The sequence below is a fragment of the Dromaius novaehollandiae genome, chromosome 14 (genome assembly GCF_036370855.1).
Source record: "Dromaius novaehollandiae isolate bDroNov1 chromosome 14, bDroNov1.hap1, whole genome shotgun sequence".
NCBI classification, from domain to species: domain Eukaryota; kingdom Metazoa; phylum Chordata; class Aves; order Casuariiformes; family Dromaiidae; genus Dromaius; species Dromaius novaehollandiae.
Window position 1 is genome coordinate 5,403,641 of NC_088111.1, and position 1,136,839 is coordinate 6,540,479.

The following is a 1,136,839-nucleotide window of genomic DNA, read 5'->3' on the forward strand; positions in this document are numbered from 1 at the left end:
TGGGCTCAGCCTCCCTGCTTGCCTCTCCTTTGGGCGGCTAATTCAAAGGTATTTTTAGACGGGAGAAAGCCGAAGCTTGGCTGTGGCCGCTGCGAGCACTGAGCTGGGACGGAGAGGTCGGCCTTCCCCAGAGCCCCAAACCCCGTCCGCCCCTTGAGCTCTGTCTATAAATAGCCGGTGAGGCCCGGCCTGCCCTGGCGCTGGCGAAGCGGGCTCCAGAGCTGCCCTTGCCAGCCCAGCACCCGTTCCTCTTCGGTGGGTGACCTGCGTGCTGGAGAAGGGGGAAAGGGCCGGTGTTTCAGCTTCCCGGGGCAGCGAGGATCCATGTGCAGCTCCCTCTGGGGTTAATAATCAACGAGTGTGTGAATGTTTTCAGAGGTTTTGCTCTCCCGTGCCAGTCTCCAGAGGAAGTGAGTAGTTCCCACTCACGGCTCCAAGCCCGGATCTGTTTGAGCGGAGCGGCTCCGGAGATCCCCTTGCGCGCCCGCCAGAAGACGGCCGTCACACTAACGCTATTCTTCACGGCGGAGCAGCGGCCAGCGATCGCTCGGCTTCACTCGCCGCGCTCCGTGCCTGTCCCCCACCTCTGCCCCCGGCCCCTAGCAGGAGCCCGTCAGCCTCGGCAGCACTCGGCACAGCCGCCGGCAGATGGGGAAGAGACCTGGACAGAGAGGAACACGTGGGATGGGGGCAAAGGAGAGGGAGAAGTGATATCTGTGCTTCAGACTGAGATGCTGAGTAGGGGGGAGCTCTGTGTCTGGGGGAGAGCTGCCCTGGCTTAGCTTGGGACTGTTTGTTCGGGTGACCCGAGCTCCTGCCTGGATACGTCTAGTGTTGAGCACGGTCCTTGAAACATGGCCTCAAAATGCAAGTGCCCACACAGACCTTGGCGTGGGTTTGGAGCTGCGCTGCGGCTTTAGGCCAGCGTAGGAAAAGCACCTGGAGGACAATAGATCGCATCAAAAATATACATTAGGAATCTCAGAAAAAGAAACACCTTTTATTCCTGTGGGGAGCTCCTGTTTCTCTCTGATAGCAACAACTTGTGTTGAGAAAGAGCAGAAGCAGGGCAATAACGTAACCAAAGCCATGTGAGCCTGACCTAAGGCGGACCCACGCTAGTTTTCCTCCCACCTCCAGCGATGAGGGGATGATTCCCCTTTGGACAGTTTTCTTGAACTCAGTTTCCTCCGCAGGGAGGAAAATTTGTCTCCGAGAACTTTCCGTAGCCCCGTGTTGTCCCTAGCAAAGGGCAGATCCTTCTTCATAGCAGGCAGCTGTCCTGTGAACATCTCCCACTTTGCCAGGGCATCCACAGTCTCGTCCACCTGCGCCAGTTCCTCCTCGGAGACGTTCCTCTCCAGGGCCGCGATGCACGTCTCCAGCCACAGCTCGTACTCCTTAATGGTGTCCGCGGGCCGGGCGGCGAGCTGCGCCTGGCCGGGCACCTCCGCCAGCGAGCACGAGCGCTCGTCCTGCTCCAGCTCCTGTCCGATGGAGAGGGCCTGGCTGCACGTGTCAGGCGTCAGCGGCTCGGACAAGGAGGTCACCGCCTCGGAGTCGTTCTCGCAGCACATGCCGGAGTCTGAGCTGAAGGGAAGGAGGTCCTCGGAGGCCGACAGCTCTGCCGACTCTTGCCTTGGCCAGCTGGACAGCATGGTCTGCGTCCAAGCGTAGAGCTTCTGCAAGGAGAGGAGAAACGGTTTTGTTTTAGAGAACGAGGGAAAACAGGTATGCCTTTCCCAAGGTTTGTCGGATAAACCTGGTCATCTCGGGTGCCTCGGTTTGAGATGCTGCTCTCTGCTAGGAGAAGGAGGGTTCAGACAGCTCACGGTTACCCTATAAAGCAGGGGCTTTTTGCTCCCTCTTTTTCTTGGGGCCCATGTCTGCAGCAGAGCTGCCTCCCGGTCAGATGTGGACTGTATCTGCCCCACTGAGACACAGCACAAACTCCCTCCCCCGGGTGCACGTGATCTCTGCCAGAGCCGAGCCGGTACCGCTCTGGAGGAAGCCGGCTCGGTATTAAGATAAAGATGAAGAGTCTTGTTTCATCGTGTTACTAGCTCCTGTGGCAATGTGCACTTTATTGCTAAGAACAGCTCCTTGCCTGTGAAGCTGAAGTGCACAAGAGGGAAGGCTGGGCTCCAGGAAAGAATTAATGAAAGGAAAATGTCTGAGACAATTTCCTTTCTAAATATTAAATGCTGCAACGGGGCATACAAGGGGTTGCTTCTGGCACATTTATTCCTTAAGCCCTGGGGAATGAATCACGGTACTCCAGTCGTCACCGGATAAAAGGTGATCTCTTTGTCTGGCTTGTTGGCATGTGTTGGGGTTTTTCTGTGTGTTTTTCAGCTTTTTCACACCCTCGTGGCCTCTTTCCCTATCTTTATTTGCTACAGCTCCCAGCTGATAGCTTTGCACAGCCCTGCAATTGCTCTGAGAAGCACAGTGGTGGCAGTTAAGGAATATGAAGTCGAGCTGTCCCCCGTGGCGTGCTGGGTGCTGCCAGGTCCACGTGTGCTCGGCTCAGGGTGAGCCCTGGGCTGTCCTGTGCCACCCAGTTCCCCAGCCCTACGCAGCTCCCTTCCCCCTCTCCTCCCCTACTGCTCTCTCTTTAGGCAAGTGACAGAAAAGATAAAGAGCTCAATTTGAGTGGGTGGGAGAAGCCGGCCCTGTTTCTCCTTTCAGTCTGTGCATGGGGCCTCGGGGAAGAATTTCATACAGGAATAAAATGGACTCTTTCAGCTAAGTTAAGCCACCCTGCCCCCTCCCTCTGGGGCAAGAAAAAATGCAAAGGGACAACTTTCCCCCTGCCTCGTCCCACCTCCAGCGTCCCTTCCCTCCCCCGGGTTTCAGGAACAAAGAGGGCACCAGACACGGCGATAGGAGCCAGGCGAGGGAAAGGGGCAGCGATGCTGTTTGGAAGCCGCAGCCAGCCCATAATGTTACGGTATCTCTTAAAATCCCCAAGACCAGTGAATTTCAGAAAGAGTCACAACCGTTATGAAGCATAATTCCCAAGAAGAGAAAAAGCTGTGGAGATGAGGATGGATTATTTAAGTCAAAAGCAGGGGATAATTGACCCAAGATCACTACAAAAACCAAAAAAGCTTTCCTGTCTCTCTGCCTCTGGGTTATTTGATTCGAAGTTGTGAAGGATTTTCGTGGCTGTGGCCTCATTTTTCGGTTCTCGTGCTTAACCGGGAAGGGATAACCTCTTCACAGTTTTCTCCTGCAGGAGTGTTTTAAATGGATGCCCACACCACGCAAATCACCAGGAACAAAAACCGTCGCCTGACGTTTCGCGGGGCTCCGGTTTGCGCTCCGGGTCAGGCCGCGCTCAGCAACACCAGCAGCTCCTCTCCGCGCGGCTGACGTACAAACCGCTGCACCGCAGCCGTCGGGACGGAGGTGCGTGTGGAGGTAGGGACCGCTGCGCTGTGGGCACCTACAGCTACCTCCGGTTTGCTGCAGTCTTAAGACAAACTGCTCTTTTCCACACTGGCCGGAGAGTGCATCCTTAGCAAAGCTAACTTGATTGATTCCCTATGGGAATTTTTCAAGCCTGGGGCATGGTAACCCCGGGAGCAGTGCAGCCACGCTGTGCCTGGGAGCAAGTCTAAGCTGTACTACAACAGTCCACCAAGAACCAACAGCGGTGAGCTAGAGCAATGTGCTTCCTGCGGCATGAGCTAGACTTAAAACGTGAACCTTTTCCCTAGCCAAGCTCTAGTCCTCAAAAATTAGTGGTTTAGCTCTGGTGAACCAGTATCTGCACTCAAGCTAGAAAGCTTGTGAAAGGTTGCCAATACTGCTGGTAACACGGTGAGGGTGTAGCCGTTCTATGCCGCTCACCCAAGCTCCAGAAACTGCCCAGGCTTTGGGTTTTTTGCAGTGCGGCCGCTACAAATACTGCAAACTAATATACGTGCTAGATGGAACTAGAACAGGTGGAACTAGAACTTCGGTCATGGTGAGGAAACACAGTGTGAATTATTTTGCTTTCAGGTTTCAAGATAACTCATACTGGAGTAAGCAGCTCTAAATGCAGCATGTTTCTGAGTGCAACTCAGATAAATACATGGAGGGGCTCATCCTCTTACGTAGCAACTGGTTTCCAGTCCTACGTGCTCTCCTGCCTATAACCTTGACTCGGTCACTGACTTTAGCAACATTACCTGCTTCTTGGGAGAAAGAGGTTTTGTCTGGCATTTCCCTTATTTATTACTGTCTGGGGCTGTTATGTGGTGGTGGTGGTGGGATTCTTGCCTGTTGTCCAAATGTGACTTCGAACTTGCACTTGGCCAGCCACAGCCCCTCAAAACACGGTTTGCAAGTAACTTTGCTTTCTGATCTTAGTGTCCAAATGCTCTGTGGTCTCGTCTGTCCAGTTACTTAACTATCTAATCCATCTCCAGCGTTTTACCCCTTGCCTCGATGCGGTAGCGAAGCCCTTACGGAGATCGTGACAGCTGGGCTATTGAGGCTTTGCTCTGCCTAGCTGAGCTTGTCGTTGTCAAGGGAGCAGGTGCGGCATTCGGGAAGTGTGTCCTTTCCTCAGGTTTGTGCTCATGGTGGCCAAGGGATGCTGAGCCAATTAGAGCATTAACTGCAGTTGTGAGGGGACAACGTTTCTAGAGATGCTTAATGCAGATGGCCGGTCTCTTCTAGGAAGCAATAACTGGACGCTGGCAGGTTGGGCTGCTGTTTATTCCTCTGGCGTTCGGGGCAATGTGGGGGCTCTCTCAGACATAAGCAAGGGCCAAACGGCCACAGAGTCAGAGATGGGTCCGGCAGTGCGGCGGGCACACGGACAAGCAACAAAACCACACGAGCTTGTTCTTTGGCCACGCGCTTTGGCGTGCCTCTGTGCGACTGTCTGCAAGCCGAATGAAACGAGCAGCATCCCTGTTCTCATTCTGCACGGATCTGTTACACTTAAAATCCACAGGCTTTAAAATAAGCAGCCATGGAAAATCCTGTCTCTGAGCATGACGCATGTCAGATGGGGGAAATTACAGCCAAGGAGCAGATAGGCTACGGAGTAAGAGCGGTAGGATTATTTATAATCCACCAGCCATTTGGCTACTGAGTCTGGCTCTTCAGACAACAGGGACAGACACCCCTTTCTAGTGCCAAGGCAGTGTTAGCACTGTTCTTGATGGTGCCGAAATGTGGTGTTAGCAGCTTGGGGCGGGGAGAGAGGCAAAAGATCAGTCTGAGACCCTCCCTTGATTATGGATTACCCTATGTAATAACTTGGGATCCTTCCTTATATCTTTAAACAGAGGAACTGCAGCACAGAACCCACCTAATATTTTCTCTCTGTTCCAAACAGCCCCAAAGAGGCAGAAAACTGTGCTGGCACATAGGAAAGGGCACAGAGGTGGCAATCACTGCATCTCCCTGCAGCTCTGGGCACACTTGCTCTGGCTTGACATCTGCCCACCCTTCCTGGCCTTGTTTTCCGGAGTCGTAAAATGGGGTAGGACTGTTGCACTGTCTCCTGACATGAACATTGCAGCCGAAAGCTCTAGAGATCGTGTAAAGTGCTAAGAGACAGTCACAGGCTGTGTACAATATACCCCCTTATTTAGGCATCAGCTTTGCCCCTTAGCAACTCGCACCGAGAGCAGCGTCCACGTTTAATGTGCTGCTGCAGCACGTGTGGCCCCGCGAGTCGGGGTGAGCTGCCCGGCGGCTGTGCTCCGCGTCCCCCCCTGCTCAGGACGAGCTGCTGGGTCTGTCTCTCACCCTGTAGCGCTCGACGAGTTTGAAGCCCACGACGTACTGCAGCTTGCGGAGGCAGATGGGACACGGCTCCAGGGGCCGCAGCAGGGCTTCGTCGAGGCTCAGCGCGCCCTGCATGATGCACTGCAGCCAGCGGCAGGTCCCCAGCCCCATCAGGTGGCAGATCTCGTGGCAGGTCACCTTTCAGGAAAGCAAAGATCGCAGCAGCACGTGGTCATTCAAGCTTCCTGCTTCCACCACCCCTGCTCCATGGGATGGAGATGCGTTTTACCCAGGCCTGAAATATAAATCCTACATTGCAAGAATCGTGGGGTGCAGGAGGTTGCTAGTCCTACCTTACAGCACTGGACCATCTCCAGGGCGCTGAACGGCAATGTCCGGTCTCTGCTTTCCTCGCTGACTTTGCATAACCGTTCCTTCCGCGTGAGGGGAGTCAAGCTGCTACAACCAGCCTGGGGGAAATCCCCAGAAAATCTGGCAAAGCTGCAGACTCCTACTTCTGTAAAGAAAGGCACACACCAGTGAGGCACCGGCTCCCTTGTGACTGCCTCTCACCTTAGGTAGCATGAAAAGAAAGTTGCTGTAGCACAATCCAGTTTAGCACGCTGCACTTCACTGCGCAGCATGCATCGGGACGTGCTTCCCAAAGGGTTTCTAGCACATCAGGTTCCTTTGCCTAAATCAGCCACCTGAGCCCTAACTCACCTCATTTTAAATCAGAGAAAAAACAAACAAAAAAACAAAAAAACCCCAGTTCCTCTTATCAAGGAGCTGACTAAAATTTTGAGGATAAAATTTGGCTTTTCTAGTCTCCCAGGGAAGGCTTTTTGGTATAGTTTTTTTTGCATCCTGTGCTAGGAGATCATCAGATGCAAATCCCACCTTGTCCTGGCAGGAATTTGCTGAAGGTGAAGCTCCAGGTCTCACATGGGTAAAGGTCCAGCAGTGTGAGTCCCAGGACACACAGGGCATCCATGGGCTTGTTGTTCTTCAGGAAATTCAGGATCCCATCTGGTCAAACACAAGAGAGATGTTCATTAAAGGGAAGCATCCCTGGAAGGCATGCAAGAGCCAGATTTCCTCCTGCTAACAGAAAGGAGCCTGTAATCCAAGCCACAGGTTGGCAGAGCTGCTGGACTCGGTATCTTGGATGGAGAAGCCCTGCTGTATGGCCCTTTCCCTCAAACTGGAGTATGAGCAGACCTAACCTCCTTTGAGGTGATGCTGAACACTGAGTTAAACCCAAGAAAAACTAAGGGTAGATTCTTGTTTTTGTTGCTGGGTGAATTCAGCACTAATCCATGGAAATAAGTGCCTGGAACCGTAGGAATTTCCCTGCAGGCATTTGAGAGCTGGCCTGTAGCAGCCCCACCGCTGCAGTGCTAGGTCTTTGCCGAGCACAGGCTTCCCTGGTACCCGGAAACCGCCTGTTCCAAAGGGATGTTTGTGCAGCAGGAGTTTGGCAGCCGGTAAACCCATCTCTCTAGGGATCCGTGTGACACTTGAACCCTAATTTCCTAACATGAAAGGCCAGTGAAGTCCCCACCTGCACTACCCAGGCTACTGATTTACTTTGGCTTTGGACAAGAGGTGGGAGAGCTCAGGGTACATGAAATCTCCAGCCCTTCCCCTTCGAGCTGATTTAGCCGCTTTGCAGTGCTGGATCTAAACGCAACAACACTGATAAATGCAAACAGGAGAGGAAAATATGATGAAAGTTACTTTGTTTTTTAATTCTTTTTTCCAGGCTCAAAGTTCTGGGTTTTCCACAGCAACAGGATTTCTCCCTTCTCACTCCCTTCCTCCCCCCTCCCTGCTCCGGCGGCAGAGGGATATTTCAGGCATTTCCGAAGGCAGCGCTCGTGCCAGCGTGCCAAGCCGATGTCCGTGCTGGCTCCGCTCTGCCAGGCCTTACCTGCGTGCAGCTGCACTCGGTCCGAGTCCCGGCTGTGGCGGTAGCAGCAGTGGATCGAAGAGACGGGAATGGAGGGAAGGCACTTTACGCGGAGGCCCAGGAAGAAAGACTCGACGCAGCTTTGGAGGGAGTCCAGCAGCAGGAGCCCCGCAGGCCCTTCGATTAGGTCTACGGAGAGAAGCTGTGTGATCAGTTCCTTGAAGTCAGGGTGAACCAGGAGGTCTCAAGGGGGGTTTCTAGGGCTGGCTGCAGCAATTGGAGAAAAGAAAGGCTGGCTCATTCTGAAGTTAATTGCTTACTATGGGATGGGGCAGACATCTGGAGATGGTTATATAGATATTGAAGGAGAAGCGGGGGCTCTTTCAGAGGAGCTGCTCAAGGAATGACTGCTATCTCTCGTAACAGAGCAGATGCTCCAGGAAGGTTTTTTCTGAGATAAGTTGTGCAGAAAGATTAACCTGGAGGGTGTGGGGGGGGGGGGGGAAATGTTTATTTTTCATGAACTGGCAGGGATATTGCAAAGATAAATGGGCTTTTAAATTATGAGGAGTGCCAGAACTGCTGTTTTATCCGGCATTGTTTTACCTACATATATCTATCTATAATATATTCACAACATGTCTCACCCAAAGGTGATATTCATAACATGTCTCACCCATGGCATTTACAGGAGATGTTTACTGACAGTTGTCATCATAGTTTATGACCCCGGGTTGGAGGCATGTCAGAGCATTTGGTATTACAAATTTATCTTTACGGTGGCAGTTGCCTTTCACAGGTTAGTCCTTAGAAGAGGCCGATGGGTATTAGTGTGCTCAGCACCACCCACCTCCCTCCCTTTCTGAGTAGCTCAGTCAAGACACCATGTTTTCTTAGCCCACATTACCTATAGGCTGCAGGTAAATGTGCTTTCGATAGAAATTCTGCTTCCTCCTCAGCATGGAGTGGTAGAAAGTTTCAAAGTCTTCGGGGGCGTCGGGATGGCTAAGGAGCCAGTCGAAAGCCGTCCTGATAAGCAGCGTGCAGAAGAGCGTTCTCTGGGGGTTGTAGGCTTCTGAAAGGAACAGCTTCTCCGCACTGGAGAAAGCTTTGGCGTAGAGCTCCTGCAGGGCTGGGTTGGTTGAGATCAGAGCATCCTTCAGAGCCCGGGGCCCGAAGCTGAATTCCTGAGCGTGTTTGCATTGCAGCATTTTGGAGATACCCACAGGTTGCGGCACTGCGTGGAGGAGTGGATACAACCATCAGCACATGGCCTTGCGAAAAGCCTTTGCTCTCAGAGCGGTTTGTCCCGAGATCCCAAACACATGGTTTGACTGGGTGCTCGGCAGTGCTGTGCTTGGAGCTGGCCGGGAGCCCTACGCTTGTGTGTGACGACAGCTGATGCAGGGTGCTCCACATCGGCACGTATGTCTCTGGTTTATGGGCAACGTACCAGTAGATGGTGCTCAAGAATGTGTAGCCCCATTATTGCTACCAGACATCTAGATTAAATCATCTTGTTTGGGTTATTTTTTGTCTTTTTTTTTTTTTTTTTTTTTTTGTGACCCATCCCAAAGTCCCAATAACATGGCAAATATCCCTGTGTATTTGCAGACATCTGGCTGCACTAGCCCTCGTGTGTCATTGAGAAGTGGTGCTCCTTTCTGCTTTAGCTAAAACTCACTGGTGTTGGGGCTCTCAAAGGCACAGAAATCCAGGGCAGGAGGAAATAAGAGGTAGATCTTCCTCTTTATTTTTAGGGCATGCCATCTGGCAGCCCTAAGCCTAAACTTCTGACTGATCTAACACCAGTAAAAGCAGCTATGCACTGTTGACCATTCCCTCTAAGAGCTTTTAATCCTCACTCTTAGGTACTGACCCGGGTTGTCTGCTAGCTCACAGCGCTGTCGTCAGGCTGCAAGATATGGCCAGCCTGATGTGCAGGTGGGACGTGGCACGCATGACTTGTGTTTGTCGGTTGTACTGCTCTAGCTAGATACTTACGGGCCCACTGCCATCATGTCACTTCATGAGCAACTTCATGTCATGCTGTGTTAGCATCAAGAACGCTGGTGATGATGCTAAGTGGTAAATAAAGAGCAAATAAAAGCCCGCAGCAAAAAGAAATTCATTCATAGCATCCCGGAAATATCCTTTCCAGGGTACTAAGGCCAGCGTTTTCCAAAGAGCTGCAGAGGTTGGGCACCTGACCTCTGTTTCCCATTGCAGATCATGCATCTATGAAGATCCCAGTGAGTATCTTGGAGAGAGCAGAGAAAGAGAGGAAACAGTGCTACCCCTATGGCTACTGTATGTCTGGGTTTTCCAAAGACATTTGTTTTTTGCAAAGAGATCATGCCAAGTAGAATTAGAGTATTTTGGAACAGTAATTTGGGCAGAGCCACCAGCATCTGGACTCCTGGCTATGAACACTGTGCATGCATAGCCCTGACTCCACGGTGCATGCAAGGCTGATACCAGAGGTTGACTGACCAGTACGTGGATATTACGCACATGGTCAGTATGTGCACAGTGAATCCAAAGCGTTCTGGAGTATCGTATTTACTGCACACATTTCCACGCAAGAAATCCATGACCAATATGGGAGTCTAAGCCAGAAATTGTCTGAAATGCATAGCTTAAAGAAAAAGCCCTTAGGCCTTTGAGTTATGCTGTGGAAAAAAAAGCATGTGCTGGAAAAGCGGTCAACAAATCGTAATGTGCTTCTTCTCGAGTCTTAGGATCTTGGCACAAGTAAGGGCTCCATCACTTCGCGTACAGCAGAATGAAAGTATATGTGTACACACACACACACAGCGCTGGGTTTCTGCAGAGGAGTACTATCTTCTATTAGGTAAGTTAAGGCTATTTTAAAAGAAACCAGATGAGCTTCCTGGGTGCATAAGAAAATCTGTAAGCTGCTGACCATCACCATTCAACAACAGCATGTGACCACAGGAAGAAGAAAAAAAAAGAGGTGAAATATTTTAGAAGGAACTGGTTAAGTCTATAATTTAAGTAGCTTTGCAGCCTAGCTCTGTCAAGTGACTTTCAGTGGCTCTTGGGAACAGCGATATAACAATGAATTCAATACTTAAAAAAAATAGTACCAACAGGATCCCAATTCTTCCCTCAGTTACTCAGAGACAGCTCTGGTAGTTTGTGCCAAAAGAGAAAGATGGCAGCTTAATAAAATTAATATATAATTTCTTTACATCTAACCAAGTAACCCTTGGGAAGATACCTGTATGCATAAGCAGTCCTTAACAAAGTCTCATTCTGTATGCTCTTTTTTGGCACTACCAGTAGGTAGCAAAGGAGAGGGAATGGGTAAGCAGTTTTCTTTTATTCCTGCAAGCGTTGTATTTTGCTAGTATCAACGCCTGACTGCAGATAGCACAGTGGGACCTGAAGTGGTACTGGGGGCCTAATCCAATAGCAGCTTAGAGATAAGACCTACAACGCTTTCTCAGCCACCTCTGTGTGTTGCCAAATTGCTTCTGCTGATTTTTACAGGTAGAAACAAGAGTTCAGGTGAGGTTGTATTGCACTTTATTAGCAAAATCTCTGCAGCTCTGATTTGCTTCCAGACTTGGGAGGGTAAAATGAGATTCATAGTCCCACTGAAGTCATCAGGAGTTTGGCCGTGGGGTTAAGTAGGGCCAAGATTTTACTTATTCTGCATAAACTTGAAATACTGGTGATAGGCAGAACTTACACATGGAAACCATTAGCTATATTAAAATCACTGAGGGTGTGATCTGGCTGTCTACTGCTTCCAAGGAAATCAAGGAGATCCTCTGCAGACTCATGCAGTACTTTGCAGAACCGTCCTAGGAAAGTCTCTGTGATGGTCCAGGTTGAGACTGCTCTTGTCAAAGATGATTTCTGAGAAGCGCAAGCTGCTTTCCCCAGCACTTCCTGGTGAGTAAATGTAGCGTGGGTATGCGGGAGGGGGAGTTGGTTGGAAAATGAATAGATTTTTCTTTTCTAAATGGGAAGTAGTGAAGAGTGGATGTATGCAACAGCGAGTACAATGAGCGCACAGTCTGTTGGCGTATGTTCCCCCGGGCTCTCTCAAGGGATATAGTGTGTACCCAAAGCTGTGGGATATACATTGTTTCCCAAGGCTTCCTAAAAGGGAACATTCACCCCGTACCAGCTTTCCCCATCTACGAGCACCGGCGTGCTGTGAACATCCACCAAGCCCAAAGATGTCCATGACTGCACTCAGTAGCTTGAAACCTCAAGCAGAGGAATTCATTTGCAATGCCTGGTCTGGAGTTATCTCCCTCTCCTGTACTCTCTGGTTTTGCCTCCAACAGAACAGCTATGACCCATTACATTCTCCAAGCCCAACATGATTATTTTTATTTAAGAAGATTTTCTAAAATACTTCACTAGAGAAAACTAATGTTTCAGAAAATTTTTATGGACGTCGTTAGCAGTTTAAAAAGGAAACCGTTTTACAACATTAACTATAGTAGATGTTATTTGCGCCTGATCTAATATATGGGTGTAGTGTGTCATTAACTGAAGCGGTGCAAAAGGGCTTTGTAATTTTCAGCGTGCGTGTAAGGGATGCAGCACGCTCTGATGCGATGCCTCGGCAAGGCATGGCACATTGGCTTAGACAGGCGTTTGGTTTTTCTCAGTGTTTAAAATACCAAGGTGGTGATGCTGAAGTGAAAGCACCAATGCCTCCTTGTGCCCCTCAGGTATAGAAGAAGGAGAAATCAAGAACTGAAAAAAAAGAAGAGCAAAAGTGCAAGGGAAACTAAAAAAAATAAAAATAAAATATACTTTGAATCAACAGCAAAGCTTCCTAAAACAAGCTGGATAGATTCATAATCTTTAAAGCAAAAAAAAAAAAAAAAAACAAACCAAACCAAAACAAAAAAACTATTTTTTTTTTAGTTTTCAGGCCTCTTGCTTAATGACAAACCTTGGAATTTTACCCGTGAGTCCTGCAGAGGAGAAAGTAAGCCTTATTATTTAAAAGGCCACTAACTTGTAGCTGAACTTGAGGAAATCCTCAAAATAAGGAATGCCAATTTAAAGATCTGCAAATGAAGACGCTTACCACTTCCACTCCATTCTCTATTCTCACCACTTTAAAAAAGCATCCTATTTCCAGTCTGAATTGTATTATTCCAACTCGCAGCCAGTTGCTCACAGTATACTTTTTCCAAAATAAAGAGCACCCTGTTACTGGATGCTACGAAGGGGCTATGCTGATCTCTGTAGTGCAAAACGTGAGGTTGTGCCACCAGGGCAGCCCCCAGGGTCCCCGCGGGACATGGATGGGGCCACCCTGGGCAGGGAATCCCGAAGGGATGGGAGCTAAGCCGGACACTTGGCCGCCTGGACGGCATGCCGGGGTGCACAAGAGAGGTGGTTTTTCCAGGCTCAACACATCAGAGCTGAGCAGTCAGTGTACTCCCTTTGTTACAGTAACCCGTAAAGGATTTTATATGCAATTCAAGTTACTCATAAATTATTCTCTTTGCAAATCAGGCACCTATAAATTATTCTCTGTAATTGAAAATTACCTATGAATTATTCTTTTTGTAATTCACAGATATGTCATTTATTCTCTATTCTATTGACATTGCTTTCTTGGATAGACACGCCTGGGGCTGACAGTGTGTAATGCTCCAAAGCCAAGGCAATATCGCACAGTATCGTGCAAGTTCACTGCAATATTCTGACACGATAGAAACGGTCCTTGGCGAATGGATCCCATGTTGTATTGGTCCAGAAAAGGTCACCCAATGCTTAACAGTTTTATCTGGGATTTTATGGAATCTGGCCCTAACATTGTATATATTGGATTGTGTATATGTATATTTTTTAGGCTGACCATTCTAAAGTTGTTTATTTTATAAGTCAACTTCTAAGTCATTTCTAACTCTGTCCCTCTCATATACCCTGCAGACGGCAGATGCATGGAAGGAGCGTTAATTTGGTTCCCTTCCCCTCTCAACTCTCATGAAGTATTTAGAGACAGATTCATTTAACTGGACTCTGCATGTCAGAGGGACATCAGCCAAGTCTGTTAAAACTGATTAATTGCTTAAATTAGGCACAGTACTGTAAATAAGCGGTGATAGTGCAGAAAATTCATAGCCCGTCAACCTAAATGAAAAGCCCAGACCAAACATAACAAGCATTAGCTAATTATCAATAAATGCCCTAGTTGCTTAATAGCTCCTTAATAGCTCCTTTCCTGAGATTCGCAAGTGTTATCTGCTACTGCTACTTTTAGCTCATTCTCGCCTCCCCAGTATAACACAGAAGACAGCCTGAAAGCAATATTCCCAATTTGTTGACCTCTATGGAAAATGATTTTTCTTGACCGAGAAGTTCCACTCATAACGGGTAAGAAAGTCCAGAGCAGCAGAAGAAAAAGAGGACATTCAGACGTGGGAGCATTTAACCCTGGTACAAATACAATTCTCGTCACTGAAGCGCCTTCCTCAAGGACCTAAACGCAGTCATTTGCACAGACTGATGCTTTGCATTAACTTTGCATTAAGAGACTTTGCATTAAATGGCCACAAAGCAATGAATCAGATCTCTGTGTGTTCCAGACCATAAAATTAGATAAGATCCTTCTGGCCTCAGGTACTGCCAGATTCCAATAATATATATGTGTAATGTCTCCAGAATATGTTTGTGACACTGAAACAGATGCTTTGTGTGGTCTCTCTGGGAATGAGTCATTCCTGGAGCTGTGGAAACCTTCAGGGCTGCACACACGCCTCTATTTGAAGAGAATCTACCTGTAACTGTGATTGATACGTTACTGCCTTTAAGGCTCAATCCTGGAAGTTCACCCTCATATAAATCTTTCTAATACATTTACTTGGACAAGTCAGCTTGACAACTCATGTGTGGACAGGTTTGCAGGATTAAAAACTAGATTTGTAAAGGTCATTATGTACCTAAGATGGAGACAGATGTTTGCAGGTTTTTAAAACACACCTAGACATCCACTTTCCCCTGATGCTGTTTCATGTTCAAGGCTGCTCTCTTCAGTTCACCCTTCTTCATATGAATATGTATTAAGGACATACATTATCCATAGTCTCAGTCTTGTATCCTAAAGATTTTGCATATTCTGTGCTCATACATAATGCTACTATTTTGTGTAGTGCCTTCTATTTGAGGATCTCAAAGAGCCATACAAACATTAATGACCTGGTCTGTGCTCCCCTCCAGAAAGCAAGATGAATGTATATGCCTTCCCCCTCCTCCCACTCACCACCCATTTATTCATCATTTTTAGTGGTGCATGATTTTCTCTGTTCATTTTAGCCCAGTTAAACACTTCATAAGACTCCTTCCACGCACGTGTGCGATGGCTGCATTCTCTTTCCCTTGTTCTTACAGGAAACAAACCTGTGTGACCCTCCGGTTATTCCATGCACATTTGATAACCAAAGAGCCAAAAGCACCCAGAGGTGGAGAGCACTGTACGCCAGACATAGCCCTGCAGAGATATCCGGGCTCAGATCATTCACAGCTCTGGGCACTTTGCTCTCCATCATACTTGTCTAGACAGACTAAATGGTTTCTGCAAGACAACCCCAGCGTTAGCCAGGAAAGAAACTGCAGAGTTTCCATACAGATGAATGCATGAACATGTATGGCTCTGGTTAGATACTCCCTCGAGCACGGGCATTATAAAAGTGGTTGATCATGCAGCATAAATGCACTGTAATGCCATACCTCTTCCCAAGGAACCCAAGTGCTTTATTTGCACTGTGCTGGGTAGGGGATGTTTGCATCTGTTTTACAGCCAAGGAGAGTGAGGGGGCACCAGGTACTGCCACTGCCAGGGAGCCCCAAAGCCAGCACGGCCTGGGGCAAGCCAGACCCCAACCCTGTGATTTCTTAATGGCCACCTATCTCTCTCTCTCTCTCTATATATATATATATATATCCTAACCACCAGACAGCACTGCCAGCCCGGGGGTGGTGCTCTGGAAATGCTGCAGAAGTGGGTCCTGCTCCTGGGACACCTGCACCCCCCTGGCCCTGCTAATCTGGGAAGGAGGCAGGTGACCCGGTGTTGCCAGGGGGATCCCACAGGTCAGCGGGTGGGGAAGGGATGGGTCCTCCAGCACCCAAACCCGGGGCGGAGGGGGCACCGCGCACGGCCCCAGCACCCCGGGAGCAGACCCCGAGCAGGACCCCCCCGCACCCGGGGAGGATGCACCGAGCAGGACCCCCCCGCACCTGGGGAGGATGCACCGAGCAGGACCCTGTGCACCCGGGGGGAGGATGCACCGAGCAGGACCCCCCGCACCCGGGGAGGATGCACCGAGCAGGACCCCCAGCGCGCAGCGAGGCTGCCCCAAGCACGGACCCCGGCACCCGGGGAGGCTGCTCCCAGCGCCCGGGGGTGGATGCCCCGAGCGGGACCCCCGGCACCCGCGGCGGATGCTCCCGACACCCCGGGAGGATGCCCCGAGCGGGACCCCCGGCACCCGCGGAGGCTGCCCGGAGCACGGACCCCCGCACCCCGAGGAGGATACCCGGAGCCCGGACCCCCCCCCCCCGCCCCTTCCCCCCGCGGCGGCCCCAGCTGGACTCACCGCCCGCGGGCCGGGGCTGCGGCGGCCGGGGACGCGCGGCAGGGCCGGGAGCGCCGGCTCGGGGCGGGCGAGGCGGAGCGGAGCCCGGCAGCGGCGGCAACGGCGGCGGCGGAGGAAGGAGGAGGAAAAGGGGGAGCACGGGGGGGCTCGGCCCCTCCGCCGGGAGCCCACGGGATTCGCCGAGCGGCGCCGAGAGCCGCCTCCCGCCGCCGCGGGCTCCGGCGGGGCGATGCGCGGGGCAACCGCCGGGGGGCGCCCTGCCCGCAACCCCCCCCCCGCACCCCCCCCGGGGGCCGGGTCCCCCCAAACTGGGGGTGTTGGGGGGGGGGAACCGGCCCGGGAGCAGGTGGCTGCAGCCCCTCACGAGTCCCCGGCTCCCGGGAGCGGGAGCGAAGCCGGAGCGCGCTCCGGGAAGCGCCTTGCCGGAAAAGCCGCGGGCCGAGCGCCCAGCCGTGCCCGGAGGACAGAAAGCCCCGTCATCTCCTCGCTTGATGAGAAATGGATGACGCCGTGGGGGTCTGGGGACTGCAGCACCGGTTACGCGGCTGTGCCGGCGGCTGGGAGCTCCTCCGCGGGAGCGGGGCTTGCGTCTGCCTGGGTGCTTCGCTCAGCACCTCTCGCCCACGTGAGAGGCTTTTTTGTCATCCCAGGATGTCCTTTAATTCGAGAATATCATCTGTTCTTGGAAAGGTTAATGATGTTAGAAGAGCGGAGCCCCATTTCTCCATCCCTTGATATTTTCTCGCTTTTATGTTTCGATCCCTCCAGTGCTTTGATCACTTATTTCATCCCTCGCTAGATGGAAGGAAAAAGGAACAGCCTGGCTGGGCCCCAAGCTCGTCCCTGCGTGGTGCAAGCCGAAGTTGGGCGATAAATGTCTGGCAGCCTCAGTAGCTGTAGTGGTCCTTGAAGGTCAAATCCTGCCGGCACAGCCCGGCACCAGTAAGGGCCTTGCAGGAGCCAGCAGAAATACCAGAAATGCCAGCTGCTCTCGTAACCAGGCCGGGGGGGAGCAGCAGCTTCGCCCGGCAGTGACGGCTGCTAGCGACGCCGCTTTGCGGGACACCGGCCTGCGATCCAGCGTGCGGGCGGGCGGGCGCGAGCCGCAGGGCCTTGCGGGAGGGAGCACGCTGCTTGTCCATGCGAGACCCCAAGCGCAGGACATGCCCTCTGTGCTGCTTTAATTGGTTGCTGCTTGTAATTAGAGTTTATGGGCATTAATTAACTTAAATTATCTACTTGTACGTTGCTGTTTGTATACCATCAGCCTGTCCCGAACGGTACAGATCCCACAGAACTGGACCTGCCCTGAGGAAGCTACGAGCTGAACCAGACACAAGCGTTGTGCGGAGATCTCGTGTTCCCCAAATGCAGTATTTTTTTGCGGGGGGGGAAGAAACTGATTGCATTTAAACTTGATATTTAATACTTGGCTTAGCTGACAGACCCCTGGCTAATCAGCATGGGTAAACATGTGTTGTAAATAAATGTTCTTACAATGATGCATTTAGCTGTCACTGTCCTGGGCAGACACAGGAGGAGCTGGGTAGTCTGTGCCCCAGAGAGCCGACAGGTTAATGGAGATTAAGACCAGGAACAGACTGGTTAGGGAAGAGGCACACACTCACTCTGTAACATTTAGGAGGTGGGTGGTTTTATTAAGAGAGCATCAGTATAATAGGAAGCCAAAGGAAGGAAGAAAGGGAGGAGGTGGTCAAAAACCAGGTGAGAAGATCACAAGGAGTCCTAAAGGGCAGAGGTGCAAAGACTTGGAGATAGAGAGCGAAGGCTGGGATGGAGCAGGATGAAGCCAGGCGCTGGTGCAGTTACGCTCAGCACTGGCTCAGCTGTGATTAAAGCTGGTCGCAGCAGAGACGATGTTTGCCACAAGTGGCCTTTATCTGCAGCGGGCAGCAGCAACCGTTACTGTGCTCCAGACTCTGTTGTTCAGGCTGAGTTGTGTTTCCTAGTGAAGATGTGATATGTTGCTTCAGAGCAGAAAGACATTAAAAAAAACAGACCTGTGTGCCTTCAGTGGGTGAGTGCAGGAAACCCCATGAAGTACCATGTCCTCAGTGCAAAGTGGAACGAAAAAAGTCCCCGACTGATGCCTACAATTTGAACTTAAGAGATTGTAGTTGTTTAGCTGAAAAAAACACAAAATATACATAGCTTCACAAGGAGAAAAGCCAGGTACCCAAGAGCTTCTCGGGCTAGGAAGAAGAGGTATGGCCCAAACCCACAGCTGCAAAATGAAGCAAGGCCAATTGAAATGAGAAAATAGGTGTTAATTTTTCAGGAATGAAGTTGATTAGCTGCTAGAATAAATTACTAAAGAAAGTGAAAATTTTTCCATATGTTAATGTTTTCCAATCAAGATAAGATGCCTTTCTGCAAGATGGGCTTCAGCTAAGGACGTGTTAGTGGGCTGAGCATAGCAATGATGGGTGAAATGTGATGGTTTCTGCTAGATGTAGAGATGTGACCTAATCGTCCCATCTGGCTTTTGAGTCAGACTGTGCTTTTGGTGTGTACTTTAAACCCTTCCCGGATGGCTGTGGTGGTGCTGGATGGGTCCTGGAGGACAGCCCCCAGGTGCCTGCTGTGACCCTAGGCAATTTAGGAGCCCTGAAAAATGGGAGAAGTTGGGCCCTGGGTTATTGGGCAGTTTTATTTGCCTTCTTCTCCCAGCTGGCCAGACTGGTGTACGTGAGCCTGGCGGGTCCGGACCTGGGTTGGGTGTCTCCGGGCGAATCAAATCGGGTTCACATGAGGCTGCTGAACACCTGGCTGGTCGCGAGCAACCCCCCGACCGCCCAAGTCAGCCACCCCCGGCCAGCGAAGAGAGCTCTGCCTCGGCGTCTGCGGCCTTTTCGGTTCCACCGCTGACCTGTGGTGTGACGAGAGGCGAATCGTTTCCCCTCTCTGCTCGTTTCCTTTTGCAGCTTTGGTTGCCTTTTCTGTTTGATCCGGAGCTTTTCAAGGGCCTCCTCCTGGTGCGGTTACACTCTGGATACCTGTGCAGTTGTTTTTCAGACAGCGAATTGCTCGCTGCAGATGTGAGCTCTCCTGTTACTGGAGTTCTGCCTATTTGGAAGTTGTGGTGCTACTTCTGTGTCTTTGTAGTCTTGGGACAGTTTTGACAAGATGACTTTTAGTTTCAGGGAGTCTACGCTGCTCTCTCAAAGTGTAAATGCACACAAGGAAACTTTAAGATAGTTGGATACTGGTATCAGCCCAGGCAAAGCAACGTGAGCTCATCTCTTGTTCTCTCTCCAACCACAGAGCACTGACCTAGATTTAGGCAGCACTGCATAAGGTTGTATTACTATTACTATATTGCCCTGGGCCCTGGAGCAGCTGTGCGAGGAGCTGTCTCACCTTTGGACTGGGCTGTGTGCAAGGAGGAGAACTAGGGAACGCACAAAAATATTAACCTAGTCTCATGGTGCCGCCTCTACAAAAATGAGGGGGCCGTAAAATTTGCTAGCAGGTATAGGCACAAAAACCACAGAGTGAGATCTGCGACAGTAGTGGTGACGGAAAGGAAGAGGATGAACGAGACTAACCAGGTTGTGGTGGAGAATGAGAGTTACAGTCCTGGGAGTCACTGGGAGAACGTGGTGTGTGCTGCTCTTCGGGGAGAGGCTGGGTTTCCCTGCAAGCTAAAGATGTTGTGTTTCTGGTAGATAGAGGGTCTGAAGCGGGAGAGGAGCAATTATTGAAGCAATCATTCTCTTTGAACAGGAGAGCCTGAAAGACCATCTCCGATAAGGCCACAAGAGCTTTGTGCTTCCTCCCTGAAAAAGAGCGGTTTGGCTCAATAGCTGCATCAGAGGGGATAAAAGGGAGATGAAATGCTCCATGGCGTTCATTCACAATGATACTTTTTTTTTTTTTTTTTTTAAGGGTATTATACTGGTGCCGTGGAAAGGCTCCTCCCGTGCCCAGCTGCTGCTCTGGGTGCCACCCAAGTCGGCAGGGTGGGGATACGCCCGGGGGTGATGCCTCGGGCCCGGTCCATGGCCCTGCCCTGCGCAGCCCTAGGGAGGAACCTCGCCGAGGCACGGCAACAAGTGCAGTACCCAGGTTTTTCTGTGATTCCCTTCAAATATCTGGGTGAAACAGCTAGGATGAGCCGCTATGCAGGATGATTTCCTTTCTTTAATAGAAGGGGGAGGAAAAGAAGAAAAGAGCAGCCGGCACCTTCTGGTAGGTGATGGAGCGGAGCTGGGCTGGAGGCACCAGCGTCCCTAAGGCAACGCGCGTGCTCTGGCTGGAAGCGTGCCGGAGCAGCAAAAGTCTCCCTCTCCGCTGCGTCCTGGCACCATCCAAGCTCTATTGGCAGACTGGGGAGCAATGTTAGTGCAAACAATCTTTGGCTGGCTTTACTGTAGTGACACAGAGATTAAAAAATAAACAAAAAGAGCCCAGCCCTTCTTCGATTACTGAGAGCAATCTGCTGTTGCAAGTTGCTGCTGGATGGAAAGATACAGGAAGGGAGGAAAAAGGAGAACAGCTATTAAATGAAGCTGAAAACACTGAGCAGAAGGTCTTCAGGGAAGTGAAGAGGAGCCATTTATTTGCAAATCTGTTGCTAGATCATGCTTTCATATACAACCTGGGCAGCTTCTAACACCATGGGTTTATTCAGATTTAAGACTTTTCACTGATGTTACAGACCTTTGAGAAGGGGTTGTCCACCCAGGGATCTAGGTATCGCCTTGTTCAAATCTGTCTTTGGGCCAGTCTCAGGAAAATTATCTTACCCCAAGCTGTGCCCATATGCAGGGTCGTCTTCCCTTTTTACCACTGACTTCATGGTTGAAGTTTCTCTGTGGGAAGTCAGAGTGGATGGTCCATGACTCCCGTGAGGAAGCCTGAGCTACAGACCTCCATATGGCCACCGAGGCAGATGAAGGGGCAGATATACTTCTACAGCAAGGAGAATGTAACTGCAGGGCACAAATTTGGCCTGGAATAGAAAATCTGGGGATGGTACAAAGCAAGTCTCTTATTTTTGCTGCTGAAAATTTTGAGGATTGTTGCCTCTGGGCTCCTGGTTAGGATTTAGGAGCAGCCGGGAAGGAGGCTGCTGTCTGAGCAATCCATCCCGGGCTTTAAGCTCGCCCAGTACCTGGTTTGTGCATTCCCCGGGGGTTCGGCCAAGTTCACTTATCCAGGCCAGCAGAAATCGCTCCTCGCTTCCTGGTTTTGGAGGAGGTGTTAAGTAGGACATGGTTAAATTTGGGATTATTAGGAAGAGAAGAAGAGTAGATACTTCCTTTGAAATGTTTTGGTTTGATAGCAGGTCCTTGTGCAGAGAAATGTGAAGAGCTGTCCTTTGCAGAGGGCTGGCGGGTGAGGAGTTTGCAGCAAGGAAACTCTCCATGAGAATAAATCACTGGGCAGAAGGGGATGTGATGCTTGGGACCGTTTCAAGTTTCTCTTTATGTGGCCCTGACTGACGACCAGTCCTGCAGCTTTTCAGCCCAAGGAGTGTCTTGCTGATGGCACCCACTGGGGGACGGGCTCAGGGACGTCCTGCGCTGGCACCTCAGTCTAGAAGGAATTTGGGGCCTGGTGTGTGATAGCACAGGTTGGGGGGTTCTGGTTGGTGGTATCTCCTTTCTAAGCTTTACTAGAGAGTTTTCAATAATCTAACTGCAGATAGAGCCCTTTACGGAAGATCTGCTTGGAAATGGAGGTCTGTGGATGAGAGGCACAGCCCACAACGAGCCGTCTGCGTCATTAAAAACTGCAGAGAGACGAAATACAAGATGGAGAGGACAGATATTCGGAGCCACTGAGAAAGAGAAGCACTTTCAAGTATTTTACTGCAGAGATGACTGGAGAATTTGCCTAGGGCATGATCTTCTCCTTGCACTGTCCTTGGCTAGATGAATCACGCTGTGTAGCCTGGCGGGTGGTGTTAGTGACCCAGAACCCTCCGGATGCTGGTACGGGGCTTGGCACGGGGCTGAGCTCGGGTACAGAGGCATAAGGCAATGGGGAGAAACCAGCTTGCAGAGCTTTTTGCCTGAGCTAATATCTGTGTGTGCTGCTGGACTCATCTCCTCTGTGGCCTGATGCAAGGTGGTGACTTCTGCTCATGGATAGACTACTGCCTGCTTTTCTTCGGGCTAGGTGATGATCCAGTTGTGCCCGGTGATGTTAAGAAGGCAGCTAAAGGCCAAGTGCTGTTGCTGGAAACCAGCAGTGAATTAATGCGCCGTGTGTGATTAATGTGCTTTTTAAACGCATTCATGTCCTGTCGCACCGGCTGCGGCTCTTGTGTCACACTCGGTGTCCTCAGAACATTTATTAGCCCTACAGATCCCCTGATTATTGCTTTCTCTTTTATAATTAAGCCATGAAACACAGCACGGCGCAGCTTATGCGGTATTAATTCATGCCTGGCATATTCTGCCTGTGCCCTAGGATAAGGCTAAATGCTGTCAGCTGGATTGGTCTCTGCACAGTTGCTATTTTGAAATTTTTTTAATACGATCATAAAATGAGATTCTGCATGCTTATGGGCAACCCGGGGCTGGCTGCTGCTGAAAGCAGGAGCAAAGCAGGCTCCAGCTTCCTTGGGAGCAGGATTTGCCCCAGCAGTGTTAAGAGAAGAGGCTCCCTCCTGCCCCAGGTGCCACCTGAGGCTCCCCAGGTCCCTGCTGTTAGCTGTGGTGTGGTGGTCGTACCTCCCAGCGTGCTTTCTGCTGTCTGTCCATCTCGGCACAGGAGTGTGAAAACGAGTCTCACGAGTGACTTTTATTTCACTTCCTCTCATCCTGCTGTTTGTTTGTTTGAGGTTTAAACCGAATCCCGGATTTCCTGCTGGGCTGCGGCTCCGTGTCCAACTGCAGCCGCCGTTGGGGCAGTTTTCCTCCCAGCCGGTCGCTCCTGCCCCTCGTAGGGCAGCTCAACAGTGTGTGCGGCCGTGGGGTGAGCTGAGTGGGGAACGAGCAAGTGGGAAAGCATGTCTGAAATAATTTTTTCCCCCCTCTCCCAGGAATTAGTTTTGGGAGTGATGGAGCTGCAGGGATTGGAGCTCGGCGTTACCGATGAGGGCGATCACTGGAACGGCCCAGTGCACTCCTGCGCCTGCAGCCTCCAGAGGTAACAGTGTTCATGTGCCGAATTTGTGCTGCTTTTGCGGTATTGGGTGTTGTGCCATGGGCCATCTCTGTTGGGCAAGTCCAAACAAGGCCCACAGCTGCTTCCTAGAAGGCTTGAGCTGGGCTTTGCTGTGCAGAATGGATGGCTGCAGGCTCTGGCAACTCTGCCCACATCGCTCTGCTGGCCATCCTGCCAGATTTCAGACATGGGGATGAAGTGCAATGTGTTAACTAGCAAAGAGCACGTACGGTGATGTCCTGCACCTGCTGAAATGCACAGGGAAACAACCTGGAAGCTGCAGGAGCCAGAGCCCCGCTGCGCAGCTGGATGGCTGCGCTCTGCACGGGCTGCCAACGCAGAAATGCAACGGGAGCTAACACAGGCAGGCAACAGGTACAGCTGCTCCCTCCCATCCAAGCCCAAGAGCTCACAGATTACAGATTACAAGGGGTGTGTGTGTGTGTGTGTCTACTGGCTGTGTTGCACATTGCCTTCTCTCACACACACACTCCACGTTTCAGCGGGACTCTCCCAAAATCTGCATTGAAACCCCTGTGCGTGCTGTGCAGCTCAGCGCTGTAGCGTGCCCGCAGCTCGTAGGCATGCTGCTCACGTTACCGGTTATTACTAATCAAACCACTTATGTAGAGACCTAAATGCTGATACAGCTCATCCCAAAGCTTCTGTTTCAAGAAAACAGTGCCAAAACCGACGAGCAGGATCCAAAGCTACAGGGCTGAAACTCTTTGAGCGGAGACGTTTCCATGGAGATGGATCTTTGATCTCATTGTAATAAACAAAGGCTGGAGAAGATGCTCCTGAACTACAGATGAAGGCAAGGCTGAGGCCTGTTGGGCAGAAGTTCTCAACAGGAATTAGGGACAGGACATGAGGGGGTTTGGGGTGGGTTGCCCCCCGCCACGATGCTATGTCCGTAGTAGCGGCAAGGCGAGGGTGCTCCGCTGCCAGCACCGCAGCGTTCGCGGAGCACAGTGCCGCTCGTTCAGAGCAGCAGACAGCGTGCTCCACCTCTGAGCTGGTTAATATAATGCTACTGCAAAGTCAGACCTGTGTCTGCTCACGCAGCATTCACCATGAGCAGCGAGGCGGTTTTGAGGCCAGTATGAGGCTTGTTCACTTTCTTCTTGGGTGCACAGAAGCAATAACAAGGAGAATAGCTGGGAAGAGTGCTGCATTTACAGGTAAGAGATGGAAAAGGTGCACATTTTAACCTGGCAAAACTCTCAAAGCAGTAGTGTTTAATACGCTGACATGGAGATAGCGAGCAAAGGCAATAGTCAGTTGGTTTTATCTGTGGGGACGAGCTTTGACTGCAGCCGCGTGCACTCGTGTGCTGTTGGAGCTAGCAGCAGATCAGGGCTGTTACTTCCAGCACTGGAAACAGAGGTTTCTACGGCAGATGCTAAAAGAGAACTCATTAGGATAGGGCATAATTAGCTGTAATAGTCATGAGAACTGCTGCCTGAAATAAATGCAAACACACGCACTCCAAAGGGACGTTTTGCACTGGGACGCACTATGTTGGCAGCCGCAGACGATCGCCCGTGTTTGATTGCCCGGACGTACCCGTGCAGACCAGGCGCTGTGGGCTCCTCACCGTGTCTGGAGCCGGGCGGTGACTTCGTGCTCCCTTCCCACCTGCGCATAGGCCACCGGCAGCTCAGCCCCTTCGGCTCCGCTCCCAGCGCAGATTCAAACAGGTTTTTCTGCCCTGTTTTCGCTGGACTCTTCATCTGTAACCCAGTGCATAAAATACTCTGATGGGTCAGCGTTAAGGTTACTTGGTGGCAGTGAAAACGTCTTCACTCGAGGAGTTCTGGCACTGGAGCTCTGGATCCTGCTCGCTGCCAGCGCTCAGCTGAGCAGCGTTTTTTCTCAGTGATACGGACAAGATGGGGTTGCTGTGCAGCCCCAGCTGTTCGTCTCGGGGTGGTGACAGGCCCGTATGGATGCTGTCACTTAGCAACCATTGCCATGTTTTTCACTGCAGCTTTTTGTTGTTGGCATAGGACGCGAGTTGTGATCGTGAGATCAGTCTCGCAAGCGGTGTTTGGATTTGAAAGCAACAGGCTCCAGCGCTCACGGGCGCCCCTGCCCAGCCTGCGTAAGGGCCTGGCTACATTAGAAGATTTGCATGTGTGATGGCTAACGCAGCCTGACAAGGTTCTATTTTGCAGCTAGCTTAGCTGGGCCAAGTCAGTGGAGACTGGAAATACGAGGACCAGGAGGTAATGAGATGGGAGAATGGGAAGATGTGCAAGTGTATCTATCTCCTAAGGGTAATTCCCACCTACCTAGCACTAAAGATAGGGCAGGCCTACAGAGTTCAAGACCTAACACTGCACAGGAGCTGCTTAAGGTTACTTTACCCCCCCACCCCCCCAACTGATGTAACCAAGGAATGTCCCTAAAAGGAGTGGGCCCATGCTCTGTCCCAAGCTGCACCTTCCTGCCTTTGCAGGGAGAATACCAACCACGTCACTGCAGAATGAGCTGGGGCAGCAGCTTGGTCCGGACAGGTTTGTTTTGGAGGCAGCCGTGTGCTGAAGTGCAATATGAAAGGCATCTTCCCAGCCCTGTTATGTTTATGGTTAATATATTCCCTCGAGCTGCTGCACTCTAAGCAGAGATTTGGTATTGATATCACTGATGGTCTGAAATACGGTTCTCTTCAGGTTAGCTTTGTTTAAACAGAGCAGCTGTGTAACTGCACCCCTGGTACTGCAGGGACTCTCAGCCCAGACTGTTTATTTCCCCTCCCGTCTGGGGATAAGTGTATCCTCAACGAGCAGCACGTGCGGCTGTGACGAGTGGCCTTAACGCTTTCATTACAGTGGTACATCATCAGCTTTGTTTCCTTCTTGGGCTGCACAGACAAAACACTTTTAAAGAAGAAGGCTGTTCCGCGTCCATCGCAGTGTGTGGCTGGCAAGGTTATAAGCGAGATCTGTCCTGCCTGCAGCGAAGCGTCTGACGCAGGCTGAGGTCTGGATGCGTTCGCTGGCGCTTTATTTCTCAGCGGAGGACGAAAACCACTGCTCACAGAGGGAAATGACGCTGCCTAGAAGGGTGTTGCTACTGATACATTTTTCCATTGTAAATCGCTGAGAACTTCTGCAGTGAAGCTGCTTGACGAGTTTCCTCTGCCACACACAGCGGCTTCTAAAAGCCTTGATGAACGTGTCCTGAAAGGTAGGGCTTGTACTAGAGACAGACGCAAGAAATTTCAAAGATATGCATGAGTTGATCTGTAATCACATATATCTAAGCTAAAGCAACAGCCTTAGATGTTTATGGCCTGTTTTTGACTAAGTTATGCAATTAGTATAATTGGGCAGAGAACAGTCTTCAACTTTTGAATGTCTAGTATATTAAAACAAAAAAAATGAACAGCCATTCCTTTGGCAGCTTTTATAAAGCCATTACTAGTGTCCGGCTGAGCCAAAGATGCTTGTTCTCCACTGCTTCCGTTTGAGGCTGAGCAGTAAAAGGATAAATCCTTTCTGCAGAGCTTTGTTGAAGTGTGTTGTAGGCAGCCCTAGGAATTTCATACCTGCATGCAGATCAGGCAACAGAGCTTACGTTGCCCCCTTATCAGATAAAAGAGTGCAAGTGAGCTTTGTAATCTTTTTCTTTCACAGTATCAGCCATTGGAGACCTAGATTTTTCTAGTCTGTGATGTTCTGAGTTGATACTGCTTGTGTTCCTACTTCCCGCTGTCCACTAAAGTAAATCACAGCAAAGGCCACAGGCTTTGGTTAAATCAGCTGTTACGTGTGTATGGAAAAAAAAAAACCCCTCTGTGGTGTCTGTCTCCCACAGGAATTGTACAGCTACAGTTCTAAGGGTGCAAAAGCAGCAGTTTCCACAGAAACCCATCCCAGGAAGGGAGCTTGCAACTTTCTGCCTTTTCCGTAACTGAATACCTGGCAGACCACCTCCCGCTCCATGCCACCAGCCCTCGGTGTGTGACAGCAGTGCGCTGGGTATGCACAGTTTACAGAGGAACTGTTGTTTTAACATCGCGAAATGGTGAGTAGCAATAGCAGTTGTTGAACTTAGTGCTCGGTATGCGTAGTCCCAAATGCCAGGACGTGTCTGGAGTAACAAGTCTGTTTTGCAGGACTGTGAATAAGGCTCCTTTTTTCCTTTAGGTGCATCATGATCACAAATACTTAGCAAGAATTACCAAACAGCATAAATTCTTAACCCAGCAGAAAGCTGTGTGGCTGGGATAAGGATCTTATGGAGGTGCAAAATTGCTTTGGTAGGTAAGAAGTAGGCTGAAAATGAAGAAGAAGATAAGAAGATGGGAGTCCTAGAGTAGATATCACTCCAGAGCAGAGCAAATGTGCCTGAATGTGAAATCAGACCATAAGCTTAGTAACACTTCCCTAGGGCTGTAATAAGTCTAGGAGAGATGATTATGCAAAGAACTGAAAAGGTAAGCTTTTTTGCAGTCAAATATGCAGTAGGCAATTCTTATATTGTCTTGAAAAACATGTACTTGACTGCAGACTCCATTAGTTCTCTCTCTCCCTCTCTCTCCCTCTCTCTCGCTGAAATCTAGTCTTGATTTCTCTTAGACTTGTTCATCTACATGTCTGAGGATAGGACAGTAAGGTAATTCACATTAGTATCCATTTGATGCTTGTTTACAAATTGGGTAGCTAAACTTTTGGCTTACAAATCCTACTGACATTTTTTTTTCTGCAGAAAGAATCAACGGATTTTTCTTGTCTCCCTTGATCTCTCTATTCCCTGCCACTTCGCACTGCTCAGATGTTCCTAACTCTTCAGCTTTCTCCCAGTTACCAGGTGCAGGATGTCAGTCCCAGCATCTCAGTACTAACAAGACTTGCTACTGTAACTAGAGAAACAGAAAACATAAAGCAAGGAAATGCAGTGAGATCAGAAGGAAGAGAAGTGCAAAATCAGCACTGAGTTCTTTAATTGCTAGAGGTGGAGACCTTTTTTCAATGAAAGGTGCCCTTAATTCCTCTTCCAAAGATAATGAGCCATCCTAGTTTGGCCCTTTAGTTGTACAACTTTACTTCTATTGGTGCAAGCCACCCTGTCTATAAAAAGGACTTTATACAGGTTGCCCAATTGCAGTCCAATGTCACTATTATTCCAGCCTATATAAAACAGGGAAAAAGTTCCACTAAATGTAAAAAGGACTGAGAGTCAAGAGCCCTCCCTAATATGCAGTGGAGTCGCCTTTGTGTAACCAGTAATTTGTTCACTTTGCTGATATTTGAAAAATTCCTTGGAATCTCTTAAATCGTGCAACCTTGAAATGTCAAGAATTCTAGTGCTGAAAGGGAAGACTAAATCCCCCTCAGCAACCTGCTTATCTGCTTTCCTGGAGTATATCTGCCCTATTGCCAAGATGTAATACTAGTTTTGGAATTATAACCCCTTGACCAGATAGGATTGCTAAACCTCCACAAACAACCCACACTTCTTTAAAAGCAGTTCCCCTCTTTCTTACTAACCATCCCAAGTGTGGAGCAAGATGCAGGGGCAGAAAAAGGACTGGTTTTTTTCATATCTTTGTCTTCTGCCATGTGTAGTTGCTGCCCCAGTAGAACTGTGCATCAGCAGCAGAAGCTACTTTCTCCTAAGAACAGCTGCTGTTACAATACCCAAGGGCTCTGTCATATAGAAAGCTGTGTGTAGAGTGATAGATAAGTGTGCTGACTTCATTAAAAGGCATAGAGTAAACCTCCAGCCTCAGCAGCGAGACATTTAAACTACATCTAACCCCAGTGTACTGCTGCAGGGATAATACTGAAGGCTGAGATTATATGAGTAAGTATCTCAACTGCATTAAATGCTAGAGCCTCCATTAGGATAAAATGAGTGTTGTTTCTGCCTCTGTATTAGGCTAAGAGAGGATACAGGATGCTAAGTAATACCTTGGTACTGAAAAGAAATACAGTATGGTTTGACCTACTGCTAAAAGTAGGGTTTTTTTCCACGTTATAGAAGGCTTCTTAAACAGCACAAGAGAAGGCATTGGATTAAGTCACAAACTACAGTCTTCCCTGAGCTTCTTAAAAGCTGACAAATCTTTCCTCCAGAAAACAGTGTTGCCATTCTCATTATAGCTGCTGTTTTCTAATTGTTTATCAAAACTAAGCAGAGATTAATTTTATGATGGAACAGCTGGAGGTGTCAAAGTCTGTTTTGTCAGTTAGCAGCTATTCTAGTTCTTTGTAAATGCTCCTATTCTTGATTTCTAAAGGTCAACAAGTTGGGACTTGCTCCTGACTTCAATTTAAAAAGCATAAAGTAAGAACTTTGTCAGCTTTTTAGTGTCCTCACTGAGATCAGACTACTGTGTTAGTACTATAAATTTTCTTCCACGGATATGTAAAACCAGTACTCTTGTAATTCCTCAAATGCCACCTTCTGTTCTAAATGCAACAGGGAACTTGAGAAGCCCATTTTTAGAATAGGGATATGGACAAGGTAAAAAAATAATGTTTTAAAGCCAGTCTTGAAAAGGTTTATCTACTCTGGCCTCAAAAGGAGCATGCAATAATTTGTTTTCAGTCACTTGTTTCTGTTTTTTAAAAAAATATGATGTTTCTTCATGGAGGCAAGATCTGGTGCTTTCCTAAAAGATGTACAAATTAAAAGCAAAACAAATGCATTTCTTAATATATTTACTTTGAAAAACAGCTCAAACAATTATAAACTACATTTATCAGAAATTTTTCATCAGTATTAAATCAGTGTCTGACCCATTTAACAAATAACAAAACAATCCTTTTCTCTATTCAGCGTAGCCCTTCTTTTGAGACTCTCTCAAGAAAGACTTCATGACTAGCAAAAGTTCTCCTCCAAAAGAAAATGGTTTGAAGCACTGTTCCCTCAAAGCAGAAGATGTCTTTAGTAGCAGTCAGCTTCATTCTCCTCTATGGTCCCCACAGTAGCAAGGATGTCCTGCAAGAGTGATTGAGGGCTTTTCTCCACATGGTCACTACTTTTGTTTAGATTATCGTGCAGCTCTTCTAGGTCTATTGTTCCCAAAGCCAGCAGCATGCTCTCTGGATCTTGGAAGTCAACCTCATTACCACTGCCTGTGGGGAAGTTCTGGGCCAGAGAACCCTGCCTTAGTGTCCTTTGTAACCAAGCAATGCCATGTCCTGCAGATGAATCTCCAGTCTCTTCAAGATCCTTCAGGGTGTTACTTGGATAAAAACTGGATCTTAAGGCAAGTAGTATATCACAGGCTCTCTGACCCACTGGCCTGTCACAGTCGCACAAAGAACAAAACAAAAAGCCAAACAGTTTTGCTCGGCAAAATATCTGCAGCGACTCATTCTGACGAACAGAACTAGTGAATGCAGATGAGAAAGGAGCATACGGGCATTTAGGACGGCCAAGTCGGCAAAGCGTCTGGACACAGAAGACTTCAACCAGTTCCAAACCACCAAGTCTGACTTCCCAGTCTAAGTCGCTCTCTGCAATTTGGATCACTCTAGAGACAAACTGCTCTGTATCCTGCAGTAGACCTGTGTAGCCTTGTCTCAGCCACTTGGTGAAGATGCTGATCACAGCCCTCCTAGGAAAGCCCTCTGGATCCGTTGACAAGATTTCTTGAAGCTTTGCTACAGTGTTCTAAATGCAAAAAGACAAAGAGAATACACAAAGAGGGAAAGAACATGTAAAGAAACAAGAATAGTGTAAGTAAAAAATCTAGTCCCTTGTCACTGCTGTAGCATCTTATTTAAATGGTTGTGAAATCTGACTGCATGAGACTGCAGATGACTTCAACAAAGTTATAAATAATATAACAGCAAACTGATGTGTAGTTCTGCTTGATTCTGCTGCTGTGGGCTACACAAAGTTACCATACCTCTTTATTATGTTGATTCTCTATGACAGGCGACTGCGGAGCAAAGCAAGTAATGAAGGTCAAGTGTCCCGCAGCAGTCACAGCACTTGCTCGCACATAACTCTCTGGGTCCTCAAGAAGATCTTCTGTGAGCCTCGGCACCTCCGAAGAGAGGAGAGTCTGCCTGAACTCATCCTGGTCTGTAAACAAGACAGCAATCCAAAGAAGTGAGGCTTTATTCTCTCAGAGCTTGAAGCTGTTTCCAATGCAAACAGTCTTCTGCGTCATACAAGGACGCCCACTGACTGCAGGGACAGCTGCCAGTGAGCTGAGCTGCTGCAGACACCAGGCAGCTGCTCGCAGGAGTACAGATGCTCTGTGTCAGGCTCCTCATTTTGTAGCAACTTGGTGACATCCAGTCGAGCCCTGCTAAACAGTGAAGTTTGGAAAAATTGATTTACAGTTACTCTAGGGGCAAGAAAACCCTTCTTTTGGGCAAGCAGGGACATGGTTTCAGCCCATCAAACTAATGGTTTTGCTTAAAGAAGGAAGGAGTCTTCTCCTCTTGTTCTTGAGACACTGGCAGAGGAAACTACATGTAACTGAAGCAGTGCCACTGAGAAGGGCTGCTGAGGTGAACTGCTAACACAGCTGAGTGTGCTGGACACTTCTTTTCTGACCTGGAGACAACAGTAGTAGACAACATCCTCCTCTCTTCCAAAACAGCAGAGCTACTGCAGAAGAACTGATACAGCTTTAGTGCTACCTGCTGCAGTGCTTGAGCATTCAGGAAAAGTGGAAAATCAGTAATTAATCCAAAGCATGCAAAGATGATCTGCAGCACTGCACCTCTTAAATCCCAGCCCCCAGCCTGTTCAGTGGAACCAAACAGATTCCACTACAGAGCAAATAGGGAAAAGGGAAAGGACTACCTGCCATTAAGGATTGTCACCTGCTTAAATGTATGTTGAAGGACAGTCTCAACCTATCTCAGTTTAATTCACTAAAACTGTCATTGAGGAGGACACAGAAATCTGAGTTTAACAGGAAAGTACTATAAGCTTATTAATCTTTTGGAAGATCATGATCTGAGAACAAATTTTTTTTCTCTCCAATTACACATTAGAGGATGCTTCACAAATCCCAATGACTTTTATAGCATTAAAAGAAATACTCCTCCAATCTGAACCATCATATCTCTACACATACCTCTCAAGCCTTTAATCAGGATGGTGAGGAACTCCAGAGAAGAATCTCGTACTTCCCAGGAAGGACTGCACAAACGCTTCTGCAGCACCACAAATATATCTGTAAAAGCCAAGTGACAGGCTTGGATTGACATGAAAGGTAACAAGTCTTATCAAAGCAATCACTTTTCAGCCTCTACATCATTTTATCAAATGCAATCCCTTTTGCTGCTGCTGTGTGCTTCCGCTAGAGTTCTCCAATGCACTACAGGGACTGTTAAACCTACATTTAATGCAACTGCGGGTGAGCTGTAAGTGTTCTGAGTGGGAAAGGTAGGTGAGAGCAGATTTCATATATGCTGCTAGCTGCTCTTTGTCCCAGCTTGAATAGTTTTGTTACCTTGCAGAATCTTCTTGGTTTGCCACTGGCTGTAGAAGCAGGACATTTCAGGTAAGCACACCAGCCATTTGGATGTAGCTTGAAATGATTTTTTCAGAACCTGAAACAACATAAGGCAGACTTACTTTAATACAGGTGGAAGCATTTTTTGCCTTTACACTAGATAAAATTTGTCTTATCTTCCAATTACAGAGAAATTCCCAGGAAAAACAAATATCTGTCCTTCTTAAGAAGTAAGCCACAAGTAAGTGATGCCTATATAGTATTTCTAGCAAGCTCCTAGAACATGCCTGTTCTCAAGTTAGTAATATAAACTGCTAGTTTCTCTAGTCTTTGATTTGCAGTTGTCTTCTGAGCCATTCTGACAAAACAAATAAAGGCCATATCAAGTTTACTATGTTGGCATTGCTCCTAGATGTGATGGCTGCTTGTCTTTCGAAAGCGTCCAATTACTCACTCACTAACATTTTAGCTATCACCCGCAAGCCACCCAGAACGAAAATAAACCTCCTACGTATTCTAATACAAACTATGTTAAGAAGCAACTATAGTCAGACTGTTTCTCAGAACTTCATCCCAGTGGAGCAAGCTAATAGACTTGACTCTGTCCTTGCTCCTACACTTACCATAGGACTAGTGTTTGGACTCTCCAGGTATGTCAAGAGGATGTCAAATAAACTTTCTATAGGTGTGTCACAGCCTGAAATACAGAAAACTGATAGCTAAAGGTCCAATAGTGAGAGAATGGAAAAATTCAACTGTTGAAATAGTGAAAGATTATAAAACTACATTTTGGAGAAGAAAGCAAATACAGTCCTGAAAGCAAGGGTGAAATATCCAACTTCTCGAAAGCAAGCGTGAAATATCCAACTTCTCGAAACCACTAATTAAAACTTTTTTTTTTTTTTAGTTACAGCATTACCTGCCCTAGCTTATCAACAGAAATTAAGGCTAACCAACACAGTAGAAGGAATTGAAAAATGAACAAATTTCAGAAATGGAAATGGTAGTCTTTGCTCAAAAACTTCAGTGAAGAGGTGGAATGGAAAATTCTGCAATTACATAATGGTGAAGTATTTCCAAAATTTTAAAAAATTAAAGCACAAATATTAACTCACCCTTCCGCTCTGAGAGCAGAGCCAGGACATCAAGAGCTGACCTCTGTAGTCTGAAGCAACCAATCAAGATTTGACTTATCTTGCTTCCCAGAGGAGAGGCTGGAATTAGGAGGCCGTTACAGAATTGTAATATTGTCATGACAGAGCGTAGCAAAGACGTACAGGGTAAATCCACTGGCAAATGAATCTAATAAAAGGAAAAAAAGCAAGTTTCCAACAAATGTCTCAAATGTGCATACAGACCAGGACTTGGGCAAAAACTTCAATTTCTAGTGTGCCCATTCTTATTGGATCACAAGGGTGATAGCTATGAACAAATTTATCTTCCTCTTTCCCAGAGGACTATTGCACAGATGGAGGATGATTCCTATCACTCCTTGGGAAAGCAGTTCAGTTCATTTTTCATGGGATCAATATTTGCAGAAGTAATAAGGTATAAATAACGAGGCTTGTGAAGGTGGATTTGAAACTAAATGCATTCTGTCTTTGCAAGCCTCGGTATTTTTCTGTTCTCTTATTTGGAGTCTAGTGTGCTAGATTTCTTTAACATAAAGAAACCCCCACCTTCAACCCTTCTCCATGTTCTATAAAGTCCTACTGCAGAAGTTTGCAACCAATCTTAATGCTGTCTTTCAAAGACCAGTCTCATCCCTGGGCTTTTATCTTCTCTGAATGTTACCAGAGACAGTAGCTCCTCCAGATGACCAAGAGTCTGACACAGGAGACTAGCACAAGATGACTTGGAGGACAGAAGACTTTCAACAGTGGCAGGATCAGTGACAGACTCATCCAGCAAACCTGGAGGAATGAAGGAGAGAAGAACTCAGGTTGCTATTTAGTGAGTACAAAGAACAGTGAATTTAAAGCATGTAAGCTAATCAAGAGTTTCAAGTGATGTAATTGGAGTGATATGCCTTCAAATGTAATTCTCGTCAATCAGCAGGATGCTGAACTTTACCAAAGACACTGGTGCTGTCATTGACTTCTTCCACTCTTCCTCCTCAACCAGACACTAAAAACCCTGGCAAGCAGAATAGTCTCTAACTTTTCTATCACCACTGTACCTGCATATTCCAGAGGCTGGGAGGCTGCTCTTAAAATACAGTCCATTGGCTGAAGCAGAACAGTCAGTGCCTGAATCCTCACATCTTGTGGGCTTCAAAGGAGGAAACAGCAGTCAACAACAAAACAAAAACGCTTCAATTCTTTCTCAAACCATGTGCCCCCAGATATTGATCAAAAGAATAGCGTTTTTCACCTAGGCTTCTAATCAAGCCAGCAACTGACAGAAGAGCAATGAAAGTATTACCAGGATTCAAGCCTTCTCCCAAGCTTCCTTGGCTAAACGAAGAGCAGAGGAGAAATGGCTCTGGAATTTATAAGCAGCCTCAGCAAGCAATGCAAATAGCAGAGAGAGTGGAATCTTGTGTACAAAGGTGGTTTAAAGGGATGATCTCTTCTCAACGAAACAGTATCCTTATAGCTAAAGACACAGGTGTTACTTCACCTATAAATCATTATCTATATGTGCTATATTAATTTAACATCTGATGACTTCTTTATGCTTTTTCTACCAGGTAAATGGGAGTTATGGAGAAGATGCAGGCAGACTTCTCAGAGGTGCACAGTAATAAGATAAGATGCAATGGTCATAAGCTGCAACAGGGTAGATTCCAACTGGATATACAAAAAGTGTTTTTCATACCAAGAGTGAGTAAGCGCTGGAGGTTGCCCAAAGAATTTATGGAATTGCCACTCTTGGGGATATTTGAACATTGACTGGTGAGGGCCCTGAGCAAGCTGACCTGCCTTTGAAATTAGCCCTGCACTGAGCAGGAGGTTGAATTAGATGACTCTACTGGTCCCTTCTAACCCAAGTTATTCTATGACTGTTGGCAGAGGTCTCCACACGGCAAACTTATTTTGGAGAGCACTTTAAGTTCCTACACTAGTCACTGTTTTTGTGAGAGAAAACCGAACAGAGAATAATGAATTTGACAGGAAGACAAATTGTGTCCACCTTAATCAACCTAGTCATTACAAATTTAAAGAAATCTGCTATCTCTGCCTGAGAGATTGGCTGGCTGTAGATAAGACGCAAGTGTGTACCTGTAAGCATGACACTGGCTTCTTTCATTTCTCTCCCTTTGAAACTGTATTATTCTACCTATTAGTGTCTAAAACTGTTAACTATGGGCATGGTCTTGCCAACTAGTCTTACATGTTAAGGAACATAATGAAAAATACAGAGAAAATAACAGCCCTTAGAAAGACACCAGACATATCAGTGCAAGAACATCTGCAAACTGTGAATATTTCATAGCAGCAACTCCTACCATTTGTGGAGCCTCAGAATTCCTACTGCCAAAGGACCTGCTTGTACAGGGGTTAAATGTTCCAGAGCAGATGTCACTAATGCCCAAAAACTGCCTTCAGTGTCACAAAACACAGGAGACCTAGGAAGAAAAAAGTGTCAATAACGTATCCTATAAATATATACACTGGAAAACAGGTATTTCTCATCACCGGATCCAAGTTCCCAAAAGATCTTCACCTTGCCATGTTAAGCAAAAGATCCGCCAGCATCGGCTGTGCTTGAACTGACTCTTCTGTCAAAAAGGATTCTACTTGCTTTGCTACACCTAGCCAAAGTACTTCAGTCCATGGAGCATGACAACTGCCAAACAAACTAGTTAACAGTTTTAATGACTGCTCGATTCGAGAGACAGAGCTGGATTGAAGGGAATCTTCTATATGCTTTATAATCATTTGGGCACACACTGGCCAGTCACAGTCCTTCACACTGAGAGGTTTAGTCATTTCAGACTCTAGAGAGAAGGTGAGCATGTGCACCAGAAGCCGACTGGCAGCTGAAGCCACAAACAGGCTGGGATCTCCTTGCAGAGTGAAGATCACATCTATGCCTCCTGTGTCAAAACAAAACAAGACATTGAAGGGGGAGGGTAGGGGGAAGGAGAGGGGAAAACCCTTTCTATTGTGAGGCAGAGCCTTGTTGCAGTCCCACCACATATCACTCTAATTAAAGTATCATACAGATCTAAATGCATTTGTATTTTTTCTTTTTATATTTATTTTGCAGTCTCTACTGCAACTTAGGGTCAGCCCATCCTTAACAAAAAGCAAAAGAAGAAAGAAGAATTATTTTCAGACCTCAGGTGATATTAGCAACTCAGGAACAGAAGAGGTCTTCGATGTAATGTTAGTAATATTAGGAGAGTTGATAGCACGCTTGCTGTACATCTATGGGAGTAGCTTGTGACATGACTGGTAAGCAAAAAAGGGAACTGCAGCAACAGTACTTCTTTTCTATCACACAGCCAGAAGCATATGTACTCCATAGGTTAATACCACTTCAGTCTCTTAGACCCCTCCATGCATGGAATCTAAGCCTGGTGTTAGCAGCAGGAAAACTTACATACCTGCATAAGGACAATGCAACCGCAAATGTGAGTGAGTATTAACAGAGAAAACTGAACTCCTAGTTTGTTCTTTTAAAGTAAAATCTCGCGGAAATATGTGTTTTGGTAAGAATTACAAATAAGAACACACTACGTTTCTAACAAGCTCCTTTTATCCCACATTTCATAAGATATGCCTTTTCCCCTCTGACAGAAACATCATTTTTAGTGCTGAAGAAAGTGAAATACACAACCAGTTTAACAAAAAAACCCTCTTTCAATAACTTCAGTTTTTTTCTGCAAATGGTTTACTTTTCTCTTAAGTAAAGGAAAATAACCACACTGGCATGTGGTCTTCGTACTGTCCATCTCATTCAACATCTCAGCAACAGACTGGAATGGAAGGGACACCAAGGACCTCAGAGTTACCAGTTCTGAAGTACTCACCCCCACTGCAGAGGAAGTGGAGGGCGGGCTGGTGGCGCATCATGCTGCGCACACCTTCCACCCAGCCACTTCGCACAGATGCATCTTCCCACAGCGCGCTGTTCAGAGGCCCGTCCTCGCCAAAGAGCCTGACCAACAGCTTCTCCTGCTGAGGCCAGAGGAGAACACACAGAGGGAACAGTAAGCAAAGGGCCTCGAGAGGAGAGGAGGGACTGCTTAGTCATCCCAAGTCAGTAATATCAATATCAGCCTTCTCTTGCTAAAAGTATAACTGAAGAGAAAAATATTCAGAATCCCATACTTAAACTCAGCATCAATACTGTAGTGAGGCCTTCTCTTGCTAAAAGTATAACTTATTATAAAGTGGAAAAGTTTGTTTTTAAGATGTGGGGGAAAATTTAAGCATATCTCATTTCCATTAGATTGCTTTGTCACATGCATCTCTTCCCTGAAGGCAGCCTCTTCGGTTTTGAGTTTTGTACTGTAAATCTATGCCACTGTATAGAGCAGGGCTTAAATGTTCCCTCATTTTTGCAGGGAATCAGTGAGAGATTTCCTGTCAATTTGCTATCGAGGGAAAACCTTAAATGTTACTGCAGTTTGAATCTAAGAGATCTGTCCATGGATGTAATATTTTGCAGTTATGGCTGGGAGATGCTGTTATACCACATACTGTTATTGAACTGAAAATGAGATGCACCCCACACTTCCATGGTTGTTGCAAAACAGAAGAAAGAAGACAGCAGCTTTATGTGAGAGCTGAAAAGGAATAGCGTGATTATACGTCTACAGTAACATACTACTGTTTGCTGATTTGTTTGATGTATACTAGAAATTCTACAAGCCAAATACACATATTTTCAGGTGTTCTGAAGAAAGGAGGAGGAGGAGGAAAGAGCCATGTGGCAGCAGGTACCTGACTCACCTGTAAGTGCTGGAAGCAGTTTTCTGAAGCTGCAAGTATCCCCGCTAACCGCAGAGTGAAGGAGAGGATGCTTGGACTCGGCTCCGGCAGCGCCAGCACGGAGGCGATGAGCTCTGTCAGGCAGGGGTTGTCCTGCACCAGCTTCAGGGTAGGTTCTAGCGACGGGGTGTTGCCCAGGGAGAGACAACAGAGTCAGGGCCGGGACTCCTGTCCCTGTCCCAGAACCCCAGAGGGCTCGCTCAGATCCGGGGGCGTTTAACCGATTCTGCCACGGGCTCACTTGAAGCTTCGTACCGACCCCGAGCACGAAAAGGCTCCCCCGACCGCTCCCAGGCGTAACCGAGGGACCGGACCCCCGCAGCGGCTCCCTCCCCGCCGAGCGGCCGCGGGGCCCGGGCGCTCACCGGCCTCGCTGAGGTCTCCGAACCAGTCGAGCAGCTTCTCCAGGCAGGTGTCGTCGGAGCCGGGCTGCCGGGGGTCAGCCAGGGCGGCGCAGACGCGCGGCAGCAGCAGGCCGCACTCGCGGGTCATGGCTAAACGCCGGCGGGCCCGGGCGACGAACCAGGCCTCTAGCGTCGACATGGCCTCGCCGGCCCCGCGGCTCCGTCGCCAGGGGCGACCCGCCGCGCCGGCCGTAAAGCGCGCCGGTCGCGGAGCCGCGGCCGCAAAGCGTGCGCGTCGCGAAGCCTGCGCGGCCTCGCGGGGCCGCTCGGTGGCGCTGGCGCCCCGCGGAAGGAAGGGCCGCGCGGGGCCTCGCTGCGGGGAGGCGGAGACGCGACGGCGCCGCCCGCTCTGCGCAGGCGCGGGGTGGCGGGTTGCCATGGCCGCCGCGCGCCGGAAGCGCCGCGCGCGAGGCCGCTGCTGCCCCGGCGCGGGTGCCGCGGCCTCGGGCGGCCCTGCCGCCGCCCCCCCCTGAGGCCTCCCCGTGCCCCCGCCATGGCGCGGGGGGGCGGCGAGGCGGCCGCCGAGGGGGAGCTGGTAAGGAGCGGGCGGCGGGGGGGCCCGGGCGGGCCTGGGCGCGGCGGGCGGTGCGGTATCAGCGCCGCCCCCTCCCCGCGGGGTCCCGGCGAGGAGCTGTGCGGTGCCTGCGAGCGCCGGGGTCAGCAGCGAGCGAACACGCACTTTTCGTATATTCATATAATTTGAAAGGGAAGTGGGGTTTTCTGGGCTTTCCTTCTGCCGTGGGTATGCTCACGGTTGGGAAGCAGGAAAATGTGTCACTTAGCTCTGCAGGAGGAAAAACTTAGCGTATTTCTGACGCTTTTTTGTTATTACTCGATTATTTAAGTTTGGGTTTTCCTCGCCAGATCACTTCTTCCATCTGGTTTACTCTGCGTTCCCATAGCACAGATAGGATAGGGAAAAGCGAAAGGGAAGTGGGCAGAGGGATGAGTTTTTGCTTCACCAGGTGTTAAGAGATGTTCCTGCAGAGCAAGCACCTCCGACAGGGCGCCCGAAAGTCCAGCCCTTGTGACTGCCCAAGTCTTGCTGTGGATCAAGGCCGAAGTGACTGGCGCTAGGTCACCCAGAACATTTATGTTAGAGCAAATGATGCTGTTTTTTCCAAAATCAGTGACAGATTCCCCCCATGAATTCACTGCACTCAGACTTTGTCATGATCATAACAGGAAATAAAGTTTTCTGAACGTATGTTATAACCAATTACCTGGAGAGTAGCAAATGTCACAGTTTATGTATCTGTTTCCCAGGGAGATGACAGCTTGTCTGTGATAACCTATGAATCAGATGCAGAAATGGTGAGTTTTATTAACGGCATGCCACAGATGAATGCTTAAAAAGGCCTCTCAGGGTGTTTTTGCACATACTGCATCCACATGATGTCTAGTGATCGATAATAGATTTTGCAGACAGTAGAACTAACAATATGTTATTGCAAGATAGTTTGACAGAGAAACCTCATATAATTCCAGATGCAGTTCTGGCTTCTAAATTCCCAGCACTGAGGGCTGGAAATTGTTTGGTATCATTTCACTGTTTACCAAGTTATGGGCCCTAAGTAATCACTTTGCAGTATTCTAATGGAATTGAACAAATCTTTCTATTAACTGAATGGTTCTACAGATCATCCTCTGCTCTGTGATCACCTTGGACTTGCTGCTGCTCATATTTAATACTTGGAGTTCTAAGCGTGAATGGATGACACTGTAGCATAAAACATCAGTAGGATCACCTTAATTTTGGTGACTGTTACTGTGGCCAAATTCAATTTCTCTCATTCTGCATATACTTAATGCTACAATTTATATTTTCTAGCCGGAAGGTTTTGTGTTGTTGGAGCAGCCATTCCCCATTAAAAATGGTGATTTAAGGCAATTTTGAGGTAATATGCAGAAATCTTGGAGGAGCGGAACATTTTAAATACACAGAAACTTATTTTTTCTTTCAGAAGTTAAAGAAGAAAATTTTTCACAAGCCTCCAAAATCACCAAGTAAGAATTCCAAATTCTTTTCTTGTGTATCCGTTATGTGGAACAAGATAGATTTCCATGGGATGTGGGAACTGGAAGACGTACGTGAAACAACATCTTGTGATTTTCTCTAGAATTATTCACTGGTGTGTGCAGGGCACATCTATCTCAGATTTGTATTTTGTAAACAGCAAATTTAGGCTTTTGTAGGCTAAAATTGAAGTTTATGGTTTAGTTGCAATTCTTGATCCCAGGCATATACTGTTTTCATTTCACATTGTTTCTTCTAACGACCAGCATTTTGAACTTCTTTTTCTCTTGATCTCTTTGAAGAAATGCTGATGCTTGCTATATGGAAAGAGTCTAGAATTACTGGAGCTGTACATCCCACCATCCAGTAGATATCTGTGGTTATAGATTAAACAGTTCTCTGTTTCATTTGTTGTTTCTTTCCCATGACCTTAGAAGTACAATGTAGAGTATTGTGTCCTGCTGTCATTGGATCTTTTGTTTTAATAAACTGTAGATTTATTGGGGAGGTCATTTTTCTGGGTTTTATGATTCTTACTGTACTTTTTCATTTACTTTCCTTATTCTAATCCCAGTCAGTTTCAAAAAAGTATTTATCTCAAACCTGTTACTGACTTTTGTTATTTTGTTTTGTTTATAATAAATGAAATAAAGTTGCACTTTTTACTTTAGATTGAGAAGGATGCATGCCCGTGCTCTTCTGATAGATATCTATCTATCTTCCTTCTTTTACTGAAGCTCCCTTGCCTGCCTAAATGATGGAATTTAGAAATAGCTGTTTAACTTCAGCGATGATTTTTGTGACATTGCTTCTGATTGTGCTTCTCTTGATAATTTAGAGACTAACTAGTTAACCCATATAGCATGTATCTATACTAATCATTTGAAGCAGAGTTAGCATGAATATTTAAACCTGACCACCTTACCTGAAGCAGTAATGTGAGGAGCTTCCTAGTGATTGTATTAGGCCAATTCTGTCTTTGGTGACTGCAAGAAAATTGCTAGTGGATTATTAGCCATACAGTTACTTTTGTCTGTTTAACAGTATGTATCCTTTTCATTGATAGGACATTTTGGCATACGTTTATTGAAAGGACAATTTAATACATGAATTTAGGCATGCAACTATCTTAAGGATGTGTATTCAAACTGTACATGTGAATATTTCCTCATGTGTTGGGTCATGTTACTGTGCCTCTTTCTAAGCGTCTTCATTTCTTGGAGTTGGATTTTTTTTCTAGCCTTGGCTTTTTAGGTGAATGTCCCATTGCTCTGCATGAGCCAGAATTTAGTGTGTTGTTAAACTGTATTTTTATAATTAAGAGGACTGTGTCTGGGAACCTGGAAGCACAAGACTGAAAGAATTCTTGTAACCTTGAGCTTTTTAAGGCAGTGCTGAAGTATTTTCTTTTGCATTAGAGTCTCCATACAGCTCTAGCACACAACTGTATCCTAAAAAAGCTGCAGTGTGGAGGTCTCTGCAGGGAGCAGGCAGCGCACATCTTGAAAGTGCAACTGTAAAAAACTCAAGGCAGATGTGGCTGGGATCACTGAAACAAGGTATCGGTACAGAAATTCCATCTGCTTATGTGAATAAAATTCAGTGTTGGGGACTGCTTAACATATAAACACTGAAGAAACACAGATTTGTATTTGATTAGAAGCTTCATAGGAGTTCATTTCACTATTATTTATTTGGGTGGTTGGAATTGAGCTTGAGTTATCTGATCTTGAGCGTTGGAATTTCTAGTGGGAATAATTAACAGCATCTGGAGCTTTCTGCGTTGTGTTTTCTCAGAATAAATCCACAAATTTAATCCACAATTATCCCTGATTTTTCTGTTTTGTTGCATTTCTGTTGTTGGCAGGAATGAACCATTCTCTCAAATCAGATGTTGACATGGGGCATGTGCGAACTAACATTTCCAGTAGCACACCAGAATATTTGAAGGAAGCTCTAGGAATGAAGAAGCCAAAACATTCTCGTTCTTCTAGTAATGGTAAGCTCTGTACCTGCATGGTAGATAAGTTAGTGATTTTTTTCCCCATATAAAGCCCAGCATTGTTTGTTTAAAAACTTAGCTTTGGTGAAGCAAGAGCCACTTCAGTTTAACCTGTATTAAAATACATTTGTCAAAATGTTATTCTTGGAATACTTTTTGAGATCAGGATGTTCCCATCAGGCTGGTTCTCACTGCTTCTAAATTAGGTAAGACAGCAGTTCCTAAATTTTTTTGAGCAATGAATCGCTATTAGCTTTCAGAATTTCTTGCAAATTGCCGTGCACTTTCAGTTGAAAACATTGTAAACATAATATGGTTCTATGGGCCAGCTGTAGAGAATTTATTGTTACTTTGCAAAACAGAGTTTGGGAACCATTGATAGAAACCATCTGCTTGCCTGAAATTCTGTGTAATTGACTCCTTTTACTTCTTCTCTAGAAAGTGTTTTATCATGTGGTTGTGATATTGAAATCGATTGAGTTTTATTAGAGAAGCAAAATTAAAACTTTTATTCTGGTCTTCTTTCCTTAAAGGAGAACTGTAAACTTAAAAATCTCACTTGCATTTAAAATGGTACCTATACTGTTATTGGTAATATGTAGCTTCCTGCAACTCTAAAAGACTATAAACTTTCACATATTAGGAATAAATAGAAAAACATATTCTGGACATTTTTTAGAAATCTCTTCTACATAATTGTTTTGTTGGGATGAGAGGGGTATGTTCTTCCATGAAGTGTATGTTTCTTTTGAGATGGATATTTTAATCTAGTACTAGAGAAAAGAGAAATATTTAGGAGAAATGTGCGATAAACTCTGGCAGAAGGTTTATATGGTAACATCTGCATTTTTAAAATAGATTTTTTTTTTAAACTGATTTTGCTTCCTTTAAGAAATTGCCTAGTTTCCAATTTGATGCTGTTCTAAGTGTTTTCCTTCAATTGTAAGGTTTTTGTTTAGGAAGAATACCTCTTTCAAATCCAATTATTGTACACACCTTTGTTTTTGGTAGGCTACGTTCCTGGAACTCCTGACTACAAAGAAAAAGAAGATATGTATGATGAAATTATAGAACTGAAAAAGGTGCAGTTTCTCTGATATTTACGTGGTAAAAGTCATAGGGCTACTCCATCCGTCTGTAGATATCCAGGCCTCATTGGTTCAGAATACTTTGGTTCCTACAACTGGGAGATCAGCCAAATATTTCTGTATCTGTAATGTAAGGTCTGAACTAAAATTGTGTCTATTTAAGGCAATTTCATTGGTCTTATGGTGTGATAGATACTTCTGAGTACTGGATGTGGAAGCCTTGAAGTATGCTCAGTCCTGAACCCCAGCCATGGCCCTAGCTGGTCACTGAAAAGGTTCATTGCATTTGGGTTTTTTTGCCCTCATCCCTGTTTTTTCTCATGGCTGTTACTTGTCACATTTTAATAATTTGTCAGTTGAGTCCTTGTGCACTGTGTGAAAGAATAGAACTGAGCAAGTCGAACACTAAAGATACATGTAGCCAAATATCTTAGCTGTTGTAGATCATTTTTGTGAGGTTGCTTTTCCGTTAAAACTTTTCCTTCTGTCTTTGCTTTGTCACCTCCCTTATTTGTCAGTCCTGCTCCAGTGTGATGGCCTCTTTTTCCTTTTTTCATTTTCATCCTGGCCATTGTAATTGGATTGTTATTGACATCAAAACATGTTTCCCTGTGCAAACTCAGTGCATTTCTGTCTCTGAGATGAACCTGTTTTGGGGGATTTGGTTTTTGTTTTTTCCCCCCTCTCTTAGACAATACAAGCTCAGAAAAATGAGGGCGATCGAATGAAGACAAAACTCCGTCGCCTGGAAGAAGAGAATAACAGAAAGGATAAACAGATTGAACAGCTGCTGGATACTTCCAGGGTGAGTTATAACTGTCTTTTGTGGAGTAAAATACAGATCAGGCAATATAGTGCTGAGCAGTGTGATCCCTTCTCGTCTCACTGAGTATCAGAAATGTGTAATGTGTTGGCTGCTAGGAATTGTGAGCTTGAATATGAGAGGTAGTTGATTTCTTTTTTTGTGGAGTGATTTCTGTCCTGTGTATCTCAGCTCACCATTCCAACTCACCTGTTAATTCAGTTCAGGGAAAGATCATGCCATGCTGCGCAGATAAGTTTATTTAGCGATGATAACCTTCATTTCTGAAGGTAAAACTAAAATGCCGTCTCTTTAGAGGCCTGCTTTCTGAGTGTTTTGCCTGAGAGTAGAAGGGAGTCAGTCTCTTGCACAGTGATTGATGCGTGCAGTCCTGAGACCTGAACCAGAGAGCAAAGGATGAATCTTATTGTCAGACCTATGAGGCTGAGCAGCATTTAGGATCATAGTCAAGAGATCTGAATTTTACTGAAGTCCTCCTGCCTGTTGTTTCTATGTGTTGCACTACATCTTGGGAGAAGTATACTAATACAAAACAATGAGCACAGGGGCTTTGGAATTTAAGCTGTTGGACTAGGAAATGACTATGAAGATGAGCAGAATAGAAAATTATCTGTGGACAGAAAGCAGTCTGTAGAATAAGGTAGCAAAGTCAGTCACTTGCTGTATTGTCTTCTCTTGCAGGGCTCTGAGCTGGCACGAGTTTTGTCAGAAAAGAGGCCAGCTAATGGATGGGTAACTGTTTCTTCGCTACCTTTTGCTTTGATTTTTCTTTTTTTCTTTTGCCAAATTGAACCACTACTGATTAGAAAAATAAAGTGAAGTAGAAAAGAATGAACAATTAGGGAAGCATGTAAGCATTACTTTTATAGTCAGGTAGGAAACCAGTAACAAATATCTGGAATTAGCAGTAATTTAAAGAACCTTCTTTGTCACCATCATGAATCTGCATCAGTATTCTTCCTGTTATTTACTGCTCTGAATTTAGTAGGGTAAGAGGCAGAGCTGTTTTTGTTTAATGATTGTGTGTAAATTAGGTAGAATTTTTAAAGAGAGGGCAGGATTTTGGGGAAGTGGAACTTGTACAGAGAAACTGAGATTCTTATAGAACTGATGAGCTCTTTGTTCTTTCTGTAGGTGCTTAGTGCATTAAAACAGAAGATTCTCAAGCTGGAACAGCAGTGCAAGGAAAAAGACAACACTATAAAGTATGACCTTGGAGGGGAGGGGCTAGTATTGGATAAGATAATCAAGGGAACTTGAAATCCATTTTATTTTTGGACTGTATTCTTTGGTTCCTTAAGACAAATTAAACCCTGATTACGGTGAACTCTGAGAACATCTTAGAAATTATAAACCACCCAGAAATTGTAAACCTGTATTGCAGTTTCTTTGCTAGTCTGGCTAGACTGATTTTTGCATTCTTGTATTTTCAGCCAATTCCAGACAGACATGAAGACCACTGATTTGGAAGAAATGAGGACAGCTATGGAAACCTACTATGAAGAGGTACATCTGACAAGGCCTTCAGCAGGCATATGGATAAGAAGTTGTTCCGTTGTTGAGCTGAAGTATTTCCTCAGCTGCACCTGACTTTGAGGAAATCAGCTATTCACAGACATCTTCATAGCTGAAAAACCTTTTTGAAGAAAGTTGAGCATATTAACTAAAGAGGGGAAATAATGAAACTAATGTGCATCCTTAAGTGTAGTGTTCAGATGAATGCCAGCATAACAGTAGCCTAGTTTTTAGTGATGCCATCATTGCCTCTACTACTACCCAAAAAGTCTTGTTCTAGTTTTTACCTACCAGACAGATGTGCTGCTTTAGCAATATCATCTTCCTACAGCTAGTTCCTTAATGTAATCTGTGTTTCGTACTTCACAGGTTCATCGTCTCCAAGTCCTCCTGGCAAAATCTGAGACTATGAGGAAAAAGTATGTTTAATTTTTTTGAGGCAAATGCTTGTGTATATGTGTTTGGTATATTGTTCATATACTACTTTAACTGATGGAAAGCAATGGAAAGCAACTACATAGAAACAGTTTATCTTGTCATTTATATTGCTGGATTTGCTTTTTAGTACTGCCATGGTTGGCTTCACAGCCTGGGCATATGTCTTAGTCACATTATTTTTCTCGTTGATAGATAACTGTAACTTGCTCTGGAAAAGAAGACTAGAACTATCTAAAAATTCCCCCAAATCTCTGAAACGTTATCTCTGTTAAGTAAACATCTATTTTAGCCAAAAATTGAACCTCTTCTGATATCACCGTTGATTGAAAAAAACTCTTTAGGTGTTTGGTATTCCACGTAAGTTAGTTCTGCACCATGTTCAGGTTGTGTGCTGCGAAGAAGGTATTCTGGAGTAAAAATTGTTTTCTCGTGGTGCAGAGAAACAGATCCACTGCTCACAGTAGCTTTTGTGAGATATCCGTATGTGGCGCTAGTAAGACACCATCAGAAAAGTGTCTAGTAGTCCTTGTCTCTAATGTGCAGCTGTACAGATGGGGATGAGGACAAACATGCTGTGAGAGACGCTCTAGAAAAGAAATAAAAATCAAAGCACAAAGGCAAGATAAAATTACAGTAAGAGAGCAAAGTAAGAGCATCTGTGCAAGGGAATGTTAATCCAGCTGAGAAGAGGATAGTAGTGTCTTGGTAGGATAGTAAGATTTGATATCGTAGCACTTCAAAATTTGCATGCCCTCCTAGCATTGTTTGAAGTACAGGGAACTATTTTTAATTTTGATTTGGATACTGCATATACATATTTATATGTGAAGCTGTAGTAAAGCTGTAGTGACCAAGTTTAGTTTTTAATTATTTTTTAATTTAATTTTGGATGTAATTATTTAGATTGATAGAAACACCTGAGAACTCTTTATGGGTCATTATATATACTGCTTGTGTTTCCCTAATCTCTTGTCTCTTGTGGATTAAAACTGGGATTTGTTTTGTCAGTGTTTTAAAATTTTTTCATCTCTTGGCTCAGGCATGCGGTGACTAGCCTCTCAAGGCTGAAAGCCATCACACTTAATTTAGTTACAGGTGAAAATGAGTCATCGGGTCTCTTCCTTGTCCTCATTTATTCACAGCTTCAAAAAGCAATGGTCAAGGCAGTCTCTCTTGATTATATGACTGTCAGTCTCTTCTTGAGAGGTCGAGCACTAGAATAACAAGTGATGTTGAAGGTCAGGCCTGTGACACATAACAAGAGTTGTAGGAGTGCACTTCTTTCGTGATAACCTGTCTACATTATTTCTAGCTGAAGTGAATGACATTTAGCTCCTCTTTATCTGTGTTACACTGAAATATGATTATTTGTATGTGAAGCTGTAGTGTCCAATTGTTGTTTAAAAACAAAGCAACCTTTCAAGCCCTCAAAATAGTCTGTTCCACTTTACCTACCATGCCACAATTGTTTCATTTAGTTTTGGACCAGCCTAAAATAATGGCAGTGAGTGATGCAGTTATGATTTGTATCACTTCTGTCACTTTCTGTTCTTTTTTTTTTCCCCTCCCTCCTGTCTGGGACAGCTTTATGCATAGTCATCTGTGATATCTGCACAGATTTATCTGTTTGTTTTGATGACTTCATTTCTCTTTAATTTCCAAGAGGTAGATTAGACCCGTTTTTTCATTCTGATAAGCTAATTGTAGGCTGTCTCCCTCTTTACCTTGTAATTGCTCCAGTGAATGGGATGTAAGATTCCTTCACAACCTGTTCTGTGATGGTCATTAGGAATGCCATGTGTCCAAAGGTAGGTCCATTAGTTAGTTTAGACCTTTCTCCCTAGAGGGAGGGTTTAAGAACTTTCTCATAGCAATGAAGAACAAGTATTTCATCTCACTAGGAATCTGTTTTGTGAACAGACTTTACAACTTTGAACATATGGAAGCTGAGATTTCTTCCTCCTTTTATTAGAAAATTAAAAAGGCAAAATCATAGTAGTATATTTAAAGCAGTTTTAATGCTTTGCAGGCTTTGCCTTTTCTGGTGCCTGTCATTCCCACCACATCAATGCTAACTGTGTTCTCCAAATCTGTTTCAAATCTCTCATTGACTGAAATATATCTTAAGCAAAGAAAGAAATTTCTCTGGGATTTTCTTTCACAGGAATGGTTTCTTCTACATTTGAGTAGCATTCACAGTTATCTGAAAAAACTTTTCTTTGCTGGTTTTGAGAATTATTCCTTTGTGTGTATCCTTTTCTGTCACAGTCTCAGTCTGCTTGTTAAGTGAAAGAGAGCAATTCAGAGCACATAAGTTTTCTGTCCTGAACGGGATTTTGGAAGAGTGTCTCCATTGCTTGAAGAGAAGTGTTGTTTAGTCTGTGGCCCGTAGATCACTGATAAAGCATTATAAAGTTGGTTAACAAAACAATTAAAAAAACAAATAAATAAAATTCGTACAAGCATTCTTGTTTACGCATTAGGGAAACAAATGGAGCAGAGGAGGAAATTAAAGTAATAAATTACCTGTCAAAATTTAACCTCTTCTTAAGTTGACATAAATTAGAACAATTGTGATGGTGTTGAGCAAGATGGTCTTTGAATGTTTTTTCCCAGAAGGACAGATAATTCTTCAAATCAAGTGTTGAGAAATGCTGTGAGGGAGGGAGAAGAGGCAGTTAACTTAGCCAGCTGACTTCAATAGTCGGGCTACTCCATTCTTTCTGATATTTCTTGTTTGTTCTCTGCTTTTAAGTTAACTTTCTGTTCTTGGCCCCTTTTCCAAGTACAGAGGGCAGAGATACCCAAAAACGACTAAAGGCCCTGAATGCTGCTGTCCTGAGATTATCCAGGAACATCAAGGAATTGCAGGATGAGAATCGGAGACTGAAAGAAGATCTAGACCAAGTACTGAGCAGTTGTCCTGCTTCCAATAAAACAAAAAGTATGTGCTGAAAAGTTGGTGAACATGGGGTAGGGATTTTGATACATTTGAAAGATGTGTTTGAGAAATGATGGGCAGGACCTTACGATAGTAGAAGCAAGGGAATTGGGACAAAGACTGAGATTCAGAAGGGGCTAAGATTGGAACGAAGAGTTTCTTATAAGAGTAGATCTCGGATTTGTGGGGATGCTATTCCAGTCAGGCCTCGGCTCCATTTATTTGGACTCGAGGATTTAAGGTTTCACTGCAAAGCTGTTTTTCAGCTGTCAAAAACTGATCAGTGTAATTGGTTTGTACTGAATTCTGAAAAATCTTGTGTAGGAAGTTAGATATTTCAAGACCATTCTTATTTTTTCATTGCTGCATCTTTGAAGTTGTGGTTCAGTGGCCTTTAGGTGGTCTTGCTGTTTGGACAGAAGTTTCAAAAAACAAGAAAAATGTTGACTCAGTGATTTAGTTTCATGTTTAAACCTTTGTTACTGTGTTTAGATTATAGTGAGTGGAGCAAACAGAGGCTGGTGAGACGAATTTCAGAACTGGAAAAAGTGAGTGATCAAAATCACGTGGCCATCTTAACCTTCTTAGAGCAGAAAATATAGAACCACTGGCTTGTGCTCGTGGCATGTAATCCTTCCATACGTCAGGTTTTGGCATTCTGGCTTTTATATGTAAAGTGTTATCTGTGCTATGCTGCCCTCCCCACCTTTTTTCCCCACATACTTGTTACATACAGATGCAGGTTTTAGGATTAATTTCCATTTAATCTTGTTTTCTCTTGGCCCAAATGAAATCATTTTAAGCTAGCTTTAAGTTTGCTTTTCTTGTCTTTTCCACTTTGCTTTTCTGTGTAAATTTCTTCTCTTTAGAAAGTAGATGCCATGCAGAACACCAGGTTATCATCAGCGGATAGTGAGACATCACAGTTACTTGCTGTGTCATCTTCACCTTCTGTAGACCTGGGTCATTCAGCCTCTCAACAGCTGGACCCTGGTGAGGAATGTCAGCACCTTCGAGGACTAGTGAAGAAACTGAACAATGATAGGAGAGCACTTCAAAATCTCCTAGTCAGTAAAGAGTAAGTGCAGGTCTTGTTTGAGATCTTGTCCTTTCCTAGATGTGAAATATTTCTTATTGCTGTATGAAACTATGTAATAAGTTCTTCACGTTATCAGCAAAAAGATGAAGTTTGAGGGTACATTCAATTCTTTTCTTTCAAAAGCTTTTACTAGTCCTATCAGCTTCATACTACTCCTGTCAGCTTTGTAAAATGATAAAGAAAAGAGGCAAGTGAGAGGATGGAAAATGAGAATTTCCATGTGTTTCTAAAATGCATTTCCACAGCATGTTTTTTTGCCAACCACACTTAGAAGCCATTAAGTGTTGTATAGCACTTTATGCAGCACTTCTTACAGGTGTTTTGCTGTAAAATTTTTTTCTTGTTTTTTCAACACAAGCTTTGTCCTAATCTGCCACTTTCTCCATTGAAGCCTGCCTGCTGCCATCTGAGGTACTATAACTTCTTTTCTCCTCAGTAAGCAATTTATTTGCAATTTATTTTACTTGGACTAGTTCTGTGTGTCAGTGCACAGGGGCAGGCAGGTTAATCTGACCATGAGCAGAGATGTGCACACAACTGTGTGTGGTTAATAAGATGCTCTGCCTCCTGTGCCGACCCACCTCTGAACAAAAATACATAGCAAGAGCATGCAAAAAGCAAGCATACCTTGTTTCTGAACAAGGTAGGTTTGCATTTTGTTTTGTTTAAAAGGAGAAATTAAACATTCAGTAACCTTCCAAATTTGAACAAGCCCATTTTATTTAGAAGTTTAAACAAAAAATAACTACTCTTGTTTGAAATATGAATGCCGTAAGTATTGCTTAGGTTTCCTTATTGCTGTATAGATCAGAGATCAAGCAGTTACTGCAGGCTAAGGCTGAAGCAGATCTGGAGCTTCAGAAGTTACAGGATAAGAAGAAAGAAAAGAATAAAGAAGAGCAGACACTAAGGTATTGTCTTCTGCATAGTAGTTTCTTTTAAAATCAAAAAAAGTGCCTGTTAAATTACAGTTCTCCTCTGAAGTGGCTCAGAATCTGTAGGAAGTCATCTGAACTGCGGGCAGCTGAAGCAGTTTTGCTTAAATGATAATGATAGTGAAGAAGTGAGTTACTAGGAATTCCAAAAAGAGTGTTTAGAGGAGTTGGATGACTGAAAAGTGTGGTAGAAAAACAAGAGGATTGGATTATAATAAAAACAAATAAATTAAGGTATTTGGAAAAAACAAAGCTGCCATGTTGGACTCGGAGACTTTTTTTACCCCTTTATGAAGAAAAACTGTATTATTTTAACCTTATCTTAGCCTTTGCTTCTAGACACCTGTCAATACGTCATTCCATTCGCTATGTGTGTTCAGTATGACTCTTGGTAATAATCCAATGCAATCATGGCAAAAAAAGAGAAAAAGTAATTTCATTATTTCTTTGTAAGACAGGACTTTGCTGCAGTTTCATATTTGTCAGTCATCAGTTCAGATCTAGATGCATTATTAATAGTATCAAGGGTAGCATTCTAACCTTGGGCCTTTTTTTTATTTTTTGCATAAGGCTGTGCTATCACATCTTGAAAATTGATGTTCCATGTCTGTTGCTATCTGATATATGTATCATGGTATCCTGAGCATGGTTTCCTGCTTTGGCCTTAAAACAAAACAAAACAAAAACAAAACCCCAACCTTGTGACTATATGTTCAATATATTCAAACCAGTAACAACAAAAATTTCTAACTCTATGTATTTTTGCCTTATTCTCTTCTCCATAGAGAGGAAATCCAGAACCCTACACAGAAAGTAGGGCAATCGGAGCCAAAATTTGAGGAAGACAACAGACAAGAGGCAGATGATAAAATGGAAAAGCTTAATAAGGTACAGGCACAGCTATTTTTTTTCCCTTGCATCTAACTAATATCTTGCAAATAGAGCTGATGAAGTCTGTATAGCTGCTAGATGCTGCTAGATATGTCTTTTTTATCCCCTTTGAATTTAAATTTTTATAGAGTTGAGCTATTCATAACATCTTTCTAGATTTTCTGTTATCTAATAAATATAATCAAGTTTATAGGGCAGCCATTCTTCCTGTGCCCGCTTAAATGGGGCCTTGCTAATCAACTGCTTATTTTCATGAAATATGAAGAAACTTGATATCATTGCAACCTTCCATCCCTCTCTCAAATGTAGTTGTAACTGGCCAGTGAAGATGAACAGGGACTGACAGACATGCTTTTAGATGCAGTGTGGTCAGGTTAGTCTCATTTCATTAGAAACTAGATGAAAAGTATTACTGGGGATTTTGACCACTTTGTACTTAAAAATAAATAGACTCTGAAATATGGATAATACTGAAATGTGAATAAAACTCCACTGGTTTAAGAAGTTGCTGTTTCTTGACATACTGTGCAGTTTTATGAGAACTGGGTTTAGATTTTGCGTTATTGGCTGATGGATGCTAGGTGATGTTTTGAATACCAAATAACTCGAGTTTTAAAAAACAGCCAATAAACAGCCCATTTTTCCTCAGCAGACTATATATATTCTTGGCCAGTAAACATCCATTTATTGAAATGCTCCCATTATTTGTAATTATCACTAAGTTCCTACCAATTTTTCATTTTAATAGTGGGTTGTCATTTTTAATATGATGTGATCCATTTGCTAAACTTAAGCCTGTAACTCAGCATTTTAAAGGTTATAAATAAATCCTTTTCACAGAACCAAGAGTCTTTTTCAGACTGTATAAAATCTCTTGTTCTCCTACTAATAATTTTACACCAACACGTTAAATTAGTCTTTTAAAGATACGGTTATAACTTCTATTTGGCAAGTGAGATGAGACGATTAGTTTTGTGACTATAAACAGGCAGATTTTTCTGAGCATTTTGGTTTTATTAAATACTGACATTATGTATTAAATATTTCAAACCACACTAAGCCTTCACGTGTTATAATAGTGACTGTTCTGTGTTGTTTTGCCATGTAATTGTATGGTCAGGAATTTGGCAAGAGGTTTTATGCATTCACGCAGTGATGTGGTAGGCCTGTGTGAACTGCAGTGAGGGGGGAGGGGGTGTCCGTAGCCATCATAGATATGTTTTGTAAGCCTAAGTTAAGAGAATCTGCAAAAAATTAATTTGGTGGGCACAGCTGAACATGTCTAATAATTGCCAGCTTGGTCTTTTCACTGTAACTTCTGTTAAAGTGCACAGTTGGGTACTCTGGTTCAGGCATTTTGCCTGGTTATAGATTAAGAGCTACTTGGATGGTTTCCCTAGCGAAGTCTCTCTCCAGCTCCTTTGTGATTCAGAAGCTGACTAATGTTTTAAGATTATCACTTGAGAGTTCTTCAGTATTTTTATAGGAAGTAGTTGTGAGACTGATGTGAATTCAGCCTTAAATTTTAGATGACTGTATATTTTGGATGTCATTACTAGGAATCAAAAGGATCAGATGGCCAGAGGTGGAATGTGCAACCCCAACTCAGGAGAAATAACCAGAAGAAAATCTTGTTTTGTTCTTGGTCGCTCTCTCTTTTTTCCTCCAAGTAACTAGTTTGTTCAAGATAGAAGAATTATGCCAATTTATACAAAGCTCTCAGTCTCCTTACTGTCACATGATGGCCAACTCATCAATGAGCTAAGCAGTTTTTTAGGGGCCACAGCTGCCAGGATGAGATGTAAGAAAACACCCAGGCTAATTAATATTAGTCTTTGGCAGGGAAAGATTGCAAAATCAGGTATCCTGACATTAGTTGTCAGTCTGTCAATAACATACAAACCATTTCTTATCAACAAAGCAAGTAGGTTCCACTCCTGTTGTTTTAGAAAAATTGAAGTTTGCATAAATGAAAACCTGCCAGTTCCCATGCTCTGTTAAAATGGGAGCAGGAATGATTTTTTTACTGTAAGAGTCATCTAGATGATGAGTTTGAACACAGCAGTATTCAGAATTAAAATTTTCTTCTTCAACTTCCTTCTACCTTTTAGGCAAAATGAGCATTTAACAACTTTCTGGTGTTGATTTCTCTGAGTCAGCTGTAACTTGCCTACCTCATATAATTCAAACTTGTCTTCAGTGTACTAAATTAAGGGTTCTCCTTCTCAGTCTTCCCTGGTCTGCATGCTTAAAGGCAAAGAAGATCACAGGAGAGAGCAAGCAGCCAAACTCATCCAGAGACAGTGGAAGATGTACAGAAACAAGGTGAGATTCTTCTAGTAGGAAGAGGTAAGGATATCCTCTTCCAATCTTGCTGTCATTTCAGAATCTAGGAAGCACCTTCCTGTCCCCTTACCACCACCTCCTCTTCCATCACTTTTTTCAAATTCTCACTGCTCCTTCCTTTGCCTTTGCTCCCTCGGACTCTGTCGCTTGCTGCTGTGAGATGGCCATTTGCTGAATGTGAGAATCTGGATGAGCAGAGAGCCTATGGAGGCAGCGGCAGTGCTGAAGCAGCGCTGCTTTTGTTACCTCCTTGGAGCCTCTTCTCATGGAGTTCCTGCCCGCTGCACCTTGGCAACAGTGCTAGCGCTGGAGCAGAGCTCATGCTAATTATCCCAGTGTGTTGCTGATGTGTCCAGGCCTTTAACATGCCACATCAGAGAAGACTCATGATCTCTCTCTGTCTCTCTTTCTGTCTGTCTCTCTCTCTCTGAAAACTGATTTCTTGTGGCACTGATGCAAGCTTTCATGATAATTGTTTGACTTTTCCTGGATACTCTGTGAAGGACAGACTACTCAGTGGTTTTAGCCTGTACTGGGGAAAGTTTTTTATCTTTCCAATTGAGGGTAAAGGTTAATGACACAATAGCTAGAGCTAGCTAGAGTAAGGGGTACTGAGTCCTGAAGTTGCTGATTTTTTCCTTTTATTTTAGTTTTTTATTAAATAAAGTATTAATCAAACATTGTCCACTTTCAATTGAGATCGCTTTTAAAATCAAATGCGGAAGTGTTGTAATTTCAGTAAAAATGGAACTTTTTCTTCAGTTTGGGAATGGTACTGTTCTAATTTTTGGGAGTTGCAGTTCAGATAACACCCTTTCATCTGGGCTGAGTTTCTCACATAACATACAGTAAACATCCAGCTGCCACAGTGCTAACTTCCATGCAGAGAGAGATGTCTGAAAGGAGATGCAATGTGACCCAGAATGCTAACAAAGAGGGGGGAAAAACAGGTATTATGCACCTACACACCTCTTTTTATGAGTTACCAGGATAGCATTTCAGAACTCAAACATTGTTTTCTTTTCTCTAATTGTAGCAAGCTTTTAGACGATGGCAAAATTTGTTAGAAAATGGAAAATAATAAAATGCTTGAAATAAGGAGAAATTAAGTTCTTCTGAAAAGTCATATAAAATATTTTCCTGGAACTTTAAGATCAGAAATTTGCAAATATATGTAATGTATCTAGGCTTCTGCCAGGTCAGATGATACTATACCTAAGCATGTGTCTAAAATGACTGACTTTGGTGACTAAGTATTACTGAGAAGTTCAGTTCGGTGCTGCTTTAACCTTTTCACAAATCCACAGCAATACAGGAAGTTTTGTGGTCTGAGGTGTAGTCTAATAGGAGAAAATGATCTAGGACAAAGCATTACCATTAAATATTGTTTTATTAGCAAACAACATGGTGTTGCATTTTTCCCATGTATAAGACATAGGACATGAGGAAGGGCATGTTATTACTTCTTACAAACTGAAGAGAAAACAACTATCTACAGATCTTATTTCAGAAAGCTACTTTTAAGGATGAAAAGCTTTTCTTTCTTAAGTTTGGAGTTGGAGTTTTCAGGGGAAGGTGGGACAGGTGTTCTATTTTCTGTGTGTTTTAATTGATTGATCTTTTATTATTTGTGAGAAAAAAATGAAACCGTTTTGGGAAATCGTTATTACATAAAACATGTATATATCTGACGTTAACTCAGACATTTTCCATTTCAGAAACAAGAAATTGCTCTGGATGAGGTGAGTGTATTTATGACACCCAACAGAATAGTAAATCAGATTTAATTTACATCAAAGCATAAGCAAATAGCTTTTTATTTTTAAAGAGGTTTTGTTATGAGATGAACTGTTGCACCAAGAGCATGTTAGCTGGTCAAATTGGCTCATAATCTCATAATCTAATCAATGTGACATCCTGGTTTTGTCTGATAATTTGTCTAAACGTTCACCTTTTGGTTTCAACTTTTCTATGCTTGATTCCTTCTGAAGGGTGAATGCTTCTGAAAAAGTGGAACGAAATTTGATACAGAGAGACAGGAAGGTGTTTCTGTGTTAGATAATTCTAATAATGCTTTCAGTTTCTCTGTGATGCGTCTTTCCTTCAGAAAGATTTAAAGTAGGAATTTGAAGCCTCTGCTAAGGTGAAACATCTTTGAGTATTTTGGAGAAACTGGATTTTAATTTGACAGACTGGTCACTTTTTGATAAATATTTTGCATACAATTTTTGATTAGGCTGTTTTTCAAATAGCACAACATAATATCTTACATTTATTTCTTCTAGAACATTAGAAATCCAGTTTCAGAAATTAGAAGGAATTCTAGCAATGTGACCCAAACATGCTGTTTTACATCCAGATGCTTTTTGTTGATTAGAATAGAGTAAAATCTCTCAGCAGAGAGGAAAGACTTCTGCTCAGCATAACCACCACAATGTCTGCCAGACTTGGCTTGATTTCTGGTCATAACGCAGCATCACAAAGGCTGCTGGGTAGCCGGAATCTAAGATGGGAATAGGAGCACATTGCTATATCTGTGAAATATAGGCTACTGCTGGCAGCTAGAACTTAATTGCATTTGACAGGATCAGTCACGTGCAACTTCCCAGATTAAATTTAAACCATGGAGTTGTATGTCTATGGGCTTCTTTTTTTTCCCTCAGAGACTGGAGATCTTCTGGATTGTGGCAGAATACCTGTTAAGTAGTTAGGGGTGCTTCTTAGATGTAAAAAACCAATGTCAAGACCTCAAATAGTTCCCACTGAGCAGGGAAAACAGTTATTTTCTCCATAATACCTCTTCCCTCTGGGCTCTTGTTTTAATTTGTAGCTGCCACCTTCCAAGGGAGCTAACATCTATTTCTTTCTTTCTGTGCTAGACGATTGCTGTGCTTCAGGCAGCTTTCAGAGGACATCTAGCTCGGCTGAAACTGTTACTGAGTAACAGGATGCATGATGCAGAATCTCAAAACATGCATAGCTGTGGAAACAAGGTAATTGTTGGGGCAGATGTGTATCCAGGTATAATCTGTCTCAGTGTCTTCCAATTATTTTTACCTTACTGTGTAAAGTAGTATACTTCCAGGCCTTATTCTTTGAATCAAGCAGTGTTTTTGTTTTAATGCACTGGTTGGCAGTGCCATTGTAATTCCAGAAGGATATTAAACTCATTCCCTAGCCCTCCTTTCCACTGCCTTTACTTAGCAGTTTTCCTTAGAAGTAAAGCTATAATTTCCCTGCAGTGTAGACTGTAACTAAGTCTCATCTTTTTTCTGGGCAGGGGGTGGGTGGGGGGGTGGGGTGTCATGTCTCCCATGAGCTTAACAAAATAACCCTTTAACTCCTTAATATGGGGTGCCGTTGAAAGCTATACTTGCATCTAAGTGTTCAGTGAATCATTGTAGTAATAGTCAAACCTTCATCACTGAACTTTAGAAATAAGAATTTAGAAATCATCTTTGGCTTGAAAAGTAAAGGAATCTTTTATGTGGCATGCTCTGCCAAAGGCTTGCAGTGTCTTCAGTTACATCACACTTTCCCCAGATTGCTCAGCTCCGAACGTGAAAAATTTTCCTTACCAACTAAACATTTAGTTTCTGTAAATCATTTGCCAACTTATTTGAACATCCTTTAGACCTTGAGCAGACTGAAATTAATTTGTAATTCTCCATCCAGGTTGTCCATCTGGTTGCACTTTACATGCACTTTTATGTCAGTAAACTGGTCCAGTTTATTAGGCCTGTATACTCCTGCTTGATACAAGCAGAGAACATATCCTTTGTAGAGGCTGCCTTACCTCCTATGGCTTTAGAAAGTTTCCTTTCCAGAAAATAAATGAGCTTTCCTTGCAGCTGTCTACTCTTTCATTAATTGAATACAGATGCTTCAAAGCTTATATGATGATAACATTCACATCACTGCTGAGTTAGGGCTGTAGAACCTTAAAGATGTAAATATTTGCTCTACTGCCAGTTGATACCATTTCCACAATCAGGAGTAAAATTGTCAAAGGTTTTGTCAGGCTTCTGTACTAGAAGTACTATGTACTAGAAGACCTATGAAAGGTCAGTTTTCTTTGATCTGATTGCTCTGTAGAACTCCTGCATGTCTCCTGGGTCAAACTCTTTGAGCTTGTCTTCTGACTGCAAGGAGGAAGAGGAGATTGTGACATTCATCCAGTCCATTTTCAGGGCTCACTTAGCACGTAAAGGACTGCTTGAGGACAGGTAAGTCAGGAATAGGTCTTTCTGGAAAATGCAGTAGCAGAGTTGTTTTTATTTTAGTAAAATAACTACTCTTTAAAAAAAATCAGTTGCTGTGAAATTCATTGCTATTATAATAGCTTCACGTAAGTGAATCTAAAGAACTGTTATGTAAAAGTTAAGGGTTATGGGAAGGAAGAACAGGGAACAGCTAGAATAGAACCTTGCGTGCAGCCCAGTGGCTTAGCTCAGCAAGAGCACAGTAATTTGCCTATTTCTTAGGTCTATGGTAACTCTTATCTTAAAAATTACTTCTGTCATTTACTGCTCTGAAAGTCTTAAATACTGAGTCTTAAGAAAGTCTTAAAACTGCCATGGTTACAAGGAGAGTCACATAGTAACCTCACTTCAGCATCTGAGTTCACTTCTGCAGGTGATAAGCTTTTACCTCTTTGAGACTAGCAACACAAGCAACTTTTCTGCATACGCTCTGAAGGCAGACTGTGATTCCTGTTTTGTGCCTCAGGCTATGTAGTTTGTCTTTTTGCAGGCCCTCTGTCTTCAGCGCAACAAGTGAGAAAGCAGATTTTGCTATTAACATTAGGGAGAAGAAACCAATCTCACCAGCACTCAAGAAACGTTCTTCAATCTTCATATCCCCTCTTCCTGGTAATCTCATTTCCCTCTGTGTTCAAAAGTATGTGGGCTTTGAGTGGGTGCCCACAGAATTTTTGAAGAGAATATCTGCATGTGCAGGCACATGTGCACACACACACTTTTACACTCTTCGTGTGTATATTGTTTTAATTTGATGACATATTGCTTACATTGGAAAGTGCAGTCCCTTAATAAAAAATAGAAGCCTTGACAGTATCAGTACCAGCTTCCTCACAGTGCTTTGCTTGCTTGTCACAGCTGTGGTTTGGAAGCTCGCTCTCTCTGGGGTGAATGGTAGTTATCCAAGGAACACGGTGTTCCCCTGTGTGGCCTCTCTACTTCCTCTTCAGCCTTCCCCTTGCTCTGTAGCTGTCGTATGGTACTTCCCACTGTGTTTTGGGCCCTAAGCTGTAGACAAGTTGAGAGCATTTTCATCTTCCTAAGTTAGTTTCTTAAGGGGAGAGGGATCTGGTAAAAAGAACCGTCCTAGTCAGCCATTTGTATTTAGTCATGTGGTCTTCAGTTACTGCAGTAAGGGGGAAAAATGAGATCTTGGATAACCTTGCCAGCTAGTACTGCTATACTACAAACTGGGAAAATGTCTTTTTTTTTTAATGGCTTGTATGCAGCTTGGTTTCCTTCTTGAATTCTGCCTTGCCACCCATCTGAAGATAGAGTTAAATCCAAGGACGCTTTAGAGGAAATGTTAAAAGTACTGAGTAGAAAAGGCAAAACAATGATGTGGATAAGACAGCCGTAGACATGCAGCTTCCAAGGAGTTAAAAATAAACAGGAAATGGCTTGTTCCATCCAAAGCAGGATATTTTATGCTTTTATGGACAACTTGGAGAAAAAAAGAGCAGTTTTGAGGATGACCTGAGAAGCACTGCCTTGTTTTTGTCAGTGAAAACCTGAAAGTCCCTGCAGACTTGCTCAGAAACAGAGCATGCTGTAAGCAGCCTAGGCTGTTCCTCTAGAATATGAGATGGGGAATCAGCCAAATCTGCCTGGGTTGTGAATACAGAGGCTACCCTTCAGTGAAAGAAAATGCATGTAGAAAGCTCTATTGTATTCCATACTCAGGAGCTTGTTTTACTTTTTGGTGAAGGAGTAGAGACAGTACTTTTTTCTGAAGATGTTTTAGTTTTGAGTGATTTTAGTTACATCTAGTGAAGGTATCCAGAAAAGAAACCCCTGCAGCATCCTGTTTTGCCTAAGCTTAACTGCAGTAGTCATTGTTGGTACTCTCAGGCTAAACCCAGAGTAGATGAATTGTGAAATTCTGCCCAAAGAGAAAGAATCATAAAGAAAAATGCCTTGTGCCTCTGAAGAAGTACTTACAAGACCCAAAGAAGGATGTAAGATGAAGCTTGTCTGGTAAATGCAATACTTTCACTACTAGTGGAGCACTGTCACTGTTTAGCCTTGAAGTTTCCAAAGCTAACTTTTGTTGCAGATGATGAAGACAGTAAAGTGATGAGTGAAGAAGTTTTGGAAGAATTCATACCAGAAGGGACAGAGAAGAGACCACAAGAACTCAACCTTTCTTCCTTGAAGTCTTCTTTTGGTAAATATCAAAAAGGAGAGATTGGGAGCAAAGAGGGTTATATTTATTGCTGTTAATATGGGAGAAGTTTTCAAAATTTGGGAAGACGATAGAACTTAGCTTTTGAAGAAGCATACTGGATGTGTGTTTCTGTAACTGCGTGAGTGCCTAAAAGCACTGGTTTTGGGGCCTAGTCCAAACTAGCTCTGTGAACTATTACTCTCAGTGCTTTTGGATGGTTTAACTAAACTTTCCCAGAAGACATATCAGAAATACCTACTAAAGGAAGCAGAACATTCTAGCATAAATACCACCTCTGTGAAGAAATATGACTCCTTTGCAACTTGGTTGGTTGTAACAGGGTTTTTTTGCCATTTGAATCCATTTGGCTTGAACATGTTAAAGGTAACTAAAAGTCCCACATCTGTCATTCCTAGCTCATGATCAATGTAAAAATCCTTTAGCAAAGTTGGCTTTTGGAGTAATGTACTACACTGGTCATCCTGCAGCTTGGAAAGTACATTAAGCAAGGAGCTTGTTAAACAGCTGAGTGATTTAAAGCAATCAAATTCCTTTAGCTTTAAGTCATGCAGCTGTTGAACAAGCTATTGCTCCTCTCTGAGAAGACTTACCTCCCAGAGAAGAAGAAGAAAAATTGAGAATACCTGTGGTGGAAAGAGGAATAGATAAGTAACAGGCCATACACTGTTCTTTGACACTGGGATAAAGGGGAAAATGGAAGGCACCGGACATGCCAGGGGTCTCATGATGAAATGTTCCTGACCCAGAGAAAATCTCATAGTTCAAGAGCAACTGGAATGAGGAATAAAGAATGGGGACTGCAACAAGCACTGAATTAGAAAAAAGGTTGACAGACAGAGCACTTGTGGATGGAACGGAGGAATGCAAGGAGGCTGTTATACAGGCAATGAGCTCAACCCACAGAAGCAGAGACATGACTTTTTAGTTCAGTGAAATTTGAGGGGGGGGGGGGGGGAATCTGGGCCATGCCCACAAGTATCTTCTCTGCCTCAATCAGCAAACATATATAACAGGTTTTCAGAAGGGTTTATGAGCCAGTAGTACCAGCAATAAGGATGAGTAAAGAGAGCTTCCAGAAGCAGACACAATAACCAGAAGAAGCAACTCCAACAGTAAACAGGTATCATATGTGAAATAGCTTAATATTGACCAAATTGCTCTGAACATCATACCCTGCTGCTGATGTCTGAGATTTTCTTGTCCTCATCTTCAGTTTAATATACTTCAGAGTGACAACTTTGTCTTTGTGAAGAGGTCAGCACACAGATTAGAGTTGAGGGCTATATGTAAATTCATTATGATCTCAGAGAAGCCTCAGATTAAGTTAACAGTTGTATCTAGAGAGTGGACAGTAATATGTAGAAAGAAATGCTGCTCTTATTCAAGATTGATATGCAGATACAGGACACATGCTTCCTCTCTGCCACTCCTCTGACAGAAAGAAACTAAAAGCTAAATTGCACAGACTGCATTGTTATTATATGTTCAGCTTTCTGGGAAGCAGCAAAAAGGGCTTTACTAGTCTCTAAGAAGTGTATAATAGTCTTCAAAACTGTTCTAGAAGTACAGGTTTTGATGACAGGCAAAGCAGTATTGAATGCTATATGTCTCTTGCTAGATTTTTTTTAAACACAGAGGCATCTAACCTGATGAAAACAGTATATTAAAAGGCCACAATGCTGAACCAGGATTATATGCATTTAATTTAGGAAATATATAAGGCTCTTTAAAACACACTTTCATGTTTACAATTCCTCTCAAAATAATGCCAAAAGGATAATGAAACTAGATGACTTATTGCAAAATCTATTTTCATTGAAAGTTTAAGATCATTACAAGATCTAGAGGTCACAGCGCAAGTTTGGCCTTGGAATGAATGAAGCAAGAGTTTGTTCAACAGCTGCATGACTTAAAGCTAAAGGAATCTGATAGCTTTAAATCACTCAGCTGTTTAGCAAGCTCCCCTTGCTTAATGTACTTTCCAAGCTGCAGAATGACCAGTGTAGTGCATTACTCCAAAAGCCAATTTTGCTAGACAGCTATTAATACCTCCTAGCATAACAGTATCCTCCACCAAGAGGAGAACTGGTACCTGGAGCTGAAAAATATGTATTAATAGCTGTCGTCATTTAGGTCATAGATCTCTTACAGAGGGAATTAAAGCTGCTGGTTCTGCTCATCAGATGCTAGGGGTCTTGTATGTGCCAGTTCGGTCCCTCTGATTTTTCAGTTTTTACTGGAATTGTTAGGGCTCCACCTGCTCATGTCCTAAGCATTTCTTCAGATGTTGGATTAATGACATGCATAGAAGTATCATTAAATTGAGTGTAGAACCATGCATCCAAAAAATAGCAAAGAAGCAAAAAAATGGGGGGGGGGGGGAGAAAAAAATGACAATACATGTTGTCATAATTTTTTTTTCTTGTTAAGTGTGGTAGTATAGCATGCGAATAATATTTCTGGTATTTCATAGGTGTAAGAAGGAAGGACATTATCACCGAAAGCTTCCATCTTTTTTCTCATTGTTTTCCCATTTCTCTATCCATGTCTGACCGAAGTTCTCATCATGACCTTTCCACCTAGCTTAAGCATGCTTGGGTCATTTTTTCCTTTTCTGGCTTTCTAATAAATATTTATTTTTATGACCCAAGATGGCTTCAGTATCAAATTGCTTTACTTCGTGGTGTGTAACCACTTGCAAAGCTTTAAAGACAAATCACGCGTGGTCGGTATGTTAACACTTGCTATGCCCTTTCATTAAAGGGGAAAGGGAATAGTTACATGCAGGAAAAGATAGATCAAAGTTATGAATAAGTGTAGGTAATTCTGGAAACTTAATGGTCCAGAGAATATTACGGTTCCCGCCAGGGCTTGTTTTTGTCAGTGTCGTTTATTGATGCTGTTGTTTCCTTTGCGATTATTTCAGCCAGGTCCTCTCAGAAGCAGCCACGGCCCACACTCTCTCCGTCTGTGGATGAAGCTCACTCGGATGATTCGGATGATATTGTTGTTGTCTCTCCACTGCTGCAGATGAAGAAAAACTATACCCACTTTTAAGTTTTGGTAATGGGCTCTCATGGCTGTCACGATTTTGAATTATTTGATTCACAAACAAAAATATTTCTGCCAAGACAAAGCATGTCAAGCATGGAAAAAAAGGGGGGGGGTATTAGCTTATGGTTGTCATTATTTCAGCTATAAGTAAATCATTCTGTTTGATGTGTCATCTCTGCAGACTATATGGCTAAAACCCACTGACTGACTGCTACCATTATCCTTATGGTACGCAGAAGGAGTTTAGATTTAAAAAAAATTAGAACAAAACATTTTAATGTTTTGTCTTGCAAGGAGGATTATAAATTCAATTGCCAAATTTAAATGAAAACAATAAAACCTTAAGCTATTTCATGTCAAACAAAGTAATTTTGTTTCAGATCAATTAAAATACTTTATTTAATTGGAAAGCGAAAAATAACTTGGCTCTGATTTTCAGCTCATGTATGTGAAGGGGAATAGCTTGTATTTGCTACAAAGTCCTCTCTTTTTAAAGATGTTGTTATGTCATATTTTAATACATACTTTTGGGGTTTTATACTAAATATTTACAGTCTGTGCAGACCATATTAAGGCTTTTAGAAAGCCACTTCTGTTGTAGGGCTATTCTAGGCCTATTGTATCTGCAGGGTTTTCTTTATTTATTGCTTTTTCCAAGTGCGTTTGCTATAATTTGTATGGTACTATTTTGTAGTTGAAATATCTGATCACGTAATCTGTTTTTTGTATTTGTCAGAGAAGGTGCGTAATAGCAGGAGTGCTCTGTGAAGGGATGGCCTTGTGACTGCTTTTTCTGCTTACATATCACAAATATAAGTGGATTATGCAGGGTCATCTCCAACATATGAAAACATTTGACGTAGGAGATATGTTGCTTTGTGCCCTGTTTTAGCGTACATCACTTGACTGAAACTTTTACGTAGCTAGATTGCTCATACGCTGAGGGGTTTTAACTCTAACGTTGCTTTGCTATTGTTTCTCTTCTCTCAGTGCTACCTTTGCAGGTGCACCCATCAGCTATACTGCAAGTGCACAGCAAGTCCAGTCACAGGATGGGAGAGGGTTCACAGTGCCCAGCCATATTCTCTCCCTAGATGAAACTATGAGGCTTGTCTGCTGGAAAGCACTGGCACTACTGCTATATTCTGAGGGATGTAGATTGGGATGAGCATGGTAGACAAAACCCAGTCCACACAGTTTGATGGTTTAGGTACAGAAGATGGTAGGTTGCCTTATAATAGACCTTGAAGCTACCTCCAGAAACAACACTAACTGACAATGTTATTAGCAGACTCCATGGAGAAAACAAAGACAGAAAGGGCTGTGGAGAACATGCTCAGAGTAGTCTTTCCAGATCTGGTGTGCACATTGTACTCTTCTTCACTGGAAAGAGGACCCTACAGCCCAGACTATCATGTCAACATCCTTCCTAAGGATTAAAATGCTTTTTAAAAGGTGAACCAGATGAATTATGTGATATTTGCTGGAAGGAGAATTTAATTTTACAAACACACAGTGAAGGTTGATGGAGATTCTAATGGTTTCTTTGTCATCAAGAAGTACTAAAGTCTCTTGTAAACAGCAAGCACAATTTTAAATATAAGATTTTTATCACCTTTCCCTCCTCCTTTTTTAAATTAAAAATCTTTCACCACTGTTTTGCAGAATACTAATAAGTCAGAGCTGTCTCAGTTCTTTGATTCCAATGAAGCACTATCTGAGGCTTATCATAGTTCATGCCAGTACTTGCAGCCAAAGAGGAAACTGGATGGCTGCTGCACAATGCAGCTGATTTCATTTAATCCCATCAGTGGAAATGCTGCCTGTGCTATTTCCAAAGGCAGTTTTGGGAGCTCTCCATACCAAAGCAGCCTGAAGAATGTCATTTACACTCTCGTTGAGTAAGTTTTTCCTGCTGTTACTTCAGTCACGTGGCTGTCATCTGCAAAAGGATAAAAAATATATGTAAAATAAAAGAATAAAAGGGAAAAAATCCTCTTGGCAGAAGCTGAGAGCTGTTTCCCTCTTTTTCTGAAAGTCACATTGTGAAAAAGAGTCACTTTGCTAAATAGAAGTAGAGCTATATTGAGTCGCTTATGTATAATATTTCATGTCTGTAACCGTGGCTCTGTCATGGATACCTCCAGAGAGAGTAACTAAAGCGTAGGACTTAAACGTTAAGGGGAGAGTAGTGTGTACTGTGTGCCAGGACCAAGACTAGTACAAAATACCTACGTAGCTGTTATCATACAGGGAAATACTTGGATGGCAAATACAATGAAGACAACATTCTTTTACTTTACTGTGCTGTAGTAAAGAAGTATTGTGAAAGTATTAGGAAGTAGAAGCAGAGTAGAAAGGCTTCCGTTTTAACTGAGCATATTGCTAGCAGGAATACTGTCAATAGACAAGTTCCAAGATAGGGAGGGAAGAGCATCTTGGTAAGACCCAAAGTCACAGAGTAAAATCAGGGTGAAAGGGAGCAAATGTCTGCTGGAACGAATTAAAATCTGTCTGGAACTTCCTAAATTCAAGCCTGCTGACAGCCACCAAAAATCGGATGTTCACTTGAGTGGACTGCAGGCTCATAATATTAGTTTGGAAGCTAACTATATGATCACTGTGTATCAAAAGTTTGGTGTGATGCAGTAGAAGAGAAGCCTTCACAGTATTAGTAGCCTTTAATGTTGTTTCTTCGTATACTTTAATGGAATATGTTGAAAGGAATACTGATTGACACTGTAGGTTTCACTCTGTGGTTGTGTATCTGAAAACAAGTACCTGTAAATCTGGGAAGAGATGTGGAACAGCGAAGGAAGAAAAATATAATTTCAGAGTAAATGGCACCTTTCCTTCCCTCGACTCAACAGGGACCAAGGACAATAAAAATCTGTGTGGCTCAGACCTGTCAAGATAGGCCCTATACAAATACATTCAGTTTCTGAAAAACATGTCTTCTGCAGAAAGCACTGATAACCTTGTGGGGGCGTCAAGGTCTTGAATTAAAATTAAACCCCATTGTAACCTACCTAATCTAATAGCGTACTTTCCCATTCTGCTGGTATGCAAGTTCTGCATGGGATAATGTTGCCTACTTAAAACCTTTTGGAATTCACAGTAGTGTTTAGGTGGTGATCGCATGTGAATATAGAAATCTGACTTTCATGAAACACCATTCCTGATGATCTCTTTTTATCCTTAAGTGCCTATGCCTGTAAATATTGACTGTGGCATCCAAATCTGGTAAACCTACTGTTTTTTACGTAGGCATAAAAATAATCCATACACAAGCAACTTTTAAGATAGTTGAAATGCAAAAGTATTAATCTTGGCACATGAGAAAGAGCCATTAATTTTTATGATCATTTTAATATTTAGGACTGTGCAAATCTTGTATGTAATTTATTTTTGGATCTTTTAACAGTTAAAAGAATTGTGATGTATTTTCTCCCAATTGCTGAACTTTCAAATAAAGTTAAAGTTTGTAACTTAATTGTTCCTGCATTCGTGCTGCAGTTACTATATTTGCACTGCTGCTTTGGCCTGTGCTGCATGGGAGCTGTGCTCCTGCTGTTCTCACTTTGCACCAAGGTTGTCGTTTTGCCTCTGTTTTGCTGAGCCAGTTTTGACTAGTCCTGTCTTTCATTCTGCAAGACGCACAGTGAGGTTAGCAAAAAGTTAACTCCTAAACATGTAGAGAGTGGAATTTATCTTTAGTATATGTTCAAGATCATCCCATCCGTAGTGTGAATGGCCTCCTTGACCAAGCCTCGTGGAACTGCCAGAGGTAATAGACTTTTGCATTCAGTCTTGGCATCTGGTGTTTTATTCAAAAGAGGAATCCTGTCTGTGTGGTTCTAAAACTATAAGTCGTGCTGTTGCCTCAGATGTGTTTGTGTCTTTGTGCAGCGTGCAAGAAGTTTCATTTATGCCTTTTCACATATTGTGATGCTGCTTGCTTGTGGCTGCAGCAGTCACACCGACCAGTTACCAAACCGGTGAAATTCAGATAAAAGATTCAAAGCAAGCCATCATGATGACTGTTCAAAATAACCTGCAGGAGAAAAACATGCCTAACCAGGTTATTGATGTATACTCCTCAGAAACCTTTGGTAGGAGGGATGCAGTAAAGACAGCCTGTGTTTGAACTCGGTAGGGTCACAGAGTTCTCCCTGCGGTAGGACGTGGCAGCACTGTTGGTGTGCAGAGAATGAGGTGAAACTTCGGGGTGTCAGCTGGGGGATGGCACTCTACCCCCTTACCTTGGTTATTGTTGCTGTTTACAGAGATCTGGTAGAAAGAACTAGGATGGATGCATTGCTTTCCAGGTCCACTGAAAAAGCCTTCAGGAAGAGTCCAATGAAAAAAGCCTTACGCTGCTTTATAAAGGTGGAAAATCAACCACGGTCAATAAGACAGATGATCCTGCTGACTGCTCTGAAGACATGGGAATCCTGCAGTCATCTTACTATCAGGTAGAGTCCGTGTTGTAGAGCTAAGAATAGAACAGAGCTATAACAGTACAAGACTCAAACTATTCATGTTTGATAAATATATTCTCCTCTAACTTGCACTTTTTTATTCTTTCCTCTTTAGTCCGCTGGCATATGCTCTGGTTTCCGTAGCAAAAACTTTAGTTTTAAATGTGAAATGCTGGAGATAAGCCAAGCTGCATGAAAGGAAAAATTTTGGTGTGATTTCTTGGAGCAGGTTTGTCTTGAATTCAGTTGAAAGCAGTTAAGTGTTCACACTAGTTGTATTAAGCCATACTTGGGCTTCTTCTGGACTCAGAGTGCCCTTGATTCTTGCAAGCTTTTTCTGCATCTGTGGGTAGTTGGTTTGTCAGCTGACTAATTGCCTTCCCCACATACACTTTTAAAGGCAAAAAAAAAAAAAGTCTCATTCATGTTATGGGCATCATTAAGACCCGTAAAGAGCAAAATAGCCATGTTAGGCTCCAGGTTATTAGGGGAGTGTTTTCAGGCATGGTTGATGGTCTGGTGCCGCACCAGCTCCTCTTGGTTCAGTGCTTGTGGAGCTGGCGCTTCTCTAGCATTTGCCGAAGTGGTTCTTTGCCTCGTAGAGGCAGCACTGAGATAGTATCTGAATACTTACCCTGCTTCAGATGTGTCTGAAGCATATTGGCATTTATTTATATGTGACCTTTAGCACTTTAAACTGTGCTTGAAGGAATAGCCTTGAAAGGCAAGGGTTGATATGTTCTTTTCATTAACTCTGTGCTGGTTTTTGTAAGGAGGGTTGTATTCTACTGATTAAGTTGTATTCTGCTCTTCTTGCCCTTCCCACTGCCTGGCTGTGCTAATTACTTTTTTCAAATCTGAGAGCATTTGTATGCATACATGTTTTCTGGTCTCTAGGAAAGTGTTCATGTTGCTCCACTCACTGAAGCTCTGTATAAACAAAACTTCCCCTCTCAAGATGTTGCTCAGACCGTAACAGTTCCCCTACTATTTGGTGGATTTCCTGCTATCGTGCCTCAAGGCCACTTAGCATTGGGTACCACGTAAGGCCCTTTAGGGCCTCTATTCTTGGTAGTTTGAACAGATGTGTCATAAAATCTTGATGCTCAAAATGGACTGGAAGGGAGGGAGGAGGGACATCGTGCCCGTCGTGAAGGGCTGCCTCGTGTCCCTCGCTATGGGCAAGGTCACAGCTCACCTGGTTCTCACTCCTCTGCCCCATCTCAGTGTGTCAGTTCTGCCGAGATGAGGCTCCGCTTCGGTAAGGTAATGGAGCTCGAGAGCCATTCTTGTAATATGAGTTTGAGAAATGAAATACTGTGAAATCTGTCATCTGATTACAGTATGGCTGTAAAAAAGGCTATATTTAAATGGCCTCTAGTTATATGCATAGATCTTTAGAATAGCTTTTAATAAACAGGGATTGAGTACAAATGCTTGTAATAAAGTTATAACATTCTGCACAAACATTAGCTTAACATTGTCATTATCTAGCAATAATCCTTATTTGTATCTTACGCAAATTGTGGCCAAGTTTTCTATTTGTCTAACCTGGAAATTTTTCCTGAACAGACTCTCTATAATTTATACATGGAACTGGCAGTTTTCATCCTCCTCTCGGCAGATATTTAATAGCCAAGTATTGCAAATCCATGCTGGTAAGCCTTCATTATTATACAAAACGTACTAGAGTGTTATGAAGAAATATCTTAAATAATTAAACAGAAACTATGACTGACAAAACAAACGAACAAAGTGCAATGTGGGCTGTGTTGTTCTTTTCTTTTCATATTCACTTATTTGCTAATTTGCTGAACTTACTGAACTGCAATGGGTCTTGCTGTGATTAGAGTGTATTTGCCAAGTTCCTTTGTAATTGTTTCTTTGCAATTAACTAAATAATACAATGTTCTGCATGTAGCACTCTGGGGAAAGGAAAGGAGTGGGCAGGTGCTTTTGCAATAGGATTTCCACTTCTTCCACCCATTTCCCTGGATTTCGTGAAGTATAAAAAGAGTGGTAGAACATGAGAGAAAGAGTTGCCTCAGGACAGGAATTGACAGCATTAACCTTTTTATTTAATTTCTTTGAGTTTGCTTAAAGCTGTATGCATTGGCCTTGGTTGTGGCTACAGAGTGCATATTTTTTGTTTGCACCCAAAAGTCTGTATAAGGACTTCAGAGGAAAGTAATAAAGACCAAAACGCTTGTTCCTTTCTGCAGCCTTCTCCACGCAAGGGAAGTCCATCAAGGTAGGGGAAGCCTCAGAGGAGAAATCAGTTGGGGACAACCTTGGTGATGGGGCTTTGTTGGAAAGAGCGGAGGCTGGAGACTGAGCTAACCGGCAGGAGGTCGGGGAGCAGCCCTGGATTTGTTATTTCCTTTGGCTTTCAGAGAAGAGAGGAAGCCCTGGGAGAAGAAGGGGGGTGCAGCGTAGCTCAGCAGGACAGAGGCATGGCTTGACCTAAGTGTGGAGTTTACGGGGTGGCAGAGGCAAGCGGGGCCGAGGGGTTGCCCAGCAGCGGCAGCCGGGCGTTACAGAAATGCTGCTGAGACGCGTTGCTCTCCCTGACCTCCCTCTGGCTGCCCCATGATTTAGTCCCTAGCCTCGAGAGGGTAACCCGTCCATCTGCGGGCGCTTGGAGTGCCAACCTGCCTTTTTTTCAATTTATATTGTTGGCTAAAACCCTTCGTAACACATGTAAGGTCTGATAGTCAGGGGAAGACTCCCAACTTCACAGTATATTAAAGTCTGAATTACTGCATTCTCACAGTGAATAAGAAGAGCCAGGGGTATGGGATTACCGCAGCAAAAAGCGCTCTCGTTGTATCACATCAGCAGTCGGGGTGTCTGAAGTGAGAATCTCGTGAAGAGTGAAAAATCTTATACTTTCTACGAATGTTTTTTCAGACTGTAGATGGTCTTGGGGGAGGTGCATCACCCCTTGCCTTATTCTGGAGGTTTAAACTAGTCTTTTTATCTTCTTTGTCTTTAATTTTGGACATCTCTCATTTGTGTGTTTTGTGCAGTGATCCTTTAGCAAAGCCAATGTCAAAGCAAGTTAGCAAGCTCTAATATGGCTTTTAGGGTTATTTTTCAGCTGGATTATCATCTAACAAGCTGACATTTGCAGTTTGCTTTGGTTGATTGTAGCACTACTTTCTACGCAAGGGTGATTTATTGTTAGCTTTTATTCCTGGGATATCATAGCAGTGCCTTGTTTGTTCATTTTGCTTTGGCAAAACAGAGTACCTGTTTCTGTGGGGAAGGAAAGCGGCTGCTGTAATTGAAGTATGAGAGCCTTGGTGACTGTCTTGTTGTCATGTAATCAGGAATTACCTGAATAGGATCAAATGAGAGATGCTAGATGCCTAAGAAATGCAAACACTGCTTGCTGAAGTGCCCTACCATGGAAAGGGTGGCCAGTGCTAGTTCCTGTTGTTTATCCTTCACTCCCAGGTTGCTGAATATATTCTTCATTTTTATATTCTCCCATAGCATTATAAATAAACTTTGGGGGGAATTAAAACTGTTCATGACTGGGTTTCTTTCTAATCCTGACTCTACTGTGATTTTATCCCGTGCTCTCCACCACAAACGAACATGCGAGAGGCGCACGCACACGAGCCCTGCTCGGGCTGCGGGAGTGCCGGTCCCGCTCCCGCTCAGGGCCCCCATACGGAGCCTCAGACTGCTGCGCTGATACTCCGGTGCTTCCAGCCCCCCTTAATAGCATCCAGCTTTTTCTGTAATTTGTTCCAAAACGTTTTATTCAGTTTGATTTACATCGATGCTGTCAAACAAGATCCCAGTGTTGAGTGCCGGCTGCATCTGCTTCCACTCCGTGTCCGTCGTACTGCTGACAAGGTCCTTGGCCCAGCAGCCTGCCGGCTTTCTCCGCCCCGAGGCCCGCGGCAGCAGCAACATCTGCGGGACAGACCCCTGCCTGGAGCATCACATGTGCTGAATTGCACAAACTCTGTGGCAGAAGGGGCTTACGCAGAGAGATCTCCTCTTCCAAGCACGGTCTCTCAGCTCCTTGTCTTAAGGTTGTTTGAACTGGAGGTGAAATACGTTAGATCATTTGATTTTAAGAGGTTTTCTTCCTCATCCTTGCTGGCACTGTGGGAAAGGGGAAAATGGAACAAAATAAAACCAGCTGCGGTTGTGCTATCCTCCTTCAGAAAAAACGAGAACTTTTCTTGCAGAAGGCGGGAGGGAGTTGAGCTTTTGTATCTCGTAGCTTCGTATATCTTGTACTTGTTCACATATTGCATGGCCGTGAACTCTCTGACGTGTGTCTTAATGCTATTTGTGCATGATAAGATTTCTTTTTAGCTATGTTGATAATACTCATATGAAAATCCCGTCCTAGTCAAAAGCTGTTGAAGCTGATGTAATATTTCAGAACATCAGCAAAAATATATATTATGTGGTCCTAATATTTTAAATAGACCATTTAAGCTTTTTTGCTTTCCTTATTTATAAAATATGTCAGTGAGAACAGTACAAAAAGGTAAAGTCCTAGTTGCATTTGGGGAAAGTAATAAAACTTCACCTGCAGAAGAGATGTCTCTCTAATCACCTGCCACTGTTTAGAGAAAAAAAGCCATTGGTATCTGTGTTTTACAAATGGGATACACAGCACTCCAGAACTTTGTAATTTTGCCTGGGCTGTAACGGTTTCTAATCCGAAATGGAGCTAATTAGATTAGGAATTTTCAGACGCTGACCCGGGAGATGTTTGCTCGGAGACCACTAGAACGCGGATGTTCCCTTCTTCCCTTCCAGCCCCAGCTTGCGTTAAACGATACTTAAGGCACGTTACTTCCAGCTTGTGGGATGAGCGGTAGCTGCGGTGCACTGCCGCGGAGCTGCTGCGAGGCGAGTCTGGCTCACGTGGCCGTGCGGAGAGGCAGAAAGCCCATGAGATGGTCTAGTTACTAAAACGTGATCTGTAGGATGGGAAAAGTTTAGGGACTGTGATATTAATGCGAGGCTATACTATGTATTTAGAGCGTGGATTATTTGATCTATGCCTATTAATAGAAAACAGCAAATATTTTTATGCATTTTGGTTGCAATAGGAACAATACACTCTTTGTAATGAAGCAAATGAATTTATGACTGCTGCTGCTTACTGTTATCTTTTCTGTTTCGCTATGCTATCTGAAGGTTATCCAGAGTATTTATTTACTTCAGTTTCTGATGTGTCCCCCCAGGAGGGTACGCTCCTATTTTTTACCTTTAAGACTAAAAATAGTTTGGTTCTGTTCTGCTTAGAGAAAATGGAAAGATTTTCTGGGCAGGTCGGAGTATAATCCTCGGGTGAGTCCTAGTGTCTGCGTGGCTCTGCTGAGAGCACAACACACTGCATAACGTAACAGAGCACAACACCCTGTCTTTGCTTAAATGCTTAGGTGTTTAATTCACGGCTCTGATTTATGCAGACGTCAAGACAAGCTAACCACTCCAAGTCCACTGAAGTTCGTAACACCATTTCGTTGGCTTCAGGTCAGGCTCTGGAAGAGGCCAGATCTGCGTCTGGAGGGAGGATGGTGAAACGTGCAGCGCTCGGAGGGCTCAGCGTTTCCAGCAAATCGGGGAAGGTTAGGCGCGTTCGAAAATCACGTGGGGAGCCTGTTTGCATCTTTAGGCACCTCGTTACTTCTCAGAATTTCCCCCTTCTGGAAAAACAAGAGTTCTGATTTCTTCGTGGGGCCGAGTGTTGGCTCTGCCGCCGATCTGGTCGGAGGGCCCGGGAGGGGAGTCGCGGGAAGCAGAACCCCGAGGGCCAGGCTGGGCTGGGTTGTGGCAGGGCGGAGGCTGCTGGCTGGGGTTTTTGCCCTCCGCGAAGCGCGGTGATGCCCGGTGCAGGCCGGCACGGGCAGCCGGCCGTCGTTCCTCCATCGCGCCTTCCCGGCTGCCGCGCGGGTCCTGGTGCAGGCGAGGCCCTGCGGGCGCCGCGGAGACAGGACCCGCCGCGGCCCGGGCGGCGGCGAGCGGAGCGCCGGGCGCCGCGTGCTGAGGCCGCGCGCGCTCGTGTCAGCGGCGGCGGGGGGGGGCGGGCCGGGCCGCGGCGGCGCCAATGGGGAGCGGGCGGGCGGCGCCAGGCGCGGCGGCGGCGGAGCCTCTCGGCGAACAAAGAGGGAGCGAGCGGCGCGGGCGGGCGGGTGTCGGGGGCGCCGGCCATGCGGGGCCGCGAGCCGCCGCCGGGGCGCCGGTGAGGAGCGAGCGAGGGCGGCGGCGCCGCTCCATGGCCGGCGGCGGGTCGGCGTGAGGCGAGCGGAGGCGGCGCGGCGCGGCGGCATGGCGGGCGTCAGCTACTCGCCGCCCTGGTGGGTGAGCCTGCTGCACCGCCTGCCGCACCTCAGCCTGCGCTGGGAGCTCACCGCCGCCGACTTCCGCCCGCACGACGCCGAGTACCAGCAGGTGAGGCGCCGCCGGGCGCCGGCCTCCCCCGCCGGGCCGACTCCCTTTCCCCTTCGCCTTCCCCTTGCCCGCGCCGGTGCCCGCGGCCGCGCCGGGCGGGCTGCGTGCGGCGGGGGGGGGGCTGTGCTCTGCCTGGGGGCGTGCGGGGTTACGGGGGTTGTGCGGGTTGGGGGTGTTTACACACACGTGTGTGTGTGTGTGTGTGTGTGTGTGGAGGGGGGTTGTTTCCACACGCGGTGTCTCTGTCGTGTGTGGAGGGGGGTAACTGCCCCGGGGGTGTCTCGGGGGTTGGGGGGGTGCAGGGAGGCCACGCACACACACGGAGGGGGGAGTTGTGCTGGAGGTATTATTACCACACACACACACTGTTGTGTGTGGAGGGGTATTACCACACACACACACGGGGGGGGGGAAGGTGTTACCGCACTCACACACACACACTGGGGGGGTGTTGGAGGTATTAGCACACTCACACACGTACGTGCGTGCACACACACACACACACGTGAGGTTGTGTATGGGGGTATCACCACACACACACACACACACACACACACACACACACACACACACACACACACACGGCGTGGGTTGTGTGTGTGTGGGTATTACCCCTCTCTCTCTTTCTCTCTCTCTCTCTCTCACACGCACACGGGGGTGTTGCGTTTGGGGGTATTACCACGCTCTCGCGCACACGGGGGTTGTGTTTGCGGTGTTACCACACGTGCGTGCCCCCCGCCCTCGCGTGTGGGAGCGCAGCCCCCCGGTGCCCCTCAGGTTTGGGGGCATCACCCCCCTGTTCCCTGCTTTGGGGGCAGCTCTGCCCCCTGTGCGTAGGGCCCCCCGGCCTCCCCCACGCCCGGGCGCAGCGTGAGGGGCCGCCTGTCCCCCCCGGTGCGGGGTCTCCCCTGGCAGGGCCTGGGCAGGGGGCAGCAGGGGTCTGTCCTGCCCTGCCAGCAGCGCGAGCCTGGGGCCCCTTGGGGGTTGCTGGGGGCCCCCGCTGCCTTCGGGAGAAGCCCCCATCAGCTCCTGGGAGGGAAGGTGGGGTGGCCCCCGCACCGCTGCGAGCTGCTGCCCGGGCGAAGGCAGCGGCCTGGCCCGGTGCCCGCGGGCGGATAATAAGCGCTTAGCGCTGGTGGAAACCGCGCTGCCGCGGTGCGAGCGGCACAGGCCACCGCGGGCTGGCCGGGGATCCAGCCTGCTCAGCATCCTGCCCTGCCAGGGCTCCGGGAGACGCTGAGCGTGTCTTTCCAAAGCTGACCAAACGCTCGGTAGAAAACAGATGACTCGGTGCGTGTGGGCTATGTTAAAATGAAGTGCATGAGAAGATGCTGGCAGAATACTTGTGTGCTTTTTTTTTTTTGGTGCTGCTTAGCCTGTATCCTGTGCTTGGTCAGCTAGCCCGGTAATTAAAATGATTGTGGAGTGAATCTGTGTGCTCCAACATCTGTGTTCTCTGCTGTCATCTTGGAACAGAGCTGCAGTGACTCTGCTGCCTCATTTTGCCACGGTCTCTGGTTTTGAAAACACCATTTTGCTTTTCTGAACATACTTGCTGTGCCCTATATGTGCAGCCTGCTACCACACGCACAAATAAAAAGGCTGGGGCATGCAGGCAGTTCTCGTTTTTCCTAGAAGCAAAAGGTATTAGAAATACTATGGAAAACAGTATGTTTTGGCTTTTTGTTTTAAACACATGAACGGTTCTGTAGGTTGAACCTAGAGCAAAACATGTGAGATATATTTAAAGAGCACCGGTTAGACACTCTTTAAACCAATAAACAGAATGGACTTTTGACTTAACTTTTACGTTTTGGGCTTCCATTGCTTCACTTGTTTAAGTTCCCTTGGACTGAGATTTCGAGAGAAGTACACAGATACAACACCGCACAGCAGCTTAACTGTATTTCCATGACCTCAGAGGGTAGTTGCCGTTAAAACAAGGGATATGAGATATTGAAGATCAGAAGTTAAGAGCTGATGGAAAGATGTTCTTCAGAGTATGTTATCATGAAACAAGTGCTAGTTAACCTTTGAATGGACAGCAGATATCCTACTGTTTCTCACTTAAATTGCTTAAAAGCATTCCTCGCAACCATCTGGGGTTGTCTTCGTTTGTCAGATGTTTTCTGCAGTAATCATATTGAGACTTAAAGCCTTCTGTTGTTCTCCTCCTGTGTAGTTGCTTCACTTGCTTGATGATACTAAGGACTTCTTGCACGGCAGTAGATGGCCTTTTAAGTCTTAACATTTGCTCGAAAGAAAATGTCTTATCAAATCCAAAACTGAATGTCTGGATTACTGAACTGTCTGCCTTCAAGAGAAAGATTTGAATAGCAGCTTTGCTGATTTCAGCCTTGGCTAGGGACAGCAAATAGGCGCCACTAATGCATTCGGTTTTATCAGTAGTGTGCTCATTGTTGGTTATATAACGAGGCTGCTGTGTTTCTGGGAGCTGCGACTCTGGAGTTTGCAGCCACACAGATGAATTCTAATGCAATGAAACAGGAAAACCTAATCCAGGTGTTCAAATAGTAAAGCTAAATGTTCTCTCATACTTTAAATTGTTCTGAAGGCCTTTGAATTCAAGCTTTTTTTCTGTTAGCTTTATTATGAATTTGCATCTCTTGCTCTGTTTGCAGCCTTTGCTGACATAGTCTCCTCTTGCCTTTAGGAACCTTTTATGTTTAGGAGGTGAGATTATATAAAGTCCTGAAAATAAGAAAGTCTCTCTCTCTCTTTTTTTTTTTTTTTTTTTTTTTTTTTTTTTAATTCTGCATATTATGTTTTTCTCCTCCTAGTTCCAGTGAGTTGGCACAAACCTTGTGCATCTGTGTATTCTTCTTTTCCTTCTTTTCTTTCCCATTAGTGATTAATACCACAGTTCTTAAGTATAAGCGATCATGCTGCATGATGTATCTGAGTTCTCCCATGGCTAAGCAGAGGTCAGTAGTGGATGCTAACTGGGGCTTTATAGAGATGGGGAAGGACACACTGTCCCTAGCTGTAGTAAGCAAGGATTACCTTTACTAAACTGAAAATACCTTTACGTTTCCATGACTTCAAATCATAGAGTAGTTAGACTGTTGTCATGAATAAGTGAACAGCAGGGCTCAGTGTCTGTCCTGGTCCTGGCTTGTTTTGAGGAAGGAAGCAACATGTCCTTGATTCTTCACTGATTCTCTAGAAAGATGTCCCAACCCACAACCAAGGGAACACATTGCTTTCTTTACCATGCTGTTTCTTTAGCAACCTCTTGGTAAAGACCTACTTTATTTTTTTTTTTTTTCTGTCCTTGTGTTTTGATGATAGACTTTGAACTTGTACATCATTCAAACATCCAATTTTAACAAAATACGGAATGGTGGCTTGGATTTGAATGCTTTTATGTCATTTGTGGAAGTGCCATGTGCTTTTGCAGGTGAGCAGGCTTGCTGATATAATAGGCTTTCTACCGCTACCTATTAAGGATTACTGTAATGCGCAAGCCGCTATTCCACTGAAGCAGCAGACAAGCTATTGTCCCCTGAAACCTCTCTGAAGCTCATGTAGCTCATAGATAAGCACATACTGCCTGTCTTTGAAGTCTAGGTCTTTGTTGTGTCTTCTGGGACCCTGGATGATGGCGCATATCTATTAGCACTGATCTAACCACCAGTTACAGTGTTCTGTCCCATGTAGTCCCTTCTTTCAGAGCAGGAGGGACACCCACTGTGCGCCTGCCTGTCTCAAGGCAGCTGTGTCCATTGTGTACCAACCTACAGGGGCTTCCTCCTTTTGTCTGAGACCATGGGAACTGCTCATGGCAGTGTTGTGCCAAAGGCTGAGATCGACGCAGCCACAGGCTGCAGCCACGTACCTTCTCCACCTGAATCAGTCTCTAAGACACCATCTCTAAGTATTATTTACTTCCTGTCTTCTCCTACTGCCCGTCTTTTGGGATTAGGTTAGAGCACTGTGCACAAGTCTGGAGGAGATCCTCCTGTCTGGACTAGGTTATTTAAAAATGTATGTGTATACTCTTCCTCTAAATGCTTCACTTCAGTCGTGACAAACTGTGGACATCAGTACAACTAATTGTGTGCTTGTTTGGGGGAAAGGAGATGAGCTTTAGTGAAGAACGAGCTGAGGCTGTGATCCCTCTTCTCCAGTGGGGTAGGGATACTGATGAACAGAGTCCCTTTAGAGCTGCCTTCGTGTCCTGGTTTCCAGGTGCTGCTCGAAGGACTTATGCCATAGAGCCATCCCTACAGAAGGTGTTATCAGACCAGTTCTTTTTCTCACCCTCTCATGAATCATTGGGGTTGAAGATATCTCGATATGAACAGTTTTGTTCTAGCTGTATTCTCATCTGAGTCATACTGCAGTGCTCTGCAAAGCCTTCTCATTGTGTAGTGAGTCACAAAGTCTGGAGTGAAGGGAATGTAAAAATGGAGCAAAGCCTGTGTTACTTCTGACAGCATGATGCTAATACCAATTCTGGTTTCTCTGCCTTTTGCTGCTGAACAAAGAAATACTGGTTATCATACCAATACTGTCCCATTTACTTTCTGATTCAGTTAAACAGAACAGGAACGTGGTTCTGAAACTGTGCTGTTGCCACCAATTTAATGTTTTTAGTAGTGTAAAGATGTCTATTTGTGAATTAATTGGTTGCATAGCACTGAATTAGCTTTGGTTCTGAGGGCAGAGTTGGTTAAGAGCCTTGAGGAAGTGTGCACATTACCTGCTGGAAAGAACCAGAAAAGCTGAGCAGCTTTGTAATCCAGTACATCAAGAGGTAATGGGATATTTATCTGAGACAGAGTATCTTTAGTCCTGGCAGAAAAGGAAACTACAATGCTTTGTTGTAGCTCTCAGCACACCGTGAGACTTAAGAAGTGTGCTTAAACAATGAAGGACGAAAGAGGCTGTGAAAGCTAAGCTACCAAGTATCTTGACTTGAATTTCTGTTTTTTTTCTTAATTGCTGCAAAATGGCAAAGTCTACCTGAATCTGTGTAAATACGTGGATTCTGTGTGAATTTGGCTCGAATAAAGCAAAATCTGCCAGCACACCTCTGAGACTCATCTTTGCATCACCCTAGTGCTTTTCCTGTAAGAGAACTGATAATGCACAGATATAGATGCAATGGCAACCATATGTGCTTTGAAAAAGGCTCGATGATTGATTCACACCAATTAAGATGCAGAGCCACACTAAAGGAAGCCATGATAAGACCGGGGGTGTGCTGTAGTCCTTGGTTTTGGGATGGTCTCTCTAGTGTTGTTGCCCAGGACTTTCCTTTCATACATCCATCAGTGCTTTCATGCTGTAATATTGTTTTCCTACTGATGTGTGTGCGCTATGGGGGATCCAGCAGCAAAAGGCTTGCTAGGTGCTGCGTAAGCCCAATGATGCTTTCCTCCTTTGACTTGCAGGCTTTAATCTAAGGCATGTGTGTTTGAAACTATAGGCAAAGGTTCAGCAAGGAACTGATTCTGTCAGGTACTTGCTGGCTCTGTGAGGCTGTTTCCCTACACATAACAGTTAATGTTGTCTTTGGAAGTATTTCTTGGCTGGAGAAACATGATGGAGACTAAACCGCCAAAAAACTTGGATTAGAGAGATTGTTTTAGAACTTCCTCTACTGTACTGGCGTCTTATTTCAACTCTGAAACCAAGAGCCGTTCTGTAAATTGGAAACATGTGTATTAGTAAAGTTGGATGACGTGTTCTTGTCTAGTTGGCTCCAAGTCAGAGGGTAATGTGCCTTTCTTAGAGGGGGTTAGACTGAGGTTTTCTTTCAGGAATAGATGGACCATTTCCCAGGCCTGATCAACTATCCTGCTGTAGCACTAGTTTGTTCATATTTCCATAAAGGTCAGGTGACCCTGGTTAGTGGAATCCAATGCTTTTTAATTAAATTGAAGTTGCTTTTGGGTTTTTAAGAACTGATGGTAAATCCCTTCCTCCCTTTCCTCATCAGTCTTGGTTACGTGAGTAATCACATAATATCTCATCAGCAAATTGGTGCTGTAGTCTGACTCCTCTACTCCGTGTTTGATCTGGAAAAGCATATACTAGGGATCTATAGCATAATGAATAACCAAAAATCTAGAATTATGACAATTTTTGATGGTTGATTTACCAAAGCAAGACACGTAAGGGTTTCTGTGGAACATACATCCAGTCATGTGGCAGCATATGGTATACAGACAGGAAAAAAGTCAATCTTTGCCAGCTTTCTGTCTGCAGCTTTACTTTTTTGCTGACCCATGCTGTGCTGCTGCATTTTCAGATGGTCTCCTGAGAACTGACAGTTTCTGGAAACCCTGACTGTAGCTTACCTTACTGTAGTCAGAAGAACAGTTTTTCTGAATGTATGATTTTAGCAGACCAAAATACACACAAAGGGCTAAAAGGTGACTTGGAGGAATACGAAATGCATTGTGGGGGGAGGAGAGAAGAAGGTGCACGTGAGCGTGCACAGATGTAGACCATGCTCCTTTCATTTGGGTAGAATATTGAAAGTATTAATCCCTCTCAGAGAAGATACTTTTGCCAGGCCTGCTGAGCTCTCCGGTCTTAGGAGACCTTCTCACAGCATACAGTGCTTGGAAGGTATCATGCCGGCCTTAGCTGGAATAGTAGAATCAGAGTTAAAAGCGTTAATGTAATCAGGTGAAGGCCAGCTAGTGACATCTTGGCTCTTCTGCTGAAATCAGCAGAAACCATTTGTCCTCTTAAAAATCTACTCTTCTACAAGGGTGTAACAGCCTTGTCTCCTGCTCTGTCTTTAAGTACTAATAAATCTTGGATATGTATCCACCTCCTGTGAGTGTTGCCTATATATTGCACCTACCAGTATGCACCCAGATGCTAACTGGTTTGGAGAAGATGACATTCAAGAATGTTGTATTTTGCCTCTCCTTTGGAAAAGGAGGCTAAGCAGGATCTGAAGACTAAGATGGGGGTCTCAAACCTCAGTTTGCTACCAAAATGGTATCGCGACTTAGGAAGTTTATCTTGGTGTCTAACTGCAAAGCTGGATCACTGGTGTTCTGGAAAAAGACTGAATAGGACCAAGACAAATCTGTCCAGTCTTGCTTCATCTTTCGCCTTTATCTGGATTCTTGATGCTTTTTATTTTATTTTTATTAGGGGAGGAAAAATCCATGCTCTTAAAGTTAACAAAAAGTCTTTGTTTAAACATTGATCCAATAGAGCAATTTTTTGTGTGTTTTGTTTATTTATTTATTTATTATTAGAGAAAGTGAGAAATTCTCACCAAGGAGTCTATATCCCTCTTGCATGACTCTGGAGATTAAGGGTGAAAAGTCAGGTGCTTTCCCCTGACTTAATCCCAAGGTTTTGAATGTGGATTAAGGAGCTGTGCACAAGCCTGTACTCTTGATCTCTTACTTGTGATGGGGTTAGATTTCTCTTTTGACCTGCAAACAAAACCTGTCTATTGAGAATGAGATAGACAAAAGTTTGAGGCCTTTGTCACATCAGGTTTCTCGGCATGTGTGTGTCTTCAGGAGACAGTAGGAGGTACAATCACTCTCCAGTCATTTGGCATCATCTTCTTGCACGACAAGGCTAACTTTGCACCTCTTCCACCTCCCTCCCGCCCACCCACCCACCTACTTATTTATGGAAAGGGTGAGGTTCGGATACTTCATGCTGTGTGTATTGATGTGGTAAGCCTGTATCGTGATAGAGCTTGCACAGTCAGCTCTGTGACTCCTTTGTGGGGGCACTAAGACTAAGCGGTGATGGTTAACACGTCTCCTGAAGTCATTCTGTTGCATTCTTAGCTATCGAGTAAATATGCTTCGGTGGCTGCAGGCACGCACTGAGCAGGATGGTGCTCACTGCTAACTTCTGTGAGATGGAGAGGGGTCAGCGTCTCGCTTGTAACAGCTCTGGATGGCTGTCCGTTCTCCTCTTGGTTCTGTTTTATCTTTTAGTAGTAAACTCTCCAGCAGTTATGTTGAGATTTCCCATTCCCCTTGAGTGGGTAGGAGAACTTGGCTTGTTTTCAACTAAATGAAGTTCCCATAGTTGGGGGAAGGGATGGGATGTCTGTGAATTTCTTTGCTCAGACAAGACGAGTAACTTTGGAATATGTCAGGATTGCCTTCTGCACTAAACTTTTTAAACTAGTTCTTACTTTTGAGACGTTGATGCCAAGTATTTGGAGTCGAGTCTTACGCTGGAGAGTTGTCTCAAATTTCCTCCTCTTTAGTGCATACGCTTGCCAGAAAAAAAAAAAAAAGAACCCTGCTGAGGGAAGAAAAAAAAAAAACCAAACTGAAAACCCTCAATAAATCTTGCTTCCCCTTCAGCAAGGCTTTCTGTACTTTCTGGGTATGTCATTCTACTAGTTCTTCATTTTAGCCAGAAGACAGTGATTTTTCAGTTCTGGGGACGCATTCAAATGACACGTTAAAAGGAGGGGAGGGGAAAAAAAGTCATCGCTGAGAAAGTCTTCCCCTTCTGCCTCCATTCACTTCTGGGAGGGGCTGAGACAGTGAATTGTATGACAGTAGTTTAAAAAAAAAAAAAAAAGTTAAAAACTGGTTACATTTATCCCAAAATTTCAGAAATGACTGTTGCTGCCTGGTAAAAGGGTCTTCAGGTATCTTGTGAGTAGTGATTGTGGGGGCAGTATCATACTGATGCTTTATTTATAGCTATATATCCACATATATAGGTATATTGCACCTAAGATGAACTAGGAAAGAGCAAACAGTGCACTTCCATGCTATACAAAGTTCTTAATTTCAAACTTTTAAGTTTGTGTCTTTTTTCTTAGATTTCTGGGTCACAAGACACTTTTCTTTGAGACAGTTCTTATAATTGTGAGCTTTAGGGTTTGGTGAGCCAAAAATGTGCACATTCTTGCAAAATAATCATCAGTGTGCTTGAGGTTACAAGGCTATTCTCTTGCCAAAAAAAAAGTAGGTTAGCGTGCAATACGCGGGTACAGCAGTTGGAGTAACTCGGTCAAGGTACTTGTAGCAGTTCCCTTCTGCAAGCACGTGGGCATGATGATGGCACTGAGAATAATGCCTGCCTTCACATGGTTATCAGGTTGCTAGCTTCGGCGTGTATAGTGTGTGCCAAGCTGCTTTTAACTTACCATTTTAACAAACTTGAGCGTTTCTTTTCAATAGTAAGATCAGCATTGAGACCTGTTGTGGAAAAGAGCCGATCCCCCCCTCACCCGCTGCCTTTCACCCTTGCTTAACTGGAGCTGCATGTTCCGATTTGTGATTTCACTGGTTAGTGCTAAATGCTTTTTCTGGCTAATGCATCTCAGATTGGTGCCACACGTGCATGTGCCACACGTGAAAGTCCTTTGTGGAGTGAGATTAGGGATGAAAGATCCTGCTGATCAGTCCTAACAATGCAGGACTTATTCCTGGACAAGGGGAACCTGGAATGTGGGGAATGGATGTTTCACAAACGTATAACACATTCAGATGTGTTGTTATGCCAGTGTTGGTGTCTGTGCATGGACACCCTTTTCAGGCTATAAAATGCTGCTGTTCATGCAGAGAATTTAAACAAGCTTTCTATTCAACTCTGAAATTCAAAATAACTCTAAAACCCAAATGGAGGCACTTCAGTTGCATAATAGTGTCTGTTACAAGGAAGACTCAGTGTCGTAAATGATGTAATGTTCCTTAAGATAAGGCCCGAGCGTGGGAGGGGGAAGAGAGGGTATGCGAAAGCACTATTAAGAATATTGATAATAGTATCAAAGCTATCCGCAGGGTGTTACATTAGCAAACTTCTAATAATCTCAAAGCAGACTGGGCTACAACTGTACGTGTGGAAGAAATGACCCGTTCCTTGGTGCTACCTACTTTCTGTGCTAATTAATTATAATTGCATCAGAGTTGAATAGTGCATGTCTAAATAATGTAATCAACAGAGTATGAGCTCACCATGCTTTAAGCTCTTTTCTTGAGATAGTTGGGTTTTTTTTTTCCTTGCAGTTAGACTGTGTCCTCAAATTACTTGTAAGGCTGTTAACTGTAGCTGAGAAACTGGTACAGTTTTGGTACTTGCTGTAGCATCTAAAAAAAGCCAGATTTTTCAGTTTGCTGGAGAGATGCTGTCTGTTTCATTGCTGAAATATAACACTTTGCATCTGGACTATGCTGGTAACCCTGTTACTTAAGTGCTAGTTGCACCAGATGATCTTACTGTTCTGAAGCCTCTGGCAGTCTGGCTGTGTTACTTTCCTTTCTCTCTAAACTCATGTTGAACTAGCATATGCCCATTTTATTCAGCCTAGGAACAGTCCTTCCTCATGTTGTTTCCTCGCTGAAAGTGCCTCTGTCTGCTGTATTCTGACGGGCACAGTCGAGGGGTGGTGTGTGACTGCTGCCTTGCCTGCTGCCCCCCTCCCTCCCCTGCTTTACAGTGTTCACTCCAGGAAATGCTGAGAAAGTTGAGAGTAATGGAACTGATGAAATTCAAGCTGTGCTTCAATGAAAACGTGTTTTCAATTTCTGCCTCCTTGGGAGCCTGAGCCTGAGCTGTAATTGTTATGTGGGGGGGGCCGGGGCACCGCGTGAATGAGAGCGGCGGAGCCAGCGCTCCGAGCCTCTCCCGCTCCCTATCTCGCTGCTTCTCTGTATTCAAAGGCTGGCGTGTGCTTTGTGACCGCTTCAGGAAGCTTTTTTGTATTCAGCTGTCCAAAAGGCCCAGGCGTTTTCCTGCTGGGTTTGATCTGGCTGTCAGGGGCCTGGATGACAGTGACATGTTGGAGAGGAATGTGATGGGGGACATCAGCTGGGGGTGGTTTGTCCCCCTCTCTGCGCTCGATCCTGCTCGTACTGTCCTTTGAGCGTCCTGCTGCTGATTAAGGGTGAGAATTTTAATGGTGGCTTGAAAGCTTTTGGCAAAACTCACTAATTCATTCCTTCTTTAATAACACCCAGCTTGTAATTCTCAGGGCCTAGGAACGTTTGCAGCTGTAATAAGTTATGCTGCATCAATTTTTTTTTTCCCTCCCCTGAATGCATACATGGTGAGTCCTTAGTTTGGTTTTTGATGAAGAACATGGAAGTGTATCGAAATGAAGGAAGTAGCTGAGAGTGCTTGGTGGCTGACCTCTGGATGAATCTCGGTGTTGAACTAAGAGGAAAGGGTGGAGTGTCCTGCTTTTAACATTTGCCTGGGAGGTGCGATCACCAGGTAGATTTGAAATCTGAACTGTTGCAAGTATGGATTTATGGGTGGGGAGAAACAGAAGGAAGGGAGAGTCTAATCAAATCTTGTGTAAATATCTTCCCTTAAAACTTTAGCACCTTTTGGGATAAGAATGTAACGTGCAGTTGCTAGCTTTGCAAACAATACAATACACAATGCTGTTTGGTGGTTAAGGAATGGCCAGCCCTTTGGCAACAAAAAGTACTGGGTCCTTTTCTGAGTCTTTTGGGGGGAAAATCAATAGTGAGCTTCCATTATTTTGTAATGCCTTCTTATTTCTGAAAGAAGGCGGAGTGTAATTTTCGGAACTAATTTGTGTGAGTGACCCTCAGCAACAGATGGCTAATGTCTTATGAGAGAAGTTTTTGTTACTTCTGGTATTGTTAAATGCTTGTACTTTTTTTAGAAGGAGAACTAGAGAGACGGCTAGAAGGACTTCAGAGAAGGACCTATTATTTCTATGCTGTTGCAACTCTAGTTTTAGTAACAATCCCTGTGAATGCAGCGGCGGACCCTGAAATCATGACACCGCTTGGCTTTGGTCTGACGTGTTGTCAAGCACAAGCAATACTGAGAGGCACGGACCCAGGAGAAGGTTAGGGATAGAGATAGCTGACTGTCAGTCTGCTTAGACAGATTCGGTTAAAAAGGTAGGCTCTCTTTCTCTGTTAGGATTTGAAGTTGAGGTAGGTTAGACTGAATGCTTTGGACTTCAGTAAACAGGAGTTTCTGCACAGGACTAGATTAGAGGTGATCCTGTTCATAATGGCGAGTATTAAAGTTCATGCTAGCTTGCGAGGGAAACCATTTCAATTATAGTAGGTGGGAGGAAAAAATGGATCATCTGTAGTGTTTTGGGCTTTTTGGTCTGAATTTGGTGGAAAGCATAGCACATCAAGTGAGGATGAAATTATTTCCTTGACACTTCTCCTGTTGCTTAACAGAAGTCCTGACTTTGGATGAGAGTGCCACTTTAAAAACAGACTGCCAAATGCTTCTTATGTGCCTTTTGGTATTTTAAAATAGGACCTATGTTTTCTGCTTGTCCTCCTCTTCCTCCCTCTGCCAAGTCTGAGGTATCGTTGGTTTACGACACTCAGTAGCGCGTAAGGCTCCAGTAGGACAGGGCTTGATCCCTGGTCTCCAGGGTGGACTTTTCCAGAGCACTGGCCATTCCTTACACATGTAGCAAAATTCTTAGGGGTTAGGCAAAAGACGTTTAATCATTTGATTAGACAAATTAATGGAAGCACCAAATTTACATGGTTGAAATAACAGCTTCTCATTCTGATAGGTATAAAAAATAGAGACAGGTAAAATTCTTGTTTGGCCTATAAGTCGGGATTCTGGGGCAGGTTTAGTGCTTTAACAGGCTTGCCGGTGAAGCTCTTGATCACTGCAGTTTTGTTTTTGAGCTTTTTCAGCTTGACCTGCTGCAAGTTAAAATCACTTCAAACAGAGGCTCTTCAAAAGCATTTTAAACACTTAAATATTAAAGGATAAACTGTAGGAGATGAATATAAAATCTGTCCTGCCCCTTTGACAGGGTTCTCCGCATGGACAAGTGGCGATCTAGGACGTGCTTCGAATGCATGTGTTTTAGCAGGCAGCTCTTAGAGAAGCCGTGTGAGTGAGAGTCGCTGCTGGGAGCATTCTGCTGAGGTGTAAATAACAAGGTTGGACGTTTTATTCTAGCTCTACTGTTTTTTATTAGCGCTGCTTAGCTTTAGCCTCAGGCAATGTGAAGGCTATGGGAGGAAGGGACAAGCTGTGAACTTCCCCCTCTCCCAGCAGAAGATGATGGGAGAAGGAAGGTGTGGGGATCTTGTTACCCTAACCCCCACCGGCATGTTAATTCTTCTTTTCAATGTACTCGTATCTCAAGACTGAAATTGTTGCTGAGGGAATTGTGTGCTGGGTCACATGCCTGCCTCGTTCCTGTGCCTTTTCTCCTTTTTGGTGTTTTTTTTTTTTTTTTTTTTTTTTTTTTTTTTTCTTCCATCTCTTAAATGTGAATTGACTGCTGTGGTATTTCATTGCTGTTAATTTTGCTCCCAAGAAAGTGTTGATCCTGAAGGCTGCTGCTTATCTTAAGACTGCTCCTAAATACTTCTAATAACTATTTGTATCTTCTGCCTGTGATTGGCCCATCTGTTAATGTGCTCCCAGTGGCAAAGAGGACTGCAGATCCAGCTTCATTTGGTGGGCAGATCTGGATCATGTTCTGCTGATGTCAGCTAAGCTTTAGTCTTGGAGGTGATGTGTCTCCTGTTGGACATGCCACTGCCTCGGGACAGGTGAAATGTAGTTCTGCAGGTATAACTTATTGGCAGGACTTTGATCGCTTCCTTAATTACAACGTGTGGTTAATTTGTGTTGGATTAGCTGAGAGCAATCTTGATTACCTGATGCAATAAATTAAAGTTCCTGAGAGAGAGACAGTTTTAAGGATAGTCCTTGAACACTGAGGTCAAACCAGGTATGTCTGTATTTCTTTTCCCTTCCAAAATGAAGTCTGCTGCTTTGACTCTGTGGATATTGAGCTTTCTTTCTAACATGTACCTTTAAACCAAAACCACTGACTGTTTTGCTCTTTATTTGCTGACCACAAACACATTCACCACCACATCTTTGATACTAAAACTCTTCTCAGGTCATACAAAACTCTCAGTTCTGGGGATGTACTCAACTAGCGTTTGACTCTCTATTGCCTTCTGATGAATTACTGGTCAGTTCTACTGGAAAAATGGAGATCCTGAGTATTTCATCTGTAGCTGCACTCTCAGAGCTTGCTCGATGCACAGTCTCTCTTCCATGTGTGATGAACGTAGGCTAACTGTAGAAAGGGCTGAGGGCATCAGAGCTCTCCGCACCACAGCGGAAACTTCAGCTTTAGCTCTAACAAAAATATTTATCACAGAGAACGAACATGCGTGAAACCAAACTGTGGCACTGTTCTAATGCTTCAGGAAGGTAATGTTAAATGCCACAAAGTTTGATGTTAACTTCAAGCTATTTATGTATGTATTTTTAGTCAAAACGTTGACTGCACTGAAATAAGAATCTTGTTCTTTTTGCAGCTGTGTTTTGGATCACGTGAGCGTCTCTGGGTTCTCCTACAGTGTTTCTGAAATGGCTCCTCGATCCTCTGATCTAGATAAGGGTCATGAGGGTAGAGCTGTTCTCTAGTGTGGCTGCAGTTCAGAGGCATACCAGTCGCTCGAGGGAAGGGTGCTGGCTGCAGCGTGGTAGCATTGATGCTGTAGTCAGAGTGCTTGCACCCTGTGTAATCCTGGCGTTAGAGATCTGAGCTCCTCCGGTGCCCTGAGTGAGATCTCTGTAGGTAGGAACGTGTCTTGTTTGGTTCCCAGCTGCTTGCAAGAAACAGGGTCTTAGCCTGTTTATGCTGTGCTCCTGGATGTGATGTATTTAATTTCCAGCCAGCACCTTGATAACCCCTATCTTTGTGTCCCCTGGTAAATAAACTTCCAAGTGGAGTTACGTAGTCAAGGCACGTCCTCTTTACTGCTCTGCTGGCTCAAGCTGGGATAGTCATGCATTTCACCGAGTGTCAGATCTGAGACTCTCCCTTGCTTCTGCTCGCCAGATCCTTGCTCTGTAGAAGACAGTAATCTGCAAAAGGGCAGTTAAAGACGTGGAGCTTGGTTATACAGTCGTGTCACTTCCTTTGCCCTGATCTTTGGACTGCACTAAGGGGATAGTGTTTAGAGTACAGAAAATTTTTCAGGATCCTAGGAAGATGGCACTGCACTGTTCAACTCTAGGATACTCTCCAAAATTAAATAGTGAGAGCTGGTGATATGAAAATGCTACATCTGACTTTTAGGAGGAAACTAAGTGAAAATTTCTGGATGCCGTGCTGTTCCTTCTGGTCAAATTCTGCTTCTGGAAGCGACTGTTAAAGCTCCTAGTCATTACATAGGGATTGCACCATCAGTTCTTTAAGTGTACTGCTTCCTTCACTTGCATGTTTCCTGCCCGAAGGTATAATCTTGTGACAATATAATCACTTCCATAGCAACCAGCATGTCATAAACAGGATTATGGTGCCTGGTAAGGAGGAAGGGCACAGAACTTAAGAAAGTAATGCCCCCTCCTGTAAATATCCTCCCTAAAGCAGAGCGAGGAAGGGTAAATGCGGAGTGACATACGTGCAGAGATCTTTCTGCTTGGAGTGCTGGGTGGCACCTAGGGGCCTTGTCACCGGGAGGAGGGAAGGAGAAGGGCATGCAAGTGTGTGTGCATGTGTGTAGCATGAGATGTGTCTTTAATACAATAAGGCCTTAAGAAGGTGAATCTTTGTGGTTATCAAGCCAAGGTAAACCCTGCAGAGAGCCTGTTACTGATCTCAAGGTGCAAATGCTGCAGACTGTCTTCTCTCACTAGCGTAATAAAACCTTGAAGGCACCAGGGACATGTTCTAGCCCGTTCCCCGCCTTCCTTCCTTTGCTCTGCTTCCACGAACCTCTCCCTGCCCCCCATCTGGAGAGGCTAAGCTTAGTTTGTTATAAAGCACTTATTTCATTTTCTGCTAATACTGTCCTTAGAATCAAGTTAAAATACTTCCTCAAAACACGCACAAGCTTGCTTTCTCTTCTTAGTAAGATTTTTAGTTGGCTGTTTTGTTGTTGTTGTTGAAGATGATGGGAGGAAGAAGGAAAATCAAGAGCTTCTCTCTTTTTTAGCCCCCTCTGCAGTGAAGGCTGAGGATGTGTTGTGAGCTTCTTGGCAGGCCCATAAAGGGAGAGCTATTTCACTCAGTTATTGCCAGTAGTCTCATGATGGATTTTATGCTGTATAGAGTGAGAACAGTAACTTTGCTTTGTAAGAGCGTGTGAGCAGATTCCCTGCTCTTTTGTTCTGCAGTTTATGCACCACTTGCTTTCATTCAATAAAAAGCTCCATGAAGATACGAGAGTTATGGCAGATACCAGTTGTGTTGCTTCAGGGGATCTTATCTTGGGGCTGCTCAAAACTTCTTCCTAGAGAATTGCTCTCACTTTTTGCAATATTCAGGTGATGTAACAAATCGTTCAATTGCTTCGGCGACTCCAAAGTACTGCCTGGCTCTTTCGGAAGTATTAACACCTGCTAAAAGGAGGAAGAATTCCAGGCAACTGCTGCCAGCTCATAAGTGCTTTGAAAAGTATCATGTCAAAAATCCAGTTTTCAGTATAGGCTGGGAGTAAGATAATGTTCCCTGCTAATCTAATGCAGTTGGTCTAAACGGATCTAACTGTGTTGCTGCCAAAACTAGTTTTCTTGTTGGTGGTGTTTAGTTAGCTGATCTGAGTTTGTGGCAAGGGGTCATGGTCACTAGTGTTAATATGACAGAGGTGATGGGGCTAAGGAGGGCATGGCTGTCTTTTTTTAGCTTCAGAGAATCTCTAATGGATGCATTTTCACAGCTGGTGCCGTAGTTAGTGGGGTCTGCAAGCCTCACTTGATTAGAGAATAAGCTTCAGTGAGATACTATCAGTCTTATACCAGAGCTTACAGTTTTTGCCTCTCCGTGTTCCTTGATTAGGCTGCTCTCTGAAAGTAAGTTCACTGATGTGGCTTAAAGCACCTGCCTATAAAGAGTGGATAGAAGAATTGTGTGTAGGGGAGGGTGGACCTTAATTTTCAGGTATTTTAAGTTTAAGTTGAATGCCTGATGCAACCTGAGAACCAACTCTAGAGCTTAAAAATATGTATGCAACTTTCAAATGCAAAAAAATCCACCTGGCTCCCTGCTGTGGCATTTTATATAAGAATTCGTAAACAGACTGGAGGATTTTTGCTTATAGACTGGTGAATCCTACTTTGTTCTGAATGAACAAACTACTCATCTGCGCAGGTAACAAGTTACTTGGTGCTTCAGAAGAGCTGTTTTCAAGTGCGAAGTAAGAAAGAAGGTGCTGAGGAAGGAGCAGGGAGATGTCATGTATTCCTGCATTCAGTGTTGGGGAACCTTCAACTTCAGAATGCCGATCTGGAGGCAGCCCTGAAAGCTTTGTTTTTATAAGTAGCCCGATTTATTTTAAACTCCTCTAATCGTTCCTTGGAGGACCGGTGAATGCATTTTTTCGTAGAAGTGGCCAACTTTTGTGACATTGCAACCCACATGCTGGCATCACTACACCACGCTGCAAGGTGCGTGTCGGGTGGCTTGCTGAGCCGAAGGTCTGAGAACCGCAGAGGTGGTTCATAGCAGGAATTGCCCACTTCTCTGCTGTCAAATGGCTGTGGCCTGGGTGCTGTATGGCAGACTAGATTAAATACTCCTTTCCTAGCGTTTTCAGGCCAGAAATCTATCCTCACTTCATATTACTTTGAAGTGCTGCGGTACATGATTGTGTAATGGTCAATGGACTAGGCAGCTGCTGTTGTGCAATACCTAAAATGGATTTCTTCTTCTCTTGCAGGATCCTTCCTAATATTTCCATCTGAATCCAGGGGGCTGTGTTTTTAACCTCAGATGTGAGAAAATCTGCTCTCTCAGATAATCTCTCTGAAGGACAATATAAACCAAAATGTGTCACTTTCCTGTCAGTGTATAGTTGTGAAGAACTTTGAGAAAAGAGTCTAAACTGCGGTTAGGGATTTGCAGCAAAAATGGGAGCACTTTCTTAGCTGAAATAAAGAGAAGAATCTTAATGATAGGACTGGAGGGCCAAATGGCATAATTTGTCTGAGGCTTTAACAAGTCTCTTCCCCCAGCTGGCATGGTGGTAGGTCCGTCACCTATAGAAACGTGAGGTCTGGCATTTCTTATTGATTTGGACTGTTCGGGGCATTAGAAATCTCTTGCACGGCCTCCTAATAGGATCACGTGGGGACCCGGCAAGTACGAGCGCTGCCGCCTCTTCCCCGTTGCTGCCTGGCTGTTCAGCCTGTGCGGAGGTGACCGCTTGCCGAGCCCTACGCCGGCGAGCTGCCCTTCGTGCAGGGCTGTGAGATGCAGCTGCTGTGGCAGGGAGCTTTCGTGGGGGCTGTGCTGGGTGAAGAAGCCTTTCCCTTGAGGTTGCTTGGGTGGCTGTGCAACAGCCTGGACTTAAAATGTTAAGCTCTTTGGCTGCAGTGCTTCTGGGCTGACGTGGTTCCCTATACATGGGAAGGATTCATCTCAAGCGCTGGTCATTAGACTAAAGCTAGCTTTGAGAAGATAAGGAAATGTGGCTCACAGTATACCTAGCTGGAGACAAAAAAACAACAACAAAACCCCAAACACCTGCCCCCCCCCCCAACCCCCAACGAAACAAAAACATCTCTGACTCTACTGTGTGGGGGGAACTTCAGTCAATTTAGGATGTGAAAGAAAATGTACTTCCTTCTTCTATTTATGATTTTGTCCACAGTGAGTCATGTTGGTGATGCTGTCTGAGGGAAGGCTGCAGCTGTTTAAGAAATTCAAGGTCAAAGCCACAGGGCTGCTGACCTTGGTGAGACTGTCCTTTGGTGGGAAGATGTGCTGCTTCTGAAATGCAAAACTGCAGTGATGGAGTTAATAGCTTTCCAGTGGATAGAGAAATGGGGAAAGTCTTCGCATCAATAGCAAGTGTCTGAAGTAGCTTTAATTCCCCTGTGAAATGCAAGGTGAAAATCTGAACACTTGCAAAGGGTAAGTTGATCACAAGTGGGGAAACAAATTTGCGGTCAGTGTTTTTAATAGGCACCATCTTTGCTTTTAGCTTGTAGGGATGGTATTTCTAGACTCGGGTTGGCATTTAGTGTGCCTCTGAATTGGTAGCAGTATGCAAATCATGCGTTAAATGATCTCAAAGAGCAACGTTGCCAAATGAAGGCATGTCAGAGCTATGGCTTGCCCCTGTCTGGTTCTCAGCAGCTGGCCGAGGTGTGACAGTAGCGACAGGGAGCTGTTTGCTGTTATCTTGGTGCTAACGCTGGTGCTCCAGGTCCAGCTTGGAGCAGCGAATTCCGGTAGTAAGCGTGCTCAATGGCTGTGTCCATGTAACGTGGATGTGGTGTGGATAGCATGGGTGGCCAGGGTGGGGCGGCACGTGTTGAAGGGGCATGGGCTCTACAAAGCCCCAGGCAGCTAAAGCCTTGGCAGAGCAGACGGTGTTTGTATTTTTGTCTCTAAAACTGATCCAAGTAGTGCTCTGCTGAGAAGTAGATGCTTCTCAGTAACTCTTTCCCCAGATGTAGCAGCTATGAAAACAAACGTTGAAGGACTTTATTATCCACAATGTCCTTCTCTATCAAAGGCATGTCGCTGTTAGCAAGTTACTGGATTAGCATAGCAGGGGTGGCTTGAAGTAGTGCTGATAAGAGCAGAGTGTTTCCTGCTAAAATTATGACCAAGTGACTTAGAATTCTGCTGCCTTGCACATTTTTCATCCCTTGACTTAATAGGAAGGCTTTTGCTGCCTAAAGTGTCACTGCTTCCTCTTTTACGTCTGTAAATTGCAGAAGGATTTTACAGTGTCCAAGTGTGCAGCATACGAAGACAAGGGTTAGTAATTGAAGAGGTCACTCTTTGTTCTGGGAACTGTAAAGTATTATGAAATGTTTCCTCCCTCGTGCTATGTTTTGAAAGACTCTTCCTTCTACTAACCTGGAAAAATAGGGTGGGCCGTGTATTATTCCTTGTAATTGATGGAAAGAGAACTTTTTTTTGTTTTGTTTTAAACGAAAAAATTGAGATGACTGTACCCTCCCCCCCCTTTTTTTTCCTTCTTTTTTTTTTTAATGTTGCAATGTTTGGGTGCTTAGCTGTCTCAAAAGGCCCAGGAGAAAGTATACTGTGGCCACTTTTTTTCAAGTTGAGCAAAAGCTTTGAAGTGGTTAAAAACAAAAAAAAGTTGCTTCCAAAGCATGAAAGTCAATGCAAACAAATTGACTTTAGGCTTGCATGTTTGTACATGCAAAACCCAGGAAATACCATAGTTATATGCACTCCAAAGTTTGCTGTGTGGTTTGTACTTGCTATCTGAATATTTAGAGATTGATCATTTCTCTATAACGTGGCATATTTATATTTAACATCTGTGTATTGCTTCTGCTAGGCAGGCCGTGCCTGACTTTATGAAAAGCACAGTGTAAGTTATGCTTGCATAATGTGCAGGAGAAAGCGATAATGTGTTGTGCATAGGTGTCCTATGCTTGCAGCTGAATGAGATTTCTAGATTGCCTAACTGCACGCTCAGTTGAAATGCCCCAAAAGGCAGCCGTGCTGCTTGTTTAACAAACACTTGTATGGCGTGTCGTTCCTGACAATTCCTAAACTACGCAGAAGTCTAAGCTAATATGTACTCAATTATTTGACAGTGAAATTGTAAGTAAAACGAAAGGTAAATAAAGTTATTACAGCTCTCCAAGGAATGTTGAGGTGAATAATATGTAGGAGTATGAGAGCTGCAGTGCTGAAGCTCAACTGCGTTTGCAGGAAGGCATGGGTTGTGTGGAGCAAGGGCCTGACCAGTGTTTCCTGGCCTTATCTGTAGCTGTGTGCACAGAATCTCCTAATAGCTTTCTCTGTGGAGGTCTCTTGCACCTAGTTCAGCATGGAGCTGCAGTCTTGAAAAGCTGGGGTTTTTTTTGTTTGTTTGTTTTTTATGGCATACTCAGACTTTTTCCTTCTGAACTCCCATGGGATGTTGCTGCTTTATCACAGCTGGGGTACCCAGATCTGCGTCCATTGGACAAACTGCTTCCTGCACCCATTTACGATAAATACGTGCAAAAAGCTTGCTTGTGCACATTCCTTGTTGGACAATGCTTTTGTCAAAGAGTAAAAAAGCTCGATAATGCTATCTTCTCATGCACTGAGCATGACTTAAAATCAAACTTGGGCTGTAAATATTCATGTTTGCATGTGCATCATCTTTAGGCAAGACCTCAATAGACAGATAGTGAACAACTGTGGCCTTACGCTGTTCATTTGTTTGCGTAAATGGGATCTAAAACTGAGGGTCTGCATGAGGAATCCAAAAGTCAATGCAACTGCCCCATCCTTGTTAAAGTTTGTGACTCCCAGCCCTCTAACCATGCCTCTCTGAGCACCAAGCATACGGCTTCTGAGATTGTGGTTGCACAGTCGCTTCCGTCTGATGCTGATGCTGTTGATAAGGGAAGGCAGAAACAATGTGCAGGACAATGGCTGGAACGCGTCGCCTTGCACCCTGTGCTTGCTCAGTGAGCAGATCAGAGAGCTGACTGGCTGAAAACGGGTTTCAGCGACGGTGCAGAGCTACGTCAGGTTATGGCATCAGGGCTAGTCACAGTGGCACTAAAAGAGGCAGTCCTGCTCGCCCGAGGACGGGGTATTTGAGTGGCTGCCCGGTGGACCAGATTGGCAACCTGATCTAGGTGCTAGCAACACTGCTGCTGCTTGCCAGGTTAGTTGTTGTACCCCTCATTCACCTCACTGTGTAACCACGTCAAAGATTGTATCTGGACGTGGATGGAAATGAGATAGTAGGTGCTGCTGAAAGAAGCAGAGCTTTGTGAAGTGAGGGCTAATTCTGGCACTGATGTTAAATACCTCCTGCAGCACTGACGTAGAAAACTGCCCTTTATCAGTAAAAAAAGGAAAAGATTTCCCCTTCCCAGGCAAACTCACCTGTGTTTAAGCATTTTGATGTATAATGCATAACTTTGGTCTGTTACTGGGAAAACATATCTGCAAAGCAGATAAACCTGGTTATGTCCATTTGTGTGGAGCACGAAGAAAGTACCTGGATTCATGGTGCTTGATCACTAAGAAAATCGGGGTTTAATGCATGGATGGAAAATTGCTAGGTGCACAAGGCTGTGTTGAATATCCCCTTTGGAATGATTTGCAGTGTTGAGTCAACAGGCAGAATTCAGGAGGAGAATAAGTAAAAAGATTCCTGGCTGACTCGTGTCTTCATATGACACTGTAACTTTTTATAAACCGTTTTTGTATGTTGTTTTTTTGTTCTGTTTTTTAAACCATTATGGAAAAAAAAAACCCCACTTCTGGGTTTGGCTTATACATCAGCTGTTTCCTGCTCTTTATGGCTTCTTTCTGGTTTGCAGTCGGAAACAATGCTGGACTTGGAAAGTCCATAGGACAAACCACTGCACCACTAGTGACACAAGGCCTGTGAAAGCATTTTATTTCTGGTTACTTTATGGTCTGCAGAACTCTAGCTGAGCAGGGAGTGCTGCAGTTAGTGTTAGCATCAACCCATCCTTTTCTTGGCTTGTTCTTTCCTTGCTTCTTTCTCCGCTGAAGACCGTGCTCTCCATGACTTTCACATTGTCTCGAGCTGTTCTGGTTGCCACGTGAGCACTTGATCAATTCTTCACTTCTACAGGGAGTCGATTATATGTAATTCGATGCTTTTATTGGTGTATGTGTACCAACTTGCCAACAAAGTGTATTAAAGCTTCAGAAATGACATGTGAAACCGCAGATAACCGTATTGTGTTAACACCGAATGTCCGAGGTGGTGACGTAATACCATTTTACAGCTGGGCAAACAGTAACACCAGTGACGTCTTAACTAGACCCCTGGAGTTCAAGTTCAATCACGTGCCTTAAACATAGCTATAGTGTCATTCCCCCCAAACCCTACCAGTTACTCTGCAGGTCTAGCTGTCTCTTGAAGCCCTTTGCAGAGCTGCACCTCTTTTAAAGAGTAATGAGCTTGAAAGCAAGATACAGAGCTGTGTGACTAGTTCCAGCCCATCCATTTATCAGTGAAATTGTTTCCCAGTGCTGTATACTGATAGAAAGTGTCAAGCTTGATAAATATGCTCAAGCTTCTTCACTTCTTCATTCTCCTTAGAGTTTAGTTTCTAGAAAGAAATATTGATATGTAAAGTATTGGATGTATTCACCAGGGACCCACTTGGAGTGGAGACAGGGCAGGAATATTTTATTTTGAAGCTGGTTGGATACACAGTCAAAGCAACAAAGAGTTTCTTTTGTTTTACAAAGACTTTATTTAATAAAAAAAGAGAAGGGAACTGAACTTCATACATTGAAGTGTCTGAGAGTGAACATCCTTTCAGATGTTTGGCATATTGGAGATAACGGCACTCTTCCTTTAATCAGTAGCCTTTTTTCCAAGTACTTCTAGTTTTTCATGTGGTGCAGAGCCAGTGAGTCTGGGGTTCTGGGCATCTTATTTCTGTGCTGTGGTTGAAATGGCGCTTCCTGCCGGCATCGAAATCGGAAATGAGCTGAGCTGCACGTACCGAGCAGGAGGAAGATGGGGAGTGGCTTGCTGGCGGGGAACTTGTTCGTTCTGGCTATCTGTTCACTAGCTTAGAAATAATTATTCCTGAAACGTTAGGAATTTGGCTAGTGGGATCATTTGCTGTCCTGTTATCTATGGGAGCGTGATGCCAGGCAGCAGTGGTATTCTCCTTGTAAGATTTTTAGTTCTAGTAAGACTTGCAACTAATACAGAAACAAGACTTTATGGTATTTTCTACTAGCACCTTCATATTTCAGATGCGGGTTGAAGACAACACTTTCTGTTAGTCTGAATAAAGGTTTCCACAGATGACTCTGATTTGTAGATGAGAGTATCCGGTCGCATAAGAGCAACAAGTTGTACAGTGTTTGACAAACATGAGTGGTCCTTCTTTTGGGAGGATCCTCATTTAGGCTGACCTAGGCATGGCCTCCCCTTGTACTTTTAGGTGTTGTGTTAGTGTTTCACTGATGCCCCTGTTGCCTTGTAGCCGAGGGTCCGTTATTTTCAGCACGGTCCGCTTGTGAGCGTGAAGGTGAAGTCTGGGAGCTGCGTCCATGCCATATGGAATACTGAGGAGTTGCTGGCACGTACAGCAATGGCTTCTGCCTGTGCTGGGGTAGGCAGATGTGCTTGGAGAACAGGAGGCTGGCACGTGGATGATGACCACGCACGGGAGGTGGCTGGACAGTGTACTTTGACCCCAGTCGCGTTGTTCTGCCCTGTGGTATTTAAACCTAGAACGTGTGGAAGCGTTCGATCCTACAATGTCAGCATAGAGATCAGCATTCGAAAGAGTTGCAATATCTTAAAGATAGAGATGTTGATACTTTTGAATGCTTTATTTTGAAGTACATAAATGTAAATGGGCTTATTTTCATAATTAATCAATGTGGGAGCAAATTTTTCTTAACACCGCTTTGCTAGGCAATAGTGAAAGGAGCTAGGTCTTGGGTATGGCCTGAACTTTTTGTTGGTTTTCAAGAAAAACAAAAAAAAACAAAAGGGGGATATCTTTGGAGGATAGACTGAACTGACCAATGTGTCTAAATATGAATGACGAGCTCTTCTCAAGAGCAATCTATGGGTGCTATATATTTGCTTTGAAGTGGTTAGTCTATTGCCTTGCTTCTTTATTAAAAATTGACATTAACGTTGTTGATTAGCAACTAAGTGTGTGTGTGGGTTTTTTTGTTTTTGTTTGGTTTTTTTTTTTTTTTTTTTTTTTTTTTTTTTTTTTTTTTTTAATGCATCTCCAGTCCTTCTGGCAACACGAGAGTGGTCTTCTAGGAGGCAATATTTATATTCTAGGAAAAACCTTTGAAGACATACACTGCAGTTCCTAATAAGTTTGACATAGATAGCTGTTTGACATAGTTTGTTACGTAGTTTCTTCTTTGGTCGTTCTCAGGGGTGGGCAGGCTTTCCAGAGAGACAAACCCCAGTTGAGGAATGATTATATTAATGGAGTTCCTTGGATAACAGGTCCTTTATAAGTCTAGGTGAGCTACCTTTGTGCCTGGAGAAATCACTGAAGATATGAGCAAAAAAGGAGAAAAAGCTAAACACAGCTTGTCTAGAGATCAAATTCTCCACTAGAGTAAGTATTATCAATAGTTTGGTGTGCTGAGATGGTCCTTGTGGTGCCTATGGCGATGAACTATATGAAATATGATAGGCTTTATTTGTTTTAAGTCTGCCTGGGTTTTGGGACATGAGAGGCTGATTTTGAGTTGACCTCCAGTTAAAAGACTTGAAAAGACAGTCTGTGCACTTCAGCTCGTCCAGCTTGATTAGATTTTTATCCGGAGTTTGTTCAAATTTGTGGACAAGATAATGAGAAGCAATGCAGCTGTCAGTGAGGTGAGCAATCTTTTGAGGAGAAATTCCCTAGTGTGGTAGAGCAGCGCAGTATCCCAGAGGGTAGAGCTTTCTGGTGTTCAGTTATGATTATTAGAATTCCTTGATTTACTTGCAGGTTTTAATATGAAATTCTTGCTGCTGTGCCATCGATGTTACTAGCTTAACATGTAATTGGCATGGTGTATACTTCCATGAACTTCATGGGTGGCTTGAGTCTATGCTAAATGTGGCTATTTCCCCCCACCCCTCTTAACTGTTACCAAAGTGGTCTTAGCCCCTGGGATTAGAGAAGAAGCTTTGCTCCTCAAGCGCAGCAGGAAAAATAGACTTGGTCACTCGGTTGGAGTTGTGTTTGCTGTGCTTTGCTGCTCTGGCAGGTCAGATCGGATAGATGAAGACCTCTGGATAGCTGAGTCAAATAACGAATCTTAATGTTTGTGTAGTGGATATCAAAGTCAGACTCTCATTTGAGATTATAGGGGTTTATAGCCTCTTTGTAAGATGAGACAAGAATGAAGGAAAACCTGGATTATTATTTTTGTTTTTCAGGACGGGAGTAAATGAGAGTAGGCAGCATAGTTGCTTCAAAAACTTACCTTTCTTTTGCTGGTTCTGTTTGAACAGAAGTACAGCATTGTCTACAATTAAGGCAACGTACCAGTGGCATGTTGATTGCTTGAGAACAAGCTTACTCAACACAGTGCTGAATTGTCAGAGCCTTTTTGTGGTGGTGTTTTTCTTCTGCTGAAAAATGTTCAGCAGTGATGCTGGAGTAGACGAGAACATCTCTGGCACCTCCATACATGTTTGCTGTCGTTGATGTGGAAAGCAGTACTTTGTGTCAATAGTGGAGAGAATCCACTTCTTAATTAGGCTTCATAACTCTCTTCTGTAGAAGGGAAAGCAAGTTGATGCAGGGATAACCACGACTTACAAACTTGAAAGCTATGCTTGTGTAAATGATTATGAACCATTTCGGCTGCTGCTTTTGGATAATGAACGCATCTAATCTTTAGCTGTCTGCTTATCAAAGTTCTCCGCCACTAGTTTTGTTGTGTTTCACTCAAGGAAACTAACAAAAGATGTGGCTGATTCTCAGATGAATTTGTACTCTTAGTCCTTAATGCTTTTAAAATGTTTTTTGTACTGGGTATGCTGGCAATATCTGCCACTTTTCTGACAAGAATGTGCATGGTGAAGGCCCTCTATTTCTTATCTTGCTTGGAATTTTTCCCCTGTATTTGGTGAGATGACTATTGCAGAAATGGCTGAGTGAGTGGGGAAATCTGTGGTTTGTGTCCTTAAGGTATTAAGCCTGCTCTTTGCTCTATCCCGAACAGAGCTGGCAGCATGGATTGCTTGAGGGCTTTTCATTTCAGTGCAGGCTTTGGTCATCAGGAGTCAAACTTATCTATTTGACTCTATGCTAGTGCTTCTCATCTGCTTCAGTGCAGTCTGATCTACTGGCTCAGCGGATGGACAGGCAGTTTGGGGTGGGGGTGGACAGTAGCATAAAACACAGTTGTTTTTGCAGTGGTTTAGCTTTGGGGTTAAAAATAGTGGAAAGCGAGTAGCTGTTCCAGGCTGCATAAACAAAGCATTGCAGCAATTGCAGCTGTGCAGATGATGGCAACAGGGAGAGATACTGATGCTTTTCCACCCTCTAGCATGTTTTTCTTGGTTATTGGCCAGTGGAGAGGCAAAGCTGATGACAGTATGGTATATACTGGACTCCTGAGGTTTGCAGCAGCCAAATCACTGAAAAAGAGCTGGAGGTGTGTACGTTTGTCTGTTGTTCTACAATACCTTCTTCTCACTTTCCCAAAACTCACTTCTTCCCCAGCCACACACTTGTAGTTTACCTGTGACCTTAGGCTAGGCTGCTAATACAGGCCTCAATGGTAGCAAACGTTCGCTTGTAACTCTCTTAATGCATTCATAATGCTACCCTGAGACCGTGCTGTTGGTCTTTGTCACCACTTAGCATGTCAACCCTGATTTGCTTTCTTTCAAAAACAGTGGAAATTGGGCTGTTCATTTTGCTGTTTGGCTTTTAATCATCTTCCTTTCATTAATTCTACTTCTAGGAGAGAGCCAGCACTGTGTGACCGGACGCTGTCTGCAGAGGGGCCTCTGTTTAGTGATGACTGGTTTACAAGACTGCCTTCTCCTGCGCGTCCTGGGAGGTGGGGCAGTGGAGTTCAGGTGTCCTTCACTTAGCTTCAACTCTCTCTGAGTGCAGTTTCTTTCAAGTGCTTCTGTCAGACAGATGATGTTTGAGTCTGTGCTGAAAAAGTTACGCCTTTCTCCTTAGCTGTTTGGAGCCTGCAGAACAGATCAGCCTATCTACATTTCGGTTCTTTATCCAATTGCAACACTTTTCTTTTGTCTTATTGTATCATGAAATTAATTTCCTACTGCTCCATTTAATGTTGATTTGGCTTAGGAGGTTGTGCTAGAGGAAAGCTATCCTGCTGTGAGATATGTGAGATGTCGTGCTCAGGTACTGAAAGTAGTTTACCTCCTCCACATCCATATTGTATTTCATTATCTGTTTCATGGCTGTGGTGGTGGAAAGCTCAACCACGGGCTCAGGTGATTTTCCACGTTTTTCCAGTTTCTGTACTCTCTCCTGCTTCGTGTTTTGTGAGAAGCTTTGACCTTTCTTTGTGAGTGTCAGTGGTCTTGGACCCTGGGAGAGAGCCCTTTTTCTGGGGAAGTCGTGCTTGGATAGCGCTGTCTGTCGTGACTGTTTCCTCTCTCCCTTGCCTGAATTAATGGAGTGAGACATCTACAAGGGCAGCACTGGTGCTGGGCACTGCTGCTCTTGAGGAGTAATAGTACCTCGTTAGTGGCAGTACTTGCCTGACCTGCGTTGGAGCAAGCAGGAGGGCACAACTTACTCCTTCCCTCCCCACTATCCTTTGTTTCTGCAGTACCGTCTTCCCAGTCGCCAGGGAGAGGCCAGGCTGCGGAGCGAGGTAAAGATGGGATCATCCCATCTTGTTTTTATTGCAGTAACCTGGTGTGGCTGCTCCGCATCGACCCTGTCATTCATTTCCTGCGGTGCTGCCCGCTTCGGCTGTCTCTCCCTGATTGACCTCTGGTGGAGGAGAGATCGATACTGCGATTAGCCGGAGAGCCGAGGCACTCGCTGTGCTTGTCACGCTTTGCTTGTGGGCACGCGGAGGAGGGGCTGAGAAGGGAGCTCTCATGCGTGCTGCCAGCCTCCCACCTCCCCGGCTCGGCTCGTTGCTGTGCAGCTCTGGTAGGCACCAGCCAATGAGAAGCACAAGCATCAAGGCAGTTCGGCTCGCTGAATAACTCCTGAGGTGCTTCTTTGCAGTCTGAAGCAGTTAACTTCTCCATTGCTTCCTCTTTCCTTCCATGTACCCCTCCGTTCCTCCCCCCTCTGCTGTTTCCTTGTCGGGAGAAGGCGCGTGAGGGATAACATCCACGCTGTCTCGTTCAGTCTCAAATTGAACTTGCTATATTTATTACACCCGCAGAGCAACTCTGTCGGTGCTTTTTGGTGTGAGGGGAGCTCTGTCTGTCACCTTTTGGCGCTTCGTGACCGCGTGAGGTGGTAGGTCATGCAGCTGGAGGCAAACCTGGGCTCTGAAGGCTTGTGCTTAGCACAGCACTCTAAATAAGCTGAAAATACTCCTAAAATGGGGTCATTGGCCATGTCACATGCACAGATAGTCCAACAGTTGTACATGCTGGTATACACGCTGTATAACTGCATAATGATCTGGACCTCCCAAAGCAAGAGAAATGTTGACAAATTGGAGCGTGCCTATAGGAGGGCCACTGAGATGGTTGGAGGAGAGGCTGGGGGACCTGGGACTGTTCAGCCTGGAGAAGAAGGCAAAGGGATGTGAGCAGCCTTCCCCTGGGTCTCAGAAAAGGCAGCGTCAGACTCTCCTCAGAGGTGCACAGCACAGGACAAGAGGCAACAATCATAATTTACAATGGGAAGGGGCAGCTGGGCAGAATCACACAGGAAAGTCCTTTTCCACAGTGCTGAGCCTCAGGGAGGCTGGGGAACCTCTGTCCTTTGAGACACTCAAAGCCTGCCTGGCTAGGCTCTGAGCAGCCTCATCTGACTATTGAACTAGGCCTGCTTTGAGCAGCAGGTGGGACTACACTGACCTCCAGAGGTCTTTTCCAGTCTTTTTATTTATTTATTTTTTCTTTCTTTCTTTATTGTTTTATGGGACCTGTGAAATTGAAGTTTGTCTCTGAAATCTGGCAGGAGAAGATGTTGACTCAGTGGAAAGAATACTATACACTGAAGCTTTAAATGTGCATCTTTAACACGTAGGTGAATGACTCTTTTAGGACACTGTGTATTTTCAAGTTACTGAGAAAGGAGACCAGACAGCCATGAATGCTGCTTTCCCCCTGCTCCTTTGCTTGCTGAGTGAAGCCTGAGCTATGCTTTACTTTCCTCCCACTGCTCCCCCGCTGGTTTGATCTCTGTTTAAAAAGTATGCTTAACCTTCACATCCGCATATTCTTCAAAATATATTGGCTCCATCTCCAGATTAGTAAGGAATAAAACAGGCATTCTTGTTTTATCTCTAACTAATAAAGTCCAAGCGGGTTACAAACTAACTGTAATGAGAAGCTAATCGCCAGCCTCCTGCACCCTCTGGGATCCCAGGAGGTTACTGGAACAGCACACTGGCCCAGTTTCGCTTCCTCGTGTGTGCAGTGAATGGATTTTTTGTTTTGTTTGGTGTTTTGAGCATGACTCTTTATAAGCTAGTTTGCTGGTTGGCTGCTGTGTGTAGGGCCGGCAGTTGACAAATGACTTTGGGAGGGTGAAAGCAACCTAAGTAGCTTAATAGGATTTAGCTCTGTCTACACTGGCTTGCCAGAGCATGTTATAAACCACTTTAGTGGGATTCCTTCTTTAAATATAACCATGACATCAGTGTAGGCAGAACTTCTAAAAGAGCTCTGGGAGCTTTCCTGTAAAATCAATCTCAAAATGCTGTTCAGAAAAATTAATGAGTGGATGTCTACGCAGGAGCTCAAGTTCTGGGAGGAATCCTACCACACTTGCTCTGCTGAGCAGGGCATAAGGATCTCTGAAGGAGGGCTGTGTGCGTACTAGTTTACATCTTAAATACTTTGATTACTAGTGTAGACTCATCTGTCTTGGGAAAGCAGAACAGCTAACAAGAAATCCTGTTAGGACAAAAGTGGTACAAATGCTTGCTTCTTTCAACTGATGTAACTATTAATACTGCAAAATAGCTCATTATGCTACATATTCCCCAAACGTGGTCATAAAGAAAGCCAGCAATGAGGTATATTTGTCCCTGAACACCTGGTAGAATACCAGTACACCACTGGGCCTTGATAACTTTCAACTTTGCAGGCAAACGAGCTATAATAGAGATAAACAGCTTTGTGTAGTTGAAAGGAGCCCATTCCCTCTCTTCCCCGTCCCATGCTGGGAAATGGAGGAACTGTGCGCTTTCAAGTCTGAACAACTCTTCTCAGAGTGGGATACCTTCTATAATGCATGCTGTGGCACCGTATTTAACTCAGAACCACATCTTTTATTTATTTTTTTAATCTGTACATGCATTCCCTGTTACCTGTTGCCCTCCTCTCATGAACGCTTTCAGGACATGAATTTAAATTAAGGTCCCCTTTTTTAGCAGCATGACAGCTGAACAGCAGAAGTGGAGTGGCAAATCGTGTGTATGCTGACCACTTGCCAAAATGCTCTTCTGGAGGGAATAGCATCTGACTTCATCTTGGTTGCTGAGAAGACCATCTGCAGCTCCACACTGCTTAATGGAGGAAGCTGTAAAGAAAGCATCTCTATTCAAACTGTATTTCCCTTCAGTATAGCTGCCGGAGGCCCTAATCCCTTCTCGGCAATTGGCGGGGAGCCTGCGTGAGGCCTTTCTTCGCGCTGTAGCTTGCCTTACAGAGGCTGCAGTACTGAGAGGAGAAGTGGTTAATGAGGCTCCCAGTCTTGTCAGTGGTGCAGAAACACAGGCTCCAGCTGTGACTGTGGTGGGTCTTGGCTAGCTTGGATAGTTTTTGATCTGCTTCCTCTGTTAGTCTCTCTATGGTATTTTTTTCCTGGGTTTTAAGGTTCCCAATAGTGAATATTGGTTGTCTTTGTCTCTGAGGTTTTTGAGAGCTTTTTTTTTTTTTAAAGGGGGGAGGGCAAAAAAAGGGGAGGGGGGGCGTAAAAAGCCACACAAACCAAAAAAAATACCCTCAAAACCCAAAAAACAAAACCAAGGAAGACTCGGATTGGAAATGTTTCCTGCACATGAATGAGTCTTTTGGGGGGAGGGAAATGCATGGCGGCTTAGGTTGAAGGAAGAGATTTCATCCTTTCTTATCCCAATTGTAGTAGTCTTCAAAGAGGAAGTTTGGAGTGAATTTATGGCAAGCAGAGGAGCGCTGCACTTGTTTGTAGTCAATAGTCTGTGGTTAAATGGCACGTTCGCATTGTTTGTGTGAGGAGGTCAGTTCAGTCCCACAATCAATATATAGGTCAGAGGTCTGTGTTCCTCTTTTCCCAACTTGTAGGAGAAAATAGCTGTGCTTTTGGGATATTACCCCTCTCCGGTTCTTTGCAGCCCCTCTGCATGACAGAGATACTGCATTAAAGCTGACTTTAAATAGAAAATATTTTAAGGAAGATGTCAAAGGGACAGCTAGAGGCAGCACAATGGGCTGTGAGTTTTTAAAGATCTAGGGCTTGTCTGCCTTTGATTTCGCTCTTTATCCCTTTGCTGAGGTCAGCCGTCAGGGTAGCTATGCCAGCGCAACTTGCTAATGCAATCGCGAGCGCTGTTCTTCTCGTCCTGTAATAGGCTTTATTCCTATTCTGAACTCCAGTACGTTTTTGCTCTGTAAAGAGCCATTTGGCCTGCTTTGGCTGTGTAGACAGATGCCTGTAAAGCTGAATGGGGCAAATATCAGTGCAAATGCAGTGCCCCATTTTCTTTTGTTTTTGTTCCACTTCTCGCTTTCAGTTTCGCAGATTGGCTTCAGGGTTGCAAGCTGAGCACAAACTAGACTTGGATCTCGATGTTAAAGATACCTGAGTAGCTTTTATCCAGCCTATTCATGTCACTGAAGCATAAAGCCCAATTATAGCAACTTTTATTGTCCGTTCAATGCTAATAAAAGCACTTTATGAAGCTACTTGAGTTAGATTTGTTGTCTTTGCCAGGAGAATATCCCCTTTTTTTTCCTAATTAGATTTTTTTCTTTTCTTTTTTTTTTTTCTTTTAACGCAGGTTCCCCCAAATGTCAAAGTGTATGCTAGAGCTTCTTAGTGACACTAGAAAATGGTTCAACTTGTGGCTTAATCTTTTTCCTAGTAGCTGCTGTTTAGGGAAAGACCTCTTCATGATGCTAATGGTATGAGATAAGTTGTATACGTGTTAGTAGGCATGTTAAGTTGCCTTTCAATTCGACATTAGTAGCAATTTGATATTGGAGTTTCCATTCCAATTTGGAATCTCTCAAATTATATTGCATCACTTTTATGTTTCAGTGCAGCAAACGTGCTGCGTTTACAGTGTACAGCAGTGGATGTATGGCAAAAAAACTAAGACATAAAGGGGATTAAAATGGTCTCTGCAGAAATGCTGTCATTGAGAATTTTCTGGGCAAGACCTCATTCTGCAATTAATTCAAGGACGCAACCCCACTGGCACAGCAATGATCACATTTGCTAAATTTGTTTTTAAAATGTTTATCTCTTGGGTTGTCTTACTTTCTTTGTTCCCGTGGTGCAGTCAGATATCTTTTCCATAATCTTTCTGATAGTAAATACTGCTAATTCCTTGTTTCCAGTTATGGTTCTTTATTATTATTTTGTTTTAAAGTCATCTTTACAAATCAGTTGAGTCTTGCTGTAAACCATAGTTCTACCTCAAAAATCTCCTTAAAACCAGGTTTATGTGGTAGGTCCGAGTGCACACTGGAATAAATCATTTGCACGCAGTGCTTGGGAACAAGGCAAGGTGGCTGCCTTTCCACTAGTTCTGCTGAGCCGCTTCTCCTCGCGCTGCGCGAGGTTCCTCACCTCTTGGTGCCCGATCGGCACGCCGTACCAAATTCTGGTTACAGTCCTACCAAGTTGTTTGGCAGTGGAAGGTTACAGTGATGCCGCTAAAGGAGCGAGATGTTGTATAGAGCCTCGTGGTGGAAAAATGCAAGAGCAGGCCTGTCCTGACTTTCCAGAATCATTTTTGTCCAAGTGTGGTTGTTAAAAATTTCTCTTCTGTTGAAATGAGCTCCTTTCATGTGGAAAATGTGGAAGCAAATCTGGAAACTCGGTGTGGATTTTCTTGTCATGTGGACTAGAGGGGAAGTGGATTCGTTCAAACCGTCTTCCTTTCAGCTGTATTGATATGTCTGCAAGTCACGAGATGCACGGAGAAGATGCCAAAGGAGAGGCCTGTTTTGAAGAGTGCTCCTGCCGCACATCTGCGTGTGCTTTGTGCACAATTGGATGCACGGGCTATTAAAATGTTTGAAAAAAATATCCTCTCTGTCCAGTGAAACTCTTCAAATTATGCATGCGGTGTCACTGAAGATGCTCCAGCAAGTTTGAAATAATGTGAAATAATGACAGAAGCAAGCAGAACCAGATTATCTACAGCTGTCATGCTTATGGAAACACTGCCATCCCTGTGGATGGGATGGGCTCACCCTGTTGATGGGCTGATGTTCCATTTGGGCTGAATTTCCACAACGGGGAGAAGTTTGTTTTGTTTTCCATTCCACAGAGAGACGGCTCTGCTCGTTTCCTCTCTTCTTCCCTCCTTCCCCTCCTCCCCCAGTGCTTTGTGTGTCCTTTTCCAAATAGAAACGGTATGTGAAAGCCCCTCTCGAGGAAGATTGATGGTTGCCCGCTAATGGAATACTGCACGCTCCGTGCAGCTTGCAGCACCCGCCCCGTGAGGCCTCTCCTGCTGTGGAAGCCAGAGCTGAGGGCTGAGTTCAGCGTGTTCAAACTCTAGTGGTTAATCCCTTCCAATTTGGTTAGCTATTATAAGAGGAGATGATTAAGCAGGCCAAGTAATGCTGCTGTGATCCTAAATGTGGTGTGTAAATCTTCACAAGGGCTGTACCATTGCCTGTGCAGCCCTGCAAAGGACGGGCTTTGGGTCCTGCGGAGGAGCAGGAGAGCTGTGGAGAGGTGCGTGCGATCATCTTTACCGAAAGGTCCTACCTTTGCACAGAGCTCTTGAAGTTCATAGGAGCAGTATGAATACTTGAGTTTCAAACCATATCTAATAAAAAAACCAGGAATAGCTGAAAGGAGCTGTTAAAGCACAGACTCCTTACAGCTGGAGTCTAGAAAGAAAATCCTTGAATTTAGAGTCCATCCCAGAGTGCACATGGTCTGGTCAGCATAGATGGGTAAAACGTGATGTCCCAGCCCTTTGCTTGCTACTGAGCAAGGACAGGCGCAAATGAGGGGGAGGTTTTTCTCTGACTAAAGTGCATTGTCTCTGAGAGCCCGTTTACTAGAAGGGGGAGGGAAGAAGCAGGGAAATTAGATTAAGTCACTGGGCTTCAGGCCTAAGCATTTCCTGCCTCCCCCCCTTTTTTTTCCTCCTTTTTTTTTCTTTTATATACCCGTACTGCCTAGGTCACGTGCTCCGCTGTGCACGCGTACCCTTGTCTCTATCTGCGTGCAACAGGCAACTTGGCAGTGCTGCATCTTGCCTTCAGGGAGCTGCAGGCCAGCAAGAGCAGAGCTGAACTCCCGCAGCAGAACTGCACATGTGGAAGAGTCTTGGCAGGGGAGTTTGTGCAGCGTTTGGGTTTGAGCCAGGTGAAGCAGGCAGGGCTTGCTTATCCCCGAGTTGTGGGAGCATTAAATTCATACTTCCGTTATAGCACAGGGTTTCTTTCCATTATCCAGTTTGCTGGAAAATTACATTGTGAGGAGATTGGGTTTTAAGACTTTAATGGATGGTACAGCTTTCTAAGCAAGGGAATAAAGCCGCTTCTAAAAGCCCTCAAGTGGAGGAGCTAGTGTTGGGGAGGAATGAGTGAGCTAATCTGCCGTGGGAAAGGAATGTCTGCTGAAATTGTGCAGATCCGTCACGGATGCGGTGGGCAAGCTGAGGGTGGATGCAAGAAGTGCAGAAGACCCACTGAACTCTTTCAGTTATCCTTTCAGTGCCCTTCCCTTTAATATGCCAGATATTTACTTGATTCTTTTCTTTAAACAAAGTTAACATCCAGTTAACTTTGTCCAACCGGGAATATTAGGAAGGAGTAAACTTCTAAAGCTGAAGGCCTGTTCTCAAGAGGATTTCGTACACATTCTGCAGGTCTGGGATTTTGGGCAAAGACCTGCGTGAACACTGGTGCATCCGTTTTTTTAGAGCCCTGGAAGGGAATTTGCAGAATCCCCAGAAAGGAAATCCGCCTTTTCAGCGAGAATGCTCATTTGACAAGCTGCCAGTTCTGAGCTAAGCTTCATTTAATAAAGATTTAGTCTGTGGGGACATGTCAGTGGAAACTGAATTTGGTGAGAGTGTCTCATTCTTTTCATCACTGTAGTGCAGAGAGGCTTTCAGCCAGCATTATGGAGAAACTAGGGATAAGAACATCCAATTTAGAGGACCCCCTTACCTCTGGGAATATTTCCTTGCTGTGTAAGATGGAGATTGCTGAGTTGGTAACAGCTGAGGGAATAAATGGATTGTTATTTGACTTTAACCCAATAGGACTCCAGTGTTCACTGCTGATTAGCATGGCTTAGATCTGCATTTGTGGGCAGAAAAAAACCCAGCACAATTGTTAGGCAAATTCTTTGTACTAGACGCTTTCAAACTCTCCTTAGTTTGGTTTGTGAGCTGAGATGCTCTAATGAATGCCAGCACCTGCCCCCTGTAACCTGTGGAAGGTGCGGAGCGCAGGCTTCGCTGCAGGATATGTTCAGCCACAGCTCTCGGCAGGACTCTGGTGGCGATTGTGTTATTTATTGGTTATTACAACAAGGCAAACAGCAGCGAGCGTGTGTCGTCTTGGCCTCGGCGCTAGTGGCTTCTGTGAATGGGATCAAATATGAAGACCATGTTGCAAGTCTTTAATTATGAAATGAGGGGTCAGAGTGTTAGTACGGAGGAAATGATAAATTTTTAATCACCCTAGCTTTGTTCTCACGTATCGCCTGCACAAAGGCACTTGAGAAATTAATCTGAACTAACTAAAGGAATAAATTCAAAGCAGATTAGTTAAACCACCTGGAATGCGCTAAAGTGAATTAAACTACACTGAGTTAAAGCCATTCTAGTTGAACTATGTTAAACCTCCATGTGAACCCTCATTTGTAATTAAAGTAGCTTTAGTTCACAGCTGTAATGTCAGCTAGCTTAGGAACGCCCCTCACTGCGTAGACAGCGTCTCGGCGCTGCAGAGCTAGACTGCTTACGTAACCAACCTGGTTAAATAGGTTTGAGCAATCTAGTCATGTTAGGGGATGTTTCAGCTGTTTTATTTTAATGTCTGGTGTATTACCTTTAGGTGATTAAAAAAAAATAATGACATAATCCTTGGCATTTTCATTTTCCAGAAACGCTGTCAATAGCCTAAAGAAGCTAAAGAAAAGGTGTCGGCCTATGTCACTGCTCCAGTGTTGACTTGCTCTTAATACGTGTATTTGCAATCTACTGCACTTTCTTACAGCGTGCTTTCTCGGGGAGATGTCTGCGTGAGTAGATGAGCCCGTGGAACCTGTGCGCTGTTTCCATGGTGCTCTTCCTTGCTGCCGAGGGATCCTGAACAAAGGAGAACACATCTTGGTACCGTGGGAAAAGGCTCTTCCACAACATGTTTCCTGTCCAGCCTTACTGCTCTGCTGTGTTGAACACTGTAATTGGCCTGGGAAGGCCTGTCCCCCAGGCAGGGGAGATATGGATGGCTTAGTGCTGAGATCAGGCAGTGGTTTCCACATCCTTTCCCTGCCCCCCTCCCCCTGTTTTTCCCCCTCTCTCCATTTAGATTTGCCAGTATGAGGTTGGCTGCGTTCCCTACGAAAGCCCGCTTCCGCCTGTAGTGGCTGTGGGATGAATGACATCCCGAGACACTTAAATGTCTCGACGTACACCAGCGAGACTCTTCTCCCACGTGCAGCCCTTTTCACCAGAAGGGTGATGGAAAGAAAAATCGAGTCTCTGAACACACAGCATGTTCAGAACAAGTTGATGAGGGGTCAGAGTGTTTTCATGTTGCCAGCCTTAAAAAGGGATCTGTTTGATAGGACGTAATTACTTGCAATCTTTGAGTCCATGAGCTGCTTAGATGTTCCAGACTCTGCAAGAAAGGTGCACAAAGTAGCGCAGGCATGACTTTATCCCAAGCAGTTTCTTTTCTGGCTAGGAAGACTTAAGTCCTTCATGGAATAAATAGATACGAGAGCTCCTTTGGCAGCAGCCCAGTTTGCTTCATTTGTTCTTCTGGGTGACCATTTTTCTCTTCCCACACTCCTTTAACCTCTTCTCTCTGTTTTATTATCGCATTCTCAAGTCTCTGCATGGAAATCCAGAAGGAACATTAGTTGCAGACAGAGTGGAAAGCTTTCTTTTGGCAAAAGCTAACTTTAAGGTAAAACGATAAACGGTTCACAGTCCGGCAATGATTAAGCCAGCTGTGGTGTTCAGATGCTCAAAAGCTATTGCTGTTAGATTTTTATATTTTGTCCTGTGGGCTGAAATTACTGAGCTCAAGTTAAAATAATTTTAGAATTATTAATGGAAGATGAAAAGCATGAAGTTTTGCTTTTAAGGAACCACCTGAAGGCCTTCAGCTTTGCTCCTGAGTTTCTTCATGAGGTTTTAGTGGACTTTGTAACTAGTACTGAAATAGCAGTGTTGCTCAGAAATAGCTGTCAGCTACTCCGTGCAAAGGGCTGTTCACTATGCTGTGCCGCTGTTAGTACAGTTAAGGGCCAAGAAGTGTGATAATTGGGAGTTTGATAGCTTGAGGCTGGCAAAACTTGTAGTTAATAAACACATGGATCGTTCTGAGTTTTGTGTGTATTCAAGGTTCACTTTCTAAACCTGTCCAGCCTGCCAGGACTTCCTATGCTGAGTAAACCTCATGGCAGAGGGGAGGTGGTGGGGTGAGGAGGACAAGTCCCCAAGCCAACGCTCCTTTGTACAGTCAGGTGGGAACAAAAAGCACTTAACACAACGTGAAACCTCGCTCACCGCACGTGAGTGCAGTCCAGCCCTGCCCTCCTGCAGTTCAATGATTCATTTTTTTAGGCTTTCCCTTGTAAGGCAACTTATTTGAATGTATCTTGTGTATCCCTTTTCTCGCGTCATTATGTAGACCACTTCTCCCCTTCGTGACTTTGCAATTGCAAGGATGGTTTCTTATGTGGGGCACTTCCTATAGAGGAAGGATGAGATGGGGTTTATTTGTGGATTTTAACCTTAATTGCAGCTTCAGTAGCTAAAATTAGCCTTCTGGGATCATGGTGATTGGAGGTATATTCAGGTAGCTAATGGCATGGATCATGCTTGGGAACCAGCGGTCTGAAAGAGCTGAAACTAACTGTTTTGTATGGAGATTTTTCATCCTGTAGACAAGGCTGCGTGTTGGTTAAGTCAATCCACAGTAACATAAGGCACCTTACTAATTGGTGATCCATCTCGGAGACCAAGAATGATGCTATACTGAAGGCTGACCTGCATGTATGTTTTTTGGTATAATATCAGCACCCTTACACCATGCAAGAGCTCCTGGGAATGCCTCATCAGCTCTAACCAGCCCCTGGATATTTATGTGGGGGGTTGTTTTTGCCATGTCCCATGTTGCTTTTGCTTGTGGTGCCTCCTTTCTGTGCACGGGCACCTAGATGTTTCCCACTTCTTATCCCCATGGGGAGAGCAGGTACTGGGAATCCCGGCAACCCTGCTGGAGTCGGGAAAGGCTGTTAACGTGGCAGTGGCGACTGTGCTGCAGCGGAGACTGCGCTTGACAGATTGAGTGTTTTCGGGTGTCACGGTGCCTTTCCAAGCTAGCAGTGCTGCACACTGTTACTTCCCTACGTCCTGTTGTTAACTTTTATTTTGAAAGCGCGTGTTAGCTCTGTAGCTTCATCTGCTGCCAGCCTGGCTGATACCGCTTGGATTTACACTCATTTTCAGGGACTGCTCCGTCTCCGCTTCTACCATTAGTGTCAGCGCAGTGGTAAAATGTTGCTCCTCCAAGTTGTCTCCATTTTCCTGCAAGTGTAGTTCATGCATCATTTGCTGTAAAGGTTCTGATAGTTCAGCGAATGTTAGAAGACGAATTGATGCTCTTTTGTGGCAAAAGTCCCAGTGCATGATTTTACATTCACTCGGGATAACGTGGCCTTGGATAACCGAGTCCCAGATTTAGTGTTGCGGGATAAAATGTCTGAGGATTTTGTCCAGCCTCAACCCCCTTTTTTAAATACTGTCATTTAATCCTGACAAGCAGGCACAGGCATATCTCTGGTTGCAACTGGGCTTTCACTGCCAGCCAGTCTCTGGGTCCTAAACTGAGTCATCAGTCAGAAAGATTAATATCTGCTCTGCTGGATGATTTCACTTGTTGTCATGGCACGTATCCATTAATGGAAAACAAATATTCTCTGGAAAATGAAACACAGCTCTTGGTGTATTGGCCAGCCAAGTCCTTTTGGCTAAATGCTTAAATTAAGGCATATATTTAAGCGTCCCTTCAATTGTCTCGTGCATGGCAGGGTTTTTTCTTTTTTCTGTTGTTGTCTTGTTCTGTTCTTTTTTTGTATGGGTCCGTTCCTCTGCATCTGGAGCTGCAGCATGGGTTTTTCACTGCTAAAGGGTGGCTGGGAGGCTCTTTGCAGCCGGCTGCCTCTCTCCCGAGGTAATGCCTTTTAGCGAGTACGGGGAGGCTGAGGGTGTGAAGAAAGAAGTGCAGGCAAGCACTGTAGGAAAGCTTTGTATTACAGCAGCCCGAAGTGTTTAAAAAATAAAGAATATCCCCAAGGAGCCTCGTATGCAGAATGTGTTCGTTACATTAGTATGGAGCGCTTGTTCATGGCAGGCCTTCCGAAGGGGGAGAGCTTGGTCTCCGAGCACAGCTTCCCTCTCGAAGGCCTCTTTCTGCTCGGGAACTCGAACAGTGCACGCACCATCTGGCGTGATCATGGGAGAGGGGGACCGGGCCTTTTCCCTTCCACCCCCACTTCTCTCTCCTAAAAATCAAAGGGCTCCGTTCCTACAGCGCTGAGTTTGTGCTGTTTAATCTGAGCAAGTCGTACCTGTAGGCCTCCCCCGTCCTCCGTGCGCTTGGTGAGCTTTGAGCAGGTCTCGCAAGGCTGCGAAATGGGTTTGCTGCTACGTGGAATAGCTGTGCCGCCGCAGACGGCTTCAGCCAGCGTGAATCTCGTTACGTGCGGCTGATGGGCACTACGGTGGTGACGCTGGTGTTCGCTTGGCTGGGGAGCGTGTTGCAGCGTCGCGCGGCTTGTAGAGCTTGCCAGAGCGCTAACACAGCTGGAAGCACCTCTGGAGCAGAATGGCTGGTGGAGGGAGGGAAGGGCAGAAGAGCCTGCGAGGAGGAGGTGACCACCAGGTCCCGCTCAAGACGTTCACAGCCTCCGTCAAGGATCTTGCCGTCTTAACTGCAGCATCCTTTCTTTCAATCCTTGGACCAGGAGGTTGTTTAGATGAGGAGGAAGCATATAAGTGCTACTTAAGGAATTCCTGCAAGGGGAGGAGAAGAGATAATGAATTAAAAAAAAGGAGGGGGGGACCCCAAACCTTTGTTTTACCCTTGCCGATACAGATCTGTTTGCCTTTGCAATATTGGGACAGCAGGAGATGATTTAGGCCCTTTCCAGATATTTAAGCTGTTTTTAATAAGTTGTCATTTGTCACCACTAGCCAATCTTTGCCCAAAAAAGTTGATGGATAAAATACTATTCTTCATTCACGTGGGAAAGAGTGGCTGGATTTGGTGTTAGATGCTGGATTTTTTTGTGTGTGTGTGGAAACAAAATTGGTTTACTTTTTTGGGTTTTGGCCAGGATTTTCTGAGTGAAAAGAAATTGGAATGGAGTTAAATGGAATTGGAATATACTTAAACACTTACTGCTTCCCTTTCCTCCTAGGGAACATCTGAATAGAAATAGATGTAATAAGATAACTAAGCTTGTGACCACTTCGAATCAGTGTGTCTGTAGCATTTGCTGTTAGTTTTGGTCTGTCTATATATATGGATGGTATATGAGGGATTTACCATTTATTCTAGGCCTACCTAGAATAGAAGCTTTGCATGGGGATTGATTTTTAAAATTCAATCTCACACATGTATAATAAATTCCACCCCCTTTCAAACCCACTCATGCACTTGGGTTTCTAATGAATAAGCTTGCATATTTATTCATGAAGATTAAAGAACTGCACAGATAGAGGCAGCTGGCTGAACTTTTTTTTTCCCCCCTCTCTCTCTAAATCTGCTGACCTCTGGTCTGGAGTAAAGCGGAAACCCTCCCTGATTCATTTAGGCTGTTTGTGGACTTGGGTAGACAAAATGGCTCAGCTATTTATGGTTTAGATACAGAAGCTGGTTTTGTGGAGTGGGGGCACGAAGGGGGAGGAAGGGAAGCTACCACATGCTAAGGGCTAAAAGTCTCCTATAAAAAGCTTTTCCCAAGGTTGGGCTTCAGGATGGTCTTCTTGCCAAGTCCTCAAGCATTTGGGGCCCCGATTAACAGCCTCTGCTATGGGTGCAACGCGGTCAAATGTGACGACAGTGTTTTTGCCTTCCGCAGGCCCTGTTGCTGTTGGGCGGCATTGCTCTTTCCTGCCTCGCTCTGGACCTCCTCTTCCTCTTGTTCTACTCGTTTTGGCTGTGCTGCCGCCATCGGAAGAGCGAAGAGCATTTAAACGCTGACTGCTGCTGTACAGCCTGGTGCGTGATCATCGCCACCCTCGTGTGCAGGTGAGGTTGCTGCCTGGGAGGGGTCTTGCCCATTGCTCAGGATGGTGCATTCTGCGCGGGTATTTTGTACTTGGTATGCTGTGTTTGTAACTAGTAAATGTTGGCAGTACTCCCTCCTTCTGCTCACTATATGCATGTTTTAAATATCTGTAATGTATTTTCTTCCTTTCTGCAACTTACTGAACTACCTAGTGGTTTGAGCAATATGAAAAGGAATAGCTGATGTCCTGCTCTTTGATACTTTGCAAGTGGTTAACCAAGGACTCCTGAGTCTTCAGGAGCTCATCACTTAGCTGGGATGGATACAGTTCAAATATTTAGCAGGTCTAGATGGGATCTGTCAGAATCTGGCATCTAAAAGGAATGAATATATGGGTGAGTAGATTATGAAGAGAGAGGCACAATTTTGGAGGTGGGGGTGTGGGGGAGTGTTCATATTTGACCGAAAATGGACTTTTGGACCTTGCAGTCAGTATAAGACACTCCTGTATTTCATTATCTGTACTCATGTGCTGTCTCCAAGGGTTGCTAGTAATGCTGCTAGTGTCAGCAACGTTTCATGTTATCACTGAACAACAGGAGCTCTTGGAGGTGAGATGAAAAGAAGTGTTGCTGAATAACACAAAAAGTTAAGTGATTAGTAGAGAACATGGGCAGAAGAAGTTAGATGAAGAGGTTTTAGGTTTTATGTTTGTGTTGCTCTGCTTTTTGGTCAGCTCAGACAAGGATCACGCTTCATAGAAAGATAGCAATAGGACCAGTGAAAGCAGGAAGATGTTTGCAGACTTCTGAAAAGAGCCTTGGGCTTAGTTTGTTTTGACTTGGGCAGAATTAGTACTCTGAGATCCATGGACTAACGTAAATAAAGACGTCTGTCCTGAGATTGAGCTTTGCCTTTCTTGGATAAGAATCACTGATGCTCGGAACTGGCAACTAGGACAACCTGGAGTCTTCCCCCCATGCCCCAGCCTGGGGTGGCGGGTCTGAAAGCAGTCTCCCAGAAGAGACGTGTTGGTTTTGACTGGAAATATGCAGTTCTACAGCATCAGGGTAGCATGTATCACCTTTTCTTTCTGCCTCCGTTTTGATAAAATTCTTTAAGAAGAGTTATGACTAAAGTAAAAGAAAAAAGTGTACTGCCAGTTGTGCAAAGCCGCTATAAGGGAATTGGCTCATGTGTTAATGTGATTTTTGAACAGGCTGAGTGAGGTTTGGCTTAGTGAATCCACAGTGGATGGTGTGATTAGAAGTGTGAGAGAATTGTGCTAGCTAGGGCGCATAGGGGTGAGGAGGAGCTTGAGCAGCCTTACTGCCCAGAAAGGAGATAAGGAGGAGACGAGTGCATTTTGTCGTGTCTCATGGCTCACTGCTTCTCTTTATCTGCCGATAGGTGGTGGATTTGGAACGCGTCCTTTTTGGAGGAGAACGTGTTCCTTGAAGGCCAGGCTTAGTTGTTCAAGGATTAGATCGTGCTGTTAATGCCTTCTCATATTTGCTTTGTTGAGTCACATACTTAGAAGAATAGAAAAACCCTGAGGTGCTGGAACCAACTCAGCGGAGCAGGCATTACTGTGTTGTGAGTTTAGCAAGCTGGGGATGGCTTTGCCTGTAGAGGCAGGGCTTAGTGGTGAGGAGGAGAGCTCGTGTGTTGGCAAATAGACCCTTCTTTGTAGAGAGCTCTTACGTGCCTTGCTGGCCACAGATAAGTGCCTGGAATGGAAAGGCAAAATAGAGAACAGCTCGCATAGAAGAAATCTCAGCCTCAGTCACCTTTCTTGTTAGTGATCTCAAAAGCTTCAGCTACATCCATTCCAATCCACTGAAAGCTCTGTGGTCCTAACCCTTCCTTTCAGAAGCTCCAGCTGATGCTATTTATAGTTGTGCTGCTGCTACCAGCTCCTGGTAGCTATTGTTAAGCTGTGTTTGTGTCTAAAGCAGCTGCTGCAGTGTGGGGGTTTTGTTTGTTTTTAATTGTATGAAGGGTGAGAAGAAAGTATTCTGCACGTCTCCCACAGCATGCAGGAGACAACTTAAAGTTAGAAAGTCAGCATTTAGATTCTGGTAAATCTGATGCAACTTCTGGTCTTGTCCACAAGCTGGAAAACTATTTAGACTCCTCAAAATCTGAACCATCTGTTTTCGTCCATGGTGTACCCGATTTGTTTTTGCTGGCATGAAATGGAGAAGTATCCTTAATGTTAAGAATCTACCTGAATCTGATATTGCCTGAATATTTGTCTTGTCCTTTTTTTTCTTAGTTTTTAAACTTCCATTCAGAAGTTGGCACTTTTGAGCAATAGCAGGCTGTGGTAAACTGAGGTGCCGTTTGAGTGCTCCTTGCTCTCCCGCAAAGCCCACGTTTGTTTTCTGCCTGTCCCACCGCAGCTGGACACGACAGGGCATTCGAACTGATGCTGTTTTGTGCTCTGTGTTCAGTGTCAGAAGCAGATACAGCTTCCTACAAGCATGGGCTCTAACCTGCGCTAGTAGGAAGTCCCAATTAGATAGCAACAGCTAAAGTATTAGTCAACTGGCTATATCTTATCCTAACCATGCATTACACATAACAGAGGTGCCAGACTGGCAGATGCTGCTGTGTTTCAGAGCGACAGGGAATAAGGTTATTCTAAATGTCAGCCTGTAAGAGCAGGCTGACCTGCAAGGCAGTTTGCACTGTTGTGTGCAAGGTGGGGAAACAAGGTAGCTTGGATGCTCGAGTGGTGAGAGGTTCTAAACAACCGCTGGGCTGGGCTGGGCTGTCCTAATGTCGTAAAGTGGAAGCGGCCACTGACCACCGTCTTCCTAGCTGAGAGCTAGTTACCTTTGGGTAAGTCCAGCCATGCTCAATGCACGCTTATCTAGGTAGTACTTAATCCTGGAGGGCTGGTTGCACAGTGAATCCTGCTGAGTCCTGGCTTTGTCACTGTGGATCACCATTTCCTAATGACTCAGTATCTCCTGATGAGCGAAAGGGAAAACACTGAGCAAGCAGGAAGACATAACTGGTTAACAGAAGTTCTCTAACAAAATAGTGTCTCTAATGAGTCTCCCCAGTCTCTTTAGCCACAAAGCTGCAGGAATGACCTGTGTAGGTTACTCCTTGATTACCTAGTTTGTCGCTAGTCCTTACAGTTTTGATCTGTGTCTTGCAAGTAATTTCATCCTCAAATCTCTGTAGTTGCTGCTAAAATCCCCAGAAGGCAGCTCAGCTCTGAAGGTGGATAGGAAGTTTCATGAAGGGGATACCTGAAAAAAAAAGGGTACAAATGGATGGTGAAAGCCTGCTTTCTCAAGTGCCAGTAATGGCACTTTCCCTTGGTGCTAAAGTGCAAGGTGGTAATTAGACAGACAAATTAACATTCCTCCTGAGAACACAAAGTCTAAAAAGGCCTCTCCTTATGAAGTTCCTGTAATTAAAGATGACTTGGTGTAGTTAGATTATTCATTTCTAAGGATGTGATGGGAATGGGTAGTGTTCATCTTTTCAGTCTGGTGATTGGATACCCACAGGGGTTTTCACTGCATGTGTATGTGTTATAGCTGGAAGAGCTCCGTCAGAAGGCATGAATATGCTCTCTGGGTGGGATTAATGCCTCTGCTGTTGATGTATACCCCTTGTAATCCAGAAAACAGTTTTCACGGGTAGTATCGCAAGTAGTTTGGAATTAGTCTTGATTTGTTTCATTCTGGGTCTTTATCATGGGCTGTCCTAAGCCGCGTGACCCTTGCATACAAACGATGTGAAAGCTGTGGCCTCGGTGAAATCCAGTTGTGAACTTTTCAGCAGGAGAGGGAAGTGTGAGGTTCCCCCCGCAACTTGAATGTCTTGAGTCTTGCTGAGAAATGATAGTGAAGCGTACGTACGCAGCATGCAGTACTCGCAATCGTACCGTTGCACCGCTGTGAGTATGCAGACGTCCTGGTGTGCTGCTGTTCTGTCTCAGGTCTCGCACCCCGTCGAGGGGCTTGTGCACGTGCACTGTCCCTCCCCGGTGGGTGCTTGTGTGTGCGCACCGGTAATGGTAGCGTTAATCTCAGGAGTGCGGTGTTTTCTTAACGTTACAGATGTGGGTTTCCTGAAACCCACCACAGTGACTGAGTGGCTGAGTCGCTTTTTAAATGCAATATTGGGCCATTGAGCAGTAAAAGCACCTTTTTTAATATGCCGTACCAGCTGGGCAGATTGATTTTTAAGATTCTCGCTTAAAATATTAGCGAGAAGGAGGTTGGGGGAGAAATAGGGTTAGCAGAAGGGACAGGAGACTAGCAAAAGTAGGTTTGGGAGGAAGAGTTGAGGGTGGGGTAGCGTGCAGCAAGTAGGGGAGAGGTGCATGTGTGCATTAGGGAGAAACAAGAATAGCAGAAGTGGAGATGACTTTCCTGCGGAAATGTTAAAAATGTGTTAGAGTATCTTCCATAGGGTGGAAAAGCTGTGCCATTCAGGAATGCTGGTTTAGTGTCCACACTGCATGACGGAAATGCAGGCTTCCCCATGGTGTGATGACTTTTTTTTTTTTTCTCTTGATCATGTGGTGGGAGATAGAGCTGCTGCATCTCAGCCTATAGAGCCTTCCAGGGTTTGTGCAAGAAACCATGTGATTTGTCCTGACCTCAAGGACTTACGCTGCGGGGTTAAGAGGAGTTAATCTATTTTTAGTTTAAAAGAGCGAGTTTAAATAAAAGAAGCCCCTCTGTTTCTCTTTAATCAAATAAAAGGTAGTTAAAAACAAGTGCAAATCCTTAAATCTGCTTTAAACAATAGCAACTTATACCATCATAGTGTGCGTAGGCAGGGATTTGGAACAACTGTTAGGTTTAGGTGAAGCCAGATGCAAGCAGAAAGCTAAACAGCAAGTCCTCTCCTCTTCCCCCCCGGCAGCTCCCCGGCTGCCTGCCCTTCGGCTTTGCCCCCTCCGTTGCAGTACGGATCCGGGCAGCTGCAACCAGCACGCGCTGCTGCGCTTCGGGGCCGGTTTCCTTCCCTTTAGGGTGGTGGAAAGGGAAACTCATGCAACCGTAAAGCTTGCTGCTAGGAGAAAGAAGGGCCGTGTAAGTGGTTCTCATTAGCGCAGGACACAAATGCAGCATTAAGTTTTGCTGGCCAGTAATGGGAATAATTAATACTACGTATAGTTCCCAGGAAACATGATATTGTGAACTTTGCTCTCTGAATTGAAGGGCTTTTATCTTCAATCCTGTTGCTCTAGTATTTTCTTTCAGGAGCGATGACTGCGCCGAGGTGGTTAAGGGCAGCTGAAGTGGTCATTAACGCGCTGCTGGACGGGAAGCCTGGGAGGATGGCTGCTGCGCTGCCTCTGCCCTCGGTACGGCAGGAGAGTTTCAAGGCAGTTGCCTGTAGTTGGTAGCACTTTGTAAATGGTACCCTCTAGTAAATGGGGTTATGTACCTTGCTGCATTGCGTTTTTAAGGACAAAGCGACTACTGCCACTTCACTCTGAGTGCCGTTTCTGAACCTTTTCCACCGCACCACTGCTACTGTGCTGGGAATACTGAGAGCCAACCAGCAGATTTTGGGTGCTTGCCAAGCCTTTGCTGAAAGAATAGGGTTCTAGTGGTTATAAAGCGCTGAATAGAAAGGAGTCGCAAAATGAAGGAGTCAAATCCTCATCTTCAATGTAAAGAATGTCCTGGAATTTATTTGGTGCTGACACACCAAACGCAGCTGTTAGGCTCTGCTGCTCTGGATGGTGGAATGGTCTGTCTGAAGCCGTTTGCTCTGATAAGACAAGGGGAAGTTGAAGGCAGAGGTTTGTAATTACCATGACGGGCTGCTGAGTTGCCATATCCTCAGCATAGCTCTGGATCTGTAATCTCTTGTTGTGTTTTCTTCTAACTAAATCTGCATCCTAGGCATGCAGTTTCTGGCTCCAATAATAGCTGCAACCAGTGAGGAATGAAGAGGGCTTTTCTCTCTTTATCAGTTCCATTTGCGTTATGGAAGTACTTCTGAGGAATGGTGTGTATGAAGAAAGAATGAATTCTTGTAATAAGACTAAATGTTGTAAGAGTTGCATACTGCTGCTGCTTTCTGCCTATGATGTAGGATAGCTGCTTTCCCTGGAGGACTGTTCAGCTGAGGTTTTTATGGGTCAAGCCCTCTATAACTTATGGAGATTGATTTCTGGAAAAAGCATGAGACTGACACAGATTTTCATAGCTGCTCTGCTTCCAGCCTGTGATTTTTGCTTCTATTTCTTGCATGTGTGAGGAGAAAGTAGAAATGCAGCCAGGTTAACTCTGTTGTTCTGCTCAATGCTGTTGAAGCGGAGGAGACCAGGGAAGGGGAGGTGGACGCCCTCTTCCTGCAGGAGAGGAGCTACAGCTGAACTAGTTGTTTGGACTGCACACTGGTGTGTCTGCCAGAGCCTGTGAGGGTCTGTTATCTAGACAAAGCCCACTCTGGCCTGCCTGCTTGGGTTCGTTTGCCAGGAGGGAGACTGGGGTGGAGGGAGAAGGAGGGCTGAGTGTCCTCCGGTGACCCTTCCTGTGCAGCAAAGGCGCTCCATGAACTTGTTCTGAGAGCTGTTGTTTGGCTTGCGTCCTTCCTCTTTTTGTACCTCCTTCAAACCACCTCTGTAAGGGCAGCACTATAACCCAGGCAGAAAGTTGTTGTGAAGAAGCTAGATGGTTTATCCAGAATAAGTTTAGGTCTATACAAAAAAGCCTCCCTTTCTGCTGCCACATGCACACAACCTTGGTGACTTGAACCGTCCTAGAAAAGACTGTGGGTACTCTGGAGCCAAACATGTGATGTCAATAGGAAATTTGCATCTTGGTAATGTTTGTTAGCCCTGAGTTTGGTTGTATGACCCCTTAACAAGTTCTTTTCTCCTCTGTTATTAAGAAAAATGGTCTTGGGAAGAGGAACTGTGCCTTCCCGTGGCGATGCCTAATAGAAGAGGTGTTGCTGACTTGCATGAGACAATCTCCAGGTTATTAGTCGTTTACAGGATCTTCCTCATTTAAGTGAGGCTTAAGCTAATATGGTTTATTTCATAATTGGGAGGGATTGATATGTATGGACAGTTAGGACACATCAGCTGATAGGTGGTAATTTGCTACACAGCTGGAGTTGAATCGTGTCTCTGAGCTTGAAATTCACTTGCTTTAAAAATAATTAAACCTTTTGTGAGAAGGCCCAGTAAGTCTTTAAGCCTGGCTTACCAGTACTCTAAATTAGTGCAATGCAAACACCTCTAATGGGAAGACAGATGATGATCGTTTGTGTTTCAGAGTGGAGGAAAGAGGGCATGGAAAATGCATCTAGAAGGACCACTACAGCGGACAAGTACTTGATGCGAGCTCTTTGTGTCCTTTTTTTTAAAAACGTAATGAGTGAATCTAGTCCATGTCCAGAGGAGGTGCTAGACCCCTGGCATAGCAACGGTAGCTCTCATTCCTCTTGCCGGAGCAATTGGAGGACAATTTGGCGGCTGAAGAGACTGCGAAGGGTGCTGTGGAGGTAAGCAGGGCACGTATAGATAGCTTTTTAGCTTTAACCTTACCTTTTCTTGCTTTTCTGTCCGCAGTGCTGGAATTGCTGTTGGCTTCTATGGGAATGGAGAGACCAGTGATGGCATTCACCGGCTGACGTACTCGCTACGCCATGCAAACCGCACTGTGGCAGGTGTCCAAGACCGGGTGAGCACGTGTTAGCAAATGGGGAGTGTGCGAAGGAACAGATTTCCTGAGCACCTCTCTTTTCTTGATGCAGGCTGTGTTCTGCCCTTTTTTGTTAGACTCTGATCTTAGAGATGTGCTAAAATTTCCATTAATGTTGCTTTCTTCAGCTCGTCTAAAAATATCAAAGCAAGCATAGCTTGTTAGATGAAGTCTTCTCTTTGCGATTGTGCTTGGTTTAAAAACAGCTTCTGATTAGCAGTACTCCACACCCGGAAGTGGAGGGAGGCCAAAGCAGAGAAGTCTCTTAGTAAAATATCATTTTAGTACAATTGGCTGTTGCTGTACTATCCCTAAAGACTTTCTTGGTCTCATTCTGCAACCCTGATAGCTCTAGCTACTAATCTTTTGGTACAACATTGCCTTTAGTAAATGGCTGTGTACTAGACTTAATTGTAGCCATTTCTGTAATGAGTTTTAAGTGTAAGGTGGATGAATCTTAAGAGTGGGGGGAAAAAAATTGCATTCTCAGCCCTAGTGGTTGTCTTCTAGGTCTGTGCTGTTCTGTTGGGTCGCCTGTCTTGCTGCAGAAGATGGCTTTTAAACTAAATTAAAGTGAAGATTCAGGCAGGCAATTAAAAAATGCTAGTTACTGTGCCATAAGAATTCTTGCTTGTCTGAAGAGCCAGTGTAACATCCATGCCTGCATATATTTAAGGCCCAGCTGACATACTATGGTTGAACTCATTGCAGGCAATCAAGTTTATGGATGCTTAGAAGTTGCTTTTGAAAGTGTAGCAATCTGAGCTGCTTAGGACAGAGGAACAGTAATCTGTAAACTGTCCGTTGCTTGCTGGTAAGAATGAATCCTTTTTTTTTTTTTCCCACTTCCTTGACTTCCTTTAACAAAAAAAAATATATTTTTTTAACTGCTATACTACAGGTACTAGATACCGCATTGGCCCTGAACCAAACAGTGGAACCAAACTTGCTGATCCTGGAGGAGATGTTCACAAAGCAGACAGACTACCTGCATATTGTCCAGAAACTGCAAGGTCTCTTGGATGATCTGGTCAGGCAAACAACTGAGATCCCTTTTTGGAAGAATGAAGAGCTGTCTCTGGAGGAGCTGGCAATTCAGATCGACCTCTATGACTGGTACAGGTGTGTAGCATATTGTAGCGTGGCAGACCTAGTATTCGTTGCGGCCAGTGTTTTGCAACAATGATATGAGTGTTCTGGGTGGCTGAGCCAAAGGCTTCTTTCATTACTGTGGGTGCACTTGGCCCACCCAACTGATTCATTTCTTACCACAAAACTGCATTCAGTTTAAATGAACATACATGGCAACAACCTTTCTTACTATGTTCATCACCAGCTGAAGGGAAACTTAGTCTCAGTCTTCAAAGTCTATGGTTTGTGTTCTCTGACTTGGAGAAAACCCCCCATGGAGATAGCTCCTCTAGTGTCCTAATGTTATATGGTGCATTGCAGTTTGTATGGCATATTTGTTAACTACATAGAGCAGGATTCTGAACTTGCTTCCTTGTGTTAACACCCCTCCCTAACATTCCTTTTTATTGAACTTATTCAATAGAAGATTGCACTGAGTGTATTCCACCAATAAAAATGCTTCAGTTATTTTACATTTGTGGATGGATGTTTTCTAACAAATGTCTAGGAAGTTCAAGAAGTTAAACTTCTCTCCCTAGTGGTGTCCAGGCTGCATATACCTTTACGTTAGAATAAGATCGGTAATCTCTTTTCTGAACAACGGCATGTGCTGGTTATGTTGTGTGAATGCTCTTACCTGTCTGGACTCCAGAGCCAGCAAATATTCATAGCTCTCTGTAGGTTAATCATTAGTGATGGCTTTTACTTGAAGAAGGGAAAGGCTGTTTTTCCCAAGAGTCACTCTAGCTACTAAACCTGTGCCTTTTATACACCAGTTTTCCTTTTCAGACTATGTTTTTTTCATTTGCTGCAGGTGGCTGGGATACCTGGGCCTGCTCCTGTTCCATGTTCTGATATGTTTGCTGGTGCTCTTTGGGCTTATAAGAAACTCCAGGGCCATTCTTATGGGGTAAGTCCTGGTCCAGGCCTAGTGCACAAGAAAGGCCAGCAGGAATGTGAATGCCTGCTAGTTCAGTCCTCTGGAATGTTGTCAGATGATTTCATGGACTTCTGAGACTGAACAGCTTAAACTTACTTCTTAATTCAGAGACAACTTATAGAGCATAGCTCTTTGGTAGGGTTAGAGCTACATCTGATATGTGTTCACAGAAAGGTGCTTGAGCTGTAACGCTCAATGGTACTGGTGTCCTTTGCTTTAGCATTGAAGACAAGGAACTCATCAGGGCAGAGTCTGCCTTCCTCTGGGTAGCATTGGTAGCCTTAGCTTGCCTGGGAAGCAGTTGGGAGACACTTGCTGTGAATATTTCCCTTAAATTAACAGGCTTTAAAAATCTCCCTTTATTTCTTTAAAAGTTGTGAAGAGAGGGGTTAATGGATGATAAGCACTGCATGTGGTTACACAACCTGGTAGCATGCGTTCTGTGTCACGATCTGCTCTTGTTTACCTTTGGCTGTCACACCTGAGGAGATGTTAAACTGAGAACAAGCAATGGTTTGTACAGTTTTGAGGAGGAGTCTTGTTGCCATGGTAATGCAATATTAATTCACATCTATTTCTTAAAAAGTACTGCAAATGCTGCTATGCTCAGGTCCCATTACAAGAAAAATTATTCCTCTCTTTATTTTGTAGCTTGGTTTAGCTTGGCATATTTGGAAAGACCACCTGTATCATAAACATAACAGTTTCACAACTGGCATGGCCAGAGTTTATCCTGGTATATGGTGATGCTGTTAGTAATCAGAACGTATATTCAGACTTGTTATTTGCCGGATGACTTCATACCTGGCAGGTTGTAAAGACAAAAGTCCAAGTGAATGCACAGATGGTAAGCCCAGAGTTTAAATTAGAATCTCATTCCCTGTTAGTCAGAGGTTCAAATTAAGGCATTCCCCAAAGGAAGCACATGGAATAAAGAACCAAGTGTATCACAGCCAAGCAAGATGGTGAAATGCCAGTTTTACATCTTGTAGCCGAGCAGTTGGTTACTGACCCAGTCATCTTCATTTAAAGTAAAACAACAACTGTGTCGTATTGAGCTCATTACTATGCTCAGCTGAAGGCACCAAGCCGTGATGTCCTTATGTCACAAAACCACAGAACCTTGCTGGTCCATGACTGATAACTTTTGCATCCATTCGGAAAAAGCTTAGTGAAGTCTTTAGCCATCTTATTCCGGGGTGCTACACAGAGCTCAGTTTGAACTTCCATGAATTCTGCAAGATGAACCACAGATCCATTCACAGAATAGAGACTCCTCAGAGTTAAAATAAGTTGATAAACTGAGGGATAGATCTTGTTTTTTAATGTAGACCCACAGATTTTATTTATTTATTGATTTTTGTAAAACTCTAGTCTGCAGTAAGACGCTAATGTAGTGGAAGGCATGTATAGACGTGTCCCTTCCTCACTGAGATGCTTGCAGTAGGTTTGAATTAAGAATATCTCAGTTATAAATAGGTTTTTATTACGTTTTCTTTGGGGGGTTGGAAGGGGGAAGAAACCTACCTGTGTTTCAAAGTCTGAATTGAAAGGCATCCGTGATAGTGCAACCCTCTGCTCTGAAGGTAGGGATGCATACAATGATATTGCTCATTAGTCTGTATTCCCGCACCTGAAGGATTTGAGGAGCACTTTTGCCTAAATATCTCCAGCACTCATGCTGGGGTGAGGGTGAAGAGCTAATGGGCTGGCTGGGGAAGTGCAAAGGCTTTTCCCACTGGTGCGTGCTAGCCGAATGTCACTGAGACCTCTGCTCTGTTGTCTGTGCCTTGTGTGACTGTCTTGGCTTAATAGCAGACATTTCCCACTATTTCTGCCAGTAATGAGGTCCAGATGTCGGAATGAAATTTTAAGTGTGTGCAGAGAAAAAAACCCTGCCTTTTAGAGATGCACTCACATGGCTGTAGTAGATATTTAAACTATTGCTCTGAACTGTTTGCCTACAGATGCCTGTCTCTCTCCCTGGGCTATGTGGTGCTTAGGTGCTGTTGAGATACCTACAGCTTGGAAATGAACTCAGGTGTCCTAATACAGACTATTTCCTCCCACCTTCTGTAGCCATGCAGTGGTTACATCCTGACAACCTCATTTATTATAGAAACATTAGGTATTTGCCCAGTTTTCAATCAGTATGGTTTTCTTTGGATATGGAATATTTTTCTTTGAATGACATTGGACTTAAAAGGTAAAGACCAGAACAAGAATAGTGGAAGTGATAGAACTGTAGTAAGCCCTCTGCCGGTCTGCCTTCCCTAGAGCCACCCCTGTGTCTTTGCACCTTTGGCTTCTTTCTGATGCTCTTCTAGGAGCAGACTGAAGACTTTCCTTCCACCCTCTTCTTCCTCCCACTACCACTGCAATGCCAGATAATGTGGGAACCAAAAACTGGGCATAAGCTTTTCTAGATGCTGTTGTCCATGGCACTTAAAGCGGGATGGTTAATCTGAAGATACAGTGGTTGATAATTTCTTGGTTTTGGTCATCGCTTTGAACTGCAAATAATAAATTTTGTCGGAGCATCTGGATGCTTGAATTAGAGCCTCTACATCTGCCATCTGTCTGTTTTCTACAGGGTGTGCTTGCTTGGGGTGTTTGCCCTGATTGTCAGCTGGGGATCCTTGGGTTTGGAGTTGGCTGTTGCTGTGGTAAGTGGCTCTTATCCAAATCCAGCTCACCCTTTCCTGCAAGTTTATCAGAGACAAGAATAAGTAGCTATTGGTGCATGTTACGCTGTGCCTGTTTTATAGTGTCTTGTTCTAAGTAGCTGTCTGATAAGTTGCATCTAGGAAATGTTCACAGCTCTTCCTCTGTAGGATGGTTCGCTAGCTAGTGTTCCAGCACTGCTGTGGCTGTGTAAAGCAATTCTAGTGGGATGATGCTGAGAGACTTTAGCCTCTGAAGTGCCCCTGGAGTAGAGGGTCCCCTGATGTTAACCTGGCTCCACTACTCTTTGATAATGGTGTTCTTTGATGTTCCTTTTCCCTTTTGTCTTGCATCTACCTAGGGCTCCAGTGACTTCTGTATTAACCCTGATGCCTATGTCTCCAAAGTGATTGAAGACAATGGAGTGCTTAGTACTGGTAAGTGCTGCCTTGGGACTGGCTTAGGCATGGGGTGCTGTGGCTCCAGCCGGCGCGTAGGAGCATGGAGTGACTGAGAATTCGAGGCTGTGTTTGGAACCCAGAAACTCTGCGAAAAGCAGATGCGTGCGAAGCTCTGGCAAGCCTTCTTCCCGAGAAAGTTCTTTCCAAAGAAGCATTTCTACTGTGGTCAGAAGTACATACGTGTATGTTTTGTCAAAGAGCTTTCTGAGTCTGTCTTCTGTCTCGCCCTCAGGTGGAAATAACTGATAAGATGGAACAACAGAAATCCCTGGATTATTTTTCCTTAAATGTAGCATTCTTGATCTTGTTACTGCTCTCTACGTGACAAAATTGTGGCAATAGCAGTGTGCAGTTTGACTTGTCTTTTTTAAAACATTCTCTTGGGTCTATATTCTTGGAAACTAATACATTTATTCTTATATCTGTTACCATATATATATATATGTATATATAAAATATTTTCCCTATGGTGGCTATAAAAAGGAGTATTTTTAAAATTAATTTAGAGAGTAAATGAACTGAAACAGCAGCAGAGAGAAGTATGGCTTTCCTTTTCTATTATATATGCAGTATTTGGACTCCTTTGTTTATGCTTTTCCCTTTAAAGCAATGTGCCTTCATCACTGTGGCACCCAACCGAAGCACTGACGGATTTGGGGTTTGTCACTCCTCATTTAGACTGAAATGGTTGGTGAGATGAGAGGTGCCTCCAGTGTGGCCCTCAGGGGCAAAGCTGGTATCCAGAACTGTCTCAGTAATAGAAATGTGGCTAGGCATTTGCCCACTAGCAGAGATAACTGTAAGTGCTAAACAGGAAAGGGTTTTTTTTTCTTTTCTTTCTTTTTTTTTCTTTTCTGCTTTGCTGACAAAGTAAACTTCCCCCCCCCCCCCACTCTCTCTCCCCCAATTGATATTCCCTCTCTAGTTCTGTGTATAAAAGAACACAAATAAGCAGTGGCACTGGTTTATAAGAGTAGCCATTTACGTTTCTCTGGTTCTTATTTGCTGTCATCTGAAAATCTTTGCCTTAAATTCAGAGGATACAGTGCATCGCCTGCACATAGCCAAACGCTGCTTATGACTGTGTAACTGATAGGGAATTAGGTATGTAGCTATGGCTGATGATGCAGGGGTTGGAAGCAATGAGAGATATTTATGTCTGGAGGCAGAATGTAGTGTAAGAGAGTGTATACGGGTTGATTCTACCACCCTACAGCTTATTCTTGGCAAAAAATGCCTTATTTATTGGTTTCTTGGGAAGGAGAGGGGAGAGCTGGGCAGCTCCATACAGAGAAGTCTTTGTAGCAAAGAAATGCAGTAAGGGAAGACTATTTGTATTTAACACTGCACAGGATGAGAATCCTCTTGTGGCTGTGAAGATGACTAAGATGTGGCTTCAGGTACCAGCTAGTCTCGCCACTGTTGGAGGTGGCGAATAGGCCAGGGAGGCCAAGGGGAAATACCTGCTTGACGCTACCACCAGCTGTGTGCTGTAATAACTTGATAGCCCCAGACAGCTCTGGAGCATGTTTGGTAACAACTAGGTTGTCCCTGAGAAACTGAAAACCCCCACCCTTTTATATAACTTCCCTGTTTCATTTGCCTTGACTGCTTAGGTCCTGCAGTTTTTTCCATGATTAGTATTGCTTGGTAGGAGGCTAGTGGTGACTGTAGGCCTGACATTCCTCTCCTTCCTCCTGCTTCCCCCGGCAAGGATGGTCAGCTCCTCTTAGTGAGTTAAGACTCTGTTCTGGCACCACTGCCAGCTGTAACAGTTGTTGGGGCTCCGGAAATGACAGTGAATGGGTCAAAGTGAAATGCTGAAGAGGAGGAAGAGCAGGTGCCACAGGCTTGACCTGGAAGGGTGGCTTCCTCCATGGGCTGCTGGTGTATCAGCTCCATGCTGTTAGGTGCCCATTTAGCTTTCATGAGTGCCTTCCTTTTTAAAAAAAGGAAATTAAACTAATTTCTGAGCCTGCTGTCATACTAGGCAGCTGGCTGGGAGATGGTCAAATGTTCTGTGTTCCCCTGTGGATTTTCATTGCTGTGTCATAGCTTATGGTCAGGAAGCTACGGAAATGGCTCTTGGTCCCCATCGTTGGAAGTGTCTGTGCACCTGAGCAGGAAGGAAAATCATGACGTGAGGACTTCAGCGTGGAATTGTTCCATGACACTTGAATCCCAATAATGGCTCCTTAAAAGCATCCTTGAAAGCCTGAAATAAGCGTTGGTATCCCTTATTATGCTTGGCTGTAAATTGCAGCAGCTGCTTTGTGATCAGCTGAGCCATCTATACAACAAGAGCAGAAGTCTTGCAAGAGGCAAGGCAGACAACTGAGAGCAAGAGCCATTACTGTCCTCCTGAAGGAAGCTGTCCTGTTTCAAGGTCTCCAGTTCTGGTGCACAGACTCTTCATGTTTTGTTTTGCTGCCTCTGCCCTTTGGGTGTTGCCCTTGAACATAAATGGCAGTGTAGAAAAATGAGACAAACGCTTTAAAATTGCTCCAGCTAGTTTCACCAGAGTGTATCAGACCATGGACTTTTCATTTTGGGAAGGAGATAACTAAGAGAGGATCCAATCTATAGAATCATGAGTGGCAAGGAGAAAAGTGGATAGGAATTGGTAGTTGCTGTCTTAGGAAACAAAGGCAAAGAAGGGGACATCAAATAAAGCTAGCTCACCCCAGAGGAGATGATGGTCTTTCCAGCAGGTAGCTGAGCTCTGAAGCTCCTTGTCTGAAAGTTTTTGTGTGGGTTGAAGGGGGGAGACTTAAAGTCAATGGAAGAAGAATTGGGAATTATATGGATAGACAGCACATTTACCTTGTGAGCTGAAAATACGGTGGGGAGAGCGCTTTTAGTCTTTCCTAGGTGTCTGCTTTTGACCAGTGCCAGGGTATGGGATACAGGGCTAGATGCTGCCTTTTATTCTTACTTGTTGTAACAGCTCTTATGTCCTTAATCTTAAACATAAAGTAACCATAGGCTTCAGTGTTGGTTCAGCTTTTCCCATTAGTCAATATTTTGTTATTGTTTTTAAATACATTGTGTTATAATATTCCCAGCCCTACACTCTGGCATTCAGACTAGGACTGAGTGATCCAGGTTTGCACATCTGCATTGTGTTTTTTGTTTTTGGGGATTTTTTTGGTCTATTTTGCTTTTTACAGTAGGTTTCTCAGAAAAATAACAGCGTATTTTCCTTGGATACTGGACAACAAATATATTAATATTCCTTTTTTTGTGTATTAATTGCTGTTTAGAGTTCTGCATAGAACTAATGGAGCTGAGAATAATCCGATTAAGTGCATCATTGTTGCCATGTTTTTAGCTGGAGAGATGTCCTTTTTTTGCAGATAAAAATGTGCTGCATTAAAAAGAAAGGGGGGTGGGGTGGAGGAGGCAGAAAGCCTTAATGCAGATTTCCTGGAGAAGGAGTGACTTAAATCATTTTCCAGAAGAGGCTGATATATGTGTCTAACTCGCCCAGTATTCATTAATTGAGATAAAGCCAATGGAGTTGAACAGTGACTGTATAATCAGCTCCTGCTGCTAGTAAAAAGGCTTGGTGCAGCCAAGATGTTTATTTTCAAAGCAGGAGGCCATCTTCAAGTCTCATTCTTTTTCATTGATGTTATGTTATTATCAAATGACTTATTCAATAAAATTAAACAAAAAGGCACAATCTGTCTAAACATCAGGAAGAGCTTCCTCCAGATTCTCTTACCGAAAGTCTGCGTGGTGAATGGACATGCGGTTCGTCTGAAGGAACTGCGAACCTCAGGGGATGGGTAATGGAGCCCTTTACCTCCACTCCAGCCAAGTTTGTCGGGCTGGATGCTGCAGTTTAGCTCCTCAGATAAAGCAGCAAGCGTTCTTGTTGCGGCCGGCCTCCTAACTGGCCTCTCGCTGATTCCTTCTCATCTTAGCAGCCCAGAGGGGAAGGAGCCTGAGGACTGATGCCCTCACTTTCCTCTCCAGAAGTAAGGTCAGGATGAAACCCCCTCCAGGGAGGTGCTGTTTTTGCTGTTACTGCGTGGGCTGAATGGGCACCACCGGAAAGAGCTTCTCCAAAGAAGCGCCCTCGGGTGCTGCTGAGCTGATGGTGGCATTCAGAAGCTGCCTTTCCCTGTGTGGTTTCGTTGAACTGCTGATTAGCAGAAAGCTTTGGCCGGGTGGCACTCGGGCTGGCTGGTAGCTCTGTGCCGGAGGCGCGTGATGACTGGCCTGATTTCACCAGTACAAGAGTGATGTGTATGAGAGAAATACAAACTGCATGTTCTGTCGGGCAAGAAGAATAAGCTGGTCCAGAGCCTCCCTCCTTTGACATCACAGGTGATACCCTTCAACTTTCTCCAGTACCCAAACTCAGGGAGACAGTCTCTTCTGGGTGTAATATCCGAAATGGAAGCCGCTTAGCGCTCAGGTAGAGATGAAGAATGGCTGGGAAAAGCTGTTGAAGATGTGGGGATTTTATTTTTTAATTTTTAACTAGGATCTTATTTGTAAACCGTTTTCGTGCTTGCTCTTTACCCTACAGACCTCCTTGCTGCCTTTTGGCACATGTAATGCCAGTTTTGCGTTCTGCTGAGCTTTAGGAAATGAATAGTAAGTCTCCATGGTTGCAGAAGCAACAAGGGGATTCTAGCAGCTGAAGCTAACTCGGGTAGGCTGTTCTACTTTCCTTTCTAGGAAAAACAGACTTTGCAAAAATAAAGCATTTTGGATGGTTCCCTTCCTTGCCTTCTGCTCGCCCACTGCCTGTGCGCTGGGAGAGTGGGTCAGGGGGACTGCTGCTGGCACCAGCAGGCACAGGCAGCTGTGCTGTGACCCTACCCAACCCTCTCCTGCAGACTGCATCTCCTGCAGGCCAGTTTCGGAAATTAGATCCAGCCTTCAGGAATTTTCCTTAAGAGGAAAATGCATCAGAAGAGTAATTCTAGAGAGTGGCTAGAGCTGTCAGTGGTGTGCAAATGAGGATTAGTACAGCTGTTTTCTGGACAGAAATGTGAGATTTTCTCTTGCAGAGGACAGCCCTTTGCCAGGTTTAAAGCCAGCCAGGGTTACAGTGCCTGCTGCTCTCTTCTCCTTCCCTGCCTGGTGGTACGGAGGCTGGGGTCATGCTTCACTAACTTACAGGCTTTGTGGCATGGGTTAACTTTAAGAGAGCTTCATTGCCTATTGCAGCATTAGTTTTAAATTGCCACAGCTATCCGCACACTGTTCAGTGCAGGGTAAAGCTAATCCTGCTGGCTTTGCCATTTTAGAAAGCACATTTTATGTATGGAGTGTGTCACCTGTCAGCTGTAATGCCACTGCTCCCCCAGTCCGGCCGTGCTGACGTTACCTTCCCGGAGCACGGAGCAAGGGAAACACTTACTTCACCGTACTGCTTTTTACTTCGCTTGTAACCAGGCACTCTTTGATACTGGGCCCACAAGTTGCAAAATATGATGATATTGGGAATTCTCGTCTGTAGCCTGCCCACCAGGGATGACCCAGAAGGCCCTGAAAAGAAGTTTCTGAAGCCACATGTTAGCAGTATATCATGCAACTTAATGCACTGTAAAGGTGATATAAACTTAATACTACTGTGGGATTTTTTTTTTTTAGGAATTTTTAGTGGCCCATTGGTTTAAAATAAATAAATGACAACACCAAAGCCCCTTTAGGTCACTGTGTGTGATGCTATGGAGTGCTGTTACTATGCCCTTCTCTCAGTGCAGGGGTTCTTTAACCCATTTTTCCATAGCCATTTTGCATGATTTATGGGCCTGAGAGGAGCAATCCTTTCCTTGGCTCAGTAACCGTGCACAGTAGTTTGTGTGGTCTGCTCAAAGTGAGGCCCACAAAGCAGTTTTTGCTGCTCTCCTATCTGCCCAGATTTTGCCAATTGCTGTTTAGAGGCTTGGCTGAGGGGGAGACATAAGTCATCCCGGAGGAAGATTCAGTGGGGTGGGGGAGATGGAGCAGCTGGCAGAAGCTGCCCCAAAGTAGGCTAATGAATTATAAATAACAGCTGTCAGGTTGCATTGGCGGCGTGCAGGAGCTGACGGTCTGTGTTGTACCACTTGGTCTCCAGCGTGCAGGCTTGCCGAAAGGTGCATGCAATATTTATGGGAAGTGCGGCAGAATCGGAGTGCAGTCAGGTCTGCTTTCTTAACAGTCCTGCTTGTGGTTGTGCGTTTTCTTGATTTCTGAGTTGGGGCTGTTTAGACCACCTTTGTAACATGGACCATGCATTCCTGAAAGTGGCAGAGAGAAGATTAAAAAGGATGGAAAAAGGTGTTGGGGGGGGGAAGGCATAGCATGTGTATGTTTTGGGGCCATTGTTGTCTCTACTGAGTGAACTTCACCCTTTATAGAAGTGTGTCAGCTCAGCAAAATTAATATGAAAGGGAACTGTAAATGTTTGAGAATGACTCTGAAGGTGTTGGGACGACTAAGCCTTTCACAGAACTCTCTCCCTCTACAGCCTTATTGAGAACAACAGGGGAAAGTCTTGATATTTTGAATTTGCGTGTGCTGACTTCCTCCATCCAGCAGGTGTGGGGTTGCTGAGGGCTCATGAGGGCACCAGGCTGATTTTATACCCCCTGAATGCAGAGAAGTGGAAGTGTGTTTTCAAGCCTGAGAACAGGTGATGCTGCGAGCAGAGCAGTTTCACTGTCTCGCTTATCCGGAAGCGGCTGGGGATGCAGCTTTTACAACTAAGTCTTCGGTGTACTGTGATTACTAGTAGAGCTGCTAAGTATTAAGGCTCATGGGATATTAGAAGTAAATGATCTGAGGTCCCTTGAACAGGATAATGTGTTGCTAGTACGCTAATATATAGTAAGAGCTTTCATCCCTGATCAATGCAGGAAATACCCTTATTTTTGCCTAAGTCAAAAGAAAGATGTGAAATAAATTACACAGACTATTATAATTAGTCTAATTCAAGCCTTCCAGTTAAAGTCTAATTACATGCAAGTGATGTCAGACAAAAAGCAGACTTGCTCAAAAAACAGAAGGACAAGAATCTGTTCTACTTTTCATTTCTTTCCCCCAGCAGATTCCATGTTGTTGTTTGCTTTCAAAGTGATACCATTTTTAGAAAATTATCTTACTGAAAGCTGACTTTCTCGAATTAAGAGTGATTCCTTATGTTCTTCTGCAGAACTCTAAAACCAGTCTCTCTTTTGAGCATAATTTTGAGATAATTTGAGAATAAACTCTGATTGTGAAGTTGTGTTTGTTTGTTTTAAACCTGTGATCTTGTATATCTAGGGAGCAGTACATTCAACACTGTGTAGTGGGAGGATAGGGCATTTGCAGCTCCTTTGGCCCAATGATGTGCTTCCACAGGTGTTTTTGATAGCAGCCTGTATCTACATCACTGTAAAAGGTTCATGCCACTACCTCTCCTGTGCTAGTATTTTGTGGCTGCGTAGTGAGCTAGGTGGGGGACGGAACAGGCTCAAGATGTCTCTTTGCTGGGTACCCCAGGCAGCAGTGGGTACCTCTGGTTGCTTACAGAGACCATAGAATGGTATTCTAACACACAGAAACTGCAGAGATTAAATCTCCAGCTGGACTTCTCCCAGCATAAGATCTTGTCTCGTTGTTATACTGTGAGTAGTGTTGGCTTCTAAAGACAGCTTTTTGGGGTGTTTTTTTTGTTTGTTTTTTTTTTGTTGATGACTCACCTAACTGTGTAAGTGGAACAGTACCATTCATTTCGCTATTAGAGAAAAAGAAAACAACCTTTGTTTTATCCTCAAAGGTAGCTTACATCCCTTTTTCTAACGTGAACCATGCTCTGTAATCCTATGTGGAGAGAGGGAAATGATTCCATTTATATTGCATTCTCATTTTGTGTATTGCTTTCAGAACTTAACACCTCCCTTGTGACAACCATAAGAAGGTGCAAAGCTGGAACAACATCATACCTGGCATGACTGTCTTTTCTTTTGTTTTGGTAGATACTCTCCGCTATTACATTACCTGCAGCGCTGGATACCCCAACCCTTTCCAACAGGTAAGCGTCCTAGCTCCCCCCACCCTCTCCTGCATCCAGCCCCTCAAAGGGGATGGGTTAAACACTTAATGCCACTGCACAGCAAGCTGCAAGGTATTAACTTCAGGGAGCACTCCATGTGTTGGTAAAGGTTTGGTAGGTACTTTTGAGCTGTGCAAAAGGTGGCACTGTGATTCAGTGAGCAGGGTTTTTTCCACCTTTGACTACCTGCATAGCTCTGGGTGAGGATGTGCTGCTTCAAGAGGGGCCTGTGTGTGATGTGGTGAGGATGATGGCTTTTTTCATGGTATCTCCTGTTTACATGGCACTCTTCTAAAAGCAGAGATGTAGAGCCAGCACACCCATGGTCAAAGCCAGGGTGGGAAACTACATACTGCCTGCTTTGAATCTCTTGCAGGTTCTTTGGGGTTAAACAGTGGCAACATTCCACTCCCCAAATGCAGCCACCTCTGTGGGGGAGCGAGTGATTCTCACATACGCCTCTTAAATCCCTCGGATGTTTAAGGTTTTGTATCCTGAAGTATAAATGTGAGTCATTATTCTTCTGTGTGGGGGCTGAGGAACAGCACCTGGGCCCATCCCAAACCTTTTGCCATGTGTATCAGAGGCCAGAATGAACCCACACCACCCACCATTCGGTAGACACCAGCTGCTTCACAATTTATATTGAGGATATTTTTTTGAATCATGTCGTGTTCTCTTTTAAAGGGTAGGGGGAAAACACTTCAATCTGTGGTATGATGCACCATTGTCATCAGTTGCATTTCTGGTTGTTCGGTATACAGGCTGGCATGCTATTGCACATGAAACTCCCATGGATGTTTTAGTGGGATGTAAGGGCTGCACCCTCATATAAACAACTTTAACTCCTTCTCATATACTTGGTTTGGTAGAAAAATTCAACTGTGCTCTGTGGTGGGAACATGAATACTTTGCATCTCTTCTTTCTCCTCCCACTCTGTCCTGGAACCCTTGAACGGGCCCCAGCTCTTTTTTGCCTTTTTTTTTCCCCCTCTGTCCTTTCTGTCTCTACTTTTCCCAGCTGATTAAAGTCAAACCTAACTGTATTGGAACTGAACACCTGGCTCATGTCAGTTTGTCTCCAGAGTTGAGACATCCTTGGTTGTACCATTCATACAGATGATGCTTTAATATTTGGGAGCAGGATTTAAGTCTTATTTCCCAGGAATTCTGTTGGTGCATGTGGCCTGCATTGCTGCTTAGGACTGAAACGTTGTGTGTTTTGTGTTGAGTAGAAGCTGTCGGGAAGTCACAAGGCTCTGGTGGAAATGCAAGATGATGTTATGGAACTCATGAGGTCAGCAAGCAGAGAGCACCCCACCTCCAAGGTAATTCACCTCAGTCTTGCTCTCTCTGTACTTTCTGCCTTGCTTACCCTGCGCAAAGCCCAAAATCAGCTCCTGCAGAGCCCTTTCCTTGCAATAATCTCTAGCTTGTTGCTTACAGGAGTATCTTACTCGGATCCAGGAGGTTTTAAATTCAACAGAGATCAACTTGCAGCAACTGACAGCTCTAGTAGACTGTCGGAGTCTGCATTTGGTGAGTACTTGGTAACTGGGCTCCAGCTAAGAAAGAACGAAGGGGATGTAGAGCCTCTAGCATACTGATTATTTTGAAGATTCAAATCTCTGGTGTGCCATAGCAGTTTACAACAGCTTTACTGACTTTCTCTGGAAGAAAGGAGAATGGGAATTTGGATCAAGTTAGCTATGTGTTTTAGTATTAAAAGATCAGTGCAGGAAACTGGATAACATGCCTCTATGCATCTACAGGCTGCACCACTAAGGTTTCAGGGATCTTTAATTTGTTTTCATAGCCCTGGGCTTGTTGCCTTTCCCATGTAAAGCTGCAGTATAGCATGGCCTAACTGTTGTCCTAGCTATATCTTTGAAGACAGAGATATGAAGAGTCCATGCTTGTGTTCTTGGGCAATGGGACACAGTGAAGGAGCTGAGCAGCTTAATGAAAAATGTGATATATTTAGTTGGGTAGATAGGCTTATCTTGGCTTTCCCCCCTGCCTTCTTATTGTGTGGGGTTGGAAATATTCCCATCTCTGTATCTGAGCTGGGCTTTGTGAGGGGAAATAAGGGTTGGGTCAGCTTATGAAAACACACTTGAGGTCCCTGACATAAAATAGGCACGTGCTCTGGAAAAGGGACTATGAAGTCTTAAGCTCCTTCAGACATCGTCTGGGGGAAGGACTCTTGAATTAGAGATCAATGTTAACCGTCTAGTGATCAGGAAACTCTGGTTATTTCTCTCCCCAGGATTACGTCCAGGCTCTGACAGGCTTTTGCTATGATGGAGTGGAAGGCCTCATCTACCTGGTTCTCTTCTCCTTTGTCACAGCCCTCATGTTCAGTTCCATTGTGTGCAGCGTTCCACACACTTGGCAGCAAAAGAGGTATAGAGAGGGGTTAGATCCTGTTGTGTTGTAGAGCTCTTCCCTAATGAAGACTGGCTATTGGATTCGTGCCCGTGAGCATCTGGAGCTCTTTCCCCATATGCTCCCAGGAGTATGAGGGATGAGGGTCTTTAAGCACAGGTCCAACAGAAAAGAAAATGCTGGCTTTTACTCTGGCTGTGGTTGATTTTTACATCTGAACCTTATTGTACTGGAATTATGCGTGCAGAGTATTCAGTACACTGTAGGACTATGAGTCAAGTTAGAGATGAATAATTGTAGCTGTAGAGAGAGGTAATGGTTGAACTATGTGCTGTCTCTGTAAAATACCTACTCTCCTGCATTGTTTTATGAGGCATTTTTTCTAGTATGGGGAAGAGGTTTGGAACGAGTAGTAGTTCAGTCTTGCCATTCTTGGCTTTGCTCACACTGGGGCAACTGGCTTGTGTAGCTAATATGAGCTGGGAATGGTCTGGTTTGCAATGGCATGAAACATGCTAATTTGTGGTGATCGCATAACTACAGAGTTGTTTGGAACTAGTATTAGTGGTGGTAACCAGGCTGATCAGTAAGCCTTGAGCGAACCTTCCCAGGGCATCGCTGACTGGCTGCTGCACCACAGGCTGCTACAACATAGCTTCATTGAGCTTTCTGTTCCTGTAGAAGAACGGTAGACTTTGCAGCAAATGCTCTTCTGTGATCCTAAATGTAATTTTTGTAGTCTTAAGCCCAGGCTCAAGGTGGAAAGTAAAATGGAATCTGCTGAACAATAGCAGGAAGCCTGGGCCCGCTAGGTCTGCTTTGCCCGCAGAGGAGGCCTTTGGAAATGCATCAAAACAGCACTTAAGAAAATGGCTGGTTTCCTTACCTCTTCCACAGGCAGAGGCATTATCAAGAAGAGAAGGGTAGTCTCCCCGTTTGAAGAAGGAAGGTTTATAGAGTGATTTCTCTCTTGTGCTCCCTTCCACGTGGACTCCTGCTCTCCCTGCCAACCCCAGCAGGCTCAGGCTGCTGCTGCGAGCTGAGAAATTCCCCCTTGCGTTCTCTGGAGCACCATTTCTTCCTTTGCCTCCCTCAGGGAGGTGGAGGATATAATATTTTCTTGCCTGTAAGAGACCGTGCCAGCTGTAATTCCCTGAATAAATCTTCAGTGCCACCTTGTGGTACAGAAACTGCAGGTGATGGTCAAGATGTTACAGCTGTGTCCCTGCTGTGTCTCTCTGTTCTCCCTGCCCGCCCCCCCCAAGCAACCAAGTGTTTCCTATGAAGCACTTTACTATCTTTCCCAGCATCACTAATATATATTTCAAATATTGGTGCTCCATAATTAGGGAGATAAAATAAGTGTGCATTACATAGTAGGGACAAGAGAATATATGGGAAGAGTGGAAGGAACCAGCAGGCAAACAGCACTGTTCTGCATTAGGATTGATTTAAAGCCTGGCATTTTTGAGAGAGGAAAGCCTCTACACACAAATGTTGAAATTTAGACTATGCATTGATTTCAATCATTTTGTCATAAGCTGAAGTATGCCCTGTGTAACAATCATGGGAGTTTGGAGAGGTCTACAGCAGTGAAAAGACTGTGGTCTTAAAAGCCCTTTGGACATTGCTGCAAGAAATGGAAGGGCACAGATTGCAGCTTTGAGGGAAAGCTTTTGAGCTTTCTGTAGGATGCATGGCACTATCTCCCCACCACCTCCTTTACATATTTAAAAAAAAAAAAAAAAAAAAAAAAGCTGTTTATTTTAGGACATGTCCCCATCCTTTGGTTGTGTGACTAGGCAGTTGCAGAACTGTGCTGTCTGCTGAGCCCCTAGAAGAGCGTAGGGGGACCATAGGGGATCTTGCAGTCTAAAAATCCAGATGGTGCCTGTGGGAGGTCTGAGTCACTGTGATGTAGGCTGTGTTTGACACTGCCACACTGAGGCATCCCGAATGGGTATAAATGTGGAGGTGTGGAAGATGATTGGGAGGTTCCTAGGATTACCATGGTTTCCTGTAAACCCCACTTGTGTGGTAATTGCAGGGTTCTAGGAGGAACTTTTTTTCCTTCTTGCAGAAGCTCAGATGATGATGGGGAAGAAGAATCAACCGCTCAAGGGAATAGACAAACACACGATAATCTTTACAGAGTGCACATGCCCAGCCTCTATAGCTGTGGGAGTAGTTATGGCAGTGAGACCAGCATTCCAGCAGCAGCACACACAGTCAGCAATGCTCCCGTCACAGAGTACATGTGAGTATCCCAAGAAGAAGGCCATATTGCAGCTTGCCTGGGTTGCTTCATTCTGATTTTATTGCAGCTAAGAAAACTTGCTGCAAGGGTGGTACTTCTGACCAAGCAGCAGAAGTGATAAAGGATTCTGTTTGAAGTGTCAGAAGGCATTTTTTCCTATTGCCATCTGCTGGGACAATAGAATTGCTTCGAAGTGCTGCAGTAGAAAGGGTTGTATTGGGCAGCTTACTCAAAAATACGAACTGCTTTGTACTGCAGGATTTAGAAATCTGTCTACAGAGAAGAAGAGGTAAAGTGTTGTCCAGGCTACTAATTACACAATGATTCTGATTTTCAGAAGACTTGATTCTTCAGATAGAGCAGGTTTGCCAGAGAATTTTAAGCCTCGTGAGAGACTGACAGCCACGACAAAACCTGCAGGCTGAGTCCTTTCATGGTATTTGGGGTCAGCTCTGACATTTGTTGGAATATGGAGCTACATAGTTCAGCTGGGACCTTCGGAGCTTTCTCCAGAAGTGCTTCACCCTGATCACTCTTCGACTGTGTTCAAGGCCCGTCTCTTTTGGGCTGGCGCATCATTTTTTTTCTTCCTCTTAGACTTTGTCCTTATTTTATCTCCTTTTCTGCAGCTTGGCAGTTCTGCCTCTGCAGGGAGTCAGATTTCACACGAACCTTTTTTTTTTAAATCACTTGATATGATCCAACATGGGCCCTTCAGAGTGAGAGTGTAAAGACAGTACTTAATCTGAGGAAAAAAGAAATACTAGCTTTGTGCCCTTAACTGAAAAAGGGAACCCACCTGGCCTGGAGGGAGACTGAACTGATGTAGTAGATCTGAGGGTGCGTGTGCTCTGTCCCATGTCACTGTCGGAGACCTTCCCCAGAGAAGTGTGGCACATACCCCTGTTACCATGTGTGTCTTCCTTTCCTAGGAGCCAGAATGCAAATTTCCAGAACCCCCGCTGCGAGAATACCCCGCTCATTGGCCGTGAGTCCCCACCTCCCTCAGTAAGTCTCTCTTCGCTGCTCCTCTCTGCTTCAGCAACTTTGGGGAATACACGTTTACCACGCCGGTATACTCTGAAGGGAGCTGATTGTGCAGCCAAACAGGATCTGGCCCATAAATGGCAGCAACTTCAATAGACAGCCCATTTCTCACCTGCCATGGAGAATAGAACTCCAGTATGCTACTTTGGGCATCGTTCTAAAAATGATAAACCTAAATTTATTGACATTAATAATCATATGGGCCCAGTCCTGCCACCACTGAATTGCATGAGTATCTTGGTGGGTGACTTCAGCAAGATGATTCACTTGCATGCAGTAACTTGCTATCTGTGACATTGGTTCCTCAAGTTTAAAAAGAAACTTCTTAAAACAGTAAATTCAGAGTTATTGCTGAACCTCTCTCCTTAATCTGCCCTACAGAGATAATAAGATGAAACTTGTTTTTTCTTTTTTTTTTTTTTGAGATTTATTTTTTAATCTTTTTTTCACAGCACTTTTACTTTCTTTAGAATCTATTTTTGTATTTAATTTCCTATGGAGGAAAAAAAATCTTTCATGGAAGGTTTTGGTATTTGGAGTGGCCTGGTAGCCCTTTCTATATGCTGGATAAAATAGAGGCTTGCCTTCATGTATGTGTAAGGACTAGATGAGTCTTGTCCTCCTTCACTGGATCCTGTAAACCTTACTTACACCAGACCTTGGAGAACATGCCATCGCAGTGCTGACTGACTTGGTGGTGTGAATCCAGAAGATGAGTAGTAGTATGTTTAATAAGCAGCCAGTCTTTGGGTATAGGTAGAGAAAATATACTGTGTGGTGCTCTGTTCTAGTTTATTATGAGGGGAGGAAGAGGAGATTGGAGGATGAAAGAGTAGGAATTGTGGTGGAGAGGGGGGAACATCACATTCATTTTTTCACTTCAGAATGACCAGTTCATCCCACCTTAGAGCAAAGTGACGAACCAGAGAGTTGATCCTTGTCTTTGTGTTTGGCCAGACCTCTTGCAACCTTCTTAGAAATGGAGAGTTTTTCCTGATCCCTGCTGTTCTGAACACAAGCTCTGGTAGCATTATCTGCTCTCAGCAGTGATATGGTCTTCGGGAGAAGAGCTGACACTTTGCACACAGTACAGTGTGGCAAACGCTTGCTTTACTGCTGGCGTTTCTTGTTTTAGGAAGGGCACCGTCCTTCTGGCACTGCCGAGGCATACGCTCGTTCAGTGCCTGGGTCAAGGTCCTGCCTTCCCTTTCCCTGCAGCTCATCTGCTTCAGAAAAAGCACGCTCCTTTCCGCAGGGGCTTTACTTACCGAGAGGTTCCCTGCTGTATTGGCAACTGTCTGCATTAATGACCCTGAGGGAGGATCTGAGTCCTGGTGCCTTACTGGTTTCTGAGAGGAGATAAAGATGAGAGGTTTTTCAGAGGAACTTGACTTGGCAGCCATCAGTATGGGCTGCAAGGAAGTGTAGGAGCTGGGGGAGGAGATTATATCGCTGCTCCCACGTAGACAGCGGGAGCTTCTCCCTAGACAAAGCAAGGATCAGGCTGTAGGATAAGTGAGTTTTCTAGAGAGAAATACTGATCACAGGTGGGCGGTTGGGAGAAGGAAAACGTCTATTGTCCTGCCACATTAGCAGGCAGCAGGGAGAGAGGCTTTTCTGGGATTTTTGTATCCAGTTCTCCACAGTAGGTAGCTGAGGCCATTCTGAGGTGGAAGAACTTGCAGGACCTGATCTTAGCAAATTATCTGTGGAGGGAGAGAGATGAAAAGAGAATACAGATGCTCACGTGTATATCCCTCTTGGGGAGGGGGAGATGGGATAGCTATCCGAATAGGGCAAAGACAGAGCTGATCTATTCCATACAGCTTTATTTCTGAGAACAGATGGTGAAAACTGAGACGTGATGATCCTGCTGCATTGTATGTCTGTTACTTTTCCTGGCTTTTTGTTTGTTTGTTTTTTTTCCCCTTCTCTCATTCCTTCTGTTTTCTCCTTCTTGCCTCAGGGCTGTTCCCTTAGGGTTGTAGAGCCCACCTCGTCACTGACACACACCACAGCGTTTCACTTGCTTGCACTGTGTTTTTCATGCACGTTGAGGCTGCACTCTCTTTTTCTCTCTCTTTCTTGCGTCATCACAGTTGTATTTGGCTGCCATGGACAGTAGCAGCCATATGAGCTGGCAGCTTAAGCCCTCGGACAGTGCACGGACATACTGGTAACAGCGCCCGCAAATGGAACAGGTACTGAAAAAAAGGTCCTTCTTGCTCAACCCTTTCTCCACTCCAGACCACTCCCTTCATCCCTGCACTGTTTATCCCAGGCCAGAGCCTTTTATTTCTTCACATTCCTTCCCTCTGCACCCCTCACCCCATTCCCTCCTGCCAGGGGTTAAAATTAATCAGTTTTGCTGTGCTGCAGACTCAAGGAGCAGTATCAACCTTGGAAAGGCTTCTGGTGCACGTTGTGATGGTTAGAGGCCTGTGCCTTGCAAAGGCAAGCCGAACTCACGGCTGCCTTAACTCGGAGTCCACACCTGAGAGCAGCTTGAATGCTTAGCACTGAGTAATGCTCAAATGTTGAACTTGTCTTGCATTTCAAACGCAGAGTGGAAATTCTCCCATCACAAGAAGCCATTTTCTAGAAGTAACAAGAACCAATCTAGCAGCTTTTCAGTCAGGACTGGTTGTCTTGTTCCAGCCTTTTGGCTTCCCTTGAGCCCTGCTGCTCTTCTGTTTGCCTTGACTGGTCGTAACAGCATGTGCCCAAAACCACAGATACTTATCTGCCATACGTTTTAAGCTCCTCAGTAGGATTTTTAATTTGTTGAAAGATCCTGGCTGGTGATGGTGGCCTGTCCGAAAGAGTTGTTTCACTGCCTGTTAGATCTGTGTGCAGCTTCTCCTTTTATCTTTGCATTTAAAGTCAGAAAGGAGTAAGTTTTAAAACAACTTCCCTAAGGGAAACACAAACACAAGCACTAAGATCTATTTCATTCTGTTTCAAAACCTTTTTCTGTTTTGTTCGTTTTGTGTGTGTGTCAAATCATTCCTTCCATTTCCCCCAGGCTCTGCGAACAAAGCCCTCCTAGTATCATTCCACTGTCTGAATCCTTAATGTGCTGTTGTTGCTCCTGTTCTCCAAGAGAGCCAGTATTTCTTCCCTCGCAGTGGTCCATGACAAAGCCACATGCATAACGAAAGAGTAGGTGGTCTGCATTAGGCCTTGTTAGTTTTAGCTTGGTTGATTACAGGATATAATTAGAGTTCCCAGGCAACTCATTATCTGGTATTGAGGACAGTGCGCTCATTCAAAGGGAACTACAGCTGCGGAGTAACTGGAATACGTTGGTTCCAGTTGGAATAGAGGGCCCTTTGCATTTGGCTCATTCAGTCAGTGACCCTTATCTTATGTTTTGTTCCCAGAAATACATGTCCGTAAAGCTGCTGTTCCTCCACTTCTGCAGTTCCTGTTGGGAGTTTTGTTAGCCTTGCACTGGGTTCCTTTCTGTCATGTTGCTGCTTGGTCTGCATTCTTGCTGCCTCTTGCCATTTGTCTGCCTGCCTTGTGACGTGCTGGGAAAGATGCTGTCTGAATCCGGTGTCTTGATGCTCCCTGCCATGGTGCATGAATGCAAACAAACTTGTGTGTGCTCTTCAAGCATGGTGCTAGCTAGTGCCCCAGGCAGGGTCGCAAGGTTCTTTGCTCTTAAATCTTGCCAGGACTGTTTTTGAGCGTGAGCTCTTGGTGTTTTTTCTGCTTTCTTATTCCTACAGGTGGTATTGTAGTGATGTTAGAACATTGCCTATGGGTCTATCCTATGAAATAAAATATTGCTTGAGGGGGAAAAATTCTAGGAGCTTCTTTCTGGACTTGAAATGTCTTCTGGGTTGAAACATGACTTGATCTCAGCCTGTGCTGTCTTTTGTTTACCTGAGGTCACACCCAGAGTTTAATGTGGTTGCATGGCTAAGTAAAAGGCATTACATTCTTTCCAAGACTTTAAAAATAAACAAAACAAACAGAAACTCTGTTCTTCTGACTTGGAAAACGTAGAGCCCCCTTTGAATTCAGAGCCTACTGACTGGAATAGGCTGTTTCCCTCCATCTTGTACCTCCCATGCATAATGTTACCAGACCCCATGTTTTTACTGTGCTCTAGTTATCTGAGATGTGGATCAGCCTTTAAGAACTTGAACCCAGCAGCTTTGATCTTTATTGGAGAGAGGGGTTTTTTTTTTTTTAAACTGTAAATAGCTAAAGTTTGTACCCGGAGTCATGGTTTCACATGGTAAGTGATCTTCCAGTATAGCTCAGTTAGCTGTGAAGTACTAATGATCTGCAGAGTACACAGGACTTGGTAAAATTTATGGTGTTTAAAATGAACTGATTTTCTCATTAATGTTTTTGCAATCGGTGATTCCTTTGCATACAGGCTAAATGAGTTAAGCACATAACTATTATGTGCTGGCAAAACGTATCTCTGAAAGTTTATACCCTCAACAAGCCTAAATATGAAGGAGAAACTTTTTTCATTTGAGAAGTGCCAAAATAAACTTGTATGCAATCCTCTGTGTTTGTCCTAGCTGACTGGTAAGTGGCTGAGAGGTGCGTTGTGTTGAATAGCACTAGCCCCCTGAAGAAGTGGTAATAACAAGTAGTCTGTTGGGTCATCTACTCAGGGTAGCCAACAGAGTGGGGAAGATATGGATCGAAGCTTTCCTTTATGTTGTTTTTTTTTTTTTAAAAGGGCGAATAAGGATGTACAGGCACCTGGGTACTGCAGGCCAGGATCCTGGAAGAAACCACTGTGCATGTTCTTTAACCTTCTATGAAAGCTCCTCTTAAAAGGAAATTAAATACAACCCTATGGCTGTGTGAGGCACTGTATGCAGGTTACCTCAGAGTAGACTCTAAGACAACTGTGGCTCTGAATTGTTTTGATTATGCTTGAAACCTTTAAAATTACTTTTTAAAGTAGCTAAAGGCTTAGTTATTTTAAGTGTGCAGATAATACAGTTTAGTTTCATATCATGTGACTGTCAAGTTTCTGCTCATACATCTTCATCTGTTGGCCTGTTCAGATTTGGGTAGCTATCCCAGCAGAGGATGTGCTGAAGGACTTGGATGAGGGACTAGTGTCAGTAGCCCGTGGAGCAAGGTGTTCATACGATAACTATCAAAGCAGTGACCGAAGGCTCAGTGCATGCTTCTGGAGCTGCGCTGGTTATGAGAGGTGCGCAGTGAAGTGGTAGCTCTCTGCTTCCAGATTTCAACCATATTTTTCATGGCAATAAAAAAAATATGTACCTTAACAGAGGCAGTAACTGGTTCAATCTGTAATGGGAAAAGGATCAAAGGTATGAAATGCCTAAGTTAAGGAGAGAACATCAGCCCTAACTCTGACTACTCTGAGTCTTGGTTTGTTCCTCATTTGCAGGTAGGTTTGAATGTGAAATGCCTTCTGCTTGACTGTCCAAATCTCCTGTTGCAAATTACTTTGTTTTGGTGACACAAACAAATGTGGGATGTTTTCTTGGTGGGGGAAGGAGTGAATTCCTTTCCACTTTTCCCTCCCCATTGGTGTACTTTATACATCTTTGAAATGGTGTTCATCAAGTGGCCAATCTTTATTTTAATCCTCTAAAGAAAGTTGATGCTGCATGTTATATGCTGAACCTGTATGATTTGTCCAGGAAGGTGCACAATAACTTTCCATGATCATAGATTTTTCTTCTAATTACTTTTCACAGTATAAAACTTCAGCAACTGGAATTCTGTGTTCATATTCATCTCTTCTCACACTCCACATATAGAATACAAATGGAAAACAAGCAATCAAATGCTATTTTCCTTCTAAGCCTCTCATCTTAGCATCGTGCTTGGCTGGTAAATTCAGCATTGCTTTGTCTGAAAGGTGGCCTACCTATCCTATGAGAGAGTTCTTTGTTGACTTCTAAGCCACTCTGAGCCCACTGGGTTAAATTCTCATATGTTTTAATAATGCCCTCAAATTTTTCTGAAACAGTAATCATATTTAATTAACCATATAGAACGTAGTCCTTAGAACTGGCTAAGCTTGGTGTTTTCTACCTTTTTCTTTCTCACTGACAAAAAAATACATCTACAAAGTGAGGGCAGATGTACCCTTGGTCTTCTAAATATAGATGCTATTTCTGGGCCACGGTTTTATATTCAGATCGGTATTCTGCAGGAGGTTTTCCAATTACGGAAGACACTTAAAGATGAGTGTGCAGATAAGCCACAGGTATGTTCATCTTGTGCTGATGGGGTCCACTCTTCTAAGGCAGCAGCGTGTCTCTTGTGTAGGGCAGAAGTTCAGCCCAGTTCTGTCTTTGAAGGCAAATTGTTAAAATACTGTTAATTCTCTGAAACTCCCTTTAGATAGCTGTGCTTTGGAGAGCCTAAAGATGCCTCCTAATGTTCTTTCCCAGTGGGCAAGATAAATCCTACCTCCTGGTGTGAAATGATCTTTCAATTAACTCTTTGCCAGCTTAACTGGCTGTTTTATGTGGTACAGTTTTGAAGGTGATAAAAAGTCAGTATGCTGAAGAGCACTCTTGGGAAGCAAGATGTGGATATTATAGAATTACTCGAGCTCCAGCTGGTATGAAAAGAGGAAGAAAAATGTCTGTCCTCACTGCCTGGTTCTTAGTATCATGAGTAGCAGAATCCCAGAAGCAGTAACATGGTCACAATGAAGGCATTGAACACATTGGTATAATGAGGGAAAGTCTTTTATTCTTACTGCTTTGCTGTGTATTGACATGCTTTTCAACTCAATATTCAAAGACGAATGGCATATGTTAACTTCAGACGCTTCTGGGAACTGTTTGGATTACTTTATGTATTTTAAAAAAAATTCTTATCTTTGTGAATTTCTTTTCTTATCCCCAAATTGGAGATTTGTCTACTGTTGGATGGTACACAGGCTGGATCCCAAGCCACAGTGAACTATTAACCATCCAGTAACTGATAGCTAAGATCATCTTGTTTGATGGCAGCCTGTTTCCAGCCTGGCAGGGTCTGTGCTTGCTTGGGTGTAAATTGTTTGACACAGATTCGTTCCTCCCCAGTCTTCTTCCAGGCTGCCCGTATGTGATGCATGCAGTCTTCTGAAGCCCTTATTTGCTTAGAATACAATGTACTTTTCACCTGCTTTCTTTTCAACCTCCTTTTCTGATGTGGTTGAAAGAGGCAACATGACTAAAGGAGGATGAAGGTATGAGGTGGGTTTTACGTCTGTATCATTTCCCTTTCCCGCTCTTCTCTCAAGTGAAGCGTGGAATATTTTGACTGAATGACTGTTAGATCTCTTTCTCTGTAGGGAGTTTGGATAAACCATTAACCCATCTGCACTGACCTGGCCAGCATCCCCGCAGCAGTGTGAGCGTATGTCACTCAGACTTGACTACGCCATGACTTGTGAAACTTTCCTTGTCAGAGCAAGCCAGCACTTCCTTGATATGCTGTAAATACAGACCAGCTTATGCCAGGAGGTGGTCGTAATCTGTGGTTCCGTGTTTACAGTAGTCATTCTGACTTTCCTCTTCTGTTTGTTTTTGTTTTTTTTGTCTTGTCTTCCTCCAGTACACCTCCAGCATGAGAGCCAAATACCTCGCCACCAACCAACCTCGTCCAGATGCTGGCAGTGTGCATTAAAATGAAAAAGCAAAAGCAAAAAAACCCCACACGTGCAGTCAGACAAAACAATGTGCCAACTGCTGTGCCCCTGTGCTGTCCTCGTAGAACAATCCTGCTGTTCTGCCCAAAATCCAGTGCAGCTCCTTCTGTTTCTCCAGTCCAGACCACCCCTCCAACCTGGTACCTGCCCATTGGAGTAGAAGCCCCTTTTGAATTTAAGCCTTCACCTGCTGTACCTGGTGTGTGAGAGAGAGCAAGCGCGTGCAGGCAAGCAACGGAGAGATTACCAGCCCATCCTGGGTTCCACCTGCCTGGGGCCAGCTTGATCGGTAGCCCTCTCAGAAAATGTCGGTGAATATCTTCTGCCCCATCTTTCCCCTCCTGTTCCCCAGAGCGACTTGGTGAAAGGTGGTAGTAGATCATCTTCAGTTCTGCAGAGGGATCAGCAGAGTTTCTCAGTCTGTCAGACTCTGAAGAAGCAGATGTTCAGTGTCCATGACTAGCGTACAAGGAGGGAAAGCCAAGTCAGTGCACAGTATGATGTTTTGGTGGGAATCTTCTGGTCCAGCCTCCTGTGCCAAGGAGGAGGGAAACCCCTGCCCATGGTGTCACTGCGTATCCACTGTAATTTGAGAACCTGGGGCTCTGTTTTAGAGCAAACCACTCCACAGCCCTGGTGACGTCTTTTCAAAAGAATAAATCCAATGCCTTTTTCTTTCCCACTGTATCTAGTATGTGAATTCTCGAGGAGGAGCAGGGGGTCCCAGCACCCGTCAACTACCCTGTCCATTGCTCTGAACTGGACCTCTCTGCTCCATCAGGGAAGCCCAGGTACTTGCAGGTGGCATTCTGGGTGCTGCCTTTGTGAGGCCATCACACAGATCAAACAGGAGCCAGCAACCCACTTGGTGCCAATTTTTTCCAGGAAAAGACTTGTAAGACTGTGGGTTTTTTTGCACTGAACAAATTTCAGCTCTCTGATGGTAGGTCTTATGGGACGGTCAGCTTACAGGAGAAGGGGGAGAGGATGCAAGCACCAATAGACTTATAGCAAATGCGAACTCTCTCTGCAGGACTGACCTGTGAACTCTGCTGGACTTTTTCCCCCCCCACACACTTTTTTTTTTCCTCCTTCTTTCTTCCTTTAATCATCATTTGTGGTGCAGGGTTGCAGACCTGGCATTGAAAGAGGCTTTTGAAGCCTCAGTCCTGACATATTCACAAGATGGGCAGTATACTTCCTCTGTGTTCCAGAATCAGAAACCCAAGTGACATCTTGAAAACATTGTGACTGTTGGAACAACTTTACTTTCTTTCTTTTTTTTTTTTGTTTAGTTTTTGTTTTTCCAGGCATGTTGCTAACCACTATCTGACCATATTAAGGCACATTTAGGGCATTTTTCAAGACATGAGAGACAACAAAGCTTGCAAAGGGTAAATTGGGTGCCTGCAAGGGGCAACATCCTCCACTGGTGCTGTACTTTCCACTGAAGAATGGTGCTCCAAAGGGCACTGACGGCTTCCTACTAAAAAAGGAGACTGCCACTTGGGTGGTTAGAAGTAGTGTAGAAAGGAGACTGCCACTTGGGTGGTTAGAAGTAGTGTAGAGTACTGGCCTTTTAGTAAGGAAGCTATGATGTTCCTTTTCTTTGTTTACCTCTTTGAGCAGGGACATCTTAGTGTAGCTGCTGAGCATGACATTAAATAACTGGCAGAGGAAATAAGTGGAAAACATCTCTCAAATCGGAGTTGAGCCTCTGGCAGATGCAGTTCATCTTCACCTCACTGATGTTCAGGCTCAGTGTCTGTTTATCCCCATGTTTGCTGTATGGGGCTTACATCCATAGTTTGGGGCACAGAATCTACCAATCTGCCTTTACCTGAGTCAGTTGCCTTCTTGCAGCAAGGTAGGAAATGCTTCTAGCAGATAGCTAACTGGGATGCTGGTGTTTCCTGTGAAATGTTACCAGCTCTGTGGAAGAGTAAGCTTTGAGACTCCTCTTAAGAAGATAGAAACCACTAACAGACTGCAAAAGTTGTAGGCCAGCTTTTATCATTCAAAGGAGTGAGGGAGAAAGGAGGAAATGGTACCATGCTGACAGGAAGAGAAGGTTTTGGAGAAAACTCAGCACTTCACCGTAAATCCGTAAAAGCAGGATTTTCTTGCTCAGGACTGAGTAGGCCTTTCAGACACAATTGATGGGCTTCACACTGAAACATACCTCGGCGTTATCAAATAACAAGGGCAGGGAAACATAGCCACAGGTTGTATGGAGGGGCGGTGTGGCTCATGCAGCAGTTTTGCACCGTCTTAAAGCCTAACAGGAGACCTGTGTATGCAAGCACATTGTGTGGTTAGCTTGCAGAGCCCAAAGCATGCGACTGCTGTCCAGGGGGAGAACTGAACTCCACCTCACTTTGAAGAAAGAAGCAAGAGCTGTGTAATCCCTATTACCACTGAGTTGTTCTGCCATTGTCTTTCCCTGTGAGCGTGTGCCCAGATTGCTACTTACACAATCATTTCTAGGGGAGGTGCCCTAAAATTTCTGACCTGGTCCTACTCACTGAAGGCAAGCATGCGGAAGGCTTGGAGGGTGTGGGGAACCCTGTGAGAACAGGAGCGTCTGTATATTGCTGTGTACAGAATGCATCCTGAACACGTGCGTGTGACTGCACTTCGGGAAGGGTTGGATCTGAATTGTGGCATTGTCTGTGCCAGTGATAAGGGGGAGCCTATGCCTTTTGTTTTCAGCATCTAATGCAGCAGCCACCTTGACCTGCTTCCTCCAAGGTTTGGCATAGTCACTTAAAACACCCAGAACACCTTCTGACAATGTTCAGGGGCTTGCAGCGAGGCACAGATGTGGAGATACGTGCTCTGTGACTTCAAAGTATAACTGGAAAGAATGTTATGGAGAACCATTGTGCTCTCTGGAGGCCAGCATAACGTGACTGTGGTGTGAGCTGTGTACCTTTGTCCAGCCAGCACTTCCTTTACTTGACATGGATATTGCACTTTTGTAAAGCATCCTGGAACTCTGCTGCCCTGCTGCATGCTGTGCAGAGCCCTGGATCGAAAACACAGACAAATGGTTTTATTTTATTTTTTCTACTGGAACCTTGAGCAACAGCGTGGCATTTCTGCAGGCTGGTCTGAATGGATCTGCTGAAGAACAGATGGCCTTTGCCTATTCCTATGGCTGCGACACAATTGGTCTCATCCATATGGTCACATTTTGTCTGTGGAGCAGACTTTCAAAAGCCAAGATCTCCCAGACTCCGTGCCTCCTCCTAGGGTGAACAGCAGGTGCTATCCGGCGAAGGCTAATCTGTTCTAGATGACATTAATGGTTGAGGGAGTCCAAACTCTTCAAGCTGTAGGAGGTAAAGCTGCAGAGACTTCTCTCTCTTCCATTGTGTGTCTTCATTTTTAATGTGACAAAATGCCAAGGCCATATCACTCAGTGTGTCCCAGCTGACATTATCAGAACATTATTCATGTTACTGGTTGCTAACAAAAGGGTCCAGAATTCAGGGGAGACGAGATTGGCCTCTGGACACCTTGCTGACTGCAAAATGGAAGGCAACCTGTCCGGTTGAAGGTGACTGCTTCAGTGAAGACACTTCATGTTACTTTTTCAGAAGCACAAGTGTGGTCATTGGCTTGTCTGGTTGGCTTGGTTTATTTCCACTGCATCATCATGTGCGAATGACATTTTCTTTTGGAACTGAGAACTCTTCCAAGCACACAAACATCTCCACAATGTGAAATGTAAATAGCATGTTGGACTCTCGTGTCCAGTGTTCAAGACTGCATTGTACTTGTAAAGGAAATCGAATCAAGACTTGGCTGTGAATTTCTTGTGCTGTCTTGGGAATATAACTGTAGTGTTTGTATCCTGTATGTAATATTAAATTGAGTTCATTTTATGTGCTGATAAAAGGGTTCAAGCTAAGATTTTTAGCGTACATCCATGTATCCAAATGTGAAGGATGGAGTGCTCCCTTCCCCTCCTGTCCTTTTAAGTTTTTTCTCCATTTGATAGGTGTTAATTTTCCGTGTACAGTCATCTCAGCCAAGATGCAAGGGTGTTCGTTTGAGTGCTTTGAGGGGGACACAGTGCATGGGGATTTAAGTGATCCTAAGTTAGGATTTCCATAGCAGTTCCCTATAACTACTTAGTGTTCACATGAAAAGTTTAGCCTTTCTGAGAGTAAACTCTTTCTCTGCGGGCTGCTTAATCATCACTCATGGGAACTTTTGGTACTGCAGTGTTAACAGCAGACAGGAGTGCATGGATACCTGGAGAGCAAGGTACCGAGATGCCTGCATGGGTAAGCCCATGTTTACTTCTGGTCCCACCTTCTCTTCCTTCTAGCAGCAACAGCAACTGAAATAGCATACTGAGCCCTTTGAAGAAGAGAGAAGTGTCTTGTCTTGCTAACTACAGCTGCCCCACCTGATTTAAGAGTAGAGTAGGCTGGTGCGTTTTCCTTTAGATGAAGCCAGCACTGAGGGGTGTTTGAAATACTTCCTACCTAGGGACCAAGGAGAAGCCAGAGCCTTCCTCAGCTGAACAAGTCTGCTAGTGCAACTCGGTGAACATCTGTCATGGGGAGAGGAAAAGCCTGCCAGGCAGTACCTAGGAAGTAGATCTTACGCCCTGCAAGAGGGGACAACGCTTAATTTGTACCTTTAACCAGGTGGCTTTTTCCATCACAGACAATGCTCCTTTTCCGGAAATTATGTGTGTGCATGCTATGGATGGCTTCTCTGGTCATTCCAGGAGGCCCAAGAGAAGCTCGGGGTGTTTTAGAGGGCGAGCGAGTGCTCTGCTCTTTCAGGGGAGAGAGCGGGCTCTCCTGCCGAGCTGTGGGGTGTGCGTGTTGCCTAGCTGCAGGCGAGAAGGGGGGGTTGCTGGTTGTTCTCATCCAGCCCCTCCAGGTGCATGCGTGAACAGAGTGGAACATAAATTGATGTACAACCAGAAAGTTCAAAATATTCCTTTCCTAAAGAGGATAACTGTAGCATGAAGCTCTTAGGTGCTCTGCATATTTGATACTACATTGCTCCTCACTATGCAATTCCAAGCTCCTTCCTTCCTCTTCCTCCTCTAATCTCGCAAGATGACTTCTCCAGTGTCCTCAGGGCAGGACATCACTGAAGTCCCAGAAAGGCTCTTTCGTTTCATTGTCCTCTGCACTGGGTCCGGGTGCCCAGCTCTTACGTCACGTGCCTCAGGTCCCTTGATAACGGGAGGCCCCATGAGTTTTATTCACATCATTCAGAGGGAAGTTTTTTTTTCTTGGACACTGTGCACAGAAACCTAACGATGAACATGTACCTGGCCTTTTTGTAACTTTTCTGTTTTTCTTCTTAACCATAATGGTTGTATATCATTACCACTTTATATACATATATAATATATAAATATATATAATTTTTTTTAAACTTTGGACCTGCTAGTTTCTTTCAAGTGTTCCTGCACTTACCCAAAATGTTTTTAAATTGTGAGGGTTAAAGAGGATTGAGCCCATTTTTGTATCTTTCCTTTTAATTCTGTAGTTCTATTGATTGTAATGTAGCTATTTTTTACTGTAACTTTTTTGTTTTGCAAATACTAAACAAAAAAAAAAACCTAAATGTAATTTCTGTGGTTTCTATTCAGCTTGGATTTCATGTTTTAAAAATAAACGACTTAAAACCACTGTTCCTATTTATTACTTCTTATTTTCTTATTTCTTCCCTTATTCATAAACCTGGCCCAATTTCTGTTACCGCTCATACGCTGTTGGAGATCTGTGCACTAAGTACAGGTGATAGAGGCGACTTGCAGGCGACTCTGCACGAGGTGCTGGAGCCCTTGGGGACGTGGCCATCGGCCCACGGGAGACATTGGCCGGGCTGCTCGTGTGATGCCTCCCAGAGCCCTGCTGCCCTGTTTATGCTGCCTTTGAGCAGCGGCAAGCGCGAGAGGCTCGTTTTGCCAGCAGCCGTACAACCACAGCTATGTGGAAAGCCGGTACGGGAGCTATAGGATTAGCTGCCTTGCTGCAAAGGCACGCTTCTTCAGAAGAAGATGAAATGCATGTACGTGCCTTCGTTAATGGCACGCTTGAAGCCTGGGGAGCCGGTGCATTTCAGAGCTGCCTCGTCTTCCCGGGCTCTGCCTCGGGCTACTGCAGGTTTCTTTTTAGTTCTTCGTTTGTACTGTTCTCTGATTCTGGGCCCGCTCTGCAGCGCCTCTGTAAAGTAGTGAAATGCAACCTTCACCTTTCTAAACTGGCTGCCGAGCCGTTCCCTGCTCGTTCATCAGTCGAGTCCAGGACTTTGCTTCCTGCCTCCGATCCAGCCCCCGACCTCTGCTGCTTCATGAGCACGGTGCTTAGCTGCTGTCGGCGTTTGGACAATCCAAACCGTGGTGAAGCCAAACGAAATCCAGGGCTGCTGAATGCCAACTCTGGCCCCGATGCTTGAACTCATCCCCAAGGACGAGGGATGGGGCAGGAGTGGGGTGTTTCCTCGAGCAGGATAGCAAGGCTCTTAGGGGAGAGGAAATATTTGTAGGCATGGAAATGGGAAGGGGGATGGACAAGCCTCCTGACAGAGCCTGATGGTAGCAGATAGCTCCAGCTGCTCTGACTGCCGTTGATGGGTCTGTGGTTTTAAGCAGAAAGCTCCCAAATTGCCCGGTGATGCTGTGAGGACCAGGCTGACACTCCTGAAAGTCACCACTAAGCGGCAGAGCCAGCCCGCGTCCCTGCAGCCCCCGCCAGCCGCGCTCTGGGGTGCCCGCGCTCCTTGGGGCACCTTCGTCCCGTCACCGCCGTCCTGCTGCGTGATGCTCCCCCAAACAGCACGTGCGGGTGTGTATGCACAGGTAAACGTGCTGGGTCCTTGGAAGACCAGCCTGATCTAAGCGAGAATTTAACTCTGTTTTTGTTAATGCCGTGCTTTGAAGCTCTGTGTGTGTTGGTATGACTGAAACCCGCACCCTTGCTCCTGAGCCGTGTCCATCAGCACCGTGCATGAACGTAGAGGCTATTTGCTGCTCCTTTCACCCTCCCGTAATCTAAGAGTGAAGCTCGGCAGAGCCCTGTTTTCTTCCCCTCACTAATAATTGACAGATTTACCTCCCCGTTCTCTCATTTGTTTTGCTTTTCCTTAAAAGAGGAACCCATGTCATCTTCATCCCCTGAGATGATTAAACCTGGTCTCTGGTGCAAAGGGCTTGGAGCGGTCAAGAAAAAAATCTGATGGCATGAAGGAAAACAAAGTTCCCAGCAGGGTCAGCAGGTAAATATTTCACCAGGTTTATTGACTCCCACCAGAGATGGGAACACGAGAAGGCCACCTGCCCACTGACCTTTCCCAGTGCTCCGGCTTTCCTGTCAGATGTTCCCAGTGGAGCTGCAGGCTTCATGCCCCCTCCTACACCCCTCCCTTGTTCCACCAGGTGCAAAGCAGAACTCATTTCTAAATCATGTAGCGCTGGGATAAAATGGAGGGGAGAATTAAGTGTGTGTGTGTGTGTGTGTGTGTGTGTGTGTGTGTGTGTGTATTTATATTTATATATATATAAATATAAATAAAAACAAACCTCAGCTTCTGATCATCCTTTAGTAGTGGGCTGTCAGATCTCTGGCCTCTGGGCCAAGGGAGGGATGGATGCCCTGGGGAAATGCGTTCAGCTGTCTCTGTTAATGGGTGAGCCCTGAACTGGAGTAACAGGCTCTTTGCCCCTGGGAGGGGTGAGGGGGGCTGTGGCGGTTGTGGAAAATCAGCATCCAGCACTCAGGGTGCAGTGTATCGAGTGGGACGCCAGTTACTGATTAAACATCTCTATCTCTTACAACCTGTAGGGGTGGGAAACAGGTGATGTTTCTACTGGCAGAGTGCACGCTGCTTCTGAAGCTGATGTTGACAAACGGGCCTGGATTTGCCCTGATTCCTCCATCAGATGCACCCGAGCGCTGATTCACAGCCCTCCCTCGGCAGGGTCCGGCCAGGGCTCTGATTCACCAGGTTTCCCAGGTCCCCAGAAACCAGGAGGCACCTGGTCTGCTCTAATCCCAGCTGCAGCACCTCCATCCCGGAGAACTGGTCCTGTTGCCGTCTCTCACGCTGCAAGGCCAAGTTTGCTCTCTGGAGCCCAAGGTCGCCCCTTGCACTGTAGGCCTGGTGGCAGGAGTCCTCTAGGCCTATATAACTTAAAGAAAAGCCTGAACAAGGAGAAGCAGATGCTTTTGACCACACGGGGATGCTGAAGGCCCGTTCTGAGGAGGTGGAGGTGGTTGTCAGCTGCCGGAGGAGCGAGGGCAGAGGTGCTGCTCTGCCCCAGGGCTTGGGAGCAGCAGCCGGACACACAGCCGGGCTCTCCTGCACCTACCACAGTTAGTGGCCCCCAGACCAGCGCTGCGGCACAGCCCTGGGGTCCTGCCAGGTGGCCTGAAGCTGCTGGGCAAGGGCTCAGGCTGCAGGGTGCTGTGCGAAGGTGGGGTGCTGGGCAAGGGCTGGGTGCTGGGCAAGGGCTGGGTGCTGGGCAAGGGTTCAGCTTGGCTGCAGGGTGCTGTGCAAGCGCCAAGTGCTGTGCAAGGACTGGGTGCTGGGCCAGGCCAGGTGCTGGGCAAGGGCCAAGTGCTGGGCAAGGGCTCAGCCCAGGGTGGTGGGCAAGGGCTGCCGCTGCCCTTGGGCCCCACTGGGGAAGATCACTAAGACCAAACCTGACTCTCTCGGTTGAGCTCAGCTCAAGGCCTATGCAGAGGGCCAGGGCTGCCCAGCACGCTTGCCAGCAGCCTGTCCTTTGCTCACCTGGCTGGGCAGGGAAGGAGGACGCCGGCCTGGCCGCTGCCACCCTGCAGCACGGGGGACAGGCACAGCAGAGACTTCTCCTTCTGTGGCCTGCGTCATTCACTGCTTGTGCTGCGGTGCAAATCTCGGCCCGGCGCTGTGGCAGAGGAGCCGGTCCTGCCGCGCTCCCCTCGTGCGGTGCCACAGCCATGGCAACCAGGCGCTTCTCCCGCCCGAGGATGGGAACCCTGAGAGCAGCTCCCTGGCCGCCGGCCCCGTGCTATCCCGACCCTCCCGGACGGGCGCCCGCTCGGCACCCCGTGTCCCATGGTGGCGGGGCGAAGCTGGCGAGGTGCCTGGTGCCACCGCCGCCCCGGGCAGGAAAGCGGGAGGTTTCTCAGAAGCCGGTGCTGCCGCTCGACCGCAGCTGCCCACGCCGGCGCGATGGAGAAGTGCGGCTGGGTTTCCAGCGCCCCGCACATCCTGTGTTCCCCAAAGAGGCTGTGGGCAGAGGCCGGCCCCCGCCGTGCCCGCCGGGGAGGACCGAGCCGACCAGCTTTGCATGGGCATGGGACACCCACACGGAGCCCTGGAGGGTGCCCTGGAAAAACGGATCGGCAACCGGATGGAAACAGCCGGGAAAACGTCTGCCACCCCGTATCCCCCCACCCTGGTGCTTCTTAGCAGCCCCCCCCCCGCCCCCTTTTTTTTTTTTTCAAGAGAGATGGAGCAAATCCCCCCGGGAGACCTGCCAGAGAGGTTTAGGGGGGACATGGCTGCTCCTGGGAAGAGTTTCCAGCTGCTCCCGCGAGGCTCCATCCCGCCCCAGGCGCCCTCTGCTCACCGAGCGGCTACGAGAGCCGCCCCGGCCCCGCGGCGCAGCGGAGGCAAACCCGAAACAGCCAGGTGCTGGAGTGACCCAAATGCAAATGGGAAAAACAATAGGAGAAAAAAAAAAAAAAAGAAAGAAAGAAAAAAAAGAAAAGAAACAAACAGGCAAGGTGGGGAGTGAAGCAAAAATGACGGAAGCAGCACCTGAGCCGCTGCCCTCGCTGCCACAGCCTCCCGGGCAGCGACGGCTTCGGCACCGGAGCATCGCCTGGGCACGCGCTGCCGGGCGGGAGCAGCGGCCTGGCGGGCGACCGAGGACACGCGTGTGCGCGGCTGGGCTTGCTTTGCCTCCGCTTCTGCCTCTTAACGCCAGTGTTTATTTACTTTTCGTGCCGTGAGCGGGGGGAAACGGCGGGCAGAGGCCGGGCTGCACCGGCGGGGCTGTGCACGGCCCGCGGCCGCCTCTTCCAGCTCCTCGAGGGCTGCGGCCGTGTTTATCTATTTTCATTTTTGCAACCCCCTCTGGGCTTGGGCCGGGGCTCTCGTGGCGAACTGGGGCTCCTGAGAGCAAGCAGCATTTCGGCAGCACCCCGGGGCCCTGCTGCTTCCCGAGCCCCCGGCGCCGCTCTCGCTCCTCCGCCCCCTCCTTCCCCGGGGAGCTGGGGGGGGGGGGTTGGTTTTGGGGCCGTTTTGGTGCTCGGCAGGCGCGTGTGCGTCCGGGGGCGGCGGCGGCACTGCTTCAGCACACGCTCACTTCCTGCTGGGGTGTATTTTTAGCGTGGCCAAGCCCCGATAACCGAGAAATTCAAGTGAAACTGTTCAGTAAGCGTGCCTCGAAAAGACGAAAAGAGAAAAAAAACCGCAGGGGCGAGAGGAAGGCCGGGGGCTGGGGAAGGAGAGAATGACTGTCGCGGATGAAACCCTCCTGGTTGCAGCACAAACACGTCTGGGTGGGGGTTTTTGGCGGGGGGGTGGCTTTGCAGAAGGGCTGGAGCCGGCCGCCCCCCCCGAGGGCCGCGGGACCCCCGGCCTTCCCACGCCGCCACCCGCCGCCGTCTGTTCGCAGCGCGGTGCGAACAACCGGCTCGCGCCCACCCCCGGCCCCGGGAGCCTGGGAAAAAAGAAAAAAAAGCCGCTTTTCGCCGCTGCTCAGCGCCGGCAGCGCCCGTGGGGGGGCCGGGAAGGTGATGCTCGCGCCGCGGGATGGAGGGGGCAGCCCAACCCGTGCGGCGTGGGAAAAACCACCCCCTCGGTGCTGCGCCGGGAAAGCGGACGCCGGCGGGACGCAAGCACGCGACGCACGGCCCCTCCGAAAGCCCGTGAGCTGCTGCGGCGTGCGGAGCCGCGGGAGAGAGGCAGCCGGAGCCCAGGAGCAGGGAGCGCGGCCGGCGAGAAGCCGCTTTATTGCTGAGGGCTGCGGCGGGGCGCCCGCACAGCGGTCAGGCTCGAGGCCCTGAGGACACGTGGCCCCGGCTGGCTCCCCCTCCCCACCTCCAGCGCGTTCAAACACATCCTAGTTACACAGAAAAGAAAGCACAGAGTGACATTCCAGATACTGGAACATATAAATTAAGGTAAGTGATAGTTACAAGACATTGCAATTTCTTTTTAAACAGATTATCAGAAGGTTGTTTTTTCTTTTTTTCTTTTTCCGATCCACAGAAAACGTATAAAAAGCATTTTAAAATCTACATAATTCGCAACGTGTCTTTTTTTTTTCCTCTTTTTTTCTTTTAAAAAAAAAGGCACAGTAAAAAAATACTGGCGCAATAAGATATGTACAACGCACCCATTATGGGCTATTTTCACTCAGCTTCGGGTTGGAAACGTCCAGCTCTGCCTGCCCACTCGGCCCCGCAGAGCCCCAGCGCCGCGGCAGGGACGGGGTGCCGGGGTCCCGCGGGTGCACAGCCGCTCCCTCGCCCTTCCCGCGGACCTCAGCACCCGGACAAGTCCTTCCCCGGCCCCCGGCACAGCGATGCGCCGGGGCAGCGTTTCCCGCGCGGGTTTTGCTCGCGGGCTGCCTGGCAGGGCAGGACCGAGCCGGGCGGGAGGCCGGGATGCTGCACCGAAGGGAGACGCTTGGGCGCTGCGCAAACGCAGCACAAATGCATCTCTCCAAACAGCCCTCTCCCCCCCCCAACCCCCCCGTATTTATAGAAAGTCTTTAAATTAGTCTCTATAAATAGTGCATAGATTTACGCTGCTGGAAATATTCCAGCGCGATGTCGGGAGCTCCAGCACACGGAGCTAACGGCAGCCCCGGGCCCCCCCCGCGCCCCGCGGGCTCCCTTCGGTGCAGCGGCTCCGAAGCCCCCGGCCTCCCCGGCACCTCCTGCCCGTCCCCTGCGCCGGGACGCAGCCGAAGGCAGGCGCGGAGCTCGCCCACGAGCCCGCATCCGAAAGCGGAGCCCGGCTGCTGAGATGTCGGGGAGGAGGAGGAGAGCGGGCAGGTGAGCGGCACGCGGGAACGAGAAAGGGAGCGGGTCAGAGCCGAGGGTCGAAAGACAAAAAAACCAAAAAAAAACAAACCAAAACCATCCAAAAGGAAGAACAAGCAAGCCGAGGTCGGGCAGAGGCGGGCAGCGCCTGGCCTCGCTCCCCACACCCTGCGTGGGAACGGCCCCTGCGCCGAATGTGTAAGTGCTCAGACCTGTCCCCCCTGCCCCCCCGGCCGTGGAGGAGGCGGGGGGCACTGGCGGGGGGACGGGGGCCGCACAGCAGCCTTCAGTACACACACACTGTGCAATACCACAGCAATAACCTCCCTCCGCCTCGCGGCCCGGGAGGACGCGCACGCGCACGCCGGTCCCACAAGCCCTTCGGATACCGGGGAAACTTGGGACGAGGTTAGAGGGGACACGCGTCTCCCTAGTAAGCGACGTTGGCGGGGCACCACGGCGTGTCCGGGTACAGCAGGCAGTGCACGGAGCGAAACCTGCGGAGGAGAGAGGCGGCGCTGAGCCGGGACCGCCGCCGCCGCGGGAGCAGCCCCGGCCCCACGCCGCTCGGCCGCGAGCCGGGTCCTGCCCGCCGGCGGGAGCCCCGCCAGACCCACCTGGAGGGATCCTCCTCCACGGAGAACGCTCCCTTCATGTGGATGGAGTTGCGCTTGTTCTCAAACATGCCGTAGCTTAGTGTCACCTGGGGGGAGCAGCACAGGAGGTCACGCGACCGCGGGGCCGAGGGGCCGCTCTTGCGGGGGCGGGAGGGGGTCAGTCGGGGGCTTGGGCAACTCCCCACCCCGGAAAACTCTGGGGGCTCCTCCAGGAGGGTCATCTCCTCTGCCTCCCCCCCTCAGCACGGGCGTGAAGGGCCTTCTCCCTCCTCTGACCTACGAGAAGCACTTCCTTAGCTGAGATGCCCCATTTTTAGGTGACTCGATGTAAACGAGATGAATCCTCCTCAAACTGCAAAGGGAGCCCAGCCAGAGGCGACTCGGGCAGGGGGAGAGCAGCTCTGAACGGGGGCTACTGGCACCCCGTCCCCCAGCTGTGAGCCGCTAGGCATGGTCCTTCCCTCACCCCCAGGGCCAGAGGAAGCCAGACCCCAGGAGACAACCCGACTGAGATGTCGCCGTCCAGGTCTGGTCTCCGGCTCCCCCACAGCCTGTCGCATGTTGGCATCACGGGGGATAAAACGGGACGGAGGCATCGTCCATCCCCCAGCCCTCTTCTCCGTCACGGCTGCCTGCGCACCCGTTGCCAGGGCTGCTGAGCCGAGGGAGCGGGGCAGGTTTACCTGCTTGTGGATCTCCGTCTTGGGCACCTGGTGGAGGTTCTCCAGGTGCGAGTGGAAGAGGTTGCTCCGGATGAGCTTCACCCCAAGCACAGACTCGATGATGTAGCCGATGGTGCAGTCGTCGGGCAGGCGGATCTTCTCCGCGGTGCTCATGAAGTGGCCACCACTGCGGGAGACAACGAGAAGCTGCACAACAGCGTGCCGGAGCCCGGAGGGAACGTGGCACCTCAAGGGGTCTGGGCTGCGACACCGATCTCTCAGAATCACAGACTGAGGTTGGAAGAGACCTCTGGAGATCATTTAGCCCACCCCCCTTCTCAAGCAAGGTCACCTAAAGCACATTGCCCAGGACCCCATCCAGAAGGCTTTCAAGTATCTCCAAGGATGGAGACTCCACAACTCCTCCGGGCAACCTGCTCCGGTGCTCAGCCACCCCTGCAGACCAGCCTGACTCTTGTTAAGAGGCAACTAGGGCTAGAGGAACCCGGGTCCCTTCCCAGCTTGTTTCCAAATCCCTGCAGAAACCCCAGGCTCTCACCAAGACAGGAGAGCAAGGCAGCGGGGCACATTTCAGTGTCCAGCCCCAAAGACGTGGCTCCTCCGTGCCTCGCTGGCACCTTCAAGGGTCCCTACGGGGCAGCAAGGCCAAGGCTCTTACCTGGCCCACGGGCTCATCTTCAGCGCCAGCCCCCGGCTTATACAAAACCCCGCTCCTCCCGTGGCAAACCAGAAATGCACCGGATGCTGGCAGGGAGAGAAAGCAAAGGCGGTGAGCGCGGTGCCACCTCCACCGCCCGGGCTGGGGACCCCAGCCGGGACCAAGCCAGCCGGGACGACGCTGCCCCGCGGCCCCTCTCACCATCTTGTTTTCGCTGATCCGCTCGGTGGCCTGTATGGGCCGGTCCAGGCTGGGCTTCCCGATGTAGATGTCCTGCGTGTGGGGGTAGCTGGAGAGCAGCTTGACCAGCGTGCGGACGTTCACGTAGTTGTCGTCGTCCACGTGGCAGAACCACCTGGGGCGAGAGCGGGCGCCGCGTTACGCCGGGCTGGGGCATCCCCACAACGGCGTTCGCTCCCCATTTCCCAACAGCGGTGGCCAAGCCCTGCATGGAATTTGGGCTGGACGAAGGGAAACGGCATCGCGTCGCCCGGCCACCGCGGCTCCAGCAGGGCTCACCCCGGCCCCCCGCGCTGGCCCCGGGCACCGCTTACTTTTTGCCGGACTCGATGAACTTGTCGTACTCCACGGCCATCTTGCAGGACAGGGCCTGGCGGCTGTGGGCGGCCGAGCAGTTGGTGTTGATGACGTTTCCTGCAGGGAGAGCAGGGGTTAAACCCCGGAGGTGGGGAGGGGGATCCCTCTTCTGCGTAGAGGCGGGGGCAGGTCTCTTCGGGCAGAGCTTTTGGGTCCCCCTGAGCTAAGGCAAGGGGCACGGATGAAGCGGAAGACCTAAGGTTTGGCTCTATCTAGTTTTCCGGCTACACGGCCGAGGAATCAGGCAGCCCGCAAGCCGACTTCTCCCGCCGGGACGCGTTCGCCAGGATCCCGCCCCATTCAGGCTGCCTTTTCCCACCACCGGCCACCTGTTATTTGCCAGCCGGGCTCAAAGGGAATTGATTGCCGGCCTGAAAGGGAGTCATTTGCATCAGGAGAATAGGGCGAGCTGGCCGGGGCTGGGGCCGCATAAACGCTGCCCACAGAAGTCCCGTGCACCCCGGTCGTGCTGCCCAGCAAGCCCAGCTTGCCCAAGAGATGAGCGGGCGCAAAGGCACCCCGTTGCTGCGCTCCCCGCCAGTGGTTTGCAAGAGGAAGGACAGGTTAATTGCGAAGGCAGCAGGTCCCAAGCTGGGGCTCCTGGGTGCTTTGGCCACCATTGCAGAAACGAGCTCCCATCACACCCTTATCCCCCCTTCCTGCCCCAGCTCTGGCACTATCTGGAGGCCCAGCAAGGGCCGGACGCTCTGGACCACATTGCAGATCTTCCTAGTGCTGGTGGGAAGAGATCCTGCCCCAAAATAACACAGCCAAATCCCAACCACATGCCCTGTGCCCCAAGGGCCCCTCCACAAGGTCCCAGCACCCCAACGCACACCGTTGCCTTACAGACCCTCATCCCTGAGCTTGGTGTCTACACTGGGGCTTTCTGAACGTCCGTGCAAAGCTGCACACTGCAGGCCCCACGCAATGGACTTGCTCGGTGCCCAAGGGCTTCTCTGCAGCCAGGCAGCACTGGGCGAGACCCGGGCACAGCCCTGCGCTGCCGCTGCTGGGTTTGTTCTGGGGGGTCCAACCTGCCACCGCGCTCAGCCAGGTCGTGCATGCAAAAGGGGAAGAGCCACGGACTCACGTGCTTGCTTCTTCAGCTCCTCATCCTCGCCGTCCGTGAAGATGAACGTCTGAAAGAGAAGACGAGGCACCTTTGAGAACCGAGGTGGAGTTGCGCATCGCTCTCGGACGCAGCCGGGCACCCCTCGGGGCAGCACCCGGGGATCAGCCCCACGAGGTGCCGGCGGGGCCTTGCTCCTCTTCGTTAAAACCCAGTGCAGCACCCGAGCTCCTCTAACGAAGCGGCTGCACACGGGGATGCAGCACGGGCCGGGTCCCGTCCCCGAGCCCGCTGGGGGCAGGCATGGGGGAGAGACGGGATGGGGCAGACCGAAAGCCGTGCCAGCTGGACGGCGCATTTGAAGATGCTCTTGCAGATGTATCAAAGAGAAGGAGGGAGACAAGAGCAAGGGGAGAGGAGAGGACACGAGTGAGCCTTGTTTTGGAGAAGCATCAAAGAGCTCAGGCTGCTCTGCTAGGCGAAGGCATCACCACCACCATCAGGTGATGCTGAGACTGATGGTGGTGCCCAGCTCGGCTTGAGTTTCTTCTAGAAAGGGGGCTGGAGGCCTATGTCAGCTCACCACCTCTCCCCCTAAGGGCAGCAAAAGGTTAATAACTCCTTGGTGGTGGCACTTTACCACCTTGGTGGTGGTAAAGTAAGTGTGATTGGGATTTTTCCTCTTTCCCTAGGAAGACGCAATGGCCTGGGGTGCCCTGTCACCAGCAGCCCACGATGGGGCCTCACCGCCCCAGGGCACAAACCACAGCCGCTTTTAGCATCTCCATCCCCTGCTTTTCCCGGCGGTGGCGAGGGGGCAGCAGGGCAGGGAGATGCCCCCGGTCTCACGGGAGCTCGGGAGACGCTGAGGGCTGTCCCCAGCGCGAGAAGGGTGCACGGAGAGGAGCAGGTGCCAGCGCGGGGAGCAAAGGGCCGATGCTGCCAGCAACCGCAGGTGCCAGGCGCCTCGGGGGGGGGCCGGCCCCTCACCTGCACCAACAGCCCGCTCGGGGGACGCCGGCCGCTTGCACCTGCGGCCCCTCTGCCCTGCCGCTGCCAGCGGGGGCTCATCCGTGGCCAGGGGGGCCCCTAACCTGCTGCGGTCCCTGCGCGAGGTCCCCGGCAGCCCCCACCTGCCCCGGGAGCACCTGAGCTGCTCCTCTATTTACACAGCTAATTCCTGGCATATGTCACCGGGGACGGGGGGGGGGACACGGTGGCCTGCTGCCTGGGCGGGGGGGGACAAGAAACACGAGCAGAGCCTGGGGTGGGAAAGGCACCTCCATCCATCAGCGTGCAGCAAACAAAGCCGGAGGAGAGAAACCGCAACCAGCTGCCAAGCGCTATTAAAAACCAGACGTGCACAAAAGGGCAAAGGATGAAAGACAAAAGGGCCGGGGGGGAGGCAGGAGCCGGCGGGGAGGGAATCGGGGACAGGGCTCTCGGGATGATGGATTACAAGTGAGCTGGAAACTCGTTGCCACCCCTCAGCCAGGCGGCCCCGGAGCGCGCGGGGCTTCGCGGCTTGTTTGCAGAGGCGGTGACAATAGCGGGGCGCGGGGCTGGCTTTACTCAGCGCGCGGAGTTAAGCGCGCGCGGGGCATTAGCATACAGCTGGGCTGGTTAAGCGGGAGGGCCGGCACGGCCCGTGTTTGCTCAGGTCCCCGCGCGGGGAGGCTGCCGGGAAGAGCCGGGCCGTGAATGGGAGGGGAGGAGGGCGCGCTGCCAGCGACAGGGGCTACAAGTGACCTTTGGGCTTGAAAAGGGACAAAACGAGGGAGGAGGTGGAAAAGCCGGGGTCCCGCAAACACACGCCGCAGTGCCGGGCCCGACACGCATCCTCGCTCTGGCTGCTGGGGCCCCGCTCCCCACCGGGGCAGGAGATGCCCAGGAAGACCCTGCCATGAACACCCATCCAGGAGACGCACCGGTGCCCAGGTCTGTCCCCACCCAGCCCTGCTGGAGTGGGGGAACGGGCCGCTCACAGGCCGGGCAGGAGAGACACGAAACGTCTGCTCCGTTAGCTCAGCAACGCTGTCCAGCAACTGCGCCTTCGGCAGCTCCAAAAATAACCCTGCAACTAATCCTCCGGCTCAGCGGCTATAAATAGACCGTGGAGACAATTGTTTACGACTTGTCCGCATCGAAAGGCTTCATCCTGAAGATGCTCCTTCCCCCGTGGCCACCGCCGGAGCATCCGCCACCGCTCCCGACGCGAGGGGACCGCCTGGCACCTTGCCCCGGCGCCCAGGACCAGCGCGCCCGGCCCAGGGGCACCGCCTGCACCCAGCCCCGCAGGGGCCAGCGCAGCCGCCCTGGTCCCCACCGCCCTCCCGCCCCGCCCCGAGCCCAGCCGAGAAATTCAATTAAACCTCAAACAATTACAGCCTCTAATTAATTTGTCTGCATTTCTTCTAGAGGAGATATGCCCTTCCTGCACAGTCCCCCTGGCCCCGGGCAGGCTTTGGGGCTGCAGAGGAAAGGGTCAGAGAGCTCAAAAGGCAGCGGGGCGAGAGGAGAGGTGTCAGCCGAGCCCAGGGAAGGAGAGGGACAAGAAAACGCTGTGTTTGTGCAACAGGGAAAGCCACGGATCACCATCTCCGAGGGCCTGACTCTCCTCCCGTGGCCAGGGCAGACTTCTCGGCTGCGCTAGCCAGAGCCACCACGGCGAGCCCCGGCCGGAGGACGAACGCGAGGGAAAGCGAGGAACAGGGCAGGGAAGGGACACGGGCAGGACCTTGCCGCATCTCAGGTGGCTTTGCTGGACCTCCCCGGGCTGCCAGCTACCCCTGTGCCTGGGTGAAGCATGTCTAGCCCCATGCACTGGGGCTTGGAGCCCCTCGAGAGCTGGGCGGCTTTGCCAGCTGCAGGACAGAGCAGCGACCAGCAGAAGCCCGGCCAGAGCATCCTAGAGCAGGCTTTGAGCGGTTATTCTGACCCAGGTTGGTTTGCGCAAGGCCTTCGCTTCGAGGATGCTCCGAGGAGCAGCACGGCCCACGCAGCCACAGCGGCGGGGCTCCAGGAGACGCAGCCCAGACCAGGACAGCAGGCCTGCAGCAGCTCCCGGTTTGCAGCAGGGTAAGCGGGATGGGACGCTCCAGCCCAAAACGCTGAATTTGCCACCTCCTGGGACATCTCCAGAGGTGACAGCACCAGGGCAGCTCCATCTGCCCCCTCTCCCGGGGGGACTTGCCCTCACTCCCCAACGCCTCTCCCCGCGTATCCTCGGCTCCGAGGAGCGCCAGCGCCCCTTGGCACCCTCACGGCCGACTTCCCGGCCGGGGCGAAGCAGAGGAAGGTCCCGCTCCTCGGCGGCTCCGCGCTGCTGCCCGCCCCGGGCGCTGCCGGGGACGCGCCGGAAGCCGCATTGTTCTCCAGCCGCGGCTCCGAGAAACACAGGATGCCAAGTCCTCCCCGAACAATAGCTGCCCCCGCTGAACGCCGGCCAGGACCGCGCGCTGCCCCGCCAGGCTCCTCGCGCCGCGGCCGCCGGGAGACACCGTGGCCGGGAGGGCCGGCCCCAGGCCTTCGCTGCCGGCCCCCTGCCTCTTCCTCAGGCAGGGCCCGCTTCTTTTTATTTTACTTTTTTTTTTTCTTTCTTTTTCCATTCTCCTCTTCGTTTCTCCTTTTCGCAGTGACTCACTTCCCCCTCTCCGGCAGCCAAACCCCAGCTCTGCCGCAGCTCCCGGGCTGCTCTCGCCATGGTGCCACGCACGGCTCCCCGAGCGCCGGGGGCAGCAGCCAGCCACGCTCTCCCCCCCCCCCCCCCGGTTATGCTGCATTTCGGAGGGGGCCGGGGGCTCTCGGGGTGACACTCAGACAGCGTGACCGCTGCCAGCTTCCCCAGCAACCGACCCGCTGGAAACAGGAACCTCCGCTGGGCCCATCTCCGAGAGCCGCGTGACCCCGGGTTGCACAAATCCGGCTTTTCCCTGCCCCACATCTCACTTCCCCACGCCGGGAGGGGACCCAGCACCCCCAGTGCCCAGGGACGTGCAGGAGGAGCCGGGACAGCCGTGGCGACCCAGCGAGGGTCCGCACCAGGCTAACCCCAAGGGCGAGGGGGGCACAGCAGCTCTGTGCACGGGGAAGGAGGTGAAGAAGAGCTGGAGCCGAGCTGTCAGGCCACGGCGGGTTTGAAGTCCCCACGGAGAACATCAGCCTGCAGCCGGAGGAGCAGCTCCCGGGCGGGCAGGAGGAGCGGGCGCTGCCGGAGCGGCTCCTGCCCGGCTTGGCCCCCGCAGCAGTGTTTACTGCAAAGGAGCCCTGCCGCAGCCCCGCGGCGGTTAGCGGGGAAAGTCCCCACGCGGCTCCGGTGGATGCGGGCGAGCACCGCGGTGGCCTCCCCGTTCGGTGGCTTTCCCCGGCTGGCACAGCGAGCCCGGGGCTGGGGGCTTCCCCCGTGAAAGGCCCCGGGCCCTTCCTCCCCCCCTTTCCAGTAAGAGGAAGAATCCTCCACTGTAATTTTCAACGCTATAATTTTTTAATGATCTCCTCACAAACAATGAGCTCATTGTGTAATTAGGGTCCCCCACCCCTCCCGCCTCGCACTCCACGCATGCCTCGCGCCAGCTTCGACCCCGAGGACTTTTACCAGGTCTTCCGAAGGCCAACGGCACCCGTCGGGGCAGGCAACGAGTTGCCCAGTGCTCAGACAGCACCCGGGTCCACGGTCACCCCCTCCCCGAACACGCCACCCCCAACCCGCAGCCCTGGTGCCGGGCAGGGAGGGACCCTCGCACAGACATGGGCTGAAGCGATCAGGGCTCAGCGGCCCCAATGTCCCGGGCCAGTTTGGCACGCACAGGCCACCCCAGTCCCACCCGCATCGCTCACCCCCCTCGGCAGCACAGCCAGGACGCTTGCAGCATGTCAGCGTGCCACAGCCGGCCATCACCCCCGGGGACAGGGACTCTGGCCAAGGTGCTAGAAAAATTTGGGAGCTGCCACCGCAGAGGAACATGCTCTCCGGAAGGCAAACATTCCTCCTGAGCCAGGAGCAAGGGTTTTTTTCCTCCCTCTCCCTTTTTTGCCCCCCCAAAGCCTGCAATTATCTAGCTGCACTTGAGGAAGCGAGCACATCCCCACGCTGGCAGGATCGCACCCAGCCCTCCCTCGCAGGCGTCTGCCTCCGGCCGTGCCCTGCGCCCTGGGGACAGCAGACACTTCTTGTGCAATTCTGTCACTGCAGATCACCAGACTCAGCAGTAAATCAGTGTCTTTGGACCCACTTGCTGCTAGGATTTCTGTGCAGTGGCCATCCCCCCCCACTACACTTCTATTTTCAAGCGCAAAGCTTCCCTAAACTGCACTCCGACATCCTAAGGATACAAACGCCAAGACAGCGGCAGCTGGAAATTCTCCCAGCGCGAGCAGGGAGAACTCCATAACTCTGCTCCAGTAGCAGCCTGTCCAGCCGGGATTGTGCAACGTGGGGAAGAGCAGATTTAGCAGGGAACAAGGATTTGCCCTGGCTGCGCAGAGAAAAGCAGGAAGGAGAAGGGGGTGCCCATCGCCTTAGGCTACTGCAGTATCTTGGACTGCAGAGACCACAGGAAACGGGGACTATTGTATGGAGAACAAAGAATATCCAAGGAGGAACACAATAGCTATTCCCCCTATCTGCCAGGCTCCAGGCTTGGGTTACCTGCTGCGGTTAACTCCTTCTTTGCAGGGCACACACCACTGCCCCTGCACTGCTCGTTGGCTAATGAACAGCCAGGAGGAAGGTTCAGACGTGATGCAGGGGGAGCAAAGGGGGAAGGAGCACGATGCTGTCGGGCAAAGGGGATTCTCAGCCGTTCGGCAGGAACTTCCCCCGTGCCAGCGAAGCTGCACGGCCGCCCCAACGCTGCGAGCGAAACAGCGAGGGGGACAGGATGAGGAGATGGGCCTGACTCAGACCAAGAGAGACGTTTGAGCTCAGGCAGCTCCCCGGTGCAAACGCCCGGAGCAAAGCCAGCACGCTGCTTGCAAAAAGCAGCCGGAGGGGCCCAGCAGAAGCTGCCAAGGAGGCGATGCAGGAGCCACACGTCCACACCAGGACGGGGCAGCAGTGGAGGAGAGCCCGCATGGCACCGATTCTGGGCATTGCAGACAAAAAAGCGAGAGAGGTGCCAAGTCTGGGGGAGCACCAGGAGCCCCAAAGCAGCCGGCCAAGGAGGACTTGGCAGGAGGAGATCTGGCAGGCTGCAGCACACAGACCAGCAGCCCCTCGTGGGGAGGGGGCAAGCGAAGCTTGTCTGGTCCCTCCACGCCGTGGGGAGCAGGGCAGTTTCCCGGAGACGGGGCCGGGTCAGCGTGGGAAGGCTGGAGCCAACTCCCACCGCCCCCTCCAGCAGCGTGGGCTCCTCCGCTGCCTCCCTCTCCCCCCAGCCCTCGCTTTGCTCCGCGGGAGTTTAACGCCTCCGGTGCTCTCCAGCTCCTTGTCCCTCAAGTGCTGTACAAGAGCCGTCACTCAGCGGCTTGGCTTGTCAGGCGGGCACCTCTCCGGGCTGCGCCCCCCCGGCTGGCGGCCCTCATCTCTAGGCAACCTGACCTGGCCACCGCCAGCCCCGGCTCCCCGTTCCCATGGAAAGTGCCACACAAGAGGCTGCGGAGCCTTTTCTCTGCGCTGGGAGAAAAGGGGCTTTGTTAGCTTGCCCGGGGGGACAGCGTGAGAGCCGAGCCGCGGGTCTCTGGGAATCCAAACGGACAAACACGGCAAAACAAAACAAAAAACCCCAGAAGAAAGCCGGCGCTCACGAGGGGGGAGAGCCATTCCCAGGATCATCGGTAGGTGCTCGGAGACCGCTTCCCCCACCACCGCTCTCCGCCGCCTTGCAGTGACAGCAGAGCATAAAAGAGGTGTCCACTAAATGACTGCGCTAGCGGGAAACGGCAGAGCTACTGCCAGGCCCCGGAGACCTGAGCAGAGGGACAGATCCCAGGCAGACAGCAGCGGTGCTGGGGCCAGCTCGCAGGAGCTGAGCGTCCTACGGATACGAGTCAACCAGGGCACAGACAGTTTGGTTCCCAACCGCCTCCTCTCCCTCCCCCCAGCCACTTCAGACTTCCTAAAAAACAGTTCACAAGTGAGAAACACGACTCCAGGCCCAGCCAGGGCCCAGGAGGAAACACGTGAAGACAGAAGGATGGGAAGGTCTGGAAAGGTCTGGACCATGAGTTACTTGGGAAGCTGTCTAATGATGAAAAAGCGTCCCAAGAGCAGATGGCAAGGCACATTTCCTAAGGAAACAGGACTTTTTTCCCTCCTCATTTTGTTTCAGTACTTTGAAGGACTGGGTTAGAGGCTGAGCACGGGGCTTTGGTGCAGTCATGACTCGGACTAGCTGCAACTGCCCTGGCACAGGCGAGCTGGCAGCGAGAGCAGATCCGTGAAAGGCAGCAGGCACTCCAGCCATTCCCAGCTCTCGGACCCGAGAGCCACAGCACATCCCAGAGCTCTCCCAGCTCTCCAGCTGGAAAACCAGGTGTCCTCCAGGCACCGTGGCTGCAGGCACCCCATGCCACCTCACCAAGCCAGCACCCACAGCGGGCACCTCCCAGGGAGCACCGCAGGGACAAGACCCCTCTCCATGCACCAGCCTGATCACTCCAGGCACCAGCTGCTCTCCTACTGCAGTGCCATGCCTCAGTTTCCCCAATGGAAAGAAATTTAGGGGAAGCTCTTCCATAGAGGCTGCTCAGATGGAGAGACCCCAGAGCTGAGTTTATTTGGAGGTTACTGTGTGTGACCTACCAGGGGGCATCCAGCCCCCCTCCATCACTCCACTCCCCCTTCCCAAACTCACCCCACAGGCAGGCAATGCCATGTCTCACCCTTCTGAAGACGCTGCTTGCTTTAAGTCAACCCTGACAGCCTCAAAACGCTCTTGCTCAGCAATACCAGGGAGCAGAAAGAGGAGGCAGCATTTGCCATGCCCCAGCACCCCACAACCCCCCATATCACAGAGAGCCCAAACTGGGCCCAGCCAACACCTGCCAGCTCCAGCCCAGCAACCCAAGGGCCCTGCACACTCCCAGGGGGCACCACAGCTGGGATAGGGGGCACCCGGGGGGCTCCCAGCACTGCACCAGCAGCCCCACAAGCCCCCCCCACCCAGGACGTGCCTCAGTTTCCCCGCGGCAGCCCCCAGCCCTTACCATGTCGCGGTTGCGGGAGATCCAGGTGTCGAGCAGCAGCTCCAGCCGCGCCTTGTGGAACTTCTTGGTGGTCTTCACGGCGATGAAGACGTCGCGGGCGGAGATGTCCTCGGCGGGCGGCCGCGGGGGGCTGGCCGGGGCGGGGGGCACCTCCCGCCGGGCGCGGCTCAGCCGCCCGAAGTAGTCGGCGAAGCTGCGGAGCGCCGGGGGGCCCTGCCCCGGGCCCCCGCCCGCCGCCCCCAGGCTCTGCAGCGCCCGCTGCGCCCCGCCGCCCGCGCCCAGCGCCAGCCCCGGCCGCCCCGGCGGCTCCACCATGAGCACCAGGAGGCAGGTGAACATGGAGCCCACGAGGGACAGGAGCAGCTTCCTCCCGCAGCTCTTCAGCATCCTCCTCCTCCGCCACCGGCCGCCGCCGCCGCCGCTAGCGCCGTCCCCCGCCGCGCCGCCGCCGCCGCCTTTAAAGGCGCCCCCGCCCCCGCCGCGCCCGGGGCGGGCCGTGCCCGGGGCCGCCCCCACGCGTGTGCGCGGGGCGTGGGCAGCGCCGCGGCCCGGCCCCTGCCCCGGCCCCTGCCCCTGCCCGTGCCCGGCCCTGCCCGTGCCCTGCCCGCGGCCGGGAGCGCAGCGCAGGGCGCCGCTGGGCTGCCTGCCCCTGCCTCCCTCCCCCCGAGCTGGGCGCCCCGGGGTGGCGGGCGGGACGGCGGGGACGGGGTGGTGGGGTGCCCCGGTGGCCCGTGCGGCCCCCAGCATGCCGGAATCACTGCTTGGTCGGGAGCGACGGGCGTGGGCACCCTGCCGTCCTCTCGCCCCCGTCTCCTCGAGGTCCGGCCCCGCAGGGAGCACCCCTTCCCCCGGGGTGCGGAGTCGGCGCAGAGGGCAGGGTACCAGGCCCCAGTGCTTCTGGGCGCCGGGGCCGGCTGTACGCAAAGGCACCAAGCGGCCCGGATGAATCCAGGGAGGCATCCGGATAACGCCTCCCGGGAGCCCGGGCAGCCGGGCCGGTGCGGTGCGGGTGGGTGGTGCGGTGCGGGTGGGCAATCCGGTGGGGAAGCCCCCGGCCGGGCGCTGCCGCTGGCTGCGTGGCTCAGCCCGGCGCTCGGAGCAAGCAGCCCTGGCCGGCTCGACCGTCCCGTAGCGAGGGGCACGCCGGCTGCCTGGCTCACGAGAGACCCCCACGCTCTGCCTGCGGGCCCGTGCCTGCAGCACATCCCCTTCACCCGCAGCGACTGCGTTTCCCCCCTTCGGCAGAGCAGGCGCCGTGCGGGGATGTCACGTAGCCGAGCCGGGTTCCCCGAGTGCTGCGCGGAGATTTTCTCACGGCCGTGTCCAGGAGGCTGCCATGCAGCGGACCGGCCTGACCAGGCAGACCGCAAACGTTTCCCACCAGCATCGTCTAAGGCCAAGTGTGATTTAGATTAAAAAAAAAAAAGAATGAGCAATACTCCTCTCCCTTCAGCCAAGCTTCAATGTGGTGGATAAATCTGGGAATAGGGAGCTGTGGGGTTTCTTCCCATCCCTGCTTGTGGAGGCTTGGAGAAAATCGCCGGCCAGGCTAACCTCGACGGGTCCGTCCGTGCCAGGGGACGTGCGGATGGCTCTGCCGGCACAGCGATGCGCGTGGCGGTGGCAGTGGGAGCCGGGCTCGCGGGCGGCACGAGGGCACGCAGGGCTTTCCGCCCCGGGCAAGGCGGCAGGAGCAGCGCGGATGCACCCAGGAGCACGCTGGGGAGCGAGGATAAATCTTTACCCCGGGAGGCCTTGCGTGGGTAACCCACGGCTTGCACCGCCGGCAGCCCGCGAGCCGGACCGGAGGCGGCGGGAGATGTCGGCAAACATGGTCCGAGGCAGAGGAGCGCCTTCCGCTTCCTCATCTGCCTGACAGCGACATCCCTATTTCACAGGGCTCTCTGGTATCTGTTCCTGAAAATGAATACGATATACGTGCCAAGCGAGGCCACCAGTGATTGCTAACCATTATAATTATGCCTTGCTAAATGAGACATTGTTTTTTCAGCTAGGCAGTGGGGGAAGCGGGGGCTGGGAAGGAAAGCTTGGATTGAAATCTGCTCCTGGATGGGCCGCTAACCTGCTATTTTACCGACGCCAAGCCTCGGGGCCTCGCTTCCCCTTGTCCTCTGTCTTTCTAGGCGGCGAGCCTTGGGGTTTTCTCTCCCAGGCTGCGCGCCCTGCGTCTGCTGGAGTTGGGCTGGCTTAGGTTTGGGCCTGGGCTGCAATGTAACGCCGTAATGAGAGGCTGCAGCGTTTTTGGGCAGGGACCTTGTGCAATTTGCATTTTTCCTCCCGTCACGTGCTCCATTCATCCCCAGCACGGCACAAACAACGCTCACAAAACCAGGCGGGACGAAGCAGGGAGACCGCTGCCGCGGGCATGCCCCGGCGTCTGCCTTTGCCCCGGTTTGGGAAGTGCATTGCCCTGGTCATCCCTTGGATCGGGGCCCCGGGACAGAAACGCTGAGGGCGGCTGTGGATGTGGGTTTTGCTCCGCATGGCACTGTCGGCTTCGGAGGAGGGACCTGCCATGCCAAAGGAGCCTCTCGTAATGAAAGAAAAGTAGAAATGCGACCATACAAACACAGGAACCCAGTCCCACACTCCCAACTTCCCAGTATTGCTGCAGAGCCCTGGATTCGATTCTTGATTTTCTTTTCTTTTCTTTTTTTTTTTTTTTTTGAGGCCTTTTGTCTCCGACCTGATTGCAGCGAAACCGCAGCTCGAGAGGCAGCTGAAAAGCCCTTTCGGCAAGAGGCTGAATAAAGAAAGAGCGCCTTTCTCACGGAGCCAAAAGGGGAGGAAATGCACTTTTTCCCCAACCAGCTGCTCTCCCGCTCCCGGAGCCTCGGAAGTGGCCGGGGACCAGGGCCGCGGACAGATGTTCGGGTCCCCGTCGGCCCAGCTGTCCCCGGGGCCCGCGGGTGCCGTCGCCAGCGCCGCCGGCGCGCGGCCAGCAACAATACGGACTCTGTGCGCCGGCGGGCGCCGTGCCGCGTGTTGGGGGCCGCCGAGCCTCGGCGCCGCCGGCCGCCGCACAAGGGCCCTGCAGTCTGCCCGGGGCCGCGGCTAAACGGATTAGCCAGGTCGCTCCGGCCGGGACGGCGAGGCCCGAGGTCAGCTGGCGGCGGCGGAGGCGAAGCCTTTCTTTTGGCGGCATTGTCCCGTCGGAGCGGGGCTGGAGCCGGGCACTGTCGGCCACCCGCCTTGGAAAGGGTGCTGGAGCGGCCGTGCGTGCGCCCCGCTGCCCGTCCCGTAAGCACAAGGGAGAAGGAAGGTGTCACTGCGCTGCAGGAATGACGCTGGGGTGGACCAAGAGGGGCGTCTCGCTTCTGCCCCGTCTTGGATGCGCCCCCTCCATCCCCCTGGTGACACATCCCGGCTGAGCCCTGGCCCCCGGCGAGCCTGCCCGACCCCGCGTCCCCGCAGGGGTGGCCGTGTCCCAGTCCCTCCCCGCACCATCCCCAGGAGATGAGGCTGAACCAGCACCCAGACCCTCCCCAAACTTCAGGGACCTGCTCATCTCCCCCTCTTCCCAAATCCAGGCTTAGCAATCGGGCAGCCACCGGAGGAGCCAGAACAGCTCGTTCCCACTGAAAATTACCCCCCGCTGGTTTTCCACGGGAGGGGAGAGCCGGCCTGGCTCACCCTTGGGCCGACACGAGGGAGAGGCAGGCCGTGGGGCATCATCGCCCTTTCAGCCGCAACACGGTATTAGGCTGGTTTAAATTGGCTTAAAGCCTCCGCACGGCTCCCCTCTCGCAGCCTGACCTCGGAGCTCGCTAGGTGGTCTCACCGGCTCTCCGAACCGCCAAAGCTCCCAAATAAATCCCCGAGAAGAAAGTGTTTAGGTCATCCCGGAGGAGCGCTGTGCCTGGAGTACCAAGCCGCGTTGTGCACTCGGAGCAATTTATGTGCTTCGTCGGACAGGGGTTAAAAGCTCTGTAAAATGCGTACTTTGCGGTGATCGTAGTTATGTGCGTTTAACCGGATTGGGCCTGACACCCGGCCAGACAGTCGCTGCCCTGCGCAGCGTGCAGCCTCGCCGCGAGACAGAGACGTCGGAGGAGGGAGACGGGGGCGAGGGGATCCTGCCCCCCCGTTTCGTCTTCTGCCCTGGATTTTCCGACAGCACAAAAGCGACTTTGCATCAATTACCGCGAGGAAAACGGCAGCGCCCCATGGCAGATCGCTGCACTCCCCGTCCCGCGGTTTGGTTAACTCGCCATTGTGTGAGAGCGAGGGAACAGGACGCCTCTATTCAGGGCCAGCGCTGAGGCTCGGTTTTTCTTGTGCTGAATTTTTTTTAGCCACTCTGGGGAAGCAAAACCTTCCTGCCCTTGCAGCGGAGGGGCCTGGCAGCACCATCCTGGTGGCTGCAGAGCGAGGAGCGTGTCCGTGCCTCCCCGTCTGGCGCGGGAGCCCGGACCCCAGTGCCTGGCGCTCACGGGAGACTCCCGCTGCTGGGCTTCTTGGCGGTGGGGGGGAAACACCCCCCGGGGCTGGTGTCCCCGGCCCCCTTGGCCACCGTCCCGGTGCTGTCGCAGCCCTGCTCTGATGCAGCACCATGTGCGAATCGCCCCGGCCGCTGCGCCCTCAGCCCCGACGGCTGTTCCCCTCCGCCCCGCGGCAGCGCGGTCCCCTCGGGACGGAGAGCCATCGAGCAGCCCGCGCCGGGATCTCACCAGGCCGGGGGCTATAGAAATGCAAAGCGTTATTATTTCCCGGGGGCTGAAGCGGAGGCCTGAGAAAGGTTGAGGAGAGAGCCAGCGAGCAGGGGAACAGCGGGGGATTTAGCTGCTGAAAGGGAGCCGGGGAAAAAAGCGGGAGCGGAGGCTCATTGTGCGCTGGGCAGAGGGGGTCACGAGCAAGTTAAACTGGTTAATGTATTGGAGCGGCTTCCTCCGAGCCGCTGGGAGAAAGCAAAGCCCGGCAACAAAAGGCCGAGGGAGCATTCTTGTGGGGAAAGTGGGCTCCCTTTAAAAGGATTTGATTTCTTTTCTGTCAGTTGAATGGAATTTAGTGGTGACTCCTTCAGGTCTAAGAATTTCGGGCTTTGGCGGTGGCGGTGGCGGGAGGGGACAGACCCCCCCCCCCCCCCGCCCCGGCCACCGCATTCTTCTCCCGCGGGAGACGTTCGGGGCCCCGCGGCCCCCGGCTTGCAGCCCTCGTCGTTGCTGGGGGCGAGGGGCTGGGCAGCCCGGCGGCCCCGCCAGCGCGCTCATCCGGAAAGGGAGCGAGGGGCACGGGGCCGGCGCGGCACCCGCGTTCCTCATGCCCGCGGCTCGGCCCGGCTTCGCTGGGGAGGGAGGTTCAGCCCGGAGAGAGGGGCAGAAGAGGAGGGTGTCAGGACACCCTGCGCTGAGTTAACACCTCTCCCTGGGCTTGGGGGCCGAGACAGCTCTCGGGGGGCTTTCGCCGGCACAAGTCGTGCGAGGGGAGGTCTCTGGCTCTTCCTCTGGGGAGGCAATTTTTAATGTTAAAAATATGGAGCAACGGTAAAAAAGGAGGGAAAGGCATCTGAACTTGCGAACCGACTGGATCTGACCCACCGAGCGGTTTGGGGACCCTGCTGTCCCCAAATCTGTGCACCTCTCTGCTCCCAGCAGCAGCTCCTGGGGGAGCTGGGGACCCTTCCTGACCTCTCGCCTGGCTCTCCAGCCCCAAAACCTCCTGCCCGCGAGCAGGATGTCTCTCCTGCCCGGATGCACTGGCAGGGTCAGCGATTCCCGGTGCACGCTGTGACCGGTCCCTCAGTTTCCCAAGGGCGACCAGGGCTCAAGCCCGGCTGCTCAGCAGAGACATCGCGTGGCCCCGCTGCCCAGGCCCTGCCAGCACAGCGACTGCTGCAGGTCGCGGTGCTGCTCCGCTGCCGGCCCCCTGCGAGGTTTCACGGAGGGCCCATGGCGCCCGGCCGAGGTTACAGCTCACTGCATTGCTCGCAGATGATGGCCAGCCTGTCCCAAACGCTCCTTCCAGCCGGAGGTGGGATCAGAGCAGCTTGCAGCTCCTGACCTTCCATTTTTTATGGGCCCCAATTTCTTCACGTTCCTGTCCTGAGCTGTCTCTCTCCCCGCTGCCTTTCTGGAGCTGAGCCAGGAGCTGACCTCGGCGGATGGGTTCAGAAATTGCCCCAAGGAGGAGGCAGGAGTCAAATCTCAGGCTGGGTTGTCTGGGTTGGACCAAGGTCCAGCTCACCCAGTGTCCTGTCTCCAGCAACAGCAAGAGCAGAGCATAAGAAACAGCAAACGAAGGGAGATTGCTCCTACCGCCCTCCCAGCTGCCAGTCAGCTGCGAATTAGGGCTCTCCCAGCCAGGGCTGCACCGTGTTTAGCAGCTGCTGGTGAGACCAGAAGGGTATCGAGCCCTGTCCAGAACGAGTGGGGCATCAGCCAGGGAGGGAGCAGCTGAGGTTGAGGTGTCCCCTGCAGCGAGCCAGTCCTCCAGCCCCAAAACACCGCGCATCAGCCCAGCTCTGGGCTGAGCCCCAGCTGTGCCCCAGCTGTGCCCGGAGCCACAGGCAGCCCCGCGCCAGGCCTCGCTCCTGGGGTCAGCCCCGGCCATGCACCAGGGCAGCAGCGACAAGTGCTGCTCCCAGGGCTCCTGCATCTCATCACCTGCCTTAATCCCTCCCTAAATCTCCCCACTTCAAGGTCCCCACGTGAAGCAGCAGCTGGGCCAGATGGGATGCTCTTTTGCCTGCCTTGGCCCATGCGATTCTGCCTCTGCTCGTGGCCTGGCTCCTCGCTGCATCCGCTGCGTGCTGGCACGGTGTGAGGCTGCACACTGCCAACAGGCCACTGGGGACACCGCCTCTGCACCGCCTGGGGCACCGCGTCGCCCTGCGGCCCCCAACCGCGGCTCCACCACCACCGTGTCCTGCCGCACGCCGTGGCTGGGTCAGAGCCATCCGCCCGCTTTCCAGCAGCGATAGCTCCCACCGCTGCCTGCGCACGGCCTCGCCGCCCGACGCCGAGCAGATGCGTGTGTCACCACAGCCTCGACAGGCTCTTGCCAAGGCTGTTTCCAAGTGCTGGCTGCCCCCAGGGAGCTTGGCTTCTCTCCGGGCCCCCACAGTTTCTTGGCTGCTTCCTTGCCCCTGGGGTCTCCAGCTGCGATTCCTGATGTGTTTGTCAAAGGTAGACGAGCGAGGCAGTATCACCCGCCAGCTTCCTGGCTCGCCTTGGTGGTCTCCGAAAGCTGCTGCCCCGTGGCACTCCCGGGAGCTTGTTTTCTCCCTTCCCACTCCCCCTGCGAAAGGGATTAAAAGTAATGGTTCATTTTTCATGTGATGTTAGTTTAAATAGGAATTTTGCTGCTCTGACTTTGCCTGGTTTCCGGGAGCCGAAGACGACAGGGTGGTGTTAGAGGCCGGGAGGAGGAGGAGGGAGGTGGGAGTTGAAAGGGGAAGAGGGGGGGTGTGTGCGGGGGTGAAGACGGGATTAAAACATCCCATTAGAATTTCTGTTTTTGGAAAGCTCACAAAAATGTTGACATGTAGCATGACTAACATAGTGCAAATGTCAGCCCTGCTCTGCGAACGGGGGCCCTCGCTCTCCTCCCAACTCGCTGGCCCCCTTTTAAGGCAAAAACATACAATGAGAGGCACAATGGCCGAATTCCAGAGCCCAGCACTAATTGTTCCTCACTCACATCGGCTAATTGCTCCGCTAAAATGATTCGTGCCTGGCTTGGCTCCCATGTGTTTTTACCATTTAATTAGGAGAGAAAAGCTGAGACCAGGAAACGGGAGGAAATAGAGGCAGACGAAGACCGAGGACAGGGCTGGTCCCCTAACCTGGAAGGGAGATGTCCCAGGCACTCGCTGGCGAGCGGGCAGGGAGCATCCTCTCCACCCCGCCAGGCTACGGAAGGGTTGAAGCTGTCCAGGCACTGGGGAAGAGGAGTGGGGGACTGGGACAGCTCGTGAGACCAGCTGAGCGATGGGATGAGACCGAGAAACGCTGCCAGCAACACGCGCTTGCTAGAAACACCTTCGCCCAGCTGCTCTGGCGACCGCTCCAAGGCTAACGAACACGACAGCGACATGGTTAGCTCTTCACCACATGCCATAATTAGAAGGTCTGTCCTTTAGCAGACAGTGTGTGCGAAGCTTTATCGGGGCTTGGAAAGGGGAACAATAGGAGGGCAGGAAACATCTTCTCATGGCTGCCCATTGTGTGCTACCTTCTGGGGGAACTGGAAGTTTAACTATAGTCTTCCTCTTTCAGGTATTCCTGTAGAGCGGCTTCGTTCTCGGAGGACGGGCCTGGACCGCAGCGTTGCCCTGGTGCGCGGCTCCATTGTGCTGTGGAATGTGCACGTGGTTTTCTCTCCCCCCCTCCCCCCGAAAGGTCAAGGTGAGAAGAGGAAGAAGAGGAGCTATTTGGAGCCGAAAATTCTCCAGTTCTTCCTCAAAAGGGTCCCAGGCGCGCTGCCTGGCTGGGCACTCCTGGCTGTCCCAGCAGCGCTGGTGAACACAGCTCTGCGGCTATTGGTACCAGTATGCCTCCCCAAACACCGGGCCCTGCGGGGCTGATCCTGACTCCACTCAAGTCTGGCACAGTTTTGCTGCTGTTTTCAGCAGGGTCAGGTTATCGCCCAGGGTCTGGCTCCCCAAGGAGGGGCTTGCAAGGAGCAGCTGGTCAGAGACGCAGCAACCCAGGAGAAGTGCAAGGCCACAGCACATCCCCTCTAGGGAGGGAGGGTTTTCTTCTGGGTGCCACTGTCTTCTCCAAGGTACAACGCAACATCCGCCTCCTCTCACCCCTCTGCTGCTCTGTCCGCAGTGCCCCTCTCCACTCTAAACAGCGATGGAGGCACAGGGTTTAGTATTAGCTGCTCATTCCTTTTTCCCCCCATCCTTCCTATGGAGCAACGCTTGCTCCAAAGCATCCTCTGGGAAGCCCTTATCCGGGCTGTGCTGTTACACAGGCAGGTAAAGCCAGTTTATATACATTTATGTAGGAACCACTTAATCTGACACTGAAGTGCAGCATCTTTCAGGGTGACCTGCAAGCAGCTGATTTGTAACTCCTGGAGGCACTTCATCCCTCCGTGATTGCAAACGGGGGAGGTCCCGCAGCCGGGAATTCCTCCGTCGCCCCTCTGTGCAACTGCCTCCAGCGAGAGCAATCATCAAGGAGCTGCCGGCCTGGCCCATGTGAGAGGGATGTGAAAGATCAGTCTCACGCAAGCCTGTAGCCAGCCCTCATTCACACGCGAGTGTTGCCAGCACTTAGAGTCACTGCAGTAAGTTTTACACTCAGCAAGATTAACTGCTCTGCGGCCTCCTTGGCAGAATGAGCGCTCGGCCTCGTCAGCATTACCCCGGTGGTTCTGGGGACTCAGCACAACCATTTAAGATTGCTATGAAGGGGTTGTAGCGCAGTTCAAAGTACAAATCTCAAAGCGACCCTAACTCTAGCCTCCCCGTGCGGGCAGGGTATCCCCGCGAGCTCTGCTGGCCGGCGGTGCTGTGCAAGAGGAGATGCAGCTCACGTGTGGCAGCCACACTGCTACGTCCGTGCCTGGATATGTTTTCTTCTGGCTACCCCCAAGACAAGGGGTGTGCTTGGACTTTGTGTCCCGCCCAACTGAAGGCTGTCAGCTTTCTGGCCTCCTGTAAATAGGAACCGTTCTGCCCAGGCACAGCCACATCCCAGCAGCAGCTCTGTCTACCAGCAGCAGGGACCATCGCAAGCCTGTTTGGGGCCGGAGGGAACTGATCCAGCTGGCAGTAGCAATAAAGAGCAGCCTAAGAGCAGGCAGTCTGCAAGCTGGTGTAAGAGATTTGACTTGCAGGGTTGGGATGCTCCAGTGACAGCTCCTATATTCTGCTGGAAAGCTGCTGGAAGCAAGATCAGTCGGGTATCAGATGGTACATCTGAATGTCAGTCTCCCAGGCTCAGTAACAGCACCTGCACCAGAGGCAAGTTCTTCTGGAACCTGCCAAATACTGTTCTTCTAGAAGCTGATACTGCAACCTTTGGAGACAGAGAGAAATGAAGGAGGAACTAGCTCTGTAGAGATCACCTGTTAGCATATACAGAAACCACTGAAAAACAGGCAATCCAAATACTCAGAGCCCCCCATAAAGTCTGCAATTCTCTGGCCCAGCATAACAAAGGTGATCTTCTCTTTATGTCTTCATGAAAGCCCCTAAAAGCACACCCACACCCTAAGGACAAGGATGTCAACAAACATTGGAATTTACAACAGCGATTTATCCAGAAGAAAGGCCCGAGGTGAAAAGGACTGATAATTAAAGAAAAAGAAAGAATTCTTCATAAGTGCAAATAGAATACTTGTAAACCAATATTTGCTGTTGCAATATTGGCACACAGAGAAACATTTTCCCTACATGAATAGATTTCAGCCCAGCTGCTCCTGGATCATGTTGTTCAGCAGCATTCAGATCCACTTCTTAAACTTCATTAAAAATGTATTTTGTTAAAGCCTTTGGGGAGTTAAGAGTCTTTTATGACAAGTCCTTCTGTCCATTCAAATCCACCAGAGCCATGGAATGCCCTCATGGTAGCTAACCAAGAACAGATGATCCCTTTGGGAAGAGAACATTTTAAAGCCCTAAACATATAGAAGTCAGAACAAATCCATGCAGCATTAAGAGGAGAGTTCAAAACATTCCTTCCCAGATGGGTCAGTCATCAGACAAACCCCACAGATGATATTTAGTCTGGGGCTAATGCCCCACCCGGCATGAATTTCAGTCTCCCCACCACGTGCTGGAACCTCACACCAAGACACCCAGCGCTGGTCACTCGTGTGGGTTTTGGGCAGTCCCCTTGAAATTCCTCTTACACGTGTATTACGATGGTGTCTAGAAAGCCCAGCAGACATTACGGACTGCTGGCCAGAAACAGCGCATTTGGATGTCAGGAAAATGTCCCTTCCCCAGTCCCTTACAAGCCTTCTCACCCTGGAGCCCCACCAGGAACTCCCCAGCCAGGGCATGCGGAATGACACTCCCAACACCCAGACCGGCAAAGAGCCTTTCTTCAGGCCAGGATTTATTTGTACGAAAGAGGAAACATGCAAAGTACTGAGAAGCAATTTTCCTGGCTGGGGTGGAGAAAATAACCCTACCTAGCCACAGCAATGGGTACTCGGGACACGAGGTTGGTGAGGGATCAAAAGGCTGTACCAGGTGCCCTGGGAGTCGTGGACAGCCTCTGTTGCCTGTTTTCCTGCTATACCATAAAATGAGGAAACTCCTTATTCCTTTCCCCATGGATTGGAAAGGTTTGCATCAGGAAGGGTGACAGGCAATGGCCTTTGCGCTCTCAGAGGAGACTAGGAGTCCTCAACAAAATGCTTGCTCCTCTCATGGCTGGCAGAACAACCGCTATCCTCTGCCCCGTCAACGTCCCCTTTGCCTGACCTTGAAGGACCACATCTATGGATGACAAAAGCATTTCCTTTGGGTTTATTTCAAGTGTTATCTAACTAGGGAATTAACTATAATCCCCATTCCGAGACTGGCTTCCTGGGAGAGGGTTATCCATTCTGGAGGAAAAAGGACTTTACTCCAGAATAGTCATCCTATTTTTTACACTTGGAATAATACGACTTTTATTCTGGAATAAGCTGCTCATCTGGAACGGGGAGCAGAGAGAGCTAAGCCCATGGAGGTGACGTAGGCACCTGCCCCATAGGAAGTGGGAATACAGCCAGGCAGCTCATTTTGCACACACCGCTGGACAGGCATCCAAAGGGAACAGCCTCCGTCCACTACTGACCTGGGCTGGATTCAAACTGGCAGCCAGGAGGGAAGAGGAAACCATATTATATCATTATCTTTCACCTTGTTTCCCTTTTGTAACAACCCCATCCATTGCAAAACAGCAAAACACTCGGGTCCTTCCCAGGGGCCACTGGTGCCCATGCCTGGAGCCAGGGTCAGCCAGGGCTGGCATTTACCTCGCGAAGGGCTGTGCGCAGACAAGCTGTCATCTCCACAGAGCCCAAAACGGGCTCAAATGCAAATGAGAAAAGTTCAGGGACCAGCAAGACCTGCATTTCCCAGCACCTTGCTTCCCAGCTAGATCCCAGCCAGACCTTTCTGGAGTGGGATCCCATCAGCAGGCGTGGTGCCACCATCCCCCAGCCCCGATACCCAGGCTGCCCATGCTGTTCACATCCACGTGCTTTGCACTCCTGCCTGACCATCCTTACCGGGAGGATATATTACAAATCAACAAACTAGCCAGGAATGCAAATCAGAAATGTGAGGGGAAAGAGGGACTAAGCCTTCCCAAGATGGTTGCTCTCAAGCTCTCTGCTTGTGCTGCACGATCGTCTCTTCTCTTTGCAGTTCGAGCTTCTGATGTCTCAATCCCCGCAGTGTAACGGAGTGCATGTGTGTCAGCTCCGGCCACCCTAATCCATTCATGTGGTTCCTATACAATCTCTCAAGAGCAATAGAGGCTGTTTCACTTTTTTCACATCGAGGAAATTCATGAGCTGGTTTCGCATTTGTTTTTCTTTCAAACTTGAGGCTTTGCAGATATTAAAATATAATCCAGGAAGAATTTTCTTTGTGAGGGAACAGTGTGGGATCACGGAGGGGAGAGAGGTCACAAGGGGAACGCAAAGAGGTGGGGGCAGCAAGGAGATTTTCATTTCCCTCCGTGTCCCTCCGGGATCGAAGTTTCTACTTCCCTGCAAACAATAGTGGCCAGCATGAGACCAGTCAGAGGCTTCAGGATACTCCAGGCTCTCCCAAGCAGGGAATTACTGTTTGCAGCAGGAATTTTAGACACTGGCCACACTGAGGACAGAAGAAAAGCTCTTTACAGGTGGTAACTGAGCAAAGAGGAGGGAGGAAAACATCTCTTCTGGTACTGAGTTATTGCTGTGGGTAAAAAAAGCCTTGTAATTTGTGGTATAGGTAAACAGAGGAACTAGCCAGGCAGGACAGGAAGGCAAGGCCCCGTCAGAGCCCAGCGTCGCGCTGGGGAGATAAACAAGAATTCTAGAAATGTGAAGCGAGGCTTAAGGTGATTGCTCAATGCATGAGGAAATACGGGGCAAAAGCCAGATATCAGGGAGAGGAAGCTGGAAAAGGGCAGGCTGATACGAGCAATGAGGTCACTGCTGCAAAAATAGTGCGGGAAGATTTCCTGGACACAGCGAGCAGGCAGAGCCGTGAGCACACGTGCTCCTGCTGCTCCTCTTGCCTTAGATGTACAGGTGGCAAAGGCTGACTAGCCCAGTATGGGGTGAAAATCATTCAATGGCAGTGATTTCAGTCTATTGGAGACTCCTTGGTTAAAATCCCACTTCACAGCACTTGCAGCTGAGCTTTATTTCGGAGAGGATGTTTCCAGATGACACCAGCTCTCCTGCAGGGCCTCCAGCAGCTCCTGGCTCATCCACTGCTGCCTTTGGTTTGTGAACCTCTTGGAAGCTTGGGTAATGCAGTGAATGGAAATAGCAGATCAGAGACCTTGTGAATTATGAGCGCCTCTTCCCCCCATCCTTCGATGGAGATGTCTACACCGCTCTGAAAGAGCTGTGTCTGTGTGCCATGGTGGGCGTCAGCGCAGAGAGAAGGGTTTGGGTACTTTCAGGACTTGAAGAGTACATGTCCTGGCTGCTGAGCTCTCTCTGCTGACAGAGAGATTGTCCAGTGCGGCAGAAACATACCTGAGGAGCTAAGGCAGGCGCTGGTGTAAAGCACTGTAGCTGCGCTGGTGGCATCGTGGTGGCTTGCCCTAGCTGAGGAGCTCACTCAGAAAGCATGAGGACCGCGTGTCTGCATCCATTCAAGACAGCCGTTTTTCTTGAATGACTGGCCATGGCTCGCTGTCAGAACGAGCACAGGACAGAGGGACTGCCCTCCTGGTTGTGGTTTGATCTCAGGCTCTGCTCTGTGGTGAGATCGTATCTTCTGGATGCAAGGCACACTACTGGGAGAGCAGCCAGCTGACCTGAGGTCCAAGTAAATGCTGTCAGTCTGGTTTGTTTGTGTTCCTGATAGGCCAGGGGTCTTGAGGTTTATTTTGAGTTCATCTAATTTTGGCAGTTTTGATGGATTCTGCTTTATGGTCTGGGCATAAGCAGTTGAATGTTCATACTGATTTAGCTCTAAGACAAACAGTATCCATAAATCTCTGGGCAAAGTGCTGACTGCAAAGCCAAAAAAGTTTTGTCTTTAAGTCCTCCATGCCGTCCCATTGGCCCTTTGAATGCCCATGCCCTAGCAAGCATGGAAGCCTTAATGGAAGTCCTATCAAAAGGACCAGAATAAATCTCGTTATCTTGTGAGGCACAGTCACCCTTTCCGTGTGGCCGTCTGGCAACAGATGGGGCTGCTCCTGGGTTGCCTTCTCTTTGCAGGAAGTCTTCCATCAACTCTTGCAACACATGAGTCTCTCAAAAATGCTGTTTCAGCACTCGGCCCTGCTGTGGCTTGTTCAATGGGTCACTGCACAAATTAAAGGACTTCCCATTATGGTCCACCCTTCCAATCCATCCTGTTCCACTCCCAAGGAGACAACATGGTGTGCCTCCAGCCTTGTCCCCCAGTATCTCATAACCGTATAGGCCCTCAGTAGGATCCTGCTTTATCTTCTCTGCCTCAACAAGCCAACTGAAGTGAGAACATGTGTCATTTCCTTGCACGTGCGTTAGTCCTGAACTAGCTATGCCAAACCCAGATTTTACTTCTCCAGAGTAGCTTCTTTGAAATATGGTTATGCTTTTTCGGTTACCTTTAGAAAGAGGAATCTCCTTCAGGAGGAGGCTATGCATTACGACCCTCATACCTGGTCAGATTTGTTTCTCCAGCTGATCTGCCTTCTGCTTATGCTGCTCTGCTTCCTCCCATGTCAGATGAATGCTTTTTCCAGTGATTTGTTAAAAGGCTGACAAAATCAGTGGGAAAACTGCCTCTAACGTCAGTGAGTTCTGGGTCAGCCCTTGAGCTTGAGCTAGTAGAAAATCCTATTTTCTTGCCTCATTGCCCTGGCTGAGCTGACCCAGGCACAGACTTGTCAGGGCATCCAGGTGGTGCTGGGGTACTGGGGAGTGAGGGGAACCGAGCTGACACAAATACACGGAGCTAGCTGAGTTTTCCTTCCACCCTCGGACAGAGAAGAGGACAGGGATGTTCTATGGCTGTTTGAAGAGGACGCACAGCTGATAGCAACTGCGTTCATGACAGTGTTTATTTGGATTTCCAGAAAGCCTTTGATAAAGCTCCACACAGCCGACTCCTGCCTGCTCTGTCTGATCTCCAGGGATCATGGGAACACTGAAACGACTGTCTCCCCATCTGTGAGAGGACACAAGAGAGATGGTGACCAGCTGACTGACCAAGTGGCCCATTCAGCTGGACACAGATTCCCTTGGAGGGACAAAGGGACACACTGAGAGAGGAAAAAAACCCTGTGTGGCCTACAGGAAGGAGGGGGCTGAAGAGGATTTGACTTCAGTGAGAGCAAGAAGGGAAGATGAGGAAGGAAAATCAGATTATTTCCAACCAACGTCAAGTCAGTCTATGAGGAAGAGGCTGTTGACTCTATGTGTGCTGCGAAGGGGCTGGAAGCTTGGGGGAATCTGGAAGGGTTCTGGGCCTCCAGGAGACCCTGCAAAATCTCTTTGCCTCTAGACAGTTGATCTCTCTTGCCACGGGGACAGTGGCATGAGGAGTGTCTGAACACTGCAGAGCGAGGCCAACCCTGCCACCACCTGCTGCCCTCAAACCCCTGCTCTGGTCTCGTTGGGGTTCCCTGCACCGGCCCTGCTAAAGGTGCTTCTGCTAGTCCCTGGGTGACAGTTCTCCTCTTGTCTGCCCTTTTGCTCCTCTGGAGCAAGCTTTTTCCCACACCGCTGGGCCTTGCAAAGGTGCTGGGGATGGAGTTGTCCCTTCCCTTGCAGCTCTGCTATCTTCTGTGTGATAAAGGATGGGGATCGGCCAAAGCTCACGTCCCTAACCAAGAGGCCCACAGTGCTGTTCACAGAGCCCGTAAGAGACTTTTATAGCTTCAAAACACCTCGCCCCAGACAAAATATCACATGGACTAGCTGGAGAGACACAGAGAAATGACTGCAAGCTTCCTCTTCCTCTTTGGGCAACCCATGCTAACCACACTCCAGCAATTTCTCCTCACCTCGCAGCCAAGAGCTGTCTCAGCGAGGCCACTGGCAGCGACAGGCTGCCCCAGAGAGGTGTGTCCTTGCCCTCCTCCAACACTGCCTCTTGTCTGCCTGTCACTCTATAGCCATGACCTAGTTTCGCTAAGGCATTTCTCAATTGCGGGCTTTTTCCTTTTTGTGCTCTCACTCGCCATTCCCCTCCCTCCCCTTTCGCACTGGCATTCGATATTTACTTGCAGGCTGTGGGGGAACAGAATGGCTTTTTCCTCATGTCCCCCCTGACATTTCCCCACCACATTGTTCCCTGCTGGTATTTGGGAACAAGTGTCACATTCAGGGGAGCCAGGGTAGACAATGCCTGCCTGAAGGTAACCATACCGCAGACGGGCGTATCGCGTATCAGCGGACACAGGGCATCCGAGAGCTTTTGACCGTGTCTTTTTTAGGAAGAGCTTTCTCAGCTTCGGTATCTCTCAGATTAGGTTTTGTCCCCAGAGGAGCCTGTTGTGCCTCCATTGTGGAGCAGCTGTGGGAACCTCAGAGCACAGCTTGGGACTGGGTCTTTAGCACAATGCAGAAAGGCACCAGCACTTCTGGCCTATCAAATGGATGGCTCTTCAGGCAGCCCGGGGGGACCATTCTTTGAAGAGGAGGCTGTATCGACATCTGCTTCCTGGGGCTGTCTCCTCTATACTCAGACATCCATAAAAAACAGGTACAGAAGGAAGCCCTATGCTCTTGGCAAGCATCACCAAGCCAGTCCGTGGAAATGGAGAGGGTGAGACACGCGGGCGCGCACGCGCGCACACACACACACACACCATGGATGTAATGAATGATGAAAACTAGTGCATCACATACAAATCTGGGCCTTACCCAGCTTGGATGTACAAGAAGGAGGCAACACAATGAAACCATCTTGTCTTTGCTCTGCCAGAGCATTGGGGGAGCAGCAACAGCAGCCTTAAAACCTCTGAGAATAGTGGGGAAATGGGAAGGGCTCTGCCTCCATCTCATCCCATGTGCTCTTCAGCGGTGCATAGAGAGGGCCCACAGATCCTCATAACGTGTCAGAGACTCTCGCTTGCCTGTCTCAGGCTTTCCTTTAGCACCTAGGGATTCGCAGGATTGAGATACTAAATGCTGCCCAGGTGCTTGCCTAGGAAGGGATACCCCTCCTTGTCTCGGTGAGCAGCCCAAGCTCGTACTGCTGGATGTTCATCCAGGGATGTCCAGCCCTGGAGCTGGCAGCATTGGCAGAGCCTGGCTGCCACATCCCCTTGTTCTTCCCGCAGATGGGGTGACATCTAGACCACTGACTAGTCTAAAGAGATCCTAATGTCTCTTCTTCTCAGAGCAGTCAGTGCCCTTCCCTTCCCAATCCCATTAAAATGCCTGATTTAGTACAGATACTAGATGTGTTTAGTCCATGTAAAGGCACTTCTGGCTCCTCTCTGCTGAGTAGCTGCGTAACCCCAGTGAAGCTATGCTGATATAAACCAGTCATTGACGGATTCCTTATCTCCAGCCTTCTTGTGCTGACTGATTGGTTCCTCCCTCTCCTCTCTGCTGAGTCTCTGCTTTGGATTCACACAGACTTTTCATCACATTTTCAAATCCTGGTCCAATAAAACATAAAAGTACTTGAACGTGAATGGGACTGTTTACATGCTTAAACCTAAACATGGGATCTAGTTGGATCAAGACCTTTCTCCTCCTGCCCACTCTGCTTCCTCCAAATGCTTTACGGCCCTGGCTGCTCTCCTCTGCACTGCCTGTGGTTTCTATCCGTCAGGGTACAGTGTCATGGAGTATTTGCAGTTTCCCATTTGTGACACATTGGTTTTGCCTAATGTGACAAATGACCTCCCCCCGTAGTGATAAACCTATTTACTCATCCCTGCATCTGCTGGTTAGTCACAGTCTGGCCTTGAAGATGCAGCTTTCATTTCTGCTCAGCATCTGCACTACAGCTGTTTGCTATTGACTTTCCCCTGTTGTCTTTAGCGCCCAGCTAGCTGCTTCCTATTGCACTTGAGCTTGTGCGTTTCCTTTTATTATTCTCAGTTTTCTAAGTCAAGCTGCCTTCTTGCTACAGCTTCTGTGAAGACCAAGCACTCTTCCAGGCTGCGAGGGAGCCCTTGGTGGGTCGGTGCAGCTAAGCATGTCGAGCTTTGTGGGAAAGCAAACACTTCTGGGGACGATGGAGTAGGCAAGTGGGCGACTGATGCAAGGATGGTTGCCTTACGGGATGAATAAGGAGGGGACATGACCTGCAATCATGTCTCTGGATGGGGTGGAGATGTTCTTGGGTGAGCAAGAAAAGTCCATGCGGTAGCTGGGTCATTTTCTGGCCCAGGAAGCGCGACAGTGAGGCATGTGCAAGTCTGTCCCACCGCACGGCTCTCCTCCATGCTGCGCAGGGCCTCCTGCTCGCAGCTGCCGAGCCACTCCGGGATGTGTGTAAGCACGCAGTTTGTCAGATGTGGGCCTGACAGAGGTGTCTGGGAGCAGGTCCAGGCTTATGCAAGTTGGGCCGGCTGCCGAACACACACATCCTCCATGCTAGAAAAAAGATGTCTTAGTGGGGATACAAAGCACACGGTGGGCAGGTCCCTGGATGAAGCCGCTTCCCTCCAACACATCTGGAAAATTGTTCCCATCCTCTGGTAAACAGACTTCCAGAGGAAGATCTGTGCTAGCATTGTCCTCCCTTTGGGACATAGTGGAGCCAAGGTAGGAAAAGCGAAAGAGACTGGAGGATACAGGCTGTCCTAGAATATCTTACAGCTGTCCTTCTGGAAACTTGGAGACCTGCAGGGCGGAGGAGAATGTTGGCAAAGTCACAGATGTCGTGAATTCTCTTTATTCTTGGCAAAGGGATGGGGGAAGACACTGTTTCTGTGGGACAACTGGGATGACAAAGGGACATCTGAAGGGCTCCCCAGGCACTGGCAAGTTCAGCCGTTTCCTCGGCTCTCTTCTCCCACTTCAGTGGGCCCAGAGGAAGGACAGCACTTGCAGGTCTCCAAGCAGGGAGACCTCATCAGTGGGGCCAGGCTCAGGAGAAAGCCTAGAGGAGCTGGCACAGCTGATCCTCTTCTTCCTTCTGCGGAGAGGAGGCCTCATGACCCTACAGCAATGTGGTATCTTTTAAAATCATCATACAACATCCTGTGTCACTGAGGACGGGCTGTTGTTTTAAGAATGCTTAGAAGAAAGTGTCAAGAAGAGAAAAGAAGTTGCTGTCATGGTATCATGTCCCCTAAGGGAGGGCAAAATGGATCCAAGTAAAGGCCCCCAGACCCTTAATCTCCGAGCAGAAATTTAGGAAGGGGGGGGGGCAACTGTTTTCAGGGCTCCTACTTCAGAGCACTGCCAACTCTCACAGGGAGAAGTGGTGAGAAAGTGCTTTAGTGTGTGAAGAGCAAAGTGAGGATTTGCTTAAGTCTCTGGTAACAGCAATTATGTCACAGCTGCCGAGGAGACGGCCCAGAGCTATTTTGTTAGAGATTGCAAGCCCAGATAGGGGTAAATCAGGAAGCTGGAATCTCTCTTCACAGGGGAATAAGCAATTTGGTTATTCTCTAGCATGGATGGACATGGGGCTGTGTGCCCTGGGGGGCCCAGACCTGAGGTGATACTGGGAAGAAAGAGGCACCTTTGCTCTCTCCCCCAGTCTGCCTCGAATCCCTCTGAGCCACCAGCACAGCAGAGCTGAAAGTGCTACCGTGTCTTTGCTAATCAGCCAGAAACCCCCTTGCAAACCAACCCTGGTCCCTTTTGTCTCAGTATCCTTTGGAAGAGCTGCTCTGCAAGGCTCTGCCATGCAGGACAAACCAGCCAGATATTAGTTAGGCTGGATGGAGAAAGGGCGAAGAGCAGAGAGCTGGAGTGCGTGCAGCCCTCTCGGAGGTGCCGGCCGAGAGGACTGTGTGCGGGAACCGATGAGCAGCCCAGAGGAAAGGAGCCAATGAAGGGACGTGAGAGTGCATGTTAATGAGGGAGATATGCAGATGGGAGCTTGTTTGTTCCCTTTAGATGCTGGGAATGCTCCTGACAAGGGGCCAAGAGTTGTCTGCATGTAGAAGTTAATTGGGAAGGGCTTGCTGTTGGTGGGGGGGGGGGGGCATACCTTTGTACTTTGTTTTTCCAAGGGAAGCTGGACTGCTTGCTAATGGAGTGGAGGAAGGGTTGCTTGATGTACCACTACCAAGGAGTAGTGGAAGATTAGGGCTTGTAGGGACTGGAAGAAACACGAGGCAGCTGATTGCAAAGTGCTCCAGGCACCAAGGATGGATGCAAGCTGTCACAGAGCCGCTGTGGTCTGGCAGAGTAACTTCATGGTACCACTGAGACAAAAGAACGTAAAGGCATGATTCACTTTACATTGAATATGATGCTGAGGTCCTGTTCGAAGAGTGTCTGCTCCAGCCTTGCTCTGTGCCCCAGGCACGGAAGCCTGCTGTGTACAGGAAGATTCCTCTTACGAAATCCGGGAGCCTGTTAAGTTCAGGTCTGGTTACGGAGCTACACCATCATGTCATAAATCTCTTTGCGGCATCCTTGGCAGGAGTGTTCTTGACCATATGCCTTACGCAAGAGCATGGCAAATGTGGCAGATGTTTCTGGCCATGTATCCCTCTGGTATGTGAAGGGCAGCCCCGAAGCAGCCTCCGGGGCACGCTCAGGCCTCCTGAGCGCAGCAACACAGCCCTAAGGAGAAGACAGAGGATATTATATTTACAGCCTCTCTAAGGCCTTTCCTTCAGCAGCACATACACAACCAGAGCGCCTATGTCAGGAGGTCCTGGCTGAACTAGGCTCTCTGGGGAGCATGTCGGACACGGGGCTCTGAACCTGCCATCCCTCCTTCTAGCAGGATTACATGCCCAGGGAGGCTGACCAAATCCAGACCAGTGTCCCCTCTCCACACCAATGCCTGCACATGCAAGGACAAGAGAGCCAGGAGGTCCTGGTGCCCCGCTGTGGTCAGGACACCAGCTGCCACAGGAGAGAAGCAAGGGGAAAGTGTTGGGGTGACAGCTCACAGCCCCTGAGCCAGAGAAGAAGCCACTGACAGCATGTCCTTGTCCCCAGGGAGATGGGAGCTCTGGGGGAAAGAATCAGCACTGAGCTCCTGAGGCTTTTAAAATCACCATCAAGAGCCTATTTAGCCTTATGGCTCCGGACCCCTCCCAGCCACCTCTTTTCTGCCCTCTCCCTCCCCCAGTGAGACTCCTGTGAAATCTCCCCGTGACAAAAGGCTCTCTGGGCTCGGCATCAGCTAAAGCCCATCACCACCCTGCCCGGCTGCATGGACGGGGGACAGCACCATCTGCTCCGGGGCAAACGCACCCGATGGCCAGATGCTCCGCTTTGCTCAGGAGGCTGTAAAAGCCTTGGACCCGGTTCATGGGAACGCTTCCCTCTCCCCCACCCCCTCCTCCCGCACACATTAACCTCTTTACTGCCGCTGATGCCTTTATAGCAACATCTGAGGAAGGAGAAGGAGGCGGGCGAGAAGATGCAGGCCAGGGGGGCCGAGGGGCCGCGGAGGTGTGCTGGGAGCTCGCATGACACGGCAGTGCGAAGTTTGCCAAGCTTCCTCCCCTCTTTGGGAACGTGGGCGATTATAGGCCCTTCGCAGCGGGGAAGCTGCAGCCGGGGCTGGCGGGGGGCTGCGAGAGCCGCGGGCCGGGCAGTGGGGCCTGGCCGCGGTGCAGGAGCACGGGCAGAGCACGGAGGCACCGCGGGGGGCAGAGGAGGAGGTGGCAGGTTTGGCACTCACTTTGGAAGTGTCCCCGCAGGGGGTGGCTCTCCATCGCGCCTGATTCCCACGAGCCGCCCCAGCCCCAGCCCCCAAGGCCTTTCCCAGGGTTTCCCTGAACCGTCCTTGCTGCATCGCCACAAAGACGGAGGGACCAGAACTGCGGTCCCTTGGCTGCACAACCCCTCCAAAAAACCACAGGGGGAGAAATAACCCTGCAGAGATGAAGCTTCCCCTATACACAGTGGCCCCAGCTTGTGTGTGTCCCCACCCTCCGCTGCGGGGCTGTTTTAAGGCACAGCTTTCTTGTCCTTCCCAGCCAGCCAGCAAAGCGTGTGGCCTCTCTCCAGGGCACCCATGACCATCAAGTCCTGATGGTCCTGTCTCTAGGGAGTGGTGGAAGGTGCCTGGGGGCTTCTCTGGCTGCTTTGGCTGCAGGGGAACAGCAGAGGCTGGCTGTGGCCCCTCGCCTTGGACGGTGGGACGTGTGTACCCTGCGGGTGTGAATCCTCCACACCGTGCACAGTGCCAGCCCGCTGGCAAAGCCGAGGGCGGCTGTGCCTTCCTTGTGCCAGGCAGGCTGGTGGCTGCTTTCTGGTTGCACCTCCCAGCTTGCGGTAACAGATCGGGGCACAGGGCAGGGGCTGGCATATGTTTGCACCAGTGCCTGCAAACAGTGTCATTTTGAGGGCCCATGGGACAGGGATGCAGAGCTCCTGCGTTGTAATCCCCACCATACTGCTAACTGGGAAGATTTGGACAAGCCACTTAACCTCACTGTGTCACCGTTTTGTCCAGGCACAGCTTGGGGACACCAGTCCAGTGGAGCAGGATGCTCTCTCCTGCGTGGCACCTGGTTTGGGGCAGGGCAGCCAGGTGTCTGGAGCGAGGGACATCATTACCTGTGTCCTGCTCAGCATCACAAAGTCCACGAGATATCAGGTTAGCAGCTGCGGATCGAGCCTGGATCCTAACCTACCACTGAGAAGGGGAGGTTCTTCACCCATCCGCAGTCCCAGGGCTACCCAGCCCCGATAGCAGCCCTGCACCCGCCTCGCTCGCCTTCCTCCCCCCGTGCTTTCCCCCCCTCCGAATCCCTCTCCAGCAGCTGAACCAGGCCCTCCAAGGGTTAATGCCGCCCGACGCCGGTGGGCTCAGCCCCGCTGGCGGGATCTTACAGGTGGGACGCGAGCTCGCGAGGCACGGCGGCCCCTTCGGGAAGGCCCTGACTATTGAACCCTGACAAATCTGCCCCTTGCTGCCGGAGGCTCCCGTGGCCTGGTTCCCACACGGCTCTCGGGCAGCCCCGCACCTCCGGCGAGGTCACACGGCCGCTGCCGCATCTCGCGCCGGGCGGTGGGAATCCGATTAGCAGCCGGCCCCGGCCCTGGGAATGGGCAACGGCAGGCGAGGGAAGGGCCCCGACTCGCTGGGAAGCGCTTTCCCACAGTCCGTGCCCCCGCGCCGGCGACGGCGGCGGAGGAAATCGCCCGTATCTAAATGTGTCCTGATAGCCGCGCTAATCTGCGGCTGAGTGTGCGGCTGCTGGTGGGCTCGCTGGCAGCAGAGGCAGCGTCGGCGCAACACATGGCCCGCTCTCAGCGCAGACAAAGGGACGGTTTCTCTCCGCGCCGTCCCTCGCCCCGGCCCCGGCCGGCCTCCGGCTTCTCAGGTGGAAAAGCCGAGCCGGGCTCGCGGGCCGAGGGAAGAGGGGAGACCGTTAGGTGCAAGCAGCTGGCGGGAAGGGAAAGGGCTCAACGGGGAAATTCCTACCCCAGTTTAAGTTTTCCCTCTTCAGCCCGAGGCATGGCGGTGTCCCATCCGCAGGACAGCGCAGAGCCACGTTTGCAGCTCGGAGACTTTGGCACAGAGAAGAGCAAGGCAACACGTTCAAAAACATGGTTTCTGAGCGAAAGAGGGTCATTTTTGGGGTGGCTGTGTGGCAAACTGGGCCTGGTGCTCAGCAAGATGGGATTTCTCTGTTCATTTGCTGCACCAAAAAAAAAAGAAAGAAAGAAAGAAGCAAAAGAATTGATGAGATGCAAAAAATGTCAGTTCAGCTCAACCTGAAAATTCCTCCAACCAAAACCACAATGTTTTGTTCCCTTTTTAGGATCTTTTACCTTTTTAATCCTTTTTCTCCTTTTGACTTGCAGTGCTTTTCGAATAGGAAAAGAGGTTTTGAATAAAGAAGCAAAAAATGCCTTGTTTTGAAAGTGTTGAAACAAGATGTTTCGACATCTTCCAAATAATTTTCCTCACTTCTTCTGGCTGAAACCTTGTACTTACATTTGACCTGAATTTGCAGCTTGTTGGTTCCCTTTGAAAGGGCACATTTTTTCAGTGAATATCCTGCTCACCCCAAATCAGCTCAGCTCCAGGGCTGAGCTGCTAAAACAGTTGCTCGAAATCAGGGAGGGATGTGAGATCTCACAGCAGGAGACAGGAGCAGAGCACCCCTAGGAGTAGGTGTTTTCAAAACTATGGACTGAGTGGCTGGTCTGGATTTGCCAAAAAGGTGAAGATCCTCTTCTCCAAAAGACCTTTCAACACCCTCTTTGGCCTGCAAAGTTCCCTTTTCTCGGTCCCTCTTTTTCTGCATTGTCTCTTCTCCTTTTGCCTCCATGCTTAGACCAGCCTCTCCACTAACTCTTTCTTCTGCAGATTCCCTTGTTTGGGTGCATTCAGTGACTGAACATTGTTGCCAGGGTTGGGTTCAAACTCTCTGAGCTGGTTCTTCCAGGCTTTCAGAGCCCAAAAACTCTGGGATAGCTTCACTGGATTTTAAGCCTGAGGTTTCTCATGAGGTTTCACCTGCGCTGTGGAGTAGGAATGAGTGGCACAGTCACCTGCTCTGCAGCTCTGCACAGGGTGTCAAGCTCAGCTGGTGCCACATGTCCCTGACCGGGTCTCTCCTGGGTTGCCTGCTCCTTGCCATCCTCCCCTGACCAGAGAGCAGCATTTGCCTTTTGCACTGCCAGTTCAAACCATAAAGCCCAGCTCTGAGGCTGGGATAAACCACTTGGGGACCACATGGGATCATTCAGGGCTACCAGAGAAGCTCTCTAGTCCTGGGTTAGGGAAAATTTTCCCCTGGGAAGAGGTGTCCGAAGACTGCCTCACCCTCCTGAGCATCACGGGAGGCCTCGGGGCTCGGACGTGATTTGGGGGAGCAGGGGGGCAGGTCCTGCTGAGCTGCTGTGTGGGGTTGCAGGCAGATCTCTCAACATCTCCCATCAGCTCGCATTAGCAGCAGAGACCCCACCCTCGCTCTGAGCCCCTCTCCCATCGGTGGCGAGGGCTCCCTGCAGCCTCCGTCGCTGCCACCCTTCCCCAGGCCACGGCCAGCGTCCTCACCACCAGGGCGAATGTCCACCCCTCGGTGGGACCGGCTCCTCTGGGCTGGGGCTAGTGGGTGCAGATGGGGAGAACCCCCCCGGGTCAGGAGCTGGGAAGCAGCGACGTTCCCCATTTGCACAGAGAAGGGTGGGGAGTGAGGGGAGGCAGCACTTCTGCGTCTGGCACATCCTCCACCATCCTCTTTCTGGGCCATGCTGAAATGCGCCTGTTTTAACTTGTCCCTGTGTCTCGCTTGGGAGATGGACTGGAAAACACAAGGCAGATCCAAGCAGCTCTCTCCGCAGGGAAAGCTTTCAGCACAAAATAGTCTGAGTCTTGTTTGATGGCTGGTGTAAGATGCAGCTGAATAAAAAATGTAGAAGGAGCTTGAATAGTAAAGGGCAGCTAGAGAAACAAGCAGCCTTTTCTTCCCTCTTCCACTGCAGAAACTACCCCACAGACTCTGTGTGTGTGGAGAGAGGGGCTGCTTCCCTTTTAATCTCAGGATGAAGGCTGCCACTATAAATGAAAGTAAATACATAATTCCTCCTATTGCTGCCTAGTTGCCATGGCGATCACAGCTTAATTAACCACAGCGCTGGTGCCTTGCACGCCACAAAGCCACCCAGGAAAATATTATGGACATCTCTATACGTTTTGGTCCTGTGCTTGCTTCTTGGATTTTACTTAGTTCCAGGACGTGCCAAAAGTACTTGAAGGGCACGTGGTGCAAGCTGGCATCATCTGTCCTACAAGCCATGCTCACACTTCCCATAAGGGCCATACTGGGAGGGCAGGTGCTATGGAAACCAGCTGACTTGCTGCAATATATAGGCTGGAAGGAAAAACCCATACATATAGGGAACTTCCAGAGCAAGAGAGGAGACACCAATCCTATTAACTCTTCCCAGGATGACTGTGAATTGCATCTAGACATCTTTCCTTGGAAACCCCATGGATATACAACTCGTGCGATCCCAGCTCCCTCCAGTCTTGTGGACGGCGGCTTGTCTGGGAGGCAGTGGAGCGGACGCAGAAAGGATGCTACACTTCAGACTGTGAAAGGTTCGCTTCCTTATGGCAGCCTGTAGCTGGGTCCTGGGGCGACCTGCTGCAAGGAGCTGGGGTTGTAGTGGGTTTTACCTTCCTACTGGAGATCTGCTGGAGTATTTCCATTATACCCAGTCCATAGTGCAGGGCTGAACCCAGTCTGCCCTTCTCCAGGCCCCTGCCCATCCGCAGCGTGCAGGGCTCCTGCCCGGGAGGGAGCAACAGGGCAAATCCACCCGGGAGGCCACCCGTGCTGTGGGTGGTTTGCAGACCCCTCGCTGTACCCCAGATTTGCTTAAACCCAAACCAGCTCCTCGTCTCCAGGGGAGCAGCAGGCTCCAGCAGTTGCACAGAGAAAGCAGAGAGCTGCGGAGAGACCCGAGGCAGGGACCTGGCGCAGGCACAGGAAATCCAGCTGTCAAGAAGACTCCAGCGTGCTGACCCATCCCTGCCCTGCGGCACCTTTTTCTGGTGCGCGTTTGTGCTTCAGACAGCGTGGATCCTGCCGGCCAGCCCTTACCTGCCAGCATCTGTCAGACACCGCAGTAAAGAGTAGCCCCAAGGCACGAACAGCCCGCCATAGGGACCGCACCTATATACACCGCTGTGATGCAACGTCTTGCCGCACAGCTGCTCTCCTCGCTGCCAACAGCCCCCTCGGCGCCACCGGAGAAGGGGTCTCCACGCTCGCCTCGTAAATAAGAGCTTGGCACTTCCCCAGATGTTCACTCAGCCTCAGCCTTGGAAGTAAATGTAGACGAAAGCCAACAAACAGCCTTCTTCTGCCCCAGGGAGGAGCGCTGGGGTGAGGAATCACTCCCCCCGCGTTCCTGAAGAGCCGCTCATGGCGCAGCACAGGAGATCTTCGTGGGAAGGAGGCTCCAGCAGTTGGGCTGAAGCGTGGGCTTTAGGGCACCCGGTTTCACTCCCTGCTAGGGCCTCTCAGTACGTCACCTGGGGCCAGCTATACGGGGGTTTGTGCTCCCAGAGACTACAAATTGCGGAGGTTTCTCTCTAGCTGGTCTTCTGCCTCAATTCGCTGCCTGTAAGAGTGCTTCATCAGGAGCAATACATCAGAGCCAGGAAGGTGTTTTGGACATTGCAGTCGGGGGGCAGCTGCCTACATATCCAGGACAGAGAGTGCTCCCAGGCTAATCCTTCTCCCTCATGCATTTCATGCAATGCAGTCATCTAGGGGTTTTCATCTGAGGAGCAACTTGAGGAAGCTGAAAGAGATGTGGCCTTCTTGAAGATGAGAGCTATGGCCTGCATGCTGCCCCTGTCCCAGCTGCTTGGGACTTGCCCTCACTTGAGGGCTGGAAATGAAATGAGCAGTTCAGGAGTGAAGGCATCGTTCAGTCAGAGGAGGGCGGGAGGGATGAGAAATAAGAAAGAGCGGCTGGATTTATGGCTCTGCTGTTCAGTGTTTGTCATGGACATGAAAGCCGGTAGCTCGGAGAAGATGAAAGGCTTAATATTTCTTATTTCCCCCACCCACAGAAGCCAAGGAGCCAAACAGCTTGTGATTTACTCAAGATCATGTGGAAAGACAGGAGCAGAGCCAGGAATATGATCTGATTTTTTGCCTCACTCTATGTCCTGCACCCACATCTGCACCAAGGCTGTTGTGCTACCAAACCCTGGTCTCTCCTACTGCCCAAATCCAAGTCTCAGCCAGGCTTTACTGGGGAGCCACGATCCTGCGCGCACACCCCTTGGTGCTTTTAGGCTGGGTGACCCAGCCTGTCCTGAACAGCTTGAGATTGTCAAGGAAGGAGCTGATATCAGTGAGGGACCCCCTGACCGTGCCGTCTCAGCTGCTCTCACTGTGAGCACCAGGGACGAGTGGAAAATTGTAACCTCCCCAGTCCTCCCAGTGCTTTCCAGAGGTGGGGTCTGACTCTTTGCCAACACCTCGTTTGCTAACACCCAGAAGAATTACGCAGGCACGGCTGCTCTTAGCAGGGCCAGGGTCAAGCCCAGAGAGTCACACCGTCTCGTTCCACGTGGACCACGATACGAAGATCCCGACATGGTGGCAAGCTGAGCCGTGCCCTTATCACATAGGTTGTTGTCTCGGGGTGTCACTATGGGGGTTTCGAAGCAACACAGTCAACTGTGTCACCATATTATGTTGTGTGTGACAGCAGATGGCAGTTAACAAATAAAAGGATGGTCCTGTTCAGGGTGTTCGGACAGTCAAAAATGATCACTTGGATCCTGGTGAGAGCTGCTGTAGAGTAGCTCTGCCACTATCCCGGACACGGGCTAAAACAGTGTTTCAGTGGTCTCGCATTCGGGCACCTGGGAGCAGCATTCAGCACCGATCCATCACAGAAAACTGAGATACTTGGCTGAGGACATGGGAGACAAGCCAGGGCCCCAGAAGGGACGAAGCTGGGGACTGAAGAAGAGGAAGAGCCATCTGGCAGCTCTGAACTTTCAGATCATCTTGACCTCATCTGGAGGGACTCACCTCTCCAGCTCATCTGCAGGGTTTATTTTTCCCTTGGTGCTTCCCTTTGGAAAATTTAGACCCTCATTCCCATTCCTGAGCTCCCCAGGGAGCTGGAGGATTCCTTCACTGTTTTTACAGTTTGTGCTGCTTCCCCTCTCCCTCTGTTTTCCTTTTCCTCTTATCCGTGACATGAAACTTAACTAAATCCAGGGAAGGGGATGGGAGGGGGAACAAAATGCTAACTCTGGCTTACTGTTTCTATAAGATTTCCAGAGATACAGGCATGTTTTTAAGTGCCCTATAGGGCGCAGTCAGACAGAGCAGCCAGGGGACTGTCCTATGGGCCAACAAGAGCTGCCTGAGTAATTAATGTCTCTGCTCTTCACCTTATCCAGTGGGACTTTCCAGTCTGCCAGTGTGAGCTCTGGTCTGACTGCACATGACAGCCAGATGCCCCTGGTGCGGAAGGATGTACTTTTCTGGGATGGTTTCACTTGCACCTTCTCAATGTGGGAGGTAGGTATCTAGGGAGCTTCTGCCCTTTCTGTTGTCAGGGTGAGATATTAGTTCAGCAGGGATTTTTATTGCCAAACAGACCCAGAAGATGCTCTTAATGAACTGCATTTTGGCAGTTATGAGAGCAGACTCAAAGCCTTGCCAGGCTGCCTGCCTTGCTTCGCCTTGCCTGGAAGATGGCACGTGTTTGGCCAATGTGCTGGGAATTTAGCTGAGAAGGCCCAAAACTCAGGGCAGTGATAAAAGACCTCTGTCATTTAGCAGAGGGCTGTAATCATTGCTCTCCTCTGTGGGATACACAATACATGGGGCAGCAGTGCTGCCTCGATCGGGGCAGGTATTTCCTCCTAGCAAGGCTGGCATGGAGACACCGCGCAGCCAACGTGCCCGTGGTGCCTCCGTGGCTCCGTCACCAGCCTGGGGACAAGGGGCAGGGGACAACACCCTTGGGAACAGTCCCAGTCCAAGGGCCATAAACTGCAAACGGTGGGAACAACAAAGCCCGTTGGACGGGGTGGGGGCAGGAGGCATCGCTCCGGGCCGGCTGAATTTATGGCACCCTCTGGCTCCGTTAGTGATGGCTGCCTTCGACATAGGCCTGAAAGCAGCAGCCTTAGAGGGCAAGATAAAAGGCTGGGAGAAAAGAAAGAATCATCTTTTCTCTTTTCTTTTTTAGATCAGCAGAGGGAGAGGAGAAACCATGGCAACCGCAAGGTCCTGGGGCTGAACGCTCGCTGGTGGAGGCCCCTGTGCTGAGCCCCCTGGTCGGACCGTCCTCCGTCAATCCCACCGCGAGGCCGCCTCTCCTCCTCATCCTTGCACCCGTCTCCTGTGCTCGCTGCATGGAAAAGCAGCATCCCAGGACCAGCACCGCGAGGCAGAGAGGCGGCCGGCAAGGGAAGCGAGGAGGAGGAGGAGGAGGAGGAGGGCAACCCTGTTAACAAACCTCGGCTAACCAGGCTGCTGCGGGCTGGGCGCCGCGAGGATGCCCGCATTGATATTGAAATCAGGAGCAATCCATCACGCTGCAAACAGGCCCCTTTCACGGGCGGCTGAAAGGAGCCCTCTCGGAGGGAGGGGGACAGCTTGTCCAGGGGACGGCCGAACCACGGCGTGGCAGGTGTGTTATGGACCCGCCGCTGTCAGCGCCGGGCGGTGATTCATGGCCCCTGTCAGGGCAACGGCTTCGTGCCATTGCCGAGGCGAGCACTCCCCAGCCCCGGCACGGCCCGGGTGGGTGGCGGGTGTCCCCGGGGCGGTGGGAAGGACGCAGGGGACTGGAGACCCTCCTGGCTCCTACCCCTGCCAGCAAAACCACAACTTTGCACTTCCACTCACGAATCCCGTCCAGGTCTTGGCTGGAAAGCAGCAAGCTGCCGTGTGCGATGAGAGATGCGATGAGCTTTTTTACAACCCCGACTTGATCAGGCTCACTGCGACTCGTGGGTGCTGCCCCCCGGCCGGGGGTGCCAGGGCTGCCCACCCGGGGGGCTGCAGACCCGGGGGAGCACGAGGCTTGCCTGGTGGCTCCTGCAGCAGAGCCGAGGGGAGACCGCAAAGGTGCTCTGATGCTAGATGTGCTCGGATGGTCTAGCCCCGCACTTAAAAAAAAAAAAAAAAGTGAAACTGAATCTGGTTTCCTTGGTGTCAAAGCAACTTTCCCTCCAGCGTGAGGGCTAGCGCTGGCTTCAGAGGAGACTAACCTGACGGTGGCCACCTCCTGCTTGGGGTGCCATGGGTGGAGAGCAGGCTCGCTGGTGCCGCGGGCAGTAGCGTGTCCACTTCACACCAGCAGCAGTGGGAGGAGAGGGGCCTGTGGACAGTGTCCAGCCTCATGAGCTCCCCCAAAATTGCCTTCTCTACTGCTGGGGACCGAAGATGGGCTAGCAGGACCACAGTCTCGTCCTGCGATGTGTCACTTGTCTTCCAATAGATATATTAAGGGTGATCCCAGAGTCATTGCTGGAGCCAATATGTTTAAGCCGGACCAGTGCCAGATTTGTCCCTGCGTGTCTCAACACTCAGCCTTTGGCCTCAGCTCTCGACACCTGGACACAATCACGGAGCCATCCGGAGAATGGGAAAAGACCATTGGGACCCTGTTCGCCAGCAGCTGCTGTTTATTTATTTACCCGGGGCCCTTCCTGCCTCGGAAGGGGAGAGCAGGGAGACAAAGCGCTCGCCCCGTCCCCCGGAGGTGCCGCCCGGGGAGGATGTGGGATGCCGGGCAAGCCGTCACGCCACGGCCCTGGAACCGGCTGCGGGGTGGGAGCCGTCCATCGCCGAGCTGCAAACGCTGCCGGCCCCGGCGGCAGCTTGGGCCTTTCCCACAGCAGCCCGTGCCGTGGGCCCGGGGGAAGCCCACATCTGTCTGCTGAGGAGCTCGGCCAGCGCCGTCGCCTTGCGGGAGGGCACCGGGGGAAGCGAGCCGCGGGGCTGCGGGCCCACGCTACCCCGGCGGAGGCGGCGGGGTTCAGGAATTGCATTCCTTTGCTTTGCTTTGCTTTTTTTCCCCCAAAAAGAAAACCATACAAGCACTGGAGTTAATTAAAGAGCGGACAGAGTGGCTGAGATCTGCTGGAGTACAGCTATGAAAGCAATCCTGCTCCAACGGGAAAGCCATCTTGCTTTGCAAAGGCTTCCCACGCTACCAGCATCGCTTCCCCATCCTTCCCCTGTGCACCGGCTGCCTCCAGCCGTGCCCGCAGCCGGGACTCGGGGTCTGCCAGGGGGACGGGGCACCTCCTGCCCCCTCCTTGGTGCCTCAATCTGCCCTCTGCCTTTTGCCTGCTGTGTGCAAACACTGAGCTGCTTTGGAGGGAGAGCAGATACGTACAGCACCTTGCACCCTCGTGTGCTAGTGAGACTTGTAGTACTCCCGCTTAGACTTGTCATAGCAGTGAACTGAAGGACTCATGAGACAAGACCCCCCCAAGACAGTCTCCTCCTCTAGTGCGGGAATTAGGGCATTTATACGAGGATATAGGCTCTGCCATACTAGAACAGCCAGAGGAAGGAAAAGCATTGCAGGCTGGCACTGCGCAATTGTGCTAGTCTGAATAATGAGAAAGGGAGTGAAGGGGAAAATTAAATTTGCACCCTGATCTGTGAGATGTTTCCCTTTATTGTTGTAGAAATAATTAAAAATTGCTAGCCACGCTGTTCCCCCTCCTCTCCGAATAACCCAGTCACTGTATTGGACTCGCCAGCCTCCTCCCGATCGTGACGCATCTCAGTGTGGTTTTACGCTCCTGCACTCGCACCGTGACCGTCGGCTCACTCTCCCCCGGCTCTGCACGCCGCGGTTTGCCAGCAGCACGTTGCCATCCTGCCTCAGCACCGTCCATCATCCCCAGGGCCGAGAGGGAGCCGAGGGCCAGGAGGGTGAGGGAGGGACACGGGGTGCCCACGTGGAGCAGGGAAACACAGGGAAAGCCGCCCTCCCTCCTCCCCAGCGGCCTTCGCTGTCAGGGCAGGGGGAGGAGGAGGAGGAGGAGGCTGGGGTCAGCAGCGGGGTGTCTGGATGCAAACCCGTGAAGCCCTTTTCCTCGCTGAGCCAGGCGGAAAGTTCCCAGGCTGGGGAAAGCCTGGCTGGGGCAGGAGGCTCCTGCCCTGGGAATAGACGGCGTGATCTAGGCGGAGAAGTATGAGCGCCGCTGGGACGGAGCCTGCCAGCCCCGCGGGGAGAGCCGGCCCCTTCGGCCGCCTTGGCCGAGCAAACACGGGGCCCCGCGCTCGCGGGGGGCTCGGAGGCGGTGACCACTGGTGGCTTCACAGGACACTGGCCCCCACGGCCACCATCTGCTGCCGCAGCACCGAGAGCCTGGCTGGGCAGGGTGCTGAGCACAGGGGTCCCCCGGGGGGACAGTGGTCCAGCTGGGGACAGGGGGACGAGGAGGGTGACAGTGCAAGGGGGGGCATCACCCCAGCCCCACTGCTGCCACAGAGGTGCCCCAAGGACTGTGCCATTGCCAGCCAGCACGTGGTGGCCGGGCACCTCCGTCCTCCCCGCGGCAGCAGGCCCCGCTCCCCCGGCGCGCTCATGCTTGGTCCTTCGATCGAGAAACGCGCGGGGAGGGAGAGACTGCCTCTCTGTGTGCTTGTCAAGCCCCCCGTGCCTGAGGTGCCTGAGCACTCGTGCGGCAAACAATAAATACAAATAACGATTCCCCAAGAATTTACTGTGTCTGACATAAACTATCCAGCTGCTCGCAGGGGCAGAAGGAAATCCGCAGGAATTGCATTGCCCAGGCACCGGCTTCGGCCGATCTAGGAGAGAGATGGGTGCAGAATCAGGCAGGTACTTCACCGGCCTGCAGAGCGGATGTGTAAAGTCTTAAGTCTTTCCCAAACGTACAGGGAGAACGTTAACCAAAAACCTTCAGAGAAATGGAATGAGAGTGTGAGGAAGAAGAGGAAGAGTTAGGGTGTTGCTACGGACACACCAGCCTGGGAGATGGGCTACCCAGGTTCAAGCCCTTGTGTGCAACGATGGACAACTCATTAGACCGCACATGCTCCCGGGTAGAAAATAGGGACACTATGGCCACTGCCCTCCTCGCAGGGCACAGGTGGGGGACAGCCGAGTCCCAGCTGCTCCTGAGCGGTGGCAGACCGGAGGGACCAGAGTCCAAGTGATGCAGAGCAACACAGCAGCTCTTACACTTCAGGCTGTGCAGCAAAGCAAGTTGGAAGGAAAGGAACACAAGCCGTTTTTAATGGCTTTAAACCTTCCCTGTAAGAAGGTTTGACAGGGCAAACACATGCGGGCCCATAAATTAGCTGTAATAGCTGAAGCCCCATTGTGTAGGAAATGGCCCGTAGAGCACAACAGCTCCTTGCGGCTCACAATGTGAGCGAAGTCGCTCCGCACATTTTTTATCCTTTGACACAAAGTGCAGCTGCAGGAATACCTCATGCATGATTTTCATAAAAGACAACCATGTTCTCCCAGCTCTGCACATTTGAGAACGAACCCGGGCAGATAACGGGCCCAGGCTCACAGTGATAAACATGTCAAGATAATTAAAATAATGTCTTTCTTTTGATAAAAAGGGCAAGATCCTCATCTAATGCAAGCCGATGTGGCTCCTTGCAGTCAGTTGAGTCATTCGTGCTTACCCCAGTGGAGATTCAGCCCACAGAATAGACAGCAACGTAATGGGATCCAGCAACCAGATTTTGTGAACTCAGTATGGTCAGAAGGGTCATTGTTTGGGTGCGTGTGCCAAATTCTCATCTTTTCCCATCCAAAATAAATCTGGGATTTGTGTGTGTGTGTGTGTGTGTGTGTGTGTGTGTGTGTGTGTGTGTGTAAATGTTATTTGGGAGCCCTTCTGAAGGGAGATAAGCTGCCTGCCCAGAGGGGGATCCAGCTTTCAGAGCTACAGGCAAAGCAGGAGGGACAGGGTGCCGAACGAAGGACCTGGTGAAGTCTGAGGAGGGCGTGATGCCAAATTTGGCCTGGAAGCTGTCGCGGGGAGCAGGGGCAGCAGGGTCACACGCCGACTTGGGAAAGGCAGCGTTGACGGAGAAGAGCAATAGAAGTCCACAAGATCATCTGGGCCAAGTTCCTGGAGGACTCTCAGGCCGGGAAAACGGCAGGCTGAACCAGCAGGGCTGGCGGAGCCGCAGGCAGCAGTCGCTGCAGAGCGAGCGGCAGAGCTACCCGCCGAGGGGAGCGGAGCGCGCGGGGCCGGTGTCGGGGCTTGCCTGCGCGGAGGAGCCGAGCAAAGCAGCTATTGTGGAATAAAGTATGCTGGAATGTGGGCACGCCCGGCCCAGAATAAAGCTGCTTTTTCCTAATTTAACTTAATCCACTATTTGTTTTTATTATTTTTATCATCATCAGATTCAGCTAATTTGGAAAAGCTGTTCCAAATAATTTCCCCGCTCAGACAAGCTGTTACACGCTGCAAAGCCTTTGTTTGCTCGGCGGTGGCCTGACCAGCAGCTTCTATTCATTTCCAGACCAGCTCCTTTCTTCCTGCCCCTGACCGTTTTTTTCTACCTTGCCTCATCAGCCCATGAGGGGAGCAGGCATGGGCACTTTTCTGGGAGCGGGGACTCTGGTAGCCCAGTTTTGGGGAGAACTGCAAGAAAGGTCGTTTTTACGGTGAGGGAAGACAAGGGTCTCAGCAGAGCCGGTGTCCAGGGCAGTGGTTTGGGAGGCCACAACGGGCTCACGGATGGACACGAGGGATTTGGCAGGAGCTAGGGTCTGCCAGCCCCTCTCTTGAGACTACTTAAGCCTCATGGCTGGTCTCCTCTGAAACCATGCTGGGGGCAATAGGGCTACTGGTGAGTCCTAAGGGCTAAGAAGAAAGAGGACGAGGCTATTGCACCCTGCCCGTGCTGGGGCATGGCGGAGGTGCAGGCACAGCTCAGCGCAGCACTGGCTCAAGGCCGCTCGTTTTGCCACCCCAGAAAGGGATTAAAATGAGCTACCCCTGGAGAAACCGGGGGGACGTGGGGGCAGGAGGCTGGACGTGCGGGACACCCAGCAGGTTGTCCACATCGGAGAGACCCACCACTGCGCTTTGGGTCCATGCTGGGAAGAAGCAGCGGGCAGCACCGAGATTAAGCCCAGCCGCTCCTCGGACCCAGGACTTGCTGCCTCCGCGGTTGCTGCCGGCTCGGCAGCGCCAGGGCTCGCAGAGCCCAGATGTCGCATGCGAAGCTGCCGAAGAAAGAGTCGTCCTTGCCGTTGGCCAGGAGATGAAAGCAGCCAGCGGGAGCTTGGGGGTACGAGCTAGTCACTGATTAACTGGTGCTGATCGGACGCAGCTCCGCAGCCGCCGGGTGCTGCAGAGACAGCGAGAGCCTCGGCGCTGGGCTCGCACCACTGCTCCGCTGCTCCCCGCCTGGCAGCACAGCTTTCGGACAGAGCAAGCCAAGGCTGGGGGGACGTGGATGCACAGAAAAGCCAAGACACGCATGCACCAAAACCCCTGTCTCCAAGCTGATTTTCTTTCTTTGATTCTGCAGTCTGTCTCTTTTCCTATTTTTTTCTCCTCCTCTTCCACTCTCTTGCTTTCTGACTGCGCTGTCTTCGCACTCTTTCCTACACGGCCTCTCCTCTTGGCACTCCGGAGCCTTGGCTAATCCTCCTGCCGACTGGCAAACTTGGGAAGGCCACAACTATGCATTCGTCTCCTAAAGCAACCTGAAACGGCTCCAGTCCGTCCTCCCCTGTGGTCTGGACGGTGGAGCCAGTGCAACCAGCGGAAAGAGCCAAGCGCGTCGGTTGTTTGTGCGGCGGGGGAAAGTGGCAGGAAGCTCGAGAGAGACGTCGGAGGGAGAAGCGAGCAAGATAAAAACAAGTTGCCTGCCAGCTGTTGGGTGCACCTAAACAGATAGCAGTGGCTGATACTGGAAGTAAGGACAGCCAGCTTTTCTCCCCTCCAGGCAATTCCTATGTTGCTTGCAGCTTTTCTTTCCCTCCTTCCCTCGGGAGACACTGAATACCTTAAAATCTCAGTGCAGGACTGCAGCGAGCCGTTGAAGTTTGCAATCAGGACAGCGTTTTGGTACAGTGCATCTCCTCCCATCTCCCCCTCGTACCTTAGAGAAGGCCAGTGTTCAGGGGAGCTCGCAGGGGGGATTCCCCACGCCCGGAGAAGTCTAAAAATTTACTTTTCTGCACTGTCAATGAATTTGCTCCCTCGCACCCGGTGCTTGCCGGAGCCAGGCTTCGGTGCGCTGCAAGGGCAGGCCTGCAAAAACACAACAAACAGCTTCAATGAGAGCGAAGCGCTGCCAGCCCCCCGCCTTCTCCCGCCGGTGTTTGCACAGTTCTGATTTCCGCACAGAGCCTCTGATCTGCGCGTTGTATCTGAGACCATAAAAGCGAGATTAGCTCTTATCTCTGGCAGGCAGCACCGCGAGGCACCAGCCCTCGCTCGGGAGCGCTGGCAGCTGCCAACGGGCCCGGCGCGGGGAGCCGGCGAGCGTGTTGGAAGAGGAGAAGATAAACAACGCGGGGGAAGCGGGTTACGGGAGGTGAGGCCGGGGAAGGGACGGTGCCAGCCGGCCTGCTGCTGCTGCGGGAGCCCCCGCGCCGCGGCCAGGGACGGGCGGCAGGGGCGGAAGCGCTGATTAGCCACCCGCATCTGCAATCAAGCGGCAGGAAGGGCCTGCGCCGGGAAGCATCCGACGGTTTCACCCGCGGTGATAAGCGGTGCGGCGCCCCACGGAGCAGGCACCCAGCCCTTCCGCGGCCTCCCGGCGTGGGGACCGCCGCTGCCCCATGCACGCGCGGGTGCCCACGGGCACGCTGCTGCCCCGCACCTGCCCGCGGCTCGGTCCCGTTGCAACGCGGAGACGTGGTTATCCCGCTGCGGTTTGGCACCTGGAGAAGAAAGCCCGAACGAGCTCATCGTGCGCAAGCCTTTTATTAGGCTCCTGAACCACAGGGTGGGCCAGGCTGCAGGATCCCCCCCTCCCCAGTGGGCCATGGGGACGTTGCCCTGCTTCCCAGGTGCCATCAGTCACCAGGCTCCGGCAGGAATGCCCACATCCATCGGCATGCAAGAGGAGCATCCCAGCACGGCCGTGTTTCCAGCCTCCTTCTCCTTCTGGCGAGCCCACGAGGCTCCCTAGCTCCTTCCACCGCTGGGGACAGCAGGTTTACCCCAGCCCCGGCAGTGCGGTGCGTTTGTACCTGATCGGAGGAGCTGTATAGATAGGCAGAAACTGGGAGCCGGTTTGGGTTCTTACTCACACCAAGGCAAACGCTGCAACATGCTGTTGTCCTTACGTAGGGATTTGGATTGATTCAGCAGTGGTGCAAGTGAGAATTTGGTCATCATGCCTGCGGGAGAGAGAGGGAGAAGGAGGGAAAGAAAGAGAAAGAGAGGGAGAGAGAAAGAAAGGAAAAGAAAGAAAGAACAAAAGAAAGAAAAAGAAAGAACAAAAGAAAAAGAAAGAAAGAGAAAGAGAGAGAGAGAGAGAGAAAGGAAGAAGAAAGAACCCCTTTTGAAAGTCTTAAACCTGCCTCTTTATCTCCCTAATCTGTATTTCCCCCCCCAAAGCCTCTTTCTGTACAGGATGAAAGCAGATTTCTCCTCTTTATTTTCATTTTCTGTGTCCTTTAGGAAGGCATTTGCTCGAGACTAATTGAATTTTCTGCCCGTGGAGAGAAAGACACGACACAGAGTGAGTTAAAGTCCGACACCAGGACAGGGCGCAGGAGCCGTGTTAACTGGTGTGGGGGACAGCCCCTCGCTTAACAAAAGTGTTTAATTCTGTCCCCTCTTGTTAAGAAGGGGCGGAAGGAGGGGATATTTATTCTGTTCCTTTCTCAAGGTTTTTCCTTGCGGGTCACAAAGTGCCCCCCACGCTCCCAGCCCCCTCCCTTCCCCGCTTTTGTGGCAGCAGCAGCTGGTGGGTTGCAAAGGGGACAGGCTTTGTCTTTTGACACACTCGAGCATTTCTGCACAGAGCCGGGGAAACCTTCCCCGTCCCCCCGCGCGCTCGCTTCCGGGGGAGGCGGAGGGGGAGCGGGGCTGCGAGGACGCGGCTGAGACGGTGCCGAGGCACGCGGACGGCTGCGGGTGCCGGGAGGATGCCGCTCCGCTGCCCGGCTTGTGTCCGGCTCCAGCCAAGGAGAAGGAGGAAGAAACGCAAAAGGCCATACGGGAGCGTGCGGGGGCTGCCTCTTCCCGAATGCAGCGAAGGAACCTCCTCCCCGCTGTCACACCCCGGGAACAGGTCCCTGCTCATCTTCTGGCTGTGGCACGCGGAGGTTTTGTGCACTGCGTGTCCATAGAAAGAGCTCCTTTCTCTGCACGCAGCACCCTCAAGCCAGCCGCAGAGGGTGTGCAAAGCCTTTGGTCCCTCCAGGCCTCTCCAGGGATGGGACCTCAGCGCCAGGACCACGTGCCTCGTGGGAACAGGTGCCGTCCAGCAGCACGTGGCACCAGCCCAGGTGCTGAACCCAAGCCACGTCACGGTGTAACCCGGTGGTGGAGGAGGGCTCGGAGCTGGTGCGGTCACAAGCCACCTCTACTTGGGTTTCTCCATCGGGGCATCTCTTCCTGCCGAGTGCGATGCTCAGGAGATGGGAGCGCTGGCCGGGGATAGCTGAGTCCCTACAAATCACTCGGAGCTAGGACAAGGAAGACGGCACAGAGCTGAGGATGGTGGACATGGGCTTTGGGCGCCAGGGCCAGGTCCTGGCTGTGTCCAGGACTCCTGGTGTGTGCTGGGCAAATCCCTTAGTTTCTCCAGTCTATCCATCCTGCTGTTGGTGCCTGAGCTTGGGACGAGGTGGTCTGGGGTTTGCAAGTACCAGAGGAAGGAGGATAAAAGAAGGAAGGGAGACATGCAGCCCTTGGCCTTGCCAGGGTACCGCAGCTGGGAATGGCCCCAGTGCCTTCCTGAGCAAGGGCGTTCTTTTTTTAAATTAAGATAGAATCAAGGTAGAAAGCTAAGGAGAAAACTGGGTTTCTCATGAGCTCACAGATTGAATTAAAGACTAAATCCCTCTCCTGTCTTCACCGCAACTAATCAACCCGTATGAGAAACACAGCTTTTACCCTCAGTCAAGACCACATCTTTATTCCATAGTGAAAATCACCACTTTGCAGCCTGGTTGCTGGCATTATGTACTTCCATATAGCAAAATCCAAAAACCCCTAGTAGGAAAAGGTCTCGCTCTTCTCAGCAGCACCTGGGCACTGACAGGACAGCCCCAGCCATGGAGAAACGTCAGGCTAAAGACAGGGGCCCCTGGAAACCAAGCGACAGCCCTGCCAAATTGCAGCCTGATTAAAGGCCATTCTGCTGTCCCTTATACTGGTGCAAATGGGTAGCTTCAGTGGGTGGGCACTGGGCTTAAGGTGGGTGTAAAGTGGGTGAGAACAGAGATGTGAGTTTTAGCCTTTGCAGGGCACTGGGCATTTACACCCAGCTTTCAGGAAAGTCTGCTTCCGCGAGAGCTTTCACGATAATCTTTATAAATGGAAAACAGATACATTCGGTCTCCAAATCGTCTTACTCTTGTGGTGGCTCTTGAGTAAACCCACTTCTGAGGCTGTCTTAATTGCTTTGCAATGTAGCAGAGAGAAATGTTTATCAAACTGCTGCATCAGGAAACCACATTTCGGAGACTCTGCATCGGGTGACATGTCTCGGGGGAAGGACGAGGCCGCATGTTTTTACCTGGCTGACCTGCCAGCCTTCCTCCCGTGCACGAGCCCGGCCTCCCGCAAGCCTCGAGCCGTGGCGACCCGGTCCCACGGCATTGCCCTGCCACGGCCTGTCACGCTGAGCCTTTGCAGGGCAGCTCTTCTTCATCCTCAGTAACTCCATCGCCCCGTCCCGCTGACCCGCTGCTTTCTGACACCTTTTCTTCCTCTGCCGTCACGGCACCACTCGCCTGCTATTAAAAACCCCGGAGGTGCGGCCCGTGTTCCTCTGGGAGCCCGAGCGCTAAAAGGGGCCCGCATGCAAATATTTAGCTGCGCTATTATTAGAACAGGCACATCCAACCAGATGGCAATGTTTCTAGGTCTGGCTGTACAGAATTGGCTCCTCGGAGCAAAACAGGCTGGGATGGAGCTCCGGGCTCTTCCCTCACTCTCCGGAGATCGCGGACCACGGGGCCAAGGCAGCGGGACGCATCTGACAAGGGCTTTTCTGACACATTGCACATGTGGGACGTTCCCACAGCAAATGGTGTTGTATCCAGAAAAAGAGGAAATTATGTCGGCAATCAAATTTTGAGGTTTGTGGGACAGAATTAAAGGGTCACTTTGCACTCATTCCCAGCACGGATGTGCCGGCATACCCTGGCTCTGGGCATACCTGCAGAGAGGAGGTGTTCAGCCATGCACCACGTGCCGTCCTCGGCTGAGGAGGGCAGAAACACCTCTGTTGAAGTTAACATCAGCATTAAGAAATGCCAACAGCAAATGAGAGCAGAATTTGCCAGAAACATGCTAAGGATGCCCAAGGAGGTGGTTTTAATGCTGCGCACGAGCCAGCTGAAGTGTCAGGATAAACTTCAGATGGAGGACGTTCCCTTCTAATTGGAAGCGGGTGTTTTTTTGACTCATGCAAAGGGCACGCTATTTTTATTATAGCTGACTGCAGATCACAGCCTCCTTGTGTCAGGCTCTGCACATCCCGCTAATAAAAGCCAGGCCCTGCTGAGAACCCTGCACGATGGGCTGAGGTCTGGGGAGAGCGCTCAGAAACATCTCGCCCAGGGGCTTTGCGAGGGTTGCCCGCCAGGGTCTATTTTTTCCATCCTCACTCATGTTTGAGAAGTTAAATATTTACTGGAGCTATTAAATATTTATGCTAGGCTGCTCTTCCAGTAGGGAGGCATCCCACCGCGGGCTGCCCGGGGTCTGCGGCCAAGGCGCTCACATGCCTGCGCTCCTCGGCTCCGGGGCGGAAAGACGCTGGGATTTCACGGGGCTGCCATGCCCCATAGGGAAGGGACGGCTCCGGGGGTTTGGGCACAAATAAAAGCGTTAGGTGATGCAGGGCAGCAGGACCACAGCATCCCGGCCTCCCTGCGATCCTTACGACACGGAGGAGCAGAAACCCATGGCTGGCGCGAGGCGAAGCCCCGCTGCCCTGCACAGCGGCAGCCGGGCTTGCGGGAGAGACCTGCCCCGTCCCTGCGGGGGCACAGGGCAGCCCTGGCTGGCGGCCGCGTCCCGCCTGCGCAGCGCGGGTTAATGCCGGAGCGCTCCTCTCTGCTGGAACGGGGCCAGAGGAAAAAGGCTCCGCCGTTTCCCCGTTCGCCTGGAAAACAGGCCGGCTGTTTTCTCCGACGGGCAGAAGGGACGGCGGCAGAGGGCTGTTTATTTTGAGCCAGATTCAACACATTCGTCCCTCCCCACCCCGGCTCCTGCACGGGAGCCCTTCCCGGGGCGCGCGGGGTGCGCGCTGTCCCCACTGTCCCCACCGTGCCGGGGCCGCCTGCCGTGCACCGGCCCCCGGCGTGCTCTGCTCTGCCCTTCCTGTCCCCGGCCCTTTCCTCCGCTCCGCGCAGGGGCTGGGGACGCCCTTTCCTGCTTGGCACCGCTGGCGGCAGGGCAGGGGCGATGCCCGCCCGGCCCCGGGGCACCGCTCTGGCCCCTGGGCGCCCGCGGATGGGGGTCTCGCTGCTGTGGGTGCAGAACGGGGCCGAGGGTGAGACTGCACAAGAGCAGGCTTTTGCTTGAGAAAAAAGGTACAAGCCATGTTAGTACCATTTCTGCCATGCTTTTGACCCGAAAAAGCATGCCTGAGAAAGATGGAAGAAAGAAAAAAAAGAAAGAGGAAAAGAAAGAAAAATAAAAAGAAATTGGCCTTTGGCTCCGGCTTGCTGAAGGGACGAGGGGAGTGAAAACGCACACATATTTGGCCAGCTTCATAGCCAGCTCTTTTCCCAGCAGAGCGATAAGAGGCAGCGCGAGCGCTCTCCCGAGCCCAGCGGGTCCCAGCAGCCCCGCCAGCCCTCGGCCTCGCCGGCAGAGGGGCACTGGAGTGCTCCGCTGGGACATATTTCCAAAATAAAGTCATTCTGGTGCATCTCCAGCAACGCTGTCCATCCAAGAGCCTGTCGCAAAGCATCAGTGCCGCCCCTGCTGCCTAAATCAAGCTGTGAGGGGCCCTGACCCGGCCCAGGCGCCTTTAGCCTCTCCGCGAGCAGCCCCCTCCGCCGGGTCCCTTGCTGCCGCCGCCCAAAGCGCTGCACGGGCCCCCGGCGCTCCAGCACGTCCCTTTCCCCACCCTCCTCTCCGTCTCCCATTTCTCCTGTTTCTGCCCCAAAACTGCCCTCCTTGTGGCACAGAGCCAGCTGTGTCCGTGCATGCTCACGGGGCACAACCTGTCCCCTGAGAGCGGCTTGAGTGCTTGGGGCTCGCTTGCTTGCAGCAAGGCTAAGCCTGGCTCAACCTGAGCCCAGGATGGATGTTTTTGTCCCAAAATACATTGCATTGGAAGTGGGCAGCTCAGTGGTCTGATTTTGAGCTTGCTCCTCTGCTCCACGCTCAGGGACAAGAAGTCCCCCCTCCCGCCGGACCCCACTCATTTAGCGCCAGCCCGTGCTGTCCTAGGGGTCCTGGATGTGGACGGGATCCTGAGCCCGTCTTCCCCCAGATGCAATGGTGTCAAATGCTGGGCCATTTCCAGCACAAACTGATTAATGCCACAATGTGCAGTTTGTTTCTCCTTTTCCCAGGAACAAGCCAGAGGAAGCCCCTTCTCCCGATGGGAACGGCTTTGCAGGGAGACTGAGGAAGAGGAGGGCAGTGGGATGATGGGGCTGAAATGGATGCTGGAGCAGAAGGGAAGGAAAGGAGGCACGATTAGCAAGTAAGAATGAGTCCAGAGAGACAGGCTGTACGAGGAGATAATTAGTATCAGGGAGAGAGGTGTCTGTATAGGATTTACATTGATTCAGAGAGTCTATAACGAAGCAGAGGGGAATACAGGTATAGTGGCCATAGAGAAATTTGGTATAATTTGGGACTCTTCCATTTCCTGGTATCCAGCCCACCTAAGGCTCCCCAAAGCGCCGAGCACCAGTCTCTCCCAGGCACTGCTGGTGGAGTGTAAGATGCTCCGTGCTTGTGCAAATGGGGCGTCTTCCTCCCCAGCGACCGGCCACCGCGGAGCCCTTTGCGGCCGAGTGGCCAGACCAGAGCCGCGAAGCCCGCTGGCGTGGTGCTCGCTGCACCGTCGCGCCGAGCCGCAGGAAGCCCCGGCGTCGGCCCGCTGACGGCTCAACCTGCCGACTGCTCCAGGGCGCTTCCTCTTCGCCACCTCTTCCTTATCAAAATAAATTAAAAATCAAATGGATGTTACAGCACTGATGAGGATCCTCATTATCGTCCCCTCATCAGCGTTAAATCAGCAGCCCCAACAATGCCCTGATAGTGGCTCCAGCAGGGCCGAGATAAGCAGCAGTAGCAGAAGGAAGTCAACGGTCCACAGTGGCCTTTGCGGGGCCGGCGTGTCCTGCCAGGCACTGCACGGGCGGGCAATTGTGGCTGTCCCACAGAAATGACTCGCCTTCCCAAGGCCTCCAAACTGAGCATCCCATGAAGCACCGAAGAGCGGGAACGCTCCCTGCCCACGTCTTGGTGATGCTTTGTCCAGAGCCTCCTGCCCGAAGGGGCTGTGAATGGGGTAAATCCCTGTCCTCACTGATCCTCCCGGCCCCCACCAGCGCTCAGGAGCGAATGACATCCCAGCCACCTTGGCGATGGACTGGCCTAGAAGAGTGTATAACAGCCATGAGGAAAAGGATGAGGGAGTGGGTGTTCAGCTTGCGTTGAACCTCCTCCACCCAAGCTGGAGCTGTTGGTAGACAACCAGCTTAAGAGCAGGCCAATATGTGTGGGCCCACGCGGGCACTGGGCAGCCCACAGTCCCATATCCCCTGCCTCTGCCCTGGGCCGCGTCTCGGCCTGTCCTCTGTCCGCTCTCTGGGCTCGCAGGGGGCAAAACCAGAAAAGCTGTGGGCAGGAAGAGCAAGTTTCATCCCTAGGTTGGGGTGCAGAAGGAGAAACACCCAGCTCGGGGGGGCTGCTGCCAGCACGGGGGCCATGTGAGCTCCCTGGGGAGAGGCGCATGAAGAGGTAGGATACACACCCGTTGGGAGGGGTTCCTGTTTTGAGGGAAGAAGAAAAGGACATGGATGTGGCGGTCAGGGATGTACTGTTGGCCCTGCTAATAGAAACCCTCTGTATAAACAGGGAGAGGATCCAACAGAGATCAGAGATGGTTTTTCTTTCAAGAAAATTAAACATTTAAAACATTTGAGAACACACGCCCTCACCCCCCGGACAGTAATTAACTTCTTCCTGTGCAGAGCATGGAGCACTTTCCAAAAACAGAGTTAGATGGATTATTTTTCAAAGGAAATGTTGTTAAAAGGTTCTTCTGTTATGTCCTAAAGTGGGAAAACAGTCAAAGTGACAGAGGAAGGGCTTGCTCGATGGATGTGCCATGTCCTGGCTGCCCAAGGATGGTGACACTCTAGATGCTGCAGGCTTGGGGCTTGTGCAGTGACCGTGCGGCAGGCTCTTTGGTCAGTGGAAAAAGTTCTCGCTCGGTCCTCACATGGCTGTAAAAATCAATGCAAGATAAAGCAGTCAACAGCACACACACCAAAAAGTCCCACACTTGACCTGTGATGGATGCATGCTGTTTCCCCAATGCACTGGTATGGGAGAGTCTTGGGATGAGAGAGAGGATGTAAATTCAGATGCAGATGCAAATATATGCAGTGTTCGAGGGGATTCACATCCCACGTCCCCGTCTGAGCCCATCTTCCTGTGAACTCGAGATGAGCTCAGTCCTTGTGAATCTCCGTTCTCAGAGCAGTAGCATGAAAAGAGGCAGCTGGTATGTGTGTTAAACAAGCACAGTGTGAATGACATCCCGGCAATAAAAGGACTCCGCAGCCAGCCAAGGTGTTTGGTGGGAACAAAATAACTTCCCAGGCTGATTTCACTGTGCTCCCAAAGCCCACAGAGAGGCGGAGAGCAGCACGAGGAGACAGGACCGGATAAAAATGTATAGAGAGTTGGCCTAGAGAGACAACTGTGTTTTGTAGCAAAGTCTGAGGTTTGGATGTTTGTTTTCAATCCTGTGTTGGGAGGAAAATAAAGGCCAACATATTTTGTGACACAGGCTTCTGCGGAAACATCCATTCTCCAGTTGAAAAGGTCAGGTTTGCTTTCCATATCTCTCTCTCATCAAAAACGTCCTGCAATCTTGGAACTAGGAAGAAAATTTCCTCTTGCAAAGCTAAGTGAGGGCAGGACTGCGGGGAGAGCTGATTTCTTTTCCTTCCCCAACTGTAGCTAGCTGCAAGCAACAGCCTTGCCTGTGGGCACCCAAGTGCTCCTTGAGGTCTGGGGTGAAGGACAGGGAAACGGTAGGAGCCCAAAGGTGCGCCAACACAGAGGCGAGCATGGCCGGAGGTGGGCTGGAGAAGAGGCAATCTTCCTGCGAGGTGGTGTCCTCAATGAGCACCTCGAGGGCAGAAACGGTCAGGCCACCCGGACACACGCAGCGAAAACAGAGGTAGAAACAGGAGCAAGGCACAGGAACATGGCAACACCGCAGGACCAAAAGCACGTGCTGTTATTGCCTGGTACAGCAGGAGAAGGGCAGTCACGGCCAGGGTGTGCAGCCACCGCAGAGCAGCTATGGCCAAGCGTTGGCTGCTCAGAAGGGACCCACCTGCTTGGGAGACACGAGCAGCCAAGGACACAGCGCAGGGCTTGGCCACCCTGGGGTCCTAACCTAGAGCAAGGGGTAGCAGGAGCTGTGATTAAGGCCTGCATGCAGACCAGCCCTCGTGCTCCTCACATCCGCACAGCATCCAAGGATGGCACACGTGGGCCTGCAGAACAGGGGGACGATGCCACATTTAGCATGGGAAATGATTTGCTTCAGGTGGGAATTCTTGCTCTGCACCTTGAATTCTCTTTCTGCCTTTTACTCTTTATAATCCTAATATCACCCCAAAATTCCTGAAGCCCCTTTGAGCCTCTCTCCAGCCCGACTTGCCACCTTCCCTTGGCTGAGATTTAGCTTTTAGCATCTTTGTTTCAGTCAGACCCCTCGGCGTCCCAGCCATGAGGGTTTTGGCACCGGTAGCCACTGTCTCCCTTATAACGAGACATCAAGCGCTGAGTCTGGGAGGATGGTGAATGCCTACAAAGAAAAAATAATTCAAAGAGACAAGACAAAGGGGCCTTTTGGATTGGGACCAGCGCATCTGGGCAAACATCTTTGTTTTAGAGGGGGAAGACACAAAGAGGCAGAAAGAGAGGGAAATGCATCTGGAAGAGGATTTTTCTCTGCCTGCGAGTGTGTGCGCGGGGAGGGGAGGCCGGCCGCGTGCGCTGCTGGCACCGGCAGTGCTGCAAGCCGGTCACTGGGGCTGTTGGTCCTGCTCCCCCTCGGGGGTATTGTGCTCCCAGGCCCGCAGGCAGCGTGGCCCTTGCCTTTTCTCTTTACCCCACCATCTGCCACGGCAAATTCCATCAGGCTTCTCCCGCCCCGGCGCAGAGTTTCAGCCCGCTGCAGAAAACAAGTGCGAGCGAAACGCAGCCCGCGGCAGCGCGGGGAGGGACGGGGCGAAGCGTGCAGGGTGCGTGCCCCATTCCTCGGCGTTGCAGGCTCCGCTGCCCAGGAGCCGCGCGTGCCCGGCAGACAGGGCTGGGGTGGCTTTACCGGCCACGCGCACCCACGCCTGGGTGCCAGCAGGTGCCGTGGGGCCGGGGGTCCTTGCGGCGGTGCCTGCCCGGCTGGGGCGGGGGGAAGGATGGGGAATGCAGGGCTGTGCATGCAGCAGGATCCCGTTCCCTTGTATGGCAGGAGCCGCCGGCGGCACCGTCCCGGCTCACCCCGCTGCTTCAAATTACAAAGCTGCCCAAATCCCATAAAGCCACCTCTGATCCAAGGAGAGAGCCGCCGGCTGCTTTGAAATCTAGGCTGGAGTGTCTCCAGCAGGCAGAGCTTAAAACAACAGCTGGCCTCCATCCCGCGGGGCACAGTGCCGCGCGCGCAGGGCTAACCGCAGAGGGGCTTGGCAGGGCCGAGGGCCCCCCCGGGCAGGGGAGAACGGCGTTCGGATCCGGCTTTGCCCCAAAAGGGTGCAGCTGAACTGGCTGGTCCCTTTGGTGCCTGCCAGCGCCTCCGACACGCAGCCTCCTCAGCCTGCCCGTCCCTGCCGTCGAGGCCCCGTGGTCCCGGGAGATGGGGGACCGGCGGGCGCAGGGTGCTAGGGGTCCCGCGGACCCATCTGGTTCTTCACACTCTGCAGGGAGAGCCCAGGCCATCGCTGGGACAACCTCCGTCATGCTCAGCCACATTCCTGCCTTCAAAAGGCTCCGGGGTGCCCGGGCCTGGGGGGACAACAGCCCCAGAAGATCACATTACTCAGGGCCTTTGTACCCTTAACAGCCGTGACAGAGTCGCAAAAAACTATTAGTGTGCAGGGCTGCGTGCGTGAGGGTCGGGGAGAGCCCGTCCTCTCCCCCAGCCTGGCATTGATACCCCTCGCAGATTAATGGCACTCAGTGCTTTGAAGAGCAGAAAAAGGAGATGGGCGACTAATTGGGGAGATAAGCGGGAGGAAAGGCTGCACGCAATCCCCCCGTCCCCCGCCAGCACTCTGGGAATTAGCCCACTCCCTCCGGGTCCCCAGCCCCGGTATGCCGGGTCAGCGGCCACCTCGGTGCTGGGGAGCTGCGGCTTCTCCCGGGGACCTTCTCCTTCGGGGGCCGAGCCGCAGGGAGCGGTTGCAGCTCGGTGCATCCTGGAGAGCGGTGCCCCCCGCTCCTTTGCGGGGGGACAGGGATGTCCCCAGGGCTCATGGCCTCCCCCCAAGCCTGCAAACACAGCACACTGCTTATCGCTGGGGCCTCCCGCCGCTGGGAGCTAAATTCAACCCTCCGACACAGAGCCTTAAGCCCTGGCACACTTGTGCCTCGCCGCCGCGAGCCGCCTGCATAAACTCTGCCTGTTTGCACAGCGGCGGCAGGAATGTTGGCCGCGAGCCCGGCTCGCAGCGGGCCCGACGGCTGCCCTCCCCTCCCCGCCCCGGCGCGGCTCCCGCGTGCCCCGAACCCACAGGAGAGACCCCGGAAAAGGCAAACGGAGCGCCTGGGCCCTCTCCGCGCTTGAGGCCCGCCGGGGGCTGGGGGGCATCGACACAAGGGTTTGTCGGTGCAAACAAGGCAGCTGCTGTTCTCGGAGGCGCCTGCAAACCCGCATTGGAAGTGAGTTTGCCGCCGTGTGGGATGCACCTCCCCGCACCAAGGGAGGTGTGCTGGCAGCCCCACCTCAAAATGGCTCTTCCACATTCTTCTCGCTGGGCTGGCCCCTTTGCCCGTGTGGTCTCTGCTGCTCCGTCAGCATCCCAAAGAGATGTCACCTTCCTCTGCTGTTCCTGACACTCAGCCAGGCTCTGCAACCGGTGTGAGCCAGCGGTTTCCCGTGGTCTTGGACCGTGATCAGAGAGCTTTGGCCTGAGGGATGTAAGTGGGCTGCTTTGACTGATGGCTTTCATGGTTGCTTCCTACCCATCAGCTCTAAACACGTAGCCGCTCTGCCCAGCTCAGCCTCCTGCTCTCCTCAGTCTCATAAATAGCTCAAAACCTGGCAGGAAACTGTGAGGAGCAGTGAATCAAAACTAAATGGATGAATAAGTGAATGAAAATGCTTCATGGTAGCGGTAGAAGACACAACCATGGGCAATGTCCATGGACTGCATCCTGAGAGGTTTGGATCAGACATCAGGAAAACCCTGTCACTAGGAGGGCAGTGCAGTGCTGGAAGGGATCCCCAGAGAGATCATGGGGTCTCCATCCCCAGAGGTTTCCATGACCTGGCATAGCAAAGCCAGGGCTACCTGAGCCGCTTTTGGAGGTAGTCCAGGCAGGAGGCTGGACAGGAAACCTCCAGAGGCGTCTTCTACTAGCATTTCTGTGATTCCATGAAACTGTGTGTGAAATCCCAGCCACACGGGTTGTGTACACCAGGAGTGGACATAAAATACACCAATTAGACATACACAGCCCCCATTATCTGCTCTCCCCTCAGCACCTGTGTGAGAGAGGCCTTCCCACCAGCCCAGCCTTGCAGGTGGACAATCGACCGTCACCCTGCAACTGCTCAGTGAGGATGGAGTCTCTTCCCTTCCCCAAGGATCTGGCCAAGGGGCCATTATGTGCTTTAAGTAATCACCATCCTGCTTACCACGACTACTGCAGGGGTGGTTGCTATTTCATCCGTGCTTCCTGATAGCCCTTTGCAAAAGGCTGGCACCAGAAGACTAAGGTGAAGATCTCCTAAGCTAAAAAGCATGTTTCTACATCTTGCACTAAAGGGTCAGGTTCCCAGGCAAAGAGAGCAGCAGATTTAAGTTCTGGGTCATGGCCAGTCAATGAAAAATCCTTCACCCATGCTTTAGCTGCATCTGCTCCCCCACCCCTGCCTGCTATGAAAGCAGCAATTATCCAGGTATGCTCAGCCCATTCCCTGCTCGCAAAGAGATACAAATGCTCCAAAGACCAATTTACTCCCTCTGTACAGCAGGAAAAGTGCTTAAGACTTTGAGGTGTATCAGGGCCACTGCAAGTAGGAAAGAAAAACAAACAGGCACAGGATCTCTAGGCAAACCCTTAGCCCTGAAGAAAAGGAGCAGTCATGGCTCCCGTGCCTGGCCAGGCAGGGCTTCCCCGGGGGAGGACGGACTGGTCGGCCCCTGGGTCTTGTTCCCCTTCTTGGTCCTGGCCTGGCACGTGTAGAGCTGCAGCACTCGGAGCTGGAGACACAAACACATCTGAACCCACCCATGAGCTGTCATGCTTCCTTCCCCATTTTTTTTCCCAAACTTGTTGTCCTGCTCCTTGCCCAGGCTGCAACTGGATTTGCCACAAATTTGCTAACAAATGTCTCCCATCTGGCCTGGGGCTGCCTTCCCCGTTCAGCGCTCACTGCTCCTCAGGGAGCTCCCGCTCGGCTGCCCCACCAGCTCCTCCTCTCTCCCGAGGAGTTCCCAAGCATCTGCAGCGGTGCCTCTGAGGGTGCAGGATTTACAACCTAACTGCTGACTTCTGAAAACGCTGCTCGGCTCCTCTGTGCACCATCGGCGCCTAAATCCCACTGGGAATCTGGGCTCTTGGTCTCCCTGTGCCTCGGTTTCCCATCTGTGCTCCAAGGCCGCTGTTCCTGGGGGCATGGGGAGAAGCAGAGGCTGTGCACCCCCACCTGCAGCAGCTGCCCTCCTGTTCCCCGTCCTCTGCTGCTTCCCTTTCCCCTGACCCCCTAGGTCTCCCCTTTGCGGATGTAACTGTGTGACGACAAAAGGACCTCTTGGTCCCCCGTCACTCTCCATCACAGAGGGCCCCTCTTCTGCAGAGTCAGGAGTTAAAGTGACTGGCAATGCTTTCAAGCTCATCTAACGACTTCCAGAGCCTTAATTTAATTTAATTACCAGCCCCTTCTTATCTTAATCATCCTGCCTGTGTTTATAAACAAAACACTGCCTCCCTGCCCCACGGCTGCAACCTGAGCGCGGCACCTCCCATCTGCACAACTCATTACATTCCTCGCTCGCCTGCCGGCCCATCTGGCAGATGTCTGCGAGGAAGCCCGTGCAAGCCGCGACTGGAAAGCCGGCGCAGAAAGGGCTCTGCTTTCATCCTCCAGCCCAGATTTTCCAAAATCTGGAACGCCCTCTTTGCTCCGTGCCCGCGGTGAGGAATTCGGGCTCGGGCTGCTTGAGCGTTTGCCTCGCTCCCCCAGTGATGCTGGCTGCTCTCGCTGCTGCCAGCTCGGCTTCTCAGCCGTGATGTTTCCGCCAAGGCGACCGCCTGAGTGGCTGATTGGGGAAAACGAGGATGCAGCCGAAAAAGCCGTGAGCAGACAGCGTGGTGTCCGCAAACTGCTGCCCCAGAAAAATCCACCAGCGAGCATGAGATGACTCATCCCGGCTGCTGGGGAAGCTGCGCGCTTGTAACCTCGGTCCTTAGCTGCTGCGCCGAGCCCGCCCGTGCCAGGCAGCAGGGCTTCGCGGCTGCAGCTCGCTCTGCCTCCCCAAAATGAGCCTGGCTTCATGCAGGACAAGTCGCTCCCTGCGCAAGCCCACATCTCCCAGGGACGCCGTGGTCTCTGGCCGGTGCCGGCCCCACCGGAGCATCTTCTTCCTGCAGCACGGCCGGTGTGTGCGCGCGGGGTGGACGATGGTGTGGGTGCAAGGCCCTCTTTCCGAGGTTTTCACTGCTTCTTCAAGAGGACGTTCATTTTTTGAAGATCTGTCTCTGCCCCTGTGCATAGTGCTGATCCTGGCTACCTCAGCCACAGGCCCCAGCTGAACAGAGAGCTGGACTCCTTCCAAAATAGCTGTCGTTTGGTTTCTCTTATGACGTTGATCTTAGTTTCTCAAGAGGCTGAATTCCTGCCAGCGTGGGCAAGCACTGCCGAGATAACCCCGTCCCTATAAAACGCAAGGTGAGCTCCTGCTAACCAGAGAGACTCTTGTAAACACCAGAACAAGGGACTTGGCACAAGGCAGACATGAAAACAAACTTTGGCTTTCACTTCAAAAGCCTCATAGTTTAAAAAGCAGTTATGATGCAAGTGTGTATGTATGTGTGTGTGTACGGCAGCGGCGGTTCCTGTCGGAGGGAGGGGATGTGCTGGCCGTCCCACAGAGGCATTCGCGGGCGGCTTGGCAACTTCGTTATGAATTAGTGGATGCAAGCCCAGGGAAAAGTGCATCCTGCTCCCAGTGCTGCGCTCGAATCCTGCCTCCTCCGGTGGGAACGGAGCTGGCCAAAGGGCTGCCTGGCACAGCGGTACGGGGGGAGAAAGAAAACATCCTGCTTTGTTTTCTCTCTGTACTGCAGTATCTGCTTTGTTCGCTGGGCCTGGCCACTGAAAGTCCAGCGGTGGCAGGGCAGAAATGTGCAGCGTCGGCTCTGCTGGGACACGGTGCAGTCAGGATGAGTAACCAGGCTGAAGCTGTGCCGAGAAAAGCTCTCATCCCAAATGTAAAAAGCAGCCCTTTTCCCATCGCTGCAGTTTCCTAACAAATTTGTATATGCAGGGCAGACTGCAGGACTAGCTGCAGCTTGTATCCCCTGGCCTGAAATGCTCTGAATAACTGGCCCTTTCTTACTAAGAAAGAAACAATAACTTTGGGCTGTTTTGTTTTCCTGACACGCTGATCCCAGTGAACCGTGTGTTTCCGGGTGCGAGCTCATCTTACAGCAGACCCCGGGTCGCAGAAACTCCTAATCCCTTTACATCGTGCCGGGTTGGGGACAGTCACACGCCTGCTACAGCCCAGGGGACAAGAGAAGCCGGACAGCCAGCCGGCCTCCGGCAGCAGCTCTGCCCGAGAGGTCCCTCTGCGCCCTGCAGCTCGGCCAGGAGCTCACGTGCTGGCATCTGCGCTTTCGGAAGTCGGAGAGATTTTCCTGGAAGCAGGCGCCCAGGACGTCAGGTGCACTTGTTCGTGTAAGGGCAAGGTGAGGCCTGGAGAAAGGCAGCATCTTTTACTAGACCGACTCACAAATCTGGAGGCCAAGCTTGCAGCAGGCACTTTGTGTGCATGTGCAGCTCTTCCCTGCAGCTCAGCTCTCTGATTGCAGACAAGATTGGTTCAGGTCTCTCCGGAGAAATCCTTTTCTGGGAATTGCAGCCTCAGGATTGCCCTATCCACCCGGACAGAGGTCACCAGCTCTGCAACAGGAGGTAGGTTAAACCACAAACTCTTGGAAGGGAACTGCAGGGAAAGACCCTCCGCTCCCCCGCGGCGCCCTGGAGCTTTGCTCTGAGCAGAGGTTTCGGCTGCTGGGACACGGCTGCCTGGGCGAGGACATGGAGTATCGTGGACAGCTCGGAAGAGACCACGTACCGACTTCACCATGTCCAGCGTTACATCTCTAGGCATTTGTTGGGGTAAAGGAGGTGAGAAAACCTTCTGAGGTGGTCACAGCCTTGTCCTCCAAGCAGGAGCGGGCGAGGTGCAGAGCATTCAGAGCAAGATATTCCCCTCGCACTGGTAGCTGGCAGGAAGGACACAAGTTTTTCCTATTATAGCTCAGTCATGGGACTAATAAAGCCTCTTTAATCATTTTCGTTGCTTGTGCACACACACGCACACAAGGGCGTGCTCTGAGCTAAAGTGCAGAGGGAGCCAACACCTGGCAAAGTCATCACTGGCCACTTCAATTCATTTCTAATCTGGCATTTGAAAAAAAATACAAACCGCCACCAATAAAACAACTCGGCCCACGTGGTAGGAAAACTTCACAGGCTCCGATGGACGTGTGCAGGGCTCGGCCACTGCCGGCAGATCACAGCCGCCCTCTCCCAAGATGAGCTGCTGCCGCCCAGGGCGCCCAGCTCCCACCCGCGGAAGCCCAGCGGAGGTGAGACCTGCAGACAGTATCCAGTGTGCTGCATATGAGTCTTACTGCCCACCCGAAGGGAGGGAAACTGAGGCAGGAGCGGGTGCGGGATGCTTGATGACGGCAGCGGGAGCCTCGCGTGGCCAAGGTGGCCTTTGGGCAGGTTTCGGGGCTGCACCAGGCTTTTGCTACCGCTCCTGAGAGCCGCGTTGCTGCCTGCGGCTCAGGAAGGCATTTCTCACTTCAGCCTAAGCCACACTCTTGGTTTTAACCTGGGATGTCCCTGTGCAAAGCCCAACGCTGCAGCCGCTGTTGCAGTCGCTTCCTCTCCTTGCCGTTGAACTTGGTCTCCATCAGTTTCTCCTGCCCTGGTGCATGTTACAGGTAGGAGGGAGCCCGGTACAACCTGGTTTAAGCTGATGGCAGTATCCACACACGAGCCCGCGCAGGTCCTGCAGAGAGCGGTTCTGGGATAAGGACACCCTCAGTTTCCGTTTCACACGGACACGCTGGATGGACGCGGTAGCCCAGCTCTCGAGCCCCTCAGACACGAGCCCGCGGTCACTCCGCGCGCGCAGGAGCATCCGCAGTGAGGGGTCAATGAAGGGGAGACATTCAGCCCCCCTCTCCCCCCGCGTGGACACAGGTCCCCACCTCTCTGCTCAGACATCCCCATAAATAAGCCCGACTGCAATAAAAGCTTATCAGCCCATAAAATGCACCGTATTCCTGGGACAACCCTGCGATAAGGGGCTCAAATGCAGGAAGCAGGAGCGAGAGCACAATGGCAAAGGCGCTTTCGGGAGGCCCTACGTAAACAACGGCTGGTCTGAGCGTTAATCAGGGGACGGAGCGGACGGCCCCCGTCTCAACGGCGGCTTCGCGCACGCGTCCGCGGGGTGCAGTGGGGACGGGCAGGCTGTCTCCAGGCGCCCTGCTCGGCACGGGTATCCCATGGGTGATGCACCGGGGTCTGGCAGCCCTGTCTGAGCATTTCTGGGGCGACTTGCCGGGATTTGGTTCAGCCCCGCAGGAGAGAGCGTAGCCTGGCCTGGAGGCAGCAGTGGCAGGGAGGAAGGTTACCTGCGGGAATCGGGCCTGGGAGAGTCCCGTAAAGTGTATTTTTATTATTTTTCTTTTTATTGCTGAATAATATGTGCTGCAAAGCCCAGTAAATGTTATTCAAATATTTGTGAAGTCAGGGCCGGTGTGCTTAAGTCTGATGGCAGCTTCCTTGTGTCCTTTCTTGGAGCTCGGAAAGATCAACCCCGCTGCGAGGAAAATACTTCAGTGACATGTTTACTTTTTTCACAGCTTGTTTTCTCGCCTGGATCAGAAAGCCTGAGGCCATCAGCAGGGTTCGAACCCCCCCAGCCCTGCTGTGGGCTGGCAGGTGGAGCTCCATGCCTCACTACCCGTTCTCCCAAATTCCCCCAAATTGTCCCTGCAGAAGTTAGAGATTTTGCGGCAGTCGTTGCAGGGGGAGAGGGTGTCCCAGCTGCCGACAGCCTTTGCGTGCAAAGACGTTTGCAAACCGCAGGAATGGCTGTGTTGGCAAGGAAGCACCTCCTGCTTGTCTCCTTAAATGTCCTCCCACAGGTTCAGACAAATGGGCCATAAAGCAAGCGTGGCCCACGGCAGCCGTCAGCACGGACATCGGGCCGCCCCGCTTCGCCCCCGCTCAGCTTCAGCTCCTCTGGGAGAAAAACACCCCGTCTCAGCTTAGATATTTCTGATGGACCGAGTGTTTATTACCTCCTTTCCAGGCTGAAGCTGTGTCCCTTTGATACCTGCCCATCGGATCTTATCCTACTTCTGCCTGTCAGACTGGATAACTCTTTCACTTACACTCCCTGTACAAAGGCTGGGGAAAGACTTTAGGGATTTTCCCACTAAAATAAGGCTGAAAACCATGTTTCTGCCATGGCTTTCACATTCTCTGCTTGCCAAGACAGGGAGAGCCTCCCATCCTATAAATACTGCCTTCCCGTTTCATTCCTAGACACAGGGCTCTTTATGCGGTTGTACTGAAAAACGCATTTTTGGCCTACATTCAGCTGAGTGATCTGACTTACTTTATAACATCCATTTACAAATGTTTTCAAAAGGATTTTGTTGTTTTCACTGAACAGGTAAAATTGGGGAGGCTCAAGAACCAGTTCTGGTGCAGCCCCCCTGGAAAGGCGAGTGCATGACAGCAGTTCCTCACTTACAGCTGCATTTCCAAGCCCATAACCAGCTAGATTTGATCCCATATCAGGTGGGCCTTCGAGTTTTTGCATCATTAGCATTTATCAGTCTAAGCAACAGATTCCACTCCACCTTCGTTTGTACCATGGCCACAGGCCAAGTCAAACCACACTACCGGGCCTATTACATTGACAGTATCATCTTTATCACCCCAAATTCTAACCCCACTGAAATGGAGAAGTTATTTAGCAGAGGTCTATTTTCACCATCTTCTGGGACTGGCATTAATTACCCTCCTCCTTTAATTAACTACAAGTTGCTTTGTACAAAAGCTGTTTCAGTATTTCAGCTGTGATGGATGTTAGGCTGGCAGCCTTCGAATTACCCGAGGGGCCTTATTGGCCTTTTTGAAATACTGGCTTCTTTCTAAACCTCCTCCCGGCCTGTGACACAGGAGGAGGTTTTGAGGCAGGGAGGCCAAAACGCCCACCCTGCCTTTCGCGGCCCAGCTCCACACACATGCACGAAGGGGACGGGGCATCGGTCATCGCTGGTCTGACCTACTCCAGGCACGTTTCCCTGCGAGCGGACCCAGAGGGGTGCTGCGGTTTTGTGGTGTGGATAGACATCTCCCGGCGTCTACCCTGGATTCCTCCAATTCCCTTCCTTCGTGAGCGGAGCAAGGATTTGAGCTCAGGCCTTCCCAAGTGCTGCTCTCGAGCGTTAATCCAGCGGGGTGCCTTTGTTTCCATGACCCTGCTTCCACTCTCAGCAATAGACTCCACTCCAGCCTCATGAACTATTCCAGATGTTTTGGAAACCCCCTTGCTATTTGGTAAAAGCTCCAGAAAAAAAAGAATTCCTTCCAGCAGCCAGATATAAAGGAGGAGGGGGAGGAAAGGAGAGGATGTGAAGAGCAGAGCCAGAGCCTGGTAACCTCTCCCTAGGCTACGATTTGTATCGAGCAGAAAACTGGATTGATGAAGTGCTCAGGCAGATTAGAGGTACCAGAAGGCTCTCTGAGGTGTGGGCTCAAACGCTCCCTCCCCATCCATGGGAGCTTCGCCTCCGACTGCAGTAGATGAGCATTTCCCTCCTCGCCTGCTTTCAGGGCAGTGCTGTCACCGTGGAGTTGGAAAATCAGCAGTTTGTCACGGTGGGAACATGGAAGATGGGTTGAGGCAGAAGCAGCATGTTCCTCACCTCTGCACCTCCTTCACTGGCAGTGGAATAGAGTCAGTGGTGGAGATCGCAGATCTGTTCTCAGCACCTGAACATGCTGTGATGTCTCTTGAGCTGGTGCCAAGATGCAGACAGGGCTTCAACCCTGCATCAGAGATCAGCCCTACGAGCAGGAGAATTTCAATTAGGATATAGACGGGTCTGGTCTGAACCCTTCCTGGATTAAACTCTTTTCCTGCATGTGGGCATCCTTCTGCACCGCGCTCCTGGTGCCAGTTTATATCGCTTCCTCTTACTGAAATCTCACACAAATAACTGCTCGGTTTACAAAGCATCCCTCGCATCCCCAGCTGAAATTCTCACGCTCTGCTCAGCTATATCTGTAACTATATATAATTAAATTATATATAAATACAACACCAGAAATAAAGAAGGATTGAATCACCACCCTGGATTCAAACTCCACCCAAGTCAAGAGACATTGGAAGCTGGACCTGCCTCCAGACTTTGTGGCTGGAGCCCATCTGTAACTGTAAAAGCCAATATGAAAATAAAGAAGAAACCAAATAGCATGGCATCTTCTTGCTTTGACCACAGCCTCCCTGGGGCAAGGGCTGACTTCTTCTTCTTCTCAAAAAGAACAATTTCACTGTCTGCAAATTAGGACCTGGAGCGGGAACTGGGGTCAGGCCTGTGCCTTTGTGGAAAGGGGCAGAGAGGACCAGAGCTCCCAGGAGAATATTTGGGCTTGTTTCATCTGGACGAGTGGGGAGCAGGAAGGGCAGCAACAAATGCGGCTACAGGGAAGGTTATACTTCCCCTTCTTCATTCCCCAGCTCCACCACACGCCCTCATGTCTCCCCCAGCTTTGCTATCCCAGAAATCTGGTGCCATCAGCAGTCATCTCCTTGGCTTCCCCTGGTCCAGCCCTGTGCTCCGGGATGCTACCATGAGGCAACTATTCCTGGTAGTGAGCCCTACACTGCAGCATGTTTAAGGGGTCCTGGGAGGGATGGGATGAGAGGACCTAGGCCAAGGATTTAGGCATTTGGCCAAGAAAACCTTCCAGATCCTAGGCAGGTCAGGGAATGAGATGGGTTGGGGTTTAGTAGGCCGTCTGGTCCTTTTATGCTGAAGAGAGGTCTATCCTTGCCGTTGGATGCAAGACGTTGAAATTCAGTAACTCGAAGTTGCATCTCTCAGTTTGAGCTCTCCTGGTCACATCAGGAAACAAATGCATTTGGTTCTCTAAATGGGATATTTTTTTGTTGTCGTCGTCATTTTTCTAGTTTCAGTCTTTCTCAGCAGCCCTTCCTCTTCCTCCCTTCTCTCCAAAATAGCAGAAAGCTGCATCCTCCTCCCCCAACTGCCTTTGAAAGGTTACAGTAACACCCAGCACTTCTCCCCATCAACCAGTCCTACGTAGGAAAGGTCTCCAGACCCCATGCAGAGAGGATCAAAGCTCAGTGATCCAAGTCTCTAAGCTCAGGGATCAGTTGACTTGGTGGCCTGAGGCAGACATGTATGGGTCCCCTTCAGATACATGACAGGCCCTATTGGGCTGCAAAGGCTTTTCCTGCACCCCCATCTCCCACCTGCCATCTTCCCCTTTTCCACAGAGGCTGTGATGGAGTGCAGGCCCTCCGTCCCCTCTGCAAACATCGTAGTCTTTACACCATTGGTGCCGTGGGCAGATGCCAGCCTGAGGTGGCTTCTGCAATGCAACAGGACTACAGAGAAGAAACCAGCAGTAGTGCAAGGCCAAATGCCTAAAGGCAGAAAAGAAGGACATGCTCTGGACCCTGCAAGCCTCTCAATTCCTAAGCTCTTTTCCTTGACTGAAGTCAGAGTTCCTCCTCCACAAATACCTCTAAAAACCCGCTAAGCTCCTTTGAGAAGCCTCTGAAGTGGAATTCATGCTTCTGCCAGCAGCTGCAGGAACATGGCACGATCCCTATCGTGTTCCAGTGCTACCCACTGCTGATCTGCCCCGAAGCAAAACTGCACATCCTGGTCGGAGGCAGAACTGTCTCTGAAGTGGCTTGCCAACCCCAAGAGCGGGTGATGGATGGCAGCTTTCTGGGTAGATGCTTCCTGGGCTGCCTGCCTCCTGGGAAGTACTATGTTGCCTCCGAGTTTGGCAGTTCTTCCTTCTGGATAGATATTATTTGCGTGTTTGTGTGCTTAGAAGAGGTCACCCAGGGCTGGGCTCAACAGCCGGCTGGAAGGTTTGTGACACTTAGTCTCCTCTTTCAAGCTTTTTGTACCTCCCTCAGCGATGATCATCATCTGATCCCAAACTGGACCTGCTCTAGGACCAACCTTCCTCATGAAAGCTGACCAGAGCTGGCAGGGCTCCAGCATGTGAGATGCACCACACTCTGGTCTCTGAAAAACAGTATAGAGCATACCCCAAGAGCTCCCTCCCCCTGGCTCTGGACTTCCCTCTCCTCTCTGCCTTCTCCAAACGCACCTGCATGCGCGTGATTATGGCCCTAACCTGCACACAGATCCCCGGAGAGGAATCCCAGCCTTTGATACAGGGAGCGTGGCCTGCCTGTGCCCTGCTCAGGCCTGCTGCCGTGTGCTCTCCCTGTCCAAGGAGCCGGCACAAGGCTGGCAGGGGACGGTATTAGCAAGAGCCTGTCATGCTATTATGTGTGTGCATAGCTGAGTGCAGGAGTCCTCCCCTTGCATTTTAGGGCAGTAAATCATTTGGCGTAGAATCAGACCTGCCCAGACCTAGGAAAACTGACCCTTGAAGACTAATCTCACTGGGGAAACAGCTAGGAAACACTTCTGAATGGCTGTTCTGGAGAGGGGCGAGATACAGCAACTTTAATTGAGGCTATGTGGGATGGGGGGGCCTTTGGCAAATTTGACTGCATTCCCTAGGAACCAGGCATTCAACTGATCCAGGCTAAAACTGGGCAGAGAGCATTCGCACTTACCTCCCGCTCCTTTCTCAGTAGCTGTCATTGCTTTAGCTCTGAGCCAGGGACCACCATGAAAGGACACTCGGTACACCCACATGCTCGTGTAGAGGAATATGGCAAGGCCCAGTGCCAGCTCTCCTCCTTCCCTATTAATCACTGGGAAGAAAGAGACAGATGTCTCCCCGGGGAGTTTGGAAGGTATCACAGAGGAGCAGGATAAATCAGGTCTCTGCATATACAACAGGGCAATTATTTATGGATGATCAAATATTGGCTCTGGGAACCCTGGGCCGTAAACAAGCACCCGTGCCAGTTTGTGTGTTTACCTGCTGCTTGAACCTTAGAGCACCGAGCAATGGTGATGTGTAAGGGTCCAGGAGCATCGGGAAGGGCAAGGCTTCGAACCCAGCACCTCTTTCCAACTGGAGCCACTGGCAATGGAAACACAACCTGCTTTGATGTAGCACAGGACTTCACCACCTTCTCCTTTGGGAACTAAGCAAGGAACTACAAAGTAATGGTTCAAAAAGCCTTGCTGGCTAGGAGCATAGAAGAGGTGGGTACTGGCTGGTAGTGACATGCTGGCCTCAGAGATGTTTGTGTTGCAGCACACGCAATTGCCTTGAGCCGAGGAAACAGGGGTAGCTACAGCTCATGCTCAACTGCTTTCTGTGCTTTCACGCCTCTCACCTCTGGAGGACCCTAGCTCGGTTTCCGGTGCGGCAGGGTAGAGCCTGGCTGGCCCCGTGACACAAATAGCAGCAAGGTGGCAGCAAGCAACGCTTGGTGGAGATGCCCATATAAGAGCAAACTCTAGCTCCAGATCATAAACGAAACTCTCCTCTTTCATTTACTCATTTGACCCGGTGGTGCTGGAGCTGATAACGCTGGTTTCCTTTTAAGTGGAGGCTAGTCACAAATAAAATAAACCAGGCACGCTTTGTGTCTCCACTGCGTTTCCTTTCATCCTCACTCCTCTCAAAGCTGCTCAAAAGGAAAGCCCTAATCGGCGAACGGGAGCCGCACTGGGGACATCAGTGGCTCCCAGCTTTGGCCTCGGTTGCACTTCCTCCTCCTCGTGGGCTGGCAGCGTGGGCAGCATCACCTTCCTGTTTCGCTGGGAGGGGGGACGGCGCCCAAAGAGACGCGGTTACTTGGCCTACAATTGCAAGGGAAGTTCACGGTACTGCCCAGAACTGAACGAGATCCTTTTCACACTTCAGTGCGAACACCCATAAAAGCAGAATTTCATATCCTGTAGCTCCAGCCAAGCCGTTGCCTAGATGACTGCTGGGGGAAAAGACATTCCCTCCCCTTCCCCGGGATTGTTGCCTAATTGGGAAGATTGTGGGACACTAATGATACTCCAAAGAATGGAAAAACTGACAAACGCAATGACCACAGAAACCTCCAGCGATGAGGCTGTTCCCTGTGGCTTGGCGGCTAGTTAGGGGCTGTGATGAAGCTGACACTTTAACAACGTCCTTGAAGCTCGGTCAACACCAGGCGTGACAGTGACAGCATGTGCCTGTGGGTGTTAGTGTTTCACTGTTTCTCTTGCCACCTTGCAGGGTGTGATGTTTTTCTTTCCTTGGTCTCCAGTGATCTGCCTCTTAATATTTAGACTGAGCGGTCGCAATGGGCTTGCTCTGCAAAGCATTTAAACTGAAGCCTCTTTAAGGCGTGTGTGTGAGAGCTGCAGACTGCGAAGCTGATCCACATCCCAGAGAGTGGGAGGCAGAGAGGGTGTTGCATCAGGCTCTTCTAGAATTAGATCCATGTGCGATTTTGATGATGATTTTCATTTGTCTTAGCGATCTGCCTGGAGTCTCCAGCCCTCTTCTGGTAAGGACCATAAAGCATGGCAGAATGAGATTATGGAAATGTGGAGATGCCACAGACTGTTATGCTGAGATTTGACTCAAAACGATTGCATCCTTTGAGAGGTTGCTCTCTCCTGTGCTGGGCCTGGAGCAGCAGTCACCCCAAACAGCCTGGCACAGCTCCGAGATGGCCCATCTCTCCGAGTGCTCCTTAAAGACAGCCGAGTTAGAGAGCTATCCCAAGCAGAGCAATTCCAGGAAGGCAGCTAAGGTTGATATGCAGGTCTGGGGGAAAGGGAGTCGATGTTAGCTGGCTGAGTGATGTGCCAAGACTCTCCCTGGGGTAACAGCTTCCTGAGGGTGGCACGTACAGAGCAGAGGGCTATATTCTCATTGCAAGGGGGAGTTTCAGGAATTCCCTGGAGGAACAGAAATCATTGTGGAGGAGGTATAAATAATGCAAGCAGGCAGATAAGCAAGTCTGGAGAAGTCTCACACAGGCATGTCCTCCGGGGAAATTGCACACCCTGATCTGGCCTGGTGGAGGAAAGCTGCGGGAGACCCATCTGGCTCAGGGGTAACCCAGACCCACCCTCCGAGGAGAGCTGGGCCTGCCTGGCACACACAGACACTGGGCAATGCCCAGGAAGCTCTGCTTGCATGCTAACTATTGTTTCATGGAACTTTTTTTTCTGCAACGCTTTTGTCCTAAAACAAAGAGTACTGGGTTTTGGGAAAGCCACCGGGTCCCTCTGGTTTATGCAGCTCCAGAGACAGAGGAGGCGGCCAAAATCCTCATGCTGGAGGAGAGCGTCATGGAGCTCCCCTGAGGCATGGAATGGCCAGACGAGGTGCCCTCCAAGATGTTCAAAGACACAGCTATCTCCAGAACCATGACAGACAGCATGGACAGGAGACAGCCCTAGCCCTGGTAATGTTGCTGGCAGGCTGAACAAAATAGGAAGTAAAACAGAAGCAAACAGGCCACTGAGCATTAGTTAATAGAGCAGAAAATACAAAGTCACCCTGGGTCTAGCCCACTGAGCACAAAGCCAGCTTGGCACCCGGGAGCCCACTGGCCACCACTGGCTGCTGGCCGGGAGCTCTGGGCCAGCTTGTTTGCATTGGGGTATTTAAGTAATGCGAGTTAATTTGTGATCATGGGCCTCCAGTTGGTTCATATTGCTGAGGTTCAGCAGGTGCTATATACACGTGTGCTTAACATATGTGTGCGAGTACATATGCAAACGAATGTTAATAGGAGGATAGTGCTGTGCAACAATATATGAGGATGTATACAGCAATATAACATAGGTGTGTGCACAGCCAAATCTGTGGGTTGATGGTTCTGGCTGGTGGGACAAGGTAAAGGATGACACACACCAGTGTGCAGAAAATATACCGAGGACAGGTTCACAGAGTGCAAACCGGGGACCTATATCAAGATGGGCTCAGATCCGCATGCTGCTGCTGCTGCATCTCTGCTGTTGCTGTCAGTACTGTTTCTTTAAACTGCAGCAGTATCCAAAGGCCCCTGTTCACCTCAGGACTTGACTGAGTTAGACACGGTATAGATAGGAAAACACACTCTTTGCCTAGAAGAGCTCACAGTAAAACCTGAACAGGTATCTAAACATCTGAACAAGATGAACAGGACCTGAACCTGAACAGGAACTGAAGCATCATGTTGTGAGCAAACTGCAGAGTCAGTCAGGAAAAAGAGAAGAACATTTGTGCATAATGTGCAGATAAAAGTACTATGTTCAGTTCCTGAGAGTTCATTCTTTGTATTTGGAGACCTCTAGAGACTAATTAAAATAATCACACTTCCAGAAAAATGCACCCATTTTAGCACAGAAGGCCCTTGCACAAAAATCCCCGCAGGGCAGTGTTGGAGCGAAGCTCCTTGCTGAGATTTTCAGTCATTCCTCGAGTAGCAGAAAAAAGACTTTGGGATGAATGCCCAAGAGCAGGACATGGATAATAACAACTTAAAGGAAAGGTGCAGGAATGCCCAGTCTGACGATTATTGGCCAAATGGCTGATAAATGAATAACCAGGTCTGCTAATAGGCCATTTGATAACCACCAAAGTGTCAAACTAACAAACATCGCCTGCAACTAACAACCTATCAGTTTATCATCTCCTTTTCTACACTATATTCCTTCCACCTCAGGCTGTATCTGCCTTTTCTGTACCCATGTGGCACATAACCAGGGCCTTTGGGAAGAGAGCAGGAAACATAAGCCACTGACCACCTAGAGTTGCCTCTGACGTCCAAGATTTTGAACATCTTTTCACTCCCTTCCCCCTTGCTGAGCAAACATGTTAAAGTGGCTCCTGCACAATGGCAAACAAGGGAGAATGTAAATAAAGATGCACCTGTAAAACCGGTTGGTATTTGGCCATCATTTACTGGTGAAACACCTGTGTTTGCATTTTTCCCCAGCAGCCTTTCTTGCAGCGAGGCCCCTTGCTCTCGCTGAAACACTGATGGGAAGGAAAGCTTTGACTCTGGGAAAGTGCTGAGCACCTCAGGAGTCGGCATCTCTGAAATGGCAGCAGTCTAAATCCCCTTTTCCTTCTTGAGAGCATTCCCAGCTCCCCAGATGTGGCATTTTCCAGCTCCCACGATTCAGCCCTGCTGCAGGGAAGCCTCTGCCCAGCGTACCCCGTTGCTGAGCCACGCGCAGAAGGAGGATGGCTCACCATGGCCTGCTGCCTCCTCCCCGCTTTCCAGCTGCCCTACGTGCTCTGCACTGCCTCCGCCTTCTCCCAGCCCCCTGACTTCATTAGCACAATTAAGCTCAACTCAGTGTGATTATTTAGCTTGCAGATTGCTCCTTTCCGAACACGCACAACTCAAATTTTAACTGGTTTTGCCCACCACTGTGGCGGGGTCTCAAAAGCAATTCCTTCTCCCTGCGGCCCTTTGGCTGGCAGGGGAAGCAAGTAGAAAGGGGGGATTTGGGGAGTGAAGATGCAACTTAGGGCTCCTGTCACAGGCAGGGGAAACGTGTGGCTTGGTGGCTCATCGAGGACCATCCCCAGCACGCTCAGGCAGCCCGGGGAGGGATGACTCACAGCCGCTCGCTCTCAGCTCTCTTGCGCGTCCCGGTGCTGCCATCTGTAGCACAGACACGCTGCTCTGCTCCGGCGCGCGGCAGCACCTGCGTTGCAGCACCTCCTCGGTGCAGGGGAGCGTGCCAGGTCCCCAGCGCCCGCTTTACCTTCTTTATACGAAAGCAGCCCTGTCCTCATCACTGAGCACCAGCCCAAGTACTTGTGAAGGCAGCGAAGGGCTCCTCCTGCTCATGCCCAGGCCGTGGCCGCTGAGGACGTCACCTCCGTGTCGGCAGTCCCCTGCCCGCGTGCTGCTTGCCGCAGCGGGTGGGAGACACAGCCTTCACATGGGGAGCAGTATGGGTTTGTAGGAGTCCAAGTGGGCAAATCCCTGCCTGGGGCCTGGCTTTTTTAGCCCCAGGAGAGGCTGCTGGCCCGTATGTGTGTTGGACTGCATTTTTAATCATCTGCCAAGGGCACCAGAGCCTGGGATAGTAGCTCTCGTTCCACTTATCTAATGGAAACAAAACAAATACATTAAATAACATCAGCACTGTGGCCCATAGAGTGAGAAGGATTTAACCACAAAAGCCATGGATTCCTGCAGGACCATCTGTGGGGTATCCCAGAGTCCCATCCATGCAGCGATGGAGGACAGCATGTGTTTTTAATGCAATCAGCCTGTGAGGAGGAGGAAATGCACAGCAATCCTAGAACATCTGGGATCTGGACCTTGCTGAGTGCACAGGACACCCCTGGGAGATGCAGCAAGCTGGGAGTGGGGATTTTCTCGGCAATCATGGAAAATCAGGGCCCAGTGTGACCTTCTGCAGAGGGGGGACTTCCCTGGAAGCTCTGCAGATGGTGGCCACCAGGAGCTCGGGAGCTTCAAGAAATGAAGGTGGCCTGGGAAAGTCACAGTGCAGGGAAACCTCCCAGCCAGTGGTGCCACTGGTGAGTCTGGAATTAAAATCCTCCTCTCCAGCACACAGAGGGCTTGCTCCTACAGCAGACCTGGCAGAGGGGAGGCATGAGACACATTGGGGGAAGGTAACACGCTGGGGGAAATGGATTTCCTTTTTTCTCATCTCAGCAAACCTGGTGATGGCCAGGTGCCTGCTGCCTCCCTTCCCTGACTCCGTTTCGCCCAGCCACACGTTAGCACATACCAACTGCCCTCAGGAAAGCTTCCACTGTTGGGTGAAGAGCGAAGAGCTAAGCTGAAGAGAGGGGACAAAGTTTGCCCTGTCCTCGGAGCTGCTCTTTCAGACTGCCTGCAGACTAGGCAGACACCCGCAGTTAGGGATGTCCTGACCTCCCCAACCAGGGTGTCTGCTCCATTCCTCACGGCGAAAGGACCCAACTGCTCGAAAGCCAAATCTCCTGCCCCATCCGTCTGCCTTCCCAGCTAATCCTTCCCCTCCCAGCGCCGAGCGGTGCCCCAGAGCGGGGGAGCTGCGGTGCAGTGCAGCTTGCTGTGAGAGCCTGCAATGCAAGCAGGGTTGCTGTGAGCATCTCCCCACACCTCAGGGATGCACTCATCATTCATTTCATTGCTGCCCATTTCTTGGTGCCTTTCCATGACAGGAAATGTCTGACAAAGGCGCCCTCACCCCGGTCCCAAATCCCTGTATTGTCTGCAGCGGAGAGGGGAAATGTGAGCGGCAGCGGCCGAGCGGGGACCCAGGGCGTGCTGACCTCAGCGCAGCGGCATCCCTAATCCCCACCAGCCCTGAGGGTGCTGCGAGGTGGAAAAGTGGCTGTGACAGAGCTGGCATCAGCTCATTTGGGTCTGAGCCACAAAGGACTAGCAAAAAAGAAAACAGGAAGGGAAAAATAAAAAAAACCAACCCCTTTTTTGGTTTGGCAGAAGGTGCTTCCTCGGGAGCCCTACCCTCATCAGGGGGCTGATCCCCTGCAGGAGTCACGGCGTCTCCTCTCTGCCACCTCTCCCTGCCGAGCCCGGGCTTTGCTCTGCGGGCTGCACAGCAGCGGGACTCCCAGCATCTCTTCCCGAGCTATGGGAGTCCCCACCCGCTCCAGGGAGGGTTGGGATGGCCTTATATCCGGCCCCAGGATTACAGCCTGAACCTTCTGCCTCTCCATCACTGGACATCAGGGCACCGTCGCGCCACGGCTCGGGATTGCTTAGCTGCCGCCGCTATTGTCAGTGCAATGCAAGGGGTGGATTAGCACCGAGCGCATGAGCGGGCTGACCGCCCGGCAGGGAGGGGGATTTCCTGCTCCCCATTTCCCAGCAATGCCCAACAGGCCCGCTCTGAAAAGCAGAGCTCAGTCTGCCATCTCTGCTAATCCCGCACACGTGGTCTCCTGGCAGGCAGCCCCTATATAGGCCCTCCTAGCCCCATAGCCCCGCTGGTCTGAGAGCGGAAAGGCAGGCGAGCGAGATGGCATTGCGGGTAAGGGACGGGCTGGACCCTGCACAGCCTGCTCTGGCTGATGGGTAGCGGCTGGGGGCCGGGTGATGGATAAAGGAAAGCACACAGGTAAGGGTGAGAAACCCCGAGCAGAGCTGGAAATCCCGAAGCATGCAGGGATGCTACGGACGGTGCTGCCCCTCTGTTTCAGAAGAGTCCAGGCTATGTTAAACCCAGTGTGTATCCTATGTGTTAGGCTTGGGGTTTCGAGAAAAGGCAATGGGATGGATTTTTTTGTCTGTTAGGTCAGGGCTGATCTGGGGTAGCGCCTGCCCTGACAGCAGCTCTTCTGGCTGGGGAGGGTTTCAGCTGAGACCAAAATGTAGCCAGTGCTTCAGCAGCAGAAACATCTGCCCTTTGCATGTTGAAGGCATTGCTGTTTGCTGCGTGTGTGGTGTGTTTTGCTGCGTGTGTAGGAAAAGCCAGCTCAGGTGCTAGCATCACCACTCACTGAGACCTTATAGGCAGCTCGACCACCCTGGCATGTCTCACAGGGGCACAAGCAGGTTGTCGTTAGAGCCTTTGGACGAACGCGTGGGGGCTTCTAGGGCCACCTCCCAGAAAGAGCTGGGCACGAGGCCACAAGGTCTGCAGTGATCACGTCTCAGCTGCTGCCTCCAAAATGTGCATATCTCAAGGATGCCTTGGGAATGGGAAGCTGTGACTGAGAAAGGAGACCAGGGAGTTGAAGTGCTGAGCTCTTAGGAGGGAGAGCCAGGCCTGGAGCTGCCATGGCTGGAAAGATTTTCCCAGGGTGAAGAATAAGTTTGTGGGAGGGAGATGCTCAGAAATGCAAAGATGTAAGAAAGAGACTGAAATTTTAAGGAGGAAGATAAAACTGGGGTTAAAAAGAGGGTGCTAGCAGTAGGGAAAGCAGGCTCTAGCCCCCAGTATCTGGGTAAAAGAACCACTGCAGAAAAATCTATGCCTGATTTCAGCTCTTTGTCCTAATTCCCAGTGGGAGCTGGATGGAGCACCACATGGTGAAGAGAGTGAGGATCTGACAGGTGAACCTCTGATTTAGCTGCTTGCCTTGGGCCCCCAAGATCAGGTCTGTTTGTACCCTGCTTGTTGTAGCCAGCATTATTGTTCACCCCCTGTTTGCAGGAGCTATAACTACTGCCCTCATCTGAGCTGGCTGCGTTTCGGTGGTAACTTTGTGTGATGTGGGGTTGGGGAGTCTTTGGCTGACAGGTCCTTGACACTTGTGGAGAAATATGATCCCATTAATGAGGGGAAGGGAAGCAGATCATCAGAGCGCTAAAAAAGGTGGGGTGAAATGGCAAGCACTTCTTATAAAAATGACTTATTTAATAAGACTATGAATTATTCAAAAAGAAATGTTATCCAACTCATTTTATGCAAGTTTAACCTTGAAGATGGGAGGAGAGAGTGGTACGGGGAGTCAGGCAAAGAGCTCTTGGGAAGAGTCATCTGTGTAACTTGGGGTGAGGACATGTCAGATGCCACATTACATTCATTCCTCTGATCAACACCTTGCCGTTCAAACTCTTCTTCAAAGCATCGCAAAGTTTTCTGCTTAGGTCTCTTAAGATTTCGTGTTGTTCAAGTGGGGAGAAGGAGCAGAACTTCTTTGTGTCCTGCCAACAATGAACCTATTCAGGTTATTTTTTAATAAGAGCCCTGACATTTCTCTCTAAGTTGATACAAAATGAAGGTTGCTTCAACATCCAGTTGATAAGGTGAGATTTGCTGCAGCCAAGGTCTTTTGTGAAGAGCTGGGGGGAATCAGGGAGGAAGAAAAATCCTGAGAAAGAGGAAAAAAACCAAACCACTGAGTTTGTTTCTTTCAGAGTGGGAAAGAGGCAGGTGCAGAGCGTGTGTGTCTGTGTGGGAAGGGGGGATAAAGGGAAAGACAAAGAGAGGATGAGAAAGCTGACAGAGGTGATGCGGGGATGGAGACGTGAGGGCTGGGTGGAGGGGGGAGTGGAGCCAGGCACCTCTCTGGCTGTGTTTCACTGACGCGCTCTTCTCCGGCAGTTCGAGGCACTGTACCCAGAGGGGATGTGTCCTGGCTGGAGTGTCATCATCAAAGGCGAAACGAGTTCCAGCACAAGCATGTAAGGGTGCTCTCCACCGCTCTTCTCGGAGCAAGGGGACATCTCACACAGGCCAGCTCCATGGGGCTGAATCATTTATTTCTCTCATCATTTTAGGTTTGAAATTAATTTCCTCTGTGATCCTGGAGACCAAATCGCTTTCCACTTCAACCCTCGCTTTGCCAGCTCCAGAATCGTCTGCAACTCCTTCCTAGCCAACCACTGGGGGAAGGAAGAAGTTAATAACACCTTCCCCTTTGAAGCAAAGGAGTCGTTCCAGGTAACGTGGTGGGTCCCACAGGTCTCCTCTGGTAGGACAGAAGTGACTCTATCCTCTCCTTTGCACTTGGTCCTTTCCTAAATGCCCCGATCTGCTCTCAGTTACATGGCTGTAATTCAGGAACATCTCCACAGGTTTCTAAAGCAAAACTGCCATCTTTAGCATGAAGGGCCACTACTTGGAGAAAAGAGCTGCAGCCCCTCCCCTCCCCATCTCACTGCATCTTTGGGCCCAAATCAGCAGGTGTACAGATGGGTATAAATCTGAACACACAAAGGTCACCCTGCCAAAATCATGGTCTTCCTCACAGATCTAACCCTGCCTTTCCAGCCAGCACCATACCCAGTAACTGCCCCTCTCTGCCTGTCTGAGAAGATCCCCATCAGCATTTCTTTTGTCCCCTGTTTTGCTGCTGATTTCTGCACAATTCTGGTGCAGACATGCAGAGCTCCAGCAATGATCCTTTGGCCCTGCATTTCTTTTCAGTCTAGGCTTTGCACCAGGCTAGCATTAAGCAAAGAACGTAATTATTCCTTCATTTGGCCCAGAAAGGTGACAAGTGCATGTGTCCATTCTGGTAGGATTTGAAGCTGGCTGTAGATGTGCTTGCCCAAATCTGAAAGCTCACTGAAATAGGAGCAACAAGGTCTAGTGAGGACATAAGCTTCCACCTGGTAACTCTAACACAGTCTCTCTTTCAGGTTGAAATCTACTCTGACCAGGACTATTTCCATATTTTCATCGATGAAAACAAAATCTTGCAGTACAAGCATCGACAGAAGAATCTTTCATCTATCACCAAACTGCAGATTCTGAATGATATTGCCATTTCTTCAGTGGAAATCACCAAACGGGGCCTCTTTTAGAGACTGGAGCTGGGACAGCCTCACAGCCCACTCACCCTTAAACTCCTGATCCAGCTGAGGACCATCTCCCCTCCTTCCCTACCTATCACATGCCCTCTGTGGCAAAGAGATGGCTACGCCAAGCACAGCGTCCTCGTAGGGAACATGAACGTCATTCCTATCACACACCACAACACTAGAGCAGCATCAGCCACAGAGCTAGCTGTAGTCCAGATCACTGAAGACCCTCTGCTCCTGTATCCTAGAGTGCACAACAGGACTTGTAGGAAGGCCTGCTACAAATCATCCTTGCTTTTGAACAGCCTGACAGATTGCCATTGTATGTAGAAGTCTGCCTTGAGTAGTCCAACACCTGAATGTTATCCTAGAAATTGTATTTGCCTGACAGTATGGTATGAGTTCGTGCTTAGTCCTCAGCTGGCCAGATGGTGATGAATGTAATGGGTGTGGATGTTACTGACAGAAAGGGACATTTCTTCCTGGGAGCTCAGTAAAAATGTTTGCCAATAAAATCAAACAAGAAAGTCCCTGCTGAAACTTCATTCACTGGGCAGCTCAGCTGAGTTATTCTTTCCCTGTGATCCTCCAGGGGCGTGATATGAGCAAGGCTTGGTGACCAGGAGGCAGGAGGACAAAGTCCAGGGCTTGCTTGTTTTCCTCACTGTCTTTTTGCTTTGAGGGCTAATGTGAAATGAAGGTCCTGTATATGCAGATCAGGTTGATAAGAGTCAACTTGCAAGATATTTCCAAAAGATTCTTTTTAGCAATTGAGAGAGATTTGCTCAGCCTCAATCCTGCCAACTCCAGGAAGAGCAGACAGTCTGCAGGAGTGATGCAGTGGGTCAGAAATGGAGTAAGGCTTAAAGGAACACATAACGGCTGGACCATGCACTGGAAATCCAGGTGGAGTCTAAATGAAAGGATCTTAAGAGATGAGGGTCTAGAAATAATGATAACGATGTTCAGAATGAACAAAGTGCCATTTTTCCTGTAGCTAGTCTTTAACTTCTCTCTGCTCTATTTTCTTCTTTTCTTTTCTCTTCCTTTTTAGTCCTCTTTCAAAGCAGTCCACTTATCCCTTGCACTCTATTCTCTCCTCTCTTTTCTACCATCTACCTTAGATGCAACATGTTTCTGTTTCCTTGACCAGGCCACAGGAGGCAAAAAGACATTATATTTACTTTGTGTTAATTACAGACATCAAAAGAAGCATAATGTCACACTAAATCTGAACAGGAACTTGCTCCAAAAATACAATTACAGCTGCCCTCAGATCATCCCTTTGATCCTTAGACATAAGATGGACCACATTCCTAACAGAAAACAATAGGGAAAGACAATCATGTGTCACCAGTTGTTTCCATCAAGGAGAAGTTACTTGGTAACCAGCCAGGCCTGACACATCCTTGCTATTGAGTGCGATCACTGAAATTGCTAACTGCTCAGCAAAAGGTCACAGCTTTGCTCTGGCCTTTTCTCAATCCTTGACCACTCCCAACTCTTCCCTCTATTTATAGTCTCCAGGACCTATGAGGAAGAGGTGACCACTTAGCCAAACACAACGCAGGATGCCATAGATTTGACATTTATGAGTCTATTAAAAAGTTTATAATATTTTTCCAGACCATTAAGACTATTAACTGGAAGGCACACCATTCTCATGGTAAAGAGTGCAACGGGAACATAAAATGGTCCCAAATGGTACTGCTTTCATCCAAAAAGAACAGAAAATATGCTTTGGAAATGGTCACTATCTTGGTCCAAGTTAGGAAGGGCTGACAGGCGAGATTACCATCACTGGTGACTCACTCTCCAGTTCTGTCCTTCTTCCAAGCCTCAGTGCTCGTCTCTCCAATCTCTGTGACTGCGTGGGCAAGACCTCAGAGCCAGGGGATCTCAGAGGACTGACTTCCATGTCTGCTCAGTCTGGGACTTCCTATGGCCTGGAATAAATCTTTCATCGTTGGGACAAAAGGGTCACTCAGCGCCTGGCTCAAATTTCAGTTGCCATGATCTAACGCAGGCATTCAAACTCCACTATCTCCTGTAGCCATCACTGCAGGGAAATAGGCACAAACAGACAAAATCAGGCCCACTGGTATGCGTGTCATGTATTTGATAACGCTGAACTGTATTTGAAAGAAAATGCTCTTTTAATTAGTGCTTGTTTGGGGTTTAATAGAGATTACTTTTCATGGAGAAGTGATTAAAGGATTTATAAGGGTAGTGCTTTATACTTATATGGTAGTAGACTCCATCTATAGCCACTGCAGCAGAAATGTGCCACAATTTCCTTTACTCCAGAACTGAGCACAAAGGACCTCAGACAAATGAGGCAAAACTATTTCAAATACAAATAAATGAAGAGATGCCACAAGAAATCAGGCAGCAGCAGAGATTATGCTATGACTCCCGAACACATTCACCGCAGCTTGTGCCAGAGGCTGATCTCACTCAATTACCATCTGCACAGAGAGAGAACCCAATTGCTCCTGACACATCCGCAGAGTTGCCATTGGGGCCAGCATTTTAAAGGCTTCCTCCTGCAGCTGAAACTCCCAAGCCAAGCAGTGAAGGGGTCTTCAGAGCCCCTAGCTGCAGCTTGCCACATTTCTAGGGAGAAAGACTGACATGGCTGCAAGGCTGCAGCCGTTGGGGGCCACAGAGCATCTCTGGGAAGAAAACTGCAGGGCTGACAGTTTACAGTTGCCTTGCACAGTTTTATTGGGAATAGGAGGTGCCCTCCAGGTCAGTCACCCTCATCTACCCCTGAAGAAGAAACACCAGAGAAAAGTGAGGCCACACAATTATGATGGTCAATTAAACTTTCCGGAGCTCAAGAGGTGGCTTGGCACATCAAGGATGACACAAAGGCACCACGTTCAGGCTACAGGAAAGAACAGATCAATCCTCTTCTCCCAAGTTTTAACATGCTTTCCTATTAACAACCTGGGGCCTGAAACTGAGAAGGGAACTGATAGAGAAGTGCCCCAGGGTATTTTTGGAGTGTTCAAGGCTCTCTGAAGGGCAAGGAGCAGGGCCAGACAGCAGGCTGCAGCCCTGGGAGGGTCTGAAGTTTCATTTCCTAACCTACAGACCAAATTTATAACTTCGCTGTGGAACAGCTGAGCGACAACACAGGAGCCATCCTAAAAGGCTTCCAGAGAGAGCAATTACTGGAGGAGGAGTTCGAGACTGTCTGTCCTGGACAGGACCTGCCTATAAAGCAGGCATTGCTGCCCTTACTACTTATGTAAACTGGAGAGGGACACCTGAGACAGAGATGAGGCAAAGCAGGCAGAAAAAGGCAGGAGGAGACCTGTCACTGCATGGGGCTGCTCCCACGTGAACTCTCCCTTTTCCACCCGGACAAAATGGCACCCTTGCTGGACCGCACTCTCTACAGTCCTGGGGCTGAGCAGTTGCTCCTCTGGGCCTGCTCCAGGTGCTCTTCACCACTCCTAGAGAAACCCTGATGTCATGTTTGGGAGCCCAACAGAGCCTATCTTCCCCCTACCAGAGGAGGAACAGAGACTGGGGTATCTCTCAGGGTGGCTGGAGAAGTCACTAAATAAGGAAATGGCTGATTTGGCTGATGCTAACAAGAAGTCTTAGCTCTGAGAACTGATTTTCCTCATTTGGACAGGATCTGCAGAGTGAAGTGAAATACCCTGGCTTGTCCGTGGATCAGTGAGAGGAAAGCAGGCTCATATTCCCTTGTGCTTGATCTGTGCCAGGACTGCCAGGGCCAGGGTCCCCTCTGGCACTGTCACAGTGCTGCAGAGCTCCTGCAGAGCATCTGCGGACGCTCCATCGGAGAGCATCCTCGGTGCCACTGACACTCCTGACAACCACCACACGAGCCGGTAACAAGCACCGGCAATTTCCTCCCAGACCGGCGAGCAGAAGGCTCCCACGTCAGTGACAGTCGCGTCTGCAGAGCAGCAGCCTGGAGACATCTGAATGAGTGACGTTCTCCTTGCCAGCCTTAGCAAGGGACACTTCAATATCAGATGCTGGGTGCCACCTTGAGATAGGAAAGGCAGTGGGAAAAGGAGCAAGGACTCATTTCCAAAGTGATGGAGAAGACTTCTAGGCAAGCGTGAGAAAGGGAGAAAGTTATACAGGTTTCATTTGCCTCATACTCATTTTCTGAATCTATACCTTATTTCATTTCTTCTTTTTAAGAGATGGCCACCTCTCTGAAAAAAAAAAAAATCAGTGCTGATGGTTTAGCTACATGTGCATAGTTAGAGCACAGTTCTGAGAGCAGCTGTGGCTAAGAAAAGCAGGATGAAGGCAGGAGGTGTTACCAGCTGTCTAACCATTCCCTTTCTCCTCCTGTTTTGATGCACCACCTGCAGCTCCTGACGGAGGTGCAGAGCCATGTGGCTGCAGAGCTCATCACCTCTTCACTGCGGTGTGGTCTGCATGTTGCTGAACCTCGCTCTACAGCATCTCTGCTTTCCCCCCTCCACAAAGGCCTTGTTTTTCCCAACTCATCATCACAGAAATAGCTGCTGGGAAGAGCAGAGCTTATTAGCAATGAGTTTCCTTCTCACTCAGTCCAAACACTGCTGAGCCCTTATCTGGGGGGCTGCTTATTTAATACATGGGCTGTCAAAGTCTTTAAATGCTCAGGAGTCACAAGTGTTTGCCAACAGGATTGCAGAACATGAAGGACAAGTGTTCAGCATTTTTCTGAAGGGTATGTGAGAAAACAGGGAGAAAGGAGAAGCAATTCACAGCTGCTGCTGGGGAGAGGCAGTTCTGAGGCCAGGCCCAGCTTGCAGCTGGAAAAGCCTCTGATGGAAAGAAGAGGGGTATTTCTTTCATTGCATTTACAGACAGCTTTACAAAGCCATTTTAACCGAGAGCCAGGCTCTCTTTCCAGAGCCGGCTCAGATGAGAAGGTACATCTCTCAGCTCTAATCTTTCATGCACAGTGGCAGATACCAGCTGCAGAGATGAAATGTAGCCTGAATAGGGATTATTTTCTGAAAGAAAGGATCTGCTATAGAAGTTGAGGAATTGGTTCCCCTTTGTCTGACAGTTGTGTTATTGTATATCACACTGCCCAAGGAAAGGACATCAGGAATTAGCATGACAAGATCCAAGTTCTTGACCCTCTGATTCTGCAGTCTGTTCAAGACCTTCTTGCTACAACAGCTGGACACAGTCTATCATGCTATTTCTTCAAGCTAAATAAATAAAGCTGACCAAATTTCTGGCTTTACTAGAGCACAAGCCAGCAGCCTATGGAAATCAGACATTTTCTCTGCCCCATGACAAGCAGTCATAAGGACTGTCTGGGTCTTATACAGCATTTTGCATCCATAGAGATCCAGATAAGCTATAAAGGGAAGGAAGTATCATAACTCCCTTGAAAAAAGGTGGAAACCAAAGCACTCGAGGGAAAGGAGGAGGACAAAAAGGAGAGAACAGAGCTATGGTTTGCCATATATCACAGAACAGCGGAGAAGCAGGGCCTGAAACAGTGACTGGATATGCTTGCTTCCAGTCTAGCATTCTTGCCCTGTAGCTCATGTCCTGGTCATGTATCTTGTAAATTGGTTCACCTGGGCCTTTTTGTTGTAGATCAGATGTTGCCAAAGAGGCTTAATGAGCTAACAGGCTCTGCTGTAAATCACCTGTTCACAGTCATCTCTGTTATAGACTCAGCTACTAATTAGTATTTCTTTTAGCTTCCTTGCTTCATGTTCCAGCTCAAGCAATGGCCAAAGAGCCAAAAACACCTCTTCATTTTCTTTCCCTTCCTTGATACACAGTCTGCCCAAAGCGAGGGTTTAGTAATTGCTATGTGATGTATTGCATCAAGAGCTTGGTGGTTTTGAAAGCTGGGAGCAAAACTAAAGTTCAGTTATTTCAACTTCTAACCTCAGCCTTTATGCTAAGCTTTAGCTATTGTCACACTTCATTTCTTGAAGCTGCACTGTGAACACGCACTGGGACCAGAAAGATAGACATGGTCAGTGGTGATGAGAGAGCACTGATTGTACTTACAGCAAATTGCCTGAGTGTTTCCAGATGAGTCACTGAACAGAGAGAGGTTGTACAGTATTTGTAGAGAGAAAAAGTTTGTAACTGATCCTGACAGAGTTTAGCAGCCTCTCAGAGTCCCTGCCTGCCTGATTTTCTATGACTCTAGTTGTGAAGACTCCTTTTTAAAAGAGTGCTCAAAATGAATAAAACCTCACAGGTTTTTTTCTCGTCTTGTCAAAACACTAGAGCAGGCTGCTGTAGAGCATTCAGACTCACAGCCACATCTTGCCTTTCCACCCAGCTGATCTTCCTTTTGAGTCCACATAGCAGAAATCCTAAGGATCTCCTGATTAGGAACACACAATACAGCAAGGCTTGTTTTTAACACATACCATTTGATTGCCAAGCATTTTTTTTACGAAAAACACCCAGGTTCTGGTTCTTATTGCAACCTGACCCTAGTCATAGCTAGTTTGCAAAAGCCACCTCCAAAGAATCATCTAGGCTAAGAGTAAATCATCTTGCTCAGAAAGACAAACTTGTTCTCTCCTACCATATTCTCTAAAATCTCTCTGCTCCCCGAATCTCCTCCCTGATAATAATATATTTAGGTTCTAGCAGCATTTTTCTCAGAGCTTTTCCTTCCTGCCTCTGTGCATTTCCCCTCAGCTTCTGCAAGCATGTGCAGCTGGTAAGAGGCAAACAGTGGCAAATTTAAAGCCTTTGTCAGCGATTTCCCCCAGCTGGCAATCAGCTGATGGAACTGAGACAGCTTTGTTACGTAAAGAGCTCTTTATTGCCTGTTGCACCTGGGTATAGAGTGCCATGGCAGCAGGATTGTTATGCACATCTACAGCGTTCAGGTAGCGGGATGGAGGACTGCCTCAGCAGCTGCTGCTCTGACACTGCTTTATCTGCCTCTCCTCTCGGTAGTGTCAGTGAGAAACTGCCTAGGTCACTAGCATTACAGCAGGGTGAAACTGGAGACCTGCTCAGACCTGCTCAGACCACCAGGTTCCTGCAATTAGCTGAGTCTGGTTGATTTGGGCCTGACTCTCAGGCTGGCTCTAATTATTTCTCTGTGGGGTTGATGGTGCCTGTATTGAGTGAGAGAAAGAGATGGCCATACCAGGCATGAGCAAAGAGAAAATCCCACCACTGCTTCAACTGATCCTGGGTGGCAGCTCAGGGGGGAGAAGGGCCAGCTGCAGGCAGGGTGTCAGACGGCTGCCTAGCACGCAAGCTGCCTCTCCTCGGGGATGTGCCTGGTTTTTCACCCATCACTCCCGGAGACAAGTTTTCAGGGCAACTGCTAAGTCCTAGCCTCTGTTAACGTCCCAAAGGCTTGAAAGCCTTTTTCAGGCTTTCAAATCCTGTTTCCTCCTGAGTTCACTTCTTCCTCAAACGCTTGCCCCTCTGGCTGAAAAGCTGAATCACGGAGACGGGGTGTTAGAGCAGGAGCTTTTCACCCAGTTCCTCTTCCTTTCCAAGGCAACTACATGGACTAGGACAAGAAAACACTGGCCCTTTTTGAAATTCCTTTCAGTTTATAAGACAAAATGGTCTTTTGGATGGGACAGATTTAGTGAAATAGATGATTTGAGCTTAGCAGGAACTCAGTATCACTTCAAAAGTATCAGTATCAACTCAGTATCACCTATCTTGTCTGTAAATTTGGGCTATGAGTTAGGGATCTACAGCATTGATTTCTACTAAAAACTACTTTGTTGTGCAGCCCATCTCCATTCAGGGACTTTCTGTTTTGATGAGATAGGATTGAATTCACTTGGTGGTTCCATTTTCAAACAGGGTCCCTTCACCAGTAAGTTTAGTCCATTTAGTCCAATATTTCTCTGGATTTCCCCAGGTTGCTGCTTGCCTGCACTTCTGCACAATCCAAGAGAAAAGATATCCCAGAGACAGATTTTCAATCATGATAATGCCAAAATGGTGTTTCATTGTTCTTGAGTCAGCGAACATCGTATCAGACAAATTCTTCTGTAAAAACTTATCTTTTTATTTCAGCCACTATGTTTCCAAAGCACTTAATCTACAAGGCTTCCAATAACAAGGACAGAAGATAAAGAATTTGGCACATGTCTGTTTATGAAAACAAACAGCAGTGAATACTCTCAGGCATAAAAATGCACATATTCTCTATTTAAAATCCTCAAAAGGACACTTGAAATAGTTCAAATATTTTATTCTTTGATAGAGAGAGAAGAATAGTGGGAAAAGAAAGGGTTTCGCTCTCCTAGGAGTAATTACAAGCAACAAACATCAATTCCCAGCTGTTTTGTGTTTGTTTTGTGATTTTATTTGCAAAGAGTCTGAAGTGCACTTGGCTTCTTTTGTGCATTGTCTTTGGCTGCATGCAGGGTTGGCCTCTTATCTCGTCGCAGATTCACATGCACGTCAATGCACTGACATCAGCGAACGCCACTCCGGAGCTGTGCTGGGGATCTGGACTCAGGCCACCGTGCCAGAAATAGCTTCGTGTCCCCGCTGCAACCGTGGTGCCAGGGCAGCGCTGCCGTGGGACCTCCTCGCAGGGACCAGCAGAGGGAGCAGCAAACTGGGCTCGGAGGGTCCCCGAAACGGGCGGCTCGAGGGATCTTTGGGCTTTCCCTGCTGGGTTATAGATTTGTACGGAAATTTCCCAGAGAGAACTAACACATTCCTTGTCCGATACAAATTAGCAAATTGCAGCCCCATTGCTCTCTCCTGATGGCAAAAGCGACCAAGAGAGACAAGTTTCAGTGTTACTTCTGTATATATGAAATACTAAAAAAGCACACAAAAGGCCTGTCCAGGTGGCAGCAGGAGCAGGGTCCCCGGGAGAGAGGGGGGGAAGGAGCCTACGTAGCACAGGGGCAGATCTAAGAGCTTGGGGAGCCTTCCAAATCCCATCCCATCTACCTGCTGGGCAAGCACAGGGGAAGAAAGTAGATATATCCTCTGATCCCACTGCCCCAAAGCAGGGCATCAGGTCAAAGAGTGGCAGCTAAGACACATCAAGAAATGCAAAAGAATTAAGCTAAGAAAGATATTGCAAAAGCAGAGTGCTGTTTGGTCAGATGCCACCCCATAAGGGGTCGAGGACAGCTTTGCTCTTGAGGCAGGCAATGGCAAGGGGAATACACCTCTGGGAGCTCAGCCACCGGCTGTCCCCCTCGGAGTCAGCAAGGAGGAAAGTTTAAGTGGGGAAGGTACATGATCAACTGTAGCTGGGTGCACAACCCAAAGAACTGCTCCACTTCCACACTCACAGTCAGTCAGTCTGCTCACCAGTACAAACTAGAAAAGCCTTAGGATTTCCTTCATCTTGCACCAATTCTAGTGACTCCCCAACACCTGGGACAGTCAGAGCACATCATTCTGGCTGCATGACTTCCAGCTCTGGCACCAGCCCTGGGACACCCCCGCAGTGCGGTGGCAGCAGGGAGGTTGTGCTGAGCCAGCGATGCTAAATTCACCCTGCCCTGGGACTCCGATGCAAAGCAGGCAGAGCGGGTTTGGGCAGAGAGGCTGGGGAGATGCTGTCAGTTTTTCTGAGATTCTGGCAAAGCCCCAGACTGGCTGGCTCAGTTCTCCTCTCAGGTCAGTTCTTCACAGTGGTAACGCCAGTGAGAGCAGGGGGTCATTTCTGTGTGTGTTGTTGCACCATCAGAATCCAGCCCCTTACCCTTTCCGGGGAAGACGGGGTTCCTGGCTCCGGTAGCCTTTATTTAGCTTTTGCTCCAAAGCCATTCTGCAAGAGGGGAACCAGTGTGAAAAGAGAATTCTGTGCATGGCGTTTTCTTTTTAGTGAAGATTGCACATCCTGAGTTATTTGGTGACTTTGAACTTGTTATGATCAATAACCTTGTCCTTTCTGTCTGCTGTACACAGCATATAACACATCCTCCTCATCACTTGTTAGCAGATGACTTGGCATTTGTGAGTTGTGTCAATGGATGCGAAAGCAGATTTACTGTCAGTAAATCTAAAGTGCTGTCAGTATCCTAATTACATCAAACCACTGATCGCCTTAGTAATCTAATCTAATATTTTCAACTTTAAAGGTTTCTTAGCAGTAAATTATGCAATTTACAAATAGAGTCCAAGGGAAAAAAATTTAACTGTATTTATTAGCTTGGATATTTGGAAAGTAACTACCTGGGCAAAATATGCTTAAAGGACCCTTGCACATTTCTTCACTCTCTTCTCTTGTATTCAGTTAATACTCTACTAAAATCGTTGACTTCAACATCTTCATTCTGTTGGGTTTTTGTCTGTAGTGACAGGCCTGCTTCAGGGAGGTTGGGCAATGGTTGGCAAGGGCTTGGGCGCATACAGATTTCGTTGCCAGCTTTGACCCTGCCCTGGGTAGCTGCCTGTTTGCAACAGATCTATTTGCTTTTGGAGCAGCTGTGAAACTGCAGCAGATTTTAGGTATCCATGAGAGTATTCACGCATTTCACTGCATCAAATAATGTGCACCTTGTGCTCTGGGCAACACACTATAATTAGTTTGTTGAAGTTGTTTGTCTCTTAAGATCTATAAATATGCATACATAAAACTATATGGGAATAAGCAGTCACATGCTTAAAGCAAATATATTCTAATGCAGAGGAGCTTTATATGCAGATCACATTTTCTACCCAAATGTGACTTCATTGCTGATCTTTCTTTCATTTCAGATCAGGTTGACCAGAAATATTTACCTTCTTCTTCCACATAAATACACTAAAATGTATGGAGAGTTTCCCACTGAAATCAAGGGCATTCACCCTTCAGTGACAACCGGTCTCCACCTGGGCTGTGTTTATTACTTTGCTCTCTCTCTGAGAAGGCCAAGAAAGAAAATAAAAAATAAACACCGCAGGCAGATGTATCAGTTCCTCTTGTCAAACGCTTTCCCCTGTGATTCACTGACTTCATCTGAGTACCTCCAGTCAAAAGCTTCATTTAACAAACTAACCTTGTTCCCCAACCAAGCCTTTCAACCTTTGAAAGTAACTTTTTTCATGATCAATTCTTTCCATTTCTTGCCTTCAGTTTAAGAGAAAAGACTAAAAGCAGTTTTTCTTTTTGGAGTGCTCATTGCTCTAGTGGGTTCCTACTACTACAAGGTGTGGTGTTAACCACTTGCTTACTCTACTCTGCTAGAAAGCTCAAAGGAAGGGGGATGGATAAGGTGTTACAATACAGGTAAGCACTGAAGTGCCTAGACATTTCTCCACTTTGTTGTAGCTGAACCCAAGATAGTCCATACCCATCCCCAGGCCATCTGAATTTCTTCAGCTGCCTGTGGGCCTATTCATTGCCTTCTCTTTTAGCCCTGGTAGTACGGTTCAGGTGAGGAGCTGCATGTTTTTTAATTAAGTGCAAATCAGGCTAAAAAAAAAAAAAAAATAGAATCCTTCAGAAATCGCAGCTGCCCAGGGCCAAAGATCCTTTTTCTTCTCCAAGACAAGCAAATAAATCCTGCCTAGAAGCTCATGGATACCTTCAGTCCAGCCAGCCTATATGCAATGCCTCCAATGATCTCCCACTGCAAGTGTGCGGTGCTGGGATTGGGAAAGGACCTCTTGCAGGTCGCAGCCAGGAACCCGCAGGCAAGAACGAGAAGGGACCATCAGAAAGAGTGTAGCGAAGCGCATGCATGTGTAGCACAGCAACGCAGCTGTGGCCACATCCGCCAGCAGCAGGTACAGTGCTGCCAGGGCACTGCCCCACCCTGAAGCCTCCGATAGGGATAGTAAAGCTCTGATTCTGTCACTTCTCCCTCGCAAGGAGCACAGTGGGGCAGTCCGGGCAGCCGGCAGAGATGCCCGGCAGCCGGGGAGGCACGGGGCTGGGGGCAGCCGTAGCAGCAGACCCTCTTGCGGGAGCAGTGCTGCCAGCCTGCCTGCGACTGCCCGCTCCTGTCCCACCCCGCCCGGGCCCTTGGCCGGCCCGGTCCTGCCCCTGCCCCTGCCCGTGCCCCTGCCCGGTGCCGCCCGGTGCCTGCCGGCCGCGGCGGAGCTGTCCCTTCAGCACCACCGCCGGGCACCGGGCTGGGGGGCGGCTGGTCCGGCCCGGAACGGCCCGAACCGGCCCGGCACAGCCCGGCCCGGAGCCAGCGGATGGGGAGGGGGCCCTGCGCGGGGGGTGCGGGCAAGGGGGGCGTGCGGGTGTGCAAAGGGGGTGCGCGTGCAGCGGTGAGGGAGAGTGTGCAAGGGAGGGTGTGCGTGCACGTGCAGGGAGGGTGGGTGCCGGGGGGTCCGCGTGGGTGTGCAAAGGGGGCGGGAGGCGCGCGGGGTGTGTGTGCAAAGGGAGACTGTGCATGCGTGTTCCGGGGGGAGTGCAGGGCACCTGCAGAAAAGTGCGTGCAAAGAAGTGTTTGCACACCGCGCGCGCGCATGTGTGTGTGTGTGTGCAGCGCGGTGCGTGGTGCCGGGTGTGCGGGGCTGGGGGTGTGTGTGCGTGTGTGCAGCGCGGTGCGTGGTGCCGGGTGTGCGGGGCTGGGGGTGTGTGTGCGTGTGTGCAGCGCGGTGCGTGTGCCGGGTGTGCGGGGCTGGGGGTGTGTGTGTGTGCAGCGCGGTGCGTGTGCCGGTTTGCGAGGGGCTGCGTGCAGCGCTGTGCGCCGGGGCTGCGCGGGGTGCCGGGTGTGCGCGGGTGGGAGCCGAGTGCAGGGTGGGCGCCGGGAGAGCGGAGCACTGTGTGAGTGTGAGTGTGCGAGTGTGAGTGTGCGAGTGTGTGAGTGTGAGTGTGGCAGCGGGTCCTGCGCTGCCAGCACACGGCAGAGCCGCCGGCAGTGCCGCCCGCGGGAGGAGCTCGGCCGCGCTGCCCACCCTCCGCCCGGTGAGTGCCGCCGCGGGCCGGGGCCGGGGCCGGGGAGGGGGCCGGGGAGGGGGCCGGGGAGGGGGCCGGGGCCGCCCCGGACAGGGGTCCCGGCAGCCCGGCACCGGGACACGCAACTTTCCCGGGAGGGAAGGGGGGGACGCGGCGGGGCGGCTTGGGGCAGCTCCCGGGAAGGGGCGGGGGGGCAGGGGCTAGGGCCCCCCTTTCCCTTCCCCACCCGCCCCGACCCGGGGGGAGCCCTCCCCACTGCCGCCGCCCGCGGGGGGCCGAGCCGGGCTGCCCGTTCCGCCCTCCCCGGCGCTCCCAGCCGCGGCTCAACTAAGTTGCCGAGAAGCCATTTCCGACCTGGCGCCTTCCCCGAGAAAGGAAAATATTGACAGGAGCCCGCTCTGATCCCTTCTCTACTCACCCTCTTTTCCAGGCTTGGCTGGTTCCAGCTAGACATGCCAGGATCGCTGGGCGCAGCACGGCAGGCACTGCCCCCGTAGCCCGGCAGCGCCTGGCGAGACTCAGCCATGAATTCCTCCCTCCCCACCCCCCGGGTCTCCTACAGCCTGGTGCAGCTCTGGCAGGAGGAGAACCAGACCCAAGGTGGGCTCTGGAATGGGAGCCAGGAGCTGGGCTGGGAAGAGTTGGAGAAGATGCTCTTCCTCTTTGCAAAGGAGCCCATTACCATCAGCCTCACTGCAATGTACCTGGTGTCCTTCGTGGTGGGCTTCGTGGGCAACATCATGTCTATCAGGGTGCTCACTCGGAAGCGCCGGAGTCGGGTGTCCAGCCTGAGTGCCACCCGCAGCCTTTTGATCAACCTGGCAGTGTGTGACCTCATGGTGGTATGTGTCTGCATGCCCATCACCGTGGGCAACCTCATCTACAAAGCATGGGTCTACGGGGACTTCCTGTGCCGTGCCGTGCCCTTCATCCAAGCTGTCTCGGTCTCTGCCAGTGTCCTCAGCCTGACCGTCATCAGCGTGAACCGTTATTACAGCGTCCACAACCCACTCAACGCTCGATCTTTCTTCACGCAGCGGAGGATCCTCAGCACCATCCTGGTGGTGTGGTTGCTGTCCTCTGGGATATGCATGCCCCTCATTTTCATGAACAGAAGGGATGAGATTGGGGTAGTGGAGGGCTTGCCCCTGGTGTTCCCCATCTGCAGAGAAATTTGGCCTCAGGAGAGGCTCAAACAAGCTTACAACTTTCTGCTCTTCTGTGCGCTCTACTGCTTGCCCGTCCTCTTCAACATGGTCATCTGCTTCCTCACGGTGCGCCGGCTGTGGAGCCGCAGCAGCCAGCTGAAGGAGGGCAGTGCCCTGAACCGGTCCCTTCCAGCCTCCAGACTGAAGATCCGGAGGAAGGTAGCCCAGATGGTGGTGGCCCTGGTTCTGCTGTTTGCAATCTCCTGGCTGCCCGTCTACCTGATGGACATCTGGATTGACTTCAACATCCCCAAGTCTTTGCAGGACGTGTCTCCTTCTCCGTGGATCCTGCAGCTCAGACCTTTTGCCCAGTGGCTTGGCCTCACCAATTCCAGCCTCAACCCCATATGCTATTGCTTTGTTGGGAACCTCTACAGGTCAGCCAAGGAAATGAAGAGCAAATACCACCAAAGGATGGTCTCTCTCTTTAACTTTTCTCTGTCCGAAGGACCATCCCATTCCTCGGTCCCAGAGCTGCTCTCTTACCGGAGTTCCACAGAGCCTGCAGAGAAAGGGCCCTCCACCGCCCCTGCAGTGAGATTTCCGGGGGAAGGTGACAGTAAGAACAAGTGTGGAAGCTTGAATTCCTGCCAACATCCACCTCCAAGCTCTGTCTCTAGTGAAAACACTTCCTTATAATTCTGTTCAGGAAGGGCATCTCATACCAGCATCTGCATTTCATGACTTTTTAGATGTCTTTCTGAACCAGATATTTTAATAATGGAGAAAAACCTTATTGCTAATCACTCCCACCACCAGTTCAAAAGCACAGAGACAGGGAAAAAGAAGGAGAAACACTGAGAAAAAGATGACATATTTTAACTCGCATCAAGTTTTAAGACAAACGATTTCTACTGGGGACAACTAGATATAACCTATTGCCCAGTCAGCACTCACATAATTAGGCAGATAAACATCCCAAAGAATGGTCTCCCCCCTGCAGCTCCATCTCTGAATGCTACAGCAGAGATGCGGTTTGGATACAGCAGTGATTTGACTGCTTGCTGCTGCTCACCCTGTGCTGATAAAGTCTAGCTGGAACAGGCACTCTCTGCTGCAAATACATCAATTGTAGTTGCAAGCAATAAAGAAACGCTAGGAACAGTATCATAAAAATAGTATTATTGGAGAATTTCACACACTTTACCACCTGAAATTGCATTGTCTGATTGCATTGTTCCACTCCCCCATGCAAATAAATTCTGCTGAAGTGAAGAGACGATGCCAGAAGTACTAAAGCAACCATCGCTGCTCCACAGTTGGAAATTCAGAAGGGATAATGTGGCCTTGGAGGTGAGCTGGGAAATGCAATAGGAAAATTTGCTCTGAGCATCAGCTATCTTTCTTACAGCTATGTTCTTGTGGGTGTAGTGGAAAGAACCAGGCTCCTATTAACATGATTTGCACTTGAAAACCAGCTCTTTTTCAGCTGTGTCTGTAGCAAACAAAGTCGATGGCATGTGAAAATAAAAATAGAAAGTGTTTTATAGCTAATAAAATCAGAATCAAATAATGCAATGCTATTTGTCTGGGAAAGAGCGAATCAAAGTGCTTTCTTTTCCCAAGGATCAAAAGTAGCTTAAAACCTGTTTCTTCCATTGTCACTTTTAAAAGAGGCTTTGATAAATAAGTTGTATATTTCTATTACATTATCATCGAAAGCTTGAGATCCTATTGCACTGAGCGCTGGATATGTTTGCATAATGAAAGGAAGCCTTCACCGCAAAGATCTTGCAGTCAAAACACACCAGACCAGGCAACAGGTGGGAGGGGAGGGGAAAAAAAAAGAGACTGGAACGAAACTACAGATCAGCCCCCACTCTGTGCCTGCCCAGTGCTGAGTGCGATGGGGATGCAGAGTCTCCTGCCTCCTGATCCTGCCAGGATACTTTGCGCTCCGGCTCCTGTACCAGAGCTTGGCACGGCGGGGCTCTCCTCTTACTGAGCAGCAGAAGGAAAGCAGCAGCCTTCCTGGCAAGGGATTTTGCATTTAACGGAACTCAGACTTTTGAAGACGGGGGGCATTTTTATTAGTGGACAACAGAATGATGTTCTGGGAGGTCTAAGTTTCAAATAATGTCTGCCTGACTTCTACGGAGCCTTTTGCTCACAAAAACGGAGACCAAAAATAGCTATTCAACCCAGCAGGATTTCCACCTTTTTAATGATGGTTAAATAACATTTTATGTTACTAATGAACTGCCCTGAAAACAAAGGATTCCTTCTTAACAGGCAGTGCCATCCGCAATCTGTATTCCCTTTTAGTGTCAAACAAGAAAGAAATTACAATTAACCAGATGTACTTCAGGTGAGAAACGTCTTTTGTGTTCTGGGACTCGAGAACAAGGGCATCTGCATTTCTGCAGGTGATATGTGATAAAGAGCACACCTCCCGCTCGGGCTTTTAGTACCCTGCGGAGAAAAGCCCGAGAAGATTTTATTTCCTCTTTCAAGGCACATTTTTAGGTCTGGAAAAATATGCCGGGCTGAGGAGCATCAAAAGCTTGTTCCAAATGCCCACTGACTCCAGGTCCTGGAAACAGATGTCCTCCACCCACGGACCAGACGTGACACAATATTGAAACTTCCCTACATTGCTCTGACCAGCGTATCTAATCCTGCCCTGAATTAGCTGTGCACAGGCAACGAAAGGAATGTAGGAAGGCCAGACCGGCTCCGTCCTGTGTGGCAGCCCAGCTCTGAAAATGGCCAGGAGCAAATGATGCAAGAAACCCACATTTACAACATTTTCCAGAGGACACTTTTTTTTCCTCAGCTCATATGAGCTGTTGCTCGGGTCACACCCCAGTCTCTCTACCCTCCATGGAGAGAGAAGAAGAAAAGGGATTGTAGGTTCTCCTGAATGTGAGTGTCTCTTTCCTTCCTGATATCAATAGCCTCACCTTTCTCCAGCCCTACCAAGTTCTTGACCTCCAAAATTGTGCCAAGTGCCGCTTTTACTGGGGAAGGTCATTCCCTTTTCACACTTTTACCTGTATTGCTTTCCAATTTCATTCAGTGTTCCTGTTCTCGTATAATAAAGCTGAATTGCTCAGTTTAACTCCTTTCTGTCTATTCAGTCACTTTCTCCTTCTCCCCTTACACTCTAACTGCTTTTCTAGTATTTCTACGGAGAAATCTCTTTGTGCCTCTTATCATTACCACTATTTGCCTGTGAATTGCCCTCGCTCTAGCTGCTCATTCATGTCTTCACTTCTCTGCTGAAAATCCCCTCCTGCCCTGCTGATATGAATGGTTTCTTTTGTGCCGCAGACACCTGTTTGCTATGGAGAGCACTGATTTATTTTGCACAGTTTACCCAACAGCTGCCCGGTAGTAATGAATTTTGGGCACTATCACCCCAGGGTAAATTAGAAGCAGTGACGTCAATACAAAAGCTACTGCATCCCGTGAGCCACCCAGTCTCTGGTGGTGATTTTATTAACCTGAACAGGTCTGTGTAACTCAGCACGGCCTGTGTGACTCATGCTCACTCAGACTGAGGCAAAACCTCTGCATTTTGGAAAACGGCTCTCCCCCCTCATTTCTTCTGATAAGGCATCTCATTATATTTATGTCTGGTAAGATATCTGAGGGTCTTCCAGACCACACAAGCTCCTCGTTTCAGATATCAGACACTTTGATAAGCACACCTGGGACTGTAACACTCCTGGCCCTCCAAGGAATCAGGAGCAGACACAGCTCTGGGTAGTGAGCACAGATGACCTCCTCGGAGGAGCTCAAGCCAGAAGTCTCGCACATGGTGGGTGGCTGAGGAAATGTATTTCTCTGTCATGTGCCCAGACAGACTGGAAACTTGAGTTTTTGATGTACTGGGATCTCTTCCTAGGAGAGTCCTACACAGTCCCAAAGAAATGCCCAAATCTCTAGACACTCCTGGGGCAATGCAGCCTATCCATGGCTACTAAACCTTTAACAGGAAAACAAACATGCAGTAAACAAATACCATAGGTCTGCAACCTGTGTTTCTTAACGTCTTCAACTGCCCTGGCTGGCTTCCCCCAGAACAGCAAGAAAGAGCCAAGAAGCACTATGGTTTTGCTAGTCCCAAAGTGCAGACACCCTGGTGAACCGAAACGTTTTTGCCCTGAGCCACAGTGACAACAGCAAAGTGCAAATCCGAGGTTCATGGCCGAAAACAAGCCCAGCATCCACAGCAGAGCAATGCTCTTCTGTGTCTCCTCGGGGCCCAGAAACTGCCTCACCGACATGGATGGCACTAACAGAGCACCCCCAAATGTGCATGTATGCACCCATATTTGGGCAATAAACATTCAAAGGCAGATATTTACATTTATTTGGAATGACTTTAATGTCCCCCCACATCACACAGCCACATCCCAGAACACAGAACTACTAAAAAGGACTTTGTGAAGAGGAACATTTAATGAACTAACCTAGGACCAGAACCACTGTTTCCACAAGCAGCAGGCGATGGAGCATGCCTTGAGGACAATTTTTTTCTGGAAGCAATGCTGCTAATGCACCTCAGTCGTAGTCTTACCCCCATAAGTCTGTCTTCTCTGTTTTGCCATTTGAATCAGTGCAGGCAAATACATTACCAGAGGAGCATGCGTAAAACAGCTTTACTTGAATCCCTTTGCTGCTCTAAGGATTTATAGTTGCTGTTCAGTAACTCACTCTGGGAATATCCCATGGTCTGATCTAGTATTGTGAGCATGTCTCAAAGATGCTACGGGTTTGTTCTCTGCCCGTGAATCACCGAAGAGACAAAAAAGATACCCTTTCATACAAGGTACCACAGAGGCACATACAATCATGACTGGCACATAGTGCTTGTACGGAGAATGATGATTCACCGTTTCTTATAATCAAGTACTCTTGACTGGACAGTGTGCGTGTGGGCAAGGAAGCACCTTGTCTCACGCAGGCACTGCGCCTGGAGCTCACTGTCAGAGGCCACGAGAGCTGAGAAAAGGGCTCAAGGGGAGATCAGGTAGGTCACGGCAGAAAGAGTCATCTAGGGCTATGAAAAACAACGATGCCACCCCTGGTTTAAGGGGCACTGGGTACTCAGACTCTAACTTCCACTCTTACTCCTTCCCCAGACACGTGCTACTGGCCACCATCTGAAGCAGGACACTGGGCTGCACATGCCCATGGTCTGTTCGGTACAGTTGTTCCTACCTCCTCACACACACAAAAAAAGTTCCTCACTAGTCTGAGTCCTAGTTTAAAGGGAAGAGGATTTCAGACCTGGCACAATTTGATCAACAGTAAAACATTATGGGACACAGTTGTCTGCAGGCAGGGCATGTCGTTAATGCTGACCTAGCACAGACTGAGAAAGGGTCACTCAGTCCCTTGCAGGGCAAATGCCTGAGGAATCCCAGCTGATGGTGCACAGTGCCTATTCCTGGGCAAGAAAATAACAAAAAACAGATCTTGCCTTCTTTTAATATTCTTCAGCCTCAGTACCTTCACTGCAATAATCCCACTCACTGCAGAAAGAAGAATCTCCAAAGAGAAGTTCCTGCCTGTATTTTATGTATTATACTTATCGCTGCTGGGACCTAAAATAGGATGGAAGGTGATTGGTGCGTTATCTGCATCACTAACAGCCCAGAGCACTGTTCCTGCGTCTCTTCCCACATTTCCCTCTCCAAAGCGCATCCTATACGCAAACACTTGGACTGTCCTAACTTGAAATAATTAAATCACTGGGGAAAGCAATTGCGCAGGAGTTGCTGGGACTGTGTTACGATGTCCCTGTTTTAAGGAACCAAAGAACTAGCAGCATGAATTTTCTAGGAAAATAATCACTGTGGTTCAGTCCACCTGTGTGATTATAACCAGCATGAAAATAGATGACCGGAGGCTGCTAAAAGAGCAAAACAACAACCATGAGGAGGTAAATCCAGAGAGATTCCTGGAGCCCTTCAGGAACAAGCCAGTGCCTGGGAAAGTGCTGCCTGCCTGGCAGACACATGGATTGCCTAAGACTTTCCTAAGGAAAAGAAGACTTTCCAGGAATGAGTGATTTCTAGTCAGTTCAGCCCCAGGGGCACAGAAATGGCATTTGTTTTTCTCTGCCTGCTACACCTCTTTAGGCAAACAACCACTGGTTTGAGCTACCTGCTGGCCACAAGCTTCCCAAAGGATCGGTGCACCCAGTGTCTGATCTCACCTGGAAAGCGAGCCCCACATTTGGGAAGCCCCACAGTAACTAAGCAGTCATTGGCAAAATGCCATAGTGAAAAAGGCACCAAGGAAATGAGCTTGGGAGGGACTTTAGGAGTTCAAAGCATGGTGCTAGGGAAATCCTTGAAGTCCCAGGACTCAGTGCTGACACAGCTCTGCTGTAAAGTCAAGACACCCTCATTATACTAGCAACAGCCCAGCTTCACTGCCATCCTGCTAGAGCTGCTCCCAAAATGCTCAAACCATGTGCTACTGGCTGCCCCACAGGGCTGCTGCCCTGATCCAAGGATTTGGCCCTTAGCTTGAGTCAACTTGGAAAGCTTGATCCAGGGGCATCTGCCTTAGGGTAAGTGCCTTACCTGGAAAAGGAAGGAACAGTGCTTTCAGCCTTACAGGGTTACTGCTCACTAAAGAGTGCGAGGTAGTCATCTGCATATATATTTTAATTAAAATAATATTTTATAAACAAATAAATAATTTCAACCACAGAAATAGATTTGGCACCTGCAGAGAACATTTTTCCAAGTGAGGAATCTAAATCAAAGTCTGTATTTGGTGTCTCTTCCTGATTGCAAGAAGCCCCCTGAAGAAATTAGGGCCTGAAGCACACCGGTAAAGAGGTGGCTGAGAACTGCCAGAGCAGGGAGCAGTGATTACTTGTCATTTTTCTTACTGCACTGGGAAGGGGGAAATCTCACAGAGCTGCAGCACAGCCCTGGCTTTCAATGTTTCCTGTGCCCAACCTTTTCCTCAACCTTTTCCTAGTTACACCCAAAGACATCTAGTTCATGTTGCAAGTTTGGGGAAGAAACATCTGAGGGAGACTGTATTTGGGGAAAAAAAAAGAAAAAAAAACAAAAAAAAGTGAAATATTTTGGCAGCTGAAATTTTAAAAGATGAAGGAATGGACAGCTTGCCTCTGTACATCTTATCTCTGCCCTCCGAGTTTTTATGAAAACAGGCAGATACTGTGGCGCACAAAATGCTTTGTGTGGTATAGGTTAGAATAGCCAAGCTTTAATTGTTCCTTAATGAGACACATGGTTTCCCCACCACGGCACTGCGCCGGGCTCTCCGGGTCCAATTTGCAGAGACGTGAGCAGTCAGCACTTCTGCTGGTCCAGCTCTCACTGTCCCACGGGCCCGCCTGCCTGCTCAGCAGCCCCCTCCCTGTGCCTGCAGCCGGCATTTCTGCAGGGCTTGGCCAAGCAGAGCCTGTCAAGAGATCCAGGTGACCTCCCAGCGCAGAGACCCACCTCTGCGGGACTGCGGCTCGCTCGCTGCCCAGGCTGGCTCCCATGCGCTGCCCTGGCAGCTCAGCCCACGGACCTGCTGCACATGGCCAGGGGAGATTGCAGACTGGGGAGACGGGACCAGCCATCACTTCTGGTCGCTGCAGCAAGGCTGGACTTGCAAGGCTCGGCCATCCCCCGGCACTCTTTCAGAGGAGGTCTGTGGGCACCTACCGACCACGAGCTGGTGATGACCCACCAGCTCCAGGCTGCTTGCACGGGGCATGCTGCTGCCTCAGGTGCCACACGATCTTTGCCTTGCTTCATTTTCTGCTTGAGTCGTTTTCATTCAGTCACCACTTGCCTTGACCCAGCTATTCACCGAGAGAATGTGGCCGCTGCGCTAAAGATCTGTCTGAATAGGTTGTCAGGCAGATGTATCTCATTATCTGGTCCTCACAAGTCATGAACTGTTATTTCTCAGTGCGAGGAAGGAAAATGTGACAAAACATACAGGAAATTAACCTAAAGAAAGGAAAAATCTAGACAGCGAAATGAAACCTCTTAAGGCAATTACTGGGGAAGAAATAGAACTGCCAAGCATATTAAAGCTCTCACACACCTGCTAATCTGTTATGATAAAGGTCTGGCCAGCTAAACTAATAAGGGTATTAAATCTGCAGCACACATTACCAGAGACAGCCTGAGGAACTCATAAAGCCGTGTGCCTGGAGGAGGACCACTTCCAGCATCAACATGCACGACCAGGTGCGTGGCATCTGATCCGGAGATGTCAGCTGAGATGTGGCTGTTACTCAGTTGCCTTCCCAGTTGCCTCCATCTCTGTCTGAAGGCTGATGCCTGTCAGACTCCTTGCACCGATGGGCTGGGGCTGCCTCCCCGTCTTCCTTCTCATCTCCTGCAACAGTGGGTCTCATTATTTCACGGTCTCTGCCTCACACGTGTGCGGGAATCTTCCTGGGGGCAAAGCCTCCTTTGCAGGGTGAGCCAGGAGGAGCTTGCACAGTCTTACAGATCCCCTGTCCGTACTGGTGTAGCACCAGTTGTCTCCAGTATCTGCCCCGGTGGGACAACATTTGTCCTCGTTCAGTTCAAGAAAGTGAGGGTTGCAGCAACCAGGTCACACAGTCTCTGGCAAAGCTAAGAACCAAACCCAGATTTCTTAAGTCTCCAGCCATCTCTTTAGTCTTTTAAGACTGTTCTGCTCCTGGGAGCCATGTAACACAGTTACATGGGAGAAAACAGTAAGTTCCTATGGAGCTTCACAGTGCACGTCAGAATTCAGAGCAGACTGACTCCTGAAGTCTCCATGAAGGCTGGGAAATCCTCCTTAAAGTGTTAAGGACATAACACAGCCTCTGGCAAAAGTTTCTCAAGAGGTTGATATGCAATGGGAAGAGAGAAGCAGCAAAAAGCTGCCTGCTAAATCCTCGCAGCAGGCGCAGAGCTTCAGTCTGAGCCTCTCCCGGCGTGAGGAGTGGAAACGGCTCACGCAAGAAGAGCGGCAGTGTGAAGTCCATGTAGTCACCCGCGCGTACGGGGGAGGTGGTGTCCGCTGGGAAGCCGAGGGTCTCCCCACGAAGGGGCCTTGCCTGGATGTCTGGAGGAGGTGCAGGTGGGACTCCAGGACCACAGTCTCCCGCAGGTCACAGAAAATCAGATTTGTTCCAAATGAAGATCAAGCAATGATTTTTCTGAGCCCTGTCTCCAGCCCGGACAGCAGAGCGCATCCATACAGCAAAATGAAAGCAGGACTAGGCGTTTGTGCAAAGACACTTCTGATGCCTTCACTTCTGAGCCGTTCCCGAGTGCCTGGAGAAAGCAGAAGAGGCCATGGGGAAGCTGCCTCCCCTGTGCCAGCAGATCAAAATCTCATTTGTGGCAAGGGAGCGTGCAGATGGTATCTGATGCCTGAAAACTCACAGACCTTGCTTCTCTTTCACTCCTTCCACAGCAGTGTTCACTTCAGCAGAGTCACTTCTGATTTATATCAGCATGAGATTAGAAAGAAGCCCACAGTGAATAAAATACTCTCAAGGTGAGACTGCTGTCACATCAGCTGCCATAATTCCATTGACTTAATATGTCTACTCCTAATTTACCAGTCAGAGCTGGATCCAGCACATGAGGCTGGGTATGAATGTGCCATTTTTATATAGTCAGATTTGTATCTGAAATAAATACCACATTAGAGCGTCCCAAGAGGCACCGCAGCGCATTCATTTTGCTCCCTGCAGAAAGGTGGAATTCTCATTAATGTTCTCAGGTAACCATCAGGTCTCAAGGTCAGATGTTTTTCAACCATCCGCTTGTTTTACATGGGCCCTTGGGACCTGACAGGAGCAACTGTATCCTTCAGAGAAGCCTTCAGCAACTTTCCGAAAAAGGTATTGAACCTCCCTCCTGTGGCCTGCCATTTCCTGGGAACAATGCAGCAGCCTGACGAGGTGCAGTCTCTCGTAGTGAAAATTACAGCAATAAAGAAGAAATAGGGTTTCATCTATACAGGCTTTTGTTGTGTACTTCAGCAATATATCTGAGCCAATAACAATGTTTGCATATCAAGTTCAAAACAGCCTCATCCCTCCAAACCCCAGTGAGTATCTGTGTGACCGCAGGCTGTGAAAGGAAGTTTGTGGCTTAACCAATATTGTGTCACACAGGACCTGCACTCTTCCGGACGGCAGGACAGTGAAACGGATCTATACGAACTTGCTTCTCTGGGGGAAAAAGAGCCTCTGCAACCAGGTGTCTGCATCTACAGGCACGGTGCAGGGACACCACAGCAGCGGGAAATTCTTTGCTCTCAAGTAAAGTAACAAAATTCTCTTTCTGATCTCATCTACCCAATTCCCTTCCTGAAGTTCAGGCAGGACAGCCTGGAAGGCAGAAAGCTGCCATCATTGTCACGGAAACAGTAAAGCCTTTCTGCGAGCCACAGTGCCGGAACTGGAAACCGGAACTCCTAGCAACAGCAAACAAATTTTTCCTGAATCTTTCGCTCCATCGAGCATTAAACGAAACCCGGGAAAAGTCGAGGGCAGAGATGGGTATAGGGGTGCAGGCAGCGTGGCAGCCACAGAGCAGCCCAGCTCCCTGCCCACTGTCCTCTCTGGGTCTGGTTAGCTGCAAGGGTACAACACAACTGAACAGCAACATCTTAAATTTTTTCTCTGCAAACTCAAAGCACTTAAGCAAAACAGAGACAGACAGGCAGCCAGAGGAATTTGCTGCCTGGTCTTGTACTGTGAAAGTACAGCCTATAACCTATAGACTCTTTTCAGGTTTGCAATTGGAAACAGCTGCAGGAAATTCTTCAGGGTGTGGAAAATCGTCTCTCTCTCTCTCTCTGATCAAGGTCTTATCTTGCACTATGGGAGTAGAGATGTGCTCTGCTGGTGCGAAGAATTTGAAAGGAATGAGAAAGAAAACTAATGTTGCATTTGTGCTGATGAGCCTGAGCACGATCAGTCAAGTTGCCTTTGGCCAACGGGGAATATTTTGACAGATTACGTTGTTTGTTTGTCCCCCCCCAAGTCCTCTCAACTGAGAGAAACATTACACACTTGTTTCCCCCTGTTCCTTGGCATGCTGTGCTGGAATAAGAAATCTGCAAATAACGGGGTGAGACCATGGAGTGCGACCCTGAACAAAGAGCTGGGCACATCTAGAGCAGAAAACAGCTGAGATCGTGAAACAGTGAGAAAGAACATAAGCAAACCCCTTTGGCTGAGCACATGGGCCCGCCTCCTCTGCTAGGAGACGTAGGTGCTCCAAGAACAAGATAACCAACATCTCAACAATGTGAATTTGTCTTGTCTCTCAGCTCACGAGAGCCTGCCATCCTCCCAGGGAGGGGAGGACAACTTTCTTTGGCAATCCCTGCCATCCTTTCCATGGCCCTCTCAAAGCAAAAAACACCAAATGCTTCCCCCCCCCCCCCAACCTTGTACCATGGCTTGAGCTGGGCCTTGGCTTCCTTCAGTCCTTCCAGAACTCAGGAAAGACGCTGCTGGGAGCCTGGTTCTGCCATCATCGCACACCAAGGCTCTGGGCCAGAGGTGAACGAGCTATGGCCATACAGACTCCACCGCAAAGCCTGGGACCTCCAAGGAAAGTTATCTGCATGCATTTGAATGCATGGTTATTTAACTTGTCCTTTCTTTGCCCCTATTTTTATTGCCAATTGTTTAAATTATACAAATAAGGTTTTCTCTTGTCTCTTCCCCAGACAGCCAATGCATTATACAAAACATTAAAAACACAGAAATTCTCTCATATATATTTATAATCTCTGAATTACTGGCATTAATGCAAAAGTGGCTTCTCTCTTCTCACTGCTTACATATCCACAATACACACCACAAGAAAAATAAACACATTGAAACTACCCATCCGTTAACACATCTGCCATCCAAAAACAAATGCAAGGGATAAATTTACAAGGAAAATCAGAGGAGGGGACAGATAAAATTACTGTGATGTGTCTCTACCAGTACCTGATCATTAAGGATGATGATAAAAGAATTAAGTATCATTCCAAAGAATTCTGGTTATCTGATGGCTGTTTCTAGTGCAAGAAACACTAAGGAGAGAGCAAGGAGGAAAACCACAGTGGAACAGAGCACACAGGCTGGCCCGTTACCTGTGCACAGCACAGGAGCTCCTTTGAGTCACTGGGGAGGCAACTGGTGAGCAAGGCGGGAGTCAGTCTGTATTTTCAATGACTGCACCAAAAGACAGCAAGTGCAGTCCTCACCCATGCTCTGCAGGGAAATGGGGTAGAAAGAGAGCAGATGCCCCAGTAGAAATATCCACTGTGGCCTCCACCTTCCCTCCCTCTGCCCCTTCTCTCCTGCTCTGGTAGTTAATGTGTGTGGTCACACGATAGCTGTGACTTTGAGGGAGCAGGAGGTAGAGGAGACCTCAGCTCTCAGTGCTGCACCACCCTGGATGGCCATCTCTCCTGGAAGAAGCCAAATGCCTCCACCTCTACCTACAGGGAGCTGAAGGCACCTAACATTTCCCAGCATCCAGCTCCAGTAGCAGCAGATATAGCAGGTCAGGATTCAGTCTCTATTCCTACCTCTGTTATTCTCAAACTCTTGAAAATATGCTCAGCCCCAGCTCTGCCCAGTCTTTAATGCTGCTTTCACAGGCCAAGCTGTGCCCTGGCAAGGCTCAGGTGTCACAATGACTCCTCAAAGGCAATTAAAGGTTGGCAGACCAACTTGCAGCCATTAGCAGCCATAGAGCAGGTGAGCATCTCGCTCTGAACAATCATCAAAGTGTTAGAAAATAATCTCTGCCAGGTGTGAGTCTTGCTCCCTTCTTGCATTTCCCTGCATTTCTGTCTCCTTTCCTGGGGAGGAATTGCTGCAGCTTTATCACAGGGTAGGAAGAATCAGCCCAATGTATCTATGCTGTCCCACTGGAGGAGCCAACCTCCTCTCCATGCACAGACCACCGTCCTGTGGTGGTCAGCAAAACATCAAAGCTATAGACCCCGACTAAACGCAGATCCAACCCCTCAGACACTGATGGCTCGGCCAGGGCATCTCTGTGCAACCCCATGAGCAGCCCTGAAACTGCACACGCTTTACTTCTAAAAGCTTTGAATTTTAAGGCAGGAGTTGTTCTCCAGCAAACCAGTTTGATAATCTGACTTTTTAGAAGGACGTCAGCCCATGCTTTCCTCGTGCCAATGTCTGCACCCAGGGCTGCCGAAGCTGCTGCTTGTAGGTAGCCAGCTGTCTGCTTGCTTTGCGAGTACCCTGGTACCGCTGGGCCTCACTTGCAAATTCAATCAGCCATGCCTGTGGGAACCACTCCCACAGTTGCCCAAAATTCAAGGAACTTAATGGGAATGGCCAGGCATGGAAATCTGACCTTCATCATCAGTGACTGATATTGCTAAAGCTGACTCCTTACACGTTAGTCGGACTGACTGCTGCTCCCCGTAAGATGCATAGCTGTCAAGTGCACCTTGAGTGTGTGTTAGTAATGAGTTACTGGAGGTACCTCTCGGTTTCTTCAATCAAAAAGCAATCACCCTCCTCCCTTCCCCATGGCAACCAGGATCCAATAATCACCTCATCACCTATTCCAAATTGAGGCTGAAATGCATGTTCCCAAAGACCGAGAGCTCTATCTTTTGTAAACTGCAAACATTTGTTACACACTCACACAGAACATCTTCCAAGCTGCGTACGGATAAATTTTCCTTTCTCTGTTTTGAAGTATTATGGGATAGGAAGGGCAGAGAAGGTGAATACTTAAATAGCCTGTCAAGGGAAAACCATGCTTTGAGACCCAGAAAACTAAATGCTGCAGAGGTGAAACCTCCAACAAGCAAGCAAGCAAGCAAAGGATCACGAATGAAGTGTTTCATTTTGGCCATGAGGAATCCTTCTTTCACATCTTTTTTCTGGCTTTTGCAGCCAAGGCATTGACAGCCTGTGTTATCCAGGCATTTACATTGCACAGAAAGTATTCTTGTTTTTGGGCTGATGCAGCAGAAGACCTCTGAGTCAGAAACGGGGGGCACCATTTGCTCCTTTGCTGTCAGTGCTGGTTTCAAGAAATTAGCTATTATGACATTCAACCTGGCCAGAGATACTTCAATAAAACAAATTGTGGATCTCTCAGTAGTAGCAAATATGCTGCCAGATTGTCTGCAAATGGAGAGCTAGGACTCCCTCTTAAGACGTGATGGAGGAAGCTGGGCATTCACTCACAATACTTGTTTTGCAAAAACACTTGCTTCATAGGATTTTTAGATTCTTGCCCCATAATAATCTGAATTTTACTCAAAAAACCTTGAAAAGCCAGACTATATACATTCAAAAATGAAAGATCAGAATTAGGGCTTTTTACCTAAATATTTGTACTACAAAAATGATGCTAATTTGATGTCATGAGGAAAAAGGGGAAAAATTAAAAGGTATAAACAACTTGGGAAATATCTCAAACTTGGAGAAAAGCTCTTCAAAGAGGGGGAAGGATAAGAAAGTGGATGGATAATAAGAATACTAAGATACGTGCAGTCCCTGAAGAATACATAAAAAGCCCCAGATAAGAAATTGTTGAAATAAATGTGTTATATCATGGCACCAGCTACTGGGTGTCAATAGAAAGAACTAAGAAATGAAAAGTGAGTCATTTATTGTCAACAGGACTGTCGACATGCAAAACGCTCAAAAGCACCTGCAAAATCCAAGAGAGCCACCGGCTAGTTGGCTCCAGCTCACAGACTCTTCCCTGCTATAGAGCAAGCAAGTCTGAGAGCGCCTCTTCCACAGGCTATTTCCTTCTGTACTCTTCAAAGAAAATAGCAAAGTAGATATATATATTCTCTTTCTGGTTAAAAGACAGGTACCACATGCTAGCTTTTAACTAGGAAATGTGAAGTGCACATTTCTCCTTTTACAGCCAAGAAATATGAAGTGAACATCCAACAGAAATGTTAAGCAATGGCTTTTGATGCTTTGAACCAGCTCTTTTTCAAGCTATGCAGTGGAAAAAGCATGGAGTGCAGGCAGAAGAAGAGCTTAAATTTAAGTCATGCATACAGTATGTACAAAGCCTTCGTAACAGCCTCCCTGCCGGATTCTCCCTCAGCTGCGGCATTGGGCTTCCAGCGTGCCTGGTCCTGTGCTCTTTGGTGGCTCCAGCCTTCACCTCCGGCATGTTCCAAAGCACCCAGCCTCGCCGCCCTGGCACTGAGGTGGACTCCGGTGCCCTTGCTGCCGCACATCCCCGAGCTCAGCACTGATTTCCAGGAAAAGTCCTCTTCTCTGAGCCCCAATCTCATGGGAACGCCGGCTTTGCAGTTCACAGACCTCCCTTCTGCTTCATCCTGCTCTCTCCTCAAAGGCAGCTTCCTTCGACGGGAGTAGACACCACGGTTAAACAGGCCCTTCTTGTAATGAAAACACATCCTTATCTTTTCCTGCCACGTTTCACAGAATGTGTCAAGATTTCCCAAACGGTCACACCTTGCTCCCAGAGAATCACCTCCTCTGCTAGAGACACTCAGTAAAATAACCCTATAAGTAACTGTGACGAGAAGATGCAAGATCGTATTGTTCTCTGCTAAATTGCTTGACTCTAGTCCAGGTTTCTCGCAGGGCTGCTTTTGGGTATATGCCTGGAACGTTTCATATCTGGATTTAATCTCCACCATTGCATGTCTCTGTGGCTCTTGAAGAAATAATAGACTTCTCCATGACGTAGGGAGTGCTGAGATCCCTAAGATGATAGGAAACAGAACAGGAAGTCATGCGTCACCAAGGTCTGTTGCTGCAGCGCGATACCTAGCTGGACCTGCAGGGAAGCTATTAATATTTTTAGGACCCCAGTCTCCGTGGCAGTTGGGCACATCATTGTGCTACTGAGACACACCAGTGTCCTGAGAGTGAATTCTGGAATATCTAAAATGGTCATTTATCACATCTTGTCATCTTCCAGCTCCACAGGAACCAGCTGAGGTTTCCTAGCCCATCGCTAAATCGCACTGCATGCCATTCTGTAGGCACCCCGATTTAAAAAGTAATGTCAAATTAAAAATAGTCTTGAAAACAATCCAACAATAAAATTAGCCGGTCGCTAGACTCTATAAAGAAAGACCACTAAATTGAATTCCCATGCTTCTGTAACCCACGTCAGATTGACAAATTGAGAGGGTTTTTTTCAGAATTCAGCTTTGAAATGTAGTTGATGCCTCAGCAAAATTACTCCCCTGCATCAGATGCCCACTTGCATCAAGACTACAGCACCAAATCTCAAGGATAAAAAGGGGGATTTCCACAGGGATTTGTGATGAAAATGGATATAAGTTGTTAATTGTCCTTATGATGACTCAACAAGATACTGGAATCTTCATTTCATTTAATTATTATAATTAAATTATTCTTTGATGGGCTCCTTCAACCACTTAATTCTACGAGATGTGAGGAAATTCTAGGTTTCACCATATTTCCCTGCTGGAGATAAAAGCAAGTTGGAAAATGTAATTTTCTGATGACTTCATGGTGATTTTGAACTTCAGCCTCCTCCCAGTGCACCAGTTTGTGTCTCTCACTGGTCAGAGACATGGATTTATTTAGTTATATGGACTTCTATTTTTGAGAAGAAAGGCCTCATATCTGCTCTGAACTAGACTACTGTAATATCTCAGCTTTTAAAGCAAAAGACAAAACTTTGTATCACCTTTAAACCTGTAAAATGTTTTTTTAAAATGTGTGTAGTGGTGGTTTTATTTTTGTTCCAGCCATCAATGATGTCTGTTTTGCAATTTTATATTTTCACTTTTAAGACCATCAGAAGGATACTACTCAAGATAATTTGTTTGTCTGCTACAGTGATATTTTGCTACTTCTGTTTTTAAGAGAAACAGATAGGGGTTAGCTGAACTCTATAGAGCGGCATTTTGCAAACTATCGGAATACAAATAAGTGGGTTGTGAAAACACTTGCCGAGACTGCTGTTTTTCAGCTGCTGCAGGACCAAGAACAAGGCTTAGTAACATATACTTTACAATACCAATCGATAAAGTAATTGAAATATTTCAGGTACTTCTTCCAGGTTTTTCTTTTCATTAGAAACAACTATTAGACATGAGACATGCAAAACGCTTGAGAGTTGCAGCTTTTTTAGAGTGATAGGAAGGTCTGAGCCTTCTCCCGTCTTATCTCAGCCCTTCTGTATGTCTCAGGTCTGTTACAGCATGGCCCACTTAGAAGCCATTAGTCACCTGTTGGCATATTTAGGAAGCTAATAGCTTTGAAAATCTGCTCCTTGTGAGCACAAAGTGGTCATACTGGATGTGTGCATCATCGGATCATTCGGCAGTGCAAGCACAACGTGCCAGAAGGACGTGCACACAACCGCCCATCCTTGCTGCCGAACCAGCCCCATGTCCTGTCGTACCGGAGGGGTGCCTGGAGGAGGCTCGTTTGGCAGACCAACTTCGTGTCTGAGGTTGGTCACACTGTGAAAAGCACCAAGCAATTGCCCAGGCACCATGACATTTGTGCCTTGGCATTTCTGAAGTGCCATTTTAAGGCTGCATCATGTAGCAGCAGGAATTCATCCCCGGCAATGGCTTTCCAAGTGCCCCTTTCCCAGTGAAACCTGAGGTTGGAGAGCTTTGCAGAGTTGCTGCCCTGGGAATGGCTGTACGTGCTGCTGGCGCCCTGTCCAGCCTCGCAGGGAGGTTGCTCCGGTATTGGGCCCAGCTGGGTCAGCAGCGTGGCTCTTCCACCCTCGATGCCTGACAAACCTGCCTGCTCGTGACACACAGGTGAGTCTCAGCCGTCACCAGCATCTCTTCAAACAGCTCCTGAGCAGCGAGGAATGAGTAACAAGACATGCACGTGGGCAGCTGTAGATGAGGCAGAAGGCTTCCCCTTTTGAGCTTGACTCCCCAGCCAGCTCCTAAGAGCAGGAGTGAGCGGCCGGCTGGAGGGTGAGGGAACCAAGGCAGAGCCAGGCTCACCGGTGGCTGACACGGCATGTTTCCTTGGCGTTTCCCCAGGGCCATCCCGGTCCTTTCTGCAGGTCTTCTTCATGTACAGCCCTGCAGCCTGTTGTGACCATGGTTCCCCAGGTCAATGGGCCTTTCCCGCTCTGCCGGGCCTCACTTCTGCACCCTGCCCAGCACCGCCTTTGCAGAGACGCAATGGGAATCACGCGAGAGGAACCACTGCGGAGTCTGTTCTGATGCCAGAAACGAGGCATCTAAAGCCCTGTTGGCTTTCCACAAGCCTCACACACTGATGTCGCTATATCTAGGCTCCTAAATCACCTCATCCTCCTAAAATAGTTATGCCTTTTCCCTCCAAAGGGCCCCAAATTTCCCCTTAGCTGGCTGAGATTCCCCGGGTGGGCACTAGGTGGCAAAACATCATGAGAAAGGGAGTTTCCCCTTTCGCCTAACCCCTCTTGGAGCTGGCCTGTGGAAGGTTTGTGTCATTTTTCAAATGCAGGCAGAAATAAAAATTTGGAAGCCTGGATGAATACAGCCCAGCAGCGACATGGGTGAATTCGCATTCCTCTTCTACTTCCAGGCAGAGGCATTTGCATACGAACGTCTAAAGCTGTTTCCTTCACAGCCGGTCTCCTTCATGCTGACAGGTTGTGGCCATAGTGCTTCAAATATTCAAACAGTGCAGCCTGATTAGAGAAGAATGTATCTGTTTACAAAGATACGTTGGTTCCTTGCAAAGGGCATGGGACAAGCAAACACGCAGCACGTGATCTGTGGATGTTTGCAAGCCTCTGTTCAGACAGCATCGCCGGCTGCTCTTATTAGTAGCTCCCAACCGAAGAACTGCCCTTTTTTGCCCCCGTGATTCCCCTGCCCATCTCCATGCCTTGCATAACCCCAGCCGGGACGTAGCCCCAGCACCTAGCTATCCTGCACCTTCTCCCACCTGTCTCCACATCGAGTTGTGGGGGAAAATTAGCGTCTTCGGCACCCCCCTGCCCAGTGTGCACATGCAGAGAGGAGCAGGACCACCAAAAGGCCACAAAGCCCTGCTGCAGGGCAGCCCATTCTGCAGCCAGCTGGGGCAGAGACCGGCAGGGTAGGCGCTACCCTGGGACCCCCCCAACGGCTCCTCGGTAAGTCCATGCCCAGCGCACATGAACCAGAATGAAACCATGGCAAGTTCTGCAGAAACACGTCTGCCCAATGGCTTGCTCTCACACGGGTTTCCTTTTTGAAGGACTGCAACTTGGAGATGCGTCCTGCAGGGCACCGAGTTAGAATCACAGACCCTGGTGCTCTGGCAATGTCACCTCAGGTTTTATGGAGCTGGCGCTGCCCCCCTGCACGCTGCTGGCGAGAAACGCTCAGCGGCACCCACGCTGAGCACTTGTGATCATACACACAAGCTCTGCAGGGGCAGAGGCCTCTGTGTTTATACAGCAGCTGGCAAAAGAGGTTTCTAGGCCATGACTAGACACAATACAATGCAAGCAATAAGAAAAATATCATGGTAATCACAGCCTGCAATAACATCCCCATTCATCTATGTCCTCTGAAAATATCTGTTCATCCACAATGCCAGAGACCTTCAACCCACTTAGTTCTGCCAGAACAACTTCCCAGGTAATGCTGTCTTTTAGATGCTCATCGAGATTTACATCAAACCTCACGAACCCATTTGAATCACATCTCAGCACACCATCGCGAGGCTTCGCAGTGGCTCTGGTGCGACCTGTGTGCTCAGCACTCGGAGCAGTGGCCATTGCTGCCGGGGCAGAGCTGCTGCGGTGTTGTGGCGAGATTCGGGATGCTGCAAGGCGTGGGGGACCCTGAGCTTCCCAGATGGGTTTCTGGCAAACGCCATCCTTGGCCCAGCAAGCTGAAAGGCAGCGGCACCCGTCAGGGATAGCCTGGGAAACGCTCCTGCCCCACCTCACCATGGGGATTTCAGAGCCCTCCGTTTGACTTGATGCTGTCGGGGTAGAGGAGCTCCGTTCAGGTTGGGCTGGCTGCATTAATCAACGTCCCCATACTGCTGAGGGCACCGATACAGCAAGAAATGCCAAGGCCTGGGCAGGGAGAGGACAACGCTTCGCCGTCACCGCCCTGCTTGCCCTGCGAGCCACGCTGGGCAGCCTGCCTGGGCACCGGGACGGCCCCCAGCCGCGCACCGCTCCTCCAAAACACAGCGAAGCTCTCCAGACACGCAGCAGCCCAACGTGCGCACACGTGGACCTCCCCCGGGATGCTGGAGACCCTCCTCTTCCTCCCAGGCCCGGTGTCTTTCACTGACCTCGCTCAAACCCAGGGGAAACTTGCTGCCGATTTCAAACTACTCATGCAGATTGGGCTGAGGGAAAAGTGGATGTGTAGAGAGTCCCGCGGTGCCTGCGAGCACGGTGATAAATCAGCCGGGCTCCTGCCCTGTGCTGCTTTCAGCACGCGCCGCCCGGGCCAGACTGGTTGAAAGGCAGCTGCCCCCCGGCCAGAGATGCCCCCCCTCAGCTCCTTGCCTTCCCCAGTCCCGGCGGGCAAGTCCCGTTCTCCTGCTCCAGCCCCTCGAGGCGACTCGCGGGTTGAGCAGTCCCCGCTTGCACGACGTGGTCAATCGTTTCTGTCCCACCTGCCCGAAGCTCCTCGTCCCGCGGCTGGGAGACGTCGCACACCGCGTTCCCCACTCACGCAGCCGCAGAAACCTCCCCTCGCCAGCTGCTCCCCCCTCTCCCAACCCTCCGGGTGCCCAGGTCTCACCTCGGCCTCTCCGCACCCTTGGCACTGCTTCAGCCCCTTGGCTGAGGGACCTCGCAGCGCTTTAGAGCGCAGGCCGTTTCCACCCGCTTTACACCGCTCCGCTTTGCCGGGAGCACCTACGGGTGAGGCGGTGCCTCGCTCCGAGGGAAGCCAGATCAGAAAAGCAGCACCCAAAATCCCCCGCCGAGGAGGGGCGGCTCGGGGCACGCCGTGCCTGCCGCCCTCCCGGAGCAGGAGACCCACCAGCGGACGTCTCGGGACACGTCCCAGGTCACACGTGTGCCCGGTGGAGCGGTTTCGTCCTACGCGAAGGTATTGGAGAGCGAGGCCATGCCAACTCCACGGCTTGGCAAACCAAGGGGAAAATGTGTTTAAAAAATATGGCTTATGAGCACGGTCTCTGTCTGGAATCCGCCTGCAAAACAGCTCAAATTTCTCAAAGGGATTCATTATTCCAAGCGCCTTGCTGAATAATTTCTGCGAGTAATTGCAGGTCTGAAGTTTGTCCGCAAACAATTCATTAGGAGCATCCAGGCGGCCAGCTGCAACCGCGCTCCGGCTTCGGTTCGCGCGCTCCAGCCGCGTGAGGAAAACCCCAGGGTTGGGCAGGAAGGGTGAATAGACTTGTTTACAAAATCAAGACCTTGGGGGAAAAAAAAAAAGAGAGAAATTATATTAGGTTAAAATTAGCTGTTTCCATGGACACTTTGAGATATAACTGTGCCTGAAACAGGCTGGGAGAGAGAAGCGGGTGCCGGGCCCTGGCTGCCTCCATCCCGCGGCGGCCAGCATCGCCCTGGGGGGCTGCAAACCCGCCCCGACGTGGGGCAGGGGATGGAGGAGCTGCCCCCACCACCCCGCTCCGGAGGGCCCCAAACGTCACGTAGAGGAGCGTGCCACAGAGCTGTTGTCCCCAGAAAACGTCCCCAAGAAGCACCGACGATTCGGATGCACGTTTGGAGAAGGAGCAGGGACCAACTGGAAGCGTTTCCACAATTCAGGGCTCAGAGTGCACAGTAGCACTGGGCTGGGTACCAAAGTCATCACTCAGGCTGTTTCCTGCTGAAATCATGAAATAATAGATGTCCAATTAACTGGGAAAGTGAGATGCAAAGAGAAATACTGCTTACAGAGAGCTGGCGTGGTGCCCACCAAGTTATAATAAGAATATTTTATTTGCCTGGGCTTTAGATAACGTATTTCTGTTCTCTCTCTCACTGCCCTTGGGGCTACCGAGAATTTATCAGCTGCTTGGAATAACTTCTCTCCTCCAGTTTCTCTAAAGCCCTCTCCCAGCTCCACCAGCTTAAATATAACCCTTAACACTGCTAAACACTGCCCTAATAACTGGTGTTAAAGACCAGAGTATCTAACACACTCAAACTGCACCCAAAGCTCTTCAAAAGGTGCCTCCGTGGGGAGCCGGGAAGGAGAACAGGGGCTACCTGCCTTCACCCTTTAAACTAGGCAGAGCAGGCAAAGTTAAAGCTGGCACAGGAAAATAAAAAGAAAAAAACATTATTTGGAAGGGGAAAGAAGCCTACATAAGCAGCACTGAAGTTTCCTAAGTCATAGTAAAACTAATCGGGTACCAATAGGACCAGAAAAACATTAACTTACCAGTGACTTGCCTGGGAAGTTATTAAAACCCGGGGAACATCACAAGCCGATAAACATATGTTCAGCACTCAGCAGCTAATACAGGACATGTATCACACAAACTTGAAAAACAGCACATGCGCGGGGCTCTAACTGCAGCGTACTGAACTACCAGATACGCACGGTTTACATTACGTGTAACTAGCATCAGCCAAAACCTCTGTACAAGACGTCCAGCAAAAAATCGGGAGACAGCAGACTTTTACTGGGTCAGTACCGCCCGACAGGCCCTGCAGCGGGAACCTAACGGTTTGCTTAACTTGCCATATAACCACAGCCAAAGGAAGTAAATGACTTAACCCATTTAATTGCTGCGGCCACAAACCCAAACTGCACTTTCCAGACTGCTGCGTATCTGCCTGGCCCGAGAGCATTTCTGAATTCTTGGCAACAAGTTTGTAGGTTGTAATCGCCGGAAATTTGGAGGCATCAAGCAGATAAGTGACTTGCTGAAGATCAGAGCATGACACAATTGCAGAACTAAGGCTGGAAACCCCTTAGCATCTACTTCTTAGTCACATACCCTGGCCCTGGGAATACAGCAGCTTTCCTCGTTCTCTCTGTTCTCAGAAAAGGGAACACAAAGGCAAGTCTAACACATTCACACATACATACGTGGCTATTTCAACAACCCAGAAAGAGGACTTGCAAGTTGTATTTCCTCTTCTTTTTCTTTTTGTTCTTTTTTTTTTTATTCTTAAACCTCTCACTTTGCAAGGTTTCTCTTTACTCACAGAGAACTTCACTGGGAAAAAGCTCAAAATATGTTACTAATCAGGAAGGGAGCCCTTAAAATCCCCTGCAGATTAACCCCTAGGATGCTGGCATTTACCACTCTCCCGGCCTGATGAGAGCCGGGGTACCAGGGTGGGGGTCTGCGCAAGGGTCCTAAGCACCTCACAGCCTTCCAGCCCGAATTCCCGACCAGTCTGTGCGGCACAATAAGGAGAAAAGCAGGTTCCTGCTACGGCATCCCGCCACCGGCCTGTCCGAGCTGCAGGGGACCGGGCGGGCGCTGCTGGGGACACGGCTCCCAGGGGCCTTTTCTGCTCTGTTCCTGGCCAAAAAGCCCAAAATCATAAAAACTAAGCACCTTCACAGACCTGGGGAATGAAGGCACAGCGACGCTCAGAGCTTTACACAGCTGATCCCGGGGTTTTCTCCCCCTCCGGTGCTGCAGCCGTGCTTAGCAAGGCCCAGCAGCTGCGTGCCGGGTTGCATCCGCCGCGGGAGCCACGGCTTGGCCTTCCCGCAAATTCGACACCGGCTGCTTACGTCAAGGCACCCATCCCAGGGGCGGTTTTGCACCATGTGAGGCAGCAGCATCTCCCAGCTAAGCGCCGAACTGGAAGTGACACGGCTGTGTCGATACAGCCCTAAGCCACAAAGTCCCGCTGAGGATTTAATTCAGCTCCGTCACGCCCGGGACGGGGAGCCACGCCGCGTCCTAGGGGCTAGGGCACAGGGTGACCGCGGAGCCGGGCCACGGCCGGGCAGCGGAAGCGGCTTCCTCGCAGACAGCCCCGTCCTGGGAGCTCAGCGGAGCCCCCGTTCTCATCGCTGCAAGGCTGACGCAGGTGCAGAAATGCGACCAAACAACCTAAGGCACAATGGGGCAGCCTTTTCCTGTCCTTCCTTGACTTCATCCTTTCCCAAACCAAACACTGCTGTTCTTCTTGGGGGAGGAAGGCAGAAATATCCCCTGCTGGTTTTGACCAAACAAAAAAAAAAGAAAAATAAATACCAGTCCGGATCACGCTGTCTTTGAGCGGTTGTCTGAACGGGGCTTGGGAGAGCAGCGTCCCTGCACCACGCCGGCCGCCTCCGCGCAGTGAGCTGTGGTGGCCCGAGGGCTTTAGCAGTGCCTTCCCGGGCCCGGGAGCAGAGCAAGCCAAATGCAGGCATTTTCCACTTTTATTGGGGAAAACATTGATTCTGCTTCCAGGCTCAGTGCTGGGCACGAATGCAGGCGCTGGACGAGATCCTGGAGGTGAGTACAAACGGTCTAACCCCCACGAGGAGGAAGCCCAGGAGGTGAGAGAAAACCAGGTCGTCTCTGACTATCTGGCCGCACATTGCTCCTTCACCAACACATTAGCCTTGTCCTCCCGGGACCCCTCCTGCCTCTGCCCCCCATTCTCAGTAATACACAGCTCCCCCAAATAGCCAAGAAAGGATCCTGGCGAAGCGCTTCGCTTGCAGACACCCGAGGGGCATCACAATCTCTGTACTGCGGTAATAGGCTCCTTCAAACCAAATACCAGCAAAAAAAGGAGGGAAAAAAAAAAAAAAAAAGATGAGGCTCCAAGTTAGCAGCAAAGCAGCCAGTTTCTGTATGCTCTTTTGCTAAACGGCATCCCTGTAAGGAGCCAGGCAGAATATTTTAACTAAAATGTTCCAGCTAAGAAACTCTATCGCCAGACGCTGTGTTGGAAATTTCCTTACAATTAGCACAGCCAGAAAAAAAGCCAACCCTGACAACACTGGCCTAATCTATACTAAAAAGCTTTTACCTACTTATTGGTTAAAAGAAACACCTTGTCCCTAGTGGTCTTTTTAGACTAAATCTGACAAAATTCAAGTGCTAGATTTCAGCTAGTATCTCAGTCGCGAAGGCAAACTTGGCAAGCAGGCCGTTTCTCTCTTCCACACGAAACGAGAAGCATCGCTCCCAAATCTGCAGCCTTTCCAAAAGTGAGGAACCGCATCCAAACACACTGACCTTTCGCTAAGCTCTAAAAAATGTAATAAGTGCAAATTAAAACAGCAGCTGGAACCTGCCCCGACATCTTGAATTCACATTCCCACTGGCTGAAGACTAATGCTCAGCATATTTTTCAAACAAACGTGCTCCCAGAAATCATGCCCCAGCCTGCAGCGAAGGCTGGGCTGGGGGACGCAGTCCTAACCCGACCCAGCGCACGCGTGACGAGGGCCTTCGTACACACCGGCGTCGTCTCGCCGCCCTGCCCCTGTCCCGTGCTGCGGCGTGAAACAGAAATGTGGTCTGCCCTGGTGGTACAAAGGGCTTTTGTTTCCAGGCTGGCTCCTAGCACCATGGCTTTCCCCAGGAAAACCTGGATACGCAGTGCAGAATCAATCCGAGAAGTACCTGGAGGCGGCAGGACCTGTGAAATAACCCCGGGAGCTGTAGTGTCCCCCATACCCCGTATTCCTCCTCCTGTTGCAGCTGGCAGGCCCTGGTGCTATTCTGAGAATACAAAACGAGGGCCAGAAGACTCGGATTTGAGGAGTCTAAACGATGAGAGGAGGAACCAACGCAGTCCCGAATCCTGTGTTTTGAAGAGGGGATTGGAGACAGCTTCCAGCCTCCCCAGGCAGGGAGCAGCCGTAAGCCGCGGACCAGGCGGTGAGCGCAGCGGGCGGACGCTGCAGCCGTGGTGCGTGCGCTTGGGTCACCGTTTGGCTGCTAACGGTAGCTGCATTGCAGAACAGGGGAAAAAAAAACACAAGCTGGCTTGGGGACTTGCAGCTGGAGAAAGATCCACACCCACTGCAATAACCGCCTTCCGGTCCTGGTTACACAACACAACATCTCCAGGACACAAACGGGGCTTGCGGATAGGAGAACTGAAGAAAACAAAGCTTTGTTAATAAGGAGGAGCAACCACCCTAAAACTGACAGTCCATTGCAACATACTAGCTGCAATCATGAATAACAACCCTCTGCTGATAGGAAAAAAAGGCCCCAAACTTGCGTGTGTGTCACCCTCTCAAAACCTCACTGCATTCACTCAGGCATTTCAGATGTGCTCGCTTGCCCAGGATCCGTGGATTGATTCGGACACCGGACTTTGTAGACATACATACGTTCGCATACGCACACACACTTTATATCCAAGACACAGGTAAAGATAATCAAGACGAAAACAGAAGTCCAGGCCATCCTGACCTGACATAAGAACCTTTTTCCAGAAGACCTGTGTGTCCAGAACCGTTACTGCGTGTCTGTGCTACACCAAGCTGGGTCCCCGCCGTGCACAGCATTACCCAGCGCTCGGGAAACGCTTACATGCACTTGCTTCATTGATTTCCCATTAACTAAAGGTCATTGAAGCCTTTGTAAAAAGCTTCATACTCTCAGCATGATTATTCTAGGTGACAAATACTTGCGATTTACCCGGGAGTCAAAATATACACAGTCTGAAATCAATAAGGCATGCAAAGGTTGAGAGGGGGGAAATGGAGACAGATAGCTGTGTCCGACATCACGCGAAAGGTCATCAGCACCATCTCTCCGGCACTTCCATCCCCTCTCCGATATCCACACGCAGCACGGACAAAGCCAAGGTTCTTCTTTTCTCCTGCAGAAAACACCCTGCTGTTGGCAGTGGCGGAGAGAAGCTCTCCCTGCTGCTTCTGCAAAACAGTTTTCCCTGGCATTTCATCCCAGCTAATACTGCTGGTTTAGACAAAAGGGTCGGCCCTTCCAGTCCGTCCCTGCTCTGGTCTGGGACCTGGGGACGACTTGTGGGGCCAGCGGGTGACCTCCGGCAAGTGGCTGCAGCCGCACGGACGGTGCCCTGGGTTTGGAGCCCGAGGGCCGGGGGAGCTGCAAGCCTTCCTCTTCCAGCACGGGCAAGAAGTACCCCAGGCCAATGCTGTTTCTAATCTGCTTCTAAATAACTGCTCGTTCGGTCTATGTCTGAAGGTCCCACCACCACTCCTAAAGCCGCACCTATTTCAGGTAATCCGACCCTGCGACCCCGTGCCAGAATTCCTTGGATTTTGCCCACTGTACTCTGATGAGCTTTCAGGACACGATTCTCCAAGATCCATAACATCTCTCATCTTCTCTCCTTTGGCCCTGCTCCCACCCTTGGAAAAAACAGACCGAGCAGGTGTCACGCTGCAGAAGACAGCACTTGGGAGCCAGCATTCCCACTCGCCCTTGGAAGCATTTGCCCACTTTTTAGCAGTCCAGTTTTGCTCGTAGATGCCCTCAACTCTCCCTACCCTTCTTATCCTTCAGAAGCACATCCCCAGCTCCGCTCCCCTCCCCGCTGACCACTCTTTTGGCTGCCGCTGTCTTTTTGACAGACGTTTTACTGGCTCTTCTCTATTCCCCGCACTCCTCCCATTTTTCCACAGAGAACTGTCCAGGGTCCAAACAAAACAAGACTCGATCCCGATCACACTTTCTTCCGTCCATTTTGAATTCCTGCAATGACAGAGAACCAAGCACTGAAGCTGGGAGGCTCTCTGCCACAAAATGCAGCTTTGCCAAAGCTGCGTGTGATCCATCTGCCTGGGGGATAAAATAAGAGATTTGGGAAGGCACTGCCTGGCGGGTCAGGAAGAGCCTCCCTCGCTTAGCACACGCGTCTGACAGCTTGGGAGCACGTAGATACCGGCACAGTCTGGCACCCAGACTCAGCACATCCTGAGGATGAGAATCTGTGACAAAACCGTGACACCCTTCGCTAGGTGAGAAGCAACAGCCCCTTTAATGTTCGTGAACGTTTTAGCTGGTCTTCCCTGTCCCCTGCAGAAAGTCAAGGATGCCCAGCGTTTTCCAAGACGGGGCAAGACACCTTGCTTGGAGGGGACGGCATGCTCCACACCTCTCGGAGCTGCCTGGCAGCCGGCCAGGGCCCGAGCCCTAGCGAAAGCTGTGACCCTTGAGCGTCTCCTCAGCCGAGCGTTGCCCGTGGATCCACGCAAGGCCTCGAGCTCTCCGAAGGGCAAGCGCTTCTCGAATCGACACAGAGGCTGTTCATGCCAACAGCTTCCAGACTCACCCTGCGGTAAGGAAAGTCTGGATTTAGGTGTTCTTGCACGGCTGTCCCTGCCGCATGCTGCAGCCCTGCCTACCGACGCTCCCCCGCGCTGGGCGCTGCGGCATCGCCTCCTCCGCCCGGACACCCCAAAACCTCCCACGGACACGGTTCCCACCGAGGAGCCCTTCAGGAAGGAGGTGTCTCCAATCCCCCTTCACGGGGCACAGACTGAAGGGAGCTCGAGCAACTTGCCACAGGACATACAGCAAATGAGCAGCAGAGCTGCTAATTAAAACCATGCTCCTCAGATCTCTGCCTCGCGGTCCGAGGAGGACACGGTCCACTGCGGGCTGCCTGCAGGCATCTTCAGCATCACCAGTTGTCAGAGTTCAAGGACATGGTCTGTCCCTGCAGGGAGGAGGAGCAGGGGAAATGGTTGGGACCGGCCACGGCTAGATCACGCGGCAGCTCAGCGGGCCGGGCACACGTCCGCAGTGGGAGTCCCGGGCTGGGCCCACATCTGTACCCACAGCAGCTTCTGCAAGGGAGGTTCCTGCAGCCTCTGAATGCACCACAACGTGGGCTCCAGCCCCTGACCACAGGCAGGGCACCCTCTCAGCACCCTGTTTTCCTCAGGATCTCAAAAGCAAGGCTGCAACAGCTGAAAACACAAAGAAAAAAGTCGGGAAGCAATAATCTAAGTGGGTGAGCGACAGCCGTCTGCACAGCCTGCTCGCCTGCCCCAGACTGACGGAGTCACGCTGGGGAACCAGGACGGTCCTGGAGGCGTTACTCCATTAGCACCTATAGATTATTTTTAAAATATCTCTTTTCATATGGCTTTTTTGGAGCCTTTGGCATTCCTGTGACAGGAATTCGATTTTTAATCTCGTGGAACAGTTTACAAAGAAATGAAAAGCCTACAGAAAGGTGATTGCTCTCCGTCAGATATTAGGGCAGCTTTCTCGAGGGGTTCCCAGAGCCCCAAGCACCAGTTCAGGTCTGCTCCTGAATTTCCTGCACTTCCAAGTGACACACCACGTCCCTGCACCTGGTGACAGCAAACGGCGCAGAGACCCGCCGCCCTCCCTCTGCCAACACCGCTCCAGAGGCGAGGAAGCGGTGCAGCGACTGTGCTTTCGGAGTGCCATGCAGCAAGGTGGTCCCCCGGAGCCGACCTGCCCCGGCGGCATGGGGAACCACCGGGGGACACGAGGGACGGAGCCGCCCGGCCCGGGGGGAGTGGCGAGCCCGGCCGGGAAGAGCTGGCGCTGCTCCTCAGAGCCCGAGAACAGCAAATGGGTTTCAGATGGGCCACCATGGAGCTGCTGCACGGCGCTGGCTCCCCGCCGCTGCTGCCCCAGCGCCTGCAGCGAGAGGCTTGGCCCCGAGCCTCTGCCACCATCCCCAGCTGGGCACCGTTCACCAGCGCAGCCCCCCAGCTCGCCGTGCATGAGGACTGCTCTGCTGGTGTGGCTGAACGTCCACCAGCACCTGCAAGGGCAAACTGACCTCCAAAGCACGTCTCGGGTTTGATTCAATCAAGGAGAGGATGCACGAGCTGCACTACCCTGCTCCGGCCTCAGCCGCGACCTGCCCTCCCCTTTTCTCCCCAAACAGCCAGCTAGCAATGCCTTTACTAAATCCCCCCGTTTTGTTTTTCCTTCCGGAGAGTTTCCTAGCGAGAACAATGTGGTCAAGCCTCCGAATTCAAGCGACACATCGCGCCTGTCGAGTCCCCGCACAGCACAGCCTCCCTGGCACCGTTCTGCACCGCAGCCACACGTGGCTCTGCCAAGTCACCGCTCTCCCTGCCGGCCGCAGCGAGGTCCGGCTTACATAAGAGGGAACAAACTCCCTTTTCTTCCCCACCCTTTCAATGCTGCCATTCATCCCTGCCTACCATCCTTCCAGTGCCACCTTGAGAGAGTCAACACGCACAGCCAAAACACTTCATCTCGCACGTTTTCCCAGGGCGATGTTTTGCCGGGCACACCGTCTGCAACGCCATCCTCCTGACTCGTCAGTGAATTAAACGGTTAAAGCGAAAGCTGCCGAGGCGCAAAGGCACCCACGCGTAAAGGACGCTCCATGCCCTGGCAGGGCCACGTCGCTGCCCAAAACGCAAATGGCTCCAAAGCCCGGCAGCCCTTCCCCGAGCACGCAGGGCACCTCAGGCAGGTAGTCGCCGCAGGGCCAGGCCCCGCGTGCTGTGCCGCGGCAGCGAACGCAGCATCGTACAGCCTGGGACTGACCCTACAGAAGGGCTGCGTGAAGACTTTGGCTCGGATGCTGAGCAAGCACCAGGGCTGGTCTCATCCCGAGCTGGCTCGAAACGTCTCAGTCAAACCCCGGGTTATTTTTGCATCTGCGCATCTGTTCTGCCTGGTTAGAGACGCCGTGCTGACTTTGGGCAAGCGGTCAGCACCAGGGAGAAGAGAGTTAGGAGGGGAACAGGACACAACTTTGTAGGCTGAGCATGAAACGACAAAGCCGGGTTTATGCAGATGTGAACAGGCCACTTCAAGGCATTTTTCTGTCCCTCATAAAATCAGTACTAGCATCATAACCATCTAAACTCCAGGACTTTCAGCCCACTTTCGGACTTATGTCCAGCAGAGATGCATACAGCCTGGCCTTGCCAATCCTTCTGCTGCTATTTGTCAAATGCTGAATTCCAGCTCCTTCAGAAAACTGGGGGGAGGGAGCTGTGGCTGGTTTTGAACTCTTTGTCCTTCTCTCTCCCCCCCCCCCCCCCCCCCGACTTGTACACCATCAGAACAGAGCAACAAACCCACAAAAAATGCACATTCCCAAAGCCGGAGGCTCTGTCCCAGTTCTGGCAGCGCAGTGGTCCCACCACAATGCGCTACGCAGCCCGGTCGCCTTCGACTTCCTAACAATACGCTCACAGCGGTGGAAGGGCAGGGAGGAGGCTTCAAAAGAAGAGAGCAGCAAGGAACAAGCTATTTTAAACCCAGAAGCCATCCGCTGCGGAGGGAACCCTCTGCATCTGAGCCGCATTGCTCCTCCCCACCAGCGTCTCCAAGAGCGGCAACGGGAGACGTGGCAAGAGGCAGCAGCACCAGGGCTTGGTCAAATGGTCAAACTGGTCCAAGGGCTTAAAGGCAAACACAGCCCAGACTTTGTAGGAGGAGAGCCCGGAAGACAGAGCCCTCACAGACCCATGCCATCCTTGCATCCTCCTGCTTGCGGGTGCTTGATGAAGTGCTGGGATCACCCGGAGCTTGCAGGGGGCTTGCTGAACCTTGCCCGCGGGGTGTTGCAGAGCTCAGTGCAACACAGGGTGGCATTAGCACACAACGGTGGCGTTTACCCCAGAGCCGTCCTTCACCCAGCTCGCGGGGGGAAGGAGCAGAGGAGTCAGTGCACAAATTCTCCCCTCTCTGGCTGAGGTTTGCAAGTAAAGCGAGAATTTTTCTTACAGTGCTGTTAAAACACAAGGCAGCTGTACAGCTTTTAAATACAGAGGATTCTCTCTCCTGCCAAGTGCAGCGGCTGCCATGCAGCATTTGCAGACATTTTACATGTTCTCTGTTGACTGCACGACCAGGACACCACTGCCAAAGACGATGGTTTAGAAGGATAACACCCTGCAACCAATTCGTGCTCCGTGCAGAATGACTTACATCCCGAGGACAACCTTGAAAACACGCTCCTGCCTTGCAGGCATCACAAAAGCGCTCCGTCTGGGACAAGCCATGGCCATGAATCGCAGGACGACCCGGGGTGTGGACATGGTGGGCACAAGGGCTTGCTTGCAGGGCGAGCGTACTGCAACAACCTGGGCAGAGGATTGATGAGAGGGGCCGGGAGGTGCAGCCAGGGCAGCGCTCGATCGGCAGGTGTGGAGGAAGCAGCTGCGAGGAAGTCTGCACAGCTCAGACGATGCTGTCTTTGGCAACACATCTGCACTGTGTTCCCAGTTGCTCACGTCTGCAAATACTAAGCACCAATTAAATCCAAATTAAAAAGAAAAAAATAAAACACGCTGCAAAGACAACAGATGAAAACATCCATGCTGTGTCTTTGAAGAGCAGGATGAACCCACCCTCCAGAAATGTAAACGTAACAGGAACCGAGAGACTCCCGGGATTACCAATTACAGGAGACGAGATTCTCCATATCTTTCTGTTTTGCAGCAATTAGCTGGTAACTGGGAAAAAAAACTGAACAGATCAACACTTTTCTATTATTAGTTTTAAATAATGACTCAGAAACAGGAACTTCCTTTTTCCCCAAGCTATAGAGAGCCAAGCATCGAGAACCTGATCGTGGCTTCAGGCTGATTCAAACTGCAAGTATCTGCAGAAATTACAGAGAGACGTGAATATGATGAGAAACAGATCCTTTGCTTCTAGCGTAACTACTAGCTATTACCTTTAATTTGCAGGTAAAAAGCATGATACAGCCTATTCACTAGGAAGAGCAGGCAATGCAAAGAGGAGGCACGTGTACAGAGGGACGGAGGAGCAAGGAAAGAGGGAAAGTCACGCCTGCCGATGGACTTGGAAAGAAACCGGGTAAAAAGACAGCTTAAAGAAGTCTGCTTAGAATATGAGGCTGCCTCCCGAGGCCTGCCTGACATTAATCACTGATACCATCTACAGCCCAGGGAAATAACTAAGAATTGCAGCTCCAAAAGAGGTCCCTGCCCAATCTGCTAAGCAGCCAGTTTTTGCAGAGCACTTCAGAGCGAGGACGGAAACACAGATGCAGCTGATGAGACATAGGAAGTGTCTCTAAAAGCACTAATTTCCTTTGGGAAGCAGCCCACACGTTCCTAGCACAGTGGGCAACCATCGCTCCTGCAGCAGGACCCAGCAAGGCAGATGATTAAATCTGCATCTGGGATTTGGGATAACCAGAAACGCAGTGGATGAGGACGCAGTGTCAAAAGCAGTGACTAGTGCTCTGAGAACAAACGAACTTCAAGTTCACCTTGACACATGCTGATCGAAAGGATTTTTCATTTTTTCTTCTCCCAGGGATAACTATCTGCATCCCTGCCGCATCTCCTTAAAGCTCTGGATCAATGTGGATATAATACAAGCCCAGAGGGAGCTGCATTGAACGCAGTAGTGACCAGGCCACAGAGCTGTATGCATCACCACGACATTGGTATTCCTCCAGTGCTGTTCGCCAGAGCCAGGCCGGAACCCATCCAGCCTGCCCTGAGCCCAACTCAGAGCTGCTGCAAGCAGACAGAGCTGGTAAAGGTGCCACCAACAAACCCAGCTCCCAAAGAGATTCGAGTGCTCTGCAAACCTCCGTAACAAGCAGCCCTGAAACAACACACAGAGGCAGATGCATCATTTCTTGCAGTTTTTCTTTGACTTTTTTTTTTTATTCCTTCCCTTCCTTTGCCACAACACACACTTCGTATTAAATATCTGAAATATATTAATTTTTAAAAAGTATTAATAAAAAGCTACTGAAGGACACAGCTGGCAGAATGACCGAGGGCAGAGACCCATTGCAAAACATGTGGACATTTAAAAAAAGAAGACCTGAAAAACAAGGATAACAAAAAAATCCAGGCATCTTTTGCATATGCACAGCTGGCTGGAATATCCTGGACTCTGGCATTATTGCAAAAACGGAAGGGGAAGCAGTAGAAAAAATAGATTCCATTGTACCAACCTGTATGGAAAAGGGAATTAAGAGCAAAAATGAGGAGGCTTTACACATTTTTGGTATTTCAGATTTTCCCTCCCACACCCACCACCCAATCACTTTTAATCTTTAAGCAAGTTTTCTGGCTTGGGATAGCCAAAGAGCACAAAATCTGCTTCATAAAGCTTGTAGAGCTGTCGCCTCCAAGCTAGTGGGATTTTGGCAAACCAGTCATCCTCCCAGCTGCTGGCAGTCCTGTTCCGGTAGCTGGGAGGGAAGCGAAGCAGCCTGTCCACTTTGAGGAGCTGCAATAGATGCGCAGCATCCTCATCCAGCGTCTCCAGCTTCCCGATAAAGTCATAGTCTATCTGGCACGGGTGGCACAGCCGGTAAACCTGCCTCCAGTGCTCATTGAAGGGGGCCATCTTCTCTGTCCGGGGGTCCAGTAAGTACTGGATGAAGTCAGAAAAGGAGACTTTGAGGCCTGCCCCGAAGGCCTCGCTGACAGAGGTGGGGAGGTTGGTATGGTTGGAGTAGAGCTTTAGCATAGGGATGGCAAAACGCCGGTAGAACTCCTCATTTTCCAGCTCAAATTTGCTGCGAAAGGCAGATATGAGGCGGACAAAGGGGTCCCGCACAAAGAGGAACTTAGTGTACTTTTTCAGCTTGATCTTCATAAGGTGCCGGGAGAACTTCCCATAGCGGCGCCAGAATTTGTTAAAAGTCAGGTGGGTGCTGGTGTTGTGGACGTGTTCCCGCGGGATATCCAGAGGGTCCCGGTATGGGACTCCCTGGTCCAGCAGGCTCTCACTTAGCACAATCATAACCCGTTTCCAGTTGGTGCAGGCCACCTTGGGGACATAACAGTAGATGATGCCGTGGCGGTCGTCCACGATGAGGTGGTTGAGCTCATAGTTGGGGATATCATCAAAGGAGCGCTCCTTGGTGGGGAAGGTGAAGCTAGAATTGGCACAAAACTCCCGCAGTGTTCTCTGCCTCTCTACCTGCAGTTTCTCTTGGTCCAAGCTGGCTCTGGCATCACGTGTAGACCAGTCATAGCCTCGCACATTCTCCTCCAAATTGCTTGCCACAGGCTTGCTGGAGCCCTGGATGAGTGGCTGCTCTGTCTTTTTGCTGATAGAGCTGTTCTGTTTTACACTCGAACTAAGTAGCTTTGCCAAAAATTCATCCACATCTGGCAAGGCTTCCCAATCTTCGCCCGCAGCGATACCAGGGATGGCCCCTGGGGAATGAGGCCTGGAGAAGGATGTATGCAGGTAGAAGTGAGCTGTTCCCACATTGTCCCAGTACACGATGATCAGGAGGATCATGAAGACGGAGACCAGCACCACAGAGAGACGGAGGAGCCGTGCTTTGGTCATCCTGACAGCTACTGTGATAGCTGTCTCTCACCTGGGTTCACCTCCGGCTTGCAGAGTGAGGCTTGGGTTCCAGCATGGTGCTGCAGACCAGGAGCCTGGAAAGGTACCAGAAATAAAGTTAGTTGATCCCTCAAGCATTCTGGTTTGGAGAGAATGACTTTGCAGGGTCGGGACTCTGTGCAAGGCTGACTGTCCAGTTCTGCATGGGAAGAACTGTGTGAACCTCAGGTGCCCACAAAGACCACATGGAGAACACTGACTCTTGGAGACAAAGCCTGACCTCCCTTGTAGGTCCTCCCTTAGCAGTGTTAATACAGTGTCCAGTTCTCCAATGGAGCAGAAGGGGACATCAGATCTCACAGCATTCCTGGGGCAGACTAGAGCCCTCAGTTTCTGCTTCAACTCTCACCAACTCTTCTGTCCAGGAGAAGGAAAAAACTACACTGCGTCCTGCAAGTCAGGGGACAGAGTTAGGACTGGATCTTTAGTCCCCATGGGGCCTCAGAGTTCATCCCATAACTGACTAAAAATTCCAATTTTCTGCGCAAAAGAAGACATAGCGTGTTGCACTTTCACCAGTTTCCATAGCAGCTATGTTTTGTTCATCAGTCTCCAGCTTCTGGAGTCATGTGATTTCTGAGACACTCTACTTTCACTAAAAAAAATAAAATATTAAGATTCCAGGCCTCAAGTTCGCAGAGAAAAGTTTAAGAGTATTAAAAAAAATGCAACTACATACAACAAATATCCAGAATCAATGGTCTTTCAGATCTCCTTGATTTTTAAACACATCTAGCACACAACAGGAAGAAAGAGGGCTTGATCCACGATTTTAACATTTGGTATCACACTGAGGTCTCATGTACCTCATGAAGATACTCTCTACCACTGCGCTGAAAATGAAGGCCTTATCAAGACACAAACATGCTGCTGAGGGTGCCGTTGCCACAGAGGTCAGAGCAGACCCCTGTCCAGAGAACACCAACGACCCGAATGCCCCATCTGACCTAGTCAGTGTGAACACACGCAGCAGATGCTGCCACCATGACCTGTCTTGGTAGCTACTCCACTATGTCAACAACAGTGAGCAGACAAAGAGCCCTCCTACAAAAACTGGGGGAACACGGCCCTGATAAAAGCCAAGTATCGGTAAAAATCCAAAGGAATGGCTATTTCTAACAGAATGATTCCTGAGATCAAGGATGCTCTAGGAAATCTCTGTGCACATCTGGACTGTGTGTTGAGTCAAAATCTCTTTAGCTGGCTTAACACCTTTCATGTTTCATCCCTAAAAGCTCTTGATCACCAATGACAAGTGGGAAATCGTTGTTACAAAGGGAGTTGAGAACACCTTTTCTAGGTGGTGCAGCAGCTTTTTACTTCAGCCAGTCCCATCTTTTCAGTGCTACCTGGTACTTCCTTGCTGACCCCCAGCCCCTTGCCACCAACAAGCTCCTTGAGGGAGATCTGCTGGAAGAAACCTGCTGCCTCCTCGTGCTGCTGCGTGTTTTCTCTTCAGAGGCTCAGTGCAGAGGCAGGCTGGTAAACCAGGCTTGCTTTCTGCCTGAGTTAGCCATGAACTTCAGAAGCAGGTAGGGAAAAAGCTGAGAGCACCCGACTGTCCCATGAGTGAAGTACCTCTGAATGCCTGAGAGAGGGTGGGAGCAGCCAGACCTAAAGGAAGGAAAGAGGTAACACGTCCAGGTAGGGTAATTTATCTGAGGGTCAGACAACTGGCTAATCTATTCCCAGCTCTGTCACAGGACCTCAAATAAGTCATTTAATCTTAACCTGTTTCCCCTCCCAAGCACACCCACTCTGTTTAGTTTGTAGGTTTGTCCCAGGGCATGATCAGTGGTTACAGGCTGTTAGTACTCAGGGCACCTCAGATTGGCCTTCCAAAAACTCCCCTACCTAAACAAGCGGCTATACCTGCTAACCTCGAAGTTAGTGTCTGTGCCTCCATTTCCCTGCCTGGCAAACCCGAAGCTGTGCATGCTCCTGACCAGGCAGTCCTGAGGTTTAACATTTCTGACAGGTCGCAAGCACCCCGGGATCATGGAGCAGGCACAGGCAGCCAGGGAAGGACAACGCGTGATAGTGAGGAACAGCTACCTGATGTTTTGAGGGAGAATCCAAGGTTTGCTGTTTTACACAGTCTCTCTCTGCAAGGTTTAACTTCAAAAGCCAGACAAAACAGTGGTCGCTCTGCAACTCTCCCCTCCTTCAGGTGTAGCCTAGCACCTGATTATAGGCACAGAAAAGCCGATGCAGATACAAAACAAGAGCCACCCTTTCTGCAGACATCCCCATTCTGTCTAACGACCTCAGAACAAACCCTACAAACATCAGCTGTGAAAATAAAACTTGTAAGCAGCCCTGAAAGGAGGCTTTTCAAAGTGAGGACTGGGTCTCTCTTTCCCCCAAAACACAGAGATTGTTCCCCAGCCAGTTCATACACAGCTCTCAAACAGCACCAGCCCCACACTGTACAGGGACGCAAGAAGCTGAGAGTCCAGATATGCACGAGGAACTGAGCAGCGGGAGATCTGCTCAGTACCTTTGAAACTCACAGAGGCCTTAAATTAAGAGACTTGTCTAAGCAAGGCTGAGATCAAACCTCAGGAATGCCAGATTTTAGCAGCCAAAGTCCTGGTTTCAAATGCTGGACCAAAAGCATTAGACCAGAATTTACTGATAAACAGAAGAACAATACCGGATATCATTACATACTACGTGTTAGCTCAGTTTGTCCCAAAAGACCTAAAATGCAGAACTGAAGGTCTGGGGTTTTTCCACCATGGTGTGTTTATTTACACTTCGGAGGTAGGTAGGGCAAGCCAGAAATTCAGTGCAGCTGGTGACATAACACGTGGCTTTGCACTGCAACACCAAATACCATGTTTCTTGGATTCAGGCTCCTAATCTACATGTCAAGAGGAGCTGGAAGAACTGCAGACATAACACATTGCGCTCTGTAGAGCAAGAGGCAGGTATTAGTCAGCAGTAATTCTCTACGTTTTGTTAGTTAAGACTGAGGACAGATCAGATCTAAGAAGAATCACCCAAAATGACGAATGGAGTTAAAAAAGTGGCAAATTATATATGTGCGTCAGCACTTCAGGCCAAGCATCTCAGCCCAGTGACAGAAGATAATGGAGTGATGCTGCCAAGTCTACTGCTTGGCACATTTCTGGTTTTGTGTTTTGCCTGAATCCATTCTTGCTTTTGAGACTATTAGCTGTTCAGGGCAGGGACTGCTTCCTATTCTGGATGAATACGGTTCCTACTGGGCATATAATCCCCAGCACACTGGGTCTCCAACGCTGTTTGAGACTTTTAGGGTGGCTGGAATGCAGTAATTCTGGAAAGCAGCAGGGCATCTCTTTTCGCCTTCTCCGCACCTTCCACTGCTTCGGGCACTGCAGCAGCCTGGCAGCATCTCTGCAAGGCTGTCCCACCCCAGCACGGACAGATCGCCCTCTCGGCAGCAACAGAAGCAACCAAGGCGTCGTGTGTGGCACGGCCAACGCACACACATTCCTTCGGGTAAATGGAAGGATGCTCTTCATCAAGGCCACCATGATAATGTAGCTTTGCTAAGCGTACTGAGCGTACCCGAAGGGCTCAAGCCTGCTTTCCAGGACACAGCACAACGGCCTGCCAGAGCATTCTGCTTTTCCAAGACACACAGCAGTGATCAGCAGAGAATCGAAATGACTGCGGTTGTATTAACTCTACCCATGCCAGAGGGGAACTCTGGAAAAGAATAATAATGCAACCTAATTTCCCCTCATGAGGCACTTTCTGCAAAAAAACAGTTACTTACAGAGTTACTCTATCGATTATGATCTATGTAGATACATCCTCTTCCCAAGCACTTTATAAAAGACACCAGACTGAAAGCACAAATTAGAGGTCTCTGTGCACATCAGAGGGAAGGCGCTTTCATCCTCTTCTTGCCAGAATCAGAAGGAAAAGCCTCCACTAAGGAGGCAAGAATTTACATTCAAGTTTAGCTCAAGGGCATCAGCCAACAAGGATGTACACCAGCATCCACTACAAAGCTGCTTCTGTAGCGTGACCAGCAAACTGGGAAATGAGCTGAGTACTAAAATCACCCTATGGAGCCCCTGTTACGTGATTATCACAAGTCTGAACCTGGCCTGGGTGGGAATCCATGACTCCCTCGCCCCATTTCAGGCCTGGAAAAGGCACAGAGGTCCAACAGCATGGGTCCCATCCCATGACAAGTTGTCGTGTCAAATCACTGAGGTCCTAAACCAGTCAAACTCCAATTTAAAGCCAGAAAGGGGGAAAGTATCCCTTTTTTTTTTTTCCAAAAGCCACTGCAGATCCAGCTCCTTCAGGATTTAGAAACCTTATTTGTACTCCGTGGCCACTTTTTTAACTGTTCTCAGGGCAAACAACATGCATCAGCTTAATTCCTGTCTCCTCCTTGCTTTCCTCTCTACAGTGCATCCGTGCAGTGACTGCATTCCCTCACAGCTGCCCTTTGCAAAAGAAAATAACTCCAGCTCTATCTGTTCCCTCACAAAACCGGAAAAGCGTGCTCTTAGCCACAGGAGACAAAGCAACTCACTTATGGGTACATACCAGGAATGCTGGACAATAATCCTTCTCCATTAACAGAGACGGTTTTCAAACAGACTGTCTCCAAAGACTACCTTATAGCTTCCAACTCTTCTTGCTTGGTATCTTCCCAGGTTTCCCCTTCTCCCACTTCTCCTAACCCCCCGCACCAGACTGCTCCCCTCCAGAGCCTGTTCGTTCAACACATGGGAAATACGGGATTTCAGATAGCTCGTTTTAGCTTTGTCTGCTTCTGAAGTGGTGAGGGAAAAAGAGACAGAATGAAAACTTTTAAAAGCTATATAGGAAAGAAATACAAATTGATGATTTCCCCTGCGGCAACTTCTTTCACCAGCAATCATTTGATCTGCATAGCTTCTTTACCCATATATAGTGGAATACACCTGTTATCGGTTAGGTTTTGGGAATGAGCAGGCTCCAGAGAAGTGAAATGAAGTTATCTATTCTCTCTAGGTGTGGGAGAAAGAGCAGCAGGCTCCCACCATCCAAATCAGACGTAGACTGTATCAATAACCAGAACAGAATTTCATGTATTCTGTCATAATTCAATAAATTCCTTCTCCCCAATTTTCCAAAATCTGGTGCCTTGTGTAGACTAGGGAAGTTTTCACCCATGTAATTACATCAACAGTTACACGGGTATAAATGCATAACGTAAATAAGAAGCAGGGCCTGCGCGGTGTGTTGTACCCCAGCTTAGCACATACGCACTAGAGATCAGCAAAAGAAAGTTTTAATCTACGTCGCTGTCCCTCCCACCGTCACGAAGCTTAGCTTGTATCAGCTCGGCCGCACCAGTCTCCTCTTTTCCAGTATCTGTACTTGCAAGTAGTCTTAACAACCGTTTTTCTAAGTTTTCCATCAGGAAACTCCCCAAACGCATGTTCTGTCCCGCCACCACGCTTGTCGCGGGCTGCAAGCACCCCCCGGCCGCCCGAGCGCGGGGAGAGTCTCCGCGAGCCTCGGTGCCTGCGGCTTGGGCCAACAAAAACCTGGAACATTCGCTGCGTGTCAACACCAGCTCCCCGACCGTGCGGAAATCAGAGCCCTGTAACTCACGCCGTCTGTGTTTGCCTTGCAAATACCTTATTTAAGCATCGTTTTTTACCGTTTACAGTTCAGCTCCGTACTGAAGTTTTGTCAGCGTGGTTCAGATGGAGCTGACTACCTGCCTTCGCTAAGCCCTGCTCAGCCTCCCGCTGAAAGCCACCTCCTCGCGCGGGGTGGAAATGGCCCCTCGCGGGCAGGGTTTCCCCCGCTGTGCTCCCACTACTGCGCGGCCCTGAGGAGGTCCCGAGCCCGGACGCGGCAGGCGTCTCACCTAACAGGCGTGAAAACCTCACGGATGTCAGACGGGCTGTTTTTAAGGCCTCGCACGAGAAGCGAGAGGGGAGAAAACCGACGTCTCGGGGTCCGGACAAGGGGCTCCCCGACCCCGACCCCTCCGGCCCCGGAGCGAGCGGGCACCCGGCCGCCTCGCAGCCCCCGCCGCCGCGGTACCGCTGCCGGCGACAAGGACCCTTTCGAGGCGCTCCAGCCGGCGACCCGGGGCGCCGCGGCCGGCCGCCGCGGGGATGGGCGTACCTGGCGCGGGCCTGGCGCAGGGCGGGCGGCCGAGGGGCTCCGCAGCGGGCGCCGGGATCCGCCGCGTCCCGCCGCCGGCCGGGGAGCAGCCCGGGCGCTGGAGGACAGGGAATAAAAGCCGCGTTATCGCCGGCAGCGCCGCGGGGAAGGGACCCCCCCACCCCTCCAAACCGGGGCTCCCCGCGCCCCCTCGCCGCGGGGCTGCGAGCGCCGGCGCCCCCCGCCCGCCGCCTCAGCGAGCCCCGCGCCGGCCCCCGCGGCAAGGCCGCGCTCACCTCCCGCGCAGGCAGCGGCGCCGGCGGCAGCCCCGCTGTCGCCTTCCCCCTCCGCCTGCTGCTGCCGCCGCCGGCCCCGTCCCGCCGCTGCCCGGCCGCCGCCGCCGCCTCTCGCGAGACGCCGGGCACGGGGGTCCCGGCGGGGCCGCGGCGCAGGCGCCGCTCCGCCCGCCGGCGGGAGGGGACGGGAGGGCCCGGCCTGGCCCAGCCCGGCCCGGCCCCGCCGCCCCGCCCGGCGCGCCCAGGCCCGGCCCAGCCTCACCGCCTCAGGGCGCCCCGCGCGGGGCCGCCGCGCCTCGTCGCCGGGGAGCGGCGGGGGAGGCCATTTCCTCGGCGGCCGGGCCCGGGGCCCCTCGCCCCCCGCTCCGGGGGGGCCCGAGGGAGGCAGGGAGCCGCCACGATGCGGGGTGAGAAGGACGCGACCCCAGTGGAGGGGGGTGTCAGTCCCCACAGCCCTTCCTGGGAGCGAGCGCAGCTAACCGCAGGGCGCACGGATAAACGCTGCTGCTTGGAAAGCGCAGAAAAGTTTTAAGTCCCTTTTCTCAGTCAGGAGAAGTGATAAGAGGGAGGAAAAGGGCCGTCGTGGGAGCATGGAGAGGAGCGCTGTGCGGGCCTTGCCTCCGCGGCAGCTCCGGGACGTCGTGCCCTCGACTTGCGGCACGCAAATGCTGCGTACGGACCCCCCTCCATGGGCTCCTTCCCACCTTTTACATTGGTTAACATAGCCTCCAAACGTAGCTTTTATAAGCAGCAAGATTACTTAATATACGCTAATCCCCTGAAGTGGCTCCGCGTGCTGCTGCCGTCGCAGCTCCCGTTCAGCCCCGCTGCCGCGCGCGGGGCTCCGCGGGCCCAGCTTCTGCCCAAAACCGCTCCGAGCACGGCCAGTTCTCAGGATGATTCAGCAGAAAGGCGTGTAGGGGAAATGTGTACATTTGGAAAAACACTGTTTTCCCTCACTTATGGTCCCGCACTGCTTGTGAAGGACCTTCGCACAGTCTGTACTTATTTTGTCTGTGTCTTTTTTTTTTTTTTTTAATCTTTGTTATGTGGAAGAATTAACCCCAGAGAACAAGCTTTCCAAACCTTCCTACTTCTGCAACTGCACCTCTTCCTGCTTCTTCCTGTGCAAGAAGGAACATCAGTGCCAGCTTATGCCAAAATAGCCAGTAATTAGGAATACTGCACATGTGTATTGCATTCCACATCAGGGGGTTAAGGCATTTTATAAATATGAGTGATTTAAGCTTCCTCATCCCTGGAATGAACCATCTCTCATCTCCTTAACAGGCAGCGAAACAAGGCCCAGAGGGTTAGGGAGCTGCGTGACACTGCGTGCAAGCCGGAAAGAGCAGGTAAGAGAATTCTTTGCGAGTACTGCAGCTGTAAAAAGAGTCTTGGTCCCTTTGAAAATGCACAAATGCAGCTGAGATTGTTATCTTAGATACTTCTAGAGAAGGCCTGGGAGAGAAACCACTCTTGTTTGGGACTTGGAGTCAATATGCATTCACTGGTATGATCACGACCCACTTTATTTGAGGCATATTTAAAAAGCAGGAAAAATAATACCTTAAAAAAAAAAAAGTCCCTAAAAGAACAAGACTGGAGATGCTCTTTTTCTGAGAAAGAAAAACACATGCCCTCTATTCACCTCCTGGCTAGTTCAGAACGGGGCCTTCACCCATTACCGTGCCTCTTCTCCCTGCTGCAGCCCCATCTGAAGTGCTCTTTACATGCAAAAGAACTTAGAGCAGTCTCTGGCTGCTTGCAGTCAAACATCTGCTCACCAAAATGGCATCCCAGATCTGCATTACACCTCCCAGGTTCACAGCAACAGACAAACAGCAGGAAAGAAAGGGGAAGGTAGTTCTAGGGCATTTACATTTGGCTTTAGTAATCAGTGTGCCTTTTGGATGCATAGGTGTCATCCATGCATTTGCCCTGGGAAGAAGGCGATGTGGACTCTATGCTGACACCTTCTGGGAGGACAACACTGCTGGGAAAATGAGGTTTTCCTCCTCTCTTGGACTCTGTTAACACCCTATGTGTCTTAAACTGAAACTAACAGCTAGAGCACAGTACGGAGGAAAAATACTTGTGGTCAGCGTATGGAAGGAGACATCTACAAGGTTTAAGAAGCCACTCCCCTCTGCTAACCTTCCCCCCCTGTTTTCAGCATCACAGCACAGAAGCTAAAAACCACTCCCTTGCACCCACTTCCCAACTTCCAACAACCTCAAAATTACCATCCTTTGGGGCCCACAGAGAATCCTGCTCCCCCTGGTGATTTATTTCGTTTTCAGCTGGTTCCTCAAGGCTGTGACTGACTGCTGCTTCTGCCGGCTGCTGGCACCATCTGCAGGCCCTACACGTGAAGGAAGATGAAGCACCCAATCAAGTTTCTCACAATGACAGTAGCGCCTTATCTGACTGCCCTAGTAACACCTTGGTTTGGGTCTCCTTGCCAGTCAGAATGGGAAAGAGAGAGATGGCCTGGTGCTGCAGAAACCTGAGTTTTGCAAAGGCACTGGATCTGCCTTAAAAAAATCCAAGGGCATTTGGGATGCTCTGATCATCATTCCATTCCATTGCGGAAGCAATATATCATCAATCAATTCCATTGAGGGGAAGCAGTATATTGTCACATAGCTAATTCAGATTAAACCTTGTACTCTGTATGTCCATTAGACTAGGATTATTAACACCTCTGAAAGCGTTATGTTCTCTTCCTAAGAGGTTATTTTTGGCAAAGAGGGAGATGGAGGGTAACTCATTTTGGAATGGTGCCAAAGTCATCCGTTGCAAAGTAAGGCTTAACACTTGGCTGTAAGAGGCATACCCATGTGATCGCTTTCCCAAGTAGACTGTTTGCGTTGCATTTACAGCTCTTAGGTTCAGATTGCAACAGAGCAAGTGCTGAAGAATTTAGTAGTGCCTCTTGAGCCAGCCACATATCTCATGTACTCACCTTTGACTTGCTTCTGTGGGACCTGTCTTTTGGCATGATCAGCATTGCTCTGCTGAGCAGTGCTTGAAGAAGTATTATCTATTGGCAGCACCTGTAATGGATTCCCCTCTTTATCAAAGAGAGAGAGGGAACTTCATTATAAACTGTGAGAGCAGAACACAGTTTTAAAAAAATCTTGCTATGCATGAGTCACTAATCACTACGGAAAATAAATTGTAGTGTTGTAAATCAAGTTAACAATATTGATTTTTTTTTGAAACAAACTTGTAAGAAAAATTAATTAGCACCAGTAAGCATCCCTTGCCAGAATGGGGAAGGATTCCAGTTTCAGTTTAACAGGATTCAGGTACCCACTTCCTCTAGACTCATCCTGGCATTCTGTCTGCATAGAGGCAAAACAGCTGAAGCTGATAGTGCAGTCTGTCACGTCATGGCTCCTTACTGAGGCTGATTTTTTATGTCAAGCTGTCGGAATGACTAGACCACGATCGGCAGCTTGTGTTACATGTGAACCCAGCTGAACACTAATTCCTACCCATAGACTACAGGGATGTATTTGAGGCAGTGTTCTACAAAGAATATGCTTTCCTATACATCAAAAGTTATTTAGACCATACCACAAAAATGGTTTGGGATTGGTTTACTAATAGTTGTGATCAGCCTTTACTGTGGTAGCTTATCATGTGACAATCCATCTTTTGCATCCTAGCTGATGCAGGGTCTCGCCAGCAGCTCTTCTTCAGCTCCTACCTGAATGGTGGCTGACAGGTAGCTTGACCTTCGTGGTGGTGAGTGAGCTACCAGCAGCCTTTGACAGCTGGAAGAGTCTAGCTGGGGGAAGGTGGTTCTCATGAGCATTATCCATACTGGGGCTTGAGGGAGTCCAGTGCTTAGCTTTTGAGATCTGAAAGACACCATCAAGTTGAGTTAACCTCAGTGGCAAAGACTCACCTCTGATTGTTGCCACATCATACCAAAAAGAATCCCTTCGCACCTGTGTTTGGGTCAGCCTGTTTAGGCAGGAAGTCAATGACATTATAGAAGAACAATAGTATTTAATTTATTTCCTCCTGCAGTTGGTACCATGTTTCTCTTACCCTGTTTTGAAAACCATCCTAACTGTATTGGATCTTGTCCTCTGCTCAGCCCATTCCTATCAGAAAGAAATACAAAGGATCTACCCTGTTAGAAGTTTGGTTCAAGAGAGGGATTTTTTTCTCTGGCTTTCCTCTTAGCAGACATCTCCTAGTCTCTCAGCTTCTTCAGCACTCTCCTGGTTGGGGACCAGATACTTCAGTTCGAGCACATCCTCCTCAGAGGAGTGGGCTTAGGAGAGTTTGGTTCCCAGGTCTCTGTGCTGGGCTCTGGAACACCGATTGGCTGCAATGAGGGAAATGCTTTTGGTGTTGGCAGCAATGTCCTTCAAGGTCTCCAGGCTCGGTGGAACAAGAGCAGCACCCACAGCCAATTTTTTCCCCATATAAGCCTAGATAGATGAAGGAACACAGCCCAGGAGTCATCTTTCCTACAGCAATACCCAGTTAAAATCAAAGCAATGACAATCTAAGAAAATCCGGTATTTGCTTGTTATTTAGAGCTTTGAGACTTTTTCTCTTCAAAGTATTCACAAATATTTGGAAGACATCATGTTTCATGTGAAATACTATTATATTATATATAATACTATATATATTATATATATTATGTAATACTACTGCTTCTATGAATGGGGAAACCAAGGCAAAACTATAGAAAGCTATGGCTACAATATGAGTCAGCCTGTAAGCAAGAGGCTGATGAGCCCGTTTCTCCTTCCTGTTCTGGGTTGCTAAGTGAAATCAGTCTCTTTAAATCTTCATCAAATCAAGGTCCAGTGGATCAGTTAGCAGTGTAAAAGTAGCTGGTCCTCTTGGACAGGCCCCCTCACACCAGAGCACGTGTTGCAAGGTGCATCTGTTTGTTTACGACTCCCATCACTCCAGTATCAGCCCGTCAGTTTTTGCCTCGCCTGTGAAGTAGGAAGGTGCTGTTGTCTCAGTTGCACACACTGGAGACTGGGCGGTTCATGCAGAGGGAAAATCCAGGCTGGGGGTGGCAGCTTGGCCCTCGCCTCCCAAGTGATTCCCATGCCTTAGACACAAGGCCAGTGCTCCTGGAACAGATTTATTGCCTACCAAGGTTTAACTTACCTACATACAATACATTTATCTGCTATGCACGTTCTGCCATCTCAAGAGGAAAGTGTTATCCGTGACCAATGTGCCTTGAATTCAGTTTTCACCACACTGACCTGCTGAACTTGGTTTTTGGACGAACAGGAGAAAGTTGGGCTGAGATGAGCATCCAGACTGCGCTCTTTCCTACAGGGTGTAGTTTTAGGTGATCTGTAACTGTCACTGTGGAAAGAATATGCAAAAACATTAACGTGGGTGACAGCACAGGCCTTTTATCAACAAAGAGATGAAAGCCTGATGGTCTTACCGCAATCCCAGGAACCACGCACCTTTAAGCTGTGGGGAAAGCCAGAAGCCAGGTAAGCCCAGTAGTACAGGATGCAGCAAGAAAGGACTCCAGGACTCAGGAGGGAGAGAGATTTTGTCCCCAGACCCTAACAAAAAGGATAAGTTTTCCCAACTGCCTCTGACCTAGGCTCTGGAAAGCAAGGCAGGTCACGCTTTACTGTTACAGCTAAGGGAGAGCAAGAGTATGTGTACTGGAGATACACTGTATTGCTTCAGTTTCTGCCTCTTCCTCCCATCCCAGATCCCACAAGTACTCATCACAGGTCTCTGGCTCTTTGGGCTGCGTGTCAAGTTGGTCTTGCAGTGCAGTCACCGTTAGCCAGAGTGCCCCAGTACCACCTCTGCCATTAATTGCCAGGTTACCACGCTGTAGAGAATAGGTCTGATAATGAGCAAAATTCACATTACCTGTCTGACTCCAGGTTAATGGAGGGAATATCCAACTTCCCTCTCCAGGGAAGATCCTTCATGTTCCCAGGTAGACCCTTTCTGGCCTCATCTTTATTTAGATCCACATGAGGAGTTAGATTCAGAAAAGGGCTGTCTTGGGGCTGCAGGAAGAGAAAAGAACTGTGGAATGCTGAACAGATTTTTCAGATTGCAAAATTCCCTCTCCTAAGTCCAACCTCCCAGCCTGTGGTCACAAAGACACTCTTGATGCCACAGGCTCTTTTCAGTAGTTCCAGCTGCCTGCTACCAGCTCTTCCCCCCCTCCCCCATGTAAGAGCACCAAAGTAGTTTAATCTCTCATATAACAACATGACTAGCAGTAAGTTTATTATTCAAAATGAAACCCAGCTCTTTGTCCCATTTATTCAAGATAGTCATAATAAACTACAGACACTGCTGCTTGGATTTCCTGCTCAAGATTGTGGCATTTTCCTGGCAGCCCCTTACAGTCTCAGAGCACACGCAAGTTTTCAAGGGCATATTCTCCCTTCCTGCTGGCAAGACCCAAGCACCTCAGTGCCCAACGCTGTGGGCAAATGGAGGCCTCCAAATAGGATGGCTTGCTTCAGCAATCACTTGGAGAGTTGCACATTTGGCCACATAACCTTTGGGTTGCTGTTTACCACCAACCAAGCCACATTCACCTCTTTCGAATCCAAAGCAACAACTGAGAGGATGAACACCCTGGCTTATGCACAGGCCTGCATGGGTCTTTCTCTGTCTCTAAAAGCCTTAAGACTTCTCTGAATTGAAAGAAAGGTGTGAAGAGTGGAGCTCCGTGGAGTCAATATGTTGATAAAGAGCAGCCCTGTGCAGCTCCTGATGGGCACTAAGACCCAGCCAGGCCTTGGGTCTGCGTGAATCTATGGCCTTGTGGATTCTCTAATGCCAGGGCCTGCTCTGCCTCACCCTCGGCGTGCTGGACATCGCTGAATGTAGCGGAAGCAGGCGGTTCAGCGTCCCCTCCTCCAGCTCAGAGGAGTGCAGGCAGTGCAGCTTTGCCAGTGTCTCTGGGACAGGGATGTCCTGGACTGGAGTGGAGAGAAGGAGGAAAAGTTAAGGATCACTTCTAAAGAAACTGTGTATTTGAGACATGCGAAACAAGGTTTTCTGACTGGATTGTTCCCCACCTTGGCACCAGAAAACAAAACTCAGAGATAATGACAGAGCAGGAGCAAAGGTGCTGTTTTACCTTTTATCAGTGTCTGCTGCTGCTGAATAATTTCTTCACAGAGCAACGTGTGCTGCTGCAGTCGCTGGATCACAAAGTCTTTCTGGCACAATAGACTCTCCTTGTACAGTGCATTTGCCTGCAGCTCTGTGTTGCCGACCTCAAGCTCATGGGCTCTACAGAGGAGTCTCAGAACCTCCCACAGATCCTCACTGGTGATTTGTCTGGGTAAAATCTTCTCCATCTGGGAAGCTTTTTTCTTGGCATTTGCTAAGTGCTGCTCCAGCCCTAACTGAAGAGAGAGCTGGGGATTTCACAAGGCAGCTCAGCCTCTTGGCATAACAAAGGCATCTGAGCAAACCTCTGCCTCATCCTTCAGCTGAGATTAAACTAACATTTCCTACAAGAAGTATTTTGCTTACTCTAGTACCAGCCACCACATTTCATTCAAGCCAAATATACACAAAGACATCATCCTTGCATAGAGGAGCTCACAGTTGTTAAGTGTTGGCTACCAAAAAGTAATTACCAGAAGTAATTACCAAAACATTGAACAACCAGTGAGTGATAAACCCTCAGAACATCCCCAAGGGGGAGATATGGGAAGAATCTCATTTTTGGGTGGGCAAACGCAAGCAAAGGGCTTGTGATTTGCCCTAGTCCTAACAAATCAGATATAGAGGAAGGGTGTAAACCTAAGTGTTCCCATTCTGTTTCCTCCACCAGCCCAAGACACAGGAGCCCAGCTGAAACATAGGTGCCACGCTGCTTTCGTGGTGCTAGCCCTAAGTTGCGAGAACCTCATGTGAGTTACGCTGCTGACGTCCTGCCCCAAGCACCCACACGGCAGAGATCAGATCTCCAGGGCACCTTCGGCTCCCCACCTTCAGGGCAGCCGTTCTGCGCTGTTCTGCCAGCAGCAGGTTTATCTCTTCTCTTGCCACCATGACTTCATGAGGCTTGGGTGAATCTGTGCCCTCCACTTCTCTGTCTTCCTCCTGCATGTTTTCATCTTTCTTCTCCTTCGCCAGCTCGTCAGATTTGCACACATGCTGCGTCTTCTTTCTTTCCCAGCTGCCAGCAAGAAAAGAAATGAAATTCTGGGGCAGAGTGACATAACTCAAACAATAATGACACAGGCATAGCCCTTCATTGCATCTGTCCAACTTTCTTCCTGTATGGCAGCAGCAGAGCTAATTATTAGTCCAGACTGCTCTGCAGCCGAGCAAGCCATGTAGCAGACTGCAATTAGCTTCCTCGCATCTGGGGAGAGTTAAAACAGGCCTCCTGTATGGTCTTTACTTTGAAAGGAGAATAACACTTTCCCTCCCTCATCACAGATTGTACCTGTGGAATACCTCCAATGCCGTGAAGGCTGTTTTAGCTATAACTGACCCAGCTGCTAAGTGAATATAAAATTGGCACTAGGTGTACAGCTAGCAAGAACAAGAGGGAACTGATACCAACTCATAGTTTGTCCAGAAGAAAGGGATGATGCTGCCATCTCCAACATGAAATTACACCCAAATAGAGCGCTGCATGGAAAACACTTCACAAACACAGGGAAATTGCCTCTTGCAAAGGTAGTGTCTTAGTCTAAGGCTGATTTGTGTGGACCTAAACCACCTTTAATCCTTGGGTGCCTTATTTCCTATGGACTAGATACCTCTGAAAGCTAGGTATAGGGAAAATGGTAGACCCCAGACATATAAACCTGGATCTAAGTGACTTGGACTATCTGAGGCACTTCTGACTTTAGAGACTGCTGCCTTTGGTTGCTCTTGGATGGCTTTTCTAGTCTGTTAGAAATTTATCAATTCTAAAGATCAGATAAAGAATTATATAGTTTTAGGTGAGTCTTTTCTTCCTGAAGAGTCCTGACATAAACCAGCCACCAAATCCGTGTTGCCCCCCCCAGCATGGGAATGCTTGTATGGAGGAAGCTGTTTTCTTGTTTGATGTAGGACATGGGCTTTCTGTTGGGCTGTGAGGGCCAGAGCTTCAGTGAGTTGAGGAGTGACCCTTTGCATGTCACCAGGCTCCACGTTTGCTCTCTCCTCTCAAGCCCACACTCGATCTTTCCACTAAAATGATTAAGATATGCTCTCCTAATTAAATCTTTTTTTCATTTTTTTGAGGGGACCCATAGAACATTCGCATTTCTTATGGTGGGTTTGGAGGTACTCACTCTGCGATTGTTAGCAGGTGCCTGCAGGTATCAACCTGCAGCGCAGTGTTGGTGTTTTCCAGCTCCATCAAGCTGCGGCACAACTCCCTTTGCTCCCTGAAAGCCCTAGTCAGCTGCGCCCGCAGCTTGTTCGTTTCTTGCCGACTGTGTGCCTCAGAGTCCTGGTACATCTCTGCTGCAGGAGAAGACATTTCTGATCTGATGTTAGGCTAGATCAACTTCTGCCAAATCCCCGTGAAGCTTCTCTGGGACCTAGCCACCCAGTTCACGTGATACAAGGCATTCCTTCACAGGAATCCTCTTAATTCTGCAGTCTCTTGAAGTTAATCATATGCTTAAGAGATCTGTTGTATCTTTATGATTATATTATAGACAATAATAAGTAGATTTCATCAGTGATGCTTGGGTGAATATTAAGAGGCGGCTGCATTGCAGGGACATCTCTTCCCCTCCTTTCCACCTGCTCCCCCTCTCCCCCCAAGGGTATCGATTTCCTGCCCTTGTCCTCTATAAACTGTCTGAAAATTACCTTGGCTTTTGGTGGCAGAGGCCTATCACACTTCTCAGGTCTTGTCTGTCAGAGAACTTGACTATTTTTATTTCATTCCTTCTGAGATTCACTGACTAAAGGAACAATCCTCAGGGCAGAATAAAAAAAGTTTTTTGTTTGTTTATTTTAAAATAAAGTGCAATGATCCATACAATGGAGCTCTGTGTCCTGACACAGCATCAGAGCCTGTGATGACGCAGGCTACAAACTCGGGCACCTCTCCATAGGAGCCAGACCTTCCCAGAGCAAATAGCACTGCTTGATGTCAAAGCTCTTTCAGGGGCAGATGCATTAAATTTATCACATTTTAGCATCGGAAAGATGTTGAGAAGCTTGATTGTATTGTCCAGAGTCCCACAGCATGTCAGAGACGGGCTCACACGGAAGAACAGCTTCAGCTCTCTTACCTTCCTCCTCTGCTCCTCTCTACATGTTGCCCAAGCCAGCATCCTCCCTTAGATGTCTGCTCCAAGCAGTGCGACAATGCGTCCACACAGCTGCACAGCTCCTCTCCCACTCCCGTCCCTCCAGATTTCCCCAGGGCAGTTCTTGCCCCTAACTTTACCTTGCACTTCCCTGGGGTGAGAGCTGACTGCACTTGTCTCCTTCTGGTTTTCAATCCTTGCCTTCAGACGCTCCGTCTCCCTGCGGAGGTCTGCGATGATGCTGGTGTACTGGTCAATGTGGTGGGAGATGTTCTGCAGGTTACATTTTACCTGGTGAGACAGAAGATTTGATTATTTGTCCGACGATCCACTATCAGCACAGTGGGGGCAAACCAAACTCCCCTTCCAGTTGCCAGGGCCCTGAATGCTGTGAAGGGGAGCAGAGGGGAATTTACCCTCATGCTTGCGGAGACTGTTTGTAGATTAGTGGTTTTCAGCCCCTAAACAGACTCTGGAAGAGCCACGAAGGCTAACAGAGAAAAGCCAGGGTTCTTGCTTCCACAGGGAAAATACTGAGGGATCCAGAAGTCATAAAGATCAAGAACCCTGTTGTAGACCATTGCTCACCCTCCTTCACCCCCCAGGACTCCACTTTTTATCCCTTCTCCCCGCAGGTACTCAGGTCCTCTTCCAAGCTCAGCCTCCCCATTGTGTCATCCCCCACTCACTGTCCTCCAACCGTCCTTCTTGCTGTCCTCCATTCATCATTCCTCATGTTCTGCATCTTGTTCCATACCTGGCACATCATCCTCTGCCTTTCCATTATTCTGCCCCTTCACTTTGTCCCTCATGTTTCTCTTCTCATGTGCTATCCATTTGCCTCCACCTTTTGACTGTTCATCTGCTTTTCTTTTCCTCTATTACTCTTTCATCATCCACACTGAGCATCTACACCATGTGGCACTGCCCCCGCCTTAAGTTTATGCTTCCTTCATCTATTGGATCAGCTTGCTCCTTTACCTGTGTCTTGATGTTTTTTGCTCTGTAAGCATAGATCAAGGTTGTTCGATATTCTTCAAAGCAGGTACTGGCTGGGCTGATATGTGCAATCATAACAGTCCTGATGTTCCCCCCTCATGAGTCCTAGACAAATGCAACATTGCCATGTTCTAGTATGGAAGTGACAGCGGCTTACTGCTATGCATTAAACATGGCCACTGGGTACTCGGCAAGAAGTTCACTGAGATTCTAGTGAAGAATTCCGAGTAGGAGAGAGGGAGGTGCTGGTAAAAAGGCTATTCATTAGGACCTCTGTCCATCAACATCAAAATCAATAAGTAGTTAACTTTTTATTAAAGAAGAATTTTTTTGCAAGAAAATCTCAATTTCCACAAAAATGCTTGCACCTTCTCAATTCTACCAACAACAGAAGTTAGCACTTTTTCCTCCATCCCTTCTCCCGCCCTCGTCCTTTAGAAAAGGCATCTGTCAGGCAGAGACAGTGGTAGGTTCAGCACCAAGGCTTAAGGTAAGGGTAATGTATAAAGTCATAAAGGATCCATACAATAGCCAGTATAACAAAGAGCGCATCTGTTGGTCTGTCTTGTTTCCTACAAGAGAGAAAGCTCATAATAGCACACAGTCACTGCCAGTCACTCTTCCTCCTGCCCCGATAATATTCACATTTATTGGCCAGTTTCAGCCAAATCTGATAGAAGAGATTAAACATTCCAAGTCATAAGTTTCTACAAGCTTTAGAAGTCACTAGCTGCTCATGAGATGAAAGACCTATGACACAAATCTGTAGGATTTCCTTTACCCTATAGGTCTGTCCTTAGTGTCACAGGTCACAAGACAATATATTTGTTATGTAGATAGTACTGTCCAAGGCAAGTACTGATTTCATTGCAAAGCCCATGCAAGACCCTGGAGTAATGTTCCTAGCTGGATAAAGACAATGCACAGATAAATACAAAGGTTAGCTCTCAAGCACTGTCTGATTTGGGTAGTAATATCAGAAATGAACATGCAGATCTCCTTACTGACCTGCAGCGTACGGTACCTTCAACAAGCGTGTGAGTTTGCTATCTCGAAAATTGACAAACTGGGCCCGACTCCCCCCCTTCTCACTCAAAGCGTTGATGCAGTTGCCCAGAGCCAGCAGCAAGCGGTTGATGTGGGCTCCTTCCTTCATTCCCTTGCCCGGATTCTGGGTCTGTTTGGGTGGGTAGGAGGGAGGAAGAGACAGAAAGCGCATGCTTCAGAATGGTGGGCCCACACTTGGGGAGCGCATGCAGCATCACCAGTGTCAGGATTTGAATGTCAAAGCAGTGCCTCCAGCAAGTCAACCTAAAAGTGCAGGATTAAACCCCAGTCTGAGACATGCACACATGCTGGTGGAGTACATTTCTTGAAAAAGATGGCCCATCTCCGATATCTCATTTCTTAAAGCAGAGCTATTTAATCTTATCTAAAGGTGATTTTCAAAATTAAGGTTCATAGCTACATCACAGCAAAAATCATGGTCTCAGTAGAAATACTGGGTGTGTAAAATCTCTCCCACTCAGTTCACCTCTCTAAGTTCCAAGATTTTTTTCCTTCCCATAGGAAAAAGCTGCCTTATTCTCCACCCCATCGATGTCCCTGCTGTTCCATGGGTACCACCTGCCTTTTCTGACTGAAGACATAGCCAACACATGTCTAGCAGAACTCAAAGCAGTTGTCCTCAGCTTCCGTTTAGCTGTGAAATTCACTCCTTTTTCAGACCTGAAGAAAGGCTGCGCCCAAAGGCTAGTTTACTTTTTTCCAATGATATTAGTTGGTCTAATAGAAGATATTACCCATGCCATCAAACTTTGCCATGCCTGTACTCTTAGGCTGTTAGAGCTACAACACTACTGCTTTAAAGTAACAGATGAAGACACAGCCCTGGTTTCCCCTGAAATGAGGATGTGCTTTCATAGACAGACCTTGCACAGCAGGCTAGGGAATCCAGCCTTGCGTCACGAGAAGCTGCGGAGCTTGGGCCATACCTGGGCCGCTCTCTCTGCCCCTGCCAAATCGACCATGAAGAGCCTTCCTGTTCGCACTTCCTCGCTGACCTCCTTCCTTCGGCTTTTCTGCGTCACTGTCACCTGCAGCACCGCATGCGAACGGGAGGACGTCTTGTTGACAGCAGTAGGTTCCTGAGTGCGTTGCTTATTTCCTTTCATTAGCGGTTGCATGATCTAAATGATGCTGAAAAACATGCAGAGATGTGCAGCTGTGCCGTACAGCCATTCCCCTGCGGAGACAGCCCATGTCAGTGAACAGCAGACCAAATCCCTCACCCACGGCACGTGCAAACTCTGGTCCCACTCATACTAGCAAGAGTTTTGCTGTTGATTTTCCCAATTTCCACCCTTGGCTTGTGACCAAGTATATTGGAAAGGCAGGTTTATTAAGCTGGAGCTTTTCCCAGGAGGCATGTTTATCTCATGTCCAAAGCAACATGCCAGGTATGGTATAATACAACATAGCAATGAGATGATGCCACCCCAGCCAGCAGTTTTCTAACACACATTCATCAAAAAGAGCGTAGAAGTGCACATCAGTGTAGCTCAAAAGGGGTTTCATTATTTTTTCCTCCTTCTCCAAATGGCTTGTTGACAGAAGATGCGTACGCAAATCAAAGCGCTCTTGTCCTTGCAGGAAACCAGCATGCCCTCTGGGGCAGTAGCACTAGCAGGAGGCTAGCTGTGTGGTTCAACCAGGCTTCTACCAGTCACATGGCTCCCTGGTCAGCCCTTTAAGTGATTCATTGCATTAATCCAATCCCAACGCAGTTCTGCTATACAAGGTGCTTTCTACCAAGGAAGGCACAGGCAACAGGAAAGCATCAAGACATTTTCAATTATCATTACATGCGAGCACAAAAACCCTCCATTTCTCCTCATCATGGACAACACCCCCGAGTACCTCCTGAGCATTGGTAGTGGAGACTTCTGTAATTCCTGCAATCTGGATGCTCCCTCTGGAGTCCTCTCTCAGGTCTAAGAACCCAGATGATGGGTTCAGGAGGTCACGGATCACTTCATTATAGATCTGAGGGTAAGAGACAAGAGAGGTCAGTGTGAGAGTAGTATTGGGCCCTTAGATCAGCCAAGAGGGTTGAGTTGATCCTGCGTTTCTTTGAGGTGGAAAGAAGGAAGGGAAGATTCAAACTGTACAACCCATTTCTAGGCCATGCTGTTTAACATGGCTCTGTGGCTTTCAGTCACGGGCTGGGGTGGCTGTATGGTGTAACAGCCTAGCCCTTGTCCCAGCATCTTGGCACCAGGCTCCAGCACACAGCAGAGACATGGCTGAAGACTCATAGGAAAACCTATGAGCCTCTCCCTGCCTCAGTGACACTGCCACAGAAAGACATGGCAAGTGCCATCTGAAAAGGGTAGGAAAAGGACTTGCAGATGGACAGGTAGGTAGACAGTTTAATTGCCTGATCTTCAGAGCTAGGATAGAAATGTGTTTTAATGTATTCTGTAGCAGGCTCTTTCTGCAGCTGCATCTATTCCCCTGAGATCAAACCGTCTCTAGCTTTGCACACAGATGCCCTCATCTGCTGCTCCTTTTTAATGGGAGGATTAATCTCCTCTGAATTCCACCCTAATTAAGTGAATTTTCAAAGTTAGGACAGCTTTGCTGTTGCTTTAGCATTTTAGGAAGATGTGAGAATAATATTTTAATGCTTTGGTCTTGTCCTCAAGGTAAGCAATTAATTGGCATTATAATTCACTTATAGTTCATACAGATCTATTTTATCCATCTGGAGCAGTACAACTACAGGGACTACCTTACCTGTTGGACCATAGGCAAAAATGGTTGCATTGTAGCCAGAAATAACTCCTTTTATCAGGCTTTTGGTTGTGGACACATATACTTCTTCCTAATTCAGTCAGAAGAGCATAAACTTTTGGTCAGGCATAACAGCTGTCCAAATAATCTATACCTAATTGCATTCACTGTGCTTTTCTCACTATATTTTACAAATTTCCTGGCCTCTGGAACTATCTGTGAACCATTTGAATTCCTATTCATTTAAGTGAGTAGAAAAGCAAGGATATTTAATGAATTTTCTAAAGGCAGGCAAGATACTGGAGCTTGCTAAAATAAATGCCCTCAAATGTGATTATTTTCTTTGACTCTGAACAGAGAATGCTTTGTTTTTGATTTGTGTATGCTGAAGAAGGGAGTAAAATCTCTTCCTGACCTTATGCTTTTTATTGAGTAGTGCCATTGGGCCTCCAAAAATGCGTCTCAGGTAGCAAACAAAGGTGCTTCATTGAAATCCCATGTGAAACAAAGAACAGATACCCAAATTGCTTATGAAAAGCAAGAACATTATGGGGATGACAAAATACAGGCGCTGATGAAATCTTCATACTGCACTTCAAATCTATCTGTAAAACACGAACCAGTAAGGGCTCTAAAATGCGCTTCATTAGCTCATAAAACAAGTGGAAAGAAAGAGCATGAACGACAGAGCCAAACAATATGACAATGACCTCATTCGCCAAAGACCTCAGAAGATCAGGCCCTCTATCTCCGCTCGGATGCGTTGCCCCTGGGCAATCCCAGTGAGGGAAAGCGAGAGGGCGGACCGAGCACTGCAGATCTCCCTCCTTCTCTAGCAAAGAAAAGGAGAACACTTACAGTCCTCCTTCCTTCAGCATCTTTTATGTGGACACATGGACCCTGGGGGACACAGTTCTACTTGCCCACCAAAACTTTCCTCAAAGCAGGGGAAACAATTCTAATATTCAGACTTTTGATGAAGGAGAGAAGGATGTTACCTGGGATGCTGTGTGGTCAAAAACCATATTGAATACAAATGCTTTTTCTCGGGATCTGTTAGCTCGCAAGATGTCATCTGGATCTTCACTTGGGTCCATCAGCACAACCATCTGTTACAAAACAAAATCAGAAGAACTTTTGTGTCTTTTGTAGGTCTATAAAATAAAGGAAGCAGAAATGACAGATGGGCCTGGGGTTTGGTTAATGGCCTGTCAGGATTTTGTGTAGCACTATTGCTAGCATCTCTTGGCCAAAGGAATGTTGCACTGCAGGTTTATGTGGCAAACTGTTTAAACTTTGGTTTACAACTGGCCTCACAGCTTCTGTCATCAGAAAGCTATTGGTTGCTGCAAAACACTTTAGAGGTCTGCTGTGCAGTGAGAGTTGCTGCATTGGGTACCCGTAGCAGTTACAGCGATGTTACACCAAACTAAACCCCATGCAAGTAGGGGGAACAGGACTTAAGCTTTATTTTCAGCCGAGATACAGGCAGAGGAACTATGAAGGAAAATAATGAAGTTCCTGGGAGCAAAAATGCCCAAAATCATCTTCCAAAGCCTTTCCTGTAGAAGGACTGATAGAGATACCTGCATCGCTCAAGGGCAGTAATTTCATCCCATTTGTGTCTTTTACCAGGAAAAAAATAAGGGTGGGAGAAGAGTTATAGCAGGTTACAGAACAGGTTCTGTTTCTTTTCAGTCCCTTAGGATCTATTTTGATACATAATTATCATAGTACATAATTATAGTGGAGAAGGGTATTCTTTCTCCTCTGCTGGAACAGCCCATAGGGAGGTGTTCCAGCCTCAAGGGAAGGGACAGACAGCCACATACCTTATACTCCAGAGCAGCTTTCACTCTCTCTCAGATATACACATCACTAGATGAGCAATTAAAGCATAGATCGACCACCACTTGACCTACAGAAGGACTGCATTGGTGTGCCTGGCTCAGAGAGACAAGTGCCCATAGCTGTTCTGGAAATGTCAAGAGTTTTACTTCTCTCTTTTTCTTTTGCATTTCCTGCAAAATTATAAGCTTCAAATGAGTATCTGTAGTTCTGACCAGCAAGTTTTCACTTGCCAGAATGCCACTTTTTCCTTCTTTTGCTCTCGCTGATCCAGCTCAAACCTTAAGAACTGAAACATCCTCAGGACAAACTCTAAAGCACCATTTGCATGTACAAGACAGGCTCACACAAAAGCATGTGCACATGGTAACGTGACATTCCAGCCAACAGAGTGTGGAGAATGAGGTCAGTGTGTTTTATTTAGAAATTTGGTCTGCAGCACTTTGGGGCCCCTCTGATGCCTTGCAATGTCCAAATTTTGCTTGCAGTGTATACACACATCCTAGTGAATGCTTCTATTCCAGCTGCTCTGAGGTTTGTTTTTGTATTAGACAGTAGCAACAATCTGGGGCTAACACCTTGTCTAACTAGCAGGTATTCTAAAAGCATAAATCTTTTGCTATTGTGCAGAAGTGTTAAATCATAACAAGACAATAACACAGTCTATTTTCATTTAGGATCGATAAGCAATAGAAGTGGCTCTAAATAAGTTAAGCTGTGAGTAAAAATAGCAAAGAACATGATGTAACCAAAAATGCACCAAGAAATCCAAAGACTTAAATTACCTAGTCAATTAACATTTGCTTTCATAATTACAATTATTTACATTATTAAGGGAAAGTCATTCTCACAAATAAAGGTTACTCAGACTAATGTAATGTACATTTCCTTCCCAGATTTCCATTAGAGGAAAATAGATTCCAGGGCAGATGATATGAGTCTGAATAAGCTGCATAAAAATAAAGCTGACATCCTTGTGAGGTTAATGGCTGCTAAAAAAATAAAAATAAAAATAGATGTTTCACCAGTGAGGCACTAAACAAAAATTATACTCATAAGATAATCATGAAGAAGAAAATAGCCATCTGGGCCCTCTGCTTCTGAGAGCTTTTATCACTAGAGGATTGCATACAGGAGACAAAAGAGATACCATAAATTTAGTATGCATTCAGGAAGGTTTCAGAGAAAGATCAACTGAAGCAAGATAGAAAAGAATTGGATTTACATTGGAAAAGAAGGCAAATAAGAAGGACACAGAAGTACGTAAATGCACACAACGATGTAGAAAAGGTAGGCCAGGACCTTCTGTAATCCCTGCCTCCCTAAACAAGAGGTGAGGGATGCAAAGCTGGAGAAAGGAAGTGCTTTTTGCAAGAAAAGCTGCATCTCTGCTGCATTGCAGCAAGGCTGAGCGTTGTGCAGGATTTGGAAGCAAGTGCTTGTTCGGAGACCCCGAGCCGGGACACGGGCCCACCCTCGCCCTTCCACCCGCCTCACCTGCTCACCTGCCCGGCGGGCTGCGACAGCAGCTCCCTCTTCCTCCTCGGCTTTGCTGATGGGACGAATGCGAAGGGCCACCTGCGCACATGGCCGAGCAGTTTGTGCCTACACGGGCTGCTCGGACTTACCTGCGAGCACCAGGGTCGTCTCCTGCTTCTCACTACGTCAGTTCCAGTGATCAACCTTAAAACCTGAAGTTTAAGATTTGGAGACTTTAAGGAAGTTTACAAAGTTTAAACTGTTAATTCTCCCATGATTTGCGCTTTTATCTTGACAGGTTCTTCCTCCCTCTTCCCCCATTTCTGTCTCTAACACAGCAAGACTCAAACTGATTGACAGAGGAACGGGCAGGATGAAGTCAGCCGTGCCGCTGCTGCTGTCGAGAGCGGGCACCGCGGCACCAGCAGCCGTAGAGCTCAGCACACTTACAAAGCGTTCCCAAAACGCCGATTAAAGTTATCTGTGGCAAAGAAGGGGAATCGCGTTTCAGTAAGTACCCGGCTCATTTAATCCCGGGTAGCAATCGTTATGAGCCGGTTGAACGAGATCAGAGCGAGCCGGCTGCGATCCGTGCAGATCCCCGGGGGGCACAGAAGTCTGTTTACGTGGAGCTCGTTGCATGACTGGAGCTATTGGAAAGTAGCAATTAACTACAAGCGCTTCGTGATACAGTTCAAGCAGGTTAATTTTATACAGAAACAGGTTACCCCATCTCGAAACACAGGCAATCTGACACAGATTACTTTGTGAAACACACAAGTAGCATTTGACAGTATTAATGATGTACAGGCTGAAATACATGGGCTCTTGTGAAATTTATAGGAGAAATAATAGAGAAACAGCATGGCCTAATGAAGCAATTGTGGGGCTAATCCGAGGCACCCCGGAGTCCTGCTTTAGCCTCCAACTCCCTTAGCAGCCACGGGTGAGTCACGCTGTCCCAGAGTCTCAGGGCTGCGTGCCTGGCGTGGGACCCTGCGGCCTAGCTCCACAAAAGACCACCGTTTCTGATTTTGCAGAAACAGCAAACATAAATCACATCTAGAAGCTGTCCTTGGAGTCTCAGCGAGTAACAGAGACTTGAAAAATTCTATTTTCACCTTTCTGTCTCTTTTCCCCTTCATAAAGTGCAGCAGCACCTCCTTAACAGCTCCTGATAGTTAATCCTGATAAAACAGTGAATAATGTACTTAAATGATGTCTTATTGGGAGGAGGCCCAATTATTGTAACAGTCTTGTTAAAAGGTTACAAGCAACTAGTTTCTATAGGAACCAAATTTATTTCTTCAGTACTAAGTCTAGCCAACCGTCAGTTTAATGAGGCTCTCCTCAAGCAGCTCCAGCTCTAGACCACTCCAGTACGTGGGTTTTTTTTGTGTACCTCCAGCAAAGTAACATCCCTTCACTGTCATAATACAGGGTGGGCTCCCTAGCTTTAGATAGCTTTAATTCAGAAAAATGAAACAATTATCTTAGCTTCATCATCTGCCTGAATACATTTGAATGACACTGTTGTGAGCACTTAATTCCCATGGGCCAAATTCTGCTGTCACTTAGAAGCTTTGGAAGACATTACGTTACCTTGCACACCTCGATCCCTGCTTCAGTGGGGCAGGGGATAGCACAAGCCTCACCTGGACGGCCTTAACTTCCAGTATAGTTCAGTTAATCACTCTCTTCAGTAATCCTAGCCACCAAGGGGAAAAACAAAACAAACCCAAGCAAGCAGCATTTGGAGGAAGGTCATACCAAGCATCAAGGATTTATTTTTTTTCATTAGAAAGAAATGCAAGGTATTCTAGATATTATTGACTTTATTTTAGAAGAGAGATTTCACTTTGAGAGCAGAGGTTTCCGTCTCTGCCACCATCCTGTTTCAGCGCAGTGAAAGGCAGAAGAACATAATACTTCAGTTTAAAAGAAAGCCACAGGGTTGAAAACTGAAGCTTGGAGAAGGATTTTTGAAACACCCCTCTTACCCTGATGAGCACAGAGAAACATCAAAGTCCTGGGATGCTGGTGAGGACTCAGAGAAGAGTATAATTCCAGCTGCTCTTGGCTGCTTATAACAGTCCAGCACTCAAACAACAACAGAGACAGGTACAAAGGTAAACTCCTGTTCTAGGAGGACTAACAACCACCACCTGCCTGGGTATCCAGCTTCATCTCCCCTATTATGCATTTCTCTTTGCAGAGTACTTTCGCTCAGCTTTTGCTTTATATCACACACAGCTTTGCACTAAGAGCACAAGCGCGTGGCCTTTTCTACAGCGGGGCCACAGAGCCCAGGAGCACTAGGACAGCTGCCCAGCAGATCAGGAGGGTGACAGGGCTGGGTAGGACCCAGCCTCCCCCTCCCTATCCCTCGTGTTCCCCCCACGCAAGCACACTCACCATTAGCTGCTGTTCCTGCATGGCTGAGCTGGGAGATGATGCCAGCAGGGCTCCTGACCTTCTCCCTAGCCCAGGGCTGGGCAGCTTGCCCAGGGATGTGCACATTGGGACGGAGTCTTTCAGGAGGCTGCAGTGGCAGGAGACAGAACGGTTGAGAGACAGCACCAGCAGAGACCACCCCGAGGGAAGGGAGAGAGAGACAACATGTGCGCTCCCCCCCTGGGAGATGACGCCAAGAGGAAGGCAGCACTGAGACTGGGCTCCAGTAGCTCCCTGCTGCACCAGGCTGCAGGGAGCAGACAGTGTGTGACCATTGCACCTTGCACAGGACACCTGGAGTAAAAGCAAGTCTAGCTGCATCTTCCCTTAAATCCCCAAGAGGATACTAGGGTCTGGGAGCAGCTCTGGGATGTTAGATGAGGACACAAGCAAACTGACCCACCTGCAAGCATCCAGGTGGCCCAAATTAGTGCTTCGAGGTGCAGTTTAGCTGCATACACCCTCAGTGAGCAGGCTACATCCTTCATTTTCTGCCTTAGGACTCCAGATTTCTCCTCCCCTCTGTGCTCTGGGAGCAAACACAGCACAGCCAGATACAGGGGCCCATGCTTGGCTGAGCTGAGCAGCGTGCAGGAAACATCCCAGCCCTCCAGGCTCATACAAGAACTAACAGCAGCTATTGAGACAGTCAGGAAACAGTTTGCTACCTCCTCTGAACTAAGTGCAAACTTCCGTGGAATTGCCACTTCATGCAAGCGGCATTTCATAACCCACTTTCAGGGAGGCAACCCTTCAGTACTTTTATCGTCAGTCCATTCATTCTAATGCCTTACTTTAAAAACACAACACATTTACCTTTTGTCTTCATTATTTATTGACAGTAAAAGAATCAAAAATCATAAAGTTACAGTAAAGCTTTAACGAAAAAAGTACTAGAACTTAAGAGATTAAAACTTAGTATAGCAAGTGAACAAAACTTGCTCTATGAAGTGTAGGTGGTTATAAGATCATGAGAAAGTTTATTCATTACAAATTCAAAATACAGCCTATGGGAGTGAAGACTAGCCCAATTTCAGGAACCACGATTATATTAATTGTTCCAGTTAGTCTTGCTATTCAAAAACAATCATTTAAAATATTTAAAAAGACAACACTGACAAATACAATGAGACTATCCTACTTAATGCTGCTTCCATTTTTTCATATTCTAGACCCCTGAAGGCTTTCAGTGGAGGTGCAACTGCTGTAGGAAGCTTTTTGCTGCCTCCCTCCCTACATACAGTACTTAGAAACCTGCTTCTCTTGATCATCTTTCAGAAGCCCCTACAAGGGCCACAGACTGCAGGCTGAAGGCCATGGCACAGAGCACTTGAAGCATTAAACCAACATGGATTCCACCCGACAGGATGCTTCCTCCCCCAGTGCAATTCCTAGGGTTATTCTGAGATATGCCAAGTAGACTAGTTTGCCAAATACATACTCATAAAGCAATTCCTGTTGCACATAATTTACAAGAGGCATTTGAAATAAGAAATGCTACAGAAAAGGCAGCAATTTAAGTGAACAGTGTCAGAAATACCAGTATTAGAGACAAGAGGCCTTAACTGCTGGTCAGGACAACTGTCCTGTCAGCTTCCAAAGCTCCTATAGGAGCATCAAGGTTTTCTTACTGATGATCAAGACACACGTTTAGCACATGTCAGAGAAGAGCGCTGGGAGAAAAGGATTCAATTCATTTAACATTGGCATTACATTTGTTTACTTTGAAAATGGCCAGGAATAAAAGACAAGAGCCTACTAAAACTTCATTGCATAGAGGCGGACAAAAACACTCTTTAAACTCATTATCAGTAAGTTCTTGGTAAATGGTCTACAAGATAGCTCTCCACAACCAAAGGCTAATTAGATCATTTTGCTCTAGAAGTTTAAGCCATTACCGAAGAATACCTGCATGTGCTAGGAGTCCTTTTGTATTGTTTTGGCAGAAAGCAAAGATTTTTTTTTCCCTCCCCAATCCAGTTAAGGGATTGGTACATATTTCAGACAAAACTTTAATCATCCATATCCCTGTATACATGGAGTATGAATGAATAAAAGCAGAAAACTGGAAACTAATACAGACTTCTGGAAAAACACAGAACTGTCCTTTTGAAGCACCTTCGCAGCAAAGGGAACGCGGAAGTTAATTGAGGGCTTTGTGCATTTGCCAGCACAGGAAGCTCGCCGAAGGACAAAGAAAAGCGAGTGGCAGAAACATTACTGTGCCTTGGCTGCCTTCAGCTGTATGGCGCTACCCTTTGCCAGAGGTTACTTTCTGCCTTCCACTTCAGGTCTGTCAGAGAACCTGCTATTTTCAGGTGAGAGGGGAGATTAAAAAGAGAGTCAGGAAGGCTTGCGGGCAACTTCTCTGGCAGGCCCTGGAGAGGAGGCAGGTGAAGATCCTCATTCTCCTCTGCCCCTCAGAGGGAAAGCAGCAGGCTGGCCATCTCCTTACCCTGTCTAGATCCAGAAGAGAATTTCTGCTCATAGATACAAATATGAAGTTGCTCCACCACTCCACTCTACCAAGTTTAAGTACACTTTTTCCCCTCTTAACACAGAGGGCTCTAGACATGAAAATACATATGTAATGGGGAGCCTAAGGCATGTATATGAAAACTTTCAGAGAAATATTCTCTAGTGAATGCTCATTAATATGACTCAAACTAATTCTATAATTCCTGAGGCTAGTATCAGTTTGTAAGAAGGTTTAAGAAACGCACTCATTTTCCTGTCCCTCCGCTATAGTTAACAGGTCAACCTGTAATGAGTTAACATCACTGTTAAAAAAACAAAATAAAAACAATCAGAATAGCCATGACGAACCAAGATAAAAAATAACCCAAAGCAACTGTGGATTCAGTATAGCAAACACACTATTATTATTCAGGGCATGTTTGACATTAGTGATTCAGGGAAAGAATCCCTACAAACAACGCATAGCCAGCCTGGTTTTAGTATAGGTCTGCTTTTATTTCCATATTCAGCTCATTGAGGGAGAGATCCTTTCCCAATCTGAAAGGAGGAGGATATAGCCCACTGTAGTGCTGCTTCAGCACACTAAAACACATCATACAAAAAACGGTTCTGCTGACTTTTCTCCAAACAAAATGAATACCTGTCCATGCACTTGGGACATAAAAAGAGTCCTGAAACAGAAACATCGTGTGTGTAAGACAGAGGTGCACTGATGAAACTCACCTCACTGGCAATAGTGAAAACCTGCCAGTTGGTAAGCACTGCACAGGAGTCAGGAAGTAAATACTGGTAGTAGTGGATTTAAAAAGAAAAACAATTCATAAAAAAAAAAATTTAAAAGCAGCGCCTTTCCAATATCCCACTGTAGCAGGCAGCAAGATTTAAAGGCACTACAATGTGTCAAAATGGTGAAAACCTGATGCATCCACCCTTCCAGAGTGTGAGAATATGGATTAAAAATTCCAAAATTGATGTAGGCTTTCTGAAAATGAACGAACCTCTTTTCAGCGCAAGATATGGTGGTGCTGCAGAAAAGGAAAAGAGATGAGTCAGTTACTGTGCTTTATACAAACAGCTCAACTTTACCACAGATGCTGCAGAAAAGTTACGAGCATGCATTACACTTGTTCTTAAACTGATGCTTACTTAAATCCAAATACTAGGCAGTTTTTCTCCCTTTTCCCTCCATATAACATCTCCCAGGTATGGGACACGGTAAATCAGGATAGCTAGATGCAAATGTATTAAATATTCTAAGGCTATTAAGTTTTTGGACACATACAAGAGGTGCACTGTTCATATTTTACTTCAATTCCATTAGATATTTGGAGCCTAAGAGCTGTAGGGTGACTCACACCTGCAGAAGGTATGCTTCCAGTCTCCCCTTCCTCTTCCCTAAGTGAAGTCTTAGGCTCTGTGACAGAACAGGAATGCAGTCCAGGTTTTAAGTCCTATGTAAGTGCCTTTGCTATCAAACAATCCTTTCCCTTCTGAATACAGCAATTTCAAGCTTCCTAAGAGAACATTTTGTACATCAGCTGCTGAAACTAGCCTCTGTTTTTGACATATAAATATACAATATTAATATACAAATTGGGAAAAGCATTGGATTAAACAAAAAAAAAAAATCAGCAACAAGCAGTGACAGGCAATACATTATAATCTGCTGATTATTCCAACCAATGTTTCTAGAATGTGATAGCAGAGCTCATGTGGATATTTAAATATCTACTCAAAGTTAAATCAGTCCAAAGTCAACTTCCTAAATAGTCTTTACTACACTATTTAAACTGTCCAGTCTTGAAACAATACAAAATCTTTCCAAAAGACAGAATTTCTATCTAATACTAATTATAAAAGTTTTTCCTGCTACTGACAGAGCTTTGAGAGTTTTGAAAGCACTGTGTTTAAAAGCTGATCCTGGCTCTGTCATGGATTTGATCACTCTAGCAAGACAGGACAGAGAGAGCACTCTGCTCAGTTCAGCTCATAAACCTGACGGTCTGAGATTGTTTTTAGAAAAGCTTTTGTTTGTCCCCTCTAGCCACTGAGTAGCATAGAAATGTCAGAAGTTAACACATTCACTCGTGCACTAAACGGGTCTAACTTTCTGAAGCAGACTACTGAATGTATAGAAAATTTTCTCCACTGAGAGGTAAACTATCTTACCACAGTTTTATCAGATTACTCTGGTTCTGCAATGGTAATAATTTCTTCATTGATAAAAAACTCAACGGTCTCCTCCTCCCAGTCATCAACATTGCTGTCCAGTTCATCTGTGTCCACCCCTGGAAGGGAGAAAGCATTAATACTGAATGCCTTGAATGAGGCAACCAGGGAAGGTTTTGAGGCACTTAAATATGTTCTTTAAAACTGCAGGGAAATTAGAGGTATTTGGTGCTTTGAATCAGAACAAGGACATACCAAATTCATTACATCCAAAAGCCGAACAAGGCATCTCTCACTATAGGGTTTTGAGGATTTTTTGGTTAAATGCAACACCCAAACCCTCTTTACAGTCTTATCCCAAGGTCAAGACGATACTTAGCCTGGGGAAGGGCAGGGGGGAAGATGATGCAACACAGGTACTAAAGAATTTGGTAGCCAGCACTATGAGTTTTCTCCTGTGCAAAATCCAAATTTGCTGAGACTCAAGAGAAAAAGGACAGTGAACAACCCTGAGAGAACAAGAAACTAGTTTTGGCAGAAAACAGAGGGAGAGAAAAAGTGAATGAATTCCCAGAACAGAGCAGTTATGTGGTAACAAGTAGTAGTTATTTAGCAACAAGTCTTTACAAGTGCTGTGTGTGGCTTACCTCCTCGAAGCTCTAAACGCTCATTCCTCTGTTCCATGTACAACTCCTGTGCCATCTTGCGGTACTTTCTGAACTCTTCCATCATTGTACGCCTCCTTTCCACCAGCTCCTACAGAGGCAGAAAAATGTAGTTAATAAACCCCCTCAATAAATCCACATGGGATACATTTGTTAACAAGTCAAGCTTTTTGCTCATGAATATACCTTCTACTGACATTCCTCCCCCCAGCACAAGAGATCTTTCTCCTATGTAATCAAAAAGCTGTTCTGCTGAGGTTTTAATTAAAGAGTGGCTAATACAGCAAGTCACTAAAACTCTATAAATTTCAGCACCTTTGCTAAATGAGGTATCGCTAGCACCTCTCCAGATTCATTACTGTTTAAGCTGAGAATTCAGCAGCATTTGTCTGAATTTCCAGTTAGAACAAGCTCTAAACAATGGGATTCAAATAAGCACAGATGTTTTGTTATTCAAGATAAGAAATTTAACTCATATACAATCACTACAAAATAACAAGGTATAAGCTACAAAATTTTCATCTACATTATTAGTGTCCAAAAGTGTCTTGCCTTTGAAGCTTTGGACTGGCTCAGACGATCCTTCTGTTCAAAAATCTTGGAGTATTTCTTCAGGTCCTTCTTAATTTGCTGAAAAACAGGGAATTTTATTTCAATTAAGATAGGAGACCAGCAACCACAACCATCATATTCCGTAAGAGTGACTTTTGGTAGGCCTAGGCAGGTTCAGCGTTTTTGCAAAACATCTCTCTTCCAGGCAACTCTTCTTCATTATAATTTTATTTGCAATTCCTGGCTTGTACCTATAGATAATGTAAATGCTTCTGTAAACATGCAACTAGTGGAGTCTGGATAGCTAAGTTCTGTCTTGTTCTTCTTTATAACTTTTCACTGGACCCTATCAGTAAGCACAACTGGCCACCACTTCTATTCCGGAATTACAGAGCAGTTAATATCTACAGTCATCCCCAGAAGTGAGGTCTCCTATGGCAATATAGCAGTTTTTCCATAAACCCAGAGAGAAAAGCAATTCCATAACTTGGTAACAGTTCAGATCTCATACTCCTCAGGAAGAAATAAGCCACATATGCTTATACACCAAATCAACGTCAGTGGAATACACTACCTTTATCTGATCCTCACTGAGCAAAGTAGGTGGTCGGGGTCTCCAAAGAAGCTGACAGAACCTGTCTTTATTGTTCTTCTGAAGCAGACGGCCTTGAAAGGTCCATAACCAATATGCGTTGTCTACCTGAAAGAGTAGTGAGTCATCTTAGTCAAGATAAGTTATAACTTAATACTCTGGACCTTACTCCATGTCTTTTAAGGCCTTTCATAAAAAATCAACATTATTAGTCAAACAAACATGGGTATTCTTGTTAGTGCCTTCTCTGCAGAAGTCCAGTGCCTCAAAAAAAAACCCCAACGCCACAGAATCCATTTATTCCACAACAGCTTTGCAAGAAGTTATCTTCTGAAGGATCACAACAATTTGAAACTTAGCAACCCCTTTATCATATCCTAAAGTCTAAGACTCTATACCTGTACAGGAAAGGGTTCTGCAGTGGCTAGAACCATGTGATAGTAAGTAAGATAGGCACAGTGTATCTTGCTGTTCCGTATGGACCAATTCAGAAAAAGGATACTCAGTTCAGATTCATGAACTGCCCTTCCAAAACTTATTTTGGAAAACAACAAAGCTAATGGCTTAAACCTAACTGGTTAGAGATTAATGGATAAAACTATGGTGCAGGTTACGACATATGAAGAATGACAGGTGTCAATTTTCTCTTCCTAATCAAAAGGCCTTTTCAATACCTCTGTAAGAAAGACAGAAAAAAAAAAGTATTAGTACCTTGTGACTCCACCAAGACACAGAAGTCACAATGTATCTGCCTGTAGGATCCCATTCCACATCTGAAGCTGTATAGTGTTCAGCAATATTCATCATAGTGCAGTCAGATGTATCAACAAATGCTAAGGCACCATTCATGCTGCAAAGACAAAGCAAGACAGGTTGTTTTAAAGCCACGGAAACGTATGTGGGATATTAGACTGTTTGTTGGTTGCTCTAAAGAATTATCCTTGTAGTGAGGAGTTGTAAAGATGCAGTTGTGGAATGCCTTTAAAAATTGGGCTATGCTAGTGTGTGAAACAATGTGATGAACGAAGCAACAAAAGAATGACACATTATACATCTTTGTTTCTATGTTAAGAGACCCTTACCTATTTTGTTTCTATTCTTAAAGTCATAATGAAGCCAGGTGACAGCTGAGGTACAGCCACAGTTCAACAATCATATGCTTAGACATATTTAAGTAGTGAAAACAAGACCAAAAATAAAAACAGATTTCTAAGATGAGCAGGGCTTTTCTGAAAACATGGAAAGGCAAATAATACTCAACTGATTAAATAAAGGCTTTTGACAACTGCAGACACGCAAAAGAGCAGTCATGCGTGGTACAAGCTGGATTTGTCCAAAGTCAATGTTTAACTTATAAACAACTGAAGAGTGTTTCTAAATATCCACTATTTTGTTGAAAAATTCATTCTTCAATTGATGTAGCAGAAATAGCAAGCAAAAGTTACAAAAAACTAAGCTACACCATGAAATGGCATCTCTTGCTTTCCTTTGCTTTTGCAAAGTGATAGTAGTATGTACATAACAATATAACTGGGACAGTTTACAAGCAATTAAAACCCTTGTAAGCCTTAGCAAGATCAAGTACCTATTAGAATACAACTGACAAATTACAATAGGTCAAAGTTAGATTCTTCAGAGAGCCCTTAATATAAGTAGACATTCAACAACAGCAACAAAAAAGAATTAGCACGCAAAATTGTTTTGTCCATTTCAAAGTTATGAAAGTTTGCATTAAGGACATTCATGGAGATATTATACATTTCTTGATAAGATATTTCAGCCTTTTTCCTGTTTTAAAATGAATGTGCTGTTCAGTAACCCATGAAACACCCACCTTCTGAGGCCAGCCAATACTACAAACTGTCCTTGAGGACTCCAGAATATCGTGTTTGCCTGCTGTTTGTCAAATGTTTCTGGAAGGAAACAATACAGATGGAGAAAGAAGTCTCAATCCAATGCCATCAAGTAGTTTATAAGCAGTTGACTCCACCCATTGCTCAAAAGGCATTTCTGAACTCTGCAAGTAAGTCCTAACAAGATTAGCTCTACGCTTCTAAAGACAAAACCCAATAGTAGCAGAACATGCAAAGCTAGCAGAAAAGAGGAGAAAGGTCAGAAGACCATACCACTTGACCTGGACGTAAATTACATCTAAAGTGAGCTGATTAAGTCTGTACTATCGCCTTGCATGGAATTCCCAAAGGCCACAAAGTTATTCTGGCTAATAAGCCTTCTATTCCCAGATCTTGGACCGAGTCCAAGTGAAAACATAGTTTAGATGTCACCAGAAACTCAGGTTTCTAGAAGACAGTGTTAGGCATACACCTCACGTCACACCATTTACCAGAAAACTACAACTGTGAGTCTATTGCCTAGGCTATTGCCATGCAAAATGCTTAATATCTGCACCTTCCACCAGTTTTTTTTAGTCACTTACTTATCAGTTCTATTTTCCCATTGTTTTTAACATGGTAAAAGGAAACTGAAATTCGCGGAGTTTCTCCATGCAACACAGCAAACTTGCTTCCATTTGGTTCCCAGGCAAAGGCTATGATGCTTTCTGTAACAAAAGTAAAGAGGAGTCAAAACTCAGTCAAAAGACAACACAAAGCTTTGACTTCAAGCAGTTACCAAAGAAAAGCAAGATACTGAAGACAGGAACCATCAGTTAAATACTGCTATAAAGACTACCTCATAGAACAAAGGTTGATGAAGCAAATGCAGGACTTTCTATAGAAAGTGTTTCAGTCACAAGCATTGACTCCAAATTTTCATCTGCTACAGAATATGCTCAGATAAGCCTTAGCATCTTTACTAATAAGGTATTTTCAGTTCTGCCACTTTTTAAATCAACTACAAGCATGAATAGCAACTAAAGTTTGACTTCTCAGATTTTACACAAGAAGTCCTGCAACACAAATACTATAATTCCCACCAAAAAAAAAGCTGGCTTCCTAATCATCATTAACAACTGTCAGGTGCTGGTGGGAGTTACTAAGAATGGGGCAAATGTCTACAATAAAAGGTTGCCTAAAACACTGTTAGAGATCAAGAGTAAGGAAATACTTGGCATTACCTTTCATTTCTACCACGTCCACTGGCACTTGTTTTTCTCTCATTCGGAATATCTCAAAGTTGGTCACTACCCCCTGTGAAGGCCAAGATCAACTCATTATTCAGTCTAGAAGCAGTATAGTAAACAATTTCAATCACTAGGAATAGAAGGATGACTAAACAATTGGCCTGACAGTACTTGTAATTAGAGTTAAAGACTTGAGATTTGTTTCCTAGAATAAAGCAGATATATTCAGTATGCTTCATTTCGGTTTTCATTACCTAACACATTCCAAATTCTTGTTCTGATAAAGAACAACATATGAGTTCTTTACAAAAATTTGTTCCTTTTCAGACTGCTAAGAAATATAATTAATATAATTAATATAGATAAACATATGGTATGTTATGCAGCATTATCTACGGATTCAGCAACTGCACAGCTGTGAGCAGGAAGAGAGGTGGGGTCTAGACTTCATCCATTTTAAAAACAAGTCCAAGATGCTAGTAAACTTAAAGCAAATCTTGGATGCAAACATTATGTGCACATGGCACTTCACATACCATACTTCAAATTCCAATGAAAAAAATAGCTTTATCATGTAATTTACACTCATCTGTCTATATTAAAAGATGGTAACATAAGAGAATTAGGTGTCAGCATGAGACAAAAACAAGTTTTATGAACAGAACCAGAATCCACACACCTGTGTACCTTTGGGAGTCCTGTCTACCTTCACACACAGGTAATCCCCATTCTTCTGCCAGTGTAGTTTACAATCTACGACATTGAACAAATTCCGCACACGAATTTCTTGTCTAGAAGGCAGCTGCATCAAAGTCACTCTTGCTGGGATGTCTTTGTCCTCAGGCACCCAGAAAGCAATTATGTTACCACCTGGAGACCATGAAAAGTCTCTACACAAAAGAAGTTAGAAATATTCCATTTTATTTTTTAGTTAGAAATGTTACAAGCAGAAACTATTTTCAGTACTGTAACTGAACATTAAAGTGATTCAACCCAACTGCAGACAAATACCAACTCTCAATAATAAAGGCAAATACAGACAAATAATTGGGAACACTTTAATAACCTTGCACATATCATAACAAAGCCCACTTTTAAACTACCATTTACACTTGCTATAGAGCCAGTGCTATCAAACCAGTAGATTTCATTAAGTGAAGAGAAGGTATGATCCCTTTACCAAGTAATCCCAATAGGTCTAAGAAACAGACTCATTAAATTGATGAACAACAACAAAAAAAATCGCCTATTAAATTACACTGAAAACAATACTCTTGCACCCGTGTACACTTAATCTTCTTACTGCCTTAAAGAAAGGCACATCAAAGAGTTTCAGGAATCATAATGTCTATTGTGTAGACATGCATAAAACAACGTAGTTCCATGTCAGTGGTTAGTATACAGCACACTGTTTTAAGCCAACATGCAAATCCTAACAGGTATTCCCTAACAAACTGCATTCCAGTTTGGTTTTGTACAGAAGGAACAGGACTTCCAAGCTAGGGCCCTTAGATTAACCAGGACTACGAAGAGTATTTCAACACACAAAAGCTGCCACCTGTGGACATCAGTAAACAGACAATCTTCCTTTCCTTTTTGACAGTTTGTCTAACCTGACCACTTCAAGATATTAGGCTGTTTACCTAACAGTCTAAGGATCCCTCTTATAATACAGTCCCAGATATCCGAAAACTACAACTAAAGAGAAGAGATATCTTTACAGAGGAATATACTCACCTTATCCCAGTGATTTTCAAGCTTTTTTTATCCAACAAACCCATAGACTAAAAAAAAAAAAGAAAAAAAAGAAAAGAGAAAAGGAATTTTCATATTAGCAATATATTCTTATATGGCCCTCATAGATGGCCCTCTACCCTCATTATTAGAATCCATATAAGGTACGAAACTAAATTTAGGGTATTAGGAAATCATTTATCCCATATTTTTGCATTATGAATATATGTATATCACATAACTGATGCTACTGACTCTTAGCAAGTAGTACATTGAGCTCTCTAGGCCTTCTAGAAGCACAGCATGAAGTTTACTCTCAGGTTCAGCTACAGTTTTTTCACCCAGGAAGGAAAAAGACAAGAGGAAAGAGATTTCTCTTCTTTTAAGCCTAACTCTTGTAGGGTTTATTATTAAAATGTATCAGTTAAAATACCATGGGAGAGGTTGACCTTCTAATGCAGTAAGTGTTGGAGGGGAAAGAAAAAAAAAAGAAAAAGCAAAAACTTACCGGTGTTTCATAGATGCTGAGTGTATCTGAAGTCATTCGCGCAAAGAATTTACCATCGTGACTCCATCTGAGCAAATAAAAAGAGAAAAGAATATTAGAGAACTGCCTTCTTATTAAACAGAAAGTCTAAGACAACTTGCTCTATATAATCGGTCCTCTACTGCTGCTGCTCAACCTACTTAAAAATAGGCCAGTGAGCTGAGTTTTCACAGTGGAATCCTCGCTTCTTTTGCCCAGTCAGAATATCCCAGATGATAATAGCCTGAGGGTCATCCTGTGTGTCCATCAACGGGCTGAAGGTCACCAAGTACCTACAAAAGAAATAATTAGTTTGTAGTTGAAACTAACATGTTTGCACAAGCAGGTTTTTATCCAAATAATATTCAAACCCAAGGAACTTTCAAACAGCACTTTCTCCAGTGGGGTCCTTTGGAGAGGAGGGAAAAATAAGAATAATGTGATAGAGGGGGAGAAGGCTTCCAAGACATGGTATTTCCCCCAAATCCTTCTAGCTGAAGAGGTTCTAGATTTACGTGCGAGTCTTTAAAGCCATGGGAAGTCACCAAATACAGTGTTACTTATTATGGAGTTTTGCCACGAGAACATTATTGTTTTAGAACCAAACAAACATCCACTGACTTTGCTAACTTGAACTATTGGTATGCTAGGCTTTTCTCCATTTAGAGATTTCTCTTCACTACAATAAAATATAAAACCAAATCACTCCCAAGTATCTATTGTCTGAAAGCTAACAAGATGCATCTGACCCTGATCATATCCGATTTTGGCCTTCTGTATAGAGCTGTCTAATGTGAAAGAAAACTGAAGGAATTTATTCAATACTATAGACATAGTAGATGCTACTCAAAGTTTTAAAGAGCTAGAAAATCTAACACAACAGATATCACCACATGATTTAAGGGTTTTTCTTTTTTCTGGGATAATACTGTCTTTGAAGGACTTATCATTCAGTTCTGTCAAACAATTGTTCCAGATTATTTTCTTCAAATATTTTTCCTGAAGTCAAAAAAAATTCAGGCAGAGTTTCACTCATTCTAAAAAAGATTTTATACATGAAAAGTAGCACTTCCAAAAGCAAAGGAAAACTGAAGACCCCATACACACGAGATTTGAAAGCACAGCAACCAGAACATACACACTTTGTAATTCTGATCCCAAATCCCAAACAAATGTCATATTTTATACCTTTCACAAGGCGAGAAGTCAATAAGCTGTACTCCCTGGTGACTAAACCTTTGGATTTGCTTGAACTTCTCTCCACCCCAAAGCGCGATGCCTCTCTGGTGGAATGTAGCCAAGTAGGTACCTTTCGGGGACCAGCGTACATAGGTTTCTGTCCACCGCTGGGGGAAGAAAAAAAGTATACACAAAGGTTTAGTTTCATGCTGGATTCCTACGGGAAAAGAAAAATTCATATGTGGCTTGCAGCATCACACCTTGTGAATCCATTTACTAAATGAATATTCCAGAATTAATGAAAGCTTGCACTAAGAGTGGGATTTAGTTTCATGCACGTAATACACAGCACTTAGTCTTCAGGTTCAAAACTGCAAATTGAAATTTTTTCAATTTACTGATCACAAAAAATGTTTCCCAGGAATAGTGATGTCCTTTGTACAGTAATAGATAGTTAAACCCAGTGAAAACAGGTTTGGCTTTCAGTCCTAGCAAGAACATACCCTTCTCAGAAGTTAGAATTATTCTAAACTTCCAAAGATACAGCTCCTGACCTTCACCTAAGGTGGAGGGATATCAGCAGTACAGACCTGGGGCAAGGACCACGGTGAAGAACAAGATTACTCACCACCCCAGAGTCAGTTTTTGTGCTGATGCAGAATGGTTATATGAGAAAGAAAAAGTTCCTGGGTACCAACAGACAGTTCTCAGGAAGTCAACTCCCTGCAGCAGACAGGTACACTAACTGCCCCCTTCACATGCTAATACCAAACCAGCTATGTCATTGCTCTTCTGCACCTCTACAGTCAGCAGAAAGGCAAAAAGTGATTAGAAGCAGCATACTTAAGAGCAGTTAAGTATATATTCAGCACTGAGAAACAGTACTCTTCAAACTGACTCTAAGTTTTCGTATCTTTCTGAGTCACCTATAATATACAGAGGAGGAAACTATCAGGCATCATGGACAGCTAAAAGACAACTCCATATTCCTTCAAAAGCAGAAATTTTTTCTACCTAAGCAGCTAAGTCTAATTCTAAAGGATGCAATCTCACTCCTCCTCTTTAGGGGAGCAAGAGAGAAAAACATCATTTTAACAACAGAAGAAAGGATTTCCTTTTTTAAACCAAAAAGGTGAAGTATTATAAATATTACAGAACTACTGAAGGAGACTGACAGCGTATCTGCAATGCACAACACTTCCAGGACACTCACTGCTCTGTCCTCAATTTGAACAGGTTCCTTGATATCATTCCAAAAAATGGAGGTCCGGTCTCCTGACTCAAAGATCACACTGTATTGATCCCTACAGTCTGGGTCTTCCAACCAGTAGCGCAGATTCCCCTAAGAGAAAAGCAAAGAAATCATTAGTGAGTCAAAGGCTAAGATGACAAGTTCTCCAAATTAATATCCACCTGGCAGGTGGAAGCCTATTTTATACACAGCATGCAACTTTGGAGTCTTACCACTGCGAACAAGTTTGAAAGATGAAATTAAATAATACAGACCACTGGATGCTAAGAGAATAGGTCATAAAGGTGGACCAGTTGTTCGATGCTACTCAACACTTCCTGACCAAGAAAATTTAGCTGAGTTTTGTTTTTTTTCCTAAACCACTCCTTTCTTCACAGGATGTTTTACAAAGCTAGCGGTAACAACCATGAAAGTTTGCCTTCAGCATTTATAATTATACAATTATACAAGATGCTTTCAGAATTCCATTTTCAAATGGCTTGGGTCAAATCCTTCTTTCCCCTAAGTTTTGCCCTCTGTGGAACTACTAAGCAGAACCACTAAGTTCTTCCTGTCACTTCATGACAGCAAAAACGGAGGAACAGGACCATGCGATCACTGCTGCTACTTAAATCAACACCATTAACACATCTGGTTTCTACTTTCATATGAATACGGCAATGAAGTGATCATTTTGTATTATGCAAAATACTCTTCCCACTTTTTCAAAAACACCTTACCAAATCCTTAAATGGCTGTTTCTCAGGGATTTCCCATTCATCGCTGATTGTCATGTACCTGCAAGAGCAATTTGATTGGTTACACTTGATGCAGATACTCCTGATTAGAATCACTCCTGAAAGCTATAAAGATACATGATTGCTGCACTCACTTATCAAAGTCTGTGAAAAGGTTGACTCTGAAAGTGTGCTGCTTATCCAGTTTGTATCCATCTGCATTCTTCACAGCATCCACCGCGTGAGATGGAGACATGTACTCCAGAAAGATGTACCTGCAGCAAAGGAATACGAAAGTGTATTCAGTGTTAACTACGTAACGGGTCCATACTAAAAAAGAAACAATTGGAATGAACTCCGAACTCAGTACACAACATCTATAAAATAACTTCTTGTCCCTAACTAGTTAAGGTCAAAAACAATTAATTTCCACTTTGAACATATGCACATATATGCTTCTTAGCTGAACAGGCAAGATCCGAATAAAACTGATTTCCTTTCTATAAATGGGCTAGAATAAGTGGTGAATGCAAATTCACACAACACAGAACTGCAATGACAGCTAGTATCGGGCACGTATGCAGCTCTTCCCACCTGAATAACAGACCACGTCTAGAAATTGAAAATCTTGCTGTCGTTGCTCATTCACAGACATCTCAAAACACATCTCTTATTTTTCAGTTGCCACTAGTACAACCTAATTTACAACCCAGTAGAACTAAAATTTACAGTATATTGAAGACAGCTTCAGACATCGCTTCAAAGAAATGTCTTTTTCCAAAGCATCAGAAATATGTTTTTCAAAACTAACTAAAGCATCCTGAACACAGAGTGTTTCCAGCGGGAGCTATCATGACTTACCCCTTTGTCTTCCCATCTGCTTCCGGATAAAATTCATTGATAATTTTCCCAAACTTGGAAAATATTTTATGGATGACATTCTTCAACTTCTCAAGTCGGTCTGGCCCAACTTGGGGAACATTATCCACCACTATTACTGAGTCAATTCCATCTGCTTCCTGTGGCTGATCTTTCAGTACATCACCAAGCAATTCTGCAAAGAAAAGGCACACAAGAAACTAAGACACCAGTCTACATCATGAAAGAAGAAGACAGAAGGATGAAAAGAATAGTAACAACAAAAAAAGATGACAACTGCAAATTTAGGGAACATGCTTTAAGAATCCTGGTAACAAATAAATGCTCTGCTCTATCAGAGAAACAGCTGAAGTGAATACAGAACACTCCAACGAAGATCACATTCTCCAAAACACAGGCACTTTCTCCTTCAAGTTTTAGCACACAGCAGTGATCTAATAGTACTTCCTTGCCGAAAGGCATGATTTCTCAGTTTCTTGACAAGAGTTAACTGACTGAAGTTTGAAGTCTCTCATATAGATATACCTTACATTAAGGACATCAACAGTCATACTATTAGCTCGTTTCAGGAGCTGGAACTGACTCTTGAAGTCCTCAAAAATGCTGACAGAGCAGACAACTGTAAGACTTACTACACAAGCTCTGACTATTAGACCTATCCAAATTATAACCTGATGACTTTGATAGAAAGAAATGTAACATGTACCTCCCTCCCACGTTAGAAGAGTTGCAGCATAATTTAAAACTATCTTCTGTACTGGAAGCTCTGCATGTCTTAGCATCATTATAATTATGGTTGAGAAGTAAAGCTCCATCTCAACCTTTAATTAAACAAGAAAGTGAAGCTATTCTAAGTAAAGACACTTAAAGCCATATTAAGCATGCAGCAAGTGAATATGAGCACACACCTTTTCATACTCTGGATATTCTTCAAGCATACTAATCCCCCCCTTTCCTAAATCATCTAATAGAGAGTACTTGTTGGTACAGTGGGTTGTTCAGTCCCTGCACTGTAAGTTTCAAGTTTCTTTCTACTCTGAAGGGATTGCTTGAAGAACAGAATATTACTACAACAAATATAGAACTGAGAACATTCAGAAACACTGTAACTCAGCACTTGCAGCTTGCATACTGCACTGGGATTAAAAAAAAAGCTGGAAAAGGTATACGGTTCATCTGTAAGTTGTGCACAAAATTAGAAGCGGTAATGACAACACTGTATTAGTTTTATGCTGTAGAATTCTAGACGTACCTCCTGTAGAGTTCGGGATATCTAACTTTAATTTATTCCTGAAGTTAATTCTATCAGATTACTCTGTATCCACCAGCTGAACCCCACTGGTAATGTATGAACTGAAATATTTCTCAAACTAGCATTGCCCAGCTACGGAGTTGTACTGATCTCCAACAATCAAAAATCACTTTAAGGGATTGAGCTAGTATCACTAAGCACAAAGATACCCCCATAGTCTGCCAAATATCTTTAACCCAAAGTATTTTTAAACCTTTTCAGGAAGAAAATCCCACACTCTCCCTAGCTATCCTATTCAAACACATATGTTTTAATCCTTGTCTCGATTATGGGTCTTTTTTACAGTCTAATTGGTAACGTCCCTGCAATTTACAATTAACATTATTGTCTTATCATGTTCTAAAGACAAATATCAGTTACAAATAGCAGAATATTTCTGGTTTACTGATATTTTTAGTTTTCTGTATTTAAATGGCCCAGAATTAATATTCTGCTGACAAAAAAGCCAAGTGTGCTGAAATGCAGGCAAAAGCAGGACAGAAAGTTTCACACATGCCATGTAAATAGACCAAATATAGTTAACCATACATGTGTATCTGCAGTAAGTTTATATGAAGACCACTATAAAATTCAAGATTAGACAGAAAATAAGTGTGTGCCACTATACTTCTGAACTACAATATAAAGATGAAACTTGAAGAGTCACACTATAGACCACATTCACAAACCAGCAAAAAGACCAAATACATGTAGAAACATTTCAAATATGAGAACAAATGATAAAGAGTGTTAGATGTGTTGATATTTTAAAGACATTTTTACCAGGCTTTTGCTGTGTTTGGAATTCTAAGTCATTCTGCCTAGAAGCAGAAACAGAAAAACGTAACAGTGCTGGAAGACATCTAGAAGTGAAAAAAATATTTACTCTGAATTTCAACGTAACAAAAAAACAAACCTTCTTTAGTTTAAACTCAAACAGGTTATTGCACGTGAAGCTTTCCACTTTTGATTTGGACAATATGCTTCACAGAAGTTTATGCATAAACAGATGCAAGAACCACAAAGATTTTGTAAGACTTGAAATATTGCTCTTTGTAATACTTCTAACTCAACAGCCCATGTTTATGTATAAACCACAAATAAAAAGTTGAACAATGTTAACTTGTATAATAAAACCATTGACCCAGAAATCGTGAAAACTTGCTATTCATGACAGTAACTAAAGAAAGCCAAAGAGGTTAAAGCAACAGTCTTCCACATTACATTTTACTTACTCTGCACACTTTAGATTATATCCACAAACTTCTCCTATTTGCACTGGCATATGAGACACAAGAGAAGTTTTATGAACAGAAATCAGTTTTAGGATTTGGAAAAATTCAACTACTTATATCAGAAGTCTAACATACATTTTATCCATTTTTGAAAAGAGTTCAAAGAAGTTACTATTAACTAGCTATTCAATAATGGCTAAGATCTCACTTACACTGCAGAATAAAGCAAATATTCAGTGAACAGTGCACAGTGCAAAGATCAGTGAAGAGCTCCTGGGCTTGCTAGAAGTGAACTTTAAGGAACAAGTTAGAATACAGTCCTTAGTGGAGTAGCAGACTGAAAATAGGAAAAGAAAAACTCAAGTACAGGAAAAGCTCATAAAGAAACAGAGTTAAGAACAGATATTCTGATAGCACAAAACCATACAGATCAGTGAAGATGATCAAAAAACTTGACAGGAAGCTAGAAGCATTAGTCCCAGCAAACATGTTCACATATGATGACAACTTCGGGAGCACTATTTGAACAAACAGGTAAGCAAAGAAGTAGAAGGAAAAATAGAATATGCAACAGCAAAAAGTTAGTTTCTTTCAAAGCACAGCAATGGCTACTGGAAACCACTCCCTATGCAGTATTTTCTGCCCACACAGATTAAAAGTGGTTTAAGGTTCAACTGAATGTATTCTGGATACATTCCCCTGTTTCCCTCTTTTGGCTTTCTGCTACAAAGTTTGAGAGCAGGTTCAAACTTCGTGTAGAGATCCATAAGAGATGAACACAGACGACTGTTGAAATTAAGTTTATTTCCTAGTACAGACTGAATATTAAAATATTCTTTCAGGACTCAGCTATTCTCCAGGTAGCTAACAATACACCAATACACCAGGGATAGATAATCAAGTGATTAGGATTTAGGAGACATGCACTGAAGTGTCTGCTATGCCTACAAAAGACTTCAGGGACTGAAGAAAAAAATTTTAAAATCTGATATTACAGTAAAATGCCAACATGTAAATTTCTTATTTACCCAATAGTCCCATATCTTATATTTTTTCCTAAATATAAGATGGAAGCGTGCTCCACAAGGAACAGCAAGGTCACTTCCACCTAAGCGTCCAAGAGAAAAAGAAATAGACACAGAAGGATAATTTGTATTTAGGCTCCATTAGTCATTTTTTTCCATAACCACTTCCCACAAAAGACTTTGTAGACCTGTAGATCAGCCAAGTAATACAAATTTATTCTTGTGCAAGTACACACAATACACCTGCATTCAATGAGAACTGTAACAGATGAAAGACAAATACCTACACTGTACCATGCTCTTCTGCCTTAAGTTCAAAATTGGGAACAAAGGAATCTTCAAAGAGTAAGGAGCTGGTCTAGCCAGCTCTTATTCCACCAGAAAGGAAGGGTGTGGTGGGTACACGGCTATCTTCAGCTGCCAGTTTTAAGGACCATCACCACTGTCTGAACTAAAGCTACATTGCACCTAAATGATTATCTGACATATCCCTTCTTGCTTGAACTTGGATCAGCTGTTCTGTGGCGCCAACATCATTCTGGAAAAAAGTTAAATGAAGTAACATATCTGAGATGGTCCAATCCTAAAGCTGCTCTAGTGCAAGTATTCCTGAAAAACGTGATATTATCATAAGCATTATAATAACGCAGGCTCAGTGACACTGATGGACTGCCTTTCTCCTTGGGGAGTAATCAGGGTAAGGGGAAAGGAAAAAGACAGCTCAAGAAGTAACATGCACATGTGGAAAAGCCAAACCAGCAGTTTCAAACACTGATTTCGTCACTAATATGGTGTTGTTCATATAACTGAGAAGTTAATCAGATTCATCCTTAATAATAGAAAGGGTGAGGATGGGAAATCTGCCTTGTTTTGCAAAAAAAAGAGAAATGAACATAACCACCCAAAACATAGATAAAGCATATCAAGCAAACACTTGACAACAAGAATCCAGCCATATTTCTGCAGACAATTTTGCCAAAGTGGCCTTAAGAAACACACAAGTGAGAAGAGATATACGAACTACTGAATTCAGAAAAAAAATATGCTTTCTTAACCTATGATACTTTTCTCGTCTTCCATTAAACTAAACATAGGACTGGAGTACTAGAAGGCACATACACCACCTATGCTTCAGTGCCAGCCGAAACAACCAACTTATGAACAAACTACCAAATGCCATAAGAAACATTTTTCCAGTTCAGACACAACCATTACAAGAGGCCCATGATAGCACATATGTCAGAACAAGTATTGGTAAAATAGACAAATCTGTTGTCCAAGAAGTGAGACGGTTTATCAAGAAAGACTCATCTGGAAGAAACAAGGATATTAGAGTTTAACTCCCTTATGCCAAAATTAGTTATCCCTATAGTTATTTTTGTAACCACACAGTGGTTCTGTCATTTGAAATTATTGTATATTGACTCTTAAAAAAGCTTCAGTTTGAACTTTCAAACATCAGAACTAATTTTTCCATATCTTCTTGCCATTAAGTGCCTGTGACAACTCTTACTGAGCAGTCACCCTTCTCCAACCCATACGTTTTATTTACAGAGTTCCTTCGGGAGGTGTTAAAAAACAAATAAGTCCAGTTCGTTAATATCTGATCAACAATTTAGAAGTTGGTTGCACGGTTCAGTTTAACTAACGGAGGCAAACAGAAAGCACACAGGCTGATGACTCTGCTTTGCCAGGGCGGCCCGTAGATTGATACTCCAATTTTAACGTCCAATTTAAGAACAACAGCGACTAAGCAGCACGGCGAGCTGCACAGACATGCAGGAAGAAACTGCACTTGAGAAGTGCTGCTACAGTGGAGACGCCGCAGCCGGTACAGCCGCAGCGAGCAGCGCTGCGCTGCCGCGGAAGGCTGCCGGGACAACGAGCTCCGGAGCGGGATTTGGCCACCGGCCGCCCGCAGGGCCGCGCAGCACCGGCCCGGCCCGGCCGCGGAGGGGCCGTGCCCTCCCCAGCGCCGGGCCCGGCGGCCCCTCGCGCCCCGGCTGCGGCCTCGGCCGCCTCTGCCCCGCCCTCCCCCGCGCCGCCAGGCCCCGGCTCGGCCTCCGCCGGCTCCCGCCGCACCTTCGTCGCTGATGTCGTCCACGAAGTCCTCGGGGTCGCTGAAGGAGAGCTCGTCCTCGGGCTCGGCGGGGGCGGCGGGCGCCGCCTCCTCCCCCCCGTCCTCGGCCGCCGCGCTGGGCTCGGCCGGCGGCTCGGCCTCTGCCGGCGGCTCGGGCCCGGCCTCGGCGTCCGCCTCGGCTGCCGGCTCGGCCTCGGGCTCGGGCCCGGCCGGCGGCTCGGCCTCGGGCGCGGCCTCCGCCTTCTCGGGGCTCTGGCGGCCGGACGGCGGCTGCGGCTCCGGCTCGGGCTGCTCGGCGGCGGCGGCCTCCTCGGCGGCGGGCGGCGGCGGCTCGGGGGGCCCCGGCGGCGCCTCAGACTCGCCCGCTTCCTGCTCCTCTCCCTCCTCCTCCTCCTCTTGCTGCGGCTCCGCCGGCGGCGCGGGGGGCCCGCCCGGCTGCTCGGGCTCCTCGCCGGGCCCCTCGGCCTGGGGTGCGGCGGCGGCCGCCGGGCTCTCCTCGGTGTCCTGCATGGGCGGGGGGCGGCGGGGGGGTCGCTGCTAGGGCCGCCGCCGGCCGCGCGCTCCCAGCTCGAGCGCGACGGGCGAAAGGAGCGGGGGAGGGGCAGGGAGGCGCCTACGGCCGGGCCATGTGCGCGCGGCCCAGCGGGCACCGCGCGGCGGCGCCGACCAACGGGCGGGGGGGCGCTCTGCCCCACCCGGCGCCTCTCTCTTTTCACCCCGCTCCGGGCGGGGATGGGGGAAGGGGTCACCGTCTCTCTCGCCTCCCGCTCTTCGCAGAGCCAGCGGCGATCCCCGCTTCTTCCCCGCTGCCAACGGTTATGGCTTCCCCCATTTCGTTCCTCGCGGTGGTTGAGTCCAACATGGCGGCTCCCTCCAGCCTCCCGAGGTGGGGTTCGGCTGAACCATTTTGGGGAAAGTGGAAAGAGGGAGGCACCATGACATTTAAAGGCACCGACGGCAAATGAAGCCTTCCTGCGTTTTGGATACCTCGGCGTGTCTCCCTGGTGAACGGTAGGGTGGAGATGACATGGCAGCACACTGAAACGAAACCCGTCTACGGCCCCCCCCTCAAACCCTCCGCCATGGGCTCGCCCGAAGGCGCTACCAAGCTTATGGGAGAGGGGGAGGCGCGCGATGCCGAGCCGACACCCGCGCGCTCGTGCTCAGGCGCGGGTAGAACACGGGGGGGGGCGGCCCCCCCGCGAGCGGCGGCGCGCGCCATGGTACGGCCCGGCGGCGGCCGCCACATCAGCCCCGCGGGCGCCGTTGCGCAGCTCCCCTTGGTGGCGGGGCGGGGCCGGGGCGGGGTGTGCTATGGCGGGCGCGGGGCTGTGGCGGAGCCTCTGGAGAAGCCACAGCTGGGCCAGGCCGGGGCTGAATGCGGCAAGCTGCCCCCGAGGGTCGTGTTTGTCCCTACAGAGAGCTCTGTCATTTTTAAAGAGCGTTTTCCGTGAGGTAGCGCTGGCTCCTGCCCTGCGCGCAGCGCTGCGACGCGCCGAGGCGGTGTGTCAGGACAGGCGCGCAGCCAAGACGGGACAAGTCTGTCTGACGTGTTCCGGTGGTCTGAAGGGTTGCCTTGGCTCATCCTAACGTTTTAGTGTGACTTTTAAAGCAGTGATGTGCCTTCTCCTCACACTGGCTCCACCGTGACTGACTTTCCGAGGGAGCTGACCTCTCCTTGCAGACTAAACCCACGCTTTCTGTGAAGGCTGATGCAAACACACGTAACGTGTCCCTTTTTCAGCATGTGAGCCAATATGATGACATCCAAAGCAGCATACGGAGAGGCTGCAAAGGCAGAACCTGGAATTTGGTTTGGATACCGTTTTGGGGGTTAAAATGATGTTTTCAGAGGAAATGGATCAGAACAGTTCTTGAGCAGCACATCTGCTTTAGCTTCCAAGGTGAACTCTTGCACACTGCACATTGGTTTTGGCCAAGTGCTTTCAAACAAATTATAAAAACGTACAGAATAAGAATGCATTAAAAAATCATTAAAAGAGCAGAGCAGCTACTGTGGTTAGCACAATACATTTAGACCCTATCTCATATTGCAGTATTTTTCAGCTTTAGATAAAATCTTGAGAAAAGAAATTTAAGAAATGAAGCCAAGAAAATCCAGTTTTGTAATTTTATCGGCTAGTCACAAGATGTCACCCTAACTCCATTCAAATTCGATTGGCTGAGTATGTCTTGTCAATTCTGTATTTACACTACGGGCAATGCTTATGAATGGAAATGAAGACTGGCACTTTGTGCAGTGATTTTTTTTTTCCACATTATATCATGGCAGTTGACCAAACTTTCTGGTTTGCAGCCGCATTGACACATGCAAATGTAAAGAACAAAGCTGAATTACCTCTCCTGCCATCACAAACATATATTTTTCCAAAGGTGAGGACATGCTGTGGTTCAGTCCACAGTCCCAGCTGTGTCCTCAAGATCACATGGCTCTTCTAAAACCGTATATTTGGTCTCTGGCCTATGTTTCACCACTCACAATAGTCTGTACTGTTGGAATAGACAAGTTCTGCACGTTACCTTTCTTCCTGTTTGCAAGCTAACTACTACTTTTACAATCACTTTGGTTAAACACTGGATCTAAATGCTAGATCCTTTTTTCCTGCCTTTGAATAGTCTGCTATTTGCACTTTTCCTTACTTTACAGCAACTTTTAATTTATCTTTTCTTCCTTCCTTCCTTCCTTCCCCTCCCCCCCTTTCCTTTCTTCTGTTGAAATTTCCCCTCCGACCCTGTGCTGCTATCTCTCACTGCTATTCTTTGTTTTCCGGTCCTTGCTCAGCAATCTCAGGGTGAGCTGAACAACTTCTACAACCAGAGATTTTGGGTACTGGCAGCTGCAGCCCGTTCCTGGAAATATTCCACATACAAAACTCCTAATAAAATCAATGAGAAGTTCAGGTAAAGAAGTTTAGCAGGAATGGCTTCTTGTAACACATCTGTCAAACCAGAAACGCCTCGTACATTTTGCTGAGTACGTGTGATCTAAGAATAGCAGAGCTGAAAGCACTGATTCCTAAACTGAATTCTGACAGAGTAAGCAAGCTCTATTTTTTATGTTCTATGTGAAATGTTATCCAATACTGATAGGATGTGCATAGAATGACCCTTTGAAAGATTGGGGCCTCAGGTAATCATGTACTTTCATACTCATTACATATGTGCCCTTAATCTACTGATACCTGCCCTTTCTTTTTTCTTTCTCTAGCGATTACTATTTCTTTATGCTACAGGTTTTCCAAAAGTTTTTGCTGCAATGAAATGATAAAAAAGGAAGAGTTAAATAGCTTTTGTCAAACACAATCTTTTGGGCCCCGTTCAAAGATTATTTCTGCAATCAAATTATTTCACAGTATTTCAAGATTTCTCCCATGAGCTGCAAAAACAATCCTCAGTGAAGAATGTCTTATTTATACCAAATAAATAATTATGCTTATTAGCTTAAGTACAGACCAATCAAAGATCTATAGCTAAATGAGGATGTGTTGATTCCTCCATTCATTTTCTGTAAAAATGCTATATAGGCGAAAAATTGTGTAGCACTTAGTTTTCAGAAGTGCTGAGCATGCAAAACTCTCCACTCGGCTGCTGTATAAACATAGTTTGAAGGGCCTCTCAGCTTAAATAATACCATGCCTTTTTAATTTTATAAACAGCTTTAGTCTGCACCCACGCTTGTGGGGATCTCTGTTGAAATAGTGGCTGAGGCAAGAGGTAGAAAGAAAAAGGAGAATTACTTGGTCATTCAGATCTTTGTAGGAGGATGAAAAGTTTTAAGGGAAAATGCTATGATCATAATTACTCAGATCTAAAAATTCTCTCTGTATAATTTCTGTGTTTTAGCTCTCTACGTGTAGAAGGAGGATAATTACATATCTTCCAAGATTAATACATATAAGGAACATTAATTAGTGAATGTGTGGCCAATACTTTGGATATTAAAAACATAAAGTAGTATTATGGATTGGTAACATTTTAATCTGGGGATCCAGAGTCTCTATATATTTTTGTGTGTCTTGCTTGTTTGATGGTGTTTTCAGGAAAACCACTGTGCAAAACATATGCCTTATATTTTACCTGTGTCAAACATATCATTCCAGACTAATAAAGTGTAAGAAGTGAAAAAAATATTGGTAATAAAATGAGAGTAATTCACGTCTGAAATTCTTATTTTATGCAGTGTTAGAAAGTGTATTTGCATTCCAATGTTTATATTTCTATGCTTTACTGTATAGGACAATATCTGTTTCTGCTTTGTTTATTAGTGCAGTCTCTCTGGGGCATAGTATAAAATGTTACAATAGCTTTTCCTTCGGAAAATTATTAGTATCAGTTTTAACTTATCTACAATGATACTTCATAAAAAAATAAATACATCTAAAATATCAAAAACAGTGAGCAGAGGAAACATCCTCATTGCATGGCCAGATGTCAGCAAAAATTAAATGCCATGGAAAAAGGCAACTTTATGAAAGTATACTAAAAAGTTTTATTGGAGTATCTCATATGAAATACAGTCCTCCCCCAAATCAATCACTATGTGACCGAAAGGTCTGTCTAATTGCTACTGCCTAGCATTTATTTCCTTTTCACAGCATGTAATGAAATCCGCCTGGAAGTTCACATTCCCAACAACCATTCCTGAATGATAAAGTGGTCCTTTTCAATGTTTAGCTAAAATTTGATTTGATTTTGGAATAGAGCCTATATCAAGCCCATGAGCTGATCACTTCTGAGTTTTTCTGTGCTTTAAGATGTTTGAAAGATTTATCATTAATCTTGAAGTGGTTTAGCAGTGCTTTGAGCAATCCAGTCAACAGCAGGGAAAGGTTATTACCCCTTCAAGTGTTTGAGCTCCTATTGTGAGAAAGCGAACATATTCCCAGTAACCTTGAGGCCCCAGAACTGAAGTATGTGATTAAGTGTTTCTCCTAATCAGGGACATTATTGTGAAGTGCCGTCATAACGCAAGAGTACTTCAGCGTGACACAATCTCCGGCCATGACCTCACGCCGCAGAAGGACAAGGCCAGGTTGGCGTACTACCACGCTGGTGGGGACCGGAGTACCGCGGCATCAGTGGGGGCTGAAGTACCACCGTGTTGGCAGGGACTGGAGTGCCACCATGTTGGTGGGGAGCAGAGTACCACCACATTGGTGGGGACTGGAGTACCACCGCATTGGCGAGGACTGAAGTACCACCGCGTTGGCAAGGACTGAAGTACCACCATGCTGATGGAGATCAGAGTACAGAGCACTGCGTCAGTGAGGACTGAAGTACCACTGTGTTGGTGAGCATCTGAGTACCATTGCATCAGTGAGGACTGAAGCACCACCACGTTGGTGGGGTTCGGAGCACCATGGCGTTGCTGAGGACTGAAGCACCAAAGCGCTGGCGGGGATAAGAGCACAACCACGTCAGTGAGGACTGAAGCACGACCACGGTGGGGTTCAGAGCACAACCACGTCAGTGAGGACTGAAGCACGACCACGGTGGGGTTCAGAGCACAACCACGTCAGTGAGGACTGAAGCACGACCACGGTGGGGTTCAGAGCACAACCACGTCAGTGAGGACTGAAGCACGACCACGGTGGGGTTCAGAGCACAACCACGTCAGTGAGGACTGAAGCACGACCACGGTGGGGTTCAGAGCACAACCACGTCAGTGAGGACTGAAGCACCACCACGGTGGGGTTCAGAGCACAACCACGTCAGTGAGGACTGAAGCACCACCACGGTGGGGTTCAGAGCACCACCGCGTCAGTGAGGACTGAAGCGCCATGGCACTGGCGGGGATCAGAGGTGAGGACTGAAGCACCACCACGTTGGTGGGGTTCGGAGCAGCACCCTGTCAGCGAGGCCTGAAGCCACCACCACGTCGGCGGGGGCTGAAGCACCGCGGCGCTGGCGGGGTCGCGCCGGGCCAGGCGGCCTGTGGTGGGCGCGTGGGCCGTCGCCCCAGGGGCCGCCCGAGGGCCGTGGCGCGGCTGCGAGCGGCGCCGCTGAGGCGACCCGCGGGAGGGGCCCCGGCCCCCTGCGCTCCCCGCCTCGGCTCGGCTGGGCTCGGCTGGGGCGGGCGGCGGGAGGCGGCCTCTCGCCGCCGCCCCTCCCGCGCGGGCAGGCGGGCGCTGCGGAGGAAGGGGAGGGCGGCCGCGGCCGCGGCCTCACATGACTGCCGCCGCGATGGACGGCGAGCCGCCCGCGGGCGCCGGGGGCGCCGGCACAGGTAGGGGCGGAGGCGGCGGCCGGGGCTGCTCCGCGCGCCGCGGCCTGAGGGGGGAAGGCGCCGCCCGCCCCTTTCCCCCCCCCCCCCCCCCGCCCCGGGCGGCCCCTGCCCCGAGCGCGGCGGTGCCGCGAGCCCCCTGGGGCCGGGGCGTCTCCGGGCGGCGCGGGGCGGGGGGCCGCGGGGCGGGGGCGGTTCTCGCGTGGGGCCTTTCGCCGCGCTTTAAGGCGGGAGCGGGCCGGTCTCCCGGAGCAGAGCCTCCCCTGGCCGGGGCCGTGCGGCCGAGCGCCTTCGTGGGTGCTGGAGGGCGATTCGGTCTCCTGCCCCCCCGGTAAAGTGGATTCGGCGACACGCTGAGCATTTGGGGGAAGAGCCCACGAAGCGGGTTGCCGGGCGCTGTCGCAGCCGGAGCAGCCCCGGCGCGGGGGAAGCAGCGGCGCTGCCCGCCCGGGCTGCGGCGCGGGGGGAGCTCGCAGCCGCCAGCGCTCGTGGCAGAATAGGGAGAGGAGGCAGCGTCTGCTTGAAATAATAAAAGAAAATAATAATTAAAAAAACCCTTTCTAGACTCGTAATGTTTAATCTGAGGAAACTTTTTAGAGGCAAACAGTGATACTGTTCTCTTAAAGCTCTCTGAAATAGTGTTGTACAGGTAATTATTGCTCTGTGCATAGTATGTTTTTTATTCTGCGTTTGGAGAGAGAAGCTGTTAGAGGTTACAGGGGGGTAGGCTTGGTGCGTGGAAAAGTGACTTGGTTGGATTATTTTTGGTACTAGCGTGAGTGTTGTTTTGCTAGGCCTGTGATGCTCCTGATGCGGATAATGCTTGTAGATAAATTATTCTGGAATATGTATTTCCGTCTGGGACTGAGGTAAGATATTGGGATATTGAACAGCAGCCTTTGTGGGAAAAATGCCCTGCTGTATCAAAGAGAGCTTGTTCAGGTGTGTCGGCTGTGGATTTACTGTCTGTTTCGGGAGCTTTGTAGTGATGCATCTGAGTTGTCTTTGAACAGTGCTGCTGATCTGGTTAACTTCTGTAGCGGCGATGGTGCTTCTCCAACTGATCTGCTCAGCCTTGTTCAGAAAGTTTGGCTTTCTTTGACGAACAACGTAAATGCTGAGAGAAGGGATCTAATGGCCTTGGCAAAAGGAAAAAAAAAATGCTGTGGAAGCAGGGATGCTTTTATTTCTAGCATCATGATATGGGTTCAGTGATCTTAGGGGTTTCACACTCAAATTTAACTTTGCTTTTTGGAGGTCAGCAGTTTGTCCGTGACTATTCTAGGAGGATCTCAATTTCCTGCGTAGTGATGAGACTCGTGACAGGGGCTGTCGATGCCCATCTGTGCAGGACATGCGAAATTCTGACTTCTTGCATTTGTAGAATTAAAAGTAGCTTAACACAATCAAAACCAAAAAAAAAGAAAAAGGTAATGTATACCAGATTAAAGTCAGTTTTGCAAAGTTGCTTGTATTGACTTTTTTTTTTCGCTCTTATTTGGGTCAGTGTTGCAGTGAACGTGGGCTAGTCCAGCTGTGCTGGCCGGGGAGGGAGGAGGGTGGTAAATCTTTAACCGTGTGTGCAGCCGGTGGGAAGGTTTGCTACGGAGGAGGTACCAGCTGTGGACAGCAGAGTCTGAACACAAGCGCTCTTCCTTCCCCCAGAATCTTTTGGTTTTTGATGGGTTAGCGCAGCGGGGTGGAGAGAAATGTATCAGTTACAGACATGTGGAACTGGTACAAAAAGTTTTTTTTTTTTTTTTTCCTTTTCCCTTTAGAAGTTTTTGGTTCTAAGTGGGGGTTTGTACGCAGAATGGCTACGATGATTGCTTTGCAACAGAGTGTGATGTGAATGAGATCGTTCTAGCTATAAAACAAGTGGAAAGACCATCGGGAGGCTCTAGCGGGTGGAGCGGAGGACTATGTTTAATACTTTAATAGGTCAGTTTTTTCCCCCCAGCGTAATTAGGAGGATGAGAAGTGTGCAAGGAGGAAGAGAAGCAACACAAAAACCCCAGATATTTTCCTCTGAGGGGGTTTTCTTGGCCTGAATAAGGAAGGATGATTGTGGAAACTTGGCAGTTTTGTAATGCAGTTAAGCTAGAAAGCTCTAGTGAAAAGACCAATGTGTGAGTTTGTACAAATTATAGCTATGCGGCTCGTTGCTTCCTGGAAACTACCTTCAGGTGAGGAAATTTCCTGGAAACCAGTTGCACATGTTGTCAGTAGTCAGGTTACCTTTTTCTGAAGGGGGCTGGGTACTGCCTCTGGTCTGAATTTTAACATTTCCAACCTTTTTGTTAGAGCTGGCTGTGAAGGATTTAGCAATATTCCACTGAAAGCTGCCCTGGCCGGGATGAGACTTTGTCTCTGTAGTCTTGGGAAACTCAATGGGCTTTTCTCCTCTAATCCTGCTATTTCTTCAGGTTGTAGCTCTATCTCACTTTATTGTGTTTGCTACAGCTTGCGACTAGGGCTATTTGGCTTGCTTGCAGATGGAGTGTGCTCCTTGTATCCCTGGACCTGGGAAATTGCTTAATTACTTGAAGAACTAACATCCTAGTTAAAAGAACAGGGCACAAAAGTACGGCTCTCTGTGTGACTTTGGAAGGAGGTAACTTTTTTTTTTCCTGCTGTAGTATGCGAACATGATATTTCGAGAAGTAGTTTGAGATCTACAGCTGTAGGGGAATGCAGAAATGTTTGTTTTTTTATTATTATTAAATAAAGCTTAGATAACTCCATCTGAATATTTGTGAGTTGTGCCACTAGCTCTCTGCTTCATCTTGAAAAGACCAAGTGCTGGGCAGCAATCTGAAAAAAAAAAACCCCAAAACAAAACAAAAACCAGAACCACCCCCAACCCCTCAAAAACAAGGGGAAAAAAAAGCCCCCAAACCAACCAAACCAGAATGCATATTTGACGTCTGCGCTGAGAAAGCTGGGGTTTTAAAGGAGAAAAACAAAATTTTAGAGCCTGTATTCTAATTGCTAATTTTATGATAGTATGTGTATTTTGTCTTGTCTTGCTTTGGATAGCTTATACTTGCAAATTAATTGTTGAGGGTGGGGGAGAAGGACAGATGCTATCACTCCATCTCTCAACCAGGGTGAAGCTAAATATGGTTACTTGCCTTGTGCCTCGTCAGAAGTAGGGACCTCCTTTCCACGTTGAACGCAGATCTGTGTATCAGTGAGCGTTGTCCAAGAAAATAGACTAATTCCTTTGCATTGTTTCTTTATCGGTAAGAATTATATAGTTTTAAAGTCCTCATTAAAACACACAAGTTGCAGACAGTTGTCTCAGAAAATAGGTGAAGCCCTTAACAGGAAGAAAAGCGTTTTGTAGGACTGCTGTTTTTGATTCTTGATTTTTAGGGGATTTCAAATTATGCAAGAATAATAATAAAAAAAAAAGTGAGGAGGGAATCTACTGGAAGTTGATTTAATCCATAATTCCTGAGGCTTTTCATGAGAAGATGGAAAGAAAAGGAAAATGCTGATGAATGGTATTTACGTGGCTGTTTCAGTGTTCCCGTTCCAGGAGTTTGTAGCAGAGCCTTCGTTCTTGCTGCAGGGAAATCTGTGGTGTCCGTGTACAGAGATGTGCAGTCCGCCTCCTTCTCTGCTTTCCCTGTGAGTTGGCATCACCTCTCCTCCGTAAAGCCACGGCCTGTGATAACGATGAGGAAGTCGTAGCTGTTCTTCCCAAAGGCTTCGCTTCCTTTCAGATTCTTTTCTCCCTGTAGAAAATCTGCTACTAATGTACCATGCGATTCTATAGCACCTTCTACAGAAGAGTTTCTAGTAAATTTAGCTGCTTACCTCTAGTACAATAAAGAGTTGTTAGTGGCAGCCGTCTGTAAAATGGAGATAAGCTGTCCAAACTTGGCTGACAGACTCACGTAGGCAAGGGAGATGTGTATTGTGATTTACTATCTGTGCCTCCAGCCCCGGCATCGCCCTTCTCTCCGAAGGGCGCCTGCTTGCCTGTAAAACTTGCGTGTAACTAATCAGAGACTTGAAATTTCGCTGTGGCTTTCATAAATGCGTGACTGTAGATATTTTGATTCAGGGAGTTGATAACTCGGTGGAGGGCAGATTGCTGTCTGCGTGCCTGAATGGGTGTGTTGAGCTGTGGGCCCTGACAAAAGGGTGAAATGAGTGTGGCACAGCGCGGCATAGCTTTCCGTTTCGGTTGCCCTCTAGGTAAGTTTCTTAACTCCTTTCCGTCCAAAGGCTATGTGACTTACTACAGAAGAAAATAACATATGTAATGGAGTGTTTCCATAGTTATTTTCTTTTACAACCAATACAAATTATGCTATGCTTTGAATACTTCTTCTATTTCTTGTCTTCTTATTGTCTGCTTATTTACGTATGTAGGCATATATATAATATATATATTTTTAACAACAACTTGTTTTCAGTCATATTGGGCTACTTCCTGATATTTTATGGACAACAGATTGAGAAATTCTGCTGTAGTAAAAGGATAGCTTGCACAAAGAAGCTGATTTCTTTTTGTCCGTTGTCACTGCTTCCCTATGTCCCAGTGGATCATTCCATACCCCACTTCTTCATTTGTTTACTGTCATACGTATATAAGCCTTTACTAGATGATGATTTGCTGAAGCCAAAGGGAATGTTTTCCAAGTTAGCTGTTCTCAAGCAGAGAGTGCGTGATGGGAAGTGTCAAGTGTCTTGTTACAATGCATATGAATCCTTTCCCTGGTTGAACACAGGAGCTCATACCAATGAGTTCACGCCATTATGCATCAGTCCTGGCCAGGACTCCTGAGGGTGTTCCTGAATTGACTCTTTTGTCAGTAGAATGAGAAACAGGCCGATGACTGCCTCCGGTGTATGTTGTTCTGCAGGGTTAAGGCTGATGCCGTGGTGGTGGTTTTTAAAGCGGTCACCTTGCTGTGTTCTCAGACCTCTGTCTGAGGATGCAAGTGCAAGTTCACCTTGCCTGGCTGTCTTGTTGATATGCAACACCCTGCATTTATTTATTGATTAAACAATAATTATTCAAACTTACGGTCTTTTAATTTGTATGATATTTCATGTATTTAAGCAAGGTTGGGATCTGAAGAAGTTGCAGAGTATTTTGGCAAGATCCAAATGTGGGAACTGCTGATAAAGAGAAGGTATTTCCTGAAGATGAATTCTAGAAGGCAATTTTAGAGAATAACTTGATGAAAATTGGCAAAGCATTATAAGTGAAAGGAGGAACATGGCCGAATTGTCAAAGGAGCACTGTGTTTTGACTAGATCTCTCTATGGGGTTTCACTCTGTAATTGTTTTATGGGGTAATGCGGGTTCAGATCACTGATGAATCTGAGAGTCCTTCTCAACGTTAATTTGGCTGACAGTCTGGATCAGGCTGCAGGTTCCAAGACTTGCAGGTGAAATGCCAAAGGAGTCACGGTCCATCCTATGAATCTTTTACCTTAGACTTGTCTTTTCCCACAGGCAGCTTTAGTAGCTTATCAGGTAATGCTGAGCCCCAGTTTAGGGAACAGTTTGTGCTGCGAGATTCCCGTTTTGTCTGTTGGTCAGCAGGAAGATGCAAAGCGGGGAAGAGTGACTTGATAGGCGGGAGGAGCGTTGTGTTAGTGCAGACTGACGCCGCGCTCTCAGGAAACAGGTGGGTTGCGTTTTGGCCGGCTCCTGTATGGGAGAATACTTTCCTGTGACTTCCTCTGAAATGAGGGCTAGCGGTTCAGCAACGCAGCGGGCTGGTATTCTGTTCGCTGCGTCTAAGAGTGCGCGTGTATGAATGATAGAAATAACTAAATCTCCTGCGTCGTGTTGCATTTCACCGATGTGTCTTGAGCAATTAAAACCAAGAGTTACAAGTGTGTGCACCCAGAGAACCTCGGCGTTGGAGAGCGAGGCCGTCTCGTGCTTTTCGTAGTGCTTTCCTGTGTGTATTTATGACACTTCCCTTGATAATAGATGTTTATTGTACCCTGCTGCCCCATCAAAGGTCAGGTGGGGGAGGATTTTACAACATTAGAAAAATCTTTTGCCTTACTATCTGTATTCCAAATTTTCTTTCCTCCGTTCTTTCCCATTTCAGCAGAAATCTTTTGGAATCTACCTGAAAAGTGGATACAGAGAGGTGTTAGCGCTTTATCCGGCAGTATCCCACGTCAGCATTGAGTTAGCTTGCGTTGTCTTACTACAGATTTCTGGCAAGTGACTGGAACTTTATAGAAGCTGCTCCATAGGTGGAGCTGGTAGGTGATACGCTGTCCTGTTAAAGTGGAGGTGTTAAGACTTGCTTCTCTGAGTCACATTAGCAGGAATTTGAAGCCTGATGAGACATGCGAGATAAGGCCATTTGTCCTGGATTTAGTTTGGTTTACCTAAGCCATTTTATGGAACAGGGAATGAAGTGTCTATCCTGAAGATGTGTATCTGCTGAATCAGAGATTAACTGTTTTCCCTAGTTTATCATGGCCTAGAGCACGTGAAGGAACAGGTGGGAAATTCCTCTCAGGAGGACAGGGCTTTTGAGTTAATGATATGAATCCTTATTTTCCCTGAGTGAATTTCTTAAGCAGTTACCAGCTTTTGGAGCTATGTGTCCAAGCTTACAGGGATGGTTCTTGGTTCTGTAGTGGTTCTTTATTCTATAATGTTGCTGTCTCTTTCTGATCTCAAAACTTTGGATGTGTTTAAGAAGCAGTGTAACTTCTGCACACTTAAAAGGAGGGGGTAATTAATAATACCTAGCTTTTCTAGGTAATTTTTCATCAGTGGATTCAAGCTGCTTTGTAGGAGAGGTTGACCACAGTATCCGTATTAAAGAGAAGTGTACAAGAGGGGAAGCAACCCAATAGTCACAGACTGGAGAGCAGAACCCAGGTATCTTAAATAGATTCCTGGGTTATATCCGTGTTTTTCACCCTGTCTCTGTCTTGTCTTAGGTGTGAAATGGGTAGGAAGGGGATTACTTTGCAAAACAATGTAAGCATAGTTAACTTTTGCATGGTATGTATGGAGTAAAATTGAGTTCAAATAGTGGGCTGTAATTAGTTGGTCGGTAGGACAGCTTGCTGAATCATCTTTGCCCTTTCTTTAGGATAGGTTTGCCTTCCAGGGCAGTATGCTTAGAGCTGTCTTTTTTCATTTTTGCATCTTGCTGAGAATTAGTTAAGAACGCTGTCTCCAAAGCTGTCCAGCTGTGGTTGAATTCACTGTAAAAAGCTGTTTGTTTTTTAGCTACAAGCAGTAGAATAGGTGTATTTGGAAGATATTGCCAGAGCTTGCTGTGATTGAGGATTTGTCTGATTGGTTGCCCTTGTTAGGAACCTTTTTTCCCTGCTCTTAAACATATTGACATAGTAAGTTACTATAATTCTTGTGCACTCTAGCACACTCGTATAGGGTTTAATAAAATTATGTCAAATGATGTGTCTCCTTCCTTTGTAAGAACATGTGAAATTAATATATTACATTTCTGCAGTGCAGTTAAAATAACGCATTTTCTTTCCTTCCATGAGTTGTTCTAGGCAGGATCCAAAAGTGCTGAGCTAGGCTTTCATTCGTTTTGGCAGATCCTGCTGTGGTGGGAGCTGGACAGACAGGAAATGCAGGCCTCTTCGCTGATTCACAGAACAAATTTGGCCTGTGATTTTTCTTTTGCTCGGTAGAGATAACTTTCTGACTCGGTGTAATTGGTGGTGCTCCTGGGTGTTGTGAAGAGGGAGGTACCAAAGTCTTAAACGTGTGGGAAGTAGCGTAGCCTCCGGCGGGAGGAGGGGGTTAAGTGGTGTACTGGTGGTTTTGCAGTGCTGTGGGAGCACCGAGCGAGGGAACAGAATATTTTAAGGCTACTTTTTCACTTCTCAAGATCTTCTGGACGTTTTTTTCCCCCTTTTGTCTTCTAGATTTGGCAAAGCCTCCAGTAAATGAGCCGAGGGAACCGGAACAGTTCCTAATGCAGGCGCCCCAGGGAAATCCACTGCTGCTTTCCCACACCCTACAAGAGCTATTGAGCAAGGATAGTGTGCAGGTGGAGCTTATACCTGAGAAGAAGGGCCTTTTTCTGAAACATGTGGAGTATGAGGTTTCCAGCAAGGTAATGTGAACAAGCGTTGGTTGGTGAGAACGTGTCCTCTTGGGAACATCCACACAGTTGCTCGTCCTGCAGTCAAAGTCTTGTAAAATTTGATAGATGTGTTGGGTGATGCTGGTTTTGAGTAGGCCAGTTGTATTGGTTTGCTTTAAATGTAGTATCATTATGCTTTCTTGACCTGTGCCTTTGCAGGATAGAACATCTCCTGACTAAGGGCTGATGGATGGTCTGCTAGTTTTGCAGAGTGAGTGGGTAGTATTAAGAGTGCTAGCCCACCAGACTCTCTTGAAACCAGAGCTTTGTATGAAAGCAGGTATGCAACATTGAAAAGTTAATGTTTTCGTAACAGGTAGGTGTAGGCTACTGGATATTTCAGTCTAGTTAGAGCTTGTGAAGAAATCAGATTGGCAGTGCTAAACCAAAAATCCTTTGTAAATGACATAGGTACAGCAAATCCTTCTCAACGGTCTAGGCCATTTCCAGTTTACTTGCCCTAATACAAATCTGTAGGTTCTATTTCTGGTATAAGAGGAGACAGAAGATGATGCATCTTTTCCTATTTATGGAAAAGCCAGTGAAATAGTTCTCTGGTACCTTCTGTATGAGAAGGAAGTCTGTCCTTTTCAAAGTAGACCAAGAGCAATTTATATCTCTCAGGCCACCAAATCATCGGTTGTTCAGTCACTGCTGTACATAGTCAGAACATATGCTGTATGTAGTCAAGTAAGTGACATTTGGATCACTCTCCTGTAGTGGCACTTGGGGCTTTACTTGTTTTATGTTGAAGGTCATAAGTTTGTCAAAGACTTGTGAAGGGGAAAGGGTTGCCAGAGTGAATGCTTCTGTGGGCTCTTTTGGACACAACATTTATACTTGCCTCTGATTTCAGCACACTGGTTTCAGTGACCCTGATGGGCTCTCTAGGTCTTGTATTTGGGAGCCCATCACCCACTCCTTTCAGTTGCTGTGATCTTTCTTGCAGTTCTATCTGTATAATGATACTTCCACAAAAAGAAGCGTAGCTTGGCTTACTACCTGCAAAACAAATCAACATCAGATTTCAGAGCAGATAGAGGGAAGCCCTAAGGGCTGTATCCATTGTGCTCCAGTTATATGCCCCGTTGTGTTATTTTTGCAAATGCATAGTGCCACAAGAAGTGGTGGATGATGTGCAATGCAGACGTAGTAAGAGTGAATATAATGATGCGTAGTCTTTCTGATCAGCTGCTCCAATAGTGGAAGGTGTAGTAATGGGTTTTTTTTTTAATGATTTTTCACCTCTCAAGTGTCTGTTGTAGGTGCTACCAAACTCCTTTTGGAGCGAGTAACCAGTTTCTTTGGTGTGTTCTACAGCTTGATCTAAGAAATGGAAAATTAAGGACCAAGTTTTTAAAGGAACTTTGAAACTTTGCTTATAGCTTTAACTTCAATAGCAGGCCCCTTTTTTCTTTCATGAGGTTCATTTAAAAGATCAGTCATTTTGGCTAGTGCTTAACATGATCTAAGTTTGTTTTGCCACCTCTGGGTGTAAAATGGGTTTAGAGAAAGTTCCTAAGAACTGGAGCAGGGATTTGAAGTATTTCAAGAAAGGAGCTCTCTAGAGCACTTTAGGAGTAAGTACCATTTTTAAGAGTATTTAAGAGAATTGAGTATTGTCAAAGGACTGTAGTTAGAAGAACACCATCAGGTAGTTATGTCATCTGTATCAATAACTGAAAGGTGGCTGTTTTTGGAGTCCTCTTCTGCCCCCCCCCCACCAAGGCTAATGGCCTCTAAAAATAAGAAATATATCACTTCTGAAGTCTCCGGATGTGATTATGGAAATGCTGCTGACTGTCTAGTCTGAATATTGATTATTTTTTCCTTTGTTCTACTGCAGCGATTCAAATGCTCAGTGTACAGGCGATATAATGATTTTGTGGTGTTCCACGAGATGCTGCTTCAGAAGTTTCCATATCGTATGGTACCAGCACTCCCACCAAAGAGGATGCTGGGAGGTAAATCTGGGTTTTTGTTTTGACTGGAGGGGTTGTGGTGTAAGCCTGATCACGATGAAACTGTTGAAAATATGCATTTAAAAGAATACAAAATCTTTGCTTCTGTTTTGCTCAGAAAACTGAGATTGTAGCATGGAATTTGGAGGTGTGAATTATTGCAGTGCCAGAAGTCCTCTATAGGTAAAAAGTTAATCCAAAATTTCGGTGTTCTTTTTCCAAGCAGAAGTTCAGTATCCAATGACCTTTCTGACAAGATTTAAGGAGTAACTCGGCAAAAGAGCATGCTAGAGTTGCAGCTGTATTTTTAAGGAAATAGATTACAATGGTTACAGTTTATCATGCTTTGAGTCAAACAGCTCTGTCAAACAGCTGTAGTATGCTGCTCTTCAAAGTGCTCAGATTATTAAAAATTTGTGGAAATCCCATTACTCTTCTATAGCAGAACAGTGAAGATGAAAATTCCCTATTAAAAGGCTTAAAACTCCAGAAGGAATGACTGGGGGGAGAGGGGAGAGTACAGAGTCACGATGTTAAGCAAACCTAAAAGGGACTGGCCAGCACAGCGATGTTAAGCGAACCACTACATCAGGTCACTATATATTATAATGTTATCTTGCACAGAAGCCTTATGATGCAGGCGGTAGTAATTAGTTTCCCAGTTTATGTATAAAAAGGTGTCTTTCTGGCAGACAAACCAACTGCCTTATGGTAGCTATTGCTTTTTTTGCTTCCTATTCTAAAAAGGAGCTTGTCCGTCTGCTTAGTCTAACCAGAAATTAGAAGCTGAGATTGGAATCAGTGTGTCAATTCATTCAACTACATTGTAGCTGTTAGAATAGAAACCAGTGAAATATCTCAAGACTGGAAGCATATCAAAGCTACTTTAGATACATTTTTCATTAATCTGAAATATTGGCACTGTTTTTAAACTTTATTTTTATCATTTAAAATGTTACATAACTGTATAAAATCTTGTTGTCTTTTCTGCTTTATCTGCTGAAAAACAAGCTTTTCACTGTCTTGCCTGCTGCCCATGTTGCTAAGATTAACATGTTTAAAATAAATAATTGATTTCAGTCAAGGAGTCCATGTATCGCTACAGTAAGGAGGAACTGGGAAACAGTGAACAGAGCAGAGTTTATAGTGAACCGGAGCAAAGCAAAATAATACTGTCGAAAAGCTTCAGTGGTCATATTTTCTTATGATGGAATGCAAAATGCCAAGTTTTGTTTTGTTTTTGCGGTTGCAAGAACCAGTCTGCTGAATTTTGCCTGATTCAGTGCTCTCAGCTAGAAACCCAGACTGACAACTTCATGCAACACCTGAAAGCAAAGTGACCTTCTCTGATTAATCTTAGCGGGGAGAGGATCCTTCAAGGAGAAGCTACCAATACATATTATTTGTCAGTCATTGTTATTTCTTTCTGTTACCAGTGTGTTGATATTCTATGCATTCACATGCATTTCTTACTGATAGATATCAGATGTTTAAAACAATCTGGCAGGATATGTTCCCACACTATGATAAGTATACAGTCCTGAACAGTTTCAAAGCTATGTTAAGGGAGAGAGTGATGACTGCCTTTAGTCCAGTGACTCTGCATATAGAAAAGCAGAGGAAGTCATGTTAAATAGAAACTGCAAACAGGAAAAAAGAAGTGGAATAGGTAGTTCTTGTTTCTGAGTATGTTGATGGCACTAATAAGTGGAATTGCAGGGCACAGAATTTAATGGATCCATATAGATGTGTGACTCTTCCTTCTTTCGTCCCAGAGCCTGATGGGCAAAGCTACACTCTCTGTGTATTTGGCATATTCTTCTACTAAGTTATATGCTCAGCTCTAATGGTCTACTTTCATTTATCTGTCAGATGAAGAAAGATTGATAGTTTCTCTGCTCGTTTTGGAGCATAGCAGCATACTGAGGCAGATAATGTAGGAAATGAGTAGATGACTTCAAAAATCTGTATGTAGGCTGAAGTGTGAACAAAGCACAATGAAGATCGGTGACCCTAGTCACTGAAAATCATTTGATGAGTAATGCTATACTAAAAATCATTATAGAGACTGCACGCAGCAATCAAACTCTAACTTAACAGTGAGGCAAAAAACTGAGACTCTTTCACGGATGAGTTTTAGGTATCCCTTTGTCCGCTTATGTCTTTACTTTCAATCTTTTCTGCTCTCTTTTGCTTCAAATTTACTTTTGATGATTTTGTATCTTTCCTGAAAAAACTCCCGGATCTTTGAAGTGCTGACTTAACTGCAGTGCCACCCAACTGAAACTCTTCCTATTTCGGGAAGGAAAACAAACTGAACTTTTTCTAGCTGGACAAGTAGGGAGACTTTGGGTTAATATACTACAGAGTGCCACACGGGTCTTTCAAAGTACGTTCTGAAGGCTTACGTGAAAACAATGGGCATTGATCTTGAACAAACAATAAAAAACCCCTTTCTTCTCGCCCAAACCCCCAAATGCTTAAAAGTGTGGAGGAGGGACAGTTGAAGCTAAAACACTCTGAAATTAGTTCTCTAGAATAACGAGCAAACAACAGGTAATCATCTGTGGGATGATTCACTTTGAAATTGGCAAAGCGGTTGCAAGTGGCTGCATGGTCTGCAGTGCAAGAGCATCCAGGACACTCAAGCAGAGTAAGATCCCCTCTGTGGACCACCTATGGAATAGACTTGGAGGAAGAAAAATCTTTGTACACCCACAGTTTGTAAATAGAGGCTCCAGGCCTTAAACTTCATTATTTATTCTGCCTACCTAACCTGTCCTGTGGAAGTAAACATGTGTGGATGTGTTTCCTGGATTGCAATAAGATGTAGAGATCCCCTTGAAGGAAAAGTTGTTCAGGTGGTCAATCTAAAAGATCTGTTTTGGGGAGCTCACAAACCACAGACAGCCATTCTTTGGGTTTATTGCAGTACTTCAGCGTGGTATATAAGTGCAAGGGAATTATTGGACTGTGTGCCTTTTTTTTTTTTTTTCTTCACCCTTTCTGAGCATCTGTAATGTGTGATGCATTAATTCAAATTCAATGTTCCTTCCTATAGCTGACCGAGAATTCATAGAATCTAGAAGGAGGGCTCTGAAGCGTTTTATAAACCTGGTGGCACGGCATCCCCCTTTCTCAGAAGATGTGCTCTTGAAGCTCTTTCTGTCCTTCAGTGGCTCAGTGAGTACTTGTTAGCAATAGTCTGAGTTTGCATATCGTCCTGTAACTGTTTCCCTGTGCACAGAGTTCATAATTGCTTTTGACCCACATGTTGTTGCTCGGCGTGATGAAGAGCGTTTTCTCTCCATAGGTATTTCTGCAGCTGGAAAGTAGAATATAATTTTATTCAATACCAAGAGCATAATATTCTGAAAACGATACCTGTTCTTAGGGGAATACGTATTATGCTTCTGCTTGGATTAAACCTAACTTGATAAAGCTGTATGTGCTAAGTTGTGCCTTATTTTTGCAATTTATCTGTGACCTGTGTAAACTGCCTGTGTTTTACTTGGTTCTTCAATGCTCATTTGATCCTGTTGCTTCTCCAGGATGTGCAGAATAAGCTAAGAGAGTTGGTCCAAGGAGTGGGAGATGAATTCATGACTTGCAGACTAGCTACCCAAGCCAAGGTATCTGTATTTCTCACAATGTATTATTCTGGTTTAAATGTCTCTCTTCTCCAAGTGGATCAGCTATGGTGTTTGTTGGGTAACAGACAGAAACCTTAGGTAGGAGAAAGTTGTCTCCAAAGTTTGAAAGCCATCTAAACTTCTAATTTTATAGAAAACAGAAATACTCCTAAGGTCTAGCTACTTCTAGCTAAATGTTGGTTCATGAATATTATAAAGATTAAATAATGCATCTTGCTCAGAATGTGTTACTTGCATAACAAACAAATGTGCCTACCACACAATTTAAAAGCTAATGTCTAGATTGTTATTTTCCCCGCATGTTTGTGCTGTCACTCTGTCTGTCTTCTCCCTGTGTGAGAGTAGTTTGGACTGTTATAGAGGACTTAAAAATAACCTAACTACTCACTCCTATTCACCCAACTTTTAATCACTTCTCCCATGCATATTGGCAGAATTTTGCCGTGCAGGAGGTGAGAGGGTGACTACTGAAGGGTTAAAAATTGTATGTGATTTCAGAATTTATGTACAATGTCTTTTCATGATCTTTGAGTGTGGATCATAGGTATCTCATTAGAAAAAATGAGTGGGCAGGTAGCTTTGCTTCTCATGCGTCAGTTCCCACACTTCTCCATTGCAGAGTGCTTTGAGATTGTAGTGTTAAAAGTGCAAAGCAAGATCTAGCTATTATTCTTTCTTTCTTAGTCAGAAGTTCTCCATACATCTGTTTATCCCAGTGATTAGTGCTATGGCAATTTTTAAACATACGTTCACTGTGTTTGAGCAATTGTAGAGTGAGTTGATGTTCAGGTTCCTGCATTGCTAGCAGAAGGTTTTGCAATCAGAGCTTAATCAGGCTCTTACCAGTGATGCACAGGTCAAAAAGAGCTTAGCTGAACTTTTCAGTGGATGCTTAACTTTGCCACGCTGGCAGTTGCTAGTAGCTTCAGGTCAGAACTTATAAATCTGAAACCTCACAAGCCCAATTTTCCACAGCAGAATTGTAGATTTTGCCAGTTCTGTCTGTACCCTGACTTTAAGCCTCTTTCAGTCCCTGAAAATCAAATGTATTCATATGACATCTGACTTGGACACCTAAGTTGCAAAGCTAATCTCTTCAGGGCCCTTGTAGAGTGAAGGGATTGTGGCTCTCCATGAGAGTGCCAGTTTGGGCAAAAGACCAGCTTCCACAGCCTAAATTCCTGCTGGGGAAATCTCTGTCTCTCTGCTGACTATATAGTCTGCCTACAGTTACTATACGTGAATATGTCTCTGATGTGTCCACTAGTAATCCCTTTTGCGCTTCCTCAGGACTTCCTTCCAGCTGACATACAGGCCCAGTTTGCTGCCAGCAGGGAGCTCATCAGAAACATTTATAATAGCTTTTATAAGCTTCGGGACCGTGCAGAGAGGATAGCTTCTCGAGCCATCGATAATGCCTCAGATCTTCTCATATTTGGAAAGGAGCTAAGGTAGGTTGGGAGAAAGAGGATTTGCTAGTGGGATCGCTTCTACTGTTGCTTCAGAACTCAAAACTGTGGTGAGGTTTACCTGTGAATATGTAGCTCATAATGAAGTTTTTGCTACCTTAAAAGAAGAAAACTCATGCTTTCCTCTAAGGTTACATTCCACAGAGCAAGAGGAAAGAAAATAGCAATACATGACATGCTGATACTGATTATATTGTCTCTTCCCCAGGATATGTGCAGCACTGCGTTTGTGATCGTTCAGTAGTAGCTCTGCAGGATGAGCTGTTTAGACAGATTTGAAGCTCTGAACTGCTCTCTGCAGGTAGCTGTATCTGCATAGTGGAATTTGTCCCTTAGATTGAACTACTGCTTCTCTCTTCTCCCAGTGCCCTGGGCTCAGACACTACACCGCTTCCATCCTGGGCTGCTTTGAACAATAGCACATGGGGGACTCTGAAACAAGCCTTGAAGGGTCTGTCTGTTGAATTTGCACTCCTGGCAGATAAGGCTGTGCAGCAGGTGAGTTCCTTGCTTTTTTTTTTTTTTTTTTTTTTTTTTTTTTTTAAATGGAGGAGGTGCATTGCTGCCTTATGTTTCATTGTGAATCATGAGCTCTGTGGGCATAGGCACTAAAGAGTTACTGTCCCGTCTTTGCAGGGAGGCTCTAGTCCAAACTCGCATCTTCAACCACCAGCCTGCTTGTGTAGGCTCGAATGACGGGTGGAAAAAAAACTGGACTGTGTTTTAAATGGGGAGAAAAGGTATAATGGGCAGTGGAAAGGAGAGAAAAGCTTTCTTTTCTTTTCCTTTCGAAAGGCTGTTGGACAAGTTAAGTTGTACTGCTATACTGAGCTGAGTCCTGCATTCTCTCCTATTATTCTCTCTGCTGCAGAGAATCCAGAAGAACTTATTTCTGAATCAAGTTTTGACATTCGTGCACTTAAACATTACATGAGAGTCATTCAGAGAGAAGTGTCATATTCCTGTGTAACTGTACAGTGTGATAATGACTGTTAGAATAATGTGAGAACATGACAATCTGGGAAGGAAAAGTAGTAGTTTTCACTTCTCATCGCATTGTGTTAAAACACTCAGCATGCCTTTATAGATCAGTCAGACCACATTTTTTTCCCCAGAGTTTGTGTTCCAGAGAGCTCTCTCGATACAGGAAGAAAAGATAATGTTTAGTGAAGAAATAAAAAAAAAAAGTGGTGAAATTTAGCATGTTGTCTCATCTCTGCTCTCTGATGCATGAACTATTACAGGGAACATGCAGGTATTTATAGATTTAATGGATTAGTTGTCTTGTAAGAAGGGAAGATGAAAGATTGGGGGAGTCTGCAAGAGCAAGAAATTCCAGGCAGAGAGCTGAAAGGACTGACACACAGGACTAGTGAAACTCCTCTTGTTATAACGATCAGTCGATTGGAAAAGCTGTTCCTGCTCCAGTCAGGTCTTTGTTCTGCGTACTAAAGACTAAACTCTCCAGTGTCATCTGAAAGCTTCCTGATGCAGTTGTGTAAGCGTTGATGTGCCCTGGAGAATACCGTGGAGAGTCTGCGTGGTGTAAGGATGGGAAGAACTCTGATGTCGGTTCTTGCCAGGCTTACATAAAATGTACTTTTTCCTTGTTTTCTAGGGTAAACAGGAAGAGAATGATGTGGTGGAGAAGCTGAACCTTTTCCTGGATTTACTCCAGTCCTATAAAGTGAGTTCTGCTGTTGTTCTGCCAATGAGAAAGTTGTTTAGAGCAAGCTTGTGCTCTTTAGAGGGTGTAACACCAGCTGAATGGAAAACTGTCTGGAAGGACAGTTCAGAGGCAAACTGGGCATCTGGCAGAGGGAGGGGAGTGGCTGTTGGCCACAGCTAGCTCTGTAGCCTTACTGATCCGATCTCATCTTATGATGAGATCTTGCCAAACAGCAAACCCTGCAAGGAAATTGAAAATACGTGTGCTTGAATTATATGGATCAGCTAATCTTTTTCCAGATATGGCTGCTTCTGAGTCGAGGCACTGAACTGGATAGCTACTGTTTTGTACATGGAGATCTGAGTTCAATTACAAATGAAAAAGCTTTTGTTGATATTAGTCTTCTGTTCAAAGGTGTGTTTTTAGAAGCACCTAGTTAAATGATACTTGGCAGCCTCTCCTGATGTTCCCAGGCCTGGACAGAAATAGAAGGACACTGGCAAGCTATTATCACTGTTAATTGGCAGCACTTATCTTTTGTGCCCTTTTCAATATTAAGTGGTTTGATAAAGATCCAAAATGTTGGCATAAGTGATGTTCCAGATTGCCTCATAAGCTCAGTGGTCTAGGTCTAAGCAGTTTTGTTTCTTAAATTGTTAGGTGCCAATATTTTTTGACCCTTTTGAAAACACAGAAACAAAAAGTTTGCAGCATAGAAATTACATAAAGCATGACCATTGAAATCATCTGTGTTCCTGATACGCTCGATTTGCTTGCTTACTGTCTTAGCTCCCTGCCCTGCTTCCATGAAGTATCTGTTGTTTTCCTTTTGCTGTAAAGGACCTGTGTGAAAGACATGAAAAGGGGGTATTGCACAAGCACCAGCGAGCATTGCATAAGTACAGCATGATGAAAAAGCAGATGATGAGCGCCACTGTGCAGAACAAGGAACCAGAATCTGTGGAGCAGTTGGAGTCTCGGATTGTGGAGGTAGGGCAGAAACCTGTGAGAACAAATGGTAGCGGACTGCTATAATGATACCGCTACGTAGCTCGGTCACGTTTGCAGAAAGCCCTTAGACGGAAGGGGTAACCTGTACTTTGGGTAATTTGAGCTACCTGCTGTGCTACAAGGACAATGCATTTGTTTTCTTCAACACTTGTTTCTGGCTCTTTGGCAACATGTCATTTGCAGGAGGTACAGAAAGTAATAATCCGTGTGTTGGAAAGTGTAGTAGCTGTCATATGAAATGGGTCCAGGAATTGCCATTTAGGTTCTTGGTATGTGTTTGCATCGCTAGTATAGCGAGGAATGCTGTTTTCTCTTGCTGCAAATTAACCTCCTTGGCACCTTATTCCTGACAATATATCTTACTGAGTTTCTCTTCATTCAGCAAGAAAATGCCATCCTAACCATGGAGCTGCGGAATTACTTTTCTTTGTATTGCCTGCATCAGGAGACACAGCTCATCCACATCTATCTGCCTCTCACGTCTCACATCTTGGGGGCCTTTGTCAACTCCCAGATCCAGGGTCACAAAGAGGTGAGTTCTCCTGGTCTATGTTCTTCCCAAAATATGAATGAAAATTTGAACTGATTCTGGTTTTTTTTTCCTGTGGGTCTTCTTCCTCTGATAGTCTCTCCAGCTGGGGTCTTTCATAACCTTTTAAGAAGTCATCAGAGGCCTTTCCAGCTGGGTGTGAGGATCATGGCTGGCCTTTAGCCCTTAAAAAGGCTGTGCATCTTCTTAGAGCAAATTGTTGTGTTTTTCTTCTCACATCTGTGGATGGCTTTTGTGATAAAGATGGCTGAAGTAGACCCAAACAATAAAAACTAGTTATTCTGTAATGAATGATGTGTTTGCTAGATGGATCTGCTTTTGGTTGTGTTGGACAGAAATTATATGACAAGGAGGAGCTTCCTTTCTTTCTCGCTGAGTCCAAGAGCTCCCTTTGTTCATTTCTAAATGTGGTCTTCATCCTTCCCCATGTACAAGCTTTCTTGCATATGTTATATTGGAAAAGTCTCTCCTCCTGCAATTCCCTTCCTTCCCATCATTGAAGGAAATTGTCCAAGATATAGGAAATCTCCCTTCCGTGCATGCTCAGTAAAACGCTGAGCGCTGCATTATAGCACCAGTCTAAAAGGCACAATCTGGATTCACTGGACCTCCCCAAAGTACTTCAGTGAATCTGTGTTGTGCTTTTGAGTACCCTGAAACTGCTGCTATAATATAGTGTGGTGAGATAATGACCCATAATGTTGTACTGTTTGTTTTCTCTCTTGCCCTCCCACTCAGATGAGTAAAGTTTGGAATGAACTGAAGCCGAAGTTGAGCTGCCTCTTCGTGGGATCTAGCAATATGCCAACTCCACCATTGTCACCTCCAGAGGGAAACTTCTTCTCCAATTAATGCTCTGAGCATCTAAGATGGAGCAAGAAGTGCAGTCAAGGGAGGGGTGGGATCTCTACCTCCAGATGTTAGAATGAATCCTCCAAACAGCTATTTTTTTTATACTGCTGCTTTGAGCTGCTCTCTGAATTAGACAGACTGGATATAGGGCAGAATATACAGATATAAAGACAGTATCTTAGTTTTGAGGTGCTTTAGGGCAGGTCTGAGTTCGTTGTCCTGCAGACACTCTTCATAGTGTCAGGATGTGACCGGTGTAGTGAGTGCTGCAGTCTTGTTGCTGATGCCTCTGCATCTGCATCTATGAACAGTCCTCCAATAATATTTATCTGCACATATGCTGACAAACATCTGGGGTGCTGAGATGAACAGGATATCTGAATCCCTTGCTTGCGGAAAAGAGATGGATTGCCTTTTAAGTTTGGGAGAACCTATGTTAGAGGTATATGTGCATAAGGCAAGCTGAAGGCTATTCCCAGTCCCATTAGGAGGTGTCAGGATTTCTTACTGCTAGACCTTAGAGCAAAATACATGACGTACTGGTTGGATTCACTAAGCCTGCTGGGTTGGAGTCAGTGCTGCTGTGAGGCAGCAATTTCCCAGTGAGCCTAAGCAGACTACATGTCAATGTGATTCAGTTCACGGTTGCAGGGCAGCCTAGGGACTTGTTTATATTTTTCAGTTTGGGGCCAAAGATGGCTGGGTTCAGGAGCTCAGAGAAGTTTGCTTGGCATAAATGAGAAACTAATTGATGGAAACACTCCTTAATTGTACACAACTCATATTATACAATCAGTACAGCTACAGGTTAGCTTGTTTATTTTCTTGTGGAGGTTCTGATGTCCCTATGTTGAGTAGTTGTTTAGGACTATTGAAGAGCTGCTAACCCAAAGGCCGGTGTTTCCTCTGGTAAAGATGAGATATCCTGTTACACCAGCAGGCTAGGACACAATACTGATAAAATTCGTTAGCAAAAAAACCAGTATTTATCATGATGTTACTGTCGTTCTCTTTTCCGGCTCTGGATAGTGTTGGAGTGTTTTTGTGAAGGAGAGAAGACAACTGAAGAGGTAGTTCTTTCTCTCGCTAAGAATAGCATTGTCCTTGGTAATGGGATTTTCAAAACGATTTCTGATTGTGATAAAGGGACTAAACTTTCTCCATGTCTCACTTTGTATCTCTGGTGACCTTCCCTCATGAGGTACAGGGTAGTGGGAGGAGAATGCACATATCTGTTATCTTAGGAGAAATTGTGCGTATCCTCTAGAGAAACTGATAAGTGAAGAAACTGCAAACATATGCAGCAAAACTCTACGTGAACAGGGCTCCCCTGAACCTAACTCCTCTGGGGCCAAATGAGCTGCTAAAGGGGAATTTGAGACTTGGCTTCTTAGCATTTGTTTTGAGCGGGTAAAAAGGAAGCACATTAACAAGGATGAGTGCTTGCTATCAAACTGGAACCGTTACAGTATTTTCCCACTGGGGAACTTCCCCATTAGCAGGATATATATTTAAATCCTCCAATCACAAAAGTTTCTTTTTTTTTTTTTTTTTTTAATTTAGAAAATTCAGTACAACATGAAAAGCTTTCTAATCCAGGTAGAAATTTTGGATTAGTTTCTTCAGCTAGGAGCAAGATAATAAGTTATTTCCCAAGGTTCATGAGCCCAGCATAACCATTCCATATATATATATGTGTGTGTGTGCGTGCACGCGTGTATACCTAAACACACACTATATAAAGAAAAAATCTCAAAATATGGTAAAATGCACTTAGTGTGTGGGTGAATTTCTTAAGGAGTGCGGGGTGTCTCGTTTAACAGTCTTGTTCAGAATACATTACTAAGAGCTTTTTATAGCAATTCAAATGTTAACTCTTTTCTGAGTCTTTCCTCCTGCATCTTGGCCTTGTCCAGCAAGACAGATTAACTGCAAATGCCTGTGACAGATTTGATTCTCTCTCCTGAAGATTTCCAAAGTGATGTAGAAGAGATTCTGTTCACAGGCCAGAGCAAACTGGATGGGGAGGGAAATGTTTCTGCAATACAGTAACAAATAAGGCATCCCAAGAATGGCACAAAACTTTTTTTTTTTTTTTTTTCCCCTGCTAGGCCTTGTATTGATTAGGAAGAAAACTTGTGGTTAAAGTGCTACTAGCATTTTACCATATTTTAAACACTTCACTCCTAGCATCTTTAGAATATACTAGCTGGTTATGGACAGTTGCTTATTTAGTCTTAGTATCCATCCTCCCTTATTAAGTCTTTTTTGCCTGATATGTTGAATAGCTGAATTAAGAAAACACTGCATGTTTTGGGGGATGGATCTTCTACATATGTTGACTGGCTGGTGTAGACAACTGGGGATATGTTCTGTAGGAACACTTGCAAAGTATGAAAAGCCTTGCACTTTTCACATTTAGAAGTAAGTTACAATTTCAGACTTTACGTTTAAAAAAAAAAAGTTAGACTTTGGACTAATTAACTCCTCTTTCCTGTTCTCTCTTAAAGCAAGAATACAATAGTCCAAATGTAGAGACTATAACAACATACATATAGGTAGACCTTATGATGTATTAAAACTGGAATTGTGCTGATTGGAGAAAGCATCTATTCCTCCATTGTCAACCATTTGTTCTTTGAGGACAACAAGTGGTTTTTTTTGTTTGTTTGTTTTTTCACTCTGTTCACCTAGTATTTTGAGAACAAAGGCCTATTCTCACAGCTGATACAGCTAATAGCACTTTCAGAGTTTATTTCATACTGGACTGTTAAGCTTCTGTGTCATTTCTAAACACATACATGTACTATTTCATACAAGCTTTAGTTTGCAAACCTTACTTGGGGGAGACTGGTCAGTGTGCAAACAGCAGTATTGTATTTACTTCAACGTGTGAGGGAGCTCCTCGCTGTATATGTCCCATTTTAGTTTAGGGATCTGTCAGATTTACAGAGAGCAGCATCAAGTACAGCTTCCTTGCTCTAGAGGAATGCAGTAGGGATTGGTCACATTGGCTTCAGTTCTCTGTCTACCCTGATCACAACGTAGGGGAAACAGAGCTAGTTACCTCCATGCTATTCCTTTCTCCAGCAAAGAGCCTAGCATCTAGCAATAGTGAGAAAAATACTTCATGAAGTTACTCGTTCCATTAGCGGTAGCTAAATAGATTGCAATAAACACTAAGCAAACCAGAAGACTAGCTGAAGAGTGTGTACTGCCTATCCATGAACTGATGCTTCTCTAAGACTTAGCGCCAAAGAGTTAATGTGCCTTCTTGAATGGAAGCTTTCTGTGCATGTCTTGACCTCATGGTGGCTTCCATGTGTTCAAAATAGTAAAGACAGAAGAGGCCTCCAAGCTTTGTGTCAGTGTCTCCATCTGATCTGTTGAGGAGGTGCCAGGTACCAAACAGCTGAGAGCCTGAAACTTCACCTGAAAAGTGTCTTCCTTTCAAAAGGGCTGCATGTTTTCCTCACTCCTAAGTTTACCTCTGCTTCAAGCTGTTGAAGTGGTAACATACAGCCTTGCTGACCAACATGGAAGAGTTTCCTGATGTTGAAAGGCTTTCCACCCTATTGGATTTACAGTACAACCTTGATCTTTGATGCATCTCTCGCTTCTTTCCCCCTCCTTCCATGTTCTGTAAAGTTGCTGATGGTAGTGTGTTTTAAACAGTGCCTTGCTGCATTCCAGTGCTTTTACTCTTCTTTGATCATGCAAGGGTGTAATTCCTGGAATTTGTAAAAAGCTAATTCACAATCCTCAGTTTGTGATGTTTCCTAAAAGACAAGGATCACCAGCTGGGTACAGAATTTATTTCAAACCCATCACTCCAAAACTGCAGCAGGAGCAATAAATAGTCACTCCTCTTCCAAATGGTTAGGGCTAAATTCAGTGCTGGTGAAAGCATCTTCATAGAAGGATTGAATTGGCTGCAGAACAGAGAATGGCATTTGCTTTTTTCCTACCTGAACTCCTGCAGAAAGAGAGAGTAATTTGCACTGACCATGCAATTTACCATTTCCACCAGGAAATAAATCAAGATTACAAAGCAGGTGTCAGCTGCCAGACTCCCATTCCTACCATGCAGTAAGGTTTTACATTCTGTTACAAGCTGCCTATCCCCTTGTGCTTATTTTCTTTCCTCTACTTGCCTCAAGCTATTCTCTCCATTAGAACAACCACAAACCCTTACTGGGTAGCTGTGTTGGAAGCAGAGGTGAGTATCAGAAACCCTGTAAATAAGTCAGTGTGCAAAACAAAAGGAAAGGTAAGAGTGTAGGATGTTAACTCTTATCCTCTAACTTTTAGCTGTGGCTTACTGAGCATATGAAGAAGAGCATTTTTGAGTGGTATAAATTATTCAGAACTGCTGGAGGGAGACAAGAAGGAACAGTCTTGTTCAGAGGGTGTGAAATTTGCCTGCCTGGAATATCCTGTATCTTTGCTTTGCTCAAATAGCCTTATGTATGAAGCACTTTATCCAAATGCAGGAATTAAAGAACTATTACAACAGCTGGTAGACTGGAAATGTTTACAAATCCTATATTACATTCCAAGATTCTATCTGTAAGTGTTAAATGTGTTTGTAAAAGTGTATAAAAAAAAAAAAAGCCTTGTATAAGAAGTTACATATGTGATGTGTTATTTCTAGTGCAATCTAATTAAGCTTTCACTGCCCTGCATGCTGAGTTGGGCTGACCTGAGTGCTGAATACATCACCTGCTGCCAGCATGTGGCAAAGCCTGCAGCTGTAGGCAACTCCACTTCTTAACACAGATCTGCTGGAAGTTGAGCTCTTGTCCAGCATATTTTTGCTTGTCAGTACAAAATGCTCAAAACAGTTGAAGTTCACAGCAGGAGCTTCAAGAGAAGGAAGAGTGAAGGTAGGGCTTGAACAATGCCACATATCTACCTCAGACTTTTGTTTTTGACTCCTGTAATCTTATGCTGCTATCAGCGGGAAAATCCTGAAAGGATTCCTACTTAAACTTTTCAAAGGGTTTTCATAGCACTGATCAAGCCTCACCTTGTCCCAGAAAGTAATGTTGAACAGAGCGCTACAGAAAATGATGTAGAGAAGATACATAATGGATTCTGTTAGCTCGAGAAGCACAGTCCACTGCTTTATTTGTTTCACGTTCTTGTGAAAGGAAGTCAACTACTGAAAGGCCCTTAAACAATCTAGAAGCTAGACAGCAGTTTATAACAGGACAACAGATGCTTTTACTTACAAAATATTTTTAATTTTTTTTAAAGACGTTTCTAACAAAAAGGGAAAAGCCTAACAAACTGCTTAAGAAGAAAAGAGTTAACCCTAAGTTTTTAGAGGCTGTCATCAAGCAACCACTAAAGCATACCACAGCTAGGGACTTCACAGCATGGAAAAACTTGTTACTTTTTTTTCTACGCTAAGAAAACCCCTCATTTTCTTTGTCTGCTAAGCCATGGGGAAGTAAGCCTCCTTGCTAGAGAGCTGAGAAAGGAGAGCAGTATAAGTAGTAGTCACCCTGCGCCTAGCCCAATGTGGGCAACAGCACGTGGCTTGAATGCTTCCGTTTTCTTCTTAAACTTCCTCCACTTCTTTCAGGGTATGCTCCAGGATAGTGTCTTGTCCCTGGAACTTAAAATAGCCACGAAACAACTTTTTCTGAAGCAGCAGGGGAAACCAATAGACATCGTCTGCCCACATGTGATTGAACGGCACCTCATCCAGCTGAAACCACTGTGGACGCATTTCTGGTGGCAAAAACAGAGGTTTAGCATGAAACTTTCTCTTGCTTTTTTGCTGCCTGGACTTTGGATGTCTATCAAGAGCTTCTGTCTACAGCCCAGCTGCCTCCCTTCTCAGAGGAATTTCAACATGAATAGTTCTGCATTACTTTATTAGCAAATACTGGCTTGGAGAAGAATGCACATCCTTTCTCCCCCTCCCCTAACCAACCACCTACCATCGCTTTCTGTTGGTTCTCCATGAAAATGATCTGCCCGGAAAATGTGAACTTCCATGAGTTCAGAGTTGCCTACAAATTCAAATGTGATCTGACCCATCTTCTGCAGGGTGTCCACGGTCAATCCACTCTCCTCCAGAAGCTCCCTGCACAAGAAATAGACCTTTTGATATGAAAGTGATCAGTGAGAGCACAAAAAAGCAGTATTAGCTTTACTTGTTCATTTAAAACACTTCAATGAACCAAAGGTGAAAGCTGCTCTGGAAAAGCAGAGCAGGACACAGCCTGCAGAGCATACAGGCACCAAAAAGCAGTGTTCTGGCTTGCACCAAAGTATTTGCCTACTTCTACGACAGTGGAGTTGTGTCAGACTGTCTGCCTTGTGTGTTATTTCAAGCTCCTAGAGACTGGTAAGAAAATAGTCTGTGTAGGAGGGGGAAGATTCAGGAAAATGGACTGTTCAGTGTCATTTACACTCCTTACCATATGATCTTTTCTGAGATTTGTTAGAAATGGGCTAATGCTCATAAGTATTAAGACTGTAGCTGGATATAGCTAAAGAACTCCAAAATATACTTTACTTAGGCAGGCAAAGAGCTTTGCTAACTTCAAGCTAAATCTTACAGAACTGTGGTGAAGCAGGTAGGAAATATTAGGACATCTGTACTTGCCACAAAATCAGCTGCTTCTGAGGCTAGATGAAACTTATTTATGTAACATGTTTATGTAACATTACTTGCACATAAAAAATAGGAATATCATCCCCCAGTCAAATGTATAAAAATACAGTGCAATTATGTTAAACTTTCCATTTCTGCTTCTTGGGAGTACATTTAGCATAAAGAGAGACTAGAAGGCAAGATTTTTAAGGACATTTTTTTCCCCCAGGGTTGCCAAAGAGCTCTTTTCCTTGCATCACCATGCAGGGCTACTTGAAGCAGACTTGATTATTTGCTTTGTATATGCTCACATATGTAGGACTTTCTCTAACAAAGATGGCGTAATTTGAAGTTGTGAAGGTATTCCATATTTTTTCTAATGTATAAAAATAATGACTATTTTGAAACCCAGTGTATCTTCAGTTAAGGTTAATAATTAAATAAGACTCAACTTCAAAATTAATTTGTAGTTGTATTTTTGGAAGTAACTTTACCGTTAGATGCAATGAGATTTATCTTTAAGGCTCCAGCTTGCTTTGGCATCAATTCCATAGATCCCATCCTTCAAAATTATATACCAACATAATGTCTTTGCTAATTTTAGTTGATCTTCCTGGGAAACTATTTATGTCTCAAATAGAAGCAGTTTTCTCAGCAACAAAGATAAAAGTCTCATTTCCTAGGCTATGATAATTAAACAACAAGCATAACACTTCTGTGGTTTTCTAAGCAATTCAATACATCTGTGAACTGCTCAGCTCCCTATACAGTAAATTGAAACATAGCAGGTAATAAACGAGAAATAATGAACTAGCTAAATACTCCCCTTGTAAGATACGACACTGAAGAGCTGTAGGTGCCTAGTTGCTCAAGGGAACGTTGTGTACGCAGTGGATTAGAGAAATCTTGCTGATACAGGAACTTTGGTTCATGTTTCAGCTTAACATTTAACTATTCTGTCTGTGCTGTGCAGACACACCACACACATTATACCACTGCAAACCCAACCGAGACAGTGCAAAAGGGAACCAGAGCCTAATGCCCCAGCACCTGAAACGGAGCAGAGGTGGACTGGTGGGGATCTGGAGCAAGTAAGCTTTATCTGGATCACACAACATCTCCTGGAGGAGAGCTGCCTCCTGAGCTGTCTCCCCGGAGCCGCTGAGTTCACCTCGGCAGGAGTCTGTGTAGTTCTTCAGTAAACTCTAATGAGCTGCCACGAAAGGGCTGCAGACTGGACCACTTGACCCTCCAGAGCAGGAGACGCTGCTTGTGCCATGGCATATTGCACTATCTGAGGTTGCGTAAGCTTTTCCCAACCAGTATCTTATATGCATTAAAGCTCCAGTTTCCAAGTCCAGGCTTGCACAGATAAGCATGTGCACCTACCAAATCAAATGCTAAATTAATCAAATCGGTAGATTTACACTGTACTCAGTGGCAATCTAAGCCTGACAAATGGAGACCTGGTTTAAGTAACAAGACTGATCTCCTTCCACTTGGGGATAATAAATTACATGAAAAGACCAGGTGTAAGAGTCAGTCACAGTAACCCTGAGCGCTGTTGTGTGCACATCTGTGCAACAGGCTCCTTGGTTAGCTCACCACAGAGCCCAGGCGGTTGCAGGAGACGGTCCAGGGCCAAGGCTCTTAAGTATCTGTTGAGCACTAAACTTCCTGCAGGTGCGAGGTAAGTTTGGGCACACATCAGAAAGCGAGGACATGGCAAAGTGTGGCTTTGTATCAGCAAAATTCATGTAAAGAACAATGCACAGAGTTTTTAGAGTTCAGCAGTGCCACCGTGATCTGCTATTTAATTTCCATGACTACACAGAAGAAAGTCCTGCAAGAATCCGGTGCTAGCAGCTTTAAAAATGGTAGTTTCTACCTCTGGATTGGGGAAATTCAGTTCTCTTACTCAGCATTTGGACTTAAAAATGTCTCCATCCAGCCAAATAATGAATTTCTACAGCGCCTTTCATCAGGCAGCTCTAAAAATTTCTAGCATTTGGTGACTACATTTTTCACGCAGCACTAAAAATGCCGCTGAAACGTAGCATGTGTTCAATAGCTTTATGATTTAAGGCACCGGCAGTATGCTGACATAAGTCGTAATTCTGCTGTGCAGCCAAAAATGGAACTGTGTAACCCTAGGGACAGTGCAAGAGCCTCCGCTAGCCACTGGTGGACCAAGTCTCAGCTTGGATGTGGTCCGAAAGATGGGGGGGTACGCGGTGGTCCCAGTCGCAGGAGGGCTGTACGGGCCACGGGGAGCCGGCTCCGGCCTCACCTGCGGGCGGCCTCCTCGACGCTCTCGCCCGGCTGCACCTTGCCCCCGAAGCCGTTCCAGAGCCCCGCGCCGAACCCGCGCTTCTTCATGCCCAGGAGGACGCGGGGCGGCTGCACCACCAGCACCAGCGTGAAGAGCTGGGACGTGAACATGGCTCCTGCGCGGGGCCGAGGCTGCGCTGAGGCTGCCGCTCCCCCCGGCCCACGCGGAGGCAGCGAAGCCTGGACCAGTGCCCCCTCCCCAACCCCTGCCCCCCGTGCCCCAACACCCCTCCCCAAATCCTTGGCCCTGCAGCACCCCCTCCCCAAATGCCTGGTCCCCCCGGCACCCCTTCGCCAAGTCCTCCTCCCTCCAGCACCCTCCCCACGTGCCTGGTCCCCTGACACCCCCAAATCCTTGGTCCCCAGCACCCCCTCCCCAAATCCTTGTCCCTCCAGCACCCTCCCCAAATGCCTGGTCCCCCCGCTCCCTGCCCAAATGAGTGACACCTTGGTCGGCACCCCCTCCCCAAATGCCTGCCCCCCAGCACCCCCTCCCCAAATCCTTGTCCCCCCTGCGCCCCCTCCCCAAATACTTGCCCCCCAGCACCCCTCCCCAAATCCTCATCTCCCTACGCCCCCTCCCCAAATCCTTGTCCCCCCAGCACCCCTCCCCAAATCCTCATCCCCCTACACCCCCCTCCCCAAATCCTTGTCCCCCCAGGACCCCTCCCCAGATCCTCAGCCCCCACCCAAATACCTACCACCCCCCCGCACTCCTTCCCCAAATCCTCGCCCGCCCCCCGGCCCCACAAGGAGGCCCCGCGCGGCCCAGACACGGCAGCAGCAGCAGCGGCTCTTCCCGCGCCGCCGCCGGCCCCGCCCCCAGCCCCGCCCCCCGTGCCGCCGAGCCAGGGCGGGCGGAGGCGGCGGCCGCCATGGCGTGGCGCGGCGGCGGCGCCGCGGGCAGGTGCGTTGAGGGGCGGCCGCTGCCCGCCGGCGGCTGCGCCGAGAGGAGCGGCCCGCTGCGGCGAGCCGGGCCGCGGGCAGCGCCCGGGGCCGCCGCGGAGGGGCCGCGCGGGGCCCGGCGGGGCCTGGGAGCGGCCTGTGGAGGGAGGGAGTCGCCTCGGGGCGCCGGTGATTTTCGCCAGCCGAGCTGTCCCGCCGGGGAGGAGGAGGGGTGATAAACTGGGGGGTCCCTTCGTTCCCCCGGGCGCTGCCCGCAGGGTCGGGGGAGCCTGGCCTGGGGCTTTCCCGGCGGCCTCCGCTCCCGGAGGCTGCCCGCTCGCTGGGGTATTGGTTAGCTCCCGCTGCGATATTCGTTGTTTATGAGGGGCCGTTGCAAATTGGGTGAACGTTCCTATAAATCCTAAACGCAAAACCCAGGGTGGGAACGGAGAGCTCTTAGGAATGGGATCGTCCTTCCCCCTCTTTGTTCAGGGAATAGCTTATGGGGTCTTGATCCAAATTAAGGCTTTTTATTGTAATTGGACCAGATAACTAAAGCTGCTGCGAATCTCCAGAACTCCAAGTTTGAGGCTGCTGGTGAGCTTGGCGGTAAATGGGAGGAACCACAGTGAAGATCAGAATTAGTTACTGCAGGTAGTTATGAAACATGCAGTGGCTACCTGCTAGTCGGTTGACTCCCCTGTCTTCTTGGTAGCTGCTGGAGTTTGGTGAGCCGTTCTCCGCCGTGTGGACGTCTCCACACTGCGGTTGTGTTCCTGAAGAGGAAAACTGGGGCAGAACACCAGTGGCTGGAGCGACATTTGAAGGATCCCTTTGTCAAGGCAACGAAACAGCAGAACTACCGTTGCCGAAGTGCCTTCAAATTATTGGAGATAGATGACAAGCTTCGTATCCTTCGTCCAGGATTTTCTGTCCTTGACTGCGGGGCCGCGCCTGGTGCTTGGAGTCAGGTTGCTGTAGAGAGGGTCAATGCCTTAGGTACTGGTAAGTGCACGTGCTTGGCAACCGAGATGGGGATAATGCGCATTTTGAAGTGTGTAAGAAAGCTCAGTTTTGCTGGTGGTGGAGTGGGGAAGGTACATGCGTACAAACCGTCACTGTGATCACTGACAGAAATTTCAAGTAGCAAAGAGCTCAAGATTCCTGGCCCTACGGTGATAGTAAAGAAACATAAATGTTCATATGGTCTGGAGAAATCATAGCTATGAAACAAAAACTTAGAATGAGGCGCTGCTGCAGGAGTAGCTAAGTCTTCTGCTTAACTGAGCTGGAGGGAGTTACTACTTAAAGGCTAATGAACTAGGCTAGGCGAGATCCCCTCTTCATCCTCCTCTGAAATTCATGTGGCCTCCAGCAGGTAACTTGGCTTTAGTAAATTTTTATTTCCTTTCCTTAATAATGGCAGTAACCACTACATACAGTTTATGTGTTTTAGGCCACTAGTATTTACAAGATAAAGCATTATCATCTGTATTATTGTCCAGAATTTCTGGACTGCCAGCCTTGAAAAAATCTACAGAAACAAACAACAAAAATACCCCTTGCTTATCTGGAATAACTGACTTTTAATGTTTTAAATGAATTAGCGTGTAGCAAACCACATGTTCAGATACGAGCAACACACTCTTTATGGAAGGACAGGAAGACCATACTTGGCCGGTGATACATTTTTGTGTATTGAACTTCATGGAGCTCAGGTATATGCAAGTCATTTGCAGCCCTTATATAATAAGAGTGATCAATGTGTCATTCATTTTTACGACAACTCTTGCGTTCTAGATCCAACTGTCCCTACTGGTTTTGTCCTTGGAATTGACCTTCTGCGCATTTCCCCACTGGACGGAGCAGTCTTCCTGTCAGAGGCTGACGTTACAGACCCAAGCACGCTTAGGACGATTCACAGTCTGCTGCCTGCGGAGAAGGTGGATGTTATCTTGAGTGACATGGCACCTAATGCAACAGGCATCAAAGAACTGGACCATCAGAAGTTGATCAACCTGTGTTTAGGCCTTCTGAATCTGTCTCAAAGCGTTTTAAAGCCAAAAGGAACTCTACTGTGTAAATTCTGGGATGGACAGGAGTCCCGCCTTCTTCAAGGCAGACTGAAGGAGCAATTTCAAGATGTGAGAACTATAAAGCCTCAGGCCAGCCGGAAGGACTCTGCTGAATCTTATTACTTGGCAAGACTGTACAAAGGGAGATGAAAGCTGAGAATTGCAGGTTATCAAACTGGTGATCAGACACTGGTTGGAAATTTTTACTTGGCATGTATTTAAAGTAAACCCCCAGCATTAAGACCCCCAACTTCGAATGTTGCATTGTTGAGCACAACCTGAGAGAATATGCTGCAATTCTTACAAAGAATGCTTTTCAAATACAAAAATAAAACCAGGATGGTGCCCTACTGAGTTTATCCACTAATTATACAAGCAGAGACATCCAATTTAGCCTCTCACCTGTGGAGAAAACTGTCGGGAATGGAGAGGAATAATCTGAAAGGCAACCTCCTGGGCTGGAATAATGGAAATGAAAATAAAACAGTGATTATAGTGTTTTATTTTTTATTTTTTAATGTGTGTGCTTGAAAATCATTGCACTACTACTGCTGTCATATCGGAGACTAACCATAAAGGCAGTTTCTAAAATGAGAGGGAACAACATGGGGAGTTTGAGCCAATTTATTTTCTCTCTGTCTTTCTTAAAAGCTAGTGCAATTTATTAGCACTTGTAAAAATAGATAACACTTTTGTGCATGTCAGAATCTGCAGTGTCACGTACAATCTATAGTGCAGGCATTCAGAATATATGACTCTGGCTCTGGGATATTGCAAAGCTTCATGTCTTTGCTGCATTAGCTAAAAACACATGATGTATTTAGAAATTGTTACTTCATTGTACTCATAAATCCAGCAAACGACAGAGGGTCATCACAATTGAGAAGATAATTTTTCCCTGTGTTTTCAGTAATGTTTCATATTTCACCAGTGACGTTTATTAGGTAAAATGGCAAGATGTTCCTTGGATCCCAGACAGGTAAAATCATTGGTTGAATTGCTAGAATTCTGTTTGGGAAAATAAACATAGCTACTATCTTATCTGGAAGTGACAACTTTTACATTAAATAGCTCTTTTATCAGACTGAGTGAGGCATGAGTTATAGGAGGGGCTGGTGGCACTGCCTGCCTTTAAAGCTTCCAGATAGTTCTCATTATAGACACCTCATTCTGAATTGCTTAAAAATTTATCAAGTTTTAACTACTTTGTCTGAAACTTTCCATTCTGGATCTTTATACTGAACAGTACATAGGAAAGTGTTAGCCAAACAGACTAAACTAGGGAGCTGGGTGTTGATTTGCATACGTTTGGGGGAAAAATTTTGGCAGTCTGCTATTTGAAGACTTTATTACTCTGTGATTTGCGGTAAGAACTACACCGAGCAGAGTGTTTCTGTTAATCATGTGCTTTTTGCTTTTGGTCCTCTGCGTGCAGTTGCAGGAGGGGAGGACGGTTCTGACAGAAGAGGAGTATCGAATGCCCGTCCATGGGACTGGGCGAGGAGAGGGAGGAGAAGGGCACCGAGAGTGGTCCTGGAAATGGGGCTGGGTGCTAGAGAAGCTGTGAGGAGGGAAAGAAAGAGCGAATGGGACAAGGCCTGGAGTTTGGGGGAAACCTGGGGCTGATAAGGACAATGAGGAAAATGGAAGTTTTGCAGAGCTGGGATGGCAAAGGGACTGCTGCAGGGAGGCCGAGCTTGGAGGTATGGGCAGGAGTCCATCATGGGAGGACCAGCTACAGCCACCTTCTCCCTGACAGTAATTCTTGTTTGAGCCTGATAGACCACTAGACTGATTGCTTCCCTCTGTGAAACCTTCTGGCAAAGCGTGTATCTTGCTGACATTTAATGTTTGGAGTGCACAGAGAAAAGGTGCCCGGCTTCCTGGTGCTGTGAGCTGCACACCAAGGTCTCCCGTCTCCTGACGCTCCCAGAGGAGAAAGCTCTGGTGGGAAGGAGGAGAGGAGAAGCTTCTTGGAGGCACTACACGTGTTGCAGGGCAAGTCTGAGCCGGGTGAATGGTGGTTTTGCAGGTCTCTCAGTGATGCCTGCCTGATTCGGAGATGTTCTAGCTCGCCTCCTCCCACAGCAGAAGACTTGATCCGTTCAGAAGCACGGTGCTGGGCTAGCGTAGCGGCCTGTCCCTTGCCGGAGCCCCGGAGGGGAGCCGACCTTGGCCTGCTCGTGAGTCAGTCCAGCATGCGTGCTTTAGATTTGATCAGCAGCTGTGGCAGAGGCTCGTGCAGTAGATCTGCAGTTAATATCGGTAGATTATGTTGATGCCTACATTCTCTGAAAGGAGTTTTCTTCCATTTCTAGAGGCAGCTTTTGAGTAGGAGTTTCCACTCAAAAATGGCAGCTGTGCTTCTAACAGCAAGGAGACTGACGTAACAGCGACTCTGGGGGAAAGGATGAAAATAGGTGCAGTATGCCTCAAAACGGGTGCCCAGGACTGCTGGCTTTTCACTGGTGTATGTCTTTTTTTTTTTTTTTCCCGCTCCCTACCATAAAATGAGGTTGATTCTTAAACTTACGATCACAATAGCCCCATGGGACGAGCTTTTCCAGTTCTCCCTCAGTTTGCATTAGATCTCCGTTTTACAGATGCTTTAGAAGTGAATAACGGCGATCTAGGAAACACATCCAGCACAGCTGAGTTTGCTGCAGGGTTTGCTAAGGGCTGCAGCAGCTGATCGGAGTTAACGCCCTCATTTATCTTTTCCAGGATTTTGCTTTTTTCACTCCACAACACCGGTGGGCACACGGGCTTGGAGAAAGGCAGGTGACGGGCCAAGGGCAGAGGGACGGGGCAGCATTTTGGGGAGCCGCGGGCGGAGCGAGCGCTGGACGCGGGTGGGGGGAGGGGGAGGAGGCGTGCTGGGGCACCCCAGCCGAACATTACGGTAGGCGGCGCGCGTACTCGCGGCATTACGGCGGCGGCGGGCGCTCTTCTCGCGGGAGCTGGGCGCGAGTTCCCGTGAGATCTCGGCGGCGGGGCGAGGAGGGAGATCCAAGCCGCGGCGCGCGCCGCCGGCTGCGGCGGGTGAGTCCGGCCCGGCCCGCAGCTCCCCTCCCCCCCCGGCCCGGCCCGCAGCTCCCCTCCCGCCCCCAGCCCGCGCGAGGCGGTGCCCTTCCCCCGCTCGGCCCCCGGCCGCTCCCCACGGGGCCGCGGCCGCGCCGGGCCGCCCCCCTCCGCCGCCCCCCGGCAGCCGCCGGGGCTCCCCGCGGGGCCTGGGCCAGAAGCCGAGCGAGTTCGTTTTCCTTTTTATTTTATTTCCGTGTTTATTTATCCCTCGGGATCTGCCCGTTCCCCGAGCGGGCTTGCTGGGACCCGGCTGTCTGTGGGCACCTTTCGGGTTTACCTGTGTCTGAAGTACTTACGTCAAATAAACGTCGTCGTTCGGTTGTCGGCTGCTCTGTCGCTGGTGTGCTGCTCTCCGTGGTGGTGTGAAGCGCAACCACCGCGTCGCTCTGGTCACGGCGAGCCTGGCGTTGCACTGGCTCTGCGCCCTGTGCCGGTGCTGTGACTTGGGGTTCCTAGTTATTAGGGGGCTGCGCGAGGCGTAAATCCTTGGCGGGGTCGTGTGAGGCTCCTGAAGTCTCCTGAGAGGAGTTTGCAGGCGTCCTCGAGCTCCAAGCTTGATACAGCTTTGGCCTTTTGATACCACTTTGAAGGAAGAATCGCAAAAGTCTGTGCGTGAAGCCATAATCTCACTTATAAAAGTGAGCTGTGAACTTGGGAAGTACCGTTGTTGAAAGTTAGGTTCTAAAGCGACTTTTGGAAACCAGAATCAGGGTCACAGCTGTGTACATGGCAGAGATTGCTGCTAGTACGGGTTTAGGTCTCTCCCTACCCCGGCCCTTAAAGCGAGCCTGTCGAGGAAGAGTAGCAAGGGTCTAGCTCATTGGTGGTATGTGCTGTGATCTCCTCTGGCACAACATTAACTTGTACCCCAACTTTATTCTGATTATACAGGAAGGGAGAATTCAGTCTTGATAACTTATAACACTACTTATTGGTATCTTTATGGGCTGAGATTCAGGGGAAAGTGTATTTAAATAAATGCATGATTTCTGGTGGAGAGCTAAGAGGAGAGAGGTCTCTTGTCTTCAGCCTCAGTTGGATAGTGTTTGCTGGTTCACATTGATTCCAGCAGTAATTAAAGACTGGGTTTTGTATGCTGTAAATAGGAAGATCATGCATTCAATGTTACCTAGGGCAGTGTATCATTTTTTTTTAGTAGAGCACCCAGTAGACAGTAGGTTGCTCTGAATATTTTGCTGATAACTTTCTGTGTATTTACAGAGCCATGGAGGACTTGGAAAATAATACCACTGTCTTCTCCACCCTGAGATCCCTCAACAACTTTATTGCACAGCGTGTGGAGGGGATGTCTGGGCTGGCTACGCCAGGATCGTCTCAAAGCTCCTTGCAGATGCAGTACCAGCAGAGGGTGCAGGTGAGGTGTGCGCCGCTTGCTCATGGCTGCGGCATCACTTGGGTATGAACGTGAACTCCTTCTGATTCTATACCTCGAGATTGATTTCATTAAGACCTGACTATTCTTCCTAAAGTTGCTATTCATGTATGCTCAGTAATGGAAAAGTTGGCTTTGGGTGAGCATTCTGGGATCTTTAAATTTTTTTTAAAAGTGTTAGCCTTGTATGCATTTGTCTTGTGAAAATCTAAGGAAAGTCCTTTGAATTTCTTCCCCTGGTTATATCTGTATACCAGCTTGGAAAATTAAATCACAGGTTGCTTTCAATCTGCTGAACCAAAGAGCTTAACAGATATCTTTCCAGTAAGTTATCTTGTTACCATTTTTCACCTTCTTCTGTAAAGTTTCTTTGCCTTGACACATATAGGAGACTTCCACTTGTGCTGTGGCTTCAATGTGCTAGGCAGTTTTGCTTCCTTGTTCTCTTCTGTTCAAATGTATATATTGTTGTGGGTCTTCCCTGTAGGTTACCTTTCTGATTTTGTTTTGCTTTGTGTTCTTACTACATGTAGTAGAATGACGTCTTGGATTGTAAGGACTCTATATTAGACTGAAATAAAGTGTCTGCATTCTATATCTTCATATAATTTCTATTTAAATCTCTAAAATAAGCTTGTTGTCTTTTTTATGTAAATCTCCTTTGCGTTTGGATTGCTTAAAAAAAAAAATTGTGTTTTCTGCCTGTAGTACATCTTTGGTTACAGAGCCTTCACTAGATGTATGGTGAATGTATATTGCTTAGAAATGAGGAGTTCTATTAATATTATCTGTGCTTTAAAATTAATTTTATATGAAGCAGTCAGTCATATAAATTTGTGTTGTAGCAGGTTGTAGAAAAACATGCTGTTTTGCTCAACAGTTAAATTTTGTGGGGAAAATGATCTCTGCTTCTCGGCTAGTTGCTGTTATGTTTATAAGGCTTAGGGAATTTGTAATTAAGCTTTTAGCTAGAGAAGTATATTTTTGTCAGATAGGGAGCCTCTAGAGGTTGGATGAGAAATTCTCAGTGAAGAACTTAAAATTCACTTGTTTCCAACTAACATTGATTGGATATGGGTTTCTGAGCACGTTGTTGAACTCTTGGCCTTAGCTTCCCAATCTGCAGCTCATGTGAGAAGACACAAATGAGGTGTAATTTTGTGAAATACTATGTAAGTGTCAGCTGGATGGTACAGGGTGGGAGATAACTGTGTTACTGCTGTGCTGTTAATGATGTGTAATATCCCTCTTCACATATGAACTGGCCAGTTGGAAGAACAAGCTGGGCAGATCCATTCCAAATCTCAGCTCCTGCAGGTGGAAAGAGAGAAGATGCAGATGGAGCTTAGCCACAAAAGAGCTCGTATTGAGCTAGAGAAGGCAGCTAATACTAATGCCAGAAACTATGAGGTAAGTAGGACAGCTGCTGATGGTTTGATATCATAGGCCTTGATCAGAACGTATGTAGTGCATCTACATTGGTGTTGTAGTTTGGATCAGGGATATGGTCTTGATCATATGCTGTGCTTTGGGTTTGCATTGTGCCGTGTCTCAGACTGTGTATACTAGGCTTCTGGATGAAACGAAACTGAAAAATGTGCTCCGGGAGCAAGCCTAGTGTTCTCCAACTGTTAGTGGATGTTCAGGGCAACACTTGAGCTAATTTGTAGTAAATACTTCTGAAATACATACTGTGTGGGTGTCAAGTTCCCAGCATCAACTGTTTTGCTCTACTGTTCTTCTCATAGTGCATTGCATTACTTGGTGCTAATGTTCACACTGGCTCTGGTCGACATCAACTTGTTTGGCTGATAGACTGTCTGATCTGATCACTAGATTCTGTTAGTTTAGCACTGAAGTTGTCATGAGTAGCAGTAACAAAAGGGGCTGTTACTTGTTTCTCCCAGAAGTATTTAAACCTTTTTCACCCACATGGATTTAAACTTCTGCTGGCACAACTGCAAACATTCAGTTTGTGTGACTGTAATTAATTGGAATAACAGCAGTGCCAGCCATGTGCTGTCACACAAGAGAGCCTGCATTGATAAGACAGTGAACCCCTCTCAGGGACTAATAACTTTTATTGCTTTCTGGTTTTATGCCCATATATATTCATTTAACTATGTTACTGAAATAAGCAGTAGAGCTGTGAGTTTTGTAGCATGATAAAGGTTTTATACACAGCTGACTTTATTTAAATAAATCTTTTTAAAAATAATGAAAAATACAGCAAAATGTATTTTCTAAAGGGTGCTGGGAGACAGATTTAGTGTATAGTTGTGAAATAGCGAGTCAGTGACTAAATTCCTTGTTCCATCTGAAGTCAGGTGATCTTGGGATTAAGCCAAGAAGAGTTCAAACCAGAATCTAGCTGAGTCAGTCACAAAACCCTTGAAATACTGATACAAAAGGGAGCAGCACTAATCCAGCACCGTGGTAATTACCCTGCTCAGATTCTGTGTTTTATGAGTCATGTGGATCAAGGTTTTAGGAACCTAACATTGCTTTGCATAATCCTTGCTTACTATGTAAATCCATGTCTCGATTTGCTTTGATTAGCAAAGCAATTTACTACGCATTTTTCAATAAGTGCTAATCAGTTTGTGGAAGGAATAAACTGAAATGGTGTATGAAAGGTTGTCAGAGAGCAAAAAATAGAGCAAATGTGGCTGGAAAGCCTGACCCCATATGGTGCTGGCTTTGTTGTATTCATTGATACTGCTGTGTTTAAACTTGGTTCCTTTTCTATTAAATAGGCTTGTACAAATTCCAGAAATTGCAAAGGGAAATTTGTCTTAACCCAAGTATTGAGGTCTGAGATTCTGAAAGTAAATTTACTATGCAGAGGTCAGTTTTAAATTGGAGCACTAAGTGTTTTCTTATTTGATCTGCTGTAAAGTATGCAGTGGAGTCTGTGAATCCATGTCTATATTCTAATATTAATGCCTCACTCTAAGAGACTCAGACTCTGCTGATTTTTTTTTTTTAGCTCTGTTGCCCTGGGTAATTCTCTTGGCACTGAGTTGCTGCCAGTGAGATTTTGCACGTTGCTAGTGTGAGGGTTAAAAAGCTATGGTCTAAGTGACAGCGTGTCATGATGATGCTTCTGTGATTGCAGCAAGGAGGAGTGCAGGCAAGGGAAGGAAAAGGGCCTCACTGTTGTGCTACTTTTTTTCTTATGTCTCTTTGCATTTTTTTTTTTTCCTTTCCAAGCGAGAGGCTGACCGTAACCAGGAGCTGCTCACACGCATAAAGCAGTATCAGGAAAGGGAAATGGAAGCTGAAAATAAACTGAAAGAACAAATAGAGATGAACAAATCCTATAAAAAGAGCATGGAGACAATGAGCAAGAAGCTGCAAGAGAAGGAGAGCAAATTGGCTGAGGCTAATGAAGTAAGAAAAGAGTAATTTTGTAATCCATTCATAGCTTCAGGTGACTTTGAGGATCTCGTGAATTGAAAATCACCTTTTTTACGGAAATTGGAATCACTGTGTTCATCATCTGGAGATGAATAAACCCTGATGATGTGTGTCTTTACTGTTGAAATTTAGAGCTTAAACAAGTCCAGACACAAGTGAACAGATCAGAAGAGGTTGCTGTGTTAATTAACAGAGAGAAGAGATTGCTTGGAGAAGTTGATATGGAGGAGGAGAGAGAAGTGCAAGGCAAGAGACAGGATCTAGGTTTAGAAGTCAGGCTATGTGGCATTGAGTAAAGAATGGGGAAAATGATGGGAGAAATGGTAAGCTAAGAAGATGTGAAAATGGTCAAGGAAGTAGGGGGAACTGTAATGTGGATGAGACTAAAGTTATATACAAGGCATGTCTTCCAAAACTGTCTTAAATGCCTAGATGTTCCTTTGCATAATGAATGCTTGGATAATAAATTCAGTTTTTCTGGATGAACAGACCACCTCCCAGCCCTCAAACTTTTCAGATACTATTGTAACTAAGTTAAGCTAGTGTATTTGTAACCTCTTCTGTTGAATTTGATCTCCTGCACCGGCTGTGGGTCAATAGCTACTAAGTCCTTAAGCCTTCCTCCTGCTTAGGTATCACTGGAAATGTAGTGTAACTATGTGATAAAGCAGGTAAACATATTTAACATATCAGTTTTCAGTGATAGAAATAAGAGGACAGTGATGGAACTTGAGAGAAACTAAACACATGTGAAATGCTTGCAGCAGTTCTATTTATGTTTTTTTTTATTTCCATATACATCAGTATCAGGATAAGAATCCTATGTGTGTGTCTATCTAGAAAGCACCTTATATATATATATATATATATATATGTAATTATAGATATAAAAGCTAAAGATCTCAAAATATTCAAAATATGGTAAATGGAGTTGAGTAATATCTGTTGAACCAAACCTATGACTTAGTCTTTAGATTTTTTTAGACATTTAGAACTAAATTAAAAAGATCACTGGTTTGTATTTTTAAGGAAGACAACGCTTATGTTGTTTGGCTGAGGAAGACCCAGGCATTTTCAGTTTTGTAACCTAGAAAAAATCTTAGCCAGTATGGTTGTGGGATACTTTTACTCTTTAATATATATCCTTGTGTATCTAGCTTTAAAGCTCTGCGTGTGTGTGGTGGTTTTTTTTTTGTTTTTTTGTTTTTTGTTTTTTTTTTTTTAAACCAGTTTGAGGTCACCCACTTATTGGGTAATGGAAATGACAATTTGCCTGGCAGATGAAAACATCTAAAAGATTTTTCTCTTGCCTTTTGAGGTGACTTTGCAGGTGTGAAGGCTTGCAAGATTGCAGGATTATTTCTGGATTTGGTGTTGTGCCCTTCATTTGGATTTGATATCAATGCATCACTGTCCATAATGTCCAGCTTGGAGACTCACTGGCTTATGTGTTTTTTTTTTTTTTTTTTCTTTTTGCTAATTCAGACAATCACTGTATTAAAAGGGAAAATATCTGAGCTGCAATGGAATATAATGAATCAAGAAATGCAGATGACAAGCCAAGACTCTCAGAAGCAGGAGCTGATGGAACAGCTGGATGTTCAACACAAGTAAGCAGAGGATGAATGACTGCAGGGGGAAAAAAGGGCGAACAAAACTTCAGTCTTTTGCAGCTGCTGTCACTCAGAAAACTTTCAACAGGATTTGATTTCTGCTTTTCAAAGGTGTTCTTTGATCTGGATGTGCAGGTTATAACGGTTGTTCGAAAGTAACTCTGAGGAGCAATTTAATTTTACCTTGAGGAAAAAAAAATACTTAAGCTTAAAATCTCTCAATGATATCTTATGCTGGAGAGTTAACAGAAGGCAGGTGGGTGGGAAAGGCTTATCTGAATTTTATAGACTGAACAGTACAAAAATATCAAGCCATAAATCATAGTTGGGGTAGTTGAAAGATACAGTGAGTGTATTCTTCCTTGCTTACTATATTCAACTCTTCATCTTAAATTTCGAACACAGCGTTTATTGCTCTGGTTTGAGATAGGTTAATTTATTGGAGGTGTATATTTCGTTTCAGAGTGAAGGTGGCTTGGGTTTTTGTTTTTGTTTTTTGAATGTTTCTGAAAGTACATCTTAATAAAAATGGGATTTTCTGCCTCTGAATTAGAGGAAGATGGAATGAGTGTGAAACTGAGTCTGAGGCAATCTTCTGTAATACTGCAACATACTTTATTTGCAGTGTTTGACAGTGTTTGTACTTCTGCATGTGGCTTGTTCCTAGTGCGTGATTCCTGTGTGCTAAATGTCTCTTGTGTCTACATCTAATAGAAAATGGCAAGAGGCTAGTCAGCAAATCCAGACGCTGCAAGCAAGCCAATCCCTGCTGGCAGAATATGAACAGAAGATTAAGGTAAGTAACTCTGGGGCCTGTGCAGAGCTTTAGTTTTTAATCTCTTCCATAGAAGAGCAGAACAGTGTTTAAAAAAAAGTGGCTATTTTAGAAATAGAAGATTAATTTGTTATGTAAGAATCTGGCTTGGTGGCCAGGGAGAGCTGAAGTTGGCTAAATCCAATCGGATGGACAAGGCTACCCATAATTAGGCTTTACGTGACACTCTTCATCTTTGTTGTATCAATAGGTTGGGAAAAAAATCTACCTTTCTCTATAGAGAACTGATTTAAAGCCTTATGCAGTATTCTGGATGAATGCTCTGTTTGATCTCATGCCAGAGCCCAGTACATTAGTATTCTAGAGCAATCTTTTTTTAAATGGTGGAGGATGAACGTAGCAGCTACAGTTATGTTTCTACTTCTTGGAAAATACTTCCTCTGGAGTTGCAGTTAGCTCCTCTATAAAGTGCAACTACTTGTAAAGCTTTCAAAACCACTGACTTAAATGTGAGTGTAGAGATGCTTTCTGTCCTTTCAAATTAACATGTAGGTTGGTGGAAATGTATCTTTCTCATTTGCTGCTTATCTTTTTGGGAGAGACAGATGTGGAGAGATACTTTGCTTTGAGCAGATGATGATAGTGGCGTTGCCTGTGGTTGCCGTAACGTAAAGCTGCACTGAAAGGTAGCTTCCCTGCATTCCTGCATTAGTCAGAGCCACGGGAAGGAAAGGTGGGGAAACGAGACTATTGCAGTAGTTTGACTGCCGTAGAACTCTAAAGAAATTTTATTATCTTTTTGTGGAAAAAAAATAAAGTTTACCGTAATGCTAAAAGACATGGTTGTGTTTCTTCTCATTCCTAATTCTTCAAGGCCATGTGAGTGCCCTTTCTCACATATGTACAGTTTATTGATGGAGGGACAGAGGACAGGAAAATCAGAGATTTGATTTGATTTAAAAGAAGATCCTTCTAATGATTAGCAGAGCTTCTCCTCTCCCCTTCCCCCCCTCCTCCCCAAAGTAAGAGTAAACAGAAGGGTCTGGAGAAGAGACCTGTCCAACCATTACAAGTGTAACAAGTGTTTGTTATCCCTGCTTTGAGTGGACTGGACCACATGACCTCCTGAGGTCCCTTCCAACTTTGTTTGAGTCATTGATCTGAGTTAAAGTACAACAGAGAGGTTGTTCTTATGAGTTCTGAGTTAATCGTAGTAGTTCTCTTGTCATCTCTTGTTTTCCAGGATCTGGAACAGAAGTTTTCGCAGCAGGAACATGACGCTTTAATTGTCAAGAACATGAAGGCAGAACTAGCCCGCTTCCCAAAAATGGAGCGGGAATTGCGCCAGCTCCGTGAGGAAAATGCCTATTTCAGGTGAAAGGAGGGTCCAGTTGTTGAGAGGGCTGACTTGTGCTCTTCTGTACCTTCTACAGTTGCACTATAAGGACTTTCAGATCCCTGCATCTGGCTTACATGGTTTGTAGTGTGGCATGTGATACTGCACTCCCATATGGGAAACTTCAGAAAGAAATTTAAATATCTTGTATAAATACTGCATCTGAATTGAGCAGTGTTGTGATGGTTACTAGATAATAGGATTTGAAGATCTGTGTCATCTTCCTGATCACAGTGAGAGCTTCATAGAATGAGTATTGATCATTTTGGAGGGTGATATCTATTTATTAGAGAAGATTCAGTGTTTAAAGATAGTGATGAACTCTTTCTATACAGGTTTGTGAAAGAAATGCCTGTAGAGAGAAGACAGCTGAACATTTCTGTAATGATGGTTATTGCTTAGTTATTGTTACCACTACTTTAAAGCTCTGTTGTACCAGCATAATGCTTGGAAAGTCTTTTGTTTGAATTTATAAAGCATTCTGATATAGACGCCTGTAGAGCAGACTTTCTGGGTTTCTGAAGTAGCAATTAATTTGAAACATCCAGTTCCTACGTAATGTGAAATAATTTGGTTTAAAGATTTTTTTGTTCTTTTTTTAGAATAGGGAACTGAATTTTCATCTTTAGGTGCATCTTTTAAAAAGTAGCCTAAGTTATACGAGTATCTGATCTTGCCAGCTTTTTCTTACCCTAAAATTAAATAATCTCTTGATTTTGTTCTTGTGGGTGCTTCATTATCATTTTAGCTTGTTTATCTTGGAGTTTTTTCTTACGCTCATTTTTATGCCCAGAAACATGATATCAACAGATTAGAGATCATATTTTTCTTAAACAGCTTTGTTTCACCCTCACACACCTCTGCTAAAGTAAATTAGAAGCAGTCTCCATACTTGCTCAATCATCACAGGGTACAAAACCCCTTGACTGTCTACTACTTGCTGTGTTCCAACCCTGCTTTCAGCCTAACTGAAAATCGGAGTTGGGAGTCTTTTGCTACCCATCATGCTGTTTTGCCAGTCAGTAAAGCAGATACAAAACAGTCTGGATGTGATCAGGACAGCACTTACAGTGGGAAAAATGCAGTTCAGCAAAGCTGCATTTTTTTATAGCAGTGGTTTTGAAATGAAAGTTATAGAGGTGAGTGAGCTGAATGTTGTAATGTTTGTTCAATGTCTTATGCTTCTTTAGTAATTGTGTGTGTATCTGGAAGCTTGGTTTGTGTGAGGGAATTGAATTGCATGGCTCCTTAATGGTTGCCTTACTTTTCACTCCAGGGAAATGAAAGAAAACAACGGATTGCTTAAAGAGGAGGTGGAAGGTCTGCAAAGGAAGCTGGAACGCTATGAGAAAGTGCAAGCACAGCTAGTGACCCTGGAACTGGAGAATGAGGTGAGGAGCTAGGAACATTTGAGTACACAGGGGTTTGCTTTTTTGCTTGTCCTGTCTTTTAGCCTGTTTCTGTTTCGTTTTAGTTGAGCTATTTACTATAATTAAGGGGTTTGAACCAGGTGTTTCCTAAACTTAAATGTCAACGTGAGGGGAGTTATGGCAATGGAGGATAAAAATACAAGCAGATATCTACTGTTCAGCTGAAATGAAAATTTTCTATAGTGAACAATCGCATCATTGTGCCGTCATCTCCTTGCTGTCTCTTTTACATTGCTTCTGCTAGAAATGTGGTGTTTTTTTTTTTTAATATTAAGCTCTTCCCAGACATGTTGCTGAACAGGTATATGGTAAGAACTTGGGATATGTACTTGGATTGCTGCTTAAGCTAGCAGGGTCAGAATGTGGTCTGTTAATGAATATAATTGTCTTTCTTCCATCCCACCCTGTAGCAAGTGTGCACTGAGTTTTCAAGAGATTAACCTAAATGCATACACTTGCTTGTTTTCTTGTTTATAGAACTGTAATGATGGCTGATCAGTTTTGGATAATTTGATTTGGTATTGACTGAAAGTAGAGAAGCTGTAGGAACAACTGGAAGAGGGCAAGTGGGCACTTGAGCTGCTATAGAACTTGTGTTGGAAATACAATTCCCCCCCCACCCCCAAAAGTCTAGTCTGCCAAGGTCTAGTACAGTGGTGGCAGCTCACAGGGCTGGATAATACATAGCACTGAAGTGGGTTCTGTATGTCATAGAGCTATAGTGACTGGGAAAATACCTGTTTGTGAGAGCTCGAGGATGACAACACAGAAGTGCTAGATAAGAAGATAATGAAATCCACAGGGGAAAAAGGAAAGATGCTAAGTTTGAATAGAGAATAAAACTATGCGGGAAAGGAGCTGTTGGAACAGTACTTTGTCTCTAACTCTTCTTTTGATCTCCACCTTAGAAACTTCTGGGAAAATTAAAAAGCTGGGAGAAACTGGACCAGAGCACTGGCTTAAATATCAGGTATGTGCTCAGAGCTGAGGAATTAACTTTTACACTGCTCTCTTTTCCTCTTTGTCATCCTGATACCTGAAGCTTGTTGGTCATGCTCTTCTTGTTATCCCATCTTCCTATGGAAGCTCTTCCAGTACTTTTTATTATAAATAAAGAGAACCAAATATACATACTACTATAAAGTATCTTTGGGGACTGATAAATGCTTTTCACCAAGTCAGCTTGACCAATGTCTCTGAGGGTTGGGTTCGGTTTTGAATTCTTTAAAATTCTTGTGTATAGTTACATTCATGTTTAGGTAGAGATTCTGCTAGTATAATCAGTAAGCATTGAGAATTTTAGGATGTGTCCAGAGAAAAGAACATATGTTACTTGTGATAACTTATTGTAAGTGCAATTTCTTCGAAATCTGGTGTTGAAATTAACTGCCAGATCATGTTGTTTTGCCTTTTTTTCCCTCCAAAGCAGTTAACTGAATTAACAGCTGGTCTTTATTTTATCTAATGGTAGGAATGGAATAAACTTCTCAGTTCCTGATAAAGAGGAAGGGGGGGGGGGGAAAAGTGTAAAACCAACTAGCCTTTGTGCACTGCTACATAACAACTCTTTGACATCTGGAGCATTGAACCAGATATTTTTTTAAGGTCTCTGGTATGTACATGGTGTAATGAAGGGCTGGAAGTGGTGTATCTCCTCCTAATCATTTTTGTTCTACTGCAGAAGGTTCTGTATAGGTAGGATGCTTTTATGTGTCACACATTTCAGCAGTGGTTTATTTTCTTTAAATATCTACACTGATTATGCCAGAAGGAGAGATGCTTCACTGTAAAGAGCTGCCTTGCTGTGAACATCATTGTACAGATCACCTTTAATGTTGGATCAAGGCCTAAGCTGCAAGCCACAAACTGCAGAACCCATTTTTCCAGTTGTTTCTTTATTCCTTTGATGACTTATGCCCAAAACCAGAAGAGGAGTTATGTCTGCACACTACTGGGATTTTTTGGAGACAGGAGTGTTTGGATACGTGCTTCTGGTTTGGGCATGTTGTTGCTTCATGTACAAGACATTTGCCTTCAAGAGGGGAAAGCCCCTTAATTTTTTCAGTGTTTTCTGTTTAATAAGGATAAACTTGTTTCTAGAGGCATGCAAGTAGATGGCATGCTTGAGGCTCCTTCTTCTGCTCAGGGCACATGCATTTAGATGAACTTAGAGTTGTGCTAAATCTCCTGTGTCAGGGAATGGACAAAAATAGTAGGAATCCTTTTCACAAAACTTGTCCCATCAGATGGTGGAATAAAAGCTTTTTACTTACCTCAAACTGTTAAAGGTTTAATGAGGTAATTTCACAGTGGGAGAGAAATGGAACCAAGTGACTCTGCCTGTTGAAGTCTAATAACTCCTTCATTTAAAATCGGAATATTCGCTGTAAAGTGTTAGGTTTTTGATTGGGCCATATTGTTTAGTGCTATTAATAGTGTCTTCTCATGCAGAAAAGGGAATTGCTCTTGAGGAAAAATCACCTTTTGCCTGCAATTGTACCAAATGGAACTGGGTGATCCCTCCTCCCCCCCCCCCCCTTTTTTTTTTTCCTTTCTCTGCTCAGACTTCTTACAGCATGTTCATTTTTAGTCAGGAATCTGTAGAAGATGAGTATAAAGGGAGATCATTGTCCCAGTCGGGTTCCTGGAGCATGCCATTGGTGACAGCTTGAGGGGAGTTAATTGCCCATCTCAGAGTAGAAGAAAATAGGAACAAGTTGGATGGTTGCCCCAAAGAACCAGAGCAGTGTGCTGTTTGCTAATAACTAGATAAGCAAGGAAAAAGGGAATGCATTTGACTTCACATCTTTTCTTATTACTTTCTTCACTGGGACACAGAATGTAGGGTAAGAGCACACAGGCTGTGGATTTTTAAGAGAGGATGGTTTTCATTTCCTCCAGCACTTCCACAGGGTTTCTTCTGTCTGCTCTCAATGACTTCAGTTCACTGATTGCCTGGTCCCAGCAGGCTTTTTGTCAGGTTGGCTTATGATCAGGCTTTTGAGTGTAATTTTGAGTGTAATTTTATGTAAAAACAGTGGGAAAGGAGGGTGCAGCTTTTAGGAGTGTTAATATTATAGTACTGGACTCTTTTTGGAAACTTAAAAAGAGCTAAATGTTTTATAATGCTGCACCTTGGGTGGGGGTGGGGGGGAATGGTCGTTAGGATCAATCTTTGAGTAAACTGTTATGTTTGCTGGTTTTGTACTCTCTTACTTACCAACCAGTTAGCGGCTCAGTTTCTTCCATTTAAACTCCTGTTTTTTTCTTCATCTTGCTCCCATAAACTCAGAAAACAAAGACAACTTTTCTCTTTTTAACCTCTAGTGCACGTTGGTGTGTTTCTGGTGCTGTTGTGCAGTGTTCTTTCCAGAGTCTGCCCTTGGAATTTTGCCTGCCTTATACAAATGCTGTATGATACACTTGCATGATATCCTGATAATAAAACAATACACACCATAGTTATGTATGGTCCATGTAGACATATCATCAATATACCTGATCTGTTTTACATTTGGTGATGTCGTCTCAATATCTTGATCTTCCTGCTGCCTGTTTTCTGGTGCAGTTGGCTCTATGTTTTATTTTGGAGGTAATTTTGGCTAGTTGGAGCTCTTGTGTGTTTTGGAGCTCCTTGTATCTGTTAGTATTATGCTGGTAGCTATTTTTGTTTGTCATCTGTAATTTTGACTTGATAGTCCCTGCAGTAGGATTTGGTTTCAACTGCAGAAAGGGAAAAAAAACGCACTAAATTTTTGAAATTCTCATTTTGGGAGTAGTAAGTCTTACTTTTGTGTTTATTCTCAGAAGGATGTTCTTGTGTGGCTATTGTAGGGCTTTTTAATAGGAAAGAGTTGTGCTGAGGAAACGAGCTCCTTGTACTCTCTGTCTTCAGGATGTACTGATGTAGTTTGTATTTCTACGAAATAGGGTACTTCTGTAATTGATTTGTTGACCATCTTCAGTCAAGAACCAGACAAACGGACTTTTCGGACTTGATTGTTTTCTCAGAGTTGTGCTGTTAGTTCAGGGATGGCTTCCAGGGAGTTTCTTGCCTACCATTTGCAACATATATTTTAACAGAAAAATGTTTCTGAAGGGTTGTGGGATGTCTAGGTGTGTGACAAGAGGCAGGTCGTTCATTTTGGTGACGATGTGCAAAACCATCCACGAGATGGCATCCTTTCTCCTGCTGCCAGAGAAAACTGGTTTGCGCTCTAGTCCGGCAGGCTCAGCCTGCTGTAAAAACCATCAGCTGAGCACCTTAGGAAGAGTCATCCAGTCTAATGAAAATTGTTCATTGCTACTGTCAGATCTTTTAAGATCTGTTTAATGCTGCATGCGTGCAGTTGCTGTGCCTCCTTGTCCAGTAGGGTTTCTTTCTGCTTATGGTAGTAATGCAGTATGAAGATGATTTGCATAATTCTCTAATGACATAGAATACAGTGATTTTTTTTTTTCTTTTCTTCCAACCAGCTCTGTAAACTTCATATTTGCATCACCCATTCTTCATTCATTCTCTTTTACAAGGGGTTCTTGAAAGCCTGGTTCTTCTCTCCCCAACCCAAGCCCTACAATTACATATTTGAGAGCAGCATTGTTATTGATCTGATTTTCTTCCCCTTCTGCAGCATGTAGAAGATACTCAAATACAAAATAGGGGTTCTTGTTCCATAAGCTTTTCATCTAAAAAAGCCTTTTTTTGTTGCTTCTTTTCTGTGGCTAATACTGTGTTTGTCATCTTCTGAGTCAGCCAGATGGTGGTGCTCTCCTTAAGCAGGTATACCCTGGAGTGCTGGATGTTGCCAAAAGGTATGCTTCAGGTATGTTTTAAAGATCAGGCAGGTTTTAAATGAGATACTAATAGTTACTGATAGCAACTGGCAGGAGTTAATGCTAAATTTTCTTTGTATTTATCTGTAGTGGCAGAATATTGCAAGCTTTGAAAGGTTGAAGTTATGTTGAAAACTTATACAGATTTTTCGAAGGCTGACTGAGGTGGGCCACAAGCAACAGAGCTTCAGAGGGTTTTAGTCCAAGCATATTTTTTTAAGAGAAGATAGTAATGTGCTGTGTGATGTGTGCTCCTTTAAAAAAATAAAAAAATAAGTAAAAAGTTTAGAAGTATGGACTCCAAGAATTTTTCACATTTTCACCTGCTGGGCTCCAAGATCTGCATATATACAGCAGAATTCCTCTACATCACTGAAGATTTTTAATGTTGGAGTATAATCGGGGATAGGAAGGGGATCAAATATATTGGTAATGACCTTCTGTTTAAGTAGTCTCAGAGGTATAGCCTTATAGGTCGTACCTTTTTTGGGCGCCATTTGCTGTCGCAAATTGTCGGCTTGGGGTGCATGTGTGTGGAACCTAAGGACAAAGGATTTTTTTGTGTTGCTCTTCAAAATCATTTTCTTTTTTTCCATGCCCAAGCAATGGCAGGCAAGCGATGAAGCGATCAACTGTCTTTTCCTGAAAGGTTGTGGGATACAGTATGGAAATTGGAGGTGAGGCTGACACATCAAAAGGGGAAGCAGTGTGCTCAGACTCTTCTGCGTTGCTCAGCAGCTCCAGCCATGGTCCAAGCTTTCTTGAGCTACATCTAATAGAGTTAGACTGGAAGGCAGGTCTTAGTCCTCTGATGCTTACAGTATAAGACAAATCTGGAAGGACTCGAGTTTAATAGAATGTGGGTTTGGAGACTACCTGCAGTTGTCCTTCAGTTTGCAAGGGTAAATTTACTTAGCTTCAGTGATGGTATCGCATTAAGCTGGTATAGTTGTTTTGTGTGCTCCCTGTCCAGGCCAGTAAAGAGAAGTGCAGATTTGACAGGAATTCAGGCCAATGCTTAAGGGCCATTTTCACTTAGTGGAGCCTGCCAACTGCAGACAGCAGACACTGATCTGCTGACCTGTCGCCTAGAGCCAAAGAAGTGAACCTGTTAATGATGACCTGGTTTTCTTTCTGAAACATCTGTGGGCTGGCTGACTGACAAATCTTGGGGACTAGCTTCCTGCAATGCCTGAGACCAATTAAAAAGAGGAGATAGTGGGAATGTATATGCATTTCCTCTCTAAGAAAGGGTCTAATTAAGTGGCAAGCATCTCTATTTAGTACAGTGGTTAGCACAGTTGTAATTTGTAATTACACAGGTGCTACACTCAGTACGGGAAGTCCTTCTATGCAGATTCTGCTTTTGGAGTTGGGGGGAAGGGAGGAGAGAGGGCGGGAAGAGGGAATCAAATTTCTTGATTCTGCATTTAGTGGTGGATTAGTGTTCTTTTTTTCGGTGAATAGAAAAGAAGGGAGAATATTGGAGTTTTATACTTTCCTCTTTGAATCTTGATTATCTGTGCTTAGCTACTCTGCACTCTCTTCTATCCAAGGCATTGAATGTCTTTCCAGTAGTGAATGAGGCTCATAATCTTCTCCTTTCTCACAAGGTAGTAATTTACCTTTCTCTGAATGTCCTTTATGAATAAATGGTTGCTTGTTTAAAAAAAAAAAATCTATTGACAGATGCACAAAGTGGTGCATGTTGAAATAATGTGAACTGCTCATATGCATTTCTGGATTAATTAATTATAACCAATCAGGACAAGGCGGAAGGTTAGCATTGCCAGTTCTAGCAATGCCATCTTTCTGGCATAATCATTCGATACCTGAGCAAATATCTTTATTGGAGTAGTGTATTTTAGCCCTCTGATCTTTTATCACCAATCAGGAAATGAATCTGATTATTAAGAGCTTTTCGTGTTGGCAACTCTCTGTGACTGGACAGCTGGTCTGAACTTAAGTGCTAATTTCTATGGGTTTTTTTTGGGGGGGAGGTGTCTGAGTTGGCTAATGGTGAAACCCTACTTTAGAGCTAAATCTTTAATTGGAGAAGAAAATTAATGTCGTATGAGGATATAGAAACTTCATTTTGTGCATCTAAGTTATGTAAATAATTGTAACATGATCTGTGAACATACTGAAAATTGCATGATGGCTGTTGACAAGATTCCCTGTGTAAAACAAGCTGTCTCGTTACAGTGGGAATTCCATGGGCACCAAAAAAGATGAACACTGTATATAGGGAAGTACTTTAATTAAAGGGGGACGGGAGGAGGCAAAAGTGGTACTTGTTAGAGAATTTTTCCTTCACGTTTGTGAGGTCTCAGCTGACCCTCATGAAAGGATTATATGCTGCTCTCCTGTATGAACATAATGCTATATTTTACAGTTATTAAAAGGCTTTATTTTGTCATCAAAAAAAATTCTAATGAAGGTGAGGGATAAACATTGAAAGAAAAATTCCCTCTGTGAAGAGGGCCAACTTATGCAGCACATTAATATTTTGCAAAATCTCTCAAAAGAAGGATTCCTCCTGGCATCTGCACAGGGTGAATGTCATCAGAATTTCTCTTACATGGTGCTCTTGCAGGACAAGTTAGTCTCAACTTACAGGACTTCTGCTGTTCTAGTTGTGATTTCAGCCTGCCTGCGAGCATCCTGATTCAACTGCCTGCTGTGGGAAAATGTTATGGTCCTATCTGCCATTTTATACTTTAGTTCTGTGAGCACTGCAGCTGAAAGAGGTGGTCCTGCATGGCAAAAAGCTACCTAGAATGGAAAACGGGTTTCAGCCAAATTGGTTCCCTGGTCAGGTTTACTATGTGCTTGCATAAATGCTTATGCTAGTTCAAAGCAGGGTAAAGGAAGTGGGAATGAGCAGCCAGGGGCTGGAAGGGACGGTGGGGGTGATCGTCTTCTTTATTTAGAAAGAAGGGTTACATGTTCTATGTTTTTAAGATTTTTGTGTGTGTAAAAGATGAAAGCATTGCTTTGGAAGTATTTAAAATCTTGAGGGAGAAGTGCCTGAATAGTTCCAAGGAGGACCTTTGTCTCTAGAAACTGAAATGGAAGTTTCAACAGAAAACTAATTCTGGTTGTTTTTGCAATTTTTCTAATGTCTACTGAAGCCACCATTCTTTACATGGAGAACTCTTGGAGCAGGTTGTCATCACCCATTGAATGTGACATGCAGCGTATGCTGGATTATGGCTCAAAGCTCTTCTGTTCTTAGTTATCTTGTTTTATGTTAGGAATGACATTATTCTTCACTTTCTACAGTGCCTTAGGGTTTAGCTTTCCCTAATAAAATGCTTTTGGTGTGTGCTGGGAGGAACGATTCCTTTATTAGTTCAAAACCTGAAGCTCCAGGTTTTAGAGTATTCAGAATGCTATTTTTGGGAGACCTCAGGTATTGAAAGGGTTTGATTGATTTATTTAAACTTAATGTTTGGAGGCAGCCTAATGTCAGATCTGTGCTTTAGCATTGAGTTTAGTCTTCTGCAATTTTCAGGGTGTTGATCCACTTAATATGGCAGCCAGATGTGCCTCTCTTCTTAGACATTAAAATGTTATAGGTCTGTTTCTGCCAGTACTTTATTGAAATGCTGGGTAAAGCTTTCTGCTGTACCATTTTCCTATCCAATATTATTAATTTTCTCCAAAAACACTTTATTTCTCTTTGCTGTTCAAAAATGTTAGTGATCTTTTGTCTTTGCCTTTATTGCCTTTATTTCCATCTGAATACATCAGAGTTAGAAGTCTTGAGTCCAAAGATAAGATGGGAAGTGTGTAAAACATAATGGATGAGCGCCTAGCATCTAGGTGGACTGAGGCTATAGTATGTGACCAGAGAATCGGAGGAAGAAGTAATCGGCTCGCATCAGAAATGCATGTCCATCCTTGCTTTGCATTTCGAAGCCCTGGGAACAGTTGCAGAAACTGTCTGTCTGGGAGTGCAGACCTAGCACGCTGGAGCCAGAGGAAACTACTGAGCAGTGGTTTTGGACAGTAGTGCTGTCCGTCGTCTTTGTTAAAGAACAGTTTGAGGAACTGTATGGAGAATAATGAAGTTACAGAAGAGGTGGGGGATCCTTAGCAGGGGGATGAGAACTTTATTTTGGAAGGGGGGATGACAACGGACCCTTCGTTTATGAGCAAGTATTGCTTCTCTTTCCTTTAACTCTTTTTATCAGAATATACAGCATTGCTCCAGCTTGAGTAGGGCTGCAATTCCCGTACCAATACATTTAAGACAGGAATAGTTTTAGAAATGTGTGCTGGTGTTTTCTTCTGCATGGCAGGTACTCCTTTTGCCTCCAGGGACACACCAATCAGATGCTTCATTTTATGTTGCTACTATGTTTCTTGCAAGTAGTGTTAGAGATACTGTTGAGAAACTGTTGGGTAAAAGTAGCTGCTGCTGCTTCCCAGCGTGTAGTGACCCTTGTTATATGTAAATAGCTTGAACTTTAGGTGCTCATTCTGCTGCGAAGGAGAAGCTTTTCCAAAGCACAGACACTTTTATAAAGAGCCGCTTTACTTATATTAACAGTCCTGCTTGCCTTAAAGTGAAATTATCATTTAAATGGCAAAGACTAATCAGTAAGGGGATGGTTTGCTACTGTCAGACGGCTCAAATGCTTGTTCTTGATTTTTATTCAGCCTCCCGTTTTGTTGTTTGCACGCACCCAATAATCACTACACTCTCTAGCTCTTTTTTAATTTTAACTTTGTTTCCATTATAGCATCCTTCAGTTTTTCAATTCTAAATTCCCTGCTGGGGCTGCCAACGTGCTATGCCTTCCCTCTCCCATAGATGTGCAGAGTGTTAGACCTAATCTATCCTCAAAGTCTTATTTTTGCTGGGAGACTTTTTTACAGGATCCATTTTTATACTTTTGTTAATGAATATTGAAGCTCTTTTTACAGGATAGCAATACCTTTTTCAAAAGGCAAAAATACAGACTGTTTCTAGATAAAAGCAAAACAAAGTCCCTCATTAAGTATTCATACTCTAATATTTTGCTGCTCCCTTGTACTAGTGGCCTTTGTGCAGTGGGCAAAGGATATACCTTTATCTTTAGATCATGGAGTACCAAGATGGATTGCACCAAACTAATTTAACAGCTTTCTTTGCCTAAAAAATTGATTCTTATTGAAGAAAATACAATTAATTTTACTTAACTGAACATCAGTAAAACATTTGATCAAGAGAACTACTTGGGAAAGTATAAACCAGATGGGAGAAGATGGAAATTATAGAAGAATCATGAGGTGCATAAGGAGTTGTTTAAGCAAGGATAGTTTTAGTAATGTTGAAAAGGAAATGGGAGGATAAATAGAATTCCTCAAAGATCAGCCCTAGAATCTACTGTATTTAATATTTTCATTAATGATTTTGGTTCAAAAAATTGGTGTGTGCTGATAAAACTTGACTAATGATGCCAAGTTCAGGGGACTTATAAATACATGAAAGCTGGATATGCAGAACTGAATGACCCTAAGGATTAGAATAAAGTAGTAGGATGAAATTCAGTATTACAAAACACAAGGCTGTCTGTACTTGAAAGCTGAATACAGACTTCTTCTGTAAAATGTAGCACATCCAGTGGAAATCACTAGAAGGACAAGAACTGTGCTATTTGTTTATGGCAAGCTGGCTATTAATTCTCACACATAGGATGTACCAGGAGAAAAGCTTCTTCAGAGAAGAAAATGTGCAAGTGCCTCTGTCGGTGGCCTGGGAGATGCTTCCTGGAGTTCTTGTCTCCTGCTATGGAGAAAGATTAGTTGAAATTAAATGCAGAAAAGGGTTGGTGCTAGGAGTTGGAGAGCCTCTCAAACCAGTGGTGACTAGAAGGACTGGCCTGTGCTTCTAGTGAATCTGGCAGGAGATATAATTGCTGCCTAGAAATGGAAATGATGAAGGGGAGGAGAAGGAAAGGGGGATCAATACTAGGGAGAAAATTATCTACACTAAAGGCTAACACTGACATTTAGATCAAATGGCTCCAATGTTGCCACGAATGCAGCTAGAAAGGCGGTGCTAAACCTGTAGAGAGACTAAGTTCTGAATGAAGCTTCCAGTGGGGTTAAAAGTATGAAAGCTACTGCTTCAAAGATGAAGCTCCGTAAAGTTAGGAAAGAGATCACTGGAGTTCATAACTGCAAGGGGCCAGACATGACCTAAGCTAGATGTTCTTTTCAGTCTTGCACTTATATGAATACATATGTACAGCAAGTAGGGAAGGGAATGGGCTCAGGAATGTGAAGGATGGAGCAGTAGTTTTTAGTTTGGAATTACAGGCATTGTTTAATACTGGAGCACTGAAAGTTGCAGTTGGGGAAGAGGGTGTTTTAATGAATAAATTTAGGCCATGCCTATCTTTCTGCCCTGATACTCTTTCTGTGCAACAAGTGGCACTGATGTGGACAGAACCTAGACTGTGAGAACAGCTAAGCTTTGTTCATGTTGAGAAATATGCACTTTCCTGGAAAATATGAGCTGAACTATTAAAAACAGGTTAACTGCCCGCTTAGATAAGACCCAACTATGATCTGAATCATCTGACAAGCTTTCCTGAGCCTATTTGATGCAGGCTATTTTGATGGCATATTGAAAATGATTATTGCTGGTTAGTACTTAACCTCATCAGTGCCTAGAGGAAGGATTTATACTTCTAAAGACACTATTTTTATCATTTGCTTTTGTTTTGTTGTCAGTGCAGGTGGGAGTTCTGTACTGGATCAGCCAGAAAAGTTTTAATTTTCTGTTTTAGTTGTACTTATACGGTAGCTAGCACAGCAACATCAGAATGGGGAGGCAAAAGATTGGAAATGTATGAATATTTAAATTGTTTGGGTTTTCAGCATCTTTAAAATGCTCCTAGCTCTGACAAGCTAGCTTAAATGCAATGTAATACTATTATATAAGCCCTGTCCTTAAGCTAAAATCTTTCCTCCCTTGGGACCTCTGCCAGTGAATGTTTTTGATCAAAGCATCTCTTTACCTGGGCTGTATTTGCTTTCTTCAGAAGCTGTGTTATTGAAGGAGTATGCTTGTGTAAACAGTTGCATATGCATCATTGTTTGGAGAGAAAAAAAATAGTGTGGCTTCTAGTAGCAAAAGTACAGCATGATATTTCAAACATTTGTTAAAGGGGCTTAGTGAACTTGAAATGCTAGTGCAGTGGAAGGTCAAAGTGATATGTGCCTCAAGGTTCCCTCAAACTAGTTATGTTTACATAAGTGTTTTGTTATTTTAAAATAAATTACAACACACCAATTGCCATGTTACTTACTAATTACTAAGTAATTCCATTACTTACTAATCCATATCTGGTCCAGTGTTGGAGACAACAGAATTCTGGTCTAGATAAGAGGATTCAGAATAACATGCAAGATGTGAAGTAGACTTTTAATACATAAGTTTGTTAACTCTCATCAGATTGATTATGCTTGACTATATAACCCATCTTATTTGCTGTCCCCCCACACTTTTTTTGGTAACAACTCTTGCAAATGAGAGGCATTGTACTTTATGTACATGGAATAGATAGAAACATGTTTTACTCTGTTACTTTTTCACTTATTGTTTCAACTAAGAAAGATTATAACTAACAAAGGTGTAAACCCCTACACAGATAGAAATGCAATTCTTAAATTGCTGCTGTTTCTGTAAATGATGCCTTTTTCTCTTGTGGATTTGTTTGAGGAGACGAAATCAAAAAGCATTTTTTGTCACAACCTTGATCTGAGTTTTCTGTGTGGCTGCTGCTCCCCGTGTTTTTTGGTGCCTGTGTACTCCGCTGCGAAGCGTTCCGCGGGTTTGTGGGCTTGTCTCTGTTCTCCCAGACCCGATGAGGAAGAGCCGTAGGCTGGAAAGAGCAGCCTGAAGTGAGCTGCGGGAATGAGCTCTGACCTTGAGCTAGGCCATCCAGAGAGCTGGACCTGTGAAAATTGGAAAGATTTATATTTTGACAGCAAAGATGGGAGGTGATTGGGGTCCCAGGAGATCTGTGTTTAATAAAAACTTGAAATAGTTTCTGGAAGTAATTTTTAAAGGGCTGACTTGGGCAGCTGAAATCAAGTCTTCAGAGCTGCTGTTTTCAAATGAGGCTTTCTGTGGACTTGGAGTGCTTAAAAGCCTGTAGAAAATGGAGCCAGGCCCTCTCAACAGGAGGCAAAAGAAAGCTGCCCACTGCTTGTTGTAGCCAGGTCAGTTGAGGGAGGTGCAAGTATATGGAGCCTTCTCTGCATCCCTGCTGCTGGCCTATAGTGCGGGCAGCAAACTGATGAAGCTTTCTTTGCAAGTCCTGGCATTTTTTTGCCTGATGGCTGCTGATGCACTGAAATGTTCTGTGCGTATTCTGGTTGACACTTGGCAGTGAAGTGTTTCGTATAACAAAGTCATGTCCGTTGAGAATGGCATTCTTGCAAGAGGACCATCCACTTTGGAATAGCGCGTTTGGAACCTCTGTGCATTGAAACATCTCTTGCCTTTTACTGTCTCTTGCTATAAAGCAAATTAGGATCTGTCAGAGCTCTGACCTTCCAGTGTAGGTGCAGTGTTGGCCTTTCTAGAAATGTCTTTACTGATCTTGAGCATCTCTTCTCTCCTTTTTGACTCTGTCTTTACCCATTCTTTTTCTGTGTTATTCTCAACTCTCTTGTCAGCAAACTTTCTATGCCTCTTTTTGAGGGTAATGGGCAACTATTACAAGAATCTTTTTCTAGCGTAGGTTATTCTTGCTGGAATTGCTTTTGAAATCTAGTTGTTTAAACTCTGTTCCAGAGATACTCTGATACAAATAGCAGGTCAGGCTCTCTGAAAGAGTGTGAAGGGAAGCTCTGTCTATTGGGTAGGAAGAAATACGAAATGCTGGATTTTCCTGAGTTATATCCGGTGACCAAGTTAAATATCTTCTGCTTTAATGAAGCAAACATTCTATTTCTGTAGCATACAACAAGCTGTTCAGTGAGGGCTTGATATCCTGCCCAGTTTTCTTAGGAGGGCAGGTATGGGGATATCTGAGTTGCTGCCTTTGACTGTGAATGTGTTCAATATCAATATCCTCAGTTAGAAAAGTCAGCTATTCATCAGTCAGTTGGCCTGGACAATTTTCAGCTGTGCTTCGCAGCTCTGTTATTGGCTCAGTTTGGAAGATGATGTTTTAACCTAGTTATGAATTTTTTCACTCAGTTTTGCTAGTATGTATGAAAATAGCATTTCTGTCTGTGTGCTCTTTGTATTCCCAGAGTTAAAGCTTTGTGGCTTCAGGTGGTTTTCTGCAAATTTAGCAGCCAGGTTTCATGGCATTAAGCCTATTTTGTGACAAGCCTTTCATTTAGGTCTGATGGTTTCCAGTGCGACTTTGGCAAAGATGTCTTCTGCCTTCTGGATAGCTGGCCCATTTGTCAAGGTGACAGAATACCTATCGACTTGCCTGCCTGCAAGTAGCTGGCATAGGGAAATGCAGTTGGCACTTCGTAAGAATGGATATATTTGGAAGGCTGGTAGAGAGGAAGAGTGAAAAAGTGCTCCAAATTTTTTTTTCCCAATTGGGTAGACACAGGTCTTGGAAAATGATGTGTATTCCTGTCTATATGGCTTATGATAGCTGCTGAAGATAAACCTGCTATTTAAATATTTAAAACAGTAGCTGTTTTTCTAAGATATTTTCCCGTTTCCTGTATTGTTCTTTTCAGCCATAGTGTGTCTGTGTGAGTGGAGTTTGGAGGATATCAACTAAACCCCTGCCTTTTGCTTTAGAGTCAGCCATTCTGTTTCATAATAATGTCTTGTTTAAGTGTTTGACATTAGTGACTTTCATGGACAGTCTCTAGTACCATAGGATGCTAGTACTTAGTGTCAGAGAGATATCTGGCAGTGTACAGTGTTAAAAGATCTGCACTCGTGTGCTTAAGATTACACATGATGGTATCTTAAATATCACCATCTTACACGTTTCTAATGCTATGCCTTTTATGCTCCATGTGAGGGAGTACTCCATTTTAGAGAGACAGTTAAGCAAATGCTTAACAGTATATATGAAAGTCCTGTATAAAGTTGAAGGATCTGACTGTGCAAGCTATAGGGCAGCAAAGCTAAGGTCATTTGCAGTCTTAACTGTACATCTGTCTGACTTCTGAGCATTTAAGTACATAGTGTTAATATTTTTCTCAAGGTATATTATCAGTCTTTGTATAACCTCATGTGTTTGTGATAATTCACAAGAAAGAGAAATTCCCTGTGCTAAAGAGCTTCTACAAACCAAATGTGGCGGGGAGAGAGGGTAAGGTGAGGGAGCTAGAAGAGATTATTAGTGACAAGAGCAAGATGGGGATGAATCGAGAAGAGAAATGAGATCAAGAGGAAGTGAGGAGGTGCTTGGTGGACTGAAAATGGGTGCTTTTCCGGAGGGCAGGAGCAGCATGAAGGAGACATGAAGATGGGGGCAATAAGGGAAAAATAAGGACAAGGTAATGGAATAGGGATAGTGAATAAGAGACAGTGAATAGAAACTCGTTAAAGATTACGTACTAACTTGTTTTAGGTAAGTCTGTCTTCTTCCCACTACGAAATACTTATTTGACCTTTCAGAATTGAAATGTCCAAAGGACAGTTACCAAAGTTTTAAAACCAATTTCTGTCCATGGCTATCGTTAGGGAGAAAGGATTGCTTCTCCTAGTAAGTTAGGATTCAGATCTATAGCATGAGGACCAGTTCACTGCATGGATTTTCATGCAGTGACAGTCTTGCTAACACCCTCAAGTACGCATGGGTTTTCATTATCCCTAAGGAGTCATCCCTTGCTAGACTGTTTCTAAACCTTTTCTGGGCTTGTGAATTTGGAATTGTTATATCTGTACACGTCCCCTGCGTTTTCCGTCCTTGCTGGGCTGGCAGAGTTTAAGGGACTTAGCTGAAACCAGAAGGGAATAACTACTCTCTGCTCCTCCGCACACTGCCGTGTTTGTTGGAGGTAGCTCGAGGCCCAGGTTGTCTCGCTGTTGTGGGAGCGCTGCGGCTCCCTTCTGCCCAGACAATGAGCTTTGTATCTGTTTGTACAGTAATGAGCTGCTTTTGTTTCCGTCAGAAACGTGCTCCGCTGTCTGGAGCGTTTCCATTTACAGACAACCCTTGCCAAATTAATTTTATTTAATTATCTCCCCGGGCTAAGCTTGAATACATTTTGTGTTAAATTCGCCGTTTCTCCCTCTTCTGAACGAAATGGACTTAATATCCTTGTTAAAATCTGATTAAAACTAAAATTGAGTTTTTTGAAGTCTGATTATCCCATGAAATGGAATTTTTAAACCTAATTATGAATGGATTTGCATACATTTTTAGCACCATTGAAAAGAAAGTTGAAATAAATTTATTAATGAAATCCTCTTCTGCTGTCTCTTTGGGCCACGACGACTGCAGGGGAGTAAGGGAGGAGGAGAGGATAAAAACCCATCCTCTTTTGAAATATACCCTTTCCCCCTCCCCAAACTATTTCCAGAGCTGGTTTGACCCAGTCTCATTTTTATTCCTCTGTCTGCCACGCAGCCAATTTAGGTAATTGGCCTTTTGGAGACTAACTACACAGTTGAGCTGGTTTCACATATTCAAAGGCTTTGTGCTCTCTGAAGGGTGGATGTGGGGGGGCACCACTTGTTTCAACTATTATGTTCTTCCCTTCTTTTCTGAAGTAACCCTGATACAAAATCAATAGGCAGCTCTTGTTTCTCCTTTCTGAGAAACCGTGCGTTTGAGCAATTAGTTTAAACCTGATAAAAATAGTTTTACACAGACTCTGGTGAATGTGCACTTGGGAATTGTGATTGTTGATGTACTTCCCTGGGTTTGAAACATGAAGTTTCTTTGTAGGAAATATTTGAATCTCTCACTGTGGTGGTTGTGCCTGCTCCTCCAGGGCTTTGCCCACCATGCTGTATGAGAAAGGGAGGGCTGGTGGGGAACGCATCTGCTTGCCCGACTTTGGCCTGTCGGGGTAGGTGTGGAGGGGAACCGGACACCTGGGCGGATCAGTATTGGCTTCACATGGAGGCTTGTACTGCTGAACCTTTCTCTGCGTTTCTCCCGTTGGTTGAGATCATCTCCTTACAAGGTTGAACTTAAAAAGATGTGGCAACTTGTTGGTCATTGTCCTTTACCCTCTTACTTAAGGCTAGAAAGAGCTCTTTGTACTGGATAAGCATGAGTCATAAAATTCTAAGTGTCTTCTCTCACTGTCATAGGCTGTGTGCAGATTTTTTTTTCTGTCAAAAAATACAAGTCTGGTAGGAAGAAGGTGTTTCTGGAGCTCAGAAATCCTGGACTTCATACCTCACTCTGCAAAGAGTATATGTTCTGCATGCAGCCAAGTGTTCTTTAAGCATTTGCATTTGCAAAGCTACTTTTGAGCTGGGGGACTTGCTTTCCATATGCCTTTGTGTTTTCCTTTTAATCCTGTCTTTGCAAAGGTTAAGTATGAAAACATGGAGGTATCAAGTTCTAAAAGAAATGTGTAGTTCTCTCACTCTTTCTCAGAGATGCCCCTGAAGTGGGGGGTTTTGAGAGAAGCAGTGGTTCGGCAGAGGAAGGAGCATTTTGCTGAGATTGGAGAATGTTTTTAGCTGGCAAAGGCTCAGGTTATAAACCAGAATTGTTGAAGTCAATTAAATTTTTTTCTCCATGAAGTAACAGCAAAACTTGAGAATTCATACAAGCTGGGAAGAAGGAAGCTAGTTGAAGTAGCTGTGCCCCGGCGATTCAAAATTACCTTGTGGTTGCTTTTGTTTGTATTCGTTCACTGCATCTCTTGTGCAAAGTAGATACCTTCAGCATTGGGTTCACATTATATATATTGTGTAACTGGGACTCCCATTCAGACATACACTATAAATGCTTTACAATAGCTCTTCAACCAAGCTCAAGTGGAATCTGAGGAGTTGGGAATATCAGATGCGCCTTGTCTCAGGCTGTTGTATAAGCCTGCAATCACCCCAGCAACGAGCAGGATCAGGAAGCTGTGTAATCTTGGAGAAGGCTAGTAGGGGAAGATCTCCGGTGGGATAGGCATTGAGAAGAATCCCAGAAGGGCTTTTAAAACACCTTCTTATTTGGTTGGTTCTGCAATGTCCTTTCACCAAAGACAGAGTAATTGGTTGTGGGTAGCTCTCTATACTGTGATGGACAGCGTGCGGAAATAAGCTCTGGAAGGTAAAAGTGGGTGCAAGAGAGGATGGAAAATGGTGTCAAGCAATGATGTTAGCTTGTTTCTCATTATCAAGATACTAGATAGCTCTCTTTTGTGACTACATTTCAAATGTTAGAAACTGTAGAATGTTTAATTTTATTAGTGCCTCCTCTACTAGCTTCAGGCATTGAAAGAGACTGAAACTTTATTATAGCAGTAAGCCAAGATGGTGTCAGAGTGCTTGTGACACCAATCCAGTCCTTATCTTAATCCCAGTCACAGAAGCCTGTGGCAAAAACACAGGGAAATCATAATTGCTTTTGGCTGCTCTGAACCTTGTGCTTGATGCAGGCAGCTGAGCTGATGTACTGGTTTGTCAGAGAGCGAGCTGGCAAAAGGAGAACAGTAATTGCTGAAATGCCACTGTTTACATCTTTAATGCGATTACACTCCAGCAGTTGCACTTTCTATGAACGAGTCTTTAAGTCTGCTTCTATTTCCTTCTGACATGAATTATTCATTATTTATGGATGATGGTGATTGGGGTTTGGCTTTCACTGGCAGTTTTATATCCACTTAGCACTGCCTGCTTTGGCATGCTCTAAGACTCAGTTATTTTCCCTGAATGGGAAAATATGTCCATCATTCCTTTTGGTGTTAAAACTTTGAGTATGTAATCCAACTCTATTTTGGGGGATGAGAGTCTGTGGGATTTGGGGGATTTTTTTGCATGGGGAGCATAGGAAGAGACTTTGTTTAGATCATATTGCCAAGAGACTTTGTTTAGTGCATATTGCCAAGGCTGAGGGCAACTGTTTCATTGGTGCTATATGTCAAAGGACTTGGATTTGAGGTTCTTCATCTGGGCAGCTTGGGAGATTCGGATGTTGAAGAAAGCAAGCAGAATGTCAAAATGAGGTGGGATTGATGTGCTCTGCCCTCTACTGAGAGTAGTTTTGAGGGTTGATGAGATTGTCTTTGTAAACTGCATTGAAAATTTGTACTGTCTCTGCTTGGTTGTACTGTTGGGGTGTCAGCACCCCCGTAACAACAGTGAGACTCTTGGGGTTCTGCCCTTCTGGTCTAACACCATGATCCGTCTGCCTTGTGCTGGGACGGCTACGTTCAGGCCTGGGTACGTTTGTGGTTGTTAGTGGATGCCTAGAGCTGATGTGTTAATAGGCTTCCATAAAACTTTGTCGGAAATGTTATTTGTCCTTCACTTTGAATATTGTATTTTTAAAAACTTCCTCCCCCCAAAAAGTGTGTGAGAGAATTACTCCATTTGTTTAAAGTTCTGAAAGCTTTTTTTAGCTAAGCAGTTCAAAGAGCGCATCTCGCTAATCAGAGGAATATTCTTGCGTCCCTGGGGTGGTCACACTGTTTTAATTGGAACTCAAGCTTCTTTGAAGTCCTTTTTAATCCTCTCTGAGCTGGGGGAGAGGGTTTGAAGGCAGCACTGTAAATCTGAAATTTTTTCGTTTTATTTACGTGTGTCTGGGGACGTGTGTAATTCATTTTCCTGAAGTTAAGCTCGCTTGCCGGCTTGTGGACAGCTGAGTGAGAAGTGTGCTTCGTTAAGGGAGAGGTCTGAGACAGATGGCAGGGGGTTGCAGCGAGTAAGCTCGTGTGCTCGCATATTTGTTAAAACTGGTACCTGGGCAACAGGCTCTGCATGGTAAATGAGCTCAGTGGGAAGAGTTGGGAAATGGTGCGATACCTGAACATGAAGCGAAGGCCAAGCAAAAGAGCTACAGCGATGGTGGTGAATTTAAACTCACATCTCAGAACTAACTTACTGGTCTGGCACTCGTAGCTATAGTGCTGAGTAGTGATATTTGATTGCTTTGCTGTAGGAAACCAAAGATTTGGGGGTACAATTCTTGTGGTTAATAACTTCAAATGACCTTTAAATGAATGTGAGGTTGGATTTTGTTATGTTGGAGTTGGATTGTAGGGTGTTTTTGGGTGCCTATACTCAAATTACTCAGACTCTCTGTGCCTTAGACTCTGTAAAATTTAGGCCTTTCCTTCAGTCTGGTTTAGATAGCAGACATCTATTCTTATCCTGAAGTACATATGCATGTGATGTATCCGCCACTAATGGAGCCTCAGTTATAGTTGAAACCTCTTTGTGCTCTCTTAATACCAGTATCTTATACAAAATATTGCTACTGACCATGCAAGTACTCTCCTTAACCATTTTCTACTTTATTTGTTCCACTGTTGATTTCTGTGATAAATATAAATGTTTGGGCCATGTGTTTTCTGCACTTCAATAATGTTTTTAACCTCCCACGTCTGCTGAAACCAGCATGTTTCAATTTCTGCTTCTGCCAGAGGTGAGACATATGTGGTGAAAAGCTTTGAAGAAATCTTTGCTTGAGTTTAGATAGTTTTTAATTAATGGAAACAGGCTTAACCCCCAGGTTTCTGCCCAAAAGGAATAACCTAGTATTCCAGTCGAACATCTAAGTGGTATACTTTTCATTCTTTCTAGAACTGTTGTCATAAATTCACCTGTGACTGAAGTTATTGGATGATATACATGTTATTTGTAACTGTATGTATATAAATAATATATATGCACATATAAAAATATATAGTAGTTTCCATATACACTATTCAATGCTGAATTTCAACAAAATCCTTTCAGTATCAGATCAACGGAAGGATCATTCTTCAATGCTCTGATTCTCTTCTTTATAATATGACAGAGGAAAAATGTCTTCAAATATCTTAAAAATGGCACTGTGTGGTGGAAGAAGCAGAGGTTCAGTAACACTTTCTGAGGCTTTCTTACATAATCTGTTTCTTTGTATGAACAAAATGCCTAGTTGCCTAATTTGAATGTTAAGGAGTTAAGTTTTCTGGCCAAGATCCTTCTATTGTCACCAGTAATCCCTGCTGTTCTCCAGTTGGTAAGGAGAAGGTCTCTGAACTAGTTTCTTCCGTTGACATGGAGTCTAGAAAGAGATGCTCGTGACTGATCATTTGGAAGTTTCATTTATTACTTTTGCTTTGGCTGTCAGGATGCTTTCCTAGCCTCAGATAATCCCAGTAGTTGGCCTGGACTCTCCTTCAGGAGTGCTAATGATCCTCTGTGCAATGATATCCTTTTGCAAGACACACCTGTCTTGTTAGAGTTTGCTTCCGGCTAGTATATCTTCGTATTTGTCTGAGGTTTTCAGGTATTAATTCTTTTGCCTAAAATTTCTTACAATTATCCAAATGTCTGAAAATGTGCTTTTTTAGGGTACGCATGTGAATAGGATAAATAATCTAAACAGAATTGAAGCAGAATGCAAGTTAACTTCTTTATTATTATTTCTTTTTTAGTGAAGCTTTATCTTTTTCTAGCAAATGGCTAATCCTGTCCTCTGCTGCATCTCTGCATTGTCACAAAGACTGTTCTAACTCTAGAGGTGACAAATGGAAACTATAGGAAAAACAACCCTAGTTATGACTCCCTCAAATAAGTTATTTTATGCATTTCATCACATTATTTTTCCTTTTGTTGTTTTTTCCGCTCAAATTAACTAAGTCCATGATGGGATAAAAGATTTAAAACAGCCTTTGCTCCTTCTGCAGTAAAATGAAATATTGCATTATTAACTGTGTTTACATTTTGTGTTTGAAATCTTAAGGGCAATAAGTACAAAATTATACAGTAAAATAATTTTATTTCAGAATTATCATTAATATGGAATTAGGTGCACTAAATTAAATTGCAAATTGAGGGGAAAAAAACATTTGCTTCTTTCATTGTAAAGACGTGCTGATGTCTGCTGGTGTTTGAGCAGCGACAGCCATTTTTGAAAACCCTTTATGATCCCTTTCAATGTTACTGCTTATGTTCTATTGCTGGTAAATAGCTAAAACATCTGCTTTAAATCTTTAAAGTTTTTCTTGTGATCTATAATCTCTTTTCATTTTTTGGAAAAGTTAAGAAAAAAACCTGTTATCTGCATAAGTCATCTTTGAGTCTTCAATAGTACAAGGCTATAATTTGGTTTCGAATTTCGAACAGATTTTGAATGAATCCCTAGCCGCTTAAGGATTGCGCTCCTCAAAACAGCGGTGGGTGTGCTCCCTCCTAAATTAAAAAAAAAAAACCAAAAAACCCACCAGAATTGTGATGAGTCCTGGTCACAACTGGAAAAGACGGGAATGGAGAATACAGTTCTGGGCAGTGCTGTGTAACTTGAAGAATGATGCTGCTCTTGTAGGAGTTCTCTGCTAGTAAAGACCAAGGATTTTCCTCAGTTTCTTAAGTAACAGTTTTACTTGTATCGTACCAAGCAATGGTTTGAGAGTGCTTCAAAGACACTGGGTCTATGGTTTAGCAAGTGTACTAAGTTTGTTGTGCTTCCTTGATAATCTCCAAAAGGAGAAAGGGAAGACCTTAGGAACTGTTTGTTTTCCTATATTGGAAAAATACAAGAAACAGAACACTTAATAGACAACTCAAGAAACACAGATCATATTTGCAAAGCTATGAGGTTGATTATTGTTGTCTTATGAGCTGTTGCATTTTAATCCTAGTTAGAGTTCTTCTCTATCATAACCCAGTTGAAATGTGGTGTCTCTTCCTTTTCCTCTTTTGGGGTAATGCACAGCAATGCATGCTTCATGCGTGCTGCAAAGAGGAATTGATCTGAATTGTGATACTAAAAAGACTTTTGGTTTTAACTCTGGAGAGAGTCAACCCAAAACCCAGGACATGACAAAGAGCAGAGCAATTAAAGGAAATCTCTGTGGATTAGCAGCAGTACAAATTGAGCTTGTATGTGGATATGCGTGTCATTAGTAGGAGCTCAAGACAGGTTTGTTCTGTTCTCCTTGTTAACTCTCCATTTCCCTTGCTGTGTATGTACTTTTCTTTGAGGTAATGCACCTTTTCTCTGTTTGAAGCTTGGGTTAGTTCTGACTCTTAATGAAGTCTAGCCTTGACAGTGCTAAAAGAAATTGTTGAGAGATGGCATTCATCCACTCAAAAATTGAGATGATGATGCGACGGTGGATCTCTTGAAACATGGCCTGGATTTCTCACTGCCTTTGAGAGCCCGACTGACAGTTCCCGTGTCTCGCACTTGAGCCGCTTTTCACTCTGCCTGTGTGGCTGGTGTTACCTGCCTCTCGGGCTGTAGCACTATAAGCTCAGTGAGAGCTCGAGGATATGTTTTGATGAAAAGACAGCTGAGCCCGTTAACAGCTTCTTGCTGAAAGGGGTAATTTCAGCAAGTTGAATCGGACCTTTAGTGGCAGAAAATGAACCAAGCAAAATCAGCGATTGTCCCTTCAGCAGCAACAGGCATTTAGACTGGCTCAGCTGCTCTCCCCAGTTGCACTCAGAGAAGAGGAGACTGGAAGTCTACAATGGCGATTTACGTGAAGCTGGATCTGTTTCGGATAGGCAAAGCGCTCTGGCCTTGCTCTGTAAATAATTCTTCCGTGTGCTCCAGCGCTTTCTTATCGAACCCTAGAAAATTGCTTTTGTTTCACCCTGACCTTGCAAAAATCATGTCATGTGATGCAATATGCCATGACCTGACTTCTGGGTGAAGATTAAAAGATCTCTGATTATTTTCATCTTAACTTCCAAATCTCATTATCGGTAAGTTTGATACTAATATGTACAACATTCCCTCTCCTTAAGGTCTCTAAAGCCTTTCACTTGCAAGGTTAAACTGAATTATGCAGTGTGTGTGCGCTTCCCATGTGTCAGTTGTCTGGTCTGTGCTTGCTATTAAGGCAGTGGTGGGGATGGGCAAGGAGATTGGCATGTTAAAATGGCAGCCAAATGATTCGATTTTTCCAAAATTAATTTTGTGTTCTTGAACTCTTAAATATATCTTTAAAGAAGAAATTGAACTTGGAAGACTACTTGTTGTGATGCTATGTTGATAGCTTTGGGAGGAAAAAACCTTTTCTCATTAAAACTAAAAAAGTCTTTTGACTGGAGTCTAAGATAGTTATGTCACTATTTTTCCTCTTCAGATTATGACTCGATTGGATTAATTGCAATTTGCAGTTGTTTTAAGAGATACCAATTATCTGTCTTTGGAATTGTCAAGATGCTTATGCTAAAAATGCTTTCTTACAGATGAGTTGTTCTGCTTTGAGTGGTTAATGTGGACTCTTTTTTGGTAAGGAGCAATTGAATTTGTTGCTTCTGTCTGCACACAAATATGAGGTTTATTTTCTAAAGGAAGAGAGACTCGGGAGCTGAGATATTGCCAGCTGCTTTCTCTTTATACTTCAGTTTTCTTCTGTTTGCTTTGTTTTGGACGTAGAATGTTGAGCTTGCAATTTATTGCAGAAACGGTCTAAGATATACCTTAGGGCGTGGGTGTGGGGGGTTGTTTTGTTTTTTTGCCAGCTCTTAGCACCTTAATTTGAATAAAGGTAAATGATTTCTCTTTGAAACATTTTTAATCAAAGCATTATCATACACTGAATGTGTCCTAATTGCGTAGGAAAATAGGAGAATTGAATTATTTTTGTGAACAATGTGTGTAGCAGATTCCTGACCTGTGGTTTACTGTGATGGAGGCAGCACAGGCATCAACACACTGGCAGTTTGGTGCAGGTGCTGGCCCGGAGCCCGAGGGGACTTTTAGCTCAGGAAGAAGCGTGTGTGAAACACCAACTCCCAGGCTCGGGCAGCAGGTTTCAGTGGCGATGCTTCCCTTCAGTCTGGTAAAGGGGAGTTATGGTGCCCCTAGGGAGATGGTACGTATTTAGGGGGAAAGGGTATTGGGCAAGTTATTGTTTTCTGATATACACTTGGAGTTAGCCTGACCAAATTAAAGGCTCTGTTGCCATATTTTGGAAAGTCCATATGTACTGTTGCAATTATAGTGCGCCCTCCAGCCGTGAAGGGTAAATCGTCACAGGAACTGAGCTGCTTCTAGACTTGCTGGTGAGGTGTGAGAAATAGGCAGGGGTCCTGCAAGCCAGAGACCCAGCAGTTAAAGCGGTTGTGTAGCTCAGCTACGCAGAAAGGCTGTCTGGGGGACTGCCTTCAAGTGCATGTGAAAACACTGTTACAGATGCTCCCCCGTCTTTCTGATCACACAGAAATATTTAAAACAACTAACATGCTTTTGCAGAATTTCTGTCTTTGTCATGTTATTGTTGTGCGTACGTTCTTCAGATGCTCTTGTCTTCCAGCCTAAAGAGAAGCTGAAATTCTTGTTTAAAAATAGAGAAGGCCCTTTTTGGAGAGAGGAGACTTTCTAAATCTTCTTGTGTTTCTGCGCATCATACAGAAGCGGATAAGGAACAAACCCTAGATCTTATATTTTTGGGAGGCTGCCCCAAAAAAAGGGGGGACTTTTTTTGCATTGAAGAGAGGGAAGCAGATGTGTCCTCCCTTTCTATGCCTGGTTCTCGTTAACACACACTTCAGTAAAGGCTTCTATTTCTGGTCTTTGTCAGCTAATTATGTTCAACTCTAAAACAGTGTGTGGATCCACCTAAAATGCCGTGCCAAAAATCTGGGAATGTTCCGTTTCAATTAGGATGACTTAGCTGAGGCACACAAATCTGTGTCTTTGTATATTCATGCTGGGTTAAAACTATATAGAGATGTGCTAGTTCTAGAGACTTTCAAAAATAGGTGATTCTGAGCAATTTAATACTGTGTGTGTGTCATTAGTTGGTAGTTTCAGACAAATTTTTTTAGAAAATGGAATTTATTGAGTAGTTGTTTTTTCTATTCAGTCTTTTGTCTTGCAGATCTCTAGCTAAAAATTAACGTCAAAGATCTAGCTAAAATCAGATCTCTTCCTTTGCTGTAAATTTTGAAACATTTTATAGAAGCAATAAGATGCTGACATTCTAATAAATTATAAATTAAAAAATAATCCACTTCTTTTGCTTTAAAAATTCTCAGCTGCTTACTGAGTCTTGGTTTTGATGTTACTTCAACAGCTATTTCTAGATGCCTGACTGTCAGGGTTGATAATGGCATGCTAATAGGCCCTTAACTAAGACAGCACAACCAACCAGGCATGCTAGCAAATGTCCATAAAATGCCAGTTTTGTGCATTCAAAAAAAAAAAAAAAGTGTAAGCCATTTTTCATGTTATAAAATGTACCAATGGGGGCTTGAAACTCATTGTGCGAAGCTGAATGACTTGGATGGGCATACCATTAAGTTATTTTTTCTCTTCATTTAGGCTTTTTATTACTCTTAAATTGCTCTTTTTCAAATTATCTGCACTTCAAAGGAAGTCAAAGAGCTTTGTTGAACAGTAATTTTGTCGCTCTTCAGCCTTACTCTGCTCCTAAGACTTGTTGGACTAATTTGCACCTTTAGGGGGAAAAAAAAATTTTCCAGATTAGTATTAAATGCTCACCTGATTGTTTGTTTGGTTCCTCCCAGATCCTGAAAGGAAGATTTTGCTTAAGGGTTGTTGCAGAAGGAAATAGGGTCTCAGGGTGGGCTGGTGGGAGAGAGGAAGAAGGTTCTGGTTTTGCCTCCTTGTGCTTTACCCAGCAGAGAGGAGCTGGCGTTCAGTGATTCATCTTGATTCATGCTTTGGAAGCCACTTCTTATCATTTGCTCTTCATGTTATCTTTATCATTACATACCATATGACTCAGTTTTAATAACATCCTGCTCTTGAATCTTTGCGTGTGTGTGTAATCTCATATAGAGGATTTTGCACAGCTGATGCAAGCATAGGCTTTTTTTTAATTATGACTTTTTTCTGTGGTTCCACGGGCTCCATCAGCGCGTGGCAAAGGAAGCTGTCCGCAGGTTTGCGGTTATATCCTGGCAGCGCGTGAAGAAGCGGCTTCCCACAAAGCAGGTTCTCGGCGTGCTCATGGGAGGGCAGAGTAGCAAACTTGCCTCGAGGAGCAGTGGCGATTCGAGCAGCGTTGGGGAGCTGTACTGGCAGGCACGTGCTCTGAAGGAAGACTTGTTGGCTCTTTAGTACCAGCTTTGATATCATCTGTTTAATAGGAAATGGATGGAGCTTTAGCAAAGTTGAGGTACAACTAACCCATCAGACAAAGGTTCTCAAGGCTAGAACGTGTTAAGTGACTGTCGGGGTGCTGACAAGTTTATCTCTTTGTGCGCCTTTGTTTTCAGAAACCTCTGAAATGAGGTGGTTTTACAGCATTGAGGGCTGGCTGGGGAGCTCGACCAGTTCTCTGCAGTTTGAAAGCTGATTCGATTTCATTTCCTTATGCGTGCAGTAGCGTTTCTCTGCTTGGAACTGAGGAAGTTTGACTTTTGCCAAACTGTGCATGACCAGGGTGACATGTAGGCATCTCAATAAAGGTATCTGATAGCAGAGGGCATGCGAAGGAGGTCTGTGTCTCTGAGCGTGTGACACGATTTAGTTTTAGAGAAAGCTAACTCCTCTTCAGCGGGACTTGATACCCATTGGCTTTGTTTCCTGTTACATCCATGCCACTCCACTTTTTAAAAAAGTTTCTAATGCCAATAAAACATCCTCCAAAAATAAGTACAAACCTAAAGCTGCCAACTGCTGAAACTGAGATTGGAAGCTGGTTGTTGATGTGAATTGCCTAACAGATGAGGATGATAGTTACTGACCAATTTCCAATAAAAAACAATCATTACTAGAAATCTGTGGCTTTTATAATGCCATCTCATTTCACTATTGGATTAGTTTCAGCTCTCTTTCTCAGTGCTAATACACTATGGTACGGATTTCTGAGAATAAAAGTGAGGCAAATATACTTTTTTTGCCCATGTAAAAAATCTGTGCAATTATTTCATTGATGCAGGGACTGAACAGTTCTGTTGGGGAGAGGCACACAACATGGCAAGAGAGGTGGCTGATACTAGCCTTTAGATAAATTTGTTGTATTTGGGTGAATTTATGAGCTGCTTAGAATTGCATTTTTCAGAGCCTTGTTAACTTGGCAGCTAAATTCTCCAAAGATTGTCCATGTGGAAATCAGGTTTGAGATGGATAGGAAATCAGGTTTGAGATGGATAGGAAATCAGGTTTGAGATGGATAGGAAATCAGGTTTGAGATGGATAGGAAATCAGGTTTGAGATGGATAGGAAATCAGGTTTGAGATGGATAGGAAATCAGGTTTGAGATGGATAGGAAATCAGGTTTGAGATGGATAGGAAATCATTTGGGGTTTTCCATAAGAAGCCTTCATCTAGACTTTAAATCACAAGTGTAAAAGAGATTCAAGAGAGGTCTCTGAAGAGGACAGTCGTTTCCCTGCAGAGACGGTCGATGTGGGTTAGTGGCTTCTGGGACTGCCAAAGTGGAGTTATCTTGATCCCATTCCCCTAGCTTTCAGGACTAGTCATTGGCGTTGATGAAAAGTAAATCTACTCCTGACATCTGCAGGATGGTTGCTAGGGGATCTATAAATACCTTTGACAGGAAAACCACTATCAGAGTGGTATCCAGAACTGATGGAGCTTTTCTCCGTGGCCCCGTGGTCGCGATTTGTGTGAAGGGACTCTAAAAGCAACACGCTGGTAACTGCGATTGCGTGGCACGCTGCTCTGAGTGCCCGTGGTAAAGCTGAGCCTGCGTGCTGTCAGCGGTTATTCAGCAGCAGCCAGAGCCATTGAACTGTAGAGCCTACGTGTACGTTTCCTTCATCTTTGTCTTACCCTCTTGGTAGCGATCCTGTGATGGTGGCTTGTAGTTGAATAGCAGTTGGAATAGCACTGGGCCTGCTCATCCCTGTGTATTTGTGCTGAGTCCTAGGAAGGGGAGGAGACTGAACTATCCTTATGTATAAGTTTAAGAAAAAAGTGTTCAAGTGATAAGCTGTCTGTGCAGCAGGTATGAATGTTTATGTATGCTGCTTGCTTTGAAGAATTTGTTTGGTCTTGCTGACACTAAGGCTTTAGCATTGGTTTATGGGTTGCAGCAAATAGTGGTGAGATGCTGTGGGTTGGATGGCGATTACAGCATAGAGCAAAGGCTTTAATAAAATAGGCTTTTACATATGCCGGACAGGATGCAACCCTGTGTTGTTCTAGGGACTGCAACAGATTTGGCCTGGTGCAGTTGCTTTGCTTCTTTGTGAGGCCTTTTTTTATGGTCATGTATAGAGCATAATCTTTTGACCACTGATTTTTATTAAAAGTTTCAATTTTGTTTTCATTGCTTAGGACACCTGATGATCTCTCAAGGCAAATTGTGGCACTGCAACAAAGGGAGCTTGTGCTGAAAGAGCAGAACTCTACCATCACAAACAAGTAAGTGATGCCAACAGTGGATGTTGTACAGCAAGATGCTGTCATATTAAAGCATGTACAAAGAAAATAAGGACTGCAGCCTGAGAGGATGGCTCTTTAGACTTCCTTGCTGTTCCAAGGAGCCGTTTGTACCCTTACTGCCTTTCCCATATTGATGATGAATTTTTGCTTGCTTAAATCCTTGCAGGAAGGAAAAGATGAAGAACTGTGGGAGGATGCAGTGAACAGTTTATGCAGCTTTATTTTGTGAGCTGAAATGTTTGCAAGGGAAAGTAAGCTGCTTTCCCAGACCATCTCCTCTGGAAAGGGAATATCAAAGCAAAATGTGTAAATTAAACATCTGGGTGTAGGAAGGGAGTAAGAGCCCTTAGGACTGTGATTTGGCTCATGAGAGGACCAGTTTGTATAGATGGGAGGAAAGTATGTTTGCAGCTTCGGTGGTAAAGTACTGTTAGACTTTGGGAGGAGCAGTCTGTTTATGTAGAGCAGGGTATATATTTGGAACTGGCTAGATTCTGGTACAACTAGAGGGTGTCTAAGTTTTTGTCGTGGTGTGGGAGTGAGTATCCCATAAGGGAAACGAATTCGTCTGCCAGAGCTTAGCTTTCCAGACTGCATTGGGTACACGTAGGACTTCTTAACACAGTTGCATATTGTGCCAGAAAGTGCTTCTCATCCTCGGTGCACATATTCTTGTTTCCCGTACTGTTTTATTTCCTTGCGTTAGGAAAAGGTTATCTGTTCTTCTTAAAAGCAATACCTCTGTCTTCCAGAAAGGCTGTTTGCGTTGCCAAGGTGTTAGCTGACTTGTCTAAGCAACAGAAACGTGCAGCATTTCCACCTTTGGTATAAAGGTGTTGAATGCAAAGCAGTCAAATACTGTGTAATTCAGCGTTGGTTAAGCCTTCTTAGTTTATCTTGCACTGTATTTGCTAATGCATCTCCTGAGGTATGTGGTAGATTTTGGCTCAAGAGATGAGTCTTCTGTGGACTCCGCCTTAGAGATGATGGGCAGAAGTCAAGCTGAGTGTTTAAAGCTTGGGCTTTGCTGCTCCTGTTAGTGAAACAGTTTAGTCAGTTGTGAAATTGTTAGCCAAGTGTAAACTCCCATGAGTGCAGCCAGCTAAATTGTTTTGTGTTTTTTGCGAAGAAGTTTAAAGGGGGAAAAAAATACCAGCAATATAAAAGAGACATTTCATATATTAAAAAATAAACCAAGCAAACCCCCAAACCCACAATTGATCAAATGACCAAATAAAAGGATGGTGGTAATGTTTAACAGTTATTGATTTTTGGGTGTTGCAGGCTGCCTCTCAGCCTGTCGGAGAAATGCTTTTGCTGGATTTATTAATAGCCAGGGGGAGTCGTCTGTTGGAAAAGCAGCCTTTCGGCAGTGACTGTTCATGCTGGATGTAATTGTGCCAATCTAGTTTAAAAATAAAAACATGATTAAGATTACTTTTTGATTTCAAGTGAAATGGGCTGTAAAGCTGTTTAAAATTTTAACATTTTCCTGATGAAATGCTGTGTGTGTCATTTCCAAAACTGACAATTTCAGCTTTCTTCTGTCACATACCTTCTTCTGTCTTAAAATGTAGGCAATAAGATACATTTTTAAAACCTTTCGTTACAGATTATTTGAAAGTTCCCAGGAGAAGGTCTTGAGTCTTTGGAAATGAAACCTTGTTAAGGAAGCAAACCTAATTTTCTCTTTTTCTTTGAATGACATCCCGGTTCAGCTGATGGTCTCCTCTTTTGTTTCATAATAGCATTGAAAATGGTCTGTGTATTACAGTGACTTAATGTGTGATTATGACTCCCTCTAGTGATTGAGCCCAGCGGTTATTCAGCTTTCTATTGTCTTTCAGCTACGAGTTCTTTTGACCTTAGTGAAAATGTGTTTTGTCTTCAGTACTGTTGGTCCTAGGCTTGATTTCTGAAGTTGGTGGTTACGTGCGTGGAGCTACGTGCAGTACAAAAAGAAAAGAATTTTTGCCTACTGTAAAAAGCTTGGATTGATTTTCTTCCTTGAAGTTTATGGTTTGGTAGATATTTAAGAGAACATCATCAAAAGTTGGCTTCTGAATCTTTGAATGGGGTGTCTGAGGCTGTATTAGCTCATTAGCAAACTCTCCCTGGGCCTATGACCCTCTCCCTCAAACGGCCGTGTGTGTATTCAGTCTCCGTACGGTGCAGGTGCTTTGGGTCATCATTGGGCTTTCAAACCTAGGGGAAGGAGCAGGAGTGCCTGGCGGGCTGCTTGCAAGCTGAGTATTCTTTCTCCCTGTCTTTACGCTGCCACTTAGTGGCTGTGGTGGATATTTGCCAGTTTGTCTTGCAACCTGACAAATAGTCTCCGTTTCTTTTGGATGAGGGGAGGTGCTTGCTAGTGACACAGGAGCTAATTGCTAATGTAGCAGGATATGAACAGGACTCGGCTCCAGAGCAAAAACTGGACATGAAAAAGATGGCAAAAGGGAACAATTTGCTACATGGGGTCCCGTCAGTTTCTGTAAAACTGGAGAGCAGATTTAGCTCAGCTGCTTCTCAGTGTACTTTAGGTGATCTGGAGAGGAGGATTTGGGGGTACAAATGCACTGGCAGCAATGTTTTTGCAAATGGCATATGGCTTCACTAAACTGACTAAACTTACTTGGTTTCATACTTTTGAACTATTTTCTATTTATTATTATATGCTTCTGTAGTGCCAATGTTTCCGTTATTAAAAAGCAGTAAAAGGTCATTGCACCACAAAAGGGTTATGTTACAACTTGGCTTTTGCATTGATTTTTTTTTTTTTCCCCCCTCCCTGTTTTTTTGGGGGGGTTTGGAAACACAGTCTGCATTTGTGTAACCTGTGCAATTGCCAGTGTTTCAAGGCCTCCTGGAGATCAAATGATGATGCATATCATGTTTGCTGTATTACTCAGATTGGATGCTTTTAGGCACAGAACCACAGGACTGAATTTCCTGAACAGTGGGTTTAAATCAATTTCCTTTAGCAGTGATTGTTTGTGTGTCTGAGTTGTGTAGGCTCCCTTGGAGCTTGCTATGCTTGCTGGGGAGGAAAACCTTCCTGTGTTGCTATGCGGGGAAGAGGGAGAGGGTCACTCCTCTTCCACTGAATGCAGCAGCAGCAGCAATTTACCCCTCCGCTCCCCAATATCAGTATTGCTGAGTAATGTAGCTGAAAGTGCCGTTAATGCCACCTGATGGCATCTCACTGCTGTTTTGGAGAGTATTGCTACAAGTTGTGTAAATAGAGTAAATTATACTTCCAGCAGTAACAGCAGGAAGTGTCGTGGAGCTCTGCAACTGTAGAATAAAGATGATAATCCAAAGGCTTGCAGGCCCTGAAGGCTTAGGGCTGCTTTGATAGCTAGAAGTGTACCTGCTCTGGTGCTTAGGAGAAGGTAATGAAGGCGAGGTGTTTAATTAGTGGGTCAGTTTAACAACAGAGTCACTGCAACATCCTTCATTAGTTTCATGCTCTGGGGGAAAAATGTGTGTAATGTTATAGGCAGGCTAGATTGAGATACTTTTTTTCAGGGAGAGATGACAGTTGTAGCTTGTATTACAGTGAGCCTGCAAAAAAGGGTGCAGGCTTTTGTCTTGCAAGAAGATGTTGTAGTACTGATACTAATGTGTGTGCGTTATGGTCTTTTTAGTAAGAAAAGTTGCATGTTTGTTTTTCCAACATCCTATTTGGGTATTTAGAGTCTCTGGAGAAATTTTCCAAAATAAATTTCATGGCAAAGCATTCCAGAATTTGAAACGTGAGGGAAAACTTTCCTTCTTATCAGTGTGGTCCTTTGAGGTGGCTAAGCATGATGGAATGACGCTGCTTGCAGTTTGAGTTGGGTCCTCCCTACTGCGGGCTTTGCTTTGACTCTGAAAGGCAGGTTATGGAAAAAATACTTGTTGTGGAGGTATTTGGCTACTTGTGATCTCTCCTAGTGTAATCATTTTTTTCTCCTTTTGCTCTTGTTGTCCATGTATAATACCAGTCTTGGACTATTGTAGAAGCTCAAATGCAAGGAAACACGTTGGTAAAGGTTGTACCTTGAGCAGAATGAAGAGCATGAGGAGAAGAAGAACAGAAAAGCAGCAAGGGGTCTTGGAGCAAATAGCTTATTCCAGTCACCTAGTGTCAGATACCTAGCTGTGAGTTTTGACATATAGTTTCCTATGTGAAAAGGGATACTTAGAATATGGTTGTAAAGATATTTTCCTTCTCCAAGTGCTTACAGAGTTCTGTTCAGAGACGTGGCTGTTTACCACCTTTATTCATATAAATCACGTAAAACTGATTTACCCAAACAACCTGTGTGTTATCTCTTAAAAATGGAATAAAACCAAAGGGTTGAGGGCTGGGGAACACAGATTGCAAACTGAACAGAAAATGCTTCTGAATTAGGCAGCGGGGATTTTTTTGTTTTTTAAATGACACTAAGTGAGTGATGATGAGCTTGGAGCTGTCCATCTCCACAAGCGCTGCTAGCTCAGAAGCGTGCCATCAATCCACTGCCCGTCTCCTCTCTTCCTTGTCTGTCCCAACGAGTGTCAGTCACAAATATAAATGGAGCCTGTCAGACTTTCTCCCCTAATCTTCTGAAAAGTTGGACAGAAGTTTAATTACAATAAAATGTCTTTTATTTGACAGAGAAGTGCTGGCTTTTCAATAGGTTTTATGATTTATTTTGTCATCAAAAGAAGCACTTAATGTGTAATATAGGACAAGGTAGGGATTTTTTTTCTCCTGTGCATCTATATAGCACATTGCACCTTGATTTATATGTGGAGGTGTGTGTGTGTACCTAATACCAGACAAATGTTTGTTCACAGCGCTTCAGGGCAATGCTAACTGCTGGCAGGTTCTACATTCATTTATAGAGTAATTTTATGAAAAAAAATGACTACTATGTAATGCTAAACCCATTCTTTTCTTCAAAATTTATCTTTTGTGCATTTTTGTACCAGAAAGTAGTTGATAGTGTCCCCTGAAATGACTAATCTACTCTTTCCAAATAAACATTCAGATTGTAAGCTTTCAGGGCAATGTGTGGGTTATTCGTGACTATAGCTCAGTAGAAATAAAGCTTTTTCTAATTTTCTCCTGCCATACAATACTCCCTAACAGAAAATAGGAAGGCAAAAAATAACTTAGCCAAGACATTGACTTTTGCATCCAATTCTAAAAACATGGGATGTTGCCCAGATCTTTGCTTTTTGTGATTGTGTCATTTTTAGTCTGATTTCCTGGGGAAGTGAGGCTTATGTTACCAGGCTTTGTGCAAGTAGATGAGATTGCCTACTCTAAACTTTTGAATTTGCTGGTTGTCTTTGGTCAAGTTTGGCAGATGTAAGCAGTCTCAACAATAATAAATTCCAGCAAGTTCAATGAAAACGGGGCATCCAGCTACAGGAGAGAAATCCTATTGGTGCAACTTGAGCTCATCCCCTGCTAGATATCAGAGGATCTTGCAAGCAAAAGAGCCTCTGAAATGTCACACTGACAAAAAGACTTCTATCAGAAATCATGCATCCTTAGACACTGCTCACCCAGCCTGATAGCGAGTGAATGCTATTCTGATGTTACAGGAGCGTCACAATCTGTAATTTATGCTATGCCAAATTCTCTAGAGGCTCGGTGGTATGACGGCCTTTGGTAGTATTGTGATACTGTCGGTATGGGTATTGTTTTCATCTGGTTGGTATGAAAAAGGGAAGTCTACTTGAGTCGATACTCACTATTTGAGAGAAAAATCCATAGGAAACCCGGCTGCTTTATTTCCAGGACTCATGGAACCAGCTGTTCTCTTGCCCCTCTTGTTCTGTTTCAGAGAATACATGGAGAAAGCCTAAAGAACAATTTATATTGGACAGACATAGCTATGTTTATGCCATCTTTTCAGCTTGGGCCTCTGCGGAAACTGAAATGCAAAATCGGTAGAAACATTAGTATGTGGTTTCTTACCACATACTAATTATTTGACTGTGCTTTTTGGAGACCAGACCATTCAAAGAGAATCTATCTAATGCTTTTGTTCTATACTTTGATCACTTCTAAAGATTAAAAAGATTGTAAAAGCTGAATAACCCTGTCCTTAATTTTTACTTGCTCCGGGATTGTGATTGACACTTGGCCTTCATAATAGCATCACTGTTGTTTGTGCATTATTTTAAAACTAGAATGAATGATAGCTTTAATTTGTTAGTGCCCCCCTGGAGATCCTGATTTAAACAATCCTGTGGGTATGCAAGTAGTAATGTGTATCATTGAAATCATAATCTCAGCTATGCAGTAGGCAACAGCGCACAAACATTCTCCTTTGAAACAGGTACTAGTGTATGAAGTCTTGAATTCAGCCCATCTCCAAGCTTTGTCTGGAGCTCTGGGAATTTTAGGGCTTTAAATTTTACAGTGCTTAGGGATTTGTTTTGTATTTACTTTGCAATGTGGCAGTAAGTCTTGAAAAATTTTGTATGAGTTGGAAAAGAGGAAGGCCCTTTGATTTGGTCCTGTCTTTAAAATCAGTCTTGAGGTTGGAAGGATGGTTCCATGGATCAGGAAGTATGTGAGCTGAAAAAGCCTGAACTTGATTTCTAGAAAGGTTTTTCGTTTGCTTCAGGTCTGCTGAATCACTTAATTTAGTGACCCGAGTTTCTCATGTTCTCATATTCAGGTCCAGAAAACCACATGAACGGAAACAAACCAACCTCCACTCTGTATATCCCGTCTACTCTGCACCTCCTAATTATTTCTAAGGCAAATAAAATATCTTAGTTCAAATCTATCTGTAGCTGTTAAGATATGTCTATTTTTGTTCCCTTCTCCTTCCCAACAGCACATCACACATTTTTTTTTTCTCTCTCTCTATATTGCATCTTAAGATACTAGTGGTCGTAAGTCTTGAACTGTTTCTTTTAAGTGTTTTATGCAACACTCATCAATAGTCAAACAAGGTTGTGTAACCATTTGCTGTGTTAATTTGTATTGCTATAACTGCATAACAGCTTTCTTGAGCAGTCTCAAGAAGCCAGAGTGGGACTAATGATAGCACACAAAATGCCTTTGCTTTTTATGCTCACATGTGCCTGAATACCATTTTGCAGTTGCTGTAATAACGAGTATGGAAGACTGTGTTTTTCTAAAGTCATTTAGGGCATTGTTTATTTTAGACAGATTGATGGCTTCCTAATGCTTTGGGGAGAGTGGGAGAGCTAGAATATACAGAGCTGTTTTGCAGAGGTAAACGTGCATTCTGTAGGGTGGCAGTGTTTTTTGTGTGTTTTTTTGTTTTTGCAACTGCTGTGATGTAGTGTCCAAATACTATACAAAATACTTTTTGTCTTAATTTTTTTAACTGTCTTGGCTGAGATGTCTCAACTATTTGATTGTATCTGCATGTAAACTTTGTTCAGCTCTTACAGCTAATCACTAGTTTAACAATTTGTCATCCAGCTCATGTCAACTGTAGCATATAACTTCAGCCTGCTGTTGGGAGTGTTTCCATTATATATTTTCATTTGAATATTCTGTTTGCTTGTATATACATGTGAATGTACAGACCACAGTGCAATGTATTAAATACTGTAGCAGATAGTTGTTTTGGGGGGCATTTTTATTCACAGAGGTATTTCCCTAATATCAAAGTTTATCGTCTGTACAAAAGGCATACTGCTTGAGAAGTTTAATGGAAAATAAAAAATAAGCTGCCTTGTCTTTTTTAGCTGTGTAAGGCAAAAAAAAAAATTGTCAGAAATTGCAGCCCCCCTCCACCAAAAAGCAGCTTTTTTGCTGCTCTGAAAGTTAAATGACTAATGTGCATAATTTATTTGAGCATCTGTGCTAAAAACTTGCATACCAAGTTTTAGTTCAATGTTATCAACAATGGCGAAAATTAGGATTTATCATGGAAATGCTGACGGATGTGAACATGTGTAGGCTAAACCGGTGCCTGACAAACCTTCTTATTGTGCAGTGCTAATGGTGAAACAATTTTTTTTTCCTGCTGTAATTGCGTTTTCCCCCTCCGTCTGCTTAATTTTCTCCTTTTCAAATTTGGTTGTTTTAGTTGCACTTCAGATTTGGATTCCTGATTTCTTTTTTTTCCTCTTTTCCTGGAGTCTGCATAAAACTCCTAAGCTGACTTGTGATTTTTCTAAGCGTAAGCTACGCCAAGCTTCCTGGGTCAGCGACGGGCAGATGAGCACCCGGCCCTCTCGCCGGTGCTCTGCAGTAACGTGCTCGGAACGGAAGATGGTGCCGGCAGCCTTGGCAGCTCCTTCCTCTTCGCTCCCCTCCTCCTCCACCTTCCCTGGCTAGTGCAGCCGGGGTGCTGTCACCAGGATTATAAATTCTGGAACCAATTAGATGAAAACCCTTACAAATGAAAGAAGTGAAAAGCTGCAGAGTATCTTGATGTGAATGTGCCTGTCTTGGAAAACTCTTTCTGTGGAGAGCTCTGATGCAGCAGCTCTGAAATGGCTTTCGTTGAAGCGTCAGGCACTTTTGAGGCATCTGGTTAAGGAAGGTGTAGTTGGGATGGAGGAGACGAGCACAGGGATGCTGAGCAAGGCCTTGCAAGGAAATTGTGTTGATAATATTAAGCCGTATGTTAAGAGTTTGAAAGGTACCAGAGGTGTTTGAGTCCTGACGGTGTTTCTTCCTTCCTCCATCCTTACCCACGAGATTTCTTGCTGAAGCAAATTTCTTGAACGGTGACCCCAAATGTCTGTCAGGTCGCTTAGTTCTTGCATGGGCATCACTGAGAAGCAACGTGATGTTCATAGTCAGTTCTTCTCTCTCTCTCTCTCTCTCTCTCTCTCTCTCTCTCTAATACAGTAGCCAGTGTGTTTTCGGGCAGTGGCGGTGCAGCTGTGCGCTGGCGTGTAGAAGAGGTCCTGGGAATTTCTCGGGGCGCTCGCTCTTTTGCAGGAATATGGCACTCCCTAGGAGAAGACAGTCATTTTATCCAACCTCACTGCAGTTCTTCTTGTCCAGTGTTTTATTTGGTCTCTTTGCTGCTTCTGTGGATTCATTTAGAGGTTTGCTGGTTTTGTTGTTGTTGTTTTCCTCCTAGATTTGCCCATCGGAATAGGGGGAAAAGGCTTTTTAAAGCACGCAGTGCAGTTTCTGAAAAAAAACCATGCGTGCGGACTTGTGGTGTGGCTGGTTGACCACGACAGAACCCATCCCCTATCTCCTCTCTGTATATTTTTTACCCAAAATTGGTGCTGCTTCACATAAAACTCTAGCCCATTGGTTTAAGAGGAGTTGTTGGCAATGGGTCCAGTTATTTTGTTGCTGGTGGACTTTGAATATTTTTCACTTTGGCAATCTGAGATGCACTGCATCTTACTTTCTGTAGCATAGTGGGATCTGACATTTTGAAGGCCCTTTGGGTCTGGATGGTTGGTAAGAATTCTTAGAGCATGTACATAGTTTGGAACGACGTTCTAGCAAAATGTAATTTCATTTCTTTCATATTTTATGTATGTACTGTTTTTTACATATTTTTAATATTTAAAGCAACCTTCACATATTCATAGGTTTTAAAATACGCTCTCGCTGTTAAGAGGTGGAAATGGGTGAAAATACCAAACTTTCCTTTTATTCAAGCAGCAAAAATCAAATTCCTGCGAGTGAAATAACCTCTGAAGAGGTTTTCTGTTTCTCAGTCAGAAAAAGGTTTTGAAGTATTTATGGAAATAAACCAAAATGTGTCCCTTTCTGGCTCTACAAACAAGGGATTATTGGATATAGCCTATGGCAATTACAGTACATAGAATCCAAAGTATGTACTATTAATAAAAGAGTATACATTTTAAAATGATGTAAGGTTATTTTCAGCCTTTTTTTAAGTGAGACTCTACTGACAAGCTATCACACATCCATGGATCATCCTAATGAAAGAAAAGCTCTTTTCTTGTATCAGGGAAATTGGAAGTAAAAATTGAATCCTGGAAATCAGTGGTATCATTCATGATGATGCATTTTTACCTACTACAGGAGCAAGACCTAAGCTGCTTTGTAGCTGGGAGCGTGGAGCAATGCTGCTTGCATCCCCTCCAGTGGAAAGAATCTGAATCTTGTCTTTGTGCCATCAAGGTATAATTGCAACATAGGATGTCTGGCTGCATCACCCTTCTAATTTGAGTGAACTTGCTCATCTGGGTCTTATTCCTTTGTTTTTCATTGTTACTAGTTTTGCACTAGCGTGGGAATTGAAGCTGGCTGAAGTCAGAGTGCACTGTGATCATTCAGAAAAGAATCAGCAAAGCAAGGTTTGTAGGAAGAAGATTACTTTTATTAGACCAACTGATAGGATTAGAAGACAGGCATGCATTTGGGCGTGCAGCCAATATTCAGGTCTGATGTAGAAGCAGTAGCCTTCCAGCTAAGTGCAGATTGAGAACAGTTGCTCAGAGTTTAACTTGGTTAATCAATTAGACAATTTGAGAGAGAAGGTAGTGGGCACGTGTGGGACAGAGGGGGATGTCAGAAGAGAGGAGAAGGCCATTAGCATCTGTGCAAAAGAGAGACTGAGTTGTTCTGATACATGATAAGGGTTTGGATGCTGTGATAACACAAATGATGACTAATATGAACTTTCTCCATATAGAAACAGCTTAAAAGTAGATACAGCATGTGTCATATTTTTGCCAGGGCCATATACCAATAAACACTGATTCACTGACTCAGCACTGATATGTCAGAGTTGCAATTAAGGGACTAGAACTTCAATTTTATATTAACAGAAAATATTTTCTGTATTGTCAATAAAATCATTTTATCATATTGTTTGACTTATCTCTCCTGGGCACTCAGCTGCAGCAGCAAGTCTGAACCTGCCGTTACAATGACTGCTGAATGAGTTTTGCTTCATTTGCCTGAACGTGTTCTAGGATAAAATACGTTTCCTGAGACACAGTATTTCCGCCTGTGGTAGCTGTGAGCACTGTGGGCTGTGCTGATGCTGGGAAAGGTCAGCTGCAGATGCTGGGCAGGATGGGGTGGTGGTGTTTTAGCAAAATCTGATGTAAATCTTGAGTAACGGTTTGAAGTTATTGGGACAGTATAAAGCAGCTTGTTTCATTTATTAAACAGGACTGTGTCATCTTTTTGTTTTTAAGTGTATCTGCTGGTATGTTACCTACAATCATTATGTGGTGTAGAGCGCAGTCATGGCTTGTAAGTCTCTAACTTGCCCACTTGATAGTAACGTAATTTCTTTTAACAGCATATTTGATGGTTTTTTCTTCTTGATTGCATCCAAGAGGAAAAAAAATGCTGAAAAGAAGAGCTGTGATTATAAAAACAAGCAATAGTGAGATAACCTCAGGCAAAGTGTTACCTAAAAATACTTGATGTTTTTAAGCTAATTACGTTTTAAATTGGCAGTGACCTTTTGGAAACCTTTCATTTGCATGGATAGCAGATGCCTCCAAAGAAATGCCTTTATGCAAGATAAAATCTGTTTTAGTCATCTCCCCAAGCCAGTATCCAGGCATTTTGCTGCCTGCAGAGTGCACCTTTGGGGTCATCTTTTTTTTGGGGGGGGGGGAAGAAAACCTTTTTAAAAATGACTGTTCTGAACCTTTGGGAGAGCTTTGTCCGAGAGAAGAGGAACATCTAGTGTATCTTTTGAGTTGCTCCTTGTAGGTGGGGGGACATGTCTCTGTATACAAACAGCAGCATAGGGATGCTCTTGAACTTGCAGAGCAAGCATTGAGCAATGCTACTGAGCAACGCTTAAAGCCAGAGAAAACTTGAAATTCATTCCTGCTTGCTTGTGAAATTTGTGACTCAGTGACAGACTTTGGAATGAGAAAATATGAGCCTTGTTTCAATTGTATCTGTAAGTATAAGGCAGAAATTCTTCAGTTTTTGCAATATTTTAACTTGGATTTCTTTTTTCTTTTGTCTTAAGGTAGTTGATTCATCTCTTGCCTAAATTAATGCTGAAGTAAGGTCTTGAGCTGAATATAGGCTGAAGCAAGGTCTTGAACTGAATACAGGAGAGTGAGGCTGGCAAGAAGGCTCTGTAATTTCTTTCCTTGTCATCTGGAGACCGTTCTCTCATTCTTGAACAAGAACTGAATGAAGAGGACTGTAGGGTGACTGTCATGGATAGTGTGGCTGTCATTGAGACTGACAGAAGTTATAGTGTCCTTCTCCTTGTAAACCCAGCAGTCCTGGTCAGACATCATCTTACTTCATTGGTTTTGATGTGTTAAACGTAAAGTGAGTGGCCTTCTGAGTGACATCTTTGTTACTGTGCACAGACCTTGAAGGAGTTCCTCATGTGCTTAAAGAACTAAATGAAGCTAAGGAGTGAGTGCAGGTCCTACCACGTTTGATTAGTTCGACTACTTTAATTCATATTTTCCATAGCACTTTTAAAAAGCAAGTTCTTTCCCTTCTAGTTATCCTACTTGAGAGAAATACAAGACCATTATTACCTCTGCTGCAAGATATTAAACCATGTTCTAGAAACATGGCATGTTTAAAATAGGGCTTTGGGACTTCAGGATTTGAATCCCAAAAGAAGAGGTCTTTTATTAACTATGTCTCCAAATACAAAACTTTATTGTAGTGGAGATAATTATTGAAGTAAGCTTAGCTTTGTCTAGTCCAATTTCCCCTCTGCGATTCAAAAATAAACAAGTCTTTCTAACAATCATCTGAAACTCCAGCTGTCAAAAGAGGTGTTCTGTTGTGGTGGGGTGTTTTTGTTTTTTGTTTTTTAAAGGAGGAGAATTGGAGACTTCATAAAATCCGTGACCCTTTGCTGTTACTGATGTTTATATGGAAGCCATTCCAGGTCTGACCGCAGGATTTATACCGCTGTGGAACCATCACTGCGTCAGGATGTACGGGCATGCCAGGCATCATGCAGCAAACTTGAGAGAGCAATACAGGGTCTAGAGACGAAACGGGACTTTTAAAACTCTTTTCTCTAGAAGGAGGCTGATGATGCTTGAGAATGGTGTGTGTCTGCACGGATCCCCTCTATAGTACAGTAAATCTTACCTAAGTTCTTCCCAAATGTTCAAGGATATGTGCTGTTGCTTATCACCTGTAATGCAGTGTTTTTGTAGGGAATTTTTTGAAGGGAAACAGGAACAGGGAGAGGTTGGGATGGAAATTGAGAGGTCAGTGTAAGACTGGGCTGCAGAAATGTTCAAAACTCAGTGGACCTTTGAAAGCAATCTTGTTTCCAACACTGGTTCTGGCTCAAGACTTTTCTGTGACCTTGAGTTGGTCAGTGATCTGTTCTCTAGTTTGTGGAAGTGATATGTACCAACCCTTCTGATAATATTTACTAAAGCATATCTTTATAGCTGCTTGTCCAGGGATTTCCTAAAGTGCAATTTGTAAGCCATTGGCAGTTCCTGTAACTTTTGCCCATAAACAGCATTTTAACATTTTATCATTCTGCTTGACACAAGGATAAATTTTCTTTTTGTTATGCTTCCATCTGCTCTGTGTCCCGTCATTAGGTAGCATCCTATTAAGAAAACTGTGGGAATGCTCCTAAGGGCAGGAAGAACGTAGCAGGCCTTTGTGGTGCTTGGACAGACTCCTGTACCAAGAGGCCCTACCCCAGGCTCCGGTGCAGTGCATGCCCGTACCGCAGGCGCGATAGCTGTGAGAATAGCCTTGTTTTGGCATCGTGACCAGAACTGGTTGTTGCAATCTAAGTTTTGTTTTAGTGTGAATTTACTGGTTTGCCTTACATACTGCTTTTTGGTCATGTCTATTAGGTGAGTAAAAGAGTAGGTAAGGTAGAACGAAACAGAGTAAACTGAAAAGCATATGTTCCAGCTCCATCTCCTGCAGAAAAGGGGTGGAGTGCAAAGGGAAGAGGGAAAGTATGTCATTACTGCAAAACCTGCTACAGCTGAGTGAAACCCTGAGAGACGAGTACATCATCAATATTTCACATCACCACTTTTATAAACAAATTTTGGAAAGCAAGAATGAAAACCTGTGGAAACAATGCAGAAGAGCAAGCCTGTGTGTGTTAATGTCCCATGAGACCCTAGTAGGCAGGAGAAAAGGTTGTTTGAATTTTAAATTGATTTAAATTCCTTTTGATTTTGCGGCGTCTGCCGGTTCTGTGTATATTGTCCCTGGAATATGAGCAGAGGATGTTTAAGACTCCCTTATTTCTATGCTTGGCTAATTTTATTGTCCTCCCATATTTTCTAGCTGTAAATGTTGCAGACTTTATTACATTTAAACTGGTTTTAATACAGTAAGTCATAAAATCTAAGAAACAAGAGGTAGTGTCCACTGTGGTGATGTGTTTAGTGCAGGGAGAATCCTTGCAAATCACTGCAAGGCTTAACTTGAAACTCAAGGATCATCTACTTACTGAGGACTGTTCAGAAATAAAAATTCTGTCATAACTGAAAATGAATTTCATTATTAAAAGTCTTCCTTTTTCCATTCATATGAGGAGCTGGTTTACACTTTGGGGCATCAATTCAAATGTGAAGGGAGGAGGGAGGCTTTATTTTCTTTTTTCATACACTTGGGTTCAGGAAGTTATTCTAAATGCAATGTAGGTGACACCCTTCATAGCTAACTGATCGTTTTTAACTGAGAGCTATGAATGGATTTGTCCTCATAACTTCTGAGCTGCAAGAGGCACGTGCAAGTGCCGGTACTATTCTTGCAAGCTCTAAGCAATCAGAAAGGACTTTTTGCTTTTCCAAATTGAGCCAAGTGGTCAAAGCTATTGGAAACTCATTCACACCTCCCTGCCCATCTTCTTAAACAGCAACCCTTGTTAGGTGAGGAGTAAGCAAGTAGTCTTTGTAGTCCGGGGACTCTGTCCAAGCCAGGTTTGGGTTGCAAAGGTAAAGATTAGGAGTGGTCCTCCTAGCTTTTTCTATTAATTGCAATTAGTCTTTCTGCACCTCACAGTCTGTATGTTTAAAGGCTTCATGCATCTGCTTTCAGGAAGGTATTTCACCTCTGCTGCATTTTAAAGCTAAAATAGCTTGGGAAGATAGACAGTTAATGGAGAATGGTTTCATGGATAACAGTATATATTTGACATTTCTTAACTCTTGAGTATTTGACTTTGAAACCTGCTCTTTCTCTTTCTTTTTAGTCCTATACCTTGCATACTAGACTAATCTTAAGGTTAGTGTAAGGATTTTTCAGTAATTATTTCAACCATAATGTTCAAGCTTATGTTCCATTTGTACTTTTTTGGGAGAGGAGTTCAGAGGCAAGGCATAGCATTTTGTTATGTGTGCCTGAGATTCAGAATATATGTATAGTCTTCCGTTCTGTGTTCGGAGAAAGAAAAGGCTCGTCTATGTGATCTCCACATGGGTCAGAAATTTACCTTTTTGACATTAAAACTGGTTTGCGACGCTTGTGATATTGCCTGTTAGTTCCATTCACTGAATTCATCGCAGCCTAGCAGATATTAAATGCTCCTGTAAAATGTTTATGATGATTTTTGTGAGTGTCAGCTTTCAGTCCATATGTCACAAACTTTTATCTCTTAACAGTCACTTTATACAAATTTATGCATTCACTGCAGGGAATAAGAGCCATAAAGGCAACAGAGACCAACCAAGCCTTGCTGGAGCCTTTCCCATATTAGAAGCATATTAGAGCAGAGACTCTTAGGTTTGCTGCTTCTGTGTAAAAAAGAATTTAATCCATCAGAATTAGTAACCAGACACCTTTCAATGGCAGTAGATCAACAGAGGCTTTAAAACTGAAATTTCATCATTTTGCAAGTTGTTCATGAACAAGCAATTGAGCTCACGCTGTTTGCCTGAAATGTTGCATGTGGAACTGCTTAAAACTTGGTATCCAGCTGAGGCATAGTTAGTGTATTGGAAACCACTGTCCACAAACGTTAAGCCTTAATATAAGATTTGAATGACTTTACAGGCTGCTAGTCATGTCTATAATTAAAGAAAAAAAAAAAAGAAAGAGAAAAAGAAAGCCTGCTTCTTGGTTTTTTTGCAGCCTGTTGTTTAGAGCAGCCTTGGCTGCAGAGCAATATTAAATTTTTTTAATAATTATTATATTGCATCCATGAAATTGTTTCCTGCTATGGGAACTTTGACTGTGCTTGTTCCTGTGGAAATTCTGTATCTTGTTGCATTTGAATTTTTACCTTTAACTCTCATTTTGAAGACACTGGGAGGGAAAAGGTGCCCAATTTGCTGCTCTTTAAAATCTCAAAACCTTCTGTTTAAAAGACTTGCTACTTTTTTAAGATATTCAGGTTGTGCCTGCTTTACTTCTTTATGGAATACACTTTCTGACTGGAAAAATTAGTAAAATTGTGACAACTTATAAGAAGGAAAAACTTCAACAATTTGATTTTTTGCCTGATTATACCTCTTCTCCAGTGTATGTTAGTAGGATAGTCCATAAGTGAGTGGAGTTGGGAAGAAATCTCTCCTTTTACATGGGAGACTTGTGTCTTTTCATCTCCTGACTGATGTTCTGCCCAACAGAATAGAGGATGGTGCATCTTCTTTCTTGCCTCTACTGCCGTGTTATTGAGGCTCTCCTCTATGAGCCTGAACACTAGTAACTTACGTACTTAGGAAAAATGGTTATGAAATTATGAAAATCCATTTTCTGGGAGTTGGTGGCTTAAAAAAAAGTCCTAAGTGTTGTAAGACTTGTGATAACAGTAGCCAACTTTTGCTTAAACTGTGTTACTTTTCTTTTTTAAATACAACAGAATTTCTTAGAATAAACTTTAACCTTCTTTTTGTAGCATACCTATATGTATGAAGGTTGTTATACCTGTTTCTTAGTTTATAACTGGGAGAAAATCTTCATGTGTAATTTGGAGGAAACTCTCTTAAAAAAACAAAAAAACAAAAAACACTTGTGAATCTGAGGGCAAAGGAAAGCCAAGAACCTCCCTTTGTCGAACTGGATGAGCTTAGGGTTTTAAGCAGTTACCTATCCAGGCAGCTCTGAAGTCCATTGGTTCCTACCGTACTCAGCTGTGCTTCTGGAGCCACTATGGGTGGAACGGTAAGTTCTGCAGGGCAGAAAGCTAGCGTGCATTGGAGGAGTCACAAATCCCCCTCACCAGGGATCAGCCCAGCGGTCAGGATCTTACTGTTTTTCTCTTCCTGGCACCTCCAGCATTGTCCGCTGTGAAGAAGAAATGAGGCTTGAGTTAAGCCTGTGTGGGTATAAAGGGTACCAAAATAATGTCTTTTGCGGTATGTATTTTGGCAAGATGAATTATTGTACTTTACTGCTCCACAGCAGAAGCTGAAGGTTTCACTTAGGCTTCTTTCATCATTTGATGTTCACTGTTATGTGTTTTTACCTCTTTTTTTCATTCCTTTCTTTTTGTCTTTTTTTAGTTCTTCATCTGTCCAGCGAAACTTAAAGATCTGCAATGTATTATACAATCTTTTGAAATAAAGTGTATCTCATCTAGAAATTACCAGCGGAGAGGCCATTGGATGACATGTAGCATTCATTTCTCTGCCGCGTTAGGTAATGATTTCCCGGCTCCTGGAGCTGGAGATTACAATTCTGGTGCGAGGACTTGCCCCCTTCCTCACTCAGCATGGCCCCTGTGCAAGGGCTCAATCACTTCCTCCCCAGCAGCGGGAGCAGAGGTAATGTGATACTATGGTCATTCAATCAGAGGTAGAAATGCTTTAATTTCTTCTATTCTGTCTGATAAACGCTTTCTTCTCTGCTCTGAATTGCAGATCTCTAGTGTTCCTATTGTTGCAGGGACTGGGGAAGAAAAGAGGTCATCCTGTCCAGTTAGGTGTTTGGTGATGAGGCATTCCTTTATCCCCAGAGCTTCGTAGTGATTTAGTTAGAAAGGTGCAGTTGTGGAGCGGGCAGAAAAAGAATAGGGAAGAAGGTGGGACTACCTGGCCAATCACACCCTGAATTTAATTTCCCTAAAACAAGGACAGCTTATAGTCTCAGTGAGTGACTGTCTCGTCTTCAAAAGCACAGTAGAGATCAGAGTAGTTTCTGCTTCAGCATGTGGTCTTTGCTCTACTAAATAGTCAGGACACTCCATATTCGTTTGGAAGATGAACTTGGGACCTACGCAGCCGCTTCCCTGGGGCTCGCACAACAAGGGGAGGGAAGCTGTGCTGGCATCTGATGCCAAGTGTGGCTGGAGGGCTGGGGCAGCTCTAAGCCATCTGTGAGCTTGACCTATCCATTCCTCTTTGTTGCAGGAGTCGCACAAAAATGTAATGGATGAGTATTGACTTTGCTGCTTTATTTTGCTCCCTTTGCTGTATTGACATGAGTTAATAGGGCAGAAGCAGAAGACAGACTGGGTACAAAGTGGAAAGAGATTTTATGTCAATAGGGATTGTAAGATAAGAAATACAGCATTAAAGGTGAGCACACAAGAGAGTTAATAGCTAGGTAAACTGCACTGTGTCTGCAGGAGAAAGAGGCAAACACAGTAACCCACATCCATAAACTCCTTTTTGATGGAAATTTGTTTCCATGTTTTGTGCGACACATGATCGTTCTGTGACATTGTGTGACTGGTACCTGTGATACTTGTCACTGGACTTTTTTTTCTCAGAGCTGTCGAAGCTCTGAAATGCTGAAGTTCTTGTCTTTTATAACATTGTTATAATGTTTCATAATGATGGCTTTATGAGTTTTTGCTTGATTAGTTGATTGTTTTATTAAAGATGAAAGCCTCTATTTTTAGTAATTATACTTGGTCCGTATGCTCCGTTGATTCAGCCATATTAAAAGTGAAAATGAGTATTATGAATGAAATCTAAGCTTTAAGGTGATTGGAAGTTGAAGGCAGAACAAATTCTGATTGAGTAATAACAATTCACCAAGACCCAAAAGGATTTAGATCATTTAAGCTACTTAAGTGGAGTGCATATTAGAGAAGTTTAAAACAGTTTTTAGTGAATAAGAAGCCTATTGGAAAGATAATCTGTGTACCCAGATGAAGAAAAACATTTTAGGTGTTATTGTGTTCAGTGGATCAAAAAAATTCTGGTATGTAGTAGTATTTTAAAAGGCCAAAGAAATACTATCATCGGTATCAGGAAATGATTAGAACATCTTGAAAGAAGTGATGTACTACTACTGTACAGTGCGTTGTGGAATCCTTACTTAGCATGTCACTGCATTACAGGAAGGATATTGCCTTGGGCAAGAAGCAGTCCTGGATAACAAATTACAGCAGGTATTTGGAAACTAGCTAAATATATGCTCACTTGAAGATGAAAGGAGACTCTTAGTATCTTTTATAATTATGAAAGAGATTAGTTGTGCTGCTGGCAAAGTTATTTAGATGGATTCATGATTAAAAATGAGTGGTTTAGTTAAGAATTGGAAAGATGGAAATGAATGAGAGTGCTTTGACAAAGCTATGCTATGTAAGGATGGATGATGGGGGGGGGGGAAACCTGAAAGGAGTAGGGAAAGGCATATTTCCTTGGATGAGTTTTTAGTTAGCTTCTGAGAATTATTTTTATGGGGGGGGGGAATTATATTTTGAGCTTATTAGTATTTCTGTGTGGGTTTTTTATTTTTTTCAAATTTAATACAGCTTGAAAATAGGCATCTACGTATCTTTCTAGTTTGGCTCAAAGTTTTTGTTCTGTTTTTGCATTGGACTTGGGTGGCACTAGAGGAGCGAGGAAGTGTCATTCAGTGCATTGCAGGCCAAAATATTAAAACCTTGCTACAGACTAATAGTAAGCCAGAGTTCCCTGGAGATAACTGTTTCATCTGAGGATTTGTGATATTCTCAGGAGAAGAGAAACCAAGGAAGCTTCTTTCTCTTCCTGCTTCTTTGGATTAATTATACCTAAATGCTCAATATCTGAGGTGCTGTCTGGTTATTACAGAGACAGGAAATCCATTGATGGAGGATGTAGTTAGTTATATAAGTGTATGTGTTGGTGGAGATCCATCTGACATTGAATTTCAAATGAGATTCTGCAAGTTGAACTAAAGGCTTTACTGTCAGGTATGTGCCTGTCTGGTTGCTTTTGTCTTTGGAAAACTGTTATTGCCGCTGGAGAGACAGCATGTGGGAACAGTACGAATCGGTAGGGATAGACAATTTCTCCAGATATTAAATGTTTTGAAGAAAGTGCAGAAGACACCTTGGACAGCACTTCTCACATCAGTGTGGGTTGTTTTTGTGGTAATTTATGCATCTGGTCTCTTATTAATTGAGAAGTAAAAATGGTAAACAAATGTAAAGGCAGAAGATGGGGAGAGTATTGCTTGTTAGTGAGATTTCCTGGAGTTCTCTGGTTAATCTGCCATCGGGATAACAACAGGTCAAAGCTACCGTAAAGTCAGCCACAAGATGGCAAGCAAAATACTCCAAATCTTAAGCCTTCGGTGTGGTTTATTTTCTCCTATCAGTGTATGAAGTTCACTTGTGTTTTCTGCAGAAAGCTTGATATGTTTTTGATATATCGACATATTTTGATATATCACTCTGTAGTTTGGAAAGTTACTGTGGAGTCCTAGCTTATTGGTTAAAAAATTCCTTTTGCCTTCAAGTACCATCTGGTATTTTAATTGTCTACACTAGTTCTTTGTCCAGATACTAATTATTGCTACGAAATCATACAGTCCTTTTCTTAATACATTTTTGGGTATCTCATAATGATACTACCATTTACATGAAGTTTCATGTGGTATTTTCTTTACAGTTCTTTATATGGGCTGGTAATCTTAAAAGAAAGTACTTTTTTTCTATGCTGTGTTTAATATTTGCAGTGGAAAGACCTTTTTGTCATCATTATCCTTTGCTCTAGGTTGTGACCAGATAATATGCAAATCATTATGGATGTGTAGTGCACTGCTAAAACTAAATGTAAACTGCCTTCAGTTGCTCTAGTGTTAAACACGGACAAACACCTTTTAAAGTGCTGAATGGAAAAGCATAGCAATAATTTGATCGTAGATTGCAGTAGGAAGCAATCTTACTGGCTTGATGCTTGTTCACTATGATAATAAGGCTCAGATTTGGTGTAATTTTTGACTGTTGCTTGATTTTGACCTTCGTTGCATTGAGGTGGAGCCTGATAGGGCGGAAAATGCTTTCTATTGCTGGAGAGCTTGAGGAGGTGGTAATAACAGATATTTACAGGAACAGCTCTTTTGAAGAAATTTGAAGGGTTAGAAGCTGTTCTGAATATTGGCTGCCTTATTGCAGTAGAAATGTGGTGTTGCATTCTGTGGTTGTTGCTTTTTTTGGTTATGATGAATAATGGTTCAAATTTGTTTATGGTTCTTATCAACTCTAACATTTTGGGTATTTTACATCTAATAAGACTTATTAAAACATGCCAATATACTAAAGATAAGATCCTAACAAGATCAGATAAACTCAAATTATAGGACCATGCAAAGTTCTTAATAAAAGTGTATTTAAGAAGATAGACTGAACATGTGGTTTGTTGTAAAGCATGAGTATGTTGTAGACTGTCATCTGGTGATGCTCAGAAATGTGGCATGCTTACCTGCTTCTGTAAAAGCTCCAGGTGCTGGAAAAACCCAACTCCTTAAACTTCTTTGAAAATACTGTATTTCAGTTTTTATCTATTAGGCAGTGCAAAAGAATGACAGTCAATAGGCAAAATGTTTCCTTACTATCCATTTTTAGCAAAAGTGTAAATGTTGGATTTTCTTCTAAATGAAGAGGAGTGTTATTTATAGTAGGCTTTTATTACATCCACAATGTGTTGCAACAATTTATTATCTCTTGTGCATGAAAAGTCCCCACAAGAGCAAGGGTTATGCTTGGTTGCCATTTGCAAGATTAAGCACTGGTCTTGTTCCCCTTTCCCAAGCTGACACTTGATTTTTTTCCAAGCCCGCCCTGTGCTGGGGATCACACTGGAGGTGTACACATACTCGGTCTGCTGAGACTTCTGCGCATCAGACCCCCCAGTCCTAGGGGGAATGTTGCTCTTTTCACACTCCTGCCTGGCTCAATTAACATAATTCCAGTTCTTCTGAGGTGCAATCTCAGCAAGCTGCCAGCTACTACTGCATTCGAAGAACTGTAATTCTCCTGACATCAGCGGCCTCCTTTCAGAGGTGGATGGCAAGGGAAGGCATGGACAGCTGTGACAGCTGCTCTTGGCCATAACAGAGTGGATGCTCAACGGCAAGCTCCAGCCTGTTGTTACAAGTGAGGTACGTCACGATTAGTCTGACTAGAAAGCCTTTGCAGGCAAACGGAGGTTGTTCCGTGGCCTTCAGGGTCACAAGCTCAAGTCACTTTTGAGCCGACAGGAAAAAGTGAATCCAGAATTGAGGATTAGCAGTTTGGTCAGGAATTTCATAAAGAGTTACTTTCCAGATGTTCCTGCAGCTTTGAGTATTACTTTTGTTTCTAGTTTCACATCTTTACCAAATGTTACATGGCAAGTTTGGTTGATAATCACAGTTATGATCAGCATAGCTGGAAGAAACTAGTTCTTTCCTTAAAAAATACAAGAAAGATAATGACTTATGTTGCAATCTTTGATCATGGCCAAACAGCTATTTTTCATTTGTAATCTCTTAGCAAGGAAGAACTTTGTGATCAGATTTCTTTTAGTGTTGCTGTCAGTTTTGGGGGTACAACAGAGACCAAACAGCAGAGGTCTTGCGTGAGCATCTCGTGGTTGCTAAATAATAATTTCCCAATCCATTGACTGCGGCACCATAATTGATTTGTAGGTATCTTCCTCTTCATCGGCGACTCATTTAACGACAGGGACTCTGGGATTTTGAGTTTGTAATTGAGATTTCTTTGTCAATGGCTTGAGGAATTTCACTCGTACGTGGTCAGTACCTCCAGAAAATCCCCCAAACAAGCTGTTATGCATATGAAGGCTAAATACTTGATCTGGTATTGCAAACCATGTTCGTTATGAGATCACATTTATTTTGTCATTAGTTATTTGTTCTAAATTTTGAAATTAAGTCTATTATTCAAAGATTGATTTTCCTAGGTAAGTGTTTTTACTTTCCTAATCTATCTATCTATCTGATCTATTGGATTTTTTTAAGATATCAAGACAAATGCTGAAAGTAACATTCTGCTTTCAGTTACCTGGGCAATTAAGCTGTTAACCATGGAGGAGTTTGTATGGGGCATTTAACTGAAAAGCTTTTGTATCCCACTGCTAATTTACCTGGATTACTCATCTATCAATGTCTTCCCTCAGAACACTGAAAATTGGTACATGTTCATTCTCCTGTGGAGTCTATCTGGTTTAAAAACATCATGCTTTAGTTGCGATTAGCATCTGTGTACTCCGAATTTGCACAGGAGATCAAAGTTTTGTTCGATCTCTGACTGGGATTTGTAAATGATGACTTTGTAGTGGCTGACTTTTAAAAATGGATGGTATCTTGAAAACTGGAGCTTTTTTTTCCCCCCACTACGCCCCTGTTGTAACCACCATGTTAACAAACAGATGCAGAGGTATTGAGGTATTTGCCCTGAACTGACTGTAGCAGTGCGTCTTCCAGATTTCAGACCAGTTTCTTAATGTAAAAGAGATTTTTGGACTGATTTCCTAAGGAAGTGAAGTTTGTGGTGGTCATCAGTCAGTGGCTCTCCTTTCTGAACCTCTTGGCTAAGCTTGGTCAAACTTGAGAGAGAGGGAGGCTTCTTCAGCCATCAAGTTTTGTGCAAACCAGCAAAGAAGAGAGCAAATGTGTTGCTCTCCTGCAAGGAAAATGCAAAGACAGCTGGCGCTCTCTGTTTAGTTTGACAATGGCAAAGAGTACGTGCTTGCTTTTGCCCAGCCATCCATAGGGAATAGAGGATCCAGAGAGAACGCTTAGGGAGGGAAGGGAAGCAGAAGCAAGGGCGGTGTAGAGCTGCGCAGGGTGATGTGGGAGGATGCTGGATTTACTGCCTTGTGAGGGGAGTTAGCAGATGTCCAGCAAAAACCTATGGGAAATTGGGCTTTGCTCGCTAAGTTGTTTTGTGGACAGCAGAAGTGCCTGGTGTTGCATGTGAATGTAGGATAATTTCACATGGGCAGAGAAGTCTGCCTCTAAGGTGACTTGCTTAATAATAGCTTTTTAAAGAGTAGTATCTTTCTCCTGATACGCGTTTTGTGACTGAGCGGGTTAAGATCATAAACTGATTTTCTTAAACCTTTTTTTCATAATGACTATGCAACTAAAAGACGTTTCAGTATGAAGAATTTCATGTTGCATCTTCCAGTGATGTATCCATTGATTTCTTTTTTTCTTTTTTCCTGAGGCTTAACAGGCTTGATGTTGTGCTAATTATAAAGAGCTTTGTGGAAGAAAATTGCAAAGCAGAGACTGTTGCAGTGGGTGGACTCAAATATACTCTGTATTTATGGACTGAATTTCTTTGGCTTTAACTTTTAAGTTTTAAATGTTGAATTCATTTATCCACTAGTCTAAATTGCCTGTTCAGCTATGTACCAAAATGTCAGCACTGCTTCTTTCACCACATCTTGGTTGTGGTCTCAATGGGAAACTTAGATATTTGCCATCTATTTCAAGAAAGACCATAAGAAATGTCAAAAATGGACTCATGCACAGGCAAAATTAAGAGTGGAAAAATTTGCCATTGAGGAAAAAAGAAAGGCTTGATCTTTCAAATGTAGCTATAATTAGGCTCGGATGGATTTGTTTTCAGTTTAATAAATACATTTTTGTACTGTCTTTCTTCCCTGAACCTGTGTTACAGTTGTGGTTCAATATTTCCTTTTCCTTGGCATCCTCGCCGCCTCCCCTTTTGCAGCTCTTGTGCTTGCCCCTCTTCCCCAGTGCAATTCGGGGTTCTGGCTGCTTCTCCTGCAGCCTCGGTTCTGCCTCTGCGTCGGGATCCTGCTGCGTGTGGGAGAAAGGGAAGCTGAAAGCGACTTGAAAATAGGGCTGAGCTAAGTGCCAGCAACCAAAAATAAACATCTATTTAAAATGTTTAAATCAGGCTTTTTCCATAAAAATAAATGTTGAATACTGCCAAGTCTTATGATAACATACATGGCTTTGTTAGATGTCAAACGTTATTTTGTTGTAAAAAATAGGCCATAGAACTCTTGCAGGAGCTCATAAATGTGTGCTTACCTGTATGCTAGAGTAGAGATTGAAATGTTACTTCTGGATTTACCATTAACTACTTTACAGAGAAAGAATATGTGAATATAGGAAATTGTGTGAAAATACCATTCTGTTTGTTCTGATTACTGTGTTGGAAAATTTCTGGAGAAGGATACATAGAATTATGTCTATTAATCACTTCTACCCAGAATAGCAATTTATGAAATGCAGTAAATAATAAAATTAGATCAATCCCCCAAACATTAAGTTGTATTTCTGGAGAAGTGGCGCCTGGGGCAAACACAGGATCCTTGGGACCCAGTAAGGAAAATGCCATCTGCACAGATGTTTCCTTTATTTACTGGAAGATGCCTGGGTGTGTGTGTGCAGGCCTTTCTAACTTGGATCTAGCTAGAGAGGTTTTCCCAATACATGGGCTTTTTGAGGGGAGGGGGTAGGCTTATTGAAACCAATTATTTTGTGAAAATGTTCTGCTATTCAGTCACAGGCATGCTGGGCTGAAGACTGGCATTCAAACAGTGCTCTCACTAGTGAGCTGGATTTTCTACTCTCTCCTCTGAGTATTGACATCCAATTTGTTTCTGTGGGATGAAGGTGGGAGTGGGAACAAGTCTATGTTTTACTCAAGTTCTTGAACCCAAATAGTTGAGTGCTTGAACATTCCTACTAAAATCAACCGGTGCCTTGCTATCACAGTGGCACTTGCTGAAGACCACTGGGAGATGATGAAAATGAAGTGTTTCAGGACTTCTGCATGAGAGCTTACTGAAATGATGTTGTGCATACCATATATTTTGGAAGACTTCTGTCTGCTATAGTAATCACCCTTTCATTAAAAAAGTATTTGGTCCCACAAAATGAGGAAAGGCCCTGCACATCATATGGCGCTATGCTGGCTCTCTTCTGCTCTCCAGCTTTCCTTCTTCAATACTGCTGTATACATCCAAAGACATTAGTCTTCATCTCTGGGGTAGCTAAGTTGCTTTTTGTGTCCTTATTACCCTGAGTCCATCAGAGACAAGAGGGATCTCATTGTTCTTGTTGCTTAACAAAAACACAAAGTGGTTCTTATCTTAATTAGTTTGGAACTTAATTGAATTCAAGATGTAATAAGTGGGTATAAAAAACAGGTGGTGGGGAAAGCAGGAAGGAGAGATAAGAAGCCTAGGTGAGTAGACTGCATGGTGTATATGGATGGTTTTGAGCTGTTTAAGTGCTTTAAGTGTGGAAATCCCTTTTCTGGCAAAAGTTATCACTTTATAGATGGGAAAGCTGAGACAGAGTTCAAATAGGGATAAATAAGCTGGGTTTAGGGCTTTGACCAAGCTTTACTGATTCAGTTGGGTTTTGCATCACTGATGATGCAGTTCCTAATAAAGTATTCAAACTACTCAGTAAACATTGACGTATTTATTGTGTTGGAATGTGTTTCCCTTAGGTTGAGAAGTAGAGGGATAATAATAGAAGCACTGGCTAAATCCAGATTCAGTCCATCTTCTCCGGGGAGTTATTGTTCCGAGTCTTTTTGCTTCGTAGCAGGCTTTTTCGTGCTAGTGTTTTGAGCTGAGTGTTTGCTGCACCTCTTCGGAGCCTCAGACTAACTCACGAGAGATCGCTGGATTTCACTAGTCCTGTATAGTTAATTCAGGTTATTTTATTCCTTTCCAATCTCCCTCAAAGGACTGAAGTCCAGAACTGACACCTTGCCAAATTATTCTAAAGGTGGTTTAGGATAAAAGAGCAATTCAGAATTTCTCCTTTCTTCTCCTTTCAGAGCTCTACGTTGTCTTGCCAGATACAAAAGCCTTGTGCAAAGTTAAGCCTCCGTTTCCCTTCTTTGGGGAAATAACGATACGGGAGGTATGCACTTAATGGCTTTGTGTGCTCCCTGGAGAACTGCACTGGTTCAGCTGCATCACAAGTTGGCTTTTAGCAGACCAAATCCAATGTAGATGAGATTAATATAGTGCAGAAGTGAAGTTGAAGAAAGTGGATGTAGATAGGCTTCTCTTTCTGTAACCATTAAAAACGTGTGGTTTTTTTTCTGGCTGTATAGATTGTAACTACACTCTAAATAAGTTAGATTAGGTCTTTGCATTCATGAATAGTACTAGTAGTAGGTTGGCAGTAGTTAACTGCTCTACAGTGATGGAGCTTTTTTAATCAAATCTTTGTTAAGGTACTAGAAGGATAATATTGCTACTTTTGTGCCCCTCATGCCGTTGAGTAACGTTTGTTTATATTGGACGTTTCCCGTTTGCGTGCGTCGCTGGCAGAGTATAGCTGTGCGGAGGCCTGGGCTCCCTCCTTTCCCCCTTTAATGGGGTGCGACTGCTGCGCTCGGATGCTCGGTCGCCTGCTGTTAGCATCATGTGCTGAGGAAGCAAAAAGGTGTTGCCTAGTGTTGAGTTTCATTTATTTATTCCCGAATTGTAAACTGGTTTGCTTCCCGCGTGGGAGTAGAGCGAGATACTCGCTCGATTGATTCGTTACTTGCAGGGACGGAGAGCTGGGGATGTATTGATCCCACGCAGCCTGCCCAGCCTGCTTTGCAGCACGCTTAATTGCTCTTTAGCAGACTTTGCTTTACCCAGTCTAACTTCAGAAAGAATATTCTCTGGATTTCCCGTATTACTTAAGATGTTATATGCATTATGGCAGGCTTTTCAGCCTCTCTGTGAAAAGAGCTGACCTGTTTTAATTTTTTGACAGATAAAGCAGATGCGAATGTGCCAGCTCTCCATGCAGTCCTTCTGCTCTCTTCATGTTCCAGTCTTTAGGTCCCAAGTGGTTCCTTCGTTGGCCCTTCCAGGCTGAACTGCACCATTTTTCCTGCTCTGATGTCTTCTGAAGAGACTGCTATTTCTTCTCAGTCTTTGGTTTTTGTTGTGTGTGTGTGTAAACAAAATCTGCTAGAGATTTGGCTATTTTTATCAAATCATTTGACTGAATCCTGGATCCACAGTCTCTACTTTCTGCGGTGTTGTTGGCAATATTTGGGATTATCTCTCTTCCCCTCCCCCCATCTTTATGGAGATTTAAGATTCCTCCTGTGTGAATTCATTGACTCTGGTTTGTGTACGTGCTCGTTGTACTTAAACGTTGCTCTTAATTTCTCCAGGGCTGCGAGTTTGCTTAAAGATGATCTGGGAAGACTGGAAGAAAAAGGCTTGTGTGTTTTGGGGGCTAGCTTGTGAAAGGTGTATAAATAGAGCTTAAATAATGTTAACTTTTCTGCTACTTAATTTTCCCCCCTATCTCCCCCTGCTGTTTTCCATACATTTAAAAATAATGTTTCTGGTTTTAATGAAAAACTCTAACATGATCGATGATTACTAGGTCGAAAGAGTACCGAATGTTACCCAAAGAAACAGCATTGCTTTGTGTGTCTGTTTAGTGCTGGAGTGAAATAATCAACACAATGTCCAGAGTTTAAACTGTGTGATAATTTTGTTGTAGTTGCTCAACAGGTCGTTATGTATCTTCTTTATTTTAAAATATTATCAACATGTTAAGAGGATCTGCTGTAAGGGTTTGTCGAATTACTCCTTGTGCACCACTGCGCAGAGTCAGCAGAGCTGCTCTCCTCCCTCCCGGTCTCGGCTCTTGCGTGATGACGACGTCCTCGACTCTTCCAGCCGGGTCAGCAAGGACTTGTGACTGTGGCCGCAGTTTCTCTCCTGTGATGTTGGTCCTCTTCGAGTCCTTCATGGTAGCAAAGATCTCTTTCTAAGGCCTAAACCAACCAAACAAACCCTCTTAAACTTGAAAACTGCTTTTATCAACTGTAAGATTGTTCTTTGTTTTTAAAACAGCCACCCAGTATTGTTTTTCATTTTCAGGTCACCTTTAGACAGCTACAGAGTAGGCTGTTGTGATTGATAGCACTGTGGGCTGCTTTTGCTTTCTCTTACCCCCAGGTGCAGCGTGACCTCAATGTATATTATTGTGCTCTTGATTGTATGCATCCTTTGTGCTCGTGCTGTTTGAGGAGAGAATAAAGTAGTTTGTTAGATAAAATTCCAACTTTTCATCTGCCAAAACGAATCCAGCCTTGGGCATTATGGATAAAATAGCTGGGAAAATGGGAAGATTTTTTTTTTTTAAAGCTCCTGCTGAGGCTGGTAAAAGGACATTCTAACAATAGTCCGTTTTTAGGAGCTGAGGTTGTGTTATGCGATCTATATTTTAGCAGAGAGATAGGGAGAGATTGGATTGAATAGTCATAAGACTAAAATGCATCTTGGATCCCTTAGTTAGAAATAGCCTGAAGCACACAGCATCTGCCATAAAGGCTGTGGTAGAGGCCAGTGAATAGCTGCAGCTTCTCACCCATTTCTTTTTCTTTTTTTCTTTGTTTTTTTCATGTGGAAGCACAGCGATTTGGAAGCATCTGAATTCTTTCACCTGGAAAATGGACAAGTTCTGTCCTGACTCTTGGTGTGTGCTGCTATCCCTTCCCGATAGGTCCCACTTGAGGAAAGAGCCTCCAGGAGGAGCATTTCTTAGCTGTAAATGAATTTGCTAATGAGCTTTCCTCCCAAAACGATGAAGAGATGCCAAATGACATGTTGGGAAGTGCCAAGCAGGAGGGAAATGGCTCTTCTGTGCCGACTGTCATAAACAGGATGTGGTTTGTTTACAGTCCTTCCTTGATCGCTGTAGTCCTCCTGTCAGTGCCACGCATGGCTGAGGCTCCCGCGATGGCCTGGAGGAATCTGAGGTTTCTGAGCCAATATCAAATCTCTTGTCAGAGGAGAAAGTGGCTTCGGGCTAAGGAGCAAACAAAATTAAGCAGTGTGTCTTGGATTCTTCCATGCTCTTCTGGGGTATTTATCATTCTGACTGCACAGCTGTGTTATAGTTGACTGCAGAGCAGAGGGAATTTAATAAACTGTGGGAATAACTGTTGGGTGACTAATTTTATGAGGAGATTTGCTGAAAAGTGTTTGTAGTGGGGTAGTCTTGGAACAATGACAACAGTTTATTAAGAGATACGTTATGCTCAGAAGAAAAAACTCTTGCAAGTTGTAAAAACAAAACAGCTTCTTTCTTGCCTGTCACTCCCTCCCCCCCCCCCCCCCCCCCCCCCGCCCCAAATCCACATAAAAATCCTCAACATTGGCTGAAGAGGACCTTAGCGTTATCCGGAGAGGATTCTGCTGGGCATCTGGAATCTCTTTGATACAGTTGCTGCCCAAATATAGCATAGGGTTAGTGTTACAAAGCATTAGCAGGGCTGCGCTATAAAAAGCAAATGACCTCTGGCTCTTGCCATTGCTATTAGTGCTTGACATTTGTGACCGCTGAACTCATGTACAATAGACTAGTCCGCCGGTGAAATGGTGATGATCTGCTGTACAACCTTCACGTGAAATTTCCTCATTGAACAATAGGGATGGTCAGAATACACCTGCGGTTCAGTGGGTTTAGGTCTGGGGTGTGCTTTTTCTATAGGGGAAAAAAACTGTGAACAGTCTAATTAGGCCAAGTTTTATTCTCTTATGCTTTACTGCCAATAAAAGTTCCTCGCTAGAGAAAAATGAAATTGAGCTGTAGCCCAGAGTAATGTGAATTGCATTAGAGCAGATTGTGAACATAAGGTAAAGTTTTAAGTATCAAAGTAATTTAGAGACCTACATTTTGCAGAATTTCAGTGCTACTTAAATTTGGGACTGCTGAAATGCTTGTCTGTCATACTTGGCTAAGAAAAGGCTCTGATGATTGGGAGTTGAGATGCTCTGTTCTTCTATGTGTATGGATCTTATCCTGTATATGCCCTTATACAGTGTGGCTATTTCTGTGTTTTAAATTAGACTGGGGAAAGCATTTAGACAGTAGGTCATGGATTTCATTGTTGACAGTGACATATTTTAGTTGTTGAAGTGTAATAGATAAATGAGGCTAAACTGTCACTGTCTGCCCAATACTGGGAAATACGTGTTTGCCGCTTGTTTATCTGCTCTTCTGGAGTATTTCATTGCCCTTTAAAATCTGTTCCTTAATTCCTTGTCACTGAATTATGGCTCAAGTTTATCCAAAGGGCTTAGACCTCTGTAGTTCATGTTGTCTTTTTCAGGGTTGCAAAGACCGCTAACAGTTCTCTACAAGCAACTTGCCTTTTCAGACAGCTTGTTTCTTTGGCTGGTTTTGGTAATGCATTAGTAAATCTGAGTTTTCTGTTTGCCACCCGTTAAGCTGACAACTGAAAAGGCTAATTGGAATAAGGAGTAAAGAGGAAGGGGAAATATCAAAACTCAGACAATAGATGAAATGAAGGTTTGGTGCATGAACTGTGTTGTGAGCTGAGGCTATTTGTGTGTCATTTCTCATTTTGAAATCAAGAAACAACTTGCTTTCAGAATAGGAATGAATCATTCATATAGAGTTTGTCTAAGCTTTGTATGGCTGCAGACTTTTTAAGGAATTGTGGAGGGTTTTAGTGGTGTGGCCTGAGTCGTACTTTCTAGCTGTGGGAAATGAGAATCAAGGACTGCTGTACATTGGTATGTTTTTAAGTCGCTGCTCATTATTGAGAAATAGTATGACAAATTGCATCTTACATAATTTGTAGAATTAAAAAACAAATGCCTCTTACAAAGCTGCAATGCCAGATTGATGAAGATTTCAGGAGCCAAAAGTCATAACTTGGGTATTAACAGGCACTGAGGATTTCATAATATAAACTGAAAAGGGGATTGTAGCAAGCCAGCACTTCTTAAATTCACAAGAACAGATAGGTATTGTGTTTTACCCCTTAAATCTAAGAGTCGGAAAGTATTTGCGTTTCTCATTTCACCTGGCTATTGTGCTTTCCCACCCCCATGTACAGGAAAAATGATGGTTTGGTAAGAGAAGAGTCGCTACAAATAAATAAGCTGCACAAAAGTGAACCCGTCAGCCCAGCATGAGGCAGTCTTTCTTTACACAAATGCCGTTTAGCCATGAGAAGTTTACAATGTTCACCTGGTTGTACAGAAAATGTGCGAGTTTACAATCTGTGGAGGGGAATATGAATCCAGCTGTTTGTATTATGATTATTATTTGCTCTCGATTGTAGGTTCATGCCTGAGGAGAGCAGCCAAGCTGAAGAATGCGTGTGCCTTGTGTTGGGAAATAATATTGTGTGGTACTTTGTCCTAGGCAGCCGTGAGAGGAGGCAGGAATACAGGGTGAAAAAGGAAAGAAAGCCTAACAAAAAAAAGCTATAGAGAATGAGAAATATTCTTCTCCTAGCACCAAGAAAACTAGAAGTTGATATGATGATTTCTTGAAATGTTTTTTTCTCACACCCTAAAATTTTCAAGGGGTTCTAGTTTCAAAGGGTTCTAACTTTTAAGATGTGGTATTTATAATATGAGAGGTGTAAAACACCCAATTAATTACAGGCTGTCTGGAGGTCCAGGAACTAGTGTGTGGTCAATATATTCTGTAAATAAGTTTCATAAATTTATCAATGAACCATATATGGAGAACGTGGGAGGTGTCACTTTCTGAAAAAAATGCTCTGTAGTTGCTTACTGTAATTCTGTCCAAGGGCAGCTATACTAGTGGTAACTTATGGACAGTCTAGATGGGTTTCAGCACCTAGTATGGGGGAGCTCTCAAGGACCATATGCTGTGGTCCCATGTCTGTACCATGTGCATGGACCTACTGACATGCTGGTGTGCCCTGTCCAATTTACTGTGTGCTTTTCTTTATCGGTAGTGTAACATGCGCACTGGGCATCTGACGTTTCTCAGAAGCATCAAGCTTACTTACACATGCTCTGTAGCACATGTGTGTTTACTTGCCTGGTGAATTTGCATTCCTATCTAATGGGTCCTGGGAGCAGGCTGTCACTGATAGATGCCTAGTCCTGTCTGCCATCTTTTTCCAAAACACTATTTCAGACATGGGCAATGAACTGGAGGAGTTGTTGCAGTTGTGGCATCTTGCTTTCAGCCTTCAGGATCTCATATTTTTTTCCTGATATGTATCTTGATCTGTAATAGGAAAGCGCAGTAGCGTGCACCTAGGATATAGGCACTGTCTGGGAGCCATCTCCTGATGTCAGGAGATCTCATCCAGCCCATGCTCCATCACTGGAGACAGGGGATGCTTGGGATGTGTTTGGGGAGATTAACTTCTCCCAAGGGACTGTTTACATAGGGCTGTGGAATGAAGAGATGGAGCTCACAATGAGCTTTCCTTGTACCTGCTGAAATGACCTGATTTACAGTTCCTAGGATCATGTGACCTGATATGTATTTCAAACCGGTGTACAAGTACATGCTTTATTTCACCATTAAGTCAATGAAGGTGAGTGGATGTAGCTCTCCTCCCCACTGGTTTGTTCTTCCCGTAGTGATTTGTGCCTGGAAGGACTGACCACTCTCTTCCCTTAAATGACTTATGCTCTGAGATCATGAGGATATTAGTATTGTTAGTGATGAAGCATTATGGCATTAGACCTTGCAAACATCTGAGATCCCTTTATCGCTGGCGGAAAGTCCTCAGAAAGAACTATTGAAACGGCTGTTGACACTGGTGAGGAAAGTTCTTAAAGAAGGTCACAAGCCAAAAATAGCAGTGCTTATGTCATCATCCAATTTAGATATAGGACTTTACTCAAGGCTGTTACAACTGAGGCATGTCTTTAATATGGGCAGTGCAGGGAACAGCAATTCCTGTGAGGAGGAGAGACAAACAACAGCCAGATATGTTGTAGAGAGGATAATGTAGGTTCCCTCGCTGACCATGTCAGGGAAGGGAGGGAACTTTAACTTCTAAGTATCATTTTTGCAATAACAAATTGGTTATTTGGTGGGGTTATATTGGTTATAAATTGGAGGAGTGGCTGGTGTTATACTTTCTGCAGTTAATGAGCAGGTGGTTTGGTTCTGATGGAAACAAGCTGCAGCAGAAGTCTTCTACTGCAGCTAAATGTTCCTGCTCAGGGTCTATAGTGTGGCACTGGAGAAAAGCCAGAGATCCCAACTCAGCTGCTTCTCCCTGTAGACCACAAACCCATGCAGCAAGAAAAATGACTTTTAAAAATTCACATTTTAGCTCTAATACAAAAGCAAGGGCTTGCTTTCATAGCACTCTAGCTGTTAAGTTACCTGGAAAATGGCTAAGCAGAAAGTCAGTGGGTGGTTGTAACAGCTGGGCTGAACGTGTGTAAATTTTCACATTATGAGAATGTGTATGCAGTTTGTCACATCCTGCTGTTGCTACAATATTTCTTCCGACTTGGATATTTTTGGTTAATGTTCTGTTAGATTGTGTTTTTGCATGGTTATATGCTGAAGGTTAGGATTTTTTTTTTATTTTCACTTTTGAGAAAATAAATACTAGTTTTGTTGAACTCTTTGATACATTTTTCATAATGGCTTAATAATAGAACTACTGTGAAAGCATGCTTCCCAACAATGTAGTGTGATTTCCGTACTGGTGGGAAAAAAACCCAAAACATTTTGATGTGTCATTAAAATTTAAAGAAGTATTTTATGAAATTCTCCCTGGCATTTTTCAAAGATTCATAAAATTTTAGTGACATAGTACACATAGCATGAAAGCAAAGAAAAGCTTTATAAATCACCAGACTGCTTCTCTTCTCAGCGAGGACTGATCAAACCACCAGGCAGGCAGGCCTGACTGAGCACCCATGGTGATTATGATGTGAGATGCAGTCTTAATGTCCTTCTGTAATGGTCAAAAAGCCTTTGCACCTGTACTTTCCATTTTCTGGGAGATTGTTCTTCCTTTATCATTGGTGTTTTGCAGAATATGCATGGTTAAGTACAAGCAGGTGTGCTGCTCAGCAGTTTGTCTTTGTCATGACACTGTCATGGAAATGAAGGAACTCAGAAGAACCTCTTGAATTTTAGACCAGACTCCAAATTTGAAGGCATCATGTCATATCCTTGCCATCGATTTCTTGAGGTTGTGAATGTTGTATTTCATCCTCTAATGTGTATTTGAGGGAAAGACCAACACGGCTGTGTCACAATCCATAACACTTTTGCTATGTCCACAAATGACTGTAGAGAAGTTTTTTTTTCTGGTGTAGAACAGCTGTTCATCTATTGTGGATTTATTTTGATTACCTATAATGGAAGCTTCAGTAAAATATTTAGAAGATATATGCACAGTACTGTAACCAAGAACTGGCTTATGGGTAGCTTCTTCCAGATCCTTGAATTCTTGTCCTAGACAGTATTAGCATAGATTCTGTTTAATCATAGAACTATCTAATATTTCTGCTACCTGTGATTAACTTCAGTGTCTTCTACTGCCAAGCCCAGCTAAAAATATCTGATGCTAAAATATTTTTCTTTATAATTTAATGATTTCTTCCTTTTTCATTTCATCACTCTGTGATGCCGTACCTTGAACGGAAAAGACATTTAGGATTTTGAAGTTCTTGGGTAATATTTGTTACAGTTTCTGCCCCCATTTTAAGGGGCTGCAGTAGGATTGTTTTTAATAACAGCGGTTGAAAATTATCTAAATCTGGTTCTCTGCCTTCAGCACACCTGGCTTTTCCCTAATCTTTTCTCTTACCTATTCAATACTCGTCTCTCCCTCCTAACATTGCTGGAGAATTGATTGCTCACATAGGTGGTATTCTAGTTTATCTTGTGTGTATACAAGCAAGCAATCTGTACCTGTATAAAGAAACATTTTTTCTTATTCCTGATAAAATTATCATTGCATACACAACTGTTCCTTTTATCCTGTCTCCCTATGTTTTCAATGTTTTCTGAAGGTAACTGTTGATCTTGTCTTTTTTTCTTTTTTTTGACTGCACTTACTAATGTTGCTAATCCTCTGTATTTCCATTTTCTTTGTATTAAGCAAGGTTTCTTGTACTGTTTTTTACAAGCCTACTTAGCTTCATTGATTTATGATGCCACTTTAGCATGTTCGATTTTGCAGGGAAGAAGCTTGATTTGTAGCCTCCCTAACTGTACATCGAAAACTTCTCACACCCTTGCATTTGGTTTACCATGTATTTCAGACAGTTCTCTTTAAAGGAGTTAGAAATTTAAAGAGCAAGCTTAAACTTCTTATTTGAAGTCCTTATTTGCTTGACTTCTCCATGCACCTTCTTTGATCTGATTTGTGGAATCTCTTATCTAAATCTTATTTATTGCACTTTCATTAATTCTTCAGCAGCTAAACGGTGCAGCTGTTGATTTTCACGGAAATATACTTTTTATTAAAACAGATGCCTCACTTGGCGGCTTGTGACCCAGATGTGGCATTTGGGAGCAGTTTAGCTGATCCTTTTTGTTTCTCGATGAACTTTCAGACAAGGGCAGGAGTGAGCTGCAAACTGCATGAATTTGCTTGGTCACCTGCTCCCTCTGGCTTTTTCCCCCAGCTTCACCAAGCCTTGTGACTGTTGTGGTGGACCCCCACGCTGTCATCCGAGGGGTACGTGCGTGGGCTTCAGGACACGTATTGGGTCTTGCTGGTGCCTAATGACTCCCTTCTGGCTATGCCATGAGGTGCACGTTCTGTAGCGGCTCGGATGTACACCCGCTGCGTCGAGGATGGAGCCAATTCCCATCTCCTGGGCAGACGTGCAAGACAGACGTTCATCACCCTTAGGTGCTTTGTAAAAATGTTATGGAGGCTTGTGCTGGCTGAATGATTGAGCAGTGGTAAAATTCCTGCTCAGTGCTGCCTTGTTCCCTTTGTTTCCCTCTCTGTACCTCAAGCCTTTTTGGGACAGTCTTTTCTTCTACTCTAACTAGGATTTTCCTGGTGAACCTGCCTCAATATCTGCATTTTAGCTCACGATTCCTCCTGCAGTTAATAGGTATCTGGGATCTACAGGTTTGAGGGTAAAATGTGAGTTTGTAAGTTCTTCAAGACGGGGGACTGTGATTTTGTTGCAAGCGTGTCTTGCGTAGGGTGCTTCTGCTTCGTGGCTGCAGCTCCTAGGCATTAAAAAATAAGCACTGCTGCTAACGTCGATTAGGAGATCGAAGTGTCACCTGCTGGGAAGTGTGGTACCATGGACAAGAAATTTGCAGTCCAGTTCCTATAGCCCTTCACCAATGTGTCATGAAGTGTATGGGGGTTTGCTGGAAGGACCTGGGAAGGGAGCTTAACAGTACAAATGCTGGACTCTGTCAAAAAGCACAATCGTAGATACAGAAATATGCAACTGGGGTTGAAGGTCACTTAGAGTTTTAAGGCATCCTTCATTTGAATGAAAATGGTGATGCAAGTTAAGGTCCTACTTATTTATTTATTAAGTTCTTGAGGTTCACAATCATATTTTAGTGACTGATTTTTTTTCAGATTCTTGTTCTGTTTTAATGCTTATGCTTTTATTTAATACAATACAATGTTTTTGAAAATATGTCCAAAAGGAAAAAACAAACATTCTTAGATAACCTGGAGAACTTTGATATAAAAATATTTAGTTACGGAAAATAACTTTTTGAAAAGTGAGTGGCTTTAAAACTGTTTATATTCATAACTGCAGTATATGGTCATAAATGCAATATTGGAGTAAAAACACCAATCAGATTTTGGGCTTGTTTCCAAGCCTAGAGGGTCATATGTTGTTTATAAGTTTCAAATATTAAATGTAGTGGTATTTCTGGAGATAAGTGCTAGCTTCCAAACTGCAGTAGCATGAAATAAACAGACTTTTATTACTGAGAATTAAAGGATACATTTTGTTTTGTATTACCTCTGACTTGCTGGAAGATAAACCTGAAGTTAGCATCTTCTTGGTTGTTTTTTGCTGCTTTTACAGTTCTCCTGTGTATGCTAGGCAGAGAAGGGAGGGCAGGTGATGTGTAGTACTGTCTCCAAATAGCGTGGGTCTCAGTCCAAAGAAGACTTGGACCGCTTGTGTGCCTGGGTTTAAACTGGATGAGATGAACAAGCGTATGCTTAAATGTCTCTGTGTTTGGGGCTTGGCATTTTCTGCTGCCTTTTAAAATTCATTTTTAGGGTTAACTATGTCAAATGTTGAATGGACGCATACTTTTAGCAGCTCTTACCAGAAGGACTGAACAATATTTTCATGAGCAATGAAAATTAAAAAGCTTAATTTCCTGGGTATTTATCCATCTTGGCTAATTACTTTTTTTTTTTGTTTTTTTTTGTTTTTTTTTTAAGTGAATTGGTAATTTTTCCTATTGGTTCCTCATAAGGCTGGAAAATCACTGTACTTTTCTCCCTGTTGCTCTTTTCCTACAGAGTATTTTGGATAGCAGCATGTGGGCTGCTGTATTCAACACCAGAGATTAGCTCATGGAATAAAGAATTGAGGGTGAATTGGTGAATTCTCAATTCTTCTCTTATCAGCTGCCTATTTTCACAAAACTTGTAGGAAGTGAATTTTCCTTGAGACATCTACTGTCTATCATAGTAGATGAAATTGGCCAGCAGGTTTTATAGCGGATAAAAAGATGCACGCAATGATTGACTAACCTTATGTGTTTGTTTTTTTTTAAAAAAGCTAAAAACACAGGGTTTGCATGCTGAGGTGCTTATAGTTTCTTTGTGTTTTCTTTGTTAGTAGAATAGTTTAGAATTTATATCTTTTTGCATAGGAAGTGGTACAGTAACATTAGATATTTTTTGCTTTCGGAAGAGAACAAAAAGACAGAGCTTTGTGTATATGTACATTGTAGGAGGAATTTGCATTGTGATTTTTTTTAAATGCTAATCATATTTTGATAAAGCATTCTTAACTGGTTATTACTCTATTAAATAAAGACCCCAGAGTTTTTGTATGCATGTTGTCTCTATACTTTTAATAAAGAATTTTTGTTGCACTGACTTTGGCCAGAACCTTTTAAATGATCTTTCAGATCAGTATAAAATCCAAATGCATCCTAAGAAGTTCATTCACAAGCTGAAGTCATCTGTAATGAAGTAAGAGCCACCATGGCCTTATTGTATCACTGATCTAGTAGAGGTACTTCTGTTTGCTGCTTTGATTGGATGTGCCTTTGAATCAGTTATCGTTATTATGCGTTCTGAATAATGCATCTTAATTTCCTAATTACACATTTACCTGCTACTCTAAATTGTCTCGTATTTACCCAGTGCTACATAATTAGGGAATTACACAATTTATACAATAGATTTTGCTTTTTCATCTTTTCTAGTTGGGAAAATACAGAAGGAAAAGGCTTAGTAGGTGTAGGTATATAGAAATTTCTAAAACATTTTCATCAGTATTCACTTACAGCTTACCTAATTTTTAATAAGTAGAATTCCATTTGTGCATTTATTTCCTCGCAAGAGCCACAAAGTGCAGAACTCGGCACTGCCAAAATGAATGTTAAAATTAAAAGTCTAGACAGATACTTGGGTTCTTGATTTCCTCACTGGGCTTTTTTTTGTTTTTTGCTTTTTTTTTTTTTTTTTTTTTTAAATGAAAAGCAACATTTGGTTAAAGATTCCTTGTTAAATGACTCTCGTCTGACATCCTTATTTTCTGTAAGTTTGTAGAATCTCAATATTAATTAAAATAGCATGTTTTACAGGAATATTCCACTTGTCCAGTAACCATCAGGATTAGTGGAGAACCTCTCTGTCCAGGAAATTCAAGAATGGTTGATTTGCCGGCAATTGAAGTGTGATGCCTGTTGTGATTTTCATTAATATGGGTTTGTTCCTGTATCTGGGGAAGAAGAGCAAATTGTTTGAAAATGGCCATTTGGAAAACCCTCTTCTGTCTTCCCTTATTTACCTTGAATACAAGACGACCATGCAATTAGTAAAACATTTGCTGCTTTTGTTGTTTGACATCTGAGAAGTGATGCAATTTTTTTCCTTTAAAAAAGAACCTAGAGCAAAACCACCCCTAGATTACTTTGAAAGCCAGGCCTTTCCTGGTAATCAAGTGTTTACAGAAAGATGCTTTGTTCAAACCTTTTCTGGGGCTCTGTATGCTTAAACAAAGGGCTTTTAGACTTAAACACAGCTGTTCATTTGAAAATGAAAAATCAAATTAAGCAGAACCAGCTTTTGAAAGTTAACGTTGTATAGCAACTGAAACAAAAGAAGAAAATACTGTGTTTTACGGTTCACTTAAATAACTTTTTTAAAATAAAGTTTTCAACTAAAAAGTGTGGTTTCAAAGCTGCTCATCTCTTGCTGTATCCCGCAATAGAACATCTGCGTTCATTCTGACGCGGATGAATGACATGAATTAAACTAAAACCGTTGAAGTGCTCTTTTTAACATAATTACACCTTGTTCATTTTGGAGACACAATGCAGGGATGAAATGCCAATTAAGCCTGGTATGTTAATGAGATTGAGACTGAATAGGGGATTAGAGCGGACACAAATCCCAGTGGAATTGATTTGATATAATCCCTCAAGTTTGTTCTGTTTTCAAATGTACAATAACATTTCTATTAAAATTTCCAGGCATAGTATAAAAACAAAATCCAAAGAACACATTCCATTTGGAGACATAGTTAAAGAAGTTTTAGACTGGGTCCTAGTTTGGTAATATTTGGGTTTATTGTCTATATTAATGTCAGATTGAAGGAAAACTTTGTAGGTCTAACTTCTTTCTCTGTCCGTCAGCTCAGAGCGCTGTCGTGCATTTTCATTTCATGCACGTATCATGGAGCTCCAAGCTATATATACATTATTTTACTACATATTGCTCAGGCTTGGGAGATGAAGATGTGGAATTCATGATAGAAATAAACAACTAATGATGCTTTCCACTTGTAAAGATTCACCTTAACAACTAATACCATAATTTTTTTAATAATGTTTTTCAGAATGGTCGTTCCAGGTGGTGGTGGTGAAATGTTACTGGGTATTTTAAGCAGGACAGAGTGTAACATTGCAGCTGGTGAGAGGAAGACAGGAGGCAGATGCCAGATGTAGTAGTAGTAATAGTAGATAGACTGGGAGGAGCAAAGGTACCTTGGTAAGCTGCACCAAAGCGTGAGGAAATGCAACTGTATTTATACATAGGCAATGTATTTTTTTTTTAAAATCAGCTGCCTTAAAAAAAAAAAAAGTGTAATTAAAACAAAAGTTCCCATAGCTTTGAAGGCACATTTATGAAATCCATTCTATTCTCTAGAAGAACGCCCTAGTTTATCTATTAAAATGCCTTATGGCAAAAGATTCAGTCTTGGGTGGATCTAATATAGATCGATAGGACTTTAGGAGCACAATAGCATAATTTTAACGATCTCTTTGAGTCCATATCTGATTTTTATTAACATAAAATGTCTTATCAGTACCTGAAGTTTCTATGAAATGTCTTTGGTGACGGATTAAGAGCTATGGCGTCTATGCCATGAGTACGGGGAGGACAGCTGGCTGCTTGGCCGGAATCTGCGTGATGGAGAGCTCCAGGCAGAGCACTGTGAATGCACATGGATGCTAACTAGGAAACTGGAGAAAGTCCCCTTAAAATGGTATATGAAACTCCTTGCTGCATGCTGAAGTTCATTTTGAAAATCCATCATTTGGTCTTTTCAGGTCACCAGAAATGTCTCCAGCTTGGTTTTGGTTTTATTTTCTCTGTCAAGAAAATGGAAATTTTTGTCCGTAAGGCTGGGGACTTACTGTGTTGTCAGCTGCCCAGGGCAGTTGTATAAGGGGAAGATTCACAGACATGCTGGAGAAGAAAGGACACCTCCTTTCTAGTGCTCCTATATAGTTTAATTTGTTCTTTTATTACACATAGATAGAAGCCCTTTGGAAGCTTTTTTTATTCATACTGTATTAGAAGGTGTATTAAAGTCTGGATTCTCTTTGTGGCAAGGAGTCAAGTTGTTTAAATAAGTGACAATTCTTGTCTTTTAAGGGTACTTGAAGGTTTTTTCTTAACAATTTTTTAAATGTTAAAGACTGTAAACAATTACCCTATTTTACAGATACAAAAGCTTCAAATAATCAAAATATTGTCCTTCCTTATTAAGTCTTGGATCAAACCTCTTAGAAATGGTTGTCTTCGTTAAGCTTGTTTTTCTTCTGCTACCACATTTAGCTTATGGCAGCACCATTTGTCATCAATCTGTTTTCACATTTGCTTCAAAGCAGCTCTTGGGTTAGCAACTAATATTTAAGTTGATTATTAATATTGCTAGAGATAATGCTGGCTTTCAGAGTCAAGCATTTGGAAGAGTCTGTAGCTATGGTGCAACCTCCTGTGGAGGTCAAGGCTGATCTTAACCTGTAGAAGCTTTCCTGAATTGTTTGCTTAATCCCAAATTCTTTGTTGTGGTCCCGGTAAGCATCGTATTCTACCGTGTTTTGGGACTAAGACTGTAGTGTGAGCGGCTGGATGGCAACCTGGCCTCGTTCACGTGTGCCTCTGCGGTTTCTTGATGGAGACAGAGCATACTGTAGCTTACACGAGCGTGATTCTGTCCTGAGATGTACAAAAGGCAGCAGTTTGTGGGCTCATCTGCAAAGTCTGCGGCACAGAGATCAAATCTACTGTTAAGTCTTTGTAGTAGCCTCCCAGAGAAACCTAAGGTCTCAGTGGTTGCGTTCAGTACTCTGATTATCAGTGCCTGGGATATCTAAAAATTCCTGTAATGACCTCTCAGCTCTTTATGTAGAACAAAACTCTCCTAGGTTAACGATCACTTGTGTAAGAGGTACTGTTTTCTTCATGTTGCTCAAAGCTTGAAACAGACTCTTTCTGGATCTGAAAAGACCATGTATCTCCTGCTTTCTACTCTCAGCTCAACGTGTATGTCAATATTACACTCCATAATTAGAAGAACTTTACCAATTCTGTTTGGGAAAGTTTAAAAAATGGGTAGTGAGTTAAAACTGCATACTTCTCTGTAGAGGGTAAAGGAAGGAAAGAAACACATAGGCAATGTGTCGTATGTCAGAGTTGTCCTACTGCTACTGTAATGGAACCTCCTTGGGGCCACGGTGATGGTGCAGGTGCTCGAACTTGAGGGGAACGTGTTATGAAGGAGAGAAATCGTGTCTGTCCTCAGTGCAGCAGGCACCAGTGCAAAATTTGCTGGCCACTGTGTCGTTGCCCTGGACCTAATTCAAAGCAGGATTATCTCTTTACTTACAAGATGCTGGTGTTTTGACTTCATTTCTTACAGATTAAGTTAATCTTTTCCTATTTGGATAGCAAAGCTTTGAAGTGTTGCAGCGCGGGGCCGGTGCGTGGGATGAGGGAGGGATCCCAGCTCTGGGCTCCGATTCCTGCTGGTGCTTGGCAAGCTGTGATGCTCCAGCAGCCCTATCACTTAAAGAAAAAACAAAAAAACATGCTGCGTGACTGTTGCCTGTTCCTGCTGGTCATACTGAAACTTCAAGGGTATGGATAGATAGCTTGATTTGTATTCATCTGGGGTCTGAAAATTACAGTGAGATTTGGAACTTGTGTCTTTTATTTAAAAACATCAACAACAACAAAAACCACGGGGAATGAGATGTGTAAGAATAAAAAAATTATATTTTTAAGGTGAGCCCTTACCTAGGAATTAATTTATTTACCAAGAGAGTTGGCTTAACAGAACTGTCTGGTTATAAAATATGTAACTGGAGCTTTCTTCCTGACACTTTTGTATTTACTTATTTATAAACCAGATTCAAGAGAGAAAATACGGCTGGAATGGTTGTGAACTCCAGCTTAGCTATTTCTCTTGTCATGTCCTCTGGAGTAACTTGTGCTGGCTGGGACTGTGCCTGAAGCTTGTGCCTGTATTCCCGGGGCTGCTCGCAGCCATGGGTTGGAGCTCTGCCGCCTTTCTGCCCTTCCTTGCTTCTTCCAGGAATGCTTCAATGTATATTGTGTTGCCCTTTTTCTTCCCGGGCAGAGAAAATGAGTGCCGTTTTGTCCACACATTGAGTCTTTCCAGGGTTGTGTTGTCCCTGCTGTATGCCAGACCTGTCACTTAGGCACAGAGCTGGGGTGGGCCCTGAGCAGCCGGGGCTGGACTGCCGCTCTGTTGCGTGTTCAGATGCTGTTACCTGTTGTGCCATTCTCCCTACATCCACCTAAAATGGGGAGGTGATCTTCATTTGTCCCCACACAGTTTTCTTGTAATCAAATTTCAGTGGCTTTAATAACAGATACTGCCAATGATGCAGCTGGGCAGTGAAACTCTGATCGCTTCTTATCTGAGCGTAGCTGTTTTGCCCCAGGCGGCTGGTTAGATAAATTCCTATCCTTATCTCTTAGTTTTCTAGATGTTAGCAGCGTATCCCCTTCTCTGTGACACTTCCCTTGGAAGCTTTTGCTCTAAAGACTGTTTAGTGGTTACTTAGTTTTGCACGTTATCAGTCTAGGCATCTAGAAGAGATCAGCAGTTTGAGTTTAGTTTAGATAAGACTGCAGCTAGTACTGCGGCTTTATGATCTACGTGACTGAGATATTATCAGTATTTTCAGTTTACAAGGGCAAACAGGAGTGAGTTTGAAATTAGCAGTGCCCTTTTGCTTATTATCATCTTTCCTACTTGGGCAAAGTGGAATTTCTCACTGTCACCGAGGCACCGCTCTGAAGCCCGTTCTGGTGGCAGTTTTCTTTTACTTATAATTTACCATGTTGACAGCTGCTTAAGGAGCTGGTCCTATGTATTGGTTCAGCTAGAATGTATAATTCAGGCTGGTTTTACTCCTGAAATGTCTGCCACTTTCCTCAATGTAGAAGATGGGTTAGCCACCTTCAGCTTGTGTTTCCCAATGGCAGGATGGCTCAAGGAGGAAGGGGGTGAGATACCAAATGGTTGCAGGTGCATGAGCCCTGTAAGAATCAGATGCTATGAAAGTACTGAATAACCACAGAGAGTTAAATGACTCATCCCACTGTGGCTGAATTACTTGTCCTTGAAGGACTGTGGTCTGACCCGTAAATAGTCGTTGGAGATGATCATCTGCTGGTGGTGTTGATCTTGCTGCCTTCTGCTTGCCTGGCATCATGGCGCTAGCATGATCATAAATATACAACTTATTATTCTGAGGCAGTGAGCTAACTTGAAAACAACAAAAAAAATTTGTTTAGTTCCCTCATATTAGAACTAAAACTGTACTTTATAAAATAAAAAGGTAGTGTTTCTTCCTAGCTTTAAAGAAAAGGAAAAGGCTTTTCCTAATCATTTTATTCTGGTTGCTGGTGAGTTATTGAAATGGGTCTGTTTGGTTGTTTGCTTTAGCCATGTTCTTTTGGTTTTATTATTGATGATGTACGGTGAATATCAATTCAAAGCTAAACAGAAATTCAGACTTTTCTCAGAGCCCATTGAAAATAAAACATTCCTTCAATGGAATATTTCCCTAATTTAAAAGGAAAAAAGAAACCCAACAATTCAGAGTGGGTGTGTGAGAAATCCTGATAATTAGAAAATGATTCTTCCAGCTCACATCTGACAGGGAATGGTAAATCTCATACAGTTAAAAATAAGGAAGAGAAAGGAGTAGAAAGCAAATTGGTAGCTCCCTGTTCCATCACTGATGGGAAAAGCAGTTAATTAGGTGATATTTCTCTTCCTCTGACATGTGTAAATGAGAATCTGTTAATAACAGAGCTGTAACGCAAATGATAAAAATTAAACAAACAAAAAAAATCCTGTTAGGTGTGGTGTGAGAGTGCAGGTGGATCTTTGGGCAATGCTGTAAATCGAATCCTCTTGACTCAAGTGCTCAAGCTAGGTTATTTAAGACAGTACTATCTTTTCAGAAACCATCCCACAGATCACAAAGGTGTAATTGGCAGTGAGACATATATCATTGAAGCCTTTCAGGGCTGGTTAATCTTCTGTGTGTACGTACACGTGGTTTGGAAGTGAAGTGAAACCAGGGGCTGGTGATGCTGACTCCTTGGTGACTTGGTTGTACCGAAGGACACCCTACCACAGCGGGCTTGTCCCAGGTGGGGACCCAGAGCCGATCTGCAGCCAGCTCCTCCGTGGCTCCATAGCTTACGCACTTTGTTTTGCTTTCCTTAAAAGGAAAGCAAGTTGGTGTATCACGATAGCTAGCACTTTGCTTCTTGTGGAAAACACTTTCCCTTGGTGCTTCTGCACTTGGCGTTTCTCCATGCCCAAGAGGGGCTGTGGGGCTGGTGCTCCTCCGAGCGTGGCCAGGACCTCGGTCCCCTGGTGCCGGGGGCTCCCGGCTCGCCACGGGCCGTGTTTAAGCCCGCGGGGGTATCGTCAGCTCGATGACTGGTGGGTTTTTAATCAGGCCTTTCCTCTTCCTGTTTGCACTCCGCTCCATTTTCCTATTAAATGGTGATTGCACATTGTTGAAGAAGGCAGTCAAGTGTAAATTTCATTTTTTGCTTCAGCTAATGTTGCTGTTAGAGGTGGCTTTGCACATCTGTGAATATTCCCTGGAGAAGGAGGAGGAAAATCAATAGATGTAGTTAAATTTCTTTTTTTTTTTCTTTTTTTTTTCTTTTTCTTTTTTTTTTTTTAAGTGTGTGTGTGTATGTGAGGGGGAGGGTGCAGAGGAGATTTTGAAGTAGAGGAAACTGGATTATGGAAACTTTCTGGTTTCATCTGCTTATAGAGGTTTCTTGTCTTTCTAGCTTTCATTCTGGATATACCTAAAAGGGGTGGAAATGGTCTGTTTTTCCTTCTGTGAATTTAGAGATGCAAAGCAGTAGAAGATGCTTTCTTCTGAAGTAAAGGGATAAAAGGGGGGATGAATTCTTTCTTTGTGTCCTGTGTTTAGATTCTTAGTTAAACGAGAAGGAGCTAATTTGCTTTGGGGTGAAGGCTTCTTAAGCCTCCTCTCTCACATCCTGTAAATTCACAGTGCTCTAAGCTTTGTGCTGGGAATTCAATATAAGGGATGAAGCACTTGGTAAACCAGGTGCTGAAGTATGTTAGTGCATCCTGCCAATGCAGAATTATTCCCCATAGCATGTTACCTGATCTCCTTTCTTTGCAATTTTTGTAAAAGAAACTCTGTAATGCTTCCTTAAGTACACTATTACTTTGAGATGAATTTTTTTTATGAAGCAGGAAGCACCAGGTGGTTTCTGTCCTTCCCATGTCACTCGCAGAGCACATCCTTCCCTCTAAGCTTCGTGAGTTCCTGCTCTCCCAAAGGGACTTTTGCAAGTTCACGACTGTAGCATTGTCTTGTCTGAAAATCAAATTTTGATATCTATTTATTTATTCTTCATCTTGTTTCACCCATGGCTGATTTCTTTTTATCGTCACCTTTCCATCTGCTTTGGAGTCTTTGAGCTGCTTGTGTTCCTGTCTGAGCTGCTGCTTCCTTGCACTTATTCCCATCCTTTTACAAACAGACACATTTTATTCCCACAGTCTTTTCTGCTTCTGTCATTCATCTTCCTTGCTTTAAATCCAAGTGCTTTTTAGTTTTTTACAGGTTATAGCTGCCCCCCCGACCACCCTTTTAAGCTGTAAGCATGGCTAAGGACAACAAGCCTGTATTTGTTTGCCTTGTTCCTTGTATTGTATTTATATTCATTTATTATCCTGACTTTTAAATGAAAGGTGTTTTATGCAACTGCTGACTCTGTCTCATAAAACAATTTCTCAGATACTTGGGGCTATAAAAAAAACTACAGTTGTAATCTGGTTTGGGATTTTCTTTTGAGATTTGTTATCTGTGTGCTACCAGTAAAGACGGTGTTGAAACAATTTAGTTTGTAGGGAATCTGTTCATTTCCGTGCTCTGGTTGCTGCGGATCGGTAGGATACCTGCTTCGCGGCAGAAGCGTCTGTCCCTCCACGGTGTCGGCATGCATCTCTCACCGCCGCTCCCTTTGCGTGCATCCCTGTTGATGCTTTTTTGTATGCAGGGTAACTCTAAATCTCCTCTATATATGTCTACTGTATGAGAACTCGAGAGCAGCAAGCAAAACCTGCAGGCTTAAGCACTGTTATAGCGTGTAGTTAAGCTCTGGAGCAACATGCTGTAAGTAGGATATTGTAGAAGTGCTAAAAGGGAGTGAAAACATGAATGGAAGAAAACTACTTTGGGGTGGTTAATGCAAAGATACCACACTTGATTCGGCAGGTCTCTGGGGTGTGAGTTGCTGGAGACTGGGAGAGTATTTTGGGAAAGCTTTGCTGTGCCTGTGTCCTGCCGTTGCGCTCTCCATAGGCATCTGCTTTGGCTGCTGCTGCTGGGCCAGGTCGAATTTGGCCTGACCCGGTGTGACTACTGTTATATAGCCTGCAAGTTTTGGGGGAGAGAGAGGCAGTCTTTAAACTGGAGTATGTGTGTACTCTGCAAAGTGTGGCAGTTTATAAATGTTAATAATGTAGGTGGGTGTTCAGGAAATCCATCTGCAGCATGACGCACAGGTAACCAAGTTTCTGTGCATCAGGAATTTTCAAAGCAATTGCAGAATATCGACTGAGCAAATCCACTGTACTTCAGGACCTGCTGGGTTTGAAACAGAGTCACCTAGCCATTCCCAACATGAATGTGGTATAATTCACTGCTTAAATGATATGTCGTTCTTCATGAAGGAACCTTAGCACACTCAGTCTTTGCTCATGTTAAAATTTCATGGAACATCTTCAATTAAAATGAACACTTTGGAGCTCCCACTGTTTATATGCAAAAAGTGGTTATTGTCATAAAAATCCCAGGAAGGTAGCAGAAAAATGTAATAAAATTTCACACTGTTTAATGCTTATCACCCTTGGGTACTAGTAGATTTCCACCACCTAAATGTGAATGTGAATTCTGTTTTCTTTAGCAGCTGAATCTTGCTTTATCAAGCAGCTTGCTTGTGTGACTGTCCATGGAGGGAGTCTGTTACGAGTATTTTCTTTTGAAATGAATTTGTATTTGTTCAGGTTTCCTCTCTTTGCTTAACTGAGCTGCGTTTCCATAAAGTGGTTGATTTCCAGTGACATGACCGAACATCTGCTGGTTCATTTGATCAGTTCTTGGCTGCCTTTACCTCCTTATCTCTGGACAGGATTTGCTTTGTGGAAAGTCCGTAGGGGGGTGGAAGTGCAGGTCTCTGGTTTGTGTTCCCTTCTCGTCCCCAGCAGCCTGCTGAATCAGAACCTACGCTGCAAAATTTAATGTGTGGCCTAGACCCATACGGTGACTTTTTCATCTGATAAAATATGGTAAATGCTGTTAGCTGCTATCCTTGACTACAGGTTACTGAAAGCACTGAGGTTTTCAGCAAGCTGCCGAATTTCCTCCTGGACTTTGTCCAGGCCCGGCCCCTTGGCCATGTCCTGGAGCCCCCCGTCACGGCCACCTGCGGTTTCCTGTTGCGAATAATTCTACTGAGTGTGTTGACATGCCGGACCAGGCGGAAAACATAAATGCTTCTCTTGAAGATAGCACTATGCTGTCCACTACCTGGCACTGGCTCCTCGCCAGCTCTCCTTCCTCTTCGTAAATCATAGTTACTGTGTGCTCCCTCTGGCGTGGTCCCTGCTGTAACGGCCGGGAATAGCTGATTTCCCCATCCGTAACGCTGGAGCAGAACTAACTGATTTTGTCTCCTCTCATTTCTCTTATGTTATCTGAAATTAAGGTGATTTTTCCCTCTGAGCTCGCTGTCCACATCTCAGACCTGTATCTCTCTTATTTATTGTACTTCTGCGTTGGGGCCACTGATACTGAGAGCAAGCTTTGCCCTGTCTGTCTTCTGATCGTTTTTCTATGGCAATTTCTGTTTTTTTTGGGAGATGTGGAGTTTTTTGTGCCCCGAATGTTCTCTTGCAAACTGTTTAGTTTCTGAGTCCTCTGCATGTCTATAGATACCCACATAGATGCTATTGCCAGAATGCTTTGCATGTTTATCATAGAAATGTCTTAGGTAAGAAGTACAGTGACATTCTCCTTGTATACAGTATTGTGCAGATAAGTAACAGAGATGTAGAGGAGGTTAAATGAATTGCCTGAGGTTAAGCTAAAAGCCTGAGGCACAGTGAGACTTTGAACTTGGATCTCCTGAATCCCAGACAAGAGCCCTAACCTGTTAATATTCCCTCCTGTGTTGTTGCTGCTATTAATTTGTAATCCAATCTACAAATGCAGAATATTTCAGTGGACAAACACAAAAGAGCTTTTATCAATTATAGGTGGAATTGACTTTTAAGAACCAGACAACCACTAATAACTATTTTCAAAGTATTATGTAAAGCAGAAAATAAATTGCTGTTGAGTCTCAAGTCTGGCTTCATGCTAAAGATATCGCTGTTTGTGACTATGCACATGCAGTTACCTGAGACGTTTAATGTACTGTTTTGATTTCTTAAGCCTGAAGGTGACCATTTTGCAGAGACCTCTCTCCGATGGCGACTGCTCCAAAAGCCTGCTAAATGTACTGAATTCATTTTTGGCCAAAGTATGTGACGGTTTTTCCAAGACAGCCTAAACTGCTAACGCTGTTGGCTTTCTAAAGGGATTTTCTCATTAAAGCTTTTTTTTCTTAAAAAATTAAATTTTGAAAGAAGAAAAACCTCTTTGCTTCCAAAGTGCAACTGTTGGGTGTATTTCCAAATATATCTGTTTGAAACCTTGGGCTGTAATTGGCTAGGCTTTGGCTGCAGAAGCCTATGGATCAGTGCCTCAGCGTGTGCGCAAGGTATATGGCTGCTTGGGGGGGAAAACGTGGGAAATCTACAGTTGCGTGTGCTCTCTAATAACTTTTTGAATTCTTTGGCCAAATTTTCAACAATCGCCACAAGGCCCTCAAAGATGGAGGGGAAGAAGTGCAGCGAGAGTGCAAACCTTGTATGTGTTTTTGTAAGACAGTGAGAAGTTGTAAGACGCAGTGAGAGTCTTCACGCTTTGGAGGGTGGAAATGCCCTAGTCGTGAGCAGAGCTGCTGTCGGAGCTAGCGTCAGCTTCACAGCAAAGTCAGTCAAGTGCTAAACACGAATTTGTGGAAAGGCAGACCTTCCTGGTGCGTGGCAGTGAGCACTCTTCCCCCTTGCCCCTCTGCGTGCGTTACTGCAGGAGGAAGGATGGTCACCGCTCTCTGGGATCCATCTGCAGTTCTGCCTGCGTTTCCACTGAGGGGGGAAAAGGCTGAATGCCAAGGAGGTCTTGCCACCACGGAGTGGCAAGGTGGGAAAAACACCAAGCAGGGTAATGGCACTTTGCTCTTACAGGAGTTACGGTGTTGCAACCTTGTTGGTCTATGTGCGAGGGGCATGGTTGGTGTGTAGTGGCAGTGTCTCTTATTAGACCATTTGCTAATCCTGGTAAAAGGAGACAGGCTTTCAGGCATTGGAAAAAACCCAAGGTGCTTGAAAGCTTGTCCCCTCTTTCCCCACCTATAGCAATGATTTAATAAGTGATATTATATCTTCTGGAGAAATGCTTCTCTGTGGAGTTCAAATTGCTTTGCAAAGGAGTTCAGTCCTATTATCCTGTTATAAGGACAAGATCGCTGAGATGATGTCTCAGGATCATAAATGAGGATAGTTGGGACTGCATTTTGAGACTGTTATTTCTTAAAGCAAGTCACCTATGCTGGTGTCTTGGAATTTGGGACACTCGGGTAAGAACGATAAGTGGATATGTTTGCGATCTGTAGGCAAATGTGCCCAAGCTTTTGCCCACGCTACAAGATGCCATCGTAGTATGGCGCTGAGCCATCTCAGCGGGACCTTGTCCGTCCGATTTAGCCTGGTAACAGCTGGTACCTAACCTTCTGGTTAGCTCAGAGTGCAGGTCAAATGACTGCCTGCCTGCAAAATACTATAGCAATATTCACCATATTTTATAATACTGGGAATTTTGGTAGTGAGATTTCAAAGTTCAGGTTGATTGAAATGTAATGTAGTGAAACTGGAGGTATGCATTTCTTAACCTTACGTATTCATCAACCTCTTTTTACAAATACTGTGTGTCACATATATATCACTGGAAATACAGCATCAAAGATCCTTCCCCCTGTTAAATGGGTGGAACAAGCAGTTGTCATATGTCGTGTAAAACCTATAGAGATGATCTAATTTGATCCAGTGTTTCTGTTCTTTCTATACTACCTGTCTGCCCCTTCTCCCCCCCGCCCCCCTTAAGGAAATTAGAAGGGAATCTATAGCTTGTTACTTTTTCTGGTGGAGTAGGAAATTCTCTTTTAAGTAAAGGCAGCTTCAGAGTTACAGTGGTCTGGAGTAAGAGATTTGCATCCGAGTTTTGCTAGAAACGGATGCGAGCTGACTGGTCGCTCTAACGACTCTATTTGGGTTTTAATGCTCTTGCACTGTAGCTTCCTTGCATGGAAATAATGTACTGTTTCATGAAGATGAAAGCAGAAGAAAATGGTGTCATAATGTTTCTGCAATAAGAGATTCTCCTTGAAAAATGAGATGAGAAACTTGTGAATATGAAGGGCTTTTAGCACTTCAGTATAAAATAGCTTTTCTTGTCTCATTTTGTGGGGCTGCGCTGCCTGCTGTCTTTGACCGTGAGAAATATCCAAAGAGAATTCTTGAATCTGTACGTAGTAAAGTTTCATTTTAAACCAGATTCTGTGTTCACTTGGAAAAGCTTGAGTATTGGTTTTGAAAAGTTTTTGGGTTTGGTCCGTTTCTCACAGATTAATTATGGCACGGCAGGAATCTTTGAAACTGAAGGTATTTTTTTTTAATCTCCTCAATTTTTCATGTACAGAAAAAATAATTCAAGAAACATAATCCAGGAAGAGGGGTGCAAAATATACCAAGCTTAGGGAGATTTTCTAGTTAAGCATTAGGACAGAATTAATTTGGGTTGTGTACTTTGGTCTTATTGTCCTGGCACTTATGAACCACAGCACCAGAACTGTTTCCTCTGCAAACTGTGTGATGGCTTGCATGGCTATCCGACAGCTAATATTATTTTGTTCATGTGAGAGCAGCACTTTTAGGCGTCTGTTATTTCTTTGCAGAAAGTCTCTCTTCAACTCCCTGTATCAGTGAAGAAATACAGTGGATAAGCGACATTCTTGCCAGGTCTGGCAAAGCCTTTAGTCATGAACTGCAGAGCTTTGTAACACATCGCTAAGAGAGGCAATTTAAATCATCTGATCCAAGTCTGCTAGCTTACCTGTTCAGGAGAGGCACTGCCCCTTTTCAGAGAGAGATTACCATGCGTGCAGGGTGAAACACAGTCGGACTCTAAATGTGATCGTAACTGCCCAGCTGCAAAGTATGGGGGGGGCTATAGAAGTAAGACAAAATAAGTTTCCCTATTTCCTACCATTTTTTTCATATCTGAACAATTTCATGCTGACCAGGCGCAAAGGCTCACTGTCTAATTCTAATTGTCATGGTTCGGAGTCAGTTTTGGAAGCACGTTCCCCGTTTAGCGCGCTGCGCTGCCCTCCTTTCCTTTCAGGCCTACTGCATTTTGAATGGAAGCAAAGCAGGAATGGTTGTATCATTTTCTTTAGCATTTGCACACAAATGCCCATGGATAAATGCTATCAATGGGACTCTGTGTGGAGCAGTGACGTTTAACTGAGTGCTTTGTGGCTGCCATGTATGAAAAACACAGGTAACTTTAAAAACTCCCTCTCTGGCCTCTCGGTGCATGGGCTCTGTTTCGTAGGAGCTGTCCTCGAGCAGTCCGTCGCCTTGCGTGCTGGTTAGGCAATACGCTGGGGAGTGTTCAGAATAGAGGGTGGAAGATACCCAATTCTAGGCACAAACTAGTTCCAGGACAGCTGGATGTTTCCACTGAAATTATCCATTATCCTCTCTCTGGTTAATTATCACTACTATCCAGAGCAAATGTGGTAAATGAATAGGAAACTTTCACACTTGTTTTTGAACCGTAGCTGGAGGCTTGGTAAGACAGCAGAGATTACATTTTATCAGGTGACCCTCCCAAGCATATGAGCGCTGAATTTAAAGGATTTTAAATCCTTTAAATTGCATGTGGCTGAATGGGAAATGTCAGTGTCTCCTGCATGCCAGTTTGGGCTGAAGCTTCATCCGCAATGGTCTGAGGAGAGGCAACCTGCTCCAGCACCCCTGTGGTATGCAACACAGAAGAGAGTGCAAAAAGGTTGCTTGAAATTCAGTGACCTTTGCCTCAAAAACAGAATAGAAAACAAACTTCTCAGTTGTTCTCATAGTTGGATAGTCATAATTTATGGGACCAAGCAGAGAGCAAACAAGAAACTTAGAAACTACCTTTAAAAATAAATTAGATATTCCTAAAGGCAGGACACTGGCAGCTATTACAGTCTCATCTATTTCTAGTCCATTTTTCCATACATTTACATTTAGATCTACTACTCTGCTGTTAAATATAATGACTAGTTGTTTTTACCTTATTTTTGGAGGCATCAAATTTTAAGATTGATTACTAAAGAAGTCAAACTAATCAACTGCCAGGCTCTGCTAGTACACTCAGTATTTCTGAAAAATTTGGAGTCAATACAGCTGAAGTCTCATGCAAAAAGAACACTAATTTCTTCTAATGAAAACATCAGGCCTGTAGGTCCTGTAATCTTGGAGGCGATCCAGATTTTACCTTCTGAGGTGAGAATTTATTGCACAGAGCTTCGTGCCGTGTACAAATGCTGCATTCTGCTCGCTTAGAAAGATGGCGAGAATAACCACAATTAGTTCATGTCAAATTGATCTTGGTTTTCAAGATTCGGCGGGGAGCCTCACGAAAGCTGGCGCAGACTGCGCAGGCAGCTGTATGGATTAGCTTATTCTCCAGGCTTCTCTACAGGCTGCAAGATTTGTCTTGGGATGTCAGTGGAAAGGACACTGTTAATTAGTTTTATATAAATAGATTTGACTGTATTTAACGTGATTGCTTACAGTGTTTTTTGTAGAAGCTTGAAGAAAAAATGGGATAAATACTGGAAATATTTTAATATTCGGTGTTGCTGCCTTGCTGTTTGCTGCTTCTCGTGGAGCGAATGCCAGCATGGCTGCTTGCTTCGCTGCTTTGCAGCAGCACTTCGAGCGCTGCGGAGAAATGTGCACAGTGCTAAAAACATTATTTGCTATTTAACTTGCTATAAGACCTCATAGGGAGCTTATACTCGTGTGTGTTTGTTCAAAGCAGATTGCCAGCACTTTTCTTACGGGGAGGAAAAAAAAAAAAGCATTTTCAACAAAAGTAGAACTTGAGAATGTGCCGAACTAGGCCGTAAAAGCTGTAAAACTGAATTTGTCTCCTGTATTTGAAATAAATATGGAGGATTTGGTTAAATTTTGTTTTAAATTTTGGGCACAAGTGACTTAAGGCAGTTATAATTTGTGTTACGACTTTGGAGCAAGTAAGTGTTGATTACTAAAATACTCAAGTAGCGGTTCCGTGTTCTGGGCCAGGTTTAGAGAGCTGAGATGTCTGATGATCAAAGGAAAATTGCATTAGTTTTCTTCTGTACAGAAGGTTCATGAAATGCTGGTATTTCTCAAGATGTTATTTCTTTCAGTGTATCTAGAAGCTAGGTGTTATTTCATGGATTCGGTCGCCATCGCTGGCGCTTGGATGCGGCAGTTTCACTAGATTTCTGCGGCTCTGACTTGTATTGTGCAGTTAACCTGGGCAAGAATATTTACTTGGTCTCTGGTGCAGCCTTTTATTTCGGTTTAATACTTGAAGTCAGCCTTTAAAAAAGCACTGTGAAGAGCCTGCGGACAAAATCTTTTAGCTTGGCCTTTGTTCCATTGATGATGGAAAATGCAAGATGAAGTTTAAAAAAAAAAAAAAAAAAAAAAAAAAAAAAAAAGTCGATTTGTCCAGGTAAGCTTTGCAAGAATTGATTATGCTGTAGTGAATAGTAATGTTTTGAAAGTACAGGGCGATGTAAATGCTGGATTGCTTCTGCATTCTCTGTTCTATTTCAATGTAATCTTCTCTTTATGCCACATACAGCACCGCAGATGTAAGAAATAGCTATTTCACAAATGCAGTTTAAAAAAAACTTGATGAACTTGTGAAACTGCTGTTTTATTCTGTAAACACCGCTGATAAACTATGAACATTAAATTTGTACTTGTTTTCCCAAAGGTTCTTTTAATAATGTACGATCAACAGAAATGTTGCCGTATATTTTTTTAAAACAGGAAAACAGTTGTTTTTCATTACACTGCCCTGCCTTATTAGAAACGCAAATAGTGGAGCACCAAGATCCTGAAAATGAAAGCATAACCAGACTTTTGGAATTAATTGATTATCATTGTCTAAATCTAGAGAAATATCAGTAAAGCACTAGTGGAAATCTAGTAGATTAGGCATTTTAAATGACTTAATGCAATAAAAATACTGCTGCATGAAGTCTGTAACAGGTAGTTATGGGCCTGTGGATTTGTAAATCATTCTTAGGTGATTAAATATATATGCTATTGGGAACTAATAGTGGATGCTATGAAATCAGTGATCTCTAATTGGATTCATGAATTCAGTTGAAATTGATTCACCATTTGTTATAGTGACCTGAGCAATTCCAAGTGGATTCCTCAGTATAGATTCTCTTTGAGATGTTAAAAATGTCATGGAAATAGCTATAGATCAGAAATTACTTAATTTTTTTTAGACATGGATGACATTATAATGTGATACTTTTCAGAATGCTAAAATACCTTTTTGGAAACTTACAGATTTGTTGTTTTATTTTTACAATTTTTTACTGTTTTTATTTAATTGGAGAATAACTTTAATTAAACATCCATAACATATCCAAGAAAAATCTTCCGAAGGTTAGCAGCCTATCAGTTTAGACTGCTACGTCTCCTCCATTCACAAAATAACTTCCTTAAAATTCTGATCATTTTAAGCGTGACTTTAGTATCTCTCCTGTTTTTTTTCTTAGCTAAGAAAATATACTAGTAATACAGAGGTTATTTATTGTGCCTTTCCCGTTACAATTGACGTTTCTTTATCCTTTATTAAACTTTTTCCATATTGATTGTTATGTGAAATCTGGGGAAAACTCCACCCTTTGCCCAGAGTCACTAGGTCCATTTCTACTAACACATCTGGAGTAACAATAGTTTATGGCACTTGAAAGCCCTCCTGCCTCGGAGGGAATCAAACGGTGGAGGGAGGCGCAGAACGTGGGTTCTTGATCACTTTGTTCTTCTCTTTCTCACTCCATGCGCTTTCCAAGAACAACTAGGATGGAATAGCTCCCTGTATTACTCATGGTCATCGCTCCTGAAACTTAGTTCTGGGAGCGTACATCTAAGTAGAGCATACATCTACTTAAACAGCCGATGACTGAACTCATGACTCTCCAGTTTTACATGGTCTGCTGTGATTTATGCCTTTATTTTTTCCCTTTATTGTCTTTCCAAAGATCCAATAGACTCTTGAATAAAGGGTGTAAAATTGTTTCGCCTTCAACGTGTAGTTCTTCATCTTTCTTGGTTCATTCAAAGATCTTCTGATCTGCGTTCACGTTACCGGTTGCTCCCGTAGGAGTGATTAGGTTGTGTCAAAGCATAGAGAGCAGAGTCCTTGAAGCAACTGCATGAGGAGGATGGCTTACTACAAGAAACAAGCCCTGGAGTATGAACTGCTTTAATTAAAACCTTCAGGCAAAAGGTAGAAATCTCAAAGTACATCTCGTGTAAATAAGATGACAGTTTCTTACTGCTTTTTTTATGTTGAGTTGGATGTGGATTATGATCAAGAGAATCTGTTTTGCAGTAGCTATGCATCTGATGTATAAATTTTTATTTTTGTGTTTTCATATTACCATATAGATGATAAGAAGCCTGTTTATGCACAAGGGTCAGATTTCCAAATGTAGTATTTTGTGCTTGAAAGCAGCGCTTGGAGGCTAAACACTGTTAAGCTGACCACTGTACAGTAACTTTGAAAGTCGGAGTCTTATTCATTGCAGATTTCTGTGACCTCCAGTGATTATATGCCTAGGAAAAGCCCCACCAGAGGTATCAGTAAGTATTTAAAAAAAGAAAAAAAAGAAAAAGAAAAAAAGCAATCCCAATACAGTCTACTCTTGCAGCACTATATATGATAAAAGTGACAACTATTCTTTTTTTTATGTGAATTAACAAGTACTCTGTGTATTTGTGTGTGTATATATATGTATATATGTTTATATGTATTTCAGATGTGGGAATTTTCTGAATTTCCACTAGCAATAAGATGCCAAAAATCTTACTTGAGACTTCCCCGTGATATCCACCTGAAAGCCACTGTTCTTTGTCACGCCTCCAGTTTCACTAGAGAGCAGACTACTGCTTCCCATCTCTTCTCCTCCTCTAATTTTTCTTAATGCAAATTGTCTGATACTAAACCTTAGGAGTACAGACAGATGTGATTCATTATGAATAAATTAACCTAGCCTATATAGGGCTGGCTTCTTCTGTCTGCCTTGGTGAGGTTGATGTGTACTTTCATTCCCCTCCCCCCCCCCCCAAAAAAAAAAAAAGCTTGGGGATTTCCTTACTAAACTTCTGATTCTGCTTAAGCAGGCTGATTCTAGGTTGGAAGCATTTCATTGCTGTTGGTGGGAAGGTGATGCTTCGTACCTTGTTGGAAATTTCTGAACTCTGTAGGTCCTTTACTTCTAGGAGTCAGCATGGTTTAGTAGGTGAAGATCAGGACTAGAAATGGGGGAAAAAAAACCCAAAACAACTTCCAAATGTTAGCCCTAGCTCTGTCATTTTTTTCCTGCCTAGTGCTGGGAAGCTTTCTCGCCTTCTGTGTTAACATTTTGCTATTATCAAAACTGCCATGTCTGCCCTTTTTACGGAGTGAGAAACTAGTGAATGCTTCTGTAACATGTGGGATGAATGAAGTACTATTTGGGCATATTGCTTTAACGCACAGGTATGGGCTCCAGCTTACCTGTCAGTGTGGCCCTTTATATCTTCAAAGGGTGTTCAGGTAAGTGTCATTATTAGTATACAAGCAGACCAAACTTATTAGTCTCCAGTGTATTCCCATATCTGTTAGTATCCCAGATATTTGCTTTTTGAATTCCCTTTATCAGACTCCTGGACTGTCCTCTGCTGCCACAAAATCCTTGGATTGCCTTTCTTTGGACATCTGGTAGTATTAATTGTATGGTGGACCTCAGGCAAGAATATTCCGCCCAGTTACATTTCTGACTACTAGTGTGGCAGAAAGTATTATTAGTAGTTATTGTTGTGTATTGATTTGCATTTTCAAACCGCCTTTCATCGAAGACCATTAATGAGCTATGCAATGATTGGTTCCTTTTGCTGCAGCTTGAGCAGAGATGGATGCAAGGAAAAACAAACAAACAAAAAGCTAGATATTCAAAAACAGGAGTGCTGGTATTTTGCCTTCTCCCACTGGCAGCAGGCCTGCGTGGCTGTTTTGTAGTCTTGTCTGGTGCGATTTAGCTACACGCTTGTGGGTATGTTTAATTTTGGTTATGCCTTGTCTACTTACTTGTGGTGGGTCAGATATCTTGAGGTTACTAGTATTGGTGTGGTGTATCCTGTATATCTAGGGTCATTGGTTTATGAGTGCGGTATAGTTACTTTTCCACTCTTGATGTAGCCAAGCCAGGTCACCAGGTCCCAGGTTCTCCAGACTTGAGAATCTCACAACCGCTGGAACAAAGTGTTCTTGCCTCTGGTGAGAAAGGGGTGTTTGCATAGGAGATTTGCTCAGTACCTTGCTGTGCTGTGTAAGCAAAGAATCCTTCTATCAATTCATACAAGAACTAACCCTGCCTTTTTAAAGGTCACTTCTGTCTCAGTCAGCTCTTAAAGTTCAAGAGGAAATAAACTGCTTAGAGTTGGCATTTTTCAAGTCAAGTGTCAACTTTCCAAGCCCCCAAGCCAGGGAATGTGGAGGAGGGAGAGATTAATAAGTCAGCTGCTTGGCTGATACAGTGATTGTGCAGAAACGGTCCCTTTTTTCTTCTTTATGGCAACTTGGAATGAAATGGAACATTGTTGAAATATCTCACTTTCTCCTTTTCACTTTGCAATGCAAAAGTATCCAGAGCTCTTTAGAGGTGCTTCTTTTCTCATTAGTCCACCGACAGCAAGCAGAGAGTTTGTCAGCTCCAGTGAAGTAGGACACAAGGAACATTTTATGACAATGCCAATACCTAAAAGCTCTTTTAACCATGAAATCTTATTATCCAGTGAGAATAAAATGCGGTTTCAGAAAGCAGTTGAAGGGTGAAGTCTCCAAGCAGGTGCTGCCCTTAACTGCATTGATGCCTTTTCCCATGCAGGGGCCAGTGGATCAATAAGGAAATAAACAGGACGAATGGGCTTTATTAATCAGGTACAACGGCGGCAGCAGGGGAGATTATAGTGGGACACGGGCGGCAATCGAAGGGCATGCTGAGCATAGACGAGCTATCGGCTGCCAAAGTGCCTATATTGACTGTGGGAGGTGCAGGCGATGGAGGCACCAGAACTGCTAATTGGGATGTTGGCTGGCTCCAGAGAGAGCGAGACAAGAGCACAAGCGAGCTGTGGACCTGTTTATTGTGTTCACTGTGTCTTTACTTTTCATCTTGGCAACTTTTCCCTTGTGTATCTGCTTTGCTGGCCTGTCTATGCTCTTGTCGAAGGTTTTCGGGCTTCTGCGTTTGTGCCCTGTCCATGATGTGGATGAGCCTAAAAATTTTCTTCTTTCCTTTGCAATGGGGATAGCAAAAATAAACACAGTAGCATTATCTCTTTTGCTTTGCTTTCAGAAAAAGAAAAGAAAATTGAGCCGTGGTAAGATCTACTTTTTAAAGCGATAGAGAAATCAGCCTTGCCAAGTGCCTCTGCATTTTCCAGTTGTGTGTTCTTAACCTTCTTGTTTTGGCTGGTACAGCTATCAATTCTTAATGTAAGAATGCTCTGCCTACCCATCACACTGTGGAAGATAGTAGTGATGGTATATTAAGGGCTGCATTTCCAGATAGCTTTAAAATAGGAATAATTTTCTGTTTTTCTCTATATGCAGGTGTCCACTTGATGTGAAATCACATATGGTGTTATTTTTTTATGCCCTTTGGATTTGATGTAGTTCGTGTTTGGTTTCTCTAGAAACATTTTTAATAAAAGAGCTCTTTGGAAAATTTGGATCCTGGAAATTTTTCTTTGGCAGTCCTACTTGTTGTCACTGGAGATCTCTGAAAATGAATATTGTCTGTCTGTTAGCCAGTGAGAAGATCCTAAGTAGATCTCTTCCCTTGTGCCTTGTTTCATGAGAAGTTGATTCATGGTCCTTTAAATTCATATTCATGCTATACAGAAACCCATGAAAACAGGCCCTGTGAAGAGTCCTGGTTGGAGAGGCCGGGCTGGGTGCAGATTAGCCTGGTTGTGCTGGTCTGTAACATCTGCTTCTCCATCTACCTCTTTTTATAACCACTGAAGAGCACAGACGATGCGCATCAACCTTATCGTTATATGGTCTGTGGGATGCCTGTGATCTGCAGCCACTTTTTATTGTGTGTGTGTTTTTTGTGTGTGCGCATGATCCTTTATTTCACTGCCCTCTGTGAGGGCTGGACCTTTCGAAGAGTAGAGTCATGATCTAGTTGGAGCTGCAAGTTGTACTATGCAGTGGCCTTTGGCCTCCAAGGTAGTCCTGAGTGAATAAAGCAGTTCTTTATAGAAATGCCATATGCATTATAAATGCTGAGCAAAGTTGAACATGTGTATGTTCAAATACAGTAGATAGCTATAGCCTTAATCCTTAGATATTAGGAAATTTTGGCAAGTTTTTATCCTTTTTTTAAAAGGAAGGTTTTTGATAGCTGAAGCTGATCAGCATTTGTTGCCATAGCCAAGAGCTGGCAGGTGGTACCTGTGAGAATAGAAATAATTTTTCTATCTACTAATTTATAGTTTGGAAATTGAATATGACTCATATCTGAAAGAGATTAGATGGCTGCATACTCACCCGAGAAAATTTGATGAAAAAGTAAAAATTTAAGCTAGATGAAGTCTGTTGGTGTTCATTAAAAGGAAACAAACCGTACCCTTATCTCTCTTCCTCAAATTTGCAATTAAATCAAAGATCAATCCAGAGTGGTGAACCACTGCCAGAAGCTTTGGGAAAGTCTATTAAAGGAGGAAATGTGCAGTGATACTTCTCCCACCTTTCATCAATTTGAAGCTTAAGGATTTCTTGAGCCAAGGTGATATCTTTTTGTATTTAATAGCCCATGATGAATTTCCTTCCATTAATTTGTTTAATTGCTCTATTGAAAGAGGCAGTGAACAATAGCTCCTTATTGACCTTCTCCTGCATCTCATGATTTTGCAGACTCATTCTTTTCATTCTTCTCAGACAGCTGTAGCACTACATGGTGCAGCTAAACATCTGGTTGTCTGTGTCAAATCAATTTTGCTACTTGTGGAATACCTGACAGAGTAATATCTGATGTGGGCATGAGAGTTCGGGCAGTAAAGATTTATCAGAGCTGGTTTTCATTATTCTCCATTAAATGGATAGGTGAGAAATGATGCCAATATATTAAGTGTGTATTAAAAGGTAAAATGGAAACAAGAATGGTTGCAGTTTTAGAAATGTATGCCCAAGTCACTGTGGGCAAGGAGCTATGCAAGCAAACAGATGAAGCAAAAGTAATCCTGATGTGGCTGCAGGTTCTGGCAGAGGTTCATGAGAACGACCCAACACTCATCATTGCTTCTCCCAACGTGAAGCAATGCTTACAAACGGCAGTGGATCCCAAGCAGCAGGCTGTAATTGTGTGATGATTTTGCTATAGAGGGACACGTGGGGGAGAGGGGGAAGGCTCCGCTTCCTCCACATCCCAGGAGAGAGAGAGATGAGGAGCACTGAATTAACCACTACGCGAAAGACATCTCATGAACAGTCCCACAGGAAACTGAGGCAGCTTAGTTCCTGGGCACTTCTCGGTTACTGGCTGTTGTGTGACTTCCGTGGAGCTGATGTTTGACTTGGAAAGGAAGGGGTGAACCCTGTATCTTTCAGGATACCACTTCAGAAAAGTAGGCTGGTAAAGAGGTGTGTGCAAAGCAGCATTTAACAGCCTGTGTGTGGCTTGTGGTGCATGCGAGTAGTGTAACTGCAAGAGACTTACCTGTGAGTGCATCCGATGAGGTTGCGGACCATAAAGCCGCCTGTCTGCTAGGTCAGTCAGGTCACAGCAGTGGTGTTCTTGTGTGCGTTAATGGATGAATGTTCTTTTACAAGTGGTACAAAACGAAACCCACAAAAAACCCAACACGGGAATGTTTTGTATCTCTGATTTCCTGAATTCTCTTTTGCCTCCAGCGATTTGGTTGCCACCTCTTTAAATTCACTTCCCTATCATATCACGACTTCACCCCCAAAATAAGCAGTCTGACCTTTCTGCTCATCTAGTGATTTTGAAACATGAAACCACTGCATAAAGGCTATTGACTTGTCCACCTGACTGGTGTCTGTATAAAGTATTCATTGCAAGGAGATTGCATAGCATGTAGCATTGTTTTATTAAACATTTAAAAATATTGATGCAGGAGAATTGATGTAACAGAGCTCTAAATTTAGTTGTTCTGACAGTTCTTTCTTCCACAGTGACAGCTTTATTCCTTTTGCCGTATACAGGTTTAAAGGTTTTTTGAGCTAGTTTGAGGGAAGGAAATTAGAGGGAAGTAGGTCTCTGTACTCTGCAGATAAGTCATAACGGTGTCAGTAAGCCAGTGGAAGATTCAGATAATGCTTTGGTTTTCTGGGTGGTAATAGGGGAAAGCAACACTCTGAGTGCTTTAGGAGCTGGGTTAGCAGGGCTTCGTTAGTAAGTCTAATTTGGTGTCCGTAACATTTGGGCATATCTTTTTCATGGGGAGAAGTAACTGCTTGGAAATAATTTGTGAGAAAGCAGTTTGCTTAGCTCAGCTGCCCAAATATACCTGCTGAGCAGAGTGCTGGTGTGCAGTTATACAGTGTTTCTTGGGGTTACAGCTGGTGGGGCTGCCCTGGGCCAGAGCTGCTGCAAAAGGAATGACGGGTAGTCGTGGTTTGATAGTTGAGCTTGTGCTGTATGGATAGATCCCGTTCCCTTCAGTCCCATTATCTGACACCAGATTGCTGGAGACCGACTCTCCTCTGCTTTGTGGTCTGTATTTACCTACATGCATACCCAGAATGGATATATACAACAGTGAAAGCTGGTTTAACTTTTTAAGTGGATGAAGCTTACTCCACAGTGGATGTCTGGGGGGCAGGCTCAGCTAAAACTGAGTAACTTCAGTCAAGTGATTCTACTGTTCTTTCTCGTTCTTGGATATATCTTCTTGGTTGTGTTTTTTCAATGTTACCATAAAATTTGCTTCATGTGGAAAATAACTATCTGGCCAGCTTGCAAGGTCAAGCTCTCAGAGGGTAGGAAATGTTGAAATGACAGTTGCCCGGCACCTCCCTAGTGTGGCGTCCTGTGAATGTACCGTGTGGGATTCCTGTGTCGCTCTCAGCAGAGGTGCTGGATTCCGTTGATTTAATGAGCAACTGTTCAGTTTTTCCTACAGAACAACTTGTTGATTTACTTTTGCAATTTCTTGTGCTAGTCCTCTTATACCACAAGCAAACCAATGAGGAAGTGTGGTCTAATTTTGGAGGTGCCATTATGTAGTGCTTAAAACTTGCTTTTTCAAAAGACTTAGCATTAGCCAGATTTCATATGTTTGAGTGTAGCTTCTGCTGATTTCATCAATAGTGTCAGTGCTCAGCATTTCTGCAAATCATGCCTCATGCTCTCGAGCTGAGCACTAGGAACTAACAAATGAATAAATGTGAAAGACTACCTTGGAAGAGTTCTTCATATCAGCTGGGAGCTCTGGCATGGCCAAGGGTTGGAACCAGGTTTTTGTGAGACCTTCAGTTGCCTTAACGTTGAGACCATTCTCTTTCAGCAATTTCTGTGCTGCTTTAGTCTTCCAAATTCTGCAGCGAATGAGACAGAGGTCCTGCAGAAAACAGTTACAGTTAGTAGAAAATCCAGCTTTTTTGATAGAGCATGGTAGGAAGGATCGCGTATTACCATGTCATGTTCTTTACACCCAAAGACATGGCAGCACTTGGAAGGTTCATGGTTACAGGTATCATAGACAACCTTATTTGGTAATGTAATTTTTAAGACCTTTACAGTCTTAATATTATCCTAGTATGCTTTTTGCATTTAATGATTAGCATGTCTAATGTGCTTAATATGGCTTGTGTTATGGCAGACTGTTTTAATGTAAGTTGAGTCATGGCAGCTCAAAGCAGTAGAAGGTAAGGAGGAGGGGGATATGTGATGAAGTAGAGCTGGTGCTTGTGGGAAGGGAAGACCAAGGACAGAGGTCTATCAGAGCATTTGTTACAGATATCTGAGTGACTTTTCAGCCATTTCTTTACTTCTATTTGTGCCAATGTCTCATGGGTAAGAACTATGGATAGTACTTAATTTTGGGAGGTTTATTTGTTGTTAACAAGTATCTGTTAGCAATTCCCTAATGGTTAGCACATTTGGTAGCACCTGGAGGGGTTTTCACAGACAAAAGCCTGATGCTGAAATGCTGAGCCATAGCTTTGAATTGTATTCAGAATTATGGTGGGGCTCCATGGCTGAATTATTCTGCAAGAACTATTTTAGAAAAGGCTAATTCTTTAAGTTCATTCAGATAGTCTTAAATTCAGATTAAAAAATGTGACGGTGCAATATTCATTTCATTGTGGAGTATAGTAAGGCACATTGGAAATAAGGTCTGATTGGCAAAAGTCATTGCAAACAGGTCTGCAGAACCTTCACAAGCTGTAACAAGTCGTGAGTCTGAGGGCTCACTTGTATTGCGGTAGAGGGTTTAATGTTTTGTTTTTATCATCTAAACACTTTGATCCTCTTTATTTTGTTAAGATAAGCTATTATCTAACTGTCAAGAGCCTAGAATTTCTGCATGTTTGTTTGCTGACAAGTTGGTTCAGCACAGCCATTTTCCTACTCACTTCATTCCCTCTTTCAAGCGAATTTTCCTTTCTCGCTCCCCTTTATCAGTCCTTTGCCTTTATCTTTTACAGCTTCTTAGCTTTCATGCTGCCTATTCCCAGATGACTTTTCTGCTCTCATAAGTGTTGGTTTGAATGTATAGCAGAAACTTGAAATATTCTTAGTCACTCTTGATGTTTGTGTCACCAGTTGTCTGTGCTGTGTTGCTGTTCTTCACACCAGAGCTGCAGTGTGGCCCGTGACTTGACAGCTTGCCGGGAAGCAGAACGCTTACCAAATTCAGAGCCTTCTGGGGGAATTTCTACAATGTTCGTAATGCTGAACTGGGTTGAGGAAGCCACTATGCAATGTGTTCACCTCAATTCCCACCACTGACTATGCAACACATTAAGATACTTCAGACATTTATATTTGGAGTAGAGTTGGATTGGTGGGGACGGAGAGATATGGAGGCTCAGTCTGTATAGTGAAGGAGAAGCAGAAAAGGACTAGTACGAAAAGAGTGAGAAGTTTTGATTTTCATCATCATATTTAGGCATGGACGTGAGTTCATCCAGCCCACAAGTATGATTATAGATTGGTAAGTGATGAGGCCAACTGCATTATTCATTATGGTTCAAACTGAAATGAAATCATGGAGGGCAATTTTCTGTCTCATACGTCAAGGTCAGATGAGGGTATTTATTATTCCGTCTCTGTTTATCTGGGAATGCAAATTGAATTTGGTGATTCAAATTGATGAAATGTTAGAAATATAAAACTCATCAGAGCTGACATGAAGAAAAATTACTGGGTAGAGCTGGCCAGTGGCTTCACCATCCCATATACAGGCCTCTCCTTTGATTAGTAATTATTTCAATCTTTCGGTTTTTTTCATTCTCAGTTTTGTTTCAGTTGTTGTGATTTTTGTTTTCAAAGAAAAAAGTGTAATAACACTTTGAGGCAGTTAGAATTTGAATTAGATGATGTAAATAAAGCCAGCTGCAGAGAGGATGTTTGGATCCTGGGTGGAGAAGAGGTTTTCTTTCAAACTTCTTCCTTGCTTTCCCCCCCTCCTGTTACAGCCCCCTTTCTCTCCAGTACTTTGTTCCCTTGTGTTGCGAGGATTTCAGGAATTCTGCTGACTGTTCAAAGCTGGGGCGGAATCGGATGGGGAAGGGAAGAAGCCATTTGTCACCTCTCAGTGCTGAAGCTCCCACTTTTCCATATTGGCATGTGGCCCGCCGGTGACCTCCGTCACTGGTCAGTATGATGATGAGAGGAAAAACTAGACTTCTCAACGGGGACCAGCTGAGCCTGGCTTTCTTACTGGGACAACCAGAATCGAGATATTCCATTCATGATCCTCTGTAATGTATGTTGAGCAATTTGGTGACCATCTTTACTCAGTTGGGTGTATCAGTCCACTGGGATAAGGCCTGTCATGGCTTGTTTCCTCTTCTCTGCAGTGTTGGGGAAGTCACTGCTTTTTTTGCCTTGTAAGGTGAGGATTATTCTTATCTGGGAGTGGAAGTGGAAAATCCTTATCAGTGAATGCTCTTTAAAAACAAGCTGTCTGCTGTAATTGCCAAATGCCATATGCAAAATTATGGTATAGAGATAGATGATACATGCTGTGCAGGCTATATGCTGTGTTAATAATTGTGGAGAACTTGTTTTTAACTCCTGCTTTTTAATTACTTACATTTTCCTGAGAATGTTTACTAATTGCTTCTCTAGCAAGCACCGCAGAGGGAATCAGTTTGGGTCAGAATGCAGGAGTTCCCAATCTGTTGTCATTTCAGAACAGCAGCCATGAGTATTCAGCCATGCAAAAGCTCTTTATGGATTTGTCCATATAAACCAGTATAAATCACTTTGTGTGTTTGATCAGCTTCATTTTTCCTGTCGCCAGTTTTCCTTAAGACACCAGTGGTATCAGGTGAGTAAGCATACAGCAAAGAGTGTTGGTCCTGTGGTTCTAAAATACCAGGAAAGGTTTTATTCACCACATAAATGTCTTTAGTGGACGCTGTGGCCTTATGAACACCTCAGGTGTAGAGACTTAGAAAGAGGACACTAATGCCTGTGGTTATCTCACTGTTGGAAGATTTTACTTTCTGGAAATCAGGGATGGATGTGTTCAGCAAGCTATTTGTGTTTCTGCTTAAAACCAAAGCACACCAGAAAAGGTTCCCATTTATTGTCACATTAAGACATTGCTTTCATTCTCATCTTGATGGTGGACGTGGAGAGCATGGTTATTAGCATGGCAACAAGTCTCATGTCGAGTGGTTTATTAAACATCCAGAACCTCATTGTGTTTTTGTTGTAGGCTTTTTTTTTGGGGGGGGGGGGGGTTATTTGTGTTTGTTTGTTTATTTTACGATCTGCCCTAGGCTTTACATTATGGCCGTATTCTTTTAGTGGACTCCACTGGGTTGTTGCAGGCTGTAAAGTTGGAGGCCCTGCAGCACCCAGCTTGACCTCGCACGGGAAGGAAGGAGAGGTCCCTGATGGAAATTTGTTCCAGTAAATCATAACTGCTATCAGTAAGTTAAGGCTATGGTACCAGTGCTGGGACACAGAATTTCTGTGTTATTTCTGTACTGTAACAGTTCACTTCGAAGATACTAAATTTCTGAGTCTGATATTTATGCTGCTGATTAGGGAGTAAAATCAAATACTGTCTCAAAGATAAAACATATTGTCAGAGTACCAATAAAGCTCCAAACATGTCTGCATCTTCTCCATTTCGTCTATCCATGCCAGCAAAATAATTCTTTGTTATTTCCTTATTACAAATTCAGACTGATTCAAGACTCCCTTGTACGTAGAACAGCAATGTGACAAATGAGCTGCTTATTTTTGAATGATTTGTGATTTACCGAAACCTGATCATGGTGAGTTTTATAAAGGTCTCTGAGACAATATGAAGTGTGGACCAAGAAAAAGTTTGCAGATATTTGCTGAAGACTTGGGAAAAATAAATAGCAAGAAGAAAGCTTGTTTTCCTGCTGGCTCTCTGTAGACTATTTCATGTAGTGTTTTTTACAATAATATACAGAGGGCTGGTCCTAAATAAGGCATAGGTAAACCTTTGACATAAAATACAGTCCATGTGGTAACTTCCACTAAAGATGGTAGTATTTTGTATTGTTGCTGCTCCTGAATGTAGTAACCAAATAACAGGTAAAGTGGAAATATTGGCCTGCAAAGTTTCCACTTGTGACATTGCAGCGATAGCACAAGGTCTGCAATCAGGGGATGGATCCTGCTATTTCAGTTTATTCCCAATTCTGTGTGTAAAGAAGAAAGCAAGCAGAATACAATGCCAAAAAATCATATTTTAACAAAAATGAGCACCTCTACCTTTGGCTTGGAAGCTGCAATGCTTGTACCACTAAAATTGCCGCCTCCTCCTTGTTGTTTGCTTTTTTGTTTACCTACCTTAAATTTGTAGATATAGACAACTTTTCCAGCAATATTTTGATAGCTTTTCCCTTTTCCTTTTCCCTTTCTCTTTTTTTTCCTCCTGTCTTCTCAGGAACATCTGTTCTCTCTCCCCCCCCCCCCATTTTTTTTCCTTTGTTACAAAGATGAAAAACTTTCTGCTTTGCCAAGCCTCACCTTTTCTTTTGTCTGACCTGTCTATTTTTAACTCTTACTTTTTGTCTTACTCCCTTCTGTTTCTCCTTTTTAATTCCTGCCCTGAGGTGTAATGGGGTGGTTATTCTTATCGTGGCAGTTTAAGCAGAGACTGGGGGGGGGGGGGGGGGGGGAAGCCAAGTCTGTGGGACACCGGAGACTGGAGTGGCTTCTCGAGGAAGGTCACGGACGAGGATTTTCTGCGGCTGTCAACCAGGCAATGTGAAGACACCGTGGAGTTATCCCATTGCTATTTATGCCTTAGTGCTGCCTTATACAACTTGGAGGGGAAGAAAGGGAGTGAAGAATTACATTTTATTCAAACTCTGTTTATCGGTTGCCGGGATGGTTCGAGTCTCTTGCGTGTGCTGTTTGTAAATGTTAGGTACCTTGAGAAGGAGGCAGGTTGTCAGGCCTCGCGCACCAGTATAATTTTCCTTCTCCAACTGTCTGCAAAACAACTTCCCTTGCTCCTTTTTGCCTCATTAACCTGTGCACTAACCTTTTCATTTCGGCCTGTGTCGTGCGGGTGTTGATAGCCAGCGAGACGCTCCTCTCCGTGATACCTGTGCGGTAGTGCCGTTGCTGCCTGCCCTCCGTGCTGCTGCGGCGGTGTTCGCCGCCGCGCTCGCTGGTCCGCGGTGCTTCCTCCTGGAGATCCTTCTCGCTTCTGACAGTCGTCCCTGGTTCGTGCGTGCATCTCATCTTCTGAGCTGCAACGTGACCCAGGTGATGTTGCTCCTCTAATTGCTACCACACTGCCGCACACCACTGGTTTTCCTCCAGGTTGATGCACAGACTGTTCCTGGCATCCTGCTCGCTTCCCTCGGCTTCCCAAGCCTCTGGGAGGGGGGAAGTTGGTTACTGAAGGGACAGAACAATTTTAAAAATGTATCTTCTATCGATCACTTAAAAAACCCAAAACTGTCAGCTGCTTTTGTAGTTTTTCTTGAAGGAGATTATTAAAATGTATCTTATAGCTTCAGTATTCGCTGTCTTCCGTCATTGTTCTGTCTTTCACAGAACATTCTGGAAAATGAAGTTTTATCATTAAGATTACATTAAAGTGGATTACAGAAGGGAAGAGCAAAAAAGTGAAGTGTCTCAACCGCTCAGAACAGAAAGACGTCGGCATCTCATTCCCTCGGATGGGGAATGCGGACCGTTAATAGACTGATAAACAGAAATGACTTTTTCTCTTTAAGGCTTAAAAGGTTTACTTTGAACTTGCAAAGATTTTTTTAAATGCCAGTTCTCTGAGCTTAGGTTGAACTGAGAACTCTGGGTCCAATTTTCCCTTGCTTCTTTTTTATTTATTTTTTTTTATGTTTGGTTTGAGTGAGCAATTACTGTCGAAAAGCCGTAGGTGTCACCACTATGGAAGAAGAGTGCCCCGTTCTAACACAGTGGTATTTGCTGCTAGGTACCTGCTTTCAAATCCCATTTTGTGTTGCTGAGGAACATAATTTTTCTTTTTTTCTCCCTTTTTTTCCCTAGAGATTCTGTTTGTGTTGCATTTGGTGCAGTTTCTGGAATCAGTCTGTCCTAAAAGAGGAAGAAAGGATCTCGATAATTTGCTTTGGCATGGTGTGGAGAGCTGCAAGGAGGCTGAATTTCACACTTTATAGCAAAGAAACCTATGGTGACAGGCTCAGTTCAGAGAGGTTAAGCATTGTCATTGCTTTCAGAGTCATCTCTGGTGTTTAATTTTTATCAGCATTAACATCACATTTGATCTGAGGTTGAAAGTATAATCAGGCCTGTAGTGTTTTCCTTCTAAACAGCACTGAATGGCTGAAGAAACTGCCCATTTGTCTCCCTTTGCTAAACTTTCCTCATGTTTTAGCAGTGTTTAGCATGTGTTCCCAACCAGCTTGAAAAGTGTGTGTTGCTGAGTACCTGTGCTCTCCATGAGACGTGACTCTCAAATGTTTTTCATTATTTTAAGAAGGAAACCTAGCACATAGCCCATTTTTCGTTTTGAATGTCAACACAGGCGTAATCTATTGGTGCACTCACAATTTATGGAAATAGGTCACAATATTGGGAGATTAGGAAAAAGATCTCTCCATTGTCCTATGAAAATGTTTTGCAATAGTCAAATGTGGGATTCTGGCTGTTTTGTAGTATTTAATCTTACGTTTGCATGTTTTCCTTCTGTTCTGATGCTAATCGGGACTAAGTTTCTTTGACAGAACAAATATTTGCTGTAAGATTTCTATACTGTGACTTAATTTATCGCAATACAGTTGATGGAGTTTTGTACTTACATTTACCCTTTGCATAAAAAAAAAGATATTGTTGAATAAACTGTAATTAATCTTATGACAGTGCTTGAAGTTACCTGCTCCCACCCATCCATTCTGCTGTATTAGAGGTGGACCTGCAGCAAACCCAGCAGGCTGGCACGTGTCCGTGGGCCGGTTCAGTGTAAAGCCTGTCTTAGTCCCAGGGAAAGGAGGATGAGCTTTTTAAGCTGAGGATTTCAAGAGGCATGGTGCAATGAATCTTGCTGTTGCATTTTAAGGTGTCACCCAAGTTGTGTCCATCTGCTGGAAGCCTAAATTGTTTAAAGCAGGATGCTGTATCATGAACTGCAGTAGCTTAGGTGTGAACACATCTGAATTTACTGTACTGCAAGATGGTAACCTCCAATAGATGGGCTGGAAAGCAGTGGTGGGTAACTTTATAGTTTGCTAATGATAAGTCCTGAATGATGTGCTTTTCATACATTGCATGTAGATACTTCCTGAGTATTTACTTGCGCTTGTGACATTTGACATTGCAGTTATACCACGATTCCATCCCGTATTTAACAGGATGAGGTCTGAACTGGCTAGCTTGTTAGCTTCTAGGAAAAAAATTTAATATAGATTTATTTTGTAGAATCCAACAAGAATTGATTCTCTATTTCATGCTGTGGAATCCTTGCATTGCCGAGTAAGAAAAAGGCTAGTCTTTTCTGTAAAGGATCCATGAGACTTAATTTGGGTTGTTTAGGGAGGCTGTGATGGAGAAGGGAGCGTTCAGTGAAAGGGGAGCATCTTTCTAGCTCCCTCACCACAAATACTGCTCTTGGGCACAGCTTCCTTTTGTAACTGAGTGATTAAAACAGAACCAAGGAAATAATGGTGCTGTTGGAATTAAATTATCCATTTTCAAATGCAGATTTAAAGCCCTCTTGATGAACTTTCCCACCTGAATACAACAATGAAGAGCCTATTTCACAGTCCCTGATTATTAAATTGGTCTGTGAATGGTTCCAAATTGAACTGGAGCTTTGTACTGTCTTCTCATTCATCTGGTTCTTTAAAGTGCATACTTGTCTTCGAAGGGGAGAGGATTTTCAGGTAGGGCAACAGCTGCTTGAGGATTTTGGTGAATTCCTACATAAATTTCCTGAATAGTACAATTTGGGGACCTGGCAGTGTAGGATGTATGTAATTTAGGCTAAGAGTATCTTTTAAGACAGTGTTCCTTTTCTGATATATCTAGACGGTACCTGAGAAATAGTGCTATTTTATTTAAAAGCATTTTTATTTATAACAATAAACAATACCACTCTGAAATGCTTATAAACTTTTCAGTGGTGTTCTTGCCCTCAGAAAAACAAAGATCTTCTGTTTCAGAGCATGCTGGAGATGTTAGTTTGAATCTTTCTAGTTTGCTTGAAGGTTTTTGACTTGCGCACAATGCTTTTTTTCCCCCCGTGTCCTGCTCACTCTTTCAGTACTTAAACTTTGTGCATCTTTGCAGTCTTGGATAAACTCATAACACACTAATTGTGAGCTGTCAACAGTCAGATGAGTTATTTCATTTTGCCTCGCTGTTGCCCAGGTGCATTGCCAGAGTACTTGATCCGTGATGGGCTGCTTGATGAGTGCTTGGGAGAGCTGCCCGTTGGTGTCCAGCGCGTGTGTGTGGAGAACATCTCCAAGAATACATGGAGCAATGTCCTTCACCGTGTCACACTGCGCAGAGAGCTGAGAAGGGAGGCTGAACTATACTGGCTTAATTGAGAGTCCAGTCCACATTGCAGAATAAGTGCTAATTGCCTGGCCTCAGAAGACATTTCTCTTCCAATAGAGGTTGCTGGCAAGAGCAATGTGCAGGTGGTGGCTATAATTACTAGCTGAATATTATCTGTCTGTCAAAGCAAATCATATTAAACCTTCGTTTTACTTCTACTTTGTTAGAAAAGATAAAAAGATACAGTAGAACCTGAGATATTGCACTATTTGTTGAAAATGAAGCATCTTCGCAAAGGCAAATTGGTTTATTTTGAAATATATACGTAATTATTTACGTGCCTTGTGTATGTGAGATTCCAGTAATTGCTTTGTGCTGAACAAGGAGACTGTCACTGGGATGGTTTTTCTCTCTCAGTCTTTTTTTGAGGAAAGCTGATGATGAGACTGCAGTTACTCGGGTACCAGCGGAGCAGCCATATTGATGAAATGGCCCAAGCCCACTGTCCTGGTATTGTGTGGCTGCTTCTCCTCTCATGTGTTTCTGATTTGTTTGAGGCAGCGGTTATGATTTCACTGGCCTGTCTTGTCTTTCTTAGTGCCAGAATACTGGAGAAGGCCCGGCAGCAGCTACAGGAGGAAACAGTACGGGTTCAGAGCCAGCTGCTGGATGAGAAGAAGAAGCGTGAGCAGCACGAAGCCCTGGTCAGGCGGCTGCAGAAGCGCGTGCTGCTGCTCACCAAGGTGAGTTCCTCGATAGTGTCAGGGAAAACACGTGTCCTTACTCTTTCCCTTTTGATGCAGCCCTTACTAGTTTTTCTTTGTTCACCTTGGCAGCAGACGCCACAAAGTTGTTTTGTGGTCTTTGCATAGCAGTGCCGCAGCAGTGACATGACACTTGTCTTCAGAGCTGCTTTGGAAAAAACGTCCTAGGACATCGTAAGGCTTTGCTAGCATGCTCCCTATTTCGGCTCCTCCTGTGTTGGTGATATGCAACTTAGTCTCATGCTTGGCCTTTGTGCGAGGGCAGAGAATTGAATCTGGTTGCTAGAGTGTTTTGAGCTGCTGAGGGGAATTTATAAATGGCTCTGGCTGCCTCACCTCCTTTCCTGAAGAGAAGGGAGATGGCTGCACCTTGTCAACTCTTCCTGTGGAAAAACAATTTGCAGAGAGTGAGAGAATCGCCTTCCTCTAACACTGAAAGTCTGTCAGAGTGTAATGGTAGGCACTAGACCAGTAAATTGAAAATACGTTTTAGGATTCTCTCTATAAGACATTTCAAAGAATTCTGCGTTATCCTATATCAGATATGCTGCCATGATGAAATTCTATACAATAATTCAAAAAAAGTCTGTAGAGCATTGAAAAGTTTATATTAAATTCTGAGAGCATGCTTTTCCCAAAGGGAATAGTAATTCTCCCTAGTCAGAAGAATATGTACTTCAGCTTCCGAAAGTACTCCTCGCAAAACTTCACTCATCTGAGCCATCTGCCTGAGAGCTGCTCACATAAGTAAGTTTATGTATGTACACGTGCTCAGCCTCAAATAGTTAGGGTGAGAGAGGCAGGAGGAGGAAGACCTGGGAGTGTAAGCTGTAGCGCAGTGCAGCAAAGCTGGGTACATCTCAGTGTACAGGGAGGAAGAAGCTGGTATGGCTTTCCTAGGCACGTGACTTATTTGGCTTGAGTACCTGGCCAGAGTAACTCTTGCTGACATGATGGGAATGTCTGAGCAAGAGGGAAAGGAGTTGTTTTCTTGCTAGTGTTTTAAGCTTTAATTTTCAGCGCTGACTAAAGCATTTTCAGTGTGAGGGTATTTTTTCAGGTCTTCTGGCTGTGGATTTTGATGCCAAGAAAGGTCACTTAAGTGAGAAGGAGAAAGGAGTGCCATCACTTTTCTCAATGCACTGAGGCAGGCACTGCCTTCTGAGTGCGTGGCCCAAACCCTCTCTGTGGAAACAAAAAAGAAATTTAACCTCTTCAGTCTTACCCCAAGCAAGCAGCCAGCCCTAGTGTGGTACTGGCATGGCTGGATATGACGCAGCACCTGGTAAAAATCCTTCCTTGCATAACCTTCTCAGCTATCTAGCAGTGTCCTAGGCAGTTCAGCCCTGAAGGAAGCTTCTCAGAAAGTTTCTAAAATATTCCCTTTGTTAACTTACTTCCAGTCCTCAGCAGAAACATGTTTGTCATAGAACACAAAATGCCATTACTTTTCCTTAAGTACTAGACAAAAAGACTACAGTACTTTGTCATGTGGTGGATTGTACTCTAATTTATATAGAAAGATAAAGCCCTTGATTTGTTTACTCTCCTGTTCATCCCCCCCAGTAGAGGAATAGAGGAAAACTTTGAAATGTCCTTCATGAGACCGTAGCAAATAACCTTGTGTTTTGACATTGGAAATTTTCAGTGTGCTGTATAATTCCTCATCTGACTTGTTTTAAAGGAATAAAGACTTAGCTGTTCTCTGAAAAATTGTATTTTATCTAGGGAGTGCTAGGGGTCCTTTGTGAAGAAGTTCACGTATTATGGTACTTGGGTATTCTGTCCTTGGCACTGTTTCTCCCACTGGTTGCTCTTCTCATGTGAAATCAGAAGAAGGAATTTCAATTAATTAAAAAAGTATGATGATATGATTTAAAATGAGATTGAGCAAATATATTGCCTGTTAAAAATAATTATTTTACATTGAAAGCATATCACCTAGAATGGTATTTAATCATCTAATTAGTGGCATCAGTAGTATACTGTGCTTCTGTCTATGTCATTTGAGAATGGAAAAGATGAGCTCTCCCTATTGAATCTTTGTCTTGTTAAATAGCACTGTGAAAATCTAATTTGGGGGAGACTTCTATATGATTGAATCCCTATTGCTTCTGATAGTGATTGTTGTATTTGTCCATGTGACCCTCTTGTAGGGCAATGAATCTGTGCCCTTATGCTAAGCAAATCAGGATTGAAAGACATCAGACAAGTTTAACGGTGCAAGTTTAATGCAGTGACAACTACCCTTTCTTTGGGATCAAATTGTAACCTGCAAGTCACAAATCTTGAGTGTGCCTTAAAAAAAAGGGATAGGAAAGGATAAGCTGCTTTTCATTTAATGACACCATTTAAGTAATAAAAATGCACCTTCATGCTCTCCAAGAATGCCCCAGAGGTACCTGCTTTGCTGATCTGATTCCTCCTTAGCTGTCCGTTGTGGCTCTTGAATTCTTTCTCAAGTTTCAAGCAATTTTTTTTGGCTTTCACAGATTGTCTATCTCACTTGCTTAGTCTTGTTCATTCTCTACATGTCACAGCCTCTCAGTCTTACTTGGTTGCTCTTGTATTTCCATTTCAGTGCACTTAACTTCTCCCTCCATTGCTTGGTTCCTTGCCTCATTTGCTTCTTTTGAGCTTTCTTGACCTTACTTGGGCCTTTCCGGTTAGCTTAACAATTGGAATTAGCACAATTGTCAGTCTAGGATTCTTCTATGAATCACTGTAAATCTCTTCCCTGGCAGGCTTAAAGAACCACCGTTCTTCAGTCTTTGACATGCCGTGGTCACTACTAGTGCAGTGGTCCACCCCAATTAATTCCCTCCCTGACAATGGACTGGGATGGGAGCTGTATCCTGGCTATTGCTGTTGACATGCTGCTCTTTCGAACCTATTAGTTAATCACTTTCTGCTGTATGTGCTTGTAAATCAAAGCAGTACTTGTCATTTTTTGATATGCATGCTTTCAGTGAAATGTGAAGACTAGATGTGGACACCCTGGAGGTTTTCAGACACTGATGGCTATCTCCTGGATTGTTGCTGTAGTCACTTACGGTGATGAAAAAGAAATCAGTGTTTGAAGAGATGTATTCCTTTACTTTTGTGTTCCAGAACTCCACTCTGGGTTCTGCTGCCTGGTGTGGTGTCTCTTTGCTTTGGCTTTGCTCAGAACCTTAGGGAAATCTTTCATCTTTGCTCTGTTACCCAAGGTACTTCCAATACAGCACCTAGTGGGAGATACCTGAAATTCTGGGGAGTGACCTAGTCTCCATCTGCCATGTCCTTTTTCCTGTTTGATTTACTGCTATATTGGCTTTGAATGCTATGTTTACTTACATGGTTTTGTATTTGATTTTAGGGTTGTCCTTAAGCTTGTGAGCATTTCTCTTTTCTGAGAGCTTTACACAGAGCTCGTGGTCTTTGTTTATGAAGTAGGCTTATTAAAAGAAAAGTCAGTTGTACTATTGAGTGACTAAAATCGGAATCTTTTCTGTTATTTCTTATGGCATGTAGGTGTTGCAAAATGAATAGCCCTTTCCGAAAAACCTTTTCTGAATGCAAGTAGCTGATGGAGTCAGTATTTAATGGAAACAAAGCTCTGGTCTATTTGTTTCCAGAGGGCAGCTTTGCAGGGGCTGCAAATGGACAGTCTGCAGCAGAACTGAGGCTGGAGAAAAGCAGTAAAGGCACACTTTGGGGGTCCCAAAGCCTTCTGCTGTGGTGGGTCAAAAGCTGGTTTGCACAGGTCTTCCTACCATGATCACCCTCTCCTCTCCTCTCGGTATTTTACCCATTAGTGAAACAGCCCTTAGCTCTATTGTTTGCTTGGAGATTATCAACCTCTTCACTTGCATTCATGCAGTTAGTGATTCCTTAGGGCTGTTATTTCTTCTGTGCACAAAGCTGGGTGGTCATAACTGCATGAAGCTGCAGAGTGAGTAACAGCAACCCAGAGTGTGTGCTGCGGGTTTGCCCAGAGCACAAGTGCCCTGCTTGTTCGCAGCTGGTGTGTGATCCTTCAGGGGGGCTCTTGCGTTTTTGCATACACCAGAACTCCAAATGTGAAGCGCAGTTGCAGTTACTTCTTGTAACTTATTCTAAACGATCGCAATTTGCTTCTCAAATTGTAGACTTTGTGAATGTAGACTGTCCTAATTGCATCCCTTGCTCTCATAGAAGGCATAACACAACAAACGAATTAATCTGATTGTACTGAATTTTGTTGTTTTGCTTTGTTTATTTCCTATCTGTACATTTGTCTGCTTTTGGGTACTCTGCTACCAAGAGAAAAGGCTGTAAAAATTCATTTTCTTTCTTCAGTATTCAACCAGATCATGTGATCTGATAGTAAATCTGTTTCTATTGAGACATAATTCAGGCCATCACCATAAAAGTTAGGGATTAAATAAGTATTGATTAACCAACTCCAGCTGACTGTTCCTACCACATGTTCCTGGAGATAGCCTCATAAGAGTCAGTGTGAACTATATAAGTGACTTCCAGAGCCTGCAACAGCAGAGATGCATCCGCATCGGCACTAGGTAATTAAACTGTTCATTAAGCATGGCAGATGCAGAGTTCAGGACTTGATTTGCCATCTGCTTTGTTTTGTGATCAGTAAAGATTTAAAATATTGCTGTCGCTTTCTCTGTCATGTTGGGCCCTGCGTGATGTTTTTCTGTATGAGGCTGAGATGTTCCATAGAGGTAGATGATTTTAAAGTACGGGGAAGGATCTTAATATTCTGGGAGGTCAGGGGAAGGAGGTGATTTAACCTTTTTTCTGGGATGTGTACAGATTGATCCTTAAATACTGCACTCAATATGGCATTCAATGGCTGTATATAAAACATATAAAACCACCCAGTCTGGCAACAGATGCCTTGCTATAGACCTTCTTTCAGGTCTCCCACTCCGTGTTCGGCATCCAGGTAGGACAGACTGGCTTTGGGGCAGGACTGAGCTGCTCCTCTGTCTTCTGGGTAGTATCAAATGCTCTTTCCTGCCTATTAAGAAATGATGCCTCCTCCTTTCAATTCACTTCGTGACTCCTTGTGTATCATTTAAGCAGTGTCATTTCTTATGCATCGCCAGCTGTGCTGCTGCTTTACGTGTGCTTGTTATGTGCTGTCAGCCCGAGCCTTGCCATTTTCTTCCCTCTGCTCCCTGCATCTCCCCTTTGTAGGTTTGTACAAACCTGTGCAAGCTGTCTGCCGTTTTATGCCTGCATAAAAATGCATTTTAAAACACTTCCACTGCTCCTTCTTCTGTGACTCAGCGAGGCAAGTTTTGCGGGGTGAGGTAATACCTATTAGATCATCTTGTGTACTTTAAAAAGAGAGGGGCACTTTCCAACAGAGAAGCCCTTCTCTGTGCCTGAAAGAGCCTCAGCAACCTTCTCGGTTGAGACCAGTTCCCTTTAATTTTAACCTGGTTATGTTAATCAGTTAAATAATTTGAGAGAAAAGCTGGTTGGTAGTTATGGGCAGAGGGGGATGATGGCAAGGGAAGAGATAAGATCATTAACCGCTGGGGGACAGAACGAAAGAGGCGATTACTGCCTGTGCCATACCAGGGCTGGTGGATGGGGGTAGCACGTGCGGAAAATGCAGATGCACAGGAAAGCTTGTGTCTCTGCTGAATCATAATTTTTAGTATCCAGTAGCATCATGAATTTTAATTCCCATACTCCTGTTCTGAAGGTGTTTTGTAGTGTTGTGTACGGTGGGTTTTTTTTTTTTTAAGGTTTGTGTTAGTTTTTTTTTTCTGCCTTGGTCTGTTCAGTGTATGTTGATCTCAGATAGCCTTGTGTCTGTGTGAGGTGAGACAGGGGGGTTTGAGGAAAGAGAGTTCTCAGAAGACATCTTTTAACAGAATCAGAGTTGTCTGTTTTCCTTGCTGAGATAGTCTGTGGTTTGGGATTATTTTAGTCCCACCTCTGTCTGGTTTAATTTTGATGTGGCCATGGGGCCTTGCAGACTGTACCAAAAAGGAGGCAGACGGGTTGTGATTGTTTATGCAGAGTAGAAAATTCGTTGAACAGAAAATCCTGCTCTTTGTTTTGAAAACCCTCCCTGGTCTTTATCCAGATGTTCACAGGCAGGGAGCACCTTAGGGACTCGGGCTCTGTGGCAAGCGACTTGTACAAGCTGCGGACCCCTTCTGTGTTTGAAGCAGCAATGTCAAGCCTGGAGACAGACCTTAGCCTCTGTCCCATTGGGCTGTAAGTAAGGATTCCAGCCCATGCAAGAGGATTTGCCAGCAAAGGTGGCAAAAAGCTACTAAGCCAAGAGTTACTAGTAGAGCAAGGGAGCTGCTGAGAGTAGAACCCACATTTCTGTCTTGCAGGTACTTTTTGGGTCATGTTTTGCTCTTAATTCACTTAACCAGCTTTTGGAGCTCTGGCAGCTGGCTCCCAAATGCATCAGGGTTGGAGGTGATGTGCTCTGCTGCTCTCTACCAGCAGTGGGTTTTCTACAAGAGGTTCTTCGAGTATTCACTCTAACATCTGTCTTCCTCTCTATTTTTTGGGTTTTTTTAAATGTCTGACCCTACTCTACTTTGCCTTTCTTAATTATCTTGTTGCCTGCATTGTACAGACCTTTAAACTGTGATAGCCCCTTCCATATGTAACAGCTCTCTAGGATCTATTCACTTGCTTCCAAATGGCTCTCTAGATCTCAAAGTTTGAGAGGAATTTTTCTGCCTTTTGGAGAAAAACCTCTGCCCGCTAATTTGGCTGATTCTGCATTTTTATTTACTTGTAAGTGAATGATCTGGTTCTAGAGAAATCTAGTTTTTGTGGAAGTTGCTACAGAAAATATGAATCAAGAGATCTGTCTTATCAGCTTGGCCATAGTCTTGATTGAGTTGCACAAGTCACTCTGGTCTGCAGCTGTGGAAACAAAACGAGGTTGGTTACTTCACCCTACTTATCTCACAAACTAGTCAACGTTTCATGAAACAGTTTCATCTGCAGGGCCCCTGCTGTCCTGTCTGTAATTTGCAGATCGGAATTCCACAATACCCTAATTGCAATTTTAGTAGAGTCTTACTCAGTGACAGACTAACTCTGTGCTGATTTGTACTCGATGCTTCGTTATATTCATTGCAAGATCGTACTTGCATGCTTGACATTTAAATGTACTGTGTTTGGAATGTGTTATTTATTTTGAAACCTTTATTAAGCGACTGCCGTCTAGGGGCTTAATTGTTACTGATAGCTAAGAGTATAATTACCCCAGTAAAATATCATGACTATATTAAGCAAATGGAAATTGTCTTCCAGAATGGAGTGAACACAAAGTGAAATAGGCTGTTCCGTGAAATAGGCTGTTCCATGAAATCTGCTATCTGTATTACCAATCATTTGGTAATACAATTGCAGAAACTCTGTACGGAAAGTGAATAAGAAGAGCTGAAATTGCTGTGTTTGGAGAAGAGCTTGTCTGCAGCAGTTTTGAAGCAGTATAGGAGAAAGGAGGAAGCATCTTTAAAACAGAAAATATTGCCATTTCTCAAGCGAGATTTACAGATTTCTGAAAGACAGGAGAAATTACCGCTTTGTGATGTGGCCTCCCAGACAAGTGCATGCTTTTCTTTTTCTTAATTTTCTTTTTTTAGCATTAGCTCCTGACTTTGCTTGATTTCTGTCATGTTTACCATTCACTTTTTCACTTGGTGAAGAAAGCATAGCAGAGTTGTTAAGTTCTCAAATTCTTATTCTGCTCCAAAATGCCTTTCTGAAGCCTGAGAGGTCCCCTTAGTTTCTGTCTTCTGTGTCCGCACTGGGGTCTGTGTTGAAGGAATCTCCAGCCCCAAAATGATGATGAGCTTGTTTACCGACTGTGAGCGCTACAGGTGATGGAAACGTAGTCTGCCCCTCGCCTTGTTGTTTTCCATTGGATCCTCTCTAATATTTTAATCTAATGTTTGATCTAATGTTTGTTCTTGATCTGCTGTTCCCCTAGTTCTTCAGCGCTAGCGGATTAATTTTCCCTTTCACTGACTTTGGATAGTCTACCTCTTAGGTATCTCTCTCTCTCTCTCTCTCTCTCTCTCTCTCTCTCTCTCTCTCTCTCTCTCTCTCTCTCTCTCTCTCTCTCTCTCTCTCTCTATATATATATATATATATATATATATATATATATATATGTACCCATAGGGTTTTTGCCACGGAGAGGCATGGAGATGGTTTGTTAGAGCAAAGTGCAGTCACCCAAGGGCTTTTGACCTGGCAGGAGGGAGCATTAGCTTCCCGCAGACAGCCTGGGGATGGCAGATGAAGTGACACAGAGGTTTCACTTCCCTTTCCCTTTTAGGAGCATGAATGAAAGAACTCATAAAAAAAATTATTTTAGCAGTTGCTTTGGAGTCAGTTCCCTGCAATTCTTTCTCTTGCCTTTTTATGTTTCTGCTAAACCTCGTAGTTATAAAAGTCCAGAATTCATTGCTATCTTTGTATCAGATGCTTTTGTGGTGGAGGCAGAAGGGTGGCCTTTGTACTTTTATTGGTGTTATATCTGATGTAATTTCTATTTAGGCAAGGTGTTTAGATTTTTTTTTATTTTATCACAATTCAGAATATGCAGCAAAATTAAAAGTTGCGTGTTATTTTATGAGATTTTTGTATGGCTATAGAAATACATTTTTTTTCTAGGATAGTGAACGGATTTTGCTTTCTTCTACCAGCACTAAATATTAATGTTCAATGCTAAGAGGTTAGATTATGAGAATTAGAAATGTACCCATAAAAGAACTTATTTGACCTTAAGTTCTCATATTTCCGTGGGAGAAAGGGCTGTGCGACTTCTAAAGGTAACATATTCAATAAAAGGAAATTAGGTTAATCCAGTGTTATGGCTGAGAATTTAAACTCACCCAGGTCAGGTAGTTCAAAGTTATAGTTCCCTTGGTGCGTTGCTGTAACATTTATACCTTAGCTCCTCAGCCCTGGATTATGAAAGATGGTTGAACAGATGTTGAGAAGAAAGCGGGAAGATGGATGGGTGGAGTGAAAGAGTTATTGTTAAGGGAAGTAGGGCAGAACAAACCTTACTTATGTCTAGCGAGCAAGGGAAAGGCTGACAGCAAGAGGTGGCTCAGTGAGGTAGCTAGGCATGGGCTTGGGTGGCATCTAAGGATAGGGGTAGGGACCTATGATTTCTGAACAGCGGGCTCTAAAGTATTAGCTAGGATAAGCTGCACAAAAAAGGGATTTTTGCATTTCTTTGTTCCTAAAATACTTGTGGTTTGAAGGCATTAATATCTCTGCCTCTTAGACTGGTGGCATTGCCATGAGAACTGCAGCTTTGAATCCCTGACTTCTCTGTGTTTTAATTCTCAGCCATAAAACTGGATTAACTGGGTTTGCTTCAAGTTGAATTGCTGTGGATTTTTTTAAAGGATGGGAGAGGGAGATAATTAAGTAATTGCACAGTAGCTTATTTCAACACGTGATGTGAGCCTCTGGTAAGAACAGCTGCACTCCTCAGACACCAGCCAGTCGGAGCATCCTTTCGAATGAAGACCCACAATCTCTGTGAAACCAAAGGGCTGTCTTGTGAATCAAGGAATTTTGAATTGCTCCTGGCACAGTATCGTTCAGTACTAACTGTTTCGTTGAATGCATGTTCACAACAGCTCAGGTCAAACATTGCTTAAATTGATGAATATATTAGAAGTCAAATGAATTTTTCAGAGCGTTGTGGAAATGGTCTTTGACCCATGATTTGTTGCATTGAAGAGAAATGAACTGTTCCCTATTTCATGAGCACATTTATTTAGGTAGTATTTCAAATAACATTATTTAATGAGCTTTGACTTACCTGGCTGCATATATGGATTTGGATGGAGGTAGGTGGGGTCCAGTGCAGCAAAGTGCCTGGAGCCCCATGGGCTCAACCTCCATGGGATGAGGCCAAAATCTCATTCCTCTTCTAGAGGGGAGATCCTTGTACTCCTCCGTCCCCCTGAGCAGCAGGGGCTCCCTTTCGCTCTGCAAAGTAGTTGGAGCAGTCCCTGCTCTCTACTCCTCCTTCTGTGCCTCGCGCTGGAGACATGCCGCCTCCTGGGAGGCCCAGGGCCTAATCCAGCCGCTGGGTGTTGCTGCTTTCCCGGTTGGGAGGGCTGCTGGGAAAAACTAATGCTGTGTATTAAACACGTGATTAAATTAAAGAAAAACATGGATATGAAGTAACACTTCTTTCAGTGTGTGCTCTATGCTGCGTGCCTTTGCAGAGCACGTGCAGAATGAATTAGCGATCCAAAAATATGCAGCTCTCAAAATTGATCCTGTATCTGAATGTGTCCTAATTAGACCCCACCCCCAGTGAGATGCTCCTAGTTTTGGAGACACTAACCTAACATAAACCGCAGAAGTTTTCCGTTTCGCTTATGTAACAGTTATTCTACTATGTAAATTGTGTTTTTAGTTTTACAGATAGGATAACACTTGTTGGCTTTAAAAATTAATTTTCAGTTGATAACATATTGCCTTTGGAGACCAACTTTCTGGGTTGACATTTCTATTATATTAATTACAAAAAAGCAAAGCTGTGCTTTTCTCTTATTGAGAAATACCATTTGCAAAGTTATTGGAAAGCTGACCTTGTCAGAAGTATTGCATTATCCCTCTGTGAGGGCCGCCACAACTGAGCAGCAAGAAAAAAATACAGAAAGAAGAAAGCAATTTCAGGAAATATAATGAAATCAAAACAAAGTGCCTTTTATCCCCCTCCAGTGTGAAGATGTTTATTAAGATAGCATTTGTGGGAAGTTGGTGATGGGGAAAAAATGCTTGTGAACCTCTCTAGGTGGTATTTTAAAAATGAAAACTTCTGTATGAGAGAGGATTTTTGACCTTTTGCATAAAGTGAATGTGAACGAGTGGCAATACTTCCTCTGGGGACATCTCTCCTGCTCCCTGTTTTAACCCACTGTAGCCTTGACCCATCATCCTTCTCCCCTTTAACCCGTTCTGCACGTAAACTCTGAGAGTGCTCGGCCAAGGCTGGTCACAGCCCCTTGTGAAAGGCTACGTGGTGCCATTTGCTGGAGCACCTTGCTTGGAGGGTCCCTCTGCAGCAGTTTCTTTCCTACCTCCAGTTCATTCTGAAATCCTTTAAGTCAAGTCCATTCTCCAGTCCTTTATGCAAATCTTAACTCTTGGTATTTTGCTAGAAGCAAATAATAAACAAGTCATCTGTTTTTTTTTCCTTTCACTCTCAATTTAGTGCCACTAAGCTTTTAATTTTCTCTGAGCCCTTACTTGTCCTCTTTAAAACCCGCACTGGGGGAGCAGTGGCAAATCCCACTGCAGCAGTTGCGACTTAGTTTGCTTTGCCTCGGTGTCCCATCTGTGCAGCTTTGCCAAGAAGCTCTCCCGACTGCCTCCTGCGAGTGAACTGCCAGCTTTCCTACTCCTCTGAATAATTCTCTCTACTCCCGAGCAGAAATGTACTGCTTAATTTAATGGCCATCTCCTCTTCGAATGCGAGAGCTATGACAAGAGACAGTGAATGTCTGATTTTGCTCGTCTCTCCACTTTCTCCCTATGGTATAGCTGTCACCAAGGTACAGTTCACAGATGTATCAGTGATTTGTTCACAATGGAGAATGTTCATCACACTTTAGAGGATTTAAATGAAATCTTTTTTACCAAATAAATCATTAAAAAAAAAAAGCATTATTTAGCTCCCCTGCCCCCCATTTTATGCTAGCTGACATGTTTCTTATGTGGTATCTATGCACATGAATTTATTGTGTGTGCTGTTAACCTGAGGCTATGTTTGTAGCCCTTTGCATTCCAGCATTAGCTTTTTGCTTGCATAAAAGAGAATTAAAGAGAAGACTGCTGGAGCTATCGAAAGTACCCTGAAAGGGATGCTGAACAGTTGTAAATAATAGCCAGGCTTATAGTTTAGCTCTCTAGAGGCACATGTAACCTGAAGGACTTGAAACGTACGCTCTAAATCCGATTGCTGTCCCTTAGGTAACACGAGCAAGCCAGAAATTCAGACAAAGGAATAAAATGTGTGCGCCTTCCCTGCCTCGCTTTCCTCCCGGCCCTGGGCATGGCTTAGTGCGTGCTGAGGTTCTCAAGGTCCTTCTCCTGCAGCTGCTGGCACATCCTCTGCATCTGAGTCTCTCTCTTTTGAAGTTAGCTTCTTAACGTTAAGAAGAGCTTGGTTCCTCAGAGGAACCAGGTAAAGTTGACTTCTCTGAATCTCTTCTGCCAAACAAATCCTGGCCTTCTGAGGAAGTCTTTTTAAATTTCATATAGGATGTGTTTTGGGTTTTCTTTGTCAGCGTTTATGTCCTCACCACTTCATTCTCTGCAGAGGTAGTTTGGCTTTTCCACCTAGTTGGTTTTCCTTAAAGGAGGTGGTGGAGCCAGACTGTGGACTTGTCCGCCCTTATCAGCCAGCAGGGTCAGAGGTGATACCAAAACGCACCGCTGGAGGAACTGGTTTCCTAACCGCACCTGAAAGGTTGAAGTATTTCCAGTGGAATTAACAGTAACAGAGGACTAATGACTTACTGTTGACCTCAGCCAGGTAGGTATGAGGTCATACTTTGTCGTTACTTTATGGAGAACTGACTGTATGTTGAATGTTCCTTAGTCAAGTAATTGTATGATACTGCACAGAATTTGCAAGCTACTCTGGTATGGTAGTTCCCAAGGGTCATAGCTGTGCTTCTGTGTGAATAAATAAATATCCAAAGATCTGCATCACAAGATTTGGTTTGTAATTAGCTTGTAATGTGGTAAAAGAAAAGCTAATCAAATTAAATGTAAATTAGCGAGTTCACATTTTTCATACAAGTACAACTTAAGAGAAATGGTATCTTCTCATTTTGCTATGCTGTTAAGATGTAACAAGCAAGACTTCTGCTCTCCTCAGGGAAAGCTTTGGGAATTGCTGGATGTATTCACCCAGACCAGCGAATTCTGTTTCCTTGCAACTTTTTCTCCAAGGAGTAGTGATGAGAAACTTGGGGGAAGGAGGAAAATCCTCTTGTTATATGTTATCTGTCCCTTCTGTTTTTTGTCTTTGCACTTGGTCTGGAGTTAAATTTGTTATTAGTATCTAAATAGCAGTGTTTGGTAGAGTCATGAGAACTGCTAATAACTAATTGAGGTTAAATGCCATCTATTTTTGGAATATGAAGGGCACTGTCACTTGTAATATTTTAATATTTCTTAATGGTTAGAGATGTATTTTTTTCTTTCCTTCATCTGAGATAGAAAGTACTGTTATCTCAACTATAAGAGAGAATAGGAGACTGAGGAGCTCAGATGAAAAGAGCCCAAGTCATACAGAAATGCTGTGGAAGAGCTGTTAAATCTTAATTTACATCTCTTACTGACAACACTTGCTTCCTTTGCTTTTTATGGAGTCGCACAACACAGGCTCCAGTTTTCTGTGTCTTTAACATGAGAAAATGACCTTCCTTCCAGCATCAACTCCTTTGCCACACCACGTGTGAAAGTATATCCCTGACACTGCCTGTGCCACCATGTTTACATCAGCGTGTCATTGATTTGCTACATCTGCTGAGTCTTGTCATATCCTGGAAGCCTCTAGTATCGTTAGTACAAGGATCTTATTTTTTCATGGAATAATGTTGCTGAAGTGTTCCACTGTGGAGGTGGTGGCTGGTTTATACGCACAGGCTGGAATCCCTCCATGCCTCTGTCTGCAGTTCCTGATTGACTAGCTATCTCCATAGGGATGTCATATCCCCCGAGGGTATCCAGATCACATACCCAGGAGACTGTGGTTAGTTTAAAAGATGCTTGTGTGCACACTGTGTGAAATCTAATATCTTTTTCTTCCATTCTGCATTAATTTGTGTTTCCACGTGTTCAGCCTGCTTATCTGCCTTTGCTGTTCCCCCATTATTAATTTTTTTTAGGTGCTCCGAAATGCCTTACTCATCTCTAGACTTTGCTAACATTAATATTTTATGTTGTCAGCACACATCTTGCTATTCACCGCTGTTTTTTAGACTAATAAGTATACTGAATGAAACTCCTGGTTCTAATCCCTAGTGCAGCCTGCCACTAATTGCTTTCCATTGTAAGAAGGAATTGCTTGTTCCCACATTAGCCAGCTTTTACCCTGACAGGTATTTAACTCTCACGTAATGAATAAATCTGAGGAATGCTTGGTCATTTATTTAGACTTTCAAAACCCTGCGTTCACTAGTTCACGCTCTCTTGTGAGTTGTCTCAAAGAATTGTAACTAGTTAGGCTTAAATTACTCTAACAAAAGCTTATGCTTTTTATGTTATCTCTATTTTATCCATTATACTCACCTAAAGAGATGGTTTGTAATTCTGAACCTTCTCAGCTAATTTTCTTAATGCTCAGGTAAAGCTTACTTGCTGATGACTTTAATTTCCCTGAACAACCATATCTCCTTTTTCAAAACAGATGGGAGGATGTCTGCTGTCTAAAATTTCCTATGTAATAGCTGTTTTTAATGATACATTTCTTTTGTCTGTTAACACTTTTGTTATTTTGGTCTTGGGTGACTTTCTAGCTTTGAGAGTATTGTATCTCTCTATATTTCTATAATTTTACTGCAGTGGTTTTTTTTTTTTTTTTTTTTTTTTTTTTTTTTTTTTTTAAAGAATTTATTTGCCTCTATCGCAGGTCTCTGGTTAAAACGCAGCAGGGGACCTGTGTAACTTCTTTGCAGGTTCTGTATCTTTGCTGGGTCACTTTTACCTGGTGGTGGTTTAGCAGCACAGGAGTCATTCATATGCTTCTGATTTCTCATAGACGTGAAGAACTACTCTGTATGCACAGCTGTCCAGTTCAGCTCACTTCAGTGTTGTATGTTTTGAGGAAAATTTGTCTGCCTTCAGATTAAAATATAAAGATTACTGTTGCTGTGACTTTTACTGAAATTCTCCATTGTATTTTACGTTTACATGATCTCTCTTCATTTTACAAAAGCATCAAGACTTTCTGTGTTTTGATGTCTGTCTTGATGATCCTCCTTATGAAACTGATAATGTTAAAACAAATTTCTATGGAGATCGTCTTATTTTCTTTCTAATTTCAATAAAGACTTTAGATATTCTTGCAAGCTCCTGCATTGCCACTGCCGGTTTCTGACGTAGTCATAGGTTCATTTTCTACTCCCAGGATGACTGTCTAAATATCTCACGAGATCTCACACTGTTGCAATGAATAAACGAGTCACTGCACTTGCAGCCAAAAAAAAGTAACTGGATCGGTCGCTGTCCCGCCTGCCCATCCTGCGAGATGGAAGTCGGTCTGCCGCAAGGTGTGCCCGCAGGCAGCGTGTGGAACTAGACCATGTTGTTCTGCCTGATCAGATCTAGATTTCAGATCTCTAGACCTTATCTGAGATACTGCTCTAGAGGATATTTTCCCTTGATTTTTCAAATAAGCTGTCCAACTGATAGTGGTATACTTACTTAAAATGAAAAAGTCAGATGGCAGATAAACTGAGAGGTCATAATTGGGGCATTATCTGTGCCATGTATTCTTAGCAGATGACCAGAATGTAATCTTTTAACTAATCATGGAAAAGTAGTTAAACTGTTTTTATGAATTTATTCCAGTTTCATCTTTTATTTGTCTCCGTAGCTGCTGTTAAGTGCCTCTTCTGTGGTGTTTGTCTCTACTAGAATATTTAGACGAGATTAGAATGTGATGCCTCAAAGCTGCATGATCCTAATGCATAGTTTAAAGTGAATTAGTGGTTAGTACATTTAGGGACTGTTTTGTGTAAGGTAAATATGATAAGGAACAGCTTTGTCTTTAGTAATTTATATGCCTGTAGAGATTTCCCTCTTACTCTACCCAGACCCTGTTGTGTTTAAGTTCATTTTCTTGAAATTCATGCTTACATATTCATAAAAGCATGCATTCTTCTGAGCATCATTAGTCACCAAGTTTTGATGTTGCCATTGTGGATATTTTCTGTATCTTGTAGCACTGAAGTCTGGTATGATGATTGAAATGAAATGCTCGCTCTTGGTAGCACAGCATTAAAAACAAATTGGAAGGAGGGAAAATGTGATGACATGGTCTTTATACTTAGTGTCGTTCAACTGGCAGGAGAACACGAAATGACAGGAGTAAGGGAACTAGTTGATGGACTTGCTGAAGCAGGTCTGGAGACAGTTACAGACTGTTGCTGTATGACAAATTTCTTTGCTTAATGGTACGTCTGAGTTTTGACATGTTATATTTTCTAGGTCATCTTTTCCTTATTTCTGTCTCCGTCTTTATTTTTCGAATCCTCTGAGAATAGAAGACTTGGTGAGATAGAGCTTTTTATTTACCTTTGGCATTGTTTTAATTTATATTTGTTAAGAGACCTGTGAATGATGTGGCGATCTAGGCTGGCGATAGCGGGGGGGGGACCTGAGAGCAGCAGGTGCCTCGGACTCTCTCCGTGGATTTTTGGTCTCTCTCCTGGACTTAGTGGTCATATTCCTGCATTATAAAAGCTGGTAATTCACTTTAAAAAGTGTCCCTTCTATTCCTCCCTCTTTTTCAGCCTTTTATATCATTTCATGAGGTAGATTTTTCAAGATCTTATTTTGCATGGGCTGTGAAGTCGTAGCAAAGAAGAGCTCTAACACCTCTGTCTGTCTGTCTCGCTGTTCCCCCGCTGCTCTCCAAGCTGCTCATGTGGATGCCTCTGTGCTGTAGCCAGGACTTTCCTTGATTTCCCTGTTGGACTTCAGCTCTCTCAGTTCTGCTGTTCCCTCCTTCAGCTCCAAAGAAACCCACAGACGAGCAGCTCGCTTCCGGGGCAGCCGGTGCGCTTGAGCTGCTCCCCGCCGTCCTGCCGGGATGCGATTGCTGTTCGCCCCTTTGGGGAGTTTTACAGATCGGCGCTCTGGGTAAGAGCACTCGGCGCAGGGCAGGAACCGGAGGCCTTTCTGGGAGGTTCGTACCAACTCCCATCGCTCAGCAGGATCCTGCTTCCAGAGGCGGATCTAACCTGCTGTGTGCAAGTTATTTGACAGTGCTGCTGCACTTCCGAAGACGACAGCACTGCATCTTCCTTCCATTTACCCATAGATTTTTTTCACCCACCAAAAATTTGTTTGAAATTCCCTGTAAGGGAGCGTTATGAGTAACACTTGTCACCTGCATTTGAGGAATGATTTCAGCTTGCTCCTTTTTAGTCTGTCACGCTCTCCTCCATTCGAGATGTGAGGGCCGGGTACTGAAGAGCCGTCTCATCAGGCTTGCTAACAACGAAATTGCTTTGCTCTTCAGCCTTGAGGATTTGGTGCTTCCCGCAAGCCGCGGGAATACGTGGCTGCGGGCACGGGAGAAGAGGGAGGCTGCCGGACGCGGGTGTGCGCGCACACGCGTGTGAGACCTGGCACTCTTACCCGGGAGCGGAGGACGGAGCGCCTGGCTGGTGTGACGGGTGCTGTCATCTTGCTTAGGGCAGCTCTTTGCTTCCCATCCAGCGTCAGCCTAATGACAGTTCTGGTAATGCCAGATGGCAGTCACCAGTCATCATTTAATAGCAGAAAAATGTCCAAATATTGTCCTCAGAATTGGTTCGTTCATTCTTTCTCCTCATTCTAGCCTGGCAATGATCCGCAGGCAGCACTTAGGGACCTCCTAAGAAGATCCTGTGTAGAAAACTGTCAGAACAGATTGCTGTATGGATTTTCAGAGGATTAAAGTTAATTAAAGAGCTCTTCCTTGCTTTCATTTCCTCCTATCTGCCAGCTATTTACATGCTAATGTAGGGTCTGCCAGCGAGAATAGGAGAGGTGTCAGCACTGGGCATGTTATCACATATGGAAACGGTAGAAAATAATAAGATGAGGAATATCTATGTGTGTGCGGTGTGTGTGTAACTTGACGATTGAAAGTCAGTAAAGCTGTACTTTTTGCATATTTTCAGTAGCATGTGTGATCTGACCAAATATAATTCACTCTATTAAGGCTACATCTTGCACTGCATAATTTAATACTTTATACACCGTTGTATCTTTACGTAAGAAACTTTATAAATAATGAGATTTTAAGTATTTTTTGCATCTACCTTGTTCTAAATAGAAAACTTATTTTCTGTGGAACTAATGAACGGTTTCACTAGGAGTGCAAGAATGAGGAGGGCATAGATGTTGGTGGGGATTAGCATCTGCTTTTGCCTTCTCTTGTAATGATCAAGCAGAGTAGGTACTTGGCTTGTAAGGAAGGTGAGAGGGGGTGTAGCAGTTATCTGCTCCAATTGTATTCTTATTTGCCCATTCCATTTTCACATTATTTCAGAGGATTATTTTTCCAGGTAGTTTTTCTACTAACTTCCTTTTTTACACTGTATGAAAACTACTCCATAACAGATGAAACAAAATTGATCCCAGGTTACATTTCAAGAGGGAGTTTCACGCTTTAGAAAAATGAGAAACCTTACTGTCTGCATTTTTAAACAACACTGTCAAAACCAGCTGTATTGCTGAGTGCTGGTGAAGAGGCCTTTCAGTTGCTGAAGGCAGTGCAGGTGGTAGGAGGGTACTGAAGGTAATTAAGCTTCTGAGGACCAAGGGCAGTCAAAGACGGATTTGTTTCCTGCAGCTTTTTTCCAATGTGCAAGTGAAATACGAAGTGACTGACTTAGCAAAACGGAACATGCTCTTATGGCGGTCTAACATTGAGGCCAACGTGCCTTCGTTTCATACGACATTTGTGAAACGTCTCTTTGGCATTAACCTTTTTCTTCGCTTTGGTCTTTTGTGCTTTTCTTAGTGTTTTCCAAAACACGATGGGCTTACTCTAATATGTCAGATGGCTGTTCTTTGGCCTTGAAAATCAATGTGACATTTCATGAAGGAGTTAAAGACGAGGGAGAGGGAAATACCTTTAGGAGACTTAGTTTGGGGAAGCAAAAGAGCCCATCCACACTGCAAAGTCGCGAGCGGTTCTTTGCATGCTCAGGAATTCTTAACACGGTTTTCTAAACAGATGCTGTGGAAGGGATGTTAGATGCTCTGGGATCTTGCTGTTTGATTTTTTTTTTTTCTTATGCTTGATATTCCAAATCCTCTCCTGAGCGAGCCTGGTGGGGCTGAACGAGATGAAATGCTACCATGTAGCAGACCTAAGGCTGAATTTCTCCCTGATGTAGTTCTGCCAACGTCATCTGAACGACGCCAGGGAAAACATCCCTGGTGTCTCGATGTTGCTGAAGGCTTGTTACCCAGGCCTGCCGAGGTCTGAATAATTCAGAGAGCAACATGTTGTACTAGATTTTGTGTTGTGCAGGAAACCAATATTATTTCAGTATCTCCACTGACTAAATCCTATTGCTGAGTGCAGCTGGGGCGAGAGTGGTATAACTGCCAGCAGCAAAGGCATTTAGAGATCAGGAATTGCTGGAGACGGGGAACAGGTATGTGATTGTCAACAAGAAAGAAGCAACAAGTGGAACAGAGAAGTTGTGCAGTCTCTGCTTGGGCTTCCCGTTGTTGGGAAGGGCCAAAACTCCCTTCAGAAGCTTTAGCAAATGGAAGTGAGAAGAAGCTTTAGCAAATGGAAGTGAGAAGAAGCTTTAGCAAATGGAATTGAGAACCTGTGCTTATTTAAAAAAAAAAAAAAAAAAAAAAAGTAATTAACTTCTAAAGCTCATCTGTTTTGCACAAACTGTAAGATTTTTGATCTGTATGTGCACAATATTAGTTCTGGGAAGTATGAAAATGTTTAACAAAAGCAGAGAACTGTTCTCAGGCTTTTCTTAGCAGTGATGTGTATATATATGTATGTACATTATATATATACGCATACACATACACTTCTATTTTCTTTCTTCTGTGTTGTACTTCATATGAAGGAGGGTTTTAGTCTATATATCATGTAGTAATCTTCAACTTTTTCTTGCCACATGCCTAAAAGGAAATTTTTCTGCTGTGTCGGTGTTTGTATGAAGAGATCCAGAGTTTTTGTGCTAACAAATGGTTTCTTTATTTAGTCAAAACAGTTGGTCTGTTTTAAGAAGGTGTTGGAGTTTCACCATGCAGTAGATTGTGTTAAGAAATAACTCAGTTTGGGGCTACTGTTAGGAAGGGAGCAATGGTAGCCCCTTGGGGTAGGTCTAGTCACCAGGAGCGAAGGATCCCCCTACCCCCCAAATTTGTCAGGTCACACAAGCACCCGACTCAGAGCTTTCCAGGCAGGGATTAGGAGCTTCTGTGCTGTAGTTATTGGGACAGGGGATGTTTTCAAAACATGAAAGCAGTTTTCTGGGTGACTTCAAGGAGAATGTGGGGAGAAAAGGATAATGGAAATTTTGGCCTTTGACCAAGACCTTTCACAGTGTTTGTGGTAACCAATATCTTAGATATCTTAAGATGCTGTTTTTCAGAAAGCACTGAACACTTGGCCTCCTGAGACAGATCCCTTTAGGTGTCTTATGTTAATTACCTAAAATTTTACTACTTGCATCTCTTGCATATTCCACCTGCCGCAGCCCAGGGGATTGTCGGAGAGGATGGACACTGTGGAGAGACGTCAACAGGGAGTGCAACTGTGCCCATCTGCTCTAGATGGGAGAAGAGGGGAGCTTTTCAAATCTGACAATGTAACATAAAAGCCAAGCAGTTCTTTTTATTTATAAGCATTAATGTTGACCACCTTCCTGAGGTCTAAGCTCATACCAAGGCTCAGATTTCAGTCATGTCTAGTGAGCCTTATTTTTTTTTAAATGAGGTTAAATCTTTTATCAATCTAATGACATTTTTCTGTTACACATCTGAGGGATTTTGCTGGAATTAAAAAGCAAAAGTGTGCAAAAAGAGAAAAATCAGAAATCTAACTGAGAAAACTTCAACTAAACACCTGCAGTTGTTTAATACATTATGTGCATTTGAGAAGACATGCATTTTCAGTGGGGACTGGTAGTTAAGGTTGAACACTCTTACCATAGACAATGTGATTTACTCATGAAGAATTGAAAAAGGAAAAACATTTTTCAGATATTGCATGCATATTCTATTGCTACTTTTTGTAACAGACCCTTTCTGAGACCTATAAATATATGGATCTCTGTGAGATATTTAGTTGTAATGCAATAGTTCCTTTACCACTGGGAGGAGAACATAAATCTTTTTTGAGAACTAAAATTCTCAAGTGCCTCTCTAAGCCTGATTTGTGGGTCACAAGTCCTTCATTCTGCATCTTTTCCTTCAGATTTTCTGGTTCTTGGTGATGTATGTGGATATTGAGAGCAGCAGAAGGTGGTTTTAAGGATATGAAGAAAGGAAGACTTGCAGATACTGAGCAAAGAGATTTTCTGCCTGCACTTGACTTTAATTTTGGTTAAAATTTTAGCTTAGTTTGATTTCTGGAACGTAAGTGGAACAAACAGGGCAGCATGGGAGGGACTTATAATATGGAAATTGCGTTTTTGGTTTTTTAATTTTTGTGTCCCCCTTAAGACAGTCAGCAAAGGGGCAAAACCTAAAGCAATACACAGCATGAATGATTTGGGAAAAGCGTGGTGTCTGTATGCTAACATCTGTTGATGACCCATGCATAGAGAAGAATGGCTTTCCAAAGTCAAAGAATTAGTGTTTCCTGATGAAACATGTTAAAATAACTGTGGAGATACAAGGTAAATCCTGAAGCTTGAGAGATCTCTCCAGACGTTTTTCTGTTCCATCATTGAAACCTCCATATACTCACTGAATATATTTGCTGACAATAATAGTATTGTGGTGAAAAGTGATGCAAGGCTCTTTCAGTCTAATATTTAAAATGAAAACACTGAAGAGGTCCAGTTACATAAATCAATATTTTCTGAATGGCTCTGATGAGGGAAATGAGAGGTCATGAGTTCTGTACTTGCCTCGCTGAATGTTGCAGAGAAAGCTCAGCTGCTCAAACCACCTCTCCCATTAATGCATTTTCCTGTCTCCAGTACAAATGACCCCCAGATATGTGATAGCTCTTAATACATTTTTGAAAGTTTGTCTCCCATAATTAACTTCTGATGGAATAAAACACAAGGCTGCAGGGCTTGTAGATTTTAAGACTTTTCAACAGGCTTTGAAAGTCATATGTAGAATTCTCCTTCTGCCATTCATGTAGTTATGCTTAATTATTTTGAATTAGTTATATGGTCTCAAGTGCAGATATGTAATGAGCTCTGTGTTGTCCCTTAGCAACAGAAACTTTTTTTTTAAGCCCTCTTCAGTCAGACTGTAGCCAAGCACAGCAATCCTGTTTCCCGCTCGCTTGTCAGGGTTTGTCCCGTGCTAGCCTGCAGCCTCCGTGGTGTCTATGTTTTTCACCAGTTCGGCTCCCCTCCCCTTCATCGGAGAGACTCGTGCTCAGTCAACATGCTGCCTGTTAGCATCAGATTAACCTTTCCAGCTTTGTAAAGTTTAAACAAAATCTGCCTACTCTTCCCACCGTCTTTACCACCTCCAGCCTTCCTGCATCACTGATGCAAAGAGCAGAAGTCTTGGTGACAATGAAGTTCATCTGTGGCATGCCTGAGAGGCACGAGTTTGGACTGTTAATTAATTCCAGTCCTGTGCAATGACTAGTCTGATGACGAGTCACTGTGCAGAAAACTCTTGGTAGAACTTGAAGCAGGCATGCAGAAATATCCTATTTTCAGCTGTACATATTTTTTCCCAGAATTACTTCACCATGGCACTGCACTAAATATGTCTTGTGAGATAAGCTTTAAATCCTACTTGGGCAAAGTTTATTAAAAATTAACATTTGCATGGAGAGTTAAAAAAAGAATAGGACCTTCATTAGCCTAAAATTACCCAGACTACAAAATAATATTGAATTGCCCTCCACTGGTCCAGACCAGGAGAATTCTTACTGCCTGCCAACTCTTGAAGCACAGAAATAGTCAGCATCAATACCATGCAGTAAGTCACACTACAGACTGCACATCTGTTCCCAGAGGTTGAAGAAAATGAACCAGCGCCAACAGGCTTGAGCAGCCTGAAAATAGTTTACTTGTGATACTGACGGCCACAGCTCTTCGAATAAAATACAAGGTAGGCTGCATCATGGTACTTAAATCAGGGACTGGTTTGAGTTTGAGATTCCTAGATCTTGACACAAACAACGAGATTCTTCTCAAGGAAGAAGAAAATGCCCTAGCAGATATCAGAAGATAAGTTGAATTTTATTTTTCAACAAAATAAATTTTAAAAGACCATGGGAGCTGTCACCCATAGAGTCTTACTACTCTTTTACAGTTAGTGATAATGGTACTGTTTGCTAGGGAATAAAATGGGAATGGAATGAACTGGTGGTTGATTCAAATGAAAAAACAGAACCAGGAAAGGGATGAGATGAGGAAAGGGCAAAAAGGTCAACCTTAGGAGGATGATCAGTAGAGTCTGCAAACGCAAGAGCAAAACCATCTGCCCTTTTCTTGCTGCAGCTGGGACAGCTGAAAAAGCACCCAGCACAGCTGGTGCTGCTACCCCTCTGCCTACAGTTTAAGTAGCAGGTCTTTGCTGTTCTGACTGACTTTGACCAGACTGGGTTTAGTTTAGTGGCTAGTAATTTTTGGCAGAGAACAGTGGAGAGACGTGAGCTCTGGTAGTGTATTGAAGAGCATAGCTGGAGATAGAAACCAGTGTGTTTCTCATCCTTAGCATAGTTTTATCTCAAATGGCTTTTTCTTGGTTTTGTCCTAAATTCAGCTCACATTCCTGCACCCTGCTCTCCATCTTGAATTTAGCAATACTTTCAATTGTAGCGCAGTGGCATTGCTGAGGATATAAAGCAGAGCCCAGATTGCACTTTTGCTTTGCCTGGTTGTGTGTCCCCAGCAGTACGTGAATCAGACATGCTCAACTGCTGACAGTGTGCTGGACACCACCGAGCTCCTTCTCTATATCAAGAACAACAGAGAAGTTCTTCCACTGTTCAATGGGGAAAATTGTGCTGTGGCTTAGTTCATCAGGCGTAAAGTCTTGGAATAACTGTTGTGATAGTTCAAGTGATGTTTGGAAGTGAATGGTCAACGCAGGTACTATAGTTTGATATGACTTTGATGGAAGTTCACACTTGGACCAAGCTAGCCTACGGGCCCATAAATGCTGGTTTAGCTTGGCTGAGGTCACATCCCAGTGAGAGGCAATCTGATGGTCCATGTGTAGAGAAATTACAGAAATTGGACTAACAACTACAGGGCGGGGGGTGAGAAGGATTCGTTGTGCATTCCTTAGGGAGAGCATCAATTTTCATAGAAATCTAGGAGAGGTGAGGAAGGAACACATCCTTCCCCATATTCCTTTCTTGTTGGGGCTGCATGTTACTTGCCAGCACCTTGCAGCATTTAATCTGTTGTGGTTCTCTTAAATGTTTCTCTCCCTTGTATTTGCCTTCCTATGGGCTGCAAGTTGCCAGCATGTGTGTCTCAGTGTTAATTTGTCCCAGTTCACAGGCATAGCATCATTAGTGGAATACTGCTGCAGCTGTAATTACTGTGGGATTTGTGCTCAGCAGTGTGTTATTTCATTTTGGTGTACCTACTCTTTAATCTACATGGACCATCTGCTTTATTTCTTAACTAAAAGTTGCTGTGTTTTTGCTTTAGAAGAGAGAATCTGTTGCTCCTAATCTTCTCTGCCTAGAGAAACATTGCAGCTAGGATAAATAAAATCCCCCTTTGATAGCTTGTGCTCATTTTTGCAAGATTTCTTCTAGTTCATACCCTGTAGATTTGCTGTGTACAAGTTTTTGCTGTCCCTTGTGGCTTCAGGGACCTTCAGGCCAAAATTTAGGTAGAGCCACTCCGTAGTCGGGTAACACCTGACCACAGTACGTCTGGCAAGTTTGCACAGAATGTGCAATTCTGCTGTTGTCTCTGTAGAGAAGAGCATCCTAATACAACTGAAATGAGTTACTGGGAGGTTATCCTGTAGCAACCACTTAAAATGCCATTCGAATAAGCATTTTTAAGTTGTGTGATAAAGCACTTGGACGTCTATCTGAATAAGAGGTGTCTTGTATCCTTTACTGCTGCTCGCCCAATCAAAAATATTGAACTGTTGGACTGATCAGGTCAAAGATCTAAGTTTCTTTGAATCTTCCACATAGGCTGTGAGGGTGTCACCTCCCTCCCAGGCTGTCCCTTCCCAGAGCTTCCCCGGGATCAAATGTGTCAGCTCTTTGTTATGAGCTGATTCCCTGATCTTGAGCAGTCCTTAGGCACAATAGTAAATTGTTTATGTAGGATGTAGCATTGACAACTGTATTCAAGAAGGCTTTCTTCCCCTCCCCCCCCCCCCCCCCCCCCCCGAAACAACTGGTCCATTAGATGATGCTTTTGAGAGAGATTCTTCAAAGTGGTCAAATTTGAAGGTTTTGGATGCTTTAGAGGCATTAAAATAAGGTTGTAAAATAAGAGCAGTGGGGATCCAGCAGCATGTGTCATTTTCTGGTGTTTTGAAAGAATTTATAGCCTAGTTTTAGAAGTAAAGTGGGTTTTGTTGTTGTCTTATATGCCATTTAAAAAATGCTCCTATTGTCAGTAAATAAAATGAGGGCTACAGTGATCTCTGCCTTGAAGAATATGAAATGAGGAAAATACACTATCTTAGGTCTGTTGACAATTTATTTTTCTTATAACAGAAACATTATTTCTGTGTGAGTCTAGAAGTTGCTGCAGTCAGTTCTGAGACAATGAAACAGCAGCATCAAATCAGGCAGTGTGCATCTTGTTTTTGTTTAAAAAAACCCCCGTTATTTCTCATAAGCTCTTTTGGAGTAGAGTAATCATTCAGAAAATGAAAAGATTCTTTGTCTAGGAGGCTCTTCTGTTTCATCCTTTAATCTAAGCAGCTGTCTTTCTCCTTCCCCGTGGGAAGTTGTGGAGGGTAAATAACATGGAAATGCATTTGATGATGGAGACATTAGAGGCTGGCATGGACAATTAATTTGTTATTAGACAGAATTAATTTTATTTGATCCTTACATGGTTCTGTTGCTGCATATAAATGCAGCAGCTCGATGGGCTAGCCTGCAAATGTAGTCCTGTGCAGTCTGCTGAAGGATGGCTTTTTACGGCTGTGAGATCAGGAGTGTCGTCTTTCCTTGACGGTGTGTTAAGTACAGATTGCAGGGAGATGTTTGCCTTTGTCCTGCTAGACATCATCTCTGAGTTTGCATGATCTAAAACTTCTCCTTTTCTCCTTGGTGGCTGGTCAGTTTGGCAGTATAGCCGAGCCTCTGCAACAGTGAATTGCTGTCAAAAGGTCTGGTCTCCCCTTCCTTCTCCCCTTCTCAAACTAAATGTTCCAATCATTCCCGGCCCCCCCCCCCGCCCAGAACTGGTATTTGTTAGACCATTGAAGTTCATGAAGCTAAATCAGCAGAGAGCTAACCCTAGAAGAATGTGCCTAGCTTTTTGCTTGTTTACCTCTCTGAATGGGCTTTTTGCAGGATCAGATGAGCTTCTTTGCTTATACAAAGAACAGGACAGAGAATCAGTGGCTACAGGTGGAAAAGCTGATTTTTCACATTTTCCTCTTTCATCTATTTTCCTCCTGGATTATTCTTAGAATCCAAAGTCACATTTTGGCTGGTTCTAGCAGTAACTGATCATTTCTTCTGTAAAAAATAGTTGGGAAGGAATTAGACCGACCTCTTGGCTTAGACCTGTCAAGAATTTGGAGCATGTGTAACAGAAGCACTTTGGAGATGTTCGTACTTGTTAACATCAATACTTTCTTTTACTCTTTCTTTCCGGTTTTGCTTTTCGCTGGTTCTGTTTCAGCAAAGGTAGTATCTCAGAAGTGGGCACGCAATGGCAGTAATCCTTTCCTAAACGGAGCTGGTGCTTTGCTGATAGACATAAATTTTACTGGTGCTGTTGAGAATGACTAATCGATACAAGGATGCCCAAACAGAGATTCGGAGGAGATCAGTGTTTTAGTCCAGTTTTTCTAAGCTGCTGAATAACTACAGTCACTTCAGCTTGCTGGGCCTCAGTTTCCCCTTCCATAAAATGTCAGTGATGATGCTGAACATCCATAATAAACTGCTTTTATGCTGTGCTTTTTATCAGTCAGTCTTAAAAGACTAGAAGTAGCCCTATTTATCTATATTGCTAAGTGGAAGAGTTACTTAAAACAGTGTCCTCGTAACATGTCTGCTTTTGCATATATTCTCTTGTATTTTTCCTCCTATTTCTCTTCTTTCTTAATTGTCTATTCTCCAGTTTTCTCCGGACTGGAGGGTGGCTTGCTTGTGCTAGATTGAACTAAAGATTAAAGTTCTGGAAAGTGGGAGCTGCAGACCAAGGACAAAAGCACTGAGTATGTTCAACTCAGCACTGCAAAAGAATATGTGAACAGATGTTAAAAAGGATACCAAATTCAATTATTTTTTGTTCGCCAGTGAGATCAGAAGCGGAATTGATTATAATGTGCAGATATCTTTCTCTGTGGTCTGCGTGGTGAAAACTCCAACTGTATTTACTTCTTAAAGTGGATGTGTCAGGAGACGGTGTTGTTCGGTAGGTGTGAACAAAGACAAGACTCATCTGTAGGTGGTGGGGAAATGGGAAACGTGCACCTCTTGGCAGTAATCTTTTCCATTTAAAAAGCAAACTGGAAAAGTGAAGTTTCACTAATCCCAGAACACACACAAGGCAGGAGAAACTAAGGGATGCAATCACACTTCTTGGAGAAATTCAAGGCGAGGCTTGTCGTCCGTAGCCAGAGATGATTTAGTGGGAATTAAATCAGCCCTGACCATAGACGCGATGACTGTAGATGAGAAGAAGAGAGGAAGGAACTGCATGCGCATTAGCATGCTGCAGCGTTGGTGAGCTTAGCAGGAGAGCAGGCTGGAAGTAAGCCTTGGCGATGAGTAACTGTCCTCCCCTTTCAGCGAGCTGCGGGCCACACTGAGCAAGTGCTCGATGATTGCGTGAACCACCTACCCCAGGCAGGCTGTCATTCCCTGGTCAGCACTTTGCAACTGTTTAATGTGCTCTGGGAACAGACACAATAGAAACCACGTGAATTTTCTTAGTGCTGAACACTGAAATTTGCCAAGTTCGTATCCGTTTCCCGGCTCCCGCTGTGCCCAAAGCATTGCCACCTATCTGCCTTCGCTGCGCGCTGTACGTGCGGTGCCAGCAGAGACGAGGGCAGAGCCCCAACCCTGTAATTTCCACCAGGCTCCAGACAGTTGCTAGCAAAGAGCACCCATCTGCCTACGCTTGTGCAACCATTGCAGGAAACATTTTCCCACAGCCAGCGTTTGCTGTGGGATACCGTGCCCCTCGGACTGTGTTGTGCAAAACAACGCAACACTTAGGAATAACAGTATGTTATTTCTAACACTGTCCTATAGTGTTACAAATAACAGCCGTATCAATCACATGCTGCTCCTTCAAACATAAGAGTTTAAAGCCACTTCAAAGACCCCCTGTTTCTTCATGTGGATAATGAGAAAGAAATTGCTGTCTAGAGCACAGGAGGAATTGCTTTTCTTTTCTCTTCACTGTTCATATCAGTGGGTTAAATTGTCTAATAATCTTAATTCTAAGCTTTTGAAGTATTTTTATTGTAAAAAGTATTCTTAAAATATGAAATATATATATTTGAAGTGCAAGAATGTTGAATTTAAAGAAGAATGGTCATGTTCAACTCAATTCAGTGGCTGATATTAAAGAGCCAATTACATATGATTTGTGAAATAAAGAGGCCAGCCTCTGCAGAGTGTGGTACCTGCAGGGTTTAGCAGCATACTCTCTGATCCGAGCTAATAAGAGTGGTATATAATATTAGAGTTTTCCTTGTCAGAAAACCTATTAGTATAACAGTGTGAGAACTGTGTGTGTGACGGAGAAAGGGAGCAGCTGTTTGCCTTTTGTTGCCACAGGAGGAGATGGGGAGAAGTTCTCTCTAAAAAAAAGTTCACTTGTTTTGCTGCTGTTTTTTTATTTATAGTATTAAACTGTTATTAAAGAAAAATTATGAATAGGTAAATTCTTTCAGAAGCATACATTTAGCATCCACATGAATTCCACAAGCTTCAGTTGGAGACTAATTCCTTTATTTGCTTATGTTCCTCTGAAGTTTTTTAAATTTTGTACAAAGTTTTCTACAAACATCGGGGAATGTTGTTTATCTTGACTTTAGCAAGGCTTTCAGCTCTGTGTCGTGTGACATTCTCATTGACAAACTGGTGAGGTATGGGCTAGATAAGTGTGCAGCGAGGTGGATTGAAAGCTGGCTGACCTGCAGGGCTCACAGGGTTGTGATCAGCAGCACGAAGTCCAGCTGGAGGCCAGTCGCTGGAGGTGTCCCTCTGGGGCTGATACTGGGGCCAGTGCTGTTTAACGTCTGCATTACTGACCTGGATGACGGGACGGAGTGCACCTCAGCAAGTTTGCAGATGATATGAAATTGGGAGGAGTGGCTGATGCACCAGATGGTTGAGCTGCTTTTCAGAGGGACCTCGACAGAACTGGAGAAATGGGCAGAGAGGCATCTCATGAAGTCCAACAAACAGAAATATGAAGTTCTGCCCCTGGGAAGGAATAACCCCATGCACCAATACTGGCTAGAAAGCAGCTTTGCAGAGAAGGCCCTGGGGATCCTAGTGGACACCAAGCTGAACGTGAGCCTGCGATGTGCCATTGCGGCAAAGGTGGCCGGCAGCCTCCTGGCCTCCCTTAGGCAGAGCATTGCCAGCAGGTTGAGGGAGGGCATCCTTCCCCTCTGCTCAGCGCTGGTTAGACACGTCTGGAGTGCTGTGCCCCTTGGTGGGCTCCCCAGGACAAGAAAGACCTGGACCTACTGGAGTGAGTCCAGCAAAGTTGTATGCCAAACGCTCCAGTCCCTTAATCAAAGAGAGGCTGAGAGTGGGACTGTTTAGCCAGGAGAAGAGAAGGCTCGGGGGGGATCTTATCCCTGTGTTAAATGGCTGATAGGAGGGAATATAAAGATGGAGCCGGACTTTTCTCAGTGGTATCCAGTGAAAGGACAAGAGGAAATGGGCACAAATTGAAATACAGGAAATTCTGTTTAATTCTGTTTTAAAAAGCTTTTTTAAATTTATTTTTATTTTTTATTTTGAGGGTGGTCAAATCCAGAGATGTTATAGAGTTTTCATCCTTGGAGATATTCAAAGCCTGGCTAGACATGACCCTGAATAACCTGCTCTAGTTGATCCTGCTCTGAGCAGGGGGGGCTGGACTAGATGATCTCCAGAGATGCCTTCTGACCTCAATGACTCTGTGATTCTGTGAAATACCTACTGCTAATAATAGAGTAAATTGAAAATGCCACCATCTCATAGAGCCTTCATTGGTAAGATAAAGCTGTATTAGAGATTCTGCTAAGTCAGAACTGAATGCTGGCTAGGTTTATTGTAAGGCACTTACGGAGAAAGGCATTTTATTAAATGATACAGATGGCATTTTGCAAATGGAAGCAAAAGAGCCAAATACAGCATCAGATATATGACTTCATTTTAAACTAGATTTTTCTGAATTTAGAATAATAATAAAAATAGCTGTAATAGTAGTACCTGACACACAGCAATGGACTTTTCTTTCGGAGACATGACCAACTTACTGGTGAGCGTTGTGTTTTTCAGTACTGCTGTGCAAGTGGGTTCTGTTTTCACCCTTTTGTTGCCTTCTCGAGGACTTGGTTGCAAACTGAAGATCCTGTAGTTGTGGGTATGGTGGACTTGAGTGATCTTGTGCATCTGGTCTGTGGAAAATGGGAAAGGCTAAATTTCAACCTGAGTTTCCCTGAGTGATCCTGAAAGCTCTGCTTTATGGATCTGTTGCAGTATGGAATTAGGAGTTCATGTTCGTCATTAATTCAGTCTGCTATTTCCCAGCTCTTTCCATGATGTTATGTGACAGGGAGAGACTTCTTCCCTCTCTTACTGTGTCTTTCCCTTTGACAATCTCTTCTGCGATTATACCATATTCTACTCACCTTGATAAAATTGTGCCTGGAAGTAGAAAAGGTGAAATATATGGCAATTTATTAGTAAGAAAGCAAAGCAATGATTTTAATTTGTGACAAGGTAGATTTTTTTTTTTTTAGTATTGTGTCTGTGGTCTTTATTGCCACATGGTTTTGCAGAAAATACAATATAAACAATTAGGAGTGTGCATAATTTTGTGGTCAAATATTAATTAAAACTGAATATTGGATGTTTTGTTTTTATACATTTAATCATCATTCTTTTTCAGATCTATATAATGAATATATTTACTAAGCAATGTTTTTCTTCTGGTAAACTGATTTTCCACTTGTTTTTAATGAAGCTTGACTTCAGTGCTTCACATTTTGCCTGATGGCTTGAGCATAACATTCTTGATGTCAGTGCAGTTTTGAGGAAAGATTTTGTTGACTTAATATTGCAGAGCCAGTGGAGGGAGAACAAAAGAGAGGAATTGTTGCCTTGTCTGCCTGAATTCACTAGCGCTCTTGTGACACCATAAAAGCAAAGTGTTCACTGAGTGACAGCTAATATTAATTTTAGGCCTCAGTATATTAACCTGTAGGATATGTAAAGGTAATAGTTTGTTTTCGGAAATGGTTCAAATTTGAGGAAACCTGTGTATGCAGGTTGTTGTAGCAAAGGCTGGAGGTTCGTTCTTCTGGGTGTAGATGGATCCTCTTCTCATCTCTGCTACGGATGGCCGAAGGGGTGACTGCCTGCTGTGCATCCCGACTGCTCCCCACCACGTTTTTGCCGGTCCCTGGCTCAGCAGCGTTGGGGAGCACCTCTCACTGCTCTCAAAGGAGCTGAGCCCTCTGACGTTGTTGGGTAGCGTCCTTGTCCAAGTCACGTTGTTTGCACTGAGCCCAGCTGCGGGGGACGTGTGTGCGGCCAAGCTGGCAGCGTGGAGCCCATGGGTCATCTCTGTGTGGGAGGCTGGGGACAGCAGGAGGGTCAGGATCATGAACTCCTTCGCCAGTGGGGAGCTACGAGAGGACACGTCTGTCCTTGCAGCGAGACGTGGCACAGGGGCCGGGACATCTCGTGGTGTGTCTTCGCTCTTCCTCTTGGTTTATGGCTGGTCACCCCACTTCAACTAAGCGTACTGCAGAGCAGCAGCCAGCAAAGGGAGGTGAGAACGTAAAAGACTGGGGAAATGGTTGCACTGGAAAACTGTCAAGGTTGGACTTGTTTACCTAAAAGTAGTTGAATAAGAGGTGACAAGTTGAAAGCTCATACCCTAATGAAAGGGTTTAGAGAAGCTGTTACGGAGCTGTTGTTTTCCCTGTCTGTGCAATACAAGAACGAAGGTGTTCGATGAAGCTGAAAGGTGGCAAATTAAAAACTGATAAAAGAAAATACATTTTCAAGCAATGGAAAAAGCAATGGGATTCATTGTCACCAGAAAATTGGCAAGGTCAGTACTTTATCAGGGTTCAGAAAGAAGCTGGATATTTATATGAACAATAAAAATATCCAGAGGAGTTGTTAGTGAGAGATTGTTTTTCAGAAGTATTTACTACATGTCCTTTTTTTTGGAGTTCAGAAACTCAAGATGGGACTGGAAGGATGGTAAAGGGCCATGACGCTACATCTGCCTATTGTGGTCCTCATTCCTGGCTCTTCAGCATCTGATTTTGTTCCTCACCACATCGTCACACCTCAGGACGGATGGGAACCCGTCCAGAGAAGCAGTTCAGAGACTCATCTGCTGGCCTGTATTGAAGTTCATACTGCATTCGAGTGCCAACATACTACAAATTGGTGCTCAAGAAGCTGTAACCCAAAGTGCAGAGGTGGCAGGGTCCTGTTTGTTAAATGCAGAAAGCGGTTTCAGAAGTGCTGTTCACAAGGATAAATAGTGGTTGGGCTTTGTGGTGTTTATTTTGTTGTCTGAGAGCAAGTCCTGAAGCTGGCTGCTGATTAAGCTAACGAGATGTGTTGTGGAGGTGTCATCTGAACTCAATTCCAAGCTGAGTGAATAAACTGATCTTAAAAAAGGGCAAGGAGGGGTTGCTTGGTGCAGTCTGTGTTTTTAACCTTCTTAAGTGCCTGAAGTTGGCTCACCTACTCAAAGCCCTACACTGATTATTCATTCATATGTTCAAAGGCTACACATTAAAACATGCAACCTGCTTGGTTCGCCTAATGTGAAATTGGTATTTTGACCACATCCAAGTAAGTAATGAACTTTAGCTCCAAATATTTGGTTTATTCTTGCTTTGTCTCAAATGGTTGGCTGTAAGTAAATAAGCTAATTGTCCTTTTTTGAAGATAAAGTCAAATTAAAATAACAGAGAAGACAAGGCAGCTTCTGGCTCTTAACTTTACATTTTACTCAAGCCAGAATGGGTTTTTGTATAGATGCATTAAACACTGTGAGTTGTAAATTTTGTCAGATGAAGGAATTAAATCTCCAGTATGCATTGATGATTTGTAGTGTAAATTTTGTTGATGGATGTCTCTGTTTTAGAATATATAGAGAGACTTCACTGCCTTCCTTGTATCTTGTTTTTTAAGGAGGTATCACTGAAGTGGAGCGCGGGGGTGGGTTGAGGAGCTGTGTCTGCTCTGCTGGCTAGAATGCTTTAAAGGTAATACAGGTGTATTAAGGGTGACCGAGGAGATAATGTGATTTATAACTTCTGAAGCTCTTCAAGCTGCTGATCTTTTGTGTCCTGGAGTTATACAGTAGAGGGAATATTTTATGAATTAAGTAAAATATGGGAAATTGCTTAGTTTCCTAATAATGCAAATAGGTGAAGCATTACCCCAAATCCTTCTTTTCTTTGCCATTTTCAAGAAGCCCCAGTTGCCGTATTTCTAGAATTGTTGACCAATAGTAAGGGGACCAGGCAATTACTGTGCACATTCAATTTAGCATTCTGCATGGAGCTGAATGGGTAAACTTTGGTCCTCTGATTTGTCTGTCCTCTCAAAATCCCTTGCAACAGATTTGCCCTCCTGCTTTAGTTCTTCCTGGGACACTCTCAGCACTCCAGAAACCTGGGTGTGGAGCTTGCTGAGCCTGCAGCGTACTTTTTCATGGAAGAGGAAGTCTTTTGCAAAGATAACTGCACTGGCTTAGAGCACAGTTCACCTTATTTTTCTTCCATATTTGTATTTCATCAGTTAAAACTGCAAGAAACTGACTGTTAAGAGATTTAGAGGCCAGTATCTGGGATTACTTACTAGGTAGGAGGAAAAAGAAATCAGAGGGGAGGGAATGAATAGAGGGCTGAATTTTGATGTGCTGTAGACACAGGCAGAATAGAAGAATCTGATGCAGCCTCACAAAAACTTTCTTTTCAGGGTTGAATAAGACTTTTTTTTTTTTGAATGAATGAATAAAATATTAGTTTTCTATTGCCAGTAAGGAAGGTTGAATACATTTTCCTGTCAGCTGTATGCCTTTCCCTTGCCAACGATGGTAATCTAGTGGCTAGGCTGAGTAAGGTAAGGTATTAAAATATCTTTTGGAAGTAACTTTTTCCAATGTGAGCTGTGCGAGCAGTGTCAGATAACTACGTAGGGCTGCGAGCAGCTATGTACGGAGGCAGGCAAATAAGGCAGCTTTGCACTGGTGTAGGAATGCCACCGCCTGAGCAACGGGGATCAGGGAAACGGAAAAAAGAGTTTTCTTGAATGAAGAGGCAAGAAATACGCCATGAGCTTTTGTAAGAGATAGGCAGTGCTGAGCATTTCGGCAGAAGAGAGTTAAATGGAAAAAAAAAATCGTAAAATTATTTTATAGCGGCAGGAGGTTAGGAAACATAACTAAACATGTTAAACTCACTGTGAAGCGAGGGGCCCCCAGGGGTATTTTAGTCAGATAATATTTAGTTTGCTGCAGTGTCAGTTGTATGATTGCTTGTCATCTGGCATATGTATGTGCTATAAGCAAAATGAGGCTTTTAGGGACCATGAACAATTTTCCAGAAGATAGTAAGCAGGGGATTTATCAGAGACGGATTAAAAGAGTTGCCGTGGATTTATTTGCTCTGGTCCATTGCCAGCATATAAGGCAAAGCTAAGCCATCTGTAAAGAAGAGTTGGAGGTGAGGGACAAAAGCTAGAAAGGAAGAACTATAAATCTGGACAAAACCCTACAGGATAGAGTAAAAAAGATATATATATATGTTTTTATTTATGAACCATATACATTTAATACTACCTACATATGTATGTATGCTAAAGGAGTAGTCAGATTGCAAAGTCTGTCCAAAATTTAGGAAATAATGATTGGGAAAACAAGTGTTTGAGTGCCTAGTTCTGGCACTTAATACCGGTCTCCATTCCTCTTCCCTGTAGTGTCAGACTCTGCCTGGTTTTGTTCTCTTGTTGCTGCAGTTTCCCCCTTTGGCTTCTTTCTCTAGACTTCCAACCCCATTCCTTGGATGGAAAGCTGATGTTCATCCTTAATATTAGGGTATATTTCCTAGCAGGAAAATAGCTCTGTTATGAGAATATTAGAAAAAGAGAACAGCAGTTGTAGAGAAATGATAAGAGCGATAAGGATGCTCAATTCCTGGTTTGCTGTGTGTTTGCGATTACAGAACACATTGGTTTCTTGGACCTCTTTCCCACCTATTCAGGTTAGACAGGGATGGAGGCACTTGGACTTATAAAGAAGAAATAATTTATTTGTGTTGGATAAACCTTGGCTGCAGAAGGCAATACATCTGAAGGGTGACTTGATAGGTTAAATCTCTCCTTAGATTCCTGCAATAGGCTTATGTTGGTTTGGGGGGCAAAAATGCAAGCAGAGGCTTGATATATGGGATGTCATGTTTGAGAGGCAAGAATATTTTGAAAAGTCGTTCTTGAATGTCTTTCTTGTCAGTGCAAGGGTAGGGAAATCTGCTGGATGTTTTTATTATTATAGATTTAACTGGCTTTTTTGTTGATGCTGTTTTAATTGAGATCTTGAGTAGAAAGTCAATGGTGTGTATATACATATGTGTCTGCAGTCAGTTCTAATTTGCAAAGTAATGTGAAAATAGGTCAGCCACCGAGAGAAATGTTGGGAAATGGCTGTATCTGAGAAGGAAGCTATTTGGAGGTTTGGGAACAGAAAATTTTGGTTTAAAGACAAGTACAAAAGATAAAGGTGGTGAGAGAACGGGGAGCCATTTGTCTTCTGGTAGTAATAGTTGCCGTTGTAGATGAGGAAGATTTGAAAAATCTCTGGTAATTTTATTTTTGCTGCTTTTCTTCAGAATAGAATTGTGTTATTTCTCCATTCTGGAAGACTTGGTTCGCACTTGTTAGCAAGGCACCCAGAGGGTCAGGAGCTGGGGAAATACAGCTCCTCATAGCTGCTTTCCTGTAATAGCAGAGTCTGACCAAATCGGCATTTCTAACCAATGTGCCTTTAGCCACAGCTGTGTCTTCTGGCCACTATTTGTTGGATCATGATGTCACCTTGTTTTTCCTTCTTTTCCGGTTTTCCATGAGGTAGTAGGATGCGAACATAACCTTTGAAACAATGTTACTACCTAACATAATCTTACTACAAAGTAACATCATCTTACTACAAAGTAAGGCTTAACAATGTAGCCATTGCTATAATTAATGCTTCCAAAAAAGTATTGATATAGAGGACCAAGACACCTGTAAGATTGGATTAGTTTCCTTTTACCATATGTAGAAGGACTATATGGAATCATTTTTCTTTACTCTTTTTTATTTCTCTCATGCACCATATTAGGAGGAAGGAGAAGGTTTCTTGGGATTGGTTCAAAAACCATGGGACACAGTTTCCCAGGAGCTCTGGGCTGCCCTGTGTTTCATCATCTTCCACCCTTGTGACTTGTAACATTAACGTATAGCTATTTATGTAATTTAGAAGAACTCCACTGCACATGTTTCTCTTTGGACAGAGGTAGAGGTGAGGACAGGTGGCACGTTCCTCATCTTGCTACTGCAATTCTAGGAGGTGTTCTGACACTGAAGTGGTGGTGGTGGTGAAAGATTTTATATATATATATATATCTCAGAGATGGCTTTTCAAGTAGCCAGTTCAAAGAGAAACTTATTTGTTTTTTACTTACATAAATTTGAAAATTTTTCTGCTCTGAACCCAAAAAGTGAAATACTCAAAAATCACATTTCCAAGCTTAGCCTCTGCTTGGAGGCAAGTGGTGTGCAGTGATTGGCATGGGTGATGAGATCAAGAGGCCCCATGCGAGAGCTGGAAGAGAGGGGACACTGTCTGAGATGAGCTGGTCATTGACGGTGGCCAGGCTGACAATAGGTTTGGAGTCCACAACTTGCAGGAGCCGTTCAGACTTCTTATCCTACACCACCTGAAGGGAAAACACGCAGGACTGTGCGCTTTGCTTTCATGAATTTCAGCTCCTTGATACAAATTCAGTCCTCTAATTATAGAGACGATTCTCCTCTTTGACAAACACCTTCCTGAAGGTGAGATTTATCACATTTAGTGTTTCCCTTTGTTCAGTAGGCAAGTTATCTGTCAAAGAAGGAAATTAGACTGGTTCAGTATTATTCATATTAATGCTCAGTTGTTTCTTAGCACTAATTCTTCTCTAGCTGCTTTCAATTTGATTGTTAATATTTTCTTCAAGCAGTTTGAGGTACCAAAGTTTTGAAGTAAGTGATTTGTAATTTCCAGAGTCTGTCTCCTCTCTCCCATCCTTCTTTTGCAAGGTTGGAGCTCTTCCTTTTTCTCATTTTCGGGGCCTGTGTGACTATTTGTGAGTTTGTCAAAGATAGTTGCTCATAGAGACTGTTGTGACTGTTTCTGAAGTATCCTAAGGGTGTGTTTTTTGGTAGGTCCTGACACCACCTAATGTACTGAAGTATCCTTTAATTACTTCTGATCATATTTTGGTATATGTTTCCACACCTCATGCTGCTAATTTTACTAGTGTTAAATGTCTGGTCCCACCCCAGTTACCATCTTCCTCTTTCTATGAGGAGATACATAGTTTAAACACAAAAACATGGGCCTCTCTGTTACACACTCATCTTCCTCTTTTATTTCTGGAATAGTTGCCTAAATTAGACCTGATTGCAAATAGCAACTGTGTGATGTTGACGCTCTGTATTCTTAGTTCATTCTCATTTTGAAGTTTTCTCTTATTATCATTAATTTGTAGTTAGGAGTCTGGAGCAGAAGAGGAGGGGGAAGTCTTGCCACTGATTTCCTCTAATGAAGCAGTCTATTAACATTCTCCCTAAATTATCATTAAACAGAAAGTTAGTGTAGCGCTAGGAACAGGAATATTTCTGTGCCACAGAAAGGCCCTGAGTGGGGGAATATGATTCTGGTTCTCCGTTACCAAGGCTCTCTCCTCTACCAGGCTCACATCCATGCCGAAGGGAGGGAGCGAGTGAGCTGCGTGTTTGGGTTGTGGATTAATAGGTGAAGTTCACTCGTGTGGAAATAAAGCAGATTTTGCTGTGACTAGAATGTGTCATTAAAAAGCCATTATCGGAACGGACCAGCGCGATTCCTGCTCTTTCATTGCTAATGACAAAACAATCTGTTCTTTAGAAAACCCCCAACCCGACAGCCCTCTGTTTCCTTGCGGAGAGCGGTGCAGGAGACGGGGCGGGATAGGACCTGGGCGAAGAGAGGCAGTTGAAAGATTTATTGATCAATAAAACAGACAATTACAGCTTGTTTATAAAAGGAAAAAAAACCCTCCAAATCTCAGGCCTGCAAGCAACACTGAAACTCTAATAATGATAACTCTGGCACCCAGCTTGAAACTATAAAAGTCAATAGGAATATATAGGATTTCAATAAAATTATGACACTAGATAAACTTTACCCCAGGAACAAATTTTCCCTGGGCGTGTGACTGACTTCAGTTAGATTTGTAACTTTAATTTCTTTCTTATTGATTTTTTTTCTTTTCTTCAACTAATTAGAAAGTCTGCAGTGAATTCGGTGTATATATATATATGTTTGAGGAGAGGCTAACAAGTGTCAACAGGACCAGAGGCTGAGTTTAAAATGCCACCTGACCTTATAGAGATTAATTTTTTTGCTGTGTTTTACTCTCTCTCCAGTTGTTTCCAATATGCAAGCGGGAGCGTGCGTGTTCGAAGCCGCGGGCCGGATGCCGAGACGGCAGCAGCAGCGCCGCAGCCACCGGAGGGTGGTTAGTGGGGAAGGCGATCGCTGAGGAGCGTTCAGGTTAACAGCTCTCGGCTCTTTCCCCCAAACTAACCCAAAAGTCCCAGAGGAGCCCGCTTACGTTACTGCTGTTTCTAAAACGCTCTTGTAGCCCTCTGGTGCATGAAAGCAACTGCCCTTTATCTTAAAGCTACTCATCGAACAAGTGCAATTTTGGCTTGACGCGGGAAGGACTAGGGGAGGGGGCAGGAGAACTGGAGAGCAGCTTGACCTTCGGGTGGTTTTGAAAGGTGGGATCCTGTCCATTCACATAGTGGCTTTTCATGGGGTCAGCTCCAGGTTGCGGCTGAGACAGTAAAACGTGTTTTCTTTTTGGCTACTTGTGCAACAGTAGGAGACGTGTTCTTTTGGTGACTTCTGCTCGCAGAATGAAGGGAAACTGTTTAATCTTTGAAAAATTTGCTCTCCTTCCTCTTTTTCAAACTTCTGCCTCCTCAAACAAACACAGCTGCATGCTGTAGCGCCAGACTTTGCTTTGGGGCATTAATTTCCTAGGTTTGTAATGAACATCAGAAACAATTATTGTGCTTTTAGGGCATGTTTAGATTAAACTGCGTTTCTGTTCATGTGTTGATGTGAACCTGGCCCAGGTAAAGAGGAGGGGAAAGCACGGCCATGGAAGGGCCTTAGGAGAGCAGGAACTGCTTTTGGTGAGCAGTCATTGCAAAGGCAGGCTTTGAGGGGTGGTTTAGTGAAGATGTCCTGTGCTGAGTACACTTCAGAAATTCCCAGAGGGACCACTTTTTAGTAATACTGCTAAATACTCTCTGTATATAAAGGAGAAAAGCAGAAGATGTTTGAAAAGGTTAGAGAAGACGTATTAAAGTCCCTGGGGAGGTTTTTGATGGGGTTTGGGGTATACATGCTGTGGTGTGGGATGTAGAGATACCACGGCGGTTGTGAAATTAGGATTACATTTTGGAGAATCTTCTTTCTTCGAGGACTTCTCAACAAGAGTTTGTTTTGTGCCAGACTAACAAAGATCTTTAGGAGGGAGGGAAGAGCTTTCAGTAAGTGCCCTTGATAGGGAAGAACTTGAAGACGGAGCTGGGGACCACTTGTTGGAAGCTGAGAATCGATTTCATTACAGTATTAATATTTAGAAATAATTAAAGATGAGAACTAAACACCAGGATCAAGTGTTTAATTGTACTGCCCTTTCTTTCAGCTGTTCAGCAGCCTTTTTCACTACAGCTTGTGCTCTGGTTTACTGTGCATATTTTTTTCTTGACAAGTTTGCTCTTCTCTTCAGAGAAAGGCTTTGAAACTCAAGGTCTGTAGTCGATTTTAAGGAAAACACACCCCATAGGGATGTCCTATTCCCATACAGATTTCCCCGTCCTAGCATGAAAGCAAAAGTTTGTCCTCCTTGCAGCTGAACAGCTCGGGGAACCGCTAGGATCTTCCTGGGGGTGATTTGAATACCTAATATTCAGGAGTTAATTGGAAGCCAAGTGCACTGGGAATTGCCAGGGGTCCTATTTGCCATTGAAAAAAATGGTAGGGATTTCAGGACCACCCTGCTGTAATGGAGAGAACGTTGCTATGTTAAACTATCACATTGATGAAAGATGCCTAGCACAAAATTGGGATAGCGGAGCAGATTGTAGTACAGAGAGAGAGAGAGAAAGGATGTTGTAATTGCAGATCTAATTGCAACAATATGCAAGGATCAAACCAATAAACACAGTAAATGCAGTCCTCACATTGCCTTCTGTGACAATAATTCTGCAATAAATGGGGAACAAAAGTTGTCTGCTGAGCCAAGGCAGTTTGTCTTACGGAGAGGGAAGTTTGCAGATTGGGTGGCATGCCTGTGTTGGCGAGGGAGAGGAATGATGGAACGATCCCGGACTGCTGCTTTTTTACTAGACAAGTGCCCTACAGAAAGGTGTGGCTGGGTTTCTCTTCCTGCAGTAACATGAAAGTAGTTCCTTTCATATGTCCGTCAGGTCAATAATCTTTCAAAAGCTTATGGCAAAACTGTTCTTTCCTTGAAATAGGACTTCTCTTCAGCCAGGCCTCAGCAAAAAGCTAATCAGTTCCAAGTTAACATCTGTTTTTATTTCTTTAGTAACTCAGTTCCTCCAGCCTCAGGCTGTTCTTTGATCTTAAAGTCTCTTTATCTGCTGACCAGTCCAACCATCTTGGTTGACCTTTCAATACATTGCATGCTTTAAACACACGCTACACCTCTGGCAGTCCCCTTCTTGTTTTCACACCTTGAATTGGAATGTTCCTTCCCTTTTCCATGTGTATGTTCAGTGTTTGACCTTTAGATTTTGAAGGGGGGGACAATCTCCATACTTAGGCTTGCTCAAATGAGCAGTTAGCATCACCTTCACTGTCTGAAATACAACTTTTTTTCATTTGGGGATTAGAGGAAGGGGCCTTTTTCTTCTGTCCTGGTAATTCCTGATTTTTCTGCAGAGAGCAGGATCCCAGCAAAGCATTGCAGCATGACTCAGTTTGGTTTATGATGTGCTTCAGGTTCAGTATAGTGGTAGTGACCTGGTCTAGATGTGGACTGAACAGCTATAAAGCTGAGTGATCTTGTAATAATATTTTGGACTTTAGTGATGGCAGAATTCACACCAGAAAACTGATTTGTCTGGAACACTTGTGCATCCCTCTAATAGGGTGAGATAGCAAACTTCAGCAACGAAAGGGAAGCAGCGCTATAGGATTTCCTAGGAATTTTTGCTCTTTTGAGTTATGCCAGGGCAATGTGCTGCTTTGACTCTGTTCTGTAGCCTCGTGGACATCAAGGTTCTTGATCAAAAGATTAAAAACACTTTATCAGCTGTCTAATCCCTTTCTGCATATTGCACTGTAAACAGTAATCTTAAAACATGCCTGGCGTTTTGAAATGCTGTTCAGCCCTTTGTCCCCGTTCTTCTTTTCCAGCAGTGTCTTGGAGGTGGGCGCGAGGTGCTGTCACATTGGTAAAGCTTAGAAGATATTTCAACTGGGGGCCCACACAAAGTTTTACCTTTAGCTGATAACCCAAGTTCTATACTTGGGGGTATGAACACCCTCAGAGAGGGGAGAAGGATCCTTTCTCTCTGAAGATGCTTGGTTATCATTGCCAGCAAATGTCAAAGGGAGTCAAACGCGTTCTCTACAAAACATTAATCAGTGAAAAGATACTTATCATAAACACTGACTATGGCAGCGTTCAGCAGGTGATTGGTTGCATGCCTTTTAGAGGATATTTGCTGTCAGCCACTTTGTTGTCTGTCAAATCCATTTCATTTCTGTTGTCACGATTTTGTTCGTTCACTGCTGGAACTCTTTGGCAGGAGAAATGTCAAGTACTACGCTACACGCTTTACTGAAGAAACCATCCAGCCACAATGAGTTAGAATGGCGTCTCTGAGAAAAACAAAGGCTCTGTTTTTAGTTGCTCTGTGCTTGTTGGAGCGCATGCGTGTTGCTTTCCAGCAAGAGAGATGCCGTTCATATGCACAAAACAGTCCAAACGTTCAGTTCTTGGATCAGCAACATTTCATTAGTGCTCTGGGTGTCCATGTTTGTGGGATGATGCCCATATGAAGATGATGCATATACATCTTTTAGGGGTTCTTTGTCATCTGAAAGAACAATAGTGAAAAATGTAGACTTTTGTTCCAGCATCCATCTTCTCCAGCAGACGTCAGGACTTTATCCCTAATGGTGATTTCTGTTCTTCCTGACAGGAGCGGGATGGCATGAGAGCAATCCTGGAGTCGTACGATAGCGAGCTGACGCCTTCGGAGCACTCGCCCCAGCTGAACCGGCGGATGCGGGAGGCAGAAGAAATGGTGCAGAAGTTGCACGCTCATAACACTGAGCTGGAGGTAATAAAGAGACATCATTCTCTAACCCCACTGGTGAAGGAGTTAAGACCTTTAAGATTTAGTTGCCTAGTGATATGATGTGCTCTCACAGAAGACAGATTGGCAAAATCCAGACTTCAAAATTCCAGGGCCAGCAATATCCACAATTTTTTGTTCTACACCTGAAGCTGGCAGAAGCTAAGAGTAACGAACTGGTGCCTAGAGGTTAAAGGGGAAGTTAGGGGGTAATGAAATGTAGCAGATGTGGTGTCCTCTCTGTGGAGTAGTCTAAATGATTCATTATTTGACATGTGTAGAGATGAGACATGCTAGTCTCTTCTGTACATGGTGTAAGTGCTTGTGGGCTGAAGAAGTACAGTATGTCTGCTGTTAATTTTTCATTTCTTGGCATTGGATTTGAAAACCCCAGAACACCAGTAACTGTACTAACGATTTTTTTTATACTCAGGTTTTCTCTAAGAAAAACATTTTTTCCAGAGACAGTAGTATTTCTTGTAGGAATTACATTATTATTATTACCTCTCTATGTAGATTTGTATTCTGAAACGTGACTGTCTTGAGGTCAATGACACCATGCATTTGTTAGATAGTTCCCCTCTTCTCTATTGTATTTTGTCATAGTCTAATGGGGTTTATGGTTCTGAACTGAAAATTTTGGAATATGTCTGTGATCTTAAAGCTTGACAGTTTTATTAGATAGGTTTTGCAATAACCATAAGTATGTGAGTTTTCTTCATGTCTAATTCTATCATCGTGTAGATTTATAAATGCCATAATCCAAGTGAAGTTAAACTTTGGGAAATCAATGCTCCTGGGGTTCCAGTTGAAGCTATAGACTGGATCACCCCACTGCGCACAAAACCCCTTATTCTGTCATCCTTAAAAAATGCTCTCTCCTTCTGTTGGTAGGTGGGGACTTAAGACGGGAAGTATTGACTCTGTCAGTAGTCCAGGGTCGTAGCTCTGTCTCCAGAGTTGTGCGAGCAGAGCAATGTAATATGAACTCAATATTGGAGAGGTCTAGATCACTTCATCCCTGTTTCTCAGAAAAGGAATTGTGTTAAGGTTTAGACAAGTCCATAGAGAAGTTAGTGGCATCAGATGAAATGGAAACTCGCCTAATTTGTGTGTCTCAAAGTTCCTTCATGTTGACTTTTGAGTGCTACATTGCTTAATGCCAGACAGAGCAGGATTAAGTGATGCTAACGGAAAGTGATAGGTAGCTAATTTTTCCTATTTTCTTAGTGTTTCTAACAGTGGCTCTGGACTGACAGAGGGCGATTTCCCTAAATGCTTCGCTGAATAGAAGGTCAAATGTGCATGGTGTCTTTGGGCAATAGCAAAATTCCTATGCTCCTTTTATTATTTATAACCAGTTCTAAGTGTGCCTCCATGGGTATGGATTAAGGGCTACATGGAAAATTTCAGAAAGGAGCTCTGTTCTCGGGAGGTTTGTTTTTTGTGATGTCAACCTTTAAGCCCTTTAAAGACTTTGCTAGAAGCAGGATTCAAAGACCTGATATTCCCCTTGTAAAGTAAAATTTTACGCTTCACTTGACCATGTTTGCCTTTCTGACTATAATGGTGACTGCTGAATCCAATCTATTTTGAAATTTTGGGGGAAGTTTTTGTTCTAGTGCCTGCAGTGAAAATCTGAAAACTGGAAAGGGAAATTGGGGTAAAGGCAGGACTCCTGATGTCTCATCACCAGGACCAGCAGCTTTAATCCATCGCCTGTAGATGAAAGAACTGGTCGATAGCAGCTATTAATAACGTCTAACGTAATGCTCTGCATCCTCCCCACTCTGCTGCACCTCCGTACAAATTTTAGAAATGTTGACACCTGCATGACTCATCTCACAAGCAAAGAGAGGAGACAGCAAGAATGAGGCAACTGGGAGCCTCTGGTGTTTTGGAGTTGTGGGATTAACAGTCTCTGGCACGGAGGGAGGGCAGGAAAGGAGGAACTTAACCATGTTTAAGTCAGTGTGACAGAAGGGTTGGGGCATCCCAGGAGCACCTGATGGAGCTGGGCTGGGAGGGTGGCCTGCAAACAGCTCGCAAAGCAGGACGGAGGACCGCAAAGTGCCCTGGCGCGAGCAGCGTGCACGCGGCGGCACAGCAGCGACCTGCACCGCTTCTCTGAGATCCGATGAAGTCTGGGCAAGTGGTGAGGAAAGCTCCCAGGGCTGGAGCAGAGCAGAGGAGGCTGGGCTGGCGCTATGAGTTTTGCTAGGCTAGGTGGGTTAGAGTGCGGAAAAGAGTCAGGCTTGGTGGTGGATGGAGGTACCGCGGCAGGTTAAGGCGGGTACGCTGGCGGAGGAGCGCTGTTGGCGGCTGGCTGGCGCTGGGAGCATCGTGCCGTTCGTTGCTCCAGGAGCGATCCTTTCGCAGCCCGTGCACACCGCGTCTCCTCGGGAAGCGGCAGGCATTGCTGCAGTCCACAAGCACCTTGCGTTTAGACCGGCCTTCAAAGCCTCGAAGGCAAATGCTGCTTTGTGCAGGGTGCTTTGTAGCTTCTACTTTTCAACTGAAGCAATTTTTTTCATACACCTTAAAATTCACACCATTTCTCTCCCTCAGTGTGTTTTATCACAGTTTTTTTTCCTGATACTGAGAGCTTTGTTTACTGAAATCTTGTTCTGTGTTCCCCAGCAGAGTCTTTTGATAGTCATAAAACTCCCTAACACTTTTATTTTTTTTCTCGTCCTTGTTTCTTCTGGCTGCCCTAATTTCTTGCCAGCAACCCCACCTCTGAAGAGGTTATACCAGCAAGAAGTGATGTTCTAAATGAGGATTTTTCTTTACTCCAAAAATGGTGATTTTCCCATCCATATAACGGAGGTGGGAAGCCTTTTAAAGGAACGCAGGGAATGAGAGAGGCCTGTAGGCTCTGGTGGTTTGAGCATGAGGAGTTTATTAATGTGTGCTCAGAGGTGGAGTTACATGATGCAGCGACTTAGTGCCCAGACTCCCTCCTTCCCTCTGAGCGCAGCCACCTCGGCTGTGCTGGATGCTGCGTTTGGATCACAGGCATCATCGGGATTAAAAGCACCTTTCCAGGAACTGAAATGGGGAAGGATGTTTACATCCCAGATCACCCTAAAGCTGCGGTATTACTCCATAAGAAATAGTCCCAGCAAAGCCTGCTGGGGCAGAGAGCTGGAGGACAAAGAGAGGCTGGTGGGGAACTCTTTAAATCCCTTCACTGGTGACTGATGCGAAAAGCTGGATCTCTTATGCATGAACATGCAAACACGTAGTCCGCTCTGGGACTGGGGATGATTGCTTTATCCTTTGCAGGAGCGCCTGCCCCGGCCCCCTATTCCACAACGTCGATCTGTTTGTAGAGGTTCAATAAAGCACTTTACAGAGGGTTGAATGTAAAGCAGGGGGCAGAGGCAAGAAAAATGCCATCTGAAATGCTGGCGCAGAAAGCAAGCGGGCTGTGTCAGCCTATTTCAAGTGGTTAATGAAGTGTCACTCACCATCTTTTTAAAAGTGTGTTTTGGAACAGAGGAGGGAATGAGTTTGTCTGTGGCCAGCGTGCTTAAAATAAACTGAATCCTAGCTGCGTTTATATCGTGGCATGGATTTTCATTTTGACACTGGCAGCATTAACAGTTTTCATGCGAGTCTCTGTCTTGCTGAATTTTTACTACCTTAGCACCCATTAACTCTAGTTTCGAGGGAAATACGAGAAATGAAGAAACCCTGTATCTAGAGCCTCTGTTCATGCAGCAGCTGTAGTGAGAAAGCTCTGATGTGGAGTTTAGGGTTTGAAAAGTTAAATCCAGCTGCACAAAAGAGAAATCATCATAAATATAACTCCATTAATAGCCGTTTTATTACAACACACTTGGCTCCATATGAAACTTTAATGAAGAGAGATCTGCAAGGAAGACTCATGCTGACACCTTCAATGGTCTCTAGCATTTTTTACACTGAGAGATTTATACTGTCTGTGAGCACCATATGTACTCTAATCAGTTAATAATTGAGTCTGGCAGTTTTAGCACATGAATTGCCATATGTTCTGCTTTTGTTCACCGTGGGCTCTATTGGTGACCTCAAAACTCATTGACCAAATATTATCACCTTACCTGCACCTGATAACTGCAGTGCATCTGCTGGTTGTGGAAATTGGGCGCTGCTGAATCTCGAGCACAAATCTGCTCCTTGCAAAGTGAGTTACTTAGCAGTCACCCTGGTGTTGAACGTGCTTAAATTTGTGTGTGGATGCAATAACATGTTTATTTGAGCAGTTAACAGTTCTTCCTTGTCTCTCATCCAGCTGCTCCCTCAGTGCTTTTCCACTTTATTTTGCCTTCTTTCTTTTCCCCCTTTGCACACTTTGTTTCGCTTACTTTCTCCCTCCTCTGCTGAGTTCCTTCTGCCCCTCAAAGCTCAATTGCTGCTCTACACAGGAGCAAGAGTTTCTGTGATGATGGGAACTTTACAGAGGAATTTCCTTCCATCTGTGCAAGGCACAGAGGAGTTTATTTTAATTTTCAACTTTCTTCTGCCCGCTTTCTCTGCCTCTCTGTTGCTATCCTGCCTTTGCGCACTGTTTTTCTCAGTGACAACTGTAAGCAGCAGGGAAAAGATTACTGTGCTCACTTTGGATGTCCGTAAGGAGCAAATCCCAGTCACTAGAGCTTTGCTGCCACTCCTGCATGGCATTTACTTTGCACGGCCAGACTTCTGCTGTCATCGTAGCATCTCATCTGTGGCTCATGTGGGAGAAAACAGGCTGCCCCTGGAGATGATGCTAACGTGCTCCATGCCTCAGCTACCACTGATCGCTGAAGCCGTCACAGAGCTGGACATCATCTTCTGACAAAGCAAACACCTTGTCTAAATCGTTCTCTGAGCCCGAACGCTTGGGCATCTTGTGGTCGACTTGAGCCTTGCCAGGAGCCGCTGCAGTCCTTGGTGTCTGTTTCCTCTTCTAGAGGAGAGCCAGCCGGGCTCCACGTGCCCTGGCGATCCTGCAAAATGGATCATCTTGGGTTCTCTCTTCCCTCACAGGTTTCATCTTCTTTCTGACCATAGCGATCTGGTCAAGCTGGGGAGCCATTAGTTTCCTCAGCTTCCTTTTACCCCTGCCAGGGGCTGTGCTTGGAGCGACCACCTTGCAAACACCCGGGGTATAAATGATGCGGTCAAGCCGCAGAGGGGCTTCATGATCTGTTAAAGGTGATGGGCTCCCTACTCTGTGGAAGAGGATTCCCTCTTAAAACTAGTAGGTGCTGCAACAGAGCCTCTCTCTGAGACTTTTTTGAGCCAGTTTTAAAACTCAATTACTTTTTTTTTCCCCTCACCCTTTTGGATCTGTCATGAAAGTCAGTAGTAGAGTAGATCAGGAGAAATAATCGACGATGCTGCCTATACTGGGAGGTGTTCTGCACAAACCAGCATTGTTTTCACTCAAGGTAGATTCTTTTTACAACTAGTTTTAGTGTGTAGATACACACTTAAACTCTGACAGTTTAAGAATGGCTTATATTGATTTAACTTAACGATTCCTTAGGGATCACAGCTAAATGGAAGCAAGACTACATCATTCTTAAGTGAGAATGTCTCAGCACCGATTTGTATAGAGTAAATTAAGTCATTAACTAAGACAATATGCCTAAGACCTTTAGGCTATGGCAAGCTGCTTGGTAGACAAGCCGTAGGAAAAGCAACCAGTTGCACGACAACTAGCAGCCACAAGGACCCTTTTGCTCCTCTCAGCTAGAAATTGAAATAGGCTATTAAAGTGCATGGGGAGAAAAGCATTTCCCAACTCAGCTGCTTTCCCGTGCTTCAAGTGCAGTAAAAATGAGGGGTGACATTGTATTTTTCATCACGAGGGTCAGTAAAGAACATTTTGCTGAAAGTCATGTTTCTGATGTAGATGTAGTCCGTGACACTCTGCCCCTGGTTCTCTTGCTGACTAGATTATAAGTCTTGACTGTCTCCAAACGTGGCAATTTATACTACTAATAAATATTTATTATCACCTGTGTTTCAACGTAGGGAGCTTTGGAAGGACTCCTGCAGCCTTGGCTCTCTGAAGAGTTTCAGTCCATTTAAACAAATCTAATCAGTGTGTTTTAAATGGCGATGCCTGCCCGAAGCAGATCTAGCCTGGGTGGGACCCTGGTGGTATAATCCAGCCACTGTCTAGGTGTGATCCTAGAGGATGTGGATATGCTACAGTTCACGGCTGCAGAGAGTGTCTTTGTCCCAAGTTGTGGAGATTCGTAGCGTTAGGTCTGGAGGAACTCACTGCAGCCCCAAGGAGACTGAGAGATGCCAGCAACAGAAAGAGCCACCTCCTCCGCCCCCCCAGCCTGCTCCCCCCTGAAAATGCTCTTGGGGCAGACAGATCCTCCTCTAGCCTCTTCTGGTGATGTTTTGAATAACCAAGCACAAAGGAGGCTTGACCTGAGCAATTTGGATTAGCTTCAAGTGTACTTGGCTATAGGAGACGTGAAGCACAGGAAGTGGGTCTGAATTCTTACAGAAGACTTAAAATTGGGTTCTTTCTTAGTGATGCTTTGGAAAAAGAAGATAACTAATGTGCGTTTATGAGTCATATTTACCACAATGGAACAGGGGAGAACATTTCATAGGGGGCTGAGAGCTTTAAAATGCTTTACAGTGGAGATCCTGCTTGCCTGTGCCTAGAGATACAGGATTTGCAATTAGATGTCTTCACATGGAGGAGGAAGCAAGCACACAGGGTGCCTGGGAATGGTGTCCCCGTCCCCGGCAGATGGCAGCAGACAAAGGCGTCGCACAAAAGAGCTGCTTTTATGCAATGTGGTGCACATCACCTCCTGCTGCGGGCGTGCAGCTGCGGGAGCAGGGCTGTGAAATTCGGATGCAAATAGCGTGGTGATGACAAGTCTCTTCCCCCACAGGCAGAAGACAGAAGGAAAAAGGCAAATTCAGCATCTTTGGGGTATGGGGTTAGGAACAGGTAGCTGCTGGCTTTTGAAAGGGAAGGCTTGGAAAATGTACAGATATATTGCTACGTCTGTCTCCGTCACCGGCCGTCGCAAGCCAGGCAGTGCGGACGGTAGAGCGGGGAGCGGTAGGGAGGCTGAGGGGCAGGTTCCTCCAGAGCTTAGGCCACTTTTCAGTGTCCTTTCCTGCAAGTGCAGAATTGGATTTTTGCAGGGTTAGAGAAACACTCTACAACTAGGATGAATTGCATTTTGCATTCAAGGCAGAGCTTTAGCCTCTTTCAATCTCTCTGAAGCTGAAAAGCACTGTGATTTTACCCAGTGCTGCTCTTATTCACGCGGGCCTTTGATAGAGCCTGGGCTATTGCTGTGCCACACGACTGATAGCGGCGGGGGGGCCTGGGTAATCCTGGGGGTGAATGATCTGAGCTGCCTCTGTAGCTTCCCAGCCCCCCTCCGAAGCAGGGGGATCCCTTTGGAGGCAGTGCCCGTGCCCCAAACTGCATCCCGAGCACTGCCGGCCCTCCGGCGCCTGGGCTCGGTGCTGTGCCTCCCCGGGGCTTGTTGCCCTGAGAATGTATCCATTAGGGATAGGAAAACTGGCCAGTCCTGGCCATTTCTCTCCAAATCAAGAACTGGATTCATTTCTGTTGGATTTCCCAGAGGTGCTCCATGGCCTGTGCATCTTGCCTAGTTTGAACTGGTGGATCAGTCTTAGATGTTAAAATGCCCAGAGGTGAGGTTGATGTTAAGTGTCTTCTAATTATCAGAGCTATTACTTAGGAATATTCTCGCACTGGTGAAAGTTTTAACAGCTCATGGAAACTTAGGCAAATTCCAGGGGAAACAAGGAGGTAGATTTCTTGTGGGGAAAAAATGAAAGCTAAGAGTGCACGTCAGTGTAATGTCCCATATGAAAAATGGCACATTAGCTCTGCCTTGTTTTAATGCCATCAAATGGCATTTAGCTGGAAGTCTAAAGAAGCATTCTGAACTTGCTGAGACTTGTTTTTTTTTCCTTTGTTTCAAAATAATTGCATAATCTCTGCATAGTTGAATATTTAAACTATATATTCCAAGGTGTTTTCATGTCATCTTTTAATTCATGATGGTTTCCTATAAGAAACATGGATTAATGTTTTTAACAGTGATTTTCTATTAAAAAAAACCCACACACTATAAACTTTTTTCTATAGCTGGGCTTTTCCAGTGATTTCCCTGTAGGGCCTCTCCGTGTGTCTGTAATTCCCGTGTTTCCCCATTGGAGTGGATGGCAGATCCCAGAGCTGCTGCCAGAGTGACTCAGCTGCGAGGTCTCTGCTCTGCATTTCTGGGACTGGACTCAGGGGCTTCATACCATACACTGGCATCTGGGGTGCAGACGTGTTATGTGACTCGATGTATTTCTGGCCGATGTGTTTTTATGGGCTCCAGCTACTGAGTTTTGTTGAAATTGCATTACTGAACAGTTATAAATGAGAAAGTGTCCTGAGAAATCAACACAAGCATATTATTTGTTTCTATGTACTTATGGCCCCTAACACTCCTGCTCTCTGGAGTTTGCAAGAACGTTAAGATCCATTTTAATGCACTTAATACTCCGTTTATTGTGGCAATTAGAATGGCAGTCATTGCTTCCTTGGTTTTCTCTTTGAAGCCTGTTGGCTCTTTCTTATTTTGGCCTCAATCACCATTAGCAGAAAGGATGTTTCTTCCGGGAACTAATTATCTAAAAAACTTGGCTTTGGCACAGCACTCCAGCACGCAGTTAGTTGCATGGGGCCTAAATGCCAGAGACTATTGCAATTGTTGTAGCTGAGAAAACACATAATTGCTCACCTCTAATACTTTCTTCTCCGGAGCTACAAGTTGCAGTTGCTCCCATATGTTTTCACTGTCTTCCCTTAAGAACTGGTTTATCCCAACGCTGCAGCTTTTCCGTTTCCCCAGTTTGGTTTCATATTAAGGTCATGAATTAGAGTATGGGTCTGTTGCCAGTCGTACCTTGGAGAACAGCATTTGAAAGTAGGTAGCTGCAGTTCTCTCCCTTTTTTTCTTTTTCTCTTTTCCCTTTTCTACTCTAAATGAGAATAGCCTACTAAAATTTGGAAAAGACTGGGAATAGAAAAAGTGAAAAAGCCAGCTGATAGTGGTTTTCACCCAAGCTGTGAATAAAAGCTAAGCTGTTGATAAAGATCTCCTTTCTTCAGGGGTGGTCCAAGTAAATTGAAGGAACAATTCAGTTTTCGCAGAGGCTTTGCAATTTATCTATTTGCTTTAATCAGTGTTAATGTCAAATGTGCTCTGATTCTGGTAAAAGCTTTTCAGCAAAACAAACTGAAAGCCCTAAGTTTTGAAGAAAGCCATGGTCATTCTATAATGTAAGTTGTAACATTTTCCCTTTGAATTTTATTTATGCTGTTTAATAAAACAAGCAGTACTACTGTACAATACATGGGTCATGAATCCTACTGCGGTGACAGTAACACAGATATGAGATGCATGGCACATCGATTTGGCATATTGAGCTGATTTATGTTTTCAATTTGTTTAAATGGCTATAATGGTTATAGTGAGCTTAGCTTTGACAGATGTACACTCCAATTGCAGTTCTGTTTGAGATCACGTTAAAAATGAAACTGATTTCTGTTTTAAAGCATTGATTTTTATCCGTTCTGTGTTCCCTAGTCTGCATCCCGCACGCTAGACTCACAAACATGAGTTCTTGCTATATCAACTTAATTCCTTTTGGAAAATGGTAAAAACAGCTCATTTTTCTTTGGAAACCTGATTTTGTTGGAAGAGTTGCTTAACTTAAATATTTTTAGTTTTTAAAGAAAACCTACATGAAGCTTAAAAGATGACATGCTACACTGTATTATTGGTTTATATAAAACCCTATGATATATTCAGTAACTATGAACACATATAGAGTAATTATTTTGTAGTGGTTTTTAAAGTAGAATATCTTGTATAATGAGAGAGCTTTCTGAGGCTTATTTGTGTAAAGACTGTCACCATATGTTGTTTATGTACACAAAGAAATGATAAATGTCTATATCCATATTAATTCATGGGGGTATCTCCTTAGAGCCCACAAGCTCTGGGTTTTTCTTAAAGTCCAGGCTGTCTAATGCAGAATCGGGAACAGCTGTAATGGTAAAGAGACCACAAACCAGTGATCTCTACCATGTGCAGCGTGTACTATTGGTAAGGTAATAGTTACCAGCGCTACCTCTGGCAATTGTATTCTGAATGCTTTCATTCTATTGACAGTTCCTACCGATGCAGTGTTCTTTACTTCCTAATCATCTAATTTATTCCCTTTTATAGGAGTTCGTTTCAGTAGTGGAGAATGCAGCCTTTGAATGTATCAGTTCCCTGGCCTGGTTGCTCAAATGTTCAGCCTTAGGTGTAGTGCTTGTTCCCTTGGCCTTCACAGATCTGCTTATCCCTAGTAGTAAATATTTGCAAAACAAGGCTTCTAGTTTCTGAAGTATTTTGTGGTCTTTTGTATGAAGAAAGGTATGACAGACAGGTAGACGTGACATCTGTGTGACTGCGGGGACAAATCAATATTCCTCTCTCCAGGTGGGAACACATGAGCGTTGGCTGAACAGTCTTCCCTCTCCTCCTTGTCTCCGGTGCATGCATGTATTGGGAGGGCAAGCAAACCCGCGTACAGACCGCTGCGGGGGGATGCCCCAGTTCAGAAACTCTTGGCTGGAGGTATCCCTGTGCTCTGAAGCAGCCGCTTTTACTAAATGGTAATTGCTTTGTCTGCTCCATTTGCTCAAAAATCATCTGAGTGTACTTAATTGTATCTCAGCTGCAGCATGGCAGTGTGCAGGGCTGTTGAAAGTAGAGAAGCATTACACGTTGTACTATCCATTTAAAGTAGAGCTGCTCATCATACTTCGTGTAGGCTGCCTGGGGGCCTGCGATGAGCCCAGAAACGCCTATGCATAGCTGTGTAATTCATGTGGATGCTTATAGCAATATCAAGTATGCAGTTAGTCTTTTGTTATTATTACTTTATTATTATTATTACCAAAAAGCACAGGCAATTTATTTGCATAATCAGCGCATGTACAGGTGTATATGCATATATAGATGTGTTCCTCGTGTGAATTTAGAAAAGTTTATATAAAAAGTCTAGATGACTATTCTCATAAAGTAACAGCATCCAAGACTAATTCTGCAGTCTTTCTATTGCTTTGCTGTATGTAAACATTTCTGAAAACAGTGGATTGGTGTATTACAGCTATCTGGAGAAATGACATTTATCTTCACAGTGCGTTGTGACTTTGTTGTTCATAAGTGACATTTCCTTGCTTAAGATAATGCACACCTTTTCCATTAGGTCAGACAAAATCCAGATTCATTGCATCTGATTTCTACAGGCCATCAGTACATTACATGTTATGTTGTTTTAATTATTGCTGATGCTTGTTTTGGTTGTAAAGAAGCTGTTTCACCTACTCTTTGGATGAAGCTCTTGTTTCTGAACTGTGGAGGGGATTGTGAGAGGAAAGGGGTTGTGCTAGACTTGCCATGAACATCTGGAAGCTGCAGCAGGGCACAAATCCAGCCATTCATACAACAAATGTACATTTTATATAACCTTGCTATATTGTCTCTTCCACAAAGTGTGAGTCTTGAGCCAGTTCAGCAGGTATCAGCCTAGTATGGTCAAAGGAGCTGGTTCTTCTCTGAGATCGGCCATCCTGATATGCCGAAGGTGCACATTTGTAGCTTCAAGAGGTTTGTTAACCAAGCTTTGTTTAGCTTGTTTAACAAGAAAGAAAATTTAAGTGTGAACAAAAAGTTAGAAAAGTATTCACGGTTCTCATCTGCAAATATTTGCAGAGGGCGCTATTGCCGCGCTCCATGTTGGCTTACCCTGGTGCTAGTGCTTGGTTTAACTTTGATGCTGTGCTAGCTGGGTCTGTTGTGATGCCCAGGCACTGGTGAGCACCTGTGAAATACAGCTCCAGCTGCAGCAGATTCCACGCTGTAGCAGCAGGAGTGATTCAACACACCTTGTGCCTTTGTGGCTGGAGCTGCTAATTGAGATTATCACTGTGCAACTTCTGACTTCTCTCCTTTCCTTGCCAGGTGGAGGTCTTCTGTGTTTCTATAGCATGGTCTTGCTAGATGGATGTTCAGGGCTAGGAAGCTCAAAGGTGACTAATGGGACCATGCAACAGTTTCACCTTTTGCTTTGTCAGTCTGCATTTGTAAAGCGAGTGGTGCTTATGAGTTGTTGTATTGCTTCCATGAAATGAGTTGATTTTTGATTCACTTTTGATTCACAGAAGAGATATATGCTCACATCTCAGAAGTATCATCCCGTCTAGCATCTTCGCTGGCAGCCTCAGCAGAGGGGCCAAGGACTGAATGGCCTGTGTCTAAGATAAAATTACAGTGTTCCCTCTGGAGTTAATCCTTCCAGATCAAAATTGAGAAACACTGATGCAGCAACATTGGGAACTTTTATACACTTCTTTTCCTTCTGCTGTATCTATTTTATGGACAAACAAAGGGCTTCAGCCCCAGACTGATTACTCCAGCACTTTCTCCTCACAGTGACTCTTCTGCAAGTTTTTACAATGAAAATTAAACTGATGGTTGGCAACTACAGAATATACACCATGACTGTGCTGCGCAAGGATGGTTTGTTTACTCTTTCTGCTTCTGTTATGTTATAATCACAAGGGTTTTTTAACCCCTTGCATACCCTTTCCAAGCTTTTTTTCAGTAAGGGAAGCTATTAACTGATGCAACTTAGGAGTGTGCATTACGGGCCATTTTGATAGCCATCTCCTTCCCCTCTTTACAGGAGGAAATAATTTTACTTAGAGAAAACCGTAACTTACCCCGTGCAGGGTTGGGATGGGTTAGGCTCCCGCTGTGCACCGGCGAACACCGCGTGGCCAGACAAGGCAGCAGGAAGGAAATTAGGGGAGTAGTGAAGGACCCTAAAGGTAATCAAACTCCTTGGGAAAAGAAACCAGAGGGGTTTCTGTTGCTCAGTCTCTGTGAGAGCCCCTTCGGGCTTGAAAGGAGTGGCATAGGATTAAGGGGGTGATTAAAAAGGATAATTAAATGGGCTGCTTTGGTGAGTGCTGGAAAGCTGAAGATGGGCTATTGCGGGCAGTCAGACTAGCTGTGGGAGAGAGGAGGGAAGTGAGTGGGCAGGTTGCAGCAACAGCCCTGATCACATTAAAAAAAAAATCCAATTATTTTGAGAGTAGTTATTCAATATTCTAAAACTGAGTTTATTAGAAATTTTCCTACAAATGCTTTCCAGAAACTAGATCCTCTCTGGGAATGCCTCAGATTCCCCTAGCTTTGTTGTTTACTGATGTGAGTATTTAGCGTTTCTTATGATGTGGATGGTTGCTTAACTTTAATAGTTTTGATTCCACTCTGTTTTGGATGTCTCTTACCACAAGACAGCTGCACGAACACTGTCAGTGCTTTGCTTTAATGACTGCGTTTAGTAGTATATTGAATCCATTATGTAGAAAAGACCAGAAATTAGTCTGAGATGGCCCACAGGACCTTGAGTTTTCAGATAAGAATTTAATGATAACATAAAAGCTGCCTTAGAGTTGAGGGTGTGTTAGGGTCTTCAGGGCATTCTCATTCTTAAGTCACCAGTGTATTTTTTTTCTGTGTACTCATGATTTAAACACCAGCTTCAATTTGCCCGCAGAAGCGGTTCTGTCATCATGTTAAGGCTGAGGGCTCGTTCTGCAGCCACCGCTGAATGAACTTCTTCAGCAAACCCTATCTGAGAGCAGAGCGGTGGTTTCTTCATACCATAGATATAATAAACTTCTGCCTGTGTTGAGCTGGAGCGTGGCACCGGGGCCATTTGACACCACAACATAGTTGTGTGTGCCTTCTTCCACTCCTCGTCCTTCAGTCCTCTCCAAAACGGGGCAAAAAGTGTATTTAAGCACTTTATACAGCTGAACTTCTTCATGCCTTTGTAGTGCCCCCTCCTTCCAGTCCTTCTCTGTTTCTCTTAATTTTTCCTGCATTTGTCCTATCTTGTTAGCCATCTCCTTTCCAACAACCGATGAAATAACAAGAAGAAGCACAAAAAATCTTGCTGTTTCTTTAAGTGCTTGCTTTGAATTTGCTGCCTATTTATAGATAATTCATTTCAGCCACAGTGGCAGTCAATTAGAGATGTGGTGAATCCTTTCTTTCCAAGAGTGTGCCAAGAGAGGATCTTCTTAGTTCATTTGCTTTTTTATGAGTTTTTGCTGGAGGTTTTACAGTCGGTTTAAAGTTCCATTGGGGTTTGTTTATTTTGAATATATTCTCAAATAAAAGTGGAAGGGTTTTGCTCCTCTTCGAGGAAGTTAGAGGAGCATGACAATGGTGTGGAGGGTTGTTTGATTTTATTTGAAGATGGTTAAGTGAATGTGTTTACAGGTTTTTTGCTTCTGGTTTTCATCTGGGAGGATTTTTTTTTTTTTTTTTTTTTTTCCAGTGTAAGAACCGTCTTTGGGTAAAGGTACTGTTAGCACCACTTTTCCCCACCGACAGTAACACACTTTAGGCAAATTCTGCCTCTAAATCCTACTTTATTTGTAGTATAAAATTGCTGCGGTATAGCCTGGTAATTGTAAATCATGGCTGTCTTTGCCTCTGTGGCCTTGCGAAGGTCCCATAACCTTTGTGCTTTGGCTTCTCCTTTCATCAAGCAGAGTTGGCGCTAGTCATCTTCAGCACCTCGTGGGGTACGGCAGAGAGGTAGTGACCGGCATTAATCCGGGCATTTCCCAACCCATAAGGCAGGAATTGTGTGTGCGGCACAAGCACGTTGCAGGTGAGATGTTGCATGAAACCGGTGTTACTAGACTCAGTTGGACCTTTGCTGACTCCATGGGATGCGTGGAGGTGTGGAGCACTGCTGGCTTTTCCAAAGTGAAGCTTGTCTGCAAGGAGGCTGAAAACCACTGATTTATGCAGTGCTTGGAAACGCAAGTGCTCGTGTTCTTCAAGGGTAGCAGCTCCTTGTCGTGGGTAGGTGTGCGTTGGCAGTGGATGCTCTGTGGGGTTTTTTGTGCAGTATATTACTGGTAAGCACTAAGGATGTTTTTCTAAAATAAATTTGTAAAGCAAATACTGGTTTTTAAATTGAGTCTCTGAAAGGTGCTGGGTTTGCCAGAGCCTCTGTTCTCTGCCGAATGATAATAGCAGCCAGTAGCAGTACTAAGTTCCTCTCCCCGCTGCCCTTTTTAAGCCCACTGTTGTTTCTTTTCATGCCATTTTCAGTTTTGGCTTCTCTGCTGAGACTTTCAATCAGGAAGGAATCAATAATTGAAAAATTGCCCCTTTCAAGCCCATCAGTGAAGAATCATCAGATAGCAATGTCTTCTGGTCGCTTTTGGAGGGCTGGACTCAACCCAGAGAATAGGTATAAAATTTCTTAGGAAGCATCTGCTTGGCTTCCAAGTGTGAATACACTTCACACTTGAAATGAGCACTTCTCATGCCCACAGTGCTGTACAGATAATAAAATCAAGAAGCAGGGCAAAAGAGGAGAATTATCCTATTCATTTTCTCTTCTCACCTCCCGTGATACGACTCGATTCTTAATTCTGTGTCCTCCTAGGTCAGCTGCATTTAGAGCAGCCATCAGAGCAAATCAGCTGTGCTAAGCATGCTGTGACATTTGGAAAACCCTGTCTGCAACAGGAATTGAGCGGCGAGCTCCGGCTAATTATAATAGCTGTGTTTAAAATGTAATGTTTGGTTTATGAAGCAAAATCCAGCTATCCACCCAGACTAGAGATGGGGAATACTCTCTTAGCAGAGGAGACAGATTCTAAACAAACTCCGCTGCCACCGCAGGAGCAAGGGAAACACAAGCGTTGCTTCACCAGGACAAACATTGGACAATCTTGTCCCGGCGATAAACGTTGTTACCTAGCAACTTCCAAGAGTGCTTCAAATTTGTTGGAGATCCTTTGAGGTTTAGGCACTTTACCCGCTCTTCTGCTGGATGCAAAGAATGTGCTGGCCGTAATTTCACAAGCCTTTTCAAGGGCAGTGCTGGCCAAAGCCCTTCCCCAGCGTTCGTCTGAGCTGACGCAACCTGAGCGGCAGCGTGCAGAACCGGGACAAGAAACCAAACGAGATTAAAATTAACCCGGATGTTGTTTTAAATGTGGATCTTCACTTCCCCTGTTGCGTTTGCCAGGTGGCTCCCAGCGGTGGTGCTGGGGGCTCCTGCTGGGACCAGAAGGACAGGGAGATGCACCCATCACGCAAGGTCACCTCTCCCGAGCCAGCCTCGTGCGGTGCCAGCTTCCAGAGAGCCCTCGGCACCTAGAGGAGGAGGAGGCCTTTTGGTACTCAGGAGTGCTAAGGTCAGGATGAGTTGTTCAGGACAGTTATTTTAATAGTTAAAAAGATTAATCCAAGTGGCTGTGATATTAGGAGACAAGTATAAAAACAGAACTACAGCAATGTCCTGTTTAGCTTCAGATTTTTGGATTCATCCAGCCAAAGATCTTCTGGTGGGTGTCTAATCCATGCACAAAACTTTCACTCGAGGCTGAGCCTTTCCATCTGTACTGTTTTTGTCTGAATTTCTATTCAGGCTCTAACTCCCCTGAAAAGTTTCTTATAATGCATAACCAATACTAATGTTTCTCTCAAAAGATGTTGGCCATCCTCACCTGTCTTTAGATGCATTGCTACCCTTCAGCTGTTGGGATGTGAAGACCTGTAGTCTTTGGCAAGCAAGAATATTGTCTGGGTATTCAGTTGGCAACTCACTGCGAAGGAAATGCTGCCTTACGGTTGGTGGACTGACAGCATCTCTTTATACATTTAAATTAAAAGTGATACAATCACATAAACCGTAGTAACAGCACTGTAGGCAAACAGTGCCTGGATCCAGAGTAGTTATGAGATGACAGTGAATTGGGGTGAATACCCTTTTTCTTGACTTTGAGAAGTGCAGTGACAATGAATCATCTTAGTGATGAGATAGAGCAGTGCTGACTCACTGGGCTGAAATTAGAAGGGCTTTTTTAGGTAGAGATGTAATTCCACCATTTTTTCTGATGAATGGATAATAAACACAAGAGTGAACATTTTTGTTGGCTAATTTACAGACTTCATCAACTAAATGTCATTTCTTTCCCTCTAGCTATCTAACCTAGCTGGGAGAGCTGATAAGAGAGGGAGGGAGAACCTAGATCGAGGAAGGTGGTGCTGGAAAAATGTTGCCTGTAGGAAGGAGGGACGGAAAAGTTTATAATTTGGCAGAGATGTTGGCTGTCATACAGCCACCAGTTTTAATTTTTGAGTTTTCCTTCTCCTGGGTTTGGTGCTTGAGAATGTTTGTTTTCATCACGATATGGATTTGGACCCTGAACTCATTCTGCGGGCAACCTAAAGGAGGCAGAATGCAATTGCTGGTGTTAGTATTTTGCCAAAAAATTATAAACAAATGCATGAACAACCGCTCCCCCGCTCCCAACCACCTACGTTATTGCAAGGGCAAGGGATTTTGGCACTCATTAGCTCTGTGTTTTCTGCTAGTAGACTCTAGTGCTGCTTCCCGATTCAATGAAACCTGAAGAAAACGCCGTGCCTACTGGATCCCAGAATCACTTGTTACGGGACCTGCTTTGAAGACCACTTATATGGTGATGAAGAACTGAATTCTCAGAGGCTCTTTGTTCCTTTTAGATTTTGGGACTGGGATCTCTCCATTTCACCTTTGGAGATGTGATCACAGTGTGGTAAAACTAATTCTCTTTAGTGTCCTCCAAATGATTTGTATTCCTTTCCATTTTTCCCGTTTCCCTGTGGAATGGGCTGATACTCTCCTAATGTCTTTTGTTGCAGTGCCTAGTATATTAACTATCTATTTTACTTTTAGGAAGAGATCCGTGGTCATCAATTGATGGATAAATTTTAAAAATGCCAGGTTGTTTTTCTGCTGTTGGCTTAAAAATTTTGCTAGGGGAGCAGCAAAAGAGAAGGAACTCTGTGTTAAGACTGCACACAGCAGCTGCTCGGAGGTAGGAATATTTTTGAGTCCCCAAAGAGTGCATTCGTGTCAGAGGTTTCTCTGAGGGGTATTCCTGCCATGTGGAATGACTCCTCTGGAGAGCCCATCAGCACCCGCGGTCTCCCGGGTGCTCGGGAGATGCCATGTTGCCCTAGCGCATCGTGCTGGGAGCCCTGGGCTTGGCAGGGTTTCACCAGTCAGGCTGCCCTTTGCTGTAGGAGGAAGCAGCTGCAAATTCACATTTTTGTTTGGCAATGTATTCTCTCCCTGGGGGCTGCAGCACCGTTTGATTAGGATGGAGGGAAGCAGACCTACTGCAGACCTACTGCAAATGCGTATTATTCCTAGCAGAGCCATGCTAATCTCTGGGTCTCTGTGCTCTGTCTTAGCAGGGTGTTGAAGAAAAACATCAAGGAGAAACAGGAGGAAAGGAGTTGCCTGGCTGTTGCACCTCAGTCTCTCCTCAACCTCTGTTGCAGTTCAGAGTGTAAAATCGACAGCTGTTTGCTCTTGTTTTGAGATGTTTTTGAAAATCTGGCATTTTCTGTAACATGAAAAATCTAGTAACACCTAAGCCCCTTATTTTCCTACCTACCTGTTTTCTTGTGTGTTTCATTCTGGGGCTGGGCGGTCTGATCTCCAGGGATGCATCTTTTCCTGGATACTTTTTCATGATTGCTCTGTATTTTGCCATTTTTCCAGTTCCCTTTTGGTACTGTGCTCCTTGCCTGACAATGTGGGTCAGGTAGCTCAAGATAACGGTGTTGATGGGGGTAGATTTTGAGCTGTGCAGAATCTTTCTCCAAGTTATATATTTTATCAGTCGTGAAGGTCACCTTTGCTTGGAGGATGGGAGAGATCAGGTTGCTGCCACCTCTGAACGTGGAGGTGCTTGACTTTTCCAGTTAATATGGAGTTTAATCCTTCTACCGCCCGAGTGGCGTGGACTGTTCAATGAATTTGTGTCAGTAATAGCACCTTGCTCTCGGAGTTTACCTGGACTTGGTAATCCAAGACTTTGGGTTGTTTTAGAGAGTATTATCTTTACATTAGAAGAGGGGGGGAAAAAAGGGAGTTTCAGAGAGTTTAGTAATTTGCCCCAGACCTCTCAGCAATTGTTAGGCAGAGTGAGAACAAAGCAAGGTCTTTTTGCTGTGCTACAGGAATTACACAGCTTATTTTAAGCTAGTTCAAGTGACTTGCCAGACAGCAAAAACATGGGCAGTTTTTGTTTAGACTCATAGCTTCCTCGTGATTTTGTTTGCATCCTTTTCTCATAGAAGACCAGTGAGCGTTCTGGGTGATTTTGTGATCAGGAGCTTGCTGTTGGGAATGCTTGACGTTACTGAGTGACCGTGTCTCTTAAAACAGAAGAAGAGCAATTGGTCTGTCCTTGAGAGTTAAGAGCCAGAGAAAGATTTGGCTATTATTGTTTTGTCTAGTAAATCTTGATACTGCATTTGACAGGTGCCCATATCTTGCAGATGTTTTCCCCATGTCTTCAGTAATTATAACTATGACTTCAACAATTTTCTAATTTGCAGTGCCTCTTTGTTCTGTGTTTAGCACCCAAGTGCTTCTGCTTCATTCATCCTTTATTAATTTTATTAACCAGCTGCCTTTTGTCTCTCACTTGGGGGTGGCATTTCACTACTGCACGTCCAGTCCGATAGACAACTGGCTCTCAAATATGAGGCAGCTCTTGCTTTTTTGGGGGAAAAAACCCTTCACTGCTCTGCACAAAGCAGTAGTCTCCAGTCCCCGGGTATTGCCATTCGCTGTCAGATGCCCAGGAGCACTACCAGCCCTTCGAGGTGCAGGGACACCTTGCTACAGGCTGTCTGGTTTCCTGTGTTTTGTGCCCTTGCTTGGGGTGAAGTTAAAAAGTGATAGGACTAAATCGCATTGAAAATCGTGTAAGCCGTGGCCTGAGAAACCTGCTTTTTGTTGTGTTGTAAGGCTATCCATATAAGATAAGCTATGTTGTCAATAAGAACATGGTCTTTGATAGGTGGTTGCAACTTTTCTGCAATTTGGTGTGAGCTTCGTGATATTCATTCAGAAGTCATTGGGGAGTTTTTTCTTCTGCGTTTGTGAGACGGACATGGCTCTTCCTCCTCCTCCTCCAACCCAACTACTGTAAAATAACACGGTATCTTTGATGCTTTTGAAACTATACAAAATATTATATGTAGAAGTTATTTCCGAGTTATATTAAGGGTCTGCATTTCGTTTGATAACCAGGAGAGCTTTCTTGAGAAGAGCGGTGATGTCGGTAACAGCTGATGGAGGAGCGGAGCCAGGAAGAGCAGCAGTCCTGACTTCTTGGAGTCCCTCCTGTTTCTGTGCCTGGTGTTTTTCTGGGGTTTCTGTTTACATGTGAAGTAGGAAATACAGTCAAAGTCATGACAGTTGCTGTTTTTGGAAGGTATAGGAGAAGAATCCTTGGTGAAGGGAAGCAAGCTGAGCAGTTCAGTGCAAAATGCAAAACAATCTGTAAAACGGCATGGAAATTATTCAGCGATGTCCAATAGTGAACTCTGTTACTGATGTGATCTCAAATGATGCGCTTTCCTTGAAAGATCACCAATTTCTACTACGAAGCGTCAAAATGATATTTTAAATTAGAAATGACCATTTAAGCAGTGCAATTTTGTAGTGCGCTTCAGAGATGCTAAAACAATACCAGACTGCTGCCCATCTGCAGTAATGGTGTGCTAATGGACTGAAGGCAGAAGATGTCGGTTAGCATGGCATAAATGGATCTATAACTTTAAACAGGCAAATGCATGCATTAACTGTTGAAAGTTGAATCCCGTGGGTGAGATTTCAGACTGAATACTAATGAAAATTTCACTTCAGCTCTCACAATATTTTAATATGCAGGATCACAGTATGCAAATAAACTGAAGTCTAACAGCAAGTGGCCAAGTTACTTCTGTCACAGTCTCTGCCACCTCCACAAGTAAGCTGTCTGCAGTGTTGCTGAAATCAAAGTTTTCCTCCTGTTTTCACTACAAGCGAGAACCTTACAAAAATATCTTTGTACGTGAGGGAATTAGTGATTTCAGCCCTCTCTTCAAAATGTTCTTGTGATATTCCCCATGCAACTCATAATTCGTAATTGAATTCTGAAGCATTATGATCAGTGCTTTCCTTATCATACTGTCCTCCGAGTGCAGCCATGTTTCGGGGTTTTTTTCTATCTCTCAGCTGCAACTTTGATACATAATACTTTGCTTGTATCCCTTAAATCTGATGGAAAGAGGTGATGTGCCTTTGTTTTTCTCCTTCTCAAGCTTACGGCATCAGATAAGAGATGCTAGCTCGAGCTGTGTTGCAGGTCACATCACACATCAGCCGTTTAGCTTGAGCAGAAGAGCTTCTTCTTGTGCCTTCTTTTGTAAGAGATTAGATAAACATGTTATTGTGAAATTACACCTGGGATGTGGGGCAACCAGCACAGGAAACTGATTCGTGATATTAAAACATACCAGATTCCATTTGTCTGTTATTGGGAGCAAATATTTCCCTGCAAATTCAAGTTGTGTGTTAACTTTGACAAAGACGAGAGATGAGAATTTGTCTTACAAGTTAGTTAATTTGAAAAAGCTATTAATTAACATTCCGCCTAAATTTGTCAATCACCACAGCTGACTTGAATTTGCACACAGCTATTGCATGTAAAATATTACTAAGGTTATCTTGGGCTTTGGCGTGCTATATTCTGTGTTTTGCTGCTATGTTACAGCTCTTGCAAGCTGAACTCTCTCCTCTTACGTACCCATGTTGGACAGGTCCCCAGGTCCTCCTGGGCACCTGCAGTTTGGATTGATAGCTGTGAAAGCACAGCCCAAAGCGAATAAACAGCCATGTATATTCACAGGTATTTGTCCCAGATGAGGAAAATAAAAATGCCTGTTTTTAATCCTAGGTAGCGAGAGTTCTGCTTGTTTCTCTTCCTTGTAAAGTACCTGTGTTGTGACTGTTAGATAATAATGTTTTCTGATGAAAGCATAGGACTAAAATGTTGTTTCCAAATCAAGGTTGTTTTGATTTAATCCCTGTATGCAGCGCACCTAATTTTGCTTTCCCAACTCTTTGAAGCAAGCGTTAATTTTATGGCTTTGGCTGTTGCTAATCCTGTGCTGTGCTGTACCTATGAGCTATTTAATGTGCAATGTTGAGGAGTAAATTAATGCAGGTTCACAAAGAGCGCACTTCGATTTGCTAATTGCTTGTAGAACGGGGGTATTGTTGTGTAGAGAAAGACTGTTCATTAGAGATTGAGTAGCTAATTTTTTCGTAAGAGCAATTCTCATATTTGAGCAGCTCACTTGTGGGAGAGGGCAGTTGGCTCATGTTCAGCATCCGGAGGAGAGTTGGGGGCTGTTGATAAAAACCAGTGTTGTCACCTGCATCGTAATCAACAGATCCCTCGGCGTTTCATTCATTAATCCTGACTGCCCAAACTCCTCCGGTGGTGTCAGTAACGGCTGATGGAGGAGCAGAGCTGGGAAGAGCAGCAGCCCTGACCTCTTGGAGTCTCTCCTGCGTGCTTGGTGTTTCTCCAGGCTTTGTGTTTACATGTGAAATGTGAAATACAGTTGAAATAATGACAGTTGCTGCTTTTGGAAGGTATAAGAGAAGAATCCTTGGTGAAGGGAAGCAAGCCGAGCAGTTCAGAAGTGTCTCCTTGGGAGCTGAACTGGGTCTTCTCCTTGGGAACCATTTCTGCTCCTGTTCCAGCGATGAGCTACCATATCCCGGAGAGGGACCGATCACAGTTTGTCTTGCCTTTCCTGCATCTCTCTTTTGAGGAAGATAGTAGCACTGACAGTAGATTAGACCATGTTGTCATATTAAGGTGAATATTTTGAGTTGGCAAACCAATTTTTGGAGGCTTAAAGTAATTGAATACTTCAGATGAATTTTCTTCTGTTTATGCTATTTATTTGATTTTCTTTTACCTGGTTGTGCTGCCTTTAGTGGACAGAATGGACTTTACATATATTTGTATATCTGATTCTTTAACTTGAAATCTGTTTGCTTATCAGATTTCTTAATCCTTCAGCTCAATGATCCATGGGAATTTAACATGTGTATTAAGTAATGGGAATTTCCTTGGAGCTTGAAGATAAGACTTTTATGCCTAGTCTAAAATTCAACATGAAAGTCTTTCCTACTGAGAGCAATTCCCGAGACACCAAGGTGAACGTGTTCAGTCTGAAAGTGTGTAAAATGGAGTTGAGCTACATATATGTAGGACACTGCTTTTCCCAGGACATAACTCTGAGATGGGGCTGGCAAACGGCTGCAGTGTCTGCCGCGGTTGCCCTGCCCGACTGGGGACTCGGCTTTTGGTCGGGGTCCTGGGGTCTTGCTCACCATCTCCATTTCCAGCCACCTTGTCTGGCTTCTGTCCGTTGCTCATGCTTTTGTTGGCTGCCAGTGGGCAGAGATGATTGAACGAAGAAATCCAACAGTTTATTCCTGAAAGAATAGTTGTAGGAAACAGTATAACAATATTTCTTTCCGCACTTTCTGAGGCTGCCCAATAAAACGCCCGAGGCGAGTGGGGATGCAGGGTTCAGCTCGCTGCTCTGGGCTGTCCCAGGGCCTCTGCAGCCGTTTCCTTAACTTGCAGTGGTGGCTGGCAGCTCCTCTCAAGCACTCTGATTAAGTGAGATGTGGGGATAAGTTCAGAGCCTAATTTCTTCTTCATAATTAAAACTGTGCATCTGTCATGCTGTTGGTGATTAGGTTGTATATTCTTGTGGCCTACGAGGAATATGGCAGTGAATCATTTTGCAAGCAGCTGTCCTCTAACAGCTGAGCTGGGTTCAATATTTGATTTAAGCTAATAAAAAGCCTGGGGTAGGGCTAATGCTTACAAACTGGATGTGATAAAGCATTCAGATCATCTGTTTCACAGGCAGGCAAGATCAGGCACAGAGGACCCCACTGGAGGTTTGGGCTCAGTCGTGTTTGGGCTTTGGCCATTGGCTCGCAGTGGTACTTGGTCCCAGCTTGGCTCCGAGCACACTGGCCGGTGGCCTCTGAAATTGAGGCAGGATCAGCTGTGCTGGAGATACCTCCTTGTTCCCAGCTGTAGATCGTACGGTAACAGCTCTCAATGCATAAAATATGTCCCTTTTGCTCTTCTATGTGAGCTGTAGTCAAACCATACATGTAAAAGTCTTTTAATCTTCATAAATCATTTCTTCCAGAAATGTAGTAAGTTTGGTTGCTACTCTCTAAATTCCCACCAGTTCAACTACTCTTTCCCTTTGCATTGAGCTACCTAGAAATAAATCCAATAAAGAAAACAGATGTTATGATAACATTATTCTCTGATTGCTTCTCCAAATCATATTGGTCTGCCAATATTGTGTTGCGGTTTTGGGCTTGCTGTCCAGATTTGCCTCTAGGTCTCTGCTGACATAACAGTCTGACAGGTTTGCGTTTGGTTATTTTTCCCAAGACATATAATATACACTTTAAGTTAAATGATGTAATATTTCCTGCTTGTAGTTCTGATTTCTCGGATCCCTTTGTATTTTTTCTTTCTTGTCCAAAAAGTTTTGCAGCCTCTCTCTGAAGTGAAATACATGAAGTTTTTTTATATGTTTTTTCTGAATTTTATCAAGTCTTTGTACTTAAAAACATTCTTATGGCATCTGGTTGAACAAGTTCCCAGAGTGATGCTGCCTTGATATTATAAGGAAAAATATTTTCACTGTGAAGGTGATCAAAGATTGGAACAGGTTGCTCAGAGAGGTTTTGGAAATTGCCTCCTTGGAGATATTCAAAACTCGACTGGACAAGGATCCTCAGCATCCTGATGTAACTCACCCTGCTTTGAGCCCTTCCAGTCGAAATTATCCTATGATTATAGGGTGTACAGTCTAACAGGAGACTGAACAGAGAAATGACATAAAAATTCAGCAGTGGTAGCTACAGTAAACAAATATATAATTCTTAATATCTCTTTATGTCTAGTTTAGGAGAGGCCAGTATTTCCCATATAAAGGTCATATATATCTTTTTATAGATAAGGCCAGTAAATATACTGAAAAGTTTTATTTTTGCCAAAAACAGTCAGTCCTAAGTTGTTTCGCAAAGGTTGCACTAGCGTCTCATAGATAGCATCTCTGAGCAGACTTTTTCTGCTTCGTCTTCGTGTGACTTTCCTGACTCCAGCCTGCTGGTGCAATTCTACCTGCTTGAATATTAGTGGGGAAAAAAATCTTTCCCAAGCGTCGGCAAATTTATAGTTTCCTGATGTCTTGGCATCAAGCTCTGTGAAAATTTCCTTTTCTCTTCTCCCTTGCTTGTACGTATGCTCTGCGTTCAGTTGGGACCGGCACCTCCCGCGGTGCTCAGTGAGCATGTTGCGTTTCCCCCTGCCAGGTCCCAGGCTCGTATGAAAACCCCAGTCGTCTTACGTGACCGTCTGCTCCTCAAATAACGTCACATCATTGCAGACCCTGCATCGTCGGCCTGTTTGGTTGGTTGGCTGCAGAACTGAAGCTGCTCGTTCTGTGCTGAATCCGGAGACTGTCGTTTTTTGTTTGCTCGCGTTTCAATGCGGTTGCCCTTCAAAGCTTAATATTTTCCTTTTCACTGTAATAAACTGCTTGCTGTTTGCCTCTGGTTTGGGCGTTGTACGCAAAAGACCCATTTCATGTGTGGAGAGACGTTGTTAGAGAGGCTCTGGAGGGTTTTAATGGATATCTGCTGGAAATTGTATGAATTAGTTTGTAGGAAAGTTTTTTAGCTCTTGTCGGGTTTGTTTACATTGTCGAAATTAGCTTCTCTGTCATCAGTTGTTGTGACTGTTTTTCAGGCTTTTTGCTAACCAGAGAAAGGCTGATTGCAGGCAGCAAAGTGCGGTGAAATAGAAGACGTGGGAAGAAATTGCACTGAAGTAGTATATGTTGTTTCTCTTAACCATTTCCAAAGTACTGATTTCTTTTAAAATTCTTTTTCATAAGTAAAACTATGTGAAAGCTCCTCCTCTAAGTCACGTTCCCTTTCTTCCCCCTCCAAATTACACAGGTTTACTGTAAGGTATTTCCACCCTTTTAGAGACACTTAAAACTTCTTTTGTTCTTTTTTTTATTTTTTTTTAAACCCTTGCATTAGGACCTTTTCTCACAAAAACTTAGTTGCAGAGCGGATTTGCCCAGTATTCTGCCACAACAATTTTGGAGACTGCCAAAATCAATCATGTACCCCATTTTCTGTTCAGTTGTCTAAACACATCCCTTTTAGGAGTTGTGGAACAAATCTCTCCTTTTTCCAAAGTTCAGCTTAGCAATATTAGGTGTTGCTAGACCTTTCTTTTTGCAACTTCCAGAGAAAAGGGAAGGAAGCAGGCTCCTCTGGCTAGACCATGGACTGAAATTTGGGAGAGCTCATCTGGTTGATTTTCTCCCTGTAATAAACCTCTTCTTGTGTAGTTAGACTGCAAGCTTTTGGGGGTAGGATTGTCTTGTGTAACGGGATGTGGATAGGACACAACAAGACTCCATGCTTATAACTCCTTTTCAGTGCAGTGAAAGTCACATTGACTTTGGTGGGGTTTTTTGGTTGAATTTAACATTCATAAATGTGTCCTAGACACTAGCTAGATCTTAGAAGTATCTTATGAAATGAAGCTGGTGACCAAGACACTGGGTAAAGCTTACATAGTGGTCAGTTTGGTAGTTATTTTATATACAATAGTCTTTGCAGCATTTTGGTTCTACTTAGTCCGTATCTCAGAATTGAAGTGCTGTGAGCTATGATAACTCACGGTTACAGGGAATGGAGGCAGTGACTGAAAATGCATTTCTGACTATGTTTTATATTTTTTGTCTTGAAGGGTCAACTGTCTCAAGTTCTAGAAGAAGTAGGAAACCAGAAGCAAAGAGCAGAGATGGTAAGTGTTCATCCTTTTTTTTCTTTTTTTTCCCACTGTTTTACAGAGCAGTAACATATGCAAAGTTCAGTGCCTTTGAACGCTGGATCAGTTCCAGATTTTCAGATACGAATAGCAAATAAACTTTGCAAAGGTTTGTATCACTATTGCTAGTCTTGGTGCTATCAGTCTCCATACTCACCTGGAACAAGCGTTGGATGAGATGCAATGGTCTTTATTTTTCTAGCAGTTTGCCTTCGCTTTGCTAGCAGTTCTGGAAGAGAAGCAAGCATTTAATTTCATAGTGAATTAACCCCTTTCTTTGGGGGCCTTTGATTCAGTCTCGAGTGTGCAAAGGACAAGCAGATGAGACAGAATATACTACAAAGTAGTTTTTTATAACGTCTGTTAACTTTCTGCTGGTTTGTCTGTTTTGTTGGCAGTTCCTTCAAGGACCAAAAAAAAGCCGGAGGCCACACAACCAGGCCAGTAGAGAGGATCATAGACACTTTCATGACTATTGTTTATGATTCTTCATATTCAGGAATAAATGAGGTGTCAGCGTTAAACCGTTCTGTGAACCAGGGTTTTTGCAAATGGGCGAGTTGTGGGATTCCTCCTGCAGCTTTTCCTGATCATAAGCAGACCTGAGCAGTACCAAAAATGTGGACGCTAATTCTGTAGATTTTTTTCTTTTTTATGCTGGATGAATTTTGTCAGTGATGAAAAGGCAGGCATACATCAGTGGCTGTTGAGTAGGCAGCAAACAGACTTCTGCTCTGAAATCCGAATGCTAACCTCTAGTGCTAATGCTAGTCTTTTTAGGTCTCTGCTTAGCTCTGCTGAGGTGCTGAAGGTCAAAACTGATGTGCTTCTGCTCTATTAGTTTCCTTTGGTTTGGCTGAAATGCTCTTTGCTGTTTCAACGTTGAATTTCCTGTGATGAAAGCGTTAATTGACTCCGATTCTGGGGCGGTCTTATATTGTGGGCAAACATTTTTGCCCGCTTAGTCACCTTCTCTGGTGACGTAGGTCAGAACTGTTATTTCCAAAGAAAACTACAGTAATCTTATTTACCATCTGATCTCATTACGTGCTGCTTTGTTGTAGTTTTAAATTCTACACGCTGAGCTCTGTGTTGTGCTCACTGCACACCTCGGAGCATAAAGTCGCTGTTACGTTTTAAAGATTCTGATGTGCATTCTGAAAAAAAAAGTGCTTTAAAATTTTTCCTCATGGCTCGTTAAGCCTGGGTTTTGAGTTACTCATCTGCCTTCAAAAATTCATAGTATCGAACAAGCTAGCAGAGAGCTGGAGCAACTGGAACTTCCCGTGTTAAAATATTAATTGCTGTTGTGCATCATCCATCAGAAGAGGGATAAAGGAGCCTTCAGTGCCTATTCCCAAGGGTTACTCAGGGGAAAACTGCAGGTCTTGTGATCTTCCCTGCAAAGCTTACATCAGTCTCCCATGAAGAGCCGTTTTCTGTGGAGCTTTAGACTATGGACTGCAGATTGCTGAGGGTGGGGGCTTTGTTTTGAGTTTGTTCAGTAAATGTAAGAAAACAGCTTCAAAGAGCGGAACGGAGATTGTTTTTCCTCTCTTTCCCTTGTGTGCATTTTGAGAAAAACCCGAGCGTTTGGCTCCTTCTCTTCACTGGTGATGGATGGTTCTCCCCCTTCCCCAAGGAAAATCTCCCTGCTGGAGGAGGAGATGTTTCACTCTGTCTTCTCCAAAGGGTGGCAGGGGTCCGTTCCCTTTGGATGCTGCCCTTCCCTTGCTGGGGGCTCCAGCGCTCTGCCCTTTCCTCCCTCCCTTCCAGCACACCGTTCTTCCCTTGCTTTTTTCCCCCCTCCAGATCAGTGTCTCACCTGGGTGGCCTTATTTCCAAGCTTGTTTAAAGTCATCACTTTGGCAATTGCTTGCCTGATTGGGATTCCCGGCGCCTCTCGTGCCTTTTCCTCCCCCTTCCCGTTTTTCGCCCGTGATCCGCTCCTCATTAGTTTGACATTAAGCTTCCCTGGCTGGGAGGAGGTGGAGAGGCCGCTCCGGGTGCTGACAGACGGCGATACTGCTTTTCACCAGCCCTTCTGCAAGCAGGCCTCCAGCTCTCCGTGGGCGGCACAAGCGCCGGGCAGGTGCCACCGCCAAGGCTGCACCCGGCGGAGGCGATGGCTCCGCGGCCGCCCCGGCAGCGCTCCCAGCTCTCCCTCCCTCCGCTGGGCGCCGGGCCTGGAGCGGTGTTCACCGGGGCCCGTGGGCGAACTGGTGCGGCCTCGTCGACGAGTTCAATGGGGTTCCTTGCAGTTACACTATTGGGAATGCGTCCTAGGTGCCTTGGTAAATAACTCAGTCTCTGCATAGGAATAGTTAAGAGTAAAATCCATGAGGGATAAATCTGTTAGGGTGGTGGCTTAGGGTATCCGCACGCTGCATCCTTGGGAGGAGAGGGATTCCCTGGTTTAGGGAATTGCATCCGCAGGGGAGACGCGAGCGGGCTGGTGGCCTGTGCTGGGGACGTTTGCAGCCTGCCCCCAGCGCCCCGCTCTCGGGCAGCGCGGGGACTCACGTCGCGGCCTGGCATCGGCTGTTCCAGCACGCGGTTCCCGCGCTTGTCAGCTAAAAGTCATTTATTACTGCGGGGGGGGGGATTTAAACATCTTCAGTTAATTGCGGTTGACAAGACAAAGGCAGTTTGACTTTCGAGTATTAATTAGCAAACCCATGCTAATTAGCTTGTATAAGCACAATTTATGCTTCTTTCCCTAAATGCAATTAATATCGCAACTGAAGACGTCTCTGGGCTGTGCTGCTGTGTCATTAACATACTTTACCCTAATTAGACACGGCCAGTAGTGGCTGGAGAAATGAGTTTGTGATTACAACCATAAAAAAAAAATCCGCTAATATTTTATATCCTTCAGCTAACTTGAACCTCGAATTTATTTTCAGATTTAAGAAAAATTACCCTTACCATTGTGCTGTGTAATTATAACAATGAGACTTTGATTTTCTCTCCTTCTAACCCTTCAGTTATTTATTTTTCTGCATTCGTGGTTTGAGTGTGTTCCTGTTATATGTGAGCAGTGCCTGCCCAGTCTGCCCATAGACAGCACGTAAGAGTCTCCAATCTGATAAGGCTCAGATGACTCAGTTACCCCCGATTTTGTGGCTTTAAAAGGTTGCTGCTTTTTGTATTTGCTGAAAGGTTTTTTATTGTGGATTTTTTTTTTTTTTGGTGCCTTCTTTCCTGCAATTTCTGTATGTGTGTGTGTGTGTGTGCGCGTGCATGCGCGCGCTTTTCTGGCAATTTTATCAGCACTGGAAGGTTTCTTTAATGAGGCTGGTGCTCAGATATCTTTATCTCCGGGATGTGCCAGGAGATTACTCGTAGCGCTTACACCTCTGCCTTCCTGCTTTGAGATCCTGGACTCTTACTGCTTAGGGCACGCTTGCCTAATGCTCTCCTGGCTTATGGAGCTGGCAGTTAGTTTCACTCCTACCAAAATATTATTTGTGGAAAGTGCTTTCCTGTTTGTTTTACATTATTTTTCTTTCTTTCTTTCCCTGAGGGAGGGAAGCAGAAAGGGTGATAGTTTTTCTAATTTTTATTTGCCTTTTTCTTCTCCCTTTATAGACAGGAGGAAGTGATTTGGCTCAGGCTTGCCATCTAAGCAAAGCTGCGATCCTTGATCTTCCGCTTTCTTTCAGTCTGGTTCTATAGCAGGGGGCATTCATGTCGGATTTTTTTTTCCATCATTAATCCCTGAGGGAAGTGAGCTTGGTATTAAAAAAGTATCACCTGTATTTTCGTTGCCCTGAGGTGCTCTGGATACCTTTTGGCTTTCATCTTCAAAAGACAGCTTGGCCCATGTGGGCTCTGAAATCTATAGACTACTCGTTGGAACAAATTATACTTCACCCTCCAGCAGATTAAAAGGGATGGATATAAGAATCGGAAGAATTGTTTAGTAGGGTGGGAGGTAAAGAAGATTTGAAGCCCAAGGATGTAGCTGTCACAAAATGAATGGCGTAAACTGAGTGTCCTTACAGAAGAAATAGACCTTCACATGAAAATAATGAACGCACCTTGCCACGACTAAAAGTGTCCGTTAACCCTCTGCAAAGAACAGGAGACCTTTATTTAAGGGCAGCAGGTCAGGAATAGTTAGGGAGCCAAATCATATGCTCGATGTGATGAAACCGTGGCACTGAGGAATAACTTAACTGTCAGTGGCTAGCTACATTCATGGTTATCAGGGTAAGTAATGAAGACAGTACAGAGGAAACATGGAAAAATCAACGCAGAGGACACTCGGTGAGTGATGTGCTTTGGAACTAGTTGTTAACTGGAAAGCTGAATGGCAGGAAAAATGGCAGAAAAAAAGTTTGGAAAAATCACGATAGGCAGCAAGATATACACAGCAAGAGACCCACACAGTTCATAAGCCCTTCGGATTGCTACTAAAAGACTACTTTCAAGTAGCTGCATGAGACCTCCTAAGTTTTAAGAACTGTAACTTTGATTTGATGCTTAAGAGATATACCTGGCAAAGCTCAAAAGATACTGTTGAATTTTACTTTACAGGTGATAGCAGGGATTATATCAAAGAAGTGAGCCTTAGTATAGAAGGACCTGAACTGGATAATTGGGCAATATGGCTAATTGAATTCCTGTTTAAGAGTTATCCAACATGAAGTAAGAAATAGAGAAGACACAAGCATGATAAAAGTGATGCTTATTAAAGGAAGTGTACATTTTCTCTGCCTACAGTGGGATGGCAGTTAAATGTGGGATTAGAGTACCAAACTGTGATAGTTTTAATAAAAACGAAGCTTTGCCAGAACATATATAGAACGGCCAGGTTGGGAGGGGAAGGCAAATGACTGGTGCAGGAAGCCTCCAACTCTCAAAAAGTCTGCTTCATCATTTCTGAATTGATTTAGAAAGACGACAGCAAATCTCCACAGCATTTGACAGATTTTGTCCTAACATCTTATACAAGACTAGCAAAACCAAGACAGATGACTAACGTGGCATTCGGCTGAACAGGAGCATGATTACAGTAATAGTTTAGTAAGGCAATTTTAGGGAAATATCCAGTTCTCAAATCAGATTGAAAAACATGAATCTGGTTATAAAGAAACAGCAAGAAAATTGATCCAGAATGAGATGATATAGGAACACAAGACAGGAAAAAGACTCTTAGATCATAAAGTCTAGTCCTCTGGTATCTAAGGCAATCACATCATGTAGTTTAGTTCATAAATTTATCAAGCTTGTCTTGAAACTGCTTAGGTTGTTTTGTCCCATTGCTATCATTGAAAGACTGCTCTGATAGTTAGAAATCTTTCCAATTGCAGCTGAATATATATGTGCCAGTTAACATCCACTTTTTCCTGTGTTAATGTTCTTCTTAAACCATAGTGACTTTTCTTCCTCCCTCATATTTATGCTGTGACATATTTATAGAGAACAATCATTCTCTCCCAGCACTTTCTTTGTCTAGGCTGAACAGATCAAGCTCTTTTAGTCTTCTCTTAAAAGAAGCTCTTCAGTCTCCTTATGAATCCTGCAGCTTTCTTTTAGATCTCTTCCCATTTTTGTATGTCTCCTTTGAAGATGAGTGTAACCAGAACTGTAGACATCATTCCAGGTGATGTTTCATCAGTATCTTCTACAGGCACGTACCTCTTTGTACTGGAGATATTTCACCTCCTACATTATAAAATCACATTTTCTATTTCCGCTGTCACATGGCACTGATGGCTCCTGTTCATCCTGTGATCAATTAATCCACCCAGCTCTTTGATCTCCTCTGTTGTTTCCAACTGATAAAGACTCAGTTTATAGCAGAGCTTCTTGCTGTTGGTCCCTATTTGTGTGACCTCGCACTATTGCATTACAGTTCTGCTTCTGTTTCTTCAGTTTTCAAAGTCATCTGGTTTGTACTTTGCAGGATCATTATGTTCCTCTGTGACAAAACCTTCCAGCTTTGTCTTATTATTATGTCACTGCATTTGTACCTTTTGTCCTAGGATCCTTAGTGATTTTTTTAAATATGGCCCTATAATCAATGTTTGAGACATCTTTTTCTCTACCAGATGATTTTATTTTTCAGCATATCTTTTTATTACTACTTTGTTCTGTGTGTATTTCACAGTGTTTCTATTACTCCCTTTTTCGCTTGCTCTTGTAGTCCTATTAATTTAGAAATACGATTTGTTGGGAGAGGGGGGAAGTGAGTGTGCAGAAGTCATTGACACCCCTTTTTCAACTGTTCTCCCTGTGTTTTTACTATAGAGCTTTGGTTTTCCAGGTAAAGTAAATCCCAGACTGGGGGGGAAAGGAGTAGCTAGATCTACTCTTCTTTTCGCAGCTGAGAGTTCTCTCTCTCAATGCTTGTTATAAACAGATACATTAAAATTAGTCCTTGCTGTTCCCCACGGTGTAGGAATATCATGACCTCCTAGGAACAGAAAAGGAGCTCCTCTGTCCCCTCTCAGCGCAGGAGGTGAAGGGCCTCGGAGGGTTGTGTTGCATCTGCTGCCTGCTCCGTCTCAGAAAGTTTGTGTTGTGCACCGATGAGTACAGCAACATCGGAAACATCTGCGTGCGGCTGTGGGCAGAGCAGACAGAGTTGTGGAAACATTGAGACCTTGGTAGATAATGTTACCAAACTGCCTGTAGACTGGAGAGGTGATCAGTACATTGAGATATCAACGTGGGCAAGTGCACTGCCGTTCTGAATAAGTTGGCAGAAGAGGCTTTGTGAGTCAATTCTTGTGGCTTATCTCTGTTTTAAAAATCTAGCCAGGCACGTGGGATCAAATAGTACATTTCCTTCAAATTAAAAAGAAATAAACTGTCTGTTTAAAAGTCCCACTACACAAATGAACCTGCTGTTGGAACCATTAACTTTAATGTTTTATGGAACTCGGCAGCACCGTTTGGTTTCAGCAGGGTTGTTTTCATTTTCTCTTTGAGGGCTGTAACAGCTAATACGAGGTTAAAGACTTGTACATGACAGTGGGAAAAACGTAGCTTCCTCCTCCTTCTGGACTTCCCATGGGAACGGTACTGCTGGACTGTGGGAAAATAATCTGGCCCAAACGAGACCTGCAGTTCAAGCTCAGATGGGATGCATAGACCGTGATCCAATTCCAAGCCTGTAATTTGGGAATGCCTTAACGCTACAGGTGTATCCTTACTACCTGGGCTATAATAACAAATGTAGCAGGTTGCTTTATGGTCTCAAGGATGATAGTGAAAATTCTGCTTTTCAGCTCAGAAGTAAGATGAAAGTTCATAAAACACTCTCACCTTTGCATTGCAGGATTATAACTGGAATGAAGACTGAGGGGAGGAAAAAGCATTAGGGCTTTTTTTCTCAGTTGTTGAGCAGAGGAGAAAAGGTGGGTTGTTTTCGTAAGCAGAGGACACTGCTGGCTTGTGTTGTGATTAGAGCAGCTCTTTGGTCAGTGTAAAATCTGAGCTATCCTGAGGTACCTGGTGAAATAAAATGGACAGGACAGGGATATTATCAGAGGCCTTGTTATAGTGGTCACGTCCTTGAGATATGAAAGGCAAAATGAATGTGCTTTTTAGTATAGTGCTTTTCCAGTCTTCATTCACCCTTACAGAGTCTGTAATAAGTCAAGGGCTACCTCAGGCTCCTGCAGTTCAGTTTAGCTGAGCTAAAACTCCTTGGAGGAGGCTGGGACTCTCTGCCATATTCGGCACTCTGAGAGGTAGGGGGAAGAATCAGGTAAGATTTCTGGATACCTCTAGGATTCAGGAATTTCTATTCCTTTTTTCTGCCTTCCCTAAAAAGCAGCTTGGAGAACTCGTAGAAGGAACATGTGCTTCTCACTTATGTCCAGAGAGGGAAAGGAAGGCTTTAAATATCTGCCAAACACTCATGATAGGATGGGACGCAGTAATCCTTAATCTCCAACTTGCCTTGCAGCAAGGGAGGGAGACAAGTTTCCTTTGGTTTGCCCCAGTCCTTAGAAGTTTCAGCAGCTTCGTAACAGGACCATCCTGGGAGATCCGACTCTGGGAAATGCAGTTCTTAGGCACAATTTGCTCTGAGCCTGAAGGAGGACGTGAAGATCTCTAGCTACCCCTGGATTTAGGGGAGCATTAAGGGCGTGTTCACTGGATGTGCCCACAGATCGAAGATTGCTGGATACCTTCCTTTGTGTCCAGAGCTGACTTTGGGTATACAAAAAGGTACGGAAAAGGCTTAAGAAGCATTAAGTTTCAGGACTTAGTCCTTGTACTGACAGCCTAATCAGCTTGCTTTATCATTTGTTTTGCTTTCGATCTTTTTGGGTCTCAGTGCCAGTAGAAGAAGTTGCCAGTGCGTTTTGCCTTTGGCTGTTAGATGCTGGAGGTCTGGCAGTGCTGGTGGCAGGCGAGGGTCTCTCTGAACCTCTCTGTCAGGGCAACTGAGTCCTTCAGGAGGAGCTGTAAAACCTAATTTATCCGCAGAGACGAGATCATAGAGCAGAATTTTTCCTGTGACCTCGTGGTAAATAATGAATGGCACTGCCGTGCCTTTTTGGAATCGCTTAATTGAGGCTGACAACTCTTTGTTGTATTACAGGATCTGGCTTGTCAGGAGAATTTTAACTTTTATTTATGAATATTTCATTAACCTCTAAAGACTGGCTGTATAAAATCGAGCTCCTGCCAGGCCCTGTCCCGTTGATGCTGTATTCAGCACTAATGTCATCTTCTGTACCTTTTTTACACTTTCCCTTCCCCTCTGAATGAAGCCTTGGAGCTTATTGTTGGTGGCAGCAGGGACCTGTTCACCAAAGGTTAAAATGCCAGGTTTCTGTTTTGGCACCAGCACTGAACATACGGTATTTGTGAGGGAAGGGCTTTTTGCTTTTCTTTCTGTGATTGCTTGCTGGCAACCGACGGGGACGACAGGCATAATCTCTAGAAGTTGAAATGGGCAGAGCCGGCTTTGCGTAACCTTTGCTTTTTGGCACAAGGACAGAGATTTCCTGCCTCTTATGGATTCAAAACCTGCTTCTCATGGTGGCAAGAGGGCCTTGTGATGGCTTATTTAGCTGGAAGCCCTTGAGCGCTTTTAAATTTGCTCTTTTCAAGCTGTTCTTGGGAAGGGTTTGGGGAACAGGAGTGACTCCTTCAAGCACCTGCCTCTGTTTCTGGAAGGCAGCAGCTAGAAGGTCCTATTGAGGTAGTGCTAACTGGCTCCCCTGCCCCATCCTTGTGCTTCCCATCCCTGGGAATTCAGAAAGCACCTTGACTATGAAACCCTGGTGGCCCCAGCTTGCCCTCCCTTGCTCTGCTCACATGTGCCTGAAAACAGTACTTCCAGCAGTGGTGAACTGCAAAACTGTGCTGGGGATGCGGTGGGGGAGAGAGCTGTTCTTAAAAGCGTGTTGAAGCATGGGCTGTACTTTGTTCCATGTGAGCTGGAACAAGAGGATTAAGTTCAATTTTTGTCTAGCACTCAGTGAAGGCTCCTTTGCTTTCTTATAGTATTAAGCAGAGATCGATTCTGCTGTATTTATGCTAGGGTACTAAGGAGCAAGAAGGGTTGTTAGATTCCTCTTTCCTTTCCCCTTTGATATTCTTCCTAGGTGGTCGGCTGAAATGCGTAGGTTCTTCTCTGACTATTTGTTATGTGATGATTTCTTGACAAGAAAACTGATGAGGGGGGTGAGAGGTGGGACTTCAAACTACCATTTAATGAGAATATGATGATTGAATGCTCCAGAAAATCCTCAAGGGTATGTTTTCAGGAATGGGAAACAAGCTCTATTCAGACTTTGTATGGAGGAGGTACAACATCCTCGCAGATTTATTTGCTGCTTTGCTTCTGAATCATAGCTGCCAGAAGACTTGCTTCTAGCCAAAGTACCTACTCGTGTGTGAGAGGAGTGACCTGTGTGCTGCTCTTTCTGAGAGCAGCCAACTTCAGTGCAGCAGTGCTTTGGCTGCACTGGATGGGATTGTGGCAGGTTCAATGCAGAAGCCTTGACAGGTTCCCTGAAGAGATTGTTATTCAGTGTTTTGCAGTTCTAACTAGGAGTAATGGGTAGGAGGTGTCAGGCATTTAGGGCTAATTACTCTGGAGCTTCCTCGTCTCAGTGGACACCAGCTGTTTTCCTCTCCCTGGTGGGAGGAGCTTTCGGTAGTAATTAAAGGAAACAGTCATCTACATGCTGGTGGAAGTGGTGGAGCGGGGCTGATAACAGCAGAGAGGCTCTGAGCTGGATGAACATGGAAATGAGGTGATCCTTCTTCGAATTAGCTGTTAGAGCAGAAGAGAGATTTTCAGAACATGGCACTGTCAAGGATTTCAGCCGTGAGGGCTTCATGGCAGCACTCGGGAACGTGGACTAGACAGGGCGGTAGCAAAGCAGAGGGGAAAAGATTCCACGTTTACGTCTTTCTCTAGAAGTGAGAGGTGAAACATGTAATTACACTTGAATAGACTCTTGCGTTTAAATCAGCCTCTTCAGTTCTTTTGCTTGGTGGATATTTACTCCTCTTTCCCTCAAACTTTTCAGTTTAATTTGCCTTGAGCACTGAGCTGGCTTCCATCCTTCCATTTCCAGACCGCCATCTCTTGCACCCATCCCAGAGTACAAGGATGGAATGAATAGAGCGTAACCTGAGGAAACAAGCTCAAAAAATTATAGGTCAAAACTGCTTAAAATGTCATAAGCTGGCACTGACCTGACAGGTGGTGTTGCACATTACGGGCTGTTGACATGGAGTCAACGCTGGTGACCGGGGTGGCTGATTTTAGCTGTGCTGTAGCATCAGGGAGAGCCTGCCCTTCTGTTCGAATGAAGCTCTCTTTCTGGGGCCAGTGTATGATCATGTATATACTAATTTTGAGTAAAAAGGGTCTCAAGTGTTACAGTGAGTGGTTCAGTCGGTGCTTTCAGGTTGTTAAAAGCTGCAAGGTTTTGCCCCTGTCCTTGAAATCCTGAGTCTTGGTCCTTAGTGTGCCGTTGCAGGGTAACGGTATTGATAGCGTCATTTTGTCCCCTGTTTGAATAACAGCCCTGTTTGCTGTAGGAGGTTAAAAAGAAAGAAAAAAAGAAAATATTCTCCTGATTTTTCTCTTGAGTATTCCAGACAGGAGTATTTGAGATGTATCGTCTGAGTGATGGGTCGAGCACTTCCAATCAGACATTATTGCTCATCAACAATAATCTGCTGTTGTGTGGAGCACCTGCTGGTGCTGGGATCTTCGGTGCTGCTGGGAAAGGGCCAAGGCAGGGTGCAAGGACTGGCAAGGGAGGTTGGTGCTGGAGAGCACTGGCATCTCGGGGTGTGTGTATGCAAGAAGAGTGTTGAACGGGGCAGGGGCTGGAGTCCTCACACAAAGAGGTGTGTGGTGGGCATTCGGGGGAGAAGTGGGGTGTGCGGCTGGTGTCATGGCTTGTTGGATGGGTTGTACTGGAGAAAGACATGGGCAGGAGAGGTTTGGAGGGTGTGATGGGATGTGCTTCGTTCTTCACGTGCACACGGCCGGGACACAGCTCTGGTTTCTGATTGATGCTGGTCGTGCGTGAGCAGTTTGGCGCCCCTGCTCTGACCGAGTCCACCCACAGGTGACACCAGCCTTATTTCCCATAGTTGAAACTGTTTTCTGCAGTGCCCAATGCCTTTGTGATTACATGTGAAAACCGTAGGGCAGCTAGTTATCCACAGCGCGTCCGTGCGCTCGTCCTCGCTGGCTTTACCAGCCGGGTGGTGCCTCTTTGCAGCAGCGCAGAGTTTGGCTGCCCGCGTGCCTTTGGACTTCCACCAAGTTGGGCTTGTGGCAGCACAGTGTGGAAAGGGAGGGTTTGGAAGGAAAGCTGCGGGCTGCCTGCAGATTGGGAATCAGAGGGGAGCGAGGTGAAAGCTCGTTAGGGCTCCCTTGGGGTAGATGAATTAGTTAATGACTATGCTGTGCTTTGAAAATGCAAATGCTGTGTCAGAGCGAAGTCTGATTATAATAATCAATCTTCCTTTTGAGAGGGTGCTGGAGATGGGGAGGGGGGAGAGGGATGAGACTGGGCCTGAATTTTGAGCTCGCGGATCCGTGTCTGGCCACCGGCATTCGCCCGCCCCGATGCTGCCCGGGAGATCAGCAGGGCTGGGAGGAGAGGCAGGCGGCGAGTCTGGGGGGGGTTGATCCTTGCAGGCACGGGTGGCTCCTCCGCAGGCTGAAGTTAATTTTGTAATTTTGTTTCTTACGAGTGCCCTGGCTGGAAGGGAAGGGGTTGGCATCTGCTCCTGTGTGCGAGCCACCCCTGCTAATAGGAAAGATAGAAACTGCCTCATAAGCAGGATCCTCGGGGGGATGCAGGAGAGAGGAGGGTGGATGCCGCAGACGTCCAGCGGTGACAGCTCCTTCTCCCTTGGCACTTTATTCGTTTGTAGCAAGCGTTCCTAGTAATTACGCCTCTTAATTTAGGAGAGCGAGTGGGAGAAAGGAATATAAATTTGTGTATTAACTTTAGAGATTGGAAATAGGGCGAGTGAACCTTCTCTCTGGGAGATTATATTTGGAAATGAAATAGAATGACATTCAGTATAAACTTGAAAAATTGCTCTCTTTTACTGCAACAGGAGGAGACAAACCGCAAGCCAGACTGTACTGGAGAGAAGCAGAAGTCAGCATATGTCCATTTGCCAGCTTGTGTGTGTCTATAATAATATATATGCCTGGGTACGTTTTTAGGAAACCGTTTGCTGGAAGGTTGCTTCTAGCCCTTTCTTCTCATTGATAAAAGTATGCTGAGTTTGTTACACATTGGTTAACCCACAGCGACTGCCGGGTATTAGGCAAGTCGGATCCAGCCAGCCCTTCTCTTTGCAGAGGAAAAATGTATACATTTTTTTTGCTTCAGTCAAGTGTAAAATAGGTAGTTCTAAAACACTTTTTATTGAATATCTAATTTTCCTTTGCTTTTGTTGCTTCTGTTCTACAGTATCATCAAGGAGTAGTTTCTCCAAGAAAAAGCATCAGCTAATCCAGGGCTGCTTAGCCTATCTCTGAAAAGCAAGCTGTGTTTTCTTTCAATTGCAAGTGTTGTCTCATTTTTTAGAAGAAGGGTTAGGTTAAAGGTGAAGAACAGGCATTTCGCTAAGAAATCTGATGTAGCTTAGTCCTTCCCATGTGTGTTTCTCTGCAGACATTTTAGGAGAAAAGCCCCTCAGCATACCGGGGGGCTGGATGTTTGGGAGAGATGCTGCTGCTCTTGCTGAGCAGGACGATTGATGGAAGTGGCCAGCGTGGTGTTTTACTACCTCGTAGTGTTGCTGGACACCCAAATTCAACTCACTGGTGTTTATGTATGTTGGGTTTCTGTCCAGACACCATAGTGTCTGGTGGCAATAGGAAATAGGAGGTCACCAAACTTGTCGTGCTGGTCTGGGGGAAGAGAAGTAAGATCTGTATTTACTGTTGTATCCTTTGGAGAGAATTGCAAATAGCGTTGCTAGAATGGCTGGCCTATCAAGCTCCTGGGGAACAGCAGTTTGTCTGTTTTCAAGCCTCAGCCTATGGGTCATGCTCAATGTCCCATTTTTTTGTTCTAGTCTATTTTGGCACATACTCTTCCTTTCCAAGCCTGCTTGGTTTCCATACATTTAAATATTTATGTATTTAAATAGCTTCCTGAATTATGTTGAGACTCGTAGTCAAACACAACCCCTCAATTCACCTTTCCATGCTGCCTCTGTGCAATTCAGTTCCTATTTATCTCTGCCTTTTAAAATCAGCTCTTTTGCTGAGGAAAGCCTTTCAAAGGATGTTGCATCAGCCCATTGTTAAATAAACCTTTAGACATTTATAATGGATTCAGCATTTCCTGCTTTTTGCAGTTCCAAGAATGCTGAATGACGTGCAGACACACTTCATCAGGGTAAGATTGCTGGATCAGCCCCTTGCTATAATTCACTGATTATTCAAATAATAACTATATGTCTCCAGCATGAGTTCTATGAAATATGTGTACATGATATGGGCGAATAAACCAGCCCTTTTTTTCAACATGCAAATCTTGACTTCAACAGTGAGTTGAAATACTTGAGATAATGAGACCTTTTCTGAACTTCGCTACCTGAAACGAGGCACCTGAGATTTTGTCATTATTTTGGGTAGCACGTGACAATCGTCAGAAGTTCTTAAATACCGTTTTCTAGGGTGACTGAGTTAGTTTAGAGGTTTAAGTCCTATGATAAGTCCCATTTTGCAAGTGCGGTGTAGGCAGCCAGGTCAGCAAGGTGCTTTGGAAAGGCTCAGCTTTATGAGCACTGATGTCTGCTGGGGTCGAGTGGGAGGAGCAGTGGGCTCTGCCTACTGCATGGACTTGTTTGGGAGGGGACAAATATGGGTCAAAAATGACAGCTGCCAGAAATATGCCAAAAAAAATTGGATCTTTAAAGTAAGGATCTGTTTATTCTAGCTTTCAGGAGATGAATTTATAATTTTATGTTTCTCCTGTCTTCTCAAAGATGCTTGAATGATTCCTACAGAAGCAGAAAACGGAAAGGAGCACGTTTCTTATGCTTCTGGGGGGTTTGCTGTGTCATTAACACTCGGAGGAGAACCACCATCTTGAAGTCCTGTCCAGGCAGGTTTAACAGTAAAGGCAGAAAGAAGAAAGATATTCCGTTTAATTATACACTGTACAAATTGCCCTCCATGTTCTTCCTCCTCCTCCTTTTTGGTTTGTAAATAATGATGACAGTTTTTTTGAAAAAGTATTTGCATTTCACCTTTTTGGGGGTTGCATGCAGCCCAGATCTGTGTGTGGGGACATTTTAGGTTATTTTAAATAGCAGCTGTACCGTGATCACTTTGTACTGACAGCAGTAAAGCTGGCCTGGAATTAATGATTATAAAGTCAAAGAGCCGAAAAGATTCTGGATAAATGGGATCAATTTAGGTTGAGAGCAAGAGGCTCCAGTGACTCTGAAAAGAGAACATTACATAGTTAAAATGTTAAGTACCTGTTTACGTGTTTTATTCACAAGTCATGGGCTCTGACATTACTCATTATTCTGCCCTTTCTAGTGTCTTAAAAACCTTGGGTGACTTAAAATAGCTTGGCTTCTTTTCAAGGTGCTAATATACTGCGTAGGGTGGGGCCATCGCACGGGGCCTGATCCTGAGCCATACGAGGTGTGGGTACCTGGTCCCCCCGTGCAGTTTTCAGGAGAAGGGGTGCAATCCTGGGTGGCTGTGGAAATTATAGGGCGATGTTGTCCCTCTGCTCTCGATGCCAGTTAAACAGGCCAGATCAGTGGAAAGAGGAGCTAGAGGGTCTGTGCCTGACCCAGGTCGTTTCGTACGGAAAGAGGGAATGCAGCAAGGAGCTGTGATCTAAGCAGCCCTTTTCCCCGCTCTAATGGGTAAAGGCTTCTGCTAGTTTAATGTATTCAAAAGCAACAACAAAAGCCTAGCTCAGCTGGTTCCGTAAAACTATTGATAACAACTGGCAGAATTTAGACAGAAATACTGAATTAGTCCAAAAAACCCCCAAACGGCTGCTGAACTGTGTGAAGCCAGCATCTGGTGAACGAGAGAGAGCAGGACTGGAAATTAATTGAGCAGAGGTGATGGGATGGAAATTAGGCAGAAGAAAGAGCCGGAGGAAAGGCTGTTCTGCCCCTCTCCCTCCTCGAGCCCTTTGCCCACGGCCGGCACCACGAGGACGAGCGGGCGGCCGGCACGGATGTGCTGCTGTGCAGGGAGGCGTTTCGGGGTCACTGCCCGCTCCCAGGAGACCCCCGAGTGGCTGCGTGGGAGCAGTGCCCACAGTAATGCCCCCACCTCTTAGACATGCAGAAAGTGCTGAAAATTACCTCGAATACGGGTTTGGACTTCTCCTGTTGCTGCCTCCCTGTTGCCTACTTTTCCTCATTCATTTCTGTTTTTCCATTCTTTTTTCTTGGCTTCCTTTGCCGATTGCATCATATGCAGAGCTGCTGCGACTGTCCAGCTGGGCAAGGCAGTAGAACTGCCTTGAGCAGTCCGATGCTGGTACAAGTGTGCCAGGTCTAACCAGGGGCTGATAAGGTTGTCCTCTGCTTGTCGTTCTCCAGCAGGTGAAACTGCAGATAAGAGGAAGATTTTTAGCCATAGATCCCGTATTTTTTGCTCTTTTTGCTCTTCACATTCTTGTTTTGTGAGGACCTATGTGCCTGCACTGCCTTCAGGAAAGCAGGACTGGATGCCAACAATAAGCTGCTTCAGTTTATCTCAACTAACTTTTTCTTTTTCCTCTGAAAAAGACGTAAATAACATCTTTAATATCCTCTGTGAGACTGGCAGGCAGGGAGGTTTTCCTTGCAGAAAGTCTTAACAATTAAAGGAAACAAGCATCATGTTTTTGAATGAAATATTTATCTAATACTTCTAGTTTTCGTAAAAGGTTAATGATATTGTAATGGTAATAATTTGCCTCGGCACCAAGTTGTGCCTTGGCCTGAACTTGAAACTCCCTGACAGTTCAGGGAACCAGGTCACTGCGAACACGCAAGTGTCCGAGCCGGTTCGTTTCACGAAGTCGACACTGCGCCCTCGTCTCTGGTCATCTCACCTCAGGGACCTCAGATTTACGGTTGATTTTGGTGCTTGAAAGTTGGGAGGACACAGAAATGAGTTAAAATACCCTTTCGGTCCCTGTGCCCTCCCCTCCTTATTCTCCTTCCACTCTGTTCTTGGAAGCCGGGTGCAGGGTCTCATGATGCTGTTACCGGGGCACCTGGAAGTCATCTGTTACCGCTGTGCATCAAGCGAGACCCTGTGCTGGTGCTTTTTGCTGCAACATTCACTTGAGCACGTGGGCATTCGCTCTCCCGTCTCCTTTTCCCATTGCACACTCCATTTTTCCACTCTCTGTATAGCAAACACAAGAGACCCGCGATCACGATGGCAGATTACCAGCCCAGCCCCGCCGTTCCCCGTTCCCTCCCCAGAAGGCAGCAGTGATTTATCTGCCCTTGTCAGCAAGCAGGTGGCAGTTGCACTCAAGGCTGAGCCCGCTTGGCCTATGATAAATAACATATTTACCAGCCCTTCCATCTTCAAATGCTGTCCACATGCAGTCCAGAAAGCGGCACAGAAACTCTAATAACAAACACATCCAGCCTTCAGCAGACGTGGGAAACAGGAGCTATAATGAATGTTTTCCTGCTAGAAGTAGGTTGGAATTGAAGGCTGCTCCCAGTCCTGGTGCCTTTTATTCACATTCCTGGAATTATCAGGAGCACTTGCTTTATCCCCAGCCATCTGTGATGGGCTGAGCTGGGAGAGATAAGCTCAGTAATCAGAAAATTGAGGGAAGCATTTCTGGCTGTGATAATCTTATCAGCCAGCTAATATACATTAACATTTGTGCAGCCCGATGATGCAGGTGGACTTTTGCTTTCCCTCTCTTCCTGGATGGGCTTTGACAGGCAGTGGGAGGATGCAGGGCTCTGGGGTTACGGAGAGAAATTTGGCGAGAACCCCTTCCTCTCACTCCTGCTCCATCCCTGTGATCCCAGAAAGGGGAGGGAGAATAATCCAAGTGACCCTTTCCTGCCTCTTCCTCCTTACAGTGTTGCCATATGCTGTGTGCTTTTTCTGCTGTATGTAGAAGGGCAAAGAGGTATTATATCAAAACTTCCCTTCTGGCTGAGCAGTGTGACTGTGCATGTCTATATGTTCCCCTTCCTTGTAAAACTGGGGAGTTTCTTGCTGCCTTTGCACAGAGTTTGCTGGTATGGTGTGATTTTGCTCTACAAGTCTAATCAGTGCTGTTGAAGGGAATGGTAGATTAATGGATTATTTCCCTGATGCTGAGCACTGAGCCCGGTGTGGTCATATGTTTTGCATTTATAATTAAGGTTGGATTGCTTATTGTTTTCTATCTGAGTGGAAAGTACAGTGTGCGTCCATAGATTTATTAGGGGAATTAGTAATCAGGTGCTAAAAGGCAGATGACAAAAGGAAAGCAGTATCTGAAGAATTAGTGAGAAAGAGGTTTAAGCTGGGAGAAGGTGCTGGAGCAGAAACTGCACGTCCTCGAAGCAGTTTGTCTCTGCTTAGAATTCATAAAAGTTCATTTTCTGAGAGAGAGGTTTAAAAACACGTAATACCTGTAGTTTTTTCCTCCTCTGTGCGTTGTCTTGATAGCTGGATTAAAGATACGGATACCTCCCCAGCCAGGGAGCCTGAGCAGGGAAGAATCTGGGTAAGAAGTTTTCGTAACTTTAGAGTTTTGAAGTATTTTCTTGCGAGTTCCTTCTCGAACAAGCCAGAGGCAGAAAGTATTCTTAATTGTTTTTTTGTTCTACCAGACCTACCCGAGCAGCTTGAGCTAGAGGTGTATATTGGAAAGTGTTGGAAATATTCCCCAGTTGTTTGGATTCAATGTATGTGTCTCAGAGTAGTCGTGGGCCAGGCGGCGTAATCCTCTGTGGCTCATTTCCTTTGGGGAGGAATCAATGCTAAATGAGGTTGAAATGCCAGTACCGAGTCTCGGGTACCAGGTGGCTCCTAGTTCCATACAAATAATTCTTTGCTTCACTTTATCCAGGGGGGAAGAGTTGGGGAAATATCCGAAAGAGAAACAGAAGCTTCACTTTAAAAAAACAAAAAACAAAAAAAACAGCTTTCTATACCTCAGCTACCTAGGAGAAAATGTTGGGGAAGGCAAAAGGGAGTGCAAAAAGGGAAGCAGGATTAACTGAGATTTGGCACTCAGCACACGAAGAGCTGTGCCACATGTCAGTGTCCCGTGAGGGATCTGGCCTGGGCAGGATGCAATGATTCCCTCCTCCTTCCTCTCCCGTTTGCATGTCTCTAGTACCCCTCATTGCTACCAAACGAACTAACGCCTCTCCTCTTCTGCAGCTGGAGGTGGAGATGAAGGTCCTGAAGTCTCAAGAGTGCACAGCTGATCAAAGCCTCTTCGTCTCTAAGGAGGAAGTAGATGCGCTCAGGTAGGCAGAGCAAGAAGGTGCAAAGCAGATTCTTCTATCTTCTGTGGAACTAGTGAGAAGGGAAAGGCCCAAGCTTGTTTCACTGCTAGTATTGCTATTGCCATCTTATGGCAGAGCACGTTTACAGATACAGGACCCATCATGTTAAACCCTCTGTGCACGCATGGGAAAAGTATATGCATATAGACTGCTTATATATATAAATTTGTGTATATAGACTGACTGATGGCTTACTCTTCAGTGGACAGTATGGTAGCATCAATCAGAACATGTTTTCCCTGTATTTCTGAAGCAGTATGTTCTTTTCCCAAGCACCCTTTTTACTTTCCTACCAGCCTTTATGGATGTAAGAAATCCATGAAGCATTCACAGATAGTGCCAGCCCCTGATCTTTCCTGCCTTTTAGTTACCTTATAACCTTTTCTCTCTTTCGGGAGTCTGCTAGCTCTCTTTATGAATCTGTTTGGGGTCTCTTCCGCTCGGGTAGTTCATATCGCAGTGGCTTCTGTATCACTGTTTCTCCTATTGACTTCTTTCCCTGTGGAAACAGCATTGCTGTTTGTTTCTTTCTTTGACTCGGTCTGGACTGTAAATACAAGATCTGTTGGCGTGTGTGTAAAGAGGTTTAGAATCCGCCTTTTGTGATACCGACACGCTTGGAGCGCTGGAGATAAAAGGGGGATGTTTCCCCTGGTGCGTTGCTGGAGATGGCAGAGGGGTACCTGTTGTGATTCAGTGAAAGAGAAGTTACCAAACAATGTTTCAGCAGAGGATACATGAGCATTTACAAAAGCTGCCATGAAGCTAGACAGCCTTTCTATGTATTTATTAAAGCATTTACAGCTTCCATTCCAAAGAAGGTGACACAATAAATACTGAGCGTAGAAAAGTTCATCTGTTTTCAAATGTTTAATAAAGTTCCTTTTATTTAAACTGAGCAAATCAGTTAGATCTTGACAGGCTGAGTTTTTTTATTCTCAGCTGATGTAAGACTTTGGCTGGAGTTTCTCTTCTTAATTCTTTTATATTTTCAGCTCCATCACTGTAAAGTGTTACTGCCTCTTAGGACTGAAAGCTAGCTTTTGCAGAAAGCAGTATCTTGCAGAAAGCAGAAATTACTGGCCTGGATGTTATGACTTTGCTCTTGTGCTTTGCCTCTGGAGCTTGTTTTACAGCTTTGAAAGCCCAGTTCCTTAGCAGAATGGGAAGTGTTTGAAAACAACACGTGTTCAGCTAAGCTATTCCAGTACATTGTAGAGCTGTAAACCTGATCTCAGGGACTCGCTCCTGGAGTGTGGTTCCCTCAAGCTGGTGTGGTAGTTCTGAAGAGCCAGGGCTGGCATCTTCTTTTATTCTATCAGCTGCTTGAGTTCTGGTAGAGGACAACATGCTTCCCTCTTTCAGCAGACCTTTCTCCATTTGCTTTGCTTGCTGTGGGTGTTTGGACCTGAGCTCGTTCAGATTTTTCCTTTGCTAAGGGACATCAGGCCCACTGAAGCTTAATGTTTATGCTGCTGCTGCTATTCAGCAGCTCCTCAGCGACTTTAAACCCCTCACTCCTGATTAATGTTATGCCTCTCCATCAGTAAAAACAGCATCCTGTTTGCTGTCTTCTGGGAGCTGAAGGTTTTCAGAGTATTTCTACAGTAACTCCTCAGTCTCTGCTTCCCTGGGTTGGTGTGGGCTGCAGCACCTTTTCATGTAGGAGACATTCAGTCTCTTTATTTTCGTCTCCAAGACTCATTATTCAGTGTTTATCTTCACTGAGCAGCATCTGCCATCTATTAACAGAGCAACTTCAGAGGCAGTGTGTGTAGGGGGGAAGAACTGGGTTGCCACATAGCCTCGGACTGCTGCGTGTTGATGGATGGGATAGAAATGGCTGGCTTTCCCCTGAATTACAGTCTATGTCCTGAGCCGGGGCGACGGGAACTCACAAGTGCCCGGTTGTTAGGTTATCGTGGTGCTCTGGGTTCTGCACAAAGCAAGCCCTAAAACCCCCTATAATCTTTTTCTCTCTTTCTTTTTTCCCGTTTTTTTTTTGAAAATAATTTCTTTGACTACTTATCTTGTCTCTCTCCTCCTTTCATGAAATTGTGTCGAAGTCTCCATAAAAAGTATTACAGAAACAGAGGCCTGTTCCCAGTAAAGCTATTAATGATGTGGAGCTATTCTCCAGTGATGAGCAATACACTGAAAGCTGTTTCAGCAAAGAGGCTAAGCTTCTGGAATTGTTTTACAGTGATATTTTGTCTTTTCTTTTTCCCATTTCAGTACTGCTGGCTCCTGAGGCTATGGGTGCACAGAAACCACAGACACAGTATCTAAGACCAGATTGTTTTTTCTGTTGCTTTTTATTGAACTGCTTTTTGTTGTTAGGGTAGACCAGATGATTTAAATACCTGTCCCAAGCCCTGATGCTAGTCATTTAGCTACAGAGCTCTTCTAAAAAGCATTTATTTCTTCCTTTTTAATCACCCCTTTGCTGCTCAGCTCTTCTGGTTTCTAGCAGTAAATGATTTGGTGCAAAGTGTTCTCTTTCTACTGTCTTTCTCGAGAGTGAGCCAGTTCTTGCTCCTTTTCCCACACTGTTGGCTACTGTTGCTGCTTCAAGTCTCTTATCAATCTATCAAACACTCCGGCCAGCAGCACGCATGCTTCTCTGCATTGCAGAATTGCCTTTGTGTAGAGTGTTTTTCTTATGGTTCCAGACTTAAGCAGCCTAAGGATGGGTTTGGGCCTAATTTTGAGTTTTCTGTCATGTTCTGTGCATTGGCCAAGAAATTGGGCCAAGTTCTTTCTTTGCAGAAGAAAGCTCCTTTTAAAGGAACACATGAGAAATGGCCATCTTCCCCCATGCTTCAGGGTCGAGACCATTTGCTGTGGTCCATGTCAGACTGCTGCAGGCGGCCAGGCTGGCTGCGACTGCTCCCGGCAGCAAAGGGGGAACTGGGTAGCTGTGATTGAAGAACAGAACGGGTTTGGAGGAGAACAGGGATGAGTATGGCTAGAGATTAGGTTTGCTTTGCTCGTCCTCCTGCTGTGTCATTGTGGGCATCAACAGGACCAGCTTACTCGCTTTTACCTGGTGCCTGAGGAGCAGCTAGGGACAAGAACTCTACTGGTCTTCTGTCCTTCTGCAGAAAGCTGTCGAAAATTAATTCTGGCAGAAAACGGGGAGAAGAGGAGTACAAACTTTACAAATTGGAAAGTGGGGAAGGAAATCCCACAGCTTATGAAGGAGTTATTTTCATTATTGTAGTTTATCATGGTATTTGAAATCCCATTAACCTACAGTACGATGCGCCTGCTCTTCTGGACTGAGCCCAGCCTCTCCCGTTAGCTGCTGTCATGAAGGAATGTGAAAAATGGAGCCAAACCAGCAGAAGCCAGGGAAAGGAGCCTGCAAAGCAGGGAAGGACTGTGAGCTTCCAGGCATTTCCATATACACCCTGTGGTTAGAAGCTAACTTCTGAAAACAAAAGCAGGAGAGACATAAAGGGGAAGAAAAAAATCCATATTAGTCCTTTGAATCTGTATTCACCTCCTGTGAGTGAATGAGCGTTTTTAAAAATATATCTTCTGTCTCATTTTTCTTTAGTATGGGAAGTAAATTTTCAGTGAGAAACTTGAAAGACTTTATCAGTTTTTCTCCTTCTCTTGAGAACAAAGTGCTCTTTCGTCAGACCTTTTATAACTTTAAATGTGAAGCTCTCTCCCAGCATCATCATTTCTGAAGAGACAATAAAAGCCAGTGCTAATGCTGTCATTTCTCACACCTCTTGCTGCTCCCTCTGAAATCATATTTGTTTATATTCTGCAGATCTTATGAAAAGAAAAAGTGGTCAAACTGTTGAGTTCGTGTGCTGTGGGGTATGGCAAAGCAGAGAGCATTTAGGTATTAACACATTTTAGAGGGATGGTGATAGCTGTGCGGAAACTGATGCTTCAGAACCTATAAATAAAAGTAATATATTAAAAAAAAAAAAAACTTTTTAGTAAAGACTTGTGGCAACAGCTGAAGGACCTTTTCAGCTGGAACCAATCTGGACTTTTTCTTTCTACTGTCAAACTGCAACTCCAGTAAATCCTAAATGTTTTCTGTGGATTTAGTGACTGGGTAGAGTTACAGTAATTCAAAAGAGATTCGTGTCCTTGCCAATGCCTGTTAGTCACACTTGCTGGAATTCTCTCTGCTCTGCTCCTAACACCATCTCAGTGCCATCTGGATCCCTTAATAGTGTCTTCCCAGCACAGGCATTTTCTGCTCCATTCAGTAGTTCCCTGTTCAGCAATAGGTTTTTCACATGGCCATGTCTTCTTCAGAGATGAGACCTCTACGAGACAGGCCCTCTTCACTGATGCTCACAATATTCTACAGGCCATTGTGTGCCACGTGTGAGAACACTGAAAACCAACAAAAAAAGATGAAGGAGCAATGGTGGGTTTACTCCACTGGAAAGCAGTGGACTGAGACTTTTGGAAGTGTCTAGATGCTGTTGCAAGTTGCACCCTCTTCCTCTCTTCTGTCTCACCTCTTCCTTCCTGAAATAGGAGCAGTCTGGCCATTCTCTCTAGCAGCGCTCCCCATCTAAGCGCTTCCCTGGCAGACTGACCACACACGGTGTGGTATCGCATGATTGTCACAAATGTCATTTCAGTAAAAAGGGTCTATTCAAGCTGCAGGGTTTTTTTTTTTGTTGTTCCCCCTAACAATTTGGGACAGTGAAATATGTAGTGGAGATGATATAAAACTCAGTTCTGGGAAATGGGAAAATCCACCATTTGGAGCAAATACCAATTTATCTGTTCTTGCGCTAAATTTGATCTTGGGAAAGCTTGCAGAGACAGCTTGAATTAACCTTGTGCCTTTGGAGGCTTCTCTTCTGGGTTAAGTTGTCTGCCTCTGATGCAGAAAAAGCCTTCCAGAAATTTGAAGAGATCTTTTCCAGGGTTTGTTTTCATGTTTTCAAACCTTTGTACATGGAATAAGTTGGTAAATTTTCCAGAAATTAATCCAAATAATTTTCCCTGTATCACTAAAGTTCAGAATGGAGTCAGTATTTTAGAAAGTAACTGTCGTTTCTTCCTTCCTCGTGTCACAAAGCTGCTGTTAAAATGAGCACCAACGTTTGTTCTAGGCAAAACATTAAATTGAGAGGTGGTTATACTGTACCCAGATCCTTCTTTACTTTTTGTTGTTCTCATGTGAATTTATCTTGAATTGTTCTTCCTACTTGAAAGTAACTTTCATATGTAACAAGCGGAGGCATGCAAATTGGTGATAAAATAGGCATCACATATCTTACCGTGGCTGTCCCTGGGTAGCGAGAGGACGAGGCTGCGCGCAGACTAATGCTGCCTTTATGCATGTTGAAGCATCCAGTGGCAGCACTGAGTTGGCCCTGTACCTGAATTTACTTAGATGAAAAATTCAAGTGCCAAGCAAGTAAATATTTTTCAATATTTGACTGCCGTATCTTAACCACCAGCTGCAAATGCTTTGCTGTGTTTATATATAGCTAGGATTTCCCTTTGCTTCTCTCTCTGCCACTGGGAAGTGTTCCCCAGGGCTGTTAAGCCAAGACAGAATACCGCAAACGGTTTGCTAATGGTTCTTAGTGCTTTCCTGCTGGAGAGGCAGGACACTTAACCGTGTTAAAAATAGGTTAGGAGCGGGAGAAGTAGCGAAAGCGCTAGTGAGTGCTGGAAAACCTCCCTGGTGCCGCAGAGAGGTTGCAGCGATGCTCCCAGCCGTCGGCCCGGAGGAAGCAGCAGGCACCTGGAGTGGCGTGGAGGCGGTGCGGGATGGGACGGGACGGGGCGGGGGCTCCCGTGCTGGGGCGGAGGGTCCCTGCTAGCGGCTCCTTTGCCGCCCAGCACGAAGAGGGATGCAGGTTTAGGCGCATTGCCCAACCTTACCCAACCTTCCCCGGGGCACCAGCCAGGAAATGCTGCTCTGTGTCCGGGGTGGGATGTGGTGAAAGAGCGGGCGGCTGTGGGGCGGGTGAAAAGCCAGTGCCGTAAAAATATAATCACTGAAACCTACCCTGGTTACAGCTTGATTACGTCTCGAATCTTTCCGAAGTGTTTTCCGGAGCTGGCTACGTCTGGTTTTTAGAGGGCACTGAGGGGCCCAGGCGTCGGGCTCCGCGCGGAGGGGAAGGTCTGTGGGCGGCCGGCAGAGACCTTGCAGCGTATCCGGGAGGGCGGCGGGTGAGAAATTTGCTCTAAATTAAAATTCAGCGTGTCAAGTACAGCGAAAGTGCTCGTGAGAGTCGTGGGTGTCTGGTTCTGACCTTTGGGGAGCTGCTGTGCTCTTCTTCCTCGGAGGAAAACGTTGCTCTTGCCGCGGCCTGCTCTGCTCTCTGCGCATCTGGAAACGCGCAGCTAAAAGCATTAATCCCATTTTGACTTTCCACTTTTTCCGACCTTCTCAGGCTGCTGCTGCTCCGATACCCTCCATCCCCGCTAGCTTTGTGTCTCTTCTGGAAATTATTAATGATCTTTTTTAATGGCCTAGACGGTGCTAAAAGCCGCTTCTCTGCATTTTACAAGCTTCCAAGAATGCAAAAAGATGATTCTTTATAATATCTGAAAGTTGCCAGCAGGGGTCAGGCTTACAAATAATTTAAGCAATTCAAGCTACATATTTATAAAGCAGACATATTTTTATGCTGAACATGTTGAAGTTCAACCAACTTCTATGGAAAAGTTTTGCAACTTTTTCCTCTTATACGCCTAATTAATAGGAGAGGTAGCTCCGTAGCTGCACCTGAGTGTTCTGCTGCATGATAATTTCTGGACTGGCAGATGGGCATATTGTTTGTTCTTATGGTACAAGGATTTTCAGCTTAATTTAGATCATTTACAAGCGAATGTTATCAAGAATATTAAAAAATATTCTAGAAAAGGATCCTGAGAAAATCAGATGCAAAGATCAGTGTTGATATGCATTAGTTGCACCGTTAATCACAAGAAGTTAAAATGCAAAAGGTGAGGTTCTTGAGGCGACATTAAGGTTTTTGTGCTCTGTATTTAAATGCAAGCAAAGATGTTCTGCTGCACGTTTTAAAATAATTTGTCATGCCTAGCAAGTCTGCTAGAGTCCTCTGAAGGACTCAACCATCGTTTGGCTAAAGCTGATATGGTTGATATTTGATATGACTTTTCAAAGAGCTTTCAGCCAAAGGTCTTAAAGAAGCTTTCTCTGATGGGATAAGGAAGGTTCTTTCCTGCATTAGTAAGAATATAGAAACCACACAGGGCTGGCTGTCCCAGTGTGCCGTTTGCAGTGATGGCCTGTAGAGAAGTATGCGAATAGGACAAGCCTGCTGTATTTGGCAGGAAGGTCTCCCAGCCCCTCGTGTATCATCTCAAGGACTTCCTGAGCCAGAGGCAATATCTTTGTGTTTCATGAAATATGCTGTAGTTTTCTTCCATTAATTTCTTTATTTTAGTTTATGTTACAGAAAGTTAAAATATAGAAAATCAAAGAATAAATAGTCTTCACAATATTGAGGGTTTTCCAGCAGGTCCCAGAATAGCTTTTGTTTGGGAATTGTTGTCCAACACAGAGAGTTTGTGAGTAGTGAGGTGACAACATTTGAGAAGATCTGAAATTATTCAGCTAATCAAATTGAAAACTGTTAGGAGCTGCAGAAGATTCTTATGATGCTGCACAATAAAATGGGAGATGAAATCCTACGTCGATAAATGCAAAACCATGCACATAGGAAAAAATGTATTTGCCTATACCTGCACAATAGTGGGCTCTAAATAACCTGTTATCACTCAAGAAAGAGGTCTTACATTATTGTGAACAATTCTGTAAAAATAAGTTAAGTGCTCAGTAGTCGAAAAGATAAATAGAATACTAGGAATTATTAGAACAGAAATTGAGAAGAAAACAGAATGCCTCATTGTAGCACTGAATACATCTGAGTACTGTTTGTAGATCTAGCTTTCCCCATAGCAAAAAGCCTGTATAAAACTTGCAGAAGTACAAAAAAAGGCGATAAAGATGAGCAGAACTATGGAAAAGCCTTGATGTGAGGAAGGACTAAATTGAGATTCTTCAGGAAATAATGGAGGAGGCCTGTAAAGCGGTAGTGGAGAAGGGGAGTATGGAACAATTATTCACAACTTTTCATAGCAGAGCTAACAGGCACTCAGTAAAGTAATCACATGTGAAGTATAAAACAAAATGAACTAATTTTTCATACAGCACATAATTAAATTGTGGAACTTTCTGCCAAGGAATGTTGTGAAGGCCAAAAGTATAAATCAGATCAAAAAGACATTTGACACATTCATGGAGATTTTAGCTGTTACTGGTTATTAAACATGATGGTCCAGACTCAATCTCCGGTTCAGGTAGTCTCATTTGAATTTGCCATATATTGAAGTTGTATATTTTAATTATACATTCTTTTAATCTTATGTTAATCGTATAATGTTGTATACTTTAATCATGTATTTTAATTGTCTCATTAGTATAGCTTTGTGATATTTAACACAGGGAGAATCTGCCAGTGTTTGTTTTCATTTTTTACTTGATTATCTGTGGTGGGACTATGCATGAACATAGCATTTATTACCTTTCCTTTCCTCTGTAGGCTGAAAATTGAAGAGCTGGAAGCTGAACGCAGCAAGCTGGAAGGGGAGAACAGAGCTCTGGAAATGAAACTGGAGAAACTAACTCTGCAGGTAGGAAATGTGGCAGGTCCAGAAAGGCTGGAGAACCTGACGCAATCCCTTTGCCAGAGCTGTTCTACTGGACATGCCAAAGGGAACCTCACAACACGCAAATTCTCAGGCTGGGCAAGGCTGCTCTAGGAAGCCTGTGCAAGCTGCACCAGCATACCTTATCTTTGTTTGAATGTGTTATGGGAGTGTTTTGGTGTCAGATCTGATCACATGAGTCCAGATGCCTTTTTTTCCAATACATTTGTCTGGAACCTCTTCTTTGTCATCTTCAGAGCCTTAAAAAAACATTCGGTGTTAGAAAACTCTACTGCCATAAATCATCAGTCTGCAACTTCATTCATGCCAAAGTGGATGTGTTAGACAGGGCTTATCAGCCAGTAATAGATAAGAAAATTTGAGGGCTGTCTACAGTGAAAACTCCATTGCTGTTACCAGTAATGGAGACGGGGACCTCTAGTTTGTGGCCTCATTAGGTAGGAGTTTTCCAAGCCATGAAGCATCAGTGCTGTTGAGAAGGTGATGTGACAGCATCTGCAGACCACAGAAAGAGAGGAAGAAGGTGTGGAATCAGAGGGGTGAAAGGGTGTTTTGCTTTTGCTGTGTTACTGTAGGCACTTTATCGTGATCCTTTTGCTGAGGTAAATGCTGTCCTATATGGCAGAAGGAGATCTTTGAATTTTCATTCTAGATACATCAGTGAATTTGCCCCCTCCCTGAAGGAGGGGAGGAGGGGAAGCCTGTAGCAGTGGGGTGGACTGTCTATTCAGGCTGCTTTCATTTTGGTAACATCTTCCCTGTGCAGAGAAAGGCAGGAGAGTTGCTTCAAGCTTTTGTAACATTTCCTGTTTGAGAGGTGCTGGAGTGAGCAGGAACCTGAGCCTGTTTGTTTAATCAAAGCCCATCCTGCTCTGAGTGGTGTTATCTCTCCCTGCTGTTCTCTCTGATATGCTGAACAACGCAGCATTGTAGCATTTCATTCTCTTAATTTTTCTTTCTTTCTCTCTCTCTTGTTTTTTTTCATTTTTGTGCAAATTGCTTCATGGTAGAAAACCTGCAGATTTGAAATTACCCAGATTTCAGACAGACCATTGATTTTATCTTGACACCTATTAGACGCAAATCAAAAAATTTTTTTTTATTACCAATTCCTAGAGACAGGGGAAGTGACAGCTTTGATAAAGCGGGGAGCTAAGAGCTGCTGAGCATCTCTGCTGAGCCACGTTTAGTGTGAAACCTGTCACCTGGCTCCCCTTTAATTGGGTTTCAGTCATCAGAAGGAGATGAAAGCTTTGGGCTGGTGTTTAGATGCTCAGGTCTCCAACATACAAAACAGCAGCTTTGGTTTCAGAACAGGTTACAGCTCACTCAAATTACATTTAATCTGTCATCATTGTCTCAGAATAGCTGCTGACTTGCCAAGCAGTCCTGACCAGAGAAGTTCCTATTTTCTTGGTGATACCTAGACATGCTCTACTTTGTTTGCTGGTATTGCTGAAACTGTAATGTAGCTCTTGAGATACCAAAGCCCCAAGCTTTTCAGAGCCCACCTTCAATAAGGAAAGGTCCAAACCCTTCAGTGTAGTCTTGCTTAGTCTCTGCCTTCTGGTCATCCATAGAGGAGATCAGCAGCAGCTACCATTTATGCTAGCTGAGCTTTCAGAGTAGAAACATAATACAGTGACAAGTCGGGAACAGGATGGGACCTTCATACTATGGTAGAGCTACTAGTTCCCTGTGTAGGAAGGCTTGGGTGACATAATGACAATTGTACCGTTCACCAAAAAAGCCTTGATAGTTCATCACAGGATCCCTATGGCCTATGTGATAGTTCATTAATGGTGCTCACTTTTGCAATATGGTATTCTACACATCAGGGTGTTGCAGAGTGAGTTAGGGGAGAACAGGAATGACTTGCAGACAGAGCAGAGAGAAAAATATATGGGAAGGATGAGATAACATGTAGGTGCAGAAGAAGGAGAAGGAAAGTGGTCATCTCGCTTAGCAGGTCTGAGAAAGAAATCTGCCAATCCACATAAAGGCTAGTTAGTGAGCTGAATTAGGGTAAGCATGCTCCTACATCGGCTTTGCCAAAGCTGAGGATATGGCTTTAATTCTTTGTTTAACAGGAGGTAGCTCTACTCTTCCTTAGCTTTTCACTTCGCTCTATGTCTTAGAGGATTGGCTGCCAAAAACATCTTCTCCAAAGCAACAGTGAGTAAGGAGGAGAATATAACTACAGGAATATGTAAGCTGATTGCCAAGATGTCAGTGTCAATCAGTGGTCAAAACTTCAGCACTCCTTAGAGGGTAAAGTGTCAACCTTCCCAATAAAAGTTGGTGAATTTTTTTATTCACCTGGAGCATCAGATAGTTTGACAGTCCAGGCTTAGAATGACTTTTTCATAAGCACACTGGAAATGATTTCTTACAGCTCAAACCCACTAATTTAGGATGAGCTCAGAAATTCACCTCTTCTATCAGTGCTGAGAAAATATACTGAAAATATTATTATACACTCAGATACAGTCATGTTGCTGATTTGACATGTTATTTATTCCCATCTCTGAAAGGAATCATTGGGAAATGATGGGTTAAAATAACTTCTCTTTATCACAAAGAAAAAAAAAGCAAGACAGAGTTTACATACAGAAATAACAACATTTTACTGAACAGAAAGACTGGAGCGAAATTACAAACATGGGAAAAGCATGACATCAGATCAAATAAAGGTATAAGAGAAATAGGGGGTGGCATCAGACAAGGTAGGAAGAAGATGTCTAACAAATCTTTATCTGCAGTTCCTTCTTTTTTTTAAAAAAAAAAAACTAACTCTTGCTGGAATTGTATCTACTAAATGAGAGGTGCATAGGAGGGATGTATTAAAGTTGTGAATTTGGAAGAAGAAGAGGCAAGATTTAGAAATAAGGCTTTGGCTGCTTTTACACCGTACCGGACTAAAGTCTGTTTAGTTCACAAAAGCCATGTGCAACGAACAAAATCTAAGAGGATATAGCTAATCTTGGTAACCCAGAGTTCAGAACTGTCAAGGCTTGACTGTATTGATGTGTGGAAAGGAGTTCTGCTTTAAAAATGCTTGCCTCCTGTCACATCCTTCTGTATCCGAGTAGTGGCACATGGCTTTTGCCCATCTCTGCTCTGGCTGCTATTACGAATAGGCCATTTTGTGAACTGCATGACCCTGAGCGGCTGCCTGGAGGGCAAGTGCGCACATTGAAAGGTACTTTTACATTAGATAGGTATGTGATTTACACTCCCTGAGCTCAGGATTAGCAAGTAAAGAAATTGCGATATTGATGGCTATCTGCAGCAGTGTATATAGCATCTGACATCTCTTTGTATTCTCTCCTTGTGTGGGGACAGTTTGAATTACGGCTGAAGACGCTTTCCACCGCCACAGCCCCCCTCTTCCAACACCTCTTGGCTCTTGACACCCGGCTGCAGGCTGCATTGATTTTCCTTCACTGATATAAAGACTTTAGCATGGATATTACTGGTCAGATCTTTACTGCTAATAAAACCCTCAGATTGCAGATACACAAGAAATGGTGGAATTGTAGAGAAATGACACCTTGCTGAGGGTGCCCCCCATCACCCAGGTCATTATCTTAAGAAAAACATTGGAACTGTGGCTTGAGAGAGGAATTCAATTAATATGTGAAAAGGGCAAGTTTAACCAGACAATTTTATCTCCTCTCCCCCACCTTTCTCTCTTTCAATTAAACCAAAAAAGCTGATACTCTTTAATCTGGGAAAGCAAATGCACTGTTACTCCTTGGCCTATGCTGGACAAGAGTTGCCGAGATTTCAGTAAAGGGTTTGGTTTGTTGGGTTGTCTGAAATGGTCTGGACTATATCCCCGATTTGCTGGTGGAAAAGTGCAACTTGAGGCCTGGAACACGAGAGACGGATCAAATCAGTGCTTTTCGGTTAAAGTGGGAGGAAAGACTTGTGAAGAGGGTTCAATTAGCATTTCTTACTGCTAGGAGCCTTGTGTTTACAGGCAACCAAGCGGATGTGAAGTGTTCCTTATGCAAATACTACTCTCCTGCTTTTCCTGCTCTCCTCTACTCTTGGTGTTGAAGGAGAAGAGATTCTTCAAGTTTGGCTGCTTCAAGGAGGATTGATTAAAATCAGCTGCGGTAGGACTTAATTGGATCCATATGCTTGGAGAGGGAACAGGACTAGTTAGAACTCCTCGTAATTAGTTCACAGCTGGTTGACGAGGAAAATAAAACTCCAGTTAGAGCTCAGAGAAGTGGATCTGTACAGATAAAAGACAGGGAGGTGTTGTTTTTTATACTAAGATGTGTTGAGGCTTGAAAATTATCTAGTCTGGTAACCAGGCGAGCAGTCTCATCCCTTCACATATCCCTGTGTGTGTGTGTTTATGAGGCCAAATGGAAGGGGTCTTTATTTTCTTATTTGTTTCTGAGTAAAAGGCATCCCATGTGATTGCTGGCAGTCAGGGAAATATGAACAGGGTCACAAAAAGCTGGGAGAAGATCTCAGGGACTAGGAGAGACCCTACAGGGGTAGCTGGGCTGTGTGAAAGGCTCACGGTTTGGCAGAAACTCTGAACTGGTCAACTTTGGGTGTGATGCCCCTAGTCATAGGAATAACTAATTGCAGTTAGCCTTCTTGCCAATGTGTAATATAACAGCAACAGTCATAAAAATGCAATATTATTTATACATATTTAAATAATTGATTTTGCCTATTATCTCAAAGAGCTCAGAAAAGAAAGCACTGACTAGCTAGTTGCGAGTAGGAGCGTCTCTCTGAAAACCACCCTACGCAGCAGGAGGTGGACATGGTTTTTCACCGTGTTTTTTAATACAGGGGAGGAACAAAATAGAAGTGCTTTTGTACGATACAAGGCAGTGTAATTTTAGGATACTTGATCCACCCTGAGCACTACAGCAGAAGAACTGTGTTGTCTTGAGTGTTCTGCTGGTTCTGTTACCTGAGCTAGCCTCTCAGCTGGCTGTTGTTACACCAAGCTCAGCTTTGGACCCAGCATAAGGGTGGCTTAGAGTGGCCCACTCTGTTACCTAGAGCAGTCCCGAGTAAAAGCCTGAGCTGAAGCTGTGTGTGAAAATGGGATCTCTGAGGCTGGATCTAGTTTGGTAGCACATGATGTGGGGACACTCCTCAGAAGCAGCCCTGGCTAGAAGCTGGTATTCAGTCTAAATTGTGCTACTGGAAGAGAAGGGGCTGGATTCCAGCCTATGGTGTCCACAAAGGAACTGTCTGGGAGTAACTAATGCCACAAGAGGCATTTGTGGCTAATCTTTCATGCTGGCGTGGCTTTATTAATTTATTCGAAGGTGTTCATGAGTGTTTGTCCAGTAGTTCCATTCTAAATGTCTAACTTTGCCATTGTTATCAACCGTTTTACAGTTTAAGATATGAATCTGGTTAAGCTAACTCTCAGTTTTTTCCAGGCTTTAAATTGGTTATTTTTGAACAAATTAAAGTATAAACCACTTGCCTACTCCAGCAGTAGTTGTGTTGCAGCTGCGATGATTTGAAGATAGGAAATAGGCAAGTTTTGCCGGCAGAGGTATTACCATTTCATCGTTTTATTAAGAGTAGCTGGTATACTTGGAAAGTCGATTCAAATAGAGCAGGTGTCTGAAGGTTTGTCCTATTTGTCTACTTTAGGTCATATTAGTCGGCCTGCCTAAGCCAGCATGTACCCGCAGCGGTTCATTTCATCAAAGCGGGAGGTTCTCTGCAGGGGAGGCTCTGCGCAGCGAATGGTGCTTGTCTGCTTTATTAAGTTCTCCTCTTCCAGAAGACAAATGTCCATTGGCAGTGAGGGTGCTGGGGCATCTATGATGTTCTCATGTTTCTTTTTTCCCCTTTTCCTTGTAGTCTTTGTGTTTGGCCTAGTCTCCCTTCTTCCTAGCATTACGTTTTGAGGGGCCAGCAGACCAGCACTAGGAGCTGTACTCCAAGCACAGATTCCTCTGCGTGATCCCCTATGGCAGGCAGGGAACTTTTCTCCTCTTTAAGCATTAATGACTCATTTTATAGTTAGATCTTTGGCGGCCAGGCAGTAACTAGCTTGGAGTTAAGAGCCCGAAGCAAAGTTGAGGTCATTTAACAGTCTAACCGTTCATTATGTGACCAGTGAAGAATGATGAATGAATCATTTACACTGTTATAAAATTAAAGGGACATTGTCAACCTTTCAAGGTTCCCTAATTGACCTCTCAAGTGCTCGTGAGTTGTCTTCCTGGATTATCTGGATGCCTTCCCTTTCACAAAATTCCCTTCCTTTTTTCTTGCTTTGTGCAGGCTGCAGTCCATTAGCCTCTGTGGCATAGCTTACCCTCATTGAAAACCTTGGGTGGTCAAGTCTGTTGTTCTTGTTGTTTTGTCTTTTTAAAGTAAGGGCTTGTTGGATAGATTTGTGTAAACTGCTTGTCTCTCTTCGGTCAGGTATAGCTTTTGGCAATTCCCTCACTGAAGGAGCATATTTTGGGGTAATTCAGGGGGATTTAATAACAAGATAGAATAGCTGAGAACGTCCAGTGGGGGAGACAATAAAAACAAGATCAACTAAGCACAAAGTGCAGCTCAGGTCTGCAGAAGACCATATGAGTGTGCTGCCCCACTTATCCCTTGCGCTGAGCTTCATGGCAATGTGTGGAAGCGGCTGTGGAACAGAGCAATCTGTGCCCCTTCCCTCAGACTCTGCCGAGTGTTATCAGCAGAGAGAGAGTACTTGCTACCACTCTTTGGGTCATTCCACAGTTTTGCTCAAAACACCAAGTAGTTTATGTGTGATAAATGTCTACGTCGCCCTGGTTACGTTTATACCATTTGCCATTAATTACTGGCTCAATAGCTCAAGTATAGGCCAGGCATTTGGCTCAGGCATTTGCATTCCCGCTTTGCAGCCTCATTGCAAATATGTTTTCAGGCATTTGCAGCTACCTTGACGCTTTCAGGAGTCTCCCTGTGACCTGAATGCCTCTGCTGCTCACCGTAAGCGTGAAACCTAGATATTATGAGTAGCCATTCATGGCAAATCAGGGCTGTGTGATGCCTCCCTAGAACATTTGAGCCATTTGAGTATCTCGCACAGCGAGATGGCTCTGATTGCAACCTGGGCTGATTGAATCGGGCTACCGTGGATAACAATAGCACGGGAGATGCTATGTCACCGGCTGTAACATGCTAGTGATTAGAGAAGCAGCGCCGTAGAGTCACCGAGCATGTACTCCAGTTGTTAGCATGAGCAGAAATCTCTGCTGCTACATCTTCCCTTCTGTTACTGCCTGAGCTAGTTAGGTTAAACAACGGTCAAACCACTTTGCTGTGTGGGTATCTCTGGTGTCACAGTAGACTGCCGAGGGTATGTGCTAAAGTCTCACCCAGGTGGGTTCTGGGGAAAAGAACTACCTGCAAAATGTGCCTATAACCTGTGCTGTCTAAAAGGATGGTGTGTTATGTGGGAGAAAACGTCTGGTATCTTGTGCGTGTGGGTTTAATACTGGAGAAAGTCCTAGACCTGGTGTAAAGTGGAAGGAGGGTAACACCTGTTATACTCTTTGCTTTGGGGACTAGTGACACCGATTAGCTGTGGCTATGCAAATATTTGTGTGTGTTAATTCTGAATACACTGGAGTTACTAGAATTAAGAGTAACTGGAAACTTTCCTTGAGATCAGAGAGGAGAAGCATAAACATGCCATCAAGTCTTAGCTTTGTCATTAGACAGTTCAAGGAGAAGTTGTCTTGGCCTCACCAGACCTCGTAAATGTGATGTGCAAAGTGGATGCCTAATAAAACAAGGACATGCATGGTACAGGCTTGCTAATGTTTGTTAACATCAGAGACCAAGAGTGTGCAGATTCGCGTTTGTGCAGGGAAACTTTAACAACATGCCCTTTAAAAAAATTTTTTTTGAAGGAGTTTGCACGCTGAATATTAAGCACCTGAAGCTCTGGGTTTTGCTGCCAGAGCCAACCCTGTATCTGTTTATTTCATGCAGCGCCTTTCCCAAAGTTCTGCAGAAGCTGATTAACATTTGCATAATACATTTAACGAGAAAAATCCATAATAAATTCATTAATGTACTTCTTCCCCTATCCCTGAAAATATCAGCAGTTGTGTTGCATCACACAGCTCATTTAATGAGCGGAAGGGAGGAAGGGTGAGCACCGGCTTTCCCACACAGCTGTGTAGCAGGGAAAGGTCACCGCACTCAGCGTAGCTACCTGAGCACGGAGAACTCGCTGCACTGCTGAATGGGAGAGGGGAGCTGGGGAAGGGGGACGGCCCCCGGGAAAGGCCACTGCACCGGCACACGCGAGGCACAGGCTTTACGCGGTGGCATCTGGGCCAGCTTGGAAAATTGGTGACAAGCGTAAAAATGGAGATGGGAATATTTCTGCACCCAGGTGGGGATTGCCGCTGGTCCTCTCCGTACGTGGAGAGCTTTCATGAGCAAAAAGTCTGGCGGCAGAGAGACCACTCTGTTAGTGTTGTATGGTACGGACAGGGAGGTGAGAAAACACCTGAGTAATTTCAGCTACTATTAAATTTTCAGACAAATAGTATTGTTTATAAAATGCCCCCCCATAACAACATGTAATGGTAGATGGCAAAATAGACAAAATAGTAGCATCTACAGAAGACTCCTGTGCAAGAAGAAGGTTTTACTGGTTTCACCGAACCACATTGCTGACGAAAGCCAAGCTGAGTAGCTAGACACAATAGTTTTAGAAAGAGACTTCACTTTTAAGTGCCTCTAATCTTATTTATAACACTGCAAAGGGGAAAAAAAAAGTTTCAGGAAATGATAAGAAGCATGACTGTCCCTTTGTAGTTTTCCAGTTTTTCTGTGTAGTCATTTGATGGCACGAATTAGTTTTCAATTGTTCCTTCTTCGTTTTCTATTATTCTGCTGCTGCTCTGAATTCTGTCGTGATGTCACGGAGACGAAACACCAATGTCGTTTAGGACCGCCGGGAAAATAACGTTCGGCAAGGTTTGTTTACTGAGGCTTTACACTTTTCCTTGATTTCTGTGAATAGACACCGCGTCCATGCATCGCAGCGCTCTCCCTCTTTGGCTTTTTTCATTACTGGTTATCATTTCAGCCTTTGTTTGATGCCCCAATTACTTCTGAATTTTTGATTAACATAAAATAATAGATCACAGTTTCTTGCTGCCCTTGTCTTTGCTGCCGCTTCTGTTCTGCTCTGGCGTTTTGCCATGGGTCTGTGTAAAGTCAGAGTCTTTCAGTAGTGTTCTTCAGCGCTTGCATCCTTCCGATAAGGAGACCGAAGTTGCAACGTGGAGTTTTTCCTTTGCCACTTGGTATGAGGACAGCCGGGCGCAGTCTCTGTGAGACAAAAGGTCAGCGTGCGTTACCTGGATTATGGAAAAGATATGCAGTTGGAGTTCAGCTGAGTTTATTGTGGTGGAGAAGAGGGAAATCTGCCCGTTCTGTGTGCCAGTGAAGAGAGGGCAGGGGTAGCAATATTGGTAAAATACACGTGAGGAAAAGGGAAGATGCTCTGCACTGAGCTGCTGAAGGAAAGGGCGGCCTTCTTCAGAGAAGCTCATTTTCTTTATGTGGCCTCTGCCGGGGCATCCAAATATGTGAGATGTTGGTGTTATCTTACACATCCCAGAACCCTTTTCTCTGAACAGCCTGACCTATCGCCTGTTCGAAGCAGGAGGCAGAGTGCTACAGAAGGAAAACGAGTTTCCCCCAAAGAATTTGATCAAATAGCAGGAGGGGACCTTGATGCTCTGTCACTGCGGCGTGTGCGGTGGAGGCGGTCGGCTCTGTGCTCCTACCTGGGCATGAAGTGGAGCTGAGGATGGTGGTGGAGCAGATGCCTTTTTTTTTTAACCAGCAGTGCCGTATATGAGGTGGTGCAATGTGTCTGTTAAGCCCCGTTCTGATGGATAGAGTATGGGAGGGTGCGCTGGTGACCTGACGCGTGTCTCTCTCTGTTTACCCAAGCAGGAGGGTTTGGCACATCAGGAACCCTGCTTCTTCCCCTGATTAATGTTTAAACCATGTATATCCTTAAATAATATAGAAGCTGTGCCTGTTCCTTGCATTTTTTGGCAGGACATTCAAAATGAAATGAAAGTCCCCTGAAAAAAATATTGCATGTGTTGGACACACCGTAAGATGTTCAGTCAAGATCGTGACCTTTCAGAACAAAGACGCCGCTTTTGAAAAGGGGGTTCGTTGTGCTTCTGGCTCTAGTGAGACGAAAAACTTGAAAAAACAGCAACATGAAAGCTGCACAGCATGGATGATCTCCACAGAGATCCTCTCGTGTATTTTTGGTCATCTTCCAGTAGATAGGTTCTTTTTCTCTGTGCAATACTGCCACAGTTGCAATCAGTAGTAATTATGGAAATTTTCTCATTTTCATGAGAAGGGAGATGTAAAAAGCTGTTGGCAAAGCAGTCTCCATGAGGGAGCTGAGCTCTGGAACTGCTTTCCTTCTAGAGCTAGAAGTTGCTAGTTTCCTTCTAGAGCTAGAGTTGTTGACCGTAAGGATATTTCCTTAGGAGTCCAGAATTGGAGTTTATAGTTGATATGTTCAGTGTGCAAGAAAAATCATTGTTAGATATGTGGGAACTGTTATGATTAATATTACAGTCGTGAGGCCTCCTGAACATTTAAGTGCAACAACAGTGGGTTTAATTCCATATATAAGTATGTTTGCACACAATTGTTAGAATGCATATGGTTGTGTTTATATGCAGACATAACATGATATATGTGCATTCAGTGGAAAACGTCACCCAGATTCTTTCAACAGAATCAGGTTGGAGAGTGGTCAGAGGAACTGTGAAGGCAGCAGAGCGGAGAGGGATGGAGCTGTTAAGAAGGGATGGAGGGTGCAGCCTGCGGGTGCTTCCCTGGACATGCTGCAACCATAGCGGTTGCCAGTCTGTTCCTTTAAGGTTCACAGAATTTGAAATAAAGGAGGTAGCAATACCACAGACATTCATTACGGTCCTTTTCAGATGGATTGGGGGAAGGAATAGTGATTGTATAAATTACTAAACGTTTTCCCTGGTGCTGCCTAGTGGTTGTGTCGTGTCACGTAGAGACTAACTTCTAGATGCAAGTAATTTGAGGGATTGAACGTACAATGTTTAGCTTTTCTGCTTTCCCAGGGTCTCTGATATCTTCTGAGTATGATGCTGCTGTTAATAGTACCCACTTAGAAGGTAGATCTGTCTTTCTAGCAGGAGATTTTTACGTGGACCCTTCTTTCAATCATCCTAGGGAAAAAGTGGACACCCTACAAAAAACCTTCCTGCTCAGTTCACCAGTTTACTCCTCCTGAGCCCCTCTTCCTCTGCTGCTATCCCAGCTCCTTGTCCATGCTGTTCTACTCGATGCTCTTTACTGGTGTTGCATGCTTCCAGGGGGTCAAAAAGAGACTGAGCCTTTTAGGTGTGTGAGACAGTTACAGGGATGACGACCTTTTACCAGTTTACTCAATGGTAGCTTGTAAATTTGTTACTGGGCAAGGCTGCTTCTGAAGTATTTATTTCTTTAGGCAGTCCGATCAAGATAATGTTGAATTCACTGCTTGGAGCAGTTATCTCAAAGCCCTCTGCAATCCGACAGGTTGCCCCGTAGCCATTCCGCTTACAGCTTCAGTTTATCCATAAATCTCGTGTATTCTTTTAAATCCTAAATGAAAAGATGACTCTCCCCGTCTGAAAAGATTTTGATGCTGCTTGAAGTGTCCTTGTACTGTCAGGGAAAAACAATTGTGCTTTGAGTTTGAACTGAGAGGCAGATAAGATCACCAGGAGACTTCCACAGCAAATGCAGAATATACTCTTCTCTAACGGATTCTTAGGACTGTCTGACAAGTAATTGAATTGCTTGGGTAAGAAGGGGCTGTTGGCTTTTTTTTCTTTTTAGCTGCTGAATTTTGTGAGGGTAGGAAGTGAAAGGTGGTTTCTCCGTGCGACCCAGGATGTCTGTCAGAGATAGGGGAAGCTAATTAAAATGTCACTATATGTACATGAGGGTGATGAGGCAGAAAGGGCTGATTACTTCCTTGGTTCAAGGGACTCGGCTGTGTCTTTGCTTCTATCTGCTCCCTGTGTAATCTGCTGCAGCAAGTAATTCACGCTTTGGGGGTAGAATGAGGCCACTGGGTAAATCTGGCCTCTTTCTCTCTGGAGTACAGCGGAAAATAAATTAAAATCCTTTCTTGTTCTGCTGCAATTACGGAGGCAGTCTCATTCCAGCTGGGCGTAGGAAAGATGCTGTGTCCTGCTGTCCTGTCGTAGCCAGCACTGCCACGCTCGGCGCTGCCAGAAGCGAGCCCTGGGAGAGGTGAGCGCTGGGCTTTCTGGGCCGTTTCCGCAGCCTGCTTTTCCGTGCATAACCCCTCGAGGTGGCCGAAGCAAAGCAGCCTCTTCCTCTTCGCATCCTCTTGTTTAAAAATACTAAGTATGCCTTGATATCACAAGGGAATGACACAGCGAGATAATAAAACACGCTTCAGTATGTTCTTTGGAAACAGTAGGATGGCAAAGATGTGGTCCAAGTCGTACAGCCTGCATCATTCAAAACCACTGAACAACAGCAAATGGAAAAAAATAGGATGATCATCAGGGAAATTGCGATAATGATAAGATAATTAGAACACAGAATGATTAATATTAGTCAGTGTGGTGCTTTGGCAAGGACTATGCAAGTTGACATAATAGGCCTCTTCCATATCAAATGTGTGGTTTTTTTCAGCATTCAATTTAACACTTTCATGTGATTTTTGTGGAGTTCACAACTGAAACAGGCATGCAGCAACCCTGGAGCACTGAATGGCATTTTTCCTCTCCTATGGCTGGCCGCTAGAAGGACCAACTTGTTTCCTTTTGTGTCTGCTGGTTACCAAAGGATAAAAGCCACTCAACCTGGACTCCTTCCACGTTGTTTTGAAAGATACCCAGGTGTGAGCTCCTAAGGTGTGCTCCTTCTGGTGTGCCTGATGACAAGGGATTTCCCTAACAAAACTCTCTCACGTGTTTCATAACATCTCATTGTATCTTCTTCTCAAAGAGAATATATAAGGTTTCAGGAGACCCGACGCTGACATCCTCTTCACAAAGGACTTTTATGAATGTCTAATGCATAAAAAGACACCATCTGTTTGTCATTTGTATCCTAATGCTTGGAGGATCACCCTCCTGGCCCTTCTATGTAGACCCCTCGTAAGTTCCTTTGAGTTTTGAAGACTTGAACTGCTGCAAAAAGCTAGACTTAGGACTACATTTAATCACTGGTTTTGTAGCCCAGTTGAGTTTGGAGCAAAACTTTGAATGCAGAATGATTACTTCAGTGAGACCCTTGGGCTGCCCCATCTCTACCAGCTGCTGCAGGTCGGTGACCATTTGTTCTCCTCAGTTACCAGCAACCCCTCTTTCTTGTAGACCAGGTCATTTAGACCTTACCTTTCCCTCTGTTTTCACTGGTTGCTTCTGACCTGGCCTTAGGATATTTTTCCAGGATCTGCCAGCAGCTTTAGCCTTGCTGCACTCAGACATTGGCCAGTGGGTCTGGTCTGCTGTCTGTGTTGGGGAGTGCGCAAGCTTGGCTGTCCCCCCACCTCTGCACGCTGCAGAGAGCCACCTCACCCAATTGGCATGTCCTTTCGTCAGAGGTGTGATTAAATCTGATGGTGTTTTATGGCAGAAAATTCCCTAATCTCAGCAGGGCTTTTCTTCCTCTCACCCCTTTTCTGAGAAAATAACCAATGGTTTTTCTTTACAGAACGGGGGAGCACACTGCCCAAATTCCCCCTCTTTGCTGCGTGCCACAGCGTGCTCAGGCCTTCCACTGCTGTGAGAAAGGAAGTTGTAAAAGAACTGCAGTCATGTAGCTGTGCAGTGAATATCTAAAGACTGTTGCGTGTGGTTTGTGTCTTTTGGATTATTTTCTCTCTCCTGACCCCACCTTGAATGAAATTCCTCCGCTTCCTCCTCTCCTTTGGGCTGGGGCAATCAGCAGATGCAATCTGGGGCTGTAAGGAGGTGCGGTGGTCTGGCATGCAGAGCAGCTGCGTTAGAGCCCAGGAGCCAGGACTAACAGGGAGCAAGGCTGGAAAGAGAAGACAGAGGAATATGGCAGAATAAGATTCATTAGGGATCAGATTCGATAACTGTAAAGTGATGGGGAGTTTATGATCAAAGGCTTACTTCAAGCATTTTAATGACAGTCATTTAATCCGTTTAAAGCAGATAGATAAGGAGTTAAGTGAAATCTACAGCAGTCATCTTCCTTCTGAGCTGTTTATGAACCTGCTACGGGCTCCAGATCACTGTGAAAGGCACAAAGTGGATGACAGCTCTAGCAATTGAATAGAACGCAATGGGCTACCAGGCTTTATATGCTGATTTACACACAAAGTCGGTAAAACTTACTGCAAAGGCTTATGGTTTGTCTTAGAAGCATACGTGGTTACTCAGCTATTTTAAATATGTATGTTAGTAGTAAGAGAACTGGACAAGGGAGAGGGCAGAATTGTTATAAAGCTTTTCTGTGCTAAGTTCTTTAATTCCCAGTGGGTGCATCTCCTCCAGAAGTAGCATCGGAGTAAGCTGTTGTAGTGACAAGATTCAAGTGGACTCTTACATCAAACCACCATGTCATCTACTGTAGGAACTGTATATCTAAAAAACTCCAGGGTCAGCAGGGCACAGAAGTGGTTTCTCATCTTTTTCTTCCACTGTTGGACTTGTGCCACCTTCTGTCTCGACTTGCCTAAGTTAGTTGACTTCTTTCCTAGCTTTTCTTCCAGCCACTAACACCCGGGTTTAGGTAGCTGGATAGCTTGGTTGTGCGTGCTCGATGAGCATGGATCTGTCTCAGGAGCAGAGCCTCTTTCTCTCCAGCTTTTAGCCACCTGGCCACTACGAGTTACTTGAAGCCAATTACAGCTGAAGTGCTCTGCATGCGTGGACGTGGCTGGAGATTGTACCTTTTAATATTCCTGAAGTAGTCGCTCTCCCCTCCAACCTTCGCCTCCCAACACGGGCGCTCGCCGTGTATAAATAACGTAGCTAGCAGGTCCTGCCTCCCCCACAAACTCCTTCAGAAGAGGAGTGCTTTCCTTTCATTAAACACTTAGTCGATGTACACACACTTTTCACAGCTGTAGAGAAGCAAGCAGGGGGGGCTCTTTCTCTGCTCCCGGCTCCAGGCTTGTTGAGCTGCTGGAAGCCACGCGCTTGCCACGGCTGCAGAGTTTGAGGCAGCGCTCCGGCCCCGGCAGCGTGGGCTGCAGACCTCGCAGCAGAGCTGGTATCAAGCTGCTAAGGAGCAAGCAGCATTTCCAAGGGCTCTAGGCCATCTCGTTTCCTAGGTGCACAGAAAGTTGCTGTCCTGCAGTGGTATTGATTAGTTTTAAAATAGGGAGGTGATGAATGGAGATTTCAGGAGGTTTTGGTAGACGTGACTGCAATGGATGGCGCGGTGTGAAGCTGGCCTGGAATATTTTCCATCTGCTCGCACCGTGTTTCTGCTCATCCCAGGTGGGATCTGCTGACGCCTGGCAGCAGCGTGGTCCTGCGGAGGGGCCTGCATGGCTCCTGTGATCTCTACTTGCGATCTGCAGGGGAACAGCCTCCATCCCTTCGCTCCCAGCCTCTCCCTGCCTTGCCAGCTCCCTTTCTGCTTCATGTTCTCCTTAACCGCCTGCCTCCATGCACAGGCAATTCGGGGGATGCCTGTCACAGCTGCTGGAGGAGCTGTGCGTGTTTGAGAGAGCCCGATGAGGTTGAATGCTACTGATCCGACGTGGTGCAACACGCCATGGCATCCAGGCCTCCGAGCAGTGCTGGGCTCGCTGAAACATGCCCGTTTCCTAAGAGAGCTGGAAAATATTTTGCTTGTTTGAAAATAGGTAGTTTGTCCATTTCCCAGTTATTCTTTAAAGTCCCTGTGTTTTCTCGGCTACCGTTCTTTCCTAAGAGCTTAGAGATTGAACGCGTGAGGTCTCATTTGCAGGGGGTAATATATAAAAAGCTGGATTTTAATTCACTTTCTTCAGATAGTCGATCAGGGTTAGATAGGCAGGTCCCTGCAGGAGTTTCCCCTGACCGGACAGTGTGCTTGTGGAGCGATCAGACTGGGAGACTATCGTCCTCCCTGCCCTTGGGTGTATTTTCCACACCCCTCTAAGCACCTCGCCAGGCTTTGTAGCTAAATAAAGCCCCTCCCCTGGTGCCCCAACATTTGCTGACCATCTCACCTGGCAGAGCAATACTCCAAATTTTGCTGGGTTCTAGGGGGGGAGCTGGTAGCGCTTTGTTTTGAATAAGAGACTATCTCATCTAGCAGCTTTTGAGGGAGACAAGCACATTTGTGTGAGGTTTAGCTCAATGTACAGGCTGCACAGCTGAGGTGAAAGCACAGATCACTTCTTACAGTTGAGATAGCATTCAGGAAACAAATTGGAGTTTGCAGTTGGTAAAGATCCAGGTGGAATTCATAAAAGTGAATAGTCTTCACCAGTTCAACATGGACAAGCTCATTACTGATCCAGAGCAAGTGGGCATGTATTGAGGACGTGGAGAAATTTGGGATTTTGTGTTTTTTGTATAGAGAGGCAGCCATGTTATGGTCTTTTTGGGGGCTTTTAAATGTAGATTAGAATTATTAGCACTGAACAGAAGGTAATTGGAGAACCAAGGTGGAGATTAGTGGACAGAGCTTGTCCATTATAAAAGATAAGTTTTGTAGCTGACTCCTGAAGCTGGCTTTCATAGCAGACCAACTCATGTTCCAGGTCTTTCCTCTGCTCGGAACCATAGTTATTTACCCATCTAAACCTCTGCTTGAAGGATGCAAAGAACCACAGTCATGTTTTCGTTACCAAGGCACGGGCGTGCTAGGACAGCAATAATCTGAGATTACAGGGGTAAATTATGTTTGGAGCCTTCTTCCCTTCCAGACGTTCGCCTGCCTGTTCCACGTCCACTCTATGGTCCTTCAGGAGCCCCGTTGTCTCCAAAGGTGCTCAGCACAATAAGACTGGATGGCAGGTGATGCCTTTAAAAGGCAGCTGTGTAATATCGATGGGTGACCTGGCAGTAGGCTGTGAGCTGGGAACGTGAGAAATAGTTTATTAAGGCTCTGTCAGTTGAAGAAAGAAGATGAATGTGTGTGCAGAGTGTTTATTTTACAAGGAATGTGTGACATGGAAGTTTTTTTTTGTATTAAAAATGTTAAAATTGACTCTCATCAGACAGTGATATGATAAATCTATTAGACATCCCGTACGTGTAGGTAGATACGTATGTCAGCTGTCTTGATAAAATGACTAATTCTGTCAAATGAGTGCACGTGGCTAAAAGAGGGCTGTATACCAAGGTGTATTTCTATTCTGTGTTTTGGGACGTTTTTTCTTCAGCTTTCATATCTCAGTCTGTGTTTGTTTTTTTTCATCTCCTTCTCTCTGAGAAAGTGGAAGTGCTCAGACTAGCTGTGCTCCCTTCTCCTGTTTGAGAGCCCCCAGGATCCTCACCCCGTGCAGTAACAGCGCAGGCGCAAGCTGCTGGGTGTGGGTGCTCTGGCACGTGGCGAGTCTTTCACTGCAAAGAGCTGAGCCCGATCACGTCACTGCCATTGCCTTATTCCCAAGGGCAGCAATAAAAAATAAAAATACAATAAAAAAAAAAAAGCCTTATTCCTAAGAAGAGCAGAATGTCAAGACTGCAAGGCTAGGGTGATTTGGAAGGAAGGAGGAGTGGGGTGGGAGAAGTAAGTTTACAGTAACTATGTGATAACTTGAGAGTGTGATAGCAGAAGGGAGACTCTTTGATTTAAAACCCAGCGACCAAAAAAGTTGGCATGCAACAAATCTGCTACTATTTTTTTCACTGTAATCACCAAATAACCCTTTTATAAACTGTAGTTTTCTAATGAGATGGATTTCATCTGTATGGATCAGCGTGCATACGTAAAAGTTGTCACTGCAACAGTGGAAAAGGCATTTCCTTTAGGGAAAAAAGTGCAATCTCAATGGCTGTATCTTAAGTGTCATTCTTCTCTCCCATCACCTGAGGACTCGAGCAACTCCGCTGTTCTGAAATATTAAAATGAACATAGATTTGAAAGTATTTTTATGTTTAGAGGCACTGGTTGTAATATAATTTCTCTACAAATTAAAACTCTTCTTGAAAAAGATTAAACTGTCAGTGATAACATCTAGGTTCTTGTTATGTCTAAGAGGAATAATTGCTGAAGTTACAGAATTGTCTGGAGGCTTAGAAAGGAAGAGGAGGAATTAACGGTATGAGAGGGAATGGGTATAAGTGGTGGATAGCATACAATATTTTTGAATTGGAGTAAGTGGAATGAGTTGAATTTTAAGAGGTTTATGGCCAGAAGAGTTTCCATTTAGTCTGATCTGCTACATAATGCAAAAATACAGTTTTACCTAGAGAAATCTCTATCCAGTAACTTGTGGTTGCTCGACAGCCTGTTTTTAATACCAAATATTGGTTTAAAGATACTAAGCAATAGAGGATATATTGGTTTCCCTGGTTAGCTATCCCTATTAAAAATGTATCTTATTTCCAGTTCACTGACTTCAACATGAGCTATTGGCTTCTCACTGTGCTTTTGTTTGCTAGATTAAAGAACCATCTAGTGTTAGATTTCTACTGAAGACCCTGATCAAATTGCCTCAGCCTTCTCTGGAGTAAATGAAATAGTTTGACTTCCATTCATTTCTCATTGTCAGACATGTTTTTCAGGCCATGAATTATTCATGGAGAACATCTCACAACTTTCCTTTAATTTTGAGCAGCCCTCTTATGCGCACACACCTCACCTGGACTGGCATTATCACGGCAGTGCTCTCATCAGTGCTGCAGTCAGGGATGACAGCGTTTCTCTAGTCCTGCTCTGTTTTCTACATAGGTACATAAAAATTCTTGCTAGCCCTTTATTTTACCCCCACAGCATGAAATCGGAGGTAACCCTTAGTTATTAACCATGCCCGAAAGCCCTCTTCATAGCCATCATTTTCCAGAAAGTAGTCTGCCGTGTTGCATATATATATGTATATATAAATATATGTGTGTGTGTGTGTGTGTGTGTGTGTGTATTCTGTGCTTTGGGATGTCTCATGATGCATTTGAATTCATGTGGAATGACTCTGCCCAGCACAATCTGTGCAGATTTCGGCACTAGCTTTGCCGTTTGCTACAATCCGACCTTTGTATTATCTGCATATTTTACTGAAGATTTATTGTTTTCTGATGTATCCTAGAGGAAAATGCTGCATACTCTTGGTTCCCTGTCGGAATTAACTAGAAAATTTCACTATTAGTTCATCAGCTTTTGGTCTCTTTAAAAAGTGCTATAGTCTTATTTCATGTTGTGCTTGGTTGTTTTTTTTTTGTTTGTTTTTGGAAAGAAAATGTGATTTTGATACTGAGGCAAATATTTTACAGAATTCCCAGTCTGTTATGTCAGCACAGTTATCTTAATTAAGTAGACCTGAAATCTCTTCAGGTCTATTTGACAAGACCTGTTTTCTATGAAACTGTGTTACTTGCTTTTTCTGATCTTTTTCTTTTTCTTTTTTTTTAATGGAGCCATGTATCAGTCCTGCCTTGCGCGTTAAGGGGATTCAGTTTGCTGCGTTCGGGAAGCTTCACGGAAAGCGAACGAGGCAGCAGATAACTTGATCTGGATGGGGCTAGCCAGTTAATCTCATTTTTCCGTCTTCACAGTCTATTTGCCAGCTATTGCTGTCTCATTCTGACTGTAGCAAATGCGAAATGTGCTGATCGATCCTGCCAATGGGTGATTAGTAATTTGCCAGCATCGGCGAGGCAACACATCGGATTCGGTATTTTAAGTTGGGGAAGGAAGTAGAGAAGGAGTGATTAAGGGGGACTGAAATAACGGAAACAGATATTTCCTCTCAAGCGAAATGTAAACGCTGCGGAGCTCTGCTAAGCAAGAAGATGGCAGAGGTTTGTACTCCTTCCACAGTGATTAGAGAAAATAAATTTTTTTTTTTTTTTGAAAATATGGACATCAAAAGTGCTTTTCTTTTATCACCTCTCTTGATCTTTTTTGTTGGCTGTTGACCTGCTGGAGGATATAAATGTGTAAATTCATGCAAGATTTTTATCTTTATTCTTAAGGCCACTTTTTGCCGGTTCGGGCAGATAAATTTGGAGAAACTCAGCTACAATCAGTATCAGTTGCAGGCAGGAGCCTCTGGTTTTGGTCTCTACATCCCCTAGAGCATCAGAGCCCATTTGGGGGTTAAGCCTGTGAAAAGGACCTCCAGATTAATGCCTTTCGCTTGATGGGAAGAAGTTACTTCCTTAGAAAGGCTGTGGACCTCTCAGTATTGCAATTGAAGTAGCAGTGTTAAAGAATCAAAACTGCATTAGAAACAAAACAGTAACTGAAATTAAAAAGAAATAATAATAATAAAAAAGACCAGATAATCACTACAGAAGTCTAACCAAGCAAAAATATATTCCTCCATAGTGAATCTGATTTGGCCCCTGAAAGTCAGAGGCAGCAGTGTGGTTGTGTGCTTAGAGGCACCATCCAAAAACGTGCCGTTAGTGAAGCGTGGAAAGGCTGCAAGTTTGCTCAGACAGTACGAATGAAGTGAAAAAATGGTGCTTTATCAAATGCATGTACTCTGTGTTTCTGAGTTCTGGACGTGCTACCTAATTAAAACTTTATGGGAAAGAAGTAACTCCCAGTTGAAGAGCGTGTTGTGGTAGCCGCTGTGGAAGCCTGGACTCTGCCTCGCACTTGCTACACAAAGCCGAAGAGCGAGTTTCCCAGTATTTACACCAGAAATAGCATTTCTCTTCATTCACAATTTCCATTCATAAAAGGGTTGTAATTCAGCTTGAGGAAGAGGCAAATGTTGATAAAATCGTAGCCTGAACGTTATACAGCAGGAGGTACTGTGTTTTGAATGATGTTTTGTAGGGTCTTAACAGTTTATAGGTCGATCCGATAGTCATAATTCTGGGAAAACCTGGCAGTAAAATTTGAAATCGTTGCCCCTCCACGTCTCTCTGCTAGCTGTGCTTGTAGCTCTTCAGTCCATTAGCATAGGGAAGTAAAACTGGTTTAATAAAATCAAACGGAGGACAGGACAGCCGTATTTTAGAACATTAAGTCTTGCATTGATGTGTGGACAGTTTTGTGTCTATCAGATATATTTTAGGATAGCTTCAGATTGATTTCAGCTAAACTTTGTAGCAGCCTAACCTTGAATAAAGAGGTTTGTTGTCGGAGATGAATTGCGGTGAGGCGGGTTTAGTATGCCGGCAGCGTCATCCTGCTAATGGGCTGGTGATTCCAGTATTACATTCATAAGCCTTTTTCCATATTTTTGGTTCATGTTGCATTCAGGAAGAAACAGGTTGAAATACAAGGTCAACTACAGGTTGTAGTTGAAGCCTTGCTGGCAGCCAAGAGGTATTTTTCCCCAGCAGAAGCCAAAAAAGTATATTTAAACAGGTAGTTAGTTACACTGTTGTAAGTCCCCCTCATGGACAGGCTCACGCTGAATGTGTTACCTCCTGGTATAAAACGGTGATGGTGGTGGGATGTAGCAAATGTCACCTGCAGGGATGTAGCATAAACTGAAAAGCCTGCCTGCATGTTAGAAAAGTTTCTATGTTGTAGGAGCAGAAGAGTTTTAACTGGTTTAACTGTGAAACTTTTCTCTGTAGGCAAGGCTCGGGTAGGTCCCTCATGCTGTCTGCACACCATGGGTGGCCACCCCTCCTCTCCCTTCTGGTCCTTCATACCCTGCTACATTACAGTTTGAAATCCCCTTTCTCAGCCCTGGAATTTATTTGTGGATGGAGATTTTCTGGGTCTCATCAATAAAATGGCTAAAGCCAAAACAAGCCAGCTGCTCTTACTTCTCAGGCCGTACATAACTAGTGAGGAGTATTGATTTAGTTTTGATGCAATGTAGTTTATAAATATGCATGAGGATTTAGGGTTATTTAACTGTGCTTTTTAATTCTCCTTGCATTGCTGACTCTTCTAGTCGAGGGTTTCTTTGTATGCACAGCAGGCTGCTGTGTGACAGCCCTGTTCTTGCTGCCTGGGACCTCTCTAGTATTTGTTAATCCCAAGTCCACAGAAACTTTTAATGCTCAATGAATAAAAGGACACAAAGCATCTCCCTTCTCTATGGGAACCAAGCGAGCAAAGTCCATCTCCCTCAGGAAACTGGGTGAAGAAACCTGGGACCTAAAGGCAATCATCCCCATGCAGGGAGAAGGAAGGGGGCATGGAGGCACCTCACTTGCTCCTGGAGAAGGGGAGAGGAGTGCTTAAAGTCCAGGATCCTGCGGCTTGCTGAAGTATAGGAACTAATCTGGTCAAATGGCAAAAAGGACAGGAAAATCCAACAGTGAGTTTGCCTTGAGGAGCTGGAAGTGAATGTACCCCCTGAATCTATGTTTGGATGTTTGAGCTACTCTGCTCTTTCTCAACTAAGAGACCAGAGCAAACAGAAGAGGGTATCTTGCACATCCAGTACATTGAAGTGAAACTGTAGTGACTCCTTCCAGTGAATAATGTAGATTGCTACATGGATAATTAAGAAACTGTGTGTGTATATACATTTTTATGAGGTGCTGGAAGCTCCCTGCTTGCTCTCTCACTTCTCCCTCAAACCAGATTATCCATTACTAGCGGAATTTCCTTATGGTGCCTTGTTGGATGGGGAGCTGGTATTGGGGGCCATCAGCTCCTTCCATTGGGGAAGCTGTATCCAGACAAGCACTGCGTCACTGAAAGAAAAGTGCCTGTGAGAGAAATACGAAAATAGGATTCTTCTTTGGCTTTTGTTCCCTCAGCGTGTTACAGGGACGTGTTTCACTTTGTTTTTCTCGTTTTTATCTTCTGTTTGGCCCAAGCAGAAGGAAGGTGGGAGGCGATAACCTCTCGCAGTGCGTTGTTTTGTACTTCTCAGCTTGGTGCTAGTTGCTTCATTGAAAGAGTTTGCAGCGGAGCTTGTTTACCCTGGAGCACGTTTGCTGTAAAACCCACTCGGAGGCTGACCGACTGTTCAAAGAGACCGTCAGAAATGAGTTCTCCGACCCATTTGTGACTGTCGCAGTTTCCGTATGATGTGAAGGGGACTTGACTTGCTCTTTAAGCGGAACGGTTCCCAGCGCGAGGCGGAGAATTGCTTGATGACAGCGGTTAGTTTTGCGCGACATCCAAGACTGCGTGTGGACCTTCACTGAAAGGCAGTGAAGCTATTCAGGGTTTGCTTTGTACCCTGGCAGGCTGGAGTTAAGCATGCAAGAACATATAGCAGGACTTTCATATGCATTAAAAATTACAGAATGAAAATGTCCTAGTGTATTTGGAGAGCTCAGGAAATTTCACAGCATCGTACTATGATGGATAACTTTAGTAACCAACCTATGCAAAATGTTTGCTCTACAAATAAATGATGGGATTGACAGCTCCAGCATTGCTTACTTTTCAGGCTTAGATATGCTCAGCTGAACTTTGATGCAGCCTGCCATCAGATCATGAAGATGGTGACTTCTTACACCATTATTAATTATTCATGTTTCTTTATATACAGTATTATTTTAAAAAAATACCTGTAGAGGTTTTGCTCTTTCATAATTAGATGTATTAACTGGAAAATCTTACTACATTGCAGTTTTACTTTCCTTTAAAAAGACATAAAATCTTGAAAGAGGAAGCTCCAGTATCATACTTCACTCTAATTCTTCCCTTCATATTTGAATAATGAGGGTTCCAGGCTAGCACAGCGGATTTGTGCTGCTTTTCTCCTCTGGGATCTCCCCTTGAAATCCCATCTGAATTCGTTCCAAAACAGAGCTTTACAGGGAAACACAGAATTACTGAAACATTAAAGGAAGATTTATAGAGCACTGTTGGGAGAGAGAGCTTTGACTGGCTGAACATCTGGTTTGGAGTCAAAGCTAGGAAAAACCTCGCTTTGAGTATCTGCTGTCTTTCTGGTCTGTTTGTACAATCTCTTTATGTGCACGTTGCACGCACAGTAAGAAAACATCAGAGCAGTAAAGCAGTAGCTAAATTTTTTTAAACCATGCGTACTTCTTGGAAAACCTAGATTTGGCCTGACATTTCTCAACATTATTAACCAAAGGTGACTTCATTTGTGTGGGAAATTTGAAAAAATGTTGTTTGAAATTCAGATCCATGAGAACCAGCATTTCTTACTGTGAAGTTAATTCTTATCTGTGAAAAAGAACTTTTAAAACTCAAATTATGGGCTCTTTTCTGGACCTATGTGCTTCTGTTTTAGTATCTTTATAAGAGGTTTTTGAACCATCACAGGTTTCCTGCATGCTACCAGAGCATAAATAATAGCAACTTCTTAGGGACTTGGTTCTCTGGAAAGAACCCCTGACTTGAAAAAAACTAGTGTAGAGCCCCTGGAATTCAAAGCTGTAGGTGGTAACAAACCATCCTAGAATGGACTGTGATTTTTCTCAATTTCAGAGAAAAAGGGAAGAGCAACAATCAAAATGGGCAGTAAACATTTGAATGTATTTTTTTTCTTCCATATTATCCCAACTCCATGTCATTTGACACCTAGCTGTCCCTGCTCTTAACTTCTTGTCACATTGTTCGTGTGCCAGACCTCATCTTCGTGCCCTACTCTACGCAAATTAGTCTTGCATTCTGCAGGGGATGTTGCATTTGGCAGTGGGTGAGAAAAGATCTGCTGTTTAAAACCGTACCTGAAGGGTTTCAGCACCTCTGGTGAGACTTTTTATTTTTTCACTTGTATTGCAGTGGTGCCCAAAATGTGTTAACTTGTACTGAAAAGTATGGTCTGGTATCAGAGTAGTGCGGTTAGGGTGATTAGAGCTTTCTGTTTGTGACACATCCCAACTCCAACTGCCTCATTGCTAATTTGCCGTGGATGCTGCGGTGAAAGACGGCCATAGGGAGGAATATCAATGAGTTTGTGTAGTCTGGCCTTGCAAATCAGCACAGGAAGGAAAAGCAAAAACAGTAGGAGTCTGTGGAAGGAGCAGCTGATCAAGGTGTTGAAGGAACCATTATTGACAGAGTAGGAGAAGGCAATGTGGAACAAAGAAGCAGGGCAGAATTCTTCGTGTCATTGCATGTGAGGGCAGGAATCTGAAACCTGATGTGTTGGAGAAAAGGTGGGAACTGTAGAAGGAATATTGGGGGATAAAGAGGCATAACTCAGACTAACGCAGATATCGTCACCTCTGCCTTTCTGGGAATGGCATAATGTGGGTTTTCAGGAGGCCAAGAAGAAGAGTTGCTTGAAATGAAGTGTATGGACAAGAGGTCACATTGTCTGGGCAGAAGAAAGATCTTCCTGTTTTGGGGAAGAAGTAGCCGGAGCTGAGCTAAGAAGTGGCCAAGAGAGGGGTGAAAGAGTGGCCCAAGCGAACTGCTGCTGCCAGGTTTCAGGGTTCTGTGTGCTGAAGATGTACACACCAAGATGATGGGGAGTGAAATGTGGGCAAGAAGGCAGGGCACCAGCATGAGAGGTGATGGGAACAAGTGACCCTCTCACAACATCTAGCCCATTCTCTTTTTTCAGCTGCTTCTGATTTAAAGTGTGTGTATTCTGGCAAAGCTGTGCGGAGCAGGTGGTGGTTGTTGCTTATTTGTTAGCTTGCTTTGTGTCATCTTTGCAATCCGTTTTTGTTAATACAGTTCCTGCTCCAAGGGCTTTAAAGATCCCTCGGTGTAGTTATCTGCTGTAACAGAGGGAGCCGGGCTTGGTCAGCGGGCTGTGCTTTGCGTGCTGGGTACAGAGGGAATTCTTTTGGATGCGGTTTACTTTGGGCTTTACTCTAATCACTTTAACAAGCCTGAGCAAAGAAACAAAAAGAATAAAACCAAGAAGCAGAATTTCCATTAAAATGGCATTTCCTGAGGAAGGATTAAGCTTTCAGAGACTGCCTTGTACAGTGTGGAGAAATGCCTCCCCTATCCATTTATAGCAGAGAGCTGAATAACCAAATGGAAAAAAAACAGAAGTTAAAAAAAAACAAAAACAAAACCAAAGCTGATAAAGTCAAAATAAAAGAAAGGTAGATCAGGAGAAGCTGCTCATCCGTATGGCTAGGCCGACTCTGTGTTTAATGAGCTGCTGCAACAAAGGCTATGGTTGCTGGGGACTTTGCATATGCCTTTCAGGTGACAAATCAAGTCTTTGCCTTCCCACTGCTTTTTTGCTCTTCATCTTAGAGTAAAATTTCCAAGGGGTATTGATGCAGGACTAACAACAGATGATTTTGATGTAAATGTTATACCATTAAGTGTAAACTGTAAGATAAATATGTACAAATCATTAGTCGTCGTCTTTGAGACTTTTGTTTAAGAACCAAAGAGATTAGACCTTTTACCTTGATCATTTCACACACTCATTCACCTGCTTGCTCACCTCTACCAGCGCTACGTTCTCTACGTCTCAACTTCCCCGCAGGGAGATCGCTGCTGGTGTGGGAAGGCTGGGCAGAAAGTCGTGTCGGTTCGTGCTCTGCTGCTCACAGTTACTAGTCTCAGGTGCTACCAGCCAAGGTCCCTGGACATCCCGTGACATTTGTCTCTACTCCTCTCTCTGATCTCCAGGACCTTCCCACACTTCCAGGATCTTTCCTTCAGCCAGGATCTTCATCTTCTTCTTTCCAGCCCCCTTTTGTTCCTGAGACCACATCTTTTTGGGAACCCTTCTTTTCAGCACCACCTCTTCTTTCCAGAATCCCAAGCCCTCAGTTTTCCCAGTCTAAATAGTCAGTGCACATAATCACAACATGTGATCAGCCTCCTAAGTGGTAGTTGTGTCTCATGTCTCTTTATTCATTGGAGGGTTCAGGACATGCCACTTCCGTTTAGTCCAGGTGTTACCAACATCTACAACCAGCTTGTATGGATAGCTAACAAATAGCAGGCTGCTTCTTGAGGGTTCAAAAGTTCAGCTTTGGACATTCACCCCCACACACGTACACCCAATTATCTGCCACCTCTTAGCATTCACAATTTGAGATATTTTTTTTTGGCTGTGACAGATACCACATGGAAGCAAGAGCATTCTCTGATCAGTTGGATGCTTTTCACACACACTCCTTCCACCATCCCTCCACTTGTTGCTCTACCTTTTGGATCTCTTTAGGAAACTTGCCCATCTATCTCCTACAAATAGGTGCAATCATTATTTGGGATGTTCTTTCAAGATAACTATTGACCCATACTTCATTCAAAGCTGATACAATCTACTAAGCTCCTTAGATTGTTTCTGTTTAAGTTCCCTGGTATTGAACAATATGTCTCAGTCCAGGAACCTCAGAGATTTTTCGGTTAAGAAGTCAGCACGGAAACAATTCCTCAGCTAGGAAAGCAGCAGTGTGTATCGTTTGTGTTTGGGTGGCGTTCGCTGTATGTGAGAGTCACATAAAGGAAGAAATGGTCCTTTTCTTGAAGAGCTTCCAATCGTGAGCCTTTTCTCAGCAGGGGCAAGCACAATCTGTTTCACTGCAAGCTCGTAGCGATTAAACTCAGCTGTCCATATGCTCTGCCAGAATTTATTGTACTGCTCAGAAATTCTAATCTTTTTAGGTTGATAGACATCAAGGCTATGAAAAAGCAAGGAACACATTGTGGCACTTAAGATAAGTGCACGTCAGCCTCATCTGTGGGGGTTTTGACCTCTTTGCTTTCTAATGCATTGGACGGGAAGAGCCTATGAGGATGTGAAGTCATTTGAAAATCCTTGACAGTTCTTGCTGACTGTGTCATGACAACCACTGCTTCTCTGGGACTTGGGAACTTCCCTTCTTTAATTTCATTAGTGATGTTAGACCAACTTATTCACAATAGTTGGGACTATTCCCTTTGCTGCCAGTCCTACCTTCTAATTAAAATATCTGCAGTATATGAATAGATCTTAAATGGAGTTGTTAAGCTCTGAATGTTTCATCAAATGTAAAATAGTCCACATGGTTTTAAGCACTTTATTCTTACCTGTGGGCCTGTGAAAGTGAGCTGAGTAGAGAGAAAAGCTTTTATGGCTCTTGGAGAAAGATGTCCCTGAATTGGGATTAAGCAGTTTTCAAACAACCATGAGAAAAGATGCCAGAATAAGTTCAGCCCTTTTCAGGTGCTGTCACTGGCAGCGTTCATTGTTCTTCTAAACAACTGCTTTTCTGAAGGAAAAGTTTCTGTTTTTCAGAGATTAAAGCATTCCTGTCCTCATTCATTGCTTTGTCACTTGACTGATTCTTCCCTAATGGGAAGACTACTTAGGAAGGTTTTGAGCTATATTTTTAACATATAAACCAACATACTGACTCTTTGTCAATAATATGCGTTTAAAAAAAATGACACGTAGCATCAGCACAATAATCTTTTTAGTGTGTTTTGTTTTCAAGCTGGGACATGGAAGTGGGAGGAAAGGCAGTAGCATCACTTCAGCTTTTACCCTGTTCCACATGGCAAATTGGCAATATTGCAAATTGCCTTTTCTCTAGTCTTTTTTTAGGAAGTCTGATAGCCAGAACCTTATTAAATAGTCCTTCCATGTCCCCGTGTATGCTAAGAGTATACGGCATTAAGACAATATTTGTCTGTTGTGTCTGTGGTGGCTGTTTCATATAATCCCTGGGTGGTGGAGACAGAAATGGTGGGATGGTGCTTCTCAGTGGTCAGTGAGAGTGTTTCCCTTGTGCACGTCCTAGTGGATGGAAGGCTGAGGGCTGTGCATCAAAACACGATTTTACAAATTATGAAACGTATTAACAGGTAGAGTCAACAAATCATCTTTACAAAATGTCCTATGCCTTTTAGAGAGCACAAAAATGATTCTGCTGCCTTAAGCACCAAATCAGCTAGTTGGCATCTTACTTTCCAGGACTGAATAATTCACGGTATTGCTAAGTGTCAACCAGACTTGGTTGCAATCAATCAAGGTGTTTATTGCTTCCTTCTAAATTGAAGCTCTGCGTACATTTTTCTGACAAATCTGAATTACTTGCTCAATGTTATTCCTTGAAAGAAGAATCAATGAATGCCAGCAGTTCACTCTAGTTCAAGTTATTTACTCTTCAGCATCTCTACAATTGCCAAATTTCAAATGTGTTACATCTGCAGAATGTCTCATGCTTCTGTATAAAGCGACCCTGAGCTGAAGTGGATATGGTTGGTTCTGACATTCAGGCCCTGCTTCCAAACGTGAAGCGTTCTTGGAAAAACCCAGGATACGGTATGGTTTGTTGCAAGATGCTTTTTAGCTTCGTTAAGAAATACCGCCTTGCCTGGGTTGGTTTAGCGCAGAAGCAGCGTCTGGAGCAGATGGTTCCCGGGCAGTTGCTCGGGGATTCCCAGCTCCTGTTCGGAGAGGCTTGTGCGCGGCAGCCTCTCTTCTGGAGATGCCTTTCAAATTGCACCGCTTGTTCTTCCTCTTCAGTGGCCCTAGATTAGCAGTGATTTTCTAAGCAGGCAAATCTGTTTTAGGTTTTCTCTCTCAGCGTCTGAAATAGCATTTTTGAGTCTTCTGTTGCAAAGCTGAAAGGACAAAATTCTGATCAGTGAGAGTAATTTATTGTGGGGGAAGAGCGGTCGATGGAGAAAAGCAGAAATTTACATTTTCCAGAGCTAAAGGGATTCCGGGAGGAGGAGGTTTGCTTTCCTTAGTCCCTGGTTTCTTACCAGCATTAGGGTTTATTTGCTTCAAAAACTAGTGAGATTTTAATGCTGCTTTGCAGTCTGTTGTATTTAGCAGCTTACAGCCGTGAATACTCCTAGAGCCAACCGAAGTCACTCCCGGCCTTCAGAAATTTGGAAAAAACCACTCCCAGCGATACAAATCTGGATAGGGTTTTTGCTGCCTGGTGTGATAGGCACGTGCATCTGCTCCCTTTCCTCCGAACCTGGTTCTAGTGTGCACCGTTTCCATGGAAAGGTTCCTGCGCCTGTCTGAAAATCCATATGATGTCAATAAACTCCCTGGAGACTCGAGCAAGGCTCGGTTCGGCGTTTGTTGTGATTATATAAAGCAGCAAGCGGTATGGGCTGGCGCTGGGCAGAGCGGGCCGTGAAGATGCGTTTTCTTTCCACCTCCGTCCCGGTGCTGCTCAAGTGCCTCGAACCGGGCGCTGCGTCGGTCTGTAGCTCTGCTGCCCTCGCCTAGCATGTCTTCACGCTTCGGTGTCTGTTGGGCTTTCGATGGTAAGCTCTTTCGGGGTTTGTGCAGTACCTCGCACACCGGGATCCCCCTCTCCCTTGGTTTCTTTAGGCGTTGCTGTAATATAAACCAGCCACGCTAATATTTTTGCTGTAGGGAGAAATATGCTAGTTTGATCTGTGCTGTGCTGAATAAAGCAAAAGCTACTGCCCCTAGCCCAAAAATGTGAGTAGCATGGCAAATACGCTAGAGATCCTCCGGAAATTTTAAATGAGATGGATTCTTTCGCGGTCCTAAAACACAGCCTTATATCGCAGTGGGTTTTTGCCTGTCTTAGTGGAGCTCTGGACTGACTCGTTCCCTGACAGCATCAGGAGGGCTGATGGGCCCCCAAAATAAGGCCGGGTTGTAGCGCTGACTTTGAGCATGGTTTTTTCAAGGGTGCATATTATAAAAGGAGAGGAAAAATGGATTGGAAGTGCTATAAGAGCCAAAGCCCTGCAGCTTCATGGCAGCACTTTATAGAAATGCTTAAAGGTGGTGTTTAAAACACATAAAGTGGCAAAATAGACTAGTGCTGAATGGGTTGAAGTGGTCCCGACAGGGAAGGTGGCAGCAGTGTCCAGGTTTGCCTGGTTTCCCTCCATGCCAAGATCATTTCGGCATCCCAAGCCTCTCTGTTACGCGTGAGCTCCTGCAGCGACAGCGCAGCATCGCGGGTGCTCCGCGCCGCACACCAGTGCGGGTGCCAGCCGAGGAGAGGGGGGTCATCTCCAGGAGATGGGGAGAGTCCTGAAATGCAGACAGCACAGGGGGTAAGATCTCCGGGTGCAGAAAGGGGTTTATAAGTGCCAGGGTGTTGCTGGGGAGGATAGAGCTAATATGCTGCTGTTACAGCCACGCTTCTGCTTCCCCTCCTGGACATCTCCAAGGCTGCTGCATGGGTTCCTGGTCCTTCAGGTGTCTTCTCCCAGCCTGCTGGTGAGGTTATTCTTGGTCCTGCTGGTCCGCCTGCCAGGCCCAGCCTGCTGGGTTCAACCTCTCCGTGGAGGAGGGCTCCCAAGTCCCAGCTGCCGTGGTCCCGCAGGACGTTGCTGCCCTTGCAGACGCTCCTGTAGGTCTCCTGAACGCCAGGTAGCTTGTGGCAGCATGAGAAGATGCATCGCCTACCATGGACATAGCAGAGGGCTTGAAGGCAGCCTGCTCTGGATGCAGGCGATGCAGATGCACAGGCTCACAAGGGTACCGGCATTTCTGTGCCTTGGCTTCCTCAGCTTTCGGGGGACTTCTTTGGGCTAAGGCCCTCCGGGGGTGCCTGAGGCCTCCTTTGTTAGTGGGTCTCTTTGTCTGGGACATCTTCATGGAGATGTGATCGACCTCTCTCCCTCCCTCCCTCCCTCCCTCTTTCCTTTTTTTTTTTTTGTTGTTTTTTAACCAGTACTTCTACAGATCATCAGCTTTGAAATTGCACCCCTGTCTTCTACCTAAGTTGCCTCCTATCTCTGCAGACAGATGTGGTCAAAGTGGGTTCCCACGAGGGGCACCCGGTTAGTAGCTCAGAGTATGGTTATGAAGAACAACCGTACTCTCCTTTTTTGCTTTTGTTTTTTTTTCCCTGGGAAACCAGGCCCCGAGAGCCCTCGTGGCTTTCCAGGTGCATCGACGGTTTCCTAACCCGCCTGAGCCTTCGGGGCGAGCGGTGCTCCGGGCGCCCCGCTGCCAGGCGCGTTGCCCGCGCGGGGACCACCCGTGGCGCGAGCTGCCAGAGGGCACTGGTACAGGTGCGAGACGCTTAACCTCCCCGTTGCCACTGCCCTCGCTGTGGGTTTGCCACGCGAGTGGGAGGTTTTCACTCGGGCCGGTGGCAGCCCGGGGCTCTGGCGGGGCAGGGAAGTACCAGCAAATGGGAGGATGAGGCCGAGTGACTTTCACCTCGCCACGTTGAGCATCTTCCTGTTTTTACTTCTAAGAAATGCGTGCGGCGGCCGGTTTTGTCCCCACCGTCTTTTTGAGGAGATCACTCCACACGCTGTGCCGCATGGGCTGCATCGCCAGCTCCGTGGGCAGCATCGCCCGTGGGTGTAAGAAACGCCCAGCGGCTCTGAGCGGTCCAGCCCGGCACGTCGCGGCAGTGGGAGATGCTGCACTGGGAGCGCGCCCCAGCCCGGCCGCTCTGTGCCGTCCTGCCTCCCGGTCGCTCCCAGCCGCCGGAGATGGAGACCGTGTCCCTGCCCGTCCTGTCCGTGTCCGTTTACGCAGGAATTTGTCCGATCCCTTTTTGAACCGACCTGCGGTGCTGTCGGAGCGTTTCGGGAGGTCGCTCCCAGCACGGCATGGATGGAGGGTTCCCCACGACTGCAACACCACGGGGAGCGGGGTCTGCTGGCGTCTGCCCGCCGCAGGCAGCAAAGCCCAGGGCGAAGCTGGTCTGCCTCTGCTTCGCTTTGCCTGAAAAAGCACATAAAATTCGAGCATGTCATTTAATGGAAATGAAGTGGTAAAATTGGGTTAATACCTACCTCCTGCTGCTCTTGAGGGTTAATTAATGTTTACAAAATCACTTTAGGTCCTGAGATTTAATTGAAGGGAAAATATTACCATATGAAATTCCTACAGGCAGTGCTATAGGGTTTGGGCTCGGCAGAGTGCTGTGCAAGCTGGGATTAGCACATGCTTTACTACTTTTATGGTTGTGAGGCTTCCTGCGGTTTATATGAAAATTGTCTGTTTGAAATCACAAATGTAATATCAATGTTTTCCTATCACTTTGAAAGGATATTAATCTGCTATCTTAGGATTCAACTGACTACTTAAACCACTATAACTCACCTCTGAGAAAAAAATATAAAAGGAAATATCTGTTCACTTGCTTGGGATGAGCTGATACAACTTGCTAATGACTCCAGCGTTGGAGTCATATGGATATCGCTGGTTCGTACTTGTAATAAATCAGGCTGGTACTGGGTGTCCTGCTGTAGTTTAAGGCTACATCTGCGTGTTCATTATAATCTCCTGCTACCAGGAGATTTAAAATACAGCGATAAAACTTCATTTCTGGAGTTAAATTTAACAGTGGAGGTGTCAGCCAGGGAGCAAGCACTGCTGAGTGGGTTTTTTTCCTTTTTTTTTTTTTTTTTTTTTTTTTTTTTTTTTTTTTGGAGAGGGGAAAGCAGCAAGAGGAGGGAGAAGCAATCCTGGGTTTGGCTGGCTTCAACTGTTGGAATAAAACACTATCGCTGCCTAAATGTCCCTTCTTCTGCATGTGTTGCTGTAACAGGTTTTGTCTTTATGCAAAGGGTGGTGCAAGCTGGGTGAACTTGGCGGCTGGATCGGTTATTCACTTTGCTTCTGTTGTTTCTGCCGCACAGGGTGACTACGACCCCAGCAAAACCAAAGTTCTTCATTTCAGCATGAACCCGGCGAGCCTGGCCAAGCAGCAGCGCAAGGAGGAGCAGCAGCAGCTCCAGGAGGAGTGCGAGCGGCTGCGGGAGCTCGTGCGGGTGCTGGAAGGTGGCGGCTCCATCCCGGAGAGCCTGGAAGGAGTTGGCAGTTTCCAGTCACCGCAAGAAATCGCAGGTAGGTTGCGAGTTTCTAGTCGTGAGGATGCCCTCGCTCATCCGTGTTGCCGGAGGAATTGACTGCAGAAGCGGGTGGTGACGTTGCAGACAGTGCGGTTGGTGGAACAGCTGTGAAGTAGATGAAGAAAGCTGGCTTGGTGCAGAAGAGGATGAATGTGTGGTAGCAATCGTATGGCAGCTTGGTACTGCGGCTAGGTGGATAAATAATAGCAATCCGTATTACTCACTGATGATAAACGAAATACCAATATAACAACCTTGATGGGCTGGTGCTGCCAATGGGCTAAGAGGAAATATTTCCTTCCTTCCCGGGCTGGTTCAGCCCTTGAGGTTGCACAGACAGCAGGAAATAACTCTCACTGCTGCAGGGAAGTAAGTGGTTGAAATCTTTTCAGACCTGGCTTAAAGCAAATTAATATTGTTTATCAGTACATACGTGCCCCATTAATCACAGCTACATTCAATACTCCATGAAAATAGAATACATCTTTCACCGAGCTAAATACATTTCATGGTATCTGTGGCTCTCCTCCAGTACAGTCTTTCTTCTTTCACATACATGAATGAGATCTTTTAGTACGATAACCCCAAAGTCCACACCTCCAATACATGCTCTCAGACTCTGTAAATCAAGGTAACAATATCAATAAAATGTGACGCATCATCTGCCACACTGCGAGGTGACCAGGCCGAGTTGAGTCATGCTGCAGGACCCAAGAGATCTTGCTGCTATAACTCGCTCACATGTACTTACCCTCAAAACATTCTTGTTAGAGAGGAGGAAAATAAGAAAAAAATCTGCACGGAGAGCTGAAGGGCTGTGGGAGCTAACCTGTCATGTTGCCAGCAGGCCGTACCTGGCCCGGGTCTGGAGGTCAGAACGCTCCCTCAGATACAGCTAAGAGGGCAGAGGTTTCTTCTAAGGCCACGTGTGCCAGAGACTTGGGACCACAAAACGGCCCAGCACTGATTTAAAGAATATCTACGGAAGAAAACATTTCTCATTGTTCTGGCACCAAAGTTCTCAGCATGTAGCTTGCTTGCTTTTCTGTAGCACAAATGATAGTATTGTATTACTGCTAAGAATGTGTTTGTTCTGGCTTCTCATAGTGGAATATGGTACTATGTAGCCATAAAAATATGATGGTAAAATGTGTAGATGGGGTGGCTTATAAAAGTGAAGAGTTGCCTGGATGTTAGAGGTACAGAGACAGTCGCTGGTGTTAGTGGATACTTTAGCAAATGCATAAGCATTATTAAGCACTTCCCAGACATTTAAGCAAGGCCATATTTGCCTGTAGGAGCTTCCAGCCTAAGTTCCCAGCGGGACTGAAGCAGTGGGGGAGCATCTCGGGGCCAGTGTTTACGCTGAAATTTGAAAGTCAATGGTTTTTAAAAATTGCGGGAGAAGTTGCTGCTCGCAGCCGCCTCTGTGGCTCTGCCCCTGCGGAGCCCGGTGCACCTGATGCTGCAGGTCGTCGCAGGTGACGGTGCCCGTAAGCCCGGGGCAGAGTGACAGCCCGGGCGGAGGGGATGCGGAGGTGAGGGCGGCTCTGTGGCTCTGCCGTGGCTGAACGACTCTTGGGGGTATCGTCTACAGTAATTAGACCATTTCTTCCAGGGGAGAGCGTTCCTCATGTGTGCCTCCTGTGATTTGTTATTCGTAATTATTATTCCACTGCCTTTCATGCCGTCGCTTTTAGCTGTTTATGAGGCATTTCTGTGCTGGGATGTTAGCAGGTTTGTCTTTACCTCAGAAGGGATGCATTTTTCAAGCTGTTTTCTCTTCTGCCTTTGATTCTGACAGGCAAACAAACAGCTCCCTGGTTTTCAGTGCGTTTCCAGCCTCTCATGTATGTGGTGCTTTTTTTTCCTTTTGCCCCAGTCCCGTGCTACGTCCTTCTAGCTCCTGCTCACCAGCTCAAGTGGAAGAGAGCATCACTTGCAGAGTCTGATGGGGTGGGAAGCGCGTTGATTGCAGTCTCTAGCAGTCATTTATCCGAGTCATGGGAGGCACCTCTGCCTTCCCAAAGTGCATATGGAAGTGATTTGTCTACAAAATGGGGGGAAAAGCACTAAAACTGGAGGATGGAGGAGCCCTGGGGATAGACTGTCTGTGAGACCAGGGCGTGTGCGCAGGAAGCCAGGTTATATAAGAAGACCTTGTTTTTTCCCTTGTAATTTGTGTACATCACTGTCATGCACAGGCAACGTTGCCATAAACCCTCCGTTCTGCTGCAGGAGCACTCAGTGGCACGGGCTGATGATAAAGCCTCTGCGCATTTCTTAGGATGTGCAGGAGATGTGGGGGATGTTATGCCGCTGAGACTGCAAGGTTACGTGGGCGTATCTGAGCTGGCTTTAAATTGGGTGGTTGAATGCCAGGTTTGGCCTTCTTGCTGGGGCAGCTCATGGTGGGCTTGGTGGACAACTCGCCGAGCACGTTGTGTAGTCTGCATCCAGTTTTGCATTGCTTCTTTTCTGCTTAGTTCCTGCAGCAACTGCAGTGTGGATGCGACAGCCGTTCTAGGAACGGTTTAACAGCTTGGATTCAGAGGCCAGAAAAATTATACTCTGTCTGGCTCAGGATAAGAAATGGAAGAGCCGGCTTTCGCTGTTTTTTTTTTTTTAAACTCTCAATAGCTCTGCCCACAGGAATGGCAGTAGTGGAGAGCTGCCTTGTGTCTCCCGTTTCACTGCATTTCCAAGGTGTGGAATTGGACTTGGGGCAGAAACTGCCTCAGCTCTGCTTGTCCTTGGGTAATCGGCTACCTGGAGGATTAAGGCTTACTGTGCATAGTAAGGGATGAGTTTTCAGTGAAGTTTGTGGAATTGTTTTTGTGCAAAATAAGAGGAATTAGAAATTTTCTTGCAGCCCTTTTTGCCAGCTGCAGTGCCTATGTGTCTGCTTATCTATCTCATTGCTATAGTGCATGCAGAGGCGAATGGGATGAAGGAAAACCAAGGACTGAACTACCCTCTCAAAGCAGGAGAAGAGTGTAGAAAAACTGAGAAAATAGCAAAGGTCATACATAAGTCTGCATTTTGCCTCTCAGCAGGTTGTGGTAAATGTAAGATTTTATTGTCACATTTTGCCGTACACCTTGGATGGCTTCTTGGCACAGGTGAGGAATTTAGGTGGCCTTTAGCCAGTGAGGTTTGCTATATTCAGCAAGCTTATGTGATCTGCAACAATTACACTTAAAGTTCAAAGGATTATAACTCCAGCAACCAAAAGAGGCATTAAGGACAGTGATGATGATGGTTTTGATAATAACGTATTGGCCATTATTAAATTAATTCATTGGACTGGAGTGCAGCACGTTTTTTCTGATCGTGGTTCCGACTCCTGGATAGGTAATAAGGAAATTATTACTGTGGACGTTAAAGCTCATTAAATGTGACTCTATTAAAAATCAAGGTTATGCTGGACTTTAAATCTCTTTGAGCATAACCGCTGGAGGCTGCAGCACAACTTGGCAACTTGCCACCTAGTTCAGTGGTCCTTTTCTCTCATTTATGCAGTAATAGTCCCTATTAAAACGGGTACCAGGGCTATTGCAAAGGAGAGGTTTGGACAATGTGAGCTGTAACAACTTACTGTCCTTTATTTCAAAGTATAAAAATTGCTTGCAGGGCTGTGCAGCATTAACGGGGCAGATCTGTAGCAGCCCCATTACGGGAATGGGCTCTAACTTCGGGCGTTTCTTCCTTCCGCGGTGCCTCCCTGGGTCCGGGCTGTGTCACGGCGAGGGGTGCGCCAAGGTCGGGCTGCCGTCCGGGGCAGGTTTCCGAGGCCTGCTGTCTCTGAACAGGAGTGCAGATTGTAGCAGCTTTGGAAAGGTGGCGGGAGGGAGGCACTGCCCGGATTTGGAATTTGTTCCAGTTCTGCATTTCTCTGTATGTCATGTACTCTTTTGCATTTCCCCCCACACACACACACCTTTTTGTTTTTCAGGCTGCATCTTCTGCCTTTTTCTTTTTCTTTTTTTTCCAATTCCATAGTTGTTGGTTGTTTTTTTTTCATTTCCTAGTGGGCCATTTCTGTTTAGATCTCTCTCTCTTGTCTTGGGTGGTCCTAGTGGACCTCTTGATTTTCTTTTCTGGCACTTCTAGAGATGGAGTTTGGGCTTAGTGTTGCAAGCAAATAGGTAGGTGGCAGTACCAGCTAATGGGGAACGGCTAGAAGTAATGACTTGTCTATTCCAGCTAAGCCTAGGTAGAAATGAGAATGCTTTGAGTACTGATTATTTCCATTTGTGATGCCGGGGAAGTTGGTTGCTGACTAAAGAATGTAGTAATACAATTTTTTCACTAGCTTTCGTGATTTATTGCTATCGGATAGGTACAGTGGAGTACTCTCTCCTCTCTGAAAGGAAGAGAAGTGAGTTTAGTGCTGTCTCTGGGCTGGCTGTTGAGACACAGGCTGGCACCCCTACCAGGAGGGAAGATGGGGAAATCAGCCATCTATGGAGAATTTTGGAAGTGAACTATTTTCCTGAACACAGTCTCAGGAAAGTTATTCATCAGTCTCAATGGTTTCTGTGTTCCTTTCTTCTTGTTAGAAAGAAGTAGGAAAAGGGGGGCCTTGTTGGCCAAGACCTGGGGGATCGCACTCTGAAACGGGTGTTTGACCTTAGCGGCGGTGCTACGCCTGGTGTTCAGCAGAGGCTCTCGCCAGCACCACTGCCATGTCAGGCCCCCATAAGAAAGTTATTAATTGGAATTAAACTGGGTAATGAATTAATATTAAAATAATCTAATCTTGTTGAAGTGACAAGTCAGAGATGGTAAAATTTGTCACTGTCCCAGCATGCTTGTGCTTCTGATGAATGTGTTTCTGCGTGCAGAAGGCGACAAAAAAGGAGCAGATGGGATTTAAAAGTTGCCATGCTCCATCCACAGTTGGCTGAGCTGTTGGTGTTTGGAAGCCTTGGTGCTTCCTACCATCTGTACGTAGGAAATCCACACATGGCGAGGGCTGCACCTGCAGACGAAAACCTGAGCCCACCTGCCAGAGGATTTTTCTGTGACCTTAGCTGTCCGTGGGTACGTGCCTGCCAGAGCAGCACCCGCACCTCACCTTGCGCCGAGGGCTCCCGGGATCTCGCTGGCAAAGCAAGGTTGAGCCAGGTGCATGCAGAGAGGGCAACTCTTCTCTGGTCACTTAGGACCTCTGAAAGGTTTCCTAAAGCACTGGGGGGGGGGGGGGGGGGGTGTTCAGGAGGTGGCACTCTTCTCTCTGAGATGCTAACAGGCCATTTCCCCGTGAGGATGCCAGGGAGTTTTGTTCTGAAGGATTTGCCGTCTTTCTGAAGAAACGCAAAGTGAGGGTCCGGGGCATTTGCTGTCTTCAAGTGCTGTGGGACTGTCGGTAGGAGCAGGATGTCAGCCTTTGTGCCTTGCCTGTATTTCAGCGAAAGTAATTGCTTTCTGCTTATCCTCATTTCCTCTGAAGTTTATAAAGAGCTTGTCATTGCCTCTAGTGTTTTGCTATGTGCTGATAAAGTTCTGTCCTCTTTCACTTCAGAGATGACTGCATTTTCATGTTGGGAAAAAAATCATTCCCTACTGCTACCTGCATCAGAAATGTTGCATGGCTTTAATGTGCAAAACGCAAATGAAAAAGGAAAGTAGCACCCAGGACAGGTATTCTTAGCAGCGGTCCTTGGGAGCTGCTGTGCCTGACCCCCTCGGAGCTTGCCTGACTTCCCGCTCTGGATCTGCAGCCGAGCAGTGCTCCCTCCTTAGGGTCATCCCTTCACCCCTTCACTAGTTATTATCATTATTGTTTTCATGGTGCTAGTTACTCTACTGCAAGATACTTAGACCGGTCTGGGGCCTGAATAGTTTATTAAGACTGGGAATTGGCTGGTAGTTTAAAGCGAACTTGCTTTGATTTCCTTCCTTATCACACATATCCCTTTGTCCCAACCCAGCACTATAGCTAATGAGGTGATGTTGCTAAATATGCCTTGTGTTCCTAAAGGACTGTAAGCAGGTTGGTGCCTCCTGTATATCAGTATTGACACCGTTACAGTAGTTGAGGGGCAGTGTCTATAAAACCTTTGACATTACAATGTTGTCAGTGGATTTGGCCAGCCTGGCCACAAAAGAACGTTTTGAAGCCTTCTGATTCAGCAGGTGTGTGGCCTTTGGGTGGTATGTCATCTGTGCTACTGAAGTCAGCTCAGGCCAGGTGTCCTGGCTTGAACGAAGGTATAGTACCTCCAGAGGGCTGAAAGAACTGTTCCGAAGTTGAAAAAAAAATTCCTTTTACCAGATACAACACTTTGTCATCCAGATGGGTTCCCAGGTGTTTTAGAGATACTATAGGCCTGAAGTCATGCGACACTGACACTACTGAAAACAACGTGTCCTGCTTATGGCAGCGTGCCACGAGTCTGTTAAACCAGAGCGGGCCCCAGAGCCCGGCTTACTCCGCGTGCCCTGGAAGGCCAGGACGTCGGCGGTCAGACAGGGGCTGCTGACTGAATAAATCCCAGAGGATGCCTTCGTCCTGCAACTTCTGGTGAAACTAGACGATCTGAGGTGCCAGTGAGATGCTGCTGAGACTTTTGAAATCCATCTGCGATCCAAGGAGTCAGAGGTTTGTAAGAAATCCTGTAACTTGGTTCTGTTGCAACTACTGAATCTGTACAACATGCTGTCAGTGAAAGCTTACTCTGCAGAGCATGCTTATCTGTCACGGAGAGCAAAAGAGCTGCAAGTTTTCCTCCTTGCTCCTCTTCTGCACACAATTCCTGTACAGAGCTCTTGGAGGCCTCAGTCTTTCTGCTTTTGTAAGAGGCAGCACATATATATGTGTGTGTGTGTGTGTGTGTTTACATGCATACATCTATATACGTATGTATATATAACCATGGGGCGAGTTCAGAGCCTTTGTGAGGAGAGACGTCAGCAGCAAGAGGGCCTGAAACCTTCCCCTCCCCATGTATTAACCCCCGCTTCTCTCACTACACACACACATCCCTAGAAAACACCATCACACTCGTACCATATGGGAGGTGCCATATGGCAGCCAGCACCCTCCATGGCCGCGATTCTTATCCGTCCCTCTGCACTGACAGTTGCTTTATCATCCAGAGAGTCACCAACAGGTTGTTCAGCGGCCGGAGCTCGGGCAGCTGTGTTTGCCTGCCTGCGTGTTGGAGTCCGGCTCGGGTTATTTGGGTTGTTGGCTTCTTGGTGGCCGGGTGAAAGTCTGGCTGCTCCTGCTAGAGCTCTCTCTTCAGTCCAGCGTTTCTCCTGAAGGGAAGGAAGCGCAGTATTATCTGCCGCTGCCCTTTGGATCCTGTGGGGTTGTGATATGAGCTGCCTCTTAGAGCACTTTGCATCACAGAGCAGCTTTTGATTAGCAATGATGTGCCGTGCGGCCTCTGGATGTACACAATTGAAAATGCTCTTTCATTCATCAGCAGGAATGAGAAGAAAGGCTTGTGCTGATGTCTCAAATTCAGGCCGACACGATTTCCCTGACATTAGAAAAACCAGGCTGCCAGCGTGGCAGAACGCGCCGGCGGGGGAGAGCCTCAGATCTCTGCTCTGCATCTTGTCGATGCATTGTTTCTCCTGGAAATTAAAGCTCGATGCCTGGGCACGCAGTACAGAGGAGTGGAAATCTAGCAGGGAAACGTCGCAATGGGCATGGAGGTTACAGAAGACAGTCTCAAAAAGCCTTGGGCTGGCAAGGTGACTGTCCCCTTGACTGGGGATCATTAGCCTCTATTAGATTCAGGAAAAACGAACGGGAAAATACTGAACTTATTCACACTGGTCCTTGCAACCCTCTCCAAGATGGTGGTACTCTTGTTATGGCAGGATCATAACAGGAAAGAATACTGAATTTGCTCTTTTTCTCTGGAGTCCTCATTTCAGCTTCCAGGTGGGTATACTTGGCTGGGAGCTGAAATGTGACTGTCTTTACAGAATAAATAGGGACTCCTTAAACCTGAAGTCCAGAGGACCTGGGGTGAATGCGTAGGGACTGAGAAGTAAAGCACCTCTACTTGTTCCTCTTTGTAAAGGGGGAGCATCTACAACTAAAATGCAGAAGCTGTAGGATAACTTCTGTGTGGGCTGTCTTTCTGGATTACCTACCTGTCTGTGAAGCTCTTCTTGTTGGAAAACGGTGTCTTACAGTTGTATTCCCATTTTTCTTTTTACCTTACCCAGATTACTTAGTGGTTGTAAATGAAGGAAAATAAGGCTGTTTCAATATTCTAGAGCAGCGGCTGTATTTAAGAAGTTTATATTTGATGAGTAAGTTGATGACATTGCATTATGTGAATTTGATGTGCAAACTTGTCACTACAGTGTAAACATAGTGACAGCAGGACCAGCAATTCCCAGCCTAATCAAGTAAGCCGAGTAACACATTCTTTGAGCTATAGAGTAATAGAGACTGATTTACATATTAAAATGAGAGAAGCTACACAGATCTAACAATTAAGTTGATATTTGAATTGCATAAAAGTCAGGAGATTCGAAGTTATGGTTCCTGCGTCAGTTCATTTGTCACCCACACGAATCTGTAGTATTTTCAGTGACTTTATTTGGTATGAGACTAATGTGCCTTAAAATATATGAGATGTTGGCCATGGAATGAAAGAGAGCTTTGGATTTATTGAGTTTGAAAGTAGACTAAGAATTCGAGGCCTGGTCAAGAGTCTCTCAGTTTGTTTAAAAATGGTCCAGCCACATTTCGGGTAATTTCTTAGTATTCTAATAGACATGTTCGGAGGGAGGTAGAGAGAAAGAGAGGGAGCTTTATTCAAATGTAATGGGAAAAAATCTCATTGATCTCAATAGGCTTTGAATTATATCCTTAACTTCTTGTTTTCTTTTAAACGTATAACCTTTATTTAATTGCAAAATCACACAAATGCACTAGTACCACTAAGAATTACATCGATATATGGATTCTTTCCTTGGTGTTTATGCTGGTTTCACAGCACTGATGTAGCATTCAGATAAGCACACAGATATACGGCTACCCTTATCTCCCCAGGCTGATGTTCTGATATATGAATGCTTGTTCCCTGCGCTCACAGAAAGCTATTCACATGCCAAGTCTGACGATTTTTTTATAATCCTTCTTTGAATTAGACTACAAAAAGAATGTGTTTGAAAAGGTTAACTAATGGATACACTTTTCTTCCTGATGAGGAAGAGAAAAATGGTGAAGTGCTGAAAAATGGTCAAGCAGAGTTTTGATGAGGCTTTTCTAATCAAATACATTCGAGGCTGTGAGCAAGTTGGAGAAATGTTAATCCATAGTGGATTTATTTGGAATGGAGAACATTTATTTGGAAAGCAATCAGCGTATAAAAGCAGACACTTGTAATTACTTTGCCATCTTAATCATGCTACTGACACCGGTACCTACCACAATGTGCAGACATTCTGGTTGCCTTTTGAATGTGGTGCTGACATAAGGCTGTAAATAGGAGAGGAGAGCTCTCCTCACCGAATATCTTCCAATCTAGCCATGTGGTTTGCTAATGCCCCGATATGCTAGGTAGCTTGTCCAGGGGTTGATAGTGGAGCTATCTGGAAGACTAGCTGGAAGGAAATTAGTTGCAAAGCTTCAGACCCCTCAGCTCCTTTGAACAAAAGCCAACACCTTGAAATCCCTTTGGGGATACACTGGTGGGCAGGACAGAAAGCTGAGCCCTGCTGTAACGAGCTTTCTCAGTGTGACGTTGTTTAATAAGTAGGTGGCAGCAGTCTGCATGACGCTAGCCTTTTGGGCAGTCTTGTCTCACACCTCTGGTGTAATTTCGTGCCAATGAGGCAAAGGCATGGGGTGAAACTGTAGCAAGACTTGAAACCCAGGGGAGAGTCATGCCTGTCCATCATGCTTTGGTGTGCTGTTTCTTTCTGAGCATCTGGGAGAAGTCCATTATTTAGACTAAACCCAACCTATCTAGTACGGCTTAGGCAGCAGCTGATGCAGTCCTCACTAGCTATTGCAGCGTTGCCACGTTTTCTTCATTTCAGCTCCAGGTTATCTGGCTTGAGCTCTCGTTGGAGAGCAGTAAATCAGTCCAGCCTCCATTAGGCAACAGGATATTCATTCTAATGTACAGTCAGGTCCAGCTCGATGGATGAAAAACTGGTTGAAATCAGATTGGTGAATTGCCTTTTTGCTCTCTGCCTGTATAAGTAGGTTTGTCTGTGCTCAATAGGGGAAGAGTCTTGATGCGTCCTGTTGGAGTACTTCAGCATTGGGGGTTATTGGGTAGGTATGTAGCTTTGTAAAGTTACCCTCTGCGATGATCAGATACCGTCATAGGTGTGCAGCAGAAGCATTTAAGTTAAATAGAACAGAGACTTCCTTAAAAGAGGGGCCAGAAGCAGCAGCAGCATCCACCTTCACTAGCGAGTGCGGATGTGTCATCAAAAATCTCACCGCTAGTGGAATCAAAGGCAGGGCGCAGATCTGAAAGAGTCAGCAAGGGTATCTGAATAGGCCGGTAATGACGGCTGTGTGCGATTCCCCTTTTAGACTGCCATATTGCTACGACTCCACTAAAATTAGCATTTAGGGAAGGGGGAAGCTTTTGTCTTGTTTTACAAAGGTGGTGAAAACAAATGCTAAATGACAACTGGTGATATAATGCGTCATTGCTGAAGGTGTTTGCACCGTCAGCCACCGTTCGAAGCAAGACCTGGTCAAGCTGTTTCCATGATAACGTCCCTTCTCAGTACGTAGGAGGTCAGCCAATGCATTTGTAAGCTCCCCACAGAATGTATTTGGATTTCCATGGTGTTACAAAGGGTAGTGGAAATTGCTCTTTACTCTCATTTCCAAGTACTGCTTTCTGCCAGAGGACCCTTCGCTCTTCACCACCTGGAAAAGCACAGAAAGGGAAGGTGAGCATTGCCCAAGCTGCTGCTTATATTCTTGAGTCTGCAGGAACTTTTTTGGTGAAATGGAAAGTTTTAAGCAGGGTGTTTACGTATCTCTGAAGTGTTCTTCTGCAAGGTGATGTCCTAAGCCAAATGGAGAGGACATTGGCAGCACTTGGGAACAGAGAGAAAATTAATGGCATTTTAGCTATGCCTCAGGAAGCTCCGAGTCCTAGGCTGCTAACCCCTAACGTTAGAAATAAATAAGGATAAAACTTAGAACCGCACATAACCCGCTTATTGCAGCATATTAAACACCACTGTGTTCTCTTCTAGTGATAGTTTCGTGAGCCAGGCTGTTCCGTAAAATCAGGGCAAACGAGCAATTAGCAAGAGGTACAGAAAAAGCGTGCAGAAAAGTATAAACTTGCTCTGAGAGCTATAAAACGTCTCTCCCTGTTTTGTGCATAGTCAAGAGCCGGAGTGTTTGACACTTAACAAAATCTGGCTAATTCTTTGCTGCTTCTCTCTAATGATCAGAATTCAGGGGAGGGCTGCCGGTGACAGGCGGGAGAAGTGTTGCAATGAAAGCGGAGCTTTTTCTAATTAGAGAGTCCCTTGGATGGGTTACTTTCCAGCGATTTGAGTGCTGGCTGGTTTAAATGTGTCAGCAATACTGACCAGTACAATGCAGTCTTGTCAGCGCAGGTTCTGTTTTGCTCTTCAGAAATCAAGAGGTGAAGCCTGTTCCAACAAGGAGAGTCTGTGATGAGAGAAATTATAACTGCAGCCAGCCGTGCTAGCAACTTCACCATCTGCTGTGAAGTCTCTGGCTCAAATTCCAGCCCTTGTGGTAGCGAGCATAATGATGATAATATTTTCCACTTCTGTAGCACCCTCTGTCCAAAGGTCCCTGAGCATGCTAGAGATACTAATTAAGGCTCGCAGCACCCATGAGAGGTGGGCATGAGGCTCCACATTCTCTTTTTCTTGCTTGCAGAGTCTAAAGAAATCGTGTCACTAATCGCTGGGCTGCAGTTCCTTCCCTTAGGCAGGTCTGGAAGTACTGGCAGCCTCTCTCCCTTTTGTCAGCGCAGGTAGATTTAAATTGGGGCTCTGTGAGATGGGATGACTTGCACCGGCCGCGGGAATCTGAGGCAGGGAGTTGCCCTGGTGCTCCGAGGTGGGCTTGCTGCGGGGGCAGCAGGGCTGCCTCTACCTGATGGCTTTCCACATTCCCACGTTTCATGGTGAGAAAAATGTGCTCACCACAAAAGTCATCCTAGCAGAGGGAGGGGAAGATGCCGAGTTTTCACCAGACTAAATATCCAGAGCGTTTTCTTGCACGCTGCCTTGTGCAAGTCTTGGGGTACGTTTTAAAACTGGAGTCCTGTCCTTAATCTGCGGCCCTCTGAGGAAACAGGACTGCTGCCTGAGATGGGAGGGCAAACGCCCTCCGTAGAGCTCTGCAGATATAAAACCAGCCGTGACTCAAGGCCCAGGCAGACATGTCTACGGATCAGACTTTCTTCACGTGAAATAGTTGCTCTTTTCCTCCGAGCAGTGAGTCAAACTGCCTGTACGCAGCAATTCAGCCTGCATCTCGCATCGACCGGGGTGGAGGCAGTGCTTGGAAATGCTTACCAAGAGCACAGGTTCGCCCCAGCTGACTCCGTGTTCTGCAACGATGTCAGAAATTCTGGATGTCTTTTTTCCAAGGGCCTGTTTGTTTTAAAATACTTTATTTTATATGGCTCACCTTTTCTTGTAGAAGCCCAGCAGGAAGAGTTTTCCATGGGCTGTAGTCAGGGAGGAGTGGAAGCAGGTGAGCTGTTGTACCGACCGTCAGGAAGGAGCTATTGCCTGACAAAGGCAGAAATTTCTGGTGCATGATCCCAGCACTCACACTCCTGGATTTAAAAGTACTCTCAGAGATTTACACGTAATAGGTTGAAATGGGGGGAGGTGGGGGAACAAACCCTTGCTGTGCTTAATTATTGCTGGGTACTGTGTGCGCTTTTCTCTGTTATTTGTTTAATCTTAAGTGCCAGATGCTAAAGGGCACCAGCATCAATTAACTGCTTAATTAGACTTGTAAAGAAATCATGTAATTTAGTTATAGACAAATAAAAAAGAGGGGGAAAAAGCAAAACAGGAAGTCAGGGCTGTCTTTTGCAAGCTCCCTATGTGCATTGTTTGTTTTTGGTGTTTGCTAGAAACTCTTTGAAGCATTAACTGTGCCCTGTGTTTGCCCCATATGGAGGAAAACCCTTTCCAGCTACTGACTGGGTGCAGCATCGCTTCTTCAGTGCCATTTGTAGTGGATTTAGCTATGGGGTTTTTTTTTTTTTTTTGGTCTCTCTCCAAAATCTTTTACCCGCATTTGGCTCAGATGCGCTCTGAGAGAGGACTTGGTGGTACCTCGCTCCGATCCATGGGGGAGCCTGGCCTCCCCCCTCTCTTCGTGAGCTGCGTCCCATTTGATGCACGCTCTGGCTATTTAGTCTGGTGAAAACTTGGCACCTTCCCCTCTCTCTGCTAGGATGACTTTTGTGGTGAACACGTTTTTCTCGTTTGCGGTGTTTAGCATGCAGCCAACAAAGCTCTGTATCTTCAGCAAAGAGCCCTGCTTCCTTCACTGCTAAATAATAGGAAGCAGTATGCTTTTATTCCATTAGTTCCCACTCTTATGTGTAAGAATTTTCACAGAAGTGGAATGAATTCATTTTTATTTCATCAAGGCCTTCAATTCTGTCTGAATCTTTATCTTGCAAATTGCCTTAGGGGAGTAATCATCGGTGCCTTGTGCTTGTGTATACACTAAGTTTTTCCGCTTTACCGGCACTACTGCCTTTGTGACTCTATTATCACGATTCTCACGTTTGTATCATCAATATTATGTCATTTAAGTGCCTTTGCAGCATCCCGTGTTTTACACCTTTTGTTTCCTTCTCGGTGCCTAGATGCTGGAAGCTGCTGACATATTTTTTCTCAGATGTCCTGAAACCTTTCTGTAAACAAGGTGTTGTTGAGCTCATCAGAGCTTTTGTTCTTTCTCTGTGCCCATGCTGTCTCACCACCGCTCTTTTGTTTTCTGATAATAATACTTAGCCCTTATGTAGTTCTTTATTTCTTCAAAGCACTGTATAAACATTAGCTAATTAAGTATATATAACATGCCCTAAGATATGTTAGAGGAAAACTGCAGCACCACATACAATAGTTTTCAGTCACTTGATCCAGTGTAAAACCCGATTAAATCGCTAATTATTTCTCAAAATGCTGTGCCTAATGACATGTGTCAAGACAGAAAGATCAGAGTTGCAGCCAGAGGCATATGACGCTGCAGCCAAAGGGAGAGGGGCGTTCAGGTAAGCTCTGCGTTATTTCTGGGGTTGTTTTGGATATACGTACTAAGGTAATAAACAAAACAACAGAAAAAAGGAGCTGCTGCATTTGGATCTTTCCTGTTTTGATACATATAATCAGCTCCACATTTCCTGTTGAAATGTTCATTAAAATTGCAGCCCCAGTGATTATGCAGCTGCCTAATTCAAATCAATAGGGCTCCTGAAACAATTTCAGATATTTTTAAATACTGCTGTAGAACTTCCTTGTTTACAATGTTATGATTAAGTGACTTTTTTCTAAGTCATCTAAGGCATTAATAAAAACCTCTTGAGCTTTTCTCTAATTTTTTTTTTTTTTTTTACTCAGAGAGGCTGCAAATAATGCAAACCTTGGTTTATGGTTTCTTTATCCTTTACTTCTTAGTACAGCATGTCTGTATATTTGTGCCGATAACTAAATCAGAAGCCCAGTTACACAAGTGCTTTATAATTCCTAGTAAGGGATAATTGACTTCTTTGGTTTTGGGATCATAATACACATAAATAAAATTAATAGAACAGCAGAATAAAGAGCAGCCAGAGTACAACAGCTATTCCTTGCTTTCAACTCACAAACTTTGGAAGCAACTTTTGATAGTGTGTATCAGCTAAAATACTTTGATGCCAGATGTGACACATGGCAAGCCAGAAGGAAGATTGCGAAGTCCAAAAGATCAAGATATTTCAGTAGATCTCATGCTGATAGGGAGGTCACTTTAGTTGTGCTGGAAAGGTGCTTTTAAAATATTTTCAACTATTTTGTTGTGGAATGTTTCAGAGCAATGCTAGAGTTTGCATATGTTCATTTTAATGACTTGGATTATTAACTCTTCACTTTTTCTAATAACTCCAATCCCTTTACTGTTTCAAAAGCCTTGGCACAATTCTGCTGTGTTTAAGTTGCAAGCATTACAGGAAAATATCTAAATCAAAACATTGTGGGAGAGAGACTGAACAAACGAACAGATGTTTTCCATCTCTGACTTCTGTGCTTTAGAAAGAGCTGAAAAAGCAAACACGTTTCTATTATAACTCGACGTGGAAAAAGCATTTTATTTGCCTGTAGTTTTGCGTTTCACCTTCTCGTGAAGGTGTCGTGTTTTGTTTTTACTGCCTCCCTGCAGCTGCATTTGCGATGCCCCTGTCTGCTGGTGCCAGGAGCTGGCGGTGAGGCAGGGTGGCGAGCGGCGGTCCGCGCACCTCAGCGCCGGCTCCCGTGGGTGTTTGAACTAGGTGCTTTGGACGTGGCCATGAGGAGGGAATAGGACAGAGAAGGGCGAGAAAGACCAAAGCTTTTTCCTGTTTTAACAGAAAATAGATTGGATGTGGTTTGGCTCCTGGAACTGAATGGGTAATCCCCACTCAGAGCCTCAGATGAGGAGGAAAAAATCTATGAGGGTAGGGATAATGCAAGAGGATTTTTGCAGACTTTTCTCAGACATAAAGTGAGCCCGTGAAATAGCACAGCCTTTAGTGATAACTTTTTCTTCGAGTGCAGAGCTCAGTCATTGATTTAGCCTAGTTGGGTAAAGCTATTTTTTGCTACTTCCACATCCCTTGAACAGACACCTTTTGTGAGCGTGTATTATTCTTTTTTTTCCCCTTTCCTGTCTTGTTCCCTCAATATATATTTTTCCTTAATCTCTTGCTGAACTGTCCCGGCAGTCTTGGCTGTTCCTGGCAGTAGGGTGTTGTTTCCGTGGCGCTCGGTGTTGTTGACCCCTCCATGGGAAGAGTGCACAACGGTAGAAGGTGAAATCTTCCCCAGAAATGAAATGAATCTTCCTCTTGAAAAACTGCAGTATGAGAGAGCAGACTTCTCCGTGTGCTTGCTCCCTGGATGTGGTATAGGTTTTTTGGAGAGCAGGAGTCAAGGCTTCATATGTAGGGTGCACTTTTCCCGTACCAAAATGGTCTCTCTGATGACTAGGCAGCGTGGATCTCTGTCCCTGGCCTGGTCGCAAGCTCGAAAAGGCCAGGGCCCACAGCAAGGCTCGCGCTGGGGTCGGAGCTCCCGGGAGTCAGAGGGATGGAAGAGTTCAAGCCATGCCGAGAAGCAACAGGATCTTCCAAACAAGCAGGCGAGGGAAGAGGGATCACGAGGCTGGTAAGGGCAATGCAGATGTGCAGCTGGGCAAGAAAAACGGGGCTGTTGTGGGGTAGGCTACCCTTCAGGCCCGCTGCAGCCGCTGGTGCGGGCTGGGCTTGCTGTGATGAGCACGTCGGCTCTCGAGGGCTTCCCAAAGCTCTCTGTAAACTCCACAGTTGTACAAAATACAGGGATTGCTTCAGCCATTCCGAACATGCATCCGCGGCTAGCGTGAAATATCGCAACTGTTTAGTGCCACCCAGGAACCTTGTTTATGGCAGAAAGTGAGAAATGCCTTTTACCTTGAAAGCGCAGGAGGGACAGAAGTGGGCAGAGGCAATTACCAGAGTGGGATTTGTACTAACCGTGGCAGTTAATACCGCAGCCGTTAATACCGCAGCCCTCGTGCTTGCCCCCATCTCCAAATAAAAATGCTCTGCTAGGCAGATGCCTTGCCTGGTTTGTAATGGTCCAGGCCGAAGTTTCTATCTTCTCTGAAAAATGGTATATCCCCAGCGCAGCGTGCTCCTGCCAGCTTGCCGTGACCTTTAGTTCATTACGGATTCAGAGGACGAGTGCCAGCTATTGAATCCGAGGGCTGGGACCGAGCTAAAGGTCACAGTTGTGTCTACTTACATAAAAGCAAGTGTAACCTCTTCTTCTTTCTGAAAGCACTAATATGTGGAGATGTAAAAATTCACTTCTGTGAATTCTGAGGCTCTCGACATCAGGGTTGCGAAGCGAGCGAGCCGGTTTCTGAGCTGGGGAGAATCACATCAAGGGTTTGCCAGAGTTTAGGAGATTGTGGGGACAGGGATACGGCCATCGTTATTCTCCAGGGTGGAAAAAAACGTGTTGCTGCCAGCAAGAGCAGACAATACCTGGGAGCGGAAACCATCTGTTACACAACGGCAAAAATGTTTCGGGGCATTCGCCTGCGAAGCTCTGGGTGAGGAGTTTGGAATATGAGGGCTTATTTTTATGGATGGAGCTAATTTTCTCAAAGTTATTCATTTTTCACTTAGGGAATTACCTAATCTTACAAGAGAGTCTAGGAGGAAAGATTCATTTCTTCTTAGTCTCATTCAGCCCCAGGCAAGCCTGAAGATGCTCTGCCTCTCCCAGTTCTGCTTTTTTAACTGATTCTATTAATGGAGCTTAAAGATTTTCTTCTGGATAAAAGGGGTTAATCGTTCTCTTTCCCTCTCACCCTTCTCCTCCTCTTTTTCTGGAGAGTTCTTTTTTTGGCATCTCTGGCTGTTTCTATCATCTTCTCCCCCTAATCTGCCACTATCTGAAGAATTCATTACATTTCAAATCAGAGGCCTTGCTGCATACATTAGCAGGTTTTAATAGACTTGCCACGACTCAAAAAGGAGGAAAAAAAGAGAGAAGATTTAAAACTCTTGTCTTGCCGAAAGCAGACAGATTGACTCAAAAATGACTCAGTCAATAAAAGATGAGTTTTGAAAAGGCTTCCCTCTGCTCAAAGGGAGCTCGTATTCCAGCGAATTAGGTTTTTCTAAGCCCACTGTCAGAAATTAATAATACATACAGCATGTAAAATGGATTTAGCCCTCTACAGCCTTATACAAACATATCTTTGACTTGCTAAATGTGACACGACTACCAGGATTTTCCAGCCTTTATCCCAGGAGTTTGTCATCTCTCCAGAATGGTGACCTCAGTGGAATTTTAAGCACAAAAAACCCCTGCTAAACAAGATTTTCATTAAGAATATGCTTCTACTTCCCTCACTCCTTTTCTCCACCCAAATCTCCTCTGTTGGAGCATTTTTTTATTATTATTTTCGGTCAAATTTATGCCAAGAGCTCTAGGTAAACTCTCAAGCTATAGAGCTCCTTCTACCAGTATCTTTCAGTGCTCTTACCTCAAAGGAAGAGATGTTGAACCATCTGCATTATACTGTGAATGTGTCATTTTGGGTTTTTTTTCCTGCTCTGAAAAAGACCTATAGTCATTAAAACATCCCTTCCTTACAAAACAAAGGCTTTCTGTCTTATTAGATCATCCCACAAATATTCTCTTGTGAATTAAGGTCTTCCCAGGTGGCTCTGCTCACCTTGCAAGTTAATTTGAACACGCAGGTGTGAAATCAGTTGCCCCACCTGATTGTTCCTCCATCAACCTCCCTCACTTGAGAAGAATTAAAAGTGGTAGTAATTCCAACCTGCTTAGTGATTTGACAAGATCTGTTAATCGGACTGGCCATTTGGGTCGAGCTCTAAGAATCTGCAGAATGTGACCTTAGCAGGTAGCTCCATGTAATCTTATGGAAGGTTGTCTTCTGACTGCATTTTTCCCTGTCTCTCATTGCTTTCTCATTCCTCCAAATCCCACTGCTCTTCCCTTTTCTTTTTTTCTTTTTTTTTCCACATTTTAGAGTGCCTTACTCAGTCCTGAAATCTTTTCTGCTTCCTCCCTCTCTCTCTTTCTCTCAATGAAAATCTTCTCCCTGTCTTTTTTTTGTATTATGAATTATCCTTTAAATTAACTCTGCAAAGTCGTTGCATGTCCTCCTCTGCTCTTGGATCTCTTCTGTCCCCTGGCTGTATTCTGCTAAATACTGGCTTTGTGGTCCTGTGCTTGCAAAAGGCTTTGCATAAAGATATTGCAGCAACATGATGTCTGACTGTGGAGTACACCTTCTAGATGATGTGGAGAAACTTCTTAAAAATGTTGATGAAGAAACAAACAAAAAAATGGCTCAATTTTTAACTGATAGGCATTGCACAGATGTTTCCCAGACTTGAAAAGGGCAGAGTTAATCATTTTCTTTTAAATGTTTATAGATTGTGTAAGAAACCAAGCTGCTTAGAACCGTACCCATGAATTGCACCCAAAAAAATGCAGCAATTGTTCCTTCTTTCCCATCTTCACAAACACAAAGCTTACCCAAATTTCCTTTTGCGTCTCTGGATCCAAAGAAGAGATTTCTGAACAGGGATGGTGGTTTAGAAAAGGTTTCCATCAAAGTAACAAAAAGCATTTTTCACAGATATGAAGATATGAAGCTGGTTAAGCAACAGCAGAAGTATTTTGCTTCATAAGAGATTTCCCTTCAGCTGTTTAACCCTGAGGGCAGACCGTTAACTACTTTTTAAAATTATGACATGCAAACAGAAATGAGCTATTCACAATGCACAGCCAGTAGAACATCACCTTCTCCAACACCATTTTCCCTACTGCTGAGAAATTTGGGCGAGTGGCCCTCTCGGTCCTTCTCAGCATGGGCATGGACCCTACTGCATGGCTTGTTTCTGTCCAGGAGCCATGAACATTTAATAGTTGTTTACTGGAAATTAGGTAGAGCCTCTGCTCTTTGCCTCACTCCACTTGGGAGCATTAGCCAACCAAATGTGGGTTCTTGGGATCTATAAAATTCAACCAGGAATTATACAACAATCCTAGAAAGAGAAAACGAGTCTGTCTTGCAGAAGTTTAGTTCTCAGTGCTCAAAAACTGTTGGAAGAACTGAATATGTGAGACCTAGGAATCAGTTGGAAGAGGGGCTTGAGTCATTCTTCCTCAGGCTCTTTTGTCTATAACGTACCAAGTTTCTTCCCAGAATAAGTCTCCAAAGTTAGTGTCATATCATCTCATGTCACAATCAGGACCTTCTAGTTTTCTTCTAAAGATGTAATCCTACTGTCGGTACAGAAATGATCAAAATCCAGTGGAACGGGCTTGGCTCTTTCTCTACTTTTGTGTTTGTTTCCAATTCAGTTCATTTTTCATTTAATTTGTTCTATGTTCTCTTGACTGGAGAAAGGAGGTTTTTCCAGTGAATATTATGTCACTTTAGCCTCCAGCTGCTGCGCTGGGACATAGCCACCCAGTAATCTCCTTGGAAGTAATTGCTGGTGTCTTTTCAGATCATTTTTGTGAGAGGTGACAAACCGCTTGCCAAAGTGAGATGTTAATAACACGGCGATGCCCTTTGTTTGAAAGCTGGTGCAGAAATTACCCAATGCAGTTGTTTGAAAGTCAGAGTTGTAATCGTAAGAAGTGAAGAACAGATCGGTTCATTTGCATATAATTCCAGGGCTTATGTGTCATCTTTTGTGTAAACCGTACAATTTCCGGCGCAGTAGGGAATGTACGCTCATAACACAGAGGGAGAGGAACATGGGCTCGCTCTCAGCATGGATCAGGGTTAAAGAGATGTCATCCACTGAAAAAGAAGGGGAAGAGAAAATCAGAAAAGGGAATTCAGGAGCTACTTGGGGAGAAACAGGCGTGGATGTTTGATGTATTCAAGTTGTCAGAGCGGCTCAAGGGAGACTACCCATCCTGTTGTCCCACCAGAGTAGTAGTCAGAAAAAGGGAAGAATCTGTCTCTGCCTTGTTGCAGCTGCATGTTAAGCTCAACTTCCCTTGTGTCTTCCCTCAATCACAACAGGGACCAAGCGCATGTTTTTCTTGTTGATGTTGTAGACAGAGACTTCTCAACTGTCCCTTTACCAATCAGGTACACTAGGCCAAGACAAACATTCTTCTGTATAACATCAAAATGAAACTCTTAGACTGTTTAAACTGCAGCTGAGGGCTTTCTACTGTGTTCCCAGTGTAGGAGGTTTCTCAGCTTTTTCATGAAGAGATGGTTTTTGGAAAATGGGTGGCACAGGTGTGTGTTTTGTCTTGTCATTTAGAATCTGAGAGGTCTGTAAATACTTGTTTTGCCTATTTTTTTCTTCCTTCTCCTTTCTCTAGTAAGCTAGAAAACCTCTCTGAGTAGCCAGTCAGTCCTAATGATGAACTTAACAATTACAGCCTTAGTGCCCAACTTCCAAAATTTCTAATAAAATTGCATGAATATTTAATACCCAATTATTAAATATTTAAAAATTTAAAACTGAACTGGTTTGGAAGTTAGCATGTGATGAATAATTCAGAATCAGGAAACGAGAGTCAGCTCTTGGGCTGAGACAGATGCTACCTCTCCTGTCTCCCTGCCCAGAAATGATTTTGGTGGTGGTGCCAGGCTTGGGACGCTTCGTTGGGGATTCCATGGAGACTTCAAGGCTTCATTTCCAGCTAAAAAGCATTAGCACAGAGTTATGAGAAATAACCTTTCCAGTTCATAGTAACACTTCTGGCTCCTGCAATGGAAATATGCACTCTAGAAGCTGGAATAATGTGATTGAAAGCTTGGTTATCCAGGAGATGGCTCTGTTTCCAAACATCTTTCATGCTCCAGGGAAAAAAGATTGCTCATCCTTATGTCTTTGTCACATTCCCGCAGTTTTGTTATTTGAAAGCCCCTTTTCCCCTGTTGCTGTTCTGCTGCTCCATGCTGAACCAGCATTTTGTTCAGCTTCAGCGAGATCATCTTTAAAGGATTGTTTTCATAAAGTGGACACTAGAAAATGAAGTAGAACATGAAAAATGTACCAATAAAAATAGGGCAGAAGCTGCTGTCCCGTGAGAGGAGGTCCGGGGCGCGCAGGATTGCGCAGAGGAGAGGGCTGGTGTGGTTTGTGAGCACAGCGAGTGGCCCTGGGGCCTGGCTGCAGGAGCACGAAGAGCAAAACGGAGGGTCTGGGGAAGCTGTGACTAGTTGGCATCAAGAGTGGTTTCAGGCCGAGAGCAATATGTTTGCAGTGCCAATACTTCAAAACACTATTAAGGGAATAAATGGGAAAAAAAAAAAAAAAAGAAAGAAAGAAAAGGAGGATTGAATAGAAGGACCTAGTGGAGGCTTTTTAGAGCTTAGTTTTCTCCGGAACAAAAGCCTGAAAACAAACTCCGCAATCTTCTCCCGTTAAAAACCCAAGTAAGGTGGCGTGCTGCAGAGGCTTGCCTTTATCTGTCGCAGCGCGGTCGCGTTCGCATCCCCGCTGGCTGGGTAAAACGGTGTGCATTTTCCCTCGCAGGCCTCCGCGCCCGCAGGCGAGCCCCGTGCTGCTCACAGCGGCGGCGGCTGCATTAGCCTGGGCCGCGGAAACAAGTGAGACGGCGGCCTGACCTTTCGGCAGAGCGGCCTTGCCTAGGGGATGGGGGCACCGGCCTTTGTCTCCGAAGTCAGCGCTGGAGCCGGTAATGGTGTGTAATGTTTGTCGAGAAGAGAGGCGGTAGGCAGGGAATTAGTCCAACATAGCAAAATGTGCTTATTTGCAACCACCCTCGGAGTGCCGAGGGGGATACAGGGGTTAGCGTTCAATCTGTGCATCCCAAATAGGAGCTATCGACAGCCTGCGTGGTGCCCCATCCCATCTTGGATCCCGTCTGTACCACAGAGCTATTCGAAAAGCTGCTTTAGAAATGGTAGGAATCTCTTTAAATGTTTATTCTATATTTAAATCCCTCTGCCTCTAAAGCTGGGATATCTTCGTATTGCGAGGGCGGACTTTGCAATGTGGGGGAGAGGGAGGGACAAGGTATCATAAGTAGCACAATTTCAGGCATTATCATGGAGACAAATAGGCGTTTCTGGGAGTCTCAGCATCAGAACTTGAACATGGAAAGTCCTCGGAGTAGGAGCAAAGGCTCTGTGCTCCTGGGGAAGCTGGAAATCACCTCTTGTCCGCAGTGAAAAGCTCCTGTTTGTAGCCTCAGTGAACATCACGAGATAATAAACTGTAAAGTGCTCTCTAATGCATGATTGAATATTGTCCACCCTGCAATTCAAATGACTATAATTCCTGCAAAAAAAAAAAAATCATCCTTTTGAGAGGGAACAAACAAATATTCCTGGAGCCGTTTTTCTGTGTTTGTTTTAATAGCAGATGTTTGGTGCTGTTTGGAGGTTTAAATAGCATCCAGTGTTTTGGGGTAGTAGTAATAGTAGTGATGTGCCAGTGGAAACAAGATAATGGGCAGAGTGCAGGGGAGGTGATCGGAGCAGGGATAAATTCATCTATTAGATGGTTCTGCAGACTACCGCATGTAATTACAATGTGTGTTCTATATGTTAATTATATAGTCCCTAGGATTAATTCTTACATTAGACACTTGAGCAGCTTCTAAACCAGTGCCTTTTTTTAAGAAACAGCCTAGTGAAGAAGTGATCCTGCTTCCTCTGACAAGGAATGTAAGTTACTCCTCTATTTTCGCTACCAAACTTCCCTGAAGTATAGCCCAGGAAAAGTCCCAATGACTTTTTTTTTTTTTCTTTTTTTTTTTTCTTTTTGGATAACTCCAGAATAGACTACCTGGTAAACAGAAGACTTATGCCTGATGTTTGCTAACTTGTTCTAGAAGCAGAAGATAACTACTTTCCTGTAAACTGAAGTGACACAGTATCTTTGTATTTTTAAGGTGATGCTATTTCTTGCATCCGAAGTTAATGACTGGCTCCAACCACAGCTTACACCGCTTTGTTCTGTGAGCACTGTTTGTCTGTAATTGCCATGTGGAAGGGAATTGCTGCTAAAAGATTTTATCATCATTTGGGGGAGATTGTCTTCACAGTTGGCTCACAATTTATGACCAGACAATCCTAACTTGCAAAAAGGTCTGCGCCACATCACACTAATTTGTGAAGTCCACCTTGGGCAATAAAAAGCTCTCCTGAGGTTAATTTATCTTGCATCTGATGGCGAGTTTTGCCATGCCCACCGAGTTCTGCATTGCTGCAAGCAGACTGCTACTATTATTTAAGCCAGCCATTTTAAAGCTACCTGGGGTGTCTTTACGCACCACTGCACCACGTTCCCCGGTGCAGGGCTGGGGGGTGAGCAGAGCAGCAAGGGTTACCTCTGCAGGTTGCTTCCCGCTGTCTCCTGCTCAGAAGCAGCTTTGCCGTGAGCAGGAGGAGGAACGGGAGAGAAGCTCCAAGCCGTGCCCATGCTGGGATCCTCGGAAAGAGCCTTTCACTCACTGCTGGTTCGTCTGCCAGGGCTGACTCCTCTATGTTGGCCGTCTTGAAGCGTGCTGGTGAATTTTGCAACTGTGCATTGTAATCTCAGGGTTATCAGAAGAAGAAGAAAAAAAAAATTAGTTGAGCCTAACACATATTATAAGTATATGTAGGTAATACAGGAGGAAGTTTACCCTGTTCCCTTGCATAGCGTCCTGTCTCTAATCCCCCACACCCGGCTTCTTTTACCCTGGCCCAGCCTCTAATGCCCTCTGCCACTTTGTGCAGTTATCTGAGGATAAAGGTTAATGATGGACTTTTGTTTCCAAGAAACGATACCTTGTGAAGATATTTGGGTTATCCGAAGTAGGGGCTTAGAGAATAAATATATAGGGAAATTTCTTAGTGGAAAGAAAGGTGTCAACAAAATTCTTGGGCAGCGTGAGAGCTGTAGCTGGCTGTGGCGGTGGAGACGTTTACTTGCGAGATGCAGCCTCTGAAAACCCTTCCCCGCGCTGCTGGGAGGGCAGGCGGGTGGCTGGAGGAGGGGGCTGGGAGGTGCGTTGAACCATATGGTACACACACGGCTTAAAAATAAACTAATGTTGACTGATCAAATAAACACCACTTAGGTTTAGAGTTGAACAGCCAGTGCGGTCTGTTGAATATAAAACTGTTTTTACCTTTAAGGAAAGTTATAATTCGTGGTTGTAATGTCACAAATTGCGAGTTTTCCAAAGCGCGGTTTGCAGCCGCTAGACCGCGAGGCTGGGTAAGCGCGGTCGGAGCTGCCGCGCCAGTCAGACCTGGCGTCCCTCACCCGCCCGGGGTGTAAAACACACCCATAAAATCTAGCAAACGGATTTTATTTCTGGAGAGCAGTGATCGTAAACTTGCCTACATCAGAAAAGGCTCCGCTCCTCTTCCATTAGCCTTTATTTAATACAATACAATTTATTTTTATGTGGCGTCCTTCAGCAGAGTATCACAGAACTCTTTTCAGACAATGTTCGTCATAAACCAAAGGGAGGGAGAAAATTTCAGCTCAAGGTTTGGAAAGATGAGTGACTCAAAGGATTTCGGATACAGCAGGGTGGCATTGGACTTGCAGAGAGTCAGACGGGAAGGACAGAGCTGCAGTAGCAGGGTGTAATTAGGTTTTGCAGGGTGTAAGTGGGGTGATAGATGGGTGACATTGCATGCCAAGTGCGACATTATGGAAATGGAGAGAAGCAGCCTGTGGAGGTGAGAAAGAAAAAGGGCGACTGTGGCCTTGCTTCTTGGAATTGAGAAAATAGTATCTCCTCGTGCCGTTTTGAACTTTGTGAAAATGATCTGGTCCTGGCATCCTCTTCTATAGCCTGGAAACAAAATTGAAGCAATCTCGTGTTTAAATGGAGCAGGGTTAGTAGAGGTATGGTGTCCTCCAGAGCAACGTTGGCCAGCATCTGTCTGGGGCACTCTGGCAAGGCAAAGAGAGAAGGAGATTAGTGTGGTGTGAAATACTTTATCCTTTATGTGTTGAAGTGAGTGACCCCAAACATTTAAAGAAACCGAAGGAAAGTAGCCTTAAATAGAGAGTTAAAAAAGAATTCTGGGCTTTCTGAGAGAGATGTATATTAGCTGGTATCGCAGCTGAATTAATGCAGCTCCATGGCTTGTGGCATCTTGGAGGACAGGCAGAACAAATTTACGTTAGCCTGGCAAAGACTAGTGATACCTGTAATTTCATGCCACTTTTGGCCTGCTGAAAGCGCATTGTTTCACCTCTTTCCCCGGGGAAAAAGTTAAGCATGGATTTGGTCGACTTTAGTGTAGGGACTGCTGTTCCTATTGATTGACCTAACTGAACGCTAATGCAGAGCAAGAGCCAAAGCTGTGGTATTTCTAGGCAGCTGTGAACATTTTCGGATGTAAGGAGTGTAAAAGCAGTGGAATAAAAGGCAGTGACATTTTCAATATGAGAGACCAAAAAAGCCCAACTCATATTTTATTTATTTATCCAAAATAGTTTGAATTATTCATTAAAGTCACTGTAAGTGTTTGAAAATACAAGGTGTTTCAAGAAGCAGCATCATTAGGAGGAAGTTAATAATTTGGCAATATTAATTTTGTAGCAAATTAATGATTTTTTCAGAGAGGATTTTTCCCCTCAGACTCTTCAGCAGGGGCAACTTTTTGTGCTTATGTTCGGCCTTGAATGCAAAGGAGATCTTGCAGTATGATTTCCAAATATTTTCCCTCTCTGTCTGTTCTTCTCCTCTTTTTTTTTTTCTTCTTCCCCAGGCAAAGTAAACAGGCAATCATTGTCCCTACCCCAAAGCATAACCTGCCAAGTCTCATGCTCATTTTCTTGGTTCTTATTTGTTTTGTGAGTACGCCTGTGAGGGGTGGTTTGGCATCCCTTCTCCGGGCTGAAGGACGTGGATGCTGTTACTTTCCCGTTCATGATTTCTGCAGAGCACACCTGCAACTTCTCGTGTCTGTTTTGTGCGAGCGCAACAGAGCCGAGCACAGAAACTAAAGTGAGTTCTCCAAATACAGGGATTGGAGTTTTCAAACACTGTCTTTTAAAGATATAATTAAACTTAATTCTCCAAATGTTGTGAAAGATCTTAAAGGATCAAGATGTTCAATGTTCTGTAGGTGGTAGATAGAGTGGGTGGAAACACTAATGCTGTCATCGGAAACCTGCTCTATTAATGCACCTCGACCCGTCCTGAAAGGATCTGCCTCTATTCAGTTGCCTCTACAGCTGTGTCTTAAGCATTTGTCTAAAATATGCTGATTTGCACTCTGTGCAAATTACAGCTTTTAAAACAGTTTTTCCTGACGGTGCTAAAAATTTGGCGGGAATCATCAGTATTAGGTAAGGCTTAAGAATTAGCGCAGCCACATCTTTACATTGGGAAGCAAGGCAAACAATGAGCTGCCTCTTAGCTTAACGTCTTCACTTTGTGTGGGAAATATTAGCAACGTTAATGAATGTCCCCAGGTCAGTCCACATAGAGCTTGTGCAGTTGTATGAGTGCAGGGAACCGGCAATATAGACAAGACAGAGCCACAGCACAGAGGCACCGAGTAATTTATCCGAGGTCACGTGGAAGTACATTAGCAGATGGGTAGTTACTATACAGATAGGATTCCGAGCTTAGTTTTTGGCATCTTTTTGGCATATTTTGCCATTTTAGGCACCCTGAAGTGTCTGAGAAGCGTGGTGGGATGTCATGCAAAATACCCAAGGGTGTCTCAGACGGGCTTAGGTGGCTTTGCTTCAGCAGTGGGATCCCATCCTACGCTTCCCAAGTCTCAGGCTACCTTTCTACCAAGTTACTCTTCTGCAATTCCTCCTCACAGCAGGGCTTCTTGTTTGTGGAAGCAAAATCCTCAAAGGAAAGCAGGGAAGAAGTCACAGCCCTGGGTGCTGTCCTGAGTTAGTTTGGGAGCAGCCCCAGTTGGACTGTCTCCACAGGATAAACAAACATTGCAAGAGGTAGTTGTCAGCAGCTGCTAGAGCTGAACTATTGATGACTAATTTAACTGAGCGTAAAGGAAGAGCAATCTCTGCTTTATAGCTGTGGTTCAATGAACCTTTCACTGGGGGCAGTCGCAAACTTAAGCGTTCCTGTCGTGTCCCCTGCACCTGCATGCTTATTTGTGCCCCATCCCCAAGCCACACTGCTTAAGAAATACTGCCAAAGCATTGCTAAGAGAGCTGCGGCGTGGATGGCAAGGCTTTATCCTGTCCCTGATCAGTGCTGGGCACGTTTGGGCTCTGTCTACGTTGCAGTCACCAAGTTCAGCTGTTGTATCGGTTGCTGACGCTAGCCATCTCTCACGGGGTGTTTTGCCATGCAGATGACTTCCTTCAGCCAGGACGGCTGGTGCGGTACTACACCAGAACTGCCGAAGGATGGGGAGAGGATGCCCGGGGCACCAGCGGGAAGGCAGGGTCCAGAGGCGAGGGCACACTCTCGTGAGCGGAGGCGTGCTAAATCGAAAAGCTCAATGCTTCTTGTGTAAAAGAGTGATGGTATTCAGAGTTTTTCCTTTTTTACCCTGAAAGTAGTGGAGGAAAGCAGTGGCTATCGCTTGCTAGCCTAGGGCCACATGGTTGTAGTCAAAATAGGCCATTGCTGTTAGGGAGGTTGTAAGGCTGCAATCCAGCTGGTGCCCAGGGTACCTCTGATGGCCACTGCAGGCACCAAGTCTGCAAGACAAAACAGTGAAAAAGGTGCTAACTCGTCATGAATAATGAAAGCTGTTCGAGCAGTTCATGAGTTAGGGCATCATCAGCCTCCTGAGTTTATAAAAGTCAGGAAAGGCGGCCTCCAAGATGTGGTAGGAAAAGGCAGATTTACTTTTCCAAGGCTAGGCTGCATTTATTAGGACAAAAAAAATCCTGGTTGGACGTCTGAGATATATTAAAGCCAGTGCCATCTCTGACAGTGGTGAAATATTATTTACCACTGCGATGTAGTCACTGAATTTTTACTTTCATATACATGATTTTGTCCCTAACAGTTCTGTCTTAGGAATATGTAGCTGAACGAAGACTGTGAGAATATTGAGGTCAGAGCCACCAATTAACCTCCTGATTTCAGAGGCTGATTACTTTATTAATCAAAGGACCAGACCCAGCTGAGATGATGGGAAAGGGGTTGTAGCAATCCAGGGAAGGATTGAGGTAGTTGTGCGGTGACGAGTTTGGTGGGATTGGGGAGGTGGGTGGCTAGGAAAGGCTTGGGAGAAGGTGCAGCGTGTGAGCTACAGCCCTTCAGGCTTGTGAGCAGGATTTTGGATACTGTACTTACCTGGGATCCCACAGCAATTGGGGGTTTCCCTATATAGTAGTGTTTTAATGAACAAACTGCTATATGATGTTTCCTAAGCTGGCTTGCTCCCCTTGCTGAAGCAGCGTTAGCCAGAACGGGTCGGGGGAGAGCCAGAATGAGGGAAATACCTTGCTCTTACCTTGTCTGCAGGAGCAGCTCAGGCAGGGGCTGAATTAACTGAAGGTAAGGAGTTGGCCAGCATTAACTCTGCCTGCATGGATGCTCTCACTCAGAAGTAAAGGGACATGTAGTTCTTTTTAACCGTTAAAGAGTTTCTGTCCTTTCCTAGGGATTAAGCTGAATTGGATTAAAGCCAAAGTGCTTCTGCCTCAGTGGCATTTAAGGCACTTGAACTTAACACATCGAATTACCTTTTGTCCCAAGCAGAGTGCCCGACTGAAGCAGTGCGAAAGGCAAGGGGGGGCTCGCGTTGCTCCTGGCACACCTGCAGCAGCCCGGCGGGAGCCTGACGGGAGCCCTGCTAGCCCAGGCCTTGCCTTCCCTAGCCTTGCAGGTACCGTTCCTAGGTTCTTCATGCACTGCTCTTGGGAGGTCAAGGGTAACATATTTGGGCAAATACTCAAGCAAAACCTTTATCCAGATAGCTTGGCTGACAGTAATAGTTTGGCATGGGCTGTATAAGCCAGCGAGCAACCTTCCTTCACACTCAAGCAGTCGCCTTGCGTTGAAGTTTCCGCTCTCCTAGTGCTGGGGCCTGAACTAGCTAAAATTAAGAGATATGGCCTGCATGTGCTGCAATTATGTCGCTGATCGCTGCATAGACATAGCCTTAAGCCTCAGAATAACAAAGAGATATCTGAGCGAGGAAGTCTATTTGTTTGCTTTGAGAAAGAGTCAGGTTTTTTTCTAGCCCTAAACTGCAGTGTTGATAAAACGGGCTGACTTGGGAGAGGTCTCTAATGTATATTAAAGTAAAGCCAATCTCTGTAATTAATGGGGGGATAAATCGAGGTTTAATTACTCAGAAGGCACCTTGGGTGAAAGATTCATGGTAATCGTTGTGCATCGTCTTGAAGGATTCACAGTGCTGGCAGCTCCCTTTGTGGCAATAAAACACAGGGTGAGTGGCAAGCAGTCTCGCAGGACTTCTCTTCTGGGGACTAGTCCAGTTAAGGTAGCAAATGGAAAGAGGCAGTGGTACTCTTCAGGCTTTTTATAACAATAAAAGCTCCTTCCCAAATCCTAAGGGATTCCTAGACAGTGTGACAATTTGAGATCAAAGCACTTACAGTCAAATCAAGTGTGCATTGGAGGAGATTCCCCTTATTGCCAGCCTCCTCTTGACACAACCCTACAGAGGCATATTTGTAACTGTTTTTTCCACTTCCTTGCTCCCTGTAACACAATACCCTTCTCTTGGGTTCTGGATAGGAAATAAGATGTGTGTGTGAGGGGGAAACAGATGCTATAGCTTTGAATTTTATAGTAAGTTGTTGAAAGATTGGCTGAGCAAAAGAAAAATTCATCCTACGAAGATGCATCCGTTTTCCTTGTTCCTCAGTTTATCATCTTTCGGCCTTCTGGGGGCAGGAGGAGAGGAATCTAGCTTGCCTGTTTCTTTACTCTGCTTGCTTAATTCACTTTTAAAAAATGTAATTAACCTTTTCAATTCACTTAGTTTGGCCAGCACTGTAAATACAACACAAGGTCTCTGTGCTGATGACGTATAACAAAGTGCCCATTTTCTTCCCCTACTTAGAGCTGAAGAAGCAAGTGGAAAGTGCAGAACTGAAAAACCAGCGTCTGAAAGAAGTTTTTCAGACAAAGATCCAGGAGTTTCGCAAGGTGTGCTACACGCTAACGGGATACCAGATTGACATCACGACTGAGAACCAGTATCGACTCACCTCGATTTACGCTGAGCACCAAGGGGACTGCCTGCTCTTTAAGGTAGGTTTGCGCACTCCTCGCTGCACCTGCTTCTTAGGGTTCCTGGTTTTCAGCATGCCGGAATGTATTTGCTCTTTCTCAGTGATTACACTGGAAAATCGTTGCTCCCCTGCTACGTGACAAGTTTTTCCTTCTGAGGGAAGTAAAGATCCTTTCTTTTAAAAAACTGCCTTAGAAGATTTGGCATCTGGTCTCTGACTTATATATCAAAGTAAACTGGGAGTAAAGAGAAGAGACTATATATGCATAATACGTAAGATGTCTGGCCTCGCAATTCACCTTTTTCTATTATCAGTGATATACACTACAGCAATAAAACCTTATGTAACCATCAAGGTTTCATCCTTGCTTTGCTATAAGAGATGCCCTTACTGCCTTTGCTATCCTCTAGCCTGCCTGTGTGTCATCATCTTGTCTTCATGTAAATTGGAATCTCTTTTGAGCTCGTCTTTGTTTGTGTGAAGTGCCATTTATCTGAACGGCTGGGATGAGTAACAATAGTCTGTCTGCTGTCAATCTAGTGCAGCATTGATCTAGCTGGGTGGTCTGAGTTTGGGTTGTGGTTTGATAGGTGCTTTTTTTCTTGTGTTATCTTCCAGAGAGCACAGTTGGACTGACACATCAGAGAATTAGGTGTGACATTAGAGTCACCAAGCTGTTTAGTGGCATCTTTACATTGGTTCGAGTGTCAACAGCACAGGTTTACAGGTCAATGGGAGAACTCTTCCATTCTCCGTGGCAACCACAATTGGCACTCAAAATCACATTTGCTTCCAACTGATTCCTCTGGGGTGAGACTCATTTATGAGAAGGATGAGGATTTTGAAGGAGTTCAATGCAGGCAGAGAATATACAAGCAGGAACTGGAGAAGTTCTGTTTCTGCAGACCTGCTGCCATGTGCAGCATGCATGTTGCTGCAGTATTATTTCTTTACATAGCAAGACAAATATTTTGGCCAGTTTTAGAGCCCCAAAGAAAACCCACCAAATAAAGCAAGCTGACAGTAAGTATAAGACAACACCTAAGATCCTTAACTTAAAACTAGGAAAATATCCCCAACATAGTTATATTACTTGGCCTTATGAGGTTTCTGGACTGAGTCAATGACAGCTGGAAAAGAAAGCCCACCCTCCAAGGAGGAGGATGACTTTGTTTGTTTTGAGGTACTGTCCTTGAATCCTGAAAATATTTGTTGAGATGATGCGATACTGTTAACCCTAAGACTTTCAGGGGCCTATGTTCACACCTGTATTGTTATATGTTTAGTGAATGAAACTTATTCAGACTCCTGGTGATTTCCTTTGGATGCCATGACGAGGCAGTACAAGTAACAGTTCTTCCCGTGTCCCAGGCAGGGTATATATTGCAGGAGAGATGATATACATGGCGAGGGTTACATGGGAAGATTGCAAGCTGCCTGCCTGAACTAGAGCTGGCTGGCTTCTTTTTAGTCCGTCTGCAGTAGCATCACAGTCTTCTTCAAGCCATGGCAATAGAAATAGTTTACCTGAAGGACGGTGAATAGGCAAGAGCAGATTCTTTTGTCTAAACAGTATTCTTGCTTTCTTTCCTTCACTCAAGTCTTCATTCGCAAGTATTTCTGGAGCAAGGATTCAATGTCACCAGGTAGAGCAGAAGTTTCAAGATCTCGTACTTCCCAAATCCAAGGATGGGTTGCTTGTTGGTTCATGGGATTCCTCTGTCTGTCTTACTTCACACACCTCTTTGGATAAAAGAAGCAGATTTGATAATCAGAGCCTGAACAACAGAATCTCGGACCCTTTCTCACTGCTCAGTAAATTGCAGACAATTCTCAAAGTCTGTAGTTTAGAATAGTGGTGAAATATAAACAACACGGTATTTCCTTGCTCACTCCTGGCAGCTGGTTCTCATGTATCTACCAAGGCTTGAATCCTGACCATGGCTTTTCAGCAAAGTTGTGCGTTTGTGCTGTGGAATTTCTGAGCCGTAACTGACTGTGGGTGTCTGTGTGCATATCATTAACCCAGAGAGGTCACAAAGCAGGGAATGCTATTTGTATTTATTCCATTCAAGCAATTTATGGAACAGGGTCTATATAATTAAACTGGAGAAGTCCCCTGCCTCTTTACAAGCTTCTGTAGTTTGCCTCTAAACTTTAGGGCATATTTCAGTAGCACTGCTGGTGGCATTTAATTTTCAGTGAGGCTTCAATAGCAGGGATGCAATAGTAGCTACTGTAATGTAACTCTTTCAAAGCTAAATGAAGATGAAAGACGTGCTTAGTTTTCCCGAGTAATGTATGTTGTTACTGTAGTTAGAGGATATTATCTGCATGCTGTATGTTTCCAGCCAATTCACGTTAATTAGGATTAGAGACTCACTGAAAGGGTTAATCGCAATGGCATGCTGTGAATACAAATGACTACATCCATAAATGAGCACTGAATTCCAATGAAACCATATCAATATTTATTGGCAATCCCTATGGATACAACAAATCAGCTCATCAACTTGAAGGATATTCCAGTGGTGTTCAGACCCTCCGTGTTCGAGTGCATAGGCAGCGAGGCACAGCTCAGGCTTCACATCTCACTCTCGCACTTGCTTGCTCTTTTTTGTTCTTTTAATTAAATGCTGTGGAAAGTGATGTACAGATTCCTCACCAGGATTTTAGTTTCCAGTGATGTGGGGGGAAAGTAATACTTGACAGTTACTGGGTCACTTGGCAGTTTTATCTTCTGTTACTTTTGCTGGTACATTAGATGTGTTAGTCCATGATACAAACTTTGCATTCTGTATAACGTTTGGGATATATATCTAGGCCAGGCCACTCATGAGATACCCAAGAACTGCATTTACTCTCTTTGTAATAATCTATTAAAGATACCTATTAAAACAAACAAACCTTGCCGTGAAGCCTCGAAATCAGTTCAGCCAATTTGGAATTCAGCCGTGGCAAATGAGGATGTCGTTGTTTGGCCACGTGTACATCATGCTGTTTGCCCTTGTCTCTGGATAGGTCCCGAATGACAGTAAAGGAGCGAGGTCTTTAGAAAGGCAATGGAAATTGTTTCAAAGAAAGGCTTTTGGTAAACAGAGAGACTGGTCAAATTTGAAGAGGAGATGATTTGGAGCCACTCATACAAATGAACAAACAGTGCAGAGAAAGTAAATTGTGGGCTTTTTTCGTGTGTGTGCCTAAAGAACATGATCCCAGTCAAGGTATTTGAAGCCAATCAATTTTAAATGAAAGTAGAGGAAATCCTTTTAATTTATGACCATACTGCTTCAAGGTGCTGCTGAGAGCAGGAGCTCAGTTGTTTTGTAACTGTGGTATTATGTGTCTAAGCTCATAAATAGTCCTGGCCAGAAGGCTGCATTTATACAGCACATCAGCTTCTGGTTCCCCTTATTTTCTGTGTCCCCAGAGCCGAGTCTTCCGGAATATAGAATTCTCTCTCGTTCTAGATCTTGCCCGTGTTGTTATTTTCTGCCAAAACTATCAAATCAAAACACAGACACTAGCAGTGGTTCGTAGAAAAGCATCCCCAAGATGGTAAGCCTTCTACCTTGAAAGAGAATACCCAAGATATCAGCCAGCAGATGAAAACAGAAGCATCATGACACAGTTCGCGGATGTTGCCAGGCCTGAGACTGGCACTTCTTGCTGCAAAATAAGACCTTTATTGGTGTCCAATTGGAAAAGTGATATGGTAATAAAATCAGCAGCTTTTCTGCAATCTGCTGAATTGTCAGCCAGTGCTCACATGTTGTCTTTGATTCAGATCTGTTTAAGCAGTGATGTGAAGAGTTTTTTTTACAGATGTATAAGGGGAACTGTCACTATAAAACTTCAAGGCAGCCTGAAAAGTTAACGTGTGCTTCTTATGTGGTTCACTGTCGGTACAGCAGCAGAATGTAAGGGGTGAAAGGATAAAGGCTTTGCTGGTTTAGGGGTTCTTAGATGGATGAAGGGTACAGTGCAAGGACAGATACCAGCTGTGGATTGATGACTAGCCTGGAGCATTGAAGGAAAAAGTTATTAATGGTACAGTTAATGAGGATGCAGGTATCTGGAGTTGATGGTCCTGATGGAGCCTTAAAGATCTGGAATTACCTCAGCCACTGATTGCTGGAAGGTGGGAGTCGGTATGCAGCAACAAATCACCTCATGCTTATTAATATTTACTGTTTCTTAAGCTTCTTTCCCTAAACTTCTGTTGGTGGTAGCTATTTCGAGGCAGGATGCTAGGCTAGATGGACTTACAGCTGTTCTTATAATAAACAACTGGAGCTTAATAGAAGCCTGAGGTAGGTAGGTAGGCATGTAGGTAACTTTCTTAAGTTTCCCCTCCTTCGTTTATTTACTAAATTAACATTTCTCTCTTTGGCCCCTTAATTTGCCAGTCCTTCTTCGCTTGCCCCATTGCTTGTGTAGCCTGTGGCCCTGTTGCCTCTACATTTGCAGGACGTGTGACATGCGCCTGTAGGGCAGCTGTGTGGACAAGAAGTAATAGTGCAGTCGTGTTCTGGAGGAGGGGAATGAGGTTGGGTCAAATAAGAAAGAACTCAGAGGGTTTTCAAACACATGATGCCAACAAATTACTAGCTGAAAGGGGGAGACAAAACTCAAATGGTTAAATGTGCGAGGGGGAGCCTAGTCTGCTGAGGGTGCAGAGATTGCAGTGCGGCTGCGACAGCGGAGAGGCTTGGGTGCACCGCTACCTGTGTACGCCTCGGACCAAGCAGGCTGGTTAATACGGGGACTGCTTTTGCTTGCCTGAGTGTTCATGTTTGGTCTTGCAGCTGGTAACACCATGGGAGCTTGGATCGGAGCGCACATGCTGGCAGACTTGCAATTTCAGTAATTTCCCCCTTGAACCCAGCAGAGTGTCTTTGAGAAGCATGTTCTAGCTGTTTGTTTCTTTTTGCATCTCTATCTTCTTGCCTCTCCTCCTTCTCACTCTTGATGAGTCTCAAGAGGAGAAAGAAATCGCAATTTTGATGGAGTGCTATTCTTCCAGCAGCCGTCTCGCACTCTTGCACGCACAATCAGAAGTAACAATGGAGCTCATCGGTGGAGCAGGCCAGGCAGCAAGAGATTGATTAGAGATTGTAGGCCTCTGTTAACTCCTCATTCTTGTTAATTACAAGTTATTTTATTTTTATATTTTGTTTTCAATTTTCCCATGTGGTTTCTGGAGACTTGATTTCTGCGCAGCTCCGGGAGGCACTGCCACTTCTGTGCAAGCGTGATGCCTTGCTGCCGGATGAGCTGCGCTGGAATTCCTGCAAGGGTCAGCAAGGAACTGTCTTCGCTTTCCCTAATCAGCAGCTCTAAACCAGGTGCTGTCAAGCAGTCTGTGGTGTTACAGGATCAAATCCTGCATTTAAACTTCCTCCATTTCATGTTGCTTCGGATGCTGTACTGGCCTGTTTCATTTTAGGACCTGACTTTAATTCTTGCTACTGTCTTCATCTTATTCTGCTCTTTCTGATGTTTTTTTTTCTCCTCTTCCTCCTGACACGGCTTCTCTCTTACTGCTTCCCTGAACAACTACCTACGCTCTAAGGCAGGGTAGGATTATTTTTTCTTTTATTTTTTTCATTTATTTTAATGAAACCAGTCACCTCAAGGATAGTGGAATTGAGGGAGATCAAACAGTAGGTATTCTTTTTACTGCAGAATTTCTGAGCAAAAAGATACTCTTCCAAGACACAGGAGGCTGGGCTGAAACCCTTGTTCTGAGAAGAGTTAGCACTCTTTTTCTGCCTCTGTTTCCCATCTGTGTGATGGGGATAATACTCCTGCCTCTGTCACTAGAGCGTTGTGAGTTTGAAGACACTGCGCTAGTGTGGGATGATGCGGATGCCCAACCCCTCGCTTTAAAAGACAAGGCCTGCTTCCAGACGGGACGGGTGGGGTTGGCTCACAGACGCTGTGCTGGAGTCCGGCTGATCTTCTGTGTTTCCCCAGTGTTTGCTTCGTAACCATCAGCTGGGGGCCACTGAGGTGCTTCTGCCGTTTCCGTTTCCCTGCTTGCTCCCACCCCGGTGGCATGGCAGTGTCGTCGATGTACCCTGAGGTTTTCCTCCCTGCACCCCAAGCAGCACCGTGCTTGTGTCGCCGTGAGGTCTACATCTCCGTCCCGCTTCCCTCTACCCGTCTGCCTTCCCCTTCTCTCAGCAAAGGAGGCACAGAAAAAGGGCAGCTTTCAAGTCGTCCCCCACTCTGCCCCCGACCTGACTTCAGCCACCGCCGCGCCGTGGACACTGCTGCTGGTGGCCTCCTTCAAGCGGGCACAGCAACCACCAGCCAGCCCAGCTGAGGGGCCCTGCCCCGTCCGGCAGCGGCCTCCACTGCTCCGGCAAGAACAGTCTATCACCAAATTACTAGAGTGCACCTTTTAAAATTTTTTTAGCAAGTTTGTGATTCACCTCCCTTCCACATCTCCTTTTTCTTCATTAAAATATCTCTTATTTAATGAAATGGGAGAGACAACTCCACCTGCCTAGGCAGAGTGACAAGTGGCTCTTTCACACACCAACGTGGAGCACAGGAGGACACCGACAAGGAAGACACCACCGAGGATTTAATTAAACCGGAGCGTCTGGGCAGGGGCAGCGCTCGTGCAGCCTCGGAGGGAGGCCCGGTGCAGGGCGTTCGCGTGCAGGCAGGCCGCGTGCCCGCCCCGTCCGTGCCCGGGGCAGCTGGCCACCGCGGGAGCCCCTCGCAGAGGTGACTTCGCTCGGGCCGAGCACCGCCCTGAAGGCCTAAAGAGTACAGGGGGCCGCGCGGGCCTGTGTTCGTGCCCGGCGAGCGGAGCAGAGCGGCGCTAACGGATGGGTAGAAGAGGGGACGTAAGCAAAACCCTCCTGGACTTTGTTCCCGTCTCCTCCGCCAAACTGCCGTGCGGCTTTGGGCTGGGTCACTCCGCTCTCTGTCCCTCTCACCGGGGTTCAGGATGTTTCCAGTGCTTCCCAGCGGGGTTGAGAAGCTTTTTGAAACGTTCTGCGGTCCATGAAAACGTTGGAGCTATAACCAGTGCCGCCAGCTTTTGTTGCAGGTGGAGAGATGTCGCAAGCGGGTTTTCAGCCCTGCCGCGGAGCCGGCGTGGGTGGAGGTTGGCTGCGGCGGCCCTGCCCGCGCTCCGGCCTCCCCTGGCTGCTTGCCGCCTTTTATTGGCAGTGCAGCTCTCCCGTTTATTGAATTATTTTTGAATCTCGGGTAGTTTCGAAAAATGTTCTAGTTAGTCTGTGTGATCAGAGCTCTTGAAGGAAAAGGCGGTGGCTTCGAGTCTGGGAGGCTGGGGAATACAAAGGCGTCGTCGCGGTGCACATGAAACGGGTGTTTTGAAAAGCTGCTTTTGATGCACTCTTGTCGTTTTCCCCGGCTCTGTTGTGAATTTGCAGAACATGCGGAGCCGTGTCAGCAAACCGTAACCCCGCTCCTCGCTTGCTTTTATGTACAAAGCTGCGAATGAAAAGGAGCAGAAACTTCCGGAGGTTTTCTCCCTTTTGGAGAGAGAAGCCCTGAGTTTTTGGGTACCATGGGTTTCCGCAGCTTGGAAACGAGCACCATCTTCACTGACCAGCAGCTGGGAAATTGTAAACCAGTTTCTTCCTTTGATTGGTGCACCACAACCTTGATAATTTCCTAGTTACCATCTTGCCTGTTTCACTCTCCTGTAAAGGGATATTGTTGACTGAATTCTGTTGTTTTAGACATATTTGTAGTCACAAAACTCTACTTAGAAAGCACCTGCGGCTTTCTGTCCAGGGCAGCGCTGCCAGGAGTGCTAGCGAAGGAGCAAGGTCTGGTGTGTGCCAGGAGCAGCACATCGGTGGTCATGAACTTAGAGGCTAAGACAGCATGGATGTGTAGGGGAAAAAATCAGATTTAGGCTTGATTATTTGTCCACCTCTGGACTGAGGAGGGGGGACAGGCCATCTCTGCTGCTGTGGGTGAGCCCTAGGCCCTTCCGCTGGTGCTGGTCTGCTTGAGGGCTGGCGTGTTTGCGCTGCAGCAGCCTTGTGTCATGGCATCAGCTTCTGCACCATCCTTGTGCTGACAAATGGTATCATGAACTTTGATCCTCGTGGCCCTCTTCTTCACTTGTGATCTTGGCTGGATAGCTTTGAAAAGCTTGAAGACTCCTTTTAGTTGTCTGTGAAGATCGGCCAAGAAGGAAGGCAATCAGAGCGTTGGCGAAGGAACTTCAAGACAACTTTTGCGCTGACACTTCCCCTTTTTCCCTGTATATTCCAAGAACAGCTTTGTGAGAAGACCTCTAAAAAAAAATAACAGTTAGCTCCAGGAAAAAAATGAGGTGAGATATAGCTGGTAACATATAGCAAAGCACCTACCAGCCTTCAAGTTGCCCCAGTTATTAGCAGCACAGCTCCCTGCAGCTCGGCCTACGCAAAGCCACCAGGAAGAGTGGCAGCTCTCCGCTGCTGCTCTTCTTTCTTGAGTAAGCAGCATGTTGTTTAAATGCAAATATAATTAGGACTTATCTCTGGCTTTGGGAGTTATAGCTACTACCTGCTCTTGACTGGGGCAAAAGATTTGCTAATCTCCAGGGAGGAGATATAATTAGTGATGGAAGGCGGGGGGTGTTGTTTGTGCGTATAAAAAGCTGTCTGCAAATATTGAAATACAGCAAAAGATTCCCATGGGTGGTGTGGTCTTGATGTATCTATCATCTGTATCTGAAGTCTACATCTGGGCTCATATAATGTCTCCCATTAATTTTATTTGTTGTGGTGTAAATATAAATGATTGTGTTTTGCCATCATCTGGGATTTCAGAGTTAAAAGATTTCATACGAAACTTAGCTTGGCTGACGAGTTTGTTGGCCATTTCCCACCAGGCCTGACAGCTGAGTGGGGAGGGATATAGTGGGGGACGACTGAGGAGCAGAGGATGGAGTGTCATGGTCACAGTTCCCCTGTGGCAGCCAAGGGACCACCACCAAGGGCTGACACTAGAGCCAGGGGCTCAGAACTGCATGTTCCTTCTGTCATCCTTATTGCCGTGCTTCAGAGTCTTAAATGCTCAATTACTATATGGCTCTTAACCATGAAGTTAGTGCTGCATAAACCAGTTAATATGCTTCTTCTCAAACCAGCTTGCCAGTTTAAGAAAAGAGCCCATGTTTCAAAGCTTGTTAGGCAGCTCTTCTTTATAGGAACCCAAGCTCTTCAAGGTTTGGGTGTTCCTGAGAGCTTTAACTCAACAGAGGTCTCCTACATTTTATTTTTGAGAGACCACTTTTAGGAAAGCAAAAGTACTAACCAGTGCTCTCCTCTGTGAGTGCATCTTCTGCTTTGCTTCGATATCCTAACTATATTCCAAGGCAGTTACTGCTGAGGATGGTTGGAAGCACACCAGGCATTCAGACATGGCATTACTGGAGATTTGATGTACTTCACACCATTGGGGGGTCTTAAGCACAATGTGCCATCCAGGCTCTGCAGATCATAACACGTTCTGTCAGTGTGGTAATATGAATCTATTAGTCTTTGTATCCTTGCCATGGTGCTGTGTCTGTGCAACAATGACAGAATGCAGAAGTGAGCTGAAAAGCCTTTGAAAGAGCATTGCTGCGTGGAGTGTCGTTACAGCTCTGGCAGAGTCCTGCACTATGCTACTGAACAGGTCTTTGTAACTCCCCTCTTTACATACCATATACTTAAGGAATTAATACATAATATGGACATAAATTAGTGTTAGGATTTAATAATGCATCAATTTCTTAATTCATATACATGGAAGTGGTGAAAAAGCTATCCTATTCTCCCATTTGCTTCATACAAACAAGTGCACAAATGGTCCTAACTCTATGTGCAGAAAATTTTAATTCAGATCCATCTGAAAGACAGCAATAAGAGCAGGTAACTGAATACTATTTTAGGACTTTGGATTTAATGTATTTTCTTGTTTGCCAATTGCATGAGAACATCTTCTGAGCAAGAAATACAGAAAGGTATTTTATGTCAAGTCTATTTTATAGGGATGCATAGCTAAATCGCATTGCTCCTTCTCCCTTCGCAGGGGAAGCAGGGAAGTTGAGAGCTGAGGATGACCTCCAGCTTTGATAACTCCCTAGATTGTCCTTTGATGGCATCTTTGCTTCTAGATGAAGAAGACAAGCCTGTGTGCCTATATCTTGGAGGGAATATATCAGCTTATATCAAACTGAGGCTTGAAATTTTTAATTTGTTCCTAATCTGTATTCAGTTTCAGCAAAAGTATATAGCTGATAACAGTGGAACTATTTGAACTGTGTTCTGGGGAACTGACATAAATTTCAACCTTAAACTGAAGGGTTTGTCTGTCTTAATGGAAGGCTCTGGAGAATGTTTCATATGATAGCTGTCACTTTGCATTTCTGGGATGTATCTGAATCTGGAAAGAGAATATCTGCAGATGATTTTTATATAAAGCAGATAGTGGAGTAGCGGTGTGCAGGGTAAGGCAGGGGTTTATACTCCTGTGGGTATGTTCAGTGGATAGTTCTCATGCTGTATGCACTGTAGCTACAGTGAATCTACAGCAAAGGTTACCAGCAGCTGTAGGTTTGTTGGTCACTGTGAAAGCTGTTGTGTTTCCTGGTGTTGAGAGAAAGAGCCCAGCTGACAGCTGTGCTGAGGCCCAGAGGTTTTGGACATGTGTGCAAACAGCTGTCCTTCATCGCATTTCCCAGGAGGCTGTCAGACAACTGTGTGTTTCTCTGACAGAGAAGAATCTCACTGTCTTGTCCTGGGAAAACATAGGAGGTGTCCTTGGCTTTTTGGCAGAGTCACTGCAGCCCAAAGTTGTTTTTCTTCATATAATTCCATTAGAGTGATGACAGTTTCAAGTTGGAACAGAAAAAGACCTGATGAAAGGACCACTCTCTAAGTGGGAAAGATAGACAGAGTGGAAGCAGTAACTAGCAGGGTAATAGATGGTGATGGATCTATAATATCCGAGGCTGCTATAAGCAGTAAATTCCTAAATAGTGTCCTTTCAGCCTTAACCTATTTATTTGCAAAGTGCTAAATTTAATTTTCCTTAGTCTGCAGGAAAGCATCATCCCAGGAATAAACCTTTAGCCCAGCCAAGAAACAGTGCCAAGCTGCTTGTTCCAGCATTTCCATTTCCTCCTTCCTCTGCGCAGAGCATCAGGCCCATGCACGCCGCGGCGCACCGCCTCTAAGGCATGGTAGCGTCATGAGATGGGCATCAACTCTGCTGTAAGGTGGGATGTATCCTGCTCTGGATCTTCTTTAAGAGGGGGGATTTAATAGCCCAGGTGCGGGGTGGGCTCAGTAGAACCACCTGAACTGAGTGAGACCCTCATGAATTAGCCTGTCCCAGCAGTGGAAGGGCTGCCACGTGACAGCACGCGAGGGAGCGAGCACTGCGCATACCGATGCTCGATGCCTCCTGCAGATCCAGGCTCTCAGCTCAGAATACTTTCAGGTATTGAGTATCATATAAAGGCCCGTGTATTCTGAAACCTTAACAAAGCCAGCATCTTCTGAAAGAAAAGCAGTGAGGTTTTCCAGGCAACCAACATTTGGCACATTTGCCCTGCGAAGTGTCAGGGAATGCGGTAAAAGTATTTCAGGCTTCTGAGCATCGCTTGTTGTTCCTGGTAGCACCGTGCTGCTGATATGCACAGCATGTATCCTCTGGAGCTAGCAAGAGGTTTTTCCCCAAAACTCACAAGTCAGTAGGGCTTTTAGAAATGTTGCCTAAATGAAATATTTCAGGAGAAAATGCACAGTGTCCAAATCCTCTGTCCTCCCAGGAGTTGCCTTTGAGCAGGAAGTCTGTGTTCCTGTAGTTTTCACAACCCCAACGACATGCAATCTGGGCTGTCATTAATCTCGTTGGCTTGGAGAAGGATGGGTTTCAGCAGTGGAGCTTGGCTGTTTCCCTGCATCCAAAGGATTTCAGGAGAGTTCCTCGCAGTGCTTCCTATTTCCTTTTTGTCCTTTTTTATCCCACTTAAGGCAGTGCAGGCAGCGCTGTGTTGGCTGATAGGGAATACCCTACCAGTGCTCCCACTCTGTTCTCAGCCTGTCGCTGATACATGAATGTGCTTCCCAAGGATGGAGGTGTTCGCAGTCTTTCTTCTGCTTTTAGGCTTAGTTGGGTTTTTTACTTGGACAGGTTTAGTACTTGTAAAGTGACATGGAAAAGACGGTCTTATTTTTCAGTATTTGTTCTATTTTTGCCACTTTTCAGCATTTTAGGAATGAAGTTTATATCCAGCCGTTTCTCCTCCTCCTCCTATCTAAATCTGGGAAAGTGTTCTGGGCTTCTCGGCTCCCATGTGCTGCTGAAAGCTCCGACTTCTCTCTCACGTTTGTTTTAGAATAAAAATAGCGGTGCCAAGAATTGAGGATAGAGAATTACACAGGCTCCTTTGCCTGCTTCTTCCTCTGATGCAGAGCTGGTGGGAAAGGTGGCTCCACTGCCGTGTGGGCAAAGTACCTCCTGAGTTGATACTGAATTTTCAGCCGGGATCTCTGCTTTTCTGGCATGGCAAGACATTGCATCCCTCTGTGGTGGAGGCTATGCGATCTTGCTGCCTCTTCTCGCCAATTCATAGGTTCCTTGGCTCTTGCTCTTCCCAGTGGTGGGCATGGCTGCAGAGGAGAAAACAGGCTTTGACTGTGAGACAAGAAACTGTCAGTCTCTGTTATTCTTTCCTTTTAAAGTGCAGTGTCATAGAAAACTTCATTAGCCACACTGAAAGTCTCTCAGCCTACAATCAGCTTGCCAAAGAGTGACAGATGCGCAGTGTTTATTAATATTTACATTCATTTGGGGATTTTCCCTTACCCAGAGGATTGTGTAAAAAGCCATCAGTGCTTGAGCCTTGGAAGAACCTGGGTTTTGCTCTCTGTACTTTATCAAGTGTTGATAGGCTGTTAAACTGAAATGGCTTCTCCACAAAAGCAGGACTTGATTAACTTAGAAACAGATTTTCCTGCCAGATCACTCCCCTTTGAGCTGCATCTACTGGGAGACTTTGCATGCAGGGAGGAAGCAGGCAGCGTAGCAAAGGCCTTCAAACTGCAAAGGGGCATCTCCAGCTTGCCTGAGCTGCTTCCATCACTTAGGGACTGAAATTTTAATCATTGAATTAATTTTTCAGAAACCAGAGTGCAAATCTGTACCCCTGGTGGCATTAATAATGAATGCAAGGAAGAGAGACTTTAGAAGGAGAGAGAGGGGCTAGGAAATTTGGTTTGGGGAGTATACTTTTTTGATTATTATTTCGAAGAGATAATGTATGTGTTGGATCTCCTTATCCTGGGACCTTTCTACTTATCTCACACATGCTTTGTCCGATAAAGAATCTGCTTTATTTCTGTCTGAGGTATCTTTAGAATACTTTTTACCCACCCACTTGTCTCTACATGGATTTTCTTTTCCCTTTTGCAGGGTAAATAGCCAAGTTTGTACATGCATGGTCCCCATCCTAATCTCCAGAGCAGCCCCTCGAAGCATTGCGGGGGCTTTGGTGCCTGTGTCGTACCTCTGCTAGCAAACTGCTCTCAAGACTAAGAGCAAAACCGCAAGCTGCAGGCTCACCTGCTCCAGCAGATTTAAAGAGGACAAGGCTTGAACTGCAGCCAAGACACCAAAGCTTCTGCCTCACTTTTGGCTCCTTGCTCCTCTCTCAAAGAGCGTGCCGATTTTTTTCCTAATTAAAAGTATTATATACCAGAAGATTAATTAGAAATGAAAGTGATTTTTTTCCCTTCCCTTTGTATCCATGGAAAAGGCCTATGCCAGGCAACTGCGAAAGAGAGCAGGGATTTCTCCCTTTAATGGATTCCAGGCAATTTGCCTGTGGACAGCTATCTTATAAATAATGAATGTTTGCACAAATTTTCCCAATTCTCAGGCAGCGCAGGTGGTCTTCGTTCCACCATCCAAAACAAATCTGGGAACAGCAGGGTGTTTTGCTCCTCAGTCGCCATGTGAAAGGGGCAGTTCCTCATGTTCCCCCCTCCCTTCTGCTCTGGATGGATCATTAAGACCACCTACAGTTATGGATACGTATAAAAATATTTATTTATTTATTTGAAATCCTGCCAGGCAAACACAACGCCACTCTGCCGTTCCTCCTCGCTGTCGCACCGTGCTGCCAGCAAAGCCAGCACGGGCATTTGCAGCCGGGCAGGCACGTTTGCATAAGCGGGAGGTCTCTGAATAGTCAAATAGGCTGAGTTCTCTACAGCGTGTAGGATTGCTGCTGGTGGACAAGACTGAAGGCCAGGTACACGTGTGATTGATCGGGAATTTTCCAAGGCCTTTGTGCTCTCCTCCGAGTCTCGCAGTAAGCGGATGATTCTTTGCATCATTATATTAATCTTTGAGAAATGAGGATTTGATTCAATGGGTGTTCCACAGAGACCATCCGAGAGGAGAAATCCTCTCCCAGAAGGAAAGCTATTCTTGTGTTAAAAGCACCCGAGAGTGATTTATTCAGTGCAGAGACTTTACAGTGGCTCTGGTGCAGGGATGAATTTCACCCCGGAGGAGGATGACACAGCCTGAGGGTTTCTCTTCATATTGTGCTATCTCCCAAGTTTATTTCCTTTCCATTAAAATTGGAGTGTTGACTGCCGGAAGATGAAGGTGAAGGTCCCCAGCTGCACTGAGCTCCTGTGGTCATCAGCCACCTGGTTCAGAGAGAGGCTGGGGATTGGTCCAAGAATCTTTCTGTGGCTCTAAATACAGCAGCTAATGACACCTTCCACTCAGCGGGAAGAAAACAGAATTACTAAACTTGCAATTTGGCACAGTGGGAGTGTGAGTTTGTCCTGCCAGTTTCTTGTTGCTATATATTTCCAAGATTTTTTTTCTCACAAGCAGGTGGAATCCAGATCGGGGGGTTCATTTTAAGGACTCAAATTATACATATGGAAGGCACAGCCCCAAAAGGAAAAGACTAATGGCTGCTAATAAGTCATCTAGGATAAAGAGGGCAACGTGCTGGTTCTTTGGGAACTGCTGTATTTCTCGGCCTTATGAGTAATGTGTAGTGATGCCCCATTAGGAGCCATGTTCCCGGTACAATGTTGAAGGAGATGTATATATTTCCATATCATTTTAATCATTTTGACTTATGGTTTAACTTTATGCTAGGCAGACTGTGCAGAGGTTCCAGGAGAATATTATTTTAGAAGGCTTTGGGGGCAAAAGAAAGAAGACAACTGAAGGCAAGGTTAGAAATAGCTGAACGTTTCCAGTTGAGCAAGTTTTTCGGTCATGTGCTATGATAATTGAAGGTTTGCTGTTAAATGCTACAAATTTGTGCTGGAGAGAAAACGTGTCCTCAGCTAGAGACTGCTGCAGTCTTTTGCTGCCATTGTGAGAAGTGAAGATGCTCCTAGGGCGAGGGGTGCCATTTGAAAGGAACTGTAAGGAGCAATAACAACAGCTTATCAAGGCCCAGTTGTTTTGGGGGTAATGTGTGTTTGGTAAAGAGGAACCATTCATGTCCAGGGATTGTGAAGGCCCATCCTGAAGATGCCGAAGATGCATGAAGAAGTCTAAGCTCAATTTTTCCAGCAGTGCCTAGACTGGACCTGTTGGGCTCTGCTTGCCCTGGGGCTAGTATGGGAGCTGGGGGGAAACCCTGAGCGAGTGAATGCTGCAGAGGTAAAACTGTCCTTCTTTCCAGTTCCCCTTCTACATCTCCAAATGGTGTTGCCCAAAATCTGTGCTATAGCACAGGGGGACAGGCAGCTACCACCAACTCAGGCTAGTGAGATATGCTTAAATTTCTGCAACCAGTGCCAAAATGCTTAGAGCAAATGAATGCATGGTTTCTCGAGCTGTGATTTGCTTTAATGTTCTTATCAACCGTTTTCCATTCTTTGTTAAAAGAGGTCAAAACTCATCCTCCTGGGTGGAGACTTCTAGAGCACAGTCTTTATTATTAGGGCAATAGCATATCTTGTAATTGCAGATGTAATTCCCATCTCTGTGGAGAGCCAGCCTACAGCCTGGCTACCATTGAAGACTTCCATGAGATGAATTAAGCAAGGATGGATTGAGCAATACAATGAATTTCAACAGAGATCATTTGCCTAAAGTCCTGCAGGTGTTTTAGGCAAGATATGAAAAGTAAATACCTTCTTTCATCTTCCTTCCCTTTCTCTTCCTTAGTAGACAAGAACAGTCACACCGTTCTCGATGCCATGAGGTAGTGACAGTCTCATGACTTGAGGCCTGGTTGTTCAAAAGGTTAGCTCTTCCCTTGGTCTCTGCTATAGCAGCTGTGAGAAATCTGTATTTTTTTCTGTATGACACTTAAGCTTAAAGACTTTTGTCTGCAAAGGACCTGTGTCTTAGGAAATTGCCATTGCAGTACATCTGAAGAGTCAGATTTTGGCAAGCTTCAAAGCATGATGTAAGAGATTCTTACTTAATTTAGCACTTCAGTAACTTCACTTTTTTTTTCTTACCTACACGGATGGTAGCAGTGGTTATGACATTCTGCAGGGAGTTCTGTAGTTTGTATGGTTTGTATAAAATCATTTACGTAAGTGCAGAATAAATCAATCAAACCTTAAAAAAAAAAAAAAAAAAAGCAGGGGGAAAGCAATGAACTTTGGACTTGAAACAAAGAATAGATGAAAGATCAACAAAGAAAGAAGGACAAAGAAGATGAATTGAGAGGAAAAATGGAAACAGAAAACTGCGATACAAAAAAGGAAGGAAAGAGAGAGGGAAAGAAAAGTGGTGAGAAAGATGAAAAAGGCAAAGGAAGGCCAGGCATGTAAGTTAATCAAATGTATTCTTCTCTGTAATTTTATACATTTGATGTAAATTTGGGCCAGGCTCTTTACAGCAGCATTAATGAGAAGAAGGAAGCGAGAGCTGATGTCCAGAGCAGTGTAAATGATAGGACTTGGATCAAATTGCTACTGTTCTTAGTAGGCATGGGATTTATTTAGCAGCACAACATACTGTAGATAGTATGCCATTACAGTGTTACACAAGGTCTGTCGAATGAAAACTTCAAAGCACATTGTATTAATTCCAAGGCAATATCCACAAAATTCTTACGCAGTCTCTGCTGCAGTTGTCAGTCGTTGCCCTACTTGTATTTTTATACGGCACCTGTGAACATGGAAGCTGGATCAAATGTCCACTCAGGAGAACAGTCCTGCCATCTCCATTGAATTTCTGCAGCTTGCTTTGGGAAGGATTTTGCTACCAGCAGATTATCTTCAGGTGTGAGGCCCTGTGGAGCCCCTTCTCAAAGGAAGGAAACTCTAATTCACCTCGCAAATGGAGCGCCTTTGCTCTGCAAATTTGCCTTTGCCCTCCTTGCTTCCACACGTTATCCTCCAGACAGGTGACAGGCCTCAGCTGTCCTCAGCCCCCTCCGTCCTGTTAATAGCCTCAATCTGATGATGCACACAGTCCTGAGGAGTCATGTACTGCACTCATAATTTTTCAGCAATGCAGCTTTCACCTCTGTCCCCAGTGAACACCATCCTTTAAGACCACAATATAGACTTGATTGGAACAAGGGAAAGGGAAAGGAAGTTCCCAGAGATCACAGAAAACCTATCTTCCCATATGCGTGTCTCGGAGAAGTAGAAGGCTTGTGTGTGCATACGCTAGGGTATTATTATTGGTTGGAAAGTGCCCTGGAAGTATACACGTTGGCGGGAGTTCAAAGTCTCACGGATTATCCACTGCGGCAGCGACAAGGTGAACAATAAGGGTTTAATTTAAGGAATGTTTTCCCTGCCTTCAGCACGTCTCTCCAGCTCACATCTCCGTTCCCTGATTGCAGTGTAATCTCACTCATTACTCTGTGGCCGTAACCTCCTCTCCCCCTTTCCGAGGGTAGGCAGTGGAGAACCAGCAGCCAATTTGTGTCCAGAATTAAGGTTGTGACCCTCCCCGCTTCCCTCCGCGCTCGTTGGCTGCTGAAGGAGGTACACAAAGGCTCTCTGCTAATTGTTAGGAAAGAAAAATTTCTGACCCTAAATTGCTTGCTGAGATGTTCCGTAGTTTGTTTTCCTCTGTGTAGCGACAGTTTTCAGCAAGAACGCAGGATTGATTGCTCTCGGTGTTTATTGGAATCGCCAGATTTTAAGGGAGTCAGGAGTATTCTAGATATCAGATAGGAGATAGCTGGTCACTGTCCTGCTTCGGAGAGCGGATCGTCCTGGATGGATTTCAGCCGCCTTTTGGGAAGCAACAGTCATACCTGGGAGCTCTGGATGATACTGCATTTGCTGTTACTACTTTAACTGCTAATGTTTCAGGTGAAATGCTTGTGAAGGAAGGCAAAATTGTAGATTTCTTTTCAGAAAGAAGGATGGGATTATTCTCCCAGCTGAATAAAACTACAAGTTTGGGGCACAATTGACCCATTTATACTCACAAATGTACAACAGCTTTGTAGGTGGTAATGACTTCTGTCAAATTCCTTTATTTTATTTGTCATTTTGAACTATCAGCTTAAAGAGGAACCACAAAGACTGCTTGTTGGTAGAAAGATGGCTTTAAGTTGCTGAATCATTACAAGCATCTTAATGCAGAAGGAACTAATCTTTTTTACCCAGGGCTAGCTTTGGGCTCTGGTTTCCCTGAGGACTTGGATGTTGTGGAAGGAATGAGAAAATTAGCCCTAAAAGATTGCCTTGCTACATGTGAAGCAATTGTCGATGCTCCCCACCAATCTGAAGGATGCTGCTTGCAGTGCTGAAATCTTATAGAAAAGAATATATAGATAAGGGCTGGAGGAACGCTCAAGACTTCTACAAGGGCACAGAGGGCACTTCCCATTGTTCTGCGTTATAAGACTAGGTTACATTTGTTGTGTTCAAAACTGTGGGTAATTATATTTTACAATGATATCTGAGAACATCTGCTCCTCTTCCGTTCTGTGCCAAGTCCCACATTCAGAATTCCATGTTGTTTCTGCGACAGTCAGATACTGCCTTTGCCCCCCAAAATAAGTAGAGGTTGCAAGGCAGAAGAACTCCTGGGGAAAGATTTTGTCTTTTAATAGCTTTTAATGACATCCGTGGAGGGAAGAGAAGAGGAAGGCGGAGCGTGCAGAGGGAGAGGAGCAAAAGCAGCTCCCCCCACCTCCCTGGGAGCTGCTGCCCGGCCCACCTTAGTGTCCTCCCCAAGCCAAGTCTAGCTCTGCAATTCTCCCTGCCCCTGGTGAGCTGGGAGGAAGCCTCATGCCGTGCTGTTCCCAGGTACCCTGCCTGTCCAGCAGCTTCAGCTGCAACCTGCGCTGCCGTGTACCATGTTAAATCAGTGTCCCTGTGTCTTAGGTCGCTGTAAGGAGCAGTGGTTCAGCCCCTGTGTGAGGGAGCTTCTGACAGGGAGCAGAGCACTGGAAGCAAACAGAAGTTCTCCAGATGAAAGAACCTACCTGCTCCTGTTTGTGTTTGGCAAAAACTCACCAGAGTCGCTAAAATGGCCCAGTTAAATTGCCACTGACTGATGAATGATACTCAGTAGGTTAACAATTTTACTGGAGTTGTGTCTGCTTGGATATGGGCTTCGTACTGCTGCTGTCTCTCCTGATCTCTGAGCCTCATCCACTTTTGGCTCTTTGATTTTTGTTTTTAATACCTCCTGCTTTTAGCAGAAGTTTGAAAGTCTGGTGGAATCTGAGCTATAAATATTTATCTTCTGTTTTCCTTTTGTTTTCCCATTGGGAAAACTCTTGGGTGATGGCAGAGATCCCATAGCAACTGCAGCTTTTCTTCTCTTAGCAGTCACTGAGAAACGATAATGATGGCTAGTGTGTTGCAGAGAAGAAGAATGTACTCCATCTAGGCTAGACTTGCAAAGAGTAAATTGGAGTGAAAATAGATTAAATCTCTCCATAGCTCAATGGCAAAAGAAAATCTCCCATTATTTGCCTCTCTTTCCAAGATGCATTAAAATGTGGGAAATTCTGAATCTCCAAACCCCTTCATTTCTAGACAAGCTTTATTCGCTCTTCTTTCTCTACAGGTTTTAATATATTCTTTAAGGCAGTTCCTGCTGTGCTAGCTCCCTTTGCTGCATGGTGCAGAGAGATGCTGTTCATAGTGCTTGCACAAGGAATGCAGGATCCTGAACTCTGGGCTTGATAGATGCTCTCCGATTCTTCCATGTTTCATTTCTGCCTTTTGCTTTAGACTTTTGCAACATCCTTTGAAAGGGAACAGCAGAAATAATAATCAAGGGTTTGAAGAGATATCTATATTTTCTATGCCTTTTGTCCCACTTTATAGAAGTCCTAACTAGTGGAGGTAAAAATAAAAATAAAAAAAATCTCTAAACCTGACTGTACTGTAAAAGTCTTGAGGCACTAAGGTGATCAGTGGTACAACAGGATGTTCAGAATGGTGGAAATCTTGACCTCTTTGAGGATGCTCCCAAACTGGGCTGTAGGGTTAAGCAATATTAAAGACATATTATTTGAAGGCCATGTCCCTGTCCTCCTTCTCTTTCCATTTTCAGGCTTCAGGTTTATTGCTCTCCTAAGGAACTCAGAACACTTGATTAACTCGTAACTCACTAGTTCTTGGCACATTAAGGAGCAAATTTGACTCTAATTAACAGCTTTTATTAACCTGGGTTCCCCCTTCCCTCCCTCTGTTTTACCCTCAAGACACCTCATGCCATTACAGGTTTTAAACTTAAATTCATTTCTAATTTTTTTTTTTTGGTAAATGCTAATGCGTGCAGACGTTGGGTTGTGCAGCTCAGGGGGAGGATGTGTGTCCGACAGAACATTTGCAAAGCAAATGTGATCACCTGGAGGAGGTGTCAGGGGCTGGATTGCTCTAAGAGCTGGTGCCTAGCCACAGGGTTGGCTCGACACCAAAGAGGAAACCGTGACAGTTTGGCTTTCCTCAGCTATCCACGTACTGCTTTGAGCTGCTTACTAGCTAAGAGTGGACAGGCTCAACCTCAAAGGTCCACTTATGGGCACAACCTGGGGGAGAAGGGGCATCGCTGACGCTTTGGGCCAAATGAGATGATAGCTCTGCTCTTCCTGAGCTTGCCAGATAGCTGCTGCCTGTAAGTATTTGCAGGCAAATGGAAGTCCCTAGGCGATCGAGTCAACTGACAGGACTGGTTTTGGAAAGTTGTCCTGTAGATAGTGTTTGTAGTTATCCTAGGCATACCCCAAAGGGTACCTTCTTCTGTCCTCCACGTGGGATCCCCTGGGATGGGTTCCCAGCACTGCTGGGACGTCCTCCAGCCCCTTCGCTGGAACCGCGGCCCAGACACATGCCTGCTCTCTGGGATGCCGCGCTGACGCTGCGACTGACCTGGTCAAATGGTTAGCGTTGCTGTTGGATGGCTTGTTCCTCGCTTGCGGGCTGCACGGCGGGGCTAGTGGTGCTGGAGGAGAAGGGAGTGTGAGTGCAGCTCTTCAGCTAGCGCTGGCTACAGAGCAGGACACGGCCCCTTGGGAGCCTCCATGGCCAGGCACAGGGTTGGCCTGGGGAGCGACAGGGATCAGCTGAGGATGCTTTTCTGCTTCAACATCTGGATTTGCCTGCTGTTGTACCTGTTTCACATTGGTCATCTGTTACACTAGCCGGCTGGCAAATACACAGCCAGAAAATCCAGAAATGCCCCGACTGTAATCCAGCTCTGCCATTGACTGCTGCACTCAAGCTCATTTCCCATCTGCGAAATGGGCACAGGGATTACTCTGCTAGTGTCAAGGCATTCCAGTTTTGGTGTGTAAGCTGCTACTGAAGTGTTAATTTTATTGCTTGCATGATAGAGGGAGTTTTTAGGCTTGTGCAAACATAGCAGGATGGTTTATTTTTGGTTTTCAAAGCATACCATGATGTAACCTTACCTAGGAAACTACTATGCTATCTTTGTAAAGAGGTTTTTGTAAGCTTTGGTAAATGTATTTAATCACTAGCATACTGTGACTACGTCTAATCCAGTTTGGGATTTTTCTGAACTCTTGATCTGAGGGACAACCTGTGACAGTGAGCTCCAGAAGTGATTTCAGGGTTTGGGAAAAGAGGTTTTTATATCAATTTAAAATTGCTATTCAGTTCCACTGGGTATCATTTCCTTCTCATCTTGTGAGAAAGAGTAAATATCTTCATTATTCTGTGCTTTCTCTTTGGCTTTTTCTTAACTGCTAAACAGCTGTGTTTTTATATTTTCTGTAACTAAAGGAAGTGAAGCTCTCCCAAGACAACACACAAGGAAGGCAAGGCATTTTAGTGCTCCTAAGAGGTAAAAGAGCCAAGGTCAGTGCAATGCCCCCAACCCAATAATGTCATATGCAGTCTTACTGCATCCCAGTTCACTCTTATATGCAAATAGCTGAAAAATATGTGAGAGAGAACTGGTCCTCGGGGGACACCACTGTAATCTTTCGCTACGTTGAATACTGATCTTGTGTTATACCTCCTTTTTTATTTTATTCAGTTAGTTTCTAGATTTGCATTAGTAGCACTCTGCCCCTTGCTCCACTGCTGAAATAGTTTTTGGGGAGCCTTATTGAAGGCACTTTGCTTCGGAGGCTTTTGAAAATCCAAATAATTAAACTTAATCCCCTGGGATTCTTTTTTCCATACAAATTTTAGAGAATTGTAATAGATAGGAGACAAATGGTTTTCTTTATTTATTATCCCTGCAGTATCATTTTCACCTGGGGATTTGTCTTTTTTTGTTTCATTTTATCTGGTACAGAAATAAGTTTCTTGGGCCTCACATTCTCTAGATCACTCCTGAAAACCTTCTGGAGTCAGGCTACAACATTGCTCCTACCTGCCCACTAGCATACACATCCAATTTTAAGCCTGATTTATTTTTTAACAACTTCAGTACTTCCAGGTCCTCAAATATTATCCTGCCTTGGTGATTCATGATCCTCTGAGGATAAAAGATGTGGTATGAGAGCTTTCAGATGATTTTATGAAGTGGGTAAAATTGCCAAGTTACAGGGAGAGCCATATGGTGAAATGACACCTAGGATGGCTTTAACAGTTAGAAGGTAAACGTATGTCCCCATTACGGGGGTACTGGTGAAATCCATCTCCTCTCAGGGAGGAAGGCTGTAACTCCCTGCAGTATGACCATTTGCTAACTTTAAAAGAGGGATGAAGCTAGGTTTCATTTTCATGTTTCTATTCATTATGTTGGCAAGATTTAGCTTGAATAGACTCATAGTACAGGTCTTTCTATTATGGCTTTGTGGAAAAAAGATTAGGTATGGTCCTTGCATTTTGGCTGTGTGAAGTTCGGGAAGAGCAGTGATGGACAGTCATCTTTGCCACTTTCTCTCTGCAGACAAGAATAAGAAAAATAATGCTTCTTTCTCCTTTTGCGGCTTAACAGCTCTAAGTCTCTGCATTAAGGAGGAGGTGAGTCTAGGAAGCAGCTTACCTAGAGGGGTTCCCTCCAGGTCTGAGACACCAGGTAGGAGGAGAATCATGAAAGATACTTTGGCGAGTGGGTACAGTGAACACACATCCAGGGTAGGTTTTTAAAAGGTCTGCCTGAGGTTAGTGCTGCAGTAGATCTCCTCTTTTGTGCTAAATTAGGTTAATATTTGAACAGCCTTGAATGATCTTATTAATTTCTTTGTTGATTCCAGTGTTTATTCCACCAGCAACATAGCTAAATCTCTGTTTCTATGTTACTCTTGGAGTATCTTTGGTGCAGAAGCTGTAAGTGGCCCTAAACCATCTGTCAGTGTAACCTCCGTGCATGTTTTTGAGTACTTCATATGAATGTAAGTATTTAGGCATACAAGTGAAGTTGTAATGGGTGGGGCAGAACAGCTAACCCTCTGTTCCCCGCTTCGCTTGTCCTCAGTTCCTTTTTTAAGCTGCTTGTGGTGAGATTACCTCCTCCTGTTGTGAGTTTGGGTGATTCTGCTTTGGTTAGACTGCTGTCTGGTTTTCTAGACTGTCTCAATTTGTTTCCTCCTCTGTATTTCCCATTTCTTCAGGCCCTTTTTCCTTTTCCTTCTCTCTTTCCTTGAGGTCACAGCTCTGCACAGGTTAGAAGCAGCTGTATTACTGCTCCAGCTGAGGAGTATTTTAAATGAAATTGCACTTAACAGTGATGCTGCCAGTACTCATTCTGATTCTTGCATCCAGGGACATTTTGTTATTTTTATGGTGTTCTCATCATATGACTTAGATTTAAACTAAGCATTTATAAGGCAGTAGTGGATGCTTTGCTCCACTGTTCCGCTTGGACTGGAAGATGTATCTAGGAGGTGATAGTTTGCAGGACTATACTGTTTTATTCTGTTAAGGTGCTATGTTAGCTTCCAACAGTATAGGTAATGTCTAAGGGCCTGCAGTATTTTTTTATGAACAGCTTTAAATAGAAGTCATTAGACACTATTGTTCAAACTTAATTAACTCTCCTCCTTGCTGAATTCCAGCACAGTGTGACGGCACTGAGAGAAGGAGAAGCATCTTTCTAGATTTAAAAAAGAATAACTGGATTTAACACTTCATTAAAACACAGGACCTTTGGCAGCCCAGGTATCAAGTTGCCTTCAGGGAGATCAGGCCCTGGGGAGCGATGTCGTACTTCCAGGTCACTGCAGTGAAGCCAAGTGCGATTCAGGCATCTTTGCAGTACCTGCCCTTGCTTCCCAAGGGTGGCTTGCTGCTCACGGACGCATCTGCCCTGTGAAGGGGAGCAGATTTTTGCATCTAGGAGATTTTTGCATCTAGCTGGTACCTGTAGCAGCAGTAAGAAACAGTGGGCAGAGTTTTAGCCTCTGCTAAGAACCATAGTGTGTGCTGTGGTCCCAGGAGAGGCTGAGCTGCAATTGCTGGTACCTGTCACAGTGGTCCTGGCACGTCCCAGCGCCCGCTGGATGCAGGGAGCACACGTTTCCGCTCTCGGCCTCAGACACAGGCGTGTCTGCCCAAAGAGGAGGTATAAGATAGTGCTTGTTTTCCACAGGAGAGACAAGAAACGTTAACTTCCTTCTAGAATTAAGTTATGTTGAAGGGAAACAGAGTTATAACAAAATTATAATTTGAAGGTCTTGGAGAAAATAACATAATCAGAAAATGGATTTAGAGGAGTATTGACGTACATGGTTACCCAGAAGTGAGTTTGAAGCAAAATGAAGTTGCCTGGAAGCTTTGCCAGCATTCAGTCAGAAATATACTGTGTCTGGCTTTATATTTAGGAGAAAAGTTGTGGAAGCAGCTAAGCCTTCCTGTCACATTCAAAAGGCTGGTGATGTTTAGACACTTACTGCCTAATACTGTGCTGAGGTCTCACTGAAGTGTGGAGGACCAACTTGGGGAGACAATATAACTCTGTCCCACTGGGAAAGGGTTTCCCCTTAAAAGACCTTCTAGAGGTGTCTGCTGTGTATGGATCCTGCTGGGAATGGGTGGGAGCGCGCTGGAGGCTGGAGTAACTAGAGCAGGCTGCGCATCTCATCCCTTGCAGAAGATACTGGGACGTGTTGAGTGGTCTGAAGCTAACACCTGGCTGTCACTAGTGCCAGCAAACACTCGTTTTTGCCATGTGCTGGATCCATCTTTCTTTCATCTTGTGCCTTTGTCTGACCATCACAAAACAATTTGGTTTCTGTAAGTTGGCTTTTGAGCCAGAGCAGGAACTTAATGCAGCTCTCTGGAGTAATTTTTACCTCCATTCCAGCTGACTAGATTAGTCTGCAGATAATGCTAGGAGTGAATAAGAGCCTCAGCTCTGAGGGAGCTGGGACATAATTACACTAGATGAAGGGTACTCTCTGCAGCTCTTCCAAGAGTGCTGAGATTAGACTGTAATCATTGTTTGTAAGCAGACAGGAATGAGGGGTAATCAGCCGGGCAGCCCTGACACGTTATTCCAGGAATTAATATTAGCTTCCTGAAGTAGCTCATCAATTCATACTTATATGAAACTGCAGAAATCAACAGGTCCTGTCTTCCTAACGCAGGAGCTGATGAAGAGACGGGAGGGTGAGCTGGCAGGGCGCGGGCTGGCGGCTTGCTGGGTCAAGCCTTCTCGTGCAGAATGGCTGAAGTGGCTGTGCAGGAGAGGAGCCGTCTTTCTAAGAAACGTTATGGGTCTGTTAGCTTTGTGGGGACACAAGCTGGTGCAGCCCCTCGTTGCCTATAGAGAGATTGGTTAATGCAACACCGGGAAAAGCTGTGAAACTTGCAGCCTGGAACTGCAGCATTTTTTGGCAGGTTTCTGTCAATGGCGTAAGAGCTGACTTCACTGCGGTGGGGAGCCGAAGGGGGCTGCTGTCTCTTTAGCTATAATCTTTAGCCTGCAGAACTCAGGGAGGTGGAAGGACCCGTGCTGGGAACATGAGGGGAAGTTTCCTTTCAGTTTGAAGACAATCTTTGCAAGTATGCTTGGTGCTGCTTGAATCTCATCCCTAATTATAAAGCCCGCTGGTCCCAGTGAGCACAGTGAGAACATCGAGTACAGACACAAAGCTAGCACTAGGCAGCGAGAGTCCTGATGTTCCTCTGATGTGAAACAAGAAGAGGAGGAGGAATAAAAAGAGCTTGCAAATCCAGGCAGAAACTCACTCTCATTAGGAGAGTAAGTGAGGGTACTCATAAAAAGCACCGATCTCTGTAAAAACCTAAAGGAAGAATTAGGGACACCAGAGCAGACCCCTGGTGTGAATGATGGATAACAAAGTGGACAATAATATGCCAGTAAAATTCCCCAGCCTGTGAGGGTCATTTGGGTTTCAAAAAACAGGTGTATTGATTTTGCCAGAGCTTAGTATTGCAAAACAGATGGTAGGAGGACCATTACAGTATGAGCGAGTTAACCTGCCTTGCTTCCCTGCTTTCCGCAGTTCTCGGTGCCGAGTCCTTTGCTTCCATCAGTTTTGGAATAAATCACCGACCAACCTATTGATTATATCTCTTGCAGCATTTTACGTACATTAGTTATGTGCTTGTGCTATTTAATGATGCCACTGCTCTGACAACTCACTAGATATGACACAGCTTTATGGGTAGCATCGCAAATACTTTAGCAGCCAAAGGTTAGCTGCTATTATTAACCACATTAGTACCGGCCTTTGCATGAAAAATAAGTGGAGGTAGATGCTTCGCTTGGAGAGCTTACAGTCCAAAAGCAAAACCTAATGGAGTATTGAGGAAGGGATAGCGAATGGATTAGGTGATGGTTGGCACAGTGTCATGAGTTTACACTTGTGGTTATTGGTTCATTTGGTTTGTTAATTGGCAGTAGAGGTAGGTTGAAGGCACAGCAGGGACCTGGCAGCCAGCGAGAGGGAGAGGGACAGAAGCAGCTCATCACCTGCCAGTACTGATCGACTGCCAGAGTCTTGTGGCATTCTCCACAGGAGGCTGTCTGGAAGGATTTGAAGGAGGGATGTGTTAATGTCTGCGTGGATTGCTCCCAAAAGCTTCTTCCAGGCTGGAGGGGTCGCATGGGGAAAAGTCTGCGACGGCTCAAGGGTGAAACCATCTTCTGGGCTTCAATGTCTGGCAACCTTCCTTAGCAGAGCCAGGTGTGCCTGCAGCTGCTGTAGGATACTCAGGTTACGGTGGGGCCTGCACAGCGGAAAGTCTTGATGATACTGAGAAATGAGTGTATTTATGTAAACCTAGAAGGGTGGGTGAGGAGACAGAGCAACAGCTGGAAACAGGTTTGAAGTTAGCGGATAAAATGAGCTGTGCTGAGGATGTGCCGCCGTGAATTCACCTAAGATGGACATAGGTATAGTCAAGATCAGAGAGGATGAACTGTCTAGACTCATTTCTTTTTGCTGCTTTTCTCATTTAGATGTGTTTTTTTATATAATGGATCTTTGTGCAGCCAAGCTTGGGAATGAGAATAGTGCCATTTGCTTTGGAGGAACAGCTAGTAAGGCAGAGAGGTGGGGTTTGCTGATGAATATCAGGTTTGAGAAACAAATTGTTTTTCTTGCCCCTACTGCTGCTCTGTTGAGGGACTGGGACAGATATCTAGTTTTAGAAATCTCACTGCGTGACTGTCATTTTTGTTAAAGAAAGGGCAGTAGGGAGAATAAAATCATAGGATGAAGGGAGATTATGTCTGTGGGTGAGAGTCTGTCTCATCTGTCTATGCATTCGGCTGATGTTCAGCACCGTCTTGGTTGTGCAGAGATGTTGTGCCCTGAGTACCTGGAGACTGGTGTCAGTGTCTCCTCTGATGGATTATTAATACTTCCCAAAGCCCTAGTAGCCTATCTAATAAGAGTAATAAGTGTCCGGGTGCCTAGCTGCATGACTGGAAGATTTATGGCTGCAAGCAGCAAAAGAGCAACTGGGGAAGTAGAGGTGTTACTCAAGGAAATTTTAATATCGCAGGTCCCAGCCTTGCAACTCATCTTCACCAAAGATTTGCTCAAATTAGAAGGTCCAGTGGGAACAGGGAGATGTTATGTGTGCCGGTTGTAGTGAAGGCTGTGCCAGCACATCTCAGAAAAAAAGTCTCTGTTTTCAGGTGACTCTAAAAAGCTGGTAAAATCCACATAGATAGATGTGAGTTTATGATCGCTCCAGTAGATTTACCTGGGAGTAAATACTTAACTTTGGAGTGAGCAGAAAGCTGCATCCCACTTTTAACCTACATAAGATGAGGGACAGCATTCTGGACAAATTCAAGTGTTGAAAACTGTAAATTCAATGTAAAAATGACAATATGTTTTGAGATAATTTTATTTACCATCTGCTTTTGAGCTGTCGGTTACACTTACGTCATGTTTTTTGTGCAACTGTGAAGTTTCTTTATTTTGAAACAAAAACAAAGATTCTCATCTGATACCTTGACTCTGGGATATGGAAATTTAAGAAAAGTTTTTAATTAAATCAAGTCTTGCAAAACTTGTCAGAAAATGAATAATGCTGGCGATGCTGGGACAGTTTGGAGAAGTTTATGCATCTATTTTAGTTGTATGTAAAATCAGATTAACCAAACAGACTTAATGAATGCATAAGAAATCTCCATGCATTCACAATGAACTTTTGCAGCTAGGCACTTGGAAATTAGAAAATGTTAAGTTAAAGCAGATATTTTCCCTCTGCAGTTGTACCCTAGAGAATTAACTTACATTTTTCTATACCCTGATAGAAACATGTAGCCTAAATAATCTGTTTGTGTGATTAAAGGGTTTTAATATTTATTTTCCCTGAGTTTTTAATATTTAATATACTTGTCCCAGTCTATAGTCTTTTGGGGGCGGGGGGGGAACTAAAAAAACACAACGAGAACCTGACATATTCCGACTTCAGCCATGGTTGGGCTGCAAATTGGCAAAAAGAACAAAGCTTATTTTTGCTTCAGCTTGTGGGCAAGCAGCGAGGGTGGAATGAGGCTTGTGCAGTCATCAGCCAGCTGAAGCGGCTTGTTACAAGGTTTATGACCCATTTAAAGATGGGCCCAAAATGGTGCCCTTACTTTGTAATAGCGCACAGAGTGTGGCTTGTGCTCCCAAGCAGAAGCCTGAACTTCCCTGGCGCAGCAGGGAGATGTTGAGAGTCCTGCCTCTTCGGGAATGCTTTCCCAAATGAGAAAGTGGTTGTTCCTCCAGAAAGGTTGCAGGGCATCTGTGTGCAGACTGAAGGGAGAGGGGAAAATGTTGTCATTTTTCATTGGACTGAATTACCCAGTTCCTCTGGTTTGCATTTAAAATAAAATTTGATCAGGGTGTTTTTCCAGGAGAGTTGGTGGCACTCGTCCTGGGCTGGCAAAGGGGCAGAACCTGCTCCCCAGCTCGCTCAGTGATGGCAAGCAGGGGGTTAGGAGGGAGTCAAAGAGCATGGGGCTTAATGCCATTGTGCAAATCAGCTGCTGCTGTAGGTCCTACTGAGCACGGTAGGACACGCTGTCACCTTGAATGGGGTGTCCCCCCCCCGTCGTCCCACTGGAGGCAGACCCCTCTCCCCAGCTTTGCCAGGCGGCCTGAGCCGGAGCCATGGATGCAGATCTGTACGCAGAGCTCTTGCCCACACATTAGGTGCTTTGGGTTATTCGTCTACTGTAACAGGCTCCGCTGCCTCCTCCCACCCCGAGCTAATCGCTTTGCAAAGCTTCCAAGGTACACCAACTTTGTGTGCAGCTAACAAGCTTAGCTGATGAGTTCTGCCACCCGCCTTCTCCAGAGCTAATCAGCTTACCCTTGCTCCAGAGCTAATGGGCCTGGGGGTCACAGCGGCGCCGTGAACTGCTTGCACACGGGTTTGCCACATTCATCTCTAATTGCATGGCGAGCGCTCTAATGGAGTTTCCGCCTGCACATGCTTTGCTTATTTTTCCAGTGGTTATCACTTGTTACTGTGCAGCCGATTCTTCTTTCCTCTGATGTACAGTTTGTTAAAGACTGTTTTCATGCTAGGGCTGCGGTTTCAAACATGCGCTGCTTCCCTGTTATCCTGCCCAAACTGGGTGGTGGCCAAAATCGCTTTACAAAGGGAAAATTAAGCTTTGGAATAGCAGGTGCTCACAAACACTCTCTGCTTCTACCAGCACATGGCTCAAATATGCCTGTCCCAGTGGAGAGCAGGCCTGGGTGATGTCCACTCTCAGAAGTACGGATTGCACAAAGTTAAGGGCGGATGAGAGTCCCCGGGCTGGGACTGCCGCTGCAGTCGTGGTTCTGCAGCCCTACAGTGACACTGCCGGCAGCCGGCTTCAAGTGCAGCAGCTGAGCGCTGCGCCTGCATCTGCATACCTCCACTAATCTTGAGTGGCTTTGCAATCATTTTTCCATTAAGAAAGTACTTTTTGCTTTTCTCTTGCTGCGTGAAAGCAGGTGAAGAGTGTCTGACAAGGAAATGCTGATGGTACGGATCAAAAATACTGACTCTGCACTTGGCGAGCAACCCCTCAATACGTAGAATTTTTTTTTTCCTCCTGCACCTTTGAGCTGTTATAATGTTAGGAGATGTCAGCAGGTAACAAGTCTGCCTGGACCTTTGTGTTGAGTTACAGGATGCCTCCAGCTTGCCAGCGTCCCAGTCTTTATAGTGGGCTCCAATGACTAGATTCGCTGTTATCTGAAGGGTCTTACGGAGTTAACCAACGAATGAATGCATTTACTCATTTCCCGCAGTGCCGTGTCCCCAAGCGCAGTGGCACTTTGTGCACGGCAGTGGGGAAAGCAGCCTGGACGCGGTCCTGGCCTGGCCCGTGCTCAAAGCAGCGCGGGAGCAGAGCAGGAGGGACCTGGGTCAGCAGCATTTCGCTGCCTGAGCTGGCGGCTGGCAATGCCACTGCTGAGCAGCGGTTCTCGACTTAGGAAAACATAATGAAATGTTTGTCAGGAACCGCATTGGTAATAATGTGGATAAAAGGAGTTTTATTTTGACTATATCCCTTCCTTGAGAGCAGAATGGAAATAACAGAAATGCCATTTACAAAATGGGATGTTGTTATCTGTTCTAATTTTCATTAAATATTGTGCATCTGCTCTCCTACAGCAGTAGTTGCACAGGTTAATTAACACATATGTTGCATTAAAATTAAAATCCTTAGATTTTATTTTCTCGGTTGAGTTCTCTCCTGTTCTCCTCTTCCAGAACAAACAGTAGTGCCCTTTTTAGCTTTATAATAATCTTTGTATTTTGTAGACCTCTTCTGTGAGCCTCTTGTTTTCTTCTCTTCCTACAGATTTCTCAGAATTTCTAGGGTGCGTTTTTGTGGAAGCCTCTCTCTTTCCTCTCTCTAGTGTTTTTCAGTACTCCACTGGACCTATCTTAAATAAAGTGCACAGTGCTTCAGATGACTTTAAGCCAGCAATTAAAAAAGCTGTATTATTGTATTTTTCAGACTGTTCCCTGTTTTCTGTTCAATACTGTCCACTGTTGCCTGCTTTATGGTCACCATTACTTACCCACTGAAAAACCCTCCTGAGCTCATCCACCATCATTTTTAACTCCTTTCTAAGTGATTCTAACTATTTCAAACTCCATTAACATGTTTAGATAATAAAATTGTGCGTTATTTTGCATTATATTTTTATAGGATGAATTTTACCTGCTAATGGGATAGCCATTGACCTAATTAGCGAGGTGTTGCTCAGTTCTACTTCATCCTCTCTTGTCTTGAGCAGCCCAAGTGACTTAGCACTGGTAGCAGGTTTTGCTGCTGAGACCCATGATATATGAAATTAAAGATATGTGGGGCAGTGTTGGCTGTGGGGCTGCCTCTCTGGGGTGGCAACTACTGACTTCCTGACCGTGCCAGACTCAGCTCTTCCTTCTTGCACTGACCTTCCTATTGCCTGCTCAGATTAACCCAGGATAATGCTTTACCTCCTTCTCTGCACTTGCTAAATATCCTGAAGATCCTTTTTATTGAGATGCTTTTCCCAATAATCTTTTGAAAAGTCTAAAAAAATGTTTCCAGCAGATTTTCTTTATCCGGCTGTTGTGTTAACTCCTGGAAAGAACGCTAACAAATCACAGAGGCATGATTATCCTCTGCCCTGAGCCACGTGGACTTTTTTCCCTTACCATATTATACTGCCATGGAGGATTTATGCCTGTATTTAATGATTTTCCTTGCTCATTTTGCTGGCGCAGGCCTATGGCTTGCCAGTCCAAATTGTTAAGCTCCTTTTCAAACCCTTATTTAAAAAAGAGGTTTGCCAAAAAACACTGCATTGTGCCTGGCCTAGGAATTGTTTGATTTAAAGGCAAATTCCGCATGGGTAGTCTTTCATGCTGTCTGACAAAATTAAAAAAAAAAAAAAAACATTTTGGGACACTTTCTGTTCAATTCAGATGGAGTTGGCATAAAGTCTTGGTTAGAGAAAGTGGTTGAAGTGAGAAGAAGCAAGGTTGTGTTGCCTTCTACTATAGGCCACTGGCCCAGACTCTGGGAAACGTGGTTCAGTTTTCTGCTCTGCTTTTCAAGATCTGACCTCACTTCTCCTTCCTCATAGGAACATGCCAGAACTAGGAACCAGCCAGTATCCTAGCTGGGAGATGTCCATGCCTCCTGTTGACACTGTGGTCTAAATAACCAAATTTTCTCGGGAGTGGAGACTGACATCCAAAACAGCCAGAGGAGGGTCTTGACCAGCCTCTTGGAGAAGAGGTGGAGGTTGTCTTCCCGGAGTCCTATGAGCAGGAACTGCTGTAGTTTGTATAAAATACCTCACTGAGAACAACAAAAATTGGGCAGCTCTTTGGAGTGGTTTCGTACAAAGGCAGGTTGGCCTTGCCACCAGAGCTAGGAGGCCACCACCCACCTCTGTGGCAAGGAGTCTGCATGTTCTGCACAGAGATACCGAGCAGGTAGGTTGGCTCACAGCCACGTCAACAGATTGTCCTGTTTCGCAGACTGGGGTCACGTCTGAATGAATTTGAGCATTCGCTGCCGCGCGTCACGCACAGAGCAATGAAGGCGCTGACCGGAGACGAGTGTTTTTTGCTGGAAATTTCTGACACTGTTTTGTAGAGATGGGTTTAAAGCTGTGAGCCAAGTTGTTCTCTCTCTGTTAGAACATTCTTAAGGACCAGCAGCCTTCAGTGTGGCTACCGCATTGGCTATACAGCATTCAAGCCAGCATGTTTTAATAAATAGCTGTCCCTTAGTTGGGTGCAGCGTTGGGGTACTTCTAGACTTACAACACATCTATTTAGTCACTTGGAGCGTCTGGCTGTACCTTAATGTCTACATCAGATGTTTGTAGCCGATAGAGAGCGTTGCAAGTTCTCGCAGAAAGAGAGCTAAGATGAGCGCTTTGCATACTGAGTTTGAGCTTCTCTCCCGGCTTCCGCTTGGAGCCGTTGGCGCCGCGTTTGACACCTGCTCTGTCAGAGGCCCCGTTTCGCGGCGCCGCTCGTAGCCGCTGCTTGGGCGAGCGTCGCCGGAGGCGTTTGCCGGAGCTGAGCGCGTGGGGTCTCTGATGCTCACGTTGTTCATCTGGAAAACCAGCAGTGAGAGGCTGGGGCTGGGGGGTGGCATGCGTCATGCGCGAGTGTAATTAAGAAGATCAACTGTGCCAGTTTTCTGACTCCCCTCTGCTCCTGTGAGGAACAATAGTGCTAAATGATGATTGTAATTCATTACAAATGCACCCTAATTAAATTACCCATCGGTGGCTGCGAGATTAATGATACCAGCCCGGGTTAGAATATGATTAAAGTTAGCCTTGTCAGATTTTTCAGTTATTATATGGACGTTCACGGGGGGAAGGGCCGGGACAGAGCGTGAGGTGGGATTAGATGACGTGCTGAAGGCAGCTCATCCAGGCGCCGGCTGGGACTAACAGCGGTCCTTCGGGCTGGTGGAGAAGAAGCTCGGATCTGCCGGTGAAAGAACCTCTCAAGGTTTTGGGGGGTCTGTTAGTGGGTTTATGTGGCTCCGATCCTGTTGTGACTCGCCATCTCTGAAACGCCTGGCTGCTCTCGGGTAGCGCTGCTGCCGCCGTCGTAAGCCGGGCAGCAAAACCCTGCAGGGAGTCTGGCACAGCAAGGAACCGAGTCTGGGGCTCCCAAGTGCAGGCGTAACGCTCCAGGTTTTGCTTGCTGAGGTGTCTTGCCTTTCTACTTTGTATCTGCCTATTTCTGCATGCAGAACAGCGTCCAATCTTTCTTGAAAGTACCTATAAAAATAGTAGCGAAGGACTGCAGATGACGCAGGAGACGGTTCCAAATGCAACAAAGCATTAGCTCCTCACCTCTTCCTTAGAGAAGTTTTACACTAAAGTGGTTTTCAACAGCAAATATTTACAAGAGGAAGAAAACTCCACACCATATCCTTGCCTCCAGAGACAGAAAAGTGCAAAGTTCAGAACATTTTGTATTGAGAGATAAAAGCGAGACACCAGCTTACCTGATGGCACAGCACGGGGTGTTGTGCTGCATCCGGAGGGGTTGCTGGGGCTGGGGTGGGACCGAAGGGTGGGACGAGTTAAGGCAATACCACCACGTAAGGAGCATCTCCCTGAACACTGTCAGGCGGATTGGCTATGCTTGGCGTTGTCTCTCCTGTCATTATCTGGCAAATAAACAAGGAGAGGTTTTTCTTTTTCCAAAGCAATTTCATTTTCCAATATTGTACATACCGTCCTTAAATGTCTTCGCTGATTGGATTGCTGAGGCCGGTCTAGAAATGGGTATTGTTTACCAGTTGGGGTTGTACTCTTAATATATCTTCTCAAACTCGTTTTGAGGAGTAGATCTTGGATGCTGCGCGTGGAAATAAATTGAGCCATGTGGTTTATGTGCCCTTTGTATCAGTGGAGTGGACCTCATTAAAATCTTGTACACAAAAGCTTAGGGCTGGAACAGCAGAAAGAAATGGAGTTCCTGGAAAAGAGAATAAACTGAGGCTCGAATATGCTCGTCACACGTGTCAGAAGGAAAACATCCATCTGAGCCCGTATCTCTGCAGTTCTGCCCTAGTGAATTGTTGTCCTTGCCAGTTGCCCGGTCAGAATCAGGCTTGGGAAAAGCAGGAGGACGTAGAGAGAGGTGCCGCAGGTGCTTTGCGAGAGGAGAGCCTACCCTCTCCGATTCTGTGAGTCTCAGGCAGTGCTGTGACAGGCAGATGGCACTTATTAGCTGTGCAAACTTAATTAGTTCACATCAAAGTTACTGGAAGACATTTCTCTGGGGAACCGTTGGTAACCAAGAGGTTCAAACCCTGCTTGAAGAAAGGGAGATATTAATATTGAATGTAGTCATCTCTGGGTTTGGATGACCTTGGTCCTGTTGATAAAATGATGCATTTTCCAGGTTTTGCATGTTCTCTTCAGCAATGCTGTTGCTCATAACATTGAAATGATTTCCCTTGGGGAGGGTAGAGACGAATAACCTCAAAGAGTTTTCCTCCATAAAATTGTCTGCCGATGTTGTCTCTTACTACACTGGCGTTTTAGTTTGCATGTTATTGAGGCAGAGATAAATAGGCAGGCAGCAAGCGCTTGTAACAGCGGCATCAGTGGATCCAAGAGAGTATAGAATATGGATTGCTGTTCTCCAAGTTTCCAGATTCTGCACAAATTAGCAAAGGGATCTTCTGCAGCTCAGCAGCCTGATGCTGGCTGTCAAATCGATAGGCGCCTCTTGCGCAGACACGGCGCGGTCTGTCGACTCTGTGCACTGGGAAGGTAGCGGGGTAGCCCGCAGCGCTCCGTGTCCTGGTCACATGCCGTCTTTCTCTTGGAGAATTTAGAGCTGCTTCCTGCAACCCATGAACATGTAAATACCTGTAGAAAGGATGCTCAGCAAAGGGTAGCAACCAGCCGGCTCAGTGGTCAGAGGGGCCTTACCCGCAAATTTCAGATAACACCGACATATTGCAGTGGCTGATATCAGAGTCTGTGGCCTAGATCTTTCTCTCCGGAGGGTTTTTTTGACCTGGCTGCATATTGCTCTGCCTTGTTATTACCTTAGAAAGCTAAATATGTTTTTATTTAGGACACAAACCTTTTGTCTTTTTTGTTTTTTTGCTTTCTCAGCCTCTCCTGCAGAAAAGCTTGGTAGGATTCAGGGCAACAGCTGAATCACATGAGCAGTTGCTGAGACTTTCCTGTACAGCTGAGCCTATAAAAGGGGAAATTTCCTTTAGCCATTGCAGAGTGAAATATCTCCATTGGTTCTGACACAGTCACCAGGGTGGTGTTGGTAGGAGGGAGGTGTCCTTTGACTCAGGAGACTGGGGATGAAACTGGGTGGTTTCACTTGTGCTGTAGATCAGTGGTTTGAATCCAGTCTGTATAGATAGAGATGAGAAGTCATTACTTCCTGCCCTCTTGGTCAGTGACCCATGTGAAATGAGTTTGGGTTTAGTCCAGTTCTCTGCAGATAAGCTGTTTGCAGAAAGCAATCAACTTATCTGGCATGGATAAGCTCCCTAACTAGCCACATCAGCACAGGATAGGAGTGCAAATATGTCATGGAGACCAAACTGCAGTGACCCGAAGTCTGGGTCAGGGCTCTTGCTGTAATCTACTGCATTGGTGCATTTTGCACCTTCTGCATTGGACTTAGCTTCCAGGCTTCAGGTTGGTGCTTTGGTGTACACGCAGACTTGGAGGAGACAAATGCTGGAGGGTTTTCAGCCAATGGTGTGGTGATGAGCCAGTGTCTCTGTAGGTCATGTCCCCTCACCTCCCCAGGGCTAGCTCCTTTCCATGCTGTGGCAGCTCCATCAGAAAGGCTCAGGGACCAGCTCTTTTTGGCTGCCTTTCTCAAGAGCAGGAGAAACTGAGGCAAAGCAAAGCCAGCTCCTTCGACGGGAGCTCTCTTGCTGACCTCTGCTCAGCAAGGTCTCTAAACACTTGCAATGAGGTTGCTGCCCCTTTAAAACAATGCAGCCATGAGTATGAGATGTCCAATGGCCCCTTGGAAGCTGGGCAGGACCTGGGGAGGATTGAGTCTTTCAAAGTCCCTCCAAAGTGGAGACGTTTCCTTTGGAATAAATAAATCTCTCTATGATTCAAATGATGCATATCCAGGCTGATCAGTTATCGGAGGCAGGAATACGACATGGTGTTGCCTTCCCCTTTCCAGAGACAGGGATCCCTCTAGGACAGAGCTGAAGCAATTGCCTTCAGAGTGGGGCAGGAGAAGCCTTGGAGCGTGTGAGTGTTTAGATGGTGCTCCCCTCCCACCGAATGTGTGCATGGTCCTGCCAGCTCATGGGGAAAGTTTCTTGATAAAGTAGCCTGTGATCTGAGTGGTCGGCAGATGGACACCAAGTTCAGCCTGATTAGTCCTATTCAGTCAGAAGGACTAAGGCAAAGTTGCTTCTTGTCTCATCCCATATGGTGGCTCCTGCTGTCACTGTTCTTGTGGGAAAAGCTTTGAGCAGCCTCCTGGTCTCGAGTCCAGCCCATGTTCTCTCCTCACCAAATGAAAGAGAGCACTGAAAACATCAGTGTTTCTGTCAAGTGCATGTCACGCACGAGGAGTGACATTTGACATCCGGTACTGCTGATACGTGTGAGCTGGCACTGCCTCGTCCCCAGTGGATGCTGCCTTGTCGCTTGGCAGAGGCAGGCTCCTTGTCAGAGTGAACTAGTCAAATGCCCTCTGGATGTCCAGGGGACAGGCCCTGCCCCAGGTCTGTGGGCAGAAAGGCAAAATTAATTAATGAAAATGAATTTTGAACAGATGCCTGCATGGTCATTCAGTCATTGAGGAAGGAATGGAGGGACTAAGCTGAGGTCATTTAGGAAACTCCAGCTTGTTCTTCATGTTTTGTGTTGGAAACTGTCGCTTGGGATTAGTCCTATCTATGTGCTGTAGATTCTTAGGGTTTTCTCAGCCACAGCAACACAGTGGGGCAGTGGCTTGGTAAAACTGAATAGCGTAGGTCCCAGTGACACAACTGTCTCTCAAAGAAGGGCAGAAGAGTGTCTGGAGTGAGTGTACCCCCATGGGGATATGGAAGGGGATGCAAAATTGGAGGGCTCCAGGTTCAGGAGTTTTTTAATGACTGACTGTGATCCATGTGGGTAATGCACCAAGTGCTCCTGGAGATTATCCTTGTAACACCTTTTATTCAGAGAGCATCATAAGCAAGTTTCTGATGTGACCAGACATGGTGCTGAGTGCCAGCTTTGCAATCTGCACCCCTGCTAGGTCGTTCTCTCCAGGTCCCCCTGTTGATTATCTCCTTGTGTTCCCTTTCTCTTCTCACCCTTATCTTCAGCTATTCATTCCTCTTTCCCCTGATCTTCATGTCATCTTATGCTGATCTGGAACATCAAAATGCAGAAGGTCGTCTTCTGCTGATCAAATATTCCAATTAATCACCTGTAGCAGTTTGTACCTCTTATTAGTTGGGAAATATAGAAAAATGCCAAGATGTAGGCACAGTGCCTGTGAGGTGGAGCATGCCTGAGTCTGTGAAAAAGGAATAGGCTTTACTGAAACTCGGTTTGTGTGTCTTCACAGTTGTTTTCATGCTTTCTTCGTGATCACTGAGATGAGATCTGAGAAGATCCAGTTCTGATTTTTTCCCTCCTCTATGATTCTAGGCCTCTTAGCCCTGACAGTTATTTATTTGTCCTTACTCGTAGGCTGAGGCAGCTTTATAGAGAATGTGGGAAGCACGTCTTTTCTAATTAGACCACAGTCTGTTGTCTGTCTGCCTTATGGGCAGGGCACAGCATGCTATTTTGCAGAGTTTATAATAGCAGAAAACCCTGGATGCAGGAGGTCACACTGGAATTGTGGGTTTTACAGCAACAACCCACAACATCGATGTTCCTGAGGCAAAGCTGGAAACAAAATCCATGGCCTTTATTGTCCTCCCACTTCCCACAATGAAATAACTATTGAAAATGGTATGGGGGCAGGACGAGGTATTATAAGAACTGAGAGCAACTAGCCATGCCCAGGCAGCCTGCAAGCTGGTTTTGCAGGAGCTTCTTCCAACTCATGTTTAGTATCTCCTAGGAAGGAGCCTTTCTAGCATACATTTAGCATCCCAGCTCTGGCAGGACTTGTTGTCAGAGCTAATGCAACAACTAATGAGGTAGGAACACTGGCTTCATGGAAGTTCACACCTTTTCTTTTCTCATTGTGACCCCCTGTAGAATATGTATTATTTCACAATTATGAGACTGGTAGCTTTATATAGCCTAGTAACTGGTATAAAAACTGAAAGGTGCTGTGTCTTGCTCTTTGAAGTCAACAGATTAATCTTGCATCTTCCTTGACAGCAACAGACAGGAAAGGTAAGTTGGGCCTGAACAGCTCCTGGTCGTCTCCTGGCAGTGATGGAGAAAAGTTTGTTCTCGTTCCACCAGGGAAGCTGGGCTGGAGAGACAGTTGTCAGAAGCATACCACTGGGCTTCCTCCTCTGAGTTTGATTGAGGACAGAGTGCTCTGAAGAGCGCTCAACCATGCCTTTTCCTTTGCCCCTGATTTTAGTGAAGGGGACTGTAACAAGTCATGTTCATTACCGAACCTTGCAGTTCAAGATAACTCTTTAAATAGCAGCTTTCCTCATTCTTCAGTCACTGGCTCAATGCCCAGGGAAAATAGTGGGTTGAAAATATGAAGCAACAACTTTTCTTTTTTCTGTAATGGCGCTTTCAAAGTGCATGTCTGTTTAGAAACATTAATCATTGTAACCACTGGGCAAAAATCTCCTGCCTGTCTTTACTCTTACCTGTGCAACAAAGATAGCAACAGTGAGCTGTTACTTTCTATGGATAATTAAGAAGGAGAAGGGCTGAGCTTCAAATAGCTGGCTGTATCTTTTTCTCCGTTCCCTTTTCCATCACTTTAAATTAGAGGTGGTCTCACCTTTCTGCTGTTGCAAACTAAGCAGGTTAGGCTGGGTTAGCCCTGCCATGAAGAACCAAAAGTAAAAGTCTGTGGAGCACGTCAGAATTCTTTTCTTCTCTGAAGCACCCGTCTCGGAGCCAGCCGTAGGCAACTCACGCTGTAAGACACGTCTCATTGCCTTAAGGGTCTGCCCTGCAGAGGAGTCAGAATTATTGCTCGTGGGTTTTGATGTCTTGTGTCATTTTTATAAGAGTAAGGGTAATTCTTGGCAAATATCAATGTAATTACATTGTACCTACTGAAAGCCCCCCCCACCCCCATATGTTTAACAAAATGCAGTTGGTACTTTTATCTCCTTTCTAGACTGTCCCAGTGTTGGTAAGTGGTGTTAAATGGGGGCTGTGATTAATAGCATAAGTGATGCTTCCAAGTGTTTTCCAGACAATAACTAACTAATCCAGCTTGGTACTTATGAGGGGGAAGTGATCCCAGTGTATTATTTGTATCACTTAAAGTTTCTAAATCTCTCTGAAATCTCTGAGAGGGAAAAGAAATCCCATACACACCGTAATTATGTTATAAAAAAGTACAAGATGCCAGCCAAGCTCCCTCCATGTTTTGGATGCCTGCTGGCATTTGTTGTTATCACAGCTGCCTCCTGCCTGCCAGATGTGCTAGTTCACGCTGGCAAAGGCAGTGTGTACACGCAAGGTGGAGGCATCTTGGGTCTTGCAAAGAGCGTGTCGGGAAGCTGGTGGGCCCTTTCCACCATGAGGCTTCCTGAACAGATGATGGAAGGCGAGTGAATACCGTGGATTACCTGGAGCAGTTGGAAACATCTGCTCTTCATTTCAAAAAGAGGGTTACATGGATGACTGAGCTAACAAAAAAGTTTTTGACTGGTGCAATAACTTGCTCCTGGATGAGCATTCACGTAAACTAGGTACACCAGAGGTGAAATCCTTGGCCATGTGCTGTACTTGTGTTGCTCTTAGCACAGTTGAGGATATACTGTCTTTCATCTTCCCAGCTTCTTAGTTGCGCTGCTTACCAGAGAAGAGACAATGCATCTGATTAGCGCGTCATCTTCACTAAGCTTTGACTGCTCCTTATGTTGATTTTTGCAGCGTCTGCTTCCGTATCTGTTCCCTCAAAAAACCATATTATTTCCTGGAGAAAGTTTCTGAGAGGCAGGAGTAGATGAAGGAGTAGATCTTTGGCCCTTTCACTTGCATTTGTTTAGGTCGTATCCCATGCCTTATTCTTCAGGTCTACTGCCTGCTGTTTTTGTTGCGGGGCCGATCAGAGGTGACTGTCTGGATGAGACCACTCCATTCCCTCACGTCACCTCAGCTCGTTGTCGGTCTGTATCCTCCTATCTTCTGATAACACAGGAGTGACTTCCTTTGGCTTTTCTTTCCTTCTTTGTTGTTAAGAAAGGAATTAAATATGGGAAGTTTTGGTCCTTCGTTGCAGGCTCGCTGCAGACGCTGCTGTCCCTCACTCCATCACCTCCTCTGGGTGTGTTTAGCTGTCAGTAAGCTTTGGATAAAGCCACAGTGGTGAGGGACAACCACTGAGACAAGGTCCAAAGTCAGAGGTTGGAAAGGAAACCCACTGAATATAAAAAAAAAAAATGTTTTAAGAGAAGCAGAGGGGAGGGCAGAATGAGCACGCAGAGCAGGAAGGGAACAAAAAGCCAGTGGCAAGAGCTGGGCAAAACAGTCAGGATGAATAAGCAGCCAGACGGTGGCTTTCGCGAGCACGTCTGATTTGTTCTTCTCTTCCGAATGGTTTAGCTGAGGCCCGCAATTTGAAAATAAACTTTCCTTTTGTTTTTAAACAGTTCAGTGCCCAGGAGAACATCAAATAGGTTTGGTTGCGAATCAAAATGCGATTGCGGTGGTTGTGTTGTCATCGTACCCGTTCCGCTGCTGTGGTCTGTGCGAGGAGGAGGCGTCTTTGGGGAGCGGGTCCAGCCAGGCGCCGTTGCTATGGCAAAGCCTCTGCTGATGCCTGCTCTCTGCCTGTAATTGCTATTCAGCAGCTGTTTCCAGCGGTCGTCTGGAGGAACTTGCACAAGTTATGGACGTGAAAATCCCTCACTGTAGCTTGGCCTTCGCTGGAACTGAGCTTTGACAAGAGAGACGCATTAGCTTCTAAACTCACCAGTAATTAGGTTGGTTGGAGTGTACTTTGCTGAAAGTTGAGGCTTTGGGGCTGGGAAAGGAGGGTGGAGGGGGAAGTGGCAACTTTAAAATCAATATTGCAAATGCAATGCAAAAGAGTGTAATTAGCATGTTTTGCAGGGCCTATTAATTCCTCTGAAATGCTGTTTATTAGGCAGAAGAACTTGGGAGCCCATCAGTGGATTAAACAGGTTCTGTAATGAAATGTAAATGGTGTAATTGGGCTTGTTCTGAAAGTATTTATTCTTCACCTGTGACCTGCTTGATTGCGGTTTGACAACACGAAGGAGTGTGCATCTCTTCGTTAATGACAGCTAATTCCCTGGAGCTAATGGAGTGGGACGCCCAGGCGCATGGTGCTGGGAACGGCAGGTCGGCAGGTCGTGCCTGGAGCTCTGCAGTGATTGGCACCAATCCGAGCACAATGTAACTTTAATTACAGTAATTCCAAATCTAAAGCAAGCATTTAGCTGCCAGAGAGAGGCTCTTAATTTTGCAAATAGATGCCATAAAGGGCTGACCTTTTATTAGACAAATATTGGGATGGGTGGGAACGCTGTCCTCCAAGATACAGGTAACATTATTGGCTCCCATTAGCTCAGTGAAAATCACAAAGGCCCGTTCTTGCTGCCAAGTTAACCATATGGATTTCTTTCAAAGTGCAAGGTAGTGAAGCCAGGAGGGAAATGTAGTGTTGTATGTTATTTAGATGCAGCCTTTGCATCAAGGCATGAAATTCATCTGCTGCTCCCTTGCCTTCTGTGTGTGCTTTTGTCTGTGTAGACCACTGGGGTTTTTTTGTTGCTGTTTTCCCCTTCTGTAGACCCTCTTTATCCAAACTCTGCGGCACTAGATATCTCCAGGCACACACAGAAAGGTCACACTGCTCGCTAGGAACAAAAAAGCTAAACACACTGTTTCCTCTGCCATTACGGTATCCTTCTTTAAGTGCTAGCGCTGGTGCCTGTTACACATTCTCTTCCATACGGTTGAGATGTGTGTGCACAGCTGCAGCCTCCCTTCGCTCTGTCGGAGAGGACGTGCCAGTGCAGAGGCTGCTGTTCTCCTGGGAGTGGAGGACTGTGTGCTGGCAGGGAGCTCACACATCACTGGGGACTGGCGATGTCCCAGCTCTCTTCCCGAATCCATTAAACCATGCAACCTCCAACCTTGCCTTCTGTTAGCTCAGTCTTCCTTTTAAGCAAGGGTCTCGTTGGAGTCGTAATGGACCCAGGCAGGGAAGCTTTTAACCAGAAATGTCCAGGTCTGCGTGTATGGATTTGGAAGAGGCCCCAGTGAAGTGCTGTGAGATGTAGGCTGTGATGTTTGGAGCAGAAGCAGTACAATTTCTTCAAGTTATACCTTTCTTTCCTGTTTCATTATCCTTCTGCTGGCTCTTCCCATCCATGAGCTGTGTAGCAGAGTGGCAGGAGCGAAGCATGGTCACAGTTTTCTAAATTGGTGATCCTGGGCTTGTCACATGCGTCAGGCAGAGCTGCACCGAGTGAGTGCGGGAGGCAGCTGTGCGCTGGGTGAAGTACAGCAGGACTGGTAGGCTTTTGGCCACCCGAACAAATGAATGAGAATCATCAGGCAGGGAATGCATAAAGGATGATGGAGAGAACTAGAAATGATGGGGTTTCGGTGCCGCTGTGGAGCGGCAGCCAGCGCCAGGCAGTTGTCTGAAACTAGTCCAGCAAAGAGATGAGAAGAGTGGCAAACAGGAGGAGGCATCCCAGCGAGGCCGGGCACAGCGCTCTTTCCCGGCAGATGGCTTTCCATGCACGCTGCCTCATCCCAGCAGAAACGACACCTTCTCTGGATGAGCTCACGCTTCCCTTCATGTACAGCAGCCGCCTTTTGCGCTGGATTTGTGCTTTGCGGAGGGTTGGTCCACTGGCACGTGCCAGGAGCAGGGCAGAGGCAGAAGAGCCGCTGGCTGCAGCACAGCCGTGTTGACCAGTGTCAAATGTGTCTTAGGAAAGCAGCCAATTCCCTAAAGCGTGAAAGATGCTGCTGTCGTGGGAGGAAGGTTTCTGGGAGGCAAGAGAGGGGGGACCATGCTAACACTGCAAAGAGCAGATTTCCTTGCTAAAAAAAGCAATAGTTCTTCCAGTTGTTAGAAAAATCAAAAATCTTCATGTTTACCCACTCCTTCCTGCTAGCCTTTGCTAACGGGGCTGTCTGCACCGTAACGGTGTTTTCTCTTGCTTCTGACCCCTCGAGTCTTCTGGGCTGTCCCAGCCCTTTCTGCTCAGAGTCTGCTGTCAGCCAGCACTCACCAAGCCTTCAGAAGTGCACTAAATATTTTCTAAAATAGTTTTTAACAGGCAGCCCTAGACCACAGGCAAACACAGGGCAGCTTGCATGTGGCCTATAATGCTGTCAATAAACCCCAAATAGATACAGTGCCTATCTCCTTTATGGAAGCCCAGTTTCTGGAGTTATTTAATCTTGCAGTTTCCAGATAAGCACTTCTGGCTGCTGGGAGAGCCCAATCTGGCTCTCTAAATCGAGACGCTTTTCTTTTTAGTGCATACAGAGCTTGTATTTACCTGAACTGTCCATGTAAACACTGAAGTGTTCAGATGACTGGTGTAGAAGGTGGAGTTGCCTAAGAGACAGTCCTAAATGTTGATTTTCTTTGCGGCAGCATAACCTGCCTGAGCACTGCTGAGGTGCAGACTGGGCGTGTGTAGCCCGGGAATGCTGTTCCAGTGCGTCATTGCAGAGTGAAGCAGGGCTGCCCAAAGGCTTGACCTCCTTTCCATTTGTGGCTCCTCTCTGAGGTTGGAAATCACGGGATGTAACCTGTGTAAGTTGTTTTTAGCTCACAGATATCTAAGTATTTCCTGATGGAGATATGAATGCTGTCTGGTGGATGTAAACCGACAGTGACAACCAGTTTGCTTTTCTTAGCCACCTCATGTTAAATCGTTGTAAGCTGTCTGTTGAGCTATAGATTGAAGACCACTGCCCTGTGTAAAATAGAGATAGATGCTCCCGAGCTTCTTCTAAAGCACTTTTCAGCACTTCAATTAAAAAAGAAGTGCTTGAGAGCTTCGAAGTACGTCCTCATTTTTGTGGAGTCCAAAAATATGGAGTCTTCTCTTGGGAAGATTGTGCCAATTTTCTAGTTTGTAGCAGAGGAAAGCAGGAGAGATAGGACAATTCCTGCAGCAGTTGGAAGAGAACTGCCAAATTTTTAACATCCACCAGTCAAAAATGAAGCGAGGACGGGAGCATTCTGGTTCTGCGTGGGAAACCGTGGTTCCGGGTGAAAATTGGACACTGTTGATGTGGTCAAACATCCCAAGGTCTTCCAGCTTCTTATCCTTCCTGTCTCTCCAGCTGTTTGTTCTTTTCACTGCCGTCTTTCTTCCCTTCTCTACCCTGTTCCACATCCAGATGAAGGAACCACCTCACTGCATGTATTACATGCATATAGGAAGCTGTGTAAAATACCATTGTGGAGAGTAGAGTAGTGAGAAGCAATTGAATACTTTATCTATCCAAACCCATCCTGCATGTCAATACAGTCCCCATTCATCTCCTTTCAGGGCTTTTTTCTATTATTAGCCTGGAAGCTTTCCAAGGAAGGGACTCTGCCTCCGTCATGTCCTCACAAGTACCTGTTGCATTTTGGACACTAAACAAATAGTAAATAACGACCGTATTGGGAAGCTGGTGACTAGATTAATGCTGCTGCTATAAACAAACGAGACTTCTGGCTGTTGAGAGGCAGCAAGTTTCTCTGGCGGTCTGCATCAGGGTGAGCAGCAGTTCCTGGTCATTAATACAGAACTTTGATCTCCGAAGTAAGAGATTATTCCCCTGTGGCCCTTTGGCATGAGGAACCAGTGATAGACTGACAGCAGTAAAACATGGCCGTTTGAGAGGCTCCTCCAGCATTTTACTGAGATTAGATCTCCGGGAGGAGCCATTAGAAAGGCAGAAATGATGGAACAGTAGGTTATGTGACCGCTGTGACTCATTAATATAACAAAATTTATGTCCAGAGTACTCACACTACTGAGGAGAACCAACTCTTAGGAACTGATTTCTTGCGTTTCCCAATGCTGCTATTGCCTAAAGCCCTCCATGGGAAACGTGCTGACTTCCTTAACGGCCTCCTGCGTTTACCGCGACTCCCTGGGCTCCGTCGGTGGAGTTTTGGCCGTGCTGGCGAAGTTTCGGCCGCGCCGGCGGGGTGGAGTTCACTTTCTTCTGCACCTGGAAGGATCTCTGTCTGCGCAGCCGCGTGTGAGAGTGGCAGCTTCGTGGTCTGACAGCCAATTACGGAGAGTAATCATATGGAAATATGTATCTGACAGTCTCTAATCGTGCTGGGTTTGGGCTTTGCTTTTTTTGCAGATTGTCTCCGTGAAATTATCAGGGCATTGAGACGAAATCACAGAGAGGTGATGATGGAGATGCTGGTTTGATTGAATTTCAACCCCTTTCCAGTAAATCATAACCCAAACTGATGGGAAAAAATGTTCTTTCACGGTGTTTGCATTGCCAGAGGACCAGTCAATAGAGACCAGACCTTTTCACCTGAAGGTCACCAGGCCAGGTCTGGGCCCTGGTCAATAGTGACAGAAAACCATTGGCACTGAGCACTAGTTTCTCTCTCCAGAAAGGGTTTTTTCCCCCCATCTAGTTCCTGTTGAGCAGGAGATATAGGGATGAAATGGAAAGCACCGCTGCCTTGTGTCCAGCGGTCAGTGGTCTAGGGTTCACCATGGTCATTTTTAACCTTGTTATCTGAAAAGGCAGGGACTTGAGATTGCCCCATCCACGGGCAGTCGAAGCATGTTATGCTCTTCTGGCACGGCCGATCCTGTCTCTCCTGCCTCGCCATGCTTGTTCGGGGGATAAGTGGAGTTTCGCCCTTACTGCTTGCCATTAGTTCTTCCTATCAGCACTAAATTCGCTTCCAGTTAAACCCCTCGAGTACGCCAGGAGGAAACAGGGTGTGTGCCGAGCGTTGTTTGTTACTGCTGGAGGAGAGAGAAATCTCTGTGGGTAATAACTGGGGAAAAAACACAGAAAGCAGCTGTTGAGTCCTACCCCCTGAAGAGGCTAAAGCAGTGTCTGAAAATCACTGTCTGCCCGGTACAGCTGAGAACGGTTGTGCTAAATGTCGGTTTTTTGTTTGTGGAAGAATGTACCAGAAGACAGAGAAAAGCAACAATGGCAGGCTTTTTGTTTGCTAAATGCATCCTCTGGTGCTTGCTGACAGGTTTTTTTTCCTGCTTTCTTTACACCAAGGTGACCCCAGCCTTTCATCCCAGGTTTGCCTGATTCCCAGAAATGAGACCGAGATGATAGGGAGACAGTGTGAGCTATTCCCAGCTCCTTCAGCCTGCTTACTGTCTCCCAGCTGTTTTATTCTTCGGTGCCATAGAGTGGATCCTCCTTCTCTCCACCTGAAACCCATTCATCTGGTGTGTGATGCTGTTAAATTACTTAGCATCTCTTGTCTTGTATTTATAGTTTTACATGGCAAGTTATTGGATTTCTCTCACTGTTTTCCCCATCAAATATCTCCCTGGGCATCACGCTCTGTCATAACTGGCACGCCGCTGTTGAGCACCAGCACAAGCATAACGAAACCACTGGTACCAGGCAGTTTTGAGTAAATCAAAATACGTCTGCAGCAGCACTCCAGTCCGCAGAGGTGAGACGATTAATGATAAATGAAGTAACTAGTGGTTAGCGTAAGTTAGAAGGAGATGCTTCTTGAAAAGATGCTGTTCTGTGCCAGCGCGAATGTGGGAGGAATCAGGCTCAAGGAGACAACACAGCTGTTCCCACCTTTCTTTGCCTTTCCCCGCGAGTGACTCACAGAAAGATGTGGCATAGAGATCCCACAGGTAGCAAAGCGGTTTTGCCCTGGCGTAGTGCCGCAGCATGTGCACACTTACATTGATGCTTGGAGGCTAGATCTGCTCTGATACACAACAACCGGAGGCGTAGCAGGGCTGAGCAGCTGGGCAGCAGTGTTGCAAATGGCTGGAAAGGAGAAGGGGAGTTCATGTTGAGCCGGGGTTTGGAGTATTTCGGATAGGAGGTATATTCATGTAACCTAACAGCAGTGGTGAGAACTGAAAAAGCTTCACTGATAGAGCAGAAAGATCAAATCTTCTTAAGAGCAGGAGCTGGGGAGAAGAGAGATCTCGAGGGTCGAGATGGCACACTGAGGAGGGCACCTGCCCCATAGTCCTCCCACGAAGAGAGTGAAGAGAAGAAGGAGGGGAGAAAATGCAACTTTAAGGCAACTTGGCAAGGAGGAGAGTGAAGAAAAGGCACGTGTGTGAGAGAAGTGGGAGGAGAGAGGAGAAGTGATTCAAGAGCTCCCATGAGTGCTAGGAGGAGAGATGACTGTGTAGGTAATTTGCCATGCGGGCAGGAGAAAGCAGAGCAGTCTTGGGAGGAGAGAACAGCTGGCAAAGGGCCTTGGTGCCAACTTAGCACACAGCCTCTTGACAAAAAGCACTGAGCCCCTTGTTGGCTTTTCCAGCAGAATCTCCCAGAGGCTGCCTCCATCCTTTTCTGTCTCTGTTGAGACAGGGTCAGTGATCTTCGAGGAGATGCACAAGGTCAGCCTGAAACCAACTTCCAACTTCGCTGCCAGCATTGACTGTATGGGACAAGAGGAGGCAGGACAGGCTAATGCAGAGACATGATGGATAGTGTAACACGCATAGCACATGCATCTCTATTTTATTACATTATTATTTTAGCCCAGTTTTCTCCAAAAAACAGTGAACTCCTTGCTGGGCAGTATCTACTTCTCTTGCCTCACCTCAAGATCTAATGACAGTGAGAGGCTGAAGAAATTGCTTCTAATTAACTTAACAAAGAGTAGGTTAATAAGTAGCTTGATCATAGTCTGAGTTCCTATATGGGAAGAAGATTTCGGCTAGTAAAGAGCTCTTTAATCCATCGGACAAAAGCATTACAAGATCAAATGCCTGGAAGTGGAAACCAGGAAAGATTAGAAATAAGGAAATGCTTTTGTTACAACAGGGGTAATTAACCATTGGAACTATTTATCTCAGTACGTGGGGGATTCACCATCACTTTGAAGTGCCTAAATGAAGATGGGATATTCTTGTACAAGAAATGTTCTAACTCAGCTAGCAATTATGAGCCTGATGCAGGAATTGCTTTGCTTAATTCACTAGCTTGTGCTTTTCATCAGCTTAGATGGCTGATTCTTACGGTTCTTTTGAGCTTCACAATTTGTGAACCTATGAGAAATCAAGGATACTGCTGATGAGCAGAGCGCCTGATGGTGCAAATATTGGTACTGAGAAACAGTAGAAGAACATATAAGGCTCTTCTGAAGTAGGAAAGAGAAAGCTGTGGCAGCCTTTACTAACAACTAGGTAATTCTGCAGAAAAGAAAATGGCTTTCCTGTGCTTCAATACTAACCGGGCTGCAAGCTTACCTTACATTGGAGGCAGCTGGAGGCAGTCATCACACCAGCCTGGGTGCACCGTGTGTGTACTGTCACAGGATTGAAAATGCAATAGCTTTGTTTGTCCCAGCTCGTAGCATTCATCTTTCAAGCAATTCCCAAACATAATTAATCCACTTGCTGGCATACCTTCCTGGCTGGTTGTTATCATCGCTTGTTTTATGGGTAAGGACAGTTGGGGTAGGGTGGAGATTTCCTTTAGGCCATTAGGGAAAGGAGTTGTCGGAGCTGTGATTAGTGCTTAGGGCTCCAGAGCACCATCTCATTTTAAAATTACTAATGGAGAGCTGGGAAAAGTACATCTGCTGTTGGTGTATATTTAATCTTACTTTCTTAAATAATAGTAATAACAAAGGGAAAGGGAGTTGGAGGAACACTAAAGCACCAAGTGGATTCCTTTGGGAGGCCTGGTAGCAAATGCTGGAGGCTTCAGGGCTGATTTGTGTCTCCAGCAGCCTGACCTTGTGGTAAGGATAATCAAGTTAAAAATGAAATCTAAATACAAGTGTTAAACCAGCCAATTAAAAAAGCAATCATATCAAAATATGCATTTTTAAAAAGTTTTTGCTTACTCTGTCATAAGTAATTTATTTAGCAAGAAAACTTTTGTTTGTACAAAATACTTGTTAAATTGATCATGAGCAGTTGAGGTAGTGGAGAAGCAGCTGCACAGAGCTATAGTAGAGCAACAGTTAACCGAAAGGTCACCTGAATCTCTCTTAAGATCTGGCTGAATAAGTTTTATGGGGAAAGTTGTTTCCTTTTATGGGGAAGGTCTTTTCCTACCATGAACCAAACATGATGCATCTCCTTTATAGACTGCATGACTGGAGACATGATTGCTGTTTGTGGCCTGTCCATTAACCTGAAGTGTGTCTTTGATCAAATAACTTACCATCTCTTTGCTTTGATTTCCCTCGATACCTTAGAAGACTGAATACCATGGTGAGTTGGATACTTGGCTCTTTGCAGGTTTTCACTTGCATGTAGGCTCTTAGCATCAATTGATAGCATGGGAATGACTTGCTCGGGTTTCTTGGGTGTCTGTATTTCAGGATCTTTCCTGTATGTTTATGCATGTTGGTATTTATTTTGCCTGTGGCCTATTGCATAGGCTGGCTTATTTAAGAAGTTTTTTTTTTTTTTTCCTTGGCTGTCTTGTTTCTTGGCTGTAAATAGCCTTTCCTTGGCTGTCTTTTCCTTGGCATTTCATTTTGTCAGGTTCGTTTTTGGAATTTTACTGGTTGAACAGTCGCCTTTCATTAATGAAGTAAGGTGGATTCCAGGTGTGTCTTTCTCTTTGCCTTTTACTGTACGAGATGTGGGAATGCAAGATTCAGTGTATCAGGAAGCTTCTGAAAGCATCTTGCTTCCTACTGTCACCACTTTCAGCCCTTTTCTCCTCTTCTCCCATCATCTCCTTCATCAAAAATAACAACTCTAGTAAGCTCTGAAAACAGCAGCCATCATCTGTTTTGGAGGTTCACAAGTGCAGCTCCTCCGTACTGCAGTGTAGCAGTAACACACGGCTGGGTGAGGCTGACGCACGGATGTTGGTTATTCTGCCACTTCTGAGATTCCCTTTGAGGAATGACAAGTGCAAATTTCTAAGACTAAAGCAATAAGGAGGGAGCAGCTACTGAAGCAGCCTTACGAAAACTTGGATCTGACGGTGTGTGAGGACCTGAAGAGAAGTATGGGCACCGGCCAGTCAGTTGAGAGAAGAAAAGCAGAGCTTGGGTCCCTGCTCCAAGTCCAAGGACGAATGATCTGCTGCTTTGACTCTGCTGTACAGAGTTCCCGAACGAGGTGACAGTGACACAATTCTTGTCCATAGAGCTGGGAATGACACAAGGATGCTGACCAGAACAAACCTTCTGGAGAACTGCTTGTTCACAATTTGTGATTAATGGAGTAGCTGGATTCAATCTTGGAAGAAGTTGGTTGGAAAGTGCTAAGGTGAATGTCTTCAGAGAGAGTTTGCCTTCCATCATCCAGCAGCAGTTAGCTTGTGGGGGGAAGGAAGGAAATTTGACATTCAGAGACTTGAATTTCTGATGTTTCCCCCATCCCCCAGGCACCTATTTGCTTAGATAGCGACTGGAAGCAGCCACCGCAAGTTCGCAGTTGCCTGAACTTTTCTTTATTAATTAATCCCATCTTTATTCACACAGCACTCCCTTTGCTTCAGACAGTGGGTAATAAACACAGATCAAGCAGGCAGCAATGATAAATTATCTATTTAATAATTAACAAATTAGTCCTAACAGATGGAACCAAAACAAAGTTGTCTGTATGTGCACACAGCGCAAGGCTTGCCTCCCCTTGTTTGTCAAATTGAGATACCGCCAGAGATTTCGGCATGTCTCCGCTGATCTCAGGTTAGTCACCCTCGCCTGCCACGCGAGCTCGTCTCGAGTTTATCTCTGGGTCAGCTGTGGCCCTTTCCAAACCTGACGTTCTCCATGTGCTGGCAATGAAAGCGAATGAGGGGAAGCACGAAGATGTCGTGGAGGAAGAACAGTGATGGAGAAGAGAAGGGGATCCCTGGTTTTTAGTGTTAGGCTACACTAGCCTCCCTGCAGAAGGTTCAGCTGTTCACTGTGATCTGTTATGTTGAATTAATAGAGATTCTAGTGTCTGCAATTCTTTCTGCTATTATCCAGCAAAGAATAAAAAGTCAGTGTGCTGCCAGGTTAAATAAACATGAAGCACTGCAGTCATATGAGCATAGGATCCTGTAAGCTAACTGTGCATATATTATTCATCTCCAGTTATTATTCATGACCTTTCCCTCACACTGTCATGGCTCCATCAGTTGTGAATTTATAAGCTCATTAATAATGAGTGAAAATTAATAATGTATTTTCATTATATCCATTGAGTATATTTACAGCATTCATAATGCATTCAAATAACTGGTTGGAGGTGTAAAAATAAAATCATAGCTCTTCTATGAGCCCTCACCTTTTTGATTTTGAAGAGTTGCTATTTTTGTTAAAAATCCTTCCTGCTTCCATTGCAGTATGGCCATGCTGTGTAATAGCCTGCCATCTGCCACCATCATGCTTAAAAAGGCCTGAATCAAAGCAGGAAGTATCATTATTGTGTGAAATTAGAAGTAGATGATCCACGAATTAATCATTATTGAAAGCAGCACCAAAATTATGGGAGTGTGGGGAAGGTTTGAAGTTCAGCTGTTTCCTTCCCTTCTCTTCTACCAGTTGCATTTGTTCAGTACTTGAAGAGAACAGTCATGTGGAAAGAGGAACATCTGATCCTTCCAGGCTCCTGGGAGTGCTATTATACTTTTAAGAATACAGAGATTTATCCTGAATGTTGCTTTGGTGTGCACGTAGGGCAAATGTGCCATAGCAGGTTACACCGTTATGCTTTATTTTAATTGGAAGATGCCTAACTAGTTTCCTTGCTCATCCCCAGCAGATTAGTACTGTGTTGTTTTAGAACTGCTAACATTTTTGTAAGCTCTCCTTTTCTTTCTTCATTTCTTTTTCTTAAAAAAAAAATACGCAAACTCAAAGCTCCTCTTGTTTTTCAAGACACCTTTCTCCTGGCTCTGCCTAGGAAACCGCCGGGCAGTGGAAGTCACTGGTGTGCGGATCATTAGCTGGCTTTATGCTGTTACTGAGGAAACTGAGCTCAGGCTCTAGATCCCCTCAGGGGAAGAATGAAAAGGCAAATGTATCTGGGGATCATTTGGTGAAGGTGGCAGTCGAAGATGCAGATTCTTGCCGTGCATGGACTGGAGCTCTGAGGTTGCCTTAGCCTAGAAGAAGCTCCATTTTTTACTTTGAATTTTGAAAGATGATCCAAAGCACTAAGGGTCTAAACCACGAGGGGATGGTCCATGCATGACAACACTATAGTCTAAAAGTTGGGGACACACCAATGGATAAGCAGTTAACATAACTAATCCTGTTTATTTTGGTTCCTCTCTATTCCTTTTCAAGTATGGTGATTATTCTGATTTTACTTTGTCACAAGTATTTTAAGTTGCATTTCTCTGGCTTTATTTTCTTGTTCATTGCCAAATGGTAACATTGAATTGTAAATAAAATTCAGCTTTTATATGTTTCCCATCATAAGCATAGGCTGCCTGCTTTTAAACAGCTGCAAGAATATTGAGTGTAATGAAGGTGCTGCCTTCAAAGCGCGTACTCGATATTCAGACAGGACAGGAGAGACTGCCTCTAGCCCCATGGAATTTGAGGCAGTTACTGTCAGAGTCAGTTGGACATCAGTGAGAATGTGTATTATTTTCTCTTCCAAGTAATAGGATCTTTATTTGAAGTTGAAGCTGAAGCAGGTAGATATCTGGCTGAGTCCCTGCCCTTTGTGAGAGTTTCTGTTTCACCAAATGGGAAGGAATTGAAAAGTCCGAATTCTTGGTATCCTGCATGTTTGTAGGGAATGGCTGCAGAAGGGTGTCAAAAGGAAGAGAAGAAGAAAGCCACAGGCAAGGGACAGTAAGTGAGCTTTGTATTGGCTTTAATCAAAACATAATGGCAAGAGTTAAAGCATAAAGCAAACAAGGGATTTTGCTTGTGTCAGCCTGGAGGAGGGAGCCATTCATTTCACTCGATCATTTTGAATTGCTTTCTAGAGCGTTTACTCATCCATCTTCTCCAGCCAGACACTTCACACTGCCTATCACTGTTCTTTTCTTCGGATTTAAATTATGACTCTGTATTAAATTAAGTATCTCTCTTTGCTCCTTGTTTTTGTGTTCACTTGTTGAGCCCATTTTCAAACCACAGAACAGTTCTGCACTCTGCTTAAGTGGCCTAAGTTAGCTGGGAGCCTTTGCAGACGCTTTTTCCATTGGGCAACGTTGTCAGAACAAGCCTGCCAGTGACTGATGTGATCTGGAGTCAGCGAGTGTGTACAGTGGATAAATGTGCCTGACGCTTTGTGATAGAGCTGGTAATTACATTTCACAGTGAGTGGTATTAATAGTGAAAGGAGGCTCCAGCACACTGCATGAGAATTGGTAATAGGAGAGGCTGTAGGGAGAAGAGGGAGTCATTTATTAACCTGGCGAATTATGGAAAAGTGGGCTTTTCCTTCGAATGCAGAGGAGCACTCATAGATGCAATGCCCTCTGAGATATCTCGGGGCCTTTCATGAGTGCTGGTGACCTTGAAAACTCCTTTCTCTCTTTTTACCCCACCATGCCACCCCACGACCCCATCTCTCTCCTTTTGATCAACCATGTCACATGGCTTTTGGCAGTTTTCTAAGCAGTGCTGAGTAGAGGTGATCCTTGGCTGGGGGGGAACCGTGGAGATCTGAAGATCAAAAGTTTTAGAAGATTTTTAGAACCTGTAGAAGAAAAGGTGGTGAATTCCTGAGAGGGAAAAGAGTCTGCTGTTGGACCAGTGTCAGATGATTGGCAGATGTGCGGGACAAAAATCCTGCAAAAGAGGATTCTAGGTCAGTGGGGCCTTGGGGACAGATATGGTCCTATATAAGAGACCTGCTCTCTTTATTCTGCTAAGGTCTCTCAGCCCTCACTGTGTACCCCAACGCTGTCTCCCCACTTTGGGCTATTTCTTTTCTAACCAAGCAGCAGCGTGGAAGGGATGGTACAGTTCCAGCTGATCCATTAGCGCTCAGAAGGGATCCAACGTGCCTTCAAGCGAAGGTGTAGCTGTTGACATAGCTGATGCACAAAGCCCCGAGGCTGCTGCACACACTGCTGGGCTGTGCAGATCTCTCGCGGGGTTCTTAAAAGGAAAAACCTGCCAGCTCCAAGAAGGACAAAAACAGAACAATGGAAATGAGCTGGAGCTTGAGAGAATTGCCAAGATTTGAAGGTATTAGAAGTGCTCCAGAACCAGAATGATTTAACAGTGTGATTACTTCTTAATGCAACACTCACAAGGTTTTTTATTAGATTTTTCCCCCCATTCTTTCCTTCTAAATGCTGTAGAAACAGCCTAGCTTGAAACAAACACCTGGGGCTGTTATACTATATCACTCAGTTTAATTAACTTTTAAATCATACAGTGTCACCTGGATACCTTTCTAAATTTTAAATTCTGTGAGCCTAGGAGACAGCAATAGCCGTAGCTCTATTCAGTTACTGCCTCTGATAAAATCGCCTTCTGGAGACAACAGCGTTCTCCTCCTCCGTTTCCTCGCTGTCAGAAGTGCACTCGTTCAGAGCGAATTGGCTGTGAACAAACGAGCAGCCGCGTAAGGGCTTGGAAATGTGGTCTCGTTGGGTCGGTGTCAGGCGGTATCTGGGTGACTTCGAATCAATGAAACTCTCTGATGTCCAGGACTAACTTTATGTTGTCTGCTTCGTAGGCTCTGTATCCGTACGGCGGTTTTATGCTCTTGATAGTGAAATGGTCTTGCCCAGCAGATGGCAAACGGAGGGGACCGTGCGTAGGAAGGGAGGAGATGTGTCCCGTGGCGGTTAAAGCCGCTTGACAGGAAAGTCTCCAGTATTAATTTGTGTTGTGCTGTGGTACTAGTTGCCTGTGCATGGATGTTTCTCCTAGCATAAGAAAGCACCAGCTGTGCATATTCCTCATGTTTGGGGGCTTTCAGACCCCATAAATATGTATGGTAACATCCATCCATATGGCATTTTGTAGCCGTTTAGAACAGAAGAACAGGGGAAAGAGCTTGAACACGAGGTTATCTAGTCCCTTCCTCTGCCCCGAGGAGGGAGCAACCCAAATGGGCTGTGTCTTACAGCTGAACCGTCAGCACCGAGCTGAGTCTGCCCTCTGCGTAAGGAGCTCAATTTCAGAGGAGTCATAAATTAACTGTTAGGGCTAATCCTTTAGGATATTGATTATTCCAAAAAGAGAATGCAGTTATCAGCACTGGAGGAGAAGAGGAGCACAGCAGGATTAGGAGGCAAAAAAGATGAAGGTGTTGGGATTTGCTGAGCACTTCCAAATTGAAATTGGCAGAAAAGCATTAAGTAGAGTCCAGACTAAAATAAAATGTTTGAGAGATGCTTTTGAAGTATCTAAGCAGAGAGCCAAGAGAAACAACAGGAGAGGTGGGAAGCAGACCTGGAAATCATGTGCACAGAAGCAGCGGCTGACTATGGGAGGGGAAAAACTTCCCTGGAAGGGGCAGGGTGATGGAGCAGGACACTGAGGACTGCACCCTGGCACAGGTGTGACAGAGAGGATTCAGGGAGCAAGAAACAGAGAGGTCAGCGTCAGGTTAAAGGAACGTGTGAACATACCGAATGTGAGGAAAGAAGTGGAAAACTTTAAGGGCTCATAGTCCAGATACTCGAGGATGAAAAGACCTGCTGGTGAGAAATGGAGGGGTTGGGAAAGGCCACTGCAAAGGTCTCGCTTCAGGTAACCTCTGAGGTGGAGATTGAATTGACTGGCCTTGCAACAATGTAACTGCATCCGCTTCATCTTTATTTAAAGTTCTTCCTTTTGTGCCTGAGTGAGCTCTTTCCCCCGACCCAGTGTGTTAGCGCGGTGGTTCCCGTCAGCTCTGCGTGGTCCTGCTGTTCTGCTGACCCCTCTGTTGACGGTGTGTTTCTCACAGTCCAGGTTGTTACCCTTGACTCCGCTGATTCCCAGAAACCCAAGTGATCCTTAAGCTTTTTTTTTTCTTCTTGTGCTCTGCAAAACCCAGGTTTGGATTCACCTTACCATAGAAACAGGAAACCTTCACAACTGCAAGTTGAACCAGAAGATTTCTGAGACCATTAACGTGTAGCACCAACGTCATCCTTGCAAGAGTATGTGGGATGGTTGTTACAAGCATCTTGGCAGCTCAAGTGATGATGAATTTGCAGGATGTCATTAAGCTCCCAGGGTTTCTCTATGCCAGTCAATATGCAAGTTAAAAAGCTCCAGCATCTCCATACAATAGGGAAGGAAGTACGTTGGGGCACGGCAAATACTTGGAGTGAGCTGCACATCAGTGATGCGAGGGCATGCCGTCAGCTCGGAGCAAGGCAGGAGCCATTAAGTTAGAACGCTGCATTTTGATCGCTTCCTTTGCAGCTTTTCAGACCAAGTTTTCCATCTTTTTCCCTCGGTCTGTGAAATGGGAGTGAGCTGAAGTGGCTGCTTCTCTTTGCTGCGTTGCTGAGAATCCACTGACATTGTTGCTCTGTTTTGTTCCCAGGGAAGGTCAAACGCGGTGCTGGGGAAGTAGCAGGCAGGAGCTCCAAGGAAATAATCAATAGGGGGAACGTGGGGGACGAGAGAGCAGGACTGAGAGATATCATCTAGCCCATGTTTAATAAGAAGGGGAGAGAGGTGCGGAGCCAGGAAGGGGGGGAAGGTGGTGAGAAAGCCAAGGCCTGGAGGGAAACTGCATGATAATGAGGCATAGGTGATAGCAAAATGATAAGTCAGCAGAGCTGGACTACTTGGTAATGTCCAGCTTTTCAATTCCAGGCAGGTACTGCTGCGTTTGCAGCTGAGACTTCCCAGGAGCAGGAGGGATGCGTCTGTGAATATGAAAACCCAGAGCAAGGGGACAGGGAGACAAGGAGGAGGGAGCCGGGGAGTGGCATATTTTGCTTTCCGCGCAGGAGATGCGTGGCTGGAGCAGGACACCTGACCCCAGAGTGTGGCGTGGTGGACAGAGGGAGCATTTGCTTTCTGTGCTCCTTCAGCTTTCTTTGGTTTGCAGACCAGGGGCCTCTTGGAGCAGCAGTGCTTTTGCCTCTTCTGGACAGTAGCGTGCCATATCATGCTGGTGCAAAGTTGACTCTGAGAACTTAGCGCAATTACCCTTTGTTTTCAAAATACGCTGCTTGGCTATGTTACAAGCGCTCTACAGGCTGGTTATGGATGGGCCTGTAATAGAACTGTACATACAGAGCCAAAAATTAATAGCCTCCAGAGAAAGAGCTGAATCAGATATGTACACCTGCTGTAAGGCCACTGGAGTGAGAGAGGGACAGGGATGTCTGTATATTTTTTATTTCAAGTTCACAAGTCTCTGGCCTCTGAAACCATAATCTGCTGATAAAGGCCTAGTTGGGTTCAGGGTTTTCTATAAATATGAATGACACAAAATGCTATTTCTGCTGGATCTGTGGGTATTTTGTGTCTCTGACCTTAACACAGGCTCCCAGGGAGTCTAATGATGGTCTTTGGGCATCCTTTTTTCTTCTTTAATCATAAGCCCTGTGGTCCAACTACTGTGAACCTGGGACTCTCACTCCACATTTCTGTCTCACCTTAGCCTGGCTCAAGTGGGTTCCCACGAGTTCAGACCTTCTCAGAGACCCTCTTTGATGTATTTAGCTGGCAGCACAAGGCAGCTGGCATTACTTGACTGGATGACAAGGGCTGCAGGCGAGACCGGGAAGGCAGGGATGCCCCAGCAGTGCTGGCCTCTGCCCGGCGCTTGCCGGAGCCCAGTCTGCTCCTCTACCTCTCCGCTTTTGCAGGTGCTGCTCTGGTCTGCCCACCTTCCAGCTTTTATTGAGGGCTCTGCTCACACCGTTGCATCGTGCTCCATCCTCCCCGGCCAGCAGTCATTAAAAGGTGGTACCCAAGAGTTAGCCTTCTGCACCCTCTCCAGGGAAGCTCTGCTCATGTGCCGGCAGGTTTGGATAGTTTCTTCCTACCAACCCAGATACACACAGGATGAAAGGAATTAACCCTGGTGGTGCCTGCAGGCAACAACAAAAAGGACAGGAGGAGAAATTTGTAGGGTTGCTAGTTGAATCAACTGTATATAGTAGAGTCGGAAATACATGTGTGTGTGGTTGTGTTTATCCACATGCTGCAGTCATACTGATCTGAAGGTAAAATATCTACAAATATCTGTTTTTGCCAGAGATGAGGGGGTTATGTTTGTTCCACCTATGTGAATGTGAGAATGAGAAAGTTGCATCCCTTGTGTGAGTCAGTGGCTCCCCCCCAGGTCTCTCTCCCCTGAGACTCGTGCTAAGAATCCAAATGCTCAAGCTCTGACACACAGGTGCCATTTTAAAAAGAAAAGTTGCCCGGTTTAACATATTTTGCTTCATCTATCCTTCCATCCTCCCTCCCTCCAAAATAATTTTGACTGCTCGAGACTCACAGTAGGCTAGCTTGCTATTTCAGACTGATTTAAAATCTTCCCCTTAGCGTCATGCAGGCAAGAAACAGAAATTCATCCTGTTGGGAAAGGAAGATGCATTGCTTCCCCGTGTCCCCAGAACTTGCATCTAGCCTGGAAAGTCCTAAATTTAATGCCCTGTAATTTAGTGACATGTTTATCTACAGAAACTCTAGTCATTTTTAAAGGTCTCTGTTTGGACTTTAGCTGAGAAAAGGAACTTGGCTTGACAAGCAGAGAGGTTATATATACCTATATATGCACATATATATATGGGAATAAAAATTTGTCCAATCTTAACAGCATTTATAAGCTCAGCTTTGGAATATCCGGTCTCTTATGAGTCTTATTTCCCTTTTTCTTTTTAACTTGCTGCCGTGTTTCACGCTCAGGACAGGACGATGGACTTGCTGCGCAAGCGGCTCGCGTGGCGCGGCTGAGAGCGGCACACGGCACTGGGCAGCGCTGCCGCAGCCCGCCAGGCCCGTTGTGTCCCTGCCTTGTAAATCCACCTGACACCCAGTTCGGAAGCTGTGGGGCGAGGTGACAGGTAGAGTTGCATAACCCTAATTTTGGGGGTATTTTATTATCATAGTCAACCCAGCTAGATGTGTAGATTCGGGATCAACCAGAGTACTATTTTTAGTGCAATGTTTTCTGACTGTCTCTTCATGCTGGAAGGCAGAATCTCTTGAACTGTCTTTTTTCACAACAAGCTGTTTAATATTAAAGCTGATTACTCGATTGCTCATTTCAAGAACAGCAATATAAACTTTAAGAGCTTTGGGGACTTAATTTTCTTCTGGATTTATGGGCAGTCACCCAGATTTCTCTGGCATGATTTCTTTTCTCCATCATCAGTATTTTTCCAGAGAACACTTTAAAGATATTCCAGTGGTAGCTATTCCACATTGGTCCTTGGCTATTCCCATCTTTTCGGTCTCCTTATTAAATATACCAGTTTGTTTATGACACTTTTAAGTTTCCTACAGAAGATCGAGCCAGTCAGGAAGCAGTTGCTAACACGCCGGGAAGGCATGTGTTTGACATACTTGTCTGTGAACCTTCAGCATCTAGGGGGTGATAGTGGATAAGGTAAGCAAGACCTTCTTGAGGAACTCTTTGGGAGGGAAAATGAGAGAAAGTTGGGCTCTTCCACTCTTCCAAGGCATTTTCTGAGGAGGATCTACTGCAAATTCCCAAGAGAGAGCCTATTTCATTGGCTCTAAACTCTAAATGAGTTTTATTCAAGTTTGAATATGCACGTGGAGCTTGTACTGCCAAAGTCGCTCCACCATTTCTTGCAGACATTTGTCTGGTACTGCTAGCTCTGCGCATGGACTGAGTATGCATTTTGAGAGAGTGTCTTAGTGTCTCATTAAAGCATTAATGTTTGGAGAAATTTGGAGAAATTGCTAGACTCTGATGGGTTTCAGACAAACATCCTCCGGGATGAAAGAGAAGTGTCACAAAGCACTATGTCAACAGGGGCCACGTAGCTGGCACTTCTCGTGCTGCACATCATTTCTTGCCAGCGCACATCCACTACTGCTCTGCTCACTGTTAAGATGAGAGACGTGTGAATCAATCATGCTGTCTGCTCCATCTCCTATGAATTAGAGAAAGATGCAGCTGGTTTGCCTTTTGGTTTTCTGTGGTCTTTAATTACCTCCCCATTATATCGTCTCGTGTCCCTTTCCTCAGATGCTTTCATATCCATCTTTGAGAACGTTGAGCAGTCAAGTGTGAAATGCACCGAAGGTGACTGCCGAAACACGCCGAATTATGCAGCGGTCTGGTGTTCCCCTTCTTCTCTTTCTTTCTGCTTTGATTACTGCTGAAAAAATTGCCGCATCATTTGATTGGGAGGTCAGGATTGCCTTTTAGATTAGGTATGAGAGTGGATTTTGTGTGATTTAACATGTAAACCCTGCCATGAGTTCAGGGTTGTTCCTGCACTGTGTTCCCAAGTTGTTGTTTAGTTTCAAACGACTTGCTTATTTAGCCTTCTGACAGTCAGATACTTTTGTGTAATGAAGTTTTCCCAGTGATTAATCAGATTTTTTCCTGGTCAATTTGAGGTCCTTGGAATTAGCATTGGGCTGGCCTATGCAGCTCCCATCTCTTCCTGCTTATCGCTACCACAAAACTGTGGTTAAAGAAACCTTCTCTGCCTCATGGCAGCATACTAAGAGGTCCATGTGGGCTCTACTGACGTGATCTTTGATAGCTGTGCTGGAGCGTGGCTGCAGTTGCAGAGCCAGGTGGCTTTGTCCAGCTGTCTCCATCCTCTGTTCAGAGCCCAGCGGAGCTGGTGCTCCCTTATGTCCAAGTATCTTCACCTGGGGAACCAGCTGGTTTGCTTCAGGCCGGGGCAGAGCACAAGCGCAATGCAGGGAAGAAGGGGAGGAAGACTGACAGTGCGGACAATGTGGACGTACCCCACGTCAGTGGTGTCCGAGGTGCCACCACCTTCTACATGTTGCTCTTGAACTGAACCACGGGCATGGCTTGATACAGCCATATCCCTAAGAGCAGGACTGTCATGCTTTGGGGACAGAGTTTATTCTAGGCCTGGCATTTTTAAAGCATGGTGCAATGACAAAATACTAATTGATGCGTTTTACAGTCTTAAATCTCAGGTATAGCCTGGGGGAGGAGGAGTGCCTTTTAGGCTCCTTTAATGTTATCAAGGGTTTTATATATAGTAAAAATAATAATTATCTAGGACCTACACAAAATCATTGATGTTTGCCATCCGCCTAATGTGCATTTTGCTGATGCCCACCTTCTGCTTGATACTGTTGCATAAATAAAGTAAGCTTAGTTAACTTCAGACTCCTTGAGAAACATACACACGCAAAAATGTAAAGCTTACTCATGGAAAAAGGGCAAAATCAGCAGGAGAAGAGAGAGATTATTTTCAACAGTGTCCTTTTAATTAGGGCAATAATTAATTCTTTTCCCTGACATGCACATACAGATTATTCTTTTAAAATATTCCTAGCTGAAATAAAATGACTTAAAGCTACATACCAGAGGAGCAGATCATAAATCTAAAGGAGAAAATTTGGGGCTGGGTGCATTTTGAACACTCCTTTTGAATCAGTAATGGTCACTGGAAAGCATGCCATAAAATCTAGCTGCAAGGTGGACAAAATGCTACTCATTTACCCCAAGGCCCACGTAGCAGTGCTGGGAACAGACAGTTGCTCCGTGCCGGCACAGGGGGCTGATGAAGTAGAAAATGCAGTTAATACATTTTGCACATACGCAAATTACATCGACGGTGCTAATTGCCAGCGGACAAAGTGCTGCCTACTGTTGGTCATTGCTTCTTGATAACCTTTCGTGGCACTGTGGACTTTGAGGGTTGCTCAGAGAGGGATCCTGTTTGGAGAGTGGACATGGAGGCAAAAGGCTGAGCAGAGTTCACTCCAGCAAGGGCAGGAGAAAGCCAGGAGCAGTCTCAGGTCAGAGGAAGGAGCTGGCGGAAGCCTCCAGGACAGTCCAGGCCCTGGAGATGGGTTGGACAACGGGTGACACAACGTGGAGCAGCTCTCCTGCGCTGCTGGGGTGGGATGGCAGCAAGCATTTGGTTAACCCGGTTTTATTGGTGGGCACTGACTGGCCGTGGAAGAGAGGCAGGCAATCTGTGGGGGGCTCAGCATGTGGGCCTGAGGCTCAACTCTGGTGATGGAGAGATGGCAGGGAATGGCAGAGAAAGAGGAGGGTGAGACACAAAGGGCTGGTGCAGAAGCCCAAGATGAAGGGAAGGGAGGGAAGAGATCCAGTTCTGGAGGACTCCCAATATCCATTGCTGTTACTTTTATTAAATTATCTCACAGTCCCTTTTATAACTCCCTTAACCGCGCAGTGGGAAGCCCCTGTGAATCGCTGGGCTCCAAACCTTTGCGTGCAGCCGTTCGCTCCCTACTGACTTGTCACAGGCCCGCACCAGCGCTAGGAGATCAGTCCCCTGTCACCGAAGCAAGCTGCTGGAATGGAGTCAGAACAGCGGGGAAGCCTCCCACCGTTTCCCTGTAATTACTTTTGTGAAAATGCCTCTGTGGGGAGGACGAGCCTGAAGGGCCTGCTCCTGTGCTGGAGATTCCTCCCCAGGGCTGGTCCCTGTCCCCAGGTAGGGCTGGCCCTGCAGGGAGCGGCTGCTCCGAGCAGTGTGCTGTTGAGTTGCGCTACCCAAACAGCCTTTGATTTCTTATGACGGTGATTAAAACTCCTCATTTAGGGACATAAAAGCGGTTGACTCTCTAATTGCAAATACAGATGTTTCCAGACATAAACCAAAACGACGCAGGGAGGCTGCAACATCCTGCTCGCAATTCTGTACAGGGAGGCCAGTGCCAGAAGTGGGGAATTAAAAGGACAGAAACAAAAATAAACATAAGGAGCTTTCCTTCACCTCTAAAGGAGATAATACTAGAATGGTCATGAAAGCCAAGGCAGAGAGAAAACGGAGAAAATGCGGGTGTGGGAAGACAGAGTTCATGTTGTCCTTGCTGTGTTACATAATTTTGCTGCTCCCAGAGCAGGCTCCAAGCCACAGAGGCCCAGTCAGCAGTTCAGCTGCAAAGGCCTCACCAGGCCAGTCTCCAGTGGCACTGATTAAAAGAGCTGCCTCCTCTTCCTTCTTGACAAAGGGATTTCCATACATCGCTTTATTCAGTTTCTTTTTTCCAGAGATCAGCAAGCCAGGGAGATGTTTCCTTCGTTTGGCGCTGTTACTTAAGCTAGGTCTGAAGCACCTTGGTGAACATCAGGTGCCTCCCCGTTTGCAGAAGGCTTTACAGCACTGAGCTGAACCGGAGGACTGGTAACGTGTTTTACCACGAGCCCCTGGGACCCACAGAGCCCTTGATTAGAGGAGAGGAGAAGTCTGATTCATCCAAGCTCTGTCTAGAGCTACAAAGGAGAAGTATTCTCGTACTTCTACCTGCTAGAGTGGTCTAAAATGACTTTTTTTGTGTGTGCGTGTGCCTCTAAAGGATCCTGAGTCATGTATTGTTAAGTTAAAGGCAAAGAAGACCTCGCTTGGTAGGGAGCCACAGGGATGCTTCCCAAGAGCGCCCTATCAAGATGCTCTGTATTCCCTTTGCTCGTCCATACGCTGTGCACTGCCTCTCCTGCCGCCCTTGATATCAGTGGATTCCTGTCTGACAGGGTAGCCAACGAGCTCTGCAGTCGTAGCAGCTGCTTTGGAGCGTAGGGGCCTCTTCAGCTTTGGAGAAAATGAGGGGTTGGGCCAGTGCTCCCATATCTGCGTGACCTCTCAGCCTGCAGTGCAGCAGGACGAAAAGGACATTTTCTTCACCTGCCTGACATCTCTGCAAGTCGGCCTTCTCTCCTGAAAGGGGGGTGGTGTTGGCCACACACCAGATTGCTGGGATTTGGCCTTCACACCCATCCAGGTGAGTGTATCCTGTCCGAGTTCGGGGCCATGCATCAGCCGTAAGTTCTGGTGCCGCTTCACTGGGTACCAGAGGCTGCGGTGTGCTGTGCTGGGACCCAGCCCTCCCTGACCATCCTTCTTCCTTTGCTGAGCACGGTTTCGACTTTCATTTCTTGCTCACCCTTGTTCAGCACTGGGCACTGAACCAAACTGGAGTTGGCTTTCCCCAGGCAGCATCGCTCCTGCCGGCCAGGCCTTCTCTCTGCTGCTGCTCGAGAGAGACGGTGTCTGTGAGGGAAGTCTCAGAACAGGTCCTGTGGGGGAAATAAATGGTAAAATCTCTCTGGGCTTCAGCTTGAAGAACTGATTCTTTTTTTGTTTGTGTTTTGTTTTTGTTTCACAGCACATCCAAGTTTCCAGGACAGCTGAAGGTGATGGAGATGGCATCTTAATTGAAAGGGGTCAGGGAGCTGTGTGTTTCTCTTGTATTAACATTATGTGCATATTCCTTTTAAAACCCCAGAGCTCTGTCCACTCTTCCTTGTTGGCCTTCAGAAAGTGAACTCCTGGTAAAAGGCTTAAAAGCCAATATTGAAAGGAGAGAGAAAGAACTGAAAGGGGGATTACAAATCCAATAAAAATTGCTCTCAAGAATAGACAGTATCTGCTGGACAGGAAATATATTTGACTTTGTGACTAGCTGCAAAATACCGCAGCCACGGAAAGTCTTGAGCAGAGTTTAAGCCCTTTGCTCAGTTAATCATCAAAGACAAGCGGAGGACGCAGCTTGCCCAAAGATCGAGTCGGAAGCCTCCTCATGCATATTGCAGGGGTGTCGGGGTGCTGCTGGAGCTGGCTGATGCTTATTTGTACATGGCCCGTGGCTCTGGCAGTGATTCGCTTGCTTTGGGAAGGCGGCAGCCCGCCGGTTTCGCAGTTAGCTCACCTGATGCTCTGGGTGTGTGGTGGTGTCTGATGATGGGGGCTTTCGAGCTCTGACCACGGTTGGTCCTGCGTCCCGGTCAGCACTGCGATGGTAGCGCAGGCCTCAGCTTTCCGTTGGAGTGCCAGCGCAGAGCTGAGTTTTTCTGGAGGTGTCAACGGGGGAGGCTGCTTTTAACATCCACTAGTTTGTGAGGGAGCAGCCATTCCCCAGCAAATCCATCACGTGCAGATCATTCCACCGATAATTTAAGATTTTTCATTAGCATTTGCCTCTTCTGGATCTGGCCACAGCACCTAGAGACAAAAATGCACTCAATCCCATCACCAAACAGGAGAGACGCCAGTGGTTGTGACGCTGCAGCTCTGCCCGTGCTTCGTTCCCTGAACGCTTTGTGTTACAGGCTGGAAATGTTTAGTTTGGACCTGTTCTTTTTGTGGATGCTCTGTAGACCGGCACCTTTCATCTGAGGAGCGGAGCGAGCGGCGGTGGGGAAGGCAGGATGCTGCCGCAGCCCCCTCCCTGTGCACCCGTGCGAAGTGGCTGGTGCAGACTTTGCTGGAGCCTTTCTAAGAGCATCTGCCTCCAGTTGGGGTAATTGCTACTCTCAAGCTGTAGTAGCGAGTCTCTCGTTGATGGAATATGAAAGTGAGCAAAATGTCAGTTCAGCACTGCGTGGAGGCCTCGCTGACACACAGGCTGCTTCTGCAATTGCTGGCGTTTTTTTCAGTTAATTGCCTTTTTAATCATAGTGAAATTGCTCCTATTTGCATGAATATTCCAACAGCAGGATCAGTTTGCTGTTGTCACAGATCCTCACTACTATCATATTCAGAGTTTTGCTTAATAGGCCTCATTTTAGAGGATCAAACTTTTTTTCCTCCCAGTTCCCTCTGCCTGCCAGCAGCTCTGGAGGGTGAATGTTCTTTTATTTATTACCGTGAATATTCTCCCCTGCCCCTTACCTGCTACCCACTTCCCTGCAGCACCTCCAAAATTAGAAAACAAAACTGTCTTAAAAAAAAAAAAGAAAACAACAGGTAACTTGTCCTAATGATTAGGGAGGAAACAAACCACGTGCCTGTATGCATCTGCCGAGCCTCAGCTGCGTGGTCAGCAAACAGCACGTGGGAGAAGCACCCTGATGTGCTGCACACTGTCCCTGCAGGGTTGTCCTGGGTGTGAGTGACCCTTAGGTGCGTTACTGCGGCTCTCTCTGGTGGCATCGGCGAGAAGTGGTCCTAACGTAGCACAAAGCAGCTCTGCTTGCACCCGAATAGTCGTCGTTCCAGCTCGCGTCGCAAAAACTTTGTCTCAGTGTTGCACTTGGGAGTCTCTGTCCCAGCTCAGAAGGCGGCTGGGGTGTTTTCCGTGCCCACCGCACGACAAAACACTGTCGTGACCTATTTATAGGGCAAGAGGCAAGAGATGGAGACCAGCAGCTCCAGGAGAAGAAGGAGCAAAGAGGCATCGGTCTCGGCACCCCGGCAGTGTGGCCTGGGTGATAACGTCTTGTGCTTGCTCGGGTGGCTCTCCTGTCCTGGCAGAAGGACCTGGAGCAGCTGGGACGTTCCCGAGGCTGGCTTTTCCCCAGAGCTCTCACTGCCCGGGCAGGAGGGAAGACGGCTCTGGGCTGCTCTGACCTGCACGGGAGACTAGACCGCTTTCCTTTTGCTCCCTGGCTCATTAGGAGAAGGAGGATCCACGTCCCCCGGCAGATGTTAGAAGTAGCAGCCTGAGCTGTTGGACACGCGCGTGTGTTACCAAGGGGTATTTCACCGGTCGAAGATCGAAGCGCTAAGGTTTTTGGGTAAGGTGCAACGAAAGCATTGGTCAGAGTTAGCAGCACGCCAGCACTAACCTCTCAGGTTCCCAGGCCTTAAAGCAATCGGAAATAGGCCAGAGAATCACTCATATTAAACTGTCAAGTTTTAAGCAGAAAACATTGATTTTAATGGTAGGTTCTGCATAAAAATTAATGGCGCAATAAAATCTTAATTTGGAGTTTCAGAACAAACAATGTATTAGTAAAAGGCAGCATCCTGGAGTAATTTGAAAATGAATTAGGCCAGTGGAATCAAACTTTCCCCACTGAGACGTCTTTAATTGATCATCCCCATAACAGCTAGTTTACAAACATATCATTAGAGCGCTTGCTGCCCTGGTACCTTCCTGGCAACTCATGCAGCGTCAGTATGGATAACAGTACGTCCCCCCATGTTCCTTCTGGGGTCCCAGAGAGGAGATGGTGGAGAGGAAATAAATCAAGTGCAGTCATGTGGTTGGTTCAAAGCAAGTCTTTGAGGTTTGAGCATATGAACAGGGGGAAAAACATTCTCCCGCAAGAAGCAGAAACTGCGAGTCTAAAATTAACTGAACTCCTCGGATTGGCAATAGGCAAATGGTGAATCCCTGTGGATCCTTTGTGCTGACAGAACTATTAATACATCAGCAGAGTGCCTGGATGAGATTGGGGAGTGTTGTGCATGCGTCGAGAGTAATATGTTCTCAGCGTCTGGTCTCGTTCGGCGAAGTGATACTGGGGGCTGAGCTGTGATACAGGGCAGGGATGCTGGAGACTTTTTCTGAAATGTAAAAATTTGCTGCTGCTTACTTAATTACAGTCATGGCAGTTGCTATGTTGAAATGCTGCTTTAAAAGCCTTTGTGAGTAATTAGTGTCAAAAATATAAGATCTACAAAGCCATAAACTCACAGCTTGGTAATATTACCAAGTACTAATTAAAAAAAGAAAAAAGAAAAGTCTCTCTTTCATGATAAGATTTCCAGCATAGCAAAAGATAAAAACGATGCAATTTGCAGATGATAGGAAAAAAAAAAAAAGACAAAACCTGAGGGAAGAACTGGGGAGAGACGAAAGTCAATATCAACAAGGCTATAGATCTCAGAGTGATTTGGTAATGGTAAGGGTAAGGGTAAGGGAAGTGAAATACTGGAGGCTAAAGACAGAAATGTAGTCAGGAATATATCCTGGGAGCATCCTGCGCTACGAAAGAGAGATGAGGTTGAAGATCAAACATTATGGATGAGAAGGATAAAAATACTGCTAAATTTGGGACTAAATAGTCTGGCACAACTCTCAGGAGCGATGAAATATTTCAGGAACGTTCTAACTGGCAGAAACAGGGATATCGCATGCAAATCTGAGGGTGCTGTGGCATCTTGGAAGGGATGAATGAGATCCCATTTGTATTCCTCTTGACTGCTCTGGACCCCTTATCAGGCTGATATTGCAGAAATGGAACCAGTCGGGCAACCAGAACGATACGTAGCGGCTCAGAGAACTTGGTTACACTGAGATGAGATGCTTATCCTTTGGAAAAGAGATTAAGAAGATACCTCATTAAGGGAAAAAGAAAACCCTGCTGGGAATAAAAGATCAAGGCTGTTTGGGTTACTGTCAAATGCATGTGTCAAGGGACATAAAGCTAGTCTGAGGAAGGACCTGAATCCTGTGAAACGTAAGCTGAATTTTTTTCACAGCACGTAATAATGCAGTTATAATAACTGCTTGTGCTTTCTCATGCCTTCCAATTTAAGATCTGAAAGCACTTCATAAACATGAATTAAGCCTTCCAGGACCATTGTGAGATACAGCAACTATTACTCTATTTTACAAACAGAAAAACTGCGGAGCAGCATGTGTACAAGGCAGCCCAGCAAGCATAGGAACATGTCTTGTTTTAATCACATTAAGCCTTGCCTCTGCGCTTTGCCCATTAACAGGGAGCAGTTGTGTGGCCGGTGCAGAAACCGCTTCCTGATGTACTCGGCACAGTTCTTCATATGACGTCTTTCCAGTTTGTGGTACTTTGATCTGTGTGGAAACGGTGAGGCATTTAGCAGTTAATGGGGGCTAGTCTGGAGATACAGGTGGGAAAAAGAGAGAGGTAGAGGATGGCCACGCGCCCGTGTGCTGCGTCCATTCATTAACAGGAGGAACTCTATGGATGGTTGACTGGTTCTCCACTGAGGTGGCCCTGAGCGCTGGCAGGTTTCGTTTTTCTGTCCTTGGTCTCACTAGCATGATGGTGTGTGCCAGCAGCATCAGAGGAACCGGGGGCAAAGGAGGACTTCTAGGTCATTTTTGTCAGGTGTGGCTCACAAATAACTGAATTCACAGTGCTGTACACCTTTGACGGGAAGTCCCTTCCCCTGGTGTTCTGCATGACTCCTGATGCGTGGCTGAAGCCGAGGGGAACTGGAGGCCCATCTTTTGAAGTGGCCCATCTTTTTCTAACATTTCTGTTCTTGTTTCCGACCTAATGGAAGGTTCTCCAGACGGGGAGCCGTTTGGGTTGGAGCTGTGCTCTTATGACTTTATCAGCATCTTGTGAGTGAAGGTTTTGTCACGCGTCACAGGCTTCGATGCTCTTTGGAGGCTGGAGTTGTGTGCTGCTGTTTTCACCTTGACAGCACTCTTGGAGAGGGACCATTAGCACGGGTGGCAAGTCAGCGGAAAGTAGAATTCTCCTGCCATTAAGAAGCTGGCCCCACCTGACCCTGAAGGCATTATTTTGTTTCCTGGGTGTTTTAAATTAAGTGGTATTTGGACTAAGGTGGTTACAAATAAAGTGGTTGAGTTATTGCTTGCTTGAGCTGAACATGTCTGGTCAGTGCCTATTAACTCACTGGTGCAGCATCCTGTTTGTGCCTCTTTCCTGTGTCTACCAATGTGGGATTTGAAGATTTCCTTCAGATATTGTGTTTTCCCCTTGTTTTTCTCACTTGCATCTCTGGCCCTCGCGGCAGCACGAGAATCCAGGCCAGCATGCTTCGTCAAGGAGCGCCACGCACGAAGCAGCTGGTGCCTGGGGTCTTGGGTTTAGTCTATTTTTACAGTATGTGGGTAAACAGGACCTAGGGCAGGAATTGGCAGCAGGGAGTTATGCTTAAGGCAAGAGCGTTGCAGTGGTCAAGTTGGAATATGTGATGTGTTAGAGAGGGCATGAGGAGGCCCCTTCTCACATACAAAAGGGCTCACATCTCAGCCTGTTGTAAGTGATAAAGAGGAGATGTCTGTACAAATCCTCCACGGGACATGTTGGCTGTTGTTTTCTTTCTCTACCTTGAGTTCATCCTCTAACTGTAATCCTGAGACCACATCCAGCAACCTTCCGTAGTCTGTAGAAAGAACTAATTTGTGTTTTCTTCATTGTCATCCAAAGGAACGAACATGCCTGGGGTGTTACTGGTGTTTTTCTCAAAGCTGCTTTACAGGAAAGTGTTCACAGAAAAATTATCTATCTCATTGTTATTCGTGCCAAAATATTGGAGCAATCTTGTTTTTCTTCCACTGTGCAGCTAATCACTGTGTGTGGCTGTGCTTGCGGCTTTAACAACTCACTGTTGTTTGTTAAAGATTTAAAAAAAAAAACAATTGGCAGCCATCAGATCGGTGTTTCTCATGAAATCAAAGCCCCAGACATAATCAGAGGTCCGCATGTCTCGCAGAGGAAAAATCCACAAGTGCAACAGAATAACCGCACTCCCAGTGCTGCTCTGATCCCATCAGTGACACTGGTGGATGAAATCAGATTGCTGCATTCCTCCAGTCCGTCTCCTGCACGGCTAGATACCGAACACTTCAATAAAGCAATAAAAAACAAGGAGGGTGGATGTTCAGAAGCACTTCAGGCTTTGGGCTAAGTATTCCTAGCGAGCTTGCTAGGAACAAAAATCTAATTGAAATCAATTGCACCGTATCTGGCACTTAATGGCAAGCTGATACAAAGGGACGCTCTGGTACAGCGTGTTCTCACCTGCCTCCGCGTTAAGTGGACAGGCTGCTGTGAGCTGGTCCAGCTGAGAAGCGTGCGTGTGAATTACACGGTCGGGAAGAGGGGCATGGATCCCACTAGTTAGGCCTACATCTGACTGAAAAGGCTGCAACCTCCTGGCTTGTCTGAAACAGGGAAGGAGTGTTTGCAGCCACTTCTGGTACGTATCAGTAGCGGCAGTTTGTGCAGGAGGAAATAAAGGCTATCCATCTCCCGGATAGATAAGGCACTTCAGTGGAAGATGGGGCTGAATTTTCTGGCAGATCCTCTCCCTGCCAGCAGCACCTCTGTAATGTCTGGACTGAGCTGGAGCCAGCTGTTTTTCATCCAAGCACTTATCTTACTCAGGCGCTCAGGTGTCTGAGTGATGGTCATGCTCATCTTTAATGTAGATGTCGGGCTGGGTGTCAACATACTGTTGAGAGTGAGTTGTGGGCATGTCACAGACTCCCTAGGTCTGACATTACTGTTGTATTAGGAAGGAAAAAGAGGATAAAAATCTGCAGCAGCCCTGGCAGGTGAATCCTTGTGTAAAGGAACAACTCTCCATCCCAACCTGTCATTATCTGTCTGAGCGTGGAATCGGTTTAATGCCATTTTGATTACTGCTGCCACTTCTTTAGGCCAGCCAGTGATGGAGGCCACAGATAGAGACGTACTGGATTAGATGGTGTCCTTGCTTCGGTGGCTGCGCAGTACCAATGCTATCTCTACATGATAGCCTGAATTAGAGGGGAGCTGGAGGGTGATGGCAGGGATGAGATGGTCCCACAACCTTTTCAGGACACTCCTTTGTAAAGAAAGATTAGAAATGGGCAGGTGGTGAGACTGCTTGTGATGAGAGATGAGTGCTTCTGCACCAGCAAGTCTGTTACGATTTAGGGTAGCTGGTCAGGATTCAGGACTGTGGACATGTGGAGAAGACTTTGGGCAATTTGAGCCGCTGGTTTCAGAACATCTGTTTGCTCAACTGGGCCATATTCTGGTAAGATGATCGCTGGATTTGCCACCAGCATAGGCAGCTCTTTCTTTGGATCTTGAAAAATTGTCCAGGGTTTGGGTTTTTGCTTCTGTAATGCATGCTGGCAAGCAGTGACAGGAGAAGGTGCTTGAATCCAGGATGAACTAAACTCTGAATGAATTGATGAGTTGATTTGCTATCCCGTCTCGTTCCTACCGTTGAGATTTTGCAGATCCCGCAGCCAAATGAAGGGTCGTCGCAGTGATGGTTAGGGATAAGCTGGGACACTGTGCTGCCGTTGTTAGTATTCAGTTGGAGTCGTGCAAGATCAGAACTCTAATCTCTTGTTCGCGCGATTCAACTGTTGTAGGTTATCAGTGAATCAAGGTGACCTCTAAAGTAGAGAGGCCACGTGGGACTCTCTGCAGCTCTAAAAACAGAGATGAGTTGTATTGTACAGCAAAGCTAGTTGTCAGCGTACTCGTCTTGTGACTGAACATCAGCAGGTTTGGGAGGTCCAGTAAGTCCACAAGTCTCTTGGGAGGAGAGAAGGGGGATGCTCTGACCTCTTTGTGATACACATGAAAATCCTGATACCGTTTGCGCTCTGCTGGGGTCCTGCACTTACCCCACTGAGCTGCTCTGCCTGGGTCCTCTGGGCCCACTGATGGAGCAGCAAAACTTTGCCTATGAGCAGGAGCTCCTTTTTGGCTGCTGCACTTGCAGCATGGCTGTCATTGCTCTTCATCTTCTTATTCTGAAATGGACTTAAAACTCATGCTGGATTTACCTGGGAGAAATTCCCTCTACTCCCCACGCTCAACGGGAGTGTCAGCATCCACACGATTTCTCGCGGCTCGGAGACTGCCTTCCACCAGGAACCTGCCTGCACCAAAGTCCCTGGCACAGTTTGAGCTGCAGTTTTGTCTGATCCTTTTAAGAGTTGGGAATGGCTGTTTTGATGTCTCATATCTATGAACATGAAAGGCTCCTTTCCTTCTAACTGTGCATAGGGCAGGGCCATGCCTGTCTCTCCTAATCAAAAATGTAATCAAAGATCTCACTTCTCGTAAAAAATGTATTAAAAAGAAGAAACGATGCAGCATATTTCTATTGGCTTCACTGCTGGTTTGCTCTGGTTTCTACTTCTGAGCTACTCCCTCCTGGCTTTCACAAAAGAAGCTCCCCCCTTAATTTCCCTATGTCTTGAGACATTTAATTACAAAATGTTGAGCTTTGAAAACAAAAAATCATTGTATTTGATTCAAGTGAAATATTGATTGTCCTTGAGTTCCTGCACTGCAGATATTGGCAGCATTTTGTTAGCGCAAGGAGCAAGTAGAAAGATCACAGCAAAGAAATATATATTCCAACTGGAAGGGAAAGAAGCTTTGCCAGGAAAATAGCTATGCTCCATCTCTCCATCTCCCACAGCTGCTGCTTAATAAACGGTCTGTTGACCTGATGTTAATGTTTCTAGTTTACAGTAAGCAGCCTTTCCCTTAAACAAGATACTGATAAAGTGGAACTAGGGAATAGAGGGGGTGGAAAGCAGATTTGCAAAACATGCTGGACTGAAAAAATCTGAACATACCGTGTGTGTCTCAGGAGTGGGAACATGCCTCAGTGTGTGAATAAATATATAATGTATAGACATATGCTCTCCCTTCTCAGAAACAGAGTTTTTTGAGTGGTCCTGAATTGTGCTGCTTTCAATAACATTGCAAAGTAGAAGGAAATGCGCTTGCGTAGAGGCGAATGAAGTTGGTGATTGAGGGTTCGGTGATGGCAGTTCTGACAATGGAGCATCCTCACTTGGCAAAAAGGAGACCAGGCACTAAGAGGGGACGCAGGGGTCCTCGGGCCACTGTGCAGACACGAAGTGGTCTGTCTGGAGAGAGAGAATGCGTTTGGTTTGCTCATTTTCATCTCACAGAAGAGGGCTAATTCTTAACTAATGGAGATCAGATTTTCATACAGATTCAGTTGCGAAGGAAGAGCAAGTAAAGAGGAATCAGATAAGTGTTAGCACAATGTTGTTTGTTAAATGGATTTTTTAATGTTTTCTGTGAAGCCTATGCAGGGCTGTTGTCCTCCTTTTAATTCCTCTTCTAGCATTTGTTCCCTTTTTCACTGCCTCCACAATTCTCCCATTCAAGCAGAAAAAGCCACCTCCAAAAGACCAGTGTAACATTAGCAGAAATTATTAGCAGCAGTGATTTCAATATTCAAATGGACATAATATTTAGTAATAGATTGGGCATTGTATAAATAGAGTATGAATGCCTGGTAATGAATCATATCAATAATTTTCACATACAGACTGTGCCTTACACTTCTCAAAGGCTTTTACAAGTACCAATTGATTCTCACAGCATGCCTGCTTGGTGGAGGAGTTGTTATTAGTTCTAGTGGAAGGTGAGGATACTGCGAGGCAGAGAAACGATGCTTCATGTGTAGTTCATGCTGGGACCCAAAATAAAGGATGAAGTTGGAAGCTCCTGACTCCCAGGCTTTAATCCTGGAGCTGAGTGGCTCTGTACGGTTCCCCTGGCATGGCTGGATGTGTTGTTCCTTACAGATAGGGCATGAGGAGAACAGTCTTTGGTAGACCCCGAAGTATGGGGCTGAAGTGAAGTGGGTAAAGGAGAGAGTAATCCACAGTGACTGGCAGGACTCTTCTCTTTGGTGCTGTGCTTTAAGCTTGCAGTCAGCAATAGCACCTGTGCCCACACAGGGTGTGGGCCTGGTGGGCTTTCAACCTAGGGAAATGTGGTTTTCCACGCAGGAAGGTGGCAGCCAGTGCAGACAACGTTCCTGAACTGGAAAGGCACCTTGAATCCAGCTCTGTGCTCTGTGCCTCTTGTCTGTCTCAGTCAATGAGAGTAATAGCTGAAGAGCATGTGAAATACAGGAACAGTCTTTACTAGTGTGGCATCCTGTTCAGCATTCACCGCATTATCCAACTCTATTTTACTATTGCCCTTCTTAATTCTGCAGTAAATTGTTCCAGCCTTTAATGTCTCTCCTGGTGACCCAGGGATGCAGTCAGTGATGGAGATCATCTTCAGAGGAAAAAGGCAGGTTACATAGCACATGCCTCAACCAGGAGAAACCTAATTTATCTTTCTTCCTCATTTTGTAATGAATGCACTGAAGCTGACTCACAGCTCAGGAGAAGAGGACATGCTCTCTACTTGTATAAAAACATGACATGGTACTTCTAGCCTTTTTTTTTTTAGAACATACTTTACTTAGACATCTTATTTGCTGTTTTGAATGACACTATACACTGAGAAGTTGTCTTTAAGCTGGCCACAGTGGCACTTGGCTTTTTATTCAGAGAGGTTACATAATTTCAGAACCCATCAGCATGTTAAGAGTCCTTTAAATTGGCAGAACAACATGCACTACACTGCACTTGTCTGTACTGAATTTCTTCTGACACCACATTGCCCAATGACCTGAATTTCACGGGTCCTCCCAGAGTGCCGCCGTCCTGAGCTGCCTAAGCCATCCTGCCATCTCATGTTTTTTCTGTCTTCTAAGCCATCAGTCCTTGCCTTGACACTACTGATCCTTGTCATCGCCTTGCGGCTCGCCTCCCCAGGCCTCCGTGGACGTTGGCAGGGGCCTTGTGTGGAAGGATCATGCAGACTCCCTTGGAGCAGAAAGGCGGTGGAGGTATGAGGAATCCAAAGCAACCTGTTTCTAGAGCCTGTTTGCGGAGCCAGAACCCCAGCGCAGAAACTCCCACAACCCTTCATTAAAAGCGATGGAGGAGGAAGGTTGCAGTCTGGGCCTCACAGCATGGGGTCAGATTTTGCACCTAGGGCCTCTGCTTTTTGAAGAGCATGTACATTTCTCAAGGCTGTCCCACAGAGCCGAATTTTTACTGTCAGGCTTTAGGGACTCTTCCAACAAGCTTATTGAGCAACCTTTTTGACTTATTTTCCAGAGGGGACTGGCCATTTTTTTTTTAATCTTTTTTTCCTACCTTCTTATCAACTTTTAATTCAACATGGAGCTTTACCTCTCACTGCCCAGTTTCTAAGATACTTTAATACTCTCTTTTGAGGATCTTTTATCTGAAGCTCGCTGATAGTCTAAATTGTGTTCACAGTTTCATTAACTCTTTCAGAGAGGTGTAAATATATTAGTGTCTAGAGGACCTTCTCCTACACATAAGCCATGCTCTCTTCTGGCCTGTTTATATCATATTTCTCTAAGCTCTGCCTCAGGTATTTTGTTCTATGAACTGAGTGTAGCATGTTTAGGGAATAGATTTTTTCCCCTATAAAAAAGGAAAAAAAAAGAAAAGGGAAAACATAGCAACGACAGCATGGCAACAGCAGCTGCTGCACAAAAGAAAAATAGGCAAACAGACTTCCGAAACATGTATTCACTGTTAAGCTATTTTTACTGGTTGGTGAGTATGTGGGAGCATTATAACAAAGTAAGTGAGAAAATAGCTTACAAATAATTCATAAGAAACTTTAGATGAGAACATATCTTAATGACTTCAGCCTCCTAGCTACCCTCATGCTGTATGAATCTCCACATGCACAAACATAAAGGTCACCTCTGATCTACTCTATTTATATATTGTGAATTCGTACATAGATGTGTATATAATATTCCATAGAAGAAATAACGTCAGAGGAACATTAAAATTAAATAACCAGGCACTAAAAAGTAAAGAACTGTGCATTTCCGCTTAGCGACTTAAGAATAAATCCATCTCGTTATGTCCACCTCTGTGTTTGCACCTTAGCAAAAGAGGTCTCCGAGCTGTGTGGTTGCAGCGTGGCCCAGCAGGTTGGAGGGGTCCCGCGGGGTTGCGGGAGCTGTACTTGGCTCCCAGCCCTGCTGCTGCCCTGCTGTGTGACCTTGGGCTTTTTGCATCACTTCTCTGGGGAATTTTTCCCCCTTCACCTTTTGTCTGGCTTGAGTTCGTAGGTATGAAACTCTCCAGCACAGAAGCACTTGTATTATATCTTTGAGCAGTGCCCAGCCAAAGATGGGGCATGTATGTGCTGAAAAGTGACAATATGGGAATTAATAACATCTTGGCCAGCCTGAGCACTATTTTGCCTCAAAATCCCCTCCTCAAGATCTCCCAGTCTCACTGCGCACAGCTAAACCACTGAAAGTCTTTAAATTAAAAATAACTCATCAAGAATTTCGGAAAAGCAGACTCAAAACTGTTGAACTTCCTTACAGTTAAAACCCAGCCCGTTTTTCTGTGTGAACCTGTTTTTGCGCTCAGATGTGTTCCATGGGAGACTGAACGAGGCAAGTTCAGTCTCCTAAGTCTCCTCCAGCTGAGCCGCGGTCCCGATGCTTTTAGTGGCACTAAGACAAACACAGCTCAGAACTCGTGCAACCAAAGCGAGATTCATTTGCCTTTAGAAACAACACAAATCTGTTTTGCTGGTTAAATAAAGTCATTTGCAGGGTCCTGTTGTGGGAACAATGTGTCAGCTTGTCCTGAATGGAGCAGTCATGAGGATGAATAGCTTGGTTGTTGGGCTTTAATAGCCCTCTGCACACTTAAGTGCCTTTTATTGACACAGGCTGCACTGCTAGCGGGGCTCTGCCTGCATCCCGGCGTGACTATCAACTGCAGGTGCTGCTGTATTTACAGCATAACCGCAGGCTGCGTCACTGCAGGATTTATTGTGGGCATCCCCGCTTTACAGTGCTGTGTGGGGTTTATTTATTTATTGCAAAATGTTCCTGATCCCATATGTTGCGCATTTCCCTCCAGCCCCGTGGTTTGAGAAAGCTCTGATCTCTCCAGCAAATGAGGCAAATGGGATTTGGGCTCTGAGCCCTTTGAACGCTTGGGCATTGACTTGCTGCAGATGTGGAAAGCCCTTTTCTTCTTGTCTCTCTGGCTCGGGCCAGTGGTATGAAGAAGGATGATGAGCTAACGTTAGCGAGGAAGTTTCTGAGATCTTAAGGAATTAAAGCAGCAGAGATGTGTGAACTGGGTTTATAATTGTCTTTGTTATTGTAGATGCGTTCTTGAAAGTTTGGCGGGTAACACACAGTGAGCAAAGTTGGTGAAGTTCTCCAGGGAACGTCAGAAATGAGGAAACAGCAGCTAAAGTGTTTCAGTTCCCTCTGAGGCTTTCTTCAAATTAAGTTGAAAACAAGCGAGTGAAATGCGACACTTAAAAGCACTTGGTTTGTAAGATTGTTTCTGTTTCTAAATTACTTCATTTAAACATCTTTGTCTACAAAACCTCCAAGGAAACTCATCCTCTTGTTTTCTCATCTGCATCCTCTGCTTTCTGTGTGCATTTTCTACACAAGAAAGAGTGCGAGTATCTCATGGACACTTATATATGCAAAAACATGTGTAAGGAATTGTAAAATGCAGACTGGTTGAGCAGGATAGAGGTGTGTGATCTAGAATAAACCTGCTGACTCAGTATGTGCTCTGTACTGAGGTACCCACCGTTTGCTGAGATCTTTTACTGTGGCCTTCTATAATATCTGAATATATATTTACATTGTTCCTACAATGTATTTAGAGCACAAATAGCCTAGATTCAAGGTACTTGAAGCAATATTTCTTGTCTCTTTTGCTATTTTGTTTGTATTTTTTGTTTGTGAAAACAATTCTCGAGAGCATTGTTAGGTGTATCATAGCAGGAACACCTCTGGGCAAGCTTGGGAATGTGTCAAAGCAGGTTTTGAGAGCTTTTATTTTCACACCGTGTTTCAGCTCTGTAGCGATAAATGTTTTCTGGGTATAAACCTGCAGCCCCTCCTCTTGCAGGTCTCACTCCTTGGAATGAAAAAAGATTTTTAAAGTTTCAGGGTTTTGTTTGCAATAGGATTGTGCAACTCTCAGCCAGTAACAAGACTGATCAGCTCTGTGGCAGGCAGCACAAAGTGGGAAACTGCTGTTGATCATAGCAGCGGAGTACTATTGGGCAGGTAGGCTTGGTATAGGACTTATTGCAGAGAGGAAAGGTAATGACAGTGTGGGAAAAATGGAGAGAAGAACAGGTCTTTTAGGAAATTCATTACTGGCAAGTTGACCTACAAGTCATGACAAGCCAGATATCCTCTACCAGAATTTTTCACCACTCTTTTTCTGGTCTATGTACTGGGCAATTACCACATCCTTCAGCAGGTGGGATGAATGCTGCTGAGTGCGGGCAGCTGGGGAAGCATCGTTTGGAGTCCTCCGTAAATGTCCTCAGTTCAGGGCTGTGCTTGGACCTTCCAAGTGCGGAGAAGAAAAATGTGTTCACGCTCCTTGTGTGCAGCATCCTGGATCTGTCTCTACGTCGTGGTAGAACAAGGCTATGCAGGCTGTATGTCATATCTAACTTTTAATGCCCTGTTTCGTTATGTGCCGAACGAGTATGTGCTCCTATCAGCCAAACCAAGAGCATCCTGCAGAGTGACTGAATGCTAGGCAGTGGTTTTATTTCCGCAGTGTCGTAACCACAGACAGCCCAATTATTTCAAATAGGTCTCAGTCAATATGTTCAGGTATGATAAAGAAGTTTTTGAAAGATAAGAAGCATTTAGAGCTAAAGGTTGGCTCCAGCCTTAGTTATTTACATCGGGGTGGGGAGGTAAAATTTTTTATTAGTGTCACTGTTTAAATATTTTGGCTCTGTCTTCCAATATTGTGGCAAGAGGGAACCATATGTGTTCCTAGAAAGAGAGCCTAGTACAGCCGTTAATCAGGAGAGGATCTATTAATGTATTAACATTCAGAATAATGAGCAGGAACAGCATGCACTGGAGAGACTAACACACATCTTTAGTCTGTGGATTTCAAATGTTTGGAAATCGTTATATTCCTCCATCTTTCTAAAGCTGAATTTCTGCCAAAGGAAGTTCTGTTCTGCTCTTAATTTTAGAAAGGTTAAATCTATTTACAAAAGTAAACATAAGCATGGAGGGATGGAAACCGGGAGGATGTGGGAATAACAGGCTCCCAGTCTGCAGAGGTCACTGTGGGAGCTGCTCTGACAGGGAAACATGTAGGCATGTCCTTCCATTTCCTTAGCACTGTGCCGGGAGGGGGACGTGCTTGGAGAAGAGATGAACGTCAAGTTCTCCTCAAATGGCTGTGTCACCTTTGCCGCGCACACCCCCGCCCCTGTCTCCAGAAGGCAATGGACTGTGGATGTGTACGTCTGCAGATTGCAGTTGGGCTTTAGGGAAGATTGCTGAAAGACTTGGCACAGGGAAAGGGCAAATTTTAAAGAGCTCCATGTGCAGGAGAGATTGCTGGTTGAGCAGCTTGGTTGCCTCGAGGTCATTGCTAATTAGCTGCATCTTGCCTAGAGAAGTGAACATTACATTTTAATGCCGCTATGAAAACGAATCATGCTGTCTCCCCTTTGCATCCCATGCTACTGCCTGCTTTGCTGTGGCATCTGGAGCTAGCTGCACAAGGGAAGGGAATAAAGCTATCTTAAAGGATGTGGAAGGATGCTGAAGCAGTAGCAGAGTTGAGATGAGAGAGGCTGGAGTATGACAGCTGTTACTGGATCATGCAAAAAGCCTGCCAGCAAAAATGCATCAATTTGTGTGATATCCGGGTGTCTTGTCTTCTGTTTTCATAATTGCATACATGGTGTCTGCATAAATCTTTTCCCCCCTGCACCTCCAGCGAAAGGAGTTGACTGGCGGATGGCAGCACGTCAGTGGGAAAACACCAGCAAGAGGAGACAATCAGTCAGATGTGTGTCAGATGAGGAGGGTGAAGGCCCCAGGCGATTCCTCCAAGGTTGCTCTAACATGGTACATTCACTAAATAGAAAACCTCTCATTTTCCCTACGGGAAGAGTAGCATGTTCATCCAGACATGAGAACCAGCAGTGCTGTCTTCCCATGTTCTTCTAGAGTTTAGTGCCAAATGACAGCACAAGCGACAACAGCAGAAGCTTTCAGCAAATGCATTGTAGCCCAGAGGCCTGAGTGTCCCCTCGAGGGATACAGTGGAATTTCTTCTCCATTTTCATTGAATACTGAAATCTTCCTGTTTATTCCTTCACTCTTTAGCTTCAACCTCTGTTAAGCTGTGGGCTTCCTCCTTTCACAGTGGTCAGAGCTATCTGCTTGAGTGGAGAGGAGTTCTGTGATTCTGTGTTTGATACTGCGTTTATCACTATGAGCCCATTCACCGAAAACAAAATATACTTCACCTGCACAGGCCAGTTAATTGGTTTCCTCGGTGTCTCAGTCTTTGACCTTTACTGCCATGGGCAACCAGTCTTATTGAGTTGTTCCACAAATTCAGCTATTGATATCACCGGTTCCTTGCCCTCAAAAGTCTTGAAGTTGAGGTACAAATGGTGAGTATTTTGAAATAATGTCTCCACCTCCAGAATAAATGTTGACTTCTGGATATTGATGCACTCTAAGAAATGTGCTTCCCCATAGTGGGTTTGTAAGCTTTTAAGGATCAAAACTCAGTCTTGAAGACACAAGAAAAAAAAAGTGTCTTTCCTATTTTGTGTTCAGAGGGAACCACCTTCCTTTCCTTCTCTGACCCTCAGGGAGTGACAACTCTCTTGCTACCTTTAGTCCTGTTGTCAATGGTGAAGATTACAGCCATTTTGAATGAAGAAACCGTAGGAACAAGGAAATTGTGAGCCAGCAAAAACAATAGAAACATCTCCTTTGACTCACAATAAGACTGTGAATTTTGGTGCATGAGTTATTGATGTTGCAAAAGCAACTGAAGTTATTTCCAAAGCCAATACTTAAGTTTTGCTTTGGCAGCTCATATTGTGAGTAGGTCACACAGCCGCACAAGAAGAGGCAGTTGTTGACTAGTAGGAGTCTAATGTTTTCTTTAAAAAGGGTCAGAGCAAATGGACTTTTCTCCCATATCCCGTCGCTATGTTCTTCTTGCTCCTGTTTGAACAGTGGCCTTAGTTGCTATAGTGCTGAATGTAATGCAGTGCACTGGATCTGTGTGCAGGTGACTAATGTATGCTATTGCTTTTCCTGATGTAGGGTTTAAACCTGCATTTTTGCCCAGGGTGCCAGACTATGACAAATAAGAACTAGAAGATGGTAATGAATAAACATGGTGAGAATTTCAGCTGTAATCTGCCATCAGGTCCATCTGTTACTTCTTCCCCCACAAGCCTTGCAAACTCAATGAGCTAGGAACAGGCATGCTCCATATACTGTCCCACCCTGCAGTCACATATCTAAGGTCTAATTGGCTGGTTGTAATTAAGTTTATCATGATTGGTCATTGGCCATTATTGGTCACAGGGTCTTCTTGTTCAGTTCTTTAGCTTTTCACCCTTCCTGCTCATGATGAGACTTCCAGAAGGATACCAAAAACATGAGGAGGATAAACATCTTAATCACATGCTGGTGTCTGCTGCGTCACAAAACGACAGTTTCTCCAGTGAGATGTGCCTCACAGGCATCACATATAATCTGTTCATTTAGCCATTCCCAGCCTGTCTCCCGCAATTTGCACTCACTGCCCATCTCTTGCAAAACTGGCCACCTGGCTCCCAAAAGAGGGGGATTGTTTTCCAGTAGACAGCTAGAAAGTCCTGAAGTCTGACCTATTTGCACCCTGAGTCTCATGAATGCACTTCAGCGGGGGCTAGCGTTGTTTTTTGCTGCTTATTTGTTCTAATCTGGAGAAGGGAAAACAGAGGTTCCTGGCAGGAGCATGATGCAGAAGCAGCTAAGCAGAAGAATGGTGCATGTCTGAGATGACTCAGTGAACAGTGAAGGCTCCAGCAAGTCTTACTGTTGGTGAGCAGTAGCACACTCTGGAAGAGCAGTTGCTTATCTCCCAGGCAACACGGCAGCTTGCAGAAGGTTGCCATCAGAATTCACCACACTTCCATCCACCTCTTGTCGATGCAGGATCTTCTCTTACAGATCTTGTGCTCACAGTTGCAGTTCACAAGTGGACTATCTTCTCACTTTGGGAACCAAGCCATCTTAATTAAAGCCCACACAGATGATCTTATCCCATTTCTCCTGTAGTTACTTCCTTATCATGTGTCCTCAGTTCTCTGCTCCTCCTCTTGCTTCCAGCTTGCCTCCCAGCAAGAGATGGAGAGGAATTTAATAAGAGACTTTACTGATTAGTGAAATAAATTTCCTTTCTAAATTAGGGATTCTTCTGCTCAGGGTTCTTTGCCAGTCCCTAGTATCTCCCTCACATTGTTTGTCTGCTTCTGGCTCTCCTGGGAGAGTGGTTTGGGACCTGGTTTGAGCGGCACCTACTCTTCCTTTTGCTCCAGGTTACCATGCTCAACAGATGCCAGGGCAGACCAGAATCATAACACCTGCCTCTGGGTGGCAGGGCCGTAAAGAAATATAGGGCTGTTATTTGGCTAGGAAAACAGAACTTTAATAACACCCAGTCCCTAGCATTATGGGCTACAACTGCAGACTCATTTTAGAGGAAGGAAGAGATTTTTCTCTTCCTGATTTATGTCTATCCTGCATATGGCTTCTGTGGAGTCACTAATGTTACAGACAGATGGGTTGGCATTTTACTAGACAGAACACATGGGCTAGATGTTGTTAATGCTTGTTAGCTACTCACTCTGCAGCTTGACCAGTCCAATATGGTCACCTCACAGATGGCTGGAAAGCTGCAGCCTGGGTGCTGTAGTGCTCCAGCTCTGCAGTACTTTGTTGTGACAGCAGTTGTGATAGCGTGCATTTGGCTGCTCTTTCTGAAGGGCTTGGTTGTAGGTCAGACAAACTATACCTGTGGCTGGGGGATCAGTGCATCCCTGCATGTACAAGAAAGATGTTGATTTGTAAAGAGATTTGTAAAGATCTGTAAAGCCATTTAACGAGGTATTTGCTTTAAAGACTTAATTTCGTATTCTGAATTTTTATAATATGGTGTTAGAAAAATTCTGTGAGCCCGGCGCCTTGCTCTCTTCTACATTACCTTTTTGGTTGATGTTTATGAAGGCCCTGTATTTGGCTTTGTCTTTAGTTTAGGGTGGACATCTCATGCAATTTCCCTTTCTCTGTGCAGTGAATAGGCTGCTGTGATTTACTCTCACCAGTCTTGTATTCAGCTGAACCATTTCTAGGTGTCACCTCAACAAAAATCTTCAGGGTGAATCCTCCTTGATATTTGGATTGGAGATCACCAGCAGAACCTGCAGATGCAGAAGCAGACGTTAGAGGTAAATCCTGTATGTTACCCTCTTCCCTCTTTGTCAATATTGATGTACGATTTGCAGCATAATGACAGGAGGCGCAGAGTGCGTCCTACAGATGAGAGAGGGAATTTTAGTTTCAATACTAGTCCTTTAAAACTCTGAAAGCACTTTTGGAAAATACATGGGTATTAATCCAGACTGAGCAATAGTTCTTCCACCCTATGATTTAAACTGGATGTATTTGTCTCTATCTGTCCTGAACTGTTGAGTAGCATTAATGCACCCTGATAATAGCTGTCACATTTTACCCCAGGGGTTGCTCCTCAATGATAGGTGAAGTCACAGCAGTTCAAAGACCTGTCGTTCAGGAAGAAAAGCTATTTGGGAATATTCAGATATAAAATAGTAATAGTATGAATCAAAAAATATGCTTCCTTTATTTTAAAGCCTTTGATCTTTCTTTTATGGCATCACATCTGACAGTGTAAAGGGCAGTAACCTGTAGGAGAAACCTTGTGAGAGACGACACCGACCTGCCCTCCAGTGCTTACAGCACTCTCCCCTGGGATTAATACCGACAGCTTTCCCTGCCTCGAGAGAGGTGGAGGTACTTCAGCACATGGCAATGCTTTCTTTTACATTTTCTGTTGTTTACATCTCTTGGGGCTGGTGCAGGAAAGCTCACATACATCAAAACATGTAGCTGTATGGCGAACCTCACTGCTATGCAATGCTCCCCGCTCCACGTTCCTGTGGTACTGAGTTGATGCAATAGCCAGGACCCCATCACTTTTAGCACTCATGTATATAGTGCCTGGGTCATGTTTTGGATTAAGATGGAAGTATATGAGCTGACCTCTTGTGCTGAAGACATTGCAGGGTTGTGTTTCATCTTAATGTTGAATAATAAGAAAGAAAAAGGAAGTGTTTGCTATAAATCTCAGTGCGCGCAGGGATGTTTCTCACCTGTCCCACCCCAGCTTTCAATTTTCTTCTTGGCATTGCCAGGCGCTCTCTTTTCTTTGTTCAGCAGCTAAAAGCAGCTTTTTCATTACATTTCCTGGAAGACCCTTTACAGGCATCCATCCCTCTCTGCCTCATAAATTCAGTTTATATAGCAAGCTGGCAACACGGAGGTCAGAGGTCTTGGCAAGAAGCAATTATTCTAAAGAAGTACTCTTCCTCTTTTGAGTTACAAAGAGGATATTATAGGGGAAAAAATTTAGCTGGAGACAAGGAATGGTCATTTGTGAAAGCAGGTTGCTTGATTGATGAAGAACTGCACATCCTGTTAGAGTTATGTCGGGAAGGTGTCGTGTCAGGCTCGGCAGCATGGTATCACCGGCTAGCAGAAAGCTGCTGGCTACCACAAAGAAGAAAGAAGGAAACCAGTAAACAGTTTGTTAAATAACCTCATAAATATTGCCAGCCGTAAGCGCATCTTGTGGTGCAATTTGTTTTTTTGTTTTTTTAATATTCCTCTAATTTTAAATGAACAGCCTCTAATTAAAGTGATTTAGTGGCTACCTGGGGACCTGATATTTGAGCAGCGTGTGATACTTAGGAGAGATTGATTGGTGAGGCATAATTCAATTGGGGGATTTTGATAATGATATCATCACCCAAGAGAGCCAAGTTTGAGCAATTACGCAGATCTCAGAACCTCCTGGTTGGGTTGTCGTAACTTCAGCAGGCCGTTTCCATGCGTGCGTGCATACACATACACGCGCGCACGCACACCAACCTCTTTGTTTCTCTGCCCATCACACACTGCATAGCCCTTGTGGTACAGCAGGGAAGAAGACAGACGCTTATCCTAGACAGGTAACGATACATATTAATGCCAGTCTGGCAATAGGTGTTAGAAAGTGGTAGCACATAGGGGTCAAACTTCTCTTCCACCTTCCACCTTGCTGCCGATTGCCTCAAATGCCTGGCATCTCGCCGCAGGAGGGGTTGATTTGGGTGTTCTTCGCTGGGCGCTCAGGTTTTGCGAGTTTTTGGTTGGCTGCGTGTTCGGGGGGGTCCCTTGGTTGGGGGTTTGTTGTGAGTGGCCCGTTGGGTACGCGTGAGTGCGCTGATGTGTCAGCTTTGCTTTGGAGACTGTTCCCTTCGCTACGCACCAGATCCCGCGAAGAGGCTCCGGGCCCTCCCTGCGGCTGTATTTTGGCTGTCCTCTTCTGACAGCCGCATGTGGACAAGAAGGCCTTTGACATTTAGAAAAATCTCAGCGTCTAAAGCAAGAGGCAGAAACAATAAGATTTTCTTTCTAAAGGTCAGAGCAGGCGGCTTCTTAAAAAATATTTTCAAATTGGTTTGTTGGACTGTGACAGGATTTACACGTATTAATGGGTGGGGTGGCAGGCGGGAGGCCCCGCGGTGGGCGCGGTGGGGAAGCCGTCGGGGAGGCCAGGGACCGTCAGGAACATGAACATGCCCAGCTTGCTTGCTGGGAGATGCTTTGTGGCACAGATGATGATGGCACTGCATTTTTCAGAGATGATTTGGTGCAGCAGACCCTGAGGACTTTTCCTGACAGGGAAAAGTTTTGGAGAAGTGGGAGTGACTGTCATTTATGAAGAGCAGCTCGGAGGGACTTGGATGGTGAAAGCAAATTGCAGAAGGGATCAGTCTTGTGAAGAGATGTGCGTAACATCCTAGCAGGCAGCACAGAAGGCTCTGAGGAGGGCCTGGGACCACCACGAGGACAAGAGAAATGTCAGTGAGGGAACTGGGGTAGGGAGAGGTGGATGCAACCACAGCAGAGCCGTAACACCAGAGGAGGCCAGTGAGCTGGGTGGAGCAGAGAGAAGCTCTTCCTGCGGTCTCAGCCATATTGCCCCGTCCCTTGGCATGCACAGGATTATTTCCCCAGTGTATTCAGAGCAGTTGTGTGTATGGACATCGCGCAGAAAGTGATTTATGGAATAAGCAGAGCAGAGCCTCTCAGCAGACAAGATGGAGCCTCCACAATACCTTCACTGGGTAAATGTCACTGTGCAGTGATTCACTTGCTTGTTTTGACCCCCAATACATCCTAGCCTCGAAAAGTATCATTTACTGCACAGAGTAGGGCAGAGCTTCATTTGCAAAACAGAAGCTTCTGAGTGCCAAGGGGTAGAAGGGCACACTGGCAACCCTGCCAAAGGCTTAGACTTAACCCTTTGTCACTGTGCGGAGGTGTTTGGAATGAGGTTCCCAAGCTGAGCCTGCTGCTTTAAAGTGACACTTGGCCTGGTACAAAGCACCACTGTCACTTTTGTCAGCTTACCAAAAATCATGTGGGAACTCCAATTCCAGGACTTGGATGTGTGTGTTTGAACATGCAGGAAATATCTGTAAATCCTGTGTGGATCACACCCCTAAATATAGCCATGCTTTCTCCATGTGGAAATCTGAGGTGGAATATCCCCACTTAATGGTGAAATCTCAAATTATATTGAATGCTGAAGCCCTCTTTTCCTTTTTTCCATGTTTCTCCCCCCATGTTTCTTCATGATAACACATCCCTATGGCAGCCTTCTCTTTGGAGCACCCAGGCACCTTCTTCTCCATCTTCTTCCGGAGTCTGAAGGCCTACAAGATATTGGGTCACGTGCTCCAGTAGTATCTTTCAAGAAGGATCCTAAAAGCTTTGGATGACTAAATTCACTCTAGTTGACTCCACTAAATTCATTCCAGTTTATAGCTGATGGCATTTTTGGAGACAGAGTGAGGTCTTTTTTTCTTTCTTTCTTTTTTTCTAGCTACCAAAATATGTCAGAAAGAAGAGGAAAAGGGTATACAAAAAACTATAAAAATTGGTGTCTCTAGACCATAGTGCACTTCTGAACTGTAAGTTTTTCTGTTAATGGCCAAAGGAGACAATCAAACTTTCGACATAGCTGCCTCTCAGCTGATGGAACAGGCAGCGAATTAAATGCTGGGACTTAGCTTTCAGAGAGTGTTTCTATGCAATAACAGCATGGAGGCAAAGACGATCTCAGCTTCAAAGCAAAATCAATGCAGTCAGAAGCTCTGCTTCTGTTATATCAAAGCACCAACATTTGAGAGCGCCTCCTCTACAGTTCATGCATTGCTGCGTTGCTAGCCTGGTCCTGCCGGCTTTGAGTCCTTCCCTCAGCGGGGACACTTGGTAGTGCCCATTGCTCCTATGCATCTTCAGTGTTGGCTGCTCTAACCCCTTGCTGAGGTGGTCCCTGCTGGAGGGATGGGCTTGCTTTTCTACCATGCTGGTGGTTATTTGAGAGAGTTGCATGTTGCCAATCAATGCAGCAGTTAAATGAACCCAGGTATCGTCTACTTTGTCCCATTCCTAAAATACAGAGATATTGGTTCTCTTAGCAGTCACTGAGAAAGAGAGAGAGGGGAGACTCTCTGCTCCACCCCTTCTCTGCTCTAGTCGTTTCCTTACCCAGGATAAAACTGCAGTTAGACAGAAAATGCCCCCAGCATTTGGCAGCAGATGCACTGAGCAGAAAATGAAGCAGGTAGAAAGTTTATCTGGAGACTTGGGAGGAGCCTCCAGCTTCCACTCTGAGTGCTTCACCTCTTGGGTGTGCACCTTCCATGATTAGTTTTATATCCCCCCCTTCATCTGCTGCATGGATGGATACATGGAGCCGAAAAAGTGGCAGGGGCACCCCAGTTCCCAGGTACCTGGCTGGCAAAGAACTTCATGCATACATGCAGCTTTAGCTATAATGTAATTTTTTGCCTGCCTCTTTCTATATATATGTATGTATGTATATATAAAAGCTATAAAGCTTTGAATAATTTACCGATTTCCTGAGTTAAAAGGAAGATTTATGATGTTTCCCTCTGTCAGGCAGCAGCTGATCTTGATTCTTGTGGAAAAGCAATTGTACTAAAGGCTCCTTTCTCTGGGCAGATCTAGGAGCAACTGCTGCGAGTTTATGTTGCCATGTGGTAAATAGACCTGTCTTGTTCATGTTACACAACGCGGTGAAATCGGCTCGCTGGTGTGATTGCTCTATAGGGTAGCACAGCGTATGAGCAGAAAACAGGGTGTCACCCTTGAAATCGGTGGCAGGAGTTGCACACACCCACCAGCACAAGTGGGCATGCGGTAACACCAGGCAAAGATTGATTTCCATTGCTTTTCTAGAAAGGGTCCCGATAGGCCTTAAATCAGACTGAACTGGCAACAGAGCTTAGCCAAAGCTGGAAACTCTTTCCTTTTTTGAGTATTAGAGGTCTGAATAAAATATGGCTGAGACCTGAGTCTCAGTAATGTAGCACACCAGCCTAATTTTTCCATAAATGAGAAGATCCAGGTCTGTGAGACAGTATTCTCCTCCTGCCTAACTTCAGAGTCCTGGTGTGCCCTTTGGTCAGTGAAACTCGGGGGGGGGGGGGATATTTGCGTCTCGCATTAACCACTGTGCTTAGCTGGCTAACTTAGCTCAGTGGGGAAGAGGGAGCAAAGTGTGATGTTGGTCCCCAAACTGCCTCTTCGTGCAGCCCTGTGTGCCTTGCCTACAGGGAGGATGGAGGACTCCCAGGCTCAGCGTTTCCTTTGATCCTGTGTATTCAGTGCACCTCCAGATCTTGCTGGATTTTTCTTTGGCAGTTGCCTTTGAAAGCAACAACACAGAATAACCATGTAGGTCTGAGTAAGACATTTCAACAGTGCTGGGCCCAGAGTAGCTACTAGAACTGGTTCTGAGCATGCTCTGGTCTTTCTTGCCCTCTCCCTGCTCATTGATTGTCCCTGTGGGTCCGAGTGATGGTGGCTCAGGTCCCTCACCTGGGCGTTTTATACCTGAATGAGCTTGGGAGACATTCAGCTTCGTCTGGACTTCGATTCCCAGGGGTGCATTGCTGGGGTGAATGGAGATCGCCTTGCATAGAGTGTGTTCCTGTGAATAGTTGGTATGTGCTCTCAGCTGTAACTTCTTTTTCGTAGAGGGTGTGCCTAGGAATTTTCTTTGAGGGTTGGGATTTTTTTTAATTAAAAAATTGATTTAAAAAAAGAGTGGAGGGAGTCCTGGGTATGAGCAGTGAGGAGGATGACTTGAGTGCCCTAATAGCTTTAACCACTGGAAATTTCAGCTTTCTATCTTTCATAAGTGCAGTTTTTAAAGCCGGTGTCACTGGTATGCTCTGCACTGATCCAAAATGGCATGAAACAACCGGCACCCAGGGAGCGAGCATGTAGATTTTGTTCAGCAGAGCATCGCCTCCAGTGCCCTCTCCCTCCTTTCTCCTGCCCACCCATGCATGCCTCCTCCCCTGTTATGGTCCCTGCTCTTTCCAGCTCCTACAGTACCTTCCCTGGCTCTTTCCTCTCTGCCTGCAGCTCACTTAGTGTCCCGGGTATGGTGCAGACTTGCTTTTGAAAAGAAATCATGTGGATTAATGGAAATGTATTGCTATTCTTATAATCACTTTATTTGTAAAGCACATGCTTCAAAGGTACTTCTGCTCTTGAACTCAACAACAACAATAAATCTGTCTATCTATCTATATCCCAGTCTGTACTACATTATGAACAGATGGGTAAAAAAGAAAAAGCAATAAAAACAAACAATAAGAACAGTAACAATGATAGTAATTTTAAAACACTCCCAAAAAAGCAAGTTTCTAAACATTCTTTTTAAAGCAGTGTGAGACTGAATGAACTGAATTGCAAGTGCATCCATCCTCAGAGTTAGCATATAAACATTTCCCGTCAGAGAAAGAATTGCTTGCTCTCCTTGTTCTTGTTAGGGAAGAGAACTGAAGAAACCCAAGTGAGATGTCTTCTGTGGATGCTCCCTCTGACTGTTCCTGGTGAGAGGGAGCCCGAGCGGGAAGGCGTTGCCTCTCGTGCTTGTCAGACAACCAAGAGAAACCACAGTCCTGTTGAATGCAATGGGAAATAACAGTCCTCTCAAAAGCACATATTTCTTTGTGTAACTTCAGCAAACATTATTATTCTGCCTCTGCTGAAGGATGAAAATGCAGTTATGAAGAATAGTCAAGAGAAATGACCATTAAGCTCACAAAAAAGAAGTTATTCAAATGTTGCCTTCACCCAAGACAACCGTGAACTCAAAGTAGGCAAGAAGTTTATAACATTTTCAGTTCTGTTTCTGAGATCATAAGACACAAGCAAATGGTCTGGCAGTAGATGCTAAATTTCTTAAGGAACTTACTTTAATTAATTAAACTAGTAAACCAATTAATGGATTTACTTGTAAATTCTTAGAAAATTAGTTTTGTGCCCAAAGAGTGTTTTAATTCTAAGAAGGAGGCAGTGTCTCTCATACAGAGATTGAATTCCTGTTTCAGGTGAATTCAGTTCAGCGTTGACTTTGAAGACACAAGCGATGCATTCATAATACTTGGACCTTCATCCTAAACTCCTGTTTCTCATCAGCTGAATCCAGGGCGGATTTGCAAAACAAAACCTGTGCTGCTTTGACAGCACTCAGCCCATGTACTAATTCATAACTATGCTAGAGCTTCACATTGTGCCTAACCTTTAAGATAGATTGCAGATGTACACTCCTTGCTGTGCCTTCAAACTGGTTTCCTAATGATCTGCCGTTTCTTCCTTTTTCCAAGTTGGACTCTTTAATCTGAGCCTGTGGCACATTGGATGTGCAGAAAGCAAGTAGGGTAGCTCCACTAAGGAACGGATTAAGGCACCGAACATGCTTTGGTGTTGCTGAAAAAGAACCAAGTTGAAGTGGAGGAGAATCTAAACCAATGTCAATTTACTTTTCCTCTCTGAAATCTTGTTTAGATTTTCTCCCTGGCTCAGGGGTGACAGGGACATCCTCAGTACCTTGCACTCTGCAATCGGAAGTGACACATACATGAAAATTTCATAATCAGATATGTCCAGGTTTGTGGAAACATGAAATCAGAAACAAGCAGGTTCCCTGGGGCCCTTGGCGAGTAACACTTCCCATCTCTCCTAGCAGGTAAAGCCATGTCTTCCTTTCCCATGGAAATCCTCAGCTCTGGGTCTTTTGGTAGGGTGGGAGTCTGCCCCACTCCTGCTCCCCGCAGGAGCCCTCATGGTGTCCCAGCCGGGCTTCAGGGAGAAGCAGTGGTACAGAACAATTAGGAGTGGGAGCATTATGAAAGGGAAAACAGCAGGGGAAAGAATTAGTATTTCCCCTGTGATGTTTTTGATGTTTATTAATAAACAAGCAGCTTTCATGCCTCCGGGGTCAGGAGAGGCTCCAAGCATTCCTTACATCTCTTGCATTTAGCTTTTTTTTTGCTTGTTTTATATGTTACAGGAGATTCATAATGTCTTCCCACATGTTGAGTTTCCTTATTTTCATGTTAGCATCTCTGGAATAATTCCCCTGGAGCTCTTGGGTATGCACTGCCAGGCTGATTTAAACATCTTGAAACACTTTAGGGATGTGGGGTGAATCAGCAGCTCATTCAAAAGGAGTCATGTCAGTTGGGAGCATGTCCACTTCCTCCTTCAGGAGTAGAAAGGACTTCAGAGATAAGTGCTTCTTAGTGACAGAAAGAAAGCTCTTTGGTTCCTGCCACCCAAGCCCTGGTGGGTGATGGAGTCCCCGATGTGGGTGCCCTGGCTCTGCGCTGGCTGCTCTGCTGCAGGTGGTGCAAGCCCAGCCTGTGCACAGGCCATTTCCAAGATGTTCGAACCGCTCCTCTCCCTGCCGTGCCATTTGTTATTTAGGGAGGCTCGTGCAGGGGGTCCTCTGCAGAGATTTTGGAAATGCAGAACTCAGTAACGGCCCAATTAAGTTGTATGTCGAACACCTGCTCTGCAGCAGATAACATTTCCTTGATTACAGGCTGATCCACACCGAAGGAGGCTTCAGAGCCATGGTGCTGCTTCTCCTCTGCATTGTGGGAGGTGAATTAAAACCCTGCTGTATTAATGGGTTTGTTCTTCTTTCTCCTCAGGCCTCCAGCTCCTCCGGTGGAAAAATGCAGCTTCTGGAAACCGAGTTCTCTCGAACCATCCGGGAGCTCATTGAGCTCCACCTGCTTCGCCAGGACAGCATCCCAGCCTTCCTCAGTGCCCTCACCCTCGACCTCTTCAGCCGCCAGACCATCACTTAGCTCACGCCGATCCCACCAACACCCACCAGCCAGGCAAGGAGCACCCCTGGACAGGATAGTGACTCACCCCTGCTGTTCATAAGGTAGTGAGGACAAATTTTCCCCTCCCATCCTGAACCCATGGCATTGGGTGGCTTTTGTTTTTTGGGGAACTCCTTCTCCCCTCTTTTTCTGTGTTGATTCCCTAACCTGCTTCCTCCTGCTCCTCTGAAAAGCATCATCTCTGTCATGTGGAGGGGAAATCTAGCTTTGTGCCAGGGCTCTCCTGTGCCAAACCCCACACATGAACTGTAAAATGTATTTAAACTCCCCAAACTGTCTTACCATCTGTCTGGGAGGTGGTTGGGAACTGCTGGTTTGAGGAGCCACAGCACTGCTGTTCACAGCTTTTCCCAAGAGGATCCTCCAAATCGGGGCCTCAGCAGACAGACAAACATGGGTCTTGAGGAAGGCGGGTGCTCCCTGGCCCCACAGTTAATGAATAGTCCTCTCCTAACAGGAGCTAAGAGGTTGGTCCCTGAGGATAGGGCACTGGTGAAGGATCAGTCTCATGAGTTAGCAGGGTCATTTCAAATACCTCCTGCTCTTGCAAATATAGCTCATCACTCAGCAGGGCTGGAATTACTTTCAAGTTATCTAACGACCCAAGTCTCAGCCCCAGAATGCCACCCCCTAGTCTGCCATCACTCAGCAGACAAGCACAAGTATAAATGGACTTTTGAAGACACTATATCTGTATTGATACTTCTCTGTTGCGTGGTGTGCTCCGATGTCACTGATGTGCTTTCTGTTCCTCGACAAGACTCTTGGGCACTCAGTTATCTCAGGAATGCAGATGGTGGGAGGGATCTTCTCAAGGTGCGTTCACTGTACTGCTGGTTTTAGCCTGCTGCCTGTGACCAGACTCTGCATATCTGCCCACCTTGCTGGGGGTGTCCCCCTTCCCTTGGAAGTGTCTCTCCTCTGTGGAGGATGGAACACCTCCTAAAGTCTGACATTTTGTGTTGTAATGGAGATACCTCTTTTATCCTAAGAATAAAGTGTCACTTCCCAATCTGACTGTATGACTTCTTTATTTGGGATGTACACTGTGCTGCCTCTGTGCTCTCCCATGTATAAAGTGTAGTAACAAATCACCCATCGATGATCTGAGGCTGGTAGTGCTTTGAGAAAGGAGGACATCACTACCTTATTTTTTCCAGGCATGTCTCATTCATGCTGTAAACCAGATTAGTTTGTTACAAACTTTTGTGTGCATTGGTTTCCTCTCGATATCACCAAGGACCTACTTCTAAGCCTGGAGAGAAGGCAGCAGTAAGCAGGTTAGAAAGTTAGCTTAGGAGCTCACAGTGGCTGTAGCACTGGTCGCTCTCACTGGAGTCACTTTGGGACTCATCAATGTATCTACAGGCATGGAAAACAGCCGCTATAGACCCAACTGAGCAGAAGTGGTGGGACAAGCGTGTGCTCTGGGGAGGCTGCAGGCCCCGTCTTCCCAGCCCCTCCCCTCTGCAGGGGTTTGCAGGGAAGTGTTGCCATCTGAATGAAAGGCAACGGTAGAAGTTCGGCGTTTTCTCTTCTGCTTGAAGAAGTCCTGGTGGAAGATGAATTGCCTGGCATGCTGTGCCAGGGGAACGCTGCCTGATTCATATGCGCAACATGGCACTGCGAGTCGCCTTCCTCAGTCATGGAGAAAATGAATCATGACGTCAGCCACACTTAACTCCTCCGCCAACACAATAGCGGATCCTGGCTGCTGCTGAAAATTTTTCTCCTGGCTCCTCGCAGGAGAAATGAAGTAATTAATAAGTTTACAATAAACCCTCTATCTTAGCAAAACACGGGTGAGGCGAGAAGTGATGCTGGGAAGTGACAAGGGAAAAAGCATTCTGCCCGTTGGAAAGTTGCCTCCCAGGAGTGAATGGATAATAGGTTGGTGCGGAAAAAATACTAGTCTTCCGAGACTCCTTCGGTGTGGAGGAGAGACACAGATGAATTATCCTGCTGCACCCTGTTCTTCTAGCAAAACTGGTTTGTTCAACAAAGTTTAAAAAGCTGACACTCCTGGAAGAGGTGTTTTCCTGAAGCTGGGTGCCTGGCCCGAGGTGCCTGCATGGTGCAGAGGCTGGTCCTGCTCGCAGCTGGGGAGGCTGCTGGGCTAGCTCTCCTGCTTTGGCTAGCAGCACCTCTGCCCTGCTCTTACTGTGATGCTGTTGGGCAGTGAGCAGACATGGGCACTACATGAAACCAGGGCTTTTGGAAAGCTAGGCTGCTCTAAGGCTCTCTCACCAAGGCCTGGGAGCATTTGTATGGAAGCATGACTGTTGCAAAGCAGCCTGCGCTGCTGGTGAGACATGGCGTTGGGGGAAGGAGTTGAGAATCCCCAAATTCCAGTTCCGACTCTGCCGCCAAATTCAGGATAAAGCCCCAAACAGATGGCTGAACCTTGCCGCCGTAGCAGCTCCTGTCGGTACAGCCGTAATTATAATGCTTGTCTCTCCCGTGAGGGAGTTGTGAAGAATAACTGCGATGCTGAATTTTACAGTGATTATTCCTTCTGCGCTGAGCTACCCAGGGCTCAGCGGATCATCGCAGGGCCCTGCTGCCACACTTACCACCCACCTTGCACACCCCTGTCGCAGAGGACAGGCAACAGACCCTCCGGGGCAGTACAAACAGTGACACTGGTTGCCACCAGTGGTACAGCAGTTTCCAAACACTCCAGGTGCCGGGTGTACAAGTCCCATCTGTCTTCAGCTTGTCACTTGCAAAGCTCCAGCCCTGTTTGCAAAAAATCATTTTAGAAAATCTTAGGAGATCAGTAATAAATTTGCAGTTGGTTGGAGGGGAGAGGTGAGAGTGTTAACAAGTGTGCGTATGCTTGCTGGGTCTCTGTGCATGCTAGCTGGGTTTATGTGCTATAAGCTGTAAAATATGATTTTGTCTTGTTTGCAGTGTTGCCTGAAGCTTCCCTTCACTCAAACTGCTCGTGAGTCCCTGCTTCTCTGCTGATCAACCCTTTTCATCTACATGCATATATAAATATCTAACAGGGGCAAAGAGCTGTCAAGTACTGCCATATGGTCCTTGAAAGCAACAGAGCTCTTGGGTAAGGCAGGTACTTCCAAGGTTCATGCTTCTCCTGAGAGGCTGAACCTATGAACCTGGAGCCTCTTGCTCCTGCTGTCTGTTCCCTGGCTCCTTTGGCATCGATGCTTTTCCTTTGAATGAGCACCAAGGGGTTGTCCTGGAAGTAAGCATGCACCGGAGAAGAGACTAAGGAAGCCCTTGTGGAATGATCCATGGAAAAGCTTGGGGCATGGCTCAGCGGTTTGTAGACGTTAATTTTGGATCTCCTTCATGTGCTGCTCTGGGGAGGGGGGAAGAGCATGAAGCTGAGGCGGTGGGGGAGAGATAGGAGCGAGGAGCAGGTTTGGGGACAGGGCTGGAAGGAAGAAACAGAGCACAGCGAGGAAAGGGAAGCTCTCTTCTCCCAACTGACATCCTCGCTGGAGGTTGGCCAGCAGCCTGGGTCCAGGCTCTTCCCACCTCGGGACCGGGAAAGTCTCCGTCTCTCCCGTGTGTCGCTGGCTGCAGAGGGGCCAGCACCGTGCAGTGCAGACAGCCTCTCTGAAGGCAAGAGGGAAGAAAGCTGGCTTCACAAAAGCCTTTGACACAGAGGCAGGGAGTGAACAGCCCTTCGTGTAATCCGGGTCAGGGCAGGCAAGGGTCCTTTGGAGGCACAAGCTGGAGGTCTCCTCCCCTCCCCTTCACCACAGCATGGATCAAAAGCCGCTGCCTGTCGGAGCACAGATCACAGCCCTCGCAAGGATTTTCAGCAGGAGCCGTGCTGCACAGCTGCAGCTGGGCCGGCACATCACCTTCCTGAGAAACTGTCCCCCCATCATCTTCCCCAGGAGTCATCCCCAAATACCTCCAGAGCTGCCGCCAAGGCGAGGTGAGACTTGCACTGTGCTCGTCATCTGGCTGGGACGTTTCACCAGAGAGGGATGGGGCTGGGCGCAAGCGAGCGACGGGGCAGAAGAGACGCAGCTTCTGATGCTCAGCTTTTCTGCTTGCTCTGGTGGGACAAGCCAGCGAGCCCTTCCATGCCGTGGGCTCTGTAACACGGGATTGCCGCTTCCCCCTCGCAGGGGAGGTCTCCCAACACCGGTGGGCAGGGAGGGCCCTGGCATTAGCTGTTGGGAGCCCCTCTTTGGCCTCACGCACTGCCCTACGGCTGAGCAGGGCCCAGGCGTATCAAAGGAGGGCCCAAGCTAGCGCAGCCCGCGCCGGGGTAGTTCAGCGTCCTGCAGCTGCTCAGCCGCGGGCTGGCACCGCTGCCGTTGGGTTCCCAATGCTTCCCTTAGCCAGCTCCAACCTGCCAACGAAACGCGGAGCAACGACAGCCCTTTCCACTTCACGACCCCAGCAGCGGGCTGAGAGACAGCTGAAAATGGTGTGACTTGGGCTGACAGGAGAACATGTTGAAAAAAGCCTCGGGGGAGAGAGGCAAAGCCTTCCTAGGACATCGCCAAGGTGATGCTGGGGCCTGCCAGCCAATGGTGCTCGGTGCGGGAGATGACGCAGCGAAGGCAGGTTTGGTTCTGTTATGGCTTTCAGCTATTAGAAGATGTTGGGAATGTGATGACGGTGTCAGATGCCAGGTGATCGTAGCTAACGACTGTGAGTTTCTGACGAGGCGGCGTAGTAGCTGGAGAGGACAGAACACACTCTCCGCACTGGTGTAAATCACATTCGTGCTGCCTGCTGTGACAGCAGATTCGAATTTAATAGCAATGATGCTAAAAGTTGCATGATATTTAAAAGCTACAAAATGCACCCACTCTGATCAGGGGAGGGATATTAAAAAGAAAAAAATATCAGCAAAGCTTTTTCTCAGAATCTTTTTTAAATATTAAAATCCCATCCCTCCCAACAGGAAAGCCTTTTCAGGCTAAGAGGAGCGACTGAACGACATCTGATGATATCGCATTGACACAAGTGTCTAGAAAAATAGGGTAGGAATGTATGATCTGTTCTGAAAAAGGAACCCTAGCTAATAGGAAATATGCTGATGCTACTTTTAATTTCATGACTCAGGTTTGCTGCAAAATTGATGGGAATCTGTGTTTGAACTTGGTTACATTAAAACAGTTTAATGCTTCTTGGGGTTTTTCCATTTGTTGTTTCTCTTTGTGGGGGTATTATTATTCTTTTTGGTACTCTAGGGGCTCTTAGATGTTATTTGAAAGGACAGTGAAGCGGTCTTCCTTTAGAAAGTCTGGTAACTAAAAGAAATGAGATTTTGCTTCAGAAATATTCTATGTAGAAATCAGTGGCCAAACCCTTTGCTAAACGGGATGGTGCCAGCCCCAGGCACTGGGCAGTGAGCCCACCAGCTGCTTCTGCTCTCCCCGCCCTGCAGTGGGTGGGTCTCTGAGGCGCTGGACCAGGCTCACCTGTGTGCATTTTTTCCCTCAAAGCAAATACGAGGTGCAAAACGGGACCTTGGGCCTGTCCTAGGCTCGAGGGTGGTGGCTCAAGTGAGGAGAAGGAGGGAGAGGCAGGGAGGGGTGAGATGAGGTGGTTCTGTGGTAGGGAGGGCCTGGAGGCCATGGCCATCCCTCACTCCTCATAGCAGAAGGACCTTGCTGGCACTGAGGAGAAAGGTGATGGCTAGGAAAGCTCTTCCTGGGAGATAAATACAACTAAAGAGAAGGCTGCCATGTAGGTTAGGGAGCGCAAAGGCAGTTCCTGGAAGCTGAAGGCCCTGGGAGTAGCCTGTCTTTGGTCCCCACCCAAACCATGATCTAAACAAGACTCTCTGTTCTTTCAGGCTGTGTCAGTTCTCTCTCCTGCTTCCCCCAGATGGGATCAAGCATCTACCGGCCCCTTCCTCCCTCTGCTGTTTCCTGGCCCGGGCTCCAGCACTGATGAGTTATTAGTGTTGCTAATTTTACCTGATGCTGCTTCCTTCTCTTCTTGACAGGTTGTGTTTTTTTGAACTCTCCAGCTGACTGATTGAGCTCTCTTTAATATTCCTTGTTTTACTTTGAATTCTCTTTGTTGGCTGTTGCTTGTTGTGGTTTCGGTTGTTTTTCTTTAATCTTCCCACTGCCTCTTTTTCCTCTGTGGTCGCTTCTGATGCCTCTTCAACCTGGAACAAAGCCAGAGACCATCAGGAGGTCATTGAAACACAGACAGTTGTTGGATTTTAAATAAGGACTGGATAATTTTATGACCATTAACAAGACTCACTGCTATGCAATCTAAAATAATAAGGGCAATCATATCTCATGGTTCAGGGAGCAAGCTGATTGCCTGTAGGGACTGAGAAGGTAATTCTCCATCCCTGACTCTCCCCAAAATATTACACCATTGACAAGATGCACTGGACAGGTCAAAGGGAAGGAAGATGGAGATGCAGGAGGAAGTATGAGGCAAGAGACTTTGCTAGAGAGCAAGAGAATTTCCTGTATCACTGAGTCAGTCCTTTTATCTAGGGATCTTAGGCCTCTGGCATCAACGTGATGGAAAATGTTTTCCAGGCAGGTGGAAGGCTCTGAAGTTTGGCAGGTGAACCTTTCCCTGAGCATCTACTGGGTAGTGTTTGCACTGTACAACTGCAGGCATTTCACTTTGCTGGTGACAGTGGCTAGTTTGTCTGCCAGTCTGTTCCCCTAATCACTAGAGAGAAGCAGTCTCTCTCTAAAGAAATTCAGAGCACAAACCTCTCCTCGGTCCTCTGTGCTGCTGTCTGGAGGTGCCTCCCACTCCTGACTGACCACAGAGTGAGAAAGGGAGACCAGCTCGCTACAACAACAGGGTGACTGCAGATCACCTTGTCCCTCCGTCACCTTTTGCCACTTCTGAGGCTCTCCTGGCTCCTCCCTGTGCATGTGTCTTTCCTCGGCTTGTTTTGGCAGTCACGCTCCAGCCCTTGGGGATGTATGCGATCAGCTCCCTCTCTTATCCCGCCATTACCAAGCAGAGCCACGCTTGACTGGCATGCTCTGAAGTGACAGCTCCTCTTGCTGTGAGTCCTGGGAGGGGTAGGAGGAAGCTCAGAAAGGAGGTGGTGGCAGGGAACAAACCAAACCCAGTGAGAACAGAGCCTTCATCCTGGCAGCCGCTCTGGAGATGTGAAGGATTGCTAAAAATCTCCCCAGATAACAGCTTTCTCTTGGGTGGATCCGTCATGCAGATGAAGGATGTCTTTAGGTAAGTCTTTAGGTAATGCTAAGACTTCTTTTCAATGCTAGAGTCGCCTGCCCAGCAGACCGATATTCCAGACATCAAGCTTTGGCCTTGGAGCAGGCCCAGCATCACCCATGTGTGTTTCCAGCCAGGTGCCCGGTCGTGTGATTCATCCCTCCATAAAGATACGGTGACAGGCAACACACCATTGCGTTCTGCCATTAGTTACCAACCCCAAGGTGATGTTGAGGATTATAGCTCTAACAAATCACCTGTTAACTTCACTAACTCATTAGAATATGCCAAATACGGAAGAGATCTTAGGCATGCTAATGACTGATTTTAAGGGATCACTGCTGTGGTAAACCATAATTAACAGTCTATAGTAGCACTTTTTATTTAATTACACACAGGCAGAGCTGGGAGGCAGGGGAAGGTTGATGGCCAAATTCAGAGCCGGCAGGCCCTGACTCTCCAGCGCCCGGTGTGTGAGCACAGAGGGATGTTTGTCCTAGCTGGCTGCGCTCGCTGCTAGGCTGAGCTGGCCCAGTCCTAACCTCCCTGCACTGGTAGGACCCCTTGGTGCACCAGTGGCTGCAGGGGAGAGATGACAGATCTGAGCACACCAGATGCATGGTATCTCCATTTTAACACAGCATATTGCCAGACTGAGACAAGGAGGTTTGATTTGTACCTCGTAGCATATGCTGGCCACTTTCATGAGCTCCCAGGGGGTCCCATCTTGTACCTCTGTGCCTCATATGGCTGTGGAGCACTGGAAGGTACTGCAGGGCAGGAGAAGAGCAGTGGTTAGTAGGTGCCTCCTGAAGAGTGGGGGTCATGGGTCTTCTCCTGCAAGGTGAATGGGACATCCTGGCTATATCAGCTGGAGGCCTGCAGGACCTGTCACCTCTAATGTGCTGCTGATTCAGTCAACTGTCCCACTACACCCCAGACATGCATTTTTAATACCATGAAATTGCTCAGGCTGGTGGAAATCTGCCCTGCATAGGATACCTAGCCCCAGTTACACTGACAGATAGGGTGTCCTACAGGTTGTCCTGAATCCCCAGCTCCATGGCTCATTCCTGCCCTGGGTGGAGACCTCACGTCTCACTGCTCCAATGTTCGGTTTTGCCTGGCTGCACCTCCTCTCTTCTCTCCCTTACCCTGAGGCAGCCCCAGGGTACGCACACAGGGCCCAGCCCTGCCCAGAGGAGGAGGATGGCTCACAGGGTTGAAGGAGAGATGTTCCCAGGGTGAGGAAGTCACCAGGTCCCTCCACCAGCACCAGCCTCCCTGCCTGTGCCATTTCCATTGCTGCTGTTTCCTGACTTCACGGTTAACTCTGGCCTTGCACAGTCCCCAGGTCCTGTAACTGGTGTTAAATGTAATGAATGATCTTGTCCTCCTTGTTTGTCTCCTCTTTAGTGTAACACCGTAATTAGCTTAATTACCAACAGATCCTTTTTTTTTTTTTTTTTTGGTAACTTAAAATGGAAATTAAATTTTGCATCAGGTTTTACAGGCTGTTAACGGGAATCGAATAATCAAGCCTGACTCCAAGTCCTTGAAAATGAGTATTAAAAAAGGTCTGAATTTGCATATTCATGTTTTTAATAGGGTTCAGAAGGTATATTTGCAACTGATGAAAAGGATTAATTAAGCCTAATTTGCATAGGAAGAGCAGTTTAACCCTTTGCATCCTAGCAAGACAGACTGACATTTTGACTAGTGTGGCTATATACTGGAGACTCGCACTGGAAATGCAGTGTGCCTGGCCAAGACCAGCATCCCACTGAACATTTTGCTCGTGCTCCAGGATGACAGGACCTTGGAGGAGTCCAGGATCCCAGCATCACCCCGGCATAGGTCGGTCCCCCCTGCACCCAGAGCCATCTCCCAGTTTCGGTGGCTGTCACAGGGCTCCTGTGGCAAAGCCAGCATTCAGCCTTCATGCCACCCACTTTGGGCCTGCTGCTAAAACATGCTGCTCCTCTTGGCATGAGTGGGACCGCCCAGCTCTAAGACAGGTCTAGGAAATGATTTTAATAAAGACAGGTCTGTTCCCTGAGCTGTTCACATCAGGAATGCCCTGGGGGCAGTGCACTGCAGGGGATGGGAGGCAGCAGGGGGGGGTCAACCAAGACTTCATCTCCTGATCTCACTTCCATCTCTTTTTGTCAGTTAGGCTATTGTTAATCAGGGGTTAAAGGCTCCACGGACATGTCAGACCGAGGTGAGACTCAGTGCTTCCCTTACTGCTCCCAACCATCAGTAGAGGCTCGGCTTGGGGGCAACCCTGCACCCCCAAACTTCTGGGGAAGGATTGCAGACTGCTGCACTGTGAATCCCAGCCGGCCCTCCCAGCACTGGGAAAATAGCAGGGTCTTGCCCAGCTCTGTCCAACCATATGACCTAAGAAAATATGTTAAAAAAAACAGTTCAATCATACCCCTACCCTGGAACACTGAGTGGGAATGTGACACCTCCCAGCACCCCACAAAGCCCAGAAGAGAGCACAGCGTTGAGTCAGAGCCTAAATCTTGCTAAAAAGTGGGGAAAAAATAAATAAATCAGGCATTCATTTTGCTTCAGCAGGTGGTGTGCTGCGTTCCCCTTGTAATGCTTTGGTGGCGTGTGTTGCTAATTATTTTTTGGGTGGAATTTGCTGCGCACAGCGCATGGGGTTCATTAGACAGAGATGGCTTTGAAGTGGCGTTTAGAATTAATGCTGGCATATGTAAATGTTTCTTGTGCCATGGAAAAGATGGATATAAATGATGCATGAGGTCCAGCGAGAGCGATGCTTTCTTTGTTTATACACACCCATTGGGCTTCGTTATGCCAGGAACAGGCAGAGGAAAATCAGTGGTGTCTCACACAGTCCATATATCTGCTGCCCAGTGGTACGTGAGTGTTTAGCAGAAGGTAGCATGGCATGGTTAGCCCATTGTATCCCAAATTCCTCCATTCACAAAGCTATGTTAGAGAGACAGCAAGGCTGCTGCTGTCTTTGCATTCAGCGTCTTCCCTGAGTCCCTGAGACGACCAGGAACCTGCATCCTGCACTGTAAATCATTGAGGTCCTGACCCTGTCTGCCTTGCTCAGGCAAAACTCCTCTCGGGGGAGACACGCTTAATGGTAACACTGGTTTAAGGAGTCCCTGCTCACATCATCTTGTTCTCACCCCTGACTCATTGTTCCAGCACAGGGTCTGTGGGGCCATGCTAGGAGCAGAGACAGGGAACGTTTCACTTAAGATGAAGGAAACCTGAAAAAGAAAGAAAAGGTGAACCCTACAGCCACAACTGAGAGGGCAGGAGGCTGTGGCTGGGGCGAAAAGACAGGGGAACATGAACTTCTTCAAAGTCTGTCTTCACCACAGGCGTCTGGTCATGGCACTGCTACTGGTTGATGTGTCCCAGGAGAGCCAAGTTCAATTTAGGATGCTGGTCTGCTCTGGGGGCTCTATTTCAACCCAGTGAATGCTTTCAGGGACAAATACTGTGCACCTCTTCCATAAAAAGGCAGGACCCCCATCTGATCACCCAAAGTGAGATGGAGGAGTAGCTCCCCAGTGTCTTCTAGGAGCTATTTTCTGCTGCAGGGAGTTGGCCAGGCTGTGTGTGAGGCATTGCCCTCTCCCAGCCACTGCCCAAGCAGCTCACCGGTGAGCCAGAGGCCTCGCATGGCCCATGGATGGGCGGTGGGACCCAGCTGTGGAGCCAAGGTGGCTGCCCCATGGACATGCCCCGCCAGCATGGGGCTGGGAGACCTGATGCAAGGTCTCTGGGTGACCCATGGCCTTGCAAAGCAGTGCCTGGAGTTTCAGTGCACCAAGAAAGGGCACCTATCTTGGGGTGACTGAGCAACAACTCTCAAATGATGAGGCCTATGCTTTTGTGGGTGTCTAAGCTGTTGTGGCCAAGAACATCGTAAAGTGGGTGTTACAGGAGAAACTGTGTCAGGAGATGATACATCCAAAGAGCAAGCTGACAGCCATTTTACAAAGCACTGAAATGCAGTGATGGCTATTTCAGATTAGGCATAAATGGACTTTGCTACTGGTGGGAACAAAGATAATATGAGAAAAGGGCTTTTCAGCCCCACGGCTATGTGGTGGGCAGCATTTGGAGGTGTGATTGATTTGGGCAGACTGCTCTGGGTATTTTTGAATGGTTGATTCTGCACTGAGGGCACAATTCAAAAACTCTGGTAGTAGCTGGTCTTTGAAGAACTTATTGCTTGCCCTTGTCGTGGCTGGACACATGCTGGGCTGAAGGCTCCATCCTGATCAGAATTTCCTCATCCAAGACAGTTTTACACAGCTTGCTGTTACCAGAGCCCTTTGGCCTGAATGGGAAGAGCCTGCAGACCCTCAGCTACCCACAGCTAATGTGGAAGTGAGCGTGACACCGCTCTTATCTGCTCCTCTTCTGCTGCTGCTGAGAAAACAAGCTGGAAATTACTGAGGTGCAACGGTGTAGTCTGTTTTCTCTGCAGTGTTTACAAAATCGCTTGCTCATCAAACACAAAGAACTGTTTACTTTTTAAGTAAAACAAACATAAAATACCTCAATTCTTATTGCAGTTTGAAAAGCTGCCTGGTCCCTCCAGCCGTGGTGTTTGCCAAGATGAGATAGAGCAGGGCTGGGTAATCAGCGTATCCCCCGAGCATGAATCACTTGCTCCATCCATCAGCGGGACTGCACACGCACGCGCTGGTGTCCCCCAGGCATCGCTGTCCAGGCAGCTGCTCGGCGCCTGGGGACGGCTGCTGCGCCCGATCTTGCACAGCAAATTGTGCATGTGAAGAGTAGCCCTGAGTCCCCTGGGGCCTCTGGCATCAGCTCCAGACTGTGCTCATGCGGGGACTAGCTCACAGGTGGTTCCCCGGGCAAGAGACAGCAAATTTCAGGAGTGCTGGACACCCAGGCTGTGAAGGCTGCAGTCGGGCCCATCTGTGATATGCTCCCGAGCCAAATCTCCAGACAAATTCCCCATAACATCTGGATCTGGTCTGGACAAATGCTAGGTGAGGGAGGAAGGAGCTGTCTGAGAAGCTCTGACTGCATGTGCTGGGATTTTTTTGTATTTTCCTTCTTCCAACTGTTTATTTGCTAGCATGTTAGAGAGCAGCATTCTCTTCCTTATTTCTTATTAAGAAGCTCAGCTGTGAAATGACTAAATGAACCATCCCTTTTTATTAGCCTTTGGACTTAGCAGAGGAGCAATCAGTTAATGGCTGACCAGGTTTTGAAGATGCTAAGCACATTAGAAGTGCTAAATATTATTATTTTTCCCTGCAATGTTCTATTTTTTCCCTCTGAATACTCAGTTTAAATAACCTTTCCAATTACATTATCCCGTTTCATGCATTCTGCTCCAATTAAATGCAGTGCCGCTTACAATTCAGTCACCTCCTTGCTTTCCAGGTCTCTGCAAACTCAATCCTAACCTTTGCCTCTTAATCCTGGGCTGAAACAGCACTTGTTCTGGATCTAGCGTCTGTCCCAGCTCTGCTCTGGCTTCTCAAAAGCAATGTCATCCACGTCTGTTCCCCACAGGCACTTTGACCTCTGGCTTCTTCTTGCTCTTGCATATTTATCTTTCTTAAGCGGGGGGAACCTCTTGCAGCCTTTCCCTTTTCCTCCCACTTGCTGGCATCTTCCTATGATGCCTTGGGCTATTTTGATTTCTTCTACTTCGGGAAAGGGCAAAAGATCATCTACCCAAAGGGAGACTTTGTAACCTGGTGCCCCAGCTGAAGTACCATTTCACACCTGTAAATCTCTGGCTAAAAGCCAGATGGGACTGGCTCAGACCTTGTGCCCCGTAGGTGGATCCAGCTCTTCTCCTGATGGCTCTGGAGCAGAGATCGGTGACTGAGCCCTTCACCAGGGTAGGCCAGGGAGAGTCTCCTCCACAGCACTTGTTCCCTGGCTTTGCTCCTGTGAGCACCTCAGTAGGCAGAGATCATACCATCTCCCTTCCTATCTAACCTTTGTGGTTCACTTGGGCTGCTTGCTAAAACTGTGAACATGAAGTAAACCAGAAAACAGCAGGAAAGGACCCTGTGGGGTCAGCTGCTCCATCTCCCTTCCCTAATGCCAGTGTGTTCTGGGGCAGTGGCTTCCCCAGACCAGGGGAGTCTGGCAATCGTAGCCAGAAAGGTTCAACCGTCTCTGGTGGTGAGGGGTAGCCCCGCTCTGTTCCAGGACCTCCCGCTCTGCCTTTCCCAGGCTCTCATGACCGCTCTGACTGAAGCTGCTGTCTGGTCTCCAGGACAGGGGTAAATTCAAACTGCAACTGAGACCTGTGGGAGATCAGAAACCAACCCAGGATCTTGCAGCTCGCCCTCCTTCTTGGCAGTGACCTTCACCATCGAAATAGGCTTGGGTCAGTCATGCAACACGCCTGCTCTTCCCAGGCTCCCTACTCCAGTCTCTCAGTGCATGTCTTAGAGCCTCGGCGTCTGCATGTGTTTGTCTCTTAGGAGCAGGGATCACCCTGCAAGGCTGGAGGAGGCTGTGGAGCAGCTCCGGGGCCTGTCGGCTGTCAGCACTTGAAGGATTTCTCATGTGTAGGGTTGCCACGTTTCTGCCGGGGTTTCCCAGGCAGACACATATGTATGTGAACTCTGTAGTAGGTGGTAGTGTTGTTACAGCCAGAATGATCTAAGGATATAATTGAGATAAGGTTTGTATGGAGAGGTAGTATCTCTTATTACAACACCTGAGACAGCTGGAAAAAGAACAGATGAGCTTTTGGGCAGGCAAGCTCTTTGTCAACCTGAACTGAGCCTAATGCATCCGGGATGTTTCAGACTGACAGTGGTGGATGGTTTGGTTGCTTAACCAGGGGTTTGCTCTGTCTGGCAACCCCTTGGAGCTGCTCTTCCAATGCCTTCTGCTCCACTCCAGGTCCTCAAATCTTCCTGCAATGCAACTTCCAGGTGGGAAAGGGGGGCACTTTGGGAGAAGCAAATTTTAAATCTTAACTGCAGGGAACGGGAGTCTTTGTGGCATAGCTATAAATGATGTGGAATGAGATTAATTAATCTAGCTGCATTGTGCAAAGAGCACCAGTGTTTACTTAGGAGGTCACAGCTTTCGTGGTACCCAGAGAGGCCTCCCGCCGGTCAGATGGGCTGTGTAGCCCTTGACTGCAGGGCAGGAGATGCCCAAGGAGAGCTCTGCTGTGTAAAAGCAATGCTGAGCGAGAGAAAAGGATTCAAGAGGCCACCAGCAGAGACAAGCTGCAGATACAGTGCAGAAACTTTGAGGAGTCCCTTTGCTGTCATGAAGATCAGCTGAAGCAGGTTAGGGACTTGGGCAAGGATGGAAGAGGATGTTGAGGCTGGACACTGCAGCGGTGTGAACCAGGGCTGGGACTGGAGGGCTGGCCGCAAGGTCGGAGAGGTGCAAGGACAGACAGTGGGGTGGGAGAGAAGGAGCAGATGTTGCTGTGCAGGGCTGATCACCTTGATCAGTTCTTGCTGAGAAATATGACAAACCCAGAAGAGAGCCCAGCAGATGAGTAGGGCAACACGTGGGACAGCGCTTGCATAGCTTAATGGAGAAGATGGACCAGAAGAGAAGAGCTCATTAGAAAAGGGCATTGCGCAGTGACAGGAGGAGAGAATATAAACCATGAGAAATCTGATAAAGGATAGAAATGGAAATCTTTTAGTCCCAAAGAAAGCAAGGACCAAGTACATTAATGAGCTCTTTAATGCTGAGGCAAGTAAAGGTGAGCAGCAAATAGCTATTTTCAGACAGCTGAGCTGAGTATGAAAAACCAGATGTTGGTGGGATGTGAGAGGCCATCAGCACATGCAGGAACAACCGAGCACCCGATGTCATTAATGTTCCCATTGAATTATTAAACAGACATACACAGACTCGGAGATTTGGCAGGCTCTTTTGATTGCTCTGGAAGGATAGAGAAATTCCAGAGGGAGAGAAACAGGCACTTACACCCCCAAGCTGGACCAAATTAAAGGGCAGCAAAGCTAGTGCAAAACCTAGCATCCTACTTTGCTTCTCCCCACATGGTGAACGTCCACATCCCTGCTATTTCTGTGTGTTCTCATCCCTTACATGGAGGAAACTGTGCCTAGAAAATTAGTTTTCCTCTGGATCAGATAGTTTCACTTCATTAAATACCGGGGGGGAAAAAAGTAGGAATCAGCATGCCTAGTGTTTCTGGGTTTAAGAAAGGGGCAGTAGAGTGTCGCAGTGAAAGAATTCAGAATTCCTGATAAAATTGCTAGCGTGACCAAACTAAGAAATTGTGTTTCAAAAGGCTAAAGTGAGTTGGGATCAGCACTGGATTAAGAGACATTCTCTGTTGGTTTCTAATGAGCCCATGGAAAAAGTAATGTTGTCCCTGAAAAACTCTGAAGGTGGCATTTGAATGACCTGCACCAGCTTCTTGGCGGTGCTGGTGATCTGTCTTAGAGGGGTTAAACAGGATACGATACAAAAGAGTGTGAAAAATCAGAGTGGAAGTAAATTCAGGTAAAAGCAAAGTCACTGTAACAAGCCACAGAGAAGCTATTGGGTTGGCTTCTCCAGCACCATTGAGCGCAGTGATTTAGCTAGCTTAAACACCTTGGAGTGACAGTTGGCAGCAGTGATTTGGTGATGAAGGAAGTGAAAGGTCTGATACATCACTCTGAAGAACAATTTTGTCTCCAGACATCTTGAGGAAGAACAAGTTTGAGACCCACAATGGTAAGCCTGTGGTTTTATATGGGTGAGACGTGGGTATTTCCTTAGTAAGAAGAAAGACCACAAAATCCATGTGCAATGACACAGATTTTGGAGCCAGCTAAGATGAAGGCTACAAGGAGAACCTGGGCTAAGTAGTAACTGTAGAAATTGGCTACATTGGTTGCTGCCCGTGGCAGCACCAATGCCCAGGGCAAGGGGAGGTGATGGACAACAGCCCGGCTCAGTGTCCCTCCCAGCACACTCCTGGGTGTGTAAGCGGGATGGGGTTTATGTCCCCAGGCAGGAGGAGGAGGATGTGGACCATGAGACTGCCCAGGAGATCTGCACCCATCCCTGCTGCGCGGAGCCAGGCTGTCTGCGGCAGCACCGCCGGGGACAGGGCCCCTTTGCTCCCTGCCGCCAGCGTGGCCGTGTGTGCGGGACCGCGGCCGTGCTGATGGGATCACGTTCCTCTCATTGTCATTCCTCACCCTGATGAGCGCTCGGAAATGTAAACAGATTCCGACTTGGGCTTCCAAACTCCCGCTCTGCCGGCTGCGCTAAAAATAGACCAACGCAGTGCACGCTGCCTTCAATCGCCCTCACTGATCTGCCGCTTTTGGGGCCGGCCTGGCAGTGCGGCACTGCGCCCAGCCAGGGCCCACAGCCCCCCCCCCGGCCCCCTCCTTGCCCGAATGACTGGTGTGACTGGGCTCGTGGGACTCGTGGGACTTCATCCCGCTGTCCCCCCCACCCAAGCCCTGCTAACCAGCTTCTCATTTAAACATGGTGATTTATCACTCAGGAGCTCGCAGGGAGCCAGGCTGCAGTGCAAGCGTGACCGGGAGGGTCAGGCTGCGGCTCCTGATTTTGACAGCACCACATCCACCACTGTGACGAGTTTGGGAAGCCTTGGGTGACAGAGGTCTTGGTTTGCCGAGCCAGCCTCAGTTCAGTGAAGGGCTGGCAGAGGGGCAGGGGTGAGTGGTGCTGAGGGAGGTCTGGAGCTACTCTCAGGTTTCTGAGAGCAGAGGAGCACGCATGCAGTAGGAGCTGGCCAGGGCCACCAGGGCTTGCGCCCAGGTCCTGCCTGCCACCGGCTGTCTGGGTGGCCCCAGGCACCCTCTGGGTGCTGGTGTAGTGAGGCAATAGGGAGCCGCGAGGTTTGGAAATGGCAGCCTGCGGGACTGTGCAGGCACCCCTTCGCCTCACCCACGAGCTGCAGGAGCACGTGCCACCGGTGAGAGCCTGGGGGAGCCACCGACTAGAAACAGAGCTGCGGCTAAATTCCAGTGCACGGACTGGGCTTTAGAGAAAATTTGCTAAACATCAGCTTGAGACTGAGCAGCTTTTATTGGGGGGGGACAAGCTGGGCTTGTAAGAGGTGCTGCAGGCTGTCCCATGAGCCTCCACGGGGCTGGAGGTGACACTGCTCTGGTGGCACTTACATCCCTGGAAAGGTGGCCACCAGCCCGGGTGCTTGCACCACTGCCACCCCTGGCTGTACCTGCAGAGCGGCTGGAGTGACGGATGAGGGGAAGCCTCCGGCGGGCTCACAGCGTGGCAAATAGCCCAGCAAACACGTCTGCACCACTGGGACAGCATCTTCGCTTCTCTACGTGGTGAAGGGGGCACCTGAAGTGCAACAGGATCCTCCTGAGATGGGGCACCCTTCAACATTGGCCTCGATGTGAGCAGAGTCAGCAAAGACCGGTTATCACTGTGGTCTGTGGGGCAGCCGGGGAGCACCACCCTCCCTTACATCCTCCCCATTTCCTAGCGGATGCCTTTCCGTAGGATTTGCACCTGCTTTTGTGGTAGACTCATGCAGGCCTGGGGGAAGAAACAACACCTCCAACACGCATCAGCTATGAATAAGGAGACAACCACCAGCTCCAGGGCTACCAGGTCCCTTCTCAAACTCCCTGTTGCTTTGGGGTGGCAGCTGAAGCACTCCCCAGCCTCCTGTGCTTAGGCAGAAATCTGGCCAGGCAGCACTTGCCAGGCAATGCCAAGCTTTGCCAAGCCCCATGTTTCCATCCATGGACTTTGCACTTCCCATGGGCCATGTTTTGAAATGCGTGGAGACAAATTCGGGTTGCGCATCAAAGCAGGTGGGTGCCTTCAGGAATGCTGGCTCTGAGGTGTGTGTCTGTAGGGAGATAAGCTTCTGTCCTAATTTACAGGCTTTAAAAAAATATATCTGGGCTCTAGATGTGACACAGGCTTTGCAACCCGTGGCAGCCTCCCTTGCGGACTCTGGCCTGGAGTGAGTATTGAGCTGTGGGTCTGATTTCCTCTCCAAAAAGTCTGTCCATGTTTGATGGGAGATGCTGGGGAAAGGATTAGACGGAGACTTTTTTTAGTTGTAATTCTTGATTCCTCCCTTGAAGAACGGTGGTTTAAACAACAGTAATTTTGCAACCGTGAGAAATTCAGCAGAATCCACCTTATGTATGGCCCCAGGGCTACCAGCATGGTCCTACCCAGGGGAGGGGGGTTCCAAGTAATCGCTATGGGGTGGTGGGAGGCTAACAGCAGTGTGAACTGAGGGGGGGGGATAAGGGGGGACTGGTTAAAGGGCCAGGAGGGGAGAGAAGGTCCAAGGATTGCAGCAGGTACCGGATAGATGAGGATCTGCAAAGCAATAGTGGGAACGGCTGAACTTCGGAGGGCACAGCCCCACCAGACACTGCGGCTGTGTCCCATCAGTGCTGCGGCCAGCGCCTGTGCAGGGCCGCAGATCCGAGCTGCATTTCCAGCACTGCCAGAGGTGGGTCTGAGTCTCTTCTCCCCACACCACCCCCCACATGCTGAGGCTTGCAGCCAGCCGGGGGGGCCTGCAGGACCAGGGTGCTCCTTCCCTCGGGGGCCTGGGCTGACGGCCTCTCCTCCTTGCAGGTGCACCCCAGAGAGGCGGCAGCTGTGGGCAGCTCCTCTCAAGGAGCCAATATATTCTGGGAACAGGCACGACCCTGATGGTGCAATTTTCTCCGAGTGGCTCAGGGCAGAAGCGGCGCTGGATCCCTCTGCTCCTTTTCTCTGTTTCATCGCTGCAGGGAAACAACTGCTTTCTCTAAAAATCTCTCCCAGAGCAGCACTGCTCGCTGCCTTCGGTGGCCTCTTGGGAGACGGCTGCCTGTCCAGCACGCCGGCGCAGCTGCTCCGGCTCCCGCTGCTTCCCCCTGCCTCCCAGGCTCGCTCTACCTCCTTTACCTTTCATCTCGCTTGCTCTCTCCCTTTCTTTTCCCTTCCCTTTCTTTGCTCCCTCCCCTCTCCGGCGGCAGGGCCGAGGCTGCCGCAGCAACCAGGAGCCGAATCCCTCTAGGCAGCCGGTGCTGCTGCTGCCGGGGTCCCTTGCTGTGCAGACCCCGTGTGCTGCTCCCCGCTCTGGAGGAGGAAAGCGAGGGAGGAAGCTTTGCACCAGCCTCCCTCCTCCTCAGCCGGCGCATCTTTCACACGGGCACCTGCGGCTGTTCCTGCGCCTCCTTCCCGACGCAGGGTGTGGGGTCCACCTGCTTTCTCCGGATGCACTTGGAGCTGTGGGCAGACAGGGACAGCCCAGCCGGATGGGATCCCTTCCTCTTCAGAGAAGCAGCTGAGGAGGTTTGGCGGCTGAGTAGGAGAAATAAAAAGAAAAAAAGCAGCAGACACGTCCCAGCCTGAAATTCTCCCCGTGCCCTCAGTGGGGTCTGCGCAGCAGCACGTGCAGCCCAGCACTCTGCTCTTGCTGCATCCCCATCGTTGAGCCACGGGGTTACTTTTCTGCATTGGAAGTGCTGGCACCTGGAGCTGCGTGGTTCGGAGGGTGGTGTACGGTCCCGGAGACGAGGGGAGCAGCTCTCATCGCATCCGCTGGTGTGACTGCCACCAGGACATGGCGTGGTGGCCTCTGCACCCCCTGGGCTGCTTGGCCGAGGAGCCCAAGGTGGTCCTTGCGGAGGGACGGTGAGAAGGGCTGGTTTGGTCAGAGCGCTCTGCAGCATGGCCGTTGCATGCTCACCCGAGGATCGAGCCAAAGCTCCTGGAAACCCACGGAGAGCCCCGCGGACAGGGGTCTCGAGCTGCCTCTCCTTGGAGCCGAAGAGGCCCGGGGCTTTCCTGACCCTGCTCCTCTGTACCTGCAGGGACTTCGTGTCTGGGAAGTGTTTAATTTAGAAAGGCCAGTGCTGCTGTATCACGTTGCCTACGCCGGTCTCTGACTAGTGAAATCCTGTTGTGAAAACAGAATCGGGCTCTGATTTCATCTGCCCCCGCTGTTTTATACCACTAACAACTTTGCATTGCTGAAGCGGCTTTTATCCTAGGAGCTAAACAGGCTTTGCAAACAGGCAATTAATTAATTGAGCCTCCCCAACCAGCCTTCCCCCTCAGTGCCGCGGGGAAGCGTTTTGCAGATGAGGAAGCAGCAGCAGAGGGAAACAAGACGTCTTGCCGCAGGTAAAAAGATGAACTTTCTGGTAACTGCGCTCCCGCCTTTATGGACAGACGTAACGTTCTGCCAACCGTGCCGTCACTCGTGGCTGCTCTGGAGACGACCGTGATGGCATTTCCGAAGCAGATATAGGCGCTGATCCTGGTGAGGCAGCGCTCAGGCATCCCCTGACCAGCGCCTGCTGCCCCCGGAGCATCTGAGCCCAGATCAGCCCGTAACCCGCCGCCCGCGGCCGCCCCAGCCCCGCGTGGCGAACGCCCTGAACCTGCCTCCGGGCCGCAGGGCACGGGGCTGGAGCTCGGCGTTTGCTCCGTCGCAGGTACCGCGGCCGAGATGCAGAGCGGGGACGGCAGCAGCACGTGGGGCAGGACGGGAGGAGCGTTTCTCAGCTCCCCGTGGGAGCGAGATGCAGCCCCGAGGAGCTGCACGCCGTGGGGAGGATGTGGGGCGCTTGGAAGAGATGAAGAAACCCACCTTTACTTACGAATAGTGACTGTTTTTCTGGGGAAACTGCCTGCCTTTCATTATGAAATCCTGCTAATGATCTGTTGTCTGCACAAATAACCGTGGGGAAGGAGCTCGCGCGCTCCTCATCCTGCTCCATGTCTGCCTGGCTCAGCTCCTTTCCAAACAAACGTAACCTTTTGCAAGAATACCTGTCAAAATCACTTTGAAATATCGAAATAACAAGACGGGACGTGGCTTGTTCCTGGGCCCTAGCGCTCATCTGTTTGGGCTAAGGATGTCCATGCAAAGAGACCGAGATGGGGTGGAAACGCCCTCGAAAGAAGCAGGGAGCTGGCAGGGCGAGCACGGGGCTGCCATCCTCTCCCTGGCATGGCCTGGGCGCAGGCCGCAGCTCGGGGACGCGCCAGCCAGGGCTCTCACGTTCTCGCTGCAGTCTCAGAAGGGGACTGGCCTGGGGACGGCGAGGATAAGCTGTGCGTTAATGCCGATTTGCAGGCTGGTACCTTTTACGCGGCTCTGCCTCTTGTCCTCGTCAGCCCCAAGCACCAGCCAGCGTTGAGGGCAGGGCTTGAACTGGGAGCCTCATGATTTGGTGGGCAAGAGCAGCATGATTTTTTTTTTTTTTGCGTTATATGCATGTGTAATTTGGAGCCTTACTCCTCCTCTGCTGCTTTTTGCAGAGTTTTTTTCTTCCTCCCAGTTTGGCCTGTTCCTCACTACTCTGCTTCGTGCCCGAAGCAAACTGTCTCCAGCGGTGGGAGGTGGGCAGCAGCGCTGCACGGGGGTGGGATGTGTCCTGAAGGCTCCCTGAGCCCCGTGGGGCTGCTCCCTCCTCCCCACCGTCCCCAGGGACGGGGATTATTCGCCTTTCCTAGGGCAGTGTGCCTTTTTTCCCAGCGCACTTGGAAGCGGACAGAACTTGGACGCAGACAAATATTGGAAGAAACCAAACCCAAACACTTAGAAACCCACTCACCCCCCCCCCCCGCAAATTTCCCCTCATCCCACCAACCAACCTATAAAAAAAAAGTCCTTCAAACCAAACTCCATCTCTTTCTCTAAAATCCATGATTAAAACCTGGTACAAACAGGTGAATATAGATATATATATATATATTTTTAGTAGATGTAGTATTGTTTTTTTTTTCTCCTCTCTCTTTCTCATTATACAGCAAACATTGCAAATATAGAAATTTTCTCTGTACAATTCAATGACTTCAGTTTACAATGCAATGTGTGGTAAAACCTCTCAGTGAGTGAAAATGTGAACGAGCCTTCGACCGGGTAAAAGTCTAAGCTGGAAGACTCCGTTTGCAAAAACAGCCCAAAGGATGGATCTCCTTCTGGTCTTTTTTTGGTTTTTGTTGCTGTTTTTGTTGCTGTTGATTTTGGAAGGGAGGGAAGGAAGAACACAAACTGTTCACAAAGAATCCACAAAATCACGGAATAGGGACTCATGCAATGCAGTACTGGGAAATGCCAGACCTCAGCTCTCTGCCCACTCTTACGCTTTCTTTTTATGCTCAATTTTTTTCTTTTTTTTAAAAAAAAAACAAAATGAAACAAAATTTCACTCCATAGTTTGTTTGATTTTTAAAGTCTTTGTGTTCAAATTTGGTGTGTGTCTCACCACCGTGAGGACATTTTAATATTTCATTTTATATATTATATAGAATATTTATAGATTTCCATAATTTGTTCTCTCTTTTATTTTTATTGATTCATTTTTTTTTGTTTGCTTCAAAGACAGTCTGAATAAAAATAGCTGCTGCGGATTTCTTTTGGTCCAGTTAGTGTGTTAAGTCACGAGTTGTTGTGAGGACTCAGGACTTTTGCTGGGCAGAGACGCCCTTCCAGTAGTCTAAGATGTCGTGAAGATCCTCGTCTTTGGCAAACTGGACCTTTTTGCGTAGGGCATGGCCGGCTGCCATATACTCCTCCTCGTCTTTGTGCCGCTTGCGGTTGAGTTTGAAGCGCTCCCAGATGCTGTGCGATGGTTTGCAGGTGTACTCTGGGCTGGAGGTGTAGCTCAGGTTGTGATACTGAGGCGAGAGCTGGGAGTAGGCCAGGTCCCTGGGGCGAGGACGGGTCAAAGGCTCCAGGATGGAGGGCTTTCGCCCTGCCATGCTGTCGTGCTGCTCCCCTTGGTGCGAGCCGGGGTACGAGTGCCGGTGTTCGCTGTACTGCCGGATCTTCTCCGCCTCTGCCCGCAGGATGGCCGCGGCCGGTGTCACAGTGAGGATGGTATCGGTGGTGGGGGACGTCTTCTCGATGTATTTGGCTTCTGATTTGTGGCCCGATCCCTCGGAGCGGTAGGACCTGGGGCTCCGAATGGAGCCGCTGGAAGAGGTGCTGGAGCGTTTGGGGGCCGCCTCCATGCTGTGATGCCGCTGGAGTGGGTGGTTGTAGCTTTCCTTGTAGACGGGGGACAGGAATCCATGCTTGCTGGGGATCTGCTCTGACAAGAGCACCAGCTGAGGTTCTGCAGTGGAGACCGCACCGGATTTCACCCCTTGGAAGGAGGTGGACTCAGATTTCAAGGCATCGATGCAGTTGTTGATGATCTGGTTCACCTTGTCCACCTCCTTGGCAATGGTGGAGATCTCAGCCACGGAGCTCTGGGTGTCCGGCAAGGAGAGCTCACAGTCTCGCCTCTCGGGCTGCTCGCCCGTCCTCACCTCCATGTAGTTGCCCTTGGTGGCCTTGGGGGTCTCACTGCTGTCGATCAGCTTGTACTGTTCAACCTCTCCAGCAGAAGGCAGGTAGGGGATGCGGGTCACCGTCTCCCCACCCAGCATCTGTCCTTGGGACAGCTGGGTGATGCTGGTGGTCTCCATTTCTGGCCCATATTTCAGCTCAATGATGGTCTTCTTCATGCTGCCAGGGGCCTTTTTGTGCTTCTCCTCCTGCTGGCGCCTCTTCCGGAGACAGTAATACACAACGCCTAGGACAATTACCATGCCAAAGAGACATCCCAGGATTGTCATGATATAATGAGTGGCGGTGGAAGGGGTGGGCACAGGCTCCTTGCGGTTGGGTCTAGTGGGCGTGATGGTGACGCAGGTGTGGTTGTACTTGGAGTACTGGTGGACCGAGACCACACAGTAGGTGTAATCTCTTTGTGCTACTAGGTTGCTCACGGTAATGTTCTCCTCCTTCTTCCTGAGCTTGGTGATCATGGAGGAGAAGCCATTTTCAAACTGGGAGAGGATGTACATCTTGCTGAAGGGGTAGGGGATCTGCACGGTGAGGACGGCTGAGTTGTGGTTGAGGTGCTTCACCTGGATGTTGGGGCGCACCTCCGTCTCACCAATGGGCGTGAAGAGGGAGAACTGCGGGGTCGTACCGTCACCAGAGGAGCACTCCTCTTCGGAGCACGGGCTTTCGGAGGGCGCTGTGGTCACTTGGTACCTGGGAGGGATAAAACGAGGGATCACAGTGTAGGAGCCACCGGTGCAAAGGGAAGAGAGCATGCTCAGAGCATTGCGATAGCCAGTCCGGCCTTGGCCTAACAAGTAGTAGCCGGTGTAGTCTGGTGGGGAGTCGCACTGCATCCGGTCGTAAGTGCGTGTCATGTTGGTGAAAGCCTCCAGCCATTGCAGGAAGCCAAGAAGCTCACAGGAGCAGTAAAAAGGGTTACTGTAGAGTTCACAGACAGAGAGCTTGTTTAGGCCCCGAAAAGTGTTGCTGTCGAGTCTCTGGATCCTGTTCATGGACAGGTCAATGTTCACTATGTTGGGGCACTCCCAGAAGGCATTGGGGGTGACGGTCTCAATGAGGTTGGCCTGGAGATAGAGGTACTCCAGCTTCCCCAGGCCCCGGAGGATCCCCTCGGTGAGGTTCCTCAGTCGGTTGTAACCCAGCTGCAGCACCTGGAGGTTGAACTGTCCCGAAAAGGCACCGTCCTCGATGTAGGAGATCTCGTTCTTTGTCAGGTTGAGGTATGTCAGGTTGCCAAAGCGGCTGAGCGAGGCGTACTGCACGCTTTTGATCTTGTTGTCGTTCAGCCGCAAGTCCACGATGGTGCTGTTGATTTGCTGGGGGATGGACTCATAGGGGGGCTGGTTTTGGCTGCAGATGGCCAGCCAGACGAAACCCTTGTCCCCCTCGATGAGCCAGCAGTCTGCCCGCACCCCGCCAGCGTGCAGGAGAGAGACGGCTGCCACGCACATGCACAGGGCTGACGTCGCGGCCCACCGGCGACCTGCCATCTGGAAGGGCGGCAGAGAGAAGGGGTTCCCTGGTCTGCTGGAAGTGGGGAGTGGGGTGGGGGCCAGGAAGAGGTGGGTTAGTGTTTCTTTGACAGCTTTTCTCTCCTCTCCCTTCTCCTCATGGCTTGGAGCCGGCAGGGAAGTGTCCGTGGCAAAAGCGGACCTCTGTGCCCGAGGTACTTGGTAGCCACGGGCCGGGCGCTCCTACCAAGGCCTGGGCGGCTGAGGGTGGTCCTGCATCACCAGGCCTGTGGCATCTTGCGGGGGAAGTCATGAAGTTAGGTGCTTGTGCAGAGGAGGAGTCTCTCTGGCTTAGAGACAAGCCTTCCACTCACTTTTTACAGTACATCTCCTTGTTTTCTTTTTGCTGCCCATTGCGGCACTGGGCTCCGTCTCCATTTGCCTCTGTGGGTCTGGCTCTCCGTGCCTGGTCACTTGGCTCACCTGCACAAAACAAAAGCACAAATAAATACAAAGGGAAGGCAACTAACATTTAGTGGTATTAGAGATGCTTTCAGGTGCCAAGCTGTGCCCAACTACCCTCTTAATGTTAGAGGATTGCTTTCTAAATCTGGCTTCTACCTTTCCAGGAGCCTTTGGTTAATTTGAGCACAGACACTCATGTTTGGCAGCAGTAAGGAAGTTGGTCATTGACTGTGGAGGCCCTCCTCCTTTGAGCACTTTGTCTAGCATCATGTTATTGGCAGTGGTGAGGATAATGCACATCCAGGGCACAGTTTAGGTGTCTACCTTAGGAGGAGAGGATTGGTGCCCCAGGAGTGTCTGCTCCTCTCCGCTGATGGCAACTGAAGCCTAGATGACTTGCTCTGATGTAGGTTTGATGCTGCAGAGTTTTGCTGAGGGGAATCCTAACTGTCTCATGTGCTGGTGTGTATAGCAATGGTGCCCACACAAGTGGGTGATGATAGGGACACCATGGAGGTAGGTGGTCAAGGACTTTCTGACTGCATTGCTGCGTAGCGTCTATGATAAAGCCCAACATCAAGTGCCTATGCAGTTTCTGGGAAGCTGGGTTGTAGTTTCAGGACACTGGTTAATCACAAAACATACAAACTTGATTGTCCAACGTCCGATTTCCTTGTCTGTGGTTGGTGCTCGCTTCCTGTCCTCAGGACCTGTCTCTCCCTCCCAGGTGTGCAGAGGCAGGAAGAGCTCCCAAACTTTCAATGACCTAATGTGAGTATTTGCAGAAGAGAGGACAAGATCTTCCTCCCCGGCCAGAAACAGCCAAGTTTGAAAACCAGGAGGAGTCTTCACTAGACACAAACCTCTAGGGAAAGAAACCTCTGGGGCTGCCAGCAGCCTCACTTGCCAAAGAAAAACACTTTAATTCCTGGCTCATGTTTTCTATTAAACTTATCCTGTTTTTTGACTAAACGTAAATATCTGCAGAAGTCACTTCTACTTCCTCTAATAATTTCTTAGGGGAATAGGATGATAAAAGTAGGGAGGAGGGAAGTGCATGATCTTCAGCATCCTTTGGGTTTTGTTTTTCAGCAGGAAATCCAAAACACCACCTGCAGACTTCTCTACTGCTGAAGAGCTCTCTGGGCTAGTGGGAGGAGTACAGTGGGGCCTTGTGGGAGAGATGGAGCTATTCACAACTGAGAAGGCAACATCATGGCCTACCCAGAAAGTCCTTCATACTGTAGGAATGTGTCTGGTTGTCTTGCTTGTCCCAGGCAGACTGTAGGAAGCCATAAAGTCACCACCATCACTCCTTGAAAACATAGCTGGTAAGAACTGGAGGTTTCTTGGGCATCCATAAAGGACATGGGGGCATGACTTATATTTGAATTGCCTTTCACTAGATCTGCATAATCTTGTAAATCCAGAACTTGGTATCCAAACTATTTTGCAGAACCTAGGCAGTGAAGGGACTGTGACGGGTGATGCACGCCTACATGCAAAGCTGATCATCAAGGGGCATTTAGCAGCAGACACCACACCCTAGTCCTCATCCTGGAGAAACCAGGTCCTCCTTTTCCAACCACGAACACCAGCATATGAAGCAGACCATGTTTCACTGCAGAGAGCCCTGTTAACCATTCACAGTTTATACCTCTGTAAATAGGCCAGTAATAATGAGCAGTGACACAGTTTATTTGTTCTTTCTGGATCGTGAACAATGAGTCTATTCCCTGGTGGAACAGTTGGGTTTACATTACATGAATAACAAGATCTGTCCTCACGTCAGCTCTCTGGCACATGAAACTCTCCTGCCACTCTCTCCTCCAGCGGCTGCCCCACCAGCTGCGGGGTGGATGTGAGGTCTGCGGAGGAAGTCACACACCAGACTCTCCAGTGTCCCCTGTGAGGGCAGGACTTGCAGTACACCCTTCCTGAGGACCTGGAGTACACCCTTCCCGAGGACTGTTCAGTCTGCAGCAGGTGTGCAGATGTGTGTGGGTGAGATGTACTGGCTTGACTTCCTAAGGAGATGATGTGTCTTCCTAAGGAGATGATGTAGGGGCCTTGCCTGGGTACTTGTAGGTCTCTCTGTGCATCTCCTCAGCTCTGCAGCACCTGTTGAGCTTGCTTTCTTGCTTCAGCTACATTCAGCAGAAAGCTCAGAGAAATCAGGTTTTTAAGAGTTTATTAGAACTGGGAGTCTGGTGGAGGAGATGATATTGAGGGCAAGGCAGATGAATCTCAGGTCTCATCCTTCCTGGAGGTAGAAAATTGAGCTTTGGCTTGTTTTTACACTGCTATTTCAGCTTAAACCCTCATACCACCGCAGTGTACTGGCAATGATGTTGTGAGTAACCCTCATCTCTGGGACCAGCACATGCTGCACTAGCAGGAGCACATTTGCAGGGATATTTTGTCCCTCTGCTGGGACTCTTTGCAGAGGATCTGGCAGCCCATTTCAGGTGCAGCTGAGTCTTGGAGCTGGCACGGAAGGGAAGAGGGACCGCACTCCCGGGGCATTGCGGGGTGGCTGCCCACCCCTCGCTGCTCGCCCAGCTGATGGGGAGGCAGGGCTGAAGTGCTGGGCTGAGAGCTGTCTGCTGCCACATGCCTCCTGGCACGGGGCAAAGTAATTAACCTGTGCGCTTCACTCTCCTCTCCGGTACTGTGAGACAATGATACTGCTTCACAGGGGTGTGAGAGACTGAAGGAAAGTGCCCTGAGCTATCCTTGTTGGGGCTGAAAATTGCAGAGGATGTGTTGTGCTACAGGTGGAGAGTTTCATCCCAACCCGTCCTGAGGTGGGCTCCGGATTTTCCTGTTCTTCCCTGCCACAGGGACCAGCCAGGTCTGTAGCTTCTCACGTTGCCCCAAAGGCATGGAAGAAGGGTAGATCGGTAGTACTGGCCTGCAGAGCCATCATCTATGGGTTGCCCCATTTGTCCCATCAGGATGGCATGGAGGGTGCTTTCCTTGCCTGCTGCTCCCATGGACCACTCCCTTAGTGCAAGCATCTCCTCGCTCTCCCTCTATGGGCTTGTTCATTATTGGGGCCTCCTGCAAGCAGAGAAAGCCCTGCCGAGTTGAGACAACACAGGCAGCAAGAAGTGATGCATTTTGGCTTCTTCTCTTTCGTGGGCACTTATTCCACCTCCCCTAACTCCCGTTTTGACCCAAGCCAAAACATCAGTTCGGTCTCTGGGCAAGCATGTGTTTGGGATTGCCCTGCAGAGGCAGACCAACCTTTTTATTGGAAGAGGTGGTCTTTCATGTCACTGTCTCCCTGGGGAGGCAGTGGGCTGCAGCCTGTGCCATAGGGCTTTAGCTAAGGGAGCGAGACCATCCCGTGACCCAGGAGCAGAGACAGGCCCTCCACAGACCTTGCAAGGCCAATCCTCAGTAGCCTTTTCGTCACCCATATGACCCCCTGGTCTAATTGGAAGTGTCTGGGGTGAGGAAGAGTGACTGTAAATGACTCAAAGACATTCAATAAGGTTCCTGCTGTGTGTTTTCTCTGCTTTCCTGTATGCTGCCTATCAGACAAGTCCCTTCCAACAACAGAAAGGAGAAAAGGCATTTTATCAGCAGCCTGAGTTTAATTTCAGCTCATTAAAGCAAGCAATTTGCTGGTTTATTTGCTTTGCAAAGTGTGAATAAAATGACAGCATTAAGGAGATGCAAGAGAGGAAAGAGGGGCTAATCTCCCTTTTTATTAGATTGCCAGGACATGACTGGGGAGTGGAGAAGTGGGTCTTGTTGCTTTGCACGGAAGAGATAATTGTTCATCTTGTTGGCTTCTGAAAGCCTCCTTCCCAGCACCACATCAGTGCAAGCGCATGTGGGTGTGTGCATGTGTGTGTGCTACAACATCAACCGGGACTGAGCAGCCTGCGAGGCAGGATGGGAGTGGGGACACTTGCAGAGGTTCCTGGCTAATATCCCCTTAACGGCAGAAAACAGAGATCCAGAAGTTTCTCCTCCTTCCCTTTTCTACTTTTTACCTCCCCTCTAATCTCCTTTTTCTGTTTGTTTCTACTCTGAAATCTTGGGCTTGATTTTTGCAGGTTAGAAATAGAGCAACTGACTGGCTGAGGAGCCTTCTGCTGTCCCTGATTTTCTGTTTTTGGGATGCCTTTCTGGCAGATGGTAGGAGAAGCCCTCCTACCTCTTCCCTGCAGTGGTCAGAGCAGAGAATCTTCTTCTGCCTGGCCTTTTCTCCCAGCTTGGTGAATTGAATAGATCTGGAGAAAATTCAGTAAGAGAAACCAGAGTTTTAACCAGCTTGCCTAAATAATTCCTCTTTGCCCAGCTGTTGTGGTTTCTTCCAGTATCCCAATTACACAGTGCTTTTCCCAGTTCTCCAGCCTCACACAGACCCTCCTAGGAAAACCTGGCAAAAAGCCACCTACAGCTCCAATGTGGGAAACAACCAGGAAAGGGGAGACTTTGGGTTCTTCTTCACTTATGTAGAAGGAAGCAAAAGAGAGGCATGAAGCCAGTGTGAAATAACAACAGCAGTGATTTGACATGATGGATTTAGTCTAAACCAGAGGCATCTTGAACTCTGGCTCCATGTTGCCAGTGACAGCAGGCCATGTTTGCAGGGAGGCAGTGGTACCCATTTGGCACTGACCCTGAGCTTGCAGGAAATATCAGTCCTTGCAAGAGTTACCTATGCACTGTGTATATTTCCCTCTCCCTTTGCTTCACAAGGCAGTGTGGTGGTACTTGCCACCTCGTTTACATGACTTACCAAGGCCTGTAAATTGGCAACGAGGACTCCCACAGCCAATGCTGCTCACCTCTGATCTCCAGAATCCCTGCAAGAGCGCAGATCCATGCTGACCCGTGATGCCATCCCCTCCTACTTGTCCCTGTTCCCCCCACCCTGGTCCTTGTCAAGGCCCCACAGGCAAAGAGGAACCACTGTGATTTTGAGATGTGCATGAGGCTGCAGCCTGGACTGGTTGGACAGCACCAAATGCATCCAGGCTGAAAACCCAGCGCGATGGGGATGGAAAGAAAAAGGCAAAGCCAAGGCTCCGAAAACCAGTGCAGGCTGGCTGTTAAGTTTTTGCTTCCACCTCCCAGCTAATAGCATCTCAGTAAATTAAACTGGAGCAGCAGCTGCAAGGAAGCAAACAAAGCGGCCGTGGGGGCTGGGGAGGTAGGGGGAAAGCAAGCTGGGCAGCACATATAATAAAATGCTGTCCTGGCACTCAGTTCCTAATTTTGTTATTCTACTGAATGAGTTATTTCAAACTGTGGATTAGATTTACTGAGCGAAGGCAAGTAGCCAGATTAGCATGCACGTGTGTGTGTGTGCGTGCGTATACACACAACAGGGCTCCTCTCCTCGGCATTTCTGTATCTCCATACTTTGTTCTCCCTAGCTGCTCCATCTCCATCTGGCCATATTTCCGCTTCTCTGAGATCCTCTTTCATAGCCGTCCAGGTCATTTTATCAATAAAAGAAGGAGCCCCAGTACACAGAGAGCTACAGCGAAACGGGAGCGATACATTACAAATGATAAATGTTTAATCACACAGAGGTGGGGAAGGAAAATTTGGCTAACAGGCACCAAATGTTAAAATGAACCTTGGCTCTTCGTTATGTGTAAAATAATCCGAGGAGACAGCTCTAAGATGGCAGAGAAAACATTCATTAGTGATGAAGTTTCCCCTAAATGGCTTAACGTCCATTCTGTATATGTCAGGTGAGGAAAGAACGCTTCCAGGCAGGTTTTCCTCCTCATTCATATTCCTGGCATTTGTTACTTGCCTCCTGCCAGGTGATATTGGTTAGCATCACTACCATGCTGAATAATAAAGATGCCCAGGTCTATAAAATTCAAGTCCCTTTTCCATCCGGATGCCCCAGTACTAATATTCCCTCCACAGGTAGGGTTTAGAGAGCATTTTGTGCATCCCAACCTTATTCCCAAATGCTTCACAGTGCTAGATAATACAGTTCTCCAGTCAATTGCCACCTCTCTCTTGCTATTATTTATTATTTAAGAAACATATGCAAGGAGAAGAGATATGTTTTCCATCGAGGTTTGCAGAGAAATGAAGGTGGAATGAATCAGAGAGGTGAAGAGGGGCTGAGAGGTAAGGGCCCAGCATCGCACACAGGGCAGCTTTTACTGAGACCTGGGAGGACACAGACCAGACGAGGTGGCAAGCAGCCAAAAGAGATCACTTTTCTGGGGTAGCTTTGGAGAAATCAATGTAAATCACATACTTGGTCTCTATACAGGGAGGTGATTGACAAAGGTAGTCACACTCACGGGCACTGTGTGGCCCAAGACCAATGTTTCTGTCCCCAGGTTGTTTCTATCAAGGGCAACACAAGTCAAAAAGAGCCCAGGACACCAACAGCCCTTTGGTGTCCACAGACTCTCTTTAGGTGCTGGAGCATTAACAGTCTCCTAGCAGGAGGCATAGGACTCCACATCTTGCAGATCAGTGGCCAAGCCAATGCCAATTTGGGGAACCTGACCTGCAACTTGCTGTCAAGGTCCCGAGGAGACTAACAGGCCTTAACGGCCCTGACCAGCCTCACCTGGGCCCTGCACCCACACCCTCTGTCTATGAGCCCAGGAGCTCTATTTAAACTCAGGCTTGGGGAGGTGACCTTTTCCTGAGCTATGCTGTAGGTGTGCCTGACTTTAGTCCTGCTTCTGGTCCTGCCTCCTGGGTAAATCTCAGACATACATGTTAGGTAGTTTGTCTCCTGGATGAACTCCTCAGACATATCTTGTAGCTTATCTCAGGTGCTGCCTCTGGTTCTCATCTCCTTTTGATCTTGACTGGACTTTCTGGGTGGACCCTGGATCTGGTTCATTGCTTGCCTTGCCCGAGACTCTCAATGGACCCTGCTGCCACTGTCCTGTTCTGCTCAGGTGCTGTGGGACTGCACCATGGCTGGTGAGGGCACTGTCTGGGCTGGGGTTGCCATTGGTCCTGGCTTGCCTTCTCTTGGAGAACAGTCAGTCCTGGTTTCTGTAGTTGGCAACTTTCTCTGCAGCTGGTTGGGTGAGGAATCCTCTACTAAAATAATCTTTCTGGTGGGAAATGCACTTTCTGCAAAGTTAAACCTTTGGCTGAAAAACAGTTATCTTTGTTTGGAAGTTTTTCCACTAAAATATTTAATTTCAGACCAGGTTAGCTGTGAACTGCAGGTGCTGTGGTGGCTAATAGCAGCTATAGTTCAAAGGTCTCCATCTTCTCCCACTGACCAGACTGAGGCCAGCACTGCAATCCTAGAATGTGCAAAATTAACCTGTTTGCATGAATGTTTTGGGAACCCTTTTGTTCTTTGGAAAAATAAATTCTGAGTTAAAATGACAACATTTTCAAGACAGGTCAGCTCTTGGGATTTCAGCAAATACAGATATTCTGCTTTTCACTCAGCTGCAGTCTGAAGTCATTTACATCTACCTCAGCCTCCTTGCTTCTAGGATCTATTGAGGTGACAGCCCCTATCTTGTACTGCTGTGGGCCACTGTGCAAAATCCTCTGCTGAGTTTAAGTAAATGCATAAATGATCTTCCTGGTGAACAACCTCATAAGCCCAGCTGGTTACCTATGCATTAAACCAGCCTTCTGAAATATCAGCATGGGCAGAGAAAATGTCAGCTCCAGCTTAAGACACTGCAGTGAGCCCTCAAATAACCAAGGAGCACAATTAGAGGGGCAGAATTAGAGGAAGGTGAGGAGGTGAAAGATTTTTAGTAGACAGAGTACTAAGAGCTCTAGTCAGGTAGAATGGTTACAGTAAGAAAGTGTGTTTCCATGGGAGAGAGCTACTCTAGTCTTTACTTGGAGTGTTTTTCTTGGAAATAACCAGCCTGAATTACAGCTTCATTAGGGGATAGTTTTGCTGAAGTTACACTGGGGGAAGTGCAGTTCTGGTATGGGAGCAGGACTCCCACTTTTCTCCCAGTAAATAAAGTGATGGAGATCAAAGTATTCTTTCTCTGTTTTTCCAGCACTAATGCAATGGAGGGAGCTAGCCCTGTGCCGGGAAGCAAAGCTGTTGGTGTTCCTATGTACTGACAGAAGCTGAACTGTGCCTTGTCTCTGCATTGTCATCCTTGCTCAGATCTTTGCTGTTATTTGAAAGAGGGTTTTCTTGCTTTCATTTGTTAATTTATTTTTTCAGGAGGCCTGCATAAGCCTTTGCATCCCACACAAGAAAATCTTCTATTCAGAATAAAATCTGGTGATGGAGCCATTAAATGTCTAGGTGTGTTAGAAAAGACATTAAGGGTTTCTAAGCACCATAGCTGCCCCTTTATGCTGCAGCAATGTTTTGCTTGTTCTAATTCTTCTCAAGGTCATATTTTCTAAAGGACTCTTCCTTCTCTGTCCCCCTCTTTGCCTTTGGAGGGGCTTTAAGCCAGAGAAACTATGGGTCTCTGGCCAGTGACTAGCTCAGTCCCAGTTTCTAGGCTGATGGTACTGCTGAGTGTTGGCAGATGAACAAGAAACATACAGCACATGCAGTACTCTGTAGTAACAGCCTGCTCTGACCCCCTGGTAGGCAAAAGGGAGTTACCAATCTTCATCTGCAAGCATCTTTCAGCACATAGGCATGTCCTATGGCTACGCTGTAAGCAAACACCTCTGATCCTCTCCTACCAACTCATTCACCTTTGAAGTTGGTCCTGCTTCTTCTGCTGGTGCTCGAGAAGGCCTCCAGAAATCCATTCTGATCTAAGTTATTTTATAATTTTATGATCTACCTTTTCAGCTCTGGAAGGTCTCTTCTAAAGGGCTCAGCTTAGGGCTGACCCCTCAGGCTGCCTGCTTTTGGGGTGACTGTGCCTGGGTGTAGTGATATCTGTCAAGTCCCAATGCCCCCAGTCTAATCTTAGCTCATTGTTGCAGGCTGTCTTGGCATGGGCCAAGAGCAGGTTAATGACCATCTGGGCAGGTTTCCAAAACCAGTGTAATGTTTATTCTGGATAAGCGTTGCAGAGGAAACCAAGCATGACCATCTTCCATGCACAGCTGACCACGTATGCCCCACTCCTGCACATGGCTCTACCGGGGCAAACTCAGCTGGTTGGTTCTCAGGGGAAGGAGCCTTCTCCTTTGCTAGGTCAAGACAGGTCTGCTATAATGCTTCCAGCCCTACCTATGTCCTGATCTCCTGACCCAAACAGATGCTGCGTTCTTAGAGGAAAAGACTTCAGGAGGCTGCAAGTCTACATTGTTTCAGCTGTGGAAATTTACACTTGCTTTCCTTCCCCCAGATTTTATAGGACATGCTCCCCAAATGTCCCTTTTGGCCAGGAGCGACTAGAAGACTGCAGACCGATTCTGGACACAATTGCTCTGGAATAGTCCCTGTCTCCAAAGTACCATTATCAGATATTTGCACTTGAATGCTCATGTGCTTTGGGTCTGATTATAGGCTTGAATTGATGAAGAACAGGAAACAGTGGAATGGCTTAAAGGTATAGTGTTGCCAGCCATACAAATGGCTTAGTCTGAGATCGCTAAAAGCATTTAGCAAGTTCAACTGTAATACTGTTGAGGGAAAAGGGTAAACCTTTCTGACTGAAGAGCAGAGTCTAAGTGTATAACATCCCTTCAACTTGCACTTAAAATGCAACCACTCCACCCAGTGAGGTTTGGTGCAGAGAAGCATGTGATATGGTGGAAGGGTGGGAGGTAGTTGGGACTGTACCCCTGGGGAAGAGCCCACCATGATTATTTACCCCAGATGCTGTTTATTAGCTTAACTTCAGCCATGGGTTTACAGCTCTTTCCTCCTGCTACTGCAGGCCTCATGGTTTTTTTGCCATGCCTTGGCACAGCTGAAGCAGACGGTTGCAGTGGACTCATCTTGCGGATGCCCCGTACCCACAAGGAGGTGAGTACCGTGGTTTACGTGGGTGTGTACACGGGCTGGCTCGGGAGCACTCAAGGTTTTGGTATGAGCAATGAGACTCGAAGGCCTGGGGTATGCCATGGTGGGGAAATGCCTTCCCTCCAGCAACGTGCTGTCATGGACGTGGCCAGCTGCAGAGCCCTTGCTCTTTCCCTGGGGGTGTGGAAGAAATTGTATGGCCAAAGTGTTTTCTGAGAGAGCCCTGAGATGCTGGAACTGGCTTCACCCTCAGCAGACCCAAAATAGCTGGAACCTGCCAACTTTTCAGGCATGCGCCGAGAAATAGCATGAGAACATCTATTTAATAGGGTCTTTGGAGAGTGCTGGCGGTGTGTTTCTGCGTAGCTGAAATGGTCAGGGAGATGTCTGGGCAGCCAGATGGCCATATTCGTGTGGAGCTCATATTAATATTTCATTTGATTGTATTTACAGCATGGTTAATATAGCTACTAGACCCCTGAGGTATCTTTATCATGTTAAATCTAAACAGAAAAAATGTGCCTGCGTGGCAGGTTTTCCCTAGGGCCAGCCCATCCCCCTCCACCACCACCTTCCTTCCCCACGCTGATGGGCTCTAAGTCTGAAGACTGCCCGTATGCTCGTGGGGATGTGCAAAGCTCGCCTTGTTCCGCAAAGGACATCCAGCTGCCACAGATGTGTGAGCAACTGATGAGTCTCCTGTACGGTGTCAGCAGGCCTAAAAAACAATCCCCTCCCTCCCCCCTCAAAAAAGTGGGTAGAAACGGGGCGGGGGGAAGCTTGGAAAAATGGATTGTGTACATGCCAGGCTCCATTCAGGAGAAACTGGTTTTGTTTGACATGTGGTTGATACCAAACTGCTGGGGGAAAAGGCAGCTGCTGCCAGGCAGTGGTAGGATGTTCATGCCTTGGCGTGGGCATCACTGGGCTTGCGCTGTAGTGACACGTGAGAGCCCTTCCTCGCCCCGTGCTTCCCTTTCCCCTTTGGTCTGCACCGTCTCTCCCTCCGCGTACGTGCAGCACCTTGCATGGGGGGGCTGTGAAGCCCCAGTGCAGGACAAGGCGTGCGTGTCCTACCACCTGCTCCTCGGCTGCCCTCTGAGCAGCCGCGTTTCCCTGCTAATTCAGAGACCTCCGAAAGAAATGGAAAGCGGAAAGGCTAACTTTGGAGAGTCCAAGACAATGGAGAGGGGGAGATGTGCCAGGATTTGGATTGCCTGTCCTTTTCATGAACATTTCATATGAACATTTCATATGGAGGTTACCCAAGCTGAAGAAACCAGTGAACCCAGCACACCCACCCTCTCTGGAGGAATTGAGTTTATCGTTAATAATCTACTGCTAAAAGGGTAACATCTGTTTTGGACAAACTGTAATGAGATTTAAACCCCAGGTGGAGGGAGGACTTCACAGTAATAAATGACTTTCTGTATGTCTAAATAGTTTTAATTTTTTTTCTGGCAGAAAGAGCTGCTTTTCACCTCAGGCTTCTTTTTGCCAGCTCTTTTTGTTTAATGATTGCTATTAATTTCCAGGGTGGCAGATGGATTCTAGCCTGGTGTAGTCTGAAATGAGGAAAAACAGCCCATGAAGGTGTGAGCTTGCCATGAATATGTGCCTGGGTCACATGTGTCCCTGTGGGATGCCACGTGTGGGTGTCTGCTTTTCCGGGGAACTCCTGCTTCTTGGTTGCTACTGCCCACCTTCAGGATGCTCGAGTGTCTCTTTGCCTTGGCTAGAAAAGACAATTTTCTTGGTCATTCCTAGCAGCTCAGCCAGTTTAGACCCTGATTCAGCAAAGCTGCTGATTTAAGCAAGGCTTTGGGAGGAATTCAAAGGAGCTAAATCCAAGCTGAAGTGAGCTGGAGACCAGCTCAGCAGCTTCCATCCAGCATCTGTCCCCAGTGTGTGGAACGGAGCTCCCTGCCTTGGCCGGGTGATGCCATGCCTTGGTGCTGCCAGAGGGCAGGGAGTCCTCCTTGGACTAGCATGAAATGCACATTAAGTGCTTTTCCCAAGTCTTTGTGATTTTGTGTGTGAGATGCTCTGACTAGGCATCACTCTCCATCTTCTGGACACGGAGACAAGTGGCTGCTGTTGAATCGGGTGGTTCCTGTGGCAAGCTCCTAGTGCCCCGAATAGGGGACTTTCCTCAGCCTTTCTTCCCTCCCTTCTGTCTCCAGGCCTGGCCCAGGCTTTGGGGGTGTGCGATGCTGTGGGGTGGCCAGGTGAGGAAGAGGAGTCCAGAAACGAGGCCACTTGACAGACGGCCACGTGGCAGCACTCTGCGGCCAGGCAGCCAGCTGCCCTGAGACTGGAGCGTGGCTGAGTGGGGGAAGGAGGGAGGATTTCTGTAGCCTGGGACTGGTGAGCCCCAGGATGGAGGAAAGGGGGTAGAGATAGAAAGTGCAGCATCTCAGGTGATGCAGATAATCTCCTTTAATCTCCTGCTCAAAATAACCCAAAGTCAAGTAAAGGAGGGATTATATGCCCTAAGCCACTGTTATCACCAGGGTGTAACAGACTTAGGCTGCATCTGAAGGGCTGCTGAGGAGGAAGAGGAGGTGCAGCAAATATTGGCCTACTGGAAATGCCTCCCCTGGGGAGCTGGCAAGGGTGCCTAGATTGGGCTGGGAGCGCTCCTGGGGCGGTCCGTGGGAGCCAGCAGTGGGAGGGGTGGCTGCCAGCAGACTCGGGAACCCAGCTGGGCAGCTGGTCATGAGCATGTATGGCAGCAGGGAGAGAGCCCTAGACACCCACCCATCACCTTGGCATTACTGACAAGTTTATTCTTAGTGCAGAATGCAAAGCGCTTTATACCCATTAATTACCTTAATGGGAGAAGCAACAACTATCAAACCCATTTTAGAGATGAGAAAACTGATCCGCTGGGGAGGATGGCCAGGGCCGGAGTGAGGTGATCAGACTCTAGGGCTCTCCCGCTGCCCCAGCTCCCCCTTCTCTATTTTTGACAGACTTTTTCCCATTGCCTCTCTGTGCAGCCCTGGCAGTGATGGGGGATGCTCATGGCAGCCACGAGGCCCTTTTGGGCTGAAGGCATGTCCTACCCTTTGCCAAAAAACACCCTAAGGCTTGAACACTGTTCAGCTGCCAGAGCAAACTGAATTGCAGAGCCCTACTCATCAGCTCACCGCACTTCTGGTGATGCCCGGGAGATAGCAGCCGCACAGAGATGGCATGAAGCAGGGATTGTGATGGGGAGGGAGCAGAGCGTGTTCATTTTAATGAGCTTGTCCCTGCCTAAAGGGGAGAGAAAGCGAGAGAGGCCAACCCGGTTTAATAAACTCCAGCATGCGGATTTAATCAGATGGATCATTGTTCCCCGGCACAGGGATGCATATATTAAAAAATGATTCAAACTTTTCCCCTTTGTTTTTCATTTGTATTATGTGCTCTGGTGTGATAAAACATCCTGGGGACAACACACAAGGCAATAAAAGAGACAGTGAAGGAGAGCAAAGTGTTCATCTGCTGCAAGTGAGCCGCAAGTCCTGGTGGGAGAGAGGCTGCTCACGGAGCAGGGCTCAGAGCGAGGGGCTGCAACAGCCACAGTCCATCTCCAAAACTCCAGGGCAGACACGGCTGTGGGGCCCTGCCCTGTGGTCTGCTCCGTTTTAGGCCTCCAGCAGCCCAGCAAGGTTGTAAGTTGAGGTATAAATAACAGGGGAAGAAGTGCACTGCTAAAAGGTGTCCCAGGTCGAGGCTGGTGGCCCCTATTTAGCTACAGAAAAGTCTGTCCCACCAATATGTACCTGTGCTGCTGTGTGGGGAGGGCTGCTTCTAGGGAGGGAGAGCACGAATCAGCCGGTCCCCCACGTCCTGCAGGGATGCCAGCAAGGGTGATGTGCTGGTGATGCTTAGGACTTCGGTTGTGCTTGACTTCTAAGGAATGGTGTAACAGGATGAGCTTCCTCTGCTTTCTCCCTTCCTCCTTTGCAGGAGTTGCTCCCTTATTGCCTCTCTGTTGCACCATGTAGCAATTGGCTATTAATGGGGTGCTGCTTATTAATTACAAGGAACTAAATGGTTTTGGTTGCAAAGCTGCTGAGTGAAGGCCAGCAAGGAGAGAGGGCTCAGTTGTAGGGGGGAGGCAGGCCTTGCCTCTGCGTGTCCCTGGGGGCGGTGGGTGCTGCACTGGGGGCACGGGAAGGTCTGTCTAGCACAGTAAAGAGCAAAATGAGTTTGCAGACAATGCGGGGGTGAGGGGAGACTGTGTGTGTAGGCCCATGGGTGTGCAGTCCTGTGTGTACATGTCCTTGTGGCTAGTTTTGTGCATGTGCATGGGAGGGCTGCAGTGCTGGGGGTCGCGATGCTGGTATGCACACACGCACTCGCACCGCTGGCAAAGGTATTTGGGGACTCACTAATGCGTGGCCGTGAGTGCAGCTGGACATGAGGCGGGTGTGTATGCAGGCACAGGTCAGTGCGTGACTAGATAATGCATAGCTCTGCACTTGCAAATGTCTTGCTCCGTGGGTGTGAATAAAGCCAGCTTAGGCTAAATAGTCTTTTGTGCTAAATCCTGGACAGCCCACCTGGAGCTGTGGCAGAAGGGAGACCTTCCCTCTTGGGAGGCTCAAAGCTGCCTCCGCGGAAAACTTGCCTGCCTTCCCCTGCCCGAGCACGCCAGCACCTCAGCCCAGGCACAGGCTTAATAACTCTAGTCCTTGCCTTTGCCCACTTATCTGTGATCCTGGCAGAGACTGCCCTCCTGCCTGCCCCAATCCATCTGAAGGCAGTTGGGTTTAATTCACTTCATTTCTTCCTCTGCTCTCGGAAATGACTTTGTGGTAAGGCTGTGCTTCGCTTCTGCCGGCTGGGAACCTGCCTGGCGTGGTTCGGCATGGGCTGCTAGCGCGCGTGGCTTTTACCGGCACTTGTCATGTGGCTGAACGTGTCCTGTGTTGTTCCTGTGCAAACGAATAATGGCAGGTTTCTGGCTCAGCTGGTGGCCTGGCAGGGCACGTGCTGCCCTGAGACGAGAGGGATTGGTTTTCACAGGCTGGGACACGGCACTGCAGCTTGATTTTAATCGCTCCCTTTAAAATTAAAGCTACAGCAGGTTTAAAACCTCACAGCGGGTTGCATGCGTGCATGGCGAGCCAGCTTTGGGGAGAAGAGGCCATCTCCCTGGCAGGCTACAGATGGGCGACCACGCATAGGTAGTGGCTGCCCTGAAAGTCATTTCAGCAGCTTCTCCCTCCTCAGAGCAGGGCCGTGCATCCTGGCTCGTGGCCTGGCCCTGGGACAGAGCCTGGGTTTGGGGCCAGGCCCCAGGGGTGCTCTCAGCTTGGCCCTGAGCTTTGCTGGGGATTGGCCACCTCCCTTAGCCCCGTCAGCGGCTGGAGGGCAATGGTGGTGCTTAGAGGAGGGAGCCAGTCTCCTTGCTTTGGAAAGCCTATTCCAAATTGTGTCATTGACCTCGCTGATAAAAAAGTCACTTACGGCTACTGGCTATTAAATATTATAAAGTTTGGCTTCTAACACGCCCATATATTATTGCTTCATTACTTTATCCATTACTGTTCATGAACACTAATAAATAATCATATTTTCTTTCCTGCTGTTGTTTAAGTGGTCATTAATTGTGGTTTATATGCTGTCTTTGTGTGTTTGTGTATGATAGCTTCTTCATATTTCCTTGATTAACTCTGATCACATATTTTAAAATCAATTAAAAGTTTCAACACTAAAAGGTGGAGTCTTTAGCAGTAATGCTCCAAGACATTGCCATTTAGAGCAAAACTATTATAGTGTTGGGATCCTTTAGTGTGGCATATTTATTGTCCAGATCTATGCAAATATATGTATGTATGAGTGTGCATGGGTCTGTGTCTTTCTTGTGTGTGCGTTATATGGCTGGAATAGGGTGTGTGATAAGGAAAGGGAACTGGCTTCTCGGCAGAGCACTGCATGGGGCAGGCTGGCTGCGTGTCCAGCCGGGTACTGCTGATGCCCCGCTGCAGGCGTGAAGGAAAGGGCTGAGTCCCAAGACCCTGCAATTTCCCTGCTGGCATGATAGCACTCTGCCTCAATTTCCTAATTTGCAAAGAGGTGCTGACTGCTAATATTCTCAGCTGAATAGGGCCTCAGAGAGGGATGTTCTGGTTTGCTCTTTTGGTGTATGTGTGTGTGTGTGTGTGCGCATCGGTGGGTAGAGGTTAAGGGTTCATGGGAGTACAGAGGTTTCGATGAAGGCATACGTTTGTGATGGTGTTGGTACGACGCAATTGCATTAGGGGCTCAAGAGATTTTGTGCGGGTGCTCTGCGGGGAGCAGGGTGAGCAAAATCCCCAAGGAGCCAGCAGGAAATCGGCTCCTTGTAATCGATCCCCTGCTTGTCCCTCCAGCATCCTGGACATCTGCCCGCTGCAGCAAGCAGGGCCCTCCCAGCCATCTGCCGGCTCGGGCAGAGGATTCCTGCGTGCTAATCTGCTCCGAGACATTTGTCGCCCACCCGTCTCAGCTGCACGCTGTGGAAAAAGCCTCGATGCCCCCAGTACAGCTGCTGGGAGCACCCGTTAGGGGAAATCACCAGTCTTGTTAAATGATAGGGGGACCGTTTGTGTAAGCCCCGGAATGGGATCATTCTGCTGTATTAACTCTCCCACTTGCGTCGATGTTAATGAAATAAAGAAATATGATGGTTCCAGACTTTTAAACTTCTTACAGCTTGATTTGCATAATGGCCACCGCTACCCTGAACAGGAACTGATCTGTCGAAAAATATTGTTCCAGTCCTCTATCACTCAGCTCAATGGGAGGCACAGATTGGCCCACAGGGGCTGTTTTTTGCTGATGGAATAGCGTTTGCCTAGTGCCGAACATAAAAAGCTAAAATTAGGACTGCATCCAATATTGTAAAAAAGAAATTGGTTAAAAGTTATAGATCAATAACCGTTAACGTGACTCTATTTTTTAGACAGATTGTGTTTACTGCTGCTGGTTTAGATGTTCCCTTCCTTGTTACGGGGAGGACGGCTTGTTCCTGCTGGCTGCACTGACTCCGCATCCTCCCTCGGAGGAGCCCGTGCTGCCAGTTGTGGCAGGACTTTCCTGAACAAGCCCCATAAGCAAGGGAGTTCAGGCACGCCCAGAGGAACAGCTTTCTTGCAGGGGTCTGTCTGCCCTCTCCCCTAAGCCACGCAGGGTTGTGCCCAGCATCTGGTGTCAGTGCCATCTCTGCCTTTCGGCACAACCTTCGGCCCCTGCATCGTGCTGTGAGCCTGGGAGTGATGTCGATGCTCCAAGAGTGTATGGAAGTGACAGGTAATGTCTTGCTCCTCAAAGTCCTAGATCTCTGCTCCTCGATACTCTAGAGCAACCCTCCTTGAGACCATAGATCTCCATTCCTTGACTGTCTAGATCTCCACTCCTCTACGCCCCAGATCTCCCCACCTTGATTGCCTAGGTCTCTCCATTCCCTAGATTTCCACTCTGCGGTATTCTAGATCAACCCTCCTTGATACACTAGATCTCTGCCAGCAGCAAACACTGTGTCTTTCTCAGCAGATGGTTACTGCAGCATTTCTGGCTTTTTGAGAGGAACTGGAGGTGTTCGCCCCAGTGGGGAGCAAGACCTTGGTCTTGGCATGTGTCTTTCCCATCTGTAAAATGAGAGTAAGCATTTCTCCCCTCTGTTGTGTGCATTTAAACCACGGCGCCTGTGGGGCTGGGACTGTCTCTCTGCAGCACTGCATGCTCAGGGCGGCAGTCCCGAACACCTGACTGCTGTGAAATGGGGCTGGGGCTGGGGAGCAGGAGCTGGCTGAGCATCCTGAGCCAGCACGGCAAGGGCCTTTCTGCCCCGGGTGACCTTGGGCTTGCCTCCGACAGCTCATTACAGCCTGCCTTTAATCACTTGCCTCTCCCCCTCTCTGTACTCGGAAGTGCTGGAGAGCTTTCCTGACCGATATCATCAAAAAGGACATTTTTATTTCCAAAATATACAATGTAATTAGAACTGCAAAGGGAGAGAGCAGCCAGTCCATAAAAACACCCGCTCTGCGACAATCTTTGTCCTGACCCTGCGGGAACTGGGGACGAAAGACTCCTGGATTTCAGTGGGAACAGGCCTGTTCCCCAATGATGGAAATATCCCCCAGGTCCTAGCCAAAATCTGGTCCATCCACTACCTGGGAAGGGTTTGGTGTGGAAATGCTCTTGGTCACAACCTAACTCACTTTGTCAGATTGGGCCCAGTTTCAAGCATGGATTGACTAGCTGCAACCAGCAACACTGAGACCCTCTAAATCATCATGTAAATGTGCCATTTGATTGAATGGCTGAAGATCCCACTGCTATCCACAGTATTGCTAACGCTGGGCCTAATTCTAGCTTTCCTGGGACTTCTCCACGGAGCCTGCTGGACAGGTTCAGCACACGGTGCGAGGGGAACATGCCTCGTTCATCTGCCATCAACAGACTGTCGGCAGGGGCTGTCTAAGAGAAACCAAGGTCCAATCTCTCACAGTTGCCCTATGAAACAGCTGACATCTTAAAAATTGATGGGGTTCATTTCCTGCCTCTGTGTATTTGTTTAAAGTACTAGCTCTGGATTACAAGCAGCGAGTCTGTATTAATTATCATCATAAACAAGCCAAGGTTTGAGTGTTCCCCTTCCACTTTTCACAGGCAAGGCCTTCTGAACAGAAACCTCCATTTTCTAATGAAAAAATCAAGTTATAGAAAAACACCCAGATCACTATAACCGTCCTAAGGAATGGGACCAGGCCATTCTAGGGTGTTTTACCCAATGGACTGCACAAAATTATAAATTCTCATCTTATTTGCATAAAATGTTGATTATCCAACATTAAACGTGTCTTAAATTGTGAAAGCATATGCATGAAAGAGATATAACACTAGAAATTATAAGGTAATGGGAGCCTGCAACTTAAAGAATCACTGAAAAAGCCTCTTCAGCATGGCCTGAGTAGCATCCAATCCAGGCTGACCAAAAACATGCTCTGAGTACAGTAACCCACCAGAATGAGGACCTAGAGGACGCCAAGATGGGCTGGTTTCCAGAGAATACAGTCTTCATTCAGGATTCTTTCATTTCTGCCTTTTTCTAGTCATCTTAAAAAAAAGTAGTAATCACCAGGTGTACAGAAAATAGGTAGTAATTCTTCAGAAAAATGCCTAGGAATTATAGTGGCTCACAAGCTGAACAGGAGTTATCAGCATCGCATCAAAAGGCAGTGTCCTGGGATACATGAACAGCAGCACGACCTACAAGATGTGTGAAATAATCCTTCTCATCTATTCAGGATTGGCAAGGACTCTCCTGGAGTACTGATTCTGGTACTGGCAACTCTCATGAAAAAGGAGGTGGTGCCGCTGCAGACAGCACAGAGGAGACAGTGAGACTGATCAGAGGTCTACAAGACATGACCTACAAAGAAAGATTGAAAGAATTAGGTTATTTAGCCTAAAAGAGATGATGGAAGAAGAGATGTGATAACAGTCTTCAAGTGCTTAAAAGGCTGCTGCCAAGAGGGAGAGAATAATCTGTTCTTTATGTTCATGGTGGACAGGACAAGAAATAATCGGCTTAAATTACAGCAAGAGAAATCAGGTTAGTCATCAGGACAGAAAAGGTGATGCCAGGGCTGGTGAAGCATGGCAATGGCTTGCCTAGGAGGTGGCGGTGCTCCGTCACCGGCAGGTCGAGGGACAGACTGGCAAACAACTCCCAGGACTGATGTGGGGCAGGTGGAGCTTCTGGGGCAGGGGAGGTCCCAGCTGGCCTCTCTGTGTCCCTGCCGCACCTTTCATCTGGTGGCTGTGCTACGGGACCGTCCCAAGTGAGGTACTCCTTCAGCGATCAGTAGGCAAATCTTTGACACTGTGGCTTGTGAGAAACTCCAAGATAGCGAAATTTGATTTTTGTGGCAGATTGGGGGCAGAAGTCAACATGTTGGGTTGTTTTTCTTGCAGAAAAGAAATACTTCAAAATATATATATATTTTTACATTCCCTTTCAGCAGCCCTATTGCCACACAGAGTAGAGGATCCCAGTCACACCACGCGAGAAAGCTGAAATGACACAGTCCAAATGAATCCTGTTTGATAACGTCCTTGCTGAAAACATCAGTGAAATCAGTCTCTCCCCTCCAGACAACTAGGTGCGGCTGAATCCACTTTCTCAGTGAATAGAGTTGCCTTGAGATGTTTTTCCACCGGCTCGGAGGATTCTTGCTACTGGAGAGGTGCAAAGGAGAAGGGCTGCTTCATCCCGAGCTGGGTGGTGTGCCAGCGTCTGGTGCACCGCGATCCACCCACGTGTCTACAAGAGGTGCTGCTCAATCCGCTTGCATTTGGCAGGCCCCGTGGCACGCTGCTGAGTGCGCACCGTTGTGCTAAAGATTAAGAGATTTTGTTTTCTTGGGAGAAATTATTATTGCCCCCTGGATTCCAAAAGCAATTCTTTATTTTAAAAACCTGCCTCCTAATTCATTTTATATTTATCCATAAAATCTTGGCCGGGGTTTCTGAGAGCTGCAGTCTTTTGAAAGGCCAAGTTTTAAATGGAGCTGACTCAGCAGAGGCACACTTGATTGAAGCAGTGCCAGTGCGAGTTTATACCACTCCTGGGCATGGATTAAAAGAGCGCAGCTGAGACTGGACTCTCCGCGGGCCTTGTGCTCTCCACGGGCTCTTGGCAGCATGGCACAACCCCTGCTGCTGCCCCACATGGCCGGGGAGAGCAGCTGGCAAAGGAAGGCAGAGTGGAAGGGAGTCGGCGGACGGCCCTGCTTGTTTTCCCCTGCTGTGCATCCCACATTCTGTTGGTTTAAAGTTTAGTAAAGCTGAGATTGGGGGGGGGGGGGGGGGGGGGAGTAGGAAGAAATGATGAAAAAAGATTAAAACCCTGTAAGCAATTAATTTTAAGCCTCACTGCCCATCATCAGTCTCAAGGATGGGAGTAAGGATGCTACTAATACTCAGCTTATTAAAATATCACCCTGGTTCACTCCAGGATGCTCCGGGATGGGTGAGCCCTGCCTTGGGGCGAGATGGTTCCAGATCCCTCCCACACCGGGACAGGGGCACTCCAGGACTTGGACTAATTTTAACGTAGCCCGTGGTGCCGAGCCTGCTTCTGCCTTTCTTTTCCCAGGCTGCCCGTTGCATCTGGGGTGTTCCCTGGCTCCCAGGCACGACCGCAGCAAGTCTTGCTCGCTCGCATCCGTGGGCCAGCGCTGTCCTCGAACTGCTGTTGCTTGGGAGATCAGTCTCTGCTGCACGGTGTGGCTTAGAGCCTGGCTGCTGGCCTTCAGCCTTGCCTCGGTCTTCCTCATCCGAGAGCTGGAGTCGGGCAGAAAAGACCGGCCACACCAGTAGCCATCACAGAAGAAGGCTGCCCACCATGCCAACGCGGCACTGCTGACTGCGGTGGGACTCCTGTCCCAGGCAGACCAGGGTTCCTTTCTTTCAAGTAAAAATTCGTTTTAGGCTAAAGAGAAAAAAAAGACGCGCACCGAAGGTAGACCGCATCCACATATCTCCGAAAGGGACTGCCTCTGGTGTCCTCGCTGTCATGAGGCACTTGAGTGGCAGCCAGGACGTGAAATATGGCTAAGGCTTTTTGAACTTACAGCTCGTTCCATGTACAAGCAAAGCCCGAAAGACAGTCCAGCACAGCGTAACAAGAGCAGGCAAATAGCTAAGAACACAGAGGAAAATCTAATGAGAACAGCAGTATCTCCTAACTCCAGCTTCATATTAGAAGGCGAAGAATACGAAAGTGAATCAATTTATGTCCGACGGACGTAATGAACGTGCCAGTGAAGATGCCCAGAAGGAATAATACCATAAATTGGCAAGGTGGCAGCTGCATTCATCAGCTCAAACAAGAGCTGGTCATCCATAATCCAGCGGTATCAAGCAACAGTACTTCAGCTCCAATGTTATTTCTACCTTAACGTATGGGTGGGAACGCTGGAAATTTGCCAGCAGCCCTGAGATGTGTCACTGCTGCTGAAAACCAATGCTGCAAGGCAATCCAGGCATATGAAATGGAAGTAATTTATTATAGCAAAAGCAGAGACTCATCAGGGGATTTAAACTCTTCTCACCTCCCAGGTGCCCTGGAGAAGGCGGCGAGGATGTGTCTGGGCCACATGTCTGTAATGCTGCTCGATGACCCACTGAGGTACTCCAAATCAGGCAGCACCAGATCTGTGTTTTGGGCATTCTGGGCTGAAGGAGGATCGAGGCTCACTCTGGGCAGTGATTTGGGGCCAGACGGTGGGTGTGCAGCACCCTATGGCCACCACACGCTTGCTCTGGCCTGAGCCAAAGCCTGATGCCCAGCGGGTTTGTGCTGTGGGAAACATGCTCAGGACCCTGCCACCTTTTCCCCCTGCACCCAGGTGCCATCTCAGACCTGCCAGGATGCATGCAAAAGCCACAAGAGAAAGTGCCAGCTTCCCGACTTTCCCAGGGGAGCAGGGAAGGATGGTGGGACACGTTATCTTCGCCTCCCCTCTTGCCCCGCAGTCTGCGGGCAGTCTCTGCTTCATTCACCCGGGGCGATGGGTGCAGGCACCATCTCTCGAGGGTTGCGTCCTGCCCTCCCCGCAGGTGCACAGCACCCAGCACTAAGTGCCGGGGCTCCCAGCTGCCACGCGGCCGCGATTCCCTTCCTGGGGAAAGGGGGGCCGGGCTGTTGGCGGGGGGGTTTGCTGCTGCTCTTGGTGGGGTGGCTGGGACACCCTGCGGTGCGTCGGCTCAGGGAGAGGAGCAGCGGTGCCCCCGTGCCTGGCTGGGAGGTTTGCGGGAGGAGAGGAGCCGGGTAATTCAAACCCTGCGGGCCGCTGCGAGTTGTGCCGTGTTATTCATGAAACAGCTAATGGAGCTCATTCAATCCGTAAAGATTTTAAGTCAGGGGTTTGATGTTAATTATGGACCAAAACATTTAATAGCCCGTTACACTTCCACAAGGCATTTTTTTTTAATTAAAAAATGATATATTGTACGAAAGGGAAAAGAAAAACAGAAGGAAATAATTGAAGATTGTTTTATTCAGGAAGGACCTGAGGCAGAGAAGGCAGCGAGGAGTCGGCGTGTCGGTGAACATGACGGCGATGCCGCGAGCTGCGACCTGGCAGCGCAGCAAGTGGGCACAGAACAGTCTTATCCTCTCGGGAGAAGATACCCAGAGACAGGGAGAGCCAAGGTAGGCACCCAGCTCTGGATTTTGGCCTCCGAGCTGGCCCGTCATCACAAATCACTGCCCGGATGAGGCAGTTCAGTCTCAGCTTTATCCTACCTGTTGAATCATTTGCCTGTGCTGTGGAAGACCTTGGTTGAAATCCCTCGTTCTGAATGTATATCACCTGTCTCTCAGGAAAAATGGCTAAACCCCCAGGGTAGAAATTACTCTGGAATATGTCAGAGATGAAGAAAATCTGACATGTCTTGTTCTGAAGCTATTCCATTTTTCTTTCAATATTTAAAGATGCATTTAAGCAGGGACGGGCCTGATGCGCATTCAAATAGTCTGTGCCAAAACGGAAGGGCTTCAGCAGAGCAGACCAATGCTTCCCCTCCCCACCGGGGCCTTGAACGGTGCCCATCACCTGGGGGCCCATGGGGACACAGTGCGGGGAGGGACCGAAGAAGAGCAGAAGAGGCAGCTGCTCCCGGTGGGATGTTTTCATCCAGCCAACTTGGGGTGGGAGGACAAAGAGAAGTGGGATGGAGGCATGGCCCGGGGGTGCCCTAGAGGTAAGGTGGCTGCTTAAAATACGAAGTAGCTGGAGTGTGACCCTGTGAGCGAGGGGGCTGCTGCCTGGATGACAGGGGAGGTATGGGATGGGAGAAGTGAAGGGATGGGATGAAGCTGGGACACCCACCTGGGAGCAGTGTGGTCCCTGCTGCTCTCATCTATTTTGGCTCCTCCAGGCAGAGAACAGAGCCTTGACTTCAAGGCAGTTGCTTAGAAAGGAGGAGGTGGGGTTCTGGTCCCGAGGAAGGGCAGAGATCTGAGCCTGGGGCTCCCCTGATGACCATCATGGCAAGGTTTGGTGACCCTCAGCCCTGGGGCATCAGCTGGGCTGGGGGGGTGGGTCACTGAGTAGGCAGGAGAGGAGGGCCTGGTTTGGAAAACCACGGAGCCCCTGATGGTCAGCATCATCTGGGCTCAGACGTGGAACGCCAAAACTTTGATCCTTAAACTCACACCCAGCTGCTGTGGACGTGGGCAGGAGCTGCATTCCCTGGCCATGGATGGAGCTGCCCAAGTCCTCCTGCGGCTCTAGCTCGGAGCCTTGCTGTTGCTCGCTTCCCCCAATCCTACAATGGGAATAATATTATTCCCTCCTCACAGGGTTTTGAGATGCTCAGTTACTATGGTGATGGGGCCATAAAAGTACCAAAGATAGCAAGAACAATAATAATATCAGACATGGTAGGAGCCAAATAATTGCATTTAGGGCATGCATACGACACAGAAGGGAGAGCCACCTCCATGTACTCCAGGTCTAAAACCCTGAAGACAACATGTCACGCCAAGGGTGGTGGTTGGGGGCTCAGAACCTATTTAAAGGGATACTTTACAATTCCTACTATGCCCACCCAAATGCAAGGAGTAGCCAGCCAAAGGCCACAACTTCATGAGTGATGCCACCTCTTCCAAGCAGCAGCAGGGAGCAGTGGGAACAGAGGCCCCTGGCCAATACTGAAATCAAATGTTCCGCACCCCGCCGCTGCTGCACAAAGTCCCCGCAGATGTTCGGCGGGCAGCATTGTCTGACCAGCTGGACACTTTGCCGCCCAGAACGGCGAGCGTGCCCGGCACAATGCTGCTGACGGATTGCGCCTTTGTCTCCACCGAGCGTAGCACTTGCCTCATTATTTTTTTTAATTTATGGCTTTTTAATTGAAAAAATGTGTAACATCTGTGGCTGCTCAATAACACCTGTGCGCAACAAGGCGGCTTTTCAGCCACAATTGTCCCAGCGTCCTCGTCTGGGCAATGCTGAGCCGGTGGTGTGTGGCCTCCTCTGAACTGCTCAGGCGGGAATGATCCTTGGAGGGCACATAATTAACAGACGATGCAAAACAAGATGCAGTTAAAAGAAAATATGAGCGACATCCCTTTCAACAAGGGGAAAGCTCGGTGATGAGCAGGTGATGACTTTGCGATGCCTTTCCCTAAGAAAAGCCTGCTGGTGCTCAGGCAGAGTGTTGGGCTGCCAGCCTGATCCTGGCGTTATGGTTGGGGCCCAAATGGAGCTGAATGTAGCCTCTGTGTTGGCATTGCGATTGCCGGAGGTGTTTGCAGCCCGTGGGAGCACCCACCTTGCAGCCGCCTCAGCTCTAGCCCGGGAGCTGCCTGCGCCTTGCCAGGAGCGGGCAAAGCTCCTTCCCTCCCCTCGTACACCAGCCCCAATGGCAGCGCATGCCACCGGTGCAGGCTTATACTCTGGTATTTGTCAAGCTTCATGGGGTCGTCAGCAATACAACTTGCCGTTCTGCAACACGCAGCAGCCCTGCAGTAGTGGTGGGGACCAGCCATCCTCGCTCTAACATTCGCACATTTGCAGCATCCCCGATGTGGGCTGGGACCCACCACCTCAGCACTGTGAAGGTGCCTGGCAGCTTGGCACTGCCGGCTGCAGTCCACCGTCACCATGAATGCAGGAGACAGCAGGCAGCCCGGGACAGCCAAAAGCCTCCTCATCACCCAGCTCTGGGCTTGGAGCCCAGCACCATCAGATAGCTGCTAGCAGGAGTTAGTGTGTCCTTAAATCCCTTGCTGATGCTACCACCCAAATCCTGATGTTTTTGACAGCCTCATGTGCCTGGGCAGCCCCTACCGAAGCTACCTCCGTGCAGTATCTCCTGGGGCTTGTCGTGCAGGTTTGCTGTACAGAAAGCGCAAGGCAGGCTGTCTAGCCTGGGAGGCTTATCGTTCCCTCTAGCATTTCTATGTGATTATGACAAAGCAGCTGGTGGCATGAGGAGTGTGGGACCAGCGAGTGCCCTGCCGTGCCTGCCTGTGCAGCGGGGAGTGTGCAGGTGGAGTGGCTTGCTGGCGGAGGGGTTTCTAACCACACGCAAAGCAGGGATGCGGTTCAGTTGCTGCTCAAAGAGCTTGTAACTCAGGGTTGCTCAGGTCGACCTGCAATCCCTCTCCCCACCGTGACTTGGTAAATGAATAATATCCCCTTCCCTGCTGTGCACTGTAGTGAAAACAGGGCTGCCGGCTCTGCAAACAAGCAGCCTCCCCCCCTTGTGGGCTTTGCCGGGGCTGGCGGGCAGAGAGCAGGGCTGGTGGAGTTATTTAGGGGGAAAAAGGGGCAGCAGATGGTGTGCAAGAGAGCAAATATTTCCAGCCCTTCCTCGCAATAGCTTTGTACATACCCTGTGCAACACGGGGCTTTCCCGTGCCCCCCCCACCCTTTGCACATCCCTCCTGCAGTCCAGCTGGGACCCCTGCCACTCTGCCCTTGCGCTCAGTGAGGTCCATCGGTCGTGCCACCACCAAAGCTAGCACACACATTCAGTCTATAAATCCCCTCCACTTTCACAGTACATTAAAAATCAGTGTAATTATATGGCAAACATTAATTATGGTTGAAAACGGTAGTGAAAGGGATTGAGCTAGAGGAGAGGTAGGCTGCAGTTAGCCCCCCACCCAGCTGCCTAAAACCGAATCAGCGGGGCTGAGGCCACAGGGCCCATCTGGGCAGCCTGGTGCCCTCACAGACCCAGCTCTGGTTTCTTTTATTGCCTTTTCACTGAAAACTGTAGTCCATGGCATAAGTGAACTGTGTGTGTGTGTGTGTGTGTGTGTGTGTGTGAGCGCATGCCCGCGCGCGCGCGTGTGTGGCTTTATATGAATGAGTTGCCTTGGTGTGTGTATGTGTGTGGGGAGAGAAAAATGCATTGCTTTGGAGACAGCGGGCAGGAAGAAAGAGCAAGCATGCATTGCTTTAGCAAGGCCAAGTGACGGGAGAAGAGGCTGTCTGAGTGCATGTGCATGCCTGACTACATGCATGTGCACGTGTGACTTTGGCCCACGTCTGTCTGGTAGCTCCCGTCTGCAGGAACAGCCTTGGGATATGCTGCTAGCACCTTGCCACCACCGCGGCTGCCTCCGACCACCTTCCTAACGCTGCTGGACTCACTGGCCAAGGCTTCGGGAAAGACACCTCCTGCAGACATGAGCAGCCTTCAGCCGGGCACCTGCTGGAGGAACCTGAAATGTTCTTATGATTTCTGTGCCCATCTATCTCCTACGCTGGGGTATTCAGCATTACCACAGAGACACGCTGAATTTAGATCTTTCCCCAAAGCAAGTTCCCAGGTAGGTTCTCTTGGCCAGTTCCCTCTCAGATGTTGCTGGAGCCACAGGCCATAGGAACAACTCAGCCTGCCAATTTGCTCACTGCAAATCCATGCTCATCTCCATCTTCTTCCCAATCTTAGACCCACAATCGGCTCTTTAGGCAGCTCCAGGAAGGACAGACCAGAAATTGCAGGGCCACAGCAGAAGATACCCTGAGCAGAAGCATGGCTGGGAACACCTCACCCAGGGGTGCAAGGGGGGACAAGCAGGCACCTTGGTGGGGTGGGATGGATTGGAGCACACCTGGGGCACTTCCCTGTGGTACACAGGGAGGGTTGGCAGTGGCCCAGCATTGCCATCGTGGAGGTAAGAGGCATGAGAGAGTAGGAAGCAAAGTGCTCGTCTCAGCCTGGTGGCCCAAGGGACATGGCTCCTCCTGGGCCAGGGAGCTTGTGCAGCCTTGCCACTGCGGCAGGACCTTCTGGAGGTGTCCTCCATGGAACAGCCCTGCACACGAGAGATGCTTCTTCACACACCCCCCTCCCCCCCCTTCTTAAACCTCCTGGACAGGGTTCTCACACTCCCTTTGCAGCCTGCACCCACTCTCAGCCAGCCTTGCTGCTAGAAAGCTATTATTTGTGAATGTCTAAACCAACATATCTTGGCTGCAATTTAAGCCCATTACTGCTTGTCTTACCCTTGACCAGTTGATCACCATCATCTTTAGAACTACTTTTTCCATAGTGGATGAATGCTACACATTCCCCTTTCAGCCTTCTCTGTCCTGGAGCAAACCAACCCAGTGCAGTCTATCTTCCCAGGGCATGTTTTCTAAACTCTCTCAATTTTTCTGCCCCTCTCTTAAAGTTGTGATGCCCAGACCTGGATATATCTCTCCAACTGATGCCTCACCAGCACTGAATAGAGCCAAATAAATTACCTTGATGTCTTCCATCTGAAACTCTATTAATACATCTCTTGGCAAGATGTACCTTTCCTTTCCCTTCCTAAAGCAGCAGGTTATTTTCTGCTGCTCAGTTTGAGGGCTACTCTGCTGCTCGGGGCCTCAGCCGCTATCCTGCTGGCTTACCAGTTCTTCCCCATTTTATATCCACAATTTTGAGTTTGCCTTCCTAAGCGAAGCACTTTGCACTTGACTTTATTGAATTTCAGTGTATTGATTTCAGGCCATTTCTCCAATTTATCAAGATCATTTTGCTCTGAGGAATCTTGCAGCAGCTTGTCTTGTATCTGCTCTGTTGACAAAAGGTCTTTAGTTCTCAGGGCTATCAATCCAGGACTTCACAGGAGTCCTTAAAATAGTCAGAAGGAACCACATGGGAAGTGCTGGGACATGGGAGGACGGATGTGCCAGGCTGGCTCCTACAGAAAGAGCCCTCCGTTGCCATAGCTGCCCATCAAATGTGTAGAAACAACAGGAAGAGCTGGGATGAAGCGCTGGGAGCACCATGGAAATGCTAATGGTCCCTGAGGGGGTTAGAGCAGAGTGAGCTGCTGCGAAATGCTGGTCTCCTGGTGCAGCCCCCGGGGACAGGCTTGCATCCCAGCTGCAGATGCAGCGCTGCCCTGCTGCAAGTCATCCAGTGCCAGGGGGATGGATGGAGAGGAGGCGAGAACGCTGGGGTTTAATGCTGCCGCCTGCTTTCCAGGTTGCCCTGTGACAAGCTGTCCCATTGCCCCTTGGGGACTCGCCAGCAGCCAAGCACTGGCAGAGGCAGGCAGGGGCACACCCTCAGCAGCCAGGCACCATCTGGGGACAGCAAAGGCTGGACTAAGCCAGAGAGCGGACTCCACCCTGCTGTGCACAGACCAGGTTAGAAAGGTGGGTTTGGGGTTCCTTTCGGTTTTCGATTATAGCTGCCCAGATGTTGGAGAGCTCCACTATCTAAAGCAGAGAACGGGGCCTGGGAAAGCACTGCTTCCCAGGGGTCTCCTACGGTGGAGCAAGTTGCTCCTAACCCTTCTGCCTGGTCACTTTCAACAAGCCCGTAAGCATCCGAGAGGCTTCAGAGGAGCATGGTGGACCTACAACAGCTCTCACCTCACTTTCTTTCCTCTGCTTCTCTGTTGTCTTGCCAACAGCATCTTCCTCTGCCTCCTCCTCCTCCCCACTAAGGCAAGCTGAAGTTCAGCCAACAACTATCCAGGTACAGGGAGGAATTTCCTAGGAAACTTTGCAAAAGCACCTCCTGCAGAGCTGCTTCCTAATAAGCTCCTGTTGGTCCATGGGGTGGGGGTGGGGGGCAAAGCAGAGGCGTAACGGAACAGCTTGGGAGATGGAAGTGAAAATGATTTCCTTGGGAAACTGCTGACAAGCCTCAATCAGAGAAGAGGCAGCAAGAGAGAGATGGGAGAAGGGCTCCTCCAGGTGTAGAGACCTTGGGGAAGGAAGAGGAGGACATTTGGGGTAGAGCCCCAGCAGCCATACGAGCTCACCCTGGCCCTTGATATGCTAATGATGCAGAGCCAGACACTGATAAGCTCTGCTCCATGCACACTTTAAAATCTAAGTAGCTTATGAATAAGTAATAATCCCTTATTCCCAGTGCCATAATCTATATTTAATTAAGAAAATAACTAAACGGTGGGAGTGTGGGGCGAGAGAGACCGAGACATTGTGAGATAAGCTGCAGCAAGTAGGGGAGCAGCCAGCAGACTCAGTGTGGCAGCTGCAGCAGAGCTAGGGCCCTGGGCTGGCCAGGAACGCGTGCAAGCTGGCCCGCAGAAGGCCTCTCTACAGCAGGAGCTGCCACAAGCCGCTCCTTGGGCGACAGGTGAGCTGAAGGTTAGGCAACGGGGATCAGATCACTTGCATGCAAATGGGACCCTTTTTTCCTCTCTGTTTAGCCCCAGTGTTAATGCCTAATTTGGCCTGAGTGAAGTTGGCTGTGCACATAAAACAACACATCCAAAGCCAGAATGTCAAAGCAGACCATGCCCTACGTGGTAGCATTCAGTAGCACCCAAATCAAAGCCTTTGGTGCTGCTACACAGGCTGTTTGGTGCCTGCACCTTATGAGGTTTCCGTGCCTAAAGCATCCTTGGCTGGGATTCTCCAAATATCGTATCCTGGCAGACTAAAGCAATCCCTGCTAGCTGACTAGCATGCAGGCTAGTGTGCCAGAGAAATTCCCCCTATTGCACTGAAAGAGGCCATGCAGACCACTGCGCTAATGCCCAAAGCATGTAGGACTGTCCATGTTACGTATGCAAGTCCTTGTCAGCCCAGCCCAGAGCCCAAGCCAGTGCGCTGCTGCATCCCTTGACAGCATTCCTGGACTAATGTTCTTCTTACTCTCACCTGAGCACCCATCTGCATGAGCTGCCTGGTGGGGTTTTTGCCAGCTTGGAGCTAGTGCTAAGCCCAAGACCAGCACTCGACTTTTCTCCTGGTCTGCATGCTGAGTGTGCTGCGGATGGTGCTGAAGTCAGCTCTGATCAACCTCTGCTTTGGACAAGCCAGGAAAAGACAGACAGCAGAGTAGCCATAGATGCTTCCAAGTGTCCTCTGTGTGTGTCCAGACTCCTTCCAACACCACCAAAAGCACATCTCAGCCACAGCCCCAGACCTTTGCCGCCCAGCATCTTCCAAAGCATCACTGCAGCCATGCTCAGTCTCCCCACAGCAGCATGCTTAGATTGCTTTCATGCTGGAAGCTGTGTTCAACTAGATTTTGCTTCTTGTCGCACCAGTGGGGGTCTGCAGATGACATGTTTTTTGCCTCTGCTTCCCTGGATTGTCAACAGTGGAACTGAGAGTACATCTTAAAGGCTTAGTTAAAGAAAACAAAAAAAAATCTCAATCCATATGCTATACATTATAAATAGACCTTCTGGTTTTTAAATTGAAAAGCAACAATAATCACTGCTAAGAGCCTGCTGAACAAAAGCAGCCTCATTGCCACTGGGACAGATTCATTTTTACCTAAAGAAATAAAAATATTTTTCAGGCTGCTCTTGAACTCCTGAAGTTGCTAATGTCCTGCTGCTTCTGTCCCAGGGAGCCGTGCAAGGCTGAGTGCCATAGCTGGAGGCACGGGGAGTGCTGTGTGGGGAGGGCAAAGGAGGGGTTAGCTCTTCAGCTGTGGGCAAGAGAGGAGATACTTTGAGGTGGTTCATCTATGTCAGGCTGCTGAGAGAGAGAGAGAGAGCACAGCTGTCAATTTTTTCATTGTACTCTTTTCCTCTTACCCTGCCTCTAACTATTGTATTATTGCAGAGTAATGGGATTTGGAGAAACCAGTGGCTTAGCCTGGATGGCACTGGGGGGGCAAGGATGGGGCAGGTTGTGCTACAAAGGTAATCTTGCCTTTCAATTCCTGTCAAGCAAGGAGGAAAAGCATAGCTTCTGGAGAAGATCTGGTGTGTGCAGACCCTGAGGCTGAGGGCTGAGCTGAAGGGACTTCTCGGAGCTGGGCTGTTGAGCTAGACCTGCTCACCTTCCCACCAGGGCTGCCACACACAGCAGGTCTGGAAGCAGACGACGAGCTTGCTGAGTGGCCTGAAAGTAGAGGGATGCGTAAGCTCAAGGGTGCAGGTTGCAGAGAAACTCCCAGAAGGGAAGCCAAGAAGATGCTTTCTGGAGCTAAGAGCAGTCCTCTAGTGGAGGAATGAACCAGGCTGTGGGTGGGAGGCCCCTTGGTCCTTTGTGACAGCGGGCATGGAGGGGCAGGAATGTGAGCTTAGATGGAGGAGAGTGGAGTGGCAAAAAGCAGGACTGGAGGAGATAAGGGTCTTACAGCAACCATGTTGCCTGAAACAGTGATGAACAGCACTGTCCCTGGTGCAAAGCTCAGCTTGGAATTGGGTGGGTGGAAGCACTAGGGGCATTTGCAACATGCTCTGCCTTTTCTCTGCTTGCCAAAGGTCTAAAAAAGTAGGATGTACACTTGAGAAACCCCAGGGAGCCTGATGTCCCAGGGATGGTGGAGGCAGTACCCCCAAAGCCACCTACCCTCCACTCCCTGATCAGAATAAATGAAAAGAGCAGGGGAGAACAGGGCCATGGGAGACTGCCCTGTGAAGCAGCGTGGATCTCACCAGGATGGAGAGCATCACCACCAAGCATCAGAGCCGGGAGGTAACATAGCAGTCAAGCACAGGAGGAGGAATAACCATCACCTGGCAGGATGCTACCTCTGCAGCAGGTTGTGCTCAGATTAGGGGGGTCTGAGATTCAGCCCCTGCATGAGCCCAGAGCTGACATTCATCCCAGCATCATAGGGAGGCTGAGGGCTGTCCAGAGGGTGCTAAGCAGGGTGAATTCTCATACAGCCCAGACATGGGAAATTAAAAAGAAAGCAGCCTCATGCAAGGTCCTGAGATGTTGTTCTTCCTTTCTTCTCTTCCCAGGCCATAGTACGGTGAGCTCGCTAGGAGCCAAGTGCTGGCTGCTACATCTAATCGGTCATGTACTTTGGGAACAGCATGGCACCGTGGAAGTCAGCAACGTGCTGTGAAGGTGGCCGCCAACCCAGGGCCAGGCGCATGACTTGAGCAGGTGGGAGACTGGAGCCAGTGGAGCTAACATTATTTTATCTGGGTTTCAAGCCCTGAACCAGAGGGCTGGACAGCATTAGCCATTACTGATCCGGAGCCAGCGTCTGAATGACTGCAGAAGAAACTTGCACTTGCTGGATCCCTGCCTGGGCACTGTTTCAGGCATGGCTGCCAGCAGGCTCATGCAGTTGGCCTGCCTCATGTTATGATCAGAACAAGTGACGTAGTACTGACGGTGTCCCACAGCCCTGGCCACATGAGCTTTTGTCCTGACCATTGCACAGGAGCAGCCATATCCTTGGAGATCGGTCTACAAGGGTCTTCTCTCTGCAGGAGTCTGAGCATGGCATTCCAGGGAGAAAATGTGGATTAGTGAGGTTGACCTAGCAAGGGATGCTAACTGCGCCATAAGTCATCTTTCTCAGTGCAGGGTGCAGGTTAAAATGTTACAGAGAGATAATAAAGGTGAAGCTTTGGAGGTGGAGGAGAAAGAAAAGGAACAAAAACAATTTAATAATGAATATATTATGTAGACATGTCATGCTTCTTGCCTGCTGGTGTGGATTAATATCCATAAATCAAAGAGGAAGGGACTGTTTTTAATGCTAGAGATGGAGGCTGGTCCTCAGAAAATTGCTAAGGGGGCATTAATAAGGAGAGACATCTGGGAACGGCTCCAGGTGCATTGGCTGCATGCACGGGAAATTCTGCAGCACTGTTGTCAGCTAAAATTTATTCCTGTGCTGTGAATACACATGGTCTGTGAGAACAAGAGCAGCGGGACCACAAGTCCCTGCACACAGGCCTTGGTCAAGCCCAGGAGTTCCTGAGGAGGAAGGTGGACAAACACCCTGGTTTTCTGCTCAGCAAGAGAGCTTCTTGCCTTCCTCCTGCCAGGCTGGGGCTTGCACGCCGGGAAAGCTGGCTCCATGGCTTGACTTCTCTCAGCAAGAAGGTCCCTTCTGACTAAGTGACCAGCCAGTCTCAGCCTAGGAAAGCCAGGAGTGGAGAGTAATTTGGGACATGTTATTATGCCTGTCGTGCTCATCTGCTGGGCATGCAGTCACCAGTCAGGCTGGAGTGAGGGGTGAGCGCGGCTCTCCAGCTCCTAAGCGTTTGCTGCATCACCAGCAGGGACACGGAGAGCCTCCGTTATTCCCACTCCAGGGCTGGGTGACTTGGTTTAGTCCTTGCTGCACTCAGCAGCCCAGGGCTGTTGCCTCCTGAGGAGCTGGCCTGCAGCCTGCCTCTCCAGGCAGCGTCGTGGTGGGGGGACGCTCGGCCAGCAGCCACGCGAGCTTGTTCAGCGTCTGCTAGGTTTTCTCTGTGCAGGATGCCAGGGTCTCCCGGATGCACAGAAAGGGAATGAGCTCGGCTAGCGCCCTCCCTGGAGTGAAGTGTCTGGGACAAACCTCTGGCTCTGTAACACCAGCGTAAATCTGGAGTCAGTGCATTAACAGAAGAGCAGAGGTGGGCTCTCAGGATCAGCATCTTATGAACAGCCATAAGACCACCCAAAGACACCAGCTCCAGACGGATGGTTCTCCCCGACCTGCCCCACTTCCCTGCTGTAGCTCACAGCCACCATGGCTGTCACCAGGCTGCAGTACCCTGAGGACGGGGAGCAGCACTTCTTCCTGCTGTTTAAAAAAGTGTCAGACCAGCCATCAATGACAGCCTGTTGGTAGGAGAAGGAGCCCTCCAAATGTGAAAGAAGTGGCTCTGAAGTTAAAAGGATGGGATTGAGGACACAGGGGCTCAAAGCATGGACTGGTGCTCTACCACATTTCTGGAGCATGGTGTCTGGGGAATGTCGTGCTGAAGGTGGCTGGCCGTTATTTGTGCAGAAGGCAATTGCCCTGCTGAGTGGGTGCAAGCCCCAGTGTGTTAATCGGGGTCTGCCCTCCTCAGAGATGGTTCGCTTTCAGCGATACCAGACCTCTGTCAGGATTTCACAGGGACTTTAAACTCCGGTAAGATGACGCAGCTCAACCTTTCATATCCCTGGGCAGGCTTTGTGCAGCGGGGGCGGGTGTCAGCAAGAGGGTCAGTTCTGCTCTCAGTATTTTTGCTAAGGAGAGGATATGGAGTGCCAGGATTTCATTAATCGCATTTTGTGCGCATTTGAAAGACCCTTGAAATCTTCATTTTTTAAGAACATCTCCCTCGCCTTCTCCTCTCTCTCTCCTGCCCTCCTCCCACCACCGGCCCCATAATCTGTCATTTGCGGCCTCTTGCGTTTGCTTCCTCCCTTCCCATCCCTGGGCCACCTCCTTCCATACTCACTGACCCACTTTAGCTGTCAGATTTACAGCTGAGCAGTTCACTAGAGGGAAGAGGATGGAGTCACAGCATAAATTTACAGAGCCGGGGAAGAGTGAGCAGAAACAGTCTCCTAGAGAGAGACACCCACACACGCACCCACGTCCGTGCACGGGCAGAGGCGAGAGACCTGCCAGGGAGGCGATGGGGAGCCAGGGATGCTAACAAAAGCATATGTCAGCGGCACGAACAGATTAGAGGGAAAAGGAAGCAAGGCAGGAAAGGAGAGAGAGAGGAGGAGGGAGGGAAGAGCAAGGCAGAGAGGGGCTGGGGTGGGCTGGCACATCTGAGCATCCGCAGATGCCTCAGCATCTCAGGGCTTATTTGAAGTGAGCAGCGGCTCCTCTGGGCTTTACCTCTCGTCCGCTGTCCCAGGGTCCCAGCAGAGAGGTGTAAACCCAACCGAGAGACCCAGAAGGCTTCCCACAAGCAAACCTGCGTGGTGACAGGGGCAAGCTGCACCAAGGCTGATTTCACAGGCAGGGACAGACTCAGCCCTCGGAGAGCGGGGAATTGATGTCTGTCTGTGTCTCTTTCTGTTTTCCCTTGTTTTATTGTGTTTTGTTTAATTAAATCACACACACGTGCACACAAAGCCCCAACTTCTGGTGTAAGTTCTGCAAGGAAATGTGAAGCAAATTAATGTTCTGGGAGAGGCAGCACAGGGCGAACATATGATACTGGGAATAAGAGGGAAGCAGGAGGGAGTGCAGCAAGCTGGAGGAGAGGCAAAAAGAGGTGAAACCTGCCGAGAGGGATGAGAGCTGGCAGAAAGAAGCACTGCTCCAGCTGAGCAATGGGAAAAGGGAGGGTAAAAGGAGCAGAAAGAGGTAGGTGAGGGGAGGAGGAAAGCCTGAGAGGAGAAGGGATGGAGATTATTCAGGATGAAGCCTGAATAATGTTGTTACCTCCAAGGTTGTTGCACCCAAACTCTCCCCGAGCAGAAGGCCGGCTGCAGCCCCTGTGCAGAGTTTGGGTCTCAAGACAACCAGAGAACTGGAGAGAGCACCAACAGGTCAGGGCCAGGGGCTGGGAGAGATGGAGGGCATGAAAGCAGAGTCCCAGAGGCCCTTTGCTGCTATGGAGCTCTCATTGCAACCTGAGTTCCCGAATATGAATAAAAACACCCCTCTGGACCCAGTACCCTGGATCTAGTCCACCTAGCCCTCCACCATGACCTGCTTGCCCTCTCCTGCATGGCCACCTTGCCTGTCCCTCAGCCCTCCACCCAGCTAGCCCCTCTCCCTGCCTCTTGGTGGGGGGACACTGGTGTTTGGATTGTCCATGGCTCCATGCAAGATGCTCATCCTCAGGAAGGTGTCCGATAATGAGGAATGATGCAAATGTGGGTGAGCCCAGGATGTGGTCATGGATGTGCTCCAGCCATCTTTTTTACCTGGGGCTCCCCAGGCTCTGCACCCCAACGGAGCAGCACCTTGAGGGTATTTTCCTGACATGGATGGGCAGTTAAACTGTCAGCCCGGCTGGCGACCAGAAAGCTCATCAGCTGTGAGCACAGCAGCAGGGGGGCAAGGCACCTCCAGTGAAACAGGGGAGGACCATTCCCAAGAAGAAGGCTTGATTGTGTGGAGGCAGCTGTCTGGCCTCACCCCCACTTGAGAGGCGCTGGGCACCAACAGCACCTCATTTCCCTTTGCCGCTTGTTCCCGGGATTCAACACGCTCTCCAGATTGGGCTGTGAGGAAGGCGAAGGGGAATGCTGATCAGCCACTCCACAAGCTGAAATACTCTTCAGCGCTGGTGAAGTGCAAGGTGAAAGGACACGAGCACCCTGCCCGGGCTTGCTGTGACAGGCCTCACATGTGCTTAGTCACATCCAGCGATGAAGCCACTCTGGTAACCAAGACATTTATTCAAAGGAGCAGCAGCACTGCACACACATCTGGCTGTGTGAAGAAGAACTTCAAAAGGGCTGACAGTCACGGAGCCCAGCAGTAACCTTTGGCTAATTAGCTGTCTTGATTTCCTTGCAGTTTATTTTTACACTTCTCAGGCTCTGAAATGCATTTACTGGAGTGTCAGAAAGGTCCCGGTAAATAAAAAGCTCCCTAGCAATAACTATATCCACCCCACTGGGCTTTTGGGACTGACAGCTATGGCTTGACTTGGGACAGGCAGGCTGATGATGCTTTGCTGAGGTCTGTGTCTTGCATGGGATTTATTGAGACTGTGATGGTAACAGTGACGAAGGCTTCTGGGGCAAAGCAGGTGAGCACAGAGCAGACATGTAAAAGCTCTTTTCTTGGGGTCAAATCACAGATGATGAGGAAAGATGGAGGAGCAAGGAAGCCTGCAGAAAACAAAGGCATGAGCCATCTCATGAAGGAGAGGTGAGGTCAGGGGAGGAGAAAAGCAGGTAACTAGAAAGGTGGGAGATGGAGGATAGAGACGGGCAGGAAAAGACTGACCAGAAAGAGGAGCAGAGCAAGGAGAGACAGGGAGAAAACTCAGTCACCTGAAGACAGCTAGAGGACCATGCCAGAGAGGCTGGGCTCATGCACTGGGGTTGGCTGTGTGGCTGGAGGCATGCTGGAAAGCCTGGTGGGAGCTCTAAAGACAAATGTGAAAGAAGGAGTCAGCAGCAGTGGCCTTAGAGGGGCAGGGCAGTTCAGGGGAGATGCTGAGGCTCTGGATAATGAAGCACCTGAGACCTGTGGGATGGAGGGATGCCACGCCTGCAGAGAGGAGAAGGTGGGAACCCTGTGTCCCCTTGGGAGATAATTCCCCTATACATACTAGCCACAACAGCATCCCCATTGCATGACAGTCTTCTAGATGCAGACCTAATCCCCTGCTCTCCTCCTGACTGTCACCCAGAGCTTAGGCATGGCCTATGGGACTGATTCTGGAGCAAAGGGAGGCATTTGCATCAGACAGATATGGGCTCTCTTCTCTTTCCTGGTGCTGGGAAGTAGGAGGATTTGCTCTCTTCCTTCCCTCATGCTCCTTCCAACCCCCAAGACCTGCATGTGGCCTCACACCCGGAGACACTCAGGAAGCTGGGATCAGCCAGAAAATGGCATGGGGAGAAACAGCAGACAGACATGACCGCACCTGCAGGAGAGGACCCAGGCTCTGCTGCCCAAGTCTGTTCAGGGCTCTGCTCGAAGCGGCAGTGTTATCCGCTGTTGCTCAAACAGGTGGGAAGGGTTAAGAGCCTGGGACGGAGCCTGGCCCCATTTGCACTAGCATTACTCCCCTGCAACTGCAGCTACTCAGTGCAACTACTGCAGGCTTGTGGTGGCATGACTGACACCTGCATTAGCCCTGGGTCTCCATGAGGAATAACAGCCTAGTGCCTGTAATGACTTATTGCCATGGACAGAATCTGCAAGCAGGGGAACCGCTGACCCGAGAGCTGGGTCAGCTGATGGAGGCTTGTGCCGGAGAAGGTTTGTGCCTAGTAATTCACATGCACTTCTGAGCATTAATGAAAACATCAGCTGGAGCTGTTGTCCAGAGAGCCTTCCAGCTCCCAGGGCAGAAGAGAAGGGAGCAGGGCCTGTAGCTGTTTTCAGATCTTAATCCAGCAGTGATCTGAAAGCCCCAAATCCTGCTGAGGTTGAAGATGACTGTGGCTATTGAACTGGGTCACTCTACTCCCCACCAGGCCGGAGTAAGGACTGAAAACACCCGCTAATCCTCCCTGTTCCCTCCCCACACATGCGCCACACCTGCCACATCTCATGCAATGAGTGGGAAACTCCCCAAATCAGCCTCCTGAAAATAAGTCTCTGCTTCCTGAATCACTGCACAGACCCGTAGTCTCTGCATGCCCCTTGTCTGAGGGTGGGGGCTGTCACCAGACAGGACTTGACCTTCAAGGGCTCCTCTATCAAAGTCAGCCCCTTGGCTGATGGAGGAACTTTCAGTCCTGCCTGACGTTCCTCTGTCTCAGGAGCTGTCGCGGGACTGTCTTGCACTCCAGAGACCAAGTTACCCAGGGGTTTGCACCGCAGCACTGCTGACTACCATTTGGCCAAAATGCTGGGGTTATACCGCAGGTGACCAGAGCCTAAGCTATGTCCACTTTCCTCCATGCAGCCCACGCTGACCTGCAACCCACAGAGCATCCACCTGCCACTGCGTCCCAGTCCGCGTGGCCTCCTGCAGATGCCAGTCCTGATGCTGGACCAGAGACTGCTCGGCAAGAGGTGGGGGAGTAAGAACAGCCTGAGTGGCACTATCAGAAAACACAGAGGGTAAGAAAACAACTTCATTATCGCTGTGTTGCGCAAACCTCACAATATGTGGTTCCCCATGGATTGTGCACAGAGATCAGCGGAGGGAAACAGCAGTGCCGGAAAGAGAACATTGCATTAATGATCAGAAACGAAGTAACACTCCTCTGCCCCCGGATCGCTGCTCCAGTGGTGAGGAGACCTCCGAATACCTGCGCAGGGGTGGCAGGTACGTGGCTGGCACATGAGCACTTCAAACATGGCCTTCCCTTCCTGTCTGCTGCTCTCTGCCTGACCATCTCCTGCCAGTTTTCAGGACTGCCCCAGGTACTTGTCAGATCGTTCGGTGCCAGTTAAAATCCAGGCTGTTGTTTCCTTTGAACCACAGAGAAACAAAGCCCTCGAATCTGACCTTTGACTTTTTTTTTTTTTTCACAATAGTGTCAGGAGTTGGAGAGACAGAATGGTGCTGAGTGCAGCTTCCGCAGAAAGCTTTGAGCTATCTCAGCCTACTGCTTTAGCTGCACCGGCAGAGGCTGGTGCTGGAGTTCGGTAGCCCAGCTGTTTAGCTCCAGACCTTTAATTTTAAGGGTCAAATCACTATGAACTGTCTCAGAGAAGTTAATAGGAAGTTTACCTGTGCCTCAGCTATGCAAAACCAAAAGAAATTCCCAACTGCCTTCAGTGATAAAGTTTCCAATTTCCCATCCCAAGCATCCTTTCCTATAAGGCAGGTTTTGTTAGTTTTTTTTATTTTCAAACCCACTCTTACAATTAAAGCTGATGCTGCCTGGGGTCCTAGATCTGCAGCTCACAGATTGGTTTTGATCAGCAGCAAAATGTCTCAGGTGACTGATAATAAGATAAGAGCCTTGATTTTTGGTCTGACCTTAACAAGAGCTCAACTCTGAACCCTCACCACCACCACACTTTTCCTGCTGCAGTTTAGGTCAGTTCAGGACTTTCTGCGGGGCTGAGAGGCTGCACCTGCGCCTTTGCAGCGCCAGGACCAGCCCTGCTCTGTTCATCCCTTTGGTGTGCAACACGCAGGGCCCTGACCGCACCAGCACATCTCTTTGGATAGCGCTCAAGCACCGCAAACGGGGTTTGCAGCTCCTTGTACCAACAACCTGCATCTTTAAAGGAGGAAGACCACGGGTGCAGTTTCAAAGCACCTTACTAATCGTCAGGCTTGTGAGCAGAACAAGGCACTACTAAGGCATGCACATAGATGCGCATATACATTAATTTTACCCCCACACGCACGCCAGCCGCTGGCTGTATCTGTGGAATATCTTGACTGATGCCTCTCTCTGACTCATAACTACGTGAAGCTCCTTGACAGACTCGGAGGATGAGAGACGTGGTAAAATCCCAAACACAAGTACTTCTTCAAAGGTGTAGTGATTATCAGAGCACAGATAAATAACAGCTTCTCCACAGTTTCAGAGACGGGGGCGGGGGAGAAGTGGGGCTGTATAACCATGCTCCTGAAGCTTTCCTTGGTGAGGGTGGCAGCAATATGTGGTCTGGACACATGGACACGCATGCAGAGCATCCCTGTGTGCCCAAGGAGTGTCTGTGCTTGGCAGGGCGGTGCCGGCTGCCCCATGCGGGCGCGTTTTGGATGGCACTCACAGAGGAACCCGGGAGCGCAGCGACGAGCGGGTGGGTGGACTTGAGTGGGATTTCTCCTGCGCTGCGAGCTCTGATGATTCTTCGCGCATGCCTGGCTGTGTAAGTTGCTCTTCATTTGGCTGACACTCGAAAGGAAGCCTCTTGGGAGACTTTTGGAGGATGTTGCGTCCAAACAGTGGGAAATTGCCCCCAGGTATCCGCAGGGATGGGCTTTATTGAATCTGAACCTATGATGCTATGCCATGGAAAGCGAAGAGGGGGTCACTGGGACAGCATGAGCAGCCTGTCCTGCCTTTGCATGCCCCCTCCGCTGATAACTGTCCATCTCTCATCACTGCCTTCCCTATTTTCTCTGCGACTTGGCTGCTCTGAAACTCCCGCTGCATCAGCTGCCAAGGATACAGGAACGATATGGGAGCACCCTGATAGACAGAGTGCAACAGCCACTTCTGGCAGCGGAGGCAAATGGGGCATGAGCACCAAACCTGCAACGGTGCTGCCTCTCCCCGCTCTGGGCTCCCCTTTGCCGTGCTGGAGGGAGCAGGTAGCCGTGCTGGAACGGGCCTCTATCCGCACAGCCAATGTTTCGACTAGTCATTGGTGCTGCAGAGGCATTCTTCCATGTGGTGAAACACCAACCCATCCATCAACAACATATATATATGTGTGTGTGTATGTATACATATACATGTATATACATATATACATATACACGTATCATGGTGGGGTTGGAGCTCTGAAAGTCCTCTAGTGTCCCAGGCAGAGAAAGAAGTAAAAGGACCAAGAGATCCCTTTTCCTCATCCTCCAGATATGCCTGGGATATGCCGGAGCTGAGCCGCTCAGGGGCAATCGCGACGCTGAGGGTTCGATGCCTGCGTACGACCCTGCCCAGCAACACCAGGCTCTGCGGCCCGGGAACCCGTGCGGAGCAAGGACTGCCTCATCCTACCCACTCCGGCAGCAGCGACAAGGAGCAGGGCATCGGGAGCACCAGTAATTTCACAGTGCGGCCGGTGGGTTTGCTGGTAGAGAAATCTGTCCCCTCCAGTTCCATCTTTCCACAGAGTCACCGACTCCCCCCACCATGTATTACATTTTATCCTATGAGCGCAAAACCATTTCCACTGAGGGCAGGGCAGGGACACTGAAGCACAGAGAAAGAGGAGAATAACATTTTATCTTTCTTTAATCCCTGTCATCCCAAAGGATCCCAGTGTTGTTCGCTTTACTTGCTATATGTATGCACAGTTAATTAGCATTACCACAGAACTGCAGGTAGTTGCAGACTTAGGAAAGGGAGTCTCTTGTAATAGTAGGGTAAGCAAATTGTTTCTGCTGTTTCTACTACCGCCAACTTTGATTATCCAGGGTGGTGGGATACTGGGAATAAAGCAAACACATGCCTAACATGAAACCTATGCAAATTAAGCTAGATGAAGTGATGCTGAGAGTAATGGAGGAAAGAAAGGTCAGCGATACTGATTAAGCAGCATGGAGATCCCTGCACCAGTGCTGCCCTAAGCTCGTAAGCCCCTGCATGCTGGCACCTCGGTAAAGCAGTTATTTCTGCACCAGGCTTGGTGCCTCTGCCCTGGCATGGGGAGGCCAAACCCCGCTCGGCTGCTCACAGACCATCCTGGGCTGAGGGCGATGCTGCAGATCTATAGGGGCCTGGCAGTGTGCAGGGAAAGCAGACACGTCCCCTGCACGGGAATGCCAAGTCCCGACACAGTGAGCCCAGCTGCATTAAGGCTGAGCATTTCCAAGCCTCCACGTGAGGGACTGGTCATTAAAAGGAATGAGACTTGGGCACCCCACCCTCCTCCTTCCCGCAGGCGCAGGAAGAACCCCAATTTAAAGGTCAGTATCTTAATGGCTTTCACTGTGTATGTGCCAGGATCACTCCTCTCCAAACAGAAATCCAGCGCCCGCTAGATGAGCCACAGTCACTGATCAAAGGAGCACAGCAGGAGCACCCATAGGTGAGGAGGGGAAACGTTTTATCTGTTATATCTGTATAGCTGTTAGGTTCTGGATATGTTATATCCGGAAACAGATATGATATATCCGCTTGCCATATGGCCAAAGTTGAGTAAAGGACCCGTCTAGCAGCACTTGAGTTTCTCTGTCATCCCCCAGCTCAGCAAAGCCCAGATTCACTCTGCTCTGCCACCGGGGATTTTCAAAGCTCCCTGGGCATCAACATGCTGGAGGCAGCTCTGAAAAATATCTGATGGTGGGTGGATAAAAAGGGCATAAGTGAAGATGAGACAGAAAGAAGAGAGGGAGGAATCTTAGAGGAAGACTAACCTTCTTAATAGGTTTTATTGATTTAACCCAAAGAGAGAACAGTAGGGGGAAATTGATGCCATTTAAATGCAAACCAGCAATAAAAATAATCATTAGAGTCATAATCTCAATCTGTTAGCATTTCATGTAGAAATGAGCTTAATGGGAAATATTTGCCACGTAAACTATTTTGAATTTAGTTAGTAAAATGTGCTTCTTAAATATAATTTAATCATTAGTGCAGACTTTCTTTAAGGAGTTGGTTTGGTCCTAAATTGTTTAAAGTGCCCCATGACTTCAGATCCGCAATTAAGCCTGACCTGGAAAAACTGCTGGCCCAGCCCACGCCTCTGAAAACGAGCTTCTCTCCAGGACACCGAGGTCAGCACCTCACATGCAGGCTGTGCTTTCGGTGTGCCTGTCCCTGTGGATATTCCTGTTTCCCTACTGGAGAGACATGTGGACTCTGATGGCAGTTAGAAAACATCACTCTTGACCCAAACGGTGCTAATATTTTGTGGCTGACCAAGGACTTGCCTCTCCCAGTCAGATACTGGGGCCTTTGACTGAGGAAAAGCAACTTTAGAGCACATTTCCAGCCCCTTCACCTTCCAGAAGAAGGCAGAAATGCCTGACAAGCTCTCCTAGCTTCAGTTCCTTTAAAAAAGGAGGAAAATCTGGAGTATTTCCTTTGCAGAGGAGATGCAGGACTAAGAACGCAGGTGCTGAGTGTGACCTCCTCTGCAGCCCCTTGGAGCAGGAGGCGGTATCCCTGCCCAGCATGGGATGGGGAAACCGGAGCTGTCAGGCTGGGTCTCAGAAGCAGCTTTTCTGGACAGTCCTTCGTCCCCAGGATCAGCCTGGCGGGGACACGGCACTGCCCACGCGCTCGGGGAGGTCACCGGCCCTGTGCTCGTGTGCCACGGGAGCGTGCCACTCCATGTACATCTCAGACGCAGAGAAGGAAAGAAATACCCTCTTCTGCCTGGGGACACCTTTTAATCTCCTTGCTAGATCTTCATACACTAGTCCGCAGTCTCAGCTGGGCCAATCATTATCTCATTTAGCGTCCGATTCGCAGGGCTCTGCTAAACCCAGGCTTTTATTTGATGCTGATTGCCAGAGAGCAAGTGCTGCCAAGGGCTGGGGATGCTCTCACGCCCTTCACTGTGTAGTTTTTCCACCTCTCTGTGGCAGCCCACGTCCTGCCCCTGCGGAGGAACGTCCTGCTGGGACCGAGCCGCTTCGCTCCTGGACCACTTGTGCCGGTGGAAGCGGCTGCAGGGATGCGCAGAAGATGCAAACGCAGGCTGGTCCAGCAACCCTGCCAGGGGCCCCGTGCCAGGGTCAGCCCTGGCAGAAGACACCGCCGACCCTCAAGTGGGTCTGGCCTTGCATCCGCAGTCTGGAGAGCCTCTGCAACGAGGCGCTCGTCCCCCGGCCCGCCAGCCGGCCTCGTATCCACGTTTCCTGGCCAGGTTTCCCAGCATGCGCTGAACCTCACACTGGTTTGGTAATTCAGGCTTGCAAGGGGGTTATTAAAATCCATTCGAAGCTAATGTCAGCCATTTCGGTGTTAATGTCAGTGCCTGAGAGGCACAGCAGGAGGTGGGGAGCAGGACTTTGATTTCCCGACTTTAATTTCCGGCCGGGGTGGGCTTGTCGGACAGCAGTGGGAGACCGCATGCGGGAGTGGCAGAGGCCCACGTTGCCCTGTCTCACGCCCCAGACAGGTGGGAGTCGCAGTTTAATCCCATCAGCCAAACATTTCCCTCTGCGTTTCACTTGACAGCACTTATCCCTCGCTGGCCGTTGCAGAGGCGCTTCGGCTGCCAGGATCACAGCAGGTGAGTCTGCTCGAGCGCTCAGCTCCGACGTGATGGCCACACGCTGGAAAGAGGCCGGCAGCACCCTGCTTCAGCAGGCTCCCTCCGCAGCGCTGGCCCGTCAGGCGGGACTGGGACTCCTGTCCGGTGCGTTGGGGATTTCAAGACATCTTCTCCTGGTTCGGCTGCCCTTTGGGAAGGGTCTGTGTCTGCTTAAGTCCCTGCAGAGGACTTCATGCCTGTCTGCTCTGGGACTGGAATTTGCTCACATCAATCAGGTAAGTCCAGACCAGCCTCTGACTTTGGAAAAAAAGCCAGGTAATTTCAGGGTGTGTGTGTGGTGACTGCTCTGCAGGCTAAGAAAAGAGTAATCAGAGCTCCGGCTGTAAGCCGATTCCTTGCAAGTCTCAGGAAGGAATTCGCCCCGTCTCCTCCACCGCTCTGCAACACTTGCCTACGTGGCTGCACACATCACAGGAGGCTTCGTCGCTCCATGTGACACACGGGTCCTGCTGCTTGCCAGAGGCAGGGTGAAAAGGACACGATGCAGGTGGCATGGAAAGTCCCATGGGCAGAAGACTGGGAAGAAGGAAAAATCTGCCCTGACCACCCTCAGCGGGGGCAGGCACAACCGACGTCCTTCCACCAGGCACGGTGGATGTTTGACATCCTCAAGGTGCCAACCCCCCTCCAAACCTGGCACCGCAGGCGAGGCCCTGCTCTCCTTCCTTCCCCCGTTTCCGTGTCTATTAGCAGCGGGGTCCTCCACGTTGGCTGAGAAATGAATTGCAGTCTCTAATAGCTCATCCTAGCTGGGAGCTTTTCCTCCTATGTAAATATTATGTGTATAACAGTGGCCTAATTTCAAACTACAGAAATACCTCGCATGAAGATAAGCGTAGTTTATGTCCACATCATGGATGGCTTAAATCATCTGAATTTAACATGGGGTTATGTAGTCCAAAGAGTTTGTTGAGTTCTTAGGCTAGAAGGCACCATTATAACTTGGTTGTCTGACCTCCTGGCTAGTGAATTTTACCCAGGGATTTAAAGCAAGTCTGACTGTAAAGCTCCGTCTTTGTGATACATAAAAATTAGCCTGGTTCATCAGCACGGGGACAGAGCAGCTGCTGGAGGGAGAATGATTACAAGTCACCCGAATATCAAAGACCACAAAGTTGACCAGCATCTCTGAAGGGCAGCAGGTCCTGGCTGACAGTACTTCCACAATCTGGGTTATTTTGCTCTAGATATGCCTCAGTGTGCCTAATTTGTAAAATGAAGGTAATGAAGAGTTCTGAGGTCAAAGTCATTATTCAAAAGTAGTAGGGTTATCACTGTTTTCACTTACAGAAGTGTTGCTATTCAAAAGTCAACAACATTACAGAAAAACAAAACTTTAGTGACTGTCAGCAGGTAGACAGACAGGTGGATGAGACGTTTTAAGAAGATATGACCTCAAAATCTCTGGATTTTGAGCTCAGCAGCCCAGAAGACGGAGGCAGGGAAGAGGTGAGGCACTGACAGCCCCATGCCTGCGGCTCACACCCCTGCCCTCCGGCATCTCTGGGGTGGCACAGGAAGACATGGATAAGCGGGAAGGGAGCCCCATTTCCCTGTGGGAGACAGCTCTCACCGGCGGGCAGCCGGCCTGCGACCAGTGTCACACGTCACGCGGCAGGTTACCATGCAGCTGGGAGAGGGCAACGATTTATTTTGCTAAGATTTTAATTTATCTAATGAGAAAGAAAATAATCAAGCTGACAGTCACCCAGGTGGTTCTGTGCTTCTCGCAGCCCCCTTTATTATCAGCCCATTTTATAACAGGGTTATAACCTGAGGACACGGCAGTAACTCCTGCTATAATCTTTTCTTTACTAACGTCACTTAGCAGATGGAGTCATTTAGAGGTGCTCATGTTTAAATGAGTGGCTTGCCCTGAAAGGGACAGAGCTGGGGCTGCTGGCAAGATTTTCAGGATCGTTAGCCTAGAAAACGCTTAGCAGGGGAAGCAATTGGCAGGCAGATTTCATGGACATGGCATTGGTATCCTCTGCCAGCAAAATTACAAGGCTGAAATCCTGGAGCAAGATGGGGCCAAACTGTTCGCAGCAAACAATTTAATTGATGAATGGAGTGAATTGCCCAGGAGATGATTTTTATTCATCTGCTCATTGTGCTAGACCATTTGGAGAAGGGTTCATGCAATCGGGTGTCGGCCGGCTACCTGCCTGCAGAGCCTCCTGCGTCAGACCTGAGCTGGTCTGCACTTGTACAGACCATCGCCAAACTCGTACAGGCATGTGCTCCTCGAGCAAGCAACCAAAAGCTGTGAGCACGACTATCTCCAAGCTTGCCTGTTTCACCTAATTGAAGATATTACTCTTCCCTACAAATCCTACTGCTCTTACTTCCTTAAGCCTTGGTGGCTTCAGTAATGCTGCTGCTCCAGTGCAGGAGATCTCGGCACTGGCTGTTTGCAATGGAGCCTACACAACATGAAGAGTGGTGCCAAACTAAACAGCAACATCTAATTTTCAGCTCATGCAAGAAACTCAGCAGCAATCTCAGAGGACCTCTCCTCTCTAGCCCTCTGACCCCCTCTCACAATATTACACTCATGCTTCCTTTCAACTGGTCTAATAACGTCTATTATCTCTCCAGCTCTTCCAAGGTGAATAATCATGAAAACGTATATTGAGACGAATGCTTGCAACCCTTGAAAATAGCCTCCTGCTTGTGAAAACGCTTCTGGGAAGTGAACACAAGGAACAGTAACTACCAAGGAAAGGAGCAGTATTGGTGATGTTGACTTGGCAGCCTTTGACCCAGTCCTTGCAGAGGGTGGGAGAGAAGAAGGAGGAACCAAGGCAGGGAGCAGAGACCATTTGTTGTAATTACTGCTCGTAGTGTCCACAGAGACCAATCCCAAATTATTCAGCTTAATAGTTCTCAAAACACACACTTCTTTTGCTGCTTTGTGGCAGGCATGAGGCTTTCTCCGGAACTCCCATTTTACATCATTGGTAACTCGGCACTAAATGGTATAACACTCAATTGTGAAAACGCTGCCAGAGTCTTTGATGTAAGCATCTTTGAGATGTAGAGCTGATCAGCTCAAATAACAGAACTGTCTTTTATCCTTCACGTCCTAAACCTGCTGTTTTGGCACCCATATTTGTAATTCATTGCCTGGCTCTGCGTCTGGATCCATCAGGACATGCACTGCTGCCTATCTGTGTGCACTGCTGAGATTTTTGTGTGCCTGGAGGGACCTCAAGCACCTAAGCTCTGCTTACCTTCAGTGACACTTGTAAACAATCCTAATCGGTTAGAAAAGTCTCTTCTGAAAGTGAGTCTTAGGAGCTCTAGACTTGTGGATGCTTTTAAAAATACTACCCCTGGGCAAGGCTGTTCATCTTTCCTTCCCACCCTTCAGTATCCCCTCTGGTCTTCAGAGGTGTCCATGAACCTCCAGCACCACCACTCCTCCCTCCCAGACCAGCTCGAGCCCTACCGTCCACAGAGCCTGCCAGCCCCAGAGCTGCACCTTTCACCCACACTGCATTTACTTCAGAAAAGGACAGATGAGGCAGAAGAAGAAAAGATGAAAACAAGATAATAGCTGTGGGAAAAGGCTGTTGCCATAGACTTGACAATGCTGGAAATGGAGGCTCAGAGCAAAGTTTTTCTCCTGGAATTACTCTTTTCAATTTCAACAGCATATGGAAGAGAAGTTTAAGCACACTTTTTAACACCTTTTGTACTCAAATTCCAAATTTACCTGTCTACCCAAGCAATAACAGAAATAATCTTTTTTTATCCAGCTGCGCATTTTGCTATAGAAATTTGTTTCCATTAAACCATTCCCTTTTGTCCTCTTAAAAAGCATATTTTAAATAATAACAGTGCAAAAAAAATTACACATTACCCAAAAAACCCAACCTTGTCGACTGTGCACTTTTATACAAAAGTTATCTCTCTCTCTTGATGAATTGATGAAAACCCTTTTTATAGTGTCAAGGTAGAGATGAGAGAGAGGGGGAATATTTCTTAGAGCCCAGCACAGCTAATCATTTCAACAGGAAAAACATGGCAAACTCTGACCTTACAAAACTAAATTACAGCACCAGTGTGAACCTGATGTTCTCTTTCTGCTTTGTAAAACACAATTTTGCAGGAGTTGGGATGGAAGTATACATTCCACTTCTCATCCTTGGGGATAAACACATTTTTTCCATATTCTTTGCAGTGTAACAGCAGAATATGAATTCCATCTTAAAAAAATAAAAAACAGAACCTCATTCTTGCTCTCTCCAAAAGCTGTCACACCGGAGCCAAGCTAGGTTCCTTGCTACCACCCTGCAGAGGTGGATGGCCTTGGGAATTCAAGATGTTTAACCATCTCCCATGCTGCCTCTTGCCATCTGTCCGGTCCTTGCTCCTCACAGCCTCTGGGCTGCTTCTGGTAAGAAACGATTCATTTACAGAATTTCGATCTAGTGACACATTTGACTTTTTCCCCCTCCTTGCACAGGTGGGAGATTGGTTGAGTGGCAGGCCCTCCTCGAGCATTCACGGCCAGGGATCACCTGCTGAGCACCCTGAGACACAGATCACTCTGGAGACACAATCGAGAAGGTTCCCCCTTACCTTTGTGCCTGTGTGTTGCTGCTGGTTCCTGCTAAAGTCATGAGCGTCGCCTAGTTGTCTGTCGGGGCTGGGAGGCACACTGGACGCAGCATTGAGGATCCTGGAAGGTGGGTCACCAAGCCCAGTATTCGAACTGCAAGAAAAAAATGAAAACGTAAGAGGGAGTTTCATATAAAAGAGCTTTAATTAGTATGATGGCTCAATCATCCCGGGGACAGCTTAGTTACTTAGGTAATGGATCAGACTTGGAGAGGCAAGGACCAGATGTGAAAGGGAAGAGGACCAAGGGATGGACCAGCAATGAAACTGGGTGCTCAGCATAGTAACACAAAGGAGAAAGAAATCCACCCATTAGTGGAGGAGGGACTGTAGCAGATGTTAGAAGTGGACCTGGGACTGAGGTAAGAATGGGATGGATGCCAGATGGGAACTGAAAGAGCCATGAGGAAGATGGATAGCTCTGGGCATGCACAAGGCAGATGGTACAAGACAGACATCAACCCAGAGCTCCTGGAGGAGGGAGGAGCCACTACCACCACCACTGAGCTGGGGTCCCAGCAACCAGCCACCCAGCACGGACAGATTTTAATAAGCTTAACCATCCTAACGTGTGGGATTGGTCTTGTAAACGTGATTTTAAATCTTAACTGTAATTTTATTGTCTTCTTTCCTCACCCCTCACCTCCAACCCTCTCTCTGTTTATTCTCTGTTAGTTTTGCTTATCTGGCCAGGGCTCTCTGTCCTCACCACTGTTGCTGGGTACTTGCTCACCTGTGATGCTAGACAACCAATACAGGGGGAGTAAGTGACAATAACTGTAATAGTATCATGATCGTGATATTCAATGTCTTGTTTTATTATCATCAACATAATAACAATAATAGCAATATCAGGGACAACTATTTCATTATTCACCCTGTTATTATTCAGACGTGACCTAAGAAATATTTCAAAAAGACAACACAAATCCGTTGCAAGAGCCAGGAGAACAGGGAAGTTAATTAAACGTCAGAGTGATGGACAGAGCTGGGATAAGCCTAGAACAGTATCAGAGAGCTGGACAACCTTGACAAATGTGGGGAGATGGATGGATCTGGGACAAGTCCCAGACCTCTCCCCCAGCAAGGCAAAACTGTCCTACCTACACACAGCCTTGAATACAACATTGCTCTCTGATCTGTCACTTTCATTGATTTACGCAGGTGTGAAAATTTTCCAGAGAAAGCTGCCTTCCAAACCATGCTACCAATCACAGTCTGATGTGGTAACACTTTATTACCTCCAAATGATGCAAAGAAAATAAAGAAAGAGCCCCGTTGAAAACAGCAGTGCCTTAAATGTAGTTTTCAACCAGTACATGTCTGAGCTCATGGCAGATAGGATTTTTTTGCAAAAGACAGATATCTCCTCCTTTTCTCAGACTAGACTTTTGCAAGCAAGGCAGGTGGAGGACAGTGAATGGGGAGAGAGAACAGTACCGGAGGGTGTTGCAAAACTCCAAGAATAAATATTACAGAAAAAAAGCAAGCCTGTGACATATACCAGGCAATCTGTAAGTCATCAGGAGAGTGGAGAACATAATAGACTAATCAATCAGGTAGACAAGGGTGAGAAGTGTCACAAGGAGGCAATAGGTAGTTGGAGGTCAGTTATGAAATATAATGTCTGAATTGGAAAGAGAAGGACAGTAGCACGAGAACAATGACATGTATTTGAACGCAGGTAGGTGAATGTTGGATCAGTGATTTCCAGGAGAGTGAATATCACGTGAGAGTATTGTGTGGATGAGAAGGACAAATAAGCTGGTATTTTGGAGATGGACACATATCCTGTAAAATGGAAGGCTGAACAGGTGAGACACTAAAGTCTGGCTCCATTTCAGAAAATGCTGATGAAAGATAGACAGTGGGGTTCTCTTTTTGGTTGTTTCTCTGGATTTCCAGACAAAGTTTGTCAGGTTAAGCAGAGAAAAAGTGGTGCTTTTCCTAAGCACAAGGCCTTCAATTACCACCTCAGATCTGAAAGCTGAGCTGGATCCTTTTCTAGCTGTGCTTTCTCATCTGTGATCATGGCATGAGTAATTTCTAATCCAGTTAGCTAAGACGTAGGGAAGTTGCACAGTGCTACGCATGAGAAGACGGGGATTCTGCATGTGAATTTAATTATTTCTTCTGCTGAGAAAGCAGGAGTCGATAAAACACAACTCACTCTCTGTTACCTATCTGGACTGTACAGTGACAATAGGAATTCAAGTAGTATCATTTACATCTGTTGCTAAATGAAGCAGGTAGATTCCCACTACACCTAGGGAAAAGCTTGACTTATCATGGAGTCATTTTTACCAGCACTTTTCTGACCTTTACTGCATGTTACAAAGGCATCACACAATCCTTGTAACAACAATTAGACCCAAGCAATTAGAGCTGAGTGAACAATTCATAATGAATAATCTGTTTGGCAAACTTCACCTCATTTTATGCTCATGAAACGTTCACACACAGACTGCAAAGTTCTCACATTTATTTGTTAATGGAAATAATTTGCCATTTTTCCCCCGAGCAAATAGCACTGTAACAGTCCATTGAAAACAATCTCTATTCGAAATGTAGGCTGTGCTTACGAGCTGTGCAAGTCACGTGGCAATGTCTCGGTTCCCTCATTGGATGAGTCAGCTGGGACCAGACTGGCCCTCGGAACTGCCCATCAGGACTGGCAAATCTTTTGCTTGAAATTCCCTTCTACCAAATCTGTCAGCAATACAGCACTTTCTCTGGACCGACTATCAGCCATGCCTATGGGGTAACACGGGGAAAGAGCCAGCACGACTAGACTGAGCAGCTGAACTGGTCCGGTGCACGGACCACCCCTCTCCTGCCCAGGAGCATGTGCCCGTGCGCCCTGCGCTTTACAGTGACACTGAAGTAGTACACGAGGACAGGCATTTTACCTGTGGGTCTGGTGCTGGGGTGCCGATATTGGCTCCCCGCTTTGTCTCCCCTGTACCCACGCCTGACCATGCAGCCCAGGTAATCCCACCACCTGCCTTAGGGGCTCTCCTCGGGAGCTCGCCAGGAACAGCATCTTCTGAGTCACTCCCTGCCAGGAGGCAAGCTCAGACCATGGGGTAAAATTCACCCTGCCTCGCTAGCCAGTTAAATGTGAAACCCCTTGTTGGGGCTAGTTGACTGGGGATGGAGAGAGCCAGGTGTCTCAGGAGGCATCACCATCCTGAGGTGGACACCAAACACACATAAGCCATAACTAGAAAAACCGGATGACTGTCTTAAAGCAGGTGCTTAACCCTCAGAGGGCAGCTGCAAAATCTTGTCCTGTGTCCAATGCTGGCAGGGGTCAGGCCAGACCCTCCAGAGAAGGGGGCAATGCCTGCAGTTGAGGAGGCAGCGTGCAGCGCATGGGAGGCTGGGCTGAAGCAGGCGGGCAGACCTTGCTGGCTGCTAATGAAGCCTAGAACAATGTGTTCTCTAAAAGACTGAGACACGCAGAGAGATAGGAGAGCATGGGGCAATAAATCAGGCTTTCAAAGCAGAGCATATTAGGAGATCAATGGGACAGATATTAGACTGAAGGAGCAAGCATTGAAGAGACAGGAGCAATTCTGTTCCTCCGCCTTCCCCCCCACCGTTGCTAAGGAATTTTTTTCATTTAATAACGTCCTCATTGTTTTTAAATGAGCAGCAAAGCCAATGAATTCCACGTGGCATTAGCAATGTATTTGTGAAGGGGAAAGCTACTGGCTCCTAGCAGGATTTGATAAAAGCCTCTCCAAGATCTGAGTGATTTACAGCTTGGGAAAACAAACACGGACTGATACAAACGCAGAGAGAGGCGAGGACGACACCAACATCCAGGTACACTCAATTACCAATTCATCAGCCCAAGTGAACTTGAAGGGCTTTTCAAACTCTACATGGCTCTAAATTAAAGGAAATCTTTAGATGGATAACATTCTGCGATTGGGGCGGCGGGGGGGAGCAGACTAATTTGTTGATCTTGGGAGCTCTCGCCTTACGTGGACGAAGAACCACAGAAGAGGGTGGCAGGTGATAGCTTGCTCTGCTCACATGAGACCTGAGAAAGGACAAGATGCCAGGCTGCCTTTCACACTCTGCTGGAAAGCTCTCTCCACACACGTGTCCTTTCCTACTCACTGTACTGTGCCCGAGTCCCCCAAAGCCTTTTTCTCTTGCTTCTATTAGAATTCTGCTTTTCTCTGCCCTGAAGGTACTTATGGCAGAGCAGTGAACATAACTGATTTTTGGGATCAATGGTTGAACTAAATAAGTGTAGTAAAAAAATCCCTTCACGGTGAGCCAAAATCAGAACTGTCCAAGCTCTCCTCAGCAAAAAATACATACGCATGTATATGGTCAACACAACTGTTCAAATCAACCGGAAACTACTTCATGAGGAATGTCACCTCCCTTCCACCCTCAGCCTACAAAACCCCTCTTTTCTAGAGAAGAAACAACTTACAGCCTCCCAGCTCCATACTCCAGCTGCATTGACACTAATATGGTGTTTGATACCTCCCCACATTGCATTAAGCCCCATCAGCTCCCTCAGCAGTGGGGGTTAAGCACTATCGTAATAAAGGATCGGCAGCAGCTGGGGGTAGCAACAGCATCACAGGAACAGAGGGAATCCGGCAACCAGGAGGCTGCAGGAAACTCTTTAATTGTTCATGTAGAAGCCGTTTGCATTTCAATGTCTAATGAATATCTCGGGGAAATGACATCTTTGCTAAAGAGAGACCTTCCTGCTCCTCAGGCTCCGTGCACGCTCACAGCATCCATGTGAAGGGGAATTGTCCAAGGCTGCCTGCGCCACGGTAGCGACTCGCCTCACCAGGATATGCTCTGCTGCTTCCTGTGTCACCCCAAAACACCCTTTCCAAGATTTCCCCAGAGAAGTGATCTCCCAAAGAGCTGCGTTTCAAACTCAAAGCCAAAAGCCCCTTAGCAAGGGTCTCCGTTCCTCTGTGAGGTCATCTTGTCATTCATCCCCCTCTTTTTGCCAGCAGGAGCAAGGGCGGGACCAGAGGGGAGAGCTTGGTGCCAAGAGATTTTGGTCCATCAGCAAGGAGAGCCGTCGGTCTCCTCTCGGTGTGTACACACTACACACACCCCTGCAGGATCAAGCTGCCAACACTGGCTCTTCTCCTAATGGAAGGCACGTCAAGCTCTTAACTTTCCACTGGATGTTAGTCCTCTTCCCACCTCTTTCCTTAGGCATCCTCCAAAGACAACAGCAGTCGCTCACACACTAGCTGCCTCCTGCTCACACACTCAGCTCCAAGTCTGCCTCTGAACTATTTAAAAGCACAGTAGGTATTTTAATTACTCACGTCAAGTGTGCCCTGCTTGTCAACAACTATTTGAAACTGTAGTAGGCAGCATGGGGTTGAGGAGAGTCCTGCCAAGCAGCTCTGCATAGCCCAGCTTTGGGGCAAAGTTTGCATCTGCAAAACAACTGTGACCACACATTGTCACTGAGGGGCCACATGTAGGATGCCCAAGGCATCCTGGCAGATCTGACACACTTGTGCTCACACCTGTATGACTACACAAGCCAGCATGTGACCGCCAGCCTGGCCGTCACTGAGGCCATCCTTAGGACACCTTCTCTTGCAGTTCATGCCTGGAATATCTTCCTAATGTTTCGCTAGTGCCGAGAGCTTCCATACCCCATGCCGTTAGATTAGCTCTCATAACATTTTAAGGGCGCTGGAATTACCAAGATGCAAGGAAATAGATTGGTACTTGCAGAGCACAGCTGGGCAGCTTCAGATGGAGACAATAGCAGAGATGGCGTGTTTCCTCACTGCCTTGAGCTGCTCCCAAGGCTGTGTACAAAGAGCTGCTTTGCAGATCAAGCCCTCTCCTCTCTGCAGTAGAAGCTGACATGTCTCTACTTACTTCCTACTTCCCAATACCATCAAAAATACTTGCTGCAATAGCACTCTCTCCACGCTCTCCTGACCCACAAAAGCACAAGGTGCCAATTCCTCCCCAGGGCCTGGCACCAGGGGTGAGCTTGGCTTAAGGCAGAACGAGCTCATCTTCAGAGAAAGGAAATAGCTGCAAAAAGAAGGATGGTGTCCCACCGAAATGGCTGGAAGAAAGGCAGCTCACGTTAAACCGAGCCATACGTTTGTCAGCCTGACCGAGGCCGTTCCTCATCTCCACAGCGTGGTTGTGAGTCAGGGCTGAGCATCCCGCATGGCCGAAGGATCGGTGGTTTGGGGTCCTTTCCTTTCATCCAACTGAGGCTCAATTAAATGAGAGCTTTCTCTTTCTTCCTCTCTGAGGTTGTTCCTTTCCCTTGGAGGAGGTTGCTCTTGGTTATTTTTTCTCTTTCTGACACTTATTAAATGGCTCTTCTTCCCTGCCTGTGCTCACCGTTTTTCCTGGTGTCAATTTGGAGGATTTCTGGGAGTTCCAAGAGTACCGAGGGCCTGCTTTCCCTCCTCCATGTGAGCAAGAGCCTCATCATGGGTATCTCCGAGTTTCAGGGCCCTTCTCCAGCAGTAACACCAGGTGGGCAAAGCCTGTGGGCAGGGAGAGCCCCACTGTGGATTACCACCTTGTTGAGGAATTGCGGTCTTCAAATCCACTGGACTGTTAGAGCCTGCCCCCCTCTTTTTAAACCTACATGTTTTTTTAATGCTAATTTCCACAACATGCTCCGTTCGAAGCTCTAATAATGAACAACTGCTTTCTTCCTTTCCTTCTGATTTCATATTCATGAGTCAGGGTTTCCTGGCACTAAGCATAAATGCTAAACGGAAATCGCTGCACAGTGACATGTCTGTGTAGCTTCACTGTCCATTTATTTGCCTTTTCAAAGAGCTGCTGTGTTAAGCAAACATCTCTGCCTGGATCCTATCTGGAGGAGTTTGTCTGGTACGGCATGGTGCCTGCCGGGGTGGGGGAAGCGGCTGAGTGTGTGATGGTGTCTCATAGCTCTGTTTTTGCTTCAGGGTATTTCTTGTACAATAGTTTGAGCTCAGTGAATACCTCAACCTTTTCTTGACTATTTGCTTGAGTTTTGGCAGGCTCTGTTCAGAGCTGACACAGCGAGGGCTGAACCAGGGAACTCCCAGAGTCAAACATATCAATTGCTTCAGCTCAAATTCCTCTGAGGGCTCCGGCAGGCAGCGACGGGCAGATGTCTTGGCAGGGAAGGCAAAGAGACACCTGTAACATTGCTGGGCAAATTATTTTTTCTGGCAACTAGAAAATTTATACATGCACAAAAAATCCATTTCAGGACTCATCCAAACTTATGGCCTCCCAAAAAAGCAGAGGTAAAAGGAATATTGAAAAAGGGCTTGTTTTGCATTAACCATAATGGTCAAAACATTTCAATACTTTTCCTGGAGATTACATTTCCATTTTGAATTTGAATATATTAAAAACAGCCAAGGGCAAAAAATAATCTGAAAGCATAAACCAAAGGAATTAAATCTTGATATATTTCAATGTGATCCAAAGCAGATTCTTCTCTGTAGAGCCGCTGAGCAGAAGTAGTTGCTCCTCCTTGTAGCTTGCCTTGGATGGAAACTTTGGACACAGAAACTCATGCTCTGAAGCTACCCCTCCTGCCAGCTGAGCACCACATCCATCCACCTCACCCCATGAGGCACACTGTAGCCATTCCAGATGTTGCTGTCCTCATCTATCCACTCCGCAACCAAAGGGGAGCAGGCATCTGCACCTGGGAGCAAGGCCACCAGTTTGGAGCTGGTCTTGTGCGTTGCTTGCCTGTGCTCGCAGTCTGCACTCTTCAGTAAAACACCAGCTGAAGACGGCTTCGCTTTAAGACATTGGGCTGGAAATGGGAACAACTGATGCCTGGGAGGAGCAAAGTTTCCCCTAAGAAGACCCCCGAGACCGATGCTCTGGTCTGCTCTGCCGCTTCTCCCGTGATGGCCATCTCCATGGGGCAAGGTGGGCAGTTGAGGAACTGCAGTGGCGGAAGTGGCAGCTCTCTGCTCTTCAAACACGAGAGCCCTTATCTCACCTCAGCTGCAAAGCAACACGTTCACTGCAGCCTCCTTCTCCAAGGTCCAGGGGATGCACTATAACTCCTTACACTCTTGCTACTCTGCTGCATTCTCACTTTCCTTTTGTGCTCATCCCTTGCCTTTCCTTGTGCTGCCTTTCCACAAATGCTTTAACAAATGAGCTCACAGGAAGGCAAGGGCAGGAAAATATGACACTGGAAACGAGAATAAGAGAAGAATTTCAGACCATGAGAAATCAACTCACAGATGTGAACATTTGCAACCGACCAGCTGAAGGGTTGCATTCCTGCTCATGGAGGACATGCTGTGTGACACATATTCAATCAAAGTAACCAACAGATACTGCATTTTGAATATTATCTACATGGAACAGACCCTTGTGAGGAAATCATACAGCAAAATTTATTAGTGGCAATTATTCAGAAAGCAATAGAAATACTCCTCAAACTACCATTAACTTCTCATAGACAATTCCCAGGTGGGACTGAAGGTAAAAACTATTTCATTAAAAAGCTATTCAGTTATGGTAAAACTGTCATGCAACTCTCACTGAGAAAAGTCTGATTGTCAAAAGTGACTTAGGCTTGAAAGCTGCAGGGAAATCTAAGTCGCATTTGAATAGGGGTTTCAGATTCTGTCTTTAGGGATCCAAAAGCATAGCTAGATCTCACACAGCCAAAGGTGTCTTGCAGTTGGATGTCTAGATTAAGGTAATTGTCTAGACTTCTTTTATCGTCAGTGAACAGAGATGCACACCATCCCCCAGAGAGTGATTCATTCTTCCTATCTTAGACATCTATTTTAGGATGGGATGAATTGCATTCTGGAGGTGTTGAACTTTCTCCACCGACTATGGAGGAGTCTGGATGATGAACTTAGGCTACACACTTAACCTTTATATTGCTAAAATTAGGCAATCCTCGATTCTGGTGAAAGTATAAGAAGTTGTGGCACCACAATGTCATAGCAACTGGTACATTAGGAGCACTTGGCCAACGCCTACAGTGAGCTGACACAAAAGAAGCAGTGCTCTCCTCAGGCAGGAGATGGATGAGCAGAAATCCTCTCTGTCACATGCACATACTGTGGTGATCTCCATGTTAACTGAGACCCGAGGACACTTCAGTGCCTGATCACATCATCTAATTCATTCGTGGCACACCAAAGGTACAGATTACATCCAGTTCCTTCCAAAGGCTGGCCTGAAAGTTAAAATTTTGCAGTCTCAGGAGGAAAGCAGTGACTGATTGGTCTCTCAAGGGAAACTGAGTGTATCTTTTCAAAAAGATCAAGCATTTTACTGAGCTTGGGCTTTCCTGGGATTCTCCAAGCATCCAAACATCACCATTTTAGCTCTGAAAAATCAGCTGTAACCATCTTTTTTTTGAGCAGCCATGTCTTGCATTTTTAAGGGTTTATCTACGACCTTGAGAGCCAGTTTGGGGTGGCCCCAGGCACGATACAATTGGCTCCATGTCTCAGTGTTGCAACAGGTTCTGAGGGGACAGTTAAATTACAAAGAGTATGTCGGCACCCTTCTCCAAAGCCAACAAACATCCAAGAACAGTGGGAATAAAACTCATGAGGCTAAAGACAGGTGGAGGTTTTTAATTACCCATAGTAGGGGGCTTTAATTCACAAGAAGAAAGATTTGTGCTCCTTCTTGGGGTGTACCACTGCCAGAGAGTCGTAGAATGCAGCTGATGACAATAAGCTGATGGCTAAAGTCCAGGGGGTCCCTTAGGAGCCAGGGGAATGCCTTCAAGGCTTCCAGTTCTATATACCGACTGGTTTACTCTTATCAGAAAAAATAGTGCTTTTTCCTGACTCATCTGGAAATTCAAGATGGATCATATTTATTTAAGGGAATGTTCACAGTGCTCATTGGAACGTGTTCAAGAGAGGGCTGAGCAAGCCTCCAATTCACTGTGTGATACCAAAAGTAATGCAGACTGTGCAGGGACTGTGCAGCTAATGTGTTTTGGGAAAAAGTCGGGTAGTCTGAAATAACAGAAAGGCACTGTGACCTCAAGAGGATAGAGACCTGGAGTCCACGCTGCAAGTCCCTCTCCACCTTTAACACAGTAGGTGATATACAAGGGAAAATAAATTATATATATATAAATATTTATGTATATAAAATAGTATATTTATGTATATAAATACATATACAGCAACACACACCCTATATGCATACTATATATGTGTGCATATTTATATATATGTATATTATATATGCATTATTTGTACATATATACTATCTATGTGCACATTTATGTTTGCAATATATGCACATATGTATATATAAATATGCACACTCACATACACTATCTACCCATCTCTCTAGAGACATGTACACACACACATACTTCTTCAAGGCTAGTGATATAAATTATATTTCTGGAACTGAACAACTTTACTTAATAGAATGACAGTGCAGCCTACGAGATACAGCACTAACGACTCTCTCTCTTTTTCTGTCTGTTTAAGCCATTGAGTGACCTGGGACAAGTTTCTCCAGCTGAGCCTCAATTTTTCTACATTTAAAAACAGACTAGTGTTACTGTAAAATATTGGCGATCTCCTAAGGAAAGACACCGCATGAGAGATTTTTTTATTTTAAATTCTGAGAAGCAGTAGCCAAATGCTACTTCTCAAATACAGCTGGTGAATATATGAGAAAAATTGATTTCTGCAGAAGACTACCTCATTTAACTGGAAAATCAATAATCATCCTCCATACTAGTGTCCAAATATTTGATAGAAAAGATTCAAATAAAGGTATATTTTGGGTTCAGTTTGTTCACTGGAAAACAGGGGAAACACGACATTAAACTCAGTTTTAAATACTTCATTGATAGAGAACACAAATGTCAGTATGACCATCTTAGAGACGATATTTTAGAATATGTAAAATTAAATGACTCAGGATTACTCATGATGATATCCTACAAGAAGCAGCAAAGGTTCTTATTTCAGGAAAATTCTGGGAATTGCTAACAATGTGAAGAAATTGCAGTTATAAAAACTGCCTCCCTTGATAAAGAAATACAAAGACTTCAGGCTCTATGGACGAACACTGTAAACCAAAAGCAAGCTAGAATACTAATAAGTGTAAAAGATCTCAATATATAATCAAGGGAAAAGACAAAATCACAAATAAAACTGGCCAAAAGAGATTTCCATGAAAGGGGCAGTAAGATAAAAGGGTTTGGCTTGTCTTCTTACAAGGGAGTTCATATAGAGAAATATATGTATTAAAATATGGAAATTTTTCAGAACAAACACAAAATTATTTAAATAAGAAGATACAATTCAGTCAGGAAAAAGACAAAAAAGAACAAAACAACAACATCACGGTATTGAGCAGTACCAATGCTCAAAGGGCTGTAAGATACTTAATTGCTGGTGAAGCTTGGGACCAGCTGGCTTGACAGTTCCTGGTCAGACATTAAAATGCTTTCCCACCAGAAAGTTGCATTCTAGCAAAACTGAAATTTCTCCTGAAATGTATTAGTTCTGGCAAAATCTCATTTTAAAAGAATTAGAAATGCTTTGATAAATCCAACATTTCAAGACTTTCATTTCTATTTTTATCCAATAATATAATTTTCATACATTCGTATCCAAATGACATTTAAATTAACCTGAAATATACTTTAAAATTAACTTAATGTCATTCAATTCAGAATGCAAACAAATGTCAAAATCTTGTAATTTCCTGCAAGCTATAAATTCTTACATCATCCTACTGCTTATTCTTCAGGCTTTCCAGGCATCCATTCTAGAATTTGTATAGAAATAGAAGAAAAAGGCAGACTCTTGAAAACATTGGAGTATGTTATTGTTATTCTCATAGGAAACAACCGGATACTTATAAACGAACAGGTCTTTTGGCCATAGAATTAGTCCAAAATGTAAACATTAGGACTGTAGTCTGTTAAACGCATCCAATGCATCTGAACAAGAGGACTGTCTTCAGACAACCTATATTGCATACTGAACTGCACCCACTCTACCTAAGTGAAGAAAAAGGAGTTTAAACACAATTTGGGTACAGGAAAAGCATCAGACCGTGTAGAGTGGCCATTCCTCATGAACGTTCCTTTATTTGCCTGGATTTGGTTTTATGTTTAGAAATGCTATAAATATCTTATATTTAATCAAATGAAACAATGTTTTGATAGATGATTCACTCATTTAATCTCCCCACAAGAAGGGCTGCAGATAAGACTGTTTTCACTGCATCTGTTCCTCTGGCAGAAAAAAATAATTTCAATGGAAATGTTGCAAAACCCAACCCTTTCTATCCAGATGCTCTATTTCCATATTTCTGATGCCACCCTGCCTCCAACCATTTATTTAGATTTACATGAATTAACTGGTGTAGGACAGATACAAGACTACAAAGTAAATATTCAAAAGCATAACGATTGTCTTTGAAGATGATTTTGGAAGTTCAAAACAAAAGCTGCAATCTCTTGTCCATATACAAAAATAAACACTGGGGGACAGATTTAATTCATTTAATAGCTTCATCCCATAAGGTGCTGTTATACAAGTTTCAGAACATTGCAATCTAGAACAAAATATAGAAGTTTCAACTAAGTAGACGATGTATCTTTTGTATGGAATCATTTCTTCCTAATTTCTATTCATTCTGTGGGTTATTTCCACAAATATTCAAGATCTCTTTGGCACTTAGAAAAAAGTGCAAGTATAACTTTTCAGGTTTTTTAATACTAAACCTATTAAGTCAGATATGCCAAACATAATTTTCCACAACTGCTTTTAAAGTAAACCAGTGTTAAGGTTATCTATAATAGCACTGGGCTGTAAAGTTATAAACAACGGCTATCCAGGATAGCAGTTGGAAATAATTTGTATTGAATCCAAAATGGAGACTCTTTCAGTCTCCCCAGGTCTTCATGACCAACCATAGGGAAAATCCATAATGTAACATAATACTAGGCCCAATTCTGTGCTGTCCTGCACCAGAGTTAATTACACCAACATGGAGTTTGTACAAGGTATACGGCAAGGGAAAATTAAGTCTTTTGTACTCAGAGAATTGGGCAAAAGATACAAGACAATGCAAGTTATCACAGTTATGATTCTCATGTTTTCTCCTAAAGTACTTGATTATCAGAAAAAACAGTCTAGAAGACGACATTACATGAAGTACCTAGGATTTGTATTATAATGATGATCATATGCTATAGTGAGGGTCAGGGATTTTACCTATGATCTACTGAACTGAAAAGACAGGTCCTGCTCCACAGAAGTTGGATTGTAAATTTACAGTCTTCTGGACTGTGGGAGCAGGCAGGAGAGCAAAACGAGAAAATATTTGTCAGAGCTTTTAATGTCACTGCTGTCAGCATCTAGTTCTAAGTGCTATCAAAATTTTTATAGACTTCACTTCAAGAAGCAGATAATAAAAGACAAAAATCAGAAAAACAATTAAAAGGGGTTACAGCGAGAAGGCCCTTTTTTGCTTATAGCCATGCAACTTTCCAACAACAAAATCATATTTTACCACAAGTAACTCAAATTACAGCTGAGTAGGAGAATTCTGCTCTCATTAGATAAAAACTATAGGTAAAATTCTTGCAAGGTCTGAATTAAAAAATAAGTCATCAAGATAAAAGCAATTTCTTTTCAAATGGACAGGCAAAAATGGATTGATATAATATGATCAAGTAGCTAGTGCATGTAATTTGATGGTAATTCTGTATAAAACTTAATATAGCTTCTATTGTGCCTCTTCCAGATTATGGTCTTGATGTTACTGATTCATGAGCAATGTTGGAGAAACTGCAAGTGAGGAAAGGAGCTTCCAACATGTAATGTGGTTTTGTCCTAAAATATAGACATATTGTCAGGAAATAGTAACTGTTACCAAAAATACTGCTGGAATGGAAAGTATTGCGTTCTCTCCACTGGAAATAATCTTAGGAGGAGAAGATACCAAAATAGCAGACGCTAAAACACGAAGTCCCTGGAAGGAGAACATGCCCTGATTCAGCAAAACAGGTAAATACGTGCTTACCTTAAGCGAATTCTGCTCAGCTGAAATCACTCAAGTGTGTTATAATTTTAAGTATATGCTTATGTCCACCTGAAGTCAGTGGGATGAAGGAATTCACATGGCTTAGTGGTCTACTAAATCGGGGTGGTAAATTCACCTTCCCATGGCTATGGCACAATGAATGGGGAAAACGGAGACCTGAGAACTTAACTCACTTGAAAACAAGCTGAAGAACAGTAAAACTCTGCAGCTTCCTTTTCTCACATCATCTGATCATGACAAAGTGTCCGATACAACAGATGACAGGAGAGGAGTGGAGGAACAGACAGTTTAAGATGGGGATTGAAGTGACTCATAATCCGCTAGTTTGCAGAGTTGATGAACCATTGGATGGTCTGGGTCATCACTTTAACATGGTGCCTGCGGAGGGGAACGGTCTCTCTCCAGGCCCTCCTGCACGTGGAAAACCCAAGTGCAGGGGCAGAATTTAAGGAAGCAGTTCCACCCCAAACCATGGGCATGCGAAGCCTCAACGCAGTTTTAAGGTCCCAAGCTCTGCATCATTCAGACATAAACTTCCACTGAGGGCCTCTATGAAAATATCACTGATGGAGACCAGTTCAGGATGTGCAGCAACTCTTTCATGTCTTGAGGCAGCAGCTCATGACCCTTCCTCACACAAAAGGAGAATTGCTCCCACTGTGAGTCTTAGATCCAAGGATGGGCCCGTTGAATATTTACTTCAGAATCTGGGCTTTCATTTGCGGCTGTTTGATCTTTTCTTTTTTTCTCTTTACTCATTCTTGAGTATTTAGCTCCATCCCACAGCTCCTGAGTAGATGTGTTAAGAATAAAATAACAACCAGGGGTGGGATTTTCCAAAGCGCTCAGCATTGCCTGACTCTGTTCTTTTTGAAGTCAGCAGGAGTTTTATTATCAACTTCAATGGGAGCGGTTAAGCCAATGCTACACACAGTGAACGTGCATATTCATGAAGCTAGAAGCATTTGCTAATGGTACATGGATTCAAAGGGCTGATAAGATTTCAGTGAAAAAGCTACTTGAAAAAAACAAGTAGTTCCATGAGCACCAGAACTACAAATCCTGCTTTCCTTGAGCTTGACTGACACGGGCGCCTGAGAAGGTGTGTGCTCTGATTGAAGTTCTTCCTGTTGGTGGGGTGCTGAGATGTGTGCTCTTTCCCAAATGGATTCTCTGGCTGCTAATAAAGGCTCAGCACAACATGGCAGCTTTTTCCTGAGCAGAAGTAGGACATCTCTCTTCTACCTCTGCCTGTCTGCTCAAACCTTGAGGGAACTTGCTATTTTTGAGACTGCTACCCTCTGTCAAATTCAGCTGGAATTGGATAATGCACTTAAAAGTTACTAGGGATCCACACACACACACACACACACACACACACATGCTCAGTGTGAACATAAAATTCATATTTTTTGCAAGAAATCAAGTTAAAGGCCTCTCAGGGTGAACGAGGTAGTTTCAGACCAGCTAATCAGCAGATAGCCTCACAGGGAGGAACCGTGATCCTTTGAGGATCTCAGCTATGGAGAAGGTGCTAAAAGAAGGGGAATCCATGAGGTAAGAATATGAAGATAAGAATATGGTCCTTGGGAGAATTTAGGAAAGTGGCTGCTGAGATAAAAGTGTCTTCCAGATGGAAAATTGCCACATATGAACATGACTAATTTGCTTAAAGTACTCAGAACTGCCTAAAAAAATATAGTCATTCTTTATTTTAAAGGGCAAAGAGTTTTTGAGGAATGGAGGTGCAGCACTTCTGGAAAGCCAGGCCATTTCAAAGTGTCCATGGTTGGGCAAGGAAAAAGAAGGAAAGCAGCAACAGTAACTGGTCCCTTTGGCATCAGGATTAAGCAGACCAAGAAGAAGAGAGAGCTAGTTGGATACAATCCCCAAACTCCTTTCATATGTGAATCCAGACTCCCAGAAACAAAGCTGGGCAATGGACTTTCCCTGCCAAGAGCAGCCCACTGCCAGGCCAGGTGCTCACATGCAATGTCACTGCCTTTGGCATGCGAGATGTCCAGAGAAGAGGAACAGTTCTCTTTCCATCCCACAATTTCCACACCGCTGACAACACAGAAAACAATTCAAGAGGGAATTCAAAGGATCTGTTGAAATTTCAATGAGGAAATCTGAGTGAGTGAGCATATGTAAATAGAAAGAATGAGTAGCACATAATTACATCAAATTGTTACTTAGCAAGGGAAGTAAATAACTCAAAATATGCAGAGAGCAAAAAATGGCGATGAATTAGAACTAATTACTTAAGGCTAATTAAAATAAGAATGGCTTGAATTGAAATATGTTAATAGCATTGAACCTGCCACCTATGAGGGAATTTAAATACGAATGATAATGTGGCTTCGACCTTCACCTGATGTAGGTGGAAAGTTAGGGTTTGGAGCTCATTGTGTCGTGGGGGTATTGGCCAAAGCAATGCATGATTTATGATTACTCTTGGAGCTGGAATTTTCTAGTGGGTGCAGGTCCTCTGAGCACAGGTGGAAAAAGATTATCCTGGATAATGGATGTGAAGAAGAGAAAATACTGAAACAGGCCAAACCTAAAATCCTCGAAGACGAATAGATCCTAAGGTGCTTCTTCATGCTAGAAAGCACTACGGCTGAGGGAGAGACAGAGTAACAGAGAGGCACAGACATAATGAGATCACAACGAAAGAAAGAAAAACAGGGAATAAGAGAGACTGAGAGAACGACAGGGAATTAAATAGATAGGGAAAGCCTATAGCCATGACAAATCATCACTGCTTTCAATTAAATGAGCCTGCTGGGCTATGAAATCTGCCAAAGGTCATTGAATTCCTGTCTTTACAATTAAGAAACAAGTGGCTTTGCTGGTTCAACCCCATGGCCCAACAGTCTGTGCAAGTGTCCAGGGAGCCAGCAGCCTCGCTTGTAGCTGTAGGTACCTGGACTGAGAGTAGGTCACTAACAAGCTAGTCCAAAGGGCATGGACATCATCATTTAAAAGAAATGTATGTGCCTGAACCACTCATCAAATCCTAGCGTTTGAACTGCACATCGCAGAGCCAAGGTGCTGCTTTGCCACCTCCTAACACTCCACTGAACAGCAGAGGCGAAGCCTCAAGCACCAGGAAACCCAATACAGCCGCTTCCCTGCTGTCCTGCAGCCAGGCAACAGGGCCCGGTGTTTGCTTCACCACTGCCTGTGGAGGCTCATACCCCGACCCATCCTGGGCACGACCAGGCACGGGCTGAGTCGCAGCCTCCCAGCTGGGCAATACCGTAACTGCTTAGCTGTGGAGCTGCTGCCCATGGTGGTGACAGGGCATCCCCGTCACAGAGAGGGGCAGTAGGCAGCTCTAGAAATCGGGACCAACAAACTTCAGCAACCACAGAGAATGTGTGCCTTGGGTGCTGCCTTGGACGTGATCCACGTGTGGCCAATAATATCCTGCTCTGAAGAAGGCTGGTCTTTTCAAATGAGTCCATTGTGCTCCTATGACCTCTTATAGAGTGGTAGAGGTGGCGGTAGCAAGGCATTTGCCATATAGCATCATGGGCTATTTCTCTTCCCAGGCAGGAATAACCTATTGGGGAATGAACTCATCGATACCGATGGACCCGAATCCACTCTGGGCGTGGAACCACCCGTCCAGCTGCCGCATCTGTGTGGGGACAAGGCCCAAACCCCTTTCTGCAACAAGCAGTCAGCAAACTGGCTGTGCGACATGCTCCGGGTTTCATCTGGCTCTGCTGAATGAGGTGCGAATGCACTCCCACCAGCTCAGGAGATCTGAGGTACGTGGTATTTACTGCCTCTTTCTGCCCAGTTCCTCTGATTCTCCCTGGAGATAAGAACCTCTCTCCCTCCTCCTCCTCAGGAGTCGCATGAAAAGCATTAGCTCCACACCCCAGCATGCTATGCAGAGAGGAGTCTTGAAGGGGTGCAGGGTAGGATACAGGTGGAATGATGCAGCCTTTCCCTTTTCTAACTCCCTGTTTGGTTTTCCAGCCCAGGAAGAGACACTGAACGGAAAGCTAGTTGCAGGCTTGCTGCCAGCTGATGAATCCAAGAGGATTCATCTTGGAGCTGTGCATTCAGGAAAGGTCTTAAACCAAGGCGTGGTCACGTCCTCCCCAGTGGGTACGGGATGCAGTGAAACAGCAGCAGAGATGCTGGCAGCTACAGACCTGTCTGCAACAGTCTTCCCAGCATGGACCTGCTGGTGAGCCTGAACTGCAAAAAAACACTCAATAGCATCTTCACAGCACTGACTGACCTCCCCAAGTCCTGCCCTCAAGTGCATTGGCATCGGTAACAAACCCAGGATTGATTGCCTGAGTTTCAAGCTGTGATATACTGATGACTGTCTCAGTTCTCTTCTTCTACCAAAATCCTAGCCAGAGCGCGTGGTGGTGGGATACACCCAGGGAATGCACCACCGAGCACCAGAGCCCTGCTCTGAGGTTGGACCTGGGCTCGGTGCTCCCAACCAGGGTGGCTGTAACATAGCTCTAATTCTCCAGCCTCCAGCACAGAAAAATCCACCTCCTCGTGAGCTGGTGCTTGATTACAGACACGCTGCTCCCCCCTGGCACGGCAGAGTGGTGGGACACCGGGATCAGGTCCCCATGAACCCGTTACAAAGGTCTCGCAGTCGTGGCCTGCCTGACCTCGGTGTCTGAGGAGGGGAAACCCTGCACACTGGCAAGGAGGTTTCCTCGGCAGACGTAAAGCAGTCGGCTGAAAGACATTTCCTCTTTGTTTCTCTGCTCGGTGTAATGAATCCTGCCTCCCACTCAGCTCTGCTAAGAAAGAGAAGTTACTATGAGTAATCCCCACTTCGGCATCTTCTGCTGTAATCGCCAAGAAATCACATTAGCTTTTTTTTCTAGGACAAGGAGAAATTCATCAAATTGCAAACCGGGGAGAACTCGAGAGAGAAAGCCAACAACAACACACACATACCCTGCAAAAATCCCAAAGTTGACATTTACATTTCAAATACTTCTGACAGCTAAACAAATAACAGTAATTATACTATTTGCATACTTTGTTAAATAACTGTTTGTTAGGTAAAGGGAGCCTCTGCGTGTGCGTGTGCAAGGAGTGGGTGCGTGAAGCTGGTGGAGCAGAACAGCGGTTTCTCTCTGAACACTAATGCAGGGCTGCAGTATCTGGTCGTTCCCGAGAAACAAGAGAGCACAGGGGAGCGGAAAGGTGGGCTCGAGGCTTTTAGCAGCCGGCAGAAGGAAGGCCCTGCCGCCCGGGAGCAGCAGTGCTGCTTTCAGTCCGCCGCACTCCTTGCACCCCTCCAACGAGCTGGTGACTTCCCCACCTCCGTACGCCCGACAACTCCGTGAGAGCATCTCAGCTTCTATCCCCTCCTGCTCAGCAGACAGCTAATTGCAGGGTTTTCTCCAGTTCCTCATACAGAAAGCCCAGCAAATGCCTTTTCATCTGCCCAGCTTTCCCGGTGATTGGCTCTCTCCTTGCCTCTCTCCACTCGTAGCCTGCTTTTGAATGATGCGAACTGGTGGAGAGAGGAGAAGCCTTCTGCCTCTGCTCACATGGGCTAAAAAGGTGGAACAGAGCCAGAGCTGCCGAATCCTTTCACACCTGGCTGGAACCAGGTCAGGCAGCTAATGTGCTTCTCAGGCTCAGCGGCTACTTGTTGGAGACACAGAAACACTGCTCAGCTATTTAAGTGCTGGAGGCAGGGAGAAGAAATTCCAGCGAGAAGCATACACGTAGGAAGGCAGAAAGGGACGCGACGCCTGGAAACCTAAATCTAACGCATGCACGGAGAGCTCTGCCCAGCGCAACAGAAAACGCTGCAGATTTAATAAAGTCTTGATGACTTTGAAACTGTCTCTCATAGACTCAATTAAGACAGCAGACTTCATTAACTGTGAGAGCGAGTGCTTGTGCCCTGGAGAAATTCCAGATGTGGGGGTTAAAACTATCCACGTGGGTCCATTACGCCGGGAGCAAAATCATGCTTCGCTCTAACGTCAGCTCTGTGTCCCCCATCCGGGGAGTTTGCTTCCCCAAGCGCAGGCGGGGAGGCTGCGGAGAGCTTCCCGAGGAGGTACCCAAATGTTTGGAGGCTGCAATTTGTGCAGCTCATGTTTTTATTATAAAACTAACGGCATCCCGTGGGGAAGTAAAGAGAAATGGTCCAAAATAACCGTTCTTCCTTCAGAACATTTTCATGGGAACTGTTTATAATCTTCCCTTTAGCCAAAACTTTTTCCTTTTTTCTCTAAGCTGAAACAATGTTTTCCAGTTCAACTCCAGTTCTTTCATGTGGAAAGTAGAAATATTCAGTTTTGTTTTCTTTAATGTCTCCTTTCTCCTTTCTCTCCCACTACTCTGCTTTTTACTTAGAGTGAAAAAAGAGAAAAGAGGGAAGGAAAACCAAAGAAAATAGAGAGAACTTTTCTCCATTCAATTAAAATTGACTTGAAATAACCTTTTTTTTTTTTTTTTTTTAGGTTTTATGAATGATTTTGAAGGATCTAAAAGCTTTATGAGAACCTTTTTCCTGTAGGTCAAAACCCCTTTTCCTTAGGATAAAAATATCAAAAAATCTTAATGCATATGAAACAATGTGGACTGGTTCTAAAAATAAACTACCGTAGCAGCGAAAGCTTTACCCCAACTGACGGTGCATCAGTGTCACCTTCTCCCGGCTCGAACACCCTGCATTCCTCTCCCGCGTTTCCGTCTTGCACCTGAAGTGTGCGCGAGGCACCCTGTGGACCCTGTGCAGCCAGGGCTACACAGTGGTCTGAGACGATTTGTGCCTATTTGGCCCAGCACAAATAGGAAAGTTGCTGCAGCGTTGAAGGCGAACGCCTTCTCTCCATGACTACGTCCCCCCGCCACACAACCTAACATCTCGTGTTTCCTAACGAAGGCAGGACTTTGGGGCCAGATGAGACAGCTTGGTGGCGTACCCATGGTCTGCTAGGTCACCCTTGGCCCGCAGAGGAAAGGACCTCTTGTGCTAAACGGGGGTCCAATTTAGCCAGTCAGACTAGAGATGCTCATTAAAAAAAGTAATCAGCAGCTAAAGCAATTTGAGCAGGGTCGAGGCAAGAGTCAGAGGCATCCCTGCAGCACGCAGCATAGCATGAGAGGCTGGTACATGTCAGCTAGGGCAGAGCTGGAAGCCTTGAAAAGTGTTCGCAGTTAAGGACAAGAAGACAAAAATTCAGACAAAAAAGAAATGCAATTCCTGCCTCCCTTTAAAAAAACAAAAAAGTTGGGGAAAATGGGCAAATTTTGCTTCAAAAAACATTTAACAGTTCACTTAGCTCCATCCGTTTTGAATACTTATTATAGAATACAAAGGCTTTAAACAAAAGGTCATTAAGAGATAAAAAACTGAAGCTCTCGCAAGAATGAAAAAAGAAGGCATCTTGACATTTTTAACATTTTTTTCCTCTCTTTCCCAAAATGAAAATTAATCAACATTGATTTGATTTCACACACAAAACCCCGTTTCATGGAAGTGGCATTTGCCCATGGAAAGCTGTTTTGACAAGAAAACTCCAGCCCAGTCTGCTGGTGGAGCACACAATGTGCTGCACACAATTAGGGTACACTGGTCTCCCGGGGTTCATAACAAATCCCAGCCTTTTTCTGGGTCAAGAAAAACATCACTGTCTGGAGGTTATGCTAACATCGCCGGGGTTTGGGGACTGATGTCAAGATCTAAGGAATTCCTGTTGCCTTGAATAGAAACAATGAAATTGTTCCAATGCACCACTTATTCCCAGGTGCCTGGGAGCTGTCATTTCTGGGGAAGATGAACAATTTGAGAAGATCTAATATCTTCAGAAATAATTCAGGAAGACAGATTTCATTCAGTGCCCCGTGCGAATGAGGAATGAGAGATGCGACTCCTGTACGTTGGCTGTGCTGGTGCGATTCAGGGTGGGAGTGGGGGGGACAGAGGGGACCAGCCGTCCCCAAACCGGGGGCAAGGAGCAAAGAGGAGGGTTTTGAGCAGATCTGTGCAGAGACCATGCAGCATGCATACAGGCTGGGACGGCAGCAGCAGGACTGAGGGATGCAGTTGCCGCTGTTCCCAGGCCTTGGGAAGACAGAGGGCGAACGCTGTGGAAGAGGCTCTCTGGCCTCGTGGTCGAGAGCTCACCCAGGAGGAGAGCAGGTTTGCTGAACGAGAGGTATTGCTCTGCTCCAGCAGGACAAACGCCGCTCTTAGGGACTCCAGATGAGCCCTGGTGCCTCGCAGAGCAGTCCCCTGCCCTGGTTTCCCTAACATCCAGAAGAACTTTTGCCCTTTACAACAGTTTGACATCCTAAATTTCACCAAGACAGAAACAGCCACTGCAAACTCAGCACCTAGAGAGGGCTCCAATGTCCTTTGACAGACAAGGCTGTGCTCGCTTGCCCCTGCACAGCCCCATTCCTGGACGGAGATGGATGCCAGCATCTCCTGCGGATGGCAAGAGATATGTCCCATTCACCCCGGGACTGTGGTGTCAACGGCCACAGAGAGCCACTGTTTGCTGCCCCGGGGCGAGACTTGTGCAGATCAGGGGATGTGGAGAAGTAAAATCTCCTTCGATGCCCTCCAAGCAACAGCAAACTAACCCAAATCCTCACCTCTGTGAGTGTGGCATGTCTCTTTCATCACCTAGCATGTCTTATTTCCACGCTTTCCTGCCTCTTGCTCCTTCTCCAGTGAAAATCTTTCTTCTTCCCAGCTTTAGTATCGAGTCCCCTGCCTTAAAAAATGAATTCTGGGCTGCTCAGTCTGTCAAGCTCTTTTCAAGCAGCTGCTCTTGCTTGTGCTGGGATTAACCCTGATAGCTACCTGGGAAAACATCACTGCTTTGTCCTGGTCTGGACAGGAGTCATTCGGGGAGAGGAGGACCAGCCAGTGGGTGCTGGCAATGCTGGTGAGCAAGTGCCCCCGAGGGTGAGGCTGGGAGGTTTGTGTTCAGGGGCCTGTGTGTGCACTGCCCGGGTACCAGCAATGCTCTCTCACCTCTAACAAGATGGGAAATGAGCTGCTGGGAATGAGCACAAATCACCTCGGAGTCACGTGGCACAAGGAGGAAAGGGCGGAAGGAAAAGAAGGGAAGGATGACATGCATTTGGGGTGTAAGACCTGGCCTGGTCCCCTTGCCTTGACCCTTGCGCTATCATAGCATCCTAGCTCCCTGCCATAAATGCCTATTTTATCCTGCCTCCTTTCCCCTGTCAGTAGGTTCTAGTCTAAGGACACAGTAGGGACTAATACAGACTGGTCTAGCTGGGCACAAGCAGGCGATGCTGTGAATGGTGAGGTGAAGGGTATGGCCCTCTGGCAGAGGACGGGGACACGCCAGCCTGCTCTGGAGATCCCAAGCTGGTTTAGCAAACTGAGATGCTAGAAGTGGTGTTCAGTGGGAAAGAGGCTTACCCGTTGCAGCCCTTGGACAACAGGGAAACCTGCAGGTCAGAGGAGAGCCTGATGTGCCGGTTTCCACGGGGCATCAAGTGGCTTGAATGGGGGGAATACGGCTAAAGGACAAACACAGAGTCTTCAGAGCAGAGGCTGAGGACAATAGGGTGATAGAAAGGTGACTTTTCTGGCTGCCTTTCCCCTACACTGTGTACTGAACAGAATTAACACCAGTGCATCCATGCACTCCTTCTCCCAGTAGCCAAGAGACACAGAGGCAGCCGGGATGGGAAGTGCACAGAAAAGTGCTAGAAAACACTGGCTACTTCTGTCTCTGGATCAGAGCTCCTCTTGGACCATAAGCCTAGTAGTGACCATCTTGCCTTGGTGAGATTGTCATCTGAGATGCAAAAACCTCTACGAAAGTGGCTTCTCGATGCTGAAATGTGCCGATTTTAGCTCCATCTTACCCAGGGACCACAGGCTCTGTCACTTACAGGTGTTTAGATATTTGTTAAATAGCTGTGCATCATCCTGAATGAGTCACAGCATTTACCCGCGATGAAGGAACAGAGGAATGAATGGAACGGGGAAGGGACAGCATGGAAACTACCTGCTTCCCAGCAGGTGGATGATGCAATGCCATGCTGAGTCTGGGTACCGAGACCCATCTGTCCCGCCTCCCTGCAGCACTGCCATTTCTCCATGCAGCATCTTGTCCTGGCTTGTATTCACTTCCCTGCTTACACTAGTTTAAACTGTTTTGGGTCCCTGTGTTTATGTCTGGGAGCAGAGAAAAATGGCAAGGGAAAAGCAAACAAAGTGAATGGAAAAAGCTTAACAAAAACAGTGGCAAAGTCTTCCTCACACTGTGTTTTCAAGCAAATAAGGTTAATTAACAAATTGCCTAAATTATTAGGACTATTTTTACCCTTGCATGAAGGGTTACCATTATTGCTAATTTCTTAAGACTCAGCAATGAACTCTCACTTATCAGGAAGTTAATGAAGCAAAGCCACTGGAGTGGGGACCACAAGGGCAAAGGCAGCTGTGGGGACAGGACTGGCAGCGGGGGGTCCGGTGAGTACCATTGCTGCTAGGAAGGAGCATCTCCAACAAAATGACAACGATTAGGCAATGCTGTTTAACACAGAAGTTCAGTAGAACCTGTTGGAATCTCACCTGGACCTGAATCTGCCTCTCCTAAAGGATTTATTTTACAACTAAGTGTCCTCTCTGCTTCACTAGTTTCCCAGCATAGATGAGCTAATAGAAGCTGATTTGGGAGAAAGGTTTAACACCAAGGCAAGGAAAGGGGAAAACTGATGGCTAAGGGTGGGTCTACGCCCTGCAATTCTCATGGACAAGCCCAGTCTAACCTTAGACAACTGGGCAGGAAGCTTAGGACAGTGCACACCTCAGTCCCAACAGCGGAATCTGCTTGAAAATAGCTTTTTGGCCACCAGAAATGTGCTACCAAGCTACCACCAACCTGTCTAGGGGAAGGGCTGGCAAAGATGGGGACACAGCTGTGCATGGGGACTTTGGAGTCTGTACCTGAACAAAGAGAGGAGGAAGGAGCTTGCTGGAGATGGTTTTTCACAGCTGGTTTTGGAGCTGGCTCTGATTTTAATCTACAGAACTGGGTGGTATCTATGGCACTGCCGTGGAGTTATCACGCCTCTTAAACCACTGCTGCCAACTCAGAGCTCTCGAACCAGCTGTTAGCAAAGAAACACGCTGCTGGTGCAGGCTGGAGCCTCTGCTCCTCCCCGGGAAGCCCCTCAGCCTGCAAACACAGGCACTGCACGAGGGGCTGCACGCTCTGCACCGGCCCGTGGAAACAAGCCATTTTCAAGCCTGGTTTCCCTGCTGTCGCCTTGGGGAGCGACATAACAGCAAGTTCAATCCTGTGCGTGCTGCCTCCAGAACTAATTGGGGTTTCCTGTGCTAGTAACGCTCGGTGTCTCCGAGCTTACAAAATGTGCCACAGCCAACTAACCAAAACGGGGGAGTCCCCCTTGCAGTGGGGAATTAAAGGCAGTGCCTTTCCAGTACAGAGCATAGCAGCACTCTGCCATCAACCCAGCCGTGTCTGTATTTAGCAAGATGCACCCTTTCCTCTTTCTCTGGGGCAAGTATAATATAGACAGGACACACCGCCTCGCATGTCAGCCCAGATAATCTCTGCAATGAGATACGTGCTCTGCAAATAAAGAGAACAGACGGTACATGGCCTGTACACGAACACACACACAAATATCTTCTTCCTAAATTATCCAGACCATCCTTCAGTAAAGCAAAGCGCTAGTCCATCTACCGTAACCGTGGCAGACAAGATGTGCTGTCCCAGGCCCAGCAGCCTCCTTTCAGACAGGAAACCAACGTGGCAGGAGGTCCATCCTTCCACTCTGAGGATACGTTGCTTTCTTGGGGTTTTTGTTGCGTTTTTCCCCCAAACCAAAATTGGATATTTTCTCTTCTACAGCTAAATACCAACAGTCTAGCTCCCTGCTGGAAATTTCAGTTAACTCCATTAAAATCCCCTAGCCCTTTCTGCTCATTTCTGCTGAAGGGCTAGTCCCCTCAGGAGCAATGAGACCAATAGACCTGCTTTTCTGTAATAAATCTCACTTATCAGCTAGAAACAGATGACATTTCAAGCCTGGCTCTCTTCTCAACACAATGGTTTCGGCTGGCAAGTCTGTTCCAGGTACGTCATTGAAGAGAAGGGCAGGTGAAAGTCCCTTTTCCTTTGGATATCAGTGAGCTCCCTTTTGAATTCTGACACTGGATGCAGCAGAAGATTCAATTAGACTACTTCTAGGTGTCCCAGCTATCGTATGAGAAGGTAGAAAGTGCCTAGGCAAGGTGGTTAGACTTGCTAGCAAGGTGATAAAGCTCTCATGTACTTTATAGCTCTGTGGGCGAGATCCTTATTTGGGATAAATAGCCATAGCTCTCTAGACCCCAGCTGGACTGTGTGAGTTGATAGCAGAAGTGGACTTCACAGAATCACAGAAATGCTGGGGGCCTCTGGCAGTCCTTCCACCCAAAGCAAGATTATCTCCATCATAAGACCAGCCCTGGCTTAGTGTGTTGAGTCCTGGAGACCTCCAAGGATGGAGATCCCATAGCCTCTCTAGTCACCTGTTTCAGTGCTGCAGCACATTTCTAGTGAACACCTCTTTGCTCATGCCCAACCTCAACCTTCCAGGCTGCCATCTAGGCCTACTGCCCCTCGTTATGCTATCTACTGCTGTTGAGAAGAGTTTGGCTCTATCATCTCTGTAACCAGTCTCAAAACAGCTGAAGTTATTAGATGCTGGTTTTGAAACCTGGATCCTGGAGTCAAGCCAGCTACCACTGCTGCTGGTCAACAGGATGCAGGCTCTAAGGGGATGCCATGAAACGCTGGTCTGACACTGCTGTTGAAGGGAACATCGGCACCACAGCAAACTATAAAGTAGGCCACAGACTTCCTTGGGACAGCTTCTGCCCAGACACTTGTCCTTTCAACAGGACTCCTTGACCCTTCACAACTGTTTCAGTGAGGATCATTAAGATGACGAAAGCAGGCCAGACAACAACCACTGCGGTACTCAGCAACCCATGAAGGACACCTCACGACTGGACTAGCAAGGTAATATGTCTCATCACAGTCTTTTGATACCTTCCCTCTCCATCTGCAGCAGACTCTCTCCTCACCTTCTGGCCATCCTGTCTGCTGAAGACCCTGTCTCACGTGGAGCTGGATAGATTTTGCTGTTGAAAAATGCAACTTTATCAAGATTTATATAGTCCGGAGTGAAATCTCTGGTGGACCAGGCTCAGTTCAGCTCAGACCCCTCGTCTGTGTTCTCTATCATGGAGCTATTGTCTCTCTTAGCTTTGAAGGCTTCGGCAGCATCCGAGTCCAAAATAAAATATTTTTGTTCTCTTTCAAATGGTAATGCCAAAGCCACGGGATTCATGAGGAGGTGTGACCAATGACTTCACTAGTTCTTGGATCACCCGCTCAGAAAAGACTAATAATTTCTACTATTTCGTTAGTGGAGCGTAGGAGTCTGTCGTCTCAGGGTTTTGTAACAATAAAACTGACATCATGGTCCCTGGTGTGCTTTGGCAGGAGACTTCACAGCTTCTCAGGGCCACGGTGTTCCTGGGTACGGAAAGGGAAGAGCGACGCTGCTCTGTAGCTCGATGTCAGCAATGTGCTTAGCGATTCTTGAATACTTGGCACTAGACATGCTGTATTACCCCCCTCCGTCAACTCCTGTGTCCAAAGCTGGCAACTTGGCCAGGGGCACTATTCCAGGTCTGTGTTGTCCAGCAAATAACCTGGCAGGAAGATTTGCAAGTCATATCTCCCCACTTAGTGCCATCTTCTGCCCTATAGCTCAGTGACCCACTGGAGATCACAAAAACGCGGCGCTCTGTCCTGGGACTGGCTGGCAACCCAAAAACAGGACTGGCAGTCAGCTACTTGCTGACTTACCCTGTTCGGTGACCGGCTCTGAGGGCTGCTCACTGCCTGTTGCTATTGCACTCGGCAACCCGCTCGGGACATCACCACCTCAGCCACCACGGCAGAGACATTGCACACCACGTGCACAACTGGGGACCCAGCAGACAGACTGGGAGGAGACTATCCAAGCTCCTTCCTGCCCCTGTTCCCAAGCCCACAAGGTACTGGGGATGGGAGGGACTGTAAGGCACTGCTATTTCCCCACTGCCCTATGGCAGGTCCTGCTGGAGGTGCTGGGGGAGAGGGAGGAACATTCTGATTCAGTTTACCATGTGCCACCTCCCAGTGCAGTTGCAAGTCAGATTCAACTTCCCAGTGTTGCCCTCTGCATATTTTATCCACGAGCAGATTTGTGTACATTCAAATATAATACAAAGCTGCACAGACAGTATCAAAAGAGGCTAGAGAGGAAAAGGCAGAGGGAAGCTTTTTTTTTTTTCTTCTCTCTCTTTAGGCTTATGAAAGACACCTCTCAGATAGCCTGGGAGAAGGGGCAGGAGCCACCCTGGACCCTCAGAGCAGGCAAAGGAGGATGCAGCAGTCAGGTCCCAAGTGTCTGAGATGCTCAGGGCAGGGACTGGCACTGATGATGCAGGGTTTAAGTATTTAATAAGCTCATCCCATGGCAGCATTACCTGAGAGAGCAGGGCATCAGCTCCAAACTTGCTACACAGCATCTCTCCAGAGAGAGGGAAAATCCCTTGGATATTGCAGCGGTTTCATGGGAATACCCTGCTGGTGAAAGAGGGCATTCCCCAGGAGATCTTTGTGCAGACATGGGTGCGCAACGCAACCCTTTAAACACACACTCGACAAAGATAAGCACTGTGTTGGATGATTAAATCCCCCACGTACCTGCAGGAAGTGGGGAATATATCCTGCCCATCAGAGCTATGAAACGTATTCACCTGTTGCGGGAATTAATCCTTTTCGTACTAACAGTGAGTGGCAGAGCTGTGCACAAGGAAATCCTGCCTGAAATGAATCCCTGATATAGAGGAAACCACGTCAAAAGGTGGGTTTTACTGCCCGCCAAGGCTTTAGGGTTTTAAAGGGTCTCTGGTAGAATTACAGTAAGTATTAGCAGGCTACTATTATGGGTAAGGATATCAAACTGCTATGCACAGCAAGCAAAAGGATGGGAGATTTGAGACAGGAAAGAAATGCATGAAAAAAACAAGGTACAAGGGGGAGAGAGGAGAAACAGTGATGTGCAGAGGGGAGGGAGGGTGAGAAACGATGGGAGGAGATACTGGGTGGGGAGGGGGGAGACCAGCAATGAGAAGTAGGAAAAGGAGAAAAGAGAAAGACAAAAAGAAGAAGAGAAAGTGAACAAAGAGATAAATGAGGGCAAAGACCATCTCATCAGTTTGCAATTCCACCCTGGTGGAGAGGAAAATTGATGTCTAGAGCTTTTTTTACAGCCAGCCTCCTGGGTATGGGACAAAAGACAAGTTATTACCCAACCCAGGGTCAGGTCCATAGCCTGCCAACCGCTTAGACACATTCAGAGAGCCCATGAGAGCCGTAAATCAAGGGGACCAAAGGGATCACGAAGAGACTGGGATCAGACAGAGAGCAGCAGCCAGCTCAGTGGATGCAATATAATCACAGAAGAGGAGCGAGCCTCGGAGCAATGCGGGCTGACAAGGAGTGCCCAGGGCAGAATAGTTTTGCTCATCTCTCCTTCATGCCATTCCTAAGGACAGCGCTCCCCCAGAGATGCAATTCCCCCTGCATTTCCTCCTGATTTCTCTTCCTATTGATTTCCAAGCTCTGAATGCCATTTATTTTTGCTTGCTTGATTCACTCATTCATTGAATAAAGGCATCATCACTATTATTATTATTATACCCGTCATCGGGCTCCTCATCACACATTATATTATTTGCATTGCAGAGCTGGAAGATTTCAGGTTGAGGCAGGAAATTTGTGTGAGTTGTTATTACTGCAATCAGATGAAGTGAGAATTGGATCGGCGAAGGCTGCCAGAGTGCAGCTTTCCCAGCAGGACACAGAGGCTCTGCCCAATCAGGGGAGGCTGCGGTTTTGCTGCACGCGTCCCACCAGCAGTTTTGGACTTGCGTTTGGTGTCTCCATCTCCCCTCCCATCTCTACCACCCACCCCCAACTGGCTCCCAGCAGTGAACGGGGAATGTATCAGTACAGGAGGGCAAGGAATCAGAAAAGACTTGGCGAGATTGCACATTTTCTGCCTTGCTGATGGTATTTATTAGACAACAGAAAATAGCTATTTTACCATCTGCCTTGTAAAAAAAAAAAAAATCCTCATTAAATTAATGGAATGTGCAGCTGCCGAACAGCGTGTTCCTCTCCCTGCCGCCTCCCGAGCAGCCAGCGCCCGCTGGAGCAGGGAGTCGGGCTGCTGAAAGCGGCAGAGGCTAGCTCGGGCTCGCGGGATGGGAGATGCCGGCCGGAGGGATGGCCAGACAGCCCCTTGCTCCGTGCAACCCTGGGCTCTTCCTGCCAGCCTACAGCTGCCCTGCTGCCTCCTCGGGCAGTGGTCTCACCACGCGTGGGTGCAGGATCTGCCTCGCTCACTGCCGTGTGCAGCCGGGAGCTCGTCCCTCTCCTGCACACGTGCTTGTGGAGCCTCTGCTTGGACCAGCCTGTTCAGCAGGCTGAAAATACCTCCTTCTTCCTAAGCAGAAGGTGACCCGAACTTTGGATTCAGAGGGTCAGCGGTGCCCATCACCCTTTGTTGACTACAAAAAGATCTTGGGGCAAGTAAGGTCCTAATTTCAGTGCCTCAGTCATCTCAATTAACACAAGCCAGTCAATCCCGCCCCTGTAATCCATCTCTGCATGTCAAAGTTAGAAGTGATTTGAGGTGGTGCACCTGCTTCAGTGCCCTGTGGAGGTGTTCAGCTGCAAGTGCAAAGCTCAGCAAATCTAGAAACCATCTGACAGCATAATCCAGAGGCCCTTGTACAGATAAGCTTTCGCTTTGGCTCAGAACAGACCAAAAATTCACAAACCGAAACCTTTCTCAAGTCCAAGACAGGAGCGCCAAAAGCCAAAGGTCCTGGACAATTTTTAAAGGTATTAACAGAACTGAGGACTGCAACCACTTTAACACCAGTTTTATCAATTTACTTGTACCTGACACTGAACAGCACTGATGGGTTTTAAGTGAACCTTTACTTTCAATATCCTGCAGAGCACGAATGGTGTTTGGTGGAGAAGTGGCTGCTGAAATCCCACATACACATGGTTTTGAGGAGCAGGTCCAGCAGGTCATATCTCCAAGGGCTCTTGGAGATACCTAATGCCACAGCACATTCCCTTAGCTGATACACTCATTGCCTCCCCACCCTGTTACAAACAACACCTGAAGAGCGATATTTACTGCTACTTTGGGTCCAACAGTTCCTCTCCTAAGCAAATAAAACCCCTCATTAGATGTGTCAGCACTGATAATGTTTCAACATCACTGCAGTATAATCTGAATTTAATCCACGCTTGCATTTTCTGCAGCTAACCCCTCTGCTAACATCCAGTTCTCGGTGCCTGCACTGCTCCTCTGACGGTGCCATCCCTCCCCCGTGGTCCTTTCCTCATTCTTGTTTTAAGAGGCTTTCCTATACGGATTTTTGACCTATATGGCTTTTTACATGTCTTTCTCAGAAACTTTCTTCCTTTAAATTTGCTCCTTTAGCAGTTATGGAGCAAGGTGGGAAAGCTGACCTTGGGAGACGGGTCTGGCAGCAGAGAGGCCATTTCTGTCACATCAGTGAAGAGAGGAGGAGGAGGTGGCCTTTCGGATTTCAGCGCACAAATGAAAGTTAGAGGACTACAGCATGTCCAATCACTTCATGCCTAAATAAATCCTGACATAATAAGCCCTAATACCGCCAAAGAAACTATTACACTCAGTCACAAAAATAATCCACATTGAAAATTGGTGAAAATACCTCTCCCCAACGGAGTAACATGGCTCCAGAGGATCAGTTCCAGTCAAAGACGATAATTTCATGTTTACCCAACAGATGAGGGCAGCTCCAAAAGGCACATGCTTGGTGCCAAGAAAACTCTGCTTAAGCTAGATTTTGTCACCTCCTATCACAGGCTTGCTTTTAAAACCCAAGATCAAGAACAAAACGAAGGCCATGAAAAGCAGAGATCAAATCAAAGTCCACAGGGAGGCCCTGGCTGTCTCTTACACACTGCTTTCAGTCCTGTCAACCCCTTAAATAGCAGCAAGGGCAAAATGCCACCCAGTTGCATCAAAAGCACATTTTCTGGTTTTCAGGGGTTAACAGCAGAATTTCACCAGGCCTTTGCCTGCGTTGCCATCGGTCTAAGGCGGCAGAGCTGTGTCTGCAATTCCCTGTCCGCACACGCAGTGCCAGGGCAGGTGTTTGCACGGGGTCGCGTGTGTATTCACACGGGCGGTCCTGGATCACAGGGCTTGCTGGGGCGCACGCTGCCTCGTTCAGCCCGGCTGGTGCCAGGCGCCCCGCGGGACCCCGGCGACACGGGAGCTGGGCTGCTGAGCTTCCTAATAGAGAAGGTCACAGGGTCGTCTTAGAAAGCAATTTAGCCAAAAAGTCAGACATTACAGGGTAGGGAGAAACGTTGGCAGGCGTTTTCTTTCCTTGTAAAAACGTTTGCTTCCTCATAAAAAATCTCTAGCATCTATTTTTTTGAAAACTCTAGTGCCTTTAATTAAACTCCAAGCCTTTCACAGGCAATTCTGACAGAAACTGTGATATTTTTCAATGTTGCACTTGGACAAGTCATAAGTATTAGAAGCTCTGATACACGGGACACTGTGAAAGTGCCTCTGCATTTAGGAGCGTTTTGGAAGGACACGGGCCTTCCCACCATCAGGTGTGCTGGCAATTCTGTGATGATTTTCATGCTTGTCTTTCCCATATCTGCACGAGATGTATGTAGCATATGTGGGTGCTGCACTCCTACAAACAGCAGGTTTCGTGGTTGCATACGATTAGGAAAAAATGCAGCATGAACATCACAGCCTTATCCGGTTGCGTGGCTCTCCAGGCACACAGAAGTGTAGATTTCACAGGTAGCTGTGTTTTAAGAGGCCGGGAACGGCGAACTTTCCATGTCCATGTGCATGTCTCAGCTGCCTGAACAGACTTGGAGTTGCATCACTTCATGAACAGGAGGATACACATTTACAGCTGTCCAGGGTGACTTGGATTTCGGGTAACTTGCTTGTTGTGGGTGGATTTGCTCAGTAACAGGTTGACGTAGCATCTGCAATTCTCTGACACCTTCAGCCATCGCTCCTTGCTCAAGATGCCTTCACCATGCATGCCAGAAAGGCAGGTGCAGAGGGAAAGATTCAGTGGCTTTAGCCTGCCCATAAACTTTTTTTTAGATATCATCTCTTGCTTAAGGTCACAGCTGCAGAGAGCAGCCACTCTGCAGGCCCTGCTCACACAGACGCGGGCCCACGGCCACCTCCAGTCATCCACAGAGGGGCAAATGAAGGGCCTCGTCCTCCTGCCAAGGGTCTGGGTCTGCCCTGACCCAGGCCTGAAGCTATTTTGCCTTTTAATGCCACAGGTCTGATCTCAGCACGGGTCTGATCTCAGCATCGTTTCCCGGTCGCTCCATCCCCCTTCTTTCCCTGTGTGTAGGGAAACACTGGGCTTAGCTTCCAAACCTGAGCATCCCCGGGTGATTAAAGGACGTGCTGCCTTTTAACTCGCTCTGATTGGGGTTGATGGCTGTGCAGCATTGGACACTTGACTCTAATGATGTGTGAAAACCTCCCTGCTGTGACCAGTCTTTCCTGGCTGTGGAAAACAAGGAGAAAAGGGAGGGGGAATCCTCCAGTGGGAGCCCCAGACCAGAGGGAGAGGCTCGTCGCTCAGGCTGGTCCGTCCAGGGCTCATCCGCGCTGCCGGTGCGCGGCTGGAGAGGCACCCTGCTCGGCAACGCCAACGCGGTGCGCGGCTGGAGAGGCACCCTGCTCGGCAACGCCAACGCGGTGCGCGGCTGGAGAGGCACCCTGCTCGGCAACGCCAATGAAGCGGCAGCAGCAGCAGCAGGGCCGATGGCTTTCGGGTCCATGGTCATTTCATGGACACAGGAACGACGAGGCAAAGATACCAGCAAATAAACTGCCCGGGGCCGCGATGCGCAGGGAGGCTCTCGCACTTGCAGGAGGGCAGTGCACGGCTTGTCCCCACTCCAAGTCACCCGGTGGCATCAACTGACGTCTTCAGAGCTGCTTCCATGGCTTGTGCCGATAGTCTGCTCCCGCCGGCAGGGGATCAGGGACACCCACCTGGTGTCAGCATCCCGCACAAACAAGAGGTGAACCGCACCAGCTACATTCACCGCCTGCCTTTATCCACCGCCTTCTCCCCAACATCCCTTACGATGCCTCAATTCAAAGTAGATCCGAACTCAGCATGCGCAGCCCAACCCTTCCCCCTCTCCCCCGGACAAGTGACCTTTCTAAGGGCTCTTCATGCCGAGACAGGCCTCTCTCCGAGACGGACGAGGCCTTTCCTCACGCTCGGATGGGGCTGTACAGCGGCACAGGGGGTGGCCAGGCTGGGTGGCAGCGGGCCGGAGGCGGCCTGTGGCGAGTGACCCTCAATGTGACATTGATGGCTCTTAATTCTTAAGCCTGCTTTGGAAGGATTTCAGCCGATCCTATTTAATCACTGCAGCCTCTTCTGTGCAACGGCATGAGTTTTCCCTCAGCTGCTTCTCTCCAAGAACTGGAGCGCTGCCACGCTCCCGTCCCGCCACGGCTCCATGGCACGGGAGCACCGCCGCCGCCACGCTCGCCCTTCCCGGCACGCTTCGCTCGGGGGGCCAGCGGTGCTTGTTTACCAGCGCGTAGCTCAAATATCATTTGCTTAATTTGCACCCTGCGCCCAGAAGACTCGATTGCTCGTTAACAAAGGGCAGCGCTTCCTGCAGGTGCGCCGCCAGCTCCCCGCAATCGGGTTTTGCTGTGCATAGCATTAAATATTTAAGCGCTTGTCAAAACGTCGTAACGATTTTTTTGTCTTGTTCCATTAGCTCCATTTCCAAAGGCCACCACTGGAACTACCGAACATTTATTTCTATTGAATCCAGCTCAGAAGTTATGATCTGAGAAAGCAGGAGACAGGACAGTATGTTCTGCGGTGCCTGCTTTTCCTCACCACCGCTCAGCCGAGACACGACGGCCTTTGAAATATTTTTTACTCCTACCTTAAGAAAATAAAGAGATTGATCCTGCTGTCTGCTTGATTTACTCTTGCCACCTAAGTAAATTACATCGACACCAGTTAGTTGACTTCCTCGTGTAAGTTCTGGGGTTGGCCTTCTAAAGGCCTTAATTTGTGTCGTCACGTTGTGCGATCTAGATTCCTGCCCCAGGTGGAAAGTGGTTATTCTTAGGTTATTTTCCCGTTGCTGGAAGGGTACGGCTGCAAGTCTCTCACTCGCTGCCTCTGCACAAACAGCATCGCATCGTGCTAACGCTGCGAACATCAGGCAAGAAGCACTGGAGAAAGCAAGTGGATACGCCAAGCCGGACCAGACCGCAGCCAGACAGAAGCTGAGGGAGTCCAGGACGCCTGGGGTCATTTCGGTCTGTGGTATCGCCGCAGGGGCTGAGACAGACGCCCTCTCCGCAGGTCGGGCCAGCAGAGAAGCAAAGACGGTAGGGCAAAGTGGCGGGACCCCTCATCCGTAGGGAAGGCAGGACAGGGCTGACTCCGGCGTGTTTCGGAGGCACGGGGACGCAGCAGGCATCCTCGCTCCAGCCCCGTGGTGGCTCCGCGGCCGGGACGCTCTGCAGAGCCGGCGGCACCCCAGCGGCCCCCGCTTCCCTCCCCGCCGTGCCGCGCTGCCGGCGCAGTGACGAGAGACCCAGAAACACCAAAGACGGCCTATTTATCAATCTAACCTCAAACGAGCGGCCCAGTTTACCTCGTCTGCGGGAAGAGCGCCGTTTCTGCGGCGGGAGCGGCGCAGCCGAGGGCCGAGACACTCGCGGGGGGATGCCGGAGAGGCGCCGCTCCCACCCAGCACGCGAGGGGCCCCTGCATCCTGGCCACCACCGGGTGCTCTGCATCCCAGCCCCACATCCCTCTCCCTGCTCCGGGGCCACCAGCGGGTGCAACACAACATCCCTCCCGGGCATCCCCAGGAGGAATCTGTGGGCTGAATTTGGGGGAGAAAGGGAAGGCTAAAAGCAATTTTTAAAAACTTCCCAAGTCCCGGTGTCTCCCTATTCAAAGGGAAGGGAGAGCCCACCAGTTTCACCCCGCAGCCCCACTGCCTTTGCCCGGATCTGCCAGCGACGTTGTAACCCCCAGCAGTGACATCACGGGCGGTTGCCATGGGGATGTCGCAAACTCCGCGCTATGACTTCACGGATTTCGGAAAGGGATGGGCAGCAAGGGAGGCAGCACTTCCTAAACACAAGCATCTTCGGTAATTAGCAAACCGGCAATGAAAGCAAGGATGAAACACAGGATAGGAACATAAAACCATTTTAAGAAGTATGATCTATCGGAAAGTATTCCCTAATGAGAAAGTGCCTCCTTAATGGATCCTGCATTCTTAAGTAAACTGCAAAAGGCAGGGAATAAAATAGAAATTATAGTGATTTGTTTTATTGGGCATTTCATTGAGTAATTAAGAGGATAATTAGGAGCAAGAACATTAAAAGGCGTTACGCTCAGCCCTCATCGTGCTCTGAAGGAGTGAGCTACCAAATGCGCAAGCGTTGCCCGACGTTTCCCTGTGCTAACACGGGATTTCCCGGTGCGAGGGAGACATGCACGCGTGTGCATCAGCACGAGAGTCACATAGGCAGTGAGGACGGCTGCAAAGCCAGTTCCCCCAAGGCACACCAGGATGCCTGAGCTTCACCATCCTCCCCCATGGACCCCTATTCCCATCTTCTCTCATCTTTCTCATCAGAAAAGACACCTGAGAGCACCCACATAACTAATCCCGGTCAGACAGGAGCCCAGCACTGCTCCAGGAACCCTCAGCGGTCACACGTTCAACCCAAGCTGCTCCTCTGCCATATCCAGCCCTTCCCACTGAGGAGGAAACCTTGGTCCCTGCCAGCCAACACATCCATGAAAAGACAGACACGCCAGAGCCACAAAACCCGCAGCTCCTTCCCCATTCTGCATGTCACGCTCCACACCATTTGCCCACCTGCATAGCGCTCCCCAACACAGTCTCCAGGAGACCGAGTCCCACCGCAGGCTTCCCTCCAGCCCACCCAGGGACACGTCGCACGCTGAGACCCCGACACTTTGCACAGGCTGGACATCCCCTGCTGAGAGGCCTCGGGGAAAGCCAGGCGCAGCGAGAGCAATCGGTGCTCATTGCACGTCCAAAATGTTCCTGTTGCTGTGAGAGGGCAAACGCAAGCCCAGCGATGAGGAAATTGGAGTGAAAAGAAAGGACTTTACTGAAGGCAGCAAGTCCCACTGCACATGCATTTGTAAACACTGAGACACGGAGAGGATAAATAGGCTAATTCATGTTACTGCCGCAAGCCACTTGTTCAGGAGAGAAAACAAGCAAACAACCAACCCAGAAAAAAAAAAGGGTGTCCAAGAGAAACCCCGGTCTGTGACACTGCAGTTGGCAGCTCGGACCAGCTGCCAAGAATTAAGCAGCTCCTAGCTGCTCACTTGGTCTGGGGCCATATCACTTATTTAGGAAAGCAAAACATCACCTTAAACACAGGAAAAGGCTTGCCTGCTTCAACCTGACCTGCACGGTTAGGAGGAGGTGGATCCCATTGCTCATCTCTCCTTAAGATGATGGACGTGATGGATATAATCCAGTTGCCACACTGAGCCAGATGTTCAAAAAGTCGCCAGCCTTCGCTTTCCCTCTCCCACCTCGGCTTCTCCCTGCGCAGCTGCTACGGCACCAGGGATGCAGCGATTCCCTCTGCCACGTTCGACCCGACCCTGGGACAGTCACACAACCAAGTGCTCCGCTTTCTTGTGACGGTGCGGGGAAGAGAGGCGAAGCTGCATCGCTCCTCGACACAGAAGCGCCCAGTGCTGCCCTAATTCTGCCTTGGTTACAACTGATAGGAGTTGGACAACAAACTTCCACAGGGACAAATTAGATTAGATCCACAGCAAATGCAGCAGAAAACGCCATCTTCAACCCCTTCTGCCTGGTCAGACAGAGCAGCTAGAGCCTGCAGGGCCAAGGGCTGCTGTGCACAGAGCGGTCCCAGACTGAGAGCTTATCTGTGGCTCCAGGCAGGTTTAGAGAAGCACTTCTGAAGTTCCCCTCTTGCAACCACCTCATACCCTCACCCCAGGCAATGCAACAAGCAGGTTCAGTGTAATGGAAATGGGGAACAGAGGATGAAAGATATAATAGAAGGTACCTGAAGGTGCATCCTTCCTTTCTCACCGAGCAGCTGGGAGGACGGGGCTGTCTCTCGGTAATTTTCCAACATCCTGGGTTGCAGGTAGATTTATGCACTGATCGTGGTTGGAGCTGTTGATAAAAAGAGTAAAAAGAAACAAGATTTTAATGTGAAGTTTGGGACTACTTTTCTCCCAGTTTTGTATTATCATGACTTCTTTTTAAAATCTTTTTTCTGTGGTTGCCCAAGTTTCCAGTTCAAATCTCTAAAAATAAATTGCAGAACTTCTTCCATCTACTATATGTACAACAATCAAAATCACTACATAGCCTAAATGTATATTTTGGGAGGGTCCCAGGACTGTGCAGCTCCCTAGCTTAATCGGAAGCCAGAGGGATGAAGCTACTTTGCAAATAATGTAACATGCTGATTTTACCTGAACTCAAGGGAAGAAGCTGCAACGGCTCCTTGCTAGTCTTTCTGAGAGATTAAACAAACTAGAAATTGAGTTCACTAGTTATTTAAAAAAAAAAAAAAAATCTGCAGCAGACCAATTTCCTCCGGCACCAGGGGAGCATCCCAGGACTGCAATGAAGCCGTGCTGAGGCACGTAGCTGCTAGCACTGCCTGGGCACGGGGGACAAATAGACCTGCCGTCCTTTTCCTGGGAGCACATTTTTAACTGGAGAGCGATGTGCATTTCTCAAGCTCGACTTCAGCCACTTCTTTGTTATGCAGTTAGAAAGACAACTTTCGCCTTTAGCATCACAAATGCCTTCTCCCAAGAGAAGGAAGCTCAGATGTCTGCAGCACTGCATCTTTATGGTGAATTGCCTATTGATGACTTTGTGGTTAATATATACAATGAGAAACCAAGGAGCTAATATAATGCAATTTTCCATGTTTACTGCATTATTACAGTGGTTGAATCTGCTGATTAGTTCCTATTTTTCTTGCCATCTCTTCCCAAGCATCCCTTTTATTTTTGCCCTGTTTATCTGCATACGGAGTCATTTATCCACCCGGCTGGTGTAACAGCAAACAGGGCCAAAGCTGTAATTTCTCCTCCCTTTCAAATTTAATCTTGTAGACCTCAATCTTTGCGATATCGCTATTATTTTGTCCGTATCTGATCTAATGGGAACCAGCCATTATTTTTGCCTTAAAAAAAGAAAAATGGAAAAAACTAATCTGAGCAAGAGATAATGATGGCTGTGGCACTAATGATCCTTGGCGTATCTCCTTACAATGATTCCAGTGCTAAAACAGAGACCGTTTGTCTCCCTCCTCTCTCTATAACAGCAAGACTGACCCTCAAGCACAGGCAGCTCCCCACCAATAAACAACATTTTCCTGATCTCCCAGGGGATTCATTTCACTGCCAAACATCTCAGCAGGCCTTCTTATTGTCTTAACTTATTTACCCAAATAGTGGAAAAACAACTCAAGTGGAGCCAGACACTCTCCAACAGCACGACTAACTGGCTCCTTCAGCATTTGTTTCTCTACAAGGTAGGAAAGTACCTTCCCCTGATGGTTATTAATTGAAAAGGAAGGAAGCGAGGAAGGAAATTTCCTACAACACAAACAATGCCAAAACATGTTCCTTGAAGATCACAGCAAGACATTTCGCCCCCCCAGCTTCCTTAATTTCCATTTGGCTCTGCATCTCCCACCTCTGAGCAGACTATTTCCCCAGCTGGAGACCATCAGCTAAAGCACCAAGCAACACTGGTACATGCACACTGACCCCGTCAGCAGGCACTGATTTACGTGGGAGATGTGGGAGAGAACCGAAGGAATCCCTCTCTTCCAAACTCTCCTTTCCAGCATCCCGAATAGCCAGCAGTTTTGCAAGCAGCGAGCACGTCCTCCCTTCCTCCTCCCCGCATGTGTCTGATTTGCACTATCATCCCGTGGTTTATATCTGTGCTGCGCTCTTTACCTCCGCCCGCAGCCTAGAGACCTTCACATGCCCTCCCCTTCCCCCCAGGAATTTTATAAATAAATCACGGGGCCACATTCGGCTCTCGCTCTCACTGATGCAAGCAGGGATTTGGAGCTGTTTCAAAGGCACACAGCACCAACAGGGCACAGGATCTGGCCCGTCCCCTGCACTAGGTTTTACACAGGGAAAACTTGCAGAAATCAAGCTAAGTTTTTTTTTCCCCCACATCCTTCGACCATGGGATCAACCAGGCAACAGGCTTGATATGGGGAGCCCTTTGCTCAACATGGAGCTCCCACCGAGCCGTATCAGCTGCCCAAACTGTGGGTTGCCCGCACCAAGAGGAGAGGGTAGGAGGGAGTAAGTAGTACCCAAAGCTGAGTTATTCTGACCTAGAGACAGGCCTTCTTTTTAAACAGCTGCAAATTGGGGGCAGACAGCAGAAAGGTGGGGAGGGAACTGCTTGCTGCCACCTCTAGCTGCTGCCCAGCACAGGTGGACCCTGGGCATTTCTTAGTCTAGATACAACACAGTGTATGCATTATGTTTATTATTAATGAAAGATTAAGCATTACAAAGAGCATTATTAATTTTAAAGCTAATCATCATCATCTGTCCCTCATTTCACCCAGCAAGCCTGAGAGCTATAATGAAAGAGCAAATTCCAGCTCAGAGCATCTTTAACTGAGGCTGCTGCAATCCAAAGCCCAGCTCCACAGCTCAGGGCCATGGACTTTTTCTGCAACTAGTGAGGAAACTCTCCTCAGTGGTTTTCTAATGTGAATGACCATAAAAAGCCAGGGATGGAAGACAAATAACTCTAAAATATCTATCTTTGGAAATAACTCGCCCCAACCTCCGAGCTCTTTAACACCAAGTTGTTTTTTCCATGTCCTAGTCACCATCCACATCACCAGCCTGAAAAAGTGCATGTTTGCAAAGTGACCTCTTCTGTCACACCTGTCATTAGATGGTGATGCCCTATTTTAGCACTAAGAGAAAGACTGCACCTCCAGAAACGTTCCTTGCCCTTTTTCTCCCTGGGAAAAATCCAGCTCTTTACAGTCTCAAGGAGCATAAGCCAAGCAGAAGTCACTAAAGACTTCTCACAAATGAGTTCTCCATGGCATAGGACAGTCTCTGTGACCCAAGGACACTCATCTCAGCTCCAAAAGGCACCATCTGATGCCTTCATAGATGGTCCATCAGCACAAGGGGAAACCAGGAGGAGGGCCATACCTGCACTGAATCCTCCAGCATCCCAAGGGCAGACTGGATTCAGGGTGTCAAAAGAGCACATGCGCAAGCGCAAAGCATCCATTATGTATCAGCAATAATGTTTTCCTGCTACGTGTGGCAAATTAGCATTGGTGGTTAATCAAGTCTCCTTTGTATTTTACTGGGGGAATAGGGAGAGAAAGGCATTTTACAGGGTAGAGTCATAAAGAGCCTCCGCCTAGAGAACAGGCTATATTTGGTGCTGGAGGAAGGACTGTTATCTCCTTCTTGTGAAAGAAGGACAGAGGCCCAAAGAGGTTAAGGGATTGGCTAAAACCCAGACAGCAATCTGGTGGCAGAGCTTGGAGCATAACTCGGATCCCAGAGACTAGTAGCCAGGACTGAGACCTACATTCAAGGGCTGTGTAAAGACTGTACCAGCCTCCGGAGGGAGAGCTGTGTCCAAGACCTGGGCTTCAGCACGTCTATCCACCCTTGCCCGTCAGTCCTGCCCTGAACCATGCCATGAGATGCTGCACAGCAAGGTGGTGAGGAGCACTTTGTTTGCTTACCCAGATCTTTCCTAAGCATGCAAAGACCTGGCTCCTCATCTGAGTGCTAATTCTCACCCTTTCAGCCCATCTTTTGCAGCTTTTCTACAAATCCAGAATACTTTTGAGAGATCAGCACAATGTTCAGTGAGAAAATCGTATGCTACATTTCCGCTTGGCATGATTTTGAAATGGTTAAGCTGTTAAGCCCTGAAAGGGAAGTTTTAAGAATACAGTGAAAAAAAGCCAAAAACAAAAATAAACCATTGGCGGCAAAATTAGAGCGTGACAAAAAGGAACTGTTTTCACGGATCCCTTTTTCCAAAGGAACAGTGCACACTGGCTGCTGCTTTCCAGCATCAGGATCTCTGCAGTTATGTGCCGCTTGGATTTTCATTACAAAAGGGGGAGAAAAAAATAAAACAAAAAGTCAACTCTAACATACACAGAGGGAGAAAGTTTTCCTAAAAGCAAGAATTAAACCTCTTACAAATCTCCCTAAACCATGGCCACACTGCTCTTGAGGTTTCCTTTGCCCATCTCCCTTTCCCCACCACCAAGGGGAGATGCCTCCAGGGCAGGAAGGTGTTTGACCCCGCGAGAGTGCTCATGGCCCAGAGCGGAGAAAGGTGGTGCCACAGCAGATACCATGATCCTATGAGCACTCACATATCTACGTGTTCCAGATGAGCTCTTCCAAAGAGAAGCAAACACTGTCCTGGCCCAGAGCTCACCAGCAGTAGTGGTGGTCTTTAGTCCCTCTAAGGCCAAGCCAGGTTCTGTCTTTACCCTTCAGACTCAGATTTCTATGGTGTTTTCGGTGGGGGGGGATAAGGAGACAGCCTACATTGACCCCAGACAACTTGCTCTGCACAATACAGTGACACCAGTACAGCCCCCCCCATCCCCTGTGTCACCCAGTCACCTCTCCTGAAGTTCACATTGCCTCTGCTGCTGCCCAAATCAACTTTGATTTACTGATTTAGCCAAATACTGGGCTGAAGGACACTGCTCCGATGCACTGATTTTTTCCATAAAACATGATGCAACACTGCATTAAAAGACCACCCAGCATCCATACATGTGACAACATCCCCCTATGGCTGTGCCACAAAGCGTTAATAAAATGACGGCTCCAATGGCACTCACATCTGCTACTCTAGGACCCAGACAACCAAGTGCAGCGGAGCTGACACAGACACCAGCTCTTTTCCACCTGATCCAGCCTGCCACAGGTCACTCCGAAGTGTCTGCTATTTAAGGAGTACTTGGGAGAGGAAGCTTCCCTCCTGGGAGGGTTGGGATCAGAGGCAGCAGGTTAGGCCACCTATTAAGCTAACACCGGAAAAAATCTTGTTTCCCAGCATGTTCACATCTGCGCCCATCTCTGCAGAGGCTAAGTGCACTTTAGTATCTGGATCAGGGTGTCTCCTACCAGCTCTGTGAGTTGACCCAGCTTCAGCTGGGCCTGATAAAGATGAGTAAACAGCAAGGACAGCCCTATTCTTTGTCCCCAGCCCTCCCTGCCTTTCTTTAGTGCCAGCAGACCTCATGTCCAGGTCCACATAGTTACAGGAGGAAATCCGCTCCCCAAGTACCTCTGCTCCCCCAGGGGAGGTGTAGGGAGCTGCACAGCAGGCCCTGCATCCAGGGAGGTTTTTAAGACCTGCTAGACAAAGCTGAGGCCGGTCTGAGCTAGTGCAGGCAGCGGTCCTGCCTCAGGTGGGGAGCCGGGCTGGAGACCACCAGCCGTTCCTGCCGCCAGCAGCTCTGCAAGTCCCCCCGGGCTGGTCTAACTCTGCGGCCTGTGGCTACCTAAAAGCACCTCATGATGCAACGCGCTTGCTCCCTAGGGCTTGGATAGGGAAACCCATCCCTTACCACACCCCAAGCCAAAGCTGCCGGGGAAGCTTTTTGCAACAAAACCCAGGAATCTCTTCCCCCCCACCCCGCCCCCAATCCTTGAACAGAGCCGTCATTCCCTCGATTCACGGATGGCATAGACACAGCACTTAACACTGTCGCAATACCCAAGGAATCCCACATCTGAAGCTTTGACAAAACCCTGGGATTTCATTTTTATTGGGAAACCAAAGCCACCACCCCCCACCCCCCCCGCTCCGTACTTGGCCCTTTCCTAATGACAAACAGCAGCTTTGTAGCTGTCGATTACTCCTGAATCACAGCACAGCTGTGAACAGGGCACGAAATGGGGTACAGCATGCAATGACCTGCAGAGAATTTGGGCTGATAAAACAGCACAAAAAGTAATTACATTATAGCAAGTCAAGGGACAGCATTTCCACTGATAGCACTCTTGCAGGGGGGGAAAGGAGGGGGCTGCATTTACTCTGCATTGGTATTTATATGCAGAATCACTTCCACGGCATCAGCTCAAGGAGCCCTTTGCTCCCCCTCGTTAGGAGAGGGAGGCACTGAGCCGTCCCCAGCCTCCCCCGAGGAGCTGGGCCAACAGGGCACAGCCTGGCAGCCTCATCCTGCGGCACCATCCCGACTTCAGGCCAGAGGGAGCAATTCCCAAAGCCTGTCAGACTTCATGGAGAGCTGCTGGGGTAAGAGCCAATATGGGGAATGCACCGGGACCGTCCCCAGGGCACTGGCCAGGTCAGCCTGTCAGCCAGCCCCTGATCCATGCTCTCAATTGATGAGGGTCTTTAAAGAAATTTGAGCTACTGTGCAAATATCCCTACTGCAGCATGGCAATAACAAACAAACAGAGGTCAAAAATGACTAGTTATCTATGGATGAGCTTTCCTGCCTGAGGACACTTCACTGCTGGGTGGCCTATACGGAGAACATGGCTTTTCCTTCACATTGGCAGCCCAATGACTTTGGGTGCAATGCATGACTTCATGAGGAAGGATGCTAAGAAGGTGCTGGAGGAAGAAGGGAAGCTGTTCCCCCACTTCCCTTTGATTTACACACACTTCTGCTGGCACCAGCTCCTGGAGGTGTATTTCTCCATGCTCAGTTGCTGCCGAGCATGATAATATAGAAGTACAAACCCCAGCATTCACTGTCTGTGGGCTTCACCGTAGATCAGCAGCACGAGGAGGAAAACACTTATTTGCATTGCCATCATTTGGCATTTGCAGCAGGATGCCAAGAGCATAGAATGGCCACAGCAAAAGGCATCCAATTTCACCTCCGCGCCACACACCTTTGTGCGCTACTCACTGCAGACCTGGCATCTAATCCTCCTTCCAGACCTCTGTGCCATCTCACGATGGAAAGCACCTCTTGAACTGCCCAAGGCACATGGCCAGGGCAAGGTCACAGCACTCAGCACCATCCCCACGGTGGGGAGGCTCTGAGGATACTGTGAAAGCCCCCCAGCGCAAAGCAGCCCTTCAACTCCTCTCAAATATACCAAAGTCTCCAGTCCTCAGCCACGGAGCTGAGGACCACCAAAAGAGCCTGGAAGACAAGCGGTCGCACGGGCTCAGCGCAGGTCTGAGCCTGCGGCATCTGCACCATCACCAGGAATGAAAGCACACAACGGAGCACAAGCATCCTCCATCAGCTTCAAGGGCACTGATGAATTGAAATACCCAGCTGATGCAGGGCTTTCAGGTGCACTTTTATCACTGCCATGGCCATGAGAACTATGAAGGCTTTCTAGCAAATCCAGAAAAACAGGAATTCCTCTAGCTTGGTATCATGGTTTTTATCTGTACAGTGCTTCATAGACACTCCTGGAGTGGAACATGGGAGAATGGGAGGGATTTTAGCTCTTTATGAATTAGAAAAGCAATTTACATATTCTAATAGCAAATTTGAGGAGATTTTGCTCAGAATAAGGGCTTTTTCTTCAGGTTCTTTTTTTTTTTTTTTTTTTTTTTAATTGCTTTCCTAATCATTATTACTTCTTGCCATGATGAACAGCCAGCCAATTCCATCATGTTACCTTGGACATACCATGGCAGACAGCTAATGCTGTTGGTCATAAATCATGTCCCTTTTGATCTCCATTACATAGCAAGAGCAAATTTATTATGATGCATGTGTCATTATGCACCAATGCCTTTCCATTATCATACAACTGGATACCCCCAAGGTTCATAACTTGCAGTATAATGGTAGTTTTTAAAGAACCATTGATAATCAATAGTACTCAGGATCCCTGTCAGGATCATTTGCAAAACAAACAACAACGCTGATCTCAAATAACTTTACGGGTGGGATATTTAATCCCCATGAACAGCATTATATGATGGATAAGCAAAGAATCCTAGACTATGTATCATGTACTTTCTTTGGATTAAATATCACTTCAATCAATGTTGCTGCTCATTGAAGAGTGCGTTGGATGTTTTTATTAATAAGGCTGAAGTATTGCCTTACAAGTGGTTACTGGCTACGTGCAGGATCCCAGACTTGCATGGTGGCTCGGTGGGTGTGAGGAAGGATCAAGGCGCAGCAAGGACCTGCCCCGTCACCAGAATAACCAGCACATCCTTCCTGCAGAAATAGAATCACAGGCAGAAAGAGGTGCTGGTTTTAGCCCCTCATCAATACAGAGCCAGGTTTTAAACAAGTTAATACCTATAACTCTACAGAAGTGCTAAGTAATGTTATTAAATGAGAGGTTCAGCCGTCTGCCTCATTACCTAATGGACAGGCCTTAAGGACAATAAACAGAAGCTCATTTTATTTATTGCCTTCCCTTTCCTTTTTGCATGCATGGCTGCAGGCTGTAATTGGGAAGGTAACTCTGTCCCAGCTACACCTGCCCTGGCTGTGGTCAATTTGTCTCAGGTACGACTGCTGTTACCATGGCATCCCTGCGCTTGACAACCTTTAATGTCACTTTTACATACAATTACATACAAGGAACGGAGATGACTGCCCGGGGAGCACCCCTGATCTCCCTGCACAATCAGGGAGTTGAGAGGCCCTCCAGGAGATCAGCGCTGACCCGCGAGGGTTGACTCATCCCCACAAGCACCTATTTGTGTCCTGCAAGCCTCCAGACAGCCCAGAACAACCCAAATTCAAACCAGAGCACTCTAATTAGGTCTTTGAAGTTGGATTAGAGGAGTTGAGAAAGCCACAAAGCCTGGGGGTCAGCAGCCGCAGCATCTCCCTCGCGCCTGCTTGCCAGAGAGCCCCAGTTACCTGTTGCATGCCTGAGAGCGGACCAGTGCTTGGGATGTGTCCTTCATCACAGATGGCTTTCCGAGGCACAAAAGCCCTATTTAAATTTTGTACACAGGTTTCTCGCTTCTTATAGCTCTTAGTCAGAGCCATATCTCAGTCCTTGCAGCTGGAGACACCTTTTGCAAAATCTTCAGCTCCTACTGATGTGGAAAAATTCATGCATTTCTCCTGTCGTGCGAGCCCTGGGCTGGTATTCACAGCACTTCCCACCAGAACGCAATACAGGGAGCGATAAGCTCCAAACCACGCATCGCTAGAAACCCTACACTTCAGTTAAAACGGACCACATCAGGATAAAAAAAAACAAATAAATAAAATTAAAAAAAAAAAACACCCTTGGACCCTAACTAAACACTTTAGCTACTGGAGATTACAGAATCCTATTTAGTGATATCAGAGAGCATTTTCCACAGAGGAAGCATCTATTTAAATCTAGCTATAGGAAGCCAGCAAAATTAAATATTTTAGGAGCAAGAAGAAAACCATACAGTTCTGCCTGTTTTGGCTTGTGTTTAGAGACAAACAGGGTTTTGAAGTGCCCAGGTGAAGCGGGGATGAGGCATTGCCCCGCTCCCTCCTGGTGCATCCTGGCCATGCCGTGCAGGCTCACCGGTGTGCCGGGAAGCGGCTCCATGGATCTGCCACACTTTCCTTCTGCAGCTGCACCCAGCCCTGAGGAAAGCACTGTTAAAGAAAATACAGCTATTTTTAAAGGTGGAAGGACAAATCCTCCTCCCTGTTACACCAGTGACCTCGTGACTCTCCACAAGGTCATGCGGTACAGCTCAGATTTGGGCCTATTTTGAGCATCTTTTGGAGTCACCAGGTTCTCGATGGCAATGCTCTCAGCTGCCTCCAAGCTGGCACCACGGGAGCCCTTGTCACAGTCTTCTCCTGGGAAGCCACCACCACAGAGGGAACGCTCCGGCTCCCACAGGTCCCAGGAGGCTCTGCACAGACATTGGCTTCGTTAGCAAACACATCAGCTCTGCCCTGTTTGATGGATGACGATCAAAGCACCCAGCAATTCTACCCAAACTTCACTGGCCAGGGGACAAATTTATTCCCCCTTCCCACAGGTGAACCTTCTGCTGGGACTTGTCATTGAGGGACCAGGACAGCCTTTCCAATGATGGTGGTGGGAAGCCAGCATGGCTCATGCTGACTCAGGCCATCGCTGCATAAATCCCAGCCTGTCCCTATGACTATTGCACCTCTCCCGCCAAATGCCAGCTCCTTGCCTTCACTTCCAGGGCATCCCGAGCCACGTCCCACTCTCATTCAGCACCCAGGCTCTGTGTGGTGCCTTTCACTCCCCAGGATCCACAGGCTTCCTCTCGCACTGCCTCTTGAGCCCTTGGGAGAGGACCCGGCCTTCGCTGGGGGTTGCGCAGCACCTAGCACAACCGGAGCTGGGCATCAGGGCTCTGCCGTGCCACATGTAGCACAGATGCTGATCCAATACCAGACGCAGTGACCAGGCTGGCCAGTGTTCACAGGCCTAAGGGGACCCAGTCTCCTTAGCCATTGCATGGTAAATCCGTCCCCATACTCTAGGTAACACCTCTTTTCCAGGGATCTCCGAGATTAACGCGGCAATAACCAGCAAGCCTGTTGCTCTCATTAGAGCTCCTCAGAAGCAGGTAGGGCACAGTGCTTAAGCGTATATTCAAGTGAGAAAAGTCATGGGAGTCCTCCGTGTGCTACAGATGGAGGAAATCTCAACACAATTCACCTCCACATTCCCACACTAGAGGCCAGCAGATCCGGTGCTCCTGCCCATGGTGGCAAGGGGAGAGAGGACACATCCACAGCGAGGGAGGGAAGATCTCTCATTTGGATTGCAAAAACCTAAAGATGGAAAGCACTTACAGCTGTGTATGCACAGGAGCATCCATATGCATAAGAGAACAGGCCCTGATGCAGCACATGCTTACATCAGTCTGACGTCACCAAGACTTAAGAGTACATTTAAAATTAAGCACAAGTTTCCTTGCATTTCAAAAGCAGGGACAAAGAAGGCAAACAGGTCTAGCAGAGCAGAAAGATGTCAAAGGACCTAGTTTCCAGCACAAGCTCCAGAACCGATTCCCTGGTTAACTCCAGTCATGTTACTTCAGCTCCTGGTTTCTCCAAACACAACTGCCTACCCTCTGGGCATGATTCCCCGTAGTGTTATAAAGGGCTCTCTGATGGTGACCAGTTTTGAAGGCTGTTTGGTCCCCATGGCTGTCTCCTTATGCACTGTTCACAGAAAAAGTAGATCACCTGTAACTCATCAGCTCCAAGGACCCCCACAAAGCTTGGCTCTGAGGAGCTGCTCATAGTCTAATCCACGGAATAAAGTCAGGATTTGCCATGATAATTAGGATTTTTCCTGCTGAAAATAAAGGCGCCAGCATTTCAAAATAAATGGGGAGAAGAGTGACATCACAAGTGAAATGCACTTATTTTCCAACCCAGCCAGAGCTAATTAAAATGAAAAGCCTATTACTCTGCTTGCCATTAAATGGTGCAAGGGTTCTCCAAACAGCAAAAGATAACCACCTGTAAGAATAGCATGATGTGTTTGTTATTAAGACAGAGGTTCAAAAAAAAAAAAAAATCAGAACAGCAGCTAGTAATTCTTCACTGAAAGAGAAGAGAAGAAGCCATGCAGAAAGTTTTGGGCTTTTTCTTAAAGCAAATGTGGAATTTAAACTACAAATGATTCCTCAGCAAGAAAGGATTTTGATTTAGGAGAGCTTTACTGCAAAAGCATTAGTGAAGCTCAAGATTAGTAGACCGACTTAAACAGCAAGCAATGTGGGCAAAAAACATCTCCAATCTTTGATCTAGGTGGCAATGTTTGCTTCGCTCATGAGCGTTTCCTGGGAATTTTTAAGAACTGCAGCTCACATTTATTTCTCCCTCTTTCTTTAAATGTGAAGCAGTTACACAAACTCTACAGTCTGTTTTCTGCTCCTTTGTGAATTGTGACAGCTGTTGAAATGTGGTGATTTATTGAAGTTTTCTTTTCTCCCTCTGTGGTAGACGGTCTCCAGGATGGTTGTGTTATTCCTGTGTCTCATGCTTCTGCATTTTCCTAGACGACGCAAATAGGAGCCTGGCCAAGCGAGTGACACAGTCCCCTCCCAAACACAGGGAAGGACCCAGCTCATTTCTGAGCATCAAGAGATGGGAAAGGCAAAGAAGTTACTGACGTGCTCTGCGGCTCCGAGGAAGCTCTCCCGAGGGAATTACATCAGCAGGGCAAAAAGGACGAAGCCCCAGGCACGAGGCCTGGACCACAGCAGGACGTCAGCTCTGCTCTCCTGTCTCACCATGCACCCCAGCCACAAAACCCTGGAGGGAGGGCTGAACTTCCAGATTTCACCCCCACCAGAAGTGGCTTCTCAAGGCTAGACAGCATCTCTCCATCCCCACGGCCACATGCCAGACCTAGCAAACAGCAAGTCAGCGCTCCTCCCAAGGGAAGGCAGTGGGAAGCAGCATTATTGCAAGGGCTTCCTCCTCGCCCCAAAGGAGATCTGCTCGGCAGCACCAGTGGTTGCAGTCACAGCCCCGTGGTCCCCGGCAGGTGCCCTGCTACAGCTGCCTGCGGCTTCTGCACCTGCGTGCCCTGAGCGAGGGCAGGAGGACAAGCACAAGGATTAGGCTTTCCTGGGTTCAAGCCATGTCCTGGGGTGGTCAAGGTAGGACAGAGCCAGGTCTTTTACACGCCAGGTTAGCTCTTCAGAAAACCATGACAATAGCACACACAGCTGGTTTATGGTCTTTCTCCTTCCTCAGATCATTGCCTTTTTCATGTTGCTCTTAACTTGTTTCAGAGGCAGGTTTGAGGACCAGGGGAGGGGAGGGGGATTTGAAATTGCTTGTTTACTTTGAGAGCTCTGAAGAGTTGAGCTGGAGCTGCCTCTCCAGCAGCTGCTCTGCTGTGGCCACTTCTGCTCTCACTCAAGTAGAGCCAGACACAAACTTCTCTGAACAGGGATGGTGAAAAGAGATACCCAAACCCCACAAGTCCAGGGAGACACCTGGGAGAGTCAGGCTCAGACTCACCAGCTGTCCAGCCTGGAAAGGCAGGAGTTAATTAACAGTGTCACAGGGTGAGCACTCAGACCCTGCAATTACCATCTCCTGCTACAGTCCTGCAGTGAACGGGCAGTATTTAATGGAAACCAGAAATGAGATGAAGCAGAGAAATTTATCCTTTGACAATGCTCTATTGCAAAGACTTTATTTTGATGATACCAGATGATTAATGCTTACTGTTGCTGTCATTTTGTTTGATAGATTTTTGGTGCCGTAGAGTGACATTTGCTCAATGCACCATTCTTGAAAAGCTGCACCCGTAAGAGCAGAGGAGAGACGGGCTCGGTGCATCCGGCACTCTGCAACCAGCTGCTTTGCAAGCGGCAGGGGATCACGAGAGTTACCAGCGCTTGGAGGAACAGGGGGTTGCTGCAAGGCAAATTCACCCGGCAGAGGCTGCATGGTGAGCGGAAGGAGCATTAAAAAGCCAATGCTGTAAGAAATGGCAAGAGTTTGTCTTTTCTATCAGAAAAAACAGGCTGTGAGTTACAAAAACCAGAGCTGAGAGCTGTAACAGTCCATGCTCAGTTTTGCCACAAACACGCTGGAAGACGGAACAAGTCGCACAGCTTAAATCCCAAGCCGAGACACTTCAGAGCTGAGCTTCAGCCACACAGAGCTCTCAACTGCTCTTGAGAAAAGCACCCCAAAAAAAAAAAAAAATCAAATCTATCAATCAGTAAGAAACACAGACAATAGTCTTAATTGTAGCATTCACTAATGGCAGAAACTTGAAAACCTTAGTCTTAACCTTTAAGTCCTCCCCATCTTTAATGGGAGGGCAGCAGTCTACCTCACCCGGATGAGGTAAGGCTTTCCTAATCCATCAGCTCCTTATTTTGTGCAAAGCATTAGACAGCAGACAGACAGCTTTATACAGAGTCTTTCCTGCAGTGAAATACTTCCATGCCACAGCCTGCCCCCTCGTCACACGCGGGCGCCGGGCTGCCTCGGGGACACCCGCGGGGCCAGACATCGGAGCCTCCCTGGCCCGCGGGGGATCCCCTGCCCGGCGCTGGCTGGCGACGCAGCTTCACAGAGCTTCTTGCAGATTTGATTTTCATCTCGTCATATTTAAAAGCTGTCTCACGAGCGTAATGATTTTAAATTCACTCACCGCCGCAGTCAATCAATTGAGCGGCTGCCGCTGCCGGCTCGCTGCGCTGGCGGTGATGGATGGGTCTTCCGAGATGCCCCGAACGGAGGAGAGCAGAGCAGAGCAGAGCGTGGGCAGCAGGAGGAAGAGAAGCAGGCCAGAAACAAGGAGTAAAAAGGAAGAAATGGGGTGGGGGGGGGAAAAATCCCAAGCTGCTCACTGCAAACTTGGGACATGTGTTCTCCACTCCCAGGAAGCACAAGTGGTGGCAAGTGGTATTTGCCTTTATTAGGCTCCCTGGCCTGTTACTGACCATCCAACATTTGTCTCCCTCTTTCTGGGGTTGGGTCAGTGTAGTGCAGCCAGCTAGCATAAAAATGTTCATAACACACAAGTCCAATATTATCGAAGAAGCTGCAGTTTGTGGTCTGAACATCGCAGCTGTGTGCTACACATCTTGCAAGGCAGAGAAGGGGAAGAATCAAAACCAAAATCCACAAAACAAGCAAAATAAAAAATAAGAGGCAGTAAAAGTAAATTAATGATGTTGTTCCAATTTGAGCAAACACTAATTAAGGATGTTTAATTGAATTAATGTATTATTTAGAAACCCCAGCAAATCCTGAGCAGGGATATAAATACATTATAGGGTTCCTTTGACATCACATATATCTCATGCCTCACTGCCCACAATTTATTATAATGTCACCAGAATCTCCAGATATATTTTTGTGCTTGTCACTCAATTGTTTTGTATTTATCCTGCGTATCTATATCCTCTCCTCAATATCGTGCATCCACATACTCCACGCGGGGCAGAAGGCCACAGTATAAGCTGCAAATCTATGTAATGAGTTAGTTTAGCCCTTCCCTGTGCCCAGTAACTACTGTCTGGGCCTAACTTGTTTAGAGGCTAAAAAAGCTTAAAATGCTTCATTAACAAACAAATCCAACTTCCAGAAATACATTTCTTTGTGGCCTCAAGTGTCACTTTGCCTCACGTTACCCAGAAAAGGGCCCTGTGCAAGCAATATCTAAGCCTGACCCAGAAGAGGCCGGCAAACTAGCGTGGTCACACCTCGACACAGGGGAATGGGCATCCCAGGGAAAGGGGAAACAAACAAAAATCAGCCCCTCAGAAGGTCTCACAGCAGCTGTTTGCACCCATCAAAGGTCCAGAGATACCACACTTGCAGCTGGGGCAGTTTACTAGCACTGAGCATTCAGCGAGAGGCTTCACATACATTATTCTTCTCTCCTTTCAAGTCCTTCACAGCAAAGCTTATGGTTTTTACAACACCTAGGTTTCTAGGAAGAGATACAAACAAATACACTACAAAAGGAAAAACACAGTGGAATTGTTTAACTGCTAGAGACACTTGCAAGGAGAACAGCATGTGGAAATAGCACAGGCATATCTGAGTTGATGCACACACAACTGTAGCAGAGGAAAAAGAGGCAGCATTAAAGTGTCCTATGCTTAGGTATAAGCACATACTGTAGCAAAATATGTATGCCATTTATAAAGCATACTGGAAGTCTTTTCCATAAAAGATGCCATATAAAAGTGTAAAATTTTATTATCTCTGCCTGTCCATTTTACAAAGATATACACAGAAACAAGTTGCCAAATCTGCCTGCAGTTTAACTCCATTAAATCCAATGAATGAATTTGGCCCACAAAAAAAAAAAAATTATGCACTTACTGTAATAAAGCTAAAAGCTGATAGCAGCTGATACAGTAAAACACATATTTCCATACACTCATTACTGCCAAGTTCAAAACACAAGCAAGCTAGAGACTGTCCTTGTTCAAATCCTGAAGAAATGCTGGGGGGGGAGGGGACACTAAGAGGGGTGGTGAAGGGACCAGCGCTGTGCGCCCTCCCGGGACGCTGCACTGCTCGCCCAGGCTGCCCTTTCCCATCCCACCGCTGCTTACTCCCCAAAGGGCCCGAGGCAAGAGCGCACGCAGGCTCCCCGGGGAGGGATGCGCAGGCTCCCCGGGGAGGGATGCGGGATGCTGTGCTCCCAGAGGTGCTTTGCCGCTGTTTTGTTTCCACTTAGGGCTTTCCTCCTAACCTGCATCTCACAGACCGTGGTGTCATCTTGAATTATACCTTGGACGGTGCATTGCACAGGGGAACATGCCAGGCTGTGCAGAGGCCTGACCCAAACAGCAGGCTGAAAGCCTCCCCTGACTGATAGGCTTTTTGTTTTTCCTCCTCTCCTAAACACACACGGCTTTCCCTTGGGCTGCTGGCCTAATTAAACCAACTCCCATCTCCACCTCCCAGGTCTCCTCCCCCATCCATGGGCAGACACCTTCGAGGCCCTCAGCACCACCTTCTCCAGCCCCAGCTCCTCATGGTGCAGAGAGGATCCAGGACCCCCCCCCCCCCCCCCAGGCTAACCCTTGCACTGCCTAGCCCAGCACTGTTTATTACTGTCACAGGGATGCCATGGGGACCCAGACCCCAGTGCTCTGTGCTATACATACATTCACCATTGCACTGAGCAAGCCACATCTCACATATTTCAAGTTCTTCCACCCCAAACTCCAGCCAGCCCAGCTGACAGCACTGTGCAGGGATGTAGCAGGTGCAGGGAAAAGACTCAGGGTCTCCACTCCAACCCCTTCACCTCAAGGTCCCCATTGCCTGCATCACCCCCAGCAATCCCCCATCTGCTTTCACAGCTCTACACCCTTCTTTCACCCGCAGACAGTTTCAGGCCACCCTCCCCACACAGGGCTCTGCAGCCACCCCACCAAGCCCTGCTCCCTCGCCAGCCTCCTCAGGCCCCAGCACCACCATGGTGCTGCTGGCCACCACACCTCCATCCCACCCCCCACAAAGCTGGGGAGAGCCAGGGCTCTGCCAGGCAGGCTCCCCAGGCCCAGGGCTTGCAGCACCCCCCAAAAAGTCAGCTTTTTCCCCAAGCAGCCATAAAAGTTCCCACAAACACCACCACACTGGGCTGCACTCCCTGCCCATGCCCCCCACAACCCCTCCCTTGGCTTTTCCCCTCCACCACCCCAACCCCAGAGCCTCCACATGTCCCAGCCCAGCCGACCACCACACCGGCTGCCCCTGCACACCACCAGCTTTAGCCCACAAAGAGCCCAAGGAGGCAGAGCCTACCTGCACCAAGCCACCAGCCCACATCCATGCTTCCCCAGGCTCCCTCCTGCCTCTCACCAGCTCCTTTTAGGCCCCTCCGCTCCGCTGTGTTTCACAGTGCCCTTTGCTGAGTAACGGCGTAACCCCAGGCTTCAGCTACACCTGGGGTTAACACCAGCTCCGCAACTGAGTGCCGGCAGCTGGGCAGGCTGCGGCGGCTGCTGGGCTGGCTGTGGTCTTCCTCGCCAGCACTGGGGGTGAAATCCCGGCTCCGTGGTGGCCAGCAACGAAACTCCAGGGAGGCCAGGACCCGGAGCCTGGATCAGCGCAGGTGTCCTGGGCCCTGGCCACCCGGTCCTATGTCCTAGAGGGAGACAGGGCTTCGCTGGTGCAACCCATGGCTGTCCCGATACGCTCAATGCATGCATGAGGAAAACGAAGCACCGGAAAAAAATGCCTAAGGATGGGGTTGAGTCTTTAGGAATAGGCGGGACTGACATCTCAAGAACTGCCCCGGGGCCTTCCCTAGCCAGGGCACAGAGCAAGTATCCTGTCACCGTCCTAGCCAGGGTCTGAAGTTTCTCCAACCTCAGCATTACCTCCAGAGTTTGACTCGGAAATCTCGGGAGCACTGACCATATCTTTCTGTTTGCATACACTGTGCAATCCTATATTTAGCAGAGGATGGGAAAACTGAAATAAATAATCCATTGCTCATAATAATAAACCTTGCACCTTGAACAAGCCAAAAGCCTGACCTTTCGTAGTTAATCCGTCCTGGTGAGAGGTTAGATCTTGTGTTTTCTGATCATCAAACAGAAAAGCATTAGCCAGACAGGGAGAACAAGCTCTTATCTAGACCTGATTTCTCTCCCCTCCAGGGGATCCTGTAGGATATTTCAGTTCCCTCTCGCGCGCTGTATGACTCTTCCCTCCCCCGGTTGCTTGAAATCAGCCAAATTCACAATCTAATCTGGCTGGGAGTCAAAGGGGAGAAAATCAAGTCCTAATGCAGTGACTACTTTGAATGGGGAATTGAAGCCAATCAGAAAAGCATTATTGATCCCCGCTCAGGGCACCTCAGTCAGGGTGAGAAAAGCTGCGCGTCGCCGCAGAGCTGCCCACCGCAGCCAGCCCCGCTCGCCCTGCCAGGCCTGCGGCTTTCCCGGTGTTAACCCCCGGCGATGGGAACTGGTGCAAGATGGGCAACGTCACCGGCCAGGATGACCCATGCATGCGTGAACGCTTCCCGCACACGTATTGCTTAGGAGCGGACGCGTCTGCGAGAGCAAGGCTGCTACATCGAACAACCCGTGCGTGCGTGTGCGGGTCTGCGTGCGCGCAGCGAGCGCTGCGTGCGCAGGGATGCACTTGAGCAGCGTTAGTGCGAGGGAGCTCTGCGCGAGAGCCGAGCGCAGGCTGCCCGGCAGCGGAAGGGTGTGTGTACGTGTGCGTACGTGTGTACCTGTCCCCCCCAGCCACCCACCCCGCCTGCGTGACGTGCGAGCACCGTCCCCGCAGCAGGCAGGGGACAGCGGCGGGAGAGGAGGGCCGGGACAAGCTGTGCCTCAGCCTGGGCAGCCGGTGCGGCTGGAGACGGGGGAGCCGGCCCGGCCTGGCCAGGCACAGCGGTGGGCTTCCCTCGGCGAAATCCCCATCCCTCGGCCCGTGTCAGCACCGGCCACGCACGCCGCTGCCTTACGTAACCACGGCAGGGACGTGGCGGCAAAGAGGGGGCCGAGACGGAGCTCCCCACCGCACCCCGTCTGCTGCAGGGCGAAGGGGGCCGGAGCAGAAGCGGGGTCCCCGGGACGGGCCTCCGGGGGGGTCCTGATGCCAGGCCGGGGAAGTCGCACGGCCACCCGGCTGGCCGGGCCCTGCCCGGGGAAGGAAGGGGGGGTCCCGGGGACGGACCTCCGGGGGGGTCCTGATGCCAGGCCGGGGAAGTCGCACGGCCACCCGGCTGGCCGGGCCCTGCCCGGGGAAGGAAGGGGCTCTGCCCGGCTGCGGCGCCGCTCGGACCCGCCGCGGCGAGGCCCCTCCGGCCGCGGAGAGCGGGGTCCTGGGAAGTTTGGGGAATTCCGCCGTTTGGAGGGAGGAAGGGAGGGAAACACCCCCCCAATCCCCCCCCTCCAAAAAAAAAACCCCAGGCGGGGGTCGACCCTGCCCAGGGCGCTGGCGCAGCCCGGCCGCGCCGGGTCCTGCCCTTCCTCCGGCCCCGACGCCGGGCTGCGCTCCGGGAGCACCAGCACCGCGCCGCGCTCCGGGAACCGGCATCCCCTTACCTGCCGGTTCCACGTTTGCAGCCTGCCCTGCTCCGGCTCTTCCTCTCCTCCTTCCTCCTCCTCCTCCTCCTCTCTCTCCCTCTCCCTGCTGCTTGGGGCTCTTTATGGAGATTCATTCATTCATGCCTTCCCATCGGTCCCTCAGCGTTTCCCTGCCTCCCGGAGGCAGAGCGTGTGACGCCTCGCCCCCTTCCAGCCACTTTCTCATGTCAGAGAGCGGCGCTGCCCCAGCGCGGCGGGGCCGCCGGGGGGGGGACCCGCGAGGCAACGCACCCCCGGGGCCCTCCCGTCGCGGGGGCGGCGTGGGGAGGGCGCCGGCCCGCCTGGGGGAACCCCCGGGGCGCGGCAGGGCAGGGTCTCCCCCGCGCCCATCACCGGCGTGTCGGGTCGCCCTTGGGGCTTTTCGTGGTGATGCGGGGCATCCCCCCCCCACACACACACACACACAGAGACCCCTCCCCATCCCCCTCGCCGTGCCGCTGCCCATCGCCCCGGCTGGATTTCTCGCTCTCAGAGGATTTCCCAGCCCGCGGTGTCCCGCGGCCCGGGCCCGCCGCCCCCTCCCCGCACAGCCCCCTCGGCCAGAAGTGGCTCTGCGCCGCGGGGGGACCCGCCTGCCCTGCAGCCCCCCGCCCGGCCAGCCTGCAGCTCCCTCGCTCCCTCTCCTCCTCTCTCTAATTTCTCCCCCCCCCCCAACCCTAGCCCGTGCTTCCTCGCCCGTTTTAATCCCCAGCTTCGCTTTCTCCCTTTCTCTGTACCCACGGCACGATCTCAGCCTCTCCCTACGAAGCAGCTGGCCGATTCAAGCGGCATACAAAGGAGCTGACTCAATCCGAGACAGCGAGCCCGGCGAGCCCCGACGGCTTCACACCGCGGCCCCGACCTGCCCCCCTTCCTCCCCAGCCCTGCCCCGCCGGGGGGGATGCCCTGTCCCGGGAGACGCTCGCTCGTCCGGGTCACCCGCCAAAGTTTAGCCCTGCTCCGACCTTTCCTTTAAATCCCCCCATCTCCCCAGGAGGGGGGTCTCTCCGCCTCCCCCCTCCCGCGGTGCGGCCGGGGACCGGCTGCCGGAGCCCCGCAGGGCGCTGCCGCTGCCCCCGCTGCCTGCGCACGCCGCTGGGCCGGGGGCTGGGGCGGCCGGGGGGGCTGCTAGCAGAGACCCGGCAGCACGGAGGAGGGCGGTGCACGCCGGGGGGTTGTTCTAGGTGCTAAACTTCAGGTGAATCGCCGAAACTCCTCTCTGCACAAGGCACGAGGTTATCGTTTCCAGCCAAGCAAGGCGGCTCGGTCTGTTTCTTCCCTTAAAGACACCGTCGGAAATCTGAAGAGCAGCGCCTGGATTTGGGCGCTGCCGGCGCCGCCAGGGTGACAAACCATTAATTTGCGGTGATATCATTTAAAATGCTCCCGAAGGGCCCTGCCCGCTCCCCGCTGATCCATGCCATTTCTATAGGCAGTGCCATCCCCTTTGAAATGTTGCCATGGGTTTATCTTAATGACCGCTTTATTCACCACTGCAAACTTCTAAATATTTAATACAGTGCAAACTGGCAGCGAAAGGCATCTCGCTGGCAGCAGGAGGTTAGTCCTCGGCTGGGGAAGGCGTGTGCGGCCGCCTCCCGGCTGCGCCCGGCGGAGCCGCTGCCCCCGCACCGGGGGAGCCTGTTGATACCGGTCCCCCCCCCCCCCCCCTCGGTGCTCCGGGTTTTCCTGTGGCCGCAACTCGCAGCGTGGGAGCGGGCAGCCCACGGGCAGCATCCCGGCCGAGAGCTTCCTCCAGCCTCCCTGACAAGACGTGCGAGGGAAAGAGCTGATGCGGGCCAGCTCCGCGCTGGGGGAGGCAGCAGGCGCTGGGAAGAGCCGCGGGAGAGGGGGTGGGAGGACGCGGTGTGCATGTCCCCGGCGGGCCGGGCTTTGGCGAGGGGTCCCGCTCCGCCCCGCCCCGCCGGAGCCGGCCCCGCACCTCCCCGCGCACCGAGGGGACGGGCCGGCCCGGCGGGGTCTGCGCTCGCCGGCGGGGAGCACCCGGCCGCCCCCGCGTCCCCAAGGTCACCGCCGCTCCCGCGGCGCCCGGCGCTTGGCTCGGCCAGGGCCCGGCTCCTGCCTGAGGGACCCCGGGAGGGAGGGGAGCCGGGCGGCCGGCCTGGCGGGCGCCGAGGAGGCGGGGGAGCCCCGACGAGCGCAGGGCTCTTCCTCCCTGCCTCCTCCTCCTCCTCCTGCCCGGAGCCGGCCCAGCCGCCGGAGCCCCTCGGCATCCCGGCCGGCAGCATCCCGCGGCCCGTGCGCGGCCCCTCCGCCCCAAAGGCAGGGAGAGGAGCCGGGCGCCCCTCCCCTCCCCACGCCGCCCCGCCGGCCCCGGCGCCGGGCCGAGGGAGGGCTGGGGACTCATTATCTGCGCTTCATTAAAATGCAATCAAGAAATTTCTTTGGCAACTCCGGCTGCTGTTTAACAAAGGCTCCGCCGATTGGCAAGTGCCCCCGTCCTCTGGGCTTAGCAAAAATTTGGTAACCGAGACGGAACTTTACAGCAACATCTGTCATTATAATTAACGCCGCAACACATCCACCGGGCAGGAACACGCTTCCTCTCCCCGTCCCCCCGTCCCCCCCCCGCTTTTTTCAAACCACGAAAACGGCTCAGACTCACAGGCGCACATCTACCCCCCCAACTCCCCCGAGCAACCGCTGCGACGGGAGCCCTCCATCTGTCCGGCTCTGCTCGGCACCGGCTCCGCATCCCCCGCCGGGACGAGGACGCGGCCGGGGGCTGCTCCGGCGCGGGGACTCCTCCCGCGGGCCGGGCGGCGAGCGGCCCCCCGGCCGCCACCACCCTCCTCCACTAATTTTCTTTAGTTAAAGCTCTATGTGCGGTACGTTTCGCGAGGACAAAAATAGCCGAGGAAGGAGAGCATGTGGGGAGGCAGGTCCACACTGGCGGCGTGGGAATTCAGAAGCGATCGGCGAGACCGGGGAGCGGGGCGGGGGGACCGAGCCGGGGAGCGGCTTCGCCACAGCCCCCCCCTAATCCCCCGCCATCGCCCGGGGCCACCCCGCTCTCCCGGAGCACCCTGCGAGGGTGCCCCCCCCCCCCCCAGGGCGGCGTGCGGCGGGGAGAGGATGCGGGGCGAGCCGCAGCTCGGGGAAAGCCCCCCGCCCGGGGGGGACACGGCCGCCCGGCACCGGCACCGGCACCGGCACCTCCCCCGGAGCACGGGGCTTCCCGGAGGCAACAGTTGCGCTGAAGCCCCGCAGCGGCGCGCAGGGACGCCCGGGGCTGCCCCGGCGAGGGCGCATCCCCGGCGGGCAGGCGGCGGGGTCGCCCCGAAGCGCGGAGCCCCGACGGGCAGGGCCGCGCGGGGCAGGCGGCCAGCGGGGCCCCCCAGCCCGGCTCCGCTCCACCACCCGGCCGGGGGGAGCTGCTCCGGGCCCGACCCCCCCCTCCCTGCACCCCGGGGAAAGAAGGGCCAGGAGCGGGTCCCCCCAAGCCCGGGACCCCCCCGCCGCGGAGGAGGGGGCGCCCGTTTCCCACCCGCCAGCCGCCTCGCACCAGCCTCCGCCGCGTCCCAGCCCGGGCTACAGCTGCGAAAAGTTTGGCGACACGGAGCGGCCACCCGGGGCTGCGCGGGGCTCGCCGGCCGCCCGCGGCTCCCCGGGAAGCGCCGGGCGCCGCCGCCGCCGGGAGGCACCGCGGGGCCGCGCCGCCCGGGGCCGCCCGCGCAGCGCTCTCCGGCGGCGGCGGGGCCGGGCGGCGGCGGGGGGCGGCTCGGCCGGGCCCGGGGCCGCGGAGCCGGGGCCGCGGGGGGCTGCGGGGGCCGGGCCGGGTGCGGCGGGGCTGCCGGCGCACCTACCTGCCTCGGCGGCGGCTCCCGGCGCTCGGCGGCGCGCCCAGCCCCGAGGCGCGGTGAGGGGCGGCGGGCGCACCCGCGGCTGCGGCTCCCCGCGCCCCTCCAGGCGGGCGGGCCGGGGGCAGGAGGCGGGCAGGGAAACGCAGCCGGAGCCGAGCAAATCCCAGCGCTGGAGTCGGCCTCAGAGAAGAGAAGGGCTGCAGCTCCTCACTGCGTCAGGCGGAGAGCCCTGCCCGTGCAGGCGGCGCCGGGCAGCCCTGCCAGGCCCGGGGGGCTCCCATCGGCGCGGCACGGCTCGGCACGGCTCGGCCCGGATCAGCACGGCTCGGCCCGGTTCGGCTCGGCTCGGCTCGGCGGTGCGGGCCGGCCGCAGGTGCGCGGCGGGGCTCGGCACGGTTCGTTGCGACCCGGCTCGCCTCGGTACGGCCCGGCCCGGCCCAGCACGGTCCGGTTCGGCACGGCACGGCTCACCTCAGTCCAGTCCGGCTCGGCTCGGCTCGGCTCTGCCCGGGCCGGTTCGCCTCGGTTCCACTCAGCTCGGTAAAGCCCGGCTCTGCTCAGCTCGGTGTGGCACGAGTTGGCTTGGGGCAGCCCAGCTCGGCCCGGGCCGGTTCGGTTCGGTGCGGCTGGGCTCGGTCCGCCCCGGCTCGGCTCGATCCGGCTGGGCAGTCACGGCACGCTCGCTCCAGGAGAGCCGGGCTGGCACCGGGGAGAGCGGGGGGGAGAGCCGGGGGCAGTGGGTGTGCGTGGGTGGGAGTGGGAGTGTGGGCGACTCTGTGTGTGTGTGTGTGTGTGTGTGTGTGAGACACCTTGTGAGATTGGGGGGCGAGGACTGTGTCTGCGTGTCAGTGTGCGTGAATGTGTGTATCTCTGTGTGTGTGCGTGTGTGTGTACGTGTGTTTGTGTGCACGCTGTGTGCCTGGGGGTGTGTGTGTGTCTGTGTGTGTTTATGACGGGGAGTGTGTGTGTGTAGCTGTGCCTGCGGTGCAGGAGTCTGTGTGTCTGTATTTATGTGTGCGTGTGTCTGTGTGTCTCCGTGGGTGTGTGACAGCCCCCTCCAAACTGGACCCCCTGCGGGCCAAACTGGGCCCGGCCAGGCTTTACCATGCCCAGCCAGGTCGTGGTGGGACCACACACGGCCGGTTCAACCCTGCACCGTGGTCTGGGCCAGCAAGCTGGGCAGGCGGGGAGAACTGGGACAGCGATGGTGCAGCACTGGGACAGCGCTGGGGCTGGGCCAGGACCCTGGCCCGCATCCCCCATAGCGCCCAGGACCCCCCAGCCTGGGCGGCTGCCGGAGGCCCCTGTGCTCAGCCCTTCCCAGACCCCTGCGCCTCCGTGCACCGTCACCCTGCCCTTCCCGGGGACCCTCCGCCCCAGGCCATCCCTTCCTTGGCCCAGAGACTTTGATCCCAGCTCCCTGGGGACTTTTTAATGCTATTTTAGCAACACAACATGGAACTTCAGGGTGATTAAACCGTGGCTGGCACAGAGCCGGCCCTTGGAAAATGCGCTTCTCTCTCCCCTAGCAGTGTCATTTCAGGAAAGGGCTGGCCAGCATGTTTCTTGTGATAGCCTCAGGCCTCCAAAACCATCCCCAGCACTTACCGAGGCCTGCGAGTCTCCTCCTGCAGCCCCAAAGGGATGTGTGTGGGGGGGAGACAGCGGAGGTGGGGTGCAAGAGAGAAATTTCACTCCTTTCAGCTTAATAACCACAACAACAACAACAACACAGCCAAAAAACCTGAAGCGTGAAGTAATAGAGCTGGGAGACAGCCTGGGAACAGGCAGGGCCATGGCCCCTCTCCAAACGGCAGCTGGCAACCTGGCGCGGCGCTCGGCTGTGTTAAACGCACCGCCCCGGGGAAGCGCCCGAGGGAACGCGAGAGCAGCCCGTGAGCGATGGGGAGGACGGGGCAGGGAGAGACGCTCCAGCATCTTCTGCTCCGCAAGGCCCTGGCTCGGTGTCTGCATGAGCTGGTGGTTCTGGGGATTTCTCTGCTAAGCAATCCGGTGGCCGGAGTTACGGGGGGACAGCAGCAACCCATCGGCCAGTGTTTGCCCCGTGTCGGGAGCTGGAGGCCTCATCCAGCCCTGTGGCTCGTGCTGCACAGCGGTGCTGGCCCAGCTGAAAGAGCAAGCACAGCTGGAAAGCAGGCAAGCAGTCAGGGCCGTGGGCCTTTGGGCAGGGGCGAGGGCAGCAGGTGTCTTCATCTGCTGCAAAGGACAACCTGGAACAGGAGGGTTAAGGCCTGGATCTTCAGGGTGCCATACGTTTCTCCCTTCTCCTTTCCTTTCCCTTTCCCTTTCTCCTCCCACCACGTGGGCTTACGCCCATGAAGCATGGGAGACCTGCTCCAGCCCTGGAGCAGGGATGTCTCATTTCTCCCATATCCCATGGGATGTGCTAGAGTCAAGGAGTTCCTGTTGAAACTGCTTTGAATTAATTAACAGCATAAGCATGTTATATGCAGTTACAAAACAGTCACCAGGCCTCGGAGACCATGAGGGTGGCTCCAGGGTCAAACGCCTGACTGGGAAGCTGGAGGTGTGAGACCTGATCCTTGCTCTGCCTTTGCTGGAGAAGGAACTTGAGCCCAGGGCTCCTGTCGCTGGACCATAGTATCTCCCTTCCCGGGAAGGGCATGCCAAATCCCTCCCAACTGCAGGAGAAGGGTGCCCTGCAGTGCTCAGCTCCCCCAGGGCTGCCCCCCAAACCTCCAGACTCTCCTGCACATCAAGGACGTGCTTTACAAGACCATCGTTTGCAGAAGCTGCCAGGCCAGCAGCGGTGGGGAGTGGGGTCTCTTGGTGTAACAACATTTTTGCAAAGCAAGATAAATGAAATTTTAAAAGTATTTCTAAGGAAGCTGTTCACTTTTGTCTAGGAGGAAGTGATGCCACCACAGTCTGTGGCTCTATATTTAGTAAAAATCTAAACCAGACATTGATAATATTATTAAAGACAGGAAGGAGTAAAAGAAGATGTAGTCTTGCTTGGATGACTGATCCACTTACGCGAGACGATGGGAGGAATGCTGTGATAAAGGTGTCTGAGGTCAGGAGAGTCTCCGCTGGCAGTTCCCCTTTACCAGCAGAACAAGACAACTGACACAGCAGGTTCGAGAAGTCCTAACCTAGTTTACAAAGCGGTAAGAGAGAGAAGGTGGTTAATAAAACATTGGCTGCTTCTCCCAGGGATGTGGAGGTGGTGTGGGAAGGAGAGCTCTTCTGCTGCCTTTTGTAGCATCTCCTGGTAGAGGAAATGCTGGCTGAAGGACAGCCCGTTGGCTGGGCAGCGCTCCATTTATCTGTGCAGAACGGCAGGGATGTTAGCTAAGATAAGGACATAAATGAATCCGAAACGCGGTGTGACCTTGGGCAAGTGACGTCCCTCTTGGCTTGGCTCCTTTTCTCTCCAAGGCAGAGACCGAGCTGCCCCATGTGCAGCACCCAGTGCGGCAGGACTTCACACCGGATTCAGTTTGTGTCACGACGTCCTGTGATTGTGACAAGCCGGTGTCCTCCGCGAAAGGAAAACATCCCCCAAAACAGAGTAGTCCAGCAAGGAAAGGTGGCAACTTGAAAGCCTCATGTCTGCCGCTTTGCAGGGCCTGGGTGAGGGTCAGATGTCCCCACCCTAGCACTAGTGGGACCCCCATGCAAGGCACGGGATGTGGCTATCAGCTCCGGCATGATTGCTTATACCACGTTTTTTCCCCAAAAGCAATGGCTTCAAATCTCTTAAAAATAACAAGTGCCTGAAGCCATCCCAGTGAGGCCCGTTACAGTAAACCGCGAATTGCCAGTGAAAGTCAAACCGGCCTTGCTCCATTTAGGGCTCCTGAGAGGTTTACGCTTGCTGCTCCCCTGGTCCTACCACGAGCATGTGCAGAGGGGGCCGTGACAGGGAGCTTTTGCCAGAAAAAGAGGGACAACTATTCCTTGCGGTAATGCAGAGCAGCCCGGGAGCAGCTCTGGACTCTCCGATGATGCAAAGGGACAGTTTTACCACCGGGCCTCGCATCTCCATGCACGGACTGTGGTAAGCACCGATTTCACACCGATTTCTGCCAGCTGCCATTTGCATTGATTCTCCTCCCTTCACATCCCCGCAGCCTGTCCTGAGAGCCGGTGGCTTTGCCCAGCAGAAAGGGTGGCTAAAGCCGGCCCCACGGCTGGATTTCCCTCTGGCAGCAGGAGAGGTGGCTGCCGGGCAAACGGCTGTCGCCCGGCTCCCAGCGCTGCGCCGGCGCGGCGGCGGGTGACTCGCCATCCAAAGGATAATTTTTCGCAGCCTTAGATGCTTTTTAGTTGTTGTTGTCAAATCCTATCTAAAAATCGTCAGGCTAATTAGAAAACAAAAAATGACATTTTATGGGCTGTTAGTGCTGTAAGTGGACTAAAGCCTTATGGTATTTAGAGAATGTTTGGAAAACAACTGCGATATTTACATCTGGGGAAAGAGTTACCGGGCTCCGGCAGAAGCTGTATTTCAGAACAGTTTTGTTTAATATACTCAGCCGTGGTGATGACAAATATTACTGTACATCAGTGCCCCAATTTTTCAGGGTGTTAATACCACATCCATTGCAAATCATAGCTGCTATAGACTTCACAGCCTGGATGCATTTCTATAGATTTTCTTTTTTTCTAATTATCTTCTTCTTCATTTCTGTCTTTGAAACTTTGAAAAAGTCAATTTTGTGCTAGCAAAAGATATCAGCAGCGGGGATGGGGTATTTCCGCCTGCCCCCAGCCCTGGTGCGGGCTGGGTGTGCATCACGAGTTGCCCTGATTAGAGCTTCCTACCTGGAGCCAGGGCAGGCTCCTGGCCAAGGGGCTGCCTGACGTCGTTGGTGACCACAGCCCACGTGTCTTGGCTCTCTAGAAGAGAAGGCCCATTCCCAACACCACATGCTGCTTTCATTGACCATCGAAGTTCGAAAATGGGCTTGAGTTGGTCCTGCTCCTCCTAGCCGTTGCTCATCACTATTTCCCTACCGTATCTGCATCCCTGTAGAGCATAAGGGATCCTCACCCTTCTTCTTCAGATTCAGTGCAGCAAAGGTTTGATGTCCTCCACAGGAGCTCTCTGGGACTCATTACACTGTCACCGAAATCTGCGGTGGTGTCTTTTAGTCCCTCTGGTCACCCTAACATGCTAATGTATCACAGACTATATAGCCCCTTCCACCTGAGGACCTCCAAGCAAGTAAACGGAGTGAATAATTCACAGTGAATAATTTATTTAATGAATTTACTCTTTTTCTCCCTCTTGTTCCTTGCAGACATAAACTGTCTGTGAAGAGAATGAGAAATTCTCCAACGTTTTTGTTCAAAGCTATTTACAAATTTCTTCAGTGAGTAGCTCCTGGCTTGTGGGAGCTTTCAAACCAGGGACACTGACACCAAATCTCCAAGTTGGAATTTGGGTTGTAGCCCAACAAAACACACATTTCAAACCACGCATGTCAGGGCAATGTCCAGAATCAAACCTGCCTGCTTTAGCCAACTCCAAACACCAGTCAATGTACAGAAAAGACTTCTCTCTGCCCTTCTTACCACTGCAGAGACCCAAGCAGACATTTTGGCCTTCATTTTCACAAGTGGCCGCTGATTTGGGGCCTCATTTAAGACATTAAAGACATGCTCCTGGTATTCAAAGTTTAGCCTTCTTTGGGACGGTGATCAAGGCAAGGTAGCCTGGGTCTGAAGGTCTTCACAGCAAAACCTTTTCTCTGCTGCTGTGCCTTCAAGTCTGCTGCACTCTCTGGTGTCCACTTAGAGCATCTCCAGTGACCGTTTGCTGATGGAGTCTCACCTTGTCAAGCACGAGGGCCCACATCTGTCCTTCAAAAGGCAGCGCTGGTTCAAGGCTCACTGGCAGCGTTGGATGAACTGAGCGTTGCTGCTCCAGGGCTGTCGTTGAGGCAAAGCTACCTGGCTTTCTAAGGGCTGCTCAGCTCCTCAGGCACCTGCTTCTCCCATGGGGAGAGGGTCCCTGTGGCAGCAGGTGAGACACAGGCAGCAAGCCCTGGCTGCGTGTGAGCCCCCTTGGTCATCTTCATTTAACACAAGGCAGGTTTAACTCAGCAGTAAGGCATATCTCAGTGAACACTCCTTCCAAAAAACCTAGACGACTTCATGGGGGTCATGTAGCAAACCAGCATCATCACAGGAGCTCCCAGTGCAGGGCTTTCACCACGATGCCACAGTCCCTCCCAGGTCTGCCCTCTCCACAGTCCCTGCAAGCTGATCCTGAGCAAGAAGGGTTGACAGAGAGCACACGCCTGCCCCAGAGACAGGCAGATGCAGCATGACTTCCTTTTTATTTACAAAGCATCAGACTGCACATTCCCTAAGAGCTCTGATTCATCCTTTCCCAAACCCTAGAATAAATACTCCAAAAATCAGTCTACAGCGTGGGGACAGGCTTTGTTCAGTGCTTTGAAAGACAGCAGGTAAAGTCATTACCCTCACTTTGCATAGCAAAAATGATATGCATAAAGCTGCATAGAACAGCCCTGCAAAGCTCAAAGGAAACAAATGGGCGACTTGCACCATGAATTTCAATGGGACTTTGTGCAGCCAGGATAATAGCCAGCGAGACAGTGAAATATTGCATAGAGAGACACTGGGCAGTAAAAACAAGTTCGACTTGCTAATGCGATGGAATATCCCTCAATATCGCATGGGGGAGATTGCAGAGCAATTGCCTGTGGAGCACCCTGAGAGATAAAGCTGATTCTGCCGGACAGGCCTGGGCACAGGACAAGAATAGCTTGGAGGGTGTTTCTTTTAAACATGCTGAATTACCTTGCAGCTTGTCATTGGAGCTGCCCCCCTGGCTTGAAGGGCTGTTTACGCAGGAAAGCTTGCCTTGGAGACAGCACCTGGTTTTCAGAGAGGCCTCCATCCAATTTTTCGCGTAGTTTAGCTACAGTCCTTGGAGCACCTGGCCTGCTGGAAGCCAGCAGCGGCTGAGTTACTCCGCTGGGACATGATTCCAAGCTCGTGGTGCCATCTGTAACCAGGTTCCTTATTATTCTCAATAACTGCCTCCACAACACCTCCCTGCCTACCAAACACAGCCTGGCCCCAGGTTCCTGCTATGTCGTGGTCCCAAGTAGGACAGATGCAGCAACCGCCTGTCGCTGGGAGGTGGGGCTGGAGGAACACGCTGGCTCCCCCCTTCCCTGTTCTAGTCCCAGCCCCAACCAGCCCTTCATTTCTTCCACAATCCAGACTAATTCACCTGAAAATGGGTTTCACTTCAGACCCTTGCAACAAGTACTCCCACCATCACCTCCCTGTAGCACAGTCCCCTTCCTTGTCTAGAGTCAAATAGCCCCCACCAAGACTCAGCTGTTCACAGCTCACACACAGCCCTTATGCTTCCCAGGAGACTTTATACCCTCCCACATTTTCTACCTTTCCTTCCAGCCCTGGTGAGCTCTGCACCCCTCCTAAATTGCTTCTCTCCCCTCCTACACCTGGTACAAATCACCTCCCTGCTCCCAGGCAAGAGCCGGGGCTCCTGGCAGGAGACGCTAATGAAGACAGCGAGGATGCAGCACTGAATGGGCTGTGATGGGCACTACAGAAAAGAGAGAGAAGCAACATGCAAATTGCAATGGCTCCTTTTTGTCCGTTTTGCAATGCAAACACAAGCTCCCCTCTGCAGCTCCCTTCTCTTGGCCTCTCTCTGCAATTTCAGAAAAGCTCAGAAGCAGAGCAGAAGGGCTATTTGTGAAGCAGGCAACGATGGCCTCAGCCAGCCCCTCCAAGGATGCAGCTGGAGGACAAGTGTCAGCCTGACAGTGAGGGATGGGATCGTCCCCTCCCTGGCATCGTGTTGCCTGTCACGTTATTGGGGAGCAGGGTGGCAGAGGGGATGCTCGGGGACCCGGGGTTGGAGCGTGCTCAGGCCTCATCTCTGTTTCAGAGGGGCTGCAGGAGCAACCTGCCAGCGAACCGCCAAGCGACGTGCTGCGCAGCGCTGGGAAGCCGAGCGAACCCGAGCAGAATGAGCTGTGGGGGTGAAAGGAGCCACGCTGGGGTTTCTCTCTGCTCTCTGGTTTCTCCAGGCTTGTAGCAGCCTCACCTCCACCCAGCCTCGCTGCTCGAGGCGGCAGGTATTTTTTATAAAGTAATTGTTGTGAAAAAATCTGTTACTAAAGCTTCAGAGAGGGAATGAGAGAGGCTAAAAATACCTATCTGTTCTGCCTGTTTCTTGAGCTGCTCCACTCACAGGGCCTGAGGCTGTTGCAACTAAGACCACATTTGCATCAGTATTTTCTCATATGGTCCCATTTATAACCTCCTTGGACTTTGGTGACTTGAGCCCCAGGGCTCTCTGTTTGGTAACCTTCCTGGTTTGAGATTAGCTGGCCTTATTCTCAGGAGAGAATAAGAGAATTAGTGTCTCTCAGACACTAACAAGCAGCAGTAATGTTAGAGGCTTGGCTTTCCAGCTCGGGCTGCTCTGGAGGGGATTGAGGTGCTCTGGCACCGTGTTTCTGAGCAAATGAGGGTAAGGTGCAAGTCTGAGACCCATCCTGGCCACCCTGAGCTCTACCCTTTGCATTTGCCCCATGCTGTCCCCGGGCTTTTCTCCCCGACACATCAGGGCACGTGGTGCAGCTCTGGTGGGACGCGAGTGCTGCCGGCGTGGGAGAGCGGTGGGAAGGGTCTGACCCCAGGGAGGGCGGGGGAGGATGCCCGAGGCACAGCACCGTCCCAGCTCCATCCTGCACCCTCTGCCCTGAACCAGCTCTTGCTCCTGTGAGCTCTGCCTCCCAACCTCTACGGGATGTTCTGCAGGGCGTGTGCTCATTAAAGTCTCTAAATATTGACCAAGGAAATCATCCCCCCATTTTACATGTGGAGAAAAGGAGGTTTGCACGTATTCGAGTAACTTGCCCAAGGCTGGAGTGGAGCAAATTAGCATGCCTTAAATTAAAGAGCTGTTTCTTCAAATGGCATCTTCTTCCCAAACTGCCACTATATCCATTTCAAGAGTTATGACAAATACCCTGCAAGCAGACTCAGAGGAAAAGCAGGGAGAAAGATGAGTCCGAGAGGACAGGCAGTGCTCCACCACGGCGGGAGGTGGCTGGAAAGCTGCGAAGGCAAACACTTTAAAGCAAACAATTCCCTAAGGTGCCCTGAACTTTTATAGATTGTTGATGATGAAAGCAATAAATGAAAGGACACCTTTGAGTGAGCATTCATGTATTAAACAGTCTCTGAGGTTGTCCCCGTGCAAAATAGAGTGTGTCTTTCAAGGCTGTGTAACTCTATAGTTAATGCATAAACAAGGGATGCTAAATCCAGAAAGGGAAACCTTACCAGGCTGCATTTTGAAGATGTCAAAAAACCCCACAGATCAGGAAAACTGACAATGCAATAGTCTGATTGCCACCATGGAGACCGGCTCCATGGGCTGGTTCATGCACGTGGCCGCGGGGTTGTTTAAGGGTCATTTGTGTTTCGGGCCAAAGGGAGAAGGGGTAAAAGGAGAGAACAAATGAGACACAGGTGAAGTTACAAGACAGGGTTGATTAGGTGACAGCTTTGGGTACTTAAACTCTTTGGCTCTGCAAAGCAGAAAAAAGCTGTAAGCTGCGGACAAACGGGAAACTCAGATGGGAATCCAGATATCCAATATGCCAAATCCTGGTTTAATGACCTTATCTCAGCTCCCTCCCTTATTTTAAAACTGGCCAGAGAAACAGCCCAACACTAACGTGTTCAGGGGGAGATCTGGAAATTCATTCAGACTATGAATCACACCGTACGGCTCTTTTCCCCCAGTTTTCCCCACAGGATCCATGGATTGGAGACTTCCAAGATGTTAATCTGCTTTACTCGGCTCAAGCCAGGCTGACTATAGCCCTTAAATAAGAGTGTGGGGAGTAACTCTCGTTCCATCAACACAAAACCGAAGCGCCAGGCTCTGAATACAGCGCTCGGGCAATTTCCTTTTTACTGACGTGACGTTCAAAATAGCACAGCTCAACACGGCTCCCGGCGCTGCTGACTCAGAGGCGGCAGGTAGGGAAGGAGATGCCGGGGAGGCTGGGCGGACCTCGAGCAGATCCCGCGACCAGCCCCAGCCAGCCGGCGACTGCGCCGAGCTAAAATAGCGCTTTCTTTCCCGAGACTCGCAACCCCCTCGGGAAGCGAAGTACCTGCTATTCTCATCGCTAGCAATGCCGTCAGACCCTGGGGGGACGTTCTGCTTGGAGAAAGGGAGTTCGGAGGATTTCTGTAGCCTCTCTTCCCAACCTTGATTTACCTCTCCAAATTAAAAGCTGTGTGGGCTGAAAATGATGTTAAAAGGAAAAAGGAGACAGAAAAATCACACTGAGCGTATTGTTCTGGGTAAATAAGACATAGGCATGTTGCTGAAGGTAGCTAAACCCATCCCACAAATGGTCTTCTCCTGCCAGGAAGATATGACAAAAAGAATTACTGGGGCTATACGTAATTATTGTGCTGCTTTCAGCAACAGCCTGCCCCAGTGCAGGGAGCCAGCGGTTAATGACATTAGCCATTAGCCCAGCAATGTCCTGACCTGTAATGGGACACAGCAGGCAGCAAGTGATGTGGCCGGGCCACCGGCCTCCGCCTGTCCCCTCTGCCTGTCCCCTCCGCCTGCCCTGGGGACGCGGCTCCCCACCTAGCTGTCCCCGCGGGAAGGGGCTCCGCCACACGTGGGCAAGGCCAGGTCCTTGAAAACCTCCTTTCTCACGCAGTCCCGGGGCAGGAGCATCGCTCAGCCGTTGTGGGAGCAACGCTCCCGGCTGCCAATCCCAGTCACACCAGTCCTTCCCCACAGGCAGGGAGACCTCCAAACCCTCCCAGTTTCGGTCCTGCTGCCAGAAAGGGACCTGTTTCATGGGTGTCTTGGGGAATCCTCCTTGGGATAAATTAAAAGCTCTTCATTTAATTCTCCCAAAGGAAGAAACAAGAGTTTTACAACCAGCTGTCAAATGCTCTGCAGCTAAAATATCAACAAAGTATGACAGAAGCAAGATGGAAAAAGCCTCTGAGGTTTCCTTTTATTGACTGGGAAGTCTCTGTTTCTTATCTGACTATCTTTCAAGCTAAACAGATACGAACCCTACAGTCAGGAATTTGAACACGCTTCTTGGCAAAAACCATCCTCTCCCAAACAAACAGTGATGAATAGCTGAGAAGACCCACCACCCCCGCATAGTGGGATTTAACGAAACGGTGTGTTTGATCTCAGTCCTCCCAACCCTTTCGACCAGAGGTGCTGGAGACCCAGCCGCACTGCATTGCTGATAGAATTATCTAGCACTAATCTAAGGCTTGGGTCACATGAAGTCAGGTCTCTGATTTATAATCGCATACTTGAAGATCACAGGCTATGAAAATGATTGCTGTGCTGGCTGGAATAAATTATGCAAAGCAATGCGTTATCTGGAAGCCTGCAACACACACGCACACACACTTCGGTGATCTATCGCTCTCCATGCAGATGTTCTGCTGCAAAGACATTTTAATTAATACATTGAAAATACATTTCCTGCCTTGTCTGAGCTGGAGATGAGCCGGGAAATAACACTGAGTGGGGGAAAAAGCCCCAACTCAAAAAACGATGAAGGGAAACGCAGCGGCTTCAAACCGGTCAGGACCAAGCGGCGTATGAACCGGGGCGTGCTGCTCGCGCGCTGGATCGTCTGCTGCCGGCAGAGCAAGCAGCGGAGCCAGCGGATGCTCCTGCTCTCCCGAAAGTGTGGCCCTTGCCTCCGCCGTGCCTCCGAGCACTCACTGGCTGCCCTAGCTCGACACCCACCGTTCAAAGCAGAAACTCAGACCTCCAGCAGGAAAATCTAGCTCTTTCCAGAAGTGACACTGAAATGGAAAAGCCCAGTTGAGACACCATCTACTCTAGCAACATCTGGATATAAAATCCTTTCCAGCCAAGAGAAATAATTTGAGAAAATCTCCAACCCTCAAAACAAGCTGGAAGGACGGGACACGTGGCTTAATTAAGACAAGGTTTTCTGCCTTTCTTTCTCTCATTCTCCTCTCCTTTTTCATTTTGTTTTTACTGACTCTCCTGCCTTGCCCAGGAGACTGTCCCATATGGGCCAATCAAGGACTGTAGAGGCAGCAATAAATAAAACCAGGCAATGATTGACCATCTGTCCGCAGCGTTTGTTCTCGAGCAGCGGCCCAGCCCTGAATGCTCATTAGCTATTCCCGCTCTGAGCTGCTGCAGACGCTGGAGGTGGCCTCGTCCGCTGGATCTCGAGGAGGGAGCTTAGACCACCCCAGCAGAAGGTGGGGAGGGAGAGGAGCTGGGGAGGGAGGAGGCCCAGGCACCTACCCAACACCAGTGTTGATTAGAGTTAAGGGAAGGGCCGAGGGAGGTGGGGATGGAGAGCGGGAGCAAGGAAAGACAAGCCAGATGGCAGCCAGCCTCCTCCAGGTGACAACACGGCCACATTCCCCTCGTAGGTGCGGGGGGGCTGCCCCAAGGCATCGCTTTGCGGGGGCTTGCGGTGAATCAGGGCTGGGCGATCCCCCCCTTCCCTGATGCTGTCCTTGCTGCAGCGGACAGGAGACACTCGGGAGGGGGGAGGCCACGAGCCAGCTCTGTCGCTCACTCCCGGTCTCTGGCCACAGCGTGGAGCAGGAGGGAGGAAACACCTGCGAAGCGGCTGCTTCTTGGTGTTCCCAGGCTGTGAGAAACCCTACGGGACATTCCAGCCCCACATGGCCCCATCAGGACCCCACGGGCCATGCTTGTGCTGCAGGGACCCACCATGGTCCCACCAGCAGAGCCATCTCACACTGGTGACAGCAGTACCGAACCCCAGGCAAATTCCCAGAGTCTGGCATGAAACAAACTGCTGAGGGACAGCCAGGACCCAACTAGTGTGGGAACAAGACTGGGGAGAAATATCCTCCAGGGCTGATGTTGAAGACGCAGCGGTGTCCCTGGGGCAGCCGGCGTGGTCACACGGTCACCATGGTTGTGGGGGCAGTGTGCAGTGTGTGGCCCCAGGAGTGTGCTTGTCCCCTCGGACTGGTGGGGATGCTGAGATCACAGTGGAAACATCAAGCGTGGTGGAGGCTGGGGCCACGTCCCACGGGCCAGACAACCTCAAGGAGCACAACCCCAGTGCAGGAGGGAACAGGATCCAGGATGCTCCGCAATGGGCAAATGGGGACAACCGGAGCTAGGACACACCAACACTGTTCCCAGGCTCACAGCTGACCTTCTTTGGCCACAGCGGGTTGGTGCAATGACCTGACGTGTTTGCCTCATAAAGCAAAGCTTGGCTGCAGCCCAGGATTAATCCGAGGTAGACGAGAGGGAACCCAGAGCTGTGTTTCCCGCCGGGGAGGAAGATGCGCTCGCAAAGGCAAGTCATGCAGGAGAGGAGCAGGATCCAATGCAATGAGACAAGTTGCCACCACCCCCGCCACGGTCTGAAGGGAGAAGTCCTTGGCAAGGTGATTCACAGCCAGGGAGGCACGCGGGACACGGTGCAAGCAGGCCCACGCTTTAGCATGCCTCATTGTGCCTCATGGACAGCAATAACCAAAAACCCCAGGATGAGTCTCATCCGTTGGGGAGGGCTCCAGACTCGAGCAGGGAGAAACCCAGATATGTTCCCTGGAGAGAGATCTGCAATTAGCCCGACCAGGCTAAGGAGTGCTTTTAAATTGCAACAGAAATGCTTGAGAGAGAGCTCTGCTCTCCACAGGAGCTTCTCCCTATCCTTGGGATTTAAGCCTGTTAATAATGGAATATAATGATATTATCTGTTTGCATTGCACTTTTTATTACAAAGTGGTCCCCAAGCGATTTGCTATCACATCCTCAGAGAGCGACTGAAATACAGACCCTGCTGGGAGGCAGCAGTAAACCAGCCAACATCGCACTTAGGGGCTGGGGAAAGGAGAAATTTGGACCAAGGAAACCATGTTCTTGGTTTGTCGAGCCCTCACGGACAGGGAAGGATGTGAGATTTTATGGTCTTACCCAGGAGATCTGGGTACAAAAAGCTGCGCCCTGTCTATCCACCTTGGGGAACGCAGCCGGCGTCGGCCCCACTGGCCAGCCGAAGCACCGGCTCCAGCCCTCACACGACAACCCGCAGAAACGCGTCTCTCCGACCCTTCGTGCTGAAAGATGCTCACGTAGCAAAACCTGGGGGGTATTTCTGTAATCTCTGCTCAAAAACCTGCCTTACCTGCCAATATTATAACATACATGTGGGAAAAGCTGCGTTAGTGGGAAAATGGAGATGAAAGGTAGAGAGAGAGATGAGCAGGAGGAGAGGACGAGGTGGGGGAGTGAAACTAGGAGAAGGAAAGAGAAGAAAAGATTTACCCTTGGTGAGCAAAGGCCGGGAGAGCAGGAGAGGGCAAGACACTCATTTCAGCCATGCTGCCCCTGCTGCTGGCATGTTGGGCTGGCCGAGACAGGCGCGTGGCCGGGGAGGACGTGTGCAATCCACCTCTCCCCGAGGATCGCTTCCACCACAAAAGCTGCAGGCAAGATCCTAGCAGCTGCCGGCAGAAGTAGCAGGAGAAAATGCAACGAAAGCCCTCCACCAGCTGGGGAATTTCAGCATTTCTCACCCTCCAATTGACTCCGAGAGGCGCAGATGTTGGCATTTGTTCCCCAGTCTCAGCCCAAAAGAGGGAGGATTGTGGGGGTAAAGCTCGCTGGGGGAAAGCAGAGGCTCGTTACCCTGTTTAGATGCAAGATTGACCTCCTGCTGCGGCTGACGGTGCGGTGGCCGGGGCAACCCCAGCTCTGCAGCTGCCGAGCTTCTCGCTCCGTGCACGAATCCGGATAACCAGCTCGACCTGTGTCCGGACACCCTGATTCTGCAAATACGCACTTACTGCTTTCCGGCAGAATTACCCCAGCCGCCCCGTGCCCCTGCCTTGCGTAGTGATGCCACCACCCGTGGCACCGTCGGGGACATGCCCAGCCCGCACGCCTCGCGCAAGGCCTGGCCGTCCTCCGCGTTGTCCCCCGCACGCCCGCGGGAGCAGGCAGCGCCTGCCACTGCACCTCTATCGCAGGGCGAGGAGCGGCGGGAGACGTGCCGGGTGCCTTCGTGCAGGGGGGAGCGCGGGGCGGCCGGCGCTGCGGGTGAACCGTTCCCAGGAGCATCGTCGCAGCGTCGCTGGGGGATGCAGGGGCCGGGGAGCCGGCACACAGCTCCACGCCTGCGAGGAGGAGGCAGGAGGCTGCCAGGGCGGGGAGATGTTCTGCCCTGGGGCCAGCAGGGACGGTCAGGCCCGTCTGGAGGAGCCGCCGGGGACCCCTGCTCGGGCTGTGGGGATGGAGACCTCGGCACAACAAAACGGACATAAATTCAACGGGGGAGAAGGGAGAGGAAAAGACCGGACTACCTCGGCTCTGTCTGAACCACCTGGCCACCAATTCTGAGGTCTAGGACAGTCACCTGCAAGCATCATCTGGCGATGCACATAATTTGGACAAGTATTTGTGCATGTTTAGTGCAGGAAGATGGGGAGCTGCTGTGCAGAACTGCGTCTGCCCTGACGAGGAACGGCACGTGCTGTGCCCAGTGCTCCTTTCCACAGCTCCTCTTTCATCGGATGCGCCGGGCACACGCAGACCCCAAGAAACGGCACAGCAAGGAGCGAGCCTGGAGCTCCGTGTTGGGAATCTCTCTGGAGAGGCAAAGCGATTTCGTTCGCAGCCACATCACCGGCTGATTGACACCCTGTAATAAAGAGATTCGCCACATAATTACTGTGCATTTGGGATGCAGCACCGTTATTTTTTTTTAACCTAGTGACAGCTTTAAACAGCAGTTAAAGTACGTGTTTATATTAATGTCATTAGTTATTTTTGTGTATTTAACTGAAAAGGCTTTTCCTTGAAATAGTGATGCAGTAAACAACAGCTCAGGTGTCTTCCGGAGACATTTCTACCTCTACTTTAAGATGAACTGTGTAAGTGAATGGGAGGGGAAGAAGCTGAGCCCGCAGTAAGAAAGCAGCCTTTCGATGATAAAAAGAGATGCCTCTAAGGTGGGTGGCTCACGGCAGCACTTCACGTCTAGTCTCCTGCTGAGGCCGCCAGGATCTTCCACCCTGGGTCTTCACACACAGCTCACTGGCAGTGAGCTGAGACCTGACCTCTGTTAGCACACCCATGGCCAGGCGCAGCCAGCACTGGAACATATGTCTCTGTGTTCAGATACCTATTCCACCCTCGTCTGAAAAGACGTGAAACGAGGCTTATAACAAACGAGACAAGGACTTTGACATTTACTGAAAGGGAAAAATTGTAATAAATGATGTTTTTTATTAAGAAATATTACCTAGAAAGTTTATTTTTATTCCAAACGCCTCCAATAACCAGCAATGTAATACAGAGGGGAAAGAAGATGGGAATGAGAAAATTAGAATAATGAAGATGATTGAATAAAAATACACAGATATACGCTTTAAGTCAATAACGTCTAGATTTCATGGTTGGGTTTGAGTATTTCTGCAGCAAAAGAACAGCCACATTTTGTAAACTGATACAAATTATCCTGGAACCAAAATGAAAATGGATACAAAAGAGAGGTGGTGAAATATTATCAGTCAGGAATGGGAGAATGGGTCCCTCCATCACTGTCACCAGGACGTTCCCGGGCTCAGGGGACGAGCAGAGCTCACGCCAGGGCCTACTGCTCTGCCGCGATGGTTTGTGCGATCAGCCAGGTGCCGGGCTTGCTGGCCCCCCGGTGCCTCCAGATGTTCTTCTTGCAGCCCTTTTCTGCAAACCCCATCGGTGCCCCAAGGCGATCATTGCCGGCCCCGTGCGCCCCTCAGCTGGTGGTACCCCCGTTTGCAGGCACAGGGCTCTGGGCTGCGCTGGGGACAGGTCTCGGCCGTGACTCGAGGGATGGAGTGTTTACTGCTGCTCCGAGACACGAGTTGGGAACAGCCTGACTTGGAGCTTGTCTTTGAGATGTTTCTGGCCAAAGCCTGGGCTCCTGCCCAAGGTGCGGCTCTCTGCAGAGGCAGAGCCGTCTGAGCCGAGGAGGAGCTCGTAGGACGAGGCAGCTCAGCTCCAGCCTGACCTGAACGTCCCATCGGAGCAGCCCGTCTTCAATGCTCAGTCCTTGGACGTGGTCTTGGTCCTCGTTGGAGCTCTCTGTTGTGCCCAGGTATCATCTGCAGCCGAATGGCCCAGCAGAGGCTGGCTGCTGCGGCCGGGCATGGTGGCATGGAGAAGGCAGCTGCCTCGTGCCCTGCTCAAGAGGCTCAAGGGGGGGATTTCCCCCCCATCCTGCAAAGTGAAGCATTTTAAAGACATGTTTGAGAGCTGGGCAGAGTCCAGCTACCGGCTTTCATGAGGCTCCCTGCTCCTGAACCTCCTACCGTCACCAATGAGCCTTTATAAATCAGAAATGTGATTTCTTTTCTTCCAGAAACATGATCCTGCCTAAGAGCTCCTCCTTCCAGATACACACAGCACAGATGCAGCCGGAGCCATCAGAAGGTGCTTTACACCAGCGCTGCTATTTCCATAGGGGAATAACAAGGAACGGTGTCAGTATAAAGCCCCTGCAGGGTAGGATCAACTCATCCATGCTGTGACTTTGCTAACGGAGTACTCACAGAACATTTCTCTGAGCATTTCCAGCTGTCAGCCACTGCCCCGTCGCACCCTGTCCCTCGAGGTACCAACGTGGTGGCCCAGCCCTCCGTGGTGGCCCAGCCCTCTTAGGGACCCTGCGACAGTGCTTGATGGCACCTATTCACGGTGTCCCTGCACCTTCTGCCATGGGGGCATGCTCTGCTGCTGCTCCTGGGAATGCTGCTTGGTGTCCTACCTTGATGTATACCCACCTCTCGCTGCGGTACCGGGGACCTGGCAGACCCGTCCCCGCAGCTGGGCCGTGTCTCCACAGCGGTAGTCACCCATCATTAACTAGGTCACTCAGACGCGTTTGCTTGGCTGCCGAGTTCCCAGCTGGTAGCAGAAATTCTCGTTATCTGTCCTTACGTGTGCGACCTTGCACTGTTGGCACTCTCAGTTTTAATCACTTCTCTACTACTCACGCCGAGATCACCCAGGTCTTCTGGTATGATATTATGTGCCTCTGTTTTGAGGCTACTTCCCAGCATTTTGTCTCCAGGGCATTTCATTAGCATAAGCCTAATTTTTATACCAAAGTTGTTAATTAAAACATTATATGATGAAAACATTGTCATTCCTGAAACCTGCCCTTGAGAAACTTGGTGTGCAGTCAGCCCTTTGCTCCATGCTTCCCTGCTCCACACTACTCCACTTTTTATCCCATTTATTCCCACCTCTTCTGCTTTAATTATCAGGATACTTGATAGGTGAGGCAGCCTGGGTGACCACCCAGGCAGGGAAGTGCATTTTGGGGTAATAACCGAAGAAGATAATGAGGCTTAGGAAAGAGGGTGGGCTGCATGCACGGGACCTTGCAAAGTGCCCAGCCCCTGAAGCCTCATCCCCGTGGGAAGGAGGGGACAGTGTAGCCACTCTGTGGGGGGGACCAGAGTCTCCACCCCCGAGAGCATCCCGGTGATGGCCAGGTGCAGTGGGACCCCTCGCACCCGTGTCCTGCTGCTCACGTCCTTTGCAGGGGCTGGGACTGCTTTAAGGGACTGAATCTCCCTGAAACTCTTCTCTTTGCAAACACCCTTCCATGATAAGATCCACACGCCGCGTCAGGACCCCTGGAGAGGCACAGACTTTTCCCAACAGGTTTTACTCTGGAGAGGAAAAGCATTGGAGCACAGCAACTTCCCGGAGGGATGCGACTGTTAGCACTGCCAGGATGCAGATCACCGAGGTTAATATCTACACAGGTGAAAAAAGGAGGCCTGCGGAGAGGGTGCTGAAGCGCGCGGTACAAGAAGGAGAAGGTCCCCGGCTGAGGGATGCCATGGTGTCTGCTAGGAGCAGCTCCGGCGGCAGGAAGGCCAGTGCATCCCTCCGCGGGGCCGAAGCCCACCCTCGCTCCTGGCTCGGGCTGAGTGGCAGTCATGCCAGGCGACAAGTAACCTCAGTGATTGCATTTCTTTGTATGACCCCATCTAAAACTTTTGGCATCAGATAAACAGCTCCCAAGGGTCAATTAACATGTCTTGAGATGATTAGAGTCTGACACTGATGAAACCCAGCAGTAATTAGCAAATTAAAAAAAAAAAAAAAGCCTTTTGATTAGTACTCAGCATAATTCCCTCCAATTATTCAAAGTTCATGACTACAGGGGGTGGAATATCTCCAGGAATATTTATTTATATCCCTATTTTTTTCCAATCAACTTTGTGAATCTAGTTAATCATCAGCACTTGAACTTGTTAACTTGGAGAGTTTCAGAGCTGTCACTCTGTCTGATTGCTGGAGACAGCCTAGGGAAGAGTTTGGGGAGCACAGAGAATCCAAATACCTGTCTCAGGCAAAGAAAAAGCAACAAAAAAAACCATAAAAGCAAAAAAAATCCCAACTCACTGCAGCAGCAGAGAAAATAAAAATGCAGTGTTTTCCCTCTCTTTGTTTAGAGTCACAGCTTGGTGCTGGCATGTTTTGCATCAGCCTGTCAGACAGTGCTTCGCTAAGGCAAGCAATACACCTCCTTCCGCACATGGACAAAACCGTCTCCAAAGAGACACTTGTGCCAGCAGAGCCCAAGTATCTGGGCAGGGGCAGCCCAGGCAACGAAGCTTCCCCTGGAAATACGAGCCACAGTAACGCAGGCAGTGAATGGCCTCCAGCTATGAAGCTCCTTGGCTGCAGGCGCAGTAATTCAGCCCCCAGGCACCGCAGTTCGCGCTGGGCCAGGGCTGACCTTCCCACCACGGTCCCATCCTCTCCGGCTGGGAAACAAGGGCAAGCCACGGAATGGCCGCGGTTGCTCTGGAAGTCCTTGTCGCCTGCAGGGAAGCTCTGCTAAAGCATTTCATCCTGGTCCTCACAGTATGAGAGCAGCTCTCCTGCCTTAAATCTTCCCGCATCCCTCTCAGCCGGCGGGACAGGGACAGGGGCCACGTAACCTCTCCTTCCAGTATCCCCCACCGCGCCGCCGCAGCAGGCAGTGCTTGTGGCCACCCAAAAGCAGAGGCGAGGTGGGGTCCAGCATCTCCCCCTGCACCCTAGCCCACGCTGCGGCCGGGACGGGTGCACGGTGACTCCATCCTGCGGCCCCGTCTGCCCCGGGATGGCCTCTGTGTCCTCCTCGCTCTCGTGGGCACCAGGGGAGGAAGGGCAGAAGGGACATATCAGATGCTGCCACAGCTTGGTGCCTCCAGGGATCAAGATGGTCAAAACCCAGCGGAAAAACCGCCTCCCCCGCAATCAGCGCGCCGCAGTCCTCTTCCGATGAAAGCCCGAGCGCGAGGGGAGGAGGGAGCTCACGCGTCAACCCCCACGACACCCGGCAGAGAGGATGGACGAGAGAGGATGGATCATCTCCTGATGCCCCATTGCTGGTGCGGAGACCCTGACCGTCCCGGTGGCACCCGGGCCTCGCCGGCCTCTGCGGGCGAGCGTCGGGCAGCGCAGAGACGTGCCCTGCCGCGGGAGCGGGCTCGCCAGGCTCTGATCTGCGCCTTCCCCACCCTCTGCTTCATTAAAACCTTCTTCCCTGCCTGAGCCAGCCCTGAGGGATGGAGAAGACTAGCCGCAGATAGGAAGCTGTACGCTTAAACCTTTCAAAGCCATTTTTCATTGGACTTTTCTATATTCATCACTGCAGACTAACAGAGATTTTCTCTCAAGTTTAGATGATTTTTTTTTTTTAATTTAATCCTATCCAGCTAGAGCCCTCTAGGGAGCTCCTAACCCTGCTTTAATAACATGCTCATTAGTGAGGTTATTCAGGGAGTGGTTTCTATTTGACACTCCAGCATCTTTCCAATTAATGTTGCTTTAAAACAAGCAAACCCTAAAAAAGAGAGAATATCAAACAGCTCAGAGCCAGCACTGCAGGAAGCCAGCAATTTCCCCTGGATTTTCATCTCCCCTCTCTCCAAAATTCGGTTCTTAGTTTCTCAGCCATCTGCTGAGACAGGACTAAATTAAGAGAAGAGCAGACCCTGCCGTCAGGGTGGCTCGGGGACCTCGAGCCACCAGCCAGCGCAGATGGCTGTGGATGGACACCGAGCGTGGCACTGCAGAGCTGGGTCAGTGCGTGCCTCAGTTTCCCCTCCACGGAGGTGAGCTCCGGACACGGGCTGGCAGCTGGGTGCTGAGGCACCTCTCCTTTGCGGCCGAGGAGGGGGAGAGCCTCGCATGGCAGCTGCTGCAGAGTGGTTTCGAAACTCGGTCAATTTGCCCACGGTAAACGGGACCGAGCTGCTTCCTTAGGCGGCCGCCGCTTCCCCTGCTGCAGGAGCAGGGCCTATTAATTTCATTTTAGATTTAGAAAATTGAAACCTGGGTTGGAAGCAGGGAAAGCAGAGGCACGCACAGTCCAGCTGCAAAGCAGTATTACTGTTAGCAAGTCGGCAGCTGCGAAGGGAGAGCTACCGGGCCAAATCCTGCCCCGCCGGCGGGCCAGCACCGCTCCACCTCCCCAGTGGGGCTGCAGCTGTTGGCTGAGCCTGGCCCCGGGGGGCTGCAAGCTGGTGCGACCTGCACCGGGAGTGAAATGAAAGTGGTAAAAAAGGAAAAGAAGAAGGGATAAAAGGGATAGGAGTCCACAACTTCCTAGTGCTGGTAACAATACCAAGAGGCGAATTGCACAAGGCGTCCCTCTGCGTTGTCCTCAAGTCATTTCCCACGATCTCAGCTGAAATCATGGATAACGGTGTTGCCCGCTGCAGCTTGCCGAGCACATGTCTCTGCCTGTAGCACCGGGAGTAATGTCAGCATTACCCATGTGCATGGACAGCAAAAGTCTGAGCAGATCTGCTGGCATCATCCACTGTTATCCCAGTCTCCCCCAGGCTCTTCTCTTTGCCTTCTTCACTCTTCTGCAGAATTTTGGCTCTTTCCTCGTTAATTAAACGACAATTGTCTGCAGCCAGAGCTTGAATTACACCTGCCTAAAGCGATCAGCAGTGATTGGAATTGTCATATTATTTTGATTGCAAAGATTCCCATCCAAGTCAAAACAAGTGGGGAGCGCAGGCATATGCTGAGCGTTATTAGCAGCACTGTGAAATGGCTTTCCATCTGCCGACACGAACCCAAGGCCTGTCCCGAGCCTTCCTCTGCACGGGCTCAGAAGCAAGGCTGAGCAGAACAATTTCTCCCTCAGTCCGCGGCTCCTTGTGACGGTGCAGAATGAATGTTTGCAGCGGGAGAGGAAGCGGCTGACGCTGGCCTGAGCCGTCTAGGGGCCCCGAGGCTGTGCTCGAGACGAGGCACAGCTCACGCACGTCCAGCTCTGCCATTTCAGGATTATTTCTTTACATTAGGCTCTTAGCAGCTGGTGTTTCCCCGTCTTGGTTTACAGCTGTAGCGGAACAAGAAAAAAGCCAGTGAAAGGGATATAACTGAAACAGGGTAAGTTAAAAGCAGGCACATAAGATGAAAGAGCACAGCTCAGTGAGGCTTTAGGGAAGCTCTCCCCAGCAAGGACCGTGCTGGGATTTCCTAGGGGGATCTTCTGCTCCTTCTCTCCCGCTGCGCTGTGGTGTCAGTCCTCCTCCTCCTCCTCCTCCTCCTCCTCCATTGCTCTCTGCTCCCCGCTGCAGTCCTCATTTCACACACAGCAAGAGATGCCCGAGACTTCCCAGAGTGTGAGGGAAAAGTTTGTCCCCATTTGCCATAAGCAGAGCTCATGGGAAGCCGGGACAGCAGGGCAGGGCTGGGACACAGCCACGGAGCGGGACAGGGAGAGGAGCATCCTGTCCTGCCAGGGCCACCCCGGCCCCCAGAGCCGGCACCACACCAGCCCCTCCAGGAGCCAGCGGAGCCCCCCGGTCCTCCGAGCTCTGCCGGCTCTCCCACAGACCCAGGTGAAACATTTTCAATAAATACCGGGACAGCCACTAAATGGGCATCCCAAGAAGCAAAATCAGGCTGAATTGGGGAAAACTACAATGAAAATCCCTGGCCGAGGGAGGCAGAGGGAGGATGTCACCCTTTTGTAAATGAAACTTTCTCCTCCGGTTTCAGGAGGCAGCTTCCTTTGAAGACTTTAGAAGGGTGGCAGAGAGAAGGCAGGAAAAGTGTTTGACAGGTTGAATAACCTAAAGCAAAGCATTTCGATCCAGGCCCAACGAGCCAGCTGCGGTTCCCATCCGAAGCACGAGGGGAGAGGAGAGAAGGTGCCCTGGATGAGATCTCTTTTGCCCTCCGATTCATTGGGTCAGATACCCATTACGGTGGCATCACTCCGTGACCGCGGGGCCCTTTGTCGCTGCTGCAGAAACAGCCGCGATGCCGTCGGCAGCGGACGAGGTAGCGGCAGGAGCTCCCGGGAAGGGCAGGGAGGTCGCGCGGCATCGCGGCCTCCTGCCAGGATCAGGCTCCTGACCCAGAGCACACCAAGGTGCAGGCGAGAGCTGCAGGGGGGAAGGCGAGCGGCTTCAGGTCCTCGCGAAGCACCGAAGCACGTTCAAGCTTTCCCTAGGGAATACTGAAAAGCCACGTTTTTTTGGCGGTCTGGAACAGATTCTCGGATGTGTTTGTTTGGAGCAATAATGACATCCAGTGGCTGCTCAGCTCAGTCCTCATGGGGAGCCGCGGGCGAGCCTCCCTGGAGAGCGGTGCCGTTCAGCCCCTTTTCGGGGACGTTACGGTGGGACAGGCAGGAGCAGGCAGAGTCGTTTTCGGGATACTCCCAGGTCTCTCACAGCTGGAAGTGACAGCAGTGGGATTAGCCTGGGAGAACGGTAAACTCAATTATGGTGGTACTAATTGCAGAGGGTCGACAGGCGCCTCTCCGTGCCCTGGCAGATGTGCAAGGCCCACGAACCGCGAGGGTCCCCACAAGAGCAGTTGATTTAAGGAACCAGCTGTTAAAAAAGCTGCCCTGTGAAGAGCCTCATACTTAGTCCAAAAGTAAGGTCCTGCCTTATTGCGTGATCTGTGCTTTCCGTGGTGGCTTTTGTTTCCCCAGGGCTGGTTGCACAGGTACCTATTGCAGCATGCAAGCGGTCACGCACCTTCACGTCTCAGTGAGCCAACCACCCCTGCGGCTCGCTCACGCTTCTCACTCTTCAGAGGGCCCTGGATCCGATTAGGATTGCAGGGGGAAAGTGCCTCTTGCCATTAACGTTAGCAGGTGAAGTCCACGGTTAGCAACTGAGCAGGCCGCGAATCTGCCTTTGCGCAGCTCGCTGGGGACAGGCACGGTGTCGATACGGTGCTTTTCCTCCGGGTGTTTCAGCCAGGTGATTAATGAACAGGCTTGTTGGTTTTTTCTGCTGTTAAACCAATATAAGGAGCTCGGAGTTGCGTCTGCGTGGGAGACGCACTGCAGAGTTCGACGTGCCTCTCTCCGGCTGTTTCTGACGGGGCGGCAGTGCTTCGGCAACGCCGGGAGCGAAGAAGCCCCGGGGCTCCCACCTTGAAGCACCACGTGCCGCTGTGCCTGCGGGAACCTCTGCCGAAGCGAGGAAGGAGGTTGCAGCCTGGCAAGGGGCCGTCTGCAGCACCGGAGATCAGCCACAGCGGGACCGGTCTGCACCTTGGCTAACGCCCCAATGGGATGGGAAGGGGGGAAAAGGAGAGAGGAAAAAGAAAAAAAAGTAGGAAAGAAAAAAGAGAAAAGCTATTCAAGGCCCGAAGGACCCTTCCAGCGTAGCATTTAATAGGCTTTTTCCTGTTATACTAGCACTAGATGATCTAACTGTTCAGCACAAGGTTATTTCCCTTCAGGATAGAGCAGTGACTTGGCAAATGCTTAAAGAGATCTAACAGACAGGTTATTACTTTCCTGAAGGCTGTGGGATCACCAACGACCCACACCGGTCTCTAAACGCCTCTGTGCTGCTGAGCTGGGAAGGGGATGCGAGCCAGAGGCCTCAGCTGCAGGTTGTCCCCCCCGTACCCTCCTCCCCAGGAGGAAGGGACCCCGCTGAGGAGGGGTCCCAAACCCTGGCTGGTCTTACTGCTAACTGCCTACGCCCATTAGCTACAGCTTTTTCAGTCACTAATTAAGGAAAATAATTTCTTTCCTTCCTTTAGGCAGTGGTCCTTACAGCCTTGCATCTTAGATTGAATGAACCTTAGTTTCCTGCAGAGATTTAACTTCCTTCATCTTTTGTCCTATAACTTCTCACTGCATCTTCCCACTCCACTGCGCTACTGCTATGCCCCAAGATGAGGCAATTCCCATGCAATCTCCCTTGTGCTGCCACTTTTCTTTCCTTCCTTCCTTCCTTATTCCTTCCTTCTTTTCTTCCTTTCTTTCCTCTCATACCTTGTTTGCTTCAGACACTCTGAGCTCAACTTGCAGTCATCATTTCTGTCCTTTCATGCTATTGAACCCCTCTTGCCACTTTTCACTTCAGGCCTCTAATTTACCCGTATCGAGTTACATTATCCAGAAGAAAAATGCCCATGTAGTTAAAGCTCTGGGTCTGAGAGATATGGGTTTAATTCCCAGCCCTGCCACACTCCGTTTGTACAGTAAGGTGCTTTGATATGACAGCAGTGAGTCCCATAGAAAATCCCTCCTAGGCTTATTTATAGAACTGTACGATGGTGCAGTGCGTTTGAACATCTATTCGCACAGGTGCAGAGATGCTAAATCCCACATTTTCCTAGGTCGTGGCTCTTCTTCTTGGGAGCTTAGAAACCTCAACATCCCCCCAGCCTGGCACTACTATGTTGCTGCCATAAATCCCAACTCTCCTGGGCTGCAGCAAGCCATTTAGAGTTCTTTTAAATGGCATTACCTTGTCTTTGTATATTTTTGATCCAAAGCACAGGAGAAAGCTAAGAGAGAGAAATCAGCACTTTAACTGGGTGATGTGGCAGCTCATAAGCAAGTCAGCTTATACATGGGTTTGGACAATAAAGAAATTGGCTAGTGGGAAGAATATTTACAGGAATCTTTCCCCAGCTTTGGAATTAGAGAAAATAATCCTGCTAAATTAAACAAAAGTGATAATAATATAAGAGAGTGCTTCTTAAATGTAACAGCTTCTGTCCTTGCCAGCAACGTAGAACTCAATGTTTTCAACACATGTATAATGCATTTTTAATGTAAACAGCGGGAGGCATAATTCCAGCATAGGATGTGAAATAGAGAAATTGTTCAGGAAGGGAGCTGGGGAAATTGCTAACACCGCACACAGAATGAAACTTTCCTGAAATCCTGAGCTCTATCTGCAAGGCATTACAGCATCAATGCCATTATCACCATACACCACGGCCAGCTTATTGCTACTAATTATGTTAGCAAAATAAAGGATCTTCTCTGGCTGGACTGGATGGACAATGCTAAGCCATGCTGGAAAAGCTGGATAAACCTCATTAAGGAGAATTTGGCACTGGGAGAGAGAACACTGCAGCGCTTGCAGAGTTCAGGAGATTTCAGAGGGAAAAATGGCCCATGATAACGGATTTCTCGGGAGTGAGGCCATGACTGGGCATCTTGCTCGTCCTGCAGGCACATGACCACAGAGGATGGTCTGCAGGGAAAGGGTCCTCCACTCATCTTGTCACCCTCCCAGCCACATGCTGTAATGGGTGCTGCATTGCAGCCCTGGGGTTGGGAGCCTCTGCCCCTTGTTTCGGGGCTCCTCGGTTGAAGAGCACGTGCGAAAACGGCTCGACTTCGGGCAAACACACACGAAGGGGTGGGAGAGCCCTGGGGACAGCTGTTACCAGCCGTTCAGGGCCCACGTCGTCGGCTGGGCTGAGCGTTGTCCTGGCTCCAGCTCCGTCTGGTGCTCACACTGAAGACGCGACCGACACGTGAAGGAGCAGGTTTATTATACATGCAGACAAGAGCGATCAGGGAGGGACGGCAAGGGCATTTTGGGGACAGGACTAGAATTCAAAATGATTTAGACAAATTGTATTAAATGACCCCCAGAAAGGAGGTGAAATGCAAACTGGGGACAACAGCAAGGTGCTGCATTTCAGCAGGAGGCATCGACTGCACAAATTCAGGGTGGGAACGAACGGAGGCACGGCTTTTCCTCCAGAACAGAGCTGGGATGATGGCAGATTCGGGACAAGGGTGCTACCTGTTATGAAAAGACACAAGTCCTTGAGTTCTATACCATCCAAGGAACGGACTCTCCCTTTACTTAGCCTAAGAAGAAACAGCAGCGGAGGGACGTTAGCCCTGTCTCTCCCCTAGCTTAACAGCTAAGTCTTTAAGGCCTTTAAAAGATAACCTCCAGGAGAGGGGAACAGTCTGTTCTCCATGGCTGTTGCAGACAGGACAAGATGTCAGGGGGTTAAATTGCACTAACAGCAATTCAGGTTAGACACACAGAGGTTTATAGCAGGGCCTCTGGAGTAGGTAACATTGGGCACTGGGGAGTCTCTGCACCAAGGGGCTTCACAGCATAAGAGCTGTAAACTTTTCTCTCCCGCCAGCTGACAGATCTTTTTTTCTTTCTGTTGTACCAAAAATGTGAGCGAGAGGAAAACAGGAGTTGCACCCATCCCTGGCGACTGATGCTGGTTTGGGTTCCCCTGGAGCATTTTCCCTAGCTCAGCGGAGGCAAGGCCAGCTCATCGTCCTGTGTAGCTACTGCTGCTCTGAATACTGCACAAAGATGTAAGCGATGCTATTTCTGAAGGCAATATTAAACATAAATAGACATGGCAAGGCGCCAGTTTCAAAACATTACTGTTTCCAATAGAGCTGGGAGAGCCGTTCAAAGACTCTTTTGAAACATCCATTAAGGCTCCATCAAAACAAGGAGCTTTTCATGATGACAGACACATAGGTGCCTTCTTCAGCTCATTCATCAAAATAGAAAAATCAGGCACATTTTCTCCTCATTTTCCTTCATTCATAGTCAGCCCCTCCAGGAAAAAAGTCATTAAAGTTTCCGTCACAGGGAAGAAGGCAGCATCACTTCAAGTTTTAACAGGTCTTCTACTGATCAGGCTTAAATCCGCTGCGCGCTGCCTTCACTGTAATTCTCGGCTCGGCTGCGCTGCTGCTGACATCGAAAGGACTTAGCAGGCAAGCAGAGAGCTCACCGGACCGCGACCCTCGTTCAGCGTTCAGAGCTTGAATGTGTGGCTGAAAAGCCCAGGCTTTCGCTTTTCCACCACTAGGTCTTTGAACACCTCTGGGTCTTCGTAATAGTAGCTTCTGCTTCATCATTTCAATTTCTGCATGAGTCACAGTTCCCCTCGTGTACTTTTCCTTTTCCGCTCCGTCTCAGAGATAAGAATTCACCGTGTCCCAGAGCAGAGATTTGAGAAACCTCAGGCAATGGATTGATGTCCAGAAAAAATTGAATCTTATCTATGACAAAAAGGAAAAAGGAAGGGGGAGAAAAAGGAAAAAATTGAGTTTGTAATAAGACTGTTAAGAGACCATAGTGATGCTTCCTAAGGATTCCCTAGGATGTAAAGTACCGAATAATGTGCACATGATAGGAAATTTGAATAGACCAGGGTTTTGACGCATCCTTCAACAGAAACCAAGTGAAGGGCTTCAGTGGAGAACACAAGAAGCAATTTCAAGGGGGAAAAAGGAAATCTTTCATCTTAGTCTGGATGTGCCTCCAGCCAGAGCAGAGGGACATAAGAAGAAATACAGTTAGGAAGTGCCAAGATCCGGAGAAGGGAGTTGTGGGTGCTTGTGGTCTGCTTCAGACACATACCGGATGAAAACCCTGGGCCCCCACAATCAATTCTTTCCCAGTCATGAATCCAACAATTGTTGCAAATTTGTCCGTATAAGCAAGGACCTCGGACTGAAAAGGAACAACAACATGTTTCAGCTGCGGATCCCCAAGCACTGGGCAGCACTAATCAATCCACTCAGTGCCTTTGGCACTGAGGTATTTTTAAAAGACTATTTTAGGAGACAGGACATATGCCAAATTGTTGAGAAAGACACCAGAACTGGTCATTTTTTAGTTCAGAAGATGCATGCTTCACAGGCTTGCAAGGGAGCTGAGCACTGGGGAGAAGATGCCCTCCGTGGGCAAGGCCCTCGGGCTGTCCCAGGCCAGACAGCACCGGTGCCCACGTCCTGCCTGGCAGACTGATGCTCTGCGCCCAGCAGGGTTTGTGCCCAGCCGTGAGGACAAACCAAAGCCATTTTTGGTGCCTTCTCTATTTACAGCTGCAGCACAATTACATCCATCAAACGGGAAGAGGAGTTCAGTCGTCACTGTCACATCCCGGAGGAAGGCTGGGCTGACTCAATTAGAAGACATAGAGGAGTATTGATTAATGCCAAGCATAAATTGTCTTTCTCTCAACTATGTGGTATGCTGGTGGCTTATTTGCTCACTTCAGGTTATTCTTAATTTCAAACAAACATGATCCTTGCTGTTCCAAATGTACGATACAAATCGACAATATAATACCGCTTGTATTACTGCAGTCCCTACCGGCCTCTGATGAGTTAGTAATTTAGCCATCTGATTAGCTCATTTTATTTTCTTAGTGCTTGTGGATTCCACACTCTCTGAAAATGTATTTCTTGTTTATGTTCAAAGCAAAGCCATCTCACAGCAGCAGGTTGCCCTATAGATTTTTCTTGCCTTTCGGCTCCGCCACAGAGGAGGCTCCAAAGATCTCCTGCAATAACAGCCATCGGTTGTTTATCTCATTCCCAGTGCAACTTGTGGCTGAGACATCAGCATGTGGTGACAGCAGGTTCCTGGGGGCTGAGCCCTCCCTGTGGGCTGGGAGAACTGGTTCAGAATGGGCAGTAGAGCCAGGGAGCTCCCTGCCTCAGTTTGCCTGTAAAACACACAAGCTGGCCCTGGGCAAGGAAAGGCTGTAGCAACCTCAGGTCTTCCAGGGTAAATTGAAGAAAGTGTTAGATCCTCATCAAACACATCTGACTGCAGATCTGTTTCTTGAAGTGAGAACACATCACCACTGCCTCTGGAAATCAGGCCATTTGAATACCTTGCTATAACCTTATAAGCCTCAACAGGGTCTCCCACAGCTGAAAACAGAGATCTCAAGGTCCCACAGCTGAATCAGAAAACCAGAAAGGATCAGCTTTCTACACAGGCATTGACATTATCTTCTCCTTCCGGTGCAATCGCAGAGCCCAACTTCTCCCGCATTTGCAGTTTCTTGCACAGAACTGGTAAAATGCACCAACTGCATTGAATAAAGCTGGGCACTCAGAGGTCCCATGATCACACTAGAAGATATTAAAATTCTCCATCTTCCTCTTGCCTGATGGAAGAGGGATAAACTGTGCTTGGGCCAGTGAGAAATTAAACCATTTCAAGTGTACAACATCTATTGCTCTCCTTGGGGATGACTCAGGATGTAAGCTACACAGCTTTGGTGGGATGGCAGTGGAGAGGACAGCAGGGCCAGCACTTCAGCTCTGTATTTATGGGTATCATCAGAAGAGCTTTATTGGATACATATTTTGCATCCCTCTCTCTGGAGGATCCAGCTGACTTTCACGATAATTTTGTTCTCTTGCTTTCAGTGGCAGGAGATTGTGTGTGTGTGTGTGTGTGTGTGTGTGTGTGTGTGTGTGTGTGTGTGGATGCATTTTTATGTATATTATATGGAGAGGATTTTGACAAGACTCCCTCGAAGCATGGAGAAATGGATGGTGTTTCCCATTTGACATAACTCATGCTGGCTGCAAGATACCTGTGACGAAGAAAAGGTCTTCTAAATAGTTACTTAGAGGCTTCAAGTGGTCAAAAGCCTTAAGTTTCTCTAGTCAGAGTGGGCTCTACAGAGCACCATCATTGTGGCATCCAGAAACAGGAGCTGCCCTGCCTCCTTCATCCCATGCCACATGGGGAATGACAACACTTTCCTCTTCCTTGCTCTGCCTGGCTGTTTTACTGTTTATTTTGTGTGCCTGCAAGCCCAGTTTACAAGGTGCCCTGTCTGGGTGATGGATGGCCTTGTCCATACCTCGCAGACACCTTCCTCCAGCCAGCTCAGTGTGGAGCAGGACCCAGCCCTCCAGCTCTGAACAGAGTCCCTCCACAGCTGCTCTTCCACCTGCCAAAGCGAGACGTCTTCTCTCCCCACCTCTGCACACAGCACCAACTCCTCCCTTTGAGCTCAAGACTTCTCTCCAAAGACGACCATGTCCATTCCTCGGAGAATTTTTTGCAATATAGGCCTGCTTCCCTTCCTTCAGGAGAAACTTTGTACCTGCCCTGCCTCTGAGACCTCACTTAAACAGCCTTCCTCTTCCAAGCAGTTGTCTCCTGGGTGAAGACCAACTGAAGACCAACCCTCAGTGGGGCCTGAGGCACAAAGCAAAGCAAGGAAAGTGTGGAGAAGTGTGAGAACGACTCATCTCTCATCTGTGAAAGCCACATAGGGTTTTAGGGAGGGAACATGGAGCTCCAACCTTGGACCCAAGGCCAAAGGGGCTGGACTGAATCTGCCCCTTCTACCTGTTACTGCATCATGCTTCCTTCTTCTAAAGGAGAACCGCAAAGCATTTGCCTTGCACAAAGGCTACCTGCCAAGGCTGCCTTGTCTTCCAGCTCCCTGCCAAGATATGCTCTTTTCTCCATTTAAGACGCCTGTCAAGGGCACCTGAGTACCTTCCCTGAGGATTTATTGCAAGAAGTGTCAGGTTCCCTGAAGGCTAAATGCCAAGACGTACTGCCTCTGCCAGTGATCCCTGCCAAGGCGTGCTGTGTTGTGTGTTTCAGAGGGCGCAAAGTCTTCAGCACGTGCTCCCTGACGCCTGACTGTCAAGCATGGAGCACAGCTTCCCCCAGGGACACTGCTACTGCTTTACACCATGGCATGACCAAGACATCAGAGCAATATATGGCTGAACAAGAGACCTTTCTGTATTCAGATATAAGAGGAGATGATTCAGTGCCAGACCTGGTTTAGCACCTTGACTTTGGCCTCAGTATCAGATGGCCTCGTCAGAGCTCGTTCTTCCTTCTCCACAAAGATGAGAAGTTCTGGGTTTTTTCCCAAACAGGAAAAAGGAATCAACATTTTGCAAGTTTTCACAAAACTGGCATGTCCCATAGGTGGTCTAGGTAAATCAAATGTTTCCTTTGCTTTCTGTTTTTCCATGTAAAATAAAGTGTGGATGAAAAATTGATAGGACATGAAAGACTGCAGCTTTGTTCCAGAAGTCATCAAAGCAGGACACCGCAATCTAAAAGTTACTTTCAAAAGGAGAGTGATCAAAACAATATAGCCTGATTTGTCAAAATGACATTTCCAACAGAAATCTCTCTGACATTTTTCTCAATAGCTCTTCACTGCACCATCCCCCAAAGGATCCATCCTAGTGACAGCACGATATGATCATCTGGGCATTTTCCTGTCTTATATTGCCTCTGACAGCAGAGGCTACAGGCTGTGTATGGCCTCTCCTTCTCTATCCCTGTACCATCTCTGAGACTTTTAGTCTTCTGTACAAAGGTCCTGTGATTATTTTGGGGCATGGGGAGTATGTGTGTGAAAGGCACAACACTGCAGATTTCACAACTGTACCATCGCTACCTGCAATAACAGAGTTTTGGGCTTTATTGACACAGATGGCCCCAAGACAGTAGTGATTTATCAGAAGCACAGGCATGTGAAGAAAAGTGAGCCTGACGTGAAGGTCGTGCTACACGTTTTGGTCCATCCATATTCATAAGGACAATGTGCATCTGTTCGCTGATGCACATGTATATAGCAGATATTTAGATATGATGGTGTATGCTTATGCACTCATCAGTATGGCATTGAGATGGCCGGCACATAGTAGAAATATCTGTAAGAAATGATTGTGTGATCTCTCTCTGCTAGAGATAGTACGTGCTGAACTCTGTCCACACGTCTAGGATGGTACAGACCTGAGAGAGGATAATGAATGCCCTTCTTCATCACGCAGGTGTCACCTCTCCTGACTCAGATTCAATTACACTCGTGGAGCTGATTGCAGATTTCAGCCAACTCTTGCATATCAAGAGCATATTCAGTGTTCCAGGGACTCGATGAAACAAAATGTCAGCATGTGGTCTTCCTTAGACCCCCTGAGTCTGGTTCGTCCCCAGTGGAATTACACAAAGAATGAATTTGGCCCATTTTGTCAGAAGCAGGGATATCTGCAGAATAGTATGTTCAATCCTTTATGTCAGGCCATCTATCTCTCCTCAGCAAAATGCATCTGTGATTACTTTGCTGTTTGCTGGTTTTTTAAATACAGAATTATGCAATAGCCCTCAAATAGAAAGAGGGGAGAATGGAAATGTTTAATTTAAAAGTTTATCTTGTCAAAGTAAAGTTAGGGAAAGCATTGAGCATCTCAGGTGCTGGCTAACCTATAAATGAAAAACAGTGAAGACACAAAGAAGAAATATTAAATGAATTCTTGAGGAAATCATATCTTGGCTCATATACAAGTCAGACGTACTGCGGGAGAGGAATGGGAAAGCTGGGCTGGGGGAGATGGGACAATCAGTGGCTCCCATGGAAGATGAGGGAAACCTGAAACATCTCTAAGCTCAGGTAGGATGGAGAATAGCTCCACTTACAAAACAGTCTAGGCCAAATTCACACACACACACACACACACACACACACCCATAACAGCAGTGATGGGTTTTTCCCTCAAAAACAAACTGCAAAGCACATCCCATACTCACACAGAGCTTAACTGCATATGCAGCTGACATACAGCAACCTGCAAGGTTGCTCCTTTGGCATGGAGCTCCTGTCTTACCGCAAAGAAGTGGTTGCAAGGCAAGGGAATCACCAGTAGAGAGGGAGTTACACACTGCTCTTTCTCCTCCAGGCACGGATCCTGTCTTTTGGGAACAAACACTGGCTTTTCCCACACATAGCACCTTTTATAATTTGTAGTAGGCTCAGCGCTGAGCAACAGCTCCCAGCTCCCACCACACGGTCCCTTGATGCCTTCCTTGTGCCCATGCAGGTGTGTGAAACACAGGACCAGTGCAAGTAACACCAACCCCAAGCTGGGCTGGCTTCCAAGTCAACAACAAATAAAATTCTGCAAAGAATGCTGAGTTGTAATGCAGGTCCCCACTGGTTTTGGGAGCGTTATTCTGTTGGAAACCATATTTCACAGTATGTAACTGTGACAGGGGTTTCTGAAGAAAGCCAAAGATGTGGGAACATTTCTCACTCCTTGAAAGTTAATGGTTGCTCCTCAGAAAAAGGTTTACAACTTAATTGAAAAATGGAGAGCAAGAGAAGAAATGTGGATTAATGCTGCTGTTAATCATCGAAGCTTTCACTAGCAACACCTAGTTCAGACAGCCCATAACATGTATTAGAGAACTGTCTGTAGAAACATATAGAGGGGAGAATAAACAAAGGAAGAGGTGAACTCTTGCCTCACTTGCTCAGGAGTAACTGCATGACACAAGCAGCTATTCCACCTTTATGCGGCAGCAGGACCTTGGCTTGGCCCAGTGCCTTCTCCGTATTGAACATTTTCCTGGCTTCTACTCTTCAGGACCTTTCCCCAACAAGCATTGCTTCAGGCTCCTATTTGTAATGTTTGCATGATATATCAGGAAACATCTAATCACAGCATGTCTAAAAAGAGACATCAGTCTATGGCAGAGAATCCTCACTGGGAAATTATTTGCTGTGCTTCAGGCTGTGAAGGGGAGATCTGTTACCCATTCAAGAGCTGCCCAGTTCGAAAACTGCTGAAGCCAATAGCAAAAATTCTCTGAGTCAACCTTGAACCAAAGTCCCAGCCAATATCAGGGAGCCCTATTCTGTGAGAAGAGCCTCTTTTCAGATAAGACTTTCATCCAAGGTTATCCGAACACTTGCAATCAAGCGGCATTTTGTGCTAACATTAATCCTGGTGTCCTGGCCACATTCCAGCTTGAGCAACAACGTTCTGCCAAACTAAATTCCTCCAGAGATTTCAGCAGGATGCGATTTTCTTCTTTTTTCTTGTCTTGCACTTCTGCATAGTTAATTCTGGACAGGGTAAAGGACTGATTGTGTTCCACCCCAGAGCTGGCAGCATTTCACTGATGGGGAGAGTGGACCTTGAAGGGAATAGAAGTTCTCTGAGACCAAAATACTGTGTGAGCCTGGATTATTAATAGCAAATTACTTTTTAAATATATTTGTACCTCTTTAACTCAATTTAAAATATAGAGCAGGAATATTACTGAGATCCCTGAGTAAAATTATTGGAAATCCCAGCAATCAGAACAGAGAAGTATATTTTAAGTTGTAATCGATACACTTATGACACAAATGAAAGGGAGATATTATATAAGGATTTCTTCCACTGGAGAGAGCCCTGACAGCCAGTTATTGCAGTGAGGAAAGGAAGTCATCCAGATGGACTCTCCGTCACACTAATGAAGCCATCTCATAACTGTAACAGAGACCTCATGTATCTGCTATGACACTTAGCAAATCTGGGCATGAATAAATAACCAAAGTCCAATTGAATTAACCTCCAGCTGATCAGCACTACTAAACAAATTATCCTAAACTCTGAACAAGATTAGAAGGACTGGCACAGGCCAGAATCATGTGGTAGGAGTGTTAATTCAGTTTAACAAGTTTAAACCTAATCCCCCAGTGTTCTCCTCTGATCTCAGGGTTTCAGGGCAACGTGGTTCCAAAATGCTCTTGGAGAAGCTAGGAAAGGAGGCTTAGATCAAGTTAAGAGCAACAACAGGAGCTCAGCCTAGAGTCACCTAGAGAAATAAAAGAAGAATTGTAAGCAGAGTGCAGAGGATGACTTATGCAGGACATCTCTTACAGAGACAGCAAAGAGAGCAGGAAAATGGCATTGATTTCCTTATGGGATATTCAAACCTTATTTTCCAGATGAAGCTTAAAAAGTTCATAACTTATCCACTTTTCTTGATGATCATCTTTTTGGATAGAAATAGGAGATAAGCACCAGCAAAATAAGAGACTGCTTTATTTTAATGCCATTTATTTTAATGCCATTTTCTTCAGTATATAATTGTATTTTTTTCCTAAGAGTACATTGTATTGCCCATCAAATGTACAATTCAATTATCACAAACTTCAGTTCATTACTTAGAATGGTACTTGTAAACAATTTCAGTACTTTTTCATTTATTGTGTTGGTTCACAAAATTCTTTATGCATTCAATTGAAATTAACTTTAATTTAAACCTCAGCTTTAACCGACTCAACATTTTGTAGGCTTCTGAAATGTTAAACCTGCCTCCAAAAGAAAATATTTATTCTATTACTCTCTAGAGATAGGAACAGATATAGTAAATTCTGCAAGTTTTAAGAAATGGAGATAACTAGGATTTGCAGATAAACACTGAAATATTTCTAAGTACAAATTCCTGGAGCACGTACGCAAGCTTCACAAAATCTTTCAAATCACGACTCTTCATCAGTCTGTTTCCAGTCTTGAAAATGTCGCATATGTCGTACATAAGTTGCTCAATAAGGCTTCCAGTTTCCTAAAATCCCACACTTTTTCAGAAACAGTAACTGAATCAGGTTAGTGTAGGCAGATGAAGACAGGGATCTCAGAGCTTATACGTACTGCTGAAGGAGATCTGTTTACATTCTTTTGCCTTGTCATGGTATGTCTTTACGCAGGCCTGGCACGTATGATCAATATGTTGTTCATTCTTTGTTGTGATTTACAACACAATTAATGTTTTATGTTCTAAACTTCAGCACAGGAGAGCATTTTAATTTTGACTAGATGATGACAAAAAAATTTAATGTACTGTGAAAGAGGAAGTATTCGGATACCAGGCACTTCCACCATGCCAATCTTCAGCATCCATAAAGAACTTAAAAATCAGACTGGGGCACTCTTCACCTAATATTCAAAAGTAATTTGTAATACCCCAGATCCTTTTGCTATTGTTTCATTTGCAAAGCAAAGAGACTCCCACTTCATTGGGAGATGCCTGAACATTTCCACATATTTAAGTTCAGCAAAACGATTATCTCCTGTAATTCTGAAACTTCTGTTACACAACCCTCAAAATCAAATCATGACTTTTCTACTGCATACTTTGCTGTTATTTATGCAGTATATGAACTAAAAGCAAATATTTATTCTCATTTTCCACTGCGTGCACTGACTGATATCTCCCAAAGTTAACAGTAGCATTATCAACTGCAAATGATGATACATTGTCAAAGTTGAAAACGTTTGATTGTACGCATCTTACATTTTCAGATATTCCCAGTGCAATCTCATAACTGTCTTGAACATAATGAGACAATGGATTTTTCCTCTTTCAACTGTATAATAATGAACAACTATTAGAAACACTTTATTATTTGCAGAGTTTTAGGGATCAGTGGCTACAGAGAAAATATGCCCTTTTCAACCAAATTTTTAATTGTTTTCTCAGTTGAAAGAGGTGCTAATATATTGCTGGCAGTGCACAAAGCATTTGTCTCATCAAGATACATCATTTTTACTATGGGTGAATTCTAGAAAACAACACTATTTAATTTGTTGTCACAATTAAGTGATTTATACAACCGACTACACTATTAGTATTATACTAATACCCTGATATTCTCTGGTTGCTTCTGCAAAAGCTTTGGTGTCATTTTCCGTATTTTCACACATCTTAGCAGAAAGGGTAATATGAATTCTGTTCTTAGAAGCTAGGCTACAATTATTTTTATGATCCACTCCATTTGCATGCTATCTTTTGTCTGACAGACCACCACGAGCAGCTGAGAAATTCCTGCATAAACTACCGTGAGCTTTATGGTGATTAATGCTGTCTTTTCTGATCCGTAGAAAATAATTTCTTCAGCCATTCCAGAAATGCAACGCTTCTGTTGTTCGTGGGGTGGATCTGTTGATGGATGATACCATCCACAGGCGCTGTCATGGTCATGATCAATGCAGGGCTGCTACTTGACAAACAAAAATTATGTAAACGGGGCTCAAACTCAATCCTGGATCGTGATGACTCTCTCTGCTCTGTACCCCCTGGCTACAGTGCCCAGTACAGCCAGCTGTTATCTTATGATAAATATCGAGGATAAAATTATCATTAGACAGTAACAAATTGAGTTCACGAGGTAATCCTGACTCTTTTAGGTAGCTGGTGCTCTTTTAGCTCTTTTAGGTAGACTGGAGCTATTCTGGAGATATAGCTCACATATTTCAAAAATGTCATTTTCATTTCAGTGACTGTTGAAGTCATTTCTGGATACCTTTTGCTAGGAAATGCAGGATCCACTGGTTTTAAAGGTACTGAATATAAGTAAACGACATATGGAGCAAACACCCAGGAAATTGCTTTCAGTGAAGTCTTTGTGTAGCTGTGACTTGCCTCACTTCTGCCAGGTGCTGCAATCTCAGCAGTAGCCCCCTTCTGAAACTCCCCCCCAGCATCAAGGCAGCCCATTTCTCATCCCAGTCCCGTGGGTCTGAACTCCTTCTTCCCCAATCTGCACAGCAGCTCAGAAAACACAAATGACACAGCACAACAAAGTCATGTAAGGGCTGGAGTACTCCTCTATTTATAGACTGCTAGAACTGAAAGAAAATTTCCAAAGAGCTCTAGTCAAATTACTACTTAGATGCTTCCAGGCCCAGACAGGGCACGCTGGCTTACTGCCATGTTTCGAAACCCTACCCTGTAGATTGAGCTTGTGCACCACACATGGGCACTTCTTATTTGCACAGACAATAATGGCCATTATTTCCTGCAAATGCAGGAAAATGAGGCAACAGCATGAATTGACAGTCTCAGGTATGCAACCACATTCAGGATTTCAATTTCAGATGGGCACCTAAGGGCAGTCTGAAGGCTATATAGAAAGGGAACAATTTGGTTTTGAGCTTTGTGTTTAGTTTTTGTTAAAAGACTGGGTTTTTTTCAGGCTGAATTCTACCCCGAAAACAAGGTTTAATCAACAGATAAAATAGCTTAGAGTGGATCTGCAATGCCTGACTGACTGGCTTAGCCCTCCTCTTACTCACACAACAAATGAATGAAATAGATGTCCCATACAACGCGAGATGTGTGGACAACTTAAGGACAAAGCAAAGCTCTTAGACTGGTCTCTTAGAGTCAGAGATGATATTATTCATTATCCTAGGGAGCACAGAAGAGGCCCCAATGCACAAAAGAGCAAGAAACCCCTCACCTTCCCTCAAAGTATGGCACATCAGGTGAGAGCCTCAGAGATTTAACTCTGAAATTGCTGCTCCACACTCACCTAACCCTGGATGTGTCCAGCTCCTCAGCTGCTCACAGTTTGACCTCAGGCTTCCTTGGAAGCCCAACGTCCTGTTTCTGTCCATGTGCAGAAACTGTTCAGTTCTGGTCCTGCTTGGCAGTCCCATATCTATGTCAGGCACAAACCTCACTGGCATCTAGAAACTCAGAGACACTTAGAACAGCTGGTTTCTGCCCTGGCAGGCTTTGTTCTTGCCTAGAGAGAGCCAGGTTCAAAGCTGCGTTTCTGCTCTGCATGGAGCAGTGACAAAGCAGCTCCGTGCTGCCCGCAGAGAGCCAGCCAGGGAGACCAGAGTGCTGGGCTGCAGCTAGGCTTTGGGAACAGCCTCGGGTGTGCTCCTCCGTTTCCCTAAGAGTAGCGTTTTCTGAACACAGCCACTCTCAGACTCCATTTAAATGCAGCGGGAACTGCTTGAAAACCCCATGGGATGAATTTCTGTCATCCCTCCTTCGTCTTTGAAACAACAGCTCCATGGAGAGAGTCCTCACGTCCGAAGCGGGAGGCACAGCGACCCCACACCACCCACATCCCCCGACCTTTTTGCGGTATTAATAAGAGGAAGAGGAGCACTCTGCTGTTCTCTGGCCAGAGGGAAGACAGCTCTGCTTCACGTAACTGATTTACAACACAGGCCAAAATAATTCCCAAGCAGCTCCTGCATCAGGGAGCAAACTAATTCCTTTCCTCTCTCCTTGGTTGCGCAGAACAGAGCCTGGCTGCACCTGAGGTTCCAGCTCGTAGTCTATATTCTGCATCATAAAAGATACAAGAGAGAAATCTAAACTAGAGAAGTAATAACCTGTAAACTAATAAACCAACCCAGCACTTTGATAGCTAGGCACTCCCAAGAGCAGGGATTATTAATGGATGTCCTGAAACACTGTGTGTCTAGTTTTCGAGAGAAGTGGGAAACATTTCTAATGCTCTGCGGACCTTATGTATTTTCTCTATAAAATCACTTCAGATAAATACTATTATTATAAAAAGCAGCCTCCTCCTAGTCTACACACAAAGGCACTTAAGCACTTTAAAAAGAAGAGTGGTAAGAAACTGCTCAAATAAATAATAATAAAGGTATAAAACTGCAGTATTATGGGCAGTTTTCCTTGTCAAAGTATTGGGCTGCAAAGTCATTGATTTTCTGCAGTAATTGAGATCGTGACGTGCACATGACTTAGATTTCTTTCGCAGTAAGTGCATGAGAATGGAAGAAGCGATCCCGGACTCCTGCAGAATCTCCAGCCAAAGATTTGATGGCCTCTGAATTGTTGGTCTCTGCTCTTTTTTCCCTCTGACCATAAAATGGGATATATTAATAATTTCCTATGTCAAAAGAGAGTTTATGAAGCTAAATGCAATAATGTTTGCAATGTGATTAGGGATCTCTGGATGAAAAGCACCATAGATAACCAGAGCACAGGTACAGATATATGTTCTCCTCAGACAGAAAATGATCAGAAACAGGTGGCAAGCAGACAGACCTCAAGGGAAAGGTCCTGTTATCTGCAATGGAGCATTCTTAAATTTCTATGTTCTGCCTGAGTCACGTGGACAATAGGAGCCTTCTCCTTAGTAACAGCTCATATACATTTTTAATGTATTTATTTTTGGTGATGAAGATTCAGTGTTCAGTTGCCTCCTGCTGTCTGCTTGATGCAGTCAGTTTGCTATACCCTACCTCAGCTCCATGCCAAAACGAGATTTCCAGTTGATTGAAGGTGTTAAAAATAACTCTTTGGTCCCAGACTAATGAACAACACTGAAGTACAGGCAGCGGAGCTCTTTCCATCTCAGTCTGAACTCGAGCGGACCCTCTTCATCCTCCTGCCATATGAAAAATAGAAGGGAGATTGGAAAGGATGGCAGGAATAATCTGGCCCTTTGTATTTCTTGAAGTAAAATTATTCCCCAGAGAAGGTACAGTAGGAATAAACATCTCGAAGAGCCAGGAGGCTTTAGTGACTAGAGCTGCCATTATCTCCATCAAAGAGGCAAAGCCTCAGATGACGATGGTAAGCAAGAAAGGGCAATGTTGGTTTTTCACAGTGCTGGAAAACAGTATTTGCCAGATTGCAAGGAGTGCCAAAAAGGTATCAAGCCTCTCTATTTGTATTAACCACAAGAATAACCTGCAATGCTGAAAGCAGTTCCACGGACCTCTGCTGCTCTCTAATGGTGCCTTAAAGCATTCCCAGCACAAAGCTTATGTGCGCTTCCCAGAATCATAGCTACAAGTTTTAAAGCTTTTAATGCAAAACCAAAAGAAACTACACAGTCTTTAAAAATGGTTATCTGAACAGACGACCTAAAATTCAGGGTGCCACTGCTGCAGCCAGAACGGGGATGTTTTATGTATGGTAGAAAGAAGGTAAAGTAGAACTAGTAAATAGAAATGAAGGTTTGGAGCATATTTTAGATGTGTTATACACAGTAATTGCAAAGGTGCAGAAAATCGCACAGCTCTAAGAAATGCCAATTTCCAGCGCTTTTGATAATTTGGCCAAAATTGCTATCCATGACTCCTTCAAAGAAAGACGGAATGAAAAAAATCTTGCAGTAAGCACTGGATTAACTGTACGCCACTAACAGAAGCTAATGGTTGTATGTTACTTATAGATACAAGTATTTTGTCCTCACATAAAACACGTTTATGTCCCGCCACGGCACAGGCGAGCAGCGGCCACGCTTTGGTCAAGCCGCACGCGCCGTTCGAGGAACCGGGCACGGCACGGTGGAGCAGCGCCTCGGCGCCGTCGCTTTTCCCGGCAGAGGTGCAGCACGGAGGCCAAGAGGCAGCTCTGACCCGACGAGCAGCCCGGCCCTTTCCTCCGCCGCTGCCAAAACCAGCTTTATCCGAGGGGGAAGCGTGCCGCGGGGCCGGGAGGCCGCCGCGCTCCCCGAGGGCCCCGGCGCCCCGCGAGCAGGCCGCACCGCCCGCGGCGGGAGGCGCTTCTGAGGCGGGAACGGGGGGAAACACGGGATTAAAGCGCGCTGCCTCCCGCCGCACCGAGCGGCCCCAGCTCGGCCTGGCCCGAGGCGGCAGGTTTCAGTCAGGGGCGGCCGCGGCCGGGGTGAATTTCCTGCTGCGCAGCGAGGGCGGGCGGCGGAGCGCGGAGGCCCCGAAGGGCAGCGCGGCCCCCCCCCAGCGCGGCGGCCATGTCGGCGGAGGGAGGGGAAAGAGGCGCCGCTTCCGCCGCGGCGGGGCGGGCGCAGCGCAGGCGGCGGTGGGTAGGGGCGGCCGCGGGGCGGCGGAGGCCGCGGGCGGTCCCCGCGCACGCAGCAGCGGCGGCGCCGGGGCCCGGTCTCCCCCTCCATCGGCCCGCGCTGCCCGCGGCGGTGCGGGGGGAGGGCAGCGGGCTGCGGGGGCGGCGGGAGGGCCGCAGCGAGGCCTCAAAGGAGCTCGTTGGTGCGGGGTAGATTCAGTTCTGCAGCGGGGGTGGCTGAATTTCCCCCCTGAGTGCAGACGCGGGGTGTCTGCGCTTGTATCTACGCCAACACGCTGCTCCCGACACCTCTGGGTGCCCCTCGCGCTGCTAAATCAGCTTAACCGCTGTGTCCCAGCAAGCGCCGGGCTCACGCTCTCGATATCGTGTGTTTTTAACCCAGTGCTGTTGCAGGTTGCGCAGGCATGGCGGCGAGCCCGGTGGTGACGTCGAGGCAGCGGGCGGCCGTGGTGCGGGGCGTCCCCACGGAGGTGGTGTGCACGGCCTTCTCCAACGCCGTCCTCGTCGTGGCGACGCAGTACGGCAAGATGGGCACGCTCGTCTACCTGGACCCCGGCCGCGCCGGCGGTGGCCTCAGCCGGCCCGCGCTGGCCACCAGAGTGCTGCTGGGCCAGGACGAGGTAAAGACCCGCGCGCCGGCCCCGGGGCGGCCGGGCTCCTGGGTGCTGGTGGCCCACGGCGCTGCAGAATGGTAAAATTAACTTAAAAACCTTCCCTGTGCCAAGGGGGTTGATCCAAAAAAATGCGCATGTTTGCTCTTTAACGTAGCAAAAGTTTAGCTAACTGTGCTCTGTGTGTTTTGTGGATCTGCTTTCCGTATCCTACAGGATATGGAGTGCTTGGCCGTGTTTACAGTAGGTGTGATACGGCTCCTGTTGATTTAAGAGCAAACATACACCCCTTGATAACCTTTTTCGGGCTTCTCTTCCAATCGGTTTTCCTTTCCCAGACCCTTTTCTCCCCCTGCTTCACTGTGCCAGCCCCATAATGGACTTTAGTTGCCCTCTCCCAAGTGTGCCTGCCAGCACCTGCCCTTGATAAAGTTTAATTTGTTTTGCTTCAGCAAAATGAGTTTTTATCGACCATTTCGCAAGGCTGGAGAGAAAACAAAAGAAAACATATTTTGCAAAGCATCAACTAGTCAAGCATTAAACAAAAAGTTACAGAGCTACAGGATTATGAGGTTTTCCATCAGGGTTGGAGCTGTCAAATGTAACTTCCTAACCTTAACTAGAAAAACTCTAGCAGCACAAGTTCCTGATTCTGTCTGCAGCTTCTCTTTATGGAGTTCTCTTTCTTCAGTAATAGCCTTCCTTCTTTGGATGAGAGATGCTTTGCTTTCCCTGGTGTGATGTCTGCTAATTCAAAAAAACCCCCAAAACTCCAGCCTGCCCCAAGCTGTTCGTGCGTGTTTTATTGGAAACAGGAGGTGCCTTAATTTACTTTGTTGCACAGTATTGTTAAATAATTTTAGCAAGTTATTCAATTTAAACTTTAAGAAAAGGCTTTTTACTCGTTAGCTAACTTCTTGGTTTTCATTTGGGATGGTGCAAATTCCAACCCATGCTGGTAGCTAAAATCAAGCAAACTAATCCTTCAGGTAAAATGCATAAGAGCATGTGTGTAAATGAAACCTGGACAAGCTCTATGTTCTTGTTAAAGAAACCCCATTAAGAAGATTATATCCCTTTTCTTCCCTCCTTTAGCCTCACTGCTTATTTCTCATTGTCATTATTCTATTAAAATCCAAAACAAAATGGATTTTACACGTGGTGTCGAAACCCTGTGTATGTAACAGGGTCTGTAAGAATTGCTAAAATAAGGCAGTTTTTTTCAGAAGAACATGCTCGGTTCAGCAGTAAATTTTTAAATAAAAATAGAACTTAGGGACTTATTAAATTAGTTTATGATGGGAATAGAAGTGTTTGGATCTATGGCATTTCATATAATTTGATATTTGGTGGTGTAGTTTGAGTGGGAGGATTAGCAGAAGGAAAAAATCTCCGTACTGGCCTTCCAGGTTTTCCAAACTGATGCAAAACTCCATTCAAGTGCAGCTCCAGTTAAATTGTTTCAGGGTGGTTTGGGTGGCTACCGCTCATGGGCCCAAACTGTTCCATTTTAAGCTAGCTGAGAACGTGCTTTCTAAAATGTCTAAAATGTCAATTGGCTTTGCTGACCAGCCAGACTGCACGTCTGTTTCGAATCATGTTTAAACTATTCGGCAAAGTGAATGCTAGGACCGAGTCCAGTATAGACAGGTTCTCAACGTACTTCATGAACAAGTCATTGCAGGGCTTCTTGTCTGTTAACTAATGTGGGAGGTTTCTCCCAAATCTAATGGTGTGTATCCATATACTCTTGCTTTTCAGCCCCTCGTCCATGTTTGTGCCAAAAACCTGGTGGCGTTTGTGTCTCAAGAAGCTGGGAACAAACCTGTTCTTCTCGCCATGGCTTTAAAGGATAAGACCATGGAAGGAATACAGGCTCTACGGGAAGTGATCCGAAGTTGCCAAGTGTGGTGAAGTTGTGCCATCTGGATTCAAGGAAATGATCTTGAGTCCATGACTCATCACCACTTTTTTAAAAGGACAAAAAATGAAAATGATGGAATGTCTTTGTGTTGGTTTTGGACATGCTGAGGAATTTCATGAATTTTTCTCTACTGTGTAGAACATTTGTGGGTTTTGTTACTGTGACAGGTTTGCAGTCCATACAGCCAGTGATTAGATGAGAACAATTGTCTCAACATACAAGAGAAATTTTATTTTTATCACATCAGGTGGGATGTATATTTGGAAAACTGCACAGCTCTGCATTTGTGTCCTGATAAGTGATAGATTCCAAACTCTGTAACTACAAAACACTGTACTGCAAAGGGGAAACACCCAGTGCAGAGCGAATAAAAGACACATTGATGAATCCTAATTTTACCATTTTTCTTTTTTGCTGTGCGAAAATCACTTCGGTTGAAATATAAGCCTCAGTCACATATCAACAGCAACTGCATAATGGGAAAGATTTTCTTGCCTGTTTTTTAAGGAAATGAGTCCTATATGACTGCTTTTATGCTTATGTCAGTCCCATTCTAATGTATTCTGAACCCACTCCAATTTCAGTCAGATCTTAAAGAGAGGTAGATAATTACACTCTGCAAGTCTCATGAAAGCTGACGTCAGGGTAGAAGAGAGGAAACCGAATCAGTGGTGAGGAAAAAGACAAAATCTCGGCTGTTTATACATTATATAGTACCAGCCCATCTGAGAGTCAGCACAGGCACAGCTCTGGACCATCTGCAATGTGCTGCCCCTCTCCTGATGTACCTGTCGCAGAGGATATGGGGAGAGAGGGATGGAGGGGGGGTTACACAGGGGTGTTTCTCCTGAGTCCAGTGGAAAAAAAGAAAGTGTTGTCTATGTGGAGTTCTGTGGGTTAACGCATTGTTGGATATCCCAACTTTTGCCTGTTTTCTGGAAAGCACGTCTGTGTTTACCTCTTCTTGTAACAAGTAACACCAAGTAGTAAATTTTTGAGTAACTTATTAAACACTTTTGTCACTTATGAACTGCACTGAGCAAACAGAGGCCTGCCCTTGCATCTAGATTCTGAGCAGTGAAGACCTGTCCTGTGTTTAAGACCTGTTCGTAACAGCAGAATTAAAAATGCACGTGCTTGTCCAGCTTAGATCCAGTTGCTGGATTATTTCTGTTGCTAAAAAGTCCCCTGAGAGTGGAAAAGCAGAAAATGATTCTTTTCTCTAAAGTCAGGGTTATTTACATTATTTAAAGCATTACGAGAAATGAAACTCTTTTTTAAAAAGCAGTTCAAAAACTGCAGGCTTGCAGCTGCCCTTCACAAGAAATTTCATCTAAAAATAATTTTCCGAACTGTGCTTCCAAGAATCAAAGATTTGCATCTGTCAGAACTCCAAATTTTCCTTCTTTTACACTTGGCTTTTTTTTTTTGGCCTAGAAGGGTTGGAAGAGGCATATTGAATCTGTTAATGTTGATCCTGGTTTGCTGGTAGGGATTCTTTTCTGACACAAAATGAAAAGCATTTCCCCAGTTATTGGTGCTCTCACAGTGTCCGTAGCTTCAGCAGCTTGTGGGAATCATACGTTCACTAGAAAATTGAACGTAAAGCACATCTTCCACCATGGTGTTAGGTATATCACCACTATGCCCCAAAGACTGTTGCTCCTGGAAAGCCGACGGGTAACCGCTGCCGTTTCCTGGTTGTCTGTGTCATCGGATCCGGGCTCGGCAGCAGGTAAGGGAAGGACGTGGAGATCGTCCCTGTCTGATGCTCCGCAGCAGACTTATCTTGCTGCCTTTCTACAGGCAAGAAATAACACCGCAAACGTTGGTCCTGACACTTAGCCTCTGCTCTGGGGTACATCTGCCCCGAAAACTAGACATACGAGCCTGGCGTTTGTACAACCAGATGTCTGCCTTTTAGTCATCGTTATCCTTCTGCGGGAAGGATTAATTTGCAATTACAAGCAAAAAGCCAGCTTTTGCCGCCCAGGCAGGCAGCAGAGCGCTAACCGGGGGTGCGGGGCCCGGGGCGGCCGCGGCAGGCGGTGCCGTGGCCTTCCAGCGGCGCTTGCTTTCCGGGTGCCAGTGCCAAGCGCGGCCGACTGGAAAGGTAGGTTTGGTCGCTTTTCCGTCAGGGGCGAAGCCCGAGCAGCCCTCCCGGCCGCCGCAGAGCCCGGGGGCGGCCGGACAGGGGCCAAGCCCCCCGGGGACGCGCCGAGGGCACGGGGACAGGCCGCGGGGGCCGCGGGGAGGGAAGGTGGCCGGAGGAGGAGTCTCCGCGGGGGACGCGGAGGCAGGTGCACGGCGAGCGGCAGCCGGCCGGCTCCCACGGGGCTGGGGGTGCAAGGGGAGAGCACAGATCGCCCTTGCCCCAGTAATCAGCCCCATGCACCCAGCCCAAACCCCGCGGGAAGCTTTAAGGAGAATTCGATACTGCTCTGCCTTTTTTTTTTTTCTTTTATAGGTGTGTGCTCCAGGATTGGTGCAGGGAGGCTGTTGCAGGTAAGTGCTGTGTGGCTGGGCTTTATCCGGCAGCAATCAGGAGGAGTTATCCCTCCTGGGCCAGCAGTGCTGCTCCCGGGCTGGGGGGAGCCTGGTCGCCCTGTCCCTGCACGGGGGGGCAGCGAGCTCTCCCCTTGCCAGATGCAATCTCTCCCCTTGCCGGGTGCAATCGAGCCTGGGTGCAGCAGCACCCTGCCAGCTGCATCGCGCTGGGTGCAGCCAGCGCGGGGCTCAAGAGCGCTCGGGGGCACGCCGTCACTGGGAGGTACTGGTGGGTGGCTGTAGGCACTTGTGATTTCTTCCTGACTGTTTCCAGCCCTAGCTCTGTCCTGCCGAGGCAGGGGAAGTGCTCCAGGTGCTTTTCCCGGTGCTTTGCCCTGGGGACAGGCTGGGCGAGGAGGGGATAGGGCCCAGGAGTCTGGGCGGGCAGCTCTGTGCTCTGGCAGCCAAGGGGAATCCCTGAAAGGAGGTGAGAAATCCTGTTTGCAGGTGGCTTTCCTAAGCAAAGGTGTCACTGCCGTGGTTTTGCCTGTTTTGGGCTCATTTAGCATCTCTGGTATCCCGGAGACTGTACCAGGTATGCTGCTGCAAGGCGTCTCTAAGTGGCCAAGCCGCGGCTCCAGCACCGTCCCACCAAGGAGGAGAGTTTTGTAGCTAATATTATTCCCCTGCACTTTTGTTTGGGAAGCAAATGGGCCTTCAGCTGCATTGAATTGCCCGGTTACCTTGCACAGCCGGGATCTAATTACCTCGGGAGCCAGGAGCCCCGTCTCCGAGTGGCACCGAGCCTTTTGTTTTTAATGACTTGCTCCGACGCGTTGGGAGCCTCGCGGTGGCAGAGAGGCTGCCAGGACGCGGCTGGTGCCAGGGCGGCTGGGGCCCGATAGCCGCAGCCGGGCGGGAAAAGCCGACGTGGAGCCAGGGTGTCTCGGGTGCGCACGCGCGGTGCTGGGCTGCAAGCAGAATAAAAGCGGTTAACATGGAGCATGTCCTTCCCGATCACAAAAATTTGCCGGTGCCTATGTATTTTAAGTGTTTTTCCCCTTTCCCACTGGAAAACGCTGGCCTGGTCCGCAGGGGCAGCCCCGAGGCGAGGAAGGGCGAGCGAGCTGCTGGAAACGGGGCAGCGCTGGGCGCTCGCCTCGTCCCCGCGCCGCGCTATCTCGGCCTCGGTTAATGTTTACACGGCAGGTCCGGCGCCGGACCGACCCATCCAAAGAGCAGCACTCCTCCGTGCCGCAGCCCTGCCGCCGATCCCGCTTCCGCCTGGCCGGGGAGAGGCCCCGAATCCCCGCGGGCGCGGAGGAAAAACCCGGCTGCCCGCTGCCGCCGTAACCCTGCGGCCGCCCGCCGCGGCTCGTCCTTCGCCAGCGCCCGGCCGCCCCGGCATCTCCCCTCGCAGGCGGCTCCCGGCCTCGCGGCGGGCGGAGGGGAGGTGATTTTGGGCGACGGCGGATTTGACACCAGCGCCGTCCGCCCCCTCGCAAGGTAGGGGCTAGGGAGCGGGTGGGAGAGGGGCCGCGAGGAGCTCCTGCTTCGCTGTGCTTTCTGCGTCCCATCGGATCGAGGTCATTCCCTGCCGCTGTTATCTGTGGCAGATATTTTTCTGCCTCTCGCCAGGCCAAGCTCACGGTTTTTCCTCCAGGCGATAGTTACCCAGCAGCTAAAATCCTTGTTTATTAACAATGCACCGAGAAGCGTCTATTTTGTTAGAGAACTGGTTGCAGGGTTTTTTTTTTCAAACAGTATTGTTATATCCTAGAAAAAGCAGCTTCCCATAGATTAGCTGAGAGGCCAGACACGCAGTTTATGCATCTCTTGGCCTTGAGAAACCAGGCTGCCCTGTAAATGAGAGGATGTTATCAGGTCGCTCCTTGCTGCCCGCGGACGCAGGGTTCGCGGTGGCGGGTGCGACCCGGCCGCCCTCTGCGCCGGGCTTTGGGGCAAGCTGCTTCGAGGCAGGCAGACCTCAGGGGCAGCTCTTGAGGCCGTGAGAGCCTTTTCTTGGGCTGCTAAGACCTGAAAGGGCTGCAGGACATGCTGGCCCTCTCCTCCCCTCGCCAAACGGTCTCGGCTGGCAGGACGGCGGGCCCCCGTCTCCCTTCTTCCTCCTGGCAGCAGGAGCTGCTGGCTGCCTCTACCCTTTGGGGTCTCTGGGCTGGTTGGTGGGGCTGTTGGTGGACCCCGAGTCCCTCACAGCCCTGAAATGGCTGAGGTTTGCCTGCTGGCTGGAAGCCCAGGGTGATATCACACCTCGGGCTTCTTGAGCAGCCCCAGTGTCCTTAAATCTCTGATTCTTGATGGAAAAGGGTCCTGAGCCACAAGTATGGATTCAGAGGAGCACGAGTGCAGGCAGATCTTTGCCTGAGTCACGCAGAAGGAGAAAGGCTAGGAAGACGTGTGTGTTTTGGGGGCACAAGGACCACATACAACTCCTCGGAGAAACAAGGGTTCCTTCTCAAAGGATGGTTGAATTTTCCCATTGGGAGAAGCAGACCCGGCTGTGGTGAACAGGCTGGTTTGCGAGAGGCTCTGCGGGAGTCAGACGCGCCCTGAGAAAGGGCTGGGGAGGAGAAAAGCTCACAGTAGGTACATCTGGGCGACGGCTGCCATGGCGTTCACCTTTGCTCTCCCCTCCCCGCAGATGAGTAACACCACTCGTGCCCTGCCTTCTCCCGTGGCTCCCAGCACGGCTCCCGGGCTGGCCACAGCATCCAGCCCCCCGATGCTCACCGTCCTGGATGCTTCCCTGCTCGTAGCCACCCACAACGATTCCCAGGAGAGCGGGCAGCTCTTCCTGACCACCACGGCGGCGCAGGTCGTCTCCGGCCTCTTCGTGTGGTCGGCGCTGATCATCACCTTCCACCAGGTACCGGCAGCCCCACAGGTCTCAAGCCCTCAGCGCTTGGATTAACACTAGGATAAAACCTGTTGATTGCCTATGGGCTCATTGCAATCGCTCTTGTCCCTCCCTCAGCCCCAGATAAATATTTCCTCGTGCCAGCGCTGGTGGTCTAGTGCTGCTGGCTGCAGCTGAGGCAGTCCCGGGCCGGGTTGCTCCCCGGAGGGGATGTCTCCGCTGTCAGGAGCCATGTGTTTGCAGCTCGGGAGGGTGGACTTTGCCCGGCCATGCTGCTGCAGGAGTTTCCTCAAGCTGGGAGGGAGCTGGGGCCTCGGTGCTGCCCGGAGGCAGGTGTCGAGCCTGAAGCTCTGCTGTGTTTCTCCCCTCGCCTGCCATGCGGCACCGTGCTGGATCTGTGCCTCTGGGCACCCTCCGTGGGTTGCCCTGAAATGCCATGCCAGAAGGCGTGTTTTTGGTGTCACTGTGGATCTGCACCGCTGTACCCAGCGGGACTGTGCCGGAGCAACGCGGGAGCCTCCGAAGGCCAAACTCAGCCTGGACCCCCACGGTGCCCAGTCCCTGGGACGGGACTGCCCTGGGGGCGGCATCGAGGGTGGCACGCGCTGGTCCTGGTGGCTGCGAGATGCTTCCCTCCCTGGCAGTGCATGGCCCTGCTCCCTCCTGGCCTTGCGGGCAGTGCTCCGGGGCAGGGATCGCCCCGGGGATTGGGATGGAGATGGGCTTGAGTGTCTCTTCCCTGAGACGGGTCTGGGTGCAAAGCCAGCCCAAGGAAGGCAGAGTGGGAGGGGCCGCCTGCAGCCCTTTTCCTCCTCCCTGGTCTGCATGCTGGATGCGGTCTCCTTCTTTGCAGATCTACATGCACCTGAGGAATTACACCATCCCCAAGGAGCAGCGCTACATCATCCGCATCCTCTTCATCGTGCCCGTCTATGCCTTTGACTCCTGGCTCAGCCTCCTCCTCCTTGGGAGCCACCAGTATTATGTGTACTTTGACTCAGTGCGCGACTGCTATGAAGGTGAGCACGGGGGAAGGCCACCGTGGCAGGAATGCTAATGGCAAAACAGGACCCATCTCCTTGATGCACTGCCTGTGTCCCTGGAGCATCTGGGATTGCACAAAGCCGTAAATCTTCTCCACCTCTCTCACTTCTTCTGTGTGGAGGCTTTACCCTTCCTTGCCCCTCAGTGGCATGTCTGACTGTACAGGTGAGGTGAGCTGCAAGAACTTCTCTCTTGAAGTCCTGTTCTCACAGTCCTGCCCAAATGTCTTTTTTTAACCATACAAAATTGAATCTCTCGTGGCATTTGGGGCAGGGAGGGAGGTGGCCTATGGACAGACACAAGCTGGTGCCTCTCAGCCGCCTGCCCACAGGCTCGAGGGAGTGCAATGTCTGCTCATGCTCTACAGAAAGGGGGTTTTCTGGCTCTCTTTGAGGTAGAAAAACCAAAAGCAGAAGGCAGAGTTGTCTGGACATGCATAGCTTTACCTAAGAAATTGGGGAAGCTGAGATGTTTTGAGATGCAGGGGAAGCTTGTGAGAGTTGCTGCTCTTTGACCTTGTTGCCCTCCCACTGGGGAACGGAGCGTTGTGGGCATGTGTATTATGTTGGGTTTGGAGCAAGGGAGCACGAAAAATAAGTGATGGGGTCTAAGAAAACTGTTGAGGTCACTGAGCAAGAGGAGAAGTGAACTAACTGCAGATGAGCTATGGAGAGCATCCCAGAGCCAGTTTCTTGCTTCCCGAGACCACACGATCTGCTCTTTGCTGGGCAGTAGCTGCTCAAGCTGCCCTTTGGCATTTCTGAGGTCCTCCCGCTAAAGCTGTCTCTGGCCAGTGCATTCTGCCGTGCCTTGTGTGGCTGTGCATGAGGACCAGCACTGCTGGGACATCCAGCTGCATGCGTGTGCGCTGCATGAAAGGCCTGTGTGTGCAGGGCGATTCTGCTGTGTCTGCAACACAACGTGCTCGCTCTGAGCACGTGGGGCTGTGCATCTGACTCTGCTTGGAAGCGCCTGCCTTGCTGAGCAAGTGCTGCAGATTTGACCTGCTACTCCTCTCTCTGGGTTCCCACCCACGTGGAAACCCTGACCAAAGTCCCAAATCCTCAGAATGTGCCTGCACGCTGTGCTGGGGCGGGTGAGAAAACATCTGAGCAGAAAGGGATGTGCGATGTAATGTAATAGCCCCCTGGTTCTCCACCAGCCCTGCTGATCCTGTCTGTCCTTGCCTTGCCAGCTTTTGTGATTTATAGTTTCCTGAGCCTGTGCTTCGAGTACCTCGGCGGGGAGAGCACCATCATGGCAGAGATCCGAGGGAAGCCCATTGCGTAAGTCATGGCGTGCCACGAGTTCCCTGGCCCTCCACCCGCTTTCCCCATCGACCAGCCCCCATAGCTTCCCCTCGGCTTTTTCTTCCAGGTCCAGCTGCTTTTACGGGACGTGCTGCCTGCAGGGCATGTCCTATTCCATTGGGTTCCTGCGCTTCTGCAAGCAGGTGGGTGCCTGGCAGGGAGCCTCTGGGCGAGGTACTTTGGGCAGCCACCTCCCAGTCCCTTCCCTGGGGCCTTGCCAAGGGGGTTCTGCTGCCCTGCTCTTTGGAGATCTTCATTTTTCCCTCTGAGGGAGGCAGCTCACCCAGCTCTGCAGGCGCCTGGCCAGCAGCAGGGCGCCGCGCTCGCTGTCCCTGCCTCTGACTCACTGCTGAGTCAGGGTCTCCTCCCACTGCAGAGCTAAGATGTTATCTCTGTCCAGGCCCAGGTTAGCCTGGACAGCTTTCTAGCTCTCCAGGGCTCTGCTGCAAGCTGAATCCTGGCACTGGTCTGTCCTCAGGCCACCAGATCCCACCCCTGGAAGTGGATACGCTGCCATTTGTGGCAGCTCCAGGGACATAGCCCTGCTCCTTCACCGCAGGGCTGCACACTGAAGCTGATTCCTGTTTCATGCTGTGTGTAGCACTGGTCACTCCTGCTCACTCTGTCCAGGGCGGTGGAGAACCCATCTTCTCTGTGTCTTTCTGTCCTGGGAGTAAAGAGGTTGGCTGGTGGGTAGCAAGCTCTGCTCCCATCCGGGAGCACATCGAGACATCCTCCTGCCTGGGGTTGTATGGTGTCTCTCTCCTCTGCGCAGGCCACACTTCAGTTCTGCATCGTGAAACCCCTCATGGCCATCGTCACCATCATCCTGCAGGCGTTCGGGAAGTACCATGATGGAGACTTCAAGTGAGGAGGCTGGGCCTGGGGGTTCGGGGAGGAGGACACTTGCATCCCTTGAGTGAAGGGGAAGGATGGGTCCTTGCTGCATCCCCAAAGATGGACACCCTTCTGCGAGCACTTCCTCGGGGAGCTGCTCCACTTCTGGTGGGAGCACAAGCAGCTGTTCCCCCTGCTCCCTCCTGCCTCTCCTTCCCTGGCTAGGCTGTGCCCTCCCTCCAACCCCTGGGATGAAGCCATGTGCTTCCCAGAAAATCCCTGTCCTTGGCATGGCGTCTGACCTCCTGTCGGCTAAGAGAGCCCCAAAAGCCACCGGGGCAGCCCAGCCTTAGCCGGGCTCCTGCCCTGCAGCCCAGCGCAGCTCTGTGCAGCTGCCAACCTTGAGAAGATGCCGTAGCCAAGCGTGACCAGCATGTCTGCGCCTCTCACTGGAGCCATGGCTTCTCCTGTTGCTTCCCCCTCCTTCCCTCTTCAACTTCCAGCGACTTTGCCACGAGTCGCGCTCACTCTCCGCAGCCCAGGGCAGCAGCACTCTCTCTTTGCAGTGTCCACAGTGGCTACCTCTACATCACCATCATCTACAACTTCTCTGTCAGCCTGGCGCTTTATGCCCTCTTCCTCTTCTACTTTGCCACCATGGATCTCCTGCGGCCGTTTGAGCCAGTCCTCAAGTTCATCACCATCAAGGCAGTCATCTTCCTCTCCTTCTGGCAAGGTGGGTCCCTGCAGTGGGTGTCCAGCGCTGCTTCCCTCGTAGCACTGTGCTGGCTGGGATGCAGCCTGCGACCCAGGGGTGCCCAACCAGGGCTGATCCCTCTCCCTCCGCCTCACAGGGACACTGCTGGCAATCCTGGAGAAATGTGGGGTGATCCCTGAAGTTCAGATTATTGATGGGAAGGAAGTGGGAGCTGGGACAGTGTCTGCTGGCTACCAGAACTTCATCATTTGTATTGAGATGCTTTTTGCCTCCATTGCTCTGCGCTACGCGTTTACTTGTCAGGTGTATAGAGAGAAGAAAGAAAATTCAACAGGTAACTCTTCCTCTTTTCTTTCCTTCTCTGGTGAATAAGGAAGGAGAAGAATCCCCTCACAGTGTGGTAAAAACCACTAGAGGAATTTCCTTCTCTTGCACTCCATGAGATTCCTCTCCTTCCTCCTTTGTGACATCCATGAGCCACAGTGAATGGGTAAGAAGAGAGACCAGAATAGGAGGATTTTGGTATTATGGAACATGCTGCTGGAGAGGGTCCATCCTCTTAAAAGCCACGTGGAAACATGGAGCTGGGGTTGCCTTCCCGCTCCTCGGTGCTTGCCACCTCTGTCCTGTAAGGAGATACGGCCCTTGATGGGGCCTTGATCTCCAATTTCTAAGGAAACCAGGCTAAAAATGTTCCTTCAGTCAACAGGCTCGGAGTGCTCAGGCTGTTGCATGCTCCTCTCTGACCATGTCCCAGTGCTTTAATATATCACTGGATTCAGACCTGTCTTCATCCTTTCCTGTACTCCAGCTGCCTGTGGCCAGCAGGCAGTGTCTGCTCTCTCATCACTGGCCCTTCTGCTCTCCCTGTTTTTCAGCAAACCTTGCCCCAATGCAGAGCATCTCGAGTGGGCTGAAGGAGACCATGAGCCCCCAGGATATCGTGCAGGATGCGATTCACAACTTCTCGCCCACGTACCAGCAGTATACCCAGCAGTCGATGCAGGAGGCAGAGCGCAAAGCGCCCGGGGAGAACGGGCACATGGCATCCAAGGCAGAGGGACTGAGCAGCAGAAAGAGCAAAAACATTGAGAAAAGAGTGCTCATCCTGTCAGACGAGGAGCTGTAGGAGACACCAGAAAGGACAGTGACACTGGAGAGGCTTAAAGCCATGCAAATGGGAACTGTCTCAAGGCTGAGACAACCTGGTCTAATCAGAGCACGAAGACAGTAAAAGAGGTAGGCCAGGATAGCTTATTAATCTCCTCAAAAAGCCAGTCTCTTGAAGTGAAGATGCAATAACCAAGGGAAAAGTTAAATCAAATAGTGCCAGCTTCTACTGTCCCACCTCTACTGGTATCAGAGATTGGGCGGTCTTTGCTCCTACGCCTGTGACTGAGCCCCCATGCCTTGGTCTGTGCTTTGCCTGCCCCACTGCCGGTATTTTGTTGTCAGTCTCATGCCTGTATCCACACTCTGGGGATGCTGTGCAGGGACACGAACCAGGCTCCTGGGCATTCCCATAAGCGCTATAAGATGGACTTGCTGCCTTCACCCTCCTCTTGTCTACAAAGAGTGTTGAGGCCTGAGACAAATGCTTTTCTCAGCACAGTTCTGCTCTAGTTTCTCTTGATTTCAGTAAAAGTGATCTCTAAGGATCTTGTGGAGAAAAACAGACCAGGAAGGTGACTTCACTTCACCTCAAAACCCGGTAATGTTTTAAAGATGTTATTCCTTACTTTTATATATTCTTCCCCCTCCCATTCCCCTAGAAAAGGCTGAGGAGTTGTGTAGAAGACCTTTTACCGGGAGGGGAAGAGTTGATCATCTTCTCTCTCTTGTTGGGGATGCAGCTGCCCAAAATAGTAATTCCCCTGGGAAGTGGTGGTAGGACCATGCCTGGGGCTAAAGCAAGGTCTTGCAGCTGCATTTGAGAGCTGTTGGTGACAGAACCTCTTGTTTACGTCTAAACTGACTTATCTCCGAAGCGATCAGAAGTTAAAAGGGATTCCAGTTTCCTTATCGACGTGGTTATTAGGGAACCGGACTGTGACTGGTGGTGGTAGGAATGTACTTGCTGGAAACTGTCTGTTCTTCCTAACCCCTTTCTATTTAATGTCCCTATCCCTGTATTCAGAAGACAAGTATTGTAGCTAGATGCATTACAGCCCCGTATCTGGGCTGAGCACCAGAAGAATTAATTGATGTTGGAGAAACTCATGAGTGCGGTGGCACTAGGGCTGCCCATGAGCCATTTCTCGGCCTTGGCACCTCTGTGCACCTGCAAAGGTGGCTTTGCCCAACTGGGGGGAGCCGAGACCAGTTGGGCTGGCAGCGGTGGGGACAGGCCTGGCTGCTGCCATCGTGGCTCGGGGCAGCGCTGCTTGCAGGGAACAACACACCGTACTGAAGAGCTAGATGGATTTCCCCCCATCAAACAGTGGCAAAGAGCACACATGCTGTTAAACTTCCTCTGTGTGGGTTTTTCTTTTTTCCTCAGGCTAGTCTCATACCTAATGCTGTTAATCAGATGATTTCTGGGAACTCATTTGGGAACTGGCTAGAGTATTGTTTGGGGGTGGGTGGTAGCTGGATAGTGAAAGGACAAGGGCAAGTCTACGACCTCAGATTTGCAATCATGTGGCAAACAAACCTATGGGTAAGGCTTATAGCCATTTTTCACTCAACTCCTAGTGTTTTTTTTCCTGCTCTTGAGCTGCAAAGTGTAAATTGCAACCTGAAATTATTTTATTTATGAATTTTTTTTCTAATAAACAGCAATTTCTACTGTGGACTGAACAAGTGTTTTCACTTTCTTAGCTCAGAGAGCAAAGCCCATAATCAGCCTGTTTCTGCTCTAACACTGATGCTCTTAAGCTCGATATCCTCCCTGCCTCTTGATGCTGGGGCAGCAGAAATATCTGCACATGCAGCATCCTGCACATCTCGGCACTCCCAAGGGTTTTGTGCTCCTCTTTCTCACTCCACAGACAGCAGTGTGCTCCCTCTTCCCCTCCTTGCATCGTGCCCGACCCTCTCCTAAGCTGCAGATGCAGCAGTTCAGAGTTGCTGAATTCTCTTCAGCCAGGCTGAGCACAGATTCCAGCAGCAATGAGACAAAGTCTAGTTATTATTATCAGACAAATCTTATAATGCCGGAAGACTGAGATCAACAACACCGGCAGGCGGTAGCTAAGCCAGTCTTACAAGTCCCTCTGCTCTGAAGAGCCACTGCTCGTACCTGCTCAGCCAGTGAGACTGCTGTCACGTTTTCTGTGACTAGATCCATAAACAAGAGTCATACACTCTGTAAATCCAGGGTCGGGCAGCAGGTCCCTACTGCCTGTGACGTGCAGCGTCAGTGCTTGGGGACGAGGCTGCTTGGCTTTATAACACAGCCATCAACGAAGCAGCAAAGTCTCGGAGCTGAACATCTTGGTCTTTGCAGTGCCTCCGGAGAATCTGCACAGCTGCAGGGAACAGAGGCTGCTCCATCTCACGGGGCGAGGACAGACTGCAAAGGTGATGATGGCACATCTGTCGGTGTGCTTGCAGCCGCTGAGATAAAGACTTGCACAAGAACACAGCGAGAAATGTAGTTGTACTTCATTGCACAAATGATCAACTCCAGTGCATAATGGGCTGCATTCATTGCTCTTGCCAGCAGGTGCAATTCCCACTGCAGACAATAACAATTGCCTATTTATGTCAAGCCCTGATTACTGTATTATATGTAAAACAGGTCTTTCTCACAAGCAAAACAAGAAGAAAAAACCCAGCTGTGACTCATCCAAGTCAGCAGTGTGATAGCAGCCCGAAGGAGCCGTGCCGGGCTGGACACCAGCTGGCTGCTGCGCTGTGCGGCAGCAGGCAGAGCTTCCTTCTCCGGCAGGCGCGAGCTTGGCCGCCTGGTTGTTCTTATTCCGGGAGAGGAGAGAGCTCGCGGATCAGTCTGGGCACCGCCACTGCACTTGGACCGTTACACTGTCAAAATGCATCAGCAGAGAACAGAAAGACTAAAGGTGTCGTAGGCTGAACGCCTCCCCTAGCACGTAGGGGAGATGCGCGCTCTTACGCTAAAAAGCTTCCTTTTACCTCTTTTTAATAAAAACGCAGCAGAAGCTGGACGTAACACACACGGATGACCTACACACATGCCCGTTGCTGTGCCTGGTGCTGTGCCAGCAGGCAGCTTTGGAGGAACAGGCTTTTCTCGCTGCCCGCGGCAGGCTCCAGTGGTCAGCAGATTTGTTTTCCAGTTTTCGCTTGTGCTCTGGTTTTCCCTGAGGGCAGGGCTGTGGCTGCTGGTACTTCCTACCCCGGCTGCAGGGCAGGCAGCTGTATAACTCACTCATGTTGTCTTGCCATCGGGCCGCGTCCTCGCAGGGCACATCCTGCCACCAGTACCCGCAAGAGTTCAGGCCGACCGCATTTCCTACACGTTTGAGCGCAGGGGAAGGTGGCCGTTACCGCCGCAGCAAATCCAGTGTTTTCACACACTGGCTCTTGCCTCACACTGGGAGCTGCGAGGCAGAGGCACTTCTGGGTTTTGGGTGTTCAGTACCTACCAGCAAGTCTCCAGGCCAAGCTGCTGATGGTCCTTTGTGGGGAGCAGGCTATAGACCTGCAGCTGATGGTGGGATTCATGCTTCTTCAGGCCTGTTTACCAGGGCTCTTCTCACCCCAGCTACAGGATTTTTCCTCTCCTAAGCATGGTGAAGGTTACTTTTCCTTTCACTGACAAACTTGCACCTGGCTGCTTGCTCATGTCCTCTTCCTCCTGAGCTAATGCTCCTCTGTCCCTCTGAGGGTCACAACTGTCCCACCTCCCCCTCCTCTCTGCAGTCACTTGCTCCTTGCTGCCTTCTCTCAACCCAGTAGCTGGAGCAGATGATGTTAATTTTCTGTAACAGGCTAAGCACAAGTGACTGCAATCAACCTCCAGGCTGCCTCAGTGTCCCTGCTCACCCAAGCCCTTCCAGCACCTACCAACCATCCATTACCTGCTTACACGTAAACCATCTCCATCCTGCCTCTCTCCACTTAGAAGTAAAGTTATATAAAGACATACGCCAGCTTTGGCCGATGCACCCATCTCCAAGATCATCAGCCCAGCACAGGCCAAGGGTTCCCCCCTCCCCCCATCAGCTGTCCCCTAAAGAAACAGGCCACTCAGAAAGGGAATTAAAGATAACTTGGCTCCCAGGCTCTCTCTGGCCCATGGTACCATCTTTTAACAGGCCTAGAGTAACAAATAGGGAGAAACAGAAATATTGATTTAAGGGGTTTAAGCAGTTTATTCACAAGCAGTTTATAGGAAAGCAGTGAAGGGATATCTCTCAACCCCGAAGAAGAGAGGGGAGCATTTCTCTCAGACACTGGGACCTCATAGCACAAGGTCTTCAGGACAGGAGTAGTTTTGCACAGCAAGCTCTTGGCATCATGACTGCAGGTAGGTGCCTACTGAACTATCAGCCCCTGCTTGCTCACAGGAAGCTGCCATCATAAATACCTAGTGATTACACATAAAGATGCAGTCTGGTTCAGAGGAACAGATATACGTGGTCTAAACACAAGGTCCACTGGACAAGCAGCTTGGACAAAAGTTATGAATTGAGCATATTCCAGATACATCAAAACACCACCAGACTAAGGCTTGGAGATGGACAAGCTGGCTACACACACACTGGACTAGTTCAGACACTTCCAAAACCCTGCACCGGTGTCACACTCACCTTAGCCCAGCCTCCCTTCCAAAAGAATACATCTTTCACAGGCAGCATGGCAGCAGACAGTTAGCTGTACACTGCACAGGCTACAACAGACAAGAAGCGAGGAAAACACTCCACTGATGATCAATTCAAGCTCCAAAATGCTGACCATACACCAGGGCAAGTCTGAAACCAGAAAATGCTTTATTGGAAAGGTACAAAAAAACCAGTCACTGCAGCTAAATTTACAGCAATAAATTACGTTGTGGCTGTCAAGAGAAAATAATGGACACATACACAGGGCTATTCGCCTTACAAACAGGAATCCACATTGCTTGGTATATCAATAATTTATTTTATAATAAAAAAGCAGCACAAAAATAAATATTGAAATGAAATTACTGAGTAACCACAGAGGATAGAATGAGCTGGTGATAAAAAACAACTTTAAACAGAAGACTTCTATCATTAAAAAAATGAAAGCAAGTATCCACCATCTACAGAAACACCCCAGCAGACTGAAATACAGACGAAGGAAAACAAATCCACATTACAAAAGTTTTTTGTTTTTGTTTTGTTTTTAAATAAAAACAATCATGACAATGAAGTTTAAATGATTTGAGAGAGAAAAAAAATGCCTTCTCCTCCTCCCCGGGTTTGAGTTGTCCAGTAGCCTGAACGCTCCTACGGCATGACGCCCAGCCCTGCCGCGGCTCGCCTCTACACCAGCTCGCCCCCCAGCACCTCCTCCCCTCCCCAGCCATCCCCGGAGGTGTGGTGTCACCCAGGCCTCTACGATGGCACTTTACAGCCTCCTTGGGCAGATGAAAGAGCTGGGCAAGAGCAGAGACGTTGACTTGCTTCAAAGGGATCTGGAGCTGCCCTAGAGGGAAAGGTTCCCCACTCCCAGCAGAGAGCACAGCAAATGTGCCTGAAAGGACAGAGACGCCCCTCCTGTTGCTGCCTCGTGGTGCCCAGGGACATGTTTTGGGCCCCTTCCAGCTTCCCACCTGGCCTGTGGTTCCCGCGTCACACTGAGGATGGGGAGCAACCAAGAAATGCCAGGCCCAGGGGAGAGTATTCCGACGCTCAAATTCAGAGCCCCTGCTCCCGCGCGGGGGCAGGGGGACAAATTAAGAGGGGCAGAGATGGGAGTCCCGGCATCCAAACTACTGCAGCAAAGAGACAAGCGAGAGGTACTGCCGCAGAGGAGTGCCATGAGCCGAACTAGCGCTCCTTACCGGGGCTGCCTTTGTGGTTCTGCAGGCAGTAACCGGTTCCCCACGTGGTGCTTGCCCTGGGTGTCAGACTTGCAAGTGCAGGACGGAGAGAAAAAAACAAAACAAAACAAAAAAACAAACAGAAAAAACTGAACCCCAGAGGAATGCAATGCGACAACCCCAAGCTGGAGGGCCCTCCAGTCCGGAGGGTGGAGGAGCTGGGTCTCCAAATGTGGTCAACAGCTTTCGGGTCATTCCTCCCTCCACATTACCTTGCAATTCTGATCCCTCTGTGGAAGTTTAGCCAGGACATTTCATTCCCCTCCAGGTCACCACCCAGGGAGCCCTGGACTGGCAATTTCTTTTAATAAAGATTTACAGTATCAAACTTGGAAAAAAAATTATTTTTTTACGAAAAATCTGTACGATAAAATGTATATAATTATATATTTATATATATATTTCTCTCTCTTTAAATATTTCCACGTGGTCCTTATGGATATCCAATATGGATTACCTACCATGGCTATGGTATCAACAGCTTTAACAACACCCAGGCCTCTTGTTCTTTACCGAGTGACCAGAGATTTAAGTGCCTACTAGCACAAAACTAGCAATCACTTGGACAAGCCTTTGGCACCCTTCCAAGAACTGGAAAAAGAAACACTTGGCCACAAGGGAAGTGCCACATAAAGATATGTTTCTCAACTCATTCCAACAGCAAGAAGACCCCATGGAACAAAGTTCAACCTCCATCCCCCTCTGAGCAACTGATCCGAGTTCCCTGGCAGGAACTGGGGACAGTCAGAGGGGTGTTCCTATCTAGCCAGGAATATTATGGAGCTCTGGAGCTGTTTTAAAAACTGGAAGCATTTGGGCATTTTCAAGTCAACTGGCCTTTTTCTTTAAAGTTTTCATTTAAAGCCCCAACAGTGCCAGGAGTCTCCATTTTGCCTGTTTTTGGAGGCACCTGTAAGGTCTGGGAAAGTTTCCAATGTTTGTGAGTTGGAGAACATGAGAGGACCAGGAAATGACAGTAACATCTTTCTCTTCCTCAGCTTCTGCTGTGGGAGTCAATAACTGGTATGATACACAGGACATCAATCTGCCTGTTAGGAGATAGGGAGGGAGTGGAGGAGAAATGAGGTAACGCTAAGTGTCATCCAAACTCTACACGTTGGAAAAATCACTTGAAGGAAACTCCCTGCTCCCCTCCATAATACATGGATCTGGCAGGAGCAACAAGCCTTCAGGAAGCATTTCATTTGCACCCTTTCTGGCTCAGTAAGGTCACGAATGTAGATGTTGAGGACTGAACAAGAACCAAGTCTGAGGTTTCTCTTTTCATTAACCTATTTCACAAAGGACCCTCTTGGGAAATCCTGACACTCCAATGACAAGGTGAAGAGAGAAGAAAGAGGAAAAAAAATAAAAAAAGAAAAGGCTGACAACTTCTTCCAAAGACAAATAGGGCTTCACTTAAATTTAAACTTAATGCCATTCAAGACAAGACAAAGCCTTGAACAACATGTTATACTGCATTTTGGATGCCGGTTTACTGTCCTTTAAAACATTAGAACTTGATTATTCTCTTTCAGTCCAGAACACTCATGAATTTTGTTTTCTATTCTAGAGCCCAAATCCTCCAAGTTCTTCTCCTCACCTTAAACTTCAGCAATCTCACTCTCTTCTCACCTGTGTGACAACAGGCATCGTCCATTCTACAAGTCTCTGACCTGTCCTGCAAAACTCACAATCCCTTTTCTTTCCTAGTTCAAAAAGAAAACAAAGCAAAACAAAAACACACAAACACCAACATAGCTATTTTTACAGTGACCTGGAAACATTCGTCTTTTCAGTGCTGTTATAGAACAGCAGAATCTCTCCTTTTGGCTTCCCACTTCCTGCCCATTGCTGAGCCAGAAATCCCTCTTTTAAACCACTGCTCAGAGCCATATGCACGACTTCTCGATCCCAATTTTACCATCCCCTATACACACTGATTTTCATCCTGCCCTCTGTGCATCTCTTGGGATAATTCACAGCTTCCCAAGAGAAAGCGTCAAGTTTCAGGGTCACATTCACACAGGTTGTCTGAACACTGAGGGTTGTACACTGTACTCTTTGGATCCCAACTTCAGTGCCTGACACACTACAGAGAGGAAAAACTCTTACAACTCCCATCCAGCCACCCCATAGCCCCTCTCTGGTCATCAAAGACTGGTGAGCCAGGCTCTCCAGCTGGGATAGTCATTGCTTACCTACCAATGCTTTTGTCAAAGAGGAGGCTCTACAACTTCTCTCTTCCTGTCTTTATGCTATTGCCCTCTAGTTACACTTCAGTGCTTTAAAAACATCTTTCTAAAATACTCTGTATAAACCCCTTATCATAGTGCTGATCCCAGCAGAACACTCCTACCTTCTTGCAGTCAGTTCTGCCTCCTTCTAATAATACTTCCAGCATTTTTCCTCCTTGTCTCTCCTACTCCTCCCCACCACACAGCTCTTCACAGCATTTACTGTGCCTCCTTCCCTTAAGCTTCAGGGAATCCATAAAAAAAGCTGCTACTTCAAGACTGCGGATCATTCGGAAGAAATAAACTGCATAAATATACCCAATTCACAGGCACACCTTAGGGAAGGAGCTATCAGGGAACTTGGTGTGGAATAAAGGAGGCTGCAACGTAGCTTTCATAGGCCACACAGGTAATGGGGCATATTAAAATATGTAAAATATATATTTTTCCATATTTTAACAGCATGGATTGAAAACAAAAGGTTATTCCTAATGGGTGTGGTCAGACCTAAGCATTAGTCTCCATCATCCTCCCACTCCCATCCATTCATGGCAGGATGAAATCCACTCCCAAAAGCCTATTTCTCTGCCCTTGTAATAGCAGATGGAAGCAGGGAGGGGAGAGGAGCTCTTTCTTACAGGGAGTAGGATGCCACTAAAGGAAACTCTTTTCCATACATTCATCTCACATGATGATTTCTACGGTCCATCTGTTTCCTGGCTCTTGAGCATCATTCATGAAGACTCCGGAGGCTTCTCAGGTATCTTCTCCCAGCTGGAAAGCTGCCCACAGCCTAGAAGGGGTTGGGGAGGCAGGGGAAGGAGGAAGCAGATCTTGCTATTTGTACTGCATACAGAGCTCAAATCCTGGACACGAGAGGTTGATGGAGCCACTGAGTCCAGAGAGAAGCAGCCAGTTAAGTTCCCTTTGTAGATTATTTTTTCTTTTTTTTTTTCTTTTTTTCCTTTTTTTTCTTTTTTGCACTTTTGGAAGAGAACTGTTAAAATGCCAATTCTTGACGTGACCAAGGACTCTGGAACAATGCATAAGAGCCTTTTCCCCTCCCCTCTGAAAGGCTGCTAGTTCCCCCACCGAGGGCACTAGGATGCTGCTGAAAACGGCACAGAACTGGATGAGATTTCGGCTGATTTCACAATGGTGATGACACTGGTGGTGGCAACTTTGGTCGGGGTAATAGGCCCTCGCGCCACAGTACGAGCAAAGGTCTGGAGTGCTTCGTACTTGGAGCGCAAGGCGTCCAGCTCTAGCTTCATGCTGCTGTTTTCTCTGGCCAGCTTCTCCACCTCTTGCTGCAACTCAACCCGCTGCCTCTCTAACTCCTCCTTCTGAGTCACACGCTTGATGCGGCAGCTGGCAGCGTAGCCCCTGTTCTTCAGCGTGCGTCTCCGCTGCTTCAGACGGATGACTTCCTCTTTGGTGAGACCCCTCAGGTGCTGGTTCAGCTCCCGTACGGACATTGACACGAGTTCATCATCACTCAGCACTGGGGCATTCTCGCCTGACTCCTCCTTTACCTGCAAATACCAACAGCACAGGGGTAGCAGCAACCCTACATGAATGGCTATTCTGGACAAAGGAGACAGGCCACGCCTCAGCAACATAACCCCCTACCTAGAAAAGGGCCCCCAAAGCACTTTACAGACCACATGCTCCACTAAAGCACAGTGAGAACATGGTAGAGATCAGAGCACTGTATCTCCTGGCTTTGAGTAACCCTCTAAGTCAGGAAAAGCAGTCAGCCTTACGCATCCAGTGTGAACTGACAGACAGATGAAACAGTACTTTTATCTCCTTCAAAATCTTAAAGTGGACTGAAGTGCTCTGTGTGTCCTGTGTCAGGACACGGAATTTATACTGAATCCGAAAAATGACACCTTTTCTCAGCACCATGCTGGGACACCTCACATGCTCATTATATTCTGGGACACCCTGACGCTCTCAAAAACAGAACAGCCACTTGCACGCAGGGTTTAATTAAGCATCTGGTGGCTTTTCATTGAAGATGCTCACCCAAGCACTGACCAAAACCAACCCTGCTTGGCTATAGGACCACAGCCTGATTTGCTTTTCTGGAGCAAAGTCCAGAGAAGTTGCATGAGAGAGACACCAAGGGATTGTGCCTTTTTCTTATGGGTATTTGCTGCCACAATTATTTTCAGAACCTTTAAGACTACTTTTTTTTTTTTTTTTTTTTTTGGTCTCTTCACAGATTGCAGGATACCTGGAATGAAAAGCCAAGACACCAGGAAGAAACCGCAACAAAGACTGAACAAAGCGTGCAGGGACAGCCACAAAGCAGGTGTGTCCCAGATGTTTACTGTCTCATGCACCTGTGAGAAAGCAGCTTAAAACTTCCTTGCCCCAGTTCATCTCAATTCTGAGAGCAGAAGTAATGCATTCTCATGCCTGGTTTCAGGATGCTGCTAACACCTAGTATAGCCAAAAGTCTCTTGGGTAACAACTGGGATACTCTAGCCTTCATGCAATCCCAGAGTCTCCAGACTTCTGTCTAGATATCACCAGTATTCCTCTATCCTGTCTTTTCAAGAACTTTCCTGTAAATAGTAGGAAATTATATTGGCACCCATTTGCAAGAGTCTCTCCGAAGAAGAAAAGAATACACATATATTCTTATATGACAGTCTTCACATGGAGTATGGTTCTTTGACATCTTCCCCTGCCACCCACCATCACCCACTTGGTCTTTCTCCCTACCTTTAATGCCTTGTTCGGTTTGGGATTAGTCGTCATAACCTGAGCACAGTCTTCTGGACAAAACTGCTCAGAAATTGCAACTGAAAAACAAAACAAGATTTTCAGGTTATAGTAATTGCAGGGATAACACTAGGAAAAAAGACACCAACAAACCATCCAAAGCCCCAACTCTAAAACAGCATTGAAAGAAATAATACCACACAGCTGTTTAAAATCCTGGGGAGGATTCAGAGATTAGTTCACCCTTTGCAGATAGGAGAAATTTGCATTGACAACAAGTGCCTTGCTTTTTAATGCTAAATACCTAATAATTTGCTTTTAAGTACATCAAGACCAAGCAAGGAAGACAGGGCTCGGAAGGGGGAAAGGATACCTGCTCCTGTCTGTAAACAACAGTTATGCTAATAACTACATACTGCCTTGCAATATGCCACCTCTTCTCAAGAGAAGAGCAGAGTTTGGCCTCCCAGGCCCAATCACTTGTTCACCTCCCTCTGGAGGAATCCCAGACACACAGAATGGCCTATTAGGGACTGAATTAAGAGCTACCTCTGCTCATAAAAGGCACTGAAAAGCCACAAGACAACAACTCCCTTCATTCTTATTTTGATTATTATTAACCTAGCTTAAAATTGAATCAGCAACCCACAAATAAGCTGCCTGGTTTGTAACCTGCTTTCAGAACCATCCCCACCCAAAAGAGACGCTACTAGAAAACCCAAACAGCAGAAACGAAAGCCCCCAGAAAACAAAGCGAGGCAGGCATTTGCCTCTCCCAACACACCAAGGCTGTTGCTTCACAATCCTCTCAGCTCCAGGCTGTGAGCGCTGACCTGTCTGATATTTGTCGTGACGTGGAAGCATGTCCACCGACAGAGACTGTCCTCTGTTGAGACGCTGCCCTTCACTCTCACCTTAGCTGGTGACTACACCCCTTCGACCAGCATTTTGGAGAAAATCTACCTGCCTGGACCTCCATCCGAAACCTTCACCCCACAGAAGCGCCACGGACGAGCCTAGCAGCACCGCTGTCTGTCAGGTACCTACCACGAGAGAGGTGACTGCAGCTGTGCCACCATCACAGCCTCTGCTTATCGCTCCCCCAGCATCTCAGCAGCCCCGCAGAGAGGGCGCAAGGCGCTGGCTCCCACACCGCGCCGGTGCCCCGGACGCACAGCCGTGGCGGCTTCGAGGACTGCACACCCAGCGGCACCGCAGAGCGCGCAGCCTGTCTGGCGGGAGTCCTCTCCCCCCACCCCACCCCAAACCCTCCCCATTCCCACGTCTGCATCGTGTCACACATTCTAATCATTCATGAAAAATCCAGCCAAAGCATCCCAAGCATGATTCCCTTCTGATAGTTGCCATGGTGACCTTGGGAAAGTAGCCAACCCTGAGACAGTCACCATGGAAACAGAGAAGCCCAAAAGCAATAATGACTTCAGGTCATGTCTGTGCAAAGACATCACGAGGTCGTCAGAGAGTAAACAAACTCATTCATATCTGCAAACAAGGGGTGGAGGGACTTGGGGGGGGGGGCAAAGGTGGGGTATGGGAACAAAAGAGAGCCATGTGGATAAAGGTGCTGGCTCAGCTTGTGTTGCTCTCGCTTCAATTTTATCAGTCAAGACACCTCATTGTCATATGACTTGCAGAAAAATCAAGATAAAGACCAGAGGGGAAAAAAAACAATTCCCGTAAATGCAAAGCTAAAAGATACTATCCTAGATATTAGGGTGTGTATTTAGGCGCCTCCTCTATTTTTAAGTCTGAGATAGCACAGCTTTCCATGTCTGCCAGAGAAGGGACAAGGACAGCCGCACAGCGCACAAGCCAAGATGCTTTGTGATGAATGGACCACTTACAGCAACTGGTGTGCACTGCGTTTTCTAGAGCATCACAGAGTCCTTCCCTCCCCTCCTCCGGTATCAAACCCCACCCTGGGCACGCTTCCAGCAGCCCTTGCCTCCACCACGGCAGCAGAAGCAGGCTCGGCGGAGGGAAGGAAAGCACCCTTAGCAAAACCCAGTGCCTCGCTGTTAGCGCAGCCCCCACCTGCCCATGAAAGCGTCCTCAGTTACCGAGGGAAGAGGCCGCGTCCGACCTCTGGCTGCTGCAAAACTGCATATTTTGCACTGGAGCCGATGGCAGGCAGCAACACTCTCCTGTGAGCGTACACACACACAGGCGCCTTTTCAGATCTCAGCGCTGCCCTTTCACCGTCCTCCTCTCCACTGCTTCCCCTTCACGCTTGGTATTCACCGCCCGCCCCTACCTCCAGGCCAGAGGCACACACATACGCACTAGCACGAAGGAGGAAGGAAAAGCTCCTCGTCTTGGCCAAACGGTCCCAGCGAGTTAAGGAGAGCAGAGCGCTGCCAGTGCGTAAAGGAAACGGCCTGCAGCCCCCTCCCTACACACGCACAGAGCCGCGGGCCTTGCAGGCAGTTGGTGCCATAGTTATGCAGTGAGTCACCAGCTGTTTACAGAGTTTGAGAGCTCACATTCCCACAGCATCAGAAACTCTTCCTTCCCTCGGCATCCCCCCTCCCTCACGGCCCCCATCCCTACAAGGAAAGGGGCACACTACAGTCCCACTGGCGGCACTTCGCGCAGTTAAACCGGAAAAGGAAAGTCAAAAAGGAGGGGGAGGCCGACGACAGACCGGTCACACCCACCGATTACACAAAAAGCCTTTTGATCCTCACCCAATGTGTCTTCAAAGCACTTTCTACACCAGCCGATGGAAAAACTGAACAGGCCGCTTGGCTGCGCAGAGGTGGAAAGAAATGTAAAATATTGTGGAAAACAAGTGCCGAGGGTTGAGATTCCCTCCGGTGGGGGTCACTGTCTGGGCTCGCCTGCCACCCAAAGCAACGCCGCTGCGGCGTTAATAAGCTGCTCCAACTCCACGTGATGAATCCACTTCTGGTCACCTGTTGCTCTGTGTCGCCAAAGCAACATCTCCTTACACTGCACATTCCTCCGCGGACAACACAGACTCCTTCACGTTTGGTACCCGAAACAACGGGGGTCTTGTGCTTTACGTATGGCTTTCCTTGCATACTGAAGCACTCTAAACAGACCGGCTTCCCTCTAAAATGTGTTGGGATCAATCCTATTTCATTGGGGCGAGATGCCAGAGCCCTTCCTAGCGCAGACACGAGGAAGGAATTCAAGCCACCATCGGTAATTATGATGCCAGGCCATCTTCAAAGCAAGTGGGACAGGGGCCGCCCCCATTAAGGTCAGAATTTGGTAGTACAAGTAGAAACACTCCAATAGACTCAAGTTCTTCACTCAAACATGAATGAGTGATAAAGCAAGGCTTACCTCTGCACTAGGTGAATCCGCAAGTGTGGTCTGAGCTAAACTTGAAACTGATACACCATCACTTGCAATCCTCACTGACAATCCTGCATGGCCTTGGGCAAGTTACTTAAAATCTGACTCCCTCTCCCACCTGTACAATCCTTTCTGTCAGTACTATTTTGGACTATTCAGTTACCAGCTAGAAGTAAATATAATTGGCATGGCACTTCCCACAGATAGAAGGCAAAACTCCATGATAAAACAGTAAATAAAACTGCAAACTTGTCATATTCAGCGATGCCCCCTAAACATTCTGCACAAGGGTCTGCTGGGACTCTAACTCTGATTTGATTACTAGAACCCTTTTAGTCTTTACCCTATTTCTGCCCTTCTTTTCTTAATTGCATTTGCTGCATCATGTCTAAAATTAGGAGCTAAGCTTTTTGGAACAAGGACTGCATTACATCTTTATTCTGTAAGCAGTATGACACACTTAGGATGCTACATAAATAAAGCAGCTAGTAGTAATATACCAACCGTAAGGGGCAAAGGCTTTCACAGTTCAGCTCCATGCTTGTACTTAAAGCAAATGTTTTGACTGTAGGTTACACAAAGAGCCCTTGTAATTCTACAATAAAGTTATCCACCGACAGTCTTGCCAACGCCCTCGTCCTCTCCGAGAGGACTCTCAAGTAACTCACAGCATCTTCCTAAAAAACTGGTATTCTCAGGCTGACGCCTTGTCTGATGGTCTCAACTCTGTCCATCTGACCATCCCCAGTTCCTCTGCTTTGAAAGGGAAGACCAAAGAAAACCTGACCAGTGCTCTGAGGTAGGACAGAGCTTTCTATGTAAAATTTGCAATTAAGAAAAAAGAAAACAGACCAGAATGACTTTCTACATTACAGGGCTCTCAGAGCACATTATACATTAAGGAATTACTATAAAGTCATTGCTAACACCCAAAAACTGTGGATGAACTCCAATTTTAAAATCCATTCTATATTGAAAGACAAGCCTGGCCAGAACATAGGTATCTGGCAGACACCCCTACCAGTATCGAGCTTCCATCCTCAGACAAGTACAGCAAACTGAAAACATGCAACTCTCACCTTGAGCCAGGCCAGCAACGACTTCTAAAAGGTAAAAACAGAGCATTCGGTTTAAGCAGTGAGAGGATCTCAGCCATCAAGTCTTAACTCAGCACAGCCATTTATGCAGGGAATACTCTACTCAGACATTCCAAAACGCAGTATATAATTCCCCAGCAGCTGTGTTAGTAAGTTGCCTAAATTTCTAGTTTATCCACAAGTTATTCCCAACTCCTGAACGCTAGCCAAATAAATATGCTTACCAAGGATAACATCAGATCTGACAGGTGAAGGGAACTACAGATGCTTAAATCTTGATGTCTGTGCCTCCGTCCCTCGGAGGCATGACACGGATTTCCAACACATTGCAGCATGGCATGCAGAGCACCATCCCTTCCCCATCATTTAAAGACCATTTTCCTGCTCTAACAATCTTCACACATCCCAAAAGAGAGACTGACGCTTGTCATTCATTTGTAATTTGTAATAAGAGAGGGGAGGGACAGGCTGATGGTGTGAATCAGAGAGTAGAAGCATATGCAAGGCAATATATTAGACACGAACAGAGAGAAGACACAGAGGAGGGGGTGAGTCACTGTTTACTGTTCTAGAGGAGCTACACACAGCCCTCGCCCAGCTGGCCAGCTTTCCATTTCCCTTATGGATCGGAACCAGCATCCAGCAGCAAAGAACAGACTCAGGAACCTTCAGACCGAATTTGAGAGCTGCCAGGACACAGCTCTCTGAGGCGCTCTCTGGGGAAGCCTGGACAGAGATCAGACAGTCTTCAGTGGTTTGGTAAACAACCTAGTCAGATGCTGCAGAGAGCCTGTGGTTAGAGCGCAGAGGATACAGGAGGGTACGCTCGTGTGTCACATCAGAAACCCTGGACTTCTGGGGAGGTGGTGGCTGAAGGGGAAAGGCATGCTAAAGACAGTTCTGACATAGCCGGGGCACAGCATACAGCACTTCTTTCATTATACACTTATAAAACACGGTGACAGAGCTACATCAGAATTAGATGTCAGCATCACTAGCCTAGGGATGCATTCTCCCTCAAAAAGGGAGGCCGAGCCACAGAGCAACCAATAACCCTCAGATCTAGAGAGAGGACGGGGATCAGGCTTCCTGACTTCACCGGTCCTGATCCCACGTGCCAGCCATTAAGTCAGATATCGTCCCTGATTGCTAATAATGGAACATAACAGCACTGCTATTCAGGGTCCTGTAATATTGCAAAGCAGTGGGATTTGCTATGCAATCTGTCCCTCCACTTCAGAGCTTAGCAGCAGGGTAATTGCTTTCTTTGCCGCCTCCCTCCTCCCCCCACCCCTCCCTTCTAGTCTTTACAGTCACCCAGTGCTGCATTGCTTTGTGCTTGCTTCATGCTTGGAAGACTCTGCCCGAGTTTGAAGATAGCCTGAAACAATAGCTCAGACAGAAGTGGAAACTGCCTGTTCATCCCAACAGGGTGCTGAGCCTGAAACTTCCTGATAATTGAAAGTGCTAGCGCTGCTCAAGTGTTTCACAGCTGGATGTTTACAAAAATGATCAGCGAGTGAGCTTATCCCACAAACCCTAACTGCCGCGGGGGCCAGCACTCCCAGCTGTCCTTTCTTCGGTTCCCAAACATCGAACACAGCTAGAGATTTTCAATACCAAATTCTGCAGTGCATTCCACACCGTTAATCATTTTTCAACGTTGATGGAAATAAGAGTGCATCGAGCTGCTTGTATTTTTATTCTTTCAGAAGGCACACCGTCATTCTAAACTCCCTGCTGCAACAGATTGCCAAGACAGGCAAAGGCACACAAATGAGATAAAACATGACAAAGCATGCTGTCCTTGATAGACAAGCAAAAAAAGCTAGCGAATATCTGCCCCTGGTTTAGAAATACTTTCAAAGCAGGGTATGAGCTTGCCCTAATACAGCCAAGAACATTTAACACAGTAAGGCTCAAGTGCAAAGCCTTGACAAGTCGAGAGCCTGCAAAGACTGGTAGGATGTCCTGCTAATGAAAGCCACCACGTGCCCCAACCTTGCAGCAATCTCCTCATTAATAACATCTCCCAAATCGTCGTCCAGCACCTCTTGCAGGTACAAAGAGAGTTAATTCTCCTGATGCTGGGTCCTGCCAGTGCTGCGCGCTGCCATTGGACAACAATAGTGTCCATCACTTTTAGGAAGTGACTGCACGAGGAAGATTTCTGCATTACAGTGTATACACGGAAGAAGAGAGAAAGAGCAGCCGAACGAGCACCGGTTTCACCAGTGTGAAAATAACAAGGTAAATTAATTTGCTACTAAGCCATGACAGTACTACACTGGAACGCGCTGGCCAGGCTGGCGCGCTGGGTTACGCTTCCCTACAGATGAGGCTCACGGGGACTCAAAACACAACAAAAGGCGTGCAACTTTCCATCTTGTAGACAAGAGCATTTTCTTCCTAACAGCTCTGCCTCTCTTTCCAGCCCCAGTTTGGCTTTAGGACCAAGCTAGGAAAGGTGGGGACGGCTAGGTGAAAATGAAAACAGAGGCCTTTCTATTTTCTGTGACATAACTTTGCCCAAAGGGGGTTTGTTCCTAATTTGAGATCTCATGGCCTGCTTTTAGCAGAACCGGTAAAATAGATCCCCTCCTCCACAGAGCAGCACACGAGGGAGGGGGGCAGACTCACAGCAGCCTTGGCAGGAGGAGGAGGAGGAGGAAGGAGGCCTGTCTCAAATTGACTGTAAAACACTTTTGGAGTTGAGATCTCAGTTCCCCTCGCTTGCGGCCTGGACATTTCTCTATCTTATGCCACCTTCTTCCTTGTCTTCGCAAGGAGTTCAGAACAGGGTTTCCCCACCCCCATTTCTGACTAAAAATCCAAACTGATCTGTATCCACCAGACAGTCACGTGGCCGTGGTGCCAGCAGAGCCGATTCGGAGAATGTCACGGTCCCCTTTCCTCCCACAGGCGTGGTCTCCGGGCGGCTGGAGATTACCCTTTTTTTCAGCATTTTCACGCTGCAGAAAGAGCCCTCACCAGAGGCTCTGAGATCGGCCAGAGGGCCACGCGCACCTCTCTCCCAACCAGAGGAGAAGTTGTGCCGCTGGGAGATAAGCGCTCCCTCCCCGGCAGGGCCCTTATTCTTGTCCCCAGTAGATGGGCTGAGGGTAAGAGACGGAGCCTGCATTTCCCACCGCAGCACCACGCGCTGCTGTTCGCGCCCGATAACCGCTGGTCAGTGCCCAACCGCGCTTCGCGCCGGGGCCCAGAGCTGCTAACTAACACAAATAACCACACCTAGTTACCACATGCCGCTCCACACACCGAATCGCCTTCGGACCGACACCGACTGCTCCGTAGCTCCCGAGCTCCAGCAGTACTACAAAGGCAGCTATTTTTAGCACCCGAAGCGCACAGCGTCACAACAGGTTTCCTCAAATGTATTTTAAGAACCATTCAAAGCCCGACGCAGGCTGCGTGTTAATCTTTCACAAAAACACCAAAGCCTCATCGGGATGCAAATTCAGCATCCCCTGCCGGGGCAGCCGGCAACTTCTGGCAACTTTCGGGCAGAGGGCTGCGGGCACGGGCACGGCCGCGGGGGGCCATGCCTCCTCCTCCGCCGGGCCACGCGGGGCCGGGAGGGTCCCGTGGGCAGCGCCACGCGGGAGCGGGCGATTGAGCAACGTCCGCCGCGCTCCGGGCTCCCACACGCCCAGACGCCGCGGCGAAGGTGCGACCGCCTGCCACGGCCGCCAACAGCGGCGGCGACTCCCGCGAGCCCCCCCGGCCGGAGCCCCCGCCGCAGCCAACGCCCCCTCCCGCCCCGCCGCCCCGGGCTCGGGGCTGCCCCGCCGCCGGGGCCCGGCCGCCTCACCCCACCCCAGCCCACCGCGGCCACGTGCGCGCGGGGCGGGCGGCGCGGCCCGGGGCGAGGGGCGGCGGCACCACGTGCCCGGCGCGATGGTGACTCAGCACTTTTACCTCAGCCGCGCCGCCGCCCGCCGCCCGGCCGGGCCGGGCCGGGCCAGACCGGACAGAACCGGACCCAACCGGACCAGGCCGGCCCGAGCCCGCCGGCGGCGGCAGAGCGGGGCCCCGCGCGGCGCGACACGGCGCCGCCCCACCCCGCCGCCCGCGCCGCGCCCAGGCGGCTCCTTACCTGGGTGCCGGCGGGAGCGCGCGCGCGCGCCCGGGGGAGGGGGCGGCGGCGGCGGGGGGCGGCGGCGGGGGGCAGCGGCGGCGGCGGCGGCGGGGGCGCTCCTCGGCCTCCCTCCCTCCCTGCGAGCGAGTCCCGCGGACAACAACAAGCGCGGGGCGGCCCCCCTCCCCCCCGCCGCGCCGCCGACCAACCAGCGCCCCCGCCGCTTCCGGCATGGCGCGTCACGCCGCGCGTCACCCCCCCGGCCCCGCCCCGCCGCCGGCGCGTCAGCGCGGGCCACGCCCACGCGGTTCATTCATGGGGAAGGGCGCGGGGAGGGCGGGGCGCTGCGGGTCACGTGGCCGCCCTGGCGCTCCCCTCTCGCCGTGTGCAGCGCCGAGCACCGCGCGGCGGGTCCGTGCTGCCACCGCGCCGGGCTGCGGTCCCCTCGGGGCGGGGGGCTGGCCCGCCCGCAGCCCGGGGGTTCCCGCGGTGCTGTACCTCCCCGCTCTTTTTTGTGCCCCTCGCAGCGCGTTGCTGCGGCCCACAAAAGCAGCGGGCGCGGGTCCTGTCGCCGTGTTATCTGTAAGCTCGCCAAGGGAGAAGGAGGCCTGGCCGCTCTCCCGAGCCTGCCGGTCCCGGCCGCCGCGAGCGGCCCTGGTTAGAGGCGGGCGAGGCGCAGCACTGGGAGGGGAAGCCGTGAGATTTTGCACGTCGCGGTGCGGTGGGTTTGCAGCTGCGACGTGCCAGGGTGGCCACGTGGGCCGGTCAGGTGGCCGCGGTCACGATACCTTCCCCTTTTTCCAAGCCCCACACTTTTCCAAGTCAGGGAACGCGCCTTAGAAATCATGAGGTTCTCTGTGATAATTGCAGGCTATTTTGGTTCCCTGTCTCGATTACAAGTGTGGTCGCTGTTGGCAAGATTTTCTGTTGTCCCTGAGCTGCGCAAGCAGCTTCCACCCAGGGCAGCACCGGGGTCCCAGAGCCGCCCGTACGCCGAGGCAGGAGCTGAGATGCTCCAGATATTTGCTGTGTGCAAATACGATTTTGAGAATGGCTGTAACAGCGCCACAATCTCGATGGGACATTTGGTGTTTTAGACACCAGCAGCATCCAGGAATGATGAAGATGCACTCGGCTGAAATAACACAGTCTTTTGACCAAATCACGCAAAGAACTGCCTCTATCAAACCCGGACTTTGCCTTTTCCTGCATTGGGGTTCATAACCATGTTCGAGCTTACGCGTCTGCCCGGGCCCGGCGCTCTCCGGGCCGCACGGCCCGAGGGCCGAGCACCTTCCTTCAGCGGCTTTAGGGGCTGGAGCAGGTACGTGGAGTGAGACGCCGCGGCGCGAGGAGGCTGCTGACGGAGCTTCCCTCGGCGGGAGGAAAATCTCCGGCGGGTGCAAAGCCGGCGGGACCAGCTCCCACGGCCCTCGCCGCCCGGTCGGAGGGAACCGTGCCGGGTCTCACCGAGCCCCTTGCGGCCAGCCGCTTCCCGAGGCAGCCGCCGGCCCTGCCGTGCCCACTCGGCCCCTTGCAGAGCGGGGATTTGGGGAGGCGCACCTCGCCCTCATTAAGAAACCCAATATTTGGAGCTCAGCTAATTACATGGGCGAAAGCTCCCAGATTACAGAGGTGAAGCTGCCGCCCGGGGGTGACTGCAACCCTGTTGGCCTTCACACCTCCAAAATTTGCAGACTCTGCTTAAAAAGCTGCCCTGGGATGGGGCGTGCAGCGTGCCGCGGGGGCCGAGGGCAGGTTTCCATCACCCCTGCGGTCCCCGCTGGCGCCTCGGAGGTTCGGCTCCAGTGCGGCTGGCGGCTCGAGGAGCCATCGCGGGGGTGGGAGGCCCCGAGGGTCCCTGGCGCTGGCGCCGCACGGGGAACCAGGACCCGCCGGGGCCGTGTGGCTGCGTCCTGCGTTGCTGTCCCACCACCCCTTGCCACGGCCCCTCGCGCGGCTGCGGAGCAGCACGGGGACTTTTCCCCCGGCTTTGCAAGGGCAGGATTGGACCTGTCACTTATGGCTTGACGGGGGGGGGGGGGGGGGGGGGGATTAGCCTGAAATGCTGTTTCTGGGTGAACTGACCTGTTTGCGACAACTCTTACTTTTTGTTTTCATACCCTGGAGAAAGAAACCCTGCTCCAAAGGTCTGTTATCTTTTGCTGCTGAACTTTAGACTCTGGTGGCCTTTGATAGTAAACAAAGCGAAGCTCTCACTGCCCCGAGAGCAGGAAATCCTGGGCAGGGAATGTGCAATTATGTGCACTCATTTAAACAGGTGAACAGGAGTGCCTGGGAAAAAGGAGCTCTGGTGCAAACCTGGATGCAAACAGGCTCCTGCTTTAGGAAGCGTGGACCCAGATTTTGGGAGTCTAGCCTGCCCGCTCTGCACCTACAACGCATTACACACCGTGAGTCCCCCAAAACACGGGTCCAGGATTCAGAAACCTGGCTTCTCCTCCGCTCACAGCTTTGGATAAGGTGCTATGAGTGTAAAAAGGGGATAGAAGCATTAACACACGGCGTTTTGAAGCCCCCAGTGCAGCCAGACCGTGGAAAATCTCCTGAAAATTCATTAACGCCCCCCTCCCATCCTCGGGGATTTTATAACAGCACGGGGTTTTATAACAGCACTGAGTGTACATATATATGTGTATGTAGACAGATGGAAAAAAAAGCAAAAAACCGAAGCGGAGCGGAGGAAAAGGGGGAAATCGGGCAGAACGGGCCGGGAGGGGCGGTTGTGGTGGCGCTGCTACTAGAGAGCGGCGGTAGGCGCGGGGCGCCTCGTAGGGTCTTTACGGCGCCGCGGAGCCGCGCGGAGCCGCCGCCGCCCGGAGCGCCGCCGCCGCAGCCACAATGTCAAGAGGAGACACGTGTGCGTGAGCGCCCGGCGCGGCCCGGCGGGGCCCAGGAGCCCGGGCAGGGCCCGGGGCGCGACGCCGCTCCGGCCCGCGGGTGGCCCCGCTGCAGGGCGGCATCGCGGGCGGCCTGGCGCTCTCGGCGTGAGCGCGTCCGGCGGCGGCCCCCGGTGCGGCTGGCGTGCCCGGTGCGGCGGTGCTCGGCCTGCCGCGGCTGCGGGGACCGGGGCGGCGCGGGGAGAGCGCGTGGGTTGCATAAGGCCCTTTCCCTGCGTGGGGCAGGGGCTGCCGCCGGCGGGGCGGTTCCGCAGCCAGGCCCGAGCGGGCTGAGCCGTGTCGGTGCGGGAGCCGGGCTGCGGGCTGCCGGTGAAAGCCGCTGCTCGGGGAGAGCGGTTCTGCCGCGCTTCTGCAGCGTGCGGGCTGCAGGCGGGAGGGGTCTGAGCGTCTGCGGGGTCAGCGGGAGATGGAGGAAAGTTGTGTCTCTTATCTAAGGTGCTTGAGGTTGCTCCTTGCAGCCAGCAAGGCGTGGGGGGGTCTGCTTCGCTTGCAGCGGTCGGGAGGATTTTTGCCTGAGAGCTTTCTAAAATCATGTTTTATCAGTGGGAGGCAGAGGCTGATGGCAGGATCCTTGCAGTCCCATCACCCAGCCCTCTGCGGGGCTGAAACCTTGGGGTCTGAGGGAGAGCGGAGGATGCTCAGCACCTCGGCAGCCGTGCCGCGGCCCCTGGAGTGACAGCACTGCTGTGACGGGCAGAGGTTTTGCTTGCAGCTTCTGGAAACTCTGCAGCCCATAAATTCGGATCTGGCCGAAACTGCTCGGGGGGGATGCTCTGCCGCCGCCGTCGTGGTGGGCAGGCTTCAGCCCGGTGGCGCTTTGCCTCCTTGGTGCTGCAGGGCAGTCGCGCGGCAGCATCTCCCGAGCCCTAGCGCAGGCAGGTGCCAAGCAGCGGGTCCTGGCAAATCCGTCTTCAACGTCGGGAGTTTGCGGCGTGGACGCGGGGCCGGGCGTTAGGAGGGGCGAGCCGTCCTCGCGTGTGGGGCGAGCTTCTCCCCTCGCGGCTCCCTTCACCCGTGCCTCGATCTCCCCCCGTGCAGCGCCAGGAAGATGAAGTCGTACCAGAAGCTGACGACGGCCGTGCCGCAGCCGGCGGCCTGCGGGCTGGAGGAGGAGGGGGCCGCCCCGAAAGCCGCCTGCCGCGGGAAGCTGGCCCCGTGGTGGGTGGGCAGCGGGCTGCTGGTGGCGGCCGTGCTGCTGAGCGCCGTCACCGTGTGGGTGCTGCGGCAGGTGTCCAGGGGCTGGCACGTGCCCGCGCCGCCCCCGAAATGCCTCCTGGTGCCCGAGAGCCACCGCTTCGACTGCTACCCGGAGACGCGCGTGGTGGTGACCCAGGAGCTCTGCGAGAGCCGCGGGTGCTGCTTCATCGAGACCCCGCTGCCGGCGGGCGGCAAGAGGGGGGTGCCCTGGTGCTTCTACCCCCGCGACTTCCCCAGCTACGCGCTGCAGAGCCTCAACCAGAGCGCGCTGGGCATGGTGGGCCGGCTGGTGCGCAGGCAGAAGGCCTACTACCCCCGGGACATCGAGACGCTGCGCCTGGACGTGGAGTTCGAGACGGACACGCGGCTGCACCTCAAGGTGAGCCGCCCCCGGCCCGCCGTCACCCACCCCGGCCGGGCGCCCTGCGCTGCTGTCCCGCGTCGCTGGCGGCCGTCCCCTGCTCGGGCCGCGGCTGGCAGCAGCTTTGCTCCGGTGCAGCCACATGTGGCTCGGTTGCTGTCTTCAACCCTCTGCCTGCCTGCTTCGCCGCTCTTCAAAGCGTATCTTCTCCCTTTTGCAGATAACCGATGCTGCCAACCCTCGGTACGAGGTTCCCCTCGAGGTTCCCCAGGCGACGAAGAGGGCGGAAAATCCCATCTACAGCGTGGAGTTGTCCCGGGACCCCTTCGGGGTGCTGCTGCGGCGCAGGGCGACGGGCACGGTGCTGTAAGGACCCTCCTCCGCATCCCCCTCTTCCCTCCCCGGATAGATTCCCGCGTGCTCTCCTGGGCCTGGCGGTCACTGGCGAGGGACCCGTGGCTCCGGGGAAAGGGCCGCCCGAGGGCTGCAGCTTTGCTTCTTTTGGCAAAACTCCAGCACGTGCTGGGCTCTGGGCTTTGGGGGGAAAGGGGCTGCATTTAGCCTTGCTGCACGGCTGCAGGCACTTCTGTAGCTTTGCCCACACCACGTCTTCGGCCGGCTCTGGCAGGCCTCTCTGTCTGTGGGCAGGGTGTTTCGGCAGCCTCGTGGCATCATGCTCCTTTCCTCCTCTTCTCCCCCTCGGTTCGCTATGGCCTGTGGTCTGTCCTTTACTTGGAAGCCATTTATCAGCGGCAACAGGCTGAGAAGCTTCACCGCTGTATCGCTGTGAGGGTTAACCGTAGCCTTGGTGGAAACTTCTGGCGACCATGGAGAGGCCGTGCCGCATGGGTCAGGCTGGCTTTTGGGGTCAGGCCGTGCCTTGCACCAAGTCAGACCCAAGCACCCATCCATTCCCCACCTGCCTTGGCCAGGCCAAGGACGCTGGTGGGAAATACACTGCTTTTACTGGCTCTTGAGCCACTCCTGGAGGGAATGGGTAAATTGTCGGTGGACAAACGGACAAACGTCAGCCCGGTGTCCTCTCTTCATCCTCTTTCCCTCTGTGTCACTGCTGCCAGGCTCAACACCACCGTGGCTCCCTTGATCTTTGCCGACCAGTTTCTCCAGATTTCTACCGCCCTCCCGTCGCCGTTCCTCTACGGGCTGGGGGAGCATCGCAGCAGCCTCCTGCACAGCCTCGACTGGAGCACCCTGACGCTGTGGGCCCGGGACGTCTCCCCCGCGGTACCCTTCCCCTCCGCTGGCGAGCATGGGGCGAGGATGGGCTGGAGCCATCGAGCGCGTGGGACAAGCCCTGGGAAAACAGCCCCGGGGCTCGGCGGCGGTGCTGGGGATAGCAGGGGCCGGTGCAGCAGCTTGTCCCGTGCTGCTGCGGCCATGACAAGGGGCTCCAGGCTGCAGTGCGTGGATCCTGCACGCTTCCCCGGGCCTCTTGCAGCCGCCCTGGCAGAGCCGGCATCCCAGGGAGGACGCTGAGCTGCAACAGGGCTGGCGGGGAGATACGTGCCGGGGAGGATTTCAGAGCAATTGCAAAATGCTCAGTGCTCTGAAGGCCCCGAGCGCCTTCCACTCCACCCTGGCATTCATGCAGCAGGTTGCGGCAAAGCTGCTTTTGGGCAGGAGGTTTCCCTCACGTCCAACACAGCTCGGCAGCAGCCCCTGAGCACGGACTGCCCAGGCAGGAGGGCCCCACGCAGCCTGCAGGCACTGCAGCCCGGCAGCTGCCCCCTCAACCAGGCAACTCTTGTTTGCAGGAATCGTTCAACCTGTATGGAGCTCACCCCTTCTACCTGGTGATGGAGCAGGGTGGAGATGCTCACGGTGTTTTCCTCCTCAACAGCAACGCGATGGGTAGGTGTTAGGGGCTCCTCGGCCGGCAGCCTTGCTGTGCGTCGTCCCTGGGGAAGGGCCCTGGCGGGTCGCGGAGGGTGGCCTGGCCGGATGGGGGGCTGACCCGAGCGGGTGGTTCAGGAACTTGGGGCAAGAGGAAGCCATAAAAGGGAAAGATGTGGTTTCATGGCTCCGTTATTGAGCTTAGCCATCTGTTTCCTGGCTAAAGCGAGGCTCTTTAGCAACTGCCGAGCAGTTTAACCACACGCCCAGCTGCCAAATTGCTGTCAGAACAGCAAGCCCCTTGCATGCTGGTCTCTGCCTATTCCCTACCCTCCTGGAAGGGCCTTGCCTCGAAGCTCGATGGCGTGCCGTGGCCCTGGTGCAGGCAGGGATAGCAGCCTCGAAAGCTGGCTGCTTTCGTTCCCGCTGTGCCCTGCCGATGCCAGCTGTGGCCTGTGCAACGTGTCGCTGTGAAGCAGGGGCCTGGCACTGCCAGGTGGGATCCAGGCACATGTGCATCCTCCTGCGGGTAACACGGCAGCACCGGGCTGCACTCCAGCAGGGTCCTGCCGTATCGGGGAGGGCAGCAGCGCTCTCACGTCCCTCGCAGCAGCCGCGGCGTAGAGCCATCTGGGTCTGCACGGCTGTGCGTCTGCTCGCACCAGGGCTCTCGGCTCCAGCTGCGCTGCGCTTTATTGCTGCGATGCTCCCAAGGATGAGTCCTCAGGAGAGCCCTGTGAAAAGGCATCGGCTCTAGCTGAGGTTTGAGGACTCATTCACGTGAAAAGCCTTTCCCAGGAAAGCCCTTGGTCCCATACACTCCCTCATACAAGTAGCTCTCAATTTAGTCTACACTTAGGAGGGGATTTGGGGGAGGATGTGAAGGAAAGCAGTGAACAGACATGGCCTTTAAGTGGAAGTTGGGAGAATGTTACAGTTTTCACCATATAGAACACATTTTTAAAATAGAGGATTTCCTAACTGTATAAACCAGACATAGCCACAGGCTGCAATGATTTGAGCCTCCAGATACCCATTCAGCATCAGAAGAGTCCAAGACAAGGGTTTCTCCTTGTCTCCTGAAAAGGCTGACTTTGCCTGAGACACTGATCCCAGCCTGTGCCTCAGGGCTCCTTTTGGTGCTGCTGCTCCCCTGGGTCTCACTGTCTTTTCCTCTCCTCCTTTGAAGAGGTGGCTCTGCAGCCTGCCCCAGCCCTGACCTGGAGGACCATTGGGGGTGTTTTGGATTTTTACATCTTCCTAGGGCCTGACCCCAACATGGTCATCCAGCAGTACCAGCAGGTGATAGGTAAGTGACCATCTCCTTCTACCTTTCCCCCATCCCAGCCCTATATCACCTCCGCCGTGCCACCTTCAGCCCATCTCACCCCAAACCCTCGCAGGACATCAGATGTCAATGGCTGCCTCTCTTCCACTCTTCCTCTTCCATCCCTTCACAATATTGCTCTTGACTTGGCCCCTGTTGGGTGCATCTGTCTTGCTCCAGGTTTCCCAGCCATGCCGCCCCTCTGGGGACTAGGTTTCCACCTCTGCCGCTGGGGGTATGGATCAAGCAATGAAACCTGGCAGACTGTGAAAGCCCTGAGGAATTACCAGATCCCACAGGTAAAATCAAGGCATCCTGCAGGAAAGCTGGGGCTCTGCACGTGTGTTTCTGAGCCTCTCTTTCCTGCAGGATGCACAGTGGAACGACATTGATTATATGAACGGATACCGGGACTTCACCTTCGATCCCGAGAAGTTCGCCTCCCTCCCCTCGCTGGTGGAAGATCTCCACAAACACGGCCAGCGCTACGTTATGATTTTGGTACTCCAGTTAGTCTCTCCCCCCTACCATGTGTTAGGGGACGTCTTTCGCTTCAGAGCTGGGCTGAGTGATCAGGCTGCAGACCAGACCAAGCTGAGGTATAGGTACCGCTCACGGCCCCAGCTGGCATCTGCCAGCCTTGCATCTGCACTGCATTGGCTGTCTCTGGGGCCAAGGATTTTTATCTGTGGCTGGGCACGGTGTTCGTGCCGGTGCTTGGCAGGAGTCCGTAAGCTGTACAAGTGGAAATCCCCCTCATGGTAAGGGCCACTTGAAACACAGGCCACCTTATCCTGCTGTCTTCATGTGTGGTTCGGGAATAAAAGGATCCCAGGGTCCCAGTCCCCCAAGGACAGACAAACAGGACTGCAGGTCAGGCTGGTTAACTCCAGCTCAGGAGTCTCCATTTCCCTGCAACTGTTGGGATCTTGTGACCCAGCTGGGATCTCCCATCTTTCCTGTGTTCGTAAATGGGATGTGGGTTCTGCTTGCTTGAGGCAATGGAGACCAGGGGGTCCTGGGGTGGAAAAGGGCTCTTAGGGCAGGAAAGGTTGGGTTCCCTGGGTCCGTTTGAATGGCTCTGTTCATGCATTGCTGTCACCTGACATTTCTTGCACAAGCGCATGATTTCTCATATTTGTTCCCCCCTCCCCAAAACACTGTAACGAGTCCTCGGTACTTGCAGAAGTGACATTTTAGAAAGTATGCCTGGAAGTGTTAAAGCAAGTTTCTGTTCCTCTTGGTCAAAACAGCAGCCTTGTGTGAGCTCTGGCTGACCCTAACTTGCTCGTCTTCTTCTCCGAATCACGCTGGTATTGCTGGGGGAAGGGGCCAAGATCAATCGGGGAAGACATAATCTTTCTCATTTGTTTTCAGGATCCCGGTATCAGCAGCACCAACCCTCACGGCTCCTACTGGCCTTTCGACGAAGGGTTGAGACGGGGGTTGTTCATAAATACCACCCAAGGGCAGCCACTGATAGGACAGGTAAGAAGATCTCTGGTTAGGAACAGCTGAGGGAAATCCCAGCCCTATCAGGGTTTGGCATTAGCATGGCCAGGTTTTCTTCCCTAATGCAAGAGGAAAAGCCAAGTGGTTGAGGGACCTCTCTGGGCTGATTGCCAGAGCCTGGCTTTGTCCCGAGCCCTCTCAGCTTTCCTTAGCTTGGGTGCGTATTTCACCTCGTGGCCTCTCTACCAGCCTCCAGAGTCTGTTCCTGCCACAACGGGAGTCTGCAGGGACCCGTGGAAGTCATATGAGCATAACAGATCAGAGCCTGTGGTGCTGACTGCGGCTGGTCATCTGATTTCTCTCCCTTCCTGTTTCTGGGGTGAGGAGAGGTTGTCTGTGATGGACAAGTGCCTCAGGATCTGCTCCTGACTATTCCAAATTCACAGCGATGCTTCTGCAGTTTGCCCCATCTTCTAAGCTATTTGCTCTTCCCAGCTGTCTCTTGCTGTCTCATGACTTTTAACAGAGGCTAAAAACACTGGGGAATAATTGACTCTGAAGCTAGAATTCCTGGAGTGAGGCAAAGCACAGTGAAATCACAGCTCTTCACTGACTCCCAGCACAGCACCAGGTTAGATTGCGTAAGCCATTATGCAAGTGGAAGGCACTGAAAAAGCAGCCCAGGAGAGTTGGGCTTGTTCAGGCACAGACTTCCTGCGTGACCCTGAGTGCGTGCTCAGTTCCCGCGTCTCTGTTCATCCGTCTGCGGCACGGAGATCACCTCAGAGGGACACTGAGGGCACCTGAGCATGGTGACATCCTCAGATACTGCAGTAGGATGGGGAACTTGAAGTACTCAGCCCTGCTCTGCTGTTTTATTGCCTGTTTCGCTCCCTGATCCTTCAGCACACTTACGACCCTGCACAGGTAGTAGGGCCAGGGGAGCAAGGGCTGCTCTTCCTGCAGCTGGACTGGCCTCGCCACATGCACTCTGTCCCCGAAGCAGTGACCCACGAGAGGCCTGTCCACTGAGCGTGCTGTTTTCTGGCCTCTCTGCAGGTGTGGCCTGGCTTCACTGCATTCGCAGACTTCTCCAACCAGGACACCCACCAGTGGTGGCTGGAGAACCTGCAGCGTTTCCATGCCCAGGTGCCCTTCGATGGCCTCTGGATCGTAAGTTCCTCCTCACCTCCCTGGGTTACCCCCAGCTGGGAGCTCACTGCATGCGGCTCAGCTCGTGGCCAGTGCACGTTTCTCTCATCGGTCCCTGGGGGATCGTATGTCCCTCCAATGCTGCTTCTCCAGGTTTATTGCATTTGGCGATTTGATTTATTGTGGGTGCTGGAAGGACACCCACGCCACGGACACACTCGCCTGCATGTGCACTGGGCAAAGAGGAGCTCAGCTGTTTGCTGCTCCTTGAATGGTGTAGATAGGGATCAACGATGCCTCTAGCTATTTAAATGTGAGATGGATCGCAAACCCCAGTAGTTCAGGCAGGAAATACAACATGAAGCTGAATTTGGGTGGTGCCATCTTTAGGGTTGGAGGGGACTGAGCAGTGTCCGCTAATCCCTAAAACCTGCTGCCTGAAACTGCACCTTAATTTTCTTTGCTTAGGACATGAATGAGCCATCCAACTTCCTAGATGGGTCTGAAGATGGCTGCCCCCCAGGAGACCTTGAAAGCCCACCATACATGCCAGGTAAGGAGGAAGATGAAATAAAGGCTGTGTTGATAGGTATGGCATGCTCTGAAATTGCTGGGAGCTGAACACTATGGGGGAACAGCTATTTTTAAGCAACATCATGTCTGTATTTTATACCCTGAACATGTCCATCCACACTTATGTGTACAGGTATCCATACACAAGTGTTGTATGCTCACGGTCTCACAGGGGCTTTCCTTTCTCCAGCGTGTTTTCCTGTCTGCCCGACATTTTTGGGAGTGTGTGGGGTGCAGGTGGATTCAATTTTTAAAGCCAGGCACCATGCACCTTCTGAGACACCTCCACACTCCCATCTGGTTCTTAGCTCTTAAATCAGCGCTTGCACACGGCTATGTCAGAGTGAGGGAAAGGACCAGCTCTGGCAGTGGTAGGTCAGCGAGGATTTCCCCATGCCGCAGTGAGCCCTTGGTGCTCTGTTTGCAGCAGTGGCCCAGCTCCTTCATGCGGAGGTGGGTGGAGGCCTGGCCCAGGGCTTGCAAGCGTGGGGGGCCTGCGTGCGTCGGTGTCATCTCCGTCCCCCCTGCCATGTGCGACATCTTGTCAAGGGTGTTTCTCTCTGCTTGGCAGCTGTGCTGGGAGATTCACTCTCCGCAAAGACGGTGTGTGTCTCGGCGAAGCAGAGCATCTCAGTGCACTACAACCTCCACAACCTCTACGGGCTGATGGAAGCCAAGGCAACAGCAAGGTACCCACAAGCCCTGCTTGAACGCCTGTGTCCTGCCAGCTCTGAGGCTGGAACGAGGGCAGATCCCGCTGGTCGGGGGCCATCACAGCCAGACCTATGTGAAAACAGCTGGATTTGAGTGCCTGACCCAAAGCGGAGATGTTCTGGCTGCTCCCAGCCTGCGGGATGGGTCAGAGGGCTGTGGTGGGATTGGCGGGAGCCAGAGCTGTCCCTCGGCCTTTGAGGGGTGAGGTAAGCCCTTAGGGTCTGCTCTCACCTCCTTGTCTTCCCCTTGTCTTCCAGTGCCTTGGTCCAGATCCGAGGGAAGCGCCCACTCGTCATCTCTCGCTCCACCTTCCCCAGCCAGGGCCGCTACTCAGGACACTGGCTGGGAGACAACCGGAGCCAGTGGAAGGACATGTATTACTCCATCCCAGGTGGGTGCATGGTCTTGCAGCACTGTCCTTCCCCCCTGGAGACACCCTGGCAGTGCCCAGCACCTTCTGCTCATCCTGGGCAGACACCTTGACATCCAGAGATGTCCCCCACCTGGGAGACTGGGGCAGAGAGACCCCGAAACTCCCTCTAACCTGCTGGACATCCCTGCCTGCATGTTTGCAGGGCTGCTGAGCTTCAGCCTCTTCGGGATCCCACTGGTCGGGGCGGACATCTGCGGCTTCTCTGGCAGCACCTCGGAGGAGCTGTGCACCCGCTGGACGCAGCTCGGCGCCTTCTACCCCTTTGCCCGGAACCACAACACCCAGAACGAGAAGGTGGAGGGGAGCGTGTCCGGCCCCGGGGCGGGAAGGGGAGGGTGGCGACGGGATGGCCGCCAACTCCCCGCATCTCCTGCAGGCCCAAGACCCGACGGCGTTCAGCCCCGCGGCACGGACGGCCATGAAGGACGTGCTGCTGACCCGCTACTCCTTGCTGCCTTTCCTCTACACGCTTTTCCACCGTGCCCACCTGCAAGGAGACACCGTCGCCCGGCCCCTCTTCTTCGAGTAAGAGCCGGGGCATGCGGGAGCCCGGGTGCCCCCTGTGACCACGGGTTGGCTCCTGTCCTAGCCAAGCTGCTGGCACCCCCTCTCATGGGCCAGTGGGTGCCACCTCCACCAGCCAGCGGGAGGGTCTGTGCCCCAGCCCCACTGCTGTCCTGGGGCCCACAAGCCAGGCCCTTGGCTGCTGCGGTTGCAGACGTGAACGCGTCCCCCAGCTGGGAGCTGGTGAGAAGCTGGCTTTGGCTAGGCAGTTTGGAGGAGATCCGGATCACAGCTGCTGGTGGAGAAGCGTCTGATCTGAGCAGCGTCCCCGTCCCACTCCAGGTTCCCCCAGGATGTGACCACGTACGGGATGGACAGGCAGTTCCTGTGGGGACGGGGCCTGCTGGTGACGCCGGTGCTGGAGCCCGGGGCGGACTCGGTCATGGGCTATTTCCCCCGAGGCGTGTGGTACGACTTCTACACGGTGAGGAGCGCCGCGGGCTGAGCGGCGAGTGCACCGGGTTTCAGCTGGTCCCAGCACTGCAAGGAAGCTGTCCTACGCTGTGCGTTGACAGCCCCAGGGAGCCTGGGGGACTGGGGAGACCTGGCAATGGTTGAGCTCAGACAAGATCCAGGGGAAGAGGGGATGGGGGAAAGGGGTGGTGGGAGGTGCTGGAAGGACCTGCCACTCTCGGAGGCTGCAGAAGGGTTAGAGCATCTTCTCAGCAAGATGTGCTTGTGTGGCAGGGCTGGGAGTCCCAGACCCATGTCTGAGCCCCACCTCATGCCTGTGTCTCCTGCTGCCTGCCCAGGGCTCATCCGTGAACAGCAGTGGGGAGACGCTGAAGATGTCGGCTCCCCTGGACCACCTCAACCTGCACGTCCGGGAGGGTGCCATCCTCCCCACCCAGGTGAGGCTCCCTCTTGCCCGGCCTGGCTGCCCGGTCTCCAGGCAGGGGTGTGCCCTGCATGGGATATCTTGTCTCCCCCAGTGGGGACCAGATCAGGGATGTGATGTCCCCCTAGGGCCTCCACTCCCCCGTCCCACCCCATGGCCCTTCCCACCCCTTCTGCCGGACGCTTGCGTGCTGTACAGCGCCTGTTTCTTTGGACCCCAGAAACCTGGGATCACTACTGAAGCGAGCCGAGGGAACCCCCTCCGCCTGATCGTGGCCTTGTCCCAGAGTGCCACCGCCTGGGGTGACCTCTTCTGGGATGACGGCGAGAGTCTGGACACCTTTGAGCGGGGAAGCTACTCCTACCTGGTGTTCAACGTCACACAGGTAGGGCCTGGTGAGGGGGCAGCGGGGCTGATGTCCCACTGTGGTACCCACAGCACGGGATGAGCCCTGGCTGGGTCTGCCCTGCGGCCAGGGGCACCCAGCCACCTCGTGTTCACCTCTTCACCTCCGCTCCAGAACATCTTCACCTCCACCGTCCTCCACGCCAGCGCGGAGGCCACATACGTCACCATAGACACGCTGAGAATCTTTGGCGTTCGGGAGCGCCCCAACAAGGTCATCCTGAACGGCCAGGAGAAGCCCTTCTCCTACCTGGACCCCCAGGTATGGCCCCAGGTTTCCATCCCTCCTCTCCCAGCCCTCGTGGCAGGGGGTAGCAGAGGGCTGGGCAGCATGGAGGAGGGTTGGGGACTCCTGAGTCTTTCCCCAGCTGTGGCGATGGGGAACCAGTGTGAGAGGCACTGGGAGACGCTCAGGCGAGCTGGGTAGGGTAAAGGATGCTCCTCCCAGGCTGCGTCCGCGTCCTACGGAGGCCATGGCTCACGTGCGTCTCCTCTCACTCTGCAGGTCCTCACCGTGAGCAACCTTGGCCTCAGCCTCAGCCAGGGCTTCTCCCTGCGGTGGCTGTGAGCACCGGGTGTTGGGGGGAGGAGGTGCCGCCATCCCGCACCGTCGCCGAGGGCCGTGACTGGGACACGCTCGCTCGCTCGCTCGCTGCTTCGGCCCTCGAGGCTGGGCTGCCGCCGCGGAGGAGGCGGCAGGGACTGTGGCCCGCCATGACACGTGCACGCTGCCCTGCGCCAGCGCGGGGGACGCCGAGGGCCTCGGGGCTGGATGCGCGGGGAGGGGGACCTGGCCACCCGTGCGTCCCCCCCCCTCCCCGCAGCTGCACACCGGCATGGGGGCCGAGCCGTGGGGCGCCCCCGTCCCATCCGCAATAAAGGCACGTGGAGAGCTTGACGTGCACGTGGTGACGCGGGGTGGCCGCCGCAGGGGTGGGGAGGTGGGTGGCAGCAGGGGGGCCACAGCCAGGCTCCAACATGGCCCCGGGCACCCGCAGCCCTGAGGGCAGGCGGGGCAGGAGACCCCCCCCCGCCCGGGGGCAGCCCCCGATCCCAGGCACCCCCATCCTGACGCCCTGATTCCAGCCCCCCCCGCCCCGCACCCCCATCCCAGCCCCCAATCCCCGCGCCCCCATCCCGCCCCCCCGCAGCGCCAGCTCCCCACCCCACACCCCATCCCGCCCCCCCGCGGCCCCCCCCGCCGCTGCGGTTCCCGCCGCCGCCCGCTGGGAGACGCCGCCGCGCTGCCCCCCTCCCTGTGGCGGCGCGCCCTCCCGCCGCCAGGCGACGCCGTCACTCAGCGGCGGGGCGGGGCGGGGCCTCGCGCGGCGATGCCGCCCCGCCACGGCAGGTAGCGCTGCAGTCCGGCGCGCTGCACTTCCGCCTCGGGCTGGGGGGGAAGGGGCGACTTCCGCTTCCGGAGCGCGGCGGGAGGAGAGGCGGGGTGGGGGGTCGTTGCAGGTCGGGCCCGTCCTCGGCGGCGCCATGAACCGGCCGAAAGCGGCGGCCGTGCGGCGGCCCAGCGCCGTGCCCAAGCCGTCCGGTGAGTGCTGCGCGGCGGGGGGCCGGGCCGGGCCCGGGGGGGCGGCGGGGGGCTGCGGGCCTCGCGCCGGCCCCGCTCCTGGGCGAGCCCCGCGGAGCTCCTTGACGGCCGGTTTCCCCTCACAGCTCACCCGCCGCCGGGGGACTTCATCGCCTTGGGCTCCAAGGGGCAGAGCAGCGACTCCAAAGCCGCCGTCACCTTGCTGAAGCCGGCTCCCTCGGGGCTGCCCTCGGAGCGCAAGCGGGAGGGCGCCGCCGCCCTCGGGGCCGCCGCGGGGCTCCCCGGCCTCACCAAGCGCCCCAAGCTCTCCTCCACGCCCCCGCTCAGCGCCCTGGGACGCCTGGCGGAGGCGGCCGTGGCGGAGAAGCGAGCCATTTCGCCCTCCATCAAGGAGCCCTCCGTCATCCCGATCGAAGGTGAGACCCTGGTCGGGTTCCCTGGGGGCTCACGGGGCAGCCACTGGCTTGAGGGAGGAGGCAAACCCAGCGCTTAGCTTTCTTGGACAGAGTTTGAGCCTGGGACCTCTCCTCTGTGCCTTTGCGCTGCTGTTTATGTGCCAGCCTTAAGGATTTCCAAAGGATCCCCATTTTGTTCCTGGGGCATGAATTCTGAGTTTTCAGTAAAAACAGGTGGTGCTTGCACTAGGCAAGTGCACAGCCCTTCTGGGCACTTCCCCCTCTGACTCTCTTGTGCTGGGATTCACCTTCCTGCAGCAGCTCTGGCTCTTGCCCCACCAGGTATAGGGTCAAAGACACAATTCTCTCTCCTTTCCTTTCCCATTCATATTGGGTTGTTGTGCTCATTCTATCTGACAGCTGCCTAATAGCGGCATTCAAAAGACCTTTTTGAGTAAGCCTTTGAATTTAGATTGTGGTCTTACATCCATATATTTTTAGCAGTCTCTGAGTATCTGTGTGTTGTTTGTTTTCTCAACTGTTGTTCCATTTCCTGGTGTTGGATATGTTTGCAGAAGGATATTCTAGCAGGTACCAACCAAAAAAAAAAAAGGGGGTGTTGTCAGGCTTGAAACAATTTTTAATAGCATTTGGGTGGGGGGAAAGCCATTGCAGTGGGTAAAGGCAAGCAAATCCAAGCTTTACTTTCCAGGTGACTGGTCCTTCAGGTATCCTGGTGTAGGTTATTCTGCATAAGTGGAGAAACTAATGCCTATGTGTTGATTACTGCAGTTGTCCCCACGGTGCTGCTGGATGAAATTGAGGCAGCAGAGGCAGAAGGCAATGACGACCGCATTGAGGGGGTGCTGTGCGGAGCAGTGAAGCAGCTCAAAATGAACAGAGCCAAACCTGATACTACGCTGTACCTGAGCCTCATGTACCTGGCAAAAATCAAACCCAATATATTTGCCACTGAAGGGGTTATTGAGGTGAGTGCCATGTCATATAAGGGCCCTCAGGCTCACTGGCAGTATGGTTTTTGCCAGCCTGCGAGCGTAGTTGCAGTTTCTCTCAGGCCCTAACATAACCTGTATGTGACTGTAATTACCTTATCTGTGTCACAAATTACTGCAATTTGTGTATCTTCTTCTAATGCTTTTTTGTATACTCTTTTGCTAGATGGTCTGATTTTTGTATGTGATCTTGCAGGCACTGTGCAGCCTGCTCCGAAGAGATGCCTCCATCAACTTCAAAGCCAAAGGGAATAGCCTGGTGTCTGTCTTGGCCTGCAACCTTCTCATGGCTGCTTACGAGGAGGACGAGAACTGGCCAGAGATCTTTGTTAAGGTTGTTGAACCAAGAGTGCTTCTGCTGTATTGAGGCAGTGGTGGGCAGATTGGGTGAAACAGGCTGGGGCTGGGAAGTGTGTGTGTGTTGGGTGCAGGATCAGAGCAGAGGATTTATTGCTACTGCAAGGAAAGAGAGTGTCTAGTGACCTGTCACCCAGCATGGGTGGGAAGGAAGAAAATAACCAGTCTCTTTGATTTTTTTCAAAGAAAAGTCTCCACTGACGGTTGAAATGCTGTGGCCTCTCTTACCTTTTGCTGCCTTATCTCTACTTTTCTCAAACATTCCCTTGACAATGTGTATTGATATAACAATGTCCCAGAGATGTATTGCTCTCTGGATTGTCTGTAGGGATTGAACACTTAACCTGTTGATTTAAAATGGGTGAGCTTTTAACAGGCCAGCTTCTTTATGTTGGAGGTGGGAGCTGTTGTAAAATCTTCGCTAAAGTAAACTAGCTGTGCTCCCAGATAAGCTCTGCTGGCCGCTGAACCAGGGTTGCTTGTTAACCTGCTCTTATATGACTTGCCTGCACTCATGTGGTCTCAGTTTCTAATCTGTGCAATGGAGATCCTACTTTCCTACCTCACAGCTGTATTTTGAGAAAAAACAAATCAAAATTCAGCAAACTTGCAAATACTCTTGTGATTAACCTGTGCAAAACAGACCTAAGCATGGTTTATTTTCTCTACTGCTTCCTTTCCTGTAGGTTTACATTGAGGATTCCCTTGGGGAGCGCATCTGGGTGGATAGCCCTCACTGCAAGACATTTGTGGATAACATTCAAACAGCCTTTAACACGAAGATGCCCCCTAAGAGCATGTTGTTGCATGGGGAAGTTGGACGTAGTGGAGGGGACCTCAGTGCTGGTAAGATGTTTGGGAAACATGAACAAAGGAGTAGGGAGAGGAGGGAGCTTTGCAAGTTTATTGACAGATGAGAGCAGTTTGTTACTGGATGGGATGACATAGACTAGGTTTAAGAGTTCTTGATATTGCTTTTTTTCCTAGAAATGAAAGGACACCAAAGAGGACATGTTTGAGGGCAGACAGTGAAAGGAATTTGAAGAATTGTGCCTGTATGTGATGCAATGTGAAGAAGTGACTAGCTGTAGCCTCCAGTGTTGCTGAAGGGATCCTTGAAAGAAGCTGAAGGCTTCAGAGCAGAAGCGAGGAATCTCTAGGAAAAGGAGCAGTCTCATGAAGTGTGCTGTGTGTTGATCTGTTGCAGGGAGTAGTCCACATCCCTCCATGACAGAGGAGGAAGACAGCCAGAGTGAGCTGCTGATTGCAGAGGAGAAAATGAGCCCAGAGCAGGAGGGCCAGCTCATGCCCAGGTACAGTGCCATCTCTTCTCCTGACCTAGCCATGAGGCAGATCTGTCTGTGCTCACCCACTGTCAGTAGGCCTCTATTACAATGCTGCAGCTGGAAGCTCCCTCTCTGCACTAGCTGTCCTGTGACACTAGAGGATGTTGAGCATCAGGTGAAACTGGCCCTTGGAAACAGGAAGTAGGAGTAGGAAACACTTTTCGTTTTTTTGTAACCGTACCACAAACAAGAAAGGATGATGATCTCTGGACACAGTGAAGTGTGGCCAGGCTGGCTTGTGCGGAAGTGAACAAAATGTGGTTTGTGTGGCCCAGGTATGAGGACCTTGCAGAGAGCGTGGAGGAATATGTCCTAGACATGCTGCGGGACCAACTCAATCGGCGCCAGCCAATGGATAATGTCTCCAGGAATCTCCTTCGTCTGCTGACAGCAACCTGTGGCTACAAAGAGGTCCGACAAATGGCTGTGCAAAGGCTGGAGATGTGGCTGCAGAATCCAAAGGTAAGGATAGCAACTGTTGGGCCATGACTGTACTGGACTTGGTCTGGAGTCCAGCCAGGAGGGCCACATGGGTGTACCAGAACTACACTTCTGACCTGCGATGGTAGGTGGCTGTAGAGTCTTTCTGTTCTTTCCCTGCAGTTGACCAAGCCAGCTCAGGACTTACTGATGTCAGTCTGTATGAACTGCAACACCCACAGCTCGGAGGACATGGAAGTTATCTCCAACCTGATCAAAATTCGTCTCAAGCCAAAAGTCCTTCTCAACCACTACATGCTGTGTGTCAGGTAAGGGAGCGACCAGGTCTGTGACAGGAAGAGAGAGCACTTAGGGGGGATGTGCAAAGGTTTGTTCATTTTTGTTTGTTTTGGGTTTTTTTTTGTGTGGGTGTGTATGCATTTGAATGATTTTCATTCATCTGGAAACCTCTCAGCAATCCTTTGACACTGCTGGGCATACATGCTGCCTCAATGTATGTTCAATATTTTGAACTGAAATCAGAACAGTGGGTATAGCTGCAGTGAAACCTCAAGCTCTGATACTTCTGGCCTTCCTTTGCAGAGAGCTGCTGAATGCACACAGGGATAACCTGGGTACTACAATTAAGTTTGTAATTTTCAATGAACTGTCAAATGCAAGAAATCCCAACAACATGCAGATCCTGTACACTGTGCTGCAGCATAGCTCAGAGCAAGCTCCAAAGGTAGGTGGAGGGTCTTGCATGACTACTGGTGGTCCCAGACCCTCGCCCGAGGGATCTAGCTGAACTGAGGCTCAAATGAAATCTCTCCCCCAGAAAACTGTGCAAACTACGTTGTACTATTTTAAAAATTACGTTACTGCACTTGTTAGAAAATGCCCGTGCACGTTATTCTTAAATCCTGCATTCTGGGTGACTGACCTTGTGGTAATGAAGTTTCATGAGGAGCATCTATTATAGCTCCCAATGTAATCATTCTAGCATTGCTGGGGATCTGAAGGACAAGGATATTGCTGGCATTGTTTCCTCATGTTTTTTTCTTTTATTCTGTGGATACTGATATATTACAATACACTGAAAACGTTCTCTTTCTGTATGGCCTCAGTACCTGGCAATGGTGTTCCAGGATCTTTTGACTACTAAAGACGATTACCTGCGGGCTTCACGGGCGCTGCTGCGAGAGATCATCAAACAGACAAAGCATGAGATCAACTTCCAGGCCTTCTGCCTGGGTCTTATGCAGGAACGGAAGGAGGCCCAGTACTCGGAAATGGAATTCAAGGTACCATTTTTTTGACCAGTGTGCTGCTGGGTGTACTAGAGATGTACTAGGTTTTTCTTTTTCTGACTTCTGACAGTTTTTTCTTTTTTCTCTTTGTCATCCGAATGACTCAGTATTTGTCTTGCATTTTACAGTTGTGATCTCAAATCTCTATTTCCAAACAGCCATGATTGTCATTTTTGATGAACCCCTCTTCCAGAAGGCAGCTTAAGGTATTGCTGACTCTACTGACTTCTTTTTAGGAGCGGTTTGTCATCCACATTACTGATCTACTAGCTGTCTCCATGATGCTTGGTATCACAGCCCAGGTGAAGGAAGCCGGAATTGCTTGGGACAAAGGAGAGAAAAAGAGTAAGCAGAGCAACCTGGATCCTCTTTAAAAATGGAGAGCTTGGGTAGACATCACCTGGCAGTGCTGAGATTGGGGAAGAAGTATTACAGATACGATTAGGAATGGGTGTAAGCCTCCATTTTGAATAGTGATATGGGGAGGGCTTGATTGACAGAGTTGAGAGATGTGGTTTTGCCTGGCTGGGTAAACATACAGGTGCTTTTTATATCTGTGGAAGCAGTGGATGAGAGCCTCAGAGACACTCCGTATGGAGGGCCTCAAACTGGGTCGTATTTGAAGGGGTAGCTATAAGAATTACAAAATACCTAATGCTGAGAGGGCAGACTTGTGCGGTAGTGTTGAAGAGAGAGCCTAGATTTTTTTGTCGCAACCCTGACTTTTCTGTACTATATCTTGGGATTTCGTTGCACTTTTCCAGTGTGTGCCATAAAGCCAAGCATATGTGCATTTAGGACTGGAAGGCTGTGCTTTACATCTCCCTTCTAGGGCCCTGGTTACCATATGCTCTTGGAATGGCCATCCTCTCCTGCTTTGTCCCCAGCAGGGCTCTGACATATGCATGTGTTCATAACCTGACTGTCTTTCAGACCTGGAAGTGCTGCGCTCTTTCCAGAATCAAATTGCTGCAATCCAACGAGACGCTGTCTGGTGGCTCCATACGGTGGTTCCATCTATCAGCAAGCTAGCTCCAAAGGACTACGTGCACTGGTAGGAGAGTCCGCTTGGGAATCTGCCTTGCGTATCCAGCCCCTTTCCCAGCAGTGTATGACATGTTATAAAGACCCCATGTATGTGCCAAAGGATAGCTAGATCTCTTTCCCCCTATCAGGTAGCAGGAACAGTGTTTTGGCAGGGTTCAGGCTGGGATCATTTCTCTCAGGAGTCCCTGCCTGATGCATCGTGTTACCAGAAATATGTAATAATGCAAAATACTTATGATACGTATTGTTTGTGTCCACCCTTTTGGTTCAGTAGGGAATCTTCAGTTATCTGACCAAATACATGGTTTCCGTGGGCCCTGTGTTGGTTGTGTTCTTTTTCATCGGACATCCTTTTCAGGCTGTAGAGTTAAGGGCTCCATAGGTAACAAGTGCTGTCTTCTCTGCCTGTCTTTGAAGGCCAGGTTGTATTCTGGAGCCTGGTTTGAGGCACTATTGGAGCAGATCAAGCCAGAGTAATATTTGAGAAGTGTTCATTGAAAATATAAAAGCCTGTTGCCAGGACTGTACAGTACTTTCTGTTACGATTAATGCTGTTACTTTTGCTGTTACTTTTGCTTGACTGGCTTCTTTGAGGCTCTTTTGTGTGTAGAATGGGAAGCATTGGCAGGAGTTCGGGGTTTTCTTGCGAGACTGCTGACTGGGGGTGGGGACAGGACCGTTAAGTTGTTCCGTATTCTCACACAGATGATACTTACTGTCTTCATGTCTCTACAGCCTCCACAAGGTGCTCTTCACTGAACAGCCAGAGACCTACTACAAATGGGACAACTGGCCCCCTGAGAGTGACCGCAAGTGAGTGTGCGCCACCACCCACAGCTGATTGCCTGGGCAGAGCTGCTGCAGCCAGAGGCAGAGCAAATTAGTGTTTTCTGATGCTCCTTGTATAGCTGTGTTGAAAGTCTTGGAAGTGTGCTTAGACTTTCAGTATTTGTCATGCTGCCTTAAAATCAGGGGATGTTGCTCCAGCCTCCATCTGTTTCTCTTCTCTGACTCTTGGTCCCTGTGCCAAGCTGTTCTGTATCTTGATGCTGTAATGTAAGAATGGCGGCCCTGCACTGGGTGGTTTCTACTGGGGTAATGTTAGGGGGCTCCAACTCAAGCAGGCGGGTCTGAATGGCATTTGTACAAGGCAATACAAGCAGCATTCTAGAAAAAACTTGTTTCAGGTATTTGCAGTTACAACTGAAGACCAAGGAAGTGGTTGTAAGCTGAGCTGTGACTTATTTCTCTGCTCAAATGAACCCTAGGGTCTGTGGAGAGTTTCTGCAGCCGTCATACTGCGATCAGAAGAAGCATGACTGATGTTTTGTCTCATGCAGCTTCTTCCTTCGCCTCTGCTCTGAGGTGCCCATCCTTGAAGACACACTGATGCGGATCCTTGTCATTGGTTTGTCACGGGACCTTCCTCTTGGCCCTGCAGATGCCATGGAGCTTGCTGACCACTTGGTGAAGCGGGCTGCAGCTGTGCAAGCAGATGGTAAGTCTGCGCAGAGCTCTAGCCAGCAAGTAGTTCCTTCTGACTCCACCCAGGGCTGAAGCAGTTTCTGCCGTGTACCCTAGTGTGCCTGGGGCATGTACCAAAGAGCCTTTGTATCACTCAAAACATATTTTAATCTTGATTGCTAAGCATTTGGCGCAGAGTCAGATTGCTGTTGGTTTCTCACTTTTGAAAAGCTTCTTATTTTTTTCTGCTCTTTCTCCTTGTTACTAATTATTATCTGCCATTGAGCGTGGGAAATTATTGGTTGTGTTAAGGATGAGAGGCTGTGATTAGCCACCTAAAGTTTTTTGACGTAACGTTTTAAACTCAGTAATTTAGTCCTTTATATAGCCATAAACAAATAAAAAAAAAAATCTAGACTACCCAAAATGAAAGGGTTGGAAATTAAAATAATTAACCCACTTTTCTGTGGGTCTCAATTCTGTTATTCGGTCAGTGTTAGAGACAAACTCTGACCCCTCTTGTGAATTCATTCAATGCTTTCTCAGATTCCTGCATGCTTGGGAGAGTATATCTGTTTGGCAGAGCTGTGTGTGTTTGTGTCAGAGTTAAGGGGGTTGTCAGAGCATGACTCTAAAGCATCTTACATGCTTTTAGTGCTGACTGATAAACAGCAAAGTCTAATCCAGATCTGGTCAGTGCAAGTGGAACAAGCTAGATTTTGCTGTTGAATATCCTATGAAAATGTGCCCAGCCTCTCAGTGTAGTGTGTTAAATGCTGCACCATTTCAAATACTGGAAGATTCAGGGTTAAGTTAAAGGGAGTCAGAAAACTCGCAACAAATTTGAAATGCATTTTTAGTTCCTCTAAACTAAAGGAACCTCTGAGCAGATGCACTCCTTCAGATAAGCAGTGAATTTGCATACCGAAAAAGATGTGGATATCACATTGGGTACATTTGGAAAAAGAAAATAAAACCTGCCCTTATGAAGAACTTAAAACAATTAGCGGCTGAAAAGCTCAATATATCCTTATATCTTGTCTTGATATTTCTTTTTTTTTAAGTGTTGCTTTTTTATAGATGTTATTGTCTTTTGATCTTGTAATACCATGAGAACAAACCCACAATAATGTAGTTGCTTGAAATGGAATTTTTAATATACTTTGATATTTTTCGAGAAGGACTTTCAGCCAGGTAGACAGGTCAATAACTTGCTTCGTCTTTCCTATTCCTCCAGATGTCGAGGTCCTGAGGGTAGAGAGAATCCAGCTGATCGATGCTGTCTTAAATCTGTGCACTTATCACCATCCAGAGAATATCCAGCTACCTCCAGGGTAAGGCGTATTACATAGACAATATGAGCGTGATCTAGCTCATTTTCACCTTGTGAGTAACAATACTAGCCCACAGATTTTAAAATGCTTTTCTCTGTGTAATTTTTAATAACCATGTCACAAGGAGACTTTTTCAATGTCATGTTCAGTGGGAATTTCTCCAGGGCAAGTCAGACCTGAGTCATGGAATGGATTTTCCTCTGCGTGAACTCTTTCTGCTCTAGAAATTTTCAGCTGAACCCTGCTGTCCCTCCTGAGAAGGATTCTTTTTTGAAGGCTACTAAACCAGTGTGGCTGAATCCACGCAGTGAAAAATTAAGAGAAGAACAATCTTGAGATGGGCACAAGTAACCAAATCCAACCACTTTGTTTCTCTTGATGGTTTTTGCAGGTACCAGCCTCCAAATCTAGCTATTTCTACCCTCTACTGGAAAGCCTGGCCCCTCCTCCTTGTAGTGGCTGCATTTAATCCTGAAAACATTGGTAAGGGTGGACGTTTCTTGGGACATCAGTTCTACTGCAAAAATTGGCCAGGGTGCAGTTTGCTGAAATCTGGTTGTGTTCAAGGCACGTGCTAGGATGGCAGGATACTGCTATTACCTAACTATGTTGTGATGCATAGTCGCTGTGTGAGCAGAAACATACAGCATGGCAGTTTGGACAAGAATGTGGCTGGGATCAGGGTGCCTGTACTCTATTTAAATGTGATGGGCTGTTCCAAAGTGAGCTTGCTGTATCTCCCCCCCTTTGGAGTATGTTAGAATCTATGTAAATATCATGACTTTTTTCCTGAATCTCTGACTGCCCTTCTCTTCTGTGCTGCAGGTCTGGCTGCATGGGAAGAGTACCCCTCTCTAAAGATGCTCATGGAAATGGTCATGACCAAGTTAGTATGTTTAAATCCCTCCATAAATCAAACGGGCCACTGAACACATTTCTGAATGAAGTTGATGCCAGCTGGCTCCTTCCTTTCTGTTGGGACTGATGTAAAATAAGCTGGCTGGCTGGCAGTTAAAGAGGAAAAGGAGTCTTCCCCCCAACAGAAATACTACCAGCAAAGAAGTAGATATCAAAGTGAGCAAGGGCTGAATGTGTCATATGGCTTGCTGTGAAGGGCTAAGTCCCCTGTCCCTATTGGGAAGCTGTTGTGCTATCACGGGGACATTTTGGCTGTTTGTGGTTCACGAATTTTGGATAGAGCAAGATAATCATTTTTGACTTGTTTTCTTAGTAATTATTCCTATCCTCCATGTACCTTGACGGATGAGGAGAAGTGCACAGAGATGATTAACCGTGAGCTTCAAATCTCCCAGAGGGAAAAGCAGGAGATTCTTGCATTTGAAGGTCATCTGGCTGCTGCATCCACAAAACAAACGATTACAGAGAGCAGCAGCCTCCTGCTGTCCCAGCTGACGAGTCTGGACCCTCAGTAAGTAGCCTTCTGTGGTCTGGTTCCAGCAAGAAATCGCAGTTAATCCTAGTCAGGAGACCCTACTGCTGGTGGGGCAGTTGATGTAGGGGAAAAGAGCATGAGATTTGGTAGCCTGTGGGATGGATGTCATATTTGCTCCTTGTCCTTCTGCCACAGGCATCTGACCTTTTTGCATTACTGAATTGATCTTCATCAACACCAGAGTGAAGGTGTGTCTGACTGTGGATAATTTCTCGTTTTTCTGGTAGGGGCCCCCCACGCAGACCTCCAGCACATGTCCTCGAGCAGGTGAAAAGCCTGAACCAGTCCTTGCGCTTGGGCCACCTCCTGTGTCGCAGTCGTCATCCTGATTTTCTTCTCAACATCATTCAAAGACAGGTGGGTTCCCTTGATGGTCTGGATAAGTTAGGATCTGAGCCCTAGTCTCTGAAACTTGAGCGAGTAGGGACAGAAGGGAACTGAGTAAGATGCAGGGGAATGTGGCTTATTGCTCATGAATTAAATGATCAGTGTATTGCATCTGGGTTCTGCTGATCCTGCATTGTCATTCTCCTGCTTCCTAGGCCTCATCGCAGTCAATGCCATGGCTGGCAGATCTGGTTCAGTCCAGTGAGGGCTCGTTGGATGTCCTACCTGTACAGTGTCTTTGTGAGTTCCTGCTTCATGATGCTGCTGATGAGCCAACCTCAGGTGAAGAGGAGGAGGAGGGTGAGAGTAAAGAGCAACGTGCCAAGAAACGTCAGGTGGGTGGTCTCTTGTGGTCAGTTCTCTTGTCTGCTTCTGCACAGCCCAGTTCTGATTTGATTTCACTGGAACGGCTAAATTCTCATTCCACAGAGACAGCAGAAACAAAGGCAGTTGCTTGGACGTTTGCAAGATTTGCTCTTGGGTCCCAAAGCAGATGAGCAGACAACCTGCGAGGTGCTTGATTACTTCCTACGCCGCCTGAGTTCCTCCCAGGTGGCTTCACGGGTCCTGGCCATGAAGGTGAGAAAAATGAAGATCTTCTGACCAGGGCTTATCAGAAGTTGAGGGCTGAGTCCTAGACTGATGCAAGTCCAGAGCCAGTGCAGTGAAATTGTTTCATGTCATCCTTTTTCAGTAACTTGTCTCTATTTCCAAACCCATCAGATGTATTTCTACTATCTGCTGCTCAAAGGCCTTCTTTGCTCAGCAGCCAGCTATTCCTTTTAAGATGGAACCGGATTTTGCTATGTCTACTGTGAAGTTCAAGCATAGATATAGCAGATCACATACTGCATGAAGGAGCTGGTACCAGATTTTCTGAAGATGTAAATGAGTAAATGCCTGGTGCTCCAGAGCATGGTTAAGGCAGGTAGAATTGCAAAGAGTCCAAATAGACTATGCTTACAGAAGACTGAAACTTTAAACAGGGTAACTGTCAAGTAAACATATGATGTGGTCTGAAACCTGCTGTAGGCTGCTTGCATTCCGTTTGGATTGCTCCATGGTGTTGGAAGCTTGTTTCTTTTCAGTTGTACAAAACTAGTGGTCTAGCTGTGGCTTCATATGCCTAGACTGTGTCCATTCTCTTTTTGCAGGGCCTGTCCTTGGTGCTGTCAGAAGGGGGATTGCGTGATGGAGAGGAGAAAGATCACCCCATGGAAGAAGATTCTGGTGATTCTGAGCTGCTCCAGGGATATCAGTGGCTGCTAAGAGACCTCCCGAGGCTGCCGCTGTTTGACAGTGTTAGAGCAACAACAGCTCTTGCCTTGCAACAGGTAAGTGTCAATAGCTGAAAGGAATGAGTGACCAGCTTGGAGCAAGTTATTCTTCGTCCTTCTTGTGCTAAAACAAATCTGAGCAAACTGTCTGTGGGCGTGATACAGACCCACATATCTCGTGGGTTATAATACGCTTGCAAAAGAAGCATATTCCTTAAACTGGTTCTTGTTTTTGTTACCTCCTGATCTCTAATGAGAAGAATTCTCATTCCAGGCCATCCACATGGAGACAGATCCCCAGACCATCAGTGCTTACCTGGTGTACCTCTCCCAGCATGCCCCAGTGGAGGAGCAGGGACAGCACAATGACCTTGCTCTGGTGAGAGACCAGCTGGCTAGGGCAGCGGGATTGCATGGGGAAGACTTGGCAAGTTAAACTCTTTGCCCAGGACACTGGTAGGCATGTAACTTGCTGTACCAACTGGATGAGGTTTTTAGGGGCACGTGAATTCGATAGCTGCATGTGTTTCTGCATATGTGTTGGAAGGCAATCTATGTCTTTGGTTTCATATCTTTCACACAGAAAGCTAGAGAGCAATGACCTCCAGTCAGGGATAGAGCAGCTGGTCTCAAATGGTATGGGGAATGCAAGAGTTAAGTAGTGGTTTGAAGAAAATCCCACCACCTGGTAGTGTTACTTGAATGAGCAGGTGTTAAACCTGCAGTCAAATGCATCTGGGGAGAGAATGGGAAGTCAGGAGCCTTAATGGTGGGATATGCAATCTCCTGTAACCAAAACTGGATTCCTGAATTTTTTTAAAAGGTTTTGGTCATCTTGAGTATTTGGCTTATATACAGAGATTTTTTTCACTGTTCTCTGACTCTGGGTTCTTTCATTGCTTTTAAGTCCATTGAACTGCATCTTTTCTAACAGTCTTTTGGAGATTCAGATGTGCTGATCTAGAGGTTCCTGTGCTTTCTGCCTGCATACGTGGGTTTAGATATGTAGAGAATGTTAAATAATAAAAATCGATAAATCTGCCTCCTCAGGGAAATGCAGCTTTTACTAGGTAAATACCTGCAAATGCTCCCTTTGTAATGGGATGTGTCAGAATGTAGCTGTGTCTCAAATGGGGACACTGTGGGGTGTAACAAAGATGCACGCACAGCACTGGCCTTTTTCCCCAGTGTGACAGTTCCACTCTTGAAACTTATGGCTTGATCTCCAGAGTGGGGTTAACTGGGCAGATGACAGGCTGGAGGGTCTGACACAATGCAGCAAGAGGGCCTCTCTGTGTTGCTCAGTGGAGAACTTATGGATCTTTTTTCCCTTCTAGTATGTGGCCCGGCTCATAGTGGAGCGCTCTACCATCATGTCTCACCTCTTTTCCAAGCTTTCGTACTGTGCTGAGTCAGATGCAGTGCTTGTTGCTCTGCTCTCCATCTTTTCTCGCTACATCAAACGTATGCGCCAGAGTAAGGAGGGCGAAGAGGTGTACAGCTGGGTGAGTGCCTTCCTCCTTTTCTTCTTAAGTGGGTCAAAGAAGAAGTTGGGCAAGTTCACAAGAGATCTATTGTGGATTACTAAATCTATTAAAAAAAAAAAAAAAGTCTGGTTCAGGAATTCCCTAAGCTGAAAATAGTTGGAGGTTAGAATATTAGAGCCAAGTGGGGGGTGTGTGTGTGTATACATGTACAATATAAACATATATTTTTATATATATATATATATATATTTTTATATATATATATTCACACACACATGCACACACATGCATAAAAAGCATTTTCTTACTCTTCCTTAGGCATCTTTTGTGGCTGCTGTTGGACATACCAGGCTAGGCAGACCTTTGGTCCAACCCAGTTTGCCCATCCTCATGTTTTCCTGCACATCTGCATCTCAAAGACTTCATCTTTCTTTCCACACCCTTGTTCATCTTTTTCTATCATTTTTCCAGTCGGAGTCCCAGGATCAGGTGTTCCTTCGTTGGACTAGTGGGGAAACAGCCACTATGCACATTCTTGTGGTTCATGCCATGGTTATTCTTCTGACACTAGGGCCACCTCAAGGTTAGTGAAGTGTGCTCAGATTGATTCAATGGGTTTTGGACCAAAGAGGGAGGCTTCCCTTCATCTGCCACCTCCTAACAAGTCAGGCTGGTGTTAATCCTCCTGCTCATGGACTTGTCCCTTGCAGTATGTGTTTGTGGCTGTAGGAGCTATCAGAATATTGCTGCACTGAGTAAAGGAATTGCAGGTTTATTTACTGCCTTCTGTAGGCAGCATGGAATGATGGTGTGTCCCCCCTCTCCTAAACAAGGAGGACTCAGAGGCTTATTATAGTGTAAGAACTGGGCAATCAGATACATAGTTCACATTTCCACTTGATAGCTTATTTATTCCTGGGTTGTTTCTAGCCTTCAAGCAAAGAAGTGTTCTGGTTTACTGATTTGTAAAAGAGAAGGGTTCTAGGTGCTCATAAATAGAGAAGATAATTTTTGTATCTGCTCTTAAGCAGGGGATGGTGATTTTTACACCTTATTGGATATATGGTTCCCGGAGAAAAAGCCCCTGCCTACTGCTTTTCTGGTTGACACCTCAGAGGAGGCTCTGCTGCTCCCCGACTGGCTAAAGCTGCGTATGATCCGCTCTGAAGTCCCTCGTCTTGTGGATGCAGGTGAGCCTGTGGGATGTTTGCTGGTGTTGCAGATCCTCCTGAAGGAAAGAGACAGACTTGCCTGCTCAAACCCTCCAAGCCCACAGCCATCCTACTTGGAAGTCTATGGTGGGGGTGATGTCGGTCACTGCACACCCTGAAGCTGAGCAAGGAGCTTGGGTTTAAAAAGCAGTGTGTATCTGCGGATTTTGTGGCAGCTACAGTCTGAACACAATAGATTCTTTGTCATGTCCCTTTGGGCTGTCAAACGCGTGTACAGACCATGAGCTGGTTCATGGCAGAGGAAATTATAGGATGTCCCAGTATGATTCCCTGTTCGGCCACAGTGTGCAGCACCAAGGGTCAGTGAATGGAATTTGAGAATTGTTGTGACCTAGCTGAACCATCAGTCTCCACAGGTTAATCCTCACAGCATTTAAAGCACCATTCAGTGAAAGCTGAGACTGAAGAGGATGTCAGTGCCTTTGGTATAGCTCCTTACTGCAGTACTGGAGGCAATTTCTTCCACTCTGATTCAAGTGCTGGATTTTTCTGGCTCTACTAGGCAGTGATTGTTACTTCTGAAGTAGGGCAGAGGGTCTGTACAACTATATTTCACTTTCTATGTATTTTAATGGAAGGGAGGGACCATGAATTGTCTCTCTTTATGTTCATTCAGCTTGAATTAAGCTATATGGTTACCAGACAACAGGCATGGCACTTCTTCCATAGCGTGTGATATTCTTGCAACATGGAGAGCAGTGTCTGAAGGATGCGAACTATAACTGTAGTTACTTTCACCCTTGCACAGCTTGTTGATGCTCTTTTTCTTGGTATTCATAGCTTTTTGTCCTGTTCTTACTAATTAAATGACAGCTCTCTATAGCCAGTGATTGAATTATTCAATAATTCCTGCCTGCAGCCATCAACAAATAGGGTGGAAGTTATTTTTAATACAAATGATTTGGTTCCTGAGGTTTTGATCAAATTAAACAGAAGATTAAATTAACCAGTGACTGAATTAACTGGAAAATGCAATAAGAAAGCAATGATTTGCAAAGCAAAGAAAACATAGTAAGCAACTGTCAGACTTCTGGCTTTAGGCTCTCTTCAGCCCTGTCATTAATGTGTCACTGTTGGTCCAGTCAAAAGCACAAAGATCAGGTGAAGAAAATGACCCTCTGTGAGCAATTCAGAAGTCTGAGGATTCAGTGTTTGTGTGTTTCAGCCTTGCAGGACCTGGAGCCACAGCAGCTGCTTCTCTTTGTTCAGTCCTTTGGGATCCCAGTTTCCAGCATGAGCAAACTTCTGCAGTACCTGGATCAGGCGGTATCTCATGACCCACAGACACTGGAGCAGAATATCATGGACAAGAGTAAGAGCTCCATACTATATTAACTAGGCAGTTTACTCTTTCTTGAGCAGTATTTATTCAAAAGTATGTTTTGTAACTTCCTTGGAGCAGTCCAAAATAGTTCAGTGAACTCTGTGCCCAGGCTGCTTTGGCAGCTTATCAGTCTCTGTAGAGACCTCCCCAGGGCTTGTTTGGGTGGGTCTTGGCTGCATTTTCCAAAGACGAGAAGGATTTTCTGGGTTGGGTTGTGCAGAGTTCAGAAATAATTTTGAGGCTAACTGTAACAGAAACAAGGTGTGCTCACGTCGTGTTTACAAAGTCCTTCAGAACAGTCCCTCCACTGTGGGAGCTGTACAAACAGCAACCAGTCTTGTCCTGCTTTACTCAAGAGAAGGAGATGATGTACTCATATCTTGCCCTTTTTCAGACTACATGGCTCACCTTGTGGAGGTTCAGCATGAGAGAGGAGCAACAGGAGGCCAGACTTTCCACTCCCTGCTCACTGCCTCCTTACCAGCCCGCCGAGGTACTGAACGGATGGCCTGAACTTCTGAATATCAGAGTCCTTTTCCGAACTTCCCTCCTCTGCTTTTAAGGACAAGAAAATACTGTCTTCCAAATTGGTTGTGTAGTGATACATCAGTAAGCTGCAGTTAAACACCAGCCCTTGCCAGGGTATGGTCAAGGGAGAAATTCTGGTGTTAATGGACTTTGCTACAATGACTTGCTCTGAGGGAGATAGAAAAGTGGATCGTTTGGCTTAGAAAGAAAAGCTACTTAATTTCTCATAAGTTGAAGACTGTTAGGCTGAAGGCAATCCATTCTTGGGGCTCCACATGCCATTTGCTGTAACAGCACTGTTTTGTTTTTTACTCTCCTTGCAGACAGTGCTGAGATGGCAAGATCAAAATCTAGTCCTGAAAACTCCCAAAGCCAGAGCCGAATACGGGCCTTGAGTCAGGTTCGGGTTCTGGGCCCAGAAGATGATCTGGCAGGCATCTTTCTGCAGGTACTAGTATAACTGCTATCATGCAGAACAGACTGTCCCATCAGTTGCTTCCTTGCAGCACCTTCACAAAACCCAGATCATTTATACTTGCATCTTCTGACCCCTTCTTCCTACAGTGTTTGGAGGCAATGAGTAAGAAACCTGTGTGCACGATCAGTTTGTGCTATTACAGTCTGGTAGAATTGATACGGGAAGGGGTTTTTTTTCTCCTGTAGTTTGGACATGATGTGGCTTATCATGCTCAATACTGACAGTGTTTACTAGCAGTTCACCCTCTCTGCACCCTCTTTGTTATGTGTATGGTACCTTTCTTTTCAGCATGGAGGATCTGTGAAAAGCTTGCAGGGCTTTGGTGGCACAGCTGTATGTAAGTAGCTTTTGTGCACTGGCTTGTCCGCTTACAGAGCCTCTCTCTCTACTGACTCCATAAGAAGCCTACAGGGAATTAATTGGCCAGGATAGTTGCTTGTATCTGAGTAGTGAGATGATTCCCTCGTGGTCTCAGTATTGATAGTCATCTTGGAATCACATGGATGCTGTGCCTGCTTCTGCATCAGGCACTAAAACATTGAAAAAGCTGTATCACAAGGCCCACGGTCCATATGGTTATTCAAGATGGAATCAGTCCTCTGTCTCAGGGATGTTTATGGTGTAGCAAGTCTTTTCATTTGCTCTTTCATAAGCATATTCCCTTTTGTCTCCTACTAGCTTTTCCCACTAAATCCAGACCCACGGTGGCAGAATTCAAACCTGCGCCCACTTGCCCTGGCATTACAGCAAGCCCTAGGACAGGAACTGGCTCGCATCCGCCAGGGGAATGCTCAAGTGACCGGGATCACAGCACGACTTTTGCAGGCAGTGGCTGCGCTGATGAATTCCCCACACAGCGGTGCATTGGTGATGGCAATGCATCGCAACCACTTCATCTCCTGCCCGCTGATGCGCCAGTTGTACCAGTATCAGGTGAGTAGTCTAGGATGAGACTCTTTGCTAGCAGTGAACAAAAAGGTGGAGAGGAGACAGCAAATTTTGGGACATGTCTGCTCTGCTGTGTGCAGACCCTCTACCTGTGTAATGCCAGAAATACAGCCTGGGGAGTGTGATAGAGAGGTACTCATGTTGCCTGTATGTAGGCATCTGGATGGAGGCTGGCTGCATTAGCCCGGCACTGATGAGGGTTGGGGCTTACATGCAGGGTTGGGTGTACCTTACCTATCCAGTAACCGTGTGGATTTGCAGCTGTGGGTCTCTGCTGGCTTTGGGATCTTTGGGCTATGCTGTTTTGCAATGTGGACATGCCTTGCAAGCCAGGGCATTTGCAGAGAACTTGAGAGCAGAAGTCTAGTAATTTCTTAGAGATCTTCAGAGCAGGCTGAGATTTATCCAATTAAATACCTTATTCCTTTGTTCATGATGAAAGAATGTGCTGAGTTACCTTTATACTTGAAGAGGTATTCTGTGTGCAGCCGAGCTTTTTGGCTCATGTTGGTACGCTAGAGGCTGCTGCCTTGCGGTCATTGAGTCATGGCCCAACAGAGCGGGTGTGCTCTGTGTTCTTGGCAGTATGTGGCACTACCTGCATCTTTCCTGCTGTCTTTGCTGTGCTCTTGAAGTGTGCGTAAGCAGGTCTCTTTTGCCACTCTCCCTAGCGGTGCATGCCACAGGACACTGCCTTCTCCTCCCTGTTCTTCAAAGTCCTCATGCAGATGCTGCAGTGGCTGGAGAATCCTGCAGTGGAAGATGGTCCTCTGCGTGCTCAGCTGAAGGCCTTTGCTGTGCAGTACTCCTCAAGGCACAGGATCAATGATGGTACAGTCATTGCTACGTTGTGCAGCTTGTGGGAGCCAGAATGGACCATGTGGGACAAAAAAAGCATGGAAATAAAACTGCACCCAGACCAGAAGGTGGGGTGGGCTGCCCTTTTTAGAGGTTTGCTCAGGAGTAGTGAAGAGAGGAAAATCTGAGTTGTACTGTGCTATAAAAACTCCATGAGGATGCAACAAGTGATTTGGCTCTGGGCATTTGCAGTGGAGATCTGGTAGCATCTCACAGAGCAGATCTCTTGGGAAAACTTCCAATTGCTCAGATTAGAAATTCTGTGCTACCTCCAGTCCTGGAAGATGCACATGCAAGAATGGTTGTGGAACAAAGTCACAGCATGACTTGAGTGGCTGTTTTCTGCTGTCTGTTGGGAGAAGGAGAATATAAAAAAGAGCTTAGGCATGGAAATGGGTTTGTAGTTATAAAGCATTCTCTTAGCCACATGTCCCTGCAACATGCAGAAGAGATGTCAAGGTTTTCAGTGGGAGTGAGGTGGCAGTAGAGAGTAGTGGGTTCATATGTTTGAGTACCTGTGCCCTAGAACCACGTGATGCATCTGTAAAAGAGAAGCCCCTGTGAATTTGTCTGAGGAGCGGGTTGGCTTGGCCCTCTGATGCCAGTGCTGTGATTTCTTTGCAGTTCGAGGTGGCTTTCTGCACCTTACAGAAGCACTGACTTTCCGTCATGACCCTGACTTAATCAGCTCCACAGTACGTGCCATCATTACAACCCTGAAATCGGGAGAAAAGTGTAATGTGGAGCCAGAGCTCATCAGCAAAGGTATGGCTGTTCTTCTGCTCTCCCTCCCCTCTTGCAGCAGCAAACTGAACTTCTAGCCTAGCAAGTGAGTGCCTAGTGTGTGGGTGTGGGAGGCTGCCTTGTTTCTGGATCAGAAAACGCAAACTGATCTAAACTTTGTTCCAGCTTGTATCGCCTCCTTCCATTGCACTGGTGTGTGGGTTTATATACAGTGATCTGGCACTTTATTCAAGTCTCTCAGCAAGTTGCTGGTTTCTCCTAACATAATGGGCAATAGAAGCCTGTTCTTCTGGATAAAGAGGGCTTCCCTCTACCTTACTGAGCCACACTTTCAGGGATGTTGTACCAAATGCCTTCACGATACATTTGTAAAGTTCCATTGCATCCTCGCCACCTCTTGAAGTTAGTGCATGACATCTTTCTCCCTCTGCTAGTCCTTCAAGGTCTGATTGAAACTCACTCTCCGTACTTGGAGGAACTCCTGACTGTCCTCTTCTCAGCTACTGTTGAGACTGCCACCAGGTTTCCTGCCATGAAACCAGTTGCTGTGGTGAGCTCCTTGCTCCTCCAGGACAAAGAGGAGACACCAGTGAAAAAGGAGCTGGATAGCTGCAGGTGAGCCTAGGCAGTGATGGGAATTCACTGGTAGGCCTGGTTTCATGGCATTACCACTGATATACCAGCCTTGTTTTCTCCTCAGTGCTGAAGCTGCTTGGCTAGGACCCTCCTCTGGCCTTCTCAATGACTGGCTGGAGATGTTGGACCCAGAGGTGATCAGCAGCTGCCCTGATCTCCAGCAGAGGCTACTGTTCTCCTGGAACAAAGTAAGAGTTGTTAAACAGAAGAACTTCTGCACTGAAACCACCTTCCTCGGGTACCAACCTGCACCTGGAAACAGGGCAGGGGGAGAGTTTATGCTTTGCTACATGTTACACTAGTTGTAGAGCAGTGCAGGCTGGCTAGGAGGAGGATCCTGGTGCGTTCTCAGTGCAAGGCTTATATTTCATCTGATCTTTATACTTCTTCAGCCCTGTTCATTTCAGGACTTCAGAAAACATTAGAGGCACAACATAGTCCCATAAAAGCCCAACTAGCTGAGTTTTCCTTGGTGGTTTGCAGACAAGATAACTAGTTTGCCCAGAGACATTGTGCTAAAGCTAAGGCTGAAGTTGAGTTTTCCAGCTTATCCAATGCTGGTTAAACATGTACTGTACTGACATACTGTCCAGTACTGTACTAATTAGACAGTACTGCAGTTCAAATCCTATATCCATGTGTTGTCTTCTGTGCTGTCTTCTCCTGGATCTTCACCTTCCTGTAATATACATGATATCTGCTACTTTCACCTGATGTGGAAGTATGGATGCATTGATACATGTCTTCCTTGTTTGGTCTTTCCAGGCAGGGTCCCAGGTGCCCTCCTTCCGCCCATATCTCTTGGCTCTTCTCACTCACCAGTCCAGCTGGACCACACTGCATCAGTGCATCAGACTTCTGCTTTGCAGAAACAGGGAGCAAAGGTGAGTCTTGCCCTTTGGGTGGAGCAAGGGGTTTTGAGGAGGGCAATTCACTGTGTCAGAGAGAGCAAGAAGAAGCTGAGAGCAAGAGTTGCCACATTTCACCAAGCATCTGGCAGGAGATGTAACCCAGCCAAAAACAAGCTTTGCGAGGATGCTGATTTCAGTCATGCTGATTTCGGTACCGTCATACAAGTATTACCTGCTGTTTGATGGAAGCAGCACACAAAAGCTTGGCTGTGTTCTAAACAGGAAGTGCTGATTGCTGGGCAATCCATCTAGCATTGCCCTTGTTGATAATCTTTATGAGCATGAGGTTTGAAAGATGGCTTGGATAGTGAACTGACAGGAATTTCCATGCTTGGGCAGGTTCTGCTCAATCTTTTGATTTTTACTAAACTCTTTCCAATTTTTCCCGATGCTGTTCATAGCATCAGATGACCAGTTCTGATCTGGAGCAGCCCCATTTCTCAGCTCATTGCTTTCAAATACTGAAGCACCACTGTAGTATCTTACTTAAATTTATTACACTTGTGGACCAGGGAATGCTAACACCTAATAGAAATTCAAGTCATGATTAAACTAGCAATCTTTCTAAGGCCAGAGATATTCCAGTTTGCATATTATTTTATTATTAATCTCGTGCTCACTCCATTCCATTAGTTTCTGCAATCCAAGATAATGGGCAGTATGTTCTATTACACTGGGACAGCAAGGTCACTGCTCTGATTGTACCAATTGCTTGCGTTGGTGGCCTTGTTGTTGGCCTTGTGGTGCAGAACTCCTTGCAGCCAAGCATACTCTCGAATGCTATTCCTTGAGCTCCATATCATGCGCTGTGCTTGTTGCAACAAATCATTAGTCATAATCTGGGAACAGAACCAAATGCCTTTTCAGGACTTAATGGATCCTATTTTTACACTTGCAGATGCTTCTTTCTTCACAGGACTTGAGATGTTTAGAGATACTACCTTGTTTGTATGCTGCTGGAGGGCTGCTTTGACTCTAATTGCAAATCTGCAATCTTTTATCTCCTGGCAGGTTTGATCCAACTGCATCCTTGGATTTCCTGTGGGCCTGTATTCACATCCCTCGGATCTGGCAGGGAAGGGACCAAAGAACTCCTCAGGTAGTGGTTCAGTTCCTCCAGGGTTCCTGTCTGGATGGAGTGAAAGGTGATGCTTTCACAGTGCCTCACTTTCCATTGCTCAGAGGTGGCTGGAGTAGTACAGGTGCATCATGCCAAGGTTGCTGCCTGTACCTCAGCTGGTTGCTAAGCTGCTCTGCTGAGTTACACATTACAGTGGCAGTTTTGGATTCAAAAAGCTGGTATGAACATAAGTTTGCCTGCTTGGCATTTCCTCTGCAGCTCTTGTAGCACTTGCCACAATCTCCATTAAAGATCTAGTCACAAGGCTATATCAATGGTGGGCGAGCTAAAACTCAATGTGGGATAATTCCCACTTTACCAAGAAGGGGTTGTGTTTCTTCTCCGCAGAGGAATTTCTTTTGTTCGACTGAATTATGAATTCCGTCCCATCACACATGTGGTGTTGGCAGTAAATGAGTTCAAAACTGGAAGAGGAGTGAAGAGGCCTCATTTGGGGGTTGGGATGCATGCTTTCAAAGCTCTAGATACTGGGCAGTTCTTAACTCTAGTCCTAAGAAAGATGTTCCCTTCAAGTTGGGGAAAGTGAATAAAGGAACTAAGGATCTAGGAATCTGCGTTGGATTCATTTTGAGTGTCCTCCTGTGTTATAGAAGCGTCGTGAGGAATTTGTGCTCCACCTGAAGGCATCAGAGTTAATCAGCATGGTGGAACTGATCTTGGCTGAAGCAGAAACCAGATACCAGAACACAGAAGAGGCCTCCTGCACACTCATCCAGTCACGACTGCCCTTGTTGCTCAGTTGTTCTCATGGGGACCTTGAGAACATCAAAAAAGTAACGGAGTATCTGACCAGCTGCATCCAGCAGTGGGGAAGCAGGTGGGGGTGCCAATAGGGATTGTGCATATTCTAATTACAGTTACTCAGGAGTGAGCAGCTGTGTAATGATTAGACTTGCCAGCATGTCTTTGTTAACAATGTTGTGTTCCAGGGCCCATTTGATAAGTGCATGCTGTTGTCTCAGAGATTTAGGGAGGAAAAAAAAAAATCATGTTAAGTGCTGCTGGGACCAGGAAAGGGACTCTAAAAGTGACGTTGCAGAGACCTTTTTTGTTGTTTTTTAGGAATTCAGGATAAATTGTGGGTGTGGCTTTTTGTTGTTGTTTAAGCCAATGGGTTATTTTTACTTATCAGTTCTTGATTTGGGACCTCAATCTTCTACTCATTGCTTGACTCATCACTAGTAATGCTGCTGTTGACCATTTTGATTAGCTCTTGAAGCTGAATGGAGGCTAGACCATTTTCTCATAGCTATGTTAGCACTGCAGGAAGACAGGATGTTTCAGTCAGTGAAACAAACTGACCTAATCATAACCTCATCTACAGCGGTGCTTGAAAAGATTTACTGAGTTATCTGCTCAGTTGCCCTTGCATTGTATTGCCTTGCAGTACAAAATATGACTGGGAACTAATGGAGGGCAGGTGTGCCAAGTGAGAATAGAGTGATTAGTCTGAATAGTTGTGCTTGTGACTACATTTGCACTTGAGATGAGGGATTAACTCAGCACCTATAACACCAGTACCATGTGGACAAACTCTCCTCACTGTGAATATGAGAAAGCTTGGCAGTCATATGCCTAGCGATAACTTTGTAAGTGTAGTTTTTCTAACTCCAGCGTTGGATATGACTTGATGACAGATCCCCATAGACTGTGCATGATTTGAGTAGCTTAAAAGAAGCAAAGACTGGAAAATGCTGATTCAGATTAGTGGTTGTTGGCCCTTTCCATGAGCTATTTGCCATATGCAGGCTGGTTGTTACTGATCTCATGAGTCTAGGATGTTTGCTGGTTGAACTGAAGCAGTAAGCATCGGCTGACCTCTCCCTTTTTCCTTCAGCTCTGTGGGAAAATGCTGCCAGGACCTTCTTCTGCAGATCTACCTGCAGCTGCCTGAACTGCTCATGCCTATGCCTGAGATGCTGCTGACCAGTGAAGGGGCCAGAGATAGCAGCACTTGCAAGGTAAAGTAGAGGGACAGCAAAACCCTATTCTAGTCATGCACCCAGAGTGGATGCTACCTTGATGCATAGACTAAAAGGAGAGGACAGGCAAATGCTGTTTGGGTCATCCTGGCTTCTTCACCTTGCTCTTCTGTTGCCCTTTCCCTTCCTGTGTGCTCAGGAGCAAGGAGTTCAGGTGTGGTTTATTTTGCAGTGTCCTTCTCTAACATACTGTAAGTTGTGCAAGCTTCTGTGTGCTAAAGACTTCTGGAAAGCACAAGTGTGCAGACACCTGATCCTGCTTTGCTGTCTATAGGGACTGTGGATTTCAGATCCCATGCCAGCTGGAATACTGCATCCACTCACAGATTCTACCTGCTGATAATTTCTGTTAACCCTCTCTGTCATTGGGAAGCACAGCTGAAGAGCTGGGGGCTCTGCTTTAAACCTTTTAACTGTTTACCCACTGCTCTTTCTAGCTCGATGCCCTGGTTCACAGATTCATCACCCTCCTCGCAGATACTAGTGACTCCAAGTCATCAGAAAACCGTGTGTGGGATGCCAACATGGCCTGCAGGAAGCTAGCTGTGGCTCATCCCATCCTACTTCTTAGGTACCACTCTTCCCCTTACCCTCTTTGTGACTGGAGTTCATTGAAAATCATCCACCCTTGTCCAGAAGGGGAGCTAGTTGCGTGCAATCCTGATAACTGCTAGAGTCTGCATTTATGTACAAAAGTCAAGGGACAGCGAAGTATCTCTTCTAACGAGGCAGCACCTCTTGGCTCCTTGTCTATCAGTCCTCTTGGAGTTGGAGACTAGAGAACAGAAAATAGGTGGGAAATGGGGCTTGCTGATTCCATGGATACAGGGATCACACACACAACTCTGGGAGAGGGTAAGGGAAACTTTCTTCCAGGGATTGAGGGGTAATAACCTGTAAATGTTTCTGGGAAGAGGCTGGATATGGATGTTCTTCTGTTTGGTGTTTCAGGCACTTGCCAATGATTGCAGCTCTGCTGCATGGCCGTGTTCACCTCAATTTCCAGGAGTTCAGGCAGCAGAACCACTTGACCTTCTTCATCCACGTCTTGGGGATCCTAGAGCTACTCCAGCCGCAGGTCTTCCAGAATGAGCACCAGGCGGCACTATGGGACTGTCTCCTGTCCTTCATCCGCCTGCTCTTGGTAGGAAAGGTCCCTATTCCCCTTCCCTATGCAGGCCACCAGCCACTAGAGGGAGAAGCTAGTGTAACACAGGGCCAGCCTAACACTTTCCCATCAGCAGCAAACCAAAACCTTTGTGTAACTAAGAGCCACATGTGGTGCACCACATACCTTAGAGAGCTTGGAGGGGAGGCAGGAGATAAAGGTGTTATTCCCTGGTCATTGGTGTGTTCCCCCAAAAGTGCAGGATGGGACAGTGCTTCACTGCTTTTTTGGTAATTCTTGTCTTCCCTATCCCTTTTCAGAACTACAGGAAGTCCTCACGGCACCTGGCTGCCTTCATCAGCAAGTTTGTCCAGTTTATCCACAAGTACATCACATGCAATGCCCAGGCAGCTGTCTCCTTCTTGCAGAAACACTCAGATCCACTCCAGTAAGCTTCTTGCTCCAGTTAGCCCATAGTCCCTGCCATGCTCTCCTCCTTTGATGTTGACTGCAGGCTGGCATGAACAAGAGCTTGCTCAGGCAAAAGGCTGCTGTGAGCTAATCGGACACGAGACAGCAAGAGGATGTGACAAAATAGCTGTTAATATGCTTTTCCCACTTAGCTCCTTTAAATCTCTGTTGAGATGATCAGCATTTCCCTTTTACAGCTAGTGAAACTGAGCCCAAGGAAGTCAGGTGATAATTTCAAGTCGCATAATGGCCCTAAGCAACCCTGTGAGATACTGTAGTGTCCTGCACTTATTTCCAGAGAGGCAGCAGCATGGTCATTTCACTGAGCAGTGGCTGTAGGGTCCCATCTGCAGATATGAGGACAAATGAATTTGGATTCCAGTACCGATGAAAGGGAAAATCAGTCTCTGATCAGCTGCTGTTCCCATTTGTCCCCTCTTGTTTCTGCCTCTGAGGAACTAAAATATTCTCTTCTTCCCTGTTTGTGCGTAGATATTTGTCCTCACGCCCTCATTGCCATTTAAAGCTAAGCATGCTTTCTCTTCCATTAGTGACCTGTCATCGGACAACAGTGACCTAGCAATGCTGAAGTCCCTTCTGGCTGGGCTGAGTCTGCCTAGTAAGAGTGGTGTCTTGGACAGAGGCTCTGAAGAAGAAAAGGATGGTGAGTCTGAGTGGGAGAAAGTTACTCCAACTGGTGAACCCATGGTATGTTTTGGAAGCACAGATGCTTTTAGCACAGCACTGTATGCTGTGTTCACCCCAGTCCTGACAACAGCCTGAAGGAAAGGTGTTTTGAATGGAGAATGGCACTTGTATACTCAGTAATTTGAAAACAGTGTTTGGGATTGGTTAATTGTTCTTCTGTCAGTGATATCTTGAGTGGAAGAATAGCTCTAAAAAAGGAGTTTCATTTGTTGTGGATTTTGGCTGCTTCAGCATCAATTGAGGATTGACATAGCAAGAGACCCTAAGGATATATCGTCTCCTCCCCTGGTTCCTTTACAATGTGCATGGGGAAATTATTTGCTGTGAAAACAGCTCAGGAAGGTCCCTTTTCTTTGCCTCAGCTGAGGGGACTCAGAGGTGCAGTGAGGTTAGAGACAGTGTAAGGGCTGGGAAGTGTGTAACAGTACGCTTGCTGGCTCGTGATACATGATACTCTATACTGGTAGGGAGCACTGGACCTGTCTTTCTGTTAAAACCACACAGACTGTCAGGAGTGAGCTGTTCTCTCTCTGTCCTAGATGAAGCAGCAGCTGGCTCTCTCCCTCTTGTCAGCGTGTCCCTCTTCACTCCTCTCACCCCAGCTGAAATGGCACCATACATGAAGAGGCTCTCCAGAGGCCAAACTGTTGAGGGTAAGTGAGGACCTGCAGAGCTGTATGAGGACATAGGGCAAATACAGATAGGTAACAGCTACAGGCCACTTTACCTGTTCCAGAATCTTGGGTTTGGACATATCCAGCAGTTAGGATGTGGGTTTTATTATGGCTGAACTTGTCTATAACCTTCTGACAGAGGCTATCTGTGATACTGTTGTTACTCAAATTCAGCCATGCTGTGTCTGCCCCTGCCTGGGAGCTCTCCAAGGATCTTTTAAGTGCTCTGGGAGGTAGTAATGGTGATTCAGGGAGTGCTGCAGTTCGTGCTGAGCCAGCACTGACCTAGTGCCCCAACTCTGTAGCATCAATGGGAGTGCCTTTTTTTTTTTTTTTGGGGGGGGGGGAATGTAAAAATACAGAAATGATGAGAAGTAGGATTTTATTAGAAATCCCCAAATGCCCTTTGTGAAAGTTGTGTTAACCTGGCATATGGGAACTACAAGCTGCTGCTTTGAAGGTCTTCTGAAATCACAGGTGCCAGTGGTGGCATTGGGGTGACTGTTCCCTGCTTTCCCCCCCTTACCCCTGGCAGGAGAGTGCTGGTGGCCTCTGCCAGGGCAATTTGGCATGTGCTGATTTATCACATGACCTACCTGTTCTCATCCTTTTTCAAGAATTGCCTTTGTTACTTTAGTTTTATGTGCAACTTGGAAAACTTGACTGCTTGGGTGAATGGATCATCATACCAAATCCTTTGCTGGATCAGTGAGTTTGGTCACCCTTTTCAATCTGTCTTCTTCCAGACATCCTGGAGGTGCTGACAGACATCGATGAGATGTCCAGACGGAGGCCAGAAATTCTATCCTTTTTTGCTGTAAGTATGGAGTGTCTTGGAAACTGCCACTGGAACTAGGAGATCTTTTATCTCAGAGCCCATGTTGCACGGCCAACTTAAGTAGTATCCTTCGGGTCATTTTGCAGCATTTTAGGAGAGATTTGATGACTTTTAGGCCTTCTGACACCAGGCAGCATTTATTTCCCTACCATCTTCTTTCCATAACACAGTCTGCTGTGGATACTGGCTCTATCATTATCCACTTTAACTTCTCTGATGTCAGAGGAAGAACTAACCCTCTACCTCCAGTATCAGGCCATGGAGAAAGCAGAACAGCTCTGTAGAAAACACTGGAGCCTAAGGAAAATTCAGCTGTCCTATGTGGAATAAGATTAGAAAGGAGGGTGCTTTAAAGCATTCAAAACAAGGATAATCCTTATTACAGAGAGGGATTTCCTGGCTCAGCCAGTACCTGCTGGATTGATGTTGGAAGGGTAGTAATGCAAGTCTGAGGATTTTGTTCTCCTTGGATGGCCCTACGATCTTAGCTAATTTGTGCATCCTCTCTCAGACAAACCTGCAGAAGCTGATGAGCTCATCGGAGGAGTCTTGCCGCAACCTGGCCTTTAGCCTGGCCTTGCGCTCCATTCAGAACAACCCCAGGTGAGGACGACAGGGACTCGGGCTATCCTGAGTCACTGATGGGCACTGCCTGCCTGTCTTGCACACTTGAGGGTGATCTGGACTATACTGACACTAATGTTTTACTCCCAGTATTGCTGCAGACTTTCTTCCCACCTTCATGTACTGCCTTGGCAGCCGTGATTTTGAGGTGGTGCAGACAGCGTTGAGGAACCTGCCTGAATACACCCTCCTCTGCCAAGGTAAGTTGGTGTCTGCCTTCTCTGGTGTACGCAGTCTTGCAAGGGTCAGAATTGGGCTGCTGTGCTGGGAACAGCCTTCCCAGGAAGATGCCAAGAGTCAGTGGTGCCTAGAGGAGGCTGTCAAATATGCAGGTGACTGTCAGTAGCAACTTGGGTCTGCACATCACAGAGGAGACTTGCCACAGAGACCAGGAAGGCCTCCTTGAAATAATTTGCTCCTTTAGGATTTTCCTCTCTCAGTTGTGATCCCTGACATGATCACATATGCACCTGGGCAACTAGAGGGGGGATTGTGCCCTCCCCTTATAGAAGGGGAGAATGTCACTTGCCCAGCTGCAAATGTTCATCCCAGAACTTGCTGGCGGATTGCTCTTGCTTGTATACTAGAGTGCTCAGGCCAGTCCTCATGCTCTCTTTCCCCTTCACAGAGCACGCAGCAGTGTTACTGCACAGGGCCTTCCTGGTTGGGATGTATGGCCAGATCGACACCAGCTCTCAGATATCGGAGGCCTTGAAGGTTCTGCACATGGAAGCCATGATATGAACATGTGGTCCTGGGAGCTCCACTTTCAGAGGAATTAATTTTACTGGACTCATCAACTGCATTGAAGTCCTGTGAGCAGGCAGTTGTATTTCAACCCATGGGTTGGAGGATCAAAGAGATGATGTAACAAGCCAGACTGTGCTGGAAAAGGAGGGCACACTGACCTAAGAGCTGAAAGGTGCAAGGACAGATCTGGCTAAGATGCCATTTCCATGGGAGAAAAATCGCCTGAATATTGTGCCAAACAGGGACCATTTCCTTCATGGGGTCTCAACCATAGCGTTGGGTAGTAGCTGTCGTTCTCTTTCCCTCCAAGAATGCAGAGCTGCTGGGAAAGAGGGGAAGGGAGCACTGACCCTTGCACTTGAAGTCTGTGGACCCTCCATTGTGTGTTGGAGGGAACGTGTGGATCTGTGTGAGGGAGAGACTTGGGGGCACCATTTTATGATTTTTTTTTTTTAAATTAAAACTCCTGGTTTTCATTGTGCCTTTCTCTGCTCCCTGCTGCCTTGAGTGTGAAGCTTGACAACCCTTTCTCCTTGTTCTTCAGCCTGTTGTTATTCAAGACAATGCTTCTCATGGAAGCAGGTCTTCCAGGCTAAATATGGCCAATGCGTGTGCATTTACATGTTCTTGGCCTTTTACAGTATATGCAGAAAATGGAGGAGGGTTAGAAGGGTCAATGGGGTATAACAGATGAGTTTGGTACTACCAAAACCCAATCACCAACTGCTGACAGGACAACTTTTAAGAGTGTGGGTCGTGGGTTTTTCTTTGTTAAGAAAAAAAATTCTTGGTACATCTGCAAATACCCCCACCAGCTGGTCACTGTCACAGTGGAGTCTTTGAACAAGCAACTGGGTTTCCTCTTTGCGATCTGCCAGTTCCTCCTGGTGTTTCTTCTGTTGGTACGGATGATAGCTTGTTTGCCAGCTGTCATCACAGGACAGAAGAAGAGGTGCCTGCCTACTTTTTTTTCCAGAGAAATCCCTGCTTCATGCTGGCTCTCCAGTCTCATTTTATTCTAGTTAGCAGTTTGCTTGCATGTCATTTGTCTCTTTTCCTCTCATGCTTCACTCGTTAGTAGAGTGAAGATATTGTTAGTAGAGTGAAGATATTTCCAGTATCTTAAAGACAAAGATCATGGAGAAACTGTACAGATAGCTCTAAATAACCTTGTATCTTGTTGCTGAGGAAGGGACAGTTGAGACTTGATGGGTGGCTGGGTGGAGAAATGCTGTCCATTCTTGCAAATGAGGAATGCCACAACAGAGCACTTTTGCTAGTGTGCCAAGATATGAATGAAAACCAAGGCCTGGCTTCATGGAGAGATGGACGAGCAAAGAGAGAGATCTGAACCTCCCAACAACTGTAAGTAATCTCGTTTTCTCTTTATTTAAAGAGATTAGAGCCATCACTTAAGGATGCAACATGCTCTTTTCCTCAGCAGCATCTGCTTCACATCCGGAACCACTACTGTGGCAATTAGCTAGATATAAATTATGTGGAGGAACAGCTGAAGAAGATCAAGTCAATGAAATGGTTTTCCTGAGGGGCTCAGTGACAGCAGGATTAATGCCTGTCTAAAGGGTTCCCAGTGAGATTACTGGCTCCTCTTACCTTAGTCCTTTTTCAGACATCATTAAAGTACTCTTCAGTTTGTCAGAGCAGGAGGATGTTTCTTGTGGTGCTGCAGTCAGCCTCGAGTAACTGGAACTTGTGGGAGTTACTCGTGCTGAGATGGGGCTTGTCACAGGACTTAATTTCAAGTAGAAGGGAAAACGTCCTCAAACTGTGATTGCAGCAGGGATGGTGTGTCAAACAAAGCAGTGGTGCTTTGGTGAAGCTCTTGCCTGCAGAGGGGGCTTCCCAGAAATCCTGCTCTAGGGTTGCAAATAGAAATGTTTATGTGCAGAAATCAATTGTGCCGTTGGCCCCAAATTCTACTGTGTCTGCTTTGAGACACCTGCTGTGAGCAGACCAGGTCAAGGAAGCCTGGTTTGGAGGAGCAGAGGATGCTTGGATGTTGGCAGAACTGTTTAGCCACTCATCACAGTGGGACACCAAGGCTTTGCAGAGCAATGGGAAAAGAGGTACATATGAGAAAGGTGGAAATGGCATGTCTGTATCATCACCATCACTTTTGGGGAGACTAGGAAACATTTAAAGGCAGAGTGAGTGGAAGTTGTTCCGTAGAGTAGGACATTCCCGTAGATCTCCCAATAAGAAAAGCACCATCTATGATTTGCTGGTTTCTCTGCTCTCTGTTGTTGAAGGTTCCTTCTATATGTTTATTCCACCACAATCTTCTGCTTGGACTCAGTGGAGCTAAGCAAGCTGCTTTGGCTTGGAGCATGCCACCATTCCCTGATCAGGGCTGAGAAATGGGGCTGTTAAGAGGCACGTGGATGTGCAAAGACAGCTCAGGGCAGGCAGTGCTGTCCTAGTGCTGCCAGATGAGGATGATGGCTTAGAGGTCTGTCCCTCCTGCCTGGGAAGGCAGCTGTGACAGCTGTAACAATGGTGTTACTGATGCCCTGACACTTGCCTGCCTTTTAATCGGTGCTCTGTAACTTCCATCTCTGCCTGGCTGAGCACCTTCTCCCCTGCCCAATCTGCTGAGCTGACAGCATTACCATTCACAGGCCTGCAGGACTCCTCCCCAGGGCTGGGGCCTTGTCCTCAGTCTTTGAGAGCCATTGACTTGCCTGGAAGAGGAGCAGTGAAGAGGTGTGTAGGGTAGTTCCTGGCAGAGCCCACAGGGCCCTTGTGACTCATCCTAGAGAAAATCACTGCTGCTATTTGTGTGCTGGAGGATGCTTCCCAGAATGGTGCAAAATCACTGCTTGGACACATCTGTCATGATTTGTTGTGGTCTAGAGCTTCTCCAAAGAGACATGGGCCAGCCGAGCTACTTGGTGTCTGGTGGTGTCCACCTGGGCAGCACGCTCAATCCTGGCTTGCTGGGGGGCTTTCAAGTGGATCCCAGTTTGCTACCCTGTTTCTACTCCTCCCCACCCCTTGCAGCCCAGTCCTTCTAGGCTGTGTTGCAAGCCAAGCTGCCTTGTTCATTAGGTTGATCTCTGCACATGATTGTGGACTTGGAGCTATCAGGTTGGGGGAGTGGGATCTGATTACAGACTCTTAAAGAACATCCTTCTCTGCTGGAGCGCTGCAACTCTGGTACCTGGCACCCTCTCCAGGAGTGCCAGCGGCACGCTAGATGTGGGAATGGATACGGATCTCTCCTCAGGTCGCGTGCTCTGAGCTGATGTCACACTCCCTGCTACACTGAGTTCAGGGCAGGGCTGGCAAAACCCCATGCATTGGATGGTCTTGCCTTGGTGTCCACGTTGCTGTGCTTGGCGGAGGTGGTAGAAGGAGCCCGGAGAAGCTGGGCTGTGGGGGCACGCCTGGAGCAGCCAGGGGGCTGCAGGACACCCTGCTACACACTGGCTGGCAGGAATGGAGAAGGAAAGCAAAAATAACCTGATCCAGGCTGGGGACAGGCCTCAGCATGCCTGGGTGGAGGTGATGGCATGGTACAGGTGTGCTGCTGCCTTGAGGCCTCATTCCCTGTGACTGTAAAGTGCTTCCCCCCAGCTTGCCCATCTCCCCTGCGGCATGATGGCTTTTGCACTGAGCCCAGCTGCTTTCCTGCAAAGATGACGAGGTCCCACCTCTGCACCCTGCCAGCATCATGGGATCACAAATCTGCAAACACCAGGCACTGCTTGTGACAGTTTCCTATAGCAAATTATTTCTTTCTCCTGAGAAGGCCAAATGCAGTCTTATGACCTAGACCAGCCTTGCTGCAGCTTTTCAGTGTCTCTGCAGTGCCTGCAGTGAGCTACAAGGGAGATTTGAGGTGGTTGGTGCTGGTGCTGCCCTGGGTGGTTCAGTGATGATCCATCCAGCACAAGCCATGAGGGTGCTGAGGGTTGCCCAGGGCTGTGACTTGGGCCCAGCTCTTCCCTTCTCTGTGAAAGGTGATGCAAAGCTTGTGGCTGGTTGTGATCACCAGGCCAGCTCTGCACCATAATGTGACACACAGCCCCTTCTCCCAGCCTGTTGCCTATAGCTGGGCCAGCAGTGGCTAATTCTCTTGGTTCTTCCATGCTTCGGAGACTTCTGCTGTGTGTTTGAGATGTACCTTTGGAGGATGCTATCTATATCAGCTGCTATGACTGTCTGATATAGCAAGCACCAGGATAACATGGGGGGCTGTTTTGGCCTCAGGGGGGCTGAGACCTCAGCAGTGCCCTTCCAAGCCTCCATTTTCTGCCAGGGCAACAAGTACTGTTGCAAACACAACAGGAGGTGTGGGGCAGAGCTATCTCCGGGAAGGGATGGGGTGGGAGGTGGTGCCTCTCATTCTGAGTCATTGTATTAACCCAACGTCAGGCCTCACCACGTGTACCCCGGCCTGAGATGGCATGTCTCATGCCTGCAGCAGCACGAGCTGCGAGTACCAGCTCGGAGCCATGGGGGCACTTGGTGGCTAGCAGTAATTTCTCAGTGGCCAAGCTGGATGGAGGCTGGGTGTGAGCCTTGGGGATCGCTGGTGCTCGCAGGACAGACATACCGTCTGTCTGTCAGCACAGGGTTGGTCAGAGGGCAGGGCAGGCAGAAGCATGGTGAATGGAGGTAATTGAATTAGCCACTCTCATTTCGGCATTATTGTTGGGTCTCTGCTCTTGGGAAGATCTGTGTTCAGAGCTCCAGGAGATGACCCTGCAGGTGGAAAGGAGAAACAGCCTTGGGAGGGAGAACAGCTAGAGGTGGACATGTCCAGTGTGCACATGACAGACTTCTGCTGCCTCTGCTCAGCATGAGTGGGAGTCTCTAGCCTGAGTGACCTCTGTTCCTGCCAGACCTAGTGCGGCTGGAAGAGTGGCCCGGCACGTGCCAATGCACAACCCCTTATTCTCTTTCTGGGCCACGTGTTTCAGAGTTTGTCTCTCCCATGTGGTTTTACAGGCAGTCAGGCTGTCCTTGGCCTGCCAGCTGTGGCGGGGGCTTCCCTGGGAGCTGTGCTGTGAAAGGCTGCCTGGAGCTGGGCACCAGGACAGCGGTGTTGGTACAGCCGTGAGCAGGGCGTGACTAACCCGGGAGGCATCTCTGTGCCCGTGACTCAATGGCAGCTGGCTCTGCGGCATTTGTTCAGTTGAGGAAGAGAGGTCACCTGGTGCCGAACTCAAAGGCAAGCCTACCCGACCTGCTACGTCAGCAGTGGAAACGTGGGGAAAGGCACAGGCTTTCCAAGGAACTGTTGATAAGATGGGATTTCATGGTTAAAGGCATCAACAGTTTGCTGCCCAACAGGGAAGAGAAAGAGGAGCCTCATTTTGCAAGCAGCAGTATGCAGGAAACCTCATGCAAAAAAGGGAGAGGAAAACTCCCTCTCGAATCTTCCTCTGTGTGAGTGTATAAACACGGCTGTGGAGTCTATTCCAGTGTCTTCTCCCTAGGGCCCTGCCATCTTCTTCCTCCAGCCAATTTCATCTGTGACCTCGGTCAGTGACAAATACAATCCTGGCCCTGCCTGACCTCAATTAACTTCCTTCTGGCCATACCACAGTTTAGGGTGGTATGATTCACGTCACTGGGGGAGTTGTTCACCAAAAGCTAGAAATGTTAAGATTTTTGCTGGCTTTCGGTATGTCTGAGGCAGATCCAAACCAACTAAGTAGAGCCAGGCTTCTCTAGAAGTACTATTGCCTAAGACGGACTGATTTTAACTCTGCCTTGCCTCTCCTTATATTTAGATAATTTGACCCTAAAGCAACAGGATATGGAGCCTGCATTTTCTTCTCCTTTTAAATCCAAGAGATCCTATAATAATATATCTGCCTGTCCTGGGTAGCTGCTGCTGTCTTGCCTTTGGCCTTACCCAGATTCCGCACACAGCATCTCTAATACAAAGAGATATTGGGCAGAAGAACATCGAGACCCCCAGCAACAATTAAAAAATTAATTAAACTACACTAGGCCAGTCATTGCTGGGTAATTATTAAGCTGTAAGAATTGCTAATTGTCTTATTAGCATTAAACAATTATGCAAATAATGGAAAACATACCATAAAAGTAATAAAATTACCTCCCTTTTTCTTCTCTTCTCTTCTCTTCTCTTCTCTCTCTCTCTCTCTCTCTCTCTCTCTCTCTCTCTCTCTCTTTTTTTTTTTTTTTTTCCAAACTAATAATGAGATTTAAAATTTAAAGGGACACTTATGGCTTTGCTCTCCAGGGCTTTTTGGGAACCTCTTTAGAGAGGAGCAAGACCTCTGCAGACATGGCGCAAGGTGAGCAGGACATGTTGAACCCTGCGTACTGCGACTCTCATTGCAGGTCTGGCGGTGCTGCAGCACCAGGCTGCTTCCCTTCCCGCGCCCACGGCAGCTGGGCACTGATCGCGGTGCTCGGCCAGGACTGCAGACAGAGGGTTTGAATTTTTGCACTATTGCAGATTTCCTACAGCGTATCTGGCCCTGTTTGTGTCGCAGACCCCCATCCTCCCCCACTTAAAGCGCGTAGTGCTTGAGGTTTGGTCTGAGTGAAAGCAAGGCAACGTGTAGTTTTTCATGTGAATTCAGAGCCAAAGTGGAAAGTCCTGGGCTTTAAAGTTATTTTATCTCAGGGATTTTATCTGAGGTTAGTAACCTGAGGTAAGAGCTGGCCTCTCTTCCTGGTAGAGATCTGCCTGGATTTCAGGGTTTGGCTCTGTGGTGAATGCTGAGCAAGTGGCTTTGTGTTGCTGTGGAATAAGGATAAAAACTTGTTTACCCACATCGGCAGGAAAAGGAGGCTTAATTTATTCACATCCACAGTGAATTTGGAAGAGGCAAAGTGCTTCTTTGCTTTAGAGCATTATTATGGTTAATCACTAACAAATATTAGCAGTTTCCAGGCTTTAAACTCTGCTCTGCTGATAGGACGCAGCGTTTCAAAGCAGCCAAGCCAGCTCCAGCTCTGGGGTGTGTCCTGCTCACATGGTGATGCCATTAGAGATACGGGTCACCTCACCCAATCTGATGAACTAAACAGGTTTTGATCAGCAAAATGCACCTTCACTTTTGTTTTCTGATAGCGGCAGTGAAGTTTCTGGCTCCTTGAGGAATGGAGGGTGCATTCTGCCACAGCAGGGCACAGATCAAAGATCACCACCAGCCTGTTTCAGCTTTATCTGAACGGGAGTGGAGGTCACCTTCTGAAACAAACGCTTTCCCCGGGTCCCCTTGGTGTGCTGCTTTTAGCTCCCTGAAATTCTCTGGTGACCCACAAAGCAGTTGTTTATGGCCTTTTCATTTTTCCTGCTCACCTGCTCTGTGGGATGCAGGATTTGAGCAGTCTCCCATCTTTGTAGCCTAGCAATAAGTGGCTGACATCAATCTGCAGCCTCTCCCGCACCTCACTGCTGAGGGAACAGTCCCGCCAAAAAGCGGGAGGGACAGAGATTTATTTCTTTTGTGGAGGCGTTGTGTTAAACTCAGAAGACAGGACATACTTTGCTCTGATGCTCACCGTTCTTGGTCCTTCAAGGTTTTAGGATAATTGATTTACTACTTATGAGCTTCTGCGAGGCAGACATCATGGACAGGTTTACAAAAGTGCCTCCTTCTGTAACTTCACATTTCACTTTCATCATCTTTCACTGGGAATTCATGTTCAGACTTGAATTTTGTTCTTTCTTTTGCTGCTTTGCCGGTCAGATAGCAGCCAGGATGAGGAGAGGCTGACATCATGCAGAAGCATTTCTGTGTGAGTAGCTGTTAAATTGTTGGGGCTTTCCTTTCTCAGACTTGGGCCTTTCTGTGTCTGTGGAGTCGGCCTGGCTGCCTCCTGGGAAGAGAGAGCTGATGAGGCATGTTACTGATGAGGCGCACATAATTTTTCTTTCTTGTTTTGAATCCCTCCGTTTAATACAAGCCATTGGCACAGGATTGTATGAGAGCTCTTGGCCATAAAACACACGTCCTATTGTTGGGAGTGAGCAGCCCTGTGTACAGCCTACAGCAAAAGTATGAAGTAGCTCAGTTTGATCAACTGATTTCCCAACAATAGTTAAGACGTAATTTTTCTGTCTGTGATATTGCACTCCCTCACTCTTATTCAAAAATGGTATTGCTTCTCGGTTTCACGAGACCCCACACTTTCACATGTAAGGAATCAACCCTTCTCCTTTCTCTTATCAAATTAACAAAATTGGTTTATTTTTCTATGGCCTTCTAGGGTGGTCTTAATCATACGCTTAAGCTTTTCTCTACTAACAGTAATATGCAGGTTACTGCATGTGGAACCAGGACAAAGTTAATGGTAATGGCAGACAGTGATCCGTACTACTGACAGCGACCTTCAGAAAATACTCAACATTTCTGCACTACACATCAGTATCTAGAAAGAGAGCTGAGAAGGCCTGCAGGAGAGAAAGAAAAGGGAAAGTGTAAGGATAGGAGAATATATCACTTCACGTCTATGCCCTGCTGTTCTCCTAATTCTCCAATAAGCTTCTCAACACGTGTCAGGAAGGGATCTAGGCAAGCAGGCGCTGCGCTCGCAGGACGTGCTCTGCTCCCTGAGCCTGCGGTGTGCCACAGGTGGGGAAGCCTGACAGTGCAGGGAGAAGCAAAGTGAGTGAGGGCAAGGTGCTGAAAACAGGCATATGGACATATAAGACTTCTCCAAGGGAAAGATGTAAGAGAGAAAAATATGATGCAGGGTTCGTAACCATCATCCCACAAGGAACATCCTGGGAGAACAACAGTTGTTGGTAACGCGTAAGCAGCTGCACAGATAGCTCTGCCTCCCTCCCTCCCCAGTCCCTTCCTCTAATGCTTGTTAGTTTACCTTTTGGTGCATTAAAGACTCATCATAGCTATAAACTCCCGCAGAGCACTCCTTAATCACCAACTAAGAACACTGCACAAGTCGCTGATGCCTGTATTCTGAAAAGCCATTACTGGGCCACTAGTAATACTATTACTGTATTAGCCAACTCATTCAGCAACATTATTCTAATCATCTTAGCGTATAATGGGGACCAGAGTCTTCTGGTGTACCAAAAGCTGTGTCTCCAACCTAACCATCTCTTGGGACGCACAGCGTGGAGCCATCCACTAATAGATTCTTCTTCTGGTATCTGCAAGCCTGGATGCCTTTCTGATACGGTTGTCTTGGTCAAGGCACAAATGGCTGGGCTCAGTGCAGGGAGGAATGAGGGGAAATGTAGTGGCCTGTGATATACAGAAAATAGCAGCTGCTCTTGTAGTCCATCCTGGCTTTCTGCTCTGTGGATCTGTGTCCCCTGCCACCCAGCCCCAGCTGCCCCTTCCCAAAGCGAAAGGTAATGAGAAGGGACTAACCATATTGACTCGTTAAGCCAGGTTTGTTAGAATACAGACTGTTGTGTTAAACAAATACATATTTTTCTAAAAAAACTAAATATCTTTCCCTGTGCTGTGCCCTATCTGGGCCATTAAATCTGAAAGGGGTAACTACAGATGTGTCAAAGCTAGACTCGGAAGCTGATTTTTCACTACTTGTACTACTACTATTTGGCAACGACTCAATTTCTAAACATCATTTGCTGTTTTTCATTTCCCAGTGCTGCACTATTTACATTGCAAGCACTGCAGGGGGATGCATACTGCGAAACAAAACAGTCTTCGTGGCTTAAAAAAGAAACCCCACAAAAACATTTCCTAAACCAGTCACATGCTCCCCATTTCTCATGAAGGCCCCTTCCCTACGTTACCTGATGATGGAGGATGGAAAAGGCTGTCTATTGCCCATCACTAGCCTGTTGGCTTTTAGAAACTCTGCAAGTTTTATCAATCTAATTAAAAGCTGGTGTGAAAATGGACTGGGATAGCTGAGCTCTGTGGGTTACATCACACCTGTGGTGACAGTTTCCAAAACTTGCAAGAAAAAAAGCATCTTTCAATGCATGTTTTTTCAAGGGGAAAAAACAAGTTTGAGTTAATCCAGCTTTTTTTAATTGTTCCCTTGGTAGTCCAATTAATTCTGAGTGCAGGTGTTTATCCCTTGCTTTACAGAATATGCCCAATATTCAAGAGCAGGCTTGCTGAGCCACATTTCCTACCTGCCCCACCATGCTGTTATTGTTATGGTTGTGCAGCAACATATGCTAAGGCCTTATTACAAGGGATTCCTATAAATGGCATAAAGGATTAATAATGTATTTATAACACAACTTTGTTTTAGTATAAAGTGATCTATAAATTTGTAATAAATGTTTTATAATGTTTTTGTAGCCTGTTATAAATGATAAATGGGAGACTATAGATGCCACATCAAATATTCATGCTGCATTGTGTGCATTATTATGCCGTTACTGTTCAGGAAACCATTAATAATAAAGTGAATGGAGATGTAAAAGTTGCTGACATGCCCAGCAAGCCATTTATAATGAAATGTATAATCCTTACCATAAAGTAAATACATTGGCCAGTGCTTGTTGATGAAATGGAAACACACTGAATTATTTGTAAGGTATTTATATATTAATGTATATTATCCATATCATGTCATAGAAATGCTATTAATATATTATATTATATGTATTATTAATTATCTTTGCCTAATTTATAGGCAGCCCTTAAAGTGTTACCTTGTATCTTCGGCGGTTTTGTCAGCTGAGCAAGGAGGTATCTGGTGAGTTATTTTTTGAGATGTGCGTACTGTGGGGCGATTGCATAAATTAACAGCCACTGAGCTTTCCCCAGCCGCGGCTAGGCCGGGTCGGGCAGGCCCAGAGCCGAGCGGGTTATTCTTGGCCTCTCACCTCTGTCGGGAAAGCGGCCTGAATTCGTACGTAGCAGGATGGCTGTAAGGCTCCCTGTGTTTCGCCCTCTTCCCTGGCCGCGGTGGCTCTGCAGAGCGGCTCCCCGTCACCACGAGCCCTTCTCCTGGCGCAGCGGCGCGCTCCCAGCGTGCGACATGGCTGTCCCTGGCCGCCGCTGCCGATTCCTCCTCCAGGCCGCCGCCGCCGCGTCGCTTCCGCCACGGCCCGTTCCTCACGCGGGCCTGTGCCCCTCGTGCGTGACCGGAAGCCTTGTTTGCAGGGGGTTGGTTTGGGGGGGATTTTCTTAATTAATTACTTTATTTATTTATTTATTTATTCACTAAGGTGACTCCCTTTGCCCTGGCGCTGAAGGGAAGGGGCGCAGCGGGGCAACGCCGCAGCGCTCGTGTGACCCGACGCGTTCGCTCGCCCCGAGGAGCGCATGGCCGCCACCACTGCCTCGCTGGCCTTGCGCCCGCTGCGACGCCTGAGCCGCCCTGCGCTTGCTGCGGGGGCCCTTGGCCGCAGGGATCCAGCCGGAGGGATCCGGCGGATCTAGAGCCCTCGCGGGCAGCGTGGCTGGCAGGGCCGCCCCACGCGCACGCTTCCAGCGCGATCCGCGTCGGGTTCATCGAAAAGAGACCCCCGTCCCGCCGCCGGGCCGCCAAGGGCGGCCTCCACCCCCGCCGGGCCGAGGGCGGCCGCAGCCCGCCTCCCGCCCGCCCCTCGGCCCGCCTCTCCCCGCCGCGCCGGCCCGCTCCACGGCACGCCGGGCAGCCTCCTGCCCGGCTCGGCTCGGCGCGGCGCGGCGCGGCTTGGCCCGGTTTGGCCCGGCCCGGCCCGGCCCGGCTAGGGCGCTGCTGCCGCCTGCCCCTGGCCGGCTCGGCCGGCACAGGGGGGCCGCGCCATGGCGGCCATCCAGAACCTGCAGCTGTGGTGCAAGCAGCAGTGCGAGGGCTACCGCGACGTGAGCATCACCAACATGACCACCTCCTTCCGCGACGGCCTCGCCTTCTGCGCCATCCTGCACCGCCACCGCCCCGACCTCATGTGAGTACCACCACGAGCCCCGGGCGGGCCCCCCGCTCGCCCCACAGCCCCCTTGGCGCTCGTGCCGAGGGCCGTGCCAGTGCCCGCCTCGCCCGGGGTCCCCGCGTGGCCGGCGAGGCCAAGGGCGCTCCGATTGCCGAGGCCGAGCAGCCTCCCCGTGGGCTGTGGGGCCACGGGCCCTCGCTGTGGCACCCTCAGGCCCTCGTTCCCCCTGGGCACCCAGCAGCGACGGAAAGGGCCCGGTCCCAGCTCCTGCTGAGAGGATGCTGCGGGCTCCGGCAGTCCACACGTGAGCTTTGCTAGCTGCGACTCACAAAACCTCCAAGCAAATCTCCGCTCTCCCTGTTTACTGGCTTCCCCCCTATTTTCAAGGAGTTGTGGAAGGCTGTGGCCGAAGTATAAACATTTAAAATATATCATTGCTGTTGCAAAACAAGTTCAGACAGCAGTTGGGAAATGTTTCCTTCTTCGCTGTTTGTGTTTGTTTAGGCTCCACTTTCGTTGCAGAGCCAAAGGGCAATTCTGTCAGCTATTAGTTAAGGAATAGATGCTAGTTAAACAAAACACGAGAGAAGCTCAGGGAGTTTGCAGGCAAGCTGCTCTGCAAAGTATTTAATAGAAGCTGCTCAGGAGAAAGCTTGTGTCTTCCCCGCAGCCCACTCACTCTTCCGTGGGAACGGGGAAAGTATCCTCTTTTCCGAGGAGCTCTTTGTGAAGGCAGGAGCGTGGTGGCTGCTGGATTCCTACAAATCATTGTTTTTGCATTTGGAGCCTGGTCTGTGGGAGGCAAAGTGCCTTGCATTCCTTGCTGGCTTCTCTGCTCTTGTCCTATAGGCTTTGACCTATCTCTGCCCAAATGCAAGACCTGGGTAGGTGTAATGCCAAAGGAAGACACACATTCTGCTTCCTTGGTTTTTCTTCTGGCCATTTTCACTTTGAGGTGGGGGGATTGAAGAGGGAGATCAAGGCAGGGGAGCTGCATGAAGATTTCCCTTCGGTATCGATTTAAGCATTAGGTGTCTTCCAGTCAGAGGCTGTTAGCTAGCAGAGGACCAGGTTGTGTTTTCTGTACCTCACTTTTCTTCCTGCTCCTTGAATTCTGCCTTTTTCCTTGGGTTCCCAGGACAGCCTGTCACATGGATTTATGTATGGAGATCTCGGTTGCAGGTGTCTGCCTTCCTGTGGAAACCCAAGGAGAAGACATCCTTTTGTTCTCTCCCTTTTTTTGAATCTTCCAAGAGGCAGGAACTTTAGGCGCGCTTTCTGTGTCGTTTCCCCCTTGCCAGTGCTTGGGCAGTCACCATGGTGTTGCTGCACATGGTTTCCTGACATGTTGTCATTTCCACGTGACTCCAAATGTTTCTTTTCCTTCCTTTGACTCATAGTCTATAAGATGTGAAATTCCAGGGCAGAAACGTTGATGTGACTGGGAGGTGCTCCTAGACGGACGGCAGCCACTTCCTGGCCAACTGTGCCGTCAGCCCATCTGGGACATGGATGTAAACAGGGGCTCAGTGACTTGAGAGCTGGAATAAACCTGCTGCACGATTTCATGAGTTGTTTATAATCCTTAAACTGTACGCTAAGGGTTGTGGATAGATTTATCTTAAATGACTCTCTGCTGAGGAGGGAAAACCTTCCTTGTGGTATCTGTCCATTCCTGTTGAATTGAAGAAAGTTCTGCGTGACTTTATTCAGGACCTTACAGAAGCTCTTTCTGATATACAGCAGCTTAGTGAGGACGGTGTAAAGATAAAAGTAACAGAGAGCCTTTTATATGTGACCTCCTTCATCAGTGATGGTGGTGTAAATGCAGCAAAGCACCAGGTGTATACCTTTGGATGGTCAAAGTCCTGCTGGAAGGAAATCACGCTTTGAAGTGGTTGGTGGACAAGGCTGCAGGGTGTCGCGTGTACCTCAGCTCCTCGGGCTGGATACTTCTGCAAATTCTCCGTGAATCTCCAAAAGCTGCTCTGAGTTTGTGGTGCAGGTGCCACTAGCAGGGAAGTGTGGCTCAGCGTGTGCGTGGCCGTGACTCTCTGGGGACTTAAAGTGACTTATCCCGAGCTCAAGAAGCTTGCTTCTAGCAAAGATCCTGGTTAGAGATTAAAAGCATCATACTGAGAGTAAAACTAGAATAGGATAATTGGTGTTTGGAGAGCTCAATGTGTTTGCAGCAGCCCTTTTATATAAATCACTTACAGAACGCAGTTCGGTCAGGGCATCAGAGTTTTGCAACAATGTGTTTTCTGTCTTGGTTTATGTAAGTGACATTTTTGGGCTGAGGAATTAACCGTGTGGAGAGGGGATTTCTTGTTTGAGGAGGCTGGAGATGTTCACAAGAAAATTCCAAGCAATTGCAAAACATGATAATAATGATGTGCTTCTTTCATGGGGTTGAGAGTACATGGGTCACAGTATAGACTGGTACAAATTTCTTCCTCCTTCCTGTTTTCCTGCCAGAAAACATATGGAGAATATGATAACTTCTTTCAAACTTGGTTCACGTCAGTCTGTATGTTATCAGCGAATAGGGCAGGCTGTGTGAAATCAGAAATGCCCTTCCCACTCACTGCCCACTCACCCGAGAATCTGCAGACAGACTGAGCTCTGTCGGAGTAGGAACGCGCAACCCAATTACCATGGAAATTCGTTTCTCTTTCATCCCAGCTGCAGAGTATTTTCTACTCGGTCCCACACAGGCGCGCGTGCAGTAGCAGGCAGGTCTGAATCCGCTTGCTGGGATGAACACAGAGCACTGGAGTTCCTCTCGTCAGAGGAATGTAAAACTCCTTAGCTGTAGGAGGTGGGACTCTGAGATGTGGGCTGTTTTGCGGCTGATGGGGTTGGCTGTGCGAGCTCTGACTAGAGGTTTTAGTGGTGAGTTTGATAAGTGAATTAGAAGAAGCAGGGGAGCCGTGGTCTCATGCTCACTCCGTCTGAAATAAATGCCAGATGTTGAGGAAAGGTTTTGATTAAGTTCCTTCTCTTCATCCTGGATCTTGCTCTTTCCCAGATTGTTAACTGGTGTTTAACTTGGCATTCTGGGAATTGACTGGTTGTGAAATCCCCCTTGGCGGCTGTGCACTCAGACACGTTCGGTGGCTGGAGCTGAGCAACTGCCTCCAGCAACATTTCCTGGGTCGTTGTCAGCTCAGCCAGGGAGGAGGCGGCCGTGAGTCTCCAAAATAGGCAGGAAGGATAAGGAGCACCAGGTCGCTCAGCCACTGCTGGCCCTAGGCTTGAGGTGCTTGCCTTGGCTGCGCTGAAGGCACGTTGCCCACGGTCTCAGTCTCCTCAGCAAAGGGCTGCAGCGAAGCAGAGCTGCCGTCTGCTTGGCCTCCTCCAGGCTGTGTTTCCTGAGGACGGTTCTGGGGTAAGGGAGACTCATCCTTTGTTAGTCTCCCCCAGCAGCATGTCAGTCCTCCAGCGAGATCAGAGAAGCTGTGGAGCAGGGGTTACTGAGAGGAGGAAGAGAGCAACGGGGGCATTTTCCACGTGGGATTCCCAGCCCTGTCACCTCTGCCCAGGTTGTCTGTACCTCCGTAAAGCAGGCTGCTGAAAGGTCCTGTTCCCAGAAGAGCAGACTGGATTGAACCCTCTGCTCAAGGACTGCACGCAGATAGAGGATGCGTTTCTGTTTTTCAGTCATCCTTCTGACAGCACATATCTTACAGTACGGAGGTGCGTAGAGGCAGTGCGGTTCTTCGGGGCCCGCTTTGCCTGTGCTAGCCTCTGGGCCATTTCTGTTCAGTCTGCTCCGAGGTGGCATGTGCCACAGAGTTAGTGCTTGCAGCAGCAGCAGATATTCCTCCCAGGGAAGCATGTGTGCTTGGGAAGGACTGTGGCATGCTGTGCGAGCTCCAGGTCTGTGCAGCCAGAGCGGGGGGTGGTCACAGAGACTTGTGGGTATGGGAATTGCTCAGCCACTTTTTGCTAAAGAAGGACTGGGAGCTAAAAACTTCTCTTCTTTTCCTGTGCTAGTGAACTCCATTCTGCTTTGTTTCCAACACTGGAGGCCCTCTCTTGGGTCAGATTTATGTTTCTCACCTCTTCCAATTAATTCAGTTGCGCATGTTTTCTCAGTGGAAAACTCCTACTTCTCCATTTGTATTAACTTTGCTTTCTTAGGATTACATTGGTGCGGAGAGCATTTGATATTCCAGGATAGGAGATGCACTGGCAAGATCAATTTCCTAGAGAATTACTGTATGTAAGCTGTTCACCTGACTAGCCGGGGAAGGAGTGATGCCGGGAGGGCAGGAGGCTCTTTGAATGACCAAGTAACCTGGCTGCTTGCACCCTCCTTTGGGGACAGGAGGGGATTTCAAACAGTCACCATTGGAGTTTTAGGTTTTTAGGTCTCTGTTCCATGCCACAAAGCTGTGAAGCTGAACACGTGCCGCTGTAGCAAATCATGTTCAGCAGGGCAGGAGTGAAAGGCGCTGATGGACAGTAAATAGGTAGGTTCAGTATTATTTGAGAGTCTGGCACCGATCGCTTTCATGCTTGTCCTGCTTCTGCGTTTTGAAGTGTCATTGCGAAGCAAAGCCTGGACTTGTCGTGGCGTTGGACACTTTTCCAGTGCTCGGCTCAGGGTCGCTGCACTCACGTATGACTCCTGCCATTCCCTGCGTTCCTCAGCAGGGAGCAAGGAAGCTGGATTTTCCCTTTGCTCCTCCAGGTGTTTTCCTGTGTTCAAGATGTTCGTGCTACAGAGGTGCAGAATTTGGGAGCAGAATAGGGAATGGGGCAGAGCTGCAAACAGCTCCTTGAGCTGGCTCTTAAAAAAGCTGTTTTTCTTGCGTGATGATTATATCCATTGTTTCACTGAAGCTTTTGACTTGTGATTATTTTCACTGCTATTTTTAATCTATTGTCTCGGGGAAGGGAAATCTCCAGGCAGGGGCCTTGCTTGAAGAAAACCTCTGCAAATTCTTTCCATTTTGCACAGGAGAGAATATATGATTTAGAACTGGGATGTGCCTTGTCTTTACGTGCTTCTTGGAGGAGTTTGACTTTGGGTCTTCTCCCTCACTTGTATTCACCTTCTCCTTACCCGGCATAGCAGTGCCTGCATCTAGATATGGAAAATAGGGAAGGTGGCACAGCCTGTGGCGTGATGGGCAAGCCTGTATTAAGGAGCCTCTCTTATGTATAACGTAATGCGCCACTTTCTGTACCGAGTCGATAAAGGACCCAGCTTGCTCCTTCCTATTACAAGTCATGGAAAAAGCTCCCCTGCTGCAATACAGATCATGTGTTTGTCTCATGAATAGATAGATCACTTTGAGTCAGCTTTACCCTGGCTTTTCAAACTGTTCTCCTTCCCCCTCCAGAGGTGAGGGACTAGCTGACAAGGGTAAATCTGAATTTGTTATAAAAATGTTGCTTACAAAAACAAAAGTTGGTAGCATATCGTTTTTCTATTTTTTTAATGGGAATTTCCACTCAATGATATAAGCCTTTTGCTCCAGAGTTTCTAGCCTCAAATTTTAACTCTGTACCAGCAAGTGCAGGGACTGTAAAGTAAAACTAGGTTATCAGAAGGAACTGACCCTGCCTGCTTGCCTGAGTGGAAGGAAGCAGTGTTGGGGTACAGGGCTGCCAGCTGATAGCTGGTTTTACATTCCCAGTTTAGCAAGCAATGGTCAGCTTAAAAAAATTGGATGGTAAATATTTCCTAAGCAAGGGACACTCCTTGCTATGGGTAAGGGCAGACTGAGGACACCAGAAGATGGAGAAAGCACACTGTTTTGGGGCTCTACCTCCAATGGCACAAATTCACTCTCCCAGTATGTTTTCTTGCCTGTCCTTCCAGGTCCCAGTTTCTGAGTTCCCATGATAGCACAGTGCAGAGAGAAGTGGCGTCTGGGTTGGGCAAAAGAGGAGGAGGGAAATATGTGGAAATGGGAAGAGAGAGGCAATGTCTGGGGATAGCAGAAAGGAAGGATTGTTGACTTTGCAAACAGTAACTGGCTCTTTGTTTCTGGTTATGGTTACAAGCCAAAGGTAGCAGCCCCAAGGAAAGGAGTTAGATTTTTACAGGCAACTTTGATGTCATCAGTTGCTACTGCAACTGTGTAGGCAAAGGTATTTTTCATGCAGGTTCTTGGTACAAGTTTTGTGAAGCTATAGCGGAGGAGGGAACGGGATTTAAAACCAAAACTTGGACCTGCAGCTTCTGAGAGCAGAGGATGTGGGTTCATCAGAGAAATCTGTGATACTTGTGAGGTCTGATGTATCCAAACGTCCTCTGAGCTTTGAGATCTCTCTGTGAAGGCAACTTTGAAGAAGAGAGAAGGGCATGGATGTAACTCTGGAAAGTACTTTTGGGGAGAGAGAGTGTTGCAAATCTGACTGTCAGGTGTCAGTCAATTCTTTTGAGGTGGGAGCGGAGCAAAGATTTTGTAGAAACATGAGTTGAAAGTTGCTCCTTGCTGTCACTGCAGGAGTCCTGAATCTGCATGGGGTATTTTGGCATCAACCTGTCCTGACCACGGGAGGCTCTGGAAGTCAAACCTGCAAGGGCGGATGTGCCAAAAATGTGCTGTGATGCCTGTCGACAGACGGCCGTGCCTGCTGGGTCTCCTGCACGTTTCTGTCCCAGGAGATGCCTCAGGGCTGTGGCTGTCTGGAGGCTCAGATGGGATCTACCACACTGCTCCCTCCAGCTTCTCTGAAAAGGCAGGGTGGAAGGAGGTGTTTCCTAAGCCAGTGAGCCTCAGAGAGGTCTGTGAAGCTGGAAATGAAGCAGCTTGCTCTATATCAGCAACTTGATTTTTTTTCTCCTCTTTCTGTATTTCAGAAACTTCAACTCCCTTAGTAAAGAAAATGTGTACGAGAACAACAAGCTGGTAAGTGAATTTACTGTTTTACTTCTGGTCTGCTGTACAACCTGGCACCTTGCTTACATGGTTTAGCAAAAGAAACCCTGCAAATGCAGTGTGCTAAGTGTGCCATGTTCAAATCATTTGACTTTGTGTGCACCCAACCTTTTGACTTGAGTGGTAATGTCCAGGCTTGCTGGCTGCCCTAAAGCACGCGTAGACTGCTCACACTTCTTTGCTGGCCATACAGTGATGTATGTTTATGACTCTAGTGTGTCCAGTTTCCTTAGGGACCAGCTGTGTCATTGTCTCATTTTGTACAGATCTGATCACTCTGCCAACTCTTGTCTAACAGAGAAAGCCTCTATTCCTGTGCTTTGCTCCTCACCTCTTTGATAAGCCTATGTAGTACAGTGCAATCTGCAAATGAAAGTTGCTTTGGAAATCCTGTCTGATCTCGAAATGGACATAGACTTTTTCTGAAAGGAGCCAGGGAAGAGCCTGGGATGTTATGAAGGGATACCAGGGACAGGCCGGTGCTTTAGAGGAGGGATATGTTGCTTCTCCCTCTGCTGCTGTGATTTTGAGCTGTGCTCAGTGCCTTGGTCAGTTGAAGGCAGAATTGAGCAGGCGGATCAATACTCTCATAACCCCAGTCTGGTCAGGCCTCAGTGGTGGCGATGGTGGAAAAGGGGGGTGTAGCTGTGATAGTTGAAGTTGTAGAGAAATGGTTTTGAAGAAAGTGCTATCAACAAGATAGGGAAAAGGGAACTGGCTCCAAGCAATGAGTGTGGTCTCTCCATCATCTGTCTGGAGGCAGCAGCAGAAACTGAGGTGAAAATGCCGGAGTTCAGGATGCGGGCACAAACATGTTGAGTATGTGCCGCTTTTGAGGAATGGAGCAGGAGCTGGGAGGTAGCTGATGTGGGAGAGGAGGTGTAGGGAGTCTCTCCCCACTTCCGATCTCTCCCAGTGCTGGGAATGAATGCTTCTGGAAGGTGGAGAGGTCTTAAAACCTTGTCCTCCCTGGACTCATCACTCCAGGATGGGATTGAGTTTCTCTTGTTCTGTCCGCGAAGGAACTAGAAGTTGGGCAGACCAGCCCCCTCCCTTCACTGGATTTAAGCATGGGCTGAGTGCTTCCAAGGAAGGATTTTTTCCTCCCACTCTCCCTCACAAAGACAGAGGCAGCAGATCAAAATGCTGTTCTTCCCTTGGCATCGTTCCACACAGCTTCATGGCTGCTTGGCAGGAGCCTGGGATGTGAGCGAACCACCACAGCTTGCTCTTGTCTGAACTGGAGGAGTGACATCCTCGGATGCAGTGAACTGTCTGAGGTGGTTCTGGCCTCCAGGAGAGCTAAGTGCGGTGGTCCTGGGCCTCCTCTCCCTTTTGGCCCTGGCACTGTTCAGACCGCCCATGACAGATCCTGTGCAGTTCCTCCCTGTCTCAAACTGGGGCTGCAGCATGCAAGCAGTTATTCAGACTCTCGTGCTCCTCTCTCCTAGGTGAGATTCAGACTGAGCTTTTTGCCTGCAAGAGCTTTGGTATTTGCCAGGGGTCAGGGCCTTTCCACCATGGACTGTCATCCTGGCCAGAGTGCTGTGAAGCCCTGCGTGTTTTTCCTTCCTTGAGCCTGTCTGATGGTGTCTCTTCCACTGGTGACTTTGCTTTTCTCTGGGAAATGAACTGTGCAGGCCACCTCTGCTGCTTTTATTAATGAAAAGCTTCTCTGAGCCTATCAGTAAAACAGTTGCTTCCCTCCCTTGTGTCAGCCTGTGCTTCCCTCCCTCCTTTTCCTGCGTTTCTTAGTTTGTCCTTTATTTTGTGTGCTTTCTCTTCCTTCATGTGCTGTAGGATGACTTGTCCATGTTGCTCTGTCACTGCTGGTATCCTTGCTGGCGTGGCTTTGGTTTGACTGGAGAGACGCCTCCATCTCCCTGTGGTACTGGGCCTTCCCTCTTTGGACCTCTGTCTATCATAGGCTTTTTCCCTGTCTGCTCTTGGGATGTGAATGGGTCTGACTTCTCCCAGAGCTGTTCCTCTGCTTTGTTTAGACCCTCCTTGACGCCTCACTACTCAATCACTTCTTTTCAGGAGCTGTATTACTCAACTAAAAAAAAATCTTGTCCAGGCAGCAACTTGCCATATAAGGTCTTTTTGCTGAGGAAGAATGTGTCACTCCTCAAATGCCAAAAATAATAATAATAATAATAACAAAAAAAATCTGTGGGTGGCTTTTTTGCTAGAGGTTTCAAAAATACATAAATATGAGAAAAGTTTATAGAAGCCTTGGTGTTCCAGTTCATTCAGGGCCAATGGATGGTGGCGGCGTAGCGTAGCAGAGCAGCAGTGGCCTGGCATCGGAGGAGAGCTGTGCCTGACCTGCTCAGATGGCCTCAGGCGTATTGCTTTGCTTCCTCTATGCCTCCCTTTGCAAAATGGGAGCGGGGGCACTTCCCTCCATTGTAACCGATAAAAACGCGATGCAGAAGCAAGGTGTTGCTTCTTTAAAGGCCAACTTTCACAGGCGGGTAGAGAAGTGGGACAACTGGCCCATGTTAGGTGGTGGTTTCATTAGGTCTCCAAGCAAGAGCAGTTCCCAGGAACACGAGGTGACTACAGGCAGCAGCAACCCCGAGTTCTGCTGCTACTGTTTCCATTGCTTACCTAGTCCTGGCCAAACCAGGCATGTCCATAGAGCACCTTCTTCTTTGTGGTCCAGGCCTCCCCTTGTGCTTTTTCTGTGCCTTTTGCGATCTGGTATAGTCTGACCAGTGGCACTGTATGGCAGGAGGTGGCATGGCCTGTGTTCCTGGTAGGCTGCACACTGGGAATGCCAGCAAGAAGACCTCACTGGTCAGACCAGTCGTGCAGCCAGTGCAGTGGGGAACACTCCAAGGAACATATTAACTACTTGGTTACGGACAGGCAAATGCCAGGCTGGGCTGGCAGCCGGGATGACGCAGCCAGGGGTAATTGGCTGAAAGCGTGCTTAGTGTCTGTTCAGTTACATTTTTACTGGGATACCCAATGGAAAAAAATGGTAATTAACTTGCTAAAAAATAGTGGCTGTTTGTTTCTCTTAAGCAGGGATAGCTGGCTTGTACACCAGTCCTGTTGTGCCTCTGTGCCAGAGGTCAGATGCGGAGGGTTTTAATGTGTTCAAATCTTTCTTTAACTCTTTCACTGTGGGTTTCTGTGGCAGCACTCCTGCAGGTGCTGTTTTCCTTTGCTGTGTTGGCATTTCAAAGGGGATGTTCCAAAGGGAAAGAAAAGGGATTTGTTCCTATAAATCAGGAAGGAAGAAGGCTGAAGAAAGTCCTTAGCAAAAGCCCTGCAGTGAGTTGAACAAAGGCAAAGTTGTTTTAGAGATTTTGCACTTTTTTGTCCTCTAGTAAAGGCTCTTGTTCAGAGGCAAAGGAAAATACCCGTTTCCTTCTTTATCTGACTTTGCTCCTGCAGTTCCAAAGCAGAGGGCATCACATCACAAAGAGGAATCTTTGCTCCAAAAACATGTTATGTTAGATGGTGCAGACATGGATAACCTGGAAGGGAGTTGGTATCAGGGAATTTCCTGTATTATTCCTCTCTTCCCACTCTCTAGTCTGAGAGAAATGGTTCCCTTTTGCAGACTGAGATTTCTCCCTTTTCAAATGGAGAAGCACAGGCAGTAGGCAGGAACTGTTAACATTTGCACAGTGCTTGGAGAGAGGAAGCTGCATGCAAACACCTACCACTGCACTGTTAATTGGGGAGCACTCCAGGTTGGGCTGGAAGCCTGAAAGCAAGTCTGCCAGTTTGGACTGACGCATCCCCTTCAGTTAGGCCTCGCTCTCCATCTCCGCAGCTGTGCGTATCCAGATAGAGGCAGACTCGAGGAAGAGCAGGGGAAGCCCAGGTGAGTTCCTGTGCAGTGAGTTACGAGTAGCTTGCCAGGCCAGATTTTTGGCTCCCTGCCTGAATTTCTCAACACTGTGGCTGGAAGCCATGACGCTGTTGGTTCCTATAACAGCCATATGATGTAGGAGTTAAACTGGTGCAGCTGTTCACCAGTAGAGCTGTTATTTGAGTGCGTCTGTTTGCACTGGAGTTTGGTACTTTGGATGAGGAGCGGCTCTGCTGCCTGGGTTGGACTAGACCGCTTTTTCTTTCCTTCCTTCCCTAGGCATTTCGAGTGGCGGAGGAGGAGCTGGGGATCCCAGCCTTGCTGGATGCAGAGGATATGGTTGCTCTCAGGGTACCAGACAGGCTGAGCATCCTCACCTATGTTTCCCAGTATTATAACTACTTCCATGGACGGTCGCCTAGTAAGTACTGCTTTTCCCTGGAGGGGTGGGCAGGACTGGAACTTAATTCTGTGCTTTCCCTTGCCTCCTGACAAGCTTGGAGAATCAAAACAGGTTGCACAGAGGCCTTTTGGTACCAGAACTTTTTCAATGGAGGATGTCACCTCTTTGCACCCTGGCCTGACAGTAGCATCAGTACTTTTGGAAGGCCACAGTGTTGTCCCTTGCCTTTAGTGCCTTAAAATTTAAAGTTCAAACTAAAATTTCTTAAAATATGATCTAAAATTCAAAGGGGAGCACTGAAGGTTCCCCCCTGCACTTCCCTTCTATGGTTTCCTTTCTCAAGTCCCTTCCACCTCCAGCCCTGTTCCTGTCCTTGCCACACCGGGAGGCTGGTGAGACCATGGAGTTGAGGGCGGCTGAAGCTTATCCATGAAGCCAGCTGCACCGGTGTAACGGCTTCCATGGTAGGGCTTGTACAGCAGATCCTTTCTGGTATAAGGAAGTAGAAGAAAACGACCCCCTTAACTGACATAATGGTCATAGCAATTCTTTCAAACATAAAACAGGCCACAGGGCTGCCAAGACATTATACTCATGTACTGGAGAGTTTATCTGAGCTCACAGGAGCATTATTATAGACTTGGTTTATATTTGGCTTTAAGCTCATACAAAATGAAATAATACGATAAACCAATTTCACAGGTTCCTCCAGAGGAAACTTTAGAAAGTGGGACATGAATGACTTAACTGGTTAGGGTGAATCTAGATGGAGAATACAGATTCATATTGAAAATGTCCTAAATCTTGGAAAGGAAGCACAATTCTCTGAAAGCCGCCTCTAATATCTAAACACTTCCCCCTCCTCCACCTCATCACACATTTGAGCATGCTCTGTCTTCCACTCCACAACCTCTTCCCTCCCCCATCCTCAATTTTTATTGCTTGTTTTAAATCCATGCTGATTGAACTAAAACTCCATCATGTTCATGCCAGGTGGTGGGATCTGGGTCAGTTTGGGGTCTTTACCCCCTCCCGCAAACATCTCTCCTACCACGTCATCAAGAACTGCACATTTTTATACTCTCTAGTGTCCCACAAAATGCTTTGGTTGCATTCCTATTGCTGGGGTGAGTGTGCGTGTCTGAAAATGAGTCCAGCTAGGAATGTGCCCTCTGACACTGAGCAGACTCCAAATACCATAGTCCTGCCCTTCAAGTGGACTCCAGCAGGACCGTGAAATAAGCACGATGCAGAAGGCCAGAGAGGGAGAGTGGCTGATGTTTTATTGAGGTCATGCATTTACAGAAGAGTAGAGTTGAAGCCACCCATCCTTGTGCTGGGCTTTGGGAATTTGATAAATGGAATGAGTGGGAAGTGAGGGCACAGTCTGAGTCTAAACAGTTTGCAGGGTCGGATGTCACCAGTCCACTGGTCCCTGTGGTGAAAGAGCCCTGGCTGTTTATTTGGTTAGCAACTTTTCATGAGAAGACGACTGCTGGGAACGGAGCTGCTTCTCTGCTCCCTTCACCCTGCCCAGACTCCCTCTGTATTTACTGAGAAGGGTATAATCTCTTTTCAGATGGATGGTCATTTATTTGGTTGTTCTTAGACGTGAAGCAGTGGCTCAAATAACTGCTGAGTTCCCACAAGGAATGCAGAGAAGTCTAATTCAGAATAAGAAGGGGCACAAAAATATCATCCCTGTGAGCTATCTGGGGTCCTGTCTGTCACAATTGTGCATCAAGTCTTATTTCCCGGGGAAGTCTCCTCCTGCACTTCCCAGGGCATGGGACACTCATTCTCTGCTCTTGACTGAAGTATGTTGGGGATTCCCTTTTCTCTCTTCCCAGCCTTTTGTGACTTTAGAGGCATTCTTTCATCTGCAAAGAAAAGAGAATTGAGCATTTCCAGCCCTTCTGTGGGGAGTCCTGTTGGTTTCTGCATCAGCGCCACCATGGTACCACCAAGTGTCTGTCATATAATTGCCTGTTTTTGGTGACCATTTCTGCTTCTTGACAAGCCTGTTTGCTCCATGAGGATCCCAGCTGGGAGGTGGGCTGGACAGCTATGTCAGTGAAGGTTCAGGGTCTCTAGGAAGTCTGGAGCAGAGCAGCTTGAAGCAAACCCTTTTTTCTTCAGTTCCTTAGCTATGATATGTAACAGCAGTGCCTGTCTCAGTGGTACTCAAATCCAGCCGGACTGTTGGCCAGATACGTACCAAAGGTCTTGTCTGTACCATTGAGGCCCTGGTGTTTTGTATTTTTCCACTGTCTTGTTCCCCCTGCCATGGGATTTCCCCAAGAAGAAAAAATTCAGCAGTTTCAGCTGTCAGCTACTTCCAACATATGTTGGTACAACTCACCTGTCAACTCTTGCCCCTCACTCCACTACAGAACTGCTTGTGAGGGAAGCCTGTGCCTCCTTGTATGCCTTGTACAATACCCATCAAGCACCTCTTGATCTTCTTGTAAAGTAAATGGCTCCTAAGCCCCATGAGTTTGCCTTATGTTCCCTTAAAATCCTCCCTTTGTCCTTTCTTCCAGTCGGAGGAATGGCTGGAATCAAGCGTCCATCCTCCGAACCCCGGGATGAGCCTCTTGGGAAGAAAGCCATTTCAGAGCCTGTTAAGCCAGTCTCTCCAAAACTGCCTCCTGCCCACCCACCAGCCAGGGCTAAGCCAAAAGAAACACCTCCAGTCACCACGGTAAGAAATGGAGTTTAGGGCATTCTTTATGTCTTAAATTTTTGCAAAGAGCTGGGGAGTATTATGCTAGTTCAAGGTCTCCTAGTGGTGAGGACTCAGTCTCTGAAGCTTCTGCTCCCTGCTTATAGGATTTAATCCAGAGGTCTGGTTACTGCTGGTTGCCTGCACAGCTTCAGGTGGGAGTCACTGGAAAGCCACCAGCCAGCTAGCATTCTTCTAGTGGTAAACAGGACATGGCTGTTTTAGGACATGGCTGTGTTGTTCCTAGTCAGTAGGTCTTGGGGATAGAGGTTTTTATTTAACAGAACATATTATTTTTGCTGGAAAGCATTGATTAAGTTTGTAGAAACAGTTTCAAAGAAGAGAGAGGAGCTTCCCTTCTTCCACCTTGTTTTCTTCCCTACTCACCAGTGGAAGGACCCTTCCTAACTGGTTCATATCAGGGACCTTTGGACCTCAGTTTCTGTACATGCAGACAAAATGCCCTGGTTCTCTGGCTTTGTGGGAGAGAATCCCCTGTGGTCTGTCCTGCCAAGGGCTGTTGCAATTTGTGTAAACTCAGAGATAGCTGGAACAAGGGTTTGCATATCACTTCTGTATCTTGCCAACTGGCTATGTACCTCGAATGCTCAACTACCGGGGAGGTACATAGCTGTATGCTGGGTCTCACAGGGTGCTGCCTGCTCACCCACTGCTTTTCCTCCGCAGAAGGGGATCCTGGCAGAGAGTGGGAATATCCGCAGCAGCAGCTGTGCTATGTGTGGAAACCATGTCCACCTGGTGCAGCGCCACTTGGTTGATGGGAAGCTCTATCACAGGAACTGCTTCAGGTACAGCTCTTCAAAGTGGGGGCAAATACCTGTGTGTTTCAAGGGGCAGCCTGGCTCCTTTGGGATTGGAGGGACGTGTTGCTGTTCTTCTCAGCTTAGGGCCTGGGAACTCTGGAGGTCATCTTTAACCCATAGCCAGCTCTCAGGAGCTAGACTGACTGTGTCCTGGACAGCTGGAAAGTTCTTCAGAGGGGTTGGAGGCACATGTGGTGGTGGGGACATTTGTCAGAGTGGAGGCAGCTTGGGCCTTGTCTTGGCCCATGTTTAAAGGAAGATCTTTGCAGAGATCTGTTCTCATCTACACCTTTCATACTTCAGGCTATGCTATTAGCAATTGCTATTTTGGTGCCTGGAGAACATGCATACATGGGCTGGTGTGGTACCTTCACCCTCCCCATATTGGCAGTGGAAATGTCCCTGTGCTCTCCCAGTGCTCTAGAGGATGTTTTGTGAGACTTTCCTATTCACAGGTGCAAGCAGTGTTGGAACGTGCTTATGTCTGGAGGCTACAAAGCTGGGCCTGAGCCAGGTACTTTCATCTGTACTAGTCACCAGCAGCCAGACAATGTCTGGAACTTTGGACTCCAGACTGGGAGCAAACCTGAGGGCACCCCAACTCTTACCCCTGCTAGGGCAGTCCAGAAACCAGCAGAACCCAAGAAGCTGGAACAGATGTTGAAGAAACCAAGCCAGGAAGACTTTGCTAGTTCAACCAAACCATCTGTTTCATCTTCTGGAAGTTCTGGCATCAAAAGTCTAAATATGCCATGGTCCTCTTCAACCGTAAATAAATCGAATCACCATGAAGGTACCCTGTCAGCAAATAAATCAGATCACCGTGAAGGTACCCCAACAGGGCCTCTTTGGACAACCTCCACAACAAAAACACAGCAAGCTCGAGAAAAATTTTTTCAGTCATTGGAGTCTCCCAGTAATAAAACCCCTGACACCAAAAAACAAGTCCCTTCTTCCCATGGCTGTGCTGGAACTGCCTTTGCCAGAACCACTCTTGAGGTCCGTCCAGTGAATGCTGAGAAGGATCAGGCACGTAACCATATTATGCAGGCTTTGGCTGGATCAAACACCTCTCCAAACAGGCCAGGAGGACTCAATTCCACTGGTTCCGCAGCATCCAGTAGGTAAGTCCTGTTTCACTTTCCTTCTTTATTCCCAAGGTGACCGTTGGGATAATTTGGAGAAATCTCTGCATCTTTCTTCCCTTCTCCCTGACTGCTTTTGTGGATGTGATTTAAATACAAGTAGAGGGGCTCATCCAAGCCTTTGGAAGAGAGGCCAAAAAAAAGGTCTGTCCTTTCAAAAAGACTTGCTGAATTTAAATTTTTCTCTTTTGCAGTAGCAAGTTTTCTCCCACCAGTTCTCAATGGCAGAGTCCAGCTCCGAAAACACAGCCCAGCAAAATAGGGTACACAGCACTGAAACAGGAGAAGGTCACAGAGCCTCTGCCCAAGAGCCACGCTGCCAGCAAACCTATTGATTCTGTACACAAACCAGAGTCCAAATGCTCCAAAGGTGAGGATGGCAGGTTTGCATGTGGCGCTGTATGGACACAGTATGCCAACTTTATGCCCTTCTTTTGGGCTGGTACAATGAATGTATCGGTGACTCCTCTACTTTCTATCTGTACCACTGCATAAGGGTTTTCTGAGTTCTGGGGCTCAACACAGCTCCATCAGTTCCTGTGCAATGGCTTCCTCCAGCATGGAGAGTTTTTATTCTCTGAGGTTCTCTAGGTATTTGAAGCTGTACTAGCTGTCATCAAGTGTTGGGATCATGATGGATTTCAGAGGCTTAGGTAGAGATGGGAGACCTTCCCAGAACTTTAGGGTGACAGTTGATGATAGGGCTTACATTACCTCCCTGTTTGTTTTGATCTGAGTTTACATCATGGTGACTAAGCACCATGAGGGTTGCCATTCTGGGGGTACACTATGTCTCAACCACTTCCTGATTGCCTGGTTCTTTTGGTCCAGGAACACCATCTATCTGGTGTTTGCTGTGAGCTTGTGTTACCCCCCTCCCGCCCAGTCATTTCGTCTCCAAGATCTGAGTTTGTGGTGTTGCCAAACACGTGTCTGTTCATCTCCACTGTGGTTGTGTTTCCTGTATCTGTGTAGGGTTTAAAGCATTTGAGCTGAAAAGGGAAAAATGCCACCAAGGTTATTTACTATCTGTTGCACAGGAATCTGTCCATCTTAAGCTTGTTGAACTGTGGTTTGCTACAGTAACATCACAGTATCTAGCCCAATGCATGGCTTATGTCCCCCTCCCAAGATCTTCCTGAGACACAAATCTGGCTTACGTCTTTCTATCAGATCTGGTATTATCCTGCTATGTCCCTTCCTTTAGGAAGCACGAACGTTACTGAAGACAAGTCTGAGAGCCCAGCTGACTGGAGATCTCGGTTGAAGCCTGTGGCCAACAAGTGAGTGTCTTGGAGCCAGTGTGTTTCCATGAGAAGTAAATGGATATGTCCATGTCTGCAACCGTGTTTGTTGCTGTAGGCCTGTGTGCATGCAGGAGACAAGCGCTCTTGTGTTTTAATGCTTCTGTTTTTAAATATTTTATGGAAAAAACAAAGGCTTTTGTTTCTGGGGAGGGAAATTGCTTCAGATTGGTGGACCCTGATTAGGAGAGTGTTGACTGTTCTTTCTTTTGGATGGAGATTCCAGTCCTGGATGCCTGAAGCTCCTGTTGTGGACTAGTTTGCTGGATGAATGGTTTTCTATCTTTGTTTTTCCTCTGCAGAGACCAAGGTGGCTCTAAGAAACCTTCTGACTACTCCCAGATGGGAACAGAGAGCCCAGCACAGAAGGAAATAAAGCCAAGTCCATCTGTTGTCCCATCAGCAAAGCAAGACTCGGGTATGAAGGATATAAGCTTTGCTTTGTTTTGCTAGACAGGCAAGGCACAGGCATTAACGCAAGATTAAGGAATACGCAGGTGGTGCTTGCTCCTTGCTTTGAGATATTCTTGATCTCTGCACCTGCTTTGGCCCTTCAGTGCCTTTATTTAGAGAGCCAGCCCTCACTGAGGAGAGGGACTCGGTCTTCATAGACTGTCCCCTCTTCTACAAGACAGGAAGCAAGATTTTGCTTATGCTATCTTGCATAACTGTGTAAAGGTGAGAAATTTTGGTCATTGTCCTCGACCTTTCATTCTTCTCTTCATCTTTCTCTCACACTCTTGCATTGTAATTGGTGGTTTCTCTCTGCTTTTTTGGGCTTGTACCCCTCACTGTAGTCAAGAGAGGAGCATTAGGACTAGGAGTGAGGGTGGCTAGTGGTGAGGGTCAAAGACTCTGGGAATGAAGGAATTTTTTGTGAGATGAGGGTTGAAACTTCTTACCCAGGACCTATATGTGCTGCTTAATCTAGCTTCATCTGGTGGGTTCATGAAGAAGAAGCTGCTTCCCAGCTCAGATCTTGTCAGGAGCTGTCAGAATTCGAGAAAAGGCTGGGAAGACTATGGAGGCTCTTTCAAGAAGGAGGAAGAGGAGGAGCAGTTGAAACAAAGCACTGACACATGTAAGGTCATTTCTGCCTCCTTAAAGTCTCTTCTAAGCTGTCAGGGGATCAGGGCTAGTGTGGGAGACATTCATCCCAGTTTTCTGTGGCTAAGCTTGTAGCTGTTGTCATGAGGGGAAAAAATGTGCGTCATTAACCCTTGTTAACCAAGTTGGGCAAACCAGGAACTACCCAGGGAATTCAGTGGGTGAACTTATTCCAGGATGGAAAGGGAAGAATTTAAAATAGGGATTTGTCAAGGTCAATCCTCTGTCATTCTTTGACATACAGCTGTGAAGAGGAGCGTCTCCTAATTTGGGGAGCTGGGGTCTGGTTGAGGGCTCTGTTCCTCTTCAGTTGAGTGGCTTTGGGAAATGAAAGGAATGCAGAGAACAGCCAGCAGAGACTCTCCTGGTGGAACCCACTGTAGAAGCAGCCAAAGCTCTGCCGCTGCTTGGACATTCAAAGAAGTTCTGACAAGTTTTGACCAGTTCTGTCCTTACCCTTAAACCATTTTTTTCATCCTTCTGTCAGTTCAGCCTCAGTTTTGCTGCGTACCACTTCTCCTTTGCCCAGTTATCTTGCTCCTTCCCCTCCTACCTAACCCACTGCAAAGCAAATGAATGTCCTGGAACTAACCTGATGTTTGCTGCTGTCTTGTTTGCTCAGCTTGTTTGTTTTCCTCCTTCCTCACCCCATCTGGCTGTTTTACCTGTTTGGACTAGAAGCTTCTCACAGCAGGGCTCAGCCCTGACTCTGATGTTTGTGTTGGAGGAAGCAGGATGGGCCCCCAAGATTGAATGACCTCATCCTTTACTGTTAGCTGTTTCTTGCACTGCCCTTAACTGTCACCTCTGACAGCTGATAAGCTTTCAAACTCCAATCGCCTTGTCAATTTTAAGTTTAGCATGCTTCTGCTGCCATTATTTTCCCAAAACTTTCCATCCTGTTTTTTCCTCAGACTTAATCTTGTGTGTATTTCATGGGGCTGTGGATGGTGACCAGTTCTGTAGATTATTAGTTTTCTCTGGCATAGGTAGTATTTTCTGTTGAGAAGAGACTCCAGGGTTCTCCTGCCACCTGTCCTGTTTCAAGTTTTCAGGCAACCAGCTAACCCATCCTGTGTCTGTTGGAACAGAACCTGAGAGTTGGATCGTGATGCTGAAAGAAGGGGATATCAGCCCCTGAGCTGGTCAGGAGAGTGCAGTTTTACTACCTATTTCCCTCCAGCCACCTCATTCTTATGATCAGTGATGAAACTTTCTGCTGTGGTTGGAAAGATGCAGAGATCACCCAGAAGAAGCCTGGAGATGCAGGGCCAAGCTGGGAGAGTGACGTGTTGTTCAGTAAGCAGCAGGCTGCCTGCATCCGACCAGTACCCTGTGAGAGGAACCTTTAAGAGAAATGTGAGTCATGGGCAGCCAAGGGCCGCAAACCACCTATGCCCAGAGGGGAGTAACCTGGAGACCAGCAATGCAGAGATAACACTACTGACTGCCACATCCAGCACCCAGCATCTCCTCCTTTTGCACTTGTCCTAGAAAACTGTTACAGCAAGGACTGGGCAATTTAAGAGCTGTCCTTGAGCTCTTCCATGAATTTCTCATCAGCCACAGTCAGCATGGTTGCCTGAGACTCTCAAGAGGCTCCCCAGTCTGTCTCCCCTGTCTTTCTCCTTCTCATATGTGTGCTGAGCCTGCACCACTCCTGCCTTTCTTAGAGCCTTGCTCTTTTGATACTAGAGGTTTTCCTTCTTATCACATCATCCACGTATGGCTGTTCTCTCTCTCTGTGGTAATTATCCAGCCCAGCCCCTCGGGTATCCGAATACCTCACACTCTGCTGTAGTTATCCTTACAGCACAGTTGGGCAGAAGAAGCTGAGGCACAGTGGAACCAACACACTTTGCTTAAGGATTGATTTTAATAGGTGTCCAGGGCCTAAATAACACTGTGTTACCTGGGCCTAAGGGACTTCTCACCTAGGAAGTGTTTTGTGGAAGGAATGGGACCTTGGTTTCTGAGGCCCATGTTAAGATCCCCTAGACCATTTTTGTTTCATCAGTATTTACTATTACCTCTTTGTACATGAGCACTAGAGGGGCATTTTTAAGTGTAACATCATGGTTCCTGTGGTAATAACACAATATTTCTGTTCAGCTTTTTGGCAGCTTAATAAGGGGTGGATTTTGCCATGGTAAATATCTTTGAGATTTATGAAGTTAGTGAATAAACACCAAAGTTGGTATTCCCACCAAGATGGCGCTTGCAGAGCAAGCTCCGAGATCGCACGAGGGTTAGGTGACTGCCTATGTCCTGAGGAGGCAAAGAGTATGTGAGTGTCCAGCAGCAAGGAGTAAATCAGGGCTGTCCCGTCTCCTGCCAACAAATCTCTCACCTCAGTCAAGTCCTGCTGATGTGTGTGTGCTGTCAGTGCCTTCTGTTGAATGTAGGGACCTGTTCTGCTCCCAGGTGTTGTAGGCAGTGTCCCACAGCACAAAGTTACTGAAAGTTTTTTGTGGGGTTTCTTTTCTTTTTTTTTTTTTCCTTTCTAGTTAAGCCCTCTGCTCCGAAAAGCATCCAGAGCCCTGAAGCAGTGTCCCCAACCAAGGTACGGCTGGAAACCATGTGTAAAGGGCACAGGCCAGGGGTGCTGGTGATCTTGCTGGAGTGATCGCCCTGCAGAGATGGAGACTAGCCCTTTCTCCTCATGGATATGCCTCGGGTCATTTTATTTGGAGGGTTTATTTAAATTCCCAGGAAAGGGGTGATGAAAGGCTCTGGGGCAGAGACAAGATGGAGATACTGCAGATTCTCTCCCATACAAGGGGACAGTAGAGGCTGGAAAAAGCTGGAATATGACAGTAATAAGACAGTTTGTTGCAATAAGACACAGACAAATTTCAAATAACAAATTTCAGGCAGACACAGTCCATCCCAAAAAAAGAGCAGAGATGTCTGTGGATTGACTGAATGTGCCATGGTGAAGTTACAGGCCCTGCCTGCGAAAGACAAGGAGTGGGTAGATGTTATTACCCTCAGCGAGCATGTTACAGTGCTGTAACATTCCAGTGTGATCACGCTCTGTTGTGTGAACAACCAGCTCTGCATCTCTGCTGGCTCAGCCCTTCCAGGACATGGCTCTGCAGTTGATCCCCTTTGTCACTTCCCAACTCTGTCGGAGCTGTGCTCTCAGCGGGCAGTCTGAGGAGAGTAAGCTGTATTTGTTCCTACCTTTATTTTTCTAGCTGCACCCAGACTATCTGCCGGAGGAGGAAATCCAGGAGAAGGTGCGTGACATTGAGAAGCAGCTGGATAAGCTGGAATTGAAAGGAGTGGATCTGGAGAAGCAGCTGCGTGGCTGCGAAGGAGGTAAATGAGACCAGAGGGCCACCTCTGATAGAAAGGGGAAGGTGTGAGGCTCATGTCCTACCCCTGTGCGTTCTTGGCTCCTTTTCTAGGAGTTCATGCTACATGTGGAAAACCAGGTTTCCAAAGGTACCAGAGATAGCAAGAACTTTGAACCAACTCTTACTGTTTCCTTACCTATTGTTTCAGCAGTGTTTGCTGTGTTTATTTGGCCAAGGGTCAGTAAGTTTTGGGAGCAGAAAGCTGCTGTTGATCTGGCTTTTGAATCCCAAACCATACTGGCTGTCACAGCTGGCTCTGATTTCACAGGGCTTAGTGAGTTCATTCAGAGTGGCGGAGTTGAGCTGGCCACATGGAAGATAAACTGGATGCCCTGTGACAGAGTATCTGTGGGTAGCTTCCTTGCATCTGCTGGGGGAGATGTGCATCTGTTCCCTAGTAATATCCTAATATTCCCTAGGAATGCCAAGGATAAACTGTTTTCACTTGAGTTTGCCTGTGGCTCATACAAGTTATCCTAAGCTGTTCTTCAAGTGACTGTGTTTGAGCCAGGGGGAACTAACTAGTGCAGCTCCTGGAGGTGTCTTGGCTTTTGTCTCTTTTGCAGATGAGTCTGAGGATGCCCTCATGGTGGATTGGTTCAAACTGATCCATGAGAAACAGCTGCTGCTCAGACAGGAATCGGAATTGATGTACAAGTAAGTGCAGCCAGATCAGATACTCATCCATCTGTCTGTGCACCTACACATGTGAGCAGTAAGCAGTAAAGGAGAGGAAGTGGGGCAGTCCAAAAAATAATGTGCTAGTTGGTGGGATGGGGGGGGGCGTGTTGAGGAAGTCTCTGGGAGACCTGCCAGCATCCTGAGGCATTAGCTGATGGGCTTTTGCCACCTTGGATGGATGGAAGAGCCCCCAGAGTCTATGATGAGCCTGTGAGGAGGGAAACATTACAAATATGGTAGAAGAAGATCCTCCCTGCCCCACCAGCCCCTGCCTATGTGGTGGGCCATGTAGAGGTGAGGCTTCAGCATGATATGAGAAGGGTTCAGCCCTAGGGCATGGAGATGCAGTAACACATACTTCTGTGGTCCCTTTCAGGATGAAGCAGCAGAAGCTGGAAGAGCAGCAGTGGAGCATTGAGACAGAGCTGCGGCACCTCATGAACAGGCCAGGTGAGGATCAGCTACATTGAGAGAGTCCTGCTAGCTGCTGGCTATGCAGGGTCCTCACTTTGTGCATCAGCCCCAGGATGTCCTTCAGGTCTGAATGACACTGTTTGCCTGACAGGGATTGCAGTTTCACTGGGGGATCTCTCCTGATTGAACTGGCAGGTGCAGCCCCTCCATTACACCTCACCCACCTGTGTTTTCTGAGGGGATGTAAGATGCGGCCCTGGGTGTGGGGATAATCAGATTTGGGCCCATGAGAGGGATGTGTTGGAACAGGGTGGGAGGCAGGAGAACATATGGCCTGAGCTGCACTGGAGAAGTGCCCCCTGTAGCTGTGAGATGGGCTTCCCTTTTCTTGTGCAGAGGAACTGAAGACACCCAGGGAGAAGGAGCGAGAGAAGGAGCTGCTAGAGTCATACCTTAACACAGTCAATGATCGGAATAATATTGTGGAGTGCCTGGATGAGGACAGACTCAGGTGAGGGGCCTCAGGTGGTGGGGGATGAGCCAACACCAGGAACAGTTTGTGCTGTACTCTCTGCTCTCCCCAGGCTGTAGGGGTGGATGAATGACTGTCATTCAGATCTCTGTTCCATGAGGAGTTGGTGGTGACTTGTCAGCCAACTGTCTTGTCTTAAATGCTGCTGCCATTGCTTCCCTGGCAGCTGTTAGAAATGGGTCAGGACTGCAGCCACGTTCCATGCTCTCTCAAGCTAATGCTGCTCTGAGGGCAAGGCCTGTGAAAATGAGTAAAACAGAGGGAAGGGAGGGAGAGGGCTGGAGATGGAGCACTGGGGAGGATGGAGGTTGCATGGGAACCCCAGGAAGACTGTGGGATCACGAGGATATGTGTGTTTATCTGCTGCAGGAGGTGAAAAGAACAGCCTTAGACATAGTGCTGAGAGTTGGATGCTCCCCAAGTTCAAAGGAAGGCTGCTGGGTCAAGCTGTTGGATTTGTGGCTCATGTTGTTGAGAGCAGCTTCCGTTTCTCACCCTCAGGATACTGACTCTACCTTAAGGATTCTAGGAATGCCCAGGCTTTTGGCTCTGGCCTCACCCAGGCCCTAGGAGATAGTGGTGTGTTTGTCCATGACTGCAGTGCAAACAGTCCTCCAGCACCATAGGCTACTGGTCTCAGCCTTTATTCATCTCTTAGGGTGTGGCGTTGCTTTACAACATAGTGAACTCAGATGAATCATATGCTAGCTGGGACTAGTGTAGCATTGAACTGCTATGGTCTGGAAATCCCTGCACAGGCCCTTGCTTTAAAGGAGACCAGGTGCAATGTGCTAGTGTCTAGAGCTCCTCTAACTGTCTTTCCTCTGCACTGTTCTTGAGGTACGCTCTGGGGGTTGGTCATGTCTGAGTAGCCTCTAGCCTTCGCATGTTGAAGTGTCTCCCACCCTATCATGAAAGAGAGCAAACAGTTTTCTAACACTATCCTCTTTCACTACAGAGAGCAAGAGGAGGACCAGATGTTGGCAGACATGATCCAGAAGTTGGGTAAGGGCCATTTCTACAATTATGGAGCAGCACTGGGCTGCAGTGAGGCTGTGGGTCTCAACCTGCTCTGCATCTGCTCCCTCTCCTGCAGATGGACCTCGTGAGAGCCAGGAATCAGAGAAGAAGAAGAACAAGTTCCGCTTGTCCAAAATATGGAAGCAGAAAAATAAGAGCTAAGCTCAGGAATGATGTTCCCTTGCCCAGTGCCTCAGAGAGGGCTGTTAAAGGGATGTTCTTTCCTCACTGCTACTTTCCTGAAGTCAAGCAGCCTGATCACAGTTCTGCATTTCCTTTTGACATGGAGACTGCAGGTTTGCGGACCAAAGGGACCGTGTGAATCCCCTCTGTCCCTGATATGGGGTCCGAGTGCATCATTTCCGGACGATGGACTTTTAAGACCTCTTCTTCCCTTCATCTAGCTCAGAGCTGGCTTCAGCCTCTTTGGCAGCTCAGGAGAGCAGAGCTCAGCTTGACCATCCACCGCTCAGGGGTCATTACAGTCCTGAATGCAGGAGTACGGCACTGTGTGTCACCCCACAGTGCCACACTCCTGCCAGATAGGGCTGTGTCAATGACCATGTGTTGGTCCATAAAAGGGCAGTTTTGCCTCCCTCTCTGCATGAGCTATGGCGTTTTGGCCAGGCTCAGAGATGCAGAGAGGTGCTATGGGGCATGAGGCATCAAGGACCTCCCCCTTATTATGTCAGTGCAAACTGGAGCTGCAAACCCCACAGCCAGGGGAGGCAGCAAGCAGAATCAGCTCCCTCTCTCTGGGGTGGGATGTCCTAGACCCAAAGAGGTTTCGGCAGTAGTGCTCCGTTTTTAGACCTCCTTTTGGGAGTAGCCGTAGGCTGGTTTCTCAGAGCTCTGAGGGGTTGCTCACTGCTTCGTTCCCTCTGTGGGGGAGGTTTGTAGTTTCCATATTTCCCTGGTGACCACATGGTGAATTAGAGTTTTCATTGCCTGTGGCCCATCATGCCACACAAGTCTTCTTTTAACAACCAGGTGCTAACTGGGAGCAGAAGGGAATAGTCAGGTTTGCCTCACCCCCAAGCTTGTGTATGGGGACAGACACTCATCTCCTGAGGCTCTATTCCTGGGCAGCCAGCGCCCTCAAGGGGTGCCGGGGTTCAGTGTGATGGGACCAAGATAGTAAGAGCAGCACAGGGCAGGTACTGGGCTGCAGGTGATGAGGGTCTCCCCTCTTCCTTCCGAATACCCAGAGTGGCTGCAGCCAGACACCTGCCCTATATGGCCTCCCTTCCCAGTCAAGCTGGGGAGCAGGAATGGAGACTGTCAGGGAGAGATCAGAATTATTTGTGATGCCTCTAGCTCTGGTAACTGTGGACTCCCCTTCGCTTCCTTCCTCCCTCCGAGCCAGGGAACGTCGTGGGTTTTCCAGGTCCTGTTTTCCAGCGGGGCCCAGGATCTTGCAGGGTCGTTTGCTGCCCGCTGTGCCCGGTGGCAAAGCGGAGGCGATGCATCCCTTACCCACGAGGTGGCAGTGGGACTCTCCGTCCAAGGCAGCCCGCCCTGGGCATGGCAGGGGTGTGCTCAGTGAGGTACCAAGTGCCTGAGGAGTCTCCTGGTACCTACAGTATGTGCTCCGTGTGTGCGTGTAGCGGGGCACCCTGTACCCGCGTATGCTGATGTCTAATAAAGAATTGCTGGAGCAAATCTCAGAGTTGAGCCAGCACGAGTTTGGGTGCGGCTTGCCCTGGGTGCTGTGAGCACTACCAGTCCCTCTCCTGAGACCAGGGCACCTGGAGCAGTGTGCAGGGGGAAGAGCTCTGCTTTGCACTTGTGTGATGGAGGGGCTTCCCTGCCCAGAGCCTGCAGGCCAACCACAGGTCCTGGAGAACTGTAGGGCCAAGGGTTTTCTCAGTGACTTGGTTTATGTGTCAAAATCTTCCTGGCTCTTGGCCTGATACAGAGTTTGGTTTTATGAGAAGGCCAATTGGTGCCAGAAAACAGGCACTCGTTATGCCTCGTTAGCTATGTGCTTACCTGCCTCCAAGAAAAGGTTTTTAGGGAAAAATTTCACCTCTGTTTGAGGTGGTAGCTGCTCCAAGGGACGAGTCTCACCTGGAAATGCTGTGTGGATTTAAAAGGTTTAAGTAATCTCTTAATAGAGACTTAATAGAGAAATACTGAGAACAGGAGTGGAGAAAATCAAGCCCCCAAGCCCTTCTTTGCTGTGCTACTGGAAATGGGCAGTTACAGGCTCATATGAGGCTGACTTCAAGACTGATCTCAGCTATTGCTTCACCAAAGGTGAGTTGATAAGTAGCGGAGCAGTGATTCAAACAGATCCTGCCCAGAGACCCAAAGATTTGTCTCTACTGTTGTAGCACTGTCCCATTGTGGCCAGGGTCTACCTGTGCTAGGCTCTGTACAGACTGCCTTGGCCTCACAACTCTTGCACACCCAGACAGCAGCTGGTTGTGAACATGAGGACAACCCAGCTCATTCCTCCTTCCTCCACCTTGAATTTAGGACTCACAGGGATTTGCATTTCCACCACTCTCCTAATCCAAGGCTCAAAATGAGCCCTAGACGAGCTAAGCTGCTGGCTAAGGTGGGAAAAAGGGGAAGCTTTTTTCCAGCTGGCTGCTCTACACTGAGCTGATTCCCCTGCCTGACCCCTGTTTGCTGTCCTGGTGGAAGCAGCTTTACTTTTGCTGTGGAAGTGGTCCAGGAGGCAAAGCAGGAGGATTTGGCCTTCAGGGGGGAGGAGTTGGGAAACCAGCTGTCAGCTGCTTCTCTGCCCACAGCAGTCACCCCTGCATAATTAGGCAACCCAGGTAGCTTCCTGTAACCTAACAGGAATCACATTCCTCTTCTTTCTCCATGGGAGAGGACTGTTTCTGCTCTGCTCAGACTCCATGAGACACCAAGCCCTGAGGTCAGGCTAGCGAGGGTTGACTGATACGTTGCTATGCGCACGTGGGTGGCTGCATTTTGGCAATGGCTGGGAGTTTAATTCCTGTTTTAGGTCAGCTGCTCCACTTTCAAAACGGTTTTAAGGGGACTGGACTTCTACTCATTTCCTGTGAGCCTCCCTCAGGGGTCATGGCCTCCTCAGCTCCTGGATAACCACAGTGCAGCAGTTGCTTTCTTCATAGCTGAAGTAGAGGAGTGTAGGGGGCTGTACAATGCTTGAGGGCTGCATCCCTGGGCCTCTGCATTTAAGGAGTGATCCTGGGGTCCTGCAGGGTTGGGCTGAAGGGAAGGCTGCAGTCTGCTTCAGCACTTCATGCCTTGCAGTTGAAGCTGTGATTAGGCTCTGTGCGTGTGTCTCTCTCTCTCTCTCTCTCTCTCTCTCTCTTCTGTTTTCATTAATTACAATCTCAGAGGTAATTTCTGACGCATCATTAACACTTCTGAGTAAACAAGGGGAATTCTCCAAATTATTCGCCATGAGCACAAAGGGAAATTGGCTTTCATCATCTCCCTCTTCATCCAAGGAAGAGGCTGATCTCAAATAGGCACGGGGAGGAAGGGAGCCTCATGGCTGCTCTTGGATACTTTGAACCAACTTGAGATGAAGAAGCAAGGCAGTCCGGCTTATCCTGCTGACTGCGAGAGTGGCGGTGCCTGCAGCTTTGGTGTCCCTACTGCTGAGCTGAGTGGCAGAGGCTGGTAACAGTTGGGTCTGTAAATGCAAAGTGCCTCTTGAGTATGGGAACCTCAGGTGATACTTTCCAGTGTTCACCTCCCATTTTCATCTGGACAAGTCTGTACCTGAGTTTTTTTGGGAAAAGACTGGGGACAGAGCAGTTTCCAGCTTTCTCAAAACCATCTGGAACGCTGTGCCTCAGCGTGGAGGGTGACATCCTGGTCCTTGGCGGTTTGGGGCTGGAAGGGTAACACCTGAGGCCAGCCCAGGTCCGGAAGGGAAGGACAGAGCCTGGTTGACTTGGAGGGCCTTGCTGTGGAGGGCCCTGGGAACTAGACTGGGTCCAAAGCAAGAATTCAAAGAAGTGCTGGTGCACCCCACACAGGCAGTCCCTGGGGAGCATTTGAGACACCTTGAGCAGCTGGGGTGAGAGGAGATGGCTGGAGAGGACCTCTTTGCTGGAGGATGGCATTTCAGCTCAGTACAGGACTCGAGGGAAAGGGGCTTTGTTAGAGGGGTGGCACGTGGGGCTCAGGCGAGGCAATTGCACGAGTTTGAGCACCCAGACACCTCTGCTCGCTGTGCACCACACCGACAGCCCGTTCACCTGGCCTCAAACACGGTGCCAGAGTGTCTGCGGTAGCAACCAACGGAGCGAAGGTTATTTATATTCGTGTTGCAGCTCTGCCAGCCGTGACTCTGTTATCTGCCATGCATGAATATTATTTGAATACAGAGTTTGTCGTGACTATTCTTCTGCGTGAAACGAGGGATTTGCCGTGGGATGGAAGCCCTCCCTCCAGCTGTCAGTCAGGAGGGGTTTCCTTTTCCTGTCTCGTTGGAAGCCGCGTCCCAGCAAGGTGAGACAGTGGACACTTTTTCTCTTGTTAATATCCATGTCTAATCTCCTCTCAGAGGGGCCCTTTGTCCTATACTGTAGCCAAGATGAGTAATTCAGGGATAGATGAGACGCTATAATTGGTTTGTGACAAATTAAAACATTTTTCCTTCGGAGCTGAGAGCAGGACTGTGGTCTGGAGCTGTCAGGCATCACAGGGGAGGGTGATTTTCGGAGTAAGCGCATTGCAAATTGGCTTCAGATATGCCTTGGAGTCTGAAATTAAACTCCAGCTGGTGACTCTTCTCAGTTGGGGTTTTATTTTTGGAGTAGGGGGAGAGGGGCAAAGGGTGAGGGACATGTGCGAGGGGGAGAGACTGATCAATAAAGAGAACGGAGGGGGGATGTGACTCTTTTTGCATTGTTCGGAGAGCCATGTGCATTGTCCAGCGAGCGCCGGGGTCCGAATGCAGGGAGCACGTGAGGTGTGATGGGAGTGAGCAGGCCAAGAGCTGGAGCCATCTCTGCCTGCCTTTCCTCCACACCGCTCCCTACGCATCTCACCTAGGCTGGTCTAAGTGGTTCTTCCTGCTGCCTCTCTCACATCCCAGCAAGGAATGACCATGATGAAAAGCTGTGGCTAGCATATCTCTTCTCCTTTGGGGTAAATCAATGCCTAGTGAGTTGCGGGCTGGTCCTTGCCGTGTATTACTTGGATTCCAGGGCTAAGGAAAGATCCTTATGTTCACACAGAGAGCAAGGAACCAGCTAAAAGTCAGGAACACAGAGGTGATCTGGATAGGCAATTTGATGAAGTACCTGAGTTTGCTCCCAAGGTGTTTATAAGCTGACTTTGGACAAAGTGATGGAGGCAGAAGGAGAACCGCTTCCTGGTGCAAATGCTCAGAGCTGTAATGGAGAGTGCAACAACAGCATCATCTCCATCATCTGATGGAGATGGATGGAAAATAAAAGTATATGAACAGCAGGTTTGGAAGGAAGTGGGTCTGTAGAGGACACTTAAGAGTCAAGGGGAGTAGGCTGGAGGGGTGGTTCATGTGTAAAAGCTAGTGTGGAAGAGTAGACTGTGTTGTGAAGAGTAGACAAAGTCCAAAGGACAGGGCTGTTGGGTGCTGAGCCTTGCCAGACTGGTTGGATGCAGAGCAGAGGTAAATTCAATAAGGGAATGGATAAAATGAGTGGGAACAAGGCCTTGAATTGTTTGCCTCAAGACTTTTTTATCCGATACTGAAGAGATAGGACAACCAAGGAAAGGGTGATACGAATTTTCCAGTAGACTCTAACTCAAAGTGAAGGAAAGGGTCCTGGTAGAGAAACTTGTAGGTATCAAAACAGGGAAAGCACAAAGGCTTTCAGGGGTTCAGAGTTCCGAGCCTGGAGGTGTTAGATGACAACATAAGGATGAGGTTTGGGCATCTCCTGGATATGAAGGGTGTAGCTAGCAGGCAGGATGGCAGGCCCAGGGTGACAAGGAGTTGGAGGCTTTGAGAGGAAAGATCACAGGATCTAGCTTAGCTATGGCAAGTATAGATGCTGCAAATCCTGAATGGCAGGATCAGATGGTGAGCTGTGACTGGTGTCACTGGCATTAAGACATTAGCTAATCCGGTTTAAGGGGATAAGCCCAAGAAAAACTGTAGAGACATAAATTGGAGCCTGTCACTCTCCTGTGGAAAGCAGAAGTGGGGAGGATGAGGATATGCTGAAAGAGACCCTGGATAGTTGGTCAGAAACCTAGGCAAGCTGGAGGAGTACTGTGAAAATGAAGTGTCATGAGGTGTCAGGTGAGAAGGAATGACAGGAATTGCCAAAAACTGCAGTCATGCAGTCTGGGTAGAGAAATGTAAGCCTTTAGCTGTGGCAATGAGAAGCCCAGCGTTAGTGGGGCTGACACCGGGGTGGCCACGGTCTCTGCCAGGGCAGAAACTGGGGTAGAGGTGATACTGGATGCTTGCGAGGAGAAGGGAAACCGCAATAAAGAAAGTATGTTTACAAAGGGGAAAGATGCAGGAGGCCTACAGAAGTTCCTGTGCCTCAAAATGCCAAAACATTGCAAGAAATCCTTTTTTTGATAAATGTCTAGGCCTAACAAGAGGACTGGCTGGCTTGGAGGAGAGTTTGTGTTCCTAGGCGCAGTTACCTGAACAGAACCAGTGAACTTCCCTGCTGACCCACTGTAGTTGCATACAGTGTCTTATCGAAAGGTGCAGTTGCAATTTGTACTGCCAACCATCCTCTTCAGAAGCAGGGTATTTTCCATTTTGGGGATAGGTAGCTGCTGTCTTTCTGTGGTGTCCTCCTTTGCGATGAGCTTCTGCTCGTGTCACTGCTATTCTCAATCTATCCTTGTCTTCCTGGCGAGTGACTGATGATAAAAACTAGGTTAAGTACAGATTGGCTTTCTGAATGTCCCCAACTTGCTGGGGACTTGAGAGTGTGGGAAAAGAGCCTCTACATAACTCCTGAAACATTCCCACTCTGGTTTGCCAGCAGCACATCATGTCCAGTAGTCTGCAGACCATGTAATTCTTTTGACAACTCAGATGCCAACAATATCCTTGTAACTTGCTGAAACTTTGGGATCTGTGATGTTACAGAATATTGCAGCCGAATTGTGTAATGGAGGGGAAGAAAAGGAAGTGATGAGAGAAAGCAGGGGAAAATCTGCTTAAACAAAGGTTGCCTGTGGCTTAACAATGTGGTTAAGTGGAGGCACTTGAATATTTCAGTTTGTATTAGTGAAGTGTTTGCTGTATTTCAGAAATCATGCTCAACTTTACTGTCTTTTTTTTAAACAAGTGTGATGTTGCAACACTAGAAATGTCTTCCTTGAGCAAAAGGATAGCTAAAGTTCAGTTTCCTTGCTGATGAGGATAGAATAAATATTTAGTTACATACTTTTTATCAGTATTGCTGGATGTTTTTCCAAAAGGGGATGGGGGAAGAGACTGAGGGTTTTTAACTAGATGTGCTAACTAGAAATTACAAGCGCTGGAAGAAATCATAGGTGTAGTTTTCCTGCATACGTAATTTCCCATATTATAGCCAAGTAATTCCAGGATCCCTCTGGGCTGCAGAATGGCTCTTTAACGTCTCAGAAACTGGCCTCCAATAGCGCATCCCATGTACTAGGTGAAACTGGTGAGGCTAGTAGTAAATCTATGGAAACGCAGCGATTATGGCCTGGGAAGCTTATATGATGCATATCAAAGCCAGTATGTGAATTGCGTAAGTGTGATGTAGGTCTGGCACTAAAATGATAAGAGTCGTATCAAGGGAATAACTTAATTAACTGGTCTTGATCAAAGAACTATATGAATTCAATAGCCCAGTTTTCAGAGCTAAATGATGAAGTTTAGAAAAACTGTACTTGACGCAATTATCAATTTTCCTGTCCAAGGAGCTTTGAAGTTGTATTAAGAAGGGACAGTCTATTCTTCCATTTAGGACAACTTTCTCCCTCCCCCAAGTGATCAGAAGGCAAAGGGGCTTTGTCTCCTTTTTCAAGTGCTCATTTGAAATGGTCTGAGACATAATAAACAGTGGATGCCAAGGGGAACAGTATCTCTGCTTTCACAAATTAATTGTTTCAGATGGTGTAAATCAGAAACAAAGAGCTGTCCTTTGCCTGGCAGTCAGCAAAATGCCTTAATTTCCCTATAGCTTTCATTTTACTTAGGAATTTGGAGAGGAAGTAGTCCTGTTTAACTTCCTAGGAGCCTGGACCTTTTGGTTTTGGTCCCTGTAGAAGGGATTAGGTTGTAGAAAGGTTTCTAGATGCCATGTGTGTTTACCAACCTGAATGTGTCTATACCTACATCATTGTCTGGTGTCTATCATAGGAGTTAGACTTCTTTGCAGAATGATTCTTTAGGCAAAAAAAAAGGAAGTGTCTGGACAACCTGAACCACAGTCCTAACCCAAACATTTTGTCCATCTGAGTGTTTTCTTCTTGATGGGTTCCTCAGCTGCTGACTTGCGTGGGTACTGGAATCAGGTTTGCACCTTGATTAACCAGAGCCTATAAAGCAGTAAAATAGTCTCTGGAACACGTAAGCAGAGGTGTCCTACCACAATTCACTCAAGCTAAAGGACGTGGAATTTCCCCTCCTACAAGACTAATCACGTTTTAAAACTGAATATAGCTAAAAGGAAGGAAGCTGTGTAACTGCTGTGTAACTGCTCTGCAGAATGAAAACCACCAATTCTGTATTTTGGATTCACTCATAACCACCAATGAAGACAGTGCTGAAACACTGAGTTGGAGGGGAAATGATGTCCTCTGCTGAGAGGATACCAACCCATGCTGCCGATCAAGGGGCAAACAATCCTAAAACACAAAATTATACCAAGTTCAATGTTTCCTTATTGCGTCAGTGTTTGTAAAGAAAATATCTTTTTAAAAAATGAGAAATCAGATGGTCAAAAGGATGCTGTCCACTGATCTCTAGACCATGTCAGAACCCTGGCTCTTGGTGCAGTTCTCCTAACTGTCAAATAGATCACATGAAAACACTTTAAGTCAAAAGCCTCTGAACATTGAATGCTCTTGAGCTTGGAACTGAAATGTTCAAATTCAGCTTTCTTCTCTCTTTTAGGAAATAAGAAGGGGATAACACCCAGATCTGAAACCACACATAGCTTAGTGCTTTTGGTTGGCACCTTTCTCTAAGGATTAACTGACAAGACAACACTGCATTTAAAGCCTGTTGCAGAAGGCACCCTGTCTATTGTGTAAAATGCTCTCTTTCCATGGAGTGTTAAACCACACGCCAAACATCAGAAGGAACAACAGTGAAAGGCTGGTTCTCCCAGTGCAGTAGGGTTTTACAGTACTTTCTGAGCAAAATCTGGCCCGCGTATTTGGTCTAGGGTTAAAAACGGTGTCATGGCTAGTCGATGAGACTTTTGTCTAATGAAATCCACTTGCTTGTGGAAGCTGAGGTTTAAACTTCTGCCCAACTTCACAGCCATTTTGAGGGAAACATGGAGGCTGGCAGCGCTGTGTTACATGCTGCGTTGTTCCATGTGTGTTCCTCCATTAGCTGCTGGCTTGTCTTCCCTTCTTTATGTGCAGCTAGAATATCCCCAGCTGGCATCTTGGAGACTAACCCTTCTGTTTAGCTACAGTCAGTGCAGGAAACAGTTCTTTTCTGCACTATTACCTTGAGGGACTTCAAAGTCCCTCATCAGGTCTTCCAGAGACATGAGTCAATTTGTTTGGATATGCCTCCTTGAAAAGGATACCTAAACCTCATTCATCCACCAGTGACAGTGATGGAAGAAAAGTCCTACTGTTCCCAGCTCCTGCTACCTATGGATACAGTTCGTTGCTCTTCTGCATCCCCTGGACATTATGCCCTTTCCAACAATGAGCACTTCATTTCCAAGGCAGGGAGAACTGGGGATGGGTTATGTCCACCAGGTGCAATGTGAGGCTGCTGTAGAAGCTGAGAAGCCTCAGAAAGGCCCTTGGGGAAGTCTAGAATTAATTCAATTTGCTTATGGCTTCAGGACTTTCCTCTGCAGAACATGGATGGACTTCAGTTTTGCTCTCTGCAATTAGGTAGTTCCTCCTCCCGGGCAGAACAAGGGAATGATTTCCAAAGAGTGCAAGCCATAGGCCCACTCGCTCAGTTCTTCCTCAGAATAGAACCAAGCATTGCATGTGGGATTATTTGCTCTCTGAGCCAAACCGTTGGTTTTTCTTCAGGAGTGGAGAGAAGATGGGTGCTTCTAGCCAGGAGGCAAAGCTGCAGCTGGGCCACGCAGTCTCTGAACAGCGAGGGCAATTAGAGATCAGAAGAACTGGGGTGGCTTCGTCACATTTCCCTGCTGCCGTTCTGGAGGTGATAATATAATTCATATCAGAAGAGTTAGTGGGCTGAAAATGAATTGGAGAAATCAATCCAGAGGGTATAAATGAATTAGCATGTAAATGAGGACACTTGCTCTACATAGTTTAATATTGCCTGCAGCTGTAAATAATTCCAGGGATGGAATCAAAAGCCGCAAACAACTTCATTTTTGCGCTCCTCCCCCGTCCGGGAGCACCTGCAGCTACGACCGACCCACCCTTGCAGAATCATTGCATTGCAAGGGAATTAAAGGAGATGAGATGTATGCTTTTTTTTTTTTTTCCTGATTGCCCATTATTTACAAGGCTGCTGCTCTCTGTTTCTTGCATCAGCTCACCGCTTGTGCATGCATATGGCAGACTGCGTGGCAGTCACTGTCAGCCAGGCTGCGGAAGGCGGAGGCAGAGTACCGAGCCGTGGTGAGATCTTGTGCAGAACGGAGTGAGCAGTCCTGCTCACCCTGTGGGGGGTCGAAGGGTGTATGGGAAATACCAGTTTCTCACCGAGGCCAGCAGCATGAGAGGCCTTGATCAGAGAAAGACGACTTAGCCCTGCTGGGGCGTCTAAGGAGCCATGGGTGGGAGAGGTGGGTGCTTGGAGAGCAGCAGCTGCGTGTTAGTTGTGACAGAGAAAGGACTTGTCCATTCTGATCTCTGGGGAGCCCATGGAGGGCACAGACCATGTTGCCCTCAGTCCTGGGTGACGGCAGTTGAGGAAGGAGTCCACATCCCAGCCGAAGCAGAGGAGGTGACAAAAGGAAGATGGGATGACAAGGTTATGTCCCACCCTGGCTCCAAGGGAGAGAACCGGGAAAGGACAGATAGGCTCCTCCCTTGGGAAGTGAGGAGTTCACTCATGGATTTACTGCAGCATTTCTTGTGGTTCAGCATTGCTACACCTGAGAGTGTCCTTTGAACCTGAAATCTCTTTGTGACCCTGCCATTCCTATGGAAAGTGTCTGCTTCCTACGCTTGGGGATGGAGAGTCCCCACTCAGCTGGGGACACAGGAGATGCCTGCCTGCCCCCTAATAGAAAGTGGCAGAAACCACAGGCAATAGGTGCTCTGCAGGTGAGATGGGATGTGGTCTCCTTGGGCTTGGCAGCTGTATTAATCCTCTGAGGGGCCTAATATGCATCCCAAAGAGAGGGCTTGGGGATAGCCCCCACTCAGCAAGTGTCCCTGTAGCAGAACCAGGAGCCTAACTACCATTTCCTAATAACCCGCCACACGCCCTGTCCTCTGGCCAGGTTATAAACCCAAATAGAAGTCAACAGATGTCATCTGGGCTCTCCTTCGTGGCTGTGATGGGAATGCCTGTGCTGTCGGAGGTTCCTGAGAAGAGGATCTGTGGGGGAGCTGTTCTTACCTAGAGTTTCCTCCTGACCAGTGATGAGCCGGCCGGAGGTGGTGGGGACTGTGAGTTATGCGGAGAGATGGCATTTTTAGGAGTCGGGGAAAATCATTTGCACTAAAAACGCAGTGGGACTTTGTCTGAATGCTGTGTACAATCTGGAAAACTGGAAGAGGTGCAGAGAAGGATCGTTAGACTGGGGAAGACATCTGAAGGTCCATTTATGAGAGGAGACTAAACAAGCGCAGGTTATTTAGCTTAACAAAATGAAGGCTGAGAGGAGATGTGATTACACAGGCAGATAAACACAAGGGAGGAGAAGAGCTAGTTAATCTAAAAGCCAGTCTTGATACCAGAACATGCAGATATGAACTGGTCATGAATAAATTTCAGTGGGAAATTAGATGGAAGTATGTAACCACCAGAGCAGAGCCTATGGACAAACACCGAAGGGTAGTGGGGAGTCTACACAACCAGACTGCTCTTACAGTAGCATCTGACTGTAAAATAGGATTATAAGAGCGGGTCTCTTGAGATCAGGCAACTGCGTTTTGTGATCTGGGAAGTCCTACATATTGCCAAAAGCTCCTTTAATATTCTGGCAGTGGAAGGATGCAGATCTGAGGATGGCATATGTCTCACCGAGTGACTCCAAGAGCGGTTGTTGAGAGCTTTTGGAGTGGTGCTGATGACAGGAGGTTAAAGATGGTCCTCGACACTCTTTTATCAGTGCTTCCCTCTTGTTTTTGACACTGATGGATCACTGAGTTCCCTCTTTCATCAGGTTGGAGTTTCAGGTTCTGCACTAACTAGATCTCCCAGGTGGACTGGAAACACTGATTAAGATGGATAGAGTGAAAGCAAGTCCATTAAATTGTTAATAAAGAATATTACACACATACCTTAATCTGCAGCTAGCCTGACACTTTATAAAAGTACATTAGGATATAATCCAATTGAAGCCACAATATCGAGAACATCTTATCTCATCACAAATTGAAATTATATCATATTCCTCATTTCTTAAATTAAAAAGCTAAAACCTTTTAGTTTGCTCTCCTATGCTTGTGTAAAACTTAATCAGTGGTTTTAACAACATTATTTTTCAATATGGGCCATTTCTGCTCTCATTTATTTACAAGAGAGAACTTCCTGGTAGGAGAAGTGATTCAATTTGCAGGAGGATACATCAAGCACTTAAGGATTTTGTAGGGATTGATTGATTATTTATCGTGTTATCTTGCCTGGAGACGTCTGATATGGCTGTGCTTTTGCTATCTCTCATTCCACCTAATGCTCTTCCTTTGCGTCTCGCTCCCCTCCAGTGCTAAGGGCTCTCTTTCCGTGTGTGTGTGCGTGCGCACGTGCGTATTGGAGGAAAAGGGGGTCAGGGAAGGCAAAGCTTATGCTGCCTCTGTTGGGATGAAGATGCTGGACTAGACTGAGATGAGATATTCATTTCACTGGAGGATATCACAGAGGTATGGGAGGTTAAAGGGTGGTTTGAAATTTCTGCCAGATTCCAACTGCAGGCTGCCCTGCTGCTCAGCTATAGATCTCCAAGTGCGTCACATAGGTCCTCCCTCATGCAAGAAGGCAGTGGGGCACAGAGAGGCTGTATGATTTGCTGGAAAAAGTGCAGAAAAAAGCTCCGAGGGGCCATCAGTCCAGTTGCTGAGCTGGTTGCCCTGGGCCCTGCTTACTAGGGTAGTTTGTTTACAGTGGTGTCGTAAACATCTTCAAATTGCCTGCTAAAGCACTCGGACCTTATTTTGTGTTAGCCTGTTTTGGGGATGTTGCTGTTTGGTGGAGTTGTCCTGGTGATGGATGGCCAATAGTTTACCCAGGGTCTTCATGAAACCACCTTTGTCCCTAAGCTTGTGGTAGTTCTCCTGTTCCACCAAGACTGAGCTTGCTGTGCGGAGAGGAAAGGGCTACTTCTTCCCCCTGCAGAGGAAACCCACTCTTACAGCAGTAGCCTCGTGGGACAGGAGGATGCCCGTGCCGGCCACCCGCACTGGGAGGTGTTGGAGCCCTGCAGGGAGATGCTGATTGCCTCCCACTGCCTTGCTGTGGCCGGTAGAGTTTGTTAGTGGTGGCATGTCCTCCAGAGACACGTTGAGCAAGAGACCGAACAGAGGATGCATGAGGCCTGGATTCAGCAGGGGTTGAACCCCAGGAACCCTGCAACAGGGCTGCGGTTTGAGCTTCATCTTGAACATTGGCTGCTTTTTGCCACTGGGGCATGAGTAAGTCCCTCAAGGAAAGATGCTGCCTCGTGAGGGCTCTCAGGCTCCGCTCTTAGGTGGGGCTTTTAGGCCATCAGAAACCTGTTTCTTTATCCAGGATTCAGACTGTATCTGTAACATCACCACTGGGTGAGTGTAAACCCAGAGCCTGGCTCTGATCTCCCTGCAGAACCTTATTCCCAGTATAAAAGCAGGTAACTGCTCGGGCCAGGGCTCCCTTAAGCACAGGTGTCAGCCCAGGGAGCTGCGCGTGGCAGGCAAGCGGCGATGTGATTTCATGGTGTGGCTTGGCCTCAGTTTCCCTGTGTGGCCTTGGGCGAATCATTCAGTCTGTGCCTGGGCCTGCTTAAGACGTGGAAATAATCTTCCCTCTCTACCATCTCTTGTCTGCCTGCAGCTGAATTGTATTTGCCTGTTTGGACTATGGCTTTGGGATGAAGGCTCTCTCTCTCTGACAGCATTTGTGTAATACCCAGCTCTGGGGATCTTTAGGTGCTGCCAGAATTCATTGATCTGGAATAGTAGGAGTTTACTTGCTTTTGCTGTTAGTGTCCTGCACACCTACGGTACAATGGGGAAGAAAAGCTTTTTATTTTAAGCGAGAAAACAACAATGAAAGCAAAAATGCAAACCAAACTCTCAGCTGTTTGGACCATGATTGTCTTTTTGGCAGAGTGAGGGACAGGGAGTAAGGATACTTGAGATTTATTTTTTCACTGCTACAGATTTTGGCAAATTGCTCTCTCTGCCACAGTTTATCCTAAGCAGTTTGGGATCAGTTGGGTTTATTCTTTTATGACAATTGGAGTGATGGAATTGATCTCTTCTGGTGAAAATAAATACAGAAATCCTGAAGCATGACTCCAAAAAATTGTGACCCTGCTAGAAAGCATCACGGTCTAAACATAATACACTGGGTTTCTCTTATTTTTTGACTGCTTTCTGGGTTTTTAGGGTTCCTGTTGTAGGCATTGCATTGAAGTGACAAGGTAGAAAATTTTCTAAAATGGAAACATAATCCCATGACTCCAGGAGCACAGACTTTAAAGAACAGCAAATACCTCACGATGCACTTGTGAGTGCAGACATGGCAGCTGACTCAGCTAGCGTGGAGATGAACAACTCTAAGGAGCAGCCAGTGTCCTGCAGAGTCTTGTGTATGTGATTTGCTGAAACCAGCGGAATGAATCCCTGTATAGGATGATGCATGTGCATGAGCTTTTGCAGGATTGGGGCCAATGTTTGCAAAGTACTGTGAGATGCTTGGATGAAGGGGACTACAGAAGCACAAAGTATTGCTTTATTATGATTACTGTGATTATTATCCTTAGGGCTGTCCAATTGTCTTTGTTCAGTGTGAAAATATAAAACCATTTTGGCACATTTTTTTATGTTGTGATAAATAGAAATGCAGCAGAAAAAAAAAATCTCCTCCTAACAGTGAGAGAAGGAAAGCAGTCCCTGTGCAATTTGTTACACATCTCATATGCCTCTGACTGCTAGCTGTAGAGATATTTAGAAAGAGTATTTAGTCAAGCCAGTGCACAGCCTCTGGAGTACATGCTTCTGCTTTGGTCCATGCTTGGTTGAACCTTTACAGCAGCTTTATGGGTTTTTGACACAGCATTGCAGGAGAGGCTTTGATTATGAAGGATGCCAACTGCACAGAGTGGGGCTAAGATGATTAATCAAATTATTGGAAAGGAGTTCGCCAGAACTGGGAAGTGACCAGTTTCCTTCCTAATCTTCAGATTGAGATGTCAAGTTGGCCTCCAGCTCAGAGCGCAGAGCTCGCCAGGAGGCAGGGGGTGGAAATAAATCTCCGGCAGTGAACAACCTGGCCAGGCTACACACAGCAGGGAAGGCTGCCGGCCGGCCGGGCGCCCGAGGTAGTGCTCTTGGGTTCACTGGGTGAGATCGGGGGGCTTTGCACATCAGGTAGGAAGGCCAGACGTAGTTTCTCTAGGTGCTACGAAGCAGGAACAGCAGACAGTTATGCCTCAGCTGCCTTCCTCCCACAGGCTATGGGCAGGGAGGGGCGATGGCCCAGATATGTTGCTCTCCTGCAGTTCCCGACCAGCTCCAGGATATGAGATTCCCTCCTCCGACGCTGATCGTAGGTCCTTGCTGAACAGGATGAGGGAGCAAGTGGCCTGGTATGGACAGGGGGTGGCAGTGAGACAAGCACGGCATCATTTCTGCACTTGGTGCCCGTGTCAGGTGCTCGGAGGGGCTGGGGCTTTGATCCAGCCTTGTCGGAGAGCGTGTGGGTAGCGGACGGGTGCAGGGAGGTGGCTGGGGGTGGACGGCGTGGGAGCGAGCTGGTGGGGCTGGCAGAGCTCGGCGAGACGAGAAGCGCGGCTTGGAGCAGGGACGCAGCTCAGACTGATGCGCTTTTCTCTTTGGAAACCAGATGGGTTCATCGCCCATCTGCTTTTGCTTTCACTAAGTATTCCGACTTGCTCGCAATTAAAGAGGAAGCCAGAGCAACAGAAAACAAAAAAGCATGTGCTGTAGCAGTACAGCGAGAGGCCGTCGGCCCTGTGTTAAGCGCTGCAGGGTTAAAAGGAAGGGCAGGGAGCTCTGGAAGCTGCCGTGGCTTTTCCGTGTCTCTCTGCGGCCACCATCTGCCCACCCGAGCCGGGCCCAGCGGGAGGGTACAGCCAAGGGTACGTGGGCTGCTGTGTGCGGGGGTGGGAGCCCCGCTGAGCGGAGCGCGCTGGCCTCCTTCCCTGCCGGCCCGGGCGGCCCGGGTGCCACGCTCGCGGGAGGTGGGTTTTTCCTGCGGTCCGGGGGGGCTCACGGCACCGGGCGCGTGGGGAAACGCCGATCTTAGTCTGCTTTCTGGCTGGCTGGAGACCCCGCGGGCAGCGGGTGCTCGTGACGGGCGCCTCTGCTGCCGTGCACCGCCCACGCTCGTGCTCCGCTGGGTGCTCTTCCCCATGGATCAAGCTCTCCTTGGCCTCAGGGAAGCACCCTCTCTTGGCGTCTCCCATCGTTTTCACCCAGGGACGTTTCAGCGGAGACCAGGGGAAGGCCACTCCCTGCGGAGCAGAACCACGCGCCCGCTTCGGCCGAGGCCCATCTGGGCGGCGCGGCGGCGGCTGGCTCCCGGCCGGGCGCGGGCAGGTAGCTCCACCACCGCCGCGGAGCACCTCGAGACGCGCCGGTCACCCCGAGCCCTCTGCTCGGAGGCGCCGCAGTCACGTGAGCCATCAGCTGACAGGACGGGATGACTCAGCCAGCAGCTGTCGGGCCCCTAAAATAATGACAAAAACAATTAGCAGTCCAAGCAGTAGCCTCTCCTTAATTATCTCCTCCGAGTTTAATTAACTAGCTAAATTATCAGCAGTAATGTAGGCATTAATTATGTCAAATTACAGTGTAAAAATCACAAAGTGTGGAAAATGTCAATTCAGCTGCGCTCACCTGCCGGGCTGAGCCGAGCGCCGGTGACAGGGGCTCAGCCCGGCGCCGGCGAAGGGGTCGCTCCCCCCTCCGCGGCCAGAAGCCCGCCCTGGCAGCCGCGCTCGCGGGGGGCCGAGCCGGTGCTGGTTTTTGGTTCGGGGCCATCGGGGACTGCCTCGACGGGAGCGGGGAGGCTGGAGCGTTTTGGCTCTGGCAGAGGGAGGGGAAGGAGCGTGGCTCCCCAAACCAGATGGCTTGGATGCTGAATTATTAAATTATGAATATTAATACAAATCAGACACAGAAGAGGTAATAATTTTGCTGCCCTACAGAAATAATTAACATAATTTTGATAAATTACATGATAAGAGAATCTCAAAATTGAGGTAGATTTATCTTAATTAATATCTTGGACTTGCTCCGAAAGGTAAATTGTTCCGCTGGGGACCAGGGAAGGGTGAAGACGGGGCCCCTGGCTCGGAGGGTGAGACCCGTTCCAAGGTTTGGCTCTCTGTCGCCGTGTGTGCGTGGGGAGGATGGTGGTGGCCGGCTCCCCGTCGCAGGCCCCGGCGTGGCTCCGCGGCACCAAGGTGCCTGGCATGGCAGTGCCTCGGCGCCCAGGCTAGGGAGTGTCTCTCGCTGCCCTCTGTGCTCCCTGGGGACCTTCTGGCAGCCAGCGGCATGCTATCAAATACCACCACGTTGCATGACTGTAGCACTTACGTGAACGTACACAAGCCATGGGGCTTCCTGCAGGAGACACCTTTTGGGTTCTCTCTTGTATGTGTCCACACCAGCACATCCGTGCATGTGTCTGTATTCGCCTGCTCCCAAATGCACACCTCTGTCCAGCTGTCAACACCTGGATGATGCTGTATTTGTGTGCCTCAGCGGTCCTCACGTGCCAGCACACCCCTGCATCTGGCTGCTGACCTGCATGAGTGTCTGTGGGGGGGTAGTTCAGGGTTATTCCTGTGCTTTCAGAGGTGCAAAATGATTGAGTAACTTCTTCAAGGTTATGCAGGTCTGTCAGCGAGCAGAGGTTTGAATTTGCACCTCTGAATTCCTGTGTGCCAAGTACCACCCTGCCCCGCAATTTAATAGGCCCTTTGCCATGGGTGTTAGCAAAGGTAGTACTGAGCTTGTGCTGGGGTTTGAGCCCCTTGGATAAATGTCTGGCTTTACTAGACGCTGGTGCCCAAGTTCCCCTTAACTTTGCTTGGGGTACACGTGCTTGAGCACACAGGCGTTGCAGTAAACATGCCTGCTCTGTACTTGCATTCGTGTAACTGCAAACACAGGTGACTAGTGGCTTGCTTGTTTTCACAGTTCATGAAATAATGTAGACATTTGCCTTTGTCCAGCTGTAGCCAAGGACTGTGTTGTTGCTTTCTGTGCTTATATACATGTGTTTTTTATTCTTCCCAGTGTATCATTCATTAACACCTTTGCTCACACGCTGAGAACTGAGCGTCCTGCAGAGCTGGGTGAACTTCTCCCTCGCAGGGTCGATGGAGCAGTATCAGTGCTGAACGTCTCTGATTACACAGCACCTAAGAGACTGGGTATGGCTGGGTACTGAGCGAATGGAGACATATCAGAGAAGTACTGTTTGTTCTTTTTTGCAGATGAAACACAAAGAACCGTACGTCGCTGAACTCCTGAAGTCAGCGGGGACATGCCAGGGTGGATGTTAGCTTGAAAGGTAGGAGAACATTCAGTTATCAAGTGATTTTCTTCACCATCCATCACTGCGTTGTTTGGGCTGCTTTGCCACTGGTTTTCCTTTAGCCTGTAACAGCCTACGTGACTCTGGAGAGGCCCATGTCCCACTCCAAGTGTGTGTGCAATGAATGGGCAACGTCCTTCCCTTTGCTGAGCTATGGTTATTGCCAGGGTCTTTGTCTCAGTGTTGCTGTTGTTCATCAGTTCAGCCTGCTGCCTAAAGGTGTAAATCAGTCTGAAGAGGATATGTGGATGTAGCGTGGAGATTGCTTTATGCTGAATAAAATTTTGTACTTGAATTCCAGCATCATCTAAGAGAGCGTAACCCCACAGTTTCAACAGAGGTGGAGCCCAGAGCAGAATCTGAGGTAGTGATTTAATCACCGAAGCGATGTACATCCCCAAAATGTAGGCAGTACATATGCTGGTATGGGTATGCATATGGAGATCATTGATAGTTTGTGGCATCAAAGCTGCAACTCAAATTAGAGGGCTAATTGCAAAATTAAAGGAAATTATGCTTTACAATGACATTTTTGCAATACTAGTTGAAGCAATCTAGGAGAAGACGTTATCTGCACATTAATGCTGTCCATTTAAATGTCCTGAATGGTAGTTCTACCGCAGTAATATTTGTAGCCTAGTTACATTTCAAGTGTGTGTCTGCCGAAGCAGTTTATAGCTCGGTTACTTGATATATTTCTGACATGGGTGAATGGGAGGAGTATAAGGAACGGCCAAGAGAGGCTGTTCTCAGGAGACTTCGGTCTTGGTCTTGAGCTGAAGAGGTTTTTAGATTCACATCCATGCGTTTGCCAGCTTAATTGGCAAAAGCTTTAATTTTTCAGAAGGGTTAGAAATCTTGTTGATCTGTTCCCACTGGCGGTATTTAAAGCCTCAAACACTTTCCTTTTTCAGAGCTGTATGAGTGTTAACTAATACAGCCCCAGCTAAGCATAGTCTCTAGATGGGGAAATAGAGTCACACCCCATATGATTCTTTTGGTTCCCGGGTCCCTGTCTCTGTCCCGTGCTTAATTCAAAAGATGCTTTTATCTAATTTGAGTCTTCCCTGCTCTTCCTGAATCTCCTGGCCTTGCAGCTGTAAAATTGAGCTGAGTTGCGATATTTCCTATTTTTGGATGGACAGAAAATAACTGCGAGAAAAATCCCCAGGCCACTGACTGCAGCAAAGCCAAGGAGCAAATGTTCTAGCAGGTTGGAAGCGTGGAGGTGTGTAGAAGGGCAAGGGAATGGGAAAGCAGTTCTCCAGCTCCTGGAAAATCAATGCAGCCTCAGTCTGAGGTTTGAACCAAATCTCATTGTGGTGGTTGAGTTTGCAACCTGTTACCTGCTCCTCCTTTCAGCTTCTCCTGAGCGAGCAGCCCTTGGGCTAAGGTCAGGTCAGGATGGGTTTTGCATGATGTGGCAGCGCTGGTGCATCTCCACCTGAGAGCACTTTGGCGGCTCTGGTGGGTGTTAGGGCTGGGGCAGCCCTTGCTCAGCTGGAGTCCGCACAGCCAGAAGAGCAGCAGCTGATCCCAGGGCAGCACTGACGGGCCTGTGCTAGGAAGCACGAGCTGTGCGCTGGACCAACCTGTTGGTGTCCTGATTTGCAATTTCTGAATTCCTGGGCCCAGATCACGTCCCTTCGTGCCTGTGGCTCTCTCCAGTGCCGCCTCCTGCCCCAGCTTCTCCCCGCTTCCCTCCCCACCATAGCAGGTGGTTGGGTAGTGCCAAAAGCTCATGAACCTGCTGAGTCCCTGTTATCTCAGGGCTGATAAAATAAAACATTTTGACCCCTCCTGTGTCCAAATGGGCTCAGGGGTGATGACCCAGGAGTATAAGAAGTATTTTTGGGGGCATACGGAGCAGTAGCAACCTTCACTGGGAATATAATTTATGGAAAATATGTAGCAGGAGAGTCTCTATTACTGGGAGCCTTCAGATAAGGACTGAGAGTGCTGCAGCCATAGTTTAAGGAGTGAAGCTCTTTTAAGGAGCTGTTATTGAGCATTTTTCTCTATCAGTGTTCACTTGGAGACATTATTACTCCATGCTATGCAGTGAACTGAGAGAAGACTACTCCAGTGCTACCTGGCCATGGCTAGTGTGATGCTGAGCCCCAGCTGTGTTAGTGGTGCGAAGCAGCCTGGCAGCAGGGATGGAGCAAACCTGTGTGGGCCCACGTGTGCTGCACAGCTGTCCCCATGGGTGAATAGCTTTTGTTCCCCCCCCAGACCGCCGTTTGGAGAGGGGGAGGCTGGGGGCAGCTGGAAGGAAGAGTCGGTTTAGCGCAGCGCCCGAGGTCGCATCTCACGCGGACCCCGGCAGACTCGCCGTGCCGCCAGCGCTGCCAGCAGCCCCGGTGGTGCACAGCGGTTCAGGTGGCAAAGGCGGATGCGAAACTACATGTCTGGACAGTGCTGAAAATAATGTTAAAACAAGGGGAACCCCACTGAGGAATAATGAATGTGGCTCCGTTCCACCAGCTTCCCTCAGCTGGGCCCTGCCAGGACTTGTCCGGGTTCACAGGCCGCTGAGCGACCTGCCGCGGCTGGCTGTGCAGCCCGGCCTCGCGTGCATGCTGATGGGCACTGCGGCGTGGGTGAGGAGGGCAGGCGCCCCGGTGCCCCGCACAGCAGCAGCAAACTGGAGATTCGGTTTTTTATCTAGATGTCCTCCTTGTGATGGCAAGCTAGACTCTGGGCTCTGGTCTTGGGGGAAATTCCCTGTGTGCATCATGCTATATAGTTCCAGGAATGTTTTTAGGAGCTGAGGGTTGCGTGAGGCTCGTGCTGTGTATAGATGTATGCATGTACACATGCATGTACGGATGGACGGACAGCAATGCTTGCTGCAGCTAAGAATTCAATTTGAATTCATCCTTAACCCCTTCACCGCTGCAGTCGGCCCAGTAGCCTCTTTGGTCCCACAGCTCCTGACTTCCCTTGTAGGCTGAGGAGACAAGTCCTGTAGCTCACACCCACCAGACCAGGGATGAAGGAGCTTACTAACAACTGTGCTTTGACTAAGCGATTGAAATATGAAGGATATGGCTGGGCCTGGGGAATTAAATTGTTTGACTCTGTTTGAATGTGGGGACTGAAGAAAGGAAATCTAAATGCAATCTAATAGAGATAACAAAGGAGGGATTTTAGAAGGTCTTAGTGGAATAAGTGTCAGGTGGTGGGGGGACACTTGGGATATGAGAGGTTTCCTGGGGGGAGTTATCCAACGAGATGGCCAAAGCCAGAGGAGGTGAGTGGGGCTGGAAGGACTCCATCCTCCAGACTGTGAGTTGCAGGAGGAGAGTGCAGGACATGGAGGACTCTGAAGCAGCAGAATAGGTGGGCACATATGGAGAAGGGGGTTGTTCATATGTTCATTTGACCACCCTGCTTCTGTTTGTGCTATGAGGGAAGGCATACGGGGTTAAAGGGCACTTGCATGGGGTGAAGGAGGGCCAAGCTGAGCCACGTGCCCCACCGTGGGAAGCAGCCCTGCTCCCGGCATTGCAGCGCGGCTGGGCTGCACAGCTGGGGCAGCTGGCCACAAACCCCGGCCTCGCATGTGCACCAGGGAGGTGGAGGGGGAACGGAAAGGTCTCATGGGTTGGGACTTAACCCAAAACAGGCTGAGGGCTATCAGGAGAGGAGACCTCGCCGGGGAGATGGCAATGAGCTTTGCTCTGGGTGAGGCTCTCCAAAGTCTCCCCCTAGATCACCTCTGTTTGGATTCGCACTGAGCCTCAGGACACCTAGGTACGACTTCCCACCCTGACGCTGACCTGCTGGCTTATGTCGGGCACGTCACCTCTCCTGTCTGCCCCTGCTTCCCTCCCTGCTGCCTGGTTCTCTGCAGCCTGTTCAGAGTGAACGCTCTGGGGAAGAAGGGCTATTTCTCACGGGCTGGATGGGCAGTGTCCCGTGGGATGGCTTCCCGCTGCCGATGTGCTGCGTGACACTGCCACAGTGAATGCAGGGTGCCCAGGTCACCCAGAGGTGTGTGACACGCATCAGCGTCTGCAGATGACAAGCACCCCAGGGGAGAGCACAGCAGCCATGCACACGCGTGTGCACGTGCATGAAAGTGAGCAAGATTGCACCTGGGAGAACACATCCATCTTGCACAGCTGGTAGAAATCCTGTCCCCATCCTCCTCTTCCAGCCTCCTCTTTCCTGGGGTTGAAGAGGACTCTTCTCCAGTGGGGAGACTTGTTCTCCTTCTGCCTTTTGTGGTGTGCTATTTCCACTTTGTTTCAGGTTTCTCCTCTGTTGGGACTCTGGGCCTTTCTGTTCCCCAGTAATTATATAATTACTTCACAACATGCTGCAGGAATAGTCAGGGAGATGGCTACAGCTAGCACAACAATGGTGACAAGTAAAACATTAATTTCTGGAGTTCTTTTAATTAATTCATCAGGAATCGTGCTGTGCGGGATGATTACGTTAAAGTGTTTAATTACAAATTTATATGTAATGATGCACTTTAATTACTTTGGACTGGTACAATATTATTGGGCCCTTTTCCCAAGATTCCTGGCACTGGATTTGGGTTGCACATAAGCAGTGCCATGGATGCTTGTGCTTCTAAATTATTTACATGGCATGGGAGAAATCCAGTTCTGATTGATGAGTGAAAATTCTCTCCTTAGCTGAATGGAAACGAGTACCATGGGGAATCTGGAGAAGGAAGGTCAAAGTGGTATGTGTATGTCAGGCAGAACATCAGGACATTTTTTGTTGGAAGAATCAAGGTTAATCTGGTGGAAACTGAAGTGATAGAGAGCCAGGCACGATAAATATTTATCAAAGGGACTGGTGTCAGGATTCTGATTCACAGACACAAATATATCCCAGTCAGATCTCACAAAGCATTAAGAGATGATGCTGCAAGCAGCTCTCACTAAGTGAGTAGGGTCATTTTCTTCATCTCCGGTCCTTTTGCCTCACCTCCCTTTCTTTTGTCTCTCCTGTCTTTGTGTGTGTGTGTGCGTGCTCAGTTTCTCTCCCTTTAGGCTCTTTCTCCCCTCATCCCGTCTCTATTTGCCTCTGTGCATGGGGAGCATCTGTCATTCTCCTTTCTCTTTGTCAGTGCTCTCTCAGGCTAGACAGACCATATAGAGGTTGTCATGCGCTGTTATAAAGGCCTGCAAGCTAAAGTGCTTGAAGTAAAGTTTGGGGCTGGCCTATCTTTAGGCTGCTGTACATGCAGAATAACCACTAGTATAGTACAGTCTGTGAAATATATGTAACTATGCTGCGTAAAGTAATCTTACAAAACCAGGGAAACAGCAGTGCCCATGTTGTCAAGTGCAAAACCCGAATGTACTTTGGGTTGTACTGTGTTCAGGGCAGGCAGCACCTTTTCGTTGTGGGTTTGGAGCCTCTGACACATGGGGCTCTGGAGACAGTACCCGTTTGGTTTTGCTTGAGTTTGGAGTGCAGGATCTGGCAAGGAACAGATCAGATAATTTCCTCTTTAAAAGAAAGAGGAAATTAGAAATCAGCTTTGGATATATGCAGATAAATGGGTGAGATCTGGTGCATTGTCGCTGACACTTTTCTCACTTGTAGGCTTATGTCAGTAAAATTGCAACAAGAATTTGCTGGCAAACAGAAGCAAATGGACCCTGTGAGTTGCTCCCCTTGCTCTGTGCCACTGCAGCAGCGACTTTGTATGCTTATTTCTAGTGCAGTTGCATGCACAGATGATCCAAGGCTTTGTACAGCATTGCAGGATCCTGAGGCCCAAGCCATTTAGTTGCATTACTGGCTTTCCAAACCAAAAAGTCATGTGCAGTAGCTAATGTAACACAGTCTCTTTGTGTGGGTGTAAGTTGCTTTAATTGGGTGGGAGAGCTGGTTTCTGATGGAGTGATTGAGGAAAGGATGGCAGCTTTCTCAAGGAACAGTGCCAGACCAGAGCCAAGGTGGTATTTCTTCACAGCGGTCCTGCAAGGAGAGCTAGGTCTCCCCTTGCTGCCCTGCTTAGTTGGGTTGGTGCTATCAGAGCTCAAATTTGGACCGGTAACGCTGTAGAGGTGCTATGGGAGGAGGAAGGTCAGGGCATGCACCAGGAGCAGCTGACAGCAAAAGAGAAGGAGATTTTAATGGGGGGACCAGGACCTCATGTCTGCTTGACTCTGGACCCAGAACACCTCCGCCTTCTCACCTGCAGAAATGAAGTAAAACAGACCTTTTGCTCATCGGTTCTCTGGCTGCCAGTGCACAGAGGCTTGTAGATCAGTTGGTGCCCCACTGATACCCCAGCAGTATTAGTTGCAATTCAGCCTATAGCCATGGAGGGCTTCACTAAGAAAGAACAGAACAGCCCTCTCGGGTGTGCAAAGCCGTTGTGCAGCTCCTGTCCGGTGATTGCATCTTAGACCAGCAGGAAAGCTCATGGCCAGGGTGACTGCGGTGTGAAGGTGAAGGGTGCAGGCTCACCGAGTCCCTTCTGAGGGGCCTGGTGTTAACCTGGTGGATTATCAGACGGGCAATGTGTGTGAAGATGGCGGCAAAACGGGAAGCCATAAGAAGTCATGTCCTGCGAAGTTCCCAACGTGAGATTTAGCACTCCGCCCTGCAAGTGCTCCTACTGTCAACTGGATGCAACTCCCAGGGATATGATGCTATCTTCCAAAAGGCATTAGAGATACTACAACAGACAGTTTAGCTCTTCTGCCATTAGCAGGGATCACATTGGGGTTTAAATGCCCTCCTGACAGAGCAGGCTGTGTCTGGTCCGGCTATCCTGTGCTTTGCAGCTCTGACGCAGGCCTGCAGCCCTGGCTGCAACGCAGGACGGGGGGACTGCGGTGGCACCGGGAATTGGTGGGGTTATTTTCTAGTGTTAGTATGGATCCAGATTGGTAATCCAAGCTTTCTCTATCCAGAGCTGAACTCAGATCCTGGCAGTCACCACTCAGAGTGAAGACTGAGAAAGGAGATGTTGTGACCATGTCCTCCAAGACGTAAAACATGGGATAAATTCTTGTTTGAACTGCAGCATATTTGTATTTCGATCCTACTTGCACTGTGTGGGGTGCCTACACTCGGCAAGCAAGTGGCTAGCAACTGATGCACAAGAGAAGCCCTGGGAAAGTGAGGCTGTCAGTGATCCTTGCATGGTAAGCGAGGCAGAGAGAGTCCTGTGGGGAGCCAAAATATACATCGCCCTGCTGGCTCACAACAGCTGCTGTTCCTTAAGATGCTATAGATAAGGCGACAGAGGGAAAAAAAAATTTTTTTTTCCTTGGAAAGACAAGGTGTTTTGCAAGCCCAGCTCATTCTAGAAAGTTTTGTGTCTTACGCGTCTCCTCCTGTGACAGTCACGCTTTGCGAAGGCCATCTCTGCAGGCAGTCCTCGCAGGTGGCAGTGGTCCTGCCTTGCACAGAGGGAGAGAAGCGCTTCTCCCCGACAAGCTTCCAGTGTCTCTTTCCTTTACACTTGTATTTGTAAAATGTGACTGTGCTGTGACAGGAAGCTGGGAACTTTGGATGTCTCCGCATGTGCAGAAGTACTTCGAACTGGAGCTCAGGTGTTCCCAAACCCAAGCTGGACTAGCAGCGCTTTGGGCAGCGCTGGGGTGCTGGTCTTTTCCTGGTTGTTGTCAGACCAAAGGGCTTTGAGACCTAGCCCAGGGAGCAGGGCTCTCTGGAGGATGGGTGGGAGACAGGGCCACGATCAAGGCACAGACAAAACGTGCAGGCATCAGGAAGAGCAAAGCGGAGCAGGTTCGTGTTCATCCCGAGCGCCTGGTGCTCCGGGACAGACGTGCCCTGCAGATGTTTGCGATGGTGGTGGAGCTGAGTGGTGAGTTTGTTGTACTGCCATTCAGGCTTCACATGTCCTTTTTGTTTTTTTTTTTCTTTGACATTGGTCCAGACAGCCAGAAATTGTTTGAGTGCTCTTACTTGCCACGGGAGGAGGAAAAAGGGTGTTGCATAAACACCCCCCTTCCCCAGGCGTGCTGTGCTGCTCAGAGAACCGCTGCAGCCCAGCCTTGCGCTGGGGCACAGGAGCAGCTTTCCAGGGGAGATCTCTTCAGCAGAGAGTAGCTCTGCTATAAATAATTACTATTTGTAATTTTTTCTAGGCCTTTCTGTGGCCTACGTTGTGTTGGTTCAGAAGCTGGAAGCAGAGGCCTTTGCCACGCTGTGTGCGTTCAAGCCCAGCCAGACCACGGCCGCTTTGTGCTGGGAGGGTCGTCCGCAGCGCCGAGGAGCAAAGGCTGCCTGTAAGGAGATGCAGGCCGTGTCCCCACCGCCTCGGCACCCGCTGCCGGCGAAGGGACCCGGCGCTAGAAGAACCGGGGGCTCCAGGGGGCTGCAAGGAGGGGATGGAGAAGGGGTCTGAGCTGTCGTGCCGTGGATGAGGGTTAACGAAGGCAGCACGGGCTCTGCTTGCTCCATCCCAGCTGTCGCCAGCGCCGTAGCAAGGGCCCGGCGAGACCCCCTTGCCCCGGGCTGTTCCCGCATCCCCGCGCGAGCATCTCGGCTGCGGGGAGAAGCCGCTGCTGCCGCCGAGCAGGGCTGGCGCTGGCCGGCCGGCCGGGCTGCCTGCACGGGTAGTGGTTCCTCGGTGCCAGGCCTGCCAATGCCAGATGGTGTTTGCAAGCGGCGCCAGGTCCCAGCTGAGCGCTGCCCGGCGAGACGCGCGCAGAAGCTGCCGCTGCAGCCGGCGCTGCCAAACCAACGGCATATGCTCCGCTCTGCCCTACACCTGTCGACGGGCAGCCTCCGCGCGCCGGCTCGGAGGAAGGAGGAAAATCTCAGCCCCATCTGGAAAGAATTTAATGGGTAAACAACAGTGGCAAAATCGGGAAAAGAAAATAAAAATAAAGGCGATAACCCGGAGGGACGTGTGGCCGCCCGGGGAGGATGACGGCGGGGTGCAGCAGGGCTGGGGACGGGGAGGGCGAGCAGCACTGACGGGGCGGCCGGTGGTGTGTGCTGAAAGCCGGCCAGCCTTAAAATAGGGGAACTCCTAGGCAATATTTAACTTTTCCTTTTAGTCAGGCGAAAACCCCAAATGATCACAAACAAAATTGATGGGAGAATATACTTTCTGCCTACTTTGAATTTACTTTGGTGAACTATATACTCACTCTGGGCTCAGTTCTGTAATTTATTGAGAGGAACCAGACTGGAAACCAGATTCATACTGTGAGTAATTTCTAACATCACTGTAATCTATCACTGGGAGACAAGGCACTTTGTTTCTCTGAAAAATTATTTTTATAGTTGGCTTAGGAACAACAACAATTATTGTTATTAATAACTACTTATGTAAGGCCTTTCATTCGCAGTTTAGAAAGCATTTTGCACATGGGTCAATAGATATTAGCTGCATCTCAAGGGAAGGGAAACTGAGGCACAGATTTCTTCCGTGCCTTGTTCAGGCTCACACAAGCAAGCAGTGTCCTCACTTCTAGAACAGCTTTAACCACTGGATGTCATTGCCCTTTCTGTGTTTCTAATGTGTTTGAGCTTTTAATGGCAACGAAGGGGCAGATCAGAGAGGTTTTTTTTAATTTGGGTCCACTTTGGCTCTCATAATTATTTAGAAAATTCCATAAGGAAATGGCCCTTGTCATACCATGACCGCTAATTCTGATGTCCAGGTCTCCCCTGTGTATTCCAGCTCAGCATCATGAGAGGAATGACCACAAAATCTCACCTTGGAGAAAGCAACTGCAATGTTTCCTCCATTTACTTTTAAGGTAAGTGAGGGCGAAATTTAAAAGCCTTCCATCTCTCCCCCCAGACTGGCTCTGCAGTGTCCTCTCTGACTGACTACAAGGAAATCTGTGCCTGGGTGTGAAAAGCGGGACCGGTGCTCAGGTGAGCCTGCGCAGCGGCTACGAGCCAGGTGAGATCCGTAGGGTGCCTGGGGGGATCCTCTGACCATCAGACCAGAGCCAGCTTTAACTCCATGCACAGAGCTCACCAAGCTGGAGTGGAGAAATGTCACTTGTCACCAGAGAGCAGCAGAGACCTGCCTCTGCAAACACACCGCGTGGGGCCAGAGCCACAACCTGGCCGGGGATGGCCAAGGCCGAGGCCTGTGCATCAGCCAGGCTCGGATGGGTGACGTTGCAATGCCTCTCAGGCACCTGGAGCTCTCTGCTGTTTAGGCCACGTGCAAACTAAACATGGTTGTTTTTCAGGATTTGGATAGATGTCAATTAATTGTAATTCAGGGAGCGAAACTACTCTAGGTGGTAATTACATTTTTCTATGGAAATGGCGTAAACTTTATGCATACATTGTTTGAGACACAATTTTACCTGTAATGAGGGAGTTCTTCATTTGAACTTTCTCTCTCTCTTTTAATTTCTTGCTTTGTTGCAAGAATAATAACATTTAACATTTATAGAGCATTTTGCATCTTCAAAGTCCATTTGCAGGCATTAACTAATGATGCCTTGGATCCCTCCTGTGAAGGGAGGAGTACGGCAGCATTATCTGCATCTGCAGAAGGAAAATTTGAGGCAAGAGAGGAGGTAGGGCCGGATCAGGACTAAAACCTGGGCTTCTTTGGCCAGACTCAGGCTGTGTGGTGAGCATTGTCCCTCAGTCCTTCTGCTTTGGCCTCACATTGTTCATTTCACATGTGAAATGTTCTTTTTCCAGTAAGAAAAGTGGGTAAAAGAAATCAGAATGACCCCCAGGTTTTTTTCTGCCAGGTAATTTTGGCTTTTGCAGAACTTTTTTTTTTTTTTTTATGCAATGAAAAAATTTTCGGAGCACAGCCATATTCCTTAATCCTCTATAGCAGTAATATAATCTGCATTTGTACAGAGCCGTTCGACATGAATTGTCTTGGAGCTGTGAAGCTGACACGTCCACAATGCACAGTGAGATATCCACCCGCTCCATATATTTGGCCAATTCTAGCTAAAACATAGTGACACAGCCCCATGGCCAGGTTGGGTGGGGTGAGGGTGCTCATTCCTTCACCCAGGAGCACAGCTAAATGAAGGCCGTTAGGAAGATGCCCACATCTGCTCAATTTGCTGTGCAGAAGTCAGACGCATAGGATTCACTGTGTAGCAGTTCCAACAGGCTCATGCAATGTCTACATATCCCTGAAAAATCCTTTTTTCCACTTGGAAAAAAATTCCAGGGAGAGAAGGAAGGTGTGTTGGAAGAAGCAGGGAGGGTGGCAGTCCTCACTGGCTGTGGTGTTATTTAATTATTCAGTAGCCCTGTGAACTGTCACCATCAAATCTGGAGAAATAGAGTCCCAAGGTGGGCAGTGCCATGGCCCTGCTCTCACACATAGCAAGGTATAGGCATTCAAACGGAAAAGCAAAATTTTTATGCCGCTAGGTCTGTCATCTTTGCCTGCAGAAGCTGGAGAGGAGAGCAGGCAGCAGCTCTGAGACACTGTGCCTTAGGTGGGAAGAGCCACAGAGGTGCAGGGCCCACATAGCTCTTTTTTCCCCTTTTTCTCCTGCCTCCCAGGACTTTCTGGGGCGATGGTTTCACTCCGTTGCTGGGTGAGCAAGCCAACAGATGGCACTGTGCTGTTTCCTAAGGAGACCAGGCTTGCCAGAGGCCCAAGCCCGGCCTGAGTCGCACATCCCTCTCTGGGACGCCCAAACACTTGACGCTGAAAAATCACTGCGCTTTGTGGAGCTTCTTCCTCCCGTGCACAAAGCCAGCCAGCACAGGCCGGGCTGCGTAAAGACAGCACTTCAGCGCCGAGCCACCTCAGCACCAGGCGCGTGGGGTGCAACGGCATGGCTTGGCCCTCCTCTGGCGGTGCTGGGGGAGTTGGACTCAAAGGCCCACCAAGATAATTTTGCTCCTTGTGTCCTCCATGGAAGCAGCCACGAGCACAGCAGACACCCTCGGTGCTGTTTCTGTGCCCAGCTGAGGAAATCAAGTGTGGTCAATCACAGGGAGTTGATTAGTTTGGCAGGAATCCCTGAGGCTTCCTGGGAGGGGTGGCTGGATCAGCTGGTCGCCCTCATCTGGAGTTTAACTTTAGCCCCAGGGCTTCCTGCTGTTCAGGAACAGCAGAGCAGAGGTGAGGGATGGGGTGATGCTAGAGATTGTTCCTAGCAGTAAAATCCTGCCTGTTCTTTTCATCAAGCCCTTTGTTTTACATATCCTAGAGCTTTGCTGCTCTAAGAACAGGAAACACGTTCCAGAGCCTCTGGTGATAAGTCTGTGCTTCACAGCAGAATTGGGCTGGTGCTTTGGGGTGAGTTATCTCTACATCTCAAAACACTTCTGTTTTTCAAGCTGAATCTCAAGCTCATTTCCAGTCCTGCATTGCAAAGTCTTGTAAGTCCTGGGGAGCTATTTGCCACTGTTTCCAGCCTGCATCCTGGTCAATATCTCCTATAGACACCACTGCTGTGCTGTGCTCCCGCGTTTCCAGGCCTTAATGAAGAACCAGGCCTTGCGCTCCCCGAGATCTCTTCTCCATCCTGTGATGGTACCGCATCCTCTGTTCAGCAGCAAAGATCTGTGATGGCAATGGGGAAAGCTGGGCTCCGGATGCAACACTGGGAACTGGTCTTACCCAGGAGCTACATCTGAGCAGGTTTATCTGTCAGGCTGATAATAGAAACCCAGAAACATGGCCCGATTTTCTTGCCTGAAGGCACAAAATCTTTTCTAGGGAGTAGGACTGGCAGTAGAGCTGCTCACAGGGTCCCAGCAGTGAGTGTGAACCAAGGAGAGCCACAGCTTTGCGCCTTGCGTTATGGTATCTCCACCTCACCTTCTTAAAACTTGTCATTGTTCTTTCTCCAGAACCCACCCCACACACCCCTTTTTTGTTTGTTTTGTTTTTTTGTTTTTACTCTGTCAGAGTCCAATCCTGTAGAGGTATGCGGAGATGACTGCAAAGTCCTGAGCAGCCTCACCTCTTGCGGAGACCCTGCGCGCTCCTGTGACATGCTCAGCATTGCTGCTGTGCTCAGCTTTACCCCGCACACAGCTGTCTTGACCCTGCTGCCATCTGATGCTGCTTTTCAAATTGCTGAAGTCAAATTAGGGTAAGTAGATATATTAGGCTGACCTATACCTTGTCAATCTTTACATCATTCAAAGCCAGTTTAGCCTATTCATTCATAACAAGAGCCTATTGATTGAATAATCGCTATTATTAGCGTTTGAGTAGAAGTTGCTCTTTGTTTTATTTCATTATTATTTTTGTTGGTTAGTTTAAGTCTGCTTCTATTTTGCCCTGCTGTAACTGCAACTACAATTACAGTAAAGAGCATGAAAAGATACTTGATTAAGCCTTGCAGAGATTATTACAAAACAAGGCCTCTTTCTGAATGCATGTTTTTCAGAAGAAATAGCATAAAGAAACATGCATGTGTGAATTCTTAGAATTTGCAAGCACAATTTATCTTTGCAGGTCAATAGCTCATATTGTCTGCTCTGCCAAATTGTTCAAACATATATAATGCTCTCAAAACATTGCTTAATTAGATTCTAGAGAACATTGACACACAAACAAAAGATATTAATATCAAGGATTTCAGCATCAAATGTAGTTTACACAGATCAAAGAACATTTTTGGTGCAAAGAGGTTATGAATGTGACAGGTTGTTACTCCACAAGTGAAGAATATGACAGGACAGAGAAGCTGTGATCAGAGGACTGAGCAAAAAGAGGAAGGGAAATAAACTCAGGAGGGACATGGGGAGGATAAAACTTCACAAACAGAGAAAAAGGAAGGTTACTAGATAGGTAGGAAAAACACCTTATAGAAAATAATGACAGACTCTGTAGTAATAATCCCTAAAATGGACACCTAGCTTTTGCTGGGCACAGGCTTGTGAATCACTGCTGGGGAGTCAGACGGGCTTGGTCTCTTGAATAAGGATGGCATCTATTATGAGTAAGAACAAAAACTTGAAATCTGTTTGTAGGAAGTATTTTCAATGAAATTAATGTCTGTGGTCTGTGCGAAGACTTAGGATATGGTCTGATGTTGGGAGTCTTTCACTTAGCCAGTTGATGTAGTCTGTATGCTTGAAACTGGGATGAGGCAAGGAAGAGGTGAAGGAAGGGGGTTTGGAAAAGTTTTGAAAGTGCAGGCTTTCTCCCGATGGCCTGGAAGGTTTGCGAAGTGACTTGTCTAAGTTAGAGGAGTCAGAAGATGTGCAGGACCTGGAAGTGACAGTGATTGTCCATTTTTTCCAGCTGTGTAGAGTCCTAGCCAGGTCTGGGATCTTGGTAGGCAGTAAGATAGAAAAGGAGATAAATACAGCTAGTAGTTGGCTGTCCCGAGTTTCACAAAGGATACTGAGAACAAGTAACATATCTAAATATGCACGGCGTGGGGGAGATTGATAGCCTCTTTGATGTGCAGACATCCTGTCTCCATCACCTCGGAAAAGCTACGGAGTCTTTTAACAGCTTCAGGGAGGCATTGGTGATCCTAGGACAAACAGGGCTGCTCGATACCTACAGCCTGAGCTGGACGAATTCTCAGTCTGGTCAGTGTGTTCTGAAGACAGCTAGTCCATACCACATGGAATTGAAAAATTACTCTGCTGTGGCTAGCTAGAGCATAAGCAAGGAGCTGGAAAGAAAACATGGAAAATACATGTAAGAGTAGACACAACATAGCAGGCCAGGAAAACAATCAAACAGGTAAAAGAGCAAACCAAGGTGAAGTCAATAAAATTGACTTAAAATACATATGAATTAAAAAAAATTAATAAGCCAAAGCTGTATTTAATGTCAATATTGTTGTAGTAGTCTGAGAAATCATGAATAAATAAAACCAGATGGTGGATTGATCATACAACACCAAGAAAGGCACTTGTGAAGAGTATTTTCTTCTCGAGGCACACAGATTTATATGTGTGTTTCTCATTTGCTTTAATGGGAATCATGTTTGCAAACTCCGGTGTATCAAGAAACAGGTAAACCTAAGTGGTTAAGGCTTGTTTTGACACAATTATCTCCTTACTCTGCTGAAAAGTATTAACTTCTGTTTCAGAAATGTTTCATCTATATTACACTATATATCATAGCAACCTGCCAAATCCACTGTAAATTATTCAAAAATATGCTGACAAATCAAGGACCAGCATTTTAAACTGTGGATAATTTGTGGCATTATTTAAGGATACCCTTTCCCTTCAACTTTTCCCAGCAAGCAGGAAAAGCAAATTGTCCTTGTAGGTTCTGACAATAGAAGTATTACTCACCTCTAAAGCTAGATGTGGTCCTGGCAAGGGCTGATGTTGTGGGGATTGTGAGCCTTGGTCCTGATAGATGCTGAGTGCTCTCAAAGTCAGCTGCATTGAAGATGCTCAGTGCCTTGCAGAACTTCACATCTATTGATTTTTCTAGGTGGATAGTGCACGATAATATGCCATTAAAAAAATCAGGAAGAGAGGAAACTGCATCAAGATTAGCTATGTATTCCTGGCACAGAGGACTTGCTGTTAGGCCCTATTCCAGAAGATCATTTAAGCACGCACTTTCTCAAAAATCTTATTTTTTAGGCTTTTTCATTAGGTAGGTCTTTAGTTATACTGCAGTTGCAAAGATCAAGCAATTTGTCTGTCTGTCGCTAGTTCTTATTGCTGTACAATATGGCCTCCAGAGATTGAAATAACATGCTTAGCATCACCATGAAAGTGCATTATTTGCCTTAAATTGTAACTCCTATTAAAATCAGTGTGAGAGCAGTAAAGAAGTTGTTAGGTACAAGAAAAGTCTTCAGAATATGCTCAATTATGTGCCATTTTTAGCCCAAATTTAGCTTCCTCGTCAACAGGAAAAACAACAGCTTTTGAATTTCTTCTCAGAGTCTTGAAAGTACATTGCAGTTGTGCCAAAGCACAGAGTGGGTGGCACAGTGCGCGGTCGCCTAGGAGGTGTGTAATCAGAGACGGGTGCGGAGGCAGAGCGGTGAGGAAAGCAGCAGAGCGATGGCCCTCTCGCCTGGAGCAGCCTCATTCAGTTCACGGGTCGCTTCTCAGACCTCGCATGGGAATGATGCAAGCTGGAGAGGGCTGGTGCGCAGCTCGGGAGCAGCTCTGCGCGGAAAGCACACTCTCGCTGCCTGCTTATGCCTTGCTGACCATGTTTTTTGGTACCTTAAACAGTTCGTTTTTAGAAAACTTCTGTTTTATTCTTCAAGATGGTTGCTTTGCATTTTGATTCCTTTCTGAAACCACAGAGCTGTCAGCAAAATTTGTGCCACCTGAAGTGAGAGGTTGTGGAGCACCCATACATGGGAAGGCCATCACATACTTGTAGGAATGCCAGACTGCGTGCTGATTATGGTCTGATCTTGCACGTTTGCACTTTGGTCCCCAAGACTGTGCAGAGAAAGCCAAGAGCCTCTTCATTCATCACTGTCACAATTTGCATCTTGTTTCAAACCTGGTTTCTTAGATCCCAGCCCAGGTGTTCTTCTGTTGCATAGCGCCTATTACAGTGAGATCCAATTTATGGCTTGTGCTCTTCAAGTGTTTGACAGTTCTGGTTTATCTGCCCCAGGAGTTTTGTCTTTCCCCTGGAAATGATTAGGTGGTTGTGAATTGACGTGAAGAGATATCTGGAGGAATAGGCAAGAGGAACAGTAATGGTCTGTAGAAAACACAGGAGACGTACATCAACAGGTATTTCAGAAAGGCATTTTGGGAGTTACTCTCACCCCTTGTTAGAGAAACAACTTGCAAAGCTATCAGCTAGCTTGTCACTGGACCTTAACCAGTTTATAAAATCCTGTATGATCACAGCACGCGCACGTGCCCATCCTTGCCATGTGACTGGAGAGCCAGCGCTTGTTCTGACTGTGGAGACCTTGCCTGCAAGGGCCTGAGCGTGCAGGCTCGTGGGAGAAGAGGCGTAGGCTGCCTCTGGCCTTAGAGAAGAGTCTGATGTTCCCAAGGAGCAGCAGTCACGTGCAGGACAAGTTCCATAAAACTGAATCAGAACGCTACCAAATGTTGGTTGCTTGCAGCTGTGAGCACCTGGAGCTGGGGAGCACCAGATCTCCAGCAGTGTAAGGACGGGACACCCTTGTGTTACTTACCTGTGTTAAGATTCACGGTTATGTTTGAAATCCCAAGCTGTCAACTGGTCTGAGTGTGGTCTCCTTCACAGGGACTGTTCTGGGAAGAGATTAGATCAAATGTCTCTGAGCATGACTTTTGTTAGTTTGCTTTGCTGGTTATGGACAGTTGCTCTTCTCACTCACCTAGTGCTCAGCAAGACAGTTTTTTGCTTGGCAATTTTTGCAGCAGAGCTAATGTGGAAAATGCAGCAAGGAGATGTTCATGTGGATCAGATACCATCTGATCTTGGGTTTGCTAAAATTTCTTGAGGGTTCAGAGATGAAGCAGAAAGAGACATTTTTTCTTAAGCTTTTATTTTTACATGTCTGTGTAAAGGGCACTCCTTCCAAAAACTGCCTTCAGGTTTGCTCCATCCCCAAGGAGAGGGTGTGCATTTGTGCAGGCCTTGTACCCTCCTACTGCCTTGCTCTATTACGCACAGCAGTGTACAGAGACCAGCACGGTAGGAAGCAAGGAGATCCAGTTTTCCAGGTAAGAAGAAAGGCCAGTCCTTGTGACAAGGAGATGTGGACACATCACATGAGTAAGGGAATGGAGCTGCCTGCCAAGCAGGGACTGAAGAGGCTGCGGGGGGATTTGACTGAGGTTTGCAAAATCCTGAAGGTAGCGAATAAGCTGGATGCAAGACTGTTGTTCAACAAATCCCGTAATACAAGAACAAGGGGCACTCGATTGAAAATATTAGGAAGGAAGTTTGGGAAAGAGAAAAGAAAGCACTTCTGGACACAGCAGGTGGTGGATTTCTGGAACTTGCTGCCATGGGAGGCCAAGGGGGATTAGACAAACTCATGGAAACAGCTCTATAAATGGCAGCTAAAATCCCTTGGCACTGCCCAGCATCCCCACTGTGACAGCTCTGGGTGCAGGGGAGTACCGGGAAGATGGACCACGAAAAGTGGCCAAGTTAGCATGCTCTCCCCAAAGATCATCTCCCATTGCCACCACCAGAGACAGCACAGCGGGCTGCACAGAGCACTGGTCGGCACCCACATGGCATTGCCTACATCTTATGTTCACAGAGATTTTGGGGAACTAGCAGCACTGCTGCAGCGCACAAGGGCAGGCTTGCACAGGGGCTGGCGCGGTTCCTGCACCAGGAGTGTGAAGGCAACAGCCCCCATAGCTGCTTCTGCACCAGGGCACTATAAAAGCTAAGGGGCGAGCAGCGTGGCTCCTGAGGTGGGATGCTCTGCAGTCCGCCCAGGTGTCACGGCCTTGCTCTCCTTCCTTTCTGTTGCCTTTCTGAATCGCAGCGATGAAGGTTGCCCGGAGAGTACCTCGCCTTTATGACATAAGACACGTGGATCAATTAACTCAGTTGCTGGGTTTCGCTTTTGAATCAATTGACTGAAACTGAAATCAACTAAAAATATCCTTTGCTTATTAACAGACTGAACTAATTGCAATAAAAGGTGAAAAAAAAGAGAAATACGGAGATGCTATTTGTCACAGTGAATCTCTATCCTTGTCTTTATTACAAATATTCCTCACTTACTAGATGGACTAACGACTCTACAACCTTCAAATCAATAGTGGCATCCTGTGATAAGGCAGCTGTGTTTCTCACCCGCTCCAGCATGTCCCGGCTCCATGGGGATGGGACAGGGCCTAGCCAGGACTTGCTCTCATCTCCACAAGTGTTCCTGCCCCAGCTACGCTCTGCGGGGCTGCCAACGCGCAGCCCTCTTTGTCTGCCCTTCCTTCCCTTTGTTTCTGGCCCCAGGTCTCTCCCCTTCCTTTGTTTGCCTGGATTTCCCTTTTTTGTTGTTTGCATCCATCGCTCCTCCGTGCACCTCTCCCTTCTCTTTCCTTCATGCTGGAGGCCACCACCCCTCTCCCAGGGTTTTCCATCTGTGCCCCTGCAGCCGTTCCGTTCTTCCTGCTTCCATCATCCCCTTCCCCTTCTCTTTCCCTCCGTCTGCAGCCCTATCCCGCTCCTTCCCTCTCTCATCCTGGCTGCAATTAGAGCTAATCAGATACCTGAGCAGCTCCGCAAAGCTATTAGTGGCTTCCCCTCCCCCCGTGGGAGACCAGCAGAGCTGGACAATTAGGCTTTTCCCCGCAACCCCGACTCCGATCAACGCAATAAACAACGCCGAGCGGCAGGTGCAGCCCCGCCGCCCGCCCGTGGGGCCCGCGCGGCCGTGGGGCATCCCCCCGACGGGCACCGGCACGCGGGAGCGCTCCCCGGGAGCACGGCGCTGCCGGCCGCCCGCCGCCGGGCCGGGGAGGGAACCGGGGGCTCGCGGCGGTGCCGGACGGCCCGGCTCCCCAGCGGTGGGCTCCCGCGCGGCGGTGCCGTCGGCGGGGGGCACGCGGGCAGCGGCCCTTCCTGCGGGGCTGGCGCGCGGCGTTCGTTTCGGAGGATTTTCCCTCTCGCTCCGAAGCACGGCGTGCCCCTCCTGCTGCTGGATCTATGAGCTGTGTGTGTGTTTTGTAATTAAGCAGTTAATTGCACTGGAGTTCTTGATTAGCTTTGGGGGATGGTAATGTTCTAGCAGGATGAGATGTTGTGTACAGTTCAGAATCATTTACAGAAATTGGAGCTAATTTTGCTGTCTGTGCTTATTACTGCATTAATTTAATTTGGGTTGCTTTTAGCTCATTAACACATCTAATTAATTCGTTGACATCACTATTAAGATGTCTCTTTGAAATTGGCGTCTCCAGATAATCAGGATGGAAGAGGCTGACAGATCAGGCGCGAAGCTGACTGGGAAAATGGGAACAAAAAAAAAAAAAAGAAGGACGACTAATGAATTTTCCATCAGAATCGCATGGTTTGTCAGAGTTGGTATCAGAGAGGCAGAGACAGAGCTAGCGAGACAGAGAAAGGGCGCGAGAGAGACAGGAGTGGTAAAGGGAGACTGGTTCTTTCAAAAATATTGTTTGTTATGAGAGTAAGCGAGACACATGAGAGGGCAATAAATATTCTTCAGTGTATAGACATCAAGGCTGCATATTTCTGGGTTAATTTTCCTCTCTCCCAGTTTTTCCGTTGCGTCCTTTTGGCAGTTTTGTATTTTCTTTGCACCACAAGTGATTCTGTAATACCAGCGCTAGGGGCTTGTGCGGAGTGATGGCACCCGAGGCGTCACGACAGCCCTGCCGCGGTCGCGGGCGGTCCCCGGTGTGCGGTGGCACGCTCGCCCAGGGACAGGACGGGGCTGGAGGCGAGAGCACGGGGGGAAAGGGGACGTCGGCTGTGCCCCGCGTCGCCTCGAGTGCTCCGTTTAGGGGATGGACAGACAATTGCAAGCAATTAAATTACCATAGTTTAATGAGTTACCACATATCAGCAGAGCCGTGGTAACTGGCTGTATGCCGACCCTGTTACATTTGTGGAATAAAACAGCTTAGCTTAAGCTTGCCTTCGCGGTAGTTGTAGCTATCAGAAGAGAAATGTTTTGTGGCTTTAGAGGGGCAGTTCTGGCTCACTTGTCTGGCTGAAGAGCAGCATCAAGACCACGCTCTGCCTGCGCTGGCCCAGGAGCTGCTGGCATCACACAGAGGCAGGAGCCCACACCAGAGGTAGCTAGGGAGCATCCTGGAGCCCAGGGTGGACCACGCTTCACTGCAGCTCTGCAAGAAGGTGTAAAGCAGTCCTCAGTGACATTCAGAGGTGACATTGAGCTGGGAGTGAGGACAGAGGCAGGGAAATAATCCACAGGAGCCAGGATGGGTAGAAATGTGAGCGAAGACAGCAAAATGGGACTGACAACAAGGGGGCAAATCATTCTGTGCTGCATGTCCAGCCAGGGAGAGGCATGCCTGTCCAAGGCACATATACACAGTCTGCTTTTGGAGGCAACCACAAAGACTGTGCCGTGTCCTGAGGCTGGGCAGTGGCACGGCCCTTTTGTGGGCTCAGGGGTTGTCCCTCAATGCAGGAAACTGGCAGTCGGGGTGGATGCAGTTGGGTGGGCTGCAAGTGGGCAGGTAGAAAAGAGGACACTAACCTTGCTCCATAACACAGGTCGATGAGGATTGAGCACACGCTTAAAATTAGCCATAGGTTAGGAGCTGGTTTTTTGGCTCCAGGACCAGAATTTGGAGGGCTGATTTACAAGAGAAGGGGTTAATCGGGCATAGCTGGCTTAAAGGCACCAAAGAGGGAGTTGGATGGTGGTGTGTTTGCAAGAAGGGCTGAAATACTAGAGTTAGAATAAAACCAGAAAAGCACAAGGGGGTTCTTAAATGACTGGTGGTCACTTGAGGGAAGCGAGAAGAGCTCTGGTGTTGGAAACATTTAATACAAGACTAGGCAGCACTGTAGGAGCCCTCAGGGAAACACTGTGCAGGGGCTGTTCTGTTTCTTTTTAGCACATCCAGTGTCCATCTTTGCAAGGTGCTAAGTCTATGAGCACATCTCTAGAAGTCAGTGCACACAGAGCTCTCCAGTCCTTTGGGTTTTTACTGTTCTCATATTATTTCTCTGTTTCCTCCTTATTTGCCAGAGTGCCTGGTCATCATGTGCAGAGCCACAGGCAGTGCTGGGATCCGTCCGAACCTGAGCCTGCGGTGCTGCCGCTGGCTGGGAAGCTCCCCGCTCCTCTGGCTCCAGAGGCATCCTCCCAAAACCACGGTGGTCCCGAACACGGTGGAAGGAGGGAACAGACAAAGGTATCTTTTGAGACTGGTTATGATTTTCTATCATAGATAATCCCCACCTAACCACAGAAGACACAATCTCTTCCCATTCCAAATGCCCTGTGACAGCTGGGACAGAACAGGTGCTCCAAACCCAACATCGTTCCATGGTTTTATCCTTTTTCGATTTACACAACCCCCAGGTTTTTCTGGTGTATGTGCAGACCCTACATACAGTCACCAGTTGTGCTGGCTGGCAGTAGGCCAGCTTTTCTCAGTCACTTTCCACAGACCTCGGAGGTCTCTCTGGGGTCTGTAGGCCACAGGTTGAAACACACCAATCTAGTCAGTTCAGCACACTCCTGACCCCATACTGGATGCACCAGAAAGCGTTTGTGTTTCTAGAAGCATTTTCAGTGGAGTTAGCAACATTACCTAGGCTACAAAAATAATGCTCCCTTCTCACCCATCTGCCTACCCCTCTCCAGGGAGATGCAGTGTAGATGTAGGCAAGAGAAGGAATGTTTTTGCTGGGAATAGCTGTCTTGGCAGAATGGCTTTTGTGAAATGGCTCCAAAATCACTGATTTTAAAAGAGAAAAAAATCTCAAATTGTGGTAGGAAAACTCACTGCGGAGGGAGAGGGTGGTTTAGAGGGGCTCTGCGTAGCACCTGAGTCTGTGGGCGGACCTTGAAGGCAATGCTGTGGTTTCTATTTGCTAAGCATCCGGCTTTGAAATCAGTGCATTGCCCTGCTTGCTGAACCCTGGCAGTCCGATCCCATCCCCCTCACCCCAGGGAAATCCCTGCCCTCATCAGATTCATTGTCCGCGTGCCCTCTCGGACGGCAAAAGCCAAATGGAGAAAGCAATTTCTTCCTCACAAGAATTACAAGCCTTGCTGAGAGCGCGGGAGACTGCACGGCGAGTGAGGGACTGCGGGAAGACCCTGAGCAGGGCACTGGAGGGCTGAGCCCCAGGGGTGGAGGCTGGAAGGTCCCTGCGGACCAAGTTCAGGAGGAGGTGAGAGGTGAAACCTCCACCAGGGCTTTCCTTGCTTGGCTCAGACCTCAGCTGGGAGAAAGCCTGTGGTGGTGGATGGAGAGCCGAGACCTTCGTGTTAAGGAGATAAAGGTAGCCGAGCTCTGGGTTAGGCACCATGCGATGGGTTTGGGGAGGCTATGGCCTGTGGCCAGGGTTGTCAGTCCTTGAAAACTCATCATATGCAGGCGCCTGGCTGGTTTTAAGAGCCTCCTTTCTAGCCGTCTTGGTTTGCCCCACCACCATTGAGCTGAAATGCCTGATATGGCTGCACAGCTGTCGGTGTTATCCTTAAGAAGGTCTATTCTGCTTCCCAAATGGAGATCAAATCCTGCTTTCAGCCCACCCCAAGAGAGAGAAGTGCAGGGAATATTACCGAATGCTCAGTCAATCTGTCTGGGGAAAATACTTAGCCACGGGGTGAATCACCTGGGCTTTACCAGACTGCTTGTCCAATAGCTATGCTAAACTGTAGCTTGTTTCTAGATCTGTTTCCTACCTGTGATTTCAGAGAGAAAAAAAAAAAAAAAAAAAAAAAAAGAGTTTCACCACCCCCTCTGTCTAACAGACCTTTTTCCCTTGCGCTGCAGGTCTCCCCTCACAGGTGAGTTAGGCAATTTAACACCAAGCTGAAATTTCCACCTGGGGAAGAGAAGTTTGCCCAAATTTCTATTCAGTTTCATTCAATGGAAGAATATTAGAAACTCCACTCTTTAGCACTTCATTAAACACTTTAGTTTAATAGCATCCTCCAGGGAATTCCAATCCGGACCACGTGAGCCAGGAGTAAACAGCTGCATCAATTAACCCCATAATCTCTAGGGTGCTATTAGAAGGTGAGATACCCTTAGAAAGTGCATATGCCTGCAATTAGGCTTAAAATACTTACGTGTCAATAGCTTTAGTTATTTGTGTTCTCTGCTATTGATCTTGCTTATGTTTTCCACATTAAACAGTCTTTCTTACTTCATCAATAAATTAAGTGCTGTTTAGATTTATTAACTTTTTCTATTGTACGGTGTAAACTCCTGAGCTCCTGACCCTGGCCCAGCCCCAACTCCACCTGAGATTTGAGGCTCTAGCCCTCTTTGGCGGCAGCTCCATCTCATTCTTGTTACAGCAGCAGGGTTAAGCAGCAGTGGAAGAGAGGTGCATGGCCTCTCATGTGTGGATTGGCTCTGTTGGTGTAGATCTAAGCAGGCAGAGGAGGCATTTGGGCTGGGTTTGCTTGATATGCCACTTCGTATGTTTGTTGTTTCCTGCTGAGGTCAGATTTAGAGGGGATCTTAGAGAGGACCAGCTTTTGACACCATAAACATAACAGAAAAGCAGGGATTGAATTTTTGCCACTGGATTAGGAAGGGTTATCAATCCTTTGGATACTACGTATGGGGAACAACAGTGCAGGGAGTATTTGCCTGTATTAGCGCAACCGGCTGGCTCCTATTGTAAGAAGTGCTCTTTGTTTCACCCTGGCTGCCCAGATCCCCGGGCACACTTTGTCGCACTCAGTCTGGACCATACTCGGACCACTTATTGCAGCCTGTCTTAAGCAAATGTGGCACCTGGGGTCACAAGAGACTCGGGTTTCTTCAGCAATAGCTGCAGGGAGATCTTTAAATCCTCTGAAATGACAACCAAGTGGGCAGGGAGTAGTTCTGCCAGGGGGTTACCTTCATCGGGAACTGAGAGGAAGAAGAGGGTGGGGTAGGATGAAGAGCTAGTCCTTTCTTTTTCCTCCTCATTTTTTCTGTGAGCTTCATTGCTGAGTCCAGCCTCTTCTATCAGATTATTTGCCCCCAAAATAGGTGTATAGACAAAAATGTGGGCACATTCACTTTTTTTGGCTGGAAGCTGTGGCTGGCGTTCCTGGGTGATCAGAAAAATGAGAAATGTTGGACATGTTTGCCTGCAGAGCTAGTTGTAAAAGGGGGCTAGAAGATGGGAAAAGTTTGATGATGGTTTCTTTTTTATATTCAGATTTTTAAATCCTAATTCTTATTCATATGTGAGTGAACCAGCACTGGGGTTCTGCTACAGGATAAATGCTGTTCTGAGAAAAATAGCAGCCCTTGCCCAAGAGATCTGGTGACGTTGTATAGTGAAAAGATCTACTGTTCTTTTCATTTTTAAAGTCCTTCAGGAATCTTTGCTTGTTTTCACGTGCTTCCCTTGAAGACCTGTTGGCTTTGTGTATGGAAATTGCACAAATATTCTCTTGTAAAATAATTCTGGAGGTAATTCGTAAAATTTTTTTCATCTGTCATGCTGGATTTCCTGTGCAGCATTTAACCAATGTTGTGGTGTTTCACCAGGAGCATGGGTGAAATTAGAAAAAAAGAAAACTTAGGGTATTTGAAAGAAAAATTTTTCAGATGGTTTGCGTTGTCTGGTTAGCTACTCCCCTACCTTGGCATCTTTAGGATCTTCCTGCCTGGTGTGTAACAGCGAATGCAAAATTTTATTTTTAACCAGGCTCTCCTAACCAAAAGAAGCCTAGAAGGCCCTTGTTGTTGCAGTTAAGCTATGTGCTACATTCCATAACTCATTAGCCCTTTAGTTTCTGGATTAATTCAATGTGCAAATAATGTCACAAATTGAATATTACCAGACTTCTACTGAGGATTAAGCGGCAGTAAAAGCATATCACTGTGTCTTCATTTTGCTTTGCACAACTGTGGTTTGTCCAGTGTAGCAAGTGGTTAGTTAACTATCAGATAGCTCTCTTTTTTCTTTCCCCGTACTGTTTTTTCATGTAATGGCTCAGCTATTAAAAACAAAAAACAACTACTGTGCATGCAGAAGTGAGGGCACATAGAATGAATCTCTCTTTGTTAGGACCACACAGTGTCCAAACCCTTTGTTAAAAGGTGAACTTGGCATGAGAATAGCCCCTTCAGTTCTGAAATTGCTCCTGCAAACTCTCCAGCAGCCAGCAGTTGACCACAGCCTGTGGCTAGCTAATAGGTTGTACCGTACTTGCTCTCAGTTAAACATTTCAGCTGTATTATTGCTCACTGCCTCTGTTTTTGCAATGTGTTTCATCACCTCTAATTCTTTGCAGATACAGTGGGATTGGGGGGATTGGTTAAAGCAGCCCAGGCCTCCCTGTTGTTGCTACCACGGTCCAAGGAGAGATTAAGCAGAAAAGCAGGTCTTGGAAGTGCTGCAGTGTCCCGTCATAGCCAAAGATCTCCATGGAGGCCCCAGAATCTGCCCTGCTGGGTTTAATTGTGGGTTTGGGACCCAAAGGCGGGCGCTCAAATGCCAACATGAATCCAGAGCTTTTAACTTCCGAGCTGTTGGTGGTGTCGATGTGGTGAGGATGGCTCCGTGCCACAGGAACTTTCAGGACATTGCTGAACAAAATGGGTGCAGCTTTCTTTTAATGCACTGAAGTGGAGGCAAATTTCAAACTAATAATGTAAAGCAGCAATAACCATTATAATTAATTTATATAAAAGACATTATAAAATTACATTTGATGCACTTAAATCCCATCCAGGAGCAGCGCTCGTTTTCCAGTTAAGCTATGGGCTGTGCTAAAGCAGATGGGGAGAGAGGTATTTCAATATTTCTTATAATTTTATATTCTTTCTAATATCTCTCATGCTAATTTCATTATGCAACACAGTCAGCACAGTGATGTAATTATTGAAAAGTAATTTTGCAATAAATGGATTTAAATGTGTTCAAGTCCATTGTAAATTCAATCTCTTGGTAAAGGTGGATTGAACAGGCAGGAAAAAGGGAGCACGGACATTGCTGGGTGAAAGCTGAGAAGTGCTGGGCATCCCATGTTGAGCATCTACTTACATAGACTTACGCCAACTAATAACATCCACTTCAGATGGAAACCGCTCACAGAGCCAGCCTCCCTCCCCTTAAATACCCAAAGCACCTGCCTGCAGAGGGCATTTCCAAGCTTCAAGGTGGGGGAAATTTAGGCTCAGTCACATCTACATGTTGGGGTCCTGCATCCTCTGAGTTGGAGCCTTGCCTTGTTGATGTCTGCAGGAGCCGATGGACAGACCACGCTTTGGTTGCTGAGCTCCAGCAGCAGGGCAGGGCCTTCTGAGCAAGCGACCACGGCCTGCTGGGTATCTGTGCCATTCTTAGCAAAGTGGGTCCTGTGTGGGTGTTTTAGTCTGGATTAAGGGCTCAGTTACTGGGCAGGGACGTGAAGATATTCTTATGCATAAGACATGGGAGACGTGATATCTATTCCTGGCTCTGTCAGAGACTTCCTGTGTGATACTGGGCAAGCGGTATATCATCTCTATGCTTCCATTTCCTCATCTGCACAATAGGGATAAAGAGTGCTTCCCCAGCTCATCGGTAAAATTAATGTAACATATGTAAAGTGCATGTATATCCCCAGATGAAAGGTGCCATTGTAATAATATTCAAATTATTATGGAAAACAGATAAAGCAACCAACCCCTGCTAAATGATCGTCTAGCTTTTCACGAGATTCATGAGATCCACGTACAATGCGATAAGAAAACCTCAGATGTCAAGTGGTTTAGAGTCAGACTCTGTTCACGAAACAGAGCTTGCTGTGCCTTTTAAGTGGAGGATGAGATAGTGAGGAATTTGGGACTTGGAAAGTTGTTACTGCTACCCCAGCTTATTAGATGCCACTGTTCATCTAGAGAGGAAATCAAAGAGGTAAAGCAGGGCATTTTCCTTTTTCTTGATCCTGGTGACTGCATACAAGTTTGGGATATCTCCACAAGGTCACATGCAGATGGAAGTGATGGAGGGGAGATGAATTTGCTTTGCAGGAATACCTATTCCATGAGGCTCATGTTAGACCTCCCTGAGGTAAAGGAAGGAACTCTGTTGTCACTTGTAGAGCATTAGCTGACACTGCAATGGGAGGATGTTTGTGTTTAAGTACCGAAATGATGATATCTCTTCTGTGAGGTCCTTTGTGCATCTCCCCGTTCTCTACGGGAATCGCTGCAGCTCTCAGCTGTGCCATGGCTACCCCCGTATCAGAAGATCTTTGGAGCCAAGGGTATGTTTGGACAGGAAAGAGACCCCTGCCATATAAACAGTAGCCATGTTCCTGACAACAGGGTTATATTTGAGCAAGGATGGTGGCAGGCTGAGATTCATGTGTTTTCTGTGTAAGCTGGAATGAATGTACCTCCTACAGTTTTATTCCATTGTGGAAGAGGTCCTGGTTTGGCCTCTGAAAGAGCCATGTTGGGAATTACATGGAACCTGAACTCACTGGAGATTTGACTCCGAAACCCATGTGCCGGTCTCTTCTGGCACCATTGTATAGTTGCCCAGCACCAAATGCTCAATTATAGACAAAATTGAATTTACAATTTGCTTTTGGGCAATGTGTAAATTGGCCCTTCATTGATTATTAATGAAGTGCTAATTGCTCTTTGCAACCAATTTTTATGCAAATGATATTAGTGCTATTTGCACAGTCCTGCAATTTACAGTTTTACATTTGCAATGGCCTGGTGAAAAGATGCAAAAAGATGACAGCTTGTCCTAAAAGAAAACAAAAAGGTGTGGGGGGGCAATCGCAAAACTTGCAAAACTTGGAGTAGCAAAATAACACAATTAGGAAGGAGAAAACATTAAAAACCCGAACAAACAAACCCTCTCTCTTTATTGATTGTTACAGATTCAGCGTTGACAGGGGTTGTTCTGAATGTAACAGGATCCCATGGCAGATGGAAACCAGACTCCAGGCATTTGCAGTGTTTTTCACTGAGGAGGTCAGTATATGAATTTGCCTGTGAAAACATTGATGTTAGGCTGCCAGCATTACCCATTCAAGAACGGGGTGCTTTTCTCAGTGACAAATGATGCAGTGTTAGTTTGCAAATCAAGTGTGGGCAGCTGCTGAACTGTTTTGGCACAGAGCTCCTCTCTGAAATAACACCTTCTCCCAGTGCACAAGGCTAGGAGCTAAATGCATAAGATCGTCTGCATGAGGTTTTTGTAAATCCACAGTGCTCCTGCCCTCCTTTGGCACATCACTGGGCAAGGCTGCTGCTCCTTCACACCTTCCTACCTTTTCTTCTGTATCGCGGTAGCACCTTGTAGACGGTGCCAGGAGTTATATTTTGGCTGAGGAGCTCTACATGAGAAGGCTGCACTCCTGGAAGACGGGGAGCATTATGAATCTCACTTTGCAGGCAGGAAATGAGTTTCCAGTAGGGGTTTGTTTGCAAGTTGCAGATCCAATTTCCTTGGAGGATCTGGGTTTTGCTACTTGGTCTGAGGCTTCTCAGGAAGCCTTTGGTGGAATAAAAAATCAGCCCGAGCCCCAAGCTATTCCCTAATCACTTCCCCTCTATGAGACTCCAAGAAAGGCCTGCTTTTCAGTTGTTCAGAGGAACAGAGTAGCCTCATCTGCTGTGGGGTGACTGTTGCTGGTGGAACAAGGCATGCTAGATCCCCAAAAGACATTGTTTTTTAATTTGGGGAGAGGCAGGCTGTGGTCATTAAGACTTGAGGAAGCAACAGGTAGCCCCTGTGCGATGGGATAATAAGAAACAGAGCTCATATGAGTGCTTCTGTGGGCTGCATTAGTCAGGCAAGTTGAAAATAAATTCACTGTGGGGGGCCTCAAGAGAGGAACAGTGAAGGTGAGAGTCAGCTTAAACCTGTCCATGCCAGGGAGAACAAGATAGCAGGAGAATTTATTGTTGATCCACAGCCACTACCATCTTTATTCAATTTTATTATTCATTTTAGTGCTCATATGTTGGAGCAGAAAGATACCAATTTTACTTGCAGCTCCTGTGTTCATACATCCAGGGATCCTGTTTATTCTTTGGTCACAGCAGCACACTGGGAGCTAATGCTGAGGTGCTTGTTCACAGCAGTTCCTGGTCCCTCCAGAGCTGTTCCTTTTCCAGATGTATCCCTCCGTTCTTTAGAGATTCACTGCAATCTTCCTTCCGACATGCACGACCTTACCCTTGGCCATATTAATGCCTTTTGCTGAAATGGGCCTAGGTAACCAGGTGATCCAGATTGTACTTGTTTCCATTCTGTTTTTCTGTCATGCCCAACTTTACCAGCAGTCGTTTGACGTTTTCTTCCAGAGCCTTGATGAGAACATCATGTCTTACTGGGCCTTTTGCCGTTCTCGTGTTCAGCTTTCAGAGGAGGAGGAAGTGAGCAGATTGCTGTCCAAATGTGTTATCCCCATCCAGACCCGGACAAGGGCATGAGCAAAGCTCTAGGCCATACCTCTGTTTCACGGCAGAGCTGCCAACTGAGGCAGGCGAAGGTCTCTTCGATACCCCGGTACAGTCTGTGGCTGCAGCTCCTGTGCCTTTCCCGTGGCGATGCCTGGGCACACGCTGGGCTCCCCACCGTTTCCTCAGGCAGCAGCACAGGAATTTTGCTACAGCTGCAGGGATCGCTGTAGGCTGGCTTGCTCTTGCTGGGAGCACGGGAAGATTTCCTCTTGCTTTGATTACAGTGTGAGTTGTTTTCTCAGTAGGACATAGCTTCTGCTTGTTCCTGATGTGGCTACCGATGCTGCGCAAAATGCAGGTCCTCCCATCCCAACATTACCATAAATCAGAGTGCTGGTGGCTACAAAATACAGAAGTACGCTTAGGAAAGGCAAGCGAGAGGGAGTCGCGACCTGTCTCCCCAGAAGGGCTGCTGGAAAACTGCAGCTACTTCGTGGCGGAGCAGGGAAGCGAGTGTGAGGAAGAGGGGGCTGTCCCGCTGCTCCTTCCCTGCAAAAGGCAGAGGAGTACCGTGTGCCAGGGAAGCTGCACGGTGCAGGGCAGGGAGGTACAAAGGAAATGCTGGAGAAAGGCGGCTGTGCTCTCCCCGAGGAGCAGCTGGTGCTGCTGTAAGGCCTCGCACAGACGCAGCGTGGCAGTCTTTCCAAGTGCACTGCGCGTCCGCTCCCCGCGCCCGTGGGAGCCTGTCCCCATGCCTGACCTCGGTCCCTGGCCTCACCACCTGCCCCTTCTGATGCCTCCGTAACCGCCAGTGCCGGGGCGCAGGGATGGTGATCATCCCAGGGCCCTGGGCCTTCCCTCCCCGGGTGGGAGCACCCCACTGCTTCAGACCCTGGCGTCTGCGCCGAGCAGCTTGTGGTCTCCACGCGGGCGCTGGGCACCCCGTCGGAGCATTGCATCCCAGCCCCGCATCGCCCGCCAGCACGCCCGCCTCCGGCTGCACTGAGCGTCGTTGCTGTAGCCCAAAGTCAGAGCTTCGCTGGTGATCCTCGGCTGGGAAACCTGCAGACGCCTAGGCAATCCCAGGGGCTCAGCCAGAGGAAAGTTTTCAGAGTATATTTTACAGCACGCAGCTGCTTGGAGTGCGTATCAGGGCCTCCCTGTTACATAGGTGTGTGCAGATATAAACCATAAATGCTTTATAGACAGATCAGCCAGGAAATAGTTTGCAGAAAGGTAAATCTTCATTTTTTAGTTTTGGAAGAACTGTTTGGGCATATCTTGGAGGTATGTCGGTTTGCCTTGTTTTGGGGGGGATAAAATGTGCCTTTTCAGGGCAGATGTGACCGTCACGTGGATGAGGACCAGCTGTGAGGGCTGAGGGTGCAGGAGGTGGAAGCACACCCAAACTGCCCAGAGGGGCAAAAGCCACCCAGCCACCTCCCTCAGGAAGGCCTCTCCTGGCTCCTGGGATAAAAATCTACATCGTTCCCAGGGGGAAGAGCTTTCTTAGTGTAGCAAAAACCCGAAGAGTTGGGCCCACAATGGCTAGCGATGTCGGACAAGTCTCCTCATGCTTTAAGGTGGGTGCGTCAGGCAATTTCTGTGCACCTCCCCATGACCAGTGCTCTGGGTGCTAATGGCCATGTGTGCGGCCCTGCCAGGGCCCAGACAAGAGGCTAACCATCACAGCACACAGAGACGCTCAGCCAGCAGAGCTGTTCCTAGCTTTAAGACCTTTTGCTTTCTCAGGTGTTGACAAAGTGCACTAGTGATTAAAGGAAGAGCTTTTTTGTGACCAGAATGAACCTGGGAAACTCACTGCTGTGTAGTGCTATAACACGACCTGAAACCAAGAACTTGCAAAGCTTGAAAAATAGTTCAGCATTTAAACAGATAACAGGACCCACTTAACGTTGGCTTGAATTAAAACACCCTGGATTTGAGCCTTAGGCCATCTATGGTTTAAGGACTATAGGATGGTCTAAGGACCTTCATATGGTCCTAAGGTCTATGGTCTAAGGACCAGCAGGATGGGATGAGGATGGAGCTTGTTACAGGTGGTGGGGACCTGCACTGTCTGGGGATGGGTTCCCTTTTTCCCCTGGTATGTCTGGGGCTGGAAACGTGGAGGTGTAGCGGACGGTATGTCCCAAGGGGACTCGCGGTGCTGCACACAGCCCCCGCGGACACCACCCACGCCGTGGTGGCAGAGGGGCAGGCGGAGGGGAGCGATGTGGTGGCTGGCCTCGCTGCGGGGCGGCCGGGCAGAGCCGTGCGTGACAGTGCCGCGCTGGCGGGCTGTTTGTCATCGGCTTTACTAGCACCGCTGCGGGCGTGAATCGCAGGGGGACCAACCTCAGGGGGCCCCAGGCCCGGGGGGCTGCTCGGCTGACGTCAGCAGCGCGGCGCAGCTACCGGCTGTCCCCTGTCCTCCAGGCTTCGGGGTTCCCTGCGCCCATGCCGGCCCCATCCCTCTCGCCCCTCGCTCCCACGCGGGCCCCACGGGCCTGGGAGCTCCCTGCAAGGCTGACGTCAGCACCGCTCTCCCTGTGCCCCAGCAAGAGGGTTGGAGCTTTGATTTAAATAATTGTTGCCAGGGTTTCAGTGGCGACTCATTAGTCTCCAAGACAGGCGTCCCTTGTTAGCAGAGGGACTATCGGGGATGGTCCCCTCCCCTGTGTTGCTAAGGCACCTAAACCAGAGGGACTTTTTGCACCTCCTCCTGCTCCTTCCTCTCGCCTTTTGTTTTGCAAAACATTTGCACTGGGTTTCCAGCGCCCGTCCTTGCGTCGGGGCTGGGCGGACACGGGGGACACGTGTGTGCTGTGCGTGCCAGGAATCGGCCCTGGCTTTGCTGCAGGGCGGCAGCCTGGCCTTGCTCTTTGCTCTTTGTTTTTTGCTCTTTGCTGGAGGGGGAGAGGGTTGCTTTATTCACTGCCCTGTGATAGTTGCCCTATTTCGGCAGGGATGAGGAAGAGCGGAGGAAGGCCTGGCACTGTCCATCGTTTCCATTCTCACCTGCACCAGCTGGGCTCGGCTCTGGCCAGGGACAGGCGGGGGTCTCAGCAGTTGGCCGCAGGGCAAAGCAGAGCTGGAGCCCATGTGCTCACCAAGGGTCTCCCTGTTTTGCAGCACGCTGGGGTCTTCACCAGCCTCCTGTCATGCCTAAGCCAGGCTGAGAGAGAAAGCTCCGCTCAGCTCTTTTGCTGGGGCGCAGAGTGTGTTGTGGGCCAGTCCATGGCTTTTTGTCACCAGGATGTCGTCTGTTGTCTGAATCTTCAGGTACAGGCATGGCAGATCAATGTCTGGGCTTTCCTGAGCCAGATTGGAAACCTCAATGAGGGACAATATCGGGACGGTGAGAAAGGAGGGGGATAAACTCACTTTGGCAATTTTAGCTTTTAAATTCCCTCAAGGCTCAAAAGATGCTTTAATCTTCAGGATTTTCTTCTGTCTTCCTTCCAGCATCTAGTCTGGAAGGATCTTCTACCAATGAAATAATAACAAAGTTGTGCTTCCTCCTATTCCTTGGCAGTGGCTTGCTGCCATCAACAGTGGCAGCTTTCCCTAGCCTGATTCTCCGCTTCCAAGGGAAGGGCCGCCAAAGAGGAGGCCGCGTTTCCCAGGGAGATGCGGCAGGTTTTGCTGCATTCAGGTTTGAGTTGCTAGTTCATCCCTTCGCTGTGCCGAGCGGTCCCTACCGCACACCCACCCCTTCTCATCCCCGGGCAGGGTGCTTCTGCACGCTTTGCCAGCATCAGTGATGCCACGAATTTTGGGGCTCCCTCCTCAGGGTGGTGGGACACTTTGGGCAAGGCCTCCCACTTGCTGAGCCCAGTGCTGTGACATCAGTGAGTGCTGCATTAGCACCAACCAGTCTTGTACTTGCTGCCTTTGGATCCAGGGGTCCTTTGTGTTGATAGACAGTCTCTATGGTCTCCCGTGAGCTTTGCAATCAGCTGCTGGTTCACCTGACTTCTGCCCAGTATTGCCAGTATCACCCTACTGGTGCCCAGTGCACTCTGCTCCCAGTCGTGTTGGTCAAGGGATTGAGTGTGGCTTTCCCCTCCAGTTCTCTCTTCCCTTGGCCATCTCAGCTTCTGGCTCCTGCCCAGTGTCCCCTGGGCCTTGTGTCTCCTCAGCCTGGTCCAAGCTGCCCCCAGCTAGGTTCAGGTGCGTTGCAACCTCCTGTGCACGTAAATAGGAACCGCCTTGAGGCATGGCCACCGTCTTGTCATCAGACCCAACATGGTGCTTGCTCCCTTTGCTTTTCATCCCAAGAAGGACAAGGGAGCTGGCATTAACCCCTGCACCTTCAGACATTGCTGTGCTGGCTGTGCTGTCGGTGGAGCCCCATCATGTGCATGGGCAGATTTGTTCAATTCATCCTTAGAGTCTCCAAAAAGTCCAAGGGAGGCTCAGAAGGTGGAGGAGAAAACCCCTTTTGTGCCCCATACAAGAACGCTTCCCTGTGTGTGCTCCTGGGTTTTGATGTCTGCAATAAGGCCCTTCCTCCCTATGGGAAACAGAACCAAAGAAAGAAACTGTGGGCCTTGTGTTCTGGTACCAGTCTTCATGGAAACTCATTTTAAATCCCCCAAATTTGAGGAATATGTATTTTAAATATGATGCTATAAAAATGTAATAAATGTTTAATTTTATTTTTATTAAATACTAAATTGATGATGGCTGACACTTTAATAAAGTGTCAAAGTGAGTGTTCCTACATTCTAATTACTTATTCTAACAAGGAGGCAGCCTCGTCAGGAGCCGTGCGCGCTGGCGTGCGCAAGCGAGGGGCGCTCCTGTTAAGTAACACCTATTAAACTATCATTTGCACCTAGAGGCATCTCATTAATATCTCAACTGGTGCGACTGCACTGCCAGTGCCTACCTGACCTGGGGTGTTGACAGAAGAAGTGGCTGCAGGAGGCCTTTCCTCACTCCACGCTCCCCTGTACAAATAATTCCTATAAAATTAATAATGACTATTCCACTTAATTGATTTCCTAATAAATGAATATTCTTCCAGGCCCCCGTTAAATGCATCCAAAAGATGCAGGAGGTGTGCTGCACCACAGTCTGCAGAAAGTTTTGTTCCTGTTCTTTCTCCCCGCCCTGCTTCCTTCATCTCTCCAAGCCTCTTTTCCATCCTATCCATATCTCTTGTTTCTCCCTCCTCATCAGTCCCATCCTTCTCCTTCTGGCCCAGTCTTCTCTTTTCTGCAATACTGCCCCTTCTGACTCTCCCGTTTGACTCCCTGGCACTTCTCCACCTCTGCCTGTATCTATCCTTTTGGCTACCTCCATTATTAATTTTCCTCCTGGATCTTCTCCTTCTTTCTTCCCTTCCCCTCCCATCTTTTTTTAACCTTTCTGCCATCTTCTATTTTGCTCTTCATCTCACCAGTAACACTTATTTTTCTCGGGTTTCCTTTCAGGCCCTACAACCATTGTCTTAGAGGAATTTCCTCACTAGCATGAGATCCTTGTTGGATGAGGACTTCGCAGTGCACCTTCAGGGCTGTCCAGTCACGGGGGAGTTATGTCCTCTGCCAGTGTGGAGATTGTCATCCCTGAAAAAACTCATGGGACATTCAAGGCTCCTTGTAGCAGTCCTCTCGTCCCACCCTCCCCTTGGCTGATGAGATAGCTGTATAAGAAGATGGCCTTGTGCTTGAGACAGAGTCTATGTGGTCACCACTTGGATATCAGATCATTATGACAGAGGTAATGAGACTCTGCACGGGACACTTTGGAGCCTGAGGTTTTTTGTTGAACTGCAGGGCTGTCTTTAATCCCCTTTCCTCTACTCTTCACAGTCAAAACACTGCTTTTTTGCTGTTATTCCGTGCAGCTGCACTGCTGGCATTGGAGTTTGGTTGTTGGTTGTTGGATTTTTTTTTTTTTGACATTCCTTTAATACATACAAAAATACCCACTAAAAAATTCCATTCTATTTTTATTTCATTCCAATTAGAAAAACAAACTAGAAACTACACTTAATATTAAAAACACCAACTCGAGATTCAAAGCAAGCCACTTAAAAATAAATAAATACATAATGGAAAAAAATATCATTAAATAACACATGAATAACAAGTAATGGGATTTTAATCTTCTTGCTAGGAGAGGCTACTTCTTCATCACTAAAGGTGACTCACAAACAGCATCACTCTGGGAAAGTTAGAAGTGATAATTTGATAAGACTCAAGGATCGTGTGGGACTCAAAAAGGGATAAAACAACCTTGCGTGAGGCTCTCTCTCCTCTGTCTCCTAGCGATGAATGAAGCTGGAAAACCTGGTCAATTCAGAGCTGACAAAAAGTAAAACATGATCATGTCTCTGTGAAATACTCAGGTAGCCTGGAATTCACTGCCCCTGGATGTCATCAAGGCTGAGAGCTGAGCAGAGTTCAAAAGGAGGTTCGACGTTTGTATGGATAACTTTATTCAGAATTGTAGGAATCTTTTTTAAAAAAAAAAAAAAAAAAGAACAAATCAACAATGCCCTCTGAAGAGGTCTGAGAGCATCTTTGGTGCCTGCACCAGCACTTGGCTGACCCTGAACTATCAGAAGTTAGGAAGAAAACTTCCTGCAATGGTAAGTTACTCCCAAAATGGTGTTTCTTGTGCCAGTCTGAGTCCTCCAGGGCTGGGTGTTGGTCAAGAAAGAGCTGTGTGCCGGCTGAACCTCCAGGGAACTGGACATTTGAACAGGGTGCCGTTGGGAATGACGCCTTAGGGGAGCATGGAAGGGACATGGCGGGGTGGTAGCAGAGGTGCTCTGTCTCTAGCATTCCTCTAGCAGAGGAAAAGCCAGAGGAGAAGAAGGGACAATCTGAAAGAAGATACAGAGGGAGAAGGAAGAAGGATTTCCCTATGTAGAGGCTATTAGTGGGAGGCCAAATGCTAGTAGATGAGGACCTCACACTGAAATACCATGGCAGTTACTTGAGGAAAATCTTTTGCAACATCTTGAAAAAGCAGAAAAATGTGTTCTTTTGGCTGGAGTAAATTTATGGCTTGAAACTGGGGTGGCGAGTGAGCTATAAAAAAACCCCAGAGTGATGGCAAATGTGAGCTATGAATAAGAGATTCAGGAAATGGATTGAAAAAAAATTTTATGTAAGCAAAAGAGGGGTGTGCAGAGCCCTTACAGGACTGATCAGATTATGTGCATTGAATGTTTTTCACAAGTAGGTGACAACCAAAGGCTGTGGAAACTCAAAGAGCGCATACATGCTGGTGTGTTTTCTTAGAGTGCAGAAGGGAAGGAAACATGTGGCAGGGCCAGGGATTTCATTACTGAACAACAGGCCTAGTTCTGCCCTTCCCATCTTGCAGCTAGTCATTGTCAGGCAGATAATTTAAGGCAGAGTTTGGCCTTTCTTCCATATTTCACCTACTCCCTTGATTTTAATTGATCCCATTGTGTGCATTAAAATCATTTCGTCAGCTCGTGGTGCCTGGTCAGAGGATGATGAGCACTGTTCCTCTAGCAGAGGGGAGAGGGAAAGGGAGTGTGGTTTGTGCACACGGTTTGGGATATAGAGAGGGCCATGAACTGATGTGTTGAACATGGGGACTTCTTGTAATACATCTACGGTTGCTGTACCCACCTTGGCTGACCCTTCCTTTCCCTTCGCCATCGTTGCTGCCAGGATGGCAGGTCTCCCTGGCCCACCCGCTACCGAGCAGGCAGGCGTCCCTGGGGCTGGGCGCGGGGCTGGCAGCGGTCCCGCTGCGGTGCGTGGGGCGAAGCGGGCGCCGGGTGCCGCAGCCCGGTGTGAGCCCCGCTCGCGCTCGGGGCAGCCACAGCCCCTCTGCAGCACCCGTGGGGCGAGCGGGTCGGAGGTACAGCTGCCCGGCTTCAGATCAGTGTTTGTTTTTGAGGCTGAAAGGAAGCTTGTGATCCCAAAGCCCTTCTGTATTTAGTCAGAGATCTCTTACTCACTTGCAGAGGAAACCCATGTCAGCCTCTCCCCTTTGTCTCTCCTGAGCTATTGCTTTGAATCTGAAAGGATTGGGTGCAGATTTCAAGGGATGTTCAGACAAAGGCTGTTTGAACAGCACTTGTGTAAATAATCCATGAAAAACTCTTTGAATAACCTCAATGAAATTTTCTCTGAATTTGCTATTCTTTTTCTCCAGCAGCAGAAAGAAGTGGAAGTAGGGAAAGGGAGGAGAGTCAGAGGAAGGGAGGGAGAAAGCAGGAGGAAGGGGCTGGAGAAGGACCGGCACTTTTTTCTCTCTGCCAACTTCTCTGAATGCCAAGAAGTAGCTTGGCTTAAAAAAAAATCTCTTTGTTATTTTCACAGCTTTAGGAATAATCTCATACGGGACCTCCATGTCCTCAAACTTCTCCATACATTAAATGTAAGGGAACACCCTTGTATTTAACACAGCAAGGGTAATGCCGAGCCAGTTAATTATTAGCTGTATGGTTTAATGTTCACTTGCTGTACATATGTACGAAACAATTCCCTTTTAGCATGTCGTTTAGTTTGCATTAAAATGGAGATAATTGTTTTGATGCCAAATGGCCCCGTCCCCCCCCCCATTCCTCTTCATGCAGTTTGTACAAATTACATCCCTAAACAAGAGGTACAAAAAGTCCTTTGATTTGGTTTCTTTTGAAGATATCTAAATTGAATCCTGCTCTGTGGCTGGGGACACCTCAGACTAGGGTGGGTGAAGCAGGTTTTGTCCTGGCCCGTGCAGGGATTAGCGTGATGTGAGCTGCCTCCCCTGGCTCCGGCTTTTGCGGGTGCTGGGTGTCAGGGCAAGGGCCTCTCCCCTCCCTGGTGGGAGACTGGGGCTGGGGAGGCTCAGCCCACGTGGGGAAGCATTTTCGGGGCTCTAGCGTTTTTGGGAGCTCGTTCTGTGGATGTCCAGAAGATGGAGCAGTGTTTCTGTGGCCTCTGCCGCCGGTGCCCCTAACGAGCCAGTCTGTCTGAACTCGGAATGAATTTTGTTCCCTTTTCATCACTCTCTGATGTCCAGCTGCTCCTGTCAACACCTTCTTATAGCATGTAATTCATCGCTCAGACTGACAGCTGGGGCCATGGGCCTGGGACCAGCTTCTCCTGCCATCGGCTGCACCCAGAGAGGGTCCCTGGCCTAAACAAGGGGTTTCCCTCGTCCTCCCTCCCCTGCACCTGAGGCTAATGAACTCTCCAAAGGATTCTCCCGAAACAAAACCGGGAGCAGCCCGGCTCTTTCTTTCTCCCTCTCTCCCAGGGCAGACTCTGGCAGGGGACTGCGACGGGTCTTCTGCGGGCGTCTCTCTTCCACGCTTGGCCCGGGGCAGCGATGAGAAGCCTGGAGGCAGGGGCAGGACCAGCTCCCGCAGAGCAGCGCTGTGAAACAGCCTCCTTAGTAGAAGCGGGGCTGGGGGAGGCGGGTGAGAACAGCACGGGGTAGGGGCTGCGGGGAAGGGCGGCTGTCTGAGGCCGCGTGGGGAGGTCCCCTCAGGAGGTGTTGCTGCGTGGGCTTCTTATTCCCGTTTTTAGACTTCTTTTGACTGTAGGCCAAAGAAGGAGCAACCTTTTCTCCAGATTTCTGGCCTCTCACCCCAAAAACAGACAGCAGCCATCGCCCCATGCCACCCCCAAGACTCATTTAACGGGTTGGTAATGCCACCACACACAAGAACAGGCAGCTCCCAGACAGCAGATCCCCTCATGCTTCTGGTTCCTTTGGTATCAGTCCCCCAGCCCAGATTCCCTCTTCCCTTCAGTTCCCTTTGGTCTACCAGCCAATTTCTAATAATTATCCTTTAACTCAGCACTTCTGCCTTCAGTTGTCCTCCTGCACCTTCCTGCCTTCCCATAATTTATTCCATATTTCACCCATTTCTTGTCCTCATTTATAATTCTTCTTTATTTTATTACTTTGCATAATTTCCTTTTAGGATTTGTCATAAAATAAATTCTGCCACCTCTGTCTTCTCGTTTCTGCTCTCAAGTGTAAATGTGCGCTCTGCTGCAGTTATTCCTGGCATCTGCCAAGCCCTTTTGCTGTACCTACTCCAGTCTTGGAGGATTTGGAGAGTCATTGGAAGGGGCCCGGGTTTCAGAAGGACCGTTCCAGGTGAATCAACACCCTGGGTGAAGTCTGGACTGAAGATACTGACAATATCTTCAGGGCTAACCTCTGGCCAGATATTTTGCTATGACAAAATTTTGGCATGTGCAGAACCAAGGCCTTGCCCAAATCTGAGTTAAAAATGCCAATGACTATGTGAATGAGGAAGCTGAGGACAAAGTCTGCTTACATACTTATGTGGTCCAACATGGCAATATTGATGTCTTTCCCATTCTCTCACTGTCCAGTGTGCCCTGGAAGACAGGAAAGCACATGGGGAAACTGAGGCACAGGGCTTGAATCCAGATTCTCCAAGGTGTTTAGATGCTTGGCTGTCTTTAAAATCTATGGGAATTAGGCATCAGGTGTTTTTGACAATCTAAACTGGAGTACATGTTCAGGGTCACATAGGACACTTGTAGAAAGGTGGTACAGAAAATTGAATGCAATTTTTCTGCAATTCAGCCCAGAACTGTAATCTTTTAGCTGAAAGGTGGATCAGCATGAGGGAGAGCAGAAGACTCAGAGGAGCTGCTGTACCTCTCAGTGCACACTGTCTCCAATGCAAAAAAAAAAAAAAAAAAAGATTCATTGGGAGCTGGACTCCAAACACTGTTGTCTGCCAGTAAGTCTCCTGGAGGAGAAGGCAGGCCTATCGCATCCATTCAGTAGCCTGGGGAGCAGGAACATCCATTTCCCTCTGTGCAGTGGAAATTTCCTTAGCAACTTTTATCCAGAGCTGAGGGTTTAGTAAAGCTATAGGAATCCTGGTTAAGAAATGCTCCTTGCTGCCCAGACATATGGAGCTGCCAGAACATGAAGTCAAGAAGAGGATTTCGTACTCTCAGAAATTCCTTTGCAGGAGAACATCCAAGAAGGAATCGCTCTAGGAAAGGCAATGGAGTCCTAATGCGGAGATAAAATTTGGAGGGAGAGAAAGTTGCATTCAGCAAGGTAAAAAAACCCTCTAATTCAAACTGTGGTAATATGGTCCCTTCCTTGAAAACACCTTTTTCCCTGCAGACATGAAAAGGTCCCATTACAGCCTACACTTGGAGCAAAGCCTCACGCTCTTCCCAGAGGTGGCTTTGCGGAAAACAGAGTCTGTGGTTCATTGCGTTTTTCAGTGAAAGCAGCAAATAGAATCAAATAGAATCAAAACTCTGTGCCCAGAGTTTGCAGTAGTTTCTCAAGCTGCAGACATCTTACCTGGTTTTGATTTCCGTTGCAAATTTCAAATTACATCATGGTCTGCTAAGGTCATGGACCCTCTTAGAGATCATTTAGAATGAAGCCCGGCCAAAAGATGGCTTTGTTTGTGAGAACCACGTGGTCTCATTTGACATTCCTTACATTTGTAAGATTCACTTAAATTTGAAGCTCAAAGTAAAATTTGTGAGAACAAAATCTCAGATGGATCCAAACAGAAAGTGTTCTCCCGGTTCCTTGTGCTGGAAGAAAACCATTGGCCTCATCTTACTAAAGCGTTTTGTTTTGGTTTGTTTTTTTTTCTAATATGGTGAAATCCCTGTGTGGTTTGGGTTTGCAGGAAGGATTTTCCCTTCATGCGCTGCCACAACAATTGAGATCAGCTGAGGCACTCAAGTGAACGGATCCTGGATGTAATTGTCTGAGGGCTGGTGGCCAGGTTTTTTCAGAAGAGGGTCCGATTGGCTGGGTTTCAGTTCCACCTCTGCCTTGACGGAGCCTGTCTCTTTTAATCATCAGAGTTCAATGCACGGCTTTTGCTTGGCACAAGTTGGAATTTCATTTGTTTTTGGAGGAAGATTGCTGCTTTTGTTATTTTAGGTCTTTTTTTTCCTGTTGTATAAACTGGGACAAGCCAATCCCATTGGCTCCAAGGAGCTTACATCCAGGATAAGTCTGGTCTACTATTGAGTTTGTTGTTTTGGTTTTAAATCTTTAAAACATCATTCTTGTGTCTTGTTTCTGTAATGAGACACATTTTATGAACTAAGAGCAAAATGAATGTGCCTTTTTCCCAAACTCAGAGCAGTCAACACAAACTCAGTGCCATAAACTGAGTTCCTGAGTAAACTGAGTTTTGAATATATTCAAATGAAAGTGAATGTTGCATTATTACATCCTTGCAAAACTCCAGTTAATTTATGGTGGTGTAAAATCCATTTTTTTAATGACTGTGACACTGCCAAAATCTTTGCAGATGCAGAAACAGCTTCACAGGAGAATTTCAATCTAACATCAACAGGAGATTTGGAAGATGAATTGTGCAAGAATCACCTTCCTCCAAAGATGCTGCTTTGTTTTGCTTTTTAGCATTTGATTTGGCTCTAATATTGTCTGTTTTATGATGTTTTAATTATTGTTGTTTATTTATTATAATCATATTTTAATTGTTTGTGTAGTGCCTTGAGTGCCTCGGCAGGGGGGGCACATTATAAATTAAATTATTATTAAAAAGTTATTATTATGTGTACCTACTCCAAACTGAGCTAGAGCAGGCAACACACTCAATTGCCTGGAATTAATTTCCTCCTTTTCTTTTCCTTTGTTTTCCTCTCTGCTCAGGAGCATAGTTCAAAGGGTTGGAGAGAGAGAACGATGTTTCACTGCCTCCTCTCGGGTCTCAGCAAGGCAAGGGGTGCTCTGCCCTTAGCTCCCTTGGGAGCAGGATGCTGCCTCCCTTCGGTCCTTGGGACGAAGTTAGGGAAATGGTATGCTATATGTGCTAGGCAGTGATTTGAGTTATTTTTTAATGCCTTTCTGCGTTGCCCCAACTTGCTTCTAGAGGAGAGGTTGCTGGAAGAGTCTGGTTGATGCAATATAATGGGATTTGCTAATGAGGCTAATTATTCAGTGGATATTGTAAGGGAGGTTGTGATCTGTGCTTGCCTGTGGTGTGCTTGGAGGGAAGGAAAGGGGCAGCACTTCTGGTGACCAGACGAGGACGGCAAGGGCAATGCTCTAGGCCCTGTCCTAGTCCCACTTCTCGCATCCCAACCTTGCCAGTTTGCTGTAGACCTGACCGTGCCCACGAGCAGGGGTTCCCAGCAGCCTGAAGACATACAGCTCGGGAGTCCACAGCTCTGAAGTCACAGCAAAGGATTCAGCTGTCAGATCCCATGGATAATATGGCTTCTCCACTTCTGCTTTGACATCTTTGGGGTTTCCAGGTGCAAAAGACAGTCACAAGCAGACATCTCAAAGATTCCCTTCAATTTCTTTTCATTTATTTCCCTGCAGGTTTTGTCAGACCCCTCTGCCTCAAAACAGTCTAGGTGTTGGTGTTTGCAGCGTGAGCACAGATAACCATCCCCTGGGACAACCCATTTCTGTGGGACTGGGATCCAGCTCTTCAGATCGAAGGTCACTGAGTGCTGAGACCAACTGGTCTGATCCAGGCTGTTCCCTCTGCATGGCAGAGAAGGATTTTCCCCCTGCTCAAGCCCTCCTCACCACTTGCTTAGAGGGCTCAGGTATGGATTATGTTGGTTCTCCAGGGATAGTCATGTTTCTGCCCTTCACAGGCGTGCTGCAGGGATGTCAGAGCTTGTGAGGCACTCAGATATTATGGTGATGGGAGCCACATGAGTACCAGTGATAGATGAGTGATAATGCAATGGTTCCTGTTTCATTAGCCTTCCGATTAATAAAGAGTATGAAGAGACAGATGTCATATGAGCATCTCTGCATTTAGGAGCTAGTGACAAACTTCACACCTACAGCTCTCCCAACAGCATGGTATTTCATCCCACGATACCCCCTTAAAATGTTTATTATACCTAGTCTTATAGGTACTATAAGATCTCACTATTTACCTATGTGCTTCATTTTGGATAGATAATAGAAAAATTATCTAGAAGGACAGCAATTTATTCCTACCATTTAGGAACAGAGCAGTGACTAGCTTACTGCAGTCTGTGAACCCCTGAAAGAAGTTTTTCAGTGGAGGCACAGACCCCTTCACAATTCACATATGTAGATTGCTGAAAGAACTTGCTTTTTTTCCTGGCCTTCTACAGACCTGAGTTCACAACCCACAAGAGTCTGGAGGCCACAGTTTGGAAACCACAGGGATGGGATAAGGAAATGGGTTTGGTGTCTCTGTAGAACTCCTGATGCTTCAATAAACCCTCAGGGTTTCACCCACCACTCACTTAATGGTGGCACAGGACTGGGTCAGCAAAAATAGCAGTCATGAAACACCCTGTGGTAACTTGCAGTTCCTGTGGAGATTCGGGGTCAGTCCTAAGATCTCTCTTCTGTCTCCTTTATTCTTTCTGTTTACCAGGAGCCACATGGCCGGGCACCTTCTCCCTCCCCGACGCGCATACATTTATCTGTCCTGCTTCGGGAACTGCTGTTCAGTCTGTGCCTTTTCCTTCTTCCCCTCTGGCACGACCCTCTGGGGAGCGTGGGGCTGGGGCTCAGCTGCTGCCCTTCTCCATATGTATTCCCTCTTCTTCGGGACCTTTCTGCCTGTGGTTGATTGGAGCGGAGCTGCAATTCCCCACACCATCCTGTTCTCCTGCAAAGCCCTCTTAATCCTTCACCGAGGGGCTGTTTAGTCCTGTCTGCCTGGTTTGCAATCTCTGCGACTGAAGGGGCCTAATTTGGTGTCATGTACAGAGTGGCCCAGGAGACGGGGCATGACTCCGGAGGTTTGGGTTCTGCTTCTGATATTATGCTCACGGAAAGGGTGAGCGCAGATGAGTCACTTCCCTTCCCGGCCTCTCAGATCCCTGCCGTAGAGGGGAGGTGGCAGTCCCAACCCCTTGCAGCACATGCTGAGACCTTAGAAGCCACGCACTGTATCGGCAGCAACGGTGTTCTTCCCACCTCTACAGCATCTGCTGGTGGGGAGCCTCCGGTGGGACCTGTCTCCAGGTGCGCTCCTCTCAGCCTTGCCTCGCACTATTGCAGGCTGCTAGTGTGGTGGCTGCAGTTAGAAGAGGCTGGAAGAAGTTAAAAATGAGCACTGTTATTCTCTGCTTTCCTCCTCCCCCACATCCAAATTTAGGGTTTAACTTTTGTTCATTCATGATCATGACCAAATTGATGTTGTTTCAGCATAAGGTCTTGAAGTGAGCTCCTCTGACTTGCCAGGGTTGTAATAGGGCAAATAACTCTGTACTCGGTTAACATTTGCTTTAGACTCTCTGCAGCACATATTGTCCTATGCATGAGGTATTTATCATCTCCCTCAGTAGGTAAAGCTTTGTTGTGTCTAAGGAGAGCATTTGCGTGTGTTTGGCTCTTTGACACGATAAATATTCCTTTCCCTTCCCTCTGCACCTAATCTTGCCATCACTTGTGCTTGTGCAGAGCATGGCGGAAGATGAATTAGTTCTCTCTCTCCAGTCTTAGGGCCATTTATGGCACCAGTTATCAGTGCCTGAAGTCTAGGAGATTTGGAAGCTGTATAACTAACTATGCAGAGCTGTACACATGCTCCGTGGTGTCATTTCTCGGTGTCATTTCTGCCTGAGCTTCCCAAAGTAACACATCTCAAATCTCGCTCTTCCAGAAGCAGCATTCCCAAGTAAGCTATTAGACTGTGTTAGCGAGAGGGGACACTACAAGGCTTTTTTGCTTACTTTTTTTGCTAAGGAGTTTATAGCAGAAGCTTCAGGCTGGGCAAAATACGCCCATCTCTCACCCTTCCTATCCCTCATCCTCTCACTGGGATAACAAAAAGGAAGGAGGAGAGAAGTATTCCTGACCGGAGATTTTCTGCCTTGGTCAGGAGGGCATAAGGTACTAGTAAACCCTGCACTGTGTGAGCAAAGAAACACACACACACCTTCCTCATGTGCTGTTTATAGTGGATATAGCCATGGGATACATGTAATATAATACATAACCCTGTGATAAACCACACTCTTATCTTGGCTGTGTTCTACCCACTAATCCATCTCCAGAGGGACTTATTCTAATGTTACAAGCCCCTGAGTGCTTCAGAGAATGGTCTTTTTGAAAACAAAAACAAACCAACAACCTGCCACATGTCAGGGAGGGTTTCTCTTCCACAAATGTGGACTTCTCTCCCCAGTTTGTTCCTCTGCCCACGGCCTGGCACACACAATATTCAGTCTTGAGCATCTCTAAAAAGCCCTGCCACCTTTAAGAGGCAACCTCCCACATCTCATTAGGACTTGGACCTAGAGATTTACATCACAAGCCCTTTCTACAGTTCTCCTGGATTTATAAGAGGGCAGGATTTGACCTGCAGGGTTTAATAATGGTTGTTAACCTTGACTGTGATCAAATTAGACTGGAGCACAAGTTGACTGGCTGTTGTATTGGAAGCTAAGTTGCAACCTGCTTAGAAAATACCATCCATCGTTTTGACTTGCATTAGCATTGTTTTTTCCAACCAGTTGTGATACATTCTGGCTTTGTGTATGCTGGGGAGGGATCGGCAGGATAATAGGAATTTTCTGACCCAGATGGGCTCAGTCCTTTTCTATTATGTAGCTGGAGCCAGAAGAGCTTTTCTGAGAACAAATGTTTTTAGGCCCTCTCTGTGCTGCCACTCTTCAAATATGTTTGAAAATGTTTTCCCCAATGCCTGATGTGTTTGTAACATGTTTTAGCTTCAGTGAGACTAAACGCTAGGCACTTGCAGGTCTGCAGCACAGCTTCTCGTTTGCATGGCTGAAAATGAAATCTGAGTGTGCATTTGCATACTGAAGCTAGGCTAAGATCCTGTCAGCCAGCTAGCTCATTCCCAGTGTAGACAGGTCCTTAGTGTATCTCTTTCTAGACAGGAAAGCCCTTGTGGTTGAGCTGCTAAAAATAACAAATGTGTCTTCATGCCTTAAGTAACATAGGCCTCGGGTGGGCACAGCCTGGCATTTAAAGGGTTAAGGAGGCTGTGTCCTTGGTGACATGCAATTTATGATCTTGTGAATCCTTTTTTAATTATTTTGCTGTGACAGAGGTGGAAATATCCAACTTCAAACGACTGGCTTTATTGATATGCTGCTATTTGTGCCTCTGTGGAGAAACAATCCCATAAAAGCAATAAATTAGAAAACCCCTTTTCTCATCAGAGAGAGAGACACTTTCTGGCTGCGTGCGAGAGGCCTGGTGCAAAGGCGTTTCAGCACCACGAAGGGGCTCCCTGTGATCTGTGGTGAAAAGCCCTTTCTTGCTAACCAGGCCCATTTATTTTTTTTTTCGTGAGACCTGCTGTAAAGCACCCACCTACTCAGCTCGCCTTTCCCCTCTGAGCCGGGCCAGGCGCATTGCACTGGGCTGGAGTTTGAGAGCAGAGGATGTATTTTGTCTGCGTTCATGGACATTGGCTTAACAGCTGTAAAATGTTTATGGCTTTGTAGCTGTTCGTATTGGTTAGTTATTTACCACACTTGCACAGAGAGGATGATCAGAAGGCAGATTTTAGGACAGAAAAAGGGATTTTAAAGTACAATTAACTAATGCTGTTGGAAATGAACTGTGTGAGGCCAAAATGGTAGTGTTTATTTGCAGGCATGAATGACCAGTTTTCACCACAGGGAACGTAACAACATCCATCTCATGAATCCAGATGAGAGCAAATATGACACTGTATATTTTTTAAGTGTAAATAGTTACTCATAACAAAGATGTACCAGACTGGTTGCAGGAGCACCCAGACGTATCCATACAAACACCAGCAGATATGAAATGATTTGTGCTTCCAGCTGGATTTGGCAAGTGTCAGAGCTGAGCTGAGCCCTGAGTGCTCTGCCTACATGTGTGGAGTGCCCATCGCTTAGGGTTTGACCCATTTATGGTACAGGAACAAGCCCATTTCCCTCCTCTTAGACAGGCATGGTCACATGTAGAGCAAAGGATAAATAGAGACTGACCCTGAGACCCCAGGGACGCCCACCCACCTGAGGGCAAGAGCACTCGTGAGCATGAAAGCTGCTCAGACTTGCAACCACGAGGTCCCCTGTTCATTGCAGGGAGACTGCAGGTGGGTCCAGTCCTGTGGTTATTCTCATTAATGACCCACCTCCATGAGCTAGGACTGAGCTTCTTTGCTGCTTCTTTTTGCTATACGGATTACATGGTCTAAGTAGCCCGCAGCGGGGTGGAGATGTAGGAACACATTAAAAAAAGACTAGGTTTTGATGGAAACTGGTAATCCAAGAATTGCAACTTTAACTTTGAGTCACTAAAGGGCAGGTATCCACAGCATCTACGTATCATGCAGACATGTAGAGAGATCCAGTTTTGCCCCATATTGGATGCTTTTGTGCCAGTGCACAACTGTGGATGGCGTAGTAACAGCAGTGAAGTGATGATGGCTTGAGACAGTGTCTAATGCAAGCTATCAGTATGCTCATACTATGCTGTCAGTGAAAAGCAAGACTTTAATGGGTACTAGTCCTGAGGAGAGCGATGGGGCTGGAAGGTGCAGTCCTCTCTTGGGTTTAGCACAGGTTTTGACTCTTCTCCATCAATATGGTGCAGTTCTGGCTCCTGGAAATCACCCCTCAGAGTAGAGAAGGTTTTTGTATCTGTATCAGTACAGACCTTGGCTTCTCCCTTGTGATGCAAGTAAGACTATTAGTTCAGGCCAACAACAATGACACTTTAAGTCACTGTCACAAAGAAATTGAAAACTTTGGAACAAATTGATTCAGTGTTCATTCTTTCCAATACCCCTGCCTTTCATTGCAGTTACAATCTCCTCAGCCCCAAGCCTAGAAAGAGAGGAAGACTTTACAAGGGGCAAAGCTTACATATTTCTATGAAAAGCAAATTGTCAGCCCCCAAACTCCTCTTTAACAAAGGCCAGACAGCAGTTTACCCTCAGCTGGAAACTGTCATTAGCTTTTGTTAAAAGAATCTGTGAAATAGCTGGCGTTGTACCACCAGACGTTTTTGTCATACTCAAGACCTTGACTCATTTCACAAGGCGACTGACCAGCTGTCGTTCAGTAATGACTTTCACTCACCGCCAACCTGGCCCAGATCTGAAACAATGACCTCGAGGTGAAAGTGCTTCAAATGCCGTTATTATTCCCTGGAACTTCCCAGTAAGCAGAACATAGGGCCTGAGTCTCCTTTGCACCTAGGCCTAAATCAGGAATGCCTTCATCAAAGTCCAGGCACTTTCTCTTGTATCACCTCTAGAGCGTGTAAAGATGGATTAGCCTCTGAGTATTTACCTGCCGTTGATCTAATCATGAGATGCTGCAGTAAAGGGGATATTGCTTTTGATTTACACAGATGCTGGATGAAGCCTACGGTGATTAACATTCAAAACCTGTGCTTCAATCAAGCTACTTTTCTGTAGTAATATCATTTATGCTGAAACTTCTTCTCCTTCAGTCACTGATCTTCAGGCTTATCTGCCTTAGCCTGGTGTAAATCCAGGGTAACCCTGTTCTTACTGGAGTTATTCCTGATCAGCACTGGTTTAAATGAAATCTGAATGTGACCCACAGATTACATCATTTCAGGGCCCTGTAAAGATCAGAGCTGTAACAGAAGTTCAGTAATATTGATTGCCTCATTTGTGCCAACAAGAACAAACAAAGCAACATGACTGAGACACTATTGTGTTCTAATTCCTCGACATGGTAAAATCTATTGTGCAGCGGGGTCTTAAAGGTTCTCTGTTTATAGGAATTGCTTTATTAGGCGAGTACCACCTACCTCCACGCTGGTCCATCCTAGGTGCTTCTATTCCACTACAAATCCATAAAACTTCCAGACTTGTCCTGTGTTACATTGTGTCACTGGAAGAGATCGATTGAAACCAGTCTGAGAAATGGTGATCATTTCCTTTCTAGGGAGAAAGGAACAGGGCAGGAAAACAGTCTGGGCCTTGGGAAGCTCTTTACATCTGCTGGTGAATTGCAGGGCCTGGAGTTTGTGATCTGAGTGCTTCTGTGGACAGCCTGTCTCCTAGACAGGGAAATTTTCCTGAACGTCCAGAAATCCATGTTTTTTGAGAGTGCAGCTCAGCATTTCCATTGTTTCACATCCCATTAGGCTGGGTCAGTTCCAGTTCAGCTGGAAGATCAACACCGGCACGGCCCGCAGGGTCAAAGCCCCCTCAAGAAGTTTCATCCTGACTACAGAGCACCGGTCCTCCCGGGCTGGAGGTTCAGGGCTTGTTTCCACCAGTATCTTGCGCTCCCCATGAGAAGGACGAAGCACCGCTGCCGATGGACAGCATGGGACCGAACCCCGGCCCGGGGGGAAGAGCTGCAGTGCCTCAAGCACACTGGACCCTTTTCCAAAGTGGTCAGTCCTGTCACTGAAGGTCACTCGTGAGGCCAAGCTGGGAGAAACCAGTGTCTGACACCTCCTTGGGTCTCCTGGGCACATTCACACCTCCGACCTTGGGGCTCCTCAAGAAATCGTCCCACTAGAGGGCACTGGGAGTCGATTTTCCTTCCCGTCTTCTTAGTTTATGCTCTTTATTTGAGTTTCTCCTTGCCTAGTGTTCTCCCCACCTCTCCCTCCTCTTTGCTGGCCAGCTCAGACTGTTTAAATTGGAAATTATTTGTATTACTGTCTGTAAATAATAGATGAGGGAGTGAAGTGGAGTTGGTGTCCCTTCCATAAACTCCTCCTCACTTTAATTAGTGCGAAACAGCCTGGTGAGAATGCGAGCTGCCTTGATGCTGGTAATTAAAATTGAAACCACTGAAAAGCTGCTCTATTTTTTATCGGAGCTGCTGTTAGGAGCCGAGAGCCTGCGGACGGCTCTGCAGTAAAGAGTGATAATGAAGGTGTGAATTCCCGGGGGGAAGAGGGGCAGCTGTAGCTATGGCTGAACTTACACCAGATGAAAATGCAGGAGCAATTAGAGGTGGCTGTGTACAAGCTGGGCATCGGAGATTAGTTGGCACCTTGGGAACATGGCAGGGAGGGACAGGCAAGGGGGAGGGATTTTTTTTTTTATTTTAATAATAAAAAAGAAGGAGGGGAGGAAACAGTTGGCTGGCAACTTAAAATAAAGACAAACCTCTGCAGCGTCCCTGTCAGGCTGCCTCTGGCCCGAGCAAGGGACGTGAGGGAAGCTGGAGGAGGAGAGGGCCGTTTACAGAGCCCATGAAGTAGGAGACCATGGGGCTGCTCTGCCGGGGAAGCGCTGGCCAAATGGGGCTCCTCCACAGCACTGTGGAAGCCTTTGGTAGCAAAGAAACCGCCTCGTTTAAGGCTCTGAGTGTGCTACCTAGGCTACATGGTCATGCAGGTGGGGTCCACGCATCCTAATTTCTTTGTGCGTCCTTGCGCCTTTCCATGTGATTGATCCAAAGCTAATGGATGTCCATAGCAGGCTTCCTTTCATCTTCAGTTAGGCTTTGGATCAGACCCCATCCCTGAAAAATAGCAACTGTGACTTAGGTATTAGAGACTGCTCAAAGAAGTGACGGGAGATGGAAGAGCACAAGCAGCGGCCTTTGTTATTGCTACCCAGTGAGGAGTTTGGGAAGAACTGTTCTAAGTAATCACTCTTTGTTATTAATTGCCGCCTGCCCTGGTGTGTCCATCCTAGTTTGGGCTTCACAATACAGCTAATGGCCTCTGTTCTGCAGCAGGAAAGATGTCGGTTAATATTATGTACTTAGTCAGATTTGTGAGTCTGCAGAAACCTTCCTCAGTCTACAGCCGCCCTTGCAAATAAAACACTCGCTGTGAAAAAGAGGACGTGAGATAGAGGTACTTTCCAGAGTGAGGATCTCCTCCATCCTCCAAGGCCTTCTGAGGGGCTGATGGACCCATCACCCACAGGGAAGCTTGTTCCACCGTGGCTGATTAGCTGCCCAGGATGTAATTAGTGTTGGCTCTGGGGAATACTTGAAAGGGCCAAATTATCTTAATTTAGATGGAAGAGAAGTTTTGGAGAAGGGAAGTTAGAGACTGTAAATAACCATACATCTAATCAGTTTTGCTTTCAGAGGGTTGGTTGTTGGGTGTTTATTTCATCTTGAGAGAAATGGTTGGTTCCCGGGACTGAAACTTCACGGCAGCCACTTCAGGTTGTAACTTCAGCTCCCATTGCAGCTCCCATTGGTTTTTGAACTAGCAGCAACTCAGACTTTCTGTGGGAAATTTCAGTATTCCCAAATTTCCCATTGCTCTAAATTGGAATGAAAAGCCAATATTTTAAAACAGACTATGAAAGGAAGAGAGTTTAAATATCCTATAATATTATGCGCTTGGAACAGATGTAAAATATCGTGTAATATTATGATTCTATGCACTAAAAAAATCAAAAAAATGCTTAATTTGAAACATACTCTTGGACCTTACCAGAATTAAAGATTCTGATAGATTTTCTTTGAAAAATTCAGCACTGATAAATTCCTAGCAAACACTGTGGTGTTGTGGAATTAACATTTTCTGGTGAAAAACTGCGCAATTTCTGTGATCGGCTCTGATATGTTTTCTTCAGTCATCAACTCCCAGCAACAAAAGGTTTTTACACTTGAAATTTATCACTTGATCTCCTGACAGGAGAATCTGAGGGAAGATCGAGGGCAAAGGAACAAGGTGAGCTGAGATACCCAGGGGAAGTGCTTTGATGATTTTGTTTGTTTTTAGTTAATATGATATTCTCAGGAATACGTTGATCCAGTTATAATGGACTGTCTACAGTGCTGACTAGTGCTTTAGCATATTAGTGAGATCTTAGTGATTCATATTTATTTGCTCTGTCTTCCGGTACTTATAAGTTTGTAAGGTTTCTCTCTGACTTTACTTTTAAAGTATGCATGTCCCTTGGAGAGACTGCCATAAGCTCTCCAGAGTTTATAAACTCTGGCAATTTATAAACTCTGGAGATTGGCAAGTGTAGATACACATGGGGTTCAGACACTCTGAAGAATTACATTTTCACTTGTTTTCAGTTTGTTGCAAATGAGGTTGTTTTATTTCATTATTAAAGAGATAGGCCTTACATTGAATTAAGTATTTGTTCACTATTGTATACATTGGTCAACACTATTTTTCCAGTTAATATGTTCTATTTGCTCACCTATTTGGCATGATACGAAAATAGAATTAAGCAAATTTCAAAACCGAGAGGGAGTTTTCTCAAGTCTATGGGACGTTCATTTATCAACTGGTTTCACATGTTGATCAGTGGTTATTGATATTTCAATGAAAAAGAAGGAAGAACTGATTTATATCTGAGTCATCTTATGTACAAATATTTAGGACTCTAAACATGTCTTAATGCTTTTCAAAATAATGTTTTCAAGAAAACTGAGCTCTCAAAATGTTGGAAGGAAAGAAGAAAGCTCTTTAGAAATACTTATTTCCTTTACTGAAAGTTAGGAAATTCCCAGGGAAAAAAAGAACTTATAAGGATAGAGCTAAGTTAGAAGATAAATTGAAATCCTTTGATTGAAAGTAATGTTATTAAAAAGTTTTAATTATTGAGAAGAAAATGCAGGAAAGGCACTCAGGGCTAACATAAAAATGATTGGAAACTGGTAATTAAAACAAAATGCTTGAAAATTAAACATCACAAAATATGAAAATGCAAACTTGGCTCTGATTCATTACGACACTTAAAACCTGGGACTGCTATTAAAGTTATGGATGGTTGTTTTGAATTCTGTGGGTCTACACTGATGCTGAAAGTTGGGCAAATGATGCAGTACTTTGCTGGCCAGGGCCTTCAGGTTCCAAATCCAGCCCTGTTCTCTCTTTTCCCGTCTCTTGCCATCCTCCATTTCCAAAGAAAAAATTCTTTCTCTCTCAGAGAATATCTGGATATTACATTCCCTAGATGTTTTGTAACCTTTACATTTCCACTCTTTCAAATATTTAAGATTTTATTTTGTAACCCTGATACAATTATTTTAAGCGAAGAGCTATGTCGCTGTGTAGACCGTTAACTTTTACTTAACAAAGGTTGCTTTCATCGGGGTGCAGCTTGTAGCTTTCTACCTAGGCTTCTCCCTGGGGACGACTGAACTTCAGGTCACCAGAAGCAGCACATCCTCAGGATCTTTCAGGGCCACATCCACGTTTCCTCAGGAGCCCTTTAACAAGGCAGCTGGCATCAGACAGCTCAGTTCCTGTGGTCAGCAAGCTGTCTGGGGAGTCCATGCACTGCAGAATTGAGAGTCGCGCACCAGGTAAGAAGGAATAGTGAACGCCTGTTGACATTTTTTGTACTGGGAAAGTCATCACCACTCTGATAGTAGGAGCCAGATAAGACCCATCCTGCCTTCTTTTCTTACTATTATATTGCCTTTTTATATTATTTTCTGCATTATCAGAGCAGTGAGTGTCACCTTGTTGCCCTCTTCTGATGGAAAGACTGCTTCACCCCTGCCTCAGTGACATCTGGGAGAAACATCCTCGGGCCCAGCTTCGCATAGGACAGCTGTTGCTCCCCACAGCCCCCTTTGCCCACTGTGCTCTTTTCCAGGAGAGGCTGAGAGAGTGTGATCTTAGACTTGAAAGAAGGTAATTTGAATTGGATGTGAAGTTGTTACTAATTTAATGTTTATCCAATAACAAGGACTTTGCAAAACCCCTTACCTTTTCATGAGCCTCAGGTAACACTGTCAATTCATAATTGCTATGATCCCTTTATCCTGTGGTTTAATAAATAATTTACTTAAATTATTAAAATGAAAATTTCAACATTATTAAAAATTAACCAGGTTAAATGAGCAAACGGTAAATAGTGCTGGGCTTGTCCTGCGTGACAGGAGTCCACAGCTTTTATTGTCTTTTTCCCAGGCGCAAAGGGTGTGTTTCTCCCTCCCCCTTTCCCTCCCTCTCTGTCTCTCTCTACTTTCACTGCTTTACTCTCCTGTCTTTCACAAACTCCTCTCCATTTGCCTTCTGCATCCCCTCCTCTCTTTGACATTCGTCTTCTTCACAGCCTGTTCTTTTATCTCAATCTCTTCTCCTCCACTACTAGTTTACTCTTCCTTCCATGAACCCTCTCCTTCCCATGCCATAACTCTAGTCATCTGTGCTTTCTTCTCCACATAGTACATCCATTGCATTCTGATCTCTGTCGCCTCTTTTTGCCATGACTCCATTCTTTCCCCTCTTCCAGTCTATTAAGCCTACCCCAGCTGGTGTTGCAAGTGTGCCTTGGTCAGACCCTGTGTATACCTCATCATTATGTTGTTTTGTGCACACATATGTAGCACAAGATGCCTGATGGGCCTTTTTGTGCTTTCTGTCTTTGATCCGTGGCTAACAATCCCATCTGATGCCAGAAAGACTTAGATCCAGGTGAACACATGATCTCCAAAGAGCAGAGAGTTTGCCAGGTCTTGAGGATATGAGCTGCCTCCATTCATGAAAAATTTATTAAAATTCAACTGCTCTTAAAGGATTGTGGCTCTGTCACTTTTAATTGAAACGTTCAGTTTCCCTAAAGTGAAGTGCTCCATCTCTGCAGCCGTATCTCTTGCCAGATTTTTTTTTCTTCTCTATAATTCCTGCTGAACTACTCCTTCTGCTGTTCTCTGGCACAATTCCTCACTGACTTAAAAGGGCTCCCCCCTGGGCTTCATCCCACCCATTTTCCCTTTCGACACGTGGAAGTCCTGGAAAAGACCTTTTCTCATGCCTGGCCTTTTTCCCCCCTAACACTTCCACATACGCAGACCTCAAGGCACGTGGCTTGGGACCTGAGGGCATTAGGCATCCAGCTCCTGTTGAGTTCCAGTGAGAGTTTTGCACCGGAGGAAATGCCAGCAAGCCCATCCTCTTCTCCTGCGTGCCCATAACACTTAAGCATCCTCTGCAGATATCTGGGCACCAACGTGCAGATGTGGGCTTCTTAGTGTGTTCTGATACAGTCTTATTTTCTTTCTGCTGTTGAGAGACCACCAAGTGAGTAAGGCAATATTTGCAACTAAGGTTTAGCTTTGTAGATAGAGAGCACCTCATCCTATCCATTTCTGAGCAGCCGTTGGGTAGTACACAGCACTATTACATCTCTGGATGAGAAGCAAAAAAAAATCCTACCTTCATGAAGAAGCAGGGGCTGTTGTGAGCTGGAAGGATGGCTCCAGCTGGAATTTTTCCAGGAGACTATATCAAGAGTGTCTGCTCTTGCAGTACACCCTGCAAAGTAAAGCCCACAGGGTCCAGTCAAAGTGAATGGAAATGGATGCATAAGGCAGTGGTGAGACCCAGAGCCTATAAAACACGGGAACTCTGTCCATGGGGAACTTAGCAATTATTGACTGCACTGTCACATGGCATGGTCCTTTCCTTCCACAATCAAGGCTGGTATCTGAATCACTTTGGATTTTAACCACAATTAAAGAGCTAATCAAGGTCAACAGCTCCTTTCAAATACAGTTTAGTACAAAATCCTAATGCAGGAATTACACAAATTGATATTGTCAATATAATGGATTCAAACCAATTGTGCTAAACAAGGTTGTATCAAGTCTGCGCTCTGTATTAGGTGAGGGCTAATTCTGTCTAGCAGCAGTGGAGGCGAACAGAAAAACAGATACATCAAGCCTTCACCGTTTGGATTTATTACTGAGGTGATTTTTACCCCTCTCAAAGAATTCATTAGTCTTAGAAAACAGTGCACTTTCAGGGATTTTGTTCCACTCAGAAGGCAAAACATGTAAAATGAAACGCACACAGTGTGTTGGTCTAATATATAGGAGATATAAGGAAAGACCTGTCATGAGGAAGGATGAGCTTGGAGAATAAATCTAAGCAGCAGCCTTTTGCAAAGAAACGTGGTGACAGAGGACTCTGCTCAGGTACCTGAATGTACTGTACTACTTGTGATGTCCTGACGTATCCAAAACACAAGGCTCGGCTGGCAGGTGTGACAAGAGACCTACAGGAAACTCGTCCTCCTCCAGCGTGGCAGATACTCTAGAGCATCTCAAATGGACCCTAAGAGAGAGGGTTAGCAGACCTAAATTCCACCGCCAAGATGGTTTTTTGTTCTCGCTCGGATCAGGTGACATTTCAGCAATGAAGTAACTACTCTTATTCACTTTCCCTCTCAGGCACTTCAGTGTTTTGCAGATAACAACAATTGTTCGATGTCCCAACTGGTCCCTCTCTGGTAGGTGTGAGCCTCACCCTCTCCCTTTCAGGCATGGGGATTTAGAGAAACGTCCACAGTCACTCAGTGAATCAGTGATGCTATTTTTTCTCTGTGGTTTCCCACTCAGATTCCAGTATTTCCACTGTGAAGGGGTTTCTGGGATGGCAGGATGACTTTTTTTTTTTTAATTGAACCAAATGGTATTCCCAAAGTGGCAAGACCCAACAAGGGAAAGCTTTCTCCAGGGAATGAGGGACACCCAGGTGTGCAGGGCAGTGCTGCTCGAGAGCGGAGAGCTGCTCGCAGCAGATGGTGGAGCTCCCTGGAGAGGGGAAGCCTTTCGGCTCTATCCGTACAGCTGTCAGAGGAGCGCTTCAAGCCAGCCCTCGTGATGCCTTTTCCTCTCTGCAGCACAAAGGCAGCCTGATACGATGAGCAAAGCAGCAAGAACCCACTGGGTTTGGTGCTGTACATGGGGAGGAGACATTCCCCATCCAAAGGGCTGCTGATGTGAAGGCACATTGTTAAAGGCAGGGAAAATAGCACTCCACCACCTGGTGAAGAACCAGCTTAGCCTGGGTGTTGAAGGCCGTGCCTTTATTCCCTGCAGGTAATGGGGCACTAGATCCCAGGTGAAAATTTCTTCCCAGCTTTGCAGACATGAGCTGGCTCCTTCCCTTCATCTCAGCTTTCACCTCTTGACTCCTCTATTCTGGGGAAATGCATGGGGTGACCACAGTTCTTGCTCCCACCCTCCAGGCTGCTCTTGGAGTGGTGGGAGGTGGTCAACCTTTCCGGGGTCCGTGTGAAAGAAGCTAAATGGGAACATGAAGGTGGTAATGGAGTGGAAGCAGAGCAAGGAAAGCCTTGCTGATGGATTATTAGGCACTGTCAAAGTTTCAGCAGAGTGGAAAACTTGGAGGCTGGAGTGAGTAGTAACCCATGAAAAATTACCTCTTCCTTTTCCTGTTCATGGCAGGGCAGCGTGTCCAGATCAAAGCCGCCCGTCACTGCTTGGCCTCAGTTGCACGATTTACGAGGCACTGGGGCACCAGCCCATTAACAGCCATGGTAATTCATTGCAAGGGCAACAGGAGGTGTAAAACCCCTCCAAACTTACACATTTACCTAATTGTCCCCCAACTGCTGGACCTGGACATCAGAGGGGCTGATGTTACAAAAGAGGAGGGCCACAAAAGGGAAGGAGAGCAGGACTGAGGAGAAAGTCAGCGGGCAGGCAGAATGGGTGGGAGAGGCATGACCCAGGAGGCAGACCCTCTTTCCTTTGCACCCATTAAGTAGCAGAAAATCTCATTGGTTTTAATTGCATTTTGACCTTCCGGTGTTCCTCTCAGTTGTTTCCCTTGGGATTGCAGTTGGAGAAGGAGCATGCTTCGTGCTCACGGGCAGCTGGGAGGCCTCCTCGCTTTTCAAGACTTGTGAGACATTGCGCTCTGCACACATGGCAGTCTCTGCTGCCAGCAACTGCTTCAGGGGAAAAAAATCATTGACAGCAGCAGGTAACATCAGCCAAGGTGAGATACGGGGTGCTGGTGTGCTTTGGGACATGCTAGTGAGCACTTAGTGTATGTCGTCTGCTGGTGCAGGCCTCACTCACCGAGAAACCCACACGTTCAAGGTCCAGCCATCCCTGGATGGATAACGTCCATCTACAGTTCCTTTACTTCACTGCTGGTGTTCAGGTAGCCTGTCTTCTCTTACAGTCTTCTGTGATACGTCCAAATTCAAAAAAGCTTTGCAGAAAGCAAAGTCTTTGTTGTTCTCCAAAGACCAGATTCACTCTTCATTTTCTTGTTTCTGGCTACTCTGCCAGTTTGCTCTCTCTCTCTTTCCTCTGTCTTTATCCTCCCCTCAGTCTGCCAATCCCCCTTTTCCATTTCCATCACCATTTCTCACTTAGTGCTCTGTTTTCCCAGCACCAGTATACCACTCTTTTGTGCTTGACTCTGGTTGTTTCTGGCTTTCCAAACTGTGCCTTTCAGTTTAATCTTCGCTGACTTTATTCCGTCTTTTGATGTTCATTGTGTAAATGCTCAACTCTGTAATGTTAGCTAATATTTGGTGTCAGAAAAAATTCCCCCTCAGCTATATGAGTAGGTTTTGAATAAGTGTACATTTACAAGAAAACTTTGAATTTGAGTTTTCCACTGCCACAGTGGGTAAACTAGAACTAAAGCCTCATCAGAGATGCTGGCCTACAAGAGAAGCAGTGGAGATAAATAGGTTCAGAAAAAGAAATGAGAATATCACAGGTAATATTCAAAAGTGAGATAAGATGGCTGGATCAGTGGAGTGCTTTCTTGCAAAAATCTTTCTTTTTTTCCCCTAAAATGCTTCCATCTTAAATAAATTCCACTGCATTTACTTTCATTTCACTTGTAACTTACCGTGCATCTTTTCTTTTTGAGGCAAAACAAGAAACTGATTTCTGTGAGTCATTTCCCTCAAAAAAACATTTGCTTTCCCTTACTCAGAGGTTCACAAGAAATAGGCCTGATTTCCCATCCTCAGCTTACAGTGTGCTTGACCCTGCGGTCACGGGAGCAGGCAGATGTGCCGTGGGGCTGGGAGAGCACTGGTTTGGCTCAGCAGGGGACGGGGCTGTGAACAGCTAAATGGGGACGAGAACTGAGTGTTTCCTGTTCGCATGTCGCAGAGCAAACACCAGCCTTTAAAGCATGACCAAGAATGAGAATTGGGCAGCGATCTTTAGTTAAAAGATAACCAGAAGGGGTAAATGGGCAGAATGTGAAGTGCAAATGAGAAGACACTGGCCTAGCTGGGAGAGAATGGTATTGTTAGGGTAACAAAGTAGAAGGAAAACCTATCAGGTTTAGGTTCATAAATGCAAGTGACTCTTGAAAATGAGATTTAGTCCCTTTAACGCTTTCCTAGCTACAGAGACAACTTCATTGCTGGCTAGGAGGAAGGAACACAGAAATGTAGCTATTCCATGAACTAGGTGTAGTTGAGCAAAGGAAAGTTTAGGACTCTTTGTCTGCCAGTCGCAACTTCCAGGAAAGCGGATCCCATCTTCACATGCATCTTCTCCAGGGTTCGTCACCCTGAGAGGAGACAAAAAGGAGCAGAGAAGAGGTTTTTGTTGCTGGTGTCCAGCAACAAAATTTATTTAAATTGAAATTAAATTAAATTAAAAAAGATTATTTTCCCAGAAATAAACCTGGTAAACGTTCTTGGATGTCACCATGTAAGTTACTTGCAGTCAGTTTCCAACTCACTACAAGCACTGACAGATGGATTGACTGAGGGTTATGTTTCATACGCACCTCTAAAGGTAAATGGCTCATCTTCCCCAATCAGAAAGGATGCGATTAAGTCCTTTAACAGTGAGAAATGAAACTGGGCCGTGAGACACCAAACCTTTGATAGTGCTCAGAAGAGAAGTCCAGCCTGTGAAAGGGCAGAACCTCCACCAGGTCTTGCAACACATGTGAAATCCATCATGGTCACAGTTTCTGTGGCATTCAGTTGTCTGAGCCATAACACGACACCCTATGGGGAAGGAAAGGCGTCCTGTGGGCAGGGGGAAGAACTATCTACGATTTTAAGAGGTTGGCTGGGAATTAACAGAATACTTTATGGTGGTTACACTCTGAATTTATAGTTTCCTCCTCTTGATTTTTAATGTTCTGCTGCCAAATTACCTATGGTTTGTCCCATAACTTCAGGCTGCCCTGTGGTCTGACATGTCCCAGCACCACCTGGGACACATAAAAGAATAAAAAACAAACAATCTGTCAAAATTTCAAAGAAGAAAAGGGCTGCACTGCAAAAATGTAGATTCTTTTCTGGATCTAAATCCGAGTTCTCCCTACTCTTGAGTCAGAATGTAATAGATTTGCCCTCTGTCGTGGGACAGTAGTGCCATTTAGATACAGATCAGAACTTTCTCGGAGATCCAAAAGCATGATTTGGTTAACTGGTTATCCAGAAGCTTTTGGCTGTGGCGTTCAGTAAACATCTATAGTCACTTAATCTCTCTGATTTCCCCTTAGAGAACAGAGACATTCAGCACACATCTGTTCTCGAGAGAGAGAAGAATTAGGTTCATCAGCAACCTCTAAGTTTCAAAGCACAGTATGGCACCTGATCAGAGCAGTCCTTCTCATACTTCCCATTGCTTTCCTGGAAAAACTGAAATGGTGTCACACACTGCTGCTAATAAAACTTCTGCTGAGAAACTGCCTGCCATTAATTAGCTGGAGGTGAGAGGCTGCCCAGAGCCACGGGTTTGGAAACCTATGTGAAATACTTTTGGAAAACTGTCCATACTCAGGGGATGCCTAGAAGCTTGGGTGGCTTTTACAGAGCTGTCTAGGGAAAACCCAAAAGGCAGCAGTGGACAAGCCGGTTTCAGAGAACAGGGAGAGATCTGGGAAACTCTTAGATGGGAAGGAGGCAAGTGTGCAGTAGAAGAGGAGATCTAGCGCAAATGTGAATCACCATACATGACTGCATCGTTTTACACACAACAGACCTCTTTGAAGAACAAGTACGACCAGTACTTTCATAAGTGCCTGCTAAGATGATGTCCCAGTGTGTATGAAGGAATCCCAGGACATAATCCATTCATTTTTGTCTTCCCTTTCCATGCCACTTTAATTTTGAGAGCAAAGAGCCTTTACTAGTCATAGGTGCTCCCGTCCCAGTCCATGCCATTGCCTGGCCTTCAAAGTAGCCCTTCCGTGTAAGGCCATGAACTCCCAATGGTGAAAGTATTCCAGGTAAGACCACCGGTAGCAGAAAAAAGAAAGGAAGGCCTTCTCCATGGGTGGCATTGTTAACATGATCTTTGTTTCAGAGAGCGAGTCAGGGTCTATCACTGCTTGTCTGTGTGTCCTGGGGTCTGCCTGTGTCTCTCTTTCTATGAAGGCCCTTTCTCGTCTCCTAGGCTGTGTCTCCATCTGTCTCTCAGCTGCTGACACCCTCTCTCCTTCCATGTCTGTCTCTTCCCAGCAGGGATCTGAGGCTGCCATGTGTGGGACTGCAGCAAGGCAGTTCCCTGACACAGCCACACTCACCGGGAGCAGAAATACAAACCCAGCGGTGGGAATGAGCTGCCTTTTCCCTTGACTGCCCTGCCCGATGCCGTGTTCCAGCAGCTCACCTCAGTGGCCCTAAAACAATTAGGAGGTCTGAAGTTTCACACGCCCCAGCAGATACAGACACGACAACTCATCTGTTATTGCAGCCCCAGCGCACACTGCTTTGTAACACCAGGCAAATGATGTGGGGAGTCATGAACTTGGCAACGCCTCCTTGACCCTCGGCTGAGAATAGGGTCATCCCCAATATCCGGTATAGATGCTGGTTGAGCTCGGGTACCAGTCTCCTTCAACCAGCGTGTGGGGAATCCAAGCACCCTGACCCAGGGCACTGCCTGCCAACTCAAGCATTAAACATTAATCTTGGTAGGATTTTCACTCCTCAACCTGTGGGGCGGAAGCAGATTAGGGATTTGCTCTCTCAAGCTGACTGTGTAAAAATTGGGCTCTTCAACTGGCTCCCTGTAGCTCGGCCACCTCTTTGGGGTTATGTCTTTCATTAGACGCTGTTACCCTCCGGTCTTTTTGCAAGGTTTTCTTCTGCACCTTTTGGAGGATGGTGGGGGAGGGGACCTGGGCTCAAACACCTGGATGCCAGGTCCGGAGAGCTGTGTTCCCACAGTCCTGCATCATCCAGCTGTCAGTGGAGCCTGCGAACGCTCCCGTCGCTCAAGCAGCCAGTGTCCTGCAGGGCTGCATGCACCTTCCTCCCAGAGCCTCGCCTAGAGCCATAAGGGTGTTGCTGTAAAGTCACCACCTGGTTCACCGGACCTTCCTCTTTTCTGCATTACTGCGGTCTCTGCCCTGTCCCCAAGCAACCTCATTCCCTACTCTCTTCTCTCCGGTCTGCAAGTTTGGGGGAACTCCAGTGGTGGTGTGGTGGGCCCTGCAAGATACCTTCCTCGAAAGGAGGATGCCCGTGCTGTGGGGCTCCATGACCAGAGGAGAGCTCAAGGGTTTTCTTCGGAAGAGGCCTGTGTTTGCAGCAAAAGGCCAAGCAGTAGCACGCAGTAGTGACCATTTTACTTGTGAGCAAAACAGACATCAGAGATGTGAGATAAGAGCAGACTTTGCAAAATGCTCTTTGGAAATCCTTCATGAGTGCAAAGGAAATACTTCTGTTCTCTGTCTCATCTCGCTATGGCCTAGCCAGTGCCTTTCCAACCTCCGGCCAGGAAAGCCCGTCTCTCCCTAGCTCCCAGGAAGCAGTTTTATCCTCTAAGGACAGTGCTCTGAAATGAGGATAGAATTCTCTTTTTCAGACACATGTCCTAAAAGGGTAAATAAATACGCCACAAACATTAAGTACTGGTTTCAGGGTTTGATGCTATATGTCTCCCCACAGCCTTCAGGTGAGGGAAGGTGGAGAGGGTAGGAAGAATTACACTAATAATGTTCATTAACTGTGCCCTGGCCTGGAGGGCTCCTTGGTGCTCTGACTGACACAGCTTGGGATGACAGCGTTAACCAGAGAGGAAGAACCTGGGTGCAAGGCTGGCCAGCTGCCGGGAATGAAGGAATAACCACCAGCATTTTATAAGAGGGCTCACCTGAGGAAAGAGCTACAACTGGCAAAGGAGGGTAGATAGCATCAGGATGGTAAGAGGAGCAGGGTCTTCCCTTAGCCCTGTAGCTACAGGGATCCATCCAGGCTCTGAATATCCGCTCCCTCATTTACCTCTGGAAGGGCCAGCCTGCCTACCTCTCCTGTCCCTCCCCTTTCTGCTCTGGGTATGCCAACGAGCGCCTGTGCAGCTTGGGTCATCTCTCTCATGGGGGTCTGCTCTGTGCCCTATGTGTCTGGCTGGGGATGAAGAGCTGAGAGGGGCAGGATAAGACCCTCGCATCTGAACAACCTTGTAGACAGGGAGGAGACTGAGACAAGGAGGGGAGGCAGCTGTGGGCTGATAGTGAAGGTCTACGAGGGTTTCTCAGCTCCAGTCTGCAGGGCCAGGGTGCTGCTATGGGGTGATTTGGAGGTACAAGGCTGCCTGATCTGGCTGGCCTGGTGCTCCTTCTAGGAGTGTCCCAAGCAGGGCTTTCATCTCCTCCTGCCTGGCAGCCTGGGTGAGGGCAGCAGCTATGGGAGGGATTTGGGAGCACATGCCTCAAGAGAGGGGAGGATGGAGAGGCACTGGGTACCCAACAGATGCTGCCAGGCACTCAGAAATGAGGAGAAATCTCTGACTACAAACCTGCAGTTCTCAAAGGCTTTTTGTGGTACTTTAAGTCATGAGTTTCTTAAAGGTTAGTGTCTGCTGTCACCTATGCTGTTCTCAGTGCTACAGCTGGGAGTCTTTTTTTAAAGGGAAACCCCAGTATTGTACAACCCTGTGCCTCCAGGTTTGGGGTGTCTAAGCTAAGCACTGGGCTGTGCTCACCTCATGCTGAGCCACACAGCCCAGCTGAGCCGCTCTTGAGCCCACGGCCTGGAGGTGAGCACAGCATTTTGTGCCCTGCCCATGTCATAAAACCTTCCAGTAATCACTGAAGGGTTTTGAAGAGACACCCTGGGTTTTCTCTGCTTTTGTTTTGAAAATTTGAAAGATGTCACCTTTTGACTAGAGTCAGAGAAAGGCTTAAATGCTTCCTCCCTACAAAAAAGCACCCTTCACTGTGCTGCCTTCAGGAGCTGAAAGCTTTTAAAAAAGAAATAAAAACACCTGGTGTTAGGCAGGTGATGACTATCTTAGCATTATCTGGCAGGGTCCTACCTCCCTGCTGCTGGTGAGTCTCTGGTTTGATGAAGGAGAGCTGTGTGCTTTTAGGGGCTTTGAGACGATGCAGCTCTTTAGCAATTGCTTTCTGGACAGACGAGGCCCCAACCACCGGGGAAGGTCCTCCCAGGCCAGGTGCTGTCCCCTGTCCTGCCCTGCCCTGCTGCAAGGGGGACAGCATGTGCAGAAATGGGGAGAGGAAGGTTTTTCCTGTTCCCACCTTCACTGTCAGAAAAAGGCACTGTGAGAGAAAGCAGAGACCCGGGGCCGCTGTCAGATGAAGCGGTGTCTCCTCAAATGCGGGCCTGAGGTGTTGGGAGCAAGAGCGTTTGTCATCGAGGGCCGCTGCTGGCTGCCAGGCCCCAGGCAAAGGCAACTAAAGCATCTGAAGTCTGGGAAAGGTGGTGAGCTGAGCCTGTGTTGAAATAGGGGCAAAAAAAAGGGAAGAGTGAATTCTTTCCAAGATCTGTTTTCCTTAGGATGAGTACGCTGATGGTTTAGCAAGACCGCCTGGTTGTTTTTCCACGTCACTGCCTTTGGCCCCTTGTTCAGAGCAGGTGAGCCAGAGAAACGGGAATGCAGCAAACTCCAGGGACCAGAGCCGGCCTCCGAGGGCTGGTGCATCCCAGTGTGGGCTCACCTCTGCAAAACCCGCTGGGAAGAGCAGGGCTCTGCAGGAGCCCCTTCCCCTGGCTTTCTTCTCTTCTGACCCCGAGGGCCCAGCACCAAGCTCAATGACCGTGTGGGCGGTGGGTCTTGCTCCAACACAGAGCCCACGAGGGAGCAGCCAACCCAGGGAAATGGTGCCCCAGCAGAGCCCTTTCACTCCTGGCCTTGCAAGCTGTCTGCTCTCCCAGACCTTTGCCGTGGCCTTCAGCCTGTAAAGGTGCCTCATGCCAGCAGCAAAGGCTGCAAACAGAGTTCAGAAGGAAGAAGTCCTTCCCTATCTGCCCACTGCTTTATTTCATGTGTGTTGAAAGCAGGAAGACACAAGTCCTCCGTCCCACCTCCTGGTGCTGGCTGCTGTGCTCCTGATACGCTGGAGAGAGTCATCCCCTACCTGAAAAGCGCTTGTGAAGTGGGGTCAGGTCCCCCATGGGGTCTCCCCCTGCTACAGGTCAGTCTAAGCCCAGGGCTGTCCTGGTCGCAAAACCTGGCCAGGCTGGTGCCACGTGGCCACGGCACCGTGTGCCCAGGTGGGGAGGGTGCCAAGTGCAAGGCGGCATTTATTCCATGTAGCCGTTCTCCGCTGACAACACCTCTCACAGGGATTGCAGAGTAGCCAGTGTGCCGCGGTTGGATTGAGCAGGCAGATTTAATTAAGTTGCGATTTAATTACCTATCAGCATCCCTATTTAATAAAGCTCAAGAGGATTTTAATTTAAAAAAATAATAATAATAAATGATATGGCCTGTCACAAAGCAGCAGCAGTGGCACCCGGTCCAGGCGCCTGGCCTGGGCAGCCTTGGAAAAGCGTTTGCAGGCAGAGCTCGTGCCCTCCGGAGACGAGGCAGACGGGTGCGGGGAAGAGCCGGATCATGCCACCATGGCATGGATGGGTCAGCCTGCAAGAGCTGGCGCACGGTGGCAGGTTGCAGGAGGGGGAGCATGACCTGCCACTCAGCAGCCAGCGAGACGCCCCAGCGCTCCAGGCTGACCTCCGAGCGCTCCCTCTCCTGCCTCCATTTGCTCATTTTGCTTCTCTTGTGCAGAGATTGAAAGGGACTCATAAAACCGCACCCGCTGCCAGCAGCACCATATTCTCCTGAATATGGTTTGTTGCCTTCACCTTCTGCTGGAGGTTCCTCCCCATGCTGGGAGGTTGGCTCTTGTGGTGGTTGGCATGTCTCTGGTACTCTTGTTGGACTGCAAAACCAGGATGGGGATGCTGATTTTGGAGGCCCAAGAGAGAGCTGGTAGGTTATTTTTACCTGAGCTTTAGTTTTTGTTCCCTAAAGTGCATATCCAGAGCTGGGTGTGATACTCAGAGCCATTGGGATTGGGGGAGGTTTGGAGATGGACATTTTGCTTTGACTCTGCTCTCATTTTTACCTAACCCAAGCAGTTCTCATCCTGTGGTCACTCTTAAAAGAGAGAGTGAGAGCAGTAAGTTGGGATGTTAACTTATGGACGTGTCTAGAGTCTGGCAGAATTTTCACAAAAGAAGATTTTCAGCCATTTAGCCACTATCTCTTTCTAAACTCCTCCTAGGCTCCTTAACTTGTTCACACCATTCATCACGCTGTTTGGCTGAGGATGTTTCTCAAGGGTTTAATGGTGTCTGAGATTTCATTTCTTTGGGACAAGACCCAGCACTGCGGTGAGCAGCCGTGGTCCTGCTGTCCCGGGGTGAGGCTCCCTGGCTTTACGCGAGCTCGGTGACGGCTGTGCATGTTCTTGACTTTTGACACCAGCAGGAGCGGGTTTCTTCTCCTGCCGCCTGCGTTGGTCCTGTTCCCTGGTTTAGAGCTGTTCTTTAGTGAAGGCTCATCCGGGACCTTGTGCGCCTTGCCAGACCCCACCACATCTCCCCCTTGATTAGGAAATGTCAACACCAGGTTTAATATTTTGAACTACAGTAAATGAAGCAAATCCTTAACCTTTGCTAGTCACCAGCACCACACCAGAAGAGACCTAGCCTCCATCCTAAAATAATTGTGTTGCTGCATATGCTTCCCACCTGCACCTGGCTTCTCAGGCTCTTGCCCACGCCTCTAAAGGCGATTGAATTTGGAGCACCCACCGCCAGGGCCCCTCAGCTTGGTCTGACCGGTCCTACCCCTCCATCTCCCTCCGGCCTGCCGCTCTCCTGCGGGGATAACTGCCAGAGCTGGAGAGAAACAGACCTTGATGTTTCTATTGTTTCGTGGTAACAGCACCTGTCCTGAGACCCCAGGCCTGACAGATTGACATAACAGGTTAATAAGTGCTTTCCACTTCTCCTAAAGGCTAATTAAATATTAATCCACTTGGTGAGGTCAGCAAAAATAACAAACAATTGGCAGAGTGAAATTCGTTTAATTAATTCTCTTGTGGAGGTTTTTCAAGCATCTTCCTCCCCTGACACGCTGCTGCCTCGGCTGTGGTAACCTACAGTGAAATCAGGCCTTATTGGTTCTGGGCCTGTATTTCTCAGATATTTAATTTTGCTTCTCTTTTGTTTTTTAGCTTCTGAATGCCTGTTAAGTATTGCTGAGGGCCCTAAGCGCAGAGAAGTGAAGTAGAGAGAAAGAAGAGAATGGAGAAGTAGGGTGAAAAGAGGAAGAAGAAGAGGTGGATGAAGCCTTCTTAGAAGGCCCCAGCCTTCAGCTGCCAAAGGCACAAAATACTTTTACTCTTTGCAAAATAAAATTCTGGCACAGTGTTCTGAATATTAATTTTATTGCCAGAAATACCAAGAATCGTGTTGTAGGGGATGCCGTGGGCTGCCCTGGAGATGGTGCCCTCACTCTCTTCTGTGCCCACCGTGCTTAGCATGACCATGTAACTGGCCTTGCCAGTTTTATTTTTCTTCTTCTCACTTCCAAAGAATGCCCCTAGAAGTGCTACCTGTTGCCATTCGGTTCCCATATCGAACATTTCTGGACACGGCATCTCGCTGCAGTCTTTAACAGTGAACAGGAATGATGCATTGTTTTGCTGTCCCCGTAGGGGTTGTCAGGGCACGTTGTGGCACTGCTGCCTCCGTCCTCCAGTCTCTGCGGGTCAGCGTCCTTCCTCCCTCCACAAGTGCCCTGAGCCTGCTGCGGCGTCCGGCCCTGCACTCCCAGGAATCAGTCTCAGCAGAGCTGGGAGGATCCCCGGCGCCTGGATGCGACGCTTTTCCTTCAGCAGTTACGTAAGTGATGCAGCAGGGACCCCTTCCCCTTGGCAGGGGTGACACGGGGCACAAGGGGCACGAGCCAGCTCAGCTGGCCCCTGGGGACACCAGGGCATGGGCCTTTCTTGTGGCTCTAAGCTTGGGAATGGGAGGGAAAGTGATGATACAGAGGAAAGTGCAAGTGGGGAGCAGTGAGCAATTCCAGGAAGGAAACCAGAGCCTCCTCGCCTCCAAAATATGTTCTTAAAAACAAATAAACCTCCCAAAGAATGGGGGTTCAAAGCAAAATTCTTCAGACATAGGAATTGCATTGGGTCTGTCTGCAGCTATTTCTCCAAGCATCTGTATCTCAGGAGGAAGGTTTCCCCACAGACACTGCATGGCTGAGTTCCCCATGCCCCAACCTGCAGCCCACGCTCATCTTTCAGCATGACAGGAGGAAGCGTCTTCGGGCATCTGAGTCTTCCAGGCATCAGCCCAGAACTGCAGACAACTGAGGGAGGGCGGAGAAACTTGCTTTGGTTTCCTGCTTTAGTTCCACATTAATTTTTTATTTATCTGAAAGTGGCACTGGAAGTGAGTCTAAAGTAATTAGGCGCTCCTGCTGATGGATTGCACTGGAGAGACATGTGGATTATTTATTACAAAGTCACTTGCTGGAAAGGTTAGAGGCTGAGAAGTAATTATTTTTTCTTTTTCTTCCTCTTTTTTTTTTTTTTTTTTTTTTTTTTTAAGTAGAGGAATCAGCAGGGGAGAGCAGCTGAAGTTCCTCTGTGAAGTATTCCCTCCTGGCCAAGTCCCCCTCTCACCCCTTCTCCTGTGATGGCACATGGGACAGGCCCTCCAGGGAGGGTTTGGAACAGGAACTCATTAAATCTCAACTGCTGAACATAGATTTTGAGTTGTGATCCTACTCAGCACCCACCCTTCTGCACCAGGGCCACTCATGAGTTCCCCACTCTTTGACCTGAACTTGACTGCGATCTGTGACAGGTTTTGAAGCCACCAGGCCCACTGAGCCAAGCCTATGAAGGCTGTGAGGACCTCTGGTTTGCGTGGCATGTCTGGCACATATCTGGTGGATGTTGTGAGCAACACTAGGAGGATTCAGTGCTTCCAGCAACCTCAGCTGCCTGCTCCTCTTCTGC

The 1,136,839-nt window shown here is 47.2% G+C and overlaps 21 protein-coding genes and 3 long non-coding RNA genes across 48 annotated transcripts; 14 read left to right on the top strand and 10 right to left on the bottom strand.

Annotated features, from left to right (window-relative positions):
* Positions 1 to 979: 979 nt before the first annotated feature.
* On the bottom strand, positions 980 to 16,321 carry AMZ1 (archaelysin family metallopeptidase 1). Its single transcript, XM_064520168.1, has 7 exons — positions 16,252 to 16,321; positions 8,556 to 8,885; positions 7,670 to 7,837; positions 6,637 to 6,765; positions 6,090 to 6,253; positions 5,758 to 5,934; positions 980 to 1,682 (listed from the first exon to the last, which is right to left on the bottom strand). Exons 2-7 carry the CDS (start codon positions 8,857 to 8,859, stop codon positions 1,119 to 1,121), a joined length of 1,506 nt encoding a protein of 501 aa, XP_064376238.1. The 5' UTR covers positions 8,860 to 8,885; positions 16,252 to 16,321; the 3' UTR covers positions 980 to 1,118.
* A 13,730-nt stretch (positions 16,322 to 30,051) lies between these two features.
* On the bottom strand, positions 30,052 to 39,374 carry BRAT1 (BRCA1 associated ATM activator 1). Of its 2 annotated transcripts, none has more exons than XM_026116195.2 (13): positions 39,144 to 39,374; positions 38,740 to 38,894; positions 37,815 to 37,959; positions 36,503 to 36,875; positions 36,285 to 36,404; positions 35,013 to 35,104; positions 34,628 to 34,746; positions 33,949 to 34,135; positions 33,457 to 33,530; positions 32,831 to 32,930; positions 32,453 to 32,551; positions 31,265 to 31,443; positions 30,052 to 31,026 (listed from the first exon to the last, which is right to left on the bottom strand). In XM_026116195.2, the coding sequence occupies exons 1-13, from the start codon at positions 39,319 to 39,321 to the stop codon at positions 30,295 to 30,297; spliced, it is 2,553 nt and encodes an 850-aa protein (XP_025971980.2). In that variant the 5' UTR covers positions 39,322 to 39,374; the 3' UTR covers positions 30,052 to 30,294. The 2 variants fall into 2 exon arrangements, with proteins under 2 accessions (XP_025971980.2, XP_025971978.2); XM_026116193.2 differs by having other exon boundaries at positions 37,815 to 37,962.
* A 142-nt stretch (positions 39,375 to 39,516) lies between these two features.
* IQCE (IQ motif containing E) lies at positions 39,517 to 68,271 on the top strand. Of its 2 annotated transcripts, none has more exons than XM_064520173.1 (23): positions 39,517 to 39,717; positions 40,449 to 40,496; positions 41,147 to 41,189; positions 42,618 to 42,758; positions 43,067 to 43,198; positions 44,213 to 44,283; positions 44,981 to 45,094; positions 45,794 to 45,844; positions 46,247 to 46,317; positions 46,546 to 46,618; positions 46,997 to 47,046; positions 49,852 to 50,009; positions 50,499 to 50,554; positions 50,876 to 51,084; positions 51,912 to 52,016; positions 52,826 to 52,928; positions 55,161 to 55,256; positions 56,996 to 57,019; positions 58,157 to 58,270; positions 59,373 to 59,503; positions 60,015 to 60,148; positions 61,593 to 61,703; positions 64,651 to 68,271. In XM_064520173.1, the coding sequence occupies exons 1-23, from the start codon at positions 39,676 to 39,678 to the stop codon at positions 64,779 to 64,781; spliced, it is 2,208 nt and encodes a 735-aa protein (XP_064376243.1). In that variant the 5' UTR covers positions 39,517 to 39,675; the 3' UTR covers positions 64,782 to 68,271. The 2 variants fall into 2 exon arrangements, with proteins under 2 accessions (XP_064376243.1, XP_064376244.1); XM_064520174.1 differs by having other exon boundaries at positions 60,030 to 60,148.
* A 7,088-nt stretch (positions 68,272 to 75,359) lies between these two features.
* On the top strand, positions 75,360 to 157,888 carry TTYH3 (tweety family member 3). 3 transcript variants are annotated; one of them, XM_026116198.2, is made up of 15 exons: positions 75,360 to 75,691; positions 117,776 to 117,945; positions 125,496 to 125,607; positions 126,530 to 126,750; positions 127,574 to 127,669; positions 130,293 to 130,365; positions 130,725 to 130,800; positions 138,789 to 138,844; positions 140,101 to 140,193; positions 140,312 to 140,404; positions 141,135 to 141,271; positions 143,334 to 143,510; positions 144,443 to 144,518; positions 146,657 to 146,758; positions 152,127 to 157,888. In XM_026116198.2, the coding sequence occupies exons 1-14, from the start codon at positions 75,569 to 75,571 to the stop codon at positions 146,735 to 146,737; spliced, it is 1,584 nt and encodes a 527-aa protein (XP_025971983.2). In that variant the 5' UTR covers positions 75,360 to 75,568; the 3' UTR covers positions 146,738 to 146,758; positions 152,127 to 157,888. The 3 variants fall into 3 exon arrangements, with proteins under 3 accessions (XP_025971983.2, XP_064376246.1, XP_064376245.1); XM_064520175.1 differs by lacking the exon at positions 146,657 to 146,758 and having other exon boundaries at positions 75,361 to 75,691; XM_064520176.1 differs by lacking the exons at positions 144,443 to 144,518; positions 146,657 to 146,758.
* Positions 157,889 to 163,355: 5,467 nt separating this feature from the next.
* LFNG (LFNG O-fucosylpeptide 3-beta-N-acetylglucosaminyltransferase) lies at positions 163,356 to 176,468 on the bottom strand. Its single transcript, XM_064520169.1, has 8 exons — positions 176,016 to 176,468; positions 167,892 to 167,940; positions 166,756 to 166,855; positions 166,403 to 166,556; positions 166,202 to 166,287; positions 165,544 to 165,709; positions 164,861 to 164,946; positions 163,356 to 164,740 (listed from the first exon to the last, which is right to left on the bottom strand). The coding sequence occupies exons 1-8, from the start codon at positions 176,400 to 176,402 to the stop codon at positions 164,674 to 164,676; spliced, it is 1,095 nt and encodes a 364-aa protein (XP_064376239.1). The 5' UTR covers positions 176,403 to 176,468; the 3' UTR covers positions 163,356 to 164,673.
* A 50,913-nt stretch (positions 176,469 to 227,381) lies between these two features.
* Positions 227,382 to 234,793, top strand: LOC135329922 (uncharacterized). The gene is made up of 2 exons (XR_010391577.1): positions 227,382 to 230,184; positions 231,478 to 234,793. It is a non-coding gene; the product is annotated as an uncharacterized LOC135329922 (long non-coding RNA).
* An 8,972-nt stretch (positions 234,794 to 243,765) lies between these two features.
* On the top strand, positions 243,766 to 247,001 carry GRIFIN (galectin-related inter-fiber protein). Its single transcript, XM_026116101.1, has 4 exons — positions 243,766 to 243,777; positions 245,797 to 245,876; positions 245,973 to 246,135; positions 246,837 to 247,001. Exons 1-4 carry the CDS (start codon positions 243,766 to 243,768, stop codon positions 246,999 to 247,001), a joined length of 420 nt encoding a protein of 139 aa, XP_025971886.1.
* Positions 247,002 to 260,348: 13,347 nt separating this feature from the next.
* On the top strand, positions 260,349 to 261,671 carry LOC112992840 (galanin receptor type 1-like). The gene has a single exon (XM_026116114.2). It carries the CDS (start codon positions 260,349 to 260,351, stop codon positions 261,669 to 261,671), a length of 1,323 nt encoding a protein of 440 aa, XP_025971899.2.
* Positions 261,672 to 294,444: 32,773 nt separating this feature from the next.
* Positions 294,445 to 302,765, bottom strand: CHST12 (carbohydrate sulfotransferase 12). 2 transcript variants are annotated; one of them, XM_064520170.1, is made up of 2 exons: positions 302,604 to 302,765; positions 294,445 to 296,225 (listed from the first exon to the last, which is right to left on the bottom strand). In XM_064520170.1, exon 2 carries the CDS (start codon positions 296,128 to 296,130, stop codon positions 294,871 to 294,873), a length of 1,260 nt encoding a protein of 419 aa, XP_064376240.1. In that variant the 5' UTR covers positions 296,131 to 296,225; positions 302,604 to 302,765; the 3' UTR covers positions 294,445 to 294,870. The 2 variants fall into 2 exon arrangements, with proteins under 2 accessions (XP_064376240.1, XP_064376241.1); XM_064520171.1 differs by lacking the exon at positions 302,604 to 302,765 and adding an exon at positions 302,329 to 302,395.
* Positions 302,766 to 304,105: 1,340 nt separating this feature from the next.
* LOC112992919 (kinesin-like protein KIF19) lies at positions 304,106 to 323,434 on the bottom strand. The gene is given in 18 exon segments (XM_064519941.1): positions 304,106 to 304,968; positions 305,572 to 305,679; positions 306,322 to 306,475; positions 307,862 to 307,967; positions 308,502 to 308,644; positions 309,453 to 309,574; positions 309,736 to 310,006; positions 310,599 to 310,788; positions 311,903 to 312,077; positions 313,018 to 313,168; positions 313,859 to 313,981; positions 314,901 to 315,053; positions 315,871 to 316,065; positions 316,796 to 316,921; positions 317,616 to 317,762; positions 318,670 to 318,780; positions 321,017 to 321,097; positions 323,414 to 323,434. Coding segments are annotated over 18 exon segments (2,454 nt in total). The 3' UTR covers positions 304,106 to 304,891.
* Positions 323,435 to 326,401: 2,967 nt separating this feature from the next.
* On the bottom strand, positions 326,402 to 345,543 carry EIF3B (eukaryotic translation initiation factor 3 subunit B). Its single transcript, XM_064520172.1, has 19 exons — positions 344,910 to 345,543; positions 339,259 to 339,451; positions 338,553 to 338,672; positions 338,401 to 338,458; positions 337,643 to 337,771; positions 336,439 to 336,596; positions 335,412 to 335,543; positions 335,233 to 335,299; positions 334,728 to 334,774; positions 333,670 to 333,880; positions 332,985 to 333,057; positions 332,346 to 332,468; positions 331,743 to 331,821; positions 330,620 to 330,758; positions 329,891 to 330,016; positions 329,317 to 329,394; positions 328,747 to 328,855; positions 328,100 to 328,218; positions 326,402 to 326,955 (listed from the first exon to the last, which is right to left on the bottom strand). Exons 1-18 carry the CDS (start codon positions 345,415 to 345,417, stop codon positions 328,115 to 328,117), a joined length of 2,454 nt encoding a protein of 817 aa, XP_064376242.1. The 5' UTR covers positions 345,418 to 345,543; the 3' UTR covers positions 326,402 to 326,955; positions 328,100 to 328,114.
* A 5,385-nt stretch (positions 345,544 to 350,928) lies between these two features.
* On the top strand, positions 350,929 to 375,073 carry SNX8 (sorting nexin 8). The gene is made up of 11 exons (XM_064520177.1): positions 350,929 to 351,154; positions 359,057 to 359,247; positions 361,124 to 361,241; positions 364,300 to 364,421; positions 364,790 to 364,870; positions 366,182 to 366,342; positions 366,726 to 366,858; positions 367,979 to 368,047; positions 368,870 to 369,019; positions 369,423 to 369,572; positions 370,329 to 375,073. Exons 1-11 carry the CDS (start codon positions 351,097 to 351,099, stop codon positions 370,440 to 370,442), a joined length of 1,347 nt encoding a protein of 448 aa, XP_064376247.1. The 5' UTR covers positions 350,929 to 351,096; the 3' UTR covers positions 370,443 to 375,073.
* Positions 375,074 to 375,547: 474 nt separating this feature from the next.
* On the bottom strand, positions 375,548 to 379,544 carry NUDT1 (nudix hydrolase 1). The gene is made up of 3 exons (XM_026116150.2): positions 379,343 to 379,544; positions 376,394 to 376,539; positions 375,548 to 376,181 (listed from the first exon to the last, which is right to left on the bottom strand). The coding sequence occupies exons 1-3, from the start codon at positions 379,492 to 379,494 to the stop codon at positions 376,009 to 376,011; spliced, it is 471 nt and encodes a 156-aa protein (XP_025971935.2). The 5' UTR covers positions 379,495 to 379,544; the 3' UTR covers positions 375,548 to 376,008.
* Positions 379,545 to 380,180: 636 nt separating this feature from the next.
* Positions 380,181 to 382,846, top strand: MRM2 (mitochondrial rRNA methyltransferase 2). Its single transcript, XM_064520178.1, has 3 exons — positions 380,181 to 380,290; positions 380,984 to 381,273; positions 382,069 to 382,846. The coding sequence occupies exons 1-3, from the start codon at positions 380,259 to 380,261 to the stop codon at positions 382,491 to 382,493; spliced, it is 747 nt and encodes a 248-aa protein (XP_064376248.1). The 5' UTR covers positions 380,181 to 380,258; the 3' UTR covers positions 382,494 to 382,846.
* Positions 382,847 to 385,277: 2,431 nt separating this feature from the next.
* Positions 385,278 to 756,683, top strand: MAD1L1 (mitotic arrest deficient 1 like 1). Of its 2 annotated transcripts, none has more exons than XM_064520181.1 (18): positions 385,278 to 385,385; positions 386,649 to 386,802; positions 388,090 to 388,230; positions 390,034 to 390,213; positions 391,726 to 391,850; positions 392,568 to 392,649; positions 393,872 to 394,002; positions 395,301 to 395,415; positions 396,363 to 396,424; positions 424,620 to 424,706; positions 498,822 to 498,966; positions 541,835 to 541,975; positions 568,857 to 568,913; positions 587,791 to 587,879; positions 596,498 to 596,588; positions 630,189 to 630,396; positions 661,129 to 661,319; positions 755,471 to 756,683. In XM_064520181.1, the coding sequence occupies exons 2-18, from the start codon at positions 386,653 to 386,655 to the stop codon at positions 755,627 to 755,629; spliced, it is 2,154 nt and encodes a 717-aa protein (XP_064376251.1). In that variant the 5' UTR covers positions 385,278 to 385,385; positions 386,649 to 386,652; the 3' UTR covers positions 755,630 to 756,683. The 2 variants fall into 2 exon arrangements, with proteins under 2 accessions (XP_064376251.1, XP_064376249.1); XM_064520179.1 differs by lacking the exon at positions 755,471 to 756,683 and adding an exon at positions 720,645 to 720,872.
* A 20,866-nt stretch (positions 756,684 to 777,549) lies between these two features.
* ELFN1 (extracellular leucine rich repeat and fibronectin type III domain containing 1) lies at positions 777,550 to 892,754 on the bottom strand. Of its 3 annotated transcripts, XM_064520184.1 has the most exons (5): positions 892,522 to 892,754; positions 869,196 to 869,308; positions 830,757 to 830,889; positions 785,850 to 785,916; positions 777,550 to 781,108 (listed from the first exon to the last, which is right to left on the bottom strand). In XM_064520184.1, the coding sequence occupies exon 5, from the start codon at positions 780,662 to 780,664 to the stop codon at positions 778,277 to 778,279; it is 2,388 nt and encodes a 795-aa protein (XP_064376254.1). In that variant the 5' UTR covers positions 780,665 to 781,108; positions 785,850 to 785,916; positions 830,757 to 830,889; positions 869,196 to 869,308; positions 892,522 to 892,754; the 3' UTR covers positions 777,550 to 778,276. The 3 variants fall into 3 exon arrangements, with proteins under 3 accessions (XP_064376254.1, XP_064376252.1, XP_064376253.1); XM_064520182.1 differs by lacking the exon at positions 785,850 to 785,916; XM_064520183.1 differs by lacking the exons at positions 785,850 to 785,916; positions 892,522 to 892,754 and adding an exon at positions 888,674 to 888,750.
* Positions 892,755 to 928,670: 35,916 nt separating this feature from the next.
* On the bottom strand, positions 928,671 to 934,586 carry LOC135329924 (uncharacterized). The gene is made up of 2 exons (XR_010391578.1): positions 934,457 to 934,586; positions 928,671 to 933,643 (listed from the first exon to the last, which is right to left on the bottom strand). It is a non-coding gene; the product is annotated as an uncharacterized LOC135329924 (long non-coding RNA).
* A 174-nt stretch (positions 934,587 to 934,760) lies between these two features.
* PSMG3 (proteasome assembly chaperone 3) lies at positions 934,761 to 937,971 on the top strand. Of its 3 annotated transcripts, none has more exons than XM_064520198.1 (3): positions 934,761 to 934,890; positions 935,437 to 935,734; positions 937,416 to 937,550. In XM_064520198.1, the coding sequence occupies exons 2-3, from the start codon at positions 935,448 to 935,450 to the stop codon at positions 937,501 to 937,503; spliced, it is 375 nt and encodes a 124-aa protein (XP_064376268.1). In that variant the 5' UTR covers positions 934,761 to 934,890; positions 935,437 to 935,447; the 3' UTR covers positions 937,504 to 937,550. The 3 variants fall into 3 exon arrangements, with proteins under 3 accessions (XP_064376268.1, XP_064376267.1, XP_064376265.1); XM_064520197.1 differs by having other exon boundaries at positions 934,798 to 934,890; positions 935,426 to 935,734; XM_064520195.1 differs by lacking the exon at positions 934,761 to 934,890 and adding an exon at positions 934,956 to 935,043 and having other exon boundaries at positions 935,426 to 935,663; positions 937,416 to 937,971.
* A 1,174-nt stretch (positions 937,972 to 939,145) lies between these two features.
* TMEM184A (transmembrane protein 184A) lies at positions 939,146 to 949,646 on the top strand. 4 transcript variants are annotated; one of them, XM_026116087.2, is made up of 10 exons: positions 939,146 to 939,691; positions 940,046 to 940,083; positions 942,728 to 942,952; positions 943,797 to 943,962; positions 945,183 to 945,273; positions 945,365 to 945,440; positions 946,073 to 946,164; positions 946,701 to 946,870; positions 946,989 to 947,186; positions 947,731 to 949,646. In XM_026116087.2, exons 3-10 carry the CDS (start codon positions 942,728 to 942,730, stop codon positions 947,979 to 947,981), a joined length of 1,269 nt encoding a protein of 422 aa, XP_025971872.2. In that variant the 5' UTR covers positions 939,146 to 939,691; positions 940,046 to 940,083; the 3' UTR covers positions 947,982 to 949,646. The 4 variants fall into 4 exon arrangements, with proteins under 4 accessions (XP_025971872.2, XP_064376257.1, XP_064376260.1 ...); XM_064520187.1 differs by lacking the exon at positions 939,146 to 939,691 and adding an exon at positions 941,275 to 941,571 and having other exon boundaries at positions 939,710 to 940,083; XM_064520190.1 differs by lacking the exon at positions 939,146 to 939,691 and adding an exon at positions 939,710 to 939,955.
* Positions 949,647 to 952,748: 3,102 nt separating this feature from the next.
* On the bottom strand, positions 952,749 to 967,510 carry MAFK (MAF bZIP transcription factor K). Of its 5 annotated transcripts, none has more exons than XM_064520191.1 (3): positions 967,376 to 967,510; positions 958,817 to 958,896; positions 952,749 to 957,615 (listed from the first exon to the last, which is right to left on the bottom strand). In XM_064520191.1, the coding sequence occupies exons 2-3, from the start codon at positions 958,850 to 958,852 to the stop codon at positions 957,181 to 957,183; spliced, it is 471 nt and encodes a 156-aa protein (XP_064376261.1). In that variant the 5' UTR covers positions 958,853 to 958,896; positions 967,376 to 967,510; the 3' UTR covers positions 952,749 to 957,180. The 5 variants fall into 5 exon arrangements, with proteins under 5 accessions (XP_064376261.1, XP_064376264.1, XP_064376263.1 ...); XM_064520194.1 differs by lacking the exon at positions 967,376 to 967,510 and adding an exon at positions 967,198 to 967,308; XM_064520193.1 differs by lacking the exon at positions 967,376 to 967,510 and adding an exon at positions 961,121 to 961,468.
* Positions 965,404 to 982,046, top strand: LOC112992850 (lysosomal alpha-glucosidase-like). 4 transcript variants are annotated; one of them, XM_026116127.2, is made up of 20 exons: positions 965,404 to 965,508; positions 971,317 to 971,854; positions 972,057 to 972,202; positions 972,916 to 973,081; positions 973,612 to 973,708; positions 974,880 to 974,999; positions 975,198 to 975,316; positions 975,387 to 975,518; positions 976,395 to 976,505; positions 977,529 to 977,642; positions 978,090 to 978,174; positions 978,766 to 978,883; positions 979,166 to 979,299; positions 979,484 to 979,635; positions 979,718 to 979,866; positions 980,188 to 980,329; positions 980,658 to 980,756; positions 980,964 to 981,128; positions 981,264 to 981,410; positions 981,654 to 982,046. In XM_026116127.2, the coding sequence occupies exons 2-20, from the start codon at positions 971,327 to 971,329 to the stop codon at positions 981,714 to 981,716; spliced, it is 2,787 nt and encodes a 928-aa protein (XP_025971912.1). In that variant the 5' UTR covers positions 965,404 to 965,508; positions 971,317 to 971,326; the 3' UTR covers positions 981,717 to 982,046. The 4 variants fall into 4 exon arrangements, with proteins under 4 accessions (XP_025971912.1, XP_064376255.1, XP_064376256.1 ...); XM_064520185.1 differs by lacking the exon at positions 965,404 to 965,508 and adding an exon at positions 968,562 to 968,681; XM_064520186.1 differs by lacking the exon at positions 965,404 to 965,508 and adding an exon at positions 970,107 to 970,238.
* Positions 982,047 to 982,524: 478 nt separating this feature from the next.
* Positions 982,525 to 1,012,417, top strand: INTS1 (integrator complex subunit 1). 3 transcript variants are annotated; one of them, XM_064520199.1, is made up of 47 exons: positions 982,526 to 982,691; positions 982,817 to 983,107; positions 983,879 to 984,075; positions 984,296 to 984,433; positions 985,143 to 985,302; positions 985,664 to 985,769; positions 986,078 to 986,264; positions 986,406 to 986,551; positions 986,826 to 986,967; positions 987,350 to 987,526; positions 987,769 to 987,877; positions 988,466 to 988,586; positions 989,315 to 989,392; positions 989,920 to 990,077; positions 991,281 to 991,377; positions 991,769 to 991,860; positions 992,203 to 992,263; positions 992,609 to 992,806; positions 993,058 to 993,187; positions 993,373 to 993,552; positions 993,647 to 993,796; positions 994,372 to 994,551; positions 994,769 to 994,873; positions 995,832 to 995,999; positions 996,453 to 996,564; positions 997,010 to 997,171; positions 998,379 to 998,525; positions 998,932 to 999,030; positions 999,389 to 999,513; positions 1,000,222 to 1,000,476; positions 1,001,163 to 1,001,322; positions 1,001,974 to 1,002,114; positions 1,002,528 to 1,002,708; positions 1,002,794 to 1,002,917; positions 1,003,495 to 1,003,613; positions 1,004,652 to 1,004,739; positions 1,005,372 to 1,005,598; positions 1,006,619 to 1,006,742; positions 1,007,201 to 1,007,334; positions 1,007,715 to 1,007,907; positions 1,008,192 to 1,008,319; positions 1,008,894 to 1,009,006; positions 1,009,590 to 1,009,703; positions 1,010,471 to 1,010,541; positions 1,011,074 to 1,011,165; positions 1,011,277 to 1,011,386; positions 1,011,815 to 1,012,417. In XM_064520199.1, the coding sequence occupies exons 1-47, from the start codon at positions 982,634 to 982,636 to the stop codon at positions 1,011,928 to 1,011,930; spliced, it is 6,564 nt and encodes a 2,187-aa protein (XP_064376269.1). In that variant the 5' UTR covers positions 982,526 to 982,633; the 3' UTR covers positions 1,011,931 to 1,012,417. The 3 variants fall into 3 exon arrangements, 2 of the variants coding, with proteins under 2 accessions (XP_064376269.1, XP_064376270.1); XM_064520200.1 differs by having other exon boundaries at positions 997,013 to 997,171; XR_010391579.1 differs by lacking the exons at positions 1,008,894 to 1,009,006; positions 1,009,590 to 1,009,703; positions 1,010,471 to 1,010,541; ... (1 more) ...; positions 1,011,277 to 1,011,386; positions 1,011,815 to 1,012,417 and having other exon boundaries at positions 982,525 to 982,691; positions 1,007,770 to 1,007,907.
* Positions 1,012,418 to 1,023,472: 11,055 nt separating this feature from the next.
* On the top strand, positions 1,023,473 to 1,049,684 carry MICALL2 (MICAL like 2). 2 transcript variants are annotated; one of them, XM_026116177.2, is made up of 17 exons: positions 1,023,473 to 1,023,781; positions 1,030,590 to 1,030,638; positions 1,034,780 to 1,034,921; positions 1,037,447 to 1,037,607; positions 1,038,316 to 1,038,437; positions 1,038,908 to 1,039,576; positions 1,039,792 to 1,039,967; positions 1,040,805 to 1,040,880; positions 1,041,204 to 1,041,319; positions 1,041,833 to 1,041,982; positions 1,044,516 to 1,044,571; positions 1,045,209 to 1,045,332; positions 1,045,937 to 1,046,027; positions 1,046,428 to 1,046,501; positions 1,046,862 to 1,046,976; positions 1,047,956 to 1,048,002; positions 1,048,094 to 1,049,684. In XM_026116177.2, exons 1-17 carry the CDS (start codon positions 1,023,639 to 1,023,641, stop codon positions 1,048,177 to 1,048,179), a joined length of 2,397 nt encoding a protein of 798 aa, XP_025971962.2. In that variant the 5' UTR covers positions 1,023,473 to 1,023,638; the 3' UTR covers positions 1,048,180 to 1,049,684. The 2 variants fall into 2 exon arrangements, with proteins under 2 accessions (XP_025971962.2, XP_064376271.1); XM_064520201.1 differs by lacking the exon at positions 1,023,473 to 1,023,781 and adding an exon at positions 1,027,396 to 1,027,457.
* A 17,308-nt stretch (positions 1,049,685 to 1,066,992) lies between these two features.
* LOC112992884 (uncharacterized) lies at positions 1,066,993 to 1,122,358 on the top strand. 2 transcript variants are annotated; one of them, XR_010391580.1, is made up of 11 exons: positions 1,066,993 to 1,067,053; positions 1,076,847 to 1,076,951; positions 1,079,910 to 1,080,096; positions 1,088,614 to 1,088,779; positions 1,095,439 to 1,095,532; positions 1,102,414 to 1,102,702; positions 1,103,102 to 1,103,576; positions 1,110,287 to 1,110,519; positions 1,120,962 to 1,121,148; positions 1,121,293 to 1,121,482; positions 1,122,253 to 1,122,358. It is a non-coding gene; the product is annotated as an uncharacterized LOC112992884 (long non-coding RNA). The 2 variants fall into 2 exon arrangements; XR_010391581.1 differs by having other exon boundaries at positions 1,076,847 to 1,076,923; positions 1,121,293 to 1,122,352.
* Positions 1,122,359 to 1,136,839: the final 14,481 nt, after the last annotated feature.

Bases quoted from the DNA above. Each gene is read 5' to 3' on its own strand.
- LOC112992840 (XM_026116114.2), top strand. From the start codon at position 260,349: ATGAATTCCTCCCTCCCCACCCCCCGGGTCTCCTACAGCCTGGTGCAG.
- LOC112992850 (XM_064520185.1), top strand. From the start codon at position 968,584: ATGTTCGAGCTTACGCGTCTGCCCGGGCCCGGCGCTCTCCGGGCCGCA. The intron at 976,506-977,528 runs GTAAGAAGATCT...GCCTCTCTGCAG, and splicing joins GGCAGCCACTGATAGGACAG to GTGTGGCCTGGCTTCACTGC. The intron at 979,300-979,483 runs GTGGGTGCATGG...GCATGTTTGCAG, and splicing joins CATGTATTACTCCATCCCAG to GGCTGCTGAGCTTCAGCCTC.
- MAD1L1 (XM_064520179.1), top strand. From the start codon at position 386,653: ATGGAGGACTTGGAAAATAATACCACTGTCTTCTCCACCCTGAGATCC. The intron at 596,589-630,188 runs GTAGGAAATGTG...TCTGCCGCACAG, and splicing joins TGGAGAAACTAACTCTGCAG to GGTGACTACGACCCCAGCAA. The intron at 661,320-720,644 runs GTAGGTTTGCGC...CCGCTTTTGCAG, and splicing joins GGGACTGCCTGCTCTTTAAG to GTGCTGCTCTGGTCTGCCCA.
- LFNG (XM_064520169.1), bottom strand. From the start codon at position 176,402: ATGCTGAAGAGCTGCGGGAGGAAGCTGCTCCTGTCCCTCGTGGGCTCC. The intron at 166,856-167,891 runs GTGAGTCCGTGG...CTCTCCCTGCAG, and splicing joins GGAGCTGAAGAAGCAAGCAC to GAAACGTCATCAACACCAAC. The intron at 166,557-166,755 runs GTAAGCGGTGCC...CTCTCGCCCCAG, and splicing joins TTCATCGAGTCCGGCAAAAA to GTGGTTCTGCCACGTGGACG.
- MAFK (XM_064520191.1), bottom strand. From the start codon at position 958,852: ATGACGACTAATCCCAAACCGAACAAGGCATTAAAG. The intron at 957,616-958,816 runs GTAGGGAGAAAG...TGGTATTTGCAG, and splicing joins AACCGAACAAGGCATTAAAG to GTAAAGGAGGAGTCAGGCGA.
- AMZ1 (XM_064520168.1), bottom strand. From the start codon at position 8,859: ATGCTGCAATGCAAACACGCTCAGGAATTCAGCTTCGGGCCCCGGGCT. The intron at 5,935-6,089 runs GTAGGACTAGCA...CTTTCCTGAAAG, and splicing joins AGATGGTCCAGTGCTGTAAG to GTGACCTGCCACGAGATCTG. The intron at 1,683-5,757 runs GTGAGAGACAGA...CTCTCCTTGCAG, and splicing joins AACTCGTCGAGCGCTACAGG to AAGCTCTACGCTTGGACGCA.
- CHST12 (XM_064520170.1), bottom strand. From the start codon at position 296,130: ATGACCAAAGCACGGCTCCTCCGTCTCTCTGTGGTGCTGGTCTCCGTC.
- TMEM184A (XM_026116087.2), top strand. From the start codon at position 942,728: ATGAGTAACACCACTCGTGCCCTGCCTTCTCCCGTGGCTCCCAGCACG. The intron at 945,274-945,364 runs GTAAGTCATGGC...TTTTTCTTCCAG, and splicing joins ATCCGAGGGAAGCCCATTGC to GTCCAGCTGCTTTTACGGGA. The intron at 947,187-947,730 runs GTAACTCTTCCT...CCTGTTTTTCAG, and splicing joins GAAGAAAGAAAATTCAACAG to CAAACCTTGCCCCAATGCAG.
- INTS1 (XM_064520199.1), top strand. From the start codon at position 982,634: ATGAACCGGCCGAAAGCGGCGGCCGTGCGGCGGCCCAGCGCCGTGCCC. The intron at 983,108-983,878 runs GTGAGACCCTGG...TGATTACTGCAG, and splicing joins CTCCGTCATCCCGATCGAAG to TTGTCCCCACGGTGCTGCTG. The intron at 994,552-994,768 runs GTAAGTGTCAAT...TTCTCATTCCAG, and splicing joins CAGCTCTTGCCTTGCAACAG to GCCATCCACATGGAGACAGA.
- SNX8 (XM_064520177.1), top strand. From the start codon at position 351,097: ATGACTGCCGCCGCGATGGACGGCGAGCCGCCCGCGGGCGCCGGGGGC. The intron at 351,155-359,056 runs GTAGGGGCGGAG...TTTGTCTTCTAG, and splicing joins CGCCGGGGGCGCCGGCACAG to ATTTGGCAAAGCCTCCAGTA. The intron at 366,343-366,725 runs GTAGGTTGGGAG...CTCTTCTCCCAG, and splicing joins ATATTTGGAAAGGAGCTAAG to TGCCCTGGGCTCAGACACTA.
- PSMG3 (XM_064520195.1), top strand. From the start codon at position 934,976: ATGTCGGCGGAGGGAGGGGAAAGAGGCGCCGCTTCCGCCGCGGCGGGG. The intron at 935,044-935,425 runs GTGGGTAGGGGC...TTTTTAACCCAG, and splicing joins CGGGCGCAGCGCAGGCGGCG to TGCTGTTGCAGGTTGCGCAG. The intron at 935,664-937,415 runs GTAAAGACCCGC...CTTGCTTTTCAG, and splicing joins TGCTGCTGGGCCAGGACGAG to CCCCTCGTCCATGTTTGTGC.
- IQCE (XM_064520173.1), top strand. From the start codon at position 39,676: ATGGCGCGGGGGGGCGGCGAGGCGGCCGCCGAGGGGGAGCTG. The intron at 39,718-40,448 runs GTAAGGAGCGGG...TCTGTTTCCCAG, and splicing joins CGGCCGCCGAGGGGGAGCTG to GGAGATGACAGCTTGTCTGT. The intron at 44,284-44,980 runs GTGCAGTTTCTC...CCCCTCTCTTAG, and splicing joins AAATTATAGAACTGAAAAAG to ACAATACAAGCTCAGAAAAA.
- GRIFIN (XM_026116101.1), top strand. The intron at 245,877-245,972 runs GTAAGGGTGCTC...TCATCATTTTAG, and splicing joins ACGAGTTCCAGCACAAGCAT to GTTTGAAATTAATTTCCTCT. The intron at 246,136-246,836 runs GTAACGTGGTGG...TCTCTCTTTCAG, and splicing joins AAGCAAAGGAGTCGTTCCAG to GTTGAAATCTACTCTGACCA.
- EIF3B (XM_064520172.1), bottom strand. From the start codon at position 345,417: ATGCAGGACACCGAGGAGAGCCCGGCGGCCGCCGCCGCACCCCAGGCC. The intron at 330,759-331,742 runs GTGGGTGTTTCA...TTGTCTTTGCAG, and splicing joins GTATTGGCTGGCCTCAGAAG to CATGAATGGTGCCTTAGCAT. The intron at 330,017-330,619 runs GTACTAATACTT...CTACTCTTTCAG, and splicing joins TGTCTTGGTGGAGTCACAAG to GTAGACAACGCATATTGGTT.
- MICALL2 (XM_026116177.2), top strand. From the start codon at position 1,023,639: ATGGCGGCCATCCAGAACCTGCAGCTGTGGTGCAAGCAGCAGTGCGAG. The intron at 1,037,608-1,038,315 runs GTAAGAAATGGA...TTTCCTCCGCAG, and splicing joins AAACACCTCCAGTCACCACG to AAGGGGATCCTGGCAGAGAG. The intron at 1,039,577-1,039,791 runs GTAAGTCCTGTT...TCTCTTTTGCAG, and splicing joins GGTTCCGCAGCATCCAGTAG to TAGCAAGTTTTCTCCCACCA.
- MRM2 (XM_064520178.1), top strand. From the start codon at position 380,259: ATGGCGTGGCGCGGCGGCGGCGCCGCGGGCAG. The intron at 380,291-380,983 runs GTGCGTTGAGGG...TCTTCTTGGTAG, and splicing joins GGCGGCGGCGCCGCGGGCAG to CTGCTGGAGTTTGGTGAGCC. The intron at 381,274-382,068 runs GTAAGTGCACGT...CTTGCGTTCTAG, and splicing joins GGTCAATGCCTTAGGTACTG to ATCCAACTGTCCCTACTGGT.
- NUDT1 (XM_026116150.2), bottom strand. From the start codon at position 379,494: ATGTTCACGTCCCAGCTCTTCACGCTGGTGCTGGTGGTGCAGCCGCCC. The intron at 376,540-379,342 runs GTGAGGCCGGAG...TTTCTTGTGCAG, and splicing joins GTCGAGGAGGCCGCCCGCAG to GGAGCTTCTGGAGGAGAGTG. The intron at 376,182-376,393 runs GTAGGTGGTTGG...TTTTGCCACCAG, and splicing joins AGAACCAACAGAAAGCGATG to AAATGCGTCCACAGTGGTTT.
- BRAT1 (XM_026116193.2), bottom strand. From the start codon at position 39,321: ATGTCGACGCTAGAGGCCTGGTTCGTCGCCCGGGCCCGCCGGCGTTTA. The intron at 32,552-32,830 runs GTAACAAAACTA...TGGCTTTTACAG, and splicing joins AACCAAGAAGATTCTGCAAG to ATATATTTGTGGTGCTGCAG. The intron at 31,444-32,452 runs GTATGTGTAGAG...TCTTGTTTACAG, and splicing joins CCTGATTAAAGGCTTGAGAG to ACCAGGATGAGTTCAGGCAG.
- ELFN1 (XM_064520182.1), bottom strand. From the start codon at position 780,664: ATGGCAGGTCGCCGGTGGGCCGCGACGTCAGCCCTGTGCATGTGCGTG.
- TTYH3 (XM_026116198.2), top strand. From the start codon at position 75,569: ATGGCGGGCGTCAGCTACTCGCCGCCCTGGTGGGTGAGCCTGCTGCAC. The intron at 75,692-117,775 runs GTGAGGCGCCGC...TGCCTTCCGCAG, and splicing joins ACGACGCCGAGTACCAGCAG to GCCCTGTTGCTGTTGGGCGG. The intron at 143,511-144,442 runs GTGAGTATCCCA...TTCCTTTCCTAG, and splicing joins GCTCCCGTCACAGAGTACAT to GAGCCAGAATGCAAATTTCC.